The 1,153,433-nt window shown below is 43.6% G+C and overlaps 1 protein-coding gene and 1 pseudogene across 1 annotated transcript; one reads left to right on the top strand and one right to left on the bottom strand.

Moving 5' to 3' along the window:
* Nucleotides 1-141,209: 141,209 nt before the first annotated feature.
* On the bottom strand, nucleotides 141,210-141,327 carry LOC126238320 (5S ribosomal RNA; annotated as a pseudogene).
* Nucleotides 141,328-206,300: 64,973 nt separating this feature from the next.
* Nucleotides 206,301-1,089,131, top strand: LOC126237026 (pseudouridylate synthase RPUSD2). Its single transcript, XM_049946770.1, has 12 exons — nucleotides 206,301-206,344; nucleotides 345,532-345,603; nucleotides 524,847-524,948; nucleotides 980,572-980,659; nucleotides 990,731-990,852; nucleotides 999,723-999,823; nucleotides 1,021,762-1,021,849; nucleotides 1,053,708-1,053,928; nucleotides 1,056,256-1,056,446; nucleotides 1,066,872-1,067,084; nucleotides 1,082,358-1,082,647; nucleotides 1,087,028-1,089,131. Exons 2-12 carry the CDS (start codon nucleotides 345,568-345,570, stop codon nucleotides 1,087,097-1,087,099), a joined length of 1,524 nt encoding a protein of 507 aa, XP_049802727.1. The 5' UTR covers nucleotides 206,301-206,344; nucleotides 345,532-345,567; the 3' UTR covers nucleotides 1,087,100-1,089,131.
* The last annotated feature ends 64,302 nt before the right edge of the window (nucleotides 1,089,132-1,153,433 follow it).

The following is a 1,153,433-nucleotide window of genomic DNA, read 5'->3' as shown; positions in this document are numbered from 1 at the left end:
TAAGATAAGTCGTAAGGTTAGTATTGCCTCACGTGTTCCAACATTTCTACGGAATCCAAACTGATCTTCCCCGAGGTCCGCTTCTACCAGTTTTTCCATTCGTCTGTAAAGAATTCGCGTTAGTATTTTGCAGCTGTGGCTTATTAAACTGATAGTTCGGTAATTTTCACATCTGTCAACACCTGCGTTCTTTGGTATTGGAATTATTATATTCTTCTTGAAGTCTGTGGGTATTTCGCCTGTCTCATACATCTTGCTCACCAGATGGTAGAGTTTTGTCATGACTGGCTCTCCCAAGGCCATCAGTAGTTCTAATGGAATGTTGTCTACTCCCGGGGCCTTGTTTCGACTCAGGTCTTTAAGTGCTCTGTCAAACTCTTCACGCAGTATCTTATCTCCCATTTCATCTTCATCTACATCCTCTTCCATTTCCATAATACTGTCCTCAAGTACATCGTCCTTGTATAAACCCTCTATATACTCCTGCCACCTTTCTGCCTTCCCTTCTTTGCTTAGAACTGGGTTGCCATCTGAGCTCTTGATATTCATACAAGTGGTTCTCTTCTCTCCAAAGGTCTCTTTAATTTTCCTGTAGGCAGTATCTATCTTACCCCTAGTGAGACAAGCCTCTACATCCTTACATTTGTCCTCTAGCCATCGCTGCTTAGCCATTTTGCACTTTCTGTCGATCTCATTTTTGAGACGTTTGTATTCCCTTTTGCCTGCTTCATTTACTGCAGTTTTATATTTTCTCCTTTCATCAATTAAATTCAATATTTCTTCTGTTACCCAAGGATTTCTATTAGCCCTCGTCTTTTTACCTACTTGGTCCTCTGCTGCCTTCACTACTTCATCCCTCAGAGCTACCCATTCTTCTTCTACTGTATTTCTTTCCCCCATTCCTGTCAATTGTTCCCTTATGCTCTCCCTGAAACTCTCTACAACCTCTGGTTCTTTCAGTTTATCCAGGTCCCATCTCCTTAAATTCCCACCTTTTTGCAGTTTCTTCAGTTTCAATCTGCAGTTCATAACCAATAGATTGTGGTCAGAATCCACATCTGCCCCTCGAAATGTCTTACAATTTAAAACCTGGTTCCTAAATCTCTGTCTTACCATTATATAATCTATCTGATACCTATTAGTATCTCCAGGATTCTTCCAGGTATACAACCTTCTTTTATGATTCTTGAACCAAGTGTTAGCTATGATTAAGTTATGCTCTGTGCAAAATTCTACAAGGCGGCTTCCTCTTTCATTTCTTCCCCCCAATCCATATTCACCTACTATGTTTCCTTCTCTCCCTTTTCCTACTGACGAATTCCAGTCACCCATGACTATTAAATTTTCGTCTCCCTTCACTACCTGAATAATTTCTTTTATCTCGTCATACATTTCATCAATTTCTTCATCATCTGCAGAGCTAGTTGGCATATAAACTTGTACTACTGTAGTAGGCATGGGCTTTGTGTCTATCTTGGCCACAATAATGCGTTCACTATGCTGTTTGTAGTAGCTAACCCGCACTCCTATTTTTTTATTCATTATTAAACCTACTCCTGCATTACCCCTATTTGATTTTGTATTTATAACCCTGTAATCACCTGACCAAAAATCTTGTTCCTCCTGCCACCGAACTTCACTAATTCCCACTATATCTAACTTTAACCTATCCATTTCCCTTTTTAAATTTTCCAACCTACCTGCCCGATTAAGGGATCTGACATTCCACGCTCCGATCCGTAGAATGCCAGTTTTTTTTCTCCTGATAACGACGTCCTCTTGAGTAGTCCCCGCCCGGAGATCCGAATGGGGGACTATTTTACCTCCGGAATATTTTACCCAAGAGGACGCCATCATCATTTAATCATACAGTAAAGCTGCATGTCCTCGGGAAAAATTACGGCTGTAGTTTCCCCTTGCTTTCAGCCGTTCGCAGTACCAGCACAGCAAGGCCGTTTTGGTTAATGTTACAAGGCCAGATCAGTCAATCATCCAGACTGTTGCCCCTGCAACTACTGAAAAGGCTGCTGCCCCTCTTCAGGAACCACATGTTTGTCTGGCCTCTCAACAGATACCCCTGCGTTGTGGTTGCACCTACGGTACGGCCATCTGTATCGCTGAGGCACGCAAGCCTCCCCACCAACGGCAAGGTCCATGGTTCATGGGGGAAGCAGTGGTCGGTATTATTCGAAAAGTATGGGTATCGTGAAAGTGTGGTGATTTGATATATTTATTTTATTGAGATGTATTGCTGACAAAGGCAGATCTATTTTCGTGACAATGTTTTTCGAACGACGTGAACTCTTCTTCTCACAAAGCACACTTGGCTAGCTCGCGCATTCCTGTGGCGCGCATTATTCTCAGCTGCTGACAATACACTGACCATTGTGTTGTGCCACGTTTCACCGTAGGTGAATAACCAGCATCAGGCATGTGCGTGTCATTCCGCCTGAAGGGTACGCTCGTCTTTGCTTTGATACTGCTCAGACGAAGAAAAGGAGTAAAATCCTTTGGTAAGTTTCCATTCCAGTCGCTCAGTGTTAAAAATACGACCGGTTATGGGATTCAACCAAAATTCCAACAGAATTGGTGATTTATTTTTGTGTGAATTGTTAAATTTTTCCCATTCGAAGAAGCATCACCATTTACGAATAACGGCCACATTTCTCTTGTTGACAGGTTTGATAGTACTTCTTTTGCCAAAACAGTATAATATTTGCACAAACTCATTTTTGCACCAGCTATTCTGACAGAATTCTGAGACAGTGTGTGTCTTTAAACAAGTAATTGGCGACCAGAGAGCTCAATAGCTTACCAAAACCCTCATTCTGTCGGTTTGTGGTAATATAAGAGAAGAAATTTCATGTTTATTTTCATATTAGGAAACTCTTGTCTCACTAGCTGTCGATAATTCTTAAATAATTGCAGTCACTGGAATTAAAAAAAGAGCTGAAAGTACAACTTCTTGTACATCGTCATAGATAAGAAAGTTGAATGTGTTTACGAACTGACAAAGTACTCTCCTCCTTGTGTGACATCATTCGCCAAAATCTCGTTTCGATGCCTCGAGCGGTTTAGGAGATATGTGAGATGTTGCGAGTATTTCATTCCTATGGGCGTGAGATCGGGAGTGAATGCGCTACATAAGATCCATTTTCTCGAGATCGGAGACAGATAGAGACTTCCTCCCAAGTCTAAACGAAAGTTCAATATCTTAGCTAAATTTTATGCGCAGCAACATATGGTGTATTACGCACCAAACGCAAAATCATAGCGACCCCTATTTCTCATTGCAAACCTCTTAAGTTTTGCGTAGTGTCTTACTAAAATGTGTATATCACAGTAAGTATATCACAGTAGTTTCTGTAAAATCGTTTGAGAAAGATTACAGGGTGCTCGCACTTCTGTCAGCGTAGAGCGTCGCTAGTCGGCGCGTGCCAGTTATGTGTACGCGTCGCAATATGCGCTGGACCAGCGCGACATATGCGGAACGTGCGCGTCGTGCTGTTCAAATGGTTCAAATGGCTCTGAGCACTATGGGACTTAACATCTGTGGTCATCAGTCCCCTAGAACTTAGAACTACTTAAACCTAACTAACCTAAGGACATCACACACATCCATGCCCGAGGCAGGATTCGAACCTGCGACCGTAGCGGTCACGCGGTTCCAGACTGTAGCGCCTAGAACCGCTCGGCCACCCCGGCCGGCTCGTCGTGCTGTAGTGCCGTGTCACGTCACACGTGCTATAGGGCGTCTCAGTTTGCGCTTAGGCTTAGTCTCACTTCTGGTTCCTGTATCAACACTAACCTGGTCGCTATGTACTATCGTAACCTGCGATGTGAACTGAGCCCGCTCTGCGAATGTACTAACAGGCGCCAAACTGGATGAGTGAGTCAGTGAGGGTAAGGTCGTAACGGCGGCCTAAATACACATTGTCGAGAGGGCGTTGGCGGCGTCTTGCTTATCGATGTCTCTGGCCTCTCTCGTGATAGGCGCCCTTGAGCCACCGCCTACTAATCGATCTTTGCTTCATCTTTGGCGACCGGTGTGCTGGCGACAGCTTACGCCATCACAGGAGTAATGGAGAATTATTGTGAAGGTGGTTCGGTGAACACACTGCCAGGCACGTAAGTGTGAGTTGCAGATTATCCGTCGATCTGAAGAACCGGTAATGGGCGCTCAGTGCAGTTTTCCCTGTGAACTGAAAATTCGTCGCAGGGTCACTGGCAGTGTGCTTGTTTCCCGGGGGTAGCGACTCCATCCCGCAGAACAGCACATCAGCCGTGCGGGCTGTTTAATCCCAGGCGAGCGAACCGCTCATTAAGTGCCGCCGCTGTCCGCCGAGGAAGAGCCGGAGTTGTGCCGCTGATAAACTTTCCCCGGCAGATTTATATGCGACCGTACTGGGGCGCGATTATTTAAAATTCCGTCGGACGTTGCTGGAAGTGGCAGTTAACGGCTGGCTGAAGTTTGAGCGCCGCGCCGCGACGAGTTGGCAACTTTTCCGTGCCCGCGCGGCGCGGGGAGGGGCTTGTCGAAACACCCGGCAGCACTTAAATACTTGCGCCTTGGACTGCGGGCGGCGCACACTGCCCGCCAAGTCAAACTGAACTGTGTCCGCAGCCCGCGCCGCGCCGGCTCTCACTTCCCCTCACTGCTCCGGAAACGTTGCTGGTACGGCGGCACGCCACGCCGACCGCCTTTGTGTGCAATGACAGCGCCTCTCTCTGGCTGCCTGTCTTTCTGTCCTCATTTACACATTTTTAATGATTTTCTTGGCGTTAGCGTGGTCACATGTCACGGAAATGGAAATTCTTCCCAAAATATTCCTAGTTTGGACTCCCTCCGCTTCACTACCACCTCGCCAGGTATTCGGCTGATCTACACTGGGTTAGAACTCGAACCTCGCGCACTAAGTGAAGTCCAAAAGAACCACATTCAGTGACCCACATACACAATAGATCTGAATGAAATATCCAGCGAAAACTGACAAGACTGAAAGCTAGAAGTAAAAACGTTCCAGTAACCAGCGAGACAACTACGAATGTGTGGTTATGAGCCGTCACTGACTTGAGTGTGAAATCTTGTCACAGTTCTCGCAAACGAATTTGAATATAAACGCTTCGATTAAGTCCCCATCTAATTAGGCTCAGATTTACCTATGGCCCACCTCAGCAGGAAATACAATACTGCTTCAACACATTACATGTACGATGTACTGTACACTCCTACTTCTTTAAGAAGATGTCCACATGTCATCCTCGCACTTGGTTACATTACTGTTCTCATCTACCTGTCGTGAGTTACGAATTGTTTCAAGCACCTCGGAGCATCTCGTAATGTTTTACAACATTATACAATCCCTGTCTTAATTCTTCATCCTTATCGACAGAAGTACTGTATTCCTCACTTGTGACATGAGCAGCATATAAAAATCCCCAAGATTCAGGACAGATAATCTTGAAGGCTAACGTATAAGCCATGCTCGACCTGTCCATCGTGGACCGTATTGGCACGTTATATATCGTCCTGCATCAGCAGCAAATGTACCAGTTCCCAATTATGCATTCACCCCATTCCCCAACCACATGGGTCATGGCTGAAATCTCCCAGTTATATGAGGACTTAATCGAAAGGCTTACAACAATTCAAATATGTGTGTACTAACTGGGAATGTAGGAATACACGGAAGTCAATGGCGGCTCGTCTGCGGACCCATGTTTACTGAAGCGTTTTGCTTCCTTTTTAGTATACTCTGGTACTTTCGACCGTGTCAGTTACACTATTATCTAATTCCCTTATAGTAAGATGATACATAATAGTCATATAGTTAATTACAGTAACTTAATAATTAGTGAATAAACGTGACAAACGTGATTATATTTCAATTTTAAAATCAATCCTTTATATGTTATAAATGTTTCTTGTGCAGTTACTTTCGCTTCGATTAGAAAGATACACAAACTTGAATATATTAAAATATCTTTTGATGCTAATAGTACAGAGACTGAGGTCGGTAACTAATGTGTTGGATGGCGGATCTCCCTTGGTAACTTCTCTGTCCTGTATATGCAGGCAAAGAAAATGTGGTTTACGTTTTCAGAGACATCGCACAGAGGAGATGGTATGATGGTGATTCTACCACAGCCAACATGGTCAGGGGAAAAATTCTGCACCTAGCGTAGAGAAGTCGATGATACAAACGAAACTACTTTTTTCTTACGACAGTGTGCGTTGCACAATTTCGTTTGTGTTGCTTTTTGAAGTAGTCACGGTGTAGCCCTGTGTATTTCGTTCAAGTGGTAAATTGGAATACCCTGCCGATATAAAACGCTTTATTTTAGGTGGTTTACTGTTTTTGAAAATTAGTAACTAGATTGTTAAATATCAGCAACGAGTCAGCTCCTTCATTTTCGTCGGTTGAGGAGTAGGTGGCGGTATTCAGAAGAGTTTGTACTTCCCTTGAATACGATCAACGTCAAGGATAGCCCAAAACTGGCCCCGCAGCCAGTTCATTCTGTATGCTGGCTTGTGACCGCGAATGACTCGCACTGTATGCATACCGGTCGAAAGAGGCCATCGTTCGCTTAGGACGGAAACCCTTTCTCATTAGGTAGCTGAACCTACACCACGATGTCTCCTAGCAAACAAATTGGCGTATAGCTGTAGCTTTGTTAAGATGGGGAGTACATGGGTCTACCACTTGACACTAGAAGCAAATCAGCAGTCGAAGCTATGGATGAACATTCACCGCCCTGCAGAAGAATGGCCGAGTCGATAGTCGATATCATCAACCTTAACTTTCAGACGGATAAAACAACTATCTAATGCTGTGCAACACTTCTCGACAAACTCGATGAAAAAGTGCATTATACCAGGCTTGGAAAATAAAGAAAATGAAATCCTCTCAAATTTCTTAAGAATATCATATATGCGACTTACGTTGGACATGTGTAGTATATTTGTTGGTAGTCTTCTTGACTCATCTGCTTTTAAAATTGACTTGTAGAGTGGATCTTCTATACACACCAAATTTGAGTTGTTTGATGTACTCCGCGGTCTATTGATTTAGAAAACCATATGGACGACTGAAGCTGAAGTTGCTCATCCGAAATCGATTACGTAATGAACAAGTAAACATGATAAATAAAAACTGCAGAGTGGAACATTCCAAACCACACATTAACACACTTGCAGGCGGCAGCAGTCACCTTTCCCAACACCTGCACTTTGCACTGTGCTGTAGGAAGTGAAGTTCAGTAGGTGTCGATGCTGTTTGCTCTGATTAACACGGGCAGTGGTTTCAGCGGGTGTTTCTTCTGGAATCAAGCTCCCCCTCTCAACGGTGCAGTCTCTGCGGGGCTGGTTACTGCTCGCAGAGTTCCAGTTTCGAGACAGAGTCCGATGCAACGCTATAAACTTTCAGAGAGATGCATCGTCAACAATCGCTTCGTTACAGAATGAGAAGTTTCATTCTGAATATGCGTGTGCAGTATTTGTGAGCTGATTGTCTCTGAAGAAATCTTCTCGTCATGACAGATGAGTTACAGCTGCTTGCAGTGCAGTGTTTCGACAAGTTTTCAAAGTGAATTATCATCTCTCTCTTACCAGTATGACACTGTTACTGTGGTGATGCATTGAGAAGGTTAAGTCAGTCTATTTTTTATAGGCATAATAACTATCCATTCTAAAGAACAAATTAAAATCCAGAACAGTTTTGTGCATCACAGGCTGTTTAATTTATTGGGGAAAGTTGAACTTTTACTTCCAACATTTATTTTGGCCACTATCAAATGCGTATCTACCACGGTACTGTGTGTGAATCTTTTTTAAACATAATGATATACGCTTCATCGATGATGGATAAAGTGGTTTTCACCTTCTGGAAACAGTTTCAGGCTGTAGACAGGAACACCGGAGTGAGAGGAAAGCAACAGCTATTTGTCGGCACCATTCTTTTCACATTAAAGAAAGAGCGACGTCAAAGGATAACTTTGCTGTCCTATAACAAAATGCTACTTGCATACTAACATGCTGAGTCATCCAACTAAAGTGTCACCTACTGAATATATTTTCTATAATGTCGTCGCTAAGGTTTCATAAAATGAACCAGAGCGTATTCTGATTATCCTTCTTGTCTTTGTAATCATCTCTAATGTGCTAGTAATTTTGTCTGTTTCCCACTTGTCGATGATTACCGACTCACAAATTGGAAGACAAAATAAGTGTATACAGAAATGCTGTTGAAATGTCAGTAATGTTTCCGTGCTGAGTTATTTGCGGCCCCGTCTCCTGCGAGTGACGGCGGCCTAGCGGTGTGACGGCATGCCGCGAGTCCCTTGCCCCTGAAATACGGGCAGCCCCGCCGCGCGACTCGCGCCACCTATGAATATTTAACGCGCGCTCTGAATACTTCCCAGCACACTTCTGCCTAACCAAGAAATCAGGCTTTGCCCTCTGTTTACCCAATGTGAAGCCGCTCTCAGCTTCTATTCCGCCCGCCAAAAGGTTACCGCACTTACACTAGCAGATGCTTCACCCCCCTGTAATGAATGGTGTCACGGAACGGCTGCAAAGTGACTGCTGTTGTCCACTGAATAAATAACTCACTTTTTTATCACGCTTAGTCTCGATTTTATTTTTTATTTTTGGTTTTGGGAAGAGGAGAAAGTGGTGGTACCGGAGCTCATGATTAACTTTCTTTTGACTCTGCCAGAAACAGACAGAAGTCTGTAATGTACCGACATTGAAAATCAGTCTACAGTTGTATGACGTTCTATTTAAATGTCGTTTGCTCTTTCCCTTTCAGTTTATATGAAGACAGCTGTGGGACTGTGTATTTCTACTATCAGTCTCGAAAGGAAATCAACACCATGACTATAATATTTTCGAGGTTCACTTTTTTTTTACAGCAGAATGTTGTGATGATCAAGATAATGTTAAAGCCAATTGCTACCATTTAAACTTTAACTTCTGACTTCATAAGATACTCTGACACTACCGGCCGGAGTGGCCGTGCGGTTCTAGGCGCAACAGTCTGGAACCGCGTGACCGCTACGCTCGCAGGTTCGAATCCTGCCTTGGGCATGGATGTGTGTGATGTCCTTAGGTTGGTTATGTTTAAGTAGTTCTAAGGTCTAGGGGACTGATGACCGCAGCAGTTAAGTCCCATAGTACTCAGAGCCATACTATGACACTGGTTTTAACGCCTTGAAACATTCGCCTTTTTAAATGAAACCCGCCCCATAAGTGAACAGCAGTGCCATCTGACTAACTTTTACCTTGTATGTTGTAGCGTCCTGAAACTTTCTCATAGCGCAACGGAATGGTGAAAGGGGGATTTAACGTAAGGTAAAATAAGAGAACTTGAAACCATAACCTTCTAGCAAATTTCATGAAGCTACTCCGTAGGACGAATTCGTGCAATGCAAATGGACTTTGACACGTTATCCTACAACACCAAATAAATTGAAAATGGTAGCTAAACATCGACTTCCTCGACAGTGCGACACGCACTTACCTTGTAAGCTGAAAATTGCTTTGAAAAATAATCTCTCTGCTGAAGGCAGATCATTCACTTTCTTGGTGAAATATAATGAAACCGACAGCAATTCTCATGTGTACGAAGCTCTTAATGGAGTACATGTGAGGATGTGAACGAGATCAGAATAATGGAAAATCACTTCGTAAGAGTTACAAATTATGTAAAAACTGAATAAACATTTATGGAGAGTGATTCAGTTGACCCTAACGATGTTGTTTTATGCAGCCCGTATTGTTACATCCTGCCTTCAAAAACCACACGCGAGATTTTCATACTCTGTCGCTCGCTTAGCGCAAACTATTAGTCCTATAGAAAAAATTAACAGGACCTTAAAAGGAAATTTAATGTGGTTCGATTTTGTACTGGATAAAAATTTTTGATTGTACGAAGTATTCCCGATATTCGACCTTCTTTGGTCTCTATTGATTGCATAGTCGGCTATTTCGTTAATATTATTAATTTAACCGTGCCCTTGAGGGTAATGAAAGAAAAACGACTTTTATAAACGTTACGGTAAAACTAAGCACGTTAACAGATCAATCCACCTGTATGCATTTTTTGACATTTTTGGAAATGCCATTTTCGACTTTGTTATGTTGATTTGAAAATAATTCTCCGTTCGAAACCAGTCATCAAATGAAACGTAAAATATTTGAAACTTGGACTAGCTTTTCGTTCTATTGAAGTCGATCCAAACTTAACCCACGGTAGTTTCGTTGTCAGAAGGCCCGACGAATACAAGGATGTAATTGTTTATTTTATGCTGTTGCTATTCGCAAAATTGTTAGCTAAAACTTACACAAACGTCAATTTCACAATTTGTAAATGCCCGACTAAGCCGGTGGCGTAATAAGGCAGTCAATGAAGACCAAAAAAGGTCGATTGTGGGAAATAGTTTGTGCAGTCGCAAGTTTTTGTGCAGTGGTGGAAGAGAGTGCCATGACAACAAACTAGAAATGCTGACTGGTGGGGCCGGGAGTATGGGAGTGGAGGTGCGTTTGAAGGTCACGTTTGTATGTTTTCAGCCTCAAATGAAAACATGTCTCAGTACGAAATGTGTAACTACATAAAATTTCCGACAGTAAAGTCCCGTTCATTTTTTCTTTAGGACTGATAGTTTGCGCATAGCGAGCGAGAGAATATGAAAATTTCGCACGTGGCTTTAGATGGCCAAATATAACATTACGGCCGGCCGCGGTGGTCTCGCGGTTCTAGGCGCTCAGTCCGGAACCGCGTGACTGCTACGGTCGCAGGTTCGAATCCTGCCTCGGGCATGGATGTGTGTGATGTCCTTAGGTTAGTTAGGTTTAAGTAGTTCTAAGTTCTAGGGGACTGATGACCACAGATGTTAAGTCCCATAGTGCTCAGAGCCATTTGAACCATATAACATTACGGGTTGCATAAATCGACATCGGTAAGGGTAGCTGAATCAAAATGTATTATGGAGAATATGTATGGGAAGCTTCTAGTCGTATGAGTGCCCTTGAACAGACTACCTGACTTTGCATCTCCATACCTTTACTAAAGCCAGAAAAACAGCACTATATTTATATTATCGTCCTTAATTTTGACCACCGAATGGTTCAATTAGAATGAAAAATCGGTTATAAATATAAAAAAGTAAGAAATGAACAAGAAGAAGAAGAAGAAAGGAGAGAAAACCTGCTTCGATTCCTGGTACCACCTCATATTTTTTGACGTAGGGAAATATGGAACGTTGTTCAATCAGCCTCATCAGACCAGATGAGGAGCTGCTTGAATAAAGAGGAAGCGGCATCATCCAGATTCATCAACTGATAATAACTACTGGAGGGATTGGCGACATGCTTGACTACATTTCCCGCGATCATAGATCGCTCCCCATACTGTCTTGTCTGTAGGCAGCCATCGGTTAGTCGGAACATTTCTGAGGTCTAATTCTTGAGTGGTGTTTGTTTTTGCATGCATGTTAGTGATAGAAAAGCAATGAGATAAAGTAATTGGAGACTCTGATGAATGAATAGGAAATGGATATGGACTCCCACGTTTTCCAGCCAAGTTGCGTAACCACAGAGATACTTAACATTGCTCACCTGAAAATGGAGTTCAGATGTATCTCGCGTGAATGAATCTGGAAACAACGTAACGTATGACTACGAAAAGACTGCGCAAGCAAGCAGCCAACTTGCCACAATCCCCGTTACGATGTCGCTTCATTTTGCTCATTTCAGTATCGCAAGACTAACATCTATTCTAAATAGTTAGGCACGTCTAACAATCGGGAAAACAGAACACGTTAACGGCAGCAGGCGGAAACCAAGAGAGTCCCTTTGTCCTACAAGCCCTGCTGGACCTCTGTGACTGATCTCCGCGCCAACCAGTACTGCTGGCTGGCTGATCTCAAGAGTTCAAGTAGCGTGCTTAAGACGTGCCTTCGTGGTTCTTAACCAAAGATGAAGCTACACTAGCAGACGGAAGATGACTTATATGTTCTTTGAGACATGCCAGTGCGTATCGATACCCGTATGAATACATAATATGAAACTTGACTACAGCAAATGTCTTTCGAATGGTAACAAATTATGTTTTTGCAAACTACCGTGGAATTCTCGTGTTGCAACATTTATTCTCTTCAAGCGACCTTACGATATCGGCCTAGGGTATGTAGTGTGCCAGAATCGTTTTATCTTCGTCCTGGTCATCAAGGGATGGCTCGCGAGACGGAAGATTGTCAGTATCACTCTGTATACCCTCAGTTTTCCCTGTCTTCCCCTGTGGGCTCATTGTAGGAGGCGTATTGGAGGAAGCGATTGGAGGAAGCCATGAACTTGATTTGGAACGTGGGCTCCCAGAATATCGACGGTGAGGCTTTACGTGATATTCAGCGTCTGTCTTGTAGCACATCCGAATTAAATTTCCCGACCGTTTATATGTTGTTGTTTCCAAACGGTACATAACCTTGGAATTTGTTTAAGTAGATGCGCTTGTTACGTGTGATTAGTTGCCGCCGTAGCCTCAGTAATTCATATGATGAACGTATGATGCCAGATGCATGCCGTCAGTTACGCCGAATTCATTGTAAAGCCGTACTCTGAAAATCAAGTTCCTCGGCGGTAAACTGTACACATGCCTCTTGTTTCGCTAGCTCTTAGTGGAGAGTTGTATCTTCTACTGTATCTTCTGAAACCTCCTGGTTCAATCCCGCTTCCGGCCATCCTGATTTAGGTTTTCCGTGATTTCCCTAAATCGCACCAGGCAAATGCCGGGATGGTTCCTTTCAAAGGGCACGGCCGACTTCCTTCCCCGTCCTTCCCTAATCCGATGAGACCGATGACCTCGCTGTCTGGTCTCCTTCCCCAAAAACAACCCAACCCAAACCTCCTGGCAGAGAAAAACTGTATGTCGATTCTGGTATTTCGCCTTTTGCGGGCAATGCTCTTACCAAATGAGCCATGCAGGAATGGACTTCACAGTATCGTGTCGTGCATTGCTGGCTAAGTCGTAAGAGTTGCCCCTGAACGGCAAGTGTACGAGGTGGTCTGGCACACAGTTTTAATCTGCCGATAGTTCCACACCAGCATACGCTCTACTGCAGTGTGAAACGTTCATCCCGACGTTGTCATCGTAGTTGTTGTATAGAAAGTGATAGAAGTCGGCGCGGATTGCGAAATAAGTTCTGACAGATCGTGCCCACTAATTTTTGAGAGACTCATTTTGTTGACTGACGCTGTCCGCGAAACATGTACCGTGTATTATATTCTCAAAACCTATAGAAAAAAACTATTTTTTCCTACATGAGGCTGGTTTTTATTTGAAATATACACTTCGTTGACACATCGACAAAACCCTCTACGGGCTGCACTTGTTTTTCAACACGTAGAATTTCACATCTGCGATTGTTGTTCCATACAAGGTTGTGCTGCGTTGTTACTAGGTACGCCATCTCCTGCTGGTCTTTCCACACTGTCGTGTGGATCATGACGTGCTGTAGGCACATGCAATCATTTTTGTGTGATATCGCTTAGTAAAGTCCCTATGGACGAACTCAGGTAATTGCAAAAATGAAAAGATATAAAGTTGTTGTTGTTTTTTTTTTTAAACATACAAAGTCTCGCGCGAGTAAACGGCCCGTCTCCAGAAGTGTATAGCGGCTGTGGATCCAACTGTAAAAAAGGCTATTATTTCTCATAATCACTTCCGTTAGTTAAACATTTCTTTTAGAACACTGTGCGCTATCAGAACAGTTCAAAACGTGCCATTTTTACGTTTCGCGAGTATTGCTTTCATGCGTGAGTTAGGCTTACATTTTCCCATGACTCTTCTTCCACAATGGGTCATTCAGTGACCTTCATAACTACATGCCTGAGTACACTGACGTTTGCCCCTTATGTGTCTGGCCGGAGATAATGTTGTATTGGGTTACAAGTTTGCCTCTGTGACAGTATAAATTGACTGCAGCTCAGATCCACATAGTTTGCAAAATCAAACTATAGTTTGCGATATATCGTTTGAAAATATTTCTCAGTTTAATCTAGTGAAAACATTCGCACAGGACTAGAGTATTAAAATGAATGGTTGTTGGCAGTATTAAATATGGTCACTGGCGATGAAAAAGAATAATTTCTTTCTTTGATGATGCCCTACGTTTCTCCTGAAACACCGAAATACACTCTCTCCGTTCTTGTAAATTAACAAATGGTATAACCCCAGGCACTTAACTGAGAAAATATATTTCGTTTGGTCGTGCAATTCGCTATTAGAAAGCACGAATGAAGCAAGCAGAGCTGTTCATTTATCCGCGAAATGAGTGCCAGCATTACATTTCCTGGCGAAAAGTTATCTAACCATCGAATCTCGAGGCACTGTTGCGGTACTGGCAAGTGTAGTTTGCGAATGGGAGACAACGCTGATCAGTCAGGATTAATGTCTTCGTTGTCCGTCTTCATCACGCGCACGTGTAATACGACACTCACGATGCCCAGTTACGTTGCTCGCTCCATAGCTACTGAGGGCGATGCGCGGTACTGTAGTCACTGTGGAGAGTTAAAATTCTCTCTCGGCCAGCTGCCTACACTGCCTTATCTAATGGTTTTCCTGAATAATATCAGGCGAATACTAGAAGGCCACGACTATTTTACTTCCACGCTGTTGTCTGTGTAATATGTCATCTGTTGGTGAAGCTGTACGCTGTAACATTTCTTCGCTATCTTTCCATAGCTCTGTAGCTAATTCACCATCGCAATATTTGTAACGCCGTTAAGATGAAGTACAATAGATTTATCGGATGTTCTTCCATTCTGAGTCCCTATTAAGACGCGATACAGTTTTGTGTGAGTCAGTTTGTAAACCGCACACTGACGTTAGCACGTTTTCTCTTTCGTGTGCAACTTATGCGACAGCAGCTGCGCTTTCGATGAGTCTTTAGATTTGCACTCGCATCTGCATTATAATTGCTCTTTCTCCGCGGCATGTAGTTAGGTGTAATGTTCCTACGTCTCTTTTTCCATATACAAATTATTGTTTGATTGTTGTTGTTGTAGTTGTTGTCTTGTTACTCTGAGTCCACTGCACTTCGCTGTACGGTTATTTCATAACGATTAGTATGTTCTCGCATAATTTGGCTAGAGCTTTAACCGTGACATCTAACTTAGTAAGTTGGTGGTCGAAGTTCTTTCGTTGTCCGCGTTACTTGCTACTTACTTCCTTACTAAGACAGATGTCACGATTAAAGCTATAGCCAAGCTATGCGTGAGCATACTGATCGTTATTAAATACGCGTTACTTTCTACTTACTTACGTAATTAATTACTTATCATGGAAGTGAGTAGTAAGTAACGCGCGCAACGAAAGCGCTTCGACCACCAAATGACTGCCTTAGCACCTTATAGGAATTATCCCGAAGTCCTAGTTCTATATACAACGAGTATATCATACGTTACAACCTCGGAACTTCTGAATACCTATTGGTTTACGTTATGATATCCAGTTTGTTGGCTTCTGTATTAGTAAACTTCAGATTTCCGGTTTTATTTCAGGATTACATGATGATAATACCTCCCATAGTCGTGTATTGTTACCGATAATGGCGGCAATGTGATTCCCTCTTCTGTAACGTAGGATTAGAAGTATCCAGACGCCATCCGAAAAGATTGCTGTGAACACTTACATGACAAGTGACATGGAAATATTGTAAGTACAGCCCGATGATGTAGCAAGAAAGACCACAGTGGTGCAGACAACATGCCCTGCATTGTTGCGACATAGGTGTAACAAATAGGCGTGGGAAATGAGTCTTTTTGGCAGTACCAGGTAGCATTGTTTCCCTGTGATAGTTTACAGTTGCTCGAATAGTCTCGTAACTAATGTTATGGCGGAGCATCGGACGCTAAATAGACTGCCTGCAAAAAAAGTGATGCACTCAGAAGACGTGATCGGACGTAAATGAACTGTCAAATCCGTATACAACATCAGTTGGTGTATAAATGATTAAGAGTGGCAATTCTCTGTGACGGGTAGAACGGTCACCAGAGTGAATTCGTGTTGTTCGCGTTTAGTGTTGTTACCGGGCCTTGTACGGTGTGTAAGGGGCGTGAGAAGCGTCGGATGTTGAGTGATCACTATGAAGGACGCAGAAATGCCGTGTACTCATGGGGGGACAGCGTTTTCAACTCCTGACAGCGTTTGGAAAGTGGCTCACTGTGGTTCTCAATTTGTGAGATGATCGAATCTTGCAGTATCCAGATTTGTCGGAGCTTTGAATGTGACAAAGGCCTGATGTTGGACTGCATAGGAATCCGAGGGCACGCATACTCGTCGTCAAGTTTCAGGACCACGTATGTCCACCCACCACAAGGAAGGACCGCTGCATAGCGCACCAAGCACATCGTAACCTCTTCAGATCTGCGTCTGCCACCGGAGAACAAGTAATGGACTCCCCGCTAATACTGTGTCATTTCGCACATTGATCGGAGACTAGCAGCAGTCGGACTAGGGAATTACCGTTCCATGCGTATGCTGCCGGTAACATCACAACAAAAATGGCTACGTTTGGAGTGCTGTCGTGACAGGGAAGCGTGGACTGCTGATGAACGGCATCGCATTGTGTTCAGCGACGATTTAGGGCTCTCCACTAACCCGCACAACCATCGCCGACGAATAAGCCTACGGTCGGCGAACTAGGGAAAGGTTCCGTTCTTCCATTGTTATGAAGAAGCACAGCGGCGTTAATCGTGGTGTGGGGAGGCACCAGGTAACAATTCAGGTAACAACTGGTAGAGACCGAGGGAACTCTGACAGCAGAATAGTACGTCACCGACATCCTGCGTCCTCGTGTATTACCTCTCAAGCGTGAGCATCGTGACTCCAGTGTTCAACAATACAATGCCCATCCACACATGACACATGTCTCTGTAAACTATCCGCTGGATTTTAGGCACGCACGTGGCCATCAAGATCTTCAGATCTGTGGCCGATAGAACATGGGCTCGGACGTCCACTCTGTCCTAGTGTAAGTCTCTTGGTTACCAGTGACCAGTTACAACAGTTGCCGGTCAGCTTGCCTCAGGCTTTGTGACACTCTTTCTAAACGAATGAGTGCATGCACCGAGGCCTGAGGGGATGCAACGTCATGCTGAGAAGTGAGCTCGTACTGCCAAGTTCTCTGTAAATTTCAGTTGTAATCAGTGAAATAATATCACGTATATTCTCAACCCGTGAAGTTTCGGTTTGGTTCGTCCTTCCGTTCTGGGTACTTCACTTTTCTTCAGGCTGTGTATTTTCTTACTTTCCTTAACGACGGTGCCTTGACTGTCGGTGTCTTGCTAGTTACTTCGACTGTATGTAACTCGTATCATTTCAGTAAGACGCATCTTCGACGTAAGTGTCATATAAAACACTGAGCATATGAGTAAGTTACATAATTTTACTGCGCACATCGATTATGACTCCTAATGATGATCGCGGTACGGTTAATCATTTCGATTTTTCTGTCATTCACGTTTCACAATGATAATATCACAATACAATTTGTTTACACTACCATAGGAGTCGTACGTTTTGACAGTTCTCTGACTACCTCATCTAGGCTTCACAACTACTTTACATTGTTCTTCACTAAAACGATGTGCATAAATTATCTTTACAACATTGTTTTAATAATTTTAAAATTGTGTTACATAATAACAACTCGTTTTCAACATCTGAGAAAGTAACTCATAAAGTTTCATTTCCTCGTCCATGCAAGTCAATTTGTGAACTCCTGGTGGCACGGACTGAGACTATTCTGTATTACGTTTCTCGTCATGTATGCCGCAGAAAATCCACGGCGACTTTTCAGATGCATGGAGAACGTGTGTCTACAAGCACCGTAGTCTGTAACCTTGGTTCGGTACACCTGATCACGTTCAAAATCCCATAGGAAGAAACCTAGTGATGTGAGGTCAGGTAGTTGTTTGCCGTATCTTGGCCAGCATATTCACTGCACGCTGTTCACGTTACTTGTCAGTCGACTTTAGTGCGTGAAGCAGCTGCGTCTGTTAGGGATAAAGACGTAACTTCTTAAGCAAGACATGGAACGAATATGCACAACCATCGGCTGTATAATGAAATGACGACAATGAAAATTTTTGCCGGACCGGGACTTGAGCCCGGATTTTCCGCTTATCGCGATCGGTCGCCATTCCAGTAGGCTATCCGCCCACAATCCATGGCCATACCAAGACTTCCACGTGTCGTCAACCATGAAGGTTTCTAACCTGCACTCGTACATCCATTATGTGTGTTCCCGTACAGGGGAGACATAGTTGAAAGTAGCGTACCAGGTGTCGGCGAATAAATACGATACTTAAGTGCCTACGTTGTTCAGAATTACGATGCAGTGTTCCTTCGGATATGCATGCATGTTCGAAAGAACAGGCGCTGCGGCTACTACAGCCCTTATGAAGTACATTAAATGTATTCGCAGTAGCGAATATGACCGCATTTCGCAACTGCGAATACTTCCTATGCATTTTATAACGGCTGTAGTCGTCGCAGTGCATGTCCGAAGGAACATTGCATCGTATTTCTGAACAACGCAGGCTCTGCAATATCGTGTTGTCTTAAGCAAGACTACGGTATCGTTGATCGTGGCATTTCGATCTCTCTGTTATCTCTACACACTGATTTTGTGGGACACCTTCTAAGCACCTGCCGTACCTTGCCCACGTTGGCTCCTGAAACAGACGGAGGATCCGCCCCCCAGTCTTTGGAGGACCCTATTCTTTCCATAAATGACGTATACCAAGCCCGAATAGTTGGTCGAAACGGTAGATGCCTTCCGTACGGCATCGGAGAATTTCGTTTCAGTTGTTGCATGTTTTTATCTCTCTGAACAAGGCTGCGCAATGATCTTTCTCCTCTGGCCATGACATGTTGGTCGAATCTCCAGCGCCTGGAAAGAGAAGAGACTTCAAATTAATTTGTCACACATTGAAATCCAGTTGCTATTATTGATACAGTTTTAAAGTTATTAAACTGTCAAGTTGTAAAGATAATGTATGGACATCGTGTAGTTCGCAGCCGTTATTCACTCGCTCCTTGTGGTAGTGGTCCATCCTATTCCGCTGTTAGGTTTTATGGGGCAGCATGACAGTGTTGTACGGCTGCAGAGCTCGGTAGCGAATGGCCTCCAGCGCCCCCTTATTTCGCAGTTTTGAGAGCTCCTCCCACCTCCATACGTCGCCGCTTATTATGTAAAAAGACAGGAGTGAATCGAGCGGAGCCCGGGGTAGCTCCGCGGTGGCCGGGATGCGTTTCCATTTGGGCGCAGCAATTTAAGCGGCGGGCAGTGACAAACCACCTCCATTAGGAGCCGGGCTCGACCTGGACCGAAATGCGCCCCCCCCCCACCACTCCTCTCCTCTCCCCTCCCTGCCTGCGTTCGAAGCTGCGCATGGGGCCCTAGGGAGAAATCACATCACACAAAAGTTAATTAAATTCTCTCAGCGCCGAAATAACTCGATTCCAGTCTTGTAACAAACATAACACGAACGCTGGCTGCGTTAACACCATTTGGCTGTTATAACTGAATAGTGTTTATCACAAGTGCGCTGGAAAACTCACAAGCTTTGCGTGTATTGAGTAGGATTAATCGAGAACACTCTTGTCAGTGCAGTGTGAGGAATACTATTTTTCTGGGCGGCAATTCAGTCGAATAAAATTAATGAACACTGGGCCAAGGAAGTGGCAATAATTCCGGGATTCGATTCGTAGAGTTTTATCTTCGGGACCACACAGAAACCTATGCTTTTGTTCCCATTTGTACGGTAATGAGGCAAAGTCATCGTGCAGTGTTAACGATCCAGGGCTTTGCGACCCATCGACGTACTGGGAAACATTCATACATTGCGAACTGCCTGGATAGCTCAGCCCACGAAAGACAAGTTTCTTGTGCCCGGTAAGTCCGGTAAGGCACACAGTTTTGCTCAACCTGTAAGTTTGAGTCTACTCTAAAGTTCTTGACATCTTTCACTAGAAAGATAATTATCACGTAAGGATGGCCGATATCTCAGAGGTAGGACTGATAAGCAAGAGAGAGAACGCTTAGTTCGCCAGTGTCCAGTCGTTTTGCAGAATGCCACGAAAACTTTACAAACTATAGTGCTGCCCCAAAGCGTAGTGTTTTCCTGTAGTGATACCAGAATGTCTGTTTTCCACTCTTTCTCCCCTAACACACCGAAGTCCATTTGTCTCATGAAACAGAGGACGTGACTACATGGCTTATCGGAGGAAGCTACCCGTCATCACTTAGCAGGACACTGCTTAAATTCGAGTCTGCTTCGACTGTCACAAGCATGGCTGCAGGAACCAGCCATCTATTCCAGAGCCACATACATAGTAGGTTTCGCGGAAGTAGGGCGGTAGACACGGGTCTGGTCATTCTCGGTTTATGTGGACACTGAGCTGCTGCTCTATAGAATTTCTGGTATATGTGTTCAATCCCGTAGCGTGCGTTAACCTTACATGGAGCTGTGTAGATTACTGTGTACAAGTTCGGTATGTTACCCATCCACAGCAACTGTAATAGTATGTAATGAAATAATAAGCCATCTCATATACCCAGTTTCAGTCAAAGATATGAATCTGAGTTGTTTTTCAATTCGAGGATGGATCTAATCACGCTTGGCGACCAGCATAATTTACACACTGTACAGTGCGTCTATGGTTGCTCAGCTAATTGTTAGCGCTCCTAAGTTTTAAATCGTTAATAGCATAAAAATAAAAAATAAATATAACAAAAAATAAAAATAGTATCCAAAAGTGCAGGCTCTAATGCGCGATAACTAATACAATACCACACAAACAGCCGCATACGACAGAAAAAAGATTGATGTTCAGCTTAATAAATATCAAGGCAAGAAGTTAATTTTGTGAACTAGACTCACCGGTATTTATTCCACCAACTTTCAATATTTGTGAACAATAGAACGTCAGTATTAATCGTGCAGATACATCGGATGTGTTTATAAAAAATGCGATACCTGCCTGTAATTATCAACACGTCTTTTTTCTATCTAAAGTTAGAGCAAAGTGAATTTTAACACCTTTCTTTTTTGGTAAGACATTGCGGAGCAGCTGAAGTGTAGCAGCGATAACAGTACGCGCACGCCGCTCATTACTACAACCAGTGAGCTCAATAGTAAGTTAGAGAGACTAGACCATGAAAACAGGCTGTTACGCAATATGCCATAGCCGCCATGATGGTTCGAGGCAAGGTGCGAAATCGTTCTATTAAACAGGAGAAATAAATTACTGTTTACTGATACTACGTGATGCATTCTAGGTTTAGTGTTCAAAATGGTTCAAATGGCTCTGAGCACCATGGGACTCAACTGCTGAGGTCATTAGTCCCCTAGAACTTAGAACTAGTTAAACCTAACTAACCTAAGGACATCACAAACATCCATGCCCGAGGCAGGATTCGAACCTGCGACCGTAGCGGTCTTGCGGTTCCAGACTGCAGCGCCTTTAACCGCACGGCCTAGGTTTAGTGTGTAGTTCAGTGAAAGGATCGCTCGAAAGTCTCCAGCACAAGCTGTGCTAACAACTCCAAATACTGTACTCTATTCCGTCCGAACAGGCCTCGGAAGGCGCAACTGCACTCACCAACCATAATGTCACCATCAGCGTATATGCGTCACGGGATGCGCGCGTTGTCAGTACACCGCTCTCCCGGCCGTTGCCAGTTTTCTCTGGCCAGAACTGCTACTTCTCACTCAAGTAGTTGCTCAATTGGCCTCGTAGGGGCTGCGTGTAGCCCGCTTGTCGACAGCGATCGGCAGGCCCGGACGGTCATCATCCAAGTAATAGCCAAGCACGACAGCACTTAACTTCGGTTATCTGAGGGAACCGGTGTTACCACTGAGGCAAGGCCGTTAGCAACAACTCCAGACGCCCCTCGTCAATATGGCATACCGCTGAACACCGTCACGCTTTTCTTTTACAAAGTCTTCTAGTGGTCTCTCCAGTTTAGCATTTATTTTACTGGCTACAAACGATCAGCTACTACAACCTACAAAACTGGTTCAAATGGCTCTGAGCACTATGGGACTTAACTTCTGAGGTCATCAGTCCCCTAGAACTTAGAACTACTTAAACCTAACTAACCTAAGGACATCACACACATCCATGCCCGAGGCAGGATTCGAACCTGCGACCGTAGCAGTCGCGCGGTTTCGGACTGCAGCGCCTAAAACCGCACGGCCACCGCGGCCGACACACAACCTACAAAACGTCTAATATTCTTATGAGACATTACAGGAGGAGTGTTATTAGCAGCGGCAGCAGGAAATGGCCAATGGTAGTGCATGCGTTTGCTCCGGAGGCTGACGCTAAAAGGGCTGAATCTGGAAAGAAGATCATGGAGTGGCGGAGAGCTCGCGAAATCGTTGGGTCGGCTGGCAGTCCTCGCAGCAGTAGGAGTGATTCGTCGTCTCCGTGGTGCGGAGGTGACGTTTGAGCAAGTGTTTAGTGGGGAGATGAGAGGACTGTCGTGATCCGTAAAGTTATTCCGTGAATGTGGAAAGCTAAAAGAACGCGCAAGTGCATTTCTGTGCGTGAACATACGATTTTAATGAGCACCTTCCCGTTTATTTATGCGAGTGCTGTGGGTTTGTGAGCGCGAGCGGCTTCGCGTAGTTCGCAGGCGGATGACTTATACCAGATCGCGGGGTTCAGTACCGAGCCGGAGGAGCTGGTGTTGAATGAACGAAACAGACTTAGCAAGGTCTGATTGAACCTATTAAATCCATTTGTTTTCGTGGAAACTTAACTAACCAACCAACTCTGTCCGAACAGACGCCGATAGACCCAACGGTACCGACCGACCGCCAAGTCTTCATCAACCGATATGCGTCACTGGATGCGGATACGGAGGGTCATGAGCTCACCACTCCGTTCTCCCGGCCGTTGTCAGTTTCCGTGAACAGAGCCGCCTCCGAAGACACTCAAGTTGCTCTCTATCAGCCCACAGGGGCTGAGTGCACCCTGCTTGCCAACAGCGCTCGGCGGAGCCGGACGTTCACCCATGCAAGTGATAGCCAAGGACGACAGCGCATTACATCGGTGATCTGACGGGAAGGCCGTGGAATATCAAAGTACGGTATTTTTATGCGTTGTTTAAGAAATTGCCTTCTAACGTATTCCTGTTTTATGTTTGTAGAGATTGTCGTTGGAAGTTGCTAGGAGTTAGCAGGACACGGGGTATGAACTGTTAGCAATCTACGCTTCCAATCCTGTTGTAGGATTTTGGAATCTTTCTGAAAATAGAAGGGTGAAGTGCATTTATTAGTGATGTAGGAGTAGTGACAATTTTAACTTTGTCTCGCGGTTTAAAGCAACGCTAGACACACCTATTTAGACCGATTTTTAGTAGCAGTGCAGAGAATTGGTGCAGCTTCACCAATAAACGTTTCAGAATAAATCTGCGGAGCACTATGTCTCATAATTTGTCTCGCAAGCCGCCTATTGCTAAGAGTCAATGGCTTGGTCGCATTCGAGAGAAGTATCTGACGCAACCCGTTAAAAGTTCCTAGGGCGAGACGGAAGGAACGTTTCATACTAATATTCACAGTCTTCACGTTGTTGTCCGCTCACGATAACGCTTTCACGACGGAGGCAACCGAAACAGTTCACGAACATTGTTTTTGCAGAAATTACAACGCCTTAGCCAGAAATTGGCCACTGAATGCCAATGCGTATCGTGTGACTAATGTCCTGAGCCACACGATGTCAACGAGATGTCTAGGAGGAGGCCTTTCTAATATGTTGTTGTTGTAGTTGTTGTTGTTGGGGCCTTCAGTCCAAAGACGGATTTGATGCAGATCCCAACTGCGTGTCCTCGGGGGAAATTATGGCCGTAGTTTCCCTTGCTTCCAGAAATTCGTAGTACCAGCACAGCAGGCCCTTGATGGCTGGTTTAAGGAGGACAGATCAGTCAACTATACAAGTTTTCTGCCGAAAATGGTTTCCTCAGGATCGTGTAGAGGTTTTACTATGAGGAACAGTGCAGGTTAGAGGTAACAGATACGTTATTGTCTGCTATTGTTATAGCTACGTGACATACGTCCGGTGTTAGAGGTAAATCATGCCGATATCCAGCTCACTTAAATGAAGCACTGGCTCAAGTGGACTGAAATGTTTGAAAAAAGCGGGATCTTGTCCCTGTCGAAAATTGAAGGAAAGACGTGTTGTACCGCGGTATTGGTGTGAAAATATGGAGAGACATGACCGGGAAAGTAAGGGAATTCGGTAGGTAAATTACAGGGCGACAGGCGTGCACACGCGCCCTGCAGTGGCAGTGCGTGCGGCTCGTGGCGTGCGTGTCTACACGCAATAACGCCTGGCCTGCACTAAAAGTAGAGCAGAGGTGCGTGCGAGCTGTCCGCCTAGCACGCACTAGCGCCGCTGTTTAGGGTTACCACCCTGCGTCGCCTTCAGGTCATGGTCTCACTGCTCCGTTCTGTCAACTACTCTCCAACTTTACCGCGACGCGTAAAATTTATCCCTTGCCTAGGTCTAGCTTGATTTACACACATCAAAAAAAGTTTTGCATCACCCCAGTTCCCAGAACTCCTGAAGATAGACGTTGACTGTGGATATTGTATCACAGATACAGTCCCTTTGACTGTTCAGAGATGTCACTAAACCCGCCCAAAGATGTAAACAAGCATGCATGAGAAGCGCCTATTAGACGGACGGGGTCCGTCAGCCGATCAGTTGCAGTCATTCCACCAGGAAGGAGGTACACGGCTCGTGTTGTCCGTTGTTCAACCATGCCTAGACGGTCAATACCGCGGTTCGATCGTGTCCACATTGTTACTTTGTGCCAGGAAGGGTTCTCAACAAGGGAAGGTTCCAGGCGTCTCGGACTGAACCAAAGCGATGTTGTTCGCACATGTAGGAGATAGAGAGAGACAGGAACTGTCGATGACACGCCTCGCTCAGGCCGTCCAAGGGCTACTACTGCAGTGCATGACCGCTACATACGGATTATGGCTCGGAGGAACACTGACAGCAACACTACCATGTTGAATAATGTTTTTCGTGAAGCCAGAGGACATCGTGTTACGACTCAAACTGTACGCAATAGGTTGCATGATGCGCAGCTTCACTCCCGACGTCCACGGCGAGATCCATCTTTACAACCTCGACACCATGCAGCGCGTTGCAGATGCGCCCAACAACATGCCGAAAGGACCGCTCAGGATTGGCATCACGTTCTCTTCATCGATGTGTGTCCTAAATGCCTTCAACCAGACAATCGTCGGAGACGTGTTTGGAGGCAACCCGGTCAGGCTGAACACCTTAGACACACTGTACAGTGAGTGCAGCAAGGTGGAGGTTCCCTGCTGTTTTTGGTGGCATTATGTGGGGCCGATGTACGCCGCTGGTGGTCATGGAAGGCGCCGTAACGGCTGTACGATACGTGAATGCCATCCTCCGACCGATAGTGCAACTATATCGGCAGCATATTGGCGAGGCATTCGTCTTCATGGACAATTCGGACCCTCATCGTGCACATCTTGTGAATGACTTTCTTAATGATAACGACATCGTTCGACTAGAGTGACCAGCATGTTCTCCAGACATGAACTCTATCGAACATGACTGGCATAGATTGAAACCACCAACCACTCTGAGGGATCTACGCCGAATCGCCTTTGAGGAGTGGGACAATCTGGACTAACAGTGCCTTGATGAACTTGTGGATAGCCACGACAAATATGGGCATGCATCAGTACAAGAGGACGTGCTACTGGGTATTAGAGGTACCGGTGTGCACAGCAATCAGAACCACCACCTCTGAAGATCACGCTGTATGGTGATACAACATCCAATGTGTGGTTTTCATGAGCAATAAAAAGGACGGATATGTTGTTTATGTTGATATCGATTCCAATTTTCTGCACAGGTTCCGGAACTCTATGAACCGAGATGATGGAAAACTATTTTTGATGTGTGTATTTTTAGATATCAACCAGTTAGGCTGATGGAACGCTAAACGATGACAGATAACTCTTGATGAAAAGAACTTCCCTCCTTTGCTGTGTCTAAATCTTACTATCTAGTGATTGTTGTGAAATGTGCTATTCTAAATACTGTAAAATTAAATAGTTTAGAGACATTTAATAGATTTGCCATAGCAATATTTTATATACCTAAGAGATTTGTATCAGTTTTTTTCACTTTAGTCCTTATCCAAAGCACTGTTATCCGAATTATAATATATGGCGTTTCATCATTTTTATATTTTACAATAGTTTTCACAGTGACATACGAATGTGCGTAGATTATTACTCTTTTTCTGTCTTCCTAATGAAATGAAATGTTTCAACTTTACAGGGTGATCAGCAAGAGTCTGAGAAACTTATATGGTTGTTGCAGTGTGAGTAGTGCTTAGTAATAACTTTTAAGAAAAAAGCATTGTTACGTTGCGCCGCTAACGAGTTAATTAGGATTGAAGTTAGCCAGTCAGGTAGTTGCGCTTGCAAATTTAAGCGGCCCTACAGACACAATTAGTGTCAATTGTTGTCATAGCGTAGATTATAGCGTATGAGACGGGTTAGCCTTTGGCTCGGGTGCGATATTTATTACCGCTCCATGTCCAGTTTTTCTATCGCTTTCTTCTTCGATTTACGGAAATCAAACTGAGATCACGTTTGGCAACACCGTTCTGGCGGGCCGCTTGAATCTGCGCTCGCAACGAGCTGAGTGACTAACTTCAGTGCTAACTCGCCGGCGCAACGTATCGAATTTTTTCTCAACAGTTATTTCTCACCGCAACCTAACCTACAACACTGTTGCAAGCTTTTCAGACTTTTTCTGACCACCTGAACTCCGCCCACAGGCCCTGCTGGCTCAGTCGGTTCCGACCGATCGCCGTGTCATCTCTACTAGCGGCGTCGATGGATGTGGTAACGAGGGGCATTGTCAGTTTTCGTGACCTGGAGCCGCTGCTACTCGTTCGAGTAGCTCCTCAGTTGGCAATACGAGGCTGAGTGCAACCCGTGACAGTCTTCCCACCAAGGAAAACTCCCTGGCAGTACCGGCAATCGAATCCGAGTCGTCCGCGTGGCATTCAGCGTCGTTGACCACTCGTTTACGGAAGCGGACATACATGATGTGTAATCAGTGGAAATTAAATACTCTGAAATAAAATGAGTGGATCAAAAATCGTTCAAATGGCTCTGAGCACCATGGGACTTAACATCTTAGGTCATCAGTCCCCTAGAACTTAGAACTACTTAAACCTAACTAACCTAAGGACATCACACACATCGATGCCCGAGGCAGGATTCGAACCTGCGACCGTAGCAGCCCCGCGGTTCCGGACTGAAGCGCCTAGAACCGCACGTCCACCGCGGCCGGCCAGTGAGTGGATCGATGAGGATGAAATCAGTAAACACGAATTGACATGAAATGGCATCACTTCAAACGTTCATATATGCTGAACCCGTAATGTAATGAGAATGCAACGACACTTAAAAATTTGCGCCACGCCAGGTTTCAAACATGAATTTTCTACGCTTCCTGAAGTTAGCGAAAACTTAGGTTGTCACTGTTGTTTCCACCAATGATTTTCGCGAATACTCTTACCGGATGAAGGTGGCCATGCTGTTTTGAAAAATGGCTCTGAGCACTATGGGACTCAACCGCTAAGGTCATAAGTCCCCTAGAACTTAGAACTACTTAAACCTAACTAACCTAAGGACAACACACACATCCATGCCCGAGGCAGGATTCGAACCTGCGACCGTACCGGTCGCGCGGTTCCAGACTGTAGCGCCAGAACCGCTCGGCCACCAGCGGCCGGCATGCTGTAACACATTCCGTCTTCGCCAGTGTATGTCCGTCATGTTGAGGTGAATATTGTTTTGGGTTTAAGTTCTGTGTAATGTCATATGTTAAATAATTTCCTTTACCGTTACCCAAGACGATGTAATCTCTTATTTCACACTACTACATTCTCAATTTTCCTGTAACCAGACAGTAAAGCAAAACGTGACCGAAAACGCAATACGACAATGTTACATTCCAATAAAGGGGAATTTGTTGTGGGTTTTTTCCTTATATTTTTCCTAATAGAGAGAAAAATGATATCGTTTTCCGTTCTCTACGCGGTCAACTTTGCGTACGGCTATTGTTCCGCAAATATCGCTTCAGCTTTAATGCCACGTGTTGCCTCTCGCACTTGTGACCCATGAAAGCGAACACTCGTGCGGCTAAATTGTTTCAGCGATTTATTTAATTACAGTGCCCGCCGTGGATGCGATTTTATTGATTGGAGGGAGGGTTACCAGCTCGTGATCAAGCAGCCAACATGTAAATTGGAAGCCCGTGAAAGGATTTCCCGCCGGCGCCGTTTGTAACACGGCGAGTAATTAGTCCCCTGACGACGCCGGGATTGGCGACACTGTCGATGTTTTATGGCAGTTCAGTTGGCGGACGTCGGCGCGAGCGACGCTAGTTTGCATGTAAATACAATCTGCCCGCCCCCGCGGAACACTTAGCGTAATCCCGCCGCGACCTGTTTACACTGCACGCACAACTTGCTTGCGACACGCCGTGCCGCATCTTGGCTCACCAGACGCTGGGCCTGCCCGTAGCGATTCATCGACGACCAAAATTTTACCGTTCTGATTTCGGTGAACTATATCTGACGTGTAAGACATTATTCCCTTTTTTATTTGTCGTAGTGGAATGGTTTGTTGCTTTACAGAATGCCTTCGACAGTGCTAAATTGGAGCAGTGAAGTGCTAAGGAACGTACATATTACTCTTTAGAAAAAGACGGGTGATGAACAGTACACATAATGACGAAGAAAGGTCAAAAAGTGGAAGGCGGAGGGAAAAGTACTCAGATTAAAAAGGCGTCAGGCAGGGACGCAGTGCGTCTTTCTTAGTGCTCAACGTGTATGTGAAAGAAGCAATAAGGAAAATAGAAACAGGTGTGGAAGGCATATTAAAAATTCAATGTGAAAGGATGGAAACGATAATATCCGCAGATGACGTTGCTGTCTTCTGGGAAGGTAAGAAAGAGCCTCTAGACATATTGAATGAAGTGGTCTGCTTAGCATAGAATATGAACTGGAAGTAAACCAAAGAAAGACGAAAGTAATGAGGAGTATCAGAACTGATGGTGAGATTAGCGATGAGTTTGACATTAAAATTGGGGAATATATAATACACGAAGTGAAGGAATTCTGCTACATTGGATACATAACAACACATGACGGACGAAACAAGGTGGACGTAAGAAGCAGACTACCACTCGTGAAACTACCAGTCGCTGCCTAAAGAAATCTACTATTATCAAATATAATACTTGCTTTGGAAACGATATTTTTTGTATGTACGGATTGGTTATAATGAAAGTGCATCAATTCACAGAGGTCCAGTGTGGGCTGTAATCACCGTATGGCAGCGAAACTTGGTGGACAGTATAATGCGTTAATGCGGAACCGATTTACGATGGAAAAAGGTTCCAATTTTGGCCACCAGGTGCAAATCTGGTGCTGTGAAAGAAAGAAAGACGTACAGAAATATTTCCTTGCGTAACGGAATAGGAACGGGACATGGGCAGAAATGGTCAGACAAGTGAGAAAGGCATAATGTTGACTTTTTGATTAACCGCCGCATACACAGTTTGTTCAGTATCAGCACCGAAGACGTCGACGAGATGCTGCATCCGTAAAACGAGGTGATCAACAGTTACTCGCAACAGTATCGGTGGAATCTGAGCAACGTATTCCTGTATACTGGCCGCCATAGCAGGTAGAGACCGAACGTGTTCCTGGTAAACGCATTCGTTTAAATATCCCCAGACCCAAAAGTCTCGTGGATTCAGATTGTGGCCGGCCGGTGTGGCTGAGCGGTTCTAGGCGCTATAGTCTGGAACCGCGCGACCGCTACGGTAGCAGGTTCGAATCGGACATGGATGTGTGTGATGTCCTTAGGTTAGTTAGGTTTAAGTAGTTCTAAGTTCTAGGGGACTGATGAACTCAGATATTAAGTCCCATGGTGCTCAGAGCTATTTGAACCATTTGATTCAGATCGTGTGGTCTTGCAGGCCATGCATCTGGAAAGCGTCTGGAGATAACAAGTTAGTGGAGGGCTGCATTAAGCAGGTCTTTCAGTGGGTGGAGCGACATACGGTCTTTGCATGAAAGCGGTAGTTTCCACACAGTTGCGCTCTTCCAAAGCAGGAACACGTGCTGTACAAGGAGTTCGCGATAACGTGCAAACGTCACGGTACACCTGACAGGCCGTCTGGGTGTGTTCTCTTCAGAGAAGAACGGTCGGAGGTGCTTGTGAATCCATAGCACAGCCACATACGGCGAATGCACGTGCTCTTCGTCCACAATATGCGGTTTAACAGTACCCCAAATTCGGCAGTTCTGTGTGTTCACTGCACCTTTTAGTGTAAAATGTGCCTCGTCAATCTGTAGAATATTGGTCAGCTCATGTCATCAACTTCGATGCATCCCAGAAACGGCAGAGCAGACGCAGAATGTTGCTGTAGATCACGAGGTTCCCGTAGTTGCAGCATATGGATCTTGTATAGTTTACCAGTATAAAATAAACAGCAAAAATTTCCGCACTTTGGATGGACAATTCACGTGACACTGCACGAGCACTAGCACTACCCGGGGCACGGTGCTGCATGGTCAGTTACAGCAACAGCAACCTAGTCAGTAACTTCCATCAGGATACGAGGCCTTCACCTTCCAGGTGCCACACCAAATTTCGAATTTTATTATCATCTTCTTTAGACCATTTGATGACTTCGGGCCTCCCCTCAGACCTTTCAAAAGGCACTGTAATTTCTGCCAATCAGATAAAACAGTTTCACTAACAGCGTACGGTCTCTCTTCTCGATAGCCGTACTGGTCACTCACGTTATGGCTTGTCAAATGACAGCGTGAATGTCATACCGTTATACAAAGCGTAAAGCCTCAGATTTGCACGTGATGACCAAAATTTGAACTGATTTTTTACCGCGTAAGTCGGTTTCGCGTTAACGCATTAGCATATCTACAAAGTTTCACTGTCGTACGATAATTAAAGCACACACTAGACCTCCGTCAGTAGCTACACTTCAGTTGCATAGCGAAGACGTGCGGATGAGAGCATCTGTCGCGGCAAGTCGACTAATATCCTGTACAGCCTTCTGAGTCGTCCGTTTGTAACTCGAAACGTAAAAAAGTTCAAATTACTAAGAATACCATTAATTTTTGTTTCATAATAATGCGCTGTCAACGGTATTCTCACTTTTGGCAAGTAAATATATTTATGCATAGGTGCGCATTTCGTTTCGCAGACATGTGTCTTGAAACAGGAGACAGCTAGCCATTGAAGTACATTGCTCAGTTTCCGAGCAAGGATTTCCAACGCATCGAACCTGAAGGTTCATCAGTAGGTTGGTACATTTGTTGTTCGAGATTCTGTTGCATCAGTTCTGGTTTCACCCGCCCGTCGTTTATCAAAATCACTCCAGTATTCTATGGAGGTGGTTCCTAACTGGAGTTTCGCAGAACTAAAATACTGCTTAATCTCCTCTAACATTGATGATACTAGAACTTTCGAGTGCTAGTACGAGAGACGCCAAAACTGAAATTGTAATATCCTTAAGCTCATTTGTGTGTGGGTTGTGTGTGTTCCCACATCTTCCTCACCCACATCTGTTTTTCTCAATGCACCGTACTATCTCTGGCGGAAGGCTGTTCTCGTACCACTATCGTTGTCGCTTTCGTGTTCAGTTCTCTAGTGAGTGGGAAAACGACCGTCGCTAAGTCTCCGTATGAGCTTTACTCTCCGAATTTTCGTGGTGGTCGTTCGTGAGATATACGTAGAGGAAGTGATACGTTGCCCGAGTCTTGCTGGACGTACGATCGCTAAATTTTAACAGTAAACTTCCTTGTATGCGTAACGCTCTCGCTGTTCCTTAACGAACCAGTAATGAAATGCGCAGCTCTTCAGTCGATCTTCCGTATTTGTTCTACAGGACGACCTACGGGGTATGGACGCTTTAAGACTGACGTCAGTGTTGGGAGGAGACGAAGCATACGTGATTCACTTCGGTACTACAAATTAAGTAGGAGATTGTCATCTTGAGGTAGAAGCTCATTATTGTGTCCCTGTTTGCTTACGAATGAAGTTGTTTTTTTATTGGTTCCGCCTTAAGCAAACACAGTTTTTTTCTTATTGGTATTACCGGAAGGTGTTTCTATGAAGTTACAGCATCATCAGCTGTTTTTTTATTTTCTTTCTGGTTAACACATGCTGTGGTTTTTGTGACTTTCTGTATTTCGCGTTATGGCTGTTTTTCTTTCCCAGTTTCTCCTTTTTTCAAGTTTCCCGGTATCTTCAATGTGAAACTTCATTTTTAAACTCGCACTGTGTTACTGTTTACAAGTCACGAAAAGAAGATAATCTTGTTTTTGTACAAACAGAAAAGTTTTTCTTAAAAATCAAAATACCACCGTTCATTTGAAACCCATCTGTTTCCAGTAAGTCACCCTGTGTTAACCCACCTAGTAAGCGTCCTAGACTGACTAGCAGTACTCAAGAAATTGTCCAACGAATTTTGTGTCAGTCACATCTGAAGTGCGTTTCCTAAGGTTATTCAAATGACTCTAAGCTTGACTTTTGTTTTTCTATAACTTTTCTTATCTGGTCCTTCTACTTTAGGTCGCTCTGGATATTACTCCTGCTTGAGTGTTTTACTGTTCCCAGTGATTTATCTCCAGTTATATAACCTTTTCCACCTGTTTATGGGCAGAACGCTACATAGTCGTGTACCTACGTCCAGGGTCAGCTGCCAGTCTTTGTGCTTGTAACCAGACTGTATCACGAAAGGTTAGCTTCTCGAAACCCTGTGGGTGTAACAGAGGAGATCTGAAGTCGGGCCTTAATGGGTCATTCTCGGGGACGACACGCCATCTTTCGGGTTTCCTTACACGGGTCCGCCGCCTTGGGTGTGCCCCGGACCGGACTGGTCGGTGTCGGTGACGACGACGGCGACGGCCTTGCGGAGACCGCCATGGCGGCCGTTAAGGCGCGTCGATAGCAGTTTGCGATGCCACGGCTTATGCATGCTAAGGGCGGTGCTGATGTACTGCCGGCGCGATATCGGCCGCCAGATAAACTGTTCACGACCCGGGCCGCCGTTTACACACCCTCCAGCCGTCATCCGGGCATCTGTGGAGGGCTCTCCGTAGCTCCGATCACCGTCCGAGACCTGAGTCAGCGCCGCAGTATCTGCTAATGGCATCGGCCGACGGTAGAGCTACTACTCAGTGGAGAGGCTCCCCCGTGTCCATAACACTGGACACCTAGAAGGCGGAAAGACAAAGGAAGATGGTAGGGATGCATTATTAACAGCCGGCCGCGGTGGTCTCGCGGTTCTAGGCGCGCAGTCCGGAACCGTGCGACTGCTACGGTCGCAGGTTCGAATCCTGCCTCGGGCATGGATGTGTGTGTTGTCCTTAGGTTAGTTAGGTTTAAGTAGTTCTAAGTTCTAGGGGACTGATGACCACAGCAGTTGAGTCCCATAGTGCTCAGAGCCATTTGAACCATTATTAACATTTCCTCCTTTTTGAAAAGTACGACTCCGTTTTGTGATTTTGTGCCTTATGACAGGTGGCGAGCCGTAAACAGAAACTCGCTTGAATCCAACTTTAGCGGATGTATTGTCGATTCTTACATCAATTTTGCGCCAGTTTCTAGTTCAGTGCCGTTTGTCTTCTAAATAAAGGTAGCTATTGAAACTCCCTGGCAGATTAAAACTGTGTGCCCGACCGAGACTCGAACTCGGGACCTTTGCCTTTCGCGGGTAAGTGCTCTACCATCTGAGCTACCGAACCACGACTCACGCCCGGTCCTCACAGCTTTACTTCTGCCAGTATCTCGTCTCCTACCTTCCAAACTTTACAGAAGCTCTCCTGCGAACCTTGCAGAACTAGCACTCCCGAAAGAAAGGATATTGCGGAGACATGGCTTAGCCACAGCCTGGGGGATGTTTCCAGAATAGCCCTGCTAGCACTGCTAGTTCTGCAAGGTTCGCAGGAGAGCTTCTGTAAAGTTTGGAAGGTAGGAGACGAGATACTGGCAGAAAAAAGCTGTGAGGACCGGGCGTGAGTCGTGCTTCGGTAGCTCAGATGGTAGAGCACTTGCCCGCGAAAAGGTCCCGAGTTCGAGTCTCGGTCGGGCACACAGTTTTTAATCTGCCAAGAAGTTTCATATCAGCGCACACTCCGCTGCAGAGTGAAAATCTCATTCTGGAAGGTAGCTATTACTTGTGCAAACCAGTATTCTAAATACCCACGAAATTCGCGCAAATGCTTTCGGCTTCTCGAGTTACACGATTCAGTCACATTGATTTGACCACCTCCTACGTTCGATATCAACGCAAATTAACCACTGACGAACGGTTGGTGGCAGCACTAGCAGTGGAGGGTATAGGAAGAGTATCCGGAGGGACTCTGAGAACAGTGCAGTCGTTGTCGTAATGAGGAAACGGAGCGATTTACCTTACGTCGAAAAGGGCATGATCATTGCTTTTGCCACGCGGAATGGCCGCGCGGCTTAGGGCGCTATGTCACTGATTTCGAGTCCTCCCTCGGGCATGGGTGCGTGTGTGTGTGTGTGTGTGTGTGTGTGTGTGTGTGTGTGTGTGTGTGTGTGTTCTTAGCGTACGTTAGTTTAAGTAGTGTGTAAGCGTAGGGACCGATGACCTCAGCATGGTCCCTTAGGAATTCACACACATTTATTATTGCCTTTAGGGTCAATGACGGAAGCATTTCCGAAAGGGCTAATTTTGTAAACTGTTCACGTGCCGCCAAGCTTAAAGTACACCGGGCATGGCAAAATGGCGCTAACCAAAACCTCCGCCGAGGCAACTGTGGTGCACCACGTAACATCAATGACAGAGGGAACGACGACTACAACTGTGGAGCAAGTGACCACCCAGATAAATCACGGGGCTACCAACAGTGACTCTCAACGACCGTCCCGCCAACGTTGCTGCGTGTGGCCTCCGCAGCAGGCACCTGGTTTATGCATTCGTGCTGACTGCTGTTCATCGGCGACGAAGGCTGGGGTTTGCACGCCAGTACCGCAGCTGGACGTCCACCAGACGCTCTTCTCAGATGAATAACGTTTTACACTCCATCGGACGGATGGTCGTTGGCTCTACGGCGTGAAACGTCCTAAAGCAATGACCCTGGAACCAGGAGCGAGCGTTATGTTGTGACGAATGTTTTCATGGCGTTCCATATGTAATCTCGTCATTCTGGAACGCGTAATGGATCAACACAAGTATGCATCTGTCCGTGGAGACGAAACCCACCTCTGCATGCAGTTCGTTTCTCCTCGGCACGATGCCATCTGCCAGCAGGAAATGCAACGTATCCCACTTCTCGCTGTGTACGTGCGTTGCTCGAGGAGCACCACGATGAGTTTTTCCATTCCCCTGGCCACCAGGCTCCAGTCGAGAATTTGTGGGACTACCTCAATCGGGGTGTTCGTACCATGGAAACCTAGCAACTGGCCACGGCACTGGAATCGACATGGCACCACATCCCTGTTGGTACCTTCCAGAACCTCACTGACTGCCTTCCTGCACGTCACGCTCTGCAAAATGTCGTTATTACGGCTTCTAATGGGTAGTCACATTAATGTGACTGGACAGTGCATCTACACAGTACTGGTTTTAAAAAATGGCTCAAATGGCTCTGAGCACTATGGGACTTAACATCTGTGGTCATCAGTCCCCTAGAACTTAGAACTACTTAAACCTAACTAACCTAAGGACATCACACACATCCATGCCCGAGGCAGGATTCGAACCTGCGACCGTAGCGGTCGCGCCGTTTCTGACGGAAGCGCCTAGAACCGCTCGGCCATACCGGCCGGCAGTACTGGTTTAAATTCGCGTGGCGGCCTTTGTAATTATGAACTGCAGGGCGACATAAAAGCATGTTTTTGTAAAGGTATTATTTTACTTCCATAGCATATATGGATGTAACGTCTAATTTTTTCACGCGTAACAGATGATATGGAACTCGATTTTTCCGCCATTGTCTGAATGAAGAAAAATCATCATTATTGAAGACACTAAAACTGTACATCGCAATTACCTCTGAGCAGCTCCATCTCCGTAGCAAGAAAAAAATCACTTTTACGAAAACGAGCCAACTGACGAGACGTGGTGCGGGGTCCCGGACAGCGCGGGGCTGGTAGCGTGTGCTACATGTGTAAACCGCCAATAATAGAAATGATTGTTAGTGTGTTTCTTGGCATGAAAGTATCTCATATGGGTATGTTTCATCATCACACCCACAGGCTGAGTATTTCACATTGTTGGCAACTGTTACATAAATAACACGTAACCATTCATTTTACGAGTAAATTATTTTAACAGTAATAGGTGACGGTGATGTCTTTAAAAAAACCTAAAAATTCTTCTAAGTAAACATAAATACATCAGCTTATTAACCCAGAACTAAATAATTGTTGTTAAAAATTAATTTATAGTTAAACATTAATTAATACTCTTACTGATGTTGTACCCCACCGAAGATACCTAAAGCAAGTGAATGAAACGTGTTTGGGTAAGAAAGAAAATAAAATTCCATTTGCAAAAGATGACGAATAGTGTGCACAAAGATGACTGCCATCCTTCAGAGTCCTGCCACTAACGCGGAACGCTGTCCAGCAACTAATCGGTGGCTTGCCAATGACGAACACGTTCTTTCGTCGACCAAATCTCTTAAATAGTCCGAAGTGGAACATGCGATGCGTCATTTCATGCTTAATGAATAGCTCTGTAGCCACAAATGAACCTCACTGTTTATCTTTGTAAGAGCATCACATCATCATTTCGAACGAGTGAAAAATAATTTGAAAGATAGGCGCAATCTTTATAACATCAGTAGAAATTTTCATCAAAGAAATAAACGTTATTCAAGCGGCCATATCTCGACAACCTCAAAATACTTATGAATAGGACTGTGGTGCAAAATAAATAAAAATTGTGATCACGTAAGTAGATATTTTTCTTCTGGATAAATAGAATGTTTCCCATAGAATGATGTCCCCGGATGCTGTTTATTGTGAATCCTCGACCGGTTTGGTGATGCTATGCTATATTGACGCTGTGATACTCTTAGAGAGTAATAGACTAGAAAGTACCAGTGAGTAACGTATTTACGTTTTGTGTTAGTATGCGACTTACCCATGGACTCACCTGTCTCATGCACGAAGATCAGGAGGAGGCAACATACATTCACCTCTATAAGTACGGTTTCTTGAGTGCAATAAGTATGTTGCTGTATTGCCATCACATTAAGCAGCACACGACATGGATAATCTTTAAATGCCTAGTTACTCGTATCTTTAACTTCCATTCTTGATGATTTCGCTGGCACAAATAAAAATTTTTTTCGCGACTTCTGTATAAAGGGGTTTCACAAAAATGGAAAAATAAACAGCGCAACACGTTTCCATTCCCAACACTGTGAAGGAAACCTTTTGGTATTCAAAACAGCTTCCGGTCGTCTCGCATTGGACAAATATAGGTCATGTGTGGTTTTCAAGGGAATTTACATCGTTCTTCCTGCAAAATAGTGGCAAGTGGATAGCGATCACGCACCCTTCTACGAAAGTAGACCACAAAGGCCCAATAATACTGAAATCTGGTGACTTTGGTGGCCCTCGTGGCCGCAAAACCAGTCCTGGACGATGCGAGCTGTGTGAACAGTGGCCCAGGCCTCTTTGAACACAGCATCACCGTCGAGGATAAACATTGTATCGTGGGAGGAACCTGATCAGCCAAAATGGTCACGTGAACCTTGGCAGTGATGAGACCTTGCAGAGTAACCATAGAACCCATGGAATAACACGATGTGGTTATCCAAATTATCACCAAACCCTGCCATGTTTCAGTTTTGGGCAGAAGTTGGAAACAGTGTGAAACAAGACTCATCCGACCAAATGACTTTCATACATTTCTCCATAGTCCAAGTTTTATGACTTCAGGCACCACGTTTTCCTGTTACTGGCATTTACATCACTGGTTTTGGAATTTCAGCTCGCCCTGTGAGTCCCTATTTATGGAGCTCCCTTCATGTTGTTTTGGTGCTGACAGTCTTCGCGAGTGCAACACTCGGTTCTGCAGTGACTTCTGCAGCTGTCGTCTTCTTGTTTTTCGTCACAGTTCTCGACTTAGCGGATGATATTTTTCCGCTTTCGCTGTAAGCGGTATAAATCTTCGATACAGTGCTTCTTGAAACACCAAACACTTCGGCCCCCTTGGTTACGGAAGCACTCAGCATTGAGTGCCAACAATGTGTCCACGTTCCTATTCATTTAGTTCCGTCAAAATGCGCTCGCAGCAACTCAGAACGCTGTTCTGACCACGACTGACCCTTGCAACGTGCTGAGGACCGTTCGTGGTCAAAGAAAACGGCGCAGCCTGCAAGCTTGGCTAGAATCTGCTATTACGTTGAAGCGTGATTACTCGCGGTGTTTCCATATGTTTGTCCCTACCCCTGTAAGTGTTCGTTGCAGCAATAGCACAGAATTGGACGGCGCGAGCGGAATCATAATATCGAAACACTACTCGGCTGGAATTCCAATTATACCGCACAGTGATTAGGCAACTGTGCTTTCTGCATTATTGAATCTCATAACGGGGTGTCGTCGTCAAAGGCGAGACAGACGAGTAGTCACATTAGTTTATGACGAAGACAACTGAGCTGATGTAAATATTACATACTGTCTGCTGCATGCCCCCCGTCGGAGTTTAAGAGTCCTCCCTCGGGCATGGTTGTGTATGTTGTCCACAGTGTAAAAAATGGTTCAAATGGCTCTGAGCACTATGGGACTCAACTGCTGTGGTCATAAGTCCACTAGAACTCAGAACTACTTAAACCTAACTAACCTAAGGACATCACACACATCCATGCCCGAGGCAGGATTCGAACCTGCGACCGTAGCGGTCGTGCGGTTCCAGACTGTAGCGCCTTTAACCGCTCGGCCACTCCGGCCGGCGTCCACAGTGTAACTTAGTTTAAGTTAGATTAAGTAGTGTGTAGGCTGAGGGACCGATGGCCTCTGCAGTTTAGTCCTATAAGACCTTACCACACATTTCCACATTTTTCTGCTGCATGAGCACACTCCATCTTTATTAAAATTCAACATGCATGTCAAATGCCACTCACAGTCATCATTTGAACTTTTATTTGCTCGGTCTTCCTTTTTCTTATCTCCACTCAAATCTGTTTTCGACGAGCCATATCATGATTTTTTTTCTCTCCTATCTGTAGAAAACGAATCGACAGTAGCCAGAAAGTTAGAGAAGCGTGCGTAATAACTATTTTATGTATTTTACTAAATCAGTTGTCTTTTCCTTAAGCGTAGTAGCAAAAGTCTGCTGGTAAGCTAGTTGTTCCGTGAATTTGTAGGACATATTGCCAGAGCAGCAAGGAAGTTTCAAGAAAATGAAACAAGTTTTTCTACATACCCCAGTATGAAAGGATACGAACTGCTGGCCATCGTAGCATTTGTAGATATGGTAGTAACTACGGTTTTCTAGAGATTGACTATGTCCAGTTTTTAACGGTCTTTAGTAGCTATTTTAATGTTGTTATTGTGATCTTCATGCCGAAGACTGGTATGATGCAGTTCTCCTTGCTAGTCTATCCTGTTGATAGCTAGGATGAAACCTTTGGCAAAAGTAGGCGCAAGATGTGATAAATATGAGACTAAAAGAAATCGGATGCCCAGAAAGAAATCAACATGTCTTCTGTATCTGTTTGAGGCATGTCGTAACCCGCGGGCATCTGTCGGCACTTCTCGTGGTAAAACCAGTATGGTACGGCAGTGTACATGGCCTATGGATTTATAAAAGTTGCAACATCAAAAACGGTATGTGCTATGTAAGTGTATCTGATACATGACCTCTTCGTGTGAATTGAGGAACTATTTGAATGAGAAGTCGCGGCTGTAATGATTTGGACAGCCACCAACGGCCGGGAGAATACTGTGCTGACCACATGTTCTTACATACAGCATTTTATACAGAGATGGGGCCCCTCCACGCCCGCACCAACGTGGTGACCAAACCAAAAGTTCTACTGTCACCTCCGTAAACATGTTAGTTATCTAGTAAGTGGATCACAGGATGCTGGGCTGTGATGTTGTCCGTGCGTCTGGGTAAGACTACGCATTAACACGGTCCATCAGGTGATAGATAGTGGACGAAACGCGAGTGAGGGTAGCGATTTGAAGAGCAGAGGGAAAAAAGTGCCATGGCTCGTGCCGTGGGAAAAAAACCTCTGCGACAGTGGGATAGGTAGTAAGAGCAGTAGTGGCTTACTAGCTGCGATAGCTCATGCAAGGTTGGATTTGTTAGTATAGGTATCATGCATCATTACCGTGACAAGCGATGGCGATGTGTCCCAGTTGCTGCAGCTGCTACATTCCTGGAACAATCAAGATCGTTATACAGTAGTGGGAGATCGGCCATAGATCATCTCACTGTGTCGGGGGATGTGTGGAGCTTGTTTGCATGCAGTGTACGGTACGACTTCCCTGTGTGGTGCCAGTTATTCGGCAGCGTATTTCAGCTGGATATCCAGTAATGGCGTCTGATTAACAGGGGCTCGCCTGTGCCGTTATGTTTGCGTATGCTTGGCCATAGATGTTACGTCCTTGCAAGTATGTCTTTTGGTCTTTTATGTTTCCATCTATGGTTGTGGTCGTAGTTCCCCAGATTCAGAATAAACGGGTTCTGCGAATGTCTGGAGTTTCTGTATAGTCTTGTGGTGAGTTTGTGGATTACCTCCGTGAGAGTCTCAAGTCGGTATTCCCGGTGAAGGTCCGCGATGCGTGTGTATCGTGGAGCATTGCTTATGATTTTGAGTACTTTGTTTTGTATGAGCTGCAGACGGCGCAGGCGTGTAGTCGCAGCGTATCCCCAGACGGGAGCTGCGTACGTCATCAGGGGTCGGATAAGTGTCATGTACATGGACCTCGACACCCTTCTGTTCAGTGTGCTACGCCTGTTGAGCATAGGATAGAGCTGTTTGAGCCTCGCGCTAGCTCGGTTGGTCATGTGTTGTATGTGGTCCCCCCAGAGTAATTTCCGGTCCAGCCAGACACCGAGGTATTTGACTTTCTCGCGGAAACATATTGGACGTGCATGTAGAGTTATTGGTCTGCAGTAGCGGTGTTTGCGCAGTTGCTTCGGTCTTTTAGTGAACAGAACGGCTTCGCACTTGTCGACGTTTACTCTAACACGCCATTTCTCCAACCAAGGCTCGGCCACTCTGAGTGCAGTCTGTAGGCGTGACGTAATGTTTGATGGTTTCCAATCTTGCGCAAGGATGGCTGTGTCATCCACGTAGATTGCCATCATTGTGTTGTGTGTGGTTGGGAGATCGTTTATGTAGAGGTTAAAGAGTAGGGGCCCTAGGATGCTTCCCTGGGGTACTCCCGCGTGTATACCGTGTCGTGTTGATTGTTTTCCCTGCACGTCAGTGTTGAAACTCCTGTCTGTGAGGTATGAGTGTATTAGACGCAGCAGCCCGTCGGGGAATCCCGCGTCGCTGAGTTTGCGGATGAGGCCGTTGTGCCATAGACGGTCGAAAGCCTTTTCGATGTCCAGGAACACTGCCCCTGTAGCTTTGTTTATGTTGAAGCCATGTGTTATATGTTCAACGACCCATAGGAGTTGTTGTGTTGTGGAGTGGTGATTCCTGAAGCCGAATTGCTCCGGTCTCAGGATGTCATTTGTTATGCAGTGCCTAGTGATGCGTTTGAGAATCACCTTCTCAACAACCTTACTAAGCGAGCTCAGAAGGCTGATGGGTCGGTAATTTTGTGGGAGGCTGTGGTCTTTCCCCGGCTTCCTGAACATCAGAACCTTGGCCGTCTTCCAAAAGGCGGGGAAGTGTTGGTGTTTTAGTATGGCATTCGTTATGTGTGTTAGGTACTCAGTTGCTTTATCCGTGAACTCCTGGAGGACACGGTTTTGAATGCCATCATGACCAGGGGCTTTCCTAGCAGCGGAATGCATTATAGCCCAGGAGACTTCGGCTGTGCTAGCATGTCGAATGTCGTCGCGCGATGGTTGGGCTAGAATGCGTGTAACCTCTTGGTCAGTAGCAAGTGTGAACGCTGGATCTGATGGTACCAGGTTCGGTGTGAATGACGCTGCGAGTGTTCGGGCCATTAGTTCTGCTTTCTCTTCCGCTGAGTATGCAGGTCCGTCAGGCCCTTGAAGCGTTGCGGTGTATATTTTCTCCCTGGTGAAGTGTCGGGCTAGTTGCCACACGCCAGGTCGCGTGGTGTCCAGCCCTTCGAGTTTTTTGTTCCACTGTTGTGTTCTATGTGTTTGTATTTTATCGTGTATGATGCCCTGTAGTCTGTTAATGTGCCGTTTGAGGTACGGGCGCCTGGTGCGCTGCCATTGTCTCCTGAGGCGATTCCTCATTGAGATTAGGCCCAGGATTTCCTGGGGCAGGGCCGCACTGCGTTGTTGTGAGGTGCGATCAGGTATGGTGCCTGCCATTGCGTCCTGGACGGCGTTGGTGAGGGTTTCTACTGCCTCGTCAATTTGTGCTGTTTCGTTAATTTCGTGTATAGGTGGGATGTGGCTATCAAGCGTTTGCTTGAACAATGTCCAATTCGCACGCCCGTAGTCCAACATCTTGCGTTGTTCCGTGTGCTGCAGTGTTTCCTCAATGTATAGTATTACAGGTTGGTGGTTTGAGGGCAGATCGTTTTCAACGGCGACGTTGAGTGTCGCTGTAATGCCCTTGATGAGGGCCATGTCTATCACGTCTGGCCTGTGTCCCCTCTGATATGGAATGTGCGTCGGTTCAGCCGGCGCTAGTACAATGTAGTTTCTGCCTAGTGAATGTTCGTACAGTTTTTTGCCGTTGGGATTTCGTATGCGTGAATTCCATTCTGGGTGTTTTGCGTTCAGATCTCCAGCGACTATTACTCGCGGTGAAATGTTGAGTAATGTGCTGATATCGCGTGTTGAGATGCCTACAGGGCTGTTGTATACCGATATCAGTGTGGTGTAGGCTCCGTTGAACTTGACTCTGACGGCCGTAGCCTCGATTTTTTCCAGTTCAGGGAGCTCTATGTTTGTGTGCTCAATGTCTTTGTGTATGACGATTGCAGTTCCACCTGCCACGGCGTCGCCCGGTCGGTCGGTACGATAGACACAATAGCCAGGGAAGTTTAATTGTTTGTGCGGTTTAAGTTTAATCTCGCTCAGTAGCGCGACAAGGATTCCCTTGCGCTCCATGAACGCGGCAAATTCTGCCCTTTTGTTGTGGATCGAGTCTGCATTCCAGAACAGGATCTGTGATAGTGTGTGCGGGTCTGCGTTATGGGCCGGGTGTGGCATATTATTCATGTAAGAGTGTGAAAGAGTGTTGTGATGGCAGTGTGTATGACAGCCCAGTATTGCCCGGGTTCGGCGCTCATGAACTGGGTGATGAGTGTAGCGACGGCCGTCAGCACCTTGGTAAGGATTTGAACGGTCGTGTGTCGGGGGAATAGTGTTTCCAGTATTCCCCCAGGTGGTGTGTTTGTGTTGGGTGTGGCAGCCTGAGGTGCTGTTGTGGAGTTAGCGGCCGCTTGTGCGGGTATTGGCGTGTTGTTAGGAGCGGCATTTGTGCTTTGTGACAGAGGTTGTGGCGCCTGTGTTACTTCTGTGGTGAGGGGGATGGTAGTGTGAGTTACAGTCTCGGTGTCTTGTTGACTGTTTTCCTGTGTGTTGCTGTTCTGTTGTTGTTGCGTGGCCTGTTGTGGTGATTTCGTGTTCCCCGCCCTGTGTTTGCGTGTACGTCTATTCCTCCTCTGGGCTTGGAGTTCGGGGGGTTCTTGTGTGGATGTGTTTTCCTGTAAATGGTGCGTTTCTTCGCAGCACGTGATTTCCGGGAGTGGGGTCGTGTTGTTTGGGGGCATAGGTGTTGGTACCGATGCTTGTTGGGTTTCAGGTGTTGCCTGTGGCTGTTGTGTGGCTGTTGCAGCGGTTGTTTCACGTGTGTGTGTAGGGCGCTGAGGTTCCGCAGCCTGTGCCATTCCGCCAGGGCGTGCAACCGTGGCAAACGTTACGCCGTTCCTTACTGGGTTCGGCGCTGGCCTTGGTCGTGGTATGTCGTACAGCACCCTGCTTCTGTCTTGTTTTCGCTTCAGCGCCTGTTTGTATGAGTTGCACTGTCTGAAGTCGCATGGGGCCCACCGCAGTTGGCACAGCGTCGCTGGTTTGGCTGTATTTGTGTGCACGTGTTGGATCTGTGATTGCCAGCGCATCCGCGGCAGCGAGTTGCCAGGTCGCAGCGGAGGGCCGAGTGGCCGAACCGCTGGCAGTTGTTGCATTGTTGGGGGACGTTGGGTGGTTCGTAAAGTTCTACACGTACGTCCATCCGCAGAAAGCTCTTTATCTGCAGGATGGCGTGGGAATCAGCCGTGTCGGCTAACTCAACCATGTAGTGTGGTAACATACAGCATCCGCAATGACGGAATAGGGCAGAGGATGACACGGCGACCGGTCGGTATTGCGCAATCTTCTTGGCCTAATTGGGAAGTGACGGCACACATACTATTAGGAGGGCAGAACTTTGGCGGTCTCAGATTTTCAGAATGCATTACGGTGTGAGGCACGTAAATCCAGTAATAATAGACTCTTAACCCAGTGGTAATGAGTCGAGGGTGGCCTCGATATACTGTATTCCGCAGGAATTTGCCTCCAAGCAGTTTGCGAGTCCACTTTGCTTCAATAGTTATTGCTAAAAGATCGTGACGAACAAGCTGCCGATCAGCACATTCCAGGCATCTTCCAAGGCCGACGTATTAGACGAACGTGCTAGCTGAGGATGCAGCTGAAACTACCGCCGTTCGAAATTTCTCTCCGTCACCGTTTAGGACTGGACGTTACTTTACTAAAATACAGTCCGTGAAGATGCCTCAGGGAGCTGCGGTATCTGGGGGCCTGAAACTGTTCTGATGTTAATACTAACTGTTCTGATCTTAATACCAGGTTCAGTTTTTAAATGGAGCGTAATGTAAAATTGTGCACTGGTTGTAACAGTAGTAGGGATACGAAATGAGATGATCACCTACGCTCAGCCGTAGGTAAAGTGGTTGACGGAATTCGGTTCATTGGTAAGATTCTGAGAAAAATTAGTAAATTGCTCATGTATCTGGGACCCATACCAAACAGAACTAACAAGGGATATCGGACATGTGCAAAGAAGGGCAGAACAATCATCACAGATTTGTCAGCGCCATAGAAAGGCTGAAAAGCTTGAACTAGCATGCGGCTGAAGATAGACGCCAATTATCCTGAGAAATATTCAGGAACTTATATTAGCCGGCCGCGGTGGTCTCGCGGTTCTAGGCGCGCAGTCCGGAGCCGTGCGACTGCTACGGTCGCAGGTTCGAATCCTGCCTCGGGCATGGATGTATGTGATGTCCTTAGGTTAGTTAGGTTTAAGTAGTTCTAAGTTCTAGGGGACTGATAACCACGGCAGTTGAGTCCCATAGTGCTCAGAGCCCCCTTTGAACTTATATTAAGTGAAATGCACTCGAGGCTCCAGGGACAGCGAAGATAAGACTAATTCAAGTGCTCACACAGGCAGTAGAATATTCATTCCTGCTACACACTGCGTTCCATACGCGAATGTAACGGGAAAACTTTACCGCGTGGTACAATGCAGAGGATACTTAGGTGTTCACCTCATTGTGGTTTGCAGAGTTTTTTAGTAGATATGGACGTAGGTGTAGCGGTTGTCCATCAGATTGTGTCCAGTTAAGATTGTGTATTAGTCAAGATCGCGTTGTTTCCAATGACGTCCCAAAAGATAACAAATGGCGCTATGCGGATCAACAGTGGAGGCTGCTGGATTGCTGTTAGCGTGGTTAGTGCCTTAACATGTATTTGTCCATCCCTGCAATGCATGGTGACCAGGTGCTCATGCGTGAGCACTACATTTTGCTGTTCAAGTGCGCAAGGAGTGGCTGTCACTTGACAGCTGCAGTTCGAGGCGTTTGTAGGTTTTTATTGATAAAAGGTCACACCATAATATTGCGTTTGTGCTGCCGGTACTGCCCACAGCACACAGCGTTGGACCATCGGAGCATACAAGACTCAAATTGTGTAGTACTTCAGTGTGCTGCCATCACTATGAAAGAAGCTGTCGCGGCCACGTGGACAAGATGGTGCGCTTCCCACACCGTGGCGATATCACCACTAGTTGTTGCTTCCGACTCTCCTTCAGCCACAGCAGTTTGATGTTTATCTGACGAGTTTACACTTTCTCTCACGTTTCCGCTTCGTACGGCGGTTTTTCAGTGAATAGACTTTATATAACACTGACTACTCTGTGGTACAACTGAGAAGATAATGTGTATGATGTTAATGCGATTCTTTTTTAAGAAAAGAGAAAAAGAATAGAGATCAACACGGACAATTATATTGACTAGTAACAATGATCACGGATTCATATAATGAGTTTTTTTCAGTTATGGGCAACACTGACCTTACTCCTCTCACAAAAGCGAGGGCCCTGCTGGACATACATGTTCGCCACCTATTCGCTGTCGTAATCGCTCATTCCCGGTACATTGTTTGACACATCGTCCAAGTTGGGATTCGTTCATGTGTTGTAATCATGACAGTCGTTTGAGTGGGTTAAGTGAAGCTGTCCTCAACCCGTAGATGGCTTAGAACACCATGTGCTTTACTACTATCCTCCTGTTACGTACTTATGTTATTCCCTTAACTACCTCTTACCTTTGAGCTGTCATACCTTACCAGTTAGAATAGGACTTATAGTTTAAAATAGACTCTGAATGACAATGCAGGTTGACGTAAAGTAGGTTACGTACGTGCAAAAACGTTGTATTAAGTTAGAATATGCTAATGAATGACCAATGATGTCATCGAAATCGTGTTTTCTGTTTACTTTACCTTTCCAGGATATTTTTGTCCAAAAGGAAAACAACTGGATTAAAAAATTATGTATCATTCTGATACCCCGTTGCTCATTGCGAGTGTTGATAATAAGCCGCCTCTGGTGTCAGCCTGTAATTGCCGAATTAAACAAAATCTGTACGCACTGTGCGACTTTTCATATGTTCTTTGTGGCGCTCGCGATTGGTTTGTACTTTCCCAGAAACAGTGTGTACTCGCGTAGCGAGTAAATGTACCGCCAGTGGCAAAATTTTCGTTTTCCTCTGATTTGGGATCTCCTAGAAAAAAATTTAATTTTCCAACACAGTGGTAAATAATCGATAAGCTGCGTGGGTGTTTGAGCATGCTCACAGCTGCCCTAGAAACGTCACAAAATTACTGTAGACGTAGAAGGGTAACTGAAATACAGGTCTGCATTCGAGAAAAACGGCTGGTTAGCGTAGCGATTGGCAAGTCGCCAAACATGGAAGGAAAACAACATTCACTCTTTGCTGACGTGTTCCCTGAGTTATAATCTAACGGCATCTCCCTTTCTACAAGCGATCCACGCGAGGTTTTGCTCGTGCAATCATGACAGAACTGGAAAATATAACGTGAATGTAAAGTAGGAGCTGTTTCATTCGTTGTTTGGCGCTGCGACCCTGACATCTAAGTTAAAATAATGAATAAATACAGAATGATTCTGTTCCGCATTTAATAAAAGCTGTTACCGCGACCGCATATATTTTGATAAAATTGTTTTTTCATTTTTTGTTATGGACGAAATGAAAGAGGAAGCCGCCTTGTATAATTTTGCACAGAGCACAACTTAATCATAGCTAACACTTGGTTCAAGGATCATAAAAGAAGGTTGTATACCTGGAAGAATCCTGGAGATACTAAAAGGTATCAGATAGATCATATAATGGTAAGACAGAGATTTGGGAACCAGGTTTTAAATTGTAAGACATTTCCAGGGGCAGATGTGGATTCTGACCACGATCTATTGGTTATGAACTGCAGATTGAAACTGAAGAAACTGCAAAAAGGTGGGAATTTAAGGAGATGGGACCTGGATAAACTGAAAAAACCAGAGGTTGTAGAGAGTTTCAGGAAGAGCATAAGGGAACAATTGACAGGAATGGGGGAAAGAAATACAGTAGATGAAGAATGGGTAGCTCTGAGGGATGAAGTAGTGAAGGCAGCAGAGGACCAAGTAGGTAAAAAGACGAGGGCTAATAGAAATCCTTGGGTAACAGAAGAAATATTGAATTTAATTGATGAAAGGAGAAAATATAAAAATGCAGTAAATGAAGCAGGCAAAAAGGAATACAAACGTCTCAAAAATGAGATCGACAGGAAGTGCAAAATGGCTAAGCAGGGATGGCTAGAGGACAAACGTAAGGATATAGAGGCTTGTCTCACTAGGGGTAAGATAGATACTGCCTACAGGTAAATTAAAGAGACCTTTGGAGAGAAGAGAACCACTTGTATGAATATCAAGAGCTCAGATGGCAACCCAGTTCTAAGCAAAGAAGGGAAGGCAGAAAGGTGGAAGGAGTATATAGAGGGTTTATACATGGGCGATGTGCTTGAGGACAATATTATGGAAATGGAAGAGGATGTAGATGAAGATGAAATGGGAGATAAGATACTGCGTGAAGAGTTTGACAGAGCACTGAAAGACCTGAGTCGAAACAAGGCCCCGGGAGTAGACAACATTCCATTAGAACTACTGATGGCCTTGGGAGAGCCAGTCCTGACAAAACTCTACCATCTGGTGAGCAAGGTGTATGAGACAGGAGAAATACCCACAGACTTCAAGAAGAATATAATAATTCCAATCCCAAAGAAAGCAGGTGTTGACAGATGTGAAAATTACCGAACTATCAGTTTAATAAGTCACAGCTGCAAAATACTAACGCGAATTCTTTACAGACGAATGGAAAAACTGGTAGAAGCGGACCTCGGGGAAGATCAGTTTGGATTCCGTAGAAATGTTGGAACACGTGAGGCAATACTAACCTTACGACTTATCTTAGAAGAAAGATTAAGAAAAGGCAAACCTACGTTTCTAGCATTTGTAGACTTAGAGAAAGCTTTTGACAACGTTAACTGGAATACTCTCTTTCAAATTCTGAAGGTGGCAGGGGTAAAATACAGGGAGCGAAAGGCTATTTACAATTTGTACAGAAACCAGATGGCAGTTATAAGAGTCGAGGGGCATGAAAGGGAAGCAGTTGTTGGGAAAGGAGTGAGACAGGGTTGTAGCCTCTCCCCGATGTTATTCAATCTGTACTCGTATATTGAGCAAGCAGTAAAGGAAACAAAAGAAAAATTCGGAGTAGGTATTAAAATTCATGGAGAAGAAGTAAAAACTTTGAGGTTCGCCGATGACATTGTAATTCTGTCAGACACAGCAAAGGACTTGGAAGAGCAGTTGAACGGAATGGACAGTGTCTTGAAAGGAGGATATAAGATGAACATCAACAAAAGCAAAACGAGGATAATGGAATGTAGTCAAATTAAATCGGGTGATGCTGAGGGGATTAGATTAGGAAATGAGACACTTAAAGTAGTAAAGGAGTTTTGCTATTTGGGGAGTAAAATAACTGATGATGGTCGAAGTAGAGAGGATATAAAATGTAGACTGGCAATGGCAAGGAAATCGTTTCTGAAGAAGAGAAATTTGTTAACATCGAGTATAGATTTAAGTGTCAGGAAGTCGTTTCTGAAAGTATTTGTATGGAGTGTAGCCATGTATGGAAGTGAAACATGGACGATAACCAGTTTGGACAAGAAGAGAATATAAGCTTTCGAAATGTGGTGCTACAGAAGAATGCTGAAGATAAGGTGGGTAGATCACGTAACTAATGAGGAGGTATTGAATAGGATTGGGGAGAAGAGAAGTTTGTGGCACAACTTGACTAGAAGCTAGAAGAAGGGCTCGGTTGGTAGGACATGTTTTGAGGCATCAAGGGATCACAAATTTAGCATTGGAGGGCAGCGTGGAGGGTAAAAATCGTAGAGGGAGACCAAGAGATGAATACACTAAGCAGATTCAGAAGGATGTAGGTTGCAGTAGGTACTGGGAGATGAAGCTTGCACAGGATAGAGTAGCATGGAGAGCTGCATCAAACCAGTCTCAGGACTGAAGACCACAACAACAACAACAACAATGGACGAAATAACATTAGGTTGACAAAGAGAAATAAAATTAGTTATAGTTTTAATATGAAAGTTATGCGGCTAAATCCTCCTGCCCACGTAACTGAAGTGAGCGTGTATGTTATTTGGTATAAGAATACTGGTATACAAGTGCGAGCCGGCCCCGGTGGTCTAGCGGTTCTAGGCGCTCAGTCCGGAACCGCGCGACTGCTACGGTCGCAGGTTCGAATCCTGCCTCGGGCATGGATGTTTGTGATGTCCTTAGGTTAGTTAGGTTTAAGTAGTTCTAACTTCTAGGGGACTAATGACCACAGATGGTAAGTCCCATAGTGCTCAGAGCCATTTGAACCATTTACAAGTGCGAATACAGTTGGTGCGAAGAAGACACTGTGCTCAGTAGAAAATTGCCTGATCTTCTACCCAGTGACATAAGAAATGATACGGCTTCGGAAGTGACGTCTGCCATGGTACGTACGTCTGGGTTGGGGGGTTGGGTTGGGTTGGGTCGCTTGGGGGAAGAGACCAAACAGCGAGGTCATCGGTCTCATTGGATTAGGGAAGGACTGGAAAGGAAGTCCGTCGTGCCCTTTCAGCTGAACCATCCTGTGATGTGCCTGGAGCGATTTAGGGAAACCACGGAAAACCTAAATCAGGATGGCCGGACGCGGGATTGAACCGTCGTCCTCCCGAATGCGAATCCAGTGTGCTAACCACTGCGCCACCTCGCTCGGAAGGGCACGTACGTCTTCTGCAGTTTTGTTGGACCGTGTAACACAACGGCAGCTGTCTTTGGAGAATGGACTCGAGGCGAGGATACGCATGTATCAAGGTGAACTTTAACAGTGCAGATGAACATTTTCCTGCAGAAGCGCTAGGCTTGCTGTTTTGCGGAGCCTTGTTCTACAGCGATTGTGCCGAAACCAGTTGACACTCTTGGGAGCGGTGGTCGCTCTGACTGGAACGTTATTTATTTCTGCGGCACCCGCGAAGCATCCTTGACTTTTCGCGCCGTCCTGTCTCGTATGGTCCAGCATGTTACGGTGTTGTTATTGTTGGACACCCTGACGGCCCATCAGTTAAACCGAATAGCAGCCGCTGCCAACAGCAACACGACTGGGGCCAACCACGCGTGAACGGATTTGTCGGAAAGCGGCTGCAAGTCGAGTTCTTGCTCCCGTTCATTCACGTAAACATTCGTTAAAGCTTTCCGAGTTGACTCTTCGTAGATGATCTCCCTTGCCACTAAGAGCTATAGTCTGCTTATTTTTGTTACCTTCGAAACTTAAGAGGACGCTAGGTAACTTCATTCTATATCCGCCAATATGTCTCCTTACTTCAGTGAGAAAATATTATGGTGAAGATGACAGCGTCTCCTATGGAGAACAAGCTAGACCAGATAAATACTGTTTCAAAATAAATAATATGCCGAGAAAATACGGAGCGCACCGAAGAAATAAAAATTTTAAAAATCAACAACATCGAAATTATTGCTAGTAGGAAGATACATGTTTCACAGAAAAAGATTTAAAACTAGCGATTGGATAACTAAAGTAGTGGAAATCAATATAAAGGTAGGATTCCACGAAAGTAGTAGTACAATTTCTGAAGCATGCATGTATCGAATTTACTATGAAAGTAGTAGATACATATAAGAGATAAAAATTATGACGTAATTACGTAGTTTGTTTCCTAACACGAGTAACAAAATAAGGCGTTTGTATTTCCTTGATGGAAATTGGTATAAAGGTACTCACTGTCCTTTGTTATTGCATTGTTGGGACGTTTCCCAACCTCTGTTCTTCCTAGTTACCTCAGAAATTCTCTTCGGCTTTGATTTTGTTAGGGTTAATAGATCTTACAGTGAAATCGTCACCCACGCTTCTCGTGTTGCTCTTTTCAGCTAACATACGACCTTAAATTGCCTTCCATTGCGATAAACGCACCTTGCAAATTTTCCCCAGTGGTTTTCCACGGGGCTCAAATCCGGGCTAAGTACAGGCCAGAGCAAGACATCGATACCTTTGTCTTGAAACAACTGTTTGTTTGTAGCAGAAACATACACAGATGCACGATCTTGTTGGAAAATTAGACTTTCGTTCCGTAGGTTCTCAAACATTCTAATCAGTGCTGTCTCTAGCATCTCAGAGTTCATTGTAGTGTTGAGCCAAGCAATGCGTGACTTGCCTTTATCGCAAAAGGCTGCCCAAATCGTAACAGTTTCACCATAAAAATTCCTGCTCATTCTTACCTGCTGCTCTGTTCTCAGATCATGTTAATAATACTGAAATCCATGCTGTCCATCTAAATTAAACTTGATCACTTTGTTCCATTTTGAAGTCCATTTTTCAGCAAACACCAATCTAGCCTTTTATGTTTCGGTGTTAGAGCGGGTTTCTGCATTCATTTCTAGAATGCAAGATGTTTGTCAAATTACAAAATTTGTCGTACACGTCTGTCAGTTACTGTCAACTGTAAATCAGCAACAAGTTCAGAAGATTAACGGTTTGTGGACCTTCGTTCACGCAAAAGTAACCCTTTCTACGCCTTAGGTAAGTTTCTACTTTGTTCTGTCCGTATCATGCGGAGAACCTAAGGCAACTGTCAGTTATAGTACTTGAACAGTTTGACGATTAGAGAGTCCCATTTCCTTGTGCGTGCCGACTTTCGCTTTTTCATCTCGTGACAACTGTTTTCCGCGTGGCAATGTCACAATCGTAGTGCATGTAAAAAAACACGCGCCTGTTTCCTACTGCAGTAAAGGCACGTACGCACACACTAACACCCCACAGATCCGACTGCCTTGATACCTAGTTCCACCCTCTACCACCCGAATCGTTGTTGTCTTGTTATATATTGTACTACCGACATCAAATGCGATACCATTTGGCTGCCTCCGTCGGTATACTCTGTTTCATACTATTGCATATACATTGGTGCACAACTATTCCAACCAACAATGTTAATTTTCCTGCATATACTCAAGTCTATACTGATTTCCAATTTTGTATAATGTAGGTGTGTTGCGTAGCTCTTACAAAGGGGTAGCACAGTACACTGTTGTGTGTATCTAAGGCCAACTCTGAATTTCCTAGCAATAGGAGTTTAGTATCTAATTAACATTATTTCCGTTTTTTATTAGTACCAGCAATAAAAATCTCTTTCAGTAATAACGGTTAGCAGCCCAAGCAACCGTCATCAATAGTTTAACCTAGAAATGAAAGATATTCTTAGAAATGGAAAATAAACAAATCTTTGTAACCAAATAATATGAGATTAATGTACGAAACTTCAAAAATAGATTATGGATGATTGCCCTTGAAAGCAAATGGATGAATAGACTTGGAGGTAAATGCTAATTTGTTTAAAAACAGCTGCGAAACGATTCTTTGCTGGACGCTACAGCGCGTCTCTGTCGTACATTTACAAGTGTATTCGGGACATCGATTTAGAACGCATGAGGTCCCTCATTATCATTGCCGCTGCATTATCGGATGATTTTCTTCTTCCATTAATAAAATACTGGATCGTAATCTAGTGTGTGGATAATGACTACCTTGCAGGTGACAATGAAATGTTTTGTAGAAATTTTGTCATTTACTGCTTAGATGGCGACCGATTGTCTATGTTTAATGGCCATTAAGACTTAAGCATTTCGAGTGGCTAGTTTAATTGAGTTTATTATCCGCTGTAGAGAATCAAAAGCTGAATTAAATGGCGACTATCCGATAGTGCATCAATGAACCTCTCGTAAAATTGCCCATAGTGTCACTCTTCAAATTTCGTTGGTGTGTTACAAGGGATGGAAAAAAGTGCTAGGGGTTGCTTTTAATACTGATATTTCATAGTACATCTTCGCACGTGCGATGCCGGAAAAACGGTAACCACGCATATGTCGTATTCGATTGCCCATGTATTCCGGCCGCTTCCTTCCTGTTTCACAGTCGAATCTGGGCTGGTTTTCCGACCGCGAGAACCTTGAATAAGAAAAGGCGGGTTAAAGGTGTTGCCGTTGCCGAGTCGGTGAACTTGCAAGTTGTTTCTGTCGTTCGCTTTGTTTCGTTTGCCGTTCCCCCTCCGGCCGTCTTGTTATGACTGGCAGCTAGCGGCTCACTTTGCCGATCTTTCGACCCGACGGCGGCAGTTTTCAGACAATACCAGCTGTAATGCGGTCTCCAGCCGTAGAGCACAGAGGTAAATAGAGTGGCTTTCGAGCCGCTTCTACTTGTAGCCACAGCCGCTGAGGCGCTGGTCGCTCCAAGCAACATTTATCGCACGATACACGGAGAGTGAAATTTCGTGTCAGCCGATTTGCCTCAACAAAATTGTTTTATGTAAATGAATCAAAGCTACATTCGTCTCTATAGTGTGCTTCTCAGTAAAAGTTTTAGTTTTCGCAACAACAAAAAAACCAGTTTTGCAATGCGCACGTGTTCTCCGCTATACAGTCTTCCTCATTCGATTTTGAAGAAACTATTCGTTACGATCGTGTTGTTTTTCGGCAACTTGTAGGCACATGTTTCAGCTTGATAATGAACTTGTATTCTCTGCTTACGGTCCATAGTTATTATGATACTTCGAAGTAAAGTGGAACAGCGCATATATTTTGAAAAATTTGCAGTGAAAAAATGTAGTCGCCGGTGAGTTTACGTCTGGTTAATTTTAGGACATAAGTTGCTGCGTACGAAATGTAGCTAACATATCGAAATTTTGTTAACGGTGGGAGGAAAGTCATATCTCTTTCCATTGTCGAGGAAATACACTGAAGAGCCAAAGAAACTGGTACACCTGCCTTACATCGTGTAGGGCCCCCGCGAGCACGCAGAAGTCCCTCAACATGACGTGGCATGGACTCCACTAATGTCTGAAGTAGTGCTGGAGGGAACTGACACCATGAATCCTGCAGGGCTGTCCATAAATCCGTAATAGTACGAGGGGGTGGAGATCTCTTCTGAACAGCTTGTTGAAAGACATCCTTGATATGCTCAATAATGTTCATGTCTGGGGATTTTGGTAGCCAGCGGAAGTGTTTAAACTCAGAAGAGTGTTCCTGGAACCACTCTGTAGCAATTCTGGACGTGTGGGGTGTCGTATTGTCCTGGTGGAATTGCCCAAGTCCGTCGGAATGCACGATGGACATGAATGGACGCAGGTGATCGGACAGGATGCTTACTTACGTTTCACCTGCCAGTGTCATATATACAGGTATCAGGGATCCCATATCATTCCAATTGCACGTCAGGGGTCCTATATCATTTCAACTGCACGGTCGTACGGGAAAATCCCCACTTCATCGCACTCTCGGAGACGCTGTGTCCCATGACTCGTGCGGCTACTACAACACCATGTTCAGTGTCACATAAATCTTGATAATCTGCCATTGTAGCGGCAGTAACCGGTCTAAAACTGCGCCAGGCACATGTTGTCTTATATAGGCGTTGCCGACCGCAGCGCCGTATTCTGGCTGTTTTAATACCTCTGTATGTGAATATGCATACGTATGCCAGTTTCTTTGGCGGTTCAACGTATACGAGATGTATTGAAGATTCTCCGCGACGAGGTTGGCAGCTGCGCGCCACGTGTGCGGCTATTGCCGCCTGCCATGTGGAGTACGGAGCTGCCTCGTGTTTCTCTTCTTCGTATGCTGCGGATACAAACCGAAGATGGAAATGAAAGAAAAACTTAATGAAGCGAAAAGACGCCGGGATTCATTAATCAATGACACTGCCTGTATGTTTTATTTCTTTAAATTTTTTATTTATTTATTTTGTTGTTGTTGTTTGACAGCGTTACCTATACGAATATTAGTGAGTTTATTCGCTAATTTCTGCACAATCTGTTCACTTTACAACAGCCGTTTTAGCTCAGCGCGCCGCAACTGATGACATGTTCTGCTATTGGTTGCTTCGAATGACACGCGAGCGATATAATTGCGCTGAATCAAAATGTAACATGATTCGTGAACTATAATTGGTATAAGTGCAACAAATAGAACAAATATGCATTCTGTTAACACACGCCTACGGAAAAACAACCGAAATGAACTACAGGAAAATAAAACTTGTTTTACGGTCGAACTATGCAGCTGTTCTTTCGGTTTACAGGAAAACATAGGTTAAAAAAAAAACCTTGCGTTACTGTCTAATAAATGAAGCGAGCGTGTATTACAATTGCTATTAATACATTCTTGTAGAGAGAAGCGTACGAAATTAAAACAAAATTGTTGTGGTATTTCACTTTCTCCTGGCGTATTTGTTGATCGAACAATCCAGGAATGTATTGCTGTAATGTCCAGCGGGCGCAATATCCCGGCGATTAGACATGTCACTATCGTCAGGTGCGCTAACGAACTGCCGGGGACTGTTCAATCAAAATAAAACTGTTGTTTTACGATCTATTAACTAGAGTTGGTGTTGAGATCACAGTTGTAGCTTTCTTCGCACCTTTGTCGTTTTTTGTCATTATTCTAAGAACGTGTGCACGCCATGGTACAATGCCCTCCTTCTCAGCCAGGAATATCCTATTTTTACCATTTTGAAAAGAAGCAAATCTTTCAGTTTTTCTTCTCGACAGAACTGAACTATGTCATTTATCGACACTTTCCATCTGAGCATATTCTTCGATAATTTATATTTGTGCGATCACTATTCATTTCAGCATACGCTAAGAAAACGCGGAAGTAGTAACGCGCTATGACTACAAAGTGACTGTACCAATGCCGAGGCACGTGCATCAGTGTGTTCAGGTACTATCGAGTACTGTCGGACGATGGTCCCATCCGTACGTAAACAGAGGTTAGTGCTGCGTTCTGCCCTTGGCAGTTGTAAAATGAACAGGTTATAGTTAACTTGAAAACTAACAAATGCAAAGCAAACGAGTTAGAGAGACGAGATAACTAAGCGAGTAAACAAGCAAACACAGGGAAACCAGTAGGGCGACTGGTGCTGCGCTAGGCGCTGTAGATGCCCAAAGAGTGGGGGATCCGGACACACGCCACGGGAAAGGCCGCTCTAGTTACTTCTATGCCCAGTGCTCCCAGCGAATGCTGGGAACTGCATAGGCGGGTTAAATGAAGTCGAATCTTTGCCGATTAATAATAGCTGGAGGAAGTCAAGCAGGCCTAAGGACATCTGTGAAACAAGCGTTCAGTGACTTTGAAACATTGTTTTCGAATTCATTAAACGCTCCTTTCGTAGAAGTCCTTAGAGATGTATCACTTGTGGAGCTGAAACAAAAAGAAGACACTTTGAAACTGTAGCCTCAAGTAAAATATGTGACTGAAAGTGATTCGTCTAGCTGCTCCTTCATAATGATGATGCCGAAGCTATAGTAGTTAAAAGAAAGTTTAAATACTAAATTTAATCTTTCAGAATTATTTCATCGAAGGCGAGACTTTGTTGAACACAGAAATCTTACTGGACAGAAATCGTCCGAGGCGAAAGTAGCGGCCAGCGTAACTCAGAGAAGCGTGATAGGAACGTTTCTCCGTTCTCGATATCTATAAATGACCTGACAGGCATCGTTTGTAGGTATCTGAGGCTGTTCGCAGACTGCATAGTTATGTACTCGTATGTCGTGGACAAGTCATTGGAAATATATTTTCGAAGCGCACAAAGACTTGCAGATGAACAGCGTATAGCAAAAAGGCTGGCAATTAACCTCAACGTGAATAACTGTAATGTAGCGCGCTTAAGAAGATGAAAACATCCAATATCGTTTGTTCGGCGATCAGACACTGTAACCAGATACCAGCATCAGATGTCTAGGAGTATCTCTCCAGAGTGATCTGAAGTGGCACGACGAAAGGAATGTAGCTGATACGGTACTGAGAACCTTGCACCCAGAATCTAGTAACAGTTATGAATGTAGCGTCCACGAACACATAATTGCAAATTATTAAATTGGAAAATTGCAAAAGATCGAAAATTAGTGAGAGAGAGATTATTAGTTTCTTTGCGTTTTAACGTAGGGGCGGCCAACATTTCGGCTCGCGGCCCATGGCCGTGCACGTGCCACGGCGCTCGGCATCGCTGCAGATTTCCCGCACCACCACGCCACACTGTCAGGCAGTGAGAAGGGGCATGGGGGGAAAACTGCGGGCGCGCCTCATTTAAATCACAGTGCACTCGCATTGCATACGACTTGGCTTTATGTCTCACATTTATCAACAGCATAGGTCACAAGCTAAACAAATTTTCAGTATTGTTTTACAAACCATCGGCATACGAACCGACGGAGACGGTTTCACAGATTTTCATACTTATGTTGCCACGTAATCGTGACTTATTTAGTTTCGTAATCCAGAAAAGTTGTCTCACAGAAATATGTCGATCGAAATACCGTAGCACTTTTGCAACGTCATTATACAGACGTGGAAAAATACCTGAGAAATGCAATGTAGCCGTCCTGGACCGTTTTAACTTAAACGTATTTTGTCATTAAAACGGGAATTACCTTCAAATGGCTCTGAGCACTATGCGACTTAACTTCTGAGGTCATCAGTCGCCTAGAACTTAGAACTAATCAAACCTATCTAACCTAAGGACATCACACACATCCATGCCCGAGGCAGGATTCGAACCTGCGACCGTAGCGGTCGCTCCGTTCCGGACTGCAGCACCTAGAACCGCACGGCCACTACGGCCGGCGGGAATTACCTTGCAGGTCAGTCAGTTACTTGTGCAGGTGCATAGGGCGATCTCAACTGATACGGGAAACGGTCTCTGAGACACCTCGGAAATAGGTGTAAGATTTTATTTATTTTATTTTATTTATTTATTTATTGTTCCGTGGGACCACATTAAGGACAAGTCTCCATGGTCATGGAACGAGTCAATACATGAAATTATAACACGATTGTAGAAACAGATAAAATGAAATATAAGAAACATATTCAGGCGACAAGTCGTAAGTTTAAATAAAGAAAATCAACAATGTAACACTGGAATTTGCTTAATTTTTTAGCTCTTCCAGGAGCTGCTCGACAGAATAGAAGGAGTGAGCCATGAGGAAACTTTTCAGTTTAGACTTAAAGGTGTTTGGGCTACTGCTAAGATTTTTGAGTTCTTGTGATAGCTTATTGAAAATGGATGCAGCAGAATACTGCACTCCTTTCTGCACAAGCGTCAAGGAAGTGCATTCCACATGCAGATTTGATTTCTGGCTAGTATTAACTGAGTGAAAGCTGCTAACTCAAGCTAATATTGCTAACAACAAACCACATTTAAAGAAAATATATACTGCGAGGGCAATGTCAAAATTCCCAGACTATTGAATAGGGGTCGACAAGAGGTTTTCGAACTTACACCACACATAGCTCGAACAGCCCGTTTTTGAGCCAAAAATACCCTTTTTGAATCAGAAGAATTACTCCAAAAAATAATACCATATGACATAAGCGTTTGAAAATATGCGAAGTAGACTACTTTTCGTGTTGAAATGTCACTTATTTCAGATACTGTTCTAATGGTAAATAAAGCAGCATTTAGTTTCAGAACAAGATCCTGAACATGGGCTTTCCGAACGCCTAGGAACTCTTAACTGTTCAGTCTCGCTTATAATATGCCCATTCTGTCTGATCAAAATATCAGTTCTTGTTGAATTGTGAGTTAGAAACTGTAAACACTGAGTCTTACTGTGATTTAGCATTAAATTATTTTCCACAAGCCACGAACTTATTTCATGAACTACATTATTTGATAATGTTTCAATATTACACACAAGATCCTTCACTTCCCTTGGGGAACGCCCCACTTAACAGTGCCCCATTGGGACTGAACATCACTACCACTCTCAATATTGCGGAGAATTACCTTCTGCTTTCTGTTCTTAAAGTAAGAGGCGAACCAATTGTAAGCTACTCCCTTTACTCCATAGTGGTCCAACTTCTGCAGTAATATTTTGTGGTCAACACAGTCAAAAGCCTTCGTTAAATCAAAGAAAACACCTAACGCTCGCAACCTTTTATTTAATCCGTCCAAAACCTCACAGAGAAAAGAGAATATAGCATTTTCAGTTGTTAAGCCATTTCTAAAACCAAACTGTACATTTGACAGCAAATTATGTGAATTTAAATGCTCCAGTAACCTTGTATATACAACCCTCTCGATAACTTTAGCAAACACCGATGGCATAGAAATAGGTCTATAATTGTCAACATTATCCCTGTCTCCCTTTTTATAAAGTGGCTTCACTACCGAGTACTTTAATCGGTCAGGAAACCGACCACTCCTAAAGGAAAATTTACAGATATGGCTAAGTACTGGGCTAACATACATAGAACAATACTTCAGTATTCTGCTAGATACCCCGTCATATCCATGAGAGTTCTTGTTCTTTAGTGATTTAATTATTAACTCAATCTCCCTCTTGTCAGTATCATGGAGGAGCATTTCAGGTAACAATATCGGAACACTTTTTTCTACGAGCGCTATATGATTCCCTGTTGGAAACAGTGTCCTTAAACCACTTTGGATACTATCGTAATCCTTTCAAGGTCACAACGAATTCTTCAAACCTCGTGTTTTCTTTAAGGGCACTGAGTTTAGACTAGACTATGTTTGTCAGTATGTGACCCTTCTAACGCGATTTTCTTTTTAAATGGATCCCCATCAGACCAGAAAGAAATTTTCACCTTGGAATGTCTTATTGTGAGCAATGTGGTCAAGTCCATTTAGAATGCGAGGTCTGCAATCAGTTCCGGATGTTCTATCGTTCCTCCACTCCTTTTGCCTCCATAAATTCAACAATAGCGAGCTTTAAATAGAAAATTGTTCCCGGCATGCCCCTTCACTTAACCAATGTACTTTCCAATTATTCTTCCAGTTCCATCGAAAACTGTTACAAGCAACAGTGGAGTAATGTATGTGACTTTACAAATTTTACTATTCGTCTCACTAATTTTTTCACTTGCTGCATGTTTGCGAATTCAACACGGAGTGCTCCTTGGTGTAGTGAACAATGAACCTCATGTGTCGAACATTGTAATTTGTTTCTCTTTCGTTGTCAACTAAATCTTTAAATTCTCCCTGCAAGGTATTGTAATATCGTTTCATAGCAAATAAGCAGTAACCGTCGCTTGTGCGACTGTATAATAGTAACTGAGAATTCTCATCCCTCTCTTCTGTCATCCTGATTCATTTTTAAATGCTTGTGACGATAGATCGCTATCTATTTTTGTGCAAATATCCGCTGAATCTGTGAACGTCTTCCATACCACTTAAAAACAGTGAAGGATAAAGCAGCGCTGACACCACGATTCTGCCGAACTGAAGAGAGTTGTGCCGACCGAAAAATGCCAGACTGCATAACTAAATTAAATGTCGTACGGTACCGAGTATTTCCAGGAAGTTACGAGCAAAGCCGAAACATGGCGTGCCCCGCTCGGTATGACCGCGTGAAGTTTGGCACGCCGTGGCCGGCCCTGTTTTAGCGTAGAAGAATTTTGATAAAAAGTGTTAATTGAGCTTTGCTCTCGCTCAACTTCAGTAATTTTATACATACATTGAAATAACGGTTACTGCATCACCGAAGAATGCAAGATTCTCTCTCTTAAGAATTCATGTGCCTACGATGAGAAGAATAGTTGTATCTGCACTGCGTTACGTTTTTCAGTTCTATCTCCAGCATCGATATTATACACCGACTGCCACGAATGGTGATACAAACGGTAACGTTCTTGAACGGAGGAAATTACAATAAATGGTGAGTGCGTTCAGTTAAAGACTATCTATTAAATGAATCACGCAATAAATTTTACCTTGCTTTTAATGTCTTTTGTTGTGCGGTGCACTACGCAATATGTTTTACATCAGTGCCTGTGTTCGTGGTCTAACAGTGAATCGAATAGATGTGTGAATTCTTTTTACAACAAGAGGCATAAAGAACAACATCCGGATATCGTGAATTTCGCTCCGATGCCTACGCCAGAAGGTGTGCACACATACCGTCGCAGTATCAGTATAAAGATGGCCACCCCACTTGCGACTTGCACCAGGGAAGAACAGCGTTCTGTTATTCGGTTTGTGCGTATTGAAGGTGTGAAACCTATTGAAATTCATCGACGAATGAAGGTTCAGTACGGTGATGCATGTTTATCACAGCAGCAAGTCTACGAATGGAGTAGGAAGTTCGCAAATTGTGTGATTTCAGTGGAAGATGCTCCTCGTCCAGGTCAGGCACAACGCGTTGTGACTCCACAGAACATTGCAGCAGTTGAAGCCATAGTGAAGGAAAACCGCCGAGTGACATTGAATGACATTGCAGCATGTTTACAGATTAGTCATGGTCAGCACACCACATTGTGCATGATGTGCTCCAGTTTCACAAAGTGTCTGCAAGATGGGTGCCACGGCAGCTGACTCCTGAAATGAGAGAACGACGTGTTTATGGTTGTGAAGAACTTCTTCGGCGCGTTGAATGAGGTGATGGCTTCCTTTGCAAGAATCGTTACTGGGGTCGAAACCTGGGTTCACTTCCACCAACCGGAAACGAACAGAGCGAGCAAGGAATGGCACCATTCCTCATAACCAAAACCAAAGAAGTTTAGAACAGAACCATCAGCAGGGAAGGTTATGCTGACTCTCTTTTGGGACGAAGAAGGCATCATTTTGGAGCATTACATGCCTAGATGGACCATTGTCACCATACACAGATCTCTTAAAAGATCATCTGCGGCCTGCAGGCGACGTGGATTGCTGTCAGCAGGTGTCTTTTTGCAACATGACAATGCAAGGCCCCACACGGCCCGTACAACAGCTGCAACCATCACAGACCTGCATTTTGAGTGTCCTCCTCATCCGCCATACTCATCATACCTTACCCCAAGTGATTTCCATATGTTTGGACCACTCAAAGACGCAATGGGAGGAAAGAAGTTCCGTTCTGATGAAGAGGTTACCCACGCGGAGCATGAGTGATTGCGCGGACTACCATAAGAATTTTTTTTCTAAACGAATTTATGCACTTTGTAAGCGCTGGAGGACTTGTATTGAGCGTGGGGGAGATTATGTTGAAAAGTGATACAGCTTTGTACCACTTCTGCACAATAAATAATATTTTAAAAAATTTAAGGTTTCCATTTGACTCACCCTCGTACATCGAAAATGCAATTCGCGTAAAGAGAACGACGATAAAATTAGTGAAATCCAGGACTGTACAGAAAGCTACCGTCAGTCGTTCTTCCAGCGCACCACCCACACTTGCAAATAGGACTCAGGAAATCATTCTGTTTGATACACGGTTGCTTGCGGCGAACGGTATACATTGAGATGACAAAAGTCGTGGGATAGCGTTATACACAAACACAGCTGCCGGTAGTATCGAGTATGCAAGGTATAAAATAGCAAATCATTGGCGGATCTGTCATTTGTACTCAAGTGATTCATGTGAAAAGATTTCGACGTAAATGGCAACACGACTGGAATTTTAACAGGTTTTGAACGCATAATGGTAGTTGGCGCTAACGTATGAGAGACCAGCCTTCTGTGTCTCGGGTGTTAGCGACACCCCCTCGCATGATTAACGTCTGTCCTCGGTTTTCGCATCCCCCCCCCCCCCCCCTCCCTCCGGTTCTTTGCTCTTGCTGCTGCTCTGACTCGCTTTTCCCTTTTTGTTTGCACTTTATCCCTTCCCCTTGACTGGACTGTGCTGTTTGTGTTTCCTCCCCCTCCCCCCCCCCCACTTGATTTCTGACATCGTAGATCATGGTACCGATGACCTTGCTGTTTGATCTTATCCCTCAAGTCAACCAGCCAATCAACCATCCAACGCATAGGACATTCCATTTCAGAAATTGTTACAGAATTCAATATCCCGAGATCCGCAATGTAAATAGTGTGCCGAAAATACCAAATTTCAGGCATTAGCTCTCACCGCGGACAACGCAGTGGCCAACGGCCTTCACTTAACGACCGAGAGCAGCGGTGTTTGCGTAGAGTTGTCACTGCTAACAGACAAGGAACACGGCGTGAAATAACAGCAGAAATCAATGTGGGGCGCACGGCGAAATTCAACGTTAATGTGCTGTGACAACAGCCGAATTACGCGAGTTCTTTCGCTAACTCCATGACAACTGGTAGTTTCTCCATAGCGGCGTGGGCTGTGTTTACATGGAATGGACTGGGACCTCTGGTCCAGCTGAACCGATCATTAACTGGAAACGGTTACGTTCGGCTACTTGGAGACCACCTGCAGCGATTCGTGGACTTCATGTTCCCAAAAAACCATGTTATGTCACCGGGCAACAGTCGCTCGCGGCTGGTTTGTAGAACATTCTGGACAATTCGAGCAAATTATATGACCATCCACCGAACATTTATAGGACATTCTCGAGAGGTCAGCTTGTGCACAAAATCCTGCACCGGCAATACTTTCGCACTTATTGACGGCTATAGAGGCAGCGTGGCTCAGTACTTCTGCAGGGGACTTCTAACGCCTTGAAAAGAGTGCATGCCACGTGGGGTTGCTGCGCTACACCGGGCAAAAGGAGTTGCGACACGATATTAGGAGGTACCCCATGACGTTTGTCCTCTTAGTGTGTTGCGTAAACGTAGAGCGCATTCCGTCTTCTCGTTCTTATTTCGCCTCACTTGGTCTCTACCGGCGTCGTGTATGACCCCGCGATAGTGAAAAGAGGGTTAAACAAGGGATCTACTGCTACTATAAGACGCACTCACGCTCGAATCACCCGTCATATTTACCGTTATTGGCAGAATGGTTCAAGTGTTCGAAGTGTGTTTTCCCTCAATTGGTCTCTGCTGCAAATCCGCGCTCATAAATTGGAATGTGTAACCTATATTACTGCCTTGCAGAGCGCCGTGACATTAAGCGATATGTAAAAAGGGAGAAACAACGTTATGAGAACAAATTATTATTTGAAACAAATTGCGAGCATCATGAAATATGCAATTTCGACAGTAAATATTAGTGTGGAATATTCCATTTCCTCTCAGTCGATGGCAGTACAACTGCGAGTACAAACGGGCCATATTACAGCGCTCGACACTTGTGCCTCAAACTTGCTGTACTACAAACTATTTCAAACTCGCGAACGAGGAAGTTTTTGCGCGAACTACTGCTTGTTGCATTTCTTATATTGTCCTTTAGTTGTCATGAATCAGAATTCTAATAACAATGAATGCTGATATTTCACGAATATGGAATGCCTTTAGGAATTTTTTGAGCCTTTTTGATGCCGTGCGTCGCAGCGCCTGAAGAATATTATTTCGCAGAAACACTCAAGCAATATAGAATTTTTCTTAGCATGTAGATAGAACTGCGCTGTATTCGTGTTGTCCTGGACATCGAGTAGTGAGCTTCCGGCAGAGACGTTACTCTAATTCAGGTAAGTTCATGGATTTTAGAAAAGATATTCCTTCCTGGACATAAGGAAGTTTACCGAGGGCAGAATGTGTGTGCAATACGTTTGATGCTTGATTGTATGGATCTTAAGGATTCCAGAGATTTTCAAAAGGCTTCCGACTAGGTTGCGGTATCTAATTAGCAAGATAATATTTTTTTTTGTTTTAACCGAAAGCTGGAGATAGGTTGCACTTGTCAATCAAGTTATCGACTTAGTTTCCTTACAAACATACAGCGATTGCCTGGGATGTGTTATCTCAGAAATAACTTTAAAATTACTCGATCTGATTGAGCTTTCCGGGAGATTTCCAGTGGTGTTATGGCAAATACCCTCAGTTGAAATATGATATCCCATCTCAAATACTTCCAATTGGGATATCTTCTGTCCCTTTACTAGCTCGCCTGGTCTTCGCCTGAAAAGGGCAGGACAATGCATCGGGTATCGAACAGTCTCGGCTACGCTTGTTTTTTTTTTTTTTTCTCCAAACTGTAAGTCAAAAGCGTGAAAATACCCCGCCCCTCTCTCTCTATCTATCTCTCCTTCCCTCCCCCCCTCCCTCCCTCTCTCTCTCTCTCTCTCTCCCTCCCTCCCCCTCTGCCCTACTACGGTTGTGTATGAGTCAGTGGAAATGTAATTAATTTCAGGCTTTTAACACCAAAGTCCTTGAACTGTTGAGTAGCGACCCACTGCTGTTGGCGCTGAATGTCTGTACTGTACCGTAACGCATGTGGGAGCTGTCAGCAGAATATAATCGGTAGCACATGGCAAGATGTTTGGCGTTTACGGTTCTACGCCACATAAGGCATCGAACGCTTTAGAGGATGAGTAGTGTTGTCGGGACCGTCGTCTTCCCTTTTCGAATTATTTTCGTGCGTGGTCGTGGATAACGCGTTGAAGGAAAAGAATAAAATGCTAATCTTCATTCACTAACTATATATTTCAAGTATACGAGAGACTATACAACAAGATGAAGTAACAGTGTTCTACATGTAGGTCAGGTGATGAGTTTGAAAAGCCTCGTGCATCCCTGTATGTTCTGCGTTACGACTTCAAAAGGCTATTACGAATGTCTAGATGTTACCACTGTCGCGTGTGGAATGCAAAGGAAAATATCTTATGGCTATGCCACAAAGTGTAGTCTTTCTTCAAAAACGCCTTAACACTATTATTTTTTCCGTTGCTTTCCTGTTAACTACTGTAGAAAAAGACTACCAGTGGATATACGGAACAGTACATTTCATAATTTTTTCAGTCGTATTACAAATAGTGTTCATAGATAGGAAAAGTAGTAAGGGCTCCTCTTTTAATGAACACGCCAATATCGGTTTCAGCGAAATGCAACTGTATAATCTACATTTTACATGTTCTATTTTCATATTAACCCTGCACGTCATTTGCCGTAAGTTTCTCGATGTTCCAGCATTTTATGTACTTTCATCACCGCTTAAGATATTCTCCAGGTTAAGTTATTGTCTGTTTCGTAGTTGTTCTACGGCTGGATGAGAAAGGGGAAGCCACTTTCGGAGTCATCGGGATTGTCTCGCTCTGCCGCTTAATGAGCAAAGCTCTTGTCTCACTGTTCAAGCAAGTCCTGGTGGTCGTCGCCGTCTGTTTCAGCCGAATTGGTATATCGCGGACTCTGCTCTTTTCGTATTCTGCCGAAATTCATTCGTTTTAACACTGTTAAGAACCTTATCGACCAATTCCAATCTTCTTCCCTGATAAAGACTTGGTCCGCTTTGCTCTTCCCTCGAAAGCGGTCGGCTCCTTCAGAAGTTTGCTGGTGGCTCCGCAAGTTAAGTTTTTAATGAAATGAACTTCATTGTCGCAGTTTGCAGCGTCTTGAACGGCGTCGTTTTTGTGTATTTTAAAATTGGTTAAGAAAGTTGCAAGAGTAGGTTTAGAATGCCGCCAGCAATAAAACAAGGCTTCGCTGCTGTTCATTGTGTTTGTTAACGAAGTGTGTTGGTGGCTTCATTTTCTTGTAGCTTTAAGCACTCTACCTCTGATTTGTTTAGGTTAACATTGTTTCTAAAGGAGGTGAAACATATCGCACCCGTTCTCTTGTTTGATATTCATTTAACGAATCTGCCAAGAAGTTTCATTCATTTAGATATTCGTCAGTCATTCTGTTTTCAAAATCCCGTGACTCACTGTCAGAGCTCTCTCTCTCTCTCTCTCTCTCTCTCTCTCTCTCACACACACACACACACACACACACAAAACATTTCTGTATTTGTGATGCTGTTTCACGTTCAAATGTCTGTGTACCCAATCAACATTGCAGCAATGCGCGCATGCGTAAACGTACAACAGCAACGTAAACATGGAAATTTTCTACAGTAAATGTATGTACCACAACCGAAAATTAGCGAAGAGAGCGTCGAAACTGACATAGCGCTAATCGGTTTCTAAATAAATGGAAACGTAACAGTAGGGTGTGGACGGTGTTATTTTATTTTGACAACCACTATGTTTCACACATCCATTATGGATAAAATATTCACTTAGTTTCATTGGAAATTCACTATACGTAGTAAATTGTTTTAAAGTGGCAAACGTGTAAACTGTTAAACCATTTATAAATGTCTCTCAAACGCGTACATACTTTGCTAAGCCTGTGGAATGCTTTAGTGTGTCTGTTGTTGGACAGATTTTGAACTCGAATAAATGTCTTTCTGAAGCATAATGTCGGTGTCTGTGCTGAATTATTATCATGAAGAACGTGCCGATGTAAAACGTCTTTTATTTATTAAACACGATAAGAATAATTTATATATTGTGTTGCCTCCTGAAATTTGATTTCTGTATTGACGGCATTGTTGCTATGGTCCAAAAAAATATGCCCTCTTAGTTGAATCGCAATATTTTCTTCTTTCACTTCACTTTACTCGGTGTTTTGCTTGAATGTATGTGTTTTTAGAGCACTACGTTAGTCACAACCATTTATCAAGAGATTTAAAATACTATTTTTACGAAGGGAATTTTATTTGCGGGATTTAAAACTATGCATACAGTGTGCTATTAGGCGGCATAGCAATATTCCCTTGTGACATTTTGTACCTGTTAATAGTAACTGTAGTGCGAATAATTTTTTTTCTGTTAGGTTGGAGTGAAAACAAGTCACAGTAAGTTTCAGTGTGTGTTCATTGTTGTTAAACGTAATTGTTATGACGTTGCTATGCATTTAAATATGTGTAAAAGGTCCCTGCAGAACGTGTAACCTAAACTTTTTCGCTTTAGATTATGGAAAGAAACAAGGATATTTCACCGAAAAGGAAAAGCCCTAAAAATGCAGGAATTTCAAGCTGGAAAACTGGAAGGAACTATTCATTGATCACAAAACAATGGGAGACATTTTAAAAAAATAAGAGCAATAATGTAATATCGAGTTTGCGACACAGATGTGCTGGTAGGAAGAATGCAAGTCCTAGGCTGTTCAGGTCAATAAAAATGCTAGCAAAGAGAGAAAGAAAACTAGGTTCTCCCTCGATTGCTTCCACTATTGTACAAGATTTTAAGAAGGGCATTACACATCAGACAGTACCTAGACGATTTTCAAAGACGAATGTCATGAAGAAGACTCCCAATTGGAATCCTTTGTTGACTAGGAAACACATCGCAGCGAGGAGCCAGCTCGTAAGCACGTATGAAGACAGTGTGAGAGAAATTTCTCTGACGAAAAAAGTTTTATTGTGTATGGTAGAGATGTTGGCTTCAGACTAAGGATCGAGACTGGAGAGAAACTGAACAACAAAAAGATGTCTTAAAGTGTTATGGTGTCGTGTGCTTTTTGTTTCAAAGCGATTGAGAGGATAGAAATACTTACAGGCACAGTCAATTGTACGCTAAAATCACTGAAAAGGAGTAATGAACACAGCTAGGGACCATTTCAGTAGCAGAGATTGGACCGCGTGTTTTGCAATATGAAAAAGCCAGTTCCATCGATAAAGAGTTGAACACAAGTGTCTGAATGATCTGGCTGGACAGCAAACTCTCCCAAAGTGAATCTATTTAGAACATTTGATTGGTTGTGTCAGTAAAGCTACGCCAGTATTGCTGCGCATGTACAGTAGAGTTGATAGAGAAGATAGTGCGTATCTTGTACCTCGAAATGGAGCCAACGTTTTGTGGATTTTTGGTTGAGTCACTGTAGTGAAGAATCCAGCCTCTCAAGAAAACCAGTGGAAAATGTACTAAATATTGAAATGACATTTTTTAGGTATACTAACGTAAATCTGTTGAGCATTAAACGACAATCAGTAAAACTCTCACTAACACCACCAGTTTTGTTTCAAAAGAGCCCGATCTCTACGCTACTAGAACGAATTTTTTCCAATATTCGATGTATGTAGATTTGATGTTGTTTATTGTCCTCTTTATGGACTATAGACTACCTGTGAATGTAAATGACGTCCCCATTTCTAATGTAGCTGGGAGAGAGGCGTATGCTAGCTCTTCAAAATACAGCATTGTCTTGCCATGTGCCTGAACTTTTAAAAGCAGATTGTAGAATGTTGCAGAGTGGCCGGGACATGTTTTTTGTCAGCGATCAGTAAGCCACATTTGTCTGTCATAGTGTTTACACCGTTTGTCTTTAGCTACTTCCTTTCTTTTATACCACTTTTTAAGATCAAACTTATTAAATGATTTAATGATCTTCGTAGGAACATGTGTTAGGAGGGGAGGGCAGAATGCATTAATTATATATTTAATGCAGACTTCAGTGGACGATATCTACAGTTATGAATTAACTTTAAAGACACACTTCTCACAATATTTTAGTCAGATCATCCAAACAAAGCTATTGTTATCATCGTCAGCTCACCATCATAAGTGTAGGAAAGTAATATTGCCTTAGGAGTAACGTCAGCAAGTGTTTTCCGTTAGCGGTACGCCCACTCAGCGTTGTAAGACGTAGCCCGAGTGACGTTATGAGCTTCATCCAGCGCGGTGCGACCTTCATCACGCGTGCTTTGCGGTATTCTTTGCCCCTTAAGCGTTCGGCCTTCGGAATAAGAATAAGCGAGGTGAATCGCGTTAACCTCTGTGGCACGTTGCCAAGTGTGAGTTTCACACGTGACGTCGCGTCTGATACCCGTTTTCTTCTCTTTTACTGAAGGAGCTGCTCGGCTGCGGTCGCGAGGCCGAGGAGCCTGCGTCGCAGGGCATCTCATCGCAGATTTTTTCTGCGGGAGCGAACCTCGAACTCGCCATAAGCTCCTCTAAGCTCTGGAGAACAGCTCGCAACTCCAGGGCGACCAGTTCGGGAGCCGACAAGAAACGAAAGGAGTTTGTAGACAGCAACTCCATTTTGCAGTGCGGCAGTTAAACGTAATGCTCACGTACGAGGCATCATCGTGGCGCGGAAAATTTTACAAACTTCGTGGTTTAGCTGTGTGGACGTTAGTTTTCGTCATCAAGCAGCATGTAAACCGCTACAGTAAGTGACAGCAGAATTATTAGGTTTTCTGTAACGTGTACATAAATGTGAAGTAGATCAGCCGATTTGCTGTTAGCCTTGTGTCACGGCATTCAGCAGTTTTTTTTTTTTTTTCAGCAACCATTCAGCTTGTTTCTTTAAGATATATACAGAGTGTACATAAAGTACGGGAATACTTTCAGTTATTTATTGCACAAGAACTAAACATTGTACAGATGTACATTTCTATTACCACTGAACTCAAATAAATATGGAGCAGTTAGATTTAAGTAAATATTAGGTTGTTGATTAAGTTCGTAAGATTTTTTTTTCCATGTTGATATTTCGGTTGCTATAGGTTTATTTATCGGTTGTCATTTTTTGTTTGTAGTTTACTGTAGCTATTTAGTTTACATATTGCCATTTTGTAATTTGGAGGTAGTGAGTGGAGCTGTGGACGCTAGAAAATTGAGTGTCAAGTGGAGAAATCCGAACATTTCCGACATATTCCTCTGTTTGAGTTCATTAGAAGGGTGACAATTGCGGAGGCAGCCAGAAACATTGCGCCGTGTGCGGGGATAATGCCACTGGTCAGAACACGGCAAGAAAATTGTTTCCTCGTTTTAAGGAGGATCGTTTTGACATTAGTGACTCTCCAGGTTCGGGAAGATCTTCCGGGGTTTGATAAAGATCGTTTAAATACAATAATGCACAGCGATCCACGGCAGTGTACTTGCCAAGTGGCAGGTGTTATGAACTATGATCATTTCACTATCGTGCAACATTTGCATGCACTGAGGAAGGTTCAAAAATCGGTTGTATGGGTACCGCATGTTCTAAGCAAAAATCACAAAAATCAGCAGGTGGCCATGTGTGCATCTCTGCTTGCTCGTTATCAATTATCTCGTGAACAACAACGACCATACCTATCCTGTATCGTTGCTTTATCGTAAAATAGGATAATGAAAGGAATAGTTGAGCCCAAGTGAATCAGTACAAAGACCTCCGCGCATCCAATAAAGATAATTTTGTGCATGTGATGGAACAACGACGGTGTAGTGTTCTACTAATTGTATCCCCGAGGTGTGACCGTCATGCTGACATTTTTTGCCAACAACAACCGTGTTGCAGACGCAACCCAAGAAACACAGCGAGGAAAACTGCGGTAAGTGATACTACTCCACGATAACGCACTAGACGGGAGTTGGGTCGGCAAGTCATTCCATACCCACCTTATTCACCTGATCCTGCACCCTCACTTTTTCACCTTTTGCACGCTCTTTCCAACAACCTTAGAGGAACTTCCTTTCCGTATGAAAATGCGCCCCGAACACGGCTCTACGAATTCTTTGCCTCAAAACCACGTGATTTCTGCAGTCACGAAATCGAAAAGTTATCCCAGCATTGGCGACTGTTATGAATAGTGAAGGAGAATATATTATTCATGAATAAAGTCCCTGTTATGTGTGCCTGTTGTGTTTATTAAACTTAACGAAAAAACGACACGAACTTATGCACCAACCCTACAGTTCTTCCTTAGTGCAATGAATAATGCAACAGATATTCTTACAGTGTAGTTTTCCTATTGGATGTTTTATTTCCATTCACAGGCTATCTGCGGCTAAATGGAGTACTGCAGGCTAGTAATAGTTAATTAGCAACGCTGTCTACAGTTGTGGTTTCTGAGACCTGCTTTTCTGTATTTATTTATATTTTGACTCATTCTATATTCCTAGGCGTCTTCCTTTGTGATGATAAGTATAAATGTTCGAATGTGTGTGAAATCTTATGTGACTTAACTGCTAAGTCATCAGTCCCTAAGCTTACACACTACTTAACCTAAATTATCCGAAGGACAAACACACACACCCATGCCCGAGGGAGGACTCGAACCTCCGGCGGGACCAGCCACACAGTCCATGACTGCAGCGCCTCAGACCGCTCGGCTAATCCCGTGCGGCTGATGAGAAGTATAGGACAAGAATTTATGAATGAATGTATGAGTAAATAAATAAATAAATAAGTACGAAGAGTAGCAGGTGGAGAAGAACAAAGGTGTGGAGATCTCTCTACCATTGATGTAGCTGCCTTCAATCTCGCTGCCGAAGAAACATTTATCAGTTTCTGCTATTACTTGTGAATTTGACTCCAGAGTATACCGAAATAAAGCATTCGCAAAAATTTTGTTTCACGGACTTTTTGGACTTTGTTTACTGCTGAATATATTACAAAATTCGATCTTTCAAGCAGAAGACTGTTTCATTTTGAAAAGTGCTCTCATTACTGTAAGAGAGCTTGAAATGTTTAATGATGAAGAGGAGCCTTCGATTTTTTGTCGTTCGAAATTGGGCATCTGCGGCACAGGTCCGTGATCGCTCTTGTGTGATTGCAGGAATATGTCATCGCCGCGGAGGTCTCCTGGTTGCATTACTCGGAGCTGTCCTCCCGCTGTCGTAAAAAGAGTTATTTACCCTGAGTAGCGAGGCGAGCAAGGCGATGACATTTCTGCCCACGCCGCCCTGGGCATCGATCCTGAGACACCGTCGCCGGTCCGTCGCCTGGTTTCTCCCCATTTGTATTACGGCACGCCCACGCTTTACTGGGACTGTACGCCTTAAGCTATGTTCCAGTTTGGGATGCTGTGCACTTTGAATGACCCCGAGTAAACAGGACGAGAGACTTGATATTGCAAAGTCAATTTTGCTGCTCACTGTGTGCTGTAAAAAATTTGTTAAATTTGCTTGAAGGTATGTCAACTCCTTTCGAACAGGCCTCGGAAAGCTCAGCAGTGCCGACCGACCACCGTGTCACCCTCAGACGATAGGCGTCACTGGATGTCGATATGCAGGTGCATGTGGTCAGCACACCGCTCTCCCTGCCGTTGTCAGTTTTCGTGACCGGAACCGCTACTTTTCCGTCAATTGGCCTCACAAGGGCTGGGTGCACCGCGCTTGGTAACAACGCTCAGCAGACCTGAATCGTCACCCATAGAGGTGTTAACCTAGCCCAACATCGAGTTCGGTGATCTGACGGGAAACAGTGTTACCATTGCGGCAAGGCCCTTCGCTTAAAGGAATCTATATTGAACAAGATTTTCTAGCTTCAGAAATTTGGATGAAAGTGTGGACAATGCGATTTAGTTGCACGTGCCTGCCACAGTTAGGGCTTGGCTTCAACGCTATGACATATAATACAACTGTCACCGATCCCCAGAAGAGACGAATGCCGTATGGTGGCTAATTAGGCGCCCACATGGCATTTGCTACGCTGCATCAGTGAACCTAAAAATTCGTTGTGCTATGCATGCAAAGGTGGAAAAAGGAGCTACAAATTACAGAACGCAAGTAGCTACAGCGTTCAAAAGGTGATTGCTAAAACATTATACTGACGAAGGTATAAATGTATTACGCCAATTGAAGACTAATGAAAGCGTGAAACACTTCTTGGCGTTTATAAATCTGTGCAGAAAGTGGCGGGTTGCTGTATGTCTTGAAATAATTTTATAAATTCAGGCCAGCCTAGCACGTAAAATAATGTACGTACATTGATTGCAGATTCTTATCGTTATTAACAATTTGTTATACAACTTCGGTAGAGTTACTCACACGCGCATCCTTCTAGAGGCTATTGTCTTAAACTGTTTAATCTTTAGAAGCTTTAAGACAAACGATTCACATTTTTCGGGGTTAGCAGCATTCCAAATTTTCTTGAAACCCGTGGTTGAAACTTTCAACTGCTACGGTGTGACCGAACAGGTTGTGCTGTTGGTGACTCCAGTCTGGCGGGAAGTATATTTGTATACAATTAAACAGCCCATCGACGGCGACATGACTGGGGACAGAGCGCAAGCATAGACTGTGAATCAGCGGGTAGGGAATTCGTTTATTTATTGTTTAAAACAGCTATCGAGTAATTCACCCCAAGTGAACTATGGAAACAAAGAGATACCCAAATCTGGATCGCCGGGCGATTATTTTATGCCTTCTCTCGCTATCCTAACCAAGTCGCCAGCTCACTCGGTGCACATGACGGGATAAATGATCAACAATCTGGATCATTTCAGTCTCTTGTTCCTCGTTCGCTAAGATGTATCGGCCCTATGGTTGCTTGAACGTCATTTCATATTCTTTCGGCCAGAATGTTAACAAACGGAAAGATAAATAAATAAAGTAGTCCCCAACACTGGCCCCTGTATCACCCCTCAGAACACAAAAAAAAAAAAACCGTTCAAATGGCTCTGAGCACTATGGGACTTAACTTCTGAGGTCATCAGTTCCCTAGAACTTAGAACTACTTAAACCTAACTAACCTAAGGACATCACACACATCCATTCCCGAGGCAGGATTCGAACCTGCGACCGTAGCGGTCGCGCGGTTCCAGACTGAAGCGCCTAGAACCACTCGGCCACTGTGGCCGGCACGGCAAATGTCGTGATGATTTCGTACTGCGTACGAAATGTACTATGACGTTGTGTCTAAAGGAAATATGAAGCCACCTGCCGACCAAAACAACACAAAAAGAATCACTTGTAGCTTATTACTTGAAAAGTTGTTGAAGCAAATGCCAATCATATATTGTTGCTTATTAAATGTGAGACTAAATTAAAATCTTATCTTCACGAAGTTTGTTTGCCCGACGAATGTGGTACATTAGCCGTATATTGTGATGTTAATAACGTTCTGGAAATAATGGCAATAGACCAGGAAATGTTCATCTGTTTTATTTCAGGCATTCTGAAGTGATTTCAGAGTTTGCTGCCGGGAAACTTAACATTATCTCATGTATTTAATCTGCCACAGCTCAGAATTCTAATCTGTCGATTTCCACAAGTCCTTATACGACTCTCATCTCAAAAATGGTTCAAATGGCTCTGAGCACTATGGGACTTAACTTCTAAGGTCATCAGTCCCCTAGAACTTAGAAGTACTTAAACCTGACTAACCTAAGGACAACACACACTTCCATGCCCGAGGCAGGATTCGAACCTGCGACCGTAGCGGACTCTCATCTCCCTGGATAACCTTCAGTGCCCACTATTTCCGTCTTTTGCTGTTTCACAGAAGAACTAGCATTACGCAGCCAGTTACACTTCGGAATTAAAAGTCAACAGCGGAACAACTTTACGTTGCTTACGAACTACGTACCACACATTAGTTACATTTAGCAAGGCCACAATCAAAAGACAGTCAAGAAAATTGCTGTAAAACGCTTAATTCGAGATCGTTGGTGGAAAACAAATTACAACATGACTGTTTGTCTGTAGTGAATTGCGAAAATGAACCGATAAATGACATGCTAAACTGCATCTAAATGCAACATATTTCCACGTGCAACGATGACAACAGTTCAAAATGCATTCACGCATTACATGGGCCAAGGGAAACACAAGATTGTAAAAAAGAATGGCGTCCTGACCTCTGAGCCGCTCAGTGCTGGTATCACCACTACCCACAGTGTGCCTGGGTATGCTCTGTACCTACCTCGACCGTCTTTCTTCAAGGTGCCACTTTGACGCCGGGTAGTTTCAGCCTTTGTTGTTAATACTACTTTTGTTACAAGTTCTGTGTTCGTGTCCATATGTAAGTATTGTTGTTGTGTGTGCGTGCGTGTGTGTGTGTGTGGGCGGGCGGGTGGGTGGGTGGGGGTGGTTTTTTTTATTGGTGTAGGTCGTCTGATTGATCTGATGCGGCCCGCCATGACTCCTCTCCTGCATCATGGAAGTTGTTCCCTGATGTTTTAACACATTACGTATTAATCCCTTCTTGCAAGTATATTCCTTCCTTCGCCGATTCTGCGGAAAACCTGGCAGTTCTCATAGTCACGTCCGATTTTCAACATCCTTCTGTAGTACGTTATCTTAAACGCCTCGATTTTCGTCTTTTCCGTTTTTCCCACTGGCCGTTATTCACTTCAATAGAATGCTGTGTTCCATCGCTGTGCTCCAAATGTCTTTTTTCATAAATTGTTCCCTCAAATTAACACTTACGTTGGATACTAGTAGACCTGCTTTGGAAAGGAATGACTTTTTCCTGTGCTAGTCTGTCTTCTTGCTTCAATCGTCGTGCATTATTTCGCTCCAAAAGCAACAGAATTGCTTTACTTTGACGTATCCGAATTTATCGTGTGGTTTACTACCGACTCATATTCTGCGCTCATTAGACTGTTCATTCCATTCAACAGTTCCTGCAATACTTTCTCACTTTCGCTAGGGGTAGGAAAGTTATCATTAATAAACTTCCACTCTGAATTTAATCCTACTCGTGACCCTGTGTTCTATATGGGGCAGTCAAATGAAAACGAGACAGGTAGAAAAAAAGTGAGTAACCTGTTCATTGTTTCAAAATTAACCATAACTGTTAATACATTTATCCCACTGTGAGACAAGACGATCAGTGCTATCAGTGCTTTCATGGGAAATGACTGCGATTGCCTTTAGAACCATGTTTGTACCCACGCGTGCACCTCTTTGTCCGAATGAAAACGATAGCCACGAATGTCTTTCTTCACGGTTCCAAAAATATGGAAAGCACATGGCGAGAGATCGAGATTGTATAGAGAGTGTTTAAGGGTTTCCCAGCGAAACTTATGCAGCCTAGTCGAAACAAACCTGCCAGTATGTGGTAGGGCATTATCTTCAACCCATTGATGCAGTCCGTCAACATTTGTTGGCGTTTTGGACCTGATGATACACATCCTCCATACAATCCCGATCCCTCCCATGCGGTTTAGATATTTTTGGAGCCGTGAAGAAAGACAATTGTGGCCGTCGATTTGTTTTGGGTGAAGAGGAGGACGCCTAGGTACAATGATGGTTCTGTAGGCAACTGCAAACATTTTTCCGAGAAAGAATTGACCGTCTCGTCTTACAGTGGGATAAATGTATTAATAGTTATGGCAATTACTTTTAAAAAACAGTATGCTTTTCCATCTGTCTCGTTTTCATTTGAGTGTCCGTTACAGGCTGAAGAGCCAAAAAGTGGTACACCTGCCTGATGTCGTGTAGGGTACCCGCGAGCTCGTAGAAGTGCCGCAACACGACGTGGCATGGACTCTACTAATGTCTGAAGTAGTGCTGGAGGGACTTGACACCATTAATCCTGCAGAGCTGTCCATAAATCCGTAAGGGTACGAGGGGTGAAGACCTCTTCCGAACAGCACGTTACAAGGAATCCCAGATATGCTCAATAATGTTCATGTTTGGGGAGTTTGGTGGCCAGGGAAGTAGCAATTCTAGACATGTGAGGTGTCGCATTATCCTGCTGGAATTGCCGAAGTCCTTCGGAATGCACAATGGAAGCGAATGGGTGCAGGTGATCAGATAGGATGCTTACGTACATGTCATCCGTCAGAGTCGTATCTAGACGTATCAAAGGTCCCACATGATTCCAACTGCATACGTTCCCATCATTACAGAGCCTCCATCAACTTGAACAGTTCCCTGCTGACGTGCATTGTCCATGGGTTCATGAGGTTGTCACCATACCTGTACACGCCCGTCCGCTCGATACAATTTGAAACAAGACTCGTCCGACTAGGCAACATGTTTCCAGTCATCAACAGTCCAATGTCGGTGTCGACGGGCCCAGACGAGAAATAAGGCTTTGTGTCGTGCGGTCATCAAGAGTACACGAGTGGGCCTTCGACTTCGAAAGCCCATGTCGATGATCTTTCGTTGAATGGTTCGCACGCTGATGGCCCACCATTGAAATGTGCAGCATTTTGCGGGAGAGTTGCACTTCTGTCACGTTGAACGATTCTCTTCAGTCGCCGTTGCTCCTGTTCTTTCAGGATCTTTTTCCGGCCGCAGCGATGTCGGAGATTTGATGTTTGACCGGATTCCTGATATTGACGGTACACTCCTGAATTGGTCGTACGGGAAAATCCCAACTTCATCGCCACCTCGGAGATGGTGCGTCCCTTCGCTCGTGCGCCCGCTACAACACCACGTTCAAACTCACTTAAATCTTGATAACCTGCCACTGTAGGAGCAGTAACCTATCTAACAACTGCGCCAGTCACTTGTTATCTTATATAGGCGTTGCCGACTGCAGCGCCGTAGTCTGCCTGTTTACATATCTCTGTATTCGAATAGGCACACCTATATCAGTTTCTTTGGCGCTTCAGTGTTTGTTTTCGTGCTCAGTGTTAATTACATGGATCGGCTGCGCTGGTAGTAACAGGATTAAGTAGCGGTGGTGGCGTTAGTCGGTGATTCGGCGCTCCTTTAGCGGCGGCTTACGCGGCTCGTGGCGGATTACATTAGGCGGCGGTGGCGCGGCGCGGGCCCGCCAGGTGGAGAGGAGGGCCCTCGAGGCGGCCTGAGGGCCCTCTGTGTCCGGCGCCGCGCCGCGCCGGAAGCCGCCGTCCTCGCCGCCTCTCCTGCGGAATGTGCGCCGTTAAAAGGCCGCCTGTGTCCTCACAGCGGCCGTTCACCCTCTCCACAACTGGGCCACTCTTCAGCCGGCCGAGATGCTATCCGAGCGAAAGTCGGCATTACGGGGCCGTCACTCCACCGACGATAACGGCTATCTCGTGCCCAGATTTACAGGACAACTAGCGCATATTTTCCACTCTGTTTATTAGAACAACCGTGTAGTTGCATGTTTCGTACGCGAAAAAGTTAACATCACACGACCATAAACTATTTAATCTATGAACACCGAGTAAATTATCAATTGCCAATCTTGCTAAAATCATTTATTCGTATACGTGAATGTTTTCGACAATTCTCTGTTGTCATCGTCGGATATATGTTTACACCATTACATAATCTCCTCCATCAGTACGGTAACCGATGCTATACAATGTACGTCCATGTTAGTATCGTGAGCTACACTAGAAGCCGGCATATCGATTTTAAAATAACGGCTATGTACACTTATTATTGCGCCGATTACAAGTGCTCAATGCGTATCAACATGTTAAAATCACGCTGACGATGTCAGAAGTGTTTGGATTCAGATAGCGGTTTCATACATAAACTAGCTCTCTGGTGACGTCCCGACCCAGATACGGATAAATAGTTTCGCTCGCTGAGTTTATTTAATGTTGTAACTGCTATCTGAGTTTTTATAGCGTCTGAGGACGTCTCCAACTTTCGGATATAAAAGTTCAGACATAGAAATATGCCTCGAGGCAGGCCGAATGCTCATGACACAGAATGTACCTAGAACGCAAATACCGCCCGTGAAACGCAGCATTGTGTAATTGAATAATCTTCTACATTCCGCGTTGGTGCTATATGAGTTTATTTTGCCATTCCTACAGCTGTGATGCGCTGTGCTGTTCTGCTAAAATTAATAAATTCTTGTAGTTGATTCTAGTCTTCGTTATAGTGAGACATTGGCTCAAGAGAATACAGCAGTTTCGAAACATAGTAGATTTCACGAATAAACTGTTACTATAGAAATAGCGTAATATTACAATCATGTGATAGATTTGCGATTTTACCACTTGTTTGTGAGTTATCCGTACAAGCTCGTAAGACGTGTGGAGGACGTGTAGATAATGGGCTGAGTAGAATCGTATGTCCGGAGCTGTAGTCTCTTCGTGGGACATGGAAAAAAATACTGTGTCGTTTCTGCAGTACGAAAGCCAAATTGTAATTTACTATGACTTGCAACTAACTAACGTAGCGACAATACTCAATGCTAATAGATGTTGTAGTAGTCAAAGGGGATACGAAAGTTATGAGGGGAAGCATCTCAAATGTGCGCTTTATGTTGGACCTTGTTACCCCGTCATTTAGTTGCATATGGAGTAATTACCAGTCGCAATAAACTACTACGTTATTTAAATGTTCGCCCCTGAAAGTAGGACCCTATGATGAGCCTTATTTACACGATGCCCTCCATATGCAAGAGTCAAATACAGGACGATTCAGCTACCCCTATCAGTGTATTGTATGCAACCCGCAATGCCTTCAAATACCGCGCACAAGATTTTCAAATTCTATGATTCGATACGTGCAAACTATTAATCGTACAGAAAAAATGAACAGTGCCTTTTTTGTAGGAAATTTAATGTACTTAAATTTCGTACTAGGATATACAAGGTGTATCAAATGGAATCATTCGATTAAAAAAATCGTAACTATTATGTTATTTGAGATATGTGCGTAAACAACGTTCTGTTAGAAAGAGAAAACTCTCAACTTTTGCACGGTTCCGGCTAGGTAACAGCAGTGTGCGCCTGCTTCAGCTTGCGCAGTGCGGGTCAGTAATAACTGTGCAGCGTGACTTTCGTGCTAGGTATGGTGTGGATGCTCCTACAGCACGGAGCATTAGATGATGGCATGAACAATTTCGAGAAACAGGTTATTTGTGTAAAGGCAAATCGCCGGGCCGTCCCCGAGTGTCTACCACAGACGTCGAACGCATCCGCCATAGTTTCAGTCCGCAGAAATCCTTTCGCCGTGCAGATCGACAGCTCAACATGCCCACGATGTCCGTCTGGTTTGTGTTGCGTCGACGTTTACACATGAAACCATACAAAATTCAGCTACTGCAAGCTCTTCGTGAAGGCGACAAGCCGCGCAGTTGGAGACGCCATGTCACTGACTGCGAGGCCACTTCCGTCGGAGGTTCGAGTCCTCCCTCGGACATGGGTGTATGTGCTGTTCTCAGCATAAGTTAGTTTAAGTAATGTGTAAGTCTAGGGACCGATGACCTCAGAAGTTAGGTCCCTTAGAAATTCACACACATTTGAACATTTGTAGGTGACAAACAACAACGTGTGGAGTTCTGTAATTTTGTTCTTGGCAAGATGGAGGAGGACGCTTAGTCTTTAGTGACAAGGTAACATTCCATTCTAATGGAAAGGTGAACCGTCATAACGTGAGAATATGTGGTAGGGAACAACCACATGAAGTTGTACATGCGAGGGACTCTCCATAATTTAATGTGTTTTGTGCAGTTTCATGGGAAAAAGGTGTATGGTCCTTTTTTTTTTTGCCGAGAACACTGGTACAGAAAGCACATGTCTCGGCATGCTTGAGAACTTTCTTTCCCACAGCTGGAGACTGATTCGAACGACTTCAGAGGATGGGGCACCGCCATACTGACTTCTGGAAGTGCGCGAATTTTTAAATCAAAGGGTTACTGAACGATGGAGTGGTGGCAGTGGACCAAATGATTCAGCCTTACATTACTGGTCTCCAAGATCACTGGACGTGGCTGTATGTGATTATTTCTTGTGGGGGTTTATAAAAGTCTGTTTAAGTGCCTCCGTTACAAACAACAATGAATGAACTGAGACATAGCGCAAGAGCAGCTGTGGAAGCTGAAACCCCTGGACATGCTCGCTGCAACGTGGTTCAAATGGCTCTGAGCACTATGGGACTTAACTTCTGAGATCGTCAGTCCCCTAGAACTTAGAAATACTTAAACCTGACTAACCTAAGGACATCACACACATCCATGCCCGAGGCAGCATTCGAACCTGCGACCGTAGCGGTCGCGCGGTTCCAGACTGTAGTGTCTAGAACCGCTTGGCCACCCTAGCCTGCACTGCAATATGGAAAAAACTTGAATACAACCTTGACATATGCCGTGCATCTCAAAGGAAGCATATTGAACATATATGAAAACGTATGAAGAAAATCTTTCTGAGTTTCCCGTTCATCAAAAAACAAAATTCATTGTATATGTTTATTAGTTTCACAAACATAGACGTGCTAGATCGGACGATTCTTTTTGATACAATCTGTATTTTCGCTAGAGGCCGAAGTTTTTGAATAAAAACGCACAAAGTGACCTTCAGATGCATTTTTCTTGAATAACTCGGAAACCGTGTTCTCCAGTGATAACGTACCACAATACAAGATTAGATTATATAAAATTTCCTTCTAAAAGGTCCTGTTCATTCTTGCCTTAGAACTAACAGTTTGCGCGAAGAGAGCGAAGAGAATATGAAAATCTCGCATGTGCTTTCTGAAGGCATTGCATATAGTCTAATTCCCTTAGGTAGCAGCAACTGACTCACCATGTGTAGTAAAAGATATTTGGAATACATATGTTACGTACAACAGGCGAAAGCTCCATCTTTGATATACGCACTAATTATTATTTTGTGATACTCATTGCAGAGTCTATTATTGTTACATGGAAGATTAAGCGCCGAATGAAGATACAGTGGGCGGGAAAGGAAAGATGTGTGAGAAGCTTAAAAAAATGATGACTGACAGAAAGTGCTGAAAGATATTCAGCAGGTGCTAGTGGGATAATGTTGGGGAGGCAGGAATAAATTTTATAAACAGAGGGTCTGATGTACAGGAAAATTTATCTGGGACAGCTGATGCAATGGGTTTGAAGGAGCGGACTAGCCCAAAATAAGGAACGAATCGAGTTCTGTGCAAAGCCGTTCGGCACAATTATGGACGGAAAAAGATATTTACATTATCGTAGCCACCCTTTTTGTAGTATACTATATGCGAGAGAATCTGAGGCACAAGCAAATAGGTTGTATCAGTTAACGATTCCGTTTATTATGTAAAAAGAGTAGACACACTGGAACGAGAACTGAAAACTTAAACCTTTCACTTCCCCACAGGTTGGTTTGAACAACATTGCTCCTTTGGTATGATTCTCTTGGAGATACTATGACCTTTCTTCCTGTGACTGGACATTCTTAGTCAGTTATATGAAGGATTCGCATTTGAACTTTTTATGAGGTTCATTCAAATGAAACCTGGTCAGTGCGTCTACGTTTGCCTTATACGTAAGGTGGCACCACGTAACTGCGGGTATGGTGGCGCCATCTATTAGTGGAGAGACTGGGCGTGCGCACCGTTTGATATTGCATAGCGCCAGTGTGGTTTCACGCCGAAGAGAAGGTGGTCAAACAAGCTTCGTCCACTACCGAGCATGCAGGCGAGTAAGCAGGAACAACGAGGAGTGATCCGATTTTTGGCGGCGGAGGGAGTTGGAGACCGTGAAATATATCGACGGATGAAGGCTGTGTACGTGGAGTACAGTCTGAGTCGTTCAAGTGTTGTGGAACGGCGCAAACGATTCCTTGAGGGGCGCGAGTCACTGGAAGACGATGCTCGTCCTGGACAGGCTCATCGTGTCATCACACCGGAAATGGTTGCGGAAGTGAATGCTTTAGTCTTGGACAACCGTAGAATCACCTTGGACTAGATCCATCGGTTACTGGGTTTTAGCGTGGGCACCGCCCACACGATAATGCATCAACACTTGAACTTTAGAAAAATCTGTGCGCAGTGGACCAACGGACCGCCGAACAGCGCAATCTGTGTTTGAGCCATCTGCAACGTTATGATGAGGAGGAATACGGCTGTCTGTCGCGTATTGTCACAGGTGACGAAACATAGTGTCACCATTTTGAACCGGAAAGCAAGCGTCAGAGCAAGCAGTGGAAACATGCGACTTCACCACCTCCAAAGAAATCAACGGCTGTGCTTACCAGCTTTGGTTCCTGGAACGGGGAACCCCCATCAGTGCCCAGCGTTATCAAGCCACTTTACAGAATGTCAGACGAGCCATCAAGTCGAAACGCCGAGGCATATTGTCCAATGGCGTTATCCTCCTGCGTGATAATGCCCACCCACACACGGCCAGTGCGGTGAAGGCGACATTGCAGCAGTTTCGGTGGGAAAACGCTGGAACATCCACCGTACAGTCCCGACCTTTCACCGTGTGTCTTTCATGTGTTTGGACCTCTAAAACAAGCTATTCGCGGACATCGATTCGCAACTGGGTCCAGGCCTGGATCCGACAGCAGCCTACTAGCTTCTTCAAGGATGGAATCGACCGGCTGTGTCGCAATAGGATAAATGTGCCAACAGTTTTGGCGACTATTTTTGAGTATGTGTACTGTGTATAACTACATTTTTTAGTTAATAAAATCGTTACGTTACTTTACGCTAGTGACCAAGTTTCATTTGAATGCCCTTTATACAAACATAAAACACAGCGAGAGGTCAATTCGTGGTAACGGTGAATATAGATCTGACACGACCCGCGCATCGATCCTCAATATGTACTCCGAAAGTCACATAGCCACCAAGAATTACTTAAGATCCATGTGTAACCGTAAATAAAACGTAGCACATTCTGAGCGGAGAGGAATTGCGTATCAGATACCACGTTGCAACCACGGGACGTGCTTGGTCGTCCACTTACTGGTGTTTATGCGAACCGGGGATATCTAGCTGGAAACCATAACAAACGAACTTTCATAATGGAAGATGTGATGACCCTGCGAAAAGTATCCGCTGTAACTATAGAGGAGAATGACACCGTGTGGGTCCATGCTGTGTTTTTACTTGGATAATCCGTTTCGACCCGTTGTACAGGTCATCTGCAGATCCACATAATTATTGCTGCGACACGCAGGACTAGGGCGAGAATTCAGAGAAAAAGATGTGAATGGTAGTAACAGTTACGTGAAGATGAACTGTTCTTTCTTCATTGCCTATGGAGTTCTGTATCAGCGGCGAAGGAACAGTGGATGCTCTTGTCATTGGGTAGAGGATTGTTTATTCGGTGCTATCTCCTAAGTGAGTTCGAGTCTTATACGCCGTTTGATCAAGAAATGAACACAGAAACACTGGAAGACGTACAGGCGCCACTTAAAATTGGAAGCTGCAGCGTCAGCAAACAGATAACTTTATACTTAGCAAACGTGTATGATTTTCACTACTGTACCAAACTCGAGTATCGCAATTATCATTTTTAACTACTGCCTAATTGTTGAGAGTGAATGATCATTGTTGGTAAGGCGATCGTCGTTTGATATAGCATGAAAATAGCAGAGTAGGTTCGTAAAAATTGAACATTACGGTATGTACAGTAAACCGACACAGACCGCTCTTCTTAGGGGATTAGTGACCTAATCCACTGCGAAGTCTTAACAACACTTTCCTGGTCCTTCAGACATATTTTACAAATAATTTGAAGTCTCTTACAAATGCATTAGCATTTCGTAAGCTGATGGGTATATCTCTACCCACTGTGGTCAGCGTGGGAACTCGTTTGAGACTGAGTCACATCCCTTTTTACTCTTCACCTAAATGTTTCACACGAAGTAAAACAGTTCAACTTAAAAGCGTCAACAGGCACAGTCTCATGTTGGAGAACAGGAAACGGTGCCTAAACTGAAGCTGTCCGCAACTCGGAGGTTGCTTTGAACACCAGAGTGGTTTACACTGCATGGTCTTTGGAGTTGATGCGTCATTTCCTTCCTTAAGCCTTTGAACTGTCTTACCTAACTAGTTGCAGGAGTGCCGACAGTTTAACGGGACCTCAGAGCCATCATTGTCAGGAAGGAAATTAGCCATAAGTGATAGAAAAAACACTCGTAGGACCGATGGCGGTCGAATCCCAGGCTTTTGGATGTGTAGTCTGACATTAACCCATCGAGCTATAGCACAACAAAATTGTGGAAGTCAGTTCAAGATAAAAGGTTTCAACTCAGCTGCTTACCTGTGCTTTAGTACCCTGTTTGTACTTTGAATTCAGAAACAGTGTTTATGTCCATGTGAGCAGTACAGTACAGTGCTGCGCTGCACTCTGTGTGACGGCCGGCAGCCAGAATTAAGTCCATTAAGCGCTCCTTAGCTCACGCCACCCGCCAACGTTATCGCCCGCTGTCTGGCCCTGCTCACCTGGGACGAATTACCGCTGCATTTAGCGCGTGACTCAGCCAGGAGACGCTGTCTCGTATCTCCTGGCTGTGCTGCACGAAGCCTCTTACCTGCCGTCTCGCCACCCCAGTCCACCCACGCGCCGACTTACCTCGTCTGATGGCTCACTTACAAACACCATTCTGTGATATGTGCCAGATGGGACCATACTTACTTAATCTAGAGTCTCCAGACAATTCATAACGTTTGCTAGCAATCAGCCACGTCGTCTTTCCCTTCCCGTTTATCTGCGGTCTCTGGGAAGGTTTCTATTACGGTTTCGAATTTATTTATGCTGACTGCGGGATACGAAAAAAAATTATTTTTCATTCCTTTCCGAATCTCTGCTGACTGTTGCAGCCAGTTAATACGAGGGGCGTTCAACAGGTAATGCAACACAATTTTTTTTCTGAAAACGGGATGCTTTTATTTAGGATTCCAATATACCATATTATTCCCAACTCTTTTGGCTACTAAACCCTCATTTTCAACAAAATATCCGTTCACGGCGGCTGCATTACGCCACCTTACTGGGAGGGCCTTAATGCCCGCATTATACCACTCTACTGGTCGATGTTGGAGCCAACGTCTTGCTGCATCAATAACCCCTCCATCATCCACGTACTGCTTCCCGCGTAGTGCATCCTTCATTGGGCCGAACAGATGGAAGTTGGAATGTGCGAGATTCGGTCTATAGTGTGGGCCAGGAAGAACAGTACAATGAACTTTTGTGAGCTGCTCTAGGGTGCGCAGACTTGGATGAAGCTTTGCGTTGTCATGGAGGAGAACAAGTTCGTTTGCATTTTTGTGGCGACGAACACGTTGAAGTCGTTTCCTCAATTATCTGTGGGTAGCACAATACGCTTCAGAGTTGAACGTTGCACCATGAGGGAGGACATCAAACAGAATAACCCTTTCAGAGCCCCGGTGACTTTGCGGCTGAGGGTGCGACTCTGAACTTATTCTTCGCAGGGGAGATGGTGTGGCGCCGCTTTGCTTCCGATTCGTAGTGATGAACCCATGTTTCATCGCCTGTGGCGATGTTCGCCAACAAATTGTCACTATCAGCCTCGTAAAGCGCATACAGTTCCACACAGATGCTCTTTCGGTGCTCTTTATTGTCTTCTGTTTGTCGGCGAGGAATCCAGCGGGCGCACACATTTGCGTAGGCCAGCTGGTGGACGAGTGTGTCAGCACCACCAACAGAGACGTCGTGTTTGATTGTGATCCTTCTGTCACTTCGAATGAGAGTGTCCACACGTTCCAACATTCCAGGAGTCACAGCTGTGTGCGGCCGGCCGGGAGGTGAGAGATCAAAGAGTTTGCGCGACCTTGTTACAGTGATGGCAGACGCCTCGCCTAACGGCTCACCGTGCTTTTGTTCATTGCCAGGTCTCCATAGACATGCTGCGATGACAGCTCTCTACTTGCAACGCACCTCCGTTACAGACGCCATTTTGGAGGCTACGCATAACGCTACCGTCTGACGGAACTTCATGGAACTGTAGAGCTGAAGCAGGAATGTTCCACTTTTTTTCAACCGAAATTGACCGAGAAAAAAAGGCGTTGCGTTACTTATTGAACGCCCCATGTATATCCTATGCTTACTACAAATTTTCTTGCTACGTAGGGTGTTCCATTTATCTTGAACAATAACTATTTGTCCTCCACTTGCTGGAGTTGATATAAGCAAATGGAAACACAAGGAAATTGTGCACCTTTCATTCAGTCAACCCTCTTCAGTTGAAGGTCTGTATGAGCACACAAGCGAAGAGACGGTAATTGCGGAACAGTAATTGCAATAATGTTTTCTTACTCATGTTTCGATTATTTACTGCAACACCAGCAAGTGGACCACTTACGTTACCTGGGTAGTAGTAATGTGTGGATGTGCCAATACAGGAGAGTCAAAGTCAGTTTTGTGTTACGTTTTTTCAGTAACGTCATGTTTACATAGATAGTCGGTGTGACACTTTTTTGAACGAGTCCTGAGGAGAGAACGTGTATTACTGAATAGAAGATATAGGGTCGTATGTAGAACAGTTGTTCATATCTTCGTTGCGAACAAAGTTACAAGAAAGGCAGTCATGCTCGTTAATGTCCCTTTCGTAGCTAAACAATATTTGCTTGATACGCTTTTTATTTTTCCTGTATCAAGATAAATGGGACACCTTGTCACAGAGCGCGTTACTGTTGTTGGAAGTGAGCACGTCACTTTTTAAAGCACCTGTTGATGAGCAGATTGGAACGTGTGCTTCTCAAGCCCAGTTTGTGGGAAATGTCCTATCTGAAAATTTGGAATGACAAAGAGCTGTAAAGTATCGCCTGCGGCCTTGAGGTGTAAGCTATTGAAAATGTAACTGTTGAAACAGTACTGGTGCATCCGGAACTCCAACACTCTCTCTCTCTGTGTGTGTGGTACGTGCGGTGTTCAAACAAACATTCTGCATCATACATTTGAAATTTTCGGCTGAGGAAACTTACCAGAACTGGCAAAAAGTCCGCAAGTAGGAAAGAAAAACTACTGGCAATGAACATAAAAAACATTTCTCATTACAGCTTTTAGAGGTTTGCAGGGGAGCATAGTATGAAAATGACGTGCCACTTACAGCAACAGGAACAAAGTATTAACAAGACAGTGAGGGTTGGGTTGGGCCTTGCTGAAAATAGAAGAACAGTACAAGGTTTTCTTCATGTGGATGAAATGTTTGGGAGTCCGTTACTATTGAAGGATTTATATAACACATTTTAAAAAAGAATTTGAACAAAACTTTCAGGAAGCACTTGGTGGTATAGAGAAATGCGTAAAAAAATGGAGTCGTGATCAACAGCATATCCTACGCCGATGATACAGCATTGATTGCTGACATACAAAACTCGTCAACATAGTAGGAAATTAAAGCAGTAGTCTAGGTCTGAATATTAACACCGAAACAACGCATTTTACAATTGTTACACGACAGCCTGACTCCTTTACAGACGGAAATTACGATGTATTGGCTCTATAATACAACCTAAATCAGGATCGCGGGGACAGCGGGTTTGAGTCGTCGTCCTCCCGAATGCGAGTTCAGTGTGTTGATGAATGCGCTAACCCGATCGCTGGAGGGAGTTCGAGGGCGACCGCTCTGAGGCTCATCTTGGATACTCGTTTTTCCATGTTTGAAATGTTTGAGCAACTTCCTAACGCTGCTAGCGCCTTTGCAGACGTCTGCATAGGCACGCTGTAGTGTCACCTGAATTTCAACACCACATTTTCCCTCTTTAACAAGGAACACAATGGCAGCACGCCGTCGAAACGAAACATTGGTGTCGGCCGTTTTGTAAGTACTGCTTGTGGTCACACGATACACGCTAATGACCCTAGAGTATGGTATCGTGTGGTGTAAGGTCTGTAGATTACGATCTTGCGGTCGTTTTTGTTGCGTTGTTGGAATTGGAATTTAAACAATGGGTTACCCACGACTTTCAGTGTGTGGCGCTCGTAGCTTGTATCTTTCTTGCCACTTCGGAACTCGTTATATATCATGGTACTTTATTCTCCCAAAGTTGGGCAAAAATTTAGGAAATCGTGCGGAGGGGATGTTTGACATCTCTGTCGTGGAACACCCTAGCTCCGCCCTCGCCCCTGGTCCGGCACCAGTGTGCACAGTCAGTGCACACGGCGGCTGTGAGCCGCGCCGTGCTGCGAGGTGTCGCGTGCCTGCCCCGCGCCCTGTGAATGGCGTGACGTGTGTCTGGTGCGCGGCGCTGCCTGCCATCGACCCGACTAGCCGGCGTCGCCTGTGCCTGCCTCTGCCCCCGCTGCCGCCCCGCGGCCGCACTTAATGCACGCAGCGGGCCGTCCGCGCCGCCCAGCCGCAGCCGCACTTCCGCCCTGCTCCGCGCTACTCTTCTCCCCCTACACAGCGCCGCTGTGCCACTGGTGGAAAATTTCCGTGGCCGGCGAGCCAGCCATAGCGGGCCTTCCCTATTAGTAACTGGCACAAAACCAGAGCCAGGCTAGTACACATCCACCAAGGAGAACAACTGACGACACTATACACGAAGGTCATGCTGAAAACAGTTCCTAAACTTCCGATTCCAACAATGTAACAAAAATGACTGCAACATCTCAATCTTGCCACGCAGTCCTTCCAAAGTGGCCCACGTCATTATTAGTTTCGATATGGTGCTGTCATTGAATTCTTTGTTAAAAATGGAAAATGGGTTGCTGAAATTCAGCTCAGATTTCAACGTGCCTGTAGAGATGTCTGCATCGGCGTTAACAGCATTAGGAGGTGGATGAAACATTTCGAAGATGAAAACACGACGACGCAAGATGAGCCTCGTAGTGATCGCCCTCGAACTGCTTCCACGGAATGCAACGAGGACAGAGTTGATTGATTTTTCTTGGACCCGAACAAACCATAATTGCTGCCCGTCATACTTTCGAAGCTCCGTCGCCCATTGCGCAGTAAACGCCCTGGGAAGAATATCGTCCTGTTACAGGATGACAGGCATCCTCACACTGCTCCTGTCACTGTGAAGACAAGAGATGTGGATGGCAAACTGTTCCATACGCTCCCTATACTACAGACTGGGCAGTCTGCGACTGCCATCTTCTTGGTTCTGTTGGTTCTGTTATGGAACAGATGCAAGGCCACAGCTACAAATTGTTAGAAGATGCGTGGTAAGCAGTGCGTCGGTGTCTTCGGGAACCCAGAACGCCGGCCGGGGTGGCCGAGCGGTTCTAGGCGCTACAGTCTGGAACCGCGCGACCGCTACGGTCGCAGGTTCGAATCCTGCCTCGGGCAAGCATGTCTGTGATGTCCTTAGGTTAGTTAGGTTTAAGTAGTTCTAAGATCTAGGGGACTCATGACCTCAGAAGTTAAGTCCCATAGTGCTCAGAGCCATTTGAACCACGTTGCAGCGAGCATGTCCTGGGTTTCAGCTTCCACAGCTGCTCTTGCGCTATTTGCAGAACGATGGAAAAAATGTGCGCAGTGAAATGCAGACTGTGTTGAAAAGTGACAGAAAATCTGTAGATTAAGATCCCGTACTTGGTTTGTCCAAAAACGGAAGATAAAAGAATTTAAAAATTGTTACTAATTATTTGATATTTACATAAGTTCGTAATTTTTTCCATGAGTTTTATAAACATAACAGATACAAATGACAGATACTTTAGTCATCAATAATATAGTCTCCTTGTGGGCGGCGTTATCGTAGAGTAGTATCACTTCACGCAGTTTTCCTGTGTTTTTTTTTTTACTACGTCTGCAACACGTCTCTGTTGTTGACAGTAAACGCTAGCAGTGGTGGTTACACCTCAGGGAAACAGTTCGTGGTACGCCACCAGATGCATAAAATTATCTTTTTTGGATGCGCAAAGGTCTTTGTACTGCTTTCCTTGCGCTCAACCATTCCTTTCTTTACCGTATGCAGACACGATTTCTCGCCTCCAGCAACGATACAGGATAGGTATGGTCGTTGTTGTTCACGAGATAATTGATAACGAGCAAGCAGAGATGCACACATGGCCACCTGCTGATTTTTGTGATTTTTGCTTAGAACATGCGGTACCCACACAACCTTCCTCAGTGCATGCAAATGTTGCACGATAGTGAAATGATCATAGTTCATAACACCTGCCACTTGGCAAGTACACTGCCGTGGACGCTGTGCATTATTGTATTTAAACGATCTTTATCAAACCGCGGAAGATCTTCCCGAACCTGGAGAGTCACTAATGTGAAAACGATCCTCCTTAAAACGAGGAAACAATTTTCTTGCCGTGTTCTGACCAGTGGCATTATCCCCGCACATGGCGCAATGTTTCTGGCTGCCTCCGCAACTGTCACCCTTCTACTAAACTCAAACAGAGGAATATGTCGGAAATGTTTGGATTTCTCCACTTGACACTCAATTTTCTAGCGTCCACAGCTCCACTCACTACCTCCAAATGACAAAACGACAATATGTAAACTCAGTGAACAGCAGCACCGAGCGAGGTGGCGCAGTGGTTACACACTGGACTCGCATTCGGGAGGACGACGGTTCAATCCCGCGTCCGGCCATCCTGATTTAGGTTTTCCGTGATTTCCCTAAATCGCTCCAGGCAAATGCCGGGATGGTTCCTTTCAAAGGGCACGGCCGACTTCCTTCCCTAATCCGATGAGACCGATGACCTCGCTGTCTGGTCTCCTTCCCCAAACCAACCAACCAATCAGTGAACAGCAGATAAAAAAAGACAATCAATAAATAAACCCATAGCAACCGGAATACCAACATGCAAAACAAAGACGCTACGAACTTATGCACCAACCTAATACTATCATTATAGCCCTAATAGTTAGAGAACTGTCAGTTTATCTTTGAACGATAAGAATAGATTGTTACGAAGACTGAATCTATTACGTGCTGACGGCGTCAGCCTAAAACAGGGAAGGTAGGTGGTAACAGCGTACACACCACTATCCTTCCAGTGCCTGCGGTGCACGTAATCAGCGACGCAGGTGAGTGTTCAGTCGCTCCTACAACCGTCGGCGCCACATACTCGCAGCCGGCAGCGGACAAATACGGTTCAAATGGCTCTGAGCACTATGGGACTTAACATCTATGGTCATCAGTCCCCTAGAACTTAGAACTACTTAAACCTAACTAACCTAAGGACATCACACAACACCCAGCCATCACGAGGCAGAGAAAATCCCTGACCCCGCCGGGAATCGAACCCGGGAACCCGGGCGCGGGAAGCGAGAACGCTACCGCACGACCACGAGATGCGGGCAGGCAGCGGACACCCCGCAGTGGACGGGAGACACGACGGCACGGCACGTCACGTGGCGTGGTGCCGTGCTATCCGCGCGTGCTCCCCACACAGACAGTAACCACAAGCCAGTGTTGTATTCAGTCTACATACTTACAACGTACACGCTGGCTACCCTGTGCTTAACGACGTACACTGTGAGTGCAGGACGACGTACTTGGGCTTTATTCACGAAGTTATTGTATATCACACTGTTCATTCTTTGAGTAACCGCAACCAGCCAGCCAGCCAACCTGTATTGAACATGTAACACTGGTGTTTCTCGTTCAAATAAAGGGAACGGAAGCACCGTTCCAAGAACTAGCACTTTTATTTGAAAATACTCCTCGCACAGTATCACTGAAGACAGCATTTAATCGTATTTTAATCTGACTAAATAAACCACTGGCCATTTCAGTTTTGATGTTTCTTTTTTTTATAAACAGAATAATGTATCATTAAAAAACTAGTTCCGTTAGGAGACAATGAGCAGTTTATTCTGGCAGCTTTTGAAACCAGACGTCATGGATACATCATTTTTTCTCGGAATTTCGTTGCCAGCCTTGACGTCAAGCTCGCTTGAATTTCACTTCACTCTGCATTGTGTCCCCTCCTCTCGTAATTTGCAAGCCACCCATATATATTCAACTTTAATATTTCCCTTGAGCATTCTGTCACTTCTTCGCTCACCACAGTTATTCCTTTGTCCTTCTCATTGTCAATAAAGCCGTCGTGGCGGCCAGTGAAAGTGTTTTCTGCGATTAGTTTTAGTGTTTGCACTGTGAGATAACACAATGCGCAACTTTGAACCGGAACCTGGTTGTATCTAGTCCCTCTCTACAGCCAGGTCTTTGTTCCGTTTGTCGAGTAATAGAGTGCCTAATCTATAATACAGATGGTATTATGGGGAATTAATGTCGTTGTAAAGGGGAAATATTCAAGTACACTTTCGACTTGCTTTCGAATCCATTTGGCACCATAGCTAGTTGGTTCAAATGGTTCTGAGCACTATATGGGACTTAACTTCTAAGGTCATCAGTCACCTAGAACTTAGAACTACTTAAACCTAACTAACCTAAGGACATCACACACATCGATGCCCGAGGCAGGATTCGAACCTGCGACCGTAGCGGTCGCGCGGTTCCAGACTGTAGCGCCTAGAACCGCTCGCCCACCCTGTCCGGCTAGCTAGTTGGAATGGAGACTGTGTGTGTATAGTATTATCACCACTGAGAACTGTACTCTGAATGAAAACCGACATAATCAGCTATGTATTTTCTCGCCTTCGTTGTTCATTCTGATGAACTCAGATTCCCCTTGAACAGTAGTAGAATTTGGCTGCGCGTGATTAGCCGAGCGGTCTGGGCGCTGCGGTCATGGACTGTGCGGCTGGTCCCGGCGGAGGTTCGAGTCCTCCCTCGGGCGTGGATGTGTGTGTTTGTCCTTAGGATAGTTTAGGTTGAGAAGTGTGTAAGTTTAGGGACTGATGACCTTAGCAGTTAAGTCCCATAAGATTTCACACACGTTTGAACATTTTATGAGTAGTAGAATTTAAGCAGCATTGACGTAACTATGGCTGTCAGTTAATATCTGGATATCTGTGATTTATTACTTACTGATTTTCAGGAGCAGAGATGAAATGTTATAAACCACTTTTAAGAATTGTTATGCGAAATTGAGTAATACAGTAGTGATTCAACGCTTACGAGTAATTCAAAAGAAAAGAAACATTTTTGCTCAAATGATCACAAAGAAAATGGGAAACATAATATAATGAAATAAATGTTAATCTATTAAAAGACGGAAGTATGAAGCAAACTGAAAAGTAGAGGTGGCGCTAGATTTAATTGCAGAATCACATAACGTTCCACTAGCGTCGAGCGTCGGCCTAATCTATAGCGTTTTCACCTGCTATCGCAGGTTTACTTTGTCCACTGAGTGAAAGCCTGTAAGAACGGAACTGATTGTGAAGACTATGAACGTCGCCAGGAAGACGATGTTTCACTGCAAGATCCGACAGAAGCCTCGTGTCGAATGCAGCATGTATTCAAATTTTTAGAAGTTTGTCTTTTATAATCTTATAATTCAGCGATTATTTCGCTAGTGTTTAGACATCCTACCTAGATCACTCCTGCTAGACTCCGTTCGGCGTGAGAAGATGCCCGACAACGCTGTCGCCAGCTTTCAAGGAGGAAGCGCATAATACTGCCACAACACTGAGAGGACGGCCACAGCTACCTAGAAGAGCGGCAGCAGTTAGGCGTTCATAGAAATGTAATCAAAATCGCGTTGCGTCATTGCTCTTCGCAGACGCGCGAAACAGCCGCATGTTTACTGTAGATACTGACTTCGGACGTAATGTTACTGATGCTTCGTAGTGAACTGCATCCATATATGAGCTAGCGAGGTGGCTGTCTCATGGGCTTAGGATCGGTACTATCAACGTTTCATGTGCCACGCCGACATGCAGTGAATTACAGGGTGGGGCAAATAAAAGTGGCCTGGGAACAGATTTCCAGGGGAGAACTGAGTTCCACGGTATAAAGAAACACAGCAGAGGAAAGGAAGGACCGGTACACGTGACTACAGCAGATGTTGAAACTGATCACCATTCAGCTCTTGGCATTTTCGGGCCCTGGTCAGCAAGCTGCTGAAGGCGGATCGGAACTTGACTGCTGGAAGTCGTGCAGAGTCATTCGAAATGTTCTGCTGCAGCTCTCGAAGCCTATGAGGGTTGTTGCGGTACACCTTAGACTTGAGGTATTCCCCACACAGAGTAATTACACACTGACAGATCAGGTGACCTGGGTGGCTAGCTAGGGCCGCGACCAGGCTGACCTCTGCTAACAACTCTGTCTGGCGTGGAGATTGTGTAAATGTGCTCCAAGGTTCCGCCGGCTGTAGGAGCAGTTGCTTCATCGTGTTGAAAGTAATTGTAGGTCTTTTCCTCCTCCGTTAATGCTGCCACAAATGGTTTCGCAATATTGGCACTGTAACGCGCCGAAGCCAGCGATTGATGAAAGAAGATGCGACTAACAATGTGACGTGGAGACACTGCACACCGAACCCCCAACCTTCTGATTACGCAGTGGCGTTTCGTGCCGCAGATTCTCTTGAACCTGTGAATCTGTGAATTGGCATAAGCACCCAGGAGAAACCAGGCTTCATCAGGCATAAAGAACAGATCCATCTCCATGCCATTAATTGCTATTTGAGTGGACAGCCACTCACAAAACTGAAGGTGCTCAGGAACATCTGCTGGTTTTAGTGCATGAACAACAGACACTCGGTAGGGATGTATGTGGAGGTTCAGGTGGAGTATTCGTCCGCATGACCAACGTGATATGCCGGTCTCTTGCGGCAGGCGTCGGGTTGATTTGGTAGGGCTCTGAAGCATTTTCTGGTGAACTGCAACCACATTTGTTGTGTGCGGGAACGTTTCGGAATGTTTTTTGACTTAAAACAGATACTGTCGGACGTTATTTTCGGAATAAGCGTGCATGTCACTCTCTGCTGGCACGTCGACTCCATTCCAAGTTTTCAGGAAAAAACTGACCGCGCCGTTTCCATGACTTTGTAGCCACCTAACATTCCACATCGAACACCCGCTGCTCCACTGTGAGTACCGTCGTCCCCGTTGCGCTGCTGCTCCGCTCACAATGACGCAGCCCGTACTACGCTCTGAACCTTTGTGGATCGCGCGGCGGGCGTACAGTTCGTGTGCACGTTACGGGGTGTTGCTATGTGCAAACATTCACGTCCAGTCATATCCACTCGTACGAGCCGCTTTTACTTTACTCACCCTTTACTTTTACGCAGTACGGAATAGAATATTTCCGTAAGAAAGGTTGTGTTTGTTTTATTGTTGCTGAATTAAATTCGTGTGAATATGTACATAGGAAGCACGAAGAATTTTGCACGCAGTTATCGACGCCGTATAAGCCCCTAAAGTGCCGTGTACGTCTATTTCTTTGTTCTATTGGCACGTACTAGGGCTGTTCGTAAAAGTCATATCGGTCGCGAAATGGAAACCGCTATGAAAATAAAAATGTTTTATTTACAACAGTTAGCTACGTCTTCCAGCTACTTCCTTACATAGTCGCCGCTCCGACTTAGATATTTGTCGCAGCATTGTACCAACTGACCTGTACCCTGGCCGTAGAGGGTAGCCGCCTGTGCTTTCCGTCAATTCTTTACTATGGTCCACATAGTCAGCGGTTCGTGTGAGCTGAGATGAAACTCATGGGGAGCCAGTTGCGGGCTGTATGGTGGGTGATCAAACGCTTCCCATCGAAAAGGCTGCAGGGGCACCTTCACTTCCCACGCAGAGCGCGGCCGAGAATTATCAGGAAGAAGTAAATGCACGATAGCTATATTATGTGGGCTGCATTGACATCAGGCGAAATCCCTCAACAGGCCCTCATACATGATGGGAGGCACTATTGTTCGAGGTGTCTTTACGTGCTCACTGTGCGTTCAGAACTGAAAAGAGCGACATGACGCGATGGACGGGCATACTTGAGACGCTGCACGAGACATCTGTGCAAAGCGTCATCGAATTTTCACTGTGGTTTCCATTGCGCGCCCGGTCAGACCTTACTTTCCGAATAGCCCTCGCGTAATACAGCTTACTGAAGTAGGTGCTAATATGTAGAGGCTAGGAGACGTGCAAGGAATGAGAAGAAAAGTGATGCCGTGTGAATGGGCGAGCAGGTTGGTGTGGTGGGCACCTGGCGCCGCGGTCCGTGAAAGGCGCGCCGGACAAAGACGGCGGCCCCACCGCCACGGGCGCTACCGCCTGCGCCGCCTGTTGCTGCCGGCGCAGCGGTGGGCCACCAGCCCCCTGGATCGGGCGTTTTCTTCTCTACACGAGAAAACACAGGTTTGCGCCGCACAGCGCATTATCTACTGTCTCCACGGTGCTCTAGAATGAATGGCAACCAACTTCTGGTAATTCCTTTTTCAAAGCAAATCTTTCATCAACCAGCGTTGATTCCATTCTAGTAATAGTTGAAACAACAATGCTAAGTACAATACTCTGCCCCTTCTCTTCATTTTTCTTCCTGAGTTTAAGGAAATACATTAATACTGAGAACCGCACATGTTGCAAATAACTGTATATCCATCTTTTTAGAAGTCGTTGCAGGACTCGGCTTTTCGTTGCAGATTGTCAAATTAAACACCTTTCAGCCGTCTAATTTCAAACTTGTTTTATTTGGCTACTACTGGGGCCAGCAATACGGGTATTAGTTGATTTTTGCTGGCCCCTGTTTTGATCAGAACCGAGGTAGAATTTCCTACACGTCTAGGGTCTGGAGATGGCATAATAAGACTCTGAAACTAGTAGCCAAATAAAACAAGTTTGGAAACTAGGCGGCTGAAAGGTGTTTAATTTGACGTCCTGCTACAAATAAATACCCGATACCGAAAATTCTGCATCTGTACACATACTCCGCAAGCTACCGTACGGTGCGGGGCGGAGGGTACCCTGTACCATTATTATTTCCTTTCCTGTTCCACTCGCAAACAGAGCGGTGGCACGGGTGCGGGGGGGGGGGGGGGGGGGAGAAGGAGGCACACCATGGCCTGCTCGTTCCCAAGACCTCAGTTCCCTAGACTCTTCGTTATGGGAGCACTTGTGAAGGAATTGGTCTACGCCACGCCACTCAACGATATGCAGACACTACAGGGTCGCGCCATCAGTGCGTGCCAGCAGTTACAACAACCGGGCATGCTTCAACGGATGCGTAATTTTTTATACCGGAGGGCAGAGGGGATGACCGACATGAATGCACGCCACGTTGATTGCCTCCTCTGCACACGTGTTAAAGTATGCATTTCCGGACCTAAGTTTATTGGATTTGCTTTTCTTGTTTTGATAAGTACTACCACCTCTCAAAGTTCAAAATGGTTCAATGGCTCTGAGCACTATGGGACTCAACATCTTAGGTCATAAGTCCCCTAGAACTTAGAACTACTTAAACCTAATTAACCTAAGGACATCACACACACCCATGCCCGAGGCAGGATTCGAACCTGCGACCGTAGCAGTCCCGCGGTTGCGGACTGCAGCGCCAGAACCGCACGGCCACCGCGGCCGGCCCTCTCAAAGTATTCGGCACTTTTTTTGAACATCCTGTATAATATGCGGACTGGGAATAGCAACAAAAATTTTCACGAGAAAGAGAAATACGTTAAAATACAGTATAAGACTTATATGGAAGATTAAAGTGGACGACAAGCAGTCAGACAAGAGGAGAATAGAAGCTTTTGTAGTCTGTTCCTACAGAAGAATGCTGAACGTTAAATGGGTAGATTGAGCAACTAATCAAGAGGTATTGAATCGAATTGGGGAAAAAATAATTTGGCATCACAACTTGACTAAACGAAGGGATTAGTTGATAGAATGCATCTTGCGGCGTCAAGCAATCGTCAGTTTGGTAATGAAGGGAACTTTAGAGGGTAAAAGAGGGACGCGAATGCTTAAACGCTATAAGCCAGTTCAAACGCACGTTTGTGCCATTATATTATGCAGGGATGAATAGACTTGCATCGGATAGACTGCTGTGGAGAGCTGCACAAAACCACTCCTCGATTTGAACGCTGTAACCATAACAACTTATATTCGGTACATTTATGAGAACGTTGTAACATCGCCGGCCGCTGTAGCCGAGCGGTTCTAGGCGCTTCAGTCCGGAACTGCGCTACTGCTACGGTCGCAGGTTCGAATCCTGCCTCGGGCATGGATGTGTGTGATGTCCTTAGGTTAGTTAGGTTTAAGTAGTTTTAAGTCTAGGGGACTGATGACCTCAGATGTTAAGTCCTATAGTGCTTAGAGCCATTTTTGAACGTTGTAACATCAAAGGATTTCCATTGTGTACAAGACATGTTAAAAGTAATTTGTCACCGTTCCGGGCTAATTGCTGTTAAATCGAGTCCAGCGTACTGCTCTGTGGATTAAAATGATAAATGGTGAACTGGTAGTAGAATTATCAGCTCCAAATATCGTACGTTAATGTGCTTCTCAATTTCTGAAAAATGTGCTATCAAATACATCTGCATTCAAGTACCGATTCAAGACAATAGTGTTTCATATGTCAAGCGCACAGTAAGGGAAGGAAAAAGAAAATACCGCACTAGGTCCTATAGCTGAATGTAATTCACCTCATAAAGTTGATAAATGCCACAGTAAATAAACAAATCGTATAAGAATACTTGCTGATAACCAGTGTTCCTCTCTCTCCGCTCGCTGAAAGAGGGCAGCGCTGAGGATTGGCAAACTGTATCCGCTCCCAAGCGCCTCAACTACAACCGCTTCATCATCTTCCCCCTCGTCCTCCTCCAAAAAAATATATCACTTGCAACTCCGCCACCACACCCACACCACTCGCCACCCCACATCTTTGTTGTAACTCCTAACACAACTTCTCTAATTTTCACACGCACACACACACACACACACACACACACACACAAACGAGCGCGCGCGAAAACAAAACGCGGTGCTGAATGCAAAACACATTAAGGCAACTTGTGCGAAGTTTCACAAAAGGCAACTGAAGTAGAGAGAAACTAAGTACAGGAAAAGAAAAAGCAGGTTACAACCAAGCTTTTTTCGACTATAATCTGTACTAGCAACAAACCTGATATCTTCGACCATGTAACCCTGAGCTATAAACACCATAAGTAATGTGTAAGCCTCATCCATAAATAAAATTGTTTTAAATCTATAAGAATTTGTATGTGTAAAAGGGTGTGTCCTGAGTGATTCACTGACTCATCATCGCCCAGTCCAAACCGCAAAGGATAAAAACTTGAAATTTGGAGAGGGTGTGAATTTATACTTAAGCACCCCTTCAGAAGGAATTTTTGAAATTCTACCCATAAGGGGTTGAGATAGGAGACAAAAGTTTTTTGAAAATATATCGCTAGTAAGGCAGTTGTGAACCGGTACTAAGAAAATTGGTATTTAGTTTCTCGGCCAGAAATAAAATACGGGTCTCAGAATTTTTGGAAATTCCTCTCCTAAGGGAGTGAAATAGTGGGTGAAAGTTTTTTTGAAAATAAATCATTGTTAAAGAACTGCTGAAGCATTTTTAAAGCTACATCTATGAAAATTCGTATTTTACTTCTCGGTTAGAAATTTAAAAAATACGTTAGAATTATGAATTAAAAAACTCCTTCAGTCACACCTGAGAATGGACCCATCGTACATTTAACAAAACGCGAAAATTCGTGACTGAAGGCGGCTTTTAATTCGCACTTCCCGTGTTTTGAATGCAGTCGTATGAAACTACAAAATATGGATCAAATTTAAAAAAAAAATAAATAAAAAACACGTGTTTGATTGTTTTCGGAACTTCATTCCCTAAGGTATAAAATATAGGATGGAAAGTTTTATGAAAATATTTCTTATGAAAACATTTTTAAAGCTAAGTCTATGGCAATTTGCACTTGGCTTTTCGGTCAGAAATAAAAAAGTATGTGTTTCAGTGTTTTTGTAAAGTCGGCTGCTATGGGGGAAACCAGGGGATGAAAGCTTTTGTGGACATATTTCGTTATGAAAGTTCTTTCGAAGTTAAATCTATGATAATTTGTTTTTAGATTCTCGGTTAGAAATAAAAGAAATACGTTTCTCTGTGTTAGAAATAAAACAAATAAGTTTTTCAATGCTTTTGGAAATTCGTCTCCTAATGGTATGAAATAAGGGATGAAAATTTTTATGAAATTATTTCTTTACATTAAAACACGTTTGAAGCTAACTCTATGAAAACTAGCGTTGGACTTCTCAGATAGAAATAAAGAAATATGTATTATGGAAAGAAAGTTTCCCAGGAAGTACTACCATAAGAACTCGAATGGCAGGGTTAACAAAATTAACCAGCTACAGCTGCCAGAATCGCTTTTTGGCCAGAAGTACATTCGGTAAGGACCATATTTCTATGTCTTTAATTAACGTGAAAACTGTAGAAGGTGTTGGAATTTGTGAACTAAATCAAAGGGAGCTATTTAACAATGACCACGACGAATGCGCTTTGTCTGAATTGCATAAGAAAAGAAACGGGTCTTTAATACATTAATTTTTCAGTAGGCGTAATATATGTTTATTTAATTTTTTTTTTCTTTTGTAAACTACTACATAGACTCATCGTTACTGAAGACAGAATAGATGCCACATTTAAATGCGATTCAATTTACAGGAATATCCGTTTGAGATGACCAGTTACAATGTTTCTAGATTGTTGATTTGTACGTGGACAATGTGCGTAAGAATAAGAACAAGAATTCTGTTAAACTCGTTAAAAAACTCCTTCAGTTACAGTTTTCTTTATTAAATTTTAATGCCCTACCTCCAAGTTAGTTTAGTTGTTTGCGAACTGTGTAGATTTACAAATGAGCAATGGGGGTAACAATATCCAAATTCAATCAAAGAAAAAGAAAGAAAATCTGTGCTGACCATATAGGAAACGTGAGCAAAAGAGCGGATGCTAAGCTAGTCAAAACATATAAACGTATTATGTATGCAATATTTACAGAACACCATTAATGTTGATTTTTCAGTAAAAGCGTGACGCGTTGGTGCAACACTCTGAAATTTCAGTACACTTGTAGTTGTTGTGGTCTTCAGTCCTGAGACTGGTTAGATGCAGCTCTCCATGCTACTCTATCCTGTGCAAGCTGTTTCATGTCCCAGTACTTACTGCAACGTACATCCTTCTGAATCTGCTTAGTGTATTCATCTCTTGGTCTCCCTCTACGATTTTTACCCTCCACGCTGCCCTGCAATGCTAAATTTGTGATTTCTTGATGCCCCAGAATATGTCCTACCAAACGGTCCCTTTTTCTTGTCAAGTTGTGCCAATTCAATACCTCTTCATTAGTTATGTGATCTACCCATCTAATCTTCAGCATTCTTCTGTAGCATCACATTTCGAAAGCTTCTATTCTCTTCTTGTCCAAACTATTTATCGTCCATGTTTCACTTCCATACATGGCTACACTCCATACAAATACTTTCAGAAACGACTTCCTGACACTAAAACCTATACTCGATGTTAACAAATTTCTCTTCTTCAGAAACTCTTTCCTTGCCATTGCCAGTCTACATTTTATATCCTCTCTACTTCGGCCATCATCAGTTATTTTACTCCCCAAATAGCAAAACTCCTTTACTACTTTAAGTGTCTCATTTCCTAATCTAATTCCCTTAGCATCACCCGACTTAAGTACACCCGACTAAGCACACTTGTAACATAAAAAATTTACCGATAATGATTTTGATGCAGCAGCTGCTACGGAATATGGTCATCGGAACACCGTTTGCGAAAGGTCTTCTCTGGGTATAAAATTCGGGTTGATCTACCTTTTCATAGTTACAGGAAATTCCATATAGACAAGTGTCGTTGTTTGCTTTGTTTGGTATTGTTTTAAAACGAGTTGCATTATGTGCGTCACCATCATTGTGTCTTACTGAAAGAGAGTTCTGTGAAGTTTCGTGAAAGCGTCCAAGCCAAATACAATAAAGCGTGTAACATTCTTTGTTTTAGAAAGTTCTCTCCGCAAAGCAACCGCCGCCCACTTCAAAGGTATCTATTTTAGTGGGCAGTGTGGCGGCCACGGCACCTCTCGTAATTTACTCACCGGGCTTTCAATAGCGGTGCCAATCCCGCTGCCTCGTGGCCATATCCTGTGTTTCAGTCTACCTGGAACGCACCAGTGTGTCGCGGGAAGCGAACTGGCTAGGCGCAAGTCTGCCTTTAGGTGCGTATCGCCATATATTAGGCCGAGTTTTTGAGACATTGTTTCGTACGAAATACTTCTAATTATGTATTATTGTTTTACACGAGAACGTAAGAAGAAAAATCCTTCGCATCTCAGTTGCATTGATTTGCAGTATTTAGACTGGTCTCGTTCAGTTGTTGCCATTTCATTTCATGTATTTGCACTGCAAACTGAAGAATTTCTTCCATTACACGGATTATGTCAGGTAATGAGCTTTGCTTAAGTAACTGGACATAGCCAATCGATCTATGTGTTCTGCAGAAATGTGTTTCGTGGTCGCTATTAAATATTGCACATAATATTCGTTTCTGTCTATTGGCGTTGATTACAAGTTCGACACCGTAGGAGCGTTGGTGCGATGTAGCTCTAGATGCGCCGTGGTCTAATTACTCCTGCATGCGGGTCTCATGACGTCACAATGGTCTTATGTTTCCATACTCATGGTAGTTCGATCATCTCTCAGTAGTTATTAATATGGATATAAAAGCCACTTGAGATGGTTGGAAGCCTCAGAATAGGAAAGAACTTGTAACAGTATCGTTCAACGACACACAAATCTTTTGATACACATGTTTAAACTAACAGCTGAGACAACAGAACCAAATCATTATGCACAAGATAGGAAAAATAGTCATTCCTTTTATTAAAATAAGAACATCGTACGCTTAAATCGACGATTAACTTTTAGTAAATATTTTTAATAATCATTATTTATATGTGTTTTGCTGGATGGATCAATGATTAAGTGCCGACCACAGATCCAGTCACTAGTCAGTTGTGGGATGTTTATGTCAGACAATGGCTGTTAAAGTGAAAATGGCCGAGTCGCACTATGGTTCGGAATCCAGCGTAAACAATAGGTCCCCCTATAAGTGTCTGCGTAAATCAGTTAGAAGGTCGGCGGAAGACAAGGTTCAAAATGGTTCAAATGGCTCTGAGCACTATGGGACTCAACTGCTGTGGTCATGAGTCCCCTAGAACTTAGAACTACTTAAACCTAACTAACCTAAGGACATCACACACATCCATGCCCGAGGCAGGATTCGAACCTGCGACCGTAGCAGTCGCACGGTTCCGGACTTCGCGCCTAGAACCGCGAGACCACCGCGGCCGGCGGAAGACAAGGGCTTCCCATCTTTTTGCCCAGTAAGGCACTTCACTATGCAAACCAACATTCGTATTGATGGCAGTTTCACCTTCTTTATTTTAATGTCGGCACGAAGATTGCTTCAAACAGTTCATACAGAAAGCAAAGTAGTACAATGGGAATTAACGCAAAGTAAATTTCGACTCTTTTTCCCATGGCCACTTTTGACGTAGTAAACATTATCAAGTGTGTCGAAATAAAAGTCGGCTCGGATTGGGAAGTCGAAATGGGCATTATTGCCGAGGAAAGTCAGAAATTAGGATAACGTGCTTGGAATCAAGTAGAACGTAAACTATGCTCCACAGTTATTGGAGAACGGACGATATGGCATCGCCAGCGAGATGCCGGCGACAGTGGGGAGAAGTCAGTGGTGGATTATCCCAGTCGGCAAGCCTGTTTGTGAAAGAGGTGGCAAGCAACGAAGTGTGACAGTGTTATTGACTGCGCCCAGTGTAGTCTAGAGCAGCAGGAGCCTGTCCCTCAGGGCTGGCGGAACAAGGAGGCGTCTGGTCCCGCAGACTGGGGAATGTGGTCACGTGACCTACACAGAACACCTGCCGGACGGCAAGTGCCTATTGTTTAAGGCGCTCTGACAGCAATCAAGAAAATTAGAAGAACAGAAATGTAATTAGCGGTACGGTTTGTACTGATCGTAATATTTAACAACACATTAAAAATGTTGTCGCTCTGTTACGTGTTATTGTCTCTTCTTACTTAACTATATAAAACTTCATTAACTGAGATTAATGTCGCAGAGGGTGTCGTTGTTGAGCGTTTTGTTCAAAAACCGGTCTGTTTTCGAAATTTGGAAGAGAGAGGTTCTTCATTTTTGTGTTGCAAATATATACTCTTAGCATTGAATGTCAGTATACCAACAAAATTGGTGAAGAAAGTAGGAAGTTTATAATAACTGGATGCAGAATACCGCTCTAAAAAAATAGCGACTTAAAACGACAAGAGTTTTTGTAAGAATTAGGGACAACTTTGAGGGCGAGCAGTTAAAATATTTCACTTAATTCCTTTAACTAATTTGGTCTCTCTACAATAGGCAAAAATTATTCTTTATGAAAAAGAATGTAAACAAAATTTAACAACCGTTGTTGTATGTGCGCGAAAGTGCCAATATTTATTAAAAATAATTAGCAATTTTAACAACGGACGCATAGTAAAAGTTTTCAGCGATGATTGTAGTTACCAAATTCAATTTCCTTTTGAAAGTGACAATGGAATTAACAAAAGAATAATAGAAGAAGTAATTGTCGCTATCCATTGAAGGCGTTAGCAAGTTTTAAAGGAAAACGCAATAAAAAAGAGATTAACGTACAAATGACCTACCCCACATCATTATGTTAGTTATGAATGTGTGAAACATACAATGAACTACTTATTCCCGAAGTATAATGGAGTGCATAGCGCTTGCAAAACGTTGTTGTTATGTGTGCAGTATGATGTTAAGAACTGTATTAGCTTCTAATCTCATATTAATCGTATTTTCTTTGTGATGGGATGAGCGCATTTTGCCACAGTTCCTCTAACCACAGCTGATACTGTTGTCTGCCTAATGCTCAGTCTGGATCGTGTTGCAGACGCAGCTAAAAGATTTTTATCTTACACCCGCAGTAAGGCAATGTAACCGTATGGGAAACAGACTTACGTTGTTAGTGTATTTTTCTGCGTGACACACATTCACAACTCAGTTCTTACACTCTATTGATAGCATTCTGTCATTCTTGTTCGCTTGTACGCCAATCTGCGACATTGGTACCTATGTTTCTCCGTTTTCCATCGCGTAATTCGTAAAAATTCGTTCTGTTTTTCTTAAACTTTTGCACGCAAGAACGTTGTTAGTGGAGTATCCAATATTCAGCGTTCATGTGCGAAGTATACACCGCCGGAAAAAAATGAATACACCCTCATAGAGATTTCCAATTCACTCAAGATGTATTGTTGCAACATTGCATATGGAGTACATGAAATGATTACATTTACTGATCAATAGCACAAGCGGTTCCGAGATACCAGGTATCGACCCATGCTGAAACATATGGTAGTGATGTAGCCTCCACCGATTGGAATGCAGGCGCTGACTCTGCCATCCATTCGACCGTACAGATGGCGAATACTGTCCCGGGATACGTTATGCCACGCCTGCTCGACCTGTTCACCTAGTTCTGCAAGAGTTTTTGTTGGACGAGTTCTCATATCTCACATGTGCTCGTTCGGAGCCAAGTCCGGAGATAGTGTTGGCCAGAAAAGTTGCTGCACGTCTTGCAGAGCAGTTGAGTTTCACGGGCAGTGTGTGGGCGAGCATTATCCTTTTGGAACAATACGTCACCTTCCTGTAGCAAGAGCAGCAGAAGAACGGGTCTAACAACACTCTGCACGAACCGAGCTCTGGCTAGCGTCCTTTCCAGAAACGCCAAAAGTGAACGAGAGCTATAGCTTATCGCACCCCTGACTATAAGGCCTGGAGGGGTCTATTGTGTGTGCTGGACGAATGCACTCTAGGAGACAGCGCTTATCAGCTCTAAACGAGCATCACTTGCGTGCAGGCAGAATCTGCTTTCATCACTGAAGACCACGGCGCGCCATTCTATCCTCCAAGGATCGTTTAACGGCAACAGTCGAGCCGTGTACGTTGATACTGTGGCGTGAGTGGAAGACGGGCGAGAGGTGCGCGGCTCTCACTGCTAATAATCGGATCGCAATAGTTCGTGTGCTGTGGTAGCCGTGCGACCTGCCAATGCTTTCCCAACAATATTACAATCCTGCCGGGCGTCTGTGCTGCGCGGACGTCCAGAACACCGTCTAGAGGTGTGAGGATGTTCACGCGATCACTGACACCAGCATCGTTGCACAACTGAGGCAGCACATACCACTTGGGTGGCAATTCTCGGAAAGGACCATCCCGCCACTCAGAAGGCCCCAATTCGACCCCTTTCAAACTCGCTCAGTTGGCTGTAGGAAGCACGAGTGCGTCTCCGTGGAATGGTTGCCTACTTCTTCACACATGAACTACATCGAGCGTTCTGGCTGTAAGCTGTCCCTATTAAAGGGTAGACACAGATGGCGCTCTGGTAACAATGCCTCTACGCTATCTGTTGTCGGACGACGATGAAACCGTTATCAATACATCTAGTATACTCCAGGTGGCATATTCCATCATCGGATCAATATCAGCGTCGTCTTTCCAGGTGTGCCAATTATATCCGGCAGTGTAATTTCAAGTAACATTCTATAATAGGCATGAAGTCCTGCAATAATGTTTGGAAATCTGCATCTGGAAGTGTGCACCAACCCCATGGATTTAAGGTCGTACATGGGCCTGGGAGTGGCCGTATTTTTTCATTCCGAAGAAATAAATACAATTTAAATACGTTATAACTCTAATTAGCTTAATATGTAGGCAAATGAAATTAAATTTCATCGGAACCATCATTGTAATGCTGCAGATACCGTTTCCGCATCGGTAGAGTCGTTTCTTCAGTGTGCACTCGCTCTCCACAGTGATGATATAGTTGATACTCGAAAAGTTACGGTCGAGCTGAAAAGCTACTATTATAAGATGGCGTGTTCATTGTGAACTATACCCCTTTACATGTTATGTGTATGTTGTGAGCCAATGTCGTAAAAGTCCAAGCCGACGCAGCTCCTGGTGCAAGATTGAAAAGATTAGTCGTCCCTCTTATATAAGCAACACACTGGTTAAGTCTCGCTGTTGTCAATCTTCTAGCAGCAGGAGGGCAGTCCGCCAATAGTGTGTCGCATAGCGTGTGTTCAGCGACACACTTTCTAGCCGACGCTAGAGGAAGGCACCTCGCGTGACTCAGGGCTGTGTGTAATTATGAGGCATGAGACATACAAGTTGTTGAAGTCGACCCGGCTGCAGCGCCTACAATTCTCCTCTACTTCCGAGCAGACGTCACCGGCATAAGTAGTATTTCCATTGGCGGTTTTCCGGTGGTAGCATGTGTTATAACCTGCAGAGAAACAGCTCTCTAATCTGACAAGACTAGGCAGAAATTAGTTTTCTCAGCGCAGATACAGTCTTACAGAAGTTCTGAAATGACAGCATTTCCGCGTCGTTTATTTTCCACTGTTGGCCACTTTCGGCTAATACACTACTTTCGAGCAGGAGTTGACGTGCATGAGAACAAGCCACAATTTATTTTACTGCATTTCATTCACATTGGGCAGTCTTCTAGTTCAGATACTACTTATGAAGTGTTTTTATACCAACTCTACACATTTTGTTATTGTCCGCCATACGCTGGTGGTTGCACGGCTTGATGGCTTGTACCAAATACCGCCTGAAAATAACATAGTAGCCTGAATCGGACAGTAGTGGAAAAAAAACAGTCATTACAGGCGAAGGCGGAAATTTTTTTCGTTCCTTGCTTCATAATGCCTTGCTGTTTTTTTTCCTGAAGTAAAATTAAGGCTTTCTGGTACACTACATTCAGCAACATTTTGTCTGTAGTGTCTATAGTACAACTTACGAAGGAAGGAACGAAAGAAAGAAAGACAGAAGAATGTTTAGTAGTCAGTACGCCGTAGAAGACGAGGTCATTAGAGACGGCGCACAAGCTTGGATTACACGTGCTATCTAACTGTAGTCCTTCACCTAGAAACAAAACTGGACTGTGCGGCGCACTACTGTCCTACAACTGTGGGACTGCTAGAGAGGTTTATTTGCATTCACCTTAAGGGATTACGAAGACAACGCGAAACCTAATTCTGGATGGGCATTACAACCTCGCCCCTACCGCAAATTTACCAGTGCGCTACTGTGCTCGGTATGAATTAGGAGCGGAACATATTGTATGGTGAAGCGTGCAAGCGAACGCCGTCGACGTAAGGAGGCTGTTGCAGGGTCGACAGTAGGTGGGTACTAAATAGCTGCGTCTCCTCCACGTCCCATTGTCGTTCTTTTAAATTAACTGAAACAATATGCGCTCGTGTGTTTTCCAGTTGTGAACAAATTTTAATAATTGTTGGAAGTACTTCGAGCTCACAGTGGTTCTCTTCTATCGACACCGCAGGTAGCACAGACAATGGGAATCTCCGCATTTCTCTACTTCGTCTGGAGACTCTAATTTATGACGCTGCGATCGCTCCTTAAATGCTTGCTACTTGTGGGCCTGACGTTGCCGTTGTAATGTGCGCTCATTTTGGTACGCTGGAACTTGGTGTAAAGGTGAGGGATCAAGAGCTAAGCTCCTGTCTAATAATTAGTTTAGTTGCACCGTTCGTAGTTTCATTCCATATGTAACCTTTTGAGTCTCGTCTCCGTTTACTGTTATGTTATTAGTGAGGTTGCAGCACAAGCATCAGAGCAAGAAAAGTCGTTAATTTTTTTACTTATCAAAATTAATTAATTTCTTATTCTAAGGATCACTCACATCAAATATAGTAGTAAGTTTTTGGGGCTACGGGAGCCTCACATTCCAATACACGGCGATTGTTTCCGTACAACAATTCGCTATAATTTGCTCGTTGTTCACACATGGTTGACCCTTGTTTTACATTCACAACGTGAGACTACAGAAGGGGTCATTCTGTGCGTGTTTAGCGTGCTTACACTTGTCCGTACAAGAGCAGAAGACCCCCCCCCCCCCTTGTTAGCCGCGCGGTAGTATCTGCAGCGGGTGAATGAGATAGCGGAAAGTGTTTGACGTGTAGTTTTTCTCGAGAACTGTGCTTACAAAAGTGCATCTGAATTCTAACAAAATGTAACAGCTAAAGAGGATCCTATGTTCCAACAAGTCGCAGAACGCCGATCAGATATTCGAAGGTGAGTATACTCCTGTTATAGTCTAAAGGTAAACATCGATCAACAACAGAATGATCCTGTTTTCCGCAGCTGTAAGAGAGTGTTGTAATGTATGGTGCTAGCTTCTCCAAAAGCAGTCAGTAGAATCTGTTAGGCGAATGAGACGTCTTAAGCCCTTCCTGACGCTGCCACTCCCTCCGGGTCGGAAAATGTGTGTACCATCTGCTGCGTCTAGAGTAAATGTCATATTCAAAGGTGAACGTTGACTAAATGCTTACGTAGCGTATATCTGAGGCGGGCTGTGGGTAACAACTTGCACTGTACGAGCATGAGCATTGTCCTGCAAAATGATGGCCAGGTCCTGCAGAAATTGTCATCACTTCTATCTCTATGATGTTCATTTTTGGAATACAACCTACGACCAGCTTAGAGACAGAAGTGATGACACTTTCTGCTGGACCTGACCATCATTTTGCAGGACAATGCTCAAGCACGTACAGTGCACGCTGTTACTGATTTGTTTGACTGATGAAACTGCTAAGCGCTATACCACCTGCTGCACTCTTCTGACTGAAGCCCTCGTGAGCTCAACTCGATTTCTAAACTGAAGGAAACGCTTCACGGCATTCGCTTCAGAACTACCATAAATTCGTCGGCCAATAGGCCGCGCCGCTCGAACTGTCAACACAACTGGCACTGCTAAGAGTATCCTACGAGTGCCACATCGCTGGCAACGGGTAACACACAATGTTGGTGACTACTTTGAAGGTCAGTAAAACTTTGAAACACGTATCTATTTTGTAAGAGCTGTAAAGAAATAGTTGTCACTATTAAAGTTCCAATCCTTGTAGCTCACACAGCGCTTCTTGTGGCGAAAGTGTTGAATGAGAGACAGCTGTACAGAAACTTCAAAGGTTCCCTGATAGATTGTAACACAAAGCAAACGTTACCATCATAAATATAATTAATATTTAATCTCGAAATTAGGGTAAACATTTATGGACACCCTGTACTTTTTAAAGGCACTGGAACGCTCTTGAAAATGACGTAACACTTATTAAGGTTGGCGTTGAAATTTTTCTTAAAAGGTGCGTGAGATATGGGATAAAATGAAAATTCCAGGTGCCGAAAATCAGCTATTGCGGTACAGACGCCACCAAATGGGGGATCTCATTTACTGAAAACCTTGTTTCGATTTTTTGAAGCTTTCACGAAATAAAATGGGCGTCACGTCTCGCGCGTCTCACCCTTTGTATGTATTTGCTTTGTTATACAAATTAACACAAAGAGGAAATGACGGAGTTGAAGACCCTGTCTGTCGAGAGGCGATTCAGTATCCAGCTGTCCAAGACGACCTTAGAAAGTTGAGTTGATCAGTGTCATAGAACTGTACACATTGACTGCAACTGGGTCCCATATGAGGGCAATGCAACCCTGTAGAGACAGAATTATGGGCAACTGGAAGTGTATGAAGTATCTGACAGCAAATGCTTTACAGGTAAAAGGTACGATACATTTTACGTGAAGAATCCACTGAGAAAACGCTTTATGCAAGAGACACATGCCGCATTCGAGAGTTCAAAAGCAAATACAAAAAAGAATTTCTCAGCAGCATTGGGAGCGGTTTAAGAAAAATTCGGCTGAATTTGGCCGTAGCAAAGTAGTGGTATTTAAAGGTCAAATCAAAATAAAATTGTGGTTCAAAAGCGTTTTTGCTGTAGCAAGGTAGAGGAAGTCTTTATTTAGTTGCCCGCATCTCGTGGTCGTGCGGTACCGTTCTCGCTTCCCACGCCCGGGTTCCCGGGTTCGATTCCCGGCGGGGTCAGGGATTTTCTCTGCCTCGTGATGGCTGGGTGTTGTGTGCTGTCCTTAGGTTAGTTAGGTTTAAGTAGTTCTAAGTTCTAGGGGACTTATGACCACAGCAGTTGAGTCCCATAGTGCTCAGAGCCATTTTTTTTTATTTAGAAGTCCTTCGGATCGCACTTCGTCGATGGAAAAACGTCCGACAAAGTAAACTGACCTAAAAGGGAATTACGTCGCAAATACATTGCTTGTTTGACCTAAAAACGCAATGTGTTCAAAAATGGTTCAAATGGCTCTGAGAACTATCGGACTTAACATCTATGGTCATCAGTCCCCTAGAACTTAGAACTACTTAAACCTAACTAACCTAAGGACAGCACACAACACCCAGTCATCACGAGGCAGAGAAAATCCCTGACACCGCCGGGAATCGAACCCGGGAACCCGGGCGTGGGAAGCGAGAACGCTACCGCATGACCACGAGATGCGGACAAACGCAATGTGTCTCTACCAGATTGAGGAACTGGCTGTGTGCCTTCGTAGTTATTTAGATAACGCCCCGTTATTCCGTTATTCCAGATACGACTGCTGATCTGTAGAGTCTATATCATTTTGCGCAACGCCAAGCTTTTGCGTATTTCTCTACTATCCTGGATGCGTCTTTCGGGTAGGTAAGCCAAAGGGAGGGGCTACTTCTGAATTTCTTTCTCACCTACTGAATTCGCAGGCATTACTAATGCTATTTATATTTCATCGGGGCTTATACGTTCGCAAACGCACGCCGTGGGGTACCACTTTCCTCCATTAGTCAAGATTAAGTTAATTCCTGGCTAATGACCTCGCTTTCAGCGAATGGTATAAAATAAAAGAAGCGTATATCTGCGGGGGCGGGTGTTATTCCAGACGCCCGGTCGGGCCGGGTTGGCCGCGCATTCAGCGCCGGGACAACGGCATCCTCTTTCAACGCCGCAGCGATTTTTCGTGGCCGGCCCGTAATTCGTAGCGAGGGGCGTGCCCTGCCGGGCTTACGCAGTGCCCTGTTATGAATGTACGCCGTGCACGTAATTGCGTTGCGGCGCCCCACGCGCTGCTCATTTGTTCATTAGGGTGGTGGCGTGAATTCCCAGCACCCCCCCCCCCCCGATCCTCCCTTTTGCCTGCCTTCCAGCATAAATACCGCACCCATTGGAATGAGGAAAAACAGCCGCGCCGATTTAAATGTTCACACGTCCACCATCCGGCAACGCCTGCGATTGAGTAATGTGCCAGCGCCGAGGCCGTGTGAAAATTGAAGCCCTTCTCTGACGTTTACCGCCAGCCGCGGCATGTGGTTAACTGGCAGGTTCACTCGATCAAACGCGGCCGACAACGGCGGACTTTACTGCTGCAGAAGTGCATAGAGCACCACTTCGTAAAAAAAGGAAAAAAGTACATAAAAGACGCCGAGAGAGAGTTTCGTGCAGTCGGGCGTAATTTACCCTCAGACTTCCGGCATCGGAGTTTGCCGCAACGGCTGCTTCCATTGGCTGCTGTGTAGTAGAGGAAGCTAGTAGAACCTTCTTTTCTATCGCTCCAGCTTATGCGCGTGCTTAACAGCACGAAGGTGCAAAAGCTCTGGCGTAAGAAAAGAAATCCTTACAAGCGAGTGTATATACAGGAGATTCAGTTAAAACTTACATCCGTTGTATTTTGTGAACAGTTGAGGATACTGAAACGACATTTGCCGACCACTGTGGCCGAGCGGTTTTAGGCGCTTCAGTCCGGAACCGCGCTGCTGCTGCGGCTGCAGGTTCGAATCCTGCCTCGGGCATGGATGTGTGTGATGTTCTTAGGTTAGTTAGGTTTAAGTAGTTCTAAGTCTAGGGGACTGATGACCTCAGATGTTAAGTCCCATAGTGCTTTCATTTGAACCATCTGAAACGACATTTTCGGTGAATGATAGTAAGCAGTGGGGCACGTCATTTTGTTGCATGGGTAATACTCTTAGCCCTTGTACCACTTTTCATAAAAGAAGGGGTGGCACTCCACGCCTGCACTAGCACGGTTACCAACACGAAAAGTTCTTCTGTCACCTTTGCGAAAGGATTAGTCACAGGATGCGGGACTGTGATGTCTGTAGGTCTGCGTGCCATCACCCCCTTAGGTCCCATCTACGAGATAGTAGACAGAAAGCGATTAAAGAGCAGCGGTTTTGCTACAGAGAGAAAAATGTCCCACGGCAGGGCAGTGGCGGATGCATATGGGGGGCGCGCGGGGCCGCCCGCATTGCCACCCGCGTCGCCCCCGCCAGTCAGCCCGCACTCTATTCGTTCGTTTCTTTCGTCAGTCGACGCGAATGAATCGAGTTATCCAGTAGTTGTACTTTCCCATGTAGCATGCGCGTCCGCGTCATCGTATTTTTATTACGGTAAAAGTAAAGGTAGCTCAAGATAACTTTAGCGCCCCCTCCTTTAGGTTTTTTTTTGTGTCCCCCACTGCGGCACGCACCGGATGCTGGTATGAGCTCAGCTGGCAGTGTCCAGTCAGATTTGCGTTGATACCGGGTTCGCCGATGTCGTGTTGTCTGTGTGCTGAGCTTAAGCTTGCCATAGATGGTTAATTTTCCGCACCGTAAGGGGAAAATGTTTTTGGACGACTATGCTGCCATATATAGTTGTGAAACTCTTGTAGCAACCGAAATTTTTAAGCAAGTATCGCTTTTTAATCGAACAGTTCAGCATTTTTAACTATATGCGAAAGCTCTTGAAAATAAATGTACAGTAATATGACGCTCATTAACGATAAAGTTGAAAATAATTACAAATGTACCAGCGACATCTGGTATAGTTGAAAGATAGTCGGTAATATCGGTGTAAGCTCCGCCTAGTGGGGCTCTCACGCTTGGCTCTGTCGTTATACGCAGCAAGAAGATGGGCCTACGCTATTTACGATAAAACGCACTTCCACTTGATCCTGCTTTATACGGCACACATACAGGGTCAGTTACGATTATTGTAAATGGAACTATTTGGTAACTCCTCGTATCAAAAGGGGCTTAGGAAAACCATTTCAAACGTATGTACATTCTTATGTGTAAATGAACAATTTTTGTAGAAATAAGTAAACAGCGAAAACGTAACGAAGTAGCGGAGCCTGACACGAGAGCCCACGTGATGGGCGCCTTTGCTCTAGTTTCAGCTCATTTCTCGGATGCTTCTGCTGAAAGTATCAACGTCAGTATTAACAAGCGATATATCACTGTACACATATTCTCAAGAGCTTCCGAATGGCGTCAAAAATTACATTGTTCCAGTTAGAAAAAAAAGACATAAGTGCTTCAATATCTCTGTTGATACAGCAGTTAGGAGTATTACCCATACAACGACATTACGTGCCTCTCTGTCTACTTACATTTACCGAAACCCTCGAACTTTCCACGAAATAAATTAAGTGCAAGTTTAGGTAATTCACTCTTCCACACGTCAATGTTTTTATAATGGTTGATTATTAACAGTATTCAGATGATTTCTTGTTGCCGATTTCACATGCAGAGACCCACAAGACTACAATAGGTGTCTTGTGCCACTTACCGTCCGGACATCCGCGATTAAAATTGCTTTGCGTTACTTATTAGCCTATCGTAAACACCAAACCATGAAATTTTTAAAGTGACATTTAGAGAGGAACAAACGTCGTATCTCGCGGATTGTCTCATATGGTTCCGTTTCTTGTACATTCTCGCTCCAGTTTCTCTGAGTTGCTATGAGGCAACTTCTGAGACAGGACTATCTCATATTGGATCTAAAATAAGGAATGAGCAAAGATGAGGGAACCGGTTGCTTCTTTTCCCAGTCATTGCCCAGTTTTCAGCTGACCCTTCTGTCGACAAGACGCTACGCTAACCTTCCTTCTTTTGCTCTTTCCTCAGATTACGACACTACTTTCTACACTCCTTCTAAGCTTTTACAAATTTTTCCATATGTTTATAAGTGGCAGTATTGGCTGCATTCCATCGTTGCAACGCCAATTAGTAAACGTTTTGTTGTGAAACACTAGCGACTATAAGCCTCCACACATCTAACTAACAAATGAAGTGGATTATAGCAACTCTATGACACTGGGAATCCAATGCAGTACACTCATTATTACTATTTTTGAGAGATAGGCAGTACTATTGGTCTCATAGTTATTATGGTTCTGTTGGCCTTATAGGGTGATTATGTAATTAAGTATCGGATGGCATTTGTGCTGAACAGGATTCTTGCTAACCATTTTCGGGCTTTGTGGATTGGTTGCGGTGAGCCGTTCCCATATTTATACCATTTCCATTTTTCCATGCGAGCCTTCATAGAACGTAATGTGTTTGTTTCACCCTTACGTGCTCTTCTGACTGAACTGGAAAGTCGAATAAACGACCCATCTTCAAAATGGAAGCGCGATATATGAACGCGAGCGTGTAACTGATTTCGAGTGCGACAGATACTGTGCCACAAACCCAGAGATGAAAAAATCGCTGTTAAAAAGCTGTTTAGCTTTTAAAGGACATCCATACAGACTGAATAAATTTACAGATGCTTTTAAATTTGCGAGGCAACGCATTGAATTTCGAGCAGCGAACACAGCACATCACAGGAGAGAAGCGCCAGCTTTCAGGACTTTGTCAGAAGAAAAACCAATACCGGAGAGTGCGTGTGATTAAATGTCATTAAGGTGCAAAGTGAACGACCCCTGCAAAGAGTGAAGAAGTGAACAGGCAGGCAGACGTTTGGGGGCATCCTTTCCAAGCCACCCACTGCTAGTTAATTTCCCGCTGTGAAGGGCAACTGCAGAGGAAAGTTGAGATTAGAGAGAGAGCGCGACGTAATATACGGCCATGAGGGGTTACCGCGGGAGACGGAAAATTGGTGACTTACATCACCCTTTCTCAAAGGATGACAAAAGCAACAGCACTGAATTATAGCTGTCCAAAGACACTGATATATTGTGAACGTGAATACGCAATCGATTCTTTCTCTGTTCAGCTAGGCACTAATTAATTAGCGGCACGTGCTATTAACAGACACGCGAGGAGTGGTAAATTTTTCTCAAGTCAGTCCATGCTTAGTAAAGAATTTTTTCATCAATTTCAGTCTATGATCTCGAAGATTGTTGGCAGACTGTATATTTTGATCCACAGTGGCCGGCTTCAGATCTGTCTTCCTAGTAACCTGAATATTAAAATTGAATGTGGGCAGTATTCAGCCAGAAGTAGGATATGCGTTGTCATTGGGAGGAAGATGTGATTACGCTTTCCGGGAATTTTATTCATTACTTTGCAAAGAATGAAACTACGCAAGTTTCCTGGAGCAAGCGGTTGATGAAATTCGTCAGAAGAGTTCCGGATTTAAAAGAAAAAAACTAAAACCAGCGTCTTGCATGGGGAAAGCATATTCGCCAACAAAGGGGTTTTTTCTATGAGAAAACTGTAAGATTTGATGTATGAATTCTTTGTTAATACACACTAATCACCGGATTTGACACCTTACGCTTTACACCCATTTAGGTACTACAGAAATTAACAATTTGAAAAGGTTTTGAGTCCAATGATGAGCTGTTGTTGGGCATTTTGCAGTCGTTCCAGATACTGTTTTCAGGAAATTATCCACTCGATAGAAAAGCCTTTGGCGTAATACATGGGACTACGTGAAAAATAATTTTTGATATCAACAAGGTCATTAACATTTCTCCTCGCTCACACAGTGGCAATAGAGAAACCCACCTAATTGGAAGCGGCGTGTTAAACTGCCAGACGAACGTCCTGTGTTTCCTAACAGAACATTCTGTTAGGCTGCAGCGTGTGGTCCGCAGCTCGTGGTCGTGCGGTAGCGTTCTCGCTTCCCGCGCCCGGGTTCCCGGGTTCGATTCCCGGTGGGGTCAGGGATTTTCTCTGCCTCGTGATGACTGGGTGTTGTGTGATGTCCTTAGATTAGTTAGGTTTAAGTAGTTCTAAGTTCTAGGGGACTGATGACCACAGATGTTAAGTCCCATAGAGCTCAGAGCCATTTGAAGCATACTAGAGCAATATGAGAATTGCTCTGTTTCCAGCAAATCAGAGATCCTCCGTTGAGATTTGGTATAGTGCGACCATTACATGCACTGCGTACTGACAGGAACTCTCGGAATCCTAAGCCACCTCGGCTGTATGCGCCTCGAATGCAGTACGCCGATTCTTTTTATCGCTATAATGCTATTGTACTTGAACGTCTCCAGTTCCTAATCTTATTCACACGTTATTACCTATCTCGTAATCCCGGACCTACGCTCAATTTACCGACACCAAGATGACGGTATTACGTCTTTTATAGTTTGTTCGTTGGTTTATAACCGATACAACCTCCAAGCCAGCAGTGTGTTAACGCTTTACGGTGTATGTGCCGGGCTTGGCGAAACAAAGAACGTCGTACCTTATTCCCGGTATTAATTGCACAACCCATCTTTTTTCTTTTTTCAGTCGGTCTGCTTGTTGCACGTAGTTAATTTCCATCCGTTACAATATGGAACGGTTATATCTTGATTGGCGTAATGGTGAAACTACCAGACATTAAAGCGCAGTCATTCCTAACTTGTTGACAGTCGTATCATACTTTATTGGGAGAAACGGCGTCTTGTCTTTGACTTTGATGTAGATGCACGTGAAGATTAGTTGCTTCGATCGGAACTTGCGACCTTTGAAATTTCTTTGGTAGTTTAATTTCCTGACTACATAATTCGTGATGTTAATTTCCGCACTTCCGAATACTGTTTCCTTCCGTGAAACATTTCGATCCGAGTGACAGTGTGAATTCTCGCCGTGGAAAATTTAGCTCACTCGATTGAAATAGGGCATTGCGCCACTTGTGGCGTTGCATGTGGCACGGAATCGCCGAACGGAAGTGCTAAACTCGGTTTATTTATGAAAAGTCGATCGTTCTTATCCTTTACCTTGTTTCCAATGAGAAACCACTAGCCCAGAGCTATAACATTTACATGCAAAGGGCAGTGAGCTCCTTAATGAGATATTTAAAGCAATTTGTACTTTAAATGTCTTATAGTCAAAGTAGCAACCACAAAACATTGTATTTCGATACGACCTAGTACAGTAACACACATCTCAGAGAAATGACAAAAACGCCTGATTGTAATGTGCATCTCTTTGTCTCCTAGTTACTTTTTTAGTAATTTCTTCTTCACGGTATGGTAACGTCGAGTAACAATAAACACAGTCGCTAGTTACTAAATTAAATCTCTGCAATGTTCACTGTTCTCTTCGGTGACACCAACTGAATCGTAATGAATTACAGAGCATTGATTCTTTGTCAATAAATACTTAATTTTACGAATGGATAAAACTGGGAAGAATTGTGTAATATACCTTAGATAAATGTGTATCAAGCAAGGTTGTGAGGTATGGACAAGACCCATAGTGGTTGAGTAACCGGATTAGGAAGCTACTACAAAAGCAAAGAGCGCATCGTCTCCAATCGTAGGGAATTAAAAGCACGGCAAACAAACAGAAGCTGAATGAAGCCAAAACGTGCGGGAGATGAGTGATCCGAGAAGCATTCTATGAATTTCAAAGTAACATTTTCCTAAACGATATGATTGTAAACCCTAAGAAATTTTGATCTTATGTAAAGTCTGTAAGCTGATCTAAATCATCAAGTCAGTCACTGTGTGACTACATTGGCACCGAAACAGATGACAGAGAGACGGACGAAGTGCTGAATTCGGACTTCCGAGCGGTTGATTGTAATACGATTTCTCCTTTAATCATCGCAGTTATGCCGAAATGACAGATGTTGAGATGGCCAGTCTGAATAGAAAAATCAACTAAAACTGCTAAACGCTGGAAAGGCGACTAGACGGGATGAAATATACCTTTTAGACTCTACAGAGACTACGCGATAGAACTTGCTCCTCTTCTAGCAGCATTTTGTCGCAGGACGCTGCAGCAACGAAGATTGCATAGCGGTTAGAAAAAAACGTAGGTCAGTACCGGTTTCAAGAAAGGTGGTCGGACAGACGCGCATAATTATAGGCCTATATCGCTAACGTCGAACACTTGTAGTAAACATACGGAAAATGTCTTATGCTTCACCGTTATGGCGTCTTGGCGAAAGAAAACCACCTCCATAAAAACCACCATAGATTCCGAAACAGAGTTCCTGCAAAACGGCTCGCCCTTTTCATCCATGAGATCCAGGGCGCCGCTGACAAAGGTGCTTAGGGTGTTCCGTGACTTCAGGAAGGCATTCGATACAGTTATACACTGTCGTTTAGTGGGGAAAGAGAGATGCTAGCTTAGAGAGAGTATCGGACAAGATTCTTGACTGGATTCAGGACTTCTTTGCAGATAGAACCCAACACGTCGCCCTTAACGGAACAGAAATAGCCCATGGGAGTGTTAATAGAGCCGTTAGTAGTTACAGTTCACATTAATGATCTAGTGTATAACGTTGGAAGCTATTCGCGGACGATGCTGCCGTCTATAGGAATGTTGCAACGCCAGGAGACTGTAGCGAAAAGCAGGAAAAGCTGAAGAGGGTTGACCGTTGGTGCAAGGACTGGCAGTTGCTCCTGAACGTAAATAGAAGGAGCGCATTGCACATACATTGGCGAAGAGATCCATTACTGTGCAACTACACTGTTGATGACAAATTGTTGCAACCAGTATCTACCGTAAATTATCCAAGAGTAACAGCTATCCAGAGCGATCTTAAGTGCACTGACCAAACAAAACAAATGATAGGGGAACCAGATGCCACACTGTGATTCATAGGAAGAATCTTAAGGAAATGTAACTCATCCACTTAGGAAGTGGCTTATAAGGCGCTTGTTCGACCGATCCTTGGATATTGGTCGTCAGTCTGTGACAGTTACCTAGTTGGATGACTAGAAGAGATAAAAATCCAACTAAGAGAAGCGTTTCCTCGCCGGATCGTTTAGTCGGCACGAAAACGCTCCGGGGATTTTCAACAAATTCCATTTCAAAATGTTCAAATGTGTGTGACATCTTATGGGACTTAACTGCTAAGGTGATCAGTCCCTAAGCTTACACACTACGTAACCTAAATTATCCTAAGGACAAACACACACACCCATGCCCGAGGGAGGACTGGAACCTCCGCCGGGACCAGCAGCACAGTCCATAACTGCAGCGCCCAAGACCGCTCGGCTAATCCCGCGCGCCAACAAATTCCAGTGACAGACGATATTAAAGATGCATTGTGAACGACATAGGCTGCTGAAATTTCGAGAGCGCACGTTCCATGAAGTGTCTAACAACATATGACTTCCTCCCACATACCTCTCTCAAATGATCACGACGAGAATATCATAGAAATTAGAACTAATACGGAGGTTTAAAGACAACCATTCTTCCCGCCATTTGTAAGTGAAGCAGGGGACGGAGGATGAGTTAGTGGCACCGGAAGTACCTCCGTCGCTTGTGGAGTATAGATGCATAGGTAGTTCGAGATGGCGCCACAGTGCGACTGTCCTCGCATTCAGGTGCAAATCACCGGCAGGTGATTTTGGTTTTCAGTCATTTCCCTTAACTGCTTATGTGCTCCATCTCTAAAGACATTGTTGCTGAAGTGACGTTAAACACTAATGCTCTTTGCTTCTTCCACGTAAATAAAGCACCTGCTGGCCACGAATTTCGCCTTCTCCCTTGTCGATCCCGTCGTCATAATATCAGAGTCATGAGGCCAAAATTTACATGCACTCATGGCAGTCGCCCACACTAAGCAAAACAGTATCTTCACGAAGGAAAAAGTGCAAATATAAGAAAGAAAGAACGCGTCTTCGATCGAGCGTCTCAACGTTCACTCGGAGTCTACCATCCAACAACTTCATACGGCTTTATTTTCGCAATTTAAATTGCTGTGCTCGAAGTTCGCTTCAAAAATTACGAGGAGTGACTTATAGCTCCAATCACATGTTATTGTGGTCTTCAGTCCTGTGACTGGTTTGATACAGCTCTTCACCATAATCTCTCCTGTGAACGTCCCTTCATGTTCTCTGCATAGCTAAGGCTCCTTTTATCCACGTGAATGCGGTTATTGTAGTCAGACTTTCTATCCCGTCTGGAATATATAGTCATTGCTCCATTACCATATTAAGAACTCTTTGGTGCTTCAAGTTGTGTCTCATCAACCAGTCTATGTGTTTAATCAAGTTGTGTGTTATAACTCATTTTTCTCCTCAGTTACATTCAGGACATATTCATTAGTTATTTGATGTATTCATCTGTTCTTCAGCATTTTCTGTAACACTTCGTTTTAGAAATTTCTAGTGTGTTCTTGTCTGTATTCTGAATGATCCACATTTCACATCCATACAAGGCTACAGTCCTGACAAATATTTTGTGGAAAGCCTTCGTAAGATTTAAATTTATATTCGATATTATGTTTTTTCATTTTTAGACAACATTTTGTTTCTTTTGACTGTCAGCATTTTATGTTCCCAATATTTCGCCCATATTCAGTTATTAACTCCGTTAATCTTCTTTTCCTTCAGTTGATGTTTCTCATACAAATATACCTTGGAAATTCCCTGGAAACTCCGCTGAAGTAAGTCGAGGTCTCAGACGATCTCACGGTAGTGAGGCTGCGCGAGGTCGGTGCTCTTGTATACAGAGACGTCGCTCGAAAGTTGGTAGTGCAATGCAAGCAGACATGCAGAGGATCAACACTTGGTACAGAGATTGGCAGTTGACCCTTAACACATACAAATGTAACGTTTTACGCATAAATAAGAGGAAAAGCTCGTTCTTGTATTACACGATTGCACAGCAGTCACCGGTAGCAGTCACATTCATTAAATATCTGGAAGTATTCGTACGGAGCAGCTGAAAGTGGAACGACCACAAAAAACTAATCGCGGTAAAGGCAGATACCAGACTGAGATTTATTGAAAAAATCCTCAGGAAGCGACCAGCAAAGGACATTGCTTACGAAACCCCGTTTCAACCGATACTTGAATATCGCTTGTCAGTCTGGGATCTGTACCAGATCCAGTTGATAGAGAAAACCGAGAAGATCAGTAGAAAATCAGCACGTTTCGTCACGGGTTCGTTTAGAAAGTGCGAATGTGCGACGAGGTAGCACATTCAACGCTTGTGCGACGAAGTAGCACATTCAACGCTGGTGGCAGACACTACAGAAGAGGCATTGTGCATGATAGAGTAGTTTATTGTAAAAACTACGAGAGGGTACGTTTTAAGAAGACTCGACAAATGTATAGCTTGATAAAATGAAATAAATTCTGGCATTGGCCGCAATTGGACACTGAAATGAATTCCATGGCGACAAGTGAAAATTTGTTTCCCGCTTTAAGCGAGCGGTCGCTTAGCTGCTTCGGCATCGAAGCACGCTTTCCGTCCGACCCAAATTTCCGTCTTGTCGCACATTACGTACCCTGCGCAGCGCCCACTGTTCGACCATACTCATTGCTCGCCGCACCACGCTGTACCATCGCAAGAGTTCAGGAGCGGGAGTGCATCCACACTGATATGATCATAATGGCCACCAAGCCGCATATTCGAAGAACGGTCAGTAAGTAACGCGACACATTTTTTTCTGGAAGCTGGTTGATTTTATTCATGATTCCAGTACACCATGTTATTCCGCACTCTTTTGGCTGCAAAACCCTATAATCTCCCTTCCATGCGACGGCTTCACCCCAACTTACTGGAAGGACCTGTATGCCCGCATAGTACCACTCTATTAGTCGACGTGGGAGCCCACGGCCTGCTCCATCAATAACCTCCACCCCACACATGTACTACTTCCCGCGGAGTGCATCCTTCATTGGACCAAATGCCTGGAAGCCGGAATGTGCGAGATCGGGGCTGTAGGGTGAGTGAGGAAGAACAATCCAGTGACGTTTCGTGAACTACTCGCGGATGCGCAGACTTGTGTGAGGGCTTGCGCTGCCGTGGAGAAATGCTTTACATTTATGTGGCGACGAACACGCTGAAGTCTTTTTTTCCGCCGAAAGGAACTCAATGACAGCTCTCTGCTTGGAATGGACCTCTGTTACGGACGCCGTTTTGAAGGGTACGTATAGCGCCGCTACCTGTTGGTAGTTGATAAAACTGTAGGGGCTGAAGTGGGAATTTTCGACGATGACCCACGAAAAAATGCCCGAGAAAAAAAAGTCTCATTACTGATTGAAAGCCCCTCGTTTTTAATATGTGTGGTGTCTGCTATTTCAGACATGTCGTGAAAAGACCTTGAAGATAAAATTTGAGAGATCCAAGCTGTCACACGGGCTCACCACCAGAAGTTCTTCTCACGTAGCATATGAGGAAGCAACAGCTGAGGTGCAATAGTATACAGAGTACGCGCTGCAACATCCATAAAGTGGGATGCGGAGTTCGGAAAGAAATAATTTAGTTTCGAAAGAAATTATTTACGCGCGTTTTGTATCGTAGAAAAAACTGCGGCAGCCATTGGAAACTGCCAGCATCGGCGATTGAGTTAGGGTCGCACCATTCGTCAAATGTTGTCTGTTTGAGACGTAACAAGCCGCTGGCGCGCGGCCAAATGAAGTCGCGAGGAGGCTGGGCGGCTGGCGCGCGGCGCGCCCTTATCTGCGCATTACGCCGGGCAGAGGAGCGCTATTTTTCGGGGTGTGTGTGTTGCGCGGGCAGCCGGGCCGTTTGTTACGGGTGCGTGGCCGCTCGGGATGCGCGGGGCGTCCGACGAGGCGCGTGTCTGGGCGCCGCCACCTGATGGACGGCCATCAGCGGCCGACGTGACCCGCCTGCCGCCGCCGCCGCAGCCGCCGGCACTGCTTCGCTTTCTCCTTGACCATTGTGCTTCGCCCGCCTCCTCCATACTTTTCCCTCGCCTTCCCTGCCCTGCCCTGCTTCTGCCCAGCAGGGATATGGCAGCATCGCGACCCTGGGCTCCGCCTCGGAGGTAAACGGATTCGTCTCTCGGCCCATCTACCGTCTCGTATGTCGCCAGCAATTTTCTTTCATCGTTCGTGATAAGACGTGCCTTCTTTCCCCGTCGAGCCGTGCTGCAGGAAGGCAAGTCCAACCCGAGCGGGATGGTAACACTTGATACCGACGTCAGGAATCTGTAGCACTATGCCTGCCATTCCTGGAGGAAAACACGCTTCTCTCGAATAATAAGCGCTTGAAAACAGCCTGCTTTGTTCATACGCGACAAACAGCAGAGGCTGGTTAAGAGCCGTCTTCCTAGAACCCGAAAGGCGCTCCACACTTTATAAATCGCCGACTACTAACGAAGACGCTATTGTACGGAATATCTTTGAAAATACAGGGGGATTCAAAAGCCATGTCCCAAAGGACAAAGTCTACATTGGTGATTTAGTAGTCTTGGCCCACAGCACCCCAAGTCGTGTTTAGGAATATGGCGGGAACGGTATAATTTCGTTACAAGAGCTATATACACTTGGTCAGTAGAGGAGATGTGTTTCACAGTGGCAAACAGTTGTTCACAGCTCTTAAGGTATATACTTCAGAGCCCATATTTACTAGACATTTTGCCCTTGTTTCGGTACATACTACCACTTCTCAAAATGTGGAAAGCAAAGGGCTTTCAGTAGAAGAGATCTGTGTCACTGTATCAAAGAAGAAGTGTTCCTAGCTGTTACGATAAGCGTTTTACTGTCCACGCCTACTAAACGTTTTTGTTTCGAATGATAGTTGGTGTCATGCCTCTGAGTACGACTTTGTCCTATGGGCCAGGATTGTTGAATCACCAATGTTGACTTTGTCCTATGAGACATTGACTGGACGGTGAACGCTCCACGCCGGCGCTTCAGTCCGGAACCGTGCGACTGCTATTAGGTTAGTTAGGTTTAAGTAGTTCTAAGTTCTAGGGGACTGATGACCTCAGATGTTAAGTCCCATAGTGCTCAGAGACATCTGAACCATTTTGAACGCTCCACAGAAACGAAAGTAGCATCGGATATGCCCCAACGGAGCCTCGTAGGGGCACTAATTCTTTTCGTATATGTTAACATTTTATCAGATAATATCAGCAGCACTGAATGCTTGTTTGATGACGATGCTGCGGTCGCTGGACGATTGTAGGAATTTCGAAAAGACTTGGACAGAAAGGCCGTTCTCGTATATGTCGGTAAATGTAAAAAATGCTTACAACAAAAAAAGTACAAGATTAGTGACAAACGTACGAAATAGGACGATCACGTAAAATAATCATTCGGGAAGGCGAATGGAAAACCTAGAGTTGTTGGAGCGATTCCGGGAACACAAGCGGTGCATCGTGAAGCAAATCGCGTACAAGACTATAGTGCGACCAATTCTATTGTATTGTTCCAGTGTTTGGACTCTTTATTAAGTAGGGATCACAAGAGTGTTGGAATGAATTCAGAGACGTACTGCTAGGATTCTAACATGTCGTTATAGCACATACGAAAGTGTAACAAAAATGCCTGGGGAGCTTAAATGGGAATACTTAGAAGAAAAACGACCTAGTTCACGCACAGTATTGCTGAGAATATTTAAAGAATATGCGACCATAATGCTGCCAGCAGCGCGCTACGCACTGCCTCGGAGTCACGGGCAGGTGAGCCTGACCCGGATCTGATCCTTCTCGCGGATTTGAGGCGAGGGCTGTTGAGCCAGCACGCCAGTAAATGCTTTTTAGGTCGTTTCCCACATCACACTAACTAAATACCGAGGCGGTACACACACACCCCCCCTCCCCAACCTCTCAGATACACGCTAGGCAATGATTCAGAAAACGTTCTCACATTTGCACGTCAGTGTTACTCTACACGCAGACAGATGAGGTACACAGATTTCGTTCTGGGGGGGTTTGAATGAAAGACTGATAGCCTTAGATGTTTAGTCTGTTCAAACCCATGTTCATCATCATCACTACATTTGTAGATGTAGAGATAACAGCACCACCGTTCATTACCTTTCTGTCTGTAAGAAGATATGCAAGGCAAAGAAAAAAGCGTAAAGAAAGCGTGTCGATGTCTGTACATGCTTTCTTCTTTGCCGTGCGTCCAGAGGTACCGCGCACAGATGAAACTGTTGTTACCTGTACTCGTGTACACAGGTGTGCGCAAACTGTTCATTTATTCCTGCAAAGAATACAAGTGGATTGAACCTACCGATAATGATTATCAGCTTTAACCTATGAAGTAAAATGGGTGTAGCGTGTGACGTCATGTGCGCCCAAAGATAGAAGAGAACATCAATTATATTTATTTTGCGTCTGTATTATGTCTTGGAATGTGTGGCGACAGACTAGTCTGTAATGTAGTTCGAGGTCCAGGTTAGGTTGAAAGGCGTCATTTAGGTTGTGAGTTGCCCGTCCTCCCCACCGCTTACTGAGCCCAGACCCTGGGTATGTCCTTTGGCGAAGCCAACTAATTCAAGTCTTAATTATGATGATCTGTGTCGTTGCGCGAGGTCTCAGACTAGATTGAAACGATTTGTTTGCGATTAGGCGAAGCGAATGAATATAAGATCACGACAATAAAGGAAGAGCATTTCTATGAGTGGTTTATGTCGACTATTTTGCTGAAGTCGTGGATCAGTGTGCATGAGCAGTGTTAGCAGAATACTGAATACTGGGCTACTAAAAAAACAGTAAAGTCATTGAACGTGCCACGTGTTAATTACTGCTGCAAATCCTTGTAGAACGAATTTTCTAACTTATTTTCCAGAAAGTCATTTATTTAGCAACGTATACTGGAATATAATTCCTCGGAGTTTAGCTCGCTCGGAAACGGACCAAACGGCCGAGTAATCCCAAAACAGTAAAAGATTGGCAGACGTTTACTACACGCGACCATGTCAGTCCAGTGCGACAGAATGCGGGGGGGGGGGGGGGGGGGAGGTGTTCCATTAAACTGAAATTAGCCGTACTCGGTCTTTCAGGAATTATATTTGTTGCTGCTTCTGAATGTGTTTTGTTTTCCAGTACGCACTTTGGATGTTGGGAAGCTTAAATTCTTGTCCGTGAAAGTAAGTCATTGTAGCCTTTGGTATCAACACCGTGATGTGCGGAGGAAACTTTTGGTCATTGATCACAGAGGATATGTGTATATGAATACGACAATTTCACAACTGTGTGATGGATAGCTGTAAGATAAACTGCACAAAAAACGTTTTGCAGTAACTTCTTATGTACGAGCGTGTTTGAGCTTAGATTCAAGCGTTGCAGGGATCCAAACAATAAACCTTGCGAAACTAAAGAAGACACCAACTGCGACATAGTCGCGTGCATGAACAGTGATCCAATACTGTCAGATGTTTTTTATTCCCGTGTTTGATCACAATATCAATTCTTTTGGCGATGACCGGTTTCAGTGAGTAATGACCATCCTCAGATCTACAATATAAAAATATATACACCTAGTGAGCAGTGTGTCTTTCAACACAATACAGCATTACGTTTCACAATATACTATCATACAACCAGGGAAATGTAAAGATAAAATACGGTGAAACGTACCTTTTCTACATCAAGTCCTAAAGTGATAAGGTCGTAATGGCATCGTCAAAACATATAAATATACTCAACACAACATCGTCACATAGATCTAAAATAAGGTGTAGAGTAGGCCACATGGTCCACACAGTCATTTTTGCAACTGGCTACTGAAGTATATTAGCTACCAGAAATATGTTTGCCTCCATCCTACATAGATGTCGCTACTGTAGGCTTAATTGTAGTCATCATTTACGTAAGAAACATAATCTGATAAAACACATTAGGTAAAATACATGTATTTTACCTAATGTGTTTTTTTCAGATGATGCAGAAATACATGTATTTTACCTAATGTGTTTTATCAGATTATGTTTCTTACGTAAATAATGACTACATCTAAACCCACAGTAGCGACATCTATGTAGGATGTAGGCAAACATATTTCTGGTAGCTACTGTACTTCAGTAGTCAGTTGCAAAAATGACTGTGTGGACGATGTGGCCTATTCTACATCTTATTTTAGATCTATGTGACGATGCTGTGCTTGAATATATTTATATGTTTTGACGATTCCATTACGACGTTATCACTTTAGGACATGGCCTAGAAAAGACACTGCTCACTAGGTGTATATATTTTTATATTGTAGATCTGAGGATGGTCATTACTGACCGAAATCGGTCATCGTCAAAAGAATTGATATTGTGATCAAAGACGGGAATAAAAAACATTTGAAAAAAAAAGACACTTTGCTGTGAAATATAAGCAAATTGGTAGTGAAAATTCAAGACATTCTATTCGAAAGTGCACAACTGTGAAATCAGTCTGCTGCTGTGTAACATTCAATACTGTGCTTCTTCGCACCCTGCGTTGTAACACGCTTGAATCCACCGTGGCTTGCTGTGAATAAGGTGGTCGAGGCTTTGTCGCTGTAGCCCGTCTCACTCCTCGCCGGCGGCCCACCTGAGGCCACCCTGTGTGTGACGACGGCTCCTGCGACGGTGCTGTGCAAGTTTCAGCTGTTGTTAAGAGTGCTCAGTTGGTTGCATGTCAACAGATGCTGCAGTCCAGTGCCATTCTGGTAATTCCTGCCTTCTGCTGGAAAGTGTCCACGAGGTGTGCACGAGCACAACCGTTTCGAAATACAAGCGCGTCGCCGAAATGCTACATAGAAGGTTGGAGGATCCTGTCTCAGTGCAGCACAACCCTCGGTTTGGCCTCGATAGCGACGAGTGGCATCCGACATCCATACGTGACACCGGCCCTACGTGTTACTGACCCACCTCACCGCGTGCCTTAGACGTACCTGATCGCCTACACACACTCTTGGCGGCGACCGTCAGGCGTCAGACAAGCACTCGTTGGCGAAGAGAATCCGGCACTGTTGTTCCGGGTTCCAATCCAGATGTTCCCTTACCCACCATTTGTCCAGTGATTTGTACTGTTGTTCATAATGAACGCCTGGAAACCAAATTGATTGGCCTGGAATCCAAATTGATTGTGTGGAAATAATTGGCTTTATCTCTGAGACAGTTAACACTCAAATATCTGTAATGAAAATAGTAACTTGCCGTCAGAGCTTCGGTAAAAAAATAAACGAATGAAGTTACTATAAAATAAGAATTTTTGGCATTAGAAACAGTATTTGAACTAAATATTAAGCAGTAAATATAGTATAGCGCTTATCAAGCGATATTGCTCTTAATGCTATCGAAACAGTGAATGCAAGATCAGTACTCGCTTTCCCACACCTCAGCGTCTGTTCGACAAATGGAGACACGGCTGCACTTTCATGAAGCTGTCGGGAATTACAGAGTGCACTAGGCTTCGAACTGCGTTTTAATCCGCCCGGAGTGATGAAAATCCCGCTACGTACTTGGGGAGGAGGCTTACTCGGCCTGGAAGTGATGTGTGTGGAGGCATTACGCTATATACGTCCCCCACATGCACTCCAAGTGGCGGGCAGCGCAGCCCTACCCATCCACTCCCGCCCCTGCTTTCCTATACCTACGAGTGGGGAGACAACGGCAGAATCAGTCTCCATTTCATCCATTCAGAAATGCAGTAAACAACATACATTCGATTTGCTATGCGCCCTGACTGAGAAAAGTTCTTTTTAGTTGACAGAACTGTTGGAGGAAAATTGATAGGCGAAGAACAGCTTGCGTGAAGTACAGGTATCGTTAACTGAATTTGGATGCGGGAAATATCGGCTGAGCTAGCAGGAGAGAATACAAGCAATGGAGAGAAATAAAAACTGTGTTTTTTGTGTAGGAAATTGTTTGAATCTGGTAATAAGATTTATGTGATAGACAAGTTCTATGTCCGAAGTATATCGCTGTTGCTGCTACGACACGGTAGATACTTTGTATAATCCTGTTTGGTACACTTTGAAATACTTGGCGCTCACATGTGCCCGAACCGAAGCAGGTTATTTAGAGTGCACACCTCACAAGGAAACTAACCCAATATTCAGTGTAAGATCTGTAGCCAGTATAATTGTAGACGCGTCCTTGGTTGCCTGCTCCAAAGGCACGACTGATGAAATGAGGTAAATGTTTGAAGAGAAAACAAGCCATAGGAACGTTGTGGATCATTTTGTTTTTGAATGGCCACTAGAAAGAGAGAAGAAAACTGAAGAAAGGAATTGCAGCTACGCATTACAATTTTGCCTGTTTTAAAAAGCTACGTTTGTGGCATATTTCGCTCAAAATGGGTATCGGTTTCTACGGATATGAATTACTCGTACATGTTGTTTTATTACATTGGTAATAAAGTTAGGTGTCTTACCATACCAACGACCAAAATTCCTTTGTTTGAAATATTAAATTCTAGTAAATTCATATTGTGAATATAAGTCCAAGACTAATTTTTGTATATAAGGTTTTTACGCAAGTGTCGTCCAATTTCTAATTTTATCACATGTCTAGAATATTGTCAGAGTTCACTTTTGAAGAAAATTGTGACGTCCCAGTAAATATAACAAATGTTGTATATGCACGGGTCCACACCTACGATCTAATTTTCTAAAGAAAACACTGTCCGTTATGGGTTGTACAACTCTCATTTGTTTGCTGTTGATCAGTAATGTCTTTGTTACGAGTTAGAACAGCTGATGGTGGTGTATCGGGAGTGTGAGCTGAGGTACGTATATGGAAAAATGTGCATTTTCACTGGTTGGATGTCTAATACGTACTTCAGCTGTGTTGTACTGGGTTCTCCCACGTGTGTTGTAAACTTTGTATTCATATTCGATACAGATCATGTTAAATGTTTATGCGTGGGTCCAAAAGTCGACAGATTGCTTTGTCACATCTGTTGCTACACACCTTGCATAGAGTAACTTCTGTTTGTTACTTGATAGTGACTATACGGCTACAGTCGAAATTGGCGAGTAGCAAATAAAACTGAAAATTGTACAGTCCAGAACAGACAAAATTTTCTTTAGAAAAGTAAATAACTGTACTTGCAAGTCAGTCGTAATTTGCAAGATTTTGCTTTTCTGACTTTTCTTTATTCACCTAAGACAAGCCTGCTGATGTATGATTCGCATGTCGCAAGTCGTGATGAGCAAAGTTGTTGAACGCTGAGAAAACCGGAATTAATCTGTGAAGGCGATTTACGGGATGGTCATGGGCGATTTTCAAGCCCGTCCTTGTCCAATCGGAGAATCTACTCTGTCTGTAGTTAAAATGTAATTTTACTTTCTTAAAACAAAGTACTTCTATCACGGGTACTTTACAGGTCTGAAAAGAAACCATGAGGTGGTCATCTTATTGTGGAGAATTAAAGTTGTTTATTCCCTTTTACGACAACTTTTTATGTCCAACAAGCTGGATTGTTTTCAGTAACTGCAGTCGATTTCAAAGCACCTTATGCTACATCCTCAGGCACATCGCATGGTAATCGATGTATTATCATTTGAAAATCGTATAACCGTTTCTTGCTGCCTGTCACCTTTGTTACATGACAGTACCAATCAAGACCTCCCCCGCCCCCCTTCACCCTTCCTCTCTCTCTCTCTCTCTCTCTCTCTCTCTCTCTCTCTCCCTCTCTCTCTCTCTCTCTCGTTCTTGATGAAAACTTCAATCCCTGGCGAAATACTAGTTTTTGTCGTGTTAATATGATGTAAATCTGTTTTATTCGGCAAAACCAGTCGAGCCAAACACACCAATTTCGTGAGTGAGAATGCAACTAGTAGTATGCAGGTGGAAACAGTAAAAATGTCCGATGCAGAACACGTTGTTATGTATCACGAGATTTTCCTTCGAACTAAAAAAAAAAAGTTTAATGACTAAGAAGCCATAATCGCAGAAACTGCTAACAAATGTTTAGACATTTCGAAAACCCTGTCAAAAACGTGTAACTTTTTCAACTGTTCCACTGCCGTAAGTTTTTTTGTTTACGTTGGAAGAGATCTATTTTATGGCAACGTCCTGGTTGATATATCAATAAGCCGCACACTCCGTAGTCGTCGACGAGCGTCGAGGAAATTGCGTGAAGCCTAGGCTGAATAACAATTGAGGTTTATTGGGGTTGGGTTTTTTCCGATCTTTTAAGAAGTTTCAGATACGCAAATGTCTTGTGCGGCTAAATGATTAATGCTGGTACAGTGTAGGGTTGTTTTAATTGTCACGGGTGATTGCGGAAGAAACGAGAGAAAGCGGGTGTCCCTCCTGTGAAAATTCTAATCCAACCTAACCACATACGCTGGCACCATTTCTCTTGAAACAAGTAACTTGTTGACAATTCGGTTTACAGTAGTGTGTCTACTTTCGCACCTCATTCCTCCGAAAGAAGGCTGAGTATGGGCAATGGCGCGGCGTGTGTTCACTGATGAGAGTTCAGCAACGCCATCGACAGCTTTCCTTCACTATGGTGTTCTCTGAGCAGAAATGAAACGTCTCCTGAAAGGAAAAAGCTTCAGCATCACAGTTGATGCGTGAAGTTGTTCAAGGACTCTTGACAGTCTTCTGAAAATGATGTTTGCATTACGTGTTATTGGCTTCAGAAGCTCTCACTGATAGATATTCTGTCTATCAGATAACGCGCTGTTTCTTTCGTAATGTCGGTGGATATTTACATGGCGCTCTACTGTGGTTTAGTGTTGGATTTTTTTACTCTTCAGCGGATGAGCGCACGGGTACATGTTACTCCGCAACAACAGCTGCTGAATAGATAAGTTGATAAAAACGTAGGACTCCGACTTGTTTAGCAATACAGGCGAAATAAATTTAACATTCATTTATTAGCACAGTAATGTGGTGAAATACAAATAACTGCTGTAGAGAGCCTCGACAGGTCTTGGCGCACGAACGTTATATCTACATTTCTTTAAGACTGCGATACGTTCCATCAAGTCGAGAACGATGTCCGGTTCGGCAGTCCCGTCACATAAAAGTCCAATAAAAGACGGTGTCGGACTGTATCAGCAAAAGCGAATCAAATACTGCCGAAGGTCTCTCAAACTGTCAAGGGTAGCATCACTTAATCTGTCCTTACGTATGGCTTAATTCTTTGAATCGTCCATGCCTTGCCTTTTATGTGGCATGTTCAGAACTTACGTGTTCACTGCTGTCGTGCATTTATCATATTTAACTTAACAATTTTACGATCGACTTAAATATCAATGAAATATTCGTGGAAAACCAATGGAATGCTCGCGAAAATATTTGGATGTCCAGATTTTTTTGTGGTGCTGGTATGTGACGTCTACTTAGTTTGTGGTAGAAAAATACAGTGCGATGCTATTCCTGTTGCTGCATTTCTGAGCCGATATTCGTTGCAGCCTAAAAGCCAGTGAGGCGGGGATTTCCGTCTGCCGCCACCGTGTTCCTGAGCACACCTTCCGGCTGCGTTAGAGCAGAGCTCCCGGTACTGTCACGCCAAGGCTTCGTTGCGTTCTGGCAGTACACGCTGACGGCCACGCCCATTTCTCGGCCGAGCCGGGTAGTTCCTCGCCTTTCAACGAACGATCAAGTTAACCTAACACTGCTTGGGAAGCCTGCTGCAAGTTAGTTTTCACTGCACTACTACTAAAAGCCGTCTAATGCTCCGACATGGAAATTATACCGCTGTCATGCCCAGAGTAGCGGTTGTCGACTGATGGTGTTAGCAGGGACGTCACCCTAATAACGGCGTGATTCTTTTTTGTGAACCGCCGTGACGCAGAAGGGAAGCATACACCTGATTATGTTTATCTTCCTCACTGTTCTAGTACATACTTAGTTGGAACGAAAGCGCTCTAGCACTGTGTACCTTTCAAGCGTTTTCACGAAATCAAGGTGCAGAGTTTTCCGAGCCTGTTGAATACCATACGAAACCATCAGCCGTCGTTAATAAGAGCTCTTAACGTAACCGTTTAAGGCGGCATGTGCTTACGTGGAATGTTGCGGTGACGTTGGGACATGGTGACCAGCAGATATACCGGACATTCTTTCCCTGGCCAAGACATAACATGTGCTGTTCCGTGACTCCGTCAGTGTACAACCAGGAGACGCAGCTACTTTTTATTGAAGGTACTGGCTGTCTTCGCAACGTAGTACGATATAGTGCGTGGCAGGACAGAAAGTATTCTTCCAGTGGTCAGTTACAGACATCTTGCTTGCCGACGTGTTTTCTCGTAAACCAGAATGCAGCTGCGAAATAGTAATTTGTTAACCGTGATGCAGTTACTGCCTAAGTATGTGTGGGATTGTACTGTATCACGTTTTCATAAATAACTGACCCTGCGAAATGTTTAACGTATCACCGAGTTCAAAGTATAACTTAGTTCCGAAACGAGACTTTTTTTGTTGACAATTTGTTCGTGCGCTCATTTGTTAACGCTAGCTTATCGTGTTATAGATGGTCTATTAGCTACTCTTGCCGCATTTTGCCAAACGCTTATCAGACTCTCCTGATGTCCTACGTTGTCGGAGCATGCTTTGCCACAGCTATCGCAGCTCGTTGCCAGTGTTGTATGTCGAGATGAGTATCAACATCGATGTCTACATATGATATAAATACCACACGAAGATACTCGGCCTTGTGCCTATAGCAAAAGGTGAACTGCTATAAGTTGGAAGACGGTGTACAACTTCGGACCGGTATTCGTTTATTTCAGATCGCTACCAACATTAGCTTAGCATACAATGCTTGTGTGTACGCGCCCTGTTGTTTCTATTCCTTGTTATGTCCGTCGTACTGTTTTTCGTGTTTTGTGTTGGATTACAGTTGACAGAATTATTAAGAATGAGTGATGAGACAGATTAAGCAAGTCTTAACTTCGTGCGTCTCGTCTGCTTTTGTGTACAAAAGCATGTAGTGCGCTGGACTCAGTTCTGTTTGGTGACGAACGTAGCCCATGTTCGCAGAAAACCGGAAAGCTGTTGTTGCCAGCCGAAGTCCTTCGATCTGTATCGTTTCAACTATACTAATCAGCTATTACCTTGTCTCTGCAGAGTGCGCACATGGTATACGTTGAGCGGCATTGAATCGCCAAAGAGTAACACCGATGATAACTAATAAAAAGCGGGTATAGCTTATCACCCCTGTTTGCATCGCTGTAGGTAGTTGAATACAGGGACAAGGCGACATGTGTCCCTCTACGGCTTATGCAAGTCATGGCAGTGAAGTGGTGTGTATGTGCCAGACCGTTCTGAGGAATCAGAACAGTAAGGTTTGTCGACGTGGAGACGTGACACAATGGCAAGAAGGAGATATCGTGTTTGGACGTGCTCACGACCACACCGACAGTGAAGTTGTTCGATTCGTTGATGTGTCGATGGCGACAGTCTGTCTGGATTTATGTGCCACTCTCAGCCATGTAAGTGGGCGTAATAGCAGTGATCGTAAGAAGACACTAACCGTTAAGGGCTTGAACGAAGGGCACGCCTTGTCGATGACAGTCAGTTTCAAGCCTATCAGAGCAGCTGCTGTCAGTGAATACAGGCCCAATTCATTCGCGTTACCGTGAACATGAAGTAGGATATTTATTTCATCATGTCAGTGACAAGGTAATATTGCTCTTTTTCTACACCTTGACGACATGTATTCTTTGGACCTCCCGCCCCCCCCCCCCCCCCGCCCTCCCGCCACCCGTCTTGCAAGATAACAGAATATTCAGAGGCTGGACATGAACGTTCCTTGTTTTGACGAACACTATCGCATCTCGAATGGGCCGCTAAATTACTCGGTCCTAATCTGATAGAGAATGTCTGGGACTGTTAGGATCAGTGGGTGAAAGGTAACAGTCGACATCCCCGCAATATGGCAGCTGTTCGCAGTCAGCTGGATATGGCTTACCTGAAAAGACGTGTGGAGTCTCTTCTTCGTCGAACTGAAGCCGTTATCTAGTTTAGAGGCGGAGTTACACGGTACTAACGTGATGCCCCGTGAGGGTGACTAATTTTTTTGTCTCGTGTTCTTTTGTATAGCCAATGATTTTCGAGGCATGAGGTTGCCAAGGAGCGTATGGGGAAGTATACTTGCAGTAGGTTTAGATGTAGATTAATTACAGTTAATATGGACTTGGAAAATCTGAGCGCTTCGCGGGTAAACAGTGTCAATTTATTTGTTTAAAATTTTATTTGTAGTTTGCGTAAAAGTTGCATAGATTGAATATTTTTCAGCATGCATTTTTTTGTTTATTGATTAAATATTTACTCGGTCGACATACCTTACTATTATATAATATGATGAGGTTAATATGATGAGGTGTGATACACGACGTGAAAATTCTTCCAGCTTGTGTTAGACTGTCGAGATAACAGGTGCAGAACTCACGATAGTAACTGCAATTAACTGAAAAGATCAATAAATAGACTATTGCATAGAACAGTAAAGCTAATGCAAAACAGGTGAAATTAGAACGTAGTTACAAATGCGAGCCATTTTGTATTAGTTACTGATGATTTAGAATTCGTCGAAGGAAGGCTTCCAGTAGGACCAGTCGCAAGACAGGAACGCACGGTATTTGTCTCATTATTATCGCTCACTATCCCAATATGGGATTTTGGCATTGGCATGGCCTGTCATGTGACAACATAGTTAGCACACGTGCCGAGAGCGGTTGCTATTCCCTGCTGCAGTGGGTGGCACTGTCTGTGAAATGCAGGTTTCCGCGAAGTGCCGCGCGGAACAAAAGCCGTCGATGAAGTTGTGGAAGAGGCGCGCGCAGGCCTTTTTGCTCGGTCCGCTTTTATTGGCGGCGATGCGCCGCGCTCGTATTTAGGCAGTCGGTAATTAGGTGATGCGCCGCTCGCCGCTTCCCGGGTCGGGTCGCGGACTGTTTGTGTCGCGGCTGAATATTCAGCAGCGCGCGCCCGCAATTAACCGACCGGTCGCGCCACGCTGTTCGCCTCAAACACTGCAGCCTGCTCGCTGCACATGTCCGGCGGGCGACTCGTTTTCTGCTCAGACTTCGAGTCAACTCACTGCCAACCGCAGGACTGTAGGCGACAAGTACGTGGCCTGCAGTGGACTCTTAAGACAGGAGTGGTTGGTTTCATATCGTAACATCCTACTGACTATACTTTTCCGTGGGTCGTGACGATGAGTTGGACCTCATTTAGTCTGCGGCCCAGCGGCAGGCAATCCGGATTCACCAAGCTGTCGTAAGAGTTGTGGAAGTTCGTGAGTTCGTATCGCCCAGGTGCTCTTCCCAACGACCTTCGTTGCCCAATTCGAAAACTATCGCAACTACATTAAAAAAATGTGGGTCAGTATGTTTTAATTATCATTTAAATTTTGTAATAAATGTATAAAGCAAACACAAGTAACCAGAGATTGCGTTTGGCGAGAATCGATTCTATGAGTGGATTCATTAAATATGTCGAAATTTTTTGTATCTAAGAGCCCTCGGAAACCAGCGAAGTTATTTTTGTGGAGTGTTTTTGAAAAGTGCATCGTATTGCATTATGAAACTGATGTCTTAGCAGTGACCTTCCTGTAAGTATCAATAACATCGTAGGGTACCAATCCACTAGATCTTTTTTCACCCAATGCTATCGTATTTAAATAATCTACTGGTAGTTATGACATCAGATTTAATATTTACGGTGATTCAGATTGCTCTTACCTATGGGTCTTATGCAACCCACACCACCTCGACAAACTGCGTGCAAGATTTTCAGTGTCTCTCACTCGCTGCGCACAAACTAGTAGTCGTACAGGAAAAAAAATGAGCGGAATCTTTTTGTAGGACATTCAAGGTAGTTAAATTTTGTAGTGGGATACCTTTTCCCCAGAGGCCGAAGTTTTCGAGTACAAAAGTGACCTTCAGACGCGTTTTTCTTGAATAACTCGAAAACCGTGGCGTCCTGCAAAAGCTCCTCAATACCACCACGGAAATACTCTCTTCCATATTGGCTCTTTGCGAATTCCAGCTACAAAGTGATACACGTGGCATGTGCTTCGTTTTACAATACATTTAAGAGCCATATATTATCTAGAGACTTAACTGCATGCATTCATATAGTGAAGCGTGCATTCGCAAGCTGAGCTTGTTTTAAGATTGAAATGCAACAGCAGCTCTATGCGAGTACAGACCGTCATTTTATGCGATTGGGTTAAGCGAAGATGGCCGGAACGGGATTTAAACCGCACTCCTCCTGAATGCAATGACAGGAAGGGGACGTGTAGAATCTACCTATACCGGACCAGACGTCGTACTTGTCCCCTGAAGTAATGCTTGTGTGCCGTGATATGACAGTGTAGAACAAAACACTGATTACATTTAAATTATTATTTTGGAATGTAGGTTGTAACAACAGGTTCGAAAATGTCGTGATTTGAGATTTGTGCTCAGTCAGAATATGGCAATCTGGTTATCATGTCCTTCTGTCGTTAAGGCACATATTTGAAGCATATTGGATTTTGTTGGCTGCTTTACATCTACCACTTTGAGGATGTCGTTGGTGAAAGCTTACGTATATTATCCTTATTGCTCCGTTGTCTCACGCTGTCTTTTTATATTGAATTTCACATGAGCGGAAAGTTTCTGAACAAGACGATCAGCTGGACTGAATAAAAAAGTATTGAGGTCGCTTTTACTTTAACAGTGATCGCCTGGGAAGATAACACATCATTTTAAGATGGTGGCCCCTCGGGCATGGTGGTGTGTGTTGTCCTTAGCGTAAGTTAGTTTAAGTTAAATTGAGTAGTGTGCAAGCCTAGGGACCGATGACCTCAGCAGTTTGGCCCCATAGGAACTTACCACAAAAATTTGAAGGTGGTGTGAAAAACAGGATGCGGATCGTATGCTCCACCTGGAGTTAACCCATGGAAAGGAGAGATACAAGCTCACGAAAGTGACATTAAAAAGAGATACCTGAGCTGGCTTCCTTTCCACCCACCATCTAATCATTAAATCCGGGGCGAAGAGTGACAACATCATTATTCAGATACTCGTAACATCTCTTGCATGAAATGAATTCAAGATGCATTAAATTGATCGGCTTTTAATCTCAGGGCCACTGATTGCAATAAGCAAAGACAAACTAGTGGCCAAAGTTCACGTTCGATCATTACATCTCTTCACAACCGTCTGCCAACTCCGCTGGTTGCAGTCTGAAAAAATATAAAATATCTGCACTAGGAGTAGGTAAATTCCAAGGAATTGAAAAACTCTAAAACTAAAACTCCTCCCGCACAGGCCATGAAGGCCCAAAGGTACCGACTGGCCGCCGTGTCATCCTCAGTCCACAGGCGTCACTGGCTGTGGATATGGAGGGGCATGTAGTCAGCACACCGCTCTCCCGGCCGTAGGTCAGTTTCCGAGACAGGAGCCGCTACGTCTCAATCAAGTAGCTCCTCAGTTTGCCTCACAAGGGCTGAGTGCACCCCGCTTGCCAACAGCGCTCGGCAGACCGGATGGTCACCCATCCAAGTGCTAGCCCAGCCCGACAGCGCTTAACTTCGGTGATCTGACGGGAACCGGTGTTACCACTGCGGCAAGGCCGTTGGCTTCAAAACAGTTACAATAGTTCAAAATAGATATCATCTTTTTGCGGTGGAATGAATAGTCCATTAAATTTCGGGCATGCAGGCGCGCAAATAAAATTACTTCCACTGATATTTCGGCTGCGTATCGTCCGGCCATCCTCAGGATGTGTGGTACATCGAAGATACACGCTTATCACAGGCAGACAAGTCAGCTGTGACCGAACTTTGTACTGATACAGGGCATTCCATGAACTACTGTGATGTGAAGATTCTAACATCCACCTCTCCCTTTTGGGATTCTGTCTTCAAGGATGATCAAAAAGTCAGTACAAATTTGGAAACTTAATAAACCACGGAATAATGTAGATAGAGAGGTAAAAATTGAGACAAATGCTTGGAATGACATGGGGTTTTATTAGAACAAAAAAAAACACAAAGTATTGCTAGACGCGTGAAAGATCTCTTGCGCGCGTCGTTTGGTGATGATCGTGTGCTCAGCCGCCACTTCCATCATGCTTGGCCTCCCAGGTCCCCAGACCTCAGTCCGTGCGTTTATTGGCTCTGGGGTTACCTGAAGTCGCAAGTGTATCGTGATCGACCGACATCTCTAGGGATGCTGAAAGACAACATCTGACGCCAGTGCCTCACTATAACTCTGGACATGCTTTACAGTGCTGTTCACAACATTATTCCTCGACTACAGCTATTGTTGAGGAATGATGGTGGACATATTGAATATTTCCTGTAAAGAACATCATCTTTGCTTTGTCTTACTTTGTTATGCTAATTATTGCTATTCTGATCAGATGAAGCGCCATCTGTCTGACATTTTTTGAACTTCTGTATTTTTTTTTTGTTCTAATAAAACCCCATGTCATTCCAAGCATGTGTGTCAATTTGTACCTCTCTATCTACATTATTCCGTGATTTATTCAGTTTTCAAATTTATACTGACTTTTTGATCACCCGGTACATTAGATAATAATTTATTAAATAGATATAATGGATTTAAATTGGACAAAGCATGGAACCCGGCTCTTGGGATAATGAAACTGCAGAGAAGTTGTCATGGTGCCGTCGTCGCTGAACATAAATCGATAAGCCAATCGAATGTCTCTAACTCGCAGGCGCCTATCGCCGCGGTGGAGGATATAAGGCTGCGCTTGGCTCCTTCATTCGCACATATGCGTGCCGGGAATATTATGAATGAAATATCACTCTAACCTTTATTGTAACTGACATAAGATATATAATTGTTGATGTAAGAACGGTGCGCTATTTCGGAAAATGTGACAACTAGTTTTTGGCAGAAGTGGAATAATGCGTAATTCGGTGTAGTCCCATTTTAAACGCATTCAGGTACACTCTTGGAACTAGATGTGTCACGACACTTACTTGCTGCTAATGTCATTCAGTAGAACGCTGTGTCAGGGACAATTACAAGTGCCGGCCGAACCGTAGGCTGGCGTAGAGAAACGTCGCCCCCTTTGCTTGTAGACAGGCCGCTATTGTTTCCTCGCCAAGCACTCATAAATAACCGCCAAGAGCGCGCGCGCTCACACACACACAAGCGCACGCAGGAGCTGCATATCTGCGTTGACGGCCTCAACACAACCACGCAGCAGCTGCACTGGGGCGCCTGCGGCCGTGTTGTCACTGCCGGCTGTGGGCTGCGAGCTCCCAGAAGGCGAGCTTTCTTTCTGTAGTGTCACCAAAATAAATGCGAATGTCGGACTGGCCGGTTAAGTTCCCTTGTCCACTCTATTATCTCTCTACACAACAGTGGCAGCGTGCCACCTTACTCTCACATACGTTGCGTACACGTATTACACGCTCAGCTGGGCGTTACGTTCGGTGAAAACAGTGCAATAAAGCCATTGTTGCGCAGAACACCAACGAGCTACGATTGCAGGTACTACTATCATTTGGACTGATTTAACGTTTTTATCGTCCTACTGCGTTCGTTTATTTCTACGACGGTTCCAGTCCGTAGTTTAGAGTGTAGTCGGTAAGGGAAATGGGGCACCGCTACTGTCGGTATTTTATTAATCAATTGAAACTGTAGCGAAAATTCTAGAAACATCCTATACACGTGGTGAACCCAAACTCTGCCGGCAAAATTTCGGAGGTTGGTCAGCGAAATTTTCTGAGTTTGTTGATAGGTGGTACCCGTGGTCTCCGTAGCTCTCTCGGGAGTAATTGCATTTCGTTTGATTTCTCATCCCTGTGGCTGTATTGTATTGCAGTGCAAATGTCAGCGGTATGCGCTGTGTGTCTTATTTGGAAACAAACTTATTCCATTCATTCGCGATACATTGCTGTGACAATGGTTCTTGCTTTATCAACTTACTTTTGGTAACACTCATCTGTGTATGAACGCAGCATGTCTTTCTCAATGGAGAGAAGTCTTCCGAAGTAAGAGTGATTTCAGGTTTGCCGCAGGGGAGTGTCGTAGGACCACTGCTATTCACAATATATATAAATGACCTTGTGGATAATATCGGAAGTTCACTGAGGCTTTTTGCGGATGATGCTGTGGTATATCGAGAGGTTGTAACAATGGAAAATTGTACTGAAATGCAGGAGGATCTGCAGAGAATTGACGCATGGTGCAGGGAATGGCAATTGAATCTCAATGTAGACAAGTGTAATGTGCTGCGAATACATGGAAAGAAACATCCCTTATCATTTAGCTACAATATAGCAGGTCACCAACTGGAAGCGGTTAATGCCATAAATTATCTGGGAGTACGCATTAGGAGTGATTTAAAATGGAATGATCATATAAAATTGATCGTCGGTAAAGCAGATGCCAGACTGAGATTCATTGGAAGAGTCCTAAGGAAATGCAATCCGAAAACAAAGGAAGTAGGTTACAGTACGCTTGTTCGTCCGCTGCTTGAATACTGCTCAGCAGTGTGGGATCCGTACCAGATAGGGTTGATAGAAGAGATAGAGAAGATCCAACGGAGAGCAGCGCGCTTCGTTACAGGATCATTTACTTATCGCGAAAGCGTTACGGAGATGATAGATAAACTCCAGTGGAAGACTCTGCAGGAGAGACGCTGAGTAGCTCGGTACGGGCTTTTGTTGAAGTTTCGAGAACATACCTTCATCGAAGAGTCAAGCAGTATATTGCTCCCTCCTACGTATATCTCGCGAAGAGACCATGAGGGCCGGCCGCGGTGGTCTAGCGGTTCTGGGCGCTCAGTCCGGAGCCGCGCGACCGCTACGGTCGCAGGTTCGAATCCTGCCTCGGGCATGGATGTGTGTGATGTCCTTAGGTTAGTTAGGTTTAAGTAGTTCTAAGTTCTAGGGGACTAATGACCACAGATGTTAAGTCCCATAGTGCTTAGAGCCATTTGAACCAAACAGAGACCATGAGGATAAAATCAGAGAGATTAGAGCCCACACAGAGGCATACCGACAATCCTTCTTTCCACGAACAATACGAGACTGGAATAGAAGGGAGAACCGATAGAGGTACTCAAGGTCCCCTCCGCCACACATCGTCAGGTGGCTTGCGGAGTATGGATGTAGATGTAGATGTATGTTTTTCCTTCACTCTTGCTTCACGTGGTTATTATACACGATACCCCGGCGAAAGTTCTGTGTAAGAAAATTATGTCTAGTAACTCATAAATACTACGGATCCTGCGAAGTACTGTATTAAGCAATGTGGTTGCATTTCGTGGTCCTAGAAAGTCAACAAATAATATCTTTGCGACGATAATGGACTCGTGAGGTAGACACATACTTCATTTATTTTTAAGAAAGTGCATTAAATAATAAGAATCAATTTACAAACAGCCTACAACGTCCTTCCATTGTTTGTGTAATACACGCATCAAAAAAAGTTTTGCATCACCCCGGTTTCCAGAACTTCTGAGGACAGACGTTGGCTGTGGATATTGTATCACAGACACAGTCCCTTTGACTGTTCAGAGATGTCACTAAACCCGCCCAAAGATGTAAACAAGCATGCATGAGCAGCGCCTATTAAACGGAGGGGTCCGACAGCCGATCAGTACCAGTCCTTCCAAGAGGAAGGAGGTACACGGCTTGTGTTGTCTATAGTTCAACCATGCCTAGACGGTCAATACCGCGGTTCTATCGCGTCCGCATTGTTACTTTGTGCAGGAAGGGCTCTCAACAAGGGAAGTGTCCAGGCGTCTCGGAGTGAACCAAAGCGATGTTGTTCGGACATGGAGGAGATACAGAGAGACAGGAACTGTCTATGACATGCCTCGCTCAGTCCGCCCAAGGGCTACTACCGCAGTGGATGTCCGCTACATACGGATTGTGGCTTGGAGGAAACATGACAGCGACGCCACCATGTTGAAAAATGCTTTTCGTGCAGCCACAGGAAGTCGTGTTACGACTCAAACTGTGCACAAAGGCTGCATGAAGAGCAACCTCACTTCCGACATCCGTGCCGAGGTCCATCTTTGCAGCCACGACACCAAGCAGCGCGGCACAGTTGGGCCAAACAAATTGCCGAATGGATCGCTCAGGATTGGCATCACGTTCTCTTCACCGATGAGTGTCGCATTTGCTTCAACCAGACAATCGTCGGAGACGTGTTTGGAGGCAACCCGGTCTGAACGCCTTAGACACACTGTGCAGCAAGATGGAGATTCCCTGTTTTTTGGGGTGGCATGATGTGGGGCCATCGTACGCCCCTGGTGGTCATGGAAGGCGACGCAACGGCTGTACGATACGTGAGTGACATCCTCCGACCGATAGTGCAACCGTATCGGCAGCATACTGGCGAGGCATTCGTCTTCATGGACGACAATTCCCGCCCCCCTCGTGGACATCTTGTAAATGACTTCCTTCACTATAGCGACATCGCTCTACTAGAGTGGCCAGCCTGTTCTCCAGATATGAACCCTATCGAACATGCCTGAGATGGATTGAAAAGGGCTGTTTACGGACGAAGTGACCCACCAACCACTCTAAGGGATCATCGCCGTTGAGGAGTGGGACAATCTGGACCAACAGTGCCTTGATTGCATCAATGCAAGAGGACATGCTATTGGGTATTAGAGGTACCGATGTGTGCAGCAATCTGGACCGCCACCTCAGAATGTCTTGCTGTATGGTGGTACAACATGCAATGTTGTGTTTTCATGAGCAATAAAAAGGGCGGAAATGATGGTTATGTTTATCTATTCCTATTTTCTGTACAGATTCCGGAACTCTCGGAACCGAGGTGGTGCAAAACTATTTTGATGTATGTAGTTTAACAGTACATGAACGCTCCATTCTTAATACATTGTACTTCGTAGAATAACAAAAAAGTATTTGTGGTTTTCTTCTGAAACTAACAGTGGAATTTAGCTTCGGAATGTTTGTGATGTAGGAACGGTCACGCAGTTGGACAGGGGTGATCGCTCTGTGTGTAGTGCCTGATGACTTTGGATATTCCGAGGTACTCCGGTCGATGCTTTACAGGGCAACTCTGTGTTGATGTAGATAATTTCTCAGTGACATTTGGATGGTTGTCCTCCTGAAAGACATAATTTCCGCATTGTGAAGAGTCTTTCTTAGGTAAGAGAGAACCGATCCCTGTCCACAATTAACCATAAATTCAATCCGCGTAGCGGAGATTGGTTGGCCCTCCTTTGGGACTGTCAGCTGCCCACTCTGCTGTAAAGAAAGAATGAGAGAAACTATGATTTGCGTTCGAAAGGGTGACGTGCAGGAAAGGGCGCTTAAGCTACCACCTTAATTGAAACTCGGCAGATTTACCTATAAATTAGTTTATATATTTATTCATTTAACCAGGACGGACTTCAGCCATCTGGCGCTCTATTACATTGTACCAGGGTTTTACGCATTACTTGAATGATGATAACAATTAAATAGTAACCGTATCGGTAGTAAATGAAGTGAAAAGCCGATTTCAGAATTTATTTAGATGTACACTGATGTGCCAAAACGTTATGACTACCTGCGTAATAGCTTGTTCGTTTTTGGAACGAAATACATCACTGATTCTGCGTATCAGGGATCCCTCAGGTTTTCGTTACGTTTGTGGAGGTTTGTAGCATTAGGTGTCTACGCACGGGTCATGTAGTTCCCATAAATAACGGGCCGCTAATTTGCGTCGTACGCGGCTGAAAGGCGCCCGTTAGCGACCCAGAACCGTTCCGTAGGATTTACACCAGGCGAATTTGGTAGCCGAGACATCAATGTGAGTTCACTACAATGCTCCTCAAACCATTTTAACATGGTTCTGGCTCCGAGACAGGGACAATTATATTGCTGAAAGATGACATCACCGTCGGGGAAGACGTAGCTGTCAGCGTGTGTCGAGTACTGCCACGGGTCCCATGTCTCCCATAGCATAATACTGGTCCGTGTAGCGTGCGCCCGTGGCGCGCTGCACGTACCGAGTCGCCGTTCACCTCCATGATGCCGTTTGCGTAGACGACCATCGATTTAGTGTAGCAAAAGTTTTGACTACCCTAAGAGCCGACACGTTTCAATTATTCGACGGTTGAATCCCGATGGTCCCGTGCCCACTTCGATCGTAATTGATAATGTCGTTGGGTCAACATGTGAACACGTGCAGGGTGGTCTGCTGCGGAGTTCCATGTTGAACAATGTACGATGAACGTTGCGCTTCGAAATGCGCGTGCACTGGCGTTGCGCTCTTTCCGCAGAGACGCCACAGGTCACTCTTTTACACAGCAGACGAGCCTCCGAACCCCACATTGTATGAAGAGTCGTAGACGTCCAACCATTTAGCACCTAGTGGTAGTTTCACTGTGCTCCTACCTCCTTGCGTAGATGATCACGACAGTAGCACGTCAACAATCGACCATCTTCGCCGATTTCGAGATACTCGTTCACAGGCTCTGCGTGATAATAATCTGCCCCTTTGCCAAAGCTGCTTATCTCAATAGATTTCCCCATTTGCAGCCCATATCTTCGCTAGGGTGATCCCCCGCTCGTGTCTGCTCCATTTACATACTTTTGTTACCGCGCCACGTGCCCGCAACGCCACCTGGTGGCATCCAGTGTCGCGATGGGCAGTGGTCATAATGTTCTGGCATATCAGTGTATGTGAGGCCATTTGGAATACCAGTACTGAGTAAGAACTGATAACAATAACAATAGCAGTAATACTACACCACTACTACTGCTGCTACTACTACTACTACTACTACTACCAATAATAATAATAATAATAATAATGGAAACAATAGAAAATATGAAACTTATTTTTGGATTTTTGTAGTCGAACAAGAGCAAACAAACAAAAGCAGGGATTATGTTGCTTTTATACATAGCTCTACTTTTCAAGCAGGAGATGTGATTCACTCCTATGACAAACTGAGTAAGATCATTCCAAATTCAGATTGCTACCACCAGAAAGGACTTAGAAAAAGCAGCTGTGTGATGGAGTTGTACAAAACAGGATTTTGCTCCGATAGGAGCGAGTGTTTCTGCTGCTTTTAGCATTGTTGGAGAAAATAAGTTTTATGGAAATATTCACGCTGGCGGCATGTAGCAGGGCTAGCTGTGCGGAAGATAACGAAATATGGTGAAAACATCAAGCTCCATTGCATTAATGAACAACTGGAGGGGTCAGCGTTTGTAGAAGTTTCTCTTTTAGGTCCAAACGGAACGGCTTTTTATATTTTTGTGGGTTGAGGACATGTTATCTTGCTAATTGTAGCTGTTATTACTCCTAAATGAATATGATAAATTTATATTTGTTTTAGTTAGGACTAAAGATCCCCGAAATTTCGGGCTAATGGATAGAGGAAGTTAGCAGAGAGGTTTAACCCCTATTTTCTGTGCCCGTTTTGGTAATACCCACAGTTCATCATTGACAATAACTATCCTTATGTTAACTGGTATCACACTTAATTATAACTGACATCACCAGCTAACGTTATGTTTTTGTAGTGTGGTTGAACTGACGTCATTGACGACCATTAAGAGTAATATAAGACCTAATACCGAGCCTGATACAACCTGTCTCCACGACGACTTCGTAGTCTTGGACCTGACATGTTATTGGGCAGCCGTGATGTGCTGGCGAAACCGTTTCACTGCACTTGGAGAAAAAGTTAGGCTAGTGAGTTCGGAAGTAAAATGTTGAAGTCGCCGAGGTCAAAGTGCTTGCTATAATTTAAAAGGCACGTAAAGGTAATATGTTTATCCGCCTACGCCTTGCTTTTGGTCCTCTGTTACTTTTATTTAAGCTAATGTTGCTTGTGATATTGCGGAAGCCTGGTAGGCAGTGCCTTATCGGTCCAATACGATCATATCGCTGCGCACAGTATGGACACTGGAATTTTCGAAATATCAATTAAATGCTCCCGGTATGATCCCATTGAATGTTCAGTCTGTGATGTTTTTAAGTATTAATTTTACACGAAGGCGACAGCAAGCTGGCTGAATACCGATTTTCTCTAAGATAAACCTACTCACCAAGCAGCGGCAGGAGAACAGACATAGGAAAGGTATTAACGTTTGCAAACTTTCGGATCCAGTGATTCCCTCTTCTGGCAGAAGTGTTGAAGGGGAAGGAAGAGGGGTGAAGCAAAAGGACTGCAGAGTTGTAGGAAAGGGGGTAGAGTTCGAAAAATCGCCCAGAATCCTGGGTGAGGAAAGATTTACAGTACTAGATGAGAAGGAAAGCCTGATTATTGGGGACTGTACCGGACTAGACTTGAAAACGTGAGAGCTTAAAGGTGGAAAAGAGGATAATACGGACAGAGATTACTGCCAAAACATCGTGCACGAGTTAATAACAGTGAAAAACTAAGTGCATTGTATGTGAGATAGCTGAGAGGGGGGCGGCAAGAAATAGACAGGTCAGAAAATGAAAGACATAGAAAACTGAAGGGGCGTGAACAAAGGAATAGTTACTGTGAAGAAATGGTGACATCGAAGAAAGTAACGTAAATTAAGGCCAGGTTGGTGCCGACAGCCAAGGACATACTGTAGCACAACTTCCCACCTTTGGAGTTCTGAGAAACTGCTGCACGGTGGATGAATCCAGATGGCACGTGTGTGAAGCAGGCACCGAGGCCACGACTGTGGTGTTGTACAACATGCTGTTTTCAAAAATTAATTATGTTCGTTGATTCACTTTCTCGAGGAGACATTCACAAAGTGGTGAACAGATGCGGAGCTGCGAATTAGGAAGACTGTGTCGTAAAACTAGAGGCGGTGAGTTTTTTCAGATTGTAAACTGTTGTATAACAACTTCCCTCAGTGTTTAATAGTGTTATCCATCCAGGGCTTAGTATGGCAGACGGGGCGTGACAGTGGGGTGCCTAGCGCTGGTGGCGGTTGGCGGGAGGCGGCGGCCCATCCATCACGCGACCCTGTTATTTACCGTTAAGCGCTTTGTCTCCCGGGAGGAAGCCCTAATTGAAACAGTATTAGCGGAACTTCACCGGCATTATCGCGCCACGGCGCCGCCTCCGCTCGCTAAATGGCGCCGTAGCGCGCTCCAGCGCCGCGACTCGTTCACTTACGTTGCGCCATAACCGAGTTCCAGCCGTGGTCGCTTTACTCCATTCTGCGACACTAAAATTCCACTGCCTCTCGGTCACTATCTGCACGCTAGAAGGATGCGCGTAAAAGACAGGCTGGTTATCATGCCCCTTTAAGTTGTTTTCTCCTCCCTAGGTAATACATCCTGAGGTGACGAAAGTCGTGGGATACTTCTTAATATCGTGTCGGACCTCTTTTTTCCCGCTGAAGTGCAGCAACTCGACGTGGCTTGGAGTAAACAAGTTGTTGGAATTCCCCAGCAGAAATATTGAGCCATGCTATCTTTAAGGGCGTCCATAGTTGCGGAAGTGTTTCTGGTGCAGGATTTTGTGTACAAACTGACCTCTCGAGTATGTCCTATAAATGTTCGATGACTAGTCAAATCATTCTATGGCACTGTCCAGGATGTTCTTCAAACCAGTCGCTAAGAATTGTGGCCCGGTGACGTGGCCCTTTGTCATCCATAAAAATTCCATTCTTGTTGGGAAACATGAAGTCCATAAATGGCTGCCTCCAAGTAACCGAATAATCGGTTCAATTGGACCCGAGGACCCAGTCCATTCCATGTAAGCACAGCCTACGCTGCTACGGAGCCATGACCAGCTTGCACAGTGCCTTGTTGACTACTTGGGTCTCCGGTTTCGTGGGGTCTGCGCCAGCCTCTAACACTACCATCAGCTCTTACCAACTGACATCGGGACTCATCTGACCATTGCTATTGTTTACCAATCGCCTAAGGTCCACCCGATATTGTAACGAGCCCAGAAGATGTGTTGCAGGCGATGTCGTGCTCTTAGCAAAGTCACTCGCATCAGTCGCCTGCTGCCATAGCCCATTAACGCCAGATTTCGCCGCACTGCGTTGCCCTCGCTCGTTAAGTGAAGGCTGCCAGCCACTGCGTTGTTCATGAGAGATAATGCCTCGACACACTCTTGACCCTGTGTATCTCGGAATATTAAATTATTTACGAAATCGAATGTGCCATGTGTCTAGTTTCAACTACTATTCCACGTTCAAAGTCTGTTAATTCTTCTCCTGCGGCCATAATCGCATCGAAAATCTTTTCGCAGCAGTCACCTGAATATAAATGACTATTTCGCCAGTGCACTTCCCTTTTATACCTTGCGTACGCTATACTATTGCAATTTGTATATGTGCCTATCAGTACCCTATGACTTTTGTCACGTCGCTGTTTATACGTTAAACAAGCCACTGTACAGAACATGAAGTAGCCTACATCTTACAAATATTATTATTTTTGTGTCATATTCCAATTGCGGATTGTCCGTATGCCCTTGTACGTGTCCTAATCTGTCTTATCTTATTCCCACGAAACCCACGCTTGTTATACGATCATTACACCATAATAATTGCACTGTCTTCTCCTAATATAGTTTCTTTAAACTTACTCATTTGAGATTCGCGAGAATACGTCGTCTTTCTCCCGACAATTCCCACCTAGATTCCGCGAGCATTTCTCTCAACACTTTCTTATGGACTACAAGAACCTGTTAAGATTCTGGTTGCGCGTCTCTGAAATCGTTCGACGCTTGCTGTACTGCCTTCTCCGTAAACAGGAATAGCGGAATTGGTCGAACTATCATCTCGTATGTGATTTCCTGTACAGTTATGCTTTGCGTTTTCCCAGAGTTCTTCCAACAAATCTGTCTTCTATTCAATTTCCCTTATACTGCTTTCACATGATCGTCTTATTTCGTGTCGCTCCTTACTATGACCCCCCAAAAATATTTATATGATGATACGTGCTTAAGATGTTCACCACTAATTTTGTAATGAATTCACCTTGAATTATTTACTATATCCTCGTCCCAGTTTTAACTTGCCGTACACAGGAAAGTATTCGCCGAGTTTCGTATCACTTTATGTGTGGGAGGGAAATAGTTTTCCACTACCTGATTGAAGAACAAATTTCCTATGCTGAAACAGAATCCTTGATTTACATACTCATGAGCCGAGAAGATTCGACTGTGCCCTATTGAAAAATCAAAAATTAACAAGCTGATACACAGGCGCAACCTCTCGGAAAAGTGTTGGGCATTTCTTCTATATGACCATCCAGAATAGCACAGGTACATAATACGACGCAATTCAAGAAACTGTGCGCGCTAATCGTGTTCGTCGACGTCATCGTGACGTGTGTTGCATGTTTCCCGCCCCGGTACGATGGTATTAACAAATAACCTATCTTTCAGCAGCAACTGTAACTTCATCATAGTGTAGTACAGAAGAGCGCACACTTGGGTGCAGAGCGAAAGATTCGTCCTCAAACACAGTTACTTTGGGTTCAGTGCTTTATTTGCTCAGTATGTAGCTCGTATTTCTTCCATATTATGGCGCCATGAATCCTTTTTTTCTACTCTCTATTAGTACTTCATATAAATAACGGATGCTGGAGTTTGATTTTTCTGTAGTGTATTTTCGTTCCACTCAAATTTCTTGCAGAATAATGCGAAGCTCCACTCAAAAATTCAAGCTTAATATATGGGCCATATCTTTTGATCGCAACACACAACGTCACCGCGTTTGGCGCTAGACCATTCATCATCGCGAGATCAGTATGTAAGGTTATCTGAGGAGGATTTGTTATTGTTGAATCGTTCCTGTTATACACTTTATGTGCCGTCACGTACTTCACAGTTGAGATACACCTCTTCTTCATGGAATCTCGAAATCAAAACCTTTCTTAATCTTTATATGAAACACGGAAAACAAGGTATACATACAAAATACTCGTAATAGCCTCTAAAATAATATCCACTGGCCATAATACATACACTTTATACGGCATTTTTGAAGCTGCTGGAAGCACATAGAACACTTTTTGTATTGTATTCTATCGTTGCGTTGGTGATGACACCGTTTTTGCATGCCTGTCAAAAAGAGATACAGACAGCTGTGCACCAAAACCAGGTTTCATTGATTGTGATGATGCTTCGGTCACACGTTTCATTAAAAACTATAGCAGTATCCACTGGCTGCCATCTGCTCGTTAGTCAATTTGTGCGGCGCAAATCACGAACGACTCTTAATCTTGCTCAGTTCTTGGTAAATTTTGGTGTTGAAGTCGTCATTGCTAATTCTCACTTCCAATGACATCAGTGTCAGAGACAGCTATCGAAACTCCATGAAGCTTTGTTGCAGTTACTCGATTTTGCGTATCCTGTACCTGTAGATAGCCGACCCCTGTCTGGTGTGTAATCAGCTGCTTACTGTTCGTCTTGAAAGCGTTAGAATTACTCATAAACACATTTTGTGTTGCAAGATATACAGAAATGTAGAAACACCCTCTCCTTACCTGGATTTAGGTTTTACTTGGTTTCTCTAAATCACGTGAGGTGAATGCCGAAGTGGTTCTTTGGGAGAGTTTACGGCTGCTTTCCTTCCCCCAAACGAAACTGCCTCTTTCCTTTATCGCTCGTGTGTACCGACGCTAACGGCCAATTTTTGTAACATTATTACAGTTGTCTTCGTATTCTTAAAATCTTTCAGCTGATGAAAAAGAAATTATCTTCGTATTTCTTAACTGGAGACGTGGCCCGCAGTAACATAACCTCGGTTCTAAAGTGGTACAGTAAATGCAGAGAGCGACCCTTGTATTCCTAGTACAAGAGACGCTGAGTTCCGCTCAGTCAAATAAGAAGCGACGCTTTGAAATGCGACAGGCTTCTGCCTCCACCCTAATGGACGGCTTTACGCAACACGTTTCTCACACTTTACGAAGCCTGAATTCAGGATTTATAGCCTGCTGTCGTCTTTGGCGACATTTCTTGATGAGTTGTAGTTGCTGCACTTTAAATACGTTGCTGAGTTTGTGTTTATCCTTTGCGAAGGAGGGAAACAAAGTGGAAACGTTTCGCATTAGCAGCATCGTTTTGCTAGGTCAAGGTAAAACGTTTCCTGCCTGGCACAGAGGTATAATAGTCCTGTTTTGATGTTTTGTCCGGATGGGTAGACTGGAATGCTGTGCTGTTATAAAGTACTTTGTCTCGGAAACCGCCAACGGAAATCCAACCAAACTTGGTGGGGATTTATAAGGAGCCGGCATCTTCGTTTCCAACAGTTGAGAAATGAGCAGCTGAAATGCAGCTTGACCGTATTTCTTGTGAAGATAATCCACGTGAAGGACGTTCCAAAACTGCAGCAGCTGATGAGAATGTCGAGAAAGTGCACGCTGTTGAGCAATGGGTGATTAGAGATGTTTGAAATAGCCGAAGCCGTATTATTATCAGATGATACACATGCTACTTTTAATATGAAGAAATAAATATGAGAAAACATAGTGCAAAATGGGTGCCGCATGTGTGGTAAGTTGACCAACAGCGAATGTAGAAACAAAACTCCCTGCAATGTTTTGATTATTTTAAAAGAATCAAATGTTTTGAACTTTTTTTGTGAATGAGACATGGGGTCACTACTTCACTTAAGTAACACCCATTAAAGTGCATCCGACGTTCGGCTTTGAACGAATGACTAGGCAATAATAGTTCAGTGTAATGATTCATATATACATAAAGTGTGTTTAGGTTAGTTACATAGTTTAAGGATTAATACCGAATTGCAACACAGAGGAACTTGAGGAAATTTGTGCTACTTAAACAAGCGAGGCTGTCCACCATCTTTCTCCATGTTCCTCAAACAGATTTATTTCTATGTTTGCAGCCATATCATCAACGCTTAATTTCTTTTTGTGAAGCGACGGTTGTGTCTTCGGACAAGGGTGTAATTTCAACAAATTTAATTACATTTACACTTTGTCTGCGACAAATCGTTACCTAGGTAATACGCTTATGGAATAATCTTCCAAATGAATTCATTAAGGTCCGCAGCTCGTGGTCGTGCGGTAGCGCTCTCGCTTCCCACGCCCGGGTTCCCGGGTTCGATTCCCGGCGGGGTCAGGGATTTTCTCTGCCTCGTGATGACTGGGTGTTGTGTGATGTCCTTAGGTTAGTTAGGTTTAAGTAGTTCTAAGTTCTAGGGGACTGATGACCATAGATGTTAAGTTCCATAGTGCTCAGAGCCATTTGACCCATTTTTTTTTAAATTCATTATCGTGCGAAAGCGGCCAGCATGCCGTTAATGTCAGTATATTACGTATTCCTGTATTCTGATAGTCTCTTTGCTGTTTGGCAAAATGTGTTCCGTGAAGAAATGAAGTAACCAATCTTTTTTATATAACTTCTTTCATACTCGTAATGTAATTTGCAACTATCTTCAACTGACGTGATATTGTTATACATTCAACATTATAATGGTTATGCCAACTGCATAAACCTTGCAGCTGCCATATAATGTTGAATATATAATAGTATTACTATAACTGAAGATTGGTAGAGTCCCGAAACGAGTTTTTGCATAAAGAAAATTTTTAAAACATTGGCTGATTTGTATATTTATTGAAGTAACTGAGTCACAACCGCCGAGCTCATCCGCCAATATCATCAGTAAGTTAATGTTAATATGATTCTTATCTAAGGTTGGATTCCCGGTTCGTCCTCCATTTTTCTGGCCATTTTGGCGACTTGCACTTCTCTCAGTTGTTTGTATGGCCGAAACGTTCAAATTAAAAAAATGGTTCAAATGGCTCTGAGCACTATGGGACTCAACTGCTGAGGTCATCAGTCCCCTAGAACTTAGAACTAGTTAAACCTAACTAACCTAAGGACATCACAAACATCCATGCCCGAGGCAGGATTCGAACCTGCGACCGTAGCGGTCTTGCGGTTCCAGACTGCAGCGCCTTTAACCGCACGGCCACTTCGGCCGGCGTCAAATTAAAACCATTCGGATTTCATATTCAGGTGTATGCCCCCTTATAACATGCTCGGTAAACTAATTGTCAGCTCCGGGATTAGCAACAGCTTATCAGTTGTAATAGGATTGTATCTAGCGAAGAAATATGGCGTTCAGATTTTGTACTTGATAACTAATCTGAATGTTTCATATCGATTCTGGTTCCAGTAAACTATTCATTTTGTCTTACCTTGTATTTAAATCGAAAGACCTGACAAACTGGATGTAATATATTGATGAATTGTTGATGATCTGCAAAAACGCAGTATGACGAATCGCAACTACGCTGATTCACTTCCTTCGCAGAGGATGGCATGCGAGCAGCAAACATGAAAACTGAAACGTTGCGCCACGCACATTGGTTTGTGAGAACGGCTACTCCGTGCACAATGAATTTCACCCGTGAGTTCGTCCGTACCGGAGTGGTTGATGGAGCGAATCTATTTCGTTCGGTTTATTGTCGTTATTGAATAGCCTCCAGGGGTTTTTCAGGCTATTCGTGACAACATATATCTGTGACTGAAACACGTATTGTATTGCGATCTCATTTGGGATTATTGGTAGCGCTGTTGCAGCGCTTTCAAATTCTGTACAATTGATCTAACGTGGCTTTGAACAGGCACTGCAGTCATTGAGTTTTCTCGTATGTTAGCTTGGAGCGAAGTAATTCTCTTTAGTAAAAGTCATTGTTGGACTTCTTCAGACTGGTGGTGTCTCTGCAAGTGGATATATAGGCAACAATATTTTGTCTTCAGAATGCTAAATTTTACTGTAATTGTAGAAAAACAAGTTTGTGGATTCAGGAGGGAGTCATAAAACTTTGAATGTAATCTAAGTAAAAAGTTAATGAAAGCCAGTGAAAAATGCCTGTAACAGAGGAACACACAACGTTATTAGTTGCCATGCCACTGGTTGTTTTAAGGGAGCGGGTAACGTATTTGAGTATTTCGTACGGACAAGCAGAAAAGTTATTGTGAGACCCGAATGTGCATGTTGTTGTTAACTGACAAGGAACGGTATTAGCTTCCAGGTAACACTATCACTGCCTATGGCGGAAAGAGGTAAACGAATAATACGTTACAAATACTGTAACACACCATCAATGTTTAAACCAAGATTCCATAGTATGAAATACCTTCGCACATTTGTCATTGGCTCGAAGTGTTTTCTGGCTTGGGCAGCAAACGAATATAACATAGGATGTGGCGTAAGGAAGCGTAACAGAGTCTTTAGTGTTGTCATTCTACGTCTACATCCATACTGCAAGCCACGGAGCAGTGCATAGCGGTGTACGTTGTAGTATGCTTCTTTTCAGCATATCTCGGACTCGCTAATGGAACGAGAAAAAAATGATTGCTTGTATGGCTTCTAAAAGCGTTTTATGTTGCTGTATTGTGTCCTCATTCCAATCTAAACCCACGGAGTTTATCGGTGTCTCTCTCACTGAACTGACCGATAACAGTCTAACACCACATCTCTGTATTATTTCTATGTCTTCCTTTGTTCTGACATGGTTGCGATCCCAAACACACGAATAGTAGTCAAGAATGGACCTCAAGCTTTCTGCAAGCGATTACCGTTATAGGTACGCAATCTGAATAGACGATATATGTGAAAGGACCAAAAACACTCTCTTCACTGAGATGATGTCTGCAGGAAAGTATCATCAGTGGATGATTGTTTGTATTTACCTACAATCATCGACTTCGACAGTATTTCCACTTGCTGGAATATATGGTAGCTCTTATAAAGACACGGTAATACGCTTAATAAAAATAAAGAAATAAATTGTATGCGATATCAGATTAGTTTAAATATGATGCATTAATATTACGAAACAATGTGAATTAAGACGAACACGCGAAACTGTTAGTAGAGAAGACGACTGTAATATATACGAGGCCTGTTCAGAAAGTAAGCTCCGATTGATTGCCAAATTGAAACCACAGTGAACATCAGAAATGTTTTACTTGTAACAATTAGCTACACCTTTCAGCTACTTCTCTACGTAGTCGCCGTTCTGACTTAGACTTTTGTCATAGCGTTGTACCAACTTTTCAATAGCCTCATCATAGAAGGCAGCCGCCAGTGCTTTCCGCCAATTCTCCACGCTGGCCTACACCTCGTTGTCTGTGTCAAAATGTTGTCTTCAAAGACAGCGGTTCATGTGACCAGAGATGAAACTCAGGGGGAGACAATTGCGGACTGTATTGTGGGTAATCTCACATTTCCATTTGAAAACGATGCAGGAGCATCTTCATTGCCCCTGCAGAATGCGGCTGAGAATTGTCTTGAAGAAGAAACAGCACGACAGTTATGTAATGTTAGCTGCATAGCTTCAGGCGAAATTTCTCACCAGGCCCTCGTACTTGGTGGCAGACACTATTTTCTAGACATCTTTACGCACTCACTGCGAGCTCAGAAATGAGAAGAGCGACGTGATGCTAACTGGGGTTATACTAGAGACACTACCCAACACATCTGTGCAAAACTTTATCGGATTTTCATAGTCGTTTCCATTTCGCGACCGATCGGAGCTTACTTTCTGAACGCCCCTCGTATTTGCTGTCAGGATTCTGGGACAGTACTGAGCATCTGGAAGAAAAAACACTATACAAGAAGCTAGTGCGAACAATTCAGGAGTACTTCAGTAGAATTTGGAGTCATATCTCGAACGAATTAAGGATTATGATCGTAACACGGAAATACGGTCCATACGAAAGTAGCTCACGGAACGTAAATAGAAATCCCAACAGAGATCGTGTATTGAACCAGGGACCTAGACACGACGGAGAGGCTTCGTCCCCGCCGTAGCCCTCAGTAGTTCGCAACCCCACAACAGGGTGATTTCCCTAAATCACTCCAGGCAAATGCCGGGATGGTTCCTCTGAAAGGGCACGGCCGAATTCCTTCCCCATCCTTCCCTAATCCGATGAGACCGATGACCTCGTTGTCTGGTCTCCTTCCCCGAAACCAACCAACCAACCAACCCACAACAGGCACAGCAGACCACCCACTCCACCGCCGCTCCACACCGAACCCAGGGTTATTGTGCGGTTCGGCTCGGCCCCTTAGTGGGCACCCTCCCCCCCCCCCCCTACCCCTCCACCCCACTCCTGGGAACGTCTCATACCATATTATGAGTGTAAACCCAAATGTTTGCGTGGTAGAGTAATTATGGTGTACGCGTACGTGGAGACAGTGTTTGCGCAGCAATCGCCGACATAGTGTAACTGAGGCAGAATGAGGGAAACCAGCCCATATTCGCCGAGGCAGATGGAAAACCGCCTTAAAAACTATCCACAGGCTGGCCGACAGAGCGGACCTCGACACTAATTCGCCGGGCGGGCTCGTGCCGGGGACCGGCTCGCCTCCCGCACGGGAAGCAGCGCGTTAGACTGCGTGGCTAGCCGGGCGGGCAAGGTAACATTGTTCTCACGTAACATTTTTGGGTAAATTTAGAGAACCTGTATCCGTGAAAGACTGTGGAACAGTTCTACTGACTACGTCGTATACATTGTCTGATCGAACGCATCCGGACACCCTTGGGTCATGCGGAATTGATACCACGAGAGGCGGACGCCCCAGTATCAAAGGAGGCGGATAGTACTGTGTCGTCCGTACAGAAGCGGTAACAGCGGAATGGGTTGCTTACGAGAGCTCCAGTGACTTCGAACTTGGACTAGTCATTGGACGTCACCTGAGTAATAAATCCATCAGGGATGCTTCAACCATTCTAAATCGACTGTGAACTGAAAACGTGAAAGAACAACCACAGCCAGCGGAAGGATTGCCAATATGCTGCAGCAGTCCAACTGTGCGAGGGAGTTACAAAGAACTGGGTACAGTGGTCGAGCAGCTCCTCAGAGGGAACACATTGCTGTAGTCAATACTAAGCTACGCTTGAGACAGTGTAAAGAGCGACGCCACTGGACGCTGGATGACTGGAAGTTTGAGCGATGAAGCAGGCTTACCCTGTGGCAAACCGATGGAAGGGTTTGGGTGTCTGGAATGCCTGCCATCATGTGTTGTGCCAATAGTGAAGGTCAGAGAAAGTGGTGTTACTGTATGGGGGCGTTTTTCTTGGTTGTGGTGTGCTCCCCTGTTTGCGTTTAAGAGTAAGCTACATTCGGAAGGAAATGAACACATTTTACACCGTTATGTATTGCATACAGTAGAGGAAAGTTCGGAGACAGTGACTGATTGTATCAGCATAATGCACCCTGACACAAAGCAAGATCTGTGAGGCAATGGTTTCGGGAGAATAACATTCCTGAAATAGACTGACCTGCCCTGAATCCAATAGCGCTACTTTCACTGGTTTCGGCTCTTGACAAGGATGGGCTCCCATTTCTCCACAGACACCTCATCGAACGCGTCACCAGCAGAATTCAAGCCGTTATGAAGGGGAATGGTGGAGACACGCCATATTGATGTCCACTAATAGGTGTCCGGATACGTTTGAACAGGTAGTCTATCTCGCGGAAGTCTCATGAGAAGAAGAAATGATTCGTTTGCAGACAGTAAACGATTTTTTTCGTACTCAGTACACGAATTGATGACAACATACAGTCGTTAATATTTCTGATTTTGTCCATCATAAATGATTTTTCTAAAGCCTGCGACAGTAAAATATTGGTTTGTTTATGAATAAATTTTCTGTTACCAGTCACAATTTTCTTTTATTCGCGTTTTACACAACGCGCTTCGGGAAGTGATGCCCATTTTCAAGTGTGTTTTCTCTTTGTACTATGCAGTTTTACGTTATGTTTTCGACGTGTGAGGTTCTGCTTTGTTTTGTTGACTTTACTGCAATGTATAAAGAACGCACAACTTGAAGTTTTCTTATAGGCCATTTTTACAGTCTCACATCATAAGGAAACTGTAAGTACAAGTTATTCCAAATTTCGTCACTACCTGCACGTAAAAACCGAAAACCCACTAAAAATTGCACGTTTTTTACATATTGCAGTAATGTCAACAAAACAAAGGAGAACCTCACACATCGAAAACATAACGTAAAAATGGCATAGTAAAAAGAGAAAACACACTTGAAAATGTGCATCATTTCCCGAAACGCGTCTTGTAAAACATGAATAGAAGAAAATCGCGACTGGTAACAGAAAAGTTATTTATAAGCAAAACCCATCGTTAGTATTTGTACGAAGTACTGTACATCATGCTCTGTACTGTGGCTTGCGGAACATAGGTGTACATTCTGAGGCACTTGTCGTCTGCTAGAGGTAGGAACCTTATTTTGCTGTTCAAGACAGACATATTTCTGGCATAAGTGACTGTACATATAAATTGCAGTTTATGATGCATATTTTGATATGTTTATTAAGAAAAGTAACTTTACCTAGAGTAACTTCGCATGAATTTGAGATCGATACGTGTGAAAAAAAAGAGTGTGTTCACCCTGTGGAGCGTGCGTAAACAGTGACTGCTGCATCTGATAGCAAAAGTTTCTTTTCCAGAAACGTCACTGGAGGTAAACCAGGTAAATAAAGTTTGCGCTGCGGCAGAACTCATGTTCCGCGAAATGTCACTGCAGTTAGTTTGCCGCAATGTAGGCCTCGCCGCAGGCAGTAGTAATGACCTTTTCGCATGCTCCGCCGGCAAGCTGCAGGTATGAGGGTTGTGGCCAGCCTACAGGCTGCATTGTGGGCAGGGAGCGAATCGCCAGGAGCGCGGGGCATGGGAGGCATCGCTGGATAATCCGCAGCCGACTGGGCGGTGTGCAGATGGTGGTGGCGGACGCCGCCTCTAGCCGCTCCTGCCTGCCACAGCGTCTCTCTGCTTAGAGCCCTTTCAGCGTTCGCTGTACGTTAAGTTTCCTAGTGCCAGTCTGATTGGCAGCTGATGTGGAATCTATTTCCAGCTGCAAATACACGAGCTGCAAAGATCGGCTCTTCCTTCAAAGACGGGTGTTTGATTTGTATTTTATGTTGTACATCAAGTTTTTAGCTTACGTGAAGAGTGTGAAGAGTGAAGTCAAATACTTACAGATGTAGACCTCTTCCTGTAATGAAAGGAAATTACGGATTGAAAGGTCATAAGTAGATTATCTTACGGGATTATTCAGGATGGTGTACACAGTCTCAATTGACTGCAAAAACTGTTTGCTGTGAGGTAAGATATTACGTGAGTATGTGTATGGAAACAGCAACTCAAGAAGTTTCTTTTGTTAGAGTGATCTCCAGCAACACGACTGCCAGTCCAACGGTTAAGGCGTCGGGCGTGATTTAATTCTGCAAAAGTGAGTGTGCCATTGCAGTGCGTCAGAAATTCAGAATCTCTTTTAACGAGGCTCTATCTACTTGACAATTCATTTATGAGCGGGGATAGAAGTTCGTGGAAAGAGGAAGTCTTTGTATAGACAAAAGTAGTGGGCGGCATTAACATCTGAAGAACAGGTTGGGCGGGTCAGGGAAACGTTCCTCAGAAATCCACAAAAATAAATTTCTCGGGGCACTCGCGACGTAACAGTTCCACAGCCAGCTGTTTGGAGAGTGCAGACTTAACCCCTGAAAATGAAACCATATCGGATTCAGCTGCTGCAAGCCAGTACACATTGTGAGAAACATTAACGGAGTTTTTCATTGATATGCGGTTGTGGACTCACTCTTCCAGAACTGAATCATGGAAAATGCCTTCTCTGTTGGCCTATCAGATCAGCGATGTTGCTGGAGATGACTCTAACACACACAAAATAAATAGATAAATAAATAAAGCTTCTCGAGTTGCCGTTCCATACGTGTAATTATATAATACCTTACCTCAATGCAAATATTTTTTTACAGTCACTTGAAAAGTGTCTTAAATCATTTTGAATACCCTGTATATCTGAGTGCAAGCTGCATGTAATATAGTTCTGTCGTCTCGGTCTTAGTGGAACTGTATCTAGGTTGCTAAAGAACGGTTTCTGAATTTTTTGTGAAATTCTGCAAGATGTTATGCTTATTTCTTCAATAGCTTACACGCACGGATGCTTTCCAGCATTTCTCGACACTCTTCCGTTTCTGAGACAAATTTGTACGTATCTGCAGTGCCCCTTCATGTGTAAACGTTCGATCTCCCACCACGGAGTCCAAACTGATGCAGATCCCATGCTCCTGAGCAGCATGCTGCTGAAGGTCGTTTAAGCGTCGCCGTAGTTGTGTTTCTCGTTGAGACAGTGTAGTAACTTACATGAAACAGAATACTGAAATGGTTCATTTGATAGTTTTACGATGCATGCCTATAAAGTAATGTTGAGAGAATAAATGAGGGTTCTCCGTGATAGTCGGCAACAATATTTACATCCAAAGGTAGAGGAACAGACAGATACAACGGGGCTGGAACTGTACTGTCAAGATTTATGAGTCGTTAGGTACAAGTAATACGACCTACCCATATAATCGTCAGCACTCTCCTGTGCCACCACATTTAGAAAGCTTCTATTCTATTTTTGTCTGAACGGTAAATCGTCAAATAATTCTCATAATGAACATGCAATGACGGGAAAAAATTGCAATATAATTAATGTGGAGTAATAAAATTTCGGGAATACATTTGTCTGGGTAACATATTTAAATGATTAACATTGCAAGTCCAAGATAAGCCATTTCAGTTGTGAAATACTGGTACATTAATAACCGGTGTAACCGCCAGAATGTCGAATGCAAGCATGCATGTGTAGTACAGGTGCCAGATGTCAATTTGTGGGATGGAGTTCAATGCCTGTTGCAGTCGGTCGGTCAATACAGGGGCGGTTAAAACTTTTTGTGGATGACGCTGGACTTGTCTTTCGATGATGCCCCTTACGTGCTCGACTGGATAAAGATCTGGTGATCGAGCAGCCAAGGTAACGTGTGGACATTCTGTAGAGCTTGTTGGGTTACAGTAGCGGTATGTAGGCGAGCGTTGTTATCCTGTTGAAAAACACCCCCAGGAATGCTATTCGTGAATGGCAGCACAACAGGTCGAATCACCAGATTGACGTACAGATATGCAGTCAGGGTGCGTGGGATGACTTCGAGACTGGTCCTGCTTCATACGAAATCACACCCCAGACCATAACTCCAGGTGTAGGTCGAGTGCGGTTGCAGATACTCATCTAGCCCCCTAACCAACACACGGTCTTCACTGGCACCGAGTCAGAACCAGCAGTACGATGCTGTACGACGGGACAGAGGCCCAACGTCGAACACGATGGCCGTCCATGTCAGTCGTTCCACGTGGCCGACCGGAGCCCGGTCGTCTTGCGTCCGTACATTCTCGCGACTACCGCTGCCAGCAGCCATGTAAGAGGCTATTTTCCTGCCCAGTCTTTCTGCAATATCGCAGAAGGAACATCCAGCTTCTCGTAGTCCTGTTACACGACCTCTTTTTTTTTTTAGGCGTACTTGACTGACATTAACTCACCACATCCAACCTCAAAGTTAACTGACTCGCAGCCGTTACTTTGTGTATTTAAAGCAAACCTGATTTGCATCCACTTAGTGGCGCTACTAGAGCCACTCATATGTGACTGGCACGAAATCTGAACAGACATTATCTTTCAGATGTAGAAACACGCGTACCAACTTTCGTTAATGTCGCACATCTCCTTCTTGGTGTTCCATTACTTTTCCTCAGTGTAGTTGTCTTCTCGCCTAACGTGTCCGTTTCTTCCTAGCTTCCTGTATGCCCTGCTGTATAAGCGACGTATTAAAGGTATTTGTGTAGTAGGGATGACACTTTGAGCCGAGTTTGCAAGTGATTTCATAGTTACATTACAGCACTTTCAGGGCGGTGTATGTTATTAAGTGAGGGGCCTGAAGATGATGTAATGTGACACCGAAATCAATTGCACATAAGACGTAGAAATACAGGTGAAAGCGTCGTCCCTAAGACATTAAGCTGCCGCCCCGTGCTCTGTCGGGTGATGGATGCATTGAGAGGGTAGATATGTTAGAAGAGTGAACGTGGTACCTGTGGAAACTGATAGCGTTTATTTGCGCCGGTGGAACAGCGGCGGAGTACAGTGGGCGTCGTGGTGTCGGGATGTGACGCGCGTTGACGCACTGCCGCTCGCAGTCCACTGTGACAGCCAGCCGCGTGCGGCGGACGGCAGCCAGAGGCGCGAGAGTAGAGCGCGAGGGGGGCGAGTGGCAAAGCGCGCGCCGTAATTGTCACCGGAGCCAGCGATAATTGTCGCCATTACAAGGGCCGCGCCATTTGTCAGCCGGAACGAAGGCGGCCGTGTCCCTGACCGTGTCCGGGGAGCTGTCCGCGCTGTGATTGGCTGCAGTCCCCTGCCTGCCTGTTACCCTGGGAGGCTTGTACTCGCCCTGCCGCTGCTAGCGGTCGGCATGTTCGCGTGGCTCGTAGTTTTTATACTGTAACAGGAAACAGTTGCCTGATGGCGGACACGTGTCATCAAGAACTGCATTTGCACGTTGCCTGTCGAATACACTGCTGGCCATTAAAATTGCACCACCACCAAGGACAGCACTAAACGAAGATGTGTACGTATTGTGTAGTAGGAACAATACGTGATTAATTTTTTTAGTTGGTTTGCTGGTTTGTAGTGTACCGAGTTGAACAGAGCTTGGGTCCATGAACAGCACGGAGAGAACTGTACTGTTCAGCATAATTTGTTTATTATGTGCTGAACTATCTGGTTTGCCATTCTATATCGTCCGCTGTGGCTATTTCCAGGCATGCATATATGACGGTATTTCAATTACTTACGAAGACGAATGGTTTGAAATAGGACGTTATGTGCGAAGGTAGTCACCACGAATAAATAGAGAATACTTCTTAATGCGACTTTCCACTGAATTCCAACCATTCATTTCAATTTATTGTACTATGAACGACTTGTAGAATCCCCTTGTCGTTGTCAGTTGCCGCCAGTCGATTATACCTGTTGTTCGCTACATTTTATGCCACGGCATAACTTCCAAACCCCTTCCTGCACATGAACTCTTTGACCTCTGTGGAAAGGAGAAAATGCTGCGTACGGCAGATTTGTTGCCAAAAACTTTCACGTTCATATTGATCTATCTGGCCCCTGTTTGGAGCAGCAGTGTGGCGGCAGACCTCGTCCTCAAGAAGCACAATACCGCGAGAAAACATTCGTCGCCTGGACTGGACTGCATGCTGTAGTTTTCTTAGGAAGTCGCAATATTGATCTGCTTTAATAGAACTGCCTTTTCGCATGAAATCCACCAGGAGAACACACTTAAAGGAAAAAACTTCGCCACGAGTTTTTTGTTGACAGAGTTTGTTTGAATTTTGAGCGGTTTTTTTGGAGGACGCGGAATGATGCCGCTTGGGTGACTGGCGAATTTTGTATGCTGTGAAGTGAGACTCCAATATGTCATCAGTTCTTCATCGTATTCGAATTTTGCAACAACCACAATATCCGGACACAGTTTCACAAAGTAAAGAACGGCAAATATTTTTGAAAAGAAAATATAACTCGTCTACGGTTACGTGTCTGTTTTACACGACTTCATCCTTCACTTGATTCTTCGAATCGCCTGTGAAGAACGACGGACGCCTAGATGTAATTTCGACGTACACAATTCTTTGTCCATTGCTAAACATTTCACACCACTTTCTCACGTATCTTCCGTTTTTTTTTTCAGTACCACGACAAAAATTTAGTTATCGGTATATTTCTGCTGGTTTCAACTTCCGAGCATTCTAACATCGAATAACACGACTGTTCTCTAAATAATCGCAAGTTTGTATCACAGGATTTTGAATCAAACACTCATTTTAAAAAATGCGCAGTAACAACTAGTTTCGACTGGCATTCACACAACACTGAGACAAGATGTCGAATATACCGTTCCGCTTTGTAGAAGATAATGATGTTAGCAGCGGAAATTTCAGTAGGTATTTAAGTCCGGGATTAGCCTCATAGAAGATGAAGCACAACATGTTGCCGAAGAAACAATTTATTTGTGAATGTGTTGCACGAGTAGCGAAGCACGACACGCCTGAAGTACCCAAATGTGCCGAATATGCATCGGAGCTATAACTTGGTAGCCGTTCGGCAGGCAACGCACTAGGAACGTACCAATGAGGAAGGTGAGCCTGGCTAGCACAGCTGTACACGAATGTCTGCGGCTGAGACCTCTTTGCAAGAATCACTCCGTATTATTATCTTGCTGGCTACTTCCTCGGAGAGTCAGAGTTCTAGGGCTATTGGTACAAAACACAAGCGGCCATCGTCTTCCATTACAACTGTTATCACTAGAGTTTCAAGGTTAGTCGTCTCTCTCAGATACGTACAGTGTCGCTGCAAATAAGGCATGCGTGCAGATCGCCAGGAGTACGATACTGTGAAATTGGCAATATTTCAGATGATGAAGAGTCTATAGGAACGATAATGACCTCTGCAATGTGTTTATTATTTTACCTTGAACGATGTGCTGCCACATCATTTCTAGGAACTGTAGTTACTTTGTATGCCCACACGGTATGGACTATAAAGCTGTCGTGTTCACGTCTGACTATAGGTTGTTTTTATGAACGTTTGAAATTAAGGAATGTATAAACTTGCTAGGTTTTAATAGCTGCAATAAATTCGCTTAGTTATGTCTGTTATTTGATTTTAAATGTGTATATTCCAGCAAATATGAATGCATGTGTTTAAAGAGTATTATGTGTAAAGAGTATTATCTTGGCTAATGTTAAATCCCTTCCCTTCCATGTATCTGAAGCATAATTCTGAAACGAATTTAACAGTAGCGTAAAGGGGCTCAGAAAACTGGCGTATAGTGTTGGTGCTTGTATTTATGGATGATAACCCAAAGTCTCCGGTGCAATATTACCTTATTTAATAACGTCACTCCCTAATTTATGTGACATACTATTAAGGAAACTTGTTGATTGTTGCTTCTTCCCTGTAAAGATTGGCATCATGGAGCTACCAAAAGTTGTTGTAGTATTATTTATCACTTAGCACTGGTTTCGGCCAAGCGACCATTTTCAGTTAGTGGTATGCTTCCGGTTTATATTTTGACGTCGGACCGAGTCATCTTCAGATGCTGCGAGTTTTACTGTTATGTGTATTCGCTGCCTGGATTTCAGTTACACAGTGAATTGTTGTTGGTCTCGGGCTGCTGTCTGTGAATAAGTACACTACTGGCCATTAAAATTGCTACACCAAGAAGAAATGCAGATGATAAACGGGTATTCATTGGACAAATATATTATACTAGAACTGACATCTGATTACATTTTCACGCAATTTGGGTGCATGGATCCTGAGAAATCAGTATCCAGAACAACCACCTCTGGCCGTAATAACGGCCTTGATACGCCTGGGCATTAAGTCAAAGAGAGCTTGGATGGCGTGTACAGGTACAGCTGCCCATGCAGCTTCAACACGACACCACAGTTCATCAAGAGTAGTGACTGGCGTATTGTGACAAGCCAGTTGCTCGGCCATCATTGACCAGACGTTTTCAATTGGTGAGAGATCTGGAGAATGTGCTGGCCAGGGCAGCAGTCGAACATTTTCTGTATCCAGAAAGGCCCGTACAGGACCTGCAACATGCGGTCGTGCATTATCCTGCTGAAATGTAGGGTTTCGCAGGGATCGAATGAGGGGAAGAGCCACGGGTCGTAACACATCTCAAATGTAACGTCCACTGTTCAAAGTGCAGTCAATGCGAACAAGAGGTGACCGAGACGTGTAACCAATGGCACCCCATACTATCACGCCGGGTGATACGCCAGTATGGCGATGACGAATACACGCTTCCAATGTGCGTTCGTCGCGATGTCGCCAAACACGGATGCGACCATCGTGATGCTGTAAACAGAACCTGGATTCATCCGAAAAAATGACGTTTTGCCATTCGTCCACCCAGGTTCGTCGCCTTTATCAAAGTCGGAAACGTGATGGTATGCATTTCTCCTCCTTACACGAGGCATCACAACGTTTCACCAGGTAACGCCGGTCAACTGCTGTTTGTGTATGAGAAATCGGTTGGAAACTTTCCTCATGTCAGCACGATGTAGGTGTCGCCACCGGCGCCAAACTTGTGTGAACGCTCTAAAAAGCTAATCATTTGCATATCACAGCATCTTCTTCCTGTCGGTTAAATTTCGCGTCTGTAGTACGTCATCTTCGTGGTGTAGCAATTTTAATGGCCAGTAGTGTAGCATTGCAACAGTTTTTTTGCTGCTCCGTGATACCGCCCTTCCAATACATTAGACATGTGCAGAATGTCTGTAGAAAATGATGTGTCTATTCACTATCGAATCCATTTAGTAGAACCATTTTGTTCGTGTACCTCTGTATGGTAACCCAAGTCTTTGCTAATGTGACATCGTTTCAAGTTAATCATGCTTCAGATTTATATAACTTTCTGTCAAGAAACAGCATTGAGATATGTGACATTTATTGAGGTTCTCTTTTACAGGTACGTGGAAGACACTGGCAGATGTTATGCAAGCTGGGGAAAAAACAAGGTAGCGTTAAGTAGGTTTAGTAGAGAAATTCACCAGGCGCTTTGCCGAGCACTCACATTGCCATAGGCATTGTTGATCTGACACTTATGAGCAGTAGGAAAATATATTAATAACTGGATACATAATTTTGAACTTGAATTTTGATGATCTGTAATTGTTTTCGAGCAATGCACAGTCCATTCAAAAAGTTACGAGACTGACTTTGTTCCTGGCGTACAAGCGACGTCAGCGCAGTAACTACGGTTTCAGCTTGAGCTAACAACTGTAAACAAGAGATGTGCATTCGACCACTCAGTTGGTTCAAAAATGGCTCTGAGCACTATGGGACTCAACATCTTAGGTCATAAGTCCCCTAGAACTTAGAACTACTTAAACCTAACTAACCTAAGGACATCACACACACCCATGCCCGAGGCAGGATTCGAACCTGCGACCGTAGCAGTCCCGCGGTTCCGGACTGAAGCGCCAGAACCGCTAGACCACCGCGGCCGGCCCACTCAGTTGGGATCAGGCAGATGTTAAGTAGCGGACGTGCAGCCGGAGTGTGTCAACTTTGTTGTGTCGCAAATCGCTAGAAGAAGATCTCTAAATAAAATGTTCGAGACAATCTCCAGAATGTTTTGAAGAAGAAGAGTGTGTGTGTGTGTGTGTGTGTGTGTGTGTGTGTGTGTGTAACGTTTGTCTCTCACACTTTGACTCCTGAACAAAAGGACGACTCGTAGGCGCCTGCCGTGCCTTGATTGAAATGCAAAACGCGGTAACTAACTAGACTTCGTGTTACCAAAACGAACGTGCCACAAAACAATGTGCACAACTTCACATGGAGGGTTAACGCTTTGACGGCGTTATCGACATTCAAACCAGTGTGACCTGCGTGTTGAATAACTTCCCGGAGAAGAACCTTAGTGCCAGTTTCACAAGGTTGTATGAACGTTTTGTGTGTTTTACTCAAATGAGGGCTCACTATGTATAACACCTGAAGCATTACAAATGATTCAAATGGCTCTGAGCACTATGCTACTTAACTTCTGAGATCATCAGTCGCCTAGAACTTAGAACTAATTAAACCTAACTAACCTAAGGACATCACACACATCCATGCCCGAGGCAGGATTCGAACCTGCGACCGTAGCGGTCGCTCGGCTCCAGAGTGTAGCGCCTAGAACCGCACGGCCACTCCGGCCGGCGAAGCATTACAATAACCATCTTAACTTACTTCTATTTTTTTTAAATTCAGTCTCGAAACTTTTTCGACTGACAGGGTATGACTAGAATGAAAGTATGAGTACACCGGTACGTTGCACTTACACCCGCAGGTTCCAGACATACACACATCTCTCGTAGGAGCGTCCCCAGTACAACAAAACTAAAACTCTGCCCGAACGGGCCATGATGGCCCAACGGTACCTACCGGCCGCCGCGTCATGCTCAGTCCACAGGCGGCACTGGATGCGGATATGGAGGGGCATCTGATCAGCAGACTGGTCATTTTTCCCTATTCAAACACGCCTAGCAGCCTTTGACGCATACGGGGTACTCTGTCACCTGGCCATACGTTTAGTTCGACAACTTTTCATGTGGAAGTCTAGGGACCGATGACCTCAGCAGTTTGGTCCCTTAGGAATTCATACACACGACTTTTCACTGACTAACCTGGCGTAACTGTGCCCATTGCGGATACACAAGAGACGGTGTTGCTGAACTTGATTGAGAGTTTACATTCCGTAACTTCTATCATACATTTCGGTACAAATGGCTCTGAACACTATGCGACTTAACTTCTAAGGTCATCAGTCGCCTAGAACTTAGAACTAATTAAACCTAACTAACCTAAGGACATCACACACATCCATGCCCGAGGCAGGATTCGAACCTGCGACCGCAGCGGTCGCGCGGTTCCGGACTGCAGCGCCTAGAACCGCTTGGCCACCACGGCCGGCCATTTCGGTACACCCTTTCACACATTCTTCTCATATAGATTTATCCAAGGCATTACTTCTGGATTTAGAAACGTTCAGTAACATTTGTATGTTTATAAAGCACGATTGGAGCAATGGACGACATGTATCGTTAGCGATGAAGATAAATGTGCCTCGCACACGTTAATGGTTGCCATTATCTCAAGTTCAGGAGTTCGAACTAGGCTGATAATTTAGCTCTTGCGAATTTGTTTCTTCGTAATGTGGTACTGTAGCTCGTTCCAAATGTTATGTTACCGTATCGAGACTTATATGGGCGCTGAGAGTGGAAAAGTTGATGACCACCGTCCAGCCTTAATCCGCATTATTGCTACTTTGAAGGCCCGCTACTTGCGTGTCATCGTCTGTCACCATAACTCACAGTCGCGACTCGTCTTGCAGTAGATGATATTTCCCGATGGATGTCGCTCGAGTTTATAATACGCTGGTGGCGTGGTACATGTGACTCTGTACTCTGTACAAAGAAACTCCATTCTGTTGAAAATATTTTCCAACTCCGTGCCCGGTGAACGACAAACATGAGGCTTTCAGTCGTCAGTGGATGTTGTGAACGACGCTGGCTGCTTCGAAAAGAAAGCAAATACACTGTGTGATCAAAAGCATCCGGACACTTGGCTGAAAAGGCAAGTTCGTGGCGCCCTCCGTCATAATGGTGGAATTCAGTATGCTGTTGGTCGACCCTTAGCCTGGATGACAGCTACCACTCTCGCAGGCATACTTTCAATCAGATGCTGGAAGGTTTCTTGAGGAATGGCAGCCCATTCTTCACGGAGTGCTGCACTGAGGAGAGGTATCGATGTCGGTCGGTGAGGTTTGACACGAAGTAGGCGTTCCAAACATCCCAAAGATGTTCTGTAGGATTCAGGTCAGGACTCCGTGCAGGCCAGGCCATTACAGGGATGTTATTGTCGTGTAACCGCTCCGCCACAACAGGTGCTCGATCGTGTTAAAAGATGCAATCGCCATCCCCGATGGCCGAGAGGTTCTATGCGCTACAGTCTGGAACCGCGCGACCGCTACGGTCGCAGGTTCGAATCCTGCCTCGGGCATGAGTGTGTGTAATGTCCTTAGGTTAGTTAGGTTTAAGTAGTTCTGAGTTCTAGGGGACTGATGATCTTAGAAGTTAAGTCCCATAGTGCTCAGAGCCATCCCCGAATTGCTCTTTAACAGTGAGAAGCAAGTAGGTGCTTAAAACATCAGTGTAGGCCTGTGATGTGATAGTGCCACGCAAAATAACAAGGGCTGCAAGCCCCCTCCATGAAAAACACGAGCACACCATTACACCATTGCCTCCGAGTTTTACTGTTGGCACTAAACACTCTGGCAAATGACGTTCACCGGGCATTCGCCATACCCACACCCTGCCACCGGATCGCCACGTTGCGTACCGTGATTCGTCACTCCACACATTGTTTTTCCACTGTTCAGTCGCCCAATGTTTACGCTTCTTACACCAGGCGAGGTGTCGTTTGGCATTTACCGGCGTGATGTGTGGCTTACGAGCAGCCGTTCCACCATGAAATCCAAATTTTCTCACCTCCCGCCCAACTGTCATAGCACTTGCAGTGGATCCTGATGCAGTGTGGAATCCCTGTGTGATGGTCTGGATAGATGTCTGCCTACACACATTACGACCTTCTTCAACTGTCGGCGGACTCTATCAGTCAAGAGACGAGGTTGGCCTGTACGCTTTTGTGCTGACGTTTCCATTTCACTATAACATCGGAAACAGTGGACCTAGGGATGTTTAGGAGTGTGGAAATTTCGCGTAGAGACATATGACACAAGTGACACTCAATCACTTGACCACGTTCGAAATCCGTGAGTTCCGCGTAGCGCCCCATTCTGCTCTCTCACGATGTCTAATGGCTACTGAGGTCGCTGATATGGAGTACCTGGCAGTAGGTGGCAGCACAATGTACCTAATATGAAAAATGTATGTTTTTGGAGGTGTCGAATACTTTTGATCACACAATGTATAGCTATAGTTAAATGATCCTTGACAATTCGGACTGGACAAAGATGGGGAAGGAATACGTTGGTAGTCTTGTTGTAAGAACCGTTTTGCTAGATGCTCCGCCTGGTTTAAGGAAATTATATAAAGGTCGCCGGACGGGAATTGAACACTTTTTCTCCCGAACTGTGTGATGTCTTAACTATTGCTGCGTTCGTCTAGGTGAGCTGCTCTGATCTATACGAGAAAAAATTAATAGCTACTCTAAGCGGTACCATTTGTTGGCCGGCCGAAGTGGCCGTGCGGTTAAAGGCGCTGCAGTCTGGAACCGCAAGACCGCTACGGTCGCAGGTTCGAATCCTGCCTCGGGCATGGATGTTTGTGATGTCCTTAGGTTAGTTAGGTTTAACTAGTTCTAAGTTCTAGGGGACTAATGACCTCAGCAGTTGAGTCCCATAGTGCTCAGAGCCATTTGAACCATTTGAACCATTTGTTGACTGTGGTCCAGGAGAAGTATTGCGTTACACAGGTTGTAAGAAACTTACATTGAAACTTTGTTCCTGGATGAAATATGTCCGGATCATTTTTCTTAAGGTATTCATACGAAGCAAAGACGTGTAAAGGCTTCAATAAACATTGATTATGTTTATTGTTTTGTTTATTGATGTAAGCATACCTTTTTCTCACCGTTGGCTATACGTTCACTAAACGTGATTGCGTGCTTAGCGAAGAGGAAGGAAGGTTTTTATCTCTCGTGTTGTCGGTAGCAAAGTCATTAAATCCGGTGCACAAGGAATTTCAGCAAAATCATTCCTGCATGCCGCTGATGTAAACGTTACTGGCTATTACTTCATCGTTTTGAGATTTTCAGAAGCAGCGGATAGTTGCAGGAAAAATTTTCAGCTTTTTCTGTAACTGGAGAAACCATACCGTGATCTGTGTCGTGGGAATCTGTGTCGTCACAAAATTTTGTTTGTGAGCAATAACTGACTTGGAGCACTAGCTATATAGAACGTCATATTAGAACAGTTCAAATTCAGAAATCCTACATCTGAATATTTGAAAAAAGACTTTCACATACGCGGTTCCGTTAGACGTCCGTCACTTCGTACCAGACGCTGTTGCTAGTCGTCATGAATGGTGCTGTAGACTAATACTGGCAGCAGTGCGGCACGGCGTCCAAGGTGGAGGCTAAGCTCAACGTAAAACGATCTTGTACCGATCGAGCTGGCGACGTTAAAGTTCAAATTTCTAATCCAGTTTCTCTCAGTTGTGTAAGATGACGCCAGTCAACATAGTGACGACACTCGTGCAGTCTTTCCTGCGAGAACTGCCACTGTCTGCGAATATTTTGTAAACATAATACGTAAGTTGCAAACGATGCGATGGCGGGAAAAGTGAAAGAATGCTCCTATCCAGGAAGCAAGATTACGGAGGATGTCCGAAGCAAAAAAGACATCAGCAGCAGGTTTACATAGCCGAGAAAGCTTTCTTCAGTGAAAGACCTCCGCTGGCATTAGATATTGATATAGAACTGAGGAAGTAGTTCCTGAGAATGTACATCCGCAGCACCGCATTGTATGGAAGTGTAACAAGGAACATCAGAAATGTGGAGAAGAAGAAACCGGAAGTATTTGAAACGTGGTGCTATCGAAGAATGTTAAAAATTTATAAAGTACTAAATTAAAAAACACTGCAAAGCATAGGGGAGGTGTTCTGATTTAAAAAGCAATGTCCTCAATTATATATGTAATGAATTTTTCCAGATGGATTAAAACATGCAATCGTTAAACTTCTTCACAAGAAAGGTGACAAGAAAGGATTAAATAATTGTCGTCCAATTTCCTTAATGAGATTTGTTCCAAAATATTCGAAAAAGAAACATAGGCTACTCGAGACTAGTCTCACATTTAAGTAGAAACAATTTACTTAGCATATCACAGTTTGGATTCCATAAGGGTAACTCGACTGAGAATGCTATTTATACATTCACTCACCAAATATTACAAGCCTTTAATAATAAAGTATGTTGTGTAGATCATGTTACACTCTCAGAAAACCTCAAGTTTTAAGGAACTGATAGCTTTACGCATAACTGGTCTGAAACATAGATAACAAACTGATTGCAAAAAGTTGTGCTGAATATTTCAAACAATGTTATAAAAGTAGAAAATGTAAGTGATTGGGAGGCAGTCACAAAGGGAGTCTGCCCCAGGGTTCAATTCTGGGTGTGCTCGTATTCCTTATACTTGTGAATGACCTACTTAACAATCATCAGTCAGAATTATTACTTTTTGCAGACGATACTACTGATATAATAAATCTCATTAGAAGTGAAACATAGGAGATTGTTTGTGATGTACAACAAATAGGGACAAACCAACAATTGATGTTGCACATAGACAAGAGTCGGTAAATAGGTTAGAATGCTCCAAAACTTGGTTGTACGTGCTGATGAAAATTTGAACTGGAAGAAGCATATTACTGATCTTCTCAAACAATTAAGTTCACCTACTTTTGCTCTCGTGTAAATGCTAACCTTGGAAACAAACGAATTAACCTCCTGACATATTTTGTAGATTTCGTCTCAATGATGTCTCGCGGAATAATTTTCTGGGTTAACTCATCACTTAGGAAGAAACCACTGACTGCAAAAAATGGTTCAAATGGCTCTGAGCACTGTGGGACTTAACATCTGTGGTCATCAGTCCCCTAGAACTTAGAACTACTTAAACCTAACTAACCTAAGGACATCACACACATCCATGCCCGAGGCAGGATTCGAACCTGCGACCGTAGCGGTCACGCGGTTCCAGACTGAAGCGCCAAGAACCGCACGGCCACACCGGCCGGCCACTGACTGCACAAAAGCGAGCAGTAAGAATACGATGTGATGTTTAGTCGTGGTCGTCATGTAGGTACTTTCTCAAAGAGTTGGGCTTGTTAACTGCACCATCACAGTACATATATTCGCTACTGAAACTCGTCATAATAACCCATCACAATCTGAGGAAGATAGTGAGGTCCATACCTACAGCTCGAGAGAAAAAAGAAGATATTTATTACCCAATTGTTAAAGCTGTCAGTGGCTCAGAAAGGAGTTCAATAAGAGTCAACAAAAATGTTTGATCATTTGCCCAATAACATAAAATATCTGACAGATAACAAAGCAGTTTTTAAATCTGACCTAAAATCATTTCTCCTGGACAACTGCTTCCATCCCACTGACGAATTTCTGTTTAAAAATGGTACTCTATTTTTAAAAAAAATGTAGTTTTTAAGTGTAGTTCCATGAGTAAGAGTACAAAATAATGCATTTATTAATGTTAACACTAATCATGTATACATTGCTCTAAAGTGACTCGTTCTACATGATTTCTATAAAAGAAGAGATCAAGTGTTCTATTGGGTATGTAACTAAGTGAGGAAAATGGGCAATGGAAGCGACATACCAGGAAGAAAGGACTGGTTAAGTAGGACATCTACTGCAGCGCGGTGCTGGAAGTAACTGTTAGGGGGAAAAATAGAAGGAGCAGGCGAACAGTAGAACATGCAAAACAGATTATAGAGGATGTTGTTTGTAGTATTTACGTAGCGATGAGAAGATGAGCATAAGACAGGAAGAAGAAAGATGATTTAAACAAAAAAAATTATCACTGTTGATGTACGTCTATACTACTTGTCGTGCGGTCTTATCGGTAGAATGGCTTTCAGGTGTTATGTCATACACTGATCAACCGGAACATTATGACCACCGACCTACTGTCGATATAAACCCGCCTAGGCGATACCAGCGTGACCTGGCGACGGTCACACGCACGCACCGTTCGTGCAGTGTCAGTGAGCGTGCTGTCCGTATATAGAATGGGGAAGGCGCGCCATCTCTCTGAGTTTTACTCAGGACAAATTATGATGGCCCGGAGGCACGAGCATTTTGGAAATTGCACGACTTCTTGGGTATTCGAGGAGTGCTGTGGTGAGTGTCTTCAACTCGTGTGTGAAACCACGGTGAAACCAGGTCCAAACGTCTTTGTATTGGGAGGCAACCCCTCGTTACAGATGTCGGACGTCGCAATCTGGGAAGACTGGTAAAACGGGACAGGCGGCGAACTGTGGCGGAACTAACATCAGACTTTAATGATGGGTAGAGTACAAGTGTGTATGAAGGCACAGTGCACCGAACACTCTTAACGATGGGGCTCCGCAGCCGGCGATCCAGTGTTAACACCACGACGTCGTCAACTGCAACTGAAATGGGCACTGACTATCGGCCCTGGATGTTGGCGCAGTGGCAGAACTTTGCGAGGTCTGATGAAAGACGACGCCTTCTTCATCGTGCCGACGGGAGGGCGCGAATCCGTCGTCTTCGAAGGGAACAGCTCGTTGACACCTGTACTGTGGGACGGAGACGAGCTGGCGGGGACTCCATTATGCTCAGGGGAACACTCACGTGGGCACCCGTGGGTCCAATGGAGCTCGTGCATGGCACCATGGTGGCCAAGGATCGTCGTACATTGGTTGCAGACCATGTACACCACATCATGATAACGCAGTGGCGAGTTTCAGTTGACGTGCTGGTCCCCCAACTTACCAGATCTGAACCCTATCGAACACATCTAGGATGTAATTGAACGTAGCGTCAGAGCTCATCGCCCCCCTCCCCGGAATATACGGGAATTGAGGTGACTCGTTTCTGCAGACGTGGTGCCAATTACCTCCAGCGCGACCTACCGAGGCCTCATTGCTTCCATGCCACGACATGTCGCCTCTGTTATCCGTGTCAAAGGTGGACATACCGGCTAGGTAGGTGGTCGTAATTTACTGGCTGATCAGTGTATGCCAAAGGGGCTCCGCTATCCGCTGTACTCTTCCCGTACTGGAAGGAGCTGCTCCCACGTCGCGGTTGACTTTTTGCGGGACACGGCCAGTCACGGCGGACAACTTTCATACCCCGGAGCGTCTCTAGAACGAGGACGTAGACAGTTTCGAAGAAGTCAGCAATTACTTCACACGCATTATAATTTCTCAACATCTTCCTTAGATTTAAACCTGCCTTGTCTCTTCAAGTATGAATTACTGTTCTTACACTGTAGTTCATTCCACCTTTTCTAAGTGTGAAAAATAGATGTTCTTCCATTCCACATAATCAGAAGCCTTCCTAAGAGACGTATAAGAAAGATTTGGATCCGTATGGAGATATGCAGGCAGTCATTTTTCTGTAATTCGGTTCCCGAGCGGAACGGCAAAGGACCGGACATAGGCAGTGGCTCGCTGGGTGTTTATGTATCAGAGCGGCCAAAGCCGCGACACAGACACAAGTCGGAGAGGACACGGTTCCAGACTGCGACTCGCTGTCGCCCAATCGCGGCTGCCTTTGGCGGCTGATCGCCTATTAAGCGATGAATGGGCCGATTGGGCAGCCTCTGGAGGGAAAGCGGGCAGTGGCGCGGAGGCGCCGGCGGTGGAGGCAGCGGTCAAGCAGCGCCATTGTGCGCCTGATCCATGCTAATGCCGCGCCCGTCCAAATTAATGCACAAATCAGCCGGCGTGTATGGGCCCGTTACAGGCCACGCGGAATTAATACACGGGGCGCGGATCAGGGGCGGCGGCGTGACGCACGGCGCGGCTAATCATCGCCCGGGCCAGCGCTGCCCGCGGCCGACACCTGTACCGCGTCCGCTTCTGCACTGGCCACCAGTTTCCGTAGCGCCTCGTTTCCTACCTACCGTCGTTTCTTTGGGCGAGGACGGTCTTTTTTTTTTCAGACGACTGTAATTGGACAGTTCGAGATACAGACACTATCTGAAGAAGGCAGTTACTGAACGTAACCCTGTGTGTCGTAGGCAACAGGAGTACTCTGTATGTCCCACATAATTCTGACCTCTTCACGAACATGTTACTTTTGATGCGACAAACAGTCGTGGATTCGGTTCTCGGTGTTTATTACTATATCTCTTCCTCCACCGCCAAATATAAGTAACCCTCATCACCACTTTTAATGCGCCCCAGACGACTAGCATGTTAATAATCAGTAAAATGTATAAAATGTCTCAATGCAGTAATAATAATTTATTTACATAGATGTCTAATACATGGCTTTCGCATAATCTCCCACAAATTGCAATTCAGACAAATACATAATTTGAAAAGTATTTGAGAAGTACATGTACGAGCGGAAAAACGCTCTTACCCGCCACAAAAAAGACGAAAAGACTCTAACTGAAAAGTGGGATACCAGCTGTCTCATTCTGCCTTCCTCAGCACCTTTAATATTTTTCCCAAAAATTTTGGCGTGCGTACATATTCGCTACCTTTTTAACATGCCACTTACCTCAAACTCCCACGAGCTCCCCTAACTGCAAATCGCTCACACACACTAGCCCACCGCTGTAAGCTGCTCATAGCCGTCCATTCACACTTATCCATTCTTACTCACTCATTTAGTCCATCTCATCGTCATTATCTCTTTGCATCTCTCTGTCACTATACCCTGCCTCACAGCCAGTTTCCTTCGCTCTGTCTTACTGCTACTGTCTCCTCGCGCTGTCACTGTCTCCCTCGTGCTGTCTTTTTCTTCCCACCGGTGTGTCTGTTCTCACTGCCACTGTCTGTCCCTTCCTCGTTATCATTGCCATAGACTCTGTCTCTAATTATCACTGGCTCTCACTCACTTCCACTTCCTTTTTATCGCTCTGGCATTTGCACTGCCTCCTTCACTCTTTTCCTATAACTGTTCTGTCACTGTCATCTATGTTCCACTGCCCCTGCGTCCTTCTCTTTCTCTCATACTGCCATTGTCTCCTTCGCTCTTTCAGTACCTCAACCACTGTCTATTATCTTCCAGTATTTATTACTTTTCCGTCTCTTTTTCTACTGCCATTGCCTTCTTTTCTCTCAGCATATAAGGCGGGAATATGTTCGCATGCCAAAATTAAATAAACTGGAGCATATTCACATTTTTTGTGCTCCGATAGGAGAATTTTGTGCTGGATCCTATCATTTTCTTGTTGCAGCAGGGCGTGTAACTCACGTGAAAAGAAAAATTTAACACCGGATTTTAAATGAGTATCTTTCATGTGCAGGTATGGTAAATTTGAACCTCTGTATCACGTGAACAGATAAAAATATGAATAAAATTTTCAAGGTTATTCGAGATAGTGATCTTAGAAATATACCGTAAAAATTACAGCCATTTGCTGTGCATAGCCGCCTCGGAATCAGCGTCTAAGTTTTGGTACAAAAAATGTTTTTTGGTGTTTCTCGATAATGGATAAACTTTTTTGAAAACAGGAAGACGTCACATCTAGATAAATGTGTAGAAAATATATCCGCTAATGACGGCGAAAAAATGGTGAAGAATGCTATTTTCGGGTTTTCTCAGCAACCGCCCATGAGCTAAATAGTACGTCCATAAGCCACTTAAGCCGCACCTGGTACCACATACAAGGTAAAAAGAACCAACCGATTTGTCCGATTTCCCTAAGCTGTGGGAAGTATGTAATCTTCAAATTTTGAACCTGTGCTGTGGGATAATGACACTAAGAAGATCCTTGTGTCGAATATATGTACAGTCCTTAGCCCGAGGGCTAACCGGAACACCTGACTAACTTCTTATCACTAATAGAACCCGCGGTATGAGTCCCGGAAAAATCTCGTTATTATGTGCATTGTTTTGTAACATATTAGTCGTGCATGCCGTCACATGCGTACCGATCATGCTGTTAAATGACGTGGTGGACATTCACAACTGAGTAACATATTTATAAGGTAAGAATCTCTTCAGTCGTAATGAACTACAACTAAAGCGGATTATTACTTTACGAATATGATGCCATTGATCTAAGGATTATAGCGGGAAAAGCCCGAACAATTTCGACAACGTTGTACACGGTGATTATAATTAAAGTTAAACTTTCAAACCGCTGTAGAAATAACACACTGGTCAGAATGACGTCAAATTGCAACAGAATATTATCGGAGAAACGGGAAAACGTATGACAGAAGAAAAATAAGTTACAAAATTTAGCAATAGATGGCACTGTAAGCTTCATAATTTAATAGTGGTCGACTACAAATGACAGATGAATCATACAACAATACCTAAGGTGCACGGGTCTATAGGTGTGATACTGTTAGTTACGTAAGCCCATCCACCAGGGCTAGATCATATCACATTGGATGGGAAAAATCGGTTTTTAATTGTCCTGAGGCCAAAAACCGCCTAAAAAGCATCATTCATATCAGTTTTTAATTGTCCTTTCCTGAGGTCAAAAACAGCATAGAAAGTATCAATCACATCGGTTTTTAATTGTTCTGAGGCCAAAAACTGCATTAAAAAAGCATCAATCCAACTGTACCACTGTTTTGTGAGTGTTTTATATTGCAAAGAAATTGTTCTGAATTTTGGTTTAAGATTATAAACATCGCATTCCTACTTCCTGCAACAAACAAGAGTACATATAAAAGCCGAGCCACTTTCTGCATTTTTCGTGCTTAAGCGATAATTGTGACTTTATAAATTTATGTTGGATGCCTTTTCTTCAAATATTTCCTCAGGTTTCTGGCAGTCGGTTTGGAACAATGGTCAAACGTGTGTGCACTATTGTTCCTTTCGTCTGTTACAGAAAAGAAATAAATTGTCGGAGATCGCTGATGTCTAAAGCATACTGTCCGAATGAATCATCAGATACCCATGTAAGCTATTGCAGAACTGTTTTGTTGCAGCTCAGATAAAGATGCCAGTTACAAAACTATATCTCTGTGGGGAGCCCTCAGACAATTTACCGTTCGTGTTAGGTACCATTTTTCTATTGTCAGAATTGTTGGACTGGTGGGGGTGGACCTGTGACTTGACCTTACCTGTCTCTCTAATTCTGACACCAAATATTTGTTTTTGTGGAGAAGATAAAAACTCTGTGTACGAGATATGGGCCAGCTCTCTAGAGAGTTCTCGAAGTTGCTACTTTTGTTCGCAGTAGACATGGGCGTATTGAATTAATTGGACAGTCAGTAGTATTTGGATGCCAGTTGCATGTTTTTGAGTATGGAAGTGTGCTTCTGCATCGTTTCGCAAACTAGACTTATATACACGATGAGGCGATTAAACACTATACGTAGTCCGCAGCGTGTTGGCGACAGTTTCGTCATATAGTATAACTGTACCTTTGTACGTTGCAACACCATGCAAATGGAACGTTGATCCAAATATACCTGCCGATTTCTTTACGCGTTCTAGCTTTGACCCAACGCAGGAAAGACTTGTAATAGCTGCTTGTAGTATTTGGCCACGTAGTTATCTATTGATGTAGATCTAAGAGGAATCAACTGGTTCCGACGATACAGCTGTCGGTACCAGCGTATCATGTGACGTAGGGTACCCGTGGTCTAGGTGCCATATAAGGTGGCAAAATCGCGATTGGTAGTGATTTACGATTCTTAGAGACAAAGCACCTGTAGCGGAGGATGGGAACGGCATCAGCCGTGGGTTTATCGAAGAAACCGTCCTATCGTGCCATGTTGGATGAAATGTAGAAAAATTACTAGTATAGTAGCTTAGCTTTGTCTTGACATCGCTGCAGATGAGAAGCTACGAGACATTACTTATCCGTAACCCCGAGCGTCTCTGACACGTGTCCGTTGTTGGATTCGCAGTTGATGAAGACGTAGCTTTTAAATTATGATCCTCTGCGTTTCAGACCTTCGCGGGCTGGAAGACTTCTCTGGAAGGATGACACTTGTTGCCTTGTGTCTAATGTACACGCAACCGCTGAAAATTTTCTATCCCCACTCACACATCATAATGTTCTTTGGCCATGGACATACCTCCACTTAAGTGTCGGTAGAGTCGTCCTTCTGAGACGCTTTATATCTAATGATGCTCCGAAAAGAAATAAACAGTAAGTAATACTTTGTATCAGATAGGTAGCTCGTTAGTATCTGATATGTGGGTTTCAAAATTTAATTCTTACTTTTAAAGCAGGAATCCCGGCTGATTTCTTCTCCCTTCCCTGTCTTACTGAGATTGTGCTTTTTCTACGACTATAACGACCTCTCCGTCGATGGGACATTAAACTCGATGATTCCTTTCGTTCATCTGTCTTCAGGAGTGGAAATTTATTTCTCTTCCACCAACACAGAAGCCGTTGGCTACTTTCTGCTACTATAAAAATTCAGTTCTGAGTGGCGAGAGAAATGTACCCGTAGTGCAAAGGCGAAGAAGTACGCATTTAATCTTTGACGGTAGAACTACATACACTTGTTTTGGGGAGAATAATGGACGTTACTTTCTACCAGATCAAAAAAAAAATTGCACTCAGAGATCTCTGTTTCTTTGGCCGGCGGTGTGCTGAGTCTTGATGAAGTTTCATAGACCGTCTCAAATACTTTATGGCTTTCCCAGCGAACATGTAGTCACAGAGGGAATAGCATAAAGCATCTTAGCTCAATTCAGAGTTAACTGGTTACTTAATGCAAGGAAACTGTGACTGTGTGAATGTCCCAGCACATTTTAGCAGAATCGTCTTTCGAAATGGCAATTCGTAGTTAGAGACGCGACAGTGATTGTATGCAGAGAGGGCAAGCAGCTTACAAGCTCATAAGCTCGTGTTCGTCCAAGGACCGGAGACAGGACTTCAATTACGCAATATAGTGTTAGGCGAAAACAGGTGACATGCGAGGTGAGGGTAGAGATGCAGAAGTAGATACGGATGCCCGGAGGACTGCAAACTCGGAATGTAGTCGCAGCTAACGATCCCATAACCATTTGCAATAAGGCCGTGTCAGGAAGCGGGAACAGCGGCGGCGGCCGCGGCCGCCAGGTAATCACAGGATGGCGTGCCTGGAGACCTTTGTCTTTCCGCCGTCGGCTTCTCTACGTAATGGGCGCGCGGCAGGTAAATCCCCGATTCTTCGAGTCCTTTTTACCAGACTGTGCCTCAGCGGCGCACGTAAAGAAACACGCAGCGGACTACTGCGGGCGCACGAGGGGACAAGACGCGGCTGTTCTGGGAGCAGACCGCGCCGGATTAATATGCGGTCTGCGGGCCCGCTGACCGCTGTTAATCATGCAAATGGAAAGCGCAGGCGGCCGTCTCAGATGCTGACCGCCTGCCCAGAAATCCAATTCATTTCGATTGCAAATGAGTCGCGGGCCCAGCTCGGCGACCGCGAGTGCGCTGTTTGCGGGCCACCGCGGCGCTGACAAAAAGTGACCAGCCCAACAGCCAAGTGAGCAGCGTTGCAATATCCTGGCTAACACACCGACGCTCTTCAGGCCGACAGGCCGAATGCAGTTGAGTGGGATGAGCTCTTGAGTGCAGTGTGCGGTCTGCTTAGATTTTAACAAGCTTCTTTGCGTGGCCATTAATTAATAAAATAGTAAGATAACATTTCAGTAGGTGACTATTATCATAATAATACCACCCAATCCGTTTCCCCTCGCTCTTCCATGAACCCGTCCACAAAACAGTCTAACTAAAACTCAAATCAGCTCAACACCAAAACTTTCAACCCTTCCCTGACAGCCATTATTTTCACATTCAACTTTCTACAACGTGCCCTGAGTAACCCCCCCCCCCCCACACACACACACAGCCCGCATCTCGTGGTCGTGCGGTAGCGTTCTCGCTTCCCACGCCCGGGTTCGATTCCCGGCGGGGTCAGGGATTTTCTCTGCCTCGTGATGGCTGAGTGTTGTGTGCTGTCCTTAGGTTAGTTAGGTTTAAGTAGTTCTAAGTTCTAGGGGACTGATGACCATAGACGTTAAGTCCCATAGTGCTCAGAGCCATTTGAACCACACACACACACACACACACACACACACACACACACACAAACACACACACAGAAGAGAGAGAGAGAGAACTGGAATGAACAGACGTTAGTTGTCAGCACACACTATGTTAAGTTGGCAACACTTACATAAACAAACTAAGTAGGAAGAGACATAAAGTGGACACACGGTAGTGGAGACTTCAGAAGACAGTTTTCGGTAAAATATCTAAGTTTTCGGTAAAATATCTACACCTAGTGGCCGAAGAATAATGGTGCTCCACAGCAGTTAGCTCAAATAACGTGAATATTTTGAAGGAAAAAGTTCGTAACTTGAAAATATGCGTATTTTTCGTAAGTGAAGTTATATTGCGACCTCCAGCATGTGACCGGATGAGGGAAACGCAGATTCCAGACAAAAACTCGAATATCTGTAAGTAATCACTTACGTACGTAAAGGAATAAGACTAAAACTGTTCTATGATCTACAAATATCGCGTATCAAAACAAAACTGTATCATTCTAGATTCCACTGACGCTGCCTTAAATAAAAGGCAAAACGCGTCTGTAACAAATAAAATACATTGCAGCTAGAAAAAGGAGTATTTTATTTCCGAAACGAATACTGCTGAGACTGCTTAGATTGTTTGGACTAGGACTAAATAAATCCACGAAAATGTTGGCGTGCATTAGAAAGAAGAATTGGTACTTGCCAAACATAAAACCCACAAAGACGCAACTAAATTATCGGAAATATGCTTTAGATGCAGGGACACAGAGATGATTTATCCTAAAGCTGGCTGTATTGATTGTACGAAGATGTTGAAAAGAAGATTCAACACCTCAACAGTAGCCCCCCCCCCCCCACCCGGTCCTGTCCCCAACCCCCAAACTACTACCCCCACGCTGCTGGAAGAAAGTTTAAACGGCCAACAGTTCGTACCGTTCCCACCTACTGGAAAAACAACGGATTTTTCAATATCGCATAGCTTAGCAGCTCACCACGCTTAAAACTCACTGGAAGGTCAGTGCAAGCACCATAACTCGAAATGGACAATTTCGCTCACCGATCATAGAGCGTGCAACTTAATAATTCTCTCATTTTATGTCCTTTCTCTCTTTAGCGATTACAGAATCGCAGCGATCAACTGCGGTTATGTTCAGGAAAGATCTGAGCAGTTTATTTCGTTATGTGTTTCGTTATTTGTTAATCTCAATATTTTTAATTTATTAACGAGATTTCTGGCAAGACTTAAAATTGGGACTTTTCTGCGGAAGGTGTTAATTCAGGAGATACGTGTATGGCACATATATCATTTGTCAACAGGCCAGCGGAATGTTTGCAGCACCTCGTATCTCTCCACCCGAGTATTTGATCCACTATGGAAGGCAAAAAGTGTAGGAGAAGACAAAAATCGAAATGTATCTAGTCGAGATCGTTGGGTTGTAAGTGCTACTCTGAGATAAAGATGCTGTCACAGGACAGGAAGTGATGTCGGCCCGCGCCACTCTACTCTGAATGCTTACGACAATAAAAAGGAGGTGGAGAAGAATAGGTGCTTTCTCTTTCTCGGTATTTTCGTTAGGCTAATGGTACATTGGGCCAAGGCCTAATATAGGAATCGGTCTCACAAATTCCTTCTTTCTGACAGCTGATACCGTCCACCACAAGGTACTGTTTGTCCATGAAAGTCCGTATGCTTGATTAGATCATATCAAGATCAAAATAAACAAATAATGGCGACTCTTTTTTTCTGAGCGCACCCGGCCTGTCTTCAGAAAGCGTCAACCACCGTGCGACGCCAATTCGTGTATTGAGTGGGAAAAGGAAGGTTAGAGCTGAAGCTCTAGTCTCGTCGATATCCAAATTGTTAAATATTGTGCATTAGCTTGATGGCGATTGCCCTTGCGAATACTTCAGCGCCGCTTCCCCAGAATACGAGTCCTACCGCTCGGGCATGGGTGTGTGTGTGTTGTTCTTAGCATAGGTTAGTTTAAGTGGTGTGTAAGTCTAGGGACCGATGACCTCTGCAGTTTGGTCCCTTAAGAACTCACACACATTTGAACATTTATTACATCTTACTTAGATCTTATTCTGCACCAACCCCCTCAAAGCAGAGCCCCTGGGAGCGAATATACTGCTCCTAACTGTTCTGTCACTTTGAAATGCATCCTGAAATCTTATTTTGTTGGAATGTTTAATTCCCTTTGCGACTTCGCTTGAATCTCCTCCTCTGTATCAAATTTTTACCCCTTCAACTTCATTTTCAGAAGTCAAGCGGCGCGTCTTGGAGCAATTGTTTAAGTTCGCTGCAGACTTTCAGGCGATGTTTCTACTCATCCTCTTCAAGGAATCGTGGCTCAAACATCGACGAATCCTCGCTGCAAGATGCGACATGTACCTTAACGTATTCCCAAGGTGTCGGAGAAGTCTTGGGTGGTCTGTCTACAGTCTTGCAGGATCAAAACCCTCACTTTCAGACAATGGCAGACCGGAACGGTCGTCGTCATCAAACGATATTAGCCCGATTTTCAAACGCGTATGCCATTCGTAAGTCTGGGTCAGACCTGAAGCGTTGTCCCAAAAAACCTTCCTTCAACATACAGTGCGTTTCTGCAGCGCTTTTTTCCAAGTTAAATCAAGTCTTTGTACATACACGTTGCTGTTTCAGGTCAACCATTGTTAAACCGCAAACTCATGATAACACGACAATGGGAATATGCTTACTAGCAGCTAACTATACCACTCAGTTCGCATTCGCTTCTACACTGATTCAGGAAGGATGTATGGGGAGACACATGTCGGTATTCAAGGGTACGGGTAACCATTTGCATGGAAAACTCGTTTTTCTTGAACTTTCGGGCAGCACCTTGTAGTGAAAACGACACAGATAATGTTGAAGTTTAGAGTCTATAAAGAAATAATAAAATTATGTTCTGCTTACCTGGGCGCGAAGTGACATCAAATACCCTAAGTTCTTTCACATAATCTTGTTTCACCAGCAACAAAGCGACAGGAACTACCAAAATTAGGGGCAGTTCTTTCACAAAGAACTCCGTAATTAGCTGCTCGGTTAAACACGCTCTCAGAGTAGTTTTCTGATTAAATTACACTGTTTCGAAATACTGTTACATAATTAGCCTTCGCTTATTATCAGTATTGAAAGTACTCATCGATGTTGAAATCGGCGGTACTGTCTGATAGTTCGAGGAAGGAGCACGAAGGGAGAATTCTTCCTGAGAACTCAGTGGACTAGTCATTCGAGATACAAATCCATCAGGGACATTTAAACCCTCCTAAATCTGCCCAAATCAACTGTTGGTGATGTGGTTGTCAAACATAAATGCGAAGGAACAACACCAGGCAGACCTCATGTATTGACGGACAGGAACCGTCAAACATTGCGGAGGGTGAATCTAAAAAATCGCGTGAAGTTAGCGGAAGGAATCAGTTGTGAGTTCCAAAGTGGTGCGAGCAGTCACCTAGCACAGTGACTGTGCGTAGGGAGTTAAAATGAACGGGGTATAACGGTCGAGCAGCTCCCCATTGAGCCACACATTTCTGTCGCCAGTGCTAAGCGACGCTTAAAGTGGAATAAAGAGCGACGCCACTGGTTAGTGGATGAGTGATTTTGAATGATCAGCGGCGCTATACCCTGTGGATGTGCCGAAAGCCTGGAATACCTGCAAAACATTATCGGGTGTCATGTCTAGAGCGACAAATGAAATACGGAGGAAGTTGTGTTAAGGTATTCTGGGGGCGTTTTTCGTGGTTCGTCATTGCGTTTTAGAAAGCGCCAAATGCCAAAGGTATGAAACGTCCCCTTTTGAACAATATACACGACTGTCCTTAACCTGACACACAATATTTATAGCGCAACGCAATCTGACTTTCCACACACAATATTTTGTTAACGCAACGCAATCTGACTTTCAAAATTCTCTACAAGAGAATGGCCCTGACTAACATTAACCTGTACTTTTCAGAAATCACTTACCTCACAAAAATCTTGGTTACTCCCACTACTGCAATACAGCAAGCGCCACTACTGCCAGCTAAATAAAAGATTCAAACTATGGAAGGCACTAACTACTGATAGGGATAGTTAGCAAATGAAAGATATTAATAGAGAACAAACAATGTATTTACCTTGATATCATGACAAATTACAAAACTCCGCCATCTCTCTCCCCACATCCACCACTGCTGGCGGCTCACCTCCAACTGCCCAGCGCTACGCGCTGTTCACAGCCAGCTGCCTAACACTACAATGGTTGAGTATTACAACAATGCAAAGCAGCCACAGACTGCACACGGCACAGCCGGTGATTTTCATACTGAGGTGGCGTTACCAATAAAAAAACCTAAACAGCCTACTTACATAGCCCCCATGCTCCCCACAAAAAATTTTACAAATTGGGTTGGGCAGTGGGCAATACATATTTGTTAAAATTTTTCATAATCGTAATTACAATAACAAATAAATCAAATGCACACACTTATTGATACAATGTTGGTCAAAAGCTAAAATTTTCTCACAGTCCCTAAAGACAGTCCTGATCATTCATGACATTGCAGTGTTTTTCTCAAAGTCTGAGCAGTAAAAGACAATGCACACAGACGTAGTGGATTTCCATGCAGTCTTGAAGAAGTAGTGTTGTCCTTCCAACGGAAAGACAGTGCTGACTCTTGACATGCTGACAGGTAATGGGCCACAACAGAGCAAACCCACAACAGAGTCAGTCGAAGTTTTGAAGAGTATTGGTGTGTAGGTCATCACAGAGCAGACCCACTGTAGTCCTGGTAGAGATTACGGTATTGGTGGGCCACCAGAGGTGCAGACCCACTGTAGTCCTTGTAGAGATGGCTAGCAGCCATCTGTTATGACTGTGCAGGTACACAATCACCATTGAAGAGTCTTGCGGATAATATAGCAAGTCCATAACCACCACGTGTGCACTCACAAAGTTTTTGGAATTGTCCTTAGAACCAGCAATGCTGTTATCCAGTCCCTTGCTGAATTATTAACACACGTGCAAACACTAACAGTCCCTACTTGTCACATATTGTCCATATATTATGACCAACAAAAACGTGTGCAGTGAAATGTAACTTACAAGTTACTTAATTTGATGACCTGGTGTCAATTACAATTTTATAACATAAGAATACAATAACAACGGTATAAAATACATCATTAAAAACATAATAATACAGATAACATTTGTAGGAATAGGGGCTTTACAAAAGAATAGAAATAAACAAATACATCAGTGTTACAAAAATAATGACATAAGTACATACATAAAGATCAGAATAACTTTTGGAATATCAACTTCCACATGAGCATTAAAACAAAACAGAACAAATACTGTTTAAACATGTTTACAAAGTAAATAACATGGTATTAGAAAAATTCTACAACATAGGTCTTATCAGATAAACAACTAAAGACAGGAAGTACACAAATACACAAGGGAACACAAACACATAGTGGGATAACACAAGGAAAGGACAGGGTTTCTTTTACTGCAGTATCTTGCGAACAAAACTTTTTTTGTTCTTGGAGATCTCCCTTCGTTCCTCATTATTTCCAAAAGTCCTATCTGTACCTCTTTTCTGTATTCCAACCATAATTCTTTCAAAATAAATATGGCTCATTGTACAATACTCATTTTGGCCCTATCTGTTTCTTGCGGCTTCTCAATGCATTTCTTCCAATTCATCATAGTTAGTTTCTTATATAGTCTACCCCCTCTTAAGCTAACTTAAATCTACTGAGCTCAGATATATATACCAAGGGACGAGGCAATGCAGCATCACATAAAACAATAAACATCAATGACAAATATTTCAAACTGGCAAAGCAAGCTACAGTAAATCTAAATTACCAAGCAATTCAACATTACAACTAATATGAGGCAATGCGCAGCAAACAATAAAATAATCATTAGTAAAACTGGCTTAACAGCGTAATACAAAATCAAATTCAGTAACATTATGCCTGGCAAACAGCAGAAGCAAAAGCAATAAATTATATCTAAACATGACAACGCTCAAGCAGAAAAATATTACAGTAAAGACAACAATGCAGATAAGGGAAATGTATAATCACATCTTAATGTCTATGTAATTAAAGTGGTGCACCACAACAACTTATTGTAAAAAAAATATTACCATGTACTTGAAAAGAAAATTATGTGTGCAGTAACTGTTACTAGTCCCTTCTTATTGTTCTTTCCATTCCAAGAGCTCCTTTTTCGAAGAATGTGGGTCATAAAGTAATTATTTAATAGATCTGTTGACAGAAAGTGTTCACATTAGCAAATAATTTTTTTTTTTTTTTTATGAAACCAATGCTGCAACACAGCTGGAAACTAGATATCAAATGAAATAAGCAACTATGTACAAAGTAAAGCATAAAATAATCATTCAGTAGTCATGTGACATTTCATAAGTTAGTAGAAAAATCTCTCAACTAGAGAGACAGTAGTCATAATCAGGTGTATAGACATAAAAATATTTCTCGTCATTTCATTAGGCATCCAGTGTAATCATATGTTTTCAAGTTCGACCGTGTCGTTTTTTGCGATGCTTTCTACAAAGGAATGGCAATAGCGAGGCTAATGGCCCTTCCTTTTTTTTTTTTTTTTCTCTCCACCTAATGGCTGTTTCTCCAGGTGGCTGGCACAGGTGGCCGCTCAAGACGCATTACTTCAAGGTCACTTACCTTTCTTACTGAAATATTTACGACAGTGACAGTCTCACATAAAAATATTTCACAGGTCAAGAATTAGCGTTGCAAATCTGTAGAAACAAAATCGTATGAATATAACAGTGTTCAAAAAGTCTTCGTCGGCATTGTGATACATTCACGCATTTACACACATTTCCTAATTCTAAAAGTACGATTCTCGGTTTCCAACATACGTCTTCACAAGGCAGAGTTCCTAACCGCTACTCATTACTCCTTACCTTATTACACATATACAAATTCTTCGACGCTTCTTCAATACTTCATCATAAGATACTTAGCATAATCAAATTCCTCATATAGCATCAAATTGTTCATCATAAACATACCTCAACAGCATAATACACATCGTCGTCGTAAAAATAACATCATGAAACCTCAGTCAACTCTCAAAATCGTCGTAGCTTCCTCCAATAATATCAAAACTAAAAAAAATTCTCTGCTCATGTCAAAAGTGTCATCTACCTCAAACGTACCTTAAAAATCATGATCCCATACCAAATATATCATTCAAAGCTCTCATAATATCACAATGGGTCCAAAAAAAAATATGAACAGTTCACAAAGTACAGACAAAATACAATTTCATACGTGTGAAGTTATTCAACTGTGTAATTACGTAAATATCTGTCACTAATGCAGTAAAAAAAATGTTTGTTTCTCTCAGGTAAATAATCAGATAGCTGTGTAATACTGTGTTGGAGAAATATGGTACCGATGTGTAAAGTTGTATAAGCAAATACCATATTAGCTAGGGTTCCTTGTGGTTGCCACACACATGGTACACAAAGTAAGCGTGTACCCCCCTGAGGATTAATGTAATTATACCCTCAGGTGTTACAGATTACACGCCGGCCGAAGTGGCCGTGCGGTTAAAGGCGCTGCAGTCTGGAACCGCAAGACCGCTACGGTCGCAGGTTCGAATCCTGCCTCGGGCATGGATGTTTGTGATGTCCTTAGGTTAGTTCGGTTTAACTAGTTATAAGTTCTAGGGGACTAATGACCTCAGCAGTTGAGTCCCATAGTACTCAGAGCCATTTTTGTGACAGGTTACAGCAATGGAATGAAATATATCTCGGAAAACTTTCTTTGCAATTTAAAAATCTTTAAAAATAAATGTTTTAAGTACAAAATTAATCACTCAAATACGTGTCCTGTAGCGCTAAACTGTGCGTCTTGTTGTAAGATAATCTCTGTGTAAGTGTCGTAGATATCGTCCTCCGAAAGCTCAGTTCCACAAAAGTCAATGTACTTACCTCATGATACACAAAAGTGAAATGCTTTGCGTATAGATATCTTAGTTATTACGCTTATTGCCGTGATGAGGAAAGTACTGTCCTGTAACGTATTGTTGTGCCACGAAAAAGGCTGTCTCATTGTAGCTATACCACAAAAGTTACTAATAAAACATGTTTTTCTTTCCAAAAGAATTCAGAAAACTGTGCAGATATAAAACAGATTCACCGCAAAAGCAACAAGGTAAATTGTGTCACACATTAGTAGCGTCGTGATATAGTCGTGTAGCTGTCAAATAAACTAACCTCTGTGTCATCTGGTATCTCTCAGAAAGCACTTTAAATTCAGAATGTATTTGCAAGTAAACCAAAATGTTGCATTAAAATCTCAAGTTAAAAAAGCACATTATCTCTCAATAAACGGTTTTACGTGTGAAATGTGGTGTAAACCTTTGCTCTTCATAGTACTCAGAGTTTGAACAATGCAATTATCATGCGGTATACGTCGTTAAAGAATACTGGAATTTTTCTCAAGGTTAGCGTCTATGTTATTTTTCTCGGAGCCAGCCGGCGCAGGTGTCTGCCTGGGGTGCGGGTCATTGTCCGTTTCCCTGCTGGCGCGCGTCGCTAATGGGATCCGGAGACCGAACCTCTAGAAATTCGCCTTGCCGAGAGGGCCCAGCTCTGTTATAATCCCGCCAGTTCTGATGCAATTCAGGTCTGTCGTTACGAATATATCGTCTGTCGTCATGTCGGTAGGTTCCGTAGTTTCTTCCTTGTCCGTCACGTGGTGGAGAATTTCTCCCTGAATCGTAACTGTGCGCCGAACTGTTGCGTCTGAAGTTATTCTGCCTCCCTTGATAATAATAATTGTTTTGGTTCCCATATTGTCTGTTTCTATGATTGTCTCTGTCATAGTCATTACTACGGAAATGCGATCTTTCTCTGTAACTATTACTACTCTGCCAACGGTTGTTATACGGGTGGTGTCTGTTTCGGTCACGATTTGTGTTGTGAGAATAGCCTTGTCGCGTCCAGTTATTATTTCTTTCATCGCGGAATTGCGACGGATGTGATCTGTAATTGTTGTGCTCGTGCGTTCCGCGATTGTCAGTGTCAATTTCCAGTTCTTGTAAGAGTCCTTGAAATGCTTCAATGTCGTCTTTGCAACGTCCTGCCAAAATAATATGTCGCAAGTGTTCAGGCAGTTTGATTAAGCAAATGCGGATGAGTTCTGAGGGGCTGTATGGGTTTGACAGGTACTGATTCTTGTGCAACATGTCTTCAAAATATTTCACAAGACTGGAGAATTCAGATTGTTCGAAATGTTTCATCATTATGATGCCATGTTTTACTCGGTCTTGTGTGGCTTGAGACCAATATGCTGAGAGGAAGGCATGGTAAAATTCTCCTTCACTATGACAATCGTGAATGACCGAACGCATTCTTACAGCTGGTTCATTCTCTAAATAGCCACACATAAATTCTAATCTGTGTTCTAATGACCAGTTGGGGGGAAAACAATGAGAGAATTGATGGAGCCATGCTTGTGGATGAATGTCGTTGGCAGAATTCTTAAATGTTTTAAATTTACGTGTAGTAATGAACAGCTTATAGTCAAAATCATCATGTCGGCGAGTCGCATATCGGTCATTGTTAGGTCGTATCGGCCGTTCCATCTCAAAATTCGGTGCACATTGCCAGTTTCTTTCATAACTTCCGAAGTGTCCTGTGTTATTATCTTGTGGGTGTTCCGTATTTCTAAGTCCCTCTTCCCGTGTTGGGGCGCGAGTATCCTCTGAAATACGTAATTCTTGTATAACCTGCGTCAACTGATCTTGTACTTCCCGGATTTCTCTTTTGTACTGTGTATTGATTTGATTTTGATTTTGTTTGAATTTTCTAATTTGTTCATACTCTTCTGTGTCAGTGAAGGCTACAGGTGTAGTGTCATTCAGATCATCATCTACCTTCGTAGATAAGTTAGTGAACTGATCTGAAAGTTCGGCTACTTTATCCGATAGTATACTTATTTCCTCAGTGTGTTTTTCTGAACCAAGTTTCAGAGTATCTACTGTGTCCTTTAAGTTTTCCTGAGATTTTGCAAGTTGCGTAACCGAATCGGTAGATGCAACTGAGTCAATTTTAGCTTGCAAAGTCTCATGATTTTCATGAACAATAATTTGCAGTTCTTTTATGGCTGCTTCGTGATTCTGTAATGCATTTTCATGCCGCGAAAAAATAGGTTGAAAATGCTCACAAATTTGTGTTTTTACGTCATTACAGACTTTTTGACATTTCGATTCGATGTTATGTAACTCAGTAGTTAAATCCTCACGTGTTTGTTCAAGCTTATTTTCCACTGAGTCTAACTTTTGAAGCTGTTGTTCCATTGCGTCTAACTTTTGAAGCTTTTGCTGTGTTTCTCTCTGATTTTGTTCCATTTGTTTCTGATTTTGCTCCATTGTGTCTAATTTTTCAAGCTTTTGTCCCATTTGTCTCTGATTTTGTTCCATTTGTTGCATTAATTGCAATAATAATGTGTTAGTGTCTGGAATCTGTTTCTCTATGCTTTTTGGCAGTGCATTTTCACCGGCAACATTCACATTTTGACAAGCAGAAAATGTGTCTTGACTCATTTGAGAAAACGGTGATGACCCAGAACCTGAATCTACAGTATTTGCGAAATTGTGTCCTGTCATTTCGGATTCCTGAGGCGAGCTGTTGCCGACCGACCGATCGATAATGCTTCCCTGTTCTCTAATTGTTTCGCTGTCTACACCATTGTTTGCCGCCCGCTCCATTTCCCTATGCACAATTACCAAATTATTACTTTGAACATCAGTTAATTCATTACTCGGTGGCGCTAACACACTGCTTTCGTCTTCGCTGTCATTTCTCAATTTACTTTGGAGCCTAGTGTTACGTTTTTCACACGCCATTATTGTCACAGTATTTCACACGACAACACAGAAAAACACAATTTAAAGAGCAAAAATAAGAGAACACATTAACATAACACTGAAAATAATATCTAGTTAATTGCAGCTGCGAAATACTTGGTGCAAATCTACAACAAATCTACAACAATGAAAGACTGCAACTACAAAGGAGATTTTCTCTAAAATTACGCGCTAGCAATAAACAAAAGCTACACTAATTACACAAACTACAAGAAAAAATCAGAAGATTCCAGTGAGGTATCCTCGGCTAAGGGTCGACATATGAAACGTCCCCTTAGAACAATATACACGACTGTCCTTAACCTGACACACAATATTTATAGCGCAACGCAATCTGACTTTCCACACACAATATTTTGTTAACGCAACGCAATCTGACTTTCAAAATTCTCTACAAGAGAATGGCCCTGACTAACATTAACCTGTACTTTTCAGAAATCACTTACCTCACAAAAATCTTGGTTACTCCCACTACTGCAATACAGCAAGCGCCACTACTGCCAGCTAAATAAAAGATTCAAACTATGGAAGGCACTAACTACTGATAGGGATAGTTAGCAAATGAAAGATATTAATAGAGAACAAACAATGTATTTACCTTGATATCATGACAAATTACAAAACTCCGCCATCTCTCTCCCCACATCCACCACTGCTGGCGGCTCACCTCCAACTGCCCAGCGCTACGCGCTGTTCACAGCCAGCTGCCTAACACTACAATGGTTGAGTATTACAACAATGCAAAGCAGCCACAGACTGCACACGGCACAGCCGGTGATTTTCATACTGAGGTGGCGTTACCAATAAAAAAACCTAAACAGCCTACTTACAAAGGACCTGAATGTTTTTTACAGCGTTGTGTACTGCTTACGTTAGACGAACCGGCCTGACAATGCACCCTGTCATAAAACAGCATCTGTAACAGAATTGTTTGTGGAAAATAACGTTCCTGAAATGGATTGGCCTAGCCCGGGTCGTGACCTGAACCCAATGGAACACGTTTGACATGACCTAGAACGTCGACTTCGCTCCAGACCCCATTGTCCAAAATCACTACTTTCTCTGGTTTCGGCTCTTGAGGAAAATTGGACTGTCATTCCTCCACATTGTGATACCTCATTGACACTGCCCCCACCGGAGTTTACCCGTTATAAAAGCGACAGATGGCCCTGACGCATATTAATGCCCAATATTCTATGTCCGGATACTAGTGATCAGTCTTATTTCTTTTGCAGTTACTAATTTATTTTGTTGGAGCACTATCAACCCACATCATAATAGAAAATGTTATACTTACAGCATTATATATTCCACTCATCAGTGTGGAGATAAAGCAACGCGTGATGGCGTTACTAATAAATCTTTCTCACAAAGATCGTAGGCACCGGTACAGCCATCCCCCTTGTGAAGTCTGCAGGTAACATGGAGAAAGTTAAACCCTTATGCGGGATTTTTCAGTGTGCCACAATGTATCACACACAAAAATGTGTTACCGTAGTTGTTCAATCGGAAACACACATGAAGTGAAACTTACTGGCAGATTGAAACCGTGTGCCGGACGGAGACACGAATGGGGGGGGGGGGGGGGGACCTTCCCCTTCCGCGGGCAAGTGGTCAGCTACCTAAACACTACTCACGAGACGCACTCACACCTTTACTTCCAGCAGTACCTCATCTCATACCTTCCAAAGTTCACACAAGTCCTGTAAGTTTCGCAGGAATACAAACAACATGCTGCGAGCATAACAATTTTTGTCGTGATGTTGCTTGATTGTGTCCAGTGGAACCAAATTAGATAATTGTTAAATAATGAAGGAAGATGCTACGCAGGAAAATTACTTCCTTCGAAAGTAGAATCGTGACTGCGTCACCCGCGACCCGCCCCTTATTTGTTTCGTTCGTCACTGTTTTGTATTACTGCCTAGACGGCAGATTTTCTTAGAACCACGGGTGGGTCATTTCTTATCCGATTGCTGCAATCGTTATTGTAATCTCATGTCTTGTATGGCTTGTTCTTCTTCTTTTTATATAGGTCGTGTTTGCCCAACAATCTCACAACTTACTTTTATAGTCCCTACGTGATGACGTTGCAGTTCTCCAGTGGTGGAGGGGAGTGAGATCAGGTTGAACCATGTGTGAACGTGTACCCAAGTATCGGACAGCCAGTGCTTTGTTCCACGAAATATGGTGTTGGTAGTGTATTCTGATTGTATGAATAGTGCTTGCGACATATAAACTTATCGTGGACAAACGTGTAAGAACAGACGAGGACACTATAAATGGCATAAACGAGGTTGTGGCTCACGAATCTGAGGGCGAACCGCAAGTGTCAGCAGCAGACCGTTTTCAGTCGGACTTGTGTATTACGCGAAATAGGAGACGTTTTAAATAACATGATTTAATTAATTCAAAATTGTCACTAAGGGATAGAACGACGGATCATAACTTCTTTTTTTGTCATATTACGCGTGGTGAACACCTCGGACACTTTTCCCGACCGAACTCCATGTCGCCATAGTGATGCACAGAATAAACTTCAGAAAATGATTCAAATGGCTCTAAACACTATGGGACGTAACATCTAATATCATCAGTCGCCTAGAACTTAGAACTACTTAAACCTAACTAACCTAAGGACATCACACACATCCATGCCCGAGACAGGATTCAAACCTGCGACCGTAGCAGCCGCGTGGTTCCGGACTGAAGCGCCTATAACCGCTCGACCACAGCGACCGGCACAGAATAAACTATCAAATTGAATTAGATAACGAGGAACTACATTCGTAAGCCAAAAGACATTGTTCAAACATTGATACTGTAAGAAATGTTTGGTCTAGATGCAAGTGAGGTAGCAAGAATAATATAAATGACGTAGTTTACATCGGACTACTCGAAAACAAGAAGTTTTCACTAAAAAATAACGCAACAAAGTTCCTCTGTCAATCTCACGGACAACAGTGACGAGATATGCACATTAGAACTAGTCTGACCACTTCTCGCCAGGCAGCAGCACTGTTCAGGGCAAAAAAATATCCAATGGCCACTTTTCCCATGCTGGCTACTTTACCACATCTTCCCGTACTGATCTTACTGTTAATTGACAACCCGCATAGTTAGTATGTTGGCAACGGCCTTGCCGCAGTGGATACACCGGTTCCCGTGAGATCACCGTAGTTAAGCGCTGTCGGGCGTGGCCGGCACTTCGAGGGGTGACCATCCAACCGCCATGTGCTGTTGCCATTTTTCGGGGTGCACTCAGCCTCGTGATGCCAACTGAGGAGCTACTCGACCGAATAGTAGCGGTTCCGGTCAAAGAAAACCACCATAACGACCGGGAGAGCGGTGTGCTGACCACATGCCCCTCCTATCCGCTTCCTCACCTGAGGATGACACGGCGGTCGGATGGTCCCGATGGGCCACTTGTGTCCTGAAGACGGAGTGCTATAGTTAGTATGTTATTTTATTTAACAACAGTAATTGCAATATGGGACACGGTCACAAATGTTGACTAAATGTTTTGAATGCCATTTTCATTTTAATCATAGTATTGTATTACGAGAGCCGTAATTTGATTCCATATTAGTTTCTACAAACATGTACCACAGTTGAAGATGACCGTCTCTGTAATGCGCACTCTCGAATCCACGTTAATTCCGTTTGATATTTATACCGTAGCAGCTGATCGGCGCTAGCTTCGCACGCTCTTCAGCTGTCAGCCCTGAAAGACAAACAGTAAAATATCCCACCCTCACTTCTATTAACCGCGCAGTGGCAGCCCTACGTACCACTCTGCCCCTGACGTAAGCGGCAAACTTTAATGTAGCTGACGCTCGAATTTACCGACGCCAATTAAAATCGAGCTCACCTTAAAACTGCTATTGTCTCTGTAAGTATTTTTGTTTGTTACGGATCAAGAGAAGTACACTCTTAAGAAGCTCTTAACGTTATTTGAAGTTTTTTTTTTAATTTTTCTGTTAGTTGCTATAAGAATATTATTATAAAATACGGCTGAGAAACTGGGGCCACACGAACAGGTGAGTCGGACAGCAGTTTGACGACCAGGGCTCCAGTGTGTCATTATCTGCAGGGAATTGAAACAGTGCTTGCAGAACGCCCCCTCCCAACTTTACCGTGTTTGAGTTTAAAAATTTTTCCCCCGGAAGTGTGTGTGGTAAATCCTGGTGAAATGAGCGCTGTTGACAGAGGGTAGGCGGCCCGCGCGCGTGTTCCCCTCGCCGGCTTTGTGCGGCAGGTGTGTCGGCCGCCGCCTTATCGGCCGTGCACGGCTGCGTGGCTCGCCTCGCCCCGCCGCTGCCAATACCTATCGCCGCGCCGTATCGCCGGGCGCGCCCTGCCCCCGCCGTATCGACTTGCAGCATTTTGCGGCCGCTAACTCCATCCCCCGCACCGAGATCTGCCTCAGCTACGCCGTTATCGCGTCACTGGTGCCTCGCTGCCTTCGTTCTTCCTGCTATACAAGCCACCGACTGCCAGCTGCAACACAGTTCTGACTGCTGCCCAGTCCATCAGTCTTACACGTGTTCGTCTGTACTTTGCGATTCGCTGTAAATTATTGTGTGGCCGAGTGCAATTTAGGTTTCTGTCCGATACTAAATCTTTCTCTCGATCCACTCCCACGTAAAGCTTGGGGGGGGGGGGGGGGGGGGGTCGTGACTGATTGTACACGAGCGTTCAAAGTAATGAATAACAAGAAAATAGGCAGTATAAGGATGAGACGCCATTGTAAATTATCGGCAAAATTTCCCTGTAGATAAGAATCGTGCTTTTTTCATGATGTTTGCAAAAAAAAAAAAAAAAAAAAGGGACACCATCGAGGACTGTGTTGTGTGCCACCAGGTTGTAAATATGTGCCTACCAAACGGTTGTAGTGCTAATGATTCATTTGCTACGGTCATCGGCGGTGACAGGAGGCCTGTCTGTCCAGCCTCTGTTTTTACTCTGCTGGCAGTAACTGTTCTGAGTTTAGAGCTGAACAGCGGTTGCAGCATTCATCCTAGAGTACAACCATGCCCCAACGGCGAGTATGTTACTCCTGTTCAACAGCTGCAGCCGTTTGAACGGTGTCGCATTGTGGGCCTGCGGGAAAGTAGATGGACGTATCTACGGATTGCAGTAAGCGTAAGGCACAGTACGTCTGTTACGTGTCGCTGCATTCAACAGTCGTCTGTGGAATATAGCGGCATCTAGAGACCAGGTCCTCGACGTCCGCATAGAACAGACGCACGTCAGGAGCAACGCACTGTGCGAGTGGAGACAAAGTCCGGCGTATGTTGCACCTGCTGTATCATCGAGGACCTCGGCAACCATCTGCTTGCAGCAGGATTGATATCACTTGCTCCTCTGGACAGGCAACCACTGACGCCACGACACCAGCAAGTGAGGTCAGCCTGGAGTCGTGAAAGAGTTGACAGGAGCGTGCAGTGGCGCTCTGTTGTCTTCATTGATGAGAATAACTTCTGTCTGTATGCCAGCTATTTTATTAGACTTGTAAAACGTAGTCCTGGTGAGCTGCCTATTCCAGAGTGCTTTCACCCACGTTCCACAGATGCTATGGGGGGTCATCAGTTACAATTCGCGGTCCTCATTTGGTGTTTCTGCAGGGTACAGTAACCAGTGCCCGATGCGTTACACAGGCTGTTATCTCCCTACTGTTGCCATTTTTTGACAAGAAAGTGATGTACTTTTTCAGCAGGACAAAGCACGTCCACATACGGCTGCTGCGACGCAGCATGCTCTTCGTGGTGTACAAAAACTGTCTTTGCCAGCGGGGAGACCAGATCTCTCGCCATGTGGACACGTATTGAACGTCATGAAGCAACAACTTAATCGTTCTCCAGCGCCTGCAAGTACCAGAGCAGAGTAGCAACAAAAGACACGAGGTGGATGCGACAGTCTTTCACAGGACGCCGTATTGATATGACTGGACATCCGTTACTGTGACGTGTCTCCTTCATGTGGTCTGAATTTAACATCATACACTCCTGCAGTAATTTACTACCTGTCATCTCACTTGTCAGTAAAATGGCATTGCCCTTCAGGATGTTGAAGTTTTCTTTCCGGCAGTTTATATTACTAAACGGCTAACTCGGCTCGAGAAGCTCGGTCCCAGTTGCTAGTTGCTTGCTTCGCAACAAATTTTGATTTTCAGTATTTCACATAATTATTGACCGAAATTAAAAATGCTGTCATAATGTACTCATTAATAGTATAATGTTAGTTTGCAGATTTAACACAGTAATTTAAGCATCATAGTTAGAAAATTGACATCCAATTATAGTTGATAAATACCTGTCGTATGACGGACAAGGAGCTGTTGTTTGTGACACGTCAAAATAATAGGCTATAAAAATGTAGATGGCTTATCACACTCCCTCCACGAAGATGTTGACTTGCGGCTGGGTACATAATTGAACGAAGCGTATTTCTGTTAAAACAAAGCATTAACTTACCACATAAGAGGTGGTAGTGACGTCGGAAACGTTACTACTACCATATGAGACGGTACCGTCAGGTGGAGAATATGTGTCCGAAGGCTGATAGAGATAGAACAACTTGATGCAACGGGAAGCGAGAGAAGAATAGATTTTACTAAACCGTTTTGCGCCAAGACATGCAAGAGGTTGTATTCGCACCTGTTAAATATCTGTTCCTCAAATTATACACACCGAGCGAGGTGGCGCAGCGGTTAGCACACTGGACTCGCAGTTCGCGAGGACGATGTTTCAGATCTCCGACCGGCCGTTCAGGTTTATGCTATCCGCTATTTCCCTAAATTGCGTAAGGCAAATGGTCCCTCGGAAAGGACATGGCCGATTTCCTTTCCGTCCTTCCCTAATCCGAGCTTATGCTCTGTCTCTAATGACCTCGTTGTCGACGGCCAGTTAAAACCTAATCTCGTGTTCTTTCAAATTATACGGATACAACAGTGAGCCAAAACATTATGACCTTCATTTTAATAGGGTGTTGCTCCACTATGCAAACACAGTACATCAGCGATTCTGCTGGGTATGGATTCTACAAATCCTTGATAGGATTCCAAAAGTATGTCGTTCCAGATGTCTACGCACAGATCAAGCAATTCCCGCAAATTACGGGATGGTGGTTTACCGGCACGCAGATGGCACCCTAAATTTGTCCAGTGTGTTCATACCAGGCTTATTTGCTGGGCAAGACAACAGTGTGCGCTCGCTATAATGCCACTCTAGCCATTGCAGCACGTTTCTGACCTTGGAACACGGATAGTTATCCTGCTGAAAGATGTCATCGGCAAAGGAGAAACTTCAAGCACGAAGTTTACTGCTGTCATCATGCCTTCGATTACCACCACCGCCAAACTCAGTGCACCCGATAGCATAGTTCTGCCCTCACCGGCCTGCATCTGTGGCTTAGTGCATGTTTCGTGCCGTCATTCGCCTGAATGGCAGCGCGTAAGCTCCCAACCAGCTGCCAGGTATACGAAGAAATGCGGTTCATTCGACGGGCGACACGTTTCTATTGATCCATGGTGAAAATTCAGTGATATTGTGCCCACTGCCGTCGTAACTGACGATGTTGTTGGGTCAACTCAGGAACACGTAGGGATCTTGTGATGTGCAGCTCCATGTTCAACAGCGGCCTTTGAGCGGTGTGCTCTGAAACATGCCCTCACCAGCATTGACTCTGTCGTCAGATCTGCCACAGATCGCTTCCTGTCCTGGATTACACGGTGGGGTATCCTCCGACCCGTGCGTTATGTGATGAGACTTGGTAGACCGATGCCATACGGTCTACTCCTTATATCAGTATCCTTCAACTACTTTCCATAGGTGCTCACGACAGTAGTGCGCCAACAGGCGTAAGCCTCGCCGTTTCAGAGATTGTCTTTTCCAGCCACAGCAGCGGTTTTGTCAAAACTGCTATGTCAGTGGATTTCCGTATCTTCGCTATAATGACTGCCCACTCGTCTCTCTTCCGCTTACAATCTTTCCTTACTGCGTCACGTGCCCGAAAAACCACCAGGAGGCCTTCAACCTTGCGGTGGACGGTGGTCACAAAGTTTTAGCTCAGCAGTGTATAGACTTGACGTTATACCACATTGTGATTGACATATTCAATATAATTCTTAAAATTTAACCAGTTTACCTGCCGGTACAACAGACTGGTGGTGTTTCATTATATTTGGAGTACGTTTCAACAGTGAGAGATATCATAAACAAAGAAATAAAACGACCCACACGTCATTCCGGCTGCCGTGTGTATTAGTGCGGCTGAAAAGCATCGTTGTCTCTAGCAACTCCTTTATATTTGTGATACTGGTCGACTGAGTACTCATCCACTGAGGAAGCCATACTCGTGCAACGGCATGGAATACAGATTAATCGCTGTGATGTATCTCTTACGATTCGTTTTGCATTCTGGTTATCGATCCAAAATTTGTATTAGAACGAGCGCAAGATTACAAAGAACTATAGACGGTTTAGCCACCCGTTTATAGTTCTATTGTTTTTATTCTGGCAGAATTTCTACCCAATTTTGCCGGTCCTAAGCGTACTGCAGTTTAAGATGTGGATTCGAAACAAGCGAAAACACAGTAAAGTTTCTATGAAGACAACTTGTGAAGAGTTTTATAAAAGTGAAATGCAAAGTATGCAAATAGAACAAAGAAAGTGGATTCCTAAAACGCGAAACATAGGAAGGGTGAAAGTGCAGCCATGTATTTTGGACTGGCACTCCTGCTAAGGACGAGGGAAGAACCTGTCGACTACAAAACATCTAAAAAGGATTAATAAACGCCAATCGTCAGTGATGGTGGTTTGTGAACAGAAGCTAAACGCTTCAAATGTAACTCTCCCTTACGGTGTAGTACGCTTAAGACTGAGAAACGGTAACGATATTTAGGCCTATGTAACAGCTGCAGAAATAGCCACCTACACGATCATAATATCTCTTATGTTTGAAGGATATCAATAATTCCTACTTAGAAAAATGCTTCCTACTTACGGTATAGGCTTTTTTTAGATAGGCAAGTCATACTCTAACAAATACCTGACGGACAACACCAAGCACTTCGTCTCAGTTGACTGACACACAGTGATTTAGAATTGAAATCGCGCTGTGTTTACGAGTCGGTATCTCTTGCGATATATTTCACGCCCTTTCCAAACCTTGCTCAGATTAGATCGGCAACGACATCTAGATTTGGTCGAAGTCCAACGCATCCGTTGTCTTAACGGCGATCATTAATCTTTTTCGCCGCGCCGTCGCAGACACCGATCTTATCTTAGATCAATTGTTCCTCTGCGCAGAGGGAACAGGGCTGCCAGGCGCGGCAACAGGTACGTCTAATTCTGTGGCGGTCGTTCGCTACCGAAATATCCCCAACTGCTGAGTAGTATTTATCTTGTCGGGGGCACGCAGCCGAGAGCGTCTTTCGCGGAAGCGACACTTCGTCGCTTTGTGTACGTGTTTACAGGTCCATGCCGTTTTCGTAGCGCTGTAGTCACGTCAGAGAAGGTGATGTTCATCGGAACGTGAAGCGTACGGATTGTGTTGCGGAAGGTGATACAGCATTTCTTGCAATCAGGGTAATATTCATTCGCGTCGTATCTTTAATATAATCTAGGTAGGTCGATGCCGCGAACAGCGAAGCGGCTGGAAACGAAGATCAACGATAAGCTATTGGTCTGAAAAATTGCAGGGAGCTTGAAGCAGCGCCGATGGGCAAAGGCAGAATCTTCGTTAAAACACGCGTAATGAGACTTCCAGAATCAAAGTCCAGATCCAGAGAGCGTGGTAATAGTTGTATTTATGGATCGACGTACAGACGCTTCAACAATAAGGTACAGAGTCCTGACCCTGTCGTCGGGTCGAATTTGTTTCCTGTAGCGAACCATCTGCCTTTTTTGTCGCGGCCGCCGCATTTAGAACTACACAGAGTGTTTCAGGAGGAATGGTCAGTATTCAGGGATGTGTCTGGAACGATCATTAGAAGCAAAAAAGTCTAGTAAATATGGGCTTTAAAACGCACAACTTAAGAGCTATGAGCACTTGTTCATTTTCGCTACATCTGTTCTACCGAAGTGCCGCTGGGACTCGCGTTAACTATCGCCGCCACTCTCTGGGTTGCTTTCTATGTCGCTGGAGTGACTGGATTGTAGGACTTTGACAGTTGGCCGCTTTGGTTGTTAGTAAAATAGAATTTTTCTTTTTTCTGTGCTATGCAGATTTTCGGGGATGGGGATGGTGGTAGGAGAGAGGGGGTGGGGCGGGGGATTGTCAGTCACACCCTTGTAGGTTAACGCGATTCTCTTGCCGTTCTTCTCTGAAGTTCACCCGATTCCTTAGAGCTCAACTAGGAGACAGCCCGTTTGAGTCGTGGTGGTGGAAGATATTATCTGTTGCAGCTACACTTCGTTGCCAACACTTCTTCAGTGACACACAAATACTCTACTTCAAGAGATCGTTGTACGACATTCCTAGGCTGTGACACTACTGCTCTGAAGCTGAGTCCAATTGGTGCACTATACAGTGCTGTATCCGACGTAGGAACTTTCGGAGAGGAGTGGATCGTCTTCGGATGGATGAGCTGCGATGACTCGAGCTGTAGCTGCGACTGTGACTGGAACTGGTTCTGGCTCTCGCTGGAACTCTGGAAAACACTCTGGAAGACACTGAGCTGGAACCTCCAAGAATTCAGCAGGTTTAACTCCGCACTATTTGTTCCCCGTGATGAGCGAAGTGAAACGTAATTCCGCCCTGGTAACGACCTCTTTCAGCCGGCCACTGGAATTCGGTGGCGGACTCGCTTCGTCTGAGTGTGCAGACTGTGCTGTTCACCCTTCGTTGTTGGAGGGTAGTCTATCTCGCTAGGATTGTGACTCGCGATCGCAACAGTATTGTCGATAGTACGCTAGTGACGAACAGTTAAGATAAACACGAAACTGAAAAGAGGAAAGATGAGCAATCACCCAATTTCACAGTAAATATTTACCTACGAACTCTCCTTGTTCGTTCTGTATATGAAAGGAGTACTCTGTGCGAGTTGCGGTGTAACCGGAAAGTAAACACAAACAAGTGCATGAGACTACTCACACCTCAGTCTTGTTTCTGTGTTCATAGTGAGCAAAGTGTTGCCTCCTGGTGAAGGTGTTAACGTAATGCCACAAAGACCGTTTGGAGCCTGTCTTTCGGGGCAGAATACTCTGCCACCCGGAAGTAAGCCAGGCGCAGACCGAAGTCAGTGTCGTTTCCAGGCTCTGGCGATGGTTTTGAGACAGGAGAAATGTTCGTCGTAGGCCAGTACATCGTCGACCAAGAACCACCCCACAGCAGTTCCCACTTCTGGTCGTTACTGCTCGACGAAATCGGAGTACATCTGCAAGACAGTTGGCTGTAGAGTTTGCAGCTGCCTCAGGACTTACTGTTTCCCGAAAAAAATTGTATCGGAGCGTCAGAATAGCAGGTCTGTTTGCCGAAAGTCCAGCCGTGTGCAACTCGCTTACTCCAGCAGAGAGACGGGCCCGTGTATTGTGGAGTCGGCGACATCAAAATTGGACCATGGGTGGATCCCGCTACCTTTTGCGAAGTGATTCATGTCGCAAATTACTCTGGAGAGAAACTGGTAACCGATACAACCCCGGTTTGATGGTTTTGGCGTCATAGTGTGAGGAGGCAACATGGTGAATGGCCGTAAGGAGCTGCACGTGTTCGTCGGTGGTCGGAGGAGTAACGCATACCCTCAAAGGTACAGAGATGTACTGCTGCTACATGCTCTCCTTTTCAGAGGTGCAGTTGTTCCAGACTTCGTCTTCACGTTTCAAATTTTAGTATGTACTTATTGCTGAAAACTTGAACTGGAGGAAGCATATTACTGAGCTTCTCAAAAAATTAAGTTCAGCTACCTTTGCTTTTCGTATAATTGCCAATCTTGCAAATAAACGAATCAACTTCCTGACAATTTTGCGTATTTCCACTCAGTGTGTCTTACGGAATAATTTTCTGGGGCAACTCATCCCATAGAAAGAAAGTATGATTGCACAAAAGCGAACAGTAAGAATAGAATGTGGTATTCACCCATGGACGTCTAGTTTTGCGCAGTAACACAAAATGCCCGAAAGGTAGCAAAGCAAATGTTAGATCTAACTTAAAATCAATCTTCCTGGACAACTCATCCTATTCCATTGAAGAATTTCTGTTTAAAAACTTGTGACCATTAAAAATGAAAGTCCTACTTGTTTTTAAGTGTAATTGCACAAGTAGGACTAAAATAATAATGTGTTCATTGATATTAATACTGATAATGTATACATATCCTGCACAATGACTCATTCAACGTCAGTTCGATGAGAGACTCGTTCAAATGGTCTATGTTACGTGTGACTAGCTAACTAATAATTAAAAATAACGCTCGCCCCCATCGAGCTGCTCTGGTGGATGAATTCCTATGCTTGGGATGTGTTAGGAAGGCGAATTGCATTCTGTCAGTCTCCACAAAGGACTCTTCAAGAGCTCTGCACCGCTCTTGCTGAGGAATGGGATCGACTGCCATGAGAACTCTTAAACCATCTCGTAGAGAGCATGCCACGTCGCTGTGCGGCATGTATGGCTGTTGGAGGTAACCAGCCTCTTTTGTTGTGGAATGGGTTCCCCAGTTGTATCATTTTCTGATACATGTGTATGTTAGCTATCAGAACTTTTCTAACATTATGTTTCGGGCGCTGTTGTATGCCAAATACCTAGCGATTAAGCTGAAGCTTGTTCAGTAATCCTTCCTACATCCTGATATGGCAAATGTTCTCGTTTCTTGAGTATGCTTAACTTTTGGACATTTGTGTATTTGGTCGGCAAGGGGAGGGTAAGTGTCGGAGTACCGTTCTTATCACCAGACATGGCGACACTATCCTGAGTCTGCGTATTGTTTCGTGTAGTGAAGGCATTCGACACTACTGATGATGGTGATGCGAAGTTTGGCTGTCCCCGTGGTGCGTCTGGAGAGAAGTAGGCTATATGCTGGCACCAGATTTCACCCTATCCCTTCCCTTCGTCCCTCTATCCCTTCCCTTCGTCCATAAAAACAATATACTGTACGAACACTCTTAACAGTTATTGACATAAAAAAACACACACTTGAGACTTCATAACCGATCGGAGAAAGGCAGAGGAATACCACTTCCAATAGAACCTAGCCCAGGACAGCAATACGGGATTCTCGCGACTGCCGCCAACACTCATTTATGTGTATGAGACAGCCTTGGAGTTTTTTGACTTTGATATTCAGTAGAAGAGAATGAACACATTGTCCTGTGCCTCCACTTTCACGGTTTCTGTGCGATTTATCAGCTCTTGTGTTTGGAAGATTGGAAGACGAAGACTTGGCTTACTGTTTATTCTGGGTAGTTGAGTATGCCAAATACGCTGACGAAAAAAAATCGCAACACCAAAAAAATAATTAATGTACAGTAATGAAATTTCGGGAATACATTTTCCAGGTAATGTATTTAGTGATTAACATTGCAAGTTCACAGGTTACTGTAAGCGCGAGATAGGTCATTGCAAACATGAAATGCTATTACATTAATAATCGGCGTAGCTGCTCGAACGTTGCGTGCAATCAGCCAAACGTGCATACATTGTGTTGTACATGTGCCGGACGTCAGTTTGTGGGATGGAGTCCCATGCCTTTTGCACTTGGTCGGTCAGTACAGGGACCGTTAATGCTGTTTGTGGAATTGTCGACCGGTGATGTCGCATACGTGCTCGATAGGAGACAGATACGTGATCGAGCAGGCCGTTCTAACACGTTAACGCTCAAGAGCATGTTGGGTTACAACAGCGGTATGTGGGCGAACGTTATACTATTGGAAAACATTTCTTAGAATACTTTTCATGAATGGCAGCACAACAGGTCGAATCACCAAATTGGCATAATTTGTAGTCAAGTTGCATAGGGTAACTACGTGAGTGCTCCTTCTGTCATATGGAATCACACCCCAGACCATTACTCCGGGTGTCCTTCAAGTGTGCCTGGGACGCAGACAGGTTGGTTGCCAGCCCTCAACTGACCTCCTACTAACGAACACGGCCATCACCGGAACCGAGGCAGAACCAGCTTCCATCAGAAAATACAACAGCCGTCCACCCTGCCCTCCAGTGAGCTCAAGCTTGACACCACTGAAGTCGCAAATAGCGGTGGTTTGGGATGAGTGGAATGCAGGTTATAGGGAGTCTGGCTCGGAGCTGTCCTTGAAGTAACTGATTTGTAACAGTTCGTTGTGTCACTGTAGTGCCAACTAGTGCTCATATTACTGCTGAAGATGCCGTTATGATGCGCCAGAGCGATACTCCGAAAACAGTGGTTTTCCTTCTCGGAAATTCCACGTGGCTGTCGGAGACTGGTCCTCTTGCGAATACTTCCTCGTGGCTACGACTGCCAGCAATCATGTACAGAGAAGTCAGGAGGCGTCTTTGTCGCCTTAAAGGCATTCATGACTAACATCGACGCAGCACGTTCAATCTCAAATGAAAAACACCTATCAACTTTCGTTCTCGTCGCACAACTCCTTCTTGGTGTTGCAATTTTTTTTCCCCGTCAGCCTATTTTTGTTCTGCTTAATTGCGGTGTACGTGATCCACTGGTTCTCCTGAGCAGTGTGGACGAGATCAGCACGGAGGCGGGTTGCTTACGTGAGAGGGGCGCGCGTGAGAGCTGTGCGGCGCGGCGCCGGTGTGTATCGTGGGTGCGGGCAGCCGTCGCCGCGCCCTCAATGGCTGGATTAGGCGGGCGTGTTTTTGCGGCAGCTACTCTGTATGCGTCCCGCCCTTTGTGTGTGCTGCCCAAATATTCCGGCGCCGTGCAGCCACGCGCTGTATTAAATCACAAGTTTCCCCCGCTGCGCGCTCCCATGTCTCGCCCTGTGGTGCGATTCTCCGTAATTACAGCGTGCAAAGCTACACAGTAATGTTTACGCAATCGAATTTTCTACCACTTGTTCCTCTGGATATTTGTAATTAGTGAAATATTTTTGCCGGCCGCGGTGGTCTAGCGGTTCTGGCGCTGCAGTCCGGAACCGCGGGACTGCTACGGTCGCAGGTTCGAATCCTGCCTCGGGCATGGGTGTGTGTGATGTCCTTAGGTTAGTTAGGTTTAAGTAGTTCTAAGTTCTAGGGGACTTATGACCTAAGATGTTGAGTCCCATAGTGCTCAGAGCCATTTGAACCATTTGAAATATTTTTCCTGGAATTCATTAAACACTTCTTCTTCTTCTTCTTCTTCTTCTTCTATTGACTGGTGCTGTCTCATTCCGTGGATATACTGCACTAACTGCTATCCCATCTATTGAGTTCTCGTCCTGGTAGTTGTTTCCCTTGCGGTCGCTTGTGTTCAAAAATTTTAGCTAGTCTTGTGGTGTTCATCCTTTCCACATCATCCTTCCAATTTCTTTATCTTGTCTTCACCCACTTATTTATATTTGTATTCCACACGGCGTCTTATCGAAACATTTATTTTTTTTTATCTTACGTGATTATTTCTTGGATCTGTTTTAGTATCTTCATTTCCTCTGCCGTTAACTTTTGTTTTTTGTTTTTCGTTTCTGCTCTTTTTTCTCAAAATGGCTCTGAGCACTATGGGACTTAACTTGGGAGAGATCTGGAGACAAGGCAATGTTACAGATTGATTATATAATGTTTCGATAGAGATTTGGGAACCAAATGTTAAATTGTGAGACATTTCCAGGGACAGATCTGGACTCTCGCCACAATTTGTTGGGTATGAACTATAGATTAAAACTGAAGAAGTTGCGAAAGGTAGGGGATTAAGCAGATGAGAACTGGTTAAGTTCAACGAGCTGCAGGTTGTTGGAACTTTCAGAGGGAGCATTAGGCAACAGTGGACTATAACAAGCGAAAGGAATAGTGTAGAAGACGAATGGGTACCTGTAAGTTATGAAATAATGAGGGCAGCAGAGGGTCAAATAGGTAAGAAGACAGCGCCGAGTACATAGCCTTGGATAACACAAGAGATAATGAATTTAATTGACGAAAGGATAAAATTTAAAAGTGCAGTACATGAACCAAGCAAAAAGGAATACAAACGTCACATAAATGGTATCAACAGGAAGTGCAAAATGGCTAAGCACTAGGCGTGAGATAGTTACTGCCTACAGCAAAATTAAAGAAAATGGTTCAAATGGCTCTGAGCACTATGGGACTCAACTGCTGTGGTCATAAGTCCCCTAGAACTTAGAACTACTTAAACCTAACTAACCTAAGGACATCACACACATCCATGCCCGAGGCAGGATTCGAACCTGCGACCCTAGCAGTCGCACGGTTCCGGACTGCGCGCCTAGAACCGCGAGACCACCGCGGCCGGCAAAATTAAAGAGACCTTTGGAGAAGAGAACCACTTGTATGAATATCAACAGTTCACATGGGAAACCAGTTCTGCCGGCCGCTGTGGCCGAGCGGTTCCAGGCGCTTCAGTACGGAACCGCGCTGCTGCTACGGTCGCAGGTTCGAATCCTGCCTCGAGCATGGATGTGTGTACGAAGACAGTAACTTGTTCTCGAAAGAACAGTTACTGTTGATGACCGTGCAGCTTTTCCCTGGAATAAATGATGAATAACTGACAACCTCAGCTGCCGACAGGTGTCGTTGTTATACCTCGATGTGGACAGCTGAAAATGTGTGCCCCGACCGGGACTCGAACCCGGGATCTCCTGGTTATATGGCAGACGGACTATCCATCTGAGCCACCGTGGACACAGATGAATAGTGTGACTGCAGGGACTTATCCCTTGCACGCTTCCCGTGAGACTCACATTCCCAACTGTCCACAATTATACATACGTATTGTACCTTATAGACATTTGCCCACTCACTCATTACTCGCGCACGCTTTGGCGATTCCCGTAAAGGCCGGTTCCCACTAGGGCTGCCGCGCGTCAAAACCGCGCGTCAGCGGCGTGGTTGCCATGGAAATGGCGTCAGCCGCACGGCGCGGCGGGCTCTGCGTCGCGGTTTGACCATGTCGAACCGCTTCCGCTGCCGCGTGCCGCGCTCCAGGTGCGCGCCGCCAATCACAGAACGCGCTGAGCGTGACGTCAGGTACGGAACCCCGGGCCACACGAACTTTCGCCGAACCGCTGGCGCGGACGCGGCGGCAGCTATGAAATACTTACCATCCGATTCCAAGGAAACTAGTCGGTAGAAAAATTTGATTCTTGGGCATGTTACAGCCTGATATCTTCTCTCGATGAAGGACCGAATTTCTTTTCGTTATTCGTCGTGGTTACTTGCTGTATCGCATTTACGTAAACCTTTACACGAAATTTTAATGAGTGTGCAGAGGTAAAAACGCATTGCGTGGACTTTGCGTACAGTTCATTTTGGGTAATGCATTATAGCGTATGAAATTTAGTCAACATATCGAAATTGTTTTTAAAGCTGAGAGCAGAACGATAGCTATCACCGTTCTCGAGATATTGAATGATATGTCGGCGGATGGGCGTAAACCATGTGGTTGTATGAACTGCAAATTTCGTCAACGGTTCAAGAAATCGAAAAATGTTTTTTGCAAACGATAACTTGTAAAAAGTCATGTATTTCGTCACATGATAAATATCCGAAATCTGTTTATCTACCGAGATATGAAAGAAACTACAGTTTTTCGGAAGGGATAGATGGATTTTTTTAAACGGCATTTAATAGCATGTGGAATGAGAAGTTAAACCGAGACTAAATTTACTGGTATGTCATAAGATGTAATTTGCTAAGTATCTAAAGCTATTGATTATTTCGCCGGCCGCGGTGGTCTCGCGGTTCTAGGCGCGCAGTCCGGAACCGTGCGACTGCTACGGTCGCAGGTTCGAATCCTGCCTCGGGCATGGATGTGTGTGATGTCCTTAGGTTAGTTAGGTTTAAGTAGTTCTAGGTTCTAGGGGACTAATGACCACAGCAGTTGAGTCCCATAGTGCTCAGAGCCATTTTATTGATTATTTCCTTTGGAAGTAACAAACGTTGTTTTCTTCATCCAGTGTACTTTATTGGTTCAAGACGCGTTTCGCCTTTTACTTTAAGGCATCTTCGGTGGAATCCAGAATGATTCAGTTTTGTTTTGATATGTGATACTTGCAGATTATAAAACAGTTCACATCTTTTTTTACATGAATAACTGATTACTTACAGTGAATCGAGTTTTTGGCGGACATCTGCGTTTCCCCTCACCTGGTCACATACTGGAGGTTGAACTAAAACTTAGATTATGGAACATAAGCACATTTTCATGTTCTTTTTTTTTTCTTCTGTCACTAGCTGTAGACATTTTACCGAAAACTCTGATTTGAAGTCGTAAGTACAGTGTGTTCACCTCATGTCCCTTCCTGTTTGGTTTGTTTATGTACATGTTGCCAACCTAAAGAATTATATGCTGAAAACTAATGTTTGTTTATTTCTGTTCTCGTTGTATCTGTATGTGTGTGTGGCTAGCCAGTGATAGTTATAGAAAGTTGAAAGTGAATGCAGTAGTTGTCAGACAGTGGTTGAAAGATTTGGTGCTCAGCTGATTTCAGTTTTGGTTTAAATGTTTTGTGGAGGAGTGCATGGAAGAGTAAACTCACTGCTTACATTAATAGATAAAATAGTAGAATAGCATTTCAACAGATGATTATTATCAGAATACTATCACCCAACCCCTTTGTCCTCAATCTTTGATGCCTCATAATATGTCCTGTCAACTTACCCCTCTTGTAGTCAAAGTTGTGCCATAATTTCCTCTTCCTCCTCTATTTAATTCCGTACCTCTTCTTTAGTTACACGATCCTCATATCTAATCTTCAGCTTTCTTCTTGATCACCACGTTTTGAAAGCGTCCATTGTCTTCTTGACATAACTGTTCATCGCCCACGTTTCACTTACATACGAGGCTGCACTCCACACAAATACCGCACTCTACACAAATACCTTTGTAAAATAGTACCCAGTCATTAGAATTTATATTCGATGTGAACAAATTTTCTTTTTCAGAACGCTTTTGTTACTATTCACAGTCTTCATTTTATATCCTCTCTACTTCTGCCTTCTCAATTACTGCTTCCCTTTCAAGTCATTGAAGTCTTAGAAATGCAGTTTGGTTTCTGCGCAAGTTATAGATAATCTTGTGGCCCTGTGTTTTATCGGTGACATCTCCAGAGTTTCAAAGAATGTTTTAATTACGATTGTCAAAACCTTTCACTAAACATGCAAATGCTATAAATACAGTTTCGCAGTTCTTCAGTGTGTCTACTTAGCTAAGTGGTAGGATCAGTATTGCCTTGCGCGTTCAGACATCTCACAGGAATCTAACATTGTGCTTATGTTAGTTTGTACAACCCCTCCCCCTCTCCTCTCTACATATTCCTTCCACTTTCTAGCCTTCTCTCATTTGCTTAGTTCTGGCTTTGCCAAATGAGTTCTTGACAGTTGCTTCTCCTTTGAGCAAAGTTTTCTTTGTTCTTTCTCATTTTCATTCCCCTATGTTTTCCAAGAGCAAAATCGCATTGCAATTTTGGACTTTCTGTTAACGTCATGTTTAGACATTCCTATTTCCGATGGCCTACTTTATTTGCTACATTTTTATATTTTCCCTCGTGTCAAATTTAATATATCACGTTTTATCTAACGATTTCTACTGTACCTTCTTCCCGTTCACATACTCTGCTGCATTCACCACTTCTTCTCTCAAAGACATCCATTCGTATTCTAGCGGATTCCTTCCTCTGTTTCTGTCAGTCGTTGCATTACGGTAACTTTAAGGTTATTGAAAAACTTTGGGTATTGATTATTCAAGTTCCATTTCCTTAATTTGCTACCGTTTACTGTCTCTTTAGTTGTAAACCGCAGCTCGTAACCAATAAATTATTGTAGGTTTGCGTCTGCACCAGGAAATGTCTTATAATTTAAAATCTGGTTTCGAAAACTTTGTTGCAAAAATATATTATTCTTTCATGATTCTTAAGCAAGGTTCTGGCGATGATTACATTATGCTCTGTGCGAAATTCTATCAGATGGCTTCCACTTTCATCCCTTCCCCCAAGCCTTTGTGTTCTTACTGTTTTCCTGTACATGCTACCGTATCACATTTTAAATTTTTGTCTCGCTTAACATCCGAATAATCTCTTTTGTCGTACATTGTTTCAATGTGTTAGGAGATAGTGAACAATCATGAACGGTAGTCATGAAATCTGTTTATGGTGAAATGAGAAAACATTAATAATGAAATATGTGAAAGAGTACATTGTACAGAAAATGAAAAATTGGTATGTCTTTCCTTCATGTAAGTGTAAGATACAGTTAATCAAACGCACCGGGCGTTTCAGTGGGTCTCGCCCCGTACCTCAGTGGCTGTCCGTCATTGGCTACCGCTAGCGTCTGCCGCTTCCAGATGGGAACGCCAATTCCGCGAGCCGCCGCGTCAAAGCGGAAAACGCTTGCCGCTGCCGTTGCCGCACGCCGCGCTGCCGCTCTCTAGTGGGAACCGGCCTTAAGAGTTTGGGCAACCTGTGCGCATTCGCACAGACGAAGGTCAATGGCTGGGTAGCCTTCAACTATATATACGAAGACAGTAACTTGTTCTCGAAAGACAGTTACTGTTGATGAACGTGCAGCTTTTCCCTGGAATAAATGATGACTAACTGACAACCTCAGCTGCCGACAGGTGTTGTTGTTATACCTCGATGTGGACAGCTGAAAATGTGTGCCCCGACAGGGACTCGAACGGGACTCTTACGGGAATCGCCAAAGCGTGCGCGAGTAATGAGTGAATGGGCAAATGTCTATAAGGTACAATACATATGTAGAATTGTGGACAGTTGGGAATGTGAGTCTCACGGGAAGCGTGCAAGGGATAAGTCCCTGCAGTCGCACTATTCATCTGTGTCCTCGGTGGCTCAGACGGATAGACCGTCTGCCATATAAGCAGGAGATCCCGGGTTCGAGTCCCGCTCGGGGCACACATTTTCAGCTGTCCACATCGTGGTATAACAACACCTATCGGCAGCTGAGGTTGTCAGTTAGTCATCATTTATGGATGTGTGTGATGTCCTTAGGTTAGTTAGGTTTAAGTAGTTGTAAGTTCTAGGGGACTGATGACCTCAGATGTCAAGTCCCATAGTGCTGAGACCCATTTGAACCATTTTTGAAAACCAGTTCTAAGCAAAGGAGGGAAAGCAGGATGATGGAAGAAGTATATAGAGGGTCTATACAAGGGCAGTGTACTGGACGGCAGTATTATGGAAATGGAAGTTGACGTAGATGAAGATGAAATGGGAGATATGATATTGCATGACGAGTTCGACAGAGCACCGAAAGACCTGAGTCGAAACAAGGCCCCGGAAGTAGGCAACATTCCGTTAGAGCTACTGATAGCATTGGGAGTTCCAGCCGTGACAAAACTCTACTATCTGGCGAGCAAGATATAAGAGACAGGCGAAATACTCTCAGACTTCAAGAAAAATATAATAATATCAATCCCAAAGAAAGCAGGTGTCGCTGTTACACATTACGCCCCTCTTCAACCGTCGGCGGTCTCTTGTCAGTCAGCCGGCACTTGTGGCAGAGCGGTTCTAGGAGCTTCAGTCTGGAACCGCGCGACCGCTACGGTCGCAGGTTCGAATCCTGCCTCGGGCATGGATGCGTGTGATGTCCTTAGGTTAGTTAGGTTTAAGTAGTTCTAAGTTCTAGGGGACTGATGACCTCAGATGTTAAGTCCCATAGTGCTCAGAGCCATTCACTTTTTTTTTTCCTTCTCAGTTAATAGACGATGTCGGCCTGTACGCTTTTGTGCTCTACGTGTTCCTTCACGTTTCCACTTCACTATCACATCAGAAACAGTGGACCAAGGGATGTTTAGGAGTGTTGAAATCTCGCGTACAGACGTATGACACAATTGGCACCCAGTCACCTGACCACGTTCAAAGTCCGGGAGTTCCGCGGAGCGCCCCATTCTGCTCTCTCACGATGTCTAATGACTAGTGAGGGCGCTGATATGGAGTACCTGGCAATAGGTGGCAGCACAATGCACCTAATATGAAAAAATTTTGGGGGTGTCCGAATGCTTTTGATTGCATAGTGTATACTCTTCCCCCATGAACCATGGACCTTGCCGTTGGTGGGGAGGCTTGCGTGCCTCAGCGATACAGATGGCCGTACCGTAGGTGCAACCACAACGTTGGGGTATCTGTTGAGAGGCCAGACAAACATGTGGTTCCTGAAGAGGGGCAGCAGCCTTTTCAGTAGTTGCAGGGGCAACAGTCTGGATGATTGACTAATCTGGCCTTGTAACATTAACCAAAACGGCCTTGCTGTGCTGGTACTGCGAACGGCTGAAAGCAAGGGGAAACTACAGCCGTAATTTTTCCCGAGGACATGCAGCTTTACTGTATGATTAAATGATGATGGCGTCCTCTTGGGTAAAATATTCCGGAGGTAAAATAGTCCCCCATTCGGATCTCCGGGCGGGGACTACTCAAGAGGACGTCGTTATCAGGAGAAAGAAAACTGGTATTCTACGGATCGGAGCGTGGAATGTCAGATCCCTTAATCGGGCAGGTAGGTTAGAGAATTTAAAAAGGGAAATGGATAGGTTAAAGTTAGATATAGTGGGAATTAGTGAAGTTCGGTGGCAGGAGGAACAAGACTTTTCGTCAGGTGATTACAGGGTTATAAATACAAAATCAAATAGGGGTAATGCAGGAGTAGGTTTAATAATGAATAAAAAAAATAGGAGTGCGGGTTAGCTACTACAAACAGCATAGTGAACGCATTATTGTGGCCAAGATAGACACAAAGCCCATGCCTACTACAGTAGTACAAGTTTATATGCCAACTAGCTCTGCAGATGATGAAGAAATTGATGAAATGTATGACGAGATAAAAGAAATTATTCAGGTAGTGAAGGGAGACGAAAATTTAATAGTCATGGGTGACTGGAATTCGTCAGTAGGAAAAGGGAGAGAAGGAAACATAGTAGGTGAATATGGATTGGGGGGAACAAATGAAAGAGGAAGCCGCCTTGTAGAATTTTGCATAGAGCATAACTTAATCATAGGTAACACTTGGTCAAGAATCATAAAAGAAGGTTGTATACCTGGAAGAATCCTGGAGATACTAAAAGGTATCAGATAGATTATATAATGGTAAGACAGAGATAGATTTAGGAACCAGGTTTTAAATTGTAAAACATTTCCAGGGGCAGATGTGGATTTTGACCACAATCTATTGGTTATGAACTGCAGATTGAAACTGAAGAAACTGCAAAAAGGTGGGAATTTAAGGAGATGGGACCTGGATAAACTGAAAGAACCAGAGGTTGTAGAGAGTTTCAGGGAGTGCATAAGGGAACAATTGACAGGAATGGGGGAAAGAAATACAGTAGAAGAAGAATGGGTAGCTCTGAGGGATGAAGTAGTGAAGGCAGCAGAGGATCAAGTAGGTAAAAAGACGAGGGCTAATAGAAATCCTTGGGTAACAGAAGAAATATTGAATTTAATTGATGAAAGGAGAAAATATAAAAATGCAGTAAATGAAGCAGGCAAAAAGGAATACAAACGTCTCAAAAATGAGATCGACAGGAAGTGCAAAATGGCTAAGCAGGGATGGCTAGAGGACAAATGTAAGGATGTAGAGGCTTGTCTCACTTGGGGTAAGATAGATACTGCCTACAGGAAAATTAAAGAGACCTTTGGAGAGAAGAGAACCACTTGTATGAATATCAAGAGCTCAGATGGCAACCCAGTTCTAAGCAAAGAAGGGAAGGCAGAAAGGTGGAAGGAGTATATAGAGGGTTTATACAAGGGCGATGTACTTGAGGACAATATTATGGAAATGGAAGAGGATGTAGATGAAGATGAAATGGGAGATAAGATACTGCGTGAAGAGTTTGACAGAGCACTGAAAGACCTGAATCGAAACAAGGCCCGGGAGTAGACAACATTCCATTAGAACTACTGATGGCCTTGGGAGAGCCAGTTATGACAAAACTCTACCATCTCGTGAGCAAGCCGTATGAGACAGGCGAAATACCCACAGACTTCAAGAAGAATATAATAATTCCAATCCCAAAGAAAGCAGGTGTTGACAGATGTGAAAATTACCGAACTATCAGTTTAATAAGTCACAGCTGCAAAATACTAACGCGAATTCTTTACAGATGAATGGAAAAACTGGTAGAAGCGGACCTCGGGGAAGATCAGTTTGGATTCCGTAGAAATGTTGGAACACGTGAGGCAATACTAACCTTACGACTTATCTTAGAAGAAAGATTAAGAAAAGGCAAACCTACGTTTCTAGCATTTGTGGACTTAGAGAAAGCTTTTGACAACGTTAACTGGAATACTCTCTTTCAAATTCTGAAGGTGGCAGCGGTAAAATACAAGGAGCGAAAGGCTATTTACAATTTGTACAGAAACCAGATGGCAGTTATAAGAGTCGAGGGGCATGAAAGGGAAGCAGTGGTTGGGAAAGGAGTGAGACAGGGTTGTAGCCTCTCCCCGATGTTTTTCAATCTGTATATTGAGCAATCAGTAAAGGAAACAAAAGAAAAATTCGGAGTAGGTATTAAAACTCATGGAGAAGAAGTAAAAACTTTGAGGTTCGCCGATGACATAGTAATTCTGTCAGAGACAGCAAAGGACTTGGAAGAGCAGTTGAACGGAATGGACAGTGTCTTGAAATGAGGATATAAGATGAACATCAACAAAAGCAAAACGAGGATAAAGGAATGTAGTCAAATTAAATCGGGTGATGCTGAGGGGATTAGATTAGGAAATGAGACACTTAAAATAGTAAAGGAGTTTTGCTATTTAGGGAGTAAAATAACTGATGATGGTCGAAGTAGAGAGGATATAAAATGTAGACTGGCAATGGCAAGGAAATCGTTTCTGAAGAAGAGAAATTTGTTAACATCGAGTATAGATTTAAGTGTCAGGAAGTCGTTTCTGAAAGTATTTGTATGGAGTGTAGCCATGTATGGAAGTGAAACATGGACGATAACCAGTTTGGACAAGAAGAGAATAGAAGCTTTCGAAATGTGGTGCTACAGAAGAATGCTGAAGATAAGGTGGGTAGATCACGTAACTAATGAGGAGGTATTGAATAGGATTGGGGAGAAGAGAAGTTTGTGGCACAACTTGACTAGAAGAAGGGGTCGGTTGGTAGGACATGTTTTGAGGCATCAAGGGATCACAAATTTAGCATTGGAGGGCAGCGTGGAGGGTAAAAATCGTAGAGGGAGGCCAAGAGATGAATACACTAAGCAGATTCAGAAGGATGTAGGTTGCAGTAGGTACTGGGAGATGAAGAAGCTTACACAGGATAGAGTAGCATGGAGAGCTGCATCAAACCAGTCTCAGGACTGAGGACCACAACAACAACAACAGTGTATACTGATCGGAACCATACTTTCTACAGAGCCGGCACGAAACACGAGGAATGATCATTGATATCAGTAACACGGAGTATGTCAGATCTATCATCAGTTATAGCAATCGATGACTCTGCTTTTTAGCCGGCCGGAGTGGCCGTGCGGTTCTGGGCGCTACAGTCTGGAACCGAGCGTCCGCTACGGTCGCAGGTTCGAATCCTGCCTCGGAAGTGGATGTGTGTGATGTCCTTAGGTTAGTTAGGTTTAATTAGTTCTAAGTTCTAGGCGACTGATGAGCTCAGAAGTTAAGTCGCATAGTGCTCAGAGCCATTTGACTCTGCTTTTTAACGTTATACGCGAATCTGTTGAAATTAGTAAAGCTAATGTTTGACCAAGTTATTTTGTTTAGCAGTATACCTCAAGAATTGGAGCTTGTTCGAATGTGAGTGAATTCCTAAGGGACCAAACTGCTGAGGTCTTTGGTCCCTAGACTTACACACTACTTAAACTAACTTATGCTAAGAACAACACACACACCCATGCCAGAGAGAGGACTCGAACCTCCTGCGGGAGGGGCCGCGGAACTTATTCGATGACATAAAATTCACGAGAAATGAGATCCATACCACCAAATAACGAAAAATTAGGAGGAGTCAGACTCACACCTTTGATCGAAAGATCCGATACGAGAGGAAGAAAAAGCTGGAAGTTCTGAAGATAGTGATATCATTTCTGAAGCGAACCGAGATATTTTTGTCGTAAGACAGTGATCCGCCTATTTTTGTAACCATGCTGAATTAGTTTTCAAGCGACGTTCCAGATTAATGTGCAGACACCGAAAGCGTCAGCACAGTATATGATGGACAGGACTGTTACTCTGGAGCAGCGAATATCAAATGCAGATTAGAAACAATCTTCAACTGCCAGAATAAAAATTTCACTCTGCAGCGGAGTGTGCGCTGGTATGAAACTTCCTGGCAAGTTAAAATTGTATGTGAGACTAAGACTCGAACTCGAGACTTATGCCTTTCGCGGGCAAGTGCTCTACAGACAGACACTCCACTGAAAGTGAAAATCACATTTTGGAAACGTCTTCCAGGCTGTGGGTAATCCATTTCTCCGCAATATCCTTTCTTCCAGGAGTACTAGTCTTTCAAGTTTCGCGGGAGAGATTCTGTGAAGTTTGGAAGGTAGGAGATGAGCAACTGGCAGAGGTAAAGCTGTGATGACGGGTCTTGAGTCGCGCTTGGGTTAGCCCAGTCGGCAGAGCACCTGTCCGAGAATGGCAAAGGTGACGGCACACGGCTTTTAACGTATCAGGAAGTTTCAGTCTTCAGGTGCTTGTTGTGGAGTTTTGTCGAGCTGTTCTTAGTTGCTGGGTAAACTCACGTGTGTCTGGCTGTTGACAACCATCTTCAGAAGTTTCTGACATCTCAGTGTGGGTTTCAGTAGTAATACTGTCGCTGACGTCGCTTGGTAAACGCAGTCGACACCAGAAAGAATTATGGTATAAAATTTGGGGTTTATCATTCTGGCGACAACGAAGTCATTAGAGACCGATGAGAAACCCCGTCGACCGTATTCTGTCCGAAGAAACCGTCCCAGCATTCATCTGTCGATAAATCTTGTTGGCCACATGGAAATTATAGTGCTGTGTTAGTAAGAAGGCGAGTACGTGATTTGTCTGCGCGAAGATGCACGGAGAATCCTTTGTGAAGTTGCCAGTGTGCTGTCTTTGTGCCACGCCACACTAAGCAGCCGTTGTCAACTCTTGTAACTGGCAACGGTAGGGTAAGTGCCATACCGACCCATGGTTTGAGACTTTCCCTACATTAATTTATATGCTTGGAAAAGTACAACTCTTGTTTCTCAACGTAATACTTGCCATGTTTGTTTTATGCTACCCATAATGAACACAATAGTGGCTAAATACTTTCACCGCACCTAAAATAACTTGGAAATGAACGTTAAATTCTGTACTCGCGCACCTAAGCGCACTCTGCAGTCAAAGGTGACTGTATCCCGGTACAGTGCCCCTTGCTGCTGCGCATCACCCGACCAGACGTCTCCTTACGTGCGCACCATTGTAGAACGTCGCACCTCCCTTATGTGTCTTACACGTCTAGCTTTCCGGTTAGTAACGTCAAGCAGGGCATTCTATGGCGAGAGGCTAACATTTTATGAAAAATTTAAAAGGCGATCACAACTGCGCAGTCTTGCGTATAACGGTTCGTTCTCAAAGTTCTCTTTGTTATTCAGTATGAGACGCTGACGTCAATGCGTCAGTGAAACTTAGACGTTTGTGGAGAGACGAAAACCGAATCTTAAAATTGGATCACCTCTGGCCCTAAGAGCTACAGTGGGTCGGAAAGTAGCAGCCAACGGCGGCTTCACAAAGCTGTGTTATTCGCATACAACAAAGCCATTTCCCAGCGGGAGTTCTAGCAATCGAGGTGGCACTGTTGCAAGCTTTGGGGAGAAGCGCAATATAATTCTCGTCCAGCCATCAATATCTGGTTTTTCCACGGTTTCCCTAAACCCTGTAAGTTGAATACTGGAAAAGACTCGGAAAAGGACACAGTCGATTTCCCCCCCCCCCCTCCCCCATTCTTACTCAGTCCGAGCCTTTGCTGCGTCGATAATGACCTTGTCCTCGGTGGGATGTTAAATCCTAATCATCGTTCCGTGGGAATTAAATGCTGCTATTTTTTATGTGGACCCCAACATGGCGGGAAGGGAGAGAGAACGATGAAGCGTTCTCGAAATTTGATAACATTTTCACAATCGTTTGTCATTTTCTGCTTTTTAATTATTATTTTTTTATTACAGTGGAGTGAGAGCTTTCCGCTGAACCTCGAATATCGCTTTCATAACGTGTATTTTCATGCGTTTCGCTTTTTGTATTTACTGCAAACGTATTGGTTTCTCTACGCCAGTATTCAGTACTCTGTCGCAAGCATATGTTACAGTCAATCACTTTTTCGAAAATCAAATCGAAGCCTAACTCACTAGGAAACTAAAGAGGCTTACAAGTTAATAAGGAATACTTAATTATAAGCCAGTTATTAGGAGTGATTAAGTTGGTTGTATGCTTGTTATTGTGGTCTTCAGTCCAAAGACTGGTTTTATGCAGTTCTCCACGCTAATTTAAATGCTGCACTTCAAACAAACACCGTCAGGAAAGATCTTCTAACACTTACAATTTCTTTCGATGTTAGCAGTTTTTTCTTTTTCAGAAACGCTTTCCTTGCAATTGCCACTCTGCATTTTATATCCTCTGTGCTTCTGCCATCATTTTGTTGCCCAAATAGCAGAACTCATCCGCTACTTACAGTGTCTGTTTTTATAATGTAATTACCTCAGAATCTCCTGACTTTGTCCGACTACGTTCTATCAACCTCATTTTTGTTGATGTTCATTTTATAACCTTTTTTCAAGACGCTGTCTCCGCCGTTCAACTCCTTTTCCAAGTCCTTTGACGTCTCTGGCAGAATTACAGTGTCATCCCCAGACGTTGAAGATTTTATTTTTCTACCTGAACTTTCATTCTCTTTCGTATGCTCAATGTATAGATTAACATCGGGGATAGCCTACATTCCATAGTAAACGTAAATTTCCGATTTAGTAACTGATATGACAGAACTAGACAGAGTGTAACAAAACCATAGTTATAACTTCATGTCTTGAAGTGCTGCTAAGAGTTTGAGGATTGGTTGCAGCACCTCACTAGGAAGTACCGGTATTTCATTGCCTCGTTGCTGTTCGCTGATAGAGATATATGTCACAATGGAGTATATACTGACGTCAGCCCCTGGCCTTTTCCCCGACTTTCCCTTATTCCTGTGAGTATCCATAGTGGAATCAGTACGAAACTCCTTATTATTGTCAAACGCTTAACAACGACTTTGGGTACAGACTCAAGCGATGCATGGTTCCTTTTATAATCCTTCAGTCATCAGAAACTTTAAAGTACAGATGCTTTGAGTCTGTAAGTTATTGTACACATTAGAACACAATGCTTAGTCCCATTTACCAATAATGTGTAGCGGTGACTTTCGTAACAACTGGAACTCTACTAGTATAGGTGATCGTCTGTTTAGTAGTGATGCAAACATGCAGTTACGTTGGATTCATTGACTGCTTTTTTTGAGCACAGAGTTGAATTTTTCAAAGTAGTTGTTAATTAAATCAAGACCCTATATGAATGAGAAAAGCCAGCCTATATCAGTGTTGTGGCATGTAAGCAAAAAGAGAGAGGAAATCAATAAAAGCCCACTGATGATGGTGAAGTTATCCCTGAAACTAGTTTTTGGAGCATAAACAAACCTCATGGTGCACTCACGACTGCCATACGGTTCTTTGATTTAGCCAATATACGCACGAGAACCCTGAAGGTGCCAAGGTTCTTGGGATTTGTATAAGTGGTAGCAGTTTTAGAACGATCCAAATTACAAAAAAAAAGTCACGTACGCTTGACCCATCTCAGATATCTCTTGAAATTTTTGAAGGAATGATTGCGGATTGCGGATAGCCGGCCGAAGTGGCCGTGCGGTTAAAGGCGCTGCAGTCTGGAACCGTAAGACCGCTACGGTCGCAGGTTCGAATCCTGCCTCGGGCATGGATGTTTGTGATGTCCTTAGGTTAGTTAGGTTTAACTAGTTCTAAGTTCTAGGGGACTAATGACCTCAGCAGTTGAGTCCCATAGTGCTCAGAGCCATTTGAACCATTTGATTGCGGATATAACAGCAAAAAAATAGGAGGGTAATTTCTTTTGAGACGGTTTGAGGCTGGAAAAATTTTTCCTGGGCCGATTATGAATCTCTTGAATAATTACTTAAGCTGGCTATCGATGAGGACAATCTTTCTGCAAAATACTAATGGCTATAGGAAAATAAGTTTTCTGTCATATCATATTGATAATGGTAAATATTTGTAATAATTATCTGTTTGGTCTCATTGACGCGATCTTGTCCAGTAAGGTCATCACTGTGGTTCCATTGAACCATTACTGGTCAGAAATCTATTAGGGCCTTTTCCCAGGAATCAACCTTCAGTAGCGCCATTTTGATATTAGTGCAACCATCCAAAAGACGTTGCGTGAAGATGGTCATAGTCGACGTACTGACACATGAACAATCAGGTCAGTAAGGAACTGCCTTGGCTTGTATACAAGACGCACAAAATACGGTAATTACTGTGTAGACCCGCCTTGATGCAAATAATTAGTTGTTGGTGTACGGAATTCTCAGTGGTACTGATACTATTTTGATGTCAGGGAAGTGCTGGGGCAGAGGCTGCAATTCAGGCACGATCTACATACTCGTATTTGTAGTCTGCGTACGTCTTTCAGACTGCCAACGTGTGACACACATTGCTGCATCTTTCGAAGTTGGTTCGCTTTGATGAAGCTAGAAACATTGTCCGTGGAAACCCACGATTTTACATTTTAGATAAGTTCTGTAGATGCCCTTGAAAGAGGGAACGACAAAGGCGTCTGACTACAGATAAAGGGTGCATGTTTTTAATGTTGTTGTGTCGTTTCTCTCTTGCTAGTAGTACTATACTGACAGTTTTGAGGTAACGTTTGCGAGCAACTTAATAATTTCAATTTATATTTTCAAATATCCGTTTCGTTTTAGTTTATTATTTTTTCAAGAGAAATTTGTGCAAATGTGTATAGTAACACACAAAATACATTTATGTAGTTGCACACAGACGTAACCTTCACAAACATGATATGTATTCGCAATTGCGAGTATGGGCTATATGATGGAACGACAGCAATGAAAATTTGTGCCGGACCGGGACTCGAACCCGAATTTTCCGCTTATCGCGAGCGGTCGCCTTACCACTGGACTATTCGAGCTCGACTTACGGCCATATCCAAACTTCCACATGTCGCCTACTACTAATACATTTCACGTATTTGATAATGACTGTAGTCGCCGCTGTGCCTGTTCCTTGGGACATGCATGCGTGTCCGAAGGAACTTAGAAACGTACTTCTGTACAACACAGGCACTGCACTATTGCATCGGACCTTCAAACTGCCAGCACAGCAGAGAGGTAGCTAACGTACAAATGTTGGTCGCGAGGGACTTGAGCGGCTTGTGCATGAAAACTGAGTTGCCCCGGCGTCATAGCTTGCCCGTGTTAGACGAAGGCGGAGGGTGGATCGGCCGGTGGCCTTCTGTTCCCTTTCCCCTTTAAGCAGCCCTCTCACGCCCCGTGGCGCGCCTCAATCAATAATAGGAAGCGTGCTTAGCCCATTTAGGCGCAACAGCCCGACTCCAGCATCCCCGAGTGCAGCGGCCGGACCCCGCGCTCGTCCCCATGGGTCTGTAGTCCCAGTTTACTCTGTGCCCTCTTGGATCTTCGCGCTCGCAAACACACACACACACACACACACACACACACACACACACACACACTAGTCATTATGACTTAGTATTCGTAATAGTAGCCTTAACATAACCTGTAGCACAGTTTGGCTCCCAGACCTTCTAGTTCCTCCAACTTCCTCCATCTTTACAAAATTTTTCGTATTTTCGCAAGAAAATAAATATCTGCGCTTCAGAGATCGGTATTTCTCGTGTCTTTTAGTTCATGCAAGCTGCTTCCCCATATTTTGTACTTAAAAATGACAGTCGACTTCTGGTTGGTTTGCTACCTTGTGCAAACTGGTAACTTCAGTTCTAGCTGGTGCATTTAATTTTTTTTACTTTCTGATTCATCAGTTCCAACTCTTTCCACGAGAGATTATACAGCCCTCATTGCCTCCTGTGCTCGCGACGTCTTAGTTCATTGACAACACGCAACACGTTTGATGAATATTGCTGTCGTGTTGTCATGAAGAAAGGAAAGAAGGAAGAATAGAGTAGAGTTTAATATCCTGACGATGATGAGCACAACATCGGTCTGGGGGAGCGTGAGGAAGGAATCATCAAAGTATTTGACTGGAACGGCGTAGGGAAACTTAAATCTGGTGTTCCTCCGGGGATTTCAGCACATCAACCTCGCCCTGGCAATGCGAGTACATTGTCTGAACCACTGTACTGTCTCGGTCAGTAGTGTCGTCAGAAGCAAGTGGTTTGCTAGGTTTTGTAGACAACGGCTACCTTGAGTTCAGCCATCCGAAATCATTTCAGTCCCATGATGATGTCATGGCTTTGCCTCCTCTGCTTTTGTCAAATACATCACTTATTTCGTCTCTAACGACCTCTCTTTGAAACTCCGCAGAGAAAAAATTTGTAATCGTCGCCACGCTTAACTACCTATATTTATCCATCATTTTGATTTTATATCGTGTCAGTCATCTGTGAAACAACATATTTCTGTGTTTCATGTATATTAGTATTATACACATCAGTTCTACTTTTTCTCCATAGAATATGTGAAACTTTCCAACTTGGGGTTGTTCTGTAAAGTTTCTTATATGTGCTATTTGGCGCCAATGTTGTATGTAAAAGGAATAATTACTTCTTCCCCGAGCGAATTCGCCAGATTTACGTTCTCTCAGGCCGTTTCTGATTTTGTCACATGGTCCTATATTGTGTAGCACCTTTTCTTAACATCTTCCTTCGTTGCACTAATTCTAACAGGTGTATTGACGTCCTTTTCAGTAGTTTTTTTTAGTAGAATGTAACATGACGAATGCTAATAACAGCCCACTTTATAACCGCGTGTCAATGAAAATGTGGATCACATTGTGGTGCTTCTCATTCCTCTCTGCATTTGCATTACTCCCGCTTTCGTACAGTACTCCACCGTTTGGCTAATTTTTACGTTCCTACAGTTACGTTTCTGAAAACAGAGAAGCGACAACAAAACTTGTAACTTTACAATCAAATACGTTCTCCTCATGGATACTGCTGCGGAATTAAGTTCTCCAATCCAATATTCATTGAATTGTTGCACTTTCCGAATTAGCCAGCTTCACTTTTTTTCTGTTTCACTGTCGTCGGCTGTCTTGATATTATGAAAGTGAATGTGAATTCTTTGTTTGATATCTCATGAGATGTCTTGATATTATTGAAGTGAGTGTAATATTCGTACATAATGGTGCAATATGCCGGAATATTACATTTACTTTTCCCGTAATCTGCTGTGTTTTGAAGCATTAGATTCATACCGTGTTCCGCGAATGTAACCAAACACCGCAGTCAGAAGTTCACCGGTTCTAACACTGCATTACGTTGTTCCCAGGCGTAGCGATGCCTGCATAATCGCTTCGATGTGAGAGCGCCTAATGGACTAAGTTCATGGCCGTTCATTGGCAGAACTTTGCTCATTATTGCCCGAGTAATGCTGCGCACTCGATTCTCCCTCCCTTTTTTTCCTGCTCGGAGTTCACACACACGTGTTTGATACTCCTCCCTCTCCTTGCAGCTGCTGATCACGAACCGATTTACCTCTGGTCTATATTCTGATAAAAAGTCGCACGATGTATCTCGAGCCTATATTTTAGTGATGCAAACCGGTCTCGAAACGAACAGAGCCGCCGAGCACCGTTGGTTATTGACTATGTGACGTTAAAACATACCGTAAGGAACGAAAGGACTGAACGGGTACAGAAAATTATCGTACAGATCGCCTTAAGAAAAGGGCTCGAGGCTGTTTCCTTATCTTTCTGGAGAACATAAAAGTTTAGCTAACCTACAGTATAGGCGGTAATGTATTACCTTTGCGATGTGAACGGAGCCCATTACCTGTTCTCGGATGACGGCAAGCTCTGATATGAAAGGGTTACCCTGTGCATCGTGCACCATACGGCGATATCCCCTTGTGGTGGTCGGACGTTGCTGACCTGACCCTGACGACGAGTATGCCTGTGCTCACGTTCCCATGCAGTCCGATGTGTGTGAAATCTTACGGGACTCAACTGCTAAGGTCATCAGTCCCTAAGCTTACACACTACTTAACCTAAACTATCCTAAGGACAAACACACACACCCATGCCCGCGGGAGGACGAACCTCCGCCGGGACCAGCCGCACAGTCCATGACTGCAGCGCCTAAGACCGCTCGGCTAATCCCGCACATGCAGTCCTACGTCTGACCACTGCCACCTCCGAAAGCCCCACGGATGTGGATGTCGCACGATCCCAGCAGCTGACCAAACGGAGACCCTCAATAAAGCCCCTTTCAAAGTCTGTCAGGTGCTTATAATGGTGTTTCACACGAGTGCGCAGCATCTCCGTCTCCTTCGCAGTAGTCACTTAACATCTGACGCTGTTCACTCCCCTTCTATACATTATCAGGCCTGGTAACAACACCAAACACGAGCAACACTAATAAAGTCTGACGGCCGTTCTACCTGTTACAGAGAATTGCAAATTTAATCATATACATACCTGCCGATAATTTGTATGTGTCTTCTGGGCGCTTTCACTTTTTTTGTCATGTAGTGTATATGGGTATAAGGTACCTGTGATTAATGCGTGTACAGTACAGTGTGTTTTTTTAATGATTTAAGGGCAAGAATTAGTACCAATTCGTGCTATACTCCTCTCATAGAAACAAGGGAGCCAACAAACATAACATCATCACTTCACAAACGTATCACCATCTGTAGTGGCAATTACCCTCACTCCATGAGACACTGCGAAGAGGTTTGGAATTTTTATCCAGGGCATCGGCGAAAAGTTTAATGATCAGGAATTTTACGTCACTACCTCTCGTCGCTTTGGCGGCCAAATACTAGCAATGAATTTCTTCCTCCATCAGGATTTGGCACGACAGAAATTACAATATCTTTTTGACGCGTGTTTTACGACATCTATGAAAAAATATGAAATAAGCATCAAACAGCAAAAAACACTAGTATTTCGAAAATGTCGTTTGGCTGAAGTGCTTGGAAAGACAGTTCATATTATTTATACCTGAAATGAAACGATGAGGATGCGGCGATCCGGGAGTGATAAGCGGCAGATCCGACACTCGGCAGAAAGTTTTGACAGTTTATTTGGCTCCAACGATTCACATAAGCCACACACTGATAACTTGATTATCAAGTAAGCACTCGAACTATTGAATCGTTTAAAAGCGCAAATAAATAAATTATGCCCAAAGTAAAAACCGACCTTGTTTCCATGGTGGCTACTGTTACTAAGCAAGTTCAATGTTGACACGTTCCCCGCTGCTAGGAGACTCCGTAGCCAATGTCCTACCAAAAACACACTCTCTGTGCCGCGCCTTCGCACCGTATACGAAGGTGCGCATGCGAAACTCATGCCCTCTTGTGACGCGCCAAGGAAACTGCCGACACCGCAGGTCCGGGCACCCACGCTGGCGTACAGGTTCTCGATACGAACGTATCAATACTTCCACATAAATAGTTTTTTAAATATTTTCCACAATCTCAGCAGTGCAGTATGTGGTCAGTGCTAGAGAGAAATTATTTTATGTTGAATTCCGTGTGGTCTGTTCGTCTTCCATAAAAATCCCTATATCAGTGAAAGGTTTCATTGGGTTTAAGATTATCAGAACAATTTGTTTATTGCACTAGTCTTACATTTTCAAATTCCTGTCCACGTGTACTTTGTTAGTAATAGTAAGCAATTTAGATACCCCTAAAAGTCACAGGTGTAAAAACACAGAAACAAGTATATGTACTTTTGTTCCCATCTGCTGTTTTAACTGCAGCGACAGATGTTTTCTGATGTTCTCATTCAAAATGGCTCTGAGCACTATGCGACTTAACTTCTGAGGTCATCAGTCGCCTAGAACTTAGAACTAATTAAACCTAACTAACCTAAGGACATCACACACAACCATGCCCGAGGCAGGATTCGAACCTGCGACCGTAGCGGTCACGCGGTTCCAGACTGAAGCGCCTTTAACCGCACGGCCACACCGGCCGGCGATGTTCTCATTACATTAATGCTCAGGAGCTATGACAGAGTTAATTCTGCACTTGTCCAGGCTCTCCATCCGAGGTAAAATGCTGCGTCCTACCTAGCAAGAAAGCGTGAACTCAGTCAAAAACTTGGCACGGTGCCTTCTTGACAACCTAGGTCCATGGCTTCGTGGGTCCTGCATCACACTCGAACCCTACCATCAGCTCTTACCAACAGAAACTGGTACTCATCTGACCAGGTCACGGTTTTCCAGTCGCCAGGGGTCGTTATGGTCACCAGTCCAGGAGAGCCGCTGCAGGCAATGTCGTGGTGCTAGCAAAGGCATTCGCGACGATCGTCTGCTGCCATAGCCAATTAACGCCATATTTCGCCGCACTGCCCTAGCGGATACGTTCGTCCTATGTCCCACACTGATATATGCGGTTAATTCACGCAGTGTTGCTTGGCGTTGCTTGTCTGTTGGCACTGACAACTCTACGCAAACGCCGCTGCTGTCGTTCGTTAACTAAAGGCCGTCAGCCATTGCGTTTTCCGTACTGCGAGGTAATGCCTGAAATTTGGTGTTCTCGGCACACTCGTTTCAGTGCGAATCTCGAAATATCGAATTCTCTAACGATTTCCGAAATGGAATATCCCATGCGTCTAGATCCCACTACCGTTCCGCATTCAAAGTCTGTTAATTTCCGTCGTTCGGCCATAATCACATCGGAGACTTTTGCACATGAATCACTGCTGCGCCTATGTCCTGCCATTTTATACATTGCGTTCGCCATACTACTGCCCGCATATCGCTATACCATGACACTTATCACCTCAGTGAATAGTTCGGTAGCTCGGTTACAGATTGACAGATTGCGGATGCAAAGGTTTCAGGCTCGATCACCGGTGAGTTGTAAGATATTTACCTCCCAATTAATTATTCTCTCCCCTCTGGAAAGGTTTGTTACTGCGAAAAATGGCGAGTCACTCCGTGGTTCGGAGTCTGTATTAAATTGTAGGCCCATCCGTAACTGGTTGGGAAGTTAGTTCAAAGGACGGAGAGAGGCAAGGGCATATCACCTCCAGCAGGCCCAGCCCTAGTAGTAAAACACAGTGGTGGCCAAACTGCCCACTTTATTGATGACAGCTTTACTTCACCCCTCTATAGACAGACAAGTGGCAACAGTGACAGCAGCTAAAACAGATCGCTAGATATGTAGGATTAGGCGAGATTTGTGGAACGAGGTGCTGCTGAGGAGGTAGGAGAATCGCGGAGAGTGGAACGTGGTTTTCTAGCGGTGCGGCGCCGCGGCTCCGTTCTCGCCACATCAGTGGGGGCAGCGCCGGCCGCTTTAGCGCCGTGACCGGCCGGCGCCGCATGACAGCTCATTACGGGCCACGCGTGCCAGCGGCCGCCCCCCGTCCCGCCAATTACCGCGTGTTTAGCGCCGCTGACCGCGGCCCCACTCGCTCTCCCTCACCTTCTCGGTGGACACATTAAGCCTCCGTCACGCCGTAAGCGGCCGAAGAGGCAGCACTGGATGTTGTAACTCGCCTCTAGACTTGTGATGTACCGTTTCCGACGGAAGTGACGTCTGTCCTATTGGTTCAGTCCGTAGCTTGTAGCTTGCTCGTTTCTTTTGGCTTCGGAGGGATCGAAATGAAACCAATAAATGAGTTCTGCCTTTCACCGTCCTTTCTACCACCAGGTTAGAAGAACATCGCCTGATGATCTGCTGCTCTCCGGACCGTAATGGTATCGGATTCTTCTTCGCGTACTGCAGGGATATCGATTGCTGATTGAAATAAACTGGTTAATGAAGCGAATGGGGAAAGACTGCAGGCCAGTAATAGATAAATACGAGGGCGGTTCAGAAAGTAACCTCCGATTGGTCACAGTGCGGGTTGTGGGGGGAGTAGCGACGCCATCTGTGCGTTCACGCACTCAACAGGTCAGTCGGCATCAAGCCGTGGTCGAGTGAACGTCGTACCTGCGCTAGTTTAGTTTTTGTGGCAGTTTGAAATGTGTGCTGCAATAGAAAACCCCGCCAAATGTGAAGTGCGTGCTGTCATAAGGTTTTTTACAGCCAAAGGATATTCTGCAGCAGCTATTCATCGTGAGCTTTGTGCCGTGTACGGGCCAAGAGTTATGAGTGAAGGAGTTGTCCGTGAATGGGTACGTTTATTTAAAAGTGGACGAGAAAACGTTCATGATGAAGAGAGGAGTGGTAGACCATCATTGGTGACTGACGAACTCGTTCAGACAGTTGATGCAAAAGTTCGTGAAAATCGACGTTTCTCAATGTCGGAGTTGTCTACTGGTTTTCCACAGATTTCTAAGACTCTCTTGTACGAGATAGTGACAGCAAGATTGGGTTACCGTAAGTTCTGTGCACGATGGGTGCCCAAAATTCTTACCGACCACCACAAAACTCAAAGAATGGCCTCTGCATTAGACTTTCTGTCACGTTATGAGGACGAAGGAGAACCATTATTAAACAGAATCGTGACCGGTGACGAAACCTGGATTAAGTACGTGAACCCTGAGACAAAAGAACAATCAAAGATGTGGGCACATTCAAATTCACCTACCAAACCAAGAAAAGCCTCGCAAGATTTTTCTGCCAGAAAACTGATGGCAACGGTGTTTTGGGATGCCAAAGGGGTGTTGTTGGTTGAATTCATGGAACGTGGTACGACCATTAATCAAGACGTGTACTGTGAAACAATAAAAAAGTTACGACGGGCTATACAGAACAAACGCCGTGGTATGCTGACTTCCGGTATCGTTTTTTTGCACGATAACGCCCGTCCTCACTCTGCTCGCAGAACAACGGCCCTTCTTGAGTCCTTCAAGTGGGACGTTATCAACCACCCACCTTACAGCCCAGACCTGGCGCCAAGTGATTATCACCTCTTCATGCATTTGAAGAAATGGCTCGGGTCACAGCGGTTTGATGACGACGAAGAGCTCAAAGATGCGGTCCCAGGCAGGCTCCAGGCACAAGCGGGTGATTTTTATGCAGAAGGAATTTCAAAGCTTGTGAAGAGATACGATAAGTGCCTCAATCGCTATGGAGACTATGTAGAAAAATAGTGCAAAGATGTAGTTGTAAGATGTATATATTAAAACATTTTTATTTAACTTGGTGTATTTTTTTAAATCAACCGGAGGTTACTTTCTGAACGGCCCTCGTATATAAAAAAAGGCGGATATATTCACGTATACGCATTGAAATGAAGGCAGTCCCGATACAAGTAGAGCTTGACGAGCCAGTCCGCAATTTCGGACTACAAAGGCGATCCACAGACTTGCTGTGGGCCAAGCCACAATTCGTGGAGTCACAAAATATGAACAAGGGCGACGGTAACCATTCCAGTTACTAGAGAGAGTTCTGATGCAGCCTAACGAAGATAAACTCCAGGATTCGAATCGCAAGTTATGGTAAAGAGGCACCAGTAGAAGCACGTTGTTCCCAGCACAGGGCGGGGCCAGGACGACAAAAGACTACCGAATTAACATCGATAAAACTGCGAGGCTGGTTTCTCGCTGTCCAAACTGAACATGTACATCTTAAACACAGTCTACCTCACTATGAGCATTCTGCCTCCAGTGACTGGATCAGAATTGAGCGTTATGGTGCTTGGTTGCTTGCATGACGGTGGATACAAACATATGCAGCGCGTGATTGCTGGTCACGTAGTAAAGCTTACGATATGCTGCGACGAATTGACCGTACCAAGCACTGCCACGAACAGAGGGCGAGAGCGTGAGTCTAAGTAGCGTTGTAATCTCGGCACCCTGCACACATTACAGTTCCTCTGACAGCAGAAGGTCCCTGTTGCCGACATGAGCGGGGGTGGAAGTGAAAAGTGTCGCGTAGACCTTCAGCAGCTGTCTTATTCCGGCCACCTAGGCAGAGGTCGATGTTACTGGGGTGGCGCCGGGCGTCTGTTCCCCGGAAACGGTGGTGTCCCTCTCCGCAACCGTCGCCTTGGCGTCGATTTTTGAAACCAACGGCCACTGGATCTTCTGCAGTTCTGCGCCACTTTGAAGAATTTTTTAATTAAATGATCGCTGAACTCATTCTCTGTCTCCACCATTTGATAGTCCTCTTATCAGGCAAGCTATCACTGGTTACAGATTCCTTGAGAGAATTGCTTGTAATGCATACCTAAGCGAATTAAAATCATCGTATTCTTAATAAAGTAGAACTTAGCCCCGTGCCTACTACCATTACACTCGTAATTGTGTAAGCAACCCGAATCAGTGACTCAAACAGCGGTTTTAATTTTATCTCCCCATTCCCGTCCCCCATTTTGTATAGGGACTACGCTGGATCGCTGTAGAGATTTAGATGCGATTTAAAGTCTATGGAAAGTGTGATACAAACTAATTGCGAAGCACTGCCAGCTTACAACTTCTTTGTCATCCTTGTGCTTCCATTGCTGTGAAAATTGGGAATATCAGTTTCAAATATTTTGTTATGGAGAATAAAGGCTGTTGTCTTACTATGTCTTACTACTTTTATCGTCTCAGCTGTGTTTCTTATTCTTTTACATATGAGTCATTGTGGACTACGGATATTTCAACTGTTTCTCTTTTCTTTTCTTTCACAGTTCTACCAATACATCGACCGCTTCTCCTTCCTTTTCTTTCACATTTGTCTCATCATATTTCAGTGCCTCTTTCTCCTTTCAAGTGTCTCCCACCTTAGTATTCTGTTACCCATGCAAGCCTTTCTTTCTGATTGGCACTCTTTCTTGGATATTTTGTGGAGTAATTCGGGATTCGTCCGAGTCTTTCAACTACTCTGCGCCACATTTTTTTCTTTAACGGCTCCCAAAATTTTCCTTAACATTTTTACTTCTTTGATACCAGTGCTTCCATCGTTGCTCTTTTGTTTAGAGTTTAACATTCTACTCTATGAAGTGCTTATGGTCGAGTTACTGTAGACTAGAGCGTAAATTTAGGCCTGTGGGATTGAAACGGTAGGGAACTAGGTGCTGGGTCAAATAAATTGATACTCTCAATTTATTTAACGGTACGATCAAACATAAAAAAGAACAAGAAGGTATAGCTCTCGTAATGTTCCTGGCGAATATTTTAGAAAAGCGGTTTACACCCTGTTAACTGTTTCGCTCTGATAAACACTTAGAATAATGAGGGCGCGAGCAACATAATACGGAAAATAACTGCAGCCATTGGCCGCTTTAAACGACAATAGAATAAGGAAACACTGTAATTAACTAAGCGTTTCGCGGCGACCATGTGTTAAATACAATTTTAAAACTGTTACTATTAGTAGCTCGAAATAGTCAAAACCAAGATAACCAAATTTAAAAACATAACCGTTGGCAAATAGCCGTGAGAGCAGTAGAGAACATTTCAAATGAGATATCAAAACTTGAAAGCAGCTCTTGAACAGAAACCTTTAGGAAACAAGCCGCACCATTGGGCTATCTTGTAAGATATAAATTCCATTCAGTATCAAGGGCCATAAATAGTAAGAGGATGCCTGAAAGACACCGAAAATCTTTAAGCTTTTAAATACTACTTCGACATGCACACACAAACTGATTTTAAAATAAAGAAAGCGTTTCACATATTTAGTCTTCAGTCGGTAAAACAAAAAAAAGAATACACCAAAGACCAATCAGCAAACGGCCACCGGTGTGAGAAGCCACAAGAATCAAACTACAAAATCAGACAACGCCGAAGTGGCACAAAACAAGTCGAAAGCAAATTAACAATAAACGTGAGCAGTACTTCTGTCGGGGCCACCGACCTCACGCAATTTAGTATACAAACACAAACAAATTAGATTACATACGGAAAATATCCGCTTGCCAGCCTGCTGCCTCTACACTGACAAAGCAACCCTCAGCCAAATGTCAGGGAGCGCCCACACAGGTCGGGGCCGGACAATATTACAGCGCTGTGTGTCTCGATAGTCAGGATGGCAGAACCCTGTATGGCAAAACACAGGAATTTTCCAAAATTCCCCTCGCCGGCACCCGATGACTGTAAAACAGATGCTCAACATAGTTTCCACGTCTTTCCTGGGTGAAATTAAAACCGACACAATCACCCTGTCCTTCAGGCAAGGCAGCGTATTCAGGGACACTGTCTCCGACCCGTGACTCGACGCTGCCCAAGTCGAAAGGAAACGGCCATTTCAAGCTGCGTGGCCGCCCCGACGTGTTTCTCTCTTCGGACGTAAACTGGACCGGAAGTTGGAAAAATGTGAAACAAGATTCATCCGACTAAATGACATTATGCCATTGCTCCGTAGTCCATTTTTTATGTCTTCGGCACCACGTTTTCCTGTTATGGGCGGGCATTTGTATCGCTGATGAATGGCGTTCACCATACAAGCTCCAACAATATGTCCTCGTTCGAAATGTCTTAGCTCTAACATAATGCATTCACAACTACAAAACACACTTGTCTGACCACTATTAACACTTGCAACGTATTGAGGACATTACACAGGTTCGTGGTGAAGTACAATAGCGCGACGTGTATGCTTGACTATCATTTGAGTTTGTTTTCAGGCTTGTGTGTCTCGCGATGTTTCCGTATTTTCGTCTCTTTGTCCAACCCCTGTATAAGACGTATATGAGATAACTGTAACATTCATATGTGATAACTCTAGCCCAGAAAAGTTTAGGACTGGATTAATAACAAAAAATTAGAGAAAAATTAAGATCATGTTTCTAATGCTTCAGGTGCTCCAGAGAGTCTCCCCCCCCCCCCCACTTCATTACAACGCACAGAATGTTCGTATAAGCATGTGACACTGTCAGTAGAGTCCTTCCATTGGATGTTCAACTCCCGCGTCATAATGGTTTGAATGTCGATAATGTTGGCAGAACATGACCCTTTGCTTAAATTTATACACCTTGTAGTTCTGTGGTTACAGAAAAAAAAACAAATTTTCAGTTTTTTTTTTATTTTGAGACCTTTGCTATTGGTTGTTCTTTCTAGAAGATTTTTTTGAGTAACTGATTCTGTCCGAGCTTCTGCAAATTCGTCTTTAAAGGCTAGGCAGGTTACCATAATTCTATTTGATTTCCTTACCATGTCATTGATTCAGTACGTATAACTGAAACTGATTTCGTTAATTGTTGTAAACTGCTATTCAAATATGTTTTTCCTGTGTAATGTTATCAGTATAGAAGACCAGAATAGCTACTCCTCTTCCGAACATTGGTACTGGAAGTGCTCTCCGTGTCATCATGCGGGAGCCTGTTGTATTTCTGCATTCGGTCAGTACAATGCTGTTGAGATTGCATGGATCGGGCTGGTTGTGTTAGCCTTAGCTTTGTGCCTTTCTGTCGGTGTAGCGCCGCAGGGAGAGCGGTACGCTCGTGGAATGCGTTTGTTCGACAGCTATCGCCGGCGACGCCGACGTCGATGGAGCCTGCGCCGCGGCGCGGTGCGGCCCTCCCTTTAAAGGCGGCTCCAGAGCGAGCGCCAGCAGTTATTGCGGCTCCTTTAATTAAGGCGGCAGGAATGCGAGGCGCACTGTGCACATTATAATTACTAACAGCCCTGTCCCAATTAATTACTTAGCGCCCTCTGCGGCGGACTCCTTGATTTCTGCCTTTCCTACTGTGGCGTGGGCGTCACCGGCGGCGGGCGCCGACCGCGTTCTCTCAGCCACTCGCCCTGCCTCCACACAACACTGGTGCGCACACAAACGATTAGTACAGGTCTAATGGCGGCTTGCAGAATTTATTTTGGGCACTTGCCCAGTAAACTCCGCAGAGCGGGAACATGGTGTCAAGTACCGTCCAAACTAAAATGAAAAATTCAGAGGAAACGCTCTGTGAATCTAAATATAAAATTTATGACTTCAATTTATATGCTTCGCAGCCATGTAACCCAGGGCACGAGGCACTGTTACTTAATAATCAGTTAAATACCTAAAGGAGGGTTCGGGTAGATGACTTATCACTTTCCACGCTGATAAAAAGTTCTTGAATCTTTATCGGAAATGTAACAATTTCCGTACCTTACGAAATAAGATTCAGGTAAAAAAAATGAAAAAATTCTCATGGTGCTAGTTTGTCCGAGAGACCCTATAATGAACCTTGATCACTTCTGTGTATTTATTGTTTTTGAATGAAGTGTCCTATGGCCCAAGTTTCATCGACCTATGTTATTCGGCAGTGACACATCATGCGGCCGTTACTTTCCTCCCTACGTTTTGCACACCAAACTAGAACGTTGGTTCTCCTCGAATTCAGCCCGGAAAAAAAAAGAAACAACGGAATCAGTGCTAAACGGAATGTGGAAGTGTCCCGACAAGGCGCCGTTTGAGCCCGGGTAGTTCATTTTTGCAGTTAAATGGACCTGGAAAAGCTGTGTGTTAGCAGACATGCGCCTGTCATTCAGCACAGCTTTCGTCTTTTTTTCTTTCCTGTGTCATCATATGCTTTGTACACTAAGATGTCAGTAAATGAAATACTTCCAGCACAGTCCCGTGATGGACGTATATTTCCAGCTAGAATTATATTCACTGAACCCGCACTGGGCACAATTGTAGTGATGTGTAAAGTTACAGCGGCTGTTGGGGGGATCTCGCCGCATACCAAAAATTGTCGGCGCCTTTATGTTGGAGTGCACTCTGCCGTCAGATAAAATGAAGGCCTGTCCCTTATTATGCAGATAGATCGCGTAACTGAAAATATGGGGCAGGATTCAGGAGAGATAGGTCCTGTGATGAACAGATTGAAAATACGTTGACCATACAAAGCCTTCAAGGTAGACATTCGATTTGTTGATAATTAACATCATGAGACCGTGATTGTAAGAAAACGTAGAGGGATATTCGTCGAAAGCGAATACAGCTAGTAGTCAGTGTATATTATTCTAGTATTTTAGAAAATAGCCATTAGCTCTTGCAAATCAACAGGTTGATTGTCACATGGCACTGTCTGTTAAGTGTCTCATTCATATATCTGAAATGAAAACGTAGTGATTTCCAGCCGTGGCGAAGTTGTAAACATCCATAGTGACAATCGACAACATCGGGGTGGCTGAACTGGATTTATTTATCCTGAAGAGAAATGTAGTAAAGACGACCGAGAAGTCGGTTTTATAGTTGTATAGAGCTTATCGTTTAGGATGTCTATTTCTTTTTGTACGTCCGTACTGCTCGTTCCTTTCATCGGCAAATAGCAGCAGCTCCCTTCCTCTATGGGCTTCTTTCGTCTCTTTGCCTATTTCATCCATCACTATTATAAATAGTAGTGGCGGTATCACACTTACGTGTCATAATCCCGTAACATTCTTAAACCATTCAGTTCTTCGAACTGGTGTCTGCACGCAACTAGAGCTTTTGTCATACATTGCCTGGATGACTTCAAGTGATTCCTTTCCAATTCCCTTTCTCTTCAAGGTTGCCCATACCTTTTGCCTGGGAACACTGTCATATGCTTTCACTAGGTCGAATCTTGTATCATTGTTCATACAAAATAGTGGCAAGGTCAGGTAACGATGATGGTGGATGGCGATCACACACTCTTCTCTCCAAAGTAGACCATAAATGCCTAATAATATTGAGACATGGTAATGTGATGGCCAGGGGAGGTTCGACAGTTCATCCTCGTGCTCACGAAACCAGTCTTGGACGATGAGAGCTGTCTGAACAGCGGCCCTGTCGTCTTACAACACAGAATCACCATCCGGGAACAGACATTGTAACATGGGATGAGCCTGATCAACCGAAATGATCACATAATCCGTGGCGGTAATGCGACCGTGATATGGCTGTCAAAATCAACGCCGAACCCCCGCCATGTTCCATTCTTGGTATTTGAAGGCGGCTCCAAGTTGGAAACTGCGTCAAATAAGACTCATTCGACCAAACGCAATTCTTCCATTGCTCCATGGTCCACATTTTATGGCTCCGGGGCCACGTTTTCCTGTTATGGCCATTTACATCACTGATGTATAGTTTTGGAATTCCAGCTCGTGCAGCAGTTCCATGCTTATGCATTTCTCTTCGTGTTGTTTTGGTGCTGAAAGGGTTCGCGAGTGCGACATTCAGTACTGCAGTGACTTTTGCAGCTGTCCCGCCCGCATCTCGTGGTCGTGCGGTAGCGTTCTCGCTTCCCACACCCGGGTTCCCGGGTTCGATTCCCGGCGGGGTCAGGGATTTTCTCTGCCTCGTGATGGCTGGGTGTTGTGTGCTGTTCTTAGGTTAGTTAGGTTTAAGTAGTTCTAAGTTCTAGGGGACTGATGACCATAGATGTTAAGTCCCATAGTGCTCAGAGCCATTTGAACCATTTTGCAGCTGTCCCGTCTTATTTTTCGTCGCAGTCCTCTTCAGTGACCGTTTGTCACTATCACTCGGCATACACATTCGGCCGGCCGGAGTGGCTGAACGGTTCTAGGCGCTACAGTCTGAAACCGCGCGACCGCTACGGTCGCAGGTTCGAATCCTACCTCGGGCATGCCTGTGTGTGATGTCCTTAGGTTCGTTAGGTTTAAGAAGTTCTAGGGGACTGATGACCTCAGAAGTTAAGTCCCATAGTGCTCAGAGCCATTTGAACCATACACATTCGTCCGCGTTGGACTTAGCGGATGATGTTTTTTCAGTTTTCCCTGCATGCGGTAAAAATCTTCGATACATATACCTTTCTGCATTATCCGTGAAGCTTTGTAACGTCACCACCGAATCACACTGTTAACTCAAATGGCTCTGAGCACTATGGGACTTAACATCTGTGGTCATCAGTCCCCTAGAACTTAGAACTACTTAAACCTAACTAACCTAAGGACATTACACACATCCATGCCCGAGGCAGGATTCGAACTTGCGACCGTAGCAGTCGCGCTGTTCCGGACTGAGCGCCTAGAACCGCGAGACCACCGCGGCCGGCACTGTTAACTCGTCGGCTGCCTTGGTTACGGAAGCCCCCACCATACGAGCACCAACGTTCGAGTTAGCATAATTTGCGACATGATGCACTCGCAACTAGACAGAACACTGTTCTGATCACGTCTGACACTCGCGACTTATTGAGGACATTGCACAGCTGTCTTTCGTGGCGAAATACAACAGCGCAACCCACAGGCGTGGCTAATATCTGCATTTACAAACTGCCTATTGGCTTCTGTCTCGGGTTCTTCGGCCGACGTTCATCTAATGATTTTTCTGACGTTTCGCCAGCACGAGTGGCTGGCATTGTCAAAGCTTCACCCTCCATTGCCGGTGGTGAACTGGAGGGTGAAGCTTTGACAATGCCAGCCACTCGTGCTGGCGAAACGTCAGAAAAATCATTAGATGAACGTCGGCCGAAGAACCCGAGACAGAAGCCAATAGGCAGTTTGTCAACAAGTGGCCACGAAAGCCTCAACAATTTTGTATCTGCATTTACGTTGGAACACGGATTTCTCGCAGTGTTTCCATATTTTTGTCTAGACCCTATAGTGTGCGGGGAAGGCGACATAAAAAAAACAGACAATTATATAAAAGTTAACGTATCGAAAAAAAACTATCTGATTAATGCATGATCCCTGTTTTTCCTAACTGTGGGGGTCAATATAATGTTCTTGTATATTTATAGTTAAATTAAGAAGAATGGAAAAATTAAAATTAGGGAAGGTGTACTGATACCTGACGCCGCGGAAGTTGAACGCCTGCCAGAGAAGGACTTCGATAAGGGTTACGGGTCGCCGCGGCCGCGCACCGCTGTGCTCGCACGGTGAGAGCGCCGCGGTCTCTCCACTTGAGTACGGTAGCCAATAGCGTTCCACTTTGCCGGTATATAGCCGGCTGCCCATTCGCACAAACGGTCAGTTCAGTGCTCGCTCTACTATCGATCTATCTACGCTGTACTAGAACTGCTTGATTACTACTTTACTTGTGACCGGTTACTCTCTTTGGTCACATCTCGGATTTGCCTTTCCGCCGGCCGCGGTGGTCTCGCGGTTCTAGGCGCTCAGTCCGGAACCGCGCGACTGGTACGGTTGCAGGTTCGAATCCTGCCTCGGGCATGGATTTGTGTGATGTCCTTAGGTTAGTTAGGTTTAAGTAGTTCTAAGTCCTAGGGGACTGATGACCAAAGATGTTAAGTCCCATAGTGCTCAGAGCCATTTGCCTTTCCGTTGCTCTTGGCATTGTCATCATCTTTGTGGCGATGTCTTTGTGAAGCGCCTCGTTATCTTCCAGGTGGATTGTCTTTGCCCTGGTCTGTTGCTTTGCCCACAATCTATCTGTCGCATTTCGTTCGCCTCCCGTTAGTTTGTGTTACTCTTTCGCTGACGGCTTTCCCATCTAGTGGCATGCTCCGTTTCATCATTTCTTCCGTGGCTGCGACGTACACACCAATATTCCTCTAACAGCGGATATAGCAGATGTTATGAACTGCGACTACATTAGAAACTAAATCGAATATGGGGCATAACTATTAATGTAACTCTACAACTAGTAAGTAAAGTGAATGAAAAGAGAGAGAAAAGGGGATTAGTTTGTAACATATCGTTAGTAACGAGGTACTTAGAAACCGATCACAAGTCCGGATTGGGGTACGACAGGAAATTGAATCGTCCTTGACTTTTTCGAAGAACAAGGCTATGTCCCTAATCGATTTAGGGAAACTATTGAATGTCCAAATCTGGATGGCCGGACTGGGGTTTGAAACGCCGTCCTCCGGAATGCGAGTGCGGTGTCTTAACCACGGTGCCACCTCGTTTGGTTTAAAATGAATGGTCCACTCGGAGTGATATTTTAAGTGGCAGTCAAATAACTACTCGTTGTATCATTTGCGTAGCTGGTCTTGCTGTACGGTGAAGACAGTGAAGCGTCACACGCGTCTTGCATGGGAAACTGCATATTTATGAATGGCAAGTATTAAGTAGCGACCTGTCCCTTGTGATCGAGCAGGAAATTTCAGCGACACCGGTCGCTCCGTTAGGAAGACGAAAATTTATCCATAGCTTTTTCCCTGGAGAGTCTTTCTTTCCTTGCATTGTTTTGTTCAAAACGCATCAGACGTCCCTTTTAACGAATGTAAATTTAAACATTAATTTTTCCTCATTCCAATTTCAAGTGCAAAACGGTTGATACTCAAGTGCATGTAGATTTCGTTCATTTAGTACGCAGTAGGAAAAGCAGCAGAGTTCCTTTGCATTTCAGGCGTCCGATGCATATTAATCAGATAACCTCAATACAGTGGTCCGAAATTCTGATTCGTACCACTGGATTTGTTTGTATTTCTGTAGCGCAATAGCCGGTGCTCTAATTCAATCATTGCAAGGCTTTTGGTGTTACAGACTTTGAAATGGATAAGAAGAACGATCAATCAACTCTTCTGTAAACGATTCGTCACACGTCACTTTACTTTCATCAATCACTAGTCTCTCCCAAATGTTCCATTGTTGCCCTAGTAGTCTCCCTAATTAAAGATAAAAACAACCAAGACATGATAGCATATACTTTGGGTGCCCCGTTTTCACTTTGTGGGTGGGAGGATGGGGAGGAGGAGGAGGTGATCAAGTGAAGTTGGCTACGAATTAAGTTAGAGCGTGATTGGTGTTTAATGTGCAAATAATGTTGCAAGTACATGGTCCTAGCGGCTTTCAGTATTTTTGTTTCGTTAAGGCTACTCCATTTTTTATTCATGTCGGATATACTATAATTGATGATATAGTGGAGATAAGGGTATCCATTGTAAACTTAAACGCACCACGCAAAATATTAATCCCTCCCTCCTCCTCCCTTCTCCCCCAAAAAAGACAACTTGTAACGATTGTGTAGCGCAGCCTCTACCTTCAATAACGGAATCAGAAACGAGTGTCAGTGATTTTCTTCAGATGTATCAATACCGCTGAAGCATTTCATTGATGATTAGATTCCGTATAGCTGTCAATTTGCAGTATGTTGGTTGCTACGTTTTACCTACTGTTCAAAAAAGTGGCAGACATTTTCTGAGCGATTACTATCGGGTTTGTTCGTGCAGCCCTGTGAGCACAGATTTTCTCATTTGGGAAGACTGGAGTGTTCACAGAATAGGCATCATCAAAATTAAAAAGAAAAGTAAACACTTGGTTCGTTCACAGTAACCTGAATGAATAGTCCCAAGTTATGGAATGAAGAACAGCCCCAATCCTCCAGTCATTGCGGATTATAAGTCTCATAGGACCACCGCTACACTCAACACCCGCCTTATATCATTTGAAAAAAAGAAAGAAAGAAAGACGAAATGAGAAGTCTTCAGATCACACTGCACAGCTTCTGTGTACTTGTGTCCAATTTGTCGTTTAGTCGATTTTACACGTACAGCTATATGTGCCTGTGTTGCAATTTATTTATGGGCCAGTGTGGAACCCCAATTCAATTTAGTTCTTGGCTTGACAGTGGCCTATCGTCCAGGTATAACGTGACTGAGTTTGATATGTCGTTGCTTAATGTCATGGTTCCGTTTCATCTTGTGTTTATTTGGCCATTTGAATTCACAGTACTGAATACATCAATAATTTATTTTAAAATTGTAAATGTGTGGTATGCACCATAAAAATGTTCTGAAGTAAGTGCGTAGTGAAGTAACTGATTATCGTATTACATTATGTCTCTTTTTTTAATAAATTTGTGTGTTATATACAAGTCTGCCAGACGATTACTGTAATTCTGGAACAAGTTCAACAGTAACAAAAAAATTGCGGCTTGTAATATTTATATATTAAAGTCTTTTATAAAAGCTGTAGAGCTGGACTTCAACTGCTGCTGTGTTACGCTGTGGATGTTGTGCGTCACGTAGGCCTCAGTAAACATCACAGAACATAACGTCCAACGTAACCAGTCAGGGGTAGGGATTTAAAGTTTGCGTCGCTTCAAGTGTTCAACTGCAACCATTATCTTGAGCTAAAATAACGAGTAACTGCGCTAGAGATGGACGAGTGGAGACACCTCTGCGTGAAGCTGTTGGGAGCCTGTGAAGCGTCTTCGACGCTAGTCAGATATTAAGAGTTCAATCATTTATTCTCAGTGTTTACAAGTCGTCGTCCCTCCGCACGAGCCTCGGCTGTTGCTCATTCAGCTGCGTGTTGGTTTCTAGCTGACGTGTGTCCTGTCGGCTCAGAGGTTGTACGGCCAGGGGATGTTAGCGACGGGTTGCCGGCGAGCAGGGGCAGCCGTTACCCAGTACGAAGTGACCTCGCGCTGCCTGCTGGAGTGTCCTCGGTCTCACTCCCAGTTCCACGACGATCCTTCGTGGTCCATCAGAGGTGTACCTGGTGTCGGTAGGCATGTGGTCGGTTGTTCTCCTTCTATCACTTGGTAGTGATATCAGCACCCAAAGGCGCCTGAGGAACAGGAACTCGGACCCTAAGAGGCCCTGTTGCTGGCTTTCACATGCTGGCAGCACGCTGAGATGTGGTGGTGTCGGAAGACAGTGCGTTTCGCCATCCGTAGATGGTGGTGGGTGGCGAGCAATATGAAGTTCAGCAGGTGAAGACCATCATCTCGAGTACATCATCGGGGAGTAGACAAGGGCTGGAACATTGGAGTATTTGAAGGGAGCTGCTGTGAGGTTATGACGTGAGGCCCAGTACGTGATGACTGCATGTGTCCTCCTTATTCTGCCACATTCACCAAACAGGCTGTTACATGCTACTGCCAGATCCTGACTGTGTGCTCTTTTGTAAGAGACAGAGTTTCTTGCATCATATCTTACGAGCTAACGAATCTGTCGCAGTCTTCTTTCTGCTGAATGCATATTCTCACTCGACAGACTGTGGCGTAATGTGTCGAGGGCCTGACCCACTTGCGACATACTGTCTCGCTACCTGCTTCCGCCTCTGTCTCTGCTGTGATTTGTTTTCCCTGTGGCAATGTTGATGAGTTTTAATAAACAATTCTAATTTCCTAGCCCTTACTGTTCAGTGCCATAACAGCACTGTTCAGCGTAACAGGTACTATTAGTTGGGCAAGTCAGCCTAAGCTTCAGCACGCACGTCGATGATTGGCTGTCGTTTTACCGCTGCAGCTCCACAAAGGTGCATTTCCAACCTACGGATGTTTGGGAACTTTCCGCTCGATTCGCCGTTCCCTGAACTTATTACCAGGTTGCTTAACTCCACCCTGTACAGCGCAGATAACTTGAATTGTAAGATACTGTTGGTACGACATAAAATGTTTTAAGCAGTCTGCGACAGCAAACCAGGCGAGGGAAGTAATAAAACAGCATATCTGGACGAACGTTGGAGCCAAAGCGAAAAATTAGTAGGCGACGGGATCCAACTCTGGAATCAAAAATGTTAAATAACAACCCCAGGATTTACTCTTGGAATTTTCCAGTTGCAAGAGTCATGTTCAAAAAACGCTTCCTATTGCGATGACGCAGGTACAAGAGCAGAAAAACTGTAACGTAGGTGGGTGGATCAATCTGTTCGCCTAGATCCGGGCGTTAGCCGCTAATCGACTACGCATACCGACAGCACGTCCCCTGCTAGAAAACTGAATACGACCGCGGACGTCGCTCTGGGCAACCTCAAGGAAGGGAGTTCTGAAAGCCGTAGCGTGTTTATTTGATTCGGAACGTTTGCATTTCATAGGTCAGCGACGGAAGGGCCCGAGGCATTGGCGTCTTTCTGGTCGGAGGCGAATGAAAGCAGCTCGCGCCTCACGGCTGCGGCGTGTTGCCGGAGAGGTCGGCGTGGCGTCCACACAGAGAGCGGCAAACATAATTAGGCGACAGCGCGCGACGCGGCCTTTGTGGGCGGCATACTGTCAACACGGGGCGTGTTTGCGCTCGATATCCGCGCGATCCGATCCGATCCCATCCGTGGATGGTCGTCCGCGGCCGTAACTTTTCGTGGATCGGGGATCGGAGCGGTCTGCGAAACTTCGGCCTGGCGACGGTGCTTTGCGGGGTGCTGTGCATCACTCAGGCAGCGCTAGCATGCTCTTTTCGCACCACCATTTCTCCCCCCACCCCCTCACCCCCTCGTCGCCCCGGGATCCCAGAACTAGACTAACCTTAGAGCGGTTAGCCCTTTGTCGAGTTTCAGGCCGCCCCAGCCCCTTCCTCTCCCCACCTACACCCACCTACTTACTAGATGGTTACTGCTAGATGTGTTGATAAGCGGCTCCGGACTACGGGACCTCCGTAAGTCTGGGGCCGTTTTAATGCGTTAGGACATGCACTACTTACGTGCCGAAGTTGCGACGGTGCAGCCCCTTGGCAGATCGCACTGCATTCATTTTCCTGACTTGGGCAAGAAAATCCTTAGAGCCGTGTTTCTCACCCCTATTTTCCTCGGGGGCACACCAAAGTACGTTTCAAACTTTCGAAGCACCCCTGCGTGGTGACTGTTTTCAAGGCACGCCATAAAAGAAACTTATTACTCTTAAGCCGGCCGGTGTGGCCGAGCGGTTCTAGGCGCTACAGTTTGGTACATCGCGACCGCTACGGTCGCAGGTTCGAATCCTGCCTCGGGCATGGATGTATGTGATGTCCTTAGGTTAGTTAGGTTTAATTAGTTCTAAGTTCTAGGGGACTGATGACCTTAGAAGTTTAGTCCCATAGTGCTCAGAGCCATTTGAACCATTTATTACTCTTAAGCAAGAACATTAAAAAATAATCCGGGTAAGTGCGAGTAGGATTCGCGCACCGAACTTTACGTACAAAATCATGCATATAAGCAGTTCATCCATCCTTGGAATTGGATGTTTCGACTATTTTTGCCTGTTACATATCGATAGTGGCAAGTTATCGAAATATGTGACATAAATTGCTGAATTTTCTGATTGTCTTGACATGGAAGAAAATTTTTTGCAGTGCCAGGGTGCCGTAGACTCTAGTATATGACATAAATTTCAAATTGATGCGTCTACCCGTTCCTAAGAAAACGGGGTCTTAACAGACGGATAACACGACAAAAAATATGTTGTGTCTTGTGATATAATCACAAATTAACAGCTTTCGGGTGTTTTCCTATATTTGTACTGTAAAACCTTGCTGCATGCCAAATTTCATTATTCTAGGTCCACGGGAAATACGCTATAGGTTTTGATGACTTTTCGACTATCTAAATATGTAATGTAAATGGCAATACCTTTCGATTACTTTATCGTAGAAGCTTAAATTTTTCACAGCGCCATGGGACCGTAGACCTTAGTATGTGTCATAAATTTCAACTTAATTCACGGACCTGTTTCTGAGAAAAAGGATTCTTAACATTCGGACTAGTAGACAGACAGACGGACAATAAAGCGATTTTATAATGCTCAGTAGGAAAAACAGTGTAGATTGCAAAAATGGTGTGAGCTTTACTGATGGGTTGGGCCTTTTTTAGTTATCTTCAGAAATCGTATAGGAAATGCGGGTAACGCTTTAGTCATATGTACACACCAAAATTTCCACTACTTATGACTAGTGCGCTACCCGCAGTTCCTATACAATTCCTGGACATGCCTCAGAAAGGCGAAACGCGTCAGTAAAGCTTACACTATTTTTGCAACCTAGATTGTTTTTTTCTCCAGAAAATATGTCACTGTTGCTGCACCATGGCCATAAAAAGGGGTGATTCTATAAGGGTTCAGTTGTTACCGACTGAGGTAAGGAACCTTAAAAACAGCAAAGATATAGAATCCATTTTTTGTTGTTATGTGCTGACGATGAAATACAGATATCATATACCAAATACACTCCTGGAAATTGAAATAAGAACACCGTGAATTCATTGTCCCAGGAAGGGGAAACTTTATTGACACATTCCTGGGGTCAGATACATCACATGATCACACTGACAGAACCACAGGCACATAGACACAGGCAACAGAGCATGCACAATGTCGGCACTAGTACAGTATATATCCACCTTTCGCAGCAATGCAGGCTGCTATTCTCCCATGGAGACGATCGTAGAGATGCTGGATGTAGTCCTGTGGAACGGCTTGCCATGCCATTTCCACCTGGCGCCTCAGTTGGACCAGCGTTCGTTCTGGACGTGCAGACCGCGTGAGACGACGCTTCATCCAGTCCCAAACATGCTCAATGGGGGACAGATCCGGAGATCTTGCTGGCCAGGGTAGTTGACTTACACCTTCTAGAGCACGTTGGGTGGCACGGGATACATGCGGACGTGCATTGTCCTGTTGGAACAGCAAGTTCCCTTGCCGGTCTAGGAATGGTAGAACGATGGGTTCGATGACGGTTTGGATGTACCGTGCACTATTCAGTGTCCCCTCGACGATCACCAGTGGTGTACGGCCAGTGTAGGAGATCGCTCCCCACACCATGATGCCGGGTGTTGGCCCTGTGTGCCTCGGTCGTATGCAGTCCTGATTGTGGCGCTCACCTGCACGGCGCCAAACACGCATACGACCATCATTGGCACCAAGGCAGAAGCGACTCTCATCGCTGAAGACGACACGTCTCCATTCGTCCCTCCATTCACGCCTGTCGCGACACCACTGGAGGCGGGCTGCACGATGTTGGGGCGTGAGCGGAAGACGGCCTAACGGTGTGCGGGACCGTAGCCCAGCTTCATGGAGACGGTTGCGAATGGTCCTCACCGATACCCCAGGAGCAACAGTGTCCCTAATTTGCTGGGAAGTGGCGGTGCGGTCCCCTACGGCACTGCGTAGGATCCTACGGTCTTGGCGTGCATCCGTGCGTCGCTGCGGTCCGGTCCCAGGTCGACGGGCACGTGCACCTTCCGCCGACCACTGGCGACAACATCGATGTACTGTGGAGACCTCACGCCCCACGTGTTGAGCAATTCGGCGGTACGTCCACCCGGCCTCCCGCATGCCCACTATACGCCCTCGCTCAAAGTCCGTCAACTGCACATACGGTTCACGTCCACGCTGTCGCGGCATGCTACCAGTGTTAAAGACTGCGATGGAGCTCCGTATGCCACGGCAAACTGGCTGACACTGACGGCGGCGGTGCACAAATGCTGCGCAGCTAGCGCCATTCGACGGCCAACACCGCGGTTCCTGGTGTGTCCGCTGTGCCGTGCGTGTGATCATTGCTTGTACAGCCCTCTCGCAGTGTCCGGAGCAAGTATGGTGGGTCTGACACACCGGTGTCAATGTGTTCTTTTTTCCATTTCCAGGAGTGTACGTAAGGCTCTTGAATAGATACATATGAACATTAAAGAAACTTATTACTCTTCAGCAGGAACATATAAAAACATTGACATCAGAAATATAAAAAGACATAAATGTAAAGTGAAATAATTGTCCGTGGCAATTTTTGCAAAGTGGATCTATGCGTGGACAAATTCTCCACAGCCACTTCTCATCTTGCCGTCCATGTCAAGGTAGCGAGACCTGTAGCCACATTGAGAAATTGAGAATTCAAACTCGCACAAGTAGGACGTTGAAAATGGTAGTAAAAGATAGCTTATATTGCTTTTTATTCGTGACATTCGGATATTCTCTTTTGATTGAGATAAAAAACACATCAGGAGCATTTCCTTTAAACTTTGATCTCAGTCAGGACTGCAGTCGATGATATTTCGGTAAGTAGCTCTTTTTCGTAGCTGTTTAATTCTGCTTTGGTTACATTCCTTCTCAGGTGCAGTCAATCGCTCCCAACCCGTAGTCGAGACCGAGGGAAAGTATTTGGATATCCCTTCTTGCAACTCAGATACGTGCCCTTCAGTGTGTTCCTTTCTCTGATTTTTTTCCCATCTGCATTCAACTCGCATGATGCAATAGCCGTAGCCAGAGAAGCAGCTAGATCGTTCTCTCCTATGTCCGAGATCCAAATGGTGAGTTTTTTTTCAAAAACGTGCTGATCTTATCACTTGATGATATGCCTTGTCGAACGCGGTGAGAATATTGCCAAAATTATTCCATGGCAACATTAACGAAGTGTGAATTGTAGCAGCTTTTCCTCGCCCTTATACTTCTGGTAGTGGGCGACGATGACCGAATTGTCATTTTATACAAGTATGTCTAAACCCAGGGTTCTGTACTAAATGAGCCTCCACTCTCGCGAGAATATTTTCAGCTAAGTGGCCGGAGAATTTATGGACAATGGTAGGATATTCTTCATGGGGAATTGTAGTGAATCAATTTTGATGGACGTTTCGGGGTGTGGCCCGAAGATTCAGTTGAAATATTCCATAAATATGCAGCTGGGGTAAGCTTCTAAAGTAAGATGGTTTCCGTCCTTAGCAGAACTCCAGCATAAAAATGCGTCCTTAGAGACGCGACTGCTGCGTGTAACAACAAGAGCACAAATTAATAAGGTTGCATTTCCATAGCATCTTGATTCAGATCCCCGAAGGCTAACCAGATATAGGTTTTCCGTCGCTTCACTAACTCATTTAAGACGAATGTTTCGAATTACCTCATCGGCGACTGTGCGTAAATCTTAAATGCAAGGTGTATCAGAAGACAGTTCTCTACATAAATGAAGGTATAAACATGGGGTACATTTTAACTTACACATAAAAGTATACAGCTTGTATTTTTAAAAGTACTGTCCAGTTTAGGTACTATCCAGTTTAGAAGGTTATATTTTTTACATGCAAGCACATACAGTTTTGGATATATTTACACTGTGGATCAAAGTTTTCATTTACCGTTCAAAATGTTCATTGTGCACTCCACCCAACGCAGGTAAAATATCCAGACGACAGTCAAATTCATCCCATTCTTTAGTATGCACCTCTGGAGTTACTGCATTCATTGTTGTTGGTGTGCGACAATTAGCTGCCTTAACAATGGATAGACGGTAGGTCGTGTACGGATCTGGCATTGCATCTCCAAGGTTCAGCCGTCGTCAGTTATTTTGTCGCCAAAATAACAAAATCCACTTGCTACTTTTAGTATCTCGTATTCTGATTTAATTCCTTCAGCGTCCCGTGATTTGTTCGGCTACGTTCCATTACCCTTGTTTTAATATTGTTGATATTCATTTTATAACCTCTTTCATTTACCGTTCAGCTCATCTTCCAAGTTCTTTGCCGTCTCTGCTAGAATTCCACTGTCGCCAGTAAACGTCAAAGCTGTAATTTCTACTCCCTGAGCTTTAATTCCCTTTCTAAATTTCCCCTTGGTTTCGTTTACTGCTTGCACAATGTACAAATGGAATAACACTAAGAAAGCACGCAGAAATCAGAACTCGTGTCTCGCTTCACGTCTATTACTACTTTTACTGACAAGAGTTGATGAATTTCGGGTGTCGCGATTTCTTCCCTGTAGTAAATCGTCATGCACACGAAGTACTCGTATAAGACTGTGTGTCGACGATTAGGTATGAATGTAGCAGTAGTATGTGCAAAGATCTCTGTAATCGTGTTCTCTGCGCGTGGAAGCTGAGACATTCCACGGAGACTTAAACGCGTGATTTCGGGGTAATGGTCGCCATTACTCAGGCAATTTGACGTAACTGTCAGAGGGAGTTAGATTCGAAGTTATAGATGGGAAGCGCGTGTCACCACTTAGCTGTCCCTTCTTAACGGCCGCGGAAATCGGGTCGTGCATGCTGCGCCAGCTGAAGTTCGTCCTCGAACCGACTCTAACCAATTACATATTTTCAGACCTAATACGCGTCTGTAAAATACCGAAAATGTACAGGAATTACTCATTGAACTTTGAACAATTATTGTCGTTTCCATTGACGGTTGATTCTCAATAAGTGGCGTAAAAATTTGAAAATTTAGAAATTATGACGTATTAGCTGAGAAATTAATCTATTCAAGTATTCTTAAAGGAATTTTCCGCGTTTATACCGCAGTTCTTTTTTTTTACGTTTTCTTAATTGTGATCCAGTGCACACATTTCGATCGTTCCTTGTTCAATCTTGATCAGGAACATGGGTCGCGGAGCATCTCTGAGATGCCTTTTGTTTGTGCTTAAATAAAAGCAAATCGTAAATGAAGGTCGTCCTGGACGGAATAAACTATGCGGTTAACGGTATCAGACATCATTAATACTTTCCTCTTTATAAAATACATACACTGATGGCCCAATACCTTACGACCACTGCCACTGCCACATGGTGGCACTGTGGCCACTTCACGCGATGAGTCAGGGTGATTCTTATTAACGTTTAAAGACCTGAGAATCGACATAGATGACGCTGAGACAATAAATCTAATTTTTGACACATGGGGCCGTAAATTTCGCGAAATACTTCAAAAGTGGATGACAGATGTTGAATATGTGACGTCGCCAAATGACGTGCCTTGCCACACGTGTAGCGGTTGGATTGGTCGATTCTTTCTTCACCGGTAGAGGCTGGACTACACATCGCTTACTCGCATTCAAGTAAACGGTGCAGTTTTCGAACATATTTTGCAAATGTGATCTGTTATAAACGTAACGTAGAAGTTACAAAATTGTTTTCCTCGCTGTAGCTGAGGAGAAGTTGATCTTATTTTGTGTTTCTTTCGAGTTGCCCCTTCTTCTTTTACAGATATTAATTAGTATAGTGAACTTAGGTCATTTATTGGTAACGATGCAATTCAGAAGCCTATACGCATTTACTTGTGACGCAATACTGTATATTTTTGTTGTTCTGTACTTTGCAATAAATCAGCGAGGACCGCGAGATCGTTAAATAAAATAATAAATCTTACTCAGTATAAACACACAACTGCGAAACGCAGTGAAGAAAATACTGTTTGTCGGGCCGAGGACTCGAACCCTGAGCCCCCCCACACGCTAAAGGCACGCACGAAGGCCCGGAGCGGCACCGACGTGAGTACGTGACTGAGGTTGGGACGATGGATACAAACGCTGAACGGAACTGTCGCGTATGCGATATTTCCCGACATTTACTTGTCTCAACGTCATTACGGCTTTTCGGAGGTTTTTGAACGTTAATACGAATCAGCCTGAATAAGGGGAGCAAGAGGAATACAGGCCGCAAATGGGGAAGTCGACTGACAGAGCAAATCTGATAGCAATACCTGGGAACGAGCCTCTCGGAAAGAGCTGTTTGCATGCTAGCGTCGAGAGCATCCATGGGAAGTGGTTAAAAGAGCAAACGAGCAGTGAAAGCACGAAGACACGACAAGGTAGTGTACGACCACACAACACTGGTGTAAGCTTGCCCGCTCTGTAAGCGTGACAGGCGGCGACCTGTGGCAGGTGTGACGGCAGAGTTAAAAATTCTGGTGCAGGCACAAGTATTTCAGAGTAAACCGTTGAGCGCACATCATTGAACCCTGAGCTTCGCAGCAGATGACCCCAAACTTTTTACCATGTGCTTCAGCCGTGGCACCAGTCACAGCTGCACCAGTCGCAGCATAATCAGGATTGTAGCGTGCATCAGTGTAAATGTGTCGCCTGGTCGTTAGAATCACGCTGCTTGTTACTCCAGGGTGATGAGCAGGTCCCATACGCCGTCATTCAGGCGCACGGCTACTCGGAGTGTACACCAGCGCCGCATGGGCGCAGGCCGGTGCGAGCGGTATTATGCTGTGGGGGACCCTCACCTGGTCCACATGAGAACTGTCGTAGTAATTGAAGGCACCATGACAGCTAAGGACTACCAGAATACTATTGCGGATCACCTGCATCCCTCCGTGCTCGATATCTATCCCAACGGCGGTGGCACCTTCCAGTAGGATAACTACGCGTGCCACAAGGCCAGCATTTTGATACAGTGATATGGGCAGCATGAGAGTGAACTCACTGTGATTTCTTTACTGAAAAAATTCGTCGGACCTGAATCCGATGAAACACATCTGGGACGGTATCGGGTGCCAGTTCCGCGCCCACAAACCACAGGCCGTAATTTGTGGGACTGCGTGTGACTTGTGCATAGACTCTGGTGCCACATACTTCCGGAAACCTACCAAGGACTTCTCGAATGCAGGTCAAGCAGGATCGCTACTGTACTACGTGGTCATAAAGATATGGCTCATGAACGCTGTAAAGCGTACAACAAACAACAATTGACGGAAACAGTAACTAGTATGCGATTTTTGGGATCGTAAGCCGGCCGGAGTGGCTGATCGGTTCTAGGCGCTACAGGTTGGAACCGCTACGGTCACAGGTTCGAATCGTGCCTCGGGCATGGATGTGCGTGATGTCCTTAGGTTAGTTAGGTTTAAGTAGTTCTAAGTTCTAGGGGACTTATGGCCTCAGCAGTCCCATAGTGCTCAGAGCCATTTGAACCATTTTTTTGGGATCGTAACAGGTTTTTGTTGATCACAGACTAGCGTAATGGAGACCAGAAATAAGCACCACTTGCATTACACGTTTATCTTTTCACCCGAGATATTTTCTCCTAATACTCTTTGCATCTCATCTGCGCTTTCGTATCACTTTGTTTGGTTTTATTTGTGTCGCTTTCCCTTCTTTCCGTCAGTTTAGATGACAGAGAGGAAGCAAAACTTTGATTTCAAGTTCTCCTCTGACAGTGGTGTTCAACCTAGTCTTTTCTTAGAGCTCGAGGAAAAGCTCGACGTATTATATCGATTGCGCTTCCGAAATATATAACTTCACCATTTATTCTTGCGAATTTCAGAATTAAGTATAAAGATCACGTATTTTTATACCACGGAAGATACTGTAAATTAAACACTTCTTATTTACATATCAGTACTGCATTTTGTTTTATTGTACAGTGTAAGTACCTCAGATTTCTTTTCACTTACTGTTTATTCATTAGTCACCGCATCAAAATGTAAGCTGCAAATCAAGATGACACTCTTCTTCACATTCGGCAGGTAAGTAGCCACGGTTCGTTCCTTGCGGTATGCGAAAACGAATGCAAAGTGCGGCTTTTTTATATTCCTAACTTCGTCTGGAATTAGCAACTTATTTTTCCTAAGTGTCCTAACGAAAGTTAACCAATGATTTTTATAATAAGTATGTGACGTAAATTTAATGAAACAAACCGTGGAGATCGAAGGAATAAGTGTACCAGATTTAGGCGCAAGCGTGGAAGGTTTCAACAGCAGTTCATTTATTTTTTAACAGTGCAATAAATTGAAACACTTGTGATATTAAGGGTTAATATGGAGTTAGAAGAAAATTTAATTTATTCTAAAGTAATAAAATGCAATTGTCCGCGGTGTCTTGCAAAAATGCAACGTTGACAACAGCAACAACACCAAAACCAAAACGGAAAAGAAGACAAAAAAAAATTCAAAATTCTCGTTTGTCCCCAACTAAAAATAAAATGGAACCAAAACAGAAAAACCGAATCTAAAGCTGAAAAGAGCGTAGTCTCTATGATCACCGCTCTCTCTCCTGTCAGAAGTGGGAAAGAAATACAAAAAAAATTGAAAAAGTCTGAGAAACATACACGCGACAAAGGAAGATAGACGAGTTGGGGAGAGTGCGGGGGTCGGGAGACTAGTGCTGTCCTCTGGTTTTCCGATAAAATAAATGCCATTGCATCTGTCAGATAGGGAGTGTTAAGTATCGCGTCAGAGGAAAATCGCGACACAGTTACGGACAGTGCACGAACTTAGCAAAAATTGAAACATTCCAGCGCATATACTGACAGGGCGGCGGTCGCTTCCGTGAAGTTTCGTAATTACTGTGAAACGTCCCCTTTAAACATTTATACAGGACTGTGCTTAACCTGACACACAATATTTTTAGCGCAACGCAATCTGACTTTCAAAAATCCCTACAAAAGAATGGCCCTGACTAACATTAACCTATACCTTTCACAAATCACCTCACCAAAAATCTTCGTTACTCGAACTACTGCAAAACAGCGAGCGCCACTACTGCCAGCTAAATAAAAGATTCAAACTACGGAAGGCACTAACTACTGATAGGCATAGTTAGGAAATGAAATATTTTAGTAGAGAACAAACAATGTATTTACCTTAATAGTGTTGAAAAGTCATAATATATATAACAGATCATGACATCCAGTCTTACAAATTTCCAAACTCCGCCATCTCTCTCCCCACATCCACCACTGCTGGCGGCTCACCTCCAACTGCGCGACGCTACGCGCTGTTCACATCCAGCTGCCGCTGCCCAACACTACAATGGCAGACAACAATGCAAACTAGGCACAGACTGCACACAGCACAGCCAGTAATTTTCATACAGAGCGCTACGTAACGTTGCCAATAAGAAAACATAAACAGCCTACTTACATAGCCCCCATGCTCCCCACAAAAAATTTTACAAATTGTTTTGGGCAGTGGCCAATAATGATTTGATAAAATTTTCCATAATTACAATAACAAAGAAATCAAATGCACACACTTATTGATACAATGTTGGTCAAAAGCTAAAATTTTCTCTCACAGTCCATAAAGACAGTCTTAATCATTCATCACATTAAATTGCAGTGTTTTTTTTTTCTCAAAGTCTGAGCAGTAATAGAACATGCACACGAAAGTAGTGGACTTCCATGCAGTCTTGAAGTAGTAGTGTTGTCCTTCCAATGGAAAGACAATGCTGACTCTTGACATGCATACAGGTATTGGTCCACATCAGAGCAAACCCACAGCAGAGTCAGTCGAAATTTTGAAGAGTATTGGTAGGTAGGTCATCACAGAGCAGACCCACTGTAGTCCTGGTAGAGATTACGGTATTGGTGGGCCACCAGAGGCGCAGACCCACTGCAGTCCTTGTAGAAATAATGGTACTGGTGAGTCAGCAAAGACGCAGACCCACTGTAGTCCTTGTAGAAATAATGGTATTGGTGGGTCATCAAAGGTGCAGACCCACTGTAGTCCTTGTAGAGATGGCCAGCAACCATCTGTTGCAACTGTGCAGGTGCACAATCACCATCGAAGAGTCTTGCGGACAATATAGCAAGTCCATAAACCACCACTTGTGCACTCACAAACTTTTTTTAATTGTCCTGCAATGCTGTTGTCCAGTCCCTTGCTGAATTATTAACACACGTGCAAACATTAACAGTCCCTACTTCTCACATATTGTCCATATACTATGACCAACAGAAACGTGTGCAGTGAAATGTAACTTACAAGTTACTTAATTTGATGAACTGGTGTCAATTACAATTTTATAACATAAGAATACAATAACAAAGGTACAAAATACATCATTAAAGAACATAACAATACAGATAACATTTGTAGTAATACAGGCTTTACAAAACAATAGAAATAAGCATATACATCAGTGTTACAGGAATTATGACATAAGAAAATATATAAAATAATGAGAATAATTTTCGAAACATTAATTTCACACATGAGCATTGAAACCGAACAGAATTTATAATGTCTAAGCATCTTTACAAAGAAAAAAACATATTATTAGAAAAATTCCACAACATAACTCATATCAGCTAAACACATAAAGACAGGAAAAACACAAATATACAAGAGTACACAAACACATAGGGGGATAACACAATGGAAAGGACAGGGTTCGTTTTCAGTGTAACATTTGGTACTGCAGTCCAACCCAAAACTTCATTCCATATCTTTCGTCTTATTTCAACATTTGTTTTCACCAAAACATCCTATCCAAGCATGCTTTCTGTATTTATATGTTCTCATATTTCTTACCTCATTATTTATTTTCCATTATCTTACATCATTTATTTCCAAGATAATCCTACCTAAACTTGTTGTCTCTAAACCCTACTTTTTTGTTCATCTCCTCTTTCAAAATACTTTTTTTGGCCAAACCATATTCTTATAGCTTCTCAATGCATTTCTTCCAATTCATCACAACTCATTCTCTTATATAGTCTACCCCCTCTTAAGCTAACTTAAATCTACTGAGCTCAGATGCTAAACTAAGGGATGAGGCAATGCGGCAGCACAAAACAATTAATACAAATAGCAATGACAAAAGAATACAAATGGGCAAAGCAATTGCAATATTACAACTAATATAAGGCACTGTGCAGCAAACAAGAAAAATAAATCAGTAGTAAAACTGGCTTAACAGAGTAATACAAAGACAAATTCAGTAACACTATGCCTGGCAAACAGCAGCAGCAAATGCTATAACTTATACCTAAACATGAGAAAGCTCAAGCAGAAAAAATAGTACACTAAAGACAACAATGCAGATAAGGGAAATGTCTATTCACATCTTAATGTCTATGTAATTAAAGTAGTACACCACAACTTATTCTACAAAATAAATTACCAAGTACTTGAAAAGAAAATTATGAATGCAGTTCCTGTGAAGGTAAATATCTTTTTGTGCTCCCTCATTTTTTTTGAAAAAAAATATTATTTACTCGATCTGTAGACAGAAAATATTTATATTAGTACATCTATAAAACTTTATTTTAACCAATGCTGCAGTGCAGCTAGAAACTAGATATTAAACGAAATGAGCAAATATATACATAAAGCAAGCCATATGACATTTCTCTAAACTAGCAAGACAATAGATGTAAAAATGTTCCTTGTCATTTTATTAGGCAATTTAGTAAATATCATAAATTAAGAGCTCCACAGTGTAATCATATGTTTTCAAGTTCGACCGTGTCGTTTTTGCAATGCTTTCTACAAAGGAACGTCAATAGCGAGGATAATGGCCTCCCTTTTTTTTCTCCACCTGTGCCTCTGAAAGGCACACGCTAATGGCTTTTTTCCAGGCGACTGTCGCCCAGCTGGGTGCCCACGACGCATTACGTGCAGGTGGTCACTTAACTTTCTTACCGAAATATTTACAACACCAGTTTCCGCTACAGTGACAGTCTCATATGAAAATTTCACAGGTCGAAAATTTACGTTACAAATGTGTAGAAACAAAATCCTATGAATATAACAGTGTGCAAAAAATTTTCGCCTGCATTGTGATACATTCACGCATTTACACACATTTCATAACTCTTAAAGTACGATTCTTGGTTTCCAACATCCTTTTCCACAAATCAGAGTCCCTAACCACTACTCATTATTCCTTACCTTATTATACATATACATATTCGTCGACACTACTTCAATATTTCATCTTAATAAATACGTAGCATAATCAAATTCCTCATATACGGTAGCATCATCTTATTGATCATAAACATACCTCAACAGCATAATACACATCGTCGTCGTAAAAATAACATCATAACACCTCAGTCAAATCTCAAAAACGTCGTAGCTTTCTGCAATAATGTCAAAACCTAAAACAATTCTCTGCTCGTTTCAATAGTGTCATCTACCTCAAACGTACTTTACAATCATGCACCCTTACCAAATACATCATTCAAAGCTCTCATAGTATCACAATGGTTCTGAAAAAATATGAACAGTTCACAAAGCACAGACAAAATACAATTTCATAAGTCTGAAGTTACCCAACTGTGTCACTGACGTAGTAAAAAAATGTTTGTTTCTCTGTTAAATAATCAGGTAGCTGTGTAATTCTGTGTTGGAGAAATATGGTACCGATGTGTAAAGTTGTATAAGCAAATACCATATTAGCTAGGGCTCCTTGTGCTTGCCAAACACACGGTACACAAAGTAAGCGTGTACCCCCTGAGGATTAATGTAATTATACCCTCAGGTGTTACAGATTACAGCAATGGAATGAAATGTATCACGGAAAACCTTTGTATCATTGTACTTCAAATATCTTTAAAAATAAATGATTTAAGTACAAAATTAATCACTCAAATACGTGTACTGTAGCGCTAAACTGTGCATCTTGTTGTAAGATAATCTCTGTGGAAGTGTCGTAGTTATCGTCCTCCGAAAGCTAAGTTCTGCAGAAGTCAATGTACTTACCTCATGATAAACAAAATTGAAATGCTTTGTGTATAGATATCTTAGTTATTACGCTTATTGCCGTGATGAAGAAAGTACTGTGCTGTAACGTATTGTTGTGCTACGGAAAAGGCTGTCTCATTGTAGCTATACCACAAAAGTTACTACTAAAACATGTTTTACTTTCCAGAAGAATTCAGAAAAACTGTGCAGATATAAAACAGATACACCGCAAAAGCAACATTGTAAATTGTCACTCATTAGTAGCGTTGTGATAAAATCGTGTAACTGTCACATAAACTAACCAGTGTCATCTGGTATTTCACAGAAAGTACTTTAAATCCAGAATGTATTTTCAAGTAAACCAAAATGTTGCATTAAAATCTCATTAGCAATACTGGTAAATGTTCTAAGTATGTGAGCATTATAGTCGTTACGTGATTGTGCAACTAACAAGCAAGAATGTACACACACAGTAACACTGTGTCGTCTGTTCACTATAACAATGCACTCGTAACTACTGTCTAAATATGTATCCTAGGTTCTAGATTGGATAGTTAACTTCAAACACTGTTGCATGTTAACAGTTTCTAAGTCTAACAAAGCATACTAGTAATGTAAAGTGAAAAATTTTATGGCAAAGACTAAGTCAAAAAGCAGATTATCTCTCAATAAGCGGTTTTATATGTGAAGTGTGGTGAAATCCTTTACTCTTCATAGTACTCAGAGTTTGAACTTGAATGCAATTGCCATGCGGTATACGTCGGTAAAGAATACTGGAATTTTTCTCAAGGTTAGCGTGTATGTTGTTTTTCTCTGAGCCAGCCGCCGTACATGGCTTCCTGCGGTGCGGGTCATTGTCTGTTTCTTTGTTGGCGCGCGTCGTTATTGGGATTTGGAGACCTAACTTCTACAAATTCACCTTGCCGAGAAGGCCCTGCCCTGTTTGAAGCTCGCCAGTTCTGATGCAATTCAGCTCTGTCGTTACGATCACATCGTTTGTCGTCATGTCGGTAGATTCCATAGTTTCTTTCTTGCCGGTCACGTGGTGGGGAATTTCTTCCTGAATCGTAACTGCGCGCTGAACTGTTGCGTCTGAAGTTATTCTGTCTCCCTTGATAATAATTGTTTGTGTTCCCGTATTGTCTGTTTCTATGGTAATCTCTGTCATATTGATTACTACGGAAATGCCATCTTTCTCTGTAACTATTATTACTCTACCAGTGGTTGTCATATGGGTGGTGTCTGTTTTGGTCACGATTTGCGTTGTAAGAATAGACTTGTCGCGTCCAGTTATTGTTTCTGTCGTCACGGAATTGTGACGGATGTAACCTGTAGTGATTGTTTTCCTGTTTTCGCATCCCGCGACTGTCTGTGTCAATTTCTAATTCTTGTAAGAGTCCCTGAAAAGCTTCAATGTCGTCTTTGCAACGTCCTGCCAAAATAATATGTCGTAAATGTTCAGGCAATTTGATTAAGCAAATGCGGATGAGTTCTGAGGGGCTGTATGGGTTTGACAGGTACTGATTCTTGTGCAACATGTCTTCAAAATATTTCACAAGCCTGGAAAATTCAGATTGTTCGAAACGTTTCATCATTATGATGCTATGTTTTACTCGGTCTTGTGTAGCTTGAGACCAATATGCTGAGAGGGAGGCATGATAAAAATCTCCTTCACTGTGACAATCGTGAATGACCGATCGCATTCTTACAGCTGGTTCATTCTCCAAGTAGCCACACATAAATTCTAACCTGTGCTCCAATGACCAGTTGGGAGGAAAACAATGAGAGAATTGATGGAGCCACGCTTGTGGATGAATGTCGTTGGCAGAATTCTTAAACGTTTTGAATTTACGTGTAGTAATGTCGGCGAGTAGCATATCGGTCATTGTTACGTCGTGTCGGCGTTTCCATCTCAAAATTCGGTGCACCTTGCCAATTTCTTTCATAATTTCCGAAATGCCCTGTGTTATTATTTTGTGGCTTTTCCGTATTTCTAAGTTCCTCTTCCCGTGTTGGAGCGCGAGTGTCCTCTGAAATATGAAATTTTTGTATTACTTGTGCCAACTGATCTTGTACTTCCCGGATTTCTCTTTTGTATTGCGTATTAATTTGATTCTGATTTTGTTTGAATTTCTTAATTTGTTCATACTCTTCTGTGTCAGTGATGGCTACAGGTCTTGTGTCATTCAGATCATCATCTACCTTTGCAGATAAGTTAGTGAACTGATCCGAAAGTTCGGCTACTTTCTCCGATAGTGAACTTATTTCCTCAGTGTGTTTTTCTGAACCAAGTTTCAGAGTGTCCATTTGTGTTGAAATCGTATCTACTGTGTCCTTTAAGTTTTCTTGAGTTTTTGCAAGTTGCGTAACCGAATCGGTAGATGCAACTGAGTCAATTTTAGCTTGCAAGGTGTCGTGATTTTCATGAACAATAGTTTGCAGTTCTTTTATGGCTGCTTCGTGATTCTGTAATGCATTTTCATGACGCGAAAAAATAGGTTGGAAATGCTCACAAATTTGTGTTTTTACGTAATTACAGACTTTTTGACATTTCGATTCGATGTTATGTAACTCAGTAGTTAAATCTTCACGTGTTTGTTCAAGCGTGGTGTCTAACTTTTGAAGATTTTGTTCCATTGTGTCTAACTTTTTAAGATTTTGTTCCACCGTGTCTAACTTTTTAAGATTTTGTTCCACTGTGTCTAACTTTTGAAGATTTTGTTCCATTGTGTCTAACTGTTGCTGTGTTTGTCTCTGGTGTTATTCCATTGTGTCTAACTTTTGAAGCCTTTGTCCCATTTGTCTATGATTTTGTTCCATTTGTTGCATTAATTGCTATAATAATGTATTAGTGTCTGGAATCTGTTTCTCTATGCTTTTTGGCAGTGCATTTTCACCGGCAACATTCACATTTTGACAAGCAGAAAATGTGTCTTGACTCATTTGAGAAAACGGTGAGGACCCAAAACCTAAGTCTACAGTATTTGCAATATTGTGTTCTGTCATTTCGGATTCCTGAGGCGAGCTGTTGCCGACCGATCGATCGATAATGCTTCCTTGTTCACTACCTGTTTCACTGTCTACACCATTATTTGCCGGCCGCTCCATTTCCCTATGCACAATTACCGAATTACTACTTCGAATGTCTGTTAATTCACTACACAGTGGTGCTGATAAGCTATGCTCGTCGTCACTATTATTTCTCAGTTTACTTTGAAACCTAGTGTTACGTTTTTCACACGCCATTATTGTCACAATATTTCACACGATAACACAGAAAAGCACAATTTGAAGAGCAAAAATAAGAGAACACATTAACATAGCACTGAAAATACAGGGTTATTACAAATGATTGAAGCGATTTCACAGCTCTACAATAACTTTATTATTTGAGATATTTTCACAATGCTTTGCACACACATACAAAAACTCAAAAAGTTTTTTTAGGCATTCACAAATGTTCGATATGTGCCCATTTAGTGATTCGGCAGACATCAAGCCGATAATCAAGTTCCTCCCACACTCGGCGCAGCATGTCCCCATCAATGAGTTCGAAAGCATCGTTGATGCGAGCTCGCAGTTCTGGCACGTTTCTTGGTAGATGAGGTTTAAACACTGAATCTTTCACATAACCCCACAGAAAGAAATCGCATGGGGTTAAGTCGGGAGAGCGTGGAGGCCATGACATGAATTGCTGATCATGATCTCCACCACAACCAATCCATCGGTTTTCCAATCTCCTGTTTAAGAAATGCTGAACATCATGATGGAAGTGCGGTGGAGCACCATCCTGTTGAAAGATGAACTCGTCGCTGTCGGTCTCCAGTTGTGGCAATAGCCAATTTTCCAGCATGTACAGATACACGCGTCCTGTAACGTTTTTTTCGCAGAAGAAAAAGGGGCCGTAAACTTTAAACCGTGAGATTGCACAAAACACGTTAACTTTTGGTGAATTGCGAATTTGCTGCACAAATGAGTGAGGATTCTCTACCGCCCAGATTCGCACATTGTGTCTGTTCACTTCACCATCAAGAAAAAATGTTGCTTCATCACTGAAAACAACGTTTCGGACTGAACGCATCCTCTTCCATGAGCTGTTGCAACCGCGCCGAAAATTCAAAGCGTTTGACTTTGTCATCGGGTGTCAGAGCTTGTAGCACTTGTAAACGGTAAGGGTTCTGCTTTAGCCTTTTCCGTAAGATTTTCCAAACCGTCGGCTGTGGTACGTTTAGCTCCCTGCTTGCTTTATTCGTCGACTTCCGCGGGCTACGCGTGAAACTTGCCCGCACGCGTTCAACAGTTTCTTCGCTCACTGCTGGCCGACCCGTTGATTTCCCCTTACAGACGCATCCAGAAGCTTTTAACTGCGCATACCATCGCCAAATGGAGTTAGCAGTTGGTGGATCTTTGTTGAACTTCGTCCTGAAGTGTCGTTGCACTGTTATGACTGACTGATGTGAGTGCATTTCAAGCACGACATACGCTTTCTCGGCTCCTGTCGCCATTTTGTCTCACTGCGCTCTCGAGCGCTCTGGCGGCAGAAACCTGACAATGCAGGCAGCCAAGGCAGAAGCAGGGCGGAGACCGGCGCTGGCTGTGTTGTGTGGCGTGCAGTGTGCTCTGACCAGCAGAGGCGCTGCTGAGATGCTCCTTCTCTCTCTCTCTCTCTCTCTCTCTCTCTCTCTCTCTCTCTCTCTCTCTCTCTCTCTCTGCCGTGGGAAACGTTTGGAGCTACCGTTCTTTTTTTCTGAATCACTGATTGTTCACTCCTTTGAAAGATTCAACTCTATGAATTAGTTCAAGAGCGGATCCCCCATCTCTACTTGTTACCAGCACGTAACGCATTCGAAAACAACGAACACTGTGACCAGATTAATCCTTACGGAACTGAATGTCAGCAGTTTCTTCTGTCGGTCCCTTCACTTAAACTACAAATGCCCCCTTCATTTCTCAGTTGAGTCGTTTCCAACGACCAATCAGGAGCAGCCTTTCACTTCACGGAGCAGTAGATTTTCTCTGGAGCTCACACGCTTATACACTAGTGTCCAAAATTAAAGCCACAAACCGCTGTTTCCCCGTCCTGTGTGTAATTCACGTTATAATCATACAAACAGTCACCGGATGTCCGTACGATCGTGTTCAGAACGGAAGAGGGCATTCCGGTCAACGGACAATACCAACCATGACGTCAAGGCACCTATGAAACGAGGTAGCGTTCGCCGCGTAGCCCCACATCCACAGTCATTGTGTACAGTCACAGACGGTGCAATATGGCACAGAGAAGACGCCTACCTGACTCTCTGATGTAGAGAGTCAGAGAAAGAAAGGAAGCAGGACAGTCGCAGACTCATGTGACCCGATGGCTTAGTGTTCTGTTGTTTTTCGATGTGGCGACAGGGCGTAGAGACTCAACAGTATCCCGAAGACCAGGACAGGCCCGAAGAGGACCGTCATTTGGCTGTAAGGGCACGACATTACTGCACGGCAACTTACATGTGAGCTCACGACATCCACTGGACGTGTTGTATCGATTTAAATGGTGTGCAGAAGGCTTCTGCAGAGTGTCCTTTATTGTCTGAGACCTGCTGTATGTCTACCTCTGACACTTCTTCACAAAAGGGAATGTCTACAGTGAAGTCATCAACATGGGCAGTCGAAGAGTGGGCCAACTTATACCTAAGTAACCTAAGGAAATCACACACATCCATGCCCGAGGTAGGATTCTAACCTGTGACCGTAGCGGTCGCGTGGTTCGAGACTGAAGCGCCTAGAACCGCTCGGCCACACCAGCCGGCCGAATCCCAAAGAGCGTGTGTGGGATGCAGTAGGGAGGCGGCTCGCATCACGTCAGCAACACTCTCTAAGACTGCGAGCAGCTCTGCAGGAAGAACAGGCGTTATACTGCCTCAACATGAGACTGATGACATTATTCACAGAACACCCCCTTCGTTGTTGGGACTGAGGCGCCTTTTCACGGTCCGCGCGGCTGTCCCCGTCGGAGGTTCGAGTCATCCCTCGGGCATGGGTTATTTATCCCGACCTGATCTGATCGAATAGCAGCCCAATAATTATTATTAATGTGACCGTGTACCTAATGGGGCTGGCAATCGGAATTGACTGCTATGGAAGTTGTTACTTTCCAGTTCGTCCTTCTCAATACCGTAATAATGAAATGTCTGGTAACAAGAAAAACACCAACACAGTTTCACTAATTACGAACCTATATTCGTCTCAAAAACACAAAAAGGAGGAGACAGCCACTGCCTTCGTCATACATATCTAATTACGGCTAATCTCAGCACAGGCTTCTTCATTTTCCATTATCATCACTGCATCCAACACTGCAATCCAACACTGCAATCCAAGGTGATGCCGGCGCGGTAGACGCGAAACCAAAATATCGGCACTAGAAATGTCACTGACCACTTCCGTAATGATACTTCTTCACTTTCCCGATATTATTTCTAGTACAAAGGGGTCTAACCACGGCGATGGCGACTCCCTTCTCCGTTAAAGCCTTGCATTACAACAACTGGCCTCCACACACCTCTACCCGCAACATGGCACACGCTCAACTCCACACTCGCTCTCGCAACACGACACAATCGATTGTTCGCCCTATCGACCTGTGCCGAGTGCAAATTTATAGTAAGGGCCTACAGACCCCTTACATCCCCACCCTCGAAAACTTCTTTGGAGCCTCTGGCGTAAAAGAATCGGCAAAGAAATTAAATATTATTACATCTGAACAAAGCACACAGTGTAAATAATTAATGAAATTACAATTCACCAAATAATCCCTCGACCCCGGTAGTGGGCTGCCTCCACAATAATATTCTACAAAAGGTTATTACATCTCACAAACATGGCATTGTCCAAATCACAATTTTTTATCAAGCAGCAATAATCCTCTATAGTCCATATTGAATGTCACACACAACATACAATCAAAAATTATTACGTGAACACATGACATATGAGTTATTATATTTCAAATTAGTTGTTACAGGTTTTACACCCATTCTCAGGTAATCGTCGATATGAAATATGAAGTTCTAGTTATAATACATCAGAAACTACAATGCAAATAAACATTCCCCTTTTTCAAATGTCCGTTTAACAAATAAATGTTCTAAACATGTCTTAGTAGGTTTATTCTGGTCCTTGTCACTCTCACTCCTGACCGGACCTCATCTGGAGTGTCATTCACTTTTCCGGTCCCTTCGCCTCTTCTATATGCACTGTGTCATTCATTCACCCATCCCTTCCTCTCTCATGATCTCTTGGTTCTTCACTCCTTCTCCAATCATTTCTCCATTGCCGTTCACCACCATGGTTCCTATACTTATGGCCACCACCTCTTCCTCTATAATCAGACGAATTATTAAAATGATTCCTTTGGTCACTACTTCCCTCTCGGTTTTGATCATTAGCTTGATTGTGTTCCTGTGATCAAACAGATTCCAACTGTTCCAGTATCTCCATCAAGGCCTCCCTATCTTTAATTAGGCTCCCGGATACAGTTTCTTGCATTCTCCGGCTCAGTCTTCTTTTTATCGCTGATATCATTATGTCATCACTCAGGGGTTGTTCCAGGGTCTCGTTCAATTCCCACAAATGTTCGGCAAACTCTCTCAACATTCCTCTCCATGTATTAAGTGACTTGCGATGTAGTAGATCCTCAAGTGCTGCACACTGATGACTTTTGGACCAGTATTTCTTCAAGAATTCCTCTTCAAACTGATCATAACTAGTAGTCCCTTCCTTCTTCCTGACTCCCCAAGTGAAGGCCTCACCTTCCATCCTATCTATAGCAAATTGAATCTTGTCTGCGTCTTTGGAATGTGCTGGGAAAACTCCTTTTAACCATTTCATAAATATCATTGGGTGCAACCCTCCTTTCGGTTTAAACTTCTGCCCTGTATTATTTTGGACGTACCGATTATCACTGCTCATCAAGGTAACGACTCTACCTTCCCCAACGGTTAAAGTGGCATTGCTAATTCGTTTATCAATTTCGTCTTGCTCTCCAATTGTTGCACTCCCTGTTGTAATTGCCTGACCTCCATTGCAACCCTCTTGTTATCCTCTTCTCGTTGCACAGCTATAGCATTTCTCAGATTGACAGCCAGTTGGTTTTGCCTATCTCCTATCCCCTTAACCGCATCATTGCATTGTTTCTGCATCTGCGTCACCTCGGTGATTCGATGATTGCAATTTGTTTCCACTTCGGTGATCCTTTCTCCCAATTCGGCTTTAGTTTCTTCAATATTGTCTTCTATCTTTTTTGTTAACTTTCCTTCCATCTTCTCCACGTCTCCTTGGACTTGGTCTATGCTCTTCTGTAGCTTACTCTCTCTCTCGTTGATGTCCATCTACAGTCGTTCTTGTAACTCCTGCATTTCCTTCTTCAGATTATATTCTATCTTCATTTGCGATGTTTTGATCTCTTGTGCTAGAGTTTCCTTAAATGATTTTTCTAAGCCTTCTTTGGTTTCTTGTAAATCTTCCTTTAATGATTCTCTAGTTTCTTGTAAACCTTTCTCTATTGTTGCCTTGGTTTCCTTTAGCAAGTCTGCTAACATCGACCGTATATCCGCACCCTCTGAAACTGGCTTATCTCTCGTCGTTTGCCCCGGTGTCTCGGGGTAACTAGTTGAATGTGCTAATGGGCTTTCTAATGACAATCCATAATCACTGATTCCTGAATCATCTCTGTCTTCCTGTCCTATCCCTTTCCTTTCAGCTACTGCCTCACAAACCTCCTGCTTATCTTCGGTAGACATGTTTGGTTTATTTTTAATGCACAGGCAAGTAATATAAAATAACCTCTAGTAACCCAAAACACTCCTAATTACCGCGAAAGTAATCAAACAGTAACTGCAGTATCTTCAGTTAATCCCAAAATTGATACAATACGTATGAGTACTGAACATAACGACTCTCAAAACCTAATAATTTCAAATATCAATTTTCACATACACAGTTTATGTAAAATGTTTTAAATAAGACAAATCACACCATTCATTAAATCTATAAATGTAAAATCTCCAAAAACAATGAGCATATCTGTATAATCACCATTTAGACAGCGCAGCATGCATCAATAAGTATGCTATATTTCAGAGTATGTTTCGCAAACTTTTCGGAAATTACTGTAATTTGGCACTTCTCCTAAGGTGAAACACAGTTTAAAAGTGTTTATTTATCGTGAAGACAGTATACTGTAATTTAATGTTATGCTAACCAGTTGTCTTCACTCACCAACTGACATTAGCACGAGTCGCGATGTTATGACGTTTGAAGTGGGCGTGGCGCTGTACTGCCGCCGGAGCCGCGTGAATCCGCGCTGAAGATCTGTGGTGAGTCGTCGTAGTTCTCAGTCGGCCGCTCCGTGGCGCTGCAGGCGGGCGTAGTTTGTAGTTCGGCCGCTAGATGCCGGGTTGGCGCTCGGTGTCTCGAAGTCGCGCTGATCGCTGTCAGTGTAGTGCGTCTGCGCCTGACCTACTCCTTGCACAGGTAGTTGGGATGACATGTGAAATCACCTCGTGGATTGATGCTCTTTGGCGCAGCTGCTGCACAGGTCTGCGTGATGTCATTCAACAATTGCGTCGCCACATAAATTGTCGCCTGCATAACAGTTTATGGGTCCACATGAATTTGCTCGATTTTTATTATTCAAAAAGCAATTTCGATCATAACATTACTACTAAACACTTCTTTAAAGCTTTCGTGACGAATTCTTGGTTCGTTTTGTTGTGGTAATGTTCACATGTGTCTTTCTTTGGTGTTCACTTTTCACAGCTTTTCGCGCGGATTTACGCGTTTGCACATTATAACACAGTTTATCGACACTATTACTCTTATCTAATATGGCGGAAAAACAGTTTATTCACAATCGTAAGATGCTATTACTTCGTATTGTTCAAAATGCACTGTTTCTTGTCGCGATTTTAAAGTTTATACTCTGTCTTCATCCGAAATTGAAAAATATTTTCTCGCATTAAGCAAGATAAAATTACCTATTGTTCTTTCTATTCGTCTGAAGATTGCACTTGTCGTTCCATAAAAACACGGGAGAACTGCCGGATATCAGTAACTTCCTGCCACGATATTTCGGCGCAGAGTCTTCTGGCCATCTTCAGGTGAATGCCACTGTAGTAGTACTGGCGAGTACGCGCTGAGCTCCGCTATTTAAAGCCTTCTGAGGTGACATTGCGCATGCGCCGCTCAGTGCGCGCGTTCTTAACGGCTCCGTGCGCTGCGCCTCGCGCCCTCCACTGTGAAAGCCTGGCGTATCGGTGTCAGGTCGATTTCCATCTTTATGCAGATAACTACGTCGACTACGAAGTTTCTCTATAACAGGATTCCAAGCAGAGTTCAGCTGATAACCGCTATCTCGATTGATGAGAGTCTCGTTGTCAGACAATCTTATTTCCACAGCTTCATTGATAATCGAGCTCCAAAAGTTGGATGTATGGGCTAAAATTTTTGTGTCGTTGTAATTCATGGAATGGTCTGTGGAAATACAATGTTCGGCGATTGCGGACTTGGTGGGTTGGAGAAGGCGAGTATGCCGTTGGTGTTCCACAATGCGTTCCTGCACAGTTCGTGTTGTTTGCCCTATGTATGATTTGCCGCATTCACACGGAATTTTGTAAACACCTGGTTTACGCAGGCCCAGGTCGTCTTTAACGGATCCCACCAGTGATGAAATTTTGGAAGGAGGGCGAAAGATGACTCTCACTTGATACTTTCCCAATATTCTCCCTATCTGTGAAGAAATATTCCCAATAAATGGTAGATAAACAGTCGACCTGAAGGCCTCTTCCTCTTCCTTGTTCCGTCGGAGCTCAGCGCGTACTCGCCAGTACTACTACAGTGGCATTCACCTGAAGATGGCCAGAAGACTCTGCGCCGAAATATCGTGGCAGGAAGTTACTGATATCCGGCAGTTCTCCCGTGTTTTTATGGAACAATCAGTACGCCGGGAAAGCTTTAAACATCACATTGCACTTGTCGTTTCACGGTAAGCCAAGGTGTAACACCTCCGGTTATTTATCCCGATCTGATCTGATCGAATAGCAGCCCAATAATTATTATTAATGTGACCGTGTACCTAATGGGGCCGGCAGTCGGAACTGACTGCTATGGAAGTTGTTACTTTCCAGTTCGTCCTTCTCAATACTGTAATAATGAAATGTCTGGTAACAAGAAAAACACCAACACAGTTTTACTAATTACGAACCTATATTCGTCTCAAAAACACAAAAATGAGGAGACAGCCACTGCCTTCGTCATACATATCTAATTACGGCTAATCTCAGCACAGGCTTCTTCATTTTCCATTATCATCACTGCATCCAACACTGCAATCCAACACTGCAATCCAAGGTGATGCCGGCGCGGTAGACGCGAAACCAAAATATCGGCACTAGATATGTCACTGACCACTTCCGTAATGATACTTCTTCACTTTCCCGATATTATTTCTAGTACAAAGGGGTCTAACCACGGCGATGGCGACTCCCTTCTCCGTTAAAGCCTTGCATTACAACAACTGGCCTCCACACACCTCTACCCGCAACATGGCACTCGCTCAACTCCACACTCGCTCTCGCAACACGACACAATCGATTGTTCGCCCTATCGACCTGTGCCGAGTGCAAATTTATAGTAAGGGCCTACAGACCCCTTACATCCTTAGCATAAGTTAGTTGAAGTTAGATTAAGTAGTGTGTAAGCTTAGGTACGGTTGACCTCAGCAGTTTGGTCCTGTAAGGTCTTACCACAAATTTCCAATTTTTCTTCGGGCTGTATTGCTGCTAGATGTGGTCACACCCCATACTGAGCACATTTACCAGTTGTCGGAATGCGTGCAAGTGCTTTAAGTTGGAAAAACCGACGAACATTTTTGTCTACCGTTATGCTTGTTGCACTTGTTTGCGTTCTATATTCTTTACATTGTTTCAACTTTACTATCACGTATTTATATTGTTTTGTGACAAAATAAACGCAACCTTGTATTCCTTTTGTTGCTTTAATTTTGGACACAAGCGTATTACGCCACCCGTCCAGGAAGACGTGCTACGGCGTGCCGCGTATTGTACGACTGAGAAAACGTGGCTACTACACGGGTACTGTGGCACCAGTCAGAGCGGTGCAGTGTGCAGGGACTCAGCTCCACTGTGCGAGGCGCTGCGATCACTGCACAGGCCGGCGCTACACAGGACGCTGGCGCAGCTGGTACTCCCACTGACGGGGCTAAGCACGACAGTATGACCAGTTTGTCCGCCGGCCAGTGTGGCCGAGCGGTTCTAGGCGCCTCAGTCTAGAACCGCGCGACCGCTACGGCCGCAGGTTCGAATCCTGCCTCGGGCATGGATGTGTGTGATGTCCTTAGGTTAGTTAGGTTTAAGTAGTTCTAAGTTCTAGGGACTGATGACCTCAGATGTTAAGTCCCATACTGCCATTTGAACCAGTTTGTCCTCAGCGAAATCAGTGTCTCCAAGCAAATCTCATGAATAGTGCGTAATTTACTCGGAAGATTTGCAACAACGAGAAAACCAGCTCACGTCTCTCCTATTTATTTTTGCGAATAAAACCGTCTAGCTCGCATAAAATGTTTTTGTTCACAATGATGTTTTGGCTACTCCCATCACCGACATAGTGTGGAGGCGTTTTCCTCGCGAGCACAGCAGGGCGACTTCCACAAGCCGGACACTGGTCTGCAGTCGCGACCCCGCCATCGGGGCGCTGTCGGTCGCAAGCGATTGTGCCGATGCTACGAGGATTGGGACTTTAATAGTGGCAACTATTTATTTACAGCTCGTATAAAATAGATACGTGTATCAAAGTTTTACTGACCTTCAAAATATTCACCAGCATTGTCTATAACCCGTTGCCAGCGATGTGGAAGTCGTAGGATACTCTTAGCAGTGTCAGTTGTGTTGACAATTCGAGCGGCGCTGTCTATTGTCCGACGAATTTGTAGCAGTTCTGAAGCGAATGCCGTGAAGTATTTCCTTCAGTTTAGAAATCGGGTTGAACTCACGAGGGCTTAAGTGAGGCGAGTGCAATATGTGGTATAGCACTTAGTAGCCCCATCAGTCAAACAAACCAGTAACAGCTTGCGCTGTACGTGCATGAGCATTGTCCTGAAAAATGATGGTCAGGTCCAGCAGAAAGTGTCATCACTTCTGTCTCTAAGCTGGTCGTAGGTTGTATTCCAAAAATTAACATCATAGAGACAGAAGTGATGACACTTTCTGCAGGACCTGGCCATAATTTTTCAGGACAATGCTCAAGCACGTACAGTGCACGCTGTTACTGATTTGTTTGACTGATGGGGCTGCTAGGTGCTGTACCACCTACTGCACTCCCCTGACTTAAGCCCCCGTGAATTCATCTCGATTTCTAAACTGAAGGAAACACTTCACGGCATTCGCTTCAGAACTGCTACAAATTCGTCGGACAATAGACCGCGCCGCTCGAATTGTCAACACAACTGTCACTGCTAAGAGTATCCTACGACTTCCACATCGCTGGCAACGGGTTATACACAATCATGGTGACCACTTTGAAGGCCAGTAAAACTTTGAAACACGTATCTATTTTGTACGAGGTGTAAATAAATAGTTGGCACTATTATAGTTCCAACCCTCGTATTTGCAGACGAATGGCGCCATGCAGGCGTGTTAAGTACGCGGCGGCGCTTGATGGCCGCGGCCCAGTTAATTGAGCTCAAAGCCAAACTTTTCTCATCACGGCTCGCCGCTCTTAACGGCAACTTCCTTACTCCTTAATTCCGCCTCCTTTTTTTCTCTTTCCGCGAAAACAGTTGTTAGACAAGGGCCGCGTGCACGTCAGGCCGCCTCCTCAAGCGCCCACGCCATTGTGCCAGTTCTTTGTGTGAAGGCTCACGCGTGCTACGGTGGGAGGAATTGAGTATGAGTAGTGGCGGGGTAGTGGTGGAATAGTGGTGGAGAACAAAACCCTCATCAGCGTTACGATTAAATGTAACTCGCCGTTTCAGCTACGACAGTCCCTCGCAGTTCCGTCGCCACTAATTTCCAGTGCTGTTCAAGGGTTTCCGTGGAATACGAAGATGAGATTTCTGAGCAGATTGTTCTCATTGTTCGGCGCAATTGTTCCGGTCATAGCCCAGGCGACTCGGGGGTGGGGGAGACACAGAAATCCAATCTGCATGTGCGGGCAGAGGAAGTAGAAACGTGCTTCCTGGAAGCGACATAATACGATAATGAATTCCGCATCGCGGTATGTACGGCTAATGTAGGCGGGAGACGGCTGTGTGGATAGGAGTCTCTGATTGCGCCACGTGAGCCACATTCGAGGCCCCCGTTCACATCTAAAACATCTGCAGTCTAAACGATTGAACGGCCACTGCTCTGTTATCACCCTGTTTTCCTCTTAGGTACAGTACGTGCAGTATTTCGAATTTTTAATCTTTAACATTGAAAAAAGTGCGTATTTGCCTGATGATATAGTACAGTTCTGCCTGGCGTACTCTTATGCTATTACCCGCTTACAAATTGTGTGGCAGGCTGTCTTGGCTATATTCGGGGACTAAATATTGCGTTCTTTGAAATGGCAGCTTTTTGTTCACATTATACTGTTTCTGCGGTTGTGTAAATACAATATTGTGCATGTAAGTCTAAATATTTGTAGTCGAATACAGCCTCGAATCGTACGGCGAGAGATGCGAAGGATATACAGTTACGCAGAAAGGAAATAATGTTACTGAAGAACATGGGCAGAGAGAGGGAGGCGCCTAAGAAACAGTAAAAAATGGTTTCAAATTGCTCTGAGCACTATGGGACTTAACATCTGAGATCATCAGTCCCCTAGAACTTAGAACTACTTAAACCTAACTAACCTAAGGACATCACACACATCCATGCCCGAGGCAGGATTCGAACCTGCGACCGTAGCGGTCGCGCGGCTCCAGACTGAAGCGCCTAGAACCGCTCGGCCACTCCGGCCGGCTAAGAGACAGTAGAAAGCAGCTATAAATGTTTTAAAAAAGGAAGGAACCATGGGTTTTAACGTTCCGTTGACGACGATGACGTTAGAGGCGGGAAGGATGGCGAAGGGCGTCAGCCGTTTCCATTTCATTGGAACATTCGGCATAATCGATTCGGGACTGGGATTTGAACCGCCGTCCTCCCGAATCCGAGTCCAGTGCGCTGACCACGGTGCCACGTCTCTCGATCTGAAAGAATTAATGACCAACAGGAAAATACTTTTGAGCTCTTTCTTTTTGTGGAGAACGGACAGTGATATGCTACAACGTTTGATATTGGAACATGGCGATTGATTGCAAAATTACCGGATATACGACATGACACTAGCATAAAATACGATGTTGTGTTAAGAAATTTAAAATGAGGTGACACTACATCCAATTACTTATGTTCTGTTAGCTTGTCTTCCGATTACAAGTTTAAACTCGTTCCTGTATGCATTAAGACAGCTTTGGCAAATGTCAAATGTAAACTGTCACGGCTGGAAACGTCACGCTTATTAAAATATTCAGGGCTGTTAATCCGTGCTCTATTGAATTTGTTGTTGAAACCCAACGTTTCGTCCACGTCTGACGAGGATGTCTTCAAGTGGGTCGTCGATTTTTCGAAGATCGTGTGCTCACCCTAACCCGCTACTCAGTTAAGTGAAATTCAGCGTGCTCCAGCACAGATGCGTGACGTCACAAGTTTTGGAAACTCAAGCGCAAGCGCAATTGGCCATTGCCGGCCGCTATTGCTATTACCTTATGGTGGGAGACTGGTGCACGTAATCTTCACCAGATACCATTTACTTTTACACACTCCTCCTTGCTGCTCATGTTACTAAGATGTTCAGTAATCCCTATGGCCTCCCTGTATAGCATTTATAGTACCCACTTGGGGTTGCCAGGACCTGGGTCATACCTAATGGAATCTGATGGTCTCCTGGCTGCACAGCATGTTCCGCATCAGATAACTTTCTGCTTCTCCCCTTCTACAGTTGCCTAGTGCTGTTCTAGTCGTTTTTCGACAGCTGTTTTAGCGGTACCCACGTACATGTCGCCACAACTACACGCTGACCTTGAACTTCTATTTTTTCCAGCGGTTTGCAAGCTTCCTTGGCCTACTTTAGATGTTTCTGTATCTTCCGTGGAGTTTGTAAATTACAGTGAAATTCCGTTTCGTCGGGATCTTTCACATGCGATCAGTTACATCCGTAGTCAACACCAGGAAAACCTTGGATTTTGCAAAAGTCTGTACATCGCTATGAAGTTTTCGTGACTGTCGTAACGCTGTATTTTGTTTCAGCGGACGAATACCCAATCTTCAGCAAAACATTGATCAGATATTCCAATTCCGCGTCCAGCAGCTCCGATTCATAGCTGCGCCTCGCTCTATCCGCTGTCCTTTTTGTAACACCTCGCTGTTATCGTGGGGGTGATTTGAAACCTTGGCGAGGGTAACGGTCCGTGCGCGTGAGCTTTCAGTACACTGTTTCTCATGAGCTACCATTTTCCTTCTTGAAAACTAGCGCATCGTGGAAATGTAATGTGCCATCTGCCTCTCCCCATAGTGAACCTTCGGATAGTCCCATTGCGATGTTCATAAAATTGACCTAACTCTTGTCTGTCATGTTTCCCCTGCACAGACATCACTGAACCATATAGTTGGTTTTTTGTTGGCAGTTCCTAATATGTGTTCTTCGAATTTTTTCAGAAAGAAATTTTATGTCACTGGGCGTATGGGGCTCCCCGTAACCACGTCATCCGTCTGTTCGCGAAACTCATCGTTCTATTTGAAGCATACGGGTGTGAGTGAATATTTAAACAATTTTGCAATATCGGCAGGAAAAGTCCAATTCAGATATTCCAACACTTCGTTAAGCGGAGCGAACCACGGTAAATAGCGGTATCAAAACTGACTAGTATGTCCTTTGGCTGGATTGCTATGCCATTTAGTTTACTGATAAAACCTAGCAAACCGTTGGTGTAAGCGTCATATCGTTCCACATGGTGACTTAATGGTTTTTTGAAGAACTTGGCACTCGAATAGCTAGCGAAGCAGTGGCAGGTGGAGGTTGTAAAACTAAACGACATCTGGGTTCCGGCGCTGAAGAATGGGTGTTCCAGTCTTCCACCATAAGGTAACAGCAATAGTAGATGACAACAACGGATCACGTTGAATTGCACTGATTTTTTGAAACATATTACGTTACCCTCTGCGCAGGAGCATGCAGAAACAATTTTATTTCACTGAATAGCGAGTCACAGTCTGCATCGGATCTTCGAAAAATCTACAACGCCCGTTGCAGATACCGTCGACAATCGCGACCAAAATGTTGGGTTTGAACAAGAAATTCATCCGGTCACTGTATAATAGGCTGGAACATTTTAATGAGTGTGGTTTTTATATTTACAGTTTATTGAGCTACATGCTCACATCACTTGCTTGTCGATACAAATACGTAACTTTGAGAGCACAAGTTACAACAGTGCGGCATGTGGTATCCCTGAGAAGCAAAGAAAATGCCTTCAGAGATGCGTAATGGCATACTCTCATAAGATACACTTTAGTCTGCTGTAGCTGGTCATTGCAAGTCATCCTGTTAATGGCGGCTCAACACATTTCGGTCAGTTGGCATCTCCCAACGATGTTTCTTACAGTATCAGTCCTCATCCCCAAATGCCGTCATTGCTTTGTCCATTTGACGCAAGTGTGTTTTAGCGCCGCAGATTTGCTTTCAGTAGTTTAGTGGAGCTCGTCTGTTGTATCTAAATGGTTCAAATGGCTCTGAGCACTAGGGGACTTAACTTCTGAGGTCATCAGTCCCCTAGAACTTAGAACTACTTAAATCTAACTAACCTAAGGACATCACGCACATCCATGCCCGAGGCAGGATTCGAACCTCCGCGGTTCTAGACTGTAGCGCCTAGAACCGCTCGGCCAACGGGACGGCTGTTGTATCTAAATGCTCAACTTTTTACTCAATTACTTCATATTTCCCCTAAGTATCGGTGTTTTTTGTAATTTTTCCCATATTTGACGGACTCCACTGTACCTGTAACGGAGGTCTCACCAAAGAATTATCAGGCGCATTTCCTTTGTTATTTCGCCAGATGTTTGTGATGTAAAGATGAAGTCGGCTCAGACGAATACCGCTCACAGTGCGTTTCAGGCGACGCTCGTTGCCGGACAGAAAACTCCAATTTATTTCTTGTTGCAAATGAAACTTGTAAGTAAAGTGAACTTTTGTGCGTCCAATTGATAGAGAAGTTCCAGATTAGTCCAGTTCGACATTCAGTTTAGCGATATGTATTGACAGGAACACCAAAACACGAAGAATGACCAATATTCCATTAGCGAGTAATTGTTAAGTGGCGCTGCTACGTGGCGGTAGCAGACGGCGGTGCGTGTTCTAGAAGAAAGTGAAATGTGTACCGGACTGTCTTAGCACTTCGGCTGCACGTCTTACACTCCGTCAGTCGATATCAACACCAGACGCCGCGCTAGCAGTAAACACGTTTTCGCCACATCTTCGTTGCCCGTCGTGCTCCATCTCAGTAACCACACGTGCCACGAAGTCCGTCATCTGCCTACGTGCAACAGGGGGCGTGGGGGGGGGGGGGGGCTTACTCGTCATCACCGATTTTTGGCCCTTTGCCCTGTTGATACTCATAGCTAAGCAAGCCCCGTGGGGAACTGCAATCCCTGTAAATCGAAGGGCATATTTGAACCACTGGGTGTCAACGAAATGTGACGATAGAATACGTCTTCGCGTGCATGAAAAGATTATTTGTTGCGCCATCTGTTGTTACATTTTGCGCTAAGCATCTCATCGTGTTTTTGGAGGATTCGCCTTTTATTGTTTCAGCTCAGTTTTCACTGTTTCAGATAGGGCTGTGTTTGAGCACGATTCGAACTGTTCACGTCACATTTCGGCAGATTTCTGGTTCCCTTCGATCTTTTGATCGGCCTACGATCTAGTGGCTTTGTTGGTACTGTATCCACGACTTCTCTTAACTTTTGTATGGCACTGACGATTTTAATAATGAAAATAACTGTGAAACATGAACTAAAATCTCTTATAGGTTATATGGCCGGCCGCTGTGGCCGAGCGGTTCTAGGCGCTTCAGTCCGGAACCGCACTGCTGCTACGGTCGCAGGTTCGAATCCTGCCTCGGGCATGGATGTGTGTCATGTCTTAAGTTAGTTAGGTTTAAGTAGTTCTAAGTTCTAGGGAACTCATGACCTCAGATGTTAAGTCCCAAGTACTTAGAGCGATTTGAACCATTTTATATATCATATGTAACAACTAATCAATAAATAAGTGTTTTCAATCCTGTTTCTGTCAAATTCACGAGCTTTCGCTTGTCCCGCGATCTAGCGACGTCTGATGGCACTATCTCCAAGATGGGTACTCAAAAATGGCTCTGAGCACTAGGAGACTTAACATCTGAGGTCATCAGTCCCCTAGAACTTAGAACTACTTAAACCTAACTAACCTAAGGACATCACAAACATCCATGCCGGAGGCAGGATTCGAACCTGCGACCGTAGCGGTCGCGCGGTTCAAGACTGAAGCACCTAGAACCGCTCGGCCACACCGGCCGGCCAAGATGGGTACTGCCGCTGTATTTTGTCCTCGCTATGGGAATTAGTTTACCACGATATATTTCGTTTGTTAGGCGTTTAATTTTTCCATAACATTCATCATTGTTTCATCTGAACGTAGAAATTTGAAGTAGATCCGCCAAGAACTTTTAGAGATTTTTGTTAACTTTCTTTCCCCTTTATGTATTACATTCATATACACTGAAGCGCCAAAGAAACAGGTATAGGCATGTGTATTCAAATACAGAGATATGTAAACTGGAAGAATACAGCGCTGTGGTCGGCAGCTGCTATATAAGACACTTGTCTGGCGCAGTTGTTAGATCGGTTACTGCTGCTACAATGGCAGGTTATCAAGATGTGATTTTGAACGTGGTCTTATAGTCGGCGCAGCCGGTACTCCCACTGACAGTATGACCAGTTTGTCCGCCGGCCGGTGTGGCCTAGCGGTTCTAGGCGCCTCAGTCTAGAACCGCGCGACCGCTACGGTCGCAGGTTCGAATCCTGCCTCGGGAATGGATGTGTGTGCTGTCCTTAGGTGAGTCAGGTTTAAGTACTTCTAAGTTCTAGGGGACTGATGACCTCAGAAGTTAAGTCCCATAGTGCTGACCCATTTGAACCATTTTGAGCCCTGTATCAACTGCTGCCTGGATGCTACGAATATATAAAGTAAATGACACACGTGCCTCGTCACCCGTGCCAAAAATTCTGTTTCTTCTAAACGCTTGACCACTTTCATTTCTGATGAAGCTCTGAATATACAATAAATTAAGACGAAATCGGTGATGACGAGTAGATGCTGTCCCCTTGTCAGTCACTGAGTGATCATTAAGCGTGTTTCTGATGCCATGTAATGCATCGTTAAACCGAATATCTCTCTTCAGTGATTTGGGAAACCTGTATCGAATGGACACGAAAAAGTCTACTAAAATATTTTGTTTGTAATGCGAAACAAACTGATGCTACTCGTCGACCATGGGTGTCGCATGAAACACTTCGTGAGCAGTAATTGTTTTGGTTGAGTCCATATATACAGTGTTTTCCAGAAATCTCAGTACCCCTAGGTCAAAAGAGTATATTGTACATTGTAGGGCTTACAAAGAAAAACTATGCATCGAGCAGATCTGTTTGTGCACCATTGAGCCTTACATGGAGATCTGTTCGTCTCCATGCCGTTCTATACATCTTGGGGAGCACCTCAGGAGTAAAGCGACGTTAACACATGTGGCCACTACTTCATTAGTCTCCTATCGACGGTGTGGTCACGGAACTTGATCATTTCCCATCATGATTTCTCTGGCCTGTTAATGTCCAGGCTTGGTGGTCTCTATTTCAGTTGGACTGGAGATGTCGATGAACCACGCCCTATCCGACGACCTCGAAATTGTTCACCGAGGAACGCTTGCAGCTGAACAGCAGGACCTCTGTCCTGCTGCAACTGCACATGATCAGTGATTCCTTGCCTTCGAGATGATGTATTTGCCGCGTGTGTATCATTCTCAAATAAGATATTCCATTCATGTACCCTTCCAAAAAATATGGTCGGAACATGTATTATGATAACATTCAGGTATTATAACGGGAGTCACGTAACGTGAACCGGTTCCTTCGCTGCACTTTGAAACGTCCCCTTTTAACAATTTATACATGACTGTGCTTAAACTGACACACAATATTTTTAGCGCAACGCAATCTATCAAAGATCCCTGCAAAGGAATGTCCCTGAGTAACATTAAACTATACCTTTCACAAATCACTTACCTCACAAAAATCTTCATTACTCGAACTACTGCAATACAGCGAGCGCCACTACTGCCAGCTAAATAAAAGATTCAAACTACGGAAGGCAATAACTACTGGTAGGGATAGTTAGCAAACAATGAAACAATGTATTTACCTTAATAGTCATAATATATATAGCAGTTCATGACAAATTACAAAACTCCGCCATCTCTCTCCCCACATCCACCACTGCTGGCGGCTCACCTCCAACTGCGCAACGCTACGCGCTGTTCACATCCAGCTGCCGCTGCCCAACACTACAATGGCAGACAACAATGCAAACTAGACACAGACTGCACACAGCACAGCCAGTGATTTTTATACAGAGGTGGCGTTACCAATAAAAAAACCTAAACAGCCTACTTACATAGCCCCCATGCTCCCCACAAAAAATTTTACAAATTGTTTTGGGCAGTGGCCAATAATGATTTGATAAAATTTTTTATAATTACAATAACAAAGATATCAAATGCACACACTTATTGATACAATGTTGGTCAAAAGCTAAAATTTACTCACAGTCCATAAAGACAGTCCTGATCATTCATTACAGTAAAATTGCAGTGTTTTTTTTTTTTTTTTTTTGTCTCAAAGTCTGAGCAGTAAAAGAAAATGCAAATGGAGGTAGTGGATTTCCATGCAGTCTTGAAGAAGTAGTGTTGTCCTTCCAACAGAAAGACAATGCAGACTCTTGACATGCTGACAGGTAATGGGCCACAACAGAGCAAACCCACAGCAGAGTCATTCGACGTTTTGAAGAATATTGGTAGGTAGGTCATCACAGAGTAGACCCACTGTAGTCTTGGTAGAGAGTATGGTATTGGTGAGTCATCAAAGGTGCAGACCCACTGTAGTCCTTGTAGAAATAATGTTATTGGTGGGCCACCAGAGGTGCAGACCCACTGTAGTCCTGGTAGAAATAATGGTATTGGTGGGTCATCAAAGATGCAGATCCACTGTAGTCCTTGTAGAGATTACGGTATTCGTGGGCCACCAGAGGTGCAGACCCACTGCAGTCCTTCTAGAAATGGCCAGCAGCCATCTGTTGTGACTGTGCAGGTGCACAATCACCATTGAAGAGTGTTGCGGATAATATAGCAAGTCCATAACCACCACTTGTGCACTCACAAAGTTTTTGGAATTGTCCTTAGAACCAGCAATGCTGTTATCCAGTCCCTTGCTGAATTATTAACACCCGTGCAAACACTATCAGTCCCTACTTCTCACATATTGTCCATATACTATGACCAACAGAAACGTGTGCAGTGAAATGTAACTTACAAGTTACTTAATTTGATGAACTGGTGTCAATTACAATATTATAACATAAGAATACAATTACAAAGGTACAAAATACATCATTAAAGAACATAACAATACAGATAATATTTGTGGTACAGGCTTTACAAAAGAATCGAACTAACATATACATCAGTGTTACAGGAATTATGACATAAGTAAATACATAAAAGATCAGAATAACTTTTGGAACATCAACTTTACACATGAGCATTAAAACAGAACAGAGTAAATAATGTTTAAACATCTTTACAAAGTAAATAACATAGTATTAGAAAAATTCTACAACATAACAACATCAGCTAAACACATAAAGACAGGAAAAACACAAATACACAAGGGAACACAAACACATAGTGGGAAAACACAAGGAAAGGACAGGGTTCGTTTTCAGTGTAACATTTGGTACTGCAGTCCAACCCAAAACTTCATTCCATAGATCTTTCGTCTTATTTCGATATTTGCTCCAGCCAAAAACATCCTATCCAAGCATGCTTTCTGTATTTTTCTCGTATAACCTCTCAGTGCATTTCTTCAAATTCATCGCAACTCATTCTCTTATAGGCTACCCCCTCTTAAGCTAACTTAACTCTACTGAGCTCAGATGCTAAACTAAGGGACGAGGCAATGCAGCAGCACAAAACAATTAACACGAACAGCAATGACAAAAAAATTCAAATTGGCAAAGTAAGCAACAATATTACAACTAATACAAGGCAATGAGCAGCAAACATGAAAAATAAATCAGTAGTAAACTGACTTAGCAGAGTAACACAAAGTCAAATTCAGTAACATTATGCCTGGCAAACAGCAGCAGCAAATGCTATAACTAATACCTAAGCATGGCAAAGTTCAAGCAGAAAAAATATTACACTAAAGACAACAATGCAGAAAAAGGGAAATGTCTATTCACATCTTAATATCTATGTCATTAAAGTGGTGCACCACAAAAACTAATTCTACAAAAAATTACCAAGTACTTGAAAAGAAAATTATATATGCAGTTATTGTTATCAGTCCCTTCTTATTGTTCTTTCCATTCCAAGAGCTCCTTTTTCGAAGAATGTGGATCATAAAATAGTTATTTAATAGATCTGTTGACAGAAAGTGTTCACATTAGCAAATGCATCTAAGTTTATTTTATAAAACTAATGCTGCAACACAGCTGGAAACCAGATATCAAATGAAATAAGCAACTATGTACAAAGTAAAGCATAAGAACATCATTCAGTAGTCATGAGGCATTTCATAAGTTAGTAGAAAAATCTCTCAACTAGAGAGACAGTAGTCATAATCAGGTGTATAGACATAAAAATATTTCTCGTCATTTCATTAGGCATTTCAGTAAATATCATAAATTAAGAGCTCCACAGTGTAATCATATGTTTTCAAGTTCGAGCGTGTCGTATTTGCGATGCTTTCTACAAAGGAATGTCAATAGCGAGGATAATGGCCTCCCTTTTTTTTGCACCTCATGGCTTTCTTTTGTCAGTCGTCTACCTCTCAGCTGGGCGCCCAAAACGCATTAGGCCAAGGTCACTTACCTTTCTTACTGAAATATTTATGACAGCAGTTTCCGCTACAGTGGCAGTCTCATATAAAAATTTCACACGTCGAAAATTTGCGTTACAAATGTGTAGAAACAAAATCTTATGAATATAACAGTGTCCAAAAAATTTTCGCTGGCATTGTGATACATTAACGCATTTACACACATTTCATAACTCTTAAAGTATGATTCTTTGTTTCCAACATCCTTTTTCACAAGTCAGAGTCCCTAACTACTATTCATTACTCCTTACCGTATTACACATAAACATATTCGTCGATACGTCAATCTTGCGGCAACACTTCAATATTTCATCATAATAAATGCATAGCATAATCAAATTCCTCATATAGCATCAGCTTATTGATCATAAACATACCTCAACAGCATAATACACATTGTCATCGTAATAATATCATAACACCTCAGTCAAGTCTCAAAAACGTCGTAGCTTCCTCCAATAATTTCAAAACCTAAAAAAATTCTCTGCTCATGTCAAAAGTGTCATCTGCCTCAAACGCACTTCAAAAATCATGATCCCATACCAAATATATCATTCAAAGCTCTCATAGTATCACAATGGTTCTGAAAAAATATGAACAGTTCACAAAGTACAGACAAAATACAGTTTCATAAGTGTGAAGTTATCCAACTGTGTAATTGCGTAAACATCTGTCACTGACGTAGTAAAAAGAATGTTTGTTCCTCTGTCAAATAATCAGATAGCTGTGTAATTCTGTGTTAGAGAAATATGGTACCGAAGTGTAAAGTTGTATAAGCAAATACCATATTAGCTAGGGCTCCTTGTGCTTGCCAAACACATGGTACACAAAGTAAGCGTGTACCCCCCTGAGGATTAATGTAATTATACCCTCAGGTGTTACAGATTATTGCAATGGAATAAAATGTATCACGGAAAACTTTCTTTGTAATTCAAAAACCTTTAAAAATAAATGTTTTAAGTATAAAATTAATCACTCAAATACATGTACTGTAGCGCTAAACTGTGCGTCTTGTTGTAAGATAATCTCTGTGGAAGTGTCGTAGTTGTCGTCCTCCGAAAGCTAAGTTCTGCAGAAGTCAATGTACTTACCTCATGATAAACAAAAGTGAAATGATTTGCGTATAGATATCTTAGTTATTACGCTTATTGCTATGATGAAGAAAGTACTGTGCTGTAACGTATTGTTGTGCTACGGAAAAGGCAGTCTCATTGTAGCTATACCACAAAAGTTACTACTAAAACATGTTTTACTTTCCAGAAGAATTCAGAAAAACTGTGCAGATATAAAGCAGATACAGCACAAAAGCAACAATGTAAATTGTGTCACACATTAGTAGCGTCGTGATATAATTGTGTAGCTGTCAAAGAAACCAAATGCTAAGTCATCTTTAATCCCACAGAAAGTACTTCAAATAAAGAATGTCTTTTCAAGTAAACCAAAATGTTGCATGAAAATCTCATTAGCAGTGCCAGTATATGTTCTAGGTATGTGAGCCTGATAGTTGTTACGTAATCGTGCAACTAATAAGCAAGAATGTACAAATACAACACTGTGTCGTCTGTTCACTATAACAATGCAATCGTAATTTCTGTTTAAAAATGTTCCCTAGGTTCTAGACTGGATATTTAACTTCAAACATTGTTGCATGTTAACAGTTTCTTAAGTCTGACAAAGCATACTAGTAATGTGAAGTGAAAAGTTTTATGGCAAAGACAAAGTTAAAAAGCAGATTATCTCTCAATAAATTGTTTTACATGTGTAATGTGGTGTAAACCTTTACTCTTCCTAGTACGCAGAGTTTCAACTTCAACGCAATTATCATGTGGTATACGTCGGATTCTGTATGGTCCATTGTAAACTAGAAAGAATTTGTGACTCAAGTGTTTCTTCTTATGTGAGAATGAATGAGCTTTAATGAGAACTTTCTGACCAATGTATAATTTCTTTGCATTTGCTTTACAGTGTAGTTTTCTCCTTTTGTCTGCTGCAGATTTTATATTTTTAATAGCCAAATCAATTATGTCTTTGTGTCGAAGTTTACGTGTATTCGGGAAGGGTACAAGCTCTCTGATTCTGTTCGGAGGTTCTTCATTCTTTAGTACAAGAGTAGGTGGTAAAGCAGTGGAGTCGTGAGGCATTTCATTCAGCACGTTTTGAAATAAGTGTAAATATCTGTCCCAATGCTGATGCTTTCTGTGACAATAAAGTCTGCAAAGCTTATTGATTTCTTTCATAATCCGTTCAGACGGGTTACAATGTGGTGAGTACAATGAAATAAAAACAGGTTTGATTTTATGATTCCGAAGCGTGCGTGACCAAACAGCAGATCTGAATTGCGGTCCATTATCTGAAATGACTTTACTAACGTGTCCAACTTCACGTAAGAAATTTTTAACAAAGGCGTTGGATACAGACCGTCCAGTGGCTTTACGTAACGGAGTGAAAGAAACAAATTTTGAAGTAAGTTTGTAACGACAACTGTACATATAATAATTTTTTTCTTTATGAATTTCTCTAAATTAGTGTGAAAAATGGTTGATTTAATTTCGTGCTCTTTTCGTGATGTTAAAGAAACTGTGAGTAACTTTTGAAATGAATATTATTAATTATGTTAGATTTCAAATGATGTGATAATCAAAAGAAAGTGTACTTAATGTTAAAACTATTGTAAGATGTGAATATTGTAATTTAAACACTTGGTCCATACGTAGGTAATGCATTAGGATATGTGTAGTAGAAAACCTGTGGTGAATACCCTACCTGTAGGGGAGCGGGAAAAGGTGGAGGCAGGCGAGCGCGGGAAAACGCACACTGGGCGCGGTTCGGCACAACGGGCTCAGTAGTCAGTCGGAGGCGAGCATCAGTAAGAGTCGGAGTTGTGAATCGGTCAGAGGAACACGTACTGTACCGAGGCGGCTACCCAGGAAAAGTGGATTCCATTGAGCCTCGGATGAACCGATTCCGACGACTACTTGGCATGGCTATATTCTGAGGCACAAAATTGGAAAGATTACGACGCTAAGAAGATGGAAAGTGCCTATGTAGCGTGAGCCTTAGCCGCGCTTGTATGTGTGCCGTGCTGCCAGCTACCTCGCTGCCCGCCAACCGCCGCACCGACTTGCACAGGTCAAACATTTATTTCATCTTTAGAAGTGTATTTGTGTAGACCAGTGTCGAAAATGTTTCTAACCGTTCAATAATAACGTGACTTTTACCAGAATTGCCTTAGCCATGACTTATCCTGATCACTGACCTAGACAGGATCCTTACCTCATATTGTGCAACCCGAGTATCCTGAACTGAAAGTTTATAATTAGTGTAAATGAGAATTATAAGCAGTCAAACTTTTGCTATAAAGAAATTTAAAAGTTCTGTGAATTATTGCAAATGTTGGTAAAAGACAAAAGTATGACTAAACTGAAAGAGAGTTTTTTGAATTGAGTTAGCGATGCTATTTAATTAACTTGAGACAGAACTAATGACAGTTAAATTATTCAGAAGTAAGACAAAAGAGTAGTTATCCATTGATTGATAAATGTGAGTGTTAATTTGCCTTTTAGTACTTAACAGTTTCAGTATAACGACCATAACAGTTTCAGGGTCCCCCCCCCCCCCCTTCTCTTGTTCATTCTTTCAAACCTTGAAATGTGCTGATCATATTTGACCAGTAAATTTAAGTTCTTTATTGAACCTAAGTGTATTAGTGTTGTTTTCCCAATTTCAATAGTGACATTGTATGTGTGTTTTCAAAACTGTGCACTCTAGGAAAATCTATGCCCGATTTCAGTCTGATCAATATACGAAATGCAGTTCGTAATAATCATTGCTGTGTGGTGTTGTGTGAATTTAGCTCGTCCAAATTAGTACAAAAGGAGAAAGCTTTAGTTCAGTGGATTTTTCCGGGTCCAAACTTTGCCATATAACGCATCATTACTACGTGTTACTATGCTTGTACATGCACCCACTTGTACAAGGAAAAGCTCACTCATTGCCTAAGTAGGCTGGCGACCGAATCATTAATTATAGGTAGCATCTACTGTGTATACTTCTTGTCCATGCGAACGAGCAATTATGCTTTACATTTGCTTGATGCATCACTGTAGTTATTGACTGATTACAAGTCCGATCTTGCTTCTATTAGGTACACGCGGTCAATTTATGTACTAAAATCCTTGGTTATAAGGTGAAGCCCGTGAACTTATTACAGTACAGGCTTTATACAGCTAACGCACGTCCGTTTAAGGGCGGTAGCGTTACAAGTTCAAGAGCGACTAGAACGTACGAAAATCCATTAGATGTTCTGACATGCGGTCCCAAGAGATCAACAGCAGCAAATTCTTTTAATTTAGAAGGAATAATAGGAAACAACGGAGCACGATGTGAGACAGTAGATGGTTTCGCCTTTTGACAAAGTTTACAAATAGACAAGACTCTTCGAATTCTTTTTTCCATATTGTTAAAATAACAAGTCGTTCGAAGAATATGATAACATTTTCGTGGACCAAAATGTGCGTAGCTGAAATGAATGTACCAAATGAGCTTATTAACAAAATCGTTTGGAATGCAAAGTACCCATAGCTTGTCATCAACCGTGCAGCGTTTGAAGAGTATGTTGTTTCTAACCAGGTAATAATGCCGAATCTGTGTGTGTGTCTTTCCATGCCATTTGCTCTTGATGTCTTTCCAAATCGGATCTTTATCTTGTTCATGAGCAATGTCCTTTAAAGATGTGGTGATGAAGTTTTCAAAGGCGACTTTCTGAATGTAAAGAATACTGAAATTTTTCTCGAGGTTGCCTTCTGTGTTACTTTTCTCAAGCCCAGCCGGTGCGCGTGACAGTGCGTCCGCAACAATGTTCTTGCCGGGAATGTAGACTATTGTGAAGCGGAATTCTTGCAGAAACAATGCCCAACGTTTTAACCTGTCATGATTTAATTTTGAAGACATAGGAAATTGTAATGCACGATGATCACTGTATACTTTTACGTGCTTACCATAAAGAAAGAAACGGAATTTGTTAAATGCCCAAACGATAGCTAAAGCTTCTAATTCAGTAACGGAATAATTTTTTTTCAGATTTTGTTAGCACTCGGCTAGCAAAAGCAATGGTTTTCTGAACGGTAGTGTCATTTTCTATGGCTTCTTGAAATAAATGGGCACCAAGACCGACTTTAGAAGAATCCGTGCTAAGGCAGAAATCTTGTGACAGATCTGGATGAGCTAGTATTGACGCGTTAAGCAGCGCTTCTTTCAAAGAATTGAATTCCAACTGTGATTGTTCGTCCCAGTTCCAAATAGTATTTTTTCCAGTGAGAGAACAAAGTTTTGGTGTAACAAGAATTTGCATATTCAGAAAACGACGGTAAAAATTTAAGAGACCTAGAAAACTGCGGACTTGTTTTTTTGTGGATGGAACTGGAATGGCTCTGATTGCTTCTAACTTTTCAGGATCCGGCTGAATGCCTTCAGAAGAAATAATATGTCCCAAAAACCTCACCTTTGACCTACCGAATTCAGACTTTTCCAAGTTAACTGTAATTCCAGATTCTGCAAAAATACGTAACAAACTGTTGAGGATGCGATTATGTTGTTCCCATGAAGCTTCCGCTATTAGAATATCGTCCACATATAAGGTGATGTGACGTGTTAAGAACTCAGGTAATATGGAATTTAGCCGGCGAATGAATGCTGCCGAAGAAATGTTCAAACCAAAAGGAAGTTTCCGAAACTGATAACAAACGCCGAAACAAAGGAAAGCTGTGTATTTTCTACGTTCTGGATGAAGTTCGATCTGATAAAAGCCGGATCTGAGATCAATAGAAGACAACACTTTTACGCTATTAAAATTTTGAAGAAGTTTTTCCAACGTTGGGGGCCTGTCTGTTTCAGGAATGATGATAGTATTGATTTGTCTCGAATCTAAGACAAGTCTGATCGATCCATTTTTCTTCTCGACAACATGTAATGGATTGTTGTATGAGCTTACTGCAGGCTCAATAATGCCCTCATTAAGCATAGATTGTATTTCTGTTCTAACACGGTCCCTATAATGTGCTGGAATTACGTATGGTCTAACACAAAATTTAGTATGCTCACGAACACGAAATTGGTATTGAAATCCCTTGATTTTTCCTGTTTTGTGAGTAAAAACTGTGGAATGTGCTTGTAAAATCTCAAAAAGGTCCTGCCTATCAATGTCATTACAGTTCTCAATTGTTTGAATTTTATTTTGAATTAACTCATTAGTATCAAATATGTCGTCGATATCATCCCTGTCAGTACTTGCAGAGTGATTGTTAGTGTCTAGTTCCGTAGAAAACTCCGAACTGTTGTCTAACAGAAGGTAAAGCCGATTAATTTCCTCGTCATGGTTTGAGAGCCAATCTTCAAATTTCAAAGCTATTGACTTACCTTCTTTCTCTAAACTTATTTCAGCATCGTGAAAGTTTAAGATTGCTTTGTATTCATTCAAAAAGTCTACTCCCAATATAATTTCCGTCGACAATAATGGAACAATAAGAAAGCTCATAGAGAAGCTGTGGCTTTGACAAAAGAATTCTAAGTTTGTTTGTTGGCGTACATCTACACTTTTTCCAAAGATTGCACCTTGTAATTTAATCTTACGTAACGGAAGTGTGGGGCAATCGTTCGATTTGTTACATTTGCTAAAGGCTGTTTCACTAATTACTGAAATGGGGCTGCCAGAGTCAAGTACTGCCGTAAATTTTACGTCATTTACTGTAATGTGAATCACAGGATATGCAATGTTGTTATGTTTTACGTCGTGTTCCTGGAGTAAGATGTCCCTAATGTCTTCCATTTTTACGTAATTACTAGCTACGGCAGCTGCGTCGTCAGTTTCATACGTACGTTTCGTGGCTGCCAGCGGTATGAGTCATTGCCTAGTGTCTCTTTGTTGGCGCGCGTCGTTATTGGGATTTGGAGACCTAACTTCTACAAATTCACCTCCTCGAGAGGGCCCTGCTCTGTTTGAATCCCGCCAGTTCTGATGCAATTCAGGTCTGTCGTTACGATCATATCGTCTGTCGTTATGTCGGTAGATGCCATAGTTTCTTTCTTGTCGGTCACGTGGTGGAGAATTTCTCCCTGAATCGTAACTGCGCGCTGGACCGTTGCGTCTAAAGTTATTCTGTCTCCCTTGATAATAATTATTTTGGTTCCCATATTGTCTGTTTCTCTGATTGTCTCTGTGATAGTCACTACCGGGGAGAGGTGATCTTTCCCTGTAATTATTACTACTCTGCCAACGGTTGTGATACGGGTGGTGTCTGTTTTGGTCACGATATGTGTTGTGAAAATAGCCTTGTCGTGTCCAGTTATTATTTCTTTCATCGCGGAATTGTGACAGATGTGACCTGTAATTGTTGTGTTCCTGTTTTCGCGTTCCGCGATTATCAGTGTCAATTTCTAATTCTTGTAAGAGTCCCTGAAAAGCTTCAATGTCGTCTTTGCAACGTCCTGCCAAAATAATATGTCGTAAATGTTCAGGTAATTTGATTAAGCAAATGCGGATGAGTTCTGAGGGGCTGTATGGGTTTGACAGGTACTGATTCTTGTGCAACATGTCTTCAAAATATTTCACAAGACTGGAGAATTCAGATTGTTCGAAATGTTTCGTCATTATGATGCTATGTTTTACTCGGTCTTGTGTAGCTTGAGACCAATACGCTGAGAGGAAGGCATGATAAAATTCTCCTTCACTGTGACAATCGTGAATGACCGATCGCATTCTTACAGCTGGTTCATTCTCTAAGTAGCCACACATAAATTCTAATCTGTGTTCTAACGACCAGTAGGGAGGAAAACAATGAGAGAATTGATGGAGCCACGCTTGTGGATGAATGTCGTTGCCAGAATTCTTAAATGTTTTGAATTTACGTGTAGTAATGAACAGCTTATAGTCAAAATCATCGTGTCGGCGAGTAGCATATCGGTCATTGTTACGTCGTGTCGGCGGTTCCATTTCAAAATTCGGTGCACCTTGCCAATTTCTTTCATAACTTCCGAAATGCGCTGTGTTATTATTTTGTGGCTGTTCCGTATTTCTATGTCCCTCTTCCCGTATTGGAGCGCGAGTGTCCTCTGAAATACGCAATTCTTGTATTACCTGTGTCAGCTGATCTTGTACTTCCCGGATTTCTCTTTGGTGTTGCGTATTAATTTGATTCAGATTTTGTTTCAGTTTCCTAATTTGTTCGCACTCTTCTGTGTCGTTAAAGACTACCGGTTTTGTGTCATTCAGATTATCATCTACCTTCGTAGATAAATTAGTGAACTGATCCGAAAGTTCGGCTACTTTCTCCGATAGTGTACTTATTTCCTCAGTGTGTTTTTCTGAACCAAGTTTCAGAGTATCTACTGTGTCCTTTAAGTTTTCCTGAGTTTTTGCAAGTTGCGTAACCGAATCGGTAGATGCAACTGAGTCAAATTTAGCTTGCAAGGTCTCATGATTTTCATGAACAATAATTTGCAGTTCTTTTATGGCTGCTTCGTGATTCTGTAATGCATTTTCATGCCGCGAAAAAATAGGTTGAAAATGCTCACAAATTTGTGTTTTTACGTCATTACAGACTTTTTGACATTTCGATTCAATGTTATGTAACTCAGTAGTTAAATCTTCACGTGTTTGTTCAAGCGTATGTTCCACTGAGTCTAACTTTTGAAGCTTTTCTTCCATTGCGTCTAACTGTTGCTGTGTTTGTCTCTGGTGTTGTTCCATTGTGTCTAACTTTTGAAGCTTTTGTCCCATTTGTCTCTGATTTTGTTCCATTTGTTGCATTAATTGCAATAATAATGTATTAGTGTCTGGAATCTGTTTCTCTATGCTTTTTGGCAGTGCATTTTCACCGGCAACATTCACATTTTGACAAGCAGAAAATGTGTCTTGACTCATTTGAGAAAACGGTGAGGACCCAAAACCTAAGTCTACCGTATTTGCAATATTGTGTTCTGTCATTTCAGATTCCTGAGGCGAGCTGTTGCCGACCGATCGATCGATAATGCTTCCCTGTTCACTAATTGTTTCACTGTCTACACCATTGTTTGCAGCCTGCTCCATTTCCCTATGCACAATTACCAAATTACTACTTTGAACATCAGTTAATTCATTACTCGGTGGCGCTAACACACTGCTTTCGTTTTCACTGTCATTTCTCAGTTTACTTTGGAGCCTAGTATTACGTTGTTCACAGGCCATTATTTTCACAATATTTCACACGATAACACAGAAAAGCACCATTTGAAGAGCAAGATAAGAGAACACATTAACATAAGACTGAAAATAATATCTAGTTAATTGCAGCTGCGAAATACTTGGTGCAAATCTACATGCATGCCACAACTGTTTTACTGTACAACAATGAAAGACTGCAACTACAAAGGAGATTTTCTCTACAATTACGCGCTAGCAATAAACAAAAGCTATACCAATTACACAAACTATAAGAAAAAATCAGAAGATTCCAGTGAGGTATCCTAGACTAAGGGTCGCCATATGAAACGTCCCCTTTTAACAATTTATACATGACTGTGCTTAAACTGACACACAATATTTTTAGCGCAACGCAATCTGACTATCAAAGATCCCTGCAAAAGAATGTAACATTAAACTATACCTTTCACAAATCACTTACCTCACAAAAATCTTCATTACTCGAACTACTGCAAAACAGCGAGCGCCACTACTGCCAGCTAAATAAAAGATTCAAACTACTGAAGGCACTAACTACTGATAGGGATAGTTAGCAAATGAAAGATATTAATAGAGAACAAACAATGTATTTACCTTAATAGTCATAATATATATAGCAGTTCATGACAAATTACAAAACTCCGCCATCTCTCTCCCCACATCCACCACTGCTGGCGGCTCACCTCCAACTGCGCAACGCTACGCGCTGTTCACATCCAGCTGCCGCTGCCCAACACTACAATGGCAGACAACAATGCAAACTAGACACAGACTGCACACAGCACAGCCAGTGATTTTTATACAGAGGTGGCGTTACCAATAAAAAAACCTAAACAGCCTACTTACAACTTGAACGTAACGGATGTTCTCCTTAGACCAGAAAACCACATTTTCCCTGTGTGAGTGCGATATATCGCACATTCAACCGAAAACAACACTATTGTGCGAGACAAGGCATTTGGAGACTGTGCCAACAAAGCACCACAAGGTGCAGCTCGCGACTCCGTGTCGTTGTCAGATAACTCGTTCACTAATAGCGGTTTAAATCCTTTTATTTTCAAAACCTTTTTTAATGTGATAAAGTTTTGTTGACCGCAGTACTTGAAGCAGAGGACCTATATTCCTCAGCATTCACGTCTGTCGGTACGTAGCGCCAGCTCGCGTGGATTCTTGGCTTTCACGACTGTCGATATGTAGCGCTAACTCACGTTGAGTAGCAACTCGCCCTTATTTATGATGTTTACCTGACGTCAGCTGTATTGGAGCCGATCTCAGAATCTAAATACGGTTGTGCTTCTTATTACAGAAGTTTATTCGCTAAAAATCACATAAAAATCCACAATGATTAGGCACACATTTCAGCGAAATTAAATCGCATCTTCAGATTAAGTGCATAGAATTTTTTTTTTTTTTTTTTTTTTTTTTTTTTTTGGTCAGTGCCAATCCGTTTTGTCGACTCTTCACTTTAACTGGACTCAACCTATAGAGAAAACATTCCGTAGTACCGTCTTTCGTCATACAATAAGCTTATTGTATGACTAGAGACGGTTCTATGGAATGTCGTTGATATATTAATTGGACACAACTTATAGAGACGATTTTCCATAGTATTGTCTCTCATCATACAGTAAGCTATTATTTTATTATATGACGTGAGACTGTCTATGGAATATTGTCTCTGTAAGTTGTGTACAATTATTGTGAATAGTCGACGAAATGGACTAGTCCTCGGAAAAAAATATATTCTGTACAAATGATCTGAAGATGGCGATTTAATTTCACAGAAACTAGTAATCATTGTGTATTTTTATGCGATCTGCGCGAATAAACTTCTATAATAAGAACGGCTGTGTTCATCCTTATTTGCGGTCGCTGCGTTACTATTAGGGACACGTTGCTCGTTCGCAAGCCGTTTTTTGCGAGACTGTAGGGTTTGTTAGGGTGCTGATAAAGGTCGCTTGTGCAGCCGAACGGCACGCGCTCCGCGAGTGCTGGGGTTCCCGTCCGTGCATTTCCACTGTGCGCCGAGCAGGCTGTCGTAATGCGATGCGTCAAACGTCGCCGCTGTTTTATTGCGCGGCACGAGCAATACGAGGCCGGCAGGCCAGTAGCGGACGGCACTCCTCTGCAGCGGTGACAGCATTTGTCACTTATTTTAGCGCTTGTTATTTTTTAAAGGCTCATCTCTCCGCTGTCGGTTCACCACCCAGCAGCATCTACGTGAAAAGAACGCCTACATAAACTGTTCGCATTCTGTCCGTGTATATAGTGTTCCGTTGTGTGCTATGACGTACTGTCATTTACTCACACTGGGAAGCCTATCCGATTACAAACCAAAGGTGACGGCATTTTACGGGAAAACGAAATTAGATGCAAGATTGTGTTAAAGGGCAAAAATGGTAGAGCAAGTAACAAATTTTGAATAGTTGACATGCTGTATATCACGTGGAGACCAAAATGATTTTCAACCTACGAGGGCGTATTGAAAAGTGATGCCTCTGGATTTTTTGTGTGAAAACCCTTAAAGCTCTCTCAATAAAACAAACGTTATTGTTGTTGTTGTTTTTGGGGAAGGAGACCAGACAGCGAGGTCATCGGTCTCATCGGATTAGGGAAGGACGGGGAAGGAAGCCGGCCGTGCCCTTTGAAAGGAACCATCCCGGCATTTGCCTGGAGCGATTTAGGGAAATCACGGAAAACCTAAATCAGGATGGCCGGACGCGGGATTGAACCGTCGTCCTCCCGAATGCGAATGCAGTGTTTAACCACTGCGCCACCTCGCTCGGTAAAACAAACGTTAGTAACATTCTACATCTTTATTCTTAATGTTTACGTATTTGCAGCCCTCTGCCAGTAGAGGGCTCCGAATTGTACTGTGTAACATGGCGTTTTGTAACTATGTCGTTGCGGAAGGAGCAGTGTGCTGTAATCGAGTTTCGAATTCGAAGAGGTCGTCCATACATGGAACTCCCGCGCCTTCGGCATAACAATGTCAGATCACACGCGAGCACTGCGACGTTTGACAACGATCCGACGCCGTTATTTCACTGTCATCGATCATCTTCCATACAGTCCTGAGTTAACTTAAAGAACACGTTCGAGAAATTCACTTTGATAGATGAAGCAGTGCAAGCAGAGGTGAGGTTGTGCCCCATCAACTGCGTCAAACACTCTACGGTGATAGAAACACTCTATGGTGATAGTATCAACAAACTGGTCTCTCGTTCGGAGACTATGTGACTATGTTGAGGAATAAATATGTAGACATGATAATAAAGAAGTAGAATGTTAATAACGTTTGTTTTATTTAAAAAGCTTTAAGAGTTTCACATAAAAAAATTCGGAGGCATTACTTGTGAGCACGCCGTCGTATCATACAGAAATTTAACACAATGCATGGTAGTACTATTAGACAAGTCTTTACAACAGAAAGCAAGAGGACAGATACATGAAATTTTTCATTTCTCTGTAACTCCCAGTTGTAATGTTGGAAGCGAAACAAAGGAGGACGCACTAATATTCAGTTCGGAAATATGATTTCTCTGGCGTTTAGCAGGGTACACAAGACAAAACCGAAAGTCAAATTCAGAAATAAGAGGAGAAATGGGATTAATATCACCAAATAAAAAAAATGGAGACTACAGAAAAAATGGAGAGAGCACACCAGTAAGATGCCGGTCGGTGTGGCCGTGCGGTTAAAGGCGCTTCAGTCTGGAACCGCGTGACCGCTACGGTCGCAGGTTCGAATCCTGCCTCGGGCATGGATGTGTGTGATGTCCTTAGGTTAGTTAGGTTTAATTAGTTCTAAGTTCTAGGCGACTGATGACCTCAGCAGTTAAGTCGCATAATGCTCAGAGCCATTTGAACCATTTGAACACCAGTAAGAGGAAGGGTGAGAGACTACCAAAAATACTACACGGACACAAACCAACAGCACGAAGAAACGCAGGAAGTCCCAAAGCCAGATGGAAGAATGTGGACTAATCTCAGTAACTGACAAAACTTAATAAGTGCAGGAGATGATGATGATGATGATGATGATGATGATGATGATGGAAAGCCTACCTGCCCCCTATCTCTCGTTCCGTTCTTCCCCCCCCCCTCTCTCTCTCTCTCTCTCTCTCTTTCACCCCTCTCCCCACCCCTCCCCACGGTCTCTCTGACCGTCTTTCTCTCTTTTTGTGTTGTTGGTTGTGTACATTGAAAGGAATGGATTTGTTTGAAACTACTTAATGATAAAGTAAAACTGGATGGATAGCCCGCCGGCCGGAGTGGCCGAGTGGTTCTGGGCACTACACCCTGGAACCGCGCGACCCCTATGGTCGCAGGTTCGAATCCTGCCTCGGGCATGGATGTGTGTGATGTCCTTAGGTTAGTTAGGTTTAAATAGTTCTAAGTTCTAGGGGACTGATGACCGCAGCAGTTAAGTCGCATAGTGCTCAGAGCCATTTGACCCATTTGATGGAAAGCCTGTTCGCACGGTGCGCTGACGCAGGATTGATGAAGGTGAATCAGGTTCAGATCGAACACGACGATCAGATAAATGACCGTTTGTCTAATGGAGCGGGGACCTGCCAGTGTCTGGTTTTCGGGCAGATTTTCCACTTACCTACACAAATGTCAGGCTGGTCCCTCATGTCTGTTTCAGAAGCGTAACAGAGGAGTAGGGAAAACACGAGTACGACCAGAACACAGTTTATACGAATCACGGTCAGGTGGCATTCTTTTTGCTCTCGCGGCGTATCTGACTACTTTATTGACAGCTTCTGACTGTAAAATTTAAGCATGATTGTCTCTGCTTTAAGCACAAAGGTGTAAGTCCAATTTCGACGATTTTTAAATACAATTTCGACGATTTAATAGAAGACATATACATTCTTCTGCATGTACGTCACTTATATTCGCACACGTCAACACCTTTATATATATATATATATATATATATATATATATATATATATATATATGTGTGTGTGTGTGTGTGTGTGTGTGTGTGTGTGTAAAAGCTTAGACCCATATGCTCAAATAAAGTTGTCACTGTTCCTGTAAGAGTGTCGTTCTATCTCATTTTACCTGTTTCTGTATTTATACCCTTTATCCTGAAGAATATCCAATTGTCGACAACTCATCGAGGAGCAATTCTCTATCATTAGCGGACTGTGCCGCTTTCAGAACTCGAAATCATCATCTATTCAATTGCTCACTTCATCCGCTCAGCTGCTTGTCGTTGTCGTCGTACGATTTTATCATATGACCTATCAGACTTTCCACAAATTACACCATTGAACCATACGTATCGATACTGCCCCACATTTTTCATATCGTCCACCCATGTCCCATTTTTCTTCGTCTCCGTCTTCTCCTTTAACTGGAAACCCTCTAGAGACACTCCTTACTCCATTTGCCTGACTACGTTTCCTGCCCGCCTCTAACAAGTTTCGTTACAGTCTTAATTACGCCTTCCGCTCTAGTATGTTCTCCGATCCATATGTTGGTTTTTCTGTCCCTCTGGATATTTCTCAAGATACAAACCACCACTGATCGCCGAGTTTTCCCCAGATTTCGAAAGATAGTCGCATTGAATGACCACGTTTCGCTGCAATGAGACATAACTACACACATCAAAAAAAGTTTTGCATCACCTCAGTTCCGAGAGTTCCGGAACCTGTACAGAACACTGGAATAGATATCAACATAAATATCATTTCCGCACTTTTCATTGCTCATGAAAACCACACATTGCATGTTGTATCACCATACAGCTAGACCTTCAGAGGTGGTGGTCCAGATTGCTGCACACACCGGCACCTCTAATACCCAATATTCTAATGCCTGTATCCGTCTTGGCATACTATCCACAAGTTCATCAAGGCACTGTTGGTCCAGATTTTCCCACCCCTCAAGAGCGATTCGGCTTAGATTCTTCAGAGCGATTGGTGGGTCACGTCCTCCATAAACAGCCCTTTTCAATCTATCCCAGGCTTGTCGATAGGGTTCATGTCTGGAGAACATGCTGGCCACTCTAGTCGAGCGATGTCGTTATCCTGAAGGAAGTTATTCACAAGATGTGTACGATGGGGGCGCGAATTGTCGTCCATGAATACGAATGCCTCGCCAATATGCTGCCGATATGATTGCACTATCTGTCTGAGAATGGCATTTACGTGTCGTACAGCCGTTACGGCCCCTTCCATGACCACCAGCGGCGTACGTCGGCCGCACATAGTGCCACCCAAAACAGCAGGGAACCTCTTCCTTGCTGCACTCGCTGGACAGTGTGTCTAAGGCGTTCAGCCTGACCAGGTTGCCTCCAAACACGTCTCCGACGATTGTCTGGTTGAAGCATATGCGACACTCATCGGTGAAGAGAACGTGGTGCCAGTCCTGAGCGGTCCATTCAGCATGTTGTTGGGCCCATCTGTACCGCACTGCATGGTGCCGTGGTTGCAAAGATAGACCTCGCTATGGCTGTCGGGAGTGAAGTTGCTCATGGCGCACAGTTTGAGTCGTAACAGGATGCCCTTTGGCTGCACGAAAAGCGTTATTCAACTTGGTGCCGTTGCTGTCAAGGTTCCTCCGAGCCGTAGCCCTCAAGGCCATTCTTCTTCTTTCTTCGTTTCGGTCAACTGGAGACTACGTCAATTCAACCGTCTCTTTTTCCGAGCTTTAACTCCCACCCAGTGCTCTTGCATTCGTTTCTGGTGGTAGCATCCTCTCCTTTGGGTCCACGTCTTCCCTGTCCTCAGCTTCGGCTTTTCCTGGAAACTTTTGTGTATTCTTAGTTTTTCCTTAAGCGAATTAAGCTTCTTAACATCTTGACCAGAACTCCCAGTTCTTGTTGATCTTTTTCACTTTTATGATCTACGCTCCTTTGGTTTTCATATCTTGAAAGTAGGTCAATATGCTTTTAAATATCCTTCCTGGGCTCGTTCGTTTCACAAGGCCGTAAAAATTAATCCTTCTTTCCCGAATCGTGTTACTTATGTTCTCCATTTGCTTATGCACTGTATTTCTGGTTTTGACCCTTGTGTACTCGCTGCTTTCTTGATGGGACTCAGGATTATTCTCAAAATCTGTCATCCTTTGGCCTGAGGTTTCTCCATCAAACATTTCTTGTACACTGAAAGAGTAGAGTGGTTGCTGCTACAGAGTCTCCGGTCGTATAACAACGAACTAGTGTTTAATTTTTAGCGTTTAAGGCTGTCGATCTGCAACTGTAGATACCTTTGGCTCGTTGGTAGGTCAGTACCATTTTGTTAACGCGTGATAGGAAGGCTTTTTACTCTGAAAGGTTAAGCTTTATCCATTCGCCTAGTAATTTGAAACTTTCTGCCTGCTTAATTTTTCGTAGCCTGATCTCCGGCTCTCTTGCCGCTGATTTTTATGATCGTCATAAAATCCATCTCCTCAAAGGAGATCTGAATTCCAGCCCTTACTGCCCGTGTCCTCAGTTGGTTTAGTGTACTAAATAATGCGATTCTGCTAACGAAGTCAAGTTAGGTTGACAGCGAGGGATTTTGTGTCAGCCATCGCCCCAAGTGTCTTCGGCAAATACGCAAATAATACAGATTTCATTGAGACCAAGCCAGAAACTTTGTCCAAATGTATCAATTCCAAAAAAAAAAAATGTTGTAATTCGTATTCCTTGTATCAGTTTAAATTTTAGTTACGACTTCCTAATAGTCCATTTTTCTGTATCGATTTCTATAGACAATTTGTTTCTTTGCTTGAGAGCATTCTTTTTTTCTGCACATAGAAATGTGACTTGTTAACGTTTTTCGTGAGTGTGTTCTTATCAAGTACAAAGCAAGAGGATACCTTAACATGCCAGAGGCTGCTAGATGATTAGATACAATAACGTTCTTGTGAAACGGCAAACTTTCGGAAAAAATAGGACGAAATACTTGGTAGCGGAGTTTGCCTTCCCCATATGGATAAGAATAATCATAATCGGTACTTCAGGCCGTTACGCGATGGAAGACTTAGCTCAGGGTATGGAAGTAATGCTTGGAAATAAAGGACTGAAGCTCCTGCTCTCCTCTACGCAGCTTAAGTTCCGAAAGCTACATTGTACCATTATCGGGACCAGAAGATTTAATTATAGATCCATAGTCACAAATTTGAGCCACTCAAAACGCTCTTCTGTCTACGAATTTTGTTTTTAAAAAACTGCACATTTATCTTATTTAATCTATGAAAGCAATTTAATCTCGCATAGTCTATATCGCAGACGGCAGGAAGATGGAACCAAATGCTGTAAAACTGAAAATAAAATAAAATTATCGTACTAAACCCAATATAATTAATACATAATTACTTGAGAAATATTCTTCCATTCTGTATTACGTTTATGTGATTGGAGTAGTTTGTAGTTGTTCCATATTTGTGTGCTATTTTACTTATTTGGTTTATTTTTCTAGAAATATAAAGCATAAAACTGATGATTTCATTATGAGAACAAAAAGAATATTGCTGAAACTTAGTGTCAGTTTTGAAGACTGTGTAAGATACTGTTCTTTATTAATTCTGCGCGTTACTCCAAAGGGGCAAAATTTCAAATGCGTCAGTAGTTAAGAATTTAAATGAAAAAATGCCATATGATTGCAGCCCACCATTCTACTCTCCGTATGTACAAGGTATAAAGCGGACTGATAGCTTTGTTAAATTCATTTAGCGCTGTCGTTCAGCATTATCGAATTCTTGTAAGCACTGCAATTAGTAAACAGACAAAAGTTGATTAATTTCTATCGTTATCAACGCTATCCGATATATGTTACTACGTCACATAAGTAAACGTTTGGCGTAGTTTACATTGGGACCTTAACTATGTTGTTGTTGTTGTTGTTGTTTTTGTGGTCTTCAGTCCAGAGACTGGTTTGATGCAGCTCTCCATGCTACTCTATCCTGTGCAAGCTTCTTCATTTCCCAGTACCTACTGCAACCTACATCCTTATGAATCTGTTCAGTGTATTCATCTCTTGGTCTCCCTCTACGATTTTTACCCTCCACGCTGCCCTCCAATACTTAACTAATATAAACTACACTAATAAACTAAACAACTGATAACGGCGTGATTCAAAGTCCAAAAGGGAGGCTGTCTTCCACGTCTTCTCGCAGTACCATCTTCTTTCTCTCTACCGTATCTTGTCAACCACTTTCAGTTGCTAATTCATCTTTATTCACTTCTCTTCCACCTTGGTTTTCTTTCTCTTTCCATGTCGTCTTTTCGTCTCTCCTGTCATCTCCCTTCCCCAAACTCGATACTAATTTCAGGTATACATCTGAGACTGGTTGGCCAGCAAGCCCGGCAATATCGTATAGCCAAACTATAGAATAGGTATCCATCGCACCGAAGTTTGGGGGGGGGGGGGGGGAGAAGCACCAAATGTAATGCAAAAATCCTGTAACTTTCAGCTAATTGGCTTTTAGGCTCGTTACGTTGTTAACAGTTACCCTCCTGACCTGCGCCACAATATGCTGTTCAAAACAAATTCTGGATCACCATCAGGACTTGCAGAGCTTCGCTTTTGTTGTAAGCAGAAGTATCTCTTTCCATCCTCTATTGCACACAGGTAATTGGTAATTTTTTGTTTCATAAGACTTACTCTTTCACTTGCTCGCTTTGTCTCTAAGCCCACATATGTTCACAGATGTAATAATAATAACTATATGATGGGTAGTCAAATGAAAACTAAACACCCGCCACGACGTGCCCGTGGAATGTTTCCATTTAAAAGTAATCACCATACGCATTAAGACATTTATCCCACTGGGAGACGAGACTTTCAGTTGCTGTTTCGTAGAAAGCGATCTGCCACAGCGGCACCCACGCATGTCACACTTCAGGTGTGGAAATCACACGGTGAAGTATCCAGGCAGTACGGAGGAGGTTGCAGTGTTTCCCAACCAAATCGTTGAAGCGTAGCCTTCGTCCGGTTGGTAGTGTGGAGGCGTACAACAGGATGATTCCGTCAGACAGCATTCGTGGGCGCTTCGACTCTATGGCGTCCGTCGGCTTATCTGAGTGTTTACGTTCTTGCCTACCATGCAGCGGGCCCGAGTTCGATTCCCGTCAGGGATGGAGATTTTCTCCGTTCGTGGACTGGGTGTTGTCCTCGTCGTCATGTCATCCTCATTACCGGCACGCGACTCGTCCAAAGTGGCGTCGACTGCAATAAGACTCGCACTCGGCGGCCGAACTTCCCCGGATGGGGCCTTCCAGCTCGCAATGCCATACGATTTATTTATTTATTTATTTTTTTTACTCTATGGCTCGCGGCAGTTTCTGTGAAGTGTCTTCAAAGCGCTGCGCATTAATTGTGGTTCCATGCTCGAAGAACTCGACGAGCAGAGGGCCCCTGTAGCCGAAGAAGAGAGTCATCATGACATTACTGGAACTTAGGTGAAAAGCTTTGGATTTCTTTGGCTGCGGAGATGTGGGATGTTTCCGCTGTTCGTAAATGGTCTCAGAGCTAGAAGAACTGAAGTCCAACTGCACGATATATTTTTCTTTTTTTCAAAATTGAAGGGATGAAAATGTTTCCAAGAAGCAGGACATATGATATTGTGACTTTTCATATTAGTGAACAGTTTCTGTTTCTAGAACAATATAGCAATATGTTGGATATATTCCAAACCCTGTCTTCCCCTGCTGTTATTGTCGTCTATAGCTCCGTCTAGTACCGTGGAAGTTATTCCCCGATGTCGTAAAACATGTCCTGTCCTTCTTCTAGACACTGTTTTTCACATATTCATTTCATCACCAACTACCACTTAATTTTTGGCAATCTTCTTTAATGCCACATCTCAAACCCTTCGATTCTCTTCTTCCCTAATTTTCCCACTTATATTATTTGCTTAATTAATGCTGTAAACGTGAAATTCGGTTTGCAGGTATAGTACGAATGAAAGCAAGCTACGTGTTAAATAGATCGGATATTATAAATTTAACAAAACCTCCACAACCTATGTGGACAATAATTACTTTATACCAAGTTCTGTCGCACAGCGTTGCTTGTCTCCTTAAAATTCCTTTTAGTGACAATTCCGGCGTTTTTGCTTGTCTTAGTTGTCTATGAATATTCGATAATTGTCCGTACTTTTAAGTAAGAGTCTGACAACTTCTGTAGGTAGTATGCGAATGCAGTTCATGCAATTCACTGTCACGGAGAATAACAACAGTCCGCCCGATAATCAGAACATTATAGCCTCGCACCTGACACAGCGTTGGTTCACTGTCGGCACATACAGAGCCTGTAATTTACAAGAATGCCGTTACGTCTGCTTGAGCAAATGCTCCACTCAGCTACTTTCCGTGCATCGAAGACACATAGAAATCTGGACCAAGGACCAAGAGGCTAAGAGTTGAATGACACTAAGGGTGTGCTAATCAATACACATACTCTGACTTTATGGAGAACCGCCCTAAGAAAGTTAAATCTGATGGCAGTCGTTACGTCGTAGTTTGCCTTAATGAGCTGATATCATTTGGATATATTGATGTTCCCTTACGTAAGAAAGCGGGCATGTGTGTAGGGACCGTCGAATCTCGAGACCAGGTATCCGTGGTAGTCGCCGGAGAATGAGTGCGCGGTTCTTCAGTAGCATGCGGACGAGATACGGCCTTTCAACGCCACTGTGACGTTTCGTGACCCTCTGTCCTATTTGTGACCATTCGATTTTCTTCGACCCATTGCTTCGACAAGCACATAACGATCGAGATGTTATGACACTGCTTCTGCTTCATGCAGACCAGTAATAATTTCTCTGTTCGAAGTGTAGGACGCACTGATTGTGGTGTATTTTCTGCTAGAATTGTAAAAGCGGCGCTCTGTAGACCACACCGCAGTTTTCGTGTCGCAGCTCTCCCACAAACATGTCTCTCATATATTGTGAGGGTTACTCAAAAGTATCTCGAATATATATTTTTTTGTGATTTATTATGACAACAGTACAAAATTTACATTGACTTCATTTTTCAGCATAGTCACCCTGCTTTTCGAAGCACTTGGTTGATCGATCCATAAGCTTTCAAATATCGTATATGCTTGACATGACTCCACTCTTGGGGCAGTCTACATTGATATGAACGTAGAAGTAACAAACTTCAAAATGCCACGATCGTTTTGGTAGAGCATTTATTCGGATGAACGGTTTCGGCAAATTTACGTTACCATCAGCGGATCTGTAAAGCTTGGACCAAGTAAACACAAAAACTGGGTGGAAGATAACTACATAGCATTTTTATACAATATGGATGCATAACGTCCCTTACGTGCTACACTACAAAGCCTCTCGCCTATGTGTCCAATTATTTGTGCCACACAATAAATAGACATTCCAAGAATATGCATGGCATAATATGTTAGCATAAAGGTAAAACAGTCATTACATATAATGTCATACACAGTGCACCGATAAGCTCATGGTCGCTTAAAAGTGGCTTACAGATTGAGATTAGGTAGCGGACATGGTAAATATTACAATCAGCCACCGGGTGGCCCTACAGTAATAACAAACTGAAGTACAGCTTTTCGTATAAAGTCTAGGCACAAATATAAATCCACATACATGTTTACAGTGAAATTATACTGAGATTGAGCCAACTTAGTATATAATTTTTATTTATTATTCTAATTTTTATGTTTGAAAAGCAGCGCCTTAATTTTGTTGTAAAATACTTAACTTTTTAATTCTTTGTTAACCACAATCCATAATTATCATTCAGTATGTCTTAAAGAAGCAAGACGTATGGTATGTTCAAACTATATACATCGATGAACAAATCGTTAAAGCACCACCTCAGCTGTAGAGAACTAGAGACAGTATAAGATAGTTCGTGTTAAATTTTTATTATTTAAAAAAGAAAATTTCGTTACGAAGCCAAAGATGTCAACACAGTTTTTTCGGAACCGTTACATTGAATAAATGCTCCACTAATTGTGGCACTTTGAAGTTCAGTGCTTCTATTTTCCTTCCAATATCCTTAAAAGGAAACACTTTTCTATTGAGCAGTAAGGAACGTTTGCACCGCATCCTTCATATCTTCATCGGAAGTGAATCGACAACCTCTTTAACAATTTTTGAGGGGACCAATTAAATGGAAATCCGGCGGGCCAGATCAGGACTGTATGCAGGACCTCGAAATCCATATTCTGAACAGTTCGAGCGGTTTGATCGACAATTGGTGAACGGGCGCTGTCATGCATAAAAAGAATGCGGTTTGTCAGCAGACCTCACTATACGTTTCACATTAGAGGCTGCAAATTATATCACTGTAACGTTTACTGTGGATCTCTATTCCAGGTTGTTCCAGAAATGGCCCTTGTGTGTCACGAAAAACTGTGAGCCAAACTTCTTCTGCAGAGCGGGTGCGGTAGCTTTAGTAGTTACTCGCACTGTTTCACCAGTGCTCTGTGTTGAGTTGTATTGGCAGAATTTACGATAGTTGAGTCTCTTATAGATGATAAAATGTCCCTTTGGTTTGCCGATTCATCAACAGTCACTCGTCGGTTATTCAAAGTCAGGTCACGGATTTGCTCAAGTTTGGCATCAATATGGATCCGATTGGACGTCCTTGTCTTTCCTCGTCCTTCACGCTTTTTCGGTCGTTTTTGAATTGTGTAATCCACTGGTTAAACATTTCACCGTAATAAAACATTGTCTCGTATTGTGCTGACAGTCTTCTATGGATTTTAGCTTCTTCTGCGCCTACAGACCACAAAAAACGACTTACGGAACGCATTCACTGATGCAAACGGAGAATGGCGCATCCATGTTTACTTCACAAGAACGCAAAGCGGAATGATACAACAGCGCTGAATCCCGCCGCAAGCGAAGAGATCAATGCCATCTAGCGGCTGCTTCGTGCAGTGAGACGTACTTCCAGGGTAAGGCTGATTAGATCGACGTGCGCGTATTTAATAACTTATCCCTCGTAGAACTGATTCAGCAGATCACACATCTGTGTGTATGATTCGATCTAATGCGTTCGGGCCAATATTCCAATTCTTCTGACAATATTTTCGCCATATATTGCACCCTCTGACTGCAAACCTTTCCTACATACAAAGAAATTTGTGACGAGTTACTGGTGGCAATAGCTGGTTATTTTGTAGACCTAATGAATAACAGTTGTGGAATGTAATAAAAGGGTGCTGTGTCTGAAAGTGTGCGCATTTTTGCAGTACGAAACAGTCTTTCACTGCCCGACGGGACGTTAAACTCTACCTCCCTTCATTGCTACTTAGAGCAATTTGTACCTAACCGTATATCAAAACTCATCTGCTATTTTGACTGTCTCATTTCTTGAACAATTTCCCTCAGGGTAGCTTATTTTCATTCGATAACATTCAGTTGGCCTTGTTTTACATTTATCGATGTGCCTCTCATAACCTCTTTTCAATATACTATCCATTCCGTTCATCTTCCAAGTAATTTGCCTTTTCTGACAATTACAATATCACCGGTATATCTCTAAATTATAATTAGTGCTCGCTCATTCTGCGGATTGAATAACATGGGGGATATGCTTTCCAGTTTCAACAACTGCCTCTCTGTGCTGTCCAGCTGTCGTAACTGCAGTGTGATTTCTGTACAACTTGTAGAAAATCTTTCGCCCCGCTGTAGTTGATTCTTGCTGCCTTCAGAATTTACCAGTCAGCACTGTCAAAATATTCCTCTAATTCTACAATCACTTTTTTGATTTGTTTGCTTTTCTTCAACGAAAATAAATCATAGGTACTTTTATTTTTTACACTGTTCACCACTCAGTCATATGAACATGTCAAAATGCCGTATCCGGTTTCGAGCAGCCAGTGGTCATCCTCAGACTGTCAGCAGATAACAGGAGGACAAACATGCTGATTGTGTATGTATAAACCGTGCCGAATAACTGTGTACATAACAACAAAAAGGAATACAGTCATGCTACAAGTGGTTTCCGTTGCCTTGACAACAATACTAAAAGAGGCTAAGTAGATGTCGAGAGTTTGTATATGAAGTGAAATCTTCGTATGTAGGTAAATGTCTATATTTACAAAAAATATATATAGTTCTGCAGATTAGAGTAATACGATATGATTTTTAAACAAGTTTTCAAAACCCGTTGCAGCATTTTGGAAGAGTCATGTGTCTGTGTCGTGAAAAATACTAAAAAACTGGTAGAAAATTAACTTAATCTCCAAGAGAGAATGCCCTTTTTACTGAAGTCGCTGTGTTCCTACATTTATTCGGACCCAAACTGATCTTTCCGAAAGCCGGCTTGTAGACGTTTTTCCGTTCGTCTGTAAATATTAGGTTGGTGCACAAGTTCGTAACATCTTTGTTTTGCGTGTTGGTATTCCCATTGCCATGGGTGTGTTTATCCATTATCGTTTTTATTTGTAGTTCACTGTTGCTATTTGAGTTTACATATCGTCGTTTTGTCAGTTGGAGATGGTGAGTGGAGTTGTGGACGACAAGTGGAGAAATTGGAACATTTTCGACATATTCTGGTGTTTGAGTTCAGTCGATGAGAGATACCAGCAGAGACAACCAGAAACATTTGCGCCTTGTATGGGGATAATGCCATTGGACAGAACGCGCCAAGAAAATGGTTTTCTCGTTTTAAGGAGGATCGTTTTGACATTAGTGACTCTCCACGTTCAGGAAGACCTTCAGGGTTTGCTGAAGGTCGTTCAAACGCATTACTCTAGAATGAGCCACGTTAGTGTTCTCGAGAACTGGAAAATGTGATGAACTGTCATCATTCCACCATCGTGCGACATTTGCATGGAAAGGGGACGTTTCAAAAATCGGGTGTATGGGTTACGCATGCTCTGAGCCAACATCACAAAATTCAGCGGGTGGTCATATGTGCATCTGTGCTTGCTCGTCATCAATTGGCTCGTTAACAACACCGACTACCATTCCTATTCTGTATCGTTACTGGTGACGAGAAATGGCGTCATCGCGCTAACATAAGGAGAAGAAAGGAATGGTTGGGCCCAAAAAAAGCAGCAACTCCCGTATACAAGGACCTGCGCGCATCCACAAAAGATAATGTTATGCGTCTGGTGGAACAGCGATGGCGTGGTGCACTATGAATTGCTTCCTCGAGATGTAACCATCATTGCTGATATTTATTGCCAACAACTGAGACATCTTGGAGACGTAATCCAAGAGCAACGACCAAGAAAACTGCGTGATGGTACTCCTCGATAACGCCTGGCCGTATTCTGCTAGACTGACAAAAACATTATACAGGAGTTGGGTTGGGAAGTCTTTCCGCACCCATCTTATTCACATGATCTTGCGCCCTCAGATTTCCACCTTCTCTGCTCTGTATCGAACAAGGTTCAAGGAACTTCCTTTCCGGATGAAAATGCGCTCCGGACGTGGCTTGGTAAGTTCTTCGCCACAAAGCTACGCGATTTCTACAGTTGCGGAATCGAAAAATTACCGCAAGCTGGCACAGTATGACAAATAGTGAAAGAGAGTATATTACTGATGTCTTTGTTATGTGTATCTGTAACTTCTGGAAAAACGCTACGTGATAATGCTCCAACCTAATAATTTGCGTCAGTATTTTTCGAACACACTTGTACTAAAATTTTTTTCTTATTAAAATTCAGTCTTGATAGCACCACGTATGCTACAAGAACATAGATGAACGGTTTCGGTCATATCACATGACCATCATCAGACCCATGGCATCCTTCGAAGATGGTAGGTGGGTCTGATGATGGTCATGTGATATGACCGAAACCGGTCACCTATGTTCTTGTAGCATACGTGGTGCGATCAAGACTGAATTTTAAAAAGAAAAATTTAAAAAGGAAATTTTTTTAAATTTTGGATCGCTGTTCCAAAAATGTTTATTAACACTTGTACTAAACCAACAAAGTGTAGGCAGCATGAATAGAAACAGATTTGAAATGGTGCTAAAATATTATGTGCTATATTAATGCCAGTTCATGTGCAACCTTCTGACTGTTCTTGTATATAGATAACTGACTAAAAGAAAATAGTAAATTACTCGCTTCATCACAAAAGCTGTTTGTAGCATTAGTGCCAAGTTTCACCCTGTTATAATTAGGGATGCGGAGACGTGATAATTATATGGAGGGAAGTACATAAGGGAGTCACGAGAGCCGGTTACTCGAGGACACAGGTACCTGTGCAGCGTTGGAGAAGAGCCAGTCCACGTTTGCTGCGGCCATCGAGAGGCTGGGCCGTGCCGTCGGCCCCGCACGCGGGCCTGTGCGGGGACAAAGACCTTTTTCATTAGGGGCGCGGCACGCTCACAACAGGTGCATATTTGCACCGCACTCGCCACAAAAGGTGCAGCCGGCGTAATGAGCTGGGGACGCGCCACATCCTCTTTAATTAGCCGCAGCCCACAGCAAGTGCCGCTTCCGACCGCGGCCGCCCGGCCCGGCTTAAGCGCGTGCACGTCCCACGTACGCCCTCACATGCGCTCCAGGCGTGCCGCAGCTCTGCCGACGTCACAGCACCGTGAAGTTCGTCGTGACGCCACTTGTCTGCGCTCTTCCGCCTCACGTGCGGTGGATTCACTGTCACCAGACGACAACGACTCCCCCTAATCGACGATTACCTTAGGTACGCCAAACAATCTGTGGCGGCAGTAAATAAAATTCCGGCTCAGCCACAATGTCCTTTATTAATTCCTTCCAACTTCGGAGGATAAATCCATCTTCAGTTAATTCAACGTGGACAATTATAGGTACACGCCAGAGGATAGTATACAGGCTATTTCCCAAGAGTGTGCAAAAATTTAACAGGACTTAAAGGATGCTCCACTGAACAATTTGAGGTAGGGAACCTGGGATCGGAGAAGCCAGCTTAAGGAGATAATAGAAATAAAATCACATTACTGTGTAATTTTTTAGTTAACTGCGAACACCATCATTGACACAATGAACGTAACATTTGTACTTTAAGCGTTAGACAAGTTTACTTCCAATCTCCCTAAACTGACTTCGACTCCAGATTCCCTACCTCAAATTGTTCTGTGGAGCATTGTCTATGTCTTGTTACATTTTTGCACGCTCTTACGGAAACACCCTGTATAGGGGCTGGGTCACCACGAAATCATATACTGCACGACATGCTGTACGACCCTCCCAAAACTACGACCCATATTAAACGAGGGTGGTAGCTTACTCATTACCATCATTATCCAATTGTAGATATAATCATCGAAGCGCTTCCTATTTTTGAGATTCTTTGTCTTTTACGGGGAAGCAAGCTTAATTCAAGATGGGGACCAGAAATACAATTCAGTACACCGTGCAGTTCAGTGTGAAAGAGGTAGTCAACGTTCGTTTAGTACTTTTTACTTCAAAGGTGCTCTTTTCCTCTGCTTTCGTATCAGACCGGTGACCAAATTGTCTAACACGCTTGTTAGACGGTAGCTGACGGACCCGTTTACTACAATTCGTACAAGAATATCGCGCAAACTGTTGAAAACTGTTCGATACAAAATATCTCAGGGTGGTTTAGTTTTATTTACAGAAATGAGTAACGAGAGAACGCGATTAGCATTCTGTCGTTCGCCGTCAAACAATTCCTTACCGAACTCTCTTGTTTGAAGCCCGAAATAAAAATCTAAAAGCTAATGAATATCATTGCGTGACGAAAATTCGGGTAAGTGATGGAATTGAAACGATAGACACGGCTATATATGAGAGATTACAATAATTATTCAAGTAATTTAGCATACACAGTTCAATGTACATGCAGCTCACTGAACCACAGGAACAAGAAGGGGAAATAAAGATTCTCAGACAGCAGAAGGGCGCGTCTTCATTTTTTCCGCGATAGACATTAACAAGCAGAGAGACAGATTATACACCAACATGAGTCGATAAAAAAACTTCTCATAGAAAAACTGTACAAAAATCCACCATTGAAATTATGAACTGAGACAGATCTCAATTTATTCCAGTGGTAATGTTTTGTCCTCTTACCGACTTCTCCATATATTACGATAATTTTCGCACCCAAGTTTTTCGTGCTTGTTTCTTTATGTCGTCTGTTCCTTTTCCAATCCCTGGCGTTGGAGCATTAACTTGTAATAATCCTGGTGTAGCGACTCTTCGTCACCAACGTGTGTCTTTACAACAAACACCGAAGTGCTGGCTCAAATGGTTCTGAGCACTATGGGACTTAACTTCTGAGGTCATCAGTCCCCTAGAACTTAGAACTAATTAAACCTAACTAACCTAAGGACATCACACACATCCATGCCCGAGGCAGGATTCGAACCTGCGACCGTAGCGGTCACGCTGTTCCAGACTGTAGCGCCTAGAGCCGCTCGGCCACTCCGGTCGGCTCACCGAAGTGCTGCTGATGCCAATGTAAAAAGGCACGGATACTTAAAAGCACAATTACTGAAATGACTCCAATTCTTTTTTCAAAACACACCTTTATTCAGCGTCACACCAATACTTATCTTCGAGAGATCTTTGTATAATATTCCTGGGCTGTGACAGTCCTGCTCTGAGGCTAATCCAATTTGTGCACACCATAGTCTTCTGTCCGAGTAGGCACTGCTGTTGCGGTGTCGTACGTTGTCGAACAGCAGCAGATTCCTCGTCAGGCAGGTTATTTATTGCCATTGCATTGTATTGTATGGAATTGAAGACATAGAAACGACGGAGAGGCTTCTCGTCCCCGCCGTATCCCCTAGTGATACACAACTCCACAACAGGGTATAGCAGTCCACTCACCTCACCGCCGCCCCACACCGAACTCAGGGTTAGTGTGCGCTTCGGTCCCCAGTGGAACCCTCTCCCCCCGTGAACGTCTCACACCAGATGACTGTAACCCTAATGTTTGCATGATAGAGTAATTATGGAGTACGCGTACGTGGAGAAAGTGTTTGCGCAACAATCACCGAATAGTGTAACCTAGGCGGAATAAGGGGAACCAGCCCGCATTCGCCGAGGCGGATGAAAAACCGCCTTAAAAACCATCCACTGACTGGCCGGAACACCGGACCTCGACACTAATCCGTCGGGCGGATTCGTGCCGGGAACCGGCACGCCTTCTCGCCTGGAAAGCAGTGCGTTAGACCGCGCGGCTAACCGGGCGCGCATTTATTGCTAATTTAAAGACCTGTTACTTTATATTTTAAAACAGGTCGTACATATTACAGTTTTCGTAGTTCATCTTTTTTGTATTTTTTGTTTTGTTTCTGTGTGCAACGTTTGACAATGAATAATACTTTTTTAAATTACAGAATTTGAGGTTTAAATATAAATAAAATGTTGTTGTTTTAAGAATAATGTAAAAAGATAATAGGATAGAGGAGAGATTCGTTAGTACCATCACCGATTGTGACTGGCGGCAAATACTTCGAAATAGTTTCTTCCACAAAATAGTTTATAGTTAGTAGTAGAGAAATGTTATTGCTAATCCTATGCATTAACGTTAGGTATTCATCCGTGTACAACAGTGGGTGCTTTCTTGGCTCGATTGCTATCACCGTACAGTACATTTAATCCAGTATTCGCAATCTTTTACTATTTTTTGGCTGTTACGTACAATATGTCAGTGTATTTTGGGATGTTGTGTCTGATTCATAACTCTAGGTGTCTTATTTATTGTTAAATCCCATCTACCTCCTCCTCCTCCTCCTCCTCTTCAGTGTCGCTATTGTCACTGTCACTGTGGGTGTCGCTGTCCACCCTCTGGAGATTGTTTCTACGTTGAATATAGGCATGTCTGGAGCAGGTAGCTAGAGTTTGCTGGAGGACTCCCTTCGCCTGGATTGTCGACCGTCCTGCGTAGCTTCCATTATTTGAGGGCAGGAGTGGCGTGCAGGAGTTACCACTCACGATCTCAAAGAACCCTTTTAGCACTTTTGTCACCAGTTTAACACTTTTACTGCTAACTGTGTGTAATCAAAATTTGTCCTCTACCTTCCAGTTTTGTCCAACGTTGATGAACAAGATACGAGTGAAAATGTACTTCCTCTCGAAATCGCAAAATGAATTTATTACTGTTCATTCAGTACATTTTTGGCTCATACCATCTTCTGATGCAAACCTTTGAGCTCAGATATGTGAAGCTCAGAGTCAGTTGGTGGGTCGTGTTCAACGTTAGTAAGTCTTATGAGCTCTATGTGTTTGAGTTCAAATATTTGGTTCGGGTGATGGAATGAGCCAAAAATATAGTGAATAAACAATAATAAACTGATTTTGTGATCTGGACTGAAAGCATATTTTAATAGACATTACAATAGCGGACACTCTCGATGAATTTATTTTATTTTTTAATATAAGGGTACTAGTTTTTAGCAATGTACCGTTCACTGCCTGTTGTTATATATGAAACTGCGTCGCAGATGACCTGCACGTATTGTCAGCCTATGAGTAGATCGGCATTTAAAGTGCATTTGGATCGTGAATATCGTAGCTGGACTACAGAACAAGGGAAGTGAGCTCGCTGGTCAGATGAAACACGCTGTTGCAAACGTTCAAGGTCCTAGCAGAATACGCAGCAGGTCCGTAAAAACATACCGTCCTTTCACTGTCGCACAGACTCACGCTTGGTTGACACAGAAATAGGCACTCCTGACGTAGAGAAGTAACTGAAAGAGTTGAAAACAAATAAGTCGCCAGGTCCACACGGAATCTCGGTTTGGTTTTACTCTTCCGCACTGGTTCCTTACTTCGCCGAGCGCAATGTCCCTAGTGACGAAAAAGGCTCAGGTGACTCATGTGTATAAGAAAGGCAAAAGAACTGACCCGCATTATTACAGACCAATATCCTTAACATCGGTCTGCTACAGAATTCTTCTGTACAGATTCTCAGTTGGAATGTAATAAATTTCCTTGAGATAGAAAAGTTTCTGTCCACAAATTAGCACGGTTTTGAATATGCATCTTTCGTGCGAAACTCAGCTTGCCCTTTTTCCACATGATATCCTGCAAACCATAAATGAAGGAAAATGGGCAGATTTCATATTCCTAGATTTTCGAAAAGTGTTTGCACAGTGCCCCATTGCAGACTGTTGCCGAAGGTCCGAAAATACGGATTAGGTTCCAAGTCTGTAAAAAGGTCGGAGACTTCTTAAGTAATAGAACACAGCACGCTGTGCTCGACGGCGAGTGTTCATGAGAGATAAAGGATATCGTCAGAAGTGCCTCAGGGAAGCGTTATAGGACCGCTCCTATTCTCTGCATGCATAAATGATCTGACGGACAGGGTGAGCAGTAATTTATGGCTGTATGCTGATGACGCTGTGGTGTAGAAACGTAGAAAAATGAAAACGTAGAAAAAGAAGGAAAAACAATCATGTAACATTGGAATACAGCGGTAGACATTCGAATACAGCAGTAACAGTGTGCTGCTTATCACAGTCCCTGTGATTAACGATCTAGGCATGAATGTGGAAATCGTTATTATACAGAAGGAACACGTCAGGTTGGTAGTAGAGAAGGCGAATAGTCGACTTCCTCTAATTGGAAGAATTTTGGGAAGGTCTAGCTCATCTATGAAAGAGACCGCGTGTAGAACATTTGTGAGACCCAATCTTGAGTACTGCTCGAATGTTTGGGATCAACACGAATTAAAGGAGTACATCGAAGCAATTCAGAAGCGTGATACTAGACTTGTTACCGGTAGGTTGGTATTACGGAGATGCTTCGTGAACACAATTGGAATTCCTGGAGGGAAGACCTTTTCGAGAGCCGTTTATGAGGATATTTAGAGAGCCGACATTTGAGGCCGTTGCAGAACGATGCTGCAGCCGCCAACGTACGGGGCGTGTTTTAGTACCGTTTTAAAAAATGGCTCTGAGCACTATGGAACTTAACATCTATGGTCATCAGTCCCCTAGAACTTAGAACTACTTAAACCTAACTAACCTAAGGACGTCACACAACACCCAGTCATCACGAGGCAGAGAAAATCCCTGACCCCGCCGGGAATCGAACCCGGGAACCCGGGCGCGGGAAGCGAGAACGCTACCGCGCGACCACGAGCTGCGGACTAGTACCGTTTTGAAATTAAAAAAAGACGTGCTAAGATATCTCAATAATTTTATTTTTACATGAAAGCCTGTACCTTAATCTACTTTCCTACGTAATTTTCGTCAATATTGAGGCACTTGTCATAATGTTGTGCCAGTTTTTGAATACCCTCCTCATAGAAGTCTGCCGCCTGACTTGTTAAACACTGCATCACCACTGTTTTGACTTCGTCATCCTCTTGAAGACGCTGACCGCCCAGTTGTTTCTTCAAGTGCAGGATCAAATGGTAGTCACTGGGCGCAAGATCGGGGCTGTACGGAGGATGATCTAGAGTTTCCCATCGAAAAGATGGGGAAGGGGTGGGGGGGAAGATCTTTGATCTTTGATCTTTGGTCTGATTCGCCACATGCGGACGGGCATTGTCTTGCAGCAAAACGATGCCCTTGCTCAACTTCCATGGACTATTGCTTTGATTCTGGTGTGACGTAGGCCACCCATGTTTCATCGCCCGTAACAATTTGGCTTAAGAAGTCGTCACCGTCGTTGTGGTACCGCTCAAGGAAAATCAATGCACTGTCTGAACGTTTGGTTTCGTGCACATCCGTCAACATTTTCGGTACCCAACGTGCGCACAATTTTCGTTAATTCACAATTCCATACCAAACACTACGTGAAACATTAGAAAAGTCATCGCACAAGGAGGAAATCGTAAAGCGTCTGTTTTCTCTCACCTTATTGTCCACTTCCTGCACCAAACTATCATTAACGACCGAAGGACCCCCACTCCGTTGTTCATCATGCACATTTGTGCGGCCATCTTTAAATGCTCTCACCCACTTTCTTACCATTCCATCACTCATAATGTTTTCTCCGTAAACTGCACAGATCTCACGATGAATATCGATCGCTTTTAGGCCTTTAGCACTAAGAAATCTTATAACAGCCCGTATTTCACAGTCGGCGGGACTCATGATTATCGGAGGCATTTTAAACTCTCAGTACACAACGTAAACAAGGAAGAATCAGACTGTAATGGCGTCAGTGCGTAGATTAAGGTACAGGCTTTCATGTAAAAATAAAATTATTGAGATATCTTAGCACGTCTCTTTTTAATTTCAAAACGATACTTACTTAAAAAAACTCGCTTCGTATATTCCGCTTCAAGGACCACGAAGGTAAGGTGAGCAAAATGAGGTCTCGTACTGAAGGTAATAGACACTCGTTTTTCCCTTGCTCTATTTGCGAGTGGTACAGGAAAGGTAACGGCTGGTACTTTCCGCCATGTACCGTGCGATGTCTTGCGGAGTGCGTATGTAGACGGTGAGAAACAGTGGCGCTCGAGTTGTGATCTGGGCGTCATTAACCTGGATCTCCATCGATATGAATTTGTTACAGGTGACAGTATGGAAATTGCAGTTACGTTAATATTGTTCTTATTTGGAGCTTCTCTTCATGGGATTTCTCTCCTGCATTACGCATTACATTTTGCGCTTGGACAGCTCACAAAGCTACAGTCGTGTTATAGAGGAAGAAGCACGTGCCGCTGTCTAGGTCTGCAGTACACTCGTACCAGCTCCACAGAACACCTCTAGGGTGTCAATCTGGCGATCGCTGACACGTAAATGGCACTCACGAATGTTCTACAACACATTCGTTCACCAAAAACCGAAAGTCATTTAACATTCACGTTCTGTGTTCAATAACATCGAAACGAAAGAGAATTACCATCTGTTGATGAACGGGTAATCGCTCGAACGCGGAATAAAAATTTGGAAAGAGTGACCGTTCGAAAAAGTCTGCTATCTCAATGCAATGACAAAGATGCAGACTTTCACTTTCGCCTTGTCCGCAAAATGAATAAAAATGTAGCGTATTATATTCAACAGGATCGTGCCCAACTGAATATCATGTTCAGATCAGCCTTGGAATTCATACACAGTTTTCATTTTGCTACTTGAAAGGAGGGAAAAGCGTAGTGTCAGCAAACAGAAAAAAGTGTATAATTGCATAAAAATGACGAATTTTTAGGAATGGCACACCTGAGGAACTATTTTAAGATGTTTAATATTTGTGTAAAATTTACAATTTATCATTATAGTATTTCATATTTTGCTAATTTCTTTTCCTTTTTAAAGTATTGTTTTCGTCTCATTGAATGATATACCAAGTATTTTGGCCATGATACTAAATTTTTTTCGTCTTTTCCAGTCTTCGTGAGTATTCCTCGGGTAAGCAACCTTTCAGGGATTTGGTATGGGAAGGAACTAAGAAATAGGAAACCTTAAAGCAAAACAGACAATCGGAACCAGCGAGAATGTGCAGAGATGGATTGCTAACGCAGTTGATAGATTTTGTACTCCTTTGCAGGACAGCAGCTCTTTCTTAATGGAATGCGGCTGTTCGTAACAGCTTTCCGAAATGGATGTTTGTACATGTATTTGCTCGAAACTTACAAGAGAAGGATGGGGAACTGCCTATGCTTATGGATGATATAGCTCTACATACATTCGTGCCGTGGGTTGAAACATTTTCAGGCAAATCGTTTTGATTACTAAAGCGCTCCAGTATTCGGTATGATGAACCCACCTGTTTTTGTTCTCATTTACCTTGTTTTCGCGCATGAACCAGTTTAAACAGTTAGAACGTAGCGCTTACAAACAGGAGTAAATCGCTACAAGTTTATTCCAATTCGACACGGCAGATGGACCAATAAAGCTTATTATTGCTACTCGCGTTTCGAATTGCTCATTAAACAGTTAATGAACGCAGATATGGAGTTCCCTCCGCTGTTGCAGCTGTTAATGCATTCTTTCACAGTTTTGAACATCGAACTGTTCGTTTGTACCAAAATAAATGAAAAATTCTTATCGGTTCGAGAAAGGCAATGTACGAAGTGTTTGTAACTGTTTGAACAAATATTTAAACGATTCCGTTGTATTAGCGCTGGCATGGAAGCTATACTGTTGTATCAGTGTAGGTAATGATACAACGGTGTGACTGATCTCGGAAACTAAGACGTACGTTACAAAAGTTGTTTCAGTTGATCTCTGAGTCAATTTTGAAATCCTCGTATCTCATTAAAGGTCTGTAAGGTTTCTTGCGCCGTGATTTTGCTTTCGCGCATGAAGAAAGTTCTTCCAGTGTCTTCTTACAGCCACGATATTGAACCACTCCTTTCCGTACCGTGTCGCCAAGTTTTTCAAATAATGAACTTTTCTTCTCAACATTACTTGATGGGAAGGAACCAACTTAATTTTCTTTCATTTGTAACCGTACAGCTGCGACACATTACCGTTGACTCTGTATGTCCATCTTTTCACATATGTTTGCAGGATCTTTTCTGTTCAATACAGAATGTCAAAGCGAACACCTCTCAGCCGCCTAAATTTCCAGATTTTTTTATTTCATTGGGCGAGTGGACCAAAGGTGGAAATCTGCCTACAAGTCGGTCAGGGGCCTGAAGATGGCTCAATATGTCGCCGAAACTACCCAAAGTAACAATTTGGAAATGGAGGCGGCTGAAAGGTGTTTGGTTTGACATTCCTTTACAGTTGACGTGTTTATCACCGTCGTGATAATATATAATTTTTGTTTATTATTCAGAAATGACTTTTGGTGTAGCCGCTTCACTAATGCTCATGAAATGCTCAAATAATGCAATTTGGGTTCATAGGACTTCACGTAATAACATGTGATTGATGTGGAACAGTCTAAAATATAATGCAATGGAACGGTATGTACTGTCTCACAATAATTATTCTTCGACACGGAGCGTTTATGCTCAAGGTACTTGTAGCAAATCTTATATTTTATAAAAGTAGAAGTTAAAATATTTTAAACATCAGCCTACAGCAGGCGTCGTACACTTACTCGATACACTATACAAGACACTACTGTACTCCATTTATCGACACATTGTCTATCTCTGCTTAGTCGGCATCCACACGCATTCACATCAACAAATGCTCTTGCAAAGATTTGAACAATAGGAAGTTGAAGAGCGGTTCCTAAGTCGCTAGACTCGCATTAGGGAGTAGCCAATTTCAAATGTCAGTCTGATAGCCATATTTAGTTTTAAGTTGTTACATGCTCAGTATAAGCGATGGACAGAATAGTAGAGCTTGAAAAACTGTGCAGCTGTTTTCCTGCCGCCTTGTTCACCAGCACCGTCTGTGGTAGTCTCTATGTCGGATGCACACTTTTTTTCGTTGAACTGCAGTAGACCAGTGCTGAAAAGGACATAATCGGTTACGGTCGCTACCTAATCCTTGGAAGAAGACTTGCGTTATGCTTCTTGCGGAGAAACAGAGATTGATATTTCGGCGTATAGTAAGGTACGTTTGAACATACTTATCCACCTTTCTACAGAGAATATTTGAGTCTGTATTGCACCTGTCTGCCTGACGCAAAGTGGTTTCACGGCTTTATGGCTGTCAGTCACTTGCCATGGCAGGCGGTGCCAGGCGCCTAACTCCACATTCACAGCCGGAGCCTCCTGTTGGCGCACGGTTGCTGTAGGACGTCTACTGCCGAGTGTGACAGTCATAACAGTGATTCTCGGCCCACCTCCGTCGGCTAATGCGAAGCGTGCGTGTGTTATAAAAGTAAAGACGTGCCTGCGAAAGAGAAAAACCCATTCACGAAACGATGACACTCAGGAACGCGTTTGAAAGGATCACCGAAATTCGCTTAGGCGGACGCTGGATTGATTCGCTTAGGCCTGTAACGTCTGTGGTGACCATTTATAGGCAAGAAAAAGGTTCATTGTGTCTCACTAGAGTACCGTATTGCAACTTATGTTCAAAAGAGAGAACTGTGTTTGGTGTTTAAAATAAGTATTTGGCGGGAAAACACGCATCAGTACAGAAAATAAACAAGTGGGCAGTTGCGGTAAGAGATCGAAATTTAGTACTGATGTCCACGTGGTGGTGGTGTAAAGATACTCGTCTACATACACACTGACTTAAAAAAATCGCCACACCAAAAATAATCAGTGTAGAATATTGAAATTTCGGACAGGCCGGTGTGGCCGTGTGGTTCTAGGCGCTTCAGTCTGTAACCGCGTGACCGCTACGGTCGCAGGTTCGAATCCTGCCTCGGGCATGGATGTGTGTGCTGTCCTTAGGTTAGTTAGGTTTAAGTAGTTCTAAGTTCTAGGGGACTGATGACCACAGATGTTAAGTCCCATAGTGCTCAGAGCCATATTTGAAGTTTCGGGAACGCTGTTGTCTTGGAAACATAGTTAAGTGACTAGCGTTGGAAGATCATAGGTTATTGTAAACGCGAGAAAAGTCATTGCAAATGTGAAATGCTGTTACATTAATATCCGGTATAACCGCCAGAACGCTGAATGCAACCATACAAATGTGCATGCATTGCGTCATACAGATGTAGCATGTTACTTTGTGAAATGGAGTTCCACGCCTGTTGCAGTTGGTCGGTCAATGCAGGGACAGTTAATGCTGGTTGTGGATGGCACTATAGTTGTCGTTCGTCCTATGATGTCCCACATATGCTTGACTGAAGACAGATCTGGTGATCGAACAGGCAAGGCAACAAGTCGACACTCTGTAGAGTATCATGGATTACAAAAGTCGTATGTGGGCGAAAGTTATCCTGTTGAGAAACATCGCCTGTAATGTTTTTCATGAATGGCAGCACGGTAGGTCGAATCACCAAACCGCTGTACAAATTTGCAGTCAAAGTGCGTGGGACAACCAAGGGAGTGCTCCTGCTGTCACACGAAATCGCATCCAAGACGGTAACTCCAGTTGTAGGTCCAGTGTGTCTAACACAAAGACTGGTCTTCTTCTAACTAACACACGGGCACGGTAAGAGAACCAACTTTCATCAGAAAACGTAACAACCTCTACCCTGTTCTGCAATGGGCTCTCGCTTCCCATCACCAAAGTCGCAAACGGCGATGGTTTGGGGTCAATGGAATGTACGCTACAGGGCGTCTGGATCGTAGCTGCCCATGAAGTAACCGATTGGTAACAGTTCGTTGTGTCACAGTGGTGTCAACAACAACTCATATTGCTGGCGCTGATGCAGTAAGATACGCCAGAGCCATACGCAGGTCACGATGGTGTTCCCACTCGGTAATGCCACGTGGTTATCTGGAGCCCGGTCCTCATGTCGCCTGAAAGACATTCTTGAGTAACATCAACTCACATCGTCTAATCCCAAAGCTGACTAACGATCACGACCGTTACAGCATGTATTTAAAGCAACCTGATTTGCATCCTCATAGTGGCGCCACTAGCGCCACTCTTACGCGGCTGCTGCAAAGTTGAACAGATGTCATCTTTCGGATGTAGAAAAACGCTTACCAACTTTCGTTTATCTCGCACAACTCCTTCTTGGTGTATAATATTATCTTCAATCAGTGTATACAGTTGTAAAGTGGTGTTCTTATTCAGAAGAAAAATTCCAAAGATGTCGTATTAGTTATAGCTCTGGAATCGGTCACAACGATTAAGTAGAGATACTACGCAATGTGAAGCGAAAGGAACAGATAAAACCAGTTGTAAGAAGATCGAAATGATGACGTCAACTTATTTGGAGGGGACTCTGGCAAACAGGAGTGCATTTACAAAGGTAACAGCAGCATGCCACTTGTTTTGTAACTGGTCGGTCTTAGACAGTAAGGCAGCGTTAAGTAGTTCCTGAGGAAGTTGCGTCAATAGTTGGCTTAAGGAAACTCTCCCTCACGAACAGCAGTTAGGTAACTTTACAGTACCGTTGTCTCAGGTCCACTGTAAACAAATATTCTGCCTGTATGTACATGTTACGTTAGAACCTTTAAAAGATTTAAATAGATAATAGATTACTCGCAGATGCGTACAACTAGCCCTTCCCCTTCTTTTTATTATTGTCGCTTATTATACAAAGGGCGTTCAAAAGGTTTTGCACAGTCGTCTTTAATTTTTTTATTTTTTGCAGGAAGAGAATGAAATTTTTTGTGAACATACTTGGAACATTCAGCTATACATTGAGCCTACTCAATGTAGCCTCCGTCAGCTGTGACGCATCTGGCCCAACGTTCTTTCCATGATGTAAACGCACTTTGATAAAATTCTGGGGATTGACTTTTACACCATCGCTTGACACAGGAAATAAGGTCTTTTCACTATCAAATGTTTTACCGCGCAGGTGGGCCTTCAGACGACCAAAGAAGTAAAATTCAGACGTAGCCATGTCCGGACTGTAGGGAGGATGAACAATTTGCCAACCCATTTCCTGATTTTCTCCTGAATCATAAGGGCTGTATGGGGTTTGGCATTGTCGTGGTGTAGTCTGATGAGCTGATCCTAAAGCTCTGACTGTGGGTCTTGATGGCACGTCGCAGCTTGTACAATGTCAAACAGTAACGGTCGCGGTTAATTGTGGAGCAGAGTCATCGCCGGTCGTGAAGAGGAACTCCATCACCGACCGTTGCCGCAACCTGACAACTACTTCACGGTCCATTATGGCTCACCTGTAAATAATTTTATACACCAACTTGTAGCTAAATGTTCCATGTATGTTCGCAAAAAATTTCATTCTCCTCCTGCAAAAAATAAAAATTGTAGACCACTGTGCAAAACTTTTTGAACGCCCTTTGTGTTATGCCACAAGTGTACCATTATTATTATTATTACTTTTGTGAGAACGTGATGAGTTGTCACGGTGATAGTGTATAATGCAGGGTTAGGCAAATAAAAGAAAAAATGACGTGACTAGAAGGCAGTACGGGCAGACTTTTAGCCTGACACCGTAGCGGCTTAGCCAGTAGGGCGAACACGCCACTGCTCAACAATTCGCACCTTCGAATAACATTCAGCAGGCGCGTGGAACTTTGAACCTCGAGTTTTCGAAAACTGTTTAGAAGCAGATCATACTAGAGCAGCATTTGTTACTGCTAAATATGTACGTCTACCACTACTGTGCGAAAAACGAGCAAAATCGATAACCCACTGGGTATATGCTGACCTTGTTAGTCGGGAACTGAACTGAGACTATTTTGAAGATATTTTACCATCGGATAGTGAGAGAATAAGAAGGAAAAGGGGTCGTTGAAGGAATAGGAAACTGATATTGCGAGAGAAGGTGCAGCGGCTCTATTACCTGTGGCAGTGGCCGTGCAGTGGCTTAGTGCCGCCAACACTGGGAGGCAGCCCCCGCTGCCTGGCCGTATATCTTTTTTTAAGCCCAGAGGGTCATATTTCTCCCCACCAGTGCTGCACCGCGGCGGTAATACGGTCGCCTTCCTGAAATATAACCAGTTTTAAATTTTAATTTCACAACAGGAAGCGAGGGGAGAAAGCGATCAATTAATTGGCTGTCTAGTGCTGGTACCTGGCTAATACGGCGCACCCTACCCTCCGATTATCACCGCTAGCCAATTTGCAGAGCCGCTGGTGCCGGTGCCGGCGAATTTCCGCCCAGCCGGTCGTTCCCTGTCCCCTGTCCCTCTTGTCCTATCTCTGCAGACGACTTCCGGTGCCCGTGAACCGTGCTCTGTGACAACAGCCGGCGTGTGACGAGCATTCGGCCGCATTCTTTCTGTACAGAAACTGAACCGTGAGGCTACAGGCAACTTCCATCAGTTGTAAACCACCACTGAGCCACACCGTCCCAGTCATCTCGTCCTCCACGGCCGCTAATTTCGGGAGTATGCAACATGCCGGTTGTACTAGTAAGTCTTGCGGGGACCGAGCACTAGAGCTACTACCGTCATTCTTTTGACCAGCTCTTTCATGATTCGCAGAGCACCTCACTGGATAGCGCTAGCAGCAATACTGCAGCGATTAAGATACAATGCATGTTCCAGCTGCTTTTGTCTGAGGCGATGGACAAGGTGTTCAGAAATAAAACAAAATAGTTGTAATCCTCCAGTTCCGACCAACGTTGCTGGGAAGTTTCTCTTAATTATCAGGCGAATGCCCGAACTGATAATCCCTTCGCCGGCCAGTGTGGACGAGCGGTTCTAGGCGCTTCAGTTAGGAACCGCGCGACCGCTACGGTTAAGTAGTTCTAAGTTCTAGGGGACTGATGACCTCAGCAGTTAAGTCCCATAATGCTCAGAGCCATTTGAACCATTTGATAATCCCTTCGTAATCATTCCCGAAGGGAAATCCCTCCGCCCACTCCCAGCCGGCTGAGATATTTGATCCAAAAGAACAGTTCAAAAACAGCCCAGCCTTACCCTAATCGACAAGTAGTGGAAATAAACATAAAAAGCGGTCTGTGAGAAAAAGGTCTGCATTTACAACAGTACACACGATGTCTGATGTTCTCACGTGTCATACATACACGCTGTTCATCCCGGCATTTTCGAATATCCTGACTTGTCGGAGAGCAAAGATCATTCTACGCTTCCACGCGTGCTTGCTGTCACTTAACATGTTAGAAACTGCTCGTTACCGGCACGGATGGACGCCTGACATTCATTTTTCTCAACGTGCGCTGCAAATGTCAGTCGCTGAGTCACTTTTCCATAACCTGTTATATGCTACCTGCCCAGTATTAACGGTATGCAAGTCGATCAGCGTACATAGGGCTAATATGTTACGTGTAACTGTAGGGCTTAACTCCATTTCTAATGACCTCATTGTCGACAGCGCGTTAATCTCTAATCTCCGTTCCTTCCTACCTTTTACATAGTTGAAGAAACATCCACAGTCGTGGTCCATTCGCTGCACATGAAGTGCGACGCTGCAGACTTTGTAGAGAAAGCATTTTATCGGCAAATTTTGATGTACTTCCTTCACTGCTTCACTTATGAAATTGTTTTGAAACTGCGAAGCACCATCCGTTACGTCCTCGAGACAGGGCTCACAAGTCACATCTCTTACCCCACTGATATAAGCCATGATGCTGTCTGCTTACGCTCAGAGAAACTGCAGATCCGACCACTGTTCGGTAGATGTACACCGGAAACATCCTTTACTTGAACACACTATTGGTCCCTTCCAACATTCTTGGATCTCAGAGAAGTAAAGTCTCAATATAATCATGCAAATCAATCACTCACGAAAACGAACACTTTGCTTCCCATGGAAACAATTTGGTTTCGTGCCGCTTGTAGCTTTGTAACCAAGTTTGCTCCTTTGAGCTAAACGTTCTATATCCAGAGCTGCGTGGGAAATTAACTCTTGCTTAATTAAACCGTAGCTCTCGGCTTCGGAAATCGGAACTGCCGGAATCCATTACCTTTCCTCTGCGCTCTTAGCATCCAAAACCTTGCGCTTTATTCTCCGCGAGGATCTGTAGCTGATTCCCCAAAACCTCGAATCCACAAGAACGACGTAATATGTTCGACTACGTTCTTTCAGACAACTTGCATTGCAGTTTTACATGGTATCCCAGGAGGAATGGTCAGTATTCAAGAAAGTGACAGGGAAGGAATGATTTCCCAAAAAAGAAAAAAAAAAGTGTGTGAAATCTTATGGGACTTAACTGCTAAGGTCATCAGTCCCTAAGCTTACACACTACTTAACCTGAATTATCCTAAGGACAAACACACACACCAATGCCCGAGGGAGGATTCGAACCTCCGCCGGGCCCAGCCGCACAGTCCATGACTGCAGTGCCGAGACCGTGCGGCTAATCCCGCGCGGCTATGATTTCCCAGATTATACACATTTAATATACTTTGTTATTTATTTTATATGTTATTCAGTACTTTGTTAGGTTAACACATCTACGCATGCACAGCAGTTAGCAAACATTACAACATGCATTTTAAACTATCAATTCAAAATTACTTTTAACAATTCACCTCTAGGCATTGTCGTACACATCACATTACAGATGTTGTACGGTTCACAATTAATGCTCGAAAATCCCACCCACTGTCAGCTTCAATGCATTTGTGCACTTTTGACGGAACATGGTTTGTTTATTCTCTGAGTACTTCTGCACGTTCCCTAATGAGGGCAGCAGCGTCCATGATCCGACCAAGCAGTTCATCTCGCGTTCTGTTCAAATGTATGTGAAATCCTATGGGACTTAACTGCTAAGGTCATCAGTCCCTAAGCTTACACACTACTTAACCTAAATTATCCTAAGGACAAACACACACACCCATGCCCGAGGGAGGACTCGAACCTCCGCCGGGACCAGCCGCACAGTCTATGACTGCAGCGCCTTAGACCGCTCGGCTAATCCTGCGCGGCTCATCTCGCGTTCTCATACTTAGTTTGTGCGCCTCAGACTTCATCCAACTCCGTAAACAAAAATCTAATGGCATAAGGTCTGGCAATCCTCGTGGCTAATTAGTTGTACTACCACAACAAATCCAGCGGTTAGGGTAAGTGCAGTTGAGGTGTTTTCTCACACATCTGGTAAAATGTGGAGGGGTTCCGTCTTGCTGGAAGTACAGTGAAGTCCGCATGGCCAAGGGTCATCGTCAAAGTGTGTAAGTAATTCTGTCCTACAATTAACTCTTCTAAAATGGCTGAATCTATCTACATGTCGCCGATGATGCCACACCGAACATTGGTCCGGAAAAGAATTTGAAAATACATTTCCAATGGGACGTGTGAGTTTTCCTGCGACCATCGATAATTACTACGTGTGCTGATTCCATTCCGTGTAAACGTGGCTACATCATCGAGTGGTGTTAATGGAAGCAAATGACGAATGTCATTTGACAAGTAACAAAATTCAAGTCATGTGGCACTGTTGTCATTGTAAAGATTGTGGACATGCTTTATATGAAATAGGTACAAGTCTTTCGCATGCAATGTTCGCCATGCACGTGTTCGTGGGACATTGATACGTGTAGAAATTCGCCATGCGCTGTTAGTAGAACTGCACTGCACAGTTTTAACAATGTGTTGCTGTTCCTGCACAGGTTGTCGAACTATACGTTCAGGAGAAAAATGAGAACTTGGAAACATTCCTGTTTGACTAAATGTGCTGAAAACTCTGGTGAACACTCTACAATTTGCTATTAGACGTGTTGGAAAGCACCGACAGTATTCTTCGACAGCAGCAAGAGCACTACCATCGCTGAAGCCGTAAACGTACACAATGTGGCACAGAATATAATTTTGGAAATCCCTTGGTCTCTAATTTATTCACTGTTAAGCATTTCATCACCTCATATTCTGAACACAGTTTTTTCGAGAAAAAATACAATGTAGTGTATCTTTTGTTCTCGGCACAGCTGTGTTATGATGATGATGATCACCGAAACGCGTTGCGGTGAATAAATTAATTTGCGGCCAAGACATATCCAAAATTATATTTTGTGCCAAATATCAGTGGATTGCTTGACTAAACGTGGAAGTATTTCTCAGTGAAGTGATGATACTCCGTGTCTGCAGGTTCATCTTCAGTGTGCAAACACAGATGCTTCTCGCTGATACACTCAATCCGTCGCACTGCGCCACTCATAACACACCATGGACAACTGCGCATTCAACGGGCTAGTTTAATGGCAGAAACATACTCCGAGCAAAAAGGTTGAAAATAGTGAGTTGGTTTGGGCTACAGTAAAACGTCAAAGAGTCTGGGAGGGTAAGACACATATGTACACACCACTAGCTAAAAGCAAATGTACATTAAATGTGTTCTTTTCGGAATAGGTGTTAGGTCCATATGAATGTTTTGCCTCAAATGACCGTTCTTGTCTTAACTCAAAATACTGCTCAATCTTCGTGGGACAGCCTGTATATTTTGTCGCGTTTGGTTGACTAATAGGCCGCGCCCCCTCTTTCATTGATATCGCACCTCCTGGTCGGACGTTTCGCTACTGTTACTTACATCGTAATATTCAGGAAAGTTTTCGCTGGTTGAGATATACGTTAGCGCGAGCAGCATCTTCATTCGGATTAGGTGAAGCACCCGTCCACTGAGGTGTGCTGACGAGGAAGCTGTTCCTTGCGTTCCAGCACACGTTGAGGTATTTTGGGTGGAAGGCCTCCAGAAGTGTGTGGTGCAGTCTGAATAAGAATAAATACGCATATTCTGTGGTTTCCTTGGTGCACCACTTAATGTACGTAAAACCACATCTTGAATTTAAATGCGAATCAGTTAATTTTTTACTAATGAAAGCTTGTTCCCTGCAGGCTGTTATCTTAGTGGTGTGTTCGTAGCGTGATGAAGGTACATCAGTCGTCCGGGCTGAAACGTGACGTTTGAGCTCCAGTGGCGTCATCAGGTGATCAAGTATTGAAGAATCAGCGGCGCATCCCACAGTAATCACACGGCACGCAATCAGCAGCGGGATGCGCCACGCCAAATTGCCGATAGGGCCGCGATTATTCACTGGCGCGGTGGAGCGTTCGTTGTCGCGTTCTTTTTGACAGGCGTTATTTCGGTCTGAGAAAGTAGTAGACACCATTTCCTGGCTGAATCATTCTTCCATCTTCCAATCCATACTCCCCTCCCAGACACACACACACACACACACACACACACACACACAGAGAGAGAGAGAGAGAGAGAGAGAGAGAGAGAGAGAGTTAACATTGCTCGATAGTTACTAGTGACGAACGAGTTTCCAAAGAGGCTGTTACGACCTAAAGAATCACTACTGTGCTGTATTGCTGCGTACAGTGAATGTCTTTGACGAAGAACGGCTCCAAGGCGTCATAAAGTGATTACCATCACGGTGAGGCTGACAGTCGGCTTGACTGGTGAAAGCGGCGTTACCATTGTGATTGGGGAGGGAGCGGAAAAGCGTGATAATAGGCTGATATTTGAAGGCTAAAAACGGCGATTTCCTGTCGTGGAGATCGTGAACACAGAATGTATAGATAAATGAATACAATTTGATCACGGTTCCGTATGATACCTCGACACAGGTGTACCTCAGTGAATATCATCACTGCCGAACATAATTGATTTGTCGTAGCGATACATATGTTTGGTGTAGCGTCAGTCTGGTGGATTGCGGGCAGACGTTCTGTGTGCTGCCTTTCGTCGGTCGCGCAAGCGCCGCTGCTCGACGGCTGTCGTTTTCGTATGGTATTCAACAGGCATTTCTCGAATTCGCCAGAGAATCACATCGTACTAGCGCAGTATTTGTTAGCTCTGACTGTATACCACAATCGTGTAAGAATGAGCAAAATGGTACCAAATGGTTCAAATGGCTCTTAGCACTATGGGACTTAACATCTGAGGTCATCAGTCCCCTAGAACTCAGAACTACGTAAACCTAACTAACCTAAGGATATCACAACATCCATGCCCGAGGCAGGATTCGAACCCGTGACCGTAGCGGTCGCGCGGTTCCAGACTGAAGCGCCTAGAACCGCTCCGCCACAACGGCCGGCAAAATGGTAGCCATCGGGTGTATGCCAGTGGATAAACCTTTCTGAGTTCTCATGTCTCGCGCTTGTGCTCCGATACTAATGTCGCCGCAGTCATCGTCGACGATAAGTTACACCCTATTCTCACTTCTTGCTTTGCTGTATTCGGCTGTTTAAAGATGTGTTCGATTTTACCTGCCAAGAGAGTGCCCGCAGTGTGAGCGACGATCGATGTTGTTCCCTACCGAAAAGAATTAAGTAAATGCTCTGCATTGCAGTCGGTTTTATTGAAGTCACATCTGGTGGCTCTCCCCGGTTGACACCTGTCGTGGCAGAGCGACTGCCGGGGCGCGGCGCTTCCTGTTGACGTCACCGTGCACGCGGTGCTCCCGCCGGCGGGAATGGCCGCCCCGCCGAGTCTCGCTCTCCGCAGGCCGGGTCGATAAAATGCGCCCAGTGTCGCTTTCCCTCGCATTTCTTCCCACATTGCTGCTCGAGGCTGCTCAGTTGCGGATTCGCACTTGTTTACGTCGAGTTGCTGTACGACCATCTGGCGCTTTTCTGATAAAACTTTTCCGTCGGCTCCGTGATGTGCCCGCAACTAGCATATTTTGTTGCTAGTATTAATTGACCATTGTAGTCAGATAAGTCATCAGTCTAACACATCTACATTCATTCAAATTATTGATGATAGTTGGTTCTGAAAACAAATTATCAGTGGCTGTTACAATACGCCCATCACTCCTTGTTGAGAACCTCACTGGGACACCAAAAATTCTAGCTGGGTTCAGTCAGCTCTGTTTGACAGAAAATCAGCGTTAAAGTCACTACAAGCAATGAATCTACATCTACATCTACATGACTACTCTGCAATTCACATTTAAATGCTTGGCAGAGGGTTCATCGAACCACAATCTTACTATCTCTCTACCATTCCACTCCTGAACAGCGTGCGGGAAAAACGAACACCTAAACCTTTCTGTTCGAGCTCTGATTTCTCTTATTTTATTTTGATGATCATTTCTACCTATGTATGTTGGGCTCAACAAAATATTTTGGCATTCGGAAGAGAAAGTTGTTGACTGAAATTTTTAGATCTCGACGCGACGAAAAACGTCTTTGCTTTAATGACTTTCATCCCAACTCGCGTATCGTATCTGCCACACTCTCTCCCCTATTACGTTATAACACAAAACGAGCTGCCCTTTTTTGCACCCTTTCGATGTCCTCCGTCAGTCCCACCTGGTAAGGATCCCACACCGCGCAGCAATATTCTAACAGAGGACGAACGAGTGTAGCGTAAGCTGTCTCTTTAGTGGACTTGTTGCATCTTCTAAGTGTCCTGCCAATGAAACGCAACCTTTGGCTTGCCTTCCCCACAATATTATCTATGTGGTCTTTCGTAATTTTTACACCCAGGTACTTAGTTGAATTGACTGCCTTCAGAATTCTACTATTTATCGAGTAATCGAATTCCAACGGATTTCTTTTGGAACTCATGTGGATCACCTCACACTTTTCGTTATTTAGCGTCAACTGCCACCTGCCACACCATACAGCAATCTTTTCTAAATCGCTTTGCAACTGATACTGGTCTTCGGATGACCTTACTAGACGGTAAATTACAGCATCATCTGCGAACAACCTAAGAGAACTGCTCAGATTGTCACCCAGGTCATTTTTTATGTAGATCAGGAACAGCAGAGGTCCCAGGACGCTTCCCTGGGGAACACCTGATATCACTTCAGTTTTACTCGATGATTTGCCGTCTATTACTACGAACTGCGACCTTCCTGACAGGAAATCACGAATCCAGTCGCACAACTGAGACGATACCCCACAGGCCCGCAGCTTGACTAGATGTCGCTTGTGAGGAACGGTGTCAAAAGCTTTCCGGAAATCTAGAAATACGGAATCAACCTGAGATCCCCTGTCGATAGCGACCATTACTTCGTGCGAATAAAGAGCTAGCTGCGTTGCACAAGAACGATGTTTTCTGAAACCATGCTGATTACGTATCAATAGATCGTTCCCTTCGAGGTGATTCATAATGTTTGAATACAGTATATGCTCCAAAACCCTACTGCAAACCGAAATCAATGATACAGGTCTGTAGTTCGATGGATTACTCCTACTACCCTTCTTAAACACTGGTGCGACCTGCGCAATTTTCCAATCTGTAGGTACAGATCTATCGGTGAGTTGTATATGATTGGTAAGTAGGGAGCTATTGTATCAGCGTAATCTGAAAGGAACCTAATCGGTATACAATCTGGACCTGAAGACTGTCCCGTATCAAGCGATTTGAGTTGCTTCGCAACCCCTAAGGTATCTACTTCTAAGAAACTCATGCTAGCAGCTGTTCGTGTTTCAAATTCTGGAATATTCCATTCGTCTTCCCTGGTGAAGGAATTTCGGAAAACTGCGTTCAATAACTCCGCTTTAGCGGCACAGTCGTCGGTAACAGTACCATCGGCACTGCGCAGCGAAGGTATTGACTGCGTCTTGCCGCTTGTGTACTTTACATACGACCAGAATTTCTTCGGATTTTCTACCAAATTTCGAGACAATGTTTCGTTGTGGAACCTATAAAGGCATCTCACATTGAAGTCCGTCCCAAATTTCGCGCGTCTGTAAATTTTAGCCAATCTTCTGGATTTCGCGTTCTTCTGAACTTCGTATGCCTTTTCCGTTGCCTCTGCAACAGCGTTCGGACCTGTTTTGTGTACTATGGGGGATCAGTTCCATCTCTTACCAATTTATGAGGTATGACTCTCTCAATTGCTGTTGCTACTATAGCTTTGAATCTGAGCCACATCTCGTCTACATTTGCATAGTCAGTTCGGAAGGAATGGAGATTATCTCTTAGGATGGCTTCTAGTGACACTTTATCCACTTTTTTAAATAAAATTATTTTGCGTTTGTTTCTGGTGGATTTGGAAGAAACGGTATTGAGCCTAGCTACAACGACCTTGTGATCACTAATCCCTGTATCAGTCATGATGCTCTCTATCAGCTCTGGATTGTTTGTGGCTAAGAGGTCAAGTGTGTTTTCGCAATCATTTACAATTCGCGTGGGTTCGTGGACTAACTGCTCGAAATAATTTTCGGAGAAAGCATTTAGGACAATCTCGGAAGATGTTTTCAGCCTACCACCGGTTTTGAACAAGTATTTTTGCCAACATATCGAGGGAAGGTTGAAGTCCCCACCAACTATAACCGTATGAGTGGGGTATTTATTTGTTACGAGACTCAAATTTTCTCTGAACTGTTCAGCAACTATATCATCAGAGTCTGGGGGGTCGGTAGAAGGAGCCAATTATTAACTTAGTTCGGCTGTTAAGCATAACCTCCACCCATACCACTTCGCACTGAGTATCTACTTCGACTTCACTACAAGATAAACCACTACTGACAGACACAAACACTCCACCACCAGTTCTGCCTAATCTATCTTTCCTGAACACCGTCTGAGACTTCGTAAAAATTTCTGCAGAACTTATTTCAGGCTTTAGCCAGCTTTCTGTACCTATAACGATTTCAGCTTCTGTGCTTTCTATTAGCGGTTTAAGCTCAGGGACTTTCCCAGCACAACTACAACAATTTACAACTACAATTCCGACTGTTCCTTGATCCAAGCACGTCCTGTATTTGCCATGAACCCTTTGAGATTGCAGCTTACCCCGTACTTTCCCGAGGCCTTCTAACCTAAAAAAACCGCCCAGTCCACGCCACACAGCGTCCGCTACCCGTGTAGCCGCCAGCTGAATGTAGTGAACTCCTAACCTATTCAGCGGAACCCGAAACCCCACCACCCTATGGCGTAAGTCAAGGAATCTGCAGCCAACACGGTCGCAAAGCCGTCTGAGCCTCTGATTCAGACCCTCCATCCGGCTCTGCACCAAAAGTCCGCAGTCGGTTCTGTCAACGATGCTGCAGATGGTGAGCTCTGCCTTCATCTCGTAAGCAAGACAGGCAGCCTTCACCAAATCAGATAGCCGCTGGAATCCAGAGAGAATTTCCTCAGATCCAAAGCGACACACGTCATTAGTGCCGACATGTGCCACCACCTGCAGCTGGCTGCACCCTGTGCTCTTCATGGCATCCGGAAGGACCCTTTCCACATCAGGAATGACTCCACCCGGAATGCACACGGAGTGCACACTGGATTTCTTCCCCTCCTTAGCCGCCATATCCCTAAGGGGCCCCATTACGCGCCTAACATTGGAGCTCCATTTAGATCTTTATAATCTTTGTAAAACTATCTTCAACTGCTGTATGAAGTTTAAGATATTTCCAAATGACGCGAGCGCTGCGTGTAATAATTTGTAGAGGTTTGAAATGGAGCAGTCACATAGGTTTAGTCGTTGGTAAATAAAGTGGCAGATTTCAGTTAGTTGGTACTATACTAGAAAAATGCAGTCACTGAACAGAGGAAGTTGCTTACAAGACGCTCGTGCGACCTATCCTACAAATGCGTCTCTGGGATCCGTACCAAACAGCACTAACATGAGATATTGATCGTATACAGAGAAGGGCAGCACAAATGGTCACAGGTTTGTTTGACACGCGGGAGAGCTTCACAGAGATGCTGAAAAATGGACTGGCAGACGCTGGAAGAAAGACGCCAACTAAACGTCAGAGCATACATACAGAGTTTGGAGAACCAGTATTTATGAGGACTCTAGCATAGTACAACCTTCTATGTGCCACTCCCGTAGGATCGCTGCGAGACAATTGGACTGGTTACGACGCGCACACAGACGTTTGAACAGTCATTATTTCCGTGCTCCTTCCGCGAATGGAACGAAAGCCCTAGAAAGTGGTACAAAGCGAAGTAGACATTGTCATGTGCTTCACGGCGTTTACTGAATATACGTGCAGTTCTTAATCGGTTATTGTAGGTTACCAGATATATTCCCGAAGATTATCTTGCCGCCTACATTATAATTCAAAAGAGGCCTAAGTCAGATAAAGCGTAAGAGAGTTTGCTTGTTGTCCAATAGTGGTATTTAATTTCTATACAAATGAATATTACGGGAACTAAAGGAGTATGTCGATGTAGGAATTATTTATCATGGACAGAAAATCAGCGTGTTTAGGTTTGCTGGTGACGCAATAGTACTCGTGGAAATTCAATAGAACCTGAGTGGGGTGCTTAATGAAATGGAACTTTGAGATAACTGATGACTACAGTACTCAATTTGACAGGAAGAAAACTACTGTAGTAAAAGTATGCGCATCAGGTGCGCATACTCGACTGCTAATTCTGAATCTCGGCCAGGAGACGTGAACGTGTTTTGCTGTTTTTCCGGGGTCAGGGATTTTCTCTGCCTCGTGATGGCTGGGTGTTGTGTGCTGTCCTTAGGTTAGTTAGGTTTAAGTAGTTCTAAGTTCTAGGGGACTGATGACCTTAGATGTTAAGTCCCATAGTGCTCAGAGCCATTTGAACCATTTTTTTTTGCTTTTTTCAAGCAGAATAAAAGTTGCGTTTGGGGCGCAACGCTATTGGTGGGAAATGTGGATAGTAGAAAAGGTGGAAGTGAAACGATAAGAAGCATTTGAAACATTTAATTGCCTAAGACTGTTGAAGATCCAAGGGATAGATCGAGAAAGAATGAAGACGGCCTGCAACGAGACAATGAGTGTCAAGGACAGGCCTAAACACGAATACACAAGGCATATCGTCAATGATGTTGGATGCAGTAGTTACGAAGAGGATAGGCGGCATGCGACAGGAAAGAAGAGCCGCATAATTCCAGGAAACTATCATCACTCAGTCCGTTCGAAGTTATATTTCAGGGACAGATATTGTAAAATATTGTAAAGTTTGAATGGACTGGCTGAACAACATTTGTTGGATGCTTAGTGTCAAACTCAGGGAAGACTAAGCTGTTCTCGGATTTGTCTTGAAAGACAAAGTTGAGGAAAAAATGGTTCAAATGGCTCTGAGCACTATGGGACTTAACATCTATGGTCATCAGTCCCCTAGAACTTAGAACTACTTAAACCTAACTAACCTAAGGACATCACACACATCCGTACCCGAGGCAGGATTCGAACCTGCGACCGTAGCAGTCGCGCGGTTCCGGACTGAGCGCCTAGAACCGCTAGACCACCGCGGCCGGCAAAGTTTAGGAAACCGAACATCTCTTTTGTAGGAATCAATATAGGTTGTGCAAGCACAGATCATGTGAAACGCAGCTTTTCTACTCATTCGCAATAGCCGTAAGGTTGTAGACCTCACAAGACGCTGTATATGTTGGTTACCGAAATGCTTCCGATATCAAATAACAAAACTAGTATGTGAATGGATTTAAGACATCGTGAAAAAGAATTCGACGCAACCACTGTGAACTGATGAGTTATAGCATGAACAATAAATCTCCGTCTGATATAAATACATCTGGAAACAACGAGCTGTAGTGCTGTTTATGTAGCCAGTGGTGAAAGCAGATGTGATTTTATCGGGCTATGGTAGCCAATGTTATCAAACAGCGGAATCTGTACAAGTTGGTGGAATGGTTGAAAAAGTGAAATGAAAACTATGCCCCGTGATTATATATATGAATTCCATCTACTGTCACAAAATAGCTTTATTTTAAATTATACATTGTGCGATTTCATAACACGTGGATTTGTGTTGCATTTAACAACATCTGTAACCATTCTGTATGGTTTCTTGTGTCTAGTCACGGCAAAATGAGACAGAAGAAATTTGGTCTGGTTAGACATCAACAAGAAAGGAATAATAACCCAAACTTCAATGCGCTCCTAACAAGAAGTCTAGTAACAAACGAAATTAGTTGTATAATAATGGAACAGAAAACTAAATTAACTCAGCAAACGAAAATGGAGAAGAGAAAAACATGCAGGAAAATAAGGGATAAACGTAGAAGCACCAGTGCCCTGGACGCTAATGCGGATACGAGGAACACTATAGTCATAATGAAACAGAATCATGAATCCAAAATGTCTAAAGGACAACAACAAAGTAATGTTCACCAGTGATCCTACACAAAGGTACCAGAAACATACACAGAAACTTTTAAAAAACATCACACACATATTCACAAAACAGAAAATTAAATGGATAAAACAAAAGACTCCGAAAGAAACCAACTTTGAACACAAGGACATGCTGAAATGTAATGCCTCCGAATTTTTTATGTGAAAACTCTTAAAACAAACTTTATTAACAGTCTACTTACTTATTTGTCATGTCTGCATATTTATTTCTCAACATAAGCGCCCTGGCGACGAACACATTTCTCCCAACGAGAGACCAGTTTGTTGATCGCACCACTGTAGAATGTTTGTTGACAGAGACACAACCTCACCTCTGGTTGCACCGCTTCATTGCTATCAAAATGAAGTCATCAAAGGTATTCTTTAAGTTTGGGAAACAGATGAAAATAGAATGGAGCCAAATCAGCACAGTATGGAGGACGATAATGGCAGCGAAGCCAGGGCGTCGGATTCTTGCAGATGTCGCATGGCTAGTTTATTGTCTGGTACTGTCATGCTGAAGGGAAGCGTCCTCGATGTGTGGGCAAACTCTTCGAATTCGAAACTCGATTACATTACGGTGTTTCACACGCTCCACCACGCTGAGTGGCCGCGCGGTTTGAGGCGCCATGTCACGGATTGCGCGGCCCCTCCCGCCGGAGGTTCGAGTCCTCCTTCGCGCATGGATGTGTGTGTTGTTCTTAGCATAAGTCAGTTTAAATAGTGTGTAAGTGTAGGGACCGATGACCTCAGCAGTTTGGTCCCTTAGGAATTCACACACACACACACACACACACACACACACATATATATATATATATATATATATATATTCACACGCACCACTGTAGTTACATTTCATACATGTTACAGGCTACAGCTCGAAGTCATCTAGTGGTAGATGGTTCCAATTTCTTTCAGTGTAGTGAGAAAGTCGACCGAGTAATATGTGTGACATGTAATGCCTCAACCGATATTGAGAACAGAATAAAACATTCGAGGCATTACTTTTCTGCACACCCTCGTACCGTAAATAAACTGCATAACCAGGACATTCCATTCAGGCCAGATGTGAATTTTTCAGGTTCTCTTTCAAATCATCTGGCTAGGGACACACACGCGTACTTGCAGAGAAAAATGGACAAACTGATTATGGTGAAACTTTACCAAAACGTGTTTAAGTGTTAAATAAAAAAATGTGGTTGCTTAAGATAGACCACATTTCCGTGATTATATACTGCACACCGTAATACATTAAGAGAAGTCAAATCCATAAATTAAAGCAGCCTGTTGTATGGCTGTGTCCTAAATTATCGCCTTGGGAATCAGTGATGGATCTCAATTTTTCTAGCATTAACAACATTCATCGAAAATAAAGCAGCGGCGATTTATAAAAATGTATTCTTTCTGCAAAAGTAAAGAAACTCGTTGAGTCCTACGTTGTCGTCCAAGTAAGTTACCTTCATTCTATCCTAGTGGCTTCTGCTTTCAATACTCAAAGAAAATTGCCATTTTTGCAACTGTAAATACGTAATTCCAAAAATGTTTTGTTAAAAATTTGATTACGTTACGTGCAAATTTAATTTCTAATTCAGCAGGATACAGCGATACGATGCAATGGTAGGACAGTGGATTGAAACTTGGGAAGACGGTGGTTCAAATTCTTGTCAGGCCATCCAGCTGTATGTTTGCTTTGATTTTACTTATTCGCTTAAAGCAAATGTCAGAAATTGTTCCTTAAAATGATTAGTGCGATATCCTTCCCCAATCCATATTTTTCCTTTTTCTCTAATGGCCACGTAACTGACGGGTGTTAAATAATAATCTTCGATCTTTTAATACAACAGGAGGACAAGGACGTTATCTTGACACTTTACCGGAAGCTGATGACAGTGACTTACTGAAACGTCTAATTTGTGAGGGGAGTCGAGATCTGTATGATGGCTATTTTTCTTTCTTATCAGTATCCGATAGAGGTGCTGTTTAAAACAGATATTAATATCAAAAGGAGTTTATGTACACATACTATTTGTATGGAATGTTTTGCTAGAAGATTACCATTAAGACGGAGGTATTTGTTGTATCATCAGTCAGCTTTTCTGTTTTCTCAGGAAAGACACTGTCAAGTAGCTAATGAGTAAAGCCTTCGTGGTGCTCTGCAGTTCTTCATTTGAGGTGGAACGTCGTTCTCCCAACCATCTCTTCATTTCAGAAAGCAGATGAAAACCAAATACATTGTGTCTGGAGGGTGATCACCACTTATCATTTCAATCATGCAAGGGATTGTCGATTTGATACAGGAGAACAACATCTGAAAAAAGAACAACTCATATGGCATTGATGGTGGGAGATCCCGAGGGTTAGAATTAGCCAGCTAATCGGAAAGGGCTTTCTTCTTCTGCGTACAAAGTCCTCTTTCCCTGCCGTGTGTAGGAGGTGGGTTAAGTGTATGTGATGAGTTTTCGTGATTGAAATCGATATGTGTGCATGTTTCTGTATTGTGATGCGAAAAAGGAGACATAGCCTTACTCCTCTCTGTAGCACCAGGGCAACAACCGATCTGAAAAACCCCATCCGAAGGATGAGTCACCATCAACTGTGTCACATCCCCTTCTCCATGGGACATTGTAGAGAGGATTGGTATGCAATCCAAGGTTTTTGCCCAAAATGGGGAACGACATCTGGCGATAGCACGCCTTTTAGTTTACTAAAGATTTTGATGAGATCTGGACAACCTCTGCTTTGTTGTACACTTTTGTTAATGTTTGATCCCTATGATATAAAACTGTGTGGCTGAAAGACTAAAAAGGGCACCAAGACTACATGGCGCACCAGACTGATTACAGGCGTTTTATAGAGAGAGCAGGAAAGCTGATTCATCGTTACGACAGATGCCTCTGTCAGCATGATAATTATGGCGGAAAGTGGCCCATACATGTATAATGTACGTGTACATAAATTATTTCTGGTGTTCACACTTGTTTTAATTTCCAGCAGTTTGGAGGGGATAAATGTCCTCTTGTTATGATGAAAGAGAAATACTGACATGAGGCACACGAGGGGACTGAAATAATTCAGTGGCGACAAATGAAAGTTTGTGCCGAATCGGGTCTCGAACCTGGATTTCGTGCTTTATGCGAGGGATTGCTTTAACCGCGTCAGCTATCCAAGCACGCTTTGCTTTGCGTCCAATCCAAATTCTCAACTTGTCACATACTGCTTCTGTAGCGCCCCCCTGTCATTTTTCCTCATTCCTCGCAGCATCTCGCGATGATGTCCGGAAGTGGTCCGACCTAGGGTTCATCCACACTGAAGATATCATGTAGTGCTGTCAAGGCTTAGATATTATTATTATGTGTGTGGTATAGATTGATTCGGACGTATCAGGTTCGAATCCAGCTCCGGTACAAATTTCCACTTGTCATACTGAACTATTTCAGCCCTCATGTGGATGACGTCTGTATTTCTCTGTCATCATGTGTTTTTACGGCTGCAGAACTGTGACTATGCTGCGTGTCAGAAAGAACAGACACCGCACACATTATAGTAATCCTCTTATTATTTGAACTGGGAATGAATTCATCTCTCTCTCTCTCTCTCTCTCTCTCTCTCTCTCTCTCCTCTCTCCCTCGCCCTGTCCCACTCCTTCTACCCTCGGTTTTCTATACCTAAAAAACGTTCCGTGATCCTGATGTACCTTCTTAATTGTGACAAATCTCAACAGAGTGGCGAAGTGACATTATTTGTTGTATTACTTGTAAAAGAGAATACATTGCTTTATATTGCACCTTCCACTGTGTGCGTCAACGCGACTACGCCATGACTGTATTCTTGCACCGAGTATTTCGGAAGCGTCGTAACTTTCGAGATTCACAGGTGATGCGTTGTCACTCGTAATCACTCCAAGAGGTGTAGTATTATGAATCATACTACACATTGTGAAAACTGGCCGTTCCACGTCGGGACTACGTGCCAAAAGGTAGAACTGTTTTGTTTGCCGATATTCCCTTTTATTCGATCGTGACATGTGAGGAAACAGGCAGATCTGTAAGGGCCGTAGTACACGTGTTTTTTGTAGCGGAATGAACTTATATTACCTTCTGTTACCTTCCTTCTTTTGCATAATCCAAGTTTTAATTTTTTGTGTGCCTGTTTTTTTTATGTTCTCTGCATAACGTATAGAGAAGAATTTTCTAATAATTTCTTTCTGTTCCAGGTATGTCTCGCTACTTCAACAACGAGATGTTTCTGTATGAAGTTCTGCTTCTGCTGGGAATTACCCATTAGAGTAAGTACAGAAAATTCCGTGCTTCAAGATTGCAGTATCTTTTCCCCCTCCAGTCGCGACAGGTGGACAGCAGTCACAAACGCGACGTAGGAAATGAACACTGTAAAAGATGTGCGACGTTCTATCGATACACTTACGTTGCAAAGTGAAGATAAGTTAAAAAACCGATGCGAATCCCGAGGAATATGGACGCCGCTCTGCAAAATACAGCTGAAGAACTCGGGAGCGAGTCGTACAGCTGGAAGTAAATAGACGTAACTGCAAGCTGTGTTGTACAAATATAATAATTCGCGGAGAGTTTCCTGTCTGCGAAATGGGATGCGCTTCTTCTCTCGCCGCTTTATATTTTTGGTCAGCTTTTGATCGAACTTCCGTCTCGAATATTGCTGCCATAACATCAAATTTGTACCGCGAAGTTGTGAGAGCTACAGCGGCGCACGCAAATCATCTCATCCAGGCGAATGGCGGTCCCTGAGGAGGGTTCGTCGCCCCTCGGTTGCCCCCCCCCCCCCACCTGTCCTCCTCTCCTCCGCTGCCTTTGCCTTCTTCTCTGCCTGCTCCTGGCTGCGCCTTGTCGTTCAGCTCTGGCCAATCAGCAGCACTCACACACACTCCACAGCCAGGAGGCGAGGCGACTGTAATCGATACTTCACTTCTCTTCATTAACAAGTGAACGGTAGCTGTGTAGCAAAGTACCTTCTTCTTCTTCTTCCTCTTCCTCTTCTTCTTCTTCTTCTTTCGGTACTCAGTTCGAAGACTGGTTTGATGCAACCACAGTGGTAGACTACACTGTGCAAGTTTCGTCACCTCTGGACAAGCAAGCTTCGTCATCTCTGGACAACTGTTGAAACCACTTCCACCTTAATATGCTTACTGTATTTATTCTTTGGTCTCCTTCTACAGTACACTCCTCCCAATCCCCCTCGGCCCCCATTCACACACCAAATTGACTATTCCTTGATGCCTCTAGATGTGTCCGATCAACCGATCCCTTTTTTTAGTCAACTTGCGCCGCAAATTTCTTTTCTCTCAGTTCTATTCAGTATCTCCTTATTGGTTACCTGATCTGCTCATCTAGTCTTCAGCATTGTTCTGTAGCAACGGATTTCAAAAGGTTCCTCTCTTTTCCAGTCTGAACTCTTCGTCGTCTATGTTTCACTTCCATACAAAGCTACATTCCAGGCAAGTACTTTTGGAGAAGGTATTTTTATTCGTTGTAAGCATTTATTGCTATTGTTTGCATTTTATATACTCTCTACTTCTGACATCGTCACTTATTTTGCTTCCCAACTGGGGAAACTTATCTACTACTTTTAGTGTCTCATTCCATAATCTAATTCCATCAGAGTCAATGGCGTTCGACTACATTCCCTTACCCTTGTTTTACTTTTGTTGATATTCATTTTTACCCTCTTTTTCAAGACAATATCCATTCCGTTCAACTGCTGTTGCAAAGTTGCAAGTCCTTTGCATCTCTGACTGAATCACAGCCTCATTGGCAAACTTCAAGGCTTTTAATTATTCGCTCTTAACATCAATTCCCTTTTCAAATTTCTCCTTAGTCTCACTTCCTTCGCAAATAGTACTACTCTTTCATGCCCTTCCGCTGTTGTAATTGCACTATCGTTTCTGCACAAGTTATGGATAAGTCTTCGCTCCCTGTATTTTATCCTTCCTACTTTCAGAATAGCGCATTCTAGTCAGCATTGTCAAATGCTTTCTGTAAATCTTTAAACGTATATATGCCTTTTTTCAGTCTATCTCTCAGATAAATAGTAGAAACAGTGCAGTCTCATGTGTTCCTGTTCCCAGAAACCAAGGTGATCTTCCTCGAAGTCGTCTTCAACCAGTTTCTACATTCTGCAGTAAATAATTCATGTCATATTTTACAACAGTGAGTTATTAAACTGATGTTTAGGTAATATTCATATCTGTCAGCACCGGACTTTTTTGGAACATAATTGAAATCTGAGGGTCTTTCGCCTGTCATATCTTGCGCACCAGGTGAAATAATCGTGTCATGGCTGCTTTTGAAGGATTTTGATGATTCTGAGGAAATGTCATCTATCCCAGGGAACTTGATTCGTCTTTGGTCTTTCACAGCCCTCTCATATTTTTCTCGCAGTACGTTACCCCTGTATCTCCCATCTCATCTTCATCTACTTGCTTTTCCATTTCTATAATATTTTCTTCAAGTCTGTTTCCCTTAGACCGACCCTGTTCCTTAAAGCTTTCGGCCTTCTCTTCTTTGCTTAGTACGGGTTTGCCATCTATGCTCTTAATATAGAACTGCTTCTCTTTTCCCCGGAGGTCGTTTTAATTTTCCTATATCTGTCTTTCCTGTAGTATGCAAATTACCTCACGATGCTATCCAAATTACTAAGTAAGATATCTTGCCACATCGTTTTGATTGTAGCGAGACAAGATAAATTACACGAAATTACCGATTCGCAAGTATTTAATAACAAAAATCCAGTGGAGGTGTGGTTCATTTTCTGAGAGGTCGCGGCCCATAATCTTAGTAACAACACAGAGGTGGAAAGAGGCTGTTAGCATTGAGTTACTATGGTATTTTACGAACTCTAGAGCTTGTTGTGGAAGCCCGGAGGAACGAACCCTCTCGGGAGTAAACACTGTTATTAATTGGTTACTTAAAATAGTAAGTATCAAAATATCTACGAACAAACTGATATTAATAACGTTGCCAGACACCTGGGTCTGAATGTATTCACGGAGTAATTAGAGTGTACATGAGAATGAAGCAGTGAGGGGGGGGGGGGGGGCGCTCAGTGGAGGGAGAGTTAATTCAGAATACAGGGCACAAGTGCGCCAAGGCAGTAAGTGACTAAGTGATGGCATACTCGTACAGGAGTGCCAGTCAGAAAGTAAAGCACTGTGAGATCATCGAAATGACGGGTGTGTGTGTTTTGTACAAATCGCTAGTAGCATTTGTACGTTTACCTTCATGAAATTATTAAGACACACTGTTTTGCAGGGTCGCACAATAAGAGTTGGATTAATTACAGTTGTAGAATTACATGTAACTTAGGTAAGTAGTATTGGATTTTGACGAGTTATATATGTCAATCATTAGGTGTAAGGTGATGTATGTTACGGTAGATTCATTACTTCATATTTTTCTACGCATGTTATATTTTCTTCTTTTTACAGCCCAAGGAAAAGTTACTTTCTCGATAAGTTTCGTTGAAGGTTAAATTCATGATATGACAGGAGCTATAAATCTTATCTAGTATTGCCTTTTTTCTGTATTATTGATGTTCGTAACAAGATTTTTTTCGGTCTGAAAGCCGTTTTCAAGTCGAACTTGCATAAGAGTGTGCATCAACAACGTTTCTGCCCTGAACACTTCTACAATTTAGTATGCATATTCATCAACAGACATTTTAGCATATGTACAAAGAAGGACATGTGCGTCAACATCTACAATGGTAGTGTAAACCTTTGTCGTCGTAAGCATTATGAAGGACTCGCCGTTGCACGTGGAAGAGAATGTGTGGATCAAAATATGCATTGACGTAAGTATTAACGTACCTGTGTTTTATGTTGTTTGCATGTCGAGTCACTCATAATGCATATGATTGACAAAGGTGTGAACTGCCACTGTAAAAATTTCCCCTTGATGTACATATCCGCCAACGCACATGTGATAATGTTTCCACCTGTACATATGTATGCCAGATTTAAAAATAGGTCAGTGCAGAAATGTTGTTGACTACCACATATGCGCAAGTATTACTTGACAGTAGCTTAAGATCAGAAACAGGGCTGTAATAAAGGTAAATTTAAGAAATTAGATATGGGCAAAAAGTGTACTGCCTCGAAGAAATCATTGTTTGAACCGTAGCAAATTCTTAGTGACTGTTGATACCAGCGTAAAGAAAATTCCTGCCTAAGCCTTAGGTTTTCTACGCATCTTCCTGCGTTAGCAGGTAAGTCATATTCGTTCGTGGTTTGTAATCTCTGTGTGCATCCTGCGTAGAGCAGGTGACATTAGCGTTCAGGGTTGCACGGTGCCTCGTAACAGGAAATCCAGTAAATGACACCGTCTCCAGTACCTCCTCCGTTCATTAATTCGCTGTCGCTCCTACGTCTGTTCTCTCGAGGTTACGATATATTTAGGACTGTGGCGAATCGCATATAGGAGATTTCGTAACCTGAGACTTTAAATAATAAGCCGAAGTCTGCTGGGAGCCGGCGCCACACGTGTGGTAAGAGGACGACAGAAAGTCCCGCTATTCGTTTGGCGGCAGCGTTGGCGGAAGGCGCGGCGGGGACGAATGTGGTTGGGGTGCGGCTTTCAGCAGCCGGCCGTCCGCGCGGATTAATACCCTGGCAGCGCGCCGAGCCACGTCACCAGCTGACACACGCCGCTGCCCGTCATTGCATCCGTGGCCCCAAGTAACGCCGATTTCTCTGCGAACTCGCTGGGGCGAGTCCTCGGTACAGATAAAGCTAACGTTAGGAGCGCTGCGGTGATGTGCGACACGCCCACTCCTATTCTCCATGTGCTTAACGATCCGTGGACACAATCTTAGGCATGCTGTGGTGTGCGGCAGAAAGTCTCCGTTGAATGACTGTAGGGGTGGTTCAGATTGACGCGGACGTAATTTCTATTTGGTGTGAAGAATGACAGCTTGCTTTAAATGTGAATAAATGTAACTTAATGTGGAAGAGTAGGAGAAACATTTCTGTAAGGCTCCAAAACAGTATTATATGCTGCTTGTCTCAGTTACGTTAATTATAGACCTAAGAAATAGTAAAATACCATTATTTGTGTAGACTGCACCACGAGGTTCCGAGCGAGGTGACATAGTGATTAGCACGCTGAACTCGCATTCGGGAGGACGACGATTCAAACCAGCGTCCAGCCATTCAGAATAAGGTTTCCCGTGATTTCCCTTAATCACACCAAGCAAAGGCCGCGAAGGCACGGCCGACTACCTTCCCCATCCTTGAAATAATATAGGCGTATGCTCCGTCTCTAATGATCTCGATGTCGATGGGACGTTAAAACCTAATCTTCGTCCCTTCCTTGCAACACGAGGAAGAGGCATGTGATTACAATGAAGTTTATTCCACAAATTGGGGACATGACAGTACACATAGGATTAGAATCTGCAGTCAGTGCCTCTAGACCAGAACCGGCCCTGGCGTGCCAGACGTGACACGTGCAGCGTGTGCGCTGCGTGCGGGACGAGGCTCGGACTGGCACTCCGCTGCGCTCGGATCTTCTTGGAAGTAACCGGAACAGCGCGATATTTCTTTTGGGATTTCGGTGCGGCATTTTTCGGTCGGTACAATTCTGTCAGTTCGGCAGAATCGTCCAGTCGACGCTGTTTAACTTGTTCGTCGTATGATGGACGTTCAGAGGCCCAGTGGCTGTTCGCACAAAAAGAGGCAGTCTAGCGATCTGTCGTGGCAATCTTTTAAAATGAATAGGGCTGCAAGAAGAGAGGCATGAGAATTCTCAATGTACTACATATTTACTATGAAACGACATTACGATACCATGCCGAAAGAATTTGAAGATTTAGTTCAAATGGTTCAAATGGCTCTGAGCACTATGGGACTTAACTGCTGAGGTCATAAGTCCCCTAGAACTTAGAACTACTTAAACCTAACTAGATTAGATTAGATTAGATCTACTTTCATTCCAATTGATCCGTAGTGAGGAGGTCCTCCAGGATGTGGAACATGTCAGAAAAACAATACATGACAAATATTTACAACTAAAACAAATAAGCTAATGTACCATTCCACAGGTCCCAAGTGGAATGATCGTCATTTTTTAATGAACACTAAGAGTCATTTTACAAATACTAATGCACTGAATTTAAAATAAAAAAGTTTTTTATTTATTTATAAGGTAATAAACATGTAATACAACTACTGTAATACTTATTTACAATGAACACATTACTGCACTGAAATGGTGCAGAAGTTAGATTATACTTACATACACACACACACACACACACACACACACACACACACACACACACACACACACATATTTTCAATGAACACATTACTGCACTGAAATTGTGCAGAAGTTATGTTGTACTTATATACAAATCAGTTGGTTTTACTAAGAAATTCATCAATGGAGTAGAAGGAGTTGGTCACCAATAAATCCTTTAGGCTTCTCTTAAACTGAATTTCATTGGTTGTTAAGCTTTTTATGGCTGCTGGCAAGTTATTGAAAATGTGTGTTCCTGAATAATGCACACCTTTTTGTACTAGACTAAGTGACTTTAAATCCTTGTGAAGATTATTCTTATTCCTAGTATTGATTCCATGAATTGAGCTGTTGGTTTGAAAAAGTGATATATTTTTAATGACAAATTTAATCAAGGAATAAATATAGTGGGAAGCAGTAGTCAGTTTCCCTAGTTCCCTAAACAGGCTTCTGCAGGATGTTCTTGAGTTCACACCACATATAATTCTTACTGCACGTTTTTGTGCCCGGAAAACTTTAGCTTGGCTTGATGAATTACCCCAAAAAATAATCCCATATGACATTATGGAATGAAAGTAAGCATAGTATGCCAGCTTTTTCATTTTTATATCACCTATGTCTGACAAAATTCGCATTGCAAACAGAGATTTGTTAAGACGCTTCAGCAGTTCTGTGGTGTGCTCCTCCCAGTTGAATTTATTATCAAGCTGTAATCCCAAGAATTTAACACTGTCCACTTCTTCTATCTTCTTGTCATCGTATGTTAGACATATACTCTTGGGACACCCCTTACAAGTTCTGAACTGCATGTAGTGTGTTTTTTCAAAGTTTAGTGACAAAGAATTGGCTAGGAAGCAGTGATTAATGTCCACAAATATTTTATTGGCTGATATTTCTAAGACTACACTTGATTTGCTATTTATTGCAATGTTTGTATCATAGGCAAACAAAACAAACTTGGCATCTGGTAATGTTACTGATGAAAGGTCATTGATATACACAAGAAAAAGTAAGGGCCCCAAAATGGAACCTTGTGGGACCCCACATGTAATTAGTTCCCAGTTGGATGATGCCTGATAGCTTGATACATGTCTCTTTCCTAATAACACCCTTTGTTTCCTGCCAGAGGTATAAGATTTGAACCATATTGCAGCATTTCCTGTTACACTACAATATTCTAATTTGCTTAAAAGGATATTGTGATTTACATAGTCAAATGCCTTTGACAGATCACAAAATATACCAGTTGCCTGCAATTTTTTGTCTAATGAATTAAGCACATTTTCACTGTAAGTGTAGATAGCCTTCTCAATATCAGAACCTTTTAGAAACCCAAACTGTGACTTTGACAGTATGTTATTTGAGATAAGATGGTTATAAAGACGACTGTACATTACTTTTTCGAAAATTTTTGAAAATGCTGGCAACAGTGAAATTGGACGGAAATTTGATGCTATTTCTTTATCTCCCTTCTTAAACAGTGGCTTAACTTCAGCATATTTCAGCCATTCAGGAAATATTCCACTGATAAACGACTGGTTACACAGGTAGCTTAATATGTTACTTAGCTCAGAATCACATTCTTTAATTAACTTTGGTGATATTTCATCATACCCGCTAGATGTTTTTGATTTTAAAGATTTTATGATGGACATTATTGAAATGTTGGGGTAGTGAGGATCAAATTCATATTGTGGAAGTTACTTGAAATGTCTGGTCTAAGGTAATCCATAGCAGCATCTACCGAACCTGACAACCCCATCTTTTCAGTAACAGTTATAAAATGTTTGTTAAAAAGTTCTGCAACACTATACACATCTGTAACCAATGTATCATTTACTCTTAATGCTATTTGTTCCTCTTCATGTCTGGTTCTACCGGTCTCCTCCTTCACTATATCCCATATTGTCTTTATTTTGTTATCTGATATGACTATCTTTTCCTTGTAATATATTTGCTTTGACATCCGTATTACAGTCTTTAATATTTTGCAGTATTTCTTATAATGTGCTATAGCATCAACATTGGAAATGTTTCGGATTGACAGATACAGTTTTCTTTTTGTTTTACAAGATACCCCTATTCCTCGAGTAATCCATGGCTTCTTTGTAGACTTTGCTCTAACCTTGGTAAGTTTTGGGGGAAAGCAGTGTTCGAATAAGGTAAGCACTTTATTAGCAAAAATGTTATATTTTTCATTCATGCCATGGGCACTGTAAACATCAGTCCAGTGAATGTCTCTGAGGAGCGTCCTAAAATAATCAATTTTTGGCGTACTGATTACCCTCTTGAGCTCAGATTTAACAGATTTTATATCCTGTTCAGTATTAACATTTAACAGAAGGAACTGCATGTCATGGTCTGAGAGGCCATTGACTATTGGTTTTGTAATAAAATTTTGTTCATTGGACTTTTCTATAAAGATATTATCAATGGCTGTTTGTGAGCAAGTGGCTATCCTACTGGGGAACTTTACTGTGGGAATTAAGTTGAATGATAGTGTTACTAACTCAAATAAGTTCTTATTGGGAGAGTCTTTAAGGAAATTTACATTGAGATCACCAGCAACCACTATTTCTTTGGTTTTGGTTGTTAAATGGGACAGTACAGCTTCAAGGTGGTTTACAAACAGATTAAAGTTACCTGCAGGTGCTCGATATGGATTTTTTGTGAAAATCTAATTCTGTTGCACGTGCTTCCATATGCTGTTCTAGGAAAAATTTATGAATGTCTATGTTCTTAAATTTATGACAGTTCCTGATGAATGTGGCAACTCCTCCTTTCTCCATTTCTGACCTACAAAAGTGAGATCCTAACCTAAACCCTGTAACACTTAAAAGTTCTATACCAGTGGTCACATGATGTTCAGAGAGGCAGATTATGTCAGCTGGGTTTGAAGACTCTAATTCATCTATGCAGATAGTTAATTCGTTAATTTTATTTCTCAGTCCTCGAATATTTTGATGCAATAAAGATAGCTGACATTTCACATTGACTTGAGTTAAAATTGGGTGGAGTTAAAATATCTGCTGACAGCTGAAAATTCTTAACCAATGGCTGTTTATGCTGATGTAATAAGCTGGAATTATGTTTTTTGATTTCTTTCTCAAACTGAAGGTTTGTGTAAGTTCTAACCTCTCTTAAAATTTGCTTTCTTTCTGTCCTCCCGACCCTAAAAAAGGGTCTTTTCTGAATCCTATAACCACTGGTATTTTACCACTCATGACAGTGCCTCCCCCCTTTAACTTTCCTGCTATTTCCCCAGCCAATTTACCCTTCCCCTTCCTGTTGAGGTGAAGGCCATGCCTAGTATAATCCCACCTACTGAGAGAATCAACATGAACCACACCAATGTGTGACCCCGCACCCGACATGAGCAGCTGGTCCAGCTCCAAATTAACTCTCTTGACAGAAGAGTTCAAATGAGGTCGGTCATGGCGCCCAAGAACAGATACAAACTCAACACTAGTATGCTTCGATGCTGATGCAATCTTCGCCAGGTCACACTCTATACTGTACCCAGGATCTCTGTCAATACTGTTACCTGCCCCACCCACTATAACCACGGTGTCTTCCTTAGTGAAATCTTTGCAAAGTGATCCTAAATCCTCTGTCACCTGCTCCAGACCAGCACTAGGTTTAAAAAAATTTGTGACCTGGTATTCTGATCCTAGTCCATCCTGCAAAAGTTGGCCAACACCTCTTCCATGGAAACTACCTAACAACAACACTTTTTTTCTCTTTACTGATTTCTCTACATTCTTACTTTTCAATTTGCTGCTGAAAGTTTGTTGTTCCCTGTCTACACCTGCAACTGCTTGAGGCTCACCAGCTTCTAACTGAAGCAAGAGGTCAAATCTATTTTCCACATTCACCATAAAGCTGTCAGACAAAGTTCTAGGCCTGTTCCTCCTGTTGCCTGTTGCCACTTCCCACCTCTCTTTACCCTTCTCCCTCCTTAACCTGTCAAGATCTCCCCTGGCCTTGTCTAACTCAGCCTGAAGGGCGGCAATTTCCCCCTCCTGTTCTAGTATCTTCCTATCTCTACTACAAATCCTACAAAACCACTGATGAGTCTCATTTACTTCCCCTATTCCCACGCCACTACAGTTACCCACATGGAAAAAACTACAGCACCCATCACACCAAAACCCCGACCTAACAATTCTAAGGCAAGTCAAGCACTTTTCACTCATGATAAACGTAATAGTTTATTAAGAATAAGTCAGTTAAATTACAGATAAACTCGAAAATATGGTTACACAAATTTGGCCTATACGCAACTGTGTGTAAACAAAAACAAAAGTGCCAAGTTTCTGAAACAACAACTTAAACTTTACGCTACTTTCCGGAAATGCTAGTTAAATAATGAAGAGGTACGCTAAGTTAAATTGCTGGAGAGAGCAAGGAACAACTAAACGAAATTCTATAGATTTGCTGCAGCAGAACGTAAACAGAAAATACGACTGTACGGTCTTTTCGCGTTTTCTGCTGTATTACGTAAAGAAAAATGAAACCTTTAATGGTACACTTAATCGGTACACTAATACACTTATTTACCACGTAATCAGTACTAATCTATATGTTTTATAATCTAAAATAACTTATCTTTACGAGAACACCAAAACTCGCGCTAGTCGAATGGCTGCAGGGCTGCCAGACTAACCTAAGGACATCACACACATCTATGCCCGAGGCAGGATTCGAACCTGCGACCGTAGCGGTCGCGCGGTTCCGGACTGTAGCGCCTAGAACCGCTTGGCCACTCCGGCCGGCGAAGATTTAGTTGACAATGAAAGAGCAAAAAAGTAGAACGATCGACAGACGGCATTCATTTTTCCGTATATCAGGCGTGGAGTGCATGAAGAAACTGGTGGTACGAAAAGTAAAATTTCTGAAGGCAGACTCATTTTTCCATTGTCATTTGCACCAGTTTTCATTGGAACTGAACGAGGAGTTTGGAGACTTCATATATTACTGCAAAGTACGTTTTTCGATTTAAAACTCGCTATTGTTGATTTTATCAAGGAAAAAGGAGTGCAGGGACGAAAATTAGAACATCCAGAATGGGTTGCAGACGTCGCATTTTAACTGGACTTGACTGCACACTACCCACAGTAAGAATTACAAGGGAACCTCCCCATCACACCCCCCTCAGATTTAGTTATAAGTTGGCACAGTGGATAGGCCTTGAAAAACTGAACACAGATCAATCGAGAAAACAGGATGAAGTTGTGTGGAACTATGAAAAAAAATAAGCAAAATATACAAACTGAGTAGTCCATACGCAAGATAGGCAACAGCAAGGACAGTGAAAGTTCAGGAGCACCGCTGTCTCGTGGTATGCGTGAGCAGCTGCGGATTGAGAGGTCCTTGGTTCAAGTCTTCCCTCGAGTTAAAAGTTTATTTTCTTTATTTTCGCAAAGTTATGACCTGTCCGTTCGTTCATTGACGTCTCTGTTCATTGTAATAAGTTTAGTGCCTGTGTTTTGCGACCGCACAGCAAAACAGTGCGATTAGTAGACGAAAGGACGTGCCTCTCCAATGGGAACCGAAAACATTTGATCGCAAGGTCATAGGTCAACCGATTCCTCCACAGGAAAACACATCTTATATATTCTATACGACACTGGTGACGGCATGTGCGTCACATGACAGGAATATGTTGTCGACCCACCTAACTTGTACACTTGGCGAATGGGTAAAAAGATTGTTCTATGTTGCCCGATTTAGGTTTTCTTGTGGATGTGATAATTACTCCCAAAAAAGTGATGAAAACATAAGAGTTTGTGACATAAACTGCAACAAATGAATACAAAAGTCACACAGTCGCACACTTTTCCCTGTGCTCCGTCAAAACATATGTTTTTAACGTTTTCAAATTTTTCCGTGTGTAGACCGTCAAATGTCCAAGCAAATCTGAACATGTCCTGGAATTTTGGAGAGCGAAGTTGATTATGTGTGAGTGCCTGAACTTTGATAATTGTCTGAAAATAAAAAATTAAACTTTTCGCTCGAAGGAAGACTTGAACCAAGGACCTCTCGATCCGCAGCTGCTCACACTAACCACGGGACCACGGCGCTCCTGAGCTCCCAGTGTCCTTTATGTTGCCTATCTTGTGCATGGACTTATCAGTTTGTATATTTTGCTTATTTTTTTCATAGTTCCACAGAACGTCTTCTTGTTTTCTCGATTTATCTGTGTTCAGTTTTTCAAGGTCTATCCACTGTGGCAACTTATAACTAAATCTGAGGGGGGTGTGATGGGGAGGTTCCCTTGTTAGCAATGTAAGTTCTCTCTGGTTTGATGGGGATGCATTTAAAAAGAAAATAACGTTGTAGAAGGGGCACATTCTGACAAAGACAGTCCAATTCCCTAAATTTACTGATGTTAATAGAAACGCAAGGTTTGAAGAATTCATTGTGGCCTTGACAAAATTACAATGATATTTTCATTTGGATGTTGAAGACATTCTCAATCTTACACCTGTTTCCGAGCTGTTTTCAAGACGGGTTTGCGTTTCAGTTGAAACTGCCCCTGTGCATGACCTGCAAGATAATTCCAGTTTTCATGATAAATCTTTTTACCTTAAAACTGTCCGAGACGTCTAAATTGCTTTCCTCAGGTAGAGTTTCCAAATCCCCATAATGAGGTTCCAAAAGTGCTATAGTATTTCGATCGGCATATTTGTGTGAAAGTCGTTTTTTGCATTTGTGTAACACCCCACCCGTCACTTATCTGGTTTTTGGCGTGTGTTCGCCCCAGCTGATTGACTAACAGATCAACAGAGAGTGCAAAACTGCCGCAATATCGGATAACTCAAAAAAAAGTAATAAGGCCCTGTGACTCCTGATTGAACTGCGGTGGCAGTGTTGACATTAATTGATTCAGAATTGATCACTTTTAATTAAAAAGGGGTGCACATTGATGTTATATTCAGCTATTGAACACCAGATGCAAATGTTGAACATAAAATTAATTAAGAAAGTGACTTGGGATTTCAACTACTTGATTGAAAACAGATGCAGTCGATTAGCACAAATTTATTTCATTTCCCGACCTTCAATCATCACATTACATGACTCTCCTAACAGGCAGTGGTAATAAATTGCGTTTGCGTGGAGTAAAGCGCGATAACTCAAAAGTAATTCCTATCGGCTGACCCAATGCGAAATGCGAGAAGAATTCTACAATACACGGCCCATGAAACCCTCGAGGAAACTTTGCCGACGTGATCCAACAAATTAATCAGTGTCCGGAGCGGGCGCAATATCACCGAATACAGCGTGGCGGAGCGGCGTCGTTGTGCAGACGTCGGCCGACCTCGTGGTGCTGCAAGGCTGTGCTCGTCTATTCACTCCTAGCTATCTTGCTCAGCACATAGCTGAACCAAAACTTCCTATCTCCAAGCTCAATCGTTCCGTTTGCTAAGTCTTAAACTGCAGAGATGCTCACTCTTTCTCAGGCAAGCTGAGTAAAGAGCGCCACGTCCGCACTCTAGGCAATCTGGGAACGGAAGCCCTCTACGGAGACTTCTCCCAGTCCGCTCTTCGCCTCGGTTTCCCCTCCAGCAAAATCACTTACGCCAATTGCAGTGCAAGTTACGTTAATTATGCGTCGCTTCCCAGCGCCGAACAATGCCTGCTCTGGGAAGTGAACAAATTCCCACAAAATTTCCCTTCCTCTCAACTTCTGCTATTTACCTCCTCCCAAGCCACCCATCAAGGTTAGCGTCTGCACAAAACACCAATTTTTCCGGAATTCTGTCTCCCAGGAGAGTACTTCAAATTCCTCGGTCCTACGTTCCCATCGGAGGCTGGCGTATTTCATTCTGTTGCTCTTCACCTGATTTACTTCAGAATCTGCAGACCGTGACTTCAGCGTGAAGTTGCTATAGTCACGAACACGCATATTTTGGCCTCTGTTGACCACTCCACCATAGCTTTGCGTGGCTTTCTCGCATGTTTAATTGAAAACGGGATGACGGACATTTATCAACAGGCGTACAAGTTCTCCGTCTGCTTCCCGGTACACCAGCATGGGGTCAACCACCCACTCACTGTCACTCTTCTTAAGGCAGCTGGAGGCCATGCCCCGTTACCGATTTCTCAGAGCTTGAGCCGCCCTAAGCTGTCTGTTGTCGCTTCCCTTCGCCGTTCCCCAACCGGCCACGGTCAATTCTTGAACGCTTCCCTGGGATAAACTAGCCTCCAGTAAATCGACGCGTTTCCACAAAGTTTTCATGTCGTGTGAATTACTTTAAAACCATCACCCGACATTAACTATTCCAATACGCCCATACTATTGTGCCTTGGCAGTCATTTTTGTTCAGCCCTACTGTTCGCTCAACGTGAGTTAGGTGATCTTTAATGACTTCATGTAAGGGGCACAGTTCTTGCCATCTTACATATGAAACTAAGTAAGTCACGATCACGTGGCAGCTTGAGTGCGGAAATTGCATCTGTCCGTGTACCGACAATCTGAACCAGATAAAAATTAAATTATGTCTTGAGCGAACGAAAAATAATTGAATAATATGGAAAATTTGTTTTGCTTGTGACCTCTGTTGTTGACAAATGTGACATACAAAACCAAATCGTATGCAGTGCGACTGCGAAGCGGATGTTATTCAGATATTCTTCAAAACACATAATAGGTGTGGACACATGTTGAATCCAGTGGCGCCCCAAACCATTGCACTTTGCAGTTTTCCCCTGTGCCGCTCGACAATAGTGTCTGTTCGATTTCGTTCATCGGGGTAGCTCGTAACAGATACAGTCATCACTGTAGGATAAGTTGAGGCGGGACTCGTCCCAAAACACTGCATTGAGCCACTCTTTACGCCAGTCACGGCGTTCACGAGGGCGTTACAGTCTGAAGCGTTGATGGTTTCTGGATAGTGGAAGCTGACGCAGAGGCATGCGTAACGCCAGTCCAGCGCTCAGAATACGACGCCGAACCGGCGACGGAATCATGGAACCGTCGACGGACACGTGCCCTCAGCCGTTGCAATGCTCCAACGTCGAGCTAACACTATGCATGAAGCTGTCCTGTCGTTCACGGTCAGGCGGACAAGATGGCGGTCGTTTCCCGGAGTCGAATCATTCTGTCCCGTTAGGTCTCATTCAAATACCAATATTTCGCATTGCTTGTACGTTTCCACTCCATATGACAGCTCTGCACTGACCGAGCGTGGTGAAACACTGACCTGTCCTGTCTCATGAAAGACACTGCTAGGTCTACGTACAAGCCGTCTCTCTGCAATTTTAATCACTTATTGTGGTCCCACTGTTCTACACATCCATCGATTTTGGAGTGACGCCCCTTGACGAGGAATCCGGATCACGTGTCGTTCCTGGCGACTCATCACATCCTTGAGAGATGGAGGCTAAGTTAAAAGTAGACAGAATTTCCGTGGTCCGAGGGGGATTTAATCCCTCGATTTCGCGGTTTCCAGGCACACGCTTTATCACTAGATCATCAGGCCCGAAACGGCACAAAAAAATGAAACGAGAAATATGTGTGTGTGTGTGTGTGTGTGTGTATTCTTAAGGGACCAAACTGCTGAGGCCATCGGTCCCTAGACATACAAACTTCTTAAACTAACTTATGCTAAGAACAACACAAACACATCCATGCCCAAGGGAGGACTCGAACTTCCGGTGACATGGCCCCTCAAACCACGCGGCGAAACGAGAAGATAGGTCACTTGTAGGGAAGGAGAATGGCTACCTGTGGTTCGTTGGGAGAGTTCGGGGGATGCGTGTAGCACGCATATAAAGAAGACTGCGTACATTAAGGCAGTGCGACCCACTCTTGTGTACAGGTCTGGTGTTTGGGACACCAGCTTGGTCTGATAAAAGGAAGACATTGAAGTAATTCGGAGGCGTGCTGCTAGACTTGGTACAAGAACGTTACGGGGCTTAGATGAGAATCCTTGGAGAATAGCAGACGAGGTTTTCGGAACGATCTTGAGGAAACATTTTGCTGAAAAACTGAAGAAATATTTTACTGATTCTTGCGTAAGGACTATAAGGCTAAAATAAAACAGAGCTGGTACAGAGCCATTTTTCCTTCGCTGCATTCTTCTAAGTCGTCAATTTTTCGTCTCTCCCCCAAGCATCTTCCTTGTGCAAATATCAGCATCCCTGCATATGGACAACGCGATGAGAGCCTGTCGGATGTGTTTGATCATCGAATGGCTCTTGGGGCTCCTCCTGGACTGGTGTCGTGCAGTGGGTGGGGGGGACTCTGCTTCTGTTGGCTTCGTATTTCATCTGACCGACATAGTACAATAACAATGGTCTGTATGAATTTGAAGATGTTTAGATATGTATGAGAGTATTCTGTTTTCAGAGCCATAAGATTTCCTCAGAACAACAGTAAACTCTACAGTGCGTCTTATCGTCACAACGGCTGCTGTACCGACGAAGTAGCGGCACAGGGGAAAATCTCGCCTGCACGTTTCGGCTGCTGGACTGTATCTTTGCATGTGTAAAGAAGCCCGACTGTCGGTTCGTACTGTCAGGGCTCGGCGAACAGAGAGGATTGGGGGCGATACGCTTTCGCGGTCCCGTGAAGGCGAAAGGAGCTTTGTGGGCACGGGATACAGTAGGTGTAGGGTAACGAGAGGTCATTACGCAGTGCTCTGAAGGAGGCGGCACGAATGACGCGCGAACGCGACCTGGCCCCGGGGCCGAGAGTCGTGAAACGGGCGGCGGCGCGGCGGCGCGCCTCCCAATCCGCTTTTTACGGCTCGCGCGGCACACAGGCCCCTGGCCCCAGTTTACGGCGCTCACACGGCCAAATCAAATCACTCTGTCACCGGCGAACCAGGTCGCGCGGCTGTAACCTCGCATCCACTGGCCGCCGCCGCCGGGCGAACCGATGCCACCAGCTTGTTGCTGCTCGCCTTGTACCACTGCTGCTTCTGCTGCTGCTGCTGCTGCTGCTCCCGCCGACTCTCGTGTTTTCCACAGGAGTCGTAACGTGCTTCTCACGGGAGACTGCTCTCTTTCCAGTAAAGCTGAATTTCAGAAATTGTCTGCCGAATTGTTAAAGGCACTCAGATTTTAGAATACATTACACGACGTGTGACATGAGACAAAGATGTATCGAATGCACAGCTGAATGAATTACTTTACCAAAAGCACATTTATATTAATCTTTTCGGCACCATAAAATATATACTCGCGATAGCGCAAAAATATGTCAGCATCGGATATAAATTTAAGCGTTAGTACGGTTTTTCTGAAAATATTTGTCCGGGGAGCAACCTTACACTACAGTGAAACCTTAAAGATAAAGGGTAGAAGAAAATAGAAGCTTTTGAAATGTGTTGCTACAAGAGAATGCTGAGGGTTAGATGGGGTATTAATAGCAGGTATTGAATCGAACTGGGGAGAAAAAGAATTTGATGGCACAGCCTGATCTCTTGATATGACACGTTCTGAGACGCCAAGGAATTGACCCACATTTTCTCATTGGGAGGAGAAAGTTTGAGATTTCGTGAGAAGGTCCCTCTGCAACGAGAAGCGGGCCACCTTTCGGCTTTTTCTGTTCAGAAAAAAAGCCAGTTCTACAGATGGAAAAATGTTGTGAACACTTAATGGCTATCGTCTCCGTCTATCGGTACCGGAACTTTTTAGGTGAAAAGTCGCACCAAAGGTAGGGACAGACAGTCGGCTGTAGTGCAGTGACTGCAGAACGAGAGTTGAGCGAGGGGTCGAATGGCATATTCCACCAGGATAAAGTAAGACGTCACACTGTAGTTCACACTGAAAACGCGGTGAGGAATGTGTGTGTCCTTGACTGGCCTGCCCTGGCCCCCCTCATTTGTCGCTGATGAAATTTTGTCAGGTATGCGATGGAGAAACGTACACTTCCATAACAACCTCGAGACAACAAATGGTTCAAATGGCTCTGAGCACTATGGGACTTAACATCTATGGTCATCAGTCCCCTAGAACTTAGAGCTACTTAAACCTAACTAACCTAAGGACATCACACAACACCCAGTCATCACGAGGCAGAGAAAATCCCTGACCCCGCCGGGAATCGAACCCGGGAACCCGGGCGTGGGAAGCGAGAACGCTACCGCACGACCACGGGATGCGGACTCGAGACAACAGTTTGCATGAAATGACCCAATATATTTCAGGCATGGCGAGACATTCATCAGGATAACATCTACATCTGCAAGGATGCTCTACAAGTCACACCTATAGTTTCTGGCAGAGGATTCATCTAACCACCTTCACAATAATTCGCTTCTCAAACAGCACACGGAAAAAACGAAACCCTATATCTTTCCGTGAGAGCTCTTATTTCCCTTATTTTAGTATGATGATCGTTGCTCACTATGTGGTTAAGCGTCAACAAAATATTTTCGCATTCGGAAGAGAAAGATGGTGATTGAAATTTCGTGAGAAGATCCCGCCGCAGTGGGAAACGCCTTTGGTACGATGTCCATCCCAGATCTTGTATCATATCCGTGACACTCTCTCCCTTATTTTTCAAGTGTACATAACGTACTGCTCTTCTTTGAACTTTCTCGATGTACTCCGTTACTGACATTTGGTAAGAATTCCACACCCCGCAACAATACTCCAAAAGAGTATGGACAAGCGTAGTGTAGGGAGTCTCTCTAGCAGATCTGTTGCATCTTCTAAGCGTTCTGCCAATAAAACGCAGTCATTGATTCGCCTTCCCCACAACATTTTCTGTGTGTTCATTTGAATTTAAGTTGTTCGTAAACGTAATTCCTAGGTATTTAGTTGAATTTAAGGCATTTAGGTTAGATTTGTTTATCATGTAATCGAAGTTTAATGGATTCCTTTGATCACTTATATGGATGAACTCACGCTTTTTTTTATTTAGGGTCAATTGCCAATTTTCGCTCCATACAGATATCTTTTCAAAATCGTTTTACAATTTGTTCTGATCTTCTGATGACAGTACTAGACGATAAACGACAGCGTCATTTGCAAACAACGTAAGACAGCTGCTCAGATTGTCACCTAAATCGTTTATATAGATGAGGAACAGCAAAGGAGCTATAACATTATCTTCGGGAACGTCAGAATCACTTCTGTTTTACTCGATGACTTTCCATCAATTACCTCTCTCTCAGGAAATCACGGATCCATTAGAGTAACTGAGACGATATTCCATTAGCACGCAATTTGTTTACAAGACGCTTGTGAGGTACGGTGTCAAAAGCATTCTGAAAATCTAGAAATGCGGACTCAATTTGAAATGCCTTGTCGATAGCACTCAACACCTCCTGTGAGTAAAGAGCTAGTTGTGTTTCACAAGAACGATGTTTTCTAAATCCGTGTTGACTGTGTTTCAATAGGCCGTTCTCTTCGAGGTAATTAATAATGTTTGAACACAATATATGTTCCAAAATCCTGCTCCACATCGACATTGATGACGTGGGCCTGTAATGTTGTGGATTACTCCTGTTGCCATTCTTGAGTGTTGGTGCGACCTGTGCAACCATCCAGTCTTTGGCTACGTATCTTTCGTCAAGTGCGCAGTTGTAAATGATAGTTATGTATGGAGCTATTGCACCAGCATACTCTAAAAGGAACCAACTGGTATGCGATCTGAACCAGAAGACTTGCTATTGTTGAGTGATTTAAGTTGCTTCACAACTCCATGGATATCTACTTTTAAATTATTCATGTCGGTAGCTGTTCTTGAATCGTATCCTGGAATATCTACTTCGTCTTCTTTGGTGACAGAATTTGGAAAGCTGTTTTTAGTAACTCTGCTTTATTAGCACTGTCATCGATAGCTATTTCCATTGCTGCCGCGCAGAGATGGGATTAATTGTGTCTTATAGCTAGCATACTTTACATGATACCAGAATGTCTTTGGATTTTCTGCGAGGTTTCGAGGTAAAGTTTCGTTGTGGAAATGTTGAAGTCCGCTCTTCTGTCCGAGCTTCTGTAAAAAAAAACGCCAATCTTGGGGATTATGCATCCGTTTAAATTTGGCATGCTTTTTTCGTTGTTTCTCAACAGTATTCAAACCTGTTTTGTGTACCATAAGGGATCAACTCCGTTGTTTGTTAATTTATTTGGTATAAATCTCTCAATTGCTGTCGATACTATTTCGTTGAATTCAAGTCGCATCTGGCCTACACTTATATTGTTAATGTGGAAGGAGTGGAGTTTGTCTTTCAGGAAGGCGACAAGCGAATTTTTATCTACTTTTTTGAATACGTATATTTTTCGTTTATTTTTTGTGGCTTTGGGGCTTGTAGTGTTCCGTGCAGTGTTCACCAATTCCTGTATCCGTTTTGATGCTCGCTATTATACCAGGGTTATTTGGAGCTAAGAGGTAAGTGTGTTTTCACAACCGTTTACTATTCGAGTGGGATCATGAACTAATTGCTCGAAAGAATTTTTTAGAGAATGCATATGGCAGAATACCGGATGATGTTTTTTGCATACCTAGGATTTCAACAAGTATTTTCACCAACATATCCAGGGTAAATTGAAGTCATCACCTACTATAAATGCATGAGTCAGGTACGTGTTTGAAATTAGACTCAAGTTTTCTGTTTACCTTTCAGTAATTGTATCATCTGAGTTGGGATATTGGTAAAAGGATCGAATTATTATTTTATTCTGGTCGCCAAGAATGAGCTCTGCCTATACTAACTCACAGAAATTATCAGCTTCAATTTCGCTACAAGATAAACTACTTCTGACATCAATAAACACGCCACCGCCAGCTGTGTTTAGCCTGTCATTTCGAAACATCGTTAGGTCCTTCGAAAAAATTTCGGCTGAACTTATTTCCGGCTTTAGCCAGCTTTCAGTGTCTGTAACTATTTGAGCATCAGTACTTTCTATTGGCACTTTGAGCTCCGGTACTTCCCTAACACAGCTACGACACTTTACAACTGTTATCTCGATGGTTCCTAGATATACGTTCTTCCTGTGTTCGACCTGCACCCTTTGAGACTGAAGCTCCCCTTGTGTTTCTCCGAGACCTTCTAACCTAAAAAGTCGCCCAGTTATAGCCACACAGACCCTATTACACGTGTAGCCGCCTCCTAATGTAATGGACGCCTGACCTATTTAGCAGAACCCGAAACCCCACCTCAATGTGGCGCAAGTCGAGGAATCGTCAACCTACACGGTCGCAGAACCGTCTGAGCCTCTGATTCAGACCATGCACTGTACTCTGTACCAGAGGTCAGCAATCGATCCCGTCGACTATGCTGGAAATGATGAGCTCTGCTTTCATCTCAAGACTGGCAGTCCTTACCACTTCTGATAGCCGCTCGAAACCAGAGGAAATCTCTTCAGATTCAAAGCGACACGTATCATTGTTACCGACTTGAGCCAACGCCTGCAGTTGGCTGCATCCTGTGCTCTTCATGGCATCCGGAAGGACCCGTTCCACGTCTGGGATGACTGCACCCCTTATGCACGTGGAGTGCACACTGCTTTCTTCCCCTTCTTGGCAGCCTCGTCGCTAAGGGACCACATAATGCGCCTTACGTTGGAGCTCCCACCTATTAATAATTCCACCCTCTGCAACTGTCCGGATCTTGCATACTGAGAGGTTTCTTCTGAAACAGGAAAAGCAACTGCTTCTAGACTGAGGAACACTTATCAGTCAAGGAGAGCACATGGAACCTGTTTGTTAGGCTAACCGTGAAGGCCCTTCGTGTGCTCTCCCGAGAAGTCTTTCGCACCTGCCACGCCCCTAGGCGACGGCCACTCGAGCAGCAGTGGGGGTCAACGTCAATGCGAGCAGTAACTGGGCTGGCCACCGGTGCGCACCGATCGGCGGACTCGTGGGTCGCGCTGGACGTGCGTTGGATCCGCACGGCCGGCCACAACAGTGACCTCTATCCACAGCAGCCTCAAGCAGCTTAACCAGAGCCATCACAGCGAAGCTGGGAGCGCAGTGTCACCAACTCGGCTCGTATCCGCACGCAGCATTCGCAGCCCGTTTCCATACTAAATAAGGTGGAAAAGTACACTACACAGACAAACAAATGGGTATCGGCACGTGCTATGGAACGCTACTGTAGACACTGACGAAAACGAAAGAAGTGTGTCTAATGAATTACATTAACAGGCGCAGAGATTCAAAAACCGAACTACCAGAGGATACAGATGTTCCACAATTGTTGGAATTCCTTACGTATCCGATGTGTAGTATAACTGATTGTTTCTGTGTCACCGTCAGGTCAGTACGTTGATACTGCAACTGCATCTTTTGAACATAAGCTAAATGTTCTACAACAAATGTCGGACTCTTACCGTCGTTAGAGTGAATGATTTTCTTTCCACCATCCATGGCTTCCGATGGTAAACCTTGTACTGAGCATTTTAGTGTGCAGCAGCCATGAAGCTGGTCAAATTTACAGTAGCAAGAGAACATGTAGATAGCAAAACAACACACAGAATAGCGAATTCTCTTCCAGCAGCCACCACCGTCGAGAAGCTAGGTAGATGGCAAGTAAAGGGAATAAAAGAGCAGGCAAACGTCCACTGTAAATATCTGGCACGAAAGCCACGCAAGACTCACATTGCCTTTTGTAAGAGTCAGGTAAGCAGTTGGGAACCACCGATAAAAGCGGGTAAAGAAGGGAGAACGGGCGTGTAGAGAAAAAGTGCGACTGTAAAATTCTTTGCTCGCCACGGAACTCCAAATGTTATTGTGTATAGCAGTAAAAGCGTGCGTAGTGGACAAAGTTAGTGGAAAAGTCCTTAGCTTCACTCAGAGATGGATGTGATATCGATAGAATTTTGTGGTCTAGCGGTTCTAGGCGCTCAGTCCGGAATTGAAGTAGTCTTGTTTTATGTTCAAATGGCTCTGAGCACTATGGGACTTAACATCTGTGGTCATCAGTCCCCTAGAACTTAGAACTACTTAAACCTAACTAACCTAAGGACATCACACACATCCATGCCCGAAGCAGGATTCGAACCTGCGATCTTGTTTTATGTGTTTCGCTCAGATTCATAAAATGAAATTCCATCCTATTATAAAACTATTGTTTTGGACAGTTTATGAGCAACCTAAATCTGTGTAATGTTAGTGAATATCTATGAGGAGCGTGCTCCATTTTGTATGATAATTCAGAAATGCATTCAAATATGACGGCACATCACTTGAAAGAACGTCTAAAAAGCAGCAACCACAGATGTAAACATAGCCTAAGTGCGCTGAAAATGAGATTCTACGTTCCGTAATAAAAGTTATGTGAAAGGGCTGACGGCATTACGCATATCAGAAGAATGGCTTCGGTGCGTTTTTCTAGAAGAATTATTTACAAACAGCTTCATGTAAGACGAGTACCGCACTTGTTGCATACTGAACAAAAGCGGACGTCAAAACGAACTTCTCAGTGATGTACGGACAGTTATAAAAGGAATCGAGTCGCTTTTGCATTCATATTAATGTTTCTGTGATGTGGTGTCACCACTGCACATCAGAAATGAAACGGAAGCCAGGAGTGCAACAGGCCGGTGTAGTTCTGTGTAGCAGTGATGGCCACGGAATTTGAGCGAGAGTGTTAAGAAAAGCAATGTTGTTCGCGAAGTAGCTGTTAGTTGGATTAAGGAAATCGTTTTTCTCCTTGTGGATTAGTTTCGAGAAACCGTTATTGGACGTTGATTACTCGACACTTCTCTTGCTCCCATCATCAATGTCTTCGGAGGACCATGAGAAATAGATAGAGATTACGACGTCCGCGGAGACATGGACAGTTTTGAAAGAAAAATAGAATCTAGTTTAAATACGCCAAGAGCTACTGATAAAATAATTCTTTATTTTTCTTCCTGTTCGTGTCTTTCGAACATCTTCAGGTATCATGAACAGTCTACATTGCAGCGTCTTACTTTGGTCTCACATGAAATGAAAGGTAATCCGTGTCGCTGTCGTCAGTAGTAAGATGTACAGTTGAGCAATCTTCGTATACTGCCATTACAAGGTTCCACTTTTAGGTGCGGAGACATTCTGCAGTGTCGTAATTGCATAATTTAAGATGATTAGAAGGTCGAAGCCGTTAGTAAATGAAGAATTATTTTATCACCAGCCTTTGGAGATTTTGTAGCATTCTTTTTTCTCAAATTCGTGTGATTTGTAGCGTACCATCTGCTCGTTTCTCCATAGGCGAATAGTTTAGGATGGGGAATGGCCAGTATTAATATACGAAGTACCCTGCCATATACACAGTACAGTGACTTGTGGAGATATGTAGATCTGCTAGCACGCCCACGAGGGTAAGAACACCAGGGAAAACGCCGTCTGACCCAAGGTGCGCGAGCGAGGAGATTTTGATAGTATTTGACGTTACGGGGCAGGTAGCGGGTGCACTCGGCACATTAATCCCTCTTTGTGTGAGACCGGCGGGCGCGCCGGGAACCTGTGGGATGACGAGGCGGCGGGCGGTAGGCGGCAGCTGTGTCCGCGGCTACCTGTTGCTGGGCGGCGCGGCGCCCGCGGACATCTACAATTAAAATTTCTCGCTGTGCCTCTGCCTCTCTCTCTCTCTCTCTCTCTCTCCCTCCCCCCCCCCTCTCTCTCTCTCTCTCTCTCTCTCTCTCTCTCTGCGACTCCGAGGTCGATTGGCGGATACCTCCTTCCTGCCTGTTCCAAAGAAAATCCCATTTCTATCAGGAGTGAAGAAGAAGAATAGCGATATTATGGTGTAACTAACCGCATTCTTACTGGCTTACTCCTTATTTAATCAATATAAAAGACATGGAAGGAAGCAAAGAAGATCGGCACCCTGTTCCGTCGAACACAAGGTCATTACAGGTGGTGAAAGGACATGGATGTTATCACCTGGGATGGCACGATTACTAAATATGAGATATTCATAAGAAATTTTTAGTTATTTATGTTTCGTTAGATGACAAACCCAAGATCCAAGCACAATAATACTATATTTTCATCGTTGCATTTACTTGATTTACGAATATGTTCCTGGGCACCTCGTGTATGTGCTACAATGTATCATATTGGAAGAGCTGCATTAAATACAGAAAAACAACACTTACCTGGTAGATACAAAGTGGATACAGACTGATCGTGCCGAACTGAGGCTTGCTTACTTTCGCCTGTTATCGAATTCAGATTATCTTAAAATTAAAGTTGAGAATAGGTATTCCGTGAGCACCTTTGGTGCACCGCTATTTGCTTTCGGTATGTGACGTCTGGCACTTTTGTGGAGACTTAACGCCGGAAGTAAGCGTTGACACTTCTACCGTTTCAAAGCTCCGGAGGGGGAAGGACATGAAATTCAGGCTCTCCATTCACAGCTATTATTTTCCTTTCCAACTATCTCCCATGTTGGCTGCAGACTGGTTGGATTTCCCCAGTGCTAGTTCCATCCCGGCTGCGGGCACGTGGTTATGGTCGTTTCCAAAGCAGCTGCTGAGCTGCAGGGACAGATTTCCGACGACCAATAAGCATGCCAGGAATTGCTTTCTGCACATCACAAGAAAATAAATCGAGGTCCTTCCCGTTTTTCCAGAGTACATATATCGTCTTGATGAAATAAATCCGGCCAGAGTGGCCGAGCGGTTCTAGGCGCTACAGTCTGGAACCGCGCAAACGCTACGGTCGCAGGTTCGAATCCTGCCTCGGGCATGGATCTACATCTACATTTATACTCCGCAAGCCACCCAACGGTGTGTGGCGGAGGGCACTTTACGTGCCACTGTCATTACCTCCCTTTTCTGTTCCAGTCGCGTATGATTCGCGGGAAGAACGAGTGTCCGAAAGCCTCCGTGCGCGCTCGAATCTCTCTAATTTTACATTCGTGATCTCCTCGGGAGGTATAAGTAGGGGGAAGCAATATATTCGATACCTCATCCTGAAACGCACCCTCTCGAAACCTGGCGAGCAAGCTACACCGCGATGCAGAGCGCCTCTCTTGCAGAGTCTGCCACTTGAGTTTATTAAACATCTCCGTAACGCTATCACGGTTACCAAATAACCCTGTGACGAAACGCGCCGCTCTTCTTTGGATCTTCTCTATCTCCTCCGTCAACCCGATCTGGTACGGATCCCACACTGTTGAGCAATACTCAAGTATAGGTCGAACGAGTGTTTTGTAAGCCACCTCCTTTGTTGATGGACTACATTTTCTAAGGACTCTCCCAATGAATCTCAACCTGGTACCCGCCTTACCAACAATTAATTTTATATGATCATTCCACTTCAAATCGTTCCGCACGCATACTCCCAGGTATTTTACAGAAGTAACTGCTACCAGTGTTTGTTCCGCTATCATATAATCATACAATAAAGGATCCTTTTTTCTATGTATTCGCAATACATTACATTTGTCTATGGTAAGGGTCAGTTGCCACTCCCTGCACCAAGTGCCTATCCGCTGCAGATCTTCCTGCATTTCGCTACAATTTTCTAATGCTGCAACATCTCTGTATACTACAGCATCATCCGCGAAAAGCCGCATGGAACTTCCGACACTATCTATTAGGTCATTTATATATATTGTGAAAAGCAATGGTCCCATAACACTCCCCTGTGGCACGCCAGAGGTTACTTTAACGTCTGTAGACGTCTCTCCATTGATAACAACATGCTGTGTTCTGTTTGCTGAAACCTCTTCAATCCAGCCACACAGCTGGTCTGATATTCCGTAGGCTCTTACTTTGTTTATCAGGCGACAGTGCGGAACTGTATCGAACGCCTTCCGGAAGTCAAGGAAAATAGCATCTACCTGGGAGCCTGTATCTAATATTTTCTGGGTCTCATGAACAAATAAAGCGAGTTGGGTCTCACACGATCGCTGTTTCCGGAATCCATGTTGATTCCTACAGAGTAGATTCTGGGTTTCCAAAAACGACATGATACTCGAGCAAAAAACATGTTCTAAAATTCTACAACAGATCGACGTTAAAGATATAGGTCTATAGTTTTGCGCATCTGCTGGACGACCCTTCTTGAAGACTGGGACTACCTGTGCTCTTTTCCAATCATTTGGAACCTTCCGTTCCTCTAGAGACTTGCGGTACACGGCTGTCAGAAGGGGGGCAAGTTCTTTCGCGTACTCTGTGTAGAAACGAATTGGTATCCCGTCAGGTCCAGTGGACTTTCCTCTGTTGAGTGATTCCAGTTGCTTTTCTATTCCTTGGACACTTTATTTCGATGTCGATGTCCTTAGGTTAGTTAGGTTTGAGTAGTTCTAAGTTCTGGGGGACTGATGACCGCAGCAGTTAAGTCCCGTAGTACTCAGAGCCATTTGAACCATATTTTGATGAAATAAAATTGTACAGGAGTTAGTGTTGTCTTACTCAGGATGAACGAGGATGTGGGCGTCCAAATGTATAGAAGTGAAACAGGGGGTTTAAGACGTAACAGTGACCTACATTCTTCCATTCGGGGTACAATAGGGCGCGTTCTGGAGTGGGTGAGGAAACCCATAGCCAATCGGACTGGCCATGGTAGCCGATTAGTGGCGGAACAGATTCCGAAAATCAGGAGAATGAGAAGTGGAGGAGGGGGGGGGGGGGCGTGGGGGTTGGCGGAGCGTGTCATATGTCACGCTATGCCGAGAGCTGAGACCAGACAGGGCGGACGCCTTCCGATCGAAGCTCTGGCGTCTCCCTGTTGCCAACACGTGGTTCCGCCCCCACTCATCTCATTGACTGCTGAAACGCCGCACGGGAGAGCTTTGTCTGTCGCATCCTTAACTAATCTGCTATGCTGAGGTTACATCCTCCACGTAGGTCGCCAGTGGTAGTAACGAAGTACTGGCTGTGAATTAAATTGGAAGAAAAATGTTTGAAGTACCAATAAAATAGTCCCTTTTCCACCTAGACTGTTGGTGGCTTGCACAAAATGTTTTCTGTGTCCATATGTATCATGTTACACAGTTTCCCAACTTAACAGATGCCGGCCGCGGTGGTCTCGCGGTTCTAGGCGCGCAGTCCGGAACCGCGCGACTGCTACGGTCGCAGGTTCGAATCCTGCCTCGGGCATGGATGTGTGTGATGTCCGTAGGTTAGTTAGGTTTAAGTAGGTCTAAGTTATAGGGGACTGATGACCACAGCAGTTGAGTCCCATAGTGCTCAGAGCCATTTGAACCAAACAGAGAATATCGCTGTAAAACTTTTGAAGCTCAGCATATTTCGGTCACTTCCACAAGTTTTGTCCTCTTATTCTTGTATAACTACCTTGGATTAAAGCTAGACCACACATTAGCTTTCAAAAATCACTGAGAGACACAAAGCTCAAAGTCTACGACTGCAACAATGTGACAGGATCTTACCAACAGCAAATGTGGGACATTGCCAAACGCAATGCTCCTGACGTATGTTTCTCCTTGGGAGAACAGTCAGGATCAGTGAGACAAGACACCTGATAATAGGTTTTCGACGACCTACTTCTGTTGACAAAATCTACCATCTTAGCACCCTAGAAGAATGTTGGACGAAGACCAGCGGCAGAGAGTAAGAAGAAGAAAAAACAGAAAAATGACCTCAGAAATTCCTTGTCTGAAAGTGAAAGACAACTTTATAAACAGAAACCAGGAAACAGATTTCTTATATCATGAACTGCCACCCGCCGGATAGAACTGTGGCGAAATAAGACACCCGGTTGGCCTACACGAGACCTAAAGGAAAAGAGCCTGATGCTGCTTTCCACGTACCTTACCAGATGTAAAGACCTTGAGTAGGCTGCGACTGTAGTGACGACCTGCAAGCAAAACTTGAAGCGGTGCGATTGTGTTACTGAAGATGCAACCTCTGAATGTCGAGCACTTTATAGTATATAGCACCTCTGGCCTATCCGAAACAACCAGTGCACGCCAGGTGACCTTTGCAATTTTAGTAAATATCCGAGGAATCAAGATTGTCGAACTCTGAGTTTGAAAATCCATATGATATACAGAAATCTTCGGTATATCCTGTAAACATGTTGTAGATGCATTGTAAATGTGTAAATAACTGCACAGTACTGTCAAGGGCACGAAAATAATGAAACTGGAACACCATGTTAAAAAATTACGAAAAATGAGCCGATGCATGTAAACGCAGTCTGTACTTCATTATATACAATTTTATAACTTAAAATTTGTTTCAGAAGAATATCGAAAATTTAAATTCTTAACTAATACTGCGACGCATGTATGTGGTCTTCTCAGGCGCAACAGACAATTTAACTCCGTGGCACTCTTAACGTAGACCCTAATTGTTGAAGGACTGTGTTACAGCCTTCTTTCAGTTTACGTGTGCAGCTCCCTTCGCAAGGATCGTTAGGCCGTCGGCGTACGCCACTACTCCTGCGCTTGCTTCGTTATCCTCCAGCTTTTCTAGTACCTGGCCGAGATCCTGATGCCAGAAGAGAGGATCACTTTTGGATCCGTGTGGACAATCTTTCGAAATTCCTTTTGTAATGTCTCTCCTGGGTACGACGGAGTTGCTTCTGTGTTATAAAAATAGTTCTCAAAACTGTTATATAACGCTCATTGGTTGTCCATCCCTCAGGCAGTCAAAAAGTGCTGGTCGCCATAAGTGATCGATAACGCTGGCGATGTCCACCATTATGGCGGAGCGTCTTTTGCAAGGCTTATCGCCCCATTGAAAGCGTCTTCTGCTGACTTCCCGCTTCTGCACTCATATTGTTGGCAATTCATTCCATGAAGGTTTCTTTCCTTCTCCAGTCTGTCGCATAGAAGCTTCTGCAGCACTTTCCATAAGATGTCGAGAAGGCAAATTCGTGTGTAGGACTGTTTCTACTGGCCGGTTGGTGTGGCCGAGCGGTTCTAGGCGCTTCAGTCTGGAACCGCGCGACCGCTACGGTCGCAGGTTCGAATCCTGCCTCGGGCATGGATGTGTGTGATGTCCTTAGGTTAGTTAGGTTTAAGTAGTTCTAAGTTCTAGGGGACTGATGACCTCAGATGTTAAGTCCCATAGTGCTCAGAGCCATTTTTGAACTGTTTCTACTAATGTGAGCTGTTACTTTTTAGAGGAATCCTTGTCTAACATGAATTTTACACAATTATTTCAACAAGCCATAGAAGCACAACCGGTATCAGAAATAAATAATTCTCTGAAGTGGAGACCGACAGACGTTTAGTACCACAAAATACAAAACTAACCAGTATTTCTGCATTGACTTCGCCGTCGCGATGGTAATTTTCAGAGCGTGGAGTGAACAAGAACTCTCTTAACGTCAAGCTGCCTCCTGAATACCACTGAAGTAAATGAACGTGAATAAATCCTCCATTGTGCCATCCCTAGCCTGGAGCATTGAAGTGCCTAGCGTCAATGCAGCAAGACGAAGTCGTAGGGAGAGAGATGCCGTCATTGTAGTCATCACAGACAGTGAAGTAAGAAGACGTATTCAGATTGCAGGAGCGCTTATAGGAAGCTGACGAAGCGGCACAATCTAGACAGCGCCTCTGAAGCTGGGCACTGCTACAGCTGCGGCTAACGCTCCTTCAAGAACGAAATAAACAAGAAAAGCAGACAGAATGAAGTCCTCGCCACGTAGCGGCGACACCCTGTTGCTACAGGCTCTTGTCTCTTCTGGGGTGGGGGTGCTACTGTTAGAAAAGTACTGGCCGGCAGTCACTCATAAATATTCCACCTCCCAAAATCAAACTCTTACTCCCAGAGGATCGGTGACATTCTGTGTGCACGACCTTACTGAGGTGTCTATGTGAGATGCCAAGTACTGCTGTCTCGATCGGCTGCTGAGTTCAAGGTAGACTGTCACGGCAGATGAAGTGTCCAGTCATCTGCCAAGGGCTTCACCTCCAATAGCGGGGCTGTAAGCAGGCGACTCAGCGCCTTTGCACTGCTGTCTCCCCCTCTGTAGTGGGATGCCTGTTCGAGCCTGGAGTGGGGGCACCAGTTCCTGAAGGTTTCCATCAAAGCTGATCATTGCTCATGGCGGGCACCTGCCTTCAATGTCGATTATGCTAGGGACTGTGGTCTGAGTACCGTCCTTCCATGTGCTGTACTCTGCAGCCCGAGAGTACTCTGCAGCCCGAGACAGCCAGCAGCCTGGATGGGGGCTGTCACACGTTCGGCCGCGGTGCACAGACTCCATCAGCTGTGGCAGCCCTGCTGACTCCAGTGGGTGATGATGCTTAAGCCTTCTGCTGTCCAGACATACCTGCTGATGACATTTCACTGAGCTCTGTGGCCCACTGTGTCATCCTGGGGTCGATGGCGTCTCCTCCAGCGGCGACAAGAATAAGTCTAATTCGATCAGATATGTCTTATAAGTGGTCTGCGTCTCACTTCCAGTCACCTCCACCACTCTAAATCCATGTCCCAGCGAAGTAGGTGGCGTTACTTCCTGACCTTTGTATAGCCGTTTTCTCCACCATAGTAGATTTTATATGCCCAGCCTCTACAGTTGTTTATACTGTTGCGTGTCAGCACCACTTCCTGATGCCAAGATTACGACCCAGGCATGGTGTCTCATTATAATCGGGAAGTCGAGAAGTATGTGAGGTTGAATGAAGCGTCAGTGATAAGCATTATCTGTAAATACGGTTTTTGGTCGAACAAAGTTTACGAAGGTTTAGCTTCTTCAGAAGTGCCGGTGGTGGCCGCGTGCATGGTACACGTACCGTGAAGGAATGCTGGTGCTTCATCAGCGCATCGTGACGTCGCTGCTGCAGGACAGTGCCTCGGCGGTGTGTGGTGCTGGAGACTGTGACGGGCGACGCAGATATGGCCCAATGGCCGTAGTTTGGTTACCCAGATCGGCTAGCACCTCAGCGCTCTCGATGAGCACCCTATTATGTTCATAGGTGGAGTCTGCTGTCTGAGGTACAGGACACGGTTATCGTGAAGATCTGGTCCTGGTCACCCACCATGGATCAACCAAGACTGCAGCAGACGCTCGCAAGTCGATCAGGAGGCTGCACGAACATGCCTCGACTCGTCGGTGCCAAGATGGGATGTGTAGATCATCCGTGATGATGCAGCTGAGGAAGAGGGCTGGCCATTCACCAGTCTTTTCATCCATTATAACCCAGACAGCAACAGCAGGCCGTGGCTATGGTATGCATCGCGTTTGGCTGCCTCAGTGTTGAAGTCAGCTAGTAGGTGGCAGGCTGGCTATCATCGAACAGTTCCTCGTGGTTTCAGTGGAATGCATGAGACTGTCATTCTCTCTCTGGTTCTTGAACACAGACAGAATGGCAGCGTGACAGAATGTGTCTTCTGCTCCTAAAGCTATGTGTGATGTGATGACTCGTGAGTATAAACGTGTTTTCCCCCATTTATCCGACGCGTCAGCGCTCCTTGTCTCACTGTGATAGTTGCAGTATTGATTCTAGGTCGTTGAGCTCGGTGTTCTGTCAGTGTTTGACTTTGAAGCGGTGCTCGGATGTAGAGTTACGTAGTGTTATCTCACAGTGCCTTGCTATGTAGTCCAGAGGTGTTTGAATTTCTACTTGTCCTGTTCTTGATGTCTGTTGCATTGGCCTTCGACATGTTGACATAATGTGGCACATCAATTCTGCTCCAACTTGCTCCATTCCGAGCTCGCCTGATAGTTATAAAGCCTTCCCAATTCAGTTATTCTGCTCATCCGTGTGGACAGTTCCAGAAAAGTGGTGTACCAACTGTTTACCGATTGCCGTGCACCATTGTGATCAGGTAGTGGAACCAGGACCAGGGCGACAGTGTCACGGAACTGTGGGAAATAAATATCCAAAAATAGGGCGTGCGTGACGCCAGCCGGGATCAGCGCGTCAGGGCGCGCCGCAGGAGCCCGCAGCCGCGCCCGCCGGGCCGTATATCAGAGCACTGGGCTCGCGCCGCGCCGTACATCACGTGCTGACCGCCTAGCCCAGACCGGCCACCGCCGAAAACCGGCTCAGCTGGCCGCCGCTACTTACCTCGTATTTCTTGACCGCCGCCGCCGGTCTGCTCACGGCCGGCGTTACCGACAGCCTTTATTTATTTCCCAAAATGTGCTCCTATTTGTCTTCCTTGTTTCGTTTCCAGGAATATACCTGTGTACAGCGTGGAGAACGGTGACCTGATAGTAAGGTCAGACATGCTACGGGGCGTCGAATCGAGCAATTTTTTTGCGTCGGAAATGCAGCGTTGCGCATCTACAACCGTAGAACGACAGCCACTCGACGAAAAGCGCACCGTAGTTTGTCCCGTAAGCTAACGTCCGCAGCGGTTTCGTCCGGTAAGCTGCTGATGTGATATGCTGTGGCTGTTGTGCTGCTGAGATCTACTTATTCTTCGTTGTTTTATTACAAAGGCATAGCTCTCAGTAGATTCCCAAATCTTGAGGTCGTCAGTTGGTTCATGGCAGCATTTTCGTGGCTTCATATAATGTTGGAGCCGATTTTAAATCTTTGGAGCACAAAAAAAAACTTTCCATAAAATATGTTCATTCTCACTCAGTACAAAACAAAGGCGTTTAGTGTAGTAACTTCGTACTGGGGAGTGATCAGACACTTTCAAAAGAATAACTTTATTATTAAAACGAAACTCAATTATAATGTCGTTGTATGAATATCCTTTCAGCTACATACAACAGAAGTATCTCTCCTGTGACGTTGCCTGTGGGACGTTACGAGGCTGACATTGCTGGTGTATGCCGGCTGACGTACTGCTGGTGAAGACAGCGACGAACTGGGCCAGGTTTGCCTGCGTGGAGCACAGAGAAGAAACTGTTGGTACTTGCCAGCATGTAGCGCTGAGGCTGAACTGCTGATGCCGGACGGAACTGCTGGTGCTGCCGCCATGAGGCGTAAGGCGTAACTGACTTCGCACGGACCGGCAGTGGCCTGAGAGTCAGGAGCAGATGGAAATCCGCGTGAGGCTGCGAGGGCATGTCACTTGGCACAGCAAAAATAGTGCCCTGACGACAGCACTCTCTGGCGTGACAGACGCTGTCTGTCCGTGACGTTGGGGTCCCTAGATGCTGTGGAGGCGACGTGTAGCTCCGTGCTATAGAGCCCACACCATACGAGGAAAATATGCTACAGCGCCAAAGAAACTGGGATAGGCATGCGTATTCAAATACAGAGATGTGAAAACTGACAGAATATACGGTGCTGCGGTCGGTAACGCCTATATAAGACAACAAGTGTCTGGCGCAGTTGTTAGCTCGGGTACTGCTGGCAGGTTGTCAAGATGTGAGTTTGAATGTGGTGTTATAGTCGGCGCACGATCGATGGAACACAGCATCTCCAAGGTAGCGATGAAGTGGGAATTTTCGCGTACGACCGTTTCACAAGTCTACAATGAATATCAGGAATCCGGTAAAATATCAAATCTCTGACATCGTTGCGGCTGGAAAAAGATCTTGCAAGACCGGGACCGACGACGGCTGAAGAGAAACGTTCAACGTGACAGAAGTGCAACCTTTCCGCAAATTGCTGCAGATTTCAGTGCTGCGCCATCAACAAGTATCAACGTGCGAACCATTCAACGAAATATTATCGATATGGGAGTCTGGAGCCGAAGGCCCACTCGTGTACCCTTGATGACTGCACGACACAAAGCTTTACGCCTCGCCTGCTCCCGTCAACACCGACATTAAACTGTTGATGATTGGAAACATGTTGCCTGATCGGACGAAAAAATGGTTCAAATGGCTCTGAGCTCTATGGGACTTAACTCCTAGGTCATCAGTCCCCTAGAACTTAGAACTACTTAAACCTAACTAACCTAAGGACATCATACACATCCATGCCCGAGGCAGGATTCGACCCTGCGACCGTAGCGGTCGCGCGGTTCCAGACTGAAGCGCCTAGAATCGCTCGGCTACTCCGGCCGGCTGATCGGACGATTCTCGTTTAAAATTGTATCGAGCGGATGGACGTTTACGGGTATGGAGACAACCTCATGAATCCATGGACTCTGTATATCAGCAGGGGACTGTTCAAGATTGTGGAGGCTCTATAAAGGTGTGAGGCGTGTGCAGTTGGAGCGATATGGTCCTCTGACGCGTCTAGATACGACTCTGACAGGTGACATGTACGTAAGCGTCTTGCCTGATCACCTACATCCACCCATGTCCATTGAGCGTTCCGATGGACTTGGGCATTTCCAGCAGGACAATGCGAAAGCCCACACACTCAGAATTGCTACAGAATGGCTCCAGGAACACTCTTCGAGTTTAAACACTCCCGCTGGCCACCAGACTCCCCAGACATGAACGTTATTGAGCATATCTGGGACGCTTTGTAACGTTCTATTTAGGCGGAGGAATCGACTACCAGGCGGATACACCATATTGCATCACTTCAAAATGGTGTAGTCGGTGTTGCCAGGATGCTATTTTTTAAAATCGAATTACCTGAATCTGCCGCTTTCTTTTGATAGTACTGACCTAACTCACTGAAAATTCTCCAGAACTGACACCTTGAGAAGTTATTCTCATGGCGCCATCCCATCTCTAGGTCAGAACTACGAAGTGTCTTAGGAGTGAAATGATCATTTGTATAACTGGCAGTAGCACTAAAAGTTCATTTTCAGTATGATTCAGTGGAGTTCTAAGACCTCCAAAGATTACAGGTTCGGTGTGCGTGAAAATGTTGTTTAAAGTATCTCAGTTCAACAATATTGGCATGGGGATAGAAAGACTAAGAACTTACGAAAATGATAACTACGACAATAACATCAACATCAGACACTCTGTTATTCAAATGTGCATATCAAAAGATTATATTTCATTGAATTTTTCTAGCGGAAATGTATCTCCTACATTATTGATCCAGTTGGATAAATGTTTTAATTAATTCATTTTAATTAACATGAATTAAAACACCATCTTGTTTGATGAAACGAATCGCCTGTATTAAGGTATTCCGACAGTGTACAACGACTGCAATACTTCATTTACTTCAGAATGCTTGTCCAAGAAAGTGTCGAAAAGTAGGTTGAGCAGTGCTCTGCGGGTTAAGTCCATGGGTGCTGTCTTCCATTACCTCTTTTTTCATTGACAGTAAGATCTGGTTACGATTTACAGTAAATTTTAGTAATATAAATACGTAAAGTTGTCGGCTGGAGAGCGATCAGTTAATTCAGTGTAAAGAAAACTTCCGATATGAACTTTTTTATTGCCTCGATCGCGTGTATGTACACTGGATTACGACAGAACTAAGCTACATCTTCAGATGCACAGAGTGCAGGTTATGAAATCATACTGTACGATAAACTGCACTTTTGTTTCTGTACCATCGAAACGAACTCATAATAAAAAGAGAGTAGAACATTAAAATATGTAGTAGGGTCTTCATGACAAGACAGGGTCATACGAGTGCGGCGCATCAAGAAGTGCAGCATGTGTCTGGATTGGCTGCCGTCTACATACACATATCAGAAACTTTCGTTAAATTGTTGGAAATCTGCGGATAATTTCTAACAGAAAAACCAAATACGAAAACTTGAGTTACATGAAACAAGCTAGTGAAGTAAATACAAGTATTAAGATTGACATGGAAGTAGGCGGATAATTAATTAGAAGCAATTCATGTAGCAATCGAAAGTGCGTTGTTACATTACATCAGAATCAATTTTTGTTACACTAAAATTTAATTTATGATAAAGCAATCGAGTGCTCGCAGTCGGTCTTGAGTTACGAAAAGCGCAGAGAATTCAATAGAATTATAACTTATTCCAGTACACGCAATCGTGATCGCATTGTCGTTGTTCATTTTTATTTTCGGATGGCAGATTTCGATCCTCTTAGAGATGATCGTCAGATTTTACTCTCCTTGACGACCGTAGGAACCGCCGGCCGAAGTGGCCGTGCGGTTAAAGGCGCTGCAGTCTGGAACCGCAAGACCGCTACGGTCGCAGGTTCGAATCCTGCCTCGGGCATGGATGTTTGTGATGTCCTTAGGTTAGTTAGGTTTAACTAGTTCTAAGTTCTAGGGGACTAATGACCTCAGCAGTTGAGTCCCATAGTGCTCAGAGCCATTTGACCGTAGGAACCGTTGGCGTGGAGCAGGTCCATCTGTGCAGCCGTGGAGAACATAAATCTGAACATGAGAATAAACAACTTAATGCAATCAAAGAACACTGTTTGTCCTGTAACAATGTTCCAAAAATTTTTCACTAGAACTGTGTCACACTCCACTACACCTGTTTCTGTGATTTCAGAAAAAAAAGATTGCTTTAAATTTAACTTCTTTCTTAGCCATTGTCTTAATTCACACTTCTTAATCCTCTTAGAGTAAACGTTCTCTGCGTACACCAACAAAAAGTAAAACTAATGATCCTTAAATTTCATTATTAAATATTGCACCTTTCAGTCCCACATGTTGACTACCTTGCTGCAGTGCTGTTTCTGCAGCACAGCTTATTATCTTATCAAATGAATGGCATAACGCTACTTTTAGCGTAATAGACTTAAGATTATCGTCCAGGTCATTCGCGAGATATATGTGGGAGCAAGTAATGTTTTGCCCGAGTCTTTTTTGGAACGCACGCTCTCGGTGTTTCCGCTGGGAACCACTTTAGTAAATTAGATAATTTGTGTGTTCTGTAAATAAGTGTTTTTACGCAACAGTTCCGCCAACAACGCTTAGTGACTAACCACTGCCTTTCACTCTGACGGCAATCTTTTTGTACTAATCCAGACACTCATAGGAACTGTTGCCCATCGAAATCCCAGGGTATGCATGCAACTGCAGATGGACTGCCAAGGGGTTTTGCCTGGATGATTTGACTGTGAACGAATGCTCTGAGGGAGCGTGTCTTTCGCATTGTAGGATTACTGATAGTTTTTTCGCTGTCGATACCTATGATTTGTAAGCTTTCTACTCGGTTCCTGATCTGTTTCTACCACAAAGGCTATAAGATGACATCAAATTTTCGTATCGTGTGGTTTGGGAGGCTTATTCTCTTGAGGTTCTTAGTTGATAAAAAGGTTCCGCACGTGGTAGTATATCCATATCACTTCAAATGGTGTACAAATTTATTCAGTTCAGTCGCACTTAAATTGTTCTTAATCATAATTTCTCTTGTCAGTGGTCACAATTTAAACTTCTCCTGTCACCGTTTTCTACACCTTCAAGATAACAGTTTACATACCCAGTACTTCGTTTCTAGCAACACGAACAGCTAAGTAATGGTAAATTTCCCGAACGTCTGGATAACAAGTAAAAGCTACGAGAGTCACTAACAACAGATTAAACACACTGATTTCCACAGAAACACTGCGTTTATTCAATCTTATTCAGTCAGCAGAGTATGCGTTCTACTGTACCCTCCTCCAGCACGTTTTAACACGCTCCCTCTGGTGCTGGCAGACGAAGCCAACTCGGCTAACTTAGTGTTACATTTTGCCCGTGAATGTGGTTTCTAGTCATCCCTGTAAGGTAGGGTTTTCTGGCGTCAATGACTGCCTATGAGGTTAGTGGGGCACCCCTCTTCGCCCGTCCCCCACTTCACCAGGTGTCATAGGGTGGCCCTGCGTGGCCTCTGCCTTTTTATTCTCCTTATTCTTTTTCATTTTTCGGTTTTATTGTGTTGTCTTGACTGATATTTTAACGACTTGTCTATGCTCTCTTTTTTCTGGGCTTTATCTCTGTTTTTAATTGTGTTTATTACATTTAAACTTTCCAGGATTTGCCTTTCGCTTACTTCCTTTGATGACTACTCCTGGTTTACCACTTAACGGATGAAGACCCTGCAGTTGAGTTCCTTTCGCACCAAACAAACCAACGAACCAACCAACCAACCAATAGTTGTGTCACAGGCTCTTTGGTTTAACATAACCATGTTTAACTCAGTCAAGTGTCTGTAGTTACTTTAGCAGTCAGCGAGAAGAGTTATACAGCAGCACTTTCAAGTTAAGTCCGGCAGCCACTCTGAACCGGAACTACAACCATCCAAAACTACAGAACAGTCAAAACATTATTAGAGTTGCAGAGAGAGTTGGGAACTTCCGCCGCCGTTTAATAAATACTATTTACTCTCAAATTGGATGTTTTTCGGTCGCCTTTTGTTTTTTAATTATATAATGCGAAAATATTGCCATCTCATGTGGGAGGAGAAAAAGACTCATTTCCTTGAGAAATTACTACGTCATCGACGGAATCTGCTTTCATAAACGTTAAGTATTCATCAAGCAACGTGCTGTTCATTCGTGGAGCTATTGCAGTGTCGCGCTGTTATTCCTCCATCGCTGTAGTCGAATTCTTTATTAACGGTGGCCCTGTATTGTTCTAGTGCTTCTACGCTTCGCCTCTTTTGTTTGGAATATCAAATATTTCGAAAGAAATACGTTTTTATTGCGTGGAACGTCACTGCACACTGATGCTAAAGTGCAGACAAAGACATATGTTATTTTGTCCTCCCCAGAAGTCTCTCTCTCTCTCTCTCTCTCTCTCTCTCTCTCTCTCTCTCTCTCTCTCTCTCTCTCCCCTCCCTCCCCTTCCTCCCCCCCTCTGAGTGTGTGTGTGTGTGTGTGTGTGTGTGTGTGTGTGTGTGTGTCAGAGAGGAGAGAGAGAGAGAGAGAGAAAGGGGGGAGAGGAAATTTCGTTTCATTACTAATTGAAAAGATGATACGTACTGTACATTGTAGTACTGTCAGAGAAAAATCTGGCGCAGTTGTACAGAAACACGACACATCGTTGAGCAAACTGAATGCTGCTGACAAAAAATGTTGTTGGGTCCGATACAAAAGTTGTTATACCGCTGTGTAAGTAAAGACTCCATTAAGATTTCTGATGCCGCATGGTTGTCGATATCAGTTCCATCGACGTCTGTTTAGTTCGCTGAAAACAACGTAACTTGGGACGGCACGTGTAGGATCGATTTCGCATTCCCCTGTTTACGAACCTAACTTTCTAGATGTGCACCAGGTAGTTTAGTTCAAATGGTTCAAATGGCTCTGCGCACTATGGGACTCAACTTTTGAGGTTATTAGTCCCCTAGAACTTAGAACTAGTTAAACCTAACTAACCTAAAGACATCACACACATCCATGCCCGAGGCAGGATTCGAACCTGCGACCGTAGCGGTCTCGCGGTTCCAAACTGCAGCGCCTAGAACCGCACGGCCACTTCGGCCGGCGGTAGTTTAGTTTATCCTGTCATAAAATTCATGAGATAAAACTGCAAATCTGAGTCCATCTATTTTTAAAGCGTTCAGGGACTCGTCTTTTTCAGAGCAGTTTCGAAAGCAGTCGCTTTGCAGAACTATAATTTCTGCCCAGTTCCTCGCAGTAGGAGACATTTGTTAAATGTACTAGAGCTGCGTGTGCGTTTCTGCGTTTTGTCAATTTTCTGTATCAGCAGTACTGCATTACTCTATTAACACAGAATTAGACATGGTCCATACGTAGTTTCAACCCTTTCCAGTCCATTTCCATGACAGAGACGAAATAAAATTGTCTACGCATTCTCGAGATATTTAACACTTCGACCTCCCCCCCCCTCTCTCTCTCTCGCTCTCTCTCTCTCTCTCTCTCTCTCTCTCCTCCTCCTCCTCCTCCTCCTCCTCCTGCTCCTCCTCGTTATTATTTCATATTATTACTCCCGCAGTGATATTCGATTCTTTTCATTAATCTTTTATCTGTGAGTATTTTGTTATTTTTGTGGCTAGATGGTCTTCCTTTCATCATGTAGTCATCTAATTCAAGATGGAAGAACCATGCACAGTACCTGACTGGGAATTATGCAGATGTTGTTCTGTGTGATTTTAATGCAGAGACGGGGAACGAACCAGGCATTTGCAAATGCATATGTAGTAAACCGTAAGAAAAACACTTTCACGTTAATCGGCGGACCAGACAGGCTTTTGTTAGATTCGGAACGCATTCTATTGCAGATACACTACGTCGCCGACGCGCGTGTTGACAACAAACACGGTAGTGCTGCTGATGTCAGCGTGAACGGCGACACTACTCCCAGCCAAATAGTTTGCACTTATAAGTACAGTTGCTGAAATGACTACAGTTTTGTTTCCAGAACACATATTAATCCAGTGTCATAAGAACACTCAACTGCAGCAGATCTTTGTACAATATTCATAGTCTGTGTCAGTCCTGCTCTGAGATTAAATCCAGTTAGTACACTGTACAATGTTGGATCCGGCGTAAGCATTGCCATAGGGGGGTCGTACTTTGTCGAAGAGCCGCGGATTTTTCGTGAGGCAGGTAAACTGTTGATGAACTGGAGCGGTAATGGCAAAGGCCACTGGAACTAGAACTCTCGCAGCAACACATACTCGGACACACCTTGCAGGTTAAGTTGCCGAGCGCGACTCTTAACCCTGTTGCTTGGTTGCGTGGGAATGCTAACCTCCTCACTACTTGTTTCAAGTCGTGACTTGCAGCGTACCGTTAGAGATAGGCTGTGGACTTGCTTTGTCTGGCGAGTCGGCCGTCATGCGTAGCTTTCGTTGTTTGAGGGAAGTCAATCTTGCACGAGTTGCGACTCAAGGGTCAACAGTACATTCATTTCTGACAGACAGCTGTAGTTTTTGGTTGTAAGGGCTGTGAGGTCACTAAAGACAAAGAATTATTTGGAGAAAGATGGGACGGTCATACGAAAGGAGGCAGTCAGTCGTTTCGATTTAAGGAAAGCTCGGAAATCCCATATTCATTTTCATGAATGGGACTTCAATACAGCGTCAGTAAACTGCTCCACGTTATTCAGTTGTTCCGAACCGTTCCTGGCTAACCTCATTCGCAGCCCTACGATCTACATCTCGATATAAGAGCCACATCACTTTCGCCGTCTCGACAGACGATACATGGAGGGCTGTATTATATTCCTAGATTCCTCACTTAAAGCTGACAGTTTGAAACTTTGTAAGTACGCTTTCTTGGGATGGAGGCAAGTGTCTTCAAGCGTTCGACAGTTCAGGTCTGTTCAGCTTTTGCTTGACACTCTGCCGTGAAACAAGCAAAGCTGTGACCATTGATGCTGCCCTTCTTTGTATAAATTCAATACCCCTTGTTCTATTTACCGTTGATCCCGCCACCACTTATGCAATATTCTAGCTTGAATCGTACGAGAGTTTCGCAAGCAATCTTCTTTGTTGACTTAACTTTATTTTCCTGTATTATTACTCCCAGGTATTTGTATAAGTGATTTCAGCTGTGTATTGTTGATGCTGTAGTCATAGGATACAACGTTTACTCTTTTTTTTGTTTTTTTCGTGCACAGTTTTCATTTCTGAATATTTAAAGCAACTTTTCAATCTTTGTGTGGCTTTAAAATCTTATCGACATGTGAGTGAAGATTTGTACAGCTTTTTTCAGACAGTGCTTCATTACAGATAATGCATCGTTTGTGGAAAGTTTGAAGTTACTATTAACATTGTCTTTAAGATCATTAATATACAACACGAACAGTAATGCTCCTAATGCACTTCCCTGGGGCTCACATGAAGTTACAGAAGTAACTTCAGAAGTTAACTTGGACTCTCCATCCAAGATAACTTCCTGCATCCTACCTGCCACCTTGTCTATTCACAATTTTTTTTTTCACACCAGACATGATCGCACTTCTGTTTATAAGGATTGCTGTTGCACCGAGTCATATGCTTTTTAGAAGTGCAGCTACCTGGTTACTTTGACCCATTGTTTTCGGAATCCATGCTGGTTTCCCTGAAAGAGATCATTCTGTTCCAGATACCTAATTACATCTTGCGTATCCTATGGAGTCCTGTGGAAATAATTGAGAAGGCTGATGTGCGGAACTCGTGACTTGGATTTTTTCGATTAGCGACTCACCAGTGTCACCGATCCAGAATGCGATCTGTGTACACGGTTAAATAGAGTGACTTGAGGACACATTGAAAGCAGTGCTGGTTAAATGCCATGATTTGTAAGGGCTCTAAACATAACGTGTAGTGACTTGACAAATCAGTGATTTGTATGTAGATTTTATCTTTTGTAAAAATTTACGCGTTTCTTTGTGTGGGTCTTCGTTTTAGGTAGATCATAAGTTGTTCACGTATGATGATTACTCCTTGTGTCTGTAAACTTCCATTCTTTCCATATGTTCGTATGGAATCAGCTTCCATCGGTGTGTGACCCATAGGAGATTTAACGTTGAAAGTCAGGTTTTAGAACGGGTTATTTCGGAAATTAGTTCTAGTTACTTTCACTATCAAAGCATTTTCCGTCAGTCGCTTTACGAATGAATCAGAGTCTTGCTGCGATACAATTTAATTACACTTTCTTGATCCTCCAGCTTCTTAAATGATGCAAACTGCACGAATTTTCGACGTAGCATTCCCCGGTCATTACGGAGTGACAGAAAGCTGACGATGCCGGGAATCAGTAGTTAGCAGTTGACTGTGACTCAGGATGGCGTACGGTTTAAATCACGCAAAGAAACTGAGAGTCCTAGTAGAGTTTATTAATCTGGTTTACGTTGCCTTTTTCCTTTTTCCTTTCTTTCAAGCCAAGTGAAATAATATTTTGAAACAATTCATGTAGTAAGGACACTTTCATCTTAAAGCGGCGGCTTTCCACGAGCCGAACGTTCAATATTATTTAGAATGGCATTGCACCGTACCAACGCCTTGATAAAACTTGTTATTAAACATGAGATTAACGGGCGTCCACGGCGAAATCATTAGAGGGAGGGAATTCGAAGTGCGAATTGAAATATGTGTAAAGACGCATGCACAGGTATTTGAAACCGATTTTCACTGACGAAGCGTGACTCTCGTCCACGGTCCTTGGTGGTTAGGATCTTTTTACGATCACTGTTCTGACGCCTTGTTACGTGGTTGTGATTGGTACACCATCCCATGTGGGCGCTTTGGAAAACCTGTATTAATAAACCAACAAATCAGGGAGCTTCATTGACGGTGTGATCATGGGAACGTCCAAACACGATAGCTCCTTTCTACCATTCTTTAATCATGCGTCATGAGCATGAAGGAATGATCTAGTGGTATTGAAAGGGTACAGTACCGCCCGACATTGAAAATAGGTACAACATACTTCATTATTTTTGTCAGAACAACACATTTTTTTTTGTAAAATAACTCAATTTCAATTAATACAGCGAAGCCGGATACCAGTGTGGGAAAGAATGACAATTTATTTATTTAATTGATCACATGTGCACTCCCACAAAGTAATTCCCTACATCCAGTTTGGTGAGATCTGTGAAATGAATGAATGTATGGTCGTCTGCTAACCGCAGATAGTGAATGTGAATATATGATCATCTTTGAGTCGATCCTTTGGCCACCTTTGGTGGGACCAAAGAGATGAAATTTACTTGAGCTTTGAGCACCTGAAATGTGGCTGACCAATACGGTAGAAAGGTGCTCCCCCACTTCGACAGAGGTGTGAGAGAACCTCAAGAACGGCCATGTTTCGGCACTCTGCCGCTGGATCTTGTGCTGTTAAGACCTGTCTTAGTTGTGCTCCGTAAAGACAAAAGAGTGGAGACATGGTATGCATGTGGAATATTTAAGAGTAGTTTGAAATAATAATTTCTCTATTTCAGGAACTTTTGTGGGGAGAATTAAATGTCAGGCAGGTAATATTAATGGGATTGTAGTAATATTCGGAAGTGACCAACGGTCACAATGAAACCACGTGTAGCAATAAGTTGAAATACTTCCGTGTGCTTAAGTTAAGCTGAATTACTAGCGTGTGTACAATAAGTTGAAATATTTAAGAAATAGCGTGTGTACCATAAGGTGAAATATTTAAGAAATGGCGTGTGCAGGACTTGAAATTAGAGACGAGTACTTCCACGTGGTGAGTACTGTGTGAGTCTCAAACTGTGTATGAGACAAAAGATAAAGAGAAGTACTCGTCCATGGTATCAGTTGAGGACTCGCGTGTGTGATGAATACGTTCTTAATATTACTTTGCGTGATATGATTCCGTGTGACGCTAGATTCAAACTCTGAGAGAGAAGCAAGGTGAGTCGGCCGTCTATCCAGCAACGCAACTTGGCTTGCATTGCACAGGAAGACGTGCAAATATCTCCAGAGTTCATAGTAGGAAAGTAGAATTACAAAGTGGGGCAGTGTCGTGTGAAACTGGGATAAATACTAATTGAAGTGGGAAAGCTGAAAGTGATAATGTTGTGACTATTTAGTGTTTTGTATTTCATATTGTAGTGTGATGTATGTCATGTAATTTGGGTATGTGTGGTTTGCATGGGAGAGTAGCAAGGTAGTTTCAAAAGATTAGTGGGTTATGCTTGTTCCTTCTGTACTGCTCGGTCTGGAGGATAGTTTCGTGATGATGATTGTGAGAGTCGAAGTGTGAGAAATAATAAAAGATCCACCATCCTATCCATAAAGTGCACTGTAGCGTTAAATAATTACGAGACCATAATATGGAGATTCACCACTGTAAAGCCATGCCCACTGGGCGGAATTTCTCATGTGTTATTGTTGTAGGTTTTAGAATTTGTGTGTTTAGGTTAGAGAATTTATCGGAATAAATAAGATAGTGAAAAGAAAAAGATTGGAGGACTTTTCCTTCGAATTGTATGTTGTCATAATGTCCCGAATTTATAATGTGTGCGCCATTCATATTCAGTGCGGTGGCCACGTGTTGACAAAAGCCGTTAAATAAAAGACAAAAAGAAAATGTGGTATTGCCAGTGCGTAGTGTACAGTCAGAGTTCTGTAAATTACTGATAGTCAGATGCATGTTTCCGTTGCGTATTAATCATATAGGAGGATAACTTGTAACTTAAGTGGGAGTACTAGAGTTCATGTTACTCGATAAATAAGAATGAATCCACTCGCTTGGCAGACCACTCATCTTGCAGGCCTGACTGCTTGATGCCACAGTATGAGCAAGGCATGTGGGTGCCTCTCAGTATCACGGGATAAAATAAATAGTAATTGACAACAGTATAATGTAATAAAATCTGTCTAGCGTACATTTGTATTGCACAATCTGTCCACTGCTATGCGTTCTTAGTTGAAATAGAATTAGGATTGAGAAAGACGCGAGTTTTTTTTTTTTCCTTCAAAATCGCACTGACAAGCATGTTCGGGAAGCAGCTCCACAGGCTCTTTCGGTTTGCTAGTAACAGACAAACCGAGCCAGCTTTCGTTCAGAGCTGGGATATTACCTGACGGCAGCTGACGCTAGGGTAAACAGCACGAAAGCCTGCGCAGGGACGCGCGATGCTTCACCGTAATCGCCGCCCGTGTTCCCGAAATCCGCCCGCCAAATAAATCACGCACGGCCCATTGTTCCGGGGGGCCCTAATGGGAAACCCTCGCGTCCGGCGTGCATTTCGTGACTTCTTTCGCGTTATTACTACCAGTTTCAATTTCCTCCGCCGACAAGTTGCGGCTGCAGAGCTGGCCGCCCTCGGGCTCGCCGTTTCTCCCAGTTTCAATTCGAGACCGTCCTCTTCACTTGAGACCTCTCATGATATTTTTAAGCCGGTTCGTGCGTTTTTCGTTGAGGCGATCGGTGGCAACTTCTGTCTATACACCACTGTTCACATGCTCTGGAATTTATCGTTGCACCATTCAGCCTGTATGCTTTCCACGGAAATATCTCCTGCGCTGCGCGTGTGTATCGGTAGCAATTGATATTGTTGGAAGGGTAATTTTACCCAATACAAATGTTGATTTCTTTTTACGTAGTCAGTCGTTCTGTCTTGCGACAGTCAGCGGTATGTGATTTTTGCAATATGAATGCACCAAATGGCCTCCGTGTTACAATCCATGTACGTTGTAAGCATTCTGACTTCCCGACCTAGACTTGTTTTTGAACAACTGAGGTTAGGCGCCTACTCTGCTGGCCGCAGCTCGGTATTAGGCTGCGTTTTTAACTTCGTCGCCGAATGGGCGCCAACAATCTGGGTCTTAGTAAGTGACCGGATGGACGGCTGCTGCATACAACGACGTCTTAAAGTATGATTTTAATGTGGTGTTCATGGTGTAAAAAGGGGTGACATTGTAGAAAAGTGAACAGAAAGCGATTGATTGTAGGAAAAATAGCTAATGGTCAGTCATGCGATAGTGCCAGGCCAGCAATAGCACGAAGTCTGAAATATTTTCATAATATTATCAGACATACGAAAACAGTATATTCATGGTATAGCTACCTCGACTTATAACTGCAATAATGGTTGCGAGTAGTCTTTCTGGGCTCTAGTAAATCAATGTATTTCGATGTGTGAACGGGGATTTGAATCAGCGTCGCCCTAAATGCGAGTCCGCTGTCTCATCACTGCGCTTTCCGTGGGAGTGGGCACTCATATCAATAAACCGAGCGGACATTGTGACCAAAGAGACAGAACAATAAAAAAAACTAAGCCTGGACCGTTTAACTGTCCTACACTAGCCAAATCCCTGAAAAATTAGGAAGTATAGATTATTATGCACGTCACTCTCTCTAATAAGAATGAAAGGTCAGGTTATGTTAAAGGTGATTCACAGCTCAGTGAAACCGTGTGTGTACGACATTCAGTGCTTACGTGATACGTCGTTCGAATAACAAACTATTAGAATACCCGACGAGAGATGCAAGGAACCTCCGCAACACAGTGATGTGAAACATTCGAACAAATCAACTGCTGCCGAGTGCTGCTGCACGCTCGTACATACAGGATAAGTCGTAAACTGCTATCGCTCGCCCTGCGGAAAGGCCCAAACTGCTGGAAAAACCGCAACTGATCCGTAAAATTACAGACCAGTGTCCTTAACATTGGTTTGCTGTAATATTCGAGCGTATTTTCTGAGTTTGGATATAGTAAATTTCTTTAAAAAAGAAAAGCTTCAGTCCATAAAGAACACGAACTTAGAAATCACTGATCATACGAAATTGAACTTGCTCTTTTCTCATACGACACCCTGAGAATCGTGGATGAAAAACAACAAGCAAATTCCATACATATAAATATCCGGAATACATTTGACACACAGCGCAGCAGATTGTTAACAAAGGTCCGAATATAGGGAATAGGTGCCCAGATATTTGACTTGTTAACTAACAGAACCCAGTACGTTGTCTGCTATGACGAATGCTTATCGGAGACAAACGTATTGCGGAAGTGCCTAGGAAAGTGTGACAGCACTAGTCTTGTCCTCTAAATAGATAAACGATCTGACAGATAGGGTGAGCAGACCCTTGCAACTGTTTGATAATTAGTGTACGTCACAGTATCGTTGTTGAGTGACTAGAGGGTGACTTGACAGAATTTCTATATGGCGTGCTGAGTGACAGCTTGCTCTGATTGTAGAGAAACGTAATCTAATGCAGACAAGTAGGGAACACTATCTTGTAGTTTTCGAGTACAGTATTAGTGGTGTGCTGCGTGACACAGTCATATTGATTAAATATCAAGACGTAACGTTGTAAAGTGACATAAGATGGAACGAGCACTTAAAGTCGGTATTAGAGCAGATGAATGGTCGACCGTTTTATTGGGAGAATCCTAGGAAAGTGTAGTTCATCTGTAAAGAAGACCGCGTATCGAACATTTGTGCGACCCTATCTTGAGCACTGCTCGAGTGTTTGGGATCCTCACCAGGTCAGATAACGGAAGACATCTAAGCAGTTGAGAGGCTGCTTTTGTTTCCGGTTGGTTCGATCAACACGCTGATTATTACGGAAATACTCAGTGAACTCAAATGGCAATCAGTAGGGGAAATACATGCTTAGAAGAGTGGCGATAAGGTGAAAGTGAGCCAGTTCCTTTTTGCAGTAACCATCCCACCATTAATTTGAAACGACTAAGGGGAGCCGTGATATACCTATAGCGGTGGAAATTTGAACTCTGTCTGTTCTCCATTGTCTTAACGATTTGCATCATTTTCCTTCTTTCTAGGGAAGTAGGAAAAGTTCTTTTACTAAGTTTATTTTGTCGGTGACCTAGTCGTTTTCTTTCCAGTTTAACTCCAATTAGTACAGACTTTCCGAAGTCTAGACAGCAAATACAACTAACGTATTTTCTCATATTGTTTGAAGAAAGCTAAGATTATACAGGGGGTTGGACTAATAACACAGCAAGATGCCCGTTTTTATAAGCTGCCTATACCGAACTGCAAATGGTGAGAATCACCTTTGGGTCCGCATCAGGAGGGATTTGAACGTGTCAGCCAGCGGCCAGTTATACTGTTATCTCGGTCCCGACCGGTAGGCATTCCAGTTCAGCGGGAGTCGTGGAAAGGAGGGGTGTCCGGACTGCATGGCAAAGTAAAGGCGGCAGGGCGGGCCCGCGCAGCTATTGTCCCCCGACCCCTCAGGAAGCCAGTCTCGTGCCAGGAGCCAAAGCGGCATGTCGTCCAACGGACACCGTGCGGTGAGTCCACTCACCACTTCTGTGCGTTATCTCGACATCTGTTGCTTGTTTACTAGAAGTCCATCTGACCAGCACCTCGCCTAGCTTTGCGATCAAGTAGAACTCTTCTGTAGAATGACGGCAGTTGAAATGGTGTTCACGTCTGAAATATACAAGGGGCAGTCAGATGAAAACGAGACAGATGGAAAAAGTAATTCAACTTTTTATTATTCCAAAAGTAATCGCCGTAACTGTAAATACTTTTATTCCATTGTGAGACAGAAAGCGTTTCCCTGCGGAACCTTGATTGTACCCAGGCGTGCATCTGTTCGTCCAAAGCAAATTGACGGCCATTTTCTTCAGGGCTCCAAAAATATGGAAATCGCATGGGGAGAGATCGGCACCGCATGGAGTATGCAAGGGCTTCCCAACTATGCTTCTGCAGCATAATCGAAACAATCTTGCCAGGATGGCTCCGCAGGCAGTTGCAAACATTTTTCCATTAAGGTATTGACCGTTCTGTCTCACAGCGAGATAAATGTATAAACAGCTATGGTGATTTCTTTTAAAATAACGAACGGTTTACTTATATTTCGATCTGCATCGTTTTCGTTTGATAGCCCCCCTAAATAACATATGAGTGCTTCGTATCACTATTCCTGGGTAGATTACGAAGTTATGTGTTCAGACATATCTCTCAATATTTTGCTTTACGAATATTCTTAGTAATGAGTTTTTGCGAAAGAATGTAATCATACAACTCGAGGAGAGGTTTAGAAAGTGTCATTAATAAACCACTCATGAGACGATAATCTCTTTTAGGCATTTCACTGCAATGGAGTTTCACTACAATGTAGTGTTATTAACATAATATATATCTTTGCGGATCGCCTCTATGGCGAGTATCCTAATTCATAGCCTGTGATCCACAATATTCACAAGTAATTCGCAAGTACTCAGTAAGGCTATACAGCCATAACGTCCAATGGCTCCAAGACCGCAGTCTCGGATACATTATCATCATCAGATGGATGTCGATGTATTTACACAGTGGGATTTACATGTGGCACGGTCCTGTGTCGTCTGTTTGGCAGAGTGAAGTGTGCCAAAAAGGTTATGTTTTGTATTGCATGCATAATTGAGTGAATATACTTGTTGTATACTGCCACAGCGTGCCACACATGTTCCTCGCTACGCACTTCAAAGTAATTTTTTGCAACTCTTACAAAGCAAGGCCACTGAGATACACAGTGGTTTTTGAAACGAAAATGAATGAAGCTACCGAGCAATGAATTTTCTTAGTGTATCATCTAATCAGTCGCAGCAGTTGTCAAACACTCCATTGTGGACGAACCATTTTATTTTTCGATTTCCATAAGATCACAAAGCAGCGATCTGCTGTCGTCCAAATCGAGCTATGTCACCCAAACACAATTTTGTAAACGTACAGTCACAGCGCAGAATACACACGAGAAACTAATCTATAATTTGTAGAATACCGCGAATTCACTGGTTAGGGATCTCTCGCTGTTCGTAGTACTATCGGCTGCCGGATTTTTTATTTCGGTTTCGAGCGAGATGGTAGAATGATTAAGACACTTATTAAAATATCCCGGGTTATTATGCCGTGGTTGGGAGAATTTCTTGTTGAAACCCAACGTTTCGGCCTCATCTGCGGAAGACACTGGGGTTGTAATTTCTGGTCCGCAGCTCGTGGTCGTGCGGTAGCGTTCTCGCTTCCCACGCCCGGGTTCCCGGGTTCGATTCCCGGCGGGGTCAGGGATTTTCTCTGCCTCGTGATGACTGGGTGTTGTGTGATGTCCTTAGGTTAGTTAGGTTTAAGTAGTTCTAAGTTCTAGGGGACTGATGACCATAGATGTTAAGTCCCATAGTGCTCAGAGCCATTTGAACCATGGGAAAAGGGAGAAAATATCATCAGGAATAAAGATTGGGAGGAATAAACGTAGTTACACGAGCTTATTCTGGGATATCAGGTTATCATGCAAGACAGTGGATATAAATTACAGTGGCATTACATAAACTAAATGAGATAGGCGCAAGCTGCAGTCTGACTATACGTGCAAATAAAACTAAGACCTTGGCCTTTTTAGGTATTAACCCAGTACAAACAAGAATAATTTTCGGTAATAAACCAACAGGACAAGAAGCCCACTTAAGATATATAGAGTGTGACATATCATATGATCAAGACATGAATACACAGAAAAAAAATGCTTACCAACGTATATGTGGCACATTAAGGTGAACGCTTAAGGGCAAAACAAAGAAAGAGAGAGAACTGAAATTTTATAAAGTTATGACAGTATCGTATTTTTTATATGGGTCGGAAAGTTGGGCGCTGAGAAATAAAGATGTACGGCAGCTAGAATCAATAGAAATGAAATGTGTAAAGCTTGTGAAGGGCTGCGCTAGGGAAGGCAAAATCAGAGACGAAGTAATAAGGGAAGAATTAGGGATGCAACAATTTCCCAAAAGGCCATCCATTACAAAGAGAAATAGAAAGAGCATGTACTTCGTATGTCCAACAGAAGCTTCCTAAACTAGCAGTGGATTATAAACATGAGGCAAGAGAGGCGTGGGAAGATCGAAGAAGAGACTGTGAGACCGGAACAGGCCCCGACCTAACGTTGGAGTGGCAGTAGGTTACTGCCCTGTAACTAACACGAGTTCTCCTCCTCTTCTTAACTTCAGATCCTAGTCCAAACAAATGTATCCACTGTTTAAAATTCCATAACTGGCCAACTAATTGACGGAGTTCTCTCATCTTTCGTACCGTAATAGTTTGTGGTTCCGGCAATCGCCACACAAGCGTTTTATTGCGTTGTTTTGTTCTGTCAGATGACAATCGCCAGATAGTGATTTGTTCTTAGTTGCACCTAGTTACTCGAGTAAACATGGCTGGCGCAAGGCTTACATTCGGTGAAAGGAAATCAGTTTTGAAGTGGTATTTTAAGTACGAAAACGCTAATGAGGTTCAACGGCAATGGCGAAATGAGTATCAAACACAGCCACCGACACGTTTAACGATTCGTCGCATTCGAGACAAATTTGAAGCCGAAGGCTGTGTTAAAGATGTACACAAACAACGATGTGGACGACCTGTAACAGTAACAAGTACAGCTAACTCCCGTCGTGTGTTACAACAATCCACTCCCTAACCACAGAAGTCTGTGAGACAGTGTGCACGTGGAACTGGAGTGAGTCACTCAAGTGTTCGGCGAATTTTGAAGACAGCAAAGTGGAAGTGCTACATCCCACGATTGCTACACGCAATGAACGAGGACGACCCAGATCGTAGAATGGAGTACTGCGAGTGGCTTACTAACATGGTGCGCAACGATGAAGAGTTTGCAGAGATGATTGTGTGGTCTGATGAGGCACAGTTCCAAGTCAGTGGTACAGTAAATCGCCACAATTGCATCTATTGGGCCGCCGAAAATCCGAACGTCCATGTAGACAAAGCCGTGAATTTGGCAGGAGTAAATGTGTGGTGTGGATTGTCTTACCGGTGCTTGATTGGGTCATTCTTCTTTGACAGCACAGTTACCGGTGAGGTGTACCTTCAGAAACTTCAGACATCCATTTTACCTGCCATCGGAGACTTGTATGGAGACGGAAGAATTTACTTTCAACAAGATGGTTCCTCAACACACTACCAAAGTCGTGTTAGGGTGTATCTCGACGAAAATCTACCAGGAAGATTTATAGGCCGTAGAGGTGCTGTGGAGTATCCACCACGTTCTCCAGACCTAACTCCTCTGGACTTTTGCCTGTGGGGAACACTAAAGGAAGTCGTTTATCGACAAAAGCCACGCACACTGGATGAACTTGGAGAATCCAACTGAACACGTTGCAGTCAGTAGTTCGTGCTGCAGTTCCGCGGCATCGTTTGTGTGTGGATGTTAATGGTGACCATTTCGAACATCTACAGTGATATCTTTAAGTTGGACTTTAAGCTACACTTTCACCAAAAATAAGACAACTCTGTCAATAAGTTTGCAAGTTATGGACTTTTAAACAGTGGATACATTTTTTTGGACCCTTCTGTATTATGGAAGTTAGTGCACGGGTATCCAAACGTAGAAGACATACTGCGATTTGACGCTTAAAAAAGAATAAAAAATTATACATGTAATGGGTATAAGTGGAGATATTTCTGTGGTACCTTAATATGTACACACATCGGTGTGCTGATTGTTTTTTGTGTGCATTGATCAGTCTTCCCACAAATACGTCACAGACTTCACGACCTGATGTTTTCTTACACGGTCGTACTGCACCACGAAGTGGGCTATGCTTGTAGTATAGACTAACCGATTTGCGTCCACGAGTCTACACTTCAGCACCTGACCTGCTGCCTAGGGGGAAATAAGCATTAATGGCTTGCTCTTGCCACGAGTACTTGGAGATACTAACCAATCTAAAAACAAACAAAATGTAATGGCTATAATTATTAGTCTGCAAGTAACATAAGTGCTGAGATAGTGTTGTTCAATACACCGTCCTCAGTCACCAGTAGAAATTTCTGCACTTATACCGGTTACACCCTGCGTAATAAAAACTAAATATGAAATATATGTGGCACCCCGCGAAAACCTTTTTATTATAACTCGTTGCTAAGAACTGCTGGTCTGTGTTGACAGAGCTTAGTTTTGCCGAAGGCGACAGTCCTATTGTAGTCTCAGAGGTGGCGCCATGCGAACCCCACTTTGATCCCACCGGTATTCACGAACGGCCGAGTGTTTTCCAGCGTGCGCCGTGTCAGCCCACTGCTCGCCAGCTCGATCGCCCCCGCCTCCCAGTTCCGCCTCCTTCACTCCCTCCCCCAACCCTCGCCCTTCCCTCACACTGCGCTTCTATCTGCCGGCAGGCGCTTCCTGGGATATCGCCACTCAAATTATTGATGGCCTCATTTTTCTGTGGCCGGCCACTTCTCTCCCCTTAACTATGGCACGCGATGATCTGGCCCAGAGGTAGACTAGGCAGACTTCCACCTTAGAGGGAACTCTCCACTCGCGGTTTTCACAGTCTGTTGTGTCTGAAAAAAATGTCGGCAGCTACTGCTGGGTACAGCAAGCTGGCTGCTATTTCTCGAGAAGATTCGGCGTCGATATAGAAGCGTAACGGGCCTCGGAGTGGGCTTGGGCTATTTTACTTTAGGTCGTCTTTATTGGGCTGCTGTTTTTGACGATTATTTCTCCTTTTGAGGTAGTTGAGGTCATATGCAACGTTTAAAGTATCGTTTTACATCGCCGCTCTTAAACATACGAATACGAATGGCTTCTCAGCAAGTATCCGATGCGTCACGATTTTGTCGCTTTTATAATGTTACCAGACGTCGATTGCAACGACGGTCCAAAGAGGCCTTTGACTCAGGATTGGTTCACGCCAGAGGTAATTCTGTGATGTTTTGGGAGTATTTTCCGAACGGTCACTTGGGTCCTTTCATTCCGGCTGCTATGAACACGAAACAGGATATTTATTTCAGCGTTTTCGGTGACCAAGCGTTGTTATTACTTCTATTTCTTTATGACGAGCATGCTGTGTTTACAGGGTTACACTCATATATGTCATATGTCATATATGGAAGCTTATTCAGCCTTACTTATAGACGTCCTCGTTGTTTCATTTTGAATTTCGTCACCTAAACGAGCTGTCACAGTATATTTCGTGTCTCATTCGAGTAACTCTTAAATTTTGTTGTACATTGTGTAAAGGAAGTTATGTTACGTGCCCACGTAGAATGAACAAACTTTCCATGTCGTTCTGTTTACTTACTGTTTGTAGTATTCTCTACAATTTTGGTAAAACCGTGAACACTATCCAACGATCGCCAGTTTCAAAATTCCAAGTAAACTGGCAGTTCTTCTCATTATCAAATTATAATGGCCATGGGTTTTCTGCTGTCAGTGACTGCGGGTATTCTTCCGTAACAAGCGAATATCACAGTACGTACTTTCCATCGGCGTCTGTAATATTAAAACTGCAAAGAGCAGAAGAGTTTGCAGCACAAGACTATCTCATTGACGATCATTTCAGCCTACAACTGGTTCAGCAGAGCTGGTTTGTGTCATTCCAGTCCTGTGTTTTCACTTCTAGTAATTGGCCCTTAGCTCGGAATTCTTTATTTGTTCAGGTTCCGTCGACGCGAAGACGCAAACCAACTCTTTCTTCCTTATTTGCCATTCTCGTCCACCTTTTTCCTGCAGGTCCGGTACGCTGGTTCCTTAACGAATGGGACCAGGTGACGCAAAAGAACCGCCCATTTGTCTTAAAAAATGGCGTACGAGACGCGTTTGGAAACCCATATTCACAAACAGAAAGTCGGTAATAGAAGTTTCACACAGATTATATAGCATTTGTAGCTTTGCAGAGACACACAATCGTAGCGCAGTCTCTCTAATCCGCGTAAATCATCTTTCGTATTCAAATTCTCGCATGAATGCTTTGTTACTGCCTGCACAGCTTGAAAAAGTCTTTGTAAAGCGAATTCAACGTAGTTATCTCCTTCTAAAATTCAGTCATACCCACTAGGAAGTAGTAGAATGGTTTACCTACGCTGTCATTCAGTTTGCTTCCGGAATTGAATTTCGGGAATTCTGTTAAAAAAGCCGTTTTCAGAAATATGGGATCGCTGTAAACATAATGAGTGTTTTTATTTGAAAACAATAATGGTATTTAACGACAAAGACAGAAACGCTACATGCTTTCAAAGAAAGTTGAAATACTTCGCTACCATCTACATACCGTACTTATTTTACTGGTCCTGAAATAGGAGATAATAAAGTAGCTGACCTATTTTCCTAATGTTTAGGCCCTGACGTCTCAAAATCCAATGGAGGCTAAGCTCTGTCCCACCTCCAAGAATTTTTTTATATGAATCTTTTCATTTTCCACCCCAAGGAGTAGAGCGGGGTTTTCGAGATCCAGCCCATTAAACAGTCGCAGTTCTGTAGCCAGTTATCAGGCAAGTTGACTGTGGAGCGGATGGAATTTCAGTTGGGAATAAATGGGAAGGACCTACAGTTCCGGCATTCGCCTGACCACGAAGGGACATCTTCCAAACACCATAGTCGTAACCTGGGGTTTGGAATCTTACTAACTTATTTCTGGTACATGAACCTTCGTTGGGCACGTTGTCTCAGCCAATAATTAAAATGTATGTGTGAGTTAATGTGTATATGTGTTGAACGTGTAAGTACGTGTTACTGAATGGAATGAAATGGTGATGCGATCGCCAACAAGCACCGTGCAGTCACGTATACGTAATTTTCCAAAATTTGACTGCGACTTGGGCATATAAACCGAAAACCAGGAAATAGATCTGTGTGTGATTAGAAGAGTGTGGAGGGAGGGCGTCTCTTTATCTCAGATTTCTTCAAATCGAGTTGCTTTTCCTGTAATGATCTCGACGTCGACGCAACATTAGGTTCTATGTTGCTTACTTTTTGTAACGTGGAATCCCAAAGATGCTGAGCTTCACACATCTCACTTTAACGAGCTTTGTCAAAGGTGAAAGACGTGTTAAATGCCTGAAAAAATTAAAGTTCACTCGTGGAATGAAACCTGCATTTTGGATCCGTATGCGGGGATAAGAGCAATTGAAAAAGTGACGTGAGCGTGAAATAGCCTGACGCACTATTGGTAGTTGATTGCGTATCGCTACGGGGATACACAGTCGCCGCTTCTTAGGATATGAAATGAGAGCGAGGCCGAGAAAGATATCACTCCGAGACATTTCATCTTTCTTCATTTCGAAGGGAAGAGCGTTCCTGCGAGACTAACTGGGTTGGCAGTATGGGAGAAGCCGAAGAAGGGCAATGGTTTTAATGGTAGAACAGGAGGTCACTTCTGGATGGACAGTGTCAGGGAGCAGGCAAGAGGTCACTTCTAGACGGAAGGGTCGTACGACAGTTTCTGAAAATAATGATGTTCTCATTGAAAGGTTATTGAAGTAAATCTTAAGGACAAAGTGAAGTAGCTACTGATGTTTCCACGACGATACGTGAAATTTCCGTACGCATTGATTGCATTGCGACAATGCGACAAGATTTGCGACTCGCCCGACTCTGATGAGGTCAATGCACCACTGGGGCTATTTCCGCCCCACTACACCACGTTGCGGCACGCAGATAAAACCTCCGCCCGCAGAAAACTCCTGGCGCATTTGTTCCTCTGATTTTTTTTCCACTCTTATAGGGATTACGTGCGTTTTTCTCATCATTGCCTGTGCATTAAAATTGATTAAGAATAGATACAGCTATTAATCAGGCTTCCTGTTTCTGTAAATTATGTTGCGTAACCACCCGACGTTGTAGATTGCGTGTTGTGAAATCGATCCACGGTCACTATACTGTTGTTCAAACCTGCAAGTGACATATCACCGACGACGTTAGATCTAGAGAATTTCTAGCAACGCTGTTTTCGATCATGTGAACGGTTACTCTTACGATGGAATCTTCGAGCGACATTAATCTCGTGACCGCGTTTTTCTGACTTACTTCAGGTAGCAGTATACAGGCACAGTCCGCTGAAGTAATCAATGAACCATGGGCCATTGATCAAACGGGGGGAGGGGGGAGTGTCTCCGCCATATATAGAAATATGCAAAACATCTCGAGGTGACGCAGTACTGTGGTACTGGTGTCGTGTGTGTTGGACCATACTGATTGGTTCACTTAAATTATTTAAGTCTCTTATCGCATAATTTCTTCAAAAAGTGTAGGAGGATTCTGTGCCGAGTGGTTGTCCAACTGAGCTATGTGCCCCGTCTGTAGTGATCTCTCTGTTGCGGAATGTTAAACTCTAAATTTATATCATTTGAAAGACATCGAGAATGTGACGATCATCAACAGTGTCACGTCATTTCACAAGATAGCATCTGAAGAGGTTTAGAATTTAACGTGGTCGGGCAATTCAACTAAAGTCTCTTCAAATTGATCGTCATGCCCTCTTCCCGAATTCCTCACCGTCACCCAAGTTATCGAAATCTTCAGCAGAGGCGAGGAACAGTGCACTCGAATAGAATAGATGAGTGTATTGTCCCTAAAGAGTTAAACACAGGTTATGTTATCAGAGGCAGCAAATTTGTTGATAGAGGTACAAAAGGTATTGAAACCGGTAGACTGACACACGAAATTTCTATTTTTGTAATCTGCTTTCACCTGTTACAGAGCCATTTGTACAGACTACCTAGCACGTTTGTAACTACGTGACAGAATTTTAATCATACAACCCCGCTTGGGGGTCACAGCGGCATCCGTCTTACCAACGTTTTCGTCAAAAACGATTATTGCGTGGAAAACGTACGTGCCGCTGATTATACACGACTGGCTGGTTTTCTGTATGGGAGAAAAATGTGGAGCTTGATAGCAGGAAAGATGTTCTAATAATGGCAGAGAACTTCCGTTGTGGAATTTTTCCCCTTGAACGGGCGGGCAGGAAATAAATGCAGAATGGCCCCAGGCGGTTCCCGCCCCTCCCCCCCCTCCCCTCCCCGCTGATCGGCGAAGTTATTTCCGCGGCTTCTTCGTGATTGCCGCCTTTCCTCCCCTCTGCCTCCGCTGCAGCCTGCGCCCGGTTAGCGGCCACCGGCTCCTCCACTTCTCCAGCGCTGTCAGCTTCCACCAGTCCGCTCTGCACTTGTCGTCCGAGCTTCGCGGAGTGTTCGCCGTTTTGTTCCCATCGAGCAGTTTCCCGTCTCAGAGTCTGGCTTCGGCTATCATTCTATACAGTTGTCTATGGCCAAGAGAAAAAGCTTTCTGTTTTTTTTTTTTTTTTTTCTAAAAAGAAAAACTAAAACAAGGAAACCTTTACCGACTAGCCCTTTTCGATTTTCTCGAGACTCGTACGATATGAAGGTCAGCGCCTGGACATAAAGTACCTAAAAGGATGGTACTCAACATAAAGAAGAAGTGCCTTTGAATGTTCGAAGATTTACGGATGCTGTTCAGCACAAAACATTTCGAGCACTTTAACAAAGCCACTGGTAGCTAAGTGTGTATTGTTTCACTCCTGTAAGCGCAAAATCGCTGGGTAGATTCTGCTTAGTAAGATATTTTTGCTTTTTTTAATACTATTTTTATTATCTAATTGACATGCTCATTAACAGATAACATTATTTAATAAAAATATTTATAATTTTTAATTACTAATCGGTTGGAAATGGGGATATTCAATCTGTATTACAATTTGGTTCAAAAATGAAAAACTTGAATAGAAAATAAAAATACTTTTGTACCCAAGAGATTAAACAGTATTATTGTTTTATAATTTTGTCATTTAACAGTAAGGCATATTAAATTTTTGTATCAAATTTTAATTTGGTTTCAGGCGATTAGTAATTATAAATCACAAGATGTTACTTTTATTATAACTAATCTTTTCGCCGCAGCTTTGCACGCTTATACGTTGGACAGAGACACTGCACACATCACTTGCTCCCCATCTCTGTTTCCAACTCTTCCTCCCACCTGTATCTGCCCGTCTCCTCTTCCCACCCTCTCTGTCTCTCCATCTCCTTCTCCCATTCTCTGTTTCCATCTGTCGTATAAGATATCTTACTTCCCAGGGATAGAAAACACTTTTTTGCTTTTATCTCCGCTCCTACAGGAGCTAGGAGGTTCCAACTCCCTACAGTGCTGACTCACATACAGCAAGCAGCGTGGATACGAAATTTGGTTGAAATCGATTCGGTGGTTTAGGAGATACTCAACATACATGTGTTATATATTTATATATATTCAGTATTTGTTAATTAAAATTTCTATAATTTGATAATAAATACATAATTCAAATAAAAAATGGAAAACTTACTAAGTATGAACAAAACCAGAGGGGACCTCTTGGTAAAGTCGCTTCGTAATCCCGAGTGAGGGGAATTATTTAGGTGCAGTTTCAGGAATTTCTCACACAAGACTGTTTAACGACTCGAATAGAAACTCGTGCAGATTAAAACTGTGTGCCGAGACGAGACTCGAACTCGGGACCTTATCCTTTCGCGGGCAAGTGCTCTACCATCTGATCTACCCAATCAGAACTCACGCCCCGTCGTCACAGCTTTACTTCTGCCTGTACCTCGTGTCGTACTTTCCAAACTTCACAGAAGCTCTCCTGCGAACCTTTGCCCGCGAAAGGCAAAGGTCCCGAGTTCGAGCCTTGGTTCGGCACACAGTTTTAATCTGCCAGGAAGTTTCATATCAGCGCACACTAGGCTGCAGAGTGAAAATCTCATTCTAGAAACTCGTGCAGTTGAATTAGACACATGCAGCTAGTAGCGTGTGGCAGTACCTCTTGCCCCGATGCCGGCGGCGACGCGTCGAGCCGTGGAGTCGCTGAGGAGCTACTGCATGCCTGTCTGTGACCGAGCGGCCGCCGCTCGCAACCAACGGCGTGTGCATCTCGCTCACTGGTGTCACGTATGTGCTTAGTAGGTCTGAAGTCAGATTACCTGCGGAGTTCCAAAACCGCCCTCACAACCTTGGAGTGTTTATCAAATCATTCTCACACAATCCGGATTGCGGCAGTCCTGCTGAGTACGCAGGTCAACCACTTGATACTATAGGCCAAAAATCTAATCACCGGGAAGTGGGTTCCTTTATCGTATGGAGGGAAAGAACCAATGGCAGTCTCTAACCTCTCTGCTAGTAAATTATTATCATAATTTAATTAATGTTCGGGGATCTGACTGTTTACTTCGTAGCGGAACTCATATCCGTCGGTCGTATTCGCTTCCGACAGTGACGTCATGTCTTAACGAATAAATAACGGCACATTTACAATTACAAATATGTACTGTTAATGACTGAGAAAGTATTGAATAATAAGAGTTCAAGTTTTACGATCCATTTGGATGATTCTCTTATATGCGCATTGTTAAAATTACAGTTCTACCTTTCATACACGTAAATTCACTACCAACGATTCTGCTTCCAGTTATTTGAAATAATCAACGTAAGATCCATTCTGCATAAATCACCTACGGTATCATTTCATCTCTGTTTTTGTGCCATTAACACGACCACGCTTCTCGTATCCACACACTGGCCATATACTCGACAGGCTCCTCATGGTTGACTGTCACAATGCTTATCGTTCGCGCTAGCCGACCGGCGGTTCAAAGGGAACAGTAGGCGGGAGAAAGTGTGAACCGCTCTGGCTAAGGTGAGCAGTACGCTTGCAATATCCACTCCTCCGTGAACGCTGTATAGTGGTTCTTTTTCTCGGTGTTTTTTTCTGAACTGCAGATCGAATCAGTTGTGGGGAAAGGCAGCTAAGACTTAACTGTGATATCATTGTCGTCGCTACTGATTGTGGGTCTATACTTTACCATGTGACGATATAAAGTACATTCATTGACATATTTTAGACTTCACGATGTTCAAAGTGTCTAACTGTAATTGTTATATATCTTGACGACGCGTTTTAGCGGATTAATCACATCTGAAGACGGCAACTAGGTGCCGAACCCGATAATGTATTACGTATTTTAAGCGCTCTTCACGTAATAAATTATTATGCAAACATTTATGAGGGTCGCGTACTCGCATTTGGCAGTACGTCATTTTTTAAAAATTAAAATGCCCCGTAATAATGTTATTTCAGGAAGACTGCTAGAACCATTGGAGTGGAAAATGTTCACCGTCAACCGCCAATATACTGGCTGCCAGAAACTTGAAGCCATAATCCACACCGAGACACCGGAAGATCGCGTTTCTTGGTGGCGTAAAAAACATAATGCGGTAACAAGTTCACTTTATTGTCTTCAGCTGGATCTCGCCGAGTCTGATTCTTGTATAAAATGTCACATACAGGCAGCTAATGCTTCTACAATATCATATGTCCGCAGCTCGTGGTCGTGCGGTAGCGTTCTCGCTTCCCGCGCCCGGGTTCCCGGGTTCGATTCCCGGCGGGTCAGGGATTTTCTCTGCCTCGTGATGACTGGGTGTTGTGTGCTGTCCTTAGGTTAGTTAGGTTTAAGTAGTTCTAAGTTCTAGGGGACTAATGACCATAGATGTTAAGTCCCATAGTGCTCAGAGCCATTTGAACCATTTTTTTTTTTTTTTACAATATCATGTAGACCTTATGTGCGCACACCTAAACACTTGCCTACAAAAACCGGATAAAGTGCTCAAACTTCATGCCTGCACACGAGACACGCATTTGCAAATTCCTGTAGGTTTTCCGTATTGGTAGAAACACTTTGTGGTTCAGAGTCACTATCCAGAGAGCCCACAACCCGTACACGCTGGAATGGGGTTGCCAACCGACTCATCCCGAGCAACTCTTGTAATTCTATAAATGTTCAGGCCTTCAAAGAAACCAGCCTGAGGAGCAGAATGCAGGCGTTTTGATCAGTGACTGACCTGCTTCTCTTGTCAGCACTCCCCCAGTAGGTTGCAGATTTCTGCAAGTTTGTTCCAGCAGCTGCTAGAAGCCGTATGCCGTCTTGAGAAAGACACTGGCCTTTAAGCCAGGCTTGTAGCCTCCAACCACATCCCACTTTCTACGGACCAGACAAAGAACAATTCGTTATTCCTTCGCCCATGCCCCTTTTCTGTACCATGTGAGGTTTTCTGAGCCTAGGTACACTTTTTTTAAAAATTTTTAAAATTTTTTAAATTTTTTTTTTTTTTATGCCTTCGATTGCAAGGTGATGGTTCTACGTAATATGGTTTCTCACCAGTTTTTATCATCCACAATTGGATTAGAGAGCGATTGCGGCACTATCGCCTTTGTTACATCACGCAATCTTCATCGATGAGCCACGCGGAGTAGCCGCGCGTTTTGAGGCGGCATGTCACGGACTGCGCGGCCCCTCTCGTCGGAGGTTCGAGTCCTCCCTCGGGCATGGGTGTGTGTGTTGTTGCTAGCATAAGTTAGTTTAAGTAGTGTGTAAGTCTAGGGAACGATGACCTCAACAGTTTGGTCCCACAAGACTTTACCACAAATTTCCAAATCTCCGTCATCGACGACGACGACGGCTCCTGTCATTAACACGTCTGACGACACTCAAATGCCGGCCGCTGGTGGCCGAGCGGTTCTGGCGCTACAGTCTGGAACCGCGCGACCGCTACGGTCGCAGGTTCGAATCCTGCCCCGGGCATGGATGTGTGTGATGTCCTTAGGTTAGTTAGGTTTAAGTAGTTCTAAGTTCTAGGGGACTTATGACCTCAGCAGTTGAGTCCCATAGTGCTCAGAGCCATTTGAACCATTTGAATTTGACACTCAAATGCACTAATTTGCTCAGTAGTGTATTGATTTCTGCTTCTGAGTGTATGTATTACGTTGTGAAATTTGCTGTAAATAATGTATTGCGTTGAATCCACAAATCATTACTTCCTACCAACTGTAGTGCCTTTGTAATGTCTAGCCTGCTTTTAACAGGGCAGTCATGAGTGCCTCGAAATACATCCTTCAACAAGGCAGCCACAGATCATCATCTGCGAGCGTTTCTTCCGCCGACAGTTTCCAGCAGTTTTGTAAACAATGACAAAAATACTTGCACGTTGTGGCCACAAGAGTTTACTTTAATGGTGAAAAAATACGTTTGATATGTACCTTCTAATTTCGTCTTTCCTTAGTACCATTCGATAACATTTTGCTTTGAGCTTATGTTTTCTGTCTTGTACTCGGTTTTTGGTTTACAAACGCGGTTCGCACATTGAAACGCTTCCGGACATTGTGAACACTGACAGCCGCCTGCGGTGCGGTGTTCTTGCAACGTTTTCGTCCAGACAGCAGAGGGATGAAAAAGCAGTGCGTGTGCGGGGCAGAGCTCATAAAGCCGCGCCTTTTGTTGGGGACGCAGCTGCTGCAGGTGGCGCTTTTGTGGCCGTCTGCCGCGGCGGAATGCGGCGGGTTTTTCAGCCGCGACCGCCAGCGAACTAACGAGCCCGCCTAGCTGCGCACGCAATTACGCTACACGTGCCGGACAATGCGACGCACGCCCAACAGGCCGCCTGCTCGCCATGCGTCACGACTTTGGGACAACTGTACTTTCATTTTTTTTCCCCTCCTTTCGTCTCAGGTGCGTTTGCTCCAAGTCTTTAACTGCAGTTCTAGTTTCAGCTCTCTTCAATTTGAACTTCCATCTACTGACATTGCCCTCAGTTGCCTTTATCTGACGGGCGCAGCTAGGCTGTGGTCAATCCGTCAACAGGGTTTCCCCCACAGTGGCTGCTCGCTGGTCTGCCAGTACCACGAGAAAGATCAGACACTAATGGTACGCTAACGGGTATTCAGCCGAGTTGTTGATTCCATTTTCATGCGCAGTTTTCTGTTTAATTGAGTGAACAGTCCAATGGGTACTTATATGCATTGAGAGTAAACCGAGGAAAGACGAAAGTAATGAGAAGCGTCAGAAACGAGAACGGCAAAATAGGCAGGAAAATACGCACGACGGACGGAGAAAGGAGGACGTAAAAACCAGATTGGCACTGGAAAAAAGGGCATTCCTGGCCAAGAGAAGTATGCTAGTATCAAACGTAGACCTTAATTTGAGAACTTTATGAGAACGGACATTTGGAGCCCAGCATTGTGTGATAGTGTAACATGAACTGTGGGAAAACCGCAATAGATGAGAATGTGAGAATGGTTCCACAGGCGAATATTGAAAATTAGGTGGACTGATAAGATAAGAAATGAAGATATTCGCCGCGGCCAGGAAAGGAGTGTACGGAAATCACTGGTAAGAAAAAGGGACTGGATGATAGGACATTTTTGAAGACACCAGGGAATAACTTCCTTGGCACTAGAGTGGGCTGTAGAGGGTAAAAAGTGAAGAGGAAGACTCTGAGATCAGGAATTTGGCACAGGAGAGGAATTCGTGGCGGACAGCATCAAACCAGTCAGAAGACGAAAAATAAATAAATACATAAAAAGCTTCCCCTGAAGGAGCCGGCCGAAGTGGCCGTGCGGTTAAAGGCGCTGCAGTCTGGAACCGCAAGACCGCTATGGTCGCAGGTTCGAATCCTGCCTCGGGCATGGATGTTTGTGATGTCCTTAGGTTAGTTAGGTTTAACTAGTTCTAAGTTCTAGGGGACTAATGACCTCAGCAGTTGAGTCCCATAGTGCTCAGAGCCATTTGAACCATCCCCTGAAGGAAACTGTCCCACAACTGTAGCGACTGGTCCTTGATATCCTGGATAGTGGCGCTGGGACGAAGGTGACGTCCTAGCTGAATCCACATATGTTCTGTAGGGGGAGATCAGCGGATCTTGTAGCTCAACACCACGTGGACAGTTCACTGAGAAATGTGCCGTATGTAGAAGAGTGACGTCCTCTTGAAAAATGACACCACAATACTGTCGACTGGAAGTGACACATGAAGACGCAGGACGTCCGTGACGCACCATTCTACTGGCACAGTTCCCCTCAGTCGCTACCACCCGTGACCTGAGGTCATATCCGATGGCTTCCCACACCGTAACTCCAGCACTAGTGCCGCTGTGCCCCCACAAAACAATGGAAGAATGGGACGTCTCTTCTGGTCGCCGCCGATGGTCACACGGGGCACTGGAGGAACACGATTCAACGCAGGACACAACGCGACGCCATTCATCACAGTCCGTGCTTCCCGGTCACATTACTTTGCCAAACGGTAATTCCCTAAAGCCGTGCTCACGCGAGACGAGGTAGCTGACGTCAACGCGGGCGCTACAACCGACGACGCGAGAAGCACGGCTCGTACCACACGGAACGTGTTGGTTAACGTGGTTTGCAGCGTGCTCCAGCAGCAGTTGTCTGTATCTGGCTGGCAAATCACAGTTTGTTTATAAAATGGACAGGCGTAAAATTCCTACCTTAGCTCTGTTTAAACGCACATTTACTTCCTTGTCCGTAATCTAGTCATGTTTTTCTGTCTGTACCCTATACAAATAAAAACTTCAGTATCTACGAACATATTGCCCGCATCTCGTGGTCGTGCGGTAGCGTTCTCGCTTCCCACGCCCAGGTTCCCGGGTTCGATTCCCGGCGGGGTCAGGGATTTTCTCTGCCTCGCGATGGCTGGGTGTTGTGTGATGTCCTTAGGTTAGTTAAGTTTAACTAGTTCTAAGTTCTAGGGGACTGATGACCATAGCTGTTAAGTCCCATAGTGCTCAGAGCCATTTTTTTGAACATATTGTAAGGCAAAAAGGAAGGCGCATATGTAGTCAGTAGGCCTAAGGGCATTAACTAATAAAAATTCTATTACAAACAGTAAGATACAAATTTACAACATTCTTCCTTATATGATGAAGATTATTTCATTGTTCACATTTTTTATTAAAACTCTTGGGCCCTTCTTACTACACTACTGTTTCAGTGCAGTACCAGGACTTTTACTACATGTGAAATACAACACTTGATACAAGAAAGTCAGAAATGTTCTACAGCAAGTAGTGCAAGAAGCTCTCTTGTAGATAAACAAAAAAATCAATTATTTACTGCAGCAGTATTACTGTACATTTTCTGTACTGCATGTTATTGTTTGTGTGTGTGTGTGTGTGTGTGTGTGTGTGTGTGTGTGTGTGTGTGTGTGTGGGTGCGTAGTTATTGGTGAATAGTAAGTGTGATAACACTGCAGTAACACTGCAGATTGAGTCCTCTGTCTGCATATCTAGGTTTCTTACCAGCCAACAAACGCTCGCCGGCCGCTGTGGCCAAGCGGTTCTAGGCGCTTCAGTCTGGAACCGTGTGACCGCTCCAGTCGCAGGTTCGAATCCTGCCTCGGGCATGGATGTGTGTGATGTCCTTAGGTTAGTTAGGTTCAAGTAGTTCTAAGTTCTAGTGGACTGATGATCTCAGATGTTAAGTCCCATAGTGCTTAGAGACACTTGAACCATTTTGAAAGTTGCCTCTACCCAACACCGTACTGTGGTACTTCTTGCACAGTATTGTTGCAACTTTCCCTCGTCGTGCTGGCATGTTCCGTTGAGTTGCAGAAAGTCTTCAGCAGCAGCCGGAATCCAAACACTCTTTGTCGATGTGCGATGCACGAGACAAGTCACGCAATATATTATTCCGTAGACTTGCAAGGAAGCATTTATCGGCGGTCCAGATTAATTTCCAGTCCAGTTACACTTATAAAAGGGTCACCACTCTCGCTTGGAGAGACGGGGCTACAACCTTGTAGCAATCTGACTGCGTGCAGAATGGTTCCAAAATCCGACCACTGGAGAATATACTCTATTAACCGTTAATACACCACCTACAACTAGTCGTTTCCACTTTCCATTGATAATCACCTTGAAGCCAACAGCTCAGAAGTTACACCAAAAAGCATCACTTCAATTTTCCAGTGAAATAAATGCAGTTTTGTTGCCTTCAGTTTGTTCTCGCCAAGTCCATTTCTATCATTAACTATTACCTCAAGTCATAGAATGGCTCCAAGATCTGAAACGAGACGTATGGATAACAAACTCTTACGCCTTCATTGAGCCGCAGCTTTTGGTTAAAAGACCTGAAAACGAATGGTCAGTATTCTGAATCCACGCACGAGACCGCATTTGTGAATTCTTCTAAGATTTGCGTGCCAGGAGAGAGAGAGAGAGGGCGGGGAAGGAGAATGTGGTCGGGGGGGGGGGGGAGAAGACAGAGACAGAGAGAGTGGGGAGAACGAGATAGATAGATACAGGTGGGAGGATGAGGAAGGCAGACAGGAAGAGGTGGACACAGAGAGGAGGAGGTGTGTGCACTATACGTGTCGAACATTTACACGTGTGAAGCTGTGGGCAAAAGACTAGTAAACGAATAAATAAATCATTGTAACTTTAAAGTCTGAAAGAGCACACCTTACAGGCCATCGACAGCTGTAAAAATTAGATCGAAATGGTTAAGGCTACAGCTGGCGATAAGCAGGAAATACTAGTTCGAGTCTCGGTCCTGCACAAATTTACTTGTCACTAATTAGGTAGTATATCTACGACTAATAAAGCCGATGCCAAGATATTGGCAGTCGACTGTATTTCGATCTGAAAAACGAAAAAAAGACACGAAGGCAAAGTGAGAACCCATCTCGCGCAACCAACTTGCAGAGAAGCTGCGCAGGGGGGTGTCTCTGTGAACGGGGCAGACAAAGCGCTGGGCGGAGCCGTAACTCGGCCGGCCCGGACAATCGCCCTGGCGCCGCTCCCGCTGGCCGGCAGTATTTCGGTCCCTCTGCGGCCGCACGGGGGACGGACGGCACCTGCGGACCGGACTTGTGGCCCAACTGCGCCAGCTCGCCTCGCGGACAGCTCGCCGTTAAGCGGCCGCCGCCGAGCCGTAAAACAGTCAACACCCGCCACTGCGCCCTGCGCCGGCCGCCGACGCCACGCCTCCTGCGCTGTTGATATATTGCCACGTTGCGCAGTCTCCGCAACTTCCACCCCACACGGCACTCACAGTGCCTTTCCTTAAGCTGCCGTCTGACAGTCACATTTCTTACACTGCGGACGTACTGTTCACTAACAGCACTATATCCGTGTATAAAGCTGTAATAAACCTCTTTTGTCCATCACGGAGTAACGGGTCACTGAGGCTCAACGGTTTGGTAAGCAAGCGTATGAGCCTCAGCAATTTGGTACGGGAGACTAGGGAGTAAAAATTATAGAGGAACACCAAGGCTTGACAACGGTAAGCAAATTCAAATGGATGGAGGTTGCTGTACTTACGCATAGATGAAGAGTGGTTGATTTGGGGGAGGGGACCAAACAGCTAGGTCAACGGTCCTGTCGGATTAGAGAAGGATGAGGAAGGAAATCGGCCGTGCGCTTTCAAAGGAACCATCCCGGCATTTGCTCAAAAATGGGGACTTAACTTATGAGGTCATCAGTCCCCTAGACCTTAGAACTACTTAAACATAACTAACCGAAGGACATCACACACATCCATGCCAGAGGCGCCTAGAACCGCTCGGCCACTCCGGCCGGCGGTATTTGCCTGAAGCGATTTAGGGAAATCACGGAAAACCTAAATCAGGATGGCCGGACGGGGTTTGAATCGTCAGCCTCCCGAATGCGAGTCCAGTGTGCTAACCACTGCGCCACCTCGCTCGGTATAGATGAAGATGCATGCACCAGATAGTAGATAGACTAGCGTGGAGAGCTGCTTGAAACCAATCATCTAGAGTGGTGACTTGACAGGAAAAAGTAGAAACTGGGAATCCTCAGTGAAACTGAATTTGGTGAAAAAGTCGAGGAATTCTGAAAGAATGTAAGGATCGAAGGGATGTAGGTGGAGCTGTTCCTTGAGAAAAATAGATGTTCGGAATAAGATTCTAGATCTCGAGTAGAGAAATAAATGGTGAAGAGGAGCTCTGAAATGTAAAATATTTTTGCTATCCGTGATCACCGGCCTCAAGATGATCCGTTATGAGTTCTCGAGATCCTAGTGAGAGCGATGGAGTATATTGAGTGTGTGAGAATTTGTCACATAGCTGTGAACTCTTCGTTTGCAAAGTAGTGAACTCGCTTTTTTTATTTCGTTTCAGGCCAGATAAGAACCATTCATTTCTCTTTTCCTTCATCCTTCTCCAAAAAATGAGCTCTCTTTCCCTCATCTGACCGTTTGACTCCAGTTGTATTCTGATTGTTTTGTCATTCCGAAGACTTTTAAATTTCTTCACATGTAGACCAAATTTGTCTCTGTTGAGTAAAACATCCTGTTCAAACTGCATTTCTTCTAAATGCTTTCCTGTCGTCCTCCAGCCATTTTCTTCGTCTGTTTTCCTGTTTTGAAGAATAAGTGGATTTTTTTGTAGATCTGTCTTCCTTCATATTCTGTAGATGCTTATAGTGTGCAACACATCTTTTAGTTATCTCATCTGTTATTTTAGGGCTAAATAAGCGTATTTCCTTATCTGGTCTTAAAACTTGATTCCCATCTTTGTTCTTGACTGGATCTGATATTTTTCGCAAAGTTCTTCTTTTTATCTTTTCCAACTCTTGCAATGACATTTTACATCTAGGTAAAAGTAGTGTTTTCAACCTGTAGCAGACTTACGATTTTGCAGCTGTATTAGAACGGTTTAATTTAACATCTTTACAAAAAATTGTGTATTGTACAGTTTTTCACGTTCATGTATGGTCTTCTCATTTTTTTCACTTCTTATTTTAACAACCATAGCCGGGCAGGAGGTCGTCTGAGCAAGAAGGAGCGGGAGAGGTAACGCAAGAAAGAACCTTTGTTCGCCTGGCCTGGGAGATAGTTCATGAGACCCCTTGTCACCTTGATAGCAGTGAATGTGGAAATAAACTTGCGCCGGTTCGCCACAGCTGGCCGGAAAAGTAGCCCTGCTCTTAGAATTAACACATAGTCTTTGTTTTATCTTTATAAAATAAATAAATACAGATCTATATTTCAACACGTACTTTTTGTAGAGCAGCACTGAAAATTCAGTCTCCGGTTATTTTTCACTGATTTCAGTGCACTGAAGTACTTCGCGACTTTATCACAGCCTTTTGCTCCAGTGACCGTAATGTATGTGTGAGGAGCGTCCGGTTTGTAACGTGATGCGTCCTTGCTATCAAAGTCTATTGACACATTTCAGTAACGACAGTTCCTGCGAGGACTTCTCTCATACTCGAGGTTACCGAACAAAGGCAGGGCATGTCTCGGAGCTGTGCTTGACGACGGTAATGAAGAAATTACTCGTGGCGACAACATGTTATAAGTTGCGAGATTGTTAACACAACTGGAAATTCTAACTAAAGTCGGAATAATCGCTAGTAAGGGACGTGACAACTCAATAAATTTCATTTGCAAATGGCTCTGAGCACTATGGGACTTCTGAGATCATCAGTCCCCTAGAACTTAGAACTACTTAAACCTAACTAACCTAAGGACTTCACACACATCCATGCCCGAGGCGGGATTCGAACCTGCGACCGTAGCGGTGGCGCGGTTCCAGACTGTAGCGCCTAGAACCGCTCGGCCACTCCGGCCGGCAATTTCATTTGCAACCATGAAAACTAGTAAAATGAATCTTGTTCGCACATAAAAAATTTAAACAGATTGGCTAGCGGAAATTTCGAATTACAACCTGAAGAATCCTGGTTATCACAGGGAAGAAAACTTTCGATGGAATAAAGTCGCCTCCGTACCTGAAAATGGAAGATCGTGTTTCATCAGTGTAGAAAACTCCTAATTTTTAGGATGCGTTCTGTGGTTGCGATATTCTTCTAGATTATGAGAACGACGTATGCGCTGAAGTTTTGAAATCATCTTCGAATTTTAGACAGTTGTTCAGACGGCTCATCTTGAGCCAGCAGTCAGATTATATATATATATATTGAACTGTAGTTATCATTTTCAAGTAAAATCTCCATTTCACTATGTTCTCATTTTTTGCAAGGGCTGCGAACTAGTACTTCACCCCTCAAAACACTGTGCACAATATGCATCCGAAGGCAGGGTTTGTTTAGCAACTAAAAATTCCTAGACCGCAGTTTTCTGTATACAGTCAAATTATGATGACTAATCTGTAAACAACTGTAAGAAAAGTAGCCTAAGAAAATTTTGTATAGTGAAGTAGGATATAAAACAATGTATAACAGCTGAACAAATTATGTAATGAGAGCAAACTCCAGTGGTAAAAGTGAACATGTAACAAATCCACTTAACAGTGTTGTATAAGTAATATCGTACTGCTTTTAAGAAGACATACTGTTCAAATCTTAAAAAAACATTGAAAACCATTAGCTGTATGCAATGACATGCATTCGTACTATGGGCTGGCAAGCATTGAAAACCATTAGCTGTATGCAATGACATGCATTCGTACTATGGGCTGGCAAGACTTGAGAGTATGCAGTTAAGCGAACCAGTTTGTAAACCTGCCGAAAGACTATAACGCAAAACTATTAGAAAGCTTACACTTAAATCCTAGTCAATTTTAAAATTTTGAAAATAACAAGGGAATGAATTTAAAATTGCAAGACAAGGAAAGTGTCTTACATAGTTAACTGGCAACATGCATATATGAAATACAAATACTACGTCGCTGTCAAATGATAAAAAAAAGCATCGAAAGTACAACGTATCGTTAAAAATATGAGTAACATACCAAAATGTCGCAGGATGACGGTAATACAGAAGGAAATGCTCCGTTGCATTAGTAAAAATTGCATCACAAGCCCATGGTATGCTGCAATTGTACGGCAGATATTATAGTGAGAACAGTATATGCAACGGTAACAAAATGCCGGCCTGGGTGGCCGAGCGGTTCTAGGCGCTACAGTCTGGAACCGCGCGACCGCTACGGTCGCAGGTTCGAATCCTACCTCGGGCATGGATGTGTGTGATGTCCTTAGGTTAGTTAGGTTTAAGTAGTTCTAAGTTCTAGGGGACTAATTGACCTCAGAAGTTAAGTCCCATAGTGCTCAGAGCCATTTGAACCATTTTTTTGGTAACAAAATTGTCAACTGTTCAATAGGTATAGACATACTAAGCAAACAGTTCGTAGTGATTTTATAAATAAAGCTTTGTGATCAACGGTCACAAAGTAAGAGAGGAATACCATACCCTGGCTCACAAAGGATTGATCCAACATGGCGTATGAAATAATCGTCTTTATAAAATGTGCGCAAGTTGAAGATTAAAAGTAAACTGCCACAAGTCGAACCTGCCTTATAAAGCATGTCATAAGTAGCTGAATTATGCAAAGGTTGGTTCTCTTAATCTATAGTGAACTGCAGAATTCACTTATCCATCTTTCCAAGTCACAGAAAAGCTTTTTGACTGATTTGTGTAAAACTTAAGACTGGTTATTTCAACCAGCGCACTAGATTATCGACGCCCGTCTGTATGGTCTTAAGTTGCCGATTGTTGTGTTTTCTACTTGACAGTTCCATACTCACATCATTGTCTGGTAGTAGTCCAAGTAGAAGAGAATAGTGAGTTTCTGACGTAATATATAGATGTACCTTTCGTTTACGTCATCGGCACATCTTGACACACAGTAACGACTAGCACTGCTACGGAAAATGGAATATTTTTTTCGAGTATGTGCTTTTAAGAGACTGTAAGTATGTGCAGAATATTTTTGGACAGATTCTTTCACTGTACATCTTGTAAATGGCATCTTATGAGACTATTGTAGTTAAATGATTTCCATCGTCTGAGTAGACAAAGTGTAACTGAAATAATTATTAGAGTGTATAATAAAAATTAGAATTACAGCCCTACGGCATGGAAGCTTTGTTATCTGTTAAATTTTTTGAACCTTAGATTATAAATTGTGCAAGGAATGAAATGAATAGTAACAACAATTAACACACACTAACACGAAACGGAATATTACTGTAACAGTCGGAAGAAGGGTGGAATAGAGACATCGCCGTGCATTACGACCGCGCGTTCTGGAAGCAGCTGCCTTCATTCAATAAACATAACACCACAAGGCGTGAAACTTTTTGTGACAAAAGAAGTCGGGGAGGGGAGGGGGGCACAAACATTTGCCATGAGGTACGGTTTGTTGTGTGCTATTACTCCTGGCAAGGTGCGAAGCTTCCGCCTTATCGACTGGTGTATCTATCGTGATAAAGTGCGGCCGCGATAGTTAGATAATTGAGCTCGTTAATCACGATATTTAGTACGGTTGGGTACGTTCCGCCGCGCCGCCCGCGATTATCGAACTGAATTCCGCGGCCGGCGAACTGCCGCGGAGAATTGTGCCTCCGGGGAGGGGCCGGGCCGGGCGGAGACTGCTCACACTCGCACTCGCGGGCGCGCCGCTGCGCCGTCGCCGGCCCTTGTTCGTCGTGTGCGGAAGCAGCGAAACACGCGCTTCGTTTCCGGCTTTGAATATCTAGACGTATATCGCCTCCTGCGACTGTCAGTCCACATTTTCTTTAAATACAGGGTGAAAAGTATTTAAACCGACAAACTCTGGGAGGTTGTAGGGGACATCAAAAAAGATATTTTTCCCTAATGTCATTTTTTCCTATGAGGAGTATTTAAACCGGTAAAGGAAGATTTATCTGGCGGCAAATTAATTAAACCAACAAACACTTTTCCATTTTTTTATGACCAAGAGACAACACATTAACACGACCCAATTTCAATTACAGTAGATTTTCAAAAATGCCTCCATTGACACGTAAACAAAGGTTAAACCGTCGGATCATGTTCTGTCTGGCACGGGCAAAAACCTCAGGAGTATCCTGAATTGTTCCTGCTGCTGCTACTATCCGGGCAACCAGATCCTCTTCTGATGCAGCAGGAGTTGCCGAAACAAGGTTGCGCATCTCTCCCCACACAAAAAAGTCCAGAGGGGACATATCTGGGGATCGATTAGGCCATGATACAGGACCACCTCTGCCAATCCAGGTTTCTGGGAACCGTCGGTCCAGGAATCGACGCACACGACGACTGAAATGTGCCGGCGCCCCGTCATGTTGGAACCACATGTGTTGTCTTGTAGCGAGCGGGACGTCTTCCAGCAACTTCCTCAAATCGCAGCGTTCTTGCTGTGCGACGGCGTCCCTGTCCAGGTAATCTGCTAATCTGCAAATGCCGGAATGGTTCCTTCCCTGATCCGATGGGACCGAGACCTCGCTGTTTGGTCCCCTCCCCTAAATCAACCAACCAACCGAATCGTATTATCTTCTAATCCCAGTCTGTTTCGTAAACAAAGGAGCGTGTGATTCGCTGGCACTGCAAATAAAGGAAGTGTGTGTGTGTGTGTGGGGGGGGGGGGGGGGGGGGCACGCAGTGTTTGAAATAGTCAGTGCATCAATATAAAGGCCAAGTAAGGCATTTTTGAAATTATAATTCACACATAGGAGAGGTGATAGCAATTGGCAATAAGTAAATGATAGTATGAAGTGTGTCCTGTTAACCCAGTGGGCTACTTCAATGGAAAGTGAGCTTGAAATTCCGGTGCAGCCATCTTTCCATGTTTTTGAAACTACTTGTGATCCATAAGTGGCTCCTTCAGAAAAAAACATAGCGTAATGCTTCCACCAAAGTTTTGCAGTTAACTTTGTCTAGTTTTGATCAGACTGACTGACAAATAATTGCCAAAACTAGGAAACATGATAAAATAGCTTCTGCGACAGTATTACTTGCCTACGTAAAGCGCTAAATCCTGGCTATTTCTCTATCGAGTACAAAAAATCATAGACTCGTCACCAGTAGAGCAAGTACGTGATGTATTCGTCCCTGGCGGTTATATTTCGTGCGGAATTTTAACGAATTCGATGAAATTCTATAAGTGCCTAAGTTTCCAGCGCTCGGCTCCAGACTGTAGCGCCTAGAACCGCACGGCCACTCCGGCCGACACAGTCCTACAAAATTGTTTTCCGTCTGATAGTGTAGGACCTCTTCATTTCGTAAGTCATCCGTCCACTCAGTTTTTAACATCCTGGTCAATTGCTTCGTGCTTTTTCTTCCTTCGTTTCCCCACAGTCCAAATTTCATAACCATATAATGTTGTGCTTCAGACGTGCAGTTTCAGGCATTTTCTATCTTACCTCTTTATTTGTAGGAATTCGACAAAAAATATTTCTATAGTCACTTTGAACTTGTTTATTACGTTACGCTTTCGCGACACTAATGACAGAAGTAACTGATACTAACAGAGTTCTTTCACTGAAATGAAGGTTTGTTCTCCAACTCTAATTCTAGTTAAGTCCTTACTTGTTACGGTATTCTGTAATCTCGCTTGCTAGATGCTATTGGTTCAAATGGCTCTGAGCTCTATGGGACTTAACTTCTAAGGTCATCAGTCCCCTAGAACTTAGAACTACTTACACCTAACTAATCTAAGGACATCACATACATCCATGTCCGAGGTAGGATTGGAACCTGCGACCGTAGCGGTCGTGCGGCTCCAGACTGTAGCGCCTAGAACCGCTCGGCCACCCCGGTCGGCAGATGATATTGTTTCTGTACTTGTAATGTTCTCTATTTTGAAAGTTTTATGGTTATCAAGTGGCTCTGCCGTCCTTGGACATTAGGCTGGTATTTGGGAGGTGGACGATTCAAACCAGGATTGCCGTCCATATTTGATTTTTTCACCGTTTCATCAAATGATACCTAATTAATACTAGAATGATTAAATCATTCCCTCTGAATGCCGGAATGACTCGTTATAAACGATATCTTCTGGTTTTCTTCAACATCTTTGTTTAATCAGGGTGTTCTAACCTAAAACGACGTGGTCTGAGGGAGGCTAAACTCCTAACTCCTGTGTCCTTCCTTCCTTTGTCCCCATTCTTGTTTATACTGCTATTCATCACAATCATCATAACTTTTTGATCCTAAAGTATGTTGTTGTTGTTGAATTAGCAGGTGATAATTATATTTGGAAGCAGCTTTTAATAAATAATAACGTGCTGAATAAGTTGATTTTGTGTAAAGAGATCGTTCATCTGAAACGCCATGTGCTGAAATAATGTTGCCTGAGGTAATCTCTGAATCAGGGTTTAGAACGTGGTGCCTGTGTTCTTAGACGTGCCTAAGTCTCTGAGCAGCTGGTAGGAGTGAGGCAGACGGACGGCCTGTGTTGACGTTTCGTGGTGGAATGTTTACGCTGCGCGGGACAGTTTCTCTCGCTGTCAGAGCGCGGTGTAAGCAGTCCCCTCTGAGACACCTCTATGAACTATGTTGCCAGTTCATTCTTCGTTTTTACGTACTGCGCCGTTAAACACTTTCTCCCTGCCGTTTTCGCCTGGTAATTGTCACCATCCTGCATATCTGCACTAAATAGTGAGCAGTGCACAGTTTCGGTTTGACAAACGGTCGGACTCAGTTGATAAAAGTCTCAGATACGGTTGGAACTGCTAATGGCTATAAAAATAACGGAGATACCCAAAGACATTGTATTTATTAAAGAGACTGCTTACACTATGCTTGTCCGCCCACTCCTGGAGTTCTGCTCTGCGGTGTGGGATCCGCATCAGACGGGTTAGACGGAGTACTTCGAAAAACTTAAAAGAGAAAGGCAGCTCGATGTATCATCGCGATGTGGGGGAGAGCGTGCCACGGATGTGATAAGCGAATTGGGCTGGCAGTCATTAAAACAAAGGTGTTTTCGTTGCGACAGGGTTTTCTCCCGGTGTTGCAATCACCAACTTTCTCCTCAGAATGTAAATATTTTGTGGCGGCCGTCTGCATAGGGAGAAATCAGAGCTCTCAGAGAAAGATTTGTCTGTTCGTTTTTCCCGCGAGCTGTTCGAGAGTGGAACGGTAAAGAAATAGCTTGAACGTGGTTCGGCTCCCTGACACTTAATTGTGAATTGCAGAGTAATCATTTAGATATGTGGTATGTGACCACTGTTAGCTGGTCGCACATTTGCGATTCGTTGCAGACTCGGTATGGACAACCCGTGTTTTCAGACGAATTCGGCGTTCCTTATGCGATGAATCACGCACTACTGTAAAGACGGTCCAGGAACACATCACACCATTTTCTGTGTTCTGAAGCAGGCAACAGGTACTTGATGAAGTCGAGGTGCCGGCCGGTGTGGCCGATCGGCTCTAGGCCCTTCAGTCTGGAACCGCGCGACCGCTACGTCGCGGGTTCGAATCCTGCCTCGGGCATGGATGTGTGTGATGCCCTTAGATTAGTTAGGTTTAAGTAGTTCTAAGTTCTAGGGGACTGATGACCTCAGATGTTAAGTTACATAGTGCTCAGAGCCATTTTTTGATATCGAGGTCTAAGCGCTGTTGGTAATTACTTACGGTTTAAGAATGTTCATGTGCGTTTATGGTTTGCTGCTATGCCAGATCTAATGACATTGTTACGAATAATGTTTGGGGAAGCTGCAAGCTCCACGTGCCATTGACGTCCGATCGTTCATGTAAACTGAGGGTTGACGGAAGCATGCGGAGAAGTATCATGTTGAAGATGTCACTGTAAGAATAACCTGCACCGCGTCTGAACCTGAAATGCGAAGTCTTGTTTACTTTGCTTGCTTTCACTCAGTTTCATCGTGTTGTGCTATATTCTGGAAAAATACTGCGCCTTCTCCAAGAATTCTCTTACAACGGGACCACGCCTATTCGTCATCACGAATTCCGTATGAATTTATAGTGCATGTCACTTGGCCAGAAATTGAAAGTGGCAGAAGTGGGAGCTATAGATGGTCAAGCGCAAAAAAGAAACCGCATTTTTAGCGTGGGTCGGGCAGCATATGAGACCTTTTCCTATCGTGGTTTTCAGTTAGCGGCTGGGACAGTGAAAAGAGTACGCAATGGTTACGTGAGGCTCATGGTATCGAGTCCCATGTGGTAACTTTTTTTATTTTCAGTTTTTACGTTACTTTCACTGCAAATAAACTGAAGAGTAATGCTCAGTGTTCTGTATTTATTAATACTCTCATAAAATGCGTGAAAAAGGACTAAGGAAAATTTGGGATTGCAGATAAACTTCAAGAAAGGGCTGTAAGGCGTACACGGGAACTTCGTATATGAAATTAGATTCTTTTTTTATTTTACATTTTATGATTTACAAGTGCTGGGGTGGTATTCAGTGTAAAAACAAGGGAACTTTTTGTTTGCGTGCAGCTACCGAGGGCTGCTCGATGGTCAAAATGAACCTAACAGAAGTCCTGTACGCCTTAATTACGAGTACAATCCATTCTTGGAACAGTTTTTGCGGAGTCCTCTCTTGGAAATGATTTGTATACCCAGTTTTTTTTTGCCTTTCCGTTCTATACGTACGCCTTATGAAAATGTTAATAAAGACATAGCGTATTATTTCGGTTCACTTTCAGTGAAAAAACGTAAAAAACTGAAAAGGAGCAGAAAAGTTTCAGTATGGGGACTCGACCGAATGAACCTCTTTATTACCGTTCAGTACTCTTTCTGCTACACCAACCGCTGCCTGAAAGTTACGCTAGCATAAATGGCTCATCGCTCGCCCCACCCGCGTCAAAAATGTTTCTTGTTCTGAACGCTTGGCCATCTGGAACTCTCACTTGTAACACTTCCAGTTATGGCCATCCCCTACACACAACATAAGTATGAACGGTAGGCGAGGTCCCCTTGTTAGCCCAGAAAATGGCCGTCAGACTGATCCGCCCGGTATCGTGAAGGTCGTGGTTCACGTGACTCGCAATTCTAAGCCTGCCGTCTCTTTACATTTCATCATGGGGTTTGTGGTTGACAGTACTGGCTTACTGAGAAGTATGGCGTGCGTACTGTAAGACCTTCGGTACACACACCATCAGATTATTTGACTTGTCGCTCTAACGAAGTAGGCGAGTGTCAGCAATATGTCTCGTGGTCTTGTTGTGGCGTGTTTATCTTCTGCCGTTAGGTCAGACGATAGAAATGCCACTTGCACGCTTAGAGTAGCAGATTGACGGTGACCAACTTTAAACAGAACTTGATTAATTTTCACACATATTTATTAAAATATAAAGAGCATAGAAATTACTTAACTTGATTCTGGATGCTGTTTACAATTGACAATGTGAAGTTCCTTTGGGCTTGGTACGTTAATCTTATTCTCTCATATCTCTGATACTTGACAAAGTGTCTATTCATTTATATTCATGGCTATGTACAGGAATATGATAATCTTTTTAGGCGCAGACTGAAACTTGACTATAGACTAATGCAGACTGGCTAATTGGAGGTCTGTACACTCGTTATAATACCTCACGCGTTCAGGTATCACTGCGCGAGTGTGATCCGCGAGGAGAAAAGTTTCTACGTTAGCAGCAATCTCATTGGCTGCGTTACATATTAATACGCGGATCGGCGGAAGCAGAATTTGGTCCGTCTTTATGGCAGCGCCATCTCGTAGAGCGGAGACGGACGAGCGCTGCGCCTGCGCTGTTGTGCTTAGCAGGGCGCGCTCTAGTGGGAAAGTTGTGTACGCGCTGACTACGCGGAACTATGTACACAACAAGAAGAAACTGCAACATTCACTCAGTGAACACTAGAAGGAAAAACGTTATGCACTTCAATAACACTTCTTTAACGATTGTACAGAAAGGTGTAGGCTTCCAGCAGGACTGAAAAAAAAAAGTTAATGATAAACCTCAAGTATTCCAACCCAAGACGAATGGTTTCTTTGTGGCACAGTTCTCCTGTCCTGAACAGGAATTCCTCGCAGGAGTTCAGAACTTTTCTATATAATGTGTTGTTTATGCATATACTGTCTCACAATTTGTTTTTCTTGTTCTATTAATTTTTTGTTTATGAGTTTCATGAAGATGTTCTATAAACTATGCACTGATTCGCTTCACGAGCAAGTAGATTTGGGTCGCGTGGTCCCTGTTGTGTGCCCTCTGTGTACATTGCTATTAAACTACCTCTGTTGAATACTGTGGCGTTTAAACTTGCATCTGACTGCTGTGTGTGCTGTATTTAACCTGATAAGCAAGTATAAAATATCATGGTGTAATGTGCTGTAAGCAAAACGTGCAACTCAAAAAGTAGAGTAAGATAACAACTTTGAGTTGCAGAAGTACTCTGACGTGGCTACCGTCGCTGTGGAATATCTCAACAAAGCGTAGTAATTGGAAATTTGTGGTAAGGTCTTATGGGACCAAACTGCTGAGGTCATCGGTCCCTAAGCTTACACACTACATAATCTTACTTAAACTAACTTAGGCTATGGACAAAACACACACCCATGCCCGAGGGAGGACTCGAACCTCCGACGGGGGGAACCGCACGGACCGTGGCAATGCGCCTAAGACCGCGCGGCCATAACGTAGTGGTCCCGCTCTTCCATTGAAGTCAGTGGAGCTGTACACGAGGTGCATATCGGTCAAGTCTTCGTTGGTAGTCATATGCACACTGCTGTATACCGCTGTTAGCGTGCAACTAACACTGCCGTGGGAAAAAGCCCAAGCAGATCCGAACAATACTGAACGCAGGCTTGAGGGCGACATCCGCCTCGGTAACTATGGGCTCAGCATGGTAGATTTTATCCGAGGGGACTGGGTACGATTTCTGATTGTCTACGCTTGCGGACTGGGCGTTGTGTTAGCCTTACATTCGTATCCTCATTACTGATACGAAAATCGCCCGAAACACGCTGTCGTATCGTCTTTCCGCTACTGAAGTGGCTGCATAGGCACGAACCGAAAGCCAATAAATTGAAGTAAAATAAAAATAAGCTTGGACATTTTCACTGTTGTGCAGATACTCGTATTTTAAATGTACTACAGATACAGTGATGAATGAGGGTATGGAATGAAACGTATTGCATTTACTCTGTAACGAGATAGTGGAGACCACATATCCCTCAGAAAATATTCCTGAATAACCTTCGAAGTTTTGTCGGAGCAGTTCGTGTTGACAATGTGTAGACAGGCTACATTGCTATTAAACTAGCTATGTTGAATAATGTGGCGTTTAAACTTGCGTCTAACTGCTGTGTGTTCTAGTGTCCTGTTGCTGACCGCTTGAGCAATAACACAGTTCTGGCTCAGGTAAAACGTCCATCAAACAAGAGCACAATACTCAGATACGGATAATAGATCGTTTTAGTCTATTTGCGGCTCTAAATATGCAGCTGACAGCTTGTTAAAAAAGCTCTTCATTAAGTAAAAGTTTGAACTCCAAAAACTTTATATCTATTGCAAGGAATAAACATCCTGATGTAGTTTCACGTAATATTCTTCATTTTAGTAAAATCCTGCACTGCATTTTATAAACTGAAAATCCAAACTGTCACTAATACTTTCTCAGGGTGTAGATGACAGGGACGAAATACTGGACCATACAGTTCTAGGACTGGCGTTATATGTAGCGAAACTGAAGTCTTCATTCACGAGTGCTGCCCTCCGGGCGCTCCTGGCCCTTAGACCCATTGTTAAGCAGCTGTCACCGTGTACGCTGCTATGGCCTGGTAGTTCTTTCTGCAATGACTCGAATTACCTTACGAAAACAGGTTTTCAAAAAAATATTAATGCACGTTATATCGCACGCTTGTCGTTTCTTAATTCTGTCACTCAGAAACTTTTTTTCACGTTATTTCGTATGAGAGGATAAAAAAAGGCGCCCGGACGGCTGCTATAGGCGGACTGTCGCAGTACTTCTCTTTGCGGGTTATGTGAAATACTAATGTGTGAAAATGACTGGTGTGTGCGTTTGAAGTACGTGGGACGAAACGTGGTGGAGTGCGTTGTAGGGTCGGACGGTGCGTTGGCTGGTTGAGCCGGACAAAAGGAAAGCTCCGGTGTTGCTGCCGTGGAAGCAATGAGGCGCGCGACAAGGGATTGTGTGGCTCTCGCGACACTGAGCTGGCCGCGAGGGGTGGCGATACGTCAGGCCGCGGTCGGGGGGCTGGCTGCTCGTCGCTGGCTGGCGCTGCTTAATGGCGGCGATAAAGTGGCGGCGCGATAGCCGCGTCTGGCCGCCATCCGTCTTGTGGAGGCTGCGCTCATTAATACCAGCTGCTGCCGCTGGCACGCGCGCCGCGCCTTGCAGGTACTCGCCCACTCGTCCCGGCCTCCTCACCCTGGCGCACCTGTCATTGCCAAACTCGCGCTGCTCCGTGTCATCACCGATCGTACTAGCAGCGTACAAACGAAGCGCAAGATTCAGCATGCTGTGACGTCAATTGCAACAGGCGCCAACAGCAAACCGCACAACATAACATCACGGCGACGATTCTGCAGTCCGCGCGAGGCGGAAATTCAAACCAGCCGGCTTACTAGCAGATCAACAGAGAGCGACACCGGTGACTGGGCCAGTAACAACTCCAAGGCGCGCGCGCAGCCCCGATCAGCGCGCGTAGGCTCAACTATTTCCTTCTTCCACCGAAACTGAGTTTCAGCAGTCAAACAGTTGTGTTATTCCGTGATATGACTGGTCAGGCTTGCGCCGAAAGCAGCCAACAGTCGACAGTTTTTTTGCAAAATGGGCGTATACTAATGAAGATCGAGGACCGCAGTCTAGCCTCACACTCCTCACAGATGGCGCAACTCAATGTTCTGTGCAGTCATCACTGCTCTTTGTCATCATTTATGTCAAAGATGCTCCGCTATTGTCTCGGGTGGTGCTTGCCCAATACGCGGACGACACCGGCTTGCTGACCAGTAGCCGGAGGATCAACGCGTCTATCGCTCCCCTACAACGCCAACTCACGACGGTAGAATATTGGGCCAAGCAGAATACAATTACTGTCAGTGCAGACAAGAGGAGAGCGGTGATGTTCACCCAAAGCCCCCTGGATTAGACACACCATCAGCAGAATCCATGGAGCAATCACGTCATGTACCTTAGTTTCATTCGACAATAAGTTCCTTTTCAAACTGCATGTACACGATAAGAGGATCAAGATTTTACAACTCATCTGCCAACTATACCCCTTATTAGCCAGTTCGCAGACGAACGTCAATATGAAACTTCGGCTTTACAGGGTGACAATCTTCCCACCTGTATTATGTGGTTGTTCCACCTGGGTACCAACCAATCCCTTTAATTTGAAAACGACCCAGACTTTGCAAAATGATGTCTTCGGCTCATTCTTCGGGTGCCCACGTGGACAAGGATCCGTGACTTACATGAAGAGCTTAACTAACCAATCAAACCAATCAACCATCCAGAAGACCGTCATCCAACACACACGCAAGCTCGTGGACAAAATAGAAGACCTACGACCCACGTCATGTCTCCTAGAAGAGCCAGCAATTATCCGCCTCACCTTTCACCTTCTTGCTATATGGACCAAAGGACACAAAGCCCAGTACCCTTATCAAGATTGCAGTGATGATAAAGTTACACTTTTACTATCTACAAGGGAAGTCCAGCCACTAAGTTGGCGGCACGTCGTCACAACCATCCACAAAAAAAAGGGCGGGGGGACAGTTCCAGCGCAGCTAGCCCCGTGCCTGAGACCTCGGTTGGCCGACGCGCTACCACGATCAACTCTTCTTACTCTTCGTCGTTACCGTGAAGTAGGATTGATCAAACTGGACGCCGCCGAGTGGAGAGGACTTGCCATTCTGTTTTGCTACGTCTACTACACTTGCGAAGTGTCGGACGTAGTGCTGGTATTACAAATTTTATTCCTACAAACTTTAACGGGATTCAGCCTCTGACGGTTACTTTTTCGCACTCAAATTATTTGCGCATTCACTCAGTCAAGAAAGTTTTTATTTTCGTTCTTCAGAAGTTAGTTATTGTGTTCATACAAAATACGTTAGTTTATTGTTTGTCTTGCCAATAAAGCTGTTTAATTGGTATGCTCAGTGAACGTTTCGTGTCATACATCACAGTACATGTTTCCTTTTTTCCTCCACCGCTGGCATTGAAATTGCAACACCGTCAACAAACGTCGATATTTGCAGCAAGCCATATTACAAGTTTACATAATCGTTATTATTGCAGGGCAACGGGACAGAGTAAGCAGGAGTGACGCCGTCTACATTTTCTAACAAGGGAACCTCCCCATCGCACCCCCCTCAGATTTACTTATAAGTTGGCACAGTGAATAGGCCTTGAAAAACTGAATACAGATCAATCGAGAAAACAGGAAGAAGTTGTGTGGAACTATGAAAAAAATAAGCAAAATATACAAACTGAGTAGTCCATGCGCAACATGTCAACATCATGGAGAGTGCGAGCTCAGGAGCGCCGTGGTCCCGTGATTAGCGTGAGCAGCTGCGGAACGAGAGGTCCTTAGTTCAACTCTTCCCTCGAGTGAAAAGTTTAATTTTTTATATAATCAACTTCGCTCTTCAAAATTCCAGGACATGTTCAGATTTGCTTGGACATATGCGGGATTTGACGGTCTACACACGGAAAAATTTGAAAACGTTAAAAACATATGTTTTGACAGAGCACAGGGAAAACTGTGCGACTGTGTAACTGTTGCATTCATTTGTTGCAATTTATGTGACAAACTCTTATGTTTTCATAACTTTTTTGGGAGTGATTATCACATCCACAAGAAAATCTAAATCGGGCAAGGTAGAAGAATCTTTTTACCCATTCGCCAAGTGTACAAGTTAGGTGTGTCGACAACATATTCCTGTCATGTGACGCACATGCCATCACCAGTGTCGTATAGAATATATCAGACGTGTTTTCCTGTGGAGGAATCGGTTGACCTATGACCTTGCGATCAAATGTTTTCGGTTCCCATTGGAGAGGCACGTCCTTTCGTCTACTAATCGCACGGTTTTGCGGTGCGGTCGCAAAACACAGGCACTAAACTTATTACAATGAACAGAGACGTCAATGAACGAACGGACAGATCATAACTTTGCGAAAATAAAGAAAATAAACTTTTAACTCGAGGGAAGACTTGAACCAAGGACCTCTCGTGTGTCGTCTAAATAACTAGAGTGCAGTTAAAAGAGTCTAAAGGAATGAAATGGAAGCACTGAGTGAGAAGGAAGTGAGACAAGTTTGTAGCCTATCCCCGGAGTTATTCAGTCTGTGCATTGAGGAAGGAGTAAAGAAAAGTGATCAACAAGAAATTGGGAAACGAAATTTAACGTCAGAGACGACTAATAACTCGCCCGTGACATAGTAAATCTGCCTGAGAGGGCGAAGGACTTGAAGGGGCAAAACAGGAGTACAAAAAGGTTAGTGGAACGTAGTCGAATTGAAACAGGCAATGCTGAGGGAATTAGATTAGGAAATGAAGCACGAGAAGTAATATTTGGGATTTGCTATCTGGGCAGCTGTCGACTGGGAATAGCAAGAAAAGCCTTTTTGGAAATGAGAAATTTGTTAACATCTAGTATAAATGTTAGGAATTCTTTTCTGGATATACTTGTTGCAGTATAGCCTCCTATGAAAGTGAACCGTGAGAGATAAGCATTTCAGGCAATAAGTGAATAGAAACTTTTGAAATGTGCTGCTGTACAAGAATACTGAAGATTCGAGGGTAAATAAAATAATTAATGACCATTAGCGACTCGAATAATGCAAAAAAATAAATTTACGGCGTAATTTCAGTAAAAGAAGAAAACGACACGTCATCAGACAACAGCTCAGTGGGTAGAGCACTTTCCCGCGAAAGGCAAAGATCCAGAGTTCGAGTCTCGATCTAGCACACAGTTGTAATCCGCCAGGAAGTTTCATATTAGCGCACACTCCGCTGAAGAGTGAAAATTTCACTCTGGAGACATCCCCCAGGCTGTGGCTAAGCCATGTCTCCGGAATAGCCTTTCTTCCAGGAGTGCTGGTTCTGCAAGGTTCGCAGGAGAGGTTCTGTAAAGTTTGGAAGGTAGGAAACGAGGTACCAGCAAAAGTAAAGCTGTGAGGAGGGGTGCCGACAGTGATAACACTGGACACTGGAGTGGACGGCAGTAAGAACTTCCAGTTCAATAACTTTCTACTAGTTTCCACTTTGAGAAAGGTATATTTGATAATGCATTTGCTATTGTGAGTATTTTAAACTTATATTGGGCATTTAGCAGCTCTTAAATCTAATCACAGACTTAATTGTAGCCTTGAGTTCTGATAATCGAAAGACAGATATGTTTACAATGAGAGTATCTCTCATGTCCTTTTCATTTGTACTTTGATGAGTCAGTATGTAATTACCATTCAAATCAACTGATGATAACTTGCTAAGAAATCGAAATGGAACCTCAGGTTGAAATCGACACACTTTATAGAAATAGATGTATGTATATGTGTATGTTCCACATCTCCTCCAACACCACTGCACGGATTCCAACCAAACGTGGTACACGTATCCCTGTGGGGCTAAAAACCACTTGATGTCTTAAACAATAAGATATTTGAAAAAATGCCGTATTATGCATGACGTTTAAAGTGATTACTTATGTGTTACTAACGACATTCGCAATAAATTTCGCAGGCGGTATGCACATATGCCGCCGAATATTCCTACAAAATTATATCATTGTATAACATATAGTTCAGGAGATATGGCGTCAAAGACATTGAGAAGCGTAAAGAAATGCCGCATAATGTATGACGTATTAATACATTAATGCCCTACTACTAAGACACTCTTACTAAACGAAATCCCTGACACCTGGCAGAGCTTATGATAGATTTCAACTGCGATGTGCAAACGGCTGTAGGTGAAAACGGTAGCCGTCTATAGAGCCATAAAGAGGTGTTGCCATAGAGACGTATAAACAAGCGCGTTGTATAAGCGTACACGCGAAGCAGCTGCGGCCAGCGGGGGGAACTGCCCGGCGCCCAGCGCACAGAAACTGCCCGGGATAGTGTACTTACACAATTGTACATTGTGCACGTTTCTTTGTACCTCTGTTTCATGATTTCAAAGGTGTTTCCGCGAATACACAGAAATGATATTTTCACTGCGTTGCACTAAGGCAGTGCGCCTCGTGTGTGGAAGCTGTGTCCTGCAGTTCCTCGGGTGGACTTGTATTCCTGCAGGAGCATGTTATCGAGTAGAGCGTTAGCGAGCTGAACGATTGCGCTGGTGGAGCTGTGGGCAGGTGGTGTGTCTGCGGCACGTGCCGCGCCCGGCGGCTGCGCCCACCAGCGGCGCCGCCTCCTCCTCCGCGCTTCGCGTCGCGCGTCCCGCCAGCACCGGTCGCCACTTGGCGCCGGTCCAGAATATTTAGGCGCGCGCCGCGGACTACCTCAAGTTCTGCCGCTCCCCTGCACCTTTGTCGGCTATTTCTGACCCTCGGACGCCGCCACGTATCGGTCTCTGGCCCCCTGTCGCTCTGTCGCCACTGCTCTGGCCGCGCTGGCTCGCGCACAACATTCTCGCTCGCGGCACCCGCAAACAATGGACTGCCTGGTTCCACTTTTATCAAATCGAGGACAGGCGCCGCGCCGCGCGAGATGTCCCGCTGCTGGCACCCGTCACATTTATCCCGCCGAGAGACTTTCCAATTCTCTGAACGCCTCTTGTTACGGCGAAAAGGGCTTCGCGCACGCACGCACGTGTGGCACCTTGCTTGGTGATTTTATAGTTGCTCATTTTTTATGTACTAAACAATGTTTTAAATAAGATAACGGACTACCCAAAGAATTATTTCGTGTGCCCTCCAAAGTGCTAAATGTTTTACGGTTAACATATATTTCATTCACCTGCTTATAATTTTAAAAAAGACGTCGATTTTTCGTGGAAACATCGGGATAAAATTGTAACAAGTGTTTCGTAGTACTATGCTAATTAACTATCAATATCTTTATACAATGGTTACACAGAGTAGCATAATGGGTACAAACAGATACATCACAAGTTTGGACAGTTGCTGGCTCGATGCTCGTGTCACGTAATCCCTTTGCGCCGTTTTCACATTTCCTTTTCAACACTGCCGTAGCTTTTACAGTCCTTCGGCAGTGGACTTTTTTAGGCTTTTTTGATTCAATTCGACACGGACTATTCTCTGACTTTGGTCTTCTATAATTCTGAGCGTTTTTGCGAGTCACATGAGACGTCATCCTCCATTATTTTGTAACTTTCAATTTAACATGGATTTTCACTTACAGTGAGGTGACATTTGTCATTGGCTACTTCCTAATATCGTGTCGGACCTCCTCCTGCCAGCCGTAGTCCAGCAACTCCACGTGGCACGAAGTCGCTGGAAATCCCCTGCAGAAATATTAAGCCATGCAACTCTACGGAAACGCCACTGCTCTCGGTCGTTTACTGCGTTGTCCGTGGTGAGAGGTAATGCCTGAAATTTGCTATTCTCGGCACACTCATGACACTGTTGATCTCGGAACATTGAATTCTCTAACGACTGCCGAAATGGAATGTCTCATGTGTCTAACTTCAACTGCCGTTCCGCGTTCAAAGTCTGTTACTTCCCGTCGTCCGGCCACAGTCACGTCGGAAAGCTTTTCACATGAATCACCTGAGTGCGAGTGATAGTTCAGCCAGTGAATTGCCTTTTTACACCTTGTGTACACGATAGTATCGCCAATTGTGTATGTGCAAATCGCTATCCCATGACTTTTATTATCTCAGTATATAGTGCGGGAAATACAATGAACAGCCAAAGAAACTGGTACACCTGCCTAATATCATGTAGACACCGCGAGCACGCAGAAGCGCGTCTAAAGTAGTGCTGGAGGGAACCGACACTATGAATCCTGCAGGGCTGTCCATAAATCCGTAAGAGTACGAAGGGTTGGAGGCCTCTTTTGAACAGTACGTTGCAAGGCATCCCAGACATGCTCAATCATGTTCATATCTGGGGAGTTTTGTAGCCAGCGGAAGTGTTTAAACTCAGGACAGTGTCCCTGGAGGCACTCTGTAGATATTCTGGACATGTCGCATTTTCCTACTGGAATTGCCCAAGTCCGTCGGAATGCACAATGGACATGAATGGATGCAGGTGTTCCGACAGGATGCTTACTTACGTGTTATCTGTTGCCGGCCGCAGTGGTCTCGCGGTTCTAGGTGCGCAGTCCGGAACCGTGCGACTGCTACGGTCGCAGGTTCGAATCCTGCCTCGGGCATGGATGTGTGTGATGTCTTTAGGTTAGTTAGGTTTAAGTAGTTCTACGTTCTAGGGGACTGATGACCACAGCAGTCGAGTCCCATAGTGCTCAGAGCCATTTGAACCATTTGTTATCTGTCACATGTTTCCAGTCATCAACACACCAATGTCGGTGTTGACGGACCCAGGCGAGGCGTAAAGTTTTGTGTCGTGCAGTCATCAAAGGTACACGAGTGGGCCTTTGGATCCGAAAGCCCATATCGATGATGTTTCGTTGAATGGTTCGCAAGCTGGCACTTGTTGACGGACCAGCGTTGACATCTGCAGCAATTTACGAAAGGGTTGCACTTCTGTCACGTTGAACGATTCTGTTCAATCGTCGTCGGTCGCGTTCTTCCGGGATCTTTTTCTGGCCGCAGCGATGTCTGAGATGGATGTTTTACTGGATTCCTGATATTCACGGTACACTCCTGAAATGGTCGTACGGCAAAATCGCCACTTCATCGCTACCTCGGAGATGCTGTCTCCCGTCACTCGTGCGCCGACTATAGCACTATAGCACCGCGGAGCGGACACAAATCTAGAAGCCTGCTCGTACATGTGAATGATATGAAGAGTATGCAGTGAGGCTGTGTCATATATACGTTTGCCTGCATTACTTTGTAATTACCACTCAACTGTATCTCTCCCAAGGGGTAGTAGTAGTAGCATCTAGCAAAACTGTGTAAGAAGAATATACAGATTGGTCAGAAACGGTCGGAAGAGCATGTAAAGGTGTTGCAGGGTACTCTGTGCTGAGAAATAATTGTTAAGAAAAAAATTCTATACGTTGCGCCGTTGCCGAGTTAATTTGCATTGAAGTTATCCGGTCTGCCCGTTGTGCGCGCAAATTCAAGCAGCTCGCCAGAGACGGTATTTCCTTCGTTTCCTAAAACCGAACAAAAGGGGAATACAAAAACTGGACATGGGACGGTAGTGTAGTAAGATTGGAACACGAGCCAAAAGGCTGAGCAGTCTCGTAAGCTATCATCTACGCTATGAGTACAACTGGCTCATTGTGTCGGCCAAGCCGCTTGAATTTGCGCGCACAACGGCCCTGATTGGCTATCTTCAATGCTAATTGACTCGGAAACGGCGCAAGGTATCAGTTTTTTTCTTAATAACTATTTCTCATCACAACCTACCCTGCAACACCCTTACAAGCTTTTCAGTCTGTTTCTGACCACCCTGTCTTAGAGGGTGATCTATCTTCTGACTGGTTCGGTGCGATCCGCCTCTATTTCCTCTCCTATGCCAATCTCTTCATCTCAAAACAGCACAGATACGCAATGCCCTTCATTACCAGTTGTATATATTCCATCTCGTGCCTTCCCAATGACTTTCGTACTCCTCAGCTTCCTGTATTAGCAGGAAGGTTCGTTGTTGTCTCGCCGTAACTCCTTTCATTCCGTCCCTTGTTCTAATCAGTGTTTTCCACACATTCCTGTCCTTGCAGATTCTGCGGAGAATCTTCTCATCTTATCAGCATCCTTTGTATCATCGTATGTCAAATGCAACGAATCTCCTCTCTGCCGATTCTCCCACAATGCACGATTCACTTCCGTACACGCTCTGCCCCACACGAACATTCCCAGAAACTGACGCCTATTTCTGATACCAGCATACTTCTTTTGGCAAGGAATGCGCTGTCTTTGCCTTTTCTAGTCTGGTTGTTAGAACCTCACCGCTTCGTCCATAATGAGTAATTTTGTTCCAAGGTAGCAGAAATTCTTCACTTCGTCTACTATGCGATCCCCAATTTTAATATCTAGTTTGTCGCTAATTGCATTCTTGCTGTTCTCAATAATTTCGTCTTCCTTTGGGTTACTCGGTTACTCTCAGTTCGTATCTGTGCTCAGCAAACTGTTTATTCTATACAACTGGTTCTCTAATTCTTCTCCATTTTTCACTCTGGGTGGTATTGTTATCAGTGTATCTTATTACTGACATCCCTTTCCCTAGAATTTTAATTCCACTCCTGGTACTTCCTTCTTTCCTTCTTCGGTGTGCAGCTCGAACGTAGAGGAGAAAGCCGGCATCCTTGCCTTTTGAATCCGAACACTTTTCCTTTAGTTTTCTGTTTTTATTGTTCCGTTGTCTGTCTTGTGCGCATTGTATATTACCGTTGTACACAAAACAGGTCCGAACGCTGTTGCAGAGGCAACGGAAAAAGCATGCGAAGTTCAGAAGAACGCGAAATCCAGAAGATTGGCTAAAATTTACAGACGCGCGAAATTTGGCACGGACTTCAATGCGAGATGCCTTTATAGGTTCCACAACGAAACATTGTATCGAAATTAGGTAGAAAATCCAAAGAAATTCTGGTCGTATGTAAAGTACACAAGCGGCAAGACGCAGTCAATACCTTCGCTGCGCAGTGCCGATTGTACTGTTACCGACGACTGTGCCGCTAAAGCGGGGTTATTGAACGCAGTTTTCCGAAATTCCTTCACCAGGGAAGACGAATGGAATATTCCAGAATTTGAAACACGAACAGCTGCTAGCATGAGTTTCTTAGAAGTAGATACCTTAAGGGTTGCGAAGCAACTCAGTCGCTTGATACGGGACAGTCTTCAGGTCCAGATTGTATACCGATTAGGTTCCTTTCAGATTACACTGATACAATAGCTCCCTACTTAGCAATCATATACAACCGCTCGCTCACCGATAGATCTGTACCTACAGATTGGAAAATTGCGCAGGTCGCACCAGTGTTTAAGAAGGGTAGTAGGAGTAATCCATCGAACTACAGACCTATATCATTGACGTCGGTTTGCAGTAGGGTTTTGGAGCATATACTGTATTCAAACATTATGAATCACCTCGAAGGGAACGATCTATTGATACGTAATCAGCATGGTTTCAGAAAACATCGTTCTTGTGCAACGCAGCTAGCTCTTTATTCGCACGAAGTAATGGCTGCTATCGACAGGGGATCTCAGGTTGATTCCGTATTTCTAGATTTCCAGAAAGCTTTTGACACCGTTCCTCACAAGCGACTTCTAGTCAAGCTGCGGGCCTATGGGGTATCGCCTCAGTTGTGCTACTGGATTCGTGATTTCCTGTCAGGAAGGTCGCAGTTCGTAGTAATAGACGGCAAATCATCGAGTAAAACTGAAGTGATATCAGGTTTTTCCCTGGGAAGCGTCCTGGGACCACTGCTGTTCCTGATCTACATAAATGACCTGGGTGACAATCTGAGCCGTTCTCTTAGGTTGTTCGCAGATGATGCTGTAATTTACCGCCTAGTAAGGTCATCCGAAGACCAGTATCAGTTGCAAAGCGATTTAGAAAAGATTTCTGTATGGTGTGTCAGGTGGCAGTTGTCGCTAAATAACGAAAAGTGTGAGGTGATCCACATGAGTTCCAAAAGCAATCCGTTGGAATTCGATTACTCGATAAATAGTACAATTCTGAAGGCTGTCAATTCAACTAAGTACCTGGGTGTAAAAATTACGAAAGACCACATAGATAATATTGTGGAGAAGGCGAGCCAAAGGTTGCGTTGCATTGGCAGGACACTTAGAAGATGCAACAAGTCCACTAAAGAGACAGCTTACACTACACTCGTTCGTCCTCTGTTAGAATATTGCTGCGCGGTGTGGGATCCTTACCAGGTGGGATTGACGGAGGACATCGAAAGGGTGCAAAAAATGGCAGCTCGTTTTGTATTATCACGTAATAGGGGGGAGAGTGTGGCAGATATGATACGCGAGTTGGGATGGAAGTCATTAAAGCAAAGACGTTTTTCTTCGTGGCGAGATCTATTTACAGAATTTCAGTCAAAAAAAAAAAAAATGGTTCAGATGGCTCTGAGCACTATGGGACTCAACTGCTGTGGTCATAAGTCCCCTAGAACTTAGAACTACTTAAACCTAACTAACCTAAGGACAGCACACAACACCCAGCCATCACGAGGCAGAGAAAATCCCTGACCCCGCCGGGAATCGAACCCGGGAACCCGGTCGTGGGAAGCGAGAACGCTACCGCACGACCACGAGATGCGGGCGAATTTCAGTCACCAACTTTCTCTTCCGAATGCGAAAATATTTTGTTGAGCCTAACCTACATAGGTAGGAATCATCATCAAAATAAAATAAGAGAAATCAGAGCTCGAACAGAAAGGTTTAGGTGTTCGTTTTTCCCGCACGCTGTTCGGGAGTGGAATGGTAGAGAGATAATATGATTGTGGTTCGATTAACCCTCTGCCAAGCACATAATTGTGAATTGCAGAGTAATCATGTAGATGTAGATGTAGATGTAGACATCACACACATCCATGCCCGAGGCAGTATTCGAATCTGCGACCGTAGCGGTCGCGCTGGTCCAGACTGTAGCGCCTAGAACCACAGCTGCAGTCAGCATGATTTCTTCACGGACAGATTCCTAGTAAAAAGTTGTTCTGTTTCTTACTTTCGTCAGGGACTTTAAATCTGTCGCAAACCTAATGAAACTTCCTACACTTGCCACGAGTGCTTCATAATAAAAAGTAGATATCAACGGAAACGTGCGGTTGTTCAACCCAACAGGGCGATTCCTTTTTAAAATTCCGAGGGCCAAATGTGCAATACGAGTTAAGATATTTTGTACTTTCTCCAAAATACACGTCGCGTAAAGACCACATATAAGACATCGCTTTACAAACCCTGCCAAGAACGCCACGAGCGAGAGAACGGCTGTAAATAAAGATTGATTCGAGGAGTAATTATAGAATAAGAAATCAGGTGACAGATTGGGCATTAACCCGCTGCTCTACCCATAATTTGCGTATCAATTTTATATCGAAGTATCTAAAGATTCGGCCGCGAATTGAAGAATCTAAATAATTATGGAAACGAAAGAAACCTTGTATTAACCATTCCCTACAAATAGACGAAGCGGAATCTGTAAACAGATTTCGGCTGCCGTCATTTTGAGAGAAATTAATAAATGTTTTTCAGAATATATCTCTTTGTGCTACCTTGTAGTAAAATTGCACAATGCAGATGTATGTTCTGAAGATTGTGCCCGCCACAAGTTGTTTTGGAACTGCAGAATTTAAGTTTAAACAGTATCGGCCACTTGAGAAAGACGACCAAGAATATCTGTGGCAGGACCATAGAGTAGCAGTACCTGTGAAAAGAGCTTAGTGTACTGACATGTCTAAAACCTAAAACTCCGTCCGAACAGGCCTCGAAAGACTCCAACGGTACTGACCGGCCGCCTATAGGCGTCACTGGATGCGGATATGGAGGGGCGTGAGGTCAGCACACCGCTCTCCCGGCCGATGTCAGTTTACGAGACCGGAGCCGCTACTTCTCAATCAAGTAGTTCCTCAATTTGCCTCACAAAGAGCTGAGTGCACCCCGCTTGCCAACAGCGCTCGGCAGACCGAACGGTCATCCATCCAAGTGCTAGCCAAGCCCGACAGCGCTTTAATTCGGTGATCTGACGGGAACCGGTGTTACAACTGCGGCAACGTCGTTGTCACTGACATGTCACAAATGTCAAATAAGATTGTTGCTGGACTTCCTTGTAACGCTGTTTGTTCACATTCTGCGATAACTTAAGACCTAAACAATTATATTACACGTGTTTATCTTCTTTTTGCACATTTATTTTTTATTGATAGCATTCGTGAGTTAGTTGCTGCTTCGGATGCAAATTGAAGTACATCATAGAAGGAAAATTTCATATGCAAATACCACAAGAATCATATGATGCTTATGTCGGTAATACGAAGCGCTTTACGTGTTAAAAATATGTAGACATGGCGTAGAAAATATTTAATTCCGTGCATCTGATGTTCATGATCATATGGCCATATACGTACCAGATACGAGCTACATAAATGTGGTAATGTGCTGCCAGTCAGTCAGTTGAACGAATACGAGTTTTGAGCAATATCTACGTGAAAATAAGACCTTTATATGACACTATGAATCATTTCTTCAGGACATACGGATGTCCAGCGCATTATAATTGTATAGAATTCACAATAGGAAACTGTACTGTTAATATCTGTTATGAGGATATGATTATGTGCGATTAATATTTTAATGTCTTCATGACGGTGCGGCATAGAAGTGCCTTTTCTACACCGATGACATACCGACTTATTCGCTTGCCGTTATACAACCAAAAAATACGTATAGAATTAAATACAGGGTGAGTCAGCTGCCCCTACATATAGGTTTTATGCAGCCCACAGTGCCTTCAGATAACACGCGCAAAATTTTCATATTCTCTCGCTCTATACACGCATATTATTAGTGCTACAGAGAAAAGTGAACAGGACATTTTTGTAGAAAATTTACGTTTTCGCTAGAGGCAGTAGTTTTCTAATTATTGAAGACTGACGCGCGAAAATGACCTTCAAATACATTTTTCTTAAATAATTCGAAAAGTTTGCCTCCAGCGAAAACGTATCCTAATAGTTTCACCACTTTAAATTTCGTACAAAAAGGTCATGTTCATTTCTTCTATAAGACTAATAGTTTGCACATAGCGATCTAGAGAATATGATAATCTCCCACGTGGTTTTTGAAAGTGTTGCGACTTGCAAAAACCATAGGTAGGGGCAGCCGGATCACCCTGTATTTTAAAACAAATAGCCGTGGCAAACGGATACACAGAGAGCTTTGTCATATGACCATACAAGATAAAGGGACGACATAGCCTAAACAGTCAGCAGCACAAGAGCCAAGTTTCTCAACAGCTGGAGGAACAACTTAAGAGCAGGATCGTCAGATGCCGCTTTCAAATAAATAATCCTCTGAAACTGAAGCTTAGATACAACCTAGGTAAGCGGACGTAATAAATATTAAAATTTGGGCTTCTGTAAAATACATCATATTGGACAGACGGGTAGAAATTTTAGTTCATATTTAGGGAACGTACACATCCGCAGAAGATAACTGCAATTGCACAACACCTTGCTAGACACAAGCATACTGTAACAAACATAGATTACCACACTCAGGTTGTACATACTGCGCCCTAGGCCCGCGCGTTAAACCTAATGAAGGAAATAGGGATCTACGGGTATAAGAAACACCCTCTCCCTCCCTAAAATTCTGAAAGAACAAAACGGGTTTACAGCGAATGCCTATTTGTCACTGAATGACAGACTGCTGTAGGTCTTCTGATTCTGTCCACCCGTTTTCTGCCACTGCCCCGCGCCGCCCGCTTCTTGCTCGCGGCTGTGTGCGTCTTGTTGACCCTGTTTTTGAGAAATCTTTGTGCCAGTGGCTTATTTCGCGTGTCGGTACGCTGCTTTCAGTTAATTTCGTTACGTACCATATACGGCTTAAACACTTGTTTGAGAGCTGCCTTTTATAATTTTAATTTTAACTACGTAATATTTAATTGCGGACCGCCTTTACGTTCTCTTTTTTAAATTCATTTTAACTCTTGCTATTTTAGTAAATGTTGAATTTTAAGCATCCTTTCTCTGGCTTTCTAACAGGCGATTGTAAATTAAGCTCAACGTTTAGCGACACCCAGCGACTAGCGCCTTCGGCTATTTGTATTGCAGCTGTAAGGAGTGTCCTAACGACAACTTTGCATCATGAACAATGAGTGTTCAGCAGAATTTTATCACGCTTTTATGTAACGCGACGATGCCGATCATGGATATATATTTTGTTTGTTTCTTTTACTAAGTTTAAGGAGACAGGTACGTTATTCGCTTGATGCTGCTCAGATAACGTGAATGAACGCAACTAATTATAGTGTTCTCACTTACCATAATACTCTTCCTCAAAAATGTCCACATTCTTTCTTAAATCAATCTGATGATGATCAAAAAAATAGAAACCAGTTACTGAACTGAATGAAACAAATTTTCTATATAAGTTTGTTTTCGTCTCCATCTATTTTAATTTCTGTATTGACGACCGAAGATTGAAAAGATTGTACAAGAAAGTAACAGGGCGGTATGTCATTTCTCCAAATTCGAAGTTTTTAGAGAGACTTTCACATTCTCGTAGTAGGAACGCATTTACCAATGCTACGTCAGTATAATTTATTAAGACAGAAACTCAGAAATACGATGCCGTGTAGTACAGAAGAAAATAGCGATAGCTCTCCCTTCTTTCCCTATAGCAAAAAAAAAAAAAGAGCGATGTTTCAGCTGTGACACTAGCCGAAAACAAACGGAATATCCTTGTTGCTATCTCTTCAAAGCTTTAAACCGAGTTGATTCTGCATATAGAATGGAAATTGTTAAGATGTCTATGTGTACAAAATGCACGATACTTTATCATGGGATCTTCTGTATAGCCATGTAAAGACATACAAAATCTGCAAAGCGCTAATGGGCAAGTTTTATGCTTTGGCATAGTCACGTGACTTTGTTGGCGACAAAATTTTTGGCCTGCTTATCCAAATACTCACTCCGTATGTATCGCTTTTCTGTGGTCACGACTGTGGGTACACAGGCGCGGGTGAACATTTCTGGAGCCTCGGTGTCGGCCAAGATTTTGACGTATATAGTGCTCGTTCTGTTTAGTTTTTTCGACGTAACATTATATTATTAGAACTCTGTGTTCTCACATTGGAGCATGGCTTTCAGTGTTTTGTATTAGTTTTGGAAGTATCAGTTTTATTTACTGATTGCACGAGAGACTTCATCAATCAGTATTTGCTGCCGCACTTCTCAACTTGGTGATTTATGCCGGCTGACCTCTCCTGAAACATGGAAATACAGTTTTATCTCATGTTCGCCAAACTCCTCGCTCTACCTTATCCAAGGGGAAAGTATTCAGTGTGTATTATCGTTGATTTTAGGGGTAACCTTTTTGGACCGCAGATATGCGACATTGCCCAATACATAGAAAGATTAATGTACGAGGGGGCGTTCAGTAAGTAATGCAACACGTTTTTTCTGGAAGCTGGTTGGTTTTATATATTTTTCCATCATTCCCCACCCTTTTGGTTACAAAACCCTATATTTCAACCTAATTTCCGTTCAATGCGACGGCCTTACGCCACCTTACTGTGAGGGCCTTTAAGCCGCATGGTACCATTCTACTAATCGACTTCGGAGCCAACGTCTTGCTGCATCAGTAACCTCCCCATCATCCACGCACTGCTGCCGGCGGAGTGCATTCTTCATTGGACCAAAAAGAAGGGCCGGCCGCGGTGGTCTCGCGGTTCTAGGCGCGCAGTCCGGAACCGTGCGATTGCTACGGTCGCAGGTTCGAATCCTGCCTCGGGCATGGATGTGTGTGATGTCCTTAGGTTAGTTAGGTTTAAGTAGTTCTAAGTTCTAGGGGACTGATAACCACAGCAGTTGAGTCCCATAGTGCTCAGAGCCATTTTGAACCAAAAAGAAGGAAGTCGGAAGGTGCGAGAACACGGCGGGCAGAAACTTTCGAGCACTCCAACTTGGCAGACGAGTGTGTCAGGAGTGCCGACAGAAACAGGACTACTGACAGAGACGTCCAGTTTTGCAGCGACATGTTTGATTGTCATCCGTCGATCGCCTTGAATGAGAGTGTCCGCAGTTGCAACATTGCAGGAGTCACAGCTGTGTGCGGTCGGCCATCAAACGGGAGATCGGACATCTACATCTACATCTACATCTACATCCATACTCCGCAAGCCACCTGACTGTGTGTGGCGGAGGGTAACTTGAGTACCTCTATCGGTTCTCCCTTCTATTCCACTCTCGTATTGTTCGTGGAAAGAAGGATTGTCGGTATGCTTCTGTGTGGGCTCTAATCTCTTCTCTATCTCCTCTATGAACCCTATCTGGTACGGATCCCACACTGCTGAGCAGTATTCAAGCAGTGGGCGAACAAGCGTACTGTAACCTACTTCCTTTGTTTTCGGATTGCATTTCCATAGGATTCTTCCAATGAATCTCAGTCTGGCATCTGCTTTACCGACGATCAACTTTATATGATCATTCCATTTTAAATCACTCCTAATGCGCGCTCCCAGATAATTTATGGAATTAACTGCTTCCAGTTGCTGACCTGCTATTTTGTAGCTAAATGATACGGGATCTATCTTTCTATGTATTCGCAGCACATTACACTTGTCTACATTGAGATTCAATTGCCATTCCCTGCACCATGCGTCAATTCGCTGTAGATCCTCCATTGTTACAACCTCTCGATATACCACAGCATCATCCGCAAAAAGCCTTGGTGAACTTCCGATGTTATCCACAAGGTCATTTATGTATATTGTGAATAGCAACGGTCCTACGACACTCCCCTGCGGCACACCTGAAATCACTCTTACTTCGGAAGACTTCTCTCCATTGAGAATGACATGCTGCGTACTGTTATCTAGGAAATCTTCAATCCAATCACACAATTGGTCTGATAGTCCATATGCTCTTACTTTGTTCATTAAACGACTGTGAGGAACTGTATCGAACGCCTTGCGGAAGTCTGCGCGACCTTGATGACGACGCCTCACTCAACGACTCGCCGTGTTTTTTTTTCACTGCCAGGTCTCCGTAGACATTCTGCAAACGCCCATGAATGTCTGCGATGGTCTTGTTTTCCTCGAAAAGAAACTCAGTGGCAGCTGTCTGTTTGGAACGCACCTCCGTTACAGACGCCAGTGTGAAAACTACAATACCAGAACTTCATGAAGGGATAGGGGCCGATGCGGGAATATTCCACGATGTCTCACAACAAATTTTTACAACCGAAATTGACCGAGAAGAAAATGTGTTGCATTACTTAATGAACGCCCCTCGTAGTAACAAATTTTAGTACGTACTGCCACTATGTCCGCGGCGAGAGTCTAGAGGCGAGGTGGGAGCGAGGAAGACACGGAGTAGATCGTACCGTGGCAGCCACGGCAGGTGATGTAATGCAGTATGCGCACAGAGGCGCAAGTTTTGGTTCGGTGACGAGGTTAGGCGGTGCTCCTGGGAATACTGGCGCGCTGGCTCCGCAGGCGAGCCGAGGCGGCTCGCGGGCGCCTTTATAGCCGGGCAGCAGTAAAACCCGCCGCTGCCGCCCCCGGTATTGCCTCATTACGGCCGAGGGCCTCTCGCGGCGAACGCGCTCGTTGCCGCCGAGCACCGCGCCCCTACGTGTGCGCCCCACTTCCGAGACGTCCAACTTCTTCTGCCCCACCACCTGCTTCAATTCAGGCCACCTGCTGCGACCGGCGCGCGCGCTCCACTTATATTAGCGTAACGTTACGTGTCCCCGCGGAAAACAGTTGGCCAATTAACTTCGGAGGCACAGACATTAACGCCGGTTCCTTTTACTGTCATCAACAAAAGCAATACAACCAGTTCTCTTGAATACGAAGATTATTTACTTGTAATTACCTTGTAACGTATCATTCCCGAGTCTGCTGAGACCATGGTTCGAAGAAATAATTACCTCATTCGGATTTTAATCCGCATAGGAATTTTATTTCTTGTTAGTCTAGCTCGACTCTTAGCGGGACGAAATAGACAGACGTAATGGTGATTTCAGGAGTCTGAGGCTGTAAGCAGCTCTCGTTCGGTTTGTTGCTGTTTTTATTACGATATCTACATCTAGATCAGTACTCGGCAAGCCACCTAACGGTGTACGGCGGAAGGTATTTCTGGTACCAATAACTGATCCCTCTTTTCACTTGCAAATGGCGCGTGCAGAGAATGAGTGTCAGGAGTGTCAGTAAGGATCTGTATCAGTACTGATTTTTCTACAATAAGCTGTTGCTAGAAAGGGGAGCAAGTTCATTCGCACCATATTTGTAAAATCGTACAGATATCTCATGTGGTCCTGCTGCGTTTCCACTAACAAGCGATCGTAGTTGCTTTTCTGTTCCGAGATCGGTTGTCTCCATGTCTCCATATCTGCTATTTCGACGTTCGTACGATGACTGAAAGTAGGGACAGTGTTACGATTTTCCGCGGTGAAACAGTTTCGATAGACCGCCGTTGTCCATCTCTGTGCATAGTGAGTTACGAAATAAAACATGCGTAGTGCATTTGTGTTTGCACAGGTTTCCAAACAGAGCACGACACAGTTTATGTCAGTCACTCACCTTTCGACGGTACGCCGTTCACTGTCCGCACTGCAACAGGTTTTTCCTGAACTACGTAGGTAGCAAGGCGAATTCCGAATGCGCCACAAACTCGAAAATGCACTCGCGTGTTTTTTAAAAATCCTTGAATGAAAAATAACCAGTTGCACTTTATATTTGATAACGGTTAATGACACGTATGTGACCAGAACTAATTCTTGATTGTTCAATGTTGTAAGAGTAAGTTCAGAATATTTTTGTAACGAAATACTGTCGGTAAACACGTTTACCTAAAATAACCACACTTCAGATTGCTAACGTTACTGTTGTCTCGAGCTTGTATTCAGCCTCTGAAATTACCAGGAAAAACAGTGGAACCAAAGTGGTTGTAAGCTTGGTTGTAACGTTTCAATCCCGTGCCTATTTAAACGAGGTTTCGGAGGAATAATAATCTGATTCGGATAATTCGGGCAGGGATTTTATTCGTTTTCAGTCTGACTTGGGTGACGGTCACTATACAGGAATGCCCTGTTGGCTGTTAAGCTCGCATCCAGCGGAATTTGGCTCTGCCCACTTGAGAGTGATGGGTTGCTTTTCCGCTATTCCGCATGAATTGTGCTGAATACATAATACTTTCTGAGTGTCGTGTCCAATCCGTTAGGCTTTGCCTTGAATTCAGAATTTTCTGGCACTTTTGGAGATTGGCGTAACCTTGCAAGAAAGCCTTACAGGAAGTAGCACTTTCCAGAGGAATGTTGTTGGTGGGAATGAAATGACCAATGACGTGGTCAGTATTCTGTTCGTGAGCATGGGTGGAAGGCTTGAGCAGCTTTGAGCCAGCCAAATCTGGCAGCCTGCAGGCATCCCTCCTAGGTGTAGGCGGCAGGTCGTGGGCACTTGGAGCGGTGACGCTGTTTAAAGGTGTTTCACATTTCAGAAATCGGGAGCTATCCGCAGTGATCGATAAAATCATTCTCGTAGTAAGGAAAGCTTAAAAGAATTCTCAAGGACGTTGAAATGCGTATGCCCGTATTAGTCATTTTCCGTTTTTTTAAGCAATTAATGTGGCATAGTGAATGCGTACATAATCAGTGGGTAAAGACCTCGTATCGTATCGCACGCAGCAGAGGCATTAGCTACCTGGAGATAGTTGTTAATTAGAGAGACGGGCTTGGCTAAATCTTATTGTAGTCAATAATTGCGTTTGTTTCGATGGAAACTTGAGGTCCTTTGTTTCTGGCTTGACTCTTCACTTACTGCCTTTTAACTGGTACCCTATTTTATTTTTGTGAACATAATTTGCGGAAGTTTGCTAGGGTCCAGTTAAAGCCGCTGTACTGACTGCTACTGGTGTATGTTATAGCGCAGCGATCCTGAAGGCTATTAGATATCTGCAAGGCATTTCGAATTGTTATTGGGGTAGTGACAGTTCTAATCGTGCCTCACAGGTCAAAGCGGATCTGACGACCCATATTAGAGAGCTTTGAAACCGTGTTAGTGGCGAAGATTCTTCCGGGTATGGAGATAAACGTTTCCCTGTGAATCGGTGCTGCAGAACGCGGCGGTGTTTGCCGCGCAGCACAACGAGTTGCGTGGATTGTTGCAGCGTGCGAGTCCTCGCGTGACGCAACGGCTTCTCCGAAAATGAGATGAGAGAACATTGCAAGCGCCAGCATGTGAAAGGTGCTGTGATACGGCTATGCACTTGTCACGATATTCACAGAACTGTCGACAGCGCGTGGATTATAGTATCATTTCTGCCGTCACGTGTCTGTTAAGTAATGTACACTTTCTTTACCTTTGCTCTGCTGTAACTCTTCATACTTTTTGTTGATTTTCAAAGTTGATTCCAGATCGTGATGTACGGTTTTCATTCTTCCCGATATAGTGCTGACGTAAAAAATGGCTCTGAGCACTATGGGACTTAACATCTATGGTCATCAGTCCCCTATAACTTAGAACTACTTAAACCTAACTAACCTAAGGACATCACACACATCAGCGCCCGAGGCAGGATTCGAACCTGCGACCGTAGCAGTCGCGCGGCATAGTGCTGACGTAAGTCGGTATTACGATGAAACAGAAGTCACTATCATTAGAAAAGTATTGTGAACTGCTTGAAATTGATCATGAATTGTTTTAAATTTACTGAGAACTGCCGAAAATATAATGTGATGTGACCTTCAAATGGTTCAAATGGCTCTGAGCACTATGGGACTTAACATCTTAGGTCATCAGTCCCCTAGAACTTAGAACTACTTAAACCTAACTAACCTAAGGACATCACACAACACCCAGCCATCACGAGGCAGAGAAAATCCCTGACCCCGCCGGGAATCGAACCCGGGAACCCGGTCGTGGGAAGCGAGAACGCTACCGCACGACCACGAGATGCGGGCTGATGTGACCTGGCAAATAAATAAATCATTAATGGTATGTGAATACAAAGACGCATGAGCATGAAGATTAAGAGCAAGTAAGGAACTAAAAAAGTATACCAACATTTCGCAGCCATGTTCAAGATTTTGATGTACCAACATATATTGGGATGTGAAAACACAGGGTAAAATTTTACGGGCGTACTGAATGAATGGACTCAAGAAAATTAACTAAACAAATTGTGAAGTATCGCGAAACACATTTAAGCTGAAGTTGAATAATAAGATGGATCTCAATAGTAAAACAATAGCCGAAACAAGCAGAGATAACACAACAGGAAATAGAAGATAGAAAAAAAATAGATAGAAAATTGACAAACTGGACAGTTGACGTAACTGAAAAATCGAAGGAGAGTGGAAGCATTTGTTCTGAGATAGGAAAAGAAGTTCATTCGGTAAAGAAATATATCTGCGAAGAAAGACTGAAAAGACTCTAAAATGCGTTAACTTATGAGCCATGAGCACTTGTTTATTTTCGCTACTGTGAAACACATCTCTTCTACTGAATACGTGCTCGTAGCTCTTACAGTAAGCATTTTACAACCAGTGTTTCCTGAACTTTTTGGCTTCGAATGATCATTCCTATCATATTCCTGAATAGTGAACATCCTCTTTGCCATCCTGTCTAATGAAGAAACACAGACACATCTTGTGGGTAATTTTTTATGTTTATTCCGATTATCGGTTTCGAACTTAGTTACAGATCATCTTTAGATCATATCTAATTCTTGCGGTTCACAGTCCGTTAGCAGAGGAAGATGCAGTGAGAAAATAATAAATTAGACCTTGGCATTGTTGGCGATCTGCAATTCGCAATAATTAGGTATTTATCTAAAGGTGACCTGTACCTGAGATCGAAACCGATAATCCGAGTTGACAGAGTGTATCGGTCTCTCTTCATTAGACAAGTGTTTGCGTGATTTTGACCGTGTTGTCTGTATCGCGAGCTCTGGAGCGGTTGGTGTGCCGCCCGCGGGACAGATAGGAGTGGTGCAGCCATTCCGGCGCGTGGCGCGGACGCGCGGCGCCACTTGTGGCAGGGGGACGCGGACGGGCCAGAGGCTCTCGAGCGGCCGGCCAAAAAGTCTCGCTGACGGGCAGCGGCTGTTATTGCGGCTCCCGCCGATATTGCGGGCCATGTTTATGCCGGCCGGCATCGAGGCGCTCAGCCCGGGCGGCCGCAGTCACAGCGCGAGCTGCCTGCATCTCTGTCCGGCTCCGAGCCCTCACCGCCGTTCCATATCTATTCCTGTCTCACACACTTTCCTTCCTTCGAGGCGTTATTCTCTTTCCTAGACACCGCGCTGAATGGGTGCTCTCCTGTCCCGGATTTACCAGTTCTTACTCGACTAAAGAAACGATACTCCCAACTGTCACTTGGTCACGTGACTAACTGCAGCTACTCTCCGCAGCTGAGAGGAATGCGGCAGGGATAAGCGTATGCGGCAGGGATATGCGTTGCGACGTGCCCCAGATTGAAATAGTAAGCGCTGTTCTAAAAACATTTTCTCTGACACAATTGTGTCAACTTTGTAACTGCTACTGTCCTGGAGGCGTTTGAGCTGCGCCTGTACACTGCCTGACAAAAAAATGTGAAGCACCCAGAAGCGGAGGAGGAAACTAAACGAAACTTCACGCATTCTGATGGTATTTGACGATTATTTAGTGATTACAAAATCTACTCAAATTTACTAATAACTTAGCAGTATGAGCCCACCTATCAGTATGATGTTGCACCCCGGCACAGATCAAGATGAAATTTGTTTTTGTTTGTAGCATTTGGTTTTGTTACAAACGTTTGTTTCAAGTCTTATTTATTTTTTAAATTTACCTGGTTTTAATCCCTGCAACATGCTGACTTAAATGCGATCTCTGTTCAGAATGTACCTAAAAGCAAAAAGAAATGAGAAATACTTTGTGGAAGAATTTAGGTACGAGATCTACTTAGCAAAATTAACCTACATTAAGGGTTTAGAAACAATATTTTTGCATTCGCTTGTGTCTGGTCCAAGTTAACTGGGACAGAAGACTGAATGAAGACAGTGCAAGTGTTTCAGACAGGCTGTCCCTACAGGGCAGGAGGGCGCCGGAGGCAGATCACAAGGCTGCTCCGTGCCTTTCAGCCAATTTGATGGTTCACAGTGAGCGACAGTGCTCTGCGGGGCGGGGCGCGGTGGAACAGCCTCGCGTATGCTGTCGTCGTCTGACTCAGGATTGGCTTTCACGCATGCAAACAAACCAGTTATCATTCAGTTACTGTTTTATAAGCAGCCAGGAAGACCAATAGAGCGGTTTTAGTCATACAAATTTTATTGGCTAGATTTTTAAAAGCTATATACAGTCAGGTATTTTTAGGATTTTTAATAGTGAGGTGCAATCAGGTTCTAACATGAAATTAGGTATTTTAGGTAGGCTACCATAAAAGTACAATTTTGGAGAAAATATTTGAGTAATTCTTAGCCGGGAAGACCACGAGAGAATGTTAGTCGTAAAAAATTGTATTTAATTGTATTTTTAAAATTTAGGTACAATCGGGTACTAACCTCAAATTAGGTATTTTCAGATGCTATAAAACTAGCGGTTTCAATCATAAATTGGCGTAATTCGTGTGTGTACAACTTTCATTGCCTTTATTTAATGAGGAACAAAATAAGTTCAAATTCAAATGGCTCTGAGCACTATGCGACTCAACTTCTGAGGTCATTAGTCGCCTAGAACTTAGAACTAATTAAACCTAACTAACCTAAGGACATCACACACACCCATGCCCGAGGCAGGATTCGAACCTGCGACCGTAGCGGTCGCTCGGTTCCAGACTGTAGCGCCCAGAACCGCACGGCCACTCCGGCTGGCAACAAAATAAGTTTTTACCTAAAATCCGAGGCCTAGTAATAAGACTTCTTACGTTTGGAGAAATACAAGTTAAGTAAATCTTCTGTTTACTTTGTTGACTTGGTCGCTAATCATTTCTGCTTTCGTCCAGCTTTCTTATGTCGACAGTTGCTGCAACACTGTAGCCCATCTCTCCTTACCGTTGTGTACGAAGTTGTACACAACAGCCATATCGAGCAAGAAGGTTCATAGATACACATGCCATGTGGGCATGAGCTTTGTCCTGTTGAAAAATGACACCACTACACTGTTTCACGATAGGATGCGGGATGTCCGTGACGTACTGTTGTGCCGTCAGAGCTCCCTCAGTCAATAACAGCCGTGACCAGAATTCATATCTAATGGCTTCACAAACCGTAACGCCAGGTCGCCGCCATACTCGTCAGCAGTGATCATCTGGGTTAGTACAGAACCAAGACTCATCGCTGAACACAAAGTGACGCCGTGATCGGCGGTCCATGCTTCTTGTGCTGTTATGTCAACGGCAGCCTATGCATTTGACTCTAATTTCCTAGACTGGTTGCTGATAGTCTCCAAAGAATGGTTCAGGATAACACAGAAGTAACAGGGAGTCCGGTACGTTTCCTCAGATGGCAGGCGCATGTGTAAAGCGATGTGGTGCTCAGACGTAGTTGACTGGAAGCTTGAGGATGAGCGTGCCTGCGCTCATGGTCCCATGCAGTTCAACATCGCGCCACTGCTACGTCGTGACCCACAAAATAGGATGTTGCAAGTTTCGACTAGCCGGCCAAATGGAGACCCACATCTTTAAAACGCTTCAGGTGCTGACAACGCTGTCACACGCACACGCGCCGTATCCTTTATAGTAATCACTCGTCATATAACACTGTTCACTTTCTTATATATCCTACTCTTCCTAGTAACCACACTAAATACGAACAACAGGAACGCATTCTGGTGGCCGCTCTGTCTGTCAGAGAGAACTGCTACATTAATCACTTACATAACCGCCGGTGGTGTGTACGTGTGCGAATTTACAGTGACACCCAGCCATGTCTCCTAGGTGCTTTTATCAGACAGTGTATGTTACATTGTCTCATTTCTTCAGTGCAATGATAACTTCTGGACTTTTATACGATCAAATTCTCCATTTGAGTGTACATGGTACCACTAGCTCTCATGTCAATAATTAACAGTACAGCTACCGTACGCTGTGGAAATGTTTCCCGTCTACTAGTGCAGTGGAGCGTACTCTAGTTTCACCTACGTAAATACTCTGCAAGCTACACTTCAGTGCCTGGCAACCTACGTATTTCTGGACCGTTCCTTTTTTACAGTGTAGATCGAAGTCAACAAAATATTTAAGCATTCGGAAGAGATAGTCGGTGACTGAAACTTCTTGACAATATCTCGTCGTAGGGAAAGACGCTTTAGTTTTACTGATTGCTACCCCAACCCGCGTATCATATCCGTGACACCGTCTCCCCTATTTCCCTATAATACAAAACTAACTACATTCTTTTCAACTATTTCGATGTCCTCCGTCAATAATATATGGTAAGGATCCCATACCGCACAGCATTACCCCAGAAGAGGACGTACAAAGTTATTGTACGCAGTCTCTTTAGTAGATCTGTCCAACTTCTGATTGTTCTGCCAACGAAACACAGTCATTTTTTCGTCTTCCCCACAACGTTTTCTCTTTGATTCTTCTAATTTAAGTTGCTCCTAACTGTAATCCCTAAATCTTTAATTGAACTGGCAGCCTTTAGATTTGTTTGATTTATCATGTAAACGAAATTTAACGTACTCATTTTAGTACTCAGTGGATGACCTCACACTTTCCGTTATTTAGAGTCAATTGCCACTTTCCGCACCTTACAGATATCTTGTGTAAATCGTTTTGCTATTGTTTTTGATCTTTTTATGACTTTAATAGACGGTAAATGAGAGTATCGTCTGCAAACAGTCTAAGAGGGCTGATCAGATTGTCTCCTAAATAATTCGTATAAATTAGGAACAGATGAATGCCTATAACACTTCCTAAGGGAACGCCAGATATCACTTCTGCTTTAGTCGATGAGTTTTCGTCGATAATTACATACTGGTGACCTTTCTGACAGGAAATTACGAATCCAGTTACACAACTGCAACGATACTCTATAGGCACGTAATTTGATTGGAAGTGGCACGTAATTTGATCGGAAGTGGCTGTAGAAAGATTGTGTCAGAAGCTATCTGAAAATTTAGAAATATAGAATCAATTTAAGATCCCCTGTCGGTATCACTCGTTACTTCCTGTGGGTAAAGAGCCAGTTGTGTTTGACAAGAACAATATTTTCTGTATCCGTGCAAGTTAGTTTGTTCTGGTTAGCTGCATGTTCCATAGGTCATTTGAAAGATTCTTTTATCGTAATGATGTGAAACGAATCGGTCTGTGTGTCAATAGATCTTTTTCTTAGAGGGAATTCACATTCTTCGAACACAGTACATGTTCCAAAATCGCACTGAAAATTGACGTCAGTAATATGGGTCTGTCTGTAATACAACGGATGCTCTTAATTCCTTTCTTGAGTGTTGGTGTGAGCTGTGCAACTTTCTAGTCTTTAGGTATGGATGTATCGTCGAGAGAGCGGTTGCACGAGGACGTGCTGAAACTAATAGCTACGATTTTTTTATGTGAAAAGTCTTAAAGCTTTTTAAATAAATAAAAGAAACATTATCATCCTATTTTGCGTTTACTTGTGGTGGATTTGGATGTTACAGTATTCAGTCTAGCAAAACCGACATTGTGGTCACTGTTCACTGTATCTCTCATCATACTCCCTATTTTCTCAGGATTGTTTGCCGCTTTCGCAACCAATTACAATTCGAGTGGACACAAATATCTTGAAGAAATCATTAGTACAATCTCGAACGATGATTTATGCCTACTACCACTGCCAACGTATTGATGGTAGATTGAAGTCCCCACAACTATAATTATATAAGTGGGGTGCCTATTTGAAATGAGACTGAAGTTTTCTTTGAACCTTTTCAGCCACTGTATCGCCGGAGAAAGGGGGGGGGGGCTTATGAGGTTATGTCCGAAATAACAGACGACAGACGATGGAATCCACCACCTTCAGTGCGGATGCAGAATATTTTCGACCTCGTGCGAGAATCTCAAAGGAGCGAGCATGGAGGACGTGGACGGGGACTGCGGATAGGTGGGCTGGCTGAGAGGCGCGCCGAGATAGCCGGCGAAATTGCGATAAACACTGTGTCCTGGTGGCGCAGTGGTTAACGCAACTGTTTACTAAGCAGCAGATCCCCGGTTCGGATCGCGGTCCACCACACATTTTCACTCGTTGCCGCTGGTTCCGCATGAAGTCCTGAAGCAGCTGACATCAATAGTTCTTTCCTTTCTCCCTCCTCTTTCAATTTACATAATATGCATCACAGCTGCGGATCCTCCGTGGTGTATGTTCTTTCGGACATGTTATAATCTTGTGAAACAGCCTGAAGTTTGCCCTTACTATATAGCCTGGTAGACAGAGTGAGAATTCCCCTGGTCGCTCTTCACTTTAAAGACAGGCTATATTGTTACAAAGCACGCAGCTGTTGAAATACCTTTTTTCGTCGCGATAAACGTTTCGTTTTATTCATCTTAAATTTTGCCAATAGCAGTGTTTTCTCGTACGTTCCTTGCTTATAATGTGCAAGTGATGGCTGCAAGCGCGTTTCGCAAGACTTTTGCTCTTTGACACTGGTGTTTCGTATAAAATAAAATACGCCATAAAAGACGAACAATGAAACACAGCTAGGTTGACAATGGAGTGTGATGGTAATGTAATATCTTCGGGACGTCTAATAACACACAGCCCGCAGGCAGCGGCGGGGCGGCGGCTAGAGAGGGGAAGAGCCGTTTCCTCGCCCCCCCCCCCCCCACCTCTCCCGTCATAGCCTTTTTGCTCAGCTGCCTACTGTACGTTACGGCTTAATCCTTCGAATGACAAAATTTGCTATCCAGCTTACCACCGAAGTATATGTCAGAGTGTACTCTTCGGATGCAGTAATCAATAAAAACTGCTGGGTTTATTATGCATTTCTGACGCCCATTATAAGTTATGTACTGAAAAATTTTGAAAAAAATGGTAGAAAATTGACAGGCTCAGCTTCTGTTAATAAACACATGCCCTCAGAAGGAATACATCTCCCAAAGGACTGGAGTTCGCAATCAACTTTAGACCGTGCACGTAATTGCACATTTGCAGCCACTTAAGTATCAGAGTCAGTTTCACGACTTTCGTGAAATGCTTCTTCAAGCACACGCAAATAGTCTAACCTACCTGCTCCATCTGTACTAAACGTTTCATCCATAGGTCCACTTGGCAGCGTGTAACCAAAACTACCGTCAGTTACTGTAATATGTTTGAAACTATAGAAATAACAGCTACGTTATACGTATGAGTGCCTCCTCCAAGTTATAAATATTCTGCATGCTTTTATATAACCTCTTCGCAGGAGTTCATTACACGATCAGACAGAACTTGATCTGCGATGGAATTGTGACACCTCCATGAAGTTATTCTTATACATCTAAAAGAAACATCCACGAATCAGTAGGATCCGTCTCGCATGAGAACCAACCAAAAATGAATGCTTGTAACATTGAAGTGTGTGCATAAACTGTTTTCGTCATGTTGCATATTTTCAGTAATCATCCTCCAGGTGCACTGTCTCAGCGACAAACATTTTCGAAACAGTCTGTAAAACAGTGTTATCTGCCATGTTTATTCTTCATTAGAAGAAACATTTCACAGCACATAATCAGTAAAATTGGATGTAACTAGGAACTGAATTCATGACAGTCGATTTGGTTACATGTAAGGCGCGGAAGAAAACTAGCTTTAAATGTGTTCAGAAACGACTCTCGTGTCGATTTTATACTTTGTAATGTATAAAATGACAGTGAATTGAACTTAGAGTCATCTATATCAGAAGACATCAAAAGAGTAAAGCCACAGGTGACAGACTCACGCAACCAGCTCTGAAGACGAGTGCCTCGCAGGCTATCGGTAAAAATTCATACCGTTACTTACTTGTTCGTCAATATCTCAAACCTGCAGACTTAGAAATATAAAAATAGTATTCATACGTCCCAGAAAAACTGTTGTGAATATAATAATACCAGTACAATTCATTGTTTGTAATAAACGAAGTAATAAACAACATTTAAGACCACTGGTATATATATTCATCTATTTCACGTAAAGGTTTAAAGTATTGCGCGTTGTCACTTCTCAAAGTAGGAAAGTGATCGCGGAAAATGTTAATACGGATAGGTGCGACTGGTTGTTATTGACGTCATTAAAAATTTATTGACGGTGAGAAGAAAAAGAAACCGAAATTATCGACGGGAATGCTATGAAGCAAAATATTACAGGCGAATTAAGTCGGTAGTCTGCAGATTACGGATGCAAGGGCAGTGTGGCGTGGGAAGCGGGAGTCCAGTATTGTCGCAAATAACGCACGCGCTCTACAAGCACATTTATGCTCCGTAATCTCGTAATGGTTCTTGGGCTAGCATCTGTTCCATTCGCGATTTCTGCGTAAGGACTGCTGGCAGAAAGCTGTAATTTCTCTGCTGTTCTCGTCGTGGTCATGTCGTGGAATATGTATGAGAGGAAGCAATAGATTATAGTTAAACATGTCCATGATGCACATCGCCCCTTTTGTAGCGTCTGCCACTGGGGTTTAATAAGAATCTCTGTGACGACTCTTGCGCTGATTAAACGAACCAGTCACAAAACGCCCCGCTCGTCATGCAGTCTACCTAGTTCTTCTATTAATCTTATCTGGTAAGGATTCGAGATTGACGATCAGTACTCAAAAATCGATGGAACGAATGCGCCGTAAGTCACTTCTTTTGTGGATGATCTACATTTCCTTGGGAATCTTCCTCTGAATGTCAGCCCTGGCATATGACTGTAGATAGATAGAACGTACTGTGCATAAACATGGGCACAGATGCCATTCGATTACACTATTGCAGACAAATCTCTGGAAGCAGAAGCAATCGTAAAATACCTGCGATTATTAGTTCGATGTGAACTAAACTGGAAACACTGTCACTCGTTTAATTTGGTGCCTTTCGCGTCGTTTCCTTATAAGGAACGAGGTAGAGATGAGTTTAATACTAGTTTCGTAAAACTCGTAGTAGTAATAATAATAACAATAATAATAATGATGATAATAATAATAATAGACCCTTATTTTATGCTCATATCCAACTTTTTTTTCCTACAAAAATTGTTTTGTGCAAATCTTTGGTAACAAACAAAAGTAAATACCTTGACTACTATGTAAATAATTTTTGACCAGAAAATTAGTTGATCCTTTGCGGCACAAAGTGGTGACAAAAATACGCTTATGCGGACTGCGCAACTAAGCGATTCGCACCATTGAGTTTGAAGTATAAGTCTGTAGTCGAAATTAAATGTATCTACATCAGCAGAATCAAATTCTCCTTCCGTGAACTTAGAAAATAAAATTTTCTGAAGTACATTTAAAAATGGCTGCCACTTGAAGACGCAGGTACTGAAGATCAACCTATTTCGTTGTCTTTAAGTCTAAATAAATGACAGACATGAAAAATGTATTGTATTTTGAGGTTCATGCCAAAATTACAAGTCTCTGTTTTTAAAGTCCAAAACGACATCTAATTTTACCGAGTACTTTTTTTGATCATGTGAACCACTTTAACAGACACGATACGGTATTGCAGTAGCTGTGGCATGTCGAAAGGAACATTACACCGTACTTCTGAACAACACAGTCACTACAACATTGTGTCGTGTTTGTTAAAAGCGGTCCGCATGTTTCAGTCAGTTTGTTACAGGTACAGCACCGACAACAACCGTTACGAAATATATTAAATGTATTCGCAGTTGCGAAATGAACAACCATTAGCTCTATAATGTAACGACAGTGATGAAAATTTGTGCAAGAGAGGGACTCGAAGCCGGATTTCCCAGTTTCCGGGAGCGTGTACCTTGTCATTAAGCTGTTCGAGCACGCTTCACGGCAAGACGCAAACTTCCAATGTCGTCAGCTGCTCACGGGCTCGAGGCCGGGTCCAGACAAATTTTTATTGACGTCATTCCATTATATAGCTGATGATTGTCCATATTCGCGCCTGCGAATACATTCCTTGTATTTCGTAACGGCTATAGTCGCCGCGGTGCCGATGCATATCCGAAGTAACCTCGCGTCGTACTTTTGAACAGCGTAAACGCTACATTAAAGTATTTATCCGCTGACACTGAGCAAGCGACTTTCAATTACAATGGCTACCCTGTGGAGGAATGCACGTAGTGGATGTACGAGTGCAGATTGTAGACACATGATTGACGGACATATAGAAATTTGGGTCTAGATGTGAAGCGTGCTCAGATAGCCTAATGGTAAGGTGACCGCTCGTCATAAGCGGGAATTCCGGTTTCCAGTCACTGTCCGGCATAAATTTCCATTGTCGTCGTTTCATTATACAGCTAATGGTTGCCCTTATTTGCAACTGCGAATATTTCATGTAGTTTATAAAACGTTGTTTCGAGAAATACACCTTTAAAGCTTTGAGTTCCTTTTTCGTGTGTATATTACCGTTTACCATGAAACTGCTGTTACTGGGCCATACGGCAATCCTTCTTCTTCGATTTGATTTTCCAAAGCGCGAATCTCTCTAGGTGCAGTTCTAGCCTTGCCGCTGCTCTTGAACGAGCGCCGTTCCGAACGCTTGAGTGGTTTCTCGTCCCTCTTCGTGGCGAATAAGCCTGCTGTGGTGCCGTTAACCACTCCCATGACTTTCACCTTATGCACGACACCCCTAAATCCGTCGTTAAATTTCACCCACTCCCGATTCTTAGTAATATGGATGACTTTTACACTCTAAAACTTGTGTTTTGAAACATAAGTCCAAATTAAGGAAATCACAATGAAATCCAGACCATTAGCTGCTTACAGGCGTTGATAAATATCAACGCGGGCAGTTGAAAATGTGTGCCACGACCGGGACTCGAATTCAGGATTCCCTGCTTACATGGCAGACGCTCTATCCGATTGAGCCATCGAGGACTTAGAGGACAGAGCGACTGCAGGGACTTACTTCTGGCACGCTCCCCGTGAGACCCACATTTCCAACTTACTGTCCACACACTACATTTGTAGTGCCTCTGCCTACTATACTCATTACTCGCGGCAGTCAATCTACCGATTCCCGTAAGAGTTTGAGCAATGTGAGTGCATCATTGCTTCATTGTTGTTCTGCGTATGGCCTCCAAGGCATCTGTCCGTAAAATTGTCGTCAGTCAGATGTCTGTAAACATCGGGAACGGGTTAAATACCTTCACTCTCAGTCGTGGCTTATGATCAAAAAGATCCAGTGTCCCGTTCATTTCATCTTGCTTCCATTTACACAAACTTTCAGAACAGTAATCGTACTGCAGATTGTCACTCGGTGAACTCCTATGAGGAAGTGTCACCATAACCTCTTTCACTATCTCACTTTTATCGAAAGCAATACTTGGGAGACATCTGGTGGGCATCAACAACACCTATATCGGTATTTTCTTCGACCTGGAATGTTACAATAGGTTTACAGAGAAAGACATATAGAACGGAGTGACAAACCGCCCAAGTGGCGAGAGCGGTTGGAGTGGGCGTATACGCGCTTCCATTGAAACGTGATTTTCAGGGATAAAGAATAGTTTCCCGACAAGATCCTTCTGATCACATTGTCTCAAGGCTATAAGGAGTCAAAATATGGAAAAAAGAGAGACCGGGAAAGCCTTTTAACAAATTTCGATGGAGGTGTACTATTCGGAGACCCATGTGTAAAGCGCAGTTGACCACTAGGTGCCATGAATGGCGGATCCACCAGTATAAAAGGAGGCGTGGAATATTGTTATGTCAATAGAGAAGCAGTGGCAGTTAAAACGGTCGATCAGAAGAGCTCAGGGACTTCGAACGTGGACTAGTATGATTAAAATTACTTGTTAGTCGACAAGGATTATTTTTTAAAAGCGCGACGTGCGAAGGGAGGCGGGGAGTCTGTGCTAACTATCAAACTGAAATGAGTCTTCTACGGCCGAACCAGTCGAGCAGTATTTCGTATACTGCGATACAGTATGAAGTGTTGTAAGATTGTACGTGTTAGTCGAATCGAACATTGGCGACTCCCGAGACGTTGGGAAACTGCAAAGTAATCTGAGCCAAAGAAAAAAGGTGTTGAAATTGCAGCGCATACCGTTTAATGGCTGTGATGGTGGATAGGCGAGCGGCAGCGGATTGCGGCCGCTGGGGAGCTGTGCGCGAGGTGACGGGTCGGCGTCCGTTCCTCATCAGAGTGGTCCCGCCCTCGCACCAACTCCCCCACCTCTCCCCCCTTTCCCAATCCCACTTCGCACTCATCGCGGAGTTTCTGCCTGCTACAGCTCCGCAGCCTCTGCCGAGAAAACTTCACTTCTGCGCCGCTCCCACGTCGCCGGCAAATTGACTCATTCCGGGGCAGAAAATTCATCAGCTGCTGACGCTGCACTCTCTAAGTGGCCTTCCTCTGCCACCTCAGCGCCGACTATCAGCCGACAACCGCCTCTTCCTGTCCTCAGCGTGGCGAAGCGATTTGATACTCCATAAAGGGAGTAATTTGCCGATTCCGACTTTCGAATTTTTTTGTCCTTTCCCTTAAAAGAACACGGAAAAATAAGTACTTGAGGATTCGATGCTCTTGTAGACCAATGTTATACCGCCATTAAGGCACCGAAAGTATATAGGGTAGGAGAAAATAAAACTGGTCCTGACAGTATTTACAATAAGACTGACCCGGGTTTTGACCGATGTTCAAAAATGTTCAAGTGTATGTGAAATCTTATGGGACTTAACTGCTGAGGTCATCAGTCCCTACTCTTACACACTACTTAACCTAAATTATCGTAAGGACGAACACACACACACCCATGCCCGAGGGAGGACTCGAACCTCCGCCGGGACCAGCCGCACAGTCCATGACTGCAGCGCCCAAGACCGCTCGGCTAGTCGCGCGCGGCTCTGACTGATGTTAAACGAATCTCACAGAAGATAGTCTCGTTGAGAACCGGTGACCCACGTCTTTCCTACAGGATGTTTCGACGCCGTAACTCGACGTCTTCATTAGGTGTGAAGTTACGGTGTAGAAATGTCCTGTAGGGAAGAGGTAGTCCACCGGCGGCACACCTGATCTTAACGAGGTGACAACGAGTCACCGGGAAATGTAGGAGATTCTACCACAGAAGATGTTGAAAATGGCCACCGTTTCGAGCCATTTGAGTTGCAGGTTGTGCTGCAGGTTTTGCCAAAACACTTTTAGTCTAAAACTTACGCACAAACAGTTCCGCACACGGTTTCCACAATGAATACGCGCTGTTTTAACCGTAAGCGCCATTTTGTGTTGCACTCAACTCGTCACTAAACACGTCTGCTCCTCTTACGCACGTAAAGTACTCGGGACAGAGCATGCGGGAGATGTGCATACGGAGACATGTGACAGCAACCGATGGGTGCACACAGTTCACAGTTTCCAGCATTTTCTGTGACGGGCAGTTCTCTATTCCATTAACAACCGTCAATTCCGCGTCAGTCTTATAAATATTTTCCGTGCGTGTTTCGTTTTGCCCACCTCATATTTGATAGGAACGGTATTCTAATCATCGTCCGACCGTCAAGACTTGGGATCACTTGGTTTTCTCTGTCTACTTCAGACGAATGTTCAGCAAGGCCACGGACCATTTTCTTTCTCCTTGTCCATAAGTAGTAGTGCTTCGTGCTGTCCCTGTTCCAAAGAGATAAGTTAGAAAAGTTTATATACGGTATATACCGAAATAAAAGAAAGGTTCACGAGTGGGATTAAAATTCGCTGATGGCATTGCTATCCTCACTGAAAGTGAAGAAGAATTACAGGATCTCTTCAAGGGAATAAACAGTCCAGTGAGCACTAATATGGATCGAGAGTAAACCGGAAAAAGAAGAAAGTTGTGAGAAGTGTCACAAATGAGAACAGCAAAACAGGCAGCGAAATTCCCATGACGGACGGAGAAAGTAGGACATAAAAGGCAGGCTAGCACCGGCCAAGGGAACTATGCTAGTATCAAACGTAGACTTTAATTCGAGGAATTTATGAGACGGTACGTTTGGAGCACGCTATTGTGTGGTAGTGTAAGGTGGACTGCGGGAAAACCGGAACAGAAGAGAATCTAAGAATTTGAGAATGATTCTACAGGCAAATGTTGAAAATTAGGTCAACTGATACGCTAAGGAACAAAAAGGTTCTCCACAGAATCGGCGAGGAAAGGAGTATAGGGAAAACACTGGTAAGAAAAATTGACAGGATGGTAGGACACCTGTTAAAACATTAAGGAATAACTGCTATTGTGTTGGAGAGAGCTGTAGAGGGCAAGAACTGTAGAGGAAGACAGAGACTGTAATACATCCAGCAAATAACTGAGGACGTATTTCGCAAGTGCCACTCTGCGATGTAAAGGTTGGCACAGGGGAGGACTTTGTGGCGGGCCGTATGAAGCCAGTCAGAAGACTAACGGGGAAGAAAAAGAACACGATGACTTCACGGACACAAATGAGTCTGGGCTGGTGCGTAGCTCGTACGATGGCACGTTGGAGTTCACCTGTGCCAAGATTGCGCATTCATCAGCCAATGATTCTTCCCGGAGGCCGTCAAGCTACAGTTCTAGAGAATCGACGTCAAGTTTTCGAATACAAGATCCGAGGAAAAGACATCCCGTAGCAATGTAACGTCGTCGCTAATTTTGGGCGCTAGTAGGTGAGAAGCAGCTCCTTTGCAAGCAGGCAGGCGTGGAGTATCTGATATGTAAGTCCATAAGGGAGCTTGTATGCACGCCACAAATACCCACTGATTCTAGCACAGTTATGCATAGTCTGGCAGCACTATCCGTGACATAGGCTCGACGATAGTCTCTGTCACTTTCTGGGCCAGTCAGCAGCCGACGTAGCCATCTCTGCCAGACCAGCTTACGGTTGTAAGTCGGCACCTATGGACTTAGAACGACACAATGGATGAGCCGTCCCCAGGGTTAACGATAGCAACCGAACTTCTGCCTCGGAAGGCAGTGGTTCGTAGCCGGGTTGGTACTACCGCATCCATCCTCACCAGTGCGAGCTTCTAACCCGGTAGCAGTGGACGCCTACGGAAGTGCACCCGACGCTCGCGTCGCGCACTACACACTCAGTGGCCACATAGTGCTAACTGAGGCAAGCGCTGTCGATTGGAGTAATTGGTGTCAGCAAAGCGAAAAATGTACGACAGAGGGCATCCCGTCGCCGCGGCCTTCCTACGTCAACGACAACGTCGGTAAACCATATCCCGGGGGCATCGCAGCACTTCGGCCTTGTAGCTTAGGACTAAATAAAAGATATTGTATCTTGCAGCGGAGTTGTCCTAGCCACCCCTGGCCAGACCACTGCCTCCACAGCATAGATGCCCCATTCACACTGGGTCACTATAGAAACAGTCGCCCTGTGTGTTGAAATAGCTCTTCTCTTTGTGTTCAATATTTTCACGCTATTTGCTAAACCACGCGAAGCTCTCTGATGAGAAGAAAGCTTTCGATTATCTCTCTCTCTCTCTCTAGCTCCTATTTTACAAGTGTTTTGCCTGAACCCATACAGAAAACTATTGATGTACAGGTATAATTTTTAATGAAGAAGAGCTGCTATATTATCTGGTAATGGTTATTAACTGTTGTATGGAATTAATTTACTGGTTTGCATACGGCACAGATTCCGAAAAAAATTGGTTCATATGTTCTCCTGTTACTCCTGTAATATTCACAGTAAAGATTATCTCTAACGAATATTGGGTGAACATGGCTGAAGAATGATCCGTGATGAAATGTCATGCGAATTATGGAACTCATAAAAGTATTTGCTATAATTGTGTGGAATCGAGGCTTCGAGGGAATGTTTGGCTTTGTTTGTCGATATTTCCCGTGGGTGCGTATCAGTGATTGGTATTCATCTTTTCGTTAGCGTCTTGCTCTTCTGTTACCCGTGATCTTCAGGTCTGATGGCGGTAATAAGATGTTTTACCGTAAGTCGTCGACTATTTAATTACATGTAATGTTAGCGTGTTCTTTTATCCACCTAACTGTTACATTCTTCCCGCGTTCGACAGAAATGTGGCAGAGAGTGGGGCGGTTATTGTGACGTACGTTCGAGAATCGTAGCACGCGCCATTCTAAAAATATTTGCATGACTGCAGTTATGTCGACGTTGTAACTGTGTGGTTTGAGAGACGTAAATACGTGAAATCGTCTCACCACCTGAGTGCACTGATAATTTCTTCTCCTTTTGTCTGTTCACGATGTTAGTAGCTATTGGGGTACTGTGCACGAAGCTGCTTTTTTTGTCAAGTTCAAGTTTGTTCAGTTAAAACATCGCCAGTGCAGGGTTTTCTCGTCTGTTTCTTGCTTACAGTGTGTATGTAATGTCTGCGTGCACGTTTCAGTTTATTTTTCTTCTTTGGAATTAGTGATACTCATAAAACAAGAAAAGAAAGTAGGAAACCAGAAACGAACACTGAAACACCGACAAATTGACAATGAAGCGTATTGATAAGGCAATATTTTTCCGCTGGCTATTAACACAGACGTTGTCCAGCAGCGTGGCAGAAGGGAGCGAAGAAGATTGGTTCCTCGCTCCATGCTTTTACCTGTGGCTGCCGTTCTTCTCAACTGCCTAGTGTAGATAAATGTTCTGTGCTTTCCACGCTGGTCCACAATGGTCTTTTTTAAAGTGCCATTTGCGCTTTCAACACACGGAACTACACGAAATTGCATAGTGGCCCATAATCTGAAAATTGTAGCTCAAATTGGCAAAAGATATTCCTAGTTAGGAAATTTGAGCTAGTGGGTCGCCTGTTTTAATATTCGGACTGCAAGATCCCTCGCATAAAAACAGCCTACAGGGTAATCAAATAGTTACATCTGAGGTTAAACTCTCTGCTCTGTTGTACGCGATCTGTCATACTAAATGGGCGAAGAAAGTAACGCGTTTTTCGCGCCGAAAATGCTATATTTGTATTATGTCACTGGAGCCGCTGCAGGACGTATGTCATAAATTCAAATCCCTAGTTAATTGTTTAATCATATATTAATGACTGTTTTAATTAACATTCGCATCGAAAAATGAATGAGTGTTATCATAAAGCATAATGAAACTCGAGAGGTAAATCATTTGTTCCACGATATCCAGCAATATTTAGAATAGTCATACGAAATGTACACAAATGTTTCGTCAGCCTCCGGTAAAACGTAATTACTGGTCGCTATTCCGGTAATAAGTCACATCTGAAACGGCAGCTGCGTTGTACTGTCATTTTGAGCACTCTGTGATAGTCGCTTAAAAAGTGTAAAATTTACTCCAGATTTTTAAATGTAGGACATTAATCGATATCTACAGTGTAATCATGTAAATACGAACGTCTTTTCTATGTATTTTGTTATACTTAAATAAATGGCAAAACAGTAATTAAATATTGAGAAACACTAAGACCGAAAGTTTACCGAAGAAACATGATAGTAATATTATATGGAATGAACAGTATTTATACATATTTAATTTTCAGTTCACCTTGTGACACATTCGAGGTAACAACGAAAGAAACTTTTCGTTGCCGAAAAGCCACCTGTCAACTAAATTATATTTACCTATTGGAAACCGGAAATAGTTTCTGACAGGAAAGAGTGGAAATTGCTTTAGTGTCAGACTATACGAGGCACATTAGCTAAACTTTATGCACCAAACCGTGGGATAAATATCAGGAGGTAGTGAAGCGAGACGGTAACTTTTTAAAATCGGTAGGTGGTTCAATAATAAGATATTATCTCCTTTCGTTGCGATAACAGGAATTAAACCATCAAGTTGACTTCAAAAACAATATGGAGAATTGATCGACAGGTCGAAATGACGAAAACTGAGCATCTTCGGCGAATTATAATCCAGCTGAGAAAGCATACCTTGCACAAGTGGGTCTCTGGACTTTATGAAAATCCACTTCATAGTGCGCAAGAGACGTTTTTTCAGTTCAGTTCAGCATTTTCAGACAAAAATGATGGCAATGAAGGTATGGCTCTTATTTTTGACATTGAATTATCAAAGAAATTATCAGCATTTGAGAAATAGGTGTAACAGAAAATTTTTATAATTTTTTGGATTTCAACTGCCATATTAGACTCATCATTTTAACTTTTACAATGATCGTCACGGTCAAAAACCTTATTATACCAGTTTCTGTCCCCACTAAACGAGCTTTTAAATTTTGAGTATATTTTCGCTATTCTGACCCATTGTACAGTCGTGGACAAAACGAGCGAGACCCCTCGCCTTTTCGTTATGCTGATCCGCACGGCTTTAAAGTCTGCTACACAGCATAACAGGCAAGGCGACGAAGTGCTACCAACATACTATGCGCAGGCGTGAAATTGACAAACTATCTGAACTTTTTTAGACTGTATTCCATAATTTGTAAGACTATATTAATGCTGATTAGTGTGTTAAATACAACACGTAAATATAAGACAGAACTGAAAGAACAAACGCTAATTGGTATGAACTGGACAAATAAAAATGAATTTCAACTTATCGAGATGACTTAACTGTTTCAGTAAGACAAAGAACCCCAGATCGTTACGAAGTAGCAAAATATTATCCGCATTCGGCCGCGAAACGGTCTGTGTCAACGTTCAGACCAGTCATACTGGATTACCGTTGCTGACCTACCATGAAAGTGTGCAAATTTAGCAATGCGTGAAGATTCATAACGAAATTCAGTTAAAAATCATTCAGTACCACGCTTAAGTCAATTCCATTATTGACAGAAGCGGAAAAAGTAGGCAGTAACATGTATGAAATTCTACAAGAGTGTCATATTGACATGCACAGGGCGCCAGTACAGAATAAAGGTAGCGATAAAACGTATTGGGTGCGCGAGAATTTCTTAAAATTGCTTTACTGATATTCTACCTGCCTCCATAGAGATTAGAACCGAAAACAAACCAGACCTTCCTTTCACTATGCTAGCAGACAACCTAGGCAAACAGCCCTCTATTATTACCCCAGACATGAACAAGCAGGCAATTTCGAAATGAAAATCTGCAGTTTCTGTTGCATAGAGCTTTCTGGACTCAAAAACATGAATTTTCTTCCTTTATGTCACCGCTTATGTGACAATCATTCGGGATGTTTATCGAAATAACAAATTACTGTTATTAGAGAGTAAATTTTGAAGGATAATTCTGCACCACCCCAGGAAATAAACGGCTACATAGCTGCCAAACGTATTCTGCATTGTTTCGAATTCTCCACTAGACTCGCCACAGCCAGAAAACGTTCATTAGCAGAAGTGTTTCTTAAGCTAGCTAGCAATGAGAATGTTCGTACTTCTAAAACGCGGTGGCATTAATACTGGGATGTGAATTACCACGTGTATAGGCAAATACATTCTATTTGCATTCCTGTAAACGTGATTTGGATCGAAAACGTAGCTACGACTAATATGCTTATGTATCGACAGCAACTAGAACATTTCGAATAAAGAGTAGCGGGTGTTATTTATGCGGCCCTCATCTTCAGTGTTTTCGTTGTTAGGATTTCGTCACCTAAACCGGTAAAAACGGAACCCTACTAGTCTCACTTTCTTGACCGTCTATCGGTCTACCCAACCCTTAAAACCCGTTTACCTCCAGAACGGGTGGACGTAATAAGCGGAAATGTATCGCACTTCTTGCTGTAACCGGTCCCATGCTGGTGTAAAAAAGTGAGCTTCTATGTCAACGCAATCAAAAGATACGACGGTTTATGTAAAGAAAATTTACGCGAAAGGTCAAAAAAATGGCTTCAAGAACTATGCGACCTAACTGCTTAGGTCATCAGCCCCTAGACCTAGAACTACTTAAACCTAGCTAGCCTAAGGGCATCACAGACATCTATGCCCGAGGTAGAATTCCAACCTGCGACTGAAGCAGCCGTGCGGTTCGTCACTGAAGCGCCTGGAACCGCTCGGCCACCGCAACGCGGCGAAACCCTACTCACCTCATGTATAATGATAATATATACTGTCTAGTGAGGATAAACTGTATTCGCCAGCAACTCAGATCGTTTGCTCACGGAACTTTTACGAAGCTACATTCAAACTTTGTCGAAGTCGTCTGCAATATCCATTACAAACACCCTAGGAACTTCGTATGCGATATCCACTTCTGAAGACGCTGGCAGATACTGCAGTACTATAACAAGTAGGTGGGAATTTATTGTTATTGGTCCACGCATGACACTATATTTCAATATCAATTTAACGCGCCTAGGTGTTTGTATATGCCTGAAACTATTGAACAAAAAGTAAATAAACAACAAACGAGCCGGCCGCGGTGGTCTCGCGGTTCTAGGCGCGCAGTCCGGAACCGTGCGACTGCTACGGTCGCTGGTTCGAATCCTGCCTGGGGCATGGATGTGTGTGATGTCCTTAGGTTAGTTAGGTTTAAGTAGTTCTAAGTTCTAGGGGACTTATGACCACAGCAGTTGAGTCCCATAGTGCTCAGAGGCATTTGAACCATTTTGAAACAGCAAACAACTTCGATGTTTAAATCAAATGAAAGTCACATGTCGTAATTAAAGCATAATTTCGTCGTTACATCTACATGACTACATCAACAGGATTTCTTGGCAATCCGGACTTACGTGCCTGGCAGAAGGTTAGGGTTATTTCTCTACCGTCCCACTCATTAACAGTGTGCGGGAAAAAGGACCACTTAAATCTTTTCTTGCGAGCCTTGAATTACATTATTACTATGGTTTCTTCCTGTGTTCCCGAGGAAATACCCCGATCTTGCTGAAACTTCGCTCAGTGAAAGCGGGGACAAAATAAGCGAACACGTGTCTCGGCTTATCTGCTTACACTCTACCGCTTCTGAGAAAACGACGGTCAAAGTTTTCAATGCGCTGTTACTATAGTGTAGACACCTCTTAGCGGGTAAGCATTCAACTGGAGCGGTGGCTCTGCGGCTACCATAGCGATTTCTGAACTTTGCGCTGCGAGTTCGAAACCCGGTTTTTCCTTTTTTTTCCCCTCACTCTCTGAATTATCTACGAATGTTTATTCCAATTTATGTTGAAACACTGTTGTCGTTATTCGTCAGTTAATTTACTGTGTAAAGAAATAAGTTAAAAAGGGAACACACAGTGCGTAGTGGGGCGATCACTCTGTTGTAGAAATAATTCAGAAGCCAAGATCGCTTAAATATTGTTTACTGGATAACCGGTTTCAACACACTAAAGGTGCCATCATCGGATCTGAATGTAGATTAACGTTTATAAAATATTTGGTTATAACGATACATGAGGCAGCCCAGATGATGTTAGATCAGCTTGTCTCATTCGTTTATTACTTTTTAATTCATTAATTACACATAAAGTTAATTGGCGAATAATGACAACATTATTTCAACATAACTTAGAAAAAAACATTCGTAGATAATTCTGATAGAGAGGCAGGAAAATAAAATAATTAAAAAACCCAATATGGTATCGAACACGGGAATCAGTGTTAAGAAGGAACGACGGTAGCCACCGCTTCAATTGCGTTCTCGGCTGCAGAAGGTATCTACACTAGAGCAACAGCGCGTTGATAACTTTGACCGTCGTTTTCTCGGAAACGGTCGAGTGTCTGCAGATAAGCCGAAACACATGTTCGCTTATTTTGTCCTCTCCTTCACTGAGCAAAGTTTCGGGACAATCAGCCTATGACATTTGGCGAGTTCCCCTCGCTCGTCGAGTCGCTTCTTACGCCCGGCGAGAATTATGTATGCCTCCGAGTAAACTGCGCCACCTGGAAACACGGCGAGCGGGGATAAACACGTTTTCCTTCTTATAAGGCAACCTTCTACAGATAATATTCACGAAGTGTTCTTCAGGTTGCCTCAGATATTTCAGAAATGTTTCTTGCCTCAGGCCTGCCGCATATGCAAAACGTAAACATTTCATTTCATGTAATATTTATCAGGATAAGACATGACAAGAGTGGACCAGTCACTTCTGAGAAAAATTAGAGATTCTAAGTTGCTCCACTATGTAATGACACGGGCACGGGCTTGCGATCTGTCTTTTATGCCATCGATTTCCGTGTTACACATACTTGGCCACTGCGTTGCGGCTGCCATCTTGGAGGAGGCAGTCTGTTTCCTGCCAGCGCTGTTTCCGCAGCCAATATTAACCGCGACGAATCATTCAGTCAACGCTAAATGGCCCATCTGGCTGAGGCAGACAAGGGCGCTATAATACTCCATGCAGAGGGATCTTCAAATGCCGACATAGCGAGAACTATGGGTCTTCACAAGTCGACGGTAGCCAGGTGGATCAGACGAAAGGAAGAGAGTGGTAACTTGAATGGGAGGCCTCATGGCCGTCGCCGCAAAACAACGCAAGCTCAGGATCAGCAGATACGCCGTTTCAGTGAGAACCACCCATTTGTCAACGCACGACAAATCAGCAAATTCATGAAGCTTGGAATGAGTTACTTGAATCTCCTAGTTCTGTGGCTCGAGTTGTGGGCTCAATGGCCAACAGACTTCCAGCTGTTGTGGAAGCCAAAGGAGGCTATACGCGATTTTTTTTTACAGACTTATGTTTTATATAATTTCAAGGAAACGCAATAAGTGGAATGGGGACAAACAAATTAATTCACAGCAAGATATGTAATATTTAATTTGATAAGAGAAGAAATACTCACCTTATATATTCATTCAGTCTCTATAAAATACGTGACACACGTGTGTATGCAAGAAGGGTACAAAACAGTTCAGCACAAAATAAAAATGTTGAGGAGAAGCTCCCCGATGAAGACGTAATTGCAGAACAAAGGTTGGGCTAGAAGTAGAGGTAAGGAGGCCCGAAAAAGCAGAACAAAATCAAATACCCAATAGACTTTGAGTAGTTGTCGCAGCAAAGGGCGGTTGGTATATGCGATTCGGAGCAACTGTACAAGAATAGTTTTATTTACTGATTTTTGAGGCTTTATTTTGTGACGGCTAAACAGTGCTGCATCATGAGACCCGCTATTTTTCCACATGTGGCTAAACATCAGAGCTGAAAAAATTTTGAGAGGTACCGAAGTTCTCTGGAAGAGTAAAGTGTTTTAGACAAGAAGATGATTTTTAGTTCATTTCATTTTAACCATTCACACTATGCTTCGATATTCTAATCTTTGATTTCATTTTATTATTACGTATCTTTCCTTCAGTGAAAGTCAACTGTAGTAAGTTTCAAGATATGAAGAATAACTGGAAGTTTTTAATTTGTGGAATAGCGTATTTAACAGTTCATATTTTCAACAAATCTGTAGTTATAGGACATATTAAGAAGCAAGTAAAAATGGCACTGTGGAAAGATCAGGTTGGCCTCTAAAGGGTAACGACGGTAAAATAGCAAATACTAAACAATGGGTAACAACTATTGTTGATGGTGAGTAGCCGTAATCGATATGTCACTTTTCCGTAATTGTATTTCTGAAGTTTATCGTCAATCCTAGGACTGACATCGATACTCTGTTTTACGTAAAGAATACAACCTTCAAAATTTATTTAGCAGCGCAGAATATTAAATCACAGTTTATAGATCAGGAACCTAATCCAACTGCCTTTAATTTTATTCTCACGGATGACTTTGGGACAGTAAATAACAAGAGAAATAACAAAACTCTCAGAATCAATATATAGAATTCAAGTGTCCAGTGGATTCAAAAGTTTGCTATAATAGCGATTAATTGCTTTTACAGACTCCTTCATGCCTACATTTTCTATCAGACAATGTTTGAAACTAGGACTAAGAAGGTAAACAATTTTTCCACAAATTGTCAAATTGGAAGTCGGAGAGACAGTTACACAAATTACGATGACAACAAACGTTTTTCAAGTAAACTGATCACAGGAGGCATCCAACGCATTTATTGTGAGTTACATGCACAGTATGTAAACTGGCAACGCCACCAACACACAATACCACTAACAAGGGAACATCCCCATCGCACCGCCCTCAGATTTAGTTATAAGTTGATACAGGGGATAGGCCTTGAAAAACTGAACACAGATCAATCGAGAAAACAGGAAGAAGTTGTGTGGAAGTATGAAAAAAATAAGCAAAATATACAAACTGAGTAGTCCATGCGCAAGATAGGCAACATCAAGGATAGGGTGAGCTCAGGAGCGCCGTGATCCCGTGGTTAGCGCACGCAGCTGCGGAACGAGAGGTCCTTCCGTCAAATTTTCCCAGGAGTGAAAAGTTTAATTTTTATTTTCAGACAATTATTATCTGTCCGTCCGTCCGTCCGATGCGAGGTAACCGCGCCGTAGTATGATGACGCTACACCTAAAAAACATCGAAAGACATGACGTCAGTCGACTATAGCGCACGGAAGAGAGAGTATTCCTGCTAATGAGGCTCCCTGGCTGGCAGTTAACTGTTCGCTACTTTGGACGAGAGTGCATTAAATACGTGCGATGCATTGCGTGGGCAATATGAATCCAGCAAATATAGCTCGTGACTCCAATAACAATGTCAATGAATATTTTCCGAACTGTAAGGCATCGGAAAGTTCCTTAAGGGATCGAACGATTGTCGAACATTTGTATGATTATTTCCTACATTTGTTGAATAACAGTACGTGTGGTGATGATTGTCTGAAAATAAAAAAAATCAAACAACTAACCCGAGGGAAGCCTTAAACCAACGACCTCTCGTTCTGCAGCTCCTCACGCTAACCACGCGACCACTGCGCTCCCGTGCTCAAGCTATCCTTGATGTTGCTTATCATGCACACGGACTACTCAGTTTGTTTGGTTTGAATATTTTTTTCATAGGTCCACACAACTTCTTCCTGTTTTTCGAATGATCTGTGTTCAGTTTTCAAGGCCTATCCACTGTGTCAACTTATAACTAAATCTGAGGAGGGTGCGATGGGGAGGTTCCCTTGTTAGCTATGAAACAACTGTAGCAAAACGGAGCATCCTCGTTATCCATGTGATGGATAAGACGACTAATTCGCAACATAAATGTCAATGTAAGCATCAGTTTCTGTTGGAACGTGCTTCCCGGACCAAATAACATACATTTCCTACGTCTTCAATGCGAATCATGTAGCAAATGTAATTTAAAGGACATAAAAATATCGAGTGAATTTACTAAAATAATTATGAACCACTTGAATTTGCATTCAACAGGCAATGTTCAGAAGTCTGGTGTAGGAGTACTGCATGCTCTAATTCGAAACAACAAAAATCAACAGAGTAACTATTATTGAACGTCATCAGGTCACTCATCGAGCATTCCTATGCAGTACTGTTACTGGTGACGTGTTATGATGCCTTTATCGTTAACTTCCTAAGAAGAAATGAAAGGCTGAGCCCCACCAAAAGACGTAAACTCGAGGAGAGAGTTGCGTGAACATATTATTTTACATCTGATAAATCCAAAAGTGTGTTTTGGGCTACGAATTCTGCCCCCAGGGTGTGTGCAACACAGCTGGAATTTGTTGCCAACAACTGAGTCACCTTTCGGTCACAGTGTAAGAAAATCGAGCAACAAAACTACATCACCTGTGCTACTGCATGATAACGCACTATGTTGATTTGAGAAACAAAACTATCCAGGAGATTGATAGGAAAGTCGTCTCTCAGGCACATTTGTATTGATAGGGAAGTCCTCTCTCAAGCACTTGTCCCTCTCGTCATATATTTGTAAAATTTTACCTTTCCCACTCTAGATCGATCAACCGTCAAGGCAATTCATTTCTAGACGAAAATACTTTTAAAACTACTCTGGTTTATTGACATCGTTAGAACAAGTAGGTTTCTACAGGCGTAGAATTTGTAAACAACTTTACCATTGTCATATCGTTTTAGATATCGTGAAAGAAAATTCTGCTGCTAATTAATTTCTCTTTGATAATTACTGTTGCGTTTAGTAAACTAATGGAAAATGCAATTAAAATATTCACTGTACTAATACAAACTAAAGTCAGCTTAATACAGAAACATCACGACGGCAGTCTATCTTAATAAAGCATTAAGTTTCTGTGAGACAATTGGGCTTATTTTAACACGAATTAGTAGGATATTACAGACTTTACACTTAGAAAAGATCTGTATTTATTTCATTTCCTGTACCATTCGTAAGTGTTATGAAAATGGGGCTTTTCATAGATAAAATTATGTATTCACAACAACAAAAAAATGTCGGCAGAAAACAAAAGTGGCATTATGAATCTGGCAGTACCGTAAGGTTTTCACTCTGACACTAAGAGTTACTGAAAGTAGCAAGAAGAATTTTGCTCGAGCGTTGTCTTACGATTCCCTTATTAAGTTTTTATCTGCCTGCTTGTAGCTGTGCTACAAAAGAATTAAAAATCTGGCTTTCAGCAAGTCTCGAAAGGCGAACAAAAGCAGCTTGCACCTGGTTACTAAGCATGTTACCTGGGGACTGGTTTTTTCTTAAAGCGGGAAGACATCCTTTTGTGGTTCAATTGGCAAATGTCAGTCAGACGTGTGACGTTAGTCTAAGCGTTTCGGTGTGTTGAATTTGTACCAATGATTTTTCTACACGTTTTTTCTGTCCCAAATAGAGTTGAAGTCTCCCATTAGTATTTTCACGTCATCTTGGTGAATTTTGCTCATGGTATTTTCGAGTGTGTTCCAGAATTTTTCAACATTGTCGATGTTTTTCTTATTTTCGATGTTGGTGGGTTCAAATGGTTCAAATGGCTCTGAGCACTATGGGACTTAACTGCTGTGGTCATCAGTCCGCTAGAACTTAGAACTAGTTAAACCTAACTAACCTAAGGACATCGCACACATCCATGCCCGAGGCAGGATGCGAACCTGCGACCGTAGCGGTCGCGCGGTTCCAGACTGTAGCGCCTAGAACCTCTCGAACACTCCGGCCGTCGATGTTGGTGGGGACACGTGCATTGATGAGTGTATATGTTTTACTGGGGCTCTGAATGACCATAGTCATAAGTCGCTTGTTGACGGGCCAGCCGCGGTGGCCGAGCGGTTCTTGGCTCTTCAGTCCGGAACCGCGCGACTGCTACGGTCGCAGGTTCGAATCCAGCCTTGGGCATGAATTTGTGTGATGTCCTTAGATTAGCTAGGTATAAGTAGTTCTAAGTTCTAGGAGACTGATGACCTCCACTGTTAAGTTCCGTAGTGCTCAGAGCCATTGGAACCTTTTGATTGTCGATCGGTGTGATTTCTTTGACAGAGTTGATAGATCGGTGTTCGAGAAATGCAATGCCGAAGATTGGTACGCCTTTCGTTACCTTTTGTTGTATTCTGCTCTTGAAGATGCAATGGTTTCCCTAATGCACGGTTTCATTGTCAGTTAGTCGTGGTTCTTGAAGTGCAAGGATGAGAATTTTTTGTCGGTCCATTTCTTTTGTGAGATTATTTAGTTTTCGTGTTTGGATCAAGGTATCGATGTTTACTTTTAAATGCATGTTTTTTGCTTGTAGGGAAATTTACCAGAGATCTTCGATATTCTCTGTCGTGCTAACCTGGACTCCCCAGAATCCGAAAATCCAACTGCCGCCTGTCGACAGCCGGGTTGTGTACCACCTGGGATAAAGTTGACTTTGCTTGCATAGTTTACGTTTGCTTGTGTTTCATTGGTTGTGCTTGGGTGATACCAGGACCGGACAGGACCAGAGGGTGTTGAAGCCTTTGAAAGCAAATATTTTCAGCCAAGCTCATTGAGCTAACACGGTGACCAGAGTAACGGTGATTTTCACTCAGACGTGTCTGGATTTTGCGTTCAACGGATCGAGTAGCCGTTCAGGATTGTGTTAGTATTTGGTTCACCCCTAGTATTTGATTTCCTCGGTACCACCCATATGGGGGAGGGTTTCCACTATCCGCCACACGCGATTATTATTATTATTATTATTATTGTCATTATGTCTCAGCAAATCCCATATGGTGTATCTTCCCACCACTGAAATAGATGTGTATTGTTCGATTCAGTATTTCCATCACATAAATGTGGTTTATAATTACGTTACATTGCTACTAGTAGACATATTTCTCACTTTTTCTTAGACAGTTGCTACCTGTTACTCCATCATAGGAATTTATGTGCGAAGCATTGTTGAAATACAGACGTTCAAATTATCCGATTTCTGTAATTTCATTTCGATACCAGATCGTTCTAATCGGATTCAGCCAGGTAGTCTTAATGTGGATATCCGACCACGACTGTCATCATATGATAGACTGTGTAAACCACATTCTTTATCGGACTGTTGAATATAGATCACTTATCTATGACAGGACCTGAATTCTTAAACACTGTGGAAAATAATAATCCGATGTGCTTATTACAAATACGTTATTCCAATATAAATATGTGAACTAACGAGATAACAGTTTATTTACAGGAGCAGAACTAATGTTCAAATGTTCAAATGTGTGTGAAATCGTATGGGACTTAACTGCTAAGGTCATCAGTACCTAAGCTTACACACTACTTAACCTAAATCATCCTAAGGACAAACACACACACCCATGCCCCAGGGAGGACTCGAACCTCCGCCGGGATCAGCCACGCAGCTCATGACTGCAGCGCCCCTGACCGCTCGGCTAATCCCGCGCGGCTACTAAAAGTATACTCGTCCACAAAACCCATGTGGACAATTATCTGATAATCGGTCAAGCTTTGCTTTGTCGCAGCTCTTTAGTACAAAAGAATGGACAGCTCCCTGCTTTTTGCGTTTCCGATAGCGCCTACGATAAGAATTTGGTGTCATATTATGTTTCAGAGCCGTAAACTGTTTATTTTTTCACCTCATACTAAAACAAAAGCTATGATATGAGACGAGGAAATGACTTATATGCTTCTCAGGAACTTAAGTTTTTCGCGTTAATTTTCTCACTTCATTCTAAAACAAGGACGTTAATATGAGAAGAAGAAATGAAATATACGCTTCCAAGACATATTATTTCCTTGTGTGCTACTACTGCATACATGAAAGCCCTGCAGTTAATTTTTGTATGTTGGATAAATTTTGATATCACCTCACATTCCTTTGTGAGAAGGTTCCTATTTTCTTAGGATTCAAATAGAGTGGACATTTCATCACTGGTTAATATTCTCATGACTAATGACATGATACCCGTTGCAATTGCTCCATGGCACCTGTGAGTAGAGTCTCACGTTGGTTACTATAAGAACACGCATGCAGTGATATCCGCTCACTGCAGTCAGAGCCAAGGTGATTTCTTTCTGTTTATGGCGAAGCGTCTGCTGCAGTGTCCACGCTCAGCCAACATAAACAAATCGCGGCGGCATTGGGCAGTGCTGATCGCTGCGCTTGTCGCAGGCCTCGACAACAAGAGCGCACTCTCTGCTAACGATACTATGGAGTTAATACATCTTACTTAACGTAATATGCAGGACGTGGGTTAGGTGAAAATTCAGTTTGTAACTTCCCATCGCATTAACATACTTTACAGTCATATTTGATGCCCGGTTGTCTGTCTGATGTTAATAGTACTGATTCAGATTGTGCATTAACACGAAAACTCACTCACACACACACACACACACACACACACACACACACACACACACACGCACACACTCATTGATTCCAGTGAGGGTGACAACTACTGTGTGTTGAACAACACATGCACCAGTCAGTTCCTCAGTTGGCGTCGAGTGGATGAGTTTTTTCAATTACCTTGCATTGCAAGAATTGTATGTAAGAGCCTGAAAGTAAATGGACTTGTATCCTAAAGAGCTGCGACAAAGCAAAGCTTGACCGATTATCAGATAATTGTCCACATGGGTTTTGTGGACGAGTATACTTTTAGTAGCCGCGCGGGATTAGCCGAGCGGTCAGGGGCGCTGCAGTCATGAGCTGCGTGGCTGATCCCGGCGGAGGTTCGAGTCCTCCCTGGGGCATGGGTGTGTGTGTTTGTCCTTAGGATGATTTAGGTTAAGTAGTGTGTAAGCTTAGGTACTGATGACCTTAGCAGTTAAGTCCCATACGATTTCACACACATTTGAACATTTGAACATTAGTTCTGCTCCTGTAAATAAACTGTTATCTCGTTAGTTCACATATTTATATTGGAATAACGTATTTGTAATAAGCACATCGGATTATTATTTTCCACAGTGTTTAAGAATTCAGGTCCTGTCATAGATAAGTGATCTATATTCAACAGTCCGATAAAGAATGTGGTTTACACAGTCTATCATATGATGACAGTCGTGGTCGGATATCCACATTAAGACTACCTGGCTGAATCCGATTAGAACGATCTGGTATCGAAATGAAATTACAGAAATCGGATAATTTGAACGTCTGTATTTCAACAATGCTTCGCACATAAATTCCTATGATGGAGTAACAGGTAGCAACTGTCTAAGAAAAAGTGAGAAATATGTCTACTAGTAGCAATGTAACGTAATTATAAACCACATTTATGTGATGGAAATACTGAATCGAACAATACACATCTATTTCAGTGGTGGGAAGATACACCATATGGGATTTGCTGAGACATAATGACAATAATAATAATAATAATAATAATCGCGTGTGGCGGATAGTGGAAACCCTCCCCCATATGGGTGGTACCGAGGAAATCAAATACTAGGGGTGAACCAAATACTAACACAATCCTGAACGGCTACTCGATCCGTTGAACGCAAAATCCAGACACGTCTGAGTGAAAATCACCGTTACTCTGGTCACCGTGTTAGCTCAATGAGCTTGGCTGAAAATATTTGCTTTCAAAGGCTTCAACACCCTCTGGTCCTGTCCGGTCCTGGTATCACCCAAGCACAACCAATGAAACACAAGCAAACGTAAACTATGCAAGCAAAGTCAACTTTATCCCAGGTGGTACACAACCCGGCTGTCGACTGGCGGCAGTTGGATTTTCGGATTCTGGGGAGTCCAGGTTAGCACGACAGAGAATATCGAAGATCTCTGGTAAATTTCCCTACAAGCAAAAAACATGCATTTAAAAGTAAACATCGATACCTTGATCCAAACACGAAAACTAAATAATCTCACAAAAGAAATGGACCGACAAAAAATTCTCATCCTTGCACTTCAAGAACCACGACTAACTGACAATGAAACCGTGCATTAGGGAAACCATTGCATCTTCAAGAGCAGAATACAACAAAAGGTAACGAAAGGCGTACCAATCTTCGGCATTGCATTTCTCGAACACCGATCTATCAACTCTGTCAAAGAAATCACACCGATCGACAATCAAAAGGTTCCAATGGCTCTGAACACTACGGAACTTAACAGTGGAGGTCATCAGTCTCCTAGAACTTAGAACTACTTATACCTAGCTAATCTAAGGACATCACACAAATTCATGCCCAAGGCTGGATTCGAACCTGCGACCGTAGCAGTCGCGCGGTTCCGGACTGAAGAGCCAAGAACCGCTCGGCCACCGCGGCTGGCCCGTCAACAAGCGACTTATGACTATGGTCATTCAGAGCCCCAGTAAAACATATACACTCATCAATGCACGTGTCCCCACCAACATCGACGGCCGGAGTGTTCGAGAGGTTCTAGGCGCTACAGTCTGGAACCGCGCGACCGCTACGGTCGCAGGTTCGCATCCTGCCTCGGGCATGGATGTGTGCGATGTCCTTAGGTTAGTTAGGTTTAACTAGTTCTAAGTTCTAGCGGACTGATGACCACAGCAGTTAAGTCCCATAGTGCTCAGAGCCATTTGAACCATTTGAACCCACCAACATCGAAAATAAGAAAAACATCGACAATGTTGAAAAATTCTGGAACACACTCGAAAATACCATGAGCAAAATTCACCAAGATGACGTGAAAATACTAATGGGAGACTTCAACTCTATTTGGGACAGAAAAAACGTGTAGAAAAATCATTGGTACAAATTCAACACACCGAAACGCTTAGACTAACGTCACACGTCTGACTGACATTTGCCAATTGAACCACAAAAGGATGTCTTCCCGCTTTAAGAAAAAACCAGTCCCCAGGTAACATGCTTAGTAACCAGGTGCAAGCTGCTTTTGTTCGCCTTTCGAGACTTGCTGAAAGCCAGATTTTTAATTCTTTTGTAGCACAGCTACAAGCAGGCAGATAAAAACTTAATAAGGGAATCGTAAGACAACGCTCGAGCAAAATTCTTCTTGCTACTTTCAGTAACTCTTAGTGTCAGAGTGAAAACCTTACGGTACTGCCAGATTCATAATGCCACTTTTGTTTTCTGCCGACATTTTTTTGTTGTTGTGAATACATAATTTTATCTATGAAAAGCCCCATTTTCATAACACTTACGAATGGTACAGGAAATGAAATAAATACAGATCTTTTCTAAGTGTAAAGTCTGTAATATCCTACTAATTCGTGTTAAAATAAGCCCAATTGTCTCACAGAAACTTAATGCTTTATTAAGATAGACTGCCGTCGTGATGTTTCTGTATTAAGCTGACTTTAGTTTGTATTAGTACAGTGAATATTTTAATTGCATTTTCCATTAGTTTACTAAACGCAACAGTAATTATCAAAGAGAAATTAATTAGCAGCAGAATTTTCTTTCACGATATCTAAAACGATATGACAATGGTAAAGTTGTTTACAAATTCTACGCCTGTAGAAACCTACTTGTTCTAACGATGTCAATAAACCAGAGTAGTTTTAAAAGTATTTTCGTCTAGAAATGAATTGCCTTGACGGTTGATCGATCTAGAGTGGGAAAGGTAAAATTTTACAAATATATGACGAGAGGGACAAGTGCTTGAGAGAGGACTTCCCTATCAATACAAATGTGCCTGAGAGACGACTTTCCTATCAATCTCCTGGATAGTTTTGTTTCTCAAATCAACATAGTGCGTTATCATGCAGTAGCACAGGTGATGTAGTTTTGTTGCTCGATTTTCTTACACTGTGACCGAAAGGTGACTCAGTTGTTGGCAACAAATTCCAGCTGTGTTGCACACACCCTGGGGGCAGAATTCGTAGCCCAAAACACACTTTTGGATTTATCAGATGTAAAATAATATGTTCACGCAACTCTCTCCTCGAGTTTACGTCTTTTGGTGGGGCTCAGCCTTTCATTTCTTCTTAGGAAGTTAACGATAAAGGCATCATAACACGTCACCAGTAACAGTACTGCATAGGAATGCTCGATGAGTGACCTGATGACGTTCAATAATAGTTACTCTGTTGATTTTTGTTGTTTCGAATTAGAGCATGCAGTACTCCTACACCAGACTTCTGAACATTGCCTGTTGAATGCAAATTCAAGTGGTTCATAATTATTTTAGTAAATTCACTCGATATTTTTATGTCCTTTAAATTACATTTGCTACATGATTCGCATTGAAGACGTAGGAAATGTATGTTATTTGGTCCGGGAAGCACGTTCCAACAGAAACTGATGCTTACATTGACATTTATGTTGCGAATTAGTCGTCTTATCCATCACATGGATAACGAGGATGCTCCGTTTTGTTACAGTTGTTTCATAGCTAACAAGGGAACCTCCCCATCGCACCCTCCTCAGATTTAGTTATAAGTTGACACAGTGGATAGGCCTTGAAAACTGAACACAGATCATTCGAAAAACAGGAAGAAGTTGTGTGGACCTATGAAAAAAATATTCAAACCAAACAAACTGAGTAGTCCGTGTGCATGATAAGCAACATCAAGGATAGCTTGAGCACGGGAGCGCAGTGGTCGCGTGGTTAGCGTGAGGAGCTGCAGAACGAGAGGTCGTTGGTTTAAGGCTTCCCTCGGGTTAGTTGTTTGATTTTTTTTATTTTCAGACAATCATCACCACACGTACTGTTATTCAACAAATGTAGGAAATAATCATACAAATGTTCGACAATCGTTCGATCCCTTAAGGAACTTTCCGATGCCTTACAGTTCGGAAAATATTCATTGACATTGTTATTGGAGTCACGAGCTATATTAGCTGGATTCATATTGCCCACGCAATGCATCGCACGTATTTAATGCACTCTCGTCCAAAGTAGCGAACAGTTAACTGCCAGCCAGGGAGCCTCATTAGCAGGAATACTCTCTCTTCCGTGCGCTATAGTCGACTGACGTCATGTCTTTCGATGTTTTTTAGGTGTAGCGTCATCATACTACGGCGCGGTTACCTCGCATCGGACGGACGGACGGACAGATAATAATTGTCTGAAAATAAAAATTAAACTTTTCACTCCTGGGAAAATTTGACGGAAGGACCTCTCGTTCCGCAGCTGCGTGCGCTAACCACGGGATCACGGCGCTCCTGAGCTCACCCTATCCTTGATGTTGCCTATCTTGCGCATGGACTACTCAGTTTGTATATTTTGCTTATTTTTTTCATACTTCCACACAACTTCTTCCTGTTTTCTCGATTGATCTGTGTTCAGTTTTTCAAGGCCTATCCCCTGTATCAACTTATAACTAAATCTGAGGGCGGTGCGATGGGGATGTTCCCTTGTTAGTGGTATTGTGTGTTGGTGGCGTTGCCAGTTTACATACTGTGTATGTAACTCACAATAAATGCGTTGGATGCCTCCTGTGATCAGTTTACTTGAAAAACGTTTGTTGTCATCGTAATTTATGTAACTAGCTCTCCGACTTCCAATTTGACAATTTGTGGAAAAATTGTTTACCTCGTTAGTCCTAGTTTCAAACATTGTCTGTCTGACGGAAAACGTAGGCATGAAGGGGTCTGTAAAAAGCAATTAATCGCTATTATAGCAAACTTTTGAATTCACATGATACTTGAATTCTCTATATTGATTCTGAGAGTTTTGTTATTTCTCTTGTTATTTACTGTCTCAATGTCATCCGTGAAAATAAAATTAAAGGCAGTTGGATTAGGTTCCTGATCTATAAACTGTGATTTAATATTCTGCGCTGCTAAATAAATTTTGAAGGTTGTATTCTTTACGTAAAACAGAGTATCGGTGTCAGTCCTAGGATTGACGATAAACTTCAGAAATACAATTACGGAAAAGTGACATATCGATTATGGCTCCTCACCATCAACAATAGTTGTTACCCATAGTTTCATATTTGCTATTTTATCGTCGTTACCCTTTAGAGACCAACCTGATCATTCCACAATGCCATTTTTGACTCGCTTCTTAATATGTCCTATAACTACAGATTTGTCGAAAATATTAACTGTTAAATACGCTTTCCACAAATTAGAAACTTCCTGTTATTCTTCATATCTTGAAACTTACTACCGTTGACTTTCACTGAAGAAAAGATACATAATAATAAAATGAAATCAAAGATTAGAATGTCAAATCATAGTGTGAATGGTTAAAATGAAATGAACTAAAAATCATCTCCTTGTCTAAAAGACGTTATTCTTCCAGAGAACTTCGGCACCTCAAAATTTTTTACACCTCTGATGTTCAGCCACATGTGGACAAATAGCGGGTCCCATGATGCAGCACTGTTTAGCCGTCACAAAATGAAGCCTCAAAAATCAGTCCACATTCCATTTACTGCGTTTCCTTGAAATTATATAAAATATACGTCTGTAAGTAAAAAAAAAAAAAGACGAAGAAGAAAGAAACAAAGCTTGAAACAGCTGATTGGTGAAGCCTCCTTTGGCTTCCACAACAGCTCGAAGTCTGTTGGGCATTGAGCCCACAACTCGAGCCACATAACTAGGAGATTCAAGTAACTCATTCCAAGCGTCATGAATCACATCAGAAAGCTGTCGGCGAGTCGACGGTGACTGCCCTTTTCTCGTATTACTCTGACCATTTCTGCCCAGATATTCTCAATGGGATTCGTGTCAGCTCCTTTAGGTGGCCATTCCGTTACAGTAATATTACTATGGTCGTCGACCCGCCTCTTAACCACACGTGCCATATGAATAGACGAGCGATCTTGTTGGAACATGATCTGATCATCGCCAAATCTTGCTGCCACAGCAGGCAACATCACGTTCTCCAGAATTGATATGTAATTGCGCGCATCGAATCTTCCTTCCACTTCCCACAGGAGCCCACACCCTTCGGCCGATATCCACGCCCATACCGTTACCGACTACAAATGGCTCTGAGCACTGTGGGACTTAACATCTGTGGTCATCAGTCCCCTAGAACGTAGAACTACTTAAACCTAACTAACCTAAGGACATCACACACATCCATGCGCGAGGCAGGATTCGAACCTGCGACCGTAGCGGTCACGCGGTTCCAGACTGAAGCGCCTCGAACCGCACGGCCACACCGGCCGGCACCGACAACCTGCCACTCCTTCGGCAACTGTAAATATATTTTCGATTATACCTAGCACATTTAGGCCGGTAAACTAGTACTTTTCCGGATGATGCCGTAGAGAAAACCTTTTGGTGCGTGAAAATCACTCGCCTCCAAAACTGGAGAGGTTTGTCGCCATTTTCAGTAGCAAAAGCAAGGCAAGCTTCTCTTTGGGAAACAGTCAATGTCTCTTTCACAGCAGCGCTTCTTGCTCTCAGTCCACCTTCCCTTACACGAGGAGTGACGGTCTTACTGCTAACATTGAGACCCAAAGTTTGCTGAATTTGTCGTGCGTTGACAAATGGGTGGTTCTCACTGAAACGGCGTATCTGCTGATCCTGAGCTGCTGTTGTTTTGCGGCGACGGCCATGAGGCCTCCCATTCAAGTTACCACTCTCTTCCTTTCGTCTGATCCACCTGGCTACCGTCGACTTGTGAAGACCCATAGTTCTTGCTATGTCGGCATTTGAAGATCCCTCTGCATGGAGTATTATAGCGCCCTTGTCTGCCTCAGCCAGATGGGCCATTTAGCGTTGACTGAATGATTCGTCGCGGTTAATATTGGCTGCGGAAACAGCGCTGGCAGGAAACAGACTGCCTCCTCCACGATGGCAGCCACAACGCAGTGGCCAAGTATGTGTAACACGGAAATCGATGGCATAAAAGAGAGATCGCAAGCCCATACCCGTGTCATTACATAGTGGAGCAACTTAAAATCTCTAATTTTTCTCAGAAGGGACTGGTCCACTCTTGTCATGTCTTATCCTGATAAATATTACATGAAATGAAATGTTTACGTTTTGCATATGCGGCAGGCCTGAGGCAAGAAACATTTCTGAAATATCTGAGGCAACCTGAAGAACACTTCATGAATTTTATCTGTAGAGGGTTGCCTTATAAGAAGGAAAACGTGTTTATCCCCGCTCGCCGTGTTTCCAGGTGGCGCAGTTTACTCGGAGGCATACATAATTCTCGCCGGGCGTAAGAAGCGACTCGACGAGCGAGGGGAACTCGCCAAGTGTCATAGGCTGATTGTCCCGAAACTTTGCTCACAAGGGGAGGCCGCCAAATGTGAAATTCAGATTCGATTCATACTGCGCATAATAAAAGCTCATGGCCAGAGGTGTAATGTGGCAAAGCACCAAGATGCACTTCTCAGCTGTTGTCGAGAAAATCGACAGTTAGAAGAAACCGTTGCGGTGAAATACTCTCTACGATTAATAGTTTTCTACAGCGTCGTGGCGCAGCGGTAAGCGCTCGAGTTCGTAATCCGAAGGTCGCCGGATCGAATCTCACGCCATGCAACATTTTTTTTATTATTATTTTTTTGTAATTCAAATATATATATATATATTTATTTATTTATTATTTATGAATTCTCCCAATAACGGAAGACATTAAGCAAATGACATTAAGCAAATGACAATCAACTTTTTTTCTGGTTCTTCTTGTTGCTCCAATAGATCTTCATTCTTTTTGAGAAGGCTTGCTTTCGCTCTTCTGACCACTTCGGTCTGTACTGTTTTTGTTTTGGTTGCTCTGGTAAAACTTTCCACTTCTCTACTTTGTGCTTAAAAGTATCTCTGTCTGAAATATCGGTTGCTGTTATATCCGCGTTGGTGAGGTCTTTTCTAACTTCGATCATCCAAGGTGTTGAAGCTTTAAGTGAGGTTACGTAATTTATTAGCTTTCTGGTCAAACGGTTTTCTGGTAATCTGCTAAGATGACCAAAGAATTTCAGTCGCCTTTTCTTAAAATCAATTTCTATGTTTGAAAACTTTTCTGTTGTTTTGATTGTTTGCAGTCTGTAGCCATCTTTAGTCTGTCTCGCTCCTAAAATTTTCCTAATGATTTTTCTCTCTTCTTTTTTGATGTCTTCGAGTTCTCGCTTTCTGTTCAGTACTAGTGTTTCACTTGCATAGAGGACTGTTGGTTTTATGACGGTATTGTAATGCCGAATTTTAGTTTGTCTTGACAAGGATTTCTTGTTGTAGAGGTTGTGGACTAACCAGAATGCTTTTTTGACTTTTTGTAAACGATTTTGCTGTGATACTATTTCTTGGCCTGTTGGTTCAATGTATTCTCCGAGGTACTTAAAATACGGGATTCTATTGATTTTGCCATATTTTGTTTTTAAGCTTGCAATTTCTACTTTTGAACATAGGAATTCAGTTTTTTCAAATGAGATTTGTAGCCCAACTTTCTCAGCACATTCTTTGAGTGTGTCAATCTGTTTAATGGCGGTCTGCTCATCCTCCGCTAGTATTGCTAGATCATCTGCAAAAGCGAGGTATGGAATGTAAAGATTGTTTTTGGAAAAGCCAAGTGAAATTGGTTTCCAACACTCATTTTTCCGTAGTTGTTTCTCCCATTCCTCCATAACTTTGTCAAGAACGATGTTGAACAAAAGAGGAGAGAGTCCATCGCCTTGTCTCACACCTGTCTGAATGCCGAAGGGCTCCGAAATTTCTCCCATGAATTTTATTTTAGACTTCGTGTCAGTTAGTGTTTGTTTTATTAGTTCTCGTGTCTTGTAATCTAATCCCCTTTCTTCTAAAATTTGAAATAATGAGGGTCTATCTATTGAATCGTATGCTTTCTTAAAGTCTACAAATGTGCATACTAATGGCTTTTGTCTGAGAGCTCGCATTTTGACTATGGTTTTGAGGTTAAAAATTTGTTCTGGGCATGACCTGTTTGTTCTAAATCCTGCTTGGTATTCAGATAATTTTGATTCTAGTTGTTCTTGTGTTCTCTTCAGGAGACAGGCTGACAAAATTTTATAGGTGACTGGTAAAAGCGAGATCCCTCTATAGTTGTTCACATCTGATTTGTCACCCTTTTTGTGTAGTGGGTGAATTAGTGCGATCTTCCAGTCATCTGGGATTTTTTCGGTTTGCCAAATATTTTGGATAATGTGTGTGATTTCTCTGAGTGAATTTGGACCTAAATTTTTCAGGAGTTCAGCTACAATTCCATCTTCACCTGATGCTTTGTTATTTTTAAGCTTCTGGATATGTGAATAAATTTCTTCTTTTGTTGGTGGTGCTGAGTTTTCTGATACGGTTTCTGGTTGTATTTTCGGAAACCTCTCCTTAGGTTCTGGACAGTTTAAAAGCTTTGAAAAATATTTCGCTAGTTCTTCACAATTTTCCTTATTTGTTAAGGCCAGTTTACCATTTGATTTTCGGAAGCAGAGGTTCTGTGGACAGTACCCTTTAATGTGGTTTGCAAAGGTTTTATAGAAATCGTGTGTGTTGTAATTTTTAAAGTTGTCTTCTATCGATTTTAGTTGGTCATTTACATATTTCCGTTTGTTTTGCCGTAAAATCTTGGATGCTTGTTTGCGGACTTCAAGGAATTTCTTGTGGGTTTCTTCTGATTTGTTGCAATTGTAATTTTGAAACGCTTTTTTTCTCTCTTCTAGAGCGTCTTCACATTCCTGGTTCCACCATGGGTGTTTTGGTTTTTTACGTAGTGGGATTAGTTCTTTCGCTGTTTTGAGGATTTTAGTTCGAAATTTTGGCCACTCTTCTGCAGGTTGGTCTTCCCATTTTTCTGTGATCCTCGAATCTTTAATTCTGTGTAGGTCGAACTTCGGGATCACGGGTGTTCTCCTGTTACATTTCCTTTTAGGTGTGAATTTAATTTTAATTCTAGTTAAGTAATGGTCTGAATCAACATTTGCGCCTCTGCGCACTTGTACATCATGAATTTCTTTTTGGTACTCATATGATATTGCAATGTGGTCAATCTGGAATTCTCCTAGATGATGGATGGGTGATCGCCATGTTTTTTGTTTTTTGGGTTTTTTTCGTAATGAGGTTGACATAATTTTGAGATTGTTTTGTTGGCATAACTCCACAAATCGTACACCATTTTTATTTGTAAATTTGTGTGCGGGGTAGTCCCCTACTGTCTTCTTATATTTGCGGTCCTTGCCAATTTGTGCATTGAAGTCACCAAGCAAAATTTTCACATCCTCTGTTGGAATTTTTGACATCTCTGTTTCGAGTTCTTCCCAAAATCTTTCCGTTTTTTCGGGCTCTTTTTTGTTGTCCCCATTTGTTGGTGCATGTACATTGATGAAAGTGTAGTTTTTGTTTGCATGTTTAATTCTCATTGTCATAAGACGATTGTTGATGGGTTTTACATCCTTTACTGAATCTAGAACTTTTTTGTCCACAATAAAGGCCATGCCAAATAGTGCTGCTCCTTTACAAATTGTCTTGTTCGTTCCACTTTTGAAAATTCTGTAATTATTATAGTCTACTGTTTCTGAGTCCCTGAAGCGTGTTTCTTGTACGGCGAGGATTTGGATTTTCTGTTTAGTTAATTCTGTCGTGAGGTTGTGCAATTTTCCTGTTTGAATGAGCGTCTGAATGTTAAAGGTGCCAATGTAAGTATGTGTTTTCTGCGGTAGTTTACCAGAGCACTCCGACTTGCTCTCTCGTATAAGTCCAAGCTCCCCAGAATCCGAATGCTTGGTTGCCACTTTGCAGTGGGTGGATTGTCCACCTGGGGTAATTTTGTCTTTACTTGTACGAGTCATGTTTGCTTGTTATTTATTTTCTAGCTTTCGCTAGTGGTTTAGAACCAGGGATTGTAAGTTCCTGGAGCATGTTTGCAGCCGCACCTCCTGGTGGACAGACGCTGACCATACTGCCGCTTGTTCCAAGTCAGACGCAGCACGGGTTTTGGTTGTCATTTGGTCCGCGGGTGGTATTTTATTTCCCACCTACCCGGCATATCTGCCGAGCATTCCCCTATCCGCCACCTGGGGACGCGCCCGATGGGGGTTGGCAATCCCCTCACGGGATATATATATATATATATATATATATATATATATATATATATATATATATATAAACTATTAATGAATTGCTTATGCATGTTGGTGAAGGCGGATCGCTCTCCAATTGTACCGCCTCCATTTTACCGTTTGTTTAACAGGGTGTACCAAAGCTCTCACGTCCGCACTGATTTTCGACGGTGTTATAAGTTGTGCTAGGGACCGCATCTACCTTCTTTCGAAGTTAGCAGGCAACTACGCTGTTATGCGGCGGCTCGTTTCGGCCCATTCAACATCTGTCCTTCAAGTGTAACGAGCGATTAACGGAGTTTATATTTCATACCTGCCACAGCAAATTTGTGTTCGTGGGGTTTCTATTCTAATTCGAACGTTTGACTTACGCTATACGTATTCGTTTCGGAATATCGTTTCTACGTCTTCCGCTAACTATACGTGGTTAACATTATGAAGACAATTAATAACATTTGTGAAATACAAATTTGTTTGCGGAAAACATAATGATGATCGAAGTCGCCAGTTTTTCCACGACAAACGACTTTCAACAACTTATTATATGCATAATTGTTGCAACCTGTTGCCGGGAATTATATATATATATATATATTATGTGTGTGTGTGTGTGTGTGTGTGTGTGCGTTTATACACACATTTGAATTACAAAAAACAAATACTAAAAAAAAAAAAGTTGCATGGAGCGAGATTCGATCCGCCGACCTTCGGATTACGAACTCGAGCGCTTACCGCTGCGCCACGAGGCTGTAGAAAATTATGAATCGTAGAGAGTATTTCACCGCAGCGGTTTCTTCTAACTGTCGATTTTCTCGACAACGGCTGAGAAGTGCATCTTGGTGCTTTGCCACATTACACCTCTGGCCATGAGCTTTTATTATGCGCAGTATGAATCGAATCTGAATTTCACAATTGGCGGCCTCCCCTTGTCAGTGAAGGAGAGGACAAAATAAGCGAACTTGTGTTTCGGCTTATCTGCAGACACTCGACCGTTTCCGAGAAAACGACGGCCAAAGTTATCAACGCGCTGTTGCTCTAGTGTAGATACCTTCTGCAGCCGAGAACGCAATTGAAGCGGTGGCTCAGTGGCTACCGTCGTTCCTTCTTAGCATTGATTCCCGTGTTCGAGACCATATTGGGTTTTTTAATTATTTTATTTTCCTGCCTCTCTATCAGAATTATCTTCGAATGTTTTTTTTCTAATTTATGTTGAAATAATGTTGTCATTACTCGACAATTAACTTTATGTGTAATTAATGAATTAAAAAAATAATAAACGAATGAGACAAGCTGATATAAAATCATCTCGTCTGCCTCATGTATCGTTATATCCAAATGGTTTATCAATGTTAATCTACATTTAGATCCGATAATGGCACCTTTAGTGTGTTGAAACCGGTTATCCAGTAGACAGTATTTAAGCGATCTTGGCTTCTGAATTATTTCTACAACAGAGTGATCGCCCCACTACGCACTGTGTGTTCCCTTTTTAACTTATTTCTTTACACAGTAAATTAACTGACGAATAACGACAACAGTGTTTCATCATAAATTGGAATAAACATTCGTAGATAATTCAGAGAGTGAGGGGGGAAAAAAGGAAAAACCGGGTTTCGAACTCGCAGCGCAAAGTTCCGAAGTCGCTATGGTAGCCGCAGAGCCACCGCTTCAGTTGAATCCTTAACCGCTAAGCGGTATCTACACTATAGCAACAACGCATTGAACACTTTGACCGTCGTTTTCTCAGAAGCGGTAGAGTTTAAGCTTATTTTGTCCCCTCTTTCAATGAGCGTAGTTAAAAGCAAGATCGGGGTCTGACACTTGGCGTGCCCCCTCGTAAATTGCGTGCGTTGGGATTCAGTAGACAGAATGCGTCCACTTTCCTCGACTACTCATTGACATGTTTGGAAACTTTCTTTGTTGTAGTTGCACTTTGCATTATGAGGGCTGGTTTTCCTGATGAGGATCTACTTATGGACTTTGCTCCAAATTTACGTTACTGTGTAGTAGACCTACTGCAACTACTTAAACCGGAAACGTTTGTTTGTTTGGATACTCCGCTTCTTAGTTGCTACATTTCGCTAAAATATTTTCCTTTTTTTCAAAACGGCAAGTTAAGATGACCACTGCAACATGGTAAGATCAGTAACAATTTAATACTTTGAAACAGTTATGTGTGGTGTACGAGGAGTCTACTGTTGTTGACTGAGGAATACATTAAACACGAAAGCTGCGTCCAATAACAATAATTAACTTTCGGTTACATGACAAAACACAAGTCGAAGCACTGTCAGTTCATCTCAGTACCCAGTAAAACTTAAACTGGAAAGATCGAAAACATACTTTTGTGGGGAAGGCAAACGAATGACTGCGTTTTATTGGCCGCACACTAAGAATACGCAACAGGCCAACTGAAAACACTGCCTACACTACGTTTGTCCGTCCACTGCTATAATATCCTTGACAGACGTGATTGACTGTGCACGCAAAAACGTCCAAGGAACGGTAGCACGCTTTGTAATGTCACGAAATAGGGGAGAGAGGATCCCAGATTTGATAATCGAGTTGGGGTAACATTCATGAAAACATATGCGTTTTTCGTTGCCACGAGATCTTTTCACGAAATTTCAATCACCACCATATGTTCTGAATGCCAAAACATTATTTCCTAGGGTACTTACACAAGAAGAAACCATAGTAATAATGTAATTCAAGGCTCGCAAGAAAAGATTTAAGTAGTCCCTTTTCCCGCACACTGTTAATGAGTGGGACGGTAGAGAAATAATCCGAACCTTCTGCCAGGCACGTAAGTCCGGATTGCAAAGAAATCCTGTTGATGTAGTCATGTAGATGTAACAACGAAATTATGTTGTAATTACGACATGTGACTTTCACTTGATCTGAACATCGAAGTTGTTTACTGTTTATTTACTTTTTGTTCATTAATTTCAGCCATATACGAACACCTAGGCGCGTTAAAGTGATATTGAAATAAAGTGTCATGCATGGACCAATAACAATAAGTTCCCACCTACTTGTTATAGTACTGCATTATCTGCCAGCGTATTCAGAAGTGGATATCGCATACGAAGTTCCTAGGGTGTTTGTAATGGATATTGCAGACGACTTCGACAAAGTTTGAATGTAGCTTCGTAAAAGTTCCGTGATCAAACGATCTGAGTTGCTGGAGAATACAGTTTATCCTCACTAGACAGTATATATTATCATTATACATGAGGTGAGTAGGGTTTCGCCGCGTTGCGGTGGCCGAGCGGTTCCAGGCGCTTCAGTGACGAACCGCACGGCTGCTTCAGTCGCAGGTTGGAATTCTACCTCGGGCATAGATGTCTGTGATGCCCTTAGGCTAGCTAGGTTTAAGTAGTTCTAGGTCTAGGGGCTGATGACCTAAGCAGTTAGGTCGCATAGTTCTTGAAGCCATTTTTTGACCTTTCGCGTAAATTTTCTTTACATAAACCGTCGTATCTTTTGATTGCGTTGACATAGAAGCTCACTTTTTTACACCAGCAAGGGACCGGTTACAGCAAGAAGTGCGATACATTTCCGCTTATTATGTCCACCCGTTCTGGAGGTAAACGGGTTTTAAGGGTTGGGTAGACCGATAGACGGTCAAGAAAGTGAGACTAGTAGGGTTCCGTTTTTACCGGTTTAGGTGACGAAATCCTAACAACGAAAACACTGAAGATGAGGGCCGCATAAATAACACCCGCTACTCTTTATTCGAAATGTTCTAGTTGCTGTCGATACATAAGCATATTAGTCGTAGCTACGTTTTCGATCCAAATCACGTTTACAGGAATGCAAATAGAATGTATTTGCCTATACACGTGGTAATTCACATCCCAGTATTAATGCCACCGCGTTTTAGAAGTACGAACATTCTCATTGCTAGCTAGCTTAAGAAACACTTCTGCTAATGAACGTTTTCTGGCTGTGGCGAGTCTAGTGGAGAATTCGAAACAATGCAGAATACGTTTGGCAGCTATGTAGCCGTTTATTTCCTGGGGTGGTGCAGAATTATCCTACAAAATTTACTCTCTAATAACAGTAATTTGTTATTTCGATAATCATCCCGAATGATTGTCGCATAAGTGGTGACATAAAGGAAGAAAATTCATGTTTTTGAGTCCAGAAAGCTCTATGCAACAGAAACTGCAGATTTTTATTGCGAAATTGCCGGCTTGTTCATGTCTGGGGTAATAATAGAGGGCTGTTTGCCTAGGTTGTCTGCTAGCATAGTGAAAGGAAGGTCTGGTTTGTTTTCGGTTCTAATCTCTATGGAGGCAGGTAGAATATCAGTAAAGCAATTTTAAGAAATTCTCGCGCACCCAATACGTTTTATCGCTACCTTTATTCTGTACTGGCGCCCTGTGCATGTCAATATGACACTCTTGTAGAATTTCATACATGTTACTGCCTCCTTTTTCCGCTTCTGTCAATAATGGAATTGACTTAAGTGTGGCACTGAATGATGTTTAAGTGAATTTCGTTATGAATCTTCACGCATTGCTAAATTTGCACACTTTCATGGTAGGTCAGCAATGGTAATCCAGTATGACTGGTCTGAACGTTGACACAGACCGTTTCGCGGGCGAATGCGGATAATATTTTGCTAATTTGTAACGGTCTGGGGTTCTTTGTCTGTTATCTGGATAAGCTGAAATTCATTTTTATTCGTCCGTTTCATACAAATTAGCGTTTCTTCTTTCAGTTCTGTCCTATGTTTACGTGTTGTATTTAACACACTAATCAGCATTAATATAGTCTTAGAAATTATGGAATACAGTCTAAAAAAGTTCAGATAGTTTGTCAATTTCACGCCTGCGCATAGTATGTTGGTAGCACTTCGTCGCCTTGCCTGTTATGCTGTGTAGCAGACTTTAAAGCCGTGCGGATCAGCATAACGAAAAGGCGAGGGGTCTCGCTCGTTTTGTCCACGACTGTACATCACTACGATCATAGCGAATAGTTGCACTTGGTAGCAAGTGCAAAGTGCCTGTAAATACCCACCGTCTGATGATGAGCTTCAAATGGCTCGAAACATTACAAAATGTCTTTCCAATTTTGCGATATTGTTAAGTGCGTAGACAATAGACTCAACCCTGATCCGGTATGAATGGTTACCTAGTAAGGAAATGAACGACCGTTTTGTTTACTTGTCAGCAGCAACAAACCAAGTGACGATGACTGTTATGGGTTGTATTAGTTTCCAGCCTACGTATGTTTTATACTCCAGCAAGCTGACGTCAGCGCAGTAATGACATGAGTATTGACTGGAAGTAAAAGGATTTATCGCATCAAGTCTTTGAACCGCGTTGTAACTTGATGCTGAGCCCAGTCTTCCGCTGGTGGCCCAGCTTTCAGCGCCAGTAATGGGATCGTGGCGTCTTTGAAGGCCCCTGAATTAATACGTCCTCCCCCTCCTGCCCCCCTCCCCACCCTCTTTCTCTTCCTCGCCGATTAGCCGCATTAGGCTGCTGCGTTTCAGCTGCTTCAATGTTGGCCGGCCGGTGTGGCCGTGCGGTTCTAGGCGCTTCAGTGTGGAACCGCGTGACCGCTACGGTCGCAGGTTCGAATCCTGCCTCGGGCATGGATGTGTGTGATGTCCTTAGGTTAGTTAGGTTTAAGTAGTTCTAAGTTCTAGGGGACTGATGACCTCAGATGTTGAGTCCCATAGTGCTCAGAGCCATTTGAACCATTTGCTTCAATGTTCTTAACTGTTTTGCTTCATTCGGTGGGTACCAGGAGAAGCTGCGACGTCTTTGTCCTTCCTGGTATTTTATGACACTGTTTTGTAAATTTATTTTGTGGTTTTCACTTCTTTGTAAAAAATATCACGTTCTTCATGTCCAAAATTTCAAAAACTGTGAAGTTTTAATGCTGTTTTTTTTTATTTTAAAGCATTGGTAAATTCCATTGGCGTCTGTAGCTTACTTTGCTTACTGTTAATAATCAGATTACTATTCTCATGAGGTTTAAGTATGTAATAAGTCCGACTCCAAGCTTTCGAATATTTTTAATATTTAGAAGAAATGCACCATTTGTAAATATTTAAAATTCTTGTGCTTTTAGAAAATCAAATGCAAGCAAAAAGCCTATGGACACCTTTTCCCCAGGATTTATTGGATCTTTTGTCGCTATGAATATGTTGCCTTCCTGAACCATTCATTCTTAAATTTCTCTGTAAAGACAGTTATTTGAAGTTTCAAGCGTACCCTTTCACCCGGAATTCCATATCTTTCTTGCACTTCGTCTACCTTCCTTCTAGCGTCCCCCACTGTAGATTATTGTATCCTTAAAGCCCTTCGTCTACCTTCCTTCTAGCGTCTCCCACTGTCGATTATTGTATACCTCCTTAAAGCCCTCTATAGTGGAAGAGAAACTGCACCGAGAATCGAATTTACATTACTGATGTTCGTAGGCACGTACTTTGATGACTCAGCCACCGCCTCCACCTACGACGACGTATCCCTGTAAGTATATATCTGGCTACAGATCGGAATAACTAACTTGATTTCTCACAACCTAGACAAGTATAATAATTTTTTTCTGACTGATCTATCTTGTTCACATCGTTCGATAATTGCACATGCACAATAGTTGTTAGCTGCCTTAAAACCTTATTTAGCAATAAACAGAAACGAACGAAGTATGTAGGTCTGTATTTTTACTCGCGAGGCATTGTTCGGTGTTTAGCAGATCGTTAATAGTGTACCAAACTTAGCTACCCTCTTCTCGGCACGCACTGAGAACCATCGCCGTACCTCTGTGTATGAGCACGAGTTTCTCTAATTTTACTGTCATGCTCATTACGTGAGACGTTTTATGGAGGAAATAATGTTATTTTTGTCTTCTATTGGCAAGTGGAATCTAGCATTTTGTTGGCACAGCTCAGCTTCATTTTTCTCTATTTATTGGCGTCTGTGGATCTACTTTGGCGTTTCTATGACTATTTCTCGCCGAGTTAACGAACACGTGATTGTTTGCGCGATTGTTCTTTGAATGTTCCACGTAACTGGTACGGATGCCACATGGAAGACGAAAAATAGGTCCCGCAACGGCCTTGTTAGTGTACGTAATTATGGTTCTTCGTATAAATCTCAATTTGACATCCGTCTTCTATATTTCTATTGTCGCTTCATCTCAAATCGTCCCTGAACCATAAAGTCGTGTAAGATAGAAGTGTGATAGAAGTGTGAATGGTATACTGTCAATTTTGGTAACACAGAGAAGATACGACCTCGCTTCCCAACCATTTCAAACTACATCGTGCTACTTAAGAATTAGTGTTTTCCATCTACTACCAAAGGTTGAGGAACAAATTCATCGTTAGGCGGAGCGGCGGGTGGTGTTCATCGTCCGCGGCTACAAACGTCGACAACCTGGGTTCGATTCTCGATGCAGAGTAAAGGGCGCTTTTTTCCCCTATAGAATGTATCACCCTTTGATAAGACTATTTCTGTACCACACCCAGTATACAAAAATCCTTGCGTGCTCGGTACAAAAATTTGTCGTGATACAGACGGGTGTGGGATGGAGTAAGGGCGCTGTTTGCGTCACAGCGGAGGGGTGCAGTGAAGCCTCGGGGCGCCCGCCACCGGCATTCCTGTGTCAAAGACGACCGCCATTAAAACTGACACGCGCATTTATTCTGGGCGTCCGCCTCGTGCATAAAACAGGTGCGCGGCGCGACGCAGCACATCACAGTACACAACACAGAGACGGCGCCGGCCGATACGGCGGCGCGCCTGCAGCCAGCTGCTTAGGCCGCCCCGCAAAGCACACGCCGCGCTCTGTGTGCTTACCGTCTGCGGACGCCTCGGGCAAACAAACCAGAGCAGATAGCCGAAGGTTTAAGGCCGCAGACAAAAGGCACAGCACTCACTGGTCTTACGTCTGTGAATGAATGGAAACACTACAGCACGAGAGACGAATAGTGGTTTTACAACCCGATAAGAGTGACGTGCTGACAACGGCAGAGCTGTAGACAGACCAAAGAAGGGCTCCGAGCCGTGTGGAATAAAAAACCGGATCCTCGTATCAAGTGGAATACAAAGCGCTTGACAGCTGCTTAGCTGTTTTTTGTTTTAAGCTCTGTCTACAGTTGATGACTGTGTAAAACACATCTACCCAACGAAAATACTATTTTAGCAACAGTTCACTGGAGTAGTATGACAGTTCAGAGACAAGAAATAAAAACTTTGTTTGACGTTTTTCTAGCACAGAGACAAAGAAGTTGGAAGATTATTTGAACGGAAAGAAGTGTGTCTTGAAAAGAGGATATTATGAGATGCAAATAAAACTAGAGTAGAAGAATGTAGCGAGCTAAAAGTGATGCTGAAGGAATTAGGTTAGGTTATGAGACGCCGGAGTATTAGGGAGAAATGTAACACGACAGCAGGAGCGATATAAAACACTCACTTGTATTAGCAAGGAGGCTTTTCTGGGAAAAAATAGTTTGTTAAAATTTAATATCAATTTAATTGTGGTAAAATCTTTCCAGAAAGTATTTGTCTGGATTGTATGCCTGTACGCAAGTAAAGCGTGGACGGTAGCCAGTACAGGTAAGAAGACAGTAGAAGGTTTTGAAATGTGTTGCCGCAGTTTAGTGGGGTATATTGGATAATTAATGAGTAGCTACTAAATCGAATTGGGAAGAAAAATTTGCGGCACGACGTGTCTAAAATAAGGGGTTGGTTGATATGACACATCCTGAAGCATCCAGGAATAGTTAATTTGATAATGTAATGATGTATTGGGGGGGGGGGGAATTCTCACAGTAATTAGCTTCAGGTGGTTGTAGGTTGCGGCAGTTATTCAGAGGTCATGTGACTTGCACCACACCAGTCTTCGGACTGAAGATCACGGCGGCGACGACGACGACGACGACAACAACAACAACAAGAATGACAGGAAAAGTTCCAAAGGAAGAGTATGCTCAGTGGTTCTCCGTCAAATATTACTTTTATCTGTTTTCGTCGTAATACCTTACCACAGTCAATACTTTATAGTGGCGGATATGATTGCGAACGTAACGTCAAAGCACAGAATTGAAATTGTGGATTTTAATTTTATCAGTTGTAAGATATATTCAAATTTTGCGATGTGCTCTAGACGATTACTTGTTTCGGTGTAAGTGTTGTTAATGGAATCCATTGTCATACTGACGCTGAGCTGCTGATTGACCATTGTTTTTGACAATGAATGATGGAACTTCGATATTCCATCAGATTACTTGACAAGTAGCCCTACTCAACGAAAATCAGAAATTTATATTTTCATGATAGCGCAATTCACATTTCTTACCAGCTATATTCATTCGGACTCTGTATTCAGTAAAACTTCTATGCAGGTAGTTTCTTATGGTAGTTCATGTAGCTGAACCGTTTCACTACCACCCATGATGTAAACGATGGACAACAGTATGGTTAGCATTCAAGATCAATTTTATTTTAATATTTTCTTGTTACAATGGTGTAAGCTACTCTGAAAGTTATTTGTAGGTGTTTCAGCTAATGACCTGTTTTGCTAGAGATGAATCAGACTGATACTTAAGCACACCAACTTCCAGCCGTCAAGTAGCGGCGTCGTACTGGACGAGGCCAGTGTAGGACTTAAACCACTTGCTGCGCTATGCCGTTATCGCAGTGATTTTTTTGCTGACAGACTTGCTGTTAAGTGACAGATATACTCAAATTTCATTTGAGATATTTTTCATGTCGCATACCGCATAACGGATGGAATGCAAAATATGCGAAATAAAATTGCGTTCATAACATCTTTTTGACGCTAACTTGTAATGAGTACATGAATAATACATAATTGTAATGTTTGACTATAAGTAAGGGAGCTAGAATTTCTTTTCCCAAGAGGCACTGCTTCTCAATAGTAAGACAGAACTTTTCTACGAATAAAGTAAAACGATAGCTTTGAGGAAGGTCACTTGTCTTTCATGTACATTCCGAGGATTTGTGGATCCATCATGAAACATGTTCAAATGTTGATTAGTACAAGTTTTCATGTGTTGAGCGAACTGCGCAGTGCTGAACAGCGGTTATTCTAAAGAAATGAGTTCGACTGCCGTTGCTCTGTTTATATTTACGTAGATGACATCATGACGATGCTGAGAAGTATCGTTCGCGAAGACCATCTCCAGTTTTTTCCTTGTCTTAATCCAAGCGAACCAGTGATAGGTGTGTGATGACATCGATGACGTTGAGATGTTAAGTACCAACAAAAGAGGAAAAGGTCTTCCTTGGAGATAGAATAGCAGTTCCTTAACCGTGAAGACAATTTATCCGTCTGAAAGCACTGTTAAGGGCGTGAACTGAATAAGAACTACAACTTGCAGAACTAGTTCTATTGTTTATTTTCCGTTGCCGCGCCGCTGAACTAAAATGTCAGAGGAGACTATCTTGGGCTCCCGATTAGAACACTGCCGCCGTGTCCATCCCACTCCGATAACCTGCATCGCACAAAAAGTAGCGGGATAACTCTTTTACACACTTCAGGTGAAAAGTCAAACAAATAAATTTTTCGATCGTGACGTCGCGCATAATGTTGAACAAAGAAATCGTTATGGTGGTATGGCCCTTGTTCAAACGATAGATTTAAATGAACTTTACCCGACAAGTAATATTGACGAGTTCCGTTGCCTCACTGCTTCCGTCATTTCGCATTATTCGCGGTTTCTTTCTCTGTTTCTACACGAACAACTAACTAACCACAGGTTTTATATTTTTAAGCAGCATGACATTTACATTTGCTGCTTTAGATGTAAAATTTAGATAAATAGATAGTAGTGTTGTTCTCTTAGTCTTGTTATAGTTTGAATCTGTAAGCTTGCAGATAACTGGGATCGTGTTTTAGATCTCAGTAAATTATATTTCGTTTAATGATCTTCATTAGACTCGTCAGTAAATTCCTGTACACTTCCTCTGCCATTGTTCGCGCAACAGACCTCGCGTTCAGGCTTGTTTTTATACATTCTAAGTCATTAGTTTAAGACTGGTTTGATGCTGTCCATCTTTGCCTGTATCGTGTTAATCTTTCCATTTCTACGTAACTATTATACACAAAATACTTTTATACCTTTTACGCATATTCTGGTATTTCTTTGGCCTCTACTATTTTCCCGTCTACTTCTGCTTCCAACGCCAAACGAACTATTCCTGGATGCATTTCCCATCTTCTGTTGAGTGTGTCCCGTATACTTGTTTTATCACGCACTCTTTTTAGTACGTCTCATTTTCATACTTTATCTGTTCCTTAATTTATAACATTCTTCGGTAGCGTCACGTTTCAAATACTACTTCTTCTACCTGTTTGTGGTGGTCCATCTTTCACTTCCATATATATTGTGCTTCGGCGCACGCTTGCAAGAGCTTCGTCCTCATTCCCATATCTGTGTAACAGTAGCGCTCTTTTACTGAAGAACTCACTCTTTGACAATAATTTCAGTACACTTCCGATATCTTCTTAAACAATGAGTCATTTATAATATGAGCGCAATAGAGGATGTATATTATTGGGAGAATTTCACGTACTACGCCACACTGTGCCAAAAGACCTAGAAATTCGAATCGTCGTCAGTACCAAATGAAAATAACCCTTCTTTATCAACGACAATAAAAACCAGGAATTTTGCTTTCGTTGATTAGAAGGTCACTAGCGACCTAAGCGGTCAATACTGTTGTCAGTTTTATTATATACTATATTATTTCTAGTGGTTAGCGCACTGGACCAAATATGTCACCCTCCAGAAAGGAGCAGACTGGTCGGTTTGGAGCGCTGTAGATGGAGTAGAACTGGTACGAGATGGTCGTGTGACGTCACTGCTCACGTAAGTCAGGGCAGCGGAGTAGTCTTTATGTGCCAGTAACTTGTAGGCAACAGCGCTGTAAGATGGATCTACGTGACAGAGTGGCACAGACCAGCCATCGAAAAGAAAGTTGCCCAATTTGTTGGTGTGTGAACGCGGAATTTCCGCCAAGTTGACAAAAGAATGTGTGTTCTACTCGCTGCTGTGTGACACGGCATAAGAGCAGTGGTCTTAGAAGTATGCTAACCGACAGGGGCCGGAGATTAGGGTCATACCAGCCAGTTTGACTGGAGGCGTGTAGTCTATGTTATGTCCATTTTTTTCAGAGAAGGTTGTAGGAGTTGGCTGTTCGATAGACGATGCCAAATCAAACACCTTTCAGTCATCTAGTTTCCAAACTTATTTTGTTTGTTTACCAGTTTCTTCGATTTACTACGCCATCTTCAGGCCCCTCACCGTTGTGTCGGAAGATTCCACCTTGATTTTGGTCGGCAGATAATGGTTGAAGTGATCTAGAGCAAACAGAAATCTACTAATACTAGTACTGCTGGCCACTGTTTTGACCAGAACCGAGGCGGAATCTTCCTACACGTCGGTCAGGCGCCTGAAGATGGCGTCATAAATATCCGAAACTGATAGTCAAATAAAATAGGTTTGGAAACTTGACGGCAGAAAGGTGTTTGTTTTGACATCCTGGAGGCGTGTAGCGTGATCCGACGAATCACAATTTTGCGTTTCTGCAAATTCTGTAAGATGGCCCTTTGAGGCGTTTAAACCGCAGTGTGGCGAGGGTATAATTCTGATCGATGTTGGTCCTATAATTCTTTTTTTTTTTTTGGGGGGGGGGAGGTTCGGCAACATGACTGGGCCCACACTTGCAGGTAAGCATGAAAATGAAGGTGGAAGTTTATTTCAACATTCACAGTGACCAGGTGTTGCCCTTCTTTCTACATCTTCATGTAGAGAATGCTGTGGGCATTCCCGCTTTTCAAGAAGACAACCGCCACGTTCACAGGGCTGAGCGCATGGTATATAACAACGGGTGAAACGTACCAGTTGTCATCCCCGGCATTTTGTAGCTCTACGGGTCTAATCGTTGGTGGTCGACTTAAGCTGGATGTGGGGCACCTGACAACGTGCGTATTCTCTTGAACTGCGACCAGTATTAAAACCCAAGGCGCCGTGACGTGTTATTAGCGTTATGTCTCGCGGAGCTGTACTTTTAAGTGCGCTTTAAATTTGAAAGTCTTTCGTCGTTTCCACAGAAGCAAGTAGTGTGAAGTTACAGTGTCTGTGCCCACTTCCACACCCGGAGAATGCTGCGGAAGGTTTTTTGCCGAAAATTCGATGAGTGCGTGTACAGACAGGCGCTCGAGGCGCGCGCGGCAGCCGCGCAGGCATTTTTGGTGGGGACTCTGCGGAATGCAGCGCCGCGACAACAATAGTCAGTGGGCGCCGTAATTGGTGCGCGGCGCTCATGGCAGGCACGGGCTGGCCGGTAGCCCGGGCGTGGCGGCCCAGGCCGGCCGGTAGCCCGCCTTAATTAGGCCGCCCCTGGAACTTAGCCCTCCAGGCATCCGCTGGATCCGCATCAGGCCAAAGACCCGGAATAGCCTAGTCTCTGCACCAGCCTACTCGAAATACGCTGAGGTGACAAAAGTCACAGAGTACTTTCTAATGTCGTGTCGGACTTCCTATTGCTCGGCGTTGTGCAGTAACTCGACGTGGTATGCACTCCACAAGTCGTGGCAAGTCCGCAGCAGAAATACTGAGTCGTGCTGACTCTATAGCCATCCATAATTGCGAAAGTGTTGTCGGTGCACGATTTTGTGCACTAACTGTATCTCGATTGTGTCCCACAAATGTTCGATGGGATTCGTGTCGGGCGATCTGACCAAACCATTCGTTCAAATTATCTAGAATCTTCTTCAAACCAATCGCGAACAATGATGGCCCTGTGAAGTGGCACTTCGGAGCCATAAAAATTCCATCGTTGTATGGGAACATGAAGTCCATGAATCGGTGCAAATGCCAGCCAAGTGAAGGCTATCGGTCACTGCGTTGTTCGTGGTCAGAGATAATGCCTGAAACGCAACCACCTCAAACCCTTCGTCGAGCCCTGTTGTCAACATTTCGGCGATGCTTTCAAGGCGATAATGGAGGAGTGTAGAATGCCCAATTTGTTAACACTTTCCACCTGGAGGCATGAATTAGCCGATTGGAATGGCCATTGGTATCTGCTGATATGAACACGATTGAGAATGTGTGGAACTTGCAAAGCTCCCTCGCAGGAATTTTCCTCAGACATTGGGTAATATCTAGGGAACCTCCATCGAAGAGAGAGAACGGCCTGAACAGAAACTTCTCAGCTACCTTGCGCACGGCCTGCCGAGGAGGGTCCAAGCATGTTGTAATGCACAAGGTGGAGCGATACTGTACTTAATGTTAGCAGCAACTTCAATTTCTCAGATATGCACATTCGAACAAACAATCTGTATTTTGTTTTTATTTCACTGTAAAATTTTTTTGTTATTATTGTCGAATGTTAGCCCACAACCTTTCGCAGATACTCTGTTTGTCCAGAAAGTTTTTGATCAGTCGTCTTAGTTACAGTAATAAAAATATCTCTTCTGCGGGAGTGTTAACCATATCGGCCGTTCTGTAACCGATGTGCATACAGTAAGTTAAGTTCTTACGAAATACGGACAGTGGCATGTTTATATAACGTTTATAATTTATTTTGCTACATTTGTTTTGTTTATGAGTAGACTAGCGCCATATTTCAATTAGTCTTAACGCTGGAGTTAGTAAAGCGAGATTTAGAATTTTCATTGTGGAACGGGAACTTGGGAGAGGCGAGTATTTATCGAGGCGGTGCAAGGCGAACCGTGGCCCGGCACCGGTAAGCAGCGCGGCGGCACTGTAAACTCCCCCCGGCCCTGCAGATAGGCGCTGGCTGCCGCCAGAGTAAACTTAATTAAAGAGAGTAATACGCCAGCCCATAAACCGGCTGCACCGCCCAGCCCAATAACCAGCCGCTGGAAATCTTGACGCCTGGCTGGCTGCCTACCTGCAGGGTGCACCCGCTCTCTGCCGCCGCCAGCGGGCACCGGAACTGGAGATCAAAAATCCAGTACGTGACGATCACTGGCAGACCAGTTCTCTATTATTTACACGTTTAATTCACTTTGCGAACTTTCCACTTGCAGGACACGGACGAACGAATACTCGTAGCTCGGCAGGGTATGACTTGTGCTCTAATTTTTGGAACATACAGCCTCAGTTTCCGTGCAACTGAATTGACTCCGAAAGGGTTTCGCCAAATATTAATAACAAGTCGCTTCCTGAGCAAGTAACGATGAGCTTTCAAAAAAGTGAATTATGAAATTTGAATCTTTTTTTGTTTAACTTTACACTAAGTGTGTGACGGTAAACCCCTGCGGCGTGGACAATTTTTATTATTGTGACGAGCGGCACACATTTTGTGGGTTTCGGAGCAAGACACGGCAGGGAGTGTTACATTTCCTTTGTCAGTATGTATCAGCGGAAGCTGGATTTTACTTTGTTTTGTGTAGTGTAGTTCTTGGAAAATATTAGTAGCGCTCGCCGAGTACACAAGCGTGACTATCTACGCTGCTTTAATTAACGCAAGGTTTCCCTTAGATGTCACTGGAAACTTTCCTGAACATAAAGTAAGAATAATGAAATGGTTGCTGCGATGATTACATATTTGTTGGGTACACAACATGCAGGTGTTTAGCGTCCGCAACAGAATCTCTTATGCCTCTACCTTGCACTTAAGTGTGAATTGCTGAGTATTCCTATAGATGCAGAAACGATTGTGCCCCATGGATAGGGAATATGGTACACGTTTAATGGAGCACGTTTTCCTTCTGATGTAAGACGATTTCCAACGCGCCAGTACAGTCCAAGATGGATAGGTCGAGCAGGGCTTGTCCCTTGGCCTCCAAGGTCAGCTGACCTCAGCCCCATGAATTTTTCTGCCTGGTGTCATCTCAGACGTGAAGTGAAGAACTGGAACTGTAAAGACTTGTTGAGATTTACGGGATGATCCGGGAGTGTTTGAAATAATTCGTAACTCATCACAGAGTGTATGAGCAGAGTGCTGCATCCTAATGCGAGAAATATACTTTGAATATGCCCTTTAACAAATGAAGTGATCGTATGGCATTGTTGGCCGGGATGTCCCAGTCGGGTTCGACCGCCGAGTGTAAGTCTTATTTCATTCGGCGCCACATTGGGCGACTTGCGGCCGATGATGAGGATGAAAGGATGATGAGGACAACACAACACCCAGTCCCCGAGCGAAGAAAACTCCAACCCGGCCGGCAATCGACCCGGGCCCAGTGCACGGCAGGCAAGCGCGTTACCACCCAGCTAAGCAGCTTTAACAGGTATAAGTGTACAGCAAACTGTAACATGTGGCGTGCTATATACAGGGTGAGTCACCTAACGTTACCGCTGGATATATTTCGTAAACCACATCAAATACTGACGAACCGATTCCACAGACCGAACGTAAGGAGAGGGGCTAGTGTAATTGTTTAATACAAACCATTCAAAAATGCACGGAAGTATGTGTTTTTAACACAAACCTACGTTTTTTTAAATGGAACCACGTTAGTTTTGTTAGCACATCTGAACATATAAACAAATACGTAATCAGTGCCGTTTGTTGCATTGTAAAATGTTAATTACATCCGGAGATATATTGTAACCTAAAGTTGACATTACACCATATGTACTGCGGCGAGTACGACATTCATTACGCCAGAGATTGCAATTGTGTGCAGCAAATGATGGCCACCCCATTGAACATCTATTGGCCTGACATGTCGGGACACACTCTATTCCACTCCGTAATTGAAAACGGAAACCACGTGTGTACCTGTACCTCACCCCTCATGGTAATGTACATGTGCGTCAGTGAAAAAGACCAATAAAAAGGTGTTTGCATGTGGACGTAATGTGCTGTTCCAGTCTCTTCTCTACCTAAGGTCCGTTCCCTTTGGATTCCTACGTAATTCGGTGCTCTCCGATACACACGATCGAACAGCAGAGGAGTGGTACTCAAGCGTCAACTTTAGGTTACAATATCTCCGGATGTAATTAACATTTTACAATGAAACAAACGGCACTGATTACGTATTTGTTTATATGTTCAGATGTGCTAACAAAACTAACGTGGTTCCATTTAAAAAAAACGTAGGTTTGTGTTAAAAAACATAGTTCCGTGCATTTTTTTATGGTTTGTATTAAACAATTACACTAGCCCCTCTCCTCACGTTCTGTCTGTGGAATCGATTCGCCAGTATTTGACGTGGTTTACGAAATATATCCAGCGGTAATGTTAGGTGACTCACCCTGTATATGGCGTGTGACGAGGTCCTCCCGTCCGGTAGACCGCTCGCCTGCTGCAGGTCTTTCGATTTGACGCCACTTCGGCGACTTGCGCGTCGATGGGGATGAAATGATGATGATTAGGACAACACAACACCCAGTCCCTGAGCGGAGAAAATCTCCGACCCAGCCGGGAATCGAACCCGGGCCCTTAGGATTGACTGTCCGTCGCACAGACCACTCAGCTACCGGGGGCGGACATGTGGAGTGCTGAAGCAGTATCGTATGTCTTCTTAAGGGAGGCGATGGTTGAAATTTGGGGACTTGATTAAAAGGTTTGTACTTATTATGATTCTATTTTACCCTGGGGTCAGTGGTGCCTCGTAGCTACACATTCACAGTTATCTCGCAAATGTGTCGGACCCATGTTTTCTGGAACATTTCTGCTTTTATTATCGTACACTTTCAGCCGTGTAGTTGTAATACGGTCTGTAGACGGGTTTGAAATTTTACGTTTTGCAACATATAAGAGGAGATAATTGAATTTCTTTTGATAAATACTGTTATAACATTATTTAATAATACAGTGAAAACTATATTATCAAATAAATACGTTATTGACTGGATTTTACCCTGAGTAAACAAAATTTTCATCTTTGTCACCCATTCTTCAGATGGTTCAAATGGCTCTGAGCACTGTGGGACTTAACATCTGAGTTCATCAGTCCCCTAGAACTTAGAACTACTTAAACCTAACTAACCTAAGGACATCACACACATCCATGCCCGAGGCAGGATTCTAACCTGCGACCGTAGCGGTCGCGCGGTTCCTGACTGAAGCGCCTAGAACCGCTCGGCCACAGCGGCCGGCGTCACCCATTCTTATTCCGAAGAAGTTTCGCTATCGCCAGTGGGTGTATTTTATTTTTTGTCCAGTGACAGGTAAAAATTGAATGATAAGATATAGTATATTCATAATAATTCAACAAAATTTATAGTTTATTTCAAATACTGATATTCATGTAGCTATCTGTCATCTGCACTACTGCTGTTATTTTGGTGCATTTGTTATCAGCAGCTATAACAAATTTTTCTGTAGCACATTATTGATACTGAACGACAAATTAGGTCTGAAATGGAACTATTGGTGTTCGTTAATGCTGTATTATCGCAGTGGAAGTATTTACATATTAAATTCAACTGTTCAACACTGTTATGTTCAAATATATTTAACATTTGTTTGTTGGGTTCATGTATGATAATTTTTGTTTGAAAATGTTTCTGCTTGTTGGTTGTGCGCCTTGTGCAGCGTACTCAAAACAAGTTGGCAACATGCGGGTCCGCAGTGGGAATTTCGTAGGGCAGCCCTTACACATTCTCCATATAGTCTCGATCTCTCCCATTGAGATTTCCATGTTTTTTGAGCTCTGAAGAGAGACGTTCGTGATCGTTGATTTGCTTCGGACGAAGAGGTGCACGTCTGCATACAATCATGGTTCCATGAGCAGCTACAAACTTTTTCCATTAAGACAGTGATCGTCTAATCTTATACTGGGATAAATGTATTAACATTTATGCCTATTAATTGTGAAATAGTAAAGTGTCTACGTACTTTTTGCCAAGTTTTGTTCTAAGTCTCTCTTATACTTTATTTTTGTTCTTTCCATGTTGTCGAAAGTTTTCAATGTTCTCTCAAACACACACTGTGTATTGTGTGCGAAATATTCAACTGTCTGGCCATCTTGTTTTACTTATTCTAAACAAGTGTGTCTGTGTCTAAAAGGGAGAGAAAGAGGGAGAAGTTCAACAGAACGTAATGCACAGATAGTTGCAGTGAAATCATATCACACTAACAAACAATGTTTCATTTGAGGCCAGATATTTTCGTTCTATATCAGTAATGTAGGTCTACTATGGAGACGTTGTTTGCTTGTGGCCTACTGTACAAAAATATCAACTGTTGTGCAGGCGACAGACAGCTTCATGAATACATGAAATGTATTCGCAATTGCGAATATGGACAACCATCAGCTATAGAATAGAATGACGGCAATGAAAATTTATGCCGGACCGGGACTCAATACGGATTTCCCGCTTATCGAGAGCGGTCGCCTTACCGATTGGCTATCCGTGGACGACTCACTGCCAGACCCAAACCTCTGTATGTTGTCAACCGTGAGTGTGCGACATGCATGCATGTTCGAAGGAACTTTGAATCGTAATTCAGAATAACACAGGCACTGCAATGTCGTAGACTTAATAAATGTATGTGCTATTAAGGTTTACAATTCATTGAAATGTATATATGCAATTTTTACCTTTTATTCGACTAAAAATAAAATAAACCCACTAACAATAGTAAAGCATGAATGGGCGAGAGAGAAGAAAACTGTGTTTACTCAAGGCAAAATTCTTTTCAATACTTATTTGTTTAAAAGCAGACACGGACAAATGTTAGCTACAAGCTCGAGATGAATATTTTCTCAAATATTATTCAAGCAATGCCTCTCTCCACGAAAAAAGCCCTGGAGATCTAGTATTCGGGCACTCACTGAGAATATGTCATCTTATTCTCGGGGCAAGTTCAGGACCGTGGTTAGTTTAGTGATTGGATGATTGCGGCGGTTTCCGTTTTAGTGGGTTCCTCTCCTGAGGCGAGAGACAAGTGGCCGGACTGGGTGTCGCCAAGTCAGTCGGCGTTCCGTGCGGCCGGGCGGCGGGCGCCGCTCTCGCTGTAAGTGAGCCCGGCCGTAATCAGGCAGACATCGCGTGCCGGCCCAACAGCCTAATGGCTCCGGCGCGCTCTTATATTATTCACGGCGCCCTCGCTGCCGGCGAAAACGACTCACGGAATCCAGCTGCTCACTCCGTTGTTGCGACCCAACAGAAAGTCTGTCCGAGCTGACTGCTCTCGTTTGCCTTTTGTTGCTGAACGCTCTAAGAGTATATCGCCCTAAAGTGAAGAAGCTTCCACTTCTTACCAGTGACAGTAGCTGTGTAGCGTTCAGTGAAACGTTTCCACATCCTCGACGCTGCGCTACCACCTAGTGGCTGGCAGGAGGTAACACAGGACATTTCCTGATCAGTGGAAACACAAACCCATAACTTATAGATTTATGACATCACCGTCAGATCAGAAAACAACTTCGCCACATAGTTATGTGCTGGGTGAAGGGACACAATTTCAACGCAACAGAAAATGCTTGCTGCATCTACCTTTCGTCTGAAGATGGCCACTGGCTGATTGAAACCACTTGTGCCATTGTGAAATACTCGTGTGATTGTGTTGTAAGCGTATATAAAAAACAAAAGAATTTGATACGGCATTTTGGAATACGAAGTAGTTACGGTATTCGTGGAACCAGAAAATCTGTCGTGAAGCCATTAAATTAACCAAACTGATGTACACGTTTGCTGAAGAAAATGATGGCTTCGTTTTCTCGGGTAGCGCTCGAAAACAAGTCTTCAGCACTCACTTGGTGAAGAAAAGGGTATCCAGTGATGTAAAGAGTTTACTGCGCAATAACATTAATTCAACCACAAACTGAAATCTGGTTGATCACGACGTGGAAGAATTTCAGAATGTGTACTAGCAGTAGTAGTAGTGTCAATCACTGTAAGTATGAAAAAAGCAACGTAACTTAAAAAAAATCATGAAAATGGTCTACATTTTGCTATATTCTACGTTGATAAAGTGTATCATAATTGTAAAACTGACTCGTTCAACATCTTAGCTAAAGGTCGCAGTTATGACTTATGGAACATGCAGATTACTAAACTAACTTCCTGTGGGCAGAGGAGAAATATTATATTATTGCGTAAACTATCACGAATTGGACGTGGTACGACACCCTAATTAAGACTGGACCACGCACGATAAAAACAGAGTCTGTACCGAATCCACGTTGTTCCTTGGCCGTTGAGTAATTGTAGAAATTTAATGTGACCATATGCTCCTTTACTGCTCTTTTAGACGTGGAGAGGAATACACTTTCTTGACTCAGCTTGTCTCAGTAAACTTCAAACTAGCAACATGTTTAATTAGGCTGTTGGTACTGGAAGAAATTAAGAAGAAAGAAAGATTTAGGCTTCAATACCCTGTCGATGTCGAGATCATTTGAGACGAGAAACAAGCTTGTATTGACAAAGGAAACTGACTGTTCCTTTTCAAATGAAAAGGCATTTGCCATAAGCAGTTTGGCAAACTATCGAAAACCTAGTTATAAATGTGCTGTTTCCATTTAGATAGTTGAGTCCACTATTCTGTCTGTGCATATCCATAGGCGGTGGTCCCAACGAAATATTGAATCACTTCAAAGAGTCCCCAGAGAACAAAAAGGATGATATATTATGGCAGATTTTTGTATCCAGGCATGGTTCAAGGGACGGCAATTGTTGATTAAGTATGATGGAGAATTTAAAGCCAAGGCTCAGCACTTACATTCATTACATGCAACAGTTCTCCTGCCATCGCCTTACAGCTCGCATTGTGACTCGGTTCAACTACGGTAGCCTTAGCAATAGGTGTTCCAAGAGAGGTGTTCACGCTCTGGATGGCAACTGCTAGTTATTAGTGTCTGTGTCATCCATTTTCAAGACGTTCGTGGAATATGCTGAAAGAGGACGTGTCACCTCTTGTGTGTGTGTGTGTGTGTGTGTGTGTGTGTGTGTGTTTATTTATTTCGTTATGGATGATTTTCAGAATTAAAGGAAGGGAAGTTGGTCCTCATTGCCAGCATGCGAATTATTCTTCTCGAGTTGCACCAAGGGAGCCGCCGAGCTCAATGTCCATGTCATTGTCACCAATATCACATTCTCGCACTCCATTTTGCACGGCTCAGCTTACCCGTGACGAATGGTTCGATACCGCCACCACTTCTCTCAAGCTGGCCAAGTATTTGTTGGGAAAATTTAGTCCACTAAGAGTACTGGAAACCTATCTAGTGTGTTTCAGTGACCTTGTCCAGGGTGGTGGACCTGTCCTTCAGATATGGTTCAAATGGCTCTGAGCACTATGGGACTTAACATCTGAGGTCATCAGTCCCCTAGAACTTAGAACCACTTAAACCTAACTAACCTATGGATATCCCACACATCCATGCCCGAGGCAGGATTCGAACCTGCGACCGTAGCAGTCGCGCGGTTCCGGACTTCGCGCCTAGAACCGCTCGGACACCGCGGCCGGCTGTCCTTTAGATATTCCGCCTACAAATACAATAGCATTTGGTTAGCTACTGACCTTTTCATTGTTGAAGAGCATGATTTAAGCAATATTTGATAAAAGGGGCTTTGAATAATCCCATTTTGTTTGGTTTTAACACCTTTGAATTGTTATCTTCATGTTGTGTCGTATGACAAACTGATCGCAATACTAGCCTTCGATATATAGTTACAAGCCCGTAATAGACATCTGAAGATGGATTTTATATGTCCGAAACTGGTCATGCTATAAATGGAGGTATAGAGCAAATTTGTGGGTGATTCCTGTTTTTGAGTCATTTTATGATCTGGAGATAAAGGACGTATTATAGAAAAATCTTCGAGTAAAATGATGTAGAATAAAACGTTAACAAATGTAATAGATGAAGTTTATACACTACGGGTATTATGGAACGTGTTATTGTATTAATGGAATATAAATACAGATACCCGAGGCCAATCATTTTTCAAATATCTGTTTATTTCCTTAAACTAATTTTATCCTTGAAATTTGGCGTGCAGGAGGCATGGGTTTTCGTAGCGTGATGCTTGCATGCCGCCGTATTGGCGCAAGTTAGCGCCCAGCTTAAAGCTACGAAAATAAATATGTAACGTCTGTATGCACCATCTCAAGATGAACCTGAGAGGCTAGAAAACCATTTTTGAGAAATAAACAAATATTTCAACTATGACTGGTCACAAGTACCCTTATTTATACTCAGATATAACAGAATAGTAATGGAGAGATTGAAAGATAGCGTCGCATCTATTAAGCAGTACTTTTAGCCAGCCTGGTTCCACTAACGGAAAAAAATCGCAGCACGAAGAAGGAGTTGTGCGACATAAACAAAAGTTGGCACTCGTGATTCTACATAAGATTATCTCTATTCGAATTTCGCTCCAGTCGCACAAGAGAGGTGCTACTAGCGCCAGTATGAGGGTGTAAATCAGGTTTGCTTTAAATACACGCTGTAACGGCCGTAAGCTTTAGTTACCTTTGAGATTGGACGTGGTGGTTTGATGTTAGTGTAGAATGCCTTTAAGGCGACAAAGATACTACTATCCGCACCTCACTGAGTCTGAACGAGATTGTGTGGTAGGACTACGAGAACTAGATGTTCCTTCTGAGGTACTGCAGAAAGACGTGGGAAGAATATAGCCAGTGTACACGATTGCTGGCAGCGATGGCCACGGGAGTGTACGATAGCAAGAAGACTGGGCTCCGGACGGCCACGTGGCACTGCCGAGAGGGAAGACCATCCTGTTCGTGCAGCATCCGCAGCAGCGATTTGACCAGCATTTGGCGTCACAATGCCACAACGAACTGTTACAAATCGGTAACTTCAAAGACAGCTCCGCGCCGGACGCACTATAGCGTGCATTCCACTGCCGCTACGCCATCGACATTTAGGACTTCATTGGTGTCAAGCGAGAGCTCATTGGAGGGCACGGTGGAGGTCTGTTGTGGTTTCTGATGAAAGTTGGTTCTGCCTAGGTGTGAGTGATGGCCGTGTGTTGATTAGGAGGCCAGGTGAGGGCCTGCAACCAACCCACACTGGACGTATACCTGGAGCAATGATATCGGCTGCGATTTCGTATGACAGCAGGAGCACTCCCTTGGTTATCCCGCGCAAATATTTACGTCACTCTGGTGATTCGACTTGCTGTGCTGCCATTCATGAACAGCATTTCAGGGGGCGTTTTCCAACAGGATAACGCTCGCCCATATATGCTGTACAAAGTATCGATATGTTGCCTTGGCTTGCTCGATCAACAGATTGGTCTCGAATCGAACACATATGGGACATCATCGGACGACAACTCCAGCGTCATCCATAGACAGCGTTAACTGTCCCTATATTGACCGACCAAGTGCGACAGGGAATGAAACTCAGTTGCATCTGTACAACACAATACATGCACGTTTGCATTTTTGCATTCAACATTCTGGCGGTTACACCGTTTATTAATGTACCAGCATGTCACATTGGCAATGGCTTATCTCGCGCTTGCGTTAACCTATGATCTTGCAATGTTAATCACTTACGTATGTTACCTAGACAAATATATTCCCTAAATGTCATTACTCTACATTAATTATTTTTCGGTGTTACCTTTTTTTCCTGTCAGTGTACGCTGCACTAACTCTGATCACCGGTCGAACGGTAGGCAGGACTTCGGAGAAATATGTGTGGAACAACTCTTTCACAAACGGACTAAAAGCGAATCGGCGTGTAACATGAACGGCCGACAGTGGCTTTTTATTTGTATTTTATTTTTAAATATATTGATGATAGCGGGGCGTGAGCAGAGCTCGCTTCATCTGGCGGTAACTGCGGTGCTCGGCGGGATCAAATGTAATTTTCAAGAGCACGCTGCTGACGCATCAACCGCCCCGTCCCCTCGCCCTAATGAAGAGATCGCGTGGCTCGCCGCCGCAAACACGAATTTCTGGCGCACTGGAAACCCAATAACTCGCGATTGCTGCCCGCTGCACGTCGCGACGATTCAGCAGCCCACGCTCTCCAGCCAACCGTGATTGCGTTTTATTGTACTCTGTACATTTACATCGCGGAAGATCACACAACTATCAGCGAATAAGAGCCAGATGCTTGACTTTATAGGTATTGTGTGTGTGATTCAGCAATTGAAGAGAAACCACGAATGACTGGCTCAAATTCTCTCCTAAAATTCTCATTTAACGGGGTGCGTCGAACACAGTAATAGGAGACTGTGCGAAAAAAATTCTGACGACCTCGTTCCTACTCGTGTAACGTTGTTTATCGATCTTCGAATTCTGTTTGACGAATTTGTATTGTCTGTATAAGCAAGTAGGCATGAGATGTATACGAGCCAGCAAAGGAGGAAAACTGGATGGGTCATTAACGTTTTTTGTAAGCTGCCGAGATGAGAATACATATCGAATAAGGATCTCGAACAGGTGTACTGAAGATATTTGGATAACCGTAGTCAAGCGAAAAGCTTCAAAACTTGGATTTGAAGACATAATTAATTTTATGTAGAAGACAGGAGAAGAAGCAGAATCTCTGGGAACTCTATAAAACTATAGAAAGTATCTGCAGGACGCTTGTGTAAGTCGACAGCTGGTGAAAAGCAGTCGCAGGAGATGGTAAATGGCAATTGTCCCTTCCACTGCAGAAGCGTATTTCGTTAGGAACGCAGTCAATAAGACCATACCGTCGTTAAATAAACGTGTTACTTGTCCAAACAGCGATGAACAACGGGAGCAGGTTCGCTGAAGTTGTGAACTTGGTGGTATCAGGTATAGATACGATCCCGCAGACGTCTGAGCTGGCAACGGAATTGCAGGTTTGTATCAGATGCCGATAGCAATCATGCGGGATCCGGCGGACCCAATGGTGCACGCCCACTGAGCCACGCTTCCAGCAGCTCTGGACTACGGGCGCCCCCTGCGACCGTGGTGTGGGAGAGACGGCCGCAGCCACACAGCCCCCACTCGCACTTGGGCACTTGGAGCCTCTTCGCTTCCTGACGCTACGCAGTCGCCGCCTAGTCACTTTTCCGACACCTTCGTTCGTGCTTACTTCAGAGAGCCTCAACCGCGTTAACATTGAGAGCTGGACTCTATTTCTAGCTGCAGTGTTTGTATTGAGTCTTCGTACACTCGGAGAAATACAAGTTAAACAAATCTTCTGTTTCCTTTGTTAACTTGTTCGCTAATCATTTCTGCTCCTGTCCAGCTTTCCTACGACGACAATTGCCGCACCACTATGAAGCCCACTTCTCTCCATCCTTATGTACGAAGTCGTATACAGCAAACTTTGCGTCATGGGCGTAAGCTTGAGTGTCTGTGATGCAGGATACTGGCCCAAACTCAACACAAAACATCTGACTCAAAGGAGTAATGAAAACTGGTATTATTTCCGTAAAGTTCGCACTTGAAACTGATGGCGTTCACAGAAGCACTCGAAGGACGCTGTTCCGAAGAGCTCTTACGCCCTGTTGTGTCTGAGAATTGACGGTACCTCCCTACACATCATCCTACTAGTAAATAATCACATGCATTAGTCAGTAGTGCTCACTGGTACACTTCTCTGCACCTCTGGTTACGGACGGATTGTTGGCTGCAAGCTACATACTGAACCGGTGAAGTTGATGATGTTAATTGCAACATCTCTAACTGTGTACTCATTTGCAGCATCGTGTGCAACCAAACACTTTTAACACACGGGGGTGAACAGTAAATTGTAACATGTAACGTGACGCAACGGTATTGTATTTCTTGTTAAGGTAGGCCTTGGTTGAAATTTGAGCCCAACCGATTCGGACTTAATCGAAAAGTTTGCATTCGAAATAGATTTACACTAAATTCGACACTATTTCACACTGATGTCAGTGGTGGCTCACGAACGTACATTCGCAGTTACATCGCAAAAGGCTCGGACCCATGTTTACTGCAACGAATTTGCTTCTATTACCATATACTTTCATCCGCATCAGTTTTCACTGTTAATTATGGTACACTCTGTATAGTAAAGTGTGGGAATGAAGGTTATCCTTTCATTGCACTGTTACTATATTTACTGATAATAATTTTTCTCTTGATTTAAACGTACTATTATATCTCTTTCGCCCTTACCGCTTGGCATTCCATGGTTGTGTGCTGCATTTATGGCTGCCGCAAGGTACTGCAAGGATTGGACGGGTAATACGATATGGCGGCGCATGTCCGACGAGCGTGTAACAGCTGTAAGACACCCCAAAACACGCGCTAATAAAGGATTCGGTTGCCTGCTCCTGCCTCCCCTCCCCTCCCTCCCCCCTCCCTCCCCAGACATAACTTACCGCCAGCCCCCACTTGTAACGTGCCTCTGATGCCTACTATTTTAGTAATAATAATAATACTAAAATATATAATGTTTAAATATAATAATGAATTATTTAATTACAATAATATATTCAACATTTTCGTATAATACTAATACATTGTGTACATCTGTGCGTGTTACATCACTTTAGGATAACGTTCAAGAAACTGCAATTCAGAGAAGCACACCATTCGAAAAGTATTCGTCCCAAAATTTGAGAATTGCATGTGCCATGCGGTTGAATTAGCAACTGTAATAGCAACAAACCCTCACAACTCTGACGTCATAAATTACGCAGTACAACATCGAAATATGGATTCAAATTAGTCAGTATTTCAAGAAGTGCTACAATCGTGAACAGATCTGCGTCAGTGGCTACGGTAGTGTGAAAAAAATCAGTATGTTGTTTCATTCAGTCGTTTCCACCTACGTTCCGGAAATCAGTCCTTTTAGCTTTTCCTTCCATGGGTGCATAATGGAGGTCTTCTCCATTCTGCCTTTGCCTTATTATTCAACGTTCCTGTGACGTGCCAGTTACCTGCGGACTCACGAATTTAGTCGTATTTCATTAAATGAACATCTGCAACGGAGGAACATATTTAAAGATTAAAAATTCGCTTCGGTTGCCAGTAATTTCTTAGTTTATTCCACGACTAGTTTCGAAGCATACAACTTTATCTTCAGGTGCCACCAAATAATTATGGGAACATAAATGTGTGGCGGTCGGGTCAGTCAGTCACCGTTGGAGGGGGGGGGGGGGGGGGGGGGGGACCTCACGTCAAACGCATGGGAGCGTTGCCCAGCAACCACAGCGCCCACCTGGGCAGGCGAGTGTGACCGCCACACGTTTGTGTTTCTATAATTATTTGGTGGCAAGTGAAGATGAAGCTTTATGCTGCGAAACCGATCATGGAATAAATTAAGCAATTACTGGCAACTGAAGCGGATTTTTATTCTATAAACCTGTGGGACTTGCTGTTGATAGCAGGTGAGGTCAGTCTGTGAGCAAGCGTCCTTACTCGACCGGAATGTTAGTGACCGAGCTGCAAGCTGATAGACGTAGGCAGCGCCTCACACGAGCAACTGAAAAATAAACGTAGCTTGTAAGTTCTAGAAATGGTTCAAATGGTTCTGAGCACTATGGGATTTAACATCTGAGTTCATCAGTCCCCTAGAACTTAGAACTACTTAAACCTAACTAACCTAAGGACATCACACACATCCATGCCCGAGGCAGGATTCGAACCTGCGACCGTAGCAGTCGCGCGGTTCCGGACTGCGCGCCTAGAACCGCTAGACCACCGCGGCCGGCCTGAAAGTTCTAGAACTCTCGCCGTTTCTGTGTGATTTGGAAATATACATACATCAAAAAAATGTTTGCATCACCGCAGTTTCCAGAACTCCTGAAGACAGACGTTGACTATGGATATTGTATCACAGACACAGTCCCTTTGACTGTTCAAAAATGTCACTAAACCAGCCCAAAGATGTAAACAACCATGCATGAGCAGCGCCTATTAGACGGAGGGGGTCCGACAGCCGGTCATTTCCAGTCATTCCACCAGGAAGGAGGTACACGGCTCGTGTTGCCTGTAAGTCAACCATATTAAGACGGTCAATACCGCGGTTCGATCGCGTCCGCATTGTTACTTTGTGCCAGGAAGGGCTCTCAACAAGGGAAGTATCCAGAGGTCTCGGAATGAACCAAAGCGATGTTGATCGGACATGGAGGAGATACAGAGAGACAGGGACTGTCGATGACATGCCTCGCTCAGGCCGCCCAAGAGCTACTACTGCATTGGATGACCGCTACCTACGGATTATAACTCGGAGGAACCCTGACAGCAACGCCATCATGTTGAATAATGCTTTTCGTTCAGCCACAAGACGTTATGTTACGACTCAAAGTGTGCGCAATAGGCTGCATGATACGCAACTCCCAACGCGCATGCCGAGGTCCAACTTTGCAACCACGAGACCATGCAGCACGGTACAGATGGGCCCAACAACATGCCAAATGGACCGACCACTCAGGATTGGCATAACGTTCTCTTTACCGATAAGTGTCGCATATGCCTTCAACAAGAGAATCGTCGGAGACGTGTTTGGAGGCAACGCGGTCAGGCTGAACGCCTTAGACACACCGTCCAGCGAGTGCAGCAGGGTGGAGGTTCCCTGCTGTTTTGAGATGGCATTATATGGGGTCGACGTACGCCGCTGGTGGTCATGGAAGGAGCCGTAACGGCCGTACGATACGTGAATGCCATTCTAAGACAGATAGTGCAATCATATCGAAGAGGCATTCGTCTTCATGGACGACAATTCGCGCCCCCATCGTGCACATCTTGTGAATGACTTCCTTCAGGATAACGACATCGCTCGACTAGAGTGGCCAGCATGTTTTCCAGACATAATCCCTATCGAACAAGCTTGGGATAGATTGAAAAGGGCTGTTTATGGACGAGGACCACTCTGAGGAATCTACGCCGAATCGCTGAACCAACAGTGCCTTGATGAACTTTTGGATAGTATGGCACGACGAATACAGGCATGCATCAATGCAAGAGGACGTGCTGCTGGATATTAAGAGGTACCGGTGTGTACAGCAATCTGGACCACCACCTCTGAAGGTCTCGCTGTATGGTGGCTGGCACAACATACAATGTGTCGTTTTCATGAGCAATAAAAAGGGCGGAAATGATGTTTATGCTGATCTCTATTCCAGTTTACAGGTTTGGGAACTCTGGGAACCGAGGTGATGCAAAATACATACGAGGGTTGGAACTTTAATAGTGACAATTATTTATTTACATCTCGTACAAAATAGATAGGTGTTTGAAAGTTTTACTGCCCTTGAAAGTAGTTACCATCATTGTGTATAATCCACTGCCAGCGATATGCAAGTCGTAGGATATTCTTAGCAGTGCCAGTTGTATTGACAGTTCGAGCGGTGCGGTCTGTTGCCCGACGAATTTGTAGCAGTTCTGAAGCGAATGCCGTGAAGTGTTTCCTTCAGTTTAGAAATCGAGTTGAACTTACGAGGGCTTAAGTCAGGGGAGTGGAGTAGGTGGTATAGCACTTAGCAGACCCATCAGTAACTGCTTGCACTGTACGTGCTTGAGCATTGTCCTGCAAAATGATGGTCAGGTTCTGCAGAAAGTGTCATCACTTCTGTCTCTATGCTTTCCATTTTTGGAAAACAACCTATGACCAGCTTAGAGACAGAAGTGATTGACACTTTCTGCAGGACCTGACCATCATTTTGCAGGACAGTGCACAAGCACGTACAGTGCAAGCTGTTACTGATTTGTTTGAATGATGGGGCTGCTAAGTGCTATACCACCCACTGCACTCCCCTGACTTAAGCCCTCGTGAATTCATCTCGGTTTCTAAACAGAAGGAAACACTTCACGGCATTCGCTTCAGAACTGCTACAAATTCGTTGGGCAATAGACCGCGCCGCTCGAACTGTCAACACAACTTGCACTGCTTAGAGTATCCTACGACTTCCACATCGCTGGCAACGAGTTATACACAATGCTGGTGACTACTCTGAAGGTCAGTAAAACTTTGAAACACGTATCTATTTTTTACGAGCTGTAAAGAAATAGTTTCCACTATTGAAGTTCCAACTCACGAATATATACGCTTCTCTTGAAATGTTTTTGATGGGGTCATGACCCTCCATGAACACTCTACTCTTCCTCTCCTCCTTCCCCTCCCCATTAACCCCACCCCGTCTCGTCTTTCCCCCCTCTCCGGTCCCCTCCCCCTCTCCTCTCCTCCCTCCCCCCTCTCAGCACCCCTCCCCGTCTCCTCCCTCCATCCCCCTTATCCCACGGGTCGCTTCTTGTCGCCCGCACTCGACGCAGAGACGAGGTCGCGTGGTTTTATTGCGGGCTGGGGTGCCTAACACTATTTGCTGCGGCATAAAGGGAGGCAGTGGTGGAGGCGGCAGTGGCGGGGGGCAGGGGACGTAATGAAAGTAAAGCGGGCAAGGGCGGCGCCGCGCTGCAGCCGATAACGCGTGTTAAACGCGCCGCTGCTGCCGCCTGTTGTCGCGCGGTTGCTTAAGCCGAATTCCGTATCCATTAAAAGTGCGGCCGCTTTTACAAGCTGCTCGAGGTGTATTTTATTCAGCTCCCCGCTTGGCTATCTGACACCCATTTCTTTTCCTTGTTTACGCGACCTGTAAATTTAAAACGCCGCCTCTCCGATTTTTCATTACCGATATTAACGCCACTTTTTAATGGACTCACAGATAATGTTCACGATGTAGTGAGAACCGGAAACTTAGGTCGTGCGTTTTATACATTTGACGCTGCTTAACTAAGAGTAATTTAGTACCTCCACCTTTATGTTTTTATTCGCTCGTTTATATTTTTCAGCATCCCAGTTTACCGTACACCGACTTGTTGTTTGTTTACAGATCACTTTCCACGAGTTGGCGTTGTTGGCTGTATTGCTGATGGCGGGCACGATAATCTAAATAATAGAGCCTTGCCTGACGCAGCTACCATTATTTAAACAACACTTGCTCCCTACATCCAGTAGTTGCCGGAAAACGTGTTTGAGTGACTCGCCTGATTACACCATGGTCCCATAAATTTAACGTACCTAATTACCTAAGATCTTTTCCTGTCTGTTCGTACTAGTTGGCATTAGTAGTACTACCTCTCAAGTATGTGTGGATCTGATAGGGTAGCCTGCTCCGGTCCAGCATCTTATCTGTGGAGTTGAATTTTTGACATACTAATTGTAACTGTGATTTTAGGAATTTGCCTATAGCAGCACCAAACTGCACAAATGTTTTGTGAGACGTTGTGGCCACTTTAAATTCACTCAAGAAACGATGTGAGTCTTGACCACCGTATTAATTAATTTTATACAATCTTACGCGTTTCTGCCTTAAGGCATTGTCGAAGTGTCAAAATATCTATTAACACATTCTTAGGTAAAACGAAGCTTAATTTGTGAAACATGGATTGGAAGTATCTGGCCTACATTGCTTGATGACATTTGAGTGCAGACTGACTCAACTGACTCACTCAGTTTACACGCAAATGAACATAGTTGGTCAGATTTTTTGTGTCCATGTTTGAATAATTTAGTTTCGTTTTGCCTAAAAATGTGTTAAAGATATGTTGAGCCTTTGACTGTGGCGTAAGGCCAAAATGCGTAAGGCAGTATAAAATTAAGAAATACAGTGAGTCTTTTCGTGTATATTTCTGCATTACTAGTATTTGTGCCCTAGAAAGTGTTACAGAAATATGTAGCTCCAATTTTCTACCGCTCTGCTATGTAATGTTAAAAGTCTCAGACGTACTTTTACACACCATTATTCATTGTAATTACCAACAGCATACATAGAATAACCAAGAAATTCAGACTACAGATTACATGTTAATATCGACACGTTTAAAATGTAAAAAAAAAGCTTTTCTAAATATATTGCTATTAAAAAAAGTGATACGCTGAACATACAAAAATAGAGAAATTTGGCACATTATGATAAGGAAATTAATACAGTACACAGATAAGGATACCTTTAGCTTTATGGAAAGCAAGAACAAGTCGCAAGATCTCAGATGAGGAGGTAAAACGCTTACCTGATCTCTTAGCAAAACATCCACAATTGTCGTTGCTGCGTGTGCTCGTGCGTTGTACTCTCATAGAAGGAGGAGACAATTCTTTATGACTCTGTACCCTCCAGCACCCGAGAGCCTCTTACATGCATCAGACGCCACCAGAATTGAACGTCAGTACAACGTTGTGATAGAAATGATTTTGAGGTTGTTCTGTGTGGTACAGACTAAATACAGTTTATATTTGGCAGTATGCGTTTCGCCCATGTTGATTTGAAGCATGAGAGCTGCATCAAACCAGTCTCAGGACTGAAGACCACAACAACAGCAGATTTGAAGCATCCGCATTGGCCCATTTATCTCGATCACCCCAAAAAACCTTGTTTGCAGTAGTGGAATAAAAAGTTGTTTAGCTAGCAGGAGGACATTAACCACCGTGATTCGCGATCTTATAATTTTGTTCGTTATCAAGACATGAAGAGTAGTACATTTTCCTGTAGCACCCCATAATTTTTATTCGGTAATCCATTTCCTTTCCTCGAGAGTTGTTCAAAAATGTTCAAAAACGCTGAACAGAGCGTCATTAAGAACGTAACACGAAATTGACTTCGGCTGTTCTGTACTGCCACACATTGCTGGCACGCGGGGTAACCTCCACTTGCTCGAGTTGACAGTAAACAGATAGAAACATAATGAAAATAGCCACCGGTTATCCAGTCAATTGGCTCCAGTTGAAGATTTGTGTGAGTACAGTGTCGACGAACGATGAGGAGGCAGAAACGCTACTCACAGAATGTACGTTCGAATTTTGCTTGTGTTTCAATTTGTATGTTGTCAACTCCGGCAGTGGACGAGTTACGCTAGCGCGAGTACCTTCACACTGAACTAGTACAGGAGAGTCAGTCAGTTAAGTGTTAACGTTATTAATAACTTCCTGTTTGCATGAATAGTACGCCGTATTACGTTTTTGAAGAAGATTTTGAATATAGAATACTGTATAAAATAGACTTACTGCTGTTAATATCTTCGTACCGAACGAAGTTAAAAGGAAGGCAGTCTTACTGATTAATGTCCCCCTGATAGCTATTGAAAATATGTTTGGTGCGTTTTCTGTTTTGCTTCTGGTCAAAAAGATATATTCGGTGGTCAACGGTAAACGGGACACCCTGTACATACATTATTCGCGCTGCCCTTTTATTGTAAACGATAAATATTCTTATTTATCGATTTGAATCCATTATCCCAGTGTCCTACCAGTGAGCCAAATCTACTACTTTCTAGGTACGATTAATCCTATCTAATCATTCCATTTTCTACCTCGATGCATTTTACTCAGTATGTTTTGAGGCACGAGTAAACAAACAGATGACGCAGCTGCTGCAGTGAGTGACTGTGTTGTTGCAGGCGGACAAGGAGAAGGCGGGGGCCGGCGACGCGTCGTCCGGCGGCAAGGCGGGCGAGAAGCGCAAGGCGGACGACAGCGAGCCCAGCAAGGACCTCAAAAAGGTACGTGGCGCTCCCGCCGAGTCTAGCTGACCTCGGACGGTGAATACGGGTACGTCATTCCAGGGAAACAGTGAGAATTCAAGCAAACATACAGGGTGCTTCACGTCAAAACATTATTGTGTCAGAAACTCAAGTCTCCACATTTTGCAAAAATGTACAAATACGTAGTATACCCACCGGCAATACTGTATTCGTAGCCATATCCAGACCAAGCTAGACCAATCCTGTATTCGTAAACTTAGTTAAAACAAATACAGAATATCATGTCCGTGAGCGAGCGTCGTCATGAAGTAGGTGGAGAGCATAAGCACTGGACATAATGGAATACGTGCTGCTTTTTCTTAGTTGATCATTTTACACACACACACACACACACACACACTTAGCTGGCAACAACCGCATTGCTGCTCGTCAGCCAAATGATTTTAAAATACGTGGGTGAGTCAAATGAAAACCTTACATTCGTAATAACAAATCGAAATTTCGCGCCGTTATCGTGTAAGTTAGTAAGCGTGCTACAAACAGCATGCAGAATGGCCTGTAGGTGGCAGCTCAGTGCAGATGCACACATACCCTCGCAGTATCAGTATAAAGATGGCCGCCCCACTCGCGACTTGCAACAGGGAAGAACAGCGTTCTGATATTCGGTTTTTGAAGGTGTGAAACCTATTGAAATTCCTCGACGAATGAAGGTTCAGTACGGTGGTGCATGTTTGTCACAGCAGCAAGTCTACGAATGGAGTAGGAAGTTCGCAAATGATGTGACTTCAGTGGAAGATGCTCCTCGTCCAGGTCAGGAACAACGAGTTGTGACTCCACAGAACATTGCAGCAGTTGAAGTCATAGTGAAGGAAAACCGCCGAGTGACACTGAATGACATTGCAGCATGTTTACAGATTAGTCATGGGTCAGCACACCACATTGTGCACGATGTGCTCCAGTTTCACAAAGTGTCTGCAAGATGGGTGCCACGGCAGCTGACTCCTGAAATGAGAGAACGACGTGTTGATGCTTGTGAAGAACTTCTTCGGCGGTTTGAATGAGAAGGTGATGGCTTCCTTGCAAGAATCTTTACTGGGGACGAAACCTGGGTTCACTTTATGTTTGGACCACTCAGAGACGCAATGGGGGGAAAGAAGTTCCGTTCTAATGAAGAGATACGCCACGCGCTGCATGAATGGTTGCGCGGACTACCAAAAGAATTTTCTTCTAAAGGAATTTATGCACTTTGTAAGCGTTGGAGGACTTGCATTGAGCGTGGGGGAGATTATGTTGAAAAGTTATTAATCTTTGTACCACTTCTGCACAATAAATAATATTTAAAAAATATTGAAGGTTTTCATTTGACTCGCCCTCGTATATGCATCTAGCGTTTTAAAGCTAATAACATTAAAATTATACAACCAATATATAATAAAGATTTCTTCTGATGATTTATTGTAAAAGGTCAGACCATGATGGTACAGGAATGATACTGCTATCCGGTAATTCCGTGGGGATAAGCTCCTAAGTTCCCACTAAATGCTGTGTATAGGGAGAAGGAAGGGTGGAGGGATGGGGGTCGCTATGTCTGATACCAAGGTTGGGAAGTGCGGGATGGGAGTGAGGGGCTTGGAAACACAAATGGCAGCAGGAAGAGGAGTGAGCGAGGATGGTTGAGGGGCTGGAGGAGGCTTTGTGGCCTTGTTACCACCAAATTACAGGGCGACTACGTCTGTAGTTGGTACGATGGATAGATGTCGGAACGAATTTCTGGATCAGAAAGAGAAAACTATTGAAATGTACTTGCTGTAGGATATGGACTTGGGAGGTGTGGGACTTTTCGATATAGGTTCAGCATCAACCCAGGATTGGAGTTTTCGGCAATTGAATAAAATTCGAGAAGATATTCAAGGAATTTGAGGAGTAGTATAAGATGCGCGTAGGAGAAGGAAGAGTGGTCCGGAAATTGAGAAAGCGTGCGTAACACACTAGGAGTGGTAAAGCTGTGAGGATCGTGGAAGGGCGTAACCCCCATGTACGGCACGTTATTGGTGTTAGTCGTATTTTGTGGTCCTGCCTTCCTCCATAACATACTCTCGAGAGCCAAGCATTGTCGCCACGCGGCCCTGGCAGCCCGTCCCAGCGCCGCTCTCAGTGGAAAACCCTCTACTCGGTACGCCGCTAGTAGGCTAGCTGGCAAACAATCTCACCCTCATTGGCTCGTGTTGTAGGGGAAGGAGTAGAAGAAAAGGTTTCAGGGGAAGATGGGCTTGGGACAAGGAATGAGAGAGGAGAATGATTAATTGAGTTCTGTAATAAATTTCAGCTAGTAATAGCTAATACTCTGTTCAAGAATCACAAGAGGAGCAGGAGGTATACTTGGAAAATGCTGGTGATACGAGAAGATTTCAATTAGATTACGTCATGGTCAGACAGAGATTCCGGAATCAGGTAGTGGATTGTAAGGCGTACCCAGAAGGAGATACAGACTCAGATCACAATGTAGTAGTGATGAAGAGTAGACTGAAGTTCAAGAGATTAGTCAGGAAGAATTCATACGCATAGAAGTGGGACACAGAAGTACTAAGGGATGACCAGTCACGCTTGAAGTTTTCTAAGTGTACAGATACAGCAATAAGGAATAGCTCAGTAGGCAGTACTGTTGTAGAGGAATAGACATCTCTAAAGGGCAATCAGAGAAGTTGGAAAGATAAACATAGGCACAAAGAGCGTAACTGCGAAGATATCATGGGTAACAAAAGAAATACTGCAGCTGATCGATAAAAGGCGGAAGTACAAAAATGTTCCGATAACTCAGGAATACGGAAATATAAGACGCTGAGAAATGAAATAAATAGGAAGTGCAGGGAGGCTAAGACAAAATGACTGTATGAAAAATGTGAAGAAATAAAAAAAGAAATGGTTGTCAGAAGGACTAACTCAGCATACAGGAAGATCAAAACAACCTCCGGTAACATTAAAAGCAAGGGTGGTAACGTTAAGAGGCAACGAGAATTCCACTGTTAAATGTGAGCAGAGGGCGAATAGGTGGAAAGAGTACATTGAAGGCCTCTGTGAGAGGAAAGACTTGTCTGATGTGATAGCAGAAGAAAAAGGAGTCGATTTAGAAGAGATAAGGAATCCAGTTTTAGAATCAGAGTTTAAGAGAGCTTTGGAGGACTTACGTTCAAATAAGGCAGAAGGAATAGATAAAATTCCATCAAAATTTCTAAAATTATTGGGGAAAGTGGCAACAGAATGATAATTAACGTTGGTGTGTAGAATATATGAGTCTGGCGACGTACTATCTGTCTTTCGGAAGAATGTGATCCACACAATTCCGAAGACTGCAAGAGCCGACAAGTGCGAGAATTGTCGCACAGTCGGCTTAACAGCTCATGCACCCAAGTTGCTGACAAGAATAATATACAGCAGAATGGAAAAGAAAATTGAGGATGTGCTAGATGACTATCAGTTTGGCTTATATGGTAAATGTACCAGAGAGGCAATTCTGATGTTGCGGTTGAAAATGGAAGCAAGACTAAAGAAAAATCAAGAAACTTTCTTAGGATTTGTGGACCTGGAAAAAAACGTTCGACGATGTAAAATGGTGCAAGATGTTCGAAATTTTGAGAGAAACAAGCGTAAGCTATAGGGAGAGACGGTTAATGTACAATATGTAGAAGAGCCGAGAGGGAATAGTAAGAGTGGTCGACCAGGAACGAAGCGCCCGGATGTAGTCTTTCCGCCGTACTGTTCAATATGTACGTATAAGAAGCAATGACGGAATAATAGAAAGGTTCAAAAATGGTTCAAATGGCTCTGAGCACTACGCGACTTAACTTCAGAGGTCATCAGTCGCCTAGAACTTAGAACTAATTAAACCTAACTAACCTAAGGACATCATACACATCCATGCCCGAGGCAGGATTCGAACCTGCGACCGTAGCGGTCGCTCGGCTCCAGACTATAGCGCCTAGAACCGCACGGCCACACCGGCCGGCAAAGAAAGGTTCAGGAGTGGAATAAAAATTCGAGGTGAAAAGATATCAATGACACGATTCGCTGATGGCATTGCTACCCTGAATGGACGTTAAAAAGAATTACATGATATGCTTAATGGAATGCAGTCTAATGAGTACAGAATAGGTTGAAAGTAAATCGAAGAAAGACTAAATTAATGAGAAGTAACAGAAATGAGAACAGCGAGAAACTTAACATAAGCATTGAAGGGTTCGAAGGACAAAGTTAAGGAATTCTGCTACCGAGGCAGCAAAATAACCAAGGACGGACGGAGCAAGGAGGACATTGAAAGCAGACTATCACTGGGAAAAACAGCATTCTTGACCAAGAGAAGTCTACTAGTATCAAACATAGGCCATTATTTTAGGAAGAAGTTCCTTAGAATGTACGTCTAGAGCACAGCATTGTGTGGTAGTAAATCATCGACTGCGGGAAAGCCGGAACAGAAGGGAATCGAAGCACTTGAGATGTGGTGCTACAGGCGAATGTTGAAAAGTAGGTGGACTGATAAGGTAAGGAATGAGGGGGGTGGGGGGGGGGTGGGTTCTGCGCAGAATCGCAGAGGAAAGGAATTTATGTAAAAGATAAGGAGAAGGGACAGTATAATAGGACATCTGTAAATACATCGGGGATTGACTTCCGTGGTACTAGAGGGAGCTGTAGAGGCAGAAGCTGTACGTACGTTGCAAGTCCTACTCTGAGATGAAGAGATTGGTGCAGAAGAGGAATATGTGGCGGGCCGCATCAGACCATGCGGAACACTAATGACCCATTAAAAAAAACCGTATTTGGTGTAACTGAATCTCGTATCATTTCCAAAGTCCTATACATTGCAGTGAACTAGTTTTTGTTTTCACACAACAAAATGCAACTCCAGTAACTTGCAATTAATGCTGAAAACACAAACTTCGAAACTCGTTTTGCGTATTAAATAAAATATAAATGCAGTAGAAAGCGGATTTGTCACCACACACTTTAAACGAAATGTTACCAGGGCGTCGACAGTTTTCTGTCTTACGTGAACTCTGTGGTAAACGACGAATAACGACGTTTACCATACACACGATACACGGCTGGAGTGTATATTGACAGGCGTGATGTTTTCATTTATTGGTTCTCTATTACAAACTATGGCTACAAGATGTTTTGTGGAAAGCATTGACACATGCTGTAAGTAGGCTGTTTAGGTTTTTATATTGGTAATGCCACGTAACGCTCTGTATGAAAATCACTGGCTGTGCTGTGTGCAGTCTGTGGCTAGTTTGCATTGTTGTTGGCCATTGTAGCGTTGGGCAGTTGGCTGTTAACAGCGCGTAGCATTGCGCAGTTGGAGGTGAGCCGCCAGCAGTGGTGTATGTGGGGAAGTGAGATGGCAGATTTTTGAGAGCGGATGATCTGGACGTGTGTCCATCAGAGACAGTACATTTGTAAGACTGGATGTCATGAACTGATATATATAATATGACTTTTGAACAATATTAAGGTAAATACATTGTTTGTTCTCTATCAAAATCTTTCATTTGCTAACTATGCCTATCAGTAGTTAGTGCCTTCAGTAGTTTGAATCTTTTATTTAGCTGGCAGTAGTGGCGCTCGCTGTATTGCAGTAGTTCGAGTAACGAAGATTTTTGTGAGATAAGTGATTTGTGTAAAGTATAGGTTAATGTTAGTAAGGGCCATTCTTTTGTAGGGATTATTAAAAGTCAGATTGCGTTGCGCTAAAAAATATTGTGTGTCAGTTTAAGCACAGTAATTCATTAATTTTTCTAAGGGGACGTTTCAATGCCACAGAATGTACCTGCAAAATTATATCTTTGTACGACTCATAGTACACGAGATACGACGTCATATGCTTTCAGATTCATGAAAAATTTGCTTCTGTTTAATATGTAGCGCAAATTACGCAGACTATATTCATTTCGTGTTTCATAATGAGAGCACTTAGCGACTTCCAAAGAACTTCACACAAAATTTCAAACCTTTTCTAAACATGTTCTAGTTTACATTCTTAACATCAAATATTTTACACAATAAATCATTTATAATCAGCAGTTTGAAGCTACTTTATACACGAGTTCAACTATTGAAAGAATTGAGGGTTGACTGGCAAAATACTAAAATAGTTAATAATGTTTTCGGTCGAAAAGTCAAACATGTTAGTATTTTATAAGATGACGCGGCAGTACTCTCAGAAAGATTTGAATGAGACATATACACAATGTTTAGGGATTAATAGGAGTGTTATACAAACATTGCATATAACCCATTCATTACTTTCTCACTGTCATCCCCCCCCCCCCCCCCCCCCAAGAGAATTTCTCCCATATATTTTGCTCAGTGTGGAAGAAGACGACGAGTTGGTAAAAGTATGTGGATATTGGGGCTGGGGAGGGGGGGTTGGAGATAGCGCTTTTGACTGAGGTCGGCAATGGCAATAGGGTCAGCAGTGGTCTTAACCTGGGCGGCCTTTTCATTTATGAGGGCGAGAAAGCCACAGGCTTTGTACGGGAGGGTGTATTAGTGGCTCGTCATAAAAATAGATGGGGTGGGGCGTTTACGAGCCGGCTGGCTCCTCAGAAAACCAATTTCGCCGGCTGCAGCGGCGGCGGGATGCCGCGGTGCGTATCGCAGATTGCGAGACGGCGCAGAGGCCCTAATGGAGAGCCGGAATTCGCCGTCCGCAATTACAGCGGCCCGGGACACCCGAACCCCGCCATATTGCCGGACTGCCGCCACTGCTGCCAGCCTCGGCTAATAGCAGCGCAGCGCCAAATCACCGCCTGCTCGCGTTGCGATCACGCACACCCGCTTTCATCACTAATGTCGTGTTCACATTTGGTGGATTTCACGGTTAACCGGTTTAGACTCTAATGATTCTTCGTCACAACTAGTATCTTGTTACAAAAGTAGCGCTTCAGGTTGCCCCCTAGCACAACAAAGCACACCTTCCGCATGACCAGGCATGGCCACGTTGAGTCCAGATGACGGCTTGAGGTGTTACTTTCATAACAAGGTACTGGTTCTGATGATGACTCATTAGTGGCGATGTCGGTAAACTATCTAATCCACCAAATACGATCAAGATGTTTGTGAATAAAATCGTGTTACAAATAGATCGCATGCTCTAGTCTGACGGTGTCAGACTTCATTGAACCCGCCTGCTTTCTTTCTCACCACCATCCACTAGCAGTTTCATGATGAATTTGGCCTCTTTGTATCTCCAGATATTATTTTCATAGTATATGAGTGGATGACACAGTAATGTATCCATACGAGTTATAAAGCTATCGCGGCTGTTGATATTGAAGGTTAAAAATCTTCTCGGTGATTAGGACGCCTCATATTCCTCGTCGGCTCCCTCAGTCTTCTTAAGGGACTTGTAACTATCACGTCCATACAATCTATATAAATAAAAATGATGATCATTATATATATGTAACTTTTTGAGATTTTTTGTAAAAGAGTTTCCCTAGTATTAAATTTATAAAGAGTTCTATATTACTTATATTTAAGAAATAGGTATATATAAGAAAACGCACATTCCAGTGCAAACTTTTGCCAAAATTTCAAAGCATTCGGGCCCGCATCTCGTGGTCGTGCGGTAGCGTTCTCGCTTCCCACGCCCGGGTTCCCGGGTTCGATTCCCGGCGGGGTCAGGGATTTTCTCTGCCTCGTGATGGCTGGGTGTTGTGTGCTGTCCTTAGGTTAGTTAGGTTTAAGTAGTTCTAAGTTCTAGGGGACTGATGACCATAGATGTTAAGTCCCATAGTGCTCAGAGCCACTTGATTTTCAAAGCATTCGGTCAAAAACTTTCGGAGGCCATTAGAAACATTTATATTTTCTATAATGGCTGTTTCTTCAGAATCTCAAATCTCCAAAAGTTGTTGACCGATTGCTACGAAATTTTGACACAAAGTTGATTCTAATACGTGCGTGATTTTAGTTACATAATTCCTTAATATATGTGTATTTAAATACATGTAATATATAAATACATATATATATAATATATACAGGGTGGAGAAAAATTGTGTCACGAAATTTTAACCCTGGATAGTTGATGCCAGTAGGAACCAAAATTACTATGTTGTGTAGGTCGCCAACTCACAATTCTTAAACCACGGAAACTTGGCGCCACGCGCTTCGATTGTCTGCGGGATTGCCCTGTTGCCGGATGCTCTGGACAACGCATGACCGCGAATGCTTTGCTTGCCGGAGATCGCAATGTATCCAAGGCGGCCCGCACGCTCGGTGGTAGCGCGCCAGCCTTCCTGCCTGGGGGCGAATCCGCCTGGGTCTTTACACATCCATTGTATTTTAATGATACGACGTACCGGGAACAAACCCGTCAACAGCTGTGACATCGCGTACAGAAAGTCCTTTACAAATTGTGTCTGCCCTGAAAAGGGCCTGTTTTGTAGCTAGGACATTGTTTACTTAAATCAGGTGCTCAAACTGGCGACTCTCTGACGCGACACAAGCTTGGTAACGTCGAACTGTGTTTTGACGAACTCTTTCAAAGATTCCTGGCATTGCCGTGATGTGATTGGCGGCATGTTGAATGAGATCCATTGACTCCTCTTCGTTTCTAGGTGGTTCGCATGTGGGTGGGTGAACTAGAATCTTGAAGAATCCCCACGGGAAAAAGTCCTGTGGCGTGAGGTCTGGTGATCGCGGGTGCCATGTCCTACGAGCATCTCCGCCAGTTATCCGGCCATCGAAGTGTTCATTTAAATGTCCGCGCATAGCACGACTGTTATGTGCGGTCGCCCCATCATGCTGCAACCACATGCGTAGCCGTTTGTCCAGGGGAACATCTTCCAGCAGACCGGGTAGAGTTTATTCCAAAAGTGAAGGTAATTTGCCCCGGTAAGTCGAGGAGGTAGACGGACCGGCCCAATCAAATGGTCACCCACAATGCCTGCCCAAATGTTGAGCGAAAATCGTTCCTGGTGTCCGTGGACGTACGTGACGTGAGGATATCCCATTGCCCAGTAATGAACGTTTCGAGTGTTGTAAAGGCCATCCCGATGGAAGGTGCACTCGTCGGTAAACAACAAAATGGCGGGACCTCGTGCAACACGTCGCAGAAAACACTGACAAAACCCTAGCCTGTGTTCATAGGATATAGATATTGGACAGGGTGGAAACTAAATGGACGCTGGCCGTCATCCCTCAAAACCCCCAAGTCTAACCTATGAGTGACCCCCATGTCTTTTCCAACCGCTCGAGCACTTCTCGTAGGTGCTTCCTCGAAGCTGTCGAACAGTCTCTCCAGATGCAGCATCCCATCGTGTTCGAGGTCTTCCAGCATCACCGTGATATCCTGCTAACGAGCCCGTTTCGCCAAGTAGCCGTTGAATTGCTGTAAACGTTTGCGGGTGTGGATGGCGTCTTCCTGAGTACCGTTCCTCATACAACCATCGAGCTTCATGCGCATTACCGTCGGCTAGACCATAAACAAAAACCATATCTCGATGTTCTTCAAACGATTACTGTACCGCCATGCTTACTGTATGACTAAATCGCAGCTGACGTGTGTGTGCTGCGAAGCGAAACTTACGTGTGAATGCCTCTGACGTGAAGTGGGGACAAACAGCAAGACCTATTCGACACGTGTATCACGTTGGGACACGGGCGGGGCGACAACCATAGCGCTGCCCGTCAACCGACGGACGGCAACAGGGCAATCCCACGGCCAGTCGGAGAGCGTGGCGCCAAGTTTCCGTAGTTTAAAAAAAAATGGCTCTGAGCACTATGGGACTAAACATCTATGGTCATCTGTCCCCTAGAACTTAGAACTACTTAAACCTAACTAACCTAAGGACGTCACACAACACCCAGCCATCACGAGGCAGAGAAATCCCTGACCCCGCCGGGAATCGAACCCGGGAACCCGGGCGTGGGAAGCGAGAACGCTACCGCACGACCACGAGATGCGGGCTCCGTAGTTTAAAAATGGTGCGTTGTCGACCTACACCACATTAGTAATTTTTGTTCCTACTGGCATCAGCTATCCAGGATTAAAATTTCGTGACATAATTTTTCTCTGCCCCGTATAAAGGGAGACATTGTTACCAAAAATTTCAAAATGTACCTTTTCCGATATACTTCGAATTTTTACACATTACTGTAATAAACGTTTAGACACATATAGACTCTATACTTTTCCATATATATGTGATAGTGAAACGTTGTTAACAAATAGGAAAGTTGTACTTATGGCTTATTGATTTGTGATTAAAATACCAGTACAGAATCTGAATTTGCCATAACACTAAACAAGACTCAAGGTCAGAGAGAGAGGGGGGGGGAGGAGATGGACAGAGAGATGGGAGGAAATGCACATGGGAAACGGGAAGGAGAGATGAGCAGAGAGAGAGGGAGAAGATGAACACAGAAATGCGGGATGAGGTGTTGGAGTGAGAGAGGCGCAGGAGGAGATGGAGAAAGAGAGAGAGAGAGAGAAAGAGAGAGAGGGAGAGAAGAGAGAGAGCGAGGATGAGAAGATTGACGGGGACGGAGGAGGAAGTGGACAGAGAAACGGGGAAGGGAGATGGACAGAGACAGGAGTCCAGTTCCGATACATTTTAGAAACGTGTGCTTTCTCTTTTCTTTCTTTTCCCTGTAAGCAGACTGAGTCACAGCAAAGCATGGCCAGGTACAGCTAGTCGTTTAATACAGGGTGAATTGGAACTCGATTGATATAATTTCGGAGATTGTTCAGGGAAATTTTTTTTGGTTGTAGGTAACCGTGGTATGGGGTGGCTCAGTACAAAATAACTGCATTTCGTTTAATTTATGATACCCGTTTATACTTACACGTGTGCTGTACTGAAACTGATCTGCCCAACTGTACAAATATCGGCGGTATGTGCTGTGTGTCTTGTTTACAGAAAAACTTGTTCCCTTCGTTCACGGTATTTGCTGTTGACAACAGTAAAGTCCATTTTTCTGTTCACCTTCTAGCTTGCATTTAGTATTGTTTCGTCCCGTCTCTCGTTTGTTGTCCCGGCTGTATTAATTAGACGTTTAACGGGCATACGCAGCATTATGGATGTGTTTACTGATGAAGAGTGTGTGGGTTCACATAATGCAATGGAAGAGCGGCACGACGACACTGTGCTCAGCTGTTTACAGAGCAAAAGCCACCACATCACAGAATTTCTGCATCGGCACATATAGGTGCCTATGAGAAATCAGATCATTGCCTGTTACAGTGGAAGATACTGACCTACGATGTTTTCCAGAATGTTTTCAATGCCCTACAGGTAGAAAGATAAATAAAGGTAACAAATCAGTTGAAATTTAGTTAGTCTGTAGCGAACCACCGGGGACCAAGGGTTCTTATAACAACATCCGCATCCTAAACTTCGTCATTGGAATTCGAAGTCTGGGTCTGTAAATGTGCTCGCTTTCGTCAGCGTTGTCATTGTAGGTAAAATTCCTATTCAGGTTCTTCTCCATACTCGACGATTCGACACCTCTGTTGGGATCTTCCTCGAAAACCTTCTTGCGTGACCCCCTCCCCCGGATGGTCGAACACTCGAAAACCAGTGTCGCCTTCACTTAAGCAGGAATATTTTCCTGTTCTCTTCCGAAAAAGTGGACTCATCATTAGAGATATACTTAGAGCTGGTAGCGAAGGATAGGGAGAGTAATGTTACTAAAACTTGAAATGTTGTCGTGGCGTACAGGGGCTCACAGCGTCCAGCCACATGTTGGACACCAGAAGACTTCTATGGGAGATTCTAGCCGAGGGGTCGAAATATCGGGTTTTTAGAAAAGTAGATGAAGACTTCGACACGACCCAATTTCGCAAAAGATTTCAAGCACACTCACACCTTCGAAGATGTTCGGAAAGTGGCTGGTTGTGCTTCGTAGGGGAAAGAAAGAAGGGAGTGTTAGCAGCGAAGGTGGTATTCTTTACCAGGATGTCCTGGTTCACGTCATCGTCGATTTCATCTCGTTGTCTGGAAAGTCGTTCGGCGTCATCAAAACAATGTTTTTTTATATCAAAAGTCTTCCGAATAGGTTCAATCCATTTCTCATTTTTTATGCTATCTTTTTGGTATCTATAACCTTATTACATCCATCAAACTCTGCAATTTGTTTTACGTATCTACTATTCATATAACGCTAACGGAGTTTTTCTCCACTGATACTTCTAGCCTCAAGGTAATTAATCCTGAATCCCTTCTAATTATGATTCTCCGTGCACTGTCTTCGCCGTCGCTATTTTGTTAATACCTCTTAATTTCGCAAATTACCTTTCTACTTCGTTAACATATGGCATTCTTCTATGGCACCACATTTCAGGTATTTACGAATTCACATTTCTCCGTATTTCCCACAGTGTACATTTCACCCCTATACACGCTGTACGCCATATACGAGGGTTGGAACTTTAATAGTGGCAACTATGTATTTGCAGCTCGTACAAACAGATACGTGTTTCAAAGTTTTACTGACCTTCAAAGTAGTCACCAGCATTGCGTATAACCCGTTGCCAGCGATGTGGAAGTCGTAGGGTACTCTTAGCAGTGCCACTTGTGTTGACAGTTCGAGCGGTACTGTCTATTGCCCAACGAATTTGTTGCAGTTCTGAAGCGAATACCGTGAAGTGTTTCATTCAGTTTAGAAATAGAGTTGAACGTATGAGGGCTTAAGTCAGGGGAATGCAGTAGGTGGTATAGTACTTTTAGCAGTTTCATCAGTCAAACAAATCAGTAACAGCTTGCACTGTACGTGCTTGAGCATTGTCCTGCAAAATGATGGTCAGGTCCTGCAGAAAGTGTCATTACTTCTGTCTCTAAGCTGGTCGTAGGTTGTGTTCCAAAAATGAACAGCATAGAGACAGAAGTGATGACACTTTCTGCAGGACCTGACCATCATTTTGCAGGACAATGCGGAATTGAAGTAAACACTTCACGACATTCGCTTCATAACTGCTACAAATTCGTCGGGCAATAGACCGCGCCGCTCGAACTGTCAACGTTACTTGCACTGCTAAGAGTATCCTACGACTTCCACATCGCTGGTAATGGGTTATACACAATGCTGGTGACTACTTTGAAGGTCAGTAAAACTGTGAGCCACGTATCTATTTCGTATGAGCTGTAAATAAATAGTTTCCACTATTAAAGTTACAACCCTCGTATATTTTTTCAGGAACTTCCTACTCCATAGTAATATCCGGTACTGGTAGGGCTCTGCTGTTGAAGAAAGCTTTCATCGCCTGCGCCAGTCGTTTTCCGAAACATACGTATTAAACCTGGACTGTATTACATGCAGTTTTGGCTTTCTAAACTACTAGAAGTGTTGAAGGCCCACTTCTTCCAGTCGAATGTTATGTAATTTTTCACATACGTATCACAGTAATAGTACTATAGAGACTAGGAAATGCCGTCTTGGCTCTAGGCTCGATGAAAGGAAAATCCTGATGTTCGCCTTCCCGTGGTAGAGAGAGGCAACGTTAGTGAGAAACAGCAAACGAATGCAGGGACAGAATGATTTCCGTTACGAGTAACCCCACTCTACCAAGTGCCAACGGCCACAGCCGTGGGCGGAAGAGACGGTAGAAACCTAGGACAGTCTCCAGCCCTTGGAAGGATAAAACTCTCGTAAAGGCGGAAGAACTCTTCACGGTTCAACGGCATAGGATGTGGAAGACAAGTGGAAACCACCACATTAAAGAGCTGCATGATATCCCAAGAAACAGCAGGTTGGTTTCACTTGAGTGAGAGCAGACAAAACGCGGTTGCCCCTGCTCCCTTAAGGATGCAGGTCACCTTTCCGGCTCAGTATTATGTAAAAATCAACACCTATTTCTTTCAGGCACTGTTTATAATGTATATCTTTTACAGTTTTTTGTTGATATCAGCTAATGCAGCACACTTTCTAAACCAATTAGAAGTATTTTGAATATTTTTGAAACTGCTTAGGGTTATTAAAAAAATTACAAAGAAACTGATGCAATTTTTTTTTTCCAAAATGCTTCCTAAAATTGAGGTACCATTTAATCCAATGTTATACGTTTGAAGGAGACTAAATTTTTACCAGATATGCGTGACATGAAGGCTGACGTACTAGATCTATTTAATTCCACCTATTATGTATATTACAAGGATAAAAAACATCTCACCTTACATTTTAATTTTTATAATCATTTTCTAATAAAACTGTTATTTTTTCTATAATTTAGTTGGTTCTGCAATAATGCTTAAGTCTACTACATAAGGATGAACTATTGCAAGATACAGAAAAAAATCAGAACAATGCTTTATAAACTTTATGAAATATTTGTACCTGAATTCTGAAAAATACAACTTGCGGGAAATTGCGAATGAAGATATGAGTCCAATTAAACTGTGCCTCGGAACATTCCTGAAGCATAGTCTTCATCCTGCAACATTTCTTCATATTCATGCTTCCTCTTGGCATTCCTTTTAGCACTTCTTGCTTCTTTGGTAACTTGAAGAGTGAATCTTTCAGCTTCATGCACCCATTGTCTGTCACATGCAAGCAATTGATCTTCCACATTAGAGCCACATTTTTATGCCTAAATTTCTCAGGACTTCCAACCTTCCTATCACTCCACCATTGAAACATATCACTGCATCTAGTACACCAACGTTTAATGTATTTAGCCGGCCGCTGTGGCCGAGCGGTTCTAGGCACTTCAGTCTGGAACCGCGCAACTGCTACGGTCGCAGGTTCGAATCCTGCCTCGGGCATGGATGTGTGTGGTGTCCTTAGGTTAGTTAGGTTTAAGTAGTTCTAAGTTCTAGGGGACTGATGACCTCAGAAGTTAAGTCTCATAGTGCTCAGAGCCATTTGAACCATTTTGATGTACTTAGTCCTATAAAAACATTCTTGGGTAATCTTTCCAATATGCAATGGTTGAAACGCTCACTGGTATTCTGAGTGCCCCCATGAAGACTGCTCATCTGTGGACAACTTACGAAAGTAGGTGGCCCATACAGCTTTTCCCATTGCTGTAACATTACTCACAGGTGCAGTTCGTCTAATGGCCAGTCCATAATAACTCTGAAGAAGGTCTGTTTCAGTTTCTGTAATTCTGCCTCGGCCAGACAGAGATTTTGCATCAGATAGCAACTTTCCTTTCATTTCTATTCGTAGCTTCCTCAATCTAGCACCCATCCTCTTTTGCACATGTCCACAACACTCCAGTTTTGTTACCAGGGTATCACCATAAACATTAAACTCATTAATTTTATTGAAAGCTTTTGAGTCCTCATCGCCTAGGTACTTCTTATATCTAACGTTACAAATGGGCACCGACCTCTGAAATATTTTTAGAGCTCCATCACACTCCATATCTCCGCTGTAACCTTCATAATGCTTAGAACAAAAAAATGGCTCAAATGGCTCTGAGCACTATGGGACTTAACATCTGAGGTCATCAGTCCCCTAGAACTTAGAACTACTTAAACCTAAGGACATCATACACATCCATGCCCGAGGCCGGATTCGAACCTGCGACAGTAGCAGTCGCGCGGTTCCGGACTGAAGCGCCTAGAACCGCTCGACCACCCGGGCCGGCAATGCTTAGAACATAGATGTTCAGTAGGTCCATCAGTGTTACGGTGGCAGGTGTGGCAATACTTAGATAAGCACTCAACATCAACTTTTCCATTCTCCAGAGAAGTAGCACCTACAACACCATTCAAGGAACGATGGCCTCGACGTTGCCATGTCCCATCAAGTGCAACAGCAATGTCCCTGGTTCCACTAATGTTTACAGTTTCTTCTACTTCACGTTTCATAGATGCTTTAGACACAATCGTCAAGGCACCTAAAAATATTTTTATGTACTTGCTGAACCTACTGGGAGGAAGAGGAAGGTCCATCAAACCACAAAACGTTTGAGCAGCCTTTTTTCCTTTTCCTATTGCACGCATTGCATACACTAACTTCAAATTCACATCATCTGAATTATGCACAATGTTGGGAGTCACTTTCGAGGTAGATTTATTGCAGGATCTACACAGAACAACTGATTTTGACGCTAAACCCTTCCTGCTACTTTGTTGTTATTTCCAGACAGTCTACAACAGCACATTGTTTACATTTCGCTACTTCCTTTATCAAAGAAGATAAGACACCCGCATCATCATCAACAACAACTCCACTACAAACAGCGTCATTGTTAACTCAAAAATTTGAATCACCAGGAGGCGTGTCATGTGGGAGTTTCTTCCCAGGAGAACTGATACATGGGTTACTTTCAACCGTGTGGTTTGCTTTGTTTGTGAACTGGTTACCACGAAATTTCCTTTTACTGAATTTCTTGATAAGTGTCATAGTTCGTATTTATTGCATATTAATGGATATGTACTTCCACATATATATGTAGCACTTGGTCAACAAACATTCAGTAACACGTGAACAAACTGCTTCAGCGAAACAAAAGTAGATACTAGCAAAGATAATCATTTACAGACACTATAAAACTGCACTGTTATCAACATATACAATGTATCGTACGTATAATCGCTGGAAACAGAAAGTTCACAGTTCTTTTCGAAATTATACTGGTTTCTGTAACAGAAATAAAGGGGGCGTGAGGGCATATATGACTGTAACTTTATAATTTGGCATATAAAGGCCATTTCTCATTTGAAACCCTATAATGTGTGTATCAATGTAATCAGGAAAGACTATAGAATTTAATAAAGTCATAAAAAATTCGATTTTCTGCCATTTATAAGTACTCTGTATGCTTAACCATGATCGACTGGAGACCGTCGAATTGTTTGCCCACCTATGGACTAAAATTACATCAGACGGAAGATCAATGAAGGATATTGTGAGGTGAAGTGAAGAAACCTTTTCACATCCAGCTGTACAGACAAACATCACAGAAAAGATCCCTAAAGACGTTTGTTTGGAGTGTGTACGGAAGTGAAATATAGACACTTGGAAAAGGAGAAAAACACAAAACGACAGCCTTCGAGATGTGGTGCTACCGCAGAATGCTAAAGATTTCGTGGGTAGATAAAGTATCGAACGAAATGGTGCTTCGCGGAGTGGAGGAGGAGTAGCCCTGACTCTTGAAGCTTGTCAAACACAGAAGGGACACATCGGTCGGCCATCTTCTGAGACAATCGTATCGTTAAAAGTATCATTGAAAGGACCGGAGAAGGGAATAACATAAGATGCAGACCGAGACTGGAATAGATAAATCAAATCGAGGAGGATACCATTTCTAGAAAGTGTCTCGCCGCTTCATTATCCTAATGCTTTATGTACTTCTTTATTATTACAATAGCCGAATGCGGACCATCGCTATCTGCTACCATTACTTCTTCTTTATTTCAGTGAGCGCCCGAAAAAAGAAGAAGAGCATATTTTATATGTTTTGTACCGTCTCCTTTGATGTTTAAAATCTAAAAAAATCATGCTGAGAAATGTGTGTCGGCTTAGAAAACTATGGTGCACTGCAGAAATTTTGAAAAAACCTGCTGCACTGACTGTGTAAAAAAAGTGATACCTTGATTGTTTCTTTTCGTAGTACTGTAGAATGGTCCGTGTACACAAGGGCTATCGAAGATAGGTCGGCCGTGCTTAGATATGTATTGTGAAAAGACAGATTATTCTCGCTGTCGTTTAACACGTGTTTATCAACACATACACTGCTTGAATTCTCGTAGCCACCCCCTTCCTTCCACCTGCCACAATCTCGCTCCTACGTCACTGTTTCAGTACAATTCTTTCTACTTCTTTCTTTCGTTGGTATTGTATCCTTTCGTCTATAGAAGTTCTGTTTCCTTTTCCACTTCCGCCTTTACTGTCGTCCCCTTCCCCCCTTCCTTTGAATTTATCATGCGGAGATATTTTTCAGCCCGTTCCTGGGACTGGAACGAAAGGAAAGGCTATATTGTCCAGAGTGCTGCGATAAGAATGTCCGCTACGTTTCTCTTGTGTACAATTCTTTTTTCTTTCCTTTTCCTTTTGTGTATCTGTGTGCACACTTGGTTCGTTTTATATATATATATATATATATATATATATATATATATATATATATATATATATATATATATATAAAATAAAGTGCTAATAACATCTAGCGCCTAGATATTTAATATTTTCTAGTATATTAAATACCAGCATTGCAGGTTTGCTTATCTGTATTGAGGCTCGTCGCTGCCGGGTCTAGTTGACCTCCTTTATTAAGTTTGTGAAAAATATTCCAACACTGGCAGTAATTTTCTAGTCCCTTACACTACACTCTGAACTAGCTGAGCATATCTCGTCTTGTAGTAATTCGTAGTTTTCTCCTCAGTAGTCTTTATCTTTCCTATTGCCACATGGCCTTCGGACAATAAAGGGGTATGTATTCCTTAGAACAGTCGTGCTTTAGCCCCCGATATTGATCTTCGTGGGACGTTTCTTTTAATTCCAGTGAATATGTTATGCCCGCGGAAAAACTACTCTCAACTAGGACGAAGTGTGCTCATAACATTTTAATTATCGCATGGAAAAAATAAGATTGCGTAATTAATTTTTTGTAAGTAGGGGCTACATATGCACAATACTATCACACAGTGGAATCACCGCTCCACAGTACCACCACGCTGCTACAGGAGCCAAAACATATACGTCTACATCTACACCTACATGGCCACTCTGCAAATCGCACTTAAGTGCCCGGCAGAAGGTTCCTCGAACCACATACACGCTAATTCTATCTTATTCCACTCTCGAGTAGCGCGTGGGAGAAACGAACACCTCTATCTTTATGTGCGAGCTTTGATTTCCCTTATTTTATTATGATGATCGTTTCTCCGTATGTAGGTCGGGGTCAGCAAAATATTTTTGCATTCGGAGGAGAAAGTTGGTGATTGAAGTTTCGTGGAAAGGTTCCGTCGCAATGAGAACGCCTTTGTCTTAATGATGTCCACCCCAAATCCTGTGTTAGTCCGTGACACTCTCTCCTATATTTCTCGGTAATACAAAACGTGCTGCCCTTCTTGGAACTTTCTCGATGTGTCCAGTTTATCTTATCTGGTAAGGATCCTGCATTGCGCAGCAGTACTCCGAAAGACGACGGATAGGCATAGTGTGCGCAGTATCGTAGATCTGTTGCATCTTCTAAGTGTTCTGCCAGTAAAATAGAGTCTTCGGTTCGCCTTCATCACAACATTTTCTATGTGTTCTTGCCAATTTGAGTTGTTCTTAACTGTAATTCCTAGTGAAATTACAGCCTTTACATCTGGTTGCTTTATCGTGTAACCGAAGTTTAACGGATTCATTTTACCACTCACGTGGATGACCTCACACTTTTTATTATTTAGGGTCAGTTTCCAGTTTTTCCAACATACATATGTCTCTTCTAGACCGTTTTGCAATTCGTTTTGATCTTCTGATGACCTACTACGCGTAACGACAGCATCATCTGCGAACAACCTAAGATGGCTGCTCAGATTGTCTCCTAAATCGTTTATATAGTAACGGAACAGTAGAGAACCTATAACACTACTTTCCGTCAGCCGGCCGCTGTGGCCGAGCGGTTATAGGCGCTTCTGTCCGGAACCGCGCTGCTGCTACGGTCGCAGGTTCTAATCCTGCCTCGGGCGTGGATGTGTGTGATGTCCTTAGGTTAGTTAGGTTTAAGTAGTTCTAAGCCTAGGGGACTGATGACATCAGATGTGAAGTCCCATAGTGCTTACTGATGACCTTAGATGTTAAGTCCCATAGTGCTTAGAGCCGTTTTTTGAACTTTCCGTCAATTACTACGATGTGTGACTCTCTGACAGGAAATCACGAATCCAGTCGCATACTGACACGATATTCCCTAGGCACGCAATTTGATTACATGCCGCTCGTGAGACACGGTGCCAAAAGCCATCTGGAAATCTAGAAATACGGAGTCAATTTGAAATGTCTTGTCTATAGCACTCAGCACTTAGTGTAAGGAGCTAGTTGTGTTTCACAAAACGATGTGTTCTAAATCCGTGTTGACTATGTGTCAATAGACCGTTTTCTTCGAGGTAATTCATAGTGTTGGAACACTGCATGTCGACATTAATAATATGGGCCTGTGATTTAGTGGATTACTCCTAATGCATTTCTTGAATATTAGATTGACCTAAGCAACTTTCCAGTCTTTGGGTGCGGATCTTTCGTCTAGCGAGCGGTTGTATACGATTGTTGAGGATGGAGCTGTTGCATCAGGATACTCTGAAAGGAAACTGATTGGTGTACCCTCTGCACCGGTTTCTATTAAGTGATTTAAGTTACTGCACTGCTCCTAGGATATTCACTTCTAAGTTGCTCATGGTGGCAGCTATTCTTGGTTCGAATTCTGGAATATTTATTTCGTCTTCTTTGGTGAAGGAATTTCGGAAGGCTGTGTTTAGTAACTCTACTGTAGCAGCACTGACATCAATAGTATTTCCATTGCTGTCGCGCAGAGATGGCTTACCACTAGCATACTTTGGATACGACCAGAATCTGTGTGCATCTTCTGCCAGGATTGGAGACAAAGTTTCGTTCTGGAAACTGTTACAAGCATTTTGCATTGAAGTCCGCGCTAAATTTCGGGTTTCTGTAGATGATAGCCAATCTTGAGGGTCTTGCGTTCGTTTGAATTAGGGATGCTTTTTTTGTTGATGTAGGACATGTCCACTCTATGAAAGGGCTGCTTCTGTGGTAGCGTGCTACGGTCCTGCGGCGTGGCGACTTCAGTGTGTAATAGTAGTGCGGACTTGTAGGCGCCATCTACGAAAAAATTAACTACAAGATTTTATTTTTTCGAGTTGATATTGCGCTCTTCGCGAAGCTACTAATTAGGAATTAGTGTCTACACGGACACCTCTATCATATTTTGGTCGGACACAACGCATCCTTACTCCACGTCTCCGTTTTTGTCAAAAACTTTGTCCTAATCTAATAATAGTTATGGGAACTTGGTGGCACAGAGCGTGCTAGACTAAAGTTGTTAGCAGACCATCTACCCTTACGGGAAAGTGCGTAATATACGCATCTGATTTTCTCATCTCTAGGAAGAGGGACTCCTAATATATTCTTCGGTGATTCCTTGAATTACTGGAGCGGCTCTTCTGTGTCGCACAACAAACGGACAGCTACGAGTATTGCGTGGGACATTTCAGCGCGCTTTGTGTTAAACTAAGACTACGTTTTCACACCTAGGCGGTATTTTTTTAGGTTTCTCGTTCGGCTACAACTAGTTGCAGATTTTTAACCCGTTATCGACTGTTTAGAGTACAGAAAAAGCACATCACATTGCCTCCATGAAACGGGAATACAGTTGTGCGTAAATAACTAATGAAAAGATAGATAGTTACATCTTATTCACATGATGTGATTCCGTTCATTTTGGTTTACAAATAGTACTATTGCGGTAATTTCGCAGATAGTCAGCACACATAACCTTGGTAAATCTGCAAAGATATAATGCTGATCAAAGAATAAGACTGAGGACGGTCTAAGAGATCTATGCACGGGTATTTACGCGTATCATAAAGGAAAGCTAATAAAAATAAAAATCATTAGAAACAAACCTTTTAGAAAAATGGGAAAATTCGGAAATTTAAAAATTTCATTTACCTTATAGACCAGCGTTTCTCAACTCTTCATTGTTCGCGGCCCACTTTCCACCATCACTCCCCCTTTCCTCCCCCTCCCAGTCCTCATCCTTACACGATAACAATATAAGCCCTGTGTGGTTCTACCTTGACCATACACAGTTTTTCTTGTTTTTCTGCCTATGAGCAAATACAATTTTTCTTACCTTTCTGCCAACGAGCTAGCACAATTTTTCTAGTTTTATTACCCATGTTGTTGTTGTTGTTGTTGTTGTTGCCTTCAGTCCTGAGACTGGTTTGATGCAGCTCTCCATGCTACTCTATCATGTGCATGCTTCTTCATCTCCCAGTACTTACTGCAACCTACATCCTTCTGAATCTGCTTAGTGTATTCATCTCTTGGTCTCCCTCTACGATTTTTACCCTCCACGCTGCCCTTCAATGCTAAATTTGTGATCCCTTGATGCCTCAGAACATGTCCTAACAACCGGTCCCTTCTTCTTGTCAAGTTGTGCCACAAACTCCTTTTCTCCCCAATTCTATTCAATACCTCCTCATTAGTTATGTGATCTACCCATCTAATCTTCAGCATTGTTCTGTAGCACCACATTTCGAAAGCTTCTATTCTCTGCTTGTCCAAACTATTTATCGTCCATGTTTCACTTCCATACATGGCTACACTCCATACAAATACTTTCAGAAACGACTTACTGACATTTAAATCTATACTCGATGTTAACAAATTTCCCTTCTTCAGAAACGCTTTCCTTGCCATTGCCAGTCTACATTTTATATCCTCTCTACTCCGACCATCATCAGTTATTTTGCTTCCCAAATAGCAAAACTCCTTTACTACTTTAAGTGTCTCATTTCCTAATCTAATTCCCTCAGCATCACCCGATTTAATTTGACTACATTCCATTATCCTCGTTTTGCTTTTGTTGATGTTCATCTTATATCCTCCTTTCAAGACATTGTCCATTCCGTTCAACTGTTCTTCCAAGTCCTTTGCTGTCTCTGACAGAATTACAATGTCATCGGCGAACCTCAAAAGTTTTTATTTCTTCTCCATGGATTTTAATACTACTCTGAATTTTTCTTTTGTTTCCTTCACTGCATGCTCAATATACAGATTGGATAACATTGGGGATAGGCTACAACCCTGTCTCACCACCTTCCCAACCACTGCTTCCCTGTCATGCCCCTCGACTCTTATAACTGCCATCTGGTTTCTGTACAAATTGTAAATAGCCTTTAGCTCCCTGTATTTTACCCGCTGCCACATTCAGAATTTGAAAGAGAGTATTCCAGTCAACATTGTCAAAAGCTTTCTCTAAGTCTACAAATGCTAGAAACGTAGGTTTGCCTTTCCTTAATCTTTCTTCTAAGACCCTGACTTCGTAGGGTCAGTATTGCCTCACGTGTTCCAACATTTCTACGGAATCCAAACTGATCTTCCCCGAGGTCGGCTTCTACCAGTTTTTCCATTCGTATGTAAAGAATTCGCGTTAGTATTTTGCAGCTGTGACTTATTAAACTGATATTTCGCTAATTTTCACATCTATCAACACCTGATTACTTTGGGATTGGAATTATTATATTCTTCTTGAAGTCTGAGGGTATTTCGCCTATCTGATACATCTTGCTCACCAGATGGTAGAGTTTTGTCAGGACTGGCTCTCCCAAGGCTGTCAGTAGTTCCAATGGAATGTTGTCTACTCCCGGGACCTTGTTTCGATTTAGGTCTTTCAGTGCTCTGTCAAACTCTACACGCAGTATCGTATCTCCCATTTCATCTTCATCTACATTCTCTTCCATTTCCATAATATTGTCCTCAAGTACATCGCCCTTGTATAGACCCTCTATATACTCCTTCCACCTTTCTGCTTTCCCTTCTTTGCTTAGAACTGGGTTTCCATCTGAGCTCTTGATATTCATACAAGTGGTTCTCTTTTCTCCAAAGGTCTCTTTAATTTTCCTGTAGGCAGTATCTATCTTACCCCTAGTGAGATAAGCCTCTACATCCTTACATTTGTCCTCTAGCCATCCCTGCTTAGCCATTTTGCACTTCCTGTCGATCTCATTTTTGAGACGTTTGTATTCCCTTTTGCCTGCTTCATTTACTGCATTTTTATATTTTCTCCTTTCATCAATTAAATTCAATATTTCTTCTGTTACCCAAGGATTTCTACTAGCCCTCGTCTTTTTACCTACTTGATCCTCTGCTGCCTTCACTACTTCATCCCTCAGAGCTACCCATTCTTCTTCTACTGTATTTCTTTCCCCCATTCCTGTCAATTGTTCACTTATGCTCTCCCTGAAACTGTGTACAACCTCTGGTTTAGTCAGTTTAACCAGGTCCCATCTCCTCAAAATCCCACCTTTTTGCAGTTTCTACAGTTTTAATCTACAGTTCATTACCAACAGATTGTGCTCAGAGTCCACATCTGCCGCTGGAAATGTCTTACAATTTAAAATCTGGTTCCTAAATCTATCTCTGTCTTACCAGTATATAATCTATCTGATATCTTCTAGTATCTCCAGGATTCTTCCACGTATACAACCTTCTTTCATGATCCTTGAACCAAGTGTTAGCTATAATTAAGTTATGCTCTGTGCAAAATTCTACCAGACGGCTTCCTCTTTCACTTCTCTCCCCCAATCCATATTCACCCACTATGTATCCTTCCCTCCCTTTTCCTACTCTCGAATTCCAGCCACCTATGACTATTAAATTTTCGTCTCCCTTGACTACCTGAATAATTTCTTTTACCTCATCGTACATTTCATCAATTTTTTCATCATCTGCAGAGCTAGTTGGCATATAAACTTGTACTACTGTAGTAGGCATGGGCTTCGTGTCTATCTTGGCCACAATAATGCGTTCACTATGCAGTTGGTAGTAGCTTACCCGCACTCCAATTTTTTTATTCATTATTAAACCTACTCCTGCATTACCCCTATTTGATTTTGTATTTGTAACCCTGTATTCACCTGACCAAAAGTCTTGTTCCTCCTGCCACCGAACTTCACTAATTCCCACTATAACTTCAACCTATCCATTTCCCTTTATAAATTTTCTAACCTACCTGCCCGATTAAGGGATCTGACATTCCACGCTCCGATCCGTAGTATGCCAGTTTTCTTTCTCCTGATAACGACATCGTCCTGAGTAGTCCCCTCCCGGAGATCCGAACGGGGGACTATTTTACCTCGAGAATATTTTACCCAAGAGGACGCCATCATCGTTTAACCATACAGTAAAGCTGCATGCCCTCGGGAAAAATTACGGCTGTAGTTTCCCCTTGCTTTCAGCCGTTCGCAGTACCAGCACAGCAAGGTCGTTTTGGTTAGTGTTACAAGGCCAGGTCAGTCAATCATCCAGACTGTTGCCCCTGCAACTACTGAAAAGGCTGCTGCCCCTCTTCAGGAACCACACGTTTGTCTGGCCTCTGAACAGATACCCCTCCGTTGTGGTTGCACCTACGGTACGGCCATCTGTATCGCTGAGGCACGCAAGCCTCCCCACCAACGGCAAGATCCATGGTTCATGGGGGTAGTATTACCCATGAGCGAATACAATTTTCGTTGTTTTTTGACCCATAAGGAAGAACCACATTTCCTTGTTATATATCAGGAAGCCACTGCGGAAGAGGAAAGAGCTTCGCTCACAAATGAATAGAAGCCATGGCAAGTGACGAAATCAAAAGACAATTTAGTAATAAATCACACTTCGACGGGGTGGATGGTATGTTTTCTTCACCGAAAATAAGAGCATTTCGTATACTATTACCATTTTCAACTTTCTACCTGTGCGAAACCGGATTATCTGCTATAGCTGCTGTGAAGAAAAAAATAGATCTCACCAGAACATAGAAAAAGAACTCAACGTCTCTGTTTCTAAAATTAAAACCTCCCTTCCAAAAAATATGCTCTGCAAGCCAAATCCAGGAAAGTCGCTAACAATTAGCAATTTTGCTTTTATTTTAGTTTTAAAAAGTTATTTATTAAATACATTGTGAAGTATTGATACACGTCTATTTAGAAGTACATTATGTCAGTATAAATGTTAATTTTAATTTTTTACACTCCTGGAAATTGAAATAAGAACACCGTGAATTCATTGTCCCAGGAAGGGGAAACTTTATTGACACATTCCTGGGGTCAGATACATCACATGATCACACTGACAGAACCACAGGCACATAGACACAGGCAACAGAGCATGCACAATGTCGGCACTAGTACAGTGTATATCCACCTTTCGCAGCAATGCAGGCTGCTATTCTCCCATGGAGACGATCGTAGAGATGCTGGATGTAGTCCTGTGGAACGGCTTGCCATGCCATTTCCACCTGGCGCCTCAGTTGGACCAGCGTTCGTGCTGGACGTGCAGACCGCGTGAGACGTCGCTTCATCCAGTCCCAAACATGCTCAATGGGGGAGAGATCCGGAGATCTTGCTGGCCAGGGTAGTTGACTTACACCTTCTAGAGCACGTTCGGTGGCACGGGATACATGCGGACGTGCATTGTCCTGTTGGAACAGCAAGTTCCCTTGCCGGTCTAGGAATGGTAGAACGATGGGTTCGATGACGGTTTGGATGTACCGTGCACTATTCAGTGTCCACTCGACGATCACCAGTGGTGTACGGCCAGTGTAGGAGATCGCTCCCCACACCATGATGCCGGGTGTTGGCCCTGTGTGCCTCGGTCGTATGCAGTCCTGATTGTGGCGCTCACCTGCACGGCGCCAAACACGCATACGACCATCATTGGCACCAAGGCAGAAGCGACTCTCATCGCTGAAGACGACACGTCTCCATTCGTCCCTCCATTCACGCCTGTCGCGACACCACTGGAGGCGGGCTGCACGATGTTGGGGCGTGAGCGGAAGACGGCCTAACGGTGTGCGGGACCGTAGCCCAGCTTCATGGAGACGGTTGCGAATGGTCCTCGCCGATACCCCAGGAGCAACAGTGTCCCTAATTTGCTGGGAAGTGGCGGTGCGGTCCCCTACGGCACTGCGTAGGATCCTACGGTCTTGGCGTGCATCCGTGCGTCGCTGCGGTCCGGTCCCAGGTCGACGGGCACGTGCACCTTCCGCCGACCACTGGCGACAACATCGATGTACTGTGGAGACCTCACGCCCCACGTGTTGAGCAATTCGGCGGTACGTCCACCCGGCCTCCCGCATGCCCACTATACGCCCTCGCTCAAAGTCCGTCAACTGCACATACGGTTCACGTCCACGCTGTCGCGGCATGCTACCAGTGTTAAAGACTGCGATGGAGCTCCGTATGCCACGGCAAACTGGCTGACACTGACGGCGGCGGTGCACAAATGCTGCGCAGCTAGCGCCATTCGACGGCCAACACCGCGGTTCCTGGTGTGTCCGCTGTGCCGTGCGTGTGATCATTGCTTGTACAGTCCTCTCGCAGTGTCCGGAGCAAGTATGGTGGGTCTGACACACCGGTGTCAATGTGTTCTTTTTTCCATTTCCAGGAGTGTATTATGTCAGAATATATTTTGTTTCGCTTCTTTTTAAGTAAAGTAAACACTTTTCCAATTAATATTTTTTCTTTTAATTAACTCACGCTCCCCCTCCAATTTAGTGTTATCACTCCCCCTCCTCCCGAGTGGGAGGGAGGCGAGAGTGCACAGGTTGAGAATCGCTGGTGTATATGGTATAAATAATGCTATTTTTGAGCGTGGAATTGCTACCTGAGTTTTGCACAGCCGTCCGCAGAATGTGGCTAAACCTATCGAGATACGTTCTGTTTTTATACTAAGAACAAAATACACACACACACACACACACACACACACACGCGCGCGCGCATGCCCGAGTGGGGACTCGAATCTCCGGCGTGAGGGGCCGCGCAGTCCGTGACATGGCGCCTCAAACCATGGGGTCACTCCGCGTGGCTTTTGCTTTGTAGTTCAGCTTGTTTGTTGGTGTAAGGACCCGGTTGATAATTAAATTGATTAAAAATTCTGATTTCTTCTTGTACGTTTTCTTCGCTTTCTTACCATGTGGATTTGGAACTTATCGTTAAACTTTCTGGTCGGATCTTTGTTGTTCATGAGATGTAACTTGAAGGCGCCTGCATTATTCTCGTCAGGTGTGGTGTCCCATGGGCACGTCCTACTTATTGGCGCTGAGTTTGTTTCGCCGGCGGCGTGCAGCTGGAAGTGGGGCACGGTTGCCGCCTCGACAGGTGTTGGTCAGCGCTTATCAGGTTGCGCGCTGGGACGGCACCTGCGCGCGCCGCCGGTTAATTACGAGGCACAGCGACTGAACAATGGCGGCACCCGGAATGCGCATAATGCGCCCGCTAATTGAGACGTCGCGCGCTAATTGCAGCCACGGCCGCGCGGCGCGCTAGCGGGCCCTGCCTGCACCGCTGCACCGACTGTGTCCGGCCGCGACTCGTGCGGGGAACCCCCGGCCGGTCGGCGTGGGGACCTGTCAGGCGCACGCAGGGTGGACTCGAATCCAACGCGTGCCGGCTTAACTCATTCGCGTCATTTGACGCCGCTAACATGTCATGCTGGAACCAGGCTGTCACATCCGTTTGATGCCCACAGTCCGCGTAGTTACAGCGTTCAATGGAAGGCGCTGTGACAGTTATGTCGAGTGACTAGTGCGGAGGTATAATGTATTGAGAGGTCTGCGGAGCCCAAGACACTGCAGATATTTGTTTTGATTTCAAATCTCTTGGCTTCGCCAAGACACAATCATGCTATTACCTTCCAGCCTAAACTGGACTTCGGTCGAAGCTAAAAATTTGTCTCTCGTCACAAGACGTTTTTTTTTTTGTTTTTTTTTTTTTGCATCACCGACTTACGTACTATCTATTTGCGAAAAGCCGTTTATTCCAGCAAGAGCACTAGGCTCTGCAGAAATGTGTCTCACCAGAACTGTCACTTCGCGCAACTGTTCCAACGTCGCGTTGTGCGATCGTAACTTGGGTCACTCGAGACGCGTGGAGTATTGCGGAGAAACTGGTCCCACCTCCCTCTTTGCAGGACTGGCAGTCGAAACACGTGATTTGTACTTTTGCGAAAGGAGAACTGACGTAGCTCATAGGAATCGCCGGTCCTTCCAGGTGTCGTAAAGACAATAATTATACTGAAGTCATCGCGATTCATGGTGGTCCCCAAGACATTACAGAAGTTAATACGGTGTATGATCACCACGGACGGCAGTGCAGGCTTTGCAACGTGCTCCCTTGCTGACAGGCAGTTGTGGCAGGTCGTTCCATTCCTCCACCAGCGCGGTTGACACCTGCTGGATGACCGTTGGTGTAAGTGGACATGCTGCAGTTCGTCTAGCCAAAGCATTTCAGTCGAGGGAATGGGCAGGTCAGTCCATTTGCCGAATAATCCTCTCGACCCAAGAGTTATTCCACCTGCGTTGTTCGATGCGGTCGCCCTTTGTCAGGCATAAAAGTGAAAGCAGGGCGGAATGCATGCCCTGTTAAGATGCAGGAGCACACTGCCACAATAACGTTGACTGGTGACTTACCTTGTTCAAATATTTGGAGGTAAGTACGCTCATGCAACGTTATAGCTCTCCACACTATAAACACCTGGACCACCATAACTGTAATATTCAACAAAGCTGGACGTGCCCTCAAATGGCGAGAGGTGGGAACACGTTATACACCCAGCAACATGGTCTAACAAGTTCGTTTTCGTGATCCAGGTGTCAGGTAGTGAAGAGCCGTAATGTGGCATGGGCGTACTAACCCCCAAATCTTTGAACACCATAGACTCACCGATCAACGTTATTGTGACACTGTACTGCTTCCCCATATGCGTCGTTTTAGGGGTGCATTCGACCCTGATTTCATTTTTATCGACGACAATGCACGACCGCTTCGAACAGCGCAGGTGGAGCAGCTCTTGGAACGAGAGGATATTTGGAAATGGATTAGCTAGCCCATTCCCCGGAGTTAAATCCCATTGAACATGTGTGGGACGTATTGTGGAAACGTATTGGGGCACGTCCACGTAGACCAACGGCCGTCCAGCCATTGTCAGCCGTTCTGATGGAGGTATGAAATGCTGTGTCACGAGAACTCTTGTGACCTGCGTGGGATAAAGTTGCAGAGCATGAATTGCCGTCCACGGTCATCACACATCTCGTCAAGGACCATGTTCCGCCATTTATAATATCCAGTGAATTATCATTAAACCGTGTGACTTCAATGTAATTATTATCCTTGAAAAAAGCTTCGTTTCTGTTGGATTTATTGTGTGTTTCTTTCAGTTACCTTCTGTACTACACTTTAGCAGACATTCTATTTAAGGTCCAAGTTTCCTCGAGTTATTTTACTTGGCGGCAAAAATTACCTTCATCCTCAAGTTTTGCACACCATTGTACATACACACTCCGCAAGCCACCGTATGGTGCATGGCGGCTGGTGTCTTGTACTGCTAGTAGTCATTTCCTTTCCTGTTCCACTCGCAAATGGAACGAGGGCAAAACGACTATCTATATGCCTCCATGGGAGCCCAAGTTTCTCTGAGTTTACCTTCGCGGTCCAACCTTCGCGGTCCTTATGCGAAATGTACGTTGGCGGCAATAGAATCGTTCTGCAGCCACCTGCAAAAACTAGTCTTCTAATTTTCCTCAATAGTGTTTCGGAGAAGAACATCTTCCTTCAGCGATCCCCATTTGAGCTGACGAAGCATCTCCATAAAACTCGCTTGTTGAGGAAGCCTACCGCTAACAAATCTAGATTGAATAAATTCACAGGTCAGAAAAAAAAACTTTCTGTCGTTCGTTGCAAACCAAGTATTGCAATCAGTGCAACTCCTGCAATATGAAACATGAGGACGGTACGTCTCTGTTCATTACACACATATGACTTCGTTCATTTTATGATTAATATACTTGCAGTGGAAAGATGATGAGTTTAACAAACGGTTACAACGTGTGCTACGGAGAGGAACACAGAAGTTAAACTGATTAAAAATAAATAAATAAATAAATATTTTCTCCATCATGCTTCTTGGACATTTGGCTTCTGCAACTGCCGTTATCAGATTTATTAAATTCCCGCTCCAGCTGGATAAAAAAAATATATTTAAACAACGTTGTAACTGCTCCTTGGTAGGCAAGTTGTGTTTTGTCCACTATGCTTCGGCTAGGGTATCAGCAACTGTCACTATCGGTTTTATAAAACGGCATCTCATGTTGCATGAAAATGACATTCACACTTAACATTTTATGAAAATGGCAGAAAAAGCTGTACCCTTCTACATTCATTTGAATATTTCGAAACATATGACACCAAAACATAGAAGGCAAGTGTATAGCTTCTAAAATACCTGTAATAATTTCAGTTCAGAACACTCAAAACTGACTTTTTATAACTTTTTAAAACTGTGTGTCTACTTTTACCGGCTGAGTGCCCTTTAATTCTGACTGCTAGGGCATCTACGCCACGGCACGCCCAAAGCTGACGTGAAAGGTTGAAACGTATGGAGAACCATGGTTTCACATAGAATTCGCACGTTTTCTGTCCCATACTTAAGTGTCCACGCGTAACTTGAACCACTGGCGATGCACATGGGTTTGAGCAGCAGTAATCATATGCTGAAGTCAGATTGGGAGAGGTCGCATTTTGAATGTCTCATGTGTGACGTCCTTAGAGGACAACATGTCAAATTGAGGACAGCAGATATTTTATTCGCTTGAACAAAGCCACTGGACTGTCCGTACTGCGTACACGTGTCTATAATTCATAGCCGTATGGGAGTAAGAAAAACCCCATCGGCGGTTCTTTTGGAGTCTAGAAATCAGGAAGGAGAAGGTTATTTTTCAATATACTGGGTTTGCACACTGGACCCGCGTCTGGCCATTCTGATGTGGGTTTTCCGTGGATGCCATGAATCGCTTCAGACAAATTGCGTGATGGTTCCTTTGAAAAGGCACGGCCGATTTCCTTCCCCATGCTTGAAACAATCCGAGCATGTGTTCTGTCTCTAATGACCTCGATGTCGACGGGACGTTAAAAGCTAATCTTCCTTCCTTGTTTTCTTACTTCCTTCAGAGAGGTGCATTACTTCTTTTACTTCAAGTAACATTTGGGTCGTCAAAGATTTTTATAATCTCTTGTCATCTCCTCTCCCCGTGAGATACTGTGTGCCACTGTGAGCAGTGTCTTCTTCCGAGCTACTCTACTCCAAATGTCCATTGCATGCCGTTCCCGTTGCGGTGTTGAAATGGACCCGTATTCACTAACAACAGAGTTCGTGTGAAATTTGAAACCGATTGTCATTGACAGGCCGTGACAGCCATCTCTGGGCCCTGTTGGTTGTAATCTTTTTACGACCACTGTTCTTTCGTTGTGGTAAGTGTCATTCCTTGTACACGATTTGGACATTCCATGTTAATACGTGGGGCTTCAATAAGTAACGCATAACATTTTTTTGAAAGCAGGTTGGTTTTATTCAGGATTCCAGTACACCATATTATTCCCTTCTTTTTTGGCTACAAAACCCAATTTTCCAGCATAATCTTCGTTCAATGCGACGCCCTTACGCCACATTACTGGGTGCGCCTTTGTACTCGCATGGTACCAGTCCACTGGTCGATGTCGGTGCCAACGTCTTGCTGCATCGATAACCTCAATTATCCATGTACTGCTTGCCGCGGAATGCACCCTTTATGGGGCGAAATAGTTGGAAGTCGGAACATGCGAGATCGGGTTATAAAACGGGCCAGTGAACTTTCGTGAGCTTCTCTCTGGTACGCAGACCTGTGTGCATTGTCATGGAGGTGACGTTCGTTTGCACCTCGAATGAGAGTGTCCGCACGTTCCATCATTGCAGGAGTCACAGCTGTGTGCGGCTTGCCGGCACGCGGGAGATCGGACAGGTTTCCGCGACTTGTTGCGATAATGACAGACTCCTCGCCCAACGACTCACTGTCCTTTTGGTCTCTGCCAGTCTCCGTAGACTTCTGCAAGTGCCTATGGATATCTGCTATACTCTGGTTTTCCTCCAAAGTAACTCTGTGACAGCTGTCTGCTTTGAACGCACCTCCGTAATAGACGCTGTTTCGAAGGCTATGTATAGCACCACCACCTATCGGAACTTTATGGAACTATAGGGGCTGAAGCGGGAATATTCCTCCATGTCCCAGAACAAATTCTGCATTTTTTCGGACCGAAATTGGCCCAGAAAAAGTGTGTTGCGTTACTTATTGAACGCCCTTCGTACACCAAAAGACCGGACAATTTCATTCATGGCGTGTGTAGGGGCACGTCAAAACTCGATAGCTGTTTTATCATTCAAGCACTCATTGCCATGACTTACGTCAGCCGTGAAGGAAAACATGACTGCCCAGTACAAGTTCTAGAACAAGCGCGAAAGCGAGCACTGTGCTCTTTAAGAGGAGTGACTAATATTTTATGTCGTGAGCTTATTTAGTAAGGGATTTCATGTGGACTCCGCTGAGCACGTTTGTAGCATTAATGAGGCGTGTCGTTGACATGTTGGGGGTATGTGTTATTGGAGCGCTGTCTGGACTTGATTTCGCTGTGGGAGTAGATTGTGGCCTTACGGCGCACAGTTAAGCCAGGGCGGCACAGAGCTGCAAGCGGTGCGGTGCGCACGGTACCTTGTCGCCGGCAAACTGTCCGTGCGCAGACCACGCCCACACGACGGCGCGCTAATATCGCGGTGCAACGCAGACGTGCACAGTACGCCCGGGGCTGTTTACGACCCCCACCACCCTCCCTGCAGCCTGACCTCGCCACAATATCTGCGCCCGTATATTCTTGTGCACGCGTACACTCCCTTCCAGAGACTACGAATAACTCGGGACGGCGTTCAGCAATTCATGTGAAAAATGTAATGTGTTCCGCTTAAATGGACGTACAGTAGCAGTACCGTTCGATTACGTTATTGACGATAAATCACTGGACAAATAACAACCATAAATTACTTAGGAGTAACTGTACAGAGCTGCCTAAACTGGAATGGCCACAGAGAACCAATTGTAGAAAAAGCAATTGCCAGACTAACATTCATTCGACCAATTTTAAAGAAATGTAATTCATTCGGGAAATAAGTTCGATCGAGTATTGAGTATTGTACTTGAACGGGGGAATCTTCCAAGGTAGGCTTTTTAGGGAAGAAATGGAGAAGATCCGACGAAGAAAGTCACTCTTGGTCACGGGATCGTTTCACCAGCGCGAGAGCGTTACGGAGGTGCTCGACATTCTGCACTGGCGCGCACTACAAGAGGGGGCATTGTGCATCACTGAGAAATTCCGTCAGTCAGGCATAACATTACTTCCTCCTACATACCTGTCTGTCGAGGGGACCACGACGAGAAAATTATAAAAATTAATAATGGAATGTCGCACCAGTTACGTTTTTTCAATTCGTGACACTACAAGTTCCAGGAATATTCGTTCTTGTTGTCAAGTGCTGTGGGAACTGACATAAGTCTTGGATGTGATGTCTGCATGTGTGGTTTTCTGCATTAGTCTTTTTACGTTACAAGGGCGTGCTGAAAAGTAATACCTCCGAATTTTTTATGTGAGAACTCTTAAAGCTTTTTAAATAAAACAAACCTTATTAACATTCTACATCTTTATTCTTCACGTCTACATAACGAGCGCTGCGATATCAGACACAATCCGACACCTTGGGTTCACTGTCATCGATCACCTTCCATGTTTCCAAAGCTTAAAGAAGACCTTCGAGGACTTCACTTTAATAGTGATGAAGCTTTGCATGCAGAGGTGAGATTGTGGCTGAGTCAACAAAGTCAAACATTCAAATAATGATGCAATCGACATACTGATCTCTCCTCGGGAGAAATGTGTTCGTCTGCAGGGTGACTGTTTTGAAAAATAAGAATAAAAATGTAGAATTTTACCAACGTTTGTTTTATTTAAAAATCTTTGAACAGTATTCACATAAAAAAATTGGGAGACATTGCTTTTCAGTATGCCCTCGTATCAATGTATTATGCCTCCTTAAACACGCAGAAATTTACAGATACTACTACTGTGTTATGATTTAACGTAAACAAACAATATGAGCAATTAGATTACAAAAGTTCGTGTCCTGATCACTTGTAAGTTTATTAAAATTGATTACCAGTTTCATCCTTGCAGCCATCGTCAGATCTAAAAATGAGAAAATATGAAAAAAACATGACAGTAGGTTTATAAAGCAACAAAATGGACATTAAATGTACGAATAAAATGAAGTTACCAAAAAGTCGCAACAGCGCCACATAGGCGCGTAGTCATTACATAAGAGATCAAGAGCAGGGTGCGCATGTTCATAGGTTAAATAAATTTTGAATGATTGACGATAGTGTCACTTGTAATGTACCAGTTACAGACAACTGAAAGTACGTGTAAAATATAGTGTGTACTAGAAGATTTCTGCATTATCTACTGTAGATATACCTTCAGTTGTCTGTAACTAGTATTTTACTAACACAACTAGCGCCGATCGTTGTAAATTATATTTAATTTATAAGTATTTGCTTTCTGCTCTTCTTCTGTTACCATTTTATTCGCGCTTTTAATGTCCAATTGCTTGTTTCACAAATCTGTTGATACATTTTTATTTTTATTTTCTCGTTTTTAGTTCAGATGATGGCTACAGAGCCGAAATCGTCCATCAATTTTAATAAAGTAAGATATGTCGAAGACACAGTATGCTGTAATCTAATCCGATACAAAGGTCGCCTCGGGAGTTCCGAAGGACATCCAGCGAGGTGGTGCAGTGGTTAGCACACTGGATTCGCAGTCGGGAGGACGACGGTTGAAACTCCCGTGCGGCCATCCATATTTCCCTAAATCGCTCAAGGCAAGTGATAGAATGGTTCCTATAGGTGCTCCGTCTCTACTGACCTCTCTGTTGACGGGACGTTAAACTCTCATCTTCCTACCGTCCTTCCACACGACCTCCTTTCGCGCGTGATGAAGTGGCCACAGTATCCTGGCAACGTAAGGAACATAAAATTCCTAAAACACGTCTTGCTACCTAACGCAATAAAAAAAGTTAAATGGTGCAATACTTTACTATCAATCGATCCAAAAGTTCTTATGTGTGTGTTCATTATATCCAGGAGTAGTATGAAATAATCACGGCATTAGCCCATACTTTCTGGAAACTTTCGTCGTCCTCAATGATGCATCCCAGTCACCAACATCTAAAATTTCCCTGGGTTGCTTTACCGTATAAACTATAGAAGTTTTTTCTGTCGTAAGGAGTATTCCACTGATATGAGCTACAGACGAAGCAGCACGTTTGTCAGCTTAAATATCATGGCGATGTTTTCCCACAGGAGCCGGTGAACACATGTTAAACTTGCTAATACTAACGAACACCCAAGCAACCGATTTATTTCGAAATGTTACTATAAAAACATTGCCTATCCTTGTATATCTTCAATAGTAGTGTATTTGGAGAGGCGTTGCTGCCAACAGGAATACTCCCCAAAATTAACTGCATCCTACCGCATGCAATATATATACTTGCTACGCACTTGCCCTGTCCAAATCGTCATATCTCAGATTTCTATAGCGTGAGTTACAATTTTTAATGAACGTAGCTGAAGTTAAGCATAATGATTAGTACACCCAGAAGCTGTGTAACGTCCCTCATAAGTCTTTCACACCGCGCGTTTAGTTTCAGCCTGTTACGTACGCCTCACTTTATTACGAATCAATAATGACTCCTAATCAAATGCCGGCCGAAGTGGCCGTGCGGTTAAAGGCGCTGCAGTCTGGAACCGCAAGACCGCTACGGTCGCAGGTTCGAATCCTGCCTCGGGCATGGATGTTTGTGATGTCCTTAGGTTAGTTAGGTTTAACTAGTTCTAAGTTCTAGGGGACTAATGACCTCAGCAGTTGAGTCCCATAGTGCTCAGAGCCATTTTTTGAACCATTTTTTTTTTCTTTATTCATTTATTCTGAAGCTTGTGTCATTATTAGCAAAAGTAGTTACATTATCTTATTTCTAGAGGTTAAACACGTTCCGTGCTCAAAGACACTTCTTTAACTTTAAATAGAAACCGTCATTGCATAACAGAAATAATATCAACTTAATTGCCACAGTGGAAGTATTCATTTGATGCGTTTGCGTATTGAGAATTGCTCATAATCGAGATCAGAATTTGACCGAGACAGACGTTTTCGAAATGACGCAGCGTCGTGATCGTTTTTCTGTCGCCACGACTTCCTCTCACGACCTGGAGATCAATCAAACGCTTCACGTCGGGGCACCTCATTCCTCATGGCGATTTCTGTGTTGCGTTAGCGGTGGCCTTCCTCGACATTTTTTTAAAGGTGAGTGGGGAGAGAGAGAGAGAGAGAGAGAGAGAGAGAGAGAGAGACGACGACGACAGACAGCCGCTGCCTTCGGTGCAATGCCACGAAGACAAACCAGCTTCCATCTATTGTGACCAACCGGCTGAAAAATTCCTCTCCATCCAGCTCTCAGGCGCTTTCTCTCCAGGGGAGGGAAGCGGTCGTGTGCCATTTGTGTCGATGCTCCCAGAGGGGATAGATAGCCTGTGCTGGAAATGCGCGGGTCGATACGGCATTTCGGAATGTCTGGCAGAACCCCGGATACGCGTTTTCCCTATTTTGAAGATAAAGCTACATACAGCAGGAGAATCCTCTCCACTGATTGTAGATTCAAGTACTTCTTGAGTGACAGACACACCACATACGTAATTGGAGTGTATAATGAATTGCAACAGTAACAAAGGAAGTACCAAGACTTAGTAGTACAACTTTTAACAACCGTTGCAGTTTCTTAAGGACAGATTATGGAACTTGCTGTGTGATGATAGATTTATTCCATTCTTAGGCTTGCGAAACTAATGTGTGAATTATATTTATTAATCATAAACAATATACTTACTATGACATTTGCAAACAGTAATAAATAAAACTATCAGATGCACCAGTTTCAGGAATATATCTAAACTACATCATTATTGCTTTTATTTTCACAAAATTTACCTGGCTTATACCACGACTAAATGTGATGTAGTTGGCCTGAACAATAATTTGTTTTAAAATTATTAACACGTTCCTAACGGACACTGAGATTAAAAATAAAACAATGACAGTTTCGTTTTATTGCTGACAATTCAGGGTCGCTTTTCTGCGTTTTAGTTACTATATTGAGAGGTACAAAAGATTCGCAAGTGGACTTTTGTGGGAGTACTTACGCAAATGATTACAGTTCAGTGCACTGATGATGTGATGGCGTTGAATGCTCGTGGCACATTAGACAGCAGACTGTGGCTGGTCCAGTCTAGGCGTTACCAGCAGTCATAGGTCATCACGTAGGCTCACTACCAAAGTTTTTAACGATCTGCTACCAGACGTTTACATGTCTCACCTCATGACCAGCCGCACAGTCTTCCACAGTGTCTGTCTCCGTTCGCCACTGGCAATCCTCAAAATTCGCTCTGACACCATTGCCGTATTTCGTGGAGATACTGTGACAGTCCCACAAGCGGCAGTATTCCTTTTAAGTTATTTGAACCAGCCTCTGTAGACGAAGTCGCCATCTCGAGATTTTGACACTCTACTAGCTGCAGATATCTTGATAATGGATTAATATTTTCATCATCATTATTTTGCCACTGTGGAAAAAAAAACCGCTGGTGTCGTGTAGTTCCCGTTTACCAGACTTGGCGTAAATATCATGCGGTGTATTACAGAGCTGTGAGGAACGTTTCATAGAGTGAGGACATGTAATACTGGTATGATAATCCGTCAGTCTGTCCGATGGGTTCCTAACGTCTCTAGCCTCTTGTAACTGTCGGAAAAAATTCAACACCCTCAAGGACTATGTTTAGAGTCACCAGGGTATAATACGTGCTTACTGAGGGGTTGTAGGGTTAGTGATTCGTTCTTCATAGCCATCGGCGATCAGTTGGCGCTCAGGAGACCTGTCTGTGCACCCTCTGTTTAGATTCTGCAGGCAGTAACTGTTCTGAATTTAGAGGTGAACTATCCATACCGGGGTACATCCTGGACGAGTGCGTACTCCTGTAATCAGTCACAGCCATTTTAATGGGATCACATTGTGGGCCGACACGAAGATGAACGGACGTAACGATGGCTTGCTGCGTATTTTGGGCACAATCTATCGCTTCTTTCAAGAGTGGTATCGGGAACATTGCCGCACCTGTAGACCAGATTCTGGACCTCCGTGTAGTACTGGCGCACGTCAAGATCAACGCGTTATGTAAGCAGCAGTGGCCGCCCTTCCAGGAACGAATCCGGGCACGTGTTGCAATTGCCGTGACATCAGGGACCGATGATAACCGTCTTCTCGCTCCATGTTGAAGATCATGTGTGTCTCTGGCCAGACTACTATTGATACCATTACACCGCCAAGCACGGCTACTCTGGTGTCGTGAAAGAGTTGACTGGAGATTGAAATGATAGATGTGTCTGTATGCTAGTGACCATACTCCGCAAGTCACCTAATGGTGTGTGGCGGAGTGTACTTCTGGTACCATTAACGTTCCCCCGTACCCTGTTCCATTCGCGAAAAGCGCGCGGGAAGAATGTCTGTAAACCTATGTATTGAGTCTGATTTCGCGGATTTTCTCTTCGCGATCAATACCCGAAATGTATGTGGAAAAAAGTAGTATGTTGTCTGATTGCCTTGAAAGTACTCTCTCGAAATTTCAGTGTTAAACCTCTCCGTGATTCACTACGGCTCTCTTGTAATGACTACCAATGGAGTTCATTGCGCATCTCGGTAACGCACTCGCGCCGACTAAACGAGCCCGCTCTTCGTTGGATCCTCTGTAGCTCTTCAATCAGTCCTACCTCATAAGGATCCCATATTGGTGAACAATACTCAAGAATCGGTCGAACAAGCTCCATGTAAGCCACTTCCTTCGTGGATGAGTCGCATTTCCTGAAGATTCTTCCTCTGAATCTCAGTCTGGCATCTGCTTTTCCTACTACTGTATTTTTTTTGTGTGGTCATTCCACTTAAGGTCGCTCTGGGCAGTTACAACTCACGGTCACATTTGGTATTTCTGCAGTGTAAAGTAACAAGTGCCCGCTGAATTGCACAGGCTGTTATTCTCCCCGGCTGCTGTCATTTCTTCGACAGGAAGTAGATATGTTTGCCAGCCGGGTCTTCAAGATCCATAGCAACTTAAGGCGCGAGATGCTGAGGTTAAGCCGTCGCAGGATATAATTCGGCACTTTTATGATCGTTTGTATGCAAGAGTACAAGTTTGCGTTGCCGCCACAGAGTGGTACACTGAGTATTGATACGACTGTTGGGCACCCTTTACTGTGACCTGTGTGTTTCGTATGGTTTGTTCTCATATACTCCTACAGTGGCGAATTGCCTGTCATCTCACTTCTTACAAGGGAACCTCCCCATCGCACCCCCCTCAGATTTAGTCATAAATTGGCACAGTGGATAGGCCTTGAAAAACTGAACACAGATCAAGTGAGAAAACAGGAAGAAGTTATGTGGAACTGTGAAAAAATAAGCAAAATATACAAACTGAGTAGTTCATGGGAAGATAGGCAACATTTAGGACGATGGGAACGCAGGAGCGCCGTGGTCTCGTGGTAACGTGAGCAGCTGCGGAACGAAAGGTCCTTGGTTCAAATCTTCCATCGAGTGAAAAGTTTAATTTTTTATTTTCAGTTTATGTGACAAACTCTTATGTTATCATCACTTTTTTGGGAGTGATTATCACATCCACAAGAAAACCTAAATCGGGCAAAGTAGAAGAATCTTTTTACCCATTCGCCAAGTGTACAAGTTAGGTGGGTCGACAACATATTCCTGTCATGTGACGCACATGCCGTCACCAGTGTCGTATAGAATATATCAGATGTGTTTTCCTGTGGAGGAATCGGTTGACCTATGACCTTGCGATCAAATGTTTTCTGTTTCATTGGAGAGGCACGTCCGTTCGTCTACTAATCGCACGGTTTGGGATGCGGTCGCAAAACAGACACTAAACTTATTACAGTGAACAGAGATGTCAATGAACGAACGGACAGATAATAACTATGCAAAAATAAAGAAAGTAAAATTTTCATTCGAGGGAAGACTTGAACCAAGGACCTCTCATTCGGCAGCTGCTCACGCTACCACGGGACCACGGCGCTCCTAAGCTTACATTGTCCATTATGTTGCTTATGTGGCTCATGGACTACTCAGTTTGTATATTTTGCTTATTTTTTCACAGTTCCACACAACTTCTTCCTGTTTTCTCAATTGATCTGTGTTCAGTTTATCAAGGCCTATCCAATGTGCCAACTTATAACTAAATCTGAGGGGGGGTGCGATGGGGAGGTTCCCTTGTTAGTAAGATGACCCCGTTATTGACGGTGTTGCCTTTTTTCCCGGGAGTGTATGTCTCGTCAAACTAATCTTGCATTGCTGGGAAACTGTGAAGAAGTCGCTGTTCTTCAGCTTATATAGGCAAGCTTCGTTGTACCGATTTATCTCAGTAGATTACTACGTAAGTGTATTTGGGTAAGTTTCCTGGCTAGATATGTGGGGTAATCACCGTGGATGACACTACTGACTGGTTCGGCTCCCAGATGGAACTGCCTTCTAAATCTTGTTCTTCTTGTTCCTGGCCTCTATTCCATATCGTCACGGAGTTGTTACGTTGATTCCCTCCCCCTTCCTCCCAGATGGAAATTGTATACCCCAACTGTCCACGCCTGGTGTCACCCCGTGTGCGAGCGTATTTCTATATGTTGCGAATGGTGTAAGTGGGGGGCGACGCGGATACCAGCCCGGTATTAGCCTAGTCGGATGTGCGAAACCGCCTTAGAACCTCACCCAGGCTGGCCGGCACACCGGCCCTCGTCGTTAACCCTCCGGGCTTCCCCGAATCGATGTAGTGGTCTTTCCGACCCGTCACGTCAACTTGGTGTTCCCGACCACAATATTTTAGCGGTGCTTTTTCCGCCCGTCAAAGGAAGCTGCAACTGTAGGGGGAGGTTCCACCGACCGTTTTGTAATAAGAACATCCCTCCACATTTTATGCAGGCTTAAGACTGCCTATGCATATAGTACGTAGGAATGCTTAAATGTTTTCCTGTATTTTTTTATTTTTTAAACATCTTCTTAAATTCACCGAGTTGTTATATATTCTTATAATGTTTTTTAACTGTTGTCAACGTTTATGTATCTTATTTTTGTTTTTTGAAGAGGTAATCTGATGAAATTATTTTTAATTATAGGTACAGCGTTTATTCCTCCTCCTTCAGCTTATTTATCACTAAGTGTAGGTTCGGATGTTTTTAATTTATTGAGCAGTTTAGTTTCATATCCCAACGTTAAACAGCATTCGTGGTCTTGTGCCTCTAGTTAAAATCATTCCACATTTCGGCTGGTATACCAGGATTTTCCATCCATTGATTGCCCATGTAGCCAGCGAATTTCGTGACCTATTCTCTACTGGGCATTTCATCAATTATTACCATCCACGCTTCATCAACACTGTTCGACGGAAGACGTGCCATATCCGTGTATTCCTCCGTTAATCCCATTTCTTGTATTTTCACCACAGACATTGGCTGAAGTGGAAATTGCAAACGGAAAGGGATGTTACGGTGAACACTCTTTCAGTCTAGCGATTTCAAAGTTTGGCACTGCAGTTTTCGGTGACGAAACAGGCATCTTATTTTTCAATCCAGAAAAAATTCTTTCATATGTCTTTTGACTTTGCCTCGGAGCACAGCAAAACGGGAAATTCCAAATCAATGCTTTCGACGTCTACGTTCCTGGCGTACAGTAGTTTGAATTGTTTGAAACAACTGCCAGATGCCCCGTCCGTAAGAACAGTTCCATTTTTACAATGTATTTCGTTCATTTCTTCAAAACCCATCACCAGGATTCTTTTGTCAGTGACAGTTCCATCGTCAGTTTTGAAACAAGTAAATAAATATTACATTCAGTTAATTTCAAAACATCTTCGCTCAGTTGACTCTCTGAACTAGTGGCTGGGTTCTACATCTTTCTAATAGTTTTCCTTTTTGCTCCACACAGTAAGTTTTTGGTGTTCTCGTAATTTGGCATATTTGTGACTAAATCTAAACCTGCAGCTGTAAAATCTTTGAAAATGTAGAAAGCAGGACTGTCTTTTCTTCGTGGACTCCTTTCTTGCAGTTATACATTCGTTTCTTAACCTACACATCTGCGTCGCCAAGTGGATGTTCAGCCATGATTCTGCTATTTGCAATTTTTAAACGGCCACGGCTCGTACTCTGTTCGGAATCCACGCCAACCAGGTCGTACTCTTATCACATTTTCTGTGCACCCTCTAGCTGTGACCATCCTTGAGAAGCTTCCCTTTCGTTGCTTTAACTATTACCATTACTCACGGTGTATAGAACTCAAGGAGCTTAGTCCTACGAAACAAGTGCACTGCATGACGGGTGCTGACAACACTGGTGAAGGGACTGGCGTAAATCAGCAGCGGGGGAGGCACTGGTTGCAAAACCCACGGTGCAAAACTGCTTGGTTGGAAAACCCATAGTACCTGTGGCACCTACAAAGGGGTCGGAAACACCACGGTCGGGAAGCCCACTTAGTCCCGAATGCCGCAAGCGGCGTGCTAATGCACGCAGCTCTCCAGGCGGTTCGGAACTGTCTTCTAAATAATGATGTAAAGCGGGTACTCGCAGCAGGAGGATATGACTCTTTGCAGCTGTGTGGTATTCTAGAACTGCGCGCCACCCCGGGACTCGAATACGAAACTTACCGACTGAGCTATGGAGGCACGAACGCGTCATCAGAGTTTTGAAAATAGGGGAGAGGTCCTGGGGTAGAGCTGAAGGTGCGAGGGCCGGTTTTAAGTTCCGCCTGGATGACTCATTCGGTACGAACACTGTCTGGGAGGACAAGGTTCCGGGTACGAATCTTAGTCAGGCGAACCGTTTTAATCTGCGAGGGAGGTTCATAACAGTGCACATGCCGCTGCAGGTTAAAAGATATATTCTAGAGACGTCAATATTTCGCAGTTCCTTGCTGACACTAATAGCGTCCTGGACAAAAGTATTGACACTCCGTTACTACAAATCGTATCACGTACGTCTCCCCTGTACAGTATCTACGTAACACGCCTTATTATCACAAAATGTATACGACCGCTTCTTTCTGCGCGTCTTCCCCCCCTCCCTCCCCCCCCCCCCCCAAGGAAGGTTTTTTTGATCAGTGTCATTCTCTGTCACTCTTCATACCCATCTTTAGTATTCACGTTGTTGACTTGGTGGTAAATAGTGGATCATACCTCACTGTGTTGGAGTTATTGCACACCTTTTTCTTTAGTTTCCTGCAGCTGTCTTCTATGAGAAGGTGAGCCTACCCCTGAACGTAGACATGTCAAAGCAAGCTACGTGACGTGCCACCCACCGTCGGTCTAAAGCAGTCCTTGGCGGAGAGAAGGCCACAGGGATTCCCGTGACGCAAGGGCTGCGGTATTTTTAACTTATTGTTGTGGCAGTTATTATACGCTTATCTGCAGACGGTAATTGGAGGATGTGTTCCGCAGCGACGCGGAGGCCTCCTTCCCTGATGACGACGCGCTCCAAAATACTCGCCACGCCACGACACGGCGCGCCGCACTGAATGCGGCCGATAGATAAAGCGCCTGCCGCCGCCACAGCCGCCGTCCGCTCTGAGATGAGATGCCGCAAGTGCCGGGCGCCTGTGTCACGTTCTCCCGAGCAATGGCGCGACCACAGCTAAATCCGTCCTCGGCAGAGCGCGTTCTCCGCCACCACCTGGGTCGCTCCGTAACTGGCCGCCTGGGGCTCTACGTACACTGACGAAAGGGGAGAGAGATGTGCCACGGGTAGAGCTACAAAATTACCATAGGCTACCGTACACTACCATAAGCAAGGGTATGTTACAGTAGTTTTCCTAGTAGCTTTGGCCAGTTAAGGTCGTATCCGCGTTACCTGTATGTTGGGTTTGTTGCATACCTATCGGGCGTTACCTGATAACCTTCGCTTTCTTTACGTATGCCATCCGTGTCTTGGTAGATTCCCCTAAAAACTGGAAACGTTGAACTGTCTAGGAACTGACTGAGGATATATACTGATGAGCCAGAACGTTATGACCATCTGCTTAATAGTTTGTTTGTCCATGTTTGGAACGAAATACAGCACTGATTCTGCGGATCAGGGATCCGTCAGTTTATTGGTAGGTTTGTGGCGGTGTATAGCATTAGATGTTTACGCACAGGTCATGTAATTCGCGTAAATAACGAGCCGCTGATTTGTGTACGCGATGATGGCGACCGATAGCAAACTAGATGGCTTCCATAGTCCTTACATCAGGCGGATTTGGTCGCCGAAACTATAATGCTCTTCAAACCATTGAAGAACGGTTCTGTCTCTGACATTCGGACGATTATATTGCTGAAAGATGACTTCTCCGTCGGGAAAGACGTCAAGCATGGAGGGATGCCAGCGGTTCGCAGCTGTGAGCGTGTCTTCGATTACTACCACAGGTTTCATGCAAGCGCAGGAGAATATCTCCCATAGCATAATACTGCTCCCAATAGCCTGCGTCCATGGCGCGCTGCACGTTTCGAGCCACCGTTCACCTCGATGACGGCGTTTGTGCAGACGACCATCGTTCTAGTTTGTTTCACCCGAAGGGCCGACTCGTTTCGATTGGTCGACGGTCGAAGCCCGATGCTCCCGAGCCCACTGCAGTCGTAATTGGCTGTGTCATTGGATCAACATGTGGATATTTGGAGGTAGTCTGCTGCGAGCTCCATTTTCAACAATGTACGATGAGCGGTGTGCTCCGAAACACTTGTGCGTCCATCAGCATTGTGCTCTCTCGGCATAGATGCCACAGGTCACCATCTATCCTTCTTTACAGAGCAGACAAGCATCCGAACCCCATGTTGTGTGAACAGTTGTGGATGTCCAGCCATTTAGCGCCTAGTGGTATTTTCGCTGCCCTTCTATCTCTTTCCGTTGATGCTCACGACAGTAGCATGTGAACATTCGACCAGCTTCGTCGTTTTCAAAATACTCGTTCGCAGGTTCTCGGTGATAATAATTTGCCCTTTGCCAAAGTAGGTTATGTCAATGGTTTTCACCATTAGCAGCCCATGTCTTCGCTAGGGTGACCTACGTCCGTGTCTGCTCCGCGTCACGTGCCCGCAGCGGCACCAGGCGGCATCCAGCGTCGCGGTGGTCGTAACGTTTTGCTTGACCAGTGTACAAAGAGCAGGGTAAACTGCGGAACATTTTTGTTGAACATAGTGATCTTCCTGTCTGTTACACGAGGGTAAACAGTACTTCCTGGTGGTGGCAAAAACTTTCACCAAAGGGGAGGAAAGAAGGTGGCAATAAGTTCCAAGTCACCAGACTTTGTGCCAATGTCTTGGTTTATATCCCAAACATTCCCACAATGTCCCACGAAGTGGGGGCATGTGACACTGTTGATGGTGATCCGTCTCTAGGATGGGGACGTTAAGGTTGGCGGCCCTCTTGATGTTTCACGTGAAGTAGGCTAAGTGCCTGCACCAGGTTTCACCCTCTTCCTTCTCTGATCATCGTCATCATCATCATCATCATCATCATCATCATCATACGACACAAGCGTTACACTACACTGTACACAGACACACAAAACATAGATGCATTGTTATAAAAAATTGTAATTGAACATGTAGCAACTAAACAAACAATAAACAGTACTTATACTAAAAGTGAAAGAGTTAATGTTTAATTCAGGTTTTATTCGAAAATTGTTGATTTGTAACGTGAAACAGAGGGATGTTGTTGTAAAAATAAAGAAAATAATACATATTTTTCATATAGCACTAGAAAACGCAATTTCCTCAACAAAAACGCAAAAATAAAAAATCGCCAAACAAAAAATATCAAACATCGCTTCAGTACTTCATCGAACATATATAATTTTTTTTCTTTTATTCATAAATAACTTCGCATTTATCAATAATAACGGGAAACTCTTGCCTTTGATCATGATGAAGAACTTTTTTCGAGTATAAAACAACAGTTATTATATATAGGCGTACGTACTTTTTACGTTTGTGCATGTAAACTGTGGTTGTATAAAAAGTAATTGCTTTAGTTACATGCAAGCGGAGAAGTTACACGATCTACTGACTTTTGTTACTTATAAAATACAATTTATATTTAGTAACGATATAAAATACACAATGACCAAACACTGAATGATGTGTGGTTCTAATTATGTGCAAAACAAACAACCAAAGAAACAAAAACACAAAGAGAAATCGCCGGCTCCCATTTTCTCTCTTTCAATACGGAACCGTAGTTTTGGTATACTGTAAATCAAGCCATGAACAAACGCTAGCAGTCTGATACTCTAGTATTTCTGTGCGGGGGGAGGGGGGGGGGTATTAAAATTTCATCCTTCTGCGAGCGTATTTTCAGTATAAGTGAAAAACTTTTCGTGAAAATAAAGAATGGTGTAAGTATATGATAGTTATAGGGTGTGCCTAAGATTACCGAAAGTTTACAGGACATTGCAATATAGCATACCCAAAGGTCATGCACGTGCAGATTGTCGTCGTCTTTCAGGTTTTGAGAAAGGCCGAATCTTTGGCACGAGAGACGCGGGAGCATCACACGACAGATCGCACAGCCAGTTGGCTGCAGTGCAATGACTGACTGCAGAACGAGTGGAAACGAGACGGACAGCGTGGCAAGAAGAACAGGCAGGTGTTCTTCCAGAAATGCCACATCATGAGAGCATGTTACAGCTGTTCGACTGGCTCTGAATAATAGACGGGTGACAACGGCTGACAAGCGGGTTCAGGTTAAAAGCAGTGTGTCCCCGCGAACAGTTGGGAAGAGATTTGTGGGAAGTTCGTTTGAGATCCCGATCTGCCGTATCTCGTTTACCATTGGCACCTTACCACGGACAGCAGAAACTTGCGTGGTGTAGGGTCAGAGACATCCGAGACACTGACTGGCATTTTGTGGTTAGGGCTGAGACTCGCTTCTGTTTATGGAGGTCAGATCTAAGCCAAAGGGCTCGTAGACGACGTGATGAGAGGTCACAGGAAGCAGCGATTTTCCGGATTCATACCTCTCCAAGACTCGGAATCATGGTGTCGGGAACTAACGGATGTGGCAGCGGGAGTGATTTGGTAAATGTTGAAGGCAGGATGGCAACAGCTGAAATGCTCGCCGGTATGTGGCAATAATGATAAACTCTTTTCTTACACCATTGATGAGCAGCGTTACCGAATGACATGTTCTGGCATAATAATGAAAGACTCCACACTGTAGTTTATACCACAAATGCATTGAGGAATGTAAGGATTCTTGACAAGCCTGCCTCGTCCCCTGACTTGTCACGCTTAGAGCAAGTGTGGGATCCTATGGGTAGACATATAATTGCGTGCCATCGTCCAGTCACCAATGTTCTTCGTACACTGACACAGTTCGAGTTTCTCAGGCATGGTAAGAAATTCATGACGTTGGCATTCGGAGACTGTTTCCTTCTATTTCACAACGAATACTGCAGTATATTTGTGACCGTCACACCACATACTGGAGGTGATGAAGGATATCAGTAGAACAAAAGATTGATAATTTAATATTCGTTATGTGATGAACATCTCCAGAAAGTGTGATAAATATCGGACTGGTGCTTCAGTGTGTTAACATCCACTTGTCGAGCTTTAAAACTCTGTTTGGAATCCGAAAGAAAATAAACCATTCTGACAATGAGATCACCAGCTTTCGTCCAGGCGAAAAATTCACGATGACTCTTTATTTCTTTAAGTGTGTAGTGTGTACTTCCACATATGCAAACTCCAGTTACAATTGGTTTCATTAACTCATCGTAACCTCTTTTAGGCGCAACACCTTCAAGAACGGAAGTATGCCTAGTTTAACATATAATTCGTGAAAGAATCTTCATTCAAGTTGGTACATTCTACAGGGTGTCCAGTGAAGGAGACACTGATTTCAAAACCAAAGATCGATAGACGAGTGCAAGGAAAGGTATGTTTATTGTGAAAACTGTAGGAATTTTATACAGAAGCTTAAAAAAAAAGTTAGAAAAGCTGCTAACCGATGGTGCTGTACGCTTTGTAGATCGTACAGTGTCAGTGTCCATAATTAAACTCGTCCTCTGGAAACAGTCTTTGCAGTCGCATTACAATCTTTTCGAAACGTACACTACTCGCAGTACGGTGATGACGTATACGGACTGTGAAATTTGCCATCACATTCTGTAGTGTCACAACGGAAATGAATTTAGTTGCCACACACGTTGCCCATTCAAGCTCGTCCAGCGTGGTAGGATGGTTCTGATAGACAGTGTCTTCCAATGTGCCCTACAAAAAGTAGTCACAAGGATCATATTGGGCGAATATGGAGACCAGTCCATCCCTGCACCAGCAGATTTGCAGTAATCCAACGCAGTAACTCTATTTCCGAACTGTTGGTCAAGGAAGAGAAACACCGGTGCGATTTGATCTAGCCCCATCTTGCATGAACCACTCGGTGCCTGATGGATCCTCCAACGCTAGCTGTTTGGCGGCGGATTGTTCCAAAATGGCGACGTAACGGTCGCTTGTGATGGTTTCTCGCACGAAAAAAGCCTGTAATGCCTCTTCTGCATACTGCAGCCCAACCAGTAACTTTGGAGAATACAGTAGTTTCGCTTCACAGAACCCCAAAATCACCAGTTTTATTCATAACGACTCCATTCAGATGGAAGTGTGCTTCATCTTTGAACCAGATGCAGCAAACATAAAATTTTTCATTATCAATCATTGTGAGAAACTGATTCGCAAAGTGAGCCCTCTGTCACACACGGGTATGGTCTGATGGCTATAGAACGTGAATAGAAAAATGTGCAGGCTTTGTCTCAATGTTTTCGGCGTGCTACAATGCTTCAAACCAGTCTCTGCTGCAATTCTTCGGACGGATTTCCTTGGATTTTGCTGAATAAATCCAGAAACCGTTGCAACACTTTTAGGAGTAACTACCTTTTGCCTAGGGCCAACATTCTCCGCTTGATCATCAGCCAGCTGCCTGTAGACTGGTATTTGGCGAAGATCTTGCGAATGGTTTTCGCACCGAGCCCCTTTGGGGCATCAGTCTCGTTTGAAAACTGAGGCTTGTTGCCGCAGGATCAAGTTCTAACTTGGGGTATTCTAGTACCAGGAAAACAAGTTTTTCAATGGAATGCAGGATTTCAACCTCTTTCTTCGGTACGCTAACGTCCTTTGATGTTTCAGCGTTGGAAGAGATCGCTCTGAGCTGCGCTACGCTATTTATGCGCACCACTTATTGCGAACTATTTCGAAGATTTGCATAACTTCTGTACAAAATTCTTACTGCTTTCACAATAAATATGCCGTTTGTTGCACTCATTGCCGATCGTAGTTTTCGAGATATTTGGTTTTGAAACCAGGGACACCCTGTACCTCTCCTCAAGTAGTAAATATTTAGCGAAGAAAAAAGAAAACTGAAACCAAGAAGAGTTATTCATCCTTAAAGATGATAAACTTGGATTATTAAGTCAGCCTGTCGGTGATGTTCTCTTTGCGCCACGGGGGGATAGCAGTCCCCATTTTTCTCAGCGTACGCCAAGTTCCCGAAACTTTCGGAACTGTGCATGAAAAATATTACCTTCCGTGGCAAGTCTCGCAAACTGCTCTCTTGCAAATAAGAGTCTTGAACAGCAGTGCGTTTACGTCTGTTGCGCGCGTTCGGTCCAAGGTCGCTCCGCTTCACCCGTTATGCTGGCAAACGATTTCATGGAGTACTGTTTCTTTACAGGTCTAATAAACTTACTATGGCGTGACAGGCTCGATCAGTATCTCTCTGTGTGATATATCAATTGAAGTTGGGCATGTTACAAAGAATCGTTCGGCGAAAGCTGTTACTCTTACTCGTTGAAGAAATCACAGCACGATGTCCTAAAAGTGACAATACACAAAGGGGTAGTATTTTGCTGTAAAGTCAGTTCCAATAACGTGTTCCAGCTTCTCTGGACTGATATACAGTGTCACACACACACTATTACCTGAAAACTTAGTCACGATGATACACCGATCAGGTAGTGAAGATAGGCAGCACATAATAATATTAAGAAATCTTGTTTCAGAATATACATTTTAATTGTTTCACATTCCTGAGTATAAACTACAGGGTATATTTCCCTCTTTGCGGTTTCATAAAACCAAACTGCTCATTCTAATATTCGGCCACCGATGGTATGAGAGTCATCTTCCTCATTGAAACAGGAAGAAATGTCACTCTACATCGCAGTCCATTAATTATCTGTGTATGACTGCAGCAGATATATGTAGATGGTTCGAATGTCTCCTCCATGTTGAGTGTCCGTGGATCAGTTTGCTTCCCCATTTATTGCAATACGACACAACCAGTGCCGCTGCGGGCAGTAAAGCAAATTAGAGCGCTACGTAATACTAGCATTAAGTGTCATATTCAGCTACCGAGGGAGGTATTGGAGTTGACTCGCATTCTGTAGGTCGACTGTAGGCGTAAAAATGTGTAATATATTGAAACAGATACACCAGTGTTCTCAAAATGCTCACCACCGGAACTGAGACTTGAGACTTTCGGCTAAGTTATGTGATTCTATGCCAATGAAGTCTGTCAGCGGGAAATGAAACTGTTATGAGGCAGCCCCTTCCACTTTTCCGTCACTGCGAAAATATTGACAGGATAGACAAAGTTTCAGGCGAAAGGAAATATCGAAACAAAATCAGTTTTACAAGGTGAGCGGCACAACGACATTCGGGATAACTCACGCAGGAGAGTTCTGTGAGTCAAGTTAAGAGGTAGTTGTGTGTCAGTACACTAACTAGGTAGCGCTTCTGGCACCTCTGTTACGAGTAGTCCGTTTCATGTTCCAGGATAGCGATATTTGTAGAAAGTGGTTGGTGAGTTACAGAAAACGGAGGGTCCCCGTCCTATTGTAACTTAACAGGAAACAAAATTTCTATGTAATTATCGTAATTTGTTCCACATTCACACAGAATACTTTCGGACATACTTTTCACAGTCGATTTTCTTCTCCTCACAGAGTTTGGAGCTCATGTGGAAGACAGGACAATGAATTAAAGATCGTTTAGAGTCACGCCTAAAGAAAAATTGTCTAGTCATCTCCCTGAGGCAAAACATTTATCATGGAACTTCTCTTTATGAGTCGAGTGATGAAGTATTCCTTCCTGCAGAGGGTGACTTGTGTGGATACGGAGAAGCGCCTCTGTGTTTCGATGCATTTCACTGATAGGATTTGCGACCAGTGCTTGGGCAGAGAATGGCTGCGCCCGGGGAGCTGCGGGCCGCAATATCGCGTAAGAGGATTGTTAGGCTGCGCGGCGTGTTGGCAGCACTGAAGCCACCGCACCGGGGATTCCCCGTCCCGCCGCGCTCGCTGCCGGCAGCCGCGCCCACTCCCACGTCCACCCCTCTCTCTGCAAACCCCCACCCCATCTCACCCCACCCCTCCTCCTACGCACTCTGCTGGGAACCACCTGCAGCTTCCAGATCAGCGCCATCCTGCGCAAGCATCTCGTCCCGGCGCAAGCATCTCGTCCCGGATCCCGCGTCACTACAAAATATCCTCTAACAGGTTTTCACACACTCTTAGCCTCTGCTATACATTTCATTCATTTTATAAAAGAGTTTCCAGAAGTTTCTTCGTCTTTAATCATTGAAACTTTATTGACAGGTAAGTTACTACGGTGAAACATACGCACACTACAACTTAACAGAGTCGTGAGACGGAAGAGCCGTAATTCTCTGAGAAACTTGGTTTACTGGAGAAGTTAGGGAAATCTCAGGTAATTCAGAAACTCTTGAGAAGGGGGCGAGGGAGAGGAAATTGAGGAAGAGTTTAACTGGTCGTTGATGGAAAGAAATAACTGGTTCATTGTAGTACGAATCACCGTAAAATTCTGTTTCGGAAGCAATTGTTTGTGGAGTAGCATAAGATATGGAGAAAAGCTGCTTTTATTCGTTGTAATCACTGTTGCTCGATCGTTGCTACCTCCGGCGGCTCACAGACCTCGACATTCTTCGTTATTGTCCTTGCGTTCTCAGCTTCCCGATCCATTTCCCATTATATGATTACCGGTGTGATTAGCGTGTGAAAAAAATTTATAACGTAATTGTGAATTCATCCTTTACTCAAAGGCAAATGTAACTTTTTTGAGATTAATAATTTTTCATCACCCACGTGTTGTAGATCAGTTTTGAATGCTTAAGCCTGTGTTCTCTTTAACTAATTTTATTGCAAATTAGTAATTTCGCGACTTTCTCGTAGTATCATACTAGAAGTTAACGTTGACCATACTGTGGAGAGCGTCTGGAGATTGGAGGAGGAGGAGATTAGTGTTTAACGGCCCGTCGACAATGAGGTCATTAGAGACGGAGCGCAAGCTCGGGTGAGGGAAGAATGGGGAAGGAAATCGGCCTTGCCCTTTCAAAGGAAACATCCCGGCATTTGCCTGAAGCGATTTAGGGAAATCACGGAAAACCTAAATCAGGATGGCCGGAGACGGGATTGAACCGTCGTCCTCCCGCTCGGTGGAGAGCGTCTGGTTTGGAACATGTTGCGAAGTTGGTATTATAGTTTAATAATATTGCGTTCGAGTGAAAACAATTAGTGGCGTTTTTTTGTGAGGATTTTTGCTGTACGTCAGGCTGTTATATGTTGACAGGGAATGGCGACGGAAGTTAAAACCGCAAAAAAATTATAGCTTCGTTTTCAGTGTGATTTAGCCACAAAAATCTCCATCAGTGTACTCAGAAAATCTATGTCATAGCGTTTTGTATTTTGGTCCTGTAATGTCATTAATTTTGTCGGCCACACGGAAAAAGTCCTACACCGGAAGTGGAGCATCTAGTGCATTAGTTTGACAAGTGTATCTCGTCCGGTTTTGTTTGTAATTGTTGCTGCGTGCTGAGTTACAAAATACTTTGCTTAAACATTGTTAATCGCAACAAAAAAGTTCACTTGCGGCCACGAAAACCAATAAAGTGAAACTTGCTCGTACGTACAACAAAACTCGGCTGAACGAAATTAGGAACTTTAATCTTTGGATTATATCAGGGATGTTTTTTGATGAAACAAAGCCGCCACCGTTCTTAAGATAATGTTGGATATTAGGTAAAAGACCGAGCATAGACATTAAATTTTTGTTAGCGACCCGGTATCGTTGTGACAACTGTTTCGAGTGTGTTGAGTAAGTATCCCCAAACGACATTGGCAAAATTTCGGAAGAGAGCGGGCGGGGCGGCACTGCTCATTCTACTGACTTTCAGGATTTTATACATGGCTGAAACAGCAACTGTTGAAATTCTTCACGGTAAATGATAACAGCCAAACAGTTGCAGGATAAAGATATATTAAAATCCTTGACCACGGTTTCGGTATATTTAAATATACCTTCATCAGAAGTAAAATACATTAAAATCACATCCTGCAGTGAAGATACATAAAACAATCGTGCCATAGGCGTCGTCAGTAGTTGATGTTTTAACTACTGACGACGCCTTTGGCACGATTGTTTTATGTATCTCCACTGCAAGATGTGATTTTAGTGTATTTTACTTCTGATGAAGGTATATTTAGATATACCGAAACCGTGGTCAAGGATTTTAATAAATCTTTATCCTGCAACTGTTGGACTGTTATCATTTACCGTGAATTTTTCTACTGAGGAATTTCCTGCCACGCGTCAGATACGGAAGGGCAATTCGACTTTTGCAAACCAGAGCCGTTACTTCCCCCTCCAAGCAACATCTCGGTAAGAATGAGTGAAACTAAAACCAGACCTCCTTTCAAGGAAAGACATCGACATCAAATCCGTATTCTTCCTGTGATAGACAGAGCACAAATTGCCCGAGGGTGGCGTCACAGAACGCCACGCTTTTACTCATTACAGAGGAAGGTTGTGGCCACCTTCGGGCCAAATTTCAAAATTTATGCGTCGTAATCGGAGAGAATTAACCATGTTTCGAAAAAGCGATCCTTTGAATGTGTTGCGCAGTGCAGAATTATAAGCCATTTTGTGTCGCTCTAATGCTGACTAGCTCGTTTAAATAAGAGAGTCTGGGCTGCTCCGCTTGCCATTGGCATCGCATCTCTGCGGTTACAGATGCGTTTGCCTTATTATTTTGACGATAAAATAGAGCAAGAAACTTTTTTGGCAGAATGTCATCTCGGAACGTAAACGCAGAAGCCATGTTTTTTTATATATCGTGACTCTGCGTTGCATGAGGCTCAGACCGTTATCATGTCTAAATGTTAAGCATTCTAAACTAAACTGGACAAAAATTTAGGTTCCGTAGATAATTTGCGAGAATGACGTAATGAAGAGCGGAGATGTGTGACAGAGCCTAAATACGCGACTATGCACTTCATTCTTCGGGGCTGCATTTTCGCCATGGTTACTTGCAAGCCCTTCTTATGACCGGGCAGTAAGAGGCTGTAAAGGTCTGTTCTTATTTATTCCTTTCACAGCTCAGTGACATCGATAAGAGCATAACGGCGCGTGCACACACACGGGAAGTTTTATGGTCTGCGGTACAGTTATCGCCCTTCGTGGTGCGCCACGTAGCGAAAGCATTACCGATAGAGTACTGCGCTGAAATTACTTTGCGTTACGACCTCATCTGGGTCAATGCAGTTCTGAGGAGGCACCAGATTCCCGTTTGCGCTGAACGCTAAGAAAGGAAGGAAAGTTTGTCTCCTCGACATCAGGGTAATCAGTGACGGATCACTAGTTCAGATGGAGAGGGAAGGGATGAAAACTCGGTCGTGGTTTGGCCGAAGTAAACACGCAGGCATTCGCTGAAAAATATTTTAAAGAATCCAAGGAAAATCTGAATCAATATGGCAGCAATTTTGACGTAGATCCTCCTGAATATGAATCCATGAAGTAAAATGCAGAAATCCTTGCTTGGACGTTCATATATAACAGCATAAAATGCCGGAGTATTTTTCTCTTTACCGTCAAGTCAGCATGAGGTGAAACGTCACTAGCTATCCATAAAACAGTGAGGTAGCAGACTGACTATTTACACTGGAAAACCTGAAAAATTATTTAAGTGACTAATCTTAGTGTGTATCAATGAAGTCGACGGTTTATTTCAAAAGTAGTGTGTACATCCTTCGACAAAGCAATCAGGTAGTTTTCGGGTGTACATTCCTCTTACCTCGCTTGCCGAGGAGCGCCTTGCGTCACTCTTATCGATGTCCACGTATCATACCAGATGCAGAAACAGTTTATAGATGCTCCAGTCTGCGTGAGTTGCAACCTGTGCAAAACAAAGTTTTATGTGTCCGTACTTACATTACACATTTTCGAAGTCAGAATGAAAATATTGTTTCCCGTTGTGAAGCCAGTTGTTTTGAGTACTGCCTGTTAATCCTGCTGCTAGCGCGAACGAGGCGAAACTTTCTCGGCCCGGCACTGATGGATTTGATCTCATTGAAATTTTGCATCGGTTATATTGGTACGTATTGTAGAATAAAGTAAGTCAGTTGCTAGCTTGGTCCCCGCAATTTCTGTTCATACAGAAATGAAAAATACTAGAATTGTGTTTGCGTTTCTTTCAAAAGCGTACCGTGACAGGATTAAAATCATTCGCATGATACGATTTATCGCCGACGCAAATCCAGTCAAAGGCGCTAAGCTTCATAAGATGTCAGCAATATAGTCAATAGTTTTGAGTGGGTAGCTGAGTTCAATGTGGCCATACTTATGCAGATAATCTACGTTGGTGGTGGACATTCTAAAACTGAAAACACTTATGAAAGCACAGGAAATTGCAGTTTATGAAACTGGACCAATTTCGTTTAAAGATGCAACAAATGAGAACTAGAGAGGTAGACCGTACTAGAATAATTAACTAAAGCTTAGTACCAGCACTGATGCCTGCTGCGTGTTTGTTGAATTCTGAGAAAAAGCTAGAGGAACGGAGAATTTCTTGATTGTTTTCGCAAAAATCGATCGGATTGTGTGTAGCGATTTGTCAGTGCGGATGAAAAGCGGGTTTCTCGCTTCACACCAGAAATAAACAGCAACTGGACCAGCAGCTTTAAGGCGGTCCCTGCACAAAAACAGATGCGGAGTGGATTTCATCTGCCTGAAGCGTTACGGCCAGTGTTTTCTGGGACGCCAAAGGAGCTACTCTTTGTCATTATGTTGCACAAACAGAAATAAGAACTGTCAAATAGTAGACTCGGTAGGAACAAGCTTGAGAAGAGAGCTATTGCAAAAGACATAAATAAACTTAATTTTATCCGTTGCTGTCGGTGTTTCTTCTGTGACTGCATTACTTTCATATAATAAAAAACGAATCGTCTTCAGTCACAAATCGTGATTTTATTTTATTTCAATGTACAAAAAAAAAAAACCTGGTCACCACTTGCCTCGCACAGTAAACATGGACATCCCAAAAACAGAACGCATTTGAATATATAAATTACAGCGTAATAGTTGCCCTGCGTTTTAAATAGGCAAAACAGGAGGAATTTTCCATACGTTTTACAAACAACACACTCATTCTTTCAAACTCAACCACTTTGAAAAATGCACAATAGCTAGCAACATGTACCTCAACAGACACAGACTAAGTAACAACCACAAAAGCCTAACTGTACTCCACACAGAAGCTTGATGTACTAGAGCAGTTAGATATAATGTTACCCAAAGAAAATTTTTCTAAAAATATGTTGAATGAACGAAGTTTAACATCCAAAGTTTCTTCATCAATTTTAAAAGTTTATTTTTTCCTAACGAAACAACCATTTCATAACATATGGCCACATCTGATATTTATACAAATGATTGCTTTACGAATAGCATCTGTGCATAATTAACAATTTATGATCTTCGTGTCATCTTCGAAATAACATCACGTACGTATACTTAGTAAGGTAGCATCTTTGCATTTTCATATTCTTTAGCTTGTTTTGATTCGTGTTTACAAATGCGCTGTAGGACGAGAATATATGTGTGGGCAAAAATATGACTACTCAAACTGTAACCGCTACTGGAAACAAAAAATAATTTTTAGATGTTGTCATAGTTTCGTAAAAACTTGTATCCACAAATTGCCGCTTCGTAATTGAAGCGTTCTCTGGAACAGTGACTTAAACTGAAACCAAATTAGCCAGCAGTTCTCACATGTTACACTATCACGTCATAAATACTAAAACCACAATATTTCTTTTATATTTCACCGAAACTTAGTCCATGTACGATAGTTTGAAATGAATAAAAAACTATGTAAAACATTTGATGCTCTTTATGTCGGTGTCAGTGTATTTCAGTTACGTCGTTTTTCCAGAGTAATCTTAACTGGACGAGTATTAGCCTGAATTTGAAAAATGATGTAAACTAACGAAGCACCTGAAGGTGAGCCCACTTGTCTCGCAATGCGTCTTGCATTGAAATAAAACCACGATTTGTGACTGGAGCGGGTTTGTTTTTTTATTTTACGAAAGAAAGAAATAAATTTATATCAGAACGATGAACTGTCCGACAGTGATGCTTCGATAGCAGAAAAATTTTTGAAATATAGATTACTGGGGCATCCAACATTCGATTTCGTACTTCTAGACTTTTCCTGGTCTTATCTCGTATCTTCACGGGGTCGGCGTGTTAATGTGGTTTTGACAATGTTAATGGTGGCCATGTAGCCACCCCTTCCCACGGGATGGGATTTGTGTTAACCCATCTTTCTGCATCTTGTGATATCCCATGTGAAAGAGTGAGGACGTCTTCGAAATATTTGCGGATCGTGTAACTGAGGCGGAACGTGGGCACCACCCCGGTATTCACTTTGCTGGGTAATCTAACGTGACCGAATACTTTTGAAATCTGTACCTACAGTGAAGGAAAACAGGGAAATATGGTTGGAGCTAGCCAGAGGTGATTCTCTAACAGAAAAAATGGTTCCCTCTGTACCTGCACTGAAGGAAAAAAGGGAAGTATGGTTGGAGTTAGCTAGAGATAATTCTCTAACAGAAAAATGGTTCCCCCTGTGCCAACGTTGTCGTGCTTTGTATGTCTGCAATGCAGACGCGGTGTGAAAACTCAGCGAACAGTGATCCCGTAAAATGACTATGATATTGTGTAGGATTTGGAATGGGAAAGTTATTACCTCTACATGGCTACCCCCCCCCCCCCGCCCATGTAATCACGTCAGTGCTTAATTTCTAAAATTCTAGGTGCCGGAACCCACCTTTCATCCATACAACCCCTCCTCCAGCCATAACGATCCCGTTTCCATTTTGTCACGTTCTCTCGTGTCGGTCAAGCGGCAAATTACAGTTACGTTGCGATTTAATACACGTGTGCAGCTTTAAATCTCCGGTGCCGACTTGTTCCAGTGAGTCCAAAAAACATTCCGTGGGAGGTGCTGGAACGCTGTTCCGGCGGAAATTAAGCCCTGAATCGTTCCCTTGATGCATCTTAATCCGTTGCGCGTCGTGAAGGCCTGTGAGTTTTCCGAGGCGCATTTTTCCGAAGAGTGCATGCATTAACTGCTTTCTCTTCCACTGCTGCCTGTAGGAATTCTCGTCGCTCATGACAGAGTAGAGGAACGCTCGGCAGATTTCCTTTATCGTTGGCTGCACAGGCCTCCCTTCGGATCCCGTTTCCTTTATAGAAATCGTGCTTCGAGATTTCATTTTACTGGAAAATTCACTTGAGCCTGGCAGGGCTTTCACAAGGAGGCGTATCCCGTAGCTCTCGGGCAAACAAATAGGCCGCCATCGCGAGGGACAAAGCCGCGCCGTCCCGAACGGCGGCCGTCCCTCGCCTCTCACCGGCTCCCAACCGCCCCTAGAGGGCAAGCAGAGACAGCCACTCCGCTACTTATTGGCATTCTGTGAATTAGTAATTGCTCTTCTTGTTACCCATTGTCTGCGGGGCGCGAGCGGAAAATGGACCTGTCGCTCGGTGCTGAAGGCTGTCAGCTTGTTTCGTAACTTTTTGCGCCTAAACGACAATGCAATCTCAGTATTGAGTTAAATAAGGAGGACCTCGAAAGGGTAGCAAAATAAAATGCAGAGACAGGGGCGTAATCTACGGTATCAGTAGAAACCAAGTGGGAATATTTGTAGTGCAAAATCGAGACTTAAAGTGGGTGGCCGAAGGTGGCAGTTAGGGTAATGCTGTTTGAAGATGTGCTGTGTACGACACCCGAATTTTTCAGGTCGATGCATAGCGTGGTCCGGTGGTGGGCACGGTATCTGTGTATTCTGCTACTGACAGATGTGTAGTGGCCGGCCGGTATGGCCGTGCGGTTCTAGGCACTTCAGTCTGGAACCGCGTGACCGCTACGGTCGCAGCTTTGAATCCTGCCTCGGGCATGGATGTGTGCGATGTCCTTAGGTTAGTTAGGTTTAAGTAGTTTTAAGTTCTAGGGGACTGATGACCCCAGATGTTAAGTCCCATAGTGCTCAGAGCCATTGGAACCATTTTTGATGTGTAGTGGACGTGGCAGCACATCGCGAGTTAACCTTCGTCGAACGTGGGACGATAATCGGTGCAAGACACGTGGGTCACAGCGTATCGGAGATTACACGAGAATACGAGGTCCCAGAGTCATAAGTGTCTGTCAGGGCTCTTCGGTACCGCAGACACAATGTTTCCACACGCGTAAACTGTCGCACCGGACGACCACTGGCGTTTCTCGAACAGCCCCTTAACGTTGCCTTTGCAGAGCAATAAGAGGCAGTCTGTGAGTCAAATGGCCGCCGATTTGACTATGGAGCAGCGAGAATTCATTTCTGCCAGGGCTGTAAAGCTACAAAAACACTGCAAAGACCTCAGGACTCGGCAACCGATTCATTTCGCTTTGCCTTCCATTGGCTTGTAGCCACTTTCTGTGAAAAAAAGGAGTTACCCGACAAGAGATCTCTTCTGGTTTCAAATATCGACTTATAATTGAGGAAACTGTATCTTATAGCAAACCACTCTTGGATAAACCAGGAGTACTTCATGTTTGCACTTGTAGTGAGTATCACTAACGCTGCATTTATAATTTAATATTCCTAGAGATGATGTTACGCAAATACTTATCTTCGTTTGGCACCAGCTTGTAGGGGGTGATTTGAGGTACGTCTTGTTTATAATAACGATCATCTGAGTTTTTTTAGCTTTACAAAACTGAAGCACTTCAGTACAATCTTGACTTTAACATAGTTATTTTGATAATTTCTCATCACACGCTTGTTTACAGCAAGCTTCGCCCACAAAAACACATCATACAGGTTATTACAAACAAGAGGGCTTTTTGTGCAGTACTTTTCGGAATAAAAGACATGCTGTGCTCTCACAAGGGAACCTCCCCATCGCACCCCCCTCAGATTTAGTTATAAGTTGGCGCAGTGGATAGGCCTTGAAAAACTGAACACAGATCAATCGAGAAAACAGGAAGAAGTTGTGTGGAACTGAAGAAAATAAGCAAAATATACAAACTGAGTAGGGGGGGGGGGAGGAGATCAGTGTTTAACGTCCCGTCGACAACGAGGTCATTAGAGACGGCAAACTGAGTAGTCCATGCGAAAGATAGGTAACATCAAGGACAACGTGAGCTCAGGAGCACCTTGGTCCCGTGGTTAGTGTGAGCAGCTGCGGAACGAGAGGTCCTTGGTTCAAGTGTTCCCTCGTGTGAAAAGTTTAATTTTTTATTTTGAGATAATTATTATCTGTCCGTCCGATGCGAGGTAACTGCGCCGTAGTATGGGGACGCTACACCTAAACAAATATCGAAACACACGACGTCAGTCGACTACAGCGCACGGAAGAGAGAGTATTCCTGCTAACGAGGCTCCCTGGCTGGCAGTTGACTGTTCGCTACTTTGGACGAGAGTGCATTAAATACGTGAGGTGTATTCCGTGGGCAATATGAATGCAGCAAATATAGCTCGCGACTTCAATAATAATCGCACGGTTTTGCAGTGCGGTCGCAAAACACAGACACTAAACTTATTACAGTGAACAGAGACGTCAGTGAACGAACGAACATATCATAACTTTGTGAAAATAAAAAAAGTAAAGTTTTCGCTCGAGGGAAGACTTGAACCAAGGACCTCTCGTTCCGCAGCTGCTCACGCTAGACACGGGACCACGGCATTCCTGAGCTCACAGCTTCCTTGATATTGCCTATCTTGTGCATGGACTATTCAGTATGTATATTTTGCTTATTTTTTTATAGTTCCACACAACTTCTTCCTGTTTTCTCGATTGATCTGTGTTCAGTTTTTCAAGGCCTATCCACTGTGCCAACTTATAACCAAATCTGAGGGGGGTGCGATGGGGAGGTTCCCTTTTCAGTACAAGTGCTGACTGTGACAGATACGAGTCACAGACTGCCTGATTCGGGAATCACTGACGACTGATTTGGTGCGCATTCAGTCCTATTCAACAAACCATAGATTTTCCAGAAGGTTCTAGAAGCTTTTTGCTCAGATTGAAGATTATAATGACGTCTCGTTTTCCGGTCATCTTCAGTTTTAAGCAAGCTTTTATCTTTTTATGCTTACGAATACCTGAGAATAAAACTGATAATAAAAGTTATAAAATGTCGTAAAGTAGAATGTAAAATTTCGTGATATGCCACGTCTCAAGGTTTGTTTGTTTTTTGCTATTACAGCGTTACACCATTGTTTTCGAATGAATGGAATATGATTTATTGATTCTTAATTTGGTGAACAATAAAGTTGCATTTGGCTTCACGTAAATCAAATTTCGAAAGTAATCAAGCTCGCATGGCATTAGTTATAAACGATATCGAAAAAATGAAACAAATTAATTTCTCTTCGACATGTAATCATTGACTACATCATTTTGTTAAGTGAGATCTATAGGATGATCAAGTTCCATACTGTAATGCTTGCATATAATATTTCGCAAAAATGTTTTGTTACATTCTAAAGAAGGTTGGAAAAGGGCATAGATTCATAAATACTTAAGAGTATAGCGAGCTTATGTAAAGATCATGAAGCTCGTACATTACAACCGAAATCAGAATAAACGCTGCCGATAAACGAGATGGAAACGCAAATTTCAGTTAAACTCAGGATGTAGACGGAGGTGAGTTCTTTGACGAGGCGAAGGCCGAATTTCTTATCCAGCTCGAGCATGTGCTTCGTCTCTAATGACTACGTCGCCGACGCTGCAATATACCCTAATCGTCCTTCCTTTGCTTTGTATGGAAGTGAAATGAGATTGTGAGGCACTGAATAAATCTTTCGCCTGTCGTTGAAGGGTCCGACACTTTGCGAATGAACAAAGGTACGGTGTGAAAATGCAAGAAAACCGTTGCTGTGCGGCTATTGGAGTGAGGGAGTTGGCGATGAGTTTGCTGGTGACGTGTCGTGAAGTCGGACCACCAGTAAGGCAGGGGTGATGGAACAATTGGATTCCTCGCTGTTCTCTCCGCTTCCACGTGCCGCTGCTCTCCGCTCTTCAGAGAAGCCGCGCTATGCCGTGCCCTTTGATCAAAACCGTGGGGAGCGTACTCCTTGCGCGTGTGGCGACACGTGGTATATTGGCTCGCATAACAAAAGTTCCGCCTTGCTGCACGCAAAGCCATCCTCCTACATACTGGGACACCTTTTCCTTATTAGTAACTTAGTTGCTACATGATACTATTGCGTCTCCCTCGCCCCTCCCTCCCCTCCCCCCCCCCCGGCCACTCTTTCTCTCTCTCTCTCCCTCCCTCCCTCCCTCCTCTCCCTCCCTCCCTCTCCCTCCTTCTCTCCCTCCCTCCCTCCCTCCCTCCCTCCCTCTGTCTCTCTCTCCTTATTTCTGAGTGAGTTGCAGTGCATCATGTAGAAAGGAATAAAGCAAAATCAGGTGCCTGTGGCGACTCTTCAGAATTATGAACCGGAAAAATACCAGCTGCATAGATATGCTGAAAACTCCGAAATCATCGCTTCCGTGACCTGTTACATATCCGAGATTAAACAGACGCAAAAGGGAAACATTGTTTTAAAAAGATGCGTATGTTTTAGGGTAATCCAGTCTGTGACTGTTACGAACGTCGCTTAAGAAATACAGATATATACAACTCGTCCTTTACACACATCAGTGAGTAAAAAAATAAGTACTAGCAACGTTTAATAATAAGAATTCAGAAGCGTTTAAAAAGACTCACTGAAATCTCAATATTATTATTGTTATTGTTTGTTTATTACGGCTTCTTTGTGACTGCTGTTGATATTACTGTAAGACGGCAGGTTTACATTTGCGTGTGTAAGAATTTAGTGCAGCATGGTACTTCCGTCTAAAACTTGATTTCTTACCGTCATTTTTACCAAATAATTTATACTAAAATTTCTCTGTCCAGCTTCCGTGGTACTGTCTACTGTCTGGTACCACCAAAGGTCAGTTGTACAATGTTTCTGGGGAACACAGGTTCGAAGAATAGCTCCTACGGTGAGCTATCGCCTACCAGGCACGAAGACACCACGTCCCGGTCCCTTGTTACGTAATGCGGTAGTGGTTTAGTGCAGTTCATTTGTGCTCTTCACTTGCCTGTCGCCAGATCCACGTATTCGTAGCGGCAGCTGCGGAAATTCGGTTACTGTTTGAGCGCATACATCCCTGTCCTGTTAACGGGCAACCAGGAAGTTCCATTTCGGAGAAATTTGCTAATTCATTTAAAACGCCGCGCCTATATTCGGACAAAAGCCGTGTTGTTCCAAACGCATGGTTGTTGTATCGCTGTCACACGTGAATGATTGAGAAGCCAAACAGTATCGATCGACGTGGCGTATACAATCCGACCACAGGATACTATTAAATTATCCCTGCATTTGGCAATGAACGGATTTTCGAAACCTGTCTAGTCACTTTCAAGGACTGGCGTAATTTATGAATTTCAGATCGACTGTACACGGTCGGTCCATTTGTCAATAAAATAAGTCCCATTACGAAGAGAGAGAAATTTTCAACGTGAAATCGGGAAGAGACGCTTCCGATATGCTCCACAAGTTTTGCTCATAGACAGAAAACATCCGAGGAAGTGTTTACTAGGCTGTGGATAACGCCGGAAGCTGCCGGGGCTGTTCGCGAACCGTACCGTTGTCTGTATGAAAGGCGCTGCAGTCTGGAACCGCAAGACCGCTACGGTCGCAGGTTCGAATCCTGCCTCGGGCATGGATGTTTGTGATGTCCTTAGGTTAGTTAGGTTTAACTAGTTCTAAGTTCTAGGGGACTAACGACCTCGGCAGTTGAGTCCCATAGTGCTCAGAGCCATTTGAACCATTTGTCTGTATGAAAGCTGCGGCGCCAGAAGACTAGCAATTTGTGGGAAGACCTGTGGGGGGTCGACGAATGGTGCAGGGCGTAGCAGTTGAATGTGGCGTATTGTGCATAAGTAGGCGGAGAGAGATAAAGTAATTCTCAGTTACACTATACGGAATCGAACCTGACTGGGAACAGTATTAATGTAATACACATAGGAGTAAGCTTTCGTCGCAACATGAAGTGGAACGACAGCATAAAACTAGTAGGAAGATCGGATGCCAGGTGAGATACTTTGAAAAAATTCTTTTAAAAACGTGCTTACTCCACTAAAGAATTCCTCTTTTTCCCAAAATACTCCTTCGTTCGATTCGTGAGTATTGCTCGTCAGTGTAGGGCTATTATCACGTAAGGATTAATTGAAGAGGTAATGAGATCCAAGGAACAGTGGCGCGTTTCCTCAAGGGATTCGTTTGCAAAGAAAACCAATCCTATTGGGAGAAGACAAGGATTTAGATGCTGCAGTTTACACATGGTCCCTGCAGGTGCGTTGGAAAATAATGAGTAGTCCTTTAATGTGCGAAAGAAATTAAGAAACGAACAAGAAGCTGTTCCGTAACACTGATTTGAAGGCGACTGCCCTGTTCCCCGCTTCCCTGCTCTACTGCAGTTAGTTCGCAGGGTCTCTCTGTCTTTCTGTTGCGTTTCCTGTAACCAGATGAGGGGAGATGAAGCAATGGCAGCATCGCACGACATTCTCGAGTTTTGTCAGAATCGAGCAATACAACTTGATGTGAATGAACCACCGCGTCGACAGTGTCTGTTGAATAACGCAGGTTACTGCGAATAACGCAATAAAGAAAAGCCGTGACTGATTGTAGAAAACGAAGAACACCCATGAATTACGCAGTAGGGGAAGTCCGCCCAATGGCGGGCGACATTTTATGCTTTTCTAAGAATCGTAGAGAACGAATTATAATGAAACTGTTGCATAGTCACCATATATATCAGCATTAAAAAAATTATAAAAATAAATAAAAGTAAGTCGTTTGTAATATCGTTAATTACTTTTTAAGGGCGTGTTTAAAATGATATGCTTCCAACAAACTTTTCCCATTGCCGGACATACTGTATTAGCAGCAAAACGTTGCAGATGTGAACAAAAAATAAAATTAAATAGAATAGTAGTATCGATATTGTTATGGGCCTTCAAAATAACAGTTCATTGCTCTTGTTGGAATCTTCTGCTCTTTGAAGTCTGGTAATGAAAATTTGGAATTTACTTCATGAAAACCGAAAAATATATTTCCTGTAATTTTCTTGATCCTGTTGAATTGTTTAAGATGTTTTATTAACTCGTACTCTAGCAGAGCAGTGAAAGTCTTTTTTTTCAAGTCTACCTTAAAAAGTTACCGTAGTTGCACCTTCCCCTCATTTAAGGACGGCAACACTTTCTCCTAATAAGCTGTTACGGACAGGTAAGCCTCTGTTGCTTCCCTCGTGCTGAATTTTCCAGGCAATAAGCCGTCGACATCATTTTTCTTTGTATCATCATCTGATTTGTTTGAAACTGTCATTCTAAGAATAATCCCTAAAAAATGAAAGACAGCTTCAGTATGTTTGTCTGTACTACTGATTCTCTGTTTAGGTTTGGACACAAACGTAGTGTTCGAGATTGAGGACAACACCACAGATTTACATGTGATTACTGTTATTTAAATACACATACGTTTTGTTAGCAAAGGAACACTATCTTATTCTTAATTCACTGACGTTATAATCAACATTATTATAGTTTCGTTAAACGTACAAAAGAGGATCCAAAATTCCTACGAAGATTATTATTGCACCAGTAACACCGCCGCCGGGGCACGTTGCAGAAGGGTAAACCGGTATCAGTGACGGATGCGTATTAATAGACACTCAGGACACAGTTAAGAATGAACGACGAATTAGGTTAGCATGTGAACAGAGCCGACTACATACGTGGTTGACTTTTTTTTCCCCACTGGAGAAGGCAACAGGACAGAGGGCGTGCTGTTAACTGGGAGTGACAGATGCCGATGTCAGCTAGGAGCTGTTCACAAGATGGCGGTTTCGATTTCAGCTCTTTTCTGATGGCGACAGTCTGTATCGTACGCTCACGCAATTAACTCTGAGCTGTTGATAACAAGGCTCGGGATTTCATTTTAGTTAGGCAAATTTTGGTAATTTGTGGTAAGGTCTTGTGGGACCAAACTGCTGAGGTCATCGGTCCCTAAGCTTACGCACTACTTAATCTAACTTAAACTAACTTACGCTAAGGGTAACACACACACACACACACACACCCATGACCGAGGGAGGACTCGAACCTCCGACGGGGGAGCCACACGGACCGTGACAAGACGCCTTAGACCGTGCGGCTACCCCGCGCGGCAGGTGTAGGCACGGGCAATTTTTTTTCCATTACTCTTATAATTGTAAACATAGCTGCGAGACAGCAACCGTACAATAGCCGGCCGCGGTGGCCGTGCGGTTCTGGCGCTGCAGTCCGGAACCGCGGGACTGCTACGGTCGCAGGTTCGAATCCTGCCTCGGGCATGGGTGTGTGTGATGTCCTTAGGTTAGTTAGGTTTAAGTAGTTCTAAGTTCTAGGGGACTTATGACCTAAGATGTTGAGTCCCATAGTGCTCAGAGCCATTTGAACCATTTTTTTGAACCGTACAATAATATGATACGTATAATACAGGCAACTGGTTGCAACAATTTTTTACTTTAACCTGGTTTCGAAACCGATTATGGGTGTTTTCATCACAAAATCCATGCAATGACATTTATTAGCAGATGAACAGATTAAGAGAAAAATGTTCTCATCATATATACAGTACTTCATAAGCAGATAATATTTAAACCATATAAAATTATAGACATTGGAACTTACATGAAGCCGGCAATTGTAAGTAAAATTTTAGCTCCATGGCCTAGTACAATACACGCCACTAAGTGCTGTAACAGGGAACAGCCGCTGGAGGTGAACGCAGTGTCTTTTTGGGATGAAGTAAATAAAATTCACCCATCTTTCACACTTCCTTATTCAGACAATTTGGAGAATTTTAACGACCTGGCCATAGGGGCGGTTACAGGTCTCTAGTTATATCGGTCGTGGTATCAGGAAAAATATACGGCATGTTGCGCCATACGTCGGATGTGTGGTCTCACAATGCTCTTATCATGACCTGTATAATTGGAGGCTGCTAAACCGTCTATGTCAAACTTCATATCAGTTCCAATGTCTGTAAATTTATATGGTTTCGATATTATCTTCTTACAGAGTATTTTATATGACGAGAGCATTTTCCTCTCAAATATGTTCAACTGTTACTGCACGTAATCGTCTGGGTTTTGTGATGAAGACGGCCATAGCCGGTTGCCTGTATTAGACTATCAAATCGTTTTCATTAATCCTTGTTGTGCTGCGCAGCGCAGCGCGAATATTACGTGGCCACCGAGTTATTCATCTGAAAATCGCTTACGTCAAGATAAAATCTTCGGTACAGCTAACTGTTTAAGAATCCTGGCTGGCGAACAAAATGCACAGTGTACCAACAATGGACAACTGAGTCCCTTTATATAGGGTCTTTCTTCTTGGAGTCGTCAGGCGCTTTTCTCCGGTGTTTCGGCAGATATTCGCAATTTTGTTTTTGCAACATATAGCTGGAGTCATCCAAAACAAGCTTTCATACGACGCCCAGCATCGATGGAAAGCTTCGGTTTGTTTCTCGTTACAAACAATATTATTCTTAAAGTGGAGATTTGCGAGCCCACTCGACAGAGTGGTCCCAAATTACCCTAGTGCGATGTTCGGTTGCCGATATGTATTAACAGGGACAGTAGAATACGAGGAATAACGAGCGCTCCAGTAGCAACAGCACCGCCCAGGCCTGCGCTGACTGCTGCCGCCCTGCAGAAGCGTGCTGCTCAGTCGCTGTTGGGGTGCCGGTTATTCTTCGTGTTTTACTGTTGCTGTTAATACATGTCGGTAAAACGAATATCACCAGACTAATCCAGTAGCGCTCTATTCCGATTTAAAAATAATTTTGTTTGAAACGGGGAAGACGTGATGAGCTGCATTTGTTTGGGCTGACACCAGCTACACTTTTGCAAAATCGAAATTGCAAATATCTGTCGAAACACCGGAGAAAATGCGCCTCGACCACCCATAGGAGAGCCGCCCGTTGTGGCCGAGCAGTTCTAGGCGCTTCAGTCCGGAACCGCGCTGCTGCTACAGTCGCAGGTTCGAATCCTGCCTCGGGCATTGGATGTGTGTGCTGTCCTTAGGTTAGTTAGGTTTAAGTAGTTCTAAGTCTAGGGGACTGATGACCTCATATGTTAAGTCCCATAGTGCTCGGAGCCTTTTGAACCACCCATAGGAGAGACACCCGGTATAAGAAATTCTGCAAACTAAAAAGCAATATACTTGTAGGTAATTGATGGATTACACTCTGGCTCTACTGATGGATTAGACTCTGGCTCTGAACTACTACCCTCTGCGGAATCTGATGTGCTTTGATTAGTTAAACCAGCCTATGAGCCTCCTACTTTATTAACATTTATAACGACATGGCTCCCACCCCCCCCCTCACTCTCTCTCTCTTTCTCTCTCTCTCTCTCTTTCTCTCTCTCTCTCTCTCTCTTTCTCTCTCTCTCTCTCTCTCTCTCTCTCTCTCTCTCTCTGTAATACACACACACACACACATATTGGTTCAAATGGCCCTGAGCACTATGGGACTTAACATCTATGGTCATCAGTCCCCTAGAACTTAGAACTACTTAAACCTAACTAACCTAAGGACATCACACAACACACACATATTCCCCTTGCTCTTTTATGTTTGCCGTTTTTAGTGTTTTATCTTTCCTAAACTTTTATCGTCTTATATGTGTGCTCGTTTCCTTGGGGTAACGGACGATGAGGTGGTGCTGGTGGGATTCAGAGTGTGCGTCTCCTACAGCTTGCGCTAGGGACCTCCAACTGCATTCTGGGCAGAGAGGATCGCCCACCTTACCTCCTCTCACTCCCCTCTTACTTCTTCTTGGTTTTAGCTCTGTCTTATTGTGTCTTTCTTTCTTACAGCTAGGCTTCTCAGGATTTGCCTTCTCTATCCTTCTTGTGAGGCCTATTCCTGGGTTGACACATTTAACTTGAAGGGACTGATGACTCGCAGTTTGGTGCTTTTAACTCCAACAGCCGATTAATCAAAACACACACGCACACACACACACACACACACACACACACACACTAGTGTAAGGTAAAAACCACGATGTGAGGTAAGTTAAGTGAATATCTTATACCTTAAACCCTAGGGCTGTTAACGGAATCCTCTTCAAGTTCATTTGTGCCGAGCATAAGAAGTTTGGACTCCGCGATGCAGTGTGTGTGTGTGTGTGTGTGTGTGTGTGTGTGTGTGTGTCGAGATGGCTGTCGAAAACTTCTGGGGAGGCACTCCACGCGCGACTTGGACAGAATCACTTCGGACTCGGCGCCCGATCGATGTACTCGAGCCACAGTTGACAGTGCGCAGCGCTCTCTGGAGCGGTCCAGAAGCGTACTCGGAAACGATACGCAGAGGCGGGGAAGCGAAGGCGATTTTTAGCACTCTGCCGTGCGCGGCGCAAACTTCTTCGCGTAAAACGCTTTCGGTGTTTGCGAGAGAGCTGAGCTGCTTTCGGCGCGCCGCTCGCCTCCTGGCCGGCGTGCTGCGAGGCACCTGATGCCCGGCTGCCGGCCTGCGCTTGTCCACGGACATATGCGTGGAGAATCTGTCCGGCTCCCTTCCCGCCACCCATACTGAGGCTGCACGGTCGACATTCTCAAACCGGCGACTATTTTTACATCAGAACACGTTGCTGTTCTGAGAGGGCGGTAGTGTCCCCGCAGCTCATGTTGCACTAACAGTCAGCACACACTCCACACGTATGAAAATAAACCGTAGTTATAGTCGATCAGTTCGTTGGTGGCTCGCTACTGGTGCTTCTCCTCTCGGAAAATGTATTTTCACAATCCTGTAAGTGTCTTTAGACGGATATCGCCTAGCTGGGAAATTTGAGAATGTCACTGTACGTGTGGGGCGTCGCATTGTCTGCTGGAATTGCCCAAGTCCTTCGGAATGCAGGATGGACACGAATGGATGTAGGTGATCAGACAGGTCGCATACCGACGTGTTACCTGACAGAGTCGTATCTAGACGTATCACTCCAACTGCACACGCCCCACGCCAGTACAGAGCTTTCACCAGCTTGAACAGTCCCCTGCTGACATGCAGGGTCCATGGATTCATGAGGTTGCCTCCATAACCGTACACGTCCATCCGCTCGCTACAGCTCCAAACTAGACTCGTCCGACCAGGAAACATGTTTCCAGTCATAAACAGTCCAATGTCGGTGTTGATGGGCCCAGGCGAGGCGTAAAGCTTTCTGTCGTGCAGTCATCAAAGGTACACGAGTGGGCCTTCGGCTCCGAAAGTCCGTATCGATGATATTTCGGTGAATGTTTCGCACATTGACACTTGTTGATGGCCCAGCACTGAAGTCTGCAGCAATTTGCGGAAGGGTTGCACTTCTGTCACGCTGAACGACTCTTCAGTTGTCGTTGGACCTGTTCTTGCAGGATCTTCTTCCGGCCGCAGCGATGTCGGAGATTTTATGTTTTACCGGATTCCTGATATTCACAGTACACTCGTGAAATGGTCGTACGGGAAAATCCCCACTTCATCGCTGTCTCGGTGATGCTTTGTCCCATCGCTCGTACGCCGAGTACTCGTATAACACCGCTTTCAAACTCACTTAAATCTTGATAACCTGACATTGTAGCAACAGTAACCGATCTAATAACTGCGCCCGACACTTGTTGCCTTATATAGGCATTGCCGACCGCAGCGCCGTATTCTGCCTGTTTACGTATCACTGTACTTGAATACGCATGCATATACCAGGTTCTTCGGCGCTTCAATGTAAGTACCGAGCTTGACACCACAAGGCTTGGAGATTATTGCCTGTGGACTTCATCCATACTGTCATAATTGTTACTTTTATTCCTCATTTTGTGACTCAGCCATTCGCCATCTTTATTAATTAATTCTCCCTTCCACATCCATACCTTTTATAAAAATGTATGTGTCTGTGTTCCACGTCTCGTAAACAACTGGACCAATTTCAGTCAGACTTGATGCACACATACCTTACTGTCAGGCAACGATCTCTGAGGGGGGCGGCGGAGGGGCGAGGTAAGAACCACCCAGCCATCACCCGGGTGGGGGTGCGGATGAAAAAGAAGCCTAGCCCGCGACGCGTGAATTCCCACACTTTTTTCAGTCAGTATTTGAGAATGAAAGCACTTGCCGACTTCCAACAAACTCTGAATATAATTTCAAATCCGTGCGAGATTTTTTCTCAGTGACAACCCCGTACATAATGATGAAAGGAAAAAAGTTAAGCGCTTCCTAATTTTCCGCTGTTCATGCAGTAAGAGTAAAGCATGAAGCATGACGTTATAATTTATTACTTCTTTAGTACTAACTTATTCATGACATGTTTTGCAGACATCTTTCAAAAATACCATTGAATGTAACTGCAAAATTACACAATTTTACGACGCACAATTCAGGAGATATGACGTCGCAAACATTAAGCACAAGGCCACTCGCTGCGTGGTATGGGCGTGGACGCATAGCTACAAATAAATACCTGGGCAACTGCGGATTTCTCTGCTAATATACCTATATTCTATAAATATTTAGTGGTGAGTTGCACTATGTGATCAAAAGTATCCGGACACAACACCAAAAACATACTTCTTTCATATTAGGCGCATTGTGATGCCACCTACTACCAGGTACTCCATATCGGCGACCGCAGTAATCATTAGACATCGTGAGAGAGCAGAATGGGGCGCTCTGCTGAACTCATGGACTTCGAACGTGGTCAGTTGATTGGGTGTCACTCGTGTCATACGTCTGTACGCGACATTTCCTAAACATCCCTAAGTCCACTGTTTCCGATGTGATAGTGAAGTGGAAACGTGAAGGGACACGTGCAGCACAAAAGCGTACCGGCCGACCTCGTCTGTTGATTGACAGAGACAGCCGACAGTTGAAGAGTGTCATAATGTGTAATAGGCAGACATGTATCCAGACCGTCACACAGGAATTCCAAACTGCATCAGGATTCACTGCTAGTACTATGAGAGGCTGGAGGCGAGAAAACTTGGATTTCATGGTCGAGAGGCTGCTCATAAGCCACACATCAGGCCGGTAAATGCCAAACGACGCCTCGCTTGGTATAGGGAAACATTGGACGATCGATCAGTGGTAAAACGTTGTGTGGAATGACGAATCACGGTACACAATGTGGCGATACGATGGCAGGGTCTGGGTATGGCGATTGCCCGGTGAACGTCATCTGCCAGCGTGTGTAGTGCCAACAGTAAAATTCGGAGGCGGTGGTGTTATGGTGTGGTCATGTTTTTCTTGCAGGGGGCTTGCACCCCTTGTTGTTTTGCGTGGCACTAAGCCTACATTGATGTTTTAAGCATCTTCTTGCTTCCCACTGTTCAGTTCGGGGATGGCGATTGCATATTTCACACGATCGAACACCAGTTCATAATGCACGGCCTGTGGCGGAGTGGTTACACGACAATAACATCCCTGTAATGGACTGGCCTGCACAGAGTCCTGACCTGAATCCTAAAGAACACCTTTGGGATGTTTTGGAACGCCAACTTCGTGCCAGGCCTCACCGAGCGACATCGATACCTCTCCTCAGTGCAGCACTCTGTGAAGAATGGGCTGCCATTCCCCAAGAAACCTTCCAGCACCTGATTGAACGTATGCCTGCGAGAGTGGAAGCTGTCGTCAAGGCTAAGTGTGGGCCAACACCATATTGTTCAGAGTGAAGGTAAGTAGCACTACCGATCAGGATTCGCGGCCGTCAGACTGTGTGTGAAGTTCGGTCGTCTTCTTTGTGCCATTGCGGCGGTACACCTTATCACACCACCTGTTCATGACAACACAAACAAACCGCACCACTGCATACTCGCTGATCACCGTCACCCACACGATGCAGATGCGCACTTGGCCCTCCATACCAGGTTGAAGGACCTTGCCCAAGCCGCCAATCAGAGGTTTTCGTATTGTTTCCAACGTTCATTTTCCAAAGTATAGTACTAACTTCATTTTTTTCGGTTGCGTAGTACTTTGAAAACGTTTTCGTTTCATCAGCTATAGAGACCTGTTCGAGAGGAACGCCTCTCTCGTAAGCTGTGTCAAGTTTTTTATAACTTGGTGGGAGGTTGTTTGTGCACGCCTTGCTATTCGCCCGCGTTCTGCATTTTATTCATTTCCGTTCCGACTGTGCGGGAGAAGGCGGCTTGTTAGCTCGCTGACAACTGGTCTGATGCGGGGAACGAATTACGCCTCGCTTTGTGTGGCTGTAACACTGCCTCTCTTGTTCCCTTTTTTTTTTCACCGGCGACTATTACAGAAATGCAGATGCGAGTGCAGAAACAGTTTTTGGAGTGCTGCAAACACAGCGGGCGGCGCGCGCTTTGTCCCGCGGCTTTCGCCGTCGCGGCGCGGCTGCAGATTCGGCTTTCACGCCAGCCGGTGCGGTGCAGAGATGGCAGCGGTAGCGGCAGCGATTGCGGCCGGTAACTCGCGCGGCTAATCCGCCGCCGCGGGCGCCGTAAGCGGCTTTGCAGGCGGAGAGGCCGCCTGCCGCAGCGCGCCTCACGTCACTCACACCTCCACCCACACCGCGCGCACCTTTGTCTCCATTCTGCTCGTGCATTGGCATTTATTTGGAGTCCGAAAGAGGCGAGGTCTACGTGTACTGTTCGTCTTCGCTGCACGTATAAAACTGCGGGCGCGTCGCTGCAGAGAGGACGAAACAGCAAGACTCGGCGCATTTGCCTTCTGCAGCTTCTGAAAGCTGCGCCACAAGTTGTTGGACTCGAGAGAATTGTACCTACCGATATCAGACTCTGCTCTAACTCGAGACGAACATCTACATCCACGAGGGGCATTCGAAGGACCAACGGTGCTGATCGTGAAAATTTTTTGTCGAGCATCTTGCCGGCCGCGGTGGTCTAGCGGTTCTAGGCGCGCAGTCCGGAACCGCGCGACTGCTACGGTCGCAGGTTCGAATCCTGCCTCGGGCATGGATGTGTGTGATATCCTTAGGTTAGTTAGGTTTAAGTAGTTCTATGTTCTAGGGGACTGATGACCAAAGATGTTAAGTCCCATAGTGCTCAGAACCATTTTAACCTCTTTTTTTTTACCGAAATTTATTGGATTGCTCTTCCTCGTCCACCATACAGCCCGGATCCCACACTTTCCGATTTCCACTTCTTTGGCCCAATGAAAGATGCTCTCCGCGGGAAGCAGTAGGTGGACGGTGGAAAGGTTACTGACGAACCAAGACTTTAGCTCGACGTCGACCAGTCGAGTGGAACTATGCGGGCGTAGAGGCAGCACCGTAGAGGCCCACGCAGTGAGGAGGCGTGAGGCCGTCGCTTTGAACTGACATTATGTTGAAACATAGGGTTTTGTAACAAAAAGAAAGGGCAATAATATGGTGTATTGGAATGCCGAAGAAAACCAACCAGCTTTCAGAAGAAAGTGTGTCGCGTTACTTACTGAACGCCCCTCGTACATTGCTCTGCAGTTCACACCTAGTACTTGGCAGAGGGTTCATCGAACCACCTTCACACTACTTCTCTATCTTTCCGCAGTCTAACAGCGTGCGGGAAAAACGAACACTGAAATATTTCCGTGTGAGCTCTGATATCTCATATTCATTCTCCCTATTTTGCCGACAGTAAAATACTTTCACATTCAGAAGAGAAAGTTTGCGATTGAAATTTTGCGAAAAGACCTCTCCGCAACGAAAAGCACCTTTGTTTTAATGACTGCCACCCAACTCGCTTATCTTATCCGTGACACTCTCTCCCCTATTTCGCGATAATACAAAAGGAGCTAGCCTTCTTCGGATTTTTTGATGTCTTCCATCAATCCTGTGGAATAAATCTCCCATACCGCGCACTGTTACTCCAAAAGTGGACGGACAAGCATAGTTTAGGCAGTCTGCTTAGTTAACCTGTTGCATCTTCTAAGTGTTCTGCTAATACAACACAGTTTTTAGTTTGCGTTTCCCATGACATCAGGTGGCTGATGTAAGTTGTTGCTTATTGTAATTCCTTGGTATTTAGTAGAACTGACAACGTTTCAATTCGTGCGATTTATCGTGCAATCAAAATTTAACGGATTTCTTTTCGTACTCATGTAGATGACCTCACGCTTTTCGTTATTCAGAGACAGTGGCCATTTTTGTGGCGTGTTACTTGTAATAGCATACATGCGCAAACATAGGTAGAAAAGAACACGAATAATATTTATTTTGAACAACATGAATTTTCCTTTGTATTACTTTTTGAACTGTAGGTCGTTATAGAAGATTGAGCTGTAGTATAGCCCGAGGTGTAGCTTAAGTTAGAAGATGACAGTTTGGTTTTGGGTTGGAGAAACCAATGAATGTGATGTCACGCGAATAATTTTCGTAACGTCGTGGGTCAAAGAAGTCCGCTGGCCGCTTTTATGAGACGACATGTTCCGTGAATACCTGTGCTGAATGGCAGTTCTCTTGATATGTGTATAAATGCAAGACATCGTCCACGAAGAAGAAAAACTACCAGATAGTATCTGATTACAGTGTTAGCGCTGACCACCTACAGCTTATCATATCGCTTGCATACTCACTGGTAATACTACGAAGTGATACGAAACGGAACGAATACGGAAAATCAGAAATAGGAAACACGAATCATTATTTGGGTTTGTTGTTAACGAGTCTGGAAAAGTGCAGCGCATCTGTTAAGCAAACTTTGTGCAAGACTCTGGCCTGTTGTAGACTAGGGCTCGATTTGCAGCGGAGTATGAACTGATTTGAACCTTCCTAGTAGATTAAAACTGTTTGCCAACCCGGTCTGACTCTGGAGAGAGTCCCGGAGGCTACGGCTATGCCTCTTCACCGCAGTATCGTCAAGTGTAGTGGTACCAGTCTCGCAAGATGCAGGGATGTCTCAGCATAGCGGTTACAAACTTTCAGGAGAGACAGAGTACACCCAGGCGGTGAAAATCTCACAGCAGTGCATGGTCGGAAACGCTTTCCTGGCACAGTAGTGACGACACGAAACGCAGAGAAAGGAAGGACACGAGCACGGGGAGACAACATCTGTATTAGGTTTAGTACAGCAGAAACCAAGAAATAAGGCCTAAAACAGACGACGATTGTCATCGGAGGAGGTGTTCGAAATTCCGAACGCCGCACCGTGATGCAGGACACTCGATCTCCGGGGCTTCAAAGATGTGTTCTGCATGCTATGTGATTTTCCATCGTATGGGTGTGTTCTATATCTCCTGAAAGTTTGTAACTGCTATGCTGAAACACCCGCACTTGCGGAAGTAAAGGTGTGGGATCGGGATCGTTCAGTCAGCAGAGCACATGAGAACGAAAGGCAGAGATCCCAGATTTGAGTCCTGGTCTGCCGCGCAATTTTAATCTGCGGCTAGATTGTTTGGCAATCTTACTATTTCGGTGACACAAGCATTCCTGGAGAGCGTCAAAGATGACCTCGGTTTATGGAACCGCAGAGTATATTAGAGTCCGTGCGAGTGTGGACAATCTGTGCGCACCATCGAAGATCGATGCCCGAGACACCAGCGGCACAGTCGACTAACGTGCCCTCCCAAGTCGGCGGTCGCACAGCACTGTTTTTCAGACAATCATACATATCTTTTGAACGTACCAGGATTTTAGTGCAGACTTCAAAATGCTTGGACAGTGTCGTTTGAGAAGCCATCAAAATTCGCACCAGGGATAATGTTATCAACCGGGACTGCGGCTGTAATCTCAGCACGGCTTGGACACCAGCATTGGGCCTTACTGGGAAGACGCTCAGCAAACACAACGGTCTGGAGACCAGGACGGACACAGCAACTACAACAGACGCCGACGCAAGCGTCTCCGCGACAGCCGATGCTCGACATTGGGCGCGGACTGCGAGGAAACGGCCTGCGGTCGGAGGTGCTATAAGTGTGCCGCGTGCCTTCCCAAATCCTACAGACCCATCTCCCTGCTTGACGTAATACGTAAGACGTTTAAAAGAATCCTAGCCGACAGACTTACCAAATACGCCGACAAACATGAAATTATACCCCACCTAAAATCACGATTCCGACGACATCACTCCACCCGCTACCCCCTCCTTAAACTAACGACTGATGTGACCAAAGCTATTAACGAAGACACTGCACGCTTGCCGTATTTCTCAACCTCGAGCGTGCCTTCGACGAGGCCTGATTCAATGGTCTGTTTTATACACTTATCAAAACAGGCGTCCCTGGTGATCTGTATACAGTGAAAAGTCCATGTCAATGACGCAAAATCCGACACATTTACCTCCTACGCAGGAATGGCACAAAGAGGCATCATTTCACTGTTCTTATAGTCACTATACGACTGACATTCCAACCGCCAACAGACCGACAGGAAACGTGCAACCGTATGTAGGCGATATTGGCATACTGGTGCTCTGAAGCTTCACCCACGACAGTACCAAGGAGTACGAACAACTACAGACCTGGATGCAGACATGACGAATTAAGTACAACCCTACGAGCTCCCAGACTGTCCTGTTCAGACACCGAAATTTTAGCCAAAAAAGAAAACAGCAAACGGAGAACACAAGAATATTCCTCTGAGACATCCCACTTACACTGACGGACTCAACGAAGTATATCTTGACAAATACTTAAACTTCAAGACACACATTCTCTACATCCTAGAGGAAAAAACCGACAAAAACTGTCCTTAAGAAGACTGATTCAAAGACGATTCTATGATTGTTCGGACGCCACAGCCATCCACAAATATAAGACATTCATCCGATCAATCATGGAATATGCATGAGCACCACTAGCCGGACTGTCTTGCACAACCATATACAGACTGTTGTCTACTAAACGACAACTTATCCGAAGTCCTCCCAAACTGACTGTAGAGCTCCTTCAGAACCCCCTGTGACACTGCCTAAGAATCAGTAGAGATCACACCACTCCAAATGTGCCTCGTAAAACTGAGTCCAGGCTATGGGCAGCACATCGTCGCCAACAGAGAAGACGTGAAAAGCACATTAACATATAGTCCCAGAATCAACAACGGACCCAGATTTAAACACATCTACCTCCCAGAACTATCTCTCAGAACGCTCTTAATATATGCTCCGACCTAAGGAGAGAAGAATTCGAAAACATTCTTACCCCAGCTCATCTACTAGAGAGAGCAGAACCAGAGCCAGATCTAAATGATACTGAAGGCGATGATGTAGAGGTAGACGTTAAAAAAAGAAAAAAAAAAAGAAACCTGAAACCTGACCTCTGCGACAATATTGAACACACAACAGGGAGCTTTAGTAAAATATTCCCAACCAACACGTCTAGCAAAACGCACACATCATCATTGCCCTGACACAAAAGCTCACGTAAGCTACCAACAATGTCCCGTCTCAATGTCAATTGCTAGTAAGACATAAACACATTGTTAAATCTAAATACGTTATCTAGTCTCTGCTAGAAATCATTTTTTAAACGTAGCCGCCGTTCGGGATTTGCCGAGCGATGTAGCGCGCTGCAGTCATGGACTGTGCGGCTGGTCCCGGCGGAGGTGTGAGTCCTCCCTCGGGCATGCGTGGGTGTGTTTGTCCTTAGGATAATTTAGGTTAAGGAGTGTGTAAGCTTAGGGACTGATGACCTTAGCAGTTAAGTCCAATAAGATTTCACACACATTTGAACATTTTTTGTAAACGTAGCTTTACTTCGTAGTCACTGAGAAGGGGTAAATTACAATTTGTAAACCTAGCTTCAGTTAACAGTAATTAAGAAGGAAAAACAGTGTATACTAGCTAAAAGAATTAACAGACTGTATATTGTAAACATAGCTTAAGTTCCAGTGATTAGAATAGGAGTAAGATAGAAATTAAGCCAAATATTGTACAGAAAAAAGGCCAAAAGAAAAGTTAAATTCTGAATCCAACCGTAAGGCCCAATAGAGAAGAATCTCTTCGTGGCCTGCCCAACTCCTTCAGAAAAAAAAAGAAAAAACTCAGGAGCTCTGTTCGTCGGTGGACCGGATGATGACATGTTGCCCGTTGGACAATATGGACTCTAAGTACACCTGTTGACTGCCTGATAATTTGTTTCTTGTCACCGAAGAACAATGAATTAAGCTTTTTTGCCACCGATGTGCGTTATATGTTGGGACAGTTGAAGTTCGCACTGCCGCTTGTCTTCCATGTGCGGTGGATTATAAGGTGTGTGTGTGTGTGTGTGTGTGTGTGTGTGTGTGTGTGTGTGTCAGTGAGAGAGAGAGAACGAACGAACAAACAAACAAACACTGCGGATGAGAGTCGCGGTTAGTTTGGGTGTCTCCTTTGATTGGGCTGAACTAACTAATAGTTGTAAAGTGCGTTCGGCTCAGCCGACGAGTGGCCGGACACGCTCGCTTTCCGCTTTTGACCCCTCGGATGCATGGTCAGGCAGCTGATGACGGCAGCACTCAGTCGGCCGCATCTGGGGGCAGCCACAGATTGCATTTGCGATCTAAAGCCAAAAAGCGGCTGTGCAGCGAGAGCGTTCGTTGTGGCGCTAATGCGCTGCCGCTGTCGCTAATTGCGGGCCGCGTGCTCGCCGATCAGATTACGCTACGGCGGAACCCGGGGAGAGGAGGAAGAGGAAGACCTTCACCTGCCTGCCGGTGTGACGCGGCGCACGCTGCCTCGCTGCGGCCACGCGGGGCCAGCCTGCTGGACAAACTGCACGTCGCTGTCGGTAGCGTTTCGCGTCCTCGCTTCTGGCAGGATGCCCTTTATACGCGACCGACTTCCTTGCCTCAGTTGACTGGTTGAGACATGTGAATCTACTGCAGCGCCCCTGGCGATTTATTCCTGTACTGAGTCTCGTCGTGTTTCAAGTGCTCATTTTCGTTCACACATCAGCACAAAATTGCGTGCGTCGTGAGAGCTGTCTGCTCTGGATTCGGCAAAAAATGGCTCGGAGCACTATGGGACTCAACATCTTAGGTCATAAGTCCCCTAGAACTTAGAACTACTTAAACCTAACTAACCTAAGGACATCACACACACCCATGCCCGAGGCAGGATTCGAACCTGCGACCGTAGCAGTCCCGCGGTTCCGGACTGCAGCGCCAGAACCGCTAGACCACCGCGGCCGGCTGGATTCGGCATCTCTGGTAAAATTGATACTATGAGGGACTAACGTTTTTTACACAAAATCGAAATATAGTACCAAAATGTAGGAAAAAGCAACGTTAATAGATTTAATTAATGATCACAGCAGAATTCACGATGAATATTCTTGTCAAAGAAGAACACGTCCCTCTTGTACGAGAACACTAGTTGGAAAAAATGCCAGGACGTTGCGTACCTTGTCAGTGAGTCACGTAAATAAGGCGAACAACAAAATAAACATTAAAAAGACACGAAAGCATGGAATCCGTTTCTATAATAAGTGTGAGCTCGACCAAAATAGGTTATAACCTACAATGTTTACAGACGCCACTATAGTTCCCCCGTTTCTGCGCATGCAACGTATGCGGCATACTCGGAAATATACAGCTCCACACTCAGCACTGTCTATACATCATTGACGCCATAGACAAACTTGCGCCGTGTTAGTTGATAATGTACACGCAGACACAAAGGGCGCACGCACTTCGAGTAGCTGATTTCGACCAGTGCATCTTCCACTTTCACCTTACAATCGGTTACACTAAAACATAAAAACTCGCGAAAAACTTATCAGCGCTTTCTTCCGTAAATTACGTGAAACGATACCAAAATTTGCCATTGTGTTTAAACGTCATATGTAGCAGTCATATCACGTCTAAAATAAGAATCTTTCATCGCTCGTCAGAAAAAAAGCTCTTTTATCTGAGACGGTTATCACGATAACAACTTATGATTTGATTTCAACGAGCTTATGTAATTTTGATCTTAACTTTCACTTTTTGTGGCCGCTTTATAGACTGTTAAGGCTATTTGATAGGAGATAAGCCTTTGATACAGAGGCTTTAACCTCGAAATGGATCGTCAGAGAATAAATAAAGAAGTACACTGCAGCTGCAGAAAGTTAATTTATTGAAAAGATGACATCAGCTATGGATCCGTAATAATTTTCCCTATAAAAATTGAGAACACTGCGAAGTCTGATTCTCTGTATCTGTTTCGGAGTTTTTGCCGGGGCGCATGGCGTTGACTAATGTTGCATTAACTCTTAAATTATCGAACGCTTCTAAATTTAATGAGTCTGATTGACAAGAGGCGTGTCTGCGGCCAAGAGAGGTAATGATTCCCACGTTATACTTTCAGTCGTTGATGCCCTGCTACTGTGTCCAATCACCGCGAAGGTTAGTGCTGTTGATCTCATCAGAATGTTTCTCCTCTGTCCGCCATTTGCACGTGCTGTCTGAAGCAGGGTTATTTGTGTGATAGCGCATAAAGTCTAGTCTTCTTCTTGATACGTCGCTTCGACGTAGTTGGCCGCAAGCTTGCTCCACACTCCTGTTCCACACATTCCAACCAGACACTCCTCAGTGTCTTGCCTCTAACGCCCTCGACGTCGATAGGAGGTTAAACCGCAATTTTTCTTCTTTCTTCTCCAGTCTCTTTGGCGATGTGCTCCTTTCGCTTTGTCCAGTCTCTCGATGGTTTTCTGATGCAGCCAACTGCTCCACTGATCAACAAATTCTTCGATATGTCGAATAATCGGGTCTTCTGCCGGTTGTTCGTGTCATTCTCTCATGATATTTCGATGGCGTGACTCGCTGTCCGTTTTTTAGGTGTTCCCCGAGATCCGATGTCAGGGAGCACCTAATGAAGACACCGAGTCATGGCGTCGAAACACCGTGCTAGAACGACGCGAACAACCGGCAGAAGACCCGATTATTCAACAGGTCAAATATCACCGACAAAACTTGAAAAATTACAACAAATTGTTTTTTATTGACGTAACTTCCTGGTCGCTTTGGAGCAAAGATGTCCTTTATGATTTTCTACACAAAGGATGCCACTTACGTTTCATATTTCTACCTCACGTTTACTATCTCAGATAGCAGAATATTACTAGTTGCATATTTAGTGATTTAATTTTCAAGCTTTGTCCAAATTGACTGTTTCTCATTACGCAATAATATTTATTTATTTGTTGCTTTGACAAACTAATCGGCAGCCTTGTTACCTAACGCAGGCTGTATAATATAAATCGTAATTGTGACAGCAATTAAAACACTGCGTTCATAAAATTATTTAACAGTCATACACAGTTATTGCAGCTAAAGTAATATATCCTGTCAACGCATCACCCTACCCATTAAAACTAAATATGAGATTTATGTACGGTTACCTTAAGAAAATGAGCCATTTTATAGAAAGTATGATCTAGTACTCCTTGGAACTGCTGTCAGTTCGGCATTCAGAATCTATATTTACTTCTCTAGGCGCTTCAGTCTGGAACCGCGCTCCTGCTACAGTCGCAATTTGGATTCCTGCCTCGGGCATGGATGTGTGTGATATCCTTAGGTTAGTTAGGTTTAAGTAGTTCAAGTCTAGGGGACTGATGACCTCAGATGTTAAGTCCCATAGTGCTTGGAGCCATTCGAATTTGAACTTATTCAAAGACAAATTGTAAATATTCAGTATAGATACTGTTGAATTACCCTGTCACAAGTGGTATTATTCATTCCACTGGGAGTCGTTGAGGGAAGTTTTTCTGGTATCACATGGGTGGCTGTGCATCCTCAGAGCGGTGCTGCGACAGCATCCAACACCGCATCCCCATCGGCCTCATCAGGAGCCATTTCTTCTGGAATGTCCCTGGAAAACACGCCACAGGACATCCGAAAGCACCCTCAATAACGTATTTTACTCTCTGCTTTTTTCTAGATTCTTGACTAATTACATCATTGGAAAGGCCACATCTTGATGTTGCCATAGCTTCTTGTGCTGTTTTTCCTTCTGCAATATTTTTAACAACTCATTGGTCTGTTATTGCTAATTCAGTCTGACTTCACTTTCTTGCCTGAAACTTAATAACATTTTTGTATATAATTTAGATTTGGACATGCTGCTCGTCAGAGTATCAAACATCTGTTCACTTTTCATCGTTACATATGCTAACATACACACCATCAGATCATAAGTCCACTCCCAATTTAAATTCATTATATCCATCACATTCGAACAAATTGTATAGATAGTCGGCATTCAGTCGGTATGAAATAACTCCGAACTAGTTTTATAATTTTTGAAAAAGATAATATAAATAACGTATTTTTATTGTAATCATCTGTTCGGCGCCGGCCACTGTGGCCGAGCGGTTCTTGGTGCTTCTGTCTGGAACCGCGCGACTGCTACAGTCGCAGGTTAGAATCCTGCCTCGAGCATCGATGTGTGTGATGTCCTTAGGTTAGTTAGGTTTAAGTAGTTCTAAGTTATAGGGGACTGATGACCTCAGGTGTTAAGTCCCATAGTGCTCAGAGCCATCTGAACCATCTGTTCGGCCGAATTAGGCCTAAAGTCTGGCGATGCAAAAATGACCTAAAATTGCCACTGCTTTGTTCACAAAATAAAATACACAACAAAAATTGGAAGCATTACAGTGTGAAGCACCAGTTCAATATTTATCAGTTTTTTTGGAGATATACATCACATAACGGGTATTAAATGGTTAAACTGTAATTCTGTTCGGAACTGATATCTATCATTAATGACAGTATAGGGTGTTACCCATATGGGCACAGTTACAGCTTTGTATTCGTTGCAGCGTGCAAGCAAAAAGAACATGAGAATGTCATCTCGACAAATTTCACGCCATGCTGTGTCGGCTAATGAACACTGCTGGCGTCCCTCTGACTATCTCAAACAGAGTAGAGACTTTCCACTGAACACCAGCGACCACCACTATCTTCTGATTACATCTCAACCCAGCTTCCAGTAATCTGTTTCCAGAGGATCGTGGAGATACGCTTCATATGTAGCCTCTGTCCGGATTTTATTTATTCGTCAGATCTGGTCGAACAATTGCTCGATCTTCTTTGCGTTGTAGTCCTTCTGGAAGGACATTGGCTGTCCTGCTCGCCACACTGTTGTTCACCTCGTCACCACCCGTTCTGCAGGCTTAGCAAAACTGTGATCATGGCGTATGACGCTGCCATCCATGTCGCCCGTGCCAAAGATTCGACGTTTCCCAAAGTCCTAAAGATGGCGATAAGCTGCACGTGCGCGTCCCCTGGCCGTGCTGTGTTTCGATCTCGACCTGAAAAGTTCCAGTGACATCAGACGCATCCTTCATCTATAGCCATGGCTTTTTTTCGTGTTCTATGAACAACCTCACATAAGGATAAAATTGTAATCAATGTATCCCACAAGTATGAGCTTTCGGCTTTGTTGTTTCTGGTGCAACACTTTCCATTTCCGTCAGTGATGTTTAGGTTTGTCATCGATCAATAATTGCACGTCCGTTTCCAAAACCTGTTAATATATATTACTTTATAAAGATATGTCGTAGTTTAAGGTTGTTACCAAAATCTCGAAAAGTTCTTGACCGATTTACTTTAGGTTTTTAAACGGTACTCTTATAAACGTTCGGCTAAACGTTGTCAACAAATATCTCGAAAATATCTTGGCCGATTTACTTCAAAGCGTTAAACCATAGCCTAATATGGTTCAAATGGCTCTGAGCACTATGCGTCTTAACTTCTGAGGTCATCAGTCGCCTAGAACTTATAACTAATTAAACGTAACTAACCTAAGGACATCATACACATCCATGCCCGAGGCAGGATTCGAACCTGCGACCGTAGCGGTCGCTCGGCTCCAGACTGTAGCACCTAGAACCGCACGGCCCGTAGCCTAATAAACATTCAGATATACATAGGCTGTAAATATATGACGGAAACTTTGTTATCAAAAATCTCAAAGGTCTTGACTGACCTCCTTCAAACTTTTACACTACATTCAAGTTTACATAACACTGTAATACACATTCGTTTTGATTTAGGTTATACATTTTGCTTGTTTACACACTAGACTATGTGAAATACTGCCATTGAAGCTGTTACCTTCACATGTCCAGCGACGGGAGAAGTCTCTCTCATGTTCCGTATGTCAAAGATCCCAACGGATTTACCCACGTATTTTTAGCGTCTTCTGTTCGCAACCAGGGTTTCTTTGGCTATAACAATAAACAGTGCTCAAGGTTAGCGGTAGGGGGAACAGGAAATGGACAGTGAGGGGGGCGGGGGGAGGGAAATGAACATAAAGGGGGAGAAGCTGGAGGTGGACAGAGAGAGGAGGCAGAGGAGATGCAGATACGTGGAGGAGCTGATAGACAAATACAGGGGAGGGGAAGGAGATAAACAAAGAGAGGGGAGAAGGGGAAATGGACAGGAAGATCGGGATGAAGAGATTACGGCGTATGTTCAATTCGCACACATATTTAGCAATTGTGAAGCGTTGCCGCGTTCGCTAATTCAACATACGTACTCCAAATTTGTATATTGTCTTGTCAAGAACGGTATCTATTTAGAAGGGTTTATAAAATAAAGCTGCGGTATTTCACGGACGTTTGGGTGAAAATCATACTGAGTAAAAAAATAAAATACCATAGGGTTATGATCACACACGCTAAGGCATCCGCATTCGTAGCGTAGTTGTTCATAAATGATTCGTGCAAAAAGGGGAAAAAAGCTGCGTAGGAACCGTGTACAGGTGTAAGCGAGTGAATAGGATCGCGGCATTCCCACGGGCTGAGGGCACCGCGAAAAAGGCTGCTGCAAAGCTCGGCGCGGCCGCCTCGTAAGAGGCTTGTCCCCGGCTCAAGATAGCAGGGACAGTAAAGCCGTTACGGAACGCGCGAGAGCGACGCGAACATTAGAGAGCCTGCCACCGCAGGCCGGCTAAAGCTGCTGTGTGTGTGTGTGTGTGTGTGTGTGTGTGGAGAGGGGGTGGCTCGTAAATGTAGGGGTGGCACGGGTGGAGGACCAGTACTCTGCGCGCGTGTGATTTAATGCGCCATTTCCCCGATGTTAAACAAAAATAGGTCTCCAATCCGAAATAGAACCTGCACCGGGTACACCGTAAAATCCAGGATCACTACCGAAAGCTGTTAAATACGCGTTACTCTAGGTAGACACCGCAACGTTGTTCCCCCCTTTCGTCCGCTGCGAGAGGGGGAAAAAAAAAAAAAGAATCCGCCAATTGTGCGGGCGACAGGCGCGCAGTGAGATAAACAGAGCCTCGCGAGTTGCAGTCTCTTTATCGGGGCATCGGTCGTCGAGCAGGAGCGAAGGAGGGCCGCGCGCACAGGCGACGGCGGCGCTTTGTGGCGGCACAATGCGCGACGGCCGGCCCTATTGGAGACGTTGACTTTTGGCAGAGGTCACAGAAACAGCCTTTGAGCGGACAGCTCCCGATAGCCGGGGACCGTCCCGCGTTGCTTCGCTCGGCTGCGCCACACAGGGCCGACCTTACGCGTTCCCACGTCCAGTTACTCGAACCCGCTCGGCGCGCGCGCTTTGCGGTGGAAGACCGTCACAAAGGAGACATATCACTTTGCACACGGGACAGGGAACTCGTGGTCATAGTAAGGAATGGAGATGGACCCTCTCCTCCACTACGCGGCAAGAGGGATAAAGGAGTGAAGCCAGAAACCATTATAGTACTTGCATAGCGACCTCCAGAGTCTAGGAAATAACATAAACAATTAAAAATAATCCCTACAGTAGTGGACGTCAGGCTTCCTACGAAAGTAACAGTCCAATGTCTGAAGAAAACGTATATGACAGCTGTAGATACATATAAGGCAAACAGTCATGACGGAATTACATAGTTTCTTTCATAGCACGAGTAACGAAATAATAAGTTTGCATTTCCTGGAAGGAATCACGATATTGCAGTGTCTGTGTTATTCCGAATTACGGTGCAAAGTTCCTTCGGACATGCAGGCCCTTATGAAATCATTAAATGTATTCGCAACTGCGAATATGGACAACCATCAGCTGAACGATGGATTGTCGACAGTGAAAATTTGTGCCGGACCGGGATTCGAACCCCGATTTCCCGCGTATCGCGAGCGATCGCCTTACCATTTGGCTACAAGAGCGCGACTCACGACCACACCCACACTTCCATATGTCGTCAACCGTGTATCTACAACCTGCACGCGCACATTCATTACGTATATTCCCACACAGGGGAGACATTTTACTGAAAGTCTTTTGCACGGTGTCGGCGGATAATTACGATACTGCAGTGCCTGTGTTATTCCGAATTATGATGCAATAATCCTTCGGACGCGCATGCATATATATATATATATATATATATATATATATATATATATATATATATATATATAATGGATGTACGAGTATAGATTGGAGACACATGGATGACGACATATGGAAGTTTGGGTCTGGCCGTGAGTCATGTACAAATAATCGAATGGCAAGGCGACCGCTCGCGATACGCGGAAAATCCGGGTTCGAGTCCCGCTCAGGCACAAATTTTCGTTGCCTTCATTCCATAATACTGATGATAGTTGTCCATATTCGTAATTGCGAATACATTTAATGGAAGGAAATTGGTGTGAATGTCTTCACTGTCCGTTGTGTTGTTGCATTGTTAGTGCGTTGTCCAAGCTTCTGAAATAACCAAGTTTCGGTTTCTTATTGCTATTATTACGTATAATAATCGTAGAAGTCGAACAAATGTTGAAAAATCTGACTCTCAGTTTCAAGGTAAGTAGAATTAAAATATTTTATAATCAGGCAAATAAAAGAAAACTCACTCCACCCACTGTTCGTTGCTTTTCTCGAAAGGTGGTAAGTGGTTGAATTCTACAAAAAAAAAAAAAAAAAAAAAAAAAAAAAAAAAAAAAAAAGTATTCTCAGTTTTTGAAACTCCGCTCAAAAGTCGTGTTTCAGTCGGGACCATACCGCTATTTGGGCATTACGAATAGTTATTGCTGGAGGGTGAGAACTGAAGTTGAAGAACTCCGTTTTTCGTGTATGTCCCTTATTGTATACTATGAATGAATTGTTAAGTTTTAATTTATTCCTCTTGCGGTAATTTCCTACCAATTTTATTATTTCATAGAAATGACAGACAAATCTTTAATGTTTTGAAGCAAATGTAGCATAGTACATCATTGTTACGGGGTAAAATCATGCACACTCCGTGTATACGCGTGCCTTAAGCCATGACACGCAGCAACAAGAACGTTATTGTCTCAGAAATGCTCTACCCATTCTTACGCCATGTGTCTGTTTTTCGTTTCTGTTGGCATTGTTATTAGAATAGCCGTCATCGTTTTTCGCGTTTTCTATAATAACGTAATATTTCAAACCAATGCAAATCTTACGAATAAAAATTACTCCTTTTTTAAAAAAGGTTCATTTAAAAAGTTTTAGCACTGCTGCTTTGACTAATTGACATTTTGGTATTTTACTCGCTTGTTAATAACAATTAAAAAAACACCTGTTATAACAGAGACCAAAAAAATACCGAAGAATATCAGTTATTCGGAACCAAAATACCGGTATCGGTTTTAACCTGGCCAAAGATGAATACTACTGAAAGCGTGGTGCGACCTGTCGACTCGCGGCACGTCTCAGCAGTGGATCTGGTAACTTATTATTGTAGTCAGAAGACGGCTTGATACAACTCTCCATCCCATTGTATACTGTGCAAGTCTCTTCATCTCCGAATGGCTGCTGCAACCTACATCCTTCTGAATCTGCTTACTGTATTCGTCTCTTTGTCTCCCCGTACTATTTTTACCCCCCCCCCCCACACACACACCTACTCTCTTCCCTCCAGCACTGCCGGCCGAGGTGGCCGAGCGGTCCTAGGCACTACAGTCTGGAACCGCGCGACCTCTACGCTACGGTCGCAGGTTCGAATCCTGCCTCAGGCATGGGTGTGTGTGATGTCCTTAGGTTAGTTAGGTTTAAGTAGTTCTAAGTTCTAGGGGACTGATGACCTCAGAAGTTAAGTCTCATAGTGCCCAGAGCCATTTGAACCATTTGAACCCTCCAGCACTAAACTGATGATACATTGATGTTTCAAAATGTCTCCTATCAACCGATCCCTTCTCTTCTGCCCAGTTCTATTCAGCACCTCCTCATTAGTCATGTGATCTACCCATCTAATAGTCGGCATTCTTCTGCAGCACCACATATCAAAACCTTCTGTTCTCTTCTTATCTAAACTGCTTATCGTCCATGTTTCACATCCATACAAGGCAGCACTCCAGGCAATTATCTTCAGGAAACACTTTCTAACACATAAATCTGTATTCGATGTTAACAAATTTCTCTTCCTCAGAAACGTTTTTTCTTGCCATTGCCAGTTTATATTTTATATCCTCTCTATTTCAGTCAGCATCAGTCATTTCGCTGCCCAAATAGCGAAGCTCATTTACTAATTTTAAGTATCTCGTTTGCCGGCCGGAGTGGCCGTGCGATTCTAGGCGCTGCAGTCTGGAGCCGAGCGACCGCTACGGTCGTAGGTTCGAATCCTGCCTCGGGCATGGATGTGTGTGATGTCCTTAGGTTAGTTAGGTTTAATTAGTTCTAAGTTCTAGGCGACTGATGACCTTAGAAGTTAAGTCGCATAGTGCTCAGAGCCATTTGAACCAAGTATCTCGTTTGCTAATCTAATTCCGTCAGCATTTAATCCAACTACATTCCATTATCCTTGTTTTGCTGTTGTTGATGTTTATCTTATATCCTCCTTTCAAGGCACTGTCTGTTCCGTTCAGCTACTCTTCTTTTACTCTGATAGAGTTTCAGTGTCATTGGCAAACCTCAAAGTTTTTTTATTCTTCTCCCTGAACTTTTAATTACTACTACAAATATTTCTTTGTCTTCCTACACTGCTTGGTCAATGTACGGATTGAATAACGCCGGGGATAGGCGCTATAACTGCCATCTGGTTACTGTACAACTTGTCAGTAGTCTTTTGCTCCCTGTATTTTACCCTTCTACCCTACTACCAGTCAACACTATCAAACGCATTCTCTGAGTCTGAAAATGCTATAAACATAGGTTTGTCTTCCCTAACCTACACTCCTGGAAATGGAAAAAAGAACACATTGACACCGGTGTGTCAGACCCACCATACTTGCTCCGGACACTGCGAGAGGGCTGTACAAGCAATGATCACACGCACGGCACAGCGGACACACCAGGAACCGCGGTGTTGGCCGTCGAATGGCGCTAGCTGCGCAGCATTTGTGCACCGCCGCCGTCAGTGTCAGCCAGTTTGCCGTGGCATACGGAGCTCCATCGCAGTCTTTAACACTGGTAGCATGCCGCGACAGCGTGGACGTGAACCGTATGTGCAGTTGACGGACTTTGAGCGAGGGCGTATAGTGGGCATGCGGGAGGCCGGGTGGACGTACCGCCGAATTGCTCAACACGTGGGGCGTGAGGTCTCCACAGTACATCGATGTTGTCGCCAGTGGTCGGCGGAAGGTGCACGTGCCCGTCGACCTGGGACTGGACCGCAGCGACGCACGGATGCACGCCAAGACCGTAGGATCCTACGCAGTGCCGTAGGGGACCGCACCGCCACTTCCCAGCAAATTAGGGACACTGTTGCTCCTGGGGTATCGGCGAGGACCATTCGCAACCGTCTCCATGAAGCTGGGCTACGGTCCCGCACACCGTTAGGCCGTCTTCCGCTCACGCCCCAACATCGTGCAGCCCGCCTCCAGTGGTGTCGCGACAGGCGTGAATGGAGGGACGAATGGAGACGTGTCGTCTTCAGCGATGAGAGTCGCTTCTGCCTTGGTGCCAATGATGGTCGTATGCGTGTTTGGCGCCGTGCAGGTGAGCGCCACAATCAGGACTGCATACGACCGAGGCACACAGGGCCAACACCCGGCATCATGGTGTGGGGAGCGATCTCCTACACTGGCCGTACACCACTGGTGATCGTCGAGGGGACACTGAATAGTGCACGGTACATCCAAACCGTCATCGAACCCATCGTTCTACCATTCCTAGACCGGCAAGGGAACTTGCTGTTCCAACAGGACAATGCACGTCCGCATGTATCCCGTGCCACCCAACGTGCTCTAGAAGGTATAAGTCAACTACCCTGGCCAGCAAGATCTCCGGATCTGTCCCCCATTGAGCATGTTTGGGACTGGATGAAGCGTCGTCTCACGCGGTCTGCACGGCCAGCACGAACGCTGGTCCAACTGAGGCGCCAGGTGGAAATGGCATGGCAAGCCGTTCCACAGGACTACATCCAGCATCTCTACGATCGTCTCCATGGGAGAGTGGCAGCCTGCATTGCTGCGAAAGGTGGATATACACTGTACTAGTGCCGACATTGTGCATGCTCTGTTGCCTGTGTCTATGTGCCTGTGGTTCTGTCAGTGTGATCATGTGATGTATCTGACCCCAGGAATGTGTCAATAAAGTTTCCCCTTCCTGGGACAATGAATTCACGGTGTTCTTATTTCAATTTCCAGGAGTGTATCTTCTAAAAGGAGTCGTGGGGTCAGTATTGTCTCGCGTGTTCCTACATTTCTAAGAAATCCAAACTGATCTTCCCCGAGGTCGGTTTCCGCCAGATTTTTCCATTCTTCTGTAAAGAACGCGTGTCAGTTTTTTGCACCTATGACTTATTAAGCTGATAGTAAGGTAATTTTCACCTGTCAGCAAGTTTGCTTTGAGATCGAAATTATTACATTCCTCCTGAAATCTTAGGAGATTTCGCCTGCCTCATATATCTTGCGTCCGCCCCGATAGCTGAGTGGTCAGCTCGGCGGACTGTCATGCCAGTCTGTCACGCCAAGGGGCCCTGGTTCGATTCCCGGCTGGGTCGGAGATTTTCTCCGCTCAGGGACTGGGTGTTGTTTTGTCCTCATTATCATCATTTCATCATCAGTGGAAGGCAACGGGAAGCAACCCTAGACGCTCATGCGGTGGACCTCTCTGACGAGGCTTCCCCCTTGACAAGACCTGCCGTAAGGCAGAACACAAATTTTATACATCTTGCATACCAGATGGAAGAGTTTTGTTATGACTGGCTCTCCCAAAGCTGTCAATAGCTCTGACTTAATGTCGTCCTCGTTTAGACTCAGGCCTTTCAGTGCTCTGCCAGATTCTCCTCGCAGTATCATGTCTCCCGTCTCGTTTTCATCTACGTCCTCTTCCGTTTAATAAGATTGCCTTCAGGTTCGTCTGTCTTGTATAGGACCTCCATATACTCCTTCCACATTTCACTTCTTTGCTTGTACGAAGTTTAAAAAAAGGAATTTGTCAAACCGTTAAAACTGCGGAGCCCGTACGACGGGTTAAACACTGGTGAAGAGAGAGTCTTTTACTTTCTACTGAACGTTCGCTGTCCAGTCACCCATCAGAGATTCGAGAAGGTACTCCGTGCTGTCCTGTGGACGGTGTTAGGGGACAGGTGCGGCACCCGTTCAAAGGGCACGCACGTGCGCCGGTGACAGGTAGGCGCCGCGGTGTGGAGGACGGAGCGGTGCCGTCGGCGCCCCCGGCGCTCGTAAACACGGTAAGTACCCGCCGCGCTGTGAAACGGATCCCGCCGGCGCTCCTAATGTGTTTACACTGCACATTAACGCGCCGGGATTAAGCCGGCCCATCAACGGCGCCGCTATCATCTGTTACACGGCCGCCATAAAAACGGCACCCGCTCCTTGCCAGACGCGTCGAGAGACTGCGGGCTCGCTCTTCTAATGTCTTCACCCAACTTCAGTCTACTAATTTTCCAGTGTTCCTCGTAATGTTCACGCCGAAAAAGACAGACAGTACGCTTCCGGTCATAAACGAAGTCGCCTTGTAAACATTACGATGGTTATGCAGATGGTTATCAAAATAATGGAGGCATTTGTGTTCCGAAGTACATGCAATTTCTGTGTTGGAACGTCGGTTTATCGTACCCTGCGGCAGTTGTTTGTTTTTGTGCGTGCTTTCATGTCCTGATTGCCCTACATGCCATCAAACATTCTGAACATGTCATCAAACATCTCAACGATTACGTAAGGGTACATAATCGTAACATCCGCCATGGAATACGTATCGTTTTCCTGTCTTTAAAACTTAAGATGACCCAAGCAGTGACTGAAGTTTTACCATATGAAGATATTTGAAGCAAGTTACCAGGAAAGTGTCTGTTCCACGTTAGCGAATTCCACTCTTGGGCTTCACAGTTTATCATGTGAAATATTTCCTCTCGACACTGAAATATTTTAGTAACAGTCACATTCACCGTGCATGGGTCTGTGAGGAGTGTGATACTACGACTTTAAAATTAGAACAATTTGACTTAAACAGAGACGAGTAGCTTCGATTATACATGTACCCTATCTGATGTGACTGACTGGGTCCAGTGTCAGCACTGGAAACCAAACAGAAGGGGTCAAATTCCAATGAGAATCGTGATTGACCAAGAAGTGTTGTGCAAATCGGCTCACTGTTCATTGCGAGATAATGGTGCTTTACTCCTTATGGGCAATGTTCCATGTGTGAAGATTGCTATTCTTTCTTCCTAAGAAACAATGACACGAAAACGGAATCAATGACACGCGAATTTGGAGTGAGTTAGTTTAAGTAGTATTTAAGTCTAGGCACCGATAACCTCAGCAGTTTGGTCCCTTAGGAATTGACACACACACACACACACTTGACACACACACACACACACACACACACACACACACAGAGAGAGACGTGCCATAGGTTTCTCTCCCCCCTCCCCGCTCCTCTCCTTCCCCAGTTTTTTCCCCAAGAAGTGCAAGCTGTGCTCAGTGAGGTGGTGTACGTCAGTAATACTAGTCGGTCAAGGAAAACAACACACCGCGTTAAGCCGTGTAATGTACTGCAAAGAAACATGAAACATAAGAATTCGTTTCGCTCGGATGTAATTCCAGTGGCTGCTATGTTTAACCGGGCGCCGCACGCGAGACTTTGCACTTCGCAGTGCGAGCCGTGTGGCTGCGATCGTGCCGTAAGCCGAGCAGTTGGGGCGACTCGCGGTGACGAACGACCGTGTCGGCGGCGCGGCGAGCGCTCAACTTTGATTCCGGCGGCAGATCTAGGAGGCCCGGCGTGTTCGCGGTCGGCGGGGGCTAATGCGTCATTTGAAAGTCGCGCACGCCGTGCCGCCACCGCCGCCATGTTTGCGCCGCCGCGTGGCAGCCCAACAAAAGCCCAAATTGCGCCTTCCCCGGTCGCGATATGCAGATTTTGCGCGCTCGCTTTCCGCGCGGACTACAGTCGCGCATATTTTTGATATTACAAACACAATTAACTGACCTCATTAGCAGTGCTGCGAAGGCTGCTCGGGAAACGATGAACAACAGTCGACAGACTCAGTTAAAAATGAATGAAACACTTTCTCTGTTCTCGGCTAGCCACTACAGTATTTTAATGAACTGAAAGTCACTTTGTGCAAATTGGCCAGTGTTTGGTGATAAAATTTACAGTAAAAGGTGAATATTTTTTCGCATGTCTCTGAAATCTGAAGGGATTTCCATGGCTATGATTTGGTTTTAACCCACGAAAAGCTAACAGCCGCTATTACTGTAAATTAACAAAGTCTTTCACACGTTTTCGTAACTACCCGTAAATACTCCAGAACGTCACCTACTTCTTTCCTTATTCTTTCGATCATTAGTATCTGTCCTGTGACAACACCTTCAAAGTGTAGCACTTACATCCAAGTCCTCAGTTGTTTTCTGTATATATTGCAATTCCTGTCTTTCTCTCTTGTTTTTGCCCCCCTCCATTGATCCTTCAAGTACCTCTACACCCTGATACCTCAACACGTGTCCCATAATTGTTTCACTACTTCCAGTTAATGTTTTCGACACATTGCTATTCTTGCCGATACTGCATAGACCGCCTTATTTCTTATCTCATCAGTCCACTTAATTTTCAACATCCTTCTGCAACACCACACCTCAATAGCTTCGATTCTCTTCTTTCATTGCCATATAATGAGGTTTTTCTTCATTTCGGGTGCCACAGGCACAGATTTATTGAAAGATTATTCTATAAAATTAATTGACAGACAATTCTTGAACAGACAGGATGGAAAGTAGAATTGCTTACCACATAATACTTCGGTCAGAAATTTCTTCCTCGAATTAACCCATATGTTTGATATTAGAATACTTCTTTTGGGTAGGAATAATGTTTTCGTATGTGCTACTCTGCTTGTTATGTACTGCTTGCTTTGTCTGTGGTGCGTTATTTTACATTCCTTCACTCACTTTATGTTAAGTCTGTCGTTAGTATGTTTTATGCTCCTCTGTAAGTCAGGCTGCACTTCACAGAGCTAACGATGTTGCGTGGTCGAAAGTAGGGAATAGCTTATAATCCTAAGGAATTTGAATAAAATCAAATAAACTTTGTCCAGGTTCCCCTTCTCCGATTCGTTGCGTGCTTTAGTGAAGTACTACAATTAATTTTTTATACCTGTACGTAAAGATGTGTGCTATGTCCAGTGATGACTCGCATGAAAGCTATGTGGAAAGCACAAATTCCTATTTACCCCATCCTATTAAACCAGTAGGATCTAACAGTTGTTACCAAAATAATATACGAGTAACATCGTTATGTTTAACGTTTGTGTGTATTGTTGGAAACAGCTGTTAATCTTTACTTAACTGAATATAGCTTCTGTATAAAAAATGTCCTGTAAAGTCTGATGCTTTATCCACGGTTGGCTGAAGTCATATAACTGAAATGAAGGTGAGTAAGGCTTTTGATGGAATACAACTCAGACAAAAATAATAGATACAAAGGAAATCCAAATGCGTATTTGTTACCCGAAAACGCTGTGCCAGTGTTGAGATTTAAGCTTCATGATTCGTCAGGGGTATGTTTACTCAGTCAGCGTGAGATTGTTTACTGAACTAACGGTGCTGGGAGACGTTCCAGTAATGGCGTAGTTCTTCGCGGACAGCCTTGCTCGCAAAATTCCAAGAGGCCACGTTCCAAAAGGAATCGAAAAACACACCAAAACATACCCTACCTGGTGAAAAATATCCGGATACTCCTGTATTGCGGAAATGACCACAAGATGTCAGGATAGGCGGACCCGGCACTATTATAAAAGAAGGCGGGGAATGGTGTGTTGTCAGTAGATGAACAGTAACCGCAGAGAAGGTCCGTGAGGAGCCCTCTGTGACTTCGAACGTGGACTAGCCATTGGATGTCACCTGAGTAACAAATCCACGAGCGACGTTTCAACCCATCTAAAGCTGCCCAAGTCGACTGCTGGCGATGCGATTATGAAGTGGAAACGCGAAGTAACATCATGAACTCAACCAAGACCAGACAGACCTCTCGTACTGACGGATGGAGAACGTCTAGTACTGCTGAGGGTAACTGCAAAAACTCGCATGAGATAAACAGAAGGAGTCACTTGAAAGTTCCAAATTGCTACCAGCAATCCAGCTAGCGTATGACTGTACGTAGGCAGGTAAACGGAATGGGATGTGATGGTCAGGCAGCTTCTCATAAGCGACACATTTTTGTATGACTGTGCTAAACGACGCTCAAGGCAGTGTAAAGAAAAAGGTCACTGAACTGTGGATGACTGGAGACGAGTAATTTCGAGTGACGATCACGCTATACCTCTTGGCAATCCGATGTGTGGGTTTGGGTTTGCGAATGCCTGGAGGACGTTACTTGCCATCATGTGCTGTGCGCAAATGGAGTAGGTTTGGGGCTGCCTTTCGTCGTTTGTTATAGCGCTTAAGAAAATGCTAACTGCGAATAGCTATGAACAGATTGTACAGTACTGTGTACTGCCGGCAGTAGAGGAACAGTTCGTAGATGATGATTGTTTGTATAAACAAGACAATGCACTCTGTCATAAAGCAGTATTTGTGAGGCAATGGTTTGTGGACACAAGCATTCCTGAAATTGACTTCCTTGGACGTGAACCCAATGGGATATTTGTGGGATGAGCTGGAATGTCGAGTTCGCTCGACCTCGCAGCGTCCAACGTCTCACCTCCGCTCTTGAAGAAGGATGAGCTGCCTTGCTCCTCAGACTGTCGGACGTATCATTGAATGTGTTCCGAACAGAGTTTAAGCTGTCATAAAGGCGAGGAGCGGACACACCCCATATTCATGGACACTAATATGTATCTAAATACATTTGATCAAGTACATCTCCCGTTATCACCACGAGAACTTGAGGTTTATACAGGGTGGTGACTACAATCTTTCTTCACGCGTACCATCCGCCAGTGGAATCACGCGTACCATCCGCGAGTGGAATGCGATGGACGAAAGATGATAGTGGTAGAGAATGTGGCCACACCACAATTTCTAGACACCACCCTGTGCACAGCAATATGAGGTGTGTGCCTTTATGACTGCAGATGTAGGTCTAAATGTAGATTAAAAGTAATTCCTGTTTTGGGTGCTATTTTTCGCACTGTTCATGAAAATATGGTAAACATAACCGAGGATACCCATTATTCTTTCAGAAAATTCGATTGGGACGAAACTATTCGGCAACATGTGACTAGATTGCGATGTTTTTCTTCTTTTTCCGCAACATTGTCTAACGTTTCACTTTATATTTACTTTTATCTTAAGCTGGAAAATAATATAGACATACGAAAATTCGATAGTTGCTGAAGTACTAATAATGAAGTAGTTGCGGAAAGCTGCAGTTATTGTGGATGATCGTTATAACATAATTTAAAAGAAATCTTTCCTCTTCCTCTGAAAATCTCAGGTGTTCAATCTTATAAGATATCCTGTCTCCGCCCTTGGTTTCTGCTTTCTTGATGCTTGAAGAGCGATATCGTTAAAATGGTTGTACGTGAAATGCACTGAAGTGCCAAAAATCATGCGATACCACCTACTGTCGTGTCGGACCTCCTTTTGCCCGGCGTAGTGCAACAACTCATCGTGGTGTGGACTCAGCTAGTCATTGGAAGTCTCCTGCAGAAATATTGAGCCATGCTGTCTCTATAGCCGTTCATACTTGCAAAAGTTTTACTGGTGCAGTATTTCGTGCACGAACTGACCTCTTGATTATGTCAGTCAGTGGTCCGTTCAGTTGGACCAGAGGACTCAGTCCATTCCGTGTAAACAGAGCCTAAAGTATTATGGAGGAAGCAACAGCTTGCACAGTGCCTTGTTGACAACTTGGATCCACGGCTTCGTGGGATCTGCGCCACACTCGAAGGTTACCCAACTGAAATCGGAACGTATCTGACCAGGCCACGGTTTTCCAGTCTTGTAGCATCCAACCTATATGATCACGAGTCCAGGGGAAGCGCTGCAAGCGTTGTCCTTTTGTACTCGCATCGGTTCTCTGCTACCATAGCCCAATTAACGCCACATTTCGCCGCACTGTTCTAACAGACACGTTTGTCATACACCCCACAATGATTTCTGAGGCTTTTTCACGCGGTGTTGCTTTAGCACTGATAACTGACTCAAACGCCGCTGCTCTCGGTCGTTAAGTGAAGGCCGTCGGCCACTAAGTTGTTCCTGGTGAGAGGTAATGCCTGAAATTTGGTATTCTCGGCACACTTGACACTGGGAATCCCGAAATACCGAATTCCGTAACGATTTTCGACTGGAATTTCTTATGCTTCTAGCTCCAACTACCATTCCGGGTTCAAAGTCTGTTAGTTCCTGTCGTGCGACCATTATCACGTTGGAACCCTTTTCACGTGAATCACCTGAGTAGAAATGACACCTCAGCCAATGCACTGCCCTCTTATACCTTGTGTGTGCGATACTACGTCATCTGTATATGTGCATATCGTTATCCCATGATTTCTGTCACGTCATTGTAATGTTGGCAACTCCAAAGTTTTTATCGATTCACCACTATATCGAACAAAATCAGATACGCACGCAAGCCAACTTGTGACTTGCTTCGGAGAAGAACTAATAATTTTTCTTTTGATTGTTGCGTCAGTGACTAACGAAGATGAATCTGCAGCGAAAAGATGTATTTGATCAAGCGAGAGCCTGATCGATTTCAAAAGAAGCATGGATGAAAATCAAAAAGCAAAGTGGTACATCACAACCACGAAACTACACGAGCTGTGTTAACATCGCAGCTGCAGGAACTGTGGGATATTACGTCGTTCAGGAACGATTTGGGGTTTCGCTGCCGGTGTTCTCCGCGTCGTTCTGCGGCGTGTGTTGTAACATGCGAGGCCGCGAACGAGGTATAGCGGCGAGCGATCAGATACCGATACAAATGAGGACACGTCGAAAACTGTGCGGGAGCGCGATACGGTTTGGTAGAGGCGGCGGGGCGCGGAAGGACGGCCAGTGTTTACGAGACGGGCTCTGAAATATCGCGGGATTAGGGCGCCGGCCCTGTGGCGGTGGCCGCGGCCGCGTCTCCCTGAAATATTAAGGGCGGCCATTCACAGGGCTGGCCCGCGGCTGGCCGCAAGAAACTAGTTGCGGCCGCCCGCCGTAGACCGCCATCATCGCAGCGCCCGCCCTAGCCGCTCATTGTGCGGCCTCGACAAGTGCAGCGTATTATTCTTGTATTGCGGCTCCAGGGTTCAGACCACACAGCGACGTCAATCAACAAACGAACAAAATATTTAGTTGCTCTGAGGATTTCTTGCTAGGGAGAGCGCAGCATGTTATCGTGGACGGAGAGTCATACCGGGTGATTACAATTAAAGTGCAGCTACTCACAGAGTAATGTGTTAATGCGAAACTGATTTACGCTGGAAAAGTTAGTTGAACTTTGGCCACTAAATGCAGATCTGGCGCTGACAGTGCAAGAAAGATGCATAGAAATGTTTGCGTACGTAATGAATCGGATCGGGACGTGGGCAGAAAAGGTCAAACAAGCGTTGATTTTATTATTAACCTCCGTTCGCACAGTGGGAGGACTTTAGAGCTCCACTGATGAGCCAGAACATTATGACCACTGCCTACCGCAAGGTTGAACGCCTCCTGGTGGCGTTGCGGGCACGTGACGTAGTAAGGAAAGAGTGTAAGCGAAAGAGAGATGGATGGGCAGTCATTATAGCGAAGACACGGGCCGTAAATGCGGAAACCCACTGATATAAGAGGTTTTGACAAAGGGTACCTCATCAATAACTCCCACCGCAAGAGGACAGCAGTCTCTTCCAGGTGCCACACCAAGCTCGCCCGTGATTTCGAATTTCATTATCATCTTCTTTAAACGATTTAATGTCATCGGTTTATAACACTACCGTCTGCTACAGCTATACCATAACCTCGAAGCTGGAGGCAGGTTGTGAAATAAAACAATCTTAAAGCAATTATGGTATAACGCAACAGAACAGTGTTACCCTCTGAGAGGAATTTTGCTAGGTTGACCGTGTTGTACCTAACGGAAATGGCTTATCGGAAATGAAAGTCAGAATTACGTAAATATTCGAACAGTAACAAACAAGATTTTTGCCTGTCTACACTGTTTTAAAAAAAAGGAAAACGGTCGCCAGCCTAATTAGGCAAGAGAAAGATTAACGTTCTCGTTTAAGAAAGTAGGTATGCGTAACTTTAACGGACAAACACAACCTAGACTTGGCCACACGCGAGTGCAATGAACTCTGACATCTGCATATGTTAACGTTAAGGTTGGAACAAACAGCTAGAGTAGCACAAACTATTTGTAAAATTATAATAGATAACGAAACACACTATTACTTTCAGGGCGTATTCAAACTGAATGGTCTTTATAACGTTACTATTTATATTCACTGCAGAATCATTAATTGGATATAGGTTAAGTCTCTCTCAGTTAAATACTTTACTATTTAAAATGAAAGTTAATTGGAATCCACTAACAGGTTGCTTCTCACTATCATTTGAATAAAGAAATTATGGTTTTCATAATTAGTGGTCTTTCCGTTACTTGTTACCGAACATTAACACACTAGACAAACTGTGGATCCTGTTATACTGTTAATATGCACTTATAATACGCAAGAGAGACAAACACTTAGTAAACATGAGTATATAACGTTTCACAACTGCAGTTTTCCACTTTTACTACACTGAGACACAGAATTAACATATATGTAAGATACTGACTCACCTTCTGCGATTTACAACAGTCAGTAATGTGATCATTCACTAAGCAAAACTTTATAAGCCTCAATCTTAAAAACTTTTAATTTTGAAGTTGGCATCAGCACATTAATAAGCAGTTTTACTAGGAAAATTATTTTCAGCAAGCTACATTAACTTTAACTTTCTTTTTACTATGTTCAAGAGACATCGATTAGCAAAACACTGGACTTTATTGTTATTTCAGTAGGGACACTCGGTAATCACTTTAGTTCAAACGGAAAGGAACCTGAGAGGTGTTATGATGAGGAGAAAAATCAAGGTAGGTACATAAATTCAGATATAAATTACGTTATATTTGAGCACATTAGCACATCCATTAAGCTGATCCTTGACTGTACATCATTATAGTATTACGTTACAGTGATTGCGCAACGTGGTGGCAACTGCATGTTGGTAGGTGGATTCGCAGGCAGAATTGCTGGACTCTGGCCCTTCTTGGTGGCGATGATGAATACCAAATCCAGAATCGTTCCAGCTATTTATCCATCCATCCGAGGCATTGGAAAGTAGCAGAAAAGCCTCTCTCGGAACCAGCACAATATGCAACATTTACATGACAGTGCACAGTTTGGTAGCTCGTCCCCGACTCGCAGCTCTTCCCCAACTGACTTTCAGTTCCACCTTTTCTACATAGGCCAGCCACAATTTGCGCGCGCTACACAGTTCCGTTCCCGAGGGGAACCACAACAACTTTTACATACAGAATAACTAAGAGCCCTAAGTGAGGATCAGCAGTTTACATAACAGTAAACAAACATTTTCAATAAAACAGAACCTTTGCACATATTGACATTTCTACAAAAAATTATTCACACAGAAATTACAATTATATATAGTAAGTTTTGTTCCCTCCAAATGGAACAAAGAATTTAAATGACAGATACACTACTTTGCATATAATCAAATCATGACATCGAAGTTTTAAACAAAGAAAGGAGTATACAATTTTGTGTTATCGGTTCAATCACTCACATTTACAGAAGATCAACGATGTAGCATTAAACAAAACAAAAGCAAAATAAATCAGTACAGCATTAGAGTTATGGTGTTACAGGTTCTCGTCTCAGACCTTTCTGTCAGTAAAACTCTCTCAATGCAGCGCTGTAATTGCTGCCGTTCACATAAAACAGTTTTCTTAACAGCGCAGGGTCTCTCTTCTCGTCTTTCACTCGCGTGAATACCACGTGTCAGACTTTACCTCTCACCAAGGACAACGCAGTGGCCGACGGCCTTCACATAACGACCGAGAGCAGCACCGTTTGCGTAGAATTGTCAGTGATAATAGACGAGCAACACTGTGTAAAATAACGGCAGAAATCAATGTGAGACGTACTAGGAACGTGTCCGTTAGGACAATGCGGTGAAATCTGACGTTAATAGGCTGTGGCTGCAGACGACCGGTGTGAGTACCTTTGCTAACAGCACGGCATCGCCGGCAGCGCCTCTCCTGGTCTCGTGACAATATCGATTGGACCCTAGACGGCTGGAAAATCGTGGCCTGGCCAGATAAGTCCCGATTTCAGTTGTTAAGAACTGATGGTAGAGATCAAGTCTGGCGCAGATCCCACGAAGCCATGGACCCAGGGGGTCAGCAAGGCATTGTGCAAGCAGTTGCACGCTCCATAGTGGTGTTGGCTGTGGTTACGTGGAATGGACTGGGTCCTCTGCTCCAACTCAACCCACCATTGACTAGAAACGGTTATGTTCGCATACTTGGAGACCATGTGCAGCCGTGTATGGACTTCATGTCCCCAAAGAATGGTAGAATTTATGTGGATGACAAACACCATTTCACCGGGCCACAAAAATGTTCAAATGTGTATGTGAAATCTTATGTGACTTAACTGCTAAGGTCATCAGTCCCTAAGTTTACACACTACTTAACCTAAATTATCCTAAGGACAAACACACACACCCATGCCCGAGGGAGGACTCGAACCTCCGCCGGGACCAGCCGCACAGTCCATGAATGCAGCGCGCTAGACCGCTCGGCTAATCCCTCGCGGCGTCACCGGGCCACAACTGCGATGGTTTGAAGAACGTTCTGGACAATTCGATTGAATGATTTGGCCTTCCTGATCGCTCGAAATGAATCCCGTCGAACGTTTATGAGGCACAATCGAGAGGTCAGTTCGTGCACATCATCTTGCTCTGTCAACACCTTCGCAGTTATGGATGGCAGTAGAGGCAGCGTGGCGCAGTATTTCTGCAGGGAACTTCCAACGGTTTGTTGAGTGTATGCTACGCCGAGCTGCTGCACTGCGCCGGGCGAAAGGAGGTCCGACACGATATTAGGAGGTAACCCATGACTTTTGTGACCTCAGTGTATGACGAAGTATTATCTGAAAAAACTTGCACAAATCAGACCTGGATAAGATGTCACAGTGACGGACAGTTTGTCAACTTGTTTTAAGTGTTCAGAAATGTAAAATAGTGGACTTAAACAAATAGCATCCTATGACTGTAACATAAGTGAATCACTATGGAAGAACTAGACTCCTACAAAGACATGGTTCTAACATCAATGAATCACAGTGGAAGCACTAGACTCTTACAAACACGTGGTTGTAACAATTTGTGTGGATATCATATAACTCTCATACATCCATCGTAGAATATCTTTCACGTGAGTGAGGCTCATACCAAATATGCCGTAGCAGGCTACAGTGACTGTATACAAATAAGGGCACCACAATTGGTCATATGTTTTTACATCTCGTGGGAGAGTGTAAGGGAAATGCGGTGATGAGGCAGATGCTCGAAGACTGGCTGCAGTTAACCTCTCGAAAGTCTGCTTACAAAGATTCAAGATCCAGTATTGCGTGAAGAATCTAGAAATATATTTTGGCCCGTATCGCCCCTGTAGACACCACGAAGCCAAAATAAATATACTTATAGCTTGCACAGCAACATTCAAGCTTGCTTGCCGTTCTCGCTACTTGCCACATGCCCTCGGCAGCTCCCGACGTTGCTTTTTAGTGCTGTCACCGCTTGTAAGCTCTAAGCGAGCTACCGCGTATAGGAGGAGGTTCTGAGACCAGTCGCACAAACGGCGTCTTGGAAGTTCGCCACGGGCGCTTCACAGGTGTTTCACCCGCAACACAAATCAGAACCAGCATAAGACACTAATAGGCCAATGTGTGTCTGTCTCGAGTAGTCTCTTTCTACTGTGTGGACGTCAGGTGTGGCACCTTCTGGCTTCTGTACACTGGGGGTTACTTTGCTCTTTAACGAGCTGTTTACAGTACTTCGTGTATACAACTGATTTTAATACGATTCGTACTGTTTTCAACGGCTCACTTCAGCTAATTCTGCGGGATTACATGTTCTTCTCTGTGAAATAAAACGGTTTTATTCCGAGAGAGCCAAAACTATATAATTCGCTAAAAGTTTCCTCAGCCATACCACAATCTTCCTGCAACGTAACGGCAGTAACTCTGTTATCCTGAAATTGGGGACCGACGTGGTCGATTTGATTTTGGCGTCTGCCATCATGTAATATACGGTTGCTACGTTTTTCGCTAGCGTAGCTGGACTTCATACCCTTGCTGGCAAATAACGGCACTTCTCAGCGAAGACAGTAAATCGTGCTATCAGCAACTTTTACGTGGCGCACTTTTATCCGGTTATTCAGGACGATAAAAGTGCTTGTAGTACCAGTCGAGGTCTGCTTGGCTTTACAGTCCACTTTGTTCTAAGCGTCCACCCTACTTGCCACTTTTTAAGAATTCACGGATCGTCATTTAGGGCGCCTCTTCCACTTCTGTGATATCAACCGCAGGATTCACGTCCGCAGCTACATCAACAATCTACAGTGGTCTGTCACGTGCATGATGCCATTGACCCTAAGCTGTACAATGAAATTACTTTATCTTTACATTTCCGGTGTTGTATCACATAAGTACACTATGTGATCAAAAGTATCCCGACACCTGACTGAAAATGACTTACAAGTTTGTGGCGCCCTCCATCGGTAATGCTGGAATTCAGTATGGTGTCGGCCCAGTCTTAGCCTTGATAATAGCTTCCAATCTCGCAGGCATACGTTCAGTCAGGCGCTGGAAGGTTTCGTGGGGAATGGCAGCCCATTCTTCACGGAGTCCTGCACAGAGGAGAGGTATCGATGTCGCTCGGTGAGGCCTGGCACGAAGTCGGCGTTCCAAAACATCCCAAAGGTGTTCTATAGGATTGAGGTCAGGACTCTCTGCAGGCCAGTCCATTACAGGGATGTTATTGTCGAGTAAACCATTCCGCCACACGCCGTGCATTTTGAACAGGTGTTCGATATTGTTGAAAGATGCAATCGCCATCCCCGAACTCTCTCTTCAACAGTGGGAAGCAAGAAGGTGCTTCAAACATCAATGTAGGCCTGTAGTGCCACGCAAAACAACAGGTGGTGCAAGCCCCCTCCATGAAAAACACGAGCACACCATAACACCACCGCCTCCGAATTTTACTATTGGCACTACACACGCTGGCAGATGACGTTCAACGGGCAATCGGCTTACCCACACCCTGCCATCGGATCGCCACACTGTGTACCGTGATTCGTCACTCCATACAACGTTTTTCCACATCAATCGTCCAATGTTTACGCTCCTTAAACCAAGCGAGACGTCGTTTGGCATTTACCGGCTTGATGTGTGGCTTATGAGCAGCCGCTCGGCCATGAAATTCAAGTTTTCTCACCGCCCGCCTGGCTGTCGTAGTACTTGCAGTGGATCACGATGCAGTTTGGAATTCCTGTGTGATGGCCTGGATAGATGTCTGCCTATTACATAATACGACCTTCTTCAACTGTCGGCGGTCTCTGTCAGTCAACAGACGAGGTCGGCCTGTACGCTTTTATGCTCTACGTGTCCCTTCACGTTTCTACTTCACTATCAGTGGACCTAGGGATGTTTAGGAGTGTGGAAGTTTTCGCTTACAGACGTATGACACGAGTGACTCCCAGTCACCTGACCACGTTCGAAGTCCGCGAGTTCCGCAGAGCGCCCCACTCTGCTCTCTCACGATGACTAATGACTATACTGAGATCGCTGATATGGAGTACCCACAGTAGGTGGCAGCACAATGCACCTAATGTGAAGAACGTATGTTTTTGGAGTGTTTGTTTACTTTTGATCTCATAGTGTAACTGTAGCGTTAGGGATGTTCGAGAGGGCTTACTTTAAACAGTGTATACTCAAACTCCACTGGGTAAACTTTGAAAGTTCAGGGAGTGACCCGTGGTCTCCGGTGATTCGATACAGGATAATTGAATATCGTTTAATATCTTACCCCGTTCATTTTCGTATGTGTATTGAATTGAAAATATCTGCACAACAGTGCGAAATATCGACAGGATGCACTGTGTGTCTATTTTGGAGACAAACCTGTGCCATTCATGCACGGTACTTGCTGTTGACAACAGCAATGCTCACTTTAGTCACCCTCAACTTGCATTCAGCAATGCTCGCATCTGACTCGGCTTTATTTTTCGGCAGTGTTAGCTTTTCGTTAGCACTGGTACACAGCAGTATAAGTAGATCTGACGATAAGTGCGGGCTTTGTAGCCATAGATGAGGGAGTATTTCTTTTGAACATATCTTTCTTGTTGTGTTTACCTTATGCTGGTGTAGTTTGCGGATTATAACTAACACACAAACGCGTCGAAAACCACGTTCGGGAGAGTTCTGTAGGTTCTCGTTCCTGCGTGCTTTTAGGATAATTTTATTTGTTTCTGGACGGCTCGATTTAGCTGTTTTCGATATCGTTATCTTTGATACACGTTCTTGTGTTATTGTCGTCTTCGATGTCCGGCGTAACCTGACCATCGTCATTTACATAATCCGATCTAATCGTCGGAGATTCACCTATTCCAGTCACTGCTGTAATCTTGACCCTCGTGACAGACTGACGTAGCCAAATTACCTGTGGTTCTAGCCCTATTAAACTGGTATGGTACATCGAAGAAGCAATGACGAATATAAGATTTCGGAGTAGGATTAAAATACAGAGTGAAATGGGATTAATAATCAGGGTGAAAGGAGATCAATGATAAAATTCCCTGATGACATTGCTTATTCTCAGTGGAAGTGAGGGGGAATTTAAGGACGCGTTAAATGGAATGGACTGAGAGTAAATCAAAGAAAAACGAAAGTGATAAGCAGTAGCGGAACTGAGATAGCGATACACGTAACATGAAAATTGAGGACCACAAAGTGGATGAAGTTCTACATTGGAAGCAAAGTAACACGTGTTGCAGGGAGCAAGGAGGACTTAGGAAGCAGACTATCAGAGACAAAGATGACATTCCTAGCCAAGGGAAACCTGCCAATGCTAAACATTGCCCATGCTTTGAGGAAGCAATAGCAGAGAAAGTACATTTAAAAAAGGGCGTTGCATGCAAGTGAATCGTGGAGTTTTGGGAAGACGGAAAGGAAAAGCGTTGTAGGTGTGGTGCTATGGGAGGACTGGAAAAGTAGAGGGACTAATAACGTAAGAAATGGGAAGGCTCCCCGCAGGACCGGCGAGGAGGAATGTGTGGAAAACGCTGGCAAGAAGAAGGGACACGATAATATGATTCGAGTTAGCATATTAGGGGAAAACTGTCATAGTTTTATAGTGAGCAATAGAGGACAATAATCCACACATGTTATAAAAATGAACGTATGTGTGTGTGTGTGTGTGTGTGTTCCACATCTGTTAAACTACTGGACTGATTTCAGCCAAACGAGGTAAACGTGACCTTTCTTGTCAGGCAACAGTCTCTGTGGGGGACCAGCTTCCTAAATCACAATTCAGGATATATGATGTCATCAACAATGAGATGCGTGAAAAACGATCGCATCGCGCGTGACGTTTAAATTTATTACTTCTGTGCGACTCTGTTACCCAGTAAATTTCAGAGACAGTATCCACAAATGCCACTAAATGCACCTACACTATTGTATCGTGGTTCCACACATCATTCAGGGAATAAGACCTCATAAACACTGAGATGTGTGAAAAACTGCCGCATCATACATGACGTTTAAATTTGTTATTACTTTGCTACTCATTCTCTTTGCACCATACCTCGCAGACAATATCCACATATGCCGCTGAATTTACCTATTCCAATATATCGCCGTACGACAGATAGTTCTGAACACTGAGATGTGTGAAAAAATGCCACATCATGCATGTAGTTTTAATGCACTTATTCTCTGCTACTAAGACACTCCTACCGTCCAGTCAACTTAAGGAAATCACTGACACCCGGCAGCTTTCAGCTGCGAAGCGCAATCGGCTGTAGGCGAAAACAATCGTCGCCTGTAGAGAACTATGGAGAGACGTTGCCGTATAAGCTGTACCTAAACATTTGTACTTTATTAACATTTCGTTGTTCGACTGTTTTGTGTTGGGTTGATGCATAAGTTCGTAGCGTTTATCCATAAGTTTACTAAACGCAACAAATACACATAACAGAGATTTTAGCCCTCAATATTATATTGTCATTCATTATTTCCACAGCCGTCCAACGCTGGGGTAACTTCTCAATTCCACGACTGTAGAAATGACGTGGTTTTGAGGCGAAGAACTCGTCGAGCCATGTTCGGAGCGCATTTTCATCCGGAAAGGAAGTTCCTTAAAGACTGCCGGCCGGAGTGGCCGAGCGGTTCTAGGCACTTCAGTCTGGAACCGCGCGACCGCTACGGTCGCAGGTTCGAATCCTGCCTCGGGCATGGACGTGTGTGACGTCATTAGATTAGTTAGGTTTAAGTAGTTCTAAGTTCTAGGGGACTGATGTCCTCAGATGTTCAAGTCCAACAGTGGTCAGAGCCATTTGAACCATTTGAGCCTTAAAGGCTGTCCGATAAAGAACGGAAAACGTGAAATTCTCAGAGCGCAGGATCAGGTGAATTAGTTAGGTGCGGGATGACGTACCAAGTCAATTCGTGTACGTTTTTCGTCAGTCTGACAGAATGCGAGCTGGCGTTATCGTGGCGTAGCATCACTTTACGCAGTCTTCGTCGTCGTCGTCCTCGGATTGCATCTGCAAGACGTCTCAGTTGTTGACAACAGATGTCAGAACTGTCGGTATTCGTAGTACACCACAACGCCGCTGTTCCATCAGATGCATAACATTATCTGCTGTGGATGCGCGCAGGAGTTGCCGCTTGGGCTGGGATCAGCCATTCCTTTTATTTTCCTTACGTTAGCATAAAGACACCATTTCTCATCACCATTAGCGATACAGAATAGGAATGTGCGGTGTTATTCGTGAGCCAGTTGATGAGGAGAAACCAGAGATGCACATATGGCCACTCGCTAATTGTAATTTTGGCTTAGAACATACAGTACTCATACACACGATTTTTGGACATTCCCCATTTCGTGAAAATCTCGCACGGTGGTGGTACGATTACAGATCGTTACATTTGCCAGTTATCGAGTACACTGACGTTGATAATTGTGGATTAACGCGTTTAGACAAACGAGAAAACCATTTTCTAGTAGTCCTCTGTGCAGTGGCATTATCCCCATACACCGTGCAAATGCTTTTGGCTGCCTTCGCTGCTGCAGCCCCTCGATTTCTCCACTTGGCACTCCATTATCTAGCGTCCACAGCTTCACTCACTATCTCCAAATGACGAAATGTTAAAATGTAAACTCAAGTAGCAATAGTGAACTACAAATAAAAAATTACAGTCTCTAAATAAAGCCGTAGCAACCGGAATATCAACATGCAGAACAAAACTGTACGAACTTACGTACGAACGTAATAATTTCAAAGGTGTTTCACGAATACGTGGAAATGAAAGTTTTTCGATGTTACTCTACAAACACAGTTAATTTCTTTCTTTTCGTTTCATATAGAAAATTGGCAAAATGAATACCTGGGAACGTCAGGTTTGCCAGATAGTTGTAGGATAAGATAAGGACTGGAATATACGCAAGAAGTAATTGAGGACGTTGGTTGTAACTGCCATTATGACATAAAGAGGCTGGCAAAGAGAGGAAGTCGTGGCAAACTGCATCGAACCAGTCACGGCCCATAAAAATAATGCTTTTAACCCTGTTTGATACATGTCGTGGTGTAATTTTGTGTAGCATGTCTGTGGCGTGAGAAGGCGCCACTGAACGACAAGCGTCTGTTGTCTGGGAGCACCGCGACGCCTCCAGCAGAAGGGGCGGAAGCAATAGGAGACGTGGCGCCCTCGGGCGCCTTGCCGGGCTAATAACGCATTCCTGCCTCAGCTGCCGCCGCCGCCACCGCCTGCCGAATCTTTATTAAAACCCGCCCGAAATGAACAATATTGAAAGCGCGGATCGGAGGCGATATCGTCGCCGAATAGCGCCTGCTGCCTGCAGCGAGCTGGAGTCCGGACCAGCGCCTTTGTTGGACGCCTCGCGTCTGAAAGGCGGCCGCCGTACAGAGCCAGATGCCGGACACTGCGGCCTTTGTCTCTCTGTCGCGAACACTCCTTAGAAAGCTCGCTACGCCGGCGGAATCCGTAGAGGCGCTGCTGAGACGGGCTCTTTCCTCTGGATTATAACGCGTCGCCTCCCGCCGAGTCATTAGGGACGGATCGGCGCGGCAACGAGCAGCGGGAGGTGGCAGCGTCTGGCGCCGTCCCATGCGTGGGTTAGTCTTCATCTGCAGACCGGCCACCATGCAGAGTGAACTCCAACGAGAAATATCGGAGTTTCTTCACGAATATTTTCTGAGTATTTTGGTATACAGAACCTGTAGTCTCCGGTGATTGGTTTCAGAGCACTAGCGGAATTACACTGAGATGACAAAAGTCATGGGATAGCGATATGCGAATTTACAGATGACGGTAGTATCGTGTACACAAAGTGAAAAAGGCTGTGGATTGGCGGAGCTGTCATTTGTGCTCAGATGATTCATGTGAAAAGGTCTCCGACATTATTATGTCCGCAGGACAGGAATTAAGAGACTCTGAACGCGGAATGGTAGTTGGAGATAGATGCATGGGACATTCCATTTGGGAAATCGTTTGAGAATTCAATATTACCAGATTCACAGTGCCAAGAGTGTGTCGAGGATGCCAAATTTCAGGCATTACCTCTCACCACTGACTACGCAGTGGCCGACAGCCTTCACTCAATGACCGAGAGCAGCGGCGTTTGCGGGGAATCGTCAGTGAAATAACAGCGGAAATCAGTGTGGGACATACGACAAACTTATCCGTTAGGACAGTGCGGCGACGTTCGGCGTCTGCAATAACAGACGACCGACGCGAGTGCCTTTGCTAACAGCACCACATCGCCGGCAGCACCTCTCCTGGGCTCGTGACCGTGTCGGTTGTATCCGAGACGACTGGAAAGCCGTGTCCTGGTCCAGTGAATCCCGATTTCAGTTGGTAAGATCTGGTGGTAGAGCTCCATTGTGGCGCAGAATCCACGAAGTCGTGGACCCAAGTTGTCAACAAGGCACTGCGCAAGCCGTTGCTCGCTCCATAATCGTGTGGGCTGTGTTTACATAGAATGCACTGGGTCCTCTGGTCCAACTGAACCAATCATTGACAGGAAATGGTTACGTTTGCTTACTTCATGTTATCAAACAACGATGGAATTTTTCTCGATGATGGTGCATCATGTCTCCGGGCCACAATTGTTCGTGGCTGATTTGAAGAACATTCTGAACAATTCGAGCGAATGTTTGGTCACTCAGATCGCCCGCCATGAATGCCATCGAACATTTTTGATACGTAATCGAAAGGTCAGTTCGTGCACAAAATCCTGCACCGGCAACATTTTCCAATTATGGACGGCTATGGAGGCAGCATTGCTCAGTATTTCTGCAGGGGACTTCCAACAACTTGTTGAGTCCATATTACGTCGAGTTACTACACCACACCAGACATAAGGAGGCCCGATACGATATAGGGATATATCCCTTGTCTTTTGTCATCTAGAAGGTTAGAGAGAGCTACTGGCCGATGTTTAACTCTGAGGGCGGGTCGTTAGTCGTGCCTGGCTAGCTCATTTTGAAGAACACTTGCCCGTCATAATCAAAGGTTCTGGGTTCGGGTTCCGGCCCGACACACAGTTTTACTCTCATAGAAAGTTTCTGATTATGCTTTATTCAGTTAACTACCCCTGTTACCTTTGTTTCTATTGAAATACAACCAGAACAGTGAAAATTCGTATAATACTCAATCACCGTATTGTACAGCTTAATACACGGCGCAGTGTAACAACCCGCAGACAAAACACGTGCACTTTTATGTCAGTGCGTTCAGTTTGGTCTGTTAGTGCACAGTACAGTCCGTAACAAATGCAAAACTTATGCATTTACTCAGCAAATAATACAGTCTTTATATGATGAATATAATCAGCTGGAATTGTCCGTGACTTATCGAAGGCTTCTGATGTATCAACCGTAGTATTCTATTAGTGAAGTTAAGATTTTATGGAATACTTAGGTCAGAAAATGCTGGTTTATCTTCTTTTTTTCTTTTTCAAGAAACGGAATGCAGAAATTTACTCTAGGCTGTTAGATTAGTAAAGGAGGGACGGCACATCATCTAAGCGGGTAGTAATTACAGTGGGAATCCCACGAGTTCTACCAGTGGCTCAGCACAGCTCTTGTTTTATTTTAATTATCCGCTGTTTTATTTGAATCAAGAGACAGAATTAGTCCTGTCTGCGGATAGGACAACCATTCTTGTGAAGTCAAACAAAGAAGAATAAAGAAAGAAGAAAATAGTGAAACATGGTCGTGGGGAAAGTACTGAATGGTTTTGCGCAAATGGGCTTTAAAACTTTGAAAAAAAAAGGCAGTTCATACATATTTTTACTGTCGTAAATATCCCAACACCTGTTAATCTAGTACACCAACAAGAAATAATAAACAGGGTAGAAGATTCTAAGTTGTCGGGTGTGCGTATTGCGGAAAACTTAAACAGGTTGAAATGGATCTGAGCACTATGCGACTTAACTTCTGTGGTCATCAGTCGCCTAGAACTTAGAACTAATTAAACCTAACTAACCTAAGGACACCACACACATTCATGCCCGAGGCAGGATTCGAACCTGCGACCGTAGCGATCGCTCGGTTCCAGACTGTAGCGCCTAGAACCGCACGGCCACTCCGGCCGGCACTTAAACTGGAAAAACCATATATTTGACCTGCTACTTTTGGCAGGAGAATAATTAACGGTTTAGGGGAAATAGAATTCAGTAAGTCAACATATTTTGCATATTTTCGTTCATTGATGTCTTACGAGATAACTTTCTGGGGTAGCTTCTCGCTTAGGCAAAAAGTATTTATTGCAGGAACGGAAGTAATTAGACTGAAGGTGGAGTTCACACACGTACACCTTGCAGGTATCTGTTTAAGCAGCTGGGAATATTAACGACAGCATCACACAACATTTATTCATTTATGAAAATTGTTATCAACAAACAATCTAAGTTGAGAGTAACGGAGATATTATGAACACTAGAAGGAAAAATTATATGCATTTCCATCCAACGAATCTAACTGTGGTACAGAAAGCGGTGAAACACGCACCTATAAAATTCTTTGACGATCTACCCGTAGAAATAATATGTCTGACAAGTAGCAGAAATGTTTTCAAATATGAAGATGTTTTTCTTTAAAATCTCCTTCAGTACCACAGATAGGTTACTGAGTAGAGATAATTAGTCATTTTTAAACAAAGAAAGCCTATAAATGGGCAGCATGTAGCCATATAAATTCTATTTTTAGTTGTATTAGCACTTTCCACATCATAAAGTTGTCGTGAATCTGATCTGTGGAACAAGTTACTAACTATCCAACCGTCATCGAGTATCTTACACGCTCAAGAATTCTAGGAGTTTGACGTGGGGCCCACTAAGTTGCGGCACTCCTAGCAACAATGACCATGTGAGGGTCGACCGGAATTTCGTAGAATTTGCTCTTCACATGACCTCAGAAGGAGGTATCATGTCCAGTGACCTAACTAGGCATGAAGTAAGACCACCGCGACCAATCTGTTGTTATCCAAACGAAATACATTTAGTCTGTAACTAACCACCGGAGACCACGGATCTCTTATGCCAAAATAGCAGAAAATATCTCTGAAGAATCTTCAGAATTTTGTTAGTGTCTTTCTGCTTCACCCTGTATATCTATGAGAGCTTTCCAGATCGCAGGTGTTCCGCACCGCCAAAAGATGGCAGACCTTGCACTGCGGAAGGTGAGTACCAGTGATTGAGATGTGGCTTGAAAATACGGGGTTGGTTCTTTCTGCCGCCAACTGCGATGTTAAGTCTGTGATAAAGTTTACCAACGTGCACGACGTAGCATCCATCGACACTCAGATTCAGCTCTGTCTAGTGTACGGATTATGAGCCATGAGGAGGCATAAGTAGACAATTTATGGAAGTCTCCCAGATGTCCATGAAGAGGAACGCAGGGCGGACCTTCCTTACGAGTAATGACGTCACTGTGGAACGTGCAGCTTTGCGATTACAGAACTCAGCAGGAGTTACCCGCATACATTCTGGTCTTAGAAACTGCAAAGTGACCATCAGAACAAGAACCACTGCATGTTCAGCTCGGATATCCTCTCGATCCACAACGATGTTCGCCCGCTTCCGGCTCACCGAACGACAGCTATTTTTGCGGGCATGGAACTTGGACATATTCGACAACATGTACTAAAATTGCTCCCACCGAATTCCATCTTTCCTCTTTGCTAAAGGCCTTCCTAGCTGGTCAGTGTTTTCGTTATGACGGAAACTACGGACGGTAGCCAGTCATTGGTTCCGACCCCAAACGGCAGACCTCTGACAGATGGATATGGAGGACAATCTCAAGGTTGGGTAGGTGTTTAAATCCAAGCGTGGCAGACCATTCTCAAACTGTCAGACACATGGAATAATGTTTAGATGTTTTGAAACAGCTGTCGTACAAGACTTTCTTCCTACCCGGAGAATATCGCGCTATAACTGGAGGACTGGCATTTGTGCACAGAAAACAAAACCTATTATACAATGAGCAAACGATTGCCACACGCCTAATATGAAGCGAATGAGGCAAAACTCCAGGGAAGTTGATAGACATCGCAGTATGGCTTTCTATAAACAATTGATTCATGTTAAATTTTCCGTATGTATACTGCTTACATATGTATTTATATTCTAACGCCAAAGTAGTTATTTCAAGTAAGGGTGATTAACATTCATACCTAGTAATCGCCTTTTTAAACAAAAATGCAGAAATATGTTAATAACTGTGGACAACGTAATGAATATACCACTGTGGCAAGCTGGATGTGAACTTTTCGTCTGCCAAACTGTGTAAGAAAAAAGGTAATGAAAATTGAGCTTATGATACGTTACAATGGCGTATGTAAACGGGTTATAACGAAATTACCAGTTAACATTTTAGCTGAAAACTAGTAATGACAGAACCTTCATGTCGTACATGACCCATAGGATGCTTCTTATCGCAATAAGTGACCGAGTTGATCGATATAGTGTTACAGTATTAACGTGTGTTCGGCTCTGAGGTGTTGAAAGCGAGATGGTAGCAGACTCGACGCCAACAGTGCGTCCGGTATATGTATTCTCTAGAATCATATTTCCAGGTCTAGTATATAATTGTGAAGCGGAAAGAAAACCTAAAACTAATTATTTGTAAAAAAAATCTACTATTTACATAATTAAATAATTTAGTTTCAAAAGAGTCAACGGCTATGACAAACTTCTTGAAAGAAATTTACGTACTTCACTACAATATCAAATTTAATTGTTGATTTGCTGTATACGTGGCTGTACTTTCTTCTGCAAATATATTCGTAAAACTTGCTAGCCTTCTGGCAATGCCAACACGTTCTCGAATAATTTCGCTTCCACCGAAAGCATTTTCTTTTCATCTCATTTTTATTATTTTTAATTGATGGCAGAGCAGTGCAATTACATGAAATTGTATCTCCATCAGTCAGTAGAGTATCTTCAAATTGTTTCGGTTTGAGGGGTTTAATATATTTATTTTGTTTATTTGTTGCTACTATGGTATGGTTCATTGCTACGCCAAACCACGAATCTAAAGTATTCCACCATTTTTCGGGCGTGTATCCAGCATATTTTTAATTGGTTTGCGATATTTCGGCTGGCAACCTGTCAGCCATTCTCATTTCACGTCTGCGCTCTCAAGGGAAATATTCTAAGTCTTCATGCGGTCCATAATGGAAAAAAAACTTCGTAAGCATTGTGCATTCGCTGATTCTGCGCTTACTGTGTTTAATATTTGTCTGACGCTCTTGTTACCGACATGTTATCTCTGACGCATGCGTGTTTAGTCCACAGTGTATAAAGTGATTTAAAAACTTGCAAGCGACTGATCTTGAGAATGGCTGAAAGACTGTCAGCCGAAATCTCGGATTAAAGATATCCCGCATGCACGCCCAGAAATTGTGGAATGTTCGATCCGCCGAGATAAGGTCAAGAAACGCGAATTCAAAGGCCTCGAATTCAATGCCTGGTCAGTTCTAGAATTTTTATCTGTCGCTTATCACTTCTTTCGCCTCCGATACGAAGATTACCGGGTCTCACTGTGGTTCGGAGTCCATGTGAGACTGTAGGTATCTCTGTTACTGGTGGGTAGGTCAGTTCGGAGATTGGAGGAAGGCAAAGGGTTGATGCCTCCAGCAGCCTTGTAAAGGACTCTGGTGTTCAAACGAACATTCAGATTAAATATATACGGGTGTAACCGGTATAAATGTAGGTACTGTGATCACTTGTACCTTAATATGTACCCACTTCAGTGTGTTAGTTGTTTGTAGGGTTCCGTATCTCAGACTGTAAAAATGGAACCTTTATAGGATAGCCTTGTTGTCCGTCTGTCTGTCCGACTGTTGAGAAACATTTTCTCAGGGACGCTTTGACGTATGAAGTTGAAATTTATGCCGCATACTGAGGTGTAATCAAACACGCATCTGGTCATCCTCATTTAGGTTTTCCTTGATTTCTCTAAATCGCTTCAGACAAATGCCAGGATGGTTCCTTTGAAACGGCACGGCCGACTTCCTTCCCCATCCTTCCGTAATCCGATGGAACCTATGACCTCGCTGTTCGGTCCCCTCCCCGAATCACCCAGCCAACCAACCAACTAAGGTCTATAGGCCCTTGACGATGTAAAAAATTGAAGGTACTTATTCAATGCAGTCGAAAGATCATATATGTCACATATTTTGATACTATCAAACTTACTCATCAAAATCTATAGCGTAGTTTACGAAGTATATGAAAGAAGTAAGGTTTCACAGTACAACTAAAGGAAAAAATCCGAAAAATGTTAATTTTTAATTATATCACACGCAAAAATTATTTGTCATTTTATCAGAGTATCTGTCTGTCCGTCCGTTGTTAAGACTCTCCTTTCTCAGGAACGGGTAGAGACGTCAAGTTGAAATTTTTGTCGCATACTGAGGTCTATGGTCCCTTGGTGTATAGTAAATTTTAGCTTCTAAGTCAGTGTAGTCGGAAGATACGGCGATTTATGTCACATACTTTGACACTCGCAAACTCACTCATTAAAACTTACAGGATACTTGCCGTTGACGTAGGATCATGAAATTTGGCAATAAGCAATTTCACAGTACAAGTAAAAGGAAAAGAATCAGAAAATTGTTCATTTCTAATTGTATGACACGAAAAAAATATTTCTTGTGTCATTTGTTATCCGAATAGAAACTTGAAATTAAGACATTCTCGAAAGTCTCGGAATCCCTGTGACTGATGTCTTGCGAATATCAATGTGGATTACAGGCAAATATCGTCGAGATTCTCGATTCGCAGAATCGATGAACTGTCTATACTAAAGAAGTCTGTACGGAACGTTCATTGCGCGAGTCCTACTCGCACCTAGCCCATGTTCTTCTCTGCATCTAATAGTTTTCCCTCAAACACTTTTCATAATTTACTACCTATACTTTTCTACACGGCCGTAACTGCACCGGTGAGTGAACTACGTCTGTCAGTATAGATTAACCGTTTTGCATCCACTCGTCCACACTTCACTACCTGACCTACAGCTCACGGGAAAATAAGCATATTACCCTGTTCATGCAACATTTACTTGAAGGTACTAACCAACCTAAAAACGCCCTATCCTAATAGCTATAATTATAGCTACAAATGAATAAATACTGATCTAATGTTGTTCAGTACACTGTCTTCAATCACCAGTAGAAATATCTGCACTTCTAACTCTCTCTATATTTTAGCACAGGTCTGCTACCTAAAAACACATAATTACTAATAAATATTTTATTAATTTGAACAACCCTGTAGACTAGGCTATTATAACTGTCACTGTTGACTCGGATGCATATTGTATTATTTTGGGGATCGACCGGAATAATTTGAAAGAGAGAACTGTTTCCCCGTTGTAGTTACAGTTCGGCGTAAAGCCCCGCGCCGCTGCTGCGCAACCCGAGTTGGCGGGAGTGCGGTGTACTTGGTCAGGTGAAACTGTGGAACTGCTGTTTGACCACAGCGCAGCCTCGCCCTCTGCGCAGTGTCGGCAAACCGTAGAGTGCAGTAGAGGAGAGACGGGCGCCGCGTCCGCGCCGTTAAACACCAAACCGAGCGTCACGGCGGGTCGCCGCGGCTTACGGAGATACCGCGGAAAAGCTGGCCGGGGCGCGGGGCGTTTAAAGCGCGACCCGCGCCGTCGCTGTCGGGCCGGCTTATCACGGCTAAACAGGTGATTTGCTTGCAGGCCCCGCTGCGACGCCGCAGCCTGGCAAACAGATAATTAGCTTAAATCACGGGCCCGGCCCGCCGACAAATGTTTGCGCAGGTAGGTGGGTGGGCCAACAGCGTGGCGTGGCGCGCTATCTAATGTCGTAATCAGGCCGCGGCTGACGCAGCGGAAGACCTCGACATACACCTGCGGGCGACGCGGTGGCTGCCCACACCAGTGCATCCGTTTTGTTCACACTGTCCCGGCCGACTTCATCGTTAGTGTTTGACTTGAAAAACGTCTTCAAACTGTTCCAGTACACGCCACTTTACTACCAGTAACGGCATAGGTAGATCCTGACTTCAGATTATTTGTGAAGCTATAGCCATCTTACATACGCCGATGCGGATGCTGCTTCAGTTTTGCATTGTATTTCGTCTGCCAGCATCAGTTCAGCCAATATATTACCACACAGATCCTGGTGATAACATAACGGAATGCCGAAACCGGTTGCCTCTGAAATAAATTCAGAGATGGAAATACGGCTGTTGCATTATTTATTGCTAGTTATATATATTGGATTGGTGCATAAGTTCTTAGTGTTTTTCCGTAAGTTTTATAAACACAACTGATACACGAAAGAGAGACTGTCATCATCAATAACATATTCTCGTTCACCATTTACAATGCCCGAGGGAGGATTCAAACCTCCGCCGGGGCCAGCCGCACAGTCCACGGCTGCAGCGCCTAAGACCGCTCGGCTAATCCCTCGCGGCCACCATTTACAACAGTTTGCAAAGGCTGGTGTAACTTTTCGATTCCGTGACTGTAGAAATCGCGTGGTTTTGAGGCGAGGAGCTCGTCGAGCCATGTTGGGAGCGCATTTTCATCCGTAAAGGAAGCTCCTTGAAGGTTGTTTCATAGAGAACTGAAAAAGTGAAGCTCTGAGGGCGCAACATTAGGTGAAAATGGTGGGTGCAGGATGAGTTCCCGGGCCAACTGCAGTCTAGCAGAATCCAGGGGGAGTGTTACCGTAGAGTAGCATCACTTCACGCAGTCTTCCTGGTCGTTGTTTCTGAACTGTGTCTGCAAGACGTCTCATAAATGTCGACAGTGATGCTTACATCTCGGGAAAGCAATCACCGTCGCTGTTCCGCTAGATACCTAACATTATTTTTGTTGGATGTGTGCAGATCTTTGTACGTGGAGTTAATGCTTTGTTTGGGCTCAACCATTATTTTCTTTTCCTTTACTTTAGCACAAAGACACCATTTGTCGTCACCAATAAGCATGCAGGATAGGAACGGTCGGTGTTGTTCATGAGCCAATTGATGACGAGCAAGCAGACATGCACATACGACCGCCCGCTGATTTTCGTGAGTTTGGCTTAGTACATGCGGTACCCATACACCGGATACGGAACCTTCCCCACTGCATGAAAATGTCGCACGATGGTCGAATGATCACAATTCATCACATTTGCCAGTTCTCGATTCCACTGACATCCATCATTTTGGATGAATGTGTTTAAACGATCTTGAACCAACCCCGAAGATCCTCCTGAGCGTGGGGAGTCGGTAATCTCAAAACGATCCTCCTTAAAACGAGAAAACCATTTCCTTACCGTGCTGTGTCCAGTAACATTATCCCCATACAGGACCTAAACATTTCTGGCTCTCCTGTATTGAACTCAAAGAGAAGAATATGTCGAAAATGTTCCGATTTCTCCACTTGGCATTACATTTTCTAGCGCCACAGCTCCACTCACTATCTCTAAATGAAAAAATAACGATATGTAAACTCAAATAACAACGCTGAGCTACAAATATTTCTTTTATTTTTTGAAGTAATTACATCAGGTAGTAGAATACACAACCTCGAAACGAAGAATGAACTTTCAGCTATTTCAGAATAAATACGAGGGCTGTTCCAAAAGTATCCGACCTTATTTTTTATTGTTGAAACCAAAACTGGTATCGGGGCGAGCGCGTTATGTTTGTAGGGTACGTAGTGCGCATACCTGAATTTCTTACTTCTGTGGAAACAACCAGACGCTGGCTAGCCGTTGACAAGTGAACACACGTAAGTGGTAGTAGTCGGGTTTTGTCTTGCGGGTAAAATGACAGAAAAAGTGAAACAACGTTATCGCGTCAAATTTTGTTGTAAGCGTGGCAACTCTCAAGTCTAAACAATTTACAAGATTCTACAAGTGTTCCGGGACGAAGAAATGGGTACCACACAGAAAAGGAGTGGTACAACCGCTTCAAAGTTTGCCACTCAACAGTGAAGAATGAAGCACGTTCAAGTAGACCCTCAACACCCGCAAATGAGGTTGTCATTGACCACATAAGGGCCCTGGTGATGCAGGGTAAACGAATCACGATCAGAGAACTTGCAGACGGGGTTAAAATTAGCATGGAATCCATTAATTCCATTTTAACGTAACATTTGGACGCCAGGAGCAGCAAAGCAAAATTTGTGCCAAAATTGTTAACAACGGAGCGGAAGCTACGTGGTTCGGCGATCGCACAGATTATGCCGGGTACTGTGAACTGTAATTCCATGTGTCTTAACACAGCGGTGACGAGTCCTGGTTTTATGAGTACGGCCCAGAAACAAAAGTTCCGGTCATCCCAGTTGAAACATCTGCAGCAATGTGAAAGCCATCCTAACCGTCTTTTTTGACTCTAGTGGCGAGTTCCATCACGAGTACGCCCTAGAACGTACTGATGTCAGTAGGGAGTACTACCAAGGGGTTCTGCGTCGCCTTCGTGAAGCTGTGAAATTGGCAGCTTCGCCACGATAACGCGGCCGGCCCATCGTTTTCGGTTAATTCAGAGTTTTTTGGCCAAACGCAACACGGCTGTGGTTTTTCAGCCTTCCTATTACCCTAACCTAGCACCGAGTGACTTCTGGTTTTTCTCTAAACTTGAAAAGACTTTGAAAGGGATCAGATTTCAGAAGAGGGAAAACATTACGTTGGGTTCGACGGAGCAGCTGCGCACCATACCAAAAGCGACTTTCCAGTAACGCTTTCAACAGTGGCGCCGGCCGGAGTGGCCGAGCGGTTCTAGGCGCTACAGTGTAGAACCGCGCTACCGCTACGGTCGCAGGTTCGAATCCTGCCTCGGGAATGGATGTGTGTGATGTCCTTAGGTTAGTTAGGTTTAAGTAGTTCTAAGTTCTAGGGGACTGATAACCCCAGCAGTTGAGTCCCATAGTGCTCAGAGCCATTTGAACCATTTTGAACCATCAGTGGCAGCAGAGTTGTGAGAGGTTTGTAGAAGGTGAATGCGTCTATCTTTGAGTAGTGCCGAACAATTGCGTCTGAATAAAGATTGATTTCATAAAAAGAAGTCGGATAATTTCTGAACAGCCGCTGTATAATCCAGTCTATAGACAGAATCAATGCAGTCATAGCTTTTCACAGCTCTTTTTTGACTGAAAATCAGAGTTGAATGTGTGGAGCTTTTTGAAGTGGGCGCCTCTTGCAGCATTACAGCAACGTTCAACAGCTGCGCCGTCACAGCCGAACGTATTTCACACTGTGTGGGATTTTCATTCAAATGAGACATTTTAGGCAAACATAAACACGGAAGAATGCTTCCGTAATGGCGTTTGTGGGTAACTGATAGATGCAGGCATTCACAAGGGAACCTCCCCATCGCACCCCCCTCAGATTTAGTTATAAGTTGGCACAGTGGATAGGCCTTGATAAACTGAACACAGATCAATTGAGAAAACAGGAAGAAGTTGCGTGGAACTGTGAAAAAATAAGCAAAATATACAAACTGAGTAGTCCATGGGCCACATAGGCAACATCATGGACAATGTGAGCTCAGGAGCGCCGTGGTCTCGTGGTAGCGTGAGCAGCTGCAGAACGAAAGGTCCTTGGTTCAAGTCTTCCCTCCAGTGGGAATTTTACTTTCTTTATTTTTACATCGTTAATATCTGTCCGTTCGTTCATTGACGTCTCTGTTCACTGTAATAAGTTTAGTGTCTGTGTCTTGCGACCACATCGCAAAATCGTGCGATTAGTAGACGAAAGGACGTGCTTCTCCAATGGGAACCGAAAACATTTGATCGCAAGGTCATAGGTCAACCGATTCCTCCACAGGAAAACACATCTGATATATTCTATACGACACTGGTAACGGCATGTGCGTCACATGACAGGAATATGTTGTCGACCCACCTAACATGTACACTTGGCGAATGGGTAAAAAGATTCTTCTACCTTGCCCGATTTAGGTTTTCTTGTGGATGTGATAATCACTCCCAAAAAAGTGATGAAAACACAATAGTTTGTCACATAAACTGAAAATAACAAAATTAAACTTTTCACTCGATGGAGGATTTGAACCAAGGACCTCTCGTTCCGCAGCTGCTCACGTTACCACGAGACCACGGCGCTCCTGTGTTCTTAGAGTCCTTGATGTCGCCTATCTTCCCATGAACTACTCAGTTTGTATATTTTGCTTATTTTTTCACAGTTCCACACAACTTCTTCCTGTTTTCTCAATTGATCTGTGTTCAGTTTTTCAAGGCCTATCCACTGTGCCAACTTATAACTAAATCTGAGAGGGGTGCGATGGGGAGGTTCCCTTGTCAGTACGCACGCGCAAATCGCCAATCGCAGTGCTGCAGTGACTGTTAATACGATATGAACAACGTTTTGCCACATGCCCTGCAGTACATGTGTACCGCACTGTGAGACGGTTATGTGTTGTTCATATCCTTATACAACGCGACGTATTATTATTATTATTACATTCTTAGTAAGTGCCATTTTTAAGTACGGCCACTGCAGCGCTGCGTTCGGCGGTCTGCACAATCGTGTTTAACTTAAACCAAACGTTCACCAACAATAAACTAATTAGAAAAGAAACACTATCACTAATCAAGTCTTTGTGTTCAGAAAATTGATTTCTCAGATTTAATTTCATGTTGAGCGGATATTTGACACATTATTCCTGATCGGCGTTTCCTCGCCGTTCCGCTGTAGTCTGTTTTCAAGTACGTGATGAAGGTTTTGGTACTATCTTCCTAATCAGAACGTCGATTTAACACATGAAGTGAAGATTCCGCGAGACGCGTTGCAACGTATTTGTATAGCTCTAAAATTATCATTATGCCGATTTAAGTAAACAGGTATGTAGTCCCAACAGTGTTTGATAGTTATGTGTTGTCCAGCTTTGCCGGTTTATCAGTTCGTCTTTCAAATTCAGAGTTGAAAGAAGTTGGAATCGTTATTTCTATTTATAAAGAAGCTACACGGCTTGTTTGTTGAGAAGGGCAGCTCTTCCTCGTACCGCTGGCCAAGTTTTGCGAGGTACTAAGTTTCACTGAGAAGAGTTAACAAACTAACTTGTATCTCTCTAGCAGATTCACTTCAGTATGAATACCGCTGCCGAACTTCACAGAAAAGCTTAACAGAATAACTTATTGTATTTACTTCGCGAGTTATCATTAATCTTTATGGCTAAAGATGTCTTAAAATTGGAATAAGTTATGCTTTTTGATTGTTTCTTATTTCCTCTTTTCTAGGTAAGTCTCTTCCTGGGCCGTAGAAGACTGTTATCTCACTATCTATGCGGGAAGGAGAATTTTTCGTGACAGCAGTTGACAATTACCAGAGTAAGTTGCAGATACTTCATTCGTTCATTTCTGAAAATTTCTTCTGCTGGCGTCTAATATTTCTCACTTGAGAGTAACATAGTTTTTCTTGTTTTCTTTTTTTAGCTTTGAGGAATTAGTGCTTAATGGAATTTCAAAACGTAAAAGTGTATTTCATGTATCTTGTATAAATTGTAATGTTGTGCCATCTTTGCTTGTCGTTTGAAATCAACTGGAACATCTTATGGGCTATGGATGACTTTTAATTCTGCCTCGTCGAAATAAAGTGCTCTCTCCGTGGTGAAAATGAGCATCGACCAGGTGTCCTAGGATATTAGAAACATACGACCTTGACCTTAATGTAGTGTTTGCATTTCATGTAATGAAAAGAACGCAGGAAATTTCAGTGCCATATTTTAAGCCTTGAATAAAAATTAAAAAGAAGCCCTTGGAACCCAATATTCTGTGACATTAAGCTAGAGGTCTAAGTCCTGCTGCTCCTTCTTAAGACCGAGAAATTGTTCGGGTGCAAGTCATACATATTCAGTGCTGTACGATGCTGTTAATTACTTGGTGAGCCTGTTCCCATTAAATATCGACGGTCGGTTCATTTGCATCCGACTACGGTGGAACGGCTTTATAAAACGGAGCCGTTGTCGACAAAACACCCGAAATCTTTAACGATAATTTACACTGCGCTTAGTGGAGTGACCGGACTTCTTAACCTCTTTTAAATGCCACAGGACTGTTGAAAATTTCTACGGGGTTCGAAGAAACTACATTCGCGAAATTAAAAAAAAAAAAAGAAAAGAAAAGAAAATTAACCTGTGAGACATCGAAGACCGAATGCTAAGTTAATTACCTTTAGGAAACGTCCAAAAAGGAAGAATTCTACAAATTGTTCGTACTGAAGCAATCAGCTATTAACCATCGCTAAATATAGTGCTAAAGATCTCGAAAATTCTGAGGGTGTAAGTAAAACGTGTGAAAATCCTGTCGGCTAAAAGGAGCAAATGATGTCTTTTGTGCTTAATTTAAAATGAAGAACACCGTCTGCAGGAAAATGTATTCCTTCAACATAGAAATAATGTTTTGAGAGTAACAGAATCAAACGTTCGGGAACTATTTGTTGGATGGTGGATCAAAAGTATCCGTAGTTCATTCATTATTCAACGTCAAGAGAAATAAGCAGTCAGTTTCACTTCCCTCTTCTGTCACTCCTGCTGTGACCCGTATGGTGTCCCACTAATTAACAGAACTAATACCGAGTCAACCTGTGCCAATTATGTACTGTTAATAAAACTTCCTATTCAGTACCTGGGTCCGGGCGAGGTTATCTACTGTTAATAAAACTTCCTATTCAGTACCTGGGTCCGGGCGAGGTGGTGCAGTGATTTGCACGCGGAACACCTGTTACGAAGATTAAAATTCCCATCCAACCAATTTTGATGTTTCGTTGTTTCCCCTAATCAATTCAATTGAATGATGATGCTGTTTCTTCGCAAAGACTGCAACTGATTTCCTGCTCCATCTTTGCCCACTTGAATTAGTGCTGTCATTTTTATTACCCCGACGTTGGCAGTATGTTCTTCTCGTTGCTTGCTTCCTTCAGTGGGTGTGTGTTACATCGTATCAATCCTGATTTGTGATAGATTGCATTTTCGTCTCTGTAATTGCTTCTGCATTACACTTAGCAGATCAAAATTATATCTACGAGAGAGAAAGAAAGCTTAACATCTAGTGTGATAAAATTACTCTCTGTCATGCATTTACGGGTGGAACGTGGCTATAGCAGTTGCTAATCCGCCTCTGTTTTACACGGTAGAGTAAATTTTAACGTTGCGGTTTCTACAAGAGCGAATTTTAACGTTATGGAGAATGGTTGCAAATTCCACCATGGAAATAAGTTATTGGAATTTTCCAATTAGATTTTATGAGAATAAGAGACGCCGTTCTTCAAGTATATGCTATTTCAAGTATTTGTAGAATTTATGCCACACACTCACGTGAGTCATAAAAGGCAGTTACCACTCCAACGTGTTTCTTGTGCGGCAGGACTGAAGACGATATTTGGGACGGTAGCATTAATGTTTAAATTAGGATACGTATGTCCAGTAGAATTGGACTCCTGACTTAAACGGCTAGATGTACGCATATAGATGAAATAAGAAAGTAACCCATCAGGTAGGAATTAACGATATCTAATCTAAATGAAAAGGTAGAACAACAAAAGTGACTGGTAAATTGGCAGGCTGACATCGCGTTGTAAAGATTGCAGATTAATTCAAATAGATTTTAATTTAGACTATCTTAAAAGTGGGAAAAGGGTTTGGAATGAGAAGAAGTATAGGAAATACCAAGATGATGAGAATCAGCAAACCTGAAGGTTCCGTCAAAATATCATGGAGGGAAAGAAAATGGAACAATTGAAATTTTTAGGAAGTTAGTTGACAGGAAATGGAAGCTGTGCGGAGGAACGAAAAAGTGGGTGAATGCGGTTTTGGAAAGGAGATTTGTTGGATCCAAAAATAGTGCCTGTTGTGTCTAGACCATACAGCCTAGACACAATGCTGTAGCCGATAGGGCACGCAAGGCTAACGCAGACGGGCGTGAAGTCTGGAACATGAGAACTTATAAATGAATAAGAAGAAAAGTACGTAGATGCTTGTTACTTAACTTTTAATTAGTCCTTGGAATACATCTCTCTTGAATATTAGTAAGCTATAGGCACTGATACAAATGGCGCCTTGCTAGGTGGTCGCCAGTTAACTTAGCAGAGGGCTATTCTACTGTCTATCTCTCGGCAATTGAGAGCAAGGCTTAGCACGTCCAATCGCTAGCTATGTTGTCCGTACAACTGGGGCGAGGTCTCCTCAGTCTCTCGAGACCTGCCATGTGGTGGCGCTAGGTTTGCGATCACACAGTGGCGACACGCGGGTCCGACATGTACTACAGGACCGCGGCCGATTTAAGTTACCACCTAGTAAGTGTGGTGTCTAGCGGTGACACCACATTCCTCCCCCGCAAATCGGCGAACGGTCGTGAGATAAGGCTTCCGCCCGCCGTGGGGAGGACCGCATGTTGACGTATGCGATGAGGTGGGGAGCCTAACAACAGGCGAGGCTGTGCCACCCGCACCCGGCCATTCGGTCCGAGGGGAGCTAGGAAACGCCTGAAAACCTAGTCCAGGGTGCACGTCAACATGCGGTGTATGCGCCCGTAATGAGACAGGAGGGGCCGAAGGGTCAACCTCCATTGCGTCGGGGAATCCGACGCGCGATGACGACATCTGGTCCGGAGCTGGCAAGAGGTCCATGGCGGAGGACGGCTGGGCACGGGAAGCGAGCGGCGGCGCGTGACCCAGGGAGGCGCGTGGCGGTTGCAGCGACGCGTCCACTGCGAGCGGCGCCGGCGGCGGCTGCTGCGGCGGCGGCGGCGCGTCGCCATGAGGCAAAACGGAAGGCAGCGTCGGTAACACCTGGGGATGAGGCGAGCCAGTAGATGGGTCCCCAGGGCGCTGACCTGACGGCACCGTCGCTGAAAGCAGACGGGGAGCGGGAGAACCCAGGCGACGACAGAGGCGCAGCTGATTGAGATGCCGACGCACCTCACCAGAGGCCCCCAAAATCAAATACATCGCGCGGCCGAGGCAGCGAAGAATGCGCCCTGCGAGCCAACGCCGTGAACCGCGATAGGTGCGATAATAGACAACGTCGCTAGGAGCAAAAGCAGGAGTCTGCCGCTGCACAGGAACCTGATGTGGCGGATGCAGCAAAGACATCAAGGTGCGATGAGAACGACCATGGAGCAATTCAGCCGGCGAGCGACCATCGCGGGGCTGAGAGCGATACGAAGACAAAAAGAGCAACAAAGCGTCCTCCCGAGAATGCGATTCTTTCAGTTTCAACATCTGTGACTTGAAAGTCCGGACCAATCGTTCAGCGGCACCGTTTCACTGAGGCGAAAACGGCGCGGATGTCAGATGTTGAATACCATTGGCCTTGCAAAAAGACTGAAATTCGGCGGACATGAATTGTGGGCCATTGTCGGAAACAATAGTCAGCGGAAGACCTTCAATGCAAAAGATAGCAGACAAGGCTTGGATTGTGGCAGAAGACGTCGTGGAAGACATCCGGACAACAAAAGGAAAATTACTGAAAGCATCGACCACAACCAACCATCGAGCATTCCAGAATGGACCAGCAAAATCGATGTGCAAACGTTGCCAAGGGGAAGTGGCTTTCGGCCATGCAAAGAATTTCCGCGGCGGTGCGGATTGTTGTTCGGCACACGCCACGCAAGAGGAGCACATATTCGTAATCGCAGTATCGATTCCGAACCAAGTACAGTGCTGACGAGCAAGTTGTTTCGTACGCACTATACCCCAATGTCCTTGGTGGAGAAGCTGTAAGACAGAGGACTGTAACGAACGTGGGACCACGACTCTGGACTGATCATTATCAGAACGCAACAACAAAACACCACGTCGTACAAAAAGTCTCTCCTTGTGGGCAAAAAAACGGCGAACCAAAGGATCCTCGATCCGTGACTTTGACAAGGGCCATTGCGTAGCAACAAAACGCAAAACAGTAGCAAGGATAGGGTCAGCAGCTGTGGCTGTAGCTACACGACGAAAAGCAATCGGAAACGATTCGACCACGTCATCGGTTTCCGAATCAATGAACATGCAAGCAAGTTCGGAAGAATCGAATGCTTTATCCTCAGCAACAGGCAAACGGGACAACGCATCAGCGTTTCCGTGCTTAGCAGTGGACCGATACAAGATATCGTAGCGGTACTGCGAGAGAAAAAGTGACCAGCGAATGAATTTCTGCGCTGTACGTGGAGGTACAGGCTTGGTCGGATGAAAAAGCGATGTCAACGGTTTGTGGTCCGTGATGATTGTAAAGTGACGACCATACAAGAAATCGTGAAACTTTGTAACACCAAACACGAGAGCTAAAGCTTCTTTCTCTATCTGTGAATAATTTCTTTGCGCAGAGGAGAGCAATTTTGACGCAAAGGCAATAGGGCGATCATGCGAGCCATCTTTGTGCGCAAGCACAGCACCGATCCCGAAATCCGATGCATCTACCATCAACAAAAGGGGTTTCTGGGGATCGAATGGCGTAAGGCACGTATTTGAAAGTAACGCCGATTTCAACTGGCGAAAGGCGCGTTCGCATTCCGTCGTCCAGACGAACGGAATACCTTTACGGCGTAAGCGATGAAGCGGAGCTGAAATGGAAGAAGCATTGCGCACAAACTTTGCATAATAATTAATTTTACCCAGCACACTCTGTAGTTGTTTAACATCCCGTGGCGAAGGCAACTCCTGTATGGCACGGAGGTGCTCTGGACTCGGATGTATACCTTGGGCATTTATGACATGCCCCAGGTAGGGTAAGTCCCGAGCAAAAAACACACATTTGTCCTTCCTCAAGCGAAGACCATTCTGACGCAAGACCTGAAATAATGTTCGGAGATTTTGCAAATGTTCGGCTTCTGTCTTTCCTGAGATCACAATATCGTCCAGATAGTTCGCAGCAGTAGGGACCGACGCACAAACAGTTTGTAAATATTGCTGAAACAAAGCAGGGGCGGATGCACACCCGAATGGCAGTCTTTTGAAGCGATACAAGCCAAGATGCGTGTTTACCACCAAGACGCGCTGGGATTCTGCGTCCACAGGTATTTGCAAGTACGCATCTGCTAGGTCCAATTTTGAAAAATATTTTCCCGGGCACAGTTTGTCAAAAAGATCTTCCGGGCGGGGCAAAGGAAAAGTGGCAGTCACAAGTTGTGGATTCACCGTTGCCTTGAAGTCCACACAAAGTCTCAATTTACCGGAAGGTTTTGGCAAAATTACTAAGGGTGAGGCCCAGAGAGGAGCCTGCACACGTTCAATTACACCTTGAGATTCTAAATCGGCTAATGTTCTGGCGACCTCATCACGCAATGCGTGGGGAACATTGCGCGCTCTGAAAAATTTCGGTTGTGCGTTTTCTTTCAGTTCCAAATGCGCTTCATAGTCCTTAGCGCAACCAAGGCCCGGTGCAAAAATGTCTGCAAATTCTTCACAAAGACTAGAAACACTGGCGGAAGGCACAGTCTGATTCACTGATAGGACCTGATTTACTATAGACAAATTAAACAATTGAAACAAATCTAAATCAAACAAGTTCACTGCAGAAGTAGAACGAAGAACGTAAAATGATACAAGTTTTGTCTGTCCCATGTATGTGGCAAGATGGCTGCACTGTCCTAACACAGGTATATGCTGTCCAGAGTAACTATGTAACTTAACATTTGCGGCACGCAATGGCGGTTTGCCCAGTTGTTTGTACGTGTCGTGATTGAGCAATGAAACTGCAGCTCCGGTATCGAGCTGGAATGGTATCACTGTGCCGTCAAAGTCTAAGTCCACAAAAAGTTTATTGTCCTGCTGACGACAAGAGCGACTGTCACGTGCAATTTGAACTGATACAGGTACAGAAGCACTGGCGACTGTACGGGATTTCCGGCGACGTCGACGCACACTTTTGGTGGGACGAACATAGTCACTGTTTCTTTGAAATAGGCATCTAAAGCAGACAAAATTTCTTCGTAGGCCAGAGTTGCTACGTCGCGTCGGGGAAACAATTTCACTATCACACGGTAGGTAGACACACCGACACAAGAAAGCAAAAACGGCTGCCGCTCGTTACCTTGAATTCTGTAGGCTGTTAGATGAAACTGGAACTGGCGGGACCATTCTTGCCATGTTTCATCGGCCGCCACGAATGGTCTAAATGGCGGTGCAACAGCGTTTTGTGGCAGCGGTAGCGATGAAGCGGCGGCTGCCGCATCGTGTTGCAGCACACGTTGACCCTGGACGAGCTGTCCCAGGGCATCCAATAACGCCTGCGACTGCTGATTCTGCAAGCGAAAAAATTCGGACAGTACATCCGGAGATTGTGGCGAAGCCATGACACAAACGAATTAATACAAACTCTTTTTCTCGTCGCCAATAATGTTGTGTCTAGACCATACAGCCTAGACACAATGCTGTAGCCGATAGGGCACGCAAGGCTAACGCAGACGGGCGTGAAGTCTGGAACATGAGAACTTATAAATGAATAAGAAGAAAAGTACGTAGATGCTTGTTACTTAACTTTTAATTAGTCCTTGGAATACATCTCTCTTGAATATTAGTAAGCTATAGGCACTGATACAAATGGCGCCTTGCTAGGTGGTCGCCAGTTAACTTAGCAGAGGGCTATTCTACTGTCTATCTCTCGGCAATTGAGAGCAAGGCTTAGCACGTCCAATCGCTAGCTATGTTGTCCGTACAACTGGGGCGAGGTCTCCTCAGTCTCTCGAGACCTGCCATGTGGTGGCGCTAGGTTTGCGATCACACAGTGGCGACACGCGGGTCCGACATGTACTACAGGACCGCGGCCGATTTAAGTTACCACCTAGTAAGTGTGGTGTCTAGCGGTGACACCACAGTGCCGATAAAGAATTAAGAATGAAACTCTCCAAGTATTTTGTCTGGAGTGTAGTACAAGTGTTGTATAGCAGCTAATCATTGACAGTGAAGAAGAAACAGGACAAATACTTGGACAGTTTTGAAATGTGATTTCGAAGAAAATGTTAAAAGTGAATTGTACTGACAGAATGAAGAGGTACTTATTATATAAGAACAGGAGTGAAAATAAAAATAATGGAAATTATAAGAATGAGGAAAACATTCTGACTGGGGCATATGTTGGGAAGAAATTGGCTGAAACGAAAGGAAAGAATTCTGAGAACGGAGCGGCAGGGTGAAGAAAACTAGTAATGCTGGATGACATTAAAGAAAGAGGCAGAGGACGGCGAAGCGGAGAGGGTCCAGTCGGTATCTGTTGTAAGACGTACACCAAAGAAGACCCCTTAAAAAAAAGTAAGTAAAACCGTCGTATAGCTGGAGGTTGGCTTCAACACCACTGTGATTTGCTAGGGGTACTCATATTGGAGATGTATGCCAATGCCTTTCTCCGACATTTGAACTGACTTACCCTACCATTTGTAGGGGCAGGGATATATTGATATGAACTCCATAGCACAGTACGACTTGAGATTGGTGATGTTAGCAAATCAATACCTGAAGTGAAAGAAGCTATAAAAAAATGCTTGGACCGACTATGGCTCGAACCCAAGCGGTTTCCAGTCCGAGAGCTGCTGACTGAGCCGTCGAGGAAGACTGTGTGTAATGAACTCAAATGGCTCTGAGCACTATGGGACTTAACATCTGAGGTCATCGGTCCCCTAGAACTTCGAACTACTTAAACGAAACTAACCTAAGGACACATCCATGCCCGAGGCTGGATTCGAACCTGCGACCGTAGCGGTCGCACGGTTCCAGACTGAAGCGCCTAGAACCTCTCGGCCACAGTGGCCGGCTGTAATGGACTAACACTCATGTTTACAAGAAGTGACGTTCACAGTCTGTGTATTTTTCAAGTCGTGCCTTTGTACAACGGATCGTTCCGCTGACCGACGCGACGGGACACAGAACCAGCACCTGACAGCGGCGACTTTTCGGGAAGACGGTTTACCGGACGTGCCCGCGCGGATTTATGAACGCACGCGACTAAACAAACCTCACCTCGTTATGCATAGCCGGGCGCAACTTCGATTCTCGGCTTCACAAAGAATGCGGGGCCCGCGCTGTAACTTGAGGAAACAAGCATCCGTCTCTCTCGCCGTTTTTCATGCAAATGAGTAACGACCGTGGGGCGCAGCGAGCTGCTGGGGTATTTCTCATTCGTTTGACAGCCGCGTGGCGACAGCGGCCGCCCGCTTCTTCTCAGCCGTCACTCCGCCAGCGGTGTCTCAGGGGCGGACGCTAAATAACCGCGCCCCGGAAAACACAGTTGCGGAATAAGCAGCTGGATTAAAACTCCACCAACTTCAGTCCCGAAGGTAGGTGATATAATCAAAAATCAGAGTCGAAGTTTTCGTATGGTATAAAGTTTTTGCTGTTATGGCAGTTCGAATATTGCACGAAGAATGAGATCTCCGCCGATTTCTCGTCAAAACAAGTTTGAAAATGGATTTGAGGGATCCGAAAAGAAAATATTTTAGAGTTTTTCAGTGTCGGATTGTGTACTGTTTTTGAAAAACCAAGATCGTGAAGTTGTGGCGTAGAGGTTCAAAAATAATCACATAGCACGTTAAAGCACCGTCTAAAACTTCGGTAACTAATGGGAGAAACTGATCGAGCGATTTTGAAAATAGGCATCATACTCTATAAGGAGCAATCAAATGAAAACGAGACAACTGGAACAAAGTGAGTAAACTGTTTATTATTTTAAAAGTAATCGCCATAACTTTTAATAAATTTATCCCACTGTGAGACAAGACGGTCAACAGCTTCATGGAAAGATGTTAGCGGCTGTGTACGTAATCATGGTTGCGTCCAGACGTGCACCTCCTTGTCTGTCCGCCCCCGGTAGCTGAGTGGTCAGCGCGACAGACTGTCAATCCTAAGGGCCCGGGTTCGATTCCCGGCTGGGTCGGAGGTTTTCTCCGCTCAGGGACTGGGTGTTGTGTTGTCCTAATCATCATCATTTCATCCCCATCGACGCGCAAGTCGCCGTGATGGCGTCAAATCGAAAGACTTGCACCAGGTGAGTGGTCTACGCGGCGGGAGGCCCTCGTCACGCGACCACCACCACCACCACCACCACCACCACCACCTTGTCTGAAGCAAATCGACTGCCACGAATGTCTTTCTTTAGGGCTCCAGAAATATGGCAACCGCATGGGGAGAGATTGAGACTGTATGGATGATGTCGTCCTAAAAACTACACCCAGGCTGTCCAGTACGATGTCCGTCGTCGTTGATCTGCTGGCCGAATTAGATCCAGAGACGGCGCGCCTCCCCAAATCCCGAAGCGGCGTGTTAACAAGCTCGGCTATCTGGGCGGCCCAAATAAGGTATAATTAAAACATCGAAAAGAAAATGATACAGAATTACAAAGAAATCAAACAACCAGTTGATGCGTTTTTATTTTTCATATTTCAAGCCAGAGACTGCAATAGAAAGCATAAGACATAAATTGAAGGTTATAAATTGCTTGGAATAAACAAAATACCTGTGTACGGAAAATTTGTGATTGCATTGAATTATTTTTTGCAAATAGAATACACCATGCGGTTTTTAACGGACGGAAATTGTCAGACGTAAAAGTAACCTCGAGCGTATTTCGCCACACAAGTGTCTCCATTACTAACACAATATATATACAGGGTGCTCCGGAAATGTTGCGATAAACTTCGGAGAGTTGTAGGGGCTGTCTTGACGAACAAATCGGGGATAGTGTCCGGAAGTGTCATCCAGTGATGCTACAGAGCGTCGAGTTACAGGCGCCGGCGCCTCCCGCTAGGCCACCCAGTCCGCAGCAATCGTGGCTTTGTACACTGACGGACTGTAAGTGGAATGTTTTTATTGTTCAGTGATCGCAAATCATTGCCACGATCGGCAGTGGAAGAGATAGAGCGAGCTGTGGCATTGACATACCTTGTCTCCTATGAAAGCGATGCGCTGTTGCCTCGGTGGAGGACGGTTTCGGACAGGTTTCCATCCGCAGTTAATTTTTTCCTGGACCCCTCTAAAATCTCCTTGTTCCTTGCTATGCAGCAGAAAAATTAAACTGCAGATGCAAACCTGTGTTCGAAACCGTCGCATTCACAGGTGACGACGCCTGTCTGCACAGCAGCTAGCTCGATCTCCTCCACTGGCGATGGTGACAATCAGCCACGATCATTGAATAACAAAGAATATTGCGAGACATTACGCCTATGGTCCTTCAGCGCACAGAGTCACGTTTGATGCCTGAAGGGTTGGCCTAGGGTCAGGCGCCAGCGCCTACAATTTCGATGCCCTGTAGCGTCGCTGAAAAACGTTTCTGGATGCGCGTACCTATCCCCGATTCGTTCCTCAAGATACCCCCTACAGCCTCTCGCAGTTCGTCGCAACATTTCTGGGGTATCCTGTATATGGCGAGTAGGTAATGGCGGAGGCTCCATGAGGCTCTTCGCTGACAATGCTTTTGTATATAGCGAAGTCGCAAAGCTAGAAAACTGTAGTAAAATGCGGTATGATCTGTACAGGATGACGCTTCGTACAGTTGACGCTCAACGTAAACGAATGTAATGTATTGCACGTAAATAAACGCAAATACCCATTATTGTGTGACCACACAGTTGACGAATAATCACTGTAAACAATCACGTCCATTAAATACTCTGGTGAGCCAAGGACTCGACAAGTCCTTATGAAGTCATACCAAGTCCTTGCTACGCATTCGAAGATATGTCCACCCACAGGTCATATAATTTTCGTTAGGAGACTTTCTTGGTTAGCCTACGTGTTTTACCTGGCTACCCAATGTACGCGGTCCCTCACTGTCCTACATGTCCTCAGCAGTACTTCCTGGGGAACGGATCGGACCACCCTCCTCCGTTTGTACCTGTCCCTTGTCCATTCGAAACTGGACTATGGGTGTTTCGTTTATGCATCTGCATGTCTGTCCTTCGTACGCAGTCTCAATACTATCCACCATCATGGCATCCGTTTGGACACTGACGCCTTTCACTGTAGCGTGATTAAGAGTCTGTATGCAGTAGCTGCCGAACTACCGCTGTCATACAGCCATGACTACTTCCTCAGCAGATATGCATGCCGTTTGTCAGCCATGCCTGGTCATCCATCCCATGCCACCTTCTTCGATGACTTCTTTGATCGCCAATGTGGGGCGCGTCCCTCTTCTCTGTAACCTCCTGGAATTCTTTTATGGCTCTGACTCCAGCAGCTTAACTTCACACTGTCTGCCACATTCCCAGTGGGTGTGAACCCGTCACCACCTAGGCTTCATTCGTTCCCTAGGGACAATACTCCAGCCTCACTCTTTCGCCGTAACTTTCACGACCTTCGCACGTAACTTCGCAATATTACCTTAACCGTGGTGTCGGGTGTTCCTTCGTCATTGGCACCCATGATTTGGGGTATCGGCTTCCGGAACTGTGTTCAGTATTTACAACAGAGCTCTTCGCTCCGCATCAGGCCACGCAGTACATTCGGCGACACAGGCTTCTCAATTGCGCCATCTGCTCCGACTCTCTGTCACCTTCAGAGCCTCTGTGTCCTATACGCCGTGCATCCCTAGTGCAAAGGGTCCAGGAAAGCTGTCACTTGCGCTCACTCTTGATGGCGTCACTATGATGTTTATGTGAGTCCCTCGTCACGTCGTTCTGGCAGGAAACGAGGCTGTTGACGCTGTTGCCAAGGCTGCAGTCCTCGTACTTCGACCCGCCAGTTCTTCCATTCCGTCCGATGATCTCAGTGTTGCCATAGTCAGTAAATGGTTTCACTTTTCCCCTTGATGGGAATTGACTGGAGAATTAAGCCTCTCCCAGCGGCTTGGACGACCTCATCTCGGGCCTCTCGCGAGGAGATCATTTTAGCTTGGTTGCGTATTGGGCACTGTCTTTTTAGTAATCGCCATTTGTGAAGTGGTGTTTCCCCAACCACTTTGTGCTCGTTGCCCTCAGCCATTGACGGTTCGCCGTTTCCTGAAGGAATACCGTTTTTTAACCACTTACGTTGTAATTTATGTTTGGAGTCAGAGTTATCGGCCGTTTTAGCGATCGACGCGCGGGCTGTCGACCGCGTTTTACTTTTTATCCGTCGTAGCAATATGGCGAAGGGCGTTTAATCTTTACTTCAGGACCTCCGTTTCTCTATGGCGTTTTTTATGGACCTTTCTCCAAGTCCCTGTTTTTAGTTCTCTTTCTCTCCGTCTGTTGGGCTTAACGTGTAGTCGTTTATCTCTTTTCTTGTCTTCGTTTTATACGGTTCAGACAGGGGCGCGTAGATCCTAGATTTTTGCGGCCTAAAACAAAAGAAAACAAAACAAACATAACCACTCTCAGAAGGCAGGTGGCAGCACTGGCAGTGGGTATATAAAGCCTGTCGAGGGGACGCGGACAGCAGTGCAGGCGCTGTCGTACTGCGGAAACGGAGCGGCTTATCTGACCTTTGAAAACAGCACGATCATTGACCTTCAGGCCACGGGTGGAACCATTTCCGAAACGGCTAAGTTCATAAACTGTTCGCGTGCCCGCGTGGTTAAAGTGCATAGCCACGGCAAAATGGAGCCATCCAAAACCGGCACCAAGGCAGCTGCAGTGCACCATGGGCCACAGATGATAGGGGTGAACGACGATTGCACAGAGGTATACAAGCTATGCAACTGACCGCCGACATGAACCAAGGGGCTATCAACAGTGTCTCATCGATGACCGTTCAGCGAACGTTGCTGCGCGTCGTCCTACGTACCAGGCGCCTTATTCGTACACTCGTGCTGACTGCTGTTCGTCAGCGACGAAGGCTGGAAGTTGTGCACCAGTATAGCCACTACACTTCGACTGAGTGTCGACAGGTTGCATTTTCAGATGAATCACGTTTCATGCTCCATCGGATAGATGTGTTCTGTATGGGCTGAAACCTCTGGAAGCAAGCACCGTATAACAAACATCGGAAGGGTTCAGGCCGGAATGCATTCCCTGGGTGGTATCGTCATTCTGGAAGGCACAGAAGATGAACAGAATTAGGCATCTATCGCTGGGCACTATGTCCACCCTACAAGCAGCTTTTTTCCTCAGCACGGTGGAATCTACCAGCTGGAAAATGCATCGTGTCACGCTGCTCACAGCATGCATGCGTGATTCGATGAGAACCAGGATGAACACCAAACTTCTCGGATTAAAACTCTATCGGGAACTTGTGGGACCACTTCGATCGAGCTGTTAGCACCATGGATCCTCCACCGAGAAACCTAGCGCAGCTGATCGCGTTACCGTAGTCGGTATCTTCCAGAACCTCACTGACACACTTCCCTCGCGTCAAAATGTGGTTATTCAGGCTTTTGACAGGTGGTCGCATTAATGTGAATGAACAGTGTAACTTGGATGTTGACAGTGCAGTTACTGCTGTCTTAAACATACAAATTATCCATGTGCTCCAAAATTTTATGGAGACTTTCCACTAGCATTTCCTTCATCTTAGGCGACAAACAGTAGTTACAAACATGCGGATGATGTCAGCCAAAGTTTTAATACTGGAGGGTTTGCTGAAAACGCTCTGCCTCTTCTTTCTCAAATATCATCTCGTTTTTGGAAAAATGTGTTTTACTTACATGCATTTTTACCTTTGCTGCTGCTCGTTTTGGTCAGTTATTGCTTGTTTGCTGAAAAGAGCTTGTCTGCTACTATCCAAACATGAGACGGAGTTTTGTTTGATGAATTAAAAGAGACGTATGTAAACCAAAGGACTGCGTGTGATGAATGTCATCACAGGCAAAATTGCTCTCGCTACCTTCCGTACTCTTACAAAGACCGCACGGCGCGTTAGAACGCAGTTTGCGAGGGCTACTGCATCGGCCTCACATTAAAGTAGAAACAGAGCTTCATTCTCAACATTGTATGATATAAGTTTCTAGCACCACTTCAAACAAGGTTTAAATTCTGAACTTAACGGCGTTAATTGCACTTTGCTTATGCTGTAGTTTAGGTAGAAAGTTCAGACTGCTTTGGAACGTGACATTTCGGCGAGTGAAATAGGAAATCTCTCCGTTCTCTTTGGTGTTTCATGAGGTCAGTTTCTACTGTCCCGTGTAAGTAAGCAAGTGTGACAGCCCGTCAACGCGTCCCTTATACGTTTGCAAATTCGCTGTTTAGCACGGTGTGTCGCAGGACGATATTACGTAGTGATTATGCCAAAGTTATTGTACGGTAAGGCAATAGTAACTTAAGTAAGTTTTAAACCTGTCGAAGCATCGAAACGAATGTATGCTGGTACGAACGCTCCAATTATAATCGACTCGAAAACCACGGCATCTAGCAAAAATGTTTCCCAACGCAAGTTAAACTGCATTAATTTTCCTCCAAAAAAGATCCTGTTCGCTTTTTTAGCACTAATAATTTCCGAGTTGTAGAGGTTGGAAAAGTCATACATTATTAAAAGTAGTGTTTCAATGGTATAAAATCAATATTTACTGTTGAATGAAGTGGATTAAGAATTGGGAATAGGAATTATTGCGGTCTTCCTGAAGTCGAAAGGTATCTCCTCCACTTCGTACGTCTTGCACGCCAGCTGGAATAGTTTTGTCATGTCAATAATTATGACGGACTGTCATCTACTGCAGGGGTTTGTTTCCGCTTAGGTATTATTAGTGCTCTGTCAATTTTTTTCGCAGAATCGTACCACCCATTTCATATTCACCTACTTTATCTTAACTTTCTATTGTCCTCAACTTTGTTTCCCCTATACCGTCCCTATTCGTATTCCTTTCACCTTTCTCTTCTTCGTTTAGTACTGATCCGATATCGGAGGTCTTCATACGCCATACAGCTGCATCTCCATAGGTCTCTTTAATTTTCCTAAAGGTGGCATCTGTCTTTCTGTCGTCATAATTTTCCGTTATCTAAATAGCCTTGCTTAGCCCTTGTGTATTTCCCGCTGCGACTGTACTGGCCTGTCCACTAATTCCTGGCTAATTCGAAAATGTAAACGTGAAATTGAAGTACTGAACTGAACAAATGTAACTTGAAAGTCAACACCATTAGATCACTAAACCAGCCCTGAGCCCCAGCACTACTGTGCAGATTATCTATTTATTACAGTTTTAGGTAGTACCACAATATCACGGATCGCAGTAAGAGGTTGATTAATCTAAAGTCTGGCTCCGTTAACTTCGAGGGACCAACCATTCACTCGAATCGCATTTGTCCAAATTATGCAACAACTTGCGTGCAGGAATTTGCGTAATAAAGTTCACAACTCGCAAGGGTCTGTGTTTCACGAAACTGTTAGATTTATTTTCCTTATGACCCGCAACAACAATTTTAATCTACTCCCACGTATGAATGTTATCCTGTGCGTGAACGGAAATAACCATGCAGTATATTAGCTAGGTCTCCACTTACTCCAAAGCCTCGAAAAATTGTAAGTCCGACGTGGTTCATATTCATGTCCGAATCCGCACTCTAGATCAGCGGTAAAATTTCAGAGTTCGTAACTGTCCCCTGACGAAAAAATGAGCCAAGATGGCGGCCGGTTATTAGTACTGTCGCACAGGACACGTGAGTCAAATCAAGTATATTTGCTTCCTAATCTTGTGAAAATATAAATCTATTCAGAGATAAAAGTATTGTACATGAAATCACTACCAAATTTTATCGTCTGTTGAGTGGCGAAATTAGACTTTTAGTACACACATTGGTTTTCGCATAAATTACAAGTTTAACATGAAGAACTGTACTTTTGGTGATATTATTGTTAACAAATATAAACAATTAATCATGTATCTATTTCTACTTTCCTAACTATTCTTATTCTTTAATACTGCCGCTACTTTTACGATACAAATTAATCTTGTGGTTAAATTTGCCGCTCGTAAGTTGTTCAACACAGAATAACTTAAAAATTATTCATCGCACTGGGGATGCACGTACACTCTCGTACTCGCTATAATTTTCGCTTTATTTCTGTGGTACTGGGTTCCCAGTATTTTACTGGGTTCAGACTTCATTAGAACATATCTGATTTTCAGTCTTTAATAAGTTTCTGTAGTCTGTCCCGGCGGCGACCCTTTCCGCTAGTTCCCCCCCCCCCCCCTCCCCCCCAACGGCTTTCAAGCACAGCACTGGAAATATCGGCCACGTGCTTTCAGAGTGAGTTAGTCGTCTGCTAGCATCGGAATTTCTGATACATGGTGTCCGCTTCAATAGCAGAGCTCAAAGAGCGCCGGCATCTAGCGGACGAACTACAAAGTTTTTGCGGCTGTGGGCGGCCACGCTCATCCACCACGTGGCTTGCTAACTCCCCTATCTGTCAAACGTGAGCTCGCGCACCAACTGTCACACACAGCGTAACAGGCTCCGTGCTGTCGGCCACGTCCGCTCCCAAAGTTTATAAGGAGCTGTCTTGGGGCTGTACAGTCATACTGTCGATTCTATTTTTTAGAGGTTTGTATTCCCGTACATAAGCTGCATTTGCTGCATTTTTATATTTTTTCCTTTCATCAGTTCAATTCAATGTCTCCTGCGTTATCCAAATATTTCTACTAGACCTTGTCTTTTTGCCTATTTGTTTCTCTGCTGCCTTCACTCTTTTATCTCTCAAAGCTACACATTCTTCTTCTAATTGTATTGCTTTCTCTCTTTTCAGTTAGTCCTTACCTAATTCTTCCTTTGAAACTGTCAACAAATGGTTCAAATGGCTCTGAGCACTATGGGACTTAACTTCTGAGGTCATCAGTCCCCTAGAACTTAGAACTACTTAAACGTAACTAACCTAAGGACACCACACACATCCATGCCCGAGGCAGGATTCGAACCTGCAACCGTAGCGTTTGCGCAGTTCCAGACTGAAACGCCTAGAACCGCTCGGCCACCACGGCCGGCAAAACTGTCAACAGCTTCTGGTTCTTTCAGTTTATCTAGACCCCAACTCTTTAAAATCATACCCTTTTTAGTCTTCATTCTTAATCTTCAGTTCATTACCAATGTATTATGAGCAGAGTCCAGAATGACCATGGAAACGTCTTACATTTCTTAAATTTGAATGGTTGACTAGGCTGTTATACCACTTTTGTCGAATGTAACTCCATCGAACTAACCACTTCATACTATTCATTTATTTGTTGCTGCATTTATCAAACCGATTGTCTTGTCCAAAGCGAATTTGTATAACTTGTTTGAAAGTTACATAATAATAGATGTTTCATTATTTCAATTAATTTATGTGTAATACATTTCAAAAAAGTACTGAAGAAATCAGAAACCAAGTTTGGCAATCTAAAATCAACCATCCTAGGAAAAGAAAAAAAAAAAAGAAGAAGTTGAAGTTAACCTTGATTCCCGCCACCAGGCCGCTGGCTATGTAAGTGTTCTGGGAGAGACACCAGGTCCGCTGATGTGCCAGCAGGTTCCCAGTCTTAGTAACAGTAACTACGCCTAGTGCCGACGGTTTAATCCACCTAACAGGTATACTTGTCACATAATTTTAAAAGCAGACTGTGAATCTAAGAATGACGCACTACACACTACTTGTATTTTCCAAGTAAACCAGACCGCTACAGCACAATAATAATAGAACATTACTGCCTACTGTTTAACATGCAAGTATCACCCGGTACGCAGGTCACTATCTCACGTCGCTCGGTGAACATTTCAGACGCGGCCGGCCGCTGGTGGCCGAGCGGTTCTGGGCGCTTCAGTCTGGAACCGCGCGACCGCTACGGTCGCAGGTTCGAATCCTGCCTCGGGCATGGATGTGTGTGATGTCCTTAGGTTAGTTAGGTTTAAGTAGTTCTAAGTTCTAGGGGACAGATGACCTGAGATGTCAAGTCCCATAGTGCTCAGAGCCATTTCAGACGCGCCCCCTATCTGTTCGGAATAATTCCCGGAAATTTCAATCAAAGTTTTCGTTGCCGTTTAGAGTGCAGCCGGTCAATTTGTCCTGGGAGTGGTTTTAATACCATAATTCTGTGTGATATAAATCCAGATTAATGGTGACACTACAGAATTGCAAACGACGGAAACGATCTCTAATCAGTTCGGTACTGTGAAAAGCATATGTGAACCATTAGGACCCTGATTTTAGTTTCAAATTGCCACAGTAGATCTGCTAACGAGATCTAATAGGATAATTCATTTCCGTTAGTTGTTACCTTTAAATGGGTGCTGTGAACGTAGTGAAATAATTATTAGATTATATTGACACAAGCAGCACTTTTTCTGGAATCGGTATAGGGCAAGGACCCTTGTTTATTCAGGTGCTAGGATCCTTGCCATGAGTATTTCTCCACTTTCAGATTCTGTCCAATGTGAAGTTTGTTAGCGGACCCTTCGTATCAGTGTGATGTCGCAATGAAGAGGGAACAGAAAAAAATAGTCATGTGTATGATATTCTACAGATGTACGATAATGCAGTTCTTGTGTTATTACGATGTACTGATCCTTCGGACATGCATACAAGTACATCGTAATTCGGAATAACACAGGCACTGCAACTTCGCATTTATCCATAGACGTCGGGCAAGCGTCGCTCAAGTAAAATGTCTCCCCTGTACGTGAATATACATAATATATGCACGAGTACAGGCTGTAGACACATAGTAGAGACATTTGGAAGTTTGGGTCTAGGCGTGAGTCGTGCTCGGATAGCCAAGTCGTAAGGGTACTGCTTACGATAAGCGGAAAATCTGGGTGCGAGTCCCGGTCCGGTACAAATTTTCATTGTTGTCATTCCATTATACAGCTGGTGGTAGTCCATATTCGCAACTGCTAATACATTTCATGTGTAAAAATGGTTCAAATGGCTCTGAGCACTATGGGACTTAACATCTGAGGTCATCAGTCCCCTAGAACTACTTAAACGTAACTAACCTAAGGACATCACACACATCCATGCCCGAGGCAGGATGCGAACCTGCGACCGTAGCGGTCGCGCGGTTCCAGACTGAAGCGCCTAGAACCGCTCGGCCACACCGGCCGGCATTTCATGTGCAATACATTACTGATAAAAAAGGATCATTGTTTGTGTTCCTAGCATTTAGAGATTTAAATTTTTTAAAATAAGAAATAGATGAGAAGTTTGAGGCAGGTATCGGCTGAGTGAGGGTTTGAAATGCTCCATGAGCTCAGTTGTTTAGAGCTTGTCTGCCAATGACTGGGTCGACAAACTTACTGGGAATAACTCGAAGAAACAAGATGAAATGCGGAGGTGCCTGTGTGTATATTGCAGCGTCGTGTTCCTTAAACGGAGAGCTACACTACGGTGGATTAATAATCTACTTAAGCTTTTGCATGTATGTCCGCAGGCCGGCTGCTGTGGCCGAGCGGTTCTAGGCGCTTCAGTCCGGAACTGCGATGCTGCTACGGTAGCAGGTTCGAATGGTGCCTCGGGCATGGATGTGTGTGATGTCCTTAGGTTAGTTAGGTTTAAGTTGTTCTAAGTCTAGGGGACTGATGACCTCATATGTTAAGTCCCATAGTGCTTAGAGCCATTTGAACCATTTTTGTATGTCCATAGGACAAATAAATACACCAAGAGTCCTGGAGACAGTATAAGAAGTGTGTGAACTCTGGAAAATGAAACTATTGAAAGCCTTCATTATTACGTCTCAAATGCGAAGCTGAGCATACTTGTCGTCCCCCATTCGTCGAAGCATTAGATTGAAAAATGTTGGTCTGAAGTAGCTCTCTGTCATGTACAAAGGATCCTGTACTGGTTAATTCACATTCAGAAGTGCGGAGCTGTGGTTATGTGAACAGAACCAACAGCATCTGAGACGTGGAATCGACCTGCTTAAAGTACTGTGTGTGGCTCGTCGGTTCAGTGGCGGAGTGACAGATTACGGATGCAAAAGTCTCAAGTTCTATCCTTGGTAAGTCCTAGGCTTTTACATGACACTTCTAGCAAATTTGGCAAATTTGTTGACGAGTTGAGCTCTAGAGCACCCTGGTACTGGATGGGTAAAGCAGTTCAAAAGACGGGAGAAGGCAGCGGCATGTCGTCTCCAACAGGACAATGGCTAGTAAAGAACTATGGCGTTTAAACCAGCCTTCGGGTTGGGGACAACTTTACCAGCACGTAGGCGTATGAGTTTTACCCAGCGTTCCAACTTGAGCTATATGAACAGTTACTGATGGCCGCTAGGACCTCGACAGTCGTGTTGCGCACGCGCGCAGCACATTTTCGTCTTTACATCTGACAGCGGGCAACTCGTGGCGCAACCATAACACATCTTAAACGCACAGATTTTAAATACCACGTTAGCATTCCGAGATTATCTACAGCTCAACTCTTTCCTGCGTGTGAAAAACTTAATCGAAGTAAAATTGTGAATGTATTAGAGGTTCACGATGCATTTCGAGCTCTGTGGTCATTAGTGCTAGCTAATGATTATTGCTGCTGGTTTTTTTACATATAAATGAGTTAACTAGAGAAAGATACAAATTAATTTCTTCAAAAAAATTTTATCTTATTTTTATGTTTACGAATCAGAATTGTAACATATATTTCACTACGCATTCAGTGTTTGTGAGCATCTTACATCTACACCTGAACCAGAATAGCAAGGTGATTGACAGCTACTTATTTACAGGACAGGTACCAAAGCAACACCCAACCAGAGGATGAGCTCTGTCTTGTGTTCTGTTGTGCTCACGGTTGTCATATCGCTGTGCTATCTCTGGTGCCAGTTGTCACCGTCAGTTGCGGACGATGTTTGCCGGCGATATTGTAACAGTTGTGATTATTTCCTGTGTTTGCATTGTTTCTCCGTGCAGCATATGTATTTTACGCGACAGACTGTCCTAACTAGTTGCGAATATGTGCAGAAAGTCAAACCCAATATAGCCTGGTAACGGACAGCAGCGTGTTAATGAATCCGGAATGGAAATACATAGCTGTTGCTGCGGCAGTCAAATGTAAACTGACAACATCGCACCCTTCAATACTCGATTCTCAGTCAATTTCTTAATTTTATCGAAGCACACATCTATAATGGGCAGGCCACCCTACGGTGTGTTGCGGAGATTACTGGTATGAGCTGTAGTTTCCCTGGTTTTGTCGTCACAGTCGTTTCGCGAGACGCATGTGAGAGGAGGTAATGATGATCGACTCTTCCCGGAACGTATGCTCTTTGAATTTCAACAGTAATCCATCCAGCAATCCGCTAAGCCTCTTTTGTAGCGTCCGCCACCGGAGTTTCTTCAACATCTCCGGAACCATTTCGTGCCGACTAAACGATCCCGTGACGAAACGAGCCGTTCTTCGTTGGATCTCCTGTTCTGTAAATACAGCCCCAAACTGATGTTCAGTACTCTTTGCTAGTCAGTTTTTTCTTGCGTGAATTACATTTCCTTAATATTTCTCCACGCAATCTCAGCCTGGCATCTGCTTCTCCTACTATTTATGTGGTCATTCCACTTTAGGTCGCTCCGGATGGCTACTCCTTGGTGTTTTTCAGTGGTTAAAAGAGCTTTGAAAATTTATTGTGGTAAAATCTTCTAAAACTTTTTAACTGTGCACAGATTAAGCTTTGGTTGCTCACATAGAAAACTTAAGTGTTCATTTTACGGTAGTTATTGTTTCCATTGAATCGTTGCCATTAGTGTAATCTAAAATTAGAGGATTAGTTTGCGCATTAAGGTACATTTATTTACGTTCAGAGTTTACTGTCAGTCGCTGCACCACAGGAATCGAGCTGGCTACTTCCGAGGCCAGGATTATGCCCAATAGCGCTTAATCCTTTGTGACAGTAACAGAGACAATTAATCACTGCTATGCGTTCTAGATTGCCTCGAATACTCCATTTTTTGTATGCAGTGGCTCTTGATTTGTTTCGAGCTGTAGGTAGAAATTAAACAGTTTCTGCTCAAAAAGTCTTTTGTTTGTCGGCAAAGAACCAGACTGAAGGTAGTCGAGTCTAGGACTCCCACCATCTGCTCCACACATCGTCTCGGAAATCAGTTGAGAGTGATTACACCACTGAATCGGATTGCCCCTAAAATGACGAGGAGTCTTCAGCGTTATCTCTACTCCACTTTTTTTTTACGAGGGAAGTGTTCGGCTCTATTTAAAAGTCTAGTTTTGTTTGCTATCCGTTTCGTCGCTACAGCGCACCATCTTCAGTCCCCTTCACGATAAACCAGTAGTCTAATTCGTGCACTGGCGCTGTCAGTACTCTAAGCAGGAAGCAAGGAACTCATCTTCGCAGAAATCTATTTGATTGTGGTTTCTATCGGGCTGTACTATCACGGTTAGATGATTATTCCCATGATTACCTGGTTTATCGCAGAGGGTCTTGAACACGATGCGTTGTAGCACCGAAATATATAGGAATAAAGTAAGATATTTACATAATGCTGAAGGATTCATTCATACGCGAAAAAATATTATAGTGGCTGGCTCTGGACTATGTTGGATATACGAAGATCCTACCCCACATTTCCGTTGTCAGCTTATGCCTGTTACCCATCTGGATAGGCCATAGACGGCTTTTAGGCGTAATAGACATACACTTGGTCCGGTTGCTTTTTCAGACCCCCAGGGTACTCGGCAAGGAAGGAAAGAAGGAAGATTAGGTTTAACGTTCCGTCGACATCGAGGTCATTAGAGACGGAACACAAGCTCGGATTGTTTCAAAGATGGGGAAGGAAATCGGCTGCACCCTTCCACAGGAACCGTCCCGGCATTTGCCTTTAGAGGTTTAGGGAAATCACGGAAATCTAAATCTGGATGGCCGGACCTAGGTTTGAACCGTCGTTCTCCTGAATGCGAGTCCAGTGTGCTAACCACTGCGTCACCTCACTCTATAGGTACTCGGGTGCTATTTAAAATGAGTGCTCGAACAGTGTAGACTGCTGCTCCTCCGTGTACATGACACTGTATTTGAAACTGTTCTCGGAGCATCCTGTAACACGTCGTTTTGTAACTGTAGCTCCAGACAAAGATGTCTGTTCGGCTTTCCGCGTGCCTTCTTGAATGGACTTCATGTACTCTATGTAGTAGGAAGTAAGGTGAGTCTGCGGAAGAAGAAAACATACAGGGAAGCTCCGTCATCCAACATAAAGAATAATGATTTATTTCCTATGCAACTTGCAAAGAACTTCTCGTAGTTTCCCAGTTTTTGATCTCGTTCTGTTAATCAATCACCATTAACATTTGTATGCGGAGCGGTAATTAAAATATACAAAATTTGCCGTATAATTAGTTTTTGCACCGCGCATTTAGCGCTTAATTGATTTCGCTTGACGGAGTGCGAGTAAATTCTGTTTACATTCATTACTCATCCGCAAATAGTGTTGTCAGGGTCGTGATCGCACAGTGACACCTCGCATCTGCCTCTGCTCTCAGGTGCTGCTGTGCGAACCTCTGCTGGACAGAAGCCGGAAATTACGAGTAACAGCGTTAATGTATTCCACATGTACCTTTCGTCGCCAGTTCTGCCGAGAACCACTTCAATTTCGTAATATTCCACGTAATTTTCAACATAGTTCTGCAACACCACATATCATACTTGTTGATTCCGTTCTTCCCGGTTTTCTCGTAGCTTTTTGTTCATTTCAAAACGACCGTCGTAAGATCTTTCTTCCTCAAGTTGCGGTCTATATTTGATACTAGTATGCGAGTTACGCTGTCTTACCCTGCGATGGTCCGCTTGTTACGTCCTCCTTGCTTCGTCCGTCGTGCGTTATTTTGCTTCCCAGATGGCAGGATTCCTCCACTTCGTCTACTAGGTGACGCCACGCTTACTACGAATCTCACTTTTGCTATACTCACTACTTTCCACATTCCGTGCTCAGTGGACTGTTCTTTTTATTCAGCAGATCTCGTAAATCCTCCTCAATTTCACAGAAAATAGCAACGCCAGGAGCGAATATTATCAGTAATGTCCTTTCGTCAATTTTCGTCCTACTTCTGAACCGTCATTGCTTTTTGAACATACAAGTTGAACAGCAGAAGAGAATGGATGTGTGACTGCCTGACGCCGTTTTTAAGTCGAGCACTTGGTCTCCAAGTCGATGGTGCTATCTATCTCTTAGTTCTTGAACGTACTGTGCATTGCCGGTCTCCCTACCACACTTAACGTAAGAAAGATCACACCATGAATAAAAATGTACCGAGCAGGGTGGCGCAGTGTCAAATCACTAGACGTATTCGGCAACACAGCGGTTCAAATTTCCGTCCAGTCATTTAGATTTAGCTTTTCCGCGATTTCCCTAAGCCGCTACTGGCGAATGCCTGGATTATCCCGTTGAAAGGGCACGACTGATTTCCATTCTCGTATCCTAGTTTGTTTTAATCTCAAATGACCGCGTCGTCGATGGGACATCAAACGCTTATCTTGCTTCCTTCCTTTATTAAAATGTAGACAGCGTAATTAATTACTAGCAAAGCACGTTTGGAAACGATACTTGTCAAAGAAAGAATATCATTTTTGCCTAGAAAAGTTAGAGCTGTCATCAGTAGTAATATGTGTTTGAACACACAGTGCTTTGCTAGGCGTGATCCTATGGTTGAACTAGCTTATCGTGTCAGTTTACCGTGGTCTCTGAACCACTGTGCACTCGGAATTTTTCACATTTACGAACACTATGAGAGATGAAAGAAGTTGTGACAAGTAAAAGTCACAGGACTGACCGGGGATCGAAACCCAGACTTTTGGATATATAGTCTGTCACTTAACACTTAACTTTGTAAATAAAATACGCGAGGTGAGTACTGGAGATATAGCTGTTAAAGACCCCGGAAAACATTAGTCTCCAGTAGGAGACTCCACACTAATACTGTGTAACACAACCTATATGATAATGACATCAGTTTGGTGAGAGAGAGAGTTCACAATTTTCTTGAGATATGCCACAACCAGCTGACCCGTGTTTCACCCATTGTTTCGAACAGTGTCAGAGCATTTACTGTGGAGTGAAGGCCAGTTGATTGTGCGGGCCAGTGGAGGTGTGACGGGATGCTTGAGAGTTCCTAAAGCCAGGAACATATCCGTGCAGCCCTGTGTCACTGAAGTTGTCATCTTGGAAGATGGGAGTGTCAACAGCATAGTCATCATGAATTTGTAGATGAATGGGCAACACGTGGTCACCAAAAATGTTGAATTAAACATCCAGGTTCATGTTTATGTTAACCTGGGTCTTGTCTTGTCTCGGTAAGAAACACACCGAAACACCACAAAAACGTCACGTAATCATCATCCATACACTGCGGATTAAACGCCTCGTTGGGTCATAAGTGCACTCTGCTACCTTGCATTATTCGAAAAGTGGCACATTAGCCACTAGTCAGACCGTGCTACAAGCCTTTGGTTAGCTCCTGCCCAATTTGTGCTGTTAGGCCCTTTGAAGATGTGCAGTTTAGTGTGAGAATGTGTGACACTCGTATCCTGTCCCTGTCGGTTTGAATCTCTTTACGACTACTGTTCTTACACCACGTTAAGTGGCTGCGTGTGGTACACCATTCCTTGTACACACTTTAGACAGTCCACATTGCTGCTCCAACAAACTGGGCAACTTAATTCGCGGTATGGTTGTGGGCATGTCTTCACACAATAGCTCCTTCGTGCCGTTCGGTCAGGTCTCCATATCAGCCCATGTTAGTGCGTATTCAGTACAATCGGCCGGCCGGGGTGGCCGAGCGGTTCTAGGCGCTACAGTCCGGAACCGCGCGACCGCTACGGTCGCAGGTTCTAATCCTGCCTCGGGCTTGGATGTGTGTGATGTCCTTAGGTTAGTTAGGTTTAAGTAGTTCTAAGTTCTAGGCGACTGATGACCTCAGAAGTTAAGTCGCATAGTGCTCAGAGCCATTTGAACCAGTACAATCGAGTGGCACAAACACAGTACTGCACTGTCCTTAATTACGTCAGCGGTGAAGAGTCAGATGAGCGCCTCTGCTTCTATAGTCCGAATAAAATTACTTGATAGTTGACGTCTGTCACTTGCCGCTACATGTACCGTTGATTTATAGGCGACACTCAGGCACGGCGAGTCACATCACTAAGTTCGCAGCGTTCACCGCGAGGTATGGCGGACGCCACTGGGAGATGTTCTGTCGGCAGCTGATTTTAAATGATCAATGACTGAACTGCCGCAGGCGACGTGTTTTGTAGCCTTGAATTTAAACTGATGTACTAACCTATTCTTAATCTCGTGATGTCCTGTGTATCCGAGATAACAGCCACCAGCAATTTGCGGCAGAACTAAAACCACGATCGCTTCGTTCACTGCGATTAAAGCTGCTCTCTCTACGAATAAAGTTAAGACAGAAAATTTTCAGTTTCAGCGCTAAAAGCAAGCTGCAATTCCTCGCTGTCACTTGTGACCTGAAACTATCCTCAAACTGGCAACAGAGTTCACCGCGTTGCGAACCAGCGATCAGTCAGTCCTAATTGGGACTTGGTTGTAGATTATAGGCGACACAAGCAGGTTCCAAATGATAAAACAATGGAAGAAAGAAAAAATACGAGCTAATAAAACAATCAACACGATTTTGAAAAGACTTGAAAAAGTATTAGAAATAAAATTGCATTTAAATCGATTAATTGAATAACAATAATAATTAAACTCTTTTGATTAAACTTAGAATTTAAAAAATCGGTTTGTTTGACGATATTCGTACCTACGGCCTTCCGCACGTTAGATTAACGCGCTACACATTCAGCCACGCCACTCTACTGATGTAGATTATTATATTTATGACTCTAGTTACCCAGTCGCAACGATTAACTGCAGCCTTCAAAACCGGCTTCAAGCAGTGTCGTGCGAAGCTTATCTGATCTAGGTCGATCTCTGTGATTGTAATAACTGTATACATGACGCTGAATCGCGCCTTGTACAGAAGGATCCAGTAGCTGTGTATGAAACGTTGGTGTGATTATCACGTGTGGTAAAATACGAAATAAAAGAGCGTCACCCAGGATTCTGATCCAAACAGGTAACGCTCGTTTCGCAGCACTTCCTGCAAACGTGACGCCATTTTGACGTCACGCACAATATCAACGATCGCATGGACGGCTACCGACTTTGTGACAAGAAGAATATGCATGTTAATACTCCTCGTTTCACTCGCAGCAGTTTAGCTCTCCTGTTAGGTCCATGCCTGACCACACCCTCGAAAATCGTTACACATTCGGAAACAAAGAGCCAAACATTTGTGAAAAGGCAGAATACGACTTTTATTACTGTTCGTTTTAGTTGCAGGAATTGAAGCTGTCCTCTTAGTTTCCCACGTAACCACACTCTCGGAAGGTGCCACACATTCGTAAATAAACAGCAAGTAATTGTGACAAAGAAGAAATGGAATGTTACTGCTCCTCGTTTCTCTCACAGCAGTTTAAGCTGTCCCCTTAGATACCTGCCTAGCAAAAACCCGGAAACTGATGAATATTTATTTCACCTTTCGTTCTTAAATGAGACAGAAGATAAATAACATCGAATATTGCAGAAAATACTGGTATTACATTCATAAGAAAGGCCCAGAGTGAGTTAACAACGCTAACATGAAACAAAAAAATTGCATGCGGCGAGGTCCGAACCCACACCTTTCGGCTCCATAAACTACGACGTTCTCCATCACGCTAGCTTTCAGTCTTATGATATTTGTCTCCTGCCGTGGTTATCATAGGCTCTCTTGAAGGCATATATCGTTGATGCGTTATTGACAATGATAGGGGTGAGGTATTTGTGACACATTTTCAAAAAATGGCTCTGAGCACTATGGGACTCTACTTCTCAGGTCATTAGTCCCCTAGAACTTAGAACTAGTTAAACCTAACTAACCTAAGGACATCACATACATCCATGCCCGAGGCATGATTCGAACCTGCGACCGTAGCGGCCTCGTGGATCCAGACTGCAGCGCCTAGAACCGCACGGCCACTTCGGCCGGCGACACATTTTCAGTGCCCTGTCACACTGAAACGGCATACTGAAAATCATAATTCAAGCGTGTTCATGCTTAATTTGTAAATTACTGATGATTACAACTCACTCCTGAGAGAGCACTATGATTGCATTAACTGACCATAAATCATTATGCGACGTTTAATTATAAATCTCCGACACACTTGTGAGAGGCCCGAATTGAACGCTAACGAAAGTTGACAGCCGATCACGTGGTCGTTGATATTGCGTGTGACGTCACGTTTGCACGAAGTGTTGTGAATCGAGTCTTACCCGATCCAAACACGTCGAGAAAAAAAGCCGGACGGGGAAATGGAAGTGTTGCAGCAGTTTGGCAACGTCGAACGTTTCGGGCGAGACGTTGAGTGCTCTGATTGGAGGAAAACAGCTCCAATGCTTGAATTATCGACTAACGAGTACTTTTAACCGGACTAAGTTATGCGCCATCCACAACGCTTGTAAGCAGCTAGTGCGCTCTTGCGAGTGCTCTGATTGGAGGAAAACAGCTCCAATGCTTGAATTATCAACTAACGAGTACTTTTAACTGGACTAAGTTATGCGCCATCCACAACGCTCGTAAGCGGCTAGTGCGCTCTTTTTAGGGGCTACCAATACTGTATCCGTGGAGCTTATCAGCGATGTGAGGCAGGGCCACGTCGACACGGCGGCCGAGATGCGTCGAGTGGCCACGTGACGCGGTGTATAACCGGGGCGCGCAGTAATGGGCGGCCGGCTGAGTCAGGGGCGGCGCTCCGTGCCCGAGAGGATCGCAGGGGGGCGCTGACGCCGGGCCGGCCGTGAGGGCCCTCGGCAGATACTGCTTACCACGCCTCTCCTCGCTATATCGACTTTTCTCGCCGCAGGGTCCGCGCCGCCGCGTCCCCTGAGAACCGGTGCGTTGTTATTAATACTCGCAAAACTGCAGCCAGCACTCTTTCCCCGAGTCTGCCGTCTATCCCCGGCTTTCCGCTGGACGGCGCCTTGGTAGCCGCGACGCCAACTCATTCGCATCGAGCGACACGGCACAGTGGCTGAGACCCTGGGTCCGTATTCCGCAGGTACAGCTTCAGGTTCATAGCGTTGTGCCAGGTTGTAAAGGGAATGCTCAGCGAAACTGCTGTTGCGGGAGATTGGTCTACCGCACAAGTAACTTACGGATATGCAGCCGGGTGACATCATCGACAACCGCCGGTATTTCGACAGGTTACCACCCTGTCATTTTCAAGGCAAGACTGCGGCAAATAAGCGCTGTCCAAAGCAATTTACAACCTCAGTTTGCAGAGCAACTCCGGAAAGACACACACACACACAAACACACACACACACACACACACACACACACACACACACACACACACACACACGCAACGAAAAGTGAACGACACCAGAAATTATCGATGGTGAAAAAAGAAGTGGCGTACCATGTATTGATCAGTCTGTGCAGGGGCGGCGTACTGAGCTGAAGCGTCACACACGCTTACAACAGCCGAGAAGATCGTACGATAGTCGCGTACTAATACGACGTGACAAATAGTTCCTCAGTAGTGCGAAAATTCTCGTTTTTCTTTTGTCGTAACTAGCATGAAGACTTAAAGACAGATTGGGCACGCACTTATTTCTGCGTCACGAGTGTTCTGTTTAATTCATGAAAATAAGAAAAAAGCGAAGAAGACCATCCACTTTTAGGGCAACCTGCGTATCTCCTTTTAGTGCGACTATAGCACCCCTTGGACGAGAAGAAGCGCTCTTAACTTTTTCGTGTCTTTGTTGTGTACGCAGTGCATGAAATTGTGGCCATCTTCGTCTCCTAACAATCCCGATCGTTCTACAATAACGTCACGAAATGTCTAGAAACTCTACACATGTATTTCATGAAGCACTACATCTTCAATAGTTATGACACTCATTTCTGCCCTCAGCGGCTCCTGCACTACACTTCAGTGATATCGTCTTCTACTGACAGCTAGTAATGGGTCTCTGATTTTTTGTATATAGGAGAAATGCACAGGACAGACAAGCAGCATCAAACCAGACCTGAGTTTCTCCCGGCGAATAATGCAGCCAGGTGAGATCGTCGACAACCGCTGATATTGCGACAGGTCACCACCCTGTCATTTTCAAGGCAAGAATGCAGCGCTATACCAGCAAATTCTAAAATTCTATTTGTAGAGCAATTCCGGAAAGATAATACACTCACATATACACACACACATCGCAAACACTAGTGCCACACAACCAAAGGTGACCGACGCCCGATGTTATCCACAGAGAAAATTACTTAATGACGGGAGAGCGAGAGACAGACAGACAGACAGAGCAAGATTACAAGCAGAATTTAAGCAAAAACCTTCTTCTTTATTTACAGGGGTGCTTGCTGATTTAATTTCAAATATTTCTTTAACAACACTAGCCCAACAGCTCGAAGTGCATGGCAGAATCTCTGTGTTATTGTATTCCATATATGACATCGCAGAAATATAACACCACAGAAATTCTGCTATGCACTTCCAGCTATTGGGATACTGTTATTAAGGAAATAGTTGAAATTAAATTAGCAAGCACCCCTGTAAATAGATACTGTTCTATATTCCAGGTCTGGTTTGATGCTGCCAGTCTGTCCTGTGCATTTCTCCTATATACAAAAAATCTAAGGCAGAAGCTAACTGTCCAAGTGTCATTACTAGCTGTCAGTAGAAAACGATAGCATTGAAGTGTGGTGCAGGGCTGAAATGAGAGTCATAACTATTGAAGATGTAATGATTTATGAAATTCATGTGCAGACTTGCTAGACATTTTCGTGCTGTTATTGTAGAACGCTCGGTATTGTTAGGAGACGAAGATGGTCAGTTTTCCATATACTGCGTACACAACACAGACACAAAGAAGTATAGAGCGCTTCTTGTCGTCTACGGGGTACTATAGTCGCACTAGACGGAGATACACAGGTTGCACTAAAAGAGGGTGGTCTTTTCGCTTTTTTCATACATTCACGAGTTAAACAGAACATTCGTGACACAGAAATAATTGTGTGCCCATTCTATTTTTAAATATTCATACTAGTTGCGACAAAAGAAAACTGCAAATTTTCGCATTGCTGCGGAACTATTTGTCACGTATCAGTACGCGACTGTCGTTCGATCTTTAATGGTGTTCTTAGGCTGAGTGTCGTCAAAATCCATTGACTCAGTCACCTTCTACGTTTTTTCTTCTTAACTTTCTTTCTTAGAATATGAAGCTACGCCAACGACCTTTGCGAGTAGTGTGACCCAGTAAGACGGATCGGTGGAAGTGCAATGAACTAGATACGGAACGGGCAGATACTCTGTATTATAAATATATGCGGCCGCTGTAGATGTACGATATGTCCAACCATAGGTGGCAGTTATTCCTAGTTTCTGCGTCATATATGCAATATGTATAGAATGAAAGTAGGAAAAGTCACAAAACACAGCTTGCGAAATTCGCTGACTGTGACGTATTCAGGTTTCCTTTGTGATACACGCTGTGACAACATAGGCATAAGGAATTCAGTAACAACTACCGAAGTGCACTGTATGTGAAAGCCTCACCATCGATCATGGATAGACATAAGGATGGATTGGAGAATTGGGCACGGACTCTCTGGTCCCAAGAGCAATGAGGTTATTACAGGTGGAACACGTGCTGAATTCCAACATTGGTAGGGCGAGGACAGTGACAGGAATTTCCATTCTGTCTTCTTTAAGGAACCCTATTGGAAGTCTCCGGGAACGACTTTAGGAAAATGAGAAAATCTTAATAAAGATGGCTGTCTTAAGCTTTTGCCTCGGCCCAGAATCCATGATCGCGTATTATCACTATATCTGTCTTACTGAGCTGGACAACAGTCGCCAAAACAGTCTGTTTTATACGATTCAAGTTATCCGTAACGGGGAAGGTCTGCACTGCAGGTAAACGCCGAGTATCACAGGTTGCTGCACGGCGGCCGCAAGGGGTCACCTGCGTTGTAAGCTTAGCGATTTTGTCTATCTGCCACATTTCAGATCCGTGTCTCTTTCGCGATGAAGAGCGCTGCCTAAAATTAGAGACGGGAGCACATTTTCGTGAAGTTCCATGGACTCCAGAAGCATCACTAACTGTACAAGGATGCATCGAAGAATTGCGAGACCGTGTTCACTTGAAGCGCTGCATGCTGCATCGAGCGTCGGATTGATTTCCGTGGGATGCTTCAGTTTGGCGCCCTGTCGAAACCAAGGACGTTAGAGTCAGAGAAGTGTTTTCGTTTTGAACAGTGACAGGGAAGGACATCGGGCTAGTCTTGCTTAGGCCACAGATTCACGTGTGGTGATTCTTGTAGACCTCGAAAAACTAAATGCTGGATCCTTGACGCGGGTCTGTTTTTAAATACAAATCGAGACCCTTCACCACCAAACCACTTCTCTCGGTTTGCAGCGTTGAAACTGGTAAGAAATTTGGTGAAATCCTGTGGCGAAGCAGTGTTGTGCATTTAAAGGAACGTTGAAGCGCTTGGGAAAAAAAGGCAGTATCACATAGGGGACACCAAAACGGGGGACTATTCCAGTCGACATCCCACTGCACAAAAGTAATTAATTACTTCCTTCTTTTTCTCTTTCTCTCTAAAAAGTGTTTTGTAGTAATCGATGCGTGCTTTCTTTAGCTTTCCAAGTATTATCTGTGTGCAGGCAAAGGATCAATGGTAGTTAATGACGCCTCGTGGAAATTTATCCTCTTGAACTGTGTGAATTTCCACTTACTTTTTATGAACTTAAGACGTGACTTTAGAGTTACGAGGTGGATAGATCCTCAAACGAAGCTGAAAAAAGTATGAATGCATTCTTACTTTATGACTTCAGCACTCTCTCTCCATTGATCTTATTGATTTTGCTGTGTAATTTCTTATGCGCAGCTGAAGATAGCTGCTGCATTTTTTAGTAATTTTTTACTTGCGTTCTTCACCCTCTTTGTATTTTGTAGGCTGTTAGCCATTTGATGTAATTTTTCATCGGTAAAAAAAGGTACAGTATTTTGTTTTTAGCGACTGTTGTGATCGGCTCTCTATTCGATTGTAAATTTATAGTCACCGTTTTCTGATACTACTCACATATATTCTGGAACTTAACACATTTCTCGAGCTTTCATTTTCATTAAAATGCTATTTTCTTCTCAAAGAATTTTCTTCTCTCATTTTGCGATGTATCTAATTTGAGAACTATCAGCGATTACATATATTTCATGTAATGCTTCAGTTAAGTTGTGCCGAGCGAAGTGGCGCATCCGGTATGACACTGGTCTCAAGTTTTCTGGTTTGTGAACGCAAAGACTACACTAAACTTCATGACTCTGCCATTACACACCTTCCGTTCGCCTCTACTTGTTGAACAACAATCAAAACGAAACAAAAAGATCGCTTGAAGAATCCACAGTCACCATTGGCACTTGCACTTGCAATGACTTAGCCACGAATAGAGGAGCTAGTGTCCAGAAAACAAGCTCAGCAATCTCATTGACAGGTCAGCAACATATGCCAATTCGTATAATTTTTTGTGTGTGTGATATTAAGTATATCCCTAGGACAAGGCGTAGGGCCTAGGTCTAGGGGTACAGGCTGGAATGGAAAATTACTGGTAAAGTTATTCGTTCTGTTTTGTCGGCTTATCCATTCGATATTTATTTGCCTGTTTTTCAGATGTGTGTCTGTGCGAGAACATTTTTCCACAGAAGCGGCTCATCATTTGGCACGCCACCTCCACACTTTTTTTCCTCGTAAGTTTTCACCCATATCCGTTTTCGCCTTTAGTTTCAATACGCGTTGTAAACAAACCTTGCACCTGGTAGCCCCTGGCATCCCTCTCAGATTGGCGGCGCCAGCGGCCGCTACTAATTGTGTTATGTCGTGTACGTAAATCTTACAAGGAACTCGGTGAGTGCGAGGTTGCAAGTTCTATTTTAGTAAGGCTCATTTGAAAGTGTTGTGTTAACAATTACGACGGGAAAAATAGTTGCCAATGTCTCACCATATGCATCAGAAGGAGACGGAAAATGAGTGTCCGGGATGCGCGGAGATCAACCAATTCAAGAAATTTTCAGAACAAACCATTAACTTGTACCGTGGACATCGCACGCCAGAGTGATCACAAAGGTTCGCAACATCAAGATCGAAGGCGAACTCCCTGGGAGTTAAAGGCCGTGCAGGACATTCAGTTAGGTGATGAGTAGTGGCGGAATGTGATGGCATGTAACCGAATGCGACACAGTCTGTCGTGGAGCTTATCGTGGAACTGCTTATCCTTTAAGGCGTAACTGCAGGTAGTGCGATAATATGTTTTATAGTGATGGAAAAAAAAAAACAAATACCCAGAGGCTGAGTTTGTCCAATGGTTCTAGGTGGTATGAATTGCAATGTCACACACTTTTCAGGGGGAATAGTTTGCTCCAAAGCAGTATAATTTTTATACGCAGACTAGGAATCAAGCAAAAGCAAGTTAATTTGACCAGCTATTGGGCAAAAGCACTGCTCATAACATTGTTGTTCTCTTACGGCTGTTCTCCCACTCTTGTTTGCTGTGACGTAAATATTCCCTACTGTCCATGCAAGATCACACACAGGAGAAAGAATCGCAGGGGGCAGAGCACCTCCAACTTCTCGCAACACAATAAGTAACTTTCCAGCCAATTTGCCATTAACAGTTGCCATAATTGTATACGAATGCATTAAGGCATTAATATTAGTTGATCTTGATACAGATTTCTTATTACCTCCAATTTCCAGTGTTCCTATTGTATACATTTCCTCTTCAAACCCCTATTGGTCGGAATTGAAAACAAATACCTCACCGAACGATGGGGTAAGTTTGTTTGGAGCCGATTCCTTAGTTTGTTCTGCATCGTCAGGGTGCCGCTTTGTTTGAAATTTCGTTATCGTACGTATTTCAATTCTGTAGCACTGTTTGAAGTTATGCAACCATCCACTGCTTCCTTTGAAGTCATTGTAATATATGTCAAGCGCAATTTGATTTGTATAGGGTAATAGGTCACTATAATGCACATCCTTTAAATTGTATCGAGCATCCAAACGTGCAAACACCAATTCTTGCAGTAAGTGCACCTTGTCCTTCCTTGAATGTCGGTATGCACTACACGGCTGCGAACTTATCCGAGATTTGTTCATAATTTTTTTTACTATACTGCGGATGACCTTCCATGTACGTAATTGTATTTGGTACCCCTTCCTTAGACAACGATTGTCCTATACTACGTTTCATTGGAGATGGGATTTGTGGCTTCTTGTCCGACAAGGTTGATGAACTACATAGCTCGACACCTGCTTCAATATCACTTTCACTTCTTCAGCACGTTCTGTCATAGTTGTACTCCTCATGTACATTGTCCGCACAGTCGACTGCATAAAACATTACACATACCACAGACTCATCTTGCAGAAACTCTACAAATTTCATCTGCCACTTCTTTCTCAATCTGCGAAATTCCTTGGGTTCCTGTCTGTCGAAATGTCAACTTCGGCAACTGTTGTTGTAGATATAATGCAATGTTTGCTTTGTTTATCGTTGCCATTGTTCGCTTTATATCGACACCGCTGTTATAGTATCACTATTGTGAGTTATTCGTCGAGTATACAGCTCAAATCCGCTCCGTAGTTTCATGCTACGCTCATCTTTGGATACCTTCAGCCCCGTCCCTTGTTGCCGTTAGCAGCCAATATTGTGGTTGCATGGTAGACAATATGTGGGTCGTCGAATGCCGTAAACATCGTTGGCCTTGTGCGACCGTGCACTCGAGGGGTTCCTTAGAGTTGTGGCACCTCTGGCGTGCGTGCCAGCATAGCGCCGCAAGAGGCGACTAGGATCGCTTGTTACTGCATTACTTTTTATTTTATCATGCTTTGGGTTAGCTAAAGTGTTTCGTTCGTCGTTAAGACGACAGATAATCGAAGATACTTCACACACGAAGGAATTGTGTGATCGATTTTCCGAGTACCGTAATTGATCTGAAGACTACTGCCTTATTATATCACTGAATGACGTGATAGAATCTTGAAACGAGGAGGTAAATTAACCATTTTACCTCACATAAACAATGTTAGCGCCGCTTTTAATGAATTTCATGGACGACAGTTGGAAAGAAACTTGATTGATACCGGGGGGAGGAGATTAGTGTTTAACGTCCCGTCGACATCGAGGTCATTAGAGACGGAGAACGATAGTGTATTAATGAAATGTGGAGAAGGAAAAGCGGCCGTGCCCTTTGGAAGGAACCATCCTGGCATTTTCTTAAGCGATTTAGGGAAATTACGGATAACCTAAATCAAGGTTGCCAGACGCGGGTGAAACTTGACACCGACGATCCCAGAAGTGTGTATTGGGGTGAAGGTTATAGATTTAAAACTTCATTTAGTCCTTTTGTTTTATTTTCAATCGATATTCGCGTTGTAAAAGCTTTGTAAGGCACTGGACTTAGCGTACTTTGTAGTGGACGTTTGAATTCCAGTGCCATCTGTTTGACCAGTCTTTGAACTTACGTGATTGTGGCTGAGTGTGAATGCTTAGCCTTCAGAATTATAATTTTTCAACGAATTTCTGGTACTTTTTGCTGTTGAAAGTGGTTTCCATGATTTCAAAAGTAGTAATAATCATAAGTTAGCGGGATTACATGCCATAGTAAAATTTTCAAAACATAGTCAACGACAGTGGACAAAGTGTCTTCAGGCATCCTCATCTCTGGTTTCCTATGTCAATCCACGTTTTGCATGTGTGCTGGTTCTAAATGTTTACTCTCATTTTTACAACAGTTTGTTGTTAGTAATTACTGGGAATTATTTCAACAATGATCAGGAATCTAAAGAAAAACTCAGGAAGGAAGAGATTTTGGAAATTCTGGAAAATAGTGATGTATCCCTTATTGAAGAACTTGAAGTAGATGACGATTTTTCTTCAGTGGCTGACAGCAACGGTCAACTTTACAACACAATGGATTACCTCGAGAAGATTTAGGTGAAGACAATCATAATGTGAACCTTATTTTGATATGATTTCGAACAATCACATTTTAGAAGAACATATTTCTGTCTGATGTCTTGGAGAGAATGTTTTTTTGAACAAGTATATTGGAGAATGGTGGATTATGGCACGAAAACGTACAGTAACGAACAAAGGCAAACCTTCAAATGAAGCAACCTCGGTATATGTGCATGCGAAGGTACAAATGAACTGAAACCGGTAGAAGATATCGGACATGATTCTGTGAATAGTTTACCATGCTTTGATCAGCAGAAATAGGCATATAAATGCAAAAAATCGTGGGCACAAAGCTGAAACACACATGCAGTCCACTATATGCAAGCTCCATCTTTGTATAGCAAGATGTCACAATTGCTATCTACAAAGCCATACAAAATAAACTTTGCATGAAAATACAGTGTCCCCAGCATCATTTCACTGTTGTGTAGCTTTTTATAAGAAATTTTCCTAATCGTTTTACAAGCATGTTATTTAAATGCTCCATTCTTTTAAAAACAGTTTTTTAGATACTAAAAGTACAAAGAAAAAAATTCTGAACACTGTGAAAAATTGTGCCATTAAGTCACACTGTCCGTTGTTGTGGACGATCCATAACTTTAGTTTGAATAGTCCAGTATTGGTTTCTTCTGTATGAAAAAATTTCGAAAAATAATTTCCGCTTGGGTACAAAATTACCATCCCAGAAATGAAAGAGAGTGACTGAAAGGGTTAAACACACAATGGAATATTAAAACCTAATTTGGAACCTTCCTTGCAATGTCCTGTTTCTGAGGATGATTTCCGTACACGGGGCAAGTCTCGAGCATAATCAGCCCTACTAGAAAGACAGAGGTGGATTTTCAGTGAATGAACTGCACACAAGACTGTGAGAGAGCTGGAGTCGGACTTGAGAGTACACGAAGCTTTGGCTGTTGACGGTGCGGTTACTAGGCGCTGACGCAACGGAGCGACGGATGTGTTTCAGTGGGCAGTGAGCTGCCTGCTGCCGGTGTTCCGAAATTTGACGGTCGGTTGGCTGCGGGGAGGCGGCGGCGCCGGCGCCGCCAGAAGCCACCCCCTGCCAGCGCCTGCCTGCGGCGGCGTCGTTATGGCCGGCGGACAGCGATAAATGGCTTCCTCGCGGCACTGCGCGATTTACGTCACGGCCGCCTCCATTACGCGCCGCGCCTCTGCGCGTTGCTTCCGACTCTCTCCTACAGCTCCGTCGTTTCGGCGCCCCCTCTTATTCAGCTTACGTAGCAGCGGTTCGTCTGGTACGGATTTCATTCGAGGAGTGACTTCACGTGCACGGTTTTTCCTAGCATCACTGGGCGTCGAACTGCGCCCACTCCAGGCGCTTTCGACGGAGAGGGAAGTCACTTCCAAACGCACCTGACGCCATTTGTCTGGGAGCTTCCTTGCGTTGCGAATCGTCGTTTCAGTACACTTTGACAAAAGTCGTGGAATAATGATATGCACATATGCAGGTTGCTGTAGTATCGCGTACACAAGGTATAATGGGCAGTGCAGTGGAGAAGCTGTCATTTGTACTCAGGTGCTTCACGTGAAAAGATTTCCGACGTGATTATGGGCGCACGACGGAATTAACAGACCCTGAACGCGGAATGGTACTTGGAGTTAGACGTATGGGACATTTCATTTCGCAAATCTTTAGGGAATTCAACATTCCGAGATACACAGTGTCAAGAGTGGGCCGAGAATACCACATTTCAGGCATTGCCTCTCACCACGTTGGATGGTAGGAAGCATAACAACACACTGTATATTGTGGATAGCCAAAGCAGCAAGTCTGCTTTCGTGTTAAACAGAACAGCCAAAACTGCTGAATAATCCTTTATTAGTACAACCGGTTTCTCAACGTATAGTTGCATAAGCTGAGAAGATCATGAATATTTATTAATAAGCTGAAAACTTCTATTGATTTGGATCCTCAAAAAGAAAGCGTCGTCTTGTTGATAACATTAAGAATGTTAGAGATTTTTAAATGTAAAATATATCGCAATATGTTATAATTTTGCTGAGCACGACGCATTTCGTTGAGAATACCATGAATAATAATTAATATGCTGAATCTAAGTGAGAGAGTCCTCTGTTTTTGTTGAAGAGAAAAATTACTGCGCTGTGGCCGAGCGACTCTAGGCGCTTCAGTCTGGACTGTAGCGCCTAGAACCGCTCGGCCACTCCGACCGGCTCTACCATCTGGTGAGCAAGATTTATGAGACAGGCGAAATACCCTCAGACTTCAAGAAGGATATAATAGTTCCAATCCCAAAGAAAGCACGTGTTAACAGATGTGAAAATTACCGAACTATCAGTTTAGTAGGTTACGGCTGCAAAATACTAACACCAATTCTTTACAGACGAATGGAAAAACTGGTGGAAGCGGCCCTCGGGGAAGATCAGTTTGGATTCCGTAGAAATGTTGGAACACGTGAGGCAGTACTGACCCTACGACTTAATCTTAGAAGATAGATTAAGGAAAGGCAAACCTACGTTTCTAGCATTTGTAGACTTAGAGAAAGCTTTTGACAATGTTGGCTGGAATTGTCTCTTTCAAATTCTGAAGGTGGCAGGGGTAAAATACAAGGTGCGAAAGGATATTTACAGTTTGTACAGAAACCAGATGTCAGTTAAAAGAGTCGAGGGGCACGAAAGAGAAGCACTGGTTTGGAAAGGAGTGAGACAGGGTTGTAGCCTCTCCCCGATGTTATTCAATCTGTATATTGAGCAAGGAAGGAAACAAAAGAAAAATTCGGAGTAGGTATTAAAATCCATGGAGAAGAAATAAAAACTTTGTGGTTCGCCGATGACATTGTAATTCTGTCAGAGACAGCAAAGGACTTGGAAGAGCAGTTGAATGGAATGGACAGTGTCTTGAAAGGAGGATATAAGATGAACATCAACAAAAGCAAAACGAGGATAATGGAATGTAGTCGAATTAAGTCCGGTGACGCTGTGGGAATTAGATTAGGAAATGAGACACTTACAGTAATAAGGGAGTTTTGCTATTTGTGGAGCAAAATAACTGATGATAGTCGAAGTAGAGAGGATGTAAAATGTAGACTGGCAATGGCAAGGAAAGCGTTTCTGAAGAAGAGAAATTTGTTAACATCGAGTATAGATTTAAGTGTCAGGAAGTCGTTTCTCAAAGTATTTGTATGGAGTGTAGCCATGTATGCAAGTGTAACATGGACAATAAATACTTTAGACAAGAAGAGAATAGAAGCTTTCGAAATGCGGTGCTGCAGAAGAACGCTGAAGATTACATGGGTAGATCACGTAGCAGTCGTAGGTGATAATGAGGTACTGAACAGAATGGGGGAGAGGAGGAATTTGTGGCACAACTTGACTAGAAGAAGGGATCGGTTGGTTTGACTAGAAGAAGGGATCGGTTGGTACGGCATGGTCTGAGGCATCAAGGGATCACCAATTTAGTATTGGAGGGCAGCGTGGAGGGTAAAAATCGTAGACTGAGACCAAGAGATGAATACGGTAAGCAGATGCAGAAGGATGTAGGTTGCAGTAGCTACATGGAGATGAAGAAGCTTGTACAGGATAGAGTAGCATGGAGAGCTACATCAAACCAGTCTCTGGACTGTAGACAACAACAACGACGTCCTGTTTCTATTCTTGATCAAATTGGACAGTTATTCATTGGCGCATATGGACGCGTAGCTTGTGGCACTGCTGCGATAGTAAGAGCACTGGAGGGTACGCCAGGTTCTTAAGTTGACACAGATGCCACGCAGGATCGCTACCTGTGCTCTCGCGGCTGCGGCGCGGCGTGCGCTGCCTTTTGCCGCCTGCCGAGGCGCCAGCAACAAGTGCTTCCTTTATTCAGCACCGCCAAAATCCCGGCAGTCGCTTTGGCGCCGCCTTGCCTCAATAATGTACGCCGCAGCGGAGCGCCCACTCGCGTCTCACTGCTGTAACGCTGCCCTCTGCATAATCATCCTCCTAAACTTGCAGCGATCACTGCGCGTTAATGCAGATCCCGCTTCCGGGTGCTTAACTCCTCAACGTGGCAGTCAAAGTAGGTGGTGTTAAGAGAAGAATACACCTACGCCTCATTTTTGAGGCAGGTCTCTTTTTCGTCAGTACACTTCTACATCCACGTATTCGGCGAGCTCCTGTGAAGTGCATGGCAGAGGGTACTTAGAGTAGTACCACGTGTTAGAGTTTTTTCCCATTCCAATTGCGTATGCAGCACGGGAGGAATGACTACTTGAATGGCTCCGTGTGTGCCATAATTAGTATCGTCTTTCCTGCACGATTCCTGGAGGAGCGTGTGGTCGGGAGCTGTAGTATATTTCCAGAGTACTCACTTAGTACTTTTGCTTGAAACTTCGTCATTAAGATGTCCATTTCAGTTTATGTTTTATTTATTAGTGGAACTCGTGGACAATAAGTTCCCAAATTTTCAATGATGAAATCACATCCGAAGCGCCTGAAAAATAATTAAATATGTGACGCGACCTTCCTGCCACGCCATCTATTTTGAAGCAACACTTCAAGTAGGCTAGCTCGGTGAACAACGATTCCGTGGCTTATTGTTTTATAGATCGTATGTGACATCTTCGAAACAATAACAAACTAGCTGCTTTGTTTATGAAGAAGCAATTGTTGTTTTGCCTTGTGCTACTGATGGAGGTTTATCCAAGTGTTCGATTATGATGTTCTTGTATTTTATTATGGGAACATAGGGAGAATGATGGTATTGGGGAGAATGGGCTCTAACATAGAAAATTTCACTCAAGAAATATTGTGGAAAATAGATTTACAGCGCCTCCCTGCAGCTGAGAAGTCTGTTGAAAGCCTCGTAAAGGAAAGAAGGCAGAAAACAAGGAACCAGAAGAAAAATGGGAATGAGGACCCTGAGCACAACTCTGGGGCCTTCTGGAGAGATGACATAAGAGTAAACGTTAGATTGAACTTTAAATTGCATTTACTGAAAATTGTGTTCTTTAAAGTTTATATACTTTTTCTCAGAATCTTAGAAGGTAGGATTAAGAAATTTTGTACATTGATTTCTATAAACCCCGTAATATTGTCTCAAGAGTAACTTTTGAAATTCTGAGTGTAAGCTGAGATCTGGAGCAAAGTGTTTGTAATTTACCATGAATTTTGTATTATTCTTACATAATTGCCATTAATAATTATTAAAAGTCTCGTATTCGATATGTTAAAAAAAAGCTCGTGAGAGAAGCTTTCTGTGTGCAAAGAGATTAAACACAAAAAAATTGTAGAAATCTGTTGAATAGTTCCTGAGAAACAGGTTGGTACATTATTTTTTGAAGATATAATTTTTAAATTCCATAAAAAAATTCCATAAAGAACTTAACAGTAAATGTGGTGATTTCGTGCAAGGCATGGTACAAAATTTCATTGCTGTGTCTTCAAACTCGTGAATTTTGTGTCTTTTCAATAATTCACGTTTTTCATGAACGTCCCCCCTTAGGCTTTCGCGAGAGTTTTTGCGTCTATGTTCAACAGTTTGGCAGTTTATTTCAGCATTTCCATGACACTCTCCGTGAATCAAACAAAACTGTGGCCAACCTTTTTCTCCTTCTTTATACATTCAGTATCTCCTGTTAGTCCTATCTGTTAAAGGTCCAAAGGTCCCACATAATAAATATTCTAAGATTGGGCACACGAGAGATTTGTAAGCAATCTCTTTTGTACACGGACTGCATTTCTCCATTCCCCTGCCAGTGAATCGAAGTCTGCCACCTGCGTTACTAACGACAGAGCTTATGTTATCTTTCCTTTTCCTATCTGTACAAATTATGGCCAGGTTTTTGTGTCGATTCACTGATTCCAATGGTAACTCATTGATTTTGTAGTCACGGTATACTATATTTTATTTTTTTCGTTTTGTGAAGTACCCAAATTTACATTTCTGAATATTCGAAACAAGTTGCCAATCTCTGCACTACTTTGAAATCGAGATATGACTGGATATTTATGCAAGTTTTATGCGAAAGTACTTTATTACAGATAACTGCATCATCTGCGAGAAGTCTGAGTTTACTATTAGTCATATCTGCCACGTCATCAACGTAAAACATGCACAGTATGGGTCCCTCCACACTTTCCTGGGGCACACCTGAAGTTACTCCTGCGTCTGCTGACAGTTCTCGATCCGAGATAAAATGCTCCATCCTCCCTACCAATAAACTCTCAGTCTAGTCACAAATTTAGGTTGATACGCCATACGAGAGTGCCTTTGTTAATAACCGTTGGTGTGTTACCGAGTGCAATGCTTTCCGGAAGTCTAGAAATACTGAACGCACCTGATTGCTTTTGTATACCAGTGAGTCAGTTTCACTCTTGAAATCCTAAGTCTGTAAAATACCAATCTACGATTAACTTATTTTTCATCCATTTAGTCCAAAATACTTGTTTAGTATTTGCCAGTTATTATTTTACCTTTGCAATGTAAGGAGTAAGGAGAGCCCCATGCAAGACTGGCCACAAGTTTATGACAGATGCCCTTTTTCAGTGGCTGTCTACCGGCATCCATCCACTTCTTTTCTTTTCTGTTCTGGTGTGAATCTACAGTGCCACATCAGCGTCAAGTCGGCTTAACATCCAATTCCACCGTAGCATACTGGGGAGGAGCTGCGCTTAGGCGGGTGGTTCTCAACACATGAAGTGTAATGCAGTGCTGTAAACAATCCCAGTGCTATTACGAGTTTGTTTTGTAACACACAGTAGTAAGAAAATAATGATGGTTAAGGAAGAGTCCTTCCCGCAATCCATGTTCACACGGACATCACAATCCCCAAAGTGACGGCTGTCGGTTGTCGTTCATCCGGATAAGGGTCGTAGCTTCCCCTACGGCAGTAACATATCCACGTACCGGTCACTTGAATACACTGTGAGTGAGTGAATTAGGGATGTGTTGTGTTTTCAAACGACGAAGTTCACTCACCGGCTGTCATATACTGTTCTCCGCATTTTACGCTTGTATTATATGTATATACTGATGAGCCAAAACATTATGACCACTGCGGCGATGCAGGTTCTTGATGCCATAAGCAGAGTACATAAGCGGTGCAGAGGCGAATGAGGAATCATTCCAGCGACCACATGGATCGCTAATGGGGTAAATCCGCTGATATAAGCGACTTTGATAAAGGGCGCCTGGGAACGAGCATCTCGGAAACGGCGAAGCTGGTTGACTGTTCGCGTAGTACTGTCGTGAGCATATACGGAAAGGGATTAAAGTCGGTGATATGTGGCTGATCCGCCAACACTACCGCATTCACTAGTTTTCCGCAGGACACCGTTCAGCGCACATTGGTGAGCATGAGTCACTTCAGCCGACGGCCAATACGGTGTTCCCATGCTGACCCAACGACATCGTCAAATCACGGAATCATCGAAATTGGACTGAGGATCAATGTGAACGTGTCGCCTGGTCGAGTGAATCCCATTTCTTGTTACACCTGCTCGATGATCGTGTGTAAAAGACACCGTGACAGCGGTGAACTACGTGAACCTAATGCTGACCCACCTGCATCCCTTCATCCTTGATGTCTTGCCTGACAGGCATGACATCTTCCATCAGGATAACTGTCCCTACCATCCATGCCATTCAGAAATACTGTTGCATTGCCTTCCAACGGTGTAGCAACACGCTGTTGAGAAGTGGTGATAATGTTTTAGCTCTTTAGGATACGGGCTCAGGCCTCGAACTCTTGTAAGGCTACTGGGTTATATTTAGCCTTAGAAGCATGATGTTGACCAGAACGGTTAGTGCGTATGCACCGCTTGCTGTGGTCGTATTTTGTAACATACTTGCGATCTGAATCTGTGAACACTGAACGGCCTAATATGGATTTAAAATATAAAGCGAATGGTGGTTTCAACCATTCTAGCTCCTCTCTTGCAGAAACGCCACGCTTCTCGTTATATTTTTCAGACTAGCATAGACGGACTGTTATTTGTTTCCAGTGACCAAAAATAGCGCCAAGATCCATGTTACAACTTTTTAAGAACGTTAACATTTGTTAGTGTATTCAGCATGCTATATTTTATTGCAAAGCTCAAAGGTGTCACAATGGGTGTGTTAGACTGGTCGTAAACTTACGTGAGAAAAACTGCAAGTAGTTATAGATGTTGTAGAAGTGTTGTTGAAATGAAAATTTAGTGCTCTTGAATAATAATCATGAACTTGAAAGTTAGTCCTTTGCGACACGCCCTTTTGGAAATGTGGTGCATTTTGAAAGACAGTAGCGCAGCATCTGTTCAGATATTAAAGACTGCCCCCCCCCCCCCCCCTTTGAAAAGTGCAGGTGGGATCGACCCGAAGGTTGGTTTGAACACTACAGTCCTCTTGTAGATAGTATGCTTTATTTTTCTCTGACCTTTAAAACTGGCTTACCCAGTCTCTTATATGGCGAGCCACAATTTAACATGGGCCCTGGAACATATTCCAATATACTAATATGAAAAATATTTTTCGAGAAAGTAGCATCATTAACTTTTGTACGCGCCGTGTCCTTAAATTAATAATATACATTATGCACAAATTCACAAAGACAGAATTTTCTGTAAATAAGGGTAATTACAGAGCGTGTTTTGTTTTTCCGTGTTTCCCTTCCAAAAGATGACATTATATCTGTATTTTATTTTCACTCGCGTATATCACTGGAGGTTCAAATCTTCCTCAAAAGCCGCACTGCACATCTAACGTAGGGACGACGTACGGATCTCGTGTCAGAAATATATTTACAAAACAGTTTTATTGCATATTTCTCTCTGAGATGAAGGCACAAATGAGGTTGACAATTATCCTTAGTGTCACAGCTTCTGAGCAACTGAGCCGATTCACTTTCCAACATATTTATAAACAATCGCATACGGTAACCATTAAGTGTCAGCGCTGAGGAGCGGGTAGAAGGTACGGTCAGTCTGAATTCTCGTTTTCCTAAGGAAGCGTCGCCGCCTTGTGGGGGCGGATTAGCGAAAACTTGTGGCCACCGCACTCCCTTGCTCCCGTGGTGCCGTGTTTTGGAGTCGGACTGTGGTAGAGCCTTCGATCACTATTCGCTCCTGAGAAATACAGTACAGTGAGGCATTAAGGGAAGAGACTTGGTGTTTCATACAGCATTCTTGAAACTGTACGTGTGCAAGATGGTTTCACCGCATATTGTAATGGAAGCTATTGTGGTATATTAACTACCTATTTAGCACCGTAATTAACGAAATTGACACTGATAACTCTTTTCTTGAGATGTTATCACTACGTATTGGAAAATGATCTTAGGAGCGGAATTCGGTGTCTTGATCATCCTGCTTCGTCTTAAACTGGAGTTAGTGACTCGGCCACATTGTGTTGTTTGTGGAGATGCCATATGTGACTCTTAGCCAGGGGATGCTGTCTTGTCAAGAATAGTCAAACGTTCGCGCAAGCACCTACTCAGCGCCCAGATTGTCCCCACTACCGCTCTCTTCTGGCGATGGTCCGGTCGCATTTGCTCGTAGCGGTCTGAAATGTGTGGCTTTTAACGACACAAATGTGCAGTAGAGCCCGGGATACCGTCTACAATAACGTTTGCTCACATCTCAGCTTTTTAATTACATGATAACACTCATTTCGCTACGCTTTGACGTATAGGCTAAAGCAAGTCGTATATTGGACTTACACTTAGAAGTTAACAAAGCAAAAATAACTAGGAACTATACTGTGTGGCCAAGAATAATGAAACCGCACTAGGGCACTAATCGGTCGTTGGCTGCTGAAGTTTCGTGGTAGAAATAAGTTGCTGACTTTCCACAGTCAAATCGACGGCGTTCTCATCCACGGTAGAGTGTCGATCGCCCCGTACGGCTCTCCAGAGGCGGCATGGGCTCTATGCGTCGAACATCTGTCATCGTCCCGTCCGGTATCGTAAATCCACCACAGACGCTGCTGACCTCGCAAATCCGCATTCTTGACCAATCACCGATGTGATTTGGCTCAAGCGTTTGTACCAATTATGATCGCATGTTCCGAGTCGGTTAACTCGCGGCATAGACTTCAGCCATGTTCACTGAACACTTCTCTGTAACAGACTGCTCGGACATCGCGTGAGAACTCGCACCATGCGAGCCGCATCTAACCACACGCACGCCACGCCTTCAAATGGGACAACCCTGCCCCTGCCTTTGTACTGAGTTTAAAATAGAACCTTAAAATAACACTACCACCAATCTAACCTGTTCTGAAACTAACCTATGGCAAGTATGGGTAACAACTATCGCCCTAGATAACTAAACAAAATTTTCAGACTGGGTGACTGAATTCCGTGAATAATCAGGTTTATCAGCAAGTGCTTCCATCCAAGACTGTCAGTCGTAGTATATTTGACGGAATGCCTTTATAAACACATTGTCGCTTCCTGGCGCGATACACATGGCACACGCTACTACTCGTACATCTGCACACTGACGCTACAAAAGTCATGAGATAGCGATATGCTCAGATATAGAAGGCGGTAATATCGCGTACACAAGGTATAAATGAGCAGTGCATTGACGGAGCGGTCATTTGTTCTCAGGTTAGTCATGGGAAAAGGTTTCCGACTTGATTATCGCCACACGACGGGAATTGAAGGACTTTGAACGTGGAATGGTAATTGGAGCTAGCAGCTTAGGACATTCCATTTCGGAAATCGTAGGGAATTCAATATTTCGCGATCTACAGTGTCAGGAGTGCGTGTCGAGAATATTAAATTTCAGGCATTACCTCTCACCGCGGATAACGCAGTGGCCGACGACCTTCACTTTACGACCGAGAGCAGCGGTGTTTGCGTATAATTGTCAGTGCCAACAGAGCTCTGTGAAATAGCCGCAGAAATCAATGTGTGACGTGCGACAAGCGTATCACTGAGCACTGTGGGACTTAAATTCTGAGGCCATCAGTCCCCTTAGAACTACTTAAACCTAACTAACCTAAGGACATCACACGCATCCATGCCTGAGGCAGGATTTGAACCTGCGACCGTCGCGGTCGCGCGGTTCCAGACTGTAGCGCCTAGAACCCCTCGGCCACTCTGGCCGGCGACGAACGTATCCGTTTGGTAAGTGTGGCGAAATTTGGCGTTAATGGGCTATGGCAGCAGACGATCGACCCGAGTTCCCTTGCGACATGGTGTGCAGTGTTTCTCCTGGGCTCGTGACCATGTCAGTTGGATCTTGGACGATTTGAACACCGCGCACTGGTCAGATGAGTCCCAATTTCAGTAGATAAGAGCTGATGGTAGGGTTCGAGTACTACGCAGACCCTACGAAGCAATGGAGCCAAGTTGTCAACAAGGCACTGCGCAAGCTAGTGGTGGCTCCATAATGGTGTGCGCTGTGTTTACATGAAGTGGACTGTGTCCTCTCGTCCAATTAAACCAGTCGTTGACTGGAAATGGCTGCACTGGCTACTTGACGACTCTTTGCAGTCATTCATGGACTCCGTGTTCCCAAACAACGATGGAATTTTTATGAATGCCAGTGTGCCTTGTCACTGGGCCACAATTGTTGGCGATCTGTTGAAAGAACATTCTGGACAATTCGAGCGAATGATTTCGCCACCAACATAGCCCGACTTCCCATCTAAAATCTATGGGACTTAATCGAGAGGTCAGTACCTGCACAAAATCCTTTACCGGCAACACTTTAACATTAATAGACAGCCTTAGAGGCAGCATCACTCAGTATATCTGCAGGGGACTTCCAACGACTTCCCAAGTCCATGCCACGTTGAGTTCTTGCACTAAGCAGGTCCAACACGATATTAGGAGGTGTCTCATGACTTCTGTCACGTCACTGTAGTTGCTACTACAGAAGTTTGGTCCACACAGCAACTCCCGGTGTTCCCACGTAAAGCTCGCTATGAAATATTACCTCTACAAACAACTTCTAAGAACCAGATCACAATTTTCTCTTTCCATTTTTACGCTTCCTACGTAGCTGATGGTCGCTAAATCACCAGTTTTGTATATAAACTCCATCCCTTATCGCTTTTTATACTGTCATCGAAAAACGCAGGCGATTTCAGAGAATCTCCTGCAATATTGGAGAACGTTTAGACCAAACAACTGCAATTTTTCGTTTTGTTGAACAAACTGAAAAGTTTATGTAGACAAACCTGATGTACACGTTTTTAAGGGATTTCCTACGAACGATTTTATACGCTGCTGCGCCTTAGCGTAAAGTAGCAGTATCGTACTACGGTTTTCGAACTGTCGTTGTGTACGTTTTAGCGACGTGTTTCATCCGGTCTATCATAACGATTAGTTTGGTCCAAGATCAAGTGGTGTTCGTGCTCGATGCCCCCGGCGGATATTATCATCATATGACACTGATTACTTCTTCAGAGGTCACGTGAAGCTTACGGCAGTCCAACAGACACGCTCGAACGACTTGGGGCTTCGGTTCAGATACAGAACTGTATTCTGGTGCTCTAGATTTTCTGTTTAATTCGGGTATCACTCTGCAAGATTGCCGGTATATTTTTTATAGACGACACCATAGCAGACTCCCTTTCACATCCTTACCGTTGAAATAGCGTGTCTCTACTGACGCTACGCTAAACTCTGCCTGTCTTTCTTTCCATGCTTGCTCACTTCTTCCTTTTGTTGTGGTTTTCTTTTTTGAACAGTTGCTTAAATGAAATTTGAGACTGTCAACTGGAGCCGCAATCTATTTGCAGTACACCATTTTTTTAATAAATGATCGCATTGATAGATAAATTTCAGTTAACCGATTTAGACTCCAGAATGTCATTTTCAGAACTAAAAATTCTGTACTTGTTACGAATTTAAAACGTTAAAGATGTAAGCAGATACTCGTTGTGGCCATTCAAACTTTATTAACCACAAGCAGTGTTTGATTACATCTTGACATGTTAATTTTGTAACAAGTAGAACAGTTTTAGTTCTATGATGGCTCTCTAGAGTCGAAAGCGGCTAACCTTAGTTGATCTGCAAATTAAAATCAAGAAATTTGTGAATAAAAAGTTAGTTGCTTTGGAGAAACATTATATTTTTGACGAAACAGTTATTGGGTGATTTTTCTTGGTAACACAAGATAATGAGATGGGCGAGCGAATTTTCTTGGTAACACAAGACGATGAGATGGCCACTTCAGTCGTCTATCTTATTATGACATGTTTCGCTATTGTACATTTCTGTAGTAAAGCGTCATTATCAGGGCTTCTGCTAAAGCCGAGTGTAGTGTCGCCTTTTCAGTGTACGCAGAACGGTATTTCTGCTGCAGTGAAATCGAAATAAGCTGAGGAAGAAACCACAGTACGATTTCGTTTACAGTACGAGCTGATAGCGGACCCTTCACAGGTACGCTTAGACCAATTACTGAACAGGTGTCAGCTGAAGGCTTGAAGACACTGCGTTGTGATTTGTAATGTACATTGTCGAATAAAATATGCCATTCGATGTAATTTTCGTGGTAATTTTCCAATACAAATATTTCCTTGATGTTGTTCTTTTCATCCCGTACTTTCACAACAAAGTGTTCGCTGCTGTGTTTCGTTGTGCGTGATATTACGGTCAGTCCGTCACAGGATGATGAATAGTTAATTAATCCGTCAGCACTAGACAACGGACATAATAGGTAGCTGCCACATCAGCGTGAAATTACTGTCTGATAAGGTCCTGTAGACAGTTGGGTCCACGCACCCAAATACTCGGCCAGAGTACCTGACGACCTCTGTAGGCTTTCGCTTTCAGCCTGCAGAGTGGCTTTGACCTGTGACAGACGCATCCAGTGGCGCGAGTGCCCCAGAGTTACGCGTCTGTTGCGAGAGGGGAGACGCTATTTGGCCGCCGGCAGAGATGGAAATGAGCCGAAGAAGCGCGTTCATATGCGCGCCTCTCTCTCTCTCTCTCTCTCTCTCTCTCTCTCTCTCTGTGTGTGTGTGTGTGTGTGTGTGTGTGTGTGTGTGTGCACGCACCGGCTTTTGCGGCCGCAGGCTCGGCGTAATGATTGCGGGGGCGGAGGGGCGGCCGGCTATTGATCGCAGCCACGTGCAGCGGGGGCGGATGCCCTGCCTACGGCGTCCGCCTTCCCACCACGCCCCGCTACACAAAAATACCGTATGTGCCCCGTCTTAGACCACACGTCTCACACCCCGCTGACAACTCCCTTCGCAGCTCGTACCCAAGACAGCCAGGAGTGCCTTCTACCTTTCAGCATTATACACAGACTGGAAAAAAAAAATCGCCGCATCAAAAAATAATTAACGCAGAGTAATGAAATTTTGGGAATATCTTTGTCTAGGTAACATACTTATGTGATCAACTTCGCAAAATCACAGGTTAATGTAAGCGTGAGATACGCCACTGCCAATGTGACATGCTGGTACATTAATAACCGGTATAACCGCCAGAATTTTGAATGCAAGCTTGCAGTCGTGGCATGTATCGTGTATTAGAGGTGCCGGATGTCAGTTTCTGGGGTGGAGTTTCATGCGTGTTGCATTAGATCGGTCAAAACGATGCCTGTTGCGTTTGATCGGTGAAAACAGGGACGGTTAACGCTGGTCGTGAATGAAGGAGTTGTCGCTCGATAATGTCCCGTATGTGCTCGATTTGAGACTGATCTGGTGATCGAGCAGGCCAAGGCAATATATCGACACTCTGTTGAGTTTGTTGGGTTATAACAGCGGTATGCGAGCAAGCGTTATCCTGTTAGAAAACACCCCCTGGAATGCTGCACTTGAATGGCTGCACAACTGGTTGAATCATCAGTTTGACGTACAGATTTATCAATACTTGTGCGTGGGATAGCTACGACAATGTTCCTCCAGGTTTAGGTCCATTATTTCTTGCACGCTGAAAGTTCGGTTACAGCTCCTCGACTGGTCTCCCCCTAACCAGCTCACGGTCACCAGTGGCACCGAAGCAGAGCCGGCTTTCATCAGATAAAACAACACACTTCCACCCTGCCCTCCAGTGAGGTGTCCTTGACACCACTGAAGTCGCGTATGGCGATGGTTTGGGGTCAGCGGAATGCACGCTGCATCGCGTCTGGCTCGGAGCTGTTCCTGAAGTAACCGATTTGTAATAGTTTGTCGTATCTGTGTGGTAGCAACTGCTGCTCAGATTGCTGCAGATGCAGTACGGTGCGGCAGAGCCGTACGCCGATCACGATGGCCTTGCGTCTCGGTAGTGCCACGTGGTCGTCCGGAGCCTGGTCTTCTTGCGGCCGTACATTCTCTTTACCATCGCTGCCAGCAGTCATGTACAGTGGCTACATTCCTGCCAACTTCTAGAAAGAAATCCAACTTCTCGTAAGCGTATTACACGACCTCGTACAAACTCGGTGATCTCTTTGTCACCTTGAAGGCATTTTTGACCAACATGAACTCACAACGTCCAATATTATAGGTAAATGTCGCTGACGACCGTCGCGGCGTTTATTTAAAGAAAAACCGGGCTTGCATCCTCATAGTGGCGCGAAATCTGAATAGACATCATTTTTCAGATGTAGAAACACGTCTGCCAACTTCCGTTCATGTCGCACTACTCCTTCTTGGTGATGCGATTTTTTTCCATCAATGTATATGTCATGAAATGAGTAGTTGAAAACAGTATGTCGCAGTGCTTCCAAAGTGAAACGACAACCTTAAAACAATTGATTGTTTGCTTTTTGACAGTTTCTTCTTGTTATCGTTGCTTACTATGATGATAAAGTTCAGTTCTGTGAGAAATTTTAAAATCAATTTTTTTTAAGTTCTTGCGATTCAGGGGTTAATAGGTCTCCCGCAGGATGTTAACCACTGTTTCCTCGGATACAATGCGCGTCACGAGGTTGTGGTTAGGTAAGGACAAGAGTTTAAATTCAAGGTTACAAAACGCGTCGTCTGCTGCAGGCAGTTGTGTCATTGGTCAGTTAAAATAAGCTGTCGACAGAGCATCCCGCGTTCCCGTCGTACCTCACACCGGCCGTTGCCAACATTGCTCCGCTTTACATGTGACAGCACGTGTCTCGTGACCCGCCGTCTTTGTGTGTCGCCTATAAGCGAGCGGCAGCTGGCAGCCGGTGTGGTAACGCTGTAGCGGAAAGTGACAGACGTCGACTAACGGGTAATTGTAATCAGACTAAAGTCCACAGTCGACGTTCGAAGTCCCTGAGCTCTGCTGACTGACCCTTCCCGCTGTCACTGCTTCCCTACTGACATAACAATAGTCCCGCCTCTCGTCATATCTAGTGGTCTCTGGTTAGTGTATACGGCATATATAGTGTGTACAACGTTCAAATTGTTTTAAATGAACTGCTCCGTAGAAGCCATTATCGGGGCCGAAAATTCCGATCTGTGATACTCAGTAAACTCCTTGAATATAAATAAATAGTGGGTTTTCAAGTTTGTGGATTTCTGAACAGCTTTAATTCAGTACCAAACGAATGCCTAATCAAGGAACTACAGACCAATGACTAATCAACAAACTACAGTGCGTATGGAATACATAGCCAATGTGATGTACTCCAAGTAAGCGTAATGTGGTTGTTACATGTTACACATTATTGGATAGCATTAGGTACAATTGAGCCATCAACGTGGACATTGTAGATCTGCCAAACACAAATAGCTTGAACTACTCTGCCTAAGAGGTCACTGCCTACGGTTCAAATGGTTCAAATGGCTCTGAGCACTATGGGACTCAACTGCTGAGGTCATTAGTCCCCTAGAACTTAGAACTAGTTAAACCTAACTAACCTAAGGACATCACAAACATCCATGCCCGAGGCAGGATTCGAACCTGCGACCGTAGCGGTCTTGCGGTTCCAGACTGCAGCGCCTTTAACCGCACGGCCACTTCGGCCGGCCCGCCTACGGTTCACTCTTTTCCGAACCGCAAAATGCGTTAGCAATGCGTACATTTAATGGCGCACAGTGACTGCTGTTCTTTGTGATAAGAAGATTCCTGACCAACTCAAGTTGAAAATATATCGCTCTACAATCCGCCCAGTTGTGTTCTGCTGCGCGGTATGGTGGCCCACAGCAAAAGGAGCAGAGCAACAGTTTGCTGTATTGGAAACCAATATGGTTCGGTGGACATCTGGCGTGGCATTTCATGATGATGTGGCCAGTGATGAAATTCAAATGCAGTACTGAGTGGCACCTATCGTTGAGAAGGTGAGGGAAGTATGTCTTCGGTAGCACGGAAACTTACTGTGGAAAAATATCTCTTCTGCTACAAGCTCTGTACTTTCCATATTTTGGGAACAGGAAGTGTGGACCACAACAATAAAAAATTTTACAGTAACATGGGCTCTAAAATGTATACCTTAAGAACTGTGAGCACTGGTTCAGTAGACCATTTGCTTCGGATAATCTTCTTTCTCATTTCCTAAAAATTTACAATTCCTCCACGTATACCCTTTATAGTCTCTGAAGCTGATAACCCCTCCGGATTTCGAAACTGGTTCGTGCAGAGGAGTAAAATCACGACAGTTCGTTATGGGCTTTTGTCGTCCACGTATGTTCCAGCAGCTGTAAGGCGACTTGGTTACAACAAGAGTAAATCTAAAGCAGGGTGTGTTTATTTAAAATATAATTAAGGGTGTTTGCAACTTTTCCTCGCGAAATTGCTTTCGGAGACGTGAGAATGTGTACTTGTTGTTAGAGCCTAACATTCGCATGGGAACTGTGGTTGGACTTGTAGTCTTGTGGCATACGTCGCTAAGTTCTGCCCACTTACCTTGCATCTTGCGTTAGCTGTGTCCCTCTCGCAGAGCATTTCGCACGGTTGTAGGTCCATTATTTACATACTTCGTGACCGTAATTAGGATTCGTAATTAGGATTGAGGAGTCTCTAAATCAGCTGAATGATTTCGTAATTTTAATTTATTGCCATGTTGCATTGTGAGCCAACACATCGTCAGATTCACACTGTAGTATTGCACGTACATTAAAAGCGCAGTATAGCACTACGTACACATCTGAGCGACCAACTGCCACGACTGAACTGATAAACTCCGTTCCCAGAACGTAAGTGACACCGCCAACCTGGTACACGGGTATTCTCCCGTATCTGTTCTACATCTGCATCGATACTCCGCAAGCCACCTGATGGTGTGTGACGGAAGGTACTTCTCATACCACTAACTGTTTCCCTCTTCCCTGCTTCACTCGCGAATGGCGCGTGGAAAGAATGATTGTCATAAGCCTCTGTGTTCGCTCTAATTTTCTCATCGTGGTCATTTCGCGAGATGCATGTGGGACAGTGTAATACGTCGTCCGACTCTTCCCAAAAAGAACTCTCCCGAAATTTCAATTGTGAACCTCTCCATGATGCACAGTGCCGGTCATGTAGCGTCTGCCACTGGAGTTTGTTGAGCATCTCTTGTAACGCTCTCACGCCGACTGAACGATGCCATGAGGAAACGCGCCGCTCTTCGTTAGATCTGCTCTATCTCTTCTATCAGTCCTAGCTAATAAGAATCCGGGATCGATGAAAAATACTGAGGAATCTGTCGAAAAAGCAACCTGTAAGCCATTTCTTTCATGAATGAATTAAATTTCCTAAAGATTCATCCTATGAGTCTCAGTGTGACATCTGCTTTTCCTGCTATTTGTTTTACGTGGTCATTTCACTTAAGGTCGCTCTGGGTGGTTACTCCTAGATGTTTTATGGTAGATATAGTTTCCAACAGTTTCTCATCAAGAGTGTAGATGTACAGTAGTGGCTTTCTTTTCCTGTGCACGAGTAGGGTGTTACATTTATTTGCGTTCAGGGACAACTGTCGGAGCCCGCGCCATTCATCAATCCTCCGCAGGTCATTCTGCAAATGGCTACTGTTTTCTGGCGTTACTACTTTGTCATAGACAACCGCGTCATCTGCGAACAGTCTTAAAGAGCATCCGACGCTTTCTACTATGTCATTTATATACATTGTAAACAGTGACTGTCCTATCACATTTCCTCGGCATATTGCTGAAATTACCTTTACATCTATCGATCTTGTTCGGTTAAGAGCGATGTGTTGAGTTCTGTCTGCAAGTAAGTCTTGAATCCAGTCGCGTATCGGGGCCTTTACTCGAAATCGTAGTATTTTTTTCACTAATTGGCAGTCGGGATGGTGCCAAATGCCTATCTGAAGTCAAGGAACACGGCACCTATGAGTGTGCTGTTGTCAGCAGCGCTATGGATCTTACGGAGGAACGGAACGAACTGTTTTGCAAGATCTCTGTGTGGGGAACCCATGTTGATTTTTATATAAGAAATTTTCGTTGTCCGAAAAGTCACAATTCTTAAGCGTAAAACATGTGTCATAATTCTACAACAGATTGACGTCAAAAATGTAGGCCTACAACTACGTGCATCTGTCCTAAGACCATTTTTGAAAAAGGGAATGACCTGCGCTTCTTTCCAATCCCTAGGTACCCTTCGTTGCTCCAGCAATGTACGTTAAACCGTTGCTGGAAGGGGAGCAAATTCTTTCGCATAATGTTTGTTGAATCTTATAGGTATCCTATCTGGTGCTAACGCATTTTCACTACTATGCGCTTGTAGTTCATTTTCTGTTCCTCGATCGGTTATTTCAGTATCTGCCATTTAGATGTTCGTACGATGATTGAAAGGAGGGACCGTATTTCAGGCTTCGGCAATGAAACAATTTCGGAAGTCTGAATTCAGTGTTTCGGACTTCTGTTATGTTCCGTTTCGGTGTCGGTATGGTCACTGAGTGAGTGAATACATGATTTCGGACCGTTCACTGATTTTACGGAAGACCAAATCATCTTAGTATATTTAGTCAAATCGGTTCACAAAATTTCACTTTCAGAGTCATTGAACGCGTCTCTTGTTTCTCTCCTTACGCTCATTTTCGCTTCATTCAGCTGTCTGACTGCTAAGGTTTGACTTCTCTTGGATATGTTTACGTAGCAGTTGTCTAACACGTTTATTAAACCACGTTAGGTCTTTCCCATCCCTGAAGATCTCGCGCGGAACATACTTGGCTAAGGCATATTGAACCAGATTTTTGAATTTTTCCCATTTGTAATCAACATTTTCTTCCTCAGCACTGATTATTTGATGCTGACTACTTGTATATTTTGCAATTTGTATTCTGTCAATCCTGCTAAGCAAAACTATCTTCGTACCTTTCTTAATATTTTTGTAAAACCATTAGATATTGTTCCAAAATGGTTCAAATGGCCCGCATCTCGTGGTCGTGCGGTAGCGTTCTCGCTTCCCACGCCCGGGTTCCCGGGTTCGATTCCCGGCGGGGTCAGGGATTTTCTCTGCCTCGTGATGGCTGGGTGTTGTGTGCTGTCCTTAGGTTAGTTAGGTTTAAGTAGTTCTAAGTTCTAGGGGACTTATGACCACAGCAGTTGAGTCCCATAGTGCTCAGAGCCATTTGAACCATTTTGGTTCAAATGGCTCTGAGCACTATGCGACTTAACTTCTGAGGTCATCAGTCGCCTAGAACTTAGAACTAATTAAACCTAACTAAGAACATCACACACATCCATGCCCGAGGCAGGATTCGAACCTGCGACCGTAGCGGTCGCTCGGCTCCAGACTGTAGCGCCTAGAACCGCACGGCCACTCCGGCCGGCAGATATAGTTCCTACAACAGCCTTATGATTAGTGATACCTTCCTCTATATTAACTGATTCGATTGCACTGTCATTACGTCTTTTGCAAGGGCCAACTAACCATAAGTGTTAGACTTGATTCCGTATTTCTAGATTTCAGGAAAGCCTTTGACACCGTTCCTCACAAGCGACTTCTAATCAAGCTGCGGGCCTATGGGGTATCGTCTCAGTTGTGCGACTGGATTCGTGATTTCCTGTCAGGAAGGTCGCAGTTCGTAGTAATAGACGGCAAATCATCGAGTAAAACTGAAGTGATATCAGGTGTTCCCCAGGGAAGCGTGCCGGCCGCGGTGGTCTCGCGGTTCTAGGCGCGCAGTCAGGAACCGTGCGACTGCTACGGTCGCAGGTTCGAATCCTGCCTCGGGCATGGCTGTGTGTGATGTCCTTAGGTTAGTTAGGTTTAAGTAGTTCTAAGTTCTAGGGGACTAATGACCACAGCAGGTGAGTCCCATAGTGCTCAGAACCATTTTTGAACCAGGGAAGCGTCCTGGGACCTCTGCTGTTCCTGATCTATATAAATGACCTGGGTGACAATCTGAGCCGTTCTCTTAGGTTGTTCGCAGATGATGCTGTAATTTACCGTCTAGTAAGGTCATCCGAAGGCCAGTATCAGTTGCAAAGCGATTTAGAAAAGATTGCTGTATGGTGTGGCAGGTGGCAGTTGACGCTAAATAACGAAAAGTGTGAGGTGATCCACATGAGTTCCAAAAGAAATCCGTTGGAATTCGATTAATCGATAAATAGTACAATTCTCAAGGCTGTCAATTCAACTAAGTACCTGGCTGTTAAAATTACGAACAACTTCAGTTGGAAAGACCACGTAGATAATATTGTGGGGAAGGCGAGCCAAAGGTTGCGTTTCATAGGCAGGACACTTAGAAGCTGCAACAAGTCTACTAAAGAGACAGCTTACACTACACTCGTTCGTCCTCTGTTAGAATATTGCTGCGCGGTGTGGGATCCTTACCAGGTGGGATTGACGGAGGACATCGAAAGGGTGCAAAAAAGGGCAGCTCGTTTTGTATTATCACGTAATAGGGGAGAGAGTGTGGCAGATATGATACGCGAGTTGGGATGGAAGTCATTAAAGCAAAGACGTTTTTCGTCGCGGCGAGATCTGTTTACGAAGTTTCAGTCACCAACTTTCTCTTCCGAATGCGAAAATATTTTGTCGAGCCCAACCTACATAGGTAGGAAATAAGAGAAATCAGAGCTCGAACAGAGAGGTTGAGATATTCGTTTTTCCCGCGCGCTGTTCTGAAGTGGAATGGTAGAGAGACAGTATGATTGTGGTTCGATGAACCCTCTGCCAAGCACTTAAATGTGAATTGCAGAGTAGACATGTAGATGTAGATGTAGACTTATATGTTCCTATAAGTAGCAAGGAGAGAGGTGACGCAGTGGTTAGGCACTGCAGTAGTATTCGAGAGGACAGCGGTTCGAATCCCCCAGCGGCCTTCCAGATTTAGGTTTTCCATAGTTTCTTCAAATCACCTATGACAAATGCTGGGTGATTCCTTTGAAAGGGCAAGGCCGGTTTCTTTCCGCGTCCAGTACTTGTGCTCCTTATCCAACGACATCTCCGTCGACGGGTTGTTAAACCCTAATCTTCTTTCATTCGTGACAGTGGCAGCTAGACCTAGGGTCGAAACGTAATATAGAAATGACAGTGTCAATGAATTGCTTCTGGGAGCAATCAAGAACAAAAATGCGGTGACGGTGCCAACATCTTTTTAAAGTTGAACTGCTGTGTTATATAGAGACGTCTGTTATAATATTGGTAATTTTAAGAAAGTTCGCAGTCTGCAGATCTCATCGTCGTACTTGAGCGGTCAAGCTAGATCTAGGAACGCTGAGATCCTGTAACGAACGTTGACTCGACACTCGAGGAGCAATATAGCGGATGCCGATGTCAAACGGGCAGCGCAGCACGACTGCTGTGGTTCAACCCAGCCTTGTAATAGGCACATGCAAAGTAACGTGTATTTTCTGTGTAATATCTTTCGGGATTTGACTGCGTGCTGCAGCTTTTTCTATCGCTGTAATCCCTTCTCAGCGTGACCTTGCGGTGGCGGTTCCGATGCCATGGCTCTGCGTGTCAGCTTCAAATATCGAACGAAACTACTGTTCTTTTATGTATAGTCTGCACGCTTAGGAGACAAAGAGAAATAAAAACGGAAATCGCTGCGGATGAAAGTCAAGAATATCTTTCTTTTTGTCAAAAAGAGCAGGCTGATGATGAGCAGAACAGACTGCACAGTAGCGACACGTCAAGTACAGCATTGTGTCCCTGCCATTGTCTTCTGGCTCACGCAAGTACCTGTGTTGCATGTTTACAAAACACCGGCCTCGTGTTGCCGTTAGCTCGGGCCGGGATGACAACAGCAGCAGAGTCTTTCTTATGTTCTCTAACCACTGCTGCGCAGCTTCAGTGTACTTACAGAAGAGCATCAACAAATCACCAAAAGCTGCTGTAATGTGTCTTTATTTATCGACAGACAGTTTCGATCAAGCAACCAGCTTCCGATCGCGGATGCCATTATATTAGGTTAAAGGAAGGTTCCTTGGCGTCAAAAACATAATTATTGTCAGCTGCATCATGTGTCACTTATAGACGTCTCATATATTTTTCCATTATTCACTTTGTGCACAAATTGCAGAACATTGCACTTTTGCATATCTGTCGCACCAAAGTCAGAACATGAACTAACAATGGACGCGTGCATAAACGACGGATGCTGAAACTGATAGTGATTATGTAGTTGACGCTAAGGAACCCTCCTTTAACATGATGTAATGGTATCCGTGACTGAAGATATTCGCTTGGTCGGAACTAACTGTCGATAACTGGTGGTTTCATGATGTTTTTTTTTAGATCCCTTTCTAGTAGACTAGTAGACATGCTCGTGGCTATAGTAATGCAAGTAATAATATTAGTAAAATTGTAGTGATAGTACATGATTTTAACGATGTATCAAATTCGTGACAGCTCTAGTTATTTAAGGCCTCTTTCTTATGCTGGGTTTTGGTTTCGATTGTTGTGACTCGGCAAAGTTGTTGATACACAGAAAGAGCATGTCTACTTATAGCTTTAAGAAAAAAACATTTTCTTAACACACGAGTGTCCAAGAGCAGTAACTTGTTCTAGATAAGGACGTTGATGTCACATGGAACAGAATACCTGTCCTTGGTTAGCAGATAGTTTCAGATACGAAACGTTTTGATCTGGAGGTAACACAGAGCTTTTAGTCCAGTTCAAAGAAGAGGCAACTACATTCGTTGGTTCTGTTGCTACTCAAGAGATGGGCTGCTGACTCGTGAGATAGTTGCGAGAGCAAAGTAGCTTTACGATTATCTCTTTGTAGGTCGACAGTGCAACAAGTGAAGTGCTCCTTTTAAAAAAAATCGAAAATAGGTCTTGACAGAACATTCTAACTAACACGTACGTTCATAGTGCAATAATAACGAATCAGAGGTTAGAGCCTATTTCTAAGCGGACAGGGGTCTTTCGGTATTTTACAAGTCAAAGTAATAAGATGGGGAGGGGGAACAGTTAATAATGATACGACGTACTTCCCAACTCACACCCCACGCTGCCTCCTATATACACTATCTGATCAAATGTATCGAGACACCGAACGTCGCGAAAGCCTCTGTGAAAGGAAGTAAGGGGTATTGTTTTGTCAGTAGAGAAGCAGTAACAGCGAAATAGGTTGCTCAGGAGAACTCAGTGACTTCGAACGTGGTCTAGTCACTGGATGTCACCCGAGTAGCAGATCCATCAGGGACAGTTCAACCCTTCTACAGCTGCCCAGGTCGACTGTAGCTGATGCGCTGTGAAGTGTAAACGCGAAGGAACAACCATAGCCAAACAAAGACCAGGAAGACCTAATGTAGGCCAACTGACGTACAGGAGTTGTCGAGCATTGCGGAGAATGGTAGTTAAAAAAAAAAAAAAAAAGAAAAAAGAAAAAACTGAAATCACCGAAAGGAATCACCTCGTGAGTTCCAAAGTGCTACTAACAGGCCAGCTAGTTAGAAACAACGGGGTGCAATGGTTGAGCAGATCCTCATGTATCTTACATTTCTGAAATCAGAGCTAAGCGGAGCTTGAGGTGATGTAAAGAGCGACGCCACTGGACAGTGGGTGACTGGGAACGAGTGATTTGGAGTGATGAATCGCACTACACCCTGTGGCAAGCCGATGGAAGGTCTTGGATTTGTCGAATGGTTCAAATGGCTCTGAGCACTATGCGACTTAACTTCTGGGCTCATCAGTTGCCTAGAACTTAGAACTAATTAAACCTAACTAACCTAAGGACATCACACACATCCATGCCCTAGGCAGGATACGAACCTGCGACCGTAGCGGTCGCTCGGCTCCAGACTGCAGCGCCTAGAACCGCACGGCTACTCCGGCCGGCTTTGTCGAATGCCTGGAGAACATTACCTGTCGTCATGTGTAGTACTAACAGTGAAGTACAGAGGAGCTGGTATTACACTTTGGAGGTTACTTTCGTGGTTAGGGTGTGGTCCACTTATTGCTCTTAAGAAAACGCTAAATTCGGAACGATGTGAACACATTGTACAGCTGTGTGTGCCGCGTAGAGCAGAGGGATAGTTCGGAGACGAGGATAATATGTGTGAGCATGAAAATGGCCCCTGCCATAGAGCAGCATCTGTGAGGCAAAGATTTATAGACAATAACATTCTTGAAATGAAATGGACTGGTCTACCCAGAGTCCCGACCTAAACCCAATGGAACACATTTAGGATTAGGTAGAATGGTCACTTTGCTCCATACCGGAACGTCCAACATCATACCATACCTCCACAGAGATTCGGACACCTCCTTGAAGGTGTACTCAGCAAAGTTCGATTCGTGATAGAGACTAAAGGTGAACACGCTCCATATTAATGTCCACTAGTAGGTGTTCGGATATTTCTGGTCGGGTTGTGTATTATCGACGTAGAGGTACGTGTTTACTCAAAATTCTGGGAACGATGTTTGTAACTGTAGAATTTAATTAGCGGCAATGGACAATCCGTGCTCCCGTCGTATTATGTTTTGTACACAACTATCATAATTCCCATCGCATCGAAAAGACGTGTACGGAATAACACTGCATTAACTGGGCGTGTAGCTCACGCAGTCAACGTAAGGTGCTTGGAGCTTCATCCTCAATGGTGACGGTAGGAGGACAATATGTTGGTTTTGCGCACAGGAGCTGCTAGCGGAAATCGATACATTTGGGAGAAAACGAAAACGAAAGGAAGCATTTGAAAAGATTAAGCCCAGATGTGGGAGGGATGGGAAAGTGCTTATGTTCTTTCGCGAGAGATATAAATGAAGCGATAAGAGACCGAGGAACTGCGTGGGTGGTGCCGGCCCGTTATTGTGTCGATAGAATGCGTGTCGCACGGCCTTTGTGGCGCTGAGAACAGAGATACGGAGGTACCGGTGTATAAAACTTGGACATTGCTCTTCTGAAAAGTTGTAAGTGAATACTAGCACGTTATTTGCACACGAAGAGATGTCGATTTACAGTGTCGTTGCTCATTCGATAACACCAGTAGATGTTCAACGACAAAATCAATACTCCACAGCCATAACATTCTATTCATTTTGGCCATAGCGCGCTTAGACTCTGCTACGAGCAGAAAGAGCGACGAAACAGGGAGAGCGAGCAGGCTCCATGATGTTCTATTCTAGATTATTGTCCGGAGGAATTGTAACAATGCGCTCTAAATGGGTTTGCATGTGAGTAGCGGTTCCTCTGATAAAACAGTTTACAGTTAGATAATTTAATAGCATTTCGTAGAACTTCCCTCTCCCCTTCCTCTCACGCTTTTTCTATTTTTTCTCGTCTTGCACAATCCAAGATAAATGGCGCCCACAGTTTTATTTCTGTTTACCAAATGCGGAAGTCAAAGTAGAGGCTCAAAACTTAAGTTTAACTCTACAAGCATTAATAATAAGGTAGTTTGCCGACTGTGTTATAGGAAACTATCTTGATGGAAATGAACCCCATTCTTCCGGTAGCATGATATTGTGTTCCTGCCACAATGAATTACGTTTAATAATGCTCATGGAACGGCGAAAACAACAAAATGAAAAAAAACTCATTGTAGTAATGTTATATGTGCTGATAATTGCCGGCCGGAGTGGCCGAGCGCTTCTAGGCGCTACAGTCTGGAACCGCGCGACCGCTACGGTCGCAGGTTCGAATCCTGCCGCGGGCATGGATGTGTGTGATGTCCTTAGGATAGTTAGGTTTAAGTAGTTCTAAGTTCTAGGGGACTGATGACTTCAGAAGTTAAGTCCCATAGTGCTCAGAGCCATTTGAACCATTTTTGCTGATAATTTTTCCCTAACGAATTTCTGAGAACTTGTACTTCACTGAATTTAACAAATTCTCTGACAAAAGCCAATTTACACTGACGGAAAAAATCACAGCACCAAGAATGAGTTGTGCTACACGAACTAAAGTTGGTAAGCGTGTTTCTACATGTGAACGATGATACCGATTCAGATTTCGCGCCAGTCGCATAAAAGTGGCTCCAGTAGCGCAACTACAAAGATATAAATCAGGTGTGCTTTAAGTACACGCTGTAACGATCGTGGGCGTTAGACTGGGGGAGGGGATGAGTTGCTGTTAGTCAAGAATGCCTTTAAGGCGACAAAGACACTATTGTAACATCTCAGTGAGATTGAACGATCTCGTGTAATAGGACTGCGGGGACTGGATGTTCCTTCTGCGATATTGCGAACGACTTGGCAGGAATGTAGCCACTGTAGGTGATCGCTGGCAGCGGCGGTCACGAGAATATACCGTCACAGGAAGACCGGGCTCCGAACGGCCACGTGGCATTAACGAGAGGGAATACCATTCTGTTCGGCCTATGGCTCTGTAGCTCGTACTGTATTTGCAGCAGCAATTTTTTGAGCAGCAGTTGGCACTACAGTGACACAACGAACTGTTACAAATCGGTTACTTCAAGTACTGCTCCCAGCTAGACGACCCGTAGTGTCCATTTCACTAAACCCAAACAGCACCGTTCGCAGCTTCAGTGGCGTCAAGCGAGATCTCATCGGAGGGCAGAGTGGAGGTCTGTTGTGTTTTCTAATGAAAGCTGGTTCTGCCTCGGTGCCAGTGATGGCCGTGTGACGGTTATTAGGAGGCCAGTTGAGGACTTGCACCCAGCCTATCAGCGCGTAGACACTGTGGACCTAAACCCGGAGTTGTGGGCTGGGGTGCGGTTTCGTGTGACAGCAGGAGCACTCTCTTGGTTATCCCGCGCACCGTGATTGCAAAATTGTTTATCAGTCTGATGATTAGTTCTGTTGCACTGCCAGTCATGAACAACATTCCAGTGGGTGCCCACATACCGCTGTTATAACCCAACATGCTCAACAGAATGTTGACATGTAGCCTTGGCCTGCTCTATCACCAGATCTGTCTCCAGTCGAGCACATATGGACATACAGAACATCATCGGACGACAACTCCAGCGTCATCTACAAACAGCAATAAACGTTCGTGTACTGACGTACCAAGTGCAACAGGTATGGAACTCCTTCCCACAAACTGACATACGGCACCTGTACAACACAATGCATGCACGTCTGCATGCTTGCATTCATCTTTCTGGCGGTTGCATCGGTAGTTAATACACCAGCATTTCACATTTGCAAAGGCTCATCTGGCGCTTACATTAACCTTTCATCTTGCAATGTTAATCACTTAATATGTTTCATAGACAAATGCACTCCCGAAATGTCATTACTCTACCTTAATGACTTTTTGTCGTTGAGATTTTTTCCGTCATTGTATTACAGACTGTAAGATATTCATGTATTGTACCCCATCGGCATCGAATAATCCATGTCTTAAAACAAAACAAAAATAGACATTATGTTAGTAAATGATACTTCACTTCCTTTTGTGGAGCCGGCCTCGGTGGACGAGCGGTTCTGGGCGCTTCAGTCAGGAACTGCGCGACTGCTACGGTCGCAGGTTCGAATCCTGCCTCGGGCATGGATGCGTGTGATGTCCTTAGGTTAGTTGGGTTTAAGTAGTTCTAAGTTCTAGGGGACTGATGACCTCAGATGTTAAGTCCCATAGTGGTCAGAGCTATTTGAACCTTTTGTGGATCACAGGATGTACACAGAAATTCTCTCACATTTACAACTCGAAGTATTTTAAGAAATACTTTTTCCCATAATTTACGTGCTCGTTCTCTATCTTGTGCACGTTTTATTGAAATTATATCAGTGTGGTATCATGAGAAGTACCACCTTACTGCAGTCTGTAGCAGATCTTAAATTTTTCGGGTGATATACTTCTGAGGCGTCTTACATGCTACATTACTAAACGGCGTTGAAGCGCGACGTATGCGATGGATACTGAATTGATAGTGCATATCTATGAGGGATGTATCTGTGGTTCTGAATAAATCTGGTACCTTCGACGTTTGCTCTAGACAAAATGTTCCACTAGTAAACTCTAGAATATGATAGGTATCACTAGTAAGAAACTATCAGCTATCGAAACTAATAACGTTCTCTACTTTCCTCTGTTTTTTTGGCAGTCAGCAGCCTGGTTCCGATTACGATAGCGTTGACAGCTGTCGAAAGGTTGAATATGTGAGCCAAATACACTGAAGAGAGAAAGGTGATGTGACAGCGAGATGCATATGTTTAAATGGCGGCAGTATCACGTGCACAAGGTATAAACGGGTACTGAATTGCTGGAGTTGGCATTTGCACTCAGGTGATCATGTGGAAAGGTTTCCCACGTGGTTGTGGCCTCACGACGCGAATCAACAGGCTCTGAACGCGGAATGGGTATTTCCAGCATGGGATAGTGTAACGCGATACAGTTTCGATATAGGTGCAATTACGATCAACATGAGGTTTCCCGCCATTTTTGAGTTTGGGAATGTTGGTAGCACATGCCTTTGTATGGCGTTGCAGTGTGGAAAGTTTCTGCAGCTCCTCCTGTCTTTTCCCTGGGTACAAAGAGTTTGTGTTACAGAGATGCATGTTTTTTTTTTCTTTTTGTTGTTGAGAGGGAAGTCTTATAAAATGACTATATTCCATACACTTGTAAATCCTATATTAGTGAAGTTAGAGACTTTTTTTCCGCTCCCACGTTCTATAGAGAAAGACAGACTGACATGTGCTGTCATCTCTTGGCCCAGTTCAGTACTATTCCCTCGTGATTTCATTCTTGCCAGTAGTACATTTTAGATCAGAAAAGGGTACAATTTCGATATCAAAAAAATGGTTCAAATGGCTCTGAGCACTATGGGACTCAACTGCTGAGGTCATTAGTGCCCTAGAACTTAGAACTAGTTAAACCTAACTATCCTAAGGACATCACAAACATCCATGCCCGAGGCAGGATTCGAACCTGCGACCGGAGCGGTCTTGCGGTTCCAGACTGCAGCGCCTTTAATCGCACGGCCACTTCGGCCGGCATTTCGATATCCTAGAACAACTTCGATCAATGCTGTTCTTTAGTTTACTCCGTCAAGACTGGTTATTGTAGACACGTTATACACAGTTACTACAAATAAGTTCTGTGCACGTGATGACTGGGTGTTGTGTGATGTCCTTAGGTTAATTAGGTTTAAGTAGTTCTAAGTTCTAGGGGACTGATGACCACAGATGTTAAGTCCCATAGTGCTCAGAGCCAGTTGAACCAGCCAGTTCTGTATATTTAAAAACATTTTCTCTCGCGAGTTGTTCAAGCAAACCCCTTTTTTTTCTCTTAGCTGCCCAAAAACTACCACAAAAGAAAATATACAATAAATAGAATTCAGTTGCTTTACAAGAGGCATTTAAGAGTGTAATGGATGGACATTTGAGCTTCGGGGCTGCATCATAATTATACGACATTCCTTTTAGCACTCTGTGTGATAAAGCACAAATTTAAAAAAAATGCAAGGTGGATTACCTCCAACTATATAAAATAGAACTGGTCAGTCAATTTTAATCAATTCTGAAATGGAAGATGTTTCGGTCGAGAGAGCTTTGTTTCTAGAACAGCGAGGATTGTGTGTATCTCCACTCCAGTTAAAAATAGCTGCATTTCAGTTGACTGAGAAAAATTATTTGAATCATCCATGGAACTTAGAAAGCAAGGTTGCTGTAATCGATTGGTTTAGAGCATTTATTAACAGACACACTAAGCTTAGCGTACGAAAACCCGAAGGTCTTTCGCGAGCCAGTGCTCAAAGCTTAAATAAAGCGGAAATAATCAAGTATTTCCAGTATTTGGAAGAAATCTTAAAGGAATAAGATGTGTTTGATAAACCACAGTGTATTTGTAATATGGATGAGTCCGGCTTTCCTCTTAACAACAGACCCCCAAAAATAGTGTATCGTAAAATAAAGAGAGAAGTTGTTTCACTAACAAACCCGGAAAGAGGACAAAATGTGACACCTGGTTCACGCATGAACGCATCTGGTACGTATTTCCGACCAACGGTTATTTTCAAAGGCGTGAGGAAACGCCCTAAATTTCAAGACTGCTTACGTTCTGGTTCCATAACGGAGATAAGTAAATCGGGTACATTAATGAAGAACAGTTTATGACCTGGCGTCGGCACTTCAAGAAATACAGAACAGTGGGTAGTAGTATTACAGGTCTTATTACTGACAGCCATGGCACTCGTACCAGATTGGATGCTGTACAGTACTGGCGGGAAAATGGGATGGAACTTCTAGAATTGTCTCCACACGGTACACTTGTACTACAGCCGTTAGACAGAACTTTCTTCAAGTCTCTACACGCTCAATGTCACAGAAATGCAACTGGGTTGATTCATCGTAACCGCAATGATAGCACTATAAACAAAGAATCTGTATTATTTTCTGTGATGCCTGGAACAAAGCTGCATTAACACCAGCATCCAGTACGATTTCTAAGCGAGGTATTGTAAAGGACACGCTGCAGTCTGGAACCGCAGGACCGCTACGGTCGCAGGTTCGAATCCTGCCTCGGGCATGGATGTTTGTGATGTCCTTAGGTTAGTTAGGTTTAACTAGTTCTAAGTTCTAGGGGACTAATGACCTCAGCAGTTGAGTCCCATAGTGCTCAGAGCCATTTGAACCATTTTTTTTTTGTAAAGGACACTTTGCCAACTCCAAAGAAAAAAGTATCCTCTTGCAAAAGGAAAACACAGACATTAATTCGACTTAGTTCGGATGAAAACTTGTAAAACCTCCGCAACAAGAGAAATCTTTTTCAACAGGAAATAAAGAAAGAAATAAACAAATGCAACAATAAAACTAAACAGAAAGTTAGGTCTATGAGTAATGATGAAAGAAGTATTAAAAGCTTCAAATCGCCACCAAACAACGAGAATAATTGTGGATTTTGTTTCTTGAATTACCATTGTATTGTATTGTATGTTAACCGGGGACCTAGAAACGACGGAGAGGCTCCGTCCCCGAGGCAGCCGCAGTGGTCCACAACCCCACGACGACTACGGCAGTCCACTACACCCCTCCGCCGCCCCACACAGAGCCCAGGGTTATTGTGCGGTTCGGCCCCCGGTGGATCCCCCAGGGAACGTCTCACACGAGACGAGTCTAACCCCTATGTTTGCGTGGTGGAGTAATGGTGGTGTACGCGTACGTGGAGAACTTGTTTGCGCAGCAATCGCCGACATAGTGTAACTGAGGTGGAATAAGGGGAAGCAGCCAGCATTCGCCGAGGCAGATGGAAAACCGGATGGAATCCGCCGGGCGGATTCGTGCCGGGGACCAGGCGCTCCTTCCCGCCCGGAAAGCCGTGCGTTAGACCGCGCGGCCAACCGGGCGGGCTTGAATTACTATAGTGCGAAATCATTGGCAAAGGGTAACTGGATTCGCTGCCAAAATTTTAATGTTTGGTACTACGAAGTTTGCGTCGGTGCCCGTAGGAAAAAGAGCTTTTTATGTGGAAGATGTCCGTGATCAGAATTGTGCCAAGAAGTGATCACAACTGTACCTAGTGTGGTACATTTCCGAACAATTTTATTCAATTCTGTGATCTTTTCTTGTTTACTCACTTGCAACGATTTAATATTTGTGCTACATATTCATTAAGCATGAAAGAACAAGTGCCATAATTTAAATTATTTATTTCCTCAAAATTATTTATTTCCTTACAACAGCATTTGTTCGAATTGGTCGAAATTGTACCACCTTACCCTATTCCATTTTGGAAATCGATAGGGAATTCAATATTACGAGATCCACAGTGTGAAGAATGTGACGTGAATACCAAATTTCAAGCATTAACTCACACGGCGGATAACGCAGTGGCCGACGGCAGTCACTTAATGACCGAGAACAACGGCGTCTGCGTAGAGTTGTCGGGGCTAACAAGCAGGCAACACTTCGTGAAAAAACCGCAGAAAGCAATGTGGGACGTACGACGAACGTAAGCTTTAGGAAAATACGGCGACGAATCGTAGCAGATGAGCGACGCAGGTGCCTTTGCTAACAGTACGACGTCCCCTGCAGCGCGTCTCCCGGGCTTGTTGCTACATCGGTCGGACCCTAGGCGACTGGAAAACCGAGGCCTCAGTTGATAAGAGCAGATGGTAGGTTTCGAATGTGGCGCACAACCCACGAAGCCATGGACGCAAGTTGTCAAGAAGGCACTGTGCAAGCTGGTTGGTGGTGCCCCATAATGGTATGGGCAGTGTTTACATGGAATGGGCTGGGACCTCTAGTCGAACTAAATCGATCAAAGACTGGAAACGGTTGTGTTCATCTACTTGGAGACCATCTGCAGCCATTAATGGACTTCATTTTTATGGACGACAATTGAAGAGCAAAGTACAGCGAAGTGATGCTAGTTCATGGCTACAGTGAAATTTTTCTCAAAAAGACACTAGAAATCTGCTAAAATGTAAAGCAGATTCTGCCGCCGTGGCGAAGTGTGTTTTACACTTCCTTTGAATGAAACGTAAGAGAGACGACACTGCGTAGTACTGACGAATGGCTTCACATGCAGCTGATTCACCGTGTATTTTGTTACTGTACGGCGGCCGGAATACTTCTTCGCTACTCTTTGTAATCGCTGTCGAAACCTTTCAGTACACTGCGCACTTCCGTTTCAGTATAAATTTCGCCATTCTGAAGACCACGTGAAGCCTGAACAAGGTGTTTTCACCTCTGTCTGTCTGATGCCTTCTACTTTAGACCGAGCGAGGTGGCGCAGTGGTTAGCACACTGGACTCGCATTCGGGAGGACGACGGTTCAATCCCGTCTCCGGCCATCCTGATTTACGTTTTCCGTGATTTCCCTAAATCGCTTCAGGCAAATGCCGGGATGGTTCCTTTGAAAGGGCACGGCCGATTTCCTTCCCCATCCTTCCCTCACCCGAGCTTGCGCTCCGTCTCTAATGACCTCGTTGTCGACGGGACGTTAAACACTAATATCCTCCTCCTCCTCCTCCTTCTACTTTAAATCCCCTCAAACGCCCAGATGGTTTATGTTGGTTTCTAAATCACCTTCCAGCTATCTCTTGACCGACGAAGGGGATGCATTTTCTGTGGTTTTCCGTTCATCAGAGTTCTGGACATCATCATTTCAGATATCGTTGCGAATTGGTTGGTTCACTGCTTGTTCCGTCCTACTGTATATATGTAATCCTGTGTTGATCCCTCCGATCATAAATTCTTACATAAAGTCTGCACCCTACTTTATCTTAAACAGGCGGAAGAATAGAACTCTTCTCCTTTCTTTCGAAGACGTCACGTTCCTCTGTGTCGTGCGTCTAGATATTTCGCGGCCTTTTGGTTTTATCTTCTCCCCCATATTGATTTCTACTTAAGTCCCAGTGGCGAATCGTGCTTAAGGCGAACGTAAATAAAATAAAGCAAGTCTAATGGAATGTAGGTAAATTAAATAAGGTGATGTTGAGCGAATTAGATTAGAAAATGAGACGGTAAAGTACAATACGAATTTTGCTATTTGGGTAGGAAAATAACTGACGATAGCAGGAGTAAAGAGAATATAACTTGCAGGCAGGTTTGTAAGCGGTTCTGAAAGAGACATATTTATTTATATCGGATATAAATTTAATAGTTAGAAAGTATTTGTTTAGGGTTAATGTTATCTGGAAGTGAAAAGCGGACGATGATCAGTATATACAAAAAAGGTGGAAGAAGTTGAAATGTGCAACAGAAGAATGTCGAAGACGAGATGGGTAAATTTAGTAAGTAATGAAGAGGTACTGACTCGAGCTTTCTAGGGTAACTTGACTAAAAGAGGATACAGTTTCATAGGACACGTCCTGAAACATCAGGTATATGTCATTTGGTAAGAAGTGACGCTAGGGTCAAGGGGATGGGGGGGGGGGGGGGGAGTAAAAATTGTACAGGGAATACAGTTAGCAGATTAAAATGAATGTAAGATACTGTAAATGTGCAGATACGAGAAGTCTCGTACAGGCTAGAGTAACGTGGAGAGCTGCACCAAACCAGCCCTCGCCGTAAGTAATTGCTTCGTCATCGACGTAGATAAAAAAAAAACATACGAGAGTTAAGCAACTGTGCTCTCCACATATGCCTAGTGTCACTCGCTGAAAACTTGTTTCGAATATCTTGAGCCTGTGTATACTGAAGGTATTTTTTGAACTCCGTTTCCATTGGTAACCACGTTCCGAGTAGTCGCTGACAGTAACGAAACGTGGAAGTAATCAACCAAACAGGCAACAAGCATAGGCGCCGAAGTGTCCGCGCCGCGCGCCCTGCAACGGAATAAATTTATTAGCGACGGGGACACAGCGATCGCGGCGGATGAGCGCCGCTGAAACAAAGAAAATGATTCGCATTGTTCGCGGGACAAAGGCGGTCGTCATTAGGGCTGCGCGGCGGCGGCGGCGGCGGCGGCGGCAGCGGCAGCGGCAGCGGCAGCGGCACACGTGGTGGCGAGGCGGGCGACATACACTGGCTGCCGGCCATTGTGCAGACGTCGTATTGGAAACCGATACGGTGTTGCGTCGCCCCGACACTGCGTAATAATGAAGTTGCAGCGCCGCTAACAAGATAGCCCGCTCTGGATTACGCCGCCACTCGTACAGCGCGGCGCGCACCGCCACAGCGTACCGTAATTAGTCAAGATCCGCGCTGCGCGCAGAGCGCACGCCTCTGCTGATTAACGACTCGGACCAGAGACCGCTGCTAACGGCCTTACTCTGGAATCACTCTGCTCTGCCGCTGTGCTCACTCTCTCCGGGGTTAACTTCTGTCTGGCCGCCGGACGTTGTTGCTGACAGTGGGAGCCAAATGTGCCGGACTGCAGCTCAATCGTTGTACGTTGCCGTAACGCGCTGAAGCTGTCCGAGCTCTCGCAGACCTACCCCCTGCCGAACGGCAAATTCCGTGGACCCCCATGTCGAGTACCATTATTGTGACATCACACGGCCCGTGACGTACGTCACATGAGAAATACTAGCAAAGTAAGAGTAACTATAGAGAAACATCTTATAACTCGTTCCTGATGGAGAAGCAGTTTTCAGTACTGGGACCAGACCATCGCGAAATACGCTACTACACACTGAGGTGACAAAAGTCATGGGATAGCGATATGCACAAATACAGGTGGATGTAGTATCGCGTACACAAAGTATAAAAGGGCAATGTATTGGCGGCTTTGTCATTTATACTCAGACGATTCATGTGAAAAGGTTTCCGACGTGATTCTGCCTGCACCGTGCTTTATTACTAGTTGGCCATTGAAATCGTCTAGCAAATCCTTTATTCTCTTGTTTGATTTTTCTCTATTTTTTTCTTCTTGAATGTTCCAAAAAGAATTGCACTTCTTCATAGTTTCGTTGGTAGTTTTCATTGACATCTACATAACGTTAACCTCCTATTGCCACAAGTAATGGCAGGAGGGGTAAAATCCCTGAAAATCTAGAAAAGTTGCCTGTGACGTGATACTCTGCCACATATTAATAGATTTTACTTACCTTCACTGCTCATATGGCTTTATAAATACCAAACCTTTCTATTTGCTTGTGTTCTCGCTCACATGCAACGTTTCTTGTAATTTTATGCTTGATCATCGTGTTCGTTAATTCCTGCTATTTATCAGTCTGGGGTCCTGCATACACTTTGAACGCGAAATGGTAGTTGTGTTAGACGCGTGGGACATTCCACTTCGGAAATCGTTAGGGAATTCAATAGTTTGAGATCCATAGTTTCAAGATTGTGCCGAGAATACCAAATTTCGGGCATTACCTCTCATCACCGACAATACAGTGATCGTCGGCCTTCACTTAACGACCGAGAGCAGCGGCATTTGCGTAGAGTTGTCAGTGCTAACAGACAAGCAACACTGCGCGAAATAGTCGCAGAAATCAATGTGGGACGTACATCGAACGTATCTTTTTGGACAATAAGGCGAAATTTGGCATTAATGGGTTATGGCAGCAGACGACCGACGCGAGTGCCTTTGCCAACAATACATCGCCTACAGTGCTTCTCTTGGGCTCGCTACCGTACCGGTTGGACCCTAGACGACTGAAAACCGTAGCCTGGTCAGATTAGTCGCGATTGCAGTTGGGAGGAGCTGATGGTAGTGTTCGAGTGTGGCGCAAACCCCACGAAGCCATGGACTCAAATCGCCAACTAGGCACTGTGCAAGTTGGTGTTGACTCCACAATGGTGTGGGGTGTGTTTACAGGGAGTGGATTGGGTCCTATGGATTTTCCGCTACTTGGAGACCATATGCCGCCATTCATTGACTTCATATTCCCAAACAACGATGGAATTTCCATGGATGACAGTGCGCTAACAATGTTCGCCATTGGTTTAAAGAACATTCTGAAACATTCGAGTGAATCTTCTGGCCACCCAGACCACGCTACATGAATCAATAGAACATTTGGCTGTGGCCGAGCGGTTCTAGGCACTTCAATCTGCAACCGCGCGACCGCTACGGTCGCAGGTTCGAATCCTGCCTCGGGCATGGATGTGTGTGATGTCCTTAGGTTAGTTAGGTTTAAGTAGTTCTAAGTTCTAGGGGACTGATGACCTCATATTTTAAGTCCCATAGTGCTCAGAGCCATTTGAACCATTTTATTGCAGCTGCGACGATCTCATGTGTAGCTTGACAATTATTGCCGACAGTTATACAAATGAAAAATAAATTTGAAACGGAAAGGAGATTGACGGCAATACATTGAGCTGAACGTATTTTGAATGCTAAAATCACAGCCTTCTAGGAAATCGTTTCTACCGTAATCGCAATGGATTTTCGCCACGCAGGCGTGCTCGCTTTAGGGTGGTATTAATCGTGATTGTTGAGCACTCCTACAGAATCTCATCAGTCGCCATTGATTAGGAAATCCACGTCATAGTTTCACAGTCTTATACAATGCAGATCGCGCTTGGACATTTGTTTCGGCCTTTCTGAACTACAAAAGGATCCGATGTTCGACACGTTACCACACGTTGGAGGACGCTGGATGTTCAACACGAGGTATTTGCTGCCGTTTCCTGCGGCATAGCTGCAAGTTCACGTGAGAAGTTCCAGTTCGATGGCTTTTGTTCTACAGTCTGCCGAAACCGTGCAGTGGCTCACCTAACTTGATGACCAGCGCTTCGCTTGCGATGGTCATCTTTTCGATACGAATCAGTTGAAACGTCTAATTCATACCTCATCTACTCGAAACTGGGTGAAGGATACCTTCTTTCGTGGTTCCAACACAGAATGGGAGGGGGGAGGAGGCAGGTTGATCGAGATCGAGTGTTAGCTCAGAAAAGGATAGGGAAAGGTTTCGGCAATGACGTAGATAAAGGAAACTTTTCAACATCCATCTAGAGTGACTGAGAGATACCTCAATGTTCTTGAAATATCGCACTTTCTTGTAATAAGTGTCTCTCTCAGACGACAAATATGCATTGGTTCCATGTTAGTTTATGATCAGATTGAACCTCTCAGTTGGCGGAGTCATGAGTAACTATCTCAGCAGTTGCTCAAACAGAATCAGCTTGTCAAATTGGTATTGCTAAAGTTGGCCAACAGCTGTGTAATACCTCAATGCGGCGGTGTGTAGAGCAGCAGTGTTCTCGTATACGCCCACATACATGCGAGCGACAGCACAGACAGAAGCTGCGCTAAGAGCAGCGGCCCTCGAACTGGATAGGCCCCACTCTGAACCGCGAAGACGGGAAAGCTATTCATTGCGCCGACAGCGAAAGCGCTGCGCGGTAATTTTTTAGCCCGTCCTATAAAGCGGCTTTTAGCGTGCCAGGTAAATTATGAAGTGGTTCTCTCAAATAATGGTTCCGTCTTTTCTTGCGCGTCGATGACCGTCGAGGAGCGTTCCCGCAGAGCGCGCTGACGAGTGTATTGTTCCGAGACAACGGCTGCTCTGCTGTAATTACGACAGACAAGACCGCACGTTCGTTTCTGGCAGCGTGTTCTGAGGACTTCATAAAACCGTACGATCCATTATTTTGCTTAAGCACCACCCTGCAAAAAAAGAAAAGCGTTAATATATACGTCCTTAAACACTGCGCTTCTTAACTTCACCTTCATCTGTTATGTGATAGCACCAACTTCAGTTTCAAGTACCATCCACCATTTCCCACTTCCTCCTTCGTATTCAAATCTTTGTCTACCCCTACCAGTTTCTCCCCCAATGTAATTCCTTCCAGCGTCAAATTTACTCTTCCTGAAATCCTTAATAGATATACCACTATAAGATCCATTCTACCGTTAACAATTTTCCGTGGAGTGATTTCCTTATTTGTTCTTGATATCATAGTTGCAGTTGTACACTTCATCCTTCTACAGCTAAATACTTCCAACGATGTTTCCAATTTATTCATATTTTTTACCTGCCTCTCAAGCCAAGGGCCGAGCTCGGTGACACAGCGGTTAAGGCTCTGGGGTCTCATTCTGGACGACGCAGTTTAAATCCTCGTCCGGCAATCCACATTAAGGTTTTCAGTCTTGTCGGTTTCGTAGTAGGAAGATAGTGGGACTGTCATTTGCTAAGGTGTTAACGTAGAAAAATAAATATTATTAATTCCATTTTTATTACTTAATGCTGCCTCAGGTGAATAATTGGTATCAGTACCTGCTTAGGCCAATTACGAAGACTTCATCACATTATTTTCGTTAGTTTTAATTTCAGCTTAAGGACATTCTAAGGACATTCTGTGCAGTATCCGAGGTCTGAATAGGCACAAATTTCGCATACTAGGTATATTAATTCAGGGAAACATAGTAACCTACTCGTAAATTTTATTTATTTATTTATTTATTTATTTATTTTTTTACATGTTGGCTCAGGAGAAATTGTATTTCAGGAGGTGCTAGTACAAACTAAGTGGTATAAAACCTCCAGTGAACCGAATACTCACAGAAGACATTAAGGAAAAGTACATAATAAGTTCTAAGCCGGTTTTTTAAAAGTCCATCTCCGATTTCAGTGCACTTTCGAATTCTGTTGACAACATCACGTGTAGCTCTTCAAAGACCGTCTTACTGTTCGGTCCTAAGCATTATTCACAGTCTTATCGTCTATTGTATTTACTTTTTTTGCAGATTTCGCCATCCAACCACCCCAAAGGTAAAAATCTGATGGTACACGAGTAGCCAAAAAACGTGACCATTTACGCCGATCCATCACCCAGGGAATGTTATATGAATTGGCCCTGTCATGCTGCAAGAACATATCAATCCTTCTACTCAAACAAATCTTTCCCAACAATACTGGAAGCTCATATGAAAGAAAAACTATGGAACGGGGTGCTTTTAGACCATGTTCTGGCACAACAGGTCCAGTCAACTAATTGTGTATTAGGGCCTATACCACACAACACAATTGCAGAAATGAATTCTTGAAACTGTGTCTTCACAAAGAAATGTGGATTTTCGTCGAACAACCGATGTGAGTTAGGAGCGTTATTGATACCGTCACGATTGAAAGTGGCTTCATTATTACTAAAGGAATTACTCGGCGCTTTACAATTAGCCAACGACAAAGTTCCAGTCGTGTACCTTGCTCTCTTTCTCGAAATGTTGAATCCACTTTAAATGATAAGGATAGAGGTCCTGCTGACTTAATGTCAGCAGTATTCTTTTATGTGAAACGCCAATACGTGTAGAAATTTTGTGTGTGCTTGGTTCAAAATGGTTCAAATGGCTCTGAGCACTATGGCACTTAACATCTATGGTCATCAGTCCCCTAGAACTTAGAACTACTTAAACCTAACTAACCTAAGGACATCACACAACACCCAGTCATCACGAGGCAGAGAAAATCCCTGACCCCGCCGGGAATGGAACACGGGAACCCGGGCGCGGGAAGCGAGAACGCTACCGCACGACCACGAGCTGCGGACTGTGTGTGCTTGTTGAACGATTGCGTTCCACCAGCTTAATAATGTCTTCTACGTTATCCACACACTGCGCCAGTGTCACGCAGTTTAGTAAACACCTTTGAATCTGTTAATCTGCTGTTAAAAGGCCTTCTACCGTATTCTCTACAAGCAGCAGCAGTAGTTTCCATTACAAAATCCGTATACAAATACCATATCGGCATATTAAGCTTCATAAATATGTACGATATGCTTAACCTGACTGACAAATTACAATCACAGTTGAAAAAATTTAATCACAACTTCAAAACAGTAATAGTAGAAATCTGCACTCATGAGCATAATTTACTTGGCTTATTACAGTGACATGGTAGAAAGGCACAGTAAAGACAATAACTTGTAAGTTCGATGTCACACGAAGAAGGTAGCTAGCCATTTTTAAAGTCCATATTTGTAGTCCGAGATCAAAGCTCAAGTTGCCAACAGAGTGGCCAGTACAGTGAACATTCCATCAAACGAGCACACAGGAGAATGAGTCCTCTGCACAGCAGGTGCAGGGCTATAGCAGATCGGACGTCACCGTGTCCCGCCAGGTCGAGGCCCACGAGGAATACGGGCCTCCGCAACGAACTTGTGACATCACACTAGTTGCCTTTCCCTATCGCGAGCTCTCGTCTACGTCCGGGACCTGGCAGAAAATCGAATGAAAAGGTACCCACTAAAGTCCATAACTCTGTCACGCGTTATCGAGAGCTTGATCATGTTTAAACATGCAGCTACGAAGTATTAAATTGGTGTGAAATTGTAACTCGTAAGAGGTGTAGTGTCTTGCGCTGTGACGTGCGCCACAGGACCCATATATCTCGCTGGACATACGCCAGAGCGCTTCTCGTGGAGACGGCTTGTTGTAGATTGCAACGGCACCGGTAGTGCGGTCTGGAGATAGGGATCGATCTCCGACAGTTGCGACCGCTCCATGTCGCTGTCGGAGTCTGTTATTCCAATAATGACAGTCGATAAATAAACCCATTGCATGCAAAGTGAAAAACCTGTCACTATTACGTGATGTATCTCCGTAACCAATAAAAACTGGACACATGTTAAATGGAACGTTTTATTGGAATTAGTCTATACAACCATCTCCCATAATACTTACTAATTCTCCTGAGCCGGCCGCGGTGGTCTCGCGGTTCTAGGCGCGCAGTCCGGAACCGTGCGACTGCTACGGTCGCAGGTTCGAATCCTGCCTCGGGCATGGATGTGTGTGATGTCCTTAGGTTAGTTAGGTTTAAGTAGTTCTAAGTTCTAGGGGACTGATAACCACAGCAGTTGAGTCCCATAGTGCTCAGAGCCAATTCTCCTGAAACACCATATATACTGCGGCCTCTTGTGTGAACTGAGGTTCTAAAGTATAATAATAAAAAGATAATAGTTATGCGAGACGGTCCCTATGTTTCCATAAGGCAGTATGGCTAGTCTGTGCAACTGTATATTCCATTTTTTTTTTATTTCTTTATCCACTCAGCAGTCTTTATTGTTTTCTACTTGGTCGCCCCGCTGGTGGATGCCAAGGAGTCGGTGGATTCTATGACAGAGGGCGAAACAGTAAGATGCACACGTAGCGTCTGATTAACTTCTTTTGCTTAACTTGACATCCAGCAGAAAGTCCAGATCAGTATCCAATAAAAGTCCGTGAGCTAGACGGTGTCCGTATCTACAACATTAACAGAGACTGATGGACTATGCTTAGACCAGACTGGCAGAACTAAACTAAGACTGGAGTTAGTGGAGCGGTAAGGTGAGGTGTCCTGTTTGAACGCATGAAAACTAGGTGCTTTTCGTGATTTTTTGAATTAAAATAAAAAGTGACCATGAATCCGATGATACAGTTTTATTCCTTACACTTTTGTCTAAAGAAAGCATTTTTGTGACCACACCGGATGCTTCCTGTAACCGCTGTATCGGGTAGAAGAATATCTTGCAGCCGGAACGCTGGTCATTGGCGGGAATTCCCGGAGCCATCCTATTGGACCTGTATCAAAATATTGTTGTATATTCCATTTTAGATGCGTTTTCTATCAGCATACAAAGGATAATTGAATAATATCAAGTTCTAAGAAAATGTTGACATTTTCTTCGCCTCAAAACCAAGACAAAAGCGTGTACCGAGAATAGACTTTTGAAGACATAGCAAATAGAATGCCGGTATCAAATTCCGATCAAAATCGTATGTACGCCTCTCATGTTCCCTACTAATTTTTTTTTCGAGATAAACTAGGTTGAAGTTTCACGTTACTTTTCTGTTGTTAAGTTAAACATACCTCTAGTCACCGATCCGAGAACCACACAGCATTCCTTCCAGATCCAAAAGGAGGTCCTCCTCCACCTTCTTCGTGGCCATGGCGGTCCCGCGGGCCTCTTTGGCAGCTTCTGTCATCCGCTGCTCTGCTCACTCGAGACGCTTTTGTTCCGTTTTTCTACAGAAGTTGTAACAGGCTGGTCCGATCTCAAGTTCGACCTCGTTCATAATTTCCATTATGCCTGTTAGGCCGTCGATGAAATTACTGTACTTGTCAACTATCTGGTTGCCTCTGTGAATGTTTTTCGGAGACACTATGGCAAACTTGGGATGAACACGACAACAAAGTAGAAATCCCAGAGAACATTTTAAGAAAAAAAAAACTTTTTGAATTTTCAACCGGGCGTGCTGGGGATAATGTGTGTTGGAGCCGGCCGCAGATCGGCGGCTCGATCACCTGGTCGCTCCGAACTTCTTGAACGTCGACTGGCGCGGTGTAGTATCGATAGCACAGGATACCACATTTTGCTGTTCAACTGCTGACGATTTCCAAGGCACAAAGTTCCATCTTCAGGTACAGTAGTGAGGGAATCGAGGAAGATCAAAAATGGTTCAAATGGCTCTGAGCACTATGGGACTTAACATCTATGATCATCAGTCCCCTAGAACTTATAACTACTGAAACCTAACTAACCTAAGGACATCACACAACACCCAGTCATCACGAGGCAGAGAAAATCCCTGACCCCGCCGGGAATCGAACCCGGGAACCCGGGCGTGGGAAGCGAGAACGCTACCGCACGACCACGAGCTGCGGACTCGAAGAAGATCCACATCATCAGAACATACGAGAACTGCTCATCCATCCATGTATCAAATTGAACCGAAACATTATTCAAGGTGTCATTAACGTTAACCCCATCTGGACATCGAAATGAATCAATGGTGACGAGTAAAAATTTTGTACCGGACTGGGACTCGAACATCGGATTTCCAGATTTACACGAGCGGTAGCCATAACCGCCTCGGCCATTTCTATCTTTCGGACCCGTTTAAATATTTTTTTGCATTCCGCATTACGTGCTTAAGCTTTATGGCTTGAAACAGCTGCAGCCAGGTTTGCAGCGTCTGCACTAGTTTTGTGTTTTTGGAATCGAGAAGACGGGGCTGAGACAAAAGAGTCCAAATGTCGTATTTTATGATCTTAACTTTATGGTAGTTCAATCATTATCTTCTTCTGATCTTCGCTTATTTATATTTATGTAATTGGTACTTTCGGTGACTCAGTCATTACTTCTTCGTAGGTAAATCTGTAACTCTTTTCCGGTCGCCCTATAATTACCTCTGTACTGTATCTGTATTCTGCTCCATCCCCAATTCCAGCTCTTCGGTTTTCAGTGATGCTGTTGAACTGACTAAATGATTCAGCGTACCAATTTCTCCGTCCTATTCTGTTCAGACACGTGGGGTAAGGCACATGTCCTGTAAGAAAATTGATCAACGCTCCAAGGGTAGAATGCACATTTCAGGTCTATCTCTCAGAGTGGGAAAGAACTCATAGATGTGTCATGTTGTGCCTGCAGTGCGCCAGTCGTCTTGTCATCCTCACATTATGCACGAAGTAGTGGTCTATGTTCTACGAAGTTTGCTCTTTGCCCTACGTAATCAGGACTGCGCTTCCTGACAGACGGAAAAGTCCAGCCACATTTGCGCTGTATGCGTGGGCTGGAAAACAACATTATTCAAGAATTAATAACATTTTTAATTAACGGGAGGAGAGGGTTTGGCTAGGGTAGGGAGCTCGCCGCAGTCCGCGGTCCGAGCGGTGGCTTCTGCACACAGAGACGCGCTGCAGCCGGTGGACGGGCGCGGTGACTCGGGGCCGCGCAGGCTGCTTTGAAATCTGCGAGACCGGGCCGGCTTATTCCCCGTAATTAATGTTCGCTCTGGACTCTCTGGTACCACTTTATTACGATTCCAGACGTACGGCTGACAGCGGCCGCTACTGACAAACTTTCCCAGCCGTCAGTCTCAATCCTTTCCGCTCTTTAATCGAAAATTTTATTAATTGTTAATTACTACTTATTCCTCATTGTAGGCGTATACTTGACTAAATTTTTCCCAGCAGCTGCCTCCTCTGAACTGGCACGCCATTGTAAATGGCACTGTTACGTCAATGCTGTTTCCCGTTTGTCGGCGCCTCGGTGCCCTACGTCCGTCTACGTTTTGTTCATTGTCAGTTCAACCCTCATGTAAGCAAACGCCCTCTTTGCCTGCTCAGCGGTTCGTCGTTGGCCGCGTGCACCTACGCCAGAGGATGTGACGCCACCGGAAATTGGCCCTATTTGTGTATCAATCATTTCGTTGTTTTTCTAGCGTGTGTAACAGAATGAGGGACGTAAGAGAGTTGAATGTCTTCGGTGTATTACTGAAGACCACCCTGTCAAGTGATGAATGCGTGCAGTTCTCGTTCTAGATCTCACTGGATACGCGCTTCCTCTGTTCACCCAGACGTGCTCGTGTGATCTTGTTTTTCGTATGCGCTGTGCAAAAATGTCCAGCCGCCTCGTGCTCTGTAGTGAAACATAGACATGGAAAACTTTTAAAAATCAGCGAGACACAGATTATGCGTAAAGACTTGTCAAATTTCGGAAATTTCCGGGAGGTTCCGTGTAGCCTGTACTGGGTGTGCGGAAAGATAAACAGAACACAAATTATCCGTGTACTCCTGAAATCTCTACAGCGCACTTTCACACGGAACATGGACCAGGTAGACGAAATGTCCTGTTTTCCACAGGTATTTCTGCTGCCTGTCCTCTCCCGTAACTTTGTCTTCCGCCTGATCCCTTTGTGAAGCGTTGAAGTGTAATACAGATGTTTTACCGAACGTTATTTGATTTTTATTCAATGAAATTTGAAGTTATAGTGTGCGAGAATCCACCACTGTCAAATACTTCTATATCTAGCAAAAGTTGTTAAACTCCCGACGGATACTCCTTAGTTATTTGTTAATTTGCAACTGTGTTAAAGGAGTAGTCCAACAATTGTTTTTCTTCTGTTTAACGTACATTGACTCTGACGTGGATTGTGACTAACGTTTAAGTGAAATAGAATGTCAATACCAGTAACCTCAATTTAGTGGACATTATTGCCCGACTGACGTTCCGGTCGTCGATATTCCTTGGTACAGCCTGCGGCACTTGCCTCACTTGGCGGAGCTTGGTTCCTCTCGTTGCCGCACGAAGCCCAAAAGGAACGCCTCGGACAGACAAACATGACGTGGTCTGAAGTAACATCGATGCCAAATAAAGATAACTTCTCGAGAATATGATCTTTTTTAGCTTCCTATTAACGCGAAATCCGCCACGCTTGTTCATTTTTACCCAACTGGAGTATGGTAGCTTCCGACCAGCTACTCGTCCCTCGTCCAGTCAACCAACTGACTTTAATCAAAATTATTACTGATAAAACCACGGAAAATCTCGTACCTATGAACTGTATTCTTCGTTTTTAGATTTGCTTATAGTGGGAATCTGACCTTTTGTTGTTCATCTATTACCATACCGTTTTAATTCTACGGCTGTAGCGTAATGCTTGCCTAGCGCGGATCCCAGGGGTGGGGATGGCAGCGCAGCTGCAGGTTAAATACACCCGTAAGGCGAAATGCGACGTTACGGCACAAACGAACCGTAATAATGGTACACAAGCGACTGTACTCGACACGAGGTAATTTACGTTCCCTGAGGAGAAGACTCCAATAACAACCAACACAGAGGAATACATAGAACAATGTTTACTTCTGTCTTAGACGAGCAGAGTGTAGCTTCCGCGAAAAAACCGGTAGATGTATGTTAAAAAAAAAGCTGCCTAACCACACACATTCTACGCCAAGAAATTCAGACAAACGTTAATAAGTCAGAAGACGCGACTGTGCGTTTAGTGCTGCTACTGACTTCTCCCTGTTTTGATCTTCGGAATGTTCGTTTCCCCCTCCCCCCCCTCCCCCGATTGTCTCTGTACCTTTCAGCATTTATGACAAAAAAAAATATTTCGGTTGCGCACACCGCATAACATGTGTAGAAACTACTGGACCCCCCACGATTTGACTTGCTGATGTAGCCGTCTTTCGAAAATATTCTGGCTTGACGGCAAGCACGCTCATCGAAAACGAGCTTTGAACATTGCCGATTTCTTCATCCGTCTGGCTTGGCCAGCTGCAACATTTCCGTTGCTGCCGAAAATGAATAACTGAACAATACTCAACGGGTTGACATGTGGAATAATCGGATATACTGCGCGATGTTTGTTTCGCTCTGGCACAATATTTCGGCCACGTAACTCGTTGCCTTCTTCAGGTGCTACCTGAGACTGCCGTATTGGAGGATCTTGTCCAGTATTTATGCCCAGAGGGCGCTGGGTGCCCTCTTTACCGTCCGCGCCCGCCTGGCGCTGCTTGTAACGGAGCGCCCGACAAAGGACGGGCCTCAGACAGCTGCCACAGATGGAGACAAAGTCGGTCGCGGGCGTCCGAGGGATCACCAGGGAAGAGAGAACACCTTACAAGCAGCGCCAGGCGGGCGCGGACGGCAAAAAGAGCACCCAGCGCCCTCTGGGCATAAATACTGGACAAGATCCTCCAATACGGCAGTCTCAGGTAGCCACCTGAAGAAGGCAACGAGTTACGTGGCCGAAATATTGTGCCAGAGCGACACAAACATCCGGCAGTAGACCCGATCATGCCACATGTCAAGATCTCGCCGGGAAAGCCCGAAGAGTTATACTTAACGGGTTGTTCAGTGTTATTTTGGCTCCTCTAGCGGCGTGTTATAGGGTACTGCAGAGACGTACCTCAAAGCAAACATGAAATTATTAAGTAACTCTGATTTTTCGAAGTGATAATTACAACTTAACGACTACCCTTCTTACCCTCTGAGCGACCATTGAGTTGTTGCGACGCTCCGCGTGTGGCTGTGCAGACGTACGCTGCCTCCCTGCGGGGCGGCCGCCTTTTGTGCCGCCTAACCCCCCGAGACGGTGAAAGAGTGGGGGATTCTGGAGAAGGCGCAGCGCGGCGTTGTGCGCAGGAAATTGCGGCAGCGAGCGGGCAGGAAATCAGGCGTCGCTCAGATGGCGCTCCAGATAGCGCGCCTCGAATTATGCGAGCTCGGTTGTCGCGCCGCGCCGCGATTGATGGCAACCCTCCTCACAAGCGCGCGGCCCTTTCAGTGTGTGCGGCGGGCGTCGGCGAAAGCGGCAGCCGTCTGCGGCTTTGTGGCGGGTCCCTGCCAGGCGGTGCCTCACTGCTGTCTTCACCCGCTCCCTCCTCTCAGTCTACGACGAGAGCAGCGCCGTGGCTTGTACTGCGCTAAAAATGTCGCCAGCCTTGTCTCGTTCTCGTTGTCGTTGTCAGTCTGAAGTCTCGCCTGATGCAGCCCTCCACGCTACTCTATCCTGTGCAGATCTCTCCGTCTCGTTATAACTACTGTAACCTACGTCCACTTGGAAATACTGACTGTATTAATCTTCGGTCACACTCAATTTTTATCCCCTGCATCTTCCTCCATTACCAAATTAACTATATAGTGTCTCCATGAGTTATCTTTACAACTTAAGACTTTAGTAACATTAAACCTGTAGTAGATATTGACAAATGGTTTTCAATATGTGATAAGATAACTCGTAAAGTTTTTTTTTTATCTTACAGGTGATGCAATTTTGACGCAAAATTGACCTAGAAAACCTGATAAAATGTGGACGTCAAGGAGGAAGCTCAGTGTATGACCTGGTTCATAAAGACCACTTCATACAATTAGACATATTCCTGTGGGGTTTTGCAAAGGATGTTGTGTATCGAACCAAGGTTAGAGACCTACAGGACTTGAAGCCAGGCATTCGCAATACATTTGTACACGTCACTGGGGAGATCTTGAATCGTATGTGGAAATAAATGGAACTCCGAGTATACGTTATCCGTCCCACTAAGGGTGCACACATTGAGGTGTGTGAATGACGAAATAAATCTTTATGAGTCATCACATGTTGAAAACAATTTTATGAACACTTTGTACATTCTTGTCTGTATGTTCATTGTTCAAGTTTTACTTGCATATAAGGCGACAGAACAAACAAATGCACCGAGCGGGGTGGCGCAGTGGTTAGACACTGGACTCGCATTCGGGAGGACGACGGTTCAATCCCGCGTCCGGCCATTCTGATTTAGGTTTTCCGTGATTTCCCTAAATCACTCCAGGCAAATGCCGGGATGGTTCCTCTGAAAGGGCACGGCCGACTTCCTTCCCAATCCTTCCCTAATCCGATGAGACCGATGACCAAGCTCTCTGGTCTCCTTCCCCAAACCAACCAACCAAACAAACAAATGCTCCCAGAAAAGACTTCCTTACACTTTTCTTGATTTTCTGTGTTAACATAAGCACGTTAGATCTGCCACCGTAGCAGAGGTCGCTAACGTACGCCTTTGGAAATTTGTGGTAAGGTCTTATGGGACCAAACTGCTGAGGTCATCAGTCCCTAAGCTTACATACTACTTTTTTTATTTAAAAAAATCTTTATTACAAACCATAATAATTATACAATATTAACCCACTTCCTTATCTGATTAGTGGGTCATAATAACTATACAACTGGTTCGTATATTGCAGCTAGTTATAATTTTCAGGTGAGATACAGTTAGTATTACATACAATGGGCATTTAATGTCTAGTATCTAGGATTTATATCTATTTCTTATAACTAATTCCTATCGCTTGCAGCGTCACATGTGTGCCAGTGAGAGATATAAACCTACTTCGATAGCCTTGCTCATCGAGCTAAACCCGAAGAGCGTGCCCCTGGCACTGCCCAGGCCACGATGTTGATTCGCTGCAGTTCCCTAACATAATTTTCCTAAACTAAGTCCTGCAAACTAACTTATCCTACGTCATTTCCGGTGCATGTCCTTATCGGTAGCATTGACCTCCACTCCCCCTAATCCTGCACGTGGCGGATTGCAACTATGATTGAAAGTCGGACAGTCCACGCACAGGCGGTATGGGAATAGGGCTCTGGACGCAATCAGTGTGGGTTTTCTCAGTTATTCAGTTCATGTCCCTCAAGTATTCTGTTAAAACTTTCCGTGATACCTCGTTGGCCAATGTATTTAGCAATTGTAAAGTGTCCTCACGTCTAAGCAGTTGATATGTGTCGTGGTTTGGAAGTCTGTCTCGAAATGTAGTCGCAACATTATTGAAGAGGGGGCACTCGTAAACTACATGGTTGGGAGTACCCTCTGACACGCCACAGTCACACGCGGGTGCAGCCATCTTCCCATATCGACATAAGTATGTCGGGTAGGGTCCATGGTCAGTGAGAAAATGGATCAGTCCTCGTGTTGGCTCAAAATATTTCAGGTCCAAGCGCTCCCTCACATCTGGTATGAACTGGAAAGTTCTACGTCCAGTTTCTTCTACCTCCCAAGACTCCTGCCAAAGTTCCTCCCCTCTTTTCCTTATTTCCCTTTTGTCCTCCACCCTTACAACCATACATACTACTCCATCTTACACCCATACATACTAATTAATCTAACTTTAACTAAGGACGACAAACACAGCCACGTCCGAGAGAGGACTCGAACCTCCGACGAGGGAAGCTGCGCGGACCGTGACAAGACTCCTTTGACCGCGCGGCGTACGCCTTTGTGGTGGCGCCCGACGGAGGTAAACTGGTTCAAATCGTGCCAGTTTTTGGCAGGCGGGGGGAGGAGAGGTGGTGACGTGGAGTCCCTGATCACCAGTCTTTGCGTCAATGTCCTAAACGGTCTCAGCCGTGACTTACGAAGTGATGGCGTCTGATACTGTTGGTGATGCGTCTGCCCAATGGGGACGTAAAGCTCGGCAGCACCCCCGGTGTTATTCGGTTGGTTGTTTGATTGGTTGATTTGGGAGAAGGGGACCAACAGCGAGGTCATCGGCCCCATCGAATTAGGGAAGGTTGGGGAAGGAAGTCGACCGTGTCCTTTCAAAGAAACCGCTCGGCATTAGCCTGAAGCGATTTAGGGAAATCACCGAAAACGCAAATCAGGATGGCCGGACGCGTGTTTGACCTGTCGTCCTCCCGAGGCCGGCCGGTGTGGCCGAGCGGTTCTAGGGGCTTTAGTCCGGAACCGCGCGACCGCTACGGTCGCAGGTTCGAATCCTGCCTCGGGCATGGATATGTGTGATGTCCTTAGGTTAGTTAGGTTTACGTAGTTCTAAGTTCTAGGGGACTGATGACCTCAGATGTTAAGTCCCATGGTGCTCAGAGCCATTTGAACCATTTCCGTCCTAACCACTGCGCCAGCTCGCTCGATGTGTTATCCGAAAGGAGTAGTCTACGTGCTGGCAGCACGCGTTTCGCCCTCTTCACTAGCCTTATCCATAACAACACAAAGCCAGCACTACACTGTACAAGCACTCGTCACAATCACGCACACGACAGAGATACACATTTGACACTCTATAACATACCGCAGGAAAGCAACAGCAAACAATCTACATTAGGATCTTGCCTAGAAGGGCCATGCAGGATTTCTGCGTCTTCTCCTCTCCGCTCATTCCCTGAGTATGCGACTACTTTGAGTTTGATAAGAACATTGGCGCCCCTCGGGAGACGCCACGCTAGTGTCCTGTATCACCGCCTCTGACTTTGAGAACGGCCTCAGTTCGCTTAGGAAGGGAGTCTCCTAGCTTTTACCATGTGTCATATGTAGACTATACAAGTCATTGATGATTTCATCCCGTAGGGCTACCAAATGACTCGGCTCTTGTTTGCTACCTTCCACTCACTGATGTAAACAGCCGGCTAGTCGAGATGCGGTTGCATGCTTGAATGTCCACGGTTATTGTCATTCTGAAAGGTGATTGTCCACGGTATATTCTTAATGAAGATGTAGAAGAAGGGCAACAGTTCGTGAACAAGAATGTTAAAATAAGTATCCTCGTTCAATTTGAGGCAAACATGAGCCCTGTTCATGGTGTAAAATATACACCCAGAACATCACAGAGCGATCTCCGGCCTGAACAAGAACCTTGCAAATTCCGCATGTTAAACGCCACAATGGTCTGGCGGTCCACTCTGTGAATTGCATCATTTTTAAAGAGGCGAAATTGTGATTCTTTGGACCACACTACCCAGCTACTGCCCAGTTTGTGTGTCGTTTGGACTTCCGACCACAGAAAAGATACAACTTTATGTGCTGTTGTAATCTCCTATTGCGCGGCACCCGGCTCCAGCTACAGCTGCTGGGTTTGAAAGCGTGATAGTTGCTTCCGGTTCCTGGTGTTCGGATATTTGTACGACCACTGCTACGTCGTATTAGTGGCTGCAAGTGCTGAATAATTCCTTTTAGACACATTGGACATTCGGCATTGATACAGCAACACTTCGGGCAGCGTGTGGTCGTTGGGCTAGTCCAAACATCGTATTTCCTTCCTGACATTTTGTGATGCCTCACCGTCGACCCACCTTGCTGCGCTGATTCTGTACAACCGACTGTCACATGCACACAACTTTACTGCCATAACTGACTTCAATAGTGACCGCCGGATACCATTTCCGCACCACGTATAACACACCGATCAGTGTGTTCTTTCAGGGGAGATATGTAACTGGTAACTTGAGCAGAAGCTAGGCTGCAGTTGTAAGATCGAAGGACAGCAAAGGGAACCTGCATTTAAGAAGGATGTGAGACAGGTTTGTAGCATGTTCCAATGTTATTCGATCTCTACATTCAATATGCAGAAAATAAAATCAGGAATATGTTCTGAAAAGAAATTAAATTTCAGGAAGAATAAATAATACAATGATATTGTAATACTGCCGTGAACTGCAAAAGGACTTGGAAGATCAGTTGAACGGTTGGATAGTGTACTCAAAAGGGGTGATGAGACGAATTAAAGTAAAACTGAGATGAATGAAAGTAAAACAAGAGCAATGGACGAATTAAGAGACGTGACGCTGAAGAAATTAGATTAGGAAATGAGGTGACGAAAGTAATGGACGAGTATTACTACGATGGTAACAAAATTAATTACGATAACGGAAGTAAAGATGAGGCAGAATGTAGATCGACAATAGTAAGAAAAAGCTTCCTGAATACGAGAAGTGTTTTATATCCAATACGAATTAAAGTGTTAGACAGTTTTTTTTCTGAAAGTATTTGTTTGGAGAGTACGCCTCTATCGAAGTGAAACGTTGACTGTGAACATTACAGACAAGAAGAGAATACTTTTTTTAAAAAATATTGTACTACAGAAGACTGCTGAAGAATACGTGGTAGAGCGCATAACTAATGAAAAGGTGCTGAATTGAATCGAAAATAAAATAAATTTATGGCACAACTTGACTTAAAGAAGTCAAAGTTTGACAGGAAATATCATTTTGGAAATATAATTTCGAAATGGAGGGTAGTGTGGGAAGTAAAAACTTTATAGGGAGATCAAAGTTTGAGTACAGTAAGGAAATGCTGTTAGGTTTAATGCAGACGTGAAAACTTTCGCAAAATACAAACAGCATGGAGAGTTGCATGAAACCAGTCTTTGGACTGAGTAAAGAAAAAACAACAAGATAAGAGGATTTTTCTTCGGTAAAGTGACAGCTGTGCAATTACATTGCCCTGGCGTAATTCTTTCTGGTTTTAAAGTCGTAGGACCAGCCGCTGCGGAGTGCGCCTTTTCTTGTGCACGTGGAGAGGTGAGTACAGAATAGCCCCCGTAACTGCGCTGTTGCGGCGGAGGGTCAGAGCGCCGCAGTGTAACGGGAAACGGCCGCGGCCGGCAAGAAGCATGGCGGGGCGGTAACTCACCGGCACGGCGGGCCGCCGCCTCGCTGGACGGCTTCTTGCGTGCGGCTTCTGGGTCTGGCGGCTACGCTTCATAGCAGACTTTAACAACGCAGTCTTCACGTACTCCAGGTCGCTTTTAACCCTGGTGAATATGTTAAGTGTTACACGATAAGACACCAACCAATAGTTATCAAACTTCGTGGACATGTTCACCACACAACAGGTATTAAATAATTAAACTTTCATTCCGTTCGCAACTGACGTCCGTCATCAACAGCAGTACGAGGTGTGGCCCTACTGGCACGAATACTTTTTTGTACTAGTTACGGCACAGAAACAGACAGCCTCCTAATTTCGTCTTGAGAAGCTTCTTGACATGCCTGAAACACGTGTCAGTTCATGAACGTTGCCGACTGTAGGCTCATATAAAAGGATACATCTTCCCATCGTACCCAGATGTGCCGTTTGGGTGACAAACCAGTTGATCGGTGAGGCCAGTCAGATCGGTACAGTCCTCAAGGCGTCCGCGATATGAACTTTAGTGTGGTCTCCGGCATTATCCTGCTGGAAAATGTTGTTTGGTACTGTAGTCCCGTAGACCGTGACAACACGGTTTGCCCTTCTTGCCACAGACTGACGAGCATTCAGCCTCGCTTCAACAACTACCTAATCAGTCCTATTGCCATATCCTTTAGTTCGGAACACTGTGATTCCAGAGGTATGGGCCTCGAGCATCCCCCGCTTCCTGTGATCTTTCACACTGTGGTCTGTGGACACGTTTGCATTGATCTGACCGCCACAAACAGAAGCGAAACTCATCTACATCATACTCCGCAAGCCACATAATGGAGCGTGGCGGAGGGTACTTCGGGTGCCAGTAACCGATCCACCGTACCCTGTACCACTCACGAATGACGCGCGGGAAGGTGATTGTCAGTAAGCCTCCTTATTGGCTTTAATTTCTCGAATTTCCTCGTCACAGTCATTACTCAAGGTGTATGTGGGAGAAATAGTATGTTGTGTGACTCTTCGCGGAAATTTCATCGCTAGTCACCACAGAATGCCACTCACAAGGGAAGGCCGCCAATTGTTAAATTCAGATTCGATTCATACTGCGCATAATAAAAGCTCATGGCCAGAGGTGTAATATGGCAAAGCACCAAGATGCACTTCTCAGCCGTTGTCGAGAAAATCGACAGTTAAAAGAAACCGTTGCGGTGAAATACTCTCTACGATTGATAATTTTCTACAACGTCGTGGCGCGGCGGTAAGCGCTCGGGTTCGTAATCCGAAGGTCGCCGGATGGAATCTCGCGCCATGCAATTTTTTTTATTATTAGTTTTTTGTAATTCAAACATTAATGAATTGCTTATGCACGTTGGTGAAAGCGGATCGCTCTCCAATTGTACCGCCTCCATTTTTCCGTTTTTTTAACAGGGTGTACCAAAGCTCTCACGTCCGCACTGATTTTCGACGATGTTATAAGTTGCGCTAGGGACCGCATCTACCTTCTTTCGAAATTAGCAGGCAACTACGCTGTTATGCGGCGCCTCGTTTCGGCCCATTCAACATCTGTCCTTCAAGTGTAACGAGCGAGTAACGGAGTTTATATTTCATACCTGCCACAGCAAATTTGTGTTCGTGGGGTCTCTATTCTAATTCGAACGTTTGACCTACGCTATACGTATTCGTTTCGGAATATCGTTTCTACGTCTTCCGTTAACTATACGTGGTTAACATTATGAAGACAATTAATAACATTTGTGAAATACAACTTTGCGGAAAACGTAATGATGTTCGAAGTCGCCAGTTTTTCCACGACAAACGACTTTCAACAACTTATTATATGCATAATTGTTGCAACTGATTACCGGGAATTATATATATATATATATATATATAATCTGTGCGGACGTGAGAGCTTTGGTACACCCAGTTAAACAAACGGAAAAATGGAAGCGGTACAATTGGAGAGCGATCCGCCTTCACCAAGATGCATAAGCAATTCATTAATAGTATATATATATATATATATATGAATTACAAAAAACTAATAATAAAAAAAATTGCATGGCGCGAGATTCGATCCGGCGACCTTCGGATTACGAACCCGAGCGCTCACCGCTGCGCCACGACGCTGTACAACATTATTAATCGTAGAGAGTATTTCACCGCAACGGTTATTTTTAACTGTCGGTTTTCTCGACAACGGCTGAGAAGTGCATCTTGGTGCTTTGCCACATTACACCTCTGGCCATGAGCTTTTACTATGCGCAGTATGAATCGAATCTGAATTTCACAATTGGCGGCCTCCCCTTGTCAGTGTTGTCCCAGTCGGCTCTGATTCTACACAATGCAAGCTTCTGTTGCCTGACGCAAGACAACGGGTGATTTCAACCCAACTTCCAGTTATCTATTTCCGACGGATCGTGCTAACACTCTGCTTGGATTTCAGCAATTGTAATCTTTCTGTTAGTCAGAGCCAGTCGAACAATACTACGATCTGAAACTTCCTGGCAGATTAAAACTGTGTGCCGGACTGAGACTCGAACCCGGGACCTTTGTCTTTCGCGGGCAAGTGCGCTACCATCTGAGCTACCCAAGCACGACTCACCCCCCCCCTCCCCCGTCCTCACAGCTTTACTTCCGCCAGTACCTCATCGGTGTGAGGACGGGGCGTGAGTCGTGCTTGGGTTGCTCAGATGGTAGAGCACTTGCCCGCGGAAAGCAAAGGTCTCGAGTTCGAGTCTCGGTCCGGCACACAGTTATAATCTGCCTGGATTTTTCATATCAGCGCACTCTCCGCTGCTGAGTGAAAATATCATTCTGAATACTACGATCTTCTCGTCCTTTAGTAATTTTGGAAGGATCCGTGCCTGATTTCCTCGTAACACTGTAGTGCTGAGTCCATCTCATCACATCCATTCTTCAGCCATCGCACTACAGCCAACTGTGTATGTGATCTCTCGGTATGATCCTCATGCCACTGATTCAAGCTTTCTAAATTCCGAAAAGTGGTGGTAAGTTCCACGTGCATGTTTTCTGGGAATACAGTGTTGCGATCTAATCGTGGCGCAGTGGCATTTGTGTACTGTAAATAAGGTAGCATAAGAATGAAATTTGAATCAAATCCCACAGGCATGGAAATACCGAAGTATCTGTCCATATATCGTTAGTGACCTGTTTCGGTTAAACTATCTTCAAACTAAAATATTCCTGGTGAGCTGGCAGCATTGATAAAGCAGGAACCGACTTTTTTCTCTACACATTTCATTGCTACCGAGTATAACGTACCGCTTCGTGAATACTTTCAACACTGCTACTTCGCCATAGATGTACTGGTTTGGAGATGATTTAACAGAAACCGGTCACAAATATCGAGCGACTTGTACTGTTTTAAGTTTAAGCTAATTCCGGGAGCGCTGCGCCTGAAATCGTTAACTTTAAGACTCTGCTGCCGTCAGTGCTCTCTGTGACACGCGATTCATATCGATGCTCTCACTAACTTTATCGCTGCACTTACTTACTACTGCGAACTACGTTGATGAGAGAAGGCAGAGTGAACCTCGCCTGTTGGAAGGTGGAATCAATTTAACCTATCTGATCAGAGCTAAATCATTTTTTACTCTTTTCAGCCAGGTGGCTTTGAGATTGGTTTTTGCTAGGAAGATGGGGAAGTTCCTTTAGGTATTTTTATCTATACTGGAGACATGTTTCAGCTGAGTACAGTGTACATAGCGTAAAAGAGATACAAAGCAATGAAGTTATTTCTTTTTTCTTCCGTATTTCGTTCACAGAGCCTAATTTAATACACCATATCCATCGATTTGAACGGTGTAGAATAGATCTTCGATATTTTCTTTGGTCAGCCAAAACTTCAGCCAGCACCTCGCTTCTGCCGTGGGAATGAGGAAGGTCAACTAAACTCACGTCCAAATTTATAGAAACCGCCGACTCTTCGTACAGAAAATGGCATTTATCATCCTAAAATGAAGATGTCGGAAGCTTGTCTTGTCCTTGAAGCGCAATAAACGGCAGTTTGTTGTTCAAATAAGGAACACGGAAAAGATTAGTAGCATTCCTTTCGTCCCACGCTTTTGCAAATTGAGATACTCAGCAGACGATTCATATTTGTGTTGTCCCAGGCCCAATCTTACAATGAATTCTGATTGTAAAAGGCACGGACGACGGAACAATGAAAAAAATTTGCTGATAAAATGAATCATGCTTCGTGTCGTCTTGTAAAACATACTGTACATGTTGACGGCAATATTATTCTATGGGAGCGTTCACAGAATGTGCCCTCAAAGCTGTTGAATAGTTCCATATTTTTGGCGCGTTCCCACTGCCAGAGTCAATCGACATAAATGTTTGGTGACTATGGTACCGCATCATACTGTAAAAAACTAAACTGGAGAAACCAGCGTTGCGACCACGGTGGCAGTGGCCTTTTCATGGTTCTTCTGGTGTGTTTTAGCTGCTCAGAGCCTCTTATGTTTCGTCGTTACTGCTCACTGAGCCGTGGCATTACGTCACAGTTTTAAAAAGATCGTTGACATAATTGGTCTCTTAAGGCGGAAGGGGTCGGAACTTTAGTGTAAGACGCACTACGGTGGACAGAGTAGGGATCTGCTGTTATCTCCATTCTCACTCCCTACGCTGTAGTAACCTGTTACACCAAGGTTCCCACCCCTTCCACCTTAAGAGACCTATTATTACAGCGATCTTTTAAAAACTGTGACGTAATGTCATTGCTCGGTGAGCAGTAATGGCGATATACAAGTGACTCTGAGCAGCTAAAACACACCAGTAGATCCAGGTGGAGGCCGCCATAACTGTGGCCGAAACGCTGATTTCTCAAGCTTAGTTTTTTTACTTTACGATGCAGTACCATACTCAGCAAACTTTTATGACTACTTTACTAACTCTTGCATACTGTCCAGTACACTTGATTTTTCTCCAGCAAGACAGCTCTGGATCCCACTTACCTACAAATATGGGGTGACGTAGGACGGCAGTGCATCGCTCAGATGCTAGCACCATATGAGCTACAGCAATTACATGAGCTTCGTTTGGAGAGTCGGATTTTGTCTCTACTCATGCACGAACGGCTTGTAGCATTTATCATACGACCAGCCACAGTTGTTTTAATGCTAAATACATTTTCATAATACTCTGACAGGTCAGAGTATTCTAAGCGACCAAAGGTTACTAGTTATCTCATTGATGTAAGTGTGCTGTTAGTACGTGATACCAGGAGGTATGATAATCTACGTACTTAGATATTGTACATTTTTTTGCTGTCATCGTGTATTATGATTTTGTTTAATTTAAAAAAAAATGTAGCGTTCAGGTTTGGTCACGAATCAGTGTAGCAGAATACAGGTATTACCAGAAAATAGGTACGGAATAATTTAAGTACATGTCATAGGAAACAAATTGCATAATATTTATTCCCGATAACTTGGTGAGAACATCTAAAAGCAGGTTTATGCCTTTTGTATTATTTATTGAAAAGAAAAGTAAGGAAGTGAGAGCGCCCGCCAGGAACCTCAACATTATTTTAATTCGATGTTTGTTACAGAGAAAAAATAACAAAACAATGGCTCTGAGTACTATGGGACGTGTGGTCATCAGTCCCCTAGAACTTAGAACTACTTAAACCTAACTAACCTAAGGACATCACACACATCCATGCTCGAGGCAGGATTCGAACCTGCGACCGTAGCGGTCACGCGGTTCCAGACTGAAGCGCCTAGAACCGCACGGCCACACAGGCCGGCAAAAAATAACACATGTGAAGTCTGAAATGATAACAAAATAAACAACATTATCCTCGTTTTCCACGTAACTGAGAACCTGATGTCTAGAAACATTGAAACGGGTCATATTTCCGCTAAGCCCATGTTGAATACCAAGTGGAATACTCTGAAGCCTATTACACGACGTTCTTGAGGAACTTATTATTAAATCGTGCCTAGTCGTAGATATGGGGTGTCTAGGAAACCTGTTTTCTCGGATTGCTAGACAACATATATACAATTCGTGTTAATGAGTTTTATTACAAAATGAACAAATACAATACTTAACTTTGTGTTACGCAGATGTGTCGCAAGCAAAGAGCGACATATGAAATAATCTAGTTTCTTCAGTATAACAATTCCAAAGTCTGATGCATAGAGGGTTCAAGCGAAGTAATGAGCTTTGACGCTTCTATGCAAGGCGCTAGTCTTGAGGCTGCTGTTCGACTGGGCCGCGACCAGTCGGGCGCGGCGCTTATGTTCTCTTCACATAAGGGGCCGCTGCTGTCGCGTTGTCGTCCTGGAGAGGGGTCGGTCAGCGTGCGACTGGCTGACCTCTTCTCTCAGCCATCACTGCTCTATCGTTCCCGACTGGCGTGCCGGCGCTTGACTTTACGCCGTGACATCTATGTCGTTAATTGAAGAGGACTAGAATCGTTTTGGAAAATCGTTCATAATGTTGTGGGACACTAGGGTAGCATCACGCTATTTGTGGCATACAGTTATCAGGCTACCTTAATCGAATTCAGCGAAACACGTGATATATATGACTGATGCCCAGGAAAAATTATTTACCAGTCTGTTTCGTGACAGCTGTGAATCCTGACGTCGGCAGTTCTGTGGTCAGATGCAGCTTTTCTTTGTATAAATCGAGTATCTGATGAACAGTGACTCTAATCCAGTAACACTCCTCCATCACATTGTAGACGGGTTCCACCGAGTACCATCACGATAATTCTCCCCTTAATAAATAAGATCAGTTAAATTAAACTGCTAGTAAATCCAGTTAGAGGTCTTGTCAGCGCAGTTCACTCGACCTTCGATTGGGAACTAAGCTCGTATGACCGTCAAGGACAAATCGTTTTCGTCGTGGTGGTGCAACACGAACGTCAACCAAGTCCTGCAGCACTAGAGGAGGAGAGCGACAGCCCCCTGCAAGCGGGACATGCAGCAGTGTGTGAGTTACGACAAACAGGACAGGCAGTGAGTGAGTGGTTACAGGGCTGGACGCGCCTGCGTGGATTGCTGTTAACCTGTGTGCAGCATTGGCGAGGTGTAGACTTCGTGGATATTGCACGAACGTTTCTTACGCTTTGTTGTTTATGTTCTTGTGGTCTTTAGTTCGACAACTGTTTTGATGCAGCTCTCCATGCTAGTCTATCCTGTTGAAATCTGTTTATCTCAACGCAACTTTCGTAACTTACATCCACTTGAATCTGATGACTGTAGTCGAACCTCTACAGTTTTAACCCCTCCCTCTCTCCCTCCCTCCCATCACGACGATTCCTTGATGCCTCAGAATGTTTCCTGAAAACTGATCCCTCCTTTTAGTGCCGGCCGGTGTGGCCGAGCGGTTCTAGGCGCTACAGTCTGGAACGACGAGACCGCTACGGTCGCAGTTTCGAATCCTGCCTCGGGCATGGATGTGTGTGATGTCCTTAGGTTCTTTATACAGTGCCGGAAAAAGTTGGTACACTGTTTTAGAGGGTTCCAGTTCACTCAAAATTTATTGTTGCAACAATGCATATGGAGTACATTAAATGATTATATTTAAAGATCAGTAGCACAAGCAGTTCTGAGGTACCAGTACCGAACCATGCCGAAGCACTCATATTACTGGCGTAATCCTTGGGCGGCAATGCAGACACTGACTCTGGCGTCCAGTCGATTGTGCAGATAGTGAATACTGTCTAGGGATACGATATTCTACGCCTGTTCGACCTGTTCACATAGTTCTGCAAGAGTTGTTGATGGTGAGTCGCACGAGTCACTTCTCATCATAAGTCCGGAGATCTTGCTCGCCAGGGAAGTTGCTGCACGTCTTGCACAGGACGTTGAGTTTCATAGTCAGAGTGTGGGCGAACATTATCCTCTTGGAACAACGCATAACCTTCCTATTGCAAGAACAGCAAAAGAACGGACCTAACAAAATTCCGCACGTACCAAGCGCTGGTTAGCGTCCCCTGCAGAAACACAAAAGGTGGACGTGAGTTGTAGTTTATCGCACCACAGGCCATAAGGCCTGTGGAGGGGCCAGTGTGTCTAGGACGAGTGCACTCTAGGAAACAAAAATGGTTCAAATGACTCTGAGCACTATGGGACTTAACTGCTGAGGTCATCAGTCCCCTAGAACTTAGAACTACTTAAACCTAACTAACCTAAGGACGTCACACACATCCATGCCCGAAGCAGGATTCGAACCTGCGACCGTAGCGGTCGTGCGGTTCCAGACTGTAGCGCCTAGAACCGCTCGGCCACACCGGCCGGCTCTAGGAAACAGCGCCCACCAGATGAACGTCGTACGCGCAAACGACCATCACTTGCTTGCAGACAGAATCTGCTTCCATTTCTGCAGACCACGGCGCGCCATTCAATCTTCCAAGTGATCCTCTGACGGCACCAGTCGATGCTGCGGTGAGTGGAAGACGGGCTGGAGGTGTGCGTGTCCTGTTCGCAACAGTTTGTGCTGACACGACTGGGCTCACAAGCCCTCTTGTCTCTGCTGTGCTGGCTGCACGATCTGCCACTGCTGCCCTTACAATGCGACGATCCTGGCGGGCATATGTGCTGCGTGGACGTTCAGAAGTTCGTCTACGTGTGTGAGAACGTCCACGAGACTACTGATGCCATCATCGTTGCACAGCTGATGCCGCACATCCTACTTGTGTTGCAATTCTCCGGAAGGCCCATCCCGGTACTCTGAAGGCCACAATTTGACCCCTTTCAAACTCTCAGTTGCCTGTAGAAAGTTCGAGTGTGTCTCCGTGACACGGTTGCGAACTTGCTTCGCACGTTTGCATCACACTGAGCCTTCTGACTACGAGCATTCCCTGTTAAAGGGCAGACACAGATGGCGCTTTGTTAGCTATGCCACTACGCTATCTGTTGGCGGACAACTTTGAAACCGTTATCAGTATATCTACTATCCCCGAGGTGGCATATGCCATCATAGGATTAAATTCGATGTTGTCTTTCCAGGTACGCTAATTTTTTTCCGCCAGTGTATTTTTCTTCCTTAATCATTTCGAAAATTTTTAGTGTAAACTGGAAACAGCAGACAAGCTCTGACATAATAATTTCGAAACAGAAATTTTTTCACGCTCAGAATGGAAAAGAAGGTTAATTCGGAGTAGGTTACCCGAAATATATTGGTAGAGTATGGATTTTAGAGCAAAGACGGTAGAATGTGTTTGTATATCTGGAGTAAAAAGATGTTGTGTCTGTCAACACTCCTATTTAAACCTAGACAGAAGTGACAGCTGCGACGCATTTGGTGTTGTGCCAGTAATCTAAAAACAGACGTGAGCAACAAATAACGAGTATCTGTGTATTTATGCTCTTTGTGTGGCGGCCGCTGGCACGATGCTCTAACGTGGCTTCGCTGCCAGCAACGGCCACGCTAGGTTTCCTCGCTGACTGAATAACGAGTTCTCGCCTTCTTTTGGGCCGTCCGCTGGTTTCGTCGACTGCAAATTTCATCGTTAGTGGAGAACGTAGAAGCCTTTTGTCTAGCCAAGGTGCAAGCATTGTTCCGCCCCCATTATTACTAGTCAGCCTAAATTACCGAATGCACTTAACAGCTGTCGTATACCACAGCCAGCACGTGAATGTGCACGCGGCTATTTTCCCGTATGATATTATACATCGCTGTGCCCAGGTAACGCAAATGTCGAGCATAAGCTGGGGAGCTGCTTTATCGCAGCGTATCCGCCATTTGTAGCATACATTTGTAATTTAACGAAGTGTCTGTAACCGTCTGGAGACTTGTTCTCTGCGGGTCCTGTCACAACTTTTGTATGGTACGCGGTGAATGATTCACCGCGAACACTACAATTGAGGTAGTCTGACATACGTTTGTGTTACGTTGACGGACATTTTGGGGAGGCAGAGTACTTGAAAGGTATTACAGTACTCTTCGAATCAGTTGTCGTAACTTACAAATGACTCGAATGGCGCATTTCACTGAAATACCTCCTCAGCTCCATATTTCGGTTAACAGACTATTCGGAGTTTCGCAACGAAATCCACTAAGAGAGAATTCCACAAGAATTGGTCGTTCGGGACACGTCACGAAAATATTTTCTTCCACCATACGGTGTTGTTACAGAGATGGTTCGTTCTTCGACGTTTCTCGTCTCTCAACATGTCGCTCTATAAATCAGAAATCTTGACTCATGGGAGAAGCGTACCCCCAACAGTACGCAGCAATGTTGTAGCGGCAGACACCGCGCTTATGCAGCGGCTTCTCAGAATCGCAGTTGTAGTAGCAGCAGCAGTAATAGTACTAGCAATATTAACAATAGCGATATTATTAGCAGTGCATTCGATGTTGGTTGCCCCCTGTGCACTACTTGCATCAGTAATCTATTCACCATACACATTTCAGCTCAGACACTGCCGTTCCACGAAATTTTTGTGCCCTTACGTCCACAGTCGCCTTATTAACGAGTATACATAAAAGAACAAAAGACCATCGCATCGCATACAGCAATATCAGACAAACGCGAACGTAGATAAACGGGGAAGTCAAGAGCTTCGTATTGCTAGACACAGTTCGGAAACTTATACAATAAACTAAACTTGTACAGTAAATTATATAAATAAATAACGTATGGTTATGTGGAAGGCGATGAAATCTGATGCACTGTCTGAAGGATTTTATCTGTCAGATGTAACATGACGACAACTGAGTACCGCAAACCCAAAATGAAATGTTTTTCGTCTCATTTAACGATTTTTGAGAACGAAACCGTAATTACTTCTGCTACCATTGGTTGTGCGTTAGTCAAAAACGAAAAACGTTTAGTTTTATTTAGTTATTGCAGTTACGAAAGCAAGCGGTAATTAATAAATTTTTCGTTTAGTGACTCTGGTAAATCTCCCCCTCCTCCTCATCCTCCTCCTCCTCCTCCTTCTTCTTCTTCTTCTTCTTCTTCTTCTGTGCGTCAGGAATTAACCGCCAACCGGTTCCGGCTTCACACTAAGATTGTACACACTTAGAGCCACCATCTTTGTGGTCCTCCTACATTTCTCTTGTATTTTATCACTTAGAGCACGCCTGTTTATCTCTTATCTTCATTCTTCAGTGTTTCTATAGAGAGCGACATTACACATCTCGCGTTATTTCGTTTTACATACCTGCATATTTGATTTTTTCCTTTTTAGACGAAACGTGGCGCTCACACCCATACAGTATCGTAGCCCTTGCCGGATTCTTATAACATTTTGCACTATGTCCAATCTGGTTGTATCTTGTGTTGTTCCACGTTTTGTGCCGTATGTATATTTCAACCTACACATTTTATTTGTTAAATTGTGGATTCGTCTTAGATCGCGTCCAGGTAACTAAACTGTGTTAACCTGGCTATCATGGAGATCTCCTAACTGTACTCTCTCTTTTGAAAACAATGTGTTCAGTCTTTTGTTGCGACACTTTGCTGTTGTTACTCACTAGATTCAGTTGGTGGAGCTCCATTAGGACAGTAATTTCGTTTTCGTAAATGATAATTTGTTCATCAGAAAATATTGATACTTGGTTCGTGCTGTTATCATGCTGTCTTGTAATGCCGTATTTTCAGAGTACATGAATATGTTGACGAAACGCCACAGAGTTGATTCAATTGTAGATTAGTTTTAGTGCCTGCGACTGGAAAGCGTCTAGATTTATTCGCATGTTTATGTTTCTATAATGAGTGCTGACAGGTTCTGTTAAGTGTCGTGGAAATTTTCCGTATTGCACTGAAGTGCATCGCGTCCCTACCTCTAACCAAAGATTTTTTTAAAGTAATAGAAACAAAATGGGTCTCGAAGTTAAACTCCCATTGTCTCTCTGTAATTCTGTTCACTGCAAAAACATTATCGATACAGGATCATCTACTAAAATCGTTTAGTTCATCGAATTGAATACCTCAGCTATTACCGTAAGTTTCTTTCCAATAACTTGGCCAAAAATTCTATAGGTTACACTCAGAGTTGCTGCGACCTCCTTTTTGCACAGGGTTATTACTTGAGATGTTTGTACATATGTACCAGTGTCTGGTGTCTATAGCATATGTACTTTCGTATTTTAAAAGCTTAATGTATTATCACTACCAGCAGTTCCTCTGGTCTTGACTTCTCTTAATACCCGCGACGGTTCTGTCATACTAATCAGCCGATGTAGCTCGCCTACCGCGACTACTGTGTATCCTACGGAAAGGTTCGTGCAGCGTTGTAAGCACTTGCATTGGTAACGGTGTCACGCCCCGTTCTCCGTCACCGATAAACAGCACAGACTAGTGGAAAGGGAATTAGTCACGTCTAGCGTTGTGCACACAAATACTACTGTTCTAATTTTTTCGCCAGCGGAGATGAGCTGCGCGTGTGCGCCCTTTCGCATAAGGACAGCGTAAGGGTTGCCAGGAACTCATTTGTTGATTCTTCGGAACATAAAGGAGGCACGGCCTCGTGCAGAATACGTTAGATTAATGTTTACATATCGTTATGCCGAGCGAAGCTTACTGCTCTCTGTGAAAGCGATATACCTCGCAGTACAAAGACAAGTGGACAAAAGAGAAGGTAAATGTCGTTGTGCCATTCGGTCCAGTTAAAAAAAGAACAGAGCAGTTTCCCGTATGAGAGTGCTTTAATCTCGGCGTTGTTATCGCTAACATTAATGAAACTGCTCTGTGCTGCATGTAAATTTTTCAGATAGTGCGTTTCGTTTACGAGAGAGTAATTTGCCTCCCTTTTATCGCACGGGACGACAAACCCCTTTCTTATTAGAGGCGTGACGCTTGGAAGCAGAGAACGTATGTTGGGCGAGCGGTGACATTCACTCTGCATATGCGGTCTCCTCCCGCACGCGCTACTTCAAGCATTCTTCGTGGAGTTGGAGCTGAAACATTCGATTCGTTGTATGAATTTTTGTGATTTTGTGTACCGGTGTAAGTGCTTGTGACGTACTACATGCCCGTCGCTCAACAAATGCTCTGCTCAGTTGTGGGTGTTTCGCTTTCACTGTGACGGAGTTCGCCGTGTCCTTGCATAGTATGCGTTTTTGTATTGCGGGAAAAAAGTGTAGGCTTTAGGAGAACCTATCGTACGAATATGAGGACAGGAAAATAGAAATCAAAAAATACATTGTTTAATGAATACTGTATTCTGGTAAATGTAACTGTACACCCACTGAGACTTGTACACTATGTGATCAAAAGTGTCCAGGCCCCCCAAAAACATACGTTTTTCATATTAGGTGCATTGTGCAGCCCCTACTGCCAGGTACTCTATAGCAGCGACCTCAGTAGTCATTAGACATCGTGAGAGACCAGAATGGGGCGCTCCGCAGAACTCACGGACTTCAACACTCCTAAACATTCCTACATCCACTGTTTCCGATGAGATAGTGAAGTGAAACGTGAAGGGACACGTACAGCACTAAAACGTACAGGCTGACCTCATCTGTTGACTGACAGAGACCGCCGTCAATTGAAGAGGAAATTTTGGAAATTTGTGGTATGGTCTTATGGGACCTAACTGCTGAGGTCATCGGTCCCTAAGCTTACGCCCTACGTAATATAACTTAAACGAGCTTGCGCTAAAGACCACACACACACACACACACACACACACACACACACATGCCCGAGGGAGGACTCGAACCTCCGACGGGTTGAGTCGCACGGACCGTGACAAGGTTCCTAATGGTTCAAATGGCTCTGAGCACTATGGGACTTAACATCTGAGGTCATCAGTCCCCAAGAACTTGGAACTACTTAAACCTAACTAACCTAAGGACATCACACACATCCGTGCCCGAGGCAGGATTCGAACCTGCGACCGTAGCGGTCGCGCAGCTCCAGACTGTAGCGCCTAGAACCGCTCGGTCACACCGGCCGGCACAAGGTGCCTAGACCCAGCGCCTAGTTGAAGAGCTTCGTAATGTGTAATAGGCAGACAACTATCCAGACCATCACACAGGAATTCCAAACTGCATCAGTATCCACTACAAGTGCTATGACAGTTAGGCGGGAGGTAAGAAAACTTGGATTTTATGGTCGAGCGGCTGCTCATAAGCCACACATCACGCCGGTAAATGCCAAACGACGCCCCGCTTAGAGTAAGGAGCGTAAACGTTGGACGATTGAACAGTGGAAAAACGTTGTGTGGAGTGACGAACCACGGAACACAATGGAGTGATACGATGGCAGGGTGTGGCTATGGTGAATGCCCGGTGAATATCATCTGCCAGCGTGTGTAGTGCCAATAGTAAAATTCGGAGGCGGTGGTGTTATGGTGTAGTCGTGTTTTTCATGGAAAAGGCGTGACCCTTTGTTGTTTTGCGTGGCAGTATCACAGCTGTTTTAAGCACCTTCTTGCTTCCCACTGTTGAAGAGCAATTCGGGGATGGCGGCTGCATCTTTCAACACGATCGAGCACCAGTTTATAATGCACGGCCTGTGGCTGAGTGGTTACACGACAATAACATCCCTGTAATCTACTAGCCTGCACAGAGTGCTTACCTGAATCCTATAGAACATCTTTGGTATGTTCTGGAACGGCAACTTAGTGCCAGGCCTCACCGAACGACATCGATACCTCTCCTCAGTGCAGCACACCGTGAAGAATGGGCTGCCATTCCACAAGAAACCTTCCAGCATCTGATTGAACGTATGCCTGCGAGAGTGGAAGCTGTCATCAAGGCTAAGGGTGGGCCAACACCATATTGAATTCTAGCATTGCCGATGGAGGGCGCCACGAACTTGTAAGTCATTTTCAGCCAGGTGTCCGGATTCTTTTCATCACATAGTGTACCTTTGTGTTACGAGCTTTTTAACCCATACGAACCACACACATGCCTTGTGAAGCACACTCTAGGACGAAAACAGAAAGAACGCACCACAAAGGAATTATCTGATTGGCTCAAAAACTGGTGGATGTAGTGGGCATGTAGAGACAAACGAATGATTACAGCTTCTGATAAACTGGATGATTTATTCAAGAGAAAGAGCTTCACAAATTGAGCAAGTTGGTCCAACTGTGTTTGGCTTGGCATTGATTTATAGATTTGTTGGATCTCCTCCCGAGGGATACCGTGCCAAATTTTGCCCAATTGGCGCGTTAGATATTCAAAATCCCGAACTGGTTGGAGGGTCCCGCCCGTCATGTTTCAAATATTCTCAATTGGGGAGAGATCCGGCGACCTTGGTGGCCAGTGCGGGGTTTGTAAAGCACGAAGAGAAGTAGTCGGAACGCCAAACATACGTCACCGGGCGAATGGAACTGAAGGCTACCATTAACCTGTGCCTCTCCGTCTTTTATGACAAGCTTACCGCTGTCCCCAACTCACGCAAGTAGTCCGTAATTATTACTTACTTAATCTCAGCTGATTGCTCATGTCGTTCCTAGGTTATCACTACATTACGTTTCTACGGCTTCGCTGAACGGAGACAAACGTCAGCATGATCCCATAAAGAAAACACGGCCGTTTCTCTGTCGCGTCCTGGTCCAAATGACCTCGACGTCGGCTATAAATCCAACATTTTTCCTTTCTTTTATCGGGCCCTGAAGCCTGTACAAGTGGCCCCGGTTAATGCAGTAGTGGTAGGAACGCTTGCAGCCGTGCGGTGCGGTGCCGTGCCGTAGGAGACGGTGGCCGTGGTCCACAGGCTGCGGTGTGGCTGGCTAGCTCTTCTTTATGCTGCCAGCTTAATTTCGACCGGCCGCGGAAGCCGCTGTCCCTACGTTACCGCGCCGTTGGTATTTATGAAACCAATAAGCGGGGCCCGCAGCTGGCGTGGCGCGGCGTGGGTGGCCCGCTGGCCGCCAACTTGGCCGCTCTTGTGCCCGTGCCCATGCCGGGCTCCCCTAGTTAGGCCGAGTTCGCAGTTTCGAGTGGACTGTGTATCGATCACGCGCCTCCTCATTTCGTGGACCGGGCGAAGGCCGGCGCGCGCTTCCGGCTCACTTTACTCAGCCGGCGACAACGGCCGCCCAACTGCTCGGAAGCTGCGCCCGAGGACTAAAACCAAGTTACGGCCATTACCGCCACGACGGTGCGGGCCCTGTGCTCTTCCTGCAGCGCATGCCAGCAAGCGTACCACACGAGCCAGGCGGCATTCGGGACAGTTCGACGCCGATGGCCGTCGTATGATGGACCGACTACGAGACGAAAACATAGATTTTAAGCTGTTCAGTATTACCAGAGTATGATTATAAAATGTAACGCAACTAACCAGAGTTTCAATTCCTTCTTTCAAAAATGGTTCAAATGGCTCTGAGCACTATGGGACTTAACTGTTGTGGTCATCAGTTCCCTAGAACTTAGAACCACTTACACCTAACTAACCTATGGACATTAAACACATCCATGCCCGAGGCATGATTCGAACCTGCGATCGTAGCGGACGCGCGGTTCCAGACTGTAGCGCCTAGAACCGCTCGGCCAATCCGGCCGGCTTCCCTCTTTCCTTATAGTTTTTAATCTACTGACGATCTGTTTTTTACTGAACTAATCAATTCCGCTCATATTTCTATTAGTTTTTTTCTGTTTATTGACTGTCGATTGTTAAAGAAATGAAATATAAGGGGCGGTCAAAAAGTTTCCGTTAGAGGGCGTTGCTGCAACATATATGCAACGTAGCCCCACTCCGGTGCGCGCTCAAAGGGTGTTCGGAAATTCCTGTGACAGACTTCTAGGGAAGAGTAAGTAGACTTGGGACCCATGTCCGGAAACGTGCCGTTTTCGTGGTACAACAGTTTGGAATCATGTTGGTAACGCGAACATTTTTACAAGTAATTGATTAGGCATGACTCACTACATCATCTGTCGTACAATTCCACTCGTTAATAGCCAAAGAAATCGCTCGTGTACTCGTTGACGACTTCTCTCCAACGTGATGCAGTACAGCCGCTTCCATTTCGGGTGTGCGGCGTCTCCTTGGAGCACCACAGTCACGCCTGCTGACGGTGATGGTAGCTTTTCTCGAAGCCGTTGCGTAACTGTGACGAAAATGGTATGAGAAGGAGTCGGCTGTTGTGGAGAACGATGATAAAGGCGACGAGCAGCTCTTCCATTACCGCGAGCTTCGCTCCTTAGAAGAATCATGTCGGTGTATTCTGCAAACGTGTACTCAACCATGTTGCTCTAACACTAACAGACATGTGAACGAGGCTCGAACCCGGTCAGGGAGGTAGGACAGACGTCAAATTACATCAGCCGATTCGACCTACCACCCCTCCACCCCACCCCACCCCCACTGCCCTGTTGCATAGCTACCTAGCAAACGTGTTTTCAAACGGACGCACCAGGGAAACTGTACGATTCCAGACATGGGTTTCTATTCAAAATATTATGTACTCACGCAAATCTACAAGTCCTACATGTTTGTCACGGGAATTTCCGAACACCATGTATAAGCAAAGACATTTACGCAAGGGATTAGTGTGTCATTCGTGTCTTTCCGACGTACGTGCGGTAAATGCGGAAACGTGAACAATGCCGACGTTATTACCAAACACGACCGACGTACTGTCATTCTTTTCTTGGCTGACGAAGAACAGACACGGCTGATATCCAACGGAGAACGAAGAATGTGTATGGGGCAGCATGTCCGTCGAAAATCACCGTTGTGAAATCGTGCGCCATATTTCGTGCTGGTGGCGATTCGAAACAAGAAGGCGGTCTATCCGGGCGGCTAGCCTCATTCTTTAAGAACAAATGGGAGACACGCAAGCACACGTCCTATGTCTGATCTATAAAAATATATAAAATAAGACCCAATACCAGTAATAACGCACAGAAACTGGTGAGTCATCGACTCATCGTATTATATGGAAAGGCTTTATTTTTTAGCATACTTGGATCTTCTGTTTCAGAACGGGGATCTAGTAGCTATCACCCACCTTAGTTACGTAAAATGAATTCTATATGTCAATAAGATATGATTTATCAAATGGTTCAAATGGCTCTGAGCACTATGGGACTTAACTTTTGAGGTCGTAAGTCCCCTAGAACTTAGAACTACTTAAACCTAACTAACCTAAGGACATCACACACATCCATGCCCGAGGCAGGATTCGAACCTGCGACCGTAGTAGTCGCACGGTTCAGACTGTAGCGCCTAGAACCGCTCGGCCACTCCGGCCGGCGATGATTTATTAGAAATACGTAATAATAACCCGGGAGTGTCGGTGGGAAGTCCGTACCCAAAAGAAGAATGGGAAATGTACATACTTTATTTCTTGGCGTCCAGTCTTTTGTCGTGCGTCCGTTCGCTGACACATTGTTTCCAAGTACAGCGGGCTCGCTAGCGCGTCCGATTCCGTAAAACGCGTGGCCACAGCGTGCGGCTGTCGTCGGCGTTAAAGGGTTAAACCCTCGGCCATACATCCAGTACCAGATTTTCCATTCTTTCCTTAAATCATTTCTGACGAATACTAGGATAATTTATTTGAAACGGTCGTAGCTGATTTCCTTTCGAATCCTGTGTAGTCCTAGCTAATGACATCGGACCAAATTTTAGAAGATAGTAAATTTGTCCGACAGCATGAGCTGAAATTAAATAATTACACAGGTTTGTTGACACCGACGCCTTCTGTGCCAGGAAGCGAAGTTTTCTTGTTGCCCTCGTGTTAAACAAGGTTTAGGAATTATCTATTGGATATCGTATTAGCCTGAAAAGAAAAACAAGAGTGGAATAGAAAACGTTTTGTTGTTTGCAGGTTACAAGGTGTATAAAGCACAAAATAACTGATAGCGTTGTGCGAGGTAACTATAATTCTATTAAGAACACCGGACAGAAAATTAGACTCTTGCCCGGCCCCTCCAAGAGACATCGCACTGATATCGTGTAACGCTACATCTATTCTTGATGGTGGCCTCAATTAGTCGTGGAAAAGAGCCCACGAGTTTTTTCGGCTATTCCGTATCCACCAGAAACAACTCAGTGGTAGTTAGATATTGCAGGACAGATTCCTTTGAAGTTATTTTAGTGTCATTTTTACGCGATCGAAAACTGTGAAATAATACGGTCACACACCCGCTAAGATAAAAATGATATGCTGGATCTTACTTTAACAATAGCAAATACCGTCGACAACACTTCAAATCGTCGCCAGTTAAGAAGGATAACGCACCTGTAAATCAGCTGGTTAAAAGCGTGCCTATTTTTACATAACACGGAAAGCAACATTTGTAATCTTCAACACAAGAGTGGTTCAGCAAAATTTGCTCACGGATGGAAATTACTTTCCATATAGTTCAAATGCATATTTATGTCAGTGCGAAACACATTAGCAGAGCAGCGCAGATGTCGCGTACAACGCAAATGTTAACGTAGTCGACCAACCTATTGCCAGGCTTTGATAAGCAAGACGCATCTGATCACTAGGATGAGGTTGGTGATTCTCATATAAATTGTTCTACGACTAATGGACTTAACAGCAACAGTGCTACAAGAAACGTTTTGGCCTTGATTCGTCCATCCTGAGCAACTGCGGAGTCTTCAATTTATAGGAAACAGCCACCAACCCGAACACATGGTGGTTGTAAGGTTTTACGTATCGCCTTGCGTTCTGATATGAGTGCTTCTTGTCGACGTTATCATAAAAAAAGCTGAATCCGAGGTAACGCGTTTGCGCTAACAGCGTGCAGCTTTTGCAAATGAAGTCCGCCAGCAGCAGGTAACGAAGATGCGTCTGTCTTGACTTGTCGCCCCTTAGAGGCGGACAGGGCGTTTAACGGCGTTGTGAGGAACTCGGAGCACAGTTGTCTGGTGTGTGTGCGCTTCGCGGCTTCGCGCGGGCGTACAAACTACTCTGCCTAACAGCTATTAGGAGCAGCCGCACGCGCGCTTTATGCTTGTAGCTTTCCTGCGCGATTAAGCGGCTCTTGTTCCACAGGCCTGGAGTAACCTCAGCCGTGTTGGCAGTCTCCCTCGCTTGATGCAACTGCTCGGCGCGCAGGTCATCACTTGAAGATACTGCTTTGTTACCTGTTTCGTACACATCTCAGCATGTCTGTCTATAGTAAGGAGTGAATGAATAATTGAAGCGCAATAGCTAACGTACTTTCATTTTGTATCTCTGTATGGTAGTGTTAACCTCGACATTTCCAAAGATACTGGATCTTAATATTCACAACCAGAACATTTACCCACTCATCTGTTTATTGCCCACCAAACGGAACTCGTGTGAACAGCACCCGGAGGGATACCGCAACAAAGCACATATTACATGGACACTAGAAGACCTATTCACCGAGGGCAAAATAACTCAGTTAAAAAAATAAGCTAATATGTAGGTTTTTTGTAATTATGTCATGCACTAACTCTTAACGTAAATTTACGACATTTTTTATCTTGAATGTACAATGTTTCGTCACTCATCCTACTACCTCTCCAACTTTTCCTTTGCCACTAGTAAGTTAATCTATATGCAATTTTTTATGGCGTTAATTTGTGTTCACAATCGAATGTTCCTTTTCTAAGAAAAGAAACCATAAATTTTCTCTGTTTTTGTCCATTCCTACTTAGTTGCCATATGCCACTGCCGTCTTATGACAAGTATAAAAAATTACTTTGATTTGAATAGCAATTATCTAAGTACTTATAGCCTCTGACTGCATCTCCGGCATTAGAGAACGAAATGTGAATCACTTTAGACTAGGGACTAGTACCCATACAACTGAAATCGCCACAATGCCCATACAAATTCAGTTGTCGATAACTACTTGTTCTACCTCTATTACAGCTACTTATATGATTACTACGCTTACTACCACTGATACTAATTAAACCATTTTGAATTTAATGATATAAGGGATGATTAAAAAGCTTCCGTTCGAAGGTAGTAAAGCGCAGAATCGGTTTGCCAGTCAGGGAGAATCGCCGAGAGCATTGAGGCAATGGTCCCACAGACGCACCAGTTTGAAGATAACAGTTTGGAAAAACACCTTGTCCTGCTGCATGAAGAAGCCCGTAACTGCCTCTGCACATCCTCGTCAGACTATAATCCTCAGCCGCCCTTCAAGGCATTTTTTAAGGGGCCGAAGACGTGATAATTGCGTGGGTACTGCTGCGCTAGTGGTGGAGGCACTACGTTCCTTGAAATCAATTGACGGCGAGCCCCTGTAATCACAGAATAGGATGAACATCACCTATCCAGCAGATGGCTGGCTCTTAAACTTCTTGGAACAAGGGGACGATGGATGATGCCAGTGTCCCATACATATTCTTCATTCTCCGATGGACGTCTACCGGTGCTTGTCCTTCGGCAGCCAAGAAAAGAATAATAGCACGTTGGTCCTGTTTGGACGCCTTTGGCAATAACTTCACCATAGTTCACATTTCAGCATTTACCGCACGCATGTCGGAAAGGCACGAACGCTACACTAATCCCTAACCTACATGTCGGTGCTTATTTAACCGCATCGGAGCCGCGCTGGGTTGCATATACGCTACAGCAATGCTCTCAAACGGACACTTTTTTTATCCCCGCTTATAATATTGTCCTACTTCAACCACGTTTACCTTGTTAGCGTTTATTTTACTTTTATCATTCGCTTAACCGTTAAAATTATAGCAGCGTGACTAACTTCTCTTCAGCTTCAGTGCCACAGCGATCATTCTGTCGGTTCTAGCAACAATTCGCTGCCTGGAGATCGCATAGGGACGTGTCAGGACGCGTCACTTCATTTTCCGCCTGGTGCTACTTTCTCCTCCTTTAAATGAGCAGACGGTGGGCCTTTTTATTATTAACAAGTCCAACGAACTTGTGCGTACCTGTATAGTCGGTACATATGTAGATGTGCTATAAAAGCTCCCCAGCAACGTTAAAGTGTATCTCGCTATACTCTCCCCAGTTTGGTCAGTCCCGTAACCGTGTGATCATACACTGGCTCAGTACGTCACGATTCTAGTTAATGTCGACCGTCGTAGAGCCTAGGCACATTAAGAGATGAACAGAATCCCCGCTGCTGCATTTTTTTGTCTCTTGTACTTTCTAATATTTTCCTTTTTGGTAGATACATTACAGAGTCGTCGACAATAACATAATTAGAAACAGGGAAGTGGCTAATTTTTAATATTGATGTGGGAAGCATTCTGGAGTAACATTCTTCAGGGAAATATTGCCATAACGCAATGGGCTGGAGCGATTTATAGAAGGAAATAGGGGGAAAAGGTTACAGGCAAGTAGAGCATCCGTATGGAAATGATAAGAAACGGAATACAGACGCATTTGGCTTGTGCGTAAGGATCATAAGTCATATTCGCGAGGAATGGGGTTTATACATCCGCCAGTCCACTCCGATTTAAAATTAGCAAAATCTCTTGAAGTGAGTGCTGGTTTGGTTTCTTTAAAAAAGCCACGCAAAATTTACTGTCACATTCCTTTCTAATCCACGTTTGAGCTCCGCCGCTAATCATGTCGTAGTTAACGTAAAACCGTAATCTGCTTTTAATCATACTGAATACTATAAGAGTATGATTCGTCTGCGTCAGCAGACTACCCGTCGACCTAGTCGCAAAATTCGTACATGGACAGGTTGCACGTACAAAATTCTACTCGATTCGACAAATACCGTGACGTACCCCACAGACTGCCGGTGTGCCTCCCCTGAAGACACTGAATACTGTCAGTGGTGGACTCAGACGTCACGTCGTGGCCAGTACTGTTGTATTTCCGTGCGGAATAACATTCCACGTGTTCATGGAACTCCACACCGAACACAGAAAAAATAATCACACAACGACAGACTGCTTTATTCAAGTCCATACCGAATACTGCGAATTAAATTTGAATGCAATGACAGGTTGCGATGATGAGCTGATTCTCACCACTAACTGTCTTCCGTACAGTGAGCAGCGATTCATCAAGATAATTTCATCGAGCTATAAATCAAAAGCATCCGCAATTAAACGGTCGGCTCGTAAAATTTTCATAATCGCTGACTGAAGATAAACGGCACGCAACACAGCACACAATCGGCTGTCAGCGACAGAAACGTATGACCGCTCGTTTATAGCTGTTCTATTCCTCAGGCTGATAAATCTTGTGGCTGAATATGCCGTTCGGTTTTAGAGTTTCCAGGTTTACAGTGATCAAAGTGGCGATTGAAATCGTTTTTAGTATAACATTTTTTTCTCTTTATAAGCCGAAGCATATGTATGAGTTAAATGGAGAACTTCTCAGTACATTAATCGTACATACACACAAAAAAATGTTAACTTCTTTGTGCGATTCATATCTGAGGGATTTGAAAATATGCTACCGCGAAATGAATGTCTCGCAGTCGTCATGTAATTTTCCTGCTGCTTGTGCAGCCGCTTTTATACACGACTGCAATACAGCATTTGCGCCTTCATATCCGATACTGCGGGTCAATGGAACCAGGATTAAGGCCAATAACCGATATACTCACTCCGCTAACAGTCAAGACTCTCCTTATTTCGTTAGACAGTGCCCACAAACTTGTACTTTAACCCAAAATGTTGACGTCCGATCTGGATATGACCAACTGAAATTCCGGTGATTAATTTTTGGTACCACCACCAGGATTCGATGCGGTTACTTTTTACAAACTTACTGGTGTTTAGTAACCTCGACCACAGAGGCGAGTCAGTAAGGAACACAGAGCGCGCAGACGAAAGTCGCGCAAGTGATAGCGATAACAAAAAGAAAAAATCATTCATTCACTATATATTGCGAAGCCTCGTTTCGAATAAAGAGTGAAATTCCCGTAATTAATCAAATTTACATTCCTTTATCGAGTTTATTCCGTAATGTGAGTTCCGTTTGTGAACATAATGCACCCAAACTTTTCTCTTCCTTGAAAGTTTCCTCGAGTCGTCGGGAATGCTGTGAATTTCTTCACTCAATTATTTCCTAGGAGGTGAATGAAATTAAGACGCAGGTTACCCTGTGACAGATGAAATTAGATAGAGTTGTTCTGGGACAACGGGTATTTGTACAGTCCGTACTGAAAACATCTAGAGTCCTGTATAAACTTGGCGATGTCTTCTGTGTGTAAATAGAGTAACATGTCGGAGACTGTTTGGTAAATATTTCATTCGTCTGCAACGTAATAGTTTTCCTACATCTGTTTATCAAGTTATACTGCATTATAGTTTAGTACGAAGGTATGTTCTTGACCCCACGTTATGCTTTCTGCGGTGGCGGAAAACAAATGATTTGTAATATATCGTTCCCCGTCATGCCGTGGGGTCGCTCCCTTGGCTGATAGAGACGCAAGCTCGATTTCCAGTGGAACGGGGCTTTATCCAGCCTGGAGCTGATGGGTTGGTCTTACTGTAATTCGCCTAAAATGAACTGTAGACGGAACCTACTGTGACGGTTTAAGGATTAGTGACATTCTCAAGAAGGGAGGCGTTTTTGCAGCTCCCACTGAAAATAAACTTCCAAAAAGGTCGTGGCAGGAAGCAGCATGTGCCTGAGGAGTGCTGTTAGCGAGAGGGAGGATGAACAGTGACGATGTTGCATTCTGCTCCTTGGCTAATTAGCTGAATGGCCAAAATGTAGCAATTGCTTGAGAAGTTGTTCGGAGCTGATGGGATTGACAAGATACGTTGGACCAAGAGGTAAGTCTGAGATGGTTTTTAAAAGTGATTAAAATGTCTGAAGTTCGGAGGTACTTATCATTTGTAATCCACAACGTTGTATTTTAAACACAGAAAGCATGCAAGTATTCGAAAGCGAGTTCCCGTGCACTGCCGTGAAATTCTGGCGTACAGCGTTGCGGTTTAGCGAGTTCGCACGTGCTCGGTAGGCGCAGGTGCCGTACCAGACTGTGGCGCCGTTACCTGTCTGGAGGTGGTGGTTAATAAAAGGGGCGGACTAAGCGAGGCCTTCGAAACCACTAAATTACATTTTTTTTCGAAAAAACTTGAAATTTGGTGTTTTATTGTTACTTTTCTCTTTCTCGAGACTATCGGCGACAGCTTGTCGGAACCACAGGAGACACTGTGCTCTTCTTTAGTAGTGTACGTTTTTCAGTCCACTCGTCGGATCTCGACTTCTTTCTGAAGACAAGCAATCATTGTTTTGGAGCACTGACAAATTTAATCATGTTTCGCGGATGAAAGCGCTGGTGATGACCCTTATTGGGGCTATTTTGAAAGCGTGGCAGTGCATAAAATAGATCCGTTTCGCTATGGAATGATGTTTTTATTACATCTTTCCTTCCCTACACCTAAGAACCGGGCGGATTGTTGTAGAACTTTTCCTTCTCAGACAAATACCCCAGTAGGCTGGGAGAGGGGCAATTGGAACGGGATTTCCAGTTGCGGAATTTGCCTGATGGCACATAATTTGTCTCTCACGCTAAGATTACGTGTATTCCAGCCGCGGCGACGAGTGGAACTTGGCCCAATGCCACGAAAGTTCCGAGGGCGAGGTGTAGGCACGTTTCAGTTTGACTTATCAAAAACTCCCGAGGCTGCATAGCAGTGCACTGGAGTATTTTGCTGTACACCTTCATCTTTCCGGATCATACGAGGGCTAGTATTGCACGAGTAGGGGAACTTTGGGTACTATCATATAGCTAAGGAGAAAGCTAGATAACGATGACACTTTTCATTGCTGCGACTTTAAGTGTATTTCAGTGAAAGAACAACATATACGAACTATGAGGACTTATTTTTGAAGGTTTAAATTCTATTTAATATAACTCAGCACTGTGCAATATACGGTTATAACCGATACCTTGCGGTAAAAGCAGGTACTCTGTGGGCACAAACGGGCAATGTTATATATTCCGTCTGAGGCATGGGACAATCCGATACTCGTGCAAGTCATCTTCAAGGCACCCTGTACAATCATCACAACACTGGATTCGCATTCGGGAGGACGACGGTTCAATCCCGTCTCCTGCCATCCTGATTTAGGTTTTCCGTGATTTCCCTAAATCGCTTGAGGCAAATGCCGGGATGGTTCCTTTGAAAGAGCACGGCCGATTTCCTTCCCCATCCTTCCCTCACCCGAGCTTGCGCTCCGTCTCTAATGACCTCGTTGTCGACGGGACATTAAACACTAAGCTCCTCCTCCTCCTCCACTTTTCACACCTTAAATACTTTGCCTAGTTATTTGATTTTTCTTGTTGATGAGTAGGTCTCTCTGCAAAGAACACAAGGCGTTTCATTCGCATCTTCAGAAGAGCATCTGCCCTGCGTCTTCAGACTCCTCTGACTCTTTTGTATGACCTGGACCCGGTGTCCTTCAAAAATGCGTTTGTTTTGTTTATTTCATTTTTGTAGGGTGACTCAGTGATCACTGCACATTTTAGTCTTCGCCTGGTTGGCGATGGACTCTCGTAATGAGGAACTAGCTTTACACTCCCCGGTGATTCAGTAAACGGAGACTGCGTTTGCACACCAGTCGACGGACCAGGGTGTGGAGAAGAGGTAGTAACTGTTTCGGTTTTATTGTGGGAATATGGCATTATTCTTTGTGTTGTATCTGAGAGTGCAAGTTACTCTTCACAAAATGCATTTTCATTGAGCGGGAAAATGTCCATCTTCGTAAACACAGACAGGTCACTTTGCATTTTTGCTGTTGTAGTTGTTGCAAGTCCGAACAACGGAGCTGCTTGGTTTGCCGCTCTTCCCGGGTGGCTGTTAAGTCATGTCTTAAGCTCGTGACATTATAATACGCTTAATGGTCGCATCTCGAATGAAAATATACTTCTTCAGTATGGGATAATTAATCAAATTCTTAGTGACAAAAATAATCTGAAAGTTGGCGGAAAATAATTGTAAATTTTATACCTACTTATTAAAGTTTATGGAATGTAGTCGAATTAAGTCCGGTGACGCTGAGGGAATTAGATTAGGAAATGAGACACTTAAAGTAGTAAGGGAGTTTTGCTATTTGGTGAGCAAAATAACTGATGATGGTCGAAGTAGAGAGGATATAAAATGTAGACTGACAATGGCAAGGAAATCGTTTCTGAAGAAGAGAAATTTGTTAACATCGAGTATAGATTTAAATGTCAGGAAGTCGTTTCTGAAAGTATTTGTATGGAGTGTAGCCATGTATGGAAGTGAAACGTGGACGATAAATAGCTTAGACAAGAAGAGAATAGAAGCTTTCGAAATGTGGTGCTACAGAAGAATGCTGAAAATCAGATGGGTAGATTACATAACTAATGAGGAGGTATTGAATAGAATTGGGGAGAAGAGGAGCTTGTGGCACCACTTGACTAGAAGAAGGGATCGGTTGGAAGGACATGTTCTGAGGCATCAAGGGATCACCAATTTAGTATTGGAGGGCAGCGTGGAGGGTAAAAATCGTGGAGACCGAGAGATGAATACACTAAGCAGATTCAGAAGGATGTAGGCTGCAGTAGGTACTGGGAGATGAAGAAGCTTGCACAGGATAGAGTAGCATGGAGAGCTGCATCAAACCAGTCTCAGGACTGAAGACCACAACAACAACGTTAAAGTTTAATTGTTAAAACGTGTACACACAAGTACTGTACCGTTAAAAGCGTACAATTCTGACGCCACACATATAAGTTATATGTAAGGAAGTCATAGGATAACACCAGATAGTTCCGATTTTACCCCATTGCTTCTACCGAGCGAGATGGCGTCGTGGTTAGCGCACTGGTCCCGCATACAGAAGGATGACGTTTCAAACCCGCGTCCAGCCATCCTGATTTAGGTTTTCCGTTATTTCCATAGATCGCTTCAGGCGAATGCCGGGATGGTTCCTTTGAAAAGGCACGGCCAATTTCCTTCCTCATCCTTCCCTATTCCGAGCTTCCACTCCGTCTCTAATGACCTCGTTGTCGACGGAATGTTAAACACTAATCTCTTCCTCCTCTCATTGCTTCTACCTGGTTTTACCCCAGCTGCACCTTATCTGTCAAGTTCCTACTGCATGAGAAAGAAAGTGAAGGATCATTTAACTCGGCATATGTTCCTAAAGCCTGTTAAAAGTATTATTCATTGTGTTAGTAGTTTTAATTTATAATATGACGGTATAAGTTCCTTATAGATTCACGACCACAAAAATCTAACAAATTATTTTGTTCAACAACAACGCGGCTGGCACTACCTAGCCTCGTGGCGGTAGTGAAGTTGCCGGTACTCTTCATGACCTAACAGCCAGAAAACGATGTTACCACCAATCCATAAAGAGAAATACGAGGGTTCCCGGTTTCACACCCTTACCCGATTGTAGGCGAACTTCCCGTGCTACGATCTGGAGCGAGGAATCCTGTTTGGACTGGAGGTGGGTCGGCGATTTTGGATCTGAGTTGTGCAAAACATAGCTGCGGCAGTAGGTCTCGATATGACCGTCGTGTCGGGTGACGCCTGTGCCCTACCGTTCTCAGCTAAACTCAAGTGTTGTCCACGTCGTCAGTATGGAAATGATTGTGACGGCGGCTGCAGTCTCCGCTGGCTGTCTGCAGACTGCTGCGAGCCACCGCCAATATTGGCGCGCCTTGTTCCGCCGTGTACACGTGTCAGCATCCTCTGCAGCGAGGCCGTACATAGCGCACGTCTGCTACGCAGACATATGTGTACTCGCTAATGATGCCTGAGTACACAGCGACAGCCAAACAGTATTGTTGTGCCAGCAGAAACGGCATACTGATGAACACAGCGCCGAGCTGACAGCGGAAACCCGGGTTTGTCATACTACCTAATACTACGCCGGTTGGCCACTCGCGAATCCTGAGCTCTTGCAGACAATGACATCATTATACTCGCGTATGTTATCGTATAAGTTTATATCTTCATAAATACTACGTTTCTATCGCCAGCATTTTGAACGCTACGGCTGTGTTTCGTTTGTAACTTGGAGCTCCTTTTTTGGCACATACATGTATAGCACATACTCTTCTAGCTTCAGTGAAGCTAAAAGTGTGTTTGCAATGCATGTAAGTGCCAAAAAAAGGAGCTCCAAGTTACAGAATAAAAGGCAGTTGCAGCTTTCAAACTAAAGTCGAGAGAAAGGTAGTATTGGCTAATTGAAGATGAGTGAAAAACCGAAACGCACATTCACAAAAATAAAACTGTATAAAAAGTGGGTCGTAGCTGAGTAACGTGCGTGGAAGTTGCTTTTTAAAACTGGAGGGCTGAGCAGAAATGACAGTTTTTCGAGTTCCTTATTAATGATAGTAAAATTTTTTATAATATATTTTTAGAGCTAATAAAATATGTATTTCTGTGATCCTAATTTGTTTTGCTGCCTGTCATTAGAATTTTTTTCCGCTTTCCACGAAAAAAATAACTGCGTTCCTAGAAACTGTTCTAGTAACTGCAATCAATTATGTCTTTCCACATCTTTCGAACACTTTCATTCTCTTACATAACAAAATCTGCTTGTGCCCTACTAAACACCAAGTAATTTTTATATATATTCTACTATTGTAAAATTGAACGTTCTGTTCCTGTGGGATCAAAAAATAGCAGTAGAATTTTGAACTTTTTCTCTTTCTCTGCATTTATAATCCGTGTGAAACACCCTTAAACTCGAACATTTCTGAGGACAATGATATAAAATGTACCAAGAACGTCTGAAGGATAAAGAAAGAACTCAGCTCCATCCGCATATTGGAAGTTCCTGCGATTCCTCCGCAACCGGAGTAAGTTGGGTACAGCGACTGAAATGGTGCGAAGCGTCCGCCTGTGTGAAACCGCTCCGCGACCAGCTTTGCTCTCCTCCACCATAGGTAGTCATGTCATTTTTGCGAATGTAACACTTCTTAATGTGAATGCACGACCGATGCTGATTAATTTGTTTCAGATCTGAAGATAAGTCTCCAAGGAGTCGCGAAAAAGCATAATGAAACGTAATTAATATCTTGTTGATGTCGATGTCAGTAGGGGATAAGTCGCTGTTACAGGACAAGACAGGGAAGCAAATCGAGCGTGGCGTTTTTGATGGTAAAATCACGGTGCTCGCGTCAGACAATGTTGGGAATCAGCGAAAACGAAATTACGATGTATGGACCCCGCTCCTCAGAAATACGTCCATCTTAACCTTTACGCCACCTTGATCGCAGTGATACACGCAAGATCTGTAGAACGTTGTGATAAAGAAAGGCGGAAGCTTTGACATTAGTGTCCACTAAAGAGATTGAAGTTCATGTTTAGGAAAGGGGACCCAACGTGTTTTGTGTGGAAGGACCTGCACTTCCGCTTAAAGCGGTTGTTACTTAGGTATTGCTGTTTGTGTTAAGTTAATTATTATTTTGAAATTACTGTAGGTATCACTGGTCTTTTCTCTGTTGCAGGTTAGTATGGCGCTACTAGATTTCCACACTGAGTACGTGTGTGTTTCGTGACTGGGAGTGCTATGCTGCGTCAAGTAAGTTCTAGAAAGTATACACTGACACTAGTGTACAGGTTTCGCAGAATCTGCCCATCAAGGCGCAGTGCTGGGACCCAACTTGAATTTTTTCATGGAAGATATTATTTCTACCGAATTCTGGATAATGGATCACTGCCAAACGTTGATTCAGTCCGTGGTACACTGAAACAAGTTTTCAGGTGTTTTAAAGCAATTTTAGAAGTCTCATAATCTGCTTAAGACGAACCCCAAGTAAAAACTCATCAGTACTGAGAAGTGATCCAAATGTCGAAGCAGAGGCGGTGTTTGCTCCTATCAGTTAATATTAAGAAAGGCAGTAATTGGTTTTGACAGAGCAAATTTGTAATGTGTATGTCCTAAAAACGATGTAGACTGTTCAGAAAGGGGAAATTCCGATATCTGCCGCAATCGGGCCATGAAATAATTCATTGGTGACAAATGAAAATTTGTATCAAGGCCAGGATTCAAGCCCTGTTTACGAGGCAAATGCGTTAACCATCTACGTCACCCTGGCACAGTGGCTGGACCCAGAACTGCAAGGATTACCCTGACACCCCTCCCCAATCAACCCAAATTCCCATTTGCCGCAGACTATCAAAGTAACGTCCCCGAGTCCTTTTTCCTGTGTTTCCTCGTCGCGTCCCAAGTCAGGCACGAGGTCGAGCGCAGAATGCTCTGGCTGAATGATCACATTAGCCTTCACGGCGCACATACGTCTGTATGAGTGGTGTCTGGCACCACTCATTTAGATATAATGTAAACTGTGTCACACAGGAATTTGCACAGCCGGAGCAAAAAGGTTTTTTTTTTTTTTTTTTTTTTTACTTACTTCAGCCGTAACAGCTATATTGCTAGATATCGTTAGGGACGCATTGCTGAGCTCTTAAGTGGAAATGACTGTAGAAGACGCGGATCTCTGAGAACTAAGTTTCAACGTTGAAAAATCTCTTGCGTGCACTACTACGGGTCTACTTCCTTGGGTTTTGGCCGTGGACGCTTCGTCACATATCCTTATCGGAATGAAATCACAAACAGCTGACGTCGTAAGTTTAGAATGGTTCGATACTTCCGTAGCGACGTATTACATCAATAGTATCCAGTTACGTGACTGTTTCAGCAGTCTCAGAAAGTTACAGAAAGATATGCGTTCTGATTGAACGCGCTTTTAATAATAGTTGATTTACAGTCACCGCTCATTATTTACACTCTGAAATTTATTTTATTGTCCTTGACTGGCTTCGACAGATTTTACACTCATCTCCAGAGGTGGTAGCTTAAAATCCATAACCAATCATGTACGTCACACAAAAAATTGCCGAAAATCCATTAAAGTGAAAAACATTTTATTGCGCTATATTAGTACTGACGACAGTTCCATAAGATACATGACGTCACTGCGTTTAAACACCATTTTGGTGTGGCCTTCATATTCAAGTGGTAACTACCGGGATTAGACAAAATATGAAACCTTTACGCTAAACACCGCATTTGTGAAGCTGGTTTTTTCATTTAGCACTAGCGCACTGCCAGTCACTTGGGTTTCCTTTGTTCTGTATTTCTGTTAGTGTTGTGAAATACAGTCACAGTATCTATGGGGTATACCTGTGTTGGTGCGTTGACCTATCATCATGTTGGACGCTAATGACGACAAGTTTTAGTACTTACTTATTTGTTGAGACCAAACAACAGTCTCTAAGTACTTACAGGTACTGTATTCCATATCATGGTCCTGTACATGATTCGTGAAAACATCGTATGGTAAGTAGGGCCTGATACTGAATCTATTGATATGCGATGCAGGAGGACATTAAAGCAACTGTTACCTCTAATAAGAGGTTACTGGCATAAAACCACCTCTAAGCGTATTGTGCACGTGGAGAAATGTTCAAATGTGTGTGAAATCTTATGGGACTTTACTGCTAAGGTCATCAGTCCCTAAGCTTTCACACGACTTAACCTAAATTATCCTAAGGACAAACACACACACCCATGCCCGAGGGAGGACTTGAACCTGCGCCGGGACCAGCCGCACAGTCCATGACTGCAGCGCCGTAGACCGCTCGGCTAATCCCGCGCGACTGCATGTGGAGAACACAGTGTCAACTCAAACCGGAAGGTGGTAAGAGCTTAAACAAAAATTCCATAATAGAGCTGCTATCGACCAAACTATTACAAACAACTTGAAGAGGTGTCTGTGCTGCAAGAAGCACAAAACCTCCACCTATGATAAATAGTCACATACAGTGCAGTCCTTCTACATCGTTTCATATCACAGGAGAGCACCAAGGAATCGTAGAACCTACATTAATTTTATTTCAAATGTGCAGAATGTAGGACATTGTGTAATGTGTTAAACGCCGACATCGTGGTTTGTAATGCATTGCGTAAGTGTACCGAAATGAAAGGTATGTGATAATTTCGAAACGACTTTACGCGATGATGTTCATTCACTGGTACAGGCGCTATGTCCATAATTATGTTGATGGCCACTACATTGAAATATAACCCATTCCTTTGTCCCCGCTGCCAGCGCACTTGAATATTATCCACCTAGTGAGATCTGTACAGGAAACAAAACGATTTAAGGGCCAGTGCCCTGCTCCAATGTATCTTAGGGACTCTGTTTGTGAGGAGTGGTACAGAACGTTCATGATTTGGGTCTACTGATTCACAGGAGCACTCGGACCGTTTTGTGTACATAATGGTTGGGTGCTGACAGTATTTCGTAAAATCCTCGTTTCAGTCGAAGTGCAAGGGCGGTGCTTCTGTGGAATGTTAGGTCCCGCTCGTTTATGGAACGTGGCTGTGAAGAGTGTCGCTGGAGCGCGCCAGCCAGCCAGCCAGCCAGCCAGCCAGCCAGCCAGCCAGCCAGCCAGCCAGCCAGCCAGCCAGGCGCTTCCAGCGTCAGCCCGGCTCGCGTGCGCCGCAGACGAGACAGCCGAGCGCCGGAGACGAGAAATTGCTAAACGCTTAGAATTCCGGACGGCTTGGCTTTGCGCTTTCTCGCTGTATTCTACCGGAACAAACTTTGAAGAGACTACTTATGCAGATTTTTAGCTCATCCATTACTCTGCCTGCCAAGTTATGGAAGGAAACAGCTACGTTTTGAGTAATGGCGTGTGTCACGCGATTGATTCGATTAAATGTTGTCCCTACTTTATTGCTGGTTTTAAACACCACCTCTTGCCACAATCACAGTGGACGCCACCGAAGTATAATTTTGCAAGTTTACATCTGTATTTAACAGAATTCGGTTTGCTGTGGACTCTGTAACTAGCCGCCGCACTAAAACAATGATATTATTCAATTCCAAAGTTATCGGAAACAGTTTCATTAGTTTTTGACAGCGCAGCGCAACTATGATTTACGTTACTGACATTTTCCCTGCCTTTTAACACTCCTTGACTCAGTAGGAAATCGCTGTTGTCTTCCGGGCTTAATTCCCATTACTGCTCACGATTTTTTTCGTAATGAGTGGACAGGAACATTGCCCACTGAGCTTCTCGAGCACAAATAGAACTACTTGAAGGAGAAGTAGCGACTCTGGTTCTAAAGCCTGCGATAACGGCGGCAGAGTAATCTGCGAACCACATGCTGTTCCAACACTTGTACATTGAGGGCGAACACTACAAGTGATTGGGCGTGGGTCAGTGTCGTTCAGGAAGGCAACGGCAAAGAGTTACTTGTTGCTACATTGTACATACATAGCTGTCCAATTTGTACATATCAGTACTCTTTTGCGTTAAAATCTTGTTCATTCACAATCACTTAATCTGCATATGACTGCACTGACCTAGCTGAGCAGCAGTTGTGAAGCAGACTAGCGACTGTTGTTTCTTGTGGTTCCCAGAACATTTGACGCACTGCTTCGTACATACCGCAATTGAATTTAAAGAATCCTCGCTTGTTTCAACTGCTGAAGGAAATGGGATTGGACTTGACGTCCCATTGACGCAGAGGTTACGCTGCTCTACGTTAGTACCAGGATGATTGGGGAACCAGAAGACTGAACGTGGTATTCTCCCAAGGCGTGTCAGTAAACCCACAGAAAACATAGAAGTGGATGGATGACTGGGGATTTGAATGGGGCTGGCAACGTGTTAACCTCGTTCTGCCAGGTCGTACGCATCAGTGATGGGAAGAACGAAGTCACGTTGCATTATAAAAAAATGGTTCAAATGGCTCTGAGCACTATGGGACTCAACTGCTATGGTCATAAGTCCCCTAGAACTTAGAACTACTTAAACCTAACTAACCTAAGGACAGCACACAACACCCAGCCATCACGAGGCAGAGAAAATCCCTGACCCCGCCGGGAATCGAACCCGTTGCATTATAATTTCCGCTATATGACATCACTCTGCATCCGTCAGTCAACGACGAGGAATATTTATAGTATTACGCCAACCGGAGTATATATTTTTTATTTTGGGCTTTGAACATAATCGGTTTAGGCAGATTGATATTTCATATCCTTAGTTTACATAAAAACTCCAGAAGCGTCGGTATAGTGCATTGTTGAGGGCACTTTGTTCCAATACTAGTCATTCCCTGTACTGTTCCACTGCAAATAGAGCGAGGGGGCCGGCCGCTGTGGCCGAGCAGTTCTAGCCGCTTCAGTCCGGAACCCCGAGGCTGCTACGGTCGCAGGTTCGAATCCTGCCTCGGGCATGGATTTGTGTGATGTCCTTAGGTTAGTTAGGTTTAAGTAGTTCTAAGTCCAGGCGATTGATGACCTCAGATGTTAAGTCCCATAGTGCTTAGAGCCATTTGAACCATTTAGAGCAAGGGAAAAACGACTGCATGCCTACGAACGAGCCCTAATTTCTCTTGTTGTAAGTTGGCGGCAGTCAGTTGCAAATACAGGTTCCCTACATTTTCTCAGTAGTAATTCGCGAAAAGAACTTCTTCTTCCCGCGGTGGATTTCCGTTCGAATTCACGAAGCTTCTCCGTTATACTCACGTGTTCATCGAACCTACTGGTAACAAATATAGCAGCCCGCTTCTGATTTGCTTCCGACCTGATGGGGTTACCAAACGCTCGAGCAATGCTCAAGAATGGATCACACTAGTTTTTTATACGCAGTCTCCTTTACAGATGAACTACACGTTCATAAAACTCTCCCAGTAAAACGAAGTCGGCCACAATACTCACATACTCCTTCTATATTATATCGCTTTGCAACGCTACTCCCAGGTATTTAAACGACGTGACTGTGTCAAGAAGCCCATTACTAATATTATATTCGAACATTACGGGTTTGCTTTTCTTACGCATCTCCATTAACTTACATTTTTCTACATTTAAAACAAGCTGCCATTCATCACGCCAACTAGAAGTCGAAGTCTTATTGTATCCTCCTACAGTCACTCAAGATTGCCGCCTTCACGTACTCCTCAGAGGCATCAGCAAACAGCAGCAGACAACTGCTCACCCTTTCCGTTACATTGTTTATGTATGTAGAAAATAATAGCGGTCCTCTCACACTTCCCTGGGCACCTTTGACGATATCCTTCTCTTTGATCAACACTCGGTGTCGACAATAACGTACTCAGTTCTGTTACATAAGAAGTCTGGGAGCTACGCAGATATCTGGAAAACGGATCTGTGTGCTCGGACCTTCATTAAAAGTCTGCAGTGGGGCACCGTGTCAAACACTTTCCGAAAATCTAGGATTATGGAATTGTTCTTGAATTCACAGTTTAATTTGCAGATGTAGTCCCTGCAGTTTCACAATCTTGTACTTCGCAAAGTGTACGTTGCTATCAAGCATGATTGCTGCGGGATACCGAATGACGCTGGCCAAGGCAGTGGTGAAAGTGACTACAGAATTTAATGTGGTACGCGCTAAAATTATGCTCGCTGTAGAAAGTGTTGTGCAGTGCTGTATGAGCACAAGAGTGTCGCTTGAACCATAGAGAACTTAATACTTGTGAATTACGGCACTGGTGGCTATGAACCGAAAGAAAAGGGGTTACTTACGAAATATTCTTCGCAAGTGTTTCAGACTCATTCTAGGTTACTGTAGCAAGCATATCAAAGGTGGAAAGGAAATCTGACATATAACACTGAAGGTAATAAAAGTTACTATATTTTTCTGTTTTGGTATCTTAATTACATAAGCATGGAAATAAAAAAAGAATTGCAACAGCAAAACGTGCTTTGAGTGAAAGAGGATAATTATTACTGCACAAGTCGTTTCGTCTAAGAAAGAGAAACCATTTATCAGATAGTTCATATGGAGTGCGATTCAAATACAGATTTGATACTGTTGAAAGCAGATAGAAAGCTCTTTGAAGCGATGGAAATTTGGCTAAAGAGGGCCAGCTTCAGAGAAAGGAAAACCAAAGAAGACGCAGTGAAAGAAGCTACTGAGCGAGAACCACGAAGCAACTATTCAGAAAAGGGAAACGAAACTTTTTGAGACACAATAAGTTTTAACAAATATTTTGTTAAGAAACATTCTGGAAAAGAAAACCAAGATGAGTTAACAAATAAAACAATAGACATCTTTGTGCTTTGTAGCAGGGACAAACTACGATTGTCATAAATACTACAGAAAAAAATTAGCAATAACAAATGAAAAGGACAGTGCAAAATAAAAATTAGTTGCAGTGGCAAGTAGCCATTAGTAGTTGAGGGTGACAATGATGATGACTATATTTGACGCATAGGCGTTGCAAAGCACTTCACAAGCAAGTGTTGCATGAATGGTCACTATCTATGACTTGCTGATCTAGAGTCTCAGAAATGATGCTGCCGACTTGAAAATGTCTTATTTTTCTAAGCTTCATGTAATTGGTCGAATTTAAAAAAAGCGCTTAAATAATGAACAAAAAATTGAATATGCACTCAGTTTTTCCACAACATAACTGTTTGGCCGAATCGTTCAACACCTTTGGATATTTCTTATATACTTCACCATCAGGTTGCACAAGTGGTATCATTACCGGTTTCGCTTATTACAGTGATCATATGTTATAAAAGAAAAGGAGGCTAGTAAAATAATATAAAACTGAATTACAAATCGTATATTTGTGATTTAAGAGTTAGCAACATTGTACTATTACGTAATTAACTGTATAACCTTCAGTTCAGACTTTCAGAGCAACACTCCAGGCCTCTTCAGTTAACGAGTTACTCTGTAAGGTATTCGAGTACGTGTGACTGTCTCTAGAAGAACATCAGGTGACTACTTGGTAACAAGTCAAAACCAGTAACGAAAGCACTTGCGACTTCAAGGCCTAATATTTAATTAAAAAATGCACAAGGTGGTCACTGTGTTTCTGTAAGCCAGTGTGCCTAATATGCGCATGCCTTTAGATTTACAGGGTGTTCCATTTACAGGATGACAGTTACTGACCTATATGAAAAGAAAACGTAAATTAGTTAGAAACTGAGCGTGCACACACTTTATTCAACATGTAAATGTCACTACAGATATTCAGATTTAGGTTATGACATGTTCGATATGCCTGCTATCATTGGCGATGATGTGGCGCACACGAATAGCGAAATTCTGAGACCCGCTGAAGTGTCGGAACATCGATGCTGTCGATGACCTCCTGAATGGCTGTTTTCAGCTCAGCAGTGGTTCTGGGGTTATTGCTGTACATCTTTTCTTTAATATGGCCCCGCAAAAAGGAGTCGCATGTGTTCAGATCAGGAGAACATGGCGGCTAATCGAGGCCCATGTCAGTGGCCTCTGGGTACCCCAGAGCCAGAATGCGGTCCCTAAAATGGTCCTCCAACGCATCAAACACTCCCCTGCTTCGATGGGGTCGAGCTCCGTCTTGCATGGGCAACATCTTGTCGAAATCAGGATCACTTTGCATAATGGGGATGAAATCATCTTCCAAAATCTTCACGTACCGTTCGGTATTAACTCGCTTTCTTTCCTGGTGTATGGCGGAGTGTAGGTACTTGGTGTAAGAACTGGATGACACTGCAATATTAATTCTCTTTCGAATCTGGTGTGTGGCGGAGGGTACTTTGTTTTTCGGTCTGTCTGTCTGTCAGTCAGTCAGTCAGTCAGTCAGTTCGGTACAAACAACAAGGCGTGTGCGCATGCGAATACTAGTTCCCATCATGCCCCGCCGTCAACCGTGCAGTTTGAATGTCCTGACTCAAACCATTCAGAAGTTATGAAGATTTTATTTCATACAGTTCAATAATGGTCACACTGTATCTTATGACCGCATGCGCGGCGCAGTAGATGGCGCGCAGTGGGCGATCCGTTGCCTGGCTGCCTTTTCGCCCGTCACTATCGCAGTACCAAATTTAAAATATTTACAGATAAATATTGTAGTCGGCCATGTCATGCAAAGAGGTGCTTGAACTGCCTGCCATTTGACATCTCCTCAATAAATCATCCATCACATGACGTAATTCTCTATGAGAAATTGTAACGTGCAGATTTGTGTACATTTTATTCTCCAGTGCTCTCCACAGATAGAAATCACACGGTGTTAAATAGGGACTTCTAGCGGGCCAAATAGTGTTACTAGTGATTCTGTCATAGAACACGTCGTGAGTTACGTGCAAAGAAGCATTGGCTTGCGGAATCCTGTTGAAAAAGCGCTAAGGTTCATTTTCTTTCACTAAAGCCAATAAAAAAGGCTGCAAAATGTTTTGCACTTATCTTTCAATCTTATATGTGTATATGTGTCGTTATAAAAACTGGACCTACTATTCTGTCGCCACTAACTGTGCACCACACTACGGTCCACTGTAAACTCACCACAAACTTCACTTACCCACTGTGGATTTTGCCGCGTAAAGTTTCGATCTTGATGTACGATCTCTGGTCTTCAACAGTCACAGTACCCGAGACACTGCAGGGTCCATATCTACCTCTTACCAATTTTATGTTAGAGTGCTCAGCGAAAAAACAAAAACACATGCTTCTTCCTAAAACTACCAAGTTCATCTGACGTAATTTTCGTTGGTTTGCATCAAACAGTCCACAGTAATAGTAACCTATGCATTATTTATGAAATGTCCCTCCCGTTTTCCGCTGGGTAAATATATTGTTGAACTTTAATGACACAGTCCGTGGTGCAGCCAGCAAGAACACGTCGCAGCTGCTAACAAACGCGTCGTGACGCTACGTCAGTACTGAGCCACGGTTGACGGCGCGTTTAGTCGTCTCGTTGTAGACACGAGTGGTTTCGTGCGACGCTGCGTGTGCCGGCATCGCGGCCTTCAGTCAGGTGCAGTCGGTAGAGCAGTACTGGGCGCTGAGCGCTGCACTGGGTTGCGGATCTACGCCTGGGCTCTCCATAAAGCACCAGCAGCACCAGCCGTGTATCGAGCGCGCCATTAGAACGCCGTCTGGCCGTTATCTGGACACGCTGGTCTGTGCGGGCTCCGGCTCGACGTGTTTCTGGATGCGCTGGCCTCATTAAAGCGCTACACTCGCCTCGCTCCCAGCTTTCTATTTTCCTGCCATCCTGACTGACGCCAGAATTCTTAACAAGCCTAATGTTCAAAATCCTCGAGCGCGCCATAGTAGTGAAAAAGCATAATATCGTACATTATATTACACCGTGATGGTTCAATTGCTCTTTCTCTTTCGTCCGTACCTGAACTTCCTTTTTGTTCTCTCTTATTTCTTATTTTTTCTTACGTCCATTCTTCACGCCCACGTGCGAACCACAGATCTCCGTTTGTAAGCGCTCCGTTCGCTTACAGATGCACGTGGTAAGACAAACCGTTCTGTGCATTCGGACCGTGTGTGAGTGTGTGTGTGTGTGTGGGGGGGGGGGGGTGTTACAAATAAAGTGCCTCGCGCTACAGTTTTTTGAGGGGGTGAGTCGTCACTCGAACGCAGTTCGTCGAACTCACTCACATTTGCGTTGACTCGTAGTTCAGCGGCACGCCATGCCGTTCCGTACACCGCTTGCAATTTTATTGCACTGCACAGTTAGATGGCATGCTAAATAACGTCTACAAGTTACGAACGCCCTTGCGTATATTCTGAAAGCGCTTCATCCAAATTACAGATCTACACTTCACACAGTTCTATGCACACTGATTCACTAGACGCCAGAGCAGACTGTTACCAGACCGTTACTGGTATTATTAGCCGCGTCAGTTAACGCCAGGTTCCATTTTTTATTACTGATGTCGTACTTCCAATAATTTAGCCCTGACGCGATTTATTATACCCTCCTGTAGTCAGTCACTTTCTGTACGCTAGATATTATTGGAATTCATTCTTACAAAATAAGTAACACGCTTTTATTATGCTACGAGGGACTTTCCGAAAGTAAGCTTCGTCATTGTTTTTGAAAGAGAAGATGGTACATCACGTGAAACAAGCAACCGCCATATGAATCCAAATCCGTTGCCTATTCATCATCGGAAGGCGCATCAGCGGAGGAGGAGTGACGCATTTACAGACTACCGAGGAAGAGAGGGTATCAGCAGAGCGGCGTGCCCGAGGTTATTCGAGCACACATCACGATGGCAGGCGGACGTATACTGACAGAGTAGTCACCAATGCTAGTGTGTGCTGCTATCTGGTTGGAATGGGCACTGTGTCCGTCATCCACGAACGCCTATGAGCCGTATATTGTGAAGACGTCGTATCTCGTCACATGGTTGGTCGCTGGTCGCTGGTGTTGCGTGTTCAGAGAAGGAAGGCAGAGTGTGGAGGATGAAGGTCGAAGTGGGCGTCGCTCCACATCCACGAGCAACATTGCCACAGTGCAGGACAAGGTGTTAGCGGACAGCCACATAACGTCCACACTGCTTATTGACCGTGCTCATGCCCAGCACGTGCTCCACTATGTGTTGGGTTAGCGAAAAGTGTCTGCAAGATAGGTACCGAGAAAACAGACCCCGCATCACAAGAGTGCAAGAACGGGAATCAGCCATCGCTTAGTGCGGTGTGCGCGCGAGAGAAATGATTTCTTGTTCTGAATTATCACAGACAATGAGACGTCGGTGTACCATTTCCTCCCAGAATCCAAGCCCGCCTCAATGACGTGGAAGCCTCCCAGTTCACCAGTGAGGAAAATATTCAAAGTGCCACCCTCCGCAGCTTCGCGAGAAAGGTTATGGCCACAGTGTTCTGGGGTGCGAAAGGTGTAATTCTCCTCGGTTTCCTCCAGCAAGGGACCATCAAAGCTGGAGTGTACTGTGTCACCCACACCAAAATCACGCCCAGGGCTCTTGAGTGGTGTTGTGCTCTTGGACGACAATTCAAAACCACACGCAGTAAGGCTCACACAAGATCAGATTCATCGCTTCGGAAGGGAGAGATTGGATTAAACGGCCTACTGCCACGACCTTTCCCCATCGGACTTTTTTTCATATATCGCCTGCATTGAACGCCGCACGTCGGAACCAATGCTAAGGTGGAGCCTGTTCTACGACAATTTCTTGCCTCGCACTGAGTTTTCTCGGTTTCTTCAAACTGATAGCAGGCTACGAGAAATGTTTCAATTCTGGTGGCGGGTATGTAGAAAAATAGAGCAAGGTCTACATTTCATGATGCCTCGGTATATTTGTTTTTGGCAATAAAGTTTCCGTGTGAAACACAGTGACGGAACTTACCTTCGGGACGGCCGTTTTAAAACCACACTAACATGATATTTTCGCTTAGGAGTAACTTCAAGATGGTTGTATACAGCTGCCGTCCATCCGCACGATCTCTACGACCCACCAGTCTGAGCCAGACAGCTGGTTCGCAGGCACTAGTCAGTGCCCAGCTTGCAATATGCAATGTAGGGGCGTAGCCAGAAATGCTTAAAGATATGGCTCCGTCGGAACAGCACTATACCTACTGTTGTAGCCACACTTTGCCATCAGTGTGGGATGTTGGCAACAAACATCGGGGTTCCACTGACGTCAGTATCAATAGGGGCGCTACTTCCAGCCTTTCATCGTGCACTCTTACCTGCAAACACAGCTACTGAGATGAGTATATTTCTGTTTGCAAAACACAAATTTGTTGAATGAAATACGAATACGCAACTTCAAGAGATCATTGTACAATATTCCTAGCCCGTGACACTTCTACTCTGAGGCTAACAATAAGTGCAATTTGTGCACAATACAACCATCTGTCCGGCGTTGGTACACCCGTGGCGGTATCACTCGTTATGGAAGAGCGACGGATCGTCTTCGGACAGACGATCTTTCATGACTGGAGCAACAACTGCTACTGCGGTTGGATTGGTTCAAGTGGCTCTGAGCACTATGGGACTTAACATCTGAGGTCATCAGTCCCCTAGAACTTAGAACTACTTAAACCTAACTAACCTAAGGACATCACACACATCCATGGATTCGAACCTACGACCGTAGCGGTCGCGCGGTTCCGGACTGAAGTGCCTACAACCGCACGGCCATCGCGGCCGGCACTGCGGTTGGAACTGGAGATGGCTGTCACTGGAACTTTGGAGCAAACTCTCGAAATCGAAGACACGCTGTTCGACCTCTCCAGGAACTATCAGTTAAGCGCCGGAGCGTAGTGATACCAGGCTCCGCACTGTTTCTTCCAAGTGCTGCGTGGTGTGAAACATACACTGCTGGCCACCGTAAATGCAACACCAAGAAAGACAGGAGGTAGCACAACACAATTTATTTTGTAGATAACATGTTGACCAAGTATCAAATGATTACGTTTACAGACGTCTGTGACGTGTGGTTCCTGCCAGAATCAGTAGCCAGAGTAGCCGCCATTGTTGGAGATCACCGCTCCCACACGTCTTGGCATTGAGTCAAAGAGACGTTGGATGTGTTCCCGGAGTACAGCAGCCCAAGCAGCTTCCACACGTTGCCAAAGATCATCTGGTGTGGCAGCTGGGGATGTAATCTGGGTCACTCGTTGAGCAACCATGGACCACATGTTTTCTATCGGCGAAAGATCCGGAGAGCGAGCCGGCCAGGGAAGCAATTCAATCTGGTTATTTAAGAAGAACCTTTGGACAATGCATGCCACGTGTGGTCGCGCATTATCCTGTTGAAATATGGCTGTGGCCGAGCCCTGAAGGGCTCCAGCACCTCGGATATGTAGCGCCGGCTATTTAAAGTACCGGCAATGCGTACTAGAGGCGTGCGAGAGTAATATCCAATACCGCCCCATACCATAATACCCGGTGCAAGACCAGTGTGGCGGTGCATAATGCAGCTGTCCAGCATCCTCTCTCCACGGTGTCTCCACACTCGAATCCGACCATCGTGGTGCTGCAGACAGAAGCGTGCCTCGTCAGTAAAGACAACGTCATTCCATTCTGCCGTCCACATCCGTCTGTCATCACACCATTGGCGACGGAGACGTCTGTGGTTCTGCGTCAATGGCAGACGAAGCAATGGACGTCTTGCGGACTGACCACTCTGCTGTAAACAGCGTCGAATGGTACGCACAGACACTGGATGATGCGTTACAGACGCAATGTGCTGTGCTATGGTTCGGGATGTCACTGAGCGATCCGTCACTGCCATGCGCACAATTTGCCTATCAGCACGTGCAGTGGTGCACCGAGGTGAATGCGATCGGCCACGTCGGTCCGTCGTACCCTCCTGCATCCAACGGTCACATATCCGCATTACAGTTGTTTGGTTTCGTCCAACACGAATAGCGATTTCTCTGTATGATAATCCACAATCTCGGTAAGCCACTATCCTTCCTCTGTCGAACTCGGATACTTGATCAAAAGATGTTCGCTGTTGTCTACGATGCATAACTGATCGTCTTGTGAAACAATCACAAGGTAAACACACGTGCCGAACGTACACTCGTCGAAATCGCCAAGCCTTAAATGGCGCTATGAGGTGGCGCCATAGGCGCGCGTGATGTGCGTCTGCGCTGAAATTCTAATCAGTTGCATATCTCATCGCTGCAAACTCATGGTGTAAATTTCGCTTGTTTCGGATGCTTCCTTCAGGGTGTTGCATTTACGGTGGCCAGCAGTGTAGTTCTGTGATGCTTGCGACCTCTGCCACCAATCGCAAGAATTTGCTGGCGGATTCGCTTCGCCTAGGCATGTAGGCTGTCCCGTTCACAATGCGTCGCTGGAGGGAGGTCTAGCTTGCTAGGGTAGCGACACGTATACCTTTATATTCGGCCCCTTTGCGATGATGTTGTTGTCGTCTTATTTTCATCACTTTTTGTGACGATCGGTCACAATTTGCTCTATACCTCTTCTTCCCACAATCAAGAGTTGCGTTTACACTCAGCGTCCTCAGTCATCCCCTTAGTACCATGCATGTTGTTACATGATGTCTTAAACATGCCCTATCCTCGTCTCCCGTATTTTTTCTGTAGTGGACTGACAAGGCAGCCAGTCCACAGAGACGGGTAGCCGAAAGGGCACACGTACACACACGCCGACTGGCGCGAAGTCTGAACAGGATTCGTAATGAATGTGATAAAGAAAAGAACGTAGCTACTAGAACACTTAACTTTTATATCGTCCTTTGGTATACAGCATTCTTGATGATACAAGTGAGACTATCTTGAGATACATGCAATGGTACAAATGGCGCCTTGCTAGGCCGTAGCCATTAACTTAGCTGAAGGCTATTCTAACTGTCTCTCGGCAAATGAGAGAAAGGCTTCGTCAGTGTAGTCGCTAGCAACGTCGTCGTACAACTGGGGCGAGTGCTCGTACGTCTCTCTAGACCTGCCATGTGGTGGCGCTCGGTCTGCGATCACACAGTGGCGACACGCGGGTCCGACATGTACTAATGGACCGCGGCCGATTTAAGCTACCACCTAGCAAGTGTGGTGTCTGGCGGTGACACCACATTCCTCCCCCGCAAATCGGCGAACGGACGTGTGATAAGGCTTCCGCCCGCCGTGGGGAGGACCCCATGTTGACGTATGCGACGAGGTGGGGAGCCTAACAACAGGCGAGGCTGTGCCACCCGCACCCTGCCATTCGGTCCGAGGGGAGCTAGGAAACGCCTGAAAACCTAGTCCAGGGTGCACGTCAACATGCGGTGTATGCGCCCGTAATGAGGCAGGAGGGGCCGAAGGGTCGACCTCCATTGCGTCGGGGGATCCGACGCGCGATGACGACATCTGGGCCGGAGCGGGCAAGAGTTCCATGGCGGAGGACAGCTGGTCACGGGAAGCGATCGGCGGCGCGTGACCCAGGGAGGCGCTGGGCGGCTGCAGCGAAGCGTCCACTGCGGGCGGCGCCGGCGGGAGAACAGGCGGCGGCGGCGGCGGCAGCGGCGCGACGCCATGGGGCAAAATGGAAGGCATCGTCGGTAACACCTGGGGATGAGGCGAGCCAGTAGATGGGTCCCCAGGGCGCTGACCGGACGGCACCGTCGCTGAAAGCAGACGGGGAGCGGCAGAACCCAGGCGACGACAGAGGCGCAGCTGATTGAGATGCCGACGCACCTCACCAGAGGCCCCCAAAACCAAATACATCGCGTGGCCGAGGCAGCGAAGAATGCGCCCTGCGAGCCAACGCCGTGAACCGCGATAGTGGCGATAATAGACAACGGCGCCAGGAGCAAAAGCAGGAGTCTGCCGCTGCACAGGAACCTGATGCGGCGGATGCAGCAAAGACATCAAGGTTCGATGAGGACGACCGTGGAGCAACTCAGCCGGCGAGCGACCATCGCGGGGCTGAGAGCGATACAAGGACAAAAAGAGCAATAACGCGTCCTCCCGAGAATGCGACTCTTTCAACTTCAACATCTGTGACTTGAAAGTCCGGACCAAACGTTCAGCGGCACCGTTTGACTGAGGCGAAAACGGCGCGGATGTCAGATGTTGAATACCAGTGGCCTCGCAGAATGACTGAAATTCTGGGGACATGAACTGTGGGCCATTGTCGGAAACAATAGTCTGTGGAAGACCTTCAATGCCAAAAATAGCGGACAACGCTTGGATTGTGGCAGATGACGTCGTGGAAGACATCCGGACAACAAAAGGAAAATTACTGAAAGAATCGACCACAACCAACCATCGAGCATTCCAGAATGGGCCGGCAAAATCTATGTGCAAGCGTTGCCAAGGGGAAGTGGCTTGATGCCATGCAAAGAATTTCCGCGGCGGTGCGGATTGTTGTTCGGCACACACCCTGCAAGAAGAGCACAGATTCGTAATCGCAGCATCGATTCCGAACCAAGTACAGTGCTGACGAGCAAGTCGTTTCGTTCGCACTATACCCCAATGTCCTTGGTGGAGAAGCTGTAAGACAGATGACTGTAACGAACGTGGGACCACGACCCTGGACTGATCATTATCAGAACGCAACAGCAAAACACCACGTCGTACAAAAAGTCTCTCCTTGTGAGCAAAAAATCGGCGAACCAAAGGATCCTCGATCTGCAACTTGGACAAGGGCCATTGCGTAGCAACAAAACGCAAAACAGTAGCAAGGACAGGGTCAGCAGCTGTGGCTGTAGCTACACGACGAAAATCAATCGGAAACGAGTCGGCCACGTCATCAGTTTCCGAATCAATGAACATGCAAGCAAGTTCGGAAGAATCGAATGCTTTATCCGCAGCAACAGGCAAACGGGACAACGCAGCAGCGTCGCCGTGCTTAGCAGCGGACCGATACAAGATATCGTAGCGATTGGCGACCGCAGAACGCAATGCGTGGGGAACATTGCGCGCTCGGAAAAATTTCGGTTGCGCGTTCACTTTCAGGTCCAAAGGTGCTTTATAGTTCTTAGCGCAACCTAGGCCCGGCGCAAAAATGTCTGCAAATTCTTCACATAGACTAGAAACACTGGTGGAAGGCACAGAATCGTTCACTGATAGGACCTGAGTTACTATAGACATGTTAAACAACTGAAATAAATCTAAACCAAACAAGTTCACTGCAGAAGAAGAACGAAGGACGTAAAAAGACACAAGTTTTGTTTGTCCCTTGTATGTTGCAAGAAGGCTGCACTGTCCCAACACAGGGAGATTCTGTCCTGAATAACTCGTGAGCTGAACATTTGCAGCACGGAACGGAGGTGCGCCCAGTTGTTTGTACGTGGCGTGATTGAGCAATGAAACTGCAGCTCCGGTATCGAGCTGGAATGGTATCACGTGTCCGGCAAAGTCCAAATCTACAAAAAGTTTATTGTCCTGCTGACGACAAGAGCGACTGTTTTGTGCAACGTGAACAGACACTGGTACAGAATCACGTGCGACGTGACGGGATTTGCGTCGACGGCGACGCACACTCTTTGTGGGACGAACACAGTCACTATTAGCGAGAGGAACACTGGGCGGAGTGGCACTAACTACATGAATGTCCATGGGCGAAGGTTCCCGAGCCTGTGTGTCCTTGATTCGATTCCGGCGCGAAGCAAAGGGCCTGGAATGGTTGTGAGTGTCTGATCTGAGCTTTTTCTGGCAAACACTTTGAACATGCCCTTTCTTATTACAGAAAAAGCAAATAGCTTGGCGTGACGGGCAATTGTCACGCGAATGTCTAGTTGCACACCGAGGGCACGATTTCACTGCATTTGCTTGCCTACGCGGCACACGTGTTTGAGAGCTAGGGCGCAGCTGCGCGGACGTGCGCGAGGGCTGGTTAGCGGCCCGTGCAGCGCGCCCGGCGGGCCGGTTAATGTGACACACGGCTGGCGAAGTTTCAAATGATTCCTGAGCAAAGTCAAGTGTGTCATCTAAAATGTCGATCACTTGTTGAAGGGAGGGATTGACGAGTTTCAAAATCTGTTCCCGTATGCGAACATCTGAAACGTTCTGTGCTATGGCATCACGCACCATAGTATCTGAATAAGGGAGTCCACAGTCACATTCAAATGCACACTCCCTAGTAAGTCCTTGCAATGTGGCAACCCACTCCCGAATAGTTTGACCGGCCGTACGTTTTGTACGAAAGAACGTATACCTTTTTGCAACGACATTAACTGTTTCTTTGAAATAGGCATCTAAAGCAGACAAAAGTTCTTCGTATGACAGAGTTGCTACGTCGCGTCGGGGAAACAATTGCACTATCACACGGTAGGTGGACACACCTACACACGAAAGCAAAAACGGCTGCCGCTCATTACCTTGAATTCTGTAGGCGGCGAGATGAAATCCAAATTGTGGGGACCATTCAGTCCACGTTTCTTGGGTTGAATCAAAATTACGGAAGGACGGTGCAACTGCGTTTTGTGGCTGCGGTAGCGATGAAGCGTCGGCGGCCGCATCGTTTTGCAGCGCACGTTGACCCTGGACGAGCTGTCCCAGGGCATCCAATAACACCTGCGTCTGCTGATTCTGCAAGCAATAAATTTCGGACAGTACATCTGGAGAATGTGGCGAAGCCATGACACAAGCAAATTAATACAATACGAACGCTAAAGTCCCTTTTGAGACTCGTCGCCAATGTAGTGGACTGACAAGGCAGCCAGTCCACAGAGACGGGTAGCCGAAAGGGCACACGTACACACACGCCGACTGGCGCGAAGTCTGGAACAGGATTCGTAATGAATGTGATAAAGAAAAGAACGTAGCTACTAGAACACTTAACTTTTATATCGTCCTTTGGTATATAGCACTCTTGATGATACAAGTGAGACTATCTTGAGATACATGCAATGGTACAAATGGCGCCTTGCTAGGTCGTAGCCATTAACTTAGCTGAAGGCTATTCTGTCTGTCTCTCGGCAAATGAGAGAAAGGCTTCGTCAGTGTAGTCGCTAGCAACGTCGTCGTACAACTGGGGCGAGTGCTCGTACGTCTCTCTAGACCTGCCATGTGGTGGCGCTCGGTCTGCGATCACACAGTGGCGACACGCGGGTCCGACATGTACTAATGGACTGCGGCCGATTTAAGCTACCACCTAGCAAGTGTGGTGTCTGGCGGTGACACCACATTTTCCATATACTGATTTCCTCGCCAATTCTACAGAGAACCTCCCCATTCAGCATTTCATCAGTCCTCTAAATTTTTCGAATCTTTAATACTGCATGTGAAACATTTCCATTCCTTTCTTCTCCGTTTTTCCCACAATGCATAATTAACTTTCGTACAATACTGTATTCCAGACATACATTCTCAGAAATTCGCTTCTCAGATTAAGGCCTACTATATTTTTTTGTACTTTTTTCATTCAGAAATAATAATTCTAAAACGAAGATACATTCAAATTTAGTTAACAAAGTAACTGGAATGGGAGTCACTTGAACATTCGGCTACTATATAGCAACAAAAATACTTTTGAATACCTTCTTTGCTATTGTTTACATTGTTACCTTTTTGTACTGTTTGTGTGTTTCCTGCTTTTATTCTGTACCATTCCATTCCTTCTTTAACCTCCTCCTTATTTCGTTTCTTGAAGAAATTGGTACATCCATTTATTCTTCTGTCAAGCGATTCCCATACTGTTTCGGTAGGAGGCTGTAACATGTTCACTTAGTGAAGGCAGTTATAAAGTAGTTGTTTGCACTTTATGGACCCCCATTGCTTTGTTTCGTTATCGCACAAAAACTGGAATGTCTGTCTGCTGCTCATTTTATCGACACACGCTCTAAAACTAGTTAGATGTGTACACATTTTATTAGGTAGATATGTACACATATTATTAAGTTTGCTTGTGAAGCCTAATCTCACGACCTACTGTAGGGATTTTAAAACGATTTTCTGTGATATATGTAGTACGTTGTTGTTCTTGTGGCTGTTACTATTGCTGTCATCTTCAGTAAGAAGACTGATGTAATGAAGCTCTCAAAGCTAGAGTGTCCTATGGAATCTTCGTATTTCCCAATAACTACTGCAGCCTACAACCATTTAAAACAATAGATAATACTATACGTATGCACGCAGGTGGGGAAAATCAGGTGCCAGATAATTGTTGAAATTCGTGGTGAAAACCTTCAGCTGTCTTCTGTTTTGCACAGTACTACTAGTTTCGGTCACCGACCATTTTCGGGCTTAGCAGGCATAATGAGAGGAATGTTATTAGCGTGATATAATCTTTTGTATTATGCATGCTAAGCTTGAAAACAGTCTGTGATCGAAACTAGCAGCAGTGTACAAAATAAGGTTTTCACCGTAAGTTTCAAAAAACGTAATATAGTCAATAACGAAAGTTCATCCACCCCAGCTGAGGGTGTTTGCCCGATAGTATTATACAGCGTCCGTCAAGCTTTGTTGTGGTATGTAGGTTATCTCTTTGGTAGTCTTCTTTGACACCGAGCCACTCACCCAGTTATCTGATTTGTAGATATTTAAGGCATGTTAAGTCGACTTCGACCACACAAACATCTCCCTGGTTCTGACTAAGGTTGCCTTTTACAAACTACATTCTTACAGCTCACCTCGCTACGATAGAGCTTTTCGTCTGTCTTTTCTTACAAAAAAAGTCCAGCTGCATTTTTGGGCGCACGCAGACGAGGTTTTTGTTTTATCTTATGACCAGCGAGATGTTCTTAGCTATTTCCGGGAGGGAGTGAGGTGGGAGGCGGCAGATCTTTCGGTGTATTCATCACAACTCACCGTACGATGCTTTGCGAAGTATAAATGTAAATGCAACTGTACGAAATAAACTGTATGCTGGAATGATAAATGACTCTGCTGAACCGATAGTACATCGTATTTTGGTGGTTAATTTTGATTTTTTTTTTTTTTTTTGTATCGACTGCGGCATGTAGTTGTCAGAAGATCGCGGTAATTTGATCCGTATTGGCAATACATTCCGTTCACGCTGCAACGCGTTTCATTTTGCGGCTGAAGTGATTCCCGCCCCCCTCGTCTCACAGTGAGGCTGTAATTTTAATATTTTTCCGCCTCAGTTATTTGTAGTTGGCGCTGCAGTGAAATACGATCTGCCATCCACGAACTAATTGGACCCGGAGGAGAGTGTAAACTCGATAGCGATGTATTCAAATCCCGCGAGTCCAGTTCGTAAATCCGGAAAGGGGTGTGGGATGGAGGAATCGCCCCGGCGCTGACAATTTCTCGTGTTCTGCGGGCAATACGCCACTCTGGCGGGCGCGGGCGCGGGGCCTAGGTGTGAAATACGGCCGGTGTCGGAGCACCAGCCCGGCGCCGCGCCGCTCATGCGAGGCACGCCGTCGCGTCACATTGAGGCCGGTGCGAGCCGCGCTGCCGGGATCGCAATCTGCGCGATTGCACGCCCACGCAGCGCCCGCCCCCGCGCCGCGCCGCGCCGCCGCTGTCTCTCCCGCTGCGCGACGCCGCGCCGCGCTACGCGGACCGATGCTACCTGCGCCGCTTTAATGACCCTGCTTTTTTTCATCGCTGCCGGAGCTTTTATTTCTGATCATTCGCGCTTCCAAATTTAATTGCGAGCCGAAGCTGCTCTCTCCGCGTAATCTCTTCGGTCGGCGCGGTTCTCTAATGACGCTGCCTGCGTATTAGGCGACAGACACTGCCCGTGGGGCGGAAAGACCGCTCGCGGATCGCGAGTGCGCGGCGCGGCTGCGAGCAGTCGCCGTCTTTCAGTCTGTGTCGGATGAAGAGTATTATCGACGTGGAGTGGTTTTGTTGCCGTACACTGCCTCCAGGATTTGGATGCAAGCGTAGGTTTTGCATCAGGATTACACACTCGTAAGCGCACGTTAACATGGAGAAACGAAGCGTTGCAAGTGAACGGAAAAAAAATATCACTCGTACCGGTTTTGTAGAAGAGTCGTCGATCAGAGCCAGAAGGCAGTAGATACCAGTACCAGGTTGAGGTCGTGTTCCGTAACTTCCAGTTGTACGCATGACTGTTTTAATTTTTATGTTTACCTCTCATTTGCCTGCGGCTGTACAGAGTGTCCCAGAAATGTTGCCGGCCGGGGTGGCCGAGCGGTTCTAGACGCTACAGTCTGGAACCGTGCGACCGCTACGGTCGCAGGTTCGAATCCTTCCTCGGGCATGGATGTGTGTGATGTCCTTAGGTCGGTTAGGTTTAAGTAGTTCTAAGTTCTAGGGGACTGATGACCTCAGAAGTTAAGTCCCATAGTGCTCAAGCCATTTGAACCACACGATCGAACAGCGGAGGAGTGGTACTCAAGCGTCAACTTTAGGTTACAATATCTCCGGATGTAATTAACATTTTACAATGCAACAAACGGCACTGATTACATATTTGTTTATATGTTCATATGTGCTAACAAAACTAACGTGGTTCCATGTAAAAAAACGTGGGTTTGTGTTAAAAAACATACTTCCGTGAATTTTTGTATAGTTTGTATTAAAAAATTACACTAGCCCCTCTCCTCGCGTTCGGTCTGTGGAATCGGTTCGTCAGTATTTGATGTGGTTTACGAAATATATCCAGCGGTAACGTTAGGTGACTCACCCTGTATAATCGTTGGGCATGAGGAGACCAAATGCTAAATTATATTTCCTCTCAGCTGTTATGCTGTTGTGTTTTCGTGGCTAAGTTATTAACGCGTTGTACTGACACATGAAGGATCTGGCTTTTTGTTCCTGGTACTGCGAAAGAATTTTTCTTCCTTCGAGGATTGCAGTGGGGTCCTCTCATCCTCGCGAGGAGTGCTTGGAAGCTGTCTGAGGAGGAAGTGGCAGATCGAGGTTCGAATGCAGGCATCAGCGGCCGGAAAACAGCACCCCTCTAATTACGTCTTACGCAGAGTACGAAGCAGCGGTCAGTTGGTTGCTCAGTGTCCTCTATGACGGTAGAGCTGCTTATGTAAGTTTGTCTTTCATCACTCAAACACTTAATGAGACAGAGCACTAGTTCTATTTTTCTCGGATGAGCTAATCAGTTATCACGTATGGCTGAATGTAGATTTGAACGTATGAGCACTATTAACACCCTAAAGCCCGAGCCTCAAAGCAGAATGTAGGAATATCCCTCACTACCGTACGTACACCTCCTGTAGAGACTTGCAGATGAAATGGGTTAATAACAACACGCATGTAACGTAAGAGCATTCGGGAGGACGACGGTTCAATCCCGCATCCGGTCATCCTGATTTAGGTTTTCCGTGATTTCCCTAAATCGCTCCAGGCAAATGCCGGGATGGTTCCTTTGAAAGGGCACGGCCGACTTCCTTCCCCATCCTTCCCTAATCCGATGAGACCGATGACCTCGCTGTCTGGTGTCCTTCTCCAAAGAACCCAACCCCCATAAGAGCATTCTTTCCTCGACCCATCTGTAATATATTTGGAAGGTATCCTAATATATTGTACCGAAGATTCCTTCTCAGCGATTCATTATAGTAATTAACAGAGCTGTACACGCCGCGGAAGTATTGCGTCCGGTTTACGCTACCCCCTGTCCCTGCGTACGAATTCTTCACAAAGAATATTCCAATATATCGCCGCCTGTCCGTTAACACGTCGCCTTACGTAAGAAATACCGCGCTCATGTACGTAGTTCTTCGATATCAGTCCCATTAAACATTCTAGGCACATTGGTATAAGAAGTGTGTTCAGCATAAAATCCGAGCGCTTTACTGGAATAACAAGAGTGCCTCTTAAAGTGGTTTGCCTTTCGGATGCAAGAGTCCGATTTCTGATGCAGTAGGCGAAGTCGTAGAGCTGCGTCGGTATTCCTTGCATGAACTCGGCGAATCGCATGCGTTGCTTCCCTAAAAGTGCGGCGCTTCATACTGCATTACGGCGAATGTCGGATCTGCGGAGCCAACCCCGCGAATCTGAGATACTCTGCAGTACGAGACTGCTACGGCGATAAACCTGAATAGCGCTATTTGACTTCTTCACCTTTGATTGTAAGTGCATATAAATCACTTTACCTGTTCCACCACCGTCTTCATTCTCTGCTTCCACAGAGTTGCACATAATTGACATTGCACATTGCTTATGTATTATGTGCTCTTTTAACGTTTTGTCAGTCGTGATACAAGCGGTCGTGGTGTAATGACCAAAGGAAGCTGTTTCGATTTTTACCACGGTTCATTTTTCAGTACTGAAGCAACATTTCTAGGTTAAGTTAACCGGTATAACGTTCTCATATGATTCCATAAACTCTTTGTTTTGTACAATTTCTTATGAAAAGATGTATTGCACATTAAGTCTCAGAAGAGTAAGTGGAATGAGCTACCTTGAAATCTTAATGATTAATGAAATCAAATGGTTCTGAGCACTATGGGACTCAACTTCTGAGGTCATCAGTACCCTAGAACTTAGAACTACTTGAACCTAACTAACCTAACGACGTCACACACATCCATGCCCAAGGCAGGATTCGACCCTGCGACCGTAGAGGTCGCGCGGTTCCAGACTGTAGCGCCTAGAACCGCTCGGCCACTCCGGCCGGCGATTAATGAAATCGACCTCGGTTGGATTATTATACATTTATCGTGTTGCGACCGGTTTCGTTCATTGAACATTTTCAGGTCGCTTTCAGTTAAACAAAACAGGAAATTAGGCTAACACAACAGCATCTTAACGAATAAAATAAACAACTCACATTGATGACAGCCTTATTGTAAATCCTCACCGAGCTGTACTGAAGTTATGACATAAATGGCCTGGTTGTCATATGAAATGTTGAAGACCAAAGCCAAAAATACCGAACATAAGCATTCTGCCGACCGCTTGGCGGGAATATGGCGATCAGACCACTGAATGCTGCGTACAGTAAACCCCTGAGACAACGCCGCTCCCCGACAGAGGTAAACACGTAAACATTGTATTTGGCGTCCGTCTAGTGCGATAGTCAGCTGAACGATCATAATCGTTGCAAGCAATGACGATACCGTAAGTATAGAACCGATAATAAAGAGGGCACAATTAATGCAAACAATTGAAAAGCAGACCCGAACAAAACTTAACAACACGGTGATGGCGAGGGAACTGCTGACAGTGCTTGCACCAGACTAAACCGTCCTTTGACAGCTGTGGCAGTAGGTGAATGATTATAAAGTACAGTTTGCCAAGTAATTATGTAAAATGTATCAGGAACGATAATTATGGTCTCACGAGCACTCAGTGTGAGCACATTTACTGTCTTTTGCTATGTTGTGTGCAGTTACTTCACCATTTGTGGAACTAATTACTCACTGTTTTATCCGTCTACGCCAGTGCAACTTAGTGTAAGCTAAAGCATCTGTTTCTTTATGGTACAGACATGTAAAAAATTCGGCACAGTTCTCCTTTAGTGTGTTAGCAACGCTCAAGAACTACCCAATTTAGTTATTTTCAGTTCTTTTACACGTTCAGTGATAAGATGATGATTGTTGTTATTGCTTTTACTCTGTTGTCAGGATCACTTCGTATGATCACAATTGCTAGTCTGTTGTGTTATATGTAATTACTTCACAGTCTAATGAGTAATAAGTCGCATGGCGGTATCAACCTATTGATGATGCAGCTTCGTGTAAGCACTGATGTATATTCTCTTCCACGGTAACTAAGTGTACTAAGTTAGCACAGCTTGTTTGTAATTTTATTAACAGCGTACGATAATTACCTGTTTGATTACTTTAGCTCTTTTGCGTTTTCAAAGACAATGCGTTTTTCGTAACTACGTTATTAATGACTTCTGGTCTTCCTGTAAGATCATAATGATCGTTTCTGATATGTTTTACCTAATTTTTGCAACTGTACTCTGTCACTGTTTACCTGCTGTCACAGCTGTCGAATGACGATGTAGTTAGGTGTAAGCACTGACCGTGATCCCTTGTTATTGCGCAGAATCGTGATGATAACTTTTTGTCGGTCCTACTTTTCAGTTGATCGCATTAATTGTGCACTTTTTTAATGTTGGTTCTGTACTTATGGTTTCGTCATTGCTTGTAACGATTATGATCTTGGACTGTCGACTATAGCATTTGACAAAGGCTAAATAAGCGTAATATCTAAGTGTAATTGTATCTACGAATGGAAAGAGTGCTGAAGATGTTAAAAATAAGATTGGACAAGGAAAATGAGTTGTTCTACAATTAAACTAAATTTTTGGAGTAAAAAACAATACCGATTATAAACGGAACAGTAGTAGAGAGCATAAGTATTTATGAATCAGAATAACTGGAAACTGTTACTTCATTGGTATCCATCACCCATCTTTTAGGCTAGGCGTTCGGATTAATTTCATTTTTCCCTCTGGGATCTACCGTCATACCTTCATTGCCCTTATTATCTTCCATTCGTTCTGAAAGCGAATGTCATAGTAACCTCTTCAACAGCTTCCATTACGTCTCCTTCCACTTCCATCATTTTTTATATTTCGTCATTTAAGATGATGTGATCACATCTCGACACTCCAGTAGTCGAGATTTGACTGCATCAGGATTGATGAACTCTGAAAAATGATGGAAGTTGAAGGGGACGTAATGGAAGCTGTTGGGATGATGAGGTTACTATGACATTGCCTTTTAGAAAGAATGGAACATAATAAGGGCAATGAAGGTAAGATGGTAGATCCCAGAGGGAAAAAGGAAATAAAGTCGAACATTTAGCCTAGAAGATAGATGATAGATACCAAGGAATTTATGGTTTCCAGTTGTATTTCCAAGACAGGAATTCTGTGAACTGTAAACTATGAAGATTGACATGCGAGAAACGGTATTAGCTGTAAACAGTTCGCGAAATAAATGCCAATCTACATCTACATCCATAGTCCGCAAGCCACCTGACGGTGTGTGGCGGAGGGTACCTTGAGTACTTCTATCGGTTCTCCCTTCTATTCCAGTCTCGTATTGTTCGTAGAAAGAAGGATTGTCGGTATGCTTCTGTGTGGGCTCTAATCTCTCTGATTTTATCCTCATGGTCTCTTCGCGAGATATACATAGGAGGGAGAAATATACTGCTTGACTCTTCGGTGGAGGTATGTTCTCGAAACTTTAACAAAAACCCGTACCGAGCTACTGAGCGTCTCTCCTGCAGAGTCTTCCACTGGAGTTTATCTATCATCTCCGTAACGCTTTCGCGATTACTAAATGATCCTGTAACGAAGCGCGCTGCTCTCCGTTGGATCTTCTCTATCTCTTCTATCAAACCTATCTGGTATGGATCCCACACTGCTGAGCAGCATTCAAGCAGTGGGCGAACAAGCGTACTGTAACCTACTTCCTTTGTTTTCGGATTGCATTTCCTTAGGATTCTTCCAATGAATCTCAGTCTGGCATCTGCTTTACCGACGATCAACTTTATATGATCACTCCATTTGAAATCACTCCTAATGCGTACTCCCAGATAATTTATGGAATTAACTGCTTCCAGTTGCTGACCTGCTATTTTGTAGCTAAATGATAAGGGATCTATCTTTCTATGTATTCGCAGCACATTACACTTGTCTACATTGAGATTCAATTGCCATTCCCTGCACCATGCGTCAATTCGCTGCAGATCCTCCTGCATTTCAGTACATTTTTCCATTGTTACAACCTCTCGATACACCACAGCATCATCTGCAAAAAGCCTCAGTGAACTTCCGATGTCATCCACAAGGTCATTTATGTATATTGTGAATAGCAACGGTCCTATGACACTCCCCTGCGGCACACCTGAAATCACTCTTACTTCGGAAGACTTCTCTCCATTGAGAATGACATGTTGCGGCTGTTATCTAGGAACTCTTCAATCCAATCACACAGTTGGTCTGATAGTCCATATGCTCTTACTTTGTTCATTAAACGACTGTGGGGAACTGTATCGAACGCCTTGCGGAAGTCAAGAAACACGGCATCTACCTGTGAACCCGTGTCTATGGCCCTCTGAGTCTCGTGGACGAATGGCGCGAGCTGGGTTTCACATGACCGTCTTTTTCGAAACCCATGCTGATTCATACAGAGAAGATTTCTAGTCTCCAGAAAAGTCATTAAATTCGAACATAATACGTGTTCCAAAATTTTGCAACTGATCGACGTTAGAGATATAGGTCTATAGTTCTGCACATCTGTTCGAGGTCCCTTCTTGAAAACGGGGATTCCCTGTGCCCTTTTCCAATCCTTTGGAACGCTACGCTCTTCTAGAGACCTACGGTACACCGCTGCAAGAAGGGGGGCAAGTTCCTTCGCGTACTCTGTGTATAATCGAACTGGTATCCCATCAGGTCCAGCGGCCTTTCCTCTGGCCGGCCGCGGTGGTCTCGCGGTTCTAGGCGCGCAGTCCGGAACCGTGGGACTGCTACGGTCGCAGGTTTGAATCCTGCCTCGGGCATGGATGTGTGTGATGTCCTTAGGTTAGTTAGGTTTAAGTAGTTCTAAGTTCTAGGGGACTGATAACCACAGCAGTTGAGTCCCATAGTGCTCAGAGCCATTTGAACCATTTTTTTAGCCTTTCCTCTTTTGAGCGATTTTAATTGTTTCTCTATCCCTCTGTCGTCTATTTCGATATCTACCATTTTGTCATCTGTACGACAATCTAGAGAAGGAACTACAGTGCAGTCCTCCTCTGTGAAACAGCTTTGGAAAAAAGACATTTAGTATTTCGGCCTTTAGTCTGTCATCCTCTGTTTCAGTACCATTTTGGTCACAGAGTGTGTGGACATTTTGTTTTGATCCACCTACCGCTTTGACATAAGACCAAAATTTCTTAGGATTTTCTGCCAAGTCAGTACATAGAACTTTACTTTCGAATTCATTGAACGCCTCTCGCATAGCCCTCATCATACTACATTACGCTTAGCGTAATTTTTGTTTGTCTGTAAGGCTTTGGCTATGTTTATGTTTGCTGTGAAGTTCCCTTTGCTTCCGCAGCAGTTTTCTAACTCGGTTGTTGTACCACGGTGGCTCTTTTCCGTGGAGTGGGTTTTCATTCTCTCTCTAGCTTGTAACACAAATGAGTTCAAGAACAGAATAGCAGTCACTTCCGTCGACGAATACATATTACACAAAGTGTAAGACGAATTTGGTTACCTTGTAGATGTTGTCCGTGCTGCTAGTTGTGGATTTGTAATGACACAGCAAAATATTTTCGTCAGTAAACATACATTTTTAAAATCTTTTGAAACGCCCCTTACGTCCTCTGAAAGGTATTATTTTTTGTCGTAGTCTCTCAGCTTTCTGTGAGGGCTTTAAATTATCCAGTAGTACGGGAGCTTTTAAAATGAGAGTTAAAGTCGACGCAGGAGAGAGCCGGAGCCAGAGGTAGAGGAAGAGGTGGAGGAAAAGGAGTGGGCTGGAGGCGGCAGGTGCCATTGTGGCGGTGCCTTTTGTCCGCCAGGCCGCCTATCCATTAGGAAAGACACACAGCCAAAAGACAGGCCGCACCGCGCCACACCGCGCCGCGTTAAACACGTTTGGCGGTGCAGCGAGGCGGCGGAGGCACCTGTTGTGGCTGGCTGACTGTTGATTGACGCGTGCCAGGTGCGATCGCGCGCGCTCTGTCACAAGGCTCCCGTCACCGCCACACCCCGTGTCGCCTGTCGCCGCGACGCCAGTTCTGCGCCTGGGCGACGTTACGGATCTTTTGGCCATAACAGACGCGTATCACTTCTGGGGTTGAGGGGACGTGGCTAACATTTAATTAACAACATTCAAAACAATCCATAAAATGTTTTAATACAATAATAATAATTTGTTTACATCACGCTAATTTCATCACTGTAGCATAACTTGCAAAAAACTTCCGATTCATAGATATAAGTCATTATCCAAGGTATGCTGTTACGAAGAACTCCGCTCACAGATGTAAGCGGAGTTATTCCTAACATCATGCGTTTCAAAAATGGTTCAAATGGCTCTGAGCACTATGGGACTTAATATCTGAGGTCATCGGTCCCCTAGAACTTACAACTACTTAAACCTAACTAACCTAAGGACATCACACACATCCATACCCGAGGCATGATTCGAACCTGCGACTGTAGCGGTCGTGCGGTTCCAGACTGAAGCGCCTAGAACCGCTCGGCCACACAGGCCGCCCATGCGTTTCAGCAGCTGCGGTTTCCCAGATTATAAAATAGTTTGTGATTATCCAGGATGATACTTATTAACGTTTGAAAACGCGCGAAGCCACCTAGATGACGCTGAGACAAATAATTTGTTAAAAGATGCAAGCGGCCGCAAGGGCTGGGAAGTACCCCAAAACTGGGTGGCAAAGGTTGGGCATATAACGTCAACAGACGACGTATCTCACCACCCGAAGAGCGATTGGGCTTGTCGATCCTATCCTCGCCGGTAGGAGACAGTGCTGCTCATCGCTCCGCTAAGCTTCGAACGTAGTAGTTACAAAATTATTGTCCTCGCTGCAAGAAACCAAATTTAGGTTGAATAACTGATTATTACAGAAGTACAGAGTATATAAAACGCAGACTGCCAGAAGCAAGGAAAGCTTTTTTTGCAAAAAGGGTTTTGTTAACCTCGAAATGAATGTAAATGTATGGTAGTCTTTTCTAACGGTAATTGTCTGGAGTATAGCCTTGAACGAAGGTGAAACGTGGACGTTAAGCACCTAAATAAGAAGAGAATGTAAGCGTTTCAACAAGGAATCGCCAGTTTTGTAACGGGGCAACTGTGTGTGTGGGAGAGACAGGGGTTGTAGAGGAACACCTGAGACATAAATGCAATAAGTAGGTTCAGATGGGTAGAGACTGGAGTAGTTACCGTAGAGAGCTGCATAAAACCAGTCTTTGGGCTGATGACCGCAACAACGCAATCCATTATAAAATGGATTCCAGTTTCGTCATTATAAAAGAATTCGTCCAAAAATTTGAGAAGTATGTGAGTCATGCAGTTTATCTAACCCTGTGGTGCGCCGTGTCCACTGAATTGGACAGCTCTTAATGATCGCTTCTTCGGCGTTTTCAATCAGTCCTGAGGCTACAAATGCACGCAGGGCACAGCAACAGTGGGGAGCGCCTACGGCAGTGGACTGCGCGCATTTACAACCTGAAGACCGATCGAAAACGCAAAAGAAACGAACATTAACAACTGTTCACTGTACTGGACACGGCGCACCACAGCTTTAAGAACTGCAGTAGCAACAGAGTCTCACAGCTTTAACGACTTTTTACGTTGAGGTGACAAAAGTCATGGGATAGCGACATGCACATATACAGAGGCCGGTAGTACCGCGTACGCAAGGTATAAGAGGGCAATGCATTATCAGAGTTGTCATTTGTAGTGACGTGATTCACGTGATATGGTTTCCTTAGCGAATATGGCCACACGACGGGAATTAACAGATTTTGAACACGGAATTGTAGTTGGAGCTAGACGCATGGGACATTCCATTGTTTGGGAATTCAGTATTCCGATATCCATAGTGTCAATAGTGTGGTGAGAATACTAAATTTCAGGCATTACCTTTCATCACCACGGACAACGAAATGGCCGATGGCCTTCACTTAACGATCAGAGTAGCGGCGTTTGCGTAGTGTTGTCAGTGCAAACAGAGAATCAACTCTACTTGATACAACCGCAGAAATCAATGTGGGACATACGACTAATGTATCTGTTACGACAGTGCTACGTGATCTGGCGTTAATGGGCTATGGCAGCAGACGACCGACGTGAGTGCGTTTGCTAACAGCACGACATCGCCTGCAGCGCCTCTCCCGGGCTTGGGACCATATCGGTTGTACACTGTACGACAGGAAAACCGAAGCCTGGTCAGATAGGTCCCCATTTCAGTTGGTAAGAGCTGATGGTAGGATTCTAGTGTGGCGCAGACCCCACGAAACCATGGACGCCAGTTGTCAAGAAGGCATCCCGCAAGCTGGTGGTGGCTCCATAATGGTGTGGATTGTGTTGACATGGAGTGGACTGGGTCCTCTGGTCCAACTGAACCGATCATGGACCATTTGGAGCCATTCATGGACTTCACAAACAACAATGGAATTTTTGTGGATGACAAAGCGCCATGTCGCCGGGCTAGAATTGTTCGCAGTTGACTTGAATAACATTCTGGGTAGTGTGAGCGAATGATTTGGCCACCTAGATCGCCACACATGAATCCCATCGAACATTTATGGGATTAATCGAGAGGTCAGTTCGTGCACAAAATTCTGCGCCGGCAACTCTTTCGCAGTTATGGGCGGCTATAGAGGCAGCATGGCTCAGTATTTCTGCAAGGAGCTTCCGACTTGTTGAGTCCTTGCCACGTAGAGTTGCTCCACTGCGCCGAGCAATAGGAGGTCCGACAAGATATTTGGAGGTGTATTTCCAGTTCATAAAATCTAATTGCGTAATAATATGGTTCAAATGGCTCTGAGCACTATGGGACTCAACTGCTGAGGTTATTAGTCCCCTAGAACTTAGAACTAGTTAAACCTAACTAACCTAAGGACATCACAAACATCCATGCCCGAGGCAGGATTCGAACCTGCGACCGTAGCGGTCTTGCGGTTCCAGACTGCAGCGCCTTTAACCGCACGGCCACTTCGCGTAATAATAATAATAATAATAATAATCATTTCAGTTAGAACTACGATTATGAACACAGGTCTGCAGACTATGGCTATCCAAGCTTGTAAATCAGGAAGGAACGCTGTTCCTTCCACTCGTTTTCGCCTGTCTTCTGGAAAGTCAGATCTTCTATTATTTTATTATTATTTCCCATTGTGTCCTGTGTCATTCAACTTCCTATGGGTATGTAGTCTGTCATGGCAAGGCGTAAGCTCGCTATATTAATATATTGCACAGTCAGCAACGCCAGCCGGCCGCCGGTGGCCGAGCGGTTCTGGCGCTACAGTCTGGAACCGCGCGACCGCTACGGTCGCAGGTTCGAATCCTGCCTCGGGCATGGATGTGTGTGTTGTCCTTAGGTTAGTTAGGTTTAAGTAGTTCTAAGTTCTAGGGGACTTATGACCTCAGCAGTTGAGTCCCATAGTGCTCAGAGACATTTGAACCATTCAGTAACGCCATCGTCCGCAATCGGTAGCGACACAGGTTCTCTTAACTTGCCGAGCAGGTCATCGACTTTACTCTGTATGCGCGTAAACACAGTTACACATAGACTACGGTTTCGTCGCCTTGGTCTGTAATGAGGTCGATTTTGAGTGTGGCTGTGAAGTTATTTGGACGCATATGACAGGTGTAGGTGAAATCAAGCTCATTGTTGCATCTTTCCACCGGTCACTTGATTCCCCGTGACAGCTTTTAGAGTACTTCAAAAACAGTCGACGGTCAGTAGGCGGAAGTACCCAGATCACGCAATATTAGTTGCAGGCGACTTTAAGCTGCAGAGCATAAACTGGGGCGTCTACGTATTAGTTTCAGGCGGTACGGAAAGACAGTCGTGCGAAGTACTTCTGAACGCGTTTTCTGAAAACTGTCTTAAGCGGCTAGTTTGACAGCTCACACACAATGGAAATATTTTAGACCTTTTAGTTACAAACATGACTGTCCTCATTAATGCTGTCAGTATAAAGACAGGGATTAGTGATCATAATGTCATCATAGCGACGATGATTACTAATGTTGATGAATCAGTCAAGAAACCTAGGAAAGTATTTTTGCTGGAAAGAGCAGATAAGCAGTTGTTAGCATCCCACTTAGGCAACCGATGCACATCATTTAGTTTTAGCATGGTGGAAGTAGAGGAATTATGGGCAAAGTTTAAACAGATTGTAAATCGCGCCTCGGAAAAGTATGCGCCAAGTAAGAGGATCAAAGACGGTAAAGACCCACCGTGGTCTAATAAAAAATTCGGGAAGCATATAAGAGAAGACTTTTCGAAGGAGAACGCGCAAATGACGACAGTGCGTGTGTAGAAAGAATTATGCACGAAGCGTAAAACAGCTACCACCGTCAGAGCTTAGTAAAGGATCTAACCGAGAACCAGTGAAAATTTTGGTCCACGTAAAATCGCTAAGCGGATCCAATACTTCTATCCAGTCATTCGGTGACCAATCTGGTGTGACAATAGAAGTTTTAAATTTCGCACTTAAGAAATCGTTCACTCAGGGGGCTCATACAAACATACCGTCGTTTCAGCTTCGCACAGACTCCCGTATGGGGGACATAGGACGTAGAGAACCAACTGAGAGGATTGAAAACTAGTAAGTCAACAGGTCTGCATGGAATCCCACTTCGGTTTTACAAAGAGTACTGTACCGGCCGGTCGGAGTGGCCGTGCGGTTCTAGGCGCTACAGTCTGCTACGGTCGCAGGTTCGAATCCTGCCTCGGGCATGGGCGTGTGTGATGTCCTTAGGTTAGTTAGGTTTAATTAGTTCTAAGTTCTAGGCCACTGATGACCTAAGAAGTTAAGTCGCATAGTGCTCAGAGCCATTTGAACCAAGTACTGTACGGTATTGACCCATTACTTAGCTCACATTTATTGTGAATCTCCCGCCCAGCGCAAAGTCCCAATGGACTGAAAAAAAAAAAAAAAAACAATGGGGACACCCGTATATAAGAAGGGTAAAAGAACTAACACGCAAAAGTACAGACCAATATTCTTGATTATTGAACATATTCTTAGTGGGAATGTAATAGTTTCTTGAGAAGGAGAAGCTCCTGTCAGTTAATCAGCACTGTTTTACAAAGCACCGCTCATGCGAAACTCAGCTTGCCCTTTGCCCTTTTGTCATATGACCCGTGGATGAAGAGCAACATATTCCTATGTTTCCGAAAGATATATGACACGGTGCCCTACTGCAGACAACGAAGGTACGAATTTACAGAATAGGCTCCCAGATATGTGAATGGCTCGAAGAATTTTTAAGTAACAGGATCCAGTACGATGTCCTCGACGAAGGAACAAGGATATCGTTAGGAGTGCCTCAGGGACGTGTGATAGGAGCGCTGTTACTCCCTATGTACATAAATGATCTGACGGACAGGGTGAGCAGCAATCTGCGGCTGTATGCTGATGATGCTGTTTTGTACGGGAAGGTGTCGTCGTTGAGTGACTTAGTAGAATACAAAATGACTTAGACAAAATTTCTAGTTGGTATGATGAATGGCAGCTTGCTCTGAATGTAGAAAAATGTAAGTTAATGCAGATGAGTAGGAAAAACAATTCTGTAATGTTCGAATACAGCATTAGTAGTGTGCACTTGACAATCAGGTCGATTAAATATTTACGCGTAACGTTACAAAGCGACATGAAATGGAACGAGCGTGTAACGGTTGTAGTGGAGAAGGCAAATGATCGAGTCGGTTTATTGGGAGAGTTTGTAAAGTGTGGTTCATCTATAAAGGGGAGAGAGAGAGACATGTAGAAGATTAGTGCTACCCATATCTGAATACTGCTCGAGTGTTTGGTATCCCCATTAGGTCGAAGCAATTGAAAGGCGGGTTGCTAGATTTGTTACCGGTAGGTTCGATCAACACGGAACTGTTAGGGAGATGCTTCGGAAACTCAAATGGGAATCCCTGGGGAGGAAGGCGACATTCGTTTCGAAGATCACTGCTGAGAAAATCTGCAGAACCGGCATTTGAAGCCGACTGTAAAGTGATCCTACTGCCGCCAACTTACATTTCGCGTAAGGACTACCAACATAAGACTAGACAAAATGGGGCTCGTACGAAGGTACATAAATAGTCGTTTTCCCCCCGCTCTGTTTGCGAGTGGAACAGGAAGGGAAATTATTAGTGGTACAGGATAACCTCTGCCACGCGGAGTATGTATGGTTGCAAAGTAATTACTGGAAATGGAGATCCCTTCTAAATTTTCCGATCGCTACTCCCTCTGTCCCACTGCTGGCTCGTCAGTCATTTGACTGGGAAGTCACTGGCTTCGTAATTTCTCGGAACTCGGAAAACGTGCTATATCTTTATGGGTATAGTGTTAAAAGAGTGAAAAAAACTATACTTGGGTGGTACTGCTTGTCAAAATTTTAACGTAGTACAGCTGTTCATATATTTTTAAATTTTTAAATCGACAATGTAGTTCCACTCCCTTCGCTTTATGTTCATAGCGGTTCGTAGTACAGCATGTAATTAATTATAGAAGCTCGGGCTGACAGACAAGATAGGAATATTTGTTTTGAAATGCAATAAACACTTGGCAGGATACATGGTATCTTATGCAAATAGCGAGAAATATTTGTCCTACACTTACGTCACCAATGTGCTCCGCATAAGACTAAGTACAATCTACTGGCACGTTTCACAGCTTCTACGAACAGCACGGAAGCTGTTGGAAGTAACTGCCAACTTGCGGGAAGTTGCTTCTGCAGTAGCAGGTAAGTCGCCCTTAATTACTCTGTTTTGCCGAATTAATGCGTCCTCAGATTTGATCTCAGATTCGTTTGCGAAGTCCCGCAGTTGTGCGCAACAAGTTGCGGAACCGCTGCTGTGGCGACAACCCAGACTCCAGTCGCCCTCGTTTGTAACTTGTCAGGCGGTTTGCTCACTCGAGAACAAGGCAGCCAGCTAGGTGGTGCAGCGTGGGCTAAATCACTTGGGCCGAGAGCCGACGTCTTCCAAAATGCGACGACTGCTTCCTTGCGCGCAGCTTTCTCTGGCTCAACTAGCGCCGAGTTTGCAATGACCCTGGCATTGATGTGGCGTTCAACTGCGACTAGTCGCTGAGTGCACTGTCCGGAGCTCGTCTGACATTAACGTCGACCCTGAAGAAGCGTTCTCCTTCGAAACACCTCGCTCTTTCTGCGCCCAGATACCAGACTGTGGTGATCTGAGCCGCTATTTATATTCCGCCGGAGCGTCTTTAGAATTCGTTGCCCGTCGGACAGACACATATTTTACGGGGAGGCGCGCGGCGTAGATAAAGCAACGTGCTCTAAATTACTTACTCACAGGACGCCATTGTGTTTTATTCCTAGCATCACTTAGTGCTCCCTGCGTGTTCCATTGTTCTTGGTAAACTGCTTCAAGACAAAAGCAGTTGTTTCTGAGTCAGCTACAGACGGAACAGTGTCAGCGAACCACGGCCTCCATTCTCTCCGCCTCGCTGAACGAAGCTGCTTTCGTGCTCTCTAAAACAACCCTTGTCTTCGATAAGCGCAGAGAAATAGCACTAGTATTACTCCCTTCAGAATTAGGACATCCGTACTTCGCCTCTTAGATTGTCAACAAGGAGGGCCTATTTAGCCCGTGGACAGTACCTGTTATCTCATCTATGGTAAGTGCGAGCACCTACGTAGCTGTGAGGAAGGGACGGGGATCGGCCGACAGCGTTTGGCGCACGAAGCGTAGGAACTTAGCTAGTCATGCAGCTCGTCGCACATTGCTGCTAGGTTACTTAAAAGTTTGTAATTACACTCATTCAGTTCACACAACGTGTTGGCACATTCACTCGCATAAGTCGTACACTTGATATTACTGTAGACAGTTTATTTCTAAATTCATATTTCACCTGTTAACATGAAGTGCACTTTGTACGTCACTTACATAATTCAGCCCTCGCAAAATACTTACCCTCCGGTGCTCATAGAACTGACCTCCTGAGTCAGTCAGAAGGAAAAGAATTTTCGTAAAGACGTCGTACATAATACATATTAATAAAAAAAATTAAATCTAGTTTAAAATATACGACTGAATAAGAATACATTAACAACACTGATGGAAGACAAACATTAATATGCCGTACTGCAAATAGAAAGCACCCTCTAGCCTTAAGTCAGCATGTTTTCTGCTCTACGCTGTCCGTATAGCCTCAAATCAGTCGAACGCAATAGACCAGACATAACTGTCATGGCAAAATTAGCAAATTGCTTTCCTCCGACATGTTGCTGTTCCACTCAGCAGAAACATGCAGAGCACATATTGTGAATTAAATAGAAAACGTACGCTCTCGGCGTTCTCTAAAAATGCTCCGTAGAAACTAGTAATCTTGAACCCCCCCCCCTCCGCCTGCCACTTTATCATGCGCAACAGTCGTGCATAAAACGTTTATACGAAATCTCTCGGGGACTGGCCTAAACAAAAACACACAGTACTCCTCCAGCTGTCAGTCGTCCTAAACGCCAGTCAATTCATCGAATATATTTTACAATACCATATTCATATTATTTCTTGTATATCTTGCTATTAGTTATGCTTCTGTCTATTCTTTCTGTTTGTTAATAACATCTTTCTCTGTACCTACTGTAACGCCATTTCGTGATGTTGCCAGAAGTATTTGTTATTTTCTGCTTTTAAATTAACATAGTACCGAATGGCTATTTTATTACGTGTTTTTAATCAGGAAAGTCAGGTTCCGCTCATTGTAACGGTATAAACATTCATTTGCAGATTACCAGTAATAACGACGGCACTGATAATATTAATTGTTGTTGTAGATGTTTTGCAGAACCGCTACTCACATATAATTAGTATAAGTACATGAACCTGTGTTTATTGCAACACTAACACAAACGTACATCCAGTTAAACACCTATGAACCTATCCAGGCTGAGAACTAGATCCCTTAAGTTCCAAAAGTCACTTCCAAAAGTAAACAGCCGCCCAGAAACAGTCAGTTACCACGTCGCTGCAAGGCTGTGATGGTCCGTAACTTCCTGGGCTGTTTACTCGTGGGCAGTAGATTCCAGACTGGTGGCAGATCCGTTCCAACTGCCGCTAACGCGACTTTCGACCTGCGTAGATGATGGCCTCTGATCGAGAACTGGTGAAGACAAGAGTCCTGGCTGTCAGTGTCGAGGAATTCTGAACTCTTGGCTCCGCCGGTGATAAAGCTTGCTCGTGGTGAACTGCAGCGTGCCTCAGCCAACGTGACGATTCTATTTCCTTCGTAAATTTTTAATGTTGTTTTAAAAAGTGTGTTTGTTTCTGTTCGAGATGCATCCTACTGTAGAGTCCAGTTTTTTGCGGCAAATACCAGATAAGCTGGTAATAGGGCGAAGGGAGACTCGGTTGGGAATATTTGGGGTCGTATTTCCAGTTCGACATTTGCTTTATGCCAGGTTGGCCAGCCTTTTAGCTTACCTGGACCACAATGGAAGAAGACTAGTATTCATGGACCACACACAATACACTTAACGCTACAAACAATAACAACTGTGGAAAAACATGAGAGAATGGTACCATGTGCGGAAATTTCAGATTTGCAATAATTAATTTATCATAACTTTATGTAAAAGGAATTTTATGGATTTTTCTTTTTTACCAGTCTTGTGATAGATGCTCACGTCTTGGACCACTTTGATATTTGCTTTGGGCCGCATGCAGCCCGCGGGCCGCGGGTTCGAGACTCCTGCTTTACATCCCTTGGGGGAACGTCCGAAAAATCTCAGTCGAAACATGGAATTGGTGAAATCTTTTACGTATTTTTGGTACAGTGCGTCCGGGACACAAGTATGAAGGCTTCATTTATGTCTGAATATCTGTTTAACTGCGTAGAAAAAAGTCGATGATTAGCGCTACGTGTGAAGTAAATTTTTTGTATACTTTTCATTCTCTGGGTAGAGCGGTGTGTCCTAGTATGATCCATTTTAGTGTAAGCGACTTTTCAAATACGAAAACATTAATAAGACCGGCGGTTGGGAATTACTTTTAATTAAATTCTGAGGCGGTGTGTATTGCGTTTATTTATGTGTACGCAAGAGTAAAGTTGCTGACATGTGCTGTGTACCTACACCGCTATCTATCGCAGGCGATGCGAACGACGGCGCATGGTATCCTTTCGAGTGTATAATTTTGGTCGCTGTAGTATAACAGGAATATTTTCAGGAGCGATCGAGAGAAAGAGAGAGGGAGGGGGGGGGGGAGGAGGAAGAGGGAGAGAGGAGATATTCTTCCCGTATTTTCACATTAGAGCCAATTAAGATGGATGCTATTGAGAGCCTGTGCAGATTTTTGTTGCCCTTGAATTTTGTTCAGACTTTCGAGATGAATGTGTAATTCTTTTTTTTTTTTCGTTCTTTCGGATTTCGAACGTTATGAATAATGCTGCAGTGCTTCCATTTCTGGAATAAAATTGCGGGAGGCGGCAGAAGGTATTTAGGCTTTTAAAACGTCGTCGCTGCAGGGCAGGCGCGGGATTTTGTTCTGCCACCTGGCAGAGCGCGGGGCTGGAAAGAAATGAAGAGCGAGGCGGCGGCGGCGCCGGCGGCACTCCATCTCGGAGCCAATCTTAGCGCGGCGAGTTTGAGCGACGTGAATGGCGCGCCGCCGCCCACCCCGCTTTGTGAGCTGCGGCGCGAGATCAATGAGGAGGCGATGTCGCAGCACAGCCGCTGTTGATTCCCCGCATTATGGCCCACTCAGCTCGTCGGGTTAAAAGCCGGCTGCATCTCTCGCCACCAGCCGTCCACTGCTGCTGACCCCTTTTGTCTCCCACGAGCGACAGGAGCGAGCGATGCGATAGCTCTCTTCACACTTTTGGAAGAGAGGTTTATTGAGTGTACCTGTGTATTATACATCAGGAAAAGGCATTCGACAGTGCGGCTTGGGATAAGATTCCAACTAATGGGGGGCCCAGCTAAAAGAAGCCCGTGTAATTACAAAGGAAATCCAGTGAAATCACAGAACTAAGAGCTGGAATTAATTCACCATTTATTTGCGGTGAAAAATACATTTATAGAAGATGTTGAAAGTGACCCCCCTGCAACATGAGTACACAGCTGTGCACGTCAAAACATATTCAGATACACCCGCCGTAAATTTCGGATATCGACGGTGGCAACTTCCTGGCTGATGATATTGTTCAGTTCCTGTACTGTGTGTGGATTTGTTTCATAGACCTCGCTCTTCAAATGTCCCCACAGCAGAAATCACATGTCGTGAGATCCGGCGAACGTGGTGGCCCTAAATGTTTGCTGACAGTTCGTTCCTCAGTGAAGACATCATGGACTCCTTCCAGGGATACCTAACACATGCGGCATGTTGCAGTTTGGTAAAAATAAGGGAGAGAAACTGGATACGGCATATATTAAGGAGAAAGAAGAAGAAGACTATATAAAAACAGTCCTGGAAAGCTATGTGGAAGGGAAGAGGAAGCGAGAGAAAAGGAGACTTCATATTCTGCGTGATGGGCTGGACGGCAGCAGATGCAGCAGCATTAAGATGGAACCGATGGGCTGCCGTAAATGGAGACGCAAAGAACCTGGCAGTATAATAATAAAAAAAAACTGATGATGATACTATACAAGGAAGCACAAGTGCCTCATCACGTAATTGCAGAGTGAATCTGAACTCCACGGCCAATATTTCGGAGACTGTTCAGTGATATTTTCTGAGTATTTTCATATAAGGGACCCGTGGTCTCTCGTTATTTCTTGGAGAGTAATAATGTAATAATGTAGCTCTGAGGGATGAAGTAGTGAAGGCAGCAGACGATCAAGTAGCTAAAAAGACGAGGGCTAATAGAAATCCTTGGGTAACAGAAGAAATATTGAATTTAATTGATGAAAGGAGAAAATATAAAAATGCAGTAAATGAAGCAGGCAAAAAGGAATACAAACGTGTCAAAAATGAGATCGACAGGAAGTGCAAAATGGCTAAGCAGGGATGGCTAGAGGACAAATGTATGGATGTAGAGGCTTGTCTCACTAGGGGTAAGATAGATACTACCTACAGGAAAATTAAAGAGACCTTTGGAGAGAAGAGAACCACTTGTATGAATATCAAGAGCTCAGATGGCAACCCAGTTCTAAGCAAAGAAGGGAAGGCAGAAAGGTGGAAGGAGTATATAGAGGGTTCATACAAGGGCGATGTACGTGTGGACAATATTATGGAAATGGAAGAGGATGTAGATGAAGACGAAATGGGAGATAAGATACTGCGTGAAGAGTTTGACAGAGCACTGAAAGACCTGAGTCGAAATAAGGCCCCGGGAGTAGACAACATTCCATTAGAACTACTGATGGCCTTGGGAGAGCCAGTCATGACAAAACTCTACCATCTGGTGAGCAAGATGTATGAGACAGGCGAAATACCCTCAGACTTCATGAAGAATATAATAATTCCAATCCCAAAGAAAGCAGGTGTTGACAGATGTGAAAATTACCGAACTATCAGTTTAATAAGTCACAGCTGCAAAATACTAACGCGAATTCTTTACAGACGAATGGAAAAACTGGTAGAAGCGGACCTCGGGGAAGATCAGTTTGGATTCCGTAGAAATGTTGGAACACGTGAGGCAATACTAACCTTACGACTTATCTTAGAAGAAAGATTAAGAAAAGGCAAACCTACGTTTCTAGCATTTGTAGACTTAGAGAAAGCTTTTGACAATGTTAACTGGAATACTCTCTTTCAAATTCTGAAGGTGGCAGGGGTAAAATACATGGAGCGAAAGGCTATTTACAATTTGTACAGAAACCAGATGGCAGTTATAAGAGTCGAGGGACATCAAAGGGAAGCAGTGGTTGGGAAGGGAGTGAGACAGGGTTGTAGCCTCTCCCCGATGCTATTCAATCTGTATATTGAGCAAGCAGTAAAGGAAACAAAAGAAAAATTCGGAGTAGGTATTAAAATCCATGGAGAAGAGATAAAAACTTTGAGGTTCGCCGATGACATTGTAATTCTGTCAGAGACAGCAAAGGACCTGGAAGAGCAGTAGAATGGAATGGACAGTGCCTTGAAAGGAGGGTATAAGATGAACATCAACAAAAGCAAAACGAGGATAATGGAATGTAGTCAAATTAAATCGGATAATGCTGAGGGAATTAGATTAGGAAATGAGACACTTAAAGTAGTAAAGGAGTTTTGCTATTTAGGGAGTAAAATAACTGATGATGGTCGAAGCAGAGAGGATATAAAATGTAGACTGGCAATGGCAAGGAAATCGTTTCTGAAGAAGAGAAATTTGTTAACATCGACTATAGATTTAAGTGTCAGGAAGTCGTTTCTGAAAGTATTTGTATGGAGTGTAGCCATGTATGGAAGTGAAACATGGACGATAACTAGTTTGGACAAGAAGAGAATAGAAGCTTTCGAAATGTGGTGCTACAGAAGAATGCTGAAGATAAGGTGGGTAGATCACGTAAGTAATGAGGAGGTATTGAATAGGATTGGGGAGAAGAGAAGTTTGTGGCACAACTTGACTAGAAGAAGGGATCGGTTGGTAGGACATGTTTTGAGGCATCAAGGGATCACAAATTTAGCATTGGAGGGCAGCGTGTGGAGGGTAAAAATCGTAGAGGGAGACCAAGAGATGAATACACCAAGCAGATTCAGAAGGATGTAGGTTGCAGTAGGTACTGGGAGATGAAGAAGCTTGCACAGGATAGAGTAGCATGGAGAGCTGCATCAAACCAGTCTCAGGACTGAAGACCACAACAACAACAACAATAATGTAATTGTGATATTGGATTTGTTACCCCCAATAACGTTTGTTTCGTGTAAATACCCTCACGACAGCGAAAAATCTTGTACTGTACAATCACCAAAAAGCACAACACAAAACATAGAGTGATGCAACAACCTCGGACGAAATATTTACACTTTTATCATGTGCACAACAAAGGTAGAACTGTTCGCATACCGGTGTTATTCAAAATGTGTACCACCGTGTTATGGCGACGCCTCATTGACGGGCGTAATACTTCTGCAACTGCTACAAGTCTACAATTAGGTCCAAGTGAATATCAAAAATGTTCAAATGTTTGTGAAATCTTATGGGACTTAACTGCTAAGGTCATCAGTTCCTAAACTTACACACTACTTAACCTAAATTATCCTAAGGACAAACACACACACACCCATGTCCGAGGGAGGACTCGAACCTCCGCCGGGATGAGCCGCACAGTCCATGACTGCAGCTCCCTAGACCGCTCGGCTAATCACGCGCGGCAAGTGAATATCGACCGGGGTCTCGTAAACTAGGCTCTTCACATACCTGCACAATATGAATTCCATTGGCCTCATGCCTGATAATCGAACTGGCCCTGTCCAAACAAAATGCAGTTATACTGTAACTAGACATCGGAAACCACTGGTCCCTTTTTCCTAAATAGTCAGATCATATCTCTAAGCGAAACGTCTGTCTCACCAGTCATGTTCATCCGCCATAAACTCGCCGGGCCTTACAAAATTAGATTAGTATCTAAGGGAATAGATGAAAATCCAATTCAGTAGTTTTGGGGACACGTCAGTCCTGGAAAATAAATAAATAAAAATAAAACATAAAACATGAAAGCGCCGTTAAAGAAATGCACGCGACGTTGCGGAGAGAGCTCAAAACTGTGTAAAAGTCGGTGGAACGGTTCATGGAAATTTAATTTCAGCTGTTGCAAAGCATTCGCGTGTTTTTCAATAACTTGTAACCATAAATTATTCTGTGCTCTTGATAATTTTTGCGAGATTTCTTTTATGCATAGTAGTCAAACAGCAGTGACTCAATATGCAATCAAAATCCAGGCCTGTGTGACCTTTTTTAAGTGGAAATATCCTTCTGAAATATTTAATATTCCTCCGGAAACTCTTGTGTACATTCAGGTTTGCCACATGACACTGCTGCAGCGCAGTGCTTTCCAATATTAAAATTGTGATACCGTACTGGGAGAGTCTAAGAGACAAGCCGGCCAGGTACACTTTTCTTTTCTCCAAATTTTTTTTATATTCTGTACTCAGAACTGACACAGTATTTTGGCTTTTGTGCTGTGATTCATACAATACTAATTCATAGCTTTCAAACTGGGTTATACTTCGTGTATTTTGATAAATTCTATCGATTGCTGGGAAGCATGGAACCATTGATACGGTTGATGTAGTCACTGTTCTCAGAAGCTGTGAAAATTGAACCTGTCGTCCAGATTTGGCTTACTAGAAACTACAATAAGTCACGTTATGTGAGTGCCAGGATAATTCCTTAACCAGACTACACCCCACCTCAATCAGCTCTGTTCTCCGACTGAGTTAATATTCCGTCATTTCATCATCAATGAGACGTGAAATTCGAACCTTTTTACTTGCAAGGTTCGCATTCTGTACCTAAAGAACAAAATCCCGCCAGAAATCTGCACCACATTATTCCCATTATTCTGAACTGATACCGAATAAACTTTCTACATCAAAATTCAGTAACCACTTCTCGTTGTCGCCCAACCAAGCTAGTTTGAAGCATAAGAAGAGGTCCATACCAACGTACCTCTCTGCTCTTTTCAGATTTGTCTCATACTGGTACGTTCAACAATTACTGCACTTCGATACAGGGAACAAGTAGAAAACATCAGTATGCAGCAAACCGCGTGTGTGTTCTACGTTACACGATACGCTTTAGGCTCTATTGTCTACTTTGAATACTGAGTTATTAACGTATGCCCATGTTTTGCGTAACGGATCAAAACCCAGAGGTTTTTATATTTATGCGAACTTCGAGCATGCTGGAGTATTTGCAGAACAGCAACTTGTGTTAAACAATACAACGGAAAAACAATTGAAGCTGAAATTTCACTTTTATTTCGTTGATGATTATTTTCAGGTCGGGATTCATTTTCAGCGCGTCCAGATAGTCAAAGTGATGTTTCCCAAAACATAAGAACCATGTCAGATATCTGTACGCTCTGTAGTTGTTCATTTGCTCTTTGTTATACACGTATATGTGTGCCATCTTGGCATGATTCTTATATTGCGGGAAATACCATGTTGGCTATCTGGATGATATGAAAATGGGTCCCGTCCCGAAACTAGTCATCAAATAAATAAAACCGAAGTTTGCGTCTTTGGCTGTTTTTTCCTTGTATATATTATTATACTGTTGTCGAGAATTGTCGATTCCATGCGTTAGTAAAGCTGAACTCATCTTCTACAGCGATTCTCGCTGTTTTTGTTGTTGGCAGTCTGGAGTCGGCTATGGTTGGCGCCACAAATATCTTTATGGACTCGTAGATTTATGTTATTCGCGATCAAAAATGGCTCTGAGCACTATGGGACTCAACATCTGAGGTCATCAGTCCCCTAGACTTAGAACTACTTAAACCTAAGGACATCACACACATCCATGCCCGAGGCAGGATTCGAACCTGCGACCGTAGCAGCAGCGTGGTTCGGGACTGGAGCGCCTAGAACCGCTCGGCCACCGCGGCCGGCTATTCGCGATCCTTTCTTATTCTTCCTGAGAGCATTTATGCGTCACAGTTGAGGTGGTGGAATATGGTATAGTACTGATAGCTACCCCCCCACCGTCTGTACTACGGCGCATACGTGATCCCGAGAAGGAAGAGGAGCAGATTAGCATTTAACGTCCCGTCGACAGCGACGACGTTACAGACGGAACACGAGCTCGGATGACCGAAGGACAGAGAAGGAGAGCGGCCTTGCGCTGTCGAAGAAACCATCCCGGCATTTGCCTTAAGCGATTCGGGAACATCGCGAAAAACCTAAATTAGGATGGACGGGCACTGGTCTGAACCGTCGTTCTCATGAATGCGAGTCGAGTATGCTAACCACTGTGCTGTCCCGCTCGGTCGCTCTCGAGGAGGAGTACAAAAAAACCATGGATAACAGAATAATTCTAAACCAGCTAGATATCGACGTCGCAGCCCTAACCGGTTTTGCTGGCGACTCCTGTGTCGACAGATCGCACAAATTCCTACATTCGTTTGTTACGTTTTATATTACACAGAGTATTAAAAGCTATGTTTACAAATTCTTAGAGTATTTAGAGAAGATAGAAACATTTTTTATGTGACATAGATGTTAGAGGTGCACCGCTCCCCCGTTAGCGATCCATGAAGGTTTTGGCGCCAGTCGTGTTTAGAAACGATGCCCAAACTGCCATGTGATCAGTATTGTTTTAAAGATGGCGGTGAAAATGTCGCGCGTTTACATTAATGCACAACTGGCATCTGCGTGCTAATGATTGCCTAATACGAGCAGGACAACCGGGTGTTTAACGATTAATAGCTGTAGTTTCAACCAAAGGTGCAACGACCTCCTCTGGAGCGTCTATTGGTGTCACGCCAAACCCTTCATCTCCCCCACGAAAAGAAATCCATAGGAGGTCAGCAACACCTCCAGAACAATATTCATCGCACAGCAGTGTGAACACCGTCCACTGAAACTGTTTCTTTTTATCTCCTCTAAACACTCCAAGCTTTTGTATGCGTAGCTTTTTTTACACTGTGTGTATTCACTACTATTTGTGAAAAGTGAAACACTCAGGACCAATGGTTGCAACACGCCACCGTAAGAGGGAGCGTAGAATTGCGGAACTACACTAAGTGGTTTAAATGGCAGTGCACGTAGACCCAACAGCACCCTCTGTTGCGTAGCAGGTCAGTATTACGCAACTCTCAGTCGGTGCGGAGCCGTTATACGAAGTGGAAACATGTTAGGAAGTGTCAATATGCTAGGGGGAATATCGGCATGTGACACTGCAGCTCTTGGAAGGCATGCTGCTTCAACAGTGAGGTGCATGGGAAACCAGTGGAGAGGAGAGAGGCTTACACAGCGTCGGCAGTGCGACCACAGCGCGAGATGGCAGTCATCTTGTCCGCTTGGCCGTAACGAACAGAACGGCCTCATCCACAGTGTTGGCGCGAAGGTGGAGCACTGCAACAGGTGTGTACGTCTGCGTCGATTATTCGACGCTTCTGCGGGATGGACTGGCGACACGCATGCCATTGCGTCTGCTTCCATTGGTGAGAACCCACCAACGCCGCAGACCAGTGGACACATGAACGCCGACACTGGCGTGCTGAATGGCAAAATGTAGTGGTGTCGGACGAGTACCGCTTCAACTTGTCGTGCAGCGGTGGTGGCATAAGCGTTCGACGCCACCGTGGTGAACGCAATCGGGCAGGCTGCATTGTTGAGCTGCATAGCGGACAAACGCCAAGTGTGATGGTTTTGGGCGCCATTGACTATATAACATACGAACACACCACCTACGTCCACCTCCAGTGTGATCAGATACCACTACATCAGGGAGGTTTTGCAACCTTAGGCACTGCCCCTCCTGCAGGCCTTTCCGCACACCGTATTTCTGCACGACAATGCCCGGCCGCATGTGGCGAGGAATGTGCAAACCTTCTTCAGAGAATAACTGTGTAACACTGCTTCCCTGGCCTTCCCCTTCGCCTGACACGTCGCCCATCTAACGTGTCTGGTATATGATCGGTCAGGAAGATGTCCGTTCAGGACCTCCTGCAGCCACAGTTAATGCATTCCCCAGTAGTATATTCAGGCGCTCATTGATTTCGTGCCACAAAGTCTAGTGGCTCTGACTGCGGCACTTTCTGAATTTCCACTGTCACAGTGATTGTACAGGCCTGTAATCGAATCGTTTGTGTCGTGTCATGTCGCTAATGGGAGGAATGAGTTTCATTGTGATCACCTCTCTCGGTGTTGATGTTTCACTTTTTTCAAACCGTAATGTATATCGCTCTACATTCTGTTTCAGGTTATATATACATGTATAATATGCGCTCTACGATAAATAAATAATGACATATGTCCTATAGCTATGGAGGTTTGCATCGGCTTACCTTTTCGTTTCTCCGTTTCTGTATCCTGGTTGCTTGGGAAACTGCGTGCGTTAGAAGTGCGGTTGCTGGCACGCGTGCAGCTTGGAGTGGCGGTCCCCAGGGCACATCACTTGTTGCCGGGTACAGGCGGCGAGTCGCGACACTAGCAAGCCAGCCAGGAGCTGCGCAGCGCAGCCCGGGAGAGTTGTCGGCGGCGGTGCCAGCGGCGGCGCCCTCGTTAGCTATTAACGATCTAATCTCGACTAATGGCCGTGCACTATTGATGGGCGGACGCATTAATAGCCCGCAAGTCGTCGCCTTGCCCCTCCGTCGCCGCCCCCGCGCTGCCCTTCGGAAAATGGCCCGAGACGTTCGGAGCTGGCAGCCGATTGTGACCTGGCGCCACGGTCGCTGCGTTGTCTCCCCGTTGAATGTAACGTGTGGATCCACTCTTCCACCCCTCTCTCTCTCTATCTCTCCCTATCTCTTCCTCTCCTCCTCCCTCCCTCCGCTTCCTTTTTTCCTTATCGACACATTGGCACAAATGTTAAGAAGCCTACTTCAAGTTTCTTCATGTATATGGGCAGACTGAAGCGACCGCTGAAAATTTGTACTAAGGCCGGGATTCGAACTTGGGTCTCCTCCTCTGTAGGCAAATGCGCTAACCACTACGCCACCCTGGCAGTTTCTTTGTACAACTTCGTGGACTACCCTTGCACGCCTCCCTCCTCAACACAAAATCCATTCAGATACGGGAGATCCTGCCTGAAACTCAGACATACGTGCTATATGGCTCCAGAGACCTTAACAAGTCTCAAACATCTATAATGTATGTATGCAGACCAATGCGACGATTTAATTTGTACCAAGATAGGGATTCTAACCTAGGTCTCCTCCTCATTAGGCAGATGCGCTAACCATTACAAAAATGGTTCAAATGGCTCTGAGCACTATGGGACTCAACTGCTGAGGTCATTAGTCCCCTAGAACTTAGAACTAGTTAAACCTAACTAACCTAAGGACATCACAAACATCCATGCCCGAGGCAGGATTCGAACCTGCGACCGTAGCGGTCTTGCGGTTCCAGACTGCAGCGCCTTTAACCGCACGGCCACTTCGGCCGGCTAACCATTACAACATTGTGGCACAGTGGCTTCATACAACAGCAAGGACTATCCTAGCACGCCTCCCCCGTTTCGTTCGATGCTGAGGTGCTATTCCTATATAATTGGAGAGCCTCTGCAATGCCGTTCGAGTTGAGGGGGGATACCTGGTAGCCTGAGTCATGAATGAGAATTTGGATTGAGGAAGAAGCCAGTCCGTGCAGCTGTGCAAAGTCACTATGCCAGGGTGGCGTAGTGGTTAATGCATCTGTCTAGTGAGCAAGAGACCTGGGTTCGAATCCTGGCTTTGGTACAAATTTTCATTCGGCACTTCAGTCTGCATGATACAAGCATCTGCATCATACAAGCTTGGAATCTGGAAAGGTCTCTCTCTGCAACTAAGTAGTTTTATTTCATTTCTTCAGGTAAACTACACCCAGTTGAAGCAACACATTGATTGTTAGATCGCGCATATCTACCAAATTGCGGGGATAATTATTGCTACATCACCCGCTGTTCCATATAGTCCCAGACATTTCGTATTACCAGATAAGTCGGGGTGCGATAGGGTACATGAGTGTTTGTCAAACCAGAAACTGCGTGCAGCTCTGTGAACAACGCCCCTGTCGTCTTGGAAGATGGGAGTTTTCGGAGCATATTCGTTATCAAGAACAAGAACACTTGATCACCGAAAATGTGGAAATAAATATCCTGCCTATGTTTACGGTAACCTTAATGAGTAAGTCTAAGTTAAGGTACGAAAAACAACCCGAAAACACCACAGGGGCGCCTCCGGAGTGGAAGATACTCTGTGAACAGTGCGTGTTGAACACTTCACTGAACCGTCGGTGCACTCGCTTCCTTACATTATTTAGAAAGAGACAAAATCGCCACTGGCCCACCACACTACACTACGCAACTCCAGTCAGGTGTTGTCAAATTTTTGTGTTGCTTGTTTCATTGAGGACAGTATTACTGTTAACAGCACATGTTCGATCATTAGAATTAGCCTGAGTTCATGCTAACCGGTCCCTGATAATGGTCCTCGGTGTATAATAGGTAACCTGATCTGAGTTGAACAGCTGTGTGTCCGCTCATTAACTAACATTGCTCGTTTGCCCCATGACAGGGTCGACTGGGCTAGTTGGTCTGAACGCAACATCACCGAAATTCTGTGAGGTATTAGAGACGCCGTGTTTATTGTTGGACAGAAAATGACAGAAATAATTCTTAATCCGTGGCGAAATTGGTAAGAAATAAATATCATTGACTGTAACATATTTTTGTAGAAATTGAAATTTTGAACTGAAGCTTGTTGAAATATTACGTTCACTCAACGCCCTTTTCTTGCAGTCATCATTTACGAGACTTGTCTTTCGAGTTGCCAGAATGCTTGGAAGTCAGATGAATATTTTTTCGTCGTTAAGACGCATAGGCATGAAAACGACAACTTTGTCACTGAGAGGCTGAAACGTTACTAGCCGGCCGAAGTGGCCGCGCGGTTCTGGCGCTGCAGTCTGGAACCGCGAGACCGCTACGGTCGCAGGTTCGAATCCTGCCTCGGGCATGGATGTGTGTGTTGTCCTTAGGTTAGTTAGGTTTAACTAGTTCTAAGTTCTAGGGGACTAATGACCTCAGCAGTTGAGTCCCATAGTACTCAGAGCCATTGAAACGTTACTAAGAGCAGTGCTACCAATGTTTGTTTTGCAGTCTACCTGTAGACTTTTATAACAAATTAAACGAGTTCCTGTTCACAGCTACATTCAAACTGATTTCCCGACGCTTCTGAGTTTTTTACAAATCTATCTGTTCGCGGTAAAGGTCAATGTGTTCTGCCATTCGTTAAAAAAATCATTTGCTATTCCATGCAGTCTGATATATGGATATAAATGTTGCATAATGTATCGCTAGTTAATTATTGATTTAAAGACAATTTTATCACGTCGTTGTGAACGGTACGAGAAAAAAACTAAATATCTAGTCAAGTGACTGCAGAGAAATGACTCATTTATATTTGGCAGTCATTAAGAAGGGTAAGTTTTCTATACCTGTTCCCACTCTTTACGTCGCTTGTATTGTTACATTTCTAATGATTGCAGTCTCCAAGATGTTTCTAAGGCGCTGGAAGTCGTTCGCTTCCTTCCCATCTGTTCGAACAAATAGTATCGAAGGCAGTTTTTCCGAGCGAGCCTTCTACTGAATGAATGGAGTTTGCAGTTTCAAAGCACATTTTTGAGCTGCCCTTGCGAGAATTGCCTTAGATTTCCGAGTTAGCCGTTAAATTTCAGACGATCTTGCAATTACGAGCGCTGTCGCCCTACCGCGGTACAAGACGATGTTGTCTAAGAGATCAAATTACTCCAAGTATATCGGACTTGAAACAGCATCTCTCTGATTTCGTTTGCGATTCCACGTCGGCAGACCATTTACTGGAGATGAATTAAGGTCATTAAATTTGCCAGATATTCAATATCATAAAGGCTTCCAGAGAAGAATTAGGTTTTACGTTTGATACTTTACTGTAGCCCAGTGGGAGGAAATGCGATATTCGAGACGGTGCCAGACGCCCCGCTGTATGGAAAAAAGTTATAAGGAACTTTGAGGTTAACGTCCGGCCGTCGACAAGGTGATTAGAGACTAGGCTATAGCCATGACTGGACAGCAATGGGACAGAAATTTACTACTCCAGCAATCGCTTTTAGTAGTGTCTGGAAATCAGGAAACAAAAATGAAACTTGGATGACTGGACGAGAATTTAACTCCTGCTCACTCGAAATAATTCGGAAAGCAAGTCCATTATTTTAATTCTGAACCAATGCGCCAACTGATTCTATCGCCTTTTGGAACGGTACCCAGAAGCCCAGAGTACACAAGTGGGGAGTAGATAAAGAAGCTTGACTACTGCTGCTCTTGAACCTTTTCACTGCCAATCCCCACCTTTATAGCCATTAAAATTGCACCATCAGGAAGGATAGCAAATACCGAAATTTTACTTATTGTGCATGTACAGTATAGTATGAAGAATATGTAATAAAATTCGGAAGTGACTGAGGGGTGTACAGGATGCGAAGTTTGCCGGCCGCTGTGGCCGAGCGGTTGTATGGGCTTCAGTCGGGAACCGCGCTGCTGCTACGGTCGCAGGTTTGAATCCTACCTCGGGCATGGATGTGTTTGATGTCCTTAGGTTAGTTAGGTTTAACTAGTTCTAAGTTCTAGGGGACTGATGACCTCAGATTTTAAGTCCCATAGTGTTCAGAGCCATTTGAACCATTTTGATGCGAAATTTAGTACTCGAAACTGCCACCTCTGGCTGCAGGTGGCAGGGCATTGAGTAAATCTGATCTTGGATGACGTACGGGTACGTCATACCATTTTGTTTTAACTCTGCTCTAGAGTTCATCTACCATAGTATCTGGCACCCCCTGAGCATATGTTTTCATTGGGTGAGACATCTGGAGAACGTACTGGACAGGGCAGCAGTTAAACACCCTCTGTATTGAGGTAGGCCAGTAGTACAGCAAAGGCAATATAAGGTCTCGCGTTATCTTGTTAGAAGGTAACGCCACCCAGAACACGAATATAGGACTGAACCATCTGGCTTACTACGCCAGGAGTTTGCTGTCTAAATTACCGGCTACTCCAAACAGAGGTTATCGTGTTGTGTACCCAGTGGCACCTCCTACCATCATGCCAGGTTCAAAAATGGTTCAAATGGCTCTGAGCACTATGGGACTTAACATCTGTGGTCATCAGTCCCCTAGAACATAGAACTACTTAAACCTAACTAACCTAAGGACATCACACTACACCCAGTCATCATGAGGCAGAGAAAATCCCTGACCCCGCCGGGAATCGAACCGGGGAACCCGGGCGTGGGAAGCGAGAACGCTACCGCACGACCACGAGCTGCGGACATCATCATGCCAGGTGCTGGACCACTCCGACGAAGACGAATGTAATCTGATAACGTTCGTTCTTCTCGGAGCCGTCCAGACACGTATACGTACATCGTGATGCTGTACGCGGAACTCGCCTGAAAAGACGATGCGGTGGCACTCCTGTATTTTTTTGGGCACTTGGCTGTCAGTGCGCTTCTCACTGGTGCTGCGTCAAGGGAAGCTGCAACAATGGTCGCCGTTCTGAAAGTTCCCGGTGTTCCAGACGTCGTCGCAGTGTCCGTGTGGATACTTGTCTAGCCGCAAACGAGCCCGTTTCCTGACTCGTGATACTGACGTGGCTGTACGATCCTGCTTGGCCGAGCGAACAATAAGTCTGACCTCTCGGGCGCTAGTTGTATGGGGCCACTGAGAACCTGCGTGGTATTGAATGTGACCCTCCCAACCCGTCGATTTCATATTCGTATGACAGTCGTGGGACCCCGACCAATGCGAACAGAAAGCTCACAGAACCCAGTTTCGATAGCCCACGATCTTGCCGCTGCCGAATTTCGATGCGTGCAGTTAGACGATTGTCATTCTTACACGAGGCGTAATACGATTCCCCACACAAAATCAACATTCAAACACGATTTCTTGTTGAGAAATCCGCTGCGTTATCTTTTCTTGTATGTCAAACTAGCTGTACCCGGCCACGTGTTGCCATGGCTCAGTCTGTTTAAATGGAAAAGAGGAAGCAGGCCCTAATTTCCTTCTCCCGCCTGTCTCTTTCCATCCCTCCTCCCCCTCTCTCTCTTCATCTCCTCTTCATTCCTCCTTTCTCTGTCTATCTTCTTCTCCCCCCACTCTCTCCATGTCCTCTTTTCCGCTCTCTGTGTCTTTTCCTCCCACCCCTCTGTCCATCTCATCTCCCCCTCCCCTCCTCTCCGAACTTGAACCTTGATTATCGTTTTTGCATAATGTGAATCGGTAAAGAACGTTTCGAGATTTTTGCTAATAACATTTCGCTGTTACATATTTTAGACATATTATAAGTAAAATATATGGGTTATATTCGTCCAAACGTTTATTAGATTAATGTGTAAGAATTTAAATTAAATTGGTCAAGAACTTTTTGAGTAACAACTCTTCCCCTTTATATGTAACATATTTATTTATATATTATATGTATTTAAAAATAGGTATATAAAAACATGCACGTATTTGAATGAAACTTGTGTCACTATTTCAAGTCAATCGACTAACTACTTTTCGAGTTTTGCGAGCACAAACATACCCAGACTGAATTTTTTTACATAAAGATGAAGATGCCTTAAACCTAGTTATTTTATACAATTGTACTGAAATCCTAATCATTTTCACATCCAGGCAAGTAGTGCAGAGGGTGCCAGTTAAGCATTTGTTGCATCCCATCTCCGTTTCAGTGGCTAGCAGTGTACTAGACGTCCAACACAGCCCTTCACAAAAACCGACAGCATTGAAAAGCCAAATAAGAATGTTGTACGGGCCGTCCGTTTTCTACTGCGTCCATCAGAAATTCCGAATAGGATGTAATACCTGTCCTCCTGGTGTTGTTAAAAACAGTCAGCGTATCTTCGGGTAACGCAGAGCCGCGCCGCCTGTCCTGTAATTGCGGCGCGCAGCTTATTAACTCTCAGAAATTAGATTCCGCTCCTGAGCACGGAGCCACTGTCCATTTCTGCGTTGACCTCGTTATCATAATGCGATTTCTCTTCGCACTGCAAAAATTGTGTTTGTTATTTAATACGAGGTTTATTTCGACATTCCCCCTCCTATAATTTTCATGCTTGTTGTTGTTGTGGTCTTCAGTCCTGAGACTGGTTTGATGCAGCTCTCCATGCTACTCTATCCTTCGCAAGCTACTTCATCTCCCAGTCAGTACCTACTGCAACCTACATCCTTCTGAATCTGCTTAGTGTATTCATCTCTTGGTCTCCCTCTACGATTTTTACCCTCCACGCTGCCCTCCAATGCTAACTTTGTGATCCCTTGATACCTCAAAACATGTCCTACCAACCGATCCCTTCTTCTAGTCAAGTTGTGCCACAAACTTCTCTTCGCCCCAATCCTATTCAATACCTCCTCATTACTTACGTGATCTACCCACCTTATCTTCAGCATTCTTCTGTAGTACCACATTTCGAAAGCTTCTATTCTCTTCTTGTCCAAACTAGTTATCGTCCATGTTTCACTTCCATACATGGCTACACTCCATACAAATACTTTCAGAAACGACTTCCTGACACTTAAATCTATAATCGATGTTAACAAATTTCTCTTCTTCAGAAACGATTTCCTTGCCATTGCCAGTCTACATTTTATATCCTCTCTGCTTCGACCATCATCAGTTATTTTACTCCCTAAATAGCAAAACTCCTTTACTACTTTAAGTGTCTCATTTCCTACTCTAATACCCTCAGCATTATCCGATTTAATTTGACTACATTCCATTATCCTCGTTTTGCTTTTGTTGATGTTCATCTTATACCCTCCTTTCAAGGCACTGTCCATTCCATTCTACTGCTCTTCCAGGTCCTTTGCTGTCTCTGACAGAATTACAATGTCATCGGCGAACCTCAAAGTTTTTATCTCTTCTCCATGGATTTTAATACCTACTCCGAATTTTTCTTTTGTTTCCTTTACTGCTTGCTCAATATACAGATTGAATAACATCGGGGAGAGGCTACAACCCTGTCTCACTCCTTTCCCAACCACTGCTTCCCTTTCATGACCATCGCCTCTTATAACTGCCATCTGGTTTCTGTACAAATTGTAAATAGCCTTTCGCTCCATGTATTTTACCCCTGCCACCTTCAGAATTTGAAAGAGAGTATTCCAGTTAACATTGTCAAAAGCTTTCTCTAAGTCTACAAATGCTAGAAACGTAGGTTTGCCTTTTCTTAATCTTTCTTCTAAGATAAGTCGTAAGGTTAGTATTGCCTCACGTGTTCCAACATTTCTACGGAATCCAAACTGATCTTCCCCGAGGTCCGCTTCTACCAGTTTTTCCATTCGTCTGTAAAGAATTCGCGTTAGTATTTTGCAGCTGTGACTTATTAAACTGATAGTTCGGTAATTTTCACATCTGTCAACACCTGCTTTCTTTGGGATTGGAATTATTATATTCTTCTTGACGTCTGAGGGTATTTCGCCTGTCTCATACATCTTGCTCACCAGATGGTAGAGTTTTGTCATGACTGGCTCTCCCAAGGCCATCAGTAGTTCTAATGGAATGTTGTCTACTCCCGGGGCCTTATTTCGACTCAGGTCTTTCAGTGCTCTGTCAAACTCTTCACGCAGTATCTTATCTCCCATTTCGTCTTCATCTACATCCTCTTCCATTTCCATAATATTGTCCTCAAGTACATCGCCCTTGTATAAACCCTCTATATACTCTTTCCACCTTTCTGCCTTCCCTTCTTTGCTTAGAACTGGGTTGCCATCTGAGCTCTTGATATTCATACAAGTGGTTCTCTTCTCTCCAAAGGTCTCTTTAATTTTCCTGTAGGTAGTATCTATCTTACCCCTAGTGAGACAAGCCTCAACATCCTTACATTTGTCCTCTAGCCATCCCTGCTTAGCCATTTTGCACTTCCTGTCGATCTCATTTTTGACACGTTTGTATTCCTTTTTGCCTGCTTCATTTACTGCATTTTTATATTTTCTCCTTTCATCAATTAAATTCAATATTTCTTCTGTTACCCAAGGATTTCTATTAGCCCTCGTCTTTTTACCTACTTGATCGTCTGCTGCCTTCACTACTTCATCCCTCAGAGCTACCCATTCTTCTTCTACTGTATTTCTTTCCCCCATTCCTGTCAATTGTTCCCTTATGCTCTCCCTGAAACTCTCTACAACCTCTGGTTCTTTCAGTTTATCAAGGTCCCATCTCCTTAAATTCCCACCTTTTTGCAGTTTCTTCAGTTTCAATCTGCAGTTCATAACCAATAGATTGTGGTCAGAATCCACATCTGCCCCTGGAAATGTCTTACAATTTAAAACCTGGTTCCTAAATCTCTGTCTTACCATTATATAATCTATCTGATACCTTTTAGTATCTCCAGGAGTCTTCCAGGTATACAACCTTCTTTTATGATTCTTGACCAAGTGTTCGCTATGATTAAGTTATGCTCTGTGCAAAATTCTACAAGGCGGCTTCCTCTTTCATTTCTTCTCCCCAATCCATATTCACCTTCTATGTTTCCTTCTCTCCCTTTTCCTACTGACGAATTCCAGTCACCCATGACTATTAAATTTTCGTCTCCCTTCACTACCTGAATAATTTCTTTTATCTCGTCATACATTTCATCAATTTCTTCATCATCTGCAGAGCTAGTTGGCATATAAACTTGTACTACTGTAGTAGGCATGGGCTTTGTGTCTATCTTGGCCACAATAATGCGTTCGCTATGCTGTTTGTAGTAGCTAACCCGCACTTTTTTATTCCTTATTATACCTACTCCTGCATTACCCCTATTTGATTTTGTATTTATAACCCTGTAATCACCTGACCAAAAGTCTTGTTCCTCCTGCCACCGAACTTCACTAATTCCCACTATATCTAACTTTAACCTATCCATTTCCCTTTTTAAATTTTCTAACCTACCTGCCCGATTAAGGGATCTGACATTCCACGCTCCGATCCGTAGAATGCCAGTTTTCTTTCTCCTGATAACGACGTCCTCTTGAGTAGTCCCCGCCCGGGGATCCGAATGGGGGACTATTTTACCTCCGGAATATTTTACCCAAGAGGACGCCATCATCATTTAATCATACAGTAAAGCTGCATGTCCTCGGGAAAAATTACGGCTGTAGTTTCCCCTTGCTTTCAGCCGTTCGCAGTACCGGCACAGCAAGGCCGTTTTGGTTAATGTTACAAGACCAGATCAGTCAATCATCCAGACTGTTGCCCCTGCAACTACTGGAAAGGCTGCTTCCCCTCTTCAGGAACCACATGTTTGTCTGGCCTCTCAACAGATACCCCTCCGTTGTGGTTGCACCTACGGTACGGCCATCTGTATCGCTGAGGCACGCAAGCCTCCCCACCAACGGCAAGGTCCATGGTTCATGGTGGGGTCACAGCTATTATGAGAATCATTTATTCTACAGTGTCAACAAAATTAAAGTATCTCTTTTCGCAACCACATTATTGTCTCCCACTCTGAGGAATGGGTTTCATATTTGGCCCTAAGGGGCCACCACACTTGCTCTGCAATGGTGCAAAACGTGACGCTCTGTGACGTCACTCTCGGGGTCGACGATACTTCAAAGAGCAATGTGGTGACACATGCGACAAAGAGACCAGAGCTTAGACGTTCATTTGACGTATAAAGTGGGATGATGATAGTCCACTGGCACCAAATTTCACCACAATTCTGTTCAAATGGTTCAAATGGCTCTGAGCACTATGGGACTTAACATCTTTGGTGATCAGTCCCCTAGAACTTAGAACTACTTAAACCTAACTAACCTAAGGACATCACACAACACCCAGCCATCACGAGGCAGAGAAAATCCCTGACCCCGCCGGGAATCGAACCCGGGAACCCGGGCATGGGCACAATTCTGTCCAACACCTCCGTGGAAATGCCATACTATGGGATGGTCGTCGCTGCACCTCTTACCCACATTGCACCCCTTCTTTAGGTGCCTCTGAATGGAAGAAAGGTGTCGTCTAGCTTTCATAACACGTGGTTTTCTTATGAGTGGCCGAGGAAAATATTTCAGTCACACCGCCGCTTGGAATTGACACGAAAAGGTCTAAAGGTCTCAGGGGTTGACTTAAAGGGCTTCAGTGAAACAACTCTCTTTGGGTCGTTGATTCCCACACATTATACGGTCGAAAACGACAGCTTGTAGTTCAAAAGAAAGAATCTTGACAATCCTTGTACTGCTGACATATGCCTGACGTTTCAATCCTTCTGTAGGGAAGTCGTGGGCTAGAAACCCTACTGAACATGATCTCATCCTTTTTGAGTGCAGTGCGACCGCAATTTTTGCTCTGGTTGTCAAGGTGGAAACACTAGGGACCATTCGAAAGCATTCGATGAAATTTGAACTCAATCCGAAGCAGCAAAGGCTGCTACTGCTTGTCACGAAACTTTAATCCTGGATAGCCGACACCAGTAGGAACAAAATCACTAGTGCTGTGCAGGTCGACAACGCACCGTTTTTAAACTAGGGAAACTTGGCGCCACGCGCTCCGACAACCATAGCGCTGTCCGTCTACCAACAAACAGCAACAGGGCAATCACTCGGGCAATCGGAACGCCTGGCGCCACGTTTCCGTAATTTAAATTTAAAAACGGTGCGCTGTCGACCCACACAACACTAGTAATTCTGGTTCCCACCGGCATCATCCATCCAAGGTTAAAATTTCGTGACACAGTTTTTCTCGTGATAATATTAGGGAGACAGAACGGAGATCGGAGGATAAGAAAGCAATCATATATAGAAAAATAGGAAAATGATCAGATAACAATAAAAGTGATGAACAGAATACAGAAGTGATAAATGACCTTCGCTTAGGAAATCAGGTCGCGGCACAATCATTGAAGACATCTTCAAATGCTGGAAGCACAAAAGGCGAAGACGTCACTGTCTTAATAATGAGACATTTCGTTACGATTCAGCTATGAAATATAATGATTATCCAAGCATAGCAATCGGGAGAATGGATAAACTGTGTACATATTGTAAGGCGAAAAAATTTGAAGGAGAAACACAAGTATATGCTGCTTAAATGGTAACACTGGTAGCACATGCTTAGATATAGTTATTGGTATGTTGAACTTCAATTCCCTGCGTTGTGTCTCATTCAGCAGTAACATCGTATTAAAAGTAAAAAAGAATGAGAGGAAGGAAGTTACGTTTAACATTCTCGTCTACGTCGAAGTCGTTCGAGACGAGCAGTATGTGGGTTGGAGGAAAATGGATCAAGCAAGTTCCAATGACTCGTTGAAAAAACTGTATGGACATCCCTAAGGAAATCTCGAGCAGTATACAGTGTGAACAAAAATTAACAGACTCGGACGCCAAGGCGCGATTCCTTGCATACTAACAGTATAAAAAGATCTGCAACAAAATTTCGTCCCGTGCATATTTTCCGTAGAAAATGTACGTCAAAGAATGACAGTTTGGCAACAGTGTAATCGTGCGTACGACGAGTATCTTCTTTCAGCACTGTGTAGCTGTGCTCCTCGGCGCAGTAGGTAGAATTTTTTGTTAGAATACTCGAGTTCGGGAGTTAGACACTGGGTAGGGTGCAACTTTTTTTATTTTATAATTTTAATCTATGCAACAATGCGGTAGCATACGCATTTTCGTAAATGATGACGTTGAACGCAAAAATTATTGGCCAGGAATGACAGAAATAATCATTAAAAGTACTAATGAGTTAAAAATACATTACGTGTCATAGAACAGAAATGACTACAAAACTTATCAATGTGGACATTTTAAACATATATCTTAATTTTAAACATATATATTACATTCATTAAGGGTTTCCAGATGTAATGGTTTGAAACATTTTAGATACACTATCAGTGACAATATGCCCTTAACAAAACATATATTGACCTCTGAGCGCACAAAGCCACCTTCTTGCCTTTCCAAACACTTAGTAATTCGCTGGATCATGCTTCTCTGAACTCTTCGCATCATATCTGCATTCAAAGTTACACGACGAGCACTGAAGCACGCTTCCAGTTCTTCTACATTCCTCGACGAAGTACAACAAACTCAAGAGAATTTGGTAATTACGTGTGTAGCGGGTTGCTAGACATGCTGGTGATGTGAAGTCCTAAAAGATGTAACTGACATGAAATTTGTAAGCATGATAGATGGTACTAATAGGTAGCACCAATGGCTGGAGGATATACCGAAAACAATGTGGGAATGTGCGAGGGCGTGCTGAAAAGTAATGTTTGCGATTTTTTTGTGTGAAAACTCTAAAAGCTCTTTAAGTAAAACAAACCTTATTAACATTATACATCTTTATTCTTCGTGTGTACATATTTGTTTCTCAACATAGTCACCCTGGCGATGAACACATTTCTCCCGACGAGAGACCAATTTGTTGATAATGTCACTTTAAAAGGGATAACTGTTGACGAAGCCACAGCCTCACCTCTGCTTGCACCGCTTCACCACTATCAAAGTGAAGTCCTCGATGTCTTGGAAACAGATGATAATGAGGTTGGGCCAACTCAGGACTGTATGGAGGATTATCGATGACAGGGAGTCCAAGGCGTTGAATTGTTGCAGATGTGTGGTCTGGCGTTTTCATGCTGAAGGAGAGGCTGCTCCATGTGTGGATAAACTCTTCGAATTCGAAACTCGACTAAAGTCCGCTGTTTCGTAGGCACCGCCACACACCACCATATTACGCGATATAGTTCGGAGCCGTCGTGCGACAGATGGCTGCAAATACGTAGATGTGAAGAATAAAGATGAAGAATGTTAGTAACTTTTGTTTTATTTAAAAAGTTTTAAGAGCGTTTACATAAAAAAATCGGTGCTATTAAACTTCCTGGCAGAATAAAACTGTGTGCCGGACCGAGACTCGAACTCGGGACCTTTGCCTTTCGTGGGCAAGTTCTCTGCCGACTGAGCTACCCAAGCACGACTCACGGCCCGTCCTCACAGCTTTAATTCCGCCAGTACCTCGTCTCCTACCGTCCAAACTTCACAGAAGCTCTCCTGCAAAACTTGCAGAACTAGCATTCCTGAAAGAAAGGATATTGCGGGGACATGGCTTAGCCACAGGGAGACGAGGCTAATTCGTGTGTCAAGCAGCGATTTTCATTTCTCAAAATATGTGACCGTTCGCTTCACTGTTGATCGTCTGGTGTTTGAGAATACCTGGAATTTCCTGAGTGCAGTACTACTGTTTTCAGTTAGCCACACTCTTTGTTCCTGATCCTGGACAAGACCGACTTCTGTGAATTTTTGCGCAGTGTGTTGGTGTGACTCCCTGTTTTAAACTCGGATTAGTTTCGTCGGGTTTCTCAGATAACGTCCACGTAATTTCATGGTACATCGATAAGACTTCTGAATTTACTCGGCAAATGTGTGTCTGTAAACATCTGCAGTAATTACTGTGGACCTGATTTTACCGATGCATTCACTATAAATCGGGTCAGGAAACACTCACCTCAGCACGTGAGCCAGCAGAACCATCTCGGTCGCGAGGCACACTAATGCCTCACTGTGGATCTGCGCCCTGTGCTGCCACAGGGCAACACATTTATTCTTCGTTCGAAGAAATTACTCCTGTTAAAATTTCGTTGCAGTACCTCGCTCCTCCACCTTCTATTTCGTGGCTTTGTTACTGTTTTTGCAAGGCAAGCATATGGTATTTTCTCATCCTCAATTCTGAACTTTTATTTCTGTAACCAGAAGCCGTTCGTCTCGCCATAACGTCACATGTACATAAACAGAGGAGAATATCGTGTACAGCATATGCGTCTGAATAGCTTAATCTCTGCTCGTTTGCTTATTTTAAAGGCTTGCTGTAACATTTTTAACTACTAATTCCAGACCTGTTTCCATGATCCTATTCCTGTTAGATATTCTGTAGCCAGCTGCTCTTCTTAAACATCCCATCCCGCAGTCCCGCATACGGCTTTTTCTCTCCGACGCTGTGGCGATAGGAATGTACCTGGCTACAGAAATTTCTAGATCCAGGAAAGACGATTATCTGTCATATACGGACTACGAAAAGACGATTAACGCCCGGAAAGAAACAATAAATTTTGGAACAACAATAATAAACACAGATCAGAGATTTCTACAAAATTTTCAAACGATATCTCAGGATGTATAATCCCCGAAGTCTACGCTTCAAAGGCTCTGAAGATACAGTTGCATACAGTAATGATATTTCCATATCCTGGCATATTATTTCGATTTTATCCTCAATTTCTTCAATTGTGAGGCTCAAAAATCAAGTTTCAAGTTCGAAAACAGCGCACACTCATTCATCCAGATTCATTGCTTCCTACAACAGAAGAAATTAAACAGATCGTAAATTCATCAAAGCACAACAACGCACCACGCGAAGAGTTGAAATTGCCGAAATGTGGAAGAATGCCGGAAACAAGGCTGTTGTTAAACTTAGTGATGTAGTCCGCAACATCCGAGAAACTTCCATATGGCTGGCCCCCCGCATCGATGATTCACTATCTTCATAAGAAAGACCATTTCAGGCTAGCGCGGAAAACGGTTGGACAGCTGGGTGAATACCGAGAGGGATTTAAGAAAGGACGTTCAAGTGTCGAACAGATCACGAATCTTAAATGTGTTCTCTTTTTCCTGAAACGTAGAACTGAGAAATTCGTAATGATCTTCACAGATTTCAAAAAAGCGTATGATTCAGTTTACCGAACAATTCTTCTCGAAATGCTCAAAGAATTTGGCTTGGATAAGAAAGTAAGCGCAATGATCTGTTAGACTCTTCCTGACATCACGTAGAAAGTACTGTTAATGAGAAAGATTTCAGATGCTTTTCAAATCACGTGGGGATTCAGGCAAGGAGAAAGTGATTCGCGTGTGGCGAAAAGGAGTGAATGACGAAAGTGTTGAAAGTGGAGTCATATTTGGTCGTAGAAACATAGTTTCATACTTGAGTGCTTCATCTTTCTGATGACTTCGCAATTTTTTATGATTAATTAGAGACAGCTGCAGAATAATTCAGAGAACTGAAGACAAGAGTGAGAAAGGCAGGACTGTAGACGTCCTTCAAGAAAACTGAATCTATTGCAAGCATAAAGTCACCACCCAGAGCACATGTAGAAGAAGGGGAAACTAAACGGACGAAGAAGTTTATGTATGTAGGAGAGTGAGAAAGCCAAACTCCTGAGAAAGAAACTTTGGCGTCATGATGATGGTGAAGTTCCATACTCCTTGACAGAGCGTAGGGGCATCATACACTAGAAAAATGGAGCATATCAAGCAACCAAAAATGTCTACTGAGGACAACGTCAGTTAATGGCAAGATATGACATTACTGCACAGTAATACGACATGAGGCCCCATTTGCCGCAAAAGTCTTGCTTTGAATAGAATTCTTGTCAAGAAATTAGAAATAGGAAAAAGGCGGATCTTGAGCAAAATTTGATCAAAGAAAACTGTGAATTCGGGAGACGATTGTTACATGTACAAATGGTTCAAATGGCTCTGAGCACCAAGGGGCTTAACATCTGAGGTCATCAGTCCCCTAGAACTTAGAACTACTTAAACCTAACTAGCCTGAGCACACCACACACATCCATGCCCGAGGCAGGATTGGAACCTGCGACCGTAGCAGTCACGCGGTTCCGGACTGAAGCGCCTAGAACCGCACGGCCACAGCGGCCGGCGTTACATGTACACTGATGAACCAGACGTTATAACCACGTGGTTAGTACCGTGCCGGTGCACCTTTGGAGCGCAGTGCTGCAGTGATTCTCCGAGGCACTGATTCGACAAATCCTTAGTAGGTATGATCCACCAGATGTCTACGCACAGACCACGCAATTCCCCATAAATTATGGGCCGCTGGTTTGTGGACGCTGAGCCACGATTGCGTCCCAGTTGTGTTCCATCGGGTTCAAATAAGGTGAATTTCCTGATCGACACATCAACGTCTTCAAACCGCTGTAGCATGAATCTGTCTTGCGACAGGGACTGTTATCGTGCGCCGGCCGCTGTGGCCGAGCGGTTCTAGGCGCTTCAGTCTGGAACCGCGCGACCGCTACGGTCGCAGGTTCGAATCCTGCCTCGGGCATGGATGTTTGTGATGTTCTTAGGTTAGTTAGGTTTAAGTAGTTCTAAGTTCTAGGGGACTGATGACCTCAGATGTTAAGTCCCATGGTGCTCAGAGCCATTTGAACCATTTTTGTTATCCTGCTTGGAAGATGCCATCGGCGCTGGAGGAAGATATCAACCATGAAAGAGGATGCAACTGGCCCACAGTAATGTTTACGTCGCCTACAGCTATCAGTGTGGTTTCGATTGCTACCACGGGTCTCACGGAAGCCCAAATGAATGTCCCCCATATCATAACACTGCCCCACCGGCGTCCGTGGCGCGGTGCATGTTTCAAGCAGCAGTTTGTGTGGATGATGGCGTATCCAAAGACGACGATGGACCTTATGTAACAAGATAGGTGATGTATCGAACAGGCGATACGTTCCCGTTGAACCGTGATCTATAATTGATGATTCTGTGCCGACTGAAATCGTAATTGAGAATGTCTTTGAATCGACATGGTCGCACACCTTGGGGATCGTCTGCTTGTTGCGCCATCTGCGCTGGACAATGTGCTCCAAACTCTCAGCCTGGTCCTCTGTCGTCAGATCAGCCACAGATCGCAGCGTGTCCTCCTTTACAGAGCGCCCAAGCCTTCGACCTCCACGTTCTGTAATAAAGCGCGGCCACGCAACACTTTGTCGCCTACTCGTGGTTTCACCATCCTTCAACTACTACCGATGGACTCTGACGACAGTAGCTCACAAACAGGCGAACAACTTCGCCGCTTCCGAGTTGATCGTTCGCAGGCGCCGGACCGTAACAATCCGCTCTTTTTCAAAGTCGCTTATGTGAGTGGATTTTCCCATTTGCGGTCCTGTATCGTCTCTAGAATGATTCCCTACTCGTGTTTGCTACGATTATATACTTCCCTTCCCGAGTCTTAAACAAGCAAAGGCACCAGAAATCATTCAGTCTCACGGTGGGCAGTGGTCTTAATGTTGTGGTCTGTATGTTTCATTCCGTATGAAAACGCGGAAAAGGAGGGCTGTATGTTTTGCTAGGTAAAACTATAAGAGTTGGCCAAGTGCACCTCGAGAATCGACGAGATGTCCAGGCTCCTGTCCTTTGTTTCGCATAGGAGGATGATATTTCCATCCTGAAATTTAAGGCACACGAGTATATCTCTAACGCATAAAGCGAATTCCCTCGAAAAAGTGATACTAAGAGGTATTGTATTCCTTTCGTTGATAGCCAGCTGCCATTAATGGTAGAGGGGAGAAGTTTGCCCGGTAACAGGCGTCCAAGTTGCGGAGCGCGTGCGCGGCGGGTCAACAACCCTGAGGCGCCAGCGGCAGCACTGCTAGATTCAGCCGCGGTTTATTCTCAGAGCTGCCACCTCGTGTGACGCACTGCCAGCTGTTGTTCGCGACACCTGTCGCTGGCGTGGGCACAAACCAGTGTGACGCCTGATATAAAGCAAGTCCCGGGAAACTGTGAGCTACGTAATTTGCTCTACCTACATTTTAACAACACTCGCTTCCGAATGCCTGGCCGCCGTTGCATACGCAGCTGGCTATTAAAATTGTAACACCAGGGAAGAGAAAATAACGAAATTTTACTTTTTGTGCGTGTGTAGTGTAGTATAGCAGGAAGAACACGTAATTAAATTTTTTGGTTATTTGAGAGTGTGCAGAGTGATAAATGTAGCACTCAGAGGTGCCAAGTCTGGAAGAAATCATGGCTCTAACCCTATTTGAGTGACATATAAGAGTACGTTATTCCGTGCTGTTTCAACTCTGTGCCAGAGTAGTGTCTGGCAGTCCACGGTTCAGATGGCTCTTAACATCTGAGGTCATCAGTTCTAAGTCTAGGGGTAGACTTAGAACTACTTAAACCTAACTAACATAAGGACATCACACACTTCCATGCCCGAGGCAGGATTCGAACCTGCGACCGTAGCAGCAGCGCGGTTCCGGACTGAAGCGCCTAGAACCGCTCGGTGACAGCGGCCGGCGCAGTCCATGACCACACGTTTTCAGTGGGTGAGAGATCTGGGGAACGAATTGGCCAGGGCAGCAGGCAAACACGCTCTGTGTAGACGTAGTTTAGGGCACCATGAGAAATATGTGGAGTTGCGTTATCTTGTTGAAAGATAACGTCACAGAGATCTCGAGGATGGGGCACGTGTACCGGCCTTAATACGCCAGAAAGGTAACATATTCATTATGCACCTGTCAAACGACACCCTAAAAACGCAAGAAACAAGCTGCGGTTTTTACCCGCTTTTTTGTTTATTCATGCACTCGTAAGACACTTCCTACTCGCTTGATATTTCGACGAGCGGCTGTTTTTCTGCCTGTGTTCCGTATTTGCGTTTGAAATTTGTGCGTGAGCAAGGGTAATCATCGAAGCTGCATTCACGGTAAATGAGAATAAAATAATTTTGTTCTGCCGTATGTGGAAGTAGCCCTGTTGAACATCGCATTGAGTTAGCTATGCGAATGGACAGCATATGAAAGACGATGGTTTTCGTGATAACTAAAGTGATCAAGCAAGATATATTGTAAACTGAACACTGGACATATAGAATATGCGAAGAAGGGGCACGGACAATCCGTGCTCACGACTCTCAGAAGTTACTAACCTGCCCTTTTAGATCTCACTGTTTAGACTTTACGGCCTCTTTTTCTTGAAGGACACGCTTATCTGGGCTAGCTGCACGGCTGTCTCATATCTCAGCCAGATACCGACAATGGGAGCTTCATTTGCCAACAAGATGGTGCTATACCACTACCCCATCTTGATGGTAGTGGATTTTTAAACACAACAGCGGGAAAACTAGATCAGATGTGGCGGGGACAGTGGTCAGGAAATTTGTCATGACCTGCGCACTTACCCGACTTAAGTCCTTGCTATTTTCTGTGTGCGGTTGTGTGAAGGATTCAATTATTTGTGTCATCCTTTTCAGCAGACCTACCAAGACTACGAGCTCGCAAGTACGTTGGTATGAACATGTTGCTTTGAGAGCGGAGTTAGCATGAACCGGGCTCGATGTGTGCAAGCGGGAACACATGGAACATTTGTAACAAATTTTGGTGTTCTCTATATCACTCGAAAACACCCCATTACTGTGCAACTAGGCACAGTTGCACTGCGTTAGCCCAACTCCTTCATTGATCGGTAACAGCAACGATGTGCGAATGGTCAGGCTGGAAACTGAGCGCTGAGAAGCGATGGCCGTGCGGGAAACCTCCGTAAAAGCCTCTGCATTTCATTTACAAGGGATCTCATTCTAGTAGACTGACCACTGACGAACTAGACATCATTCTCTTTTTTCCTTCGAACGTTTGAAATTGGCTGCGGCCAGCACCGCTTGCATATGCTCGCAGTTAGTTCGAACTGTGTGGGAAGTATTTCGTAGGGTTTTCAGTAATGTGGTAGTTAGCCAATGTGTTTCTGGCTCAGTTTGTAACGGAGACGGTGATTCCCAAGGATCACAATTATCGACTTTTTCAACTGACGCTTACCACGGAAAAGAAAACAAAAAGTAGAAACGTGAAGTATACCGACAGTCACCAATCGAGGGGTTACTGATAGGGGTTGGCGCATATTAAAAATTGGTCAACGGGTGTAGATTTTTGTTTCGTCTTCCATAAAGTATGGAAGGATGGAAATTTTGGTCGATTCACCTAGGGTTTCTTTCTTTCGTTGTACGTACGGCGATGTTTCCTCGCCGAAATGAAAAAATTGCGACTGTTTGCGCGTGAGGTGTATCTGTAGCGTACTGCAAATTTATAGTTCTGAGGAGGTTTATCTCACTTTAGCAACAGTTTGCTTCACATCGCACAACACTTCCACAGACTTTGCGTTGGGAAACTTTTCCTGCAGTTTCTACATATTTTGTATGTTTTATTATTTTATTAGCTTTTTAGATCGAGGAAAAATTGACGTTAACTAGTAACTGATCGCCAGTGAAAAGAGAGTTTATTTTGTACGCCCAGATTTTTAATTTTCAGGCTGCTCCGTGCACTTTCATATCGATCACATTAGTGTATTTCAGAACAACAGAACAAGTTATTCTTATGTGAGATTGTGTTGCCCGCTCAAAGGAAGGCGATAATTTTTTTCCCTCAGGCAGCGCCTCTTCCTCGAGTCAAGATTTTTAGTTCGCTTTTTAGTGTAAGGCTCCAGAATCACGCTATAAAGATGCGATTTGTTAGTAAAAAACAGCGCCCCTCCCGAAACTAATCCTTTGAAACAGGAAGCACTTTACGTCTAGGAGTGGAGTTCTGGAGCACTTAGCTCCCAATGTAAAATATTTAATTAAGAGTACGCTTGCTGTCCGGGTAAGCCGCGCTGCGGCGCGTGGCTCTTGGGAACATTTCCCGTAAGGCTCGCGGTCTGCAATTATAAGTGAAACAAGTAAACTCAGATAGGACATTCAGGAGAAAGATGGAAAGTTTTCGACCAGGCAGTCAAGTACTATCGTTCTGCAGGCCAATAGTCGATTTACAGCCTTCGTTTAGTTCACTACCATTTAATTCCATATGTACGATTGTGGAGGGCGCGAAAAATAATAGTCTGTAGCTGCAATAGACTTCACTGGAATCAAAAGGTTTTCCAGCCACAGATTTCTATGGACTTTTTCAAAAATCGCCTTTTTTCGATGTTGTTATTGCTGTTGTTCTTGTTGTGGTCTTCAGTCCAAAGACTGTTTTGATACAGCTCTTCATATTGCTCTATCCTGCAACCTACATCCTTCTGAATCTGCTTACTGTGTTTATCTCTTGGTATCCCTCTGCGATTTTTACCCAACACACTTCCCTCCAGTACGAAACTGGTGATCTCTTGATGTCTCAGAATGTGTCCTATAAACCGGTCCTTTCTTTTAGGCACATAGTTCCACAAATTTGTCTCCTCAGTTCTGTTCGGTACCTCCTCTTGACTTCAATGATCTACCCACTTAATCTTCATCAGTCTTCTATAGTAGCACCACATTGCAAAAGGTTCTGTTCTCTTCTAGTCCAAACTGCTTATCCTCATGTTTCACTTCCATACATGGCTACACTCCAGGCAAATACCTTCAGAAAAGACTTCGTAATATTTATGTTTATATTCGATGTTAACAAATTTGTCTTCTTCTGAAACACTTTTCTCGCCATTGCCAGTCTACATTTTATATCCTCTCTATTTCGGCCATCATCTGTCATTTTGCTGCCGAAATAGCAAAACTCGTCTACTACTTAAAGTGTCTCGTTTCCTAATTTAATTGCCCCAGCATCATCTAATTTATTTCGACTACGTACAGTTGTCCTTTTCTTCCTTTTGTCGATGTTTATCTTATATCCTCCTTTCAAGACACTGTCAATCAACTGCTCTTCTGTCTTTTGCTGTTTCTGACAGAATTACAGTGCCATCGGCAAATCTCAAAGTTTTTATTTCTTTTCCCTGAACTTTAATTCTCACTCCAAATTTTTCTATGGTTTCCTTTACTGCTTGGTCGATGTACGGATTGAATAGCATCGGGGATAGGCTACAACCGTGTCTCATTGCCTCTCAACCACCCCTTCCCTTTCATGCTCCTCGTATCTTATAACTGCCGTCTGTTTTATGTACAAGTTGTAAATATCCTTTTGCTCCATGTATTTTATCCCGGCTACCTTCAGAATTTCAAAGCGAGTGTTCCGGCTACCTTCATAATTTCAAAGAGACTGTTCCAGTCAACATTGCCAAAAGCTTTTTCTAAGTTTACAATTGCTATAAACGTAGGTTTGTCTTTCCTTAAACTATCATCTAAGATAAGTGGTAGGATCAGTATTACCTCCCGTTTTCCAATATGTATTTGAAATCCAAACTGATCTTCCTCGAGGTCGGCTTATACCAGTTCTTCCTTTTTTCTTTAAATAAGTCATGTTGGTATTTTGTAACTATGAATTATTAAACGGATAATGCGGTATTTTTCACGCCTGTCATCAACTGCTTTCTTTGGAATTGGAATTATTACAGTCTCCTTGAAGTCTGCCTTGTACTTCTTGCACACCAGATAGAAGAGTTTTGTCATGGCTGGTCCTCCCAAGGCTATCAGTTGTTCTGGCAGAGTGTCGTCTACTTCAGGGGTCGTGTCTCGACTTAGATCTTTCAGAGCTCTGTCAAATTATTCTCGCAGTATCATATCTTCGATCGTATGGTGATCTACTTCCTCTTCCATTTCTGTATTATTGCCTTCAAGTTCAAATCCCTTGTATAGACCCTCTGTACACAACTTCGACCTTACAGCTTTTCCTTCATTGCATAGTACTGGTTTCCCATCCAGTCTCGTAATATTCACACAGAAGCTTCTCTTTTCTCTAAAAGTGTCTTTAATTTTCCTGTGCGCGGTATCTGTTTTTCCGTAGTGGACTAGTCGTCAAAATGCTTACATCTGTCCACTAGCCATTCCTACCTAGCCATTTTGCACTTCCTGTCAGTCTCATTTTTTAGACGTTTGTATTCCTTTCCACCTGCTTCATTTGCTGCATTTTTATGTCATCAGTTAAATTCAGTATCTCCCTTTTAATCCAAATATTTCATCTAGGCTATGTCTTTCTATACATTTGATCCTCTGCTGCCTTCAATATTTCATATCTTAAATCAAACCATTCGTCTTCCACTGTATTGCTGTCCCATGTTCCAGTCAATCGTTACCTAATGCTCCTTCAGAAACCGTCAACTACTTCTGGTTCTTTAAACTTATACAGGTCCCATCTCCTTAACTTGGTACCCTTTTTCAGTTTCTTCAGTGGTAATCATCAGTGGAAGGCGCTAAAAGAAAGGCATTGCACATCACGGAGGTGTTAACTCACGAGTTCCCAGAATACCAGCAAACATGCACCTCGCATAATAATCAAGCGAGTAAAATTAAATAAAATGAAGCTGATACAAGAGTGACAACGAGACCTATCCTTCCGCCGTACCTCTGCCATTGTTACAGGAAGCGGGCAAAAGATTCTCGTAGGTCATGGGGGCGCGAGCGCTGACGCGCAGACGTAGGGGCAGGCGGCAGCTGCCGAGCGCACGTCGGTGTGGTGTGTGTCAGCGGCACGCATACCACCGTGCGGCTAGCGACCCACTCCTTGAGATGAAATAGGGCGCCAAATGTTTGTCGTTACTTTTTAGTTGCTAGCAAGTCCATTGCTTGTTAACGGTATTTGGTTGATAAAGACCGTTATTTGCAAGTGTCGTTTTGTTTATCGGTGTGGAATTTGGCGGTTTTCGCCATGTGTGCTCTGGACAGAAATGCCGATAAAAAGTGTTTGGACACGTAATTGAAGAGGACAAAAAATCAACAAGACTCTCTTTGGCACTCGACAGTTTGGCGATATTTGTAACCGCTTCACGGCCTTCCCCACACTGTTTCCACTCGTAGGGACTTCGCCCTTTTTAGGGTGAAACATCTTGTGTTGTATGTGGTGTAGGGCTATTTTATTTTTACTGGGATTTAGTGACATTTGGGGTAAAGTTGAAGTTAAGTTGGTAATAGTATTATTTATAGTAGGCACCACTCTGTGGCCGCACCCTTTTTTTTAAATTGTCTGTAATGCGTCTAATTTTACCCTACTGTATTAACTGTGCTATTAACATTGTTGAGGGCGTCACCAGAACTTAACCATGTTATACTCGCAGTATTCGCACGAAAAGTTGACCGATTACGCCAGGACTGGTATAGTTTAAGATGAGCCGTTGCGTGATGTCGGGACACGAAAGGGGAAATGTTTTCCTGTTTGTCATCCGGCAGTCCCCATGTAGCACGAAATCTGGAGAAAGTGTGTGACGGATGTGTCCAGCTAAATTTATTTTTTGGTGACAAAAAGCGACATACAAAAAGCAGACAGTTAATGGAGACATCGAACTCTCACCGAAGCCAAGAATTTTGAAGGTGAAGAAGAAATCAAAAAATTGTTATCTGGAATGTATCGGAATAAGTTACTAGGCTTGAAAGATCGTCATGGCCATTTTACTTATGAAAAACTCGAAGTGGTCACTTCATTTTCACTAGCATTTCCCTCGTCAAATGCTTAGGTAGAAAGATTGTTCAGTGTCCTCAAAAATATAAAAACAGTCAAATGAAATGCACTTAATAACGAACCTTTAATGGTTGCTTCACACAAAGCTGGGAACGCTAGCAAACAATTGCTCAGTTTCAGAATCCAGCAGTGCTATGTTTAGTGCAACCAAAAAAGGTGTAAATGTAATGCTTCAGCTTCTGACACTGTAGATTTATGAATATTTTGTGTAGTGTACTATAAATATTTTTATGTTATTAAATATGTGGCATTATTTGCGCCATAAATCTAGGATTTTTAAGACTTTCAGGGTATTTTAGGAATAATTCCGAAAGAAACTAGGGTAAAACCACAATCGTAAGTGGAATCGCGGCTTCCAGTTATATAAACGACAAGCCGCGTACGCGGCCGGCGCAGTTGGCCGCTGGCAGGTTGCGCCGACTGGCTGGCTGTGCTCTCCCTCCTCGCGAATTCGATTCGCGCCAGAGAAGCGCGTCGAATGCGATGCGCCTCATCCACCGGCCGCGCATCTGCCGCCGCCGAGAGCTTAATCGCCGCCCCCAGCACTGAGCGCACTGCGCATGCGCGGCACACTGCCACTTCCCCGCCCCCTTCAGTTTCAGACACCCCACCGCCTACCGCTTCCTGCCTTCCTTCGCACTTTACCTTTATGGCCACTGCATTCAAGTCACAGCGAGACAATCACACGGACGTCTCTCTCGTAGCTGGATGAAATTCTTCCGTATCTCCGACCGACTGCTATGCAGTATCCTGGAATCGGATGTTTCTTTTTGAGTTCGTCTTGGTGACGTATCCACAGCGTTACCAATTAGTCAATACGCTCTGTCTTTGTCGTTGTTCTAAAATATAATTTTCTTCTTTAAATTAGATTTTTAGTCGGGAAGATAGAGATAAACTTCGCTGGGTCCTGCGATGACCTAGATTGACTAGTTTCGGTCGTAGTATGCTCTAAACAAAGCTTGTATTGCTCGTTTAATACAGTGGTCAGTATTGATTTTAATTTAATAATTCGTAAGCACCATCAAAATTTCATATGAGTTTTATAAATCTAGGTCAAACGAGCTTAGTGCTTTCAGATAAGGGGAGGATATCCCAGTAAGGCGTATAGTGTAACTCCCCAACCACTTATCTCACTACAAAATATTACGTTTTTCGGGCTGCTGATGTAGTCAATAAACTTCGTCTCTTAAGATCGTTAAATCCAACTTATAGCTAACTGAAAAAATATCAGTTTTTTTTACTCCCACCCTCCTTCCCCTCCTCCACATGTTCAAAGACATAAGATACAGATTCGTAAGTCCAAGTTTCTTCATGCATAAAATTGCAGGAATTCAGCCGTAACCAAACTTTGTCCGCTGCTAACTCAGCTCTCTGCAGAACATAGGGTGGCACTCGTAAGACGTAACGTCTCATTTACTTCTGGAATGGTTCAAGTTGTCGAACGAGCTTGTCGGCGAATAATTTACACAGAGGGGCTGTAATTGTGTTGTATATTTAATTCTCCTTACAGTCGTATCTACCGTAATATTGAAGCAATTATGTTTTTATTTCAAGTTTAGCACATTCCTCGTAGTTGTTTGGGAAAAGTTTCAATGTCATCAAAAACAAACGTTGTTTTACTGCTTTCGAGTTTTGAAGATCTTTCGAATGCCATTGAAATAAATACATCGTCCCATTTTTTGAATCACTTCTTTAGTATCTCGGTTGGTACAACATTTAGGAGGATTATACACACAACAAAATTATGTGCCCCTTTGCGTACAACCATTCGCCATATCTTTCGGGTCGAAATTTTGAATCGTTCAAGAAACGAAAGCGGTGTCATTTATTGCGCCCCTCACTCTCAATATTCTGAATAATAAAACAGGTCAGTGATATACGTCACAAAAGATAATCTCTATCAGTCGTTTGCAATAGCTGATATCGACTTCTTTTTCCGGTGGTGGTGGCTGCGGCGCGACAACAGAGATTTCTTAGTTCACCCGATGACCAGTCTGCAGCGGTGGCTCTGAGCACTATGCGACTCAACTTCTGAGGTCATCAGTCGCTCTGCAGCGGTGCCGTTGCCTTTATAGACTGGAATATGCAGGGTGAGTCACAAACTGTTGCCACCAAGGATAACTCTGAAAGTATGATAGGAGCTGAAAAGTTTTTGGGACAAAAGTTGCAGAGACAATTCCCAGACCGTTGGATTGCACGCGGAGGAGATGTGTCGTGGCCGGCTCGTTCGCCAGATTTGATGCCTCTGGATATTTTCTTGTGGGGATTCGTAAAAAATATTGTTTATAAAGGCATTCCAGCTAGACCTGAAGAGAGAATTGTCAGAGCATGTGCTTCGATAAGTGCCGAAGTTATAAGGAATGTCACTCAATCCATGATAAGAAGATTGCAGCACTGCATAGATACCAATGGTCATCACTTCGAACGCCTTCTGTAAATGGCCGTTCACGCCACCTTTTTGACCTTCGTTGACCTTCAAAGACCTTACTGTTACACATCATCGGATTCGTCTCGACAGCCACTATCAGAAAATAAGTACCAAACTGTAGCATCCCATTTAAGAAAACAAAGTTGACCTTCATATCTCTGACGCGACCCCACCTAGCAACAAAAAACCAACGTCATATTATGGCCGCCGTTGTCCCATGCAACATTTGTCCCACAAACTTTTCAGTTACTATCATACTTTCGGAGTTATTCTAGGTGGCAATAGTTAGTGACTCACCCTGTATAGTTGAAGCCATCCCCTTTCTTTTGTTCAGCACTCACATCTAACATATAAAATGTGGAGAGGGGAGAAATTGATTGGAAATTAATTTTTAGGATTTCTTGCTACTCAGCAGCTTTAGATTAAACACATTGTAGGAACAGATCCGTCAGATTGTAATATCTACGAAAGGTTACACAAGGCCCTCACTATTTCTAGCACAGGAGTTCTCGTGCCGTACAAGCTCTTAAGCGTTCCAAGAGAGAAGGACGTGTTGTTTTGTTTGCCCCGTGTATTATGAACGGTGTTTGAAGAAACAAAATCTGTGCCTCGTAGATCAGAGTGTTGCATTTTTTCGGCGTTTTGTAGATGAGACGAATAATATCCTCTCCCGTGGCCGCATTGCGTTCGTGTTCGGCTAGCGGCCTCTCGTTTTCCTTGCATAGGTTATAAAGTGGAGAACGCTCTGCAGTGGGGAATGGTCCTTAATTCGTTCCTCCCCGTATACTAGTGACTATAAGCTGCTCTGTCGCACATAAACGGAACCTGATCGAAATTCACTGTCCTGCACGGTATTACTGAATAAAGGTCCGATATAAATGTTTCCATTTGTTGCACACACAGTGTAACTACAGTCATACATCATATTTTTTTATATCTGTTCTACGTGTGATACCCTAAGAATACTAACTAAATTAGTGCATTCGATTATGTACCACTGGTTATGACGACGTCATAACTTCCAGTTGGTAGCTACACTGTGCAATGTCACTTTATAAGCTGTATACTGTCGTACGACGCTGTCTGTAGTTCGTCGGTAGCGAGGCTTTTGCTCGCTTACAGAAAGTTGGCAGGCAAGTAGTTGGGGAAGTTCTGCAGTAGTCGCCTCGATTGTTGGAGCATGAACTAGAACTTGACAGTAAAAATTGTATTGTGGTGTTAATAAGTAATTAACTCGTGCGTGTGCGAGCACTTCACAGGACGGGACGCGCGACGTACTTCCGTGTTTCAAAATAAACAGTTCGTGCCGGGAGTAACTTATATTCGTGAACGCCTTTTCGATTACGTCAGATGTTTCAAACAGTGAACTGGACTACAACGATTAATCGGCAAAGTACAGTGTTAAAGCGATGTATGGTAATAGCAGTGGAAGAAATATCGTTATGGCCACAAGAAATCAATCGCTATACTTGTGTGATCTAGCTGTGAAAAAGATTATATTGTGTATATATTACTACGCTGAAGAGCTAAAGAAACTGGTACAACTGCCTAATATCATGTAGGGCCCCGGCGAGCTCGAAGAAGTGCCGCAACATGATGTGACGTACAGCATTGTCCTCTTGGAATTGCCCAACTCCTTCGGAATGCACAATGGACATGAATGGATGCAAATGATCAGACAGGATGCTTACGTACGTGTCACGCGCCAGAGTCGTACCTAGACGTATCAGGGGTCCCATACCACTCCAGCTGCACACGCCCCACGCCTCCACCAGCTTGAACAGCCCCCTGATGACATACGGGGTCCTTGAGTTCATGAGGTTGTCTCCATACCCGTACACGTCCATCCGCTCGATGCAATTTGAAACGAGACTCGTCCGACCAGGCAACATGTTTAGAGTCATCAATAGTCCAGTGTCGGTGTTGACGGGCCAGATGAGGCGTAAAGCTTTCTGTCGTGCAGTCATCAAGCGTCCACGAGTGGGCCTTCGTTGAATGGTAGCACGCTGACACTTGTTGATGGCCCAGCATTCAGATCTGCAGCAATTTGCGGAAGGGTTGCACTTCTGTCACTTTGAACAATTCTCTTCAGTCGTCGTTGGTCCCGTTCTTGCAGGATCTTTTCCTGGCCGCAGCGATGTCGGAGATTTGATGCTTTACAGAATTCCTGATATTCACGGTACACTTCTGAAATGGTGGTACGGGAAAATCCCCACGTCATTGCTACCTCGGAGATGCTGTCCCATCGCTCGTGAGACGACTGTAACACCACGTTCAAACTCACTCAAATCTTGATAACGTGCCATTGTGGCAGCAGTAACCAATCTGACATATGCGCGAGACAGTTGTCATGTTATACAGGCGTTGCCGACTGCAGCGTCGCATTCTGCCTGTTTACATGTATCTGCATTTGAACACACATGCCTGTACCAGTTTCTTTGGCGCTCCAGTGTAGTAGTTAAACAGTGCAGCCAAGTGAAGTAATATTTCAGACTAGAAATCAAGCTCTAACAGAACTGTGTTAGTTTGAACAGTAGAGTAGTGCCCATCCTCTCCATGTTTAACGCTTGCGTCGTACACGAACACTGCGTAGCACTTGTAGCTTCGTTAGTGCCATTGAGGAAAGAGCAGCCCGACATAAAACTGAAGTCAGGTGAGCATTCCCGTGCACCACAGATCGAGAACATTATTAGTCTTGCATACACAAGAATGACCTTTATATTGGCCCAGGCCACTTGCAGCTTATCTCCAAATGTCGAAAATTTTGTTACCGTGACCACTTTCGTAACAATTCCTCACCAATTACGTACTCTTTCGATATTTTAGAAAAGGAAGACCAAGCTCACAGTGTGTGAACACAATAATAGCAGCCACTGAATATGAAAATGTTTCTTAATTAACTAAGTATATGTCGTATCTTGTCATTTCTCTTTTTCAGTCGCTGTCTCTGAGACGTGTAAAAGGCGCGTAGTCAGACATGAGACTTCTTAGCTGCAGGTGCAAGGGATGCAGAAATCGAGCTCTTACTCAGGCCCTTGATCGTACCCCCAGTGACCGAATGCGGTCCACCCCACTGCTAGATATACGGGGAATAGACAAAATAATGTGAACAGTGGTAGTAATGGGATGGTTGCGTTTCACGGTCAACAACGCAGCTGAGGCACGTGTCGGGCTGGACTATGCATGCTCAGTAAGGACTAGGCATCAGTGCAGGTTGTTTACGAGTAGTGCGTACTTCGTATTTGCATTCAGAGGCCGAGGTCGACGTGCAATGAAAGACCTAACAGTTATAAAAAGGGCAGATTGTGGGGGCCCGATTAGCTGGAGTATCAGTAACCAAGACAGCCAACTTACTGAATGTTTCAAGATGGTTCAAATGGCTCAGAGCACTATGGGACTCAACTTCTGAGGTCATCAGTCCCCTAGAACTTAGAAATACTTAAACCTAACTAACCTAAGGACACCACACACATCCATGCCCGACGCAGGATTCGAACCTGCGACCGTAGCGGTCTCGCGGTTCCAGACTGTAGCCCCTAGAACCGCACGGCCGAATGTTTCAAGAGCAACTGTTTCAACAGTCATGACAGCCTACACAAAACATGGAAAGACATCATCGTGTAAACGTAATAGTGGGCGCAAATCAAAACTAAATGACAGAAATCGTCATACGCTAACACGAATCTTGTCAAACCAATACAAAACTACGGCGGTTAAAGTGACCACAGAGCTCAATAGCCATCTTCTAGACCTTGTATCTATAGACACTGTCCACTGAGAACACCGTAAAGTGAATATTCATGGACGAGCTGCTATACCGAAACCAATAGTGACGACAACCAACGCAAAGAAGAGTAAAACATGGTGTTAGGAGCATAAATCCTGGACGGCTGATCAGTGGAAATACGTCATATGGTCCGACGAGGCAACGTTTTCGCTGTTCCCAACATCGAGCCGGGTTTACGTCTGGAGAACGCCAAAAGAAGCCTATAATCCTCATTGCTTGATTCCAACGGTTAAGCATGGAGGTGAAAATGTATTGATGTGGACAGCCATATCATGGTACTCTGCTGGTTCCGTCACTACTCTCAAAGGCCGTGTTGCAAGCCAACGATTATGTGAATATTTTAGGTGATCAGGTGCGCACCATGATTCAGATGTTGATCCCCAACAATGATGCTACAGGGTGTTTCAAAAATGACCGGTATATTTGAAACGGCAATAAAAACTAAACGAGCAGCGATAGAAATACACCGTTTGTTGCAATATGCTTGGGACAACAGTACATTTTCAGGCAGACAAACTTTCGAAATTACAGTAGTTACAATTTTCAACAACAGATGGCGCTGCGGTCTGGGAAACTCTATAGTACGATATTTTCCAAATATCCACCATGCGTAGCAATAATATGGCGTAGTCTCTGAATGAAATTACCCGAAACCTTTGACAACGTGTCTGGCGGAATGGCTTCACATGCAGATGAGATGTACTGCTTCAGCTGTTCAATTGTTTCTGGATTCTGGCGGTACACCTGGTCTTTCAAGTGTCCCCACAGAAAGAAGTCACAGGGGTTCATGTCTGGCGAATAGGAAGGCCAATCCACGCCCCCTCCTGTATGTTTCGGATAGCCCAAAGCAATCACACGATCATCGAAATATTCATTCAGGAAATTAAAGACGTCGGCCGTGCGATGTGGCCGGGCACCATCTTGCATAAACCACGAGGTGTTCGCAGTGTCGTCTAAGGCAGTCTGTACCGCCACAAATTCACGAAGAATGTCCAGATAGCGTGATGCAGTAATCGTTTCGGATCTGAAAATGGGCCAATGATTCCTTTGGAAGAAATGGCGGCCCAGACCAGTACTTTGTGAGGATGCAGGGACGATGGGACTGCAACATGGGGCTTTTAGGTTCCCCATATGCGCCAGTTCTGTTTATTGACGAAGCCGTCCAGGTAAAAATAAGCTTCGTCAGTAAACCAAATGCTGCCCACATGCATATCGCCGTCATCAATCCTGTGCACTATATCGTTAGCGAATGTCTCTCGTGCAGCAATGGTAGCGGCGCTGAGGGGTTGCCGCGTTTGAATTTTGTATGGATAGAGGTGTAAACTCTGGCGCATGAGACGATACGTGGACGTTGGCGTCATTTGGACCGCAGCTGCAACACGGCGAACGGAAACCCGAGGCCGCTGTTGGATCACCTGCTGCACTAGCTGCGCGTTGCCCTCTGTGGTTGCCATACGCGGTCGCCCTACCTTTCCAGCACGTTCATCCGTCACGTTCCCAGTCCGTTGAAATTTTTCAAACAGATCCTTTATTGTATCGCTTTTCGGTCCTTTGGTTACATTAAACCTCCGTTGAAAACTTCGCCTTGTTGCAACAACACTGTGTTCTAGGCGGTGGAATTCCAACACCAGAAAAATCCTCTGTTCTAAGGAATAAACCATGTTGTCTACAGCACACTTGCACGTTGTGAACAGCATACGCTTACAGCAGAAAGACGACGTACAGAATGGCGCACCCACAGACTGCGTTGTCTTCTATATCTTTCACATCACTTGCAGCGCCATCTGTTGTTGAAAATTGTAACTACTGTAATTTCGATAGTTTGTCCGCCTGAAAATGTACTGTTGTCCCAAGCATATTGCAACAAACGGTGTATTTCTATCGCTGCTCGTTTAGTTTTTATTGCCGTTTCAAATATACCGGTCATTTTTGAAACACCCTGTATATTTCAGGACGATAATGCACCCATTCACACAGCCAGGACAGGACAATCGTGGTACGGGGAGCATGCAGCTGAACTGCAGCGTCTTCCTTGGCCAGCACAGGATCTGGACTTGAACGTCATCGACCCCTTGTGGGCAGTATTAGAGCGCAGACTCCTTAGCAGCTTTCCGCTTCCCTCGTCACTACGGAAGTTAGGTTCTGACCGAAGAGTGGCGTAACATTCCACTTCAGACTATGCTCTCATTATATGCCAGTATTCCAAGAAAATCGCAGGTGTATTGCGGGCAAATAGGGGTCAAACCTCCTATTAATTAACCATTCGCAAGTAAGTGCAGTTGTTCACATTACTTTGCCTATCCCCCGTATGTCTCGAGCGTGGTGAGACGGAGCTACAGACTGTCCTTGGGGCGCTGTTCTTGGCCCCTGCCTCGAGGCTCTGAGTTTAGTGGTTCAGCTGTGGAGCAGTAGCTTAGTTGCGAGGTGGGCTGGTGTGGGACGCGCGCCAGACGCTGTTGGCGAATGTTTGGGGCCTCGTACACCATCCTAACGGCAGGCTATATTTCTGGTGTGTCTCGTACTGTTACTCAGCATGCAGTAAAATGTGGCAGCCAGTGGCGCATGTATAATTGCAGAAACAGACTAGCAGTGCAAAGCTCGTCTTCAGAGACAACACTGACATTTGCAGGCTACATCACTCAGACCGGTAATGGACAGCATACAGTGGTTGTGTCGGGTGAACTGTCACCTACATTACAGCACTTTTCACGGAGCATTATTTCAGATACGAAACAGCAGGCGACGAAGATACGAAATAACGAGCTGAACAGGCCACCGAGAAAGAATGCAACGGCTTTCAATGCTGTCTGTAGAAAGAGACATGGTTACCATGGAGATGGGAAATGTTCTCGGACTGGCAGCGAACGATTGTGATTCCTTCTAAGTAAATTTCCACTTGCTCTCTGACACAGTTCCCATTTTGACCGGTGCCCAAGTCACAAAGTAGCTTTCATCCCGAATGTGTGTCTGACCTCAGGTTGCTATAACGTGTTACCTCTACTCAAAACGTTTGCTGCATATTAGTTTCTTCGATCTATGTCAACGTAAAAGTCACTTGGTGCCAAATTTGAAGTATAGTATGCAAATTTCAACGATTAGTATTTGAAGTACCATGTTTTTACGTTTATCGAACCCGTTTTCTAGGCAGGTGCATTATACAGGTAGAAGATGTTTATTTATCTTTTACAATCATTCATTTCACATATTCTTTGCCTGGAAATCAGCGCAAGTCATTACTGTTCTTACAACTGTCATAGATTGGACATAATTAGAGGCGTTTGTCGCAGACGTCAGTCAGATGTAGAATGTAACACGTTTTATGTGCAAGTATTATTTTTTTGCAGAACGAGAATCTCATCGGTAAAATTCAACACGTATTCCGCAGAAAGAGGTCCAGAGCGCCGCTAGTAGCGGCGCCTATCTTCATGTCGTGTTCCTCGATTTGAGGGAGGCATTTAAACAGTTTTGCACTGTCGCTTAGTGAATATCATACGCACTTACCGAGTATCGGACCAGATTTGTGACTGGATCGAGGGTTTCCTTGCAGACAGAACCGTTGCTGTTTACCTCCAGGAGGCTGTTCGCAGACGATTTAGTTGTCTACGGGAAGGTATCACAGGCAGGAGACTGTAGCGAATTGCGGGAATATCTGCAGACGATCGATGATTGGTGCAGGGTTTGGCACTCGATCCTGAACCTTAATAAATGTAATATTTGTAAATATATGTGAGAACAGCAGCGATCGCAGTGAACTAGCAATATAGGGTACGTCCAGGATAGATAGCCATGATTTTTTTAAAAGGCCGTTTCACAACCTAATACTTAAGAACAACGTGAAACTACCCATAAATTTCCTGTTCAGTTAATAAAAAAAAAAAAAAAGTCGACTTCGTTTAGAAAGGCATAACAGATTACATACTAGCTAAAAATCCTTAAAAATATGTAACACTTGGCCATCTTACGGATGGCCAGACATCTTAGGGATAGAGGGCCATCAAACAAAACACTTTGAAATCATAGACAAAATTATAAAAAAAACTCTTAACATTTTCAACATGTTTTATCGAACCCCTTGATGTAAAAAAAATTTTAAGGAGAAGTTGGAATATTCCTTGACTTCATCTCGATTATTCCCTGGATTCTGCCAAGATATGCCTTCAGATTTTCGCACTCTTAGATCTGGATGCCGAGATACGAACAGTTGAACCAGTCGTAATCTGATTTTCCTTTTTCGTTATTAAATTGATGTTTTGGGCCAAGCTGCACAGCAAAATCGCAAACTAGACTTCGTACGTAGTCCCTTGCCAAGAGAAAACCATGAGCCTGCATTTGTTTGTGTGGTGGACAAGTTGTAACTCATTAGCTGAATCCAAACAAGATCTGGGACCCACTGGAATTTTGGACTCGCGGGCGATATTTAATTTTCTCTCAAGAGTTTTTAATGGGGATATTAAACTCCATGCAAGCTTTTCTCACAGAATAATCATAATTGTGTACGTTATTGATAGCATTTGTAATCTTTTTCTTTCCTTGATCCCCTAGAAGAGCTGGCCTTTCGAATTTGCTTATTTGGCATCTGTAAAAAATGATGATGCCATAAATATTTAACATATAACACGTTTGTGGGATGGCCATCTATCCCGAGTATGGCTGTCTCTCCTGATCAGCTGGGAGAGAAGGCCGTAGCGCGTCATCAAACACGGTGGACGGAAACTCAAACAAAACCCATGCGCCGGTACGCAGTTCGACCTAAACGACTCTGGCTCTGAGCACTATGGGACTTAACGTCTATGGTCATCAGTCCCCTAGAACTAAGAACTACTTAAACCTAACTAACCTAAGGACATCACACTACACCCAGTCATCACGAGGCAGAGAAAATCCCTGACCCCGCCGGGAATCGAACCCGGGAACCCGGGCTTGGAAAGCGAGAACGCTACCGCACGACCACGAGCTGCGGACCCTAAACGACTCTAAAACTAACGTTTCCGTCGTCACCCACAGCATAAGTTATGTCTAAATCGAAAGATTACGACATACTATATAATTTCACGGTATACTGAAAACTAGTCATGGAAATTACTTCCTTTTAGTTGAAATAAAGGATCATCCGGAGCAGCAACAATCACTCACGTACCAACTACCAATTGACCGGCAGCGCTGTGCAGCGGATCGTGGAAGAACTACGGGCGTTGGCCATCTCTTCCGTATGGCTGTCCATCCCGGGTTTACTTTGCTCTTATATAGAAGTCTTGATCGCATAAGAACACACTTTTAGTCATAAGTGGTGACCGGTTTCGACCCGACGTGGATCATATTCGGACCGTACTCCAGTAGCGACGTGTGAAGGCGATGGTACAGAGCAGGAACGGTGATGTGGTCTGCAGTGGGTAGTTCACAGTTCCTAGTCGCGGGGAGTGGCCGCATGGTCTTTGGCGCCCTGTCACGGACTGCGCGGTCCCTCCCGCCGGAAGTTTGAGTTCTCCCTCGGGCATGGGTGTGTGTGTTGTTCTTAGCATAAGTTAGTTTAAGTAGTGTGTAAGTCTGGGGACCGATGACCTCAGCAGTTTGGTTTCTTAGGAGTTCACACACATCTGAACATTCACAGTTCCTGTTCCGTGCCATCGCCTCCACAAGTCACTATTCTAGTATGGTCCGATGATACTCCACGTCGGGTCGAAACCGGTCACCACGTATGAATAAAAGTGTGTTTTTGTGCGATCAAGACTGTTCTTTATAACATTTTATTAAATAAACGTAAGGTATTGCACATAAATGGGCGAAGAATCCATTACTTTTGGTGACAAATTATGGAAGCAGTGATAATCGTAAAATACCCAGGGGAGGGAGAGAGAGAGAGAGAGAGAGAGAGAGAGAGAGAGAGAGAGAGAGAGAGAGAGAATAGATTCAACAGCGGCGCGTGTCGTAAGATCGTTTAGTAAGCGCGAGAGCTTTTACGGAGGTGCCCATCAAACTCCGGCGGCATACACTACTAGACAGACTTTCTGTATCACGGGGGGGGGATTCTGTAGAAAACCGGAGAGAGTACTTTCCAGTAACAGTCGGCAAACGACTCCCACGTACGTCTCGCGAAACGACTACCAGGCGAAATTCAAGGGAAATTACAGCTCGTACCAACAATCATTCTTCCCAGGCGCAATTCGCGAATGTAACAGGGAAGGGGAGAAAAGCCAGAGCTGGCAGTATCGCTCTCTTCAATACAACTTAAGGTAGCTTGCAAGATATAGAAAGCAGATGTAGATGTACTGTATATCCAGATGACTTGCATAGTATTCTCCAGCTATTGTTTTAACCAGTCGCTCTTTTGTGGCGAACCGCCGGCCAACACACTCAGTGCTTCTTTTCCGGCGTCAAGTGGTTTCTCCGAGTGTCATCCACACTGACATACCGCATACCTTCTCACACAGTCACTTGGGTTCTTTGTAAAACTGGCCTAACTTTTTCTTTTGGGTGGTATTCAAAAACTGCGGTATCCGTATCGCCCAAAGCTTTCTCACAGTTAATTCCTCGAGTAAAATTTACCGCGATCTTTGTTCTGAAATATCTATGGTGTCGGCTGTTTCATACGCCTTTTGATTTACAATTTTCACTTACTCATTGCACATTTCCTCATTTTTTTCATATGTCGTTACTGTTTTAGAGCGCCCTTCACACACTATCGAAATAAAATGCAACCCGCTCAAGGTAGTTGTTCGGTGGCAGCAGGCTATAATATGTGTATACCGAATGCTTGACGAGCTAGTGCTTCATTTGTCTCGCTCATCGGTGATCAAAAGCTGCTGAGGAGGCCTGTCAGTGCACCCTCTATTTTGACTCTGCAGGCAGTAACTGTACTCAGTTTAAAGGGGAACAGTGTTTTCAACACTCATTCCAGGGTACAACCATTCCCCACCGCCGAGTACACACTCCTGTTGAACAGCTTCAGCCATTTGAACGGGTTCGTATTGAGGGCCTGAGGGGAGGTAGATGGACGTGTCGACAAATAGCTGCACTTGTTTGGCTCGATTTCTCAATGGTCTGTGGAGCATTCCGACTCAAGTAGACCAGGTTCTCGACGTCCGCGTAGCACAGGCGCACGGCGAGGCCGACACACTGCGCGAACGGCGGTGGGCGACCAAACATCATCCAGGGACAAAATCAGGGCTCATGTTGAACCTGGTGAGTCGTCAGGAAGCAAGTGTGCCTCTCAGCAGACTGCCACTGACACCACGACACAACCATGCACGGCCACTCTGGTGGCGAGCAACATTTGACTGCAGAGTGGAGTGGTGCTCTGTTGTCTTCAGTGAGTTCTGTCTGCATGCGAGTCATGGACGTAGACTTGTATGGCATACACGTGGCTAGCTGCCTATTCCAGAGTGCTTTCCCCCACGACACAATGGTTCCATCGCAGTCTTGATGGTTCATGCGCGTGCAGGGGGCATCAGTTACAACTCGTGGCCACGTTACGTAGTGAGGAGGCCGAAGTACACACATCAAAAAAAGTTTTGTGTCACCACCGGAACCTGTACAGAAAATTGGAATAGATATCAACATCGAGTCCCGAGTTCGAGTCTCGGTCCGGCACACAGTTTTAATCTGCCAGGATGTTTCACCTGAATGTACAAGTTATGCATGGATCACGTGCGAAAATTGTGATGTAGAAATCTGTTTCAACAAGCCCAACAACTGTTTCAGAGGTTTCGAGTCGAGTATCACACCTCAAATGGTATATTTCATATGTAAAACTTCTTCCTTGATGTCACAATGTTCCAGAACTGCAACATACACTGTTTTCAATAAAAATTGTATTCTCAACATACACTTTTTCAATAAAAATTTTGTTCCTTTTTTTTGATTTTTCGTCTCATACCATGACTAGTGAAGAACATAATCTTCATCTACATCTACATCTACATCTACATTTATACTCCGCAAGCCACCCAACGGTGTGTGGCGGAGGGCACTTTACGTGCCACTGTCATTACCTCCCTTTCCTGTTCCAGTCGCGTATGGTTCGCGGGAAGAACGACTGTCTGAAAGCCTCCGTGCGCGCTCTAATCTCTCTAATTTTACATTCGTGATCTCCTCGGGAGGTATAAGTAGGGGGAAGCAATATATTCGATACCTCATCCAGAAACGCACCCTCTCGAAACCTGGCGAGCAAGCTACACCGCGATGCAGAGCGCCTCTCTTGCAGAGTCTGCCACTTGAGTGTATTAAACATCTCCGTAACGCTATCACGGTTACCAAATAACCCTGTGACGAAACGCGCCGCTCTTCTTTGGATCTTCTCTATCTCCTCCGTCAACCCGATCTGGTACGGATCCCACACTGATGAGCAATACTCAAGTATAGGTCGAACGAGTGTTTTGTAAGCCACCTCCTTTGTTGATGGACTACATTTTCTAAGCACTCTCCCAATGAATCTCAACCTGGTACCCGCCTTACCAACAATTAATTTTATATGATCATTCCACTTCAAATCGTTCCGCACGCATACTCCCAGATATTTTACGGAAGTAACTGCTACCAGTGTTTGTTCCGCTATCATATAATCATACAATAAAGGATCCTTCTTTCTATGTATTCGCAATACATTACATTTGTCTATGTTAAGGGACAGTTGCCACTCCCTGCACCAAGTGCCTATCCGCTGCAGATCTTCCTGCATTTCGCTACAATTTTCTAACGCTGCAACTTCTCTGTATACTACAGCATCATCCGCGAAAAGCCGCATGGAATTTCCGACGCTATCTACTAGGTCATTTATATATATTGTGAAAAGCAATGGTCCCATAACACTCCCCTGTGGCACGCCAGAGGTTACTTTGACGTCTGTAGACGTCTCTCCATTGATAACAACATGCTGTGTTCTGTTTTCTAAAAACTCTTCAATCCAGCCACACAGCTGGTCTGATATTCCGTAGGCTCTTACTTTGTTTATCAGGCGACAGTGCGGAACTGTATCGAACGCCTTCCGGAAGTCAAGAAAAATAGCATCTACCTGGGAGCCGGTATCTAATATTTTCTGGGTCTCGTGAACAAATAAAGCGAGTTGGGTCTCACACGATCGCTGTTTCCGGAATCCATGTTGATTCCTACAGAGTAGATTCTGGGTTTCCAAAAACGACATGATACTCGAGCAAAAAACATGTTCTAAAATTCTATAACAGATCGACGTCAGAGATATAGGTCTATAGTTTTGCGCATCTGCTCGACGACCCTTCTTGAAGACTGGGACTACCTGTGCTCTTTTCCAATCATTTGGAACCCTCCGTTCCTCTAGAGACTTGCGGTGCACGGCTGTTAGAAGGGGGGCAAGTTCTTTCGCGTACTCTGTGTAGAGTCGAATTGGTATCCCGTCAGGTCCAGTGGACTTTCCTCTGTTGAGTGATTCCAGTTGCTTTTCTATTCCTTGGACACTTATTTCGATGTCAGCCATTTTTTCGTTTGTGCGAGGATTTAGAGAAGGAACTGCAGTGCGGTCTTCCTCTGTGAAACAGCTTTGGTAAAAGGTGTTTAGTATTTCAGCTTTACGCGTGTCATCCTCTGTTTCAATGCCATCATCATCCCGGAGTGTCTGGATATGCTGTTTCGAGCCACTTACTGATTTAACGTAAGACCAGAACTTCCTAGGATTTTCTGTCAAGTCGGTACATAGAATTTTACTTTCGAATTCACTGAACGCTTCACGCATAGCCCTCCTTACGCTAACTTTGACATCGTTTAGCTTCTGTTTGTCTGAGAGGTTTTGGCTGCGTTTAAACTTGGAGTGAAGCTCTCTTTGCTTTCGCAGTAGTTTCCTAACTTTGTTGTTGTACCACGGTGGGTTTTTCCCGTCCCTCACAGTTTTACTCGGCACGTACCTGTCTAAAACGCATTTTACGATTGCCTTGAACTTTTTCCATAAACACTCAACATTGTCAGTGTCGGAACAGATATTTTCGTTTTGATCTGTTAGGTAGTCTGAAATCTGCCTTCTATTACTCTTGCTAAACAGATAAACCTTCCTCCCGTTTTTTGTATTCCTATTAACTTCCATATTCAGGGATGCTGAAACGGCCTTATGATCACTGATTCCCTGTTCTGCACATACAGAGTCGAAAAGTTCGGGTCTGTTTGTTATCAGTAGGTCCAAGATGTTATCTCCACGAGTCGGTTCGCTGTTTAATTGCTCGAGGTAATTTTCGGATAGTGCACTCAGTATAATGTCACTCGATGCTCTGTCCCTACCACCCGTCCTAAACATTTGAGTGTCCCAGTCTATATCTGGTAAATTGAAATCTCCACCTAAGACTATAACATGCTGAGAAAATTTATGTGAAATGTATTCCAAATTTTCTCTCAGTTGTTCTGCCACTAATGTTGCTGAGTCGGGAGGTCGGTAAAAGGAGCCAATTATGAACCTAGCTCGGTTGTTGAGTGTAACCTCCACCCATAATAATTCACAGGAACTATCCACTTCTACTTCACTACAGGATAAACTACTACTAACAGCGACGAACACCCCACCACCGGTTGCATGCAATCTATCCTTTCTAAACACCGTCTGTACCTTTGTAAAAATTTCGGCAGAATTTATCTCTGGCTTCAGCCAGCTTTCTGTACCTATAACGATTTCAGCTTCGCTGCTTTCTATCAGCGCTTGAAGTTCCGGTACTTTACCAACGCAGCTTCGACAGTTGACAATTACAATACCGATTGCTGCTTGGTCCCCGCATGTTCTGACTTTTCCCCGCACCCGTTGAGGCTGTTGCCCTTTCTGTACTTGCCCAAGGCCATCTAACCTAAAAAACCGCCCAGCCCACGCCACACAACCCCTGCTACCCGTGTAGCCGCTTGTTGCGTGTAGTGGACTCCTGACCTAACCAGCGGAACCCGAAACCCCACCACCCTATGGCGCAAGTCGAGGAATCTGCAGCCCACACGGTCGCAGAACCGTCTCAGCCTCTGATTCAGACCCTCCACTCGGCTCTGTACCAAAGGTCCGCAGTCAGTCCTGTCGACGATGCTGCAGATGGTGAGTTCTGCTTTCATCCCGCTAGTGAGACTGGCAGTCTTCACCAAATCAGATAGCCGCCGGAAGCCAGAGACGATTTCCTCCGATCCATAGCGACACACATCATTGGTGCCGACATGAGCGACCACCTGCAGATGGGTGCACCCTGTACCCTTCATGGCATCCGGAAGGACCCTTTCCACATCTGGAATGACTCCCCCCGGTATGCACACGGAGTGCACATTGGTTTTCTTCCCCTCTCTTGCTGCCATTTCCCTAAGGGGCCCCATTACGCGCCTGACGTTGGAGCTCCCAACTACCAGTAAGCCCACCCTCTGCGACCGCCCGGATCTTGCAGACTGAGGGGCAACCTCTGGAACAGGACAAGCAGCCATGTCAGGCCGAAGATCAGTATCAGCCTGAGACAGAGCCTGAAACCGGTTCGTCAGACAAACGGGAGAGGCCTTCCGTTCAGCCCTCCGGAATGTCTTTCGCCCCCTGCCACACCTTGAGACGACCTCCCACTCTACCACAGGTGAGGGATCAGCCTCAATGCGGGCAGTATCCCGGGCAACCACAGTCGTAGTCCGATCGGGGGATGCGTGGGACGAGCTGGCTGTCCCCGACAAACCCCCTCCGGACCCCCACAGTGATGCCCATTGGCAACAGCCTCAAGCTGTGTGACCGAAGCCAACACTGCCTGAAGCTGGGAGCGAAGGGATGCCAACTCAGCCTGCATCCGAACATAGCAGCTGCAGTCCCTATCCATGCTAAAAACTGTTGTGCAAAGAACTTCTGAACTAATCTACAGAGAGCGCAAACAAATCGACAAAATTTAAACGGTTATTAAAATACAAGATTGTCTAGTAAATGCAGTAATTCTGCTACTTGCGCACTGCTGACACACTGCTCGGCGGCGGAAGGAGACTACGCGATTTTACACTATTCAGGTACTAAAACGCGATGCTACAACTCTCAAATACTATAATACGCCCGAAATTTATGAATTAAACAATGCAAGTACCAAAAACACGCAAAGAAATTAAGAATTAAACTTATGTAACAAATGAGTGAGCTAGGAGTATACGACTTGCTGCTGCAGCTGCTTATCCAACGGCGGCAGGGAGCACACTGACTGTGACCAACCGACTCTGGCCGTTCAAAACAAAAACAGAAGGCAAACGACTACGCGAATTTATACTATTCAGGTACTAAAACGCGATGCTGAAACTCTCAAATACTATAATACGCCCGAAATTTATGAATTAAACAATGCAAGTACCAAAAACACGCAAAGAAATTAAGAATTAAACTATGTAACGAATGAGTGAGCTAGGAGTATACGACTTGCTGCTGCAGCTGCTTAGCTACTTAGCTATGTTTCTAAGATTTAAATTATTGAGATACGAAGGGTTAATTTCGTCGATGAAGGATGAGGAAAGACCAATGCATATAAACAATTTCGCTGAGCTATGAAGCTCAGTAGCGTGCTGAATTAACAAGACTAGCCATTCTCGTGCAATTGCTTGTGGATGCCGGCGATGTGGCGTTCTGAGTGCATTGATTATTCTAGGATCGCAAAACAAAGCGACTACACCCCCACGCAAACTCAATAGCCTGTAAAACAGCCGCACCGTAGTACACTGGTATTGTTAGCAGCACTATTTTATGCAGTGTTTGTTTTATTTTGCTGCTGCAATAGCTCGCGTGACGAAAGAAATTTCGCTCATTGCTCAGAAATACGCAAATAATTATACATAAACCTGTCTAGTGATAAGTATATCACCAAGTTTTGCTATCGGTTGAGTTGTAGTTTCCCTTCGTGTACAGTGTAATTGACATTCTTTACTGCAATGGTTAGTTTATTTCGGATTCGTGCCAGGGCACCACATTTCCTCCACGCAAACGCAACTGTACAGTACTGTGTAGTCCATAACTCATTCGATAGCGCCCTTTTAATTCTAGTAAGAGTGGCTCTAGCACAAAATGAGTCTTGTGGGTATCCTGTAGTGACCTGTATCACCTAGTGATCTTCAGCGTTTCATTCGACCACACGACCTTTGCAGTATTCTCTAACGCTATGTCGGAAAACACAATTAACTACACAGTCCCGTCTCATTAATGTGACCGCCTATCAAAAGCCCGAGTAAGCACCTTTTGCAGCACAATCACTGCGAGACGTGCAGGAAGAGAGTCGGTGAGTTTCTGGAAGTACCGACAGGGGTCTGGAGCCAGGCCGGCTCCAGTTCCACGGACAGCTGCGCTAGGTTTCAGGGTTAAGGATTCTTGGCGAGAACGGCCCGATAGGCTTCGTGCTACAGATTCTCGATTCGATGTCAATCTAGGGAGTACGGTCACCAGGGGAGTGCGGTAAACGCATCCTGGTGCTCCCCGGAACCACGCACGTACACTACGAGCTGTGTAACAAGTTGCATAGTCCTGCTGGTACATGCCATCGTGCCGAGGAAAAAAGAAACTACATATAGGGGCGGACATGGTCCACGAGGATTGGTGCATACTTGTGTGTTGACCCATTGTGCCTTCCAGAATGACGGTATCAGCCAGGGAATGCCACGAGAGCATCCACCAGACCATAATGTTCCCCCCTGATTGCAAGGTGTTTGCTTTCAGGTGTTTCACGCCGTACACGGCAACGTCCACCTCTCCGATGGAGAATAAAACGAGATTCAACGTAAAAGGCTACCTATCGTCACTCAGTGGACGTCCGGTTGCGGTATTGACGTGCAAATTCCGTCCTTCGTCGCCGATGAACAGTAGTCAGCATGGTGCATGGCCCAGGCACCTGCTGCGTAGGGCCATACGCAGCGACGTTCGCTGAACGGTCGTTGAGAAGACACTGTTGGTAGCCCCTTGGTTAATCTGAGCGGTCAGATGCTTAACAGTTGCACGTCTCTTCGGTAGTACAGATCTCCGCAGCCGTTATTCACCTCTGTCATATAAGGCCCATGGTACATCACAGTTGCTTCGGCACCATTTCACCATGCACGGTATACCTGGCTCACGGCGGCACGCGTAATGATTATGCCCTTTTGGACGTCAGATAAATCGCTCCGTTTCCGCATTACGACAATGGCTACACTTATCCCCCTCTCCCTCGATATGCTGTGTATATTCCCTCCACTGCTAGTGTTGCCACCTGCCGTCTGTGAGTGGTTATTGCACGTTGACGTCGAACATATTCGATGGTCACATTAATGTGATTGTACCGCGTAATTATCCATCATAAGCGCGAACACAACAGGTTAAAGCTGTCTGCTATGTCTATCATTATTGGAACCGGAACCTCCTGCGTTCCAAAACGCTTATTTCTCGTATATCAGTATTTCAGGAGAGAGTCAGAAGCTGTCAGTATTTCAGGAGAGAGTCTCCCACACGGAGGGAGAGTGCTCCAGCGTTGCCAGGGAGCAGCCGAACGCGTGGTGTGGGACAGAGGCAAAGTTGTCGGAGTATTCTGTGGCTGGCTGTGCAGACACCGGCCCTCCTACGCGGTGTCCTCCCCAGAACAGTGACGCAGCCAGAGGCCTGCGGGCAGCCTCTGGGGCAGGTCGCAGAGCGCTAAACTTTCGGCGCACCCCGCACCGCGCCATCCTTAATTCAGCTCCCCACCCTCGAACCCCCTGCCTCGTTCCCCTGCATAAACTAGCCGGGCGGTCCGGGCAATCCGATTTGCGGCCACGTCTCGCCTAGCGCTGCCTCCTGCTCGTTAGCCCCTGACGGACGTTCAGTAATGAGTCGCTCGCTGTTTCCTAACAGCACGGGGCGCTTGTCACTGTTTTGCTTGCCGCACTGCCAACACGGCGTGTATCTCCTGACGGCTCCTGCGAAGAAAGGTGCGGATTCAGGAAAAGCTGCACTTGTTAAAAACAGCTTGCCTTATTCATACACAGCATCTTGCAAACAGTAAATGCTAGTGAACAGGTAGATTCCTCCTACCTACATACCCATAGGGCGCACGACACAGTACTGTATCGCCGACTGTGTGAGGGCACAGTTATCGATACTGGTACGGTATGTCGAATCTTACCGTTGCCTATTTGTGCTGAACCCAAGATCTACAGCTTTATAATTCATGTCTACATATTTATTTCTCAACATAATTTCCGTGGCGACGAACATATTCTTACAACGACTTATAGTGAGGTTTTGGCGCCTGCAGAAATGGAGCCTAGGTACTTCGGCTGTGGAGTCGGCTCGTGGAGTGGAAGGACGATCCGGGCGCGAAAAAGGTCGCACGAATAGGAGAGAGAAGTACAGGGTTATTCAAAGTCATCCAGACACTTTCAAGTGATTGTAAAAAATGTTTGTGTAGAGGTTGAATACTATATGGGAACAGCAGCTCAAGAAGTTTTTTTTGTGCCATGTGTACAAATGTTCAGTGTGTGAACCTTTAGTCGCAAGGCACACATCCAGCGTATGGTCCAATTCGGCCCACAGTCGCACTAGAGTATCCGACTCGATGTTGGGAAGTGGATGTATGAAAACAGTTTCTTTGGCATAACCTAATAGGCAAAGTCACACGATGTCAGGTTCGGATAACGTGGGACCTATGCCAGCCACTGAAGATTGACAGGTAATTCACGACCGATCGATTGTCATAATGCCTTTTGTAGTCGCGGCATGAACTAAGCAAAAACCCTTCTCCGTCGATCTGGCAGCCGTGTTACTGTAGACCACGGTAACAAAACAAACTTCTTGAACTGCTGTTTGCATACATATAATCGTATAATACCTTACCCACAACACATTTTTAACAATCAATTGAAAGTGTCTAGAGGATTTTGAATAACCTCATATCTATTTTGTGTTTATTTTTGTGCAACATGAATCATTGATTTTTTTACGGCGTCCGAACGGAATCAAAAGATACAATGATTAACTCAAGTGCAAATGTGAATAAATGTGCGTCTACTCAAAGTGGGCTTTGGATGCACAAAGGGTCTTTACGTGGACACATGATATAATAGACCCAGTGTTTATAGTAAACTGTTTGATTTTAAGATCCCTTTTTAGCATTATACGTTCAGTGAATAAGTTATGTTGAAGACTAGTAGTAACAGACTGAGAGGACACGTGCTACATGGGCATACGATTATGGAAGTTATTATAATGCCGCGTGTACTTCCGAAATAAGTTGTCCGATAATTTAGTTTAAAAACAGTCCCGTGCCGAATCAATATGACAGCAAGTATATGTTTACAAGATTAGCTAGGAACATAGTGAGAACGCCGTATCACAAGAAGCTAGTTGAAATGGGACGATCACTTAAATTAAGTACTAGCGACGGTGAATGGAAGACTTACACGAGGGCGTACTGAAAAGTAATGCCTCGGAATTCTTTTTATTTTAAATCTCGTAAAGTTTTTTAAATAAAACAAACGCTGTTAATATTCTACAGCTTTATAATTCATGTCTACATATATATTTCTCAACATAGTCTCCCTGGCGACGAACACATTCTTCCAACGAGAGACAAGTTTGTTGCTACCGTCACTGTAGAGTGTTTGATTTTTTTGACGGAGACACATCACGTTTGCTTGCACCGCTGCAGCACTACCGAAGTGAAGTCGTCGGAGGTATTCTTTAAATTCTGGAAAAAGATGAAAATCGTATGCGGCCAAATCAGGAGGATTGTCGATGACAGCGAACCGAAAGTGTCAGATTGTTAGAGACGTCGCAGCGCTCGTGTGTGGTCCGACATTGTCATGCTGAAGGAGAGGGTGCTCCGTGTCAGGGTGAACTCCTCGAATTTGAAACTCGATTGTAGCACGCTGTTTCTCACGCACCGACGTTGCACGTCACCATCTTACACGCTACAGTTCGGAACCGTTTAGTGGCAGAGGGCTGAAAATATGTAGACATGAAGAGTAAAGATGTACGTTGGTGGCGATATTTGTTTTTATATAAAAATAATGGAGAGTGTTCGCATAAAAAATTCGGAGGCATTACTTTGAGCACGATCTGGGAAAATGTAACGTATCTGTAAAGACACATTATACAAGATTCTAGTGCTACCTATTCTGGAGCATTGATCCTTTGTCTGGATGCTTATGAAGTAGATATGACGACTGACATCAAACGAATTGAAAACCGTGCTGCTAAGATCGTAACAGGTCGTTACAGTCCATACCAAAATGTAACAGAAGTGCCTTGGCTACTGAAATGAGAATCCTCGGAAGAAAGATGACATAGTTCTTGCGAAACTACGAGGGTCACTCCAAAAGAAATGCACAGTATTGTTGTAAAAATACAGTTTTCATTGTACATGTGTGAAAGTTTTACAGTGGGTAGATACATCCTTCCCGCTTGTTTTCAAACTTAGTTCAACCTGTTCCCGTGAGTGGCGCCATCACAGCATGTCTTCAAGATGACTGCTACACTTGACGTTCGTCAGAAGCAACGTGCTGTCATAGAATTCCTGTGCTGTGAAAACGAGACAGTGGGAAACATCCACAAGAGGTTGAAAAAGGTGTATGGATATGCTGCTGTCGATCGCAGTACAGTTAGTCGGTGGGCAAGCAGATTATGTGATGAAAGCGAGCACGGCAATATTGAGGATTGTCCTCGCAGCGGCAGGACTCGTACTGCACACACTCCAGACAATGTGCAGAGAGTTAACGAACTGGTGACTACTGACTGATGCATCACAGTGAACGAATTGTCACGCTATGTTGGGATAGGGGAAGGAAGTGTTTGCAGGATACTGAAAGTGTTGGCGTTAAAAAAGGTTTGTACCAGGTGAGTTCCAAGGATGTTGACAGTGGCTCACAAAGAAACAAGAAAAACGGTATGCAGCGAACTTCTGGAACAGTACAATGATGGAGATGAATTTCTTGGAAGAATTGTGACAGGCGATGAAACATCTCCATCATTTTTCATCAGAGACGAAGAGGCAATCAATGGAGTGGCATCATGCAAATTCACCCACGAAAAAACGACATCTTCTGCTGGAAAAGTTATGGCTACAGTGTTTCTCGATTCCGAAGGACTCTTGCTTGTAGACATCGTGCCTAGTGGAACCACCATAAATTCTGATGCATATGTGATGACACTGAAGAAACTTCAAGCTCGACTGAGTCGTGTTCGATCACATCGGCAAAAGCAGGATGTTTTGCTCTTGCACGACAATGCACGGCCTCATGTCAGTCAAGAAACCATGGAACCGATCACAAAACTCTAATGGACAACACTGAAACACCCGCCTTACAGTCCTGACCTGGCTCCATGTGACTATCATCTCTTTGGGAAACTGAAAGACTCTCTTCGTGGAACAAGGTTTGAAGATGATGACTCCCTTGTGCACGCTGCCAAACAGTGGCTCCAACAGGTTGGGCCAGAATTTTACCGTGCGGGTATACAGGCGTTGGTTCCAAGATGGCGTAAGGCAGTTGAGGGGGATGGAAATTATATGGAGAAATGAAAATATTGTTCCTGAAGGATGTATCTACGCACTTAAAACTTTCAAACATGTAGAATAAAAGATGGGTTTCTTTTGGAGTGACCCTCGTAGTATGCTCGTAGATAGTAGTTTTTCCGTCGCCCAGTGCGCGAATGGAATTGGAAAGAATCTCGATAATATTGGTACGATGTTCCCTCCGCCATGCACTGTACGTTGCCTTGCGGAGTATACGCATTATGGTAAAAAGTATCCCGACACTCCTGTGTCATGTGAACCCCCCCCCCCAGTGTGAAATGAGGGGGAGAATATTTTGTTGTGAGTCGAGAAGCACTAACAACAGAGTGGTTCAAATGGTTCAAATGGCTCTGAGCACTATGGGACTCAACATCTCAGGTCATAAGTCCCCTAGAACTTAGAACTACTTAAACCTAACTAACCTAAGGACATCACACACACCCATGCCCGAGGCAGGATTCGAACCTGCGACCGTAGCAGTCCCGCGGTTCCGGACTGCAGCGCCAGAACCGCTAGACCACCGCGGCCGGCAACAACAGAGTGGGTGGATTAGGAGAGCTTAGTGATTTCGAACGCGGACTTGTCAGTGGATGTCACCTGAGTAAGACGTCCATTGGAGACAATTCGAGCCGTCCTAAGCTGTTCAGGTCGACTGTTGGTGACGCGACTGTGAACTGGAAACGTGAAGGAACAGCCGCAGGTAAACCAACACCAGGCAGACCTCGTGGCCTGCCCAGAGACCCGACGTGGACTCTTTGGAAAAGCTTTGGGCTGAATTACAATGTCGACTTCGCTGCAGACCCCAACACCTACCTTTCCTGCTTTCTTCTCGTAAGGGGACCTGGACGCCATGGCATGTAGTTTCTACTAGTAATATGAAATTTGATAACTCAAAAACTTTAACAGATATTAGTATGAGACTTCAATCAAGTGATTAGTGTATTGTGAACTCTGTGTGAAAAAATTAAAAACTATGGAATCCATAGTGGAGTGAATATTGATTTATAATTTACGTGTAATTTTTATTTTACGTACACTCTGCTTCCACGCTATTCAAAGTAAAAGGTCAAAACAAATTTCATTCTTTTAATTATTAACTAGTTGAAACAGTAAAACGGGAATATTTACCAGTTTGTTGTTTTGCATATTTTAAAAAAATGTTTTTTTTGTAAGTCAGTTTTTTCTCTTAATAGCTTAAGAACGTATGAGGTGCTGCAGCCTAAAATAGATAATAAATTGTTGAATAATGTGATTCACTCTGTAGACAAGCACTGTATTACTATTCATGTAAATATTTTTGGTAGCTTTAATGCTGGATGAGATAATGATATGTAAGTTAGCAGAAACATTGATTACGGGAAACTGAAAGGGAAATTGAAACTAAAGATGTGCATGTAATTTTCTTCTCAATGATAACCTGCCAAATCATTCTAGACCCATAATCTTGTTGATTCTGCGCCCCTTTTCATCTTCCTTACTTTTCTTTCAATTCGTTGTTATTATGGCGTCCTTTGTGTTGCTTTCAGCAGCTTTTTCAGCTTCAGCGACATGTTGCCTGTCCACTCGTAGCAGCCTACTTTTCATGCTGTCCCCAGTTTTGATGCGTAGTCTGCTCGTGGTTCTTAAATTTCTTCGTTTTTGCAATTTTACGCTGTAAAATGGTGGTGTCGGGTTCAGCTAAACTGGTGGCTGTCCGACCTTTGCTTAACGTGATTCAGAAGAATGAAGACCTTCAGTTGAGCAACAATAACTTTATTGCGAGCGAGTATCTGACGACGCCCGACATGCATGGACAGATCGGAGCTATAAAATTTGCTTCCGGCCTATACAGAGGATCCTTAATCCTCGGAAACTTCCGTAGTTAGGAGAGAAAACAGTACTCGTCCACACAAGTCAGGAGGCACGGAACTACTCACTAACTCAAAAAACAAGGAATAATAATAATAATAAACAGAACGTATATAAAAGCTAGAAAACACAGCGCCTCTAGAGGCTGGGCGCGGAGTTACACAAATGTCGCACACCACTGCACTGACCACGCGCACATCACACACACACACCGGCGAGCTTGAATTAGCGCGCGGCAGCGTCGTTACATCAGCCCCCCGGGCGGAAGCGGAGCGTCGGCGTCGAGATACCGCGCCGGAAAGTGCACCCGACGTCCAGAACGGGTCGTCCTCGTCGGAGGAGGAGCAACAACGTCAGGAGGCGGATGTTGTGCTGCGTTGGGCGGCGGATGTTGAAGAGCCGGCGCCGGAGATGTGGCGTCAGTGTCTGGAACAGCGGTAGGTGGACGCCTACGATGAGGTGCCGCTAGTGGGGTGTCAGGAAAAACATACGCAGGTTTAACCCGATTCAACGCGACAGTCGTGGTTTTGCCGTTCACTAGGATATCCATGGTGTGGGCACTGCGCCGTAGCACTTCATATGGACCAGAATAAGGAGCTTGTAGAGGCGGTTTAACGCCCTCAGTGCGGAGCATGACGTGACGACATTGTTCCAGGTCCTGGTGCACGAAAGTGGGCGGCTTGCCATGACGTGTGGCTTTCGGAGGGCGAATCTTTGATACATGGTCCCTCAATCGTCGCAAGAAATTCGGCTGGCCAGTAGCAACTGTCTCTGTGGCATCAGCGTCTACAAAGTCACCAGGAAGGCGCAGTGTTTCTCCATAAACCAGTTCTGCCGCTGACGACCCCAGGTCTGGTTTGAAAGTCGTCCGAAAGCCTAACAAGACAACTGGTAGTTCGGTTGTCCAGGTTTCTTCGTGGCACATCAGCGCGGCCTTCAAACAACGTTGCCAGCGTTCGATCATTCCGTTGCTTGCTGGGTGATAACTTGTGGTCTTATGGTGGGTGTAACCACAAAACTTGGCCAGCTGTGAGAACAGGTCTGATTCAAATTGCCGTCCGCGGTCAGTGGTAATATGTAGTGGGCATCCAAATCTTGCCAACCAAGTCATTGCAAAAGCGGAAGCTAATGTGTCTGCTGTGATATTATCCACCGGCACTGCCTCCGGGCAACGCGTTAAACGGTCGATCATTGTAAACAGATATCTTTGCCCGTTCGAAGGTGGAAGTGGTCCGACTACATCTAAATGAACGTGGGCAAAGCGGGCGGTGGTATGCGGAAAATCGCCGATCGGTGCGTGTACATGGCGGTTAATCTTGCAGCGTTGGCACTGAAGACAAGATTGGACCCACTCGCGGCAGTCTTTTTGCATGCCTGGCCACACGAAACGTTGCGATACTAGGCGGAATGTCGGGCGTACCCCGGGATGGCACAATCCATGTACTGTATCAAAGGCTTGTCTTCTAAAAGCCGGCGTCAGAAAGGGACGAGGTCGGCCGCGAGAAACGTCGCAGTATAGCTGTGTATCTTCCCCCGGAACATCAACGAGTTTCAGTTGCAATGCGGAAGCCGTGTCTTTAACATAGGCAAGGAGTTCTTCGTCGTCTCTCTGTGCCTGTGCCAGTGCAGGAAAGTCTATGGTACTGGAAACACTGCTGATCCGTGAAAGGCAATCCGCAACAATGTTGTCGATCCCAGAAATATGTCTAATGTCGGTAGTAAATTGGGCCACGAACTCAAGGTGATGAAATTGACGGGGAGAGCAGTTGACACTATTCCGACGGAAGGCGAACGTGAGTGGCTTGTGGTCTGTATATATCGTGAAAGTTCGCGCTTCCACTTGGGGGCGAAAATATTTCACTGCCTGGTATACTGCCAGGAGCTCACGGTCATATGTGCTCCATTTTCTCTGTGCAGGCGAAAGCTTGTGGGAATAATACGCCAGTGGCTGCCATGCGTTGTCGGACCATTGTTGTAACGCGGCACCGATCGCCGTCTGGCTCGCATCTACGACAATTGCTAATGGCGCGTCGAGCCGTGGGTGTGCGAGAAGCGCCGCGTCGGCCATGCTCCTCTCTGTTGCCTCGAACGCAGAACACATGTCCTCTGTCCACTGTATCAGAGACTTGCTATTTACTTTAGGGCCTGATAATGCCGCCGTCAAAGGTTCCTGCAGCTCCGCAGCGTGAGGAAGGTGTCGTCGATAAAAATTGAGCATCCCCAAAAAACGACGTAATTCTTTGATCGTAGTTGGTCGGGGTAGCTGCAAGATAGCGTCCACCTTCTCGGACAGAGGAAGAGAGCCTTCAGCAGAAATCTTATGGCCAAGAAATGTCACCTCTGACTGCCCAAAAACACACTTGTCCACGTTCAAGACGACACCGTAACGCTCCAATCGCTCGAAAATCTCTCGCAGATGTTGTCGGTGGCCGGCCGAAGTGGCCGTGCGGTTAAAGGCGCTGCAGTCTGGAACCGCAAGACCGCTACGGTCGCAGGTTCGAATCCTGCCTCGGGCATGGATGTTTGTGATGTCCTTAGGTTTAACTAGTTCTAAGTTCTAGGGGACTAATAACCTCAGCAGTTGAGTCCCATAGTGCTCAGAGCCATTTTTTTGTTGTCGGTGTTTATCGTGGTCAGCAGAGAACACTAACACATCGTCCAGGTAGGCGAAACAGAACGGCAGCCCCTGGAGAACCGAGTCTATAAACCTTTGCCAGGTCAGAGCGGCATTGCGTAAACCGAAAGTCATAAATTTGCTTTCAAATAAACCGAAAGGCGTTATTATTGCAGTCTTTGGAGTGTCGTCATTGGCCACCGGAATCTGTGTATACGCTTTAGCGCAGTCCAGAACTGTGAACACCGTGGCACCATGTAAAGCGTGATTATAATCCCTCAGTAACGGAACGGGATATCTGTCTGGCACTGTTCGCGCGTTAAGCGCACGGTAGTCACCGCATGGGCGCCAAGCTCCACCCTTCTTCGGAACAAGATGTAATGCGGAGGACCACGGGCTCTTAGATGGCCGCATTATGCCCTCGCGAATTATGGCGTCAAATTCTGCCTTCGCTATCTTCAATCTGTCCGGAGCGAGACGCCTAGGTCGGCATGCTACTGGGGGACCATCAGTCGTTTGAATGTGATGCACCGTGTCATGTGGTATGAACCTGGGAGCGCCGGGCGGCCTGGTCAAGTTCGGATAGTTAAGCAGTAGCCCGCATCTCGTGGTCGTGCGGTAGCGTTCTCGCTTCCCACGCCCGGGTTCCCGGGTTCGATTCCCGGCGGGGTCAGGGATTTTCTCTGCCTCGTGATGGCTGGGTGTTGTGTGCTGTCCTTAGGTTAGTTAGGTTTAAGTAGTTCTAAGTTCTAGGGGACTTATGACCACAGCAGTTGAGTCCCATAGTGCTCAGAGCCATTTGAACCATTTTTAGTTAAGCAGTAATTCAGTGTACTCACCCTCCTTCGCATGGACCAACTTGGCAATGTGCGTTGCGGTGTTGCGACGGAAACCCGTGTCTGCTAAGCCAGTGAAGCCAGTGACGCTGTCTACCAAGCGTGCGTTCGCGACGTCCGGCAGCAGGTGGTAGTGCGCGAGATCAGCCCCGACGATCGCCTCCGTGACGTCAGCCACTGTAAAATTCCACTCGTACGCGCGACGTAGGCCGAGATTAAGCTCCATCCTCTGTGTGCCATATGTTGCGATGGAAGAATTGTTGGTAGCCGTCAGACGGAAGGCAGTTGGCGGCCGGCAACGATGTATGGCTGTTCGTGGTATGATACTCAGGTCCGACCCAGTGTCAATTAAAAACTTAACGCCGGAACTCCTATCGGTAACGAACAGGCGCTTGGAGGATAACTGGCAGTCGGTTGCGCCTATTGTCGACCGCCGGTGGCGTTTGGGTGCGAGCATGGCGATGTGCACTCCTTGCCTGATCTCCGAATCGTCGGTGGTACCAGCACAACGGTACCTCGCCTTGCGGAGTGGTAGTACCGCCGGAAGATCTGCTTCTCGAACGCCGCCGTCTGTATCGGTTTCTTCTATTATTGTCGTCGTCACGTGCCAGCAGCGCACTGACCCGGGGGCACAAAAGCTCAACCTTGGCAGCGAGAGAATCATGGTCGGCTCGTGCTACAGACGCGGTACTGTTTGCACTGTTGTCCAACGCCGCGACTGCGCTGACCGGAGCCGGTGTGATCGCGTCCTGAATCCGGTCTGCTAGCTGCGCCACGTCATCCAGCGGCATGTCCGTTTGTGAGGCGATTATGGCTTTTATTTGCGGAGGCAACCTACTGCTCCACAGCGTTTTGAGCAGACTGTCTGGCACAGTAACGGTGTCAAATTTGCTGCGTAGATGTCGTAGGTATTGAGAAGGCTTCCTGTCGCCAATTTCTTCCTGTGTCAGAACCTGACGTATCCGGTCCTCTTGTGACGCGGCCACCCGTCGAATCAACTCTGATTTTAGCCTGGCATAAGCTCCAGCCTCGGGCGGTGCTGTGATTATGTCCTGCACCTCGGCTGCATAACGTTGGTCGAGTTGGCTCACAATCAGCGCAAATTTAGTTGCTTCGACCGTTATTCCAGCGCAGCTAAAACTTGCCTCTGCCTGCGCGAACCAGAGTACCGGGTTGTCGGGCCAGAACGGCGGCAAACGGACTGCAATCCTGGAGACGGCCTGCTGTTCGGTCATTATGTGCTCGTTACTTGCGTAGCTCAAATGGTTCAAATGGCTCTGAGCACTATGGGACTCAACATCTTAGGTCATAAGTCCCCTAGAACTTAGAACTACTTAAACCTAACTTACCTAAGGACATCACACACACCCATGCCCGAGGCAGGATTCGAACCTGCGACCGTAGCAGTCCCGCGGTTCCGGACTGCAGCGCCAGAACCGCTAGACCACCGCGGCCGGCCGCGTAGCTCACGGCTGCTTCTTCTTAATCACGTCGGTCTCTGCTTGGATCACGTCGGGGTCACCACTTGTCGGGTTCAGCTAAACTGGTGGCTGTCCGACCTTTGCTTAACGTGATTCAGAAGAATGAAGACCTTCAGTTGAGCAACAATAACTTTATTGCGAGCGCGTATCTGACGACGCCCGACATGCATGGACAGATCTGAGCTATAAAATTTGCTTCCGGCCTATACAGAGGATCCTTAATCCTCGGAAACTTCCGTAGTTAGAAGAGAAAACAGTACTCGTCCACACAAGTCAGGAGGCACGGAACTACTCACTAACTCAAAAAACAAGGAATAATAATAATAATAAACAGAACGTATATAAAAGCTAGAAAACACAGCGCCTCTAGAGGCTGGGCGCGGAACTACACAAACGTCGCACACCACTGCACTGACACACGCGCACAGCACACACACACACCGGCGAGCTTGAATTAGCGCGCGGCAGCGTCGCTACAGTTGAAATACGCAGTCACAACAACAAGTTCACAAAACAAATGCACACGAAAAAGTAAGTAAACTCAGGTAATCTACTTGTATCGACAGAATGATGGATTTCAATAAATCCCTGCTCATAGTACAGTCGATATGTTCATCAAGGATGTTACACAAACGAGTTGCTATGGAAATAGCGGCGCCAGAATTAAATAACGAGACATTGTAGGTAGGGTTCTGTGTTTGATAGCAGTGTCAGCTAGGTATCCACGGCCGCGTCTGCTGTAAAGAGGCATCTGAACACGAAAATAAGAAGCAGCATGAAATTTTATTAAATAAAAATTCCATTTTTTGGGTCATTATGACGCCCAGGTCCCCTTAAGGAAGAAATGGCTGCCATCCCCCTCCAGGTATTCAGACACTTCACTGGGCGACCGCAACAGAGATCAAGCAGTCACAAAGGCGAAGGGTTTTAGTGTCCACTGATAAGTGTCCGATTAATTTTGACCAGACAGGACATGTAAATGTAGACATGTAGAAACTCTAAACGGTGCTGCTGAATGCGATCTGGCACATCTACGTGTATACTCTGAGAATGACTATAACGTGTTCAGCGGAGGGTATTTTTTATTATACTATACGAGAACTATCTGGAAAGTAACCTCAGCCAAGAGAGCACATCCTAATACCTTTGGCCTTGATAATGGTCTCAGTTCGTTCAGGGTGAGAGTCGAATGCTTTGACATATTCTCCTGGCCACTACTCATTGGCAACGTTTAGATCCCATAGAGATGAAAGAGATTTTCCTGCGGCACCTCTAAACCAAGTAGTTTTAATAACTGCAATAATAATGCTAACTATTACCTACTGTCTTTTCTGCCTCCATTTCTCGTATCGTACTCTTTCGTTCTGACCGGAATTTTTTTGCTTCTACGCGTAGTATGGTACTTGAGGAGGAAGCCTGGAATTAGTGTTTACTTATTACATTGTGCGTGCGTGTGTGGGAGGGAAAATCTGCACAACCCAGATCTACAGTTTAACGTAGACTTCTAATTGGAATTTGTCATTCGTCACACTGACAAAAAAAAAATCATTGCCGGAGAGGGAGAAAACGATAAATGACAGAAAAGAACAGTAGAACCCACTGGGTATCGAACCCGGAATTACTTACACATTGAAATATCGAGCCGTATGTGTATGTCAGTTATGAGGGAAAAGCATCACTGGAAACATCCAAACAATAAAAATAAAAAGAAAAATATAAAGGATGGAATCATATTAGTCACGCACGTCGTTCAGAAGCTCAAATACAGGACACCGTTTAGAGGAGTAGACATGAGTCCCAAGAAGATGTCTTAAAAATACTCTCTCTTGTAACATATGATACATTAGTAAACATCACGAAGTCTAGAAAATTGAGACGGTGGTAGTTTGATAAAAAAAAAAAAAAACAGGAGCGATTGTTAGAATTGTCGTCTTGGTTAAAAATCAGCCTGTCACACAGGTTGAACTGCTTGATCATGGAATGGATGTAGTTGATTACATTGCAGCATCCGCGCAACAATCAAGTGATCGACATTACGTGGGCAGCTACATGTGTGCTCTAACGCTTGTCACCTGACACGGTTACTGTTTACCTCAACCGACGACGAGCAATAGCCACTGGATACATGTTTCTCGGTGATTTTGCCGCACTAGATTCATTTGCACCCTGGAGCTTTCATCGACTTCCTCTGTCGTCATCGCCAGACATTAGCCGCCGTACTAACAGGCCGTGTTGTACTTCGTTTGTGGTTGGTCAGCTACATACAAAATTCGTGTAGGTGATCACATTTCAGGATGCTCTAAACGATCACGTAATTGACACGCCAACTGCATATGGAAGTAGTACACGGCCAATTAGTGCGGCAGTTAACTCCAGACAATGACCACAGGGGGATTCGTTGAAAATTCTAATAAAGAAACAAACCAGACGCAGCAGAAAACCGAGAAACAGTTATCCAGGAATGTAACCGCGGAAAATTACATTATTGCCATTGGCAAATGTTGGTTTGCTAGTGAGTCGTCTGTTTTGATGTATTTCCACGTACAACCAAACAGATGCGCTGGCATTCCCACGAACTCGTCCTTAACATAAATGCGTATCAGCGAGTTCTGCAAGTGTGTAATTAGTTTCCGTGCACATATCAAACGAGATGAAGACGATCTGCAAATACTTATGCACAGAGCCCACTGAAGCACGATGCACAGACAACGGTGTTCCCACTCAGGCCAGCTAGGTGTGTCTCAGAGTAGCACTTTCACCCCATGTCCTCATTTATTTGCTGGATGTATTCCACCTCTGTCTTTCTCTACAATTTTTACCCTCAACAGCTCCCTCTAGTGTCATGGAAGTCATTCTCCGATGTCTTTACAGATTTCCTTCCGTCCTGTCCCTTCTTCTTGTCAGTGTTTTCCACATACTCCTTTCCTAGCCGATTCTACGGAGAATCTCCTGATTCCTTCCCTTATTAGTCCACCTAATTTTCAACATTCATCTGTAGCACCACATCTCAAGTGCTTCGATTTTCTTTTGTTCCGGTTTTACCACAGTCCATGTTTCACTACCATACAGTGCTGTGCTCCAAATGTACATTCTCAGAAATTTCTTTCTCAAAATAAGGTCTACATTTGATACCAGTAGACTTCTCTTGGCCAGGAATGCCCTTTTTGAACAATTGCCTTTTGGCTTCTGTCTCGAGTTCTTCGGCCGACGTTTCTTTGATGATTTTTCTGCACAAATGGCTGGCATTGTCAAAGCTTCACCCTCCATTGCTGGTGGTGGACTGGAGCCGAGCTCGCGGCCGCAGATTATTTGTACCTGGCGCGCCATGTCCAGGGGCATTTCCGCGGTCGTTTGCGGTGCGGGTCTCGTCTTGCTATCTGCAACGGTCGTTCACTGCAGCACGGGAGTCCATGATCCGTTCACCTGTCTTCTTTCTTGTTGAAGCTACTCTCATGTTTGTGTATTTCTGCAGCTTCTCTGAACAAGGGGGTTTGATAGTTCTTCTCTACAGCCAGAACTTACGTGTCGGCGAATTTTAATATGTGGTCGGCCTCACGCAGCGCGTGTTCTGCCACGACCGATTCTCCACCTGCCACAACATGCAATGTCGATTGTCCTGTGATCCTGGTGTTGATTGATAGTCCAGTCATTCCAATATAAACTTTTCCGCATGTGCATGGTATGCGATATATTACCGACATTGCAAATGGGTCCCTTGTCTCCTTTGTCTATCGGAGACACTCTTTTCTCTTCTTTGTCGGTTTGTAAATAGTATTTAACCCATGTTCGTGCAGTATATTGCCGATCCTATCCGTCACTCTGGGAACAAATGGCAGAAAGTCGTCGAGTGTTTGCCTCTGCCACACCTCTAATGTAACTGATGAAGAACCCATTGCTCCTCAGAATGTTTTTCAAGTGTTGCATCCGCATCTGAGGTGCTGCGGCTCACATATTCGTCTTGCTTGCGTTACGAGCGTATTAATCATGCCTCTTTTCTGGCTCGGGTGGCGATTTGACAGTTTTTGCAGGTATCAGTTCGTGTGTGTCGGTTTTCGATACACGCTGCAGGTTTTCACCGTCTCTTGTGGCCAGCACATCTAGAAAGGGTGACTGTCCTTTCCTAATAGGTTATTCAAGTGTCTTAGGAAGTCACCGAGCTGGTCTTCATGGAACATTTCGAAGCACAGGCCACTGACTGGTCTTGGCACTTTGTAAATCCAAGGTGTGGTACAGACACGTCGATGACACCTTCGTTGTGTGGAGCCATGGTGGGGGTAATTCTTTAACTTCATCTACTTCGTGATCACCAATCCTGATGTTAAGTTTCTCATTACTTTCGTCTTTCTTCGATTTACTCTCAATCCATGTTCTGAACTCATTAGACTGTTCGTTCCATTCAACACATCCTGTGATGCTTCACTTTCACTGAGCATACCAATGCCATCAGATAATCTTATCATTGGTATCCTTTCAACTTGAATTTAATTCCACTCTTCAACCTTTCTTTACCGAGCGGTGGTGGCGTAGTGGTTAGACACTGGACTCGCATTCGGGAGGACGACGGTTCAATCCCGCGTCCGGCCATCCTGATTTAGGTTTTCCGTGATTTCCTTAAATCACTCCAGGCAAATGCCGGGATGGTTCCTCTGAAAGGGCATGGCCGACTACCTTCCCCATCCTTCCCTAATCCGATGAGACCGATGACCTCGCTGTCTGGTCTCCTTCCCCGAACAAACCCAACCCAACCTGTCTTTTGTTCCCGTCCTTTCTTCTTGGAATGTATAGGTTAAACGGCGGGGCAAAAGACTACAGCCCTCTCTTACACCCTTCTTAATCCGAGCATTTCGTTCTTTGTCTTGGTGCTGTAGATACTCTATTTCTCATTTTAGATTATGTGATCTTTGGTTGCAAAATATTCAAATTATCACCCTCTGCAAACAGCCATATTATGAAAACTCACTCTGCACATTTTGCTCTCCACCTAATAATTCACTGCACCTATAATTCTTCTGTCAACCCCCCCCCCCCACCTCCACACGTCTTCTCTCTCTCTCTCTCTCTCTCTCTCTCTCTCTCTCTCTCTCTCGCGCGCGCACACACACACACACACACACACACACACACACACACACACACACACACACACACACACAGATATATAGATATATACTGTAATTCCGTAGACACTAACTGTGGCGTGCATTTGTGGTTTTTGATGTAAAACAGACACCAAATTAATTGGACAGTTTTCGTAATGCACTATAATTGGACGAGAAATTTGTAATATGCACGCATCAGCTTTACGTCTAGTAAGAACGTAATCCCATCTACAGCGTCATCGACAGACCACACTGGTTGCATGAGTAAGAAGATCGCACACAGCAGTGTTTGGGCAGAGAGTAAACGTAACAAACTGCTGCCTCAGACTGTCTGTACAGCACGCAAATATCACCCAGACGTTGGGCAAATACTATCTCCCGCCTGCTGCTCTGTTTGTGGAGCGAACGGATAAATAATGGAGTACTGGGCATCAGCTAAGTTAGGACGCTTCGTTTACAGAGTTAGCAGTAGATCCATCCACATTGCACGCGTATTATCTGAAGTAATACTCAGCAGAAAGCTGGAAGTAACCGTCAGGAGGAATATAAATCAGGCTGTTTCCAGAGGCTCAGATTGACACGGGAGAGGTGATAGGCTTCAGAGTACTGTTACAGCAGGAAGGGCAGCTGTCGTAAGAAGGATACGTTTTACAGTACGATGATCTGGGTCGTTACTTCCGCTTAACTGGTGGAAGAGGCGACAAGGATATATTACGAAACGAACAATGTAGATGACCTTTGGGGTGTCTAACTTGCTTGAAAAAGCTACAGAACTTAAGAACCTAACATGGCAGATGTTTTAGAAAAGTAGGAAATTAGATACCAGAAACGTTTTGACTGCACACTAATACTTAATACAAGTGGAGTGAATTAACTACGAAACGTGCGAAGGCGTATAGAGACTCGTCTTCCCGTATCCCGCTTTACTACAACAAGATAAAATTTAATATCTTTGTTTGCGTGGTCATCTCCCGCAGCAGCTGTTAACATCTGTTATTTTATTTGTCTTCAGCTGACTGCAATCTGCTTCTTGGGTTGAAGTACAAAACCTTATAGTGTCACTTACAGTTATAGTAACAGACAAGTTTACCAACTAGACTACTTCTCTCTCTCTCTCTTTCACACACACACACACACACACACACACACACACACACACGATTTTTTTGTTTTGTAATCCAGGTCTCTTTTCGTGTAATTTCCTGTTCTTCTGCCTGGAGTTGATCCAGAAGAAGAGCGCAGCTTCCTGTAGAAACGTTGGACTGTCCACGTGAATTTACCAAAGAATCGGACAACTTCATTCTTCTTCTATTCATAATAACGTTCAGACATGGTAACTCCTTTCTACCAGTGTGTCACGTCTCCATGCCGATCCATCTTACTGCCCTGATTCCATAGAACCGGTTGGCTGATACGCAGCACTTGACTTCCGTGGCTCTGGTGAGCTCATACAGTATATTCCTTGTGTCAGGATACTTTACGCTCTGCCGCCGTTCCTGTTCCCCAAGTGGTGCTACTTCACACACATGGTGTTCGGAAATCATAGGTGCGTGCAAATACCAGTGACACAGCATGAGTCACGCTTCAAGAAGTACTCAGACTAATGGTTAAACCGGGTTCAAGTTACCATTGGCATAAATTATACTGGTCACGACGTATTCATTGTATCTCGGTTTATTCTTTTGAACAAAATGTACACAACAATTCTACTTCAAAATGTTGTGCAAAGGTATCTAATAGTTGTCCACAGTTGACATACGCTCTTGCACAGCATTAACCACCGTAGAATTTATTTATAAAGGAGCTGACAAACCTAGCATTGCCCGCTTATTTATTTTGCGAAATTTCTGTTGGAAATCAAAAAAATGAACTGTGTTTGTAGTGTAATATCGAAAAAATTCATTTACATGTATTAGTATCCAAGTCAAGAAACAGTATTTCTGTTCTCTGGGCGCAGCTGCTTCGCGTTTGTACAACGCGATTTTGATAAACGTCTCTGTGGCAATGCCTCTCCATAGCACTGGAGACGGGTACTGTTTTCGCCTACAGCCATCTGAGCGTCGCAGTTGAAAGCAGTGCCACATGTCAGGGATCTCCTTACGTTGACTGTCTTAGTATAGGAATAAATGTATTAAAATTTCATGCATAATACGATAGTGCTTACGGCGTATTGTCTCCTGAACTATGAAAGGTAGGTGGTTCTTACCCCCACAGCGATTTTTGCGAGACACTAAGGGATGTTTGTACCAAGTTTGTGTGAAATCGGTCCAGTGATAAAGGAGGAGACGTGGAAAACACGCACACACAGCGCGCGCACGCGCGAACACACACACACAGTATTTCCATTCCTGGGGTATATCTCGATTAAAATTTTATCCTCAGGCGAAGTTATTTTCAGAACAGAAAAAAGCCATTCCTGCAGATGGCTATTGGGGGTGTCTAGTAGCGTTTCTCGAACGAAGCATGACCAGAGGACATTGACATGTAGCCTGTAGGCAGCTTTTGGTCTTTGCGAAGGTAGTGAGAAGACATAGGAGCATAATACCGACAGATCGCACATACTGTTGGCCATAGTTCAATGACTGCAAAAAGAATCGTGATCAGGACGATTCAGGACCACATTGTGGCAAGAAGAGTAGACGGGAGTTCTTCCAGAAGAGCTACACCACGAGGAGGTGGTAGGACTGTTCGATTGCTTCAGACGGATAGGCGGATTTCAACGACTGGAATCTGAGCACGTCACCTCGAACAGCCGAGAACATATGACTGGAAGCAGAGGTGATGTCTCGTGTTCCTATGCGACGTTCACAGCTTACGTCATTCGTCAGACGAGAGACGTGCGCGGTGTGGAGCCCAAGGCAATTACAACTTTCGATGGCATTCTTGCTTCTGTTTATGGAGGTCATATCGCCGCCACGCGACCATATACGACCAGGTGAAAGGTCACGAGAAGCAGCGAGTCTCGAGACCTGTACGTCTCCAACTCCCGGAATCGTATTGTGAGGGGCTACTGGACCTAACAACGGTACTGTCATGTTGATTGTTGAGGAGAGGCCGAATGCTCTCCGGTACGTGGCAAGAATGGTAAATCGTGTTTTATACCCTCCATGACTAGGGTACCAAATGACATGCTCCAGCATGATAATGAAAGACGCCACATTGCATTTCCCACCACAGTTGCTTTCAGGAACGTTCGGATCACTCACTGGCGTACCCATTTCCGTCACTCAGAGAACATATCGAGGACGTGATGGGAAGAAGCATGCTTTCATTCCACCCTCCACCCCCCGGGCAGCAATCTTCAGGGACTGACATATGTTCTCGGGCACGGCAAGAAATACCTCAAAGCTACCGTCTGAGGTTGTTTTCTTGCATGTCACAACGAATACAAGTACGTATTGGTGCCTGTGGGTGGTTCACACTTCATACTGGCAACATTGTTGGTGGACATCAGTTCCGCATGGAGTGAAAGTTTGTTCGCTTAATATGCGTTATGTGATGAACATCCCCAGTAACTTTGGTAAATTTTGGACAGGTGCTTCATTACGTATGTCATTTTCGTCAGTGTTAAAAGAATTTAAAAAATAAAATAATATCAACGCTAGCTCCGTGCCACAGAGACATACCTCTTTGCTCTTGTTACATGGCCGTGTGCCTGTTTTCACGAGCGCAGCAGGGTACCAGTTTTTGAGGGCGCAGTATGGCACGTAACAGGGGAGAGAGAGAGAGAGAGAGAGCCGGCCAGTGCGAGTGGTCCCCTGGGAGGAGCCGCTTTAATCCCGGCGGCTGGCGTTAATTCCTGAAAACCGCCCGCGCGCTAACTGCGTTTGCTGCCGCTTTGTAGCTCCCCTTTCGCACGGAAACACTCCGTCCTCACTTCGTCGGATCATTTATCGCTGCTATTACTGCCATCCACTCAGTGCCGGCGCAACAAATCCCATCTTACGCGAGGCTATCGCGTACCCCACAGTCCCTCGCTTGAAAAATCGCGAGGCTTCGTTTGGACCTCCATAATACTGGTGCGGCGAATCGAGTGCGGCGCGTGCTCTTACTTCGCTCGCGATTCCTGGAGTCTGTTGACACAGCCTATGGTGGCTGGCTGGCTGGCGCCCGTCTAGCTGATAACCGTTCTGATGGACGGGAAAGAATTTCAGACCTGTCACTATAACTTGTCGCGCAGAGGCAGAGAGCCGAGCCGCTTCCGGTTCGAACCCACACACCGGCTTAACGGCCCCTACGGTCGCCAGCCTGTCGGGATACAGGCAGTGTCACGCAGTCGTGTTAGCAAAGGGCGATCTGGTTACCATTCTGCAATTTATTAAATGTTTACGTCGCTGCTGTTATTGTGAGACGAATACACATTTACGAAGTTATTCATGTCTGTAACTAGTTACTTCAGTGCTGTTTATCTTCTAGATAAAAACAATTCTTACTCTTCTTTTACAACTGAAGCTTGTTTTGTTTTTAATCAATCGTGTTTCACTTAATTGTTTAAAGACTTCAGTGGCCTATCAAGAAATTAAAGAAATATTGCCCGCATCTCGTGGTCGTGCGGTAGCGTTCTCGCTTCCCACGCCCGGGTTCCCGGGTTCGATTCCCGGCGGGGTCAGGGATTTTCTCTGCCTCGTGATGGCTGGGTGTTGTGTGCTGTCCTTAGGTTAGTTAGGTTTAAGTAGTTCTAAGTTCTAGGGGACTGATGACCATAGATGTTAAGTCCCATAGTGCTCAGAGCCATTTTTGAAAGAAATATTGTTTGCTTTGCTAAAATATTTTGTTTTCGAATATCTATTGTTTCGCAGCAGTGCGTTTACTGTAATGCAATGTTAAGGTTATTTGCAAATATAGAGTGTAGATTGAGCACTTTCTGTCAGCTCTCCAATGTCGAGTAGCCTTTTCTAAGGATTTAAAGACTCAAATTTATTAGATAACCTATTTGTTTACTGCACTTGACCTTGCTGCTAGCTTCACCTGAGGCATCATGGGGATTGTAGAGGATGAGGAGGCATGGACTGGTCGCTGTGACACTCTAGTGTTACACGTATATACACGCGAGCGCGCGCGCGCGGATGTGTGTGTGTGTGTGTGTGTGTGTGCGTGTGTGTGTGTGTGTGTGTGTGTGTGTGTGTGTGATGCCTTTTTATCGCACGGTATAATATACTCTTTTTCCTTTATGGCTCGCTTTATGAAATACGCTTCGTGGTGAGTTAGCGTATCCTTTTTTCTGAGATTACGGCGTAAGATTACCGCGTCTCTTTGTATTCCAGTTGCAAAAGATGAGTGGTAGTTATTCGTATCTACGACATAATCAGCATACCCAACAAACTTTACGCGTGCTTCACATCCATATGATACAAACTGCCTCCCTGTATTAGTATAACTGACGTTGACAGTTGAAAGGGGGGGGGGGGGGGTCATCCGGCCGCAAAATAAAACGATTGCACAACCATTTTTTTAACTGCACGTCATGATGCCATAAACGCTTAAAAGAAAAAGTGCTGAGGACACTGTTTAAACTGCTTTTGGGTAAACAGGGAAAGCTCGCGCAATCAGTGGCATTTTATAGAGAAATCAGAGCAGCTTATATCTGACGTGGCGTTACAATGAGATACCTAAGTTCCGCTTCCACTCGTAACATCTGATCATTCAGTGTAGTAGCTTCAACTCGATTAACACTGAGGAAAAAGAATGATAATGTTATTGCATCTACGTCGCTTGTCAGTTAACTAATGGCTAGAGTTCATTCACAGACTGCTGTTGAAGAAGATTGCAACCAGCTACAAATCGCTGAAAATCTTTCATTCTATCGACATCACTGGAATCGGAAAGGAAGCCTCGGGTTTATTGTCCCGTTTACAACAAAGTCAGGCGGAGCATACTGCTCTCACGGGACGAGGAGTAGGATATGTCATTTTCAAACGGATCGTCCCGACTTTGATTTAGGGAAACTACAAAGAACCTAAAGGTGAACATACGTTTCTGTCTTACCGGTAGAGGATGTCCCCAGTGGTATGTCACCTGTTGCTGTCATGTGGCGTGCTAAAAGTGTTCATTCGTGACATACGGCAGCTGGGTATATCTACGTTGTTCGTTCCTTACGAGCTTAGGGTCTGGTTTCATATGAAGTCGCACAAGCAAGCAGGGACTTAAACAAAATTTCGTTACTGCGGCACGTCACGTTAGCAGGCGGTTGCTACTACAGACATCCGATCATGGTATGTAACAAAAGTAAAACAGGTAGCCTACATCTGCCACAGGACGGCCATACGTTTAAAATAGAGGCAATTATAATTTTCAAGCCGGCTGGGGAGGCCGAGCGGTTGTAGGCGCTTCAGTCTGGCACCGCGCGACCGCTACGGTCGCAGGTTCGAATACTGCAACGGGCATGGATGTGTGTGATGTCCTTAGGTTAGTTAGGTTTAAGTAGTTCTATGTTCTACGGGACTGATGACCTCAGAAGTTAAGCCCCATAGTGCTCAGAGCCATTTGAACCATTTTAGAATTTTCAAATTTAAACAAGCGTAGCAGTCCAAAGTGTTTATCCGTATTCGCACAATAGTCGGTTCGTGACGTCATTAGACGTCTTTCTAAGTTCGCGGAGTCACGCAAACATGTGTTATAGAGCCTGTACTGCGAAAGAGGTTGGGCTGTGTGCTCCATTTAGTACTAAGATTAGCCAACTGTTTAGTTTCAGTCTTTCTTCATTTCTCTCGCAATTGTTTTTGTATTCCTGTGGCCATTTAGTACATTCAAACACAGTAATGATTGTACACTGATAAAAATGTAGTTTCGGAACAACGCATTTGGTGGTTCCCTGTTTCCAGTGCATATTCTGTTACCGTCGATGCATCCCTGTTGCCCTGACGAAATTGTCATTACGTTCTTGAAGCCGATTGTTAACATCTTCTTTCAGCAGTTCCTACATACACACGATACCATGAGCAAGCTGTGTGAAGCGTCTGGCGTGGTGTTTTACGGTGTTAAAAAATTTACACACCTGTCTTGTCGTTTAAACACTGCGTCATTATCGTATCTTCTCAGCTCCTAGAATTCGAAAATATAAAGAGGGAATAGTATGCTCAAAAGCTGAAGGAGGGAGAAGGGTATAGTATAGCATCTCACGACTAATGCATACACAACGGGTCTAATAAAAGTGGAGTATCAAAGACACCATAGAAATAATGAAACACTTACCAGTGCGTGGTCACACAAGATGGCAGCCATCAGAAGCAAACTGGTACAAGCAAACATACAGTTGTTCAAGAAAGGGGCTGTTTTTCGTGGTTGTCGTCTTCCGTACAGGGATTAGTCACGTATCTGCCCCGTCTTCATAAAGTTTATGTCCAGTGTTTCCTTGGTCCACCTAGGTCTCTCCTTTCGGGTTGCAGTTCAGTATTTTATTGGACAATCTTTCCTCATTCATTCTAATCACATGATGTTTCCACTTGTCTCTATACTCAGCTATCTCCTCATTAATAGCATGTTCATTGAACTCATTTCGAACGTTCATTATCTTCAAATCTCATCTCGTAGAACCCTGTGCATAGTTGTTTTTGATATCGTTATTGACAAGGTGTTAAGAAAAGGGTACAACTTTAGTCGGTCCATCAAGCGTCAACACATACATCGACTGACCAATGCAACGATCGCAAGTTTGAAAGATTATTCAAAACGTTAGCTATATGGGTCATCGCCTGTGGTTCCGCTGAAAAGACATGCAGTTTTTGCGACACTACGTATTTACTTCGGCTGAGCCATACCGTATCAGTATGTTCGACGGTGATCCTGGTGTAACATACCTCCGCAGACGTTATACTCTCCGTTAAGTCGTAAAGGACTCGGCGCTCGATAGGGCTTCGCATGTCCCTTGCTGCTTGGCACGAACCTTGCGAACTACGCTAGTTCCCAGAGACTTCCTGTATAAAGGGAGATCTACTACACCGCGTGAACAGTAAGAAGCTGACGTGACGTGCGATCAAACAGGCGAGGTCTTTATGTGCTAACTTTAAGGTGTGAATCACAGATGCAAGGCAATCCGACTACAAAAATCACGCATTTCTTCAGCTGTCACACTTTCTTGCTATGCGAATTTCAGAGGAAAGGCCTTGAGAGCCTCTGATGCGAACGCCTTTTAGTGAAACGGTGGTTATGCCTTCTATTTCGAAATACGAAGTTCTAAACCATGAAATTTGTACCCTGTGGTTTGTAATGAAGAGTTTAAATTATCCTCTTTATAAGTTCTGAAGATACAAATACTTGACTGCTGAGTTTTTAATTTTAGTTCTTAACGGCGACTTACGGCTACTTGCAGAAGCTTATAGTCGTAGTATTTGTTGGTCAGAGGTACTATACTGCATGATGTTATTTAATTTTTAATAACTTTCCAGCCCTAGTCTGTGTCTGACAGTAAAGAAATGCCATCGGTACCTTTGCAATGTGAATAAATAAGAAGTCTCCATTTGCCGCATCCTCGCAGCAGTGTGAGGCACTAGCATATATGCCAACTTGCAGTTGTTTGCTGGACTGGTTCTCGACCCCGCCGCTCAGCTCACTGGCAAGAAGTGCTTTTCGGTTGAGCCGAGTATCCCTCACGATACGACGCGTAGCTCCGATTCGTCGGGGCGCCCTTTCCGCACCCTCCCAACTGCACACAGGGTGAAGTCGTGCAGCAACTAAGGCACTGGATTCGCATCCGGGAGGACCCAGGTTCGAATCCCCGTTCGGTCATTCAGATTTACATATCCTGCGGTTTTCTCGAATCGATTATGGTAAATGCGGAGGCCACTTTCCTTTCTTATACTTGCCGAACCCGAGCTTGTGGTCCATCTCAATTAATTTTGCCGTCGATGGCGCGTGCAACTTAATCGCCCTTTCTTCCTTCCTTCCTTTCTTCCTTGCTTTAAGGCTCTCTCCCGTAGTTGCAGGACTGGCAGTCTCGAGATAATGTACACAGCAGAGTTTGACTGCGCCAGGAGTAAAAGAATTTCATCTTCAGTTAGAGCACCCTGAGGAGCACGGTAAGTCTGACTCATCTCCATATCCTTCCTCCAGAGTGTGCTTTGTCCCACAGCTGTGGGACAACGGAAGGAAACCGATGGCAGTTTGAAGCTTGCAGTCGCACCCAAGAGCACCTCACGGGAACGACAACCATCTGCTTTCGAGAAATGTTCCAACAGGCATTATTTTAACTGTAATTAATCCACACGTTATAAACTTCGCCAAAGTTAAAAAAGTTTTAATTGATTTATTTAATGTTTTAACTGTGCACAATACCTATGATAATATGTGCAAAAGAATAAAAAAAGTTGAGGATCTGTTAGACGACGAGCATTGTGGCTTCAGGAAAGGTAGGGGCACCAAAGAGGCAGTTCTGACGTTAAGCTTGGTAATGAAGGCAAGAATTCAGGAAAATCAATACTCAAGGGTTTGACAACGTAAAATAGTGCAAGAGTTTTGAAGATCGCAGAAAATTATTATAAGCTGTCGTGAAAGACGAGTAATATAGTGTGGCTTCGAGAACTAAGAGGAAACAATGAAAATGGAAGACCGAGAACGAAGTGCTCGTATTAAGAGGGGCAGTTTCCTCGTAGCCCTACCTCTCCTCCCCTTCCCCTACTTCTCAAAAAAATGGTTCAAATGGCTCTGAGGACTATGGCACTTAACATCTGAGGTCACCAGTCCCCTAGAACCTAGAACTACTTAAACCTAACTAACCTAAGGACTATCACACACATCCATGCCCGATGCAGGATTCTAACCTGCGACCGTAGCGGTCGCGCGGTTCCGGACTGAAGCGCCTAGAACCGCTTGGCCACCGCGGCCGGCCCCTACTTCTCAGTCTGTATGTACAACGAAGAAGCAGTGACGGAAATAAAAGATAACTTGATTAGTGGTGTTACAATTCAGAATGAAACAATAGCAGTCAATGAAAGTAAAGAACAATTACAGACCTGTAGAATGAGAGAGTAAACCAAAGAAACAAGAAAGCAATTAGCAGTAGCAGAAATAACGTTAGCAATAAACATCAAAAATCTACTAGTATCAAGCATTGGCCTTAATTTGAGGAATAAAATACTGAGGAAGTATGTCTGAAGTACAACATTGTATGAAACATCGAAGCGTTTGAGATGTGATGCTATTGAAGAACGTTGAAAATTAGATGCACTGATAAGGTAAGAAACGAGGGGGACCTCAACTGAATTGGAGAGGAAAGGAATATGTAAAAAAACTGACAAGAAGAAGGGACAGAATGACAGCACGTTATGTTCCATGGTACTAGAGGAAGACAAAGATGGGAGTATACCCAACAAATAATTGAGCACGTTAGGTGCAAGAGATGAATACGCTGGATCAGGAGTGGAAGTTGGGGCGGGCCTAGAACGAAATGATTTACTGCAGCAAGTGGGACCATATCAGAGGGATTCTTCGATAAGTTACGAGCAACAGCCGCTTAATGTCGACTGGAGACCAGATAAACAGGTTGTACAACTTAACAACGAAAAGTGAGGCACTGTGGTTGAGTGTGTTAAGAGACTACAAAGCGGTGAAAGTAAAATCGGATAAGTGTGTTGTGACGTGGCTGCTGCTATATCTTCGCCGTCCTGGTAGCCTTGGCAGCGGAACCACTGTAGACGGTCGCGAGTCTCTGTTGTTGAGCGACGGTAAATAATTGAGGGAGGAGCGCGGGAAATCCGGCTGAGCCGGCGGGGGCCACATGTGGATCTGCTCAGCCCGGCCTGATTAAATCTGGCGGAGCCACCTGTGTCCTGCGGCTGCCGGAGCCCGCTCCACTGCCGCCTCCGCTTTCTTCTCGCCGGTGCGCTCCTTGCCTGAGACAGCGCGACACGCCTCCCCTCCTCACGATACTCGTAGCTGTAGCGGGAGAAATGTGGCAGCCGTGCTGTCGCCTTTTATAACGCCTGACCGCGCGCTACCCTCTGTGTGTGTGTGTGTGTGTGTGTGTGTGTGTGTGTGTGTGTTTACAACGTGACAGAGGTGGAGTGAAAATTAGACGTTATTCGACTGTGTTCTCACGTTGACAGAACATTCACATCATTCGTGTAATGAGAAAGATACCCGGACGCCAACAGCAGTGTTAAGAACTAGATGGTCGGTCTCAATTTGTCTTAGGATAATTTGCCTATTACATGCGCTTTTAATTGCTGTTTCAGTTTTTTAGCTGATTCACTGTGATTCGTAAGGATACCATGTGTCATACGTATATATTGCTGCTGACAGCCTCATTAAGGGATTCATTTTCCGTTTATTTCCTTTTAGATTACCTTATTGTAAATCAAGAAATATATTTGCCTTAAATCAGCTGAAAAACTGCAGTGGAAATGAACACCATAACCATGCGAGAAAAAAATGTATGTTGTTCTTCTCCACGAAACATTTGTGCTGTTAGGCGAGCGTATTATAACAAATAAAACTTTAATATAGTACACCATGTAATGTAAAAAATGACGAGATGCACCCCGTTTCAGAGACCACGTCACCTGCAGGTGATTCTACAAGTGACTGTTTCGAATGTAGAGGGAGGCGGCGGCCTACCACCTCCAACAGTACCATGTCTAGGAAGCCACTGTGGTGCTACAACCAACTTTCGTTTGTGCGATACCTTTGCCAACACGATAAATTTTCTCCACGTACTTAAATACGAAACAAATTTCAATTCTAAAGCATGTTTACATAATTGCCCTAATCTGTTGTCGGTTCTGGAAGTCGATATATGTCAGGTTCTGTTTGAGAACGCATAAGATGCATAAAACGTGTTAGGTAGTACTCCATTGAATACGAAACCATGTCTGTTGACAGAGGTAAAGATATAAAGTAACGTCTTACTTTTTACCGTGTCTGCCGGACGGAAGACCAATAGTAATGTCCAGTGGTTCAGGTAATTTTTACGTTATTTTTGTTGGCGCTTGATGTACGGACCATGCAGCCAGCACATTATTACACGAATGGTACATCTAATGATAAAAAAACTGGGAGGTCGTACAGAACATGTAGTTGCAGCCAACTGATTGTAATAACATGTCATGGAAATTGGCAACTATCTTTCAGAGCATTGAGAAAAAGAGCTGTGGCATAATACTGCGGTTATTCGATGATTTTCAAAGATACAGTTTAAACGATACGTAGATACGTCTATAACATGTCATGGAAATTGGCAACTACCTTTCAGAGCATTGAGAAAAAGTGCTGTGGCACAACACTGTGGTTATTCGATGATTTTCAAAGATACAATTTAAACGATACGTAGATACGTCTCTGTCGTGTGACAAAACAGTACCTGAGATGATTTCGAAATTCATTCCTCTGCATTTACCAACCGAGGTGCCCCTGTTAAAATACTGGGACTCCCATTCGGGAGGACGCCGGCTCAAATCTCCGTCCCACCAACCAAATTTAAGTTTTCCGTCGTTTCTATAAAGCACTTAAGGCAAATGTCGGAATGGTTCCTTTGAAAAGGGGACCCGATTTGTTCTCGCTTTCTGAACTAGTGTTGTGCCTCTAATGACCGCCGGCCGTGGTGGCCAAGCGGTTAAAGGCGCTACAGTCTGGAACCGCGCGGCCGCTACGGTCGCAGGTTCGAATCCTGCCTCGGGCATGGATGTGTGTGATGTCCTTAGGTTAGTTAGGTTTAAGTAGTTCTAAGTTCTAGGGGACTGATGACCTTAGAAGTTAAGTCCCATAGTGCTCAGAGCCATTTGAACCATTTGAACCTCTAATGACCTCTTCGCTGATGGAGCGCTAAACTAATCTTCATCTACAGTGTTTACCCTTGCCAAGCAAGAAATGGTCGAAGCAGTCGATAGCTGCTAACGTGATATCAGAATTCTTACGAGAATACTACCATAACTGAACTGGTAGGGCATTGCAACGCTCAGTAACTCCTGTGCGAAGTTTACTGTAACCAGTAAATAAACACTTGTACAGTTACTGTATTCACTGAGCATCAGACGTTAAATCAACTTAATTCTCCTGATCCTTGAATAAAAAGTAGAAGGAACTGACACTCGAAGTTCGAGATCAGTGTTTATCACACGATGCAAGAAGTTAAACTTGATAATAACGCGAGCAAGTCGAGAGTGTTCCACAAGACATACGCCACGGTAGCTCAGTGTATCGCCAGTAGCCGAGCCCTTCTCATAAAGGCCTTCAGCAGTACAGCTGGGCGAGGCGACCAATTCTGCAGAGTGAAACGGAGTGGGGCAGTGTCTTACTCAAGAGTCCAGAGGCAGTGGCGGTGAGAAAACGGATTCTTAGCTTAAGGCCGCTTTCACACTATACGGTTTTGACCGTACGGCAAAAAGCCGTACGAGTTTTAGCCGTGCCTGTGTTGCTTTCACATTACACGGCTTTTTGACGTGACCAGTTGTTGGTGTCTATTCAGTTTGCTTAATGTGTGTATCAAGATGAACCGTAAACGAGTTGTTGCTTTGTGGTTGCTTCATCGTCGCCGCAAAAGAAAAGGTCGTCTTTTGTGGGTACACCCCATTAACCAGAGAAGAGACGAAGTGGGTTTATTTTATACACTCTTTGAAGATTTGAGGAACGACGGAAATAAATTCTTTAACTATTTCCGAATGTCTATTACCTCGTTTGACGAATTACATAGAAAACTAAAGGATGTGTTACAACGACAAAACACACAATTCCGCAATTGCATCCAACCTGTTCAAATGCTGGCTATCACGTTAAGGTAATTTAATACATAAAAACTAGTTCTGTTTATTTACTTATTTATTTGTGTTTTACATTTTTATTACGCTCAGATTATGAAGTAGAAAAGTCAATATCAATATCAGCAGTTGAAACCAAAGAGTTTGTAGCAGGACTGACTGTACTGTCACTTTGTGGCGACAGGCTCTCTGCAAAAACGTTGTAGAACTGCGTTGTTGATGGTGGGCCTTCATGGCTACTTGTGGAAGGCGAAGGGTATGGTGGTGGCACTTTATTAATTCGTTGATAAGAACTGCGACCTTGAGAAGTCTGTAATGGTTGTTCGAGAAAAGTAGTTGGGTTTGGTGCAGCTGGAGGAGGACGAATCTGATGCGTATGGTAAGAGGATATTGGAGCAGCATTTTCCATAGGTGAATAAGAATAAGCTTGAAATCTATTATTATAGGGCATGGGAGGTGTGTAATGGGTAAATGGAGGAGGTTGAGCTGTCAATATATTTCTCCTTTCATATATATTTTCTATAACTTTGAGGACTCCCATCTGAAACTGAAGATAATCCTGTTCATCAAATTTTTCCAGATGAGGCTTCAGACTAAGTAAAAATGACATTTTGCTGCAAGGTTTGTCTTCTTCCAGAGCTCGTAATATTTTCATTTCGATTGCATCAGGTTTTCTATGTTTTCTGTTTGTATGGCACTCGCTTTTGGATGTTTGTTGTGTGGGTGCTGTATCAAATGGCCCAGAAACATTCTCAGTATTTTCGACGGAGCCCTGCGTTTCTATATCTTCTTCCAGTCTGGCGGTGCGTTCCGATTGAAAACTGTCCTCCGTCTCTCGAGCATCATACAGCTTTTTTAGAAACTGCAGCTGATCAGAATATACATACTTTTTCATTTTCTTTGCTGCTGAGCCACTTTTTTTCGCAGCTTGAATTTTTATGTTTGACTTCACAAAGGAGTCTCGTAGATTGGTCCACCTCCGTATTACTTCTATACCTACATCAAAAGAAAACAAAACTGTATGAAAACATTTTAATTTTGTATAGAAAAAAGCAAAACTGTAACAAAAAATGTCCACTGCAAACTAAATGTCACTGATTTTTTTTCGTTTTGTTCAGGTATCTGGCAAGCGGTTGTTCCTTCACTGACTTACATTTCCAGTACAGAATTGGGATTTCTACAGCAAGTAAAGTGGTTAATGATGTATGCACAGCAATTTGGTCATCACTGCGGGAAGAATGTATACAAAGACCGACCAAAGAGGTATGGGAATCAATAGCGGCTGGATTTGAACGTACTGCTAATTTCCCCCACTGCTTAGGAGCGGTGGATGGAAAACATATCCGTCTTACTGCCCCATTTAATAGCGGATCAATGTACTTCAATTACAAAGAATACTTTTCTGTGGTTCTGATGGCTGTAGCGGATTCCAACTACAGGTTCATTTATGTCGACGTAGGAAGTTATGGCAAAGACTGTGACTCTTCAGTGTTCAGACGGTCCAGTTTATGGAAGTCAATAGAAAGTAATTCCCTGGAATTTCCAGACGTCCAATGTCTGCCTGGTACGGAAGGTCCAAAAGTACCCTACTTCTTCGTGGGAGACGCAGCATTTGGCCTACACACGCATTTGCTCCGGCCTTTTGGGGGAACAAACTTGACAGTTGAGAAACGTGTATTTAATTACCGTTTGTGCAGAGCAAGGAGGTATGTGGAATGTGCTTTTGGCATCCTCACCAATAAGTGGCGGTTGTTTCACCGACCTTTAAATGTTCATCCAGATTTTGCAGTAAAAATGGTTAAAGCTTGCATTGTTTTACACAATTTTGTACGTCAGAGAGATGGATTTATAATTGAAGACACCACATCCTTCACTGGTTTGGAAGACTTAGCCCAAGATGCCAACATAAGAGGAGGACTGACAGCCAACGCCATAAGGAACACTCTTTGTAAATATTTTATGACAAATGCTGGAAGCGTGTCATGGCAGATGTCAAAGATATAAATTAACAAGCCTTTTCCTTTTTGTAGATTGTTTGTGAAAGCCTGCGACTGTATAGTAAATAGTTTTCTTTATAAATAAATTACTGCTACCACTCACGTTTTTAATCGTTTTGTTTATATTTTGTACGACGCGTTTCGGGAAATAATTCCGATCTTCAAGTGCGTTTTTTTCTCTAAGTTTTCATTATGTGTAGTGTTTTTTTATTTGTGAGGTCTTGTGCGTGTTTCTCTTATAAATTACAGTAAAGAAAACAGAATGCAAGACCTGACACATAAAAAGACACCACACATGATGAAAACTTAGAGAAAAACGCACTTAAGGATGGGAATTATTTCCCGAAACGCGTCGTGCAAAATATAAACAAAACAAAAAAAACGTGACTGGTAGCAGTAATTTACTTATAAACAAACGATTTACTTTTAGAATAAAATTTATAACGTTAAATAAAAACTGTTTAAAACGTATTAAATGTAATATTAATATATTAAATAAATACTTACCAAACGCATTTTTATCTTTGTCTTCCATCTCATCAAAATCTTGCTTCAGTGCTACGCAAACTTCCCGCCAAGCATTCTTTGTAGCAATACGATCTCTATACGCATCTAGAGTTTTGTCCCACAGAACAGGTCTTACTTCCACCAAGGTTATCAAAAGTTCAGTATCAATTTCATCCATTCTTCTACACTTTTCAGTAAACAAGAATAAACACAAATGAATAAAACGACACTACAACGAACTAGTCGACGCCGTACGGCTCAAAACCGTCCAGTGTGAAAGCATGCACTTAGTCACGTAGGCCACTGTTGTCGAACTTGCCGTACGGCGACCGTCTGTTGTAGTGGCAAGACACGGCTGCAGCACGGCACGGCAGCGGCATTTTGCCGTCGCCGTATAATGTGAAAGGCGCCATACATTTCTTCACACCTACAGCCGTACGGCTTTTTGCCGTACGGTCAAAACCGTATAGTGTGAAAGCGGCGTAACTGGCGATGATATGCTTGGGGTGGCTGCCATAAGGGAACGCGACTTCCGCCTGTTCTGCAGCCAGTTACGGTTCATTGTAAACACGTTAGTTCCCCAGGCGGCCCTCTTGCGTGGCGGTCACATGACGTATTACCGTCCTAAGACCTTTCAGGCAGAAGGCACACTAAAGTGTCTTCATGAACGACATATAGCAGGTTATTGCGTACCAAATTGCTCGTTACATCACAGAGGACTGAAAACGTACGGTTTGCTTAGAAGAGCGCAGTTCCTGATTATTTTTAGCTGGGAGCCCGATACGGATTGAAGAGATCGGAGCCACTTGTAACTAAGTACGAGGGATGTTAGTTTATTATGACCCGATCGGTCGCGAGTAGAAACTACAGTGAAAATCCCATGAAGCTTTGCACAGACGTGTTGCTCAGTGTCTGTAGTACGCTCGTCGATAGCGTCACATCGCTCTCTTCGTTTCTGAGCGTACGGTGAACACGTTAAGACGACTAGGAAGTATGATTGCCTGCTGACAGATTTCACCTGATTTTATGCATCCCATTTAACGTAACTGTCATGCTTTTCCTTCTTCGTGACAATTCTCTCGGCCGCACTTCACAGGGCCAACGACGACGCTGCTTCAGCATTTTCAGTAGGAAGTATTTGATCACCCATAATACAGCCCGGACTTGGCTTCCTGAAAGTCTCATCTCTGTCACAGGAACCTCTGGTTATGAATAAAACGTTACGACAATGTAGAGAAGTGGCTGGAAGGTGTAACTGACTGTTGGAAATAAAACATTTTTTTATTTTTACTGCGGTTTCCATTTCGCGACTGTCCTGACCTTAATAAACGACTAGCTCTCGTATGTTCAAGGTATGTTCTCGTATCTTCTGTTGTGTTTGCTTATCTCCTATTTCCAAATACTTATCAGTTAATGTTGCTCATTAAGAATGTTGACTAGTAAACAATTTGCATCGCTTCATCCAGATCATGCACGACAAAACTGATGATATGACAGTGCATGCGCCTTAAGCTAGAAAAAAGAAAAAAAATGAATCTTTCACTGTGCAGAAAATTTGGATTCTTGTCTTTTGCGCTAATGCTCTTGCCTACTGAGCCATCCAGGTATTCCTCGTGGCCCTACTGGAAGAAAAGATTCCCTTCATGGCTAAAGTTCGGAGACCACGAAATATTGCTAGAAATCTCATTTACCAAGTGGACACCCTTCAAAAGGCAAGTGTGTGGTTTCGAGTACAGCTTGCCCCATGGTTTTCATCTGTCGCTACATTATATTAAAAAAATCGTGTCCTCAATTGATCGCCAGCTGAAAATTTTTAAATATCGGCTTTGCCACCTTTGTGGGTGCCTGAGGTCCTGCAACTATAAATACCGAGCATCTGCGACTCGTTGTTGAAGCGGCGTGTCTCGCTTTGAGGTTCCCCATGGTGAGTTTGAGGGCGTCTTGCAGCGCCTGACCCGTCTGGTCAATACCACATTTGTCGAGTTAGTGCATAGAAACAAACATAAACCATCCAGTTCTTATGGATTCAGTGATAATTGGAGTTAAACTCGTACTGTTGTGGGCTGTGGGTGGACATTGCAGTTATCAAACGCCCTTACGCGAGAGACGGCCAAGTAAGCACTAACAACGCGAACCCGTGACTAGTGCGCAGTGTGAAGCCGCGGTGCAGAAGGGCTGCAGTGCGAACCGCGTGCGCCGCTGCTGCCGTCATGGCGGCGTTTAGCAGAAGCCATTGTGTTGCTCGTGATTTATTTGCGGCCAGCGCACTGAAAGCAGGGCCGCTAGCACGCTGTTCCGACGCGTGCAATGGGCCCCCCTCTGGGCGGATATTGGATGCATTTTTGTCCCTTGGCACCAGAACGCTGGTTATTTAAAATGCTGTCCGTGCATTTGAGTGCTGCCGTCGTAAAATAATCACGCTCCATGTGGCTCGCGGGGGATCTGTTTGAAGTGGTTATCGTTTTCCCGACGTTATTCGCTCGCGTCCAACCCGGGAACAATTTTGTCTGTCACGAGTGTCATAGATCTGAAGACTCCGAACACTGCGACGTGCTAGAGCAAAGGATTATGTTTTCTGCTTGATGCTTGGCACGTCGCTCATGGAAAACATTACTGTAGTGACTTTGTTTAAAAACCTGTGTAGTGTCTCAAGCGCCGCGATGTACAAGATAATTAAAGATTGCTGGACAAATTCCGTAGAGCTATGGTTTATCCTGCACTGGACACAACTGGATGATCTTCCCATTATCTCAGAGAGAGAAGAAGGAAGATTCTTCGTCAGCATTTGATTGGACTCGCCGTGTATAGTTTTCCAGGGATACTATTGTACCTCGTTGACACACCGAGGTTGCCCACCGTTTCTACGCGGTGTGCGCTTCATACGCACGAAGACACAATGCAGATACTGTTCAGTGAGCATTTACTGGACGCAGCGTGTATTCTGCGAAACCAGCCGGATGGCGGTAACAAACGATTCGTGACAGAGGATGCATTGCCCACAAAGTACGTGACGTAATTTACGTGAAAAAACAACGGGCACGATGTCAAAACATGGATATTCCTTAAACTCCTTACTGCCAGTGAGATCGCACATGTTTTTTACTCACTTGTTTTTTTTCGTTTATGAGACACGGTCGTTCGGTTCAATATTCTTATCCGGGAGCTCGCATGGCGTGTGTACTTGTACATTTTGGAATAATGGTAAATGGCACTAGAAGAACAGGTATTTACTTTACAAGAACACGAGACTTATCATTTTGGCACACGAGCTTCCAAATGTACCTCTATGTCGGCTGATTGCAAGAAACGGCATTCTGCACACGGACAACACGTTCGTGGCGTTCCTGTACTGTACTGTACTGTACTGTACTGAGTAGAGGCGTCGAGAACATCGCGCCAGACGTGTTTTCTTAAAACATCTCACGTCGAATGACGGTATGGTTCCTTTGGAATGTAACCACCATTGTCCAGTCTGAGCTTGTCGCTAAGGAACTCGTTGTGGACGGGGCGGTAAAAACGCAATCTTCAGTCCTGCCTTCCCTTCCCTTTATTCCTCAAGCTGTGTGCGGACGGAAGTTTCTGTATAATTGGCAGTGTGACCAATTTTGGCCTTTTACGAGCAGAATTTTGATAACTTTTGTTTTCACAAACATTTTGCAGTGATATAAACACTTCTTCCTAATAGTGAAGTAGGACGAAGAACGGACCTTATTTCCGAGCGTTTCTGTTCCAGAGGGAGCATTCGTCTCGCGACAGCAAAATTCATAGTTGAATAGCAGCAAGAAAGTAACGGATATTGCCCTTTTTAATCACTAGTCTTATGTTTTTCACCATGATGATAAATATTTGTTAATGAAACACCGACAGTCATCATTTCACGCTGATGAGCTGTGTCAAAATATGGGAACGGATGGATACTTTGTGCTGCGGACGATGTGGATGTTCATTCACCTGTAAGGCGTTTTGACTTTATCTCCATTTATCATTTCCATCTCTCTCTCTCTGGGACAGATGACCGTTGCATTCTGGTCCCTTTAATCCCTCAAACCAACCTCTCTCTCTTTCTCTCTCTCTCTCTTTCTTTCTTTCTTTCTTTCTCTCTCTCCCTCCCTCTCTGTCTGTACGTTAGGTCGTGATATGTGCTACAGTTAATCTTCAGCGAAGGGGTCCTATTTCTTTACGCCTCTCTATGCGCATACGTAAACCCCTCACATAGTTCGGGGCCGTACTACTCGCTGAACGCCACCACTGAAATCTCTACTCAAAGCTGTCACCTAAATCTACATTAAAATTTTCACATTACACACATAATAGGGTCCTTCACTTGGTACACCACACAGGGCTAGTGCCACGGCAAGCTGGTTGGTCCACTAATTAAACAAAATAACTGACAGTTAATTGTTATATCACAGTAGTCACCAACTATTATTATACGTAACTATTTAATCTACAGCGCTGACTTCTGAACAAAGCAATTAAAACTACAAAACCCATTCTAGGATAGCACTATTTTATTCACATAAATCAGTCATTTCTTTTTGAAGGAGTGGAGGCAGCCATTCAGTTAAAACCCTTCCTGTGAGTACTTCTCATGTAATTTTCCATGGATAGGGATGTCCCCATCATCATCTTTGTCATTGCTGAAGATGAAAAACACGTCTTTTCTCTCTACACGTATGAATAGTTCTTCGAAGCGACTGCTCACTATGATTCCCATTCACTATAATGCGTTCTTTCGCCGTGCAATACCGCCGACTGTAGCAGACAATGCCAGCTGACATCCTCGGATGGAGTAATACAGACAATGAGGGACAAGCTTCGTCGCGTATGGATCGATTGCCATTGTGGCGGCAGTCCTGTAGCGTGTGCTTATCATAGAGGTGAAAAGGCCGTAATAGGACGACAGCATTATCACCGATATCAACTAGCGGAAACAAGTCCTCATACCTCACCAAAAACACCTCTAGTTCGCCTCGAATATGTCGCACATAAATGTATTTTCTTAATGCACAGTAACACTTCTCATAACATATAATCAACAACGTGGAAAGCCGCATCGACAATCTCGCCAAACCGCTTCTGGTTTGTCAGTCTAAGTATTTATCCCCACCCCTGCCCTCTCCCCCACTGTCAGACATTGAGAGGCGCGTACAGTTTTCTCTGCCCATCGTCTTTAAATGTCGTACTGCATATTGCCTGATGTTTCCATGTTGGGTTCTTCTAATGGGTCTTTCCGAAGTACAGAACGATTTCATAAAGCACTCAACATAAACACATTCTTACAACTACTTCAGAAAGCTGCTAAATAAAACCATGTCAGACTCTACATCTACATCATGTCCCATAAGCCACCTAGTAGTGTGCATATCCCATAAGCCACCTAATAGTGTACGGTGGAAGGTATTTCTGGTACCAGTAACTGATTCCCCCTTTCCTTCTCCACTCGCGAAAAGCGCGCGGGAAGAGTAATAGACGAGAAGAACTGCATATTAGCTCTAATTTCTCGAATTTTCTTGTCGTGGTCATTTCGTGAGATGCATGTGGGAGGAAATAATATGTTGTCCGACTGTTCCCGGAAAGTGCTATCTCAAAATTTCAATGGTAAAAAATCTTCATTAGTTCTTCCCCTTCCTTCAGTCCTACCTGGTAAGAGTTCCAGATTGATGAGCGGTACTCAGTAATCGGTCGAACAAGCGCCTTCCTTCGTTGTGAGCTACATTTCCTTAAGATTCTTGCCTTGAACCTCAGTCTGGCTCCTGCTTTTCCTACTATTTGTTTTATTCTCCAGGCTGATAATGTGTTTATAGACAAGTATGCGGTGGCGGCGTTGACGATACACACGTCGGCGAGGCATAGTGCTTCAATGCTGTTGCAGATATTCCTTGCATCCTTGAGCCCCCGGTTCGCGATGTACACTCCCCGGTTGCGGAGGACAACTAGGTGTACTTGCTGAAAATGTAACTGTAACTGGTAGTATTACTTTGTACTGCAATTATTAATAAAGTCTGATCCTTGTCCTCTGTAACCGGGGAGTTGGCGCGCGCAGTCTAGTGTAACTGTCCGCAGCTCGTGGTCTCGCGGTAGCGTTCTCGCTTCCCGAGCACGAGGTCCCGGGTTCGATTCCCGGCGGGGTCAGGGATTTTCTCTGCCTCGTGATGACTGGGTGTTGTGTGTTGTCCTTAGGTTAGTTAGGTTTAAGTAGTTCTAAGTTCTAGGGGACTCATGACCATAGCTGTTAAGTCCCATTAGTGCTCAGAGCCATTTGAACCATCTAGTGTAACTACTGCGCGCGTACGGCGTAGGCATTTTTGTCCGCGCCGTCCACTTAAAGTCGCTCTGGACAGTGACTCCTAGATATTTTACGGCAGATACTAGTGTTGAAACTTGAATAGTGGCAACTATTTATTCACAACCAATACAAAAGAGTTACATGTTTGCACCTGTTACTGTCCTTCAAATTAGTCACCAGCGTTGTGTAGAACCCGTTGGCAGCGATGTGGAAGGCGTTGTATACCGTTAGCAGACCCTGTTCTGTTGATGGTGCGAATGGAGCGGTCTAAAGTTATGGTGATTCTCATGTATGACTATGATGGTGTTATCCTAACGCACGTTCCTCCGCGGCAGACCGTCAATGCACAGTATTACTGTTCGTTTTTAGAGCATCGCCTGCGACCAGCTTTGCGAAAGAAGCGGCGACACTTTCTGCGCAACCCACCTATCATTTTGCACGACAATGCGCGGGCGCATACAGCGCAAGCTGTGGCTGCTCTGTTCGGTCGATGGGATTGGGAAGTACTGTACCATCCACGATACTCCCCGGAGTTAAGTCCTTGTGACTTTGATTTGATTCCGTTTTGATTCGTGGCATTCGCTTCAGAACTGTTCCAGAGATTCGACAGGTAGTAGACCGCTCCATTCGCACCATCAGCAGGACAGGCTCTGCTAACGGTATACTACGCCTTCCACATCCCTGGCAACGGGTTCTACACTACGCTGGTGACTACTTTGACGGACAATAACAGGGGCAAACATGTAACTTTTTTTGTATCTATTGTGAATAAATAGTTGCCACTATTTAATTTCCAACCCTCGTACTATTTCGAGCAATTTGTCATCAATAGTGTAGTTGTACAGTTGTGAATTTATTTTCCTATATATGCACAATGTGTTACATTTGCGTTGAGGATCAACTGCCAGAACCTGCACCATTTATCAATCCTCTACGGGTCATTCAGGAAATCGATAAGGTCTTCTGGCGTTGCTACTTTCTTACAGACCACCATATTATCCGCGAATAGTCTTAATGAGCTTCCTGCACTTTCTACTAGTTTATTTATACACATTGTGAACATGCTGCAATTTATATTTGAGGTACTGGATATGCTTCAGACTTTGTTTTCTTTATGTACCTCGTTGTTTCTGTTAATAACGAACGAACGAAACAGTTCGAGTCCTGGCGGCGGAAGAAAACTTTCAAAAAATGGTTCAAATGGCACTGAGCACTATGGGACTTAACTTCCAAGGTCATCAGTCCCCTAGAACTACTTAAACCTAACTAACCTAAGGACATCACACACATCCTTGCCCGAGGCAGGGTTCGAACCTACGACCGTAGCGGTCGCGCGGTTCCAGACTGTAGCGCCTAGGAAACACTTATCAGTTTTTGGCCTGTAAGGGGGGGAGGGGGGAATCCCTAAACGAGGTCAGGTAGCAATGTCCAAAATTGCATCTCCGTTCTCTGCTGAGTGCCTCATTGAGTGTGGGCTTGTTTTACGCTCGGTCTAACCCCTTTCAGCAATTTGGCACGAGTGTGTTATATGTCAGTTCTAGATTTCACCCTCTCCCTTGTCTTTGTGTTGCGATCAACAACACAAACACGACAAGGTACTCCCATGTGGTCATCAGAGTCAGCAGTAAAAAGTTAACTTCATACGACACACAAACACTTGCTAAAGAAAGCAGTCCCATTTGGTGCCATCTTTGGAAGACGGAATTATCGATTTGCATATTGCCTAAGTCTGTGCTGCAAGCAGATACCGCAGTTGTGTACATTTACGAACGTAGTTGTAACGGCGCTAATTAGTGTCGTTGGCTTACGGACCAAGAAATTTTAAGCACTGCAAAGCGGGCAAAGATTCCCAGTCGCTGCGTTCAAACAGATGTAAAGACGCACAGAACGCAAACATATTGGAGACTTCCCTTTGAAAGCTATATATTTACTCTTCTGTTTATTTCTTTATTACTACTGTTTTCCATAGCTGTGTTCATTATTTAATTATTAAACGTTTATGTAATGAAGTCGTTTGGATCGACCTCACACCGCTGCAACATTTCCAGCGCTGCCTCGGTTCGGCAGACTTTTTGAATGTGTGCGCGCAGTCGCGGACCCAGCGGGCGGCGACTTGTGTCACGATCGAATATAGTGCAGGGTGTTTCCGTGAGTGATTTTCGCTTTTCCCACTGTCGCACCGATTATGAAACACCGGTCTCCCAGCACCAAACTCGCGATTCCCGATTCTTGCGAGAGAGATGACCTGCCATTTTGTTCTACGCCATTCAGACTTGTTTGTCCACAGTGGAAGCGTCTGCGCCCCTGACCAATGTGTCATACCGTGGAGCCGCACCCCACTAAGCACGGACTGTAGCAGCGTTGTTTCCCTTCAGATTCAGAAATCGAGTTACCACACTATACTCCATTGTATCAATGGGATAGGCGATTTTGTTTTCGCCGCTCAAGCTGCGTTTTAATTTGTACCAGGGTTGCAAACATGTACCTGCACCCAAACAAACAATTAATTGCGTAACTTTTTTTTTCTTGGTGACTACAACCTAACGGATATCAAATGATGGATGAGAATGATGTCTAATGAGGATGATGATGGCGCTGATGTTGATGACACGCAAAACTTACATTTCACGTTGTTCTTACTATTCCCCTCGAGAGATATACGGTGTCCTCTACGAGATAAAGTCGGCGCGTGGCAACGTCAGCCAACAGTGAAGCATCCTCCCTCCTCCGGCCCGGCAACAGAGACGACGAGGCTGCAAGGCAGGAGTCGGGATTACGTGCTCAGTACTGGGAGGAATGCCGGGCGCGGCAGGGAAAATGGCTGCCGATTACTGTAACCGCACAGTGTCATTAGCGAGCTAGGGCAGGCGCCAGCCGGTGGCGCACCTGGAGGACCTCACTCCGAAAAAGCTCCGAGGCGGCAGCGCGCCGGTAATTCGCGGCCCTAACGAGCTCTCATAACGTGGCGTCGCCTCATTTCACGGCGGACGCGCAATCAGGCCAGCCAGCTGCACAAGTAGTTCCGCGCGGTCGACGCAGCGCGCCGACGCCGACGCTGTCTGCTGTCAACGTCCCTAACGTCTGCAGCTGTGGGTTTGATGTAGTGTGGGGGACCCAGAAACAGTCGGGATCTTTCTGGGCGTATTAGATTCAGGCTCTATATTGTTTCTGTACCAAAAATGGTCTTAATGGGACAAAATTAACAGATATAATGTTAACTCGGGAGTATCCCACAGGACCGCCACTGTTTATTGTACGAGACTTGCCCAGAAAGTAATGCACCGCATTTTTTTTTTAGCCGAAAACAATGCTACGAATGCGAAACGTTACATATGTATTGTTTGACGTCTCCTGAGTGAGCACGCGCCAAATTTCCGTCACTTCCGACAGGTAACGTAGCTGCAAGACAGTTTCAAAATGGCGTCTGTAGGTGATGTACGTTACAAGCAACGTGCTGTCGTTGAGTTTCTCGCTATAGAGAAAGAAACTGTGGGCAATATTCACAAAGGCTCGTCCAAAGTCTATGGAGCATCTGCTATCGACATAAGTACAGTTAGTCGCTGGGCACCGAGGGTGAGGTCAGCAGAAGGGGGTTCGTCGGAGCTCCACGATTTGCAGCGGTCTGGGAGGTCATCCAAGGCTGCCATGCCTGACATGTTGCAGCGAGCTGATGTTGTCATTCGCGGGGCAAGCATTCGTGGAAGACATTTTGAGGACGACGAGGAGGTGATTCACACAGTGAAGCACTGGCTCCGCCACCAGGACAAGGATTGGTACCGACAGGGCATACGCGCCCTTGTTTCGCGCTGGAGGAAGGCCGTAGAACGGGATGGAGATTACGTGGAAAAATTAGGGTGTGGAGATAAAAAACCATTCTTTCGTGTGTGCATTACTTTCTGGGCAACCCTCGTATATAGTGGACAACGTCGGATGCGCCATGAGGCTTTTTGTAATCGATGCTGTCGTCTGTAGGAGGCTGCAACGACAGAAGGCTGCAGCGAAATGCAGGAAGACCTACGGGGGAATGATGATTGGTACACGAATGCAGAAGGTAAATACAGGGGTAGGTGTGACTAAAATATTGAAACACAAAAAACGCAGCGCATAACCATGCCTAATGCGGTGTAGAAAACTGTTGGCATTCAAAACAGCTTCTAGTTTTCTCGGAACAGAGAAATACAGGTTCTTAATGTTTTTCAATAGATTCTTACACCATTCTTCCTGCACAATTGTGGCACGTTCGTGTAACGATGTTGGAGTGGGTAGCCATCACGCACCTTTCTCTCCAAAGTAGGCGACAAGACTCAATAATATTGAGGTCTGGGGACTGTGGTTGGTAGGGGAGACGCTACAGTTCATCCTCGTGATTACGAGACCAGTTCTGGACGATGCGAACTTTTTGAACCGGGGCTCTGTAGTCTTGGAACACAGCGTAGCCGTCGGGGAACAAACATTGTACCGTGGGTTTACCGAAGAACCGTGACACCCGTGGAATACCGCAATGTGGGTACCCGAATCATAACCAAATCCCCGCCATGTTTCACTCTTCAGACGTAAACTCGGCCAGAAGTTGGAGACACGGTGAAACTAGAATCGTACGACCAAATGACTTTCTTCCATTGCTTCGTAGCCCAGACTTTACAACTTTGGCATCAAGTTTTCCTGTTACATGCATTTGCATCACCGATGTGTGCTTTCGGAATTCCAGGTCGCCTTGCACTTCTGGGCTTATGGAGCTTCCTTCGCGTTGTTGTGGTGCTGACCGGGTTCGCGAGTGCGACATTAATCTCTACAATGACTTTTGCAGCTGCTGTCTTCTTATTTTTCGTCACAAACATCTTCATTGACTGGATGACACAATTACTCATCATACACTCTCGTCCGAGTTGTCACGTAGGGGATGATGATTTTCCGATTTCCCTGCATGCTGTATAAAGTTTCGATATGGCGCCTCTTAAATCAACAAATACCTCGGCTACCTTTGTTAGGGAAGTACCTCCTGTACCGGCACCAACAATTTGACCACGTTAAAATTCACTTAGTTTCGACATAATGTACTCACAATTACGCAGAACACTGATCTGACCACGGCTGAGATACCGTTCTGGGTCATATACAACAGCGCAACCGGCAGGCTTGGACAGCATCTACATTTGTGTCGAAGCATGCATTTCTCATCGTGTTTCCACATTTTTTACCAACCCCTGTAAATCTTACGTATTGCGCTTAAATAGTTGAAGAGCTTCCTTATTGTTCGAATACGGTGTTGGTGAAAATTCATAGCGAACTACCGTAAAAAACGCCCGCCCGGCTAGCCGCGCGGTCTAAAGCGCTGCTTCCCGAGCGGGAAGGCGTGCCGGTCCCCGGCACGAATCCGCCCAGCGTATTAGTGTCGAGGTCCGGTGTGCCGGCCAGCCTGTGGATATTTTTAAGGCGGTTTTCCATGTGCCTCCGCGAATGTGGGCTGGTTCCCCTTATTCCGCCTCACTTATACTATGTCGGCGATTGCTTCGCAAACAGTATCTCTACGTACGCGTACACCATAATTACTCTACAACGCAAACATTGGAGTTACACTCGTCTGGTATGAGATCAGACGTTCCCGGAGGAGGGGGGGGGGGCACTGGGGGCCGTCCGAACTGCACAAAAACCTTGGGTTCGGTGTGGGGCGGCGGTGGGGTGAATGGACTGCTGTAGCCTGTTGTGGGATTGTGAGCCACTGAGGTCTACAACGGGGACGAAGCCTCTCCGTCGTTTCTAGGTCCCCGGTTCAATACACACAATACACTCACCGTAAAACACGTGGGAGTGGCCGTCCGGAGCGGCCTCGATTGGAATGACTGTATGAAGGAAAACCTACAGGCTGAGATTCCAGGGAACAGTCATATAGAAATGTGGTTCCTACACGAAAGAAGTGCCTTGCAAACCACTTGTTCAATCGTTTCTTCCCCATTAGTCTTCCACCCTTACCAGGTTCGAATAATAAGAGAGAGAGGGAGTATCCGACGTAGAGCGGCATGTTTCTTAACAGGATCGCTGAGCAGATTCTCAACAAACTCCAGTGGCAGTCGTTGCAAGAGAGGCTTTCTGGACCACGGAGAAGATTACTCTCGAAATCTGAGAGCGAATTTTGCGGTAACAGTCGGGCAACATATTACTTCCTACCACAAACGTCTCGCGAAATGAACACTCTGCCACACACCGTAATATGGCTTGCAGAGTATAGACGTAAATGTTGATCGCTTTCCGCGACCAAAGCCTTATCTTGCAGTTCACCCGATTTATTAATGTTGGCTATAGAAGCTTTCTTATGAACTGTATTGTATGAACTTCCAGTCAGACTGTTTGACACTTGTGTTACGTAGATGCTTATAAAGCTTAGCAGTCACTTTTATTTCACAGTGGTCTTATTAAGACAAAAATAACCTTTGGTTTACTCGTCTGTAAACTTACTTGTTGTTCTACTATTGTCCTTAAGAGATTAAGTTTTTCCCGTGAACTGAATGCACCAGCTGCCGGTAACAAGTAGTTGCATACGTGCTGCTAAACGGCAGTGTCGCCTGTATAAATTATTTTCCGTATTGTGGTTACATTATTATCAAGTAATTTATCGCTCATATAACATTCAGCAATTCAACATACTGTCCTGTCGGTTAGCTCTTTCTTTTAACGACCCCTTCATTTGTGTTCTGTCGTGATACTCCCCATAAATCTGCGACTCCAGCTACGGACGCACCGGCAGTGTACCCCCATCAGAATCATGCAGGACGGTAGCATATGACGCTAGCTTTCTTCAACTGCTTCTAGACTGGATGCTTTGCGTGGGGGATTAGTTCCTTAGCTACAACACACCTTTTCTGATGCGGCGTGGAACTTGATTTTTAATAAAGCAGATGCTTAGTTTTTAACTTTTGCCACCGTTATTCTGGAATTCCGTACAGTAATCTAGGTTCCTTGCGGAAGTTTAGCTGATGCATCGAGAAGCGCAGAAAAGTGGGTCAGTTGCGCGTAATGTTATGCGGCCCCATTTAAACCGTCGTTTGACCGCTGGCAAATTCTGCTTCAGAAACGACCTAGGTGGCTCCACATGCAGATGCTATGTCAGTAAGCGCAGCCACAACAAACCTAAAGGGTTCGCTGGAGCTGTAAATCAAACCGTCGAGGTACATAAACTCACTCGCTGTCGGCGCTAGCCGTGAAGAGCCACGCAATCCCGGGTGGCACCGCGGCTGTATTTGCATACACTCCTGACGTAAATCGTTAATTCCTCGGAACGCTGGCGCTCGTCAATTTGCAAACAGCAGCTCAGTCACCGCTGTTAGTCCGTAAACGCTTTTAAATTCTGTAATCTGAAGTATCGGCGCGTATATAGTTTTTATTTTCCGAGGACTGCGTTCGTTCGTTAAGCAGCCTCGATCGCCGAGGGATACGGGGATAATCTGTCCGCTTCGTAGTAAGAGAAGCACCGCGCCGTTGTTACTTATAAACGCGTTCGGCGGTCTCTTACGCACTGCTGCCGATAAATCAGACGCGGATTCGGGTGCCGGCGGGAAGCAGTTTATTCAGCATGTATTACATGCATTATTTATGGCGCCCACTTAGCGCCGCCTGATACAGTGCGCCCTGGCGGCTACGAGCGGAATTAGCATAGTAAGTGATTGCGTCAACGCGGCTGCTGCCGTTTGCTGCTCCGCTCCGCCCCGCCCCGCCCCTCCTTATAATGTGCAGAGCGGCAGGTACTCCAGAGGCGGCGCCTCAGTCGTGTACCAGCTCGCTTACACTGCGACAACAGTACATCCCAAACAGGCAATTTACAAAGTACGAGGGGCGTGCAATACATAATACAGCACTTTTTTCCCCTGAAAGCAGGTTGGTTTTATTCAAGATTCCAGTACATCATATCATTCCCCACTCTTTTGGCTGCAAAATCCTATTTTTCAACATAATCTCCATTCAGTGCGACAGTCTTACGCCACCTTACTGTGAGGGTCTGTATGCCCGCATGCTACCACTTTACTGGTCGACGTCGGAAACAAGGTCGTGCTGGGCCAATAATCTCCCCACCATCCACGTACTGCTTCCAGCGTAGTGCGTCCTTCATCGGGCCAAACAGTTGGAAGCAGGAAGGTGCAAGATCCGGACTGTAGGAAAGATTAGGAAGAACAGTTTTGGGAGTTTCTCTCGGATGTGCAAACCTGGATGAATCCTTGCATTGTGGCTACGAACAGGCCAAACTCGTTTCTTCAGTTTCCTGAGGGCAGCACAATACACTTCAGAGTTGATAGTTGCACCGTTCCATAACAGAATAACCCCTTCAGAGTCCCACATGACTGTCACCATGACATTACCGACTGAAAATGTGGCTTTGAACTTTTTCTTTGCAGGAGAGGTGTACGCAGTTTCGGACAAATAATTCTTCGTTGCTTTCCTGGTGTTCTGCTAGGCGGCGAGGAAGTCAGCGGGCACGCACCTTCCAGTACGCCGGCTGGTGGACTAGTGTGTTAGTGCTACCGACAGAGACATCCAGTGGAGGAGAGAGGTGTTGCATTGTGTGATCCGTGCATCACCTCGAATGAGAGTGCCCACATTTTCCAACACTGCAGGAGTAACTGCTGTGTGCGGTTGCCCTGCGTGAGGGAGACCGAACAGGTTTGCGCGACGTGGATGCGATGTTGACAGCCACCTCGCCCAACGACTTACTGTGCTTTTGTTCACTAACAGGTCGCCGTAGCGGCTATCAGTACAAGCCGTTAAGGCCGGGGAAACCCGGGCACAAGTTTTCGCTGTCCTCATTCCCTTATACAGCTGATTGTTGTTCGTATTCGCAACAGCGAATACATTTTATGGAAAGCATAATGTTGCATTGTCGTATTGACCTCGAAATATTTAAACACAGTACACTCAACGGTCAACATTATTGTCATACTTTAGTTTTCCACCATGAGCGTCTATCCAGGTTTACATTCGGCTTTTCATTTTTATGGACGTCACTGCTTCACTGCATCGAACAGCGCTGGTGCAGGAACTCTTGGAACCATAGGGTGTCTGGCGAACGGATTGGCCTGCTGGAGCAGAGAGCTATAAATATGTAGATCTGAAGAATAAAGATGTAAAATGTTAATTAAAAAAGCTTCAAGAGAATATATATAAAAAATTCAGAGGCATTAATTTTCAGCACTGCCTCATATTTATAACAAGCGGATGTTTATATGTGCAATACAACAAGCGTCCAGTAGCTGCTACCATGCTCCTTAAGCACGGTGACGTTTTTTAGGTGCCTCTACTAGTGCGCCTTGCGGTTTCCACTATCTCTGACAATCTTGACGTTGAAGGGTCGTTAAAACCTGTATTACCTCTTCTTTCTGCCTCTCCTAATAGGAGGATGTAAATTCCGGTCTTGAAGAAAACCACAAGAAGGAATCACATTCTCGGAGATTTGGCGAGAGGCGTGTTCATAGTCATCGGGTCTCGTTTGCAGTCAGTGTGCTATTATTCCTGAGACCTGACATGTCGATTTGAGTAGGCCTACTCTCGGGCGTTGCTATGCTACTATAGTTGGACTTCGAACAGATGAAACGAACCAACCATTCTGGCAGTGCTATGATTTAAAATACTTTAATATTGGTTACCAAAGACAGTTGTGTACATCAGTTGATAGTGAAATGAAAATACTCATTTGGGCAGGATCTGTAACTATGGCCAGAGGTAGGAGAATTGGTGCGAAATAATATCCGGAAAAGAATCCTCCAGTACACTGTCTTTTTCACAGGACAAAATTAAGTACTAGTAACTGACGAGGACGTAACACACAACGTGAACTGAGTCGTGAAGTTGTCAACAGAGATCAGCACCCATAAATAAGAAATAAAAGAAGGGGAACAATTCACAGATATAGCCCCAGACACGCTATACTAATTATCGCTAGAATAACAAGAGCTCTCGTCATACATCGAGGTGACAAAGATCATGGGACAACTCCTAATATCGTGTCGGACCTGCTCTTGCCGGGCGTAGTGCAGCAACTCGGCGTGGCAAGTCGTTGGAAGTCCCCTGCAGAAATATTGAGCCATTACGCCTCCAAAGCCGTCCATAATTGCTAAAGTGTTGCCGATGCAGGACTTTGTGCACAAAGTGACCTCTCGATTATGCCCCACAAATGTTCGACGGGGTAAATCTCGGGTGATGTGGGTGGCCAAGTCAAACGCACCAATTGCCCAAAATGTTCTTCAAACTAGTCGCGAACAATTCTGGCCCGGAGACAAGGCGCATCGTCATCCATAAAAATTCCATCGTTGTTTGGGAACTTGAAGTCCATAAGTGGCTGAAAATGGTCAATGATTAGTTCACATGGACCAGAGGACCCAGTCCATTCCATGCAATAACAGCCGACACCGCTATGGAGCAACCACCAGATTGCACAGTGCGTTATTGACAACATGGGTCCACGGTTTCTTGGGGTCTGCGCCACACTCGAACCCACAGTCAGCTGACAGCGGGACTCCTCTGAGTAGGCCACGGTTTTCCAGTCGCCTAGGGCCCAAGCGATATGGTCACGAGCCCAGGAGAGGCGCTGCAAGCGGCCGTTCTTTCACCAAAGGCACTCGCGTCGGTCGTCTGCTGCCTTAGCCCATTAACGCGAAATTTCGCTGCAGTGTCCTAACTGATACGTTCGTCGTACGTCCCACTTTGATTTCTGCCGTTATTTCACGCAGTGTTACTTATCTGTTAGCACTGACAACTCTGTGCAAACTCCCCTGCTCTTGGTAGTTAAGTGAAGGCCATCAGCTACTGGGTTGTCCGTAGTGAGAGGTACTGCCTGAAATTTGGTTTGTCTGCACTCTCTTGACACTGTGGATCTCGGAATATTGACTTACAAAGCGGAATGTCCCATGCGTCTAGCCCTAACTATCATTCCGCTTGTCAATTCCCGTCGTGCGGCCGTAATCACGCTGGAAACCTTTTCACACGAATCACCTGAGTATGCAAATGACAGCTCTGTCAATGCACTGCCCATTTGTTACTTGTGTACCCGATACTACCGCCATCTGTATGTGTGCATATCGCTAACCCGTCACTTTTGTCACCTCAGTGTATGGTAGGAATATTTATAAACATTCATATGTGTCGAACAGAACGTTTATCGCAACATACATTGTCTGGATACTCGGATACTCGTGTATCTTTGCGATACAACTTATCTACGAAAAGTACTTGATCCTACTGTCACATATTTCGATTTTAAAATTTCAGTTTCTGCGCAAAATGTAAACAACATCGCTGTACCAAAACCCACGTGACATATACCGTTTGACGTTGACACGTGCAGTACGCTAAGCCCACTTCATACATGTTCCTTCTCTGTGGCCGTCAGCAGTGACTGTATACTGCTAGCTGAATTCGATTGTAGTATTCGCGCTGCCAGAAAGAGGCTTGAATAGAAGTCGTGGAGAGATATTGGATCAGAGATTGTCACTTCCGCCCGAAGGGACTGAATTATTACACACACCGTTTCGTCTATTCTTCGCCGAGGGTTCGGCGAAGGAGCCGTAAGGGGCCGTTATCCGTGTTTGTCAAAGGGGACGTCGCCCCTTTCCGAGATTCACTCTATCAAACGAGGGTTCTTTCCGCACAAAGCGCTGTCTAAATTGGTCTAATTGAAAGACGTCAACAATAAAGACAGGATCGTACAAATGATCTCTCTTCGTTAGCGTCGCTCCAAGTACTGGCCTGTGGGAGGGAGCAGTCTTTTATCCATTCTGTTGCCGTGTAGCTACGGTGTGAACCTCATAACCATTACTGACAAAACGTCCCTTAGGAGCTCTCATTTCTATATAGGCAGCTACTTCGCTGTACGTGTCACAACTTCGTAACTACAGATCAACTGAAAAATGAGCCTTCCCTAACCAGTTGGGTGCGCAGTTGGGACGTGGCACTATAAAAAATGCTATGAGATATTAATTTTTAAATCGAATCTTATATTTAAGCGTCTTTCAATGAATTTGAAATTCAAAGACATTGGAACGAAAACATTAGGTTTTTTTTCATCTCATTACAGCAAAATTAAATCGTTTACTGAAAATATAACGCAGGAATATAGCGAATTTTAGGTTGCACCTAATAGTTTCCAGTTTCTATCCAGATCGGTTCACCACCGTTTCGCTTAAAACTGAAATTAGAACACATCACACATGTGTTCTGTCAATAGTAGAAACGACGCTTCGTAGATGCAACAGAACAAGAAGCGATAGTTGATTCGTGTAGATCATAGTATTAGGGCCAAGCTACTTATCGTGAAGCACAAGCGCTATTGATGAATGCCTGCGTACGATATATCTACAACGTTCGTCATTATCATATATCATATTTCACCATCTTAGGTGAGGCTACCCCGGCTGTGGTCGGATAAGTGCAGATATATCCATACGTTCTGTGTACTTTGCCGTGCGATCGACGTATAGTGTCTCTCCTATCCGTCGTCGACCCTCTTCCTGACTGAAAAGTGCTAGAGAAACACTGGTTCCGATCAGAGCAAAATCCTTTCTGCGTCATTCCATTATACACTCACGTTCTCTAAATCATTTTCCCTAACACGAACACGAATTTAGAATGACGTCTCTCACAATATAAGAGACTTGAGTTTCATCTCTTAATTCCAAAAGACAATTAATGACCCATCTCCTACAACAGCAAAAATGACTATCAATGATTTTGAACGCACCCTTGCTCTTCATTTCTCTTTCACTATACCATAATATTTCACTTTTGTACCAACACTCATGTTTACATGAATATTTTGTATAGTCACTATTATTATTTAGACGAATAACAACAGTAAACATAGCAAGCGTATCACTGTTTTGGGTATCCAATTTCATCATTTGTCAAACACTTCCTTCTTTAGTGCGTCGCGTTTCATACTTGAGATACGTAGTTCTTACTAGTCACTTTCCCTAGTTAACCAGGCTCCTTAATTTTCATTTTTTTGAAAAATTTTTCTCTCAAAAGTAGGCAAATATTCGACTAGACATCTTTCTGACCTTGTTCTCGTTTGGTGACTAGAGAAAGAAATCCTCGGTGTCCGAATATGTGTCTGATGTTCTCTATTGCGAATGTATTTTGCGGTCGTGTCTTCTTCTGCGCTCTCCATTTTCGTTGATCTGACCCAAGATCTTTCTCAGAATATTCATTTCTTTGCTTTCTAATTTTTATATCCTATTTCCTTTCTCCTCCTCCTTCTTCTTATTATTATATTATAATTATTACCAGTGTCCGCCCCCGGTAGCTGAGTGGTCAGCGCGACAGACTGTCAATCCTAAGGGCCGGGTTCGATTCCCGGCTGGGTCGGAGATTTTCTCCGCTCAGGGACTGGGTGTTGTGTTGTCCTAATCGTCATCATTTCATCCCCATCGACGCGCAAGTCGCCGCAGTGGCGTCAAATCGAAAGACTTGCACCAGGCGAACGGTCTTCCCGACGGGAGGCCGTCGTCACACGACATTTCATTATTACCAGTTCTTAGAAGTGTTATTCGAAATAGCCGTAGTTACTGCGCCGACAGAGGAATTAATATAACTGTTTCTAAATATATGCAAATCTAGTCCAAATGTGTATTATTATTATTTACAATATTATAACCATTATCATTACGTAATTGAGCTGTAGTATAATATACTTTATACGTGTAAAACTTGTATGATGTTTCGTAAATAGGTACACAGCAGTTTCTAGAATCTTTGTAATAAATGTAAGCCTTCCATTCCTATTTTCACGGGTTTGTTCAGTTTTATATCGATTCAGGTTATCTTATCAAATGGTTCAAATGGCTCTGAGCACTATGGGACTTAACTACTAAGGTCATCAGTCCCCTAGAACTTAGAGCTAATTAAACCTAACTAACCTAAGAACATCACACATATCCATACCCGAGGCAGGATTCGAACCTGCGAACGTAGCGGTCGCGCGGTTCCAGACTGTAGCGCGTAGAACCGCTCGGCCACTTCGGCCGGCGGTTATCTTATCACCTAATATACGTGATCGAATCAATGACATTTAACAAGCTCAAGTAAATGTGGCTGTAAAAAATTTTCGCTTCCTTTATAGCGACAACTCCTGTTGCAATTTGTCCGTGGACAAGGTCTACAGTAGAAATATACAGGGCGAACCTTTTAGTTTCTCACAGAGATTCGCTGCCAGAGAGGGCGGAAATCTTTAGTGAACTGTGGCAGCTGACACGTGGAGTTCCCGGAGCGGGAGCTACCTGTGCGGGCGCACGGTCGCCCTCAGGAACAAAGGGGCCCCGGAATTCGCCGGAGGAACGGCTGTAATCCCTGCACAAGTGTAGCCGCCGCCGCATACTTAATTAAAAGCGACTCACAGGAATGCTCTGCGCCGCGCAACCGCGCGCCACAGACGTCTCCTACCCCCATTCGTATTCGGCAAGCAAGATGTGCAGTATCTGGGAACATTATCATTTCCGCCTGTTCTGTCCGACTGGTATCTATCTAATTTCTCCAGTTATCATAGTGGCCATATGAAACAAGGTAGACTCGGTCGAATGTCGTCGAATTACAATCCGCTGTCCGTTGGATCGTCTCTATCTCTTCTATTAATTCGATCTGGTAAGCAACACTAAAGAATCGGTTGAACAAGTGTTTTGTAAGCCACTTCTTTGTTGGACGAATTATATTTCCTTATGATTCTTCCACCGAATTTCAGTCAGGTGTCTGCGTTTCCAACAATTTTTAAGTCATCGTTCCACTTTAGATCATTCCGGATGATTACTCCAAGGTATTTTACGGAATTCGTTTTCAGCGATTCGTCGCCAATAATATAGCGTGGTTGTAATCAAACGCCGGCCGGTATGGCCGAGCGGTTCTAGGCGCTTCAGTCTGGAACCGCGCGGCCGTTACGGTCGCAGGTTCGAATCCTGCCTCGGGCATGGATGTGTGTGATGTCCTTAGGTTAGTTAGGTTTAAGTAGTTCTAAGTTCTAGGCGACTGATGACCTCAGATGTTAAGTCCCATAGTGCGCAGAGCCTTTTTTTTTTTTTTTTTTATCAAACTTAAACTTTCGCTACTTTAGACGTCCCCCGCGAAAAACAAGTGCTCGTACGACAATGAAACTTTATTGGAAAGATTTGTAAGGGCCTGCGGAAGAGGAATAACGAATAAATCATTGAAAGAAACGCATTTTAACTTCTACATAAGAGGTTAACATTTGTTAATTGCGTACCATGTTTACGTTACAGGTTACAAACGTTGCATAGCCTGTCGACTATCTGCAGCCGTGGCAGCCTAGAACACCACTAGGGATACCATTTCACAATTGTTCGCAGCACTTTTCGGACGGTGGGCCATGGAACGTTCAGCTGAGGTGACAGAGTTCGTACATTGCTTGAAGATGGCGCATTGCGGCCAGCATTTCCGACGATGGCATCAGTAACATCTTCAACCATTTGTAGCGCAATTGGGCGTCGGCCTCTTCCACGAGCAATTCCCAAATCCGTCAGTTAATTCGAATCATGTTCTTCAACCTCTGTGCAGAAAGAGGACCCGTCCGCATTCTTTTAATGCGTCGACATTCGCGAAGAGCAGCAACACTATTGCTGTTGTTTTGATAAAAAACCTTTCCGAGTAAATCTGCTTTCGCTTTGTCCAGACTCATGTTGACAGTATGGAGCTGTAATGCGCACTGATTCTTGTGTTTCAGCCCCTCGTCGCCATACCAGTACTGAGACCCAACGGCCAGTGATGACACTGACACTGACAACAGCGCAAATCCCGCAGCGGACAGTCTGACCATCGTAAATGGTTTGCTGTCTACACTGGCTCAATTAGCGAAAGTTTAACTATAACCACCCTGTATAATCGAACAGTAGTTAATTTCTTCGCTTATACGCAATACATTACATTTACTTACGTTCAAGATCAACTGCCAGTTTGGCCGAGCGGTTCTAGGGGCTACAGTCTCGAACCGCGCGACCGCTACGGTCGCAGGTTCGAATCCTGCCTCGGGCATAGATGTGTATGATGTCCTTAGGTTAGTTAGGTTTAAGTAGTTCTAAGTTCTAGGGACTGATGACCTCAGCAGTTAGGTCCCATAGTGCTCAGAGCCATTTGAACCAGCCAACTGCCAGTTTGTGCACCAAACGTCGATCCTCCGGAAGCCTCCCTGTGTTTTCCAACAGTATTCTGGCCTGACTATCCTTCTATAGACAACAGCATCGTCGGCGGACAGCCACATGGAGTTTCCGACGTTATTCACAACACCATTTTATTGACAAGTGAGGTGACAGGTAGATCATCATTGTAGGAGCATGTGTTAAATTAAGACTAAACGAAACACACACGTCACAGTAAAGGGTGCCCAAATAGTCGCATCAGTGTACAGCGTACCGGCGTCTGGCGGCAACACAGGCGTGTATTTTCACATGGACACGATCATAAAGGTGTCGAATGGTATCTTGCAATAGATTGTCCAGAGAATCTTGCGGCGTTTGTTGCTATTGGACAGTGGTTATTGCTGGCCCTGAAGAACGAGTAAGTGTCCGCTTCATCATGTAGCATATGTGCCCGACTGGCGAGAGATCTGGTGTTCTCGCTGGCCAGGGCAGTTGTTGTATACCACGAAGATCACGTTGCGTCGCAGCAGCCGTATGTGGACGTGCGTTGTCCTCCTGAAAATTCACATCACCTTCGTGTCGAAGAAATGACAATAGCGCAGGGCTAACAGTTTGTGCATTGTCGTCGGCACTGGTTACTTTACCCTGCAGAAACACCGAATGTGACCGTAACTGATGGCCCCCACCCGATGAAGCTTGGGATGGGATCTGTGTGGTGTGGGCGAATGCACCCTGTAATAGGCAGCTCACTTGGTCTATCCCATACATGTGTACGTCCACTACTGGCAAGCACACACATCACTGAAAACAACAGAGCGGGATTCCACTTTACAGTCAACTCTTTTACCATACCAGAGTAGCCATGCTTAATGGTACCGTGGTTTCACTGGAACTGGCCATAAGCATACGTTATCTTAATTCTGCTGCAATTCCCGAACGGTCCCTGATGACCCAGCAGGTGCAACACGTGTCCAGATTTCGTCCCGGGATGATGTTCGGTTGGCGACCATCGTTCGCAAAATGCGTCGACCCTGACTTTCGTTTTTACTATGCGCACGTCCGAAACCTGGTCTGCGGTGTCGGAATGTTCCACAGGCCAGTGTTGCGAGCAGCGACGCACCACCGATACATTGTGCCCAACATGTGCAGCAGTCTGTTGGTAAGTCCATTCACCTTCCCGTTGGCCCACAGAGCGATCCCTTCCAAATGGCTGAAGTCGTTGAACAGGAGTATGCACTCCTTGATGGGCATTGACTGTTGAATGTTAGAAATACTGTTCACCTCTAAACTGAGCACAGTTACTGTCTTCAGAGTCGAAACAGAGGGTGCATAGATAGGTCTCCCGAGCCGCACCTCATCCCCAACAGCCATCACAAATGAATAATTAACCGTGCAACCTGTCTGTAGGCACATATTATACCCTACTGCTGCTGCTGCTGCTACTGAAGAGTCTTTGAGGGGTTGTATTTTTTTTCGGCAGTGTATATTGTAGACACTAAGTCTTGTCACACTTTCTTGGCATACTGAAATCGCATCCACAGCTATAAAATTGCATCATAATGAGGAAGACCTTTTCAGCTGTATGATAAAAATTTATTTAGGAACGAATACGTTTCGTGGCGTGAGAGCCACATCTTTAGCGATACATCTGTATATAAAGAAGAGCGCTATTTATCGTATAGATGAAGGGATCTTTTTCATGATGATCCTGAAATTACGTTTACATATGTCTATTTTTGTTCCTTTGATAGTCACGTGTTGAGTAATATCTGGAAGGGAGTCCTGAATCCGATGAGTATGGTGCGATGCATAACTAGAACGAGCTATGCGAGGTCCATACTTGTGCTGACACTGCCGACAAACAAGTCTGTTACAGTGCAGTCGCGCCCTGCCTACAGTGCGTTGTGGTTGACAGGGACGCGGGGAAGATCTGGACAGCGGAGTCGGACGGTATAAGCATGTCCAATTACACGGCGCACACAGAGCGGCTGGCACGAGACGCGCGCCCAATCAGCCCGGCAGGCAGCAGCGCGGGCTGGCGTCGCGACGCCTCTGATTAGCGCCGCTTTGTCCCCCGCTGACGTCTTCATTATTCACGCGCCGTCGCGACGTCGCGCCGTCCCCACGTCAGAGCCGAGCTAAGGCGGCCCCCAGCCGGCAGCCGCTATCAGGCCTCCGCTAGAGGCGGCAGCCGTCAAGAGGCGCTCCTCCTGCCGCCACCCTTCGTATTAAATTCTCATCTCCCGTATGTAGCTGCGACCGGAAGTACTGTACCCACTCTGTGCTGTTCTTTGCAGCACAAAGTAACTGAAGTTACCTTGCTTATACGGTACCATACTGCACTGTTTTCTTAAGCGGTAGCGGAGGCCGCATTAATGACGTGGAGAACACCGCCAAACCGTTAGAGCAGTGGTGCAGTTGCGTGCTGTAAGGTACCCTGATCGTGCCGAGCCTCAGTATCTGACCTTACAAACTTCAGAAAAAGAATTCTAGAAACTGGAAGTGTGAAGAAAAGAACGCCAGCCGATGAGACAAATTAATCTAACATTACTGCAGCTGTTACATACGGGGCGATTCAGCTGCTCCTACCGCTGAGTTCTATGCAACCCGTAAGGCCTTCAAATACCACGTGCAAGATTTTCATATTCTGTCGCTTGCTACGCACAAACTATTAGTCCAATAGAAAATGAATAGAGCCTTTTTGTAGAGAATTCAGTGTAGTTAAATTTTGTTCTGGGAGACGTTTTCGCTGGACGCAGCGATTTTCCGCGAAAGACTATTCATTCAGTCTTTTGAAGACTGACAATCACAGTCGAATGTTTGTTGCAAATGTACATACAATGTTTAGACATTGTTCTCTGTTGCAGAGAATGGACGCACCTAAATCGGAATGGGTCGCGAAATTAATGATTTTAAATATAGTTGTTTTCTCGTTTTGAGAGAGTTTTATGATCCCTTTGTCGCCATGCTAACGCGTTTTAATTTACGCGAGAGTTACTCAGTAACATATTGTGCCGCCCAGTATTGAGCGATTATTTATTCCTGCGTCCTTTTGATGTCGGCTGGCAAATGCTAATGTAATAAAGTGCCATTGTAACCAGATGTTTTTAATTTACGGCTATAGCGTAGTGTTTGGAGTAGGCGTACCATACAAATAACCTTTAATTTCCATCATTCATTCCATATTTGTCCGTCTCTGTTAAAGGCGACGCACGTGCACTGACATACTGCCTGACACTGGTTATGCTTGTTACTTCATTACACTAGCAGAACATGGATTTCTGTGAGGGTTACGTACGAAGACAGCCTGGTATCTTATCAAAGCCACAGATGCACAGGTTTATTGACAATTTCACACATTTAGCGGCACAGCTAAGCCGATCGTACAATGTTATTTTGCAGTAATGTCTTTTCTGAACCCGAGAGCGTAATTGTAAACCCGTTTACCAACAGACCACATTTCACTGGTACTTGATCAAGCAAATAGAGTAAATCCCTGAAATGATCTACATCTAAATTATACTGCACAAGCCACATAACGGTGTGTGGCGAAGGGTACGTTTGCTAACACTACATCATCTCCCCTTCGCTTTTCCACTCGCGAATGGCGCGTGGGAAGAATAATTGTCGGTAAACTTCTTTATTAGCTCAAATTTCTCGAATTTTCTCATTGTGGTCATTTCACGAGATGTTTGTCGCAGGAAGTAATATGTTGTCCTACTCTTCCCAGAAAGTACTCTCTCGAAATTTCACTGATTCTCTGTGAAGCACAACGTCTCTCTTGTAGCGCCTGCCACTGGAATTCGTTGAGAATCTCTGTAACGCGCACCGACTAAACGACCCCGTGACGAAAATGATTCTTCCTATGTATGGCACCCTCTTTCCAGAATATTTGTTTTATGTGGCCAATCCACTTAAGGTCTGGTACTGCTACAGGCACGGCCTCTCTGCTCCGCGACTGCGGTTACACGTTGTTCCGGCGTGTTGACTTCTGTCTGCAAGGAAGCCTTAAATCTAGACGCAAATCTGTTCTGATACTCCGAAAGCTTGTACTTTTTTTTTTTTACCAAACGGCGGTGCAGGACTGTGACAAGAGCCGTCCTGGAGTGAAGGGACGCGGCATCAACATAAGCGCCGTTGTCTACAGCTCTATGAATCTCGTGGAGGACCAGAATGAGCTGAGTTTCATAAGATCTCTGTTTGCGGAATCGTCCTTGATTTTTATAGAAGATGTTGTCATTCTCCTAGAACGTCATAATTCTTAAGTATAAAATATGTTCCAACAGAATGACGTCGAAGGTATAGGCTTATAACTTTGTGCATCTGTCCTACATCCCTTCCTGGAAACCAGAATGACCTGCTCTTTTTTCTAGTCACTAAGTACCCTTGATTGCTCCAGCGATCTACGATAAATGTAATACGAGGTTTTCGGTTTTCATTTCACAGTTATTGGCACCTTCTGTTTGAAGTGCCATCTGACCTGTTATGTGTTATAAAGTGGTGCAGAAAATACCGGGTGATCAAAAAGTCAGTATAAATTTGAAAATTGAATAAATCACGGAATAATGTAGATAGAGAGGAAAAAATTGACACACATGGTTGGAATGACATGTGGTTTTATGCAGGATGGCGCTCCGCCTCATATTGCTAGACGCGTGAAACATCTCTTGCGCGCGTCGTTTGGTGATGATCGTGTGTTCAGCCGCCACTTTCGTCATGCTTGGCATCCCAGGTCCCCAGACCTCAGTCCGTGCGATTATTGGCTTTGGGGTTACCTGAAGTCGCAAGTGTATCGTGATCGACCGACATCTCTAGGGATGCTGAAAGACAACATCCGACGCCAATGCCTCTCCATAACTCCGGACATGCTTTATAGTGCTGTTCACAACATTATTCCTCGACTACAGCTGTTGTTGAAGAATGATGGTGGACATATTGAGCATTTGCTGTAAAGAACATCATCTTTGCTTTGTCTTACTTTGTTATGCTAATTATTGCTATTCTGATCAGATGAAGCGCCATTTGCGGGAAATTTTTTGAACTTCTGTATTTTATTGGTTATAATAAAACCACATGTCATTCCAAGCATGTGTGTCAATTTGTACCTCTCTATCTACATTATTCCGTGATTTATTCAGTTTTCAAATTTATACTGACATTTTGATCACCCGGTACATTGCCTCTGCCTGGGCAGTATTTCTTCCACTACTCAAAGGTAGCTGTTGGTTATAGTGCTCTTTTTTTTCAGGTTGACCTCGCAGTCTTAGAAGTATTTGCTTACCTGATAATAAATAATTTCGTGTGGCTCAATTGGACATTATTTTGGTGACTCCGCGTGTCCCTAACGTACCATAGCTACCAACAGGAGAATCCGAACCACGTGTCGTTCCTGGTGACTCGTCAAGTCTTTGAGAGGTGAAGGATAGATTAAAGGCAAACTGAAAATATCCCTGGTCCGTCCGGGATTCCATCTCGCGATCTCTCGTTTACCTACCAGACACGCACTTTACCGCTAACCACCGGGTCTGACTTTGATTACCTAACATGGACACGCCCCCGTTCCCTATGTGAGGTTTTATGCCACGCTATAGAACTATTTCTTCCTATGTGAACTGTAACATGTTTATGTAACTCTCCATATTTCTTTTCTTTTCCCTAACATTTCTGTTCTCTGTTTTAGGTACGCAGCCTCTGTGGTCGGGATGGAAAGATGAGTAAGTTCACGGCGATTCCATATCATACTTCCTAATCATAAATAACAGAATATTATATGATGGTGGTGAGCAGACCGGTATCTGAATGGACACGGCAGCTCAGGCTGGCTCTGTTTATCTCCCGTACCACCGTAGGACACCATGAGGAAGTCGAAGGCCGGCAGGAAGACGCAGAGGTGGTGCCCAACTGACCAAAGACTAGCGGGTGCAGATTAACCAGTTAGCGCGCTTCCAACGTTAGTTCCAGCAGCGAAGAGAAAACGGAAGACGTGTTATTCTGACAAACATGGTGAACTATACACTAGGTGACAACAGCCATGGGATGGCGACTTACAGCTATATAGATGGCGCTAGTATCGCGTGCACAAGGTATGATAGGGCAGTGCATTGGCGGATCTGTCATTTGTACTCTCGAGATTCTTGTGAAAAGGTTTCCGTCGTGATTATGACTGCGGAATGGTATATAGTTGGTGCTACACACATGGGACATTCCATTCCGGAAATCATTAGGGAATTCAATATTCCGAGGTCCGGGTGGGGGGGTGAGGGGAAGAGTTTGCTGAGAATTCCAAATTTCAGGTATTACCTCTCATCATTGACAACGCAGTGGCCGACGGCCAGCACTTAACGACCAAGAACAGTAGCGCTTGCGCAGAATTATCAGTGCTACACAGCGTGAAGCACCCGCAGAAATCAATGTGGGACGTACGACGAACGTATCCTTTAGGACAGTGCGGCGAAATTTGGCTTTAGTGGGCTATGGCAGCAAACGACCAGCGCAAGTGCCTTTGCTGACAGCACGAAATCGCCTGCAGCACCTCTCCTGGACTCGGAAAACATCGGTGGGATCCTAATCGAGTCAAAAACCGCGGCCTTCCCAGAGAAGTCAGCTGATGGTAGGTTTCCAGTGTGGCGCAGACTCCACGAAATCATGGACCCAGTTTGTTAACAAGGCACCTTGCAAGCTCGTGCTTGCTCCATAATGGTGTGTCTGTGTTTACATGGAATGGACTGCGTCCTCTGGTCCATCCCAACTGATCATTGACCCTTTTCAGCTATTCATGTACTTCGCGTTCCCAAAAAACGATGACATTTTTATGGATGGCAATGTGCGTTGTTTCCACTCCACAACTGTTCACGGTTGCTTTTAAGAACATTCTGGACATTTCGAGGAAATGATTTGGTCAATCAGACTGCCTGAAATTAATCCCATCGAACATGTGTGGGACTCGATAAAGAGGTCAGATCGTGCACGAAACTTGCACCGGCAACATTTTCGCAGTTATAGACGGGTTTAGAGGGAGCGTGGCTCAACATTTTTGCAGGGGACGTCCAACGACTTGTTGAGTCCATGCCACGTCAAATTGCTGCACTACCCGAGGAATTTTGTCACTTCAGTGTACGTTGCAGTGTACTAAACGTGTACAATCGACGTATAATATACGCTAAAAAAGAAAAGAAAAACACTAGGGAAGTACAACCTCAGACTTGCGGGTGAAGTTTGATATCCTATATTCGATAAGAAAGGGAGACCAGCACCTGACGTCCCATCGACAGGTACGTCACAGTAGAGTCTGAGGAGGAACCAGGCTTTGGCTTGTTGAAGAAACCACACCAACATTAGCCTGTAGTGATCTGAGGGAAACCACAGGAAAGCTGAATGAGGATCGCAAGACTGAGCTTTAAAACTCCTCCCAAATAGAAGTCGACTGTTGTTACAGTTGCTCCACTTCGCTCTGCGCAGAGTGAAATAAAATTTCGTGAAAGAGGTAATCCTGGTAGGACTAAAGACGCAAAGTCTCCAGGCAGGACTCTTCCTTCTAAACAATATGTGGTGATAGTCGGCCATACCTGTACACGGATCCGAATTTCGCGCTTCCCGCGAGCGGTTCGCCTTAGCCGTTAGGACATCTGAACACACTTCCAGACCTGATTCGTTCCTTCACTGTCACCAGTGACTGACAGACACTATGCAGGAAATCCAAGTACCAGTTCTGGTGTGGCATAAATGTTCGTTGCTCTACAGGGCAAAATAAAAATTCTTTTTTTTATTTGATATTGAAATCACAAAAGGAATTTCAATATTCTGAAGTCTGACGATCTATTGTAGTTAACAGGATTGCTTTATAGCCATAGACAGTACGTACCAGGCCGCAATTAACAGTGTTCATTTAAAAAATGTTCATAAAAATTTGTTATGTCGCACGAAAGTTTATTAATATTTATAACGCGGCATTAATCTACGCAAGTATATTTCAGCTACCAAATATTGATTTGCACAGCAATTGGAAAATCCGCTTTATTATCCAAAACATATCTTTCTGGACGTAATTAATAACAAAAGTTGTACTATGTATCCCTAAAGGCGTTATACATCCTTTTGCAGTCATTATCATTTTTGCTTGGGATGATTTCTAGATGTTTTTATATTTATAATTGATGAACTACAGTTTCAAATATTGAAATTTATTCCTGAAATTCAATTTAACTGTAACAGTTGCAGATTTAATATCAAAGCGACATATGAAAATTTGCCCGGAGCGGAACTGGACCCCGAATTTCCAGTTTCTCGTGAGCGGTTGCATTTCCACATACGCTGTCCGAGCACACTCCCAGGATTGACCCAAAATTCGATATGTAGCACACATACACATCTATTTCTAGACGGTTTCTGATTTATCGAAAAGGTGACCCGTTTCGTAAATATTACTTCAATACCTGACGTGGTCTGTTGTTCTTGACTGGGCAGTCAGTAGCTTCAAAGTAATCGCACCGAAACACACTCTGCTTCCAAATGTTTTTCTTTGTACTACTGCGCAGTTCGAAATGTGGTGCTACAGAAGAATGCTGAAGATAAGGTGGGTAGATCACGTAACTAATGAGGAGGTATTGAATAGGATTGGGGAGAAGAGAAGTTTGTGGCACAACTTGACTAGAAGAAGGGATCGGTTGGTAGGACATGTTTTGAGGCATCAAGGGATCACAAATTTAGCATTGGAGGGCAGCGTGGAGGGTAAAAATCGTAGAGGGAGACCAAGAGATCAATACACTAAGCAGATTCAGAAGGATGTAGGTTGCAGTAGGTACTGGGAGATGAAGAAGCTTGCACAGGATAGAGTAGCATGGAGAGCTGCATCAAACCAGTCTCAGGACTGAAGACCACAACAACAACAACAACAACTGCGCAGTTAAATGTTAGACAGACCACAGTTGCATTTAGCCTCTGTAAACGCCCCTGGTCACAAACTAAAACAGTACGTAAGCAAGTCTCTATACCAGTTTTGGGACCAATTCGCGAACCGTCTCGCTGCTTAGTGTTTCTGTGCGCCGTGTACCCGCTGTTGAGTGTTTATCGTGAACGACCGGAGCCTGCAGATCGGTCCTTTCTCGCTATTTGTTTTCATGGAAGTGACGAGGGCAGTGAATCACGCTTGTCCGGGGAACGAACACTCGGAATGGTGGAATAAATCCGGCACAACGAGCCGCAGCTGGGTGTGGGGTCGGCCGGCAGCTGCGAGCGTTTAATTCGTCGCCTCGGCGGTGGCGCGGCGCTGGCGCATTCCGGGCGAGTGCTAACAAGCCGATTTACTGGCCGGGTCGCCGCTTTATCGGCCATCAGCGCGCCGCGCTCTTCCCAGTTCCCGAAAAATTACGAGCTGCGCGACACTCACTCAGCTGAGTGAGTCCGGGGACCCTGGCGCGCCCCCACCGCCGCGGCAGGGCTCAGCTCAAAGCTGCCACCGTGCCAGCGAGCCGGCGGCTGCGGCTGCGGCTGCGGCTGCAGCAACTCGCTCTGGCCTCGCACAGTCTGTGCCGCCGCAGCAGAGGACTCTACATCATCACGACTGTCGGGTATCGCCCAATTCCAAAAATAAAACTTCTCTTCGCATATTATCTTGTGGCGACGTTGCCGCTCCTTTTCTGAAATACTCGGTCCGGTCTCATTAATGTGCCCACCGCTGGTGTTCGACGTCACCGTGCAATGACCACTCACAGACGGCAGGTGGCAGCACTAGCAGTGGAGGGTGTATAAACTGTGTAGGGGAGACGCGGAAAACAGCGCAGTCGTTGTCGTAATGCGGAAACGGAACTATTTGTCTCATGTCCAAAACGGCATGGTCATTGGGATTCCGGCCAAAGGTGGAAGCATTTCCGAAACGACTAAACTGTTCTCGTACCGCCGTGATTAAACTATAGGCCTATCGTGCGTGGAGAAATGTCGCCATTCAAAACCGGCGGCGAGGTAGTTGTGCTGCACCATCGGCCATAAATGACAGGTTGAACGGCGGCTGCGGTGATGTGTACGGGCGAATAGACGTGCAGCTGTTGAGTAAATGACTGCCCAGATGAACCAAGGGACGACAGTACGGCGGACGTCACAGCAAATGAGCCTCTGCAGCAATTTGCCACGGTTCGTGCACCCATGCTGACTGCAACTTGACGTCCAGTGAGTGGGCGACAGGAGGCATTTTCAGATCGTTCACATTTTATGCTCCATCGCACAGACAGCCATAGCCGTGTACGGGGTGAAAAGCTCGAAAGCAAATACCCTGCAACAATCGTCGGAAGGGTCCAGGCCAGAGCAGGGAGAATGATGGCTTGGGAAATGTTTTCGTGGCATTCCCTGGATGATCTCGTCGTTCTGGACGGCACAGTGGATCAACACTGATATGCATCAGTCCTTGGGGACCGTCTCCACCCCTACGTGCATATTGTTTTCCCTCGGCCGATGGCATCTGCCAGCAGGACAGTGCCATGTGTTCCACAGGTCGCAGTGTACGTGCATGGTTAGAGGAGTACAAGGATGAGATTAGCGTACTTTTCTGGTCAACGGCTTTCCGGATTTAAACCCAGTCGAGAATATGTGGGACCACTTCGATCGGGCAGTTCACTCCATGGATCGTCAACCGAGAAACCTGGCGGCGCAGCTCACGGCACTGGAGCCGGTGTGGGTCCACAGCCCTGTCAGTACCTCCTAGTCGCACGTCTCGCGGCGTTCCGATATTCAAAAGTTGGTTATCCAGACTTAATGTGACTGGACAGCGTACCTTAGGGAATCCTGCCAAGATGGCAAAATCACGTACAGATTTTAATAGTATTGCCGTTTTTCTGGAAACAATACAGAATTTACAAGTATTTTTTAACATTAGTTAAATCTTAAGTGTACAATTATTACGTACATGTCTAACTTTACAGACACCAATCCCTATGTGCCAGAGATTACAAATCGCTTGTGCATCCTATCGTAAAATATTGCTCAAGTGTATGGGGCGTAGACTGGTACTAGGAGACACTGAACAAATGCAAAAAAGGGCAGTATGAATAGCAACTGGTTTGTTTGACTCACTGGAGAGCGTCACATAAATGTTGAAAACCTGAATTATATCCCGCAAATACACACTTACAAGAACCACTATTAAGCAAAGAAACTAGAGATATTCACCAGTTTAGCCTAATTACAGCACACACTGAGGCATCATTCTTCCGACGGTTCATACTCGATTCGGATGCGAAGAAACCATAGCATACGGTAGCGCGCAAGATATACTCTGCCATGCACGTCACAGTGATATGCAGATTATACACGGTGTTCACGGTCCTTGCACCAAACGTCTAGGGGTTATAGATCACGTCATGGGGAACAACATCTTTTGTTAGACACAAAAGCCGGCCGCGGTGGTCTAGCGGTTCTGGCGCTGCAGTCCGGAACCACGGGACTGCTACGGTCGCAGGTTCGAATCCTGCCTCGGGCATGGGTGTGTGTGATGTCCTTAGGTTAGTTAGGTTTAAGTAGTTCTAAGTTCTAGGGGACTTATGACCTAAGATGTTGAGTCCCATAGTGCTGAGAGCCATTTGAACCATTTTTTTTAGACACAAAATGTTCGCTGTCACTTGCCGGCGACACTAGGCGTTCTTTACTATTCACCGGCGTTGGGACGAATAGATTTCACCGAACTAGCAGGGTCTGCTAACCAGGTGTGCTGCATACTGTTACCCCAGTAAATTGATACAACCGTTTCAGAAATTGTGTGTGTGTGTGTGTGTGTGTGTCTAGCGAGAGAGAGAGAGAGAGAGAGAGAGAGAGAGAGAGAGAGAGGTCTACATCTACACTGTCTGCATTTTCGATGTGACATTGTAATCTTCTTTCTTAACCGTTTTACGCTGTAGGGCAGCACTACCGCCAGGAACTACTGGCACTACGAAAAACGGCCAACGTCACACGTATAGCAGAAGCTAAATGTAATTTTAAACGAGAACAGCTCTCTGAGGCTCGAAACTAGAAACGGCACTATTTATTTTTAATAAATGACAACATACTCTGGATGGCTGCTGTTCCTACTTTTTTTCGTATTCTTTCGTTCACCCGACTTTGGGTTACGTTAAACCAGTCAGTTTTTCCTGTCTATTAGTCCACTATTGTTTCATTCTTTCTGGTCTGCTTTCCTTTCTTCTTCAGAGATTTTTACTGATAGTTTGGTTTTCATTTTGAGTAGATATCCCTCTTTCGTGTCTTTGCAGTTTTTATCCACGAGCGTATTTTCTGTGATTTGCAGTTCTTAAGTCCTCCAAAATCTTAAACCAATTTCGATGTTTTTTTTGTTGTTGCGGAAGTAGTAAATTTTTTTTAAAAATCTATTTAGGTTGATTTTGAGGATCCTCATTGGGCCTGAGAGTTTTTCAGTGGTTTGGCAATGGGTTTCATTTCTTATGTGTATTAGTTTTTTGTTGTGGAATCTCTTGTTGAGGAATTCCTTGATACCTTCCTTTCTTTGATCTCCAGCCTTTCAACTGGCCATGATTGGTGGTGGACACTGTTTCGGATGCTTACAGGACTTCCGGTTTGGTTACAACTCGAGTGTGTTCCAGCTAGTACACTCTCCAAGATACCTGAATTCTTATAATCTCTTTTTTTTTGTCCTGCTTTAAAATGTTTTGGTGAGTTTTTTATGTTTTTTATTATCTTGGTCTTTTCGAAGGAGATTTTGAGACCTATTTTTCTGGTTGTTTTTGTAGTTCGAGGGTCTGTTCTTTCTTCCCACGTTTCGGCTAGTAACGCCGTATGACCTGCGAATAAGCCATTTGAGGACCACGTTCCAAATTCAGTTCATCGTTCTTTTTTTTCTTTTCTTGTGATGCCTTTTGTTTTTGTTCCTTGTCGCATTCCACCATGGATCTTCGTGTTCTACCCTCAGACTCCTTTTTCTAGGGCGCAGTCAAGTAGCAGTGGGGAGAGTCCATCTCCTTGCCGAATATCCGTTTTTATCTCAAAGGAATCGAAGGGCTCTCCCATGAATTTGACTTTGGAGGATAGGTTGTCAAGCGTTTCTGTGATAAGGTTTGTGGTTTTGTTGTCTACGTTTAATTTTTTTAGTACAGATGTGAAAGATTCCCGGTCTGTTGAGTCGTATGATTTCTGAAAGTCAATGAAAGTGATAACATACGATTTGGTTTTGAGTTTTGGCAGGCCATGAGGTTTTTGAGGTCTTAGGAGTAGTTCGGGGCAGGATCTTCCTTTCCTGGAACACATTTGGTATTCTCCAAGTTGTTGGTGTAATTGGGGTTCCGCTCTGTGTAGTCGGACTTTAGGGAATATCTTGCATGTTACGCCTAGGAGTGAGATCCCTCTATAGTTGTTGGGGTCTGTTTTGGACCCTTTCTTACGGAGTGAGTGGACGAGTGTCGTGTTCGACTCATATTGAATTCTTTTATTCATACAGATTTCTTCAAAGATGTCTTGGAGAGGTTCCTTTTTTTTTTTTTTTTTTATTAAGTGCTAACCTGTATCGCCATGTCAGTTTTCGGCAAGTAGTAAGTATCATACATGTTTTTATGTTTGTGAACATACTGTTTCAACCCAAGGAAGACCTTTAATCATTATAACTAGTTGGGGTACGTATTAGTAAGCTGTACTGCAACACAGTTAGGGAAAACCAATTGGCTAATATGGCTAACGTTTTGTTTTACTCGTGGTAGTCTTCGTCGGTAATCGCTAACTGGTGACAGTGAACGGCCACGTACGTCCCTAAAAGCCGTTGCGCAGCTGAATACTCAACTGGTCCACGACAGAAGGGAGGCGGCTCCTCAGAGGCCGCCTGTCGTGTCAGCTCTGCTGGTGTCGCGGCGGCGCCAGTAATTCGCTTAGCGAGCCACCACCCAGCGGCAGCGCCGTCTTCCTCGGAGCCCGCGGCTTCTCGACGTACCCGCAACGTGTGCTACTACTGTACCCGCCATAACGACGTCGCAACACAGCTACAGTCAGCTTAAGGCTGCTAGTCTATTACTATACGAGATTGTTGCCGAATATACAAACCGCTCACTAGCCTTCGTGCAGCAGTTTCGACATTTTCGTAGTATTAAAGTGTAATCAAAAGCTAATAACTATTTCAGACCTGTCCGCATATCTTTACGCAAAGCGTGCTACCTTGCAAGGGAGGCCGGGATGGAATCCGTGTGGTGTATAAACGACAGTTGGTCTGTTTCTTAATGTTTTGCCGGCCAGAGTGGCCGAGCGGTTCTAGGCGCTACTGTCCGGAACCGCGCGACCGCTACGGTCGCAGGTTCGAATCCTGCCTCGGGCATGGATGTGTGTGATATCCTTAGGTTAGTTAGGTTTAAGTAGTTCTAAGTTCTAGGGGACTGATGACCTCAGAAGTTAAGTCCCATAGTGCTCAGAGCCATTTGAACCATTTTTCTTAATGTTTTCCCAGTAGACAGAGTATTCCATCATCCTTCGGACGCTTATCTCGGGCAACAATCCTTTATTTTCCGATATCTCAGGTGCTAACCGCACTATAGCTATCTTCAAGGCGAGTCAGTGAATGAATCAGAACCACTTGACTCAATGATACGCCGGTTGTCTAATACATCGACCAAATTGACTGTGGTTTTTAGCGGTTTTTCACACTCTTTTCAGGCCAATGCAGCGCTAGCCCCCGATCTCTGCCTCAGATGTACGGTGCACAAACAGTTAAAACGAGTCAACACTCAGAACAAAGTTTACAGACTCACAGACGGAAAGCGCACACGGCTTCCCTTCTTTAGATAAACTGACGACTCTGTTGACAGGAAGCGTATCAGCCGCTAACTTGAAAAAAAATATATTGTGGCAAGTAGTGAAAACAGCTGATCTTGTTCGAAGGAATATACGCAAGTTAAGAGAGAGAGAGAGAGAGAGAGAGAGAGAGAGAGTCAGATGGAGAGAGATTGGGCGAGAAATTAATGGTTCTGTTACAGATCGCTTTAACAGGGAAACCGAAACGGAGACAAGAGCTCAGATTCTTCAAGGCAGTTAGCAATTCAGATTCCTAGCATTTATTCTCTTGTCCATCCCCATTTTCGAGTGTTTCAGGTTGTCACTTCACTCTCTCATGCTTCCTGTAGAAATGGGCATCACATGCGAATTAGTAATTGCGTTTTAATGTATTTCGAATACATGTCCGCAATTGCGAAGAGTTGCAAAGAAGCGTTTTCGTAATGTAAAGAGCTATCCAATTCATTCTTTTCTCGTCACCGACTACTACTGCTATTAATGTTACACATTCTCTGCACACAGTGCCAGCTGACATTATAACAACAGTGGTGTGCGGTTTCCTCTTTCTATACCGCAACTTACCATATGCTTTCCTGTAAAACACTATTCAGTGTTGTCGACGTAATCCGTAATGAATTACTTAGCGGATGCTTTTTAATTGCCTTTTAAATGTGTGATAATAATTATGGAGATCGAGCTGTCCCCAGGATCCGGTAATAAGCTTCCTTTTGGCTCTTTAAACCTCGTCAAATGAATACCGGGATGATTCTTTGAACGGAGCAACGAGCCATTTCTACCCGCACTTTTTGCTGAGCAACTTAATCCATCCATCTTTATGATGTCATCTTTCGTTAAATTCTGCTACTCTCATTTCGACAGAAGCTGCTTCTAGGTACACCCTTACATCCAAATCTTTTTTTTCCATTAACGCGGTTTCCTAATTTGATACAACACATTCCTTTCGGCTATTCACTAGAGAAAAACCTTTTGCTTCCGATCCTCGAATGTTTCTTGTTATCACGTCCAAAGAACCTCGATACATTCAAGAACTTTTACGATCTCGTGTTTTCAGCGTGAGTTTTAATTACATATGGAAAGAAAAATCAATCCATATAATGTAGACCATAAAAATTATGGCCGAGACGAGTAAGGCAATTATTTCAGCCATACCTGAGAATGACCCAGTTCCCGGAATTCCATTTGTTAAGATACTTTTTAACCCCCTGCTACTGCGAGCTCATTAGAGACTAGAGGTTTATTCAAACTTAACAAAGTAGCAAGCGTAACTCTTTCCTGCCTTCATTAAAAAATAGACGTAGCGTTCGCTTTGAGTGAAAAAGACGTCTCTCAATTCAGCAGGGTGGTCGGTAAGTCCTGAATATCACAAATGTCTGATTTTTGCGTCGCAGTCTGTATTTCATCTTACAGTGAACGATGCTAACTAAAACATTGGATAGGAGACGCTAGTTCCTTACTCTCTGTAGCCAGCAGCCTCATTATATGGCAGGGTACCACAACGAAAACAATTGTTTTAGCAGGACTCGCGGCGTTAGACGGTGACAGACGGAAATTTTGTATTTCTCATCAGGAAGAATGAAATAGTGGGTAGTATGTTGATGATGAAATATACGAGAAGGAAAAAACAGGGAAAAAAAACAAGGAAAGAAGGTTAGGGCAACGTCGTAACTACGGGGTGAGGGGGCGGGGGCATTACAGACGGAGCGCTTGGTGGACAGGACATGGTTGAGGCCGATGTCCGGCTGTTCAGTCCAGCTAGGGTAACCGCGGAATGTCGGCGTTCCACAGCGTCAGGATCGTGCCACATCCGAGACTGCAGTTTGTCGTTTCGCGACAGTGCTACATGCGAGGTGTGGCTATAAAATAACAGGACTAGTGCTGTAAAATATTCTATCTCAAAATCATACATACTTAGTTATTGCCATCCTCAGTAGTCCGCTCCTCTAGCCATACAACGCTCCGTGTGAATTTTCCTTTGATGGAAACAGTGCTGGAAATTCTTCCTCTGTGAGCTCCTTGATGACGCGTTCCGCTTGTTCCTTCCCTGTTTCAACGGACTGAAATCTTGTTCCTTTTAATGCCAATTTCACTTTGGAGAATAGATACGTCACATAGTGCTAGTTCAGACGAATAAGATGTGTGGTCTAACACTGGGATTCGGTACTTCTCTAGAAACCTTTTAACAGACAATGCGGTATGAGCCGGTGCACTATCTTGATGCAGAACCGATGATATGTTCTTCCACAATTATTCTTATGTTTTACGGGGTTGAGCAAGAACCTCAAGGCAATGATGTTGATTAATAGTTTGACCTTCAGGAAACTAGTGCAGATACAGTTCCATGAATATCGAAAAAAAGTCATCATCACTTTGAATCTTGATATACTCTTTCGAACATTTTTCGCTGTCGGTGAAGTTGGGCCCTTCCAGTGAATGGATTGGCGCTTAGTTTCTTAATCATAAGTGAAAAACTACGATTCTTCACATGTTATCACTCTTTCCAAGAAATAAGGATAATTTTTGGTGGTATTCAAAGTGTCAGTACAAAAATTTTCACGAGCTTCTTTTTGTACGACCGTAATCATTTTCGGCACCAGTTTGGACGCAATTTTCTCATGTTAAATCGGTCACATAAAATTTGCCTTACGCATTCTTTGTCTATTCCTACCGTTTCAGCAATCGATAGAATACTCGACCGATGGTCAGATCGAATCAGATTACCTACTTTTTCGATATTTTCATCCATTTTCGATGTTGAGGGGTCCCGAGCGTGAGTCATCTTCAACTTCTTCTCCGCCATCTTGGAAACGCTTGAAACAAAAACTCGCGTACGTGATAAACAGTCTTAGCTGTACACTCCTTTTAGTAAACGGTAGGTTTCAGTAGCAGTTTTTCCAAGTTTAATGTGAAACTTCACGAGATTTGGTGGCTCCATTATTAAACGTATCATTATTTGGCGAAATAAGCAGTCTTCGCCATACACTCGTTTTAGTAATCGATAGGTTTTTCCAAGTTTCGTGTGAAACTTCACAACAGTTCATAGTCCTATTATTAAACCTATCATTATCTGGCAAAACAAAATAAGAGCTCATAAACAGACGAAGGCCACGGCCACTATGATTTATCTGCAGACACCAGAGATTCACGCTTCTCGTGTGGAGCTGTGCGGACTGTCAGCAGAACGACTCCTGACGCGGCGTCGTTTTGTGCAGCAGCAGAGGTAACTCCCGTAAACAGTGGTGCGCCCAACGACAACGCTTCACGCTTCACAGCTACTGATCGTTCATGTTTAGCGCATGCGTGCTTACTCTGTGACAGCATCAGTCGTGTTATTTTATAGCCACACCTCGTTTGGAATCAGTGTGTTCAGGAGAGCCGTACTCGACGCCGTGCAGGAAGTAGGGGGCCTCACGCAACTAGCGCCCGAGAGGACAAACGTTATGGTCACCGACCGTGCAGGATCGTACAGTCGCGTCATATACAGGGGATGGGCAAAATAATGTGAACAGTGGTAGTATTTGGATGGTTGTGTTTGACTGTCAACAACGCAGGTGAGGTACGTGTCGCGCTGGATTGTGCGTGTTCAGTACGGACTAGGCGTCAGTGCAGCTTGTTTACGAGTAGTGCACACTTCGTGTTTGCACTCAGACGCAGAGGTTGACGTGCAATGAAAGATCTGACTGACTTCCAAAGAGGGCAGATTGTGCGGGCCCGATTGGCTCGAGCATCAGTAACGAAGACAACCAACTTATTGAATGTGTCAAGAGCAATTGTTTCAACAGTCATGACAGCCTACATAAATCATGGAAAGTCATCATCGTGTAAACGTAATAGTGGGCGCAAATCAAAACTAAATGACAGAGAACACGAATTGTGTCAAAACAACACAATACTACGGCGGCTAAAGTGACCGCAATGCTCAACAGCCATCTTCGGGATCCCGTATCTATCGACACTGTTCGCCGAGGACTCCATAAAGCGAATATTCGTGGACGAGCTGCTATACCGAAGCCATTAGTGACGACAACCAACGCAAGAAAGCGTAAAACATGGTGTCAGGAGCATAAATCCTGGTCACGTCATATGATCCGACGAGTCAACGTTTTCGTTATTTCCAATATTGGGCCGGGTTTAAATCTGGAGAACGCTAAAAGAAGCCTACAGTCCTGGCTGCTTGATTTCAACGGTTAAGCATGGAGGTGGAAATATGATGGTGTGGGCAGCCATATCATGGTATTCTGTTGGTCCCATCATTACTCTCCATCATTTCTCTCAAAGGCTGTGTTACAGTGAAGGATACCGAGTCCCGGTCCGGCACACAGTTTTAATCTGCCAGGAAGTTTCACATCAGCGCACACTCCGCTGCAGAGAGAAAATTTCATTCTGGAAACATTTTAGGTGATCAGGTGCACTCCTTGATTTGTCCCCCAACAATGATGCCACGTTTCAGGACGCTAATGCACCCATTCACACAGACAGGACAGTACGATCGTGGCATGAGTAGCACACAACTGAACTGCAGCGTCTTCCATGACCAGCACAGTCCCCGGACTTGAACACTGTCGAACCCTTGTGGGCGGGATTGGAGCGCAGACAGCGGTGCAGATTTCCGCCTCCCTCGTCACTATAGCAGTTAGAAGAGGGTCTGATCGAAGAGTGGCATAACATTCCACTGGAGATTATACAATCATTATATCGCAGCTGTATTACGGGCAAATGGGGGTCCAACCCCTTATTAATAAACCATTCCCAAGTAAGTACAGACGTTCACATTATTTTGCCTATTCCCTGTACCTTGATCAGGAAATGACCCTGTATGTAGAAAGACAAGTATCCGTAGGGAGAATTGCAGCGACGTGTGGAACACCGTGGTCTGTCAGTAAGACAACCACTGAAACGGCGTCCTTTACCGCAACAGAAGAGATGACGCGCGACGACAGTGGTGCGCCCAACGACAACGCCGGACAGGGGAATGACACCTCGTCGTGTTTGCAGGCGAGTCCCGCTTCTGCGTACAGCATCACGGTAGACACAAATCCGTGCGAGGAGGCTCCGAGGGAGACGGAGGTCACCAGATTACAAATGTCGTCGTCACTTGGGTCCAGCTCCTAGACTGATGGATGGGGTGCCACTGGGTGCACAGCACCATCACCTCCGAGTAGCGTATCTGGTAACTTGGACAACAGGCTTTATATTTCTAGAATGCTACGGCTAGTGACGTTGCCCAGTCTCCGAGTTCTCCGTTACGTTTCCTTCAACAAGGTAAGGCAAGTTACTGAATGGCGCAACGAGCCACAAATACTTTTTAAATGTTTCATTTAGCGCCATAACCGGTTTTGGCCTACCATGTCTATCTTCGGATGGCTAATATTTTTCGTTATACGTATGTTTTGACCATCGGCATGTCGTCTGTTCCCACACTACACGAGAATATTTGAGCATATAGTGCCACGTCATACGTTGTTTTATTAATAAAAATACGCTGAAGTGCTTGCATTTCTTTATATATGATGCAAAATAATTGTGTTCACTGACATAAGTTCCAGTAGATGGCGATTTGTTTCGTTGTGGTCCATTACTGGAACTTATGTAAGTGAACGCAACTATTTTGCATCATTTATAAATAAATGTAAGCGCTTCCGCGTATTTTTATTAATGAAACAACTTGCCAAGTGGCACTAAACACTCAAAAATCTTGTGCAGTGTGGGAAGCAGCGACATGCTGTTGGTCATAACATCTGTGTAAATAAAAACATTAGCCTTCTGGAGAAGGGCATGGTAGTGCAGAACCGGTTACGGTACCAAAATGAAACATTTAAAAAGTATTTGTGGCTGGTTGCGTCATTCACCAACTATCATTAACAGCCGCGGAGTTCGCAAGATCCATACAAAGTAAGGCAAGATCACTTGTGGGCCGTGTTGTCATGACACGACGTGTATGCAGTAAGTGTTAGACTGTCGTCGTGAGCAGTGCGCTGCCTGGATCTGTCAAGCAGCGAAAACGTGTGGTCATGGTCTGTCGAGAGACTGAGACGCCACCATTCGCCAGCGTCCATAATTGATGGACTCTGACCTACTCGTGAAACAGCACGGAATGGCCCAACACCTGTATGTGTCGTCCAAGTTCACTTCACTTCGGTTCTATACCCAGCCGGCTTAGAGCCATTGTTGCTGGCAGGGGTGGAAACTCTGTGTACTAAAGTTTGCACAAATCATCTACAAATTTAATAACAGATTCTTCTTCTCTATTCAGTATACTCAGTATGTAAAATTTAGTTATTTGGTATGGTTTCGAATGTTGCAATTTTACTGCCCACCAGTGTATTTTTGGATTGAGGTACCTTTGAGTTGCGCTAGCGATGATGCGTACGAGCCTCGCGTGAACTGATTTCCTGTCCCCGTTTTTCTAGGCTTGCTGAACCCCTGCAGGACTGGGCGGGGTTGTTCGGGAGATTCGCAGCGATGACACGCTCACGCGGACTTTATAAGAAGCACACAGTTGAGTGTGAGTGGATATCCTCTTGTCGCTGATCTACACACTGTTTTATTTTCGTCGTTAAATGTTTGGTCACAGATTTGCAAATGCTTCCCGCAGAGAAAAGGGCTGTGATATTTACGACCGCTGCACTCGGGAATCCTGGGAAATTGGCGAGGCCTAAATTACCAGGCCCGGGCCGTAACGCGATTTCGTGCGGGCCGCAATGACTGTTGCGTGCTTTACTAATTGAGTGGCGCTCGATGCGGTCAACGCAGGTGAGCGCAGCGCAAACGGATGCGCCGCCGTCATTACGCAGCCATTTGATGAGCGCTGCATAAGTGATGGCGGCCGCGCCCCGGGTCAGCGCGAACAGCCAGCCCGCCTGCCTGCCTGGCCGCCGCTCCACGCGGAAATGGCTGGCGCCGAAGTCTGGGCCGGCGTAGCGGTGGTGTGCGCGCAGCTCATCCAAGTGGCGGCGCTGCCAGGAGACGCGAAGCGGTCGCGACAGCAAACAACGAAATTTGACTCGCTTTGCGTATGAAATAAACGGGTGGCGCAGATAAAAGTGGCCCATGTAAGTATAAAGGCGATGCAGTGAAATTAGAAGACCTGAAATGGACTTACTATTTGTTTACAAGGACATGCAGTCGAAAATACACTTAGAGAAGATGTTGAAAGTGACCCTCTGCAACATCAGTACACAGCGTGCACGTCAAAGCATGTTCAGATACACCCGGCGTAAAATTCGGATATCACCGGCGTCAACTTCACGACTGATGTTGTCTTACAGCTGCTCTATAGTGTGTGGATTTGTTTCATAGACCTCGCTCTTCAAGTGCCCCCACAGGAAAAAATCACTTGTTATTAGGTCCGGCGAACATGGTGCCCCTAAGTGTTTGCTGACAGTTCAGTCCTCAGTGAAGACGTCATGGACTCCTTCCAGAGATACCTTAGATGTGTGTCCTGTTGCGCCCATCTTGCTGGAAGAAGCAGCATTGTCTTTCGCAATCAGAGATTTGAGCGCAAAATGTATCAATAATTTCCTTATATATAACCTCGATGAGGGTAGTGTGAAAAAATATTGGTCCAATGACGCGCGTTCCTGTTACACTGCATCAAGCGCCGATTTTTTTTCTTCATGGATTGGTTGCTGACACACAGTGTTAGGGTTCTCCGTTTCCCAGTACCTCGTGTTCTGTGAATTCACGTGATCGGAAAGATGAAACTATGTCTCACCACTCATCATGTAATGCAAGGATCTAATAGCCATGTTATTCAAAAGCCACTTGCAGTCATCTACACCCTTCTGTCGTCCTCCCGCAATTGCTGCTCAACCGTCACACGATATGGCCTCAAATTAAGACTTTCCAATGTCCGCTAGCAACTCGTCCCACTTAAATGCACCTGTTGGGCCAGTTTACGTGTGTGCTTCTTTAGGCTCTGAATAATTTTTCAGTGAATGTCTGCAATAACGTCTGGTGTACTACGAACTGAAGGAATCGTTTGTCGTTTTACATTTTCCACGGATCCGTAGGTGCGCCAGCTTTTATACGGACTGTGTAGTGCTCTCTTTGCTGGTAGTCCTCTACCTGGATACTTGACCCCGAAAGTTTCGCGAGTTTCCTTAATCGAAATTATTTTCACATATGCTTCCACAATTTCAATTCATTCTTCTATCGAGGAAGTCATTTTACAGACAGCGAAGAGAAACGTCTAACTTCACTCATGAAATAAACTGAAATGCTCATAGAAGAATGACAACAACCGATTATTGCATAAAACTGTCCATTGTAATAGCTGTTTTTTTCAGAATTCGAAATACTGCATTCGCATTCAAATGCGCCATCCTGTACTAGGAAGAAAATTAGATTAAATTCGTACGTGATTTGACGGTACATAGATTGCGAAATTTGGTACACGGATCTGCCACCCCTGACGGCAACAATTGCACAAAGCTGGTTATTCATCGAGTTCAACTGAGCGTGGATGACAGGTACGGGTACGTAATTTTCTGCCAGGGTACCATGAAGTGTAGTGCCCGGCCAGTGACGGTGAACCAGTCTCACGGCAACCAATGAGTAGATTCTGAGAACGTGCTGCATAGGATAAAGTGGAACACCTGCTAATTGAAGAACGTCAGAACAGCACGGGCAATATGCACTCTTGTTGAAAGATAATGTCACGGATCCTCGAATATACGGCACAACCTAAACACGTCAAAAATGTTAATGCCCGCTGTCCAAATTAGCGGCTACGTGAACCCATGGTGGTGTTGGCCCGTATGAAGATGAAGGATGAACTGTGACATTAGTCTCTCTCAAGGCCTCCAAATCCGAACTGATCTACGGCTACGGCTACGGTTATTGTTACCGCTACTAAGAGGGGTAGCTCATGATGTTGGGATCACGAATTTACTTCAAACTTTATACACCTTTAGTAGGCCATTAAAACAACATAATGTGCAAGCAGTAAGGCGCGCCACTCTGGCAATTCCGATAAAATGATAATATCGCAAAGAGAGTTTTTACGCGTCTATTATGTAACGGATGTACCTATGTGTAACTGTCGGAGTCTAGAGTTCACGGTGCTCATGTGATTAGCGTTCGAGCTTCGTAAGACAAACGTGTATGAGGCGACAGTTCGACTGTCGTTCAAAACTTCATTTTTGTAGTATAAATATGTTACTCAAAAAATTTGCACCTAGAGTCTTCGTTCTTGTTACATTAGCAACGTCTCACCGCTTCGCAAGTTCGCTGCCAAATGGGATCTGCCTCTGTGTCTTCAGCTCGAAGCCTCGAGGTGCAAAGTAGTTCATGGGTACTTTACCAGGTTGCATGTGTAAGGGATTTCGCAAATCACGACAGGGATACATTTTCGGGAAAACTTTATGCGTTTCGTTATTTACTTGTCAATAGTTATAAATGTGTTTCTTCTAGTAATTAAATTTAATTAAAATAGTAAGTATTCAAGTAACATGAAATTCACTAAAACTTCATGCAAATTCACGTGCTTTTTAAATCATATTACTTCCCAAATGTCATATAAATTAAATAATATGACCAGCGATGTAAAAATAATATTTATTAAAAAATTAAGTTTGAATGGGAGTCGAAATCGCTTCATACACATTTAACTTACGAAGCTCGAACGCTAACCACATGATGACCTTAACTGTAGCGACTGACAGCGAAGTACAGATACATCCGTTACATAATAGATGGGTAAAATTTCTCTTGCAACTTTCTCGGAATTGCGAGAGTAGGGCATCTTACTACCTTAGCACTTCCACATTCTGTTGTTTTAATGGGCTACTAAAGATGTACAAAGTTTGAAGTAAATACGTGGTCACATCGTCGTGGCCACCTCTTGTGCGTTAATTGATGGCTGGAATAAGAGGAGAATCGCCAAGTGACAAGGTCTGTGTCAGTGTTTAAATAATAGATAAAGTACGGCATCGATTCTGAAATATTAAACCGAATTGGCTGGGAATGCAGAAATGGGTTACCAGAAATGATAAGTTTCACCTCATTTAAACAGATACAGATATCTATTTACAATAGTGGAGTCACACGAGAACTTAGAATTAAAGAAGTACATTTGTAGTGTAGTATTAGAAACATCAATGAACGCCAAATAAAACAGCCGCTACTCCAGAGGTAAAATTTTCTCCATAAAGCAATTCGATATTACTGTGGTAATTTTCTTAACCAGAACAGAACCCATGTGGGACAAACATAAATTACACGTGCACAACGTTCACTGTGGTCCACAAAATGTTTTAACTGCAGTATGGAATAAATTGGAAAAGCAATACAAACTCTGCATACTCATTGTGCGAATACTAACACCTGGGTTCTCATCACCAATATCGCTTAAGTTTTACGTACATTAAACGTCACCATCTCACAATTAATATTGTACTGTAAAAACTTTTTTTCAGTTTCTGTTAAATAACGCGCTTATGCTCTGAAAGAAACAGAACGAACTCTGTGGCCGCGCTGGAATACTATAACTCAAGGCGATGTAATACAGACATAAAATCACGATTAAAAATATAAAACAATGCCAATATCACTCAAAACGCCGTAATTAATCTTTTAATTAACTACTGTAAATACTTAGTGTGCAAAAACCATCTAGTCTGTTATTTTTATGAAATTGGTTGATGACCTATTCATTTTGGATCGTTCTTGAAAACACATTTATTTAAACTTCGCGACAAGAAGTAGTAGAAATATTAATTTTTATCTTTTCTGCTTTTCGTTTTTGTTGTATGGTACTTCAGTCTAGAGGGGAAATACTGTGGTAGACTTTGATTAGGTACCATTACTGATAAGATCTAAAATTAGAACGCCCTGAAATAAAACAACACTCTTAAGTTTTCTAATATTGTCCATAATAAGGACCGAAGATAGCAGTCCTGAATATAATAATAATTAATAATAATATTCGTGACCCACCCCGTGACTAAATATCGTTCCAGTCAGCGTCAGTTTACTGATCTTCACTGCCCGAGCAGCCATCATCAGCTTTGGTTGCTCAATTCTGAGTTGTCACCTTCAAATGAGACCCTTTCATCCACAAATTCTTAGAGCCATTTCTTCTTTGGACTAGTTCTTGCATATATTATTTCGATTTTAGTCTCACTAATGGTCACAGCAAAAGTCCGAAGTTCGAGTTCTGGTCCGGCGCAATGCTAAATTCATTCTGAAAACAATCCTCTACGCTGTGATTAAATCATTTCTCCACAATATCCTGTCTTCCTGGCGTGCTGGTCCCGCAAACTATGCAAAAGAACTGTGAAGTTGGGAAGGTAGCAGAGGTACGGTGGAAGTAAAGCTGTGAGAGCGTATCGTGAGTTGCGTCTGGATAGTTCGATGGTAGAGCACTTTCCCAGGTTTGAGCTCCGGTCCGGCACACAGTTTTAATCTGCCAGGAAGCTTCAGATATTTTTTTCATTCTATCTCGTCGAAGTTCTATTCTCAGCAGCGCTTAGCAAATTTCGATATAGCTCTGCTTTATAAATAAAATTATCGCTATGACTTTCATTTTGCGCTTCAAGAGAAGTAGATTATAATTTTAATAGGAGAATTTTTTTGTTAAGGATTCGGTGCTGTCGCGATGCGAATAAACTTAGGAAATTGTCTGTGCCACGATGCCTTCGCTACAGAACAGGCGTCCTGTGTGCTTCAGGAGAGAAGAGCGGAAAATTGTAGATACGTCTTCGAAAGCAATGCTGTCGGAATCGGACGTAAAAACAAGAGGTGACCAGTTGGTTGGCGACTTTATGGGCTCAATAGAATCACCTTCGGCGGCGAGGCTTCAAGGTTGGCTGCGCGAGCACAGTGCGAATCGACTTTCCGCTGCGCGCGGGGGCTGTTGAGGAAGGCATCAGTTACTTCTGCAGCAGAACCGGAAACGCCCGCCCTCGCAATGGAGACAGATAGGGAAGCTCCGCTGAGGACTCCTTTTTACAGGGTCCGCGGGGGACGCCTCTATACATTATGGCCTTTCAAGGAACGCACGCTTTCTTGGAATATTTCAGACGTTTCAGGCGGCGGTGCTCTCAACGAGAAATCCACTCCGCGAACCAGACATTATTTTTTGATCGTTAGCGCATTACACGGAATTTCTTTGTGAACACAGAGCTCCAAAGTAATTTTCTTTAGAGGTAAGTTTTCTTGAACGAACCGATTCTCCGGGTGATGCTTTTATCGCATGTAGCTCGACATTTCCTGCGGTGAAACTAGGAAAAAGTGTCTGTCGTTTTATGTGCGGTTGCATTTCGCTAACCAAGACCGTAAGCCTATGACAAGGAATTGCTTGCGGACGAGATGGCATCATTGTAAAATTTCGCATATACGTTCGCCAGAGCCCTGTCCTAAATGACAAGTCGGTCACTGTGTGTGAACTGGGCTTTCCCGGGACTTGTCAGACCAAATTCGCTATATTACGTCATACTACAGTACCGCTAGCTTCCTTTCAAAACCTTACTAACTAGATGCTGTAAGCCCAAACAGTGGGCGCCGCGTGGCAGTTCGTGGTACTCCAGACTTTGTCGCTGTTCTTTTGGATACTTTTTTTGCTTCAAACAAGTTCATTTCATGACTCAAGATGCGTGAGCTACGGTCCTGCACGACTGAGCGACGTCTTTCCTCTCGAGTGCTGATCGCGAGAGACGCTTTAGTTCCTGTATTACGTTGAGTACGGCCTCCTGAACTCATCGGCTGCATATTTTTTTGTCAGCCCTAGTATCCCCACAAACGCGAGCAGTATCGCGCAACCACGAACTACAATTCCGATATGACATGAGTCTGCCGCGTTCGAATGCCGTGTTACATGAGGGATAACATAAGCAAATATACATAAACAACCAACATTTAAAATGCGATTTCTTAATGAGAAATCCGCTGCGTTAACTTCTTGTACATATGGAATATACACTGAGGTGACAAAGTCATGGAGTAGCGACATGCAAACATACAATAATTTAATTAATTTTTGGTAAGGTCTTATGGGCTGTTACGATTTCTGCACCATTTGTTCGCAGCAGACACAGTGGCTGCGCCAAAGACTGAGACGGCGTGGAGTTTTACAATTGTTTATTAAACTTTCTTTACAATTTCTCCCTCGTCGTCGCTGCCCAGCCCTGCGGATCCCTCCGCCTCGCTGCTGCTGTGTAGATTCTCCGACAATGCGCGCAACGCGTGCTGCTGATCGCACTCGGGAGCCTCAGGCCACCAGTGCTCCGCTGAAGCCAGGATGCCCTGTGGTCGAGATGAACTCGTCGCCCCCGGCGGCGCCTGTGACCAAGACCACTCTGCGGCCGGTCCTGCTGGAAATTCTCGCTGTAGTTAGTCAGTCATGGTGCCGACCGAACTCGGGCCGACCTCCAGAGCTGAAGTTGACATCTGGTGGCGAACGGATGACTCCTGTGAGCTGGAACAGACTTCCAGAACCGTCACCTACGAAGATTGAACATTCGGACACGTCTGTCCTCAGATCCGAACTGCTTCCTAATGGCTTTTGTCTGTTGCTGCCTGCGCTCCACTATTTATATCCGGCAGGCGGACGTTTTCTACCCTCGGTGGTAGCTTTCTTGTTATTACTCCCACAGTATATTGCAGCGTAACTTAGCGTGCTGGCCTCACTTCCCCTTACTCAGCACTCTCCAGGCTTCGCTCGGCGCTCGGTCTGTGCGCGTTCTTGCGTCAGTCTGTCGGTAGACTGCTGCCGTCAGCAAGGCTATCTGTGCCTGCCTACTTCGCAAAGCTCCGGTTGCCGGCGTGCCTCTGTTTTGCTATTCTCCACTGTGTGAAGCAACAGTTACTACATGTGGCCACAACAGGGCCAAACTGCTGAGGTCATCGGTCCCTAAGCTTACGCACTCCTTAATCTATCTTTAACTAACTTACGCTAAGGACAACGCACACACATCAATGCCCGAGGGAGTACTCCGAGCGAATCGTGACAAGGCGTCTCAGACCGCGTGGCTGCAAACATACAGATGGCGGTAGCATCTCGTGCATAAGCTGTAAAAGGGTAGTGCATTGGTGGAGCTGTCATTTGTACTCAAGATGATTCGTACGAAAAGGTGTCCGAACTGGTTATGGCCACACAACGGGAATTAATAACGGACTTTGAACGCGGAATGGTGGATGGAGCTAGACGTATGGAACATTCTGGAAATCGTTAGGGAACTCAGTATTCCGAGATCCACAGTGTCAAGAGTGTGCCGAGAATACTAAATTTCAGGCATTACCTCTCACTACGGACAATGCAGTGGCCGACGGCCTTCACTTAACGACCGAGCGCAGCGGCCTTTCGTACAGTCAGTGCTAACAGAAAAGCGTGAAATAACCGCAGAAATCAGTGTGGGACATACAAAGAACGTACCCGTTAGGACAGTGTAGCGAAATGTGGTGTTATGCGCTATGGCACAGATGACCGACGAGAGTGCTTTTGCTAACAGCACGATACCGCCTCCAGCGCCTCTCCTGAGCTCGTGACCATATCGATTGGACCCTAGACGACTGGAAAACCGTGGCCTGTCCAGAGGAGTCCCGATTTCACCTGATGGTAGGGTTTCTAGTTTGGCGCAGACCCCACGAAGCCATGGCCCCTAGGTATCGATAAAGCCCTGTGGAAGCTGACGATGGCTCGATAATGGTGTAGGTTAGGTTTACATGAAATGGATTGGTTCTCAGGTCCAGCTGAACCGATCATTGATTGGAAATGGTTCAGCTACACGGAGACCGTTTGCACCCATTCATGGACGCCATGTTTCCAAACAACGACGGGATTTTTATGGATGACAATGCGGAGCGACACAGCGCCACAGCTGTTCGCGATTGTTTTGAAGAACATTCTGTACAATTCGAACGAAATATTTGGCCGCCCCGATCGCTCGATGCGAATTCCGTCGATCATCTGTGGGACGTAATCGAGAAGTCAGTTCATGCACAACATCCTGCAATGGCGACACTTTAGCAATTATGGACGGTTATAGAGGCTTGATATTTCCGCAGGGGATTTCCAATGATACATTGAGTCCATACCACTTCGGGTTGCTGCTCTGCGTCTGGCAAAAGGAGGTCCGACACGATACTTGGTGGTATCTCATACTTTTACCACCTCAGTGTACATGGCTTTACTTTACCTACTCTGTAAGGTTGCACTGGAATACTAATCATTTGCGTGTCCGAGGTGTAGTACACTTCAAAAGGCAAAATTGACTTCTACCATCGCTTCGTGACGATAGTCGGAAATGTATGACTCTAAAAAATAATTTGTTTGTGATGTGACTTATGCCAGGAGACACCAGGTACAAAGACGTGGGATATGGGTATATTTGTGCGCTGACGAAAGAGAATATATAATGAAATTTAATAGCGGAAAATGTGGTTGTCTTTCTTTCGACAAGGGACATCGCGGTGGACGTGACTGAGTCGTGGAACAATAAACGTGACAAACAGACCTGCCATTTTTTCGTTGCTGTTACTTGGGATGACGGAGATTTCCGTATGTCGTGCAGGTAGATCAACTAATAAAGTTTTCATTTAACTACAGCCTCATAACATTTAGAATGTGTTGAACTGTTGTAAAATACTGCTATCACCGTAACTAGTCTTATATATTTATCTGTGTTTATCAAATTTACACAGCGTAATCTTTTAGTGTTTTCGTTTCTCTCCTAACTAACGGAAACTACAGAGGTTGAACAAAAGTATGGAAACAGCAAAAACACAACACATTTCCATGCCTAATGCGGTGTACGAAACCCGATGGCACTCAAAACAGCTTCCAGTCGCCTCGGAATGGATAAATATAGGCCCTGTATGGTTTTCAAGAATATCTTATCCAATTGCTCCTGCAAAATAGATGCAAGTTTAGTTAAAAATGATGGAAGTGGATAGCGATCACACACCCTTCTCTCCAAAGTAGATCGCAAATGTCCAATAATGTTAAGATCTGGTGACCTTGATGGGCAAGGGTGCGACAATATTCATCGTGCTTACAAAACCACTCCTGCAGGATGCGAGCCTAGTTGACAGGCGTTCTGCCGTCTTACAACACAGCGTCACCATTAGGGAACAAACGTTTTACCATGGGCTGGACCTCATCAGCAAAAACGGTCGCATAATACTTGGCAGTAATGTGATCCTGCAGAGTAACCGTGACGCCCGTGGAATACCACGATAAGACAACCCAAAAACTGAACCGCCGGCATGTTTCACTCTTGTGACGTAAACTAGACCAGAAGTAGGAAAAAATGTGAAACCAGACTCATCCGACCAAATGATTTTCTCCGGTAGCTTCATAGTCCAGGTTTTACGGCATCGATACTACGTTTTCCTGTCACTGGAATTTTGGAATTCCAGCTCGCCCCCCCCCCCCCCCCTCCCCAATTCCTTGCTTATGAACCTCTATCTGTGTTGTTTTGGTGCTGACCGGCTCGCAAGTGCGACATTCAGTTCTGCAGTGACTTTTGCAGCTGTGAGCCACTTATTTTTCGACACAATCCTCTTCCGTGACCCTCTGTCGCGATCATTCAGTACCTATATTTCGTCCACGTTGTGACTTAGCGGTAAAAAACATGTCTATTCAGATGATCTGTGTTTTTCGATTATCCGCTCGGTTTCGATCCACACTAATGCGTAATGAACAAAATACATGCGTACGGAACGTCGATCAGCTTTGGCATTAGGCCAGAGACTTCGTAGCAGATAGAACACAACATGTCATTCATAATGGAGAGAAGTCTACAGACCTAAGAGTAACTTAGAGCATTTACCAAGGGAGTGTTTTAAGACCATTACTTGTCACAGCATACACGTATATAAACCACCTACTGGGTACGGTCGGCACTTCGACAGTACCAGCAGTCTGTTCACGGATGAAGCTCTTTTGTGTAGAGAAATAGCAAAGCCGGAAAACTATAGAGAAATACAGTATGATATGTATAGTATCCACACTTGTCGTAGGGATTGGCAATTGAACCTTCAGCATAAACAAATGCAATGCATTTCACATAAATAGGCGGAAAGGTCCGTTATTGTATGATTACACGATTGCAGAACCATCACTGAAAGCAGTTGCTTTCACCCATTAAATATGATTTAAATGTCACATACGACAGATACCAGACTTAGATTCATTGGAAGAATCGTCAGCAAGTTTAATCCTCCCACGGAGGAGGTATCTTACAAAAGCCCCGTTCGATCGATACAGAGTGCACGTTGCCAGTTTACCGCTCTTACCAGATAGGAATGACAGAGGAAATAGAGAAGATGGACATAAAAACAGCGCGTTTGTCACAGTTCCGTTTAGTAAACGAAAAAGCGTCGCAGAGATGCTCCAACAACTCCCGGGTGGAGTGGTGGAGGAGAGGGTGGTGCGACGCTACAAGGCAGGCGTAGGGCATCACAGTACGGTTTACTGTTGGAATTCCGAGAGAGTTCGTTCCTGGAAGAGTCAACCAATATACTGGATCCTCCTACGTATATCTTGCGGAGAAACCATAAAGCTAAAATAAGAGAGATTCGAGCTCACACGGAGGTTTGCGAAAAATCGTTCTTTCCACCACCATTCGCAACTAGAACAGGAAAGCAGCGAAGTGACCGCGGTACACAAAATACCCTCCATCACACACCATAAGGTGGCTTGCGGGTTACACAGACTGATGATGTTACGAACTTGCAAGCAAATTCCAGAGGTGGTAATATGGACCAAACCAAGAAAGAAAATCTAGTAACTTGGGCTCTAAAATGCACACGTCGAGAGCTATAGACAGTTGTTCAGCATAAGAGATGTGTTTCATAGTAGCGAAGATGAAAAAATGTTCATAGCTCTAAAGGTATGCATTTTAAGGGACATATGCACTGGACTCTTTTTTTTATCCGTATTACTTCCTCCAAAAATATGGAAACAAACGAACTTGAAGTAGAAGAGATGTATTACACAGTATTGAAGATGAACAGTTGCTCACAGCTCTTAAGGGGTGTATTTTAGAGCCCATGTTTACTAGACATGTGTTTTTTGGTTTGGTCCATACTACCACCTCTGAAAGATGGCTACCATACAATTTTAGCTAAAACAGTACCGGTACGTGTATTCCACTATCAGACGTACCAGAACGATTTTCGCTTATAGTTTTCGATTCGGTCGTTTCCGGACCGGGATCCCTTACCTCAAATTGATACATTTACCCGTCTCCACCCCCCCCCCCACCCCACAGAAATTTTGTGTCTTCATAGTCATCACCCTGGATGTAGACACTGGTGAACAGTGTCTAATGAGAAGTATCCGGCCACCAGAATGTAAGGCGGAGTTGGCTAACAGATGTCACGAGTCGCGGACTTCCCAGTATGAAACGAGGTGGGGACTGTCGCGTTGTCAGTGGAAAACTGTGGACGTTCTTTATGTATTGGTTTTTATATATTATGAAACGTTGACGTTAATGTTATTGTGCCTGCTTCACAACTGGAAAATTATTTACGTCAGTGCATCAGTTTGGTGCTTCTCGCAGTTAATTTGCCCGACACGGTGTTTTTATATTAAAAGACGGCACCACATAAATTTTACAACGTACTGCTGATAATGGCATGCACGAATTTTTTTGTATCTCAGGGTTTTAAACTTATTGTCCAATATGCAAACTAAATTCCACGTATATATTTGTTATTAAAATTGGTATTTGTTAATTATTTTTACTTTTTTGCAAATGCAAGGCTAAGGAGATTCTCGCGACTTCGTTGAGCGAGGATCGAAAAAATTTACTGAACTCAGTTTGTGTGTGTACGTGTATTGAATCGGGGACTTAGAAACGACGGAGAGGCTTCGTCCCGCCGTAGCCCTCAGTGTTTCACAGCAGTCCACGCACCCCACCGCCGCCCCACACGGAACTCGGGGTTATTGTGCGGTTTGGCACCCAGTGGATCACACCGGGAAAGTGTCATACCAGACGAGTGTAACACCAAACGTTTGCGCGGTAGAGCAATTATGGTGTACGCGTACGTGGAGACAGTTTGCGCAGCAATCTCCGACGTATTGTAAGTGAGGCGGAATAAGGGGGACCAGCCCGCACTCGCCGAGGCAGATGGAAAACCATCCACAGGCTGGCCGGCACACCGGACCTCGACACTAATCCACCGGGCTTTACTGATATGTGATTCAATATTGGAAATATTGATTATTTTTATTGTAGCAAAGGAAGAACCGCTAATCAAGAGAAATCTCCTACATTTACATTTATTTTTACTCGTCAAAATTAGCGAATATTAAGATATTTATTACGACTCTGGGCCGCTATAATTTAGAACAATGGCGCTGACCTCTGCAAAAAGAAACTAATTTTACCCCTTCATGAATATAGGAGGTGGTGCATATAAAAACTGACAACACTTTTAAGTAATATTTGATTATATTTAGGCTAAATATTGCATGAAACTTACATGTTTTCTTGCCTCGTCACAGAATGGCTTCTTACACTACGAAGAAACAAAAGAGAAGAGATAATATTTATATTTCGTTACGACGTCAGTTTAGGTATATTTGCGAAGTTATTTAATATCATTTTTATCACGTTATGTGGCGGTACCAGCAGTGTGAGACTTTCAGGAGAGCTCAGTGACTTGGAACGTGCACTGCTCACTGGATGAGGGAATATTCCAACCCTTGTAAAGCTGGAGACGCGAGAGAACAAAAGCAGACAGCACGGACAGGAACTGTCTAGCGTTGAGGAGGCTGCTTGTAATAAGTTGTATGAAATCAGCGGAAGGGATTACTCGCTAGTTCCAAAGAGTTACTAGGACTCCAACTAGCACAGTGATTGTGCGTAGGGTGTTACGAAGAGTAGGCTACATGTCGAGCAGCTCCTCCTAAGACACACGCTTCTGCAGTCTACACTTGAGGTGGTGTAAAGAGCGGCGCCATTGGACGGTGGTTGACTGCCATTGGACGGTGGTTGACTGCAGGGGCAATCCGATGGAATGGTTTGGGTGTGGCGAATGTCTGGAAAACGTTACCTGCGATCATGTGCAGTGAGGAAAGTGAAGCATGGGGGAGGTGTTGGTACGATATGGAGGTGTTTTCCGTGGTTACGTTGTCGTCCCATTCTTGGGCAAAAGAAAATGCTAAAACGGAGCGATATAAACACATTTTACATAATTGTGTACTTCGTGCAGTAGATAAACAGATCGGAGACAACGGTGGTTTCGTATCGGCATCCTGCCTTAAGGCAGCATTTGTGAGGCAGTGGTTTGTGGACGACAACATTCTTGAAATGGCATAGTCTGCCCGGTGCCCTGATCTAAACCCAGTGGAACACGTTTGGGACGAGACCCCAGCGTCCAACATCTCTGTCTTCTCCGATTTCGGCTGTTGAGCAAGAGTGGGCTGACATTCCTCCACAGACATTCAAACGGCTCATTGAAAATGTTTGCAGCAGAGTTAAAACCGCCATAAAGGTGGAAGTTGGAAACGCTGAGGCGTATACAGAATCGCGTTCCCTTATTGGTTGAGGTAGGAGCGCCAAGCTCACAGCAATTGTTTAGGGGTCTTCTCTCGCTGTCTCTCTACTACTATAGCTGCGAGACGGCGCGCGGCCGGATTCGGGGAACATCCACGCAATGCATTCAGCCAGACAGTGTGGGCGCGGAGAACGCGGCGCGGCGCTTGTGCGAGGACGGCTAGCAGCGGTTGCTGATAGAGGCATTCGCCCGCTGCTGCGAGTCTAATGAACGAGCTCAGCTCGGCGTCTGCTCATTGGTGCGCTCCTGTAGCGGTCTCCGGCAGACACGGGCGGCGGCTCCGCTAATGGGCATTTGTAGCGCGGCGCGCGTGTTCCTGGCGCGGTGCTGCGCTGCGCTCGAAACTAGGCTACTGCAGGCCCCCACCCGTGCTATTGTGGTAGCATCGCACGGAACGGCTGCTGTTCTGCGTTAGTTATCACACACAAAATTTTGATATTTGAACTCGCTCGAGCATTACGACTTTCGTAATTTTAACAGTAAAGGCTTAAAAATAGGAATATACAATCATCTTGTGAGTGTTGCAAATCTTCTTATTTCCGTGCTTGCTAAGGATATTGTAGAGGAATTCCGCCTTTTGCAAGACTCCTTTGTAGTTTTCATACAGACATGTTTCAGTACTTTTTATATTATCTTCAGTAGGTTTATCTGTTTATTTTCCACCTTTAAAATTCTTGTTATAAGTTAACCATTAACGAAACTTTTGGTACAAAGTATCTACATTTGTAAAATGAACGATTATTATTAAATATGATAATAAAACATTCTAGTCTAAGAATTATTAAGTTCCACTCAATTTGATCAGTAACTTTTGAAAGACATACGTACCAGCAATCTGTACACTTACTACTGAATGACGCACTACACATTAACGCTTGAAGTTTCGAAATACACGGAACTAAACTAACCAAACCTGTTTAAAATCACTCAAAGAATTTTGTTTACACTTTCAGCAGCAAAAAACAAAACAATACCGAAATACTTGCCACAGGCAATACACAAAACACGTAGGCCGAGCGAGGTGGCGCACTGGTTAGCACACTGGATTCGCATTCGGCTATCCTGATTTAGGTTTTCCGTGATTTCCCTAAATCGCTCTACGCAAATGCCGGGATGGTTTCTTTGAAAAGGCACGGCCGACTTCCTTCCCCGTCCTTCCCTAATCCGATGAGACCGATGACCTCGCTGTTTGGCCTCTTCCCCCAAACAACCAAACCAACATCTAGTACAACCACAACGTTCGAACTCCAGCGCCGCACACATTTTCACCCGTCGCCGTTGATTTCGCGTAAACTCCCTATGCAGCTGACATCAGTAGTTCGTTGCCTTTCCTTTTTCTTCGACTGCCATCAGCAGTCACTCAAGAGATGAATATTCCCTTGAGCAGACTGCCTATCTCCAAGGATTGTTATCCAAAGCAATTAGCTCGAACTAACAGTTACAGTATACCAAATTCCTCCTAATTAACATACACTGAAGAGCCAAATGAACTGGTACACCTGTCCAATATCGTGCAGGGCCCCCGCGAGCACGCAGAAGTGCCACAACATGACGTGGTATGGACTTGACTGATGCCTAAAATAGTGCTGTAGGGAATTAACACGATAAATCCTGCAGGACTGTCCATAAATCCTTGAGAGTACCAGGGGGTGGAGATCTCTTCCGAACAGCACGTTGCAAGGCATCCCAGATACGCTCAGTAATGCTCATGTCTGGGGAGTTTGGTAGCCAGCGGAAGTGTTTGAACTCAGAAGAGTGTTCCTGGAGCCGCTCTGTAGCAATTCAGGAAGAGAGGGGTGCGCATTGTCGTGCTGGAATTGCCCAAGTCCGTCGGAATGCACATTGAACATGAATGGATGCATGTGACAGTATGCTTACGTACGTGTTACCTGTCAGAGTCGTATCTAGACGTATCAGGGGTCCCATATCACTCCAACTGCACACGCGCCACACCATTATAGAGCCTCCACCAGCTTGAACAGTCCGCTGCTGACATGCAGGGTCAATGGATTCATGAGGTTGTTTCTATACACGTACACGTCCATCCACTAGATACAATTTCAAACGAGACTCGTTCGAACAGGTCACATGTTTCCAGTCATCAACAGTCCAATGTCGTTGTTGACGGGCCCAGGCGAGGCGTAAAGCTTTGTATCGTGCAGATATCAAGGGTACACGAGCAGGCCTTCGGCTCTGCAAGCCCATATCGATGATGTTTCGTTGAATGGTTTGCACGCTGACTCTTGTCGATGGTCCAGCCTCTAAGTCTGCAGCAATTTGCAGAAGAGTTGCACTTCTGTCACGTTGAACGATTCTCTTCAGTCGTCGTTGGTTTCGTTGTTGGAGGATCTTTTTCCGGCTGCAGCGATGTCGGAGATTTGATGTCTTGCTGGATTCCTGATATTCGCGGTACAGTCGTGAAATGCTCGCACGGGAAAATCCCCACTCCATGTTATGTCCCATCGCTGGTGCGCCGACTATAACACTACATTCAAACTCACTGAAATCTTGATAATCTGCAATTGAAGCAGCAGTAACCGATCTAACAAAGAGCCATAAATGGTCCAAATGGCTCTGAGCACTATGGGACTTAACATCTGAGGTCATCAGTCTCCCAGAACTTAGAACTACTTAAACCTAACTAACCTAAGGATATCACACATCCATGCCCGAGGCAGGATTCGAACCTGTGACCGTAGCGGTCACGCGGTTCCAAACTGAAGCGCCTAGAACCGCTCGGCCACAAAGAGCGCCAGACGTTTGTTGTCTTAAGGGTAGTTTTGTTCTGTCGTTGCAACTACAAAAATGCGTGATTCTTTTCACCAGACGCGTTTCGCTTTATTGAGGTGAAGCATCATCAGTGGTCTGTAATTAAGTTATTTACATTTTGATTTGCTTTTAGATCGAAAAACAGTGCGTTAAGAATAAGTTGATTTGTATTTACGGTGATTTTCGGTAGATTTCTCGCTTATATCGGGAAATTCCGTCTGCTAGCATCAACCTGCTTTTGAAAAATAATTTCGAAAAAATACTGCAAGCGCTGTTGTCTATACACAGACAATTTATTACATAAAACTGTATGGTGGTGTGGTGTTACAAAGGGACACACAGCGCTTGGTACGGCATCGCTCGCATTTTCCATTCTCCTTGTTTAACTCAGTCCTTCCTCTTTGTTTCAGCCGTAAGGGACAGACAAATGGAAACGAGACAGATGGAGAAAAAAGTGAAGAAATTGCTTACGATTTCAAAAGTAATCGCCATAACTATTAATACATTTGGGGCATTGCGAGACAAGACGGTCAATGCCTTCATGAGAAATGTTTGCGGTTGCTTACGGAGCCATGATTGTACCCAGGGCTTCGTTCGAAACAAATCGACGGCCACGAATGCCTTTCTCAGGGCGTTTTGGACTTAATTAGTGTCAACCGAGAACTTATTGCAGGGCAGGGTGGAGCTCTGATGTGTTTTTGATGAAAGCTGGTCTGCCTGGGTGCCAGTGATGGCCGTACGTTGGTTAGGAGGAGGCAGTTGAGGGTCTGCGGGGTGCGATTCGTATGACAGTAAGAGCACTCTCGTGGTTATCCCACGCAACTTTTAGACTGCAGATTTGTGCGGCAGTCTGGTGATTTAATTTGTTGTGCTCGCCATTGGTGAACAGCGTTCCAGAGGGTGCTTTCCAACAGGATGATGCTCGCCCACGTACCGTTACTGTAACCCAACATGCTGTACAGTCGACAGATTGCCTTGGCCTGCTCGATCACCAGATCTGTCTCCAATCGAGGTCCTGAGGGACATCATATCAGGGTCAACTCCATCGTCGTCCACAGCCAGCATTAACCGCCCCTATATTGAAGAGCAATTGCAACAGGAATGGAACTCGATCCCGCAAACTGACATCCGCCACCTCTACGACACAATGTATGCCCGTTTTCATGCTTGTGTCCAAGATTCTGGCGGTTACACCGGTTATTAATGCACTAGCATTTCACATTAGCAGTGGATTATCCCGCGCCGTCAACTTCTGATCTTACGACGTTAATCACTTAACTGTGTTATCTAGACAAATGTATTCCCGAAATTTCATTACTCAGCGTTAATTATTTCCTGGTGTTGAGATTTTTTTTCCGTCAGTGTGTCAGCGGTTCTTTATTCTCTTCAGAAGTGCACAGTGTTTGACTAGTAATCACTTTGTATCAAAGTCCTAATCAGGTTGAGTTACACTTGCGAGAAGGTCAAAGGCCTTTCGCTGAGCGATGAATTTGGTGAGCGAGAGGCAGCCGTCGAGGAAGGATGGTGACGCCCGCCGTAGCTGGCAGGCAGGATGTTGGCACGGAAGAAGACCCGCCCACTGCCCAGTTTAATATCCACTGCGTTCTGGTGAAGTCGGGTGGGAGGACCCTCAGCACGCTCTAATTTCGCTAGGTGACCGGCGCAGTAGCATAATACAGCAAAGACGGCGCCCTCTGCACGCCTGGCGTGAACGTTGGTGGCGTCTCGCCGCATACGCCTGCTGCGCAGGCAACCGTACTGACTCAACTGTGCGGCGTGCAGCTTATGTGCATCGTCAATACATTGAAGTGGCGACTCATTAATACGCAAAATCAAATGGTTCAAATGGCTCTGAGCACTAAGGGACTTGACTTCTGATGTTATCAGTCCCCTAGAACTTAGAACTACTTAAACCTAACTAACCTAAGGACATCACACACATCCATGCCCGTGGCAGGATTCGAACCTGCCACCGTAGCGGTCACGCGGTTCCAGACTGAAGCGCCTAGAACCGCACGGCCACAGCGGCCGGCTGTTGCAAGATCACGGGTGAATGTAAGTGAGAGAGAAATCATTGCAAATATGAAATGTTGGTACATTAATATGTTGCACTTGGTCGGACAATACAGGGACGGTTAATGCTGTTTGTGGACGACGCTAGAGTTGTAGTCCGAGGATGTCTGGTATATGCTCGATTGGAGACAGATCTGGTGATCGAGTAGGCCAAGGCAACATGTCGAAACTCTGCAGAGCTTGTTTGGTTATGTGGGCGAGTGTTATCTTGATGGACAACACCCTCTGGAATGCTGTTCATGAATGGCAGCAGAACAGGTCCCGTCACCAGACTGACGTACAGATTGGAGTTAGGGTGTGTACGATAACCACGAGGGTGCATTTTGCTGTCATACGAAATCGCACCCCAGACCATAACTCCGGGTATAGGTCTAGTGTATCCAGCATGCAGGTAAGTTGGTTACAGGCCTTCAGCTGTTTCCTTCTAACCAACACACGGCCATCATTGGCACCGAGGCAGAACCAACTTTTATCACAAAACGCAACAGATCTCCACCCTGCCCTCCGATGAGCTCTCGCTTGACACCATTGAATTCGCAAATGGCGGTGAGTTGGTGTCAGTGAATGCACGCTACAGGGCGTCTGGCTCGACGTTGTTCGTGAAGTAACAGATTTTTCACAGTTCGATGTGTCACCGTGGTGCCAACTGCTGCTCAAATTGCTGCTGCAGATGCAGTACGATGCGCGGGAGCCAAATGCCGAACACCTCTCGGTAGTGCCACGTGGCCGTCCGGATCCCGGTCTTCTTGCGACCGTACGTTCTCGTGACCATCGCTGCTAGAAATCGTGTACAGTGGGTACATTCCTACCAAGCCTTTCTGCAGTATCGGAGAAGGAACGTCCAACTTATCGTAGCCCTGTCACATGACCTCGTTCAACTCAAGTGAGGTGTCGAAAATGGCGTCTTTGTCGCCTTAAAGGGTTTCTTGACGAACATCAGTTCACCATGTCCAACGTCAGAGGTAACTAACGCTCACTACCGTAATAGCGTGTGGTTAAAGCAAACCTGATCTTCATCCTCATAATGGGGCTACTAGCGCAATTCTTATATGACGTATGAAATTTGAATAGACAGCATCTTACAGATGTAGAAACACACCTACCGACTGTAGTTTTTGTCGCACAACTCCTTGTTTCTGTTGCGATTTTTTCCGTCAGTGTAGATGTGTTCCAACTCATTCATTTGTAACGTTTCTACTATCGTCAGTTTAGTGTGTCACTTATGCTTCTGTAGACATAGACGCAGTAAACATAGCGTTATCTGCTAGTATCATTAGCAGCGACCAGAACGCGATCGTTACGTTCGATGGTATCCGATTTCTATTTATGCAGTTTACATTGCCCCGATGCGTGAGGGTACGGTTCGATTACCTTGGTTGGGCTATCGAGTCTGTAGAATAGTTTGGTGCCATTCTTTACTTATTTCTGCCCCGTAGTTGCAGTTTGTTCATCGCTTGACACCTCTTCCACGTGACATCTTCAACAGTTGTTCCTTTTTTTTGTGCCGAGGCTCCCTAGAGTACGTCTACTAACGGCTGGCTTAGTCTCTTTCCTCGCAAAAGGTGCATGATTTTCTTCTATCAGTGATCATGTTTCACCATACAGTTATAGGTCTGTGTTAGGGTAGGACAGGGAAAAAAAGGTGGTTGGTCGAAACCCTCTGGGGACCGGCGTGTATACACGTCACCCTTTGTAGGGGCTGGGAGCAGAGCTGTAAAACAAACTTGATACGCCAGAGCTGACGCTCGCTTTGCCGGTGCGCGCCTCGTTTCGCGGAGTGTTTGTGCCGTTGGTCACTCCACCAGTGTTTCACAAATCAGCTGAACAGATTGCCGGCTCTTTCACTACACCCCCTCCTCCCGTCCATTCCGACTTTTTGTACGGGACTGGAAAAAAAGTTCTCGTTTCCGCGAAGGTAGAAAATATTGCGTCGCCGCAGGGCATACGCCACTCGAAAGGCAATTTCTGCAGCGGCAGGGGCTGGCCGTAGGCGGGGTGAGCGGCGGGCGCGGTGTGACGTCAGCGCGGCCACGGTCCGCGGATTGAAGGGGGGCACGCGGCTGCCAGCCGCATCCACATCCACATCCACATCTACATACGTGCTCAGCAGGCCACTGCCACGTGGTCCAAGGGGGTACTTACATCTGTACTCTGCAAACCACTCTGAACGGCACAGCAAAGGGGAACACGTGATAGCACTTTTTTACCGTAAAAATCGGGCATGGAGCGTGAGAAGAAATACTGCGTAATTGCTCTGTGCGCCTTGCAGTTTGTATAATCTGGTTTTCACGGTCTCCACTAGAGTCATTCGTCGGAGGGTGTAGACAATCTCTAGATTGTTCACTTAGTGTTTATTCGTGAAACTTTGTAAGTAGGCTTTCGTAGGATGATTGAAGTCTACATTCAAGCGTGTGCCACTTGCAGGTTTTTTTTAACGTTTCCGTGATGCTCTCCCATAAGTCAGACAATCCTGTATCTTCGTGCCGCCCTTCTTTCTATACATTCAATATACCTTGTTTGTCTTGTCTGATATGGGTATCACATGTTTATATAGTTAGTTAGTATAGCAGCATTACATTTTTGTCCCTTTAATAATGACATTGGCAATTTTGAAATTCAGTTACTGGACTTAAAAAAACAAAGAGCTATGGAGCTTGAAATATGAACGTTTTTGGTGTAGAAATGCGGGAGAAAAACTAATGTGGATTTAGTTCAAGGCACCAGTATTCTTCTTTAAAAGAGCTAGAGAAGGAGTATTGTTTATTTTTAACATCAAAGATAGCTTTCGTGACTTACATGATCAGCTGAAAAGTACTAGCGTTTGCTGTTATTTCCGTATTCGGGTGTACATATTAATGCGAAAACTCATTTTCAAGCGTGAACCTTATCAAAAGTAAATTGCGAAGTAGTCTTATTGTTGAGAACCTGGAATCGTGCCTAAAACTGAAAGCAGCAAAATACAAACTTGACTTATCAAACAAGACCATGGTTCACATTAATATTTGTCAGTCATTGTCATGATTTAATTTGATGTAAACCTTGCAATTTAATTATATGATTAAATAATATCGTTATTAAGTATGACATCAAGCGGACATGTATAAAGGGGATGAACGAAAAGAGATAAATGAAACAAGTATGTAAGATGAGTGTGGGTGCGAGAGTTGGATGAGATAGACCTCATTGAACTTATCTCAATCAGATTGAGCATATTTTTAGCGTAACTGTTGCTGTTTGGTTCTGTTGCCTAATGAGTATACCGAGCACTGATCTAAGATATATGACTTTCGTTTATTTTGGTCACTATCCGTGATTCTCATCTGCTTCTTACAGTCTTAACTTGACATTATTTCAATTGTGTTTCTGTTCTTATTTTTTCTTTCAGATTGCGTTTAATTGTTACTCACATAGCTTGGAATTTGTTTGGATTTTAAAATTGAAATTGTAGCGTAGCCACAAGTCATATGTAACTTTTTCTTTATTTTGACGTATTTCACTCGACCAGTGCGAGAATGTTCAGAAATTACGTAGCCGAGTTTCTCACGTTACAAGTATCAGGCCTTGTATAGCGCCGCTGTCACAAGTAAAATGTATGACGATGCTGAAGATGCTCGCGTTGTTCGAGTGAAACACGTAAAAATAAAGAAAAAATTACATTCGACTTATTGCTTCTCTAGAATTGTAATTTAATTTCTAGCAGTCGCTCTTCCCCTGCAGGCAAATGTCTGCGATCGCTTGTTTAGTTTTAACCGTTTATCGTCGTCATAGTTATAACTGATGTCAAAGCCTTATTCGACTGCCTTATCAGTAGTTATTTTTAATCCACGAAGCTATTTTCCTGTGAATCTTATTATCTTCACATTATTTTTCAGATCAGTAAATTGTAGCTAGAGCAGATCTGATTCAGTTGTGGTTGGTGCATTCCCGTCTTCGTTCTGTGTCGTCTGCAACTAAAAGATTACTAGCAAAAATAAGCATCAGTAAGAGCATTCCAGTTGCATTCTTCCTCTGATGAAAAAGATTCACTCCCATCCCCCCCCCCCCCCAATCTTCATTTCACGTGATTTCAATATGCTAAATTTAACTGATCGTTTGTTATATTAACACAAGAGAGCGGAGGCTAGTTTACCAACTGATCTGCACTCTATTCTGTTTATTATCAGGTCACACTAGCTGTCTCTGAAAATGACGTACAAAGCTCCGTTCGTTATCAGTACAGGACGCAAAAATTTCGAAACATCAAAAACTAAAACCGTGGCAGAAGTATTGTATGTCCCAAACTGTGTTTAGATAGAGCTGCACCAATGTGAGCACGTTGTAAATACCTCAGACGCGATTTGGTACACGATTACTTATAATAAAGATATTGAAAACAAGGACAAGGTTTATTCTTGTGATACCATGGTTTATGGAAATTAATGCATTTACGTAATGATTAACTTCAACAACAATTAAACCGGGCCGACCGGAGTGGCCGAGCGGTTCTAGGCGCTACAGCCTGGAGCCGAGCGACCGCTACGGTCGCAGGTTCGAATCCTGCCTCGGGCATGGATGTGTGTGATGTCCTTAGGTTAGTTAGGTTTAAGTAGTTCTAAGTTATAGGGGACTGATGACCTTAGAAGTTACGTCCCATGGTGCTCAGAGCCATTTGAACCATTTTTCAATTAAACCGGTTGTAAGCTCCTCGGACACGGAGGCACTGAAGGAGGAACTGATACACAGATATTGGACAGCGGAGGAGGAGTCGGGTCCAACGGTCATGTCCTTGAAGTAACAAAAATTCAGTGAGGAAGTAGTTGTTGGCGACGACACTCCGTGTGCTTGAGGTTTCAGCGGGCGACACTGCTACCGTAGGCGGCTTTAAGGGGCAGTGAGCAGGCGATGATGCGAGACGTGGACGTGGCGTTTTAGCGGAGTGTCCTCACTGCCGGTAGAGGGTGGGGGCGTAATGGCCGACAGGTGTGTCCCCGGAGACCAGCTCGCCTGAATATTTCACCGCCAAGTTGCCAGGATTACTGCCATTCTGCCCCTCCGATATCAACTTAAATTTCTGAATACTTTATAAGCTCTGCGCCGCTCCATAATTAATATTGGTCCCGAATTCTGTGTCAGCGCGCTGAAATCTGCGCGCTCTTGCCAAGTTTGCTCGCCGCGGGGACGCTTCACGAAGTTGTGTTTAATCGTATCTGTTACTCCCACCTAACTTTGTGGCTTTTCGAGGAAAACAGCTTTCGACGAAAGTAATGTGGGGAGTTCCCTTCTTGTGCGTCCACATAAAAAGGTCTCCCTCTGTGACATTATCTACGCGTCGGGTCGATAAAAATAAGATCTGAGCCCCCATTCAATCATGCCTCAAATCAAACTTGTGGATTTCATCTGTATCGTGTGATGAATTTTAATGGCTGCAGTCAATTTCAGGTTTCTGGTCCCAGAGTTCAGTTGTACTACGACTTTTTCCTAACTGTGTGACTGGTAAGTCAAACATTTGTTCGTAGAACAATATTTATTTCGTAAAGAACTTACAAAAAGGCTCACAGTAACAACCGACATCTGACGCGTTTATCCACTGTTGCCAACCGAGATTTGGATGGCGTTCACAGAAAGTATTGCGGGTCGACAATTTCTGCCACGACATCAGTTCACTCTGCAGTGACTCTTGGCGTGCTCCTAAGGTCTGTTTAAAGACATTCCCCTCCCCACCAGTTTAAGGGATGTGGTGTCACTAAAAAGGAAGTATTTAATAGTAGAATTAAGCTGCCTGAAGGCTAGCGCTATTTCACATAAGAATGTTCTGTTGTATATTAAATTTGTTTGGTGTATGATTATATTAATGTTGTAGCAACCATACTTGAATCCACTATTAATTCCACAGACCTGACTGCCATCTTAGCAAAGTAAAGTTTTTACGAAATTTGGAACTGAGGATTGATGTGTAAAGTGTCTCATCTGAAGCGAATTTTCGTGCTGCTTACAAAACTGATCTTAGATTTTGCGAGCCTGAAATGTTTCCGAAGTTTTGGAGGAGAATTTAGTATTGTATATTTTAGTAATAGTAATTCGGCTGATGTGTTGGAGTTACAATTGTAAGTATAAAACATAATCATTTGTCCTCCGCTATCTGTTGAATTAATAATACTTTCGAAAACAGTTGTATGATTGAATTTGAATATTGCACAACAGCTTGCTTTGTTAATACGTGATACAGGTTTTAAATTAGCCAAATGAGTAGACCTCATTTCGTGGTAGTCAAGTATGGGGTGATGAATTAAACTGAGTTCAACATTTGAAATATGGATTTCTTACAGGAATCCTAAAATACATATGTAATCGGCAACAAATCAGCGATGTTGTGCTGTTGTTATAAATACGTCTTTTGTATAAGAAAAAAAGTAATTTAACTTGATATTAATTTTAGGAAAGGGCAAAGAGTTTGTCGCTAAGTGTCGCAATCGATTTTGTTTCGGTAATAGATTATGAAATTATTACGGGCAGTCGAAAGAAAACGACAGGTGAAAACTTGTTATTCAAAGTTATTCCAAAAATAATCGCCATGACTGTTAATATATTTACCCCACTGTGAGACATGACGGTCAGTGCCGCCGTGGAAAAATGGTTGTGGTTGCTTACAGAACAATAGTTGTTACCTTCGTCGGAAGCAAATCGACGGCAACGAATGTCTTTCATCGGGCTCCAAAAATATCTGAATCGTAGGTGATGTATGGAGGATGTAAGGGCTTCCCAGCGAAATTTCTGGAGCGTAGTCGAAACAACGGGCACACCAGCTCTGACAAAATCGTGACACATTTTTCTTTGACTGCAAGGGCGCGCTGCTCATCAACTTTTCGAGCAAGGCGCCACAATTAACGCACAGCTGTACGTGGACACTTTGCCAAAACTGAAGCGCACCTTCAAGTGTAAACGCCCGGGAATATTGACGGACGGCATCATATTGTTGAACTTGTTGGCAAGGTTGTTTCGACTACGCTGCAGAAGTTTAGCTGGGAAGCTCTTACACATCCTCCGTACAGTCCCAATCTCTCTCCATGCGATTTACGTATTTTTGGATCCCTGAAGAAAGAAATTCTTGGACGTCGATTTGCTTCGAACGAAGACGTGCACGCCTGGGTGCAGTCATGGTTCCGTAGGCAACAGTAAACATTTTTCCGTGGAGGCTTTCATTGACCGTACCATCTCTTTGTCTCACTTTGGCATGAATGTGTTATTAGTTATGGCAATTATTCTGAAGTTCGTAATAAAGAGTTTACCCATTTTTCCCATCTGTCTCGTTTTCACTCGACTGCCCCTCATATCACACCACGAACGCTCATCTTGAAAGATGGATTATGGCTCGCACTGATAAAGGGCAGAATGTTCTCCAAATCAGTTAAGAATGTTTCTTAGTTTCTGGCATGATAATAATAGACGAATAATTTTCTGTACTATATCCAGAAATATGTGGACAGACAATCGAATTAGGAAATGTTGTTTTGTTGGAAACACATTGTGCCCGTCGATTCGGTAAACAAATTCGTAAGCGAGGCAGTTAACCGTGCATTGTACCATCTGCATGGGTGACAGGATCACTATTACATAAATACTACTACGTTTGTCCACGGCGAGATTGTTTCAGTCAGACGCTTGGGGCTCAAAGTCTGTGAAGTGTACCACGCCTACCTCTATTCGGCGTAACACGACGCAGCCGGTTCAGCTTCTGTGGCAAATAATACGCAGTACAGCGAACTCCTGAAACAGTGGTTACACGTGAATGGATTTTCACTCTTTTAAACTGCCCATAGAAGTTTTGCCTCATTCACGACATGCATAGTTCCTATATTTTCGATCAGAAGCCTCCTTCTCGATATTATTTTTACCAAAGGGTACCCGTACAACGGAGATATATGCATTCTCAGTGTAGTTCAGGGGAACTCATTTTGTTTTCAATCGTGAACGGGACACTGCGACTTGTGTGCACTGCTAAACCCGTCAGCGTGCCGCGAGGGGTCATTTTTAGCTAAGACCACCCGCACATTGTCAGTCTACGGCAAGAAGGCTCGTCGACAAGGGAAGTTGCCCGTCGAATCGGCTTGTAAAACAACAACAATAACAACAACAACAACGTCATTCGAACATTCAGCTGCTGTCAGGAGACAAAAAACATTGAAGTTCTCCCTCGTAGTAGCCGCCCGCGGCCGGCGACAACAAATGATAACCGATACCTACATATGGCTCGTAGGTGCTTTGAGCAGAACGGAGCTGAACTGCGCGCTCCCAGGCAATACCTATCCCTCTCCACACGATCAACAGGTCCCTAGGCATTCACGACGATGTTTCTACCTCTGCCAGTGTCCTGTGCAAATTCGGCGTTCCTACATCCAAGTCTCTACAAGTTAAGTTTTTCATTATCCAGTAGTGTCTGAATGTCATGTGCTGCCTTCGGCTATCTTGTATCCTCATACATACTCCACAAGCCACGGTACGGTGCAAGGCATTCAGAGATGTGGAACTATTGTATGCGAAAAGTGATGCCATAGTTAATCGTCAATAAGATACAAGATATAAAATGTAGACTGGCAATGGCAAGGAAAGCGTTTCTGAAGAAGAGAAATTTGTTAACATCGAGTATAGATTTAAGTGTCAGGAAGTCGTTTCTGAAAGTATTTGTATGGAGTGTAGCCATGTATGGAAGTGAAACATGGACGATAAATAGTTTGGACAAGAAGAGAATAGAAGCTTTCGAAATGTGGTGCTACAGAAGAATGCTGAAGATTAGATGGGTAGATCACATAACTAATGAGGAGGTACTGAATAGGATTGGGGAGAAGAGGAGTTTGTGGCACAACTTGACCAGAAGAAGGGATCGGTTGGTAGGAGATGTTCTGAGGCATCAAGGGATCACCAATTTAGTATTGGAGGGCAGCGTGGAGGGTAAAAATCGTAGGGGGAGACCAAGAGATGAATACACTAAGCAGATTCAGAAGGATGTAGGTTGCAGTAGGTACTGGGAGATGAAGAAGCTTGCACAGGGTAGAGTAGCATGGAGAGCTGCATCAAACCAGCATCAGGACTGAAGACCACAACAACAAGATACAACTTTCTTCAGAGCAGTAGCTCATTTCACAGAATATGTACTAGCAATAAAAAAAATCCACATAAAGACGTATAGGCACTTTCTTTGGTCCAAAAAGGTGTCTTATTATTCAGAAACTTGCATTTTTAGAAACTCACCACCTTTCTATAGAGGCAGCGAGACCACAGAAGCCGAAAGCATGTGTTAGGTGAGAATTATGCAAACACATCCCGCCGCCTACAACCGGATAGTGGGAAATGGTGTTCGTCAAGAGAACCTCCCTCTCTGCGAGGGTGATCGGAAAAGTTATCAACCTGACAGTGAAAATGAAAATGTATGTGTACAAAACCATATATTTTTTCAACATTATCTCCTTTAACATTAATACATTTCACCCAGTGGTGCTCCAGTGACATTATTCCATCTTTGTTGTGTGCACACTGACCAGGAAGGAAAGATTTTGAGTTTTGGGACGAGATGGAAGTCTGAGGGAGCCAAATCTGGGGAATAGGGTAGATGTTCCAACACTTCGTAGCACAGATCTCTCAGTTTTCCCGTTTATGGGCAGGTGCACTGTCTTTACGAAAGATGTTTTTTTCTTGTGCAAACTGGGTCCCTCTCTCGGATTTCTGCATGCAGATCAGTTAGAAGGTTACAAGAATATTCCACATTTACGATTTTAACTTATTGAAGAAAGGCGGTTGATAGAATTCGTTTCGCATCTGATAACCCAGTTGCCGTAGTCTCCATCGCTGATGACATCGTCATCGCTTTCTTTAGAGCTGAAGAACTGGCCTCTGTCCATTGTTCCGATTGTTATTTCTGATTCTAGTGTCTAGTCGTGAATCCATGTTTTGTCCATTGTCATATACTAATGCAGAGAAGCACTTTTGTTTTCACGAAAACGCGCTAAACACTGTTCAGAAATTGTCGTGCGAATGTGTCTCTTATTCATATTGAGCAGGTGAGGCACCCATCTCGCACAAAGCTTTCTCATGTCCAGTTATGCATAATTCATCCAAGACGTTCATTTTAAGTCCCTATAATCTTGACAGTTTCACGCACCTTTGTACGCCGACCATCCAAGATCACAACGTGCACTTTTTCCGCGATTTCTGATGTGGCTACATTTCTTGGCCGTCCGCGTCTACCATCATCAACAATTTCACGGACTCGTTTAAATCCGACAGCCCATTTCTTCACCGTGGAAATCGAAGGAATAGTCACCTCAGATATTTATGAACCTCGAATGAATTTCTGTTGGCGGCAAGCATTCTGCATAGGACACGATTTTCTCCGTTTCCGAGAATTCACTCTTCGCACCTTGTTCAGACAGCTACCAATCGTCGTCTACCGAACGGAAATAATTGCAGTTTCGCGTGGACCTTGTTGAAACTTGTGCCAACATCTAGCAGAAAAAATCGCGCACCTAGTGCTGCGGTCTATGGGCGACGCCGGGTGGACCCATTACACGGAAATCGCATGTGCGGCACAACACTGTCCGGCTGTGCCCAATTTTCCAAATTCGCTGAGCTTGTCTGGCCAGAGGTACTCCAGCACCCGAGTATATGGCGACGGGGACCGCTTTCCAATGTTACCTATGAGCTTCCCTGCGGTACAGTACGTAATTTCGCCATCAACTACACCCACGGGCTTTTACGGCGGTAGGTACGAGTCGCCCTTCGGGCAACACTGCCCGTCCATATAAATATAGTAGTCGCTGCTCGCATGGGTTACAACGACGACAGTTATACAGTAGTTTAATAAAGTGGCCTGGGAAAGAGGTCGCGACATATACAGGATGAAACATAAATTACGGAAAAAAGTCGTTCTCGGTTCAGTCACAAACGTTCTTTCATGTATTTCTATGCAAAGAAACGGCGATATAATCGACTCCAGAAACTCTCCTTATGTCAGCGATCTTCTCGTAATTTTTTTAGTAGCCCAGCAAGGTAGGAAGGAGTGTCATGAATAATGTACTAAAAACCCCGACCGGTGGGATGTGAGCTTGGGCTGGGAGGGGTGGGGGTGAGGGGGTTGGGGGGAAGGGTTAATGGTCACACTTTCATGTTCTTCTTGAAAACTCGAAAACTGCAATATAAAAAAGTGCAAAAAAGATCTTGTTCATTTTGTCTAGGACTAATTGTTTCCGCGTTACTGGGGTGGAAAAATTGCTAAATACTAAAAATAGTGTTTTAATGATATAAAATTAATGTGTATGAAGAGATGAGGGTTAATATAATATTAAATATGTATACCACATCTAAGTGTAGTAGTACTGTATTAAGGGATACTTAGTGTTATGGAGATGTGAGGGGCTGGACGGTGAAGAGAGGGGGAGGGAATGTGGAGGGTAGAAGCGTAAGGAAAAGTAGGTCGCTGGAATGTGGTCATGCACTCCCTTACTTCGTGGGTGTGCAAACTGAAGAGCTTGCTGGCGAGTCCCCACTCTCTCTAATGCATTACGTCACAAGAAGCAAATACAGAGTGCTTCACAAAGTGCTCTTGCACGGTGCACCTTATGAATCACTGGCAATGGAGTGCGCATATATACCGGCAGGGCGTCGACTTTCCACAAAGCTCATTAACACTACATGGAATACAGAATGCGTTACTGGTAACACTTGATGCAAGTAACGCGGATGGACAGATTCTGGTTACATCTGTGCTCGCTGTTCTCCACTGATGAAGGAAAAATTGATTCTTAGTCATCCCGTACGGCAGTTGTTGTGTTCTTCCGGGAACGACGTCTTACCCTACCACTTCTGCCGCTCGCTTTTCAGTTTACAGACAGGCTCTAACTCCCCAACATTTTTCGTCCAATTCTGCTATGTGAGTAGACAAAATGAGTTCATTGAACTGCTGTTTATATGGCGAAGTTATTTTCATGTTTTTAAGTGAATACTTCTCGACAGTTATGACGTGAGCTTTTATGTAAAATACGTTCCTATAAACAATGGCTGAGAACACTTTAATTTTAAGTGTGATGTTGTCATTGACTTTTTTAGTCTAGGTGAGAACGGTATTGGATTGGTAAATGTGGCATGTTGCCGCTGTGTAGCGTTGACAGCATATTGTAAAGCCGTGATACTGTGTTGCAGTTACTCACCATTAATTGTGTAACTGGTGGACTATATAAACCTCTTCCATTCAAAAACTGCTGATACTTGTAAAACTGAGCTGCACTGACTAGAACCAATCATGAAACGTCCACAGCATATCTTTCCAGATTGGTGTGAATATGTCAGATGCATGGGCTGATTATGCTCAAGTCTAGAACTGTAATTTGCTGTAACACATTGCTTGACTTGAAATATCCGAAGCTCTAACACCTAGGAGACTTTCTTGAATTGAAGAGGGAGACAAGGCACGTGCAGATGTTGGGCGACACATTTGATACTCCTCATACTGTGAAAAGTATCCGAGCCACTGGCAGTGGAGACAAGGAAAATGACGTTGTCCAATACACGCCGACAGCTTGTTATGTTTGGGACAGGCTTTTCAGTGTGGTAGACAGTTGACAACTCCAGCAGTTGAGCTCTTTTACATAATAGCTCACTTAACAGCTGGATGTAAGTACTCACTTAAACCACTATATAACACGAGATCAGTGCAGTTATTTTGTCTACACACATAAGAGCACTGTACAAGAAATACTGGGCAGGTATAGTCCGTCTGCAAACTGAGCTTCCCCGAAGACTGCTGCAACTATACAGCATGATTAACAATCAATTTGTCCCCTAACAGTGCGCAGAGATTTAAGTGGAATCTGTCCATATGCTTTGCGCTAGTGTTAGTAGTAAGTCGTATTTGTATTTCGTGTAGTGTTAACGCACTTTGGGAAAATAAAAACTCCCGGGGCGTGTCTGCACACTCTGGAAGCGTCAGCATAACTTTCTTAAGCACGCTGTAGTTTCTTGTCGTGACGGATGACGTAGTGAGTTAGAGAGATTGAGTACTCTCCTCCTCCCTCTTCCGTTTGCTGAGAGAGAGAACTGCATGACCACAAAGTGGCGACTTGCCTTCCCTCACGTGTCTACCCTCATTTCCCTCCAAAACACAATTTATCCCTTAATACGTTTCCACTACACTTAGATGTGACACACGCGTTTAATACTTGCTCATAACTCACATCTTTTAGCAATAAACGTCAGTTTTATACCAGTAAAATTCTATTTTTAATAATCTGCGATTTTTCCACGCTCCCCCCCCTCCCCCCCGAAACGCGAAAGCTATTAGTGCTAGAGAAAAAATGAACATGACCTTTTTTTTTGTAGAAAATGTAGTGTAGCTTAGTTTTGTGCTGGGAAACAGTTTCGATACAATAATAAGGTGACCTCCAAATGCACCCCCCTCCCCCATCCCCACACTCACACCCCACCGCTCAGTATTTAATCACGCTCCGCCCTACTATAAATTTGTGATTATACGCAGTTTTCCCCAAAATTTTCCTTCGTTGACTATATATTTTCTTCAAAAAACTGTAAGTAGAATTAAGCCTTGTCATAACTTGATAGACTTAATGAGATTTTCACTCTGCCGCGGAGTGTGCGCTGATATGAAACTTCCTGGCAAATTAAAACTGTGTGCCCGACCGAGACTCGAACTCGGGACCTTTGCCTTTCGCGGGCAAGTGCTCTACCATCTGAGCTACCGAAGCACGACTCACGCCCGGTCCTCACAGCTTTACTTCTGCCAGTATCTCGTCTCCTACCTTCCAAACTTTACAGAAACGAACCTTGCAGAACTAGCACACCTGAAAGGACTGCTAGTTCTGCAAGGTTCGCAGGAGAGCTTCTGTAAAGTTTGGAAGATAGGAGACGAGATACTGGCAGAAGTAAAGCTGTGAGGACCTGGCGTGAGTCGTGCTTCGGTAGCTCAGATGGTAGAGCACTGCCCGCGAAAGGCAAAGGTCCCGAGTTCGAGTCTCGATCGGGCACACAGTTTTAATCTGCCAGGAAGTTTGCTAGACTTAAGCCCCCAACATCAGAACGCAAATGTTAGCTGGAGGCTAGTGAGTCATAGATGATGATTGAAGGTACTTTATAAATACGAGGCCACCGTGGAGGGACCGGGTTCAGTTCCCGGTACTGTTAGCGATTTTTTCTTGCTGGGTACTGAAACGGGTGCATTCAGCCTCGTGATGCCAGTTGAGGAGCTACTGGAGCGAGGAGCGAGGAATAGCGGCTCCAAGGTTTGAGACGCCGACAACTGCCGGGAGAGTGGTGTTTTGCCTTCGCGCCGGTCCACACCGCATCCGAATGGCGCCATTGTCAGAGGATAACAGGGCGGTCCGTCCGGGGCAGTATGCAGCGTTGCGTTACAAATACGAGCCTAGTGTGGAAAGTAATGCTGTGCTGAAAGCAGTCTAACTTCTCTGTTAATTTATGAAGAAAGGAACATTAGAGTTTAAATGATTCGCGGATGGGGAAAGAAATCGGCCGGCCATCCTATAATTTCGCTGTAGCAATTTGGGGAAATCACGGAGAACATGAATCAGGATGGTCGAACGCGGATTTGAACCGTTGACCTCCCGAATAACTAACGAAGGTCATTTAGACTGATAATGTAATCGCGGTGGCTATATATGGTTCATATGGCTCTGAGCACTATGGGACTTAACTTCTAATGTCATCAGTCCCCTAGAACTTAGAACTACTTAAACCTAACTAACCTAAGGACATCACACACATCCATGCCCTAGGCAGGATTCGAATCGCGGTGGCTCTTCCCCTGTAGAGAATGGCTGTTGAGCATAGTAAAGGTCACGGATTGTGACCCACCCGACGCGCGCAATCACCTCTAATAACCTTCTGCTGCACTGTTTGCCTTTAGTGATGCATTCCCCTTCTGCAAACGTCTTCGTCCGTCCGGACATATTGCTGTAGGCGGTGGCATTATTTCATATATATTTGGGGAAAGCTTTTGACAGTGGTGTCTGGAATATTCTTTTTGAAGTTCTGAAGGCAGCAGGATTAAAATAATTAAAATACAAGGAGCGAAACGTTATTTACAACTAGCACAGAAACCAGACGGCAATTATAAAGAGTCGAAAGATATGAAAGAAACAAGCTGTACATTAAGCAAGCAGTAAAGGAAATCAAGGACAAATTTGGAGAGGGAATTAAATTTTAGGAAGAAATAAAATCTTCGAGGTTTTCCGACGACATCGTGATTCTGTTAGAGACAGCATAGGATTTGAACGCAATGGACAGAGCTCCGAAAAGAGATTGTACGGTGAACATCAACATAACAAGAGTAATGGAATGTTGTAGTTGAGTTAAATCAGTGAGTTAGATTAGGAAGGGAAACCCTAAAGTAGTGAATGAGTTTTCCTATTTGGGAAGAAAAATAACTGACGGTGGCAGTAAAGAGCAGACTGGAAATTGCAATAAAAGTATTTCTGAAAAAGAGATCTTCGTTAACATCGAAAGTAAATTTAATTATTAGAAAATCTTTTTTGAAAGTATTTGCCTACAGTAAAGCTATGTGCAGAAGTGAAATGTGGACGATAAACAGTTCACACAACACCGAGAAAAGAAGCTTTTGAAACATGTTGTTACAGGAGAACGCTGTAGAATAAATAGTTGATCGAGTAATTAATGAGAAGGTTCCGAATCGAATTGTGGAGGAAAGATATTTATGGCACAACTTGACTAAAAGAACTAATGGCTTGGAAATCACCAATGAATCGTCAGTTTGTTAAAGGAAAGAAGTATGGAGGATAAAGATTTGGAAGGAGATCAAGAGATGAATAAAGTAAGCAGGTACACATAGACATCGTTTACAGTGTTGTGCAGAGAGATGAAGCTTGCACAGGATACACCAGCGTGGAGATTTGCTTCAAGCCGGTGTTCGAACTGAAGACCACAGGAGCAAAAAGTTGTGTACCATTACCGGACAATTTGCACGAATTATTTACCATCTCGGCGATAGCTCTTTGCTCTTGCAGGAAGTCTGTTATCAAGCTGAAGGTACAAAAGAAAACGGAATCTGAAACACATTAAAATGCGAAGACTAACTCCATCTTCATGTGCAATTTGAACGATATTAATCGGTTGATAAAACGGCCACATTGCTTTCGAAGTCACCGTACTTCTTTCGTTTTCTCGTTTTGTCTACGAGAAATTGTACAGTTCTTAAACCTTTCTGCAAAAGCGGAATGAGGTTACTCGGGGTGCATTTATTGTTTAGTGGCCTAATACAGGCAAGCACATTTGCTAGGTGGAAGCAGTTGATTCATTGCGCCATGTGTGTCGTGGACACTGGAGCACACATTGTTACTGCGTGTGTTGCTGCTAAGACTTCAGAGTGATGATTCGCCACAGTTAGCAGGGAACCCGGAGTGCTCTGTCTTCTTGCCTATCCACATACAACAGAATAAAAATACAAAGTCACCAGCTACTCTACGTACACGGATAATAATCAGAGAGTAAACTGTGTGGCTAAAACCACATTTCTTGACGATATTACGTTAAACTGGACTAATCACAACGCATATCTAAACTTAAAGCTTTATAATCTTTGATTAATGTTGTATTGACAAGTATTCAATGCAGTAAAACATTTTTCATTTTTCCATGACAGAAATGCTGAGTCAGAGCTGCACAATCTTGCGAGCAGCGGAATATCATACAAACGTTTTTTAAAACGTCGAAAACATTGTAGTATCAAGCCATGTCATACAGTAAAATGAAACAAACATTTCGACTGACTTTCAACGAGACTTGTCGCAGTTTGCTCAGTGAATTCGTGGACGTTACTTGCGTCTTAGTTCTGATTTCTACTGATGTTTATTTACAGTGATTATTTCAATATGCCGAAACTTTAGAAACGGTATGATAAATGCACTAAAGCGAGTACTGAAACAAACCGAAGTTGTTCGTCTTTTTAAAACGTCTCGTCAGCTCGTTAGTACATGGAAAAAACTGTATAATAAACGAAAGACTGTCGAAAATAAGCCTCGCAGTGGACGTCCAAAAAAAGGTCTCCTAAAGCCGATATATCATTAAAAAGTTATCAACAAGTGATGTTGGCAAGTCGGCTGTAATGATACAGATATATGAAAGAAAAATATAACGTCGACAGTCACGTTTCCACTGTCAAACGATGCTTGAAACTCTTTAGAGTACATGGATGAAGACCGACGAAAAAGCCTTTAGTATATACGAAAAATTGGAAGGCCCGACTTGCGTATGCAAAACAGCACAGATCATGGTCAAGTTCAGACTGGTCAAAATTCTGTGTAGTGACGAGAGCAAATTTAATTTAATGTCATCTGATGGTATCAAGTATGTTCGACGTCGTGTAAATAAAAGATATATGACTTTCGGTACCAAATTCCCAAGGTCGAATATGGAGGTGGCAGTGTGATGCTTTGGTGATGTTTTTCACGCTCTGGAGTTAGACCTTTAGTTCGAACTGGAGGTAAATATGGATCAGCACGTTTCTGAAAAAGTATTGAAGACTCAAATAATACCATAAGCTGAACACACATGCCAGCTGGATGGTATATTCAAAAAGATAACGATCTCAAGCACAAGTCCAAGTGATTTTTTTAAAACGCAAAAAAGTCGAGGTTTTCGATTGTCCAAGTCAAAGTCCGAATTTGAATCCTATAGAACATCTGTGGGAGGAGTTGGATCCCAGAATAAGAATAAAAAATTATTCGAACAAAGCCGCATTTTTTGAAGCTCAAAAATGAGAGGGACAAAATTCAGATGGATCGATTCCAAAAATTGGTCGACTCAATGCCGACGCGGTGTGAGGCTGTCATAAAAGCCAAGGGATATCCCACTAAATAATGATTTTCCTATTACGGTAGATGATAATTGTGTGTTAAAAAATGTCTTATTCAACAGTGTCAAAATACTTTTGCTCCGCTATTGTCCTCATTAAAAGAAATTACATTCTGTTATGTTACGGCTGGCCGAAGTGGCCAAGCGGTTCTAGGCGCTGCAGTCTGGAACCGCGCGACCGCTACGGTCGCAGGTTCGAATCCTACCTCGGGCATGGATGTGTGTGATGTCCTTAGGTTGTTTAAGTAGTTCTAAGTTCTAGGGGACTGATGACCTCAGAAGTTAAGTCCCATAGTGCTCAGAGCCATTTGAACCATTTTTTTGTTATGTTGCGAACAAGGGCTACTTGGTCACTATACTGTAGAACACTGAATATCCATCAATGAAATAAATTACTGATTGGCATATTTCATATTTATTTTTAATTAATCCAAATACTTTTGAGTGCTACTGTACAAAGTATAAGCGAAATTATGACGGATACTTACTATTACTACTACTACTACCACCACCCATTTGAATATAGCACTGTTCAGAAACTTACACAGCGGATTATCTATTAAAATACGTTTATTCTAAAATGATGTATTTAAAAATACAATTCTTCATGTTTGCTGCGAATTGGTTTGTGCAAAGTCCTGCATCGTGTAAATACCTCTGCTACATGATTCTTTTTATTTTTCTATGAAACATTCAGGTTTTAACGTATATAGAATACTAAAGTATTACTTGCTATAAATACTTGACAGAGCGAAATACAGCTTGATATGTTGTTTGCCAAATGTCTGGTCAACAGCGTATGCACTGCAAAGTTTCTGTGAACAGATAAATGAATGATAAGAATTAGTCGAGACTGTAAAATATTATTTCGCGAGCTTTAATTTCGATGAAACATTTGATTTTCTTCACTTTGTCAGCTAGTCAGTAGAAAAAAAGTTAGCGTGTATGGTATCTAACCGCAGCGGCCTTTAACTCTAGAACACAGAACGCCATTCAGGCCTAAGAATCAACAGCAAAATAAGAGATATCAACGCTTCCGTACACAATTATATCGAATATCAGTTGTAACATCTCAGTTTTCACAGAACTATATAACAGTGGCGTCACTCACATGTAGACTCACCTATAAAACTCTGCAAATCGCTGGAGTAACAGTTATTCAGCACTTAAGCAGAACCAACTCTTGCATCCGTAGCTTTTGACTAAAATGTTAATAAGCCACGACCAGTAGGTCTCGCTTCTGTAAGATGTGTTGAAATAGGTAATTTTGCAGGTTTATGGAATGAAATCACACCCTTAGGTTAATTCTGTCGAAGCCAAATGATAGTGCTCCGAGAGAGAATGGCGATTTGTTGAATTTCTATCCGCGTCTTACGAAAATATGTGCAACTTTTTAGGAAAATTATAGCGAAGAAAGAAAAAAATAAAACGTGGCGAAAAGATAGAGGATAATCGGACTAAAAGTACACAACAAATTGATGGTAATAGAATTCCTAAGCCATCTACCGAAGAGGAAAAAAATAAAAAAAGAAGCAATACAGCGTTGATAACTACGAGGTGCGCTGACATAAAAATAAGAATGCGTTAAGACGTATTGACACATTAAGAAAGTTGCAGCAGCATAGAAATTTGACAAGTGCTGTGTTAGTATGCAGATAATAGGATTGTTGGAGCCAACGTTAATGGTGCCCCAGTAAATCTTACGCAGAACCACGCCGAAAACTATTCGAAGACCAGTGACCATGTTGATTTGCGAGCTTTTAGCAATTTATTTTGAGAAGACTAACTTTTCTCGTTGTTGAACGGGCTCGTTCAGAGCTTAACACAAGTCGTGGCCGTCTTTAACTTTTCTAACGATTTCGTCAGGCCCGGGCGTCCTTGGCCTTTTCGATGCAGTTAGCATTCACTGCACGAGGTGTCATGCAGCGCAATACGACTGCCTTTTCGATGCCATTGTACGAGCCGTCGCTCGCTGTCGGTCGGACTCGGTGTATGAATACGGAGATTCAACCCGGCGGTTTCTTGTTTGGCGAGATGCATTTACCGCACGACGCATTTCCTGAGATGGAAATCCTTTTAACAAATTAGAGTGGCACATGCCCCTACAGAGGCTTCATACTGTCGCAAGGTTTACGGTGTAGTTTTGCCACGCACTGCATGAACAGTATGTGTATAAATAGCTGTGTTTCCATTTATGGGCAATTCTTAATTAATTCTTATGAATATTTCTGTCCACAGGCCAAACTAGAGACGAAGGCTTTGAAAGCGAAGAGGCCAGGTTTTACGGACGACCGCTACAACGAGACGTCGTACTACATTGAAAATGGTAAGTCTGCCTATTACATCTGCTCGAATATTCCCTTGATCCTGCTGTAAGTGTCAATTGAATTCTGTATAACTGTAAGACGCAGGCGTGGGTCGCACTTAATGGGAGCTGCTGTCAGGTAATTCCCTGATTATGTGTGGTAAAGGTACACTGGACTCTAAAATTAATGGGACTGTCTCTCCCGCGTAAGCTTGGTGAATATTAATGTGTTTACGGGTCATTTTAGCGTCGGCTTATCTGAAACGTAGGTGTTGATCGGGCTGTTAACATTTCGACTGCATTCATTCCGCTGCCGACTTTTTAAGTGTAATAGAGGCGGATAGAATCAGGTCCTTGGCCGCAATGGTTTGATTTTCTTTCGTTTTTCAAATTGTTCAAGCAGGGATCTGAGATAATCTTTAAATCATTTAGCGGAATATTCCTTCGAGCTCTTTCTCAGAAGTGGAGCATGACATCCTCTTCAGTTGTGTTGCTATTGACTAGAAATTGGTGAGCCTATTAATGAACAGAGATTGAAAATATTTGCCATCAAAGACTGTTTTAAATTCTACAAATTTTGAATATTTGTTTGCTGTGTCCTTCACTGTGATTATGTTGAATTTCATTTAGAAAGACAGACCCATCTGATGATGATCATACGGATCGAAAATGGTTATAAAATGACCGAAAAATTTTGCAATCAAAGACTGCTTTAAATTGTGCAAATCCTTACAAAGACTCTGTAACCTGCAAATCCTATAGCAACCGCAAAAACGTGAACAAAACTCGTGAAAATGTGGCACAAGAATAGTGTCAGTACCTCGTTGTGGCTGCGTTGCTATTCATGACAACCTCCGGGACGGCGTGGATCACTAAGCTACTGCATAGTTTTCTTGTACGTGTTAGTGGTTTTAAACGTGTAGAGCGGGCAGGGGGCGAGAGACTGTGCTCTGTTTACTTTGACACGCTAAATCCATGCTTGTTAACTTCCACGATTCTCATCAGTGCACTACGTCCTATGGTCACAGACAGTGCAGCCTAAAATTTCTTTGGGAATTTCAACAATCGTGCTGTTCAAATGCCAAGAAGTCGTCCGAATCAACGTGTGCCGAGGTACGAAAAATTATAGATGAAACTGATAGTTATTTGGCCGGATACCTGATGTCCGACCATCCTGTCAACTGGATATCGGACGGCTGGATCATTGCCACAGAGCTTGTCATAACGTGTAGGTCTGAGTAAGGACGTGAAAGTCAGGCGCGGACGATCGGGCGGATTTTGGTAAACTCGGGCATCTTCTTTCAACCAGTAAAGCGAGCGAATGACGCAAATGATTGATTGATTGACTTAACTGTTTGATTTGTTATGACTTGTGATCACTTTCAGCAGTTGTTATTTGAGATTACTACTGAAAATAATTTTTAGTTGCTAGATAAATTACGACAAATGCCATTATTGGGAATCTTTTATATATAAAAAAAATGGAAATAATGATTTTGCCGTTTGTTTGTTGTACCGAATTCAGGTTTCTCGTGGCGCGGAAGGAAAAGAAAAAGCGGGTTTGAGCAGAGCCTTGCCTTGTCTGTTATTCTTTTGTTTTGAATCGTTTATAGCACTGATCAGCAAGGTGTTTACCCGTATATGAGATGATTAATAGCGTTAAGTAGGTACCTGTTTATCGAATTCCCGACTGCAGTGCTCATCAGTACCTCCTGGATTCCAGTTGGATTTGAGAATCTTTTTCTATAGGTTCTCAGTATGAAGAAAATACTGCAGGGGAGGGTAATACTATCGCGGATCTCTGAGATATTTACCAATGGCGCTAAAATGGTTAAAAAGGTTTTCGAGTGGCTGAGTGTGATTCTGCTGAATGTTTCATCCATTCACTTCAGAGGGTTGCAGCTGAGTTATTGAAGGTCCACCCTGCAGTAGCAGGAATGGTCGCTGATGGCAGACGTGTCGTAATGCACTTCAGTCATTCGAGATTACTGTTAAAAAGCTGGAGCATCAGTTGGTGCAAATTATCAGCGCCACGTGGAATATAGTTTACACAGCATTATTCTGATCAGCGTGGGTCATCAAAAATTCAAAACCATTGACTGACAAAACACTCAGGAGTAACCTACAATACTCGTCTGCGCAATAGATAACCAGCGCCACACACACACACACACACACACACACACACACACGAAGGGGAGGGGGGGGGGGAGCGTTGGGGAATAGTCAAGACGCTAAAAAGCGAAATACACGCTTTTGTGCAGTGAAAGCTAAGAACGTGAACCAGTCTTTACCTCAGCATATAATGCCATCACACGTCAGTGAATGCAAATACAGTAAGTTAAATTAAATGGCTAATAACGCCATGAAACGCACTAATTTAAACTGACTATAGTACCGAAAGATGCACAGGATAAAGAAAGTCGAATGTTCCTTCACAAATGTGCCGGTTTCCTTATAAACGGCCTCAACTAAGATCCAGGAAAGTGTTAATAATATTATTGTCTGCGGAAGGGGAGTGGAGACGAAATGCGGGACATTAGAAATGAACTGCTTGTGACGAAACGGAAATACGCGGGCTGTGTAAGTAAAGCGAACGTTTCTGTAAACTGATGACCGTAACAGAAAGTAACCCGAGGCGAATGAAATGCTACTGAAAACAAACATGCAAAGACAAGTTAAAAACTATTTTTGAAGTTGGAATTTTAAACCGCATGAAAGAAGGACGTGTTATAAAAGGCTGAGCAGCGGCTGTTTTATCTGTTGGCGCGCGCCCAGTTCAATTTTTTTTTTTCGCTCCTGTACTACTAACCATTTCCAAAGCTTTCATGGAAAGAAGTGGGGCTGTGGAAGTATTACAGTAAGGCAAACTGTAATCAAGCACGTTTGCCGGCTCTTGTAACTTTTACAATTGATCTCCGGCATTCTTATGTTTTCATACTGGCCGGCCGGGGTGGCCGAGCGGTTTTAGGCGCTACAGTCTGGAACCGCGCGACCGCTACGGTCGCAGGTTCGAATCCTGCCTCGGGCAAGGATGTGTGTGATGTCCGTAGGTTAGTTAGGTTTAAGTAGTTCTAAGTTCTAGGGGACTGATGACCTCAGATGTTAAGTCCCATAGTGCTCAGAGCCATTTGAACCATTTTTTTGTTTTCATACTAGAAGCGTGCGCAGTCTTAATGTATCTTGAATCCTCGCTGGTAAGTTCCGCTGAAACGTGCGCGTAAAAACTGGCGCAAAATAAGTGGGAACATCTACGTCCATACTTCTCAAGCCACTTCCCCCTTTCCTGTTTCAGGCGCGTATGATGCGCTGTAAGAACGTCTGGCGGTAAGCTTCCGTATGAGCTTGAATGAAATTTCATCTTCGGGGTCGTTTCGCGAGATGCGAGGACTGTTCAAAAAATTCCGGAACTTTGTCCACAAAATTTTTCTACGCTTACCTTTTACTTATTGTGTATTGTCTCCTTCGAAATACGATCTTTCCTTACCCTCTGATGGTCGTAGTAAATGCCTTCGGCTAAAGGATACATTTCTCCCACTAGAAGTAGTTAGAAGATAGTGGACCGGAACTGAACTGCGCGAAGCGCCGTCTGCGAATTTTCTTTTATCTCGTCTATCGTCGCAAATCTTCGTCTTTTCTACGAGGTTTTCAACTTTGGAAATAAAAGAAAAGTCCGCATGGTCCAGGTCTGGATAGTACGGAGGATAAGACAACACAGTGATTTAGTTTTTAGTGCAATAGTACGCACCAACAGGGTTATCGTGATGCAAGAGCCTTGAATTTTCTCGCCATATTTCAGACCGCTTCTTTCTCACATTTTCTCGCAGGTATCGCAACACGTGCCGGAAGTTCCATCGATTAACAGTTTGTCCCTGTGGCACGAATTCGTGATGAACTAATCCTTCAGAGTGAAAGAAAATTATCCACATGGCTTTTACACGTGACCTGACCTGACGAGCTTTTTTTTGGTACAGGAGAACCTTTCCCGATCCATTGTGAAAACTGAACCTTGGTCACAACATCATAATCGTAGACCCATGTCTCATCACCAATTATGATTCTCTTAAGGAATATCTCGTTCTTATTTGCGCGATCCAAAAGCTCTTCATAGACTGCAAGGAGAACGTCTTTTTAGTCTTGACTCATGAGCCGTGCAACGAAGTTGGCGGCATATTCCAAGATGCTGTATCAGAATTTAATGGCATGATCCAATTGAAATGTTACATTCTTCTGCAATCTCTCGGACAGTCAGTCTTCGATTGGCACTCACAATTTCGCTGACGTTCGTGAAATGAGCGTCGTCGGTAGACGTCGTAGGGCACGAGGGTCACCTGTAACTTCCATCCTGCATCATTATTTGGTGTGTCTCTGTAAAGGTTTTCTTGAGTTTCACGTAAATGGATCATACAACCCACTACAAAAATATCATACTACTAGTGAAAATATCATACATTTTTATTTTTCAAACGCTGTCCACCAACCACTATCTCGACCTACGCTGATAGTATTAATTGGCGTATGTTCCACAGTTACAGAAAAACATTAAAACTATTTAGCAAAAAATAAAAATGAACAGTGTCACAGCTAGAACTATCTGCACGAATCTATTCTATGTCATCTACTTCAGTATAATAGTCTGACATAGTTGGAAGCTCAATTTCATCTACATATTTCGATGGGTCAAGGTGAGCAGTGGTCATTCGTTCAATCACAGCCTTGATCGGGTGGAATAATAGAGATAGACAGCGTTTCTCAACATAGTTTTTATTATGAATATCCTGGTGAAAACAAAAATTTAAAAAGGAAATTTATTTTAAAAAATAATTTTGAAAATTTGGAAACTGGGATGTCTCATCTCTCACTCTTCCACATTCATTAAATAACCTCACTAGTTGCCAGTAAGGACGGTAACGGGAACAACCAAACAGCTTGCAGTCTTCTGGCAATAATGATTTTTATCTTACCTGCATGCTCTGTCGCATTCTGCTGTGGAATGCGGAAGTGATAGAACTGCCAGGGCGATGTCCGTTAAAAGCACCATACAAACGCACACTATCATTGGATGATATTTGTCTAACCTGAAAAATATATACATTGTCCTTTAATTAGGTCTGTATTTATATACATTTTAAGCATGGCATAACTAAAAGCATTTCAAAAGTTCTTAAACAGCATATAATTATGAAAAGCTAAATGTACCTTGTGCCAAATTAACATCTTTGAAAGTAAATCTGTGAAACTGGTATTTCACTTTTCTGTTAGATATAAAGAAACATGTGTTAGGGGATGATGTTTCTGTGGACATACCATCACGAGAACGCAAAAGGCATGATTAACAAAAACCTTGTACTCTAGCTACCAGAACTGCTTTTTGGTGAGAAGTAGATGCAGTAAAGACCATGGTTCCATGATATTATTTAGCGTGAAAAATTTAGAAGATGTTGCAATTTGTGAACAACATAAAAATTCGATTAAAGAAAAAAATCTATGCAGACAATACAGTCTACACTAACGGGCACGAGTGAGTGATACAAGTTAGCCCCAGTTGAAGACAATCCATTATTTCAGTCAAATTGATGAGTTTGCTCAGTAGTTGGCCTTCCATTCTGTCATAAAACCACACAACAAAGCAAGCAGAACTGACTGAAGCAATATCGGCACTCTCATACGTCAAAATGAAGAACTTTACTTTTTGAGGCTTGGAAATAAGATTATTTATATGAGATGGAGTAATAGTATTTCTTATAATAGCTGTGCTTTCCTACCTTTTCATAACATCATTTTGTACTTCTTAGAATCAGAAAACACACTTTTTAACATAGCTGGAGCTGAAAGGAACGTGGCAGTTTTAAGCTCAGCTTCTGTAGTTGGTTTGTTGAGCGCTATAATGCCTTTAAACAAAAACATTGCAAAAGTTGCTCATGATTTTTCAGTGATACCGCTCATCTTATTGTATGCTTTCCTGGATTGCACATGTTTCTTTAATACAGTTAGAATAGTTACTATAGAAGCATTACAGTGTTTGCATTTTGTCTTACTGCAATTTTTAGGGTCCTTTGGTACCCATGGTCGAAATGCTGGATGCTCCCCCCGCGCAGTGCGATATTATTGAAGCCTGCCCTCGGGTTTCTCATTTTTTGGCAACTCTCCTCTTTGCATCTTCCTTTTCTTTGGCGTAGAAACACCATACATCTCTTCGTCAAAACCTGACCTCACACCCGCTTCATAAATTACACAAATTAACACAAAACATTAACACTATATGTTGTTTGATATGTCGTGCTACTTACCGCTATAGAGCATGAAAAGCTGAGAATAATTGTTAAATCCCTCACAGCAGGGGCGATTCTAGAAGTCGGTCAAGGAGGGGGGGAGGGGCTAATGGTGGGGAGGGGGGTTGGGGGAAAGGAATAATAATAATGCTTAACAAAAGGAGAGTTGGGGTCCTCCACCGACAAATTAGTATAATTTGGTTTTGCTTAAAGTAGTTTTTGGTAACTGTTTTGAAGTTCTGGGTAAAAAAATGTGTATTAATAAATAATAAAACGCCCATTTTAAGTTAAATGATGTTTATTGGTTTAGATAGTAAGCTATTTTGCCGCTCTTATTCTTTTGTTAAAGTGTGTTTGAAATACATTGTAACCTAAATTGCTAGATAATTATAAGAAAAGAAGATTGAATCTGTTGGAGTAATATATTCGCTGATTTCTGAAGTCATTTTATCCAGTGTAATATGATACTCCATTGACGGGGGCTGGGGGGGGGTGGCTATAGCCCCCCCCCCCCCCCCCCCCTTGCCACTGCCCCTGCCTCCAGCACAGCTGCCAGTTATCACCATGTGTAAAGAGATATCATACTCTACAGAAAGCATGTAACCGAAATCCATTGCTAGTTAAAAATGTATTAAGCCGAACTGTGAAGGATACACAGCGGTAAAACAAAGCTTAACTGTACAACAAGGTCCCTGCGAGGCACGTTGATCAGAAGGCGTTCTTCCACTCAGCTAAATAATCTTGACGTGAGTGTATTTCGTTGTTGGGCGTGTGCTCCATAATCGCTTAGCTGTAACTTAATAATGTATGCAGAGATGATTGTTTTCGCAACAGTTTCTCGCTTATAAAATAAAAATCCCAGTTATAATGTTTTCGCTTATAATCCTTCACCTGGGATCATACATAAGGACTTGAAATTATGGTGTGCATATGATCAATATTATACACCTAACAACTCTACACACAACAATGAACCTTCCGGCAGTTACACATTAAACACAGGCGTGTGTAGGGATGTCACCCGCATTTCGCTCCATCACAAAAATGGGTCAAATGGCTCTGAGCACTATGGGACTTAACATCTGAGGCCATCACTCCCCTAGAACTTAGAACTACTTAAACCTAACCAACGTAAACTACTTAAACCTAACTAATGTAAGGACATCACACACCCATACCCGAGGCAGGACTCGAACCTGCGACCGTAGCGGTCGCGCGGTTCCAGACTGCAGCGCCACACTGGTCGGCGCTGCATCACAGCAGTAGTGCGAAATTATGAATGCCCCTAAATTTTTTGAACTGACCTCATATGTGTAGGAGGACGCAATATGTTCAGTATCTCTTCTAGAAACTCACGCGCTCAGAATTTTAGCAATAAAATACATCTTGGTGCACAACGCCCTTATTACGTTAACCGGCACTTCGAAGCCCAATTTTTGCGAGTTTCTGTCGACAGAAACGACACGGGGGATAAATCAAGCAAAAAAAAATTTGAGTGGATAAGATGTATGCTTGTCCCTCGTTTCATTACTTTTGCTTCTCCCAAGTTATTTTTACATCTGAAGATTTCTCTTTGGTAAGAATGACATGCTGTGTTACACAGGGTGTACATAAAGTCTGGGAACACTTTCAATTATTTATTGCACAAGAACTAAATACTGTGCAGATCTCATACATATTGCATTTTGAGGAGAAACTCTGAAAGTTTTTTTTTACAAACATTCGATATGCGAACCATGAGTGACCCGGCAGATGTCAATACAGTAATCGATTTCTTGCCATACCCGTCCCAGCATGGAATCATCGACTGTGGTAGTCGCTTACTGTATTCTCTCGCGTAGCTCTGCTACATTACATGTTAGAGGCGGTACATACAACAGATCTTTAATGTGTCCCCCAAGAAAAAAGTCACACGGAGTGAGATCTGGTGATCGGGAAGGCCATCTCATGAAATAGCTGTCCCCTTCTGTAGATCCATTGATGCAGTAGCTCCGTGTTTAGGTACCCACGAACTTCACGATGAAAATGGGGTGGAGCCCCATCCCGCTGAAAGATGAACAGAGAGTCTGATTGCATTTGAGGCATCAGCCATTGCTGCAACATGTCCAAGTAGGAATATCCAGTGACTGCTCTCGGCGAAGAAGAATGGCCCGTACAGTTTTCGACATGACAAGGCACAAAAAACATTTACCTTTGGGGAATCACACTCAAATTCAGTGCATTCGTGTGCATGCTTTGTACCCCAGCCGGCCGTTGTGGCCGAGCAGTTCTAGGCGCTTCAGTGTGGAACCGCGCAACCGCTACGGTCGCAGGTTCGAATCCTGCCTCAGGCATGGATGTGTGTGATGTCCTTAGGTTAGTTAGGTTTAAGTAGTTCTAAGTTCTAGGGGAGTGATGACCTCAGAAGTTAAGTCCCATAGTGCTCAGAGCCATTTGAACCATTTTGTACCCTAGATTCGACAATTATGCCTATTCACTTTCCAATTAATGTGAAAACTGGCTTCGTCGTTAAAAATTAAGCGATCAACAATGCCATCTCCATCCTCATTCAATTGTTGCAGCTACGAACAAAACTCAAAACGCTTGTCTTTGTCGTCGTCATTGAGCTTTTGCACTAGCTCCAATTTGAATGGTTTCGTAGAGAGCTTCCGTCGCAGGACTTTCCACACTGTCACTGGAGCCATTTCGAGTTCACGGGATGCACGACGCACCGATTTCTTTGGACTCCTTATGAATGTCTCTCGTACGCGCTCCACGTTCACTTCACTCACACTGGGACGTCCGCTTCTCTTTGCCGGGCACAAGCAACCTGTCGTAAAGAATTTGTTGTGACAATGGTAAATGGCCTTCTTGTTGGTGGCTTCTTACCGTACTTAGTTCTAAACACCCATTGAACAGCTGCAGCACACTTGTTTTAATCGAACTCCACAACACACAGAAAGCTCGCCCCGCACCTGAACTCACCATGTTTGCGACTAGCACTATCGACAGATTACCAAACTACGCTGTGGCGGTATACATGAAAAAAACTTTCAGGGTTTCTCTTCAAAATGACATATGTATGATATCTGTACAATGTTTGGTTCTTGCGCAATAAATAATTGAAAGTGTTCTCGGACTTTATGTACACCCTGTGTTTGCTAGAAACTCTTCTGTCAAATCATAAAACCTGTGTGTTATTCTGTGCGCTTGTATTTTTCTCATTAGGTGACAATGTCGAACTGCATCGATCGCCTTCTAGGTATTGTGTGCACCTGTTCGACAACTCTTCTCAGTAATGGAAGTTAACAGCCTATTTTTACAATAATTTCGTCCCTCCAGCGCCTACGACAGGCAGGTGCTGCTAGAAGAGTAGCAGATTCGTTGACATACTGTATGTATCCCATTAGATCCATTCACCTTTCCTTCGTTGATCGTTTTGAATTATATTCTATGTCGCAGTCACTTATTTTGATATGTAATTTTGGTGTTTGTGCAACACTTGTAAGTTGGAGTGGTTTTGACACTGTAAAGTGCATAACATTGTTATCTCTTCTAGCTGTGGGAGTCGAAGCCAGTGCTTCTCCTTCAGAAAACTTCTGTCGTCCTCACCTCAGAGGTCTTAATGATTCTCACTCTGTAGACTTTCCCAGGACTGTTTTTACTTACCTTGTTTGTAAACGTGAAATGTTCTGTAAAATGGGAATCACAGATAAATTAAAATTTTTGTGAAGGAAAGCTGTTCCCTGCGCCAAAACTGTGATAAATCATGTATTTTTTGGAATCAATATGATGTTAATTGGTTAAACTTGGTTCATAATATTTAATTGCACTTTTACAGGTCTTCGCAAAGTGTATCCGTACTACTTCACTTTCACCACATTTACTAAAGGAAGATGGGTTGGTGAGAAGATCCTCGATGTCTTTGCGCGGGAATTTCGTGCGCATCCCGCGGAAGAATATGTAAGTACTTCGAATTTTTTATCTCGCAGCTTTTTGTACAGAGTTGGTATCGTAAGTGTGGGAAGCCGAACAGTCGTATACAACAATGCTCTTATTATAAATGTAGGAAACATTATGTTCTGTGATATGATAAAAGCAGAAATCTAAACATAAAATGGAATGTAACAAAATAAAGGATAGGATACCATAATTTAATCATTTGGCAGTTGCCAAAAATTAATTAACACACTAACTGAAGTGAATTGTGCAGATCTGGAATGTATATGCTTAACAAGAAAGAAAAACATTTGGGCACTGCAAGGTGTCTACATTTTACCAGACTGATATTCCTATACATTCCTAAAAGAAGTGAAAAGAAACACCTGAACGATGTAGGCACGTTAGAAGTCCATAGAATGGGAGACTGCAAATATAAATACAAGATCAAGGTGAACATATCTCAGACAGACAAGACTTTTTTTCTTTGGTGGGTGGGAGGGGGTCAAAAATGCATTTATTTTTCTGCATTGGCCTTTTATAGACCAGCAAACCTAATATTTTCCCGGTGATTTGTTTGCATCCCTGGAATTGCGATTCTGGAAGGTCAGCAAAATATTCGCCTATTCATTACACTCAATGTGTTTTCCAGCCACAAGCGTTTTGGATGTTGTAATAGGTGCAAGTCACAGGCCAAATCTGCTTAATAGTGTGCATGTTCTGCTTCATTCATTTATTCATTCATTCCAATAATTTGTACTCCATATCCATAAAGGTTCCTATTGCAAAAGCGTCTTACATGCAGGGCCATTGTCTAGAAGAGATTTTTTGGATCCCATGCCTCTTCTCATGTAATTATTTACCTAGTTAGTCCAGAAGGGTATCATACTATCTGATAGTTATTACTTTACCCGTTGTTGTTGTTGTTATTATCTGACAGTGTTCCTCAATGCATAATGTTTCTATCAGTTTCATAGATTATGTCTCTCGTACATTATTTTTTACTGTGGAGATGGTTCTGCATAAGTCGTCAGGTCATCTAACAATCTTCTCTCTGTTTTCCCCATCTCCTTTTTCCTTCTAGAGGCATCCGTTAATTCATTTTGTTTCATCTGTCGTCTTTACCTCTCATGTAATTTGTTTATTTATTTATTTGTCCAGCTGGAGACAATAAGTATTGTATTGATATTGCCAAATATACATGCCTGTTAAATAAACATCTCTCTCTCTCTCTCTCTCTCTCTCTCTCTCTCTCTCTCTCTCTCTCTCTCTCTCTCACTCACACACACACACACACACACACACACACACACACACACACACACAGAGAGAGAGAGAGAGAGAGAGAGAGAGAGAGAGAGAGAGATGTTCACATGTGTGTGAAATCTTGTGGGACTTAACTTGATAAGGTCATCAGTCCCTAAGCTTACACACTACTTAAGCTAAATTATCCTAAGGACACACACACACACACACACACACACACACACACACACACACACACATGCCCGAGGGAGGACTCGAACCTCCGCCGGAACCAGTCGCTCAGTCCATGACTGCAGCGCCTTTTTGTCCAATACATTTCATTGCGTTTGGTCTAGGCGGACGTCACCAGATGTCTGTTCAACTTGATCGTTGATTCCTTTTCTCAGTTTTTTTATTTCAGAGGCCAAGCAGTCCTCTGACCGAACACACTGAGCTACCGTGCCAGCAATCGCTCGGCTAATCCTGTGCGGCACAGAGAGAGAGAGAGAGAGAGAGAGAGAGAGAGAGAGGGGGGGGGGGCGGTGGGAGGGGGGGGAGAGCAAGAGAGATAAAACAGAAAACACAAATAATTCAATTTAATACAATATATATACATGCTTCTGTTATTGTAAATTCAAAAGTCATTATTCATAAGCCTTTATTTTGTACTTTCTGAGTAACAAAGTTCCATTAGATGTAGCATTGCTCCATAAATAACTGTTTTTTATTAGAGATATGAACATACTAGTAATTTAAAATGATAAAATATACAGTTTTTTAAGTTTGGTTTCATTAGTAACTGATTTGGAGCACTGTTATAAAACATGCAAGTTGTACGACATATCATTGCACTGTGCACAAAAGAAACATAACCACATCAAAAACATGTGTATGTCTGGTTGTATTTACTAATAATGGTGGCTTAACTGTGCGAGAAGTTGTCAAAAATAAAGAGTCACAAATGGAAGTCGGAGTTTCACATTTACCAAATTTGTATTCAATATTTAAAAATGAACATGAAATCTTAGTGCAAAGTTATTATTGTGCATGTAGAATGCAGAGTTCTTTGTGTTACTTCTCTTTTAATGTAAAATTACACTCAATCACACCATTGCTGCAAAATTACGAATGTTCCAGAATTTTTTTGCGTTTTGTGAAGAAACAGAACACAGAAAACTAATATGAAAACCTTTAGCTAATTATGTAGTACTTTGAATAAAGTTGTTAAAAAAAAGTAGAAAAAAAATAAAGACCTTAATCTAGCCAGCTTGCATTTTCAAATCAAAAGAGAAATAACGTAAAAAACTGTTAATTGTAGATGCACAGTGAAGTTCTTAAATGTGAGCTGCTCGGAATATGAACTTAGAAATATAGCTAACACCTAATGCTATCTGCTGTTTCGCCAAAGCAACACAACTTCAAATTTCACAGTCAATAGCCAGGAAGCAAATCAAGATTCTCTACTCTGTAGTGAGCAAAACACCAAACCAAAACTCCTTTTGGAGGGGTATTAGCATGCTTGTTACCAGTTTGTGTTGAAGCTTAAAATTGAGTTGAACACTGCTGAAATTTCTCTGACGTGGCAAACAAATACGCAGTTTTCTGTTATCAGGTTGGTAAAGATTCTGAACTTTTTTTTTTCTACTAGTGGCAGTCATAGCCCACGCACAGTATCTAGTACGAAGGGCAATAAAAGGATTGAGCAGACAGAAATATTGTGGAGATAGTACAAATTTTCTCATGCTGCTAGGGAAATGAAAAGTCTGTGTACTTGTTGGCATCAATGCTGAATAGGTATTTGCCATATGTGATGGCAAGTGGGCACTTGATGACTTAGGCACTTCTATGGTCATGCATAAGGTTTTGAGTCAGGAAACAACCACTTCACAGTTCAACAACTGGTCTACCCTGACTTGGCCCTGGGAGCCTCGCAAGTCTGCCACCCATGTCTTGAGGAACCTTTTCTGCCACAGCCGGACAGTAAACACACTTGTACCAGAATTCGCTTCCTTGCATAAGAATCATCAGCCACCTCCCAAGAGTTTATGATGCCTACTTTATGTAAGAAATAAGTGCATCTGAACTGACACAGAATTTTGAAGCAATATGTACCAGTCATGTTACAAAATAAATCCAGCAGTTTACATGACATATTGAGTAGTTGCTATTCCAGCCTGCAGTTTCCATTATTTGAAATCCATGTCAAAACTTCAAAGGTCACTTCTGGATGAAGGTGACATTCTGGTCAGCTTTGATGTCACATCCCTCTTCATACGGGTACCGTTTGAGGACTTTGACATTACTAAGGGACCACTTTAATGAAGACACAGTAGAACTATTCCGCCATGCACTCCCTGTCACATACTTCCAATGTGGTGGGAAATTCTACCAACAGATGGACAGAGTTGCCATGGGTTTGCCCCCGGCATCATTTGTTGCAAACTCATACACAGAACACTTCAAAGAAACGGCTCTCAAAGTGAAATGGAAGGTGTACTACTGCTATGCGGACAACATATTTGGCTATTTAACCACCTCAATGGCATCATAATAGTATTAAATTCACCATGGAGGTGGAGAAAAACAGATGTCTGCCTTCTCCCGACATCATGATAAAGAAGAAGACTGGTGGCACACTAGGTCATTCTGTTTACAGGAAGAAGACATACACCATCCTGTATCTTAATGCCAGTAGCTGCCACCTTCCAGCACAAGGCAAGTCCGTGCTCACCACCTTGATGAGCAGATCACGAGACACATGTGACAAGGAGAGTCCGCCTTCTGAACTGCAGCACTCGACCGAGACTTTTCGCGAGAACGACTACCCTGAGACGCAGATATGCCATGTTTTCCAACTGAGGAAGAAGAAGAGAGAAGACATATTTGAAGAAGTCAGTAAGTGCTTGGCATTCCTTCCATATGCTGGGCCACCCACGGCAAAGATTGCAGGGATATTAGAAAAGAGCAATATTAAAACCATCTTTCAGACGATGTATATGACAGCACTGCTCAGAGTACATTAAGAGCAATTTGCCTAGGCCAAACAGAGAAATCAGCAGATCTAAAACACAGTCTCAGGGAAACCACGTGTTAAATTTCAAACAAACAAATTTGCTGTGCAGTGCGAATGGCTTCTGGGATTCGATCTTTGAAGATGTTGTGGAGATACAAGTTCATGAGAATCTTCTAAACTGAAAGAGTGGTTTACAACTTAGCACCACACGGGATGCAGCAATAACAAAAGTACGACAAGACTGCTCCAGTGTGAAACCGGTGAAGGCAGTGGATGGAATGAACGGGCCCCACCAGATGCGATGCCTGGACCAGCCAGCGTGCAGGGAGCCTGCACCATCACCGGCCACGGCACCCCCCTCCCACCAATGGCCGCGACACCCCTTCTGAAAGCACACGATTAGTATTGCTGATGCAGGCAAGACAGAGGAGACTGCGGTCTAGCGACTATAGAGACCTAGACAGGACACGTACCCTACATTTCACCTGAAGATGACAAGTAGGTATCTTGTTGAAACATTGCCATATAACGATGCCTCGATTCCGCTCATAAACCGAGAAGACTTCATCATCGAGACTTGCTTAGAAAGTCTAAATTTGAATATAGCACTCCTCTGTGGGGAGGAGATACAGGAAAGCTTCCAGGTGCTGCAGAAAGTTCGTAACAAGGAGGCAAGCCTACTCAGCAGACTAGCCTTCCTACAACAATATCAGGCCAAGAAAGTGCTGCCGCAGTTCACTCACCTGTGACATCCCGTCGGAACAGAGAGGAAGAAACGTATTTTACAGCATGCTAGCTTGGCGCTTATGTGTGAGTGTGTATGCGTCACAGGGCTTGAACTCGACAAAAGTGGCCTCACTATACTCTCGTGCTAATTGGAACTAGTGTCCAAACTCTCACCTTTGTTGTGGGAAGGGGTAGTCAGAAACATATTTGCAACCAGTGAACTCAGCAAACCCAAAGCGGCTGCTGGGCGCTCGAGTGCAGCATATCGATACAGTGGACTTGAGGACCATTATTAGTTTAACTGGAAAGGAACTGGATGAGGCAACAGCATTTGTGCTGTCAAAAGGATTAAATTTTGCACCAGTTCCAACCACATTACCTAAACAGGAGATCATCTGTATCATCGAGTAGGCCATCCTGGGGCTTCCCTCTGACACTGCTGAAGAGGTCAGAAGGGAGACTTACAGGGTCCCGGAAAAAGCAAAAATGCCATCTCCACAGCTGAACACAGGGGAATATGCAACCTATGAGAAGACCAAGATTTGGTCGTCCTAGTGGCAGACAAAGGCAGTGCGATGGTACTGCTATCATTAGTTGAATACTGGTAGAAGATTGAGATCTTGTTAAAAGGTCCAGCCTACAAATAAATGAAAAAGGATCCTAAATTACCTGTGACAAGGAAGAACATCTCACTGCTAAACAACTCAGGAGTGGACAAGAACGTGGTTAGAAGGCTGTACCACAGAGCACTGATACTTCCACACCTATATGCACTTCCGAGGATGCTCAAGAAGGGAGTCCCACTACGTCGACAAAATAAATTCACCAACTTGTGGAATAGCTCAGCCACTGGCACAGCTTTTGAACCCTCTCGTGGGTCATTGACCTCGACATGTCAAAACCTCAATGGAGTTTATGAAGATATGTCGAGGGATACGTTTGGACAAAGGTGACACCCTGGTCAATTTTGATGCCGTGTCCCTCTTCACGTGGGTACCACCTGAGGATACCTTGACATTACTAAGGGGCCACTTCGACGAAGACACAGTAGAACTGTACTGCCGTACAGTCACTACTGTATACTTCCAATGTGATGGTAAATTCTACCAACAAATAGGCAGAGACGCTGTGGGTTCCTCCGTCGCGCCGTGCGTCGCAAACCTACACGTGGAACACTTTGAAGAAACAGCTCTTGAAGTGAAACTGAAGATGTTCTACTGCTATGAGGATGACACATTCCCAATTTGGTCACATAGCAAAGAAAATATACAAGAATTGCTTAACCGCCTCAACAGCATACATGGCAATATTAAATTCACTGTGGAGGTGGGTGAAAATGGATGTCTGCCTTTCCGTGACATCACGATGGAGAAGAAGACTGACAACACATTAGGTCATTCTGTTTACAGGAAGGAGACATACTCTGATCTGTACCATAACGCCAATAGCTGCCACCGTACAGCACAGTGCAAGTCCATGCTACCACCTAATATGCTGGACTCAATGAAGGACAGACTAGGAATACAAACACCTGGAGTCTGTAGCATCAGCTACAAGTGTGGAAAACAGTACATTGGCCAGATGCAGCGATGTATATTGCAGCACTACTCAGAACATGTAAGGAGCATTCACCTGGGCCAAATGGAGAAATCTGCAATGGTGGAACATAGTCTGAATAAAAACCGTATGTTTGATTTGGAACAAAGAAAGCTGCTGTGTGGGGCCAACGGGTTCTGGGATTCGTTCTTTACAAAGGCTGTGGAGATACAGGTCCATGATAAATTTGTTAGCTGAGATAGTGGTTTCCAGTTTAACACCACGTGGGATGCAGTAATAACAAAAATACAACAAGAATGCATCGACGTGAAATCGGTGAAGGCAGCGGATGGAATAGACACGCTCCACCCAGATGCAGTTACCAGGCCAGCCAGCATGCAGGGTGCACCCACTGTGAGCTGCAAAACCCCTTCCAGAGTCTCGTGATGGTGCTGCCAATGCAGATGAAGCAGAGGAGCCTGCAATCCAGCAGCAATAAAGATACAGTTAGGACATGAACTTGACACTTCACTGGAAGATGAAAAGTAGGAAACTTGTTGAAACTTTACCGCAGAACGACGTCTTGACTTGGCTGATAATGCAGGAGGACATCGTCATTGAAATTTGCCAAGAAAGTCTAAATTCACATCCAGCAATTTGCTATGAACCAACAGAATCACCATGTCTCAAGTAGTTCTTGTTTTATTTGATTTCTGTTTTAAATTTATGTTTATCCCCTAACTTTCTGATCTCAGCTGGCAGCTTATTGTGGAGCTCAATACTGGTATGTCTCACATGCCTTTGTGTGTGAATCCTTATTGTTCGCTGTAGTGGGGGACTGTGCTGTTTTAGGTGTTGTAGCTATAATCAGAAATCCGACATCCTCTATGTTGCCTCTCATGACAGTATTGTAGTGTCATGTTTCAACAGGACAATGCTCATCCACACACGGAATGTTTGGTTATTAATTGTCTGTGATATTGAGGTATCCTGTGGTCAGAAAAATCCCCAGATCTGCTCTTGCGTGGCATTTCCATTGTTGTAGATGACTAATTTGTTCATGAGCTCTAACTTCTGGGATTAGGTGGCTCATCTGTTTTCTTCATGACCACCAATGTTGAAAAGCTCAAACTTTGTTTCCAAATTCTGTGGCGATTGCTTGAAGTATCCAGTATACTGTAATATGTAGTTTCATAAATAAATACGATATGTCTCCAGCTGATGTGATGTTTCCTTGGTTGAAAATACATAACTCTTCACAGTAACATTTCTATATAAGGAGCACTACAATAATATCTCAGTCTCAATGTAAATGTCAAATGGACAGCACGATATACAACAACAGAATGTCAAAATATTTGTCAGATAAGTCTTCCTCTCTTGTTTTCGGTGACATCAGCAGCATTGTCATGGGATACTGTTTGTTTGGTGGCATGCCCCACTTCATCAAGTTGGCACACCTCAGAAGGAATAACACAGATCATCATATGTCAGCTAGGAAGATGTTGAGTGACACATCACTTTATTGAAGTGATACGATACACCTCATGATAGAACATGTGTGGGACTAGCTCAGATATTGACTCCACCCCAGTGCCAATATCCAGGTTATCAAAGACCAGTTACAACAGTTGTGGGCCAACTTGCCCCTCTAGAGGATACAACAGCTTTATTATGCCCTTCCCAATGAAATTAGCACACACATCTTGTTGAGATGAACTACAACATCATACTGATAAGTGGGTACATACTGCCAACTTCTGTGTAAACTTGACTCGATATTGTAATCTCTCTGAAATAACTGCAAATATCCTTTCAATTCCTGAGGGTTCATTTTGTTTCCTCCTTAGCTGTCATGTTTCACTTCTTTTTTCAGGTAGTGTAGTTGTAAACAGTACCTCGTGAGCATTATAAACATGCAATAAAGTAACTGAGAATTCAATTTATATCCTCCCTGCCCAGTACTTCTCAATATATGATGCTGACATAGTGAGAACTTGTTTTAAAACTATGACATCAGAGGGGAATATATAACAAAGCTTCCAAAGAGACCATGTGATGGAGTCTGTAATACAATTTATTGCCTTTGTCTCATTAATTCTGTTTGTACTCTCTTTGTGTGTACATTAATTTCAATTAACTGGCAGACTAAAGAAAGACAAATTGTAACACATTTATCATATTTTTGTTTTCATTTTGTGAATGATTTTAATCTGTGTGACCTTTTTGCATTTTGCAGCTGAGACTTCATGCATTTGAAGTGCTGTAAATTTGATCACTTCTGTGATGACTTTGCTTATAGTTCGTAATTTTCTTACATTTGTAATTTTCTTACGTTTTTTAAGGAGCTATACATTGAACGAACCTGTTACAGGAACGTTGCATACGTGCCGGCACATTGACAGTGAACTATGAGAAAGTGGATGTAGACTACAGGCTGAAACACAATGATCTCCTGGCCAATGTTGTCCACAGGTATCTTCATTCATTTAAATAAAATGATATAAATTCATTGTTGTTTAAAATATGTAGCAAGAAATATAATTTCAGATCAAGCAATGTTGTACTGTTACTTTGTGTGGATTCACAATGAAGTCAGTATTACATTAAACATGTAGATATGTTTATATTTTGATATATTAGTCATTCTTTGTAGTGTCATTCTTGTAAATACGTAACTATGTATCACTTTCTCAAAGGGTACAAATGTTTGTGTAAAATGTTTGGTTAGAGAGAACTAAAAATTTGAGTAACATGTTGCCTTCTGTTGCATGACACTACAGAACTATTCTAAGACTAACAGCTCTGATACATATTAATGTGTGCTCTACTGGGACTTGAGGTTGTAGATTTTGGCCAAAATTAGTGTACTAGATTTCTAATAAACAATACATTGGTTTCACTATATAACTTGAACAACATGCAGGCCTTCCACAGCGCAGTGATTGTTAACAGCACTATACTGTGGTTAAAGCATAATCTGGCTTTTGATTAGCACACCAGGGAAAGTTCAAACATAATTTTATGGTACCAGGTTCCAGATGAAGTTCATTTCAAATCCAAAAAATGGTTCAAATGGCTCTGAGCACTATGGGACTTAACTTCATCAGTCCCCTCGAACTTAGAACTACTTAAACCTAACTAAACTAAGGACATCACACACATCCATGCCCGAGGCAGGATTAGAACCTGCGACTGTAGCGGTCATGCGGTTCCAGACTGTAGCTCCTAGAACCGCTCGGCCACACTGGCCGGCATTTCAAATCCAACTGCTAACAATTTGTACTGAGTTAGGTGGCGCAATGGTTAGCACTCTTGACTCGCATTTGTGGGGCCAACAGTTCAAAACTGCGTCCTGCCATCCAGATTTAGGTTTTCTGTGATTTCCCTAAACTGCTCCAGGCAAATGCTGGGATGGTTCCTTTGAAAGGGTACTGCTGATTTCCTTCCCGTCCTTGACACCATCCGAGCGTGTGCTCTGTTTCTAATAATCTCAATTTCAGTGGGATGTTAAGCTTGATCATCTTCCTTCATTCCTTCCATGCTAGAAATTGCAAAATTTTGTTTATATCAGGTTGCTAATCAAATACTGCAAGATGGTTGTGCAGCAGCTCTTGCGGCTAATTGGGATGTCACATGACAACATTGACTGTAGTAGTAGTAGTAGTAGTAGTAGTAGTAGGTTATTCATCTGGAGAAAATATACATGAATTTTGCCAGAAAATATATAGTGTAAATAACACAAGGATGTACAGTAGCCTACACAATACAAGGGTGCATAATACTCCAGACAGTATCATGTTTAATTACAAAATTTATAAAAAAGATATTTTATATATATATTTGGCATTTTCATGCATGTAAAATCTGAGCTCTAACACTTTTGTGAAAAATATTCATGAACTATTTGCATACATTGGATCTTGTAGAGAGACTGAGACTTGGATGTTGCAGTACTGTGAATGCGGATATGTTGAGTTGGTTGGACTGGATAGTTTTTCAAATAAAAAACAATGTTTGTTTGCAGTTTTGTTTACTGCACATAGTTCACTTACATTGGGTTGTAGTAACATTTCTGAAGAAAAATAAGTACCACTGGTCCATAGTTTCATGCACCTTTCTTCAGTTGTAATTCAGTAATTAAAAAAAAGTAGAGCACTTTACACAATTTCAAATGTCCTCTGTTTAATAGAAGAGATAATTAAATGGATCCCAGTGTGGGCACAGCAACTGTATATATTAATGCATGTTCCTAAAATACAGTGCTAGTAACATTATGACTAACAAATGTTTGTATGCATATACAAGCAATCATACTAACGGCATCCAAGTCAGAGCAGGGTGAGCAGATTACTAGCTGATGACACCTAATTTCTGTGTGGTGTTGTGACATCACCTTTTACATATTTATAGAGTGACATTGATTTCTTACAGCAAAAATGGATAAATGCTGTAAGTCTGTCATTCTAAATAGGTCTTCCATTGCAGCTGCACCTGTCTTGCCCTGTTCAATCAAAACCCTGAATTTTCCCAACTTTTAAGTGCCATAATGATTTGTAAAATTTTACTATAACTGTCTGTAATATATGGAGAGATACAACATGTAGCTGCATATTTGCTAATACATGCACTTTTACATCAAGCATAGATAATTTCAGGGATATGTCTTCAGTCATGCAATGATTGTTTTACTACTTTAGGTTGCAAGATCATTTACAAAAAGTATTTGCTCTGTTCTGTACATAAGTGGCTGATAAGCGTTTCAACTCTTCGGAGACCAGAATGCTTCATGCATAATCTCAGGTATTAGCAAGTACTTGTGATCCAACATTCTCTTCTAATGAACCTTAAGTTATGTAAACAGTGATTGTGCTCCTGATTCCACTTTAAGGTAGTGTCCTTCAGTTTTGGACTAACAAGAAGAGATACTACTGTGACACCCACAATTCATATAATTTTATTTGAAGAGGTTAATTACACAGTCATCTGCTAATCTCCACTGGATTCTGTCATTTGACTTTAATGTCTTACTGTATAACTCCTTATTCTTGTAATCTACACGGAGGTGACAAAACTTATGGTATACCTCATATTATCGTATCAGACCACCTTTTACCTGGTGCAGTGCAGCAGCTTGATGTGGTATGGTCACCACAAGTCACTGGAAGTCCCCTGCAGAAATACTGAGCCATGCTGCTGCTATAGCCATCCATAATTGTGGAAGTGTTGCCAGTCCAGGGTTTTATGCACAAACTAACCTTTCAGTTATGTCTCATAAATGTTCAGTGGCATTCAAGTTGGGTGATCTGGGTGGGGCCAAATCATTCACTCGAATTTTCCAGAACATTCTTCAGATGAATCATGAAGAATTGTGGCCCAGTGACATTGCATGTTGTTATTCATAAAAATTCCATTGTTGTTTGGGAACATGAAGTTCATGAATGGTTGCAAATGATCTCCAAGTAGCCAAACAGACCAGAGGACCCAATCCACTCCATCTAAACGCAACCCACACCATTCTGGAGGTACCACCGGCTCATATGATCTTATGGCTTCATGGGGTCTGTGACATACTTAAACACTGCCTTCAGCTCTTACCAACTAAAATTGGGACTCATCTGACCAGGCGAGTTTTCCATTTATTTAGGGTCCAACTAATATTGTCACGAGCCCCAAGAGGTTTTGCAGTTGATGCTGTGCTGTTAGGAAAGGCATTTGTGTCGGTTGTCTGCTGCAACAGCCCATTAATGTCAAATTTCATTGCACTGTCATAAAGGATACATTTGTCATACATCTCACATTGATTTCTGCTGTTATTTCACACAGAGTTGCTTGTTTGTTAGCACTGATCACCCTACACAAACACTGCTGCTCTTGGTCATTAAGTGAAGACCATCAGCAACTGTATTGTCTGTGGTGAAAGGTAACACCTGAAACTTGGCATTCTCAGCAAAATCTTGACACTGTGCATCTTGGGATATTGAATTCCCTAACAATTTCCAAAATGGTTTGTCCAGCTCCCAAGTACTGTTCCACAGTCAAAGTCTGTTAATTCCTTTCATATGGCCATAATCACAATGAACATCTTTTTACATGAATCACCTGAATACAAATGGTAGCTCAGCCAGTGCACTGCCCTTTTATACCTTGTGTACGTGGTACTACTGCCATCTATATAAGTGAATATCACTATCCCTTGACTTTTATCATCTCAGTATATATAAAACAATTACTTCATATGTTGAAAAGGCCATTGTGTGACAGATAGTTGTAAGGTAGCACAGTCCCTATCGTACTTGCAGCTTGTTTATTTATAATAATCTTAACTATGTTATCTTAATTTCTAATCCCAGCTAACAAAAAACACTCAAAGATGCACACTTTTATATGAACAGATTTTAACTTTAGAATGGTTCTGTTAATGTCCTGTACATGGCTCAGAAGGCTGCAAAAATTGAAAAAAATACATAAACTAAACAATATCTGCTTGCAGTTCTAAGCAGGAGAAAAGACTTACATTTTTATCCATGCATAATATAACTGGAGAAGTAACCTATGAAGTGCATTAGAAAAGTAAAGGCCAACTGAATATAAATAATAATTGGTAACTTAACAGTGTATGCGTGCCCTTAGATTCAACTGGTCTGTAGGGTAAGTAACTTCTTGATTGAGTAATGAAGTGTTAAGGAATAAAAAGTTATGTCAGTTGTCAAAATTCTAGTAACTAATTAGATCTATTATTGAAAGTGAAAAATAATATTTCCAAAATTTGTTACCAGTTTTCATGAAAAATATTTACTTCTTGTAGTAAGTGAAAAATATGTTAGGTGATATTTTCACTAGTTTAAAAAATATAATGTTTAAGATATGAGAATCACAGTGGCTGGCAACCTTGCTATGCTCTTGAATGGAAGTGAAAGAAAATTCTTATGGTATACCAATAGTATGTCAAGAAGTATTAGTTGCAAATCATTCTGATTTGTGCGAGACCAAGTTGAGTGACATGAACTTCGTTTATAGTGGTCTCAAAAACAAATGTAATTGTGCATTCACAGACTGTTTCTCACATGGCCAAGAGAATTTCTAATTTATAGTGCCAAAAATTTTTCATCATCCATGTTGTGAATCTATCACCATACTAAGTGACTACTATTTTTTGTTGTGTTAGTCTGTAATTTACTTGCAACTCAACCTTAAGAAAACTCAGGTGGTGAAATGTTGGTGGAACATATGTAAAGTCAAGGCAATATAATTTTGTGTAGGTGGTTTGAGAAATCTTCTTTCATGACATTAAAAGAGGATGGGGCTAAATGGTTAGTGTACAGAAACACAATGTGTTTAGTAGAAACAATATAACTAGTTGGCCTTTACTTTTGAAATGCCCATCATAAGTTCTTTGTAGTATCTAACAAATTATAACTCATTGTAAATATGAATTTTGTGTCAGGGTTCTGCATTAAATTACATACTTTCAAGTGTCTAGAGCTGCCTGTCACTTTTGTTTGCTTAAGCATAGTATAGAAAATTTAATTTTGTACAAGCTTGCAGGATATTATTTGCTTTTTAACTTTAGTTTTATGTAAAACAGTTTTTTGTTCTTACTGTTTACATTTTGTGTATTTACAAAAATAATTGATATTATTTTATCATCGTAAGCAAAAAATGCGTGGTTTAACACAAAACAGCATTTATGTTACCATTATTCATTTGTGAAACTTCTTAATTACTATTGTTATTCACTGCCCTTTGACAATGTAATTTTCCTTCTTTCCCTTCAAATAAATACAAATATTTAACAAGAAGGATAACAGAAGTGAAGAGACATTCAAACTGACCAGTATAATTATTTAAAAGGAAATACATGGTAAGTCATTAACCCCACTGCCACCTGACCAATCATTTTCAGATGCCATGTTACTGGAAGCTCTCTAAATAAATACATTTCAGACAGTTTGTGTGATTCCTCCAAAAGTTATTTTGTGTGAGTATTATCTTTTCACTATAAGTAACAGTGTGCAAAGTCAGTTGGTTTTACAACTTTGTTCCTATAAGTAAAATTCAAGAAATCGAGCTGACAATTTGAAAACATAAAGTCTCATATAAATCAGGTGATGAAGGTAAAGTGGGTAGCAAAAGAGAGGACTGAAGTGAGTTTAAATACAAGTGGTACTCTATTTGTCACTTGAATGCCTCCTGCCTTTCCCTGACTGTTTTACTTGTGAGCTGGTAAATATGCCCTATAACACTAGCACATCATTCCAGTCTTGACAACACAATTTTTTACAGTGTATTTCCTCTTATTTATTCCTTGCCATGCTTTTCTGTCTTTTATTCAGTGGAATAACTGTTGTAAAATGATAACCATTATCCTACCCGATTTTCAAGAAAAATTGCTACGATCTATTATTGTGGTCAACATGCATTATGTGTCAGGCCTTCGTTTTAATCTTGTTGATAAAGGTTCCAGCAGGTGCAAGTCCAGTATTCAGTTTTGAGGGACATAGTTTTTGATGATTAAGAATGCTAATGGTGATCTTAAAAAATATTGCTTAGTACCATGTGCTTGGGGTTTCTCCCATTAAAATCAAATTGGAGCACAGGAAGAATAACTGCTTGAATGCCTCTGTGCACAATGTAATTAATCTAACCTTGTCTTCATGGTTTCTGTGGGAACTGTGCATGGAGGGGTTGGGGGGGGGGGGATGAAGAAACACTCTAGATTCTTCACTTAATACTGGTTCTCGATGCTTTGTAAGTAGTCTTTCGTGGGATGGTTGGCACCTCTCTTCAAGCATTTGCCAATTCAAGTTTTCAACGTTTCCCGTGAGTCAAACAAACCTATGACCATTCATGCTGCCTTTCTTTATATACATTTATTGTCCCCTGTTAGTCCAAATTGGTGTAGATCCTACACACTTGAACAATATTCTAAGATGGGATGCAAAAGTGATTTGTAAGCACTCTTTTTTTATCAACTGACGACACGTTTACACTATCCTTCCAGTGTATTGAAGTCTGTCACCTGCCTTACTCATAGTTGAGCCTGATTGACTAGTTGTGGCTGATTGACTTAGTACTCATAGGATACTACTTTTCTGAAGTGTATAATTTTACATTCCTGAACATTTAAACAAAGTTGTCAATCTGTGTACCACTTTGAGAACTGTAATAGCAACAGAACTCACACCTTTGACAACTCTGTTTTTTGTTGTTGTTTAAATGGTCTTCAGTCTGAATACTGGTTTGATGTTCCTCTCCATGCTTATCTGTCCTGTGAAAGCATCTTCATCTCTGAATAACTATACCAACCTACATCCGTTTGAGCCGGCTTCTGATTCGTCTTGTGGCCTACAGTTCCTTCCCCCTCCTCACTCTCCATTTTCCTCCAGTACTAAATTGATGATCCCTTGATGTCTCAGAATGCACCCTATCAACTGAGACCTTCTTTTAGTCAAGCTTCTTTTCTCCCCAGTTCTGTGCAGTACTTCCTCATTAGCTGCAGAATCTACCCATCTAATGTTCAGCATTCTTCTGTAGGGCCACGTTTCTAAAACTTCTATTCCCTTGTTGTCCTCACATTCGGGAGGACGACGGTTCAATCCCGTGTCTGGCCATCCTGATTTAGGTTTTCCGTGATTTCCCTAAATCGCTCCAGGCAAATGCTGGGATGATTCCTTTGAAAGGGCACGGCCGATTTCCTTCCCCATCCTTCCCTAATCAGATGAGACCGATGACCTTGCTGTTTGGTCTCTTTCCCCAAACAACCCCCAACACCCCTTCTTGTCTGAACTGTTTATCACATTTCAGTTCCATGCTAGGCTATACTCCAGACAAATACCTTCAGAGAAGACTTCCTTATGCTTCCTATACTTATTGTTAAGAAATTTCTCTTCTTCAAAAACACTTTCCTTGGCATTGTCGTTTTACATTTTATGCCCTCTATACTTCAGCCATCATCAGTTATTTTGCTGCCCAAGTAACAAAGTTAATCTACTACTTTAAGTGTCTCATTTCCTAATCTTATGCACTCAGCATTACATGCTTTTATTCGACTAGATTCCATTGTCCGTGTTTTGCTTTTGTTAATGTTTCTCTTATCTGCTTGTTTCGAGACACTATCCATTCTGTTCAACTGCTCTTTCGAGTCCTCTGCTGTCTCTTACAGAACTACAATATCATCAGCAAGTCCCAAAGTTTTTATTTTTTTCTCCCGAAAATTAAATACTCCAAATTTTTCTTTGGTTTCCTTTATTGTGTGCTCAGTGTACAGACTGAATAACATCGTGGATTAAAGTGTGCTCTGACCACCGTCCCTATGTTCAGGAAATTAGAGACATTCTGTTATGTTTTTATAGTGTGGGTCTTTACCTTTCTGTCTTGCCTTACTCACCTTTCAGTGGTTTTGCTGCTTCTACTGTGGACTCATGAACTGTGTCAGATTTGTTGTTGGCAGCAGGTGAGGTTATCCTTCGAGTGAATGCCATAATATGACCGGAATGCTTTCTGCAGCTTATCAAGCCTATCCACATAGGCTATCCCTCAGTACCACATTGTTAACCAAACTTGCAACTTTCTAAAATTCCATACCATTTTCAGAACCTTGTTTTGTCTTGAACAGAGGACCTAGAAATGACAGAGAGGCTTTGTCCCCACTGTAGCCGCAGTGGTGCATGACCCCACCAACAGGCTACAGGAGTCCACTCACCCCACCACTGCCCAGTACCAAACCCAGGGTTATTGTGCAGTTCAGCCCGCAGTGGACCCCCCTGGGAACGTCCCACACCAGACGAGTGCAATCCCAATGTTTGTATGGTAGAGTAATCATGGTGTACACGTACATGGAGAAAGTGTTTGCGCAGCAATTGCCGACATAGTGTACTGTGGTGGAATAAGGGGAACCGGCCCACATTGCCTGAGGCAGATGGAAAACCGCCTTAAAAACCGTCCACAGACTGTCCGGCACACCGGACCTCGACACTAATCCACCGGGCAGATTCGTGCCGGGGACAGATACGCCTTCCTGCCCAGAAAGCAGTGCATTAGACCACATGGCCAACCGGGCGGGCTTTCAAAACCGTAGTTTTCGTGCTACTTTATTCTGAGAGAATTGGCTGAAAAACTTGGAAATTGATATATGTAAAAAATACAAACGCATTTATTGAACAGCTCATGAAGGATGGAGAGAAGCACTGTCACAAACCCACAGAACCCTCTCTCCTTGGGTCCTTGTATGGGTTTCACATAGAGCAATAGTAAGCAGGAAAGTGTAAGAAATGAGTATTGCACATGATGTGCTTCACAGATGAATTATGAAGGAGCTTGGGAAAAAAAAGTAGAGTGAGACAAATTACAATTAGTTGCTGTTTACAGAACCCAATTTAATTCCTAAGTAAGAGTAAGAGTTGTTCAGTCTGTAGAAAGGCTTTAAGTATTCTCAGAAAATACGTTCAGTACTTCTTCAATAGGTTGGCCATTCGTACAGCTATATGTACACTCCTGCTTTGACATATGATGCTGTGCTGTTCCAGCGACTGTCAGTAAATGGCTACTAGGAGAGTGATCGGTTCTATTATTGATAAAGATTGTAATAAGATGTCTGCCAGTTCAGTGGATGTAATATCTTGTTGATTGCGCTGTTGTGTAATAGTATATCTCTGTTTGCTACCGTGGCATTTGTAGGATGAGGAGAAATAGTGACAGTAAAATGTCTCCTATAAAACAATAGTAGATTTTCAGCTTTTGTTTCATTGTATTACCGAATAAATTGAGATTGAAAACATACTCATAAATGAGTTCAGAGTGTACACTATTAGTCATATGATAGTGAATTTTTAAGAAGGAAAACAGATTTTGTCAGTAATTTCTTAGTGGAGTTGCACATCTGCCAGATGAAATGCCTATATGTGTTAAATCATATAATTTTATAACAATAGTTTTGCACCCATATGTGCTTTTATGTATTACAGTTTGCCCTCATATAACTTATACAACATCTTCTAAACAAAGTATTATTTTAATTTTGTTTGAATCTTTATCTGTCATACCCTAATATGCCATAAACATTTGTCTCTGGACATGAAGTCAGTTTTCATTACCAATTGTACCAGTACCTCCTAACTTATTTCAGTAATCAGATACCACTAAGATGAGAATAAGGTTTTGCTCATTTGGTGCTGACCTAAACTGCCATTGTACTGATGATGTGCTATCAGTAATAACTGATTAAATCTCTGTCACTTATTCATCATGTTCTGCAAATTCTGTCTCCTAGGAGAACCTTGAAGGATAAGGAATGAGATAAGCTATATATTAACCAAAGCAGCCACTGCTAGCTCACTGTCCTCATCTTACAATACTCAAATTCTATTTTTATCTAATACTTTGAACAATGCAATTACGTAACTTTATGGAGACTATCAGCTGTCTTTATACTGGCAACATTGAAATATATCTCCATATTAGAAGTCATATTCGTGAGTCCAAATATTCTTTTGAATTTTTTGAGATATTATCTTTCTTTGTTTTCTATGTTTGCATTTGAAGAGTTCATCCTAAGTGAACATTTACTGTTAACTATAAATACCATTAGGGAGTATTTGTGTTGACATGTAAATGTAAGAATATCTAGTCCCCTGAATGGATTTATTTAACATTTGCACAGTTTTCTTATTTTACACTTCTGTTAAATAAATACACTTTTGACCTTATTTAATGATTTTGACTTGATTAGAGCTAGTCTTAAGCGTTAACTAAACCTCTCTCTTCCTAGCACAATATACTGGGTGATCAAAAAGTCAGTATAAATTTGAAAACTGAATAAATCATGGAATAATGTAGACAGAGAGATACAAATTGACACACATGCTTGGAATGACATGGGGTTTTATTACAACCAAAAAAATACAAAAGTTCAAAACATGTCCGACAGATGGCACTTCATCTGATCAGAATAGCAATAATTAGCATTACAAAGTAAGACAAAGCGAAGATGATGTTCTTTACAGGAAATGCTCAATATGTCCACCATCATTCTTCAACAACAGCTGTAGTCGAGGAATAATGTTGTGAACAGCACTGTAAAGCATGTCCGGAGTTATGGTGAGGCATTGGCGTCGGATGTTGTCTTTCAGCATCCCTAGAGATGTCGGTCGATCATGATACACTTGCAACTTCAGGTAACCCCAAAGCCAATAATCGCACGGACTGAAGTCTGGGGACCTGGGAGGCCAAGCATGACGAAAGTGGTGGCTGAGCACATGATCATCACCAAACGACGCGCGCAAGAGATCTTTCACGTGTATAGCAATACTTTTTTTTTTGTTCTAATAAAACCCCAAAACCCCATGTCATTCCAAGCATTTGTGTCAATTTTTACTTCTCTATCTACATTATTCCATGGTTTATTAAGTTTTCAAATTTATACTGACTTTTTGATCACCCGGTACTTTGGTCCCAAATGGTAGTACACATTTTCTTTTGGCTTATATTGGAACTGCTCCTGACATGTTGTGTAAGAATATTTTTAGGGAAGAATTAATTTTCTCATCTGCTGTAATGAATTTCAGTTTTGTTTCCATCTTCACACCCATGTGATGTTACTGTTTTTCCCTCTTTTTGAACCAATGATCATTACCATTAGTAGTCTTTGCAGATTGTGATAGCAGTTGGGATCACTGGAGCTTCTTGCACTTGTATGTGCGTTGTGACTGTTACATCTATTGAAATTAATGTAAATTGCACTGAATAATGGGAAGTCCTTAAGGAGAATGCTGTTTTGTGTTTTAGCCAGAAGTAAGTGCTTTACAAAGTTTTTCAGTGCTGCCATAGCCACTTTGTGACAGTAGACGTGTTTTCATACTTCCCAGCTTACTTTCCTGGCATTTCCTCAATTTAAGCAAAATGAGATGTCCTATTTTCTCTGTAATTTTTCCCTTTAACAGTAATTGCATGGGATATTCTGTTCACATTAAATTGATCCACTCTAATGGTGCACCTCTTGCAGCAGAGTATCATTTTATTTTATATTGGTGACCAATGAAAGTGTTTTATTAACAGTAACATAATTAGCAACTTGATGTGAGTACATTTATTTAATAATCTGATATTTGTATTTTTACTATTCTTTCTTTTGCCACAGTTAAAAAGGAGAAATTTTTCCATTAGAAAAAAATGGCACCGAGGGATTCATCAGAGTTGATGAGTAGGTAGATATTAACAGACTGTGTACTTGATTTACAATAACAATGACAAATTGAAACCACCTTTTATGACAGTTATGATCATTTTCATAATCATTCACAACTGAAATTGGCACATAATTTCTAATTTCATGAGTGTGTAAACATTTTCCATGCAGTTGACATCAGAAACAAATGCCAGAGTAAGGAAGGAGTAGTTGTATGAAGAGAGATGAAGGAAATACACCTTTATATCTGTAGTGCAAACAAAATCTGTATTGCGCAACTTATTTTAATACAGGTTATGGTAGAAGATGAGTCAACGGTGACTGATTAAACTATTGAAATACTGGAAATACTGTTGCAGTAATCTATATGGATGACCAGATTTTACCTTATAGTTTATATTGACAAAAATGTAAATCTAAACTTTAGAAAGAAAGAAAAAAAGGAAGATGCACCATTATCAGAATTGAATGGAAATCAATAATGTGATGTACCTGTACAGACAAACAAGTGATTACAATTTCAGAAAAATTGGATAATTTGTTCAAGAGAAAGAGCTTCACAAATTGAGCAAATCAATAATGTGTTGGGCCACCTCTGGCCCTTATGTAAGCAATTATTCATTTGGCATTGTTTGATAGTTGTTGGGTGTCCTGAGGGATAACATGCAAAATTCTGTCCCATTTGCATGTTATATTGTTAAAATACCAAGCTGGTTCAAGGGCCTTATACATAATGCTCAAAATGTTCTCAATTAGAAGAGATCCAGTGACCTTGTTGGCAAAGATGGTGTGTGGCAAGAATGCAGACAAGCAGTAAAAACTCTCACTGTGTGTGGGCAGGCATTATCTTGCTGAAGTATCATCCCAGGAAGGCTTCCTATATTATGCCACTGTACTGAAAGGATGCTACAAGCGTCCTAGTATGAAAATAAATGTCACCTCGGACCATCACTCCAGCTTGTCGGACTGTATGGAGGGTGACAACAAGGTTGGTATCCCATCACTGTCTGGGGTGTCTCCAGAAATGTCTTCAGCCTGTAATCTCATGGACTAGAGTACAATTGTCTTCAGTCTTCAGAATTGTCAATTGAGAATATTTGGAGCATTATGGACAGGCCCCTCCAACCAGCTTGGGATTTTGATGACAGAACTTGGCACAATATCCCTGAGAAGGACATCCAACAACTCTCTCAATTAATGCCAAGCTGAATAAATACTTGCATAAGGGCCAGAGGTGGACCATCATGTTATTGATGTGTTCAGTTTGTGAAGCTCTTTCTCTTGAATAAATCATCCAATTTTTCCAAAATTCTGACTGATTATTTGGCTGTACATGCACATCAAATCCACCAATTTATGTCATATTCAGATAATACCTTGATGGTACCTTTTTTTCTTTCTTAGAGTGTATTTAACAACATTAAAATCAGGAATATGGATGCAAGGGCTGTACAAGAGAAATTAACTTGAAAGTAATACACTGTTCGAAAGTACATATTAGAGGAATGTGTGTATCAGTGTCCAGTATGTTAAATCTGCTTGGATATAGGCGATACCTGTGGTATTGTTCCATGGCTTGAGATCTTAACTTTCAATGTAGGCAAAACTTGAAATCATTTGCAATCTGCACTGATAAGTGAAAACATTACAACCACTGCCCACCCTGTTGTTGGATGCTGCCTGATGGCATTGTGGGCACGTGACGTGGTAACGAAGGTATATAAGTGGAGCAGACACAGATGGGGGATCATCCTAGTGAAGACGTGGGCTGCAAATGGGAAATCCATTGAGATAAGTGACTTTGACAAAGGGCAGATTATTATCACGCAGAGCCTATGAACGAGTATCTTGAAAATGGCAAAGCTACTCGAATGTTCATGTGCTACTATTGTGAGCATCTACGGAAAGAGCTAGAAGGACAGCACCACTAGACACTGAATGATTGGACATCCATGCCTCCTCACAGAACTTGGAGTTTTTAGGCTGGTCTTCTCTGTAAAGTAGAGTAGGTGTTGATCTGTGGCCTCTCTGCCAAAAGAGCACAGTGCCGGTGCTCGCACAAGTGTTTCATCATCCATTGCTGAATGTGGAGCTCCGCAGCAGACCATCCCTATGTGTTCACTTGTTTGCCAAACGATATTGTCAATTACAATTGCAGTGGACACGAGACCACCAGGATTCGACCGTTGATCAGTGAATACGTGTCATCCCTTCAGGTGAATAACATTTTTGCTAAATTAGGTCACTGGTTATTTCCACAAATGCCATCACTGAGGCAAATGGTGGCTTGAAACGTGCAGTGTGCCATGGATGCAGGCTGGTGGGGCCAGTATTATGCTATGGGAGACATTCTCCTGCCTTGCATGGGACCTGTGGTAGTAACTGGAGGCACGCTTCAGCTTGGCTCTGAACCACCCTCACGCTTGATGTTTTCACTGACAGTGATGCCATCTTCCAACAGTATAATTGTCCATGTCTCAGAGCCAGAATGATGCTACAGTGGTTTGAGGAGCGTTTTAGTGAACTCACATTGATGTCTCAGTGACCAAGTTCACCTGATGTAAATCCTACGGAAAACGTGTGGGTCACTATTGGGCACCATCACCGCATACACAAATCAGCAGCCCATTATTTACGTGAATTACGTGACCTGTGCACAGCCATTTAATGGCACATACCTCCACAAACCTATCGACAAACTATCTGATCCCTGATATGCGGAACTGGTGATTTATTCTGTTCCAAAGATGGCTGAACACGCTATTAGACATGTGCTCACAATATTTTGGCACATCACTGTATGGGCTATGTTATGCATTACAGTGTCAGGTGACTCCTCAGAAGGAAGTGAGTAGCAGGGTCCCAGTCTTTTCTAGTGAGGTGCACAGATGGCAGTTCTCGTTTCTGCGTGTTGTATTCAACCAGGCACATGCAATGCAGTGCACATTGCAAGGGTGGTCTGGGTGGTCTGTTTGATCCAAAAAGGATGGACTTTCAGCTGTGTTGCTGCAGATGCCAATGCCTCTCCATGAGTTGTCCATATGTTGTGGACACTCTACAGGGAGACAGTTCAGTGCACAAGACAGGTTGGACAAGGTTGCCAATGCATGACAACCCATGTGAAAATCGATATCCACAGTGCAGCCGTAGACTTGTACAGAGTATGCCATGTAGATGTCAGGCTGCGATAAATGCTTGTGGAGGGCATACATGGTATTTAAGCTCTCAAAGTATAAGAAAAGCAACCAGGCTGATGGGATGAATGATTGTTTCCACTTTGATTTTGACACCTGTCAGATGTTTCGGTTCTTTTTATGTAAAAGATCGAGGATGTAATGATGTTTTGTTGTGAAAGATATTTGGTAACATACTTAACCCTCAATTATTGCTCTGTGGACTATGGCAGATCCCCAAAGTCACATTCCCATAATTCTTTTGAGCAGTGTGTTACAGAAAGGGAAGAGGAAGTAAATGAAGATAATTCAGGAAATACAGAACTGTGAGAGGAATTTGTTACAACTTGTGCAGAAACTAAACTGCCATTATATGAGTCAAAATACATGGAAGGAAATTGAAAATTTGTGGTAAGTTCCTGTGGGACCAAACTGCTGAGGTCATCAGTCCCTAGGCTTACACACTGCTTAATCTAACTTAAACTAAATTACACTAAGGGCAAAACACACACACACACACACACACACACACACACACACACACACACACACACACACACACACACATGCCTGAGGGAGGACTTTAACCTTCGACGGGGGGAGCCACATAGAAGGGAAGCAGTGCTTGAGAAGGAAGTGAGATAGGGCTGTAGGCTATCCCCAGCATTAATCATTCTGGACATTAAGCAAGCAGTAAAGAAAGCTGAGGAGAAATTTAGAGGGCAAATGAAGAGTTCTAGAAGAAGAAATAAAAACTTTACTGATGACATGATAATTCAGTCAGAAAGAGCATATGGAATAGTTTGAATGGACTGAATAGTATCATGAAAAGAGGTTATAAGATGAACATCAGCAGTAATGTAACAAGGGTAATGAAAATAGTGAAATTAGATCAGGTGATGCTGAGAGAAATAAATTAGAAAATGAGACACCAAAAACAGGAGAGGGCTTTTCTATTTGGGCAGTAAAATAACTGATTTCGGCTGAAGTAGAGAGGGTATAAAACAGAATGGCTATTGCATGAACGAAATTATTGAAAAAAAGAGGAATTTTTTAATATATAATACAAATTCGATGGTAGAAAATCTTTTCTGCAGGTTTTTGCATGGCTCATAAACATGTATGGAAGTGAAACAAGAACAATAAACATTTGAGACAAAAAGAGAAAAGAAGCTTTTGAAATGTGCTACTACAAAGGAATACTGAAGATTTAGATGGGTAGATCAAGTAACTAATGAGGGGGTACTAAATCAAATGGGGAGAAAGAATAAATTTATGACATCACTTGGCTAAAATATGAGACCAATTTATAGGACATATTCTGAGGGATGAAAAAATGGTAAAAATTTTAGAGTGAGACCAAGGGTTAAATACAGATAGCAGATCTAATTGAATTTAGCTTGCAGTAAATATTTGCAGATATGAGACTTGTGCAGCATAAAGTAGGTTACAGAGCTGCATCAACCCAGTCATCAGATTGAAGACAACAACAACAACAACAACAACAACAACAACAACAACCAGAAGTAACAGGAAAATTTATCATCTTTTACAAACACGGTAATGTGACAGTAATACATACCAAATGAGGTGGCTCACTACACTTACATTAAGGAGTAGCAGGGTTAACATCTGGCTACCCAGATTTAGGTTTTACTCGGTTCCCCTGTATCACTAAAGGCAAATGCTCTCAGTGGTTCCTTTCCAAAAGGGCTCTTCAGATTCTGTTTTACATACATTCTGTTACAGACTCCACCTCTGGTGATCTTGCCACCAGTGAGACATTAACCTCTAATCTTTCTTACTTCCTTTTTGTGACTGAAATGTTGCTGGTGCACAGTAACAAGCAAAATATATTTTTCTAATTGCTTTAGACACTACATAACTCCAATCAGCAATCTTTGAAAATTTCACTCTCGGATTCCTTACAGTGCGACGGTCTCAGAGAAAGAAAGTCAGAACTATCACTTAAGAAGTGTTATCTCTATAAAATCACTTGTTCAGTAAAAAAAGAAAAAAGAGAGAAAGAATCTTAATTTCATGCTTGCTTTCATTCATTCTTTTATTCGTTCATTCAGTCACTCTCCCTCACACATTGTGTTCTGTAAATCCTGTAATGAAGGAGAGCCATCAAGGATATGGAATGAAAAAGATTATACATTTACAGATGGATACAGCCACTGCAGTTTACTTCTGTAAAAGTTTACTAACAATAAATTTTGACCAGTGGTCACTCGGCTATCCAGATATAAGTTTCCTATAACTCCTCTTGAATCATTTAAGGTGACTTCTGTGAATTCTTAAATAGTTACTTTGAAGAGACACGGCTGAATTCTTACCCTATCCTTCTCCAATTGGAACATGTATTCCATTTCTAATGACTTTGTTATAATATATGAGAATTACTTCTAGATCACTTGAAATATACTTATGTTTATTAGGAGAAAACCAACTACTTTGAAAAAAGTCATTGCTCTTCCTCTTATAGTACTAAGCTGCTGCTTTTTATCTAATACTTCAAACAAAGCATTTGTGTAGAATTTCACAGGCCACATTACCTGTCTGGATACTGGCACTGTCAACTTCTATCTGCTGTTATACAAATATTAGAATTTGTGTCCCTGAGTCACATAAATTGTAGAAGGAGCGAATAATGATGTATTCTTTTTTGTTTATGTATATTTGGGGAGGGGGGTTCAGTTACCCAGATATCTACCAATAACCTGTTATAGAGTTGTGCACCAAAGTACAAAACTCCGTTCTGAACCCTAGAGAGGGAAGCATAGTCTGTATGAAAATTATTGTTACTTCTAATATTCTGTTTGTGGACTGCAGAGTTAATCCTAATTTCACTCGTGACATTAACCACAAAAACCATTACAGAAATAGAGAGTACAAGTATCGGCACATAAGTGTAAGAAAATCTTGATCACTGAATAGGTTTCTTCAAGATGTTCACTCATCACCTTTACACAATATTCACCTGAGCTACATTCCTCAAGAAAATTATGACATGGGAGAATGTTGAGTGAAGTTACGTGAAGTATACCAGCTTTCCTGTTAGCAGATTGAAATAATGAGAAGATTTCTAAGTGCAAAGCAGGCAAATCTGAACTGTTTGGTTAACTGACCAGACCCGTGTTCTCGTAAAACCTGTTTATTGTCTATCGGCTTGCCTAGGACCTTTGAACATGGAATCTCATCCAGTGTATCCTTATTGATCTCTATTTCTGTTACTTGTAAGGCAGCTTTCATTTGTTCAGAACTGTATGAAAAGGAAAATTTGTTTGAGAAAACTATAGAATCTCTTTACAGAACGTAAAATTTCAGCACAGCTGATACACACATTAAAATTATAAAAAATCCTCATACTAGTTTTTGGAACTGTGAGTTCCTTCAACAGGGAGACTATAAAAGTGAGAAAAAGGAGAAATGATTTAGACTGGTGATACCAAGTGAGCAGTTACAGTGGTTAGTATGCCAGTTTTGCATTGGGAGAATAATGGTTCAACTCCCTGTCTGGCCATCCTGATATAGTTTTCTTGTGGTTTCCCTCAATTGCTCAAAGTAGATGCCAGGGTGACTACTTCAAAAAGGGCATAACTCATTTCCTTCCTTGCCATTCCTCAGTCTGTTCTATCTCTAATGAGCTCCCCTTTGATGTGAGTTTAAAACCTTATCTTCCTTCCTTAGACTGGTCAAAGAAGTTATATGAAACAGAAACACAGGTAAAGAGTTTCTCCACATAGGCAAAATTGTCCACTCAAAGAATATTCAGGAAACAATAAACAAGAGAGAGTCATGAAATACACTGCAAAGATTACTGAAAAGCTAAAAGATGCTGAATGCAGAAAAACAGTAGCCAGACAAGGAAAAAATCATCAACAATGAGGAAAACTATCACCACAAAAAGAGAAAATCATTCAACAAATAAAATTTGTCACCCAAAAAAACAAGAGAAAACCAAACAATAAAAGTGGGCCATTAAACATTCAAAAGTAAAAGATTGCAAGACAAAGGATCGTTGCGCATAGGAAAAAGGTCTCCAAACAAAGTTGCAGGACACTCAAACAAAGAAAGAGGATCACCAACCAAAGAAAAATGATTGATAATTGCTCAAAAAAGATGATCGAAGAGCCAAAAAAGATTGCCAGTTAATGAAAAAAGGTGATAGGCAACAATTACAGACAACACAGACAAAATAAGAAGAAGAATAGTACCAGAGTTGTAGTTACTTGTATCAAAAGGAAAATTTCCTTTAAAAAACTATAACATGACAAGAACAAAAATGATTGGCCAGTATTACCTTCAAGAAGTGAAATTCTAAATGTGGACACACAAAAGTACAAGAAAGTTATTCTAGCTTTTGGCACTATTAGTTCTTTCCTCAGGAAGGTGTGTGTCTGATATGGATATATTTCGGTCCTTGGCTAGTACAATTTTTTCATCAGCAAACTTCTCAGTTTTTGATGAGTCCTCCAATGCTTCAGGTAAATCATTTACTTCTGCACAGCTCAAGAATGGAAATGGACCAAGTTCTGATCCTTGTGGATATAATATTTAACATTTCTTGAGTACAAATTTAGTCTTATTCATGTTGTATCATTTGCTAAAGGGGCATGTTGTTTCCTTTTGCTAAGGTGTGGTGCCATCCATTTAATGGAAATGCCTTTAACCACATAACATTTTAGTTTTTCTACTAGATTTTTTTCTTACCAAGAACACGGAAAATGCCAACAAGACCTGGCACTGTGGAATTGACCCGAAGACGCAAAGTAGACCTAGTTTTGTTTATAGTAATATGCCTTTTACCCTGTATACCAACTCGTGTAGAAAAGTTTCTAATGATGAGAAAATACATGTATGGATCAAAGGACTTGGTGTACTTGCTGAGAATGTAACTGTAACTGGTGATATTACTTTGTATTATAATTATTAATAAAGTGTTATCCTTGACTCCTGTAACTGGGGGCGTCAGCCGAGAACTGCTAGATGTATATCTGGTAACCGGGGGCTCAAGGATGCAACAATTTGAAAAAATTAACAAAGCATAGTGCCGCACTGCCCGCTGGGCGCCTAGCCGGGCGGTTACGCAACCCGCTTGGCTCGGCGCTAGGCCTGCGCACCAGCAGACGCACGCTCATAGTATGACCAGAGCGCGCGAACGCTATATTGCTCTCCTGCTGGTGCGCGCAGAGTCTAAGTCCGCTGTCAGCACGTTACGAAACCAAGGTCATGCATTCCCTATATAAGCGGCATAATGATACCTCAACTAAATTTGTCAGATTATATATTGCTTTTTCAGAAGAGAAGCTTTTACACAAGTCAGACTGAACTGTTACAAGGTTATTCTCAGAAATTATATTCTCAATGTTATGTTTTAAACTGCCTTCTCAAAAATTTTTGAGAACATAGGAAGGAGAGAGGCTGGTCTGTAATTAGAGATCACTTGTATAAATAGGTGTTACTATTCTCTACTTCAGTCTTTCTTTGTTGAAATACCAAAGAATCAGAACAATAATAATGTAAATTCCTAGGAACAATAATAAAAAATGGAACGAAAACCACTCATCTATAGCCAACTGATTCGTGGAGCATTGAAACACACAACAGAAATAACAGATCACTCTAGCTTTCAAGTGCTTGCTCTTTTTCTAGTAAAAGTACACACATTCACACACACAACCAGCCAAACTTTCACTCCCTTGCCACCCAATTTTCTTCCGGAACACATCCATGTATTTACGAGTCACAAATTCTTCTGTTAGTACACTGTCCTTATCTGACCATAAATGACTGAAATATGAAATGTGTAAAAGTAAAAGTACTTTGAAAAGTGTAGCTGACAGTAGAGAACACATTATCGTGATAAGAAAGTATTGTGCCATCCTATATATTAGTTTTTACTTTAAATCTCATTATTTTCTTTGTATTATTCAAGCAAATGTGCCTATAGAACTATGTTAAGGTGGCAAAAGAAATAATAGTAAATTCTGCAAAGTGGTAGATGTAAATCGTTCAAATTTAACCATTCCATATATTTGTTTTAAAAAACGAGTTTGTATCTGTGTTAAAGGTATGAAACACTGCAACATGCTCCTATGTTATTAGTGTTTCAGTCTCAATAAAGGTGAATTGGTGAACTATTTTAGACACTATACATGACAGTATTTGATTCAGAATTTCTTTTAACCCAAAAAGCATTTTCACATGACCATATCTGTGGAGTAGTCATGAATATCATGGATTCATCTTAACTAAATCAATCTACTTTGCATTTGCACAGATTCATTTAGTTTCTGTCTAGTTTCTCTTTTCTTATATGACCAATTTAAGGATTTAGTGGATCAATTTCACTGACTGAAAAATCTGTGGTAATGTATCTTAAAATGTGATATTTTTATATTGTTCACCAGTGATGACTAAAACATAATTTGTCATTGTACATGAGTGCACTATAGGATAATAGAAAGACAAAGAGTGTGTGAAAAGTTAGTTACCTGAACACCTCATAATTGTGAGAATATGTGAGTAGAACTGCATGATACTACTGATTTTAGTCTGCCCATAGCTGCATTCAGCTTTTCACAATATCATTTATTTAAATTGTAACACTGTAATTTTTAGTTAGAAAACTGACTTGTGGCTTTGTTACTAATTCTGTTATTGCGAATTCTGTGAACTAACCATGTTTTATGCATAAATGTGAGTTAAAATTTACATAAACTAAATGTTTGTAATTTAATCAATTTAGTAAGTTACTTTTTCAAATAGTTGTGTCAAAGCAAACATTCCTGTGCTTCTGGTTTTTTTATTTTATTTTATTTTTACAAGAAAATCAAGAAGGTGAACAAAAATGAAATAAAACATTTCACATTGTATATTCATCATTGTCATTACAAATAGAGATTGATATTCTATACAGATAACAGAGAATTTCTCAAAAATCCTAAGAACACCTAGTTTTGTTTGTGGCACCTTGTCTGTGGTTTTCAGTGTTTGTCCGTGTGAGTTTGTGTGTGTATGCACTGTACTGCACCATTGATTTGTTTCAGGCATGAAGTCCCTGTTACCTCCGACCCTATCACCATAGTTCACATGGATGAGGATGTAGTGGTTGTTAACAAACCTGCCTCAATCCCTGTAAGTGGCAACAAGACTGCCTCTCAGACTTTCTTTTTAGTGTATGTTTATCCTCCTGACTCCTTTGCTGGATCATTTGAATCACGCAGAACTATTTGTATGTCAGAACGGACACACATATAAGGATGGTTCACAAAACTGACAACTGTTATCCATAAATCGCTTTATAGTTTCTGTATGCAAATTGTATAATATTTTTAAAATTTACTGACTGAAATCATTCATTTTATGGTCTGCAAAAAGAATAAATCAAAACATTGAGTTATGATCCTTAACTAAGTATCAAATTGTCTGATTAATTTGTCATGTGCTGACATTTAGTGCTAAGTGAACTGGCATACTGATATCCTGAAGTGGTTCAGATGTGTAGATTCTCACTATCCTCATATTGCTGGAAAAGTCACCTCACTTCCCATGCTTTAAATGCTGGTAAAGAACATCAGCAGAGTGAGATAACACAGAAACAAAGTGACTATGGAATGTTTGGTCATATACTTGTCTGTGGTTTTTTTAAGAATATATGCATATATGGACATGCTCAAAATCAGACGTTCAGACTTAAATAGTCTGTAATGCGATATTTTGTTTGTATGCCATAACATTACATTAATATTTGAATATTGCTGTTAAATGTGCTATTTTTGTAGTCTTGATCTTTGGCAGCAAAAGGCTTGAGATTTTTTTGCCTTTTTGCTTTACTCCAAGCTTTGGCATTTATATAAGCTATCTTAGTATTGCAAAAGGCAGTTGAGACATACTGAAACATTTGATGTTGCATGCTTCCAGTGTGTACCATAAATAGGAATAGAGTGTATCTAATGTCACCAAAGAAAGGGTGCCAAACCTATTCCTCATTACATGACGATAAAACTATTTTCGTTGATATGTAGTATTCCATTAGTTATTAAAATTAACTTAATAAATGTAAATGAGCAATAAAAAATGGAATAAAATGTGTATAAATAATTCAGATACAGGTATAGTTTATATTTCTAAGACATTAGTGTGTGAATTAAATTATTAGTGTGAAAAAGCTGAAAATTACTCTGAATTATTTTGAATCAGTAGCTGTTTAGTTCAGTAAGAGAAAAAAAAATTGAAAACATGGAAAAGGTTGAGAAAAACAGTCGAGAGGATGCAGTGTGTTATGGAGTTCCACAGTTTAAAAGAAATAGATTGTGAAAGAGAGGACCTTTATTCTATAGGGTGCAAAAAATTAAGCAGTACCAGAGTTCAAAATAAATAAATGTGGAGGAGAGGAGCTTTTTTCCAACAATGTATTTTGTTACTACTATTAGAGTCTTTTGCAGTATATTGTCTCCTTTTATGGCAGTGTCTACTTTCTGTATCATTATGAACTTTTTCAAGCACTCAGAATTTGCACTATTATGGTCTCATTAATTGCCAGAGTTTACTTCCTTTAACATCTTGTTTTTTAAGGTCAAAAATTAGTTGCCACCAATAAGAAACCATTGTGTGTCTACTGTAACTGTTAGCCACAATTAATGAATCTTGAGAGGCTAGAACTGGTTGTTGCATACTGCTCTTTCTTCTTCTAATATGTAAGCTTGTGTTTGCAGCTGCCAACAAGGCTGTATCTTATTTTATAACACACACACACACACACACACACACACACACACACACACACACACATATATAACTGCTAAAGACGTCTTTAATTCTAGTGTCCCATGGAGGAATTGAAAAATCTGTATCGATTACAGAGATTTTAAAAATTTGTTGATATTGTTTAGGTATATTTTAATCCCACAGCTTAAAATTTTCAGTAATTTTGAGTTACCAGCGAAATCTATAGCTTATATTCATCAGTTTACTTAGTACAGATCAGTATCTAGTTGGGAGTTCATTTCATGTGTTACCATATATTGTCATGCTGAGTAGAAGAATTATTTGGAAACAAAATTTGCAATCAGTGCACTGAACATTTAGTTATTGTAACTATTTGAGGCAAGAGTAATAATAACTTTTCAGTGAAGCACAAATAAGTGAAATCAGTTAACTAACTACATTGTACCATTGGATTTTGTTGAATTCATTGTATATTTATTTTTAAAACTAGAGAATAGTAAGTTTGTAGATTTTATAATTGGAGGTACGAAACTACATTGTCATTTAGGCTGCAAACTTGAAAAGACCTAAAGCTATTTGATGTAAAGTATTTCTTCCTACATTTTAAGCCATAAATGATAGGGTGCAGTCAGGCAAGCAAGGAGCAGTTAGCTTCGATCTTCGTAAACAAGGTGGCATGCAACAGGACTGCTAAAAATGTTTGATGACCTAGTTGTATTCACAGAAAAGTTAAGATATTTTACTGTATGTTTTCCAAAAACATACAACCATCTGAAGCTAAATAGTGTTCATAACATGTTTCACCTCAGGTATTTCCAGAAAAATGTAATGAGATAAATCAATATGAACTCCTCCATTCCTGAAATTTAGAAAATGAAACAAAAGTTTAGAATGTGGTTTGTGCTATATCACAAAATAATAAGGGAGCAATGTGAAAAGTAAGACTCCATTTTTTAGGTAACACTGCAACTTTTTACTGAGGTAATCCTTTTCATGTCATTCCACTTCATCCCAAATTTTACAAATGAGCAGATTCCATTCCTGGAGTGTTATTCTAGATGAGCCATAAAGTGTTTATGTATGGCTATTATAGCATATACATTGAACTCTTTAACATTTTCCAGTCAATAGGTGGAAGTTATGGACCACCAAATTAGGTAATAGAGTAGATAATCTAACTATCAGTGTTCCAGATCATTTAGTTTTTCTGTTACCAAACCAGCTTCACAGGCAGGAGCATTTTACTGATGAAAGATGATATCTTCTCTTTTGCAATCCAGTACTGTTCTCATTCATTTAAAAATCTAGGTTGTTGAAAGGAATTTTACAGTATTTCCTGTTTAGTGGTTTGTCCTTTACTGGTTAATCAATGAGAAGAATTACCTTTTGCACTCTATGAAACATTATTCATCTTTTCTGGCAGATAAAATCAGCTCAACTTTTTTGGTGCAGGCCAGCCACATCCAGTCACTGCTTTGATAACTGTCATGTTTCTGGCAAAAATTGCTAGGCCCAGTCTCATGTGAGGAAATGTTTCTCTAACTGTTGCAGATGAGTGGGCAGAATTAATTATCATTAATTCCATGTCTGAATTCCTTGTGGAATCTCTGATACTGACATGCCACACAAATCTCTCTCTCTCTCTCTCTCTCTCTCTCTCTCTCTGTGTGTGTGTGTGTGTGTGTGTGTGTGTGTGTGTGTGTGTGTGTAACCACAAGCTGTTCTATAAAGATGTATTTTTTGTTCTGTGACATTCTTCTGAATAAGTTTTATTCTGCATCCCCACAAGAAATTTAGAGAGACTGCGACATTTTGGGCTTTCTGTTTATTTCTGTCGCTCTAAAAATCAATTAATTAATTAATTGCCGCACAGTCATAAAAGTGAAGTGATTCTTGCAATGCCACACTACTTCTTGTTGTTCATATTCTTACTAAGATATTTACTATAATTAAATATTATCAATTTGAAAACAACATAATAGGAAATGAGAAACATTTAGTAGCATTCTGTTTTGTGTTTATTCTCCATCCTGTAGTGCTGTGTCTACCACTGTGAGAGAAGATGTTATTGATTTTTGAAGTTTAGTTGGCCATGCTTCGAAATACACTAGGAAGAAAAAGTGTTTGATTTTCAGTTGAAGACTGAAATATACAGGGAAAGGCTTTATTAGAAGCTATTTCATGCATAGGTGAAAAGCTCTCGGGTTTTCAGTTGGATAGCATTGTTGAGATTCTGACATTTTTAGATGATGATCAGTATGACACTAACTGAAATGTCACAGAGTCTCTACACTGCCACCCACTTAGAAACCTAAGAGCTTTTAATCAGAAATATACACTGGGGAAATCTACATTCACACATGTGTCGTCTATAGCTGTGTATTATTTAAAATACATTATTTTGTATTTGTGATTTGAAACAACACAGGCCTTTACCTCTTTAACTCCATAAGTTTTCTGTTTCTCTTGCGTTTTTTCTATTATATTGTGTTCATTAGGATTTATTCACCTTAATGCTGAATTTTTGTTAACATGGCTTTGCACTGACTGTCAGTGTACATCGTGCATCTCACATGCAGAATAGAAGTACTAGCCTCCGTCAAAGATTTATAAATGCCTATTTTTAAAGAGTATATTTTGCTGTTCTCACAGACTGCTTTTCTGCCTTTTGTGAGTGCCATTGGCAAACTGTAATAACAAAGTGACTTGTTTTCAGTCATTGCTTGCAATGTAGCCATTTAAAGCATTTGATTGTTGTAACAAATGTGAATTGCATGAGAGCGCCGATGGTTCTGAGCATGTCCATAAGAGTGTAGGGAATGTTTTCTGTGGTATGAGATGCCAGCATGGTGGCGGGGACTGAGCAGAGTCCTCATGTGATTGTATTGCAGACATGAGACCCCAGTCCTAGCAAAACCCATCAAGCTAATTCATGTAGATGAGGACATTGTGGTGCTGGATAAGCCGTGTTCTCTACCGGTGAGTATCAGTGTGCTGTGCTCCCACTTCCTCCTCACACAGACACTACAGTCTATGCTGTACAGTGATTACCCTTACTATGTTAATTTCTTAAGTATGTTTTCTGTGATTGTAATAGTTTCACACTATTTTACTTGAAAGATTACATTTTCTGTCATGTCTTGCCCTTTAATGGCATATGTGTCATGCCTTCCTTTCATTTCCTTGGCTCTCACTTAGCACCTACTGAGAAGCCATAAATCCCCACAAAATCAGTAGTTCACTTTCACTTGCTTGAGCTTGGCATTCTGGCTAGAATATACAGCATGTAACAAAAATGAGCAGCACAAATTGCTGGACACATTCCTCACATATCGACAAAGAAATTATGTTATACAGGCATGGGTCAAGAAATGCTTTGTTTCCACATTGTAGCTCATTTTCTCCATCTTATTAATCGTGGGAAACACACACACACCAGCATAAGAAATGCAACTCTATCTCACAGGAGATGTTCAATATGCCCTCCAAGGGCATTGATAAATGCATCAACCCACTCTCGTAGTGAATCTCAGATGTGCTGATGTATTCCTGGAGTATTGTGTATGGTTTTGCAGCCTTTCATAATATGGCCACAGAGACTCTGAACATCTTGTAGTAGGTTTCCATACACAAGAGCTTTCAAATGCCCCCACAAATAAAAATCAGGTTGGTTTTGGTCCATAGAGCATGGAGGCCAGGCAACTGTTCCATCTCTACCTATCCATCTGTCACCAAATCTGTGATTTAGAAACAGACGGACATTAACTCTAAAATGAGGAGGTGCCCCATCAAGCATGAAGTACATGTTTTGTCATACAGCTAAAGCTGCAGCTGCTAACAGATCAGATTGAACATTCTCTGCGAAATTATGATAATTTTGTCGGCTGAGGCTGAGTGTAAGAAAGTGAGGCCCTACCAAACAGTTACAACAATGCCTGCCCAAACATTGACACAGAATCTTTGTTGACGACTTGCTTCAACAGTTGCTGGAGGATTGACATCTGCTCATACACGCCGATTGTGAAAATTGATAATCAGATCTCATTGAAATGGTAACTCATCTGTGAACAGCACTGTTGCAGCAAAATTAGGATTGACGCTTTGTTGAATAAACCATTTGCAGAAGAGTACCCGTGGAGGAAAATCAGTTGCTGATAGTGCCTGCATACATTAAATTGTATGGATACAGCTGGTCCTCCTGTAACACTCACCAGCCTGTCATGTGGACAACATCCTGTGTTGCAGCTACATGTTTTGTACTGACACTAGGGTCATCAACATATCATGCTTAAATGCCCCATGTTCCGTAAGACAATGATCAATGGCTTCCAACACTGAGCATAAGCGCCATTGCCGTCAGCTAATCCATACATCAGAACGGCATCTGCCATCTCTGGATTTGTATACACTGCCATTGCGCAAACCAAGTCTGTGATTAACTGTACATAGTAACCCTGTGCTTGCAACGATAGGACTGATCGCTAGAACAGTTGATGTTACCTGTAAACGAGCAACGACATACATCACATGGCAATGTGGACATGCAAAACAAAAACACTCGTAGTGCACAACATAACCAGATGTCACCAAGAGTGCATGTTTGCCATGATTCGAATGTTCTGTCCTAGTGTGTTTCCCATAATTAATGAGTTGGAGAAAATGAGTTGTAACATGGAAAAAAAAGTGTTTCCAGACTCACATTCATGTAACATAATTTCTTCGTCTACGTGTGAGGAATGTGTCCTGCAGTTTGTTCCTACATTTTTGTTACACCCTGTACATAATTCTTTTATTTGTGCAGGTAGCCATATTTTTCAACTCGAGAAAAAAATAATGTGATCTCTTTGTGAATTAAATGATAAAACTTGTGGGAATATGCTACAACACACCAGTGATCAGATTCAGTTGTCATTAAATTTAAAAAACATCAGTGTTATTTTGACATCCAATTTAAGAATAGAGGAAAAAATTTAATAGATGCTTCTAAGAATGTGCTAACTGATAATCATGAGATAATAGTGCTGGTAGTAGAATGGTTGTTCTCTTCCTTAATTTCTATTTTTTTGTGTATTTGTGAGCACACTTTCTAAACTACAAAATTCATATGCACAGGTGATTCATACTGTCCAATTATGTATTCCAGCGCAGTCCAGTGTAATTTGTTAGTAAATTACATTGTGAGCCGATCATTGAGAGATAACTTCCTGTATTTTGATTCTCAAAAATGAATAATACTCAATTAGATCAATAAAACTAATGAAGGGAAAAATAAAAAAAGACATTCAGAAAAGAATTTTGTTTGCTAAGGTGAAAATGGTGAAACAATTTTAAACTCACAATTATGATACTTCCAGTTTTGGTGCAATACAGTTTATCATTTTACATTTCTTGGTTGTTCAGTAGGGATGTTTTATTATTATTATTATTATTATTATTATTATTATTAGTAGTAGTAGTAGTAGTATTATTGTCATTATTTCATATGGACGATATGGTTGGCATGGGTTATGATGAAATAGTCATTTAAATTGGTACTATCTGTATTATTTCAATTGTACGTGATGCAGTCACACTAATGTGACGACTGCTTATGTTGGATGTGAACATGCAATAACCACTTACAGATGGCAGATGGCAGCACTAGCAATGGAAGGTAAAGAGTATTGGAGGATGCGGAAAACAGTGCAGTAGTTGTAGTAATATGAAAATGGGGCGATTTAGCTGAAATCTAAATGAGCATGATTATTGGCTTTCAGTCCAAGGGTAGAAGCATTTCCAAAGCGGCTAAGATTGTGAACTGTTTGTGTGGCACCATGGTATACTGTGCATGGCAAGATGGCCGTTTCAAAACTAATGCCGAGGCAACTGTGGTGTACCATGAAACATAGATGACAGGAGTGAACAACGGCTGCAGAGATGTGTGTGGGCAAATAGTTGTGTAACTGTTGAGCAACTAACTGTCCAGATGAACAAAGGGGCCACCAACAGTGTCTCCCGAATGAGCGTTCAACAAACATTGCTGCATATGGGCCTCTGCAGCAGATGCACGGTTCGTACACCCGTGCTGACTGCTGTTCATCGGTGACACAAATACTGCAACCAAACATCAACTGAGTGGTGGTAGGTGGCCTTTCCAGATAAATCACATTTTATGCTCCATTGGACAGATGGCCTTTGGCATGTATCACATGAAATGTCTGAAAGCAAACAACCTGCAACCAGGAGGGAGCATTATGGTGTGTGGAATGTTTTCGTGGCATTCCGTGGGTGATCTTGTTATTCTGGAAGACACAATGGCTTCACACAAGTATCCATCTCTCCTTGGGGCCATGTCTACCCCTACGTGCAATTTGATATTCCTCGACACACCTGGCATCTACCAGCAGGACAATGCAACGTGTCAGTCACGCAGCTTGCAGTGTATGGGCATTGCCCAAAGAGCACCAGGATGATTTTACTGTACTCCTCATATTTAAATCCCAGTCGAGAATCTGTGGGACCACTTCGATCAGGCTGTTTGCAACACAGATCCACAGCCAAGAAACCTAACGCAACTGGTCATGGCACTGGAGTCAGTATGGCTGCACATCCCTGTCAGTACCTTCTAGAACCTAATTGCCAATCTTCCTGCGCATCTTCCACTATGGTAGGTGACTATTCAGACTTTTGACAGCTTGCCACATTAATGTGATTGGACAGAATATGACAGTATAACTGAGGCTCCCATTAAGAAAAAATTAAATGAATCGGTTAAAGAAGCATAAAAAACAAGCATTGCTTATTTAATTTATCACTGGTCTGTTGAAGGTTGGTGAAACTATACTACTGTGAAGCATGACACTGAGGCAATAATATTTACCCTTAACACAGACTGTTATTTTTTAAAGCTGTTCTTAAATTGTTTAAAATGGGGGGTAGGAGTAATAAAGTGGTCTATTAGTAGACACCTACAGAAAAATGAATAGAAGTGATCTTCATCTGATCCTGTGTTCTACACATAATTCATTCTCTGTTAGCATTCATATTCATATTTGAAGAATATATTTAACCATCCTCATAATCAGTTTTGACTTTAAAGTTAATTTTACAGTAAAAAAAAATCTAAGTTCTGTTTAATAAATGTCAGATTTGTCATAGTAAATGTCATCATTATACCCACACTGTTTAGCTGCCTTCACACAATTGTTGCAAGCAGTAAGTTAACAGTCACTGCTGAAAAACAACTGACATAAAATAAAAATTGAACATCTTTTTATAAATTAAATACCTATCCTGTATGTGTGCTTATATATAACCAAATAATTTCAACCTACCGTTGAACAGAAGAAAAAAAGCAACTTAGTTTAATAACCAATGGTGTTCTGAATCTTGCATGTATGGAATAACTACAAGAAGTGAAAGTGAAGGCAGCCATCTCACTTCATAAAAGGACAGAAGCAAGAATATGTTATTACAGTCAGCAAAAATTTGCTTGATAAATATCTTATGAAGAGAATTATTTGTAGTATTCACAATAATGAGGAACTTTTATGCACTTGCTCACAAGGAGAAATGTTTACTTAAAAATGAAGGGCATCATGACTCTTCCGTGTGTTTATGGTTTGATCTCACTAAAAATTTTGTGGAAAATATGCATCCAGAATATCCTCTGAATATGAAGGGCACAAATAAATTAGTGTTTCTTAGATCTTTCCTTTAACCTAATGATTACTAGCAAGAAAATATCATTTTAACTTATCTCTTGCATAAAAAAGTACCAATGCAAAAATTTGAAAATGGTGCAGTTTTCAGAAAATTAAATACCATTTTCTGTATTTCCCTAAAATTATACAGTAGCAGAGCTAACAATTGTTTCAGTGAATTTGCATGGTTATCACTCTCTTCTCTTAGCTCACCATATGCACTACAGTAGCCAAATACAGCTGTACATTCATATCTTAGGATGAGCTCTGGGTTTTGGAGTTGTTATTAGTACAACTTTCATAACTGGGTGCTTGTTTGACATCTAAGCTTTGCATTTCTGTTCTTCCAGTTGTCATTGTTATTTCATTGTAAAAAATCATTATTCTGTTCCGTAGTCTGCAAATCTATTGCTTGGTCTGGAAAGTAGCATGATTTGTATATATATTTAGTTACAGTGAGGAAACATCCATATCAAACACACTTTTCTATTTCTTTATGTACATCTAAATATTCGACACACAATTTCCGTTACTTGCTTACCCTGTGAGTTCATTAATTCTTCTTTGCTCACTTTATTAACACTAAAGAGAAGAAAGTTAAAATAAATGCAACACAATAACCAAAACTGTGCCGATATCTAAACACTCAAAACCAGATGTTGTACTTATCAAATACGGGAATTCCAAGTAAAAATATCAACAGTGTAGGAAAAGACATATTGCTACACACCACAAAGAAGTCATGACCAGTTGCAGACAGGCAAAATTAGAAGGTACTTACATAAAGCTTTTGGCCATAGCTTTCATCAATAAAAGAGAGACATACACCATTCACACACACCCGACTGCCAACTCCAGCATCTCGGGTCGGAATGCAGCTATCAAGTGGGGTGCAAGTAGCCATCTGGAGAGGGGGGGGGGGGATAGTAATGTATTCTTGGGGAGAGACATGAATGCTGTCTGGTGGAGTGTGCAGGGACTAGACTACCAATGGGCACAATGTGAGGAGATTGTGGGACAGGGAGGTGGGGAAAAAAGGAGCAAAAAAGGAGTGGAGTAGGAAAGACGGACAGATGCATTGGCAGCGGGTTGCAAATAAACAGGATGGGAGATGATAATGGGGAGGAGATTATAGGAAAGAGGGGGAGGAAATTGTTGGTTGGAAGATGTGGGGACAGTATGTTACCGTAGGTTGAGGCTGGTGTAATTACAGGAGCAGGGAATGTGTTATTAGGATAACAACTCCCATCTTTGCAGTTCAGGAAAGCTGGTGGTGGAGGGAAGGATCCAGATGGCTTGGGCAGTGAAGTAGCTAACGTGTTATGTTCAGCTGCATGTTGTGCCACATGGTGATCCACTTTGCTCTTGGCCACAGTTTGGCGGTGGCTGTTCATCCTGGTGGACAGCTGGTTGGTAGTCATACCAGTATAAAATCTGTGCAATGATTGCAGCAGAGTTGGTAAATGACATGGCAGTTTTCACAGGTGCCCCAGCCTCTGATGGGGCAGGATAAATCTGTGACAGGACTGGAATAGGAAGTGCTGGGTGGATGGATTGGGCAACATTTGCACCTGGGTCTTCCACAGGGATCTGGTCCTTGTGGCAAGGTATTGGGGCTAGGAGTGGCGAAGGTATGGACTAGCATGTTGTGGATGCTGGGTGGGCGACAGAACACCACTTTCGGAGGGGTGGGAAGTATCTTAGGTACAATGTCCCCCATTTCAGGGCATGATGGTAGGTAATCAAAGCCTTGATGAAGGATGTGGCTCAGTTGTTGCAGTTCAGGGTGGTATCGGGTGATGAAGGGGACACTCTTTTGTGACTGGTTCTTGGGGATAGTGGGAGGATTACGGGTGTGAAGGGAAATGGCATGGGAGATCTGTTTGTGGACCAGGTCTGAGGGATAGTGCCTGTCTGTGAAGACCTTGGTCAGACCCTCAGCATACTGAACAAGGGAGTTTTTGTCACTGCAGATACACCATCCCTGGTGGCCAGGCTGAATGGGAGGGATTTTTTGGTGTGAAAGGGATGACAACTGTCGATAAGCAGGCACTGTTGGTGGTTGGTGTGTTTAATGTGGACAGAGGTGTGGATGGAGCCATCAGAGAGGAGGAGGTCAATATCTAGAAAGGTGGCACATTTGGTTGAGGAGGACCACCTGAAGCAGATGGGAGACTAGGTGTTGAGGTTGTGAAGTAATGAAAATAGGGTGTCTTGGCACTGAGTTCAGATCAGGAAGATATCGTCAGTGAACACGAACCAGACTAGGGTTTGATGTTTTGCGAGGCTCAGAAGGTCTCCTCTAGATAGCCCAAAAAAGGTTTGCATAGGAGAGTGCCACACGTGTGCTTATGGCTGTGCCACTGATTTGTTTATATACTGTACCTTCCCTCCAAATGAGAAGTAGCTGTCAGTTATGATAAAGTTAGTAAGATGTATGAGGAATGAGATAGTTGGTTTGGAGCCTGAAGAACGTTGGGATAGGTAGTGTTCAATATCAGTAAGACCATGGGCATGAGGGATGTTAGTGTATAGGGAGGTGGCGTCAACATTGTTGAGTAGGGATCTAGGTGTGAGGAGGGAAACGGCTTCAGGGGACAGGGGAGATGTTTTGGGAAGAGCCTAAGGCTTTGTGTATATGGCTCCCCCCTCCCCCCCTCTTTTTTTTTTCCCCCTGAATGGTTGGTGTTGTGAAGAAGGGACATGGGGAATGATGGTGAGGCTAAGCTGGAGGTAAGGAATTCCTGGAAAGTGATCAGTGGGTGGTTAAGTGGGAGGGGGAGGATCACGGTTGGATGGTGGTATGAACTGGAAGAGGCAAGTTTCAGTGTTGGAATTAGGGTGGTTTTGGTTTGAGGGATTGGTGGCAAAGAAGTGCTTCTATTGCAGGGATTGGAAGTAGGAGAGTAGGTCTTTGACATGAACAGCATGGTTAAATTTGCGTGTAGGGCTAAAGCTGAGGCCTTTGGACAGGACTGAAACTTCCGTTTAGTTGAGGGTTCTGGTGGAAGAGTTAACAATATTGTTATCAGAATATTTTGGCTCTAGATTTGGTGGAGAGTTGGTAGGGAGTTTTGGGGGATGTGGCAAGTTGAAAAGGTCAGTAAGGCAGGGTTTCGCTGCTATGAGGACTGACGAGGAGCAACAATGTGGGTACATTAGGGATTGGGATGTAGTGCCCTGAGGTGGCAGTAGGATGTCAGCACTTTGGATAAATTATGGAGATGGTGTCTGGAATGCTCCTACAGGTGCTAGAGAGCAAGGGATTCAGTCTAAGTGATGTGATGTATGGAGTAGGGACTGTAGAATAGTAGTATGTTGTGAAGGGAGCAGAATTGGTTCTGAGATGACTGTGCCATGGGAATGTGTTTTTGTAGTACCAGGTTTGTGATGGCGAGGGATTGCTGGAATCTGAAAATTGTAGGTCATTGTGAAAGGAGTGGTGGGATCCAGAGAAAGTAATCTTTACAGTTAGGCTGTTTTGAGGGACACCAAGGTTTAAGCAGCATTTGAGAAACAGGATAGGGGACTGGTTTCTAGTATTGGAGAGTGATACTTTTCTTAACTGATGCAGAAAGATAGAGCCAGGGTCCACTGAGGCAGTAATGATGTAAAGGGAATGGGGAATGTCACAGTCCCTACTCCATACATCACATCTTTGAAACTGAATCCCTTGGTCTCTAGGACCTGAAGGAGTATTTCAGACACCATCTCCAAAAGTTATCCAACCGCTTCAGGGCGCCACAATCCAATCCTCATCACACCCACAGTCTTCCTCCTCGTCACCCCTCATAGTAGCTAAACCCTGCCTTACTGACCTTTTCAACTTGCCACATCCCCCAAAACTCCCTACCAACTCTCCACCAAATCTAGAGCCAAAATATTCCGATAACAATATTGTTAACTCTTCCACCAGAACCCTCAACTAAACGGAAGTTTCAGTCCTGTCCACAGGCCTCAGCTTTAGCCCTACACGCAAATTTAACCATGCTGTTCATGTCAAAGACCTACTCTCCTACTTCCGATCCCTGCAATAGAAGCACTTCTTTGCCACCAATCCCTCCAACCGAAACCACCCTAATTCCAACACTGAATCCTGCCTCTTCCAGTTCAGACCACCATCCAACCATGATCCTTATCCCTCCCACCATCCATTCGTTGGTAAGCTTCCAGGAATTCCTTACCTCCAGTTTAGCTTCACAATCCTTCTCCATGTCCTTTTTTCAGAACACCAACCCTTCAGTAGAAAAAAGAACAGCCATGCACAACCTCAGAACAAATCCTGACGTAATCATCATACTTGCAGACAGAGGTTCCACCACTGTTCTTATGCATTGCAGTGACTATTTGGCAGAAGAACTCCACCAGTTATCTAACTCCTCCACCTATAAATTCTGCCAGTGTGATCCCATCCCAGAAGTCCAACAAAAACTCAAATTCCTGCTGAAAGCCTTAGGCCATTCCCAGAACATCTCCCCTTAATCCATTTCCCTCCTCACCCATATGTCACCCTGTACAACCACCTTCTACATGCTCCCCAGAATCCGCAAACCCAACAATCCCAGATGCCCCATTGTGGCTGGTTATTATGCCACCATTGAAATAACTTGAGCCCTCATTGACCAACACCTCCAACCAATTGCCTGTAATCTAGCCTTCCACATCAAAGACACCAACCACTTCCTTCACCGGCTCTCCATCATGCCAACTCAACACTGTTGACGCCACCTCCCAATACACCATCATCCCTCATGCCCATGGTCTTACTGCTATTGAACGTACCTTTCCCAACATTCTTCAGACTCCAAACCACAATCCTCAACTCCAGACTTCAATCCTCATATGCCGTATTAACTTCACCCTAACCCACAGCTACTTCTCATTTGGAGGGAAGGTACAGTACATAAATAAATCAGTAGCACAGCCACCCTTTTTGTGGGCCATCTAGAGGAGACCTTCCTAGCCTTGCAAAACACCAGACCCCTAGTGGGGTTCATGTTCATTGATGCTATCTTCCTGATCTGAACTCAGCGCCAAGACATCTTCGTTACTTCAAAACCTCAACACCTTGTCTCCAATCCACTTCAAGTGATCCTCCTCAACCAAGCATGCCACCTTCCTAGATGTTGACCACCTCCTCTCTGGTGGCTCCATCCACACCTCTGTTCATATTAAACTCACCAACCTCCAACATTACCTACTTATTGACAGCTGTCATCTCTTTCACACCAAAAAAATCCCTTCCATTCAGCCTGGCCACCAGGGATGGTGTATCCGCAGTGACAAAAACTCCCTTGCTCAGTATGCTGAGGGTCTGACCAAGGTCTTCACAGACAGGCACTATTCCCCAGACCTGATCTACGAACAGATCTCCCATGCCAAAGAAGTGTCCCCTTCTTATCCAGTACTACCCTATACTGCAATAACTGTGTCACATCCTATACCAAGGCTTTGATTACCTATCATCATGCCATGAAATGAGGAACATTGTATCCAAGATACTTCCCACCCCTCCTAAAGTGGTGTTCTGTTGCCTACCCAACCTCCACTACGTGCTAGTCCATACCTTTGCCATTCCTAGTCCCAATCCCTTGCCACAAGGATCAGACCCCTGTAGAAGACCCAGCAGTTCCTATTCAATACCTGTCACAGATTTATCCCACCCCATCAGGGGCCAGGCCACCTGGGAAAGCAGACATGTCATTTACCAACCCTGTGGCAATCATTTCACAGCTTTTTATATTGACATGACCAACCAGCTGTCCACCAGGATGAACAGCCACCACCAAACTGTGGCCAAGAGCAAAGTAGATCACTGTGTGGCACAACATGCAGCTGAACATAACACATTGGCTACTTCACCGCCCAAGCCATCTGGATCCTTCCCTCCACCACCAGCTTTCCTGAACTGCAAAGATGGGAGTTGTTATCCTTACAACACATTCTCTGCTCATGTAATTATACCGTCCTCAGCCTACAGTAACATATTGTCCTCACACCCTCCACCCAACAATTTCCTCCACCCTCTGTCATATAATCTCCTCCCCATTATCATCTCCCATCCTGTTTATTTGCAACCCCCTGCCAATGCATCCGTCCATCTTTCCTAGTCCACTCCTTGTTTGCTCCTTTTTTTCCCCACCTCCCTGCCCCATAATCTCCTCACACTGCACCTGTTGGCAGTATAGTCCCTGCACACTCCACCAGACAGCTTTAATTGTTTTACCCACCCATACAGTACTATCCCTTCCCCTCCCCTGCCTCCTTCAGATTGCTGCCTGCGTCCCATGTGGTAGCTGCATTCTGGCTTGAGATGATGGAGTTCATGGTCGTGTGTTCGTGAAGTGTGCTTGCTTGTGTGTGTGGATAGTGTGTGTGTCTCTCTTTTACTGATGAAGGCTGTGGCCAAAAGCTTTATGTAAGTGTCTTTTAATTGTGTCTGTCGGTAACTTGAAATGGTGTACTTAAATCTTTTCAAATGAAAGTTCTTCTTGGTGTGATGTAGGATGAGAGGTAGGAGGATCTCAAATCTGGTCTTGTTTTGGTCATGTGGATGTAAGTTTTCTTCTGACTCTCTCAAGTTCTACAGATGAAAGCTTGAATCATTTTTACACTTTTTAATAGAACACAGAAACTTACACCCCTCTCCCTTTCCCTTGTAGCAAGAGATTAGAAATGAAAGTAGAGATCGGAAGGAAAGATAATTGATGAACTGAATTAAGTGTTATCTAAAGATTATTTGATTATATCGCTTGTAATGGTATGGAGTCAATGAAGTCAACAATAATCATTTTTTTCCTCTCTGAAGTGCAGCTGTCAGCCGAGTTGTTAAATTTAACATGCAAATTTAGTTATTGTAAATGTGAAGAGGCATTCCAGAATCTAGTCACCATTAGCTGACAGAAATATTGTGTATGAAAACACACACACACACACACACACACACACACACACAGAGAGAGAGAGAGAGAGAGAGAGAGAGAGAGAGAGAGAGAGAGAGAGATGTTGAAATACAAGTCCAAAGCCAGAGCAAGCCTATAGAACAGCAGCCAACACTGCTAGGATACGATGAACAGCAGTCCAGTACTTGCTACATGGGAAAAGCCACAACAGTGGCACATAGGAGTGAGAGATGTTGCTGCCTGTGTCAGCACTCTATGTCACACTGACAATCAGCGGGGTTTGGCATGTGGTTTGTTAGTGGTAGCCAGATGTAAGGATGATCATAGGCCTGATGGTCACTCAGAAATATGCTCACCTAAAATGTTGGTCAGTTCGTTCAGTTGTTTCTTACAGATCGACTGGGATATAATATCTTTGCTTATTTTGGTTCTACAATGAAACATTGACAGAAGACATATTTTCTTACCAGAAAATAGTGTACTGTCTCATACATATATAAAATTTTCACAATTAGGGGCACTTTTGTCAGACGAGGAAACAGGAATAAATTGAAGGAAGTGACTACCGTATGAGGATTAGACAGAGAAGTCGTGTAGGACATTGATCGAGAAAGGCACCGCAGGAAAGGATTAGATAGAGTTTAGCAATTTAATGTTAGTGATGAACAGTACAACAAAAAAGAAAGTGTAAAGAGAAATAGACAGACTAAATGAGGGAACAGAAAAATACTTTAAAAATTCGAGGTGAAGGAAGTGAGTAAAAGAGGAAAACAAATGTACATAAATAAAAATGTATGACAGTTGACAGGGGCTAAGTATGGGCAGAAAGAAGGAATAAAGAGACAGAAAAAGATGCACGTGGCTTACGATTGCATATTTTCAATGTTCTAGACACTTATTTTCTTTGTCAGTGGAACTTAGTATGGTGCATGTGAAACCAACAGAACTCCCATTAACAAAGAAAATAATTGTCTTAACATTTATAAAATAATGGTAAACAAGAGGCTAGAGATTCAAATGCACAACAGACTATAAAATTTGTAGTAAATGTAAAGCTGACAGCATAAATACAGAATGGTAGCATCTTGTAAAACTGGGGAGAGGAAAAACTGCACTGAAGGTGGCACAGAAAATGCTGAAAAATTTTTGAGGGGAATAAAAAAGTCAAACAGTCTGTTGCATAAGGTGGCATATCTCACCATTTGAAAATAGATCGATTGACAAGACAACTATCTCTGTCCGTTATGTAGCCCATGTGTTTCGCTCTCATGCTGTTGCACTGTAATGTTAATTTTCATCATAAATGTAAATGTTGGTGAAGATATGGCCATATGAAAGAACAGCTAGAGAAATTACAAATCATAAAAGATAACAGTGATGTTAGAAGGAATGTAATATAAATAAGTGACAAGATGTAGGAAAATGACAGCAGAAATTAGAAGTTACATTGTAGAGGAGGGTGATGTTCTGCTCCTGAAAAGGTGATGTTCTGCTGCTTAAATTGTATGAGTGGTTGGTTATGTTGTTAGCTTAAAGTATCTAAATCATTATTAAGTGCGAGACAAAAAGTATTGACTCTTACACTGCAGACCATACTGATTAATTAAGAATTTTTGAATTATGATTGCACATACTTGAGCCATGCTATCTGTTTATTCATTACAGTTGATGTTAAAGATTGTTTCTCTGAGTTTTGTATCCTTTGTGTAGATTTGTTATCATCTGTTGCACTATGGTGTTAAGTTTTGTGGTCTGACCTTGTAAATTGTGTGTTCCAACAGTTCATTTGAAATTTTTCATCCATTCCCTAAATATCATTACAAATGCCATGTACACAGAGTGTTCCAATTTTAAATGTTATTTTAAAGTGGATATTTTTACAACCACAAGATGTTCTATAGTTCTTTATCTTCTACTAGAATTCATTGCACTTTTGTTTTTTAATTCAGTTTAAGTCACTTTGATTCATTTGTGGTTTAAAGTTATATCTTATAGCTATACCCTTTTCTACTTAATTTTCATTTGACAGGTATGATACATGGTTTGATTTTCATGTAATTTCTTTCTTACTGCATTATTCTGATTTTATCTTTTTTTTTATTTTGCTGAGCTTGTAATTTGAATTGGCTGTAAATATGTATAAAATGGTTTTTGAGAAATCCTCTCCTGTGGATTCTTATATTACTTTCAAGAACGTTAAAAAATCAGTCACTTTCAGTGTTGGCTTTACATAGTTTTCCATAGTCATATGTGATAGATGATATTCTAGGCCATACTGTTTACACTAACATGAAACATGAATTTCTGTGGAACAGAGTTAAATATGGTAAGGAAAGGTCTGGTAGAATGTAAATAATTTAGGAGTAAAGGAGACCCCTCATATGGAACAGTAGAAGCATTGAGTTGTTGTTAGGGAAGAGCACACACACCCCTCCATCCTCTCCCCCCTCCCCCCAATCTCTAAGCCTACTGCGCGTGTGCACACACACACACACACACACACACACACACACACACGCCTGTGCAGTATCATTCTGCCAGCTGAACAGGCACAACACACAGTGTTGAGATTGCAGTAAGGCAGGTGGACTGGGGTGAGTGTTTGTGCCAGGTGTGATGGGTAGTGGAAGAAAGAGATGGGAAGTGGAAGGAGTGCTTGGAGAGGGGTAGCTGACTGCTCAGAGGAAGGCAGCATATGTATGGGCTAGGAATACAGGAGGGAGAGGCAGCAGGTGTGACACACCTCAAACTCAGCTGCTATAGTGCCTGTGTGTCGAATTTTAGGCCTGTGCAACTGTTGCCTCTCCCTCCTGAATTGCTGTCCCCCACACCTGCCACTTCTCTCAGAGCTGCCAGAAACCCCTCTGCATATCCCCCTCCTGCTTCCTGTCTCTTTCTCCCTCTACCCACCCCACCTGACACAACCCCTCACCCCAGTCCACATGCCAGATTGCAAACCCGTCCTTGTGTGTTCGTCCAACACAATGTAACTGTGCTGGTGTGTGTGTGTGTGTGTGTGTGTGTGTGTGTGTGTGTGTGTGTGTGTGTGTACGCACGTGCACGAGCAGGCGCGTGCACGTGCACGTGTGCGTGTTTGTGTGTCATAAGAGTTGCAGGAATAGAAAAAAGAAAATAATTTAATAAAAGTATGCGTACATCAGTTTAAATCATAAATGTAACAATAATTGTGAACGGACTTACTGGAAAATAATATTTTGTATGTAACATGGTGTCACCTACAAAAGTGATGATGGCTTAGTGATCTGTGCATAAGCGGTTTGGCCACTGTAGTTTCAGTCTTCATAAATGACTATTTAGTGAAGAAATAGCCAATTGCTTCCACAGAAGTTTTGCTGAGAGCTGCATTATTGACGAACAAGAGCCAGTATCTCAGTCCTGTTACACACTGGATGTTGGAGGAACAGATAGCATAAATTTTGTGCAAGGATTCAGTATATTGGAGCCAGTAAAATGATCAGTCAGTTAGGCATAGCAGGTTACTCTCTCCCCATTGTATACAATCCACAAATGCCACTCCTCTTACAACAAGGAATTGTGAAAACTAGATGCTACATTTGCTGTGACCACTACTTAAAGCATCAAAACTTTCTTTTGGTGAATAGGTTTTTTTTTTCTTTTGCAAAATAATGCTCATGTCTTTTCTCTGATTTCAATTACAATTGAGAGGAAGAATGGCCAAAACTTCAAACACACAAAAACAAGTTTTTACAGTATGAAAGCTCTCCTGTAAAAAAATGATGAATTCGTGTAATATTTTGGAATAATTTTTTCTGGTTACACAATTTTGGTTAAATTCCATTTCATTTTGGTTAAATTCCATTTTATTTTGGTTAAATTCCATTTCATAGTTATATTCAGTTACACTGAACAGGTGTCTCTTAGTGCAGAGTATGTAAAATAGTTAAAACATTACATTGCATTTAGGTTAGGTGATTTGTAACTGTCTTATTATTAGCTGCAAATATGATCAAATGAGAAAAAATGAGTGAGTAGAAAATGTCAAGTGAAAAATGTGTATTCACATATAAATTTTTTTACCTATAAACCAGTCCATTTTTTGCATTGAAAGAAACACAAATTATGTGGATTTTATGAAGGTGATTAATTATAGAAAGTAAGGCTCATCTGGTGACTCAGCATGAAGTATACTCTGTGCTGAGGCTTCTACATTTTCCTTTCTTTAGTACATTTTTTAATGTGAGCCCTTTTTTTCCTACCTAGAAACAGAACAATAGTCATTGCAGTTGTCAACTCTGTTACCACCACTGCTGTGTGATTGTCTTGGCCATTCGTGTTGCCAGCTCTTTGATTGCTACTGCCACATACCTTATTTGTGTAAACAAACTCTTGCACTCATCCCTGACTTTTATTCATTGTGTTTCTTTTCATATGTTATTGTCAGGAACTTCTCTTTTTGCCATCTTGTATATTGTGACTGCAAAACACTATAGCTTTTTTTCCAAAATATAAGAGGGTACTTAGTCTTTCTTCAGAGAACATGTTTTAAACTATTTCATTGTTGGCAGTCATGCTGATAATTTACTCTAAGGAAAGTAGCGTGTGTGTATGTGTGTGTGTGTGTGTGTGTGTCACTGCATTCTTCCCCTATGATGGTCATCTAGCATGCGTGTAAGTACTACTTGCAACACACAAGTTCGTTTCACCACCTCAAACTTTAGCCAGTAGATTGTATGTCAGTTCTACAACTGTGAAATTAATCAGACCTTTTTTGGAGTACGCTAATCTGTAGCTAATTTTTTATGGAACCTTTTAAGATGAAACCAAGAAGTAGGAAAATCTGGGGAGTGAGGTGATCATGCAGTTTGTTCACCCATGACTAGTTGAAAAGCGAACACCTGTCAATGTAAATACTACCCGACAATGTGCTATTTTTAGGTGCTGCTGGCAGTCACTTCATCAGTGTGATAATCTGAACTAAAACTCTTCAATTGAGCAACAATCTTAGAATACGGGATACATCTACTACATTTTATTATATTTGAGTTTACATCCTGTAGATTGTTATCTCTAAACTGGGATCTGGTTACTAGTAACATTCTGACATCCTGTACATCCAAGTAATACGGTGTTTGTTGAACTTCTGGTTGGTTCTGGACGTGTCCATCATGAAATGTCAGTTTGTTTTTTAAATGTACATTGCTACTTAATTCCATCTGTGATGCTGAAACCATAAAATTTTTACACCGTTAGTAAACATTTTGAACTGCAGTAACATTTGTGTAGGTAAACTGAATGTATTTTCTGTAAAATAGAATATTGTATGACTCTTTTATATTATTTGAAATTTGTTTTTAGGGCTCTGAAGCTGCAAAATCCTTGATGTGTTTTCTTAATTGCAATTGAAACATGATAAACTGAATGGATGATTCAGTTTTAGAAAAAAAGTTATAGTGGTATATTCTTAGATTTTGTACCAGGGTTCTCTAATACTTGTTGAGATATTCATTTCATAACATTCTGTCTCCAGTGACCTTCTGTTATATTTGTTATTATCCCTTAACAAAAAAAGAAAGACAGAAGCAGTGACAATCCATGATCTCCTCTGAACCACAACAATTTATTTTCTGCAAAAATATTAGTATTTTAAGGAACCAAATTATTACAGTTTCCCAAAGTATTTTAACACTGAGCAGCATTGTACTGAATAAAGACAAACAATTTTAATACTTTTGAATGAGGCGGCTTAGTTTTATGAATTAATAATTATAGGGGGAACATGACTTATGGACCATTACACATTAAACATTTCTGAAATAAAATAAATGTTTTCAGTGAATTGTGGCCAAATTCTATGAGCTCGTGATTGTTTTTAATTTTTGTGTGTTTGTATTTATCTGAAGTGGCACACATGTCAAATAACTGAAATATTTATGGACTCATCAAAATACAACATTGGTACGAATGACATTTAGGTATCTCACAGAATTTCCCATTTGGTTTTACATGCCACACTGTCAGAGTGATGTGTTATTTCATGTGATAAATCCAGTGTCATACATGATGACATTTGTATTAATAACGAGGGGCAGAAGATGATCAGAAATCCATGCCTAAAGCAAAATTGAGATTTAATAAGGGTGTAGTAAGATATCTTTCATATGCATTGTATGAAGATGCGATGGTCGGAACTTTAACAGTGGCAACTATTTATTTACAGTTCGTACAAAATAGATATGTGTGTCAAAGTTTTAAGGACCTTCAAAGTAGTCACTAGCATTGTGTATAATCCATTGCCATCGATGTGGAAGTCATAGGATACTCTTAGCAGTGCCAGTTGTGTTGACAGTTCGAACGGTGTAGTCTATTGCCCGACGAATTTGTAGCAGTTCTGAAGCGAATGCTGTGAAGTGTTTCCTTCAGTTCAGCATTGTCCTGCAAAATGATGGTCAGGTCCTGCAGAAAGTGTCATCACTTCTGTCTCTAAGCTGGTCATAGGTTGTGTTCCAAAAATGAAAAGCATAGAGACAGAAGTGATGACACTTTCTGCAGAACCTGACCATCATTTTGCAGGACAATGCTCAAGCACGTACAGTGCAAGCTGTTACTGATGGGGCTGCTAAGTGCTATACCACCTACTGCACTACCCTGACTTAAGCCCTCATAAGTTCAACACGATTTTTAAACTGAAGGAAACACTTCACAGCATTCTCTTCAGAACTGCTACAAATTCGTTGGGCAGTAGACCGTGCCGCTCGAACTGTCAACACCACTGGCACTGCTAAGACTATCCTACAACTTCCACATCACTAGCAATGGGTTATACACAATGCTGGTGACTACTTTGAAGGTCAGTAAAACTTTGAAACATGTATCTGTTTTTTATGAGCTGCAAATAAATAGTTGCCACTATTAAAAAGTTCGAACCCTTGTATAACGGGGGGGGGGGGGGGGGGGGGGTCAGTGTCAGTTGGGATGTTCACTTTGAACAAAATTCCTAATGGATAATACTGTAGAAATCCACATAACAGTACCAAATTCACTATTTCTGAAGGTAAGAGCTTTGTAAGGAAGGTTTGCCTAAATAATCTTAGGTAGAGGTGATCATAACTTACAGCACATGTAGTCAGAGTCAAACAGGGATGGTCATATGACTTCTGTAATAGTGCTGTTTGTTTACTTCTCACACACAAAGACTGAATTTTAACAATGAGATGCGGAGATAATTTTGTTAAAGGAGTAACAGCTATTTTTTTTTGTAGGAAAGCACCTTAAAGGTCTCAATATAGTATAGTCTTTCTGTGTTAAAAAATGTTGACACCAATAGTAAAGAAAGTGTAATATCTTAGGAGTAATTTTTGTCTTATATGGCCATCATTTACGTGACAATGGGCAGAGATGCAATAAAAAATACAAACTAATTCTGGGATTAACTAAATGTTTTAAAGGTAAATCAATGAAACTTGTATGGAAGTTCTGGTAGAATGTAAATAATATAGGAGTGAAGGTAACAACTCACTGAATAGTGAAGCATTGAGTCATCAATAGCACACAGAGAAGTATGAAAACTTCATTAGCTCTCAGATGAATCCTTTCTCAAGCTAGAGTACATATACACAATGCCAGTACTGCTGTTAAGCAGTGGAATGGGGGGGGGGGGGGGGAGGGGGGGGAGGGGGGTTGTTATGTCAAGGGAAGAATGGAGATGGAGAGTGGGAGGGAGGGTTGAGAAAGGATGGTTGATGACTCAGAAGAAGGCAGCAGGTGTGTGAGGTGGGAATGTGGGAGGGAGAGGTAGCAAGTGCACAGGATAGGAATGTGACACATAGACACTGAAGCTGAAGAAATCGCATAGTGCATGATGGTGATGGGGGTAGTGGTTTGAGAGGCAGCAACAGAACAGAGAAAGGGAAGACTGTTGGGAAGAGGGTATGGGTACAGGGGGTTAGTGGAGACTGAGTCAAGGAGAATTGCAATAATTAAAGACGTACTGCAAGGGCAATACCTAACCTGTCAGCTACGCTCCCACCCACTCCTTGCCTGTTTCACTCACTGCTCCCAATACAACCCCTCAACAGCAACCTTTCAACAGCAGTCCCGGCATTGTGTAATCTGCTGGCACACTGTAGCTGTAAACAAGTGTGTGTGTGTGTGTGTGTGTGTGTGTGTGTGTGTGTGTGTGTGTGTGTGTGTGTGTGTGCGCGCGCGCGGGCGTGCATGCTCGCTCAAAAATAAAAATGTTTCATCTGAAAACTAGTGAAGTTGTCATTCTTTTTTGTGTGCTTGTGGGCGACTCAATGCTTCCACTATTCATTGATTATTTGTTACATTCACTCCTAAATCAGTAAAACTTCTAGGTTTTCACATAGATTCCAAACTGAACTGGGAGAAAAATATTGGCTATGTCTCCTGGAAAATAGCATGATCGTGCTTCCCATATAGGAACTGAGTGATACAGTTCTTAACGAGTATCTGAAGATGCCTTTTCCTGTCACATATCTCCTCCAGTGTGCTGGTATTGGGACATTCCTGTTATGTCAGTGAAATTCTGGAAGGAAAAAAAAAAAAAGAAAAAGTCGTCAGCATTATGAGCGAAATGAAGCCTAAGGAACACTGCCACCCTCTCTTTGTCAAGCTCAAAATACTGACTGTTGTAAATTTATATATCTATACATCATTACTTTATGTCAAAAGCAACTTTAGTGAGTTCAGCACCAGAGAGAATGTACACCACTTGGACACTAGAGTTAAAGTGGACTTCAGTACACCAAGACACAGAATGTCAAAGACTGGAAGCGCACAAAAATAACATGTTTAAATTTTTTTAATGAAAGTCCAAGGTCTGCTCAGATGTTGATGTTTTTAAATTTGAGATTTGTGATTTGATACTGATACACCATTTCTACAGGGTAACAGAAATATTTGAACTAAACATTGTTGTATTGATAAAGAAGTGGAATTAAATTGCTCTATTCTGCTAGAAGTGGTCAGTTCTTAATAAAGAACTGAACAGTGAATTCATTGACTGTATACTTACTGAACAGATCTGCAGATAAGATCTGTGTGTGACATTCTGAGTCATTTCTTGTATCTTATTAAGGTTTTATAGCCACTATGTTTATTATAAAGTAATTACAATAGGGAGCTATATCACTAGTACAGATGATCATACCTAAGAATATTTCAAAATGTACTCAAAACACTTTACAGAAGAATGTTTTGATAGGAAGAAGTTTGTACATGCAAGGGTGAAGGATAGCCTCTCATCAAAAGCAACAATAATTCTCTCTCTGTCTCTGTGCATGTGTGTGTGTGTGTGTGTGTGTGTGTGTGGTGTTTGACGTGCAGCATTATGGAGGTTCAGTGCACCATATTTCTGCCATCAGTCAACTATGCAATGTGTCTTTCAGGTGTGATCTACACTGTCTGACAGAAAAAGTGTAGAATGTGGAAGGGGACAAGAAAATAAAATGAAACTTCATAGGTTGAGAGGGTAGGTGATGTTATTTCAGTGATTACAAAACTGAGTCAAATTTGCAAAGAACTTGGCAGTATGGGCCAATATGGGCCCACTTATCAGTTTAGATGTGAGCTGGTCCCACTCATGTTCTGTCAGGTCTGATCTGCAGAATACCTCAACATTGTGCAGACATTTCATAGAGACACAGGCCATGTTTGGATAAGCACTATAATGTTAAAAAAAAAAAAAAGGCTGCAGAATACCTCAACATTATGCAGACATTTCATAGAGACACAGGCCATGTTTGGATAAGCACCATAACGTTAAAAAAAGGCTTTATGATACGTCACATGAGAGGTAACATCTGAGGACGCAGGATACCCATGACATATCGTTGCTCTGCCAGAATTCCCTGACCTCAAGTCATTCCTGATGGCTCTACACACTGTGTCGCAAGTAGTAACGGCACTTTACCTCTCCAAAACATTGAAAGAATGGAACCTCTCACCTGGTTCCCTTATACCTGCTGACTGTGGTCATCTGGGATAGTGCAGACCATGATTCATCACTGAACACAGTGTGATGCCATCCATCAGCAGTCACAACAACACTCCAGATTCAGCCATTTGAGTTGTAGTGTTAATGGCAGCTTATATTTGGGATGATGAATTCCATATTCCAGCTGCTGCTGGTCTCCTGCCATTGGTACAGGATGATGCCGAGAATGTTGTAGGAAATCCATTATTTGGTCTCAGATGACAGGTGCACATGTGAAGGGGCTAGAATGTGTTGGTGCACAATAGCAATGCTCCCTTCTGGTGGTCAGATGTGACTGACTGGAACCTTGATGGGAGTATTCCTGCCTGACATGAGTATGCCGCATCTGTGTGTCCTTCACAGTGATCATTCAAAATCTGATGCTGTTAATGCCCCTTGGTACTCTACGAGGCCTGGTAACAACATTACACTGAAACAACAATAATGCAATCTGATGTTTGTCTGTCTGTCTGTCTCAAAGAATTGCAATAATAATCATTTACGTACTCATCAAAGGTAGGTACATGTTCAAAGTTACATTGACATCTGACCATGTCTTCTGAGTGTTTCACATTTTTTGTCAGGCAGTGTATTTCCTAACAGACTGAAAGACTTATCAGGGAAACCACTTTATAAAAATGGAAAAAGAGATAAAGCAGACAATCACCAGCCAATTTCTTTGCTACCAGTGTTGTCAAAAGTTTTTGAGGAAGTAATGTATAAGAGAAGAACGGCACATCTCAGTACCCACAGTGTGCTGTTACACTCATACTTTGGCTTCAGTAAAAGTCTACCCAAGGAAAATGCTCTGTATTCCTTGATGCGCTATCAGTGATGCACTATCAGTACTAAATGATAAACTGAGGACAGTAGGTATTTTCTTTAATGTAACAACAACATTCAGTTGCATGGATCATGCAATACTTTTTCATAATTTGCATTGTTATGTTATTAAGGAAAATCTCAACAGTGTTTCATCTCATATCTGAAAAAAAGAATTGTAAGATTTTCCTCCAGTGTTAACAACCAGGGAAGATATCTGAATCTGTCTGGAGTAATGTCAAGTGGCAGGTGCCACAGGTTTCTCTTGTAGATTCATTACTTTTCTTGCCTTATATCAGTGTGCTGCCACTAAATGTGACAGACAATTCAAAAACTTTTCTCTTTTCAGTTGACACTAGTGTTGTTATGAAAGACATAGTCCCACAAAATCTGGTAAATACATAAAATCAAATTACATTAAAAGCAAGAAAACACATTTAAACATGTTTAATCATATTTAATCATTTCAAAGCTTTGGCCCCACAGAACCTGCTAAATAAATAAAATAAAATTAAAATTAAGACAAGAAAAACACATTTGAACATATTTAATCATTTCAAGGCTTTGGTGGATTTTATTTCACAATGTTTGATCAACACACACACACACACACACACACACAAAATGTTTGCATATAAGATGCCACTCAACTCCTCCATGAGTGTGACTCAAGGTACTATCAGATTGACTTTTCACTGGTCTGAAGTAAGATTTCCAAGACACAGCTATATTGTAAGAAGTTTATACAAACTTGATTTCTCTATGAGAATGTCCCTACAGCGGAACATTACTGACCTGTTTTGTACACCTCTTAAGTCCTGTAGATTGCCGTCTTCACTAACCTTCTTCTCATGACTATCAGATGATTTGGAAAGTTAATAAAAATAATTCACAAGAACACTGTTGAGTTTACTTCTCTGTTCATTTGCATTTATTGTCAATAAATAATAGCTTGCTCGTACTGCGTCAGTTTAACAACACAGATGGGTAAGCTACCCAGAATGGTCTCTCACAATTTCATTAGTGACTTTATGGGCAATGCCTATATAAAGACATGAATAGTAGAGAAATTACAAAATGTTAAAGTACAAAGAGGTTACAGTTTAAATATTAACATAAAAGACAGAAAAAGTAAACAATGCAAAGATACAGTTGGTAGTGAAGTATTATAAAAAAAAATGACAAAATGGCAAGTACTGTTTTACGAAATGGAATTTTTAATGTGTACTGGAATTTTCAAAGCCCATCAAGAATTTTCTGGGAAGTGAAATTTTAGAATTTGAATATTTCATTAATTAACATATCATTTTAGGAAAGCTATACATTTTTGGAAATAGAAAACATGATACTACTAAGCTTTAAGACTGGAGTTTGAAAAGGATTACATTTTAAGTCTTGAATATTCTGAAATACAAAAATTTTGAATATGAATAATTTTTGGAATATTAAGTTTTTGGACAACATAAAATAGGTGTTTGAAAGAGGAGATTGTGAGCTTTCAAATAAGCTATGTCAGTCTTGAAACAAACAGTTCCTATCAGAATCAAAGTTTGAAATAACTTTAAAATTTTAAATATTTCCTTAAATAAAATGTGTCCACATGAATTAAATATATCATTATCATCAATAGTGTGAAAACTACTTGATGGGTAATAAAGTTTTGTGAAATAGTGCACAAATAAGGATTTGGTAGTTTTGTGAAAATGTGGTATGTTCATTATGTGTACAACAGAAAACAGAAAAGAAATTGTTTATGGAATTATAGGAAGTGGAGCCATTCCACCTGGCTACACTTCAACAGTAAAATGGAAACATAAGTTGATTGAATTTGTTGTACATTTATCCAACTCTCTTAATTTTTTCACGTGGTTATTTCCTGTGATATAGTGGACATGTTAAAATGTTGAATGTTATTGTGTGCTTGCCAGTAAGTAAGAGAACAATGGACAAAGAAAAACTGAGAAAATATAATGCACAAGGGTGTGGTATGAATCAATAATTTATTGAATGACATAGCAGCAAATTTGATGTTTATTGGTGCATTTTGAAAGTGTTGGCTTACTATGAAGCCATTTCAAAATGATGTGGCTGCACAGATGGTTAGAATGAAGACTTGACAACATGCTCAAGTGCAATACAAAGCCTAAAAAGCAGTAGGGGTTGTCTCTTCTTTTCCTATGGTAAAAATATCAAAACATCTGAACTGTGATACTTGTCTCAAACAAATTAAATTCCTGTGAATTTTGCAATTCAAAGTTTTGAATTTTGCAGTTCAGAGCTTTAAACAAAGATCATTCCAGATATTGAAAACACATGGTTAAGATACCTGTCAAACACATACAAAGTCAACGTTACTTTTGAACAGCATTTGTCTGTACTAATGATGTAATGATATTTAAAATCTGTAGGGTGCTGACAGACAAGTCTTACACTGTACCAAACTAATGTGACTTGAAAAGCAACATATATGAGGAGAAAAGGATTTTTCTCATCCACATAAGTGCCCACCCCAGAGATATTTCTGTATTAAGGAAACAATCAGACATATCTTATGCCCTACTAACATACTTAACACTCAAGAATAATGAATTTAGCATGCTTCATAAGCATTTGTGCTGATTGAGTGAACATTGTTTATGTGTGATAGGATATGCTTGAAGAATTTGAAAAATAATAAGAATATTTCTGTAGCATTTTGTGGCCATCAACAACATCTCAGGTCATATTGTCCCAAAAGCAAAATGATAATCCTGGTGGAGAATTATGTTAAATAAAATAGTTCTGGAGAAATAGCTATCACATCTGAAGGATCAGATAGTTTTGTGGTCTATCTGAAAAACGTGAAAAAAATGTGCAACTGAAAATATTTAACTAGTTTATTATACTGTATTGCTACTGCTAAACATTTCTGTTTTGCCAAAAATTTTACATTCACCTATACAATGTATTAATTATAACAATAATTGCAAGAATTTTCATTCTAATCTATCCTTGTTCATTGAGCTACCTGTATGATACTGTTCCAAGAAAATTACTTTCGAGAGCACTACATATGGCAAACATAAACCCTTCCTTGATTAAAATAATACAACAGATGTATAAAGATAACATTTGCCAAGTGAAAGTTGGTAATAAACTTTCACAGAAATTTAGAACAAGCAAAGGCCTTTTACAGGGCTGTCCCATGTCACCATGATTATTTAAAATCTATATAGATATTAGCCTTAGAACATGGTCTCGTAAATGTAATAGTATGGGATTAGAAATAAGAGATGGAGTTTACCTACATCATTTATTATTTGCTGATGATCAAGTAGTCGTAGCACAAGATGGGGAGGATGCTAACTATATGTGCAATCAACTAGCAGTAGCGTACAAAACTTGGGGTTTGAAGATCAATTACCAAAAAACAGAATACTTGACTAATGATTCAGATGAGCTATACATTGAAGGAAAGAAAATCAAAAAGATAAACATTTTCTGCTATTTGGGATCCATTTTAGAAATCGAGGGAAAATCAGAGTCAGAAATCAATAAAAGAATTAGTAGCGGACGGAGGGTCATTGGGATGCTTAACTCAGTCTTACGGAGCAGGAATGTAATGAGCAGAACTAAAAAATTAATATACAAATCCATATTAGAGAGTGTGGTTCTGTATGGAAAGGAGACCTGGACAATTAACATGAAGCACATTAAAAAATTACAAGCTCTAGAGATGGACTTTTGGAGAAGATCGGCAAGAATCTCCAGGAAAGAAAAGATAAGGAACACTGAAGTAATAAGGAGAATGGAGATAAAAGAAAGAATATATGACGTAATGGATAGGAAGAAATTACAGTGGTACGGGCATGTACAACGAATGGAGAAAACCAGAATACCAAAATTGATACTGGAGTGGGAACCGGAGGGGAGAAGAAGAAGACGACCTATGACCACCTGGCTCCAAAATGTACAGCACACAATGAGGAGAATGGGCGCAAAGGAAGAAGACACACAAGATTGAAACACCTGGAGAAATATTTTGAGAATATAGTTTAAGAACGTTTATTGTTTGTATTGTAATTTCCAAGTAAATTATTATGTTTGACATAAGCCTCTGTAATGAGGAAAAGCTCAAAATAATAATAATAATAATTGAGCTACCTTCTAAGATGGATCCTTTACATAATTATCATTTAGAATCTCTCTCTATATCTCTCTCTCTCTCTCTCTCTCACACACACACACACACACACACAGCATTTGTAAACTTATGTCCTTGTGTGTGCCAAGAGTGTGTTCTATGTATCTGGAGTATAATGATACTAGTGTTGCTGTTTTAATTAGTAAAGGAAGTGCCTATATCAAAGATAAAGATGATATGAAAAGACAACTAATCAGCCAATAGATGAAGTGTTTAATGGGGAAAAGGATATAAAGAAAGTAGCACGTACTGCACCTCAGGTATCACCATTACATTCTTCTTCAAAGCACATGTGCATGTGTATGAGTGCACGAGCGCGTGCGCGCGTGCGCACACACACACACACACACACACACACACACACACACACACACACTCATCAGCATTGAGACTTGATGAGTGGGGGAGGAGAGAGATTTTCCCCCCTTGACTACTCATTCCGAGATTCCCCCCATTGCTTACCCATTCCCCAAAGTTTCCTCAGTGTGGCAAATGTTTGTCTTCCTTCAGACATTTTTAGCATTAATTCGTATTTGTCTTTGAAAAAAGCTTTGAATATTACTGTTTATTTGCTTCACTCTTGACAATTTTCATACCCATTCACAAAATTAATTAGATTGAAAATGAGACATTAATTTGTTCAGATGCTTCCTGAATTCATACACAGTCATTGAATGTGTGTAATACTCTTATTTACTAGGTTCACCCATGTGGGAGATATCGTCATAATACAGTTGTGTTTATACTTGCGAAAGAGTATAACCTGAAGAATTTACGCACTATACACCGACTAGATCGCCTGACATCTGGTCTTTTACTCTTTGGGCGTACGCCAAAGAAAGCTCGTTCAATGGAGCATCAAATTCGTAACCGTCAAGTTCAGAAAGAATACATTTGTAGAGTGGAAGGTGATTTTCCAAGGTAAGAAGGACATAATTTTGTCTTTAGTTGTGTAATTTTTGCAATTTATTGTCATTTGTTAGACTCATACTAAGTAAATCTAGTATCAGTGGCTTATTGTGTTGACTTATTACAAAATAAAATATATGCAATTTATTAGTGTCATTGGAGTTTATCAACATAATAGTACCTAAGTTCAAAAAAGCAGGTTTGAGGAAATCGTGTGTGAAATATATAGATGTAGAAATGGTGTTTTGTACATGTAAACATTATTTTGTAAGACATAAACTATTCCAGTATAAACTAATCAGCTGAAATTGATGGAACTTGAATATTAATAATTTCTAAAATCAATACAATTTTGGTAAAATTAGCAGTAGTTTACCCAGTAAAATCAGTTATTAGTGCAGTAGTCAGAATTTTTGTTGACAAAAGTTTCATCATCATCGTTACTGAAGACAGTGTGGTTTTGTAGGCTGTTTTGGGGGATGTAATATGTTAATATAATAGAAATCTTATAGGAAAGGGCCACAAATTCCAAAAAGGTAATTAAATTGTCCAAAATTCTAGTAACATATCCATTAGGATACAGAAAATCCAAAATTCAAATTACTTTAATCCCCACATTATACAAAAGTTGCTTTATCAAATTATCAGATGAATTATTGGAAGTTTAAAAAGGAGGACTAAAGCAGTAAGGGTGGTTTGTAAGTCATGCTGAGATAGCGCAGTTGGTGGAATACTTGGTCATGATTGATAAAAGTCCAAAGTGCTAGACCCAGTCCAGCATACAATTTTAATTTGCCATTAAAATTCAAATAAGTGCACACTTCACGAAAAAGTGAACATTAATTCTGGTAACTATATATTTACAGTATAATGCTATTGGTGGTGTGTAAATCATGGACTTATAGGCAGAATGTCCAAGACTGTTTCTTGTATTATCAAATACCTGTTGTTACTGTTGTTGGTAATATTTGTGTCAAACAAATACAATAGCATTGATATCTCCACCAATATCTTTCCGCTGCAAATCCCCTCGGATTTCTGTCTGCACGCCATTGGCCTTTCATTTGTGTATCTCATGTTCAATTCCCAAGTGATCCGTGCATGGTGAGTGTCATTAGCAACAAGTTTTATTTTATAGGCATTACAGCTGCTGCAGAAATATCTTACATGTGTTTTCAAAGAGATGTTAAGGCATGATTTACAAATTTAGAAAACAGGTAGTTGGAGAACATGTCATGATGTTTGTTTTTGTGCAGATATTATTGGCTGAGACTAAGACATGATAGTAAATATTTATGATTCCTTAGTTTTATGTCTTGTTTAATGTGACTATATGTATGACTATTTTTTTATAATTTTCTCTATTTCATGCATCTTTGGGTGCAGTTGGAAAACAAATGTTTGTACAAGGATAACATAAGTAACTGTGGGATGGAGGCTAACAGACCACAATTTAAAAAGGATAAATAGAGGAGCTTCTTAGGCTGTAACAATACAAAGATTTTTTATGCATCTTCTTAATGAAGATAATTTACCCTTGCTTTAGTCTTAACATATGCACTAGTTTTGGTAGCGAATAAGTCTTGAGTGAACGTCCATTTTCACATGAAATCTGAACACTGTGGCTCTAAATTTTTCATATACCCAGCTCACTGTCAGAATAGCTGACTGTCCCAAGCATGCCATTTCTTGAGTAAATGAAATGTTTCATTCATTAAAGTGAAATAAAACAAAAATGTCTAAGTCAATCTACAATCTCATATAGTTAGAAAAAATGTTTCTTCTTGCCAGGTGGCAAGTGAAAGTAAACACAGAGTGACACGGGCATTATGTAACTTTCAGAATCTTTTCTTTTGAAAGAAAGGGAATGATTGGAGAAAATAATACTAAACAGCAATTAAATAGGAAAGCTATGGCTCTGAGCACTATGGGACTCAACATCTTAGGTCATAAGTCCCCTAGAACTTAGAACTACTTAAACCTAACTAACCTAAGGACATCACACACACCCATGCCCGAGGCAGGATTCGAACCTGCGACCGTAGCAGTCCCGCGGTTCCGGACTGCAGCGCCAGAACCGCTAGACCACCGCGGCCGGCAGGAAAGCTATGAAAGCCACATGGTTAAGGAATACATAATGAAGGGTGAAGGAATCTCAAACTCTAAAAGTTATGATTTATGTCACCACCTGGAGATTTATGTCATTTTTAATGGCATAGTCCGAATGTATGAAACATTTCATAGGAGTAAAAGATCAGGTCTCTAAGTAGTAAATATTATATGCACTTAATTTTATATTTTGTTGTACAGAAATACTTATATCATTTTTCTCTTTCCAGTGAAATCATTGAATGCGAAGAACCGATAGAGGTAGTAAGTTACAAAATAGGAGTTTGTAAAGTTTCACCAAAGGGAAAACATTGTACCACAACATTTCAGAAGCTAGGTTTCAATGGAAAGACAAGTGTGATTTCTTGTAAGCCACACACAGGTCGAATGCACCAAATCAGAGTGCACTTGCAGTATCTAGGTAAGACAGTTTTACCTACATGTCATCACTGTATTCGTCTAACATGGATAGAAATTGTTGTTGAAGAGGGGAATATACATATTTTAAAATAATCATTGTTTGAGCAAGCCTTGTGATGTCTCATGAATGAAAATAATTTATTGGTAAATGCATCAGTTTTTGGAAATCCGGAAAAAGCAATGTTTTTGTAAATTTTGTTTTTTAGTTATATCAAAAGGAAGACTCATAAGAAGTTTTTTAGTTGTAAACACCTCAAGATTTCTCTTTAACGTGTAGTAGTCAATCAGTTGCTTACCAAATATTTATATTTTTCTGCATTGGAAAGTTTAGTCTCATCCCACTGATTAGCTTCTGCTGTTTTATGATTTTGTTTTTGACCAATATTTTTGCTCATTGTTTTTTTGGAACATCAACATATTCTTTTGTCTTCATCTGGTTAATTACACCACTAATGGAAAATCCAAGACAGAATAACAGTAGTGTGGTAAGGATAGATTGCTGTTCACCACATAGAGGTGGTGTTCAGTCACAGACAGGCAAAATGAAAGAGAATGCTAGAAATATTTCAGCTTTCGGACAATGTCCTCCTTCAGAAGTAGAAAACTCACACACATTCATACAACAACAACTCATTCAAATGGCCACTATCTCCGGGCATTAAACTGAGCAAGTCAGTGCTGTGGTTAAAAAAATGGTTCAAATGGCTCTGAGCACTATGGGACTCAACTGCTGAGGTCATAAGTCCCCTAGAACTTAGAACTACTTAAACCTAACTAACCTAAGGACAACACACACATCCATGCCTGAGGCAGGATTCGAACCTGTGACCGTAGTGGTTGCGTGGTTCCAGACTGTAGCGCCAGAACCGCTCGGCCACCAGCAGCCGGCCTGCTGTGGTTAGTGCACTGCACTTGCATATATTCCTTCCTTCCTTTTTTTGGGCACTAAGTTCTGTCTGCAACTGTGACTGTGTCTCTACAAATTCACAGTTGGGCCTTTGTGCCCAGAGACAGTGACCGTGTGTGTGTGTGTGTGTGTGCATGTGCATGTGTGTGTGGGTGGGTGGGTGGGTGGCTGTGTGTGAGAGATAGGTAGGGAGAGAGAGAGAAGGGAGGGGGGAGGGGTGTTGTTGTTATTGTGCGAATGTGTATGTGTTTCCTATTTCTAAAGAAGGACTTTGCCTGAAAGCCAAAATTGTTCTAGCATTATTATGAGAAGGAAAGTTCCACTCACCATATAGCAGAGATGCTGAGTCCCTAAGCACTGCCGTATGGCCACAGAGGAGCATTCCCCTCATAACTCAGCACCACTCAGGGCTGGAGCAACTGAATTAGATTCTCCACCATCTACTCCAGTCCGGTCACTAACATCACCTATTCCATCAAAGGCAGGGCTACCTGTGAAATTAGTCATGTGGTCTAGAAGCTAAGCTGCAACCACTGTGCTGCATTCTATGTAGGCATGACAACCAACATGCTGTCTGTCCACATGAATGGCCACTGGCAAACTGTGTCCAAGAAACAAGTGGACCACCCTGTTGCTGAACATGCTGCCGAACATGATATCCTTCATTTCAATGACTGCTTCACTGCCTGTGCCACATGGATCCTTCCCTGCCAACACCAGCTTTTCTGAATTGTGCAGGTGGGTTGTTTCTGTAACCCTCCTGGCCTCAATCTTCATTAGCCACTGTCTTCACCCATTCAGCCCTGTCCCTGTTCCCATTCCAGTGCTACACAGCCATCATTTCACACCAAACACAGTCTTTTTATTTCTCTCCTTTTCTGTTACTTGCACCCCCCCCCCCCTCCTCACCTCTCCCCTGCACTCCGTCTAACCTGTAGGACTTCACTGTCTGCCACCCCCACCATACTATCCCTCCCCCTCCCCACCCCAGCCTCCTCCTTACCTCCACCCAGTTGCCACTCCCATCATGCACTGGTGCTGCTGCTCACAATGTGGTTTCAGTTGCCAGAGACTGCAGTCGAGTCGTGTGTGTCATGTGTGTGTGTGTGAGTGTGTGTGTGTGAGTGTGTGTGTGTGTGTGTGTGTGTGTGTGTGTGTGTATTGTTGATGAAGACCAGTGGCCGAAAACTTTAATTTTTAATTTTTGAAAGTCTTTTTTTTTTTTTTTGTGTCTATCATGACTCAGCATCTCTGCTGTATGGTGATTAGCAACTTTCCATCTCATAATATTGTCACATTCCATCCTGGATTTTCCATTATTTGATATTTGTAACATTCTTTTTCATTGTGCTGTCTGTCTCTGAGTCAGTGCCTCCTCTATGTGATGAGTAGCAATCTATCCTTTCCATGTTGCATGTTGTTGTAATTACACGGATGTAGGAACAGGTGCCTTTTTTCCAATTGATACTTTTTACATGTGTGATTAATTACCCCATAGTAGAGGGTGTCTGTGTTAAACATATAATAGGTAACTTAAAACATTTTTTTACACACCCAATACACCTCAATATGCACACCTTTAGTGGCACAACAGATATCTAATCTCTATTCCACTTCTCTCCGAGTATTTTGCAGCATTACAGGTGTTACATTTGCAGTAGATGCATATCTGGTAGATCATGAAATGGTGTCTGGTACACCTGAGTCTTGATAAAACTCCACAGAAAAAAAGAATCAAGTGACATAATGTCTTGGCTTTTAGGGGGTCAAGAAATTGGTGGGCTACCTCTCCCAATCCACCAATCTGGGAACTTGTGATTGAAGATTTCCCCCACAGTGTTCACAAAATGCCATGGTGTATAATCTTGTTGAACAATTACATGGCAAAGTAGTTGTGACACTACTTAAAGCTCCAACATGTCTATGTACATTGTTGCATTAACTGTAGGTTCTACAAAGAAGAATGGGCTGATAACCCTCCCCTTCAACAATCCACACTGCACACTGAGAGTCACATTCTTATCCTATTAGTCTTGGGGCTTCAGTTCCCCATTTGTGGCAGTTGTGCATGTTTACCATGCTGGGAGTATGGAATCCAAGAAACAGATGAAATCAAGGAATTCTTCATTTTTATCCATTTTTTGCAAGAATTGTCTCTGTTAATGCCTACGGTCTCAGTCTCTTCTCAGGCTTGATACTGTGGCGAAGCTGGAGTTTGTATGCCCATAGGTGCAACCTTTTATGGACAGCGTCATTTATACTGTCAAATGAGGTAACTGGAACTGCCTACTTGGTTGTCTGACTGACTTATGGGGGCTCTGCTGGAAAGATGTGCAGATTAATTGAACAGAAGCTTTTGGAACTGCATGCTTGATGTGGTGGGACAACATTGAAAGCAAACTCCCAGTTTGCCGAAGCTGCTTGTCCCATTTCTTGATTGTTACGTAACTGGGAACATTGTCAGTTGGTTGCAGTCCACACTCACGCCAAAAACGATGTTGTAGTAGTGTAACAGATTTTAGCTGCACATGAGAAAGCACACAGATCACCTTCTACCCTGGAGTTCATATGGCCACTGATGCGTATTTATGTACAAAGCAGTTACACCCATGTGCGCACAGTGCCAGTGTTCCTGCATCTGCTGCAAATAAACAAAGAAAACATTTTGAGTTACCATACTTGTAGAACCAAACCACCAATACATATCTCAATTATGTCTCATGTTATTATGCATTATATTGTTATATGTTTAACCCAAACACAGTGTATGTGTACTGAATGAAAGATAACATATTAAATTACCTTATTGATTCTGGTTGCAAATGTCCTGACCCTAACTCTACAGTCAGCTTTCTTGCAGTCTTTTTTTTTTTAGTATATTGTTCAAGAAATGTGATAAATGTGATTCTTTTAAATGCAATATGTTCACTAACAAATATTATCACATCACCCCCCCCCCCCAACCTTGTATCGTTGCCCGTAGTAACAGGTTACTAAAACCAAACCTTCTAATTTGTGATACACAATTTTACTAGATTTCAGTCTATTTTTTGGTGCATCTATTAGATGTGGGGGAATATTCACCCACAAAAACTTGCAGCAAACTGAGCTAGTTACTACAACAATGCACATTTAGGCACATTATCCTAAGTGGCACTGATCTTTTTGTTCAACTTTAATTCTGTATGAATCACAACATTTTGAAGTAAAAGATTCTGAATCAGTTGACAATGCAGTGACAAGTTATTCATTTCTAAGCCTGCATCTTTATCAGTATAGGGTTCATTCACATCAAAGATGTCTAATTTAACCCTGTCATGTTGCTTCTTGCACATAAAAGAAAAACTTGCTGGAGATTGGCTAGACTAGGTTCTTGTTTTCACACAGTTTACCACAGAGTTCCACTATCTGTTTACTAACTGTAGCTTTTACTTTTTGTTTAAATGAAATCTATGCCTGGCAGGTTCTTCACGATAAATTTTGCTTGTACTGCAAATGATTAAATTTTTTATACAGTTTCCATAGTTCAGAAATGTAGCACTCAATTCCTTTATTAACACATGACAGCTGAGGCAGATTGTATTGTACTGGAACATTTGTTATGATGACATATTGTATAATTTTGGTAGCATCTTCTTGTACCTTCTGAATGTAGACTTCCTCTCATTCCTATAGACATGATTACAGTGTGATGCTAGTATCTTTTTGCTTCACTCTTTATCATAAGATTCATTGTGTGTAGTTTTGTGTACCTTTTTTCCCGGTACTACAAATGGCTTCAGTGACACAGATGTAAGAACAAAATTTACTGTTTAGTTGCCTTTGTTATTTTCTTTGTTTTATACCACTTTTTCTGCGTCAAAAGGTCATTGCAGGTGACATGATGTCCCTACATGAATTATCTGAACTTGATAAGCTCACTGGACAAAAAATTACAGCTGGCTCAGCCATCATGTCATGTGCTCAGCTACATTTACATTTCAAACAAACATTGTACGTAAACATGCATGAATGTGAGGATGTGACAGAGTAGCAAAAAGGGACAATCGTGTTTGGCCATGCCATGAAGTTGATGGATTTGTTGATGTTTCACACAGACTGTTCAGTGTGTCTACAAGCACACTGCCACGAAATGTGTCGGTATTGTGGTTGGGAAAGATCCTGACTGAGAGGAATTGGAGATGCGTTTCACAGCTTGTGAATCAAAATTGCTTCCTTTTCTGCAAGCAGTGAATGAAGGTCCATCACAACCTGTTAGAGAGAGAACATCGTGATAGGAGCTGCATGCAATGAACACTTGGAGTCAGTCACTTCACAAGAGGCCATTGCTCACTCAAGCACATAAAGATGACAATAGCTAACTTGAACTTCATAGAAAATCTGTGGGACGTGATAGAAAATGGGTAAAATGCTTTGATTACATCCTCAGCGAGTGGCCTAAGCTGGATGCGACATATCTACACAACCTTGTGGAGCCACTTCTTAAGTGAATCCAGGTGATTATCAAGTCCATGGGAAGAATTACGTGATTTCTCTAGGATGGAATAATTTTTTGTTCAGTGAGCTTAAATAAATGAATGGTGAACCGATTATGTCTGAACCTAAAACATAAAATTAGAACTTCTATTTTCAGGCAGTATGAGTGTCACAGTGAATTGCCTTAAAAAAAGTTACAGAGAATCCCGCTGACTATGTAACTGTGATTTAACAATTTATTTTATTTATTTCTGTAGAACAATCTTTTAAAGCTAATCTGTGACTGACGAAGAACACTTGACTACATTACTGTCCAAAACATTTTAGAAAATGGCTTACCCAGAGAGAATGTCTGTTAATTGTGGGTATATGCAGATTCTTCCTTTATTTTGACAATGTTATAAAAAGGACAGAGTGCTGCACTGTATATAGTGAAGATGTTAACACAAACGCACGCACACACACACACACACACACACACACACACACACACACGACCAGATCTGGCCACAGTAGCCAGAGACAGTGGTGCGTTGTCTTATTCAGAAAAAGGTCTTTTGGCCAAAAGCTTAGTTTTTTAGCACCTTTTTGCTGTGCCTGTCTATGACTCAACATCTTCACTGTATTGTGAGTAGCAATATATCCTTTTCATAATATAGTTATTACTCCATCTTGGATTTTTCATTTCTTTATTTTGTTATTCCTGGGAAACTACCCTTGGCTAATTACTAAATATACCACTTTAGCAGGAGTACATATTTTCTAGTATCATGCTGAAAATAATGTCAACCCCATAAAAACTTTTGCTTTGGAGACTTCATCATTTTCCTTACCCATCTGGAGGTAAACTTAATTTCACTACCTGTATTTTCCGTGTATTGATTCCCCAGCTCAGCCTAGGTACTTCAAACAGCCACATCTTTAAATCTCCTGTGCCTGTGTGGGCTTCAATACTACAAAAATCTTTATCAACACATACTGGATACTTGCCATTTCCATGACGTCAAACATTTTTCAGTTAGTGTTTTATTATTATTTTGTGTGACTCAGAGCCTGGGGTAAGCCTTCCTACTTGAAACCATTCTGTTGATTGTATGTCAAAGGTGAAGGCATTGAACTCTTTCTTGTAGATGATTGTGATGAGCAGGTGGAATGTTTTTTTTTTCTTTTTTTGTTGTTGTTATTGATGACTGGGGAAAAAGGATGTCTGCACGTAAACTACTCCTTTTAAACAGTGTGAAGTAGGTTCCCAGGCCAGTCTCCTCATACAGCAGATGGATCACCATCAACAGTGCCACTTGCTTTTACTTCATAAGAGACTGCAGAGAGCTTTGGAATCTTAATGCATGGTGTTAGTGCATATTTTTGTGATCTGGGACTTCATGTCAGCATTTTTCTTCTCCAAAGTGGCCAAATACTGATGTTTAAAATATTTCCACCACCAAGATTTGAGTGTGTTGGCAGCTACATCTATAAGATGGTAATGGAAAGCCTGAGTAGAATGTAAAAAATTTTGGGAGTAAAGGTATCAACTCACCAAGCAGTAGAGGCATTGAGTTGTCAACACACACATAAACAAGATGGAAAACTTTGCTAACTTTTTCAAGCTGGAATGGACCCCCCTCCTGCGTCGCGCGCACTCTCACGTGCGCATTCACACACACACACACACACACACACGCACACACGCCTCCACGGCTACGGCTACGGCTACATTGTGCCATACATTTTGCATGTGCATGTTTGTACATGTGCACACACACCATTAAAAAAATAATAAAATAAAATAAATAAATAAATAACCTAGCAAAGTTTTCAGTCTTGTTTATGTATGTCAACAACTCAATATGTCTACTACTCATTGAGTTGTTACCTCTATTTAAAAAAAAAAGTCTCATATGGAAGATGGTTATATAATGCTGAAACTTTTCATGGCACACTATTTAAATAACTTTGTCACATATTCTTTCTTTAAAAAAAATCTGCAATAATGTCATCATAACTCAGTTATTCACATTTGCATAAACTGGTGGGGCCAGTATAATCTTGCAATTAGTTAGTTAGTTGTTAGGTAGTTAGTTTCATGTTCCATGTATCATTTCACTATAAATCATAAGACATTTTGCATTCACATTTCAAATTAGTTTGTAAATATGGCTACATGATGAACATTTATAAGATTTGTTTTTTTGTTTTATTATTATTATTAAATATACAGATGTGACTTACTAATTCCTATCCACAACCTTTTACACATTGAAATGATAGAAGTTCTTCTATGGACTAGAAGGAGTTGTCAAGGAGAAACTTTTTCAGTTTTTTTCATATTTTGTTTTGCTGTCTGTCATTTTCATAGGTGAGCATAACATATTATACTTAAAGCTCATTTTTGAGCTATGAAGGCTTTTTTTCTTAAAGATGAGGTACCCACAGCGTTAATCGATATGAAGTTATTGAATGAAAACACACAAAATATGTCAACTTACTGATTTGTCTCTCCCTAAGATTTGCAGTGATTCTAAGTGCAAATGTGGCTGAACTAAGTTGTTTTAGGAGTTTCAAAATGTGTTTTTTTATATCACGAATAGCTTTTATATCACGAATAGCTTTATCTAAAAGTTCCAGGTCATAATTACACCGTACTTTAGCACCTCTCCTGCTGTTATATGTTCTTGGCATTGTCCGAAATCACCCCACACAGTACACAGTTTTACAAAAACCATCATTATTTTATGACCTTGTACGAGAAACTAGACAAACTTGTACAGAAATTGTCTCAATGCTGTTAGCTACTGAGCGCGTTGACAATTACGGTTACAATAACTTCCCGCTCGGCCCAACAACAGAAAGTTTCCACTTTACAATAATGCATGGATTTTTAACACTGAGACTGTTCCGTCAATTATTCACCGAAGGAAACAACTGACGCAAAGTAAAAGTTGTGGAAAGTGATAAATGCAGTATTGCACTTAAAATAACTGGCGCATGGACGTTAAAATAAGTAACTCTTTGTTTCTATGCAGTAGCAAACAGCAAATAAGCCATACTGTCCGAATTCGCCCCGGTGTCCGAAATCACCCTGTTTGACGGTACCAAATAATCAGAGAGTTAGAGAAGTTAAATACAATAGATTACACTCTATTATCTCACTAGTGTAGAGCTAACATGGGAAAACGATGAGTTGTTACATATATTAAGGCAGAACACAACTTCATAAACACTGAGACAAGTAGATCTTTTTTTAGTGATCAGCACACACAAGTGTGTGCTTGTGAACTAATACTAAAAAATAGTTCATTTTTAATTGTAGCTGTATGTAGAGTCCCACTGGGAAATTTTGAACTGTTTATGAGAAATTTGGATTCCTTACTATGCTATCTGTCAGACAGCAGCAATCAGTTAATAATCTGTGCAGTTTCCAGCATAGATTTTCTAAGGACTAGTGAACCTGGCAACGCTTCGCAATTGCTAAATTTATATGTGAACTGCATATATGTCTTAATCTTCTTCTTTCCCTCTCTCTGACCATCTCGTCCTGCCCCTTTCACTGACTCTCTCTCTCTCTCTCTCTCTCTCTCTCTCTCTCTCTCTCTCTCTCTCTATCCCCTCCTTCTCCTTCTCTACGTCTGCTTCCTCTCTCCTTCTATGTCCATTTCCTCTAACCTCTCTCACTGAGTTTGAGTCTTCTCTATTGTTATTGCCAAATCAACCCTACAAAATAAAGTGCAGGAAGCACATCCGAAAAAAATGGGAGGACAGCCAGTGCTAAATAAAGAAGAAGAAGAAATGTTGAAGCAAGGTATCTTGAGGGCTGCACATTGGGGATTTCCCTTCACTAAACTGGATATTAGATATTTAGTTAAAGGCTACCTTGATAAAATCTGGCCGAAAAGAGAAGAAATTTCGTAATAATTTGCCAGGAGAAGAATGGGTGCATTTATTCCTCAAACGGCAGTCAGAAGATTTTTCCGTTCGCTTAAGCAAAAATATTAAACAAGCTCATGCAGAAGTGAACAAAGAAACTGTTTATTTAAATTCTTGCAAAATAAAAACTTATCTGTAATATATAAAATTCATTATATCATTCCATATCACTTATTCGTAACAAAGGGTTGCCTTAAAATGTGTAAAATGTCACCAAAATCAAATAAAAAGCATGTAGAATTTTTAAAAAAGGCAGTAACTGTCTGAATTCGCCCTCTATATACTGTAACTTTGGACAGAGATGTAAAAAACACGTGTGTCCAAAATCACCCCAATCCATGGGGTGACTTCGGACACTTTATTTAACTGCCTCAGATAAATATACCTACACATATACTTTCTGGTTCTGGGATATTTTATTCGTTACACATATACCCTACCACTTCCGTAACAATCAATTTAATCGAAGAATATATATGAAAGTTACAACAACAAAACCATCCAAAATCACCCTGTTTGACGGTACTCTGATAGGCACAGGATGTCTTACCATTTCAGAGCTCTGTGAATTTTCTAAACACACAAGAAGCTCTTCTACTGTTCTTATGAAATAAGGTAGCCTTGCTTTTATGTGCACTCTTAATCATTTTATGTGACTCTAAAGTTATTTTATTTTCTTTCGTAACAGTGAGTACCACAGAATCTAAAGATAGCAGTACAAGTAAGCAAGCTTGGTAGTGAAATTGTCCATCAGGTCACGAAATGTTCATTTAGTTCTACAGTCTTCCTTTACTTACTTAAAAACATGTCTTGTCACCAGGAATACTTTCCTTAAATTTGACTTCTTTATTGTTACTGTTCTGAAAGATTTACATCATCTAGAATCAGACTGCCTTGCTAAGACTATTTTGTAAAATGTTATTATTTTTGTATTTATTTCGACACGACTTGTGTTTCTACTTCTAAAGCATGTTGAATCCATATTCTTTCTTATAAAAATTAAAAAAATGATACATCATTTACTTACATTACAAGTCTGTACCTTACATCTGTCTTGTAGACTATTTCAGTAACAAAAGAATTTGCTAACTGCTGTCATCAACTTTGTTTCATTTATAGGTTACCCAGTTGTGAATGATCCTCTTTACAACCACACAGTGTTTGGACCGGAAAAAGGCAAAGGCGGAAACATTGGTAAGACAGATGAGGAACTAATAAGAGACCTCATCAACATCCACAACGCAGAAAACTGGCTTGGAATGGATGGAGATTCTGAACTCAGCATGTTCAAACCAATGAAAAGTGAATTAGATGATGGAATTGTGAGCAAAGGTATGTAAACTCTAGCGAAACTGCATTAAGAAACTGTTGTTTCTAAAATTACTTCTAGTATAGTAAACAACTATTACATGGCAAAATTAACAGACCTGTAGCTTTTTAAAAAATTATCTGAGATTTTGTGAGAAAGAGCAAAAAAGCTGAAGGTAATGAGGGGAAGAAAACATCACTGGAGTATCTGCTTACTAAAAGAAACTGTGTGTAGAACAGAAAGTAAAAGAAACTGTGAATTCCGTTTCCAGATAGTGCATCAGAGAGTGAATCAGAAATAAAGCTGTTGTCAGGTCAAGGAAACTGCTATGAAGTAAAACTGCTGACAAATAAAGATGTTGTATTAAACAAAAACACAGGAACCACAGATCTGTGAGTAGGATGGGTGAAGTCTTAGGTATGTCCATGCACCGTATAAGGTTAGGTTTCATCAGAGTTCATTTCCTTTTATATGTTTGGTTATATTTCAAGACATAGGCATCAGTGTAATACTTCTGTTGGACACCTGGCCCAAAACCAGGTATTTCCACAAGTTTGGTAAATCTAGATGGCTACATATTTTTAAGAGGGATGGAGTAGGGGCATTCATATGCTCCAATTCATCACTTAATGTGATAGACACATCCAATAATAATGAAGATAAACGAGTAGAATATGTGTTCATAGAGATCAAATCCCTTAACAGGAAGTCCCTGATATGTGACCTCTACAAACTACCTCAAGTAGCCAGGTTTGCCTGCTTCAAAACTGCTCTTCCAAGTCTCAGATTAATATATGAGCATATGATTATAGCTGGTGATACTAACATAAATTATTGACAATAGTCTTTCCAGTGTGAAATTTAAGTAGATGCTTTCTTCTTCAAATGTGTCACTACTTCATCTTGCTCCTATCCATCATACAAGCAGTAGTCACACTCTCATAGATATATTTGTAACAAAATCCTCAAACAGAGTAATTCATATATTTCTGCTGTGACATAATTTTTCATGACATACTTACTAGAAGGTCCCGGAAAGAAACCACAAATGACTACATACCAAGACTTCAGACACATTAATTTATCTGGACTTACAACCAAGGTACAAGAAATAATTTGAGGGAAGTCTCCTATTCCCTTCTCGAACAAAAATGAAACACTTCATTGATTTACTAACAAATTTACTCAACTAAACTAGAAATACACTCCCCTAAGGACAAAAAGGGTAAGAAGGAAACCTGCAACTTGGCTAACTGAAGAATTAAAACCGCCTATGAATCTAGAGATGCTGCATATTGGGCATACAAACTGCACCCTATGTTTGAAAATCATTTTGCTTACAAACAGAATCAGATCAGAATCAATCAACTGGTGAGAAATGTAAAATTCAGATGGGTCAGTACATTAACTGACAACAGAAACAGATTCGTTGTCCTACAGAAAAATTTTCTCGGTCATGGTATAGGCAGAGTAAGAGCTGCAGATGATCCAGCCACAATTAAACCAATTAGGGAACAGAGACTTGTTGATTACTTCATGGGGGCAAATGACTGTAGCCAAGAAAAATTCTATCTAAATCATGTTACTTGCAGATCCATGAGAAAGCTATCATGTGTATCAGATCTGCATCTACTGGATATGATGGCATCACAGTCTAAATGTTGAAGCTTATTATTTTCCTCCTACTGCCCAGTATAACAGATATCTTCAACTACTCCTTAAGCATAATTTTTTTCCTCGAGACCTGTAGAAACGGGGACTAGTTAATCCACTATCTAAAAAGGACATTGCCACAGCATACTCAGATTACCAACCTATATCCATTCTTCCCACATTGTCCAAGACCTTAGAATATGTATTTCACAGCCAGCTAACAAACTACCTAACCACAAACAATTTACTAGATGGATTTTTTTCCCATAAACATTGCAGTTTTCCATAAACATTGCAGCACAACTTCTACCATAATAAAGGCAACAAATGACCTTAAGCTTGCTGTGGATGCATGAGAGGTGATTATGACAAGTTTCTTAGGCTTCAGAAAAGCCTTTTAATATTGTTAGCTTTCACATTTAACAACACAGATTTCTTGACAAGTGCAGTACAATGGTTTCGCTCATACCTGACATCTCACTAGCAATGTGTCATGCCCAGCACCATAAAGTTACAATGCAAGCAGGTAGTATTAGGTGTCCCCCCAGGGTTTGGTATTAGTCTTATATTCTTTTCATTATATATCAGTGATGTGTCATCAGTTTTGTCCTACTGCAAATATCACATGTATGCTGATGACATCCAGTTGCATCTAAGTGCAAAACTAGTAAACCTCAAAACAGCTATTGAGAATCTCATTATTGAACTGTGTGCACTATCAAAATGGGCACAGGATTTGGGGTTAAAGCTCAACCCATCCAAAACCTAAGTGGTGCCAGTTGGTCATTCTAGGCTCATTAGCTCGAGATACTGGGAATCCATGCCGTAAATGGGACAAATATCAACTTCTCTCCTTTGCAAAGAGTCTAGGAGCAATAATAGATGAAAATCTAAATTGGATTGAGCATGTAACTGCAATGTGCAGGAAGGCATCACCAGCCCTCCATGCCCTACAAAAATATAAAAAGCTCTTCTCTCGTGACCTGAAAAAGGAACTTTGTGCAAACACTTATGCTTCCAATTATTGTTGACAGTGATGTTATCCTGCAAGGCCTTTTTCAGGAAACCTCATGGCACCTGGAACTGGTTATGAATGCCTGTGTTCATTACATCTGTGATGTTTGACTATTTGATGATATTTCACCATAATATGCACAGCTGTCCTGTCAGTGTGCAGACAGTTGTAGAGATTTCTATGCCTGCTGTCTTCTCTATTGTGTTACCAATGAACACCATCACTCATCTCTCTCCTTGACCTTAAGTATCTCGTCTGAACAATATGGCAGAAACACACTTTCTCGACATCCTTCTCAGTAGCAGAAACCCGATTCTGGAATGACCCCCTGTAGTATATTAGAGAACTAAATACCATCTCCAGCTTCAGAAGACAGTTAGTGACATATCTACTAAAACAACAATGATGATTACTTGATAGTCTACAAAAATGTAGTCTGAGATGTGGTCACATTTTCATTTGAATCTTCCCTTGGCTCAGCCACACTTTTTAGTGGATGAAAATTGCCATATGCATTTCAATATTGCATCATTTTCAAAGGCTACAAAGAGGTATTTTAAAAATGAACAAGTTGCTCACAAGGCCACAAAAGCCCAAGGGATGTCTACCAGCCACTGTGTTGCACTCTGCCTTGCGGTGTCATACAGATCCTGTGTGGAAGGGCGTGTGGTCATCACACTGCTCTCCTGGCTGTTTTACAGATTTTCCGTACCATGGAGCCACTACTAATCGGTCAAGTAGCTCTTCAATTGTCATTACACCATACCAGTCCTCCCACCAAGGAAAAATCTTTGGCAGTACCAAGACATGAAACAGAGTCACCGGCATGGCAGCCATCTACACTGACCACTCAGCTACAGAGGCAGACCAAAGAAGTATATAAAAGGTGTCATTAACATGTAATTATTACATAAATGTTACAGTGACATTGCAAAAGTTACTCTGAAATCTTACCACATTCCAAAAAATGCAAAATAATCTTCGTGCTAAAATACTGTTGACAGTATTGACACATGCCTTGTCATTAGCTGGGTACCACAGCCAAGTACAAACTGGTCGGAATACTGTGTGGCACCGATTCAGGTCAGTTACAAGAGGGTACTAGTGTAATGATGTATCTGCCAGTTACCTGTAGACTTGCGTATAGGAACTTTTAAAAAATATAAAATAAGATAACAAAATTACCTTAACACTGATAAATTGTCTTAACATGTGTCATACAAGTAGTTGCATTATAAAAGAATAGAGTGGAGGTACAACTCAGAACAATAGAGGGCTATGCTTATGAAGAAAATTACTAAGTGGAGTTACATCACAAACCAGTAGATGATGTTCCTTATTGTGACAAAATACAGTATGACATATGTAGTCAGTGTCAAGCTCAGAATACATGTCACATTAAAATTATTTACCAAGGCATGTGTCAGACTGCAGATTCAAAAAGTGCAGTGATGAAAAGAGTAAAATTATTGTACATCGTTCATTGATTTGATTTGATTTGATTTTAACAGGGAAGCTAAAACAGCTTAGGTCTATCCTGCCACTGCCAGCACTGAAACTAAGTTTATTGTGCGGTATTGCTCTCTGTATATCTAGTAAAGCCAACCAATGCCCTTAAATGGTGCAAGGAGTCCCTCGACCAGTTTTTTGTTAGACGCAATTTCTTCAGATTCCGATGTCCCGAAGATTCTGTATCTTTTACTCTCCAATGCCATGCATTCGAAGATTAGGTTTGATGCAGTTTCTTCACCCTCATCACAGATCCTATATTTGGGGTCCTCTTCCGTTGTACCCATTGTGTGTAGGTGTTTTTAGAAATTCCCATGACCGGTCATCAGTCCAGTCATGAATTTGATCTCTTTTCTGTTCAGTCCCAGGATTACAGAGCTTCTTTTAAAACATGGCTTGGGCATCATTACCTTACCATGTTTTTGTTTATGGACCTTGGTCCAATATCCTACTTGCTGCTTCCTAAGCCAGTTCCGTAGTTCTAATTTGATCATAGCCTTGGTGATTGTCAGGACAGGTTCTGGTCCAATAAATGGAGTTGTTGCCCCCATCCTAGCCAATCTGTCAGCTTGTTCATTGCCACAGATCCCTGAGTGGCCAGGGGCCCACACTAGGTTTACCCTATTGCTTCCCCCTAGCTCCACCAAACCACCAGAGCCCTGTGGCATTCTGCAACAATCTTAGATCTTGTTGCAGGAGCTGCCAATGGTTTCAGGGCTGCTTGGCTGTCTGAATAGATGTAGATGCTATGGTCCTTGTAGCGCCTATGCATATTCTCCTCCACACATGCCCTGATTGCAGTAATGTCAGCTTGGAATACAGAGGCCAGTTTTCCTAGAGAGATGATGCCCTCCAGTCTTGGCTGAACCCCGCACACCCCTGCCCCAACCCCTTGGTCTATTTTCGACCCACCAGTGAACCAAATGATGTCCCTTGTACGGTGTCAAGCTGTTTTTTCCCACTGGTCCCTGCTTCCAATTATTCTATTGTAAGGCTTGTCAAAGCAGTTGGGAGTTATTATACAGTTGGCAAGCATTTCCCCAGCCTTTCCTATATTTACCTTACTCACTATATTAGTGTGTGGGTCTGGATATCCGAATGAGACCCAGTTTTTGCCAGTTTTAAGTCTGTGTGCCCCAGCTGCTGCCTCCATCTTGACCCACAGGTGTAGTGGAGGCATGTCCAGCATGGTTTCTATTCCAGCGGTTGGTGTGCTGCTAATTCCACCTGTTATGGCTAAGCAGGCCAAGCTCTGCACCTTAGCAAGCTCCATAGCTGCAACCCACTGTTCTACCTTCCACCACATTATGGCCCCATAGGAAGTCCTAGGTGTAACCACTGTGGTGTACATCCAGTGCATACCCCTGGGGCTTAGGCCTCAATTTTTGCCACAAGCCCTTCTAGTATTCACTAGAGTACTTTTTGCCTTAGAGCAGATGCTCTTAATGTGAGGGGTCCACGTTAGCTTCTCGTCTAAGGTCACCCCTAGGTATTTCACTATCCCCTTCACAGGTAGAGTTTCATCGAAGAGCTTTAGGTTACAACTTGAGTGTCGAATATGTCTCTACGTAAACAGCACCACAACAGTCTTTTTAGGTTTAACACTCAGATCCTGTTTAATGCAACAATTTTGCACAATGTCCAATCCTCCTTGTGCCATATTTCTAACTGTGTCAGTAAATTTGCCAAGTATTACTATGACAAGGTCATCTCATCTTTTCATTCATCATGGTAGCCTCTACCTTCCTTCCACTAAGCATGGCCCTGGTCCACCTGCATATAGTGGTCCCCAGGTCATGCACCTCTGCTGCCCTTACCATGGAATCGAAGGCCGTGTTACTGAAAGCCCCCTCAGTATCCAGGAAGATGCAGAGGGCTACTTCTTGGAAGTGAAGTGGTTTCTCCACCTTCCCATCGACTTGGTGGAGAGCTGTCTCACATGATTTACTTGGTTGATATGTGTGTTGGTTTGAATGTAGAGGGGCTGTCTCTCCCCAACATATAAATTAACCGGTTTTCCCAATTTTTTGAGAATGAAGGAGGACAGACTGATTGGTCTCATATCCTTGGCCTTGGTATGATCAATTCTCCCTGGCTTTGGAATGAAGACAACCTTCACTGCCCTCCAAGCATTGAGAATGATTCTTACTGCTAGGCTAACCCTGAATAGCCTGCATAGGACTCTTACGAGCTTCTCTCCTGCCTGTTGCAGCAGAGGTGGGAAAATTCCATCTGGGCCAGGTGACTTGAATGGTTGGAATGTTCCCACCGCCCATTGGATTTTATTAAAATTCACACACTCCTTGGCTGATTCTCAGTCCCCTCTTCGAGTGCCTGAGAACCATTGTCTCTCTGGGATCACATTTTGGTCTGTGCTGTCTGGCAGAGCATATTGAGGAAAGTGAGTTTTGAGGGGCATTTCCAGCATCTCATGTGCTGTCTTTATATATTCCCCATCCTCCTTCCTCAACATACCTCTTGGATTGGTTGGTAAGCTAGTGAGAATCTTGTGAAGTCTCGCTTGTGCAGCCGTGGTCTCCACTTCCTCAAAGAATGCCTTCCAGGATGCCTTCTTTGCCTGTCTGATTGCAAGATTGTAATTGACAAGGGCCTCACGATATTTAGCCCATTGTCCTTTATGTCTTGCAATATTAAACAGTCCCCGTAACTGTTTTCTTTGCATTTCCAAATTGTTTTTCCACCAAGGCACACTCCTGTTTGTGTTCTTCTTGGTGGTTGTGCAGTTGTCCTGATACGAGGTCACTATGGCAGAGGTAAAGCCTCTGCTACTTCCTCAAATTCTACTGGATTCCTTATCGAGGTTTTAATTTCCGATAAGCCTAAATCAAAGTCCCTCCTTATATGTCTCCAAGTCTGTTTTCCTGGAATTCCTGTAGGTCATGGTCTGTCTGATTCCAATTTCAATCTTGAATTTAATGTACATATGGTCCAATGAGGATGGCTCCATCACCACATGCCACTGTTTGACATAGCTTCCCATCATCATGGAACCAAAAGTTATATCAGTTACTTCTTACCTTCTGCTATTCCTGAATGTAGGTTCATTGCCCCTATTCAGGACCTCTAAGTTGTTAACTAAAAGAAATCCAAGAAGGTACTCACCTCTACTGTTGGTGTCCTTGCTGCCCCACACTAGGTTGCGGGCATTGGCATCACATCCCACCAGCAGTTGGTCACCTTGCCGATGGCAAGTCTCTGCCAATCTCCTCATCTCCAAGGGAGGAGGAGAGCTGTCTTTGTAAGGAAGGTATGCCGTGGCCAAAACAATTTCCCTCGTGATACCTTACTCACATTGCTGCAATTTAATGGCTACTAAGTCCCTGGGGCAGAAATCCATCATTGGCATGAAAGAAATTCTATGTCTTACGTAGATGCATGTTATGGAGTTTCTTAGATTTCTAGTATAAATCAGCTTACCTCCAGTGCCACCGAGGCCCGATACTCCCCCTTTATATAAATAGGGTTTTTGTATCAGGGCCACGTCCACTTCCTGTCTCCCCAGGCAGCGACTCAGGGCAGCAGAGGCCCCTTTACAGTTCTGCAGATTAATCTGCAGCACCTCCAGTCTCATCTTGCTGCCATCTTTAAAGTCTTTGAGAAACCTGATGGTGACCTGCAAGAACCCTAAAATCAGTTTCAGTTCCTGCTCCTGCATCACCTTCAGGGACTTCTCTCCGACCTCCACCACCAGGGTTTGTCCTTCTGGTGCAACCTTCTGTTTGATCACTTTCCAGTCTTATGTCGAGACTTTTGGGTCCTGGGCCGCTATTTTCCCAAACAGAATCTTAGGAGAGACATCCTTAAGGATCTTTGATACCCATATTGATATCTTTGCAGACTTAAGAAGCTCCGATGCCGTCTTAACCAGCAGCTTTGCATCTTCCCATGGGGATATCATGGGCACCTTGACCTTGAGCCATTACACTGTGTGCACCCCCTCACAGACAAAAATGAGGGAACCATGACCTATCCTCCTGCTGCGAGGTGATGGCCACCAGTGGAGAGCCTTCCTGGATATCTGCCATACTAAAAACCGAGACTACAGTACTATAGGTCTGTTTCCCTATTTATTGCCTCAGTTTTATCTCGCTTATCTAGGGAGGAGGGAGTCTTTAATTCCTCCCTTATCCGCTTGCTACCTGTCTCTGATTTAGTGGGGGTCTGTGTGTATCCCCTTCAACCTGAGACAATTTCTTCCTGGGGGTCTTAGGTTCAAGCCCCTTTACTTCCCTTCACTTGTCTTTATGAAGCCATTCTTTCCGTACCTTTTTCCTCTATTCCCCAAGTAGTATCCTCCTATGGGCCCCAGGCAAGCCTTCGTTCTTAATCTGGTCTAGCTTTGCAGTTACAGTTCCCACTTCTGGCTCAGGTGTAGACCCAGATTCAGTAGTGGGAATGCCTTCCATCGGTTCTGACCCTGATGTTTGGGTATCTGAGGTCTTAATTTGCCCCTCAGTTTGTTTTTCTTTGTTTTCTTTAGTTGTGTCCATATTGGTCCCCCGAGATTTGGGTATCTACAAGGTCCACACCACGAATACCCTGCGTGGTGTAAGGCTACTTATTTAGGGAAGTCGCCCGGTATCCCTAAGGCTCCAATTGCAAGACATCTTCCCATATGCCACACACCCCTTGGCATGGATCACATCTCACCTTGGGTTGGGTCAGGGAACTGGGTAGGACTAGGAGTGGATAGGGACATTGTGGGACACTCTTAGTCTGATCCATCGGCCGAGGACTTTCCGGCAATAGGTCCTCTACCTTTGGCATAGCCCTCAGCTTCAAGCGGATGTGCAAGCCTCTGCACCCACACAGACAGTGCTTCGTCAAGGTGGTGTCCTCTGGAGAGGACGTCGTTCATTAAAAGATCACGTAGTTCTTCATGTGATGTACAGGGTTATTACAAATGATTGAAGCGATTTCACAGCTCTACAATAACTTTATTATTTGAGATATATTCACAATGCTTTGCACACACATACAAAAACTCAAAAAGTTTTTTTAGGCATTCACAAATGTTCGATATGTGCCCCTTTAGTGATTTGGCAGACATCAAGCCGATAATCAAGTTCCTCCCACATTCGGCGCAGCATGTCCCCATCAATGAGTTCGAAAGCATCGTTGATGCGAGCTCGCAGTTCTGGCACATTTCTTGGTAGAGGAGGTTTAAACACTGAATCTTTCTCATAACCCCACAGAAAGAAATCGCATGGGGTTAAGTCGGGAGAGTGTGGAGGCCATGACATGAATTGCTGATCATGATCTCCACCACGACCGATCCATCGGTTTTCCAATCTCCTGTTTAAGAAATGCTGAACATCATGATGGAAGTGTGGTGGAGCACCATCCTGTTGAAAGATGAAGTCGGCGCTGTCGGTCTCCAGTTGTGGCATGAGCCAATTTTCCAGCATGTTCAGATACACGTGTCCTGTAACGTTTTTTTCGCAGAAGAAAAAGGGGCCGTGAACTTTAAACTGTGAGATTGCACAAAACACGTTAACTTTTGGTGAATTGCGAATTTGCTGCACAAATGCGTGAGGATTCTCTACCGCCCAGATTCGCACATTGTGTCTGTTCACTTAACCATTAAGAAAAAATGTTGCTTCATCACTGAAAACAAGTTTTGCACTGAACGCATCGTCGTCCATGAGCTGTTGCAACCGCGCCGAAAATTCCAAGCGTTTGACTTTGTCATCGGGTGTCAGGGCTTGTAGCAATTGTAAACGGTAAGGCTTCTGCTTTAGCCTTTTCCGTAAGATTTTCCAAACCGTCGGCTGTGGTACGTTTAGCTCCCTGCTTGCTTTATTCGTCGACTTCCGCAGGCTACGCGTGAAACTTGCCCGCACGCGTTCAACCGTTTCGTTGCTCACTGCAGGCCGACCCGTTGATTTCCCCTTACAGAGGCATCCAGAAGCTTTAAACTGCGCATACCATCGCCGAATGGAGTTAGCAGTTGGTGGATCTTTGTTGAACTTCGTCCTGAAGTGTCGTTACACTGTTATGACTGACTGATGTGAGTGCATTTCAAGCACGACATACGCTTTCTCGGCTCCTGTCGCCATTTTGTCTCACTGCGCTTTTGAGCGCTCTGGCGGCAGAAACCTGAAGTGCGGCTTCAGCCGAACAAAACTTTATGAGTTTTTCTACATATCTGTAGTGTGTTGTGACCATATGTCATTGAATGGAGCTACAGTGAATTTATGAAATCACTTCAATCATTTGTAATAGCCCTGTACATGGATAGCATAACACAGTGTGGATGCGAAGTTGGTGACTTTACTTATGAGCCACATGTGGCTCCAGCCTCATTACAAACATTGGATGTAACATGGAGCTTGTTGTGAACACAACATGAACCTAACTGAATTACATAAAAATCTTAAAAAAGGACTACACGATTCATGTATTCCAGTGGGTGTGCATCAGTCTTTACATTAATTTTTTTACATACTGGTGTTCATGTGCACATGAAATGAAGGGAAGCAAGATAAGAACAAATCATTGTAATGCATATGAATATGGGGACATAAACTGGAGGTGCAGATGGGAGAAAGAGAACCAGGGAAAAGCGTGGGTGTGGGTGAGGGAGAAGTGAGGATGGGTAAGGAAGATGAGAAAGGATTGAGGCAAATGTCAGTAGCACTGAGAAAGAAGACTGAGGAGGGGGAAGCAAGGGGATGAATGTCCACCTACGGTTATAATGCACTTTAATTGCATAGCAAATGCAACTGATAATGTACTACTATAACGGCTTGTACTATCACTGCCGCTGCAGCTTCTGATAATGATGGTGGTGATGATAAAAATAATAAAATTCTGTTGACGTACCCCTCATTTCCCAGCCCCCTCACCTCTCTAAGCCTTTACCCCCAAAAAACTGTACATAGTGACTTGTGCACACTGATTGGAGTACATGCATTTTTATATGAATTTTATGTAATTCAGTTGGATTCATGTTGCCTTAATTGAACAATGTACAATAATTTTACTCTTTTCAAACAGTTCAAATGGCTCTGAGCATATGCGACTTAACATCTGCGGTCATCAGTCCCCCTAGAACTTAGAACTACTTAAACCTAACTAACCTAAGGACATCACACACGTCCATGCCCGAGGCAGGATTCGAACCTGTGACCGTAACGGTCACGCGGTTCCAGACTGAAGCGCCTAGAACCACAAGGCCACACCGGCCGGCCCTACTCTTTTCATCACTGCACTTTTTGCATTTGGAGTCTGACACTTGCCTTTGTAAATAATTTTAATGTGAGATGTATTATGAGCTTTGCATTGACTGTACACATCATCCCGTATTTTGTCACCATAAGGAACACCATCTACTGGTTTGTGATGTAATTCTACGCAGTAATTTTCTTCGTAAGGAAATTTCTCTATCGTTTTTAGTTGTAATTCCAATTTATTCTTTTACAACACAACTACTTGTAAGACACATGTAAAGACAATTTATCAATGTTAAGGCTACATTGTTAACTTCTTTTATATTTTATAAAGTTTCTATAAGCAAGTCTGTAGGTAACTGGCAGACATATCATTACACTAGTGACCAGTTGCGACTGACTTGAATTAACACCTAGTAGTAACACTACCAGTTTGAATTTTGCTGTGGTGTGCAGTATATGACAGGTCATTATGCAGTAATGTGTCAGTAATTGTCAACTGTGTTTTAGCATGAAGTTTATTTGTATGTTTGAAATGTGGTAAGATTTCACAATAACTTTTGCAGTGTTGTTATATAACATTTCTGTAACTGTTACCTATTTATCATACCTTGTATATGCTTCTTTGTAACCTTCGAAAATGACGTAATATTGGAATGTGTAAGGCAGTTTTCATTCAATAAAAAGTGTGGCTGGAACAAGTGAAGTTTCAAGTTTTTAATGATTAACATTGTCCCTGTATGCACTCATTGCCCTAGTACATCTTTTTTTCCAACCAGATCTTCCTCATCTCCCCATATTCTTAGATGGTGCAGTCTCCTCAAATTTCCTTTCCCCAGAACTCACTGTATCAAAAAACATCTATTTTGCACACCTATAAACTCTTTTGGTATCAGCCACTATCACTAATGTTATCATCATCATCATCACTATTAGTAGCTGCTGCAGCAGCAGTAGTACAAGTACTGCCACTGTTAACTTTATTAGTTCTTAGGCAGTATTACTTACTTGAATTATCATTACAGATACTTAGATCATTCTAATATTGTTTGTCATATTAAAATTGTTATTTCTTAAGTAACAATAATGTAAAAAATGTACTTTATGCGTGAAATCCTGGTCTTGTGTAAAAGAATGCTAGATGGTGCTAATCAGATCTGGTTAAACAAAAAAATAAATAAATAAAACAGTGGAAACTCCAGGTAGGAGTATCAATAATGTAGGAAAAGATAGATTACTACTTACTGTAAAAATAACACTCTAAGTTGCAGACAGGCATTATTAGAAGACACTTACACAAAACTTTTCTGCCTCAGCCTTTGTCGGAAAAAGAGAAACACACGCCATTCATTCACACGAGCAAGCACACCTCATGCACACATGATCACCAACTCCATCAGCTTTGGCCAGAATGCAACTATCACATGGGATGGAAGCAGCAATCTGGAGGGAGTGGGGAAGGGGAAGGGGAAGAGGAAGAGGAAGAGGAAGAGATATCAGTGTACAGGTGGGGGAAGAGAGGAGCACTGTCTGGCGGAGTGTGCAAGGACTAGAATGCCAACAGGTGCAATGTCAGGAGGTTGTGAGGCAGGGAGGTGGGGAAAGCGGAGCAAAAAAGGAGAGTGTGGGGACAGTGTGTTACCATAGTTTGAGGTCAGGATAGTTACGGGAGTGAAGAATATGTTATAAGGATAACTCCCATCTGTGCCATTCAGAAAAGCTGGTGGTGGAGGGGAGGATCGAGGTGGCTCAGGATCCTCCGTGTGGGGCAGGGAAGTGAGGAAAAAAGAGCGAAAAAGAAGAGGAGCAGGGAAAGATGGGCGAGTGCATTGGCAGAGGGTGGCAAACAAAGAGGGTGGGAGGCAAGAATGGGGAAGAGGTGATAGGACAGAGTGGGTGGAAACAATTGGGTGGGGTTGCGGGGACAGTTTTTTATCATACGTTGATGCCAGAATAATTATGGGAGTGTGTATTTAGGACAAGTCCTATCTGCACAGTTCAGAAAAGCTGATGGTGGAGGGGAGGAACCCAAACCACCTCAATCCTCCCCTCCACCACCAGCTTTTCTGAACGGCACAGATGGGAGTTATCCTTACAACATATTCTCAACTCCTGTAATTATACTGGCCTCAAACTACGGTAATATACTGTCCACACACTCTCCACCCAACAGTTTCCATCCCTTCTCTCCTGTCACCTCCTCCCCATTCTTGTCTCCCACCCTCTTTGATTGCTGCCCTGTACCAATGCACCCACTCCTCTTTTCCTGCTCCTCTCCTTTTTTGCTCTGTTTTCCCCACCACCTTGCCTCACAACCTCCTGATGTCGTGCCTGTTGACATTCTAGTCCCTGCACTATCCGCCAAACAGTGCTCCTCTCTTCCCCCACCTGTACATTGATATCCCTTCCCCTTCCTCTTCCCCACCCCCTCCAGATTGCTGCTTCCATCCCATGTGATAGTTGCATTCTGGCCCGAGCTGCCAGAGTTGTCAGTCGTGTGCGTGTGTGGTGTGCGTTTCTGTTTTTCCAATGAAGGCTGAGGCCAAAAGCTTATGTGTAAGTCTCTTTTAATTGTGTCCGTCTGCTACTTAGCGTGTTACCTTTATGGTAAATAAATAAAATAAGTATTATATATACCACAGCTAAAATTCTAATAACATAGCACACTAGCCAGTCAGGACAATCACAATTCCTCAAAATGAATGCAACTTGTCTTAGTAACCACACCATTAATCTTTGTTATGTGGCCAGTTATTGAAGCAGCACCACCATACCATTTCATACAAGCAAAATTATAAATGAATCGTGCAGATTGGTGCTAGTAAATGGGTTCTGATAGTGGACAAATATGCCCTGTCATACAAATTCAGCACAATAAATACTCCAGTCTTCATTCTTAGCTACTTGAGAAAGCCTTAAATTACCTAAATGATTATAGTTCCCTAAAATTTATTTTTTCTAGTGACACAGCAACATTAAAACAAATCCCACATCGTTAATGTCGCAACATCTTTTTTTGTCTCCAACTTACATAGGGGGAAATGAATATCGTAATAATATAAGTGAAACCAGAGTTCACATGGAAATATTTAATTATTCATTTTTCCCATGTACTGTTCAAGAGTAAAATTATAGATAAATAATCTGAAAGTGCTTCTAGACACCCTCTGCCAAACACTTAAATTTGAATTGCAGAGTAATTATGTAGAATAGATATGTGTTCTGCTGCATACTTCATGCATGACAAAGCTACCAGAATGGTATGAGAGAAAAAGTAAATCACATTGCTTGCTATGGTGGACTGAGAGAATTTGCTAATTGGCAGGAGCAGGGGTTTCAGAGTGAATTGGTTTGTCAAAACATTTTCCAATCTTGACTATAATAAAGTATTTGCTGTGCTTTGCAAAATATTTATAATAATATGATGTCTTTTTGGAAACTGCTTTCAGACAAGCCAAGATCAGAGTTACAGTAATTACGGATTTTGGAGGTGGGAGGAGTTTTCCTAAGGCACTTATGATAGGCTTGACTTCAATATATTTATGTGAAATGTTTTGAGCTTTCAAATGCTGTTAAAAAATATACCATCCAATTAAAAAGAATATATGTTTCATTATCTCAGTTGATACAAGAGTTTAAGAGTATTAAACATACAACACAATTGTGTATCCCTCTGCATACTATCATCTGTCTGCAAATGAAGCTGTGAGAAGACTGTTTTGTGAAAAATGCCTGTTATCATTCTGTAACGATCTTAAAGATAAGAAAAATGGCTGAAAGACATGACTTTGGTCTCTCTCTCTCTCTCTCTCTCTCTCTCTCTCTCTCTCTCTCTTTTACTCAAATTTTCATTTAATTTGATATATTTATAATGGAATAAATTTATGTAATATGTACTAACAGCAGATGTATTTCTTCTTGTCTAGGTATCACATGTGATGAAGATGATGTCAGCAGGGAAGCTTCACCTTGTGAAGAAAGTTGTGAAAATGAGGTAGTGGGAGTGACTCAACAAGAATCTGTTGCACCTCGCACAGACTCTCTGGAAAATAGGACAAAAGTGACAGTGGCAACTCAGACTGGCCATGAAGCACCTGACTTCAGCTTCAATATGGATAAAATGACATATGATAAACACTGTTATGAATGTAAAGTTCGATACAGGGATCCAAAGCCTAGAGACCTTGTTATGTATTTACATGCCTGGAAGTACAAGGTGGGTATGAATTTAATGAATGTTGGACAAGTGATCTTACTGTTCTTGCTATGTATGATTTTTTTAAAAGTGTAAACCCTTGTTAATGCAGAGTATGTGGGAAAAATGTATCTTTTGAGTAGTGCCTTGGACTACTAAATTTTGTTATGAGTTGAGTCCGGAAAGTAAGTACTGTTTGGTTCTACAACCATGCAGCATTAGTGTCGTAGTTCCACATGTTCACACTCATCTCTCTCTGGTTCACTGTCTTTCCACTGATGCCATTACAGCTGGATTGTGTTGTGTTTACATGTGTTAGTGGTCATTCAAATTGCATGAGAGACTTTCTGAGCCCACTGACCGTGAAGTTCATTCTGAAATAATGTTTTTTAACACTAAGAATGCTAAGCCAGGTAAAATTCATTATCATGTTGTAGAGATTTATGGTGAAAATGTAATGACTGATGTAATGGTGTGAAAGTGGGTGAGACAATTCAAAGACAGGTGAATCATTGTTCTTGACAAAACACAGAGTGGGCTGCCTTCTGTTTTCAACAGTGGTTTGGTTGAGAAAGTGGGAAGAAAATTCTTGGAAACAAATGGTTCACAATAAGAAAGCTTTGTGATGAGTTTCCAAAACTTTCAAGAAACTACCTTGCATGTGATTGTCACGAATCACTTAAATTTTTGCAAACTGGGTTCTGAAAATTGTTACGGATGTGCACAAAACAAAGTGACTTGGCATTGCTTTGATATTCTTTACCTGATATGGTGAAGAGGGAGATGAATTCTTAAACATAATTGTGACTGGTTATGAAACTTGGGTTGTCATGTCACTCCAGAATCAAAACAAGAGCCGATGGAGTTGAGGCATCCACGATCCCCCAAAAAACAAAAATTCAGGATGACATTGTCAGTACAAAAAAGTCATGTGCACTTTGTTCCAGGACAGGCAGGGTGTTCTGCTTTTTAAGTTCCTTCCCAGAGATGAAACTATCAATGCAATACCATACTGTGAAACACTGAGAAAACTTTGGTGTGCAGTTCAAAACAAAAGGCTTCGAATGCTCAGCCAAGGCATTGTGTTGCTTCGTGACAGTGCATGTCCTCATTCTGCTGCTGTCACTCGAAACCTTATCCAGCAATTTGGTTGGGAGCATTTTGGTCACCTGCCATACAGCCCTGATCTCGCACTTTCTGACTGTCAGTTGTTCCTGAACTTTGAGCATGATTTTGGAGGAAGGCACTGTGACAGTGATGATGATGAAAACAATGGTGTTCAACAGGTCTGCCTTTACTGGCAGCATAGAAAAATTGTTTTGCCACTGTGATAAATGTCTGAACAATGGTGGCAACTTTAAAAAAAATAGGAAATGCTCTTTCTTGTAACAGTAAATTTTGATTTGGAAAAAAAGTTGAGTTTTTCCAGAACAGCACTTATTTTTCGGATACGCCTCATGAAAGTATTGCAGTATTTGAACAACTTTCAACAAAAATTTTCAGGGTGTACATATGACACAGTGACAGTTCTGAAATTTTGCTCAGTGCTTTGTACTTCCAAGTTATAAAAGACGAAGTGTATCTTTCCAAAACTACTTTATTTGAAATTTGTCACTTACGTCATTGATACAACTGCATGTGTGATACATTGGTGCCATACAGACATCTTTGTTAACCTAGAAATGAATAATGAAAAATCTGAAGCATATACATGGAATTCTCTGGTATTTGCTGCAAAGATAGTTATACAGTGTTTTAAATAATAGAAGGAGTAATGGTAATGACTCACTAAATAATTCAGGGTGTAGTGGACCACAAATACATAAACAGTTGGCTAACAAAACTTCATACACATGGCTGCATCATCCTGGTACTGCAGTCCATCAGGGATGAAGAGATTGGGTGGGCAAGAGAAACAAGGAGGAGAGGATTCAGAGACGGGAGTATACTATCCCAATCGGCATAGGTAGCAAAAGTTCAGTATCACTCGACACACAGCGTTGTGGTGACCAATGGATCAAGTAGCACTTTTGAGTGGTCAGTAATGACTAAGTTCACATAATGAATGAGTTGCTAGAAATATAGTTTACAAGAAAATACGGAAGAGAGGAAACTATGAAACAAACAATAGTAGACACTCACCAAGCGGCTGCAGGAGATCACATATACAAAAAGATATTACAGTTTGAAAGCTTTCAGAGCTAATGGCTCCTTCTTCTGGTGGGATGGTTGAAGGGGAAGGAAGAGGGGTGACAGAAAAGGACTGGTGAGGTTTAGGAAAAAGGGGAGAGCTCGGAAAAGGCACCTAGAATCTAGGTTCAGAGGAGACTTACCGGACAGGATGAGAAAGAAAGAATGATTGTTGGGGACTGCACTGGACAAGATTTGAAAACCTGAGAGCTTAAAGGTGAATGATAGGGTATAATAGTCAGACACTGTATCAAATAGTGCAGTTCTGAGGCTTCAGGTGATAAGAGGGAAGTGGCCTCGTGTGACCACACACACACATATATTTAAGCACAGAACTTTACCGACAGGTGCACCAATTGTACACTCTGCTTGCGTCATTTGTAGAGTTATGAGGAACTGCTTTTCAGCCACAATGTCTCAGACTCCATATCAAAACTTCAATATTGCAGCTTGGTGGATCCAAATTATTAGCAGATATGAGAGGGAGGGTAGGGAAGGGCAGGTGACGGATCGTAGGGAGTGATGACAAGGGAGTGAGAATGATGTGACATGGATTAACAGACTGTGGCACAGGCAGGAGAAGATGTATGTGGCACATTATTACGAAGAAATTGATGGATGGGAGGGAAAGGAGGGAGGGCAAGGAGGAAAAGGTAGACAATGGTGTGGTTGTAGATTGAATGTGTGAAATGGGAGGCATGGAGGCAGTAGTGGAGCTGAGGGTGTGGCACAGCAGGTAACAGAGATTGGGGTCAGGAGGACTATGTGATCAAAGAAGTGTTATAAGCTAGTATTGTAATTGCGGGGGGGGGGGGGGGGGTAGGTGCTGGTGGGAGGATTCAGATGGTACAGGTTGTGACGCAGCTATTGCAGTGGGGCATGTTCTTAATTGTGTTCTTGGTCACAGTTTCATAGTGACAATTCTTCTGGATAGGCAACAGGTTGGTTGTTATACCCACAAGGAAGGCCATGCAGAAGTTAAAACAGTGCTAGTACATGATATTACTACTTTCAAAGATGACTTTCAATGGAGAACAAAGGACAGGCCTTGCACATGGGTCTTTCACAGGGATCTGATGCACATAGCACGGGGTTGTTGATAGACATTGCATAAGGATGGGCCAGCATAATTCACAGATTGTGTGGCCACACTAGGGGTGGAAATATTTTGCGAGACTGTTCCTCATTTCAAGGCAGGATCGAAAGTAGTCAAAGCCCTGGCAGGGTATGAGTGGTTGGAGAATCAGGGGCATAGGTCAGCAAAGCACAGGAGGTCTGTTTATGGTTTAGGTTGTAATGGTAGTTACCCTCTGTGAGAAACTTAAGCATACAGGGGGAGGGGGAGAGATTGCCTGTCACTGTTGAAGTGCTGCCCATGGGTGTCTGGAGTGTGTGAGAGAGACCTTTTAGAATGAATGAGATGATAGCTATCAATGTGAGATTCTGTGATTAGTTGGTTCACTTTATGCAGACAAAGGCTTTTATGGGGTCCACTGAAGAGAGGGAGGTCCACATCAAGAAAGGATGCATGTTGAGCTGAAGGTGAACAACTGATGCAGATAGGAGAGAATGGATGCAGATAATGAAGAAAAACATCAGTGATCTGAAACTAGATAAATATTTAAGTATTTTATGTGGCAAGGAAGGTTTCCTGTAAATGACCCATAAGCAGGTGGTCTTATGAGGATTGTAATGTTGTATATTTGTTTGTATATACTCCACTTAAAAAGATATTTACTCTTCCATGTCATTGAGTGCCATATGCATTTTCACTTTCCTTCACGAGGTCAGGCTAACCAATGCTGCATCCCTATGTTGTCTGCTCCATCCTCTGCTTAATTTTTCTCCACTCAGGATGAAGAACCATAACATGTTTTTGTCAATCTGTTATCTCTAAGGAAGTGAGCCTGCTTAGTGGTAACAGTAGACTATTATGGAAAGATAAATGAGAAAGTCCTTTGCTGTAATGTCATCTTTGAACTTATTTGAGGCTAGTAAATTTTAAAATGCTGACTGAATGTGACTTGTCAAAGGTGTACGTGATATTGAAATTATTACCTTATATACAAAAATGATGACAACTTTTGTAGTATTGCAGTAAGTAGATTGACAATTTTAAGTACTTTATGTGACATCCATGACTAATTCCAAAATACATTGAAATGTTACATGCCCATATTCACATTTCTTCTTGTTTGCCTGCTTTTATAGGGCCCCGGATGGTCATATGAAACAGAACTTCCCGACTGGGCAAGAGTGGACTGGACAGAGCCTGATGAATGAAAAATCTTTTACCAGCTGCACTAAGCAGGTGTCATGCAGGGTCCAACAACCAACTAAAGAAGATTCAGCTAGCATTTCTTTTCATGTATTTGCCTCAGAGAACATTGCTGAAGTTTTGTAATCAACAATGAAAAATTTATATGGAATGGTGTGATATTTTGAGGAATGTTAATCAGTGGTATCCATGGCTGAATGTGTGAAGTCCATATGAAGATGTGGTTCAAGAACAATAGTTTAGTTTGTTAGAGTGTGTATGGGTGATGTTATCTGTCATCAGACAATTCTGTTTATGACAAAAGCATTGACTGGCTATTGGCTGTGTGCAGTGTTCAGAGAGAAAAACTTGAGCATCCTTGAAATTCTTTTATTTTATTTTATTTTACTTTTTTTTAACCAGAGAGGAAAAGTACTATAGCAGAAAATTGTGTGCTGCCAACTACAGGTCATGCTTAAGATGGACTTTAAACAAGTTCTCAATATCCTGAGATTATACATGTTGTAAGTGGATCAGTTTAAGCTACTGAATGAAGACCCATCTATGTAACATACATTTATGTTAATTGAGTAAATGCATCCACTTTTGGATGTATATTGTCATTAACTGAGAAAACAGAGAGCACAGAATGAATAAGTACATTTAGTAAGGTTTGGCCATAGTTATAAATTTTAAATCTATCAAATAAATGCATATCAGATGACAATGTGTTCTACACTCTGGTAAGTGTTGTACACATTGGCAGTTTGCACTAGAAACAATCTTTCATAATAGATGTTTGTGTTAGAAATTTTATTTACTGGTACATCTTTAAGACTAAACTGTATTTTTAGTGCAACAGTATTGAGAACAGTCATTGAGTCATGGTGGATCACAAACATATAATGCACAAAATTATTGAGTTTCATAATTAAAATATCTGTGTCATGTAAAGATATCTAAATGTTTGTGTCTCTTTAAATTGTGAATATTTGTAAATGTAACAGTGATGGGATTTAGTTATTGTCTGATTGGCAGAAGTGTGAGAGGATATTTACTGAGTGATGTAGGTAATAAAGCACTAAAAAGACCTATAGTAGGAAGTATTTGAGTCTCATGATTTGGAATTGGAGAATACTATTAACTTTTCACTAAACAAAATTGTTAAATAGTTCACAATGTAAGTCATATGTGCAGATTTCGTTGTCAGTTGGGCTACAACTAGAAACAGAATAACTTTTCTGGACAAGTTATAATTTACATTAAATGATTTTTAATGTTAAAGTTCTGTCCAACATAACCTGCTAATACAGCTTAGTTGTGAGTAATGATACTATCTGCTACCGTCTCATGTACATAACTCATTTTATTCAAGACAAGCTGCTGTTGTGTTGATCCCTTGCATAGCACATTCCTTGTCACATATATTCAATTGCAACTTTATACACTGTTGTACAATCTGTGATTATAAGGTTACCAGATTTTCAAATACATGTATAAAAATCTCTTTGCATTGCTTGGATTCTAAAGTTTCTTTATTTGATTTAAATCAGATGGACGAATCATTTCGTAAGAAGTGTGAAAGAAACATGAATTATCTCAGCTGTTATTTAAAATCCATCTTCTGCATTTGATGATGTGTATAAAAATATCAGAACAATTGTGATAGTACACAGACTTGAGACATCAAAAATAGTATTCCCAGTAGCAGGCTAAAAATGCATATATTATAAGAGCTTCCCCTTTGGCCTTGTTTATACTTAAAATGTGGTGTTAGGACTACAGACTGTGCCTTGTGAATTTCATTAAATGTTTTTAGAAGAAAAAGAATTTGCTATTAATGAAACAATTAATTTCAACATAGATTTTTACTTTCTTCCTCTGTAAATGTATCTGTGCTCTCAAAGCTGGTTTGCTGTATACACTCTAATTACATTAGAAACTAAGTTGCATAGTGAATCTGATGAAAGTGTGAGATGGTAGTACATCTTCTTAAAACAATTTACATTCTTGAAAGTGTTACACTGGTTTTTCTCCAGCAAAGATGGTTTTTTTTTTTTTAGAGAGAATCAGCACATTTCCCCATGTTCCATATTTGTTCAGTGACATTCTGGAAAAGTAAAATTTTAACAATTAAAGACTTTAGGATAAATTACAACTTTGCTTGGCACCATAAAGCACTGTAAAGGGAAAATAAGAACTAAGCAGTACAATATTGTTTAAATTTCCATTCAGTCAACAATGTATATGCCACAGTGAATGAGCTGGTTGCCCAACCAGTTTAGCTGATTAGGCCTTTAGAATCCTTTTCTTTTACAATGAAATCTAATAAGAGTGGGATGTTAACAACTGATTTATGTTGCCAGTAATATTGACTGGATATACCATTGTATAAAAAAACTGCTACATACTTACGTTGCTTCATGCAGTTACTGCTTCTTGTTACTGTGTATTTGTAATTGCACAAATGATGGCATAGTCTCTGCATTTTGTTAAATGACTTCAGTATTTTTTATACTAGAAGTGAAGTATGTTTTATTTTAGCTGCTACAAGAATGTACAAAGTAACAAGCAGTGTATTGCATACAACATTTATAAAATATTAAGCTTCCTTCAGTATTTGCAGCATCCCACTTTTTCAACATATTCCTGTGCGCATGCAAATAGGAGAGATTAGATTATGCTGAACACAATCATCTGTTTATTTAACTTCTGACTTACCAGTTCTTTCTGAAAAACTGTCACTGAAGAAGAGTTGGAGAACAAGCATAAAGATTCATTCAAAGTTGGGAAAGATTGTGGTTTCCATTTCCTTGTACTTTTATAGGGTTTGATAAAAATTTCTTATTTTTAAATGGAAATGTCTTTCTGCAAAGTGTTTCTCTTTGCATTCAACATAAAAAACAAGAGTTGATCTGAAACTTTTGTAGTTTCACATATTCCCTTTAGGATTTGTCCTTATATGGCAAATCATGCTGTTACATTGGAAGTGTTACATGACATTACAGTCATGTCACTAGTATGTTGTTTGATGATACATTAGTGAACAGAGGAAACTGTAAAACACTTCTGAATGAACTCAGTGGTGAGAATTGTGTCAGTGTGTAAGAAAACTTCTATCTTAAATACCAACAGATACCTTTTCTTCATACGTAACAAACTTGAATTTATTTTTTCCATAAGTTTCTTCTGAATCATGGCCATAATGTGTACAACAAATGCACAGAACTCTATATGTAATCAAGTTACATTTTGTAGCAGCCAAAATAGCATATACATCTGCAGCTGGAGAAAAAATCACACATTTGAATATGAAACCTTCATATAAATATTTTCTCTTGAGACCACAATGTAACAAACTGAAAGAGTTCTATTGTTGCATGATGATATGTGGTATTTTTCAAATATTGAGAAAATTGTGTTTTGTATTTTAGGATCAAATTTTAATAATGTACGTGATACTGACCTACATTTTACAGTCAGGTGTGCATAAGCATGTACTGATATGGGGCTTTATTGAAGATTTTATCATGTTGAGGAAGTGTGATAGTGTCATGCATATTTTTTAGCAACGTTCATTTACACCTATACTTTCCAACACATCATAGTTGCACTTTATCTTTCAATCACAGCCAGGGTATTATAGTGCCACAAACAATCACAGGATGTGAGAGTTGAAATTATATTTCAGTAAAAGAAATTTAGAAAGTGATGCATTTTATTTCCCATTCTGTAACTGGTGTAATCTGCTCTACCTAAAAGTCTCTTTTACTAAAGTAAGCAAATGTGTTTGTAACACATTTGTTTTGTATTTTAATTACTGTGAATGTATATTTATGAAAGCCTCATATTCTTCATAAAAGTAAAATAATGCTTCATGTATGACAACAGAAATAATAGTGTAGTACTATATATGAATTATACAAAGAAATGATAATTTTTGATACCAAAGTAGTTCAGATTTTTGCTTTTGCATTCGCATTTGTACCATATTATAAGAAAAAATAACAGTGAGAAAACATTTTATAAGGCTGTTTAATGAGATATGAATAATCTGTCATTGTCTCTGAGAGAATTCTAACTGACAGTTTCACTTGTGCTTGTTTAGCATCTTGTTTTTCCTCTGCACAGTAGTCTCTCCAATCTATCACTCCAGAAATCCCTCCTATTAAGACAATCAAGTTAAAACAACACATTCTCAACTAAACAGAATAAAAGGAGTATGCAACTACATTCCTATCAGCTTACTGTCACAAAGTGCTTTGTAATGCATTGGAAGTATTGGAGTTCACACTGAATGACAAATTAAGTGAAGGTTTGTATTTGTAAACATAACATGCACATGTTTTGTTACATTAAGTCCCAGTTTAAATTTTGTCCATCTTGAAAATCATGTATTATAGACAACCGATTGTTACAATACTTGGTATCATTTGTTTTGTGTGGCGTAGTTATATTTTTTTGTTGTCAGTGGCTAGTATTAGTTTATTTCATATGTTTGTGTAGCTCATTACATCCAGGCCTTCATTTAATTATAACTGTGCATCAAGATTTAGTAAGATGAGTATCTCCAAATAAAATTTAATTGTGAACTTACAGCTGAAGAAAAAAAAGTCAGTATATAAGTTAGTTATGTGTGATCAAATTTATGTGATGTATTAAACAATAAAAGACTTAAGTAACTGGTGAATTTAAAGTGATGTAATGGTACTATTATTTAAAGAATGCGTATCTGTTATGTAATTTAAGATCTGCATTGTGTTCTAAATCAGGTCAGCTTCCTTGAACAAACTACCAATACTTACACACAGTGCCAGTATGTATTAGCATTCCTAAAATCTGGTTTGTGTTTGCAACAGGGTATGTGATTATTTCTTAGTGTTATTTTCCAAGCATAAACAGTGTACAAATTGAAAAAAGACCTTCAGTTGTTATTTCAGTTGACCAATAAAGCGAACTATATTTCATATTGTGTTGGAATCATTTCAAGCATGTAATGTACTTGCAATACTGCCAGCGTGGCAGATTTCAATTGCCCATTCAGAGCCTTTCCTTCTACATGTACTGTTTTTCTTCTACTTGAAGTAGATACTTCATAATGCTGAAACTAAAGAAAAACCACTTTTTTAAAGACCTGTGTAGATATGAAGAATGCTTGTTTAAAATAAAAGAAAAACTTTCTTCCAACAGATAAGCATGAGTACGTTTAAAAGCAGTAATATTAGTAGAGTAGTAGTAGTAGTGCAGGGTGGTTTCAATTAAAAATTTCACTTCTTGAGTCGGTGCAGATGGATAACTGTTTACCGTATGGCTACTGAAAATAATAATGATGTTCAGACTGTGTACTGCAAGATTTGAATTGTTAGTAGTGTCTGTGTGATGACTTGCCGTTAGGCACCAGTACTGGTACAGAAACATAGGGTTGAAACAAAGCATCAGTGTGCATTACAGTTGCAAACAGTCAACATAGGTCTGGACAAGGTGGGCAAGGCTTTACTTGTAAAAACTGTTTTATCAAAACAACAGCAACAGTGCAGTTGCTTTTCACAAATATTGAGACATTAAAGGAGTGTGGAGAGGTCTTCTTTCTGCATTGTGGTTGAAGAACATGATCTGGAAGCTTGAATTAACTGGTGATTCATTATTTCTTAAGCAATTCAATATTTCTCTTTCCCATGTCCTTAAAAATGTTTCCAAAATTCCTCATTGTCCTACGCTCACTCATTTTTCATGAGAGCCACCTCACATAGTGAAAGTTTAATTATAACCAACCTGTATATTTATCCATGAATCATACTTTATAATGATGATGGACATGTCATGTTTGTACAGCTTTAAACAAAATATTCTATCTGTTTACAAAGCAACTATAAATACAGTAACACAGGGGAGAAAGTTAATGTGATGAAATGACTATTTTTACATATGTGTGTAAGTTGCTTTTGTGTGGGTGTATGTGTCTGTCATCTATTTTTGACGAAGGCCTTGCTGGCACAAAGCTTCATGTGTGACAGTCTTTTTCATGTGTGACTTATCATCTCAGATATATGGTGAGTGGCAACTTTCCTTTTCATAATATTGTTACATAATCTGTACATTTATATAATCTATACTTAATGAAACAGAACTGTTTTCCCTCCTTATGCTGAAATGGGCACCGTATGTTTCCTCCATGTTCAGTGTTAATTTATTAAATTCTGCTCAATCATGTATATCCTTGAGGGTTTCATTTTTTTCTATAATAGTGGTTCTGGTGTTTTATCAGTGACCATGATGTTGGTGTCCATCAGCAAAGAGACTTTTTCTCCATGTCTATACTGTCTGTAAAGTAACGGATATAGCTGAAGTATAGGATTGGTCCCGATATACTAGCCCAAGGAACACCTGTGTTTATATTTTGCTTACATAATAATTGTCTTACTAAGAATTTATTATCAGTAAAAATGTGAACTATATCTTCTGCATACCGTTTTCCAGAGTAAGACTGGAACCACTTTTGCTATTCCTCTTACACCTAGTACTTCTATCTTGTTTGGTAGCATTTTATGGTCAGCAGTTGCAGAAGCCTTGGACAAGAATAAGAATGGGCCTATAACACAGCCACCCTTGTCCAGAACTTTAAGTACAACTTTTTTGAACTCTGTAATAGCTGATATTGTACTTCTCCCACTTTCAAAACCAAACTTTGCTTTGCTAAGAAGATTGTATTTATTCATTTAACTCATTAAGCTGTCTTTATTAATTTATTTTATTATTTATGAGAATGCAGACAGCAGTGAAATTAGACCGTAGTTTTCAATACTCTCTGCATTATATTTCTCCAGTAAAACCAAAACTCGTGTGTGCTTTAAGTATCCTGGCAGTATAGCAGAACTAAAGGACTCATTTATTATGTTTGTTAATGGGATTTGTATGCTGTCAGCGCACATTTTCAGAACAGAGGCTGGAATCTCATCTGTGCATTCTGACTTCATATATCTTAATTTCTGTATTGTCTTTCTGTCTTCAACCTCTGTTGTGGAGAACATCATCAGTGTGCTTGCTGTGTAAGTAATTTTGGGTGCTACATTTGTTAAAGTACTCATTTATCGTGACACAAAGGAACTACAGTCATTGGCTATGAGTGGGCATTGATTGAAAGCAATGGGGAAACTTGAAAATTTGTGTCAGACAGGGATTTGAAACTGGGGTCTCCTGTGTATTATGAAGATGCTTTGGCCACTAAGCCATCCAGACACAGCAGTCACCGCAGCTGCATGGACTACCCCAGCACTTCTCCCCTCGGAAGAAATTCTCAATTTACCCACACGCTACTAATGTAGTGCGTATTGGAACAGTAGAGTGCTGCTTGTGGAAGCATACACGTACGAGGTGCAGAGTGGGTAGAGCCACTAGGTGCAGTTAGGAGATTAGACAGAGGGCAAGAGGGAGGTGGGGGTGGAGGAGGGTAGTGGAAAAGGAGAGAAGTAAAAAGAACGTGGGAGCATTGGAGGAATAAAGGCCTGTGTAGTGCTGAAATGGGAGCAGGGAAAGGACTAGATGGGTAAGAACAATGACTAATGATGGTTGAAGCCAGGAGAGGTGTGGGAACATAGGATATATTGCAGGGAGAGTTCCCACCTTTGCAATTCAGAAAAGCTGGTTTTGGCCAGTCTGTGAAGCAGTCATTGAAATGAAGAATGTCGTGTTGGGCGGTGTGCTCAGCAACATGGTGGTCCAGCTGTTTCTTGGCCACAGTTTATCGGTGGCCGCTGACAGACAACTTGTTTGTCATGTCCGTGAAGAATGCGGCACAGTGGTGGTAGCTTAGCTTGTAGATCACATGACTGGTTTCACAGGTAGCTGTGCCTTTGATGGGATTGGTGATGCTTGTGACTGGACCGGAGTAGATGGTGATGGGAGGATGTATGGGACAGGTATTGCGTCTAGGTCTGTAACAGAGATAAGAGCGATGAGGCAAGGGGTTGGGAGCATGGATTGTGTAGGAATGGATGAGGATATTTTGTAGATTTGGTGGACGGGAATACCACTGGAAGGGACAGGAAGGGTAGTGAGTAGAATGTCCCTTGTTTCAGGGTACTACGAGAGGTAGTGGAAACAATGACGGAAAATGTGATTCATTTGCTCCAGTCCTGGGTGGTATTGGGTCACAAGGGGAATGCTCCTGTGTGGCTGGACAGTGGAACTTGGGGAGGTGGTGGGTGACTGGAGAGATAAGGCACGGGAGAACTGTTTTTGCAAAAGGTTTGGACGGCAATTACAGTCTGTGAAAGCCTCAGTGAGACACTCAGTATATTTCAAGAGGGACCGTTCATCACTACAGATGCAACAGCCACAGGTGACTAGGCTGTATGGAACGGACTTCTTGGTATGGAATGGGTGGCAGCTGTCAAAGTGGAGGTACTGCTGGTGGTTGGTAGGTTTGATATGGATGGATGTACTGATGTAGTCATCTTTGAGGTGGAGGTCAACATTGAGGAATGTGGCTTCTTGGATTGAGTAGGACCAGGTGAAAGGAATGGGGCAGGAAGTGTTGAGGTTCTGGAGGAATTTGGGTAGGGAGTACTCAGCCCCAATCCAGATCACGAAGATGTCACCAGTGAATCCGAACCAGGTGAGGAGGTTGGGATTCTGGGTGTTTAGGAAGGATTCCTCTAAGTGGCCCTAGAATGGGTTGGCATAAAATGGTGCCAAGCAGGTGCCCTTAGCCATACTCCAGATCTTTTTGTAGGTAATGCCTTCAAAGAAGAAGTAATTGTGGGTGAGGAGTAGTTGGTCACAATGCCTAGGAAGAAGGTTGTAGGTTTGGAATCCATCAGCCATTGGGAAAGGTAGTATTCATTAGTGGTAAGGCCAAAGGTATTAGGGATATTAGTGTAAAGGGAGGTGACATCATTAGTGACAAGCAGGACACCGTGTGGTAAGGGAACAGTAACTGTGGAGAGTCAGTGGAGGAAATGGTATCTTTTATGTAGGAGGGTAGGTTGTGGGTAATAGGCTGAAGGCGTTATTCTATGAGAGCAGAGATTCTCTCAGTGGGGCTACAGTAACTGGTCACAATGGGGCATCCTGGGTGGTTGTGTTTATGGACTTTAGGAAGCACGTAGAAGGTAGGAATGTGGGGAGTGGTAGGTGTGAGGAGAAAGATGGACTCCCGGGAGAGGTTCTGGGATGGACCTAAGGAACTGAGGAGAGACTGGAGATCCACTGGATTTCTGAAATGGAGTTGCTGTGACAGGGTTCGTAGGTGGATGAATCTGACAGCTGGCGGATTCCTTCTGCCAGGTAATCCTTGTGCTTCAAAACAACAGTGATGGAGTCTTTGTCAGCAGGTAGGGTTATAAGGTCGGGATCAGAATTTGGGTTGTGGACTGCGGTTCTTTCTGCAGATGTTAGGTTATTTTGTATACTGAGGGATTTGGCGAAAGGTGGTGAGGCACATTTCGAGGTTAATAAATTCCAGAAAGTTAACATGGGGTGATTTCGGGGCAGTAGGAGTGGATCACATTTGAATGGAGGAGTGAACTGAGTCAGGCATGGTTCAACATTGGTCTTCAGCTGAGTCTGATTGATAGGGTTGATGGTGAAAACGTGGAGTGTTTTTTAAGGTGGCGTTGTGCATGTTGCTCTAGTTCCTGGATGGCAAGAGTTTCAGTGTGTGTTATGGGATCCAGGAGGAACTGGTTTCTGGCTAGGTATAAGGAGATAGTTTTGTATTGACCCAGATGGAAGGAGTGAGGATAAATAATGGAGGATAAAAATGTGTAAAATACAGAAATAACATAGAAATACGGCCAAAAAAATTAACAAAAATGAACCCAAAAAGGCAGGAAAAATTATGAAAAGAATGAAATGGGTGAGGTAAGGATAACAAGATGAAATATGAGGGAGTAGGCCAATAGTGAAAGGCAAAAACCATCTGAAATTGTCATGAAGACACACTAATGTCATAGAAGAAATAAATTTAAAAATTGAATTTTGGGTTGCAAGTCTGCAGGTGGATAAGTGTGAAGAAGGGGGATGGCAGATGTGTCTAAATTAGTTGAAGTTGTAGGTCATGTGGCACTGGAAGGTACAGGAAATAAAATGCAAAAATAAGCAACAGTGATGCAGGTTTTGAGGGAACTGGTATAGAATTTATGGTATCGGCGGGAGCAATGTGCGACTTGAGATGCCGCACCAACAATCAGCGCAGTCTTGTTGCCTTCTGTTGTGCACAGTCGAGAAGGCTGATTCAGTGTGGCTCATAAATAAAGCGTGCAATGTAGTTTGTAAGGCAACAAGAAAAACACAGGAAAGAAGAAAAAGGAGGACAGAAACTGAATATAGAAATGCGTAAGAAAATAGTAAAAAATGAAAAACAGCACTGTATTACAAGACAGAAGAAAACCTGTCTTGCAAAGTCAAACAATGGAAAATCCAGGGTGGAATATAACTTTATTATGAAAAGGATAATTGCTACTCGCCATATGCGTTTGGCCAGCAAGGCTTTCATTGGAAATAGACAACATACGCACACAAGTTCATGCAGACTCAACTCACACACACATGACCGCAGTCTCTGGCACACTGCGAGCAGCAGTACATGATGGGGTGGTGGGGATAAGGAGGAGGCTGGGGCAGGGAAGGGGAGGGATAACAGAGTTTGGGTGGGGGACAGTAAAGTGCACCTTGTGATAGCTTACAGAGACGAGGTGGAGAGAGGGTAGGACAGACAGGTGCAGTTGGGAGAGTAAACTGAGGGTGGGGTGGGGAAGAGGGTAGCGGTAAAGTAGAGCAGTAAAAAGACTGTGGACACATTGGTGGAATAGAGGGCTGTGTAGTGCTGGAAGGGGAACAGGGAAGGGACTAGTTGGGTAAGGACAATGACTAATTAAGGTTGAGGCCAGGAGAGGTAGGGAACATAGGATATTTTGCAGGGGGAGTTCCCACCTTTGAAATTCAGAAAAGCTGGCTTTGGTGGGTAGGATCTAGATGGCACAGGCTGTGAAGCTGTCATTGAAGTGAAGAATGTCTCGTTGGCCGGCTGTTGTCCAGTCGTTTCCTGGCCACATTTTGTGGGTGGCCATTCATATGGAGAGACAGCTTGTTGGTTGTCATATCCACACAGAATGCAGTACAGTGGTGGCAGCTTAGCCACCGGTTTCACAGGTAGCCGTGTCTCTGATTGGCCAGGTGATGCTCGTGACTGCACGCTCTACTTACGAGTCACACAGTGTCAACCATCCCGATCATGTACAGCAGACGGCTGTAAGACCACACTGATTGTTGTTCTCATGTCCTACATTACTTCAGCCGATACTGATAATCCTATACAGTACCTTTGAATTGATCACTCTTCCCGCATCACTCTTGTGTATTTTTGCATCATATTTCCTGTGCCGTCCTGTGATACACAAACTTGTATCTCATATTACCAAAGCCACCACACTCTTACTCCTTCTCCCCTCTACTCCAGTTCGCACCTCCAATTTCACCTAATCTTGACACATCTGCTGTCCCCTTTCTTTGCACTTATACACTCACAGACCTGAAACCCACAGACCTCACCTTGCAGACCTACCACATTTACCCCACCCTCAAAAACTCTCTCCCACCATCATACAGAATCCAGAACCTAAATAGACCCAAAACACAGTCATGAACCTGTCCCCCAAAGCCTTAGTCCAGTAAAAGTGTCAGGCCTTTCCAAAGGCCTCACCTTTTACCCCAGTCCCAAATTTAGTCATGCAGGTCTTGTTGAAGACCTTCTCTCCTTCTGGTCCCTATAGTGGAAACACTTTTCCACCTCCAGTCCTACCAATAAGACTCAACCAAAGACCAATGCTGAACCCTGCCAGACTCCTGTATCCAAATGTGATCCAACCCCACTGCACACAAAACACCCCCTGTTAACTTTATAGAATTTCTTAACCTCAAACTTTACCTCACCACCACTGTCCAAATCCCTCAACAAGCAAACTGATCTTACTTCTGCAGAAAGTATCGCAATCTACCACCTAAAATCTGACCCCTACCTTATAATCCTATCTGATGACAAAGGCTCCAAGACTGTTGTTTTGAACTGCAGGACTACCTGGCAGAAGGAATCCACCAGCTGTCAGATTCATCTACCTACAAACTCTGCCACATTGACTCTATTCCAGAAATCCAGCAGGATATCCAGTCTCTCCTCAGTTCCTTATGTCCATCCCAGAACCTCTCCCGGGAGTCCATCTTTCTCCTCACACCTACCACTCCCCACATTCCTACCTTCTACATGCTTCCTAAAGTCCATAAACCCAACCACCCAGGATGCCCCGTTGTGACCAGTTACTGTGGCTCCACTGAGAGAATCTCTGCTCTCATAGACCAACACCTTCAGCCTATTATCCATAACCTACCCTTTTATATAAAAGGTACTATTTCCTCGAGTAACTCTCCACAGTTCCTGTTCCTTTACCACATGGTTACGTGCTCATCACTTTTGATGCACATCCATTCACACCAGGGCTGGCCAAATACTGCACACTTTGCAAATGTGGAAAAGTGCGGCACAAGTGCATACATCTGAGCCTGTGGGCAATATGGAACAGTGACACGCGTGACTAGACATGTATACAAAATGAGTGGCGACTGTTCCACTTCCTTGTTTACACAGTACCAGCAGGATCGAAGCATGCCCAGTCTTGCACCTCTGCCAACAGTAGCTTTACTTGTGATGTACTGAGAAATGATGAGTATTGTGAAAAAGCCAAGAGTGGAAGATCTGCATTCTCAGTCATTTAAACATGACTGGGAACAGCAATTCTTCTTTACAGCAGCAGGTAAAAACTCATTATATTTGCTGTACCACCCAATAATAGGTGATCAGCACAGGTTCGTGACTGAAAGACACTACAATTCATTTCATAAATATGAGTGTAGTTTATTGAGCAGTGAAGAACAGTAAGAGAAATTAAGTGTGCTTGAGAAAACGGATGAGACACATCAGCAGGTTTTTATTTCTCTGTTGCAATGAATAAAGCAATAGATCTTGCAGATATAGCTTGATATACAAACGAGGTGTCAATAATACTCTGCATGTAAGAGAGGACATTTTGGACACATTGCCTTTGGAAGGGAATACGACAGGTGTAGACTTACTGCTAGCTATCGAGCAAGCAACTGATGGTGCCGGGATGGATTAGAATCGGTTAATCTCAGTCCCATGGATGGGGCATCGGCAATGCGAGGCCATCAGAGAGCACTCATATCACCGATGTGCAAAAAGCTAGGATGCACAGAAGAGATGTTGCATGGAACTCACTGCACTCTACATCGAAAGGCACTTTGTGCAAAGTCAGTAACATAAGAAAAGTCATGCAAATTGTTGTGCGTACTGTAAACTATCTGAAAACACATGGGCCTATGCATCAGCAGTTCTTGGACAAATTAGGAGTATGGTGACATATCTTACTATACCACAGTTGAGGTAAAGTGCTGAAAGATTTTTTTATTTACATTTAGCTGTAGTACAGTTCTTACATGAGAAAGGAAAGAATGAACTTAAATTAGAAGACCCGTGCTGGATATCAGACCTCGCATTTCTCATGGACATTATGTCTTGCATGAACAGCGTGAATGTCAGTTGGCAAGGTGAGATTTATTTAATTTCTAACATGTCAAAAAAGTAAATGCTTTTGAAAGGAAGCTTGGTCTTTGGAAGAGCCAAATATTCTCTGAAAACACTACACTTTTCCCTGCCCTTGGTTTGGTTCATGAATGTGCTAGGTTTAACAATATGTGTCAATAATTGTACAAATTAAAGAGTGATTTCTAGCATGATATGTAGTTGTTACAAGTGTGTCTCTTATCATTCATTGCTTTGCATGGCCATTTTCAGCATCAGTTGAAGATGCTCCGAATCATTTATAATTGGAATTGATCAACCTGCAGTACAATACTTGGCTGAAGGACAAGTTCTTTGCAGAACAAAGTGCAAAATAATTCTACAAATATTTTCCACAGCAAGAATTTTCATGCCTGCATCACGAAGCAGCAAGAGTTATGTTCATGTTTGTATCTACTTACGTGTGTGAAAGACTTTTCTCCATAATGAAAATGAAAACTCTTCACAACCTCTTGCATTTATCAGTGTGTCATGCTTTTGTGCATGACATTTACTTTGTCATTTCTCATCACCAATGACAAACATGTTTCAGATTTCTTTCTTTTTCTAGTTTAAAATTATTATTTACTAACTGTGCATCGTCTTGTTCATGTTACATAGGCAAACGTTGTTATCTGAAAAATTTGGTACTAAATTGGTTGTTCAAGGTACACTTGCATTCTTCATAATCATCCTTTAATTATACAGAGAACCCTTGCCATGAACAGTATTTAGGTACCTAACACGGACACAAAACCAATCTGGCTTATGTATGCACCATTTGTTTTTATATTTTGTTTTAGAACTGGGTCATTTGTTGATAGGGAGATGGAATAACACAATATCTTCCCATGATTGAGTTGCACATTGTGAAAAAGAATATGAGCATGTCTCAGGTACAGTGTATCCCAGCTTATGGGTAAGGCAAAGCTGCAACTTCTGTGGTTAGAGACCTACACTAAATGAGTGGTTGTGGTTCCATTTCCCTGCCCACATATCTGGCAAGTGTGTACACTGTGACTGGGAAGTTAAAAATGTGCAGTAGCTCCGCACATGTACACAGTTTCTAGCCAGCCCCGCTTCACACTAACATCCCTAATGCCAATGGCATTACCGCTATCGAATACTACCTTCCCCAATGCCTGATGGGTTCCAAACCTACTACCTCCTTCCTAGCCATCATGACCAATTATATCCTCATCCACAATAACTTCTCCTTTGAAAACATTATCATCATCATCAGCCAGTTCTATCACTTAATGATGTGGCCTCTTTGAGTTGGAATGTAACAAAGCATCCCAGTAAGATCTTCCTTTTCTTGTGATCCTGAGCTTTGCATTACCAATTGAATCCCACTATCTTCCTTATATCTCTGTCCCATTTGTCTGATCTCTGTCGCATCTGTCTGGTGGTCTTCCTCTAGGTCTTTTTTGGTAAATTGGGCTCCAGTCTAGGACTTGTTTAGACCATCTTTTGTTCGAGCAACATGACCAGCCCACTGCCTTTTCACTGTATTCATACTTTCCCTTATGTAAGTGATCTTCGTTGTTTGTCTTATCTCAACTGCTCTCTTCCTGTCTTTTTTCGTGTAACCCGACATTGATCCTTCCATTCCTCTTTGGGCTACTGTTAGCTTTCTAACAATGAACTCATTTAATGTCCATGTTTCACAGCCATAAGTTATTACTGGCAATATACATTGGTCAAAAATAGATATCTTCAGCTCAACTGACATCTTAGATTTCAAAATTGAAGAGAGCCTCCCATAAGCTTGCCAGCCCAATTTAATTCATTGTAATATTTCTAGTTTTAAATCTGCTTCATGTTTATCAGTTTACCCATGTAGATATATTCTGTGACTCTTTGGAGTTGTGTACTTCCAACAGTTATGTTTCCCTTAGGTGTCCATTCATTGATCATTATCTTGGTTTTATCAATATTCATTTTCAGTTCAGCTTCAGAACACACTAATGCAAGTTCGTTAACTAATATATTGAAGTTCTTCTATGTAATTTGCAAATAGGTCAATATCATCCACAAACCTCAAGTTGTTCAGTCTTTTATCGAGAACTTGAATTCCCTTTTCTATCCAATTCAATTTAGACATGGCTTTTTCTAAGACTACTGAAAATAGTTTGGGAGATATAGAATCACTTTGCTTTACACCCTTTTAAATGGGAAATTCATCAGTATCTTCAGCAACACTCACAAAGGCTGTGGAGGTTTTGTAAATGTCATGTAGGATTTTGATACAGCCCTGTTCTATTCCTTGTCCTTTTAGAGCCGCAAACATAGCTGGGTGACTGATTGAATCAAAGGCCTTTTCAAAGTTTATAAAAGCAAGGCAAAGGGGTAGATGGTACTCATTTGCTCTGCTAATTATTTCCCATAGTGTGAAGATATCGTCAACTCTGCTAAATCCTGATCAGAAACCGGCTTGCTCAGTGGGTTGAGCCTGGTCCAGTGTAGTGCTCAAGATCCTCGTGAAAACTTTGTACACTATGGAGAGTAAGCTGATAGGGCGATAGTTCTCTATATCTTTGGTACTACCTTTCTTATGTATTAGAATTATTTTGGCTTTATTCCAGTCTCTTGATAATGTTCCACAGTGCAAACAACCTGAAAATATCTTAGCTAAATGTTTTATGGATTCCTCATCCATCAGCTTTAGAACATCGACTGGGAGGTCATCACTACCTGGAGCAGCCCCATTTTTCATATTTTCTATTGCATGTTTGGCTTCTGATGGGAGTATTTCTGCAATTTTGGAGACAGAAGCATCCGATTCGTCTAGGATCAAGGTATCATCATTGATTTTACTGTATAGCTTAGTATAGAAATTTCCTGTATATTCGAGTATTTTTTTCTTGTCCGTAATTTGGCCTTGATCTGTGTCTAATGCTATTAGATGATTCCTTCCTATCATAAGCATTCACTTGACTTTCCTTAAACTTGATCTAGTCCAAAGACTGGCTTTTAGCGTGTCTTCTTCATACTGCTTGATGAGTGTTTCATGCTCTTTCTCAGAGATTTGGACAGCTCTGCATATTCTGTCTTATCTTTGTCTGTATCAACTTTCATTCTTCTTCTCTTGTCCATCAAACCTGTTGTTTTATTTGTCAGTTTCTTGGATTGGTTTTGAGATTTACACAAGCCACCCACTTCTTCAGCTGTTGTAATTAGTACCTTTGATAATTCCTTTGCTTCACATTCTTTTAATTTTCTCTAAATTATTTCTTGAAATTCCTCTGTCCATTCTTCAAGATTTTTGACATGTACGATTTTACTTTTTTGTTTAATTAGTTTTAATCTTTCATCTTTTGCATTACATTCAAATCTTACTCTTACTAATCAATGATCACCGCTTGTCTTGAACCTGTTTAACACAGTGACATCTTTAATGTTTTGAGGCCAGTTGGTGAGAATGAAGTCTATCTCGTTTTTCACTTCAAAGTTAGGACTCCTCCAAGTCCATTTGCGACTTGGGTGCTTCTTGAAAAACATATTCATAGTAGGTGTTTTCATGCATCCTGCAAATTGTACCAATCTCTCACCTCTTATCATTTCTTTCGTCTATTCCATATTTGACAGCAACTGAATCACCTTCTTGGTATGTCCCAACTTTGGCATTAAAGTCTCCAATTATGAATTTAATGAATTTATAAAAACAATCTCTGCCTTTCTCCTAGGTTTCTTTCAGACATTCGTAGAAAGATTCTCTCTCTTCATCTGAGTGAGTAGACATAGGTGCTTATGCTTGAACTATTTGGATCTTATACCTGTCTGATATTTTTAGGACCAAGGGTGCAGTTCTACTTGAAATTCCTTCTAATACTGTTATCTTGTCGACAATGGTTTCGTTTACTTAAAATCCAGCTCAGGGCCCTGTGGTCTCCAGCCATGTACTCACTAGGTGTGAGTCCCCTGGGGGATTGAAGGCATCACCTACAAACAAATCTGGAGTACGCCTATGGGCACCCACGTGGCACCATCCTATGGCAACTAATTCTTGGGCGACTTAGAGGAATTCTTCATAAACACCCATAATCCCAAACTAATCCTTCCTGCAGTAGCCACCAGAAAGATCGCGGGAGGCGCACATCAGCACGGCGCGTCACGGACGGTAGTTGCCGCAAGTAGAGTCCCGTTCACCAGAGGGCACGCGAGAATTCGGACGCGACCTCTGCCGGCGTAACAACAATAACAACTCAGGCAGCACGGGCCGTGCCCAGTCAGTTAACATGGAGCATCCCTAGGGCACAGCCCCGGTCTACGCCAAGTCAAGTGCGACGTAAACGTGAACAGTGTTAGTACACAATTGGCGACGAGTAGGGTCGTTCTTTCGCGTGTTGTGTCGTTGTTCCGGTTTCGCAGCTTCTCCACGGCATGGAGGATTTAGTGCGGGTTTTGGTTGAGCAGCAGACGGCGCTCATAGCCACCATGAAACAAGTGCTTCCGGCGTTGCTCCACGCAGTCTGCTCCAGCGCCGTTCCCTCCTCCCTTTCCCCCGTATGACGAGACGGCGGAGGATTGGGACGCATATGAACATCGCCTTCGGCAGCATTTCAAGGCGTTTCATGTTGCCGATGCGGAGGTATGTCGAGCTCTCTTCTTGTCTTGGATATCTCCCTCGCTGTATCAAGTTTTGCGGCAGCTAGCGCCGTTGCAGGAACCCTCGACCTTGTCTTTTGACGCCCTGTGTTCATTGCTGTCTTCATATTATCGCCGCCGCACGCATGTTGTGGTGGCTAGGGTCGAGTTCTATCAATGCAAGAAACAGCCCCATCAGTCTTACCGGGCGTGGGCCGCTACCCTGCACGGTCTTAGTCGCAAGTGTCATTTTGTCACGGAGCAGTCGCGAGAGTCGTATGCTCACGTTATGGTACGCGACGTCATTGTTCGTTCGGCCCCTGATAGGGAGGTCCAGCTACGGGCCCTGCAGTTAGAAGACCCTTCCCTCGAGGAAGTCCTGTCCATTGCTCAATCGTATGAAGTCTCTCACGCCGCAGGTCAACAGCTGGAAGCGTGGTGCGACGTCGCGGCGGTTCAGGGCGGCGCGGCCGCGTCCACTACGTCCGGGGTGGATGACGTGCGAGCGGTACAATCCCGCCGTTACGGCCCCTCCCGCACGGCGCGTAAACAGAATTCAGGCCGCAGGCCCCTGCTGCCGTCCTGTGCGTCGTGCTATATACATCATGATCGGTCATAGTGCCCCCAGCGTTGGGCCGTTTGTCGCAACTGTAATAAAAAAGGTCATATTGCTAAAGTTTGCCGCTCAGCCTCAAAAGAATCTAAGGAAGCAGGTACAGAGGACATGGACGTTGACATTCAGGAAGTTTCATCGGGCCAGGCTCCCGACGCATCGGCACGCAAACTCTTTATCGAGGTGTCGGTTCTGTCGCGCCGGTTACAACTGCAAGTAGATACGGGCGCGGCAGTTTCGTTGTTGAATGCACAAACTTATTCCGACCTTCGATCGCCCCCGTTGGCGCCAGTTTACCGGCGTCTACGCGGTTATGGTAAACAGTTCATTCCCCTACTGGGTCAATTCACTACCGACGTGACTTACAAATTAGTCACTAGGCCTATTACTTTTATTGCTGTCAGTGACGCGAGCTCCGCTAAACTTTTTGGCCTGGATGCCTTTCAAGCTTTCGGTTTTTCTATCGCTGACACCATACAGTTGGTTCCCTATCAATCATTGGAATCATTGATCTCAGACTTTCCAGATATCTTTGAGGAGGGCCTGGGGTGTGTTTCAGAATTTGAAGCTCACTTAACGTTGAAGGCGTCGGCTCGCCCTTGTTTTCTACGCGCGTGGCAGATCGCCTTGGCTCTCCGCCCTCAGGTAAAGGAAGAGCTAGACCGGCTGACAGCCCTAGGGGTCGTTCTTCCCATTTCTTCTAGTGAGTGGGCTTCGCCCCTCGTTATTGTAAGGAAGCCCTCGGGAAAATTACGTCTTTGTGGCGATTTCAAGGCCACCATTAATTCCCAATTGGTGGTGGACACCTATCCTTTGCCTCGTGCTGATGAATTGTTCTCCGCCGTAGCGGGAGGCCAATATTTTTCGAAAATCGATCTTTCGGAGGCTTATCAGATACCGCTTGATGAGGACTCTAAACGGATGGCGGTCGTCAACACCCCGTTTGGCCTTTACCAATATCAGCGGTTGGCCTTCGGAATATCCAGTGCCCCGGCGATATTCCAGCGTTATCTTGAGCACGTCACGTCGACAATCCCTCATTGTATTAATTACCTGGATGACATAATTGTCACAGGCCGCAGCACGAAGGAACACTTGCACAACCTTCGCACCCTCTTTCTCAAATTCAGGACTGTGGGCTTGCGTTGCAACCTGCATAAGTCAAACTTCTTCCAACCGTCCATTGAGTATGTGGGCTACACCATCTCTCAGCATGGCGTCCAGCCACTAGGAAGTTTGGTCCAATGTATCGTCAACCTTCCTCGGCCCGCTTCGCTGAAAGAGTTACAAGCTTTTTTAGGCAAGATAGCCTATTACCACCGGTTCATTCCCAGGGCTTCCACCATAGCCCGCCCCCTGTACTGCCTTCTGCGCAAGGGTGTTCCTTTTGATTGGTCGCCTGCATGCGAGCGAGCGTTCAACTCGTTGAAGGGCCTCCTCACGTCAGCGCCTTGTTTGGCTACTTTTGACCCCCATAAGCCGTTGGTCCTGGCTACAGATGCTTTGCAGTATGGGGTGGGGGCGGTCCTGGCCCATCGCAACGCAGATGGTTCCAAGCAACCACTGGCGTTTGCGTCTAAAACTCTGTCCTGCGCAGGCCCATTACTCCCAGGTGGGAAAAGAGGTTTTGACCATTGTCTACGCTGTTACCAAGTTTCACCCTTTCTTGTATGGCATGAAGTTTCAGTTACTCACTGACCATAAGCCGTTAATATCGTTATTTGGCCACGCCTCTCAGATTCTGGATAGGGCGGCCCACAGACTACAGCGCTGGGCCTTGTTCCTCTCTTAAGTTCCATTATGACATTCATTTTCGCCCTACTGGACAGCATGCCAATGCCGACGCTCTTTCCCGTCTTCCGGTGGACCCGGATCCTAAGTTCGATTGAGACAAGATTATGTGTTTTCATTTGGATGTGGCGTCCCGCCAAGCGGTTGATGGCTTCCCGATCACTAGTTCTAGAGTCGCCAGGGAAATGGCAGCTGACCCAGTTCTCCGGCACGTTGTTCGCCTCATTCAGCAGGGGTGGTCATCCTGCCCTCCAGGCCGGGCCTCAGACCCTCTTCGTAATTATTTTATTCTACGAGACCGCCTCTCGGTCTTGGAAGGAGTTCTCCTTCTGGGTACCGATGATACAGCTCCTCGCGTGGTTGTTCCTGCCAGTTTACGAAGGGAGGTCCTCACGTTATTACATGCGGGGCACTGGGGTGTTTCCTGTACTAAAACCTTGGCTCGCAGACATGTGTACTGGCCCGGTATTGACAGAGAAATTGAGCACTTGGTGGCCACCTGTTCCCAGTGTGCGAGCCAACAGGCATCTCCCAGTGCAGTGTTCTCTTCCTGGCCGCCGGCAAACCAAGCATGGGAACGTGTTCACATCGATTTTGCGGGCCCGTTTCTCAATGGCTTTTGGCTCATTGTCATTGATGCTTATTCCCGATTCCCATATGTGGTTTGCTGCTCCTCAATCACTTCAGAAGTTGCAATCCAGGCGCTAGCAAAAATCTTTTCTGTGGAAGGTCTGCCAATCACCCTGGTCTCGGACAATGGAGCACAGTTTATTTCGCAGACCTTCCAGGATTTTTGTAGGTGCTTCGGTATTTGGCACGTTTGCTCTCCCCCCTTCCATCCCCAATCGAATGGGGAAGCCGAGCGCATGGTACGCACATTTAAGATGCAGATGAAAAAGTATGTGCACGAATTTCCAGCGGAGGAGGCATTGACGTTTTTCCTGACGGGATACCGGACCACACCAATGGGCGAACGCAGCCCCGTAGAGCTCCTCCATGGGCGCCAACCTAGGATTCTGCTGCACCTCCTCTGGCCTGGTCCTCGCCAGCCTTCGCAAAACGGAGTACCTGGCTTTCCACTGGGTATGTCGGTCTGGGCACGTGGGTTTGGTCGCAATCCACATTGGATACCGGCGGTGGTCCTGCGCCGAAATGGCCGCCGGCTCTATACCTTGCAGGCAGGGGACTGGGTGGTACGTCGTCACCAAAATCAGCTACGTCCACGTTTGGGCACCCACCCTCCGACCTCTCGGACACTGGCTTCCCCATTGCCGGCACCCGTGTTGGTTTCTCAGGGGACGTTACCGCCTCTCCCCGCTGTGACTCTGCCGCACTGCGATGGTTCTCAGCCTTGGCAGCCTCCAGTAGCTCCAGCACCGGCATCGCCATTGTTGGAGATGCCCCAGCGAGAGCCGACCCCCCTTGCAGGCCCGGTTTCTCAGGAGGCTGGTTCACCTGTGGTCGTCCCTTCCCCATCGTCCCTTCCCCATCGTCCCCGCCACTGGGTCTTGCCCCTCCCGAGGTGGCACAGGATCCGGAGTTCGACAGCTTGTCGCCCGTTCTGTCCCGGGCTCCGGTGGTGGGACGATGGGGGCCTCTTCGTGTGGGTCACTTCCAGCCGTATTCGAAGGTTCCGGCACGAGGATTGGCAGATCCCCTCGACTCCGGCCTTCCGATGGATGTGGAGGTCATCGCTCCTGCCCGACGCTCCACCTTCCGACGCAGTGGATCACAGTGGCTTCACCCCCCGAAGGAGGAGGAGTGCAGTAGCCACCAGAAAGGTCGCGGGAGGCGCACATCAGCACGGCGCGTCACGGACTTAGAGGAATTCTTCATAAACATCCATAATCCCAAACTAATCCTTCCTGCAGTAGCCACCAGAAAGATCGCGGGAGGCGCACATCAGCATGGCACGTCACGGACGGTAGTTGCCGCAAGTAGAGTCCCGTCCACCAGAGGGCACGCGAGAATTCGGACGCGACCTCTGCCGGCGTAACAACAACAACTCAGGCAGCACGGGCCGTGCCCAGTCAGTTAACATCGAGCATGCCTAGGGCACAGCCCCAGTCTACGCCAAGTGAAGTGAAGTGTGACGTAAACGTGAACAGTGTTAGTACACTTCCTAAGCACCCAGAATCCCAAACTCCTCATCTGGTTGAGATTCATTGATGATGTCTTTGTGATATGGATCAGGTAGTGAGGGCACACTATCCACATTCCTCCAGAACATCCACACCTTCACCCCCATTCACTTCACCTGGTTCTGTTCAACCCAAGAAACCACATACCTTGATGGTGACCTCCACCTCAAAGATGGCTACATCAGTACCTCCATCTGGTATCAAATTTACCAACCACAAGCAGTACCTCCACTTCAACAGCTGCCACCCACTCCATACCAAGAAGTCCCTTCCATACACCCTAGCCACCTGTGGCTGTTGCATCTGTAGTGCTGAGTGGTCCCTCTCAAAATATATAGAGGGTCTCACTGAGGCTTTCACAGACTGTAATTATGCTCCAGACCTCTCACAAAAACAGATCTCCCATGCCTAATCTCTCAAGTCACCCACCACCTCCCAAGGTTCCAGTGTCCATCCACACAGGAACATTCCCCTAGTGACCCAGTACCACCAAGACTGGAGAAAATGAATCACATTCTCCATGATGGTTTTGACTACCTCATGTCATGCCCTGAAATGTGGAACGTCTTACTCACTATCATCCCACCCCTCCTACACAATATCCTCATCCATCCCTACACAACACCTGCTCCCAACAACTTGCCTCATGACTCTTATCCCTGTAATAGACCTAGGTACAAGACCTGTCCCATATGTCCTCCCACAACCACCATTCTGGTTACAAGCATTACCTGTGAAACCATTCATGTGATCTATAAGCTAGGGGACTGATGACCATAGCTGTTAAGTCCCATAGTGCTCAGAGCCACCTATAAGCTAAGTTGCAAATATTATGCTGCATTCTACATGTACATGCAACCAACGAGCTGTCTGTCTGCTTGTATGGCCACTGATAAACTGTGGCCAAGAAACAGCTGGAGCAACGCATTGCTGAGCACACTGCTGAAAATGATGTTCTACATTTCAATGACTGCTTTACATCCTGTGCCCTCTGGATCCTTCCCACCAACAACAGCTTTTCTGAGTTGCACGTGTGAGAACTCTCCCAGCAATATATCATATTTTCCCGTAATCCTGCAAGCTTCAATCTTCATTAGTCACCATCATTACCCATTTAACCCCTTCCTTGTTCCCATTCCAGCACTACACAGCCCTTTATTCCACGAGTGCACCCATAGTCTTTTTACTTCTCTTGTTTTCTGCTCCTCCCCTCCCACCCCTGCCTCTGTGTAGCCTCCCGACTGCACCCAACTGCCCTACCCTCGCTCCACATCACCCCTGTATGCTCTCAAAAGCAGCGCTTTACAGTCTGCCATCCCTACTCTGCTATCCGTCCCCCTCCCCATCCAGCCTCCTCCTTACCCTCACCATCTGGTTGCTTCTTCCACCAAGCACTACTGCCTGCAGTCTGGCCTCAGCAGCCAGAGACTGTGGTCATTTGTGTGTGTGTGTGTGTGTGTGTGTGTGTTATATGTGGTGAGTAACAACTATATATATATATATATATATATATATATATATATATATATATATATATATATATATATATATATAATGGGAACCATGGACCTTGCCGTTGGTGGGAAGGCTTGCATGCCTCAGCGATACAGATGGCCGTACCGTAGGTGCAACCACAACGGGGGGTATCTGTTGAGAGGCCAGACAAACGTGTGGTTCCTGAAGAGGGGCAGCAGCCTTTTCAGTAGTTGCAGGGGCAACAGTCTGGATGATTGATTGATCTGGCCTTGTAACAATAACCAAAACGGCCTTACTGTGGTGGAACTGCGAATGGCTGAAAGCCAGGGGAAACTACAGCCGTAATTTTTCCCGAGGGCATGCAGCTTTACTGTATGGTTAAATGATGATGGCGTCCTCTTGGGTAAAATATTCCGGAGGAAAAATAGTCCCCCATTCGGATCTCCGGGCGGGGACTACTCAGGAGGACGTTGTTATCAGGAGAAAGAAAACTGGCGTCCTACGGATCGGAGCGTGGAATGTCAGATCCCTTAATCGGGCAGGTAGGTTAGAACATTTAAAAAGGGAAATGGATAGGTTAAAGTTAGATATAGTGGGAATTAGTGAAGATCGGTGGCAGGAGGAACAAGACTTTTGGTCAGGTGAATACAGGGTTATAAATACAAAATCAAATGGAGGTAATACAGGAGTAGGTTTAATAATGAATAAAAAAAATAGGCGTGCGGGTAAGCTACTACAAACAGCATAGTGAACGCATTATTGTGGCCAAGATAGACATGAAGCCCACGCCTGCTACAGTAGTACAAGTTTATATGCCAACTAGCTCTGCAGATGATGAAGAAATTGATGAATTGTATGATGAGATAAAAGAAATTATTCAGATAGTGGAGGGGGACGAAAATTTAATAGTCATGGGTGACTGGAATTCGAGTGTAGGAAAAGGGAGAGAAGGAAACATAGTAGGTGAATATGGATTGGGGCTAAGAAATGAAAGAGGAAGCCGTCTGGTAGAATTTTGCACAGAGCATGACTTAATCATAGCTAACACTTGGTTCAAGAATCATAAAAGAAGGTTGTATACATGGAAGAATCCTGGAGATACTAAAAGGTATCAGATAGATTACATAATGGTAAGACAGAGATTTAGGAACCAGGTTTTAAATTGTAAGACATTTCCAGGGCCACATGTGGACTGTGACCACAATCTATTGGTTATGAACTGCAGATTAAAATTGAAGAAACTGCAAAAAGGTGGGAATTTAAGGAGATGGGACCTGGATAAACTGAAATAACCAGAGGTTGTACAGAGTTTCAGGGAGAGCATAAGGGAACCATTGACAGGAATGGGGGAAAGAAATACAGTAGGAGAAGAGTGGGTAGCTCTGAGGGATGAAGTAGTGAAGGCACCAGAGGAATAGGTAAAAAGACGAGGGCTAGTAGAAATCCTTGGGTAACAGAAGAAATATTGAATTTAATTGATGAAAGGAGAAAATATAAAAATGCAGTAAATGAAGCAGGCAAAAAGGAATACAAACATCTCAAAAATGAGATCGACAGGAAGTGCAAAATAGCTAAGCAGGGATGGCTAGAGGACAAATGTAAGGATGTAGAGGCTTATCTCACTAGGGGTAAGATAGATACTGCCTACAGGAAAATTAGAGAGACCTTTGGAGAAAAGAGAACCACTTGTATGAATATCAAGAGCTCAGATGGAAACCCAGTTCTAACCAAAGAAGGGAAAGCAGAAAGATGGAAGGAGTATATAGAGGGTCTATACAAGAGCGACGTACTTGAGGACAATATTATAGAAATGAAAGAGAATGTAGATGAAGATGAAATGGGAGATACGATACTGCGTGAAGAGTTTGACAGAGCACTGAAAGACCTGAGGCGAAACAGTGCCCCGGGAATAGACAACATTCCATTAGAACTACTGACAGCCTTGGGGGAGCCAGTCCTGACAAAACTCTACCATCTGGTGAGGAAGGTGGATGAGACAGGTGAAGTACCCTCAGACTTCAAGAAGAATATAATAATTCCAATCCCAAAGAAAGCAGGTGTTGACAGATGTGAAAATTACCGAAATATCAGTTTAATAAGTCACAGCTGCAAAATACTAACACGAATTCATTACAGACGAATGGAAAAACTGGTAGAAGCCGACATCAGGGAAGATCAGTTTGGATTCTGTAGAAATATAGGAACACGTGAGGCAATACTGACCTTACGACTTATCTTAGAAGAAAGATTAAGGAAAGGCAAACCTACATTTCTAGCATTTGTAGACTTAGAGAAAGCTTTGGACAATGTTGACTGGAATACTCTTCCAAATTCTAAAGGTGGCAGGGGTAAAATACAGGGAGCGAAAGGCTATTTAAAATTTGTACAGAAACCAAATGGCAGTTATAAGAGTCGAGGGACATCAAAGGGAAGCAGTGGTTGGGAAGGGAGTGAGACCGGGTTGTAGCCTCTCCCCGATGTTATTCAATCTGTATATTGAGCAAGCAGTAAATGAAATAAAAGAAAAATTCGGAGTAGGTATTAAAATCCATGGAGAAGATATAAAAATTTTGAGGTTTGCCGATGACATAGTAATTCTGTCAGAGACAGCAATGGACCTGGAAGAGCAGTTGAACGGAATGGACTGTGTCTTGAAAGGAGGGTATAAGATGAACATCAACAAAAGCAAAACGAGGATAATGGAATGTAGTCGAATTAAGTGGGGTGATGCTGCGGGAATTAGATTAGGAAACGAGACACTGAAAGTAGTAAAGGACTTTTACTGTTTGGGGAGCAAAATAACTGATGATGGTCGAAGTAGAGAGGATATAAAATGTAGACTGGCAATGGCAAGGAAAGTGTTTCTGAAGAAGAGAAATTTGTTAACATCGAGTATTGATTTAAGTGGCAGGAAGTCGTTTCTGAAAGTATTTGTATGGAGTGTAGCCATGTATGGAAGTGAAACATGGACGATAAATAGTTCGGACAGGAGGAGAATAGAAGCTTTCGAAATGTGGTGCTACAGAAGAATGCTGAAGATTAGATGGGTAGATCACGTAACTAATGAGGAGGTATTGAATAGAATTGGGGAGAAGACGAGAAGAAGGGACTAAGTGCGATCCGCTGGAAAGACCCGCTTCCGGAGCCGCCATTGCGGTTTATCGGGGCGCTACTTCTTGCCGCGCCCAGTTCTTATCAGTAACAACATCCGCTACTGAGGCAGCTGCAGGCTCATTCGACTCGAGGCAGCCGCACGATAAACACAGCCATGCCGTACAGGAGAAGAATGTATAGAACGAGGAGCAGAATGCCTGTGTACAAGACAGTTGATACGTTTTCAATTACACCGAATGAAACTGGACGACAGGAGCTACTTCAAGGACCGATTACCTTTGTTGGTTGCAAGATTCAGTTTTCTTGTACTACCACAGAGGTAGTTAGTGGCAATTCTTGGTTAACAATTGCTATTATACGAGGTACAGATAAAGCAGAAGAAGGATTGGAGTCCTACAATGAAAGAGACATTATTAGTTATCACACATTTGCAATTGGATTGATACCCAACAGGAATTATGGAACATGTGTGGTTACAAAATTTCAAATTTCAAAATGAGATCCATCCTTCATGAAATCCTCCCCACTCCACCAAGAGTGTCTTTCCGCCGTCCACCTAACCTTCGTAACCTCTTAGTTCATCCCTATGAAATCCCCAAACCACCTTCCCTACCCTCTGGCACCTACCCTTGTAACCGCCCCCGGTGTAAAACCTGTCCCATGCACCCTCCCACCACCACCTACTCCAGTCCTGTAACCTGGAAGGTGTGCACGATCAAAGGCAGAGCCACGTGTGAAAGCACCCACGTGATTTACCAACTGACCTGCCTACACTGTGAAGCTTTCTATGTGGGAATGACCAGTAACAAACTGTCCATTCGCATGAATGGACACAGGCAGACAGTGTTTGTTGGTAATGAGGATCACCATGTGGCTAAACATGCCTTGGTGCACGGCCAGCACATCTTGGCACAGTGTTACACCGTCCGGGTTATCTGGATACTTCCCACTAACACCAACCTGTCAGAACTCCGGAGATGGGAACTTGCCCTTCAGTATATCCTCTCTTCTCGTTATCCGCCAGGCCTCAATTTCCGCTAATTTCAATTTGCCGCTGCTCATACCTCACCTGACTTTCAACAACATCTTTGCCTCTGTACTTCCACCTCGACTGACATCTCTGCCCAAACTCTTTGCCTTTACAAATGTGTGTGTGTGTGTGTGTGTGTGTGTGTGTGTGTGTGTGTGTGTGTGTGTACCTGTCCTTTTTTCCCCCTAAGGTAAGTCTTTCCGCTCCCGGGATTGGAATGACTCCTTACCCTCTCCCTTAAAACCCACATCCTTTCGTCTTTCCCTCTCCTTCCCTCTTTCCTGATGAGGCAACAGTTTGTTGCGAAAGCTTGAATTTTGTGTGTGTGTTTGTGTTTGTTTGTGTGTCTATCGACCTGCCAGCACTTTCGTTCGGTAAGTCACATCATCTTTGTTTTTAGATATATTTTTCCCACGTGGAATGTTTCCCTCTCTCTCTCTCTCTCTCTCTCTCTCTCTCTCTCTCTCTCTCTCTCTCTCATTCCACGTAGGAAAAATATATCCAAAAACAAAGATGATGTGACTTACCAAATGAAAGTGCTGGCAGGTCGACCTGCCAGCACTTTCATTTGGTAAGTCACATCATCTTTGTTTATATAAATGGTATTTAAATGCTCTGTATACATAGTTAGACAACAGAGACTAGAACGTCATCTATGCCTGCTGACTTCTTGTTTCTGAATTTCTGTATTGTCTTCCAGTCTTCTATGTCTGTCATGATGGACATCATCATTATGCTTGATGTGTAACACATTGTGGGTGTTATATGCATTTTAGGGAGATTATGTTGTAACTTCTCTGCATTACCAGACAAATAGTCCTCTACAAAATTTGTGATTTCCTGAGGATTTGCTATTATTCTACTCACACCTCTGATGTGTATGTTATTATACTTGTCTACTTTTTCTAGTTTCTTGCTTTACAACATTCTGCTCTACTTTTCCTTTTACTCTCTGCATTATATATTATTTTGTCATTGAATTACTTGTTTTTGTAGCATTAACTACTTTCCTGTATATTTTTGTATGTATGATACTAATCTAGAAACAATGGATTATAGTAGTGCTTTGGAAAGTATTGAGAAATTTAAGTACCTGAGAGATCTGTATAATACCCACAATTATCCATCTGTTTTCCTTAGATCCTGTTGTGGAAGTGCCTACTTTTGGAAAGTAACCTTTTCTATGTTGTTTGGGTATTGTTTATGGGAAAGATGACCACTGTTTATCAGGATATCGTCAGATAAAGTCATGTTCCCTGTATGTCGTTATCATTCCTACATCTTGTATTACACTGTCCAGTCACATTAATGTGACCACCTGGAAAATGCCTTTTGCAGTAAAGACTATTGCAAGGCATGTAGGGAGAGAGTCAATGATATTCTGGAAGGTACCAAGAGGGATGTAGAACCACACTGACTTAGTACCGTGGCCAGTTGCGCTAGGTTTCTCGCTTGAGGATCCAGTGTGTAAACAGCCTGATAGAGGTGGCCCCCCAAATTCTTGATTGGGTTTAATTACAGGGAGTTTGGTGGCCAGGGGAGTATGATACTCATCCTGTGTGCTCTTTGAACCATCCACATACACTGTGAACTGTGTGACACATTACATTTTACTGCCAATAGACGCCATCGTTTTGAAGAAAAACGAACTGCATTTAGGGACAGACGTGGCTTGCAAGGATAGATGCATTCTTGCATGGATCCATTGTGCCTTCCAGATTGCTGATATTGCCCAGGGAATGTCACAAAAACATTCTCCAGACCCTAACACTCCCTCCTGTTTGTGGGGTGTTTGCTTTCAAACATTCATGCCATACATGCCAGTGCCATCTGTCTAATAGAGAACAAACAAGATTCATCGGGAAAGGCCATCTGTCGCTACTCTGCGGACATCGAATGGGGGTACTGTTGTGCAAATTCAAGCCTTCATCACCAATGAACAGCAGTTACCATTAGTGCACGAATCAGGTGCCTACTGTGGAGGCCCATATGAAGCAACTTTTCCTTAACCGTTATTGGAGAGACACTGCTGGTTGCCCCTTGGTTCATCAGTGTGGTCAGTTGCTGAACAGTTGCTTATCTATTTGCCCATACACATCTCTGCAGCCATCGTGTACCACAGTTGCCTCGGTGCCAGTTTTGGATAGTGCCATGTTGCCGTGTACTGTATACTTTAACCTCGGCAGTATATGGAACGTTTACAAATTTACTGTTTTGGAAATGCTTCCACCCTTGGCCCAAAATTCAATGATCATGCCCTTTTGGATGTCAGATAAATTGTTCCATTTTTGCCTTACGACAGTGACTGTAGTGTTTTCCGCATCCCTGACACTCTTTATATACCCTTCACTGCTGCTGCTGGCAGCTGCCACCTGTGAGTGGTTATTGCACACTGATGTTGAACATAGGTGGTACTCACATTAATGTGACTGAACCACTTACAATGATGAATGTTGTATTCAGCAAAGCAGCATAGTTTATTTTTACACGCATGATTGTCTCGGGTTACATAGTTCAGGAAGAGTTAATATGTTTATTCTCTGAATGAATTTTTGTGGGATTGTCTTGCTTTAAAATTAGCTATGCACCTAACTGCTCCTTTCTGTAGTCTCATCAATCTTTCAATAAGCATATCTGCAGCATAAATCCATATTAGAATATAATATGTTAAGTATGGAAAGTCCAGGATGGAACAACAACAATATTATGGAAAGAATAAATTGCTTGCTAGTCACCGTACAGAGGAGACATTGAGTCCCAGACAGGCATAAGTGTGGATAGACCAAGCAACAGTACACTGTCTGAATGCATCTGCATTTACAGTTTTTGGTATTTTTTCTTCATCAGAAATATACCTGTACTTATTTTAAATGATTAATGGAAAATCTCATATAAAGGTGTGAAACAGATGCTGGAGGCATGCTCTGCTACTGGGTATTGGACATCTCCTTGGCGGACAGTTCGTCTGTGCCCGTTCATGCGCTCAGCCCGTTTAGTTCTCGTCATACCAATGTAAAAGGCTGTGCAGTGCAGGCATGTCAGCTGATAAATGACATGTGTTGTTTCACATGTGGCCCTGCCTTGAATTGTGTATGTTTTACCAGTAGCGGGGCTGGAGTAGGTGGTTGTGGGGGGGATGCATGGGGCAGGTTTTGCAGCAGGGTCAGTTACAGGGGTAGGAACCGCTGGGTAGAGAAGGTGGTCTGGGAAAATTGTAGGGTTTGACAAGGATGTTACTGAGGTTAGAGGGACGACAAAAGGCAACTATGGGTGGTGTGGGGAGAGTATTGTCAAGAGATGATCTCATTTCAGGGGTTGACTTGAGAAAGTCATATCCCTTGCGGAGTAATTTGTTGATGTATTCGAGGCCAGGATAATATTGGGTGACAAGGGAGATGCTTCTGTGTGGTCTGGGGGTAGGAACATTGTTGTTGGATGGGGAGGAATGTATTGCTCCGGAGATCTGATTGTGGACAAGGTCTGCGGGATAGTTGCGGGAGAGGAAAGCACTGGTCAGGTTATTGGTGTAATTGTTGAGGGATTCGTCACTGGAGCAGATACGTTTGCCACGAATACCTAGGCTGCAGGGAAGGGAGCATTTGATGTGGAATGGATGGTAGCTATCAAAGTGAAGGTACTGTTGTTTGTTTGTGGGTTTGATGTGGACAGAGGTGTGGATGTGAGCTTCAACAAGATGAAGGTCAACAGCCAGGAAGGTGGCTTGGGTTTTGGAGAAGGACCAGGTGAATTTCAGATTCAAAAAGGAGTTGAGATTAATGGAGGAAATTAAGGAGTGTTTCTCCGCCATGAGTCCAGACCACAAAGATGTCATCTATAAACCTATGCCAGGCCAGGGGAAGCAACTGTTGGGTCTTCAGGAAAGCCTCTTCCATGCAGCCCATGAAGAGGTTGGCATAGGACAGAGCCATCCTGGTTCCCATGGCTGTTCCCCTGATTTTTTTGTAGGTGTGGTCTTCAAAAGTGAAGTAATTATGGGTGAGGATGAAGTTGGTGATTGTGATAAGGAACGAGGTTTATGGAAGATCTTCAGGTGGGCATTGGGAGAGACAGTGTTCAAGGGCAGAGTGACCATGGGTATGTGGGATGTTTGTGTAAAGGGATGTAGCATCTATGGTGACAAGAAAGGTTTTCAGGTGGGAGGTGAGGGGGAATGGATTTAAGGCATTCTAGGAAGTGGTTTGTCTCTTTGATGTAGGATGGAAGTCTGCAGGTGATAGGTTGGAGGTGTTTATCTACCAGAGCTAAGATACATTCTGTTGGGGCTTTGAAGCCTGCCACAATGGGATGGCCAGGATGGTTCTCTTTGTGGATTTTGGGTAATAGGTAGAAGGTAGGGGTATGTGGCTCAGGTGGAGTGAGTAGGTCTATGGAAGCCGTTGTGAGGCCTTGTGAGGGACCTTCGATTTTTAGGATTTTCTGTAGCTCAGTCTGGATGGAGGGAATGGGATCCTGGGTAACAGCTTTGTTGGTTGAGGTGTCAGAGAGTTGACATAGTCCTTCTGTCACATACTCCACACGGTCAAGTACCACAGTTGTGGAGCCTTTATGCACCGGGAGGATGACGATAGAGCGGTCTGTTTTCAGCTCCTTAATGGCACGGGATTCAGCTGGGGTGATGTTGGGGTTGTCGGTATGCTCTTCAAGAAGGACTGGGAGGCAACACTGGATTTATTTATGTATTTAGCATCCAATAGATCACACATGTGATATAGGATTTGTGATTTGATTACTCGTAACACATAACAACACATACACATAATAAATGGACAAACATATACAAACAGCAAAACAAATTACATACACATAGTACATAAGTAGTGTACAAGAACTTATTACACAAAAACAAAAGTAATGCTCATGATAAACAATTATAGATCATGAACTACGTCTTATACACAAAACGTATTACAGATATTTTACAGATTTTTCATAAGTACCATAATTACGAAGTTGAAAACATAATTAAATTAGTTTGAATTTTTAAAAAATAAGTACAGGTTTCAGTCCACAGTCTTAGACAGGTATTCATTTACACTGCAGTAGCATTTTTCCATCAAGTATTTTTTTACTTCACGCTTGAAACTATTTTTGCCTTTCAATTCTTTAATTTGAAATGGAAGTGCATTTAAAAGCTTTGTTCCTAAGTGGCTAACATTGTTTCTGACTTCTATTTTTTGCTACATAGGGAATGTGGAAGTCTTTACAATGCCTTGTATTGTGATCATGGTAGCTTGAGATGGTTTGGAGATCGCAGTTATTTTTACTGATCATTTCCAGGCATTTAAAAATATATATTGATGGTATTGTCAGTATCTTTAGTTGTTTGAATAAGGGTCTACAGTGAGTTTGTGGTGGGCTGTGTGTCATGATATGGATAGCTCTTTTTTGCATAATAAAAATGTCATTTAGTCTTGACCTGGTTTTCCCCCAAAAACTTATGCCATAGCTTGCAACTGATTGGAAATAACTAAAGTACACCGCTCTAATACGTTCTTTGCTACATACCTTGGATATTATTCGTGAGGCAAAACATGCTGAGCTAAGTTTCTGAGTAAGATATACACTGTGTTCATTCCAGTTTAAATCTTGGTCAATTTGCATTCCCAGAAACTTTGTGGTGCACACTTTTTCTATTTGTTTGCAATCCAGCATAAGGCACATATTTTCCCCTTGACGCTTTCTTCCGTACTGTATAAAGTTTGTTTTCTTTGTATTTAATATCAGCTTATTTGAATAAAACCATGACTGTATGTATGAGAGCATTTTTTCTGCTGTAGTACACAATGATTATTTTATATCACTAATTATGATACTCGTGTCATCTGCAAATAGTAGAATTTTGGCTGAGCTGTCTGGAGCCTGTATGTCATTGATATAAATTAGAAATAACAATGGGCCCAGAATGCTGGCCTGTGGAACACCTATTTCAATTTGTTTTGGTTCAGATATGAGTTTAAAATTGTGAAGATTGTTGGATAATCTCAGCTCAACAACTTGTGACCTGTTTTGCAGATAAGATTCAAACCATTTTTTAACAGTACCCCTGATGCCTATTGCTTCAAGTTTCCCTAGTAATATTACATGGTTCACAGTATCAAAGGCTTTGGATAAATCTAGATTAATTCCAACAACCTGTTTATTTGACTCCAAATTTCTTACTATTTCTGTTGTGTAGTCCAATATGGCTGTTTCTGTACTGTGCCCTGCTCGAAAACCATGTTGACTGTTATTTATTAGTTTATGTTTTTCTAGATATTTTGTAACCCTGATTTTCATTGATTTCTCAAGTATTTTGGAGAAGGCTGGGAGGAGAGATATAGGTTGGTAATTTTCTCTTTTATGTCTGTCACCATTTTTGTATAGAGGTATCACTTTAGAGATTTTAAGTTTATCCGGAAATATCCCTTCATTAAGGGACAAGTTTGCTATGTGCACTATAGGTTTGACAACACATGGAGCAATTTTCTTAATTATTGATACAGGCACATCATCCAGAGGAATTCCTGAAATGTCTGCAAGGGATGGTTTTGGGGGAGGGAGGAGGATCTGTTTGAGAAGGCGGTCAGAGCTGTTCTAGACAGGGTTCAACACTGGGTCTAGTATTTGGGGGCTGTGTTTGGGTGGTGAAGTGATATTTCCAGTTGAGGTTCCGGGTGAATGAGAGGAGATCTTTAACCAGGGCAGTGTGGTTGAATTTAGGCGTGGGGCTAAAGGTTAAGCCCTTTGATAGAACAAATGTCTCTGGAAGAGACAGGGTTGTCAATATGTAAAATAAGGGAAAGACAACCATTCACCTATAGTGCACACATGGCACACAGAAATAGGTAATGTAAAACAGTTTTTGCACTAACTTTTGAGCTCCTGCTCTTTCTCTAGCAAAAGTACACAGACACCCAAACACAGACACCCAAACACAGACACCCAAACACAGACACCCAAACACAGACACCCAAACACAGACACCCAAACACAGACACCCAAACACAGACACCCAAACACAGACACCCAAACACAGACACCCAAACACAGACACCCAAACACAGACACCCAAACACAGACACCCAAACACAGACACCCAAACACAGACACCCAAACACAGACACCCAAACACAGACACCCAAACACAGACACCCAAACACAGACACCCAAACACAGACACCCAAACACAGACACCCAAACACAGACACCCAAACACAGACACCCAAGATCCTTAGATAGTCTTCAGTTGTGCTACAGTCCTCCTCACTTGCTTTCTCACAACCTAGAGCCTCAAACTTCACTGTCACTGGATGAGCATATGAGCATATGGACTGTCAGACCAATTGTGTGATTGGATTGAAGAGTTCCTAGATAACAGAAAGCAGCATGTCATTCTCAATGGAGAGAAGTCTTCCGAAGTAGGAGTGATTTCAGGTGTGCCACAGGGGAGTGTCATAGGACCGTTGCTATTCACAATATACATAAATGACCTTGTGGATGACATCGGAAGTTCACTGAGGCTTTTTGTGGATGATGCTGTGGTGTATCGAGAGGTTGTAACAATGGAAAATTGTACTGAAATGCAGGAGGATCTGCAGCGAATTGACGCATGGTGCAGGAAATGGCAATTGAATCTCAATGTAGACAAGTGTAATGTGCTGTGAATACATAGAAAGATAGTTCCCTTATCATTTAGCTACAAAATAGCAGGTCAGCAACTGGAAGCAGGTAATTCCATAAATTATCTGGGAGTACGCATTAGGAGTGATTTAAAATGGAATGATCATATAAAGTTGATCATTGGTAAAGCAGATGCCAGGCTGAGATTCATTGGAAGAATCCTAAGGAAATGCAATCCGAAAACAAAGAAAGTAGGTTACAGTACGCTTGTTCGCCCACTGCTTGAATACTGCTCAGCAGGGTGGGATCCATACCAGATAGGGTTGATAGAAGAGATAGAGAAGATCCAACGGAGAGCAGCGCGCTTCGTTACAGGATCATTTAGTAATCGCGAAAGCATTACGGAAATGGTAGATAAACTCCAGTGGAAGACTCTGCAGGAGAGATGCTCAGTAGCTCGGTACGGGCTTTTGTTAAAGTTTCGAGAACATACCTTCACCGAAGAGTCAAGCAGTATATTGCTCCCTCCTACGTATATCTCGTGAAGAGACCATGAGGATAAAATCAGAGAGATTAGAGCCCACACAGAAGCATACCGACAATCCTTCTTTCCACGAACAATAAGAGACTGGAATAGAAGGGAGAACCGATAGAGGTACTCAGGGTACCTTCCGCCACACACCGTCAGGTGGCTTGCGGAGTATGGATGTAGATGTAGATGTAGATGTAGATGTAGATGTACATGTCTGATTTTTGATTTTTTTTGTGACAGTCTAGAGTGAAAGGATTTTTTAGGCTTATTTGTTTATGAAATTGCTGAGAACAGTCCATGCTTGGTTCATCTTTTTCACAATTTCAACACATTTTATAGCTGCTGTTACATCATGACAAAGTTCACTGATTACATTAAATTAAAGTTCAGCGTAGCACATTTTCATTGTGGTTTGCAGCTATTACATGATTGACCACTATCACACAAGATTTTATTGAAGTTTGCTGTTGCAAAACTGCTTTAGTAATACAATTTGGGTTTTACTGTACTAGCTCTAACATCTCTCTTCACTTTTTCAGTACATGAATGACAGTTTCTTAACAGCAAACACTCATAAATTACACAGTGATTTGCAAGAACTGGTACATACATTGTCATTTTAGAAAAGATGTTATGCTGGAGCTGCAATCAGAGAATGGAGATTTTACTTGTAATCTGTGTGTTGTAAAAATATGGAGACTGTAGCTGGTTGACTTTTCATTTAAACTCTGTTGGTTATTTTGAAGGTTTCTTTCCTTTTTCCATGAATGTGTGTTTCAAACTCAGCATGCATCAGCTGCTTGGCAATATACCTGACTTATAAGCAATGCAACACAACTCACTGTGCCATTATCTGTATCCTTCCTGCCATTGTCATTAGTCCTTCTTGAAGAAATGAAAGTTTTGCAAAATTTTGATGGACAGGAGAGAAAAAATGATGTAGACTGGCACATTACTTATGCTACAAGTCTGACAAAAATTCAAGGTTGATTCTAGACTGTATTATTTCTTAGAAATTTGTCTCTAATCTGCTACACAGCCCTAATCTGCCACAAATACCATCTTTGGAATTGTCAGTAGGATACAGCATATGCAGCATTTGTAGAATAGTGGTTGGGGAGAGAAATAGTGTGAATTATTCAGAACTGAAGTAATTATTTAACTGCACCAGACATTATTATGTCCGGAAATGCATGTAGGTATGGATGTGCATACCTGTTAAGAAATGTTGTGATAGTTCTGGAACATTAATTCAGTGTTAATTCCTTTTAGTTTTGGTGTGCAGCTTAGTATTTACTTTGTCTCCTCAACTATGTACAACTATGCTGGCGTGGCTGCGGTTCTCATTTTACCTTCTTCTCCAAAAAAGTTCATTTAAAAATGCAAGTCCTCTTCGCATTGGGAGGTGGAAAATAGGATGTAGCTAGGTATGAGAATGAAAACTTGTGACTTATGCATATTATAACTTTTAATTAATACCATATTGGGAGAGTGCAGTTACATATGTCTTTATTGCTCCAGCTCAAAAGACCGACAGACACCAAGATCAGTGAGAGAAACAAAGGAGGTACATAAAATAATTGATAGTTTTCCCTTCAATTTTCTGTTTGTTTACTGAGATAATCTTGCCTCCCTAAGATACCTCTGCCACACAGGGACAGCATGAATATTTATTTATACATAGAGGCCATTTAGAGAACCTACACAACTGCTCCCCCCCTCACCCCCCCTGCCCCCTGTATACTTGCATGATCTATGCTACTGGATGTCGGCATACCGTGGTGGTGCACTACACTATTCGCACATGAGCATCCATTGTTACAGATGCAGAGGAAAGCTTCATAACATGAAATTCTGATAAGCCTACATAGCTATGCTTAGCTATGCCTCTGACAAGTTTACTAGGATGTGTCTACTGGTCTACAGGTAATGTTATGGACCGGAAGAAGTGTTCATTTTTACTCTACCACTGCAATCCTTCATTTATCATGAGAGAACTTTTGAGGACATCATTTCATGACTATCTACTAGTGCTAATCCACTTACTTCGGGTTTACTATCCACTGACACATTCTGACTGTACAATATTGTTTTATATGTGTTATCATTGACTGTAAACAGCGTACTTCAGTGCCAGTGACTTATATTTCCTTTTGCTACATGATATTATTCTTGTATAGTCTGTTATGCATGAGTATATCTCTATGGGAATTGTGTCAATGAACAAGAGTAAAACAATGTTGAGATAGTTTGCATTCACATCCAAATATACTGTAATAACTCTTGCTTGGCACTATTTTTCAGTCTCATGGACTTGGAATGCATGGTCTGACCCCTTTTCATTTGGTAGCATAACACCTAAGTTTCAACCTCTTATACGTCTGGCGTACTGCAACTTTTTCATACATGCATTGACACCATTGCACTCACACATATTTTTATACCCATAATTATTTCCGGTGTGGCCCTTATGCTTTGGTGCCAAACATCTGCTAATGCATTACACTTTCAGTATTCATATATCCAATTCCTATCAGTATGCAGTTCATTCTTTATCAATTTTTTATGAGTTTGTATGAGTGCACATGTTCACACTGTGGTTGTCATTTTGATTTACATTTTTGTACGTGGAAAGAGAAGTGTTGTCGTAAGTGGGGTGCAATCCTATTTTTCGTAATATATTCAAGACTTAGTTTATATTTCTTCATTCTTCATGTAAATATCCCCTTTAATGAAGCACATAAATACCCATTTGTATAGATGTAAATAGCTTGTACATAATGTTTGCCCATGACAACTTGATAATTTCACTGGTGCTACAAGAAGTGGAGAAAATCGGCACTACTTGAAAGATATTCATTTGTCACCAAGTGCTGCCAATGTCAAGCTGCCCCTAGATGCAATGTATTACAAAAAGTTTGCATCCACTAGCAAATAACTTTCGTAAGCACTTGCTGAGTTGTTTACATAAGAGCAAAAACTTACTCAAGTTTACTTAAAGTCACTGGTACAAATTTATTTCAGAAACTCACCGTAAGTACTTGTTACAGAAGAACAGTTGTTCTTAATGAACAAAAATCATGACGAATCACAAAAATAAAAAAACAGAAAAATATTAAAGAAGTACGTATTGACGCTACCAAGAAACACTATTCAGTTAATTAAAATCAGAGGACTTCATTGAGATAAAAACTTTGACAAAATCATATGCAAATTTTGAACATCTCTTGTCTGTTGCATAATCAAGTATTCAATAACAGGAAACAAAAGTGGGGCATGGTATCTCACCAAGAGACTGCCTTTTAATTACTCTTCAATTTTGCAAGCAATATTTACTACTTTCATCACAAACATAATGAATTTGTGTTTCTGGTAACATTAAAAAAAATCTTCTAAAATTTAAAGACATCTGTACTGCCATTCTACTTTCATTCTGGTGAAATAAATTGACTGGTAAACTCATTTCCCACTTTTTTCACTGCTAGCGCCTAATTATGTTGTTTAGGTGTTCCAACAGCAAATTGTTTCAGCCCATTTGTCTTTGTGCCATTCTCCTTTATGACAATGATACTTTTCTAAGTCTGAGAAGAACTTCCAGGAGAAGACAAATTTGACAAGTACTTGCAGCAAGATGCAAGAAACTAGAATGAATTTTTACTCCACAGTGGAGAATGCATTGCTTTCAAACTTCCTTATAGATCAAAATTGTGTGCTGGGTCAAGGCTTGAACCTGGGAACCTGACCTGGCACACAGTTTTAATTTGTGAGGAAGTTTCATGAAAGAAATTGTTTCCACTAACTTGGGAACTTCTTGAATTTGACGAAATTAGCAGATTTAGCTTGGGGAAGGTGGGGGGGGGGGGGGCAGGGGGGGGGGTTGCAGATTTGGAGATATGATCGTTCATAATATTCAACCCAATTCTGTGATTGTATGGATAATGCGACTCGAGTCGAGGGGCATGAAAGGGAAGCAGTGGTAGGGAAAGGAGTGAGACAGGGTTGTAGCCTCTCCCCGATGTTATTCAATCTGTATATTGAGCAAGCAGTAAAGGAAACAAAAGAAAAATTCGGAGTAGGTATTAAAATTCATGGAGAAGAAGTAAAAACTTTGAGGTTCGCCGATGACATTGTAATTCTGTCAGAGACAGCAAAAGACTTGGAAGAGCAGTTGAACGGAATGGACAGTGTGTTGAAAGGAGGATATAAGATGAACATCAACAAAAGCAAAACGAGGATAATGGAATGTAGTCAAATTAAGTCGGGTGATGCTGAAGGAATTAGATTAGGAAATGAGACACTTAAAGTAGTAAAGGAGTTTTGCTATTTGGGGAGCAAAATAACTGATGATGGTCAAAGTAGAGAGGATATAAAATGTAGACTGGCAATGGCAAGGAAAGCATTTCTGAAGAAGAGAAATTTGTTAACATCAAGTATAGATTTAAGTGTCAGGAAGTCGTTTCTGAAAGTATTTGTATGGAGTGTAGCCATGTATGGATGTGAAACATGGACGATAACCAGTTTGGACAAGAAGAGAATAGAAGCTTTCGAAATGTGGTGCTACAGAAGAATGCTGAAGATAAGGTGGGTAGATCACGTAACTAATGAGGATGTATTGAATAGGATTGGGGAGAAGAGAAGTTTGTGGCACAACTTGACTAGAAGAAGGGATCGGTTGGTAGGACATGTTTTGAGGCAACAAGGGATCACAAATTTAGCATTGGAGGGCATCGTGGAGGGTAAAAATCATAGAGGGAGACCAAGAAATCAATACACTAAGCAGATTCAGAAGGATGTAGGTAGCAGTAGGTACTGGGAGATGAAGAAGGTTGCACAGGATAGAGTAGCATGGAGAGCTGCATCAAACCAGTCTCAGGACTGAAGACCACAACAACAACAACAACAACAACAACAATGGATAATGCGACATACCACAGCAGGAAGTTTGACAGAATGCCTAATAAATATAATTTTAAGATTATAATGTTAGAGTTGGGGTACACTAATTCCTTCCTGGGGGGGTACGGGGTGGCCACAGGAAGGGCATCCGGCCACCCCTTCAACTAACATTGCCACATCTGCTTAACCATGCCGACCCTGTGTATCCCTGGGAAAAATGGCACAAGCAAAGAAAGAAAGAAAGTGGTTGCAAGATGGGCAAGTGAACTGCAACCACTCAATGAGGAAGGCTGAACTGTTATCTACAATAATGGAGAACGAACCAACTGTGAATGTGTACATCGAGGATAAAATTTCTGAGAGCAGAGGCCACAAAGTAGTGCATTTACCACCTGACAACTATGATCTAAATCTGACAGAACTGGCATGTTGTTCTTGTTTTCAGTCCTGAGACTGGTTTGATGCAGCTCTCCATGCTACTCTATCCTGTGCAAGATTCTTCATCTCCCAGTACCTACTGCAACCTACATCCTTTTGAATCCGCTTAGTGTATTCATCTCTTGGTCTCCCTCTACGATTTTTACCCTCCACGCTGCCCTCCAATACTAAATACCTCAGAACATGTCCTACCAAACGATCCCTTCTTCTAGTCAAGTTGTGCCACAAACTTCTCTTCTCCTCAATCCTATTCAATACCTCCTCATTAGTTATGTGATCTACCCATCTAATCTTCAGCATTCTTCTGTAGCACCACATTTCAAAAGCTTCTATTCTCTTCTTGTCTAAACTATTTATCGTCCATGTTTCACTTCCATACATGGCCACACTCCATACAAATACTTTCAGAAATGACTTCCTGACACTTAAATCTACACTCGATGTCAACAAATTTCTCTTCTTCAGAAACGCTTTCCTTGCCATTGCCAGTCTACATTTTATATCCTCTCTACTTTGACCATCATCAGTTATTTTGCTCCCCAAATAGCCAAACTCCATAGGTCAAAATAAAACACAATTTCAGGGAGAACAATGTTGCTGGTGACATGTCGAAGGAAAGATTGCAGAATCTTGTCAGTGATGCTTTCCTTTCAGTTACTGCACAGGACTGGCCAGGTTAATGCAGGGAAGTGCACCAGCTGGAGTAGGAGTATTGAACACAAGTAATGGAAATGGCCATTGGTGAAGTTATCATCAGAACCATGCCTTCAAGTAATGATAATGATGATGATCATCATCTTGAAACAAACATAAATGACAGTGATCTACAGTGAACATTATTTTGACAGCTCTTTTAGGAACAATTAATTACACTCTGTAAACATTACTCCTGTCTGCATTTAATAAATGCAATGTGCAAACACATTCCAAACATCAGTTTCTTGCTTTTGATTCATAGTTTCATAAGTTGTGGGCATTCATGTAAGTTCATTGTTCATTGTTTTCGATAGGTAAATAATACATGAGTTATAGGTAAAATTCTCAAGCATGAATATGTCAACAAATTAGGTGATTTCCAATCCATTGGAGGTGTCACTTAAGTGGGCAATAATTCCATGAGTGTCACCTGCAATTTTGTGTTAAGCAAAAAACTCGGGTAGTGGTGCCAGCAGCCTAAACTGCCTTCCCCTTACTGCTCCTCTCCCTGCAGTAGCTGTAATGCAGGAGCACAGCCATTTCCAAAAGCCACTGTAGTATCATAGTGTGTAGCTAGTTTTCTGTAGATAGTGTTTACTTTGTCCTCCATATATACATTCCTTAGCTTAGTTCTGTCTAATTTCTTAATCTTAGTTTAGTCCTATAGTATACACATTTTATCTTCTTAGTGGTGAACTCATTTTACAAGGTTTTCTCTAAGTGTAGATTGCTTGGTGTTTCTTTGAAAAGCTACGATCATCATCTGGTGGCTATCTGTCAGCTTACGCTGTACTGTGCACATGCGCGGAGATTGTCAACCTTAAAGCTAGCTAATGTGAGTGCGCTGTTCTGTTCTCACTCCGCTTAGCTACTTACATGTGCCGTGTCTCAATCACATGCTTACTGTGTGTTTAAACAGTGCAGTTCAAACTAAATATTTTCTTGCTTTTGGTGAGGGTAATGTTTTCTGTGCTTCTCTGACTCATAAACATACAATGAAAATTTTACATAACTAAAACTTACATCCCAATAAAGTAACACACATGAAATAGGCAAAATGAAATCTTTCCTTAATAGTAAACATCAATTGTAATAAGTATATTCTAGTGGACGTTATGTCATCTCTTTTATAAACATATATATGTTGCTCCAAGCTGTGCTTGATCAGCATCAAATTCTTTTTAGTGCAGAAATTCACATAAATTTCTATGTGGGTAGAGCCCTTTTACCTTACCACTGTTTAAGTATACAAGTTATAGGCTCCTGGGTAAGGGATTTTTAATATAACAAATGACCCTGTGTGCAGCAGTTGCCACTTGCGATTCAACTTATCATACTTTGTCCATCCTGGGGTGGTTCTTCCTTATAAGATTCAATACACCATCACTATTTAAAAGCTGCTGTGGTATAAATTTTCTGAAGAAACATACTAATCCAAGATATCTCTTCAACGTTCTTTTTTTTTTTTTTTGGGGGGGGGGGGGGGGGTACAGGGCATTGTCTGATAGCATCAAACTCCTTAGGGTTTGGAAGGATGCCTTGAGGTTATATTATGTGTCCAAGGAATGTAACCCTTTCCTCACTGAAATGTGACTTCATTAGGTTGGTTGTGACTCTCTATTCTGAAAACCTATATAATACTTAAACCAAGAGCATTAAGGGTTCTGACCATGTGGGGTAGCAATCAGTAAATCATTAACATGTACAGTAACTCTACTTAACAGTTCAGGTCCTAAGACTCTATCTAAAGCAGAAATAAATATGCCTGCACTGACGTTTAAACCAAAAGTGGGAATGCAGAACTCATAGCTTCTGCCTCCACGTACAAAGTCAGTGTATTTAGTGCTATTTGCCTGTTATAGAATTTTAGAAGTTGTTCTTTCAGGTTGTCAGGCCGTGTCCTGACCGGAATAATAATTTCATATATTCCTCAGTGTGCGTTGAGTGCAAGGCAGACACTACCATCTCATCTGCTAAGGCAAAAATGGGTCCACAGTATGGATATAAAGAGGGTTGTATTATTTCCCAGTTTAGCAGTCTATTGATCTTTCCTTACAGTCTCCCTCTCGGCCCGTGGAATGGGGTAAGACAAAAAGCAGAGGGTTTCATGTGGGTACATCTCTATTTTGTATTTGTATTCTTTTCTTATGCCAGGGTGTCCTTCAAAATCTGAGCATAACATATTAGAAGCTCCTGCAGGTCTTCCCTTTGTTCTTCTATAAGACATGCTGACCTAATTACTTTGGCGTGCACGATCTCAGGGCCTATTTCCTCTTTTTGTGATTGCCCAATTCCCTGTGTGTTTACAAATATGACAGTAGGATGAAAGAATCATATTCAAACTTCAGCTGTGTGCTTTGGTTTGCTTCCTCTGGTTTTTTACTTGACTAGGTCTGCAGAATATTTTTGTTCATCCATAATGAAATGACACTTTCACCTACCAATGTCAATTTGTGCTTGGTCGTATGTAAGAGTGTTCATACTGATAAGGCAGTCTGCTAGTATCATTTGAACCACAAGAAAAGTACATCATAAAGAAAAGCTATCAGTTGGAATAGGAATCCATGCCTTTAGAGTTACATTTTGGACTGTAAGTGTCAGTATGTCTTTGTTTTTGTAATTAATCAAACAGACAAGTGAAATTATATTCATGGTAGTTCCATTGTCCAGTATTATGGGTACCCTTAAACCAAGTATTTGCATATTGATTACTGCCAGTACTGTGCCTTCATTTTCATCTACACAGTCGGTAATATCTTCCGGACACAGGTCACCTTTGATATCACCACAGTTGTCATATCAAAGAAAACAACTTTTAACTAGTTCCATGCCCCTACCCCTATTACTGCTCATTGAACGGGGGCCTATTGAGACTGGTTTGAGTTTTCCAAATTACCCTGAACACTGACCTTTTTGTTAGGGGTGACCTCTACTATTTGCTCATTACGTGTTTGGTTTTGCCAGTTCATATCTTGTGCGGCTCTTGGTTTGAAATTTCATTTTCCCTGACCACTATTCAAAACGTAATTTTGATTGTTCTGATTAAAGTCAAATGGTAGCGGATTATTTTGTCGTTTGGTTGCGTTCAGCCATTGACAGTTGCTGTTTGGGTCACTGTCCCTGATCTTCAGTGCATTGTACATTTGCTGACTATAACTTCTCTCACCATTAAATCCTTAACAACAGAAATTCCATCCTTGGCTATTTTTATCTCCTCACTTGCATTTTTGTCCCTTTCTATTACCATATTGGTTCTTGTTGGTATTGCTGCAAGGGGGATATGGCCACCAATCATGTTGGTTGTTATTGCCTTTCCTTCCATGTTGTTCATTAGTTCGTGTGAGGTCTGCCTGTACACTGTAACTTTGTGGTTGCACAGATCTCTCTTCATAGATAAGATCACTGGAATCTAGAACTGAGAGGGAATTCTCTATATTGGAATGGTGATTAATTTCTCACATATGTTCAGCCAGTATCTGACTTATCAAAATTTTTAGGACATGTACATATGGTATCAGGTTTGTCCAGTAATGAGTTTTATTTAGATGCTTCTCAAAGTATCTTCTAGGCCCTCCATGTTTACTGCTGAATAGCACCAAGTTAAACACTTTGCGCTACTTTCTCTCTTATACTGCAATGAACCAGAACTCTTCTAGGATGGCCCTTTCAAACTGTTTATAGGTATGACATTTTTCTGCCATGTCAGTGGCCCACAACAAAACATCACCCTGTGTATAACCTATCACAAAGCATATCTTCTGCACTTCGGTCCAATTCCTTGGCAAAATGTTCCAGAAGGCTCTTATGAACATGGCTGGGTTTGTCTGTTTACCTTCAAAAGAAACAATTGGAAACTGCCTGTATCATAATAAGCCTTCATCTGCAACCAAAGCAGAAAAGCATGCAGCATTGTCCATTGTCAGCGTGACATAGTTTTAATGTATTGGGTTGTATTCTGAATACTTCTGCACGACAGGGATAGGAGTCGGCAGCACCTGCTGACAGAAGTTGATAGCACCTGCTGCACATTACAGTTGCACTCTATTTCACCTGACATGTTAGGGTTCAAGTGCGGATAGGTGTTCAGATTATCTATCCTGTCTGTTGACACCTGACAACTTGGGGTTGAAATTTTCCTTTCCTTTTCAATGTTACTAGTGATGTTAGTCTGCAGTTTTTCCTCCACTGCTGTCAACCTCTGATCTATTTCAGCTCGTAGCTCTGGATTCTGTATCTTCATTGCTTCCTCGATCACATCTATGTAACACATGCCTGGACTACCTTCTGCACCGGGGTACTGCCTTGGTCTAGTACAACACCCTCAGCTCTATCCATTATTTCCTTAATGTCTTTGTCTATCCTTTCTTGCTCCTTTCTCATGAACTGAGTATTTAAACTTATGCTACATAGTTCCAATGACAGGTATTGCACCTGTTCAGATAGACCTTTGTATGCCATTTGCAATCTGTCAACGATCCCTGCAGGTGTATTTATATTCTGGCACAATTGTGCCTCAGACACGGCCAACCTATTTTGCTCAAATTTGGCATGTTGCTTGTGTACAACCTAAAACGAAGGACTCTAAGATATTTTGGCTCAACACCCTCCCGTTTTCAAGAAAATCACCACTAAAGGTTATGGCGAGCAATCAACTAAAAATTGGCAGGATCGATAGATAATTGTAAATAGAGAATTTTTCATAATGAGTTATGAGGTCTACAAAGTTTAATTCTTTACTAATTCACATCGTTCAGGAAATTAGTTTGCCTACCTTATTATTAGTATTATTCCATGTTCAGTTGCTTACCTTATTAAACTTCCTATCCCTACGATTTCTGATATGAAAAACTACAATTTAAAAAAATGAAAACTGTATAGTTTACTCAAGATTTGAACCCAGGTTCTCCACTTCCCAGCCAGTTAGTTACCTTTCCCTCAATTTCTGGAAAAGTATGCATTTGTGAACCCCATACCTGATGATGAAAAGTGCTCTAATTACAATTATCTATTGATCCCACCAATTTTGAGTTGATTGTTTATTATAACCTTTAGAGGTGATTTTCACAAAATCGGTGTGTGGTGTGTGGTGTGTGGTGTGTGGTGTGTGGAGTGGGGGGTGGGGGAAGGGGAAGGGGAAGGGGAAGGGGAAGGGGCAGGGGCAGGGGCAGGGGCAGGGGCAGGGGCAGGGGCAGGGGCAGGGGCAGGGGCAGGGGGAGGGGGAGGGGGAGGGGGAGGAGGGCTGTTGAGCCAAAATATGTTAGTCCTTCGTCTTTGGTTGTACACAAGCGAACAGCCAATTTTGAGCTAAATGGGTTGGCCATGTCTGAGGCCTTCCGTTGTGAGCCTCAGATACCTCCTTCATCTTTTCTTTGAACTGTTCTTGTGTCTCACCTACTAATGACAATTTTTTGCTTAAATTACTTATAACTTGTGAAAAATCAGTGAGCAATTGTTTTCTTAGGTTTTTCCCCATACTTACAAGTTTATCCAATAATTCATTTGAAAGATCAGCACACAAATCTTTTGCCAAGTCATTTAACTGTTGTTTTATGTCGGTTTTGAAAGCATGAAGAGTGTGGTTTTGCTGTTCAAGTAGTTGCTTTTGTGTATCTGTCTGTTGTTTTGTAAAATCATTGAGTGTTTGATTTTGCTCATTAAGCTTGTTTTGTTTTGTTGTTTTGAAAAATCATTAGATTTTTCGTCAATACTTTGTTTGAGTATTTGTTTTTGCTCTTCCTTGAACTCATTCTTAAAATCATTGAAGCTTTGTTTAAATAACTGTTGTAAAATTTGCTTCATGTGTGCAATGTACCCTGTCCAATCATGTTTGCATTAAGCATAAGTGTGGCAGGCAAAGAATGATTTAATAAGTCTGCGCTGTTGTGCGTTACATTTTCACCAGAGCAAAGAAAATTGTGACCCTGTCTCATCTACTGTCATCATCATCATATCATTTTGAATGATAATGTTACTATCATCTGTGTCCAAGTTAATTGAAAAATGTGATTAGTAGTCATCACTGTGACCAACATTTTCACTTTCGATTTCATTTGTTGGCATGTCCATGTTGGCGACATCTTGTGCTTGGCTATTCGGCAATGGACTGGCAACAATGTGCCTCTCTTGTGTACTGATTGCTTGATAATTTTACAGAATGACATAATAAATGAATGCTTTTCAAAATGAAACATTCTGTTTGTAATAGTGAAGATACCACTATGAAACCTTTTTATTGTTGCCTCACTAACATTTATCAAAATATATTGTTGGCATAACTCAATTGCATGCACACATTTCTCTCTCTAAAATCACTTCTCTATCCAAATGTCTATGTATTTTATGAGAATGCTTCAATTTGGGAACTGGATTAGGAAATGTTCTACGATCACTATTGGCAGAGACACTACTAAGCACAGTCATGCATGTAATGGATCACGAATTTTCTTACATTTTTGTTGACTTTTTCGCTCCTTCTGGAATCAGTTCTCCAACTGATTATTTTTAATCTTTTGCACATCATGAGAGTTCCATTCTCATTGTGATAACATAGTACCCCATTCAGGAAACAGAGAAAGACAACAATTAGTATAATGGAAAATTTACAGAATTATATAATCATTGTAAATTATTACAAACATGCTAATACTCTCCCAATGACAATGTCTTAGTATAGGTCACCAGAAATAGTAGTTGGGGGGAGAGAGAGAGAGTGTGAATTATTCAGAACTGAAGTAAGTATCATTTAGCCGTACTAGAATTATATGTCTAGAAACATGTGCAGGCATGGATGCATGTGTGTTAAGGAACATTGTGGCAATTCTGGAATATTAATTCAATGTTAATTCCTTTTAGTTTTGGCGTGTAGCTTGGTATTCACCTTGTCTCCCCAATGATGTACAACAATGCTGCGGTGGTAATCCTGTCTTTGTGTTGACTTCATCTTCAAAAAGGTCCATTTAAAAATGCAAGGCCTCATCGCATTGGGAGATGGAAAATATGACGTAGCGAGGTACGAGAATGAAAGCTTGCGACATCCACATATTATAACTTTTAATCAACACCGTACTGGGAGAGCACAATTACATATGTCTTTATCAAACCAGCTCAAAAGACTGACAGATATAAGACCAGTGAGAAAAACAAATGAGGTACATAAAATAATTGATAGTTTACCCTTAAGCTTTCTATTAGGTAACTGAGGTAATCACACCTCCCTATAATATCTTTGACACATGGGGAAGGTGTGAATATTTTTTGATATGTTCAGGCCATTTAGAGAACCACACAGTATTCTTATCATTGTATAGTAACTCTATAAAATGATAACCCATATAGACCCATAAGCACTGAAATTTTTGCTTTTTCATTGCATGTATCATCTCACTGTAAGTAAAACTATTAGACCGGGGGGGGGGGGGGGTACGGAGTATTCTTAATATCTTGAAAGAGAAATGATTATTAGTAAGTAGCCATAAAAATGTTCCCAATCCAACCCCGTCAAAAACCCATGTGATACCATTTTTTAACTAATTTTCTTTAAAGAAAGACTGCGCTGTATTGTTTCTTTGCCTGAGAGCTAGGAAGAGGGCCATGGCATCCTCTCGCCCCCCTTGTACGGGTGCCCTTGGACCTGGAGCTCCAACAATATTTGAAATAAACATACCTATGATGCACAAAGAATCCTATATGGTGCTGAAAGAAAAATGAGAACAGTAACTATCCAGATCTAGTTGTCGTGGCAAAAAAATCTAGCAATACCTGCAATTCTGTTCCCAGTGAGAGAATATTTTCCAAAACAAGACTACTTAAGCAAATAAAGAAGCAGACTAAAAGGCCATTTGATTAATAAAATCATATTTTTAAACAAAAATCAATGGCAGTGTAACAACGGGAAATAAAAGTACATTCAGATGCATAATGTTTTTGCTTAATGTATGTAACATTTCTGGGTATAATATGTTATGGTATTTCACTTTTATTTAATTATACATACATGCAGAATACAAAATGAGTTTCTTAATTATTTTAGTATTAGAATAAAGTTTTTGATAATATGGCAGTTCCATCTGCTGCAAACTGCAGAATGTCTCACTTACCATAACATATTGTAGATGCTGTGCAGCATTTGCTCACTCTTGCTTTACTGTGGCACTCAGATTGATAATGGGTTGGCCCTCATATCTTGGACTAAAAAAGCCAATTTCTGTTATTAGCAAATACTCTTTTTTTGTAACCTCTAAAATGAAACAATGTGTCACTCTTGAACCTCACATCTAGATGAGATTTTTTTGTTAGAATTTAATGCACTTTACACTGTATGACAGTGTGGTCATTAATGGATAGAACTCGATGAACAATAATAAAACACATGCTTGACATATCATGTAGGAGATGGACAGAGAGAGGAGGGAAGAAGAAATGGACAGGGAGAATGTGGAAGAGCAGATGGGTAGAGAGAGAATTGGATGAAGAGATGGACCTGTATGCAAAGCTTGGAAATAGGATGATAATGGATAACATACCACTTTTTATAGAGTCTTACTGGCACAAATTTTTCAATGTTACCTAATGTTAGTAGCAAATTCTACATGTTCCTTAATGGGCCTGTAGCTATTTTTAAAAAATTTAAAAAAATGTGATTCTACCAATACTTCAGAGACAAATTATAAATAGCTAGAATCAACAATGATTCTGAAGTACTTTCATGTTTTAAGTGCAATTGTAATGTATTACAACACATTAATAAAGGTGAAAAAAGTATCCAAGAGGTCATATATCTTAGTTGAAATTTATAGCTTGAGCAAAAATACTAAATAAATAAAATCAGTATAGAATATTGTTAAAATATGGACACGAAAAAGCTATGGAGATTTAGACAATTTATGTTAAACAGGATGTAAAAACAGGAAGCACGTTAGTTCCATACTTCATATGTCATATTCATGATAAACATTAACTTGACTTGAGGATGAACTGTGCAACTTACAACCATAATATTAGAAGTAAAAACACTTTCCAAATGGAACACAATTTTATAATGTGCAAAAGTCTATAGCAGGCTACTGGTAGACATCAGGCAGAAAATTCAAAATCCCCAGGTACTCAAAAAGAAAATGTAAGAATGCCCCATTAGTCAAACAATGTAAATGAAAAAGGGTCCTACTAAGCCCCCAGATGACAGTCCACACCACTCATGAACCCCTGATAGAGTGACCACTTCACCCACATATATATGCGGATTTCTCGGTGCCCGGTGCACACTGTTATGCCGATTCATGGTTCCATTGATTTTAAATTGTGCTTTGTCACTCCACACTACCTTCATCACAAATCATTCATCATCAGTTACCATTTGCTGATACCATTCGCAAAATTGCATTCAGTGATCAGGATTGTCATAATTAATTGTGTGCAGTAATTATGGAATGTAAACTTTCCACTTTGTAGCTTTCAGAATTTTTCGTACACCTGTACTGCTAACCCCCACTTCATGGTGGATGTTGTGTGGCAGACGTCTGTGGAGGATTAGCAAATGTTTCCAATACGAGAGCTGACAAAGCATGTCTTGTAGCTGTATGCTCTCTTCCTGATCGTCCTTTGTGAATATCACGAATTGTTCCATGCATTCAAACTTGTCAATGATGCATTTAATTGCTAGGCGGGTTGGCAGTTCTGTTTCAAACTCCCACCTCCACTGATGTTGCACTTCAACAGCATTATCAAACTTGAAAAACCACTTCACAATACATTTTTGTTGGTTGAATGTCAAGCGTGCTCCAGTCACCTTGTTTTCTCAATACCAGGATGAAAGTACTAACATTGGTTGAGACAAAGACCATACTACAACAGACTTGTAACTCAAATCGAATGACAATATTGATACCACAATAGAGCCTGACAAATAGTGTATACATTTTTCTGGCAGACTCTGTATTGGAACATGGTGGAACTACTAGGGACTAACTGTTTAATGAAATCTAAACTTCGTTTGAAGTGGTAAAGGCTGTTTATGCTTTTTCAGCCCTTCTGTTTTGTGCCCTCTGGTTTGCTTGATCAGAGTGGAGAAAGGAGGGGGAGGGGGGGAGTGAAAAATTGACACTTGACACATGCATGAATAACATAGCAAAGGACACACCCAGGTGAATTGGATGTCCAAGTGTCTGTACAGACATGTTTTAAAGAGTACAGGAAAGGTGCACTCTCTCTCTCTCTCTCTCTCTCTCTCTCTCTCTCTCTCTCTCTCTCTCTCTCTCTCTCTCTCTCTCTCTCCACACTCCACACTCCACACTCCACACTCCCTGCCTCCCCTCGCCCCTACCTCACCACCACCACCACTACCACAAACACCAATGATCATGCCATGGGAGGGCGTGAAGAAGGAAGGCTGAAAACGCATAATCAACCTTTACTGCTGTGGATCAGGTTTAGATTGAATCAAATGGTTTTGGACATTCCATAGTGATTCCACCCTATAAATGAGAGCAAAAATTGTGGTCACTTTACTGTACAAAAGGTTCAGAACACATTCAATTGTATTGCTGGCTCTTGATATCCTTACAGAAAGTTTGAATCATACAGAGGGGTATCAGCAGTGTTGACCTTTGACAGGAATGTTATCCTGTTGCCCACCACACTGTGAACTGTTGCTTTCAACTATGAGGTATATGGGAACAAGCACCCCATGGGAAGGGACAATTTCATTGATGCCCTTTATGCCACCTCCTGAGGCCTTTCTTTGTCAATTCTGAGTTGCAGTGTGTCTGAAATGTTTTCCTTGGCCACCCTTGAGAAAACTGTGTGATTTAAATGCTGGGTGTCATGGTTCTGACCTCCATCTTAGAGGCATCAAGTGAATGGGTGGAATGTGGGTAAGAGCGGGTGTGACACATCCACAATGGTGCTGTGCAGAATTGTGGTGAAATTTGGTGCCAATGTGACATCATTAACTCACCTTACATCTCACATGAACTTCTGACTTGCAGTCCTTTTTACCACGAGTGTCAACACCTGGCTGTTGAAGCATCACTGAGTCCAAGGATGGTGACATATGGTGCCACACTTTTACAACATTACAGAAGTGGTTGTAGGCACCTTTGAGTCAAAGTTCAAACTTGTTCATCACACTGGGAGACAATTACAAAGTTTTGAAAAAGTAATCCTTTAATCGTGTTAGTCAGTGTATATTTCACTTCAATTTTTTATCTGTTGTGCACCTACATACAATTTGGAGCAACTTTTGTAGGAATATTTATGACTGATTCTAAAACATAAGGAGTTAGTTCAAGGTAACTTAGAGAGTGAAAGTAAAAGCAAGGAGTGGAGAAGCAATAATGAAGAAAAGAGATGAGATATCACAAAAATACAACAATAATAACTCATACTTACAGAAAAAATTATTTCATAATTGCCTGTATCATTTCCAGAACATTTGTGCTTGTAGTGTAAAAGAGTGTTAGCTGAAACTCAAAATTTGGATTTCTGATTCTTCGTTTTAGAAAAATGTAACCACACAGTTATTTCATTGAGTTATCAATAGCATATTTTTGAGAGTAACTCTACAATCAGGCCCAGAGGACCTTGGAGTGCCTACTTACTCTCATGCCATACTCTGCCCTACAGCCGTATTTGTGAGTGATATGGAGGGACATGCTGCTCTCCTAGATGTCAGCTTTCCAAACATTTGTGTCATTCAGTAGCTCCACTATTTGCCCCCATAAGGCTGAGTGCACCCTCTTTTCTGACATTTCACCTAATTAATATAGCAGGTGTACAACTTTGCTTCCACCATTTGCCGATAGGAGGCGGCAACGGTAAGTAGCGGTCAACAGAAACAGATCACAGAGGTCAGGCAGTTAGCTTGGACCTCGGTCAACATAACATCATTCAAACATTAGTTGACTTGTATCTGCATCATAAAGTTGTTCTTGATTGAAAATGTCAGTTTACGAGCCTAATTCTCGCCATTTGCTGTTTTGTTTCAATATGAAGAAAACAATGGCTGAGTATCATCAAATGCTTTCAGGTATGTATGGTAAGGAAGCTATTAGTGAAAGAGCATGTCGTGAGTGGTCTCAATGCTTTAATGTATCTGCATCATAAAGTTGTTCTTGATCGAAAATGTCAGTTTACGAGCCTAATTCTCGCCATTTGCTGTTTTGTTTCAATATGAAGAAAACAACGGCTGAGTATCATCAAATGCTTTCAGGTATGTATGGTAAGGAAGCTATTAGTGAAAGAGCACGTCGTGAGTGGTCTCAATGCTTCAAGAATGGCAATTTTAATGTCATAGACCAGCATAGTGGTGGAAGAGAGTATGTTTTCGAAGATGCAGAATTGGAGACATTGCTGAGTGAAGACTCGTGTAAAACTCAAGAAGAATTGGCATGATTAGTGGGAGTGACACACCAAGCCATTTCAAAATGTCTCAAGGCTATGGGCATGATTCAGAAAGAAGGAACTTGGGTCCCGTGTGAGCTGAAACCATGAGACATTGAACAGCATTTGTATGTTTGTGAACAGTTGCATCAGAGGCAAAAACGGAAGGGATTTTTGCATCGCATTGTGACCAGGGACGAAAAATGGGTTCATTACAATAACCCTAAATGCAAAAAATCATGGGAATATCCCAACCATGCTTCCACGTTGATGGCCAAACCGAATACTCACAGCTCCAAGATCATGCTCTGCATTTGGTAGGATCAGCTTGGCATCATGTACTAAGAGGTGTTAAAACCAAGTGAAGCAATCACAAGTGCTCATTATCAAACACAATTAATGTGTTTGAGCAGAGCATTAAAAGACAAACATCCAAAATATAGTGAGAGGCATGAAAAAGTGATTTTGCAGCATGACAATGCTTGACCCCACATTGCAAAAGAGGTCAAAACGTACTTGGAAACGTTAAAATGGGAAGTCCTACCACACCCGACACATTCTCGAGTCATTGCTCCCTCTGACTATCACCTGTTTAGATTAATGGCATATGGCCTGACTGACCAACACTTCCAATCTCGTGAAGAAGTCACAAATTGGATCGACTTGTGGATCGCTTCAAAAGATGAACAATTTTTTTGATGCAGAATTCGTACACTGCCTGAAAGATGGGAGAACGTAGTGACCAATGATGGAACATACTTTTAATGATACATGTGTAACCAGTTTGTTTCATTAAAGCCTCAAATGTTGCGGAAAAAATGGCGGAAGCAAAGTTGTACACCTTGTATGAAAATAGGAAATAGGAAGACATGTGTCAGTGAAGTTTGTTCAAAAACTTATCAATTTTGATCAGAAGAACCGTCGCATGAGCATCACTCAGGAACTCTATAATGACATCAATGATGATCCTGATTTGCTCAAAAGGGTCATAACTGGTGACGAAACATGGGTTTATGGTTATGACGTCAAAACCAAAGCCCAGTCATCCCAATGGAAGCATCCCGGAGAGCAAAGACCGAAAAATGCATGCCAAGTTTGATCAAATGTCAAAGTTTTGCTAACTGCTTTTACAATTACTATGACGTAGTGCATCATGAATTTTTGCCTCAGGGTCATATGGCCAATAAGGAGTATTACCTTGATGTTAAGCACTATTTGCGAGAAGCAATATGCCAAAATCGTCTGGAATTGTGGAAAGCAGTTCATGGATTTTGCATCATGACAGTGCACCTGCTCATTCATCATTGCTTGTGAGGCATTTTTGGTCAAAAACAACATGACAATCGTGCTTCAGCCACCATATTCACTGGATTTGGCACCCTGCAACTTTTTCCTGGTCCCAAAACTTAAAAGGTCTATGAAAAGATGAAGATTTTCAGTGTCTGAAGAAATAAAAACTGCATCGCCGGATGTACTCAAGGTTGCGGTGAATCTACATCTACATCTACATTCATACTCCGCAAGCCACCCAACGGTGTGTGGCGGAGGGCACTTTACATGCCACTGTCATTACCTCCCTTTCCTGTTCCAGTCGCGTATGGTTCGCGGGAAGAACGACTGTCTGAAAGCCTCCGTGCGCACTCTAATCTCTCTAATTTTACATTCGTGATCTCCTCGGGAGGTATAAGTAGGGGGAAGCAATATACTCGATACCTCATCCAGAAACGCACCCTCTCGAAACCTGGCGAGCAAGCTACACCGCGATGCAGAGCGCCTCTCTTGCAGAGTCTGCCACTTGAGTTTATTAAACATCTCCGTAACGCTATCACGGTTACCAAATAACCCTGTGACGAAACGCGCCGCTCTTCTTTGGATCTTCTCTATCTCCTCCATCAACCCGATCTGGTACGGATCCCACACTGATGAGCAATACTCAAGTATAGGTCGAACGAGTGTTTTGTAAGCCACCTCCTTTGTTGCTGGACTACATTTTCTAAGCACTTTCCCAATGAATCTCAACCTGGTACCCGCCCTACCAACAATTAATTTTATATGATCATTCCACTTCAAATCGTTCCGCACGCATACTCCCAGATATTTTACAGAAGTAACTGCTACCAGTGTTTGTTCCGCTATCATATAATCATACAATAAAGGATCCTTCTTTCTATGTATTCGCAATACATTACGTTTGTCTATGTTAAGGGACAGTTGCCACTCCCTGCACCAAGTGCCTACCCGCTGCAGATCTTCCTGCATTTCGCTACAATTTTCTAATGCTGCAACTTCTCTGTATACTACAGCATCATCCGCGAAAAGCCGCATGGAACTTCCGACACTATCTACTAGGTCATTTATATATATTGTGAAAAGCAATGGTCCCATAACACTTCCCTGTGGCACGCCAGAGGTAACCTTAACATCTGTAGACGTCTCTCCATTGATAACAACATGCTGTGTTCTGTTTGCTAAAAAATCTTCAATCCAGCCACACAGCTGGTCTGATATTCCATAGGCTCTTACTTTGTTTATCAGGCGACAGTGCGGAACTGTATCGAACGCCTTCCGGAAGTCAAGAAAAATAGCATCTACCTGGGAGCCTGTATCTAATATTTTCTGGGTCTCATGAACAAATAAAGCGAGTTGGGTCTCACATGATCGCTGTTTCCGGAATCCATGTTGATTCCTATATAGCAGATTCTGGGTTTCCAAAAACGACATGATACTCGAGCAAAAAACATGTTCTAAAATTCTACAACAGATCGACGTCAGAGATATAGGTCTATAGTTTCGCGCATCTGCTCGACGACCCTTCTTGAAGACTGGGACTACCTGTGCTCTTTTCCAATCATTTGGAACCCTCTGTTCCTCTAGAGACTTGCGGTACACGGCTGTTAGAAGGGGGGCAAGTTCTTTCGCGTACTCTGTATAGAATCGAATTGGTATCCCGTCAGGTCCAGTGGACTTTCCTCTGTTGAGTGATTCCAGTTGCTTTTCTATTCCTTGGACACTTATTTCGATGTCAGCCATTTTTTCGTTTGTGCGAGGATTTAGAGAAGGAACTGCAGTGCGGTCTTCCTCTGTGTGGACTGGTTCCCCTTATTCTGCCTCAGTTACACTATGTCAGCGATTGCTGCACAAACACTGTCTCCACATACGGGTACACATTTGGGGTTACACTCGTCTGGTATGAGACGTTCCCAGGGGTTCGGTGTGGGGTGGCAGTGGGGTGGGTAGACTGCTGTGGCTTGTTGTGGGGTCATAAACTACTGAGGACTATGGCAGGATGAAGCCTCTCCATTGTTTCTAGGTCCCTGGTTTAAATACACAATACACTCAAGGCTGTACCAAAATATGCTTATGAAAAGTGCTGCAAGGATTGGAAGAAGCATTGGCCCAAGTGTATTGTATCTGAAGGGGATTACTTTGAAGGGGTCAACATGAGTACTGAAGAATAAATAAATATTTTTTCATAAGAATGTAAAGTCACCTTACTTTTTGAACACACCTCGTATTGCTACTCACCATGTAATGGAGAGCTTTAGTCACAGACAGGCACAACAAAAAGACAACTAAACAGGGAAGCTGTTGGCTGAAAGACCTTCTTCTAAAGTAGACAACACACACACACACACACACACACACACACACACACACACACACACACACAAACGGATAGGGTATTCTTACCATCAGTCCAGAACATGAAGATGCCATCAATGAATCTGAACCAAATGAGGTGTTTGGGATTCTGGATGGTTTGGAAGATTTCTCTAGATGGCCCATGAATAGATTAGTGTAGGATTGAGCAATGTGGGTGCCCACTGGTGTACCACAGATTCATCTGTAGGTGATCCATTCAAAGGTGAAGTAATTGTGGATGAGGATATAGTTGGTCATTGTGACCAGGAAGAAGGAAGCAGGTTTGGAGGAGTCAGCTGTTGGAAAAGGTAGTTTTTAATAGTGACAAGGCCATGGGCATTAGGGATGTTAGTGTAAAGGAAGTGGCATCAATAGTGACAAGCAGGGTACCATGTGGTAAAGGAATGGGAACTGTGGAAGGTTGGTGGAGGAAATCGTTTTTGTCTTTTTATATAGGAGAGTGGGTTGTGGATAACAGGCTGAACATGTTGGTCTAAGAAACCACAGTAATCAACCTCAATGGGCCATCCTGTGTGGTTGGGTTTATGGCCTTTAGGAAGCACATAGAAGGTAGGAGTGCGAGAACTAGAGGAGCTTGCACAATGCCACTTCAAAAAGACTCTAACCTGTTCACCTTCCACTCCAACCTTGGACTACCTCTATCCATTACCTCAACAATGGCCTCCAAATGTCCTCTGCATCCCATCACAGTTGACAAGCCCTGCCTCACAGAAACACCCTCAGAAACTCACACCACCATACTGAATCCAGAACCTAAGCAGACCTGAAACACAGTCATGAACCTTTTCTACGAAAGCCTCAGTCCCACAGAAGTATCAGTCCTTTCCAAAGATCTTTCCTCTTGACTTACTCCCAAATTCAATCATTCTGAACTTGTTTAAGACCTTCTCTCCTCCAACCCTACCATTCAAATTCAACCAAAAACCAATGTTGAACCTTACCTGACTCAGTTCACTTCTCCATCTAATCATGATCCAATTTCACTGCCCCAAAATCACCCCCTGTTAACAATCTAGAATTTCTTAATGCCACTGTCATTCCCCAAAGACCTCATCATGCAAGCTAACCACATTCAGCCACCTAAAAACTGACCCCAACCTTATGATCCTACCTGTTAACATTACTCAAATCTACCCTCCTACATAAAAGACAACAACCATTTTCTCCACCGACTCCTGTTCCTGTTCCTTTACCAAATAGTGCCCTGCTTGTCACTGTTGATGCCATTGTAATGCCCTTGGCATTGCCACTGCTGAATGCTATCTTCCCCAGTGCCTTATGGATTCCAAACCTACAACCTTCTTTCTGGTCACCGTGACCAACACTGCCCGCACTCGTAATTTATTTACCTTTGAAGGCATCACTTACAAACAAATCTGTGGTATAGCAGTCAGCACCTGCATGGTACTATCCCATGCTAACCTATTCGTGGGCCATGTAGAGGAATCGTTCCTAGCCATCCAGAATCCCAAACCTCTTATCTGGTTCAGATTCACTGATGATGTCTTTGTGATCTGGAATGATGGTGAGAACACCCTATCCACATCCCTCCAGAACCTGAACCTTTTCTCCACCATTCACTTCACCTGGTCCTCCTCAACCCAACAAGCTACCTTCCTCAAATTGACCTTCACCTATGAGATGGCTACACCAGTACTTGATCCACATGAAACCTATCAGTCACCAGCAACACCTCTACTTTAACAGCTGGCAGTCCCTTCCATACAGCCAAGCCATGTGTGGCCATCACATCTGCAGTGATGAGCTGTCCCTCTTCAAGTATACCAAGGGTTCCACTAAGGCTAGGTTTCTATGCCAATAATGGTATCTTCTTCAGAACAAAAATTAAATTATTTTGAGGGCCAAATGTTTACCATGTCACAGAATAAAATCAAAACAGAATAAAGAAGCATAGTCATAAGATTATGTCTGTCAAAACTAAAAACATTAAGACAAACGTAGATGGAGCTATGCCGGCCAGGAATCTATGCATCTTTATTCTCTTTTAATTTTATTCTGTGACATGGCCAATGTTTGGCCCTCAAAATAATTTAATTTTTGTTCTGAAGAAGATACTAGTATTGGCATCAAAACCTAGGTAAACTAATAAAATTTTACCTTGCAACTGAAAGCTGAATTTCTTAATTTCTGCACAATTCACAGTTGCTAAAGTGCTGCACTGTGTTAAAGATTTGTAAATTTCCACTAAGGCCTTCACAGACTGAAATTACTCTTCCAACCTTGCACAGAAACAGATCTCCCATGGATTATCTTTCCTATCAACCACAACCTCTTGAAGTCCCACCGTGTGATCACAATGGAGCATCCCACTCTTAACACAGTACCACCCAGAACTGGAGCAACTGAATCAGATTCTCTGTCAGGGTTTTGATTACCTCTCACCGTGCCTGAAATGAGGAATATCCTACCCACTATCCTTTCCACCATTACCACATTGGTATTCTACCACCCACCAAACTTACACAGTATCCTTGTTCATCCATACACTACCCCTGCTCCCAACCCCTTGCCTCATGACCTATATTCCTGTAATATGCCTGGATGCAAGATCTGTCCCATATATCCTCCCACCCACACCACCTACTCCAGTCCGGTCACAAGCCTTACCTATCCCATCAAAGGCTGGACTACCTGTGAAAGCAGTCATGTGATCTGCAAGCTAAACTGTAACCACTGCACTGTATTCTACAACCAACAAGCTGTCTGTCCACATGAATGGACACTGCCAAACTGTGACCAAGAGATAGCTGGACTACCCAGTTGCTGATCATGCTGCCCAGCACAACTTTCTTCACTTCAATGACTGCTTTACAACCTAAGACATCTGGATCCTTCCAGTCAACACCATGTTTCCATGTTTTTTTAATTGAGCAGGTGAGAACTCTCCCTGGAATATATCCTACATTTCCATAACTCCTCTGGCCTCAACCTTCATTAGGCCCTGTCCTTCACCCACCCATCATCTTCAAATATGTCTGCTTGTGTCTGTATATGTGTGGATGGATATGTGTGTGTGTGCGAATGTATACCCGTCCTTTTTTCCCCCTAAGGTAAGTCTTTCCGCTCCCGGGATTGGAATGACTCCTTACCCTCTCCCTTAAAACCCACATCCTTTGGTCTTTCCCTCTCCTTCCCTCTTTCCTGATGAGGCAACAGTTTGTTGCGAAAGCTTGAATTTTGTGTGTATGTTTGTGTTTGTTTGTGTGTCTGTCGACCTGCCAGCACTTTCATTTGGTAAGTCACATCATCTTTGTTTTTAGATATATTTTTCCTATGTGGAATGTTTCCCTCTATTATATATATGGTTATAGTAGAGGGAAACATTCCACGTAGGAAAAATATATCTAAAAACAAAGATGATGTGACTTACCAAATGAAAGTCCTGGAAGGTCGACAGACACACAAACATACACACAAAATTCAAGCTTTCGCAACAAACTGTTGCCTCATCAGGAAAGAGGGAAGGAGAGGGAAAGACGAAAGGATGTGGGTTTTAAGGGAGAGGGTAAGGAGTCATTCCAATCCCGGGAGTGGAAAGACTTACCTTAGGGGGAAAAAAGGACGGGTATACACTCAAGCACACACACATATCCATCCACACATATACAGACACAAGCAGACACATTTAAAGACAAAGAGTTTGGGCAGAGATGTCAGTCGAGGCAGAAGTGCAGAGGCAAAGATGTTGTTGAATGACGGGTGAGGTGTGAGTGGCGGCAACTTGAAATTAGCGGAGATTGAGGCCTGGTGGATAACGGGAAGAGAGGATATATTGAAGAGCAAGTTCCCATCTCCGGAGTTCGGATAGGTTGGTGTTAGTGGGAAGTATCCAGATAACCCAGACGGTGTAACACTGTGCCAAGATGTGCTGGCCGTGCACCAAGGCATGTTTAGCCACAGGGTGATCCTCATTACCAACAAACACTGTCTGCCTGTGTCCATTCATGTGAATGGACAGTTTGTTGCTGGTCATTCCCACATAGAATGCATCACAGTGTAGGCAGGTCAGTTGGTAGATCACGTGGGTGCTTTCACACGTGGCTCTGCCTTTGATCGTGTACACCTTCCGGGTTACAGGACTGGAGTAGGTGGTGGTGGGAGGGTGCATGGGACAGGTTTTACACCGGGGGCGGTTACAAGGGTAGGAGCCAGAGGGTAGGGAAGGTGGTTTGGGGATTTCATAGGGATGAACTAAGAGGTTACGATGGTTAGGTGGACGGCGGAAAGACACTCTTGGTGGAGTGGGGAGGATTTCATGAAGGATGGATCTCATTTCAGGGCAGGATTTGAGGAAGTCGTATCCCTGCTGGAGGGCCACATTCAGAATCTGATCCAGTCCCGGAAAGTATCCTGTCACAAGTGGGGCACTTTTGTGGTTCTTCTGTGGGAGGTTCTGGGTTTGAGAGGATGAGGAAGTGGCTCTGGTTATTTGTTTCTCTACCAGGTCGGGAGGGTAGTTGCGGGATGCGAAAGCTGTTGTCAGGTTGTTGGTGTAATGCTTCAGGGATTCCGGACTGGAGCAGATTCGTTTGCCACGAAGACCTAGGCTGTAGGGAAGGGACCGTTTGATGTGGAATGGGTGGCAGCTGTCGTAATGGAGGTACTGTTGCTTGTTGGTGGGTTTGATGTGGACGGACGTGTGAAGCTGGCCATTGGACAGGTGGAGGTCAACATCAAGGAAAGTGGCATGGGATTTGGAGTAGGACCAGGTGAATCTGATGGAACCAAAGGAGTTGAGGTTGGAGAGGAAATTCTGGAGTTCTTCTTCACTGTGAGTCCAGATCATGAAGATATCATCAATAAATCTGTACCAAACTTTGGGTTGGCAGGCCTGGGTAACCAAGAAGGCTTCCTCTAAGTGACCCATGAATAGGTTGGCGTACGAAGGGGCCATCCTGGTACCCATGGCTGTTCCCTTTAATTGTTGGTATGTCTGGCCTTCAAAAGTGAAGAAGTTGTGGGTCAGGAAGAAGCTGGCTAAGGTGATGAGGAAAGAGGTTTTAGGTAGGGTGGCAGGTGATCGGCGTGAAAGGAAGTGCCCTGGACGTGCGGGATATTTGTGTATAAGGAAGTGGCATCAATGGTTACAAGGATGGTTTCTGGGGGAACGGATTGGCTAAGGATTCCAGGCGTTCGAGAAAGTGGTTGGTGTTTTTGATGAAGGATGGGAGACTGCACGTAATGGGTTGAAGGTTTTGATCTACGTAGGCAGAGATACGTTCTGTGGGGGCTTGGTAACCAGCTACAGTGGGGCGGCCGGGATGATTGGGTTTGTGAATTTTAGGAAGAAGGTAGGGGTGCGGGGTGTCGGTGTGGTCAGGAGGTTGATGGAGTCAGGTGAAAGGTTTTGTAGGGGGCCTAAGGTTCTGAGGATTCCTTGAAGCTCCGCCTGGACATCAGGAATGGGATTACCTTGGCAAACTTTGTATGTGGTGTTGTGTGAAAGCTGACGCAGTCCCTCAGCCACATACTCCCGACGATCAAGTACCACGGTCGTGGAACCCTTGTCCGCCGGAAGAATGACGATGGACCGGTCAGCCTTCAGATCACGGATAGCCTGGGCTTCAGCAGTGGTGATGTTGGGAGTAGGATTAAGGTTTTTTAAGAAGGATTGAGAGGCAAGGCTGGAAGTCAGAAATTCCTGGAAGGTTTGGAGAGGGTGATTTTGAGGAAGAGGAGGTGGGTCCCGCTGTGACGGAGGACGGAGCTGTTCCAGGCAGGGTTCAATTTGGATAGTGTCTTGGGGAGTTGGATCATTAGGGGTAGGATTAGGATCATTTTTCTTCATGGCAAAGTGATACTTCCAGCAGAGAGTATGAGTGTAGGACAGTAAATCTTTGACGAGGGCTGTTTGGTTGAATCTGGGAGTGGGGCTGAAGGTGAGGCCTTTGGATAGGACAGAGGTTTCGGATTGGGAGAGAGGTTTGGAGGAAAGGTTAACTACTGAATTAGGGTGTTGTGGTGCCAGATTGTGTTGATTGGAATTTTGAGGTTTTGGAGGGAGTGGAGCTGGAAGTGGGAGACTGAGTAGATGGGAGAGACTGGGTTTGTGTGCAATGAGAGGTGGTTGAGGTTTGCTGGAAAGGTTGTGAAGGGTGAGTGAGTTGCCTTTCCGGAGGTGGGAAACCAGGAGATTGGATAGTTTTTTGAGGTGAAGGGTAGCATGCTGTTCTAATTTGCGGTTGGCCTGCAGGAGGATGCTCTGAATAGCCGGTGTGGATGTGGGAGAGGAAAGATTGAGGACTTTTATTAAGGATAGGAGTTGACGGGTGTGTTCATTGGCTGAGTTGATGTGTAGGTGAAGGATTAGGTGGGTGAGGGCAATGGATTGTTCAGTTTGGAACTGGTATAGGGACTGATGGAAAGAAGGGTTGCAGCCAGAGATGGGAACTTTAAGTGTGAGGCCTTTGGGGGTTATGCCAAATGTCAGACAAGCCTGAGAAAATAAAATATGCGAGTGTAATCTGGCTAGGGTGAAGGCATGTTTGTGGAGGGAATGTAAATAAAACTTAATGGGGTCGTTGTGGGGGTGTTGTGAGGGTGACATGGTATTAGAAGGTGGAAAGTGTAACATGAGGTTGAAATGAAAATGAAAGATAAAAATATATGGGGAGAGATAAGGGTGAAATAGAAAGTAACTGGAGATCTGGTATGAAAAAAGGCGAAAAAGTGTTGGTTAAGTTGATCCTGTGGTGAACGTGGGTTGGTAGACAGCAATGTGCATGAAGGTTAGGTGGTTGTGTTGCCGCTAAAACACATTAAAGGACGGAGAAATTCGGGAAAATTTCGAAAAAACGTGTAAATGTATTAAAGGAGTGGTGTTGTGGTGAAAGATTACGAAAATGGGGCTAACAATTGTAGATACGACTTCCTCAAATCCTGCCCTGAAATGAGATCCATCCTTCATGAAATCCTCCCCACTCCACCAAGAGTGTCTTTCCGCCGTCCACCTAACCATCGTAACCTCTTAGTTCATCCCTATGAAATCCCCAAACCACCTTCCCTACCCTCTGGCTCCTACCCTTGTAACCGCCCCCGGTGTAAAACCTGTCCCATTCACCCTCCCACCACCACCTACTCCAGTCCTGTAACCCGGAAGGTGTACACGATCAAAGGCAGAGCCATGTGTGAAAGCACCCACGTGATCTACCAACTGACCTGCCTACACTGTGACGCATTCTATGTGGGAATGACCAGCAACAAACTGTCCATTCGCATGAATGGACACAGGCAGACAGTGTTTGTTGGTAATGAGGATCACCCTGTGGCTAAACATGCCTTGGTGCATGGCCAGCACATCTTGGCACAGTGTTACACCGTCCGGGTTATCTGGATACTTCCCACTAACACGAACCTATCCGAACTCCGGAGATGGGAAGTTGCTCTTCAATATATCCTCTCTTCCCGTTATCCACCAGGCCTCAATCTCCGCTAATTTCAAGTTGCCGCCACTCACACCTCACCCGTCATTCAACAACATCTTTGCCTCTGCACTTCTGCCTCGACTGACATCTCTGCCCAAACTCTTTGTCTTTAAATGTGTCTGCTTGTGTCTGTATATGTGTGGATGGATATGTGTGTGTGTTTGAGTGTATACCCGTCCTTTTTTCCCCCTAAGGTAAGTCTTTCCGCTCCTGGGATTGGAATGACTCCTTACCCTCTCCCTTAAAACCCACATCCTTTCGCCTTTCCCTCTCCTTCCCTCTTTCCTGATGAGGCAACAGTTTGTTGCGA

Source organism: Schistocerca nitens, chromosome 2 (assembly GCF_023898315.1).
Source record: "Schistocerca nitens isolate TAMUIC-IGC-003100 chromosome 2, iqSchNite1.1, whole genome shotgun sequence".
Classification (NCBI taxonomy): Eukaryota; Metazoa; Arthropoda; class Insecta; order Orthoptera; family Acrididae; genus Schistocerca; species Schistocerca nitens.
This window is presented reverse-complemented; position numbering and strand designations above follow the sequence as displayed.

Coding starts and splice junctions, on each gene's coding strand:
- LOC126237026 (XM_049946770.1), top strand. CDS start 345,568: ATGAAGTTCTGCTTCTGCTGGGAATTACCCATTAGA. Junction 524,949..980,571: donor CCAGCAAGGACCTCAAAAAG/GTACGTGGCGCT, acceptor TTCTGTCCACAG/GCCAAACTAGAGACGAAGGC. Junction 990,853..999,722: donor CGCATCCCGCGGAAGAATAT/GTAAGTACTTCG, acceptor AACCTGTTACAG/GAACGTTGCATACGTGCCGG.